Genomic DNA, 915,000 nt, shown 5'->3' on the forward strand with positions numbered 1-915,000 from the left:
GCACAGACACAACTCCTGTGCCTCAGTTTCCCTTCCCGGAGACTTCCTGTGTCCCCATGGCCACCAGGTCCTGTGTCACCCACGTCCCTTTGGTCGCCCAATGAATGTTCTGGGTCATCTTTATTCTGGTGGCCGCCATGTGTTGGGTCACCCGTGTCCCTGTGGTCACCCCATCAACACTCTGAGTTGACCACGTCCCTGGGGCCACCATCTCTGCCCATTTTTGATGCCCCACAGGTGTGACTGAAGAGAGGCCGTGCTGTGGTGGCCTCAGCTGGTAGCAGAGTTTGACCCAGCTAGGTGGTGCCACCTGCTGGCTGAGCTCCATGAGCCACCTCAATGGTCTCATCTATCTCCATGACCCACCTCCATGGTCTCATCCAATCTCCATGACCAACCCAGGTGGTGTCACCTGGTTGCTGAGCTCCATGACCCACCTCAATGGTCACACCTGTAATTGAGTTTGATCTAACTCAACCATCTCACCATCTGGTGGTGTCACCTGGTGGCTGAGTTCCGTGATCCACCTCAATGGTCTCATTGGCACCTGATCTCCACGATCCACTCAGGTGTTTTCACCTGACCCTCTCCTGGTAGCTGAGCTCCTTGACCCACCTCCATGGTCTCACCTGGTAGCTGAGCTCCTTGACCCACCTCCATGGTCTCGCCTCTGTGGTCTCACTCCCATGGTCCCACCTCCCTGGTCTCACCTGGTACCTGAGTCTCACCCCCATGGTCTCACCTGGTAGCTGAGCTCCTTGACCTACACCCATGGTCTCACCCCCGTGGTCTCACCTCAATGGTCTCACCTGATACCTGAGCTCCTTGACCCACTCCTATGGTCTCACCTGGTACCTAAGTCTCACCTCCATGGTCTCAGCTGGTACCTCCATGGTCTCATCTGGTACCCGAGTCTCACCCCAATGGTCTCACCTGGTAGCTGAACTCCTTGACCCACCCCCATGGTGTCACCTCCATGGTCTCTCGTGGTACCCCCATGGTCTCACCTGGTAGCTGAGCTCCTTGACCCACCCCCGTGGTCTCACCTCCAGGATCTCACCTGGTAGCTGAGCTCCTTGACCCACCCTCATAGTCGCACCTCCATGGTCTCACCTGGTACCTGCCTCTCACCCCCATGGTCTCACCCCCATGGTCTCACCTGATACCTGAGCTCCTTGACCCACCCCCATGGTCTCACCTCCATGATCTCACCTGGAAGCTGAGCTCCTTGACCTACCCCCATGGTCTCACCTGGTACCTGAGTCTCACCTCCATGGTCTCACCTTGTAGCTGAGCTCCTTGACCCACCTCCATGTTCTCACTCCCACGGTCTCACCTGGTAACTGAGCTCCTTGATCCACCCCCATGGTCTCACCTGCATGGTCTCACCTGTGTGGTCTCACCTAGTACCTGAGTCTCATCCCCATGGTGTCACCTCCATGCTCTCACCTGGTACCTAAGTCTCACCTCCATGGTTTCACCTGGTACCTCTATGGTCTCACCTGGTACCTGAGCTCCTTGACCCACCCCTATGGTCTCACCTGGTAGCTGAGTCTCACCCCCCATGGTCTCACCTGATACCTGAGCTCCTTGACCCACACCCATGGTCTCACCTCCATGGTCTCACCTGGTAGCTGAGCTCCTTGACTCACTCCCATGGTCTCACCCCATGGTCTCACCTGATACCTGAGCTCCTTGACCCACACCCATGGTCTCACCTCCATGGTCTCACCTGATACCTGAGCTCCTTGACCCACACCCATGGTCTCACCTCCATGGTCTCACCTGATACCTGAGCTCCTTGACCCACACCCATGGTCTCACCTCCATGGTCTCACCTGATACCTGAGCTCCTTGACCCACACCCATGGTCTCACCTCCATGGTCTCACCTGATACCTGAGCTCCTTGACCCACTCCCATGGTCTCACCCCCATGGTCTCACCTGGTAGCTGAGCTCCTTGACCCACTCCCATGGTCTCACCCCTGTGGTCTCACCTGGTAACTGAGTTCCTTGACCCACCCCCGTGGTCTCACCTCCATGGTCTCACCTGGTAGCTGAGCTCCTTGACCCACCCCCGTGGTCTCACCTCCATGGTCTCACCTGGTAGCTGAGCTCCTTGACCCACCTCCATGGTCTCACCTGGTACCTCCATGGTCTCACCTGGTAGCTGAGCTCCTTGACGCGCCGCTCGGACTTGCGCAGCCCCTTGACGCTCTCGGCGTTGCGCTTCTGCTCGGCCTCCAGCTCGTTCTCCAGCTCCCTCACGCGCCCCTCGAGCTTCTGCAGCTGCTTCTTGCCGCCCTTGAGGGCCAGCTGCTCGGCCTCGTCCAGCCGCAGCTGCAGGTCCTTGATGGTCTGCTCCATGTTCTTCTTCATGCGCTCCAGGTGCGCGCTCGTGTCCTGCTCCTTCTTCAGCTCCTCCGCCATCATGGCCGCCTGCCCGCAGAGGGACAAGCAGGGGGTCCACGGCATGTTCTACCTGGTGGCCCCGGTGATGACCCCACTGATGAGCCTGGTGGTGGCCCCGGTGATGGTCCTGATCATGGCCCCAGTGACGGCCCCGGTGGCCTTGGTGGTGACCTCGGTGGTGACCATGGTGATGGCCTCACTAATGACCCTGGTCATGGCCCCGGTGGTGACCCCAGTGGTGGCCTCGGTGATGGCCCTGGTGATAGCCCTGGTGGTGGCCCCGGTGATGACCTCAGTGGTGGCCCTGGTGATGACCCCGGTCATGGCCCCAGTGATGGCCCTGGTGATGGCCCCAGTGATGGCCCCGCTGGTGGCCCTGGTCATGGCTCTGGTGGTGGCCCCAGTCACGGCCCTGGTGGTGGCCCCGGTGGCAGCCCCAGCGATGGCCCCAGCGGTGACCCTGGCCATGGCCCCACTGATGGCCCCCGTGATGGTCCCACAGCGACACTCACATCGGTGATGGCCTTCTTGGCCTTCTCCTCAGCATTCCGGCACTCCTGGACGGCCTCTTCCACCTCTGTCTGCAGCTGGGAGATGTCACCCTCCATCTTCTTCTTCTGGTTGATGAGGCTGGTGTTCTGGGCGGGGAGGGGGAGACACCTCAGGAGGTTGCCCAGGGGCTGCTGTCCCACCCCTCAGTCCCCACAGGTCTTGGAGACTCCCCTGTATCTCCACAGGATGAAAGATCTTCTGGAGATCTTGGCAACACAACACAAAAATGGACACCACCCTTCTGTAGACCAACCAAATGTTCCTTGGATCTTCCATGGATCAAGCCAACCTCCTCCAGACCAACCCAACCCTCCTGAGACCTTCAGGAGAAGGTGGCACTGTTGGGTCTGGGTCAGATGGAGACATCTTGGGGGTCTACAGCTCAGCGAGAGTTGGTCTTCATCACCCCAATCCAACCAGACCTTCCATGGACCAACTCAACCTCCTCCAACCAAACCCAACCCTCCTTGGACTTTCTTTAGACCAAGCCAACCTCCTCCAGACCAACCCAACCCTCCTGAGATCTTCAGGAGAAGGTGGCACAGTTGGGTCCCGGTCACTTGGAGACATCGTGGGGGTTTACAGCTCAGCAAGAGTTGGTCTTTCTCCACCACATCTTCTCCAGACCAACCCAACACTCCTTGGACCTTCTTTAGACCCACCCAACCTTCTCCAGACAAGCCCAATCCTCCTGAGACCTTCAGGAGAAGGTAGCACTGTTGGGTCTGGGTCAGATGGAGACATCTTGGGGGTCTACAGCTCAGCGAGAGTTGGTCTTCATCACCCCAATCCAACCAGATCTTCCATGGACCAACTCAACCTCCTCCAACCAAACCCAACCCTCCTTGGACTTTAGACCAAGCCAACCTCCTCCCGACCAACCCAACCCTCCTGAGATCTTCAGGAGAAGGTGGCACTGTTGGGTCCAGGTCAACTGGAGACATCGTGGGGGTCTACAGCAAGAGTTGGTCTTTCTCTACCAGATCTTCTCCAGACCAACCCAACCCTCCTTGGACCTTCTTTAGACCCACCCAACCATCTCCAGACAAGCCCAATCCTCCTGAGATCTTCAGGAGAAGGTGGCACTGTTGGGTCTGGGTCAAATGGAGACATCTTGGGGGTCTACAGCTCAGCGAGAGTTGGTCTTCATCACCCCAATCCAACCAGATCTTCCATGGACCAACTCAACCTCCTCCAACCAAACCCAACCCCCCCTGGACCTTCTTTAGACCAAGCCAACCTCCTCCCGACCAACCCAACCCTCCTGAGATCTTCAGGAGAAGGTGGCACTGTTGGGTCCAGGTCAACTGGAGACATCGTGGGGGTCTACAGCAAGAGTTGGTCTTTCTCTACCAGATCTTCTCCAGACCAACCCAACCCTCCTTGGACCTTCTTTAGACCAACCCAACCTCCTCCAGACCAACCCTTGAGGAGAAGGAGGAGATGTTGGGTCTGCACCACCCTGAGCCACCTTGATCTCCCCAACCAAAGCACCAGAGCTGTTTCTCCTGGGCTGGAGCACCCCTGGATGGAGGTGGCCCCTCTCCTGGTGGGCAGGTGAGGTCTCACCTGCGAGTGGAGGAGCTGGACCCTCTCGCTGGCCTCGATGAGCTCCTGCTCGGCCAATTTCCGGGCCCTCTCGGTCTGTTCCACCACGCCCCGGAGCTCCTCCAGCTCGGACTGCAGCAGGGTGTTCCTGCGCTCCACCATGGCCACGTTCTCCTTCAGGTCCTCCCCGACCCTTGCCGCGTCATCCAGCTGCAGCTGTGTGTCCTGGGGGTGGTGGGAAGGGCTGGTGGGTCCACCTGGACGTGGCGTGGTGGGTTCATCCAGCCATGGGCTGGTGGGTCCACCCAGACATGGGGTGGTGGGAAGGGGTAGTGGGTCCACCCGGACATGGGGTGGTGGATCCACCTGGCCATGGGGTGGAAGGGGTGGTGGGTTCACCCGGACATGGCATGGTAGGTCCACCTGGCCATGGGGTGGTGGGTCCATCTGGCCATGGGGTGGGAAGGGGTGGTAGATCCACCTGGACATGGGGTGGTGGGAAGGGGTGGTGGGTCCACCTGGACATGGGGTGGTGGGAAGGGGTGGTGGGTTTACCCATCCATAGTGTGGTGGGAAGGGGTGGTGGGTCCACCTGACCATGGGGTGGTGAGAAGGGGTAGTGGGTCCACCTGGCCATGGGGTGGGATCACCCATCCATGGTGTGGTGGGAAGGGGTGGTGGGTCCACCCAGACATGGGGTGGTGGGAAGGGGTGGTGGGTCCACCTGGCCATGGGGTGGGATCACCCATCCATGGTGTGGTGGGAAGGGGTGGTGGGTCCACCCAGACATGGGGTGGTGGGAAGGGGTGGTGGGTCCACCTGGCCATGGGGTGGTGAGAAGGGGTAGTGGGTCCACCTGGCCATGGGGTGGGATCACCCATCCATGGTGTGGTGGGAAGGGGTGGTGGGTCCACCCAGACATGGGGTGGTGGGAAGGGGTGGTGGGTCCACCCAGCAATGGGGTAGTGGGTCCATCAAACCACCCCTATAAGCGGTGGGGCCTCCAACACCCCAAGGTCTCCATGGACAGGGACCTTCAGGTACCTCCTGCACCTTCATGTCCCCATGGGACCTTCAGGACCTCAATGTCCCCAGAGAAAGGAACTTTTGGCTACCTCCTACTCCTCCATGTCCCTGTGGAACCCCCAGGTACCTCCTGCACCTCCATGTCCCAGTGGGATCTCCAGGTATCTCCTGCTCCTCCATGTCCCTGTGGGACCTTCAGGTACCTCCTACACCTTCATGTCCTCATGGAACCTTCAGGTACCTCCTACACTTCCATCTCCCTGTGGGACCTTCAGGCCCCTCCTACCCCTCTATGTCCTCATGGACAGGTACCTTCAGGTAGCCCTGCAGAGCCTTGACCTGCTTCTGGGCCTCGTTGGCGCCGCGGTTGGCGTGGCTGAGCTGGATCTCCATCTCGTTGAGGTCGCCCTCCATCTTCTTCTTCAGCCTGAGGGCCTCGTTGCGGCTCCGGGTCTCGGCGTCCAGCGAGGTCTGCAGCGACTCCACCACGCGCAGGTGGTTGCGCTTCACCTGCTCCATCTCCTCCTCCTTCTCGCCCAGCTTCCGCTCGTACTCCGCCTTCACCTGGTTGAACTCCAGCTGCGCCCTCAGGATCTTCCCCTCCTCGTGCTCCAGGGAGGCCTGGGGGGGACACACGGGACCTTGAGGACCACAGAGCGTGGGCGTCCCGCCAGGAGAACATAGGGATGGGGTGGGACGGGGCGTGATCCACCTCAGCCTCTTCCAGAGCGGCTTGGAGCTCCAGCTTCTCGGCGTCCAGCTGCTTGCGGACCTTCTCCAGCTCGTGGATGGATTTGTTGCCGGCGCCGAGCTGCTCCGTGAGGTCCGAGATCTCCTCTGCCCAGGTGAGACCCCGTCAGACCCCGTGGGAACGGGCGGGGAGCGCCCAGGTGGGCAGAGGGACCCGCGGTGTCACCTTGGAGGTTCTTGTTCTCCCTCTTGAAGGTCTCCAGGTGCTCCAGGGACTCCTCGTAGATGTTCCTCAGCTTGAAGAGATCGGTGCTGAGGGCCCTGGCCTCCTTCTGGGATGCCTCCAGCTCCGTCTGAGACTCCTCGAACTTCTGCTTCCACTCGGCCAACACCTGGGGACAGCCAGGTGTCACCCCACGGCCACCTGGCGCCACCCAGCCACCCCACCCTGCCCCACCCGCCCACCTTGTCAAAGTTCCTCTGCTTCTTGTCCAGGGCAGCGGCAGCCGCGTTCGACCGCTCCACGTCGGCCATCAGGTCCTCGATCTCGTTCTGCAGCCGGTGCTTGGTCTTCTCCAGCGAGGAGCACTTGGCGTTGACGGCCTCCACGGCCTCCTCAGCCTCCTGCAGCCGCTGCGCCAGCTTCTTCCTGCCCCAGGGACCACCTGGGGTCACCCGTGGGCCAGGGGGGGCCGCTCGAACCTTCTCCCACCCAGCCACTGGCCGAGGTTCTTCTCTGCGTGTCCTCTACCATCTCCAGGGCGCTCTACCTCCTCCAGGACCTTCTTCAGGACTTTCTCCAGTGCATGGTCTCCACCCCTCTGACCCCACAGGAGCTCCACCCATGAGGAGAAGACTTAACCTCTAAAACCTCCAATACCTTCTCCAGCGTGTGGTCTCCACCCTGACCCCACAGGAGCTACATCCATAGGGAGGTGACTCAACCTCTAAAACCTTCTACAGAACATTTTCCAGTGGTTTCCACATCCCCAACCCCACAGAATCTCCATCTATGAGACAAGACTCACTTCTCCTCCTCCAGAACCTTCTCCAGTGGATGGTCTCCACCCCTGACCCCACAGAAGCTCCACCCATGGGGCAATGACTCACTTAGATTTCTCCAAAACCTTTCTCCAGAAATTCTCCCAAGGTTGATCTCCACCCCTGACCCCGCAGAAGCTCCACCCACGAGGAGATGGCTCCTCCAAAACCTTCTCCAGAACATTATCCTGTGGGTGATCTCCACCCCTGACCCCGCAGAAGCTCCACCCATGAGGAGATGGCTCCTCCAAAACCTTCTCCAGAACATTCTCCGGTGGGTGATCTCCACCCCTGACGCCACGGAAGCTCCACCCATGATGACTCACTTGGCCTCCTCCAGCTCCTCGGTGCGTTGGATGGCGTCCGTCTCATACTTGGTCCTCCACTGGGCCACCTCGGAGTTGGCCTTGGAGAGGGCGCGCTGGAGCTCGGCCTTGGCCTCGGTCTCCTCCTCGTACTGCTCCCGCAGCAGGTCCCCGTCGTGCCGGGCCGACTGCAGCACGTGCGCCAGCGCGTTCTTGGCCTGGCGAGGAGAAGGTGGCACCATGGGGTCCAGGTCACCTGGAGTCCTCTGGCTCAGCGGGAGCTGGTCTTCATCACCACAACCCAACCAGACCTTCTGCAGACCAAGCCAGTCTACTCCAGACCAACCCAACCCAACTCTTCTTGGGTCTTATTTAGACCAACCCAACCTTCCTCAGACCTTCTGTAGACCAACCCATCTTCTTCCAGATCAACCCAACCTTCCGTACACCTTCAGGAGATGGTGGGACCATTGGATTCAGGTCAGCTTGAACTGCTGGGTGTCTCCAGCTCAGCAGGAGCTGGTCTTCATCACCCCAACCCAACCAGACCTTCTGCAGACCAAGCCAACCTTCTGCAGACCAACCCAAACATATCTGGACCTTCCATAGACCGACCCAACCCCTCTCTAAACCACTTTAGACCAACCCAATCATCCTTGGACCTTCCATAGATTGACCCGAGCTCTTCCAGGTCAACCCAACCTTCCTTACACCCTCAGGAGAAGATGGGACCATTGGATTGAGGTCATCTTGAACTTCCTGGGGTCTCCAGCTCAGCAGGAGGTGGACTTCATCACCCCAACCCAACCAGACCTCTTGCAGACCAAGCCAATCTACTCCAGACCAACCCAACTCTTCTTGGACCTTATTTAGACCAACCCAACCTTCCTCAGACCTTCTGTAGACCAACCCATCTTCTTCCAGACCAACCCAACCTTCCGTACACCTTCAGGAGATGGTGGCACCATTGGATCCAGGTCAGCTTGAACTTCTGAGTGTCTCCAGCTCAGCAGGAGCTGGTCTTCATCACCACAACCCAACCAGACCTTCTGCAGACCAAGCCAGTCTACTCCAGACCAACCCAACCCAACTCTTCTTGGGTATTATTTAGACCAACCCAACCTTCCTCAGACCTTCTGTAGACCAACCCATCTTCTTCCAGATCAACCCAACCTTCCGTACACCTTCAGGAGAAGGTGGCACCATTGGATCCAGGTTATCTTGAACTTCTGAGTGTCTCCAGCTCAGCAGGAGCTGGTCTTCATCACCGCAACCCAACCAGACCTTCTGCAGACCAAGCCAACCTTCTGCAGACATATCTGGACCTTCCATAGACCGACCCAACCCCTCTCTAAACCACTTTAGACCAACCCAATCATCCTTGGACCTTCCATAGATTGACCCAAGCTCTTCCAGATCAACCCAACCTTCCTTACACCCTCAGGAGAAGATGGGACCATTGGATTGAGGTCATCTTGAACTTCCTGGGGTCTCCAGCTCAGCAGGAGGTGGACTTCATCACCACAACCCAACCAGACCTCTTGCAGACCAAGCTAATCTACTCCAGACCAACCCAACTCTTCTTGGACCTTATTTAGACCAACCCAACCTTCCTCAGACCTTCTGTAGACCAACCCATCTTCTTCCAGATCAACCCAGCCTTCCTTACACCTTCAGGAGATGGTAGGACCATTGGATCCAAGTTAGTTTGAGCTTCTTGGGGTCTCCAACTCATCAAGAACTGGTCTTCATCACCACAACCCAACCAACCAGACCTTCTGCAGACCAACCCAACCTTCTCCAGACCAACCCAATCATCCTTGGACCTTCCATAGACCAACCCAAGCTCTTCCAGATCAACCCAACCTTCCTTACACCTTCAGGAGAAGGTGGCACCATTGGATCCAGGTTATCTTGAACTTCTGAGTGTCTCCAGCTCAGCAAGAGCTGGTCTTCATCACCACAACCCAACCAGACCTTCTGCAGACCAACCCAACCTTATTTGGACCTTTCATAGACCAACCCAACCCTCCCTGGACCTCCTACAGCAGAACCCCCTGTAGATGGAACCCCTGCAGATGGACCCACCCAACCCCACCATTCTGAACCAGTGACCACAAGGGTGAAGGACACCTGTGACCCACCTGGATCCCCCCCAGGTCTTCTCACCCCCCACCAGACCCCACCTTCATCTCCTCCTCCAGCTGCCTCCGCAGGTCCTCCAGCTGCTGGGTGTAGGACACCTTGCCGCGGGTCAGCTGGGACACCAGCGCCTCCTTCTCCTCCAGCTGCCGCGACAGCTCACCTGGATGGGTGGGTGGGACTTCAGGTGTGGGGTGGGGGTCAGGTGGGGTGGGGGATGGAGGTGCAGGTGTGGGACAGGTGTGGGGACCACCCAGGGTCAGCTCCCACCGTTCTCCGTCTGCAGCTTGGCCCGTTGGGTGTTGGCATCGTTGAGGACGCGTTGGGTCTCCTCCAGCTTTGCCAAGTGCTCGGCAGCCTGGTCCTCCATGGAGCGCGACATCTTCTCCATGGCCACCTGCAGAGGATGGGCCAGACGAGGGGTGGGGATGGAGGCTATGGTGGGGTGGACATGCCCCATGGCTGGAGGTGTCCAAGGCCAGGGCTTGGAGCCACCTGGTCTGGTGGAACCCTGGGTGGGATCCACCCAACCCTGCACTCAACACAACCCAACCACATGGAGAGTCTTCATTTCAACCCAACTCAGGTCAACTCGGCCATGTGGAGACTCTTCAGCTCAACAAACTGAAGGTTCTTCAAAGCAACTCAACCCAACAAGGTGGACACTCAACCCAAGTCAACCAGCTGGAGATTCTCCAGCCCAACCAGATGAATGTTCTTCAAAGCAACTCAATCCAACAAGGTGGATGCTCAACCCAACTCAATGAGTTGAAGGTTCTTCAACACAACCCAACCCAACAGGGTGGACACTCAACACAACTCAACCAGTTGGAGACTCTCCAGCCCAACCAGCTGAAGGTTCTTCAAAGCAACTCAATCCAAAAAGGTGGACGTTTAACCCAACTCAACCAGTTGGAGACTCTTCAGCCCAACCAATTGAAGGTTCTTCAAAGCAGCTCAACCCAACAAGGTGGATGCTCAACCCAACTCAACCAGTTGGAGACTCTTCAGCCCAACCAGCTGGAGGTTCTTCAATGCAACTCAACCCAATAAGGTGGACACTCAACCCAACTCAACAAGTTGAAGATTCTTCAGCCCAACTTAACCCAACCCAGCCTGGTCTAGTGGAAGGTGTCCCTCCCCGAGGGTTGATGAACTGAATGATCTCAGCAGTCCTGTCCCACCCAAACCATCCCACAATTCCCTGCTGTCCATCTCAACCTCCTCCTACCTTAGACTTGATCAGCTGCTCCACGTTGGCGCTGAGGTCATCCAGCTCCAGCTTGAGCTCGCTCTTCTCCTTCTCCAGCTTCTGCTTGACGCGCTGGAGGTTGTCCAGCTGCTCGCCCAGCTCGGCCACGCTGTCGGCGTGTTTCTTCCTCAGCGCGGCCGCCGTGGCCTCGTGCTGCAGCGTGGCCTCCTCCAGGTCCCGCCGCAGCTTCTGGAACTCGGCCTCTCGCTTCTTGTTGAGCTCCAGCTGCGCCGAGGTGGCACCGCCGGCCTCCTCCAGGCGCTCGCTGAGCTCCTCCAGCTCCCGCGACAGCTCCGAGCGCTGCTTCTCCACCTTGGCCCGGCCCGTCCGCTCCGCCTCCAGCTCCTCCTCCAGCTCCTCGATCCGCGCCTGGGCAGCGAGAGGGTGCTCAACCCAACGAGGTGGACACTCCACCCAACCCAACCCAACCGGTTGGAGACTCTTCAGCTCAAGCAGCTGAAGGTTTTTCAAAGCAACTCAACCCAACCAGCTGAAGGTTCTTCAAAGCAACTCAACCCAACCAGCTGAAGGTTCTTCAAAGCAATTCAACCCAGCAAGGTGGACACTCAACCCAACTCAACCAGTTGGAGACTCTTCAGCTCAACCAGCTGAAGGTTCTTCAAAGCAACTCAACCCAACCAGCTGAAGGTTCTTCAAAGCAATTCAACCCAGCAAGGTGGACACTCAACCCAGCTAGCTGAAAGTTCTTCAAAGCAGCTCAACCCAGCAAGGTGGACACTCAACTCAACTCAACCAGTTGGAGACTCTCCAACCAGCTGAAGGTTCTTCAAAGCAATTCAACCCAGCAAGGTGGACACTCAACCCAACTCAACCAGTTGGAGACTCTTCAGCTCAACCAGCTGAAGGTTCTTCAAAGCAACTCAACCCAACCTGCTGAAGGTTCTTCAAAGCAACTCAACCCAGCAAGGTGGGCACTCAACCTAACTCAACCAGTTGGAGACTCTCCAACCAGCTGAAGGTTCTTCAAAGCAACTCAACCCAACAAGGTGGATGCTCAACTCAACCAGTTGGGGACTCTCCAAGTCAACCAGCTGAAGGTTCTTCAACACAACCCAACCCAACCTAACAAGGTGGACACTCAACTCAACTCAGCCATGTGGAGACTCTTCAGCCCAACCAGCTGAAGGTTCGTCAAAGCAACTCAACCTAACAAGGTGGACACTCAACTCAGCTCAACCAGTTGAAGTCTCTCCAGCCCAACCAGCTAAAGGTTCATCAAAGCAACTCAACCCAACAAGGTAGACACTCAACTCAACTCAACTCAACCAGTTGGAGTCTCTCCAGCCCAATCAGCTGAAAGTTCTTCAAAGCAACTCAACCCAGCAAGGTGGGCACTCAACCCAACTCAACCAGTTGGAGACTCTTCAGCCCAACCAGCTGAAGGTTCTTCAAAGCAACTTGGGTGAACCCCCAACCCCTCCACTCAACCCAACTCAAGCAGCTTTGGGACGCTTGAATCCAACTCAACTCGACCCACCCCAAGCAGTTGGAGACCATTCAGGTCAACCCAACCAGCTGGAGACTCTTCAACCCCACCAAAACCAACCCAGCTAATGGAGCCTCTTCCACTCAGCCATCCACCTGGAGACTCTCCAACTCAACCATCAGGTTGCTCTTCAACCCAAACAAACCACCTGGAGATGCTCCAGTCCAACCCAACCAGACAAAGATCCATCTTCCCACCTTACCTGTAGCTCCTTCAGCTTCTTCTGGAGCTGCAGAGCCAGCGCCTGCTCGTCCTCGATCCTGCTGTTCTGCTGGTGGATCTCAAACTCCTTCCTGTGGAAGAAGTGGGGGCAAGTGAGGTCTCACCCGTGACCCTCAACTGGACCTCACATGGCAGGGAGATCCATCCAGCCTCACTTCTTGAGCTTCTCCTCCAGCTGCTGCTTGTCATTCTCCAGATCCATGATGTTCTCCTGGGTCAGCTTCAGGTCACCTTCCAGCTTCCTCTTGGCCCGTTCCAGGTCCATTCGGATCTTCTTCTCCTGCTCCAGGGAGCCTTCGAGCTGTGCAGGAACACAGAAATGGGGAGAAACCTCAAGTTCTGCTCGTCTTCGCCCCAGACGTTCCTCAGCAGGGCCTGGGGTGGGACCAGCCACACTCACATCGTCCACTTGCTGTTCCAGCTTGACTTTGCCCTTAGTCAAGGTGTTGACCTTGTCTTCCTCGGCCTGCAGGTCGTCCAGCGTCTGCTGGTGGGACTCCTGCAGAGCCTTCTTCTCCTTGGCCAGCTTGGCAATGGTCTCGTCCAGCCCCGCCATCTCCTCTGTGAGGTTCTTGACCTGCAGGAGAAGTGTCCGGCCTCCAGCTCAGTGCCGGGGTGGGGCAGAGTTGGGGGAGGTTGATGTTCACCTCATCCAAAGAGGTGGTTTCAATGCAGGAGAACCCAAAGGACTTTGGGTCTTCTCAATGAGCCCAACCCAACCAACATTGGATCTTCTCAACCTGCCTTGGGTTCCTTAACCCAAGCTAGCAGATCCCACCCAGCCTTGGGTGTCCTCAATACCTCATGTCTTCTCAACCCATCTCAGCCATCCTTGATCGTCTCAACCCATTCCAAACCCAACCCAACCAGTTTTACATTTCACCAACCCAACCCAACCCAACCAGTTTTACGTCTCACCAACCCAACCCAACCATCCTTGATCATCTCAACCCAGCCCAGCCCAACCCAACCAGTTTTATGTCTCACCAACCCAACTCAACTCAACCCAACCCAACTCAACCCAACCCAACCAGTCTTATGTCGCACCAACTCAACGCAACCCAACCAGCCTGGAGTCTCCTCAACCCAACCCAACAAGGCTGAGCAGATTGAAGTCCCCTCACCTTGAGGCCAAGGCCTCTCCCAATCCTCACCTTGTTCTCAGTCGCGTGTTTCTCCTTCTCCACCTTGGCCAGGGTCAGCTCCAGGTCATCAATGTCCTTCTTCAGCTCTGAGCATTCGTCCTCCAGCTTCCTCTTCTTGGCTGTCAGCTCGGCGTTCATCTCCTCCTCGTCCTCCAGCCGCTCCGTCAGCTCCTTCACCTTGGCCTCCAGCTGGATCTTGTTCTTGATCAGCTGGTCACAGCGCTCCTCGGCGTCGTTCAGGTTGTCCTGCTCCTGTTTTGGGGGGGACAGCAAGTGAAGCAGGGTTGCCCCAGGGTCTGGTGGGGGTGGTGGTCACACCTGTGATGTGGTTTTGGGCTGATCTGACTCACAGCCTGCACTTGGAGCTGGAGGTCGTTCTTCTCCTGCAGCATGGAGACCATCTTCTCCTCCAGCTCCTTCCGCCGCGACTCCGACTTCTCCAGGGCGTCCTTCAGCCGCCCGTACTCCTCCTTCATGTTCTGCTCCAGGAGACCCCGAGAAGGTCAAAGACCCTCATCCAACACCCCTCAGATGATCCTGGTGGTGGTGGTCCCACCCTTCCCTGCCCACCCCACCCACCTGCATCTCCTTCTCCGTCTCCGCGCTCTTCAGCAAGGGCTTGATCTTGAAATAGAGCTTCATCCACGGCCAGTTCTTCACCCCCATGAAGGCCCGGAGGTTCCACTGGATCACCAGCAGCGCGTCCCTACGAGGACGAGGAGGAGGAGAAGGACACAGGTGCCACCACATGCCCAGCCAGGTGACCAGGTGAGCAGAAGGCCCGCCCCCGTCTCACCGGCGCTCCACGATCTTCTTGAACTCGATGCGCATGAGCTGCCCCCGCGCCCGCGCCTGGATGCGGGTGATGATGCGGGACAGGCGCTCGTCACGCATCTCCTCCAGCTGGCCCAGGAGCCCTGCCTTGAAGAACACCTGAGGGGAGGGAGGAGGTGGTGGGACCATGAGGTCTGTGTCCACCTCGGATGGTGGGAACAGAGGGAACAGAGACCGCGGGATCTCCCCACAATGCGTCCAAAGGGGTTGTGGTGGGTGGAAGGATGGGGTGGTGTCTGGGTAGATGGACAGATGGACACAGGGATCATGGGACCATAAGGTACATGTCCACCTTGGATGGTGGCACCACAGGGAACAGAGACAACAGGATCTCCCCACAGTGCATCCAAAGTAGTTGTGGTGGGTGGAATTATGGGGTGGTGTTTAGATAGATGGACAGATGGACATGTTGATGGACAGATGGACACAGGGATCATGGGACCATGAGGTCCATGTCCATCGTGGACGTTGAGACCACTTGGAACAGAGACAATGGGATCTGACCCAGAGGGATCAAACTGGTTGTGGTGGGTGAAAGGATGGGGTAGATGGTGTCTGGGTAGATGGACAGATGGACATGGTGATCACAGGACCACGAGGTCCATGTCCACCTTGGATGATGGGACCACAGGAAAAAGGGACCACGAGATCTCACCCAGTAGGATCAAACTGGTTGTGGTGGGTGGAAGGATGGGGTAGGGGTCCAGAAGGAACAGATGGACATAGGGAGGAACAGATGGACACATGAATGGTGGGAGCATGGGGTCCACTACACCTGAGGGATGGTGGGACCACAGGGAAAAGAGACCATGGGATCTTCTCATGGTGTGTCCAAAAGGGTTGTGGTGGATGGAAGAATGGCGTGGTGTTTGGGTAGATGGACATGTCAATGGGCAGATGGACATGGGGATCACGGCACCATGAGGTCCATGTTCACTTTGCATGGTGGGGCCACAAGGAACAGGGACCATAAGATCTTACCAGTGGGATCAAACTGGTTGTGCTGGGTGGAATTATGGGGTGGTGTCTACCTAGATGCACACAGGGTTCATGGGGACCATGAGGTTCACAACACATGAAGGATGGTGGCACCACAGGGAACGGGGACCACGAGATCTCACCTTGGTGTGCCCAAACTTGTACTGGTTGTGGTCGATGTCGATGGAGCCCAGGAGCTTCTCGGCGCCCTTGCGGCTGTCGATGAACTGCCCCTCGGGGATGGCCGCGGGGTTCAGGATGCGGTACCTGGGGGCCACAGAGGACATGACCCCCGAGCTCAGCCCCCATGGCGTTGTCCCCCCCACCCAAACCCTCTCCGTGTCCCCACCGCTGTCGGAAGTCCCCGTAGAGGATGCGGTTGGGGAAGCCCTTGCGGCAGATGCGGATTCCCTCCAGGACCCCGTTGCAGCGGAGCTGGTGCATGACCAGGGCGTTGTCCATCACACCTGGAGGGGGACACAGGTGAGGGGTCAACCACGAGCCACGAGCCACGCCCACGCCCCAACCTCCAATCCCCACCCTCGGCTCACCCGGCTCCTTCCGCTCGTTCGGGACGAGGCAGCGGACGAAGTGGGGGTGGGTGGTCTTGAGGTTGGCCATCAGCTTGTTGAGGTTCTCCTGGGGAGGAGAGGGGAGGGTGACCAATGGCGGAGCAGGGGAGGGGCTGGGGGGTGGTGGGACCACCCTCTACACCAGGAGATGTTCTCCCCCCGCCCTGCAGCAGATCTAGAGCAGGTTCCTCACCCGGTGCAGGGCTGAGACCGTCTGGAAGGAGGAACCTTTCTTCTTGGCTCCTTTCCCCTTCCCGCTGTCACCGCCTGCGGAGGAGAGCGGTCGGATGAGGTGGGAACAAGGACAACTCCTGTGGGAACTGTCTTCTTCACCCCTCCACCACCCACCAGAGTCTGCCCCGGCGTAGTTGGAGAAGAGGTGGGCCAAGAGCTTGAGGGCGGATTTCTGGTAGAGCCCCACCACCGTCTCGTTGAGGGGGTCCTTGTTCTTCTCCAGCCAGCCCAGGATGTTGTAGTCCACGGTGCCGGCGTAGTGGGTGAGCGAGAAGTGCGCCTCGGACTTGCCCTTGACGTTCCGTGGCTTCCCGAAGTTGGCCGACTTGCCCAGGTGGTTGTCGTAGAGTTTGGACTTGAAGGTCATGTCCGAGGCCTTGGGGAACATGCACTCCTCCTCCAGGATGGACATGATCCCCATGGGCTGTGGACAAGCAGAGCTTGTTGGTCGGGAAGGACACCAGGGACAACCCAAAAGCCTCTCCTGGGGCACCTGAGGGGCTCCAGCTGGATGGACCCTCCTCCCTCAGTCCCTGGAGGCCCTGGAGGTCCTGAGGGTGGTGGTACCTTCTCGATGAGGTCGATGCAGGCCTGCAGGTCCATGCCGAAGTCGATGAACTCCCACTCGATGCCCTCCTTCTTGTACTCCTCCTGCTCCAGCACGAACATGTGGTGGTTGAAGAACTGCTGCAGCTTCTCGTTGGTGAAGTTGATGCAGAGCTGCTCGAAGCTGTTGAACTGGGGGAGGAGAGGGAGAAACAGGTGAAGGAGTCCATGGGGTCAACTCAACACCCAACGGGGCCAACTGAGTCCATGGGGTCAACTCAACAAGGCCAGCTCAAGGCTCAACAGGGTCAGCTGAACACCCAATGGGATGGACAGAGTCAATCTGACACCCAATGGGGTGAAGACAACATTGAATGGGATCCATGGGGTCAACTCAACATCCAACAGGGTCAAAGTGATGCCCAGCGGGGGTCAATGGGGACAACTCTACGCCCAGTGGGGTCAGCAGAACATCCAATGAGATCAGTGGGGTCAACCTGAGACCCAAAGGGTTCAAAACAACACCCAGTGGGGTCAAGAAGGTCAACTCAGCACCTAAAGGAGTCACTGGGATCAACGAGGTCAACGCAACACTCAGTGACGTCAACACAAAGACCCAATCCCCACCCAAGGTCACCATGAAGCTCTAGGAGATCCCCTCACCACCCAGCTGGCTCAATGCCACCCCTGCAAGGCCCAGCGCCACTGCCCCGCCCCGAGCCTCACATCAAAGATCTCGAAGCCAGCGATGTCCAAGACGCCGATGAAGTACTGCCGCGGCTGCTTGGTGTCCAGCGAGTTGTTGATCCTCACCACCATCCAGTTGAACATCTTCTCGTAGACGGCCTTGGCCAGGGCCCCGATGGAGTAGTAGACCTGCTGGACGCTCTGCCCCTTGGTCACGTACTCGTTGCCCACCTTGACGCGCGGGTGGCACAAGCCCTTGAGCAGGTCGGCCGAGTTCAGCCCCATCAGGTAGGCGGACTTGTCGGCGTCTGTGGAGCAGGAGATACCTGGTCAGGTGCCACCTCACCTGGTGACCCCGCCCTGACCGGTCGCCCCCTCGCCCCGACCCGCCTTCGGTGCCGTCGGGCTCTGCCTGCTCCTCCCGCTGCTTCTGCTTGAACTTCATGTTGCCGAAGTGCATGATGGCCCCCGTCAGCTTGTAGACGCCGGCCTTCTCCTCGGCCGTGAAGCCCAGCACGTCAAAGGCGCTCTGGGAGGGGTGGAGCAGGTGAGGGAGGGGCCAGGTGAGGGCATGGCTTCTGGTGGTCACCACCTGCGATGGTCACCACCTGCGATGGTCACCACCTGCGATGGTCGCCACCTGAGGGTACCTCCCACTGTCCTTCCCACTCGTTGGCCCAGCTGGCCAATGGGGACATGTCCAGCCATGGGTTTGTCCACTTGAAGGACTTGTCCATCAATTAATTAATTAATTAATTCATCCATCCATCCATCCATCCATCCATCCATGGGTTCATTTGTCTAGCTCAGGACTCATTTATTCAGGATCCATCCATCCATTTCAGAACTTCATCCATCCAACCATGGACTCATCCATCCATCCATCCATCCATGGACTCATCCATCCATCCATCCATCCATCCATCCATCCATCCATCCATCCATCCATCCATCCATCCATCCATCCATTCATCTCCATACCCACGTCCGTCCATCCATCCATCCATCCATCCATGGATTCACCCGTCCATGGATTCTTCCATCAATCCATTTGAGGACTTAATCCATCAATCCATGGACTCATCCACCCATTAGAGGACATTTATACTCATGGATCCATCTGAGGACCCATCCATCCTCCATCTCTCCTTCTAAGGACTCACTGATCCATGGAAGGGTCCATCTATCCATGGACTCATCCACCCATTTGAGGACCTCTATATCCACAGATCCATCCATCCATCTCCATACCTCCATCCATCCATCCATCCATGGTCTCTTCCACCCATTTGAGGACCTTTATATACACGGATCCATCCATGGACTCATTGATCCATCTCTCCATGGACTCTTCCATTCATCCATCCATCCATGGACTCATTCCTCCATCTCTCCATACCTCCATCCACCCATCCATCCATGGACTCATTCCTCCATCTCTCCATACCTCCATCCATCCATCCATGGACTCATCCATCCATCCATCCATCCATCCATCCATCCATCCATCCATGGACTCATCTCTCCATACCTCCATCCATCCATCCATGCACTCATGCACACATCTCTCCATATCTCCATCCATCCATGGACTCATTCCTCCATCTCTCCATACTTCCATCCATCCATCCATCCATCCATCCATCCATCCATCCATCCATGCACACATCTCTCCATATCTCCATCCATCCATCCATCCATGGACTCATTCCTCCATCTCTCCATACCTCCATCCATCCATCGATGGACTCATCCATCCATCCATCCATCCATCCATCCATCCATCCATGGACTCATCTCTCCATACCTCCATCCATCCATCCATGCACTCATGCACACATCTCTCCATATCTCCATCCATCCGTCCATCCATGGACCCATCACTCCCTCCACCCCTCCCTGCTCACATCGGTTGCCAACAGCTCCTCGGCGTCGTCGATGGAGGCCACGGTCACCTCGCCCTGGGACACGTACCCGTAGTCATAGGGGTTGGAGGTGACCAGCAGCATCTCTAGGGTGGGATGGAGACACCTCTGAGCACTCCCAATCTCCTCAAACCACCCCAAATTTCGGGAAAAGGGGGGAAGGAGAAGCCCCGAGGCCATGGTGATGGCCCAGCTCACCCAGAAGCTCTGGCTTCTTGTTGGAGAGGATCTGGTAGAAGATGTGGTAGTTGCGCTCGGCCTTCAGCTGGAAGATGACGCGGGACTTCTCCAGGAGGTCTGGGAGGGTGGATGGGGAGAAGGTGGGTGAGGAGAGGGATGGAGAGGGAATGGTGGGGTGAGGAGAGGAACGGAGACATGGAGAGATGGGTGGAGGCATGGACATGTGGATGAGTGAAGAGATGGGTGGATAAATGAAAAGTTGGATGGAGATGTGAGGAGATGGAAAGATGAGGAGGTGGAGGGTCAGATGGCTAGTGGGAGAAGGAGATGGATGGAATGATGGACAACAGGGCAGGACACCAGCTCATTGGATCTACCAACCATGGAGAGGGATGGATGGATGGATGGATGGATGGATGGATGGATGGATGGATGGATGGATGGATGGATGGATGGCAGGATGGGTGGATGGATGGATGGATGGATGATGGATGGATGGATGGATGATGGATGGATGGATGGATGGATGATGGATGGATGGATGGATGGATGGATGGATGGATGGATGATGGATGGATGGATGATGGATGGATGGATGGATGGATGGATAAATGGAAGGGATGGATGATGGATGGATGATGGATGGATGGATGGATGGATGGATGGATGATGGATGGATGGATGGATGGATGGATGAAGGATGGATGGATAAATGGAAGGGATGGATGGATGATGGATGGATAAATGGAAGGGATGGATGGATGATGGATGGATGATGGATGGATGATGGATGGATGGATGGATGATGGATGGATGATGGATGGATGATGGATGGATGATGGATGGATGATGGATGGATGGATGGATGGATGGATAAATGGAAGGGATGGATGATGGATGGATGATGGATGGATGGATGGATGGATGATGGATGGATGGATGATGGATGGATGGATGGATGATGGATGGATGATGGATGGATGATGGATGGATGATGGATGGATGGATGGATGGATGATGGATGGATGGATGGATGATGGATGGATGGATGGATGGATGGATGGATGGATGATGGATGGATGGATGGATGATGGATGGATGGATAAATGGAAGGGATGGATGGATGGATGGATGGATGGATGGATGATGGATGGATGGATGGATGGATGGATGATGGATGGATGGATGGATGATGGATGGATGGATGGATGATGGATGGATGGATAAATGGAAGGGATGGATGGATGGATGGATGGATGATGGATGGATGGATGATGGATGGATGGATGGATGATGGATGGATGGATGGATGATGGATGGATGGATGGATGGATGGATGGATGGATGATGGATGGATGGATAAATGGAAGGGATGGATGATGGATGGATGATGGATGGATGGATGGATGGATGATGGATGGATGGATGGATGGATGGATGGATGGATGGATGGATGATGGATGGATGGATGGATGATGGATGGATGGATGGATGGATGATGAATGGATGGATGGATGATGGAGGGATGAGGAGATGGATGGAGGGAAGCACAACTCATGGATCCACCAACCAGGAGGACAGACGGACATGTGGGTGGATGAAGGGATGGATGGAGACGTGAGGAGATGGGAGGATGAGGAAGCGGACAGAGGGACGAGGAGGGCTCTGGACACACGGACAGCGGCCGGACATTGGCCAAGCCCTGCTCCCACCGCCCTTGGCCACTCACAGGTCTCGATGTCGGCCGACGCCAACTTCCCGGTGGCCCCGAAGTGGATCCGGATGAACTTCCCCTGAAAGGGCGGTGGGGGGCCGTGGGTCCTGCCCCACAGAGGCCACCCCAGAGACCCCACCCCACAGAGGCCACCCCACAGATCCTGTCCCATAGGTCCTGCCCCCACAGGCTCCTCACAAAGACGCTGCCCCACAGAGGCCACCCCAGAGACCCTACCCCATAGAGGCCACCCCACAGATCCTGCCCCACAGAGGCCACCCCAGAGACCCCACCCCACAGAGGCCACCCCAGAGACCCTACCCCATAGAGGCCACCCCACAGATCCTGCTCCATAGAGGCCACCCCAGAGACCCCACCCCACAGAGGCCACCCCACAGATCCTGTCCCATAGGTCCTGCCCCCACAGGCTCCTCACAAAGACGCTGCCCCACAGAGGCCACCCCAGAGACCCTACCCCATAGAGGCCACCCCACAGATCCTGCCCCATAGAGGCCACCCCAGAGACCCCGCCCCACAGAGGCCACCCCACAGATCCTGCCCCACAGAGGCCACCCCAGAGACCCCACCCCATAGAGGCCACCCCACAGATCCTGTCCCATAGGTCCTGCCCCACAGGCTCCTCACAAAGACGCTGCCCCACAGAGGCCACCCCATAGACCCTGCCCCATAGGTGCTGTCCCATAGACCCCGTCCCCTTTACCACTGAGATCTTCAGACCCCACCCCTTAGATCCAGCCCTATGGACTCTGCCCCACAGCCCCTAACCTGTCCACCCCTCCCCACAGCCCCAGCCCTATAGACTGCCCCACAGACTGTAATCTGTCCACCCCATGCCATAGACCCAGCCCCAGCCCCATAGACTCTGCCCCAAAGATCCTAACCTGTCCGCCCCACGCCACAGACACCAGCCCCACCCCATAGACTCTGCCCCATTGATGTTCTCATAGACATTGGCCCAACCCCATAGACCCCATTCCACGGGTGCTGCACCACCCAAAGCCCCATAGACTCCTCCCCCAGGCCTCACCCCATGGGCCCCACCCCACTGATGTGCCCCACAGACACCAGCCCGACCTGACAGACTCTATGATGCGCCCTGTAGACACAGGCCCCGCCCCATAGACCCCACCCCACTGATGTGCCCCACAGACACTGGCCCCAACCCATAGACTCCACCCCATAGACCCCAAAATCCAATATCCACCTCACAGAACCCGCCTGTGGACTCTGCCCCATCGATGCGCCCCACAGACACCAGCCTCACCCCATAGACTCCACCCCATAGACCCCAAAATCCAAAATCCACCTCACAGACCCCGCCTGTGGACTCTGCCCCATAGATGCGCCCCACAGACACCAGCCTCACCCCATACCCACAGGCTCCGCCCCACAGACTCCACCCCAAGGCCCTGCAGACTCCTCCCCTGAGCCCCACCCCACAGACCCCAAAATCCAATCTCCCCCTCACAGAACTCACCCATAGGCCCCACCCCACTGATGTGCCCCACAGACACTGGCCCCAACCCATAGACTCCACCCCATAGACCCCAAAATCCAATATCCACCTCACAGACCCCGCCTGTGGACTCTGCCCCATAGATGCGCCCCACAGACACCAGCCTCACCCCATAGACTCCACCCCATAGACCCCAAGATCCAATATCCACCTCACAGACCCCGCCTGTGGACTCTGCCCCATAGATGCGCCCCACAGACACCAGCCTCACCCCATAGACTCCACCCCATAGACCCCAAAATCCAAAATCCACCTCACAGACCCCGCCTATGGACTCTGCCCCATCGATGCGCCCCACAGACACCAGCCTCACCCCATAGACTCCACCCCATAGACCCCAAGATCCAATCTCCTCCTCACAGAACTCACCCATAGGCCCCACCCCACTGATGTGCCCCACAGACACCTCATCCCACAGGTGCTGCCCCACCCAAAGCCCTATTGACTCCTCCCCTGGGCCCCGCCCCACAGCCCAGGCCCCGCCCCACTCACGAATCGCGAGGAGTTGTCGTTGCGCACGGTCTTGGCGTTGCCGAAGGCCTCGAGCGCGGGGTTGGCCTGGATGATTTGATCCTCCAGGGTGCCCTGGGGTGGGGGGTGACACCGCGGGTGGGCGGGGACACGGCCAGGGGGGCGGTGACACCGCGGGGGGCGCGGCCGGGCCCCGCCCTTTTTTACCTTGCTGCTATTGGCCGCCTCCTTCTTGCGGTCGCCGATGGCGGCGATGCTGGCGAAGTATTGGATGACGCGTTTGGTGTTCACCGTTTTCCCCGCCCCCGATTCGCCGCTGGGGGGGGGCAAGGGGGTCACCAGGGGGTCACCAGGGGGTCACTGAGGGGTCACCTGGGGTCACCCCACACCTGTGGGGCGGTGTCGGGGCTGGGGACTCACGTGATGAGGATGGATTGGTTCTCGCGGTCTGTGGGGAGAGAGAGGGGTCGGGGGGTGAGGAGGGGTCTGGGGGGACTTCAGCTCTCCTCCAGGTGGGGAGCAGGTCAGGTGGGACAAAGTTCAGGAGAAGTTTGGGGGTTGGGGTTCTCCAACCTCCCCAGGCAAGGTGGGATGAGGCTGGGGAAATGTTGAGGGGTTTGGGGTTCTCCAACTCCTCCAGATGAGGAGCAGGTCAGGTGGGACAAAGTTCAGGAGAAGTTTGGGGTTTGGGGTTCTCCAACTCCTCCAGATGAGGAGCAGGTCAGGTGGGACAAAGTTCAGGAGAAGTTTGGAATTTGGGGTTCTCCAACCACCCAAGGTGAGGAGAAGGTCAGGTGGGACAAAGTTCAGGAGAAGTTTGGCGTTTGGGGTTCCCCAACCCCCTCAGGTGAGGAGCAGGTCAGATGGGATGAGGCTGGGGAGATGCTGAGGGTTCTCCAACCCCCACCAGGTGAGGAGCAGGTCAGGTGGGACAAAGTTCAGGAGAAGTTTGGGGTTTGGGGTTCTCCAGCCTCCCCAGGTGAGGAGCAGGTCAGGTGGGACAAAGTTCAGGAGAAGTTTGGAATTTGGGGTTCTCCAACCCCCGCCAGGTGAGGAGAAGGTCAGGTGGGACAAAGTTCATGAGAGGTCGAGGGTCTGGTGTTTGGGGTTCTCCACCCTTCCAGGTGGGATGGGTCAAAACTGGGGGGAGCCATTGGGGGTCTTGGGGGTCTCCCCACAGCCAGGTGAGTCCCAGGTCAGGTGTGACCAGACTGTGAAGATACTGGGAGTCGTGGGGCTCTCCACCCTCTCAGGTGTGACCAAGGTGAGGTGGAACCAAGATCAGGGAGACGTTGGGGTTCTCCACCCTCCCAGGTGGGACCAAGTTGAAGGAGGTCTTGAGGTCCCAAGTGGGACAAGATGAGGGAGATGTTGGGGTTCTCCACCCTCCCAGGTAGAACCAAGGTGAGGTGGAACCAAGCTGAGGGAGATCTTGGGGTTCCCCACCTTCCCAGGTGGGACCAAGATGTAGGAGATGTTGGGGTTCTCCACCCTCCCCACTGAGCTATCTCAAAACCGTGAGGACCCACGGGGACCCTTGGACCTGCCCTGGCGCCCAGGTGTCCCCAGGTGTCCCCAGGTGTCCCCAGGCCCGTTTTGGGGGTCCCACCTGTCAGCATGTACTGGTAGGCGTTGTCGGAGATGGAGAAGATGTGCGGGGGGACCTCGTTGCGCTTCTTGCCCCGGTAGGCGGCCACCACTTGTGGGTCGTAGACCGGGAGCCACTTGTAGGGGTTCACGGTGACGCAGAACAGCCCCGAGTAGGTCTGGGGGGACAAACGGGGGGCTCGGGGGGGGACACACCCGGCGTGGGGACACCGACCCCAACCGGGGTGCGGGAATGGGTGGTGGGGGGTTTGGGGGGTCGCTGGAGGATCTGGAGGGGGTTCAGGGCTCCTGGGGGTCCAAGGATTGGAGATTTTGGGTCTGGGGGTCCTGGGGGTCCAAGGATTGGAGATTTTGGGTCTGGGGGTCCAAGGTTTGGAGGTTTTGGGTGTGGGGGGCCCAAGGATTGGAGATTTTGGGTCTGGGGGACGTTCGGGGCTCCTGGAGGTCCAAGGATTGGAGATTTTGGGTCTGGTGGAGGTTCAGGGGTGCTGGGGGTCCAAGGTTTGGAGATTTTGGGTCTGGGGGTCCAAGGATTGGAGATTTTGGGTCTGGGGGAGGTTCGGGGCTCCTGGAGGTCCAAGAATTGGAGATTTTGGGTCTGGGGGTCCTGGAGGTCCAAGAACTGGAGATTTTGGGTCTGGGGGTCCAAGGATTGGAAATTTTGGGTCTGGAGGGGACTCAGGAGTGCTGGGGGTCCAGGGTTTGGAGATTTTGGGTCTGGGGGAGGTTCAGGGTGGCTGGGTGGGGTCAAGGATGGACACTGGAGGATCTGGAGGGGGTTCAGGGCTCTTGGAGGTCCAAGGATTGGAAACTTTGGTTCTGGGGGGGTTCAGGGGGTACAAGGATTGGAGATTTTGGGTCTGGGGGAGGTTCAGGGGTGCTGGGGGTCCAAGGTTTGGAGGTTTTGGGTCTGGGGGACGTTCGGGGCTCCTGGGGGTCCAAGGTTTGGAGATTTTGGGTCTGGGGGTCCTGGGGGTCCAAGGATTGGAGATTTTGGGTCTGGGGGTCCTGGGGGTCCAAGGATTGGAGATTTTGGGTCTGGGGGTCCAAGGTTTGGAGATTTTGGGTTTGGAGGGGGTTTAAGGGTGCTGGAGGCCCAAGGATTGGAGATTTTGGGTCTGGGGGACGTTCGGGGCTCCTGGAGGTCCAAGGATTGGAGATTTTGGGTCTGGTGGAGGTTCAGGGGTGCTGGGGGTTCAGGGTTTGGAGATTTTGGGTCTGGGGGTTCAAGGTTTGGAGATTTTGGGTTTGGAGGGGGTTTAAGGGTGCTGGAGGCCCAAGGATTGGAAATTTTGGGTCTGGGGGTCCAAGGTTTGGAGATTTTAGGTCTGGGGGTCCAAGGATTGGAGATTTTGGGTCTGGGGGATGTTCGGGGCTCCTGGAGGTCCAAGAATTGGAGATTTTGGGTCTGGGGGTCCAAGGATTGGAAATTTTGGGTCTGGAGGGGACTCAGGGGTGCTGGGGGTCCAGGGTTTGGAGATTTTGGGTCTGGGGGAGGTTCAGGGTGGCTGGGTGGGGTCAAGGATGGGACACTGGAGGATCTGGAGGGGGTTGTGGGATGCTGGAGGTCCAAGGATTGGAGATTTTGGGTCTGGGGGGGGGTTCAGGGGTGCTGGGGGTCCAAGAATTGGAGATTTTGGGTCTGGGCGTCCAAGGTTTGGATATTTTGGGTCTGGGGGTGTTCAGGGCAACCAGGGATGGGACATTTGGGATCTGCGTGGCTCTGGAGAAGCCTCCCCCACCCCAATTCCTGGTGCCCCAAAGCCCCCCCAGATGCCTCTCCATGGTTCCAGGTGTCCCCAGAAGCTCCCACCTGGTTCCAGCCCCACCTGAGCTTTGGGGCAGGGTCCCCACTGTCCCCTCACCCATTTTTGAGGTTTCCTCCCCCCATTTTTGACGTTCCCCCCCCCCCATTTTTGATGCTCCCTCTCCCATTTTTGAGGTTCCCCCCCATTTTAATGTTCCCCCCCCATTTTTTATGTTCCCCCTCCCATTTTTGTGTTTCTCCTTTTCATTTTTGAATTTCTCCTTTTCATTTTTGAATTTCTCCTTTTCATTTTTGAGGTTCCCTACCCCATTTTTGAGTTTCCCCCCCATTTTTGATTTCCCCCCCCCATTTTTGATTTTCCCCCCCATTTTTGATTTCCCCCCCCTCCATTTTTGAGGTCCCCTCTCCATTTTTTAGTTTCCCCCCCCCATTTTGGAGATTCCCTACCCCATTTTGAGTTTCCCCTCTCCATTTTTGATGTTCCCCCCACATTTTTGAGGTTCTCCCCCCCCATTTTTGAGGCCCCCTACCATTTTTGAGATTCTCTCCCCCATTTTTGTGGTTCCCCACCCCATTTTTGAGGTTCTCCCCGCATTTTTGAGGTTCTCGCCCCATTTTTTGATGTTCCTCTCCGTTTTTGATGTTCCCTCTCCCATTTTTGAGGTCCCCCACCCCATTTTTAACGTTCCCCCCCCCATTTTTCAAATCCTTCCCCCATTTTTGAGGTTCCCCACCCCATTTTTAATGGTCTGCCCCGTTTTTGAGGTCCCCTCACCCATTTTTGAGATTTCCCCCCCCCCATTTTTGCTGTCCCCCCCAATTTTTGCTGTTCCCCCCCATTTTTTGCTGTTCCCCCCATTTTTGATGTTCTTCCCCCCATTTTTGAGGTCCCCCTCCCCATTTTTGAGGTCCCCCTCCCCATTTTTGAGGTTCTCCCCCCCATTTTTGAGGTTCCCCACCCCATTTTTAATGTTCTGCCCCGTTTTTGAGGTCCCCTCCCCATTTTTGAGATTTCCCCCCCCCCCATTTTTGAGATTTCCCCCCCATTTTTGCTGTTCCCCCCCATTTTTGATGTTCTCCCCCCCATTTTTGAGGTCCCCCTCCCCATTTTTGAGATTCCCCCCCCATTTTTGAGATTTCCCCCCCCCATTTTTGCTGTTCCCCCCCATTTTTGATGTTCTCCCCCCATTTTTGAGGTCCCCCTCCCCATTTTTGAGATTTCCCCTCCCATTTTTGCTGTCCCCCCCCCATTTTTGCTGTTCCCCCCCATTTTTGATGTTCTCCCCCCCATTTTTGAGGTCCCCCTCCCCATTTTTGAGATTCCCCCCCCATTTTTGAGATTTCCCCCCCCATTTTTGCTGTCCCCCCCCCATTTTTGATGTTCTCCCCCCCATTTTTGAGGTCCCCCTCCCCATTTTTGAGGTTCTCCCCCCCCATTTTTGGGGTCCCCCTGCCCATTTTGGGGTCTCACGTAGATCATCCAGGCCGCGTAGCGCTCCTTGAGGTTGAAGAGCACGGCGGGCTCGTGCAGGAACGTCAGCATGGCCATGTCCTCGATCTTGTCGAACTTGGGCGGGTTCTGCTGGTGCACGTCGCCCTCCTTGACCGTCACCGTCTGGGGGACACCGGGGGGGGTCAGCGGTGACCCCACAGTGTCACCGGCGTCACCTCTCCCGGCCTGGTGTCCACGGTGGTGACCCCTCTCCAGGAGCTCCACCACGAGCCCCACCGTGATGCATCTGGGCTCTCCTTGAGGTCACCATGACCCGCCTGGTGTCACCTCTCCCAGCTTGGTGTCCATGGTGGCATCTCCATCAATGTCCCCTTGAGACCCCTGTGACCCTCCCCATGTCCCTGAGCCCCCCTTGACCCCAAGGTCCCCGTGTCCCCAAGGTCTCCATGACCCCCGTGGTGTCACCTCTTCCAGCTCCTCTCCATGGTGGCATCTCCCCTGTGTCCCATTGAGAGCCCTGTGACCCCTACATGTCCCCAGGCCCCCCGTGTCCCCCCGGTGTCACCTCTCCGAGCTCGGTCTCCACGGTGACGCTGCCGCCCCATTGAAACCCCTGTGACCCCAAGGTCCCAATGTCCCCAAGGTTCCTGTGACCCTCCCCAAGGTCCCCATGTCCCCCATGACCCCCTCACGTCCCTGCGCCCCTGGGTGTCACCTCTCCGAGCTCGGTCTCCACGGTGCCATCTCCCCAATGTCCCACTGAGACCCCCGTGTCCCCAAGCCCCCCGTGTCCCCCCGGTGTCACCTCTCTGAGCTCAGTCTCCACGGTGCCATCTCCCCAGTGTCCCATTGAGACCCCCGTGTCCCCAAGCCCCCCGTGTCCCCCCGGTGTCACCTCTCTGAGCTCGGTCTCCACGGTGCCATCTCCCCAGTGTCCCATTGAGACCCCCGTGTCCCCAAGCTCCCCGTGTCCCCTCCATGTCACCTCTCTGAGCTCGGTCTCCACGGTGCCATCTCCCCAGTGTCCCATTGAGACCCCCGTGTCCCCAAGCCCCCCGTGTCCCCTCCATGTCACCTCTCCGAGCTTGGTGTCGATGGTGGCATCTCCCCAATGTCCCATTGAGATCCCTGTGACCTGCCATGTCCCCAAGCCCCCCGTGTCCCCTCCATGTCACCTCTCCGAGCTCGGTCTCCACGGTGCCATCTCCCCAGTGTCCCACCGAGACCCCCGTGTCCCCAAGCCCCCCATGTCCCCTCCATGTCACCTCTCCGAGCTCGGTGTCGATGGTGGCATCTCCCCAATGTCCCATCGAGACCCCCGTGTCCCCGAGCCCCCCGTGTCCCCCCGGTGTCACCTCTCCGAGCTCGGTCTCCACGGTGCCATCTCCCCAGTGTCCCATCGAGACCCCCGTGTCCCCAAGCTCCCCATGACCTCCCCAGAGCCCTGTGACTGTCCCCAAGGTCCCCATGTCCTCAGGCCCCCTGTGAGCCCCCAATGCCACCTCTCCCATCTTGATCTCCACAGTGACATCTCCCCAGTGTCCCACTGAGACCCCTGTGACCCCAAGCCCCCCGTGTCCCCTCCATGTCACCTCTCCGAGCTTGCTGTCGATGGTGGCATCTCCCCAATGTCCCATTGAGATCCCTGTGACCTGCCATGTCCCCAAGCCCCCCATGTCCCCCCGGTGTCACCTCTCCGAGCTCGGTCTCCACGGTGCCATCTCCCCAGTGTCCCATCGAGACCCCCGTGTCCCCAAGCCCCCCGTGTCCCCCCGGTGTCACCTCTCCGAGCTCGGTCTCCACGGTGACGCTGCCGCCCTGTCTCTCCAGCACGCGTCCCCTGACGAACTCGTGTCCCGCGTGGGGCACGAAGCACTCGGCGCGGGGGTCGAAGGGACGCGTGGTGGCCGCCAGGCGCTCGCGCTCGCCCGGCCGCAGGAACGGCGCCGCCGCGCCCAGGGCCGCCAGCACCGCGTCCGCCATCGCTCCTGGGGGACAATGACACTGTGGGGGGACAGGGATGGACCCCGACCCACCCAGAGACCCTCCATGGACATTGATTGTCACCCGGACTGCGTCCACCATCTCTCCTGGGGGACAATGACACTGTGGGGGACAGGGATGGACCCCGACCCACCCACCGACCGTCCATGGTCACTGATTGTCACCAGCACTGCGTCCACCATCTCTCCTGGGGGACAATGACACTGTGGGGGGACAGGGATGGACCCCGACCCACCCAGAGACCCTCCATGGTCACTGATTGCCACCAGGACCGCGTCCGCCATCGCTCCTGGGGGACAATGACACTGTGGGGGACAGGGATGGACCCCGACCCACCCAGAGACCCTCCATGGTCACTGATTGTCCCCAGCACCGCGTCCGCCATCTCTCCTGGGGGACAATGTCACATGTGGGGGACAGGGATGGACCCCGACCCACCCACCGACCGTCCATGGTCACTGATTGTCCCCAGCACCGCGTCCTGGGGGACAATGACACTGTGGGGGACAGGGATGGACCCCAACCCACCCAGAGACCCTCCATGGACATTGATTGCCACCAGCACCGTATCCACCATCTCTCCTGGGGGGACAGGGACACCTGGGGATGGACCCCCCCCACTGACCCTCCATGGACCCCCATGATTGACCCCCTGGCCATTGATTGACCCCCTGGCCATTGATTGAACCCTGTGGCCATTGATTGACCCCCCTGGCCATTGATTGACCCCCTGGCCATTGATTGACCCCCAAGGTCACTGATTGACCCCCGGCCATTGATTGACCCCCAAGGTCACTGATTGACCCCCGTGGTCACTGATTGACCCCACGGCCATCCCCGGCCCCACGGCGCCACCTGGGGGGTGACAGGGACGGACCCCCCCAGGGACACCCCCCCCACAGCCCCCCACCCGTACCTGGAGTCCGTGGGTCGCGTGGGTTGGATGGAGAGATCTGGGGGGACACTGGGGTGAGGGGCTGCACCCCACAGATCCCCACGCGCCCCACACACCCCACGTGTGCCCCACAGATCCCTTGTACACCCCACAGATCCCCACGCGCCCCACACACCCCACGTGTGCCCCACAGATCCCTTGTACACCCCACAGATCCCCTGTGCCCCACAGATCCCCTGTGCCCCACAGATCCCTTATACACCCCACAGATCCCCATGTGCCCCACACACCCCACGTGTGCCCCACAGATCCCTTATACACCCCACAGATCCCCATGTGCCCCACACACCCCACATGTGCCCCACAGATCCCTTGTACACCCCACAGATCCCCACGCGCCCCACACACCCCACGTGTGCCCCACAGATCCCTTATACACCCCAGAGATCCCCACGCGCCCCACACACCCCACGTGTGCCCCACAGATCCCTTATACACCCCACAGATCCCCTGTGCCCCACAGATCCCGTGTGCCCCACAGATCCCTTATACACCCCACAGATCCCCACGCGCCCCACACACCCCACGTGTGCCCCACAGAATCGCCGTGACCCCATAGACCCCACAGACCCCCCCTTGCACCCCATAGAGACCCCCATGCATCCCAAAGACCCTCGGAGAACGCCCACAGACCCCACGTGTGCCCCACAGATCCCTTGTACGCCCCACAGATCCCCTGTGCCCCACAGATCCCTTGTGCACCCCACGGATCCATTATACACCCCACAGATCCCCTGTGCCCCACAGATCCCTTGTACGCCCCACAGATCCCCTGTGCCCCACAGATCCCTTATACACCCCACAGATCCCCTGTGCCCCACAGATCCCTTATACACCCCACAGATCCCCTGTGCCCCACGGATCCATTATACACCCCACAGATCCCCTGTGCCCCACGGATCCATTATACACCCCACAGATCCCTTGTACACCCCACAGATCCCCTGTGCCCCACAGATCCCTTATACACCCCACAGATCCCCTGTGCCCCACAGATCCCTTGTACACCCCACAGATCCCCTGTGCCCCACAGATCCCTTATACACCCCACAGATCCCTTGTACACCCCACAGATCCCCTGTGCCCCACAGATCCCCTGTGCCCCACAGATCCCTTATACACCCCAAAAATCCCCTGTGCCCCATAGACGCCAAAGGCTTCCCCTGTGCCCCACAGATGCCCCTATATACCACACAGACCCCTTTGCACCCCACAAGTCCCCTGTGCCCCATAGATCCCATCATGCGCTCCCCACAGATCCCATTACGCACCCCACAGATCCCAAAGGCTTCCCATGCGCCCCACAGATCCCGTGTGATCCATGACCCACGCCAAACACCGGGTGCCCCACAGATCCCCTGTGCCCCACAGACCCCTGTGCACCCCACAGATCCCCTGTGCACCCCACAGATCCCCTGTGCCCCACAGATCCCCTATGCACCCCACAGATGCCCTGTGCCCCACAGACCCCTGTGCCCCACAGATCCCCTGTGCCCCACATATCCCTTATGCACCCCACAGATCCCCTGTGCCCCACAGACCCCTGTGCACCCCACAGATCCCCTGTGCCCCACAGATCCCCTATGCACCCCACAGATGCCCTGTGCCCCACAGATCCCCTGTGTGATCCGCGTCACACCCTACAACCCACCCCAAACACCGGGTTCCCCCCAGGCCCCTGTGCGCCCCACAGATCCCCTGTGCCCCACATATCCCTTATGCACCCCACAGATCCCCTGTGCCCCACAGATCCCGCGGGCTTCCTATGTGCCCCATAGATCCCCTCGTGGGCCCCACAAATCCCCTGTGCCCCATAGATCCTGCCGACTTCCCATGTGCCCCACAGATCCCCCTTAGGCACCCCACAGACGCCTGTGCCCCATAGATCCCAAAGGCTCCCCCCGTGCCCCACAGATCCCCTGCGTGATCCACAACCCACCCTAAGACCCACCCCAAACACTGGGTGCCCCATAGACCCCGGCGCACCCCACACATCCCCTGTGCCCCACAGATCCCGCAGGCTTCCCATGCGCCCCACAGATCCTTTATGCGCCCCACACATCCCCTGCGCCCCACAGATCCTTTACGCACCCCCACACATCCCCTGCGCCCCACAGATCCCGCAGGCTTCCCATGCGCCCCACAGATCCCTTATGCGCCCCCTTGTGCCCCATAGATTCCACTATGCACCCCACAGAGCCCTGTGCACCCCACACATCCCCTGCGCCCCACAGATCCCTTACACACCCCCACACATCCCCTGCGCCCCACAGATCCCGCAGGCTTCCCATGCGCCCCACGGATCCCTTATGCGCCCCCTTGTGCCCCATAGATTCCACTATGCACCCCACAGAGCCCTTATGCTCCCTACAAATCCCCTGCGCCCCACAGATCCTTTACGCACCCCCACACATCCCCTGCGCCCCACAGATCCCGCAGGCTTCCCATGCGCCCCACAGATCCCTTATGCGCCCCCTTGTGCCCCATAGATCCCTTACGCACCCCCACACACCCCCTGCGCCCCACAGATCCCACAGGCTTCCCATGCGCCCCACAGATCCCTTATGCGCCCCACAGATCCCCTGCGCCCCACAGATCCCGCAGGCTTCCCATGCGCCCCACAGATCCCTTATGCGCCCCCTTGTGCCCCATAGATTCCACTATGCACCCCACAGAGCCCTGTGCACCCCACACATCCCCTGCGCCCCACAGATCCCTTACACACCCCCACACATCCCCTGCGCCCCACAGATCCCTTACGCACCCCACAGACCCCTGTGCCCCACAGATCCTTTATGCACCCCACAGAACCCCTGTGCCCCATAGACCCCGGCGCACCCCACACATCCCCTGTGCCCCACAGATCCCGCAGGCTTCCCATGCGCCCCACAGATCCCTTATGCGCCCCACACATCCCCTGCGCCCCATAGATCCCTTACGCACCCCCACACATCCCCTGCGCCCCACAGATCCCGCAGGCTTCCCATGCGCCCCACAGATCCCTTATGCGCCCCCTTGTGCCCCATAGATTCCACTATGCACCCCACAGAGCCCCAGTGCCCCACAGAGCCCCAGTGCCCCACAGATCCTTTATGCACCCCACAGAGCCCCAGTGCCCCACAGAGCCCACAGCCTTCCCACACACCCCCACGCCCGCCCCACAGACCCCACACCCGCCCCACAGGCCCCTCACCCTCGGTCCGTGCCCCACAGCAGCACTGGGGCAGCCCCGCGGCCCCACAGATTTTATAGGGCGCTGTGGGGAGGAGGAGCCGTGGGGCGGGACCCGGGGGCTGATAAAGGAGGGGAGGGGGCGGCCCCACACTGCCCCGCCCCCCGTGGGGTCTCTGTGGGGTCGGAGGGTCCGAGCCCCCCATGTTCGCCCCACAGGGCGAGTTGTGGGGTCAGGGGGTCCGAGCCCCCTGTGTCCGCCCTATAGGGCCAGTTGTGGGGCAGATCCAGGTTTGGGGTTGTCCTATAGGGCAGAGCCGGAGGGGTCCCATTTCAGGGGATTCTATGGGGCAGGCGTGTCCCTTTTTAGGGGATTCTATGGGGCACAGACAGGGGGTCCCTTTTTAGGGGATTCTATGGGGCAGGCGTGTCCCTCATTTAGGGGATTCTATGGGGCACAGACAGGGGGTCCCTTTTTAGGGGATTCTATGGGGCAGGTGGGTCTCTTATTTAGGGGATTTTGTGGGGCAGGAACGGGGGTAGGTCCCTCATTTAGGGGATTCTATGGGGCAGAGGGGTCCCTTTGTAGGGAATTCTATGGGGCAGAGGGGTCCCTTTTTAGGGGATTCTATGGGGCAGGTGGGTCTCTTGTTTAGGGGATTCTGTGGCATAGGGGGAGATCCCTTTGTAGGGGATTCTGTGGGGCAGGGACTGGGGGGAATCCCTTACTTAGGGGATTCTATGGGGCAGGGGGGTCCCTTTGTAGGGGATTCTGTGGAACAGGAACAGGGGGTCCCTTTTAGCGTATTCTATGGGGCAGGATGATCCCTTTGTAGGGGATTCTATGGGGCAGAGGGATCTCTTTTTAGGGGATTCTATGGGGCAGGAGGATCCCTTTGTAGGGGATTCTATGGGGCAGGAGGATCCCTTTGTAGGGGATTTTATGGGGCAGGAGGATCCCTTTGTAGGGGATTGTATGGGGCAGGGGATCCCTTTGTAGGGGATTCTATGGGGCAGGGGATCCCTTTTAGGGTATTCTATGGGGCAGGAGGATCCCTTTGTAGGGGATTCTATGGGGCAGAGGGATCTCTTTTTAGGGGATTCTATGGGGCAGGAGGATCCCTTTGTAGGGGATTCTATGGGGCAGGAGGATCCCTTTGTAGGGGATTCTATGGGGCAGGGGATCCCTTTGTAGGGGATTCTATGGGGCAGGGGATCCCTTTTAGGGGATTCTATGGGGCAGGAGGATCCCTTTGTAGGGGATTCTATGGGGCAGAGGGATCTCTTTTTAGGGGATTCTATGGGGCAGGAGGATCCCTTTGTAGGGGATTCTGTGGGGCAGGGGATCCCTTTTAGGGGATTCTATGGGGCAGGAGGATCCCTTTGTAGGGGATTCTATGGGGCAGGGGATCTCCTTTTAGGGGATTCTGTGGGGCAGGGACAGGGGAGTCTCTCATTTAGGGGATTCTATGGGGCAGAGGGGGTTCCCTCATTTAGGGGATTCTGTGGGTCCCTTTCAGGGGATTCTATGGGGCAGCGGCTCCCTTTTTAGGGAATTCCATGGGGCAGGGGATCTCTTTTAGGGCATTCTATGGGGCAGGAACAGGGGGGGTCCCTTTCAGGGCACTCTGTGGGGCAGGGGGTCCCTTTTTGGACATTCTATGGGGCCGGGGTCCCTTTCAGGGCGCTCTATGGGGCCGGGGTCCCTTTTGGGGCATTCTATGGGGCCGGGGGTCCCTTTTGGTGCACTCTATGGGGCCGGGGTCCCTTTCAGGGCGCTCTATGGGGCAGGGATCCCTTTCAGGGCATTCTATGGGGCAGGGGTCCCTTTCAGGGCACTCTATGGGGCCAGGGTCCCTTTCAGGGCGCTCTATGGGGCAGGGGTCCCTTTCACGGCACTCTATGGGGCAGGGGTCCCTCTCAGGGCGCTCTATGGGGCCGGGGTCCCTCTCAGGACATTCTGTGGGGCCGGTGTCCCTTTCAGCGCACTCTATGGGGCCGGTGTCCCTTTCAGGACATTCTATGGGGCAGGGATCCCTCTCAGCGCATTCTATGGGGCAGGGATCCCTCTCAGCGCATTCTATGGGGCCGGGGTCCCTCTCAGGACATTCTGTGGGGCCGGTGTCCCTTTCAGCGCACTCTATGGGGCCGGTGTCCCTTTCAGGGCATTCTATGGGGCAGGGGTCCCTCTCAGGATATTTTATGGGGCAGGGATCCCTCTCAGCGCATTCTATGGGGCCGGGGTCCCTCTCAGGACATTCTATGGGGCAGGGGGTCCCTCTCAGGGCGCTCTATGGGGCAGGAACAGGGGGGTCCCTTTCAGGGCACTCTATGGGGCCCGGGTCCCTTTTGGTGCGCTCTATGGGGCAGGGATCCCTCTCAGCGCATTCTATGGGGCAGGGGTCCCTCTCAGGACATTCTATGGGGCCGGGGTCCCTCTCAGCGCATTCTATGGGGCAGGAACAGAGGGTCCGTCTATGGGGCCGAGTCCCGCGCGGTGTCCCCGCGCCGGCGGGCGCTGACAGGCGCGTCGCTATCGCGGCTATATCGGGACACGCCGGGGGCGCTGGGGCCCTTATCTGTGCCCTGGGCCGCCGCCGTGGGGCCGCCGTGGGGCCGCCGTGGGGCCGGGGGGCGCTGGCAGCGGGCCGGACACGGCCCCACTTTGTCCCGGCCGCGGTGACAAAGTGTCCCCGAGAGGCGACAAATTCCTGCGGGCGGGGCGGGGGCAGCGACAGCGGGAGCCGGGGGGGCGGGGACACGGAGGGACCCCGGCCCCATAGGGAGACCCCTGCCCCATAGAGACCCCGGCCCCATAGGGGGACACCGGCCCCATAGAGACCCCGGCCCCATAGAGACCCCGGCCCCATAGAGAGACCCCGGCCCCATAGGGGGACACCGGCCCCATAGAGAGACCCCTGCCCCATAGGGGGACACCGGCCCCATAGAGACCCCGGCCCCATAGAGACCCCCCTGCCCCATAGAGACCCCGGCCCCATAGGGGGACACCGGCCCCATAGAGACCCCGGCCCCATAGGGGGACACCGGCCCCATAGAGACACCCCTGCCCCATAGGGGGACCCCGGCCCCATAGGGACCTCGGCCCCATAGAGAGACCCCGGCCCCATAGAGACCCCGGCCCCATAGGGGGACACCGGCCCCATAGAGAGACCCCTGCCCCATAGGGGGACACCGGCCCCATAGAGAGACCCCGACCTCATAGAGACCCCTGCCCCATAGAGACACCCCTGCCCCATAGAGAGATCCCGGCCCCATACAGAGACCTTCCCTGCCCCATAGGGATCCCCCTGCCCCATAGAGACCCCTCTGCCCCATACAGAGACCCCTGCCCCATAGAGAGACCCCGGCCCCATAGAGACCCCCTTGCACCATAGAGACCCTCCCTGCCCCATAGAGGGGCCTGGCCCCATAGAGACCCCCCCTGCCCCATAGAGAGTCTCCTGCCCCATAGAGACCCTCCCTGCCCCATAGAGGGGCCTGGCCCTATAGAGACCCCTCTGCCCCATAGAGACCCTCCCTGCTCCATAGAGACCCCCCCTGCCCTATAGAGACATCCCTGCCCCATAGAGTGGCTGGCTCCATAGAGACCTCCGTACCCCATAGAGAGCCACCCATGCCCCATAGAGAACCCCCTACCCCATAGAGACCCTCCCTGCCCCATAGAGAGCTGCCCATGGCCCATAGAGACCCTCCTGCCCCATAGAGAACCCCCTGCCCCATAGAGAACCCCCTGCCTGATAGAGACCCCTCCTGCCCCACAGAGGGACCTGGACCCATAGAGACCTCCCTGCCCCATAGAGGGGCCTGGAGCCATAGAGACCCCACTGACCATAGAGACCCCCCTGCCCCATAGAGACCTCCCCTGCCCCATAGAAGGGCCTGGCCCCACAGAGACCCCTCTGCCCCATAGAGACCCCTTCCTGCCCCATAGAGGGACCTGGACCCATAGAGGCCCCACTGACCCATTGAGGGGACCTGGCCACATAGAGACAACCCCCTGCCCCATAGAGTCCCTGTCCTGCCCCATAGAGTCCCTGTCCTGCCCCATAGAGTCCCCCCCTGCCCCATAGAGTCCCTGTCCTGCCCCACAGAGACCCTCCCTGCCCCATAGAGGGGTCTGGCCCCATAGGGACTCCCCCTGCCCCACAGAGACCCCCCCTGCCCCATAGGGACACGGTGGATGCCCTCAGTGGGTGCCTGCGGCCTCCGCCCAGACACCTGAGGCCGTTATGGACACCTGTGTGTGTCCCCTCCTGGCACCTGGCACACCTGGGCACCCCCACCGGGACACCTGGCACACCTGGCACACCTGGGACACCTGGGCACCCCCACCGGGACACCTGTGTCCCCTCCTGGCACACCTGGGCACCCCCACCGGGACACCTGTGTCCCCTCCTGGCACACCTGGGCACCCCCACCGGGACACCTGTGGCACCCCCCGGGCACACCTGGGACACCTGGCAACCCCACCGGGACACCTGGCACACCTGGCACACCTGGGCATCCCCACCGGGACACCTGGCACACCTGGGCACCCCCACCGGGACACCTGTGGCACCCCCCGGGCACACCTGGGACACCTGGCAACCCCACCGGGACACCTGGCACACCTGGCACACCTGGGCATCCCCACCGGGACACCTGGCACACCTGGGCACCCCCACCGGGACACCTGGCACACCTGGCACACCTGGGACACCTGGGCACCCCCACCGGGACACCTGTGTCACCCCCCGGGCCCCTGGCACACCTGGGCACCCCCACCGGGACACCTGGCACACCTGGCACACCTGGGCACCCCCACCGGGACACCTGTGTCCCCTCCTGGGCACCTGGCACACCTGGGCACCCCCACCGGGACACCTGTGCCACCCCCCGGGCACACCTGGGACACCTGGCAACCCCACCGGGACACCTGTGTCACCCCCCGGGCACCTGGCACACCTGGGACCCCCACCTGGGACACCTGGCACACCTGGGCACCCCCACCGGGACACCTGTGTCCCCACCTGGGACACCTGGCACACCTGGGCACCCCCACCGGGACACCTGGGACCCCCACCTGGGACACCTGGCACACCTGGGCCCCCTCGGGACCCCTCCCCGGGACCCCTCCCGTGCCCCCCGATCCCCCCGGGCACCTGGCACCTCCTGAACATCGGGGGCCTCCCGGGACACCTGCGGCCCCTCCCTGCACACCTGGCAGGGCTCCGCACACCTGGGACACCCTGGGCACCCCCCCAGACACCTGGGACCCCCCTGGACATGGAAGGAGCGATGGTGGGACACGGAGAACCTGGCACCTGGCACCTGGCATGGCACCTGGCACAGCACTCAGGATGGCACCTGGCACAGCACCTGGTGTGACACCTGGCACGGCACCTGGCACAGGACCTCACACAGCACCTGGCGCAGCACTCAGGATGGCACCTGGCACAGCACCTGGAACCTGGTAGGACACCTGGCATGATCCTGGCATGGTATTTGACATGGCACCTGGCATGGCACCTGGCATGGCACCTGGCACAGCACCTGGAACCTGGTAGCACACCTGGCATGATCCTGACATGGCACCTGGCATGACGCTCAGGATGGCACCTGACATGACACCTGGCACAGCACCTGGCACAGGATCAGGCACAACACCTGGTGTGACACCTGACACAGCACCTGGCACAGCACCTGGCACAGCACCTGGCACGGCACCTGGCACAGCATCTGGAACCTGGCAGGACACCTGGTGTGACACCTGGCATGGCACCTGGCACAGGACCTCACACAGCACCTGGCACAGCACCTGACATGGCACCTGGCACAGCACCTGGCACAGCAGCTGGCACAGGACCTGGCACAGCACCTGGCACAGCATCTGGAACCTGGCAGGACACCTGGTGTGACACCTGGCATGGCACCTGGCATGACGCTCAGGATGGCACCTGACATGACACCTGGCACAGCACCTGGCACAACACCTGGCACAACACCTGGTGTGACACCTGGCACAGCACCTGGCACAGCACCTGGCACGGCACCTGGCACAGGATCAGGCACAACACCTGGTGTGACACCTGGCACAGCACCTGGCACAGCACCTGGCACAGCACCTGGCACGGCACCTGGCACAGCATCTGGAACCTGGCAGGACACCTGGTGTGACACCTGGCATGGCACCTGGCACAGGACCTCACACAGCACCTGGCACAGCACTCAGGATGGCACCTGGCATGGCACCTGGCACAGCATCGGGAACCTGGCAGGACACCTGGCATGATCCTGACATGGTATTTGACATGACACCTGGCATTGCACGATCCTGACATGGCACCTGGCATAAAACTCAGGATGGCACCTGGCACGGCACCTGGCATGGCACCTGGCACAGCACCTGGCACAGCATCTGGAACCTGGCAGGACACCTGGCATGATCCTGACATGGCACCTGGCATGACGCTCAGGATGGCACCTGACATGACACCTGGCACAGCACCTGGCACAGGATCAGGCACAGTACCTGACATGGCACCTGACACGGTACCTGGCACAGCACCTGGAAAAGGACCTGGCATGATCCTGGCATGACACCTGGCACGATCCTGACACGGTACCTGGCACAGCACCTGGCATGGTCCTGGCATGACACCTGGCACGATCCTGACACGGTACCTGGCATGAGACCTGGCGCAGCACCTGGAACCTGGCAGGACACCTGGCATGGTGCCTGACATGACACCTGGCATGCCAACTGACACCTGGCACAACACCTGGCATGATCCTGACATGACACCTGGTGTGACACCTGGCACAGCACCTGGCATGACACCTGGCACAGGACTTGGCATGACACCTGGCACAGTACCTGACACAGGACTTGGCATGACACCTGGCATGATCCTGGCACAGCACCTGGCACAAAACTCAGGATGACACCTGGCACAGCACCTGGCAAAGCACCTGGCATGGCAACGGGCACGGCACCTGGCACGGCACCTGGCACAAAACTCAGGATGGCACCTGGAACCTGACATGGCACCTGGCACAGCACCTGGCAGAGGACCTGGCATGACACCTGGCATGATCCTGACATGGTACCTGGCCCCACACCTGGCACAACACCTGGCATGATCCTGATATGACATCTGCCAGGACACCTGGCACAGCACCTGACACGGGACCTGGCATGATCCTGACATGGCACCTGGCACAAAACTCAGGATGGCACCTGGCATGACGCCTGGCATGGCACCTGGCACAACACCTGGCACAACACCTGGCATGGCACCTGGCACTGTCCCTGGCACAGCACCTGGCACGACGCCTGGCATGACACCTGACATGACACGTGGCACAGCACCTGACACAGGACCTGGCATGATCCTGACATGGCACCTGGCACAAAACTCAGGATGGCACCTGGCACGGCACCTGGCATGATCCTGACATGGCACCTGGCACAACACCTGGCACAACACCTGGCACAGGACCCTCCCGGGGTTCCCTCCATTCCGGGGGGGTCCCGGTGGCACTGGGGGGGTCCCGGTGGCACTGGGGGGGTCACGGCTGTACGGGGGGGGTTCCCTCCATTCCGGGGGGGTCCCGGCCATTCCGGGGGTTCCCTCCATTCCGGGGGGGTCCCGGTGGCACTGGGGGGGGGGGGTCCCGGCCATTCCGGGGGGGTCCCGGCCATTCCGGGGTTCCCTCCATTCCGGGGGGGTCCCGGCGCTTTCCCTTTCGCTTTCGGCCGCGCTTTTCCTTTCGCTTCTGGCGGCGGCAGCAGCGGAGCCGCGGATCCGCGCCGAGGTCACCGGGGGGTCCCGGGGGGCGCTGGGGGGGTGTCCCTGCCGTGTCCCCTCCCTGTCCCCTCCCGTGTCCCCTCCGTGTCCCTGTCCCCTGCCCTGTCCCCTCCCTGTCCCTTTCCGTGTCCCTGTCCCCTGCCCTGTCCCTTCCCTGTCCCTTCCCTGTCCCTGCCGTGTCCCCTCCCTGTCCCCTCCCGTGTCCCCTCCGTGTCCCCTTCCCTGTCCCCTCCCTGTCCCTTCCCGTGTCCCTGTCCCCTGCCCTGTCCCCTCCCTGTCCCCTCCCGTGTCCCCTTCCCTGTCCCTTCCCTGTCCCCTCCCTGTCCCCTCCCTGTCCCCTCTCGTGTCCCCTCCGTGTCCCTTCCCTGTCCCCTGCCGTGTCCCCTGCCCTGTCCCTTTCCGTGTCCCCTCCCGTGTCCCCTGCCCTGTCCCTTCCCTGTCCCTTCCCTGTCCCTTCCCTGTCCCCTCTCGTGTCCCCTCCGTGTCCCCTTCCCTGTCCCTTCCCTGTCCCTTCCCTGTCCCTGTCCCCTTCCTGTCCCCTTCCTGTCCCTTCCCTGTCCCCTGCCCTGTCCCCTCCTGTGTCCCCTGCCCTGTCCCCTTCCCTGTCCCCTCCCTGTCCCCTCCCGTGTCCCCTGCCCTGTCACATTCCGTGTCCCTTCCCTGTCCCCTCCTGTGTCCCCTGCCGTGTCCCCTGCCCTGTCCCCTGCCCTGTCGCATTCCGTGTCACCCCTTGCCCCGGAGGGGGCTCAGGCGGCGCCGGCTGCGGGCTGGGGGTGACAGAAGTGACACGGGGTGACAGGGGGTGACAGAGGGGACAGGGGGTGACAGGGGGTGACAGGAGGGGACAGGAGGGGACAGAGGGGACACGGGGTGACAGGGGGTGACAGGGGGGACAGGGGGTGACAGGAGGGGACAGAGGGGACAGGAGGGGACAGGAGGGGACAGGGGGTGACAGAGGGGACAGGGGGTGACACGGGGTGACAGGAGGGGACAGGGGGTGACAGAGGGGACAGGGGGTGACAGGGGGTGACAGGGGGGACAGGGGGTGACAGGGGGTGACAGAGGTGACAGGGGGTGACACGGGGTGACAGGGGGTGACACGGGCCGAGGTCTGGGGGTTTGGGGGTCCGGGGCAGAGAGGGGGGGACACGGACCCGCCCCCCCCCCCCCCCGCCGTGAGTCCGTTCGCTCCGGTGGCGGGAAAAGGAAATGGAGGGGACAGGGGAGGGGACAGGGGAGGGGACAGGGACAGCTCGGGACATCCCCCCCCCCACACACAGTGTCACCTGGGCAGGTGAGGGGGTGTGGCGTGGCGCAGGTGCCAGCGCAGCCCCTTGGGGCTACCGGGAGAACCGGTCCGGCCGCACCTGGCGGCGGCGGCGGCGGCGGCCATGCGGCCTCGGTGTCCCGGGGGTGGCACCGTGTCCGGGGGTGGCACCGTGTCCCTGTCTGGGGCTGGCACCGTGTCCCTCTCTGGGGCTGGCTCCATGTCCCGGGGGTGGCTCCGTGTCCGGGGCTGGCACCGTGTCCGGGGTGGCACCGTGTCCCGGGCTGGCACCGTGTCCGGGGTGGCACCGTGTCCGTGTCCCGGGGGTGGCCCCGTGTCCCTGTCCGGGGCTGGCACCGTGTCCGGGGTGGCACCGTGTCCGGGGCTGGCACCGTGTCCGGGGCTGGCACCGTGTCCGGGGGTGGTACCGTGTCCGTGTCCCGGGGGTGGCACTGGTGGCCCGGGGGACGTTGTGGCACCGTGTTCCTGTCCGGGGCTGGCACCGTGTCCGGTGGTGGCCCCGGTGTCCCGGGGGTGGCCCCGTGTCCCTGTCCGGGGGTGGCCCCGGTGTCCCGGGGGACGCTGTGGCCCCATGTTCGTGTCCCGGGGCTGGCCCCGTGTCCGTGTCCCGGGGGTGGCTCCGGTGTCCCGGGGGACTCTGTGGCCCCGTGTCCGTGTCCCGGGGGTGGCCCCGTGTCCGGCCACGCAGCGCGACAGGAACGCGACACCGGGCGGCGCCGCGGTGACCCCGCGGCCGGCGGATGTTTTGTTTGTCACCTGCGGCCGCCGGCGGTGGCAGCGGCCAGAGGTGGCCCCGGCGGTGGCTCCCGGCGGTGGCTCCCGGTGGTGGCCCCGGTGGTGGCCCCGGTGGTGGCTCCGGTGGTGGCCCCGGCGGTGGCTCCCGGCGGTGGCTCCCGGCGGTGGCTCCCGGCGGTGGCTCCCGGCGGTGGCTCCCGGTGGTGGCCCCGGTGGTGGCTCCCGGTGGTGGCCCCGATGGCGGCGTGCGGAGGTGAGGGGGTGGCCGGGAGGTGGCGGCGACAAGTGGCACTGGAGAGCACCGGGAAATGGGGACGGGAACCGGGAACCGGGAACGGGGAAGTGGGAACGGGGAAATGGGAACGGGGAAATGCGCATTGGGAATTGGGAACCGGGAACCGGGAACGGGGAAATGGGAACTGGGAACCGGAAACCGGGAACCGGGACGGGCTCGGAGCTGGCGCGGGTGGCACGGGTCCTGCCCAGCCCTCGGGCCACCGCGGCGCGGTGCCACCTGTGGTGTCACCTGTGGTGTCACCTGTGGTGTCACCTGTGGTGTCACCTGTGCCCCCCGGGCAGAGCAAGGGACACGGCAGGGAGGGCTCGGTGGCCACACCCGGGCCCCGCGGGGACAGTGAGGGTGACACTGGGACAGGACGATGGGGACAGTGCTGGTGACACTGCCGGCATTGCGGGGACAATGGGGGTGACACTGCCAGGACCATGGGGACAATGGGGGTGACACTGCCGGCACCTTGGGGACAATGGGGGTGACACTGGGACAGGACGATGGGGACAATGGGGGTGACACTGCCGGCACCTTGGGGACAATGGGGGTGACACTGCCGGCACTGCAGGCACGACGAGGGTGACACTGCTGGCACCTTGGGGACAGTGCCAGTGTCACCAGGCCAGCTTTGTGGGGACAATGGGGGTGTCACTGGGACAGGACCATGGGGACAATGGGGGTGACACTGCCGGCATTGCGGGGACAATGGGGGTGACACTGGGACAGGACGATGGGGACAATGGGGGTGACACTGCCGGCACCTTGGGGACAATGGGGGTGACACTGCCGGCACTGCAGGCACGACGAGGGTGACACTGCTGGCACCTTGGGGACAGTGCCAGTGTCACCAGGCCAGCTTTGTGGGGACAATGGGGGTGTCACTGGGACAGGACCGTGGGGACAATGGCGGTGACACTGCCGGCATTGCGGGGACAATGGCGGTGACACGGGGACAGCACTGTGGGGACAATGGGGGTGACACTTCTGACACCACAGGGACAATAGGGGTGACACTGCCAGTACCCTGCGGACACTGACCGTGTCACTCAGCCACCACTGGGGACGCTGGGACCCCTCTGGGTGGACACTGGGGGACACTGGGGACACTGGGGGACACTGGGGACACTGGGGGACACTGGGCCTGACCCCTTGTGGGGACACTGGGACCGCTCTGGGTGGGCACTGGGGACATTGGGGGACACTGGGGGACACTGGGGACACTGGGACCCCTCTGCCTGGACACTGGGGACACCGGGGACAGTCCCCACGGGCTCAGGTGACACAGATTGGGCCCCGTGGGTGTCGGGTCTATCCCGAGGCCAGAGGTGCCACACCTGGCCTGTGTCACCTGTGGCACTGCCAGCGCTGCCGCCCACGGCACCCAGGGGACAAGGGACGAGCCAGGAGTGGGGGGGACCCTCAGGGGGGTCCCAGTGCCCCCAAGTGTCCCCAGTGTCCCCAATATTCCCAGTGTCCCCCATATCCCCAGTGCCCCCAGTGTCCCCATTGTCCCCAGTGTCCCCAGTGTCCCCAGTGTCCCCCAGTGCCCCCAGTGTCCCCAATCCCACTGTCCCCAGTGTCCCCAGCGTCCCCCAGTGTCCCCAGTGTCCCCAAGTGTCCCCAGTGTCCCCAGTGTCCCCAGTGCCCCCAACATTCCCAGCGTCCCCCAGTGTCCCCAGTGTCCCCAAGTGTCCCCAGTGTCCCCAGTGTCCCCAGTGTCCCCAGCATCCCCAGTGTCCCCAGTGTCCCCATTGTCCCCAGTGTCCCCCAGTGTCCGGCTCCATCCCATGCTGGGGTTGGGCAGCTGCAGAGTCAGGGAAGAATTGGGGCAGGAGTCACCTGCCCAGGTGAGGTGTCACTGGCCCAGGTGAGGTTTTGTTGGCCCAGGTGAGGTGTCAGCACCCCAGGTGAGGTGTCACTGGCCCAGGTGAGGTTTCATTGGCCCAGGTGAGGTGTTAGCACCCCAGGTGAGGTGTCACTGGCCCAGGTGAGGTTTTATTGGCCCAGGTGAGGTGTCAGCACCCCAGGTGAGGTGTCACTGGCCCAGGTGAGGTGTTAGCACCCCAGGTGAGGTGTCACTGGCCCAGGTGAGGTTTCATTGGCCCAGGTGAGTTTTTATTGGCCCAGGTGATGTCTCACCTGCCCAGGTGAGCTGTCACCTGCCCAGGTGAGGTGTCACTGACCACATGCAGTGTCCGGCCCCGGGGGCTTGGAGCTGCTGGGAACCTGTTGGGCCAGTCCAGCCAGACAGGACTCACCTGGACAAGGGGAGGGGCCGGGACTCACCTGGACAAGAGGAGGGGCCGGGCCTCACCTGGCCAGGTTCATCCACCGGGCCTCACCTGGCCGGGCTCATCCACCGGGACTCACCTGGCCAAGGGGAGGGGCCAGGACTCACCTGGACAAGGGGAGGGGCCGGGCCTCACCTGGCCGGGCTCAGGGTTCGGGCCTCACCTGTCCCGCCTCACCCTGAGCGGGGTCCCGGTGCCTCCAGGCCCCCCCAAACCGGGCACAGGTGAGGTGAGGGCTGCGGAGGGGGGCGGGGCTGAGGGCGCAGGTGGGGCCACCCGGGACCGGAGCGTCCCCGCCCACCTGAGGAGGCCTCGGGGGTCCCGGGGAGGGGACACCGAGGGGGGGGGGGGGGGGGTCCCGTGTCCGTCACCCCCATCCGGACATGGGGAGGGTCCCGGGCAGGGGACATTGCCGCCGGACGTTCCCACGGTGGCCGCTGGGGACATTCCCACGGTGGCGCCGGGGACGCGGGGGATGGCCCGGCCAGGGGACGCTCCCGCCGGACATTCCCACGGTGGCCGCAGGAGTTTCCCACGGTGGCCGGGATGGGCCGGGGGGGTCGCGCTGCGGCCGCGTGAGTTCCCCACGGGGAGTTGGGGACATTCCCACGGGGGTAGCCGGGATGGGGAGGGGTCGCACTCCGGCCACAGGGGTGTCCCACACTGACCAGGGCTCCCGGATTGGGGGGTCAGCCCCATTTTCCCACGGTGGTGGCCGGGATGGGGAGGGGTCTCGCTCCGGCCACAGGGGTGTCCCACACTGACCAGGACTCCCGGATTGGGGGGTCAGCGCCATTTTCCCACGGTGGCACGCGGGTCACGGAGGGTCCTGCTCCATCCGGTGCCAGGGACATGCCCGGGACCCGCCCCCCCCTCACCGAGATCTCTCCCCACAGGTTGTGCCATCTGCCTCCAAGCCTCCGAACCCCTCCAGGGGGACACCGAGGACACCCCAATGCCGTGGCCACCCCCGTCCACTCTGCCGGACACCCCCTTCCCCAGCCGGACGCTGGCCGCGGTGGCCGCGGTGGCCGAAGCGCTGCTGAGCCCCGGGTACTGGGCGCTGGACCGGCTGCTGGCGCTGCTGGTGCCCACCACGGCGCAGCGGGCGCGCTGGCGGCGGCACCGGGCCGGGCGCTGCCTGGCCGTGGGCGCCCGGGTGCTGCTGGCACCGGCGCTGGCTCTGGCGCTGGCGCTGGCGCTGCCGCCGGCGCTGCTGGGGCTGCTGCTGTGGCTCCCGGCGCAGGCCAAGCGCCGGCCGTTCGTCCACCAGCGCACGGCGGGCACGGCCGCGGCCGAGCCCTGGGACCCGCGGCGAGCGCGCGGCTTCACCTTCCTGACGGCCAACGTGTGCCTGCTGCCCAGCGGGCTGGCGCGCTTCAGCAACCTGGGCGACACGCGGCGCCGCGCGGCGCTCATCGGGCGGGTCCTGGCGGCCGGGGCGCCCGCGGAAGCTGCCGGACACCGGCGCGGGCTGCTGGAGCCGTGGAGGGGCCGCGGGTACGGGGGCACCGCGGCGCGGGGGCACCCGGGTGGAGACGCCAGGGGGGACGCGTGGAGGGCGGCCGGGCCGGCGGAGACGGTGGATGGCACGATGGAATGGTCGGAGATGGCGGTGGGCAACCCAACGCCAATGGGCAACCCAATGTCGATGGGCAACCCAACACCGATGGCCAACTCAACATGGGTGACCAACCCAACTGCAATGACCGACTCAACATGGATGACCAACCCAACTGCAATGACCAACTCAACATGGGTGACCAACCCAACTCCAATGACTGACTCAACATGGATGACCAACCAAACTCCAATGACTGACTCAACATGGGTGACCAACCCAACTCCAATGACTGACTCAACATGGGTGACCAACCCAACATTTATGGATAACTCAACTCCAATGACCAACTCAACATGGATGACCAACCCAACTCCAATGACCAACTCAACTCTAATGACCGACTCAACATGGATGACCAACCCAACTCCAATGACCAACCCAACGCCGATGACCAACCCAAGCCTGGGAGCCGCTCCATGCCCAATGTCCAGCCCGGGGCCGGAGCGGCCGATCCCGCTGGCTGACCCCATGCCCCCGGTGCTGAGCGCCCGCATCCCGCCGGACGTGGACTTCGTGTGCCTGCAGGAGGTGTTCGACGGCGCCGCGGCCGCCGTGCTGCGCCGGCAGCTGGGGCGGCGCTTCCCGCACGTGCTGTGGGGCGTGGGCCCGGGCGGGCTGCGCTGCGGGCGGCTGCGGGCGCTGGGCAGCGGGCTCCTCCTGGGCAGCCGCTTCCCACCGCTGGCCGCCCGCTTCCTGCCCTTCCCCAACGCCGCCCGCGAGGACGCGCTGGCCAACAAGGGGCTGCTGGTGGCTCAGGTGAGGGGGCGACACCTGGGGGGGACACCTGAGGGGTGTGGGGGTGACATGTGTGGGGCTGAGGTGACGTGTGACGTGTGGTTGGTGTCCCCTCCAGGTGCTGTTGGGGATGGGGAGAGGCCGGCGCGTCGTGGGGTACCTGGGCTGCACCCACCTGCAGGCGCCCGCGGGTGAGTGGGGACATGGTGATGGCGTGGGGGACACCGGGGGGTGACACTGGGGGGGACACTTGGGGTGTCTGGGGGTGTTGGGGCTGTGTGGTGTTGTCCAGCTGTGTCCAGGTGTCTGTGTCCGCTTGTGTCCATCTGCTCATGCGTGTGTCCACGAGCCCGTGTCTGTGACTCTGGGTCTGTCTGTGTCCCCGTGTCCACGTGTCTGTATGTGTCCATGTGTCCATGTTTCCAGATCCCCATGTTCCTGTGTCCCCTGTCCCTGTGTCCCCATGTCCCCATGTTCATGTCCACGTGTCGGTACAGGTCCATGTGTCCATGTCCCCATGTCCATGTCCCCATGTCACTGTGCCTGTGTCTCTCCATGTCCCCATGCCCCATGTCCCTGTCCCAGTGTCTGCACATGTCCCCATGTCCATGTCCTCATGTCCATACCCAATATCCATGTCCCATGTCTCCATCTCCATGTCTGTACATGTCCCCATGTACAAATCACCATGTCCATGTCCCCATGTCCATGTCCCATATCCATGTGCCCATGTCCCTGCGTCCCCATGTCCCCGTGTCCCCGTGTCCCCATGTCCTGTGTCCCCATTCCTGTGTCTGTACATGTCCCCATGTCCCATGTCTCTGTCCCAGTATCTGTACATGTCCTCATGTCAACGTCCCCATGTTCCCTGTCCCCATCTCCATGTCTCTACATGTCCCCATATCCCCACGTTCATGTCTCCATCCCTATGTCTGTACATGTCCCCATGTCCGTGTCCCCATGTCCCATGTCCCCATTCCTGTTTCTGTCCATGTCCCCGTGTCTCGTGTCGCTGTCTCTGTGTCTGTACATGTCCCAATGTCCCCATGATGTCCCCATGTCCCTGCCCCAGCCAATGCCACCATCCGTGACCGGCAGCTGTTCCTGTGTCTGTCCCTGTCCCCATGATGTCCCCATTGTTCCCCTGTCCCAGCCGATGCCACCATCCGTGACGAGAAGCTGTCTCTGTGTCTGTCCATGTTCTTGTGTCTGTCCCTGTCCCCCTGTCCCAGCCGATGCCACCATCCGTGACCAGCAGCTGTCCCTGTGTCTGTCCCTGTGTCTGTCCCTGTCCCCATGATGTCCCCATGATGTCCCCATGATGTCCCCCTGTCCCAGCCGATGCCACCACCCGTGACCAGCAGCTGTCCCTGTGTCTGTCCCTGCGTCCCTGTGTCTGTCCCTGTCTCTGTCCCTGTCCCCATGATGTCCCCATGATGTCCCCCTGTCCCAGCCGATGCCACCATCCGTGACCAGCAGCTGTCCCTGTGTCTGTCCCTGCGTCCCTGTGTCTGTCCCTGTCTCTGTCCCTGTCCCCATGATGTCCCCATGATGTCCCCATGATGTCCCCCTGTCCCAGCCGATGCCACCATCCGTGACCAGCAGCTGTCCCTGTGTCTGTACATGTCCCCATGATGTCCCCATGATGTCCCCATGATGTCCCCCTGTCCCAGCCGATGCCACCATCCGTGACCGGCAGCTGTTCCTGTGTCTGTCCCTGTCCCCATGATGTCCCCATTGTTCCCCTGTCCCAGCCGATGCCACCATCCGTGACGAGAAGCTGTCTCTGTGTCTGTCCATGTTCTTGTGTCTGTCCCTGTCCCCCTGTCCCAGCCGATGCCACCATCCATGACCAGCAGCTGTCCCTGTGTCTGTCCCTGTGTCTGTCCCTGTCCCCATGATGTCCCCATGATGTCCCCATGATGTCCCCATGATGTCCCCATGATGTCCCCCTGTCCCAGCCGATGCCACCACCCGTGACCAGCAGCTGTCCCTGTGTCTGTCCCTGCGTCCCTGTCTCTGTCCCTGTCTCTGTCCCTGTCCCCATGATGTCCCCATGATGTCCCCCTGTCCCAGCCGATGCCACCATCCGTGACCAGCAGCTGTCCCTGTCTCTGTCCCTGTCCCCATGATGTCCCCATGATGTCCCCCTGTCCCAGCCGATGCCACCATCCGTGACCAGCAGCTGTCCCTGTCTCTGTCCCTGTCCCCATGATGTCCCCATGATGTCCCCCTGTCCCAGCCGATGCCACCATCCGTGACCAGCAGCTGTCCTGGGTGCTCCAGTGGCTCCGGGAGTTCCGGGATGAGCAGCACCGGCCTGGGGACCTGGTGGCCTTCGATGTCCTCTGCGGGGACCTCAACTTCGACAACTGCTCCCGAGGTGGGGACAGGGGACACGGGGGGACACGGGAGGGGGACACAGGGGGACACAGAGGGCAGAGGTGTGGGACACGAAGGGACGCAGGCAGGAGACAGAAGGACATTGGGGGACACGGGAGGGGGACAGAGGGTCGCGGGGGGACACAGGGGACAAAGGTGTGGGACACGAAGGGACACAGGACAGGGACAGAGGGACACGGGAGGGGGACAGAGGGACACGGGGGGACACAGGGGACAAAGGTGTGGGACACGAAGGGACACAGGACAGGGACAGAGGGACACGGGGGGACATGGGGGGACTCAGGGGGACACGGGAGGGGGACAGAGGGACACGGGGGGACACAGGGGACAAAGGTGTGGGACACAAAGGGACACAGGACAGGGACAGAGGGACACGGGGGGACATGGGGGGACTCAGGGGGACACGGGAGGGGGACAGAGGGACACGGGGGGACACAGGGGACAGAGGTGTGGGACACGAAGGGACAGAGGGACGTGGGGGGATGCAGAGGGGACACTGTGGGGACACAGGCAGGGGACAGAGGAGCCGGGTGGGGGACACGGGGGAGACACGGAGGGACAGGATGGGGGACAGGTGGCTCATGGGTGGGGGACACACGGAGGGACATTGGGGGACACAGGTGGACGGGAGGGACACGGTGGGTCATGGGTGGGGGACAGTGGGGGACACGGGGAGAGGGGGACATCGGGGGGACACGGAAGCACAGGGGGGACATCGGGGGGGACACGGGGGTGACAGCAGCGCCGTGTCCCCGGCAGGTGACAGCCAGAACCGGCGGCACGCCCTGTTCAAGGAGTTCTGGGACCCCGCGTGCCGCGACTCGGGCCAGGAGCAGCCCTGGGCCATCGGTGGGGACACCAATGCCACCTCCCCGGGGACCCCAGTGTCACCTGTGCTCGGGGACCCCAGTGTCACCTGTGTCTGGGGGAGTGCACTGTCCCCTCCCTGTCCCCTGGGCTCCTGCTCACTCCCCGTCCCCTCCTGTCCCCTCCTTGTCCCCTGGGGTCCCATTCATGTCCCTGTCCCCTCCCTGTCCCCTGCCCATGTCCGGGGTCCCGCTCATGTCCCTGTCCCCTGCTGTCCCCTGCTGTCCCCTCCCTGTCCCCTCCCCATGTCCGGGGTCCCGCTCATGTCCCTGTCCCCTGCTGTCCCCTGCTGTCCCCAGGGACGCTGCTCAACTACCTCAGGATCTACGAGGAGCCCGTGTCCACCCCTGAGGAGATGAAGAGGTGACAATGGGGACACTGGGGACACGGCGGGGGGGGGGGGACACTGGGGAGGGGGGAGGAGAGGGTCCTCCATGCCTGTGTCACCGTGGCCCCTCTGCCACCATGTCCCCGTGTCCCCGTGTCCCTGTGTCCCCACGTCCCTCTGTGTCCCCATGGCCGCATGTCACTCTGTCCCCATGTCCCCGTGTTCCCATGTCCCTGTCACTCTGTCCTGTGTCCCCAAGTCCCCATGTCTGTCCCCATGTCCCACTGTGTCCCTCTGTCCCTCAGGACACTGTCCGAGCCGTGGGGACGCGAGCGGTTCCTGGCCGGTCCCATCCTGTCCCCGTGTCCCCATGTCCCCATGTCCCCATGTCCCTGTCACTGTGTCCCACTCTGTCCCCATGTCCCTCTGTCCCTCAGGACACTGTCCCCATGTCCCCATGTCCCCATGTCCCCCTGTCCCTCAGGACACTGTCCCCATGTCCCCATGTCCCCCTGTCCCTCAGGACACTGTCCCCATGTCCCCATGTCCTCCTGTCCCTCAGGACACTGTCCCCATGTCCCTCTGTCCCTCAGGACACTGTCCCCATGTCCCCATGTCCCCATGTCCCCCTGTCCCTCAGGACACTGTCCCCATGTCCCCATGTCCCCCTGTCCCTCAGGACACTGTCCCCATGTCCCCATGTCCCTCAGGACACTGTCCCCATGTCCCCATGTCCCCATGTCCCCCTGTCCCCCTGTCCCTCAGGACACTGTCCCCATGTCCCTCAGGACACTGTCCCCATGTCCCCATGTCCCCATGTCCCCCTGTCCCTCAGGACACTGTCCCCATGTCCCCATGTCCCCATGTCCCCATGTCCCCCGTCCCTCAGGACACTGTCCGAGCCGTGGGGACGCGAGCGGTTCCTGGCCGGTCCCATCCTGTCCTGCGGGACCCTGGACCCGATGGCCGCGCGGCCGTGGCAGGGCCGGAGAGTGGACAGAGCGCTGCTGAGGAGGGGGCCCACGCTGACCACTGTGAGTGACCGCTGGGACCCCTCAGGGACCCCCTCCGTGACCCCCTCAGTGACCCCTCCAGTGACTCCCCAGTGACCACTGGCATTCCACACTGACCACTGTGAGTGACCGCTGGGAAACTCCCAGCGACCCCTCAGTGACCTCTGGGACTCCGTGTTGGTCACTGTGAGTGACCACTGAGACTCCCCAGTGATCCCTCAGTGAACCCCCAGTGACCCCCCTGGGACCCCCCTGGGACCCCTCCAGTGACCCCTCAGTGACCCCTCAGTGACTCCCCAGTGACCACTGGCATTCCACACTGACCACGGGGAGTGACCGCTGGGACCCCTCAGGGACCCCCTCCATGACCCCCTCAGTGACCCCTCAGTGACCCCCCCAGTGACCACTGGCATTCCACACTGACCACGGGGAGTGACCGCTGGGAAACTCCCAGCGACCCCTCAGTGACCTCTGGGACTCCGTGTGGGTCACTGTGAGTGACCACTGAGACTCCCCAGCGACCCCTCCAGTGACCCCTCAGTGACCACTGGGATTCCACGCTGACCACTGTGAGTGACCGCTGGGACCCCTCAGGGACCCCCTCCGTGACCCCCTCAGTGACCCCCTCAGTGACCCCCCCAGTGACCACTGGGATTCCACACTGACCACTGTGAGTGACCACTGGGAAACTCCCAGCGACCCCTCAGTGACCTCTGGGACTCCGTGTTGGTCACTGTGAGTGACCACTGAGACTCCCCAGTGATCCCTCAGTGAACCCCCAGTGACCCCCCTGGGACCCCTCCTGTGACCCCTCCAGTGACCCCTCAGTGACCCCTCAGTGACTCCCTAGTGACCACTGGCATTCCACACTGACCACTGTGAGTGACCACTGAGACTCCCCAGTGGTCCCTCAGTGACCTCCCCGGGACCCCCCCAGTGGCCCCCCAGTGACCACTGGGATTCCACACTGACCACCATGAGCGGTCCACTGCGACCCCAGTGACCCCTCGTTGAACCCCCATTGACCTCCCTGGGACACCCCTGGGACCCCCCTCTGGCCGCTGTAAGTGACCCCTGGAACCCACACTGGCCACCATGAGTGACCACTAGGAGCCCCAGGGACCCCTCAGTGACCCGCCCGGGACCCTCCAGTGACACTGCACTGGCCACCATGAGTGACCACTGGGACCTCAGTGACCCCTGGGACCCACACTGGCCACCATGAGTGACCACTAGGACCCCAGTGACCCCTGGGACCCCATGCTGGCCACCGTGAGTGACCACTGGGACCTCAGTGACCCCTGGGACCCCATGCTGGCCACCGTGAGTGACCACTAGGACCCCAGTGACCCCCGGGACCCCATGCTGGCCACCATGAGTGACCACTAGGACCCCAGTGACCCCCGGGACCCCATGCTGGCCACCATGAGTGACCACTGGGACCCCAATGACCCCTGGGACCCCATGCTGGCCACCGTGAGTGACCACTGGGACCCCAGTGACCCCCGGGACCCCATGCTGGCCACCATGAGTGACCACTAGGAACCCCAGGGACCCCTCAGTGACCCGCCCGGGACCCTCCAGTGACACTGCACTGGCCACCGTGAGTGACCACTGGGACCTCAGTGACCCCTGGGACCCCATGCTGGCCACCGTGAGTGACCACTGGGACCTCAGTGACCCCTGGAACCCACACTGGCCACCATGAGTGACCACTGGGACCTCAGTGACCCCTGGAACCCCATGCTGGCCACCATGAGTGACCACTGGGACCTCAGTGACCCCTGGGACCCCATGCTGGCCACCATGAGTGACCACTGGGACCCCAATGACCCCTGGGACCCCATGCTGGCCACCATGAGTGACCACTAGGAGCCCCAGGGACCCCTCAGTGACCCGCCCGGGACCCTCCAGTGACACTGCACTGGCCACCATGAGTGACCACTGGGACCTCAGTGACCCCTGGGACCCCATGCTGGCCACCATGAGTGACCACTGGGACCTCAGTGACCCCTGGGACCCCATGCTGGCCACCATGAGTGACCACTGGGACCCCAATGACCCCTGGGACCCCATGCTGGCCACTGTGAGTGACCACTGGGACCCCAATGACCCCTCACTGAACCCCCATTGACCCCCCTGGGACACCCCCGTGACCCCGTGCTGACCACTGTGAGTGACCGCTGAGACCGCCCCCCAGTGACCCCCCAGTGACCCTTGTGACCAGGAGCTGGCCACCGTGAGTGACCACTGGGAACCCCAGGGACGCCCCTGGGACCCACCCACCACAGCCACGAGTGACCGCTGGGGACCCCAGTGACCCCTCAATGAACCCCCCTGAGAGCCATCTAGTGACCACAGTGACCCCTCAGTGACCCCCCCCAGGACACCCCTGGGACCCCCACAGTGACCTCATTGACCCCAGTGACTCCGTGCCGGCCACTGTGAGTGACCACTGGGACCCCAAGGACGCCCCCAATGAACCCCCAGTGACCCCAGTGACCCCTGTGACCCCATGCTGGCCACCGTGAGTGACCCCCAGTGTCCTCAGTGACCACTGGGACCTCCCGGTGACCCCCACAGTAAACACCCCAGTGACCCCTGTGACCCCACACTGACCGCTGTGAGTGACCACTGGGAACCCCGTGTGACCCTCATGACCCCAGTGACCCCTGGTGTCCCCGTGACCCCGCCCTGACCCCGCTGTCCCCACAGGAGGTCACCGGCTACTCGGTCATCACCGAGCTGGCCACAATGTCTGACCACCTGCCCGTGGCCCTGCGGCTGCGCCTGGGGCCCGCTGACCTCTGACCCCGGCGCGGACACGGCGCCGGACACCAGGAGGGACACCGGGATGGACACAGCTCAGAGCTGAGAGTGTGGCCACACTCTGGACACCAGGCTGGACATGGGGCTGGACACCTGGCTGGACACGGGGCTGGACACCTGGCTGGACACTGGGATAGGCACAGGGATGGACATTGGGATGGACACGGGGCTGGACACAGGGCTGGACACGGGGATGGTCACGGGGATGGACACCGGGATGGACACTGGGATGGACACTGGGATGGACACTGGGATGGGCACTGGGATGGACACAGGGCTGGACACAGGGCTGGACACTGGGATAGGCACAGGGATGGACATTGGGATGGACACGGGGCTGGACACAGGGCTGGACACGGGGATGGTCACGGGGATGGACACCGGGATGGACACAGGGCTGGACACTGGGATGGACACAGGGCTGGACATGGGGATGGACACCTGGCTGGACACAGGGCTGGACACTGGGATGGACACTGGGATGGACACTGGGATGGGCACGGGGATGGACACACGGCTGGACACTGGGATGGACACGGGGATGGACACCGGGATGGACACCGGGATGGACACGGGGATGGACACGGGGATGGACACTGGGATGGACACTGGGATGGACATGGGGCTGGACACGGGGATGGACACCGGGATGGACACAGGGCTGGACACGGGGATGGACACTGGGATGGACACAGGGCTGGACATGGGGATGGACACAGGGCTGGACACGGGGATGGACACTGGGATGGACACCGGGATGGACACTGGGATGGACACTGGGATGGACACTGGGATGGACACGGGGCTGGACACGGGGATGGACACAGGGCTGGACATGGGGATGGACACGGGGAGGGACACTGGGATGGGCACGGGGATGGACACACGGCTGGACACTGGGATGGACACTGGGATGGACACGGGGATGGGCACGGGGATGGACACTGGGATGGACACTGGGATGGACACGGGGATGGACACTGGGATGGACACTGGGATGGACACGAGGATGGACACAGGGATGGACACGGGGATGGACACTGGGATGGACATGGGGCTGGACACGGGGATGGACACCGGGATGGACACAGGGCTGGACACGGGGATGGACACTGGGATGGACACAGGGCTGGACATGGGGATGGACACTGGGATGGACACCGGGATGGACACGGGGATGGACACTGGGATGGACACTGGGATGGACACGGGGCTGGACACGGGGATGGACACAGGGCTGGACATGGGGATGGACACAGGGATGGACACGGGGCTGGACACAGGGCTGGACACTGGGATGGACACAGGGCTGGACACGGGGCTGGACACTGGGATGGGCACTGGGATGGACACTGGGATGGGCACGGGGATGGACACACGGCTGGACACTGGGATGGACACGGGGATGGACACTGGGATGGGCACGGGGCTGGACACACGGCTGGACACTGGGATGGACACGGGGATGGACACTGGGATGGACACCGGGATGGACACCAGGATGGACACCGGGATGGACACGGGGATGGACACGGGGATGGACACTGGGATGGACACTGGGATGGACATGGGGCTGGACACGGGGATGGACACCGGGATGGACACTGGGATGGACACTGGGATGGACACGGGGATGGACACTGGGATGGACACCGGGATGGACACGGGGATGGACACGGGGATGGACACTGGGCTGGACACCGGGATGGACACTGGGATGGACATGGGGCTGGACACTGGGATGGACACAGCTCGGACCTGAGAGTGGCCACACTCTGGACATGGGGCTGGACACAGCACTGGCCACAGCTGTGACCCCAGTGTGACCCCAGGGTGACCCCAGCGTGACCACGGCTCTGGCCACGGCAGCGGTCACTGCAGGGGACACTGGGATGGACATAGCCCTGGACACAGCGCTGGACACTGCACTGGACACAGCCCTGGACACAGCACTGGACACTGCACTGGACACAACTCTGGACACAACTCTGGACACTGCACTGGACAATGCACTGGACACAGCAGCGGTCACTGCAGGGGACACTGGGATGGACACAGCCCTGGACACAGCACTGGACACTGCACTGGACACAACTCTGGACACAACTCTGGACACTGCACTGGACACAGCCCTGGACACTGCACCGGACACTGCACTGGACACAGCAGCGGTCACTGCAGGGGCAGGATCGGGGCAATATTGATCCCATATTGGTGCAGGATTGATCCGGTATTGGTGCAGGATCGGTGCAGTATTGGTGCAGTATTGATCTGGTATTGATCCGCTATCGGGGCAGGATCAGCCTGCTATTGATCTGACATTGATTTGATATCAGTGCAGGATGGATCCAGCATCGATCCCTTATTGACACAGGATCAGCCTGCTATTGATCTGATATTGATTTGATATCAGTGCAGGATGGATCCAGCATTGATCCCTTATTGACACAGGATCAGCCTGCTATTGATCTGATATTGATTTGATATCAGTGCAGGATGGATCCAGCATTGATCCCTTATTGACACAGGATCAGCCTGCTATTGATCTGACATTGATTTGATATCAGTGCAGGATGGATCCAGCATCGATCCCTTATTGACACAGGATCAGCCTGCTATTGATCTGATATTGATATGGTATTGGGGCAGCATCAGCCTGGTATTGATCTGACATTGATCGTGTATCAGTCCAGTATTGATCTGACATTGATCCAGTATCAGGGCAGGATCAGCCTGCTATTGATCTGACATTGGTTGGGTATCAGTGCAGGATGGACCCAGCATTGATCTGGTATTGGGGCAGGATTGGTGCAGTATTGATCTGACATTGGTTGGGTATCAGTCCGGCACTGATGCAGCACAGATTGGGCATTAATCCAGCATTGATCTGACATTGATCTGGTATTGGGGCAGGATCAGCCTGCTATTGATCTGACATTGATCTGGTATTGGGACAGGATCAGCCTGCTATTGATCTGACATTGATCTGGTATTGGGACAGGATCAGCCTGCTATTGATCTGACATTGATTGGGAATCAGTCCATGATGGATCCAGCATTGATCCGGTATTGGAGCAGTATTGATCTGCTATTGATCTGACATTGATTGGGAATCAGTCCAGGATGGATCCAGCATTGATCCGGTATTGGAGCAGTATTGATCTGCTATTGATCTGACATTGATTGGGAATCAGTCCATGATGGACCTAGCATTGATTGGGTATTGGGGCAGTATTGATCTGCTATTGATCTGACATTGATTGGGAATCAGTCCATGATGGACCTAGCATTGATTGGGTATTGGGGCAGTATTGATCTGGTATTGATCTGACATTGATCGGGAATCATTGCAGCATAGATTGGGCATTAATCTGGCATTGATCCAGCATCGGTCTGCATTGATCCGGGATCGGCCCGGCATTGATTGGGCACTGCTCTGGCATCAGCCGGGCTTTGCTCTGGTGCTCTGCTGTCGGGATGAAGCTCATGAAGGAATTTTGGAAAAAATTAATTGAGTTTGGGACTTGATTGCCCAGGGAATGGGAAAAGGGGAATGGGAATGGGGATGGGGATGGGAATGGAAATGGGGAATGGGGATGGGGATGGGAATGGGGATGGGGATTGGGATTGGGATTGGGGGAATGGGAATGGGAATGGGAATGGGGATGGGGAATGGGGATGGGGAATGGGGATGGGGATGGGGATGGGAATGGGGAATTTGGGGAATGGGGATGGGAATGGGAATGGGGATGGGGAATGGGAGCGGGAACTGGGAATTGGGAATGGGAATGGGGATGGGGATGGGAATGGGGGAATGGGGAATGGGGATGGGGAATGGGGATGGGGAATGGGAATGGGGAATTTGGGGAATGGGAATGGGAATGGGAATGGGGAATTTGGGGAATGGGAATGGGAATGGGGATGGGAATGGGGATGGGGAATGGGGATGGGAATGGGGATGGGGAATGGGGATGGGGATGGGGATGGGGATGGGGAATGGAAATGAGGAATGGCAATGGGGATGGGGATGGGGACGGGGATGGGAATGGGGAATGGGGATGGGGATGGGGATGGGAAAAGGGGAATGGGGATGGGGATGGGAATGGGGATGGGGATGGGAATGGGGATGGGGATGGGGATGGGAATGGGGATGGGGATGGGGATGGGGATGGGGAATGGGGATGGGGATGGGGATGGGGATGGGGATGGGAAAAGGGGAATGGGGATGGGAATGGGGATGGGGAATGGGGATGGGGAATGGGAATGGGGATGGGAATGGGGATGGGGAATGGGAATGGGGATGGGAATGGGAATGGGGAATGGAAATGAGGAATGGGAATGGGAATGGGAATGGGAAAAGGGGAATGGGAATGGGAATGGGAATGGGGAATGGAAATGAGGAATGGGAATGGGAATGGGGAATGGAAATGAGGAATGGGAATGGGAATGGGGATGGGGATGGGGATGGGGATGGGAATGGGATTGGGGATGGATTGGGATTGGGGATGGATTGGGATTGGGGATGGATTGGGATTGGGGATCGGGGGCACAGGGTCCGGCTCTGGCTCCACCTCAAAGCCCAGGTCTGAACCCGGTGTTGATCCAGCATTTTCTCAGTATTGATCCGGCATTGATCTGGGATTGATCTGATATTGGTCCAGCATTGATCCAGCATTGATCCAGCATAGATCTGGCATTGATCTAGCCTTGGCTCACTTTTGAGTCAATATTGAGCTGGCATTGATCCAGTATTGATCTGGTATTGATCAGGCATTAATCCAGCATTGTTCCGGCATTGATCCAGCACTGATCCGGCACTGATCCATCATTGGCTCAGTATTGATCCAGCATTGAACAAGCATTGATCTGGCATTGATCTCGTATTGATCCACTATCAAACCAGTGTCAATCTGTCATTGGCTTAGTTTTGATGTGGTATTGATCCGGTATTAATCCAGCATTGATCCGGCATTGATCTGGCACTGACCCAGCGCTGATCTGGTATTGATCCAGTATTGATCCAGCACTGATTCGGCATTGATCCAGCATTTGCTCAGTATTGATCGGGCATTGATTTGGCATTGATCCACCATTGATCTGGCATTGATCTGGCATTGATCCAGCATTGATCCAGCATCTATTTGTTATTGATCCAGCATTGATCTGGCTTCAATCCAGTATCGATCCAGCCTCTCTCCAGTGGGGCTGGCACAGCCCCCATGGCACAGGGGGGTCCCCCCCACATTCCCAGATTTGGGGTCACTGGGTCGGTGTTCCCCCCCAGATCTGTGGGGCAGAGCTCTGGGGGGCTCTGTGGGGCTGGGGGGGTCCCTGGGGTCCCTGTCCCCCCCAAGACACCAGACAGGAGTTGGGGGGCACAAGAAGCTTTATTGGAGGCTGAGGGGGAACAGGGGGGAGACCCCCAAAGTGGGGAGCTGGGCCCCCCAATGGAGGGGCTGAGCTGGGGAGGGGGGGCTGCCCTATAGATTGTGAGTATCTAAATTAGGGGCTGCCCCATAGCGGGGTTAGGAGGCTGTCCTATAGCAGGGTCAGGGGCTGCCCCATAGCAGAGTTTGGCAGGGGCTGCCCCATAGCAGGTGCACAGGGACGGGGGGCTGCCCCATAGCGGAGTTAGGGGGTGCCCTATGGACTGTGTGTATCTAAAGGGGGGGGGCTGCCCCATAGCAGGGTTTGGCAGCGGGCTGCCCCATAGCAGGCTTGGGGGCTGCCCCATAGCAGGGTGAGGGGCTGCCCTATGGACTGTGCGTATCTAGGGGGGGCTGCCCCATAGCAGGCTTGGGGGCTGCCCCATAGCTGGGTGAGGGGCTGCCCTATAGATTGTGAGTATCTAAATGAGGGGCTGCCCCATAGCAGCGTTAGGGGGCTGCCCCATAGCAGGGTGAGGGGCTGCCCTATGGACTGTGCGTATCTAGGGGGGGCTGCCCCATAGCAGGGTTAGGGGCTGCCCCATAGCTGGGTGAGGGGCTGCCCTATAGATTGTGAGTATCTAAATGAGGGGCTGCCCCATAGCAGGGTTAGGGGGCTGCCCCATAGCTGGGTGAGGGGCTGCCCTATAGATTGTGAGTATCTAAATGAGGGGCTGCCCCATAGCAGGGTTAGGGGGCTGCCCCATAGCTGGGTGAGGGGCTGCCCTATAGATTGTGAGTATCTAAATGAGGGGCTGCCCCATAGCAGCGTTAGGGGGCTGCCCCATAGCAGGGTTAAGGCGCTGCCCTATAGCAGGGTTAGGGAGCTGCCCCATAGCTGGGTGAGGGGCTGCCCTATAGATTGTGCGTATCTAAAGGGGGACTGCCCCATAGCAGGCTTGGGGGCTGCCCCATAGGTGGGTGAGGGCCTGCCCTATAGCAGGTGCATAGATGGGATGGGGGCTGCCCCATAGCTGGGTGAGGGGCTGCCCTATAGATTGTGCGTATCTAGAGGGGTGGCTGCCCCAAAGCAGGCTTGGGGGCTGCCCCATAGTGGAGTTATGGGGCTGCCCTATGGACTGTGCGTACCTAGAGGAGGGGCTGCCCCATAGGCTGTGCATAGCTGGAGTGGGTGGGAGGCTGCCCCATAGCAGGGTCAGGGCTGCCCCATAGCAGGGTTTGGGAGGGGGTGCCCTATAGAGGGGTCAGGGGCTGCCCCATAGCAGGGATGGGGGCTGCCCTATAGCAGGTGCATAGATGGGATGGGGGGCTGCCCCATAGCAGGGATGGGGGTTGCCCTATAGGCTGTGCCTATCTAGGGGGGGCTGCCCCATAGCAGGGACGGGGGCTGCCCTATAGGCCGTGCCTATCTAGCAATGGGGCGCTGCCCTATAGGCCGTGCATAGCTGCAATGCGTGGGGGGCTGCCCCATAGCGGAGGTAGAGGGGTGACCTATAGACTGTGCATATCTAAAGGGGGGAGGCTGCCCCATAGCAGGGTCAGGGAGCTGCCCCAGAGTGGAGTTAGGGGGTGCCCTATAGGCTGTGCAGAGCTGCAGTGGATGGGGGGCTGCCCCATAGCAGGGTCGGGGGCTGCCCCATAGCGGAGTTATGGGGGTGCCCTATGGATTGTGTGTAGCTAAAGGGGGGCTGCCCCATAGCGGAGTTATGGGGGTGCCCTATGGATTGTGTGTAGCTAAAGGGGGGCTGCCCCATAGCAGGGTCGGGGGCTGCCCCATAGCTGGAGTGGATGGGCGGTGCCCTATAGTGGGGTTGGGGGGCTGCCCTATAGACTGTGCGTATCTAGAGGAGGGGCTGCCCCATAGCGGGGTCAGGGGCTGCCCCATAGTGGAGTTAGGGGGCTGCCCTATGGACTGTGTGTATCTAAAGGAGGGGGGGCTGCCCCATAGCTGGCTTGGGGCTGCCCCATAGCAGGTGCAGAGATGGGATGGGGGCTGCCCCATAGTGGAGTTAGGGGGCTGCCCTATGGACTGTGTGTATCTAAAGGAGGGGGGGGCTGCCCCATAGCAAGGTTTGGGGCTGCCCCATAGCAGGTGCAGAGATGGGATGGAGGCTTTTTTTTTTGGGGCCACCCCATAGCAGATTTGGGGTGCCCCATAACTGTTTTGGGGTCACACAGAGGGATTTGGGGCTGCCCCACAGCTGTTTCGGTATCACATAGTGGGGATTTGGGGCTGCCCCACAGCTGGTTTGGGCCGCCCCACAGTGGATTTGGGCTGCCCCACAGCAGGTTATGGGGTGCCCCACAGCCGTTTCGGGGTCACAAAGCAGGTAATGGGGTGCCCCATAGCAGGTTATGGGGCGCCCCACAGGAGGTTATGGGGCGCCCCACAGCCGTTTTGGGGTCACACAGTGGGGTTTGGGGTCACACAGCTGTTTGGGGCCGCCCCATAGCGCATTTGGGGCCACCCCATAAATGTTTTGGGACCACCCCAGAGCTGTTTTGGGGTGCCCCGTAACCGTTTTGGGGTCACACAGGAGGTTATGGGGTGCCCCACAGCAGGTTATGGGGTGCCCCACAGCTGTTTTGGGGTGCCCCGTAACCGTTTTGGGGTCACACCGGAGGTTATGGGGTGCCCCACAGCAGGTTATGGGGTGCCCCACAGCAGGTTATGGGGTGCCCCGTAACCGTTTTGGGGTCACACAGGAGGTTATGGGGTGCCCCACAGCAGGTTATGGGGTGCCCCGTAACCGTTTTGGGGTCACACAGGAGGTTATGGGGTGCCCCACAGCAGGTTATGGGGTGCCCCACAGCTGTTTTGGGGTGCCCCATAACTGTTTTGGGGTCACACAGCAGGTTATGGGGTGCCCCACAGCAGGTTATGGGGTGCCCCACAGCAGGTTATGGGGTGCCCCATAACCGTTTTGGGGTCACACAGCAGGTTATGGGGTGCCCCACAGCAGGTTATGGGGTGCCCCATAACCGTTTTGGGGTCACACAGCAGGTTATGGGGTGCCCCACAGCAGGTTATGGGGTGCCCCATAACCGTTTTGGGGTCACACAGCAGGTTTTGGGGTGCCCCACAGCCGTTTGGGGTGTCAGCCGTTTTGGGGTCACACAGCAGGTTTGGGGTGCCCCATAAGCATTTTGGCCTGCCCCATAGCAGGTTTGGGGTGCCCCATAGCAGGTTTGGGGTGCCCCATAACTGTTTTGGCCTGCCCCATAACAGGTTTGGGGCGCCCCACAGCAGGTTTGGGGTGCCCCACAGCAGGTTTGGGGTGCCCCATAACTGTTTTGGCCTGCCCCACAGCAGGTTTGGGGTGCCCCACAGCAGGTTATGGGGTGCCCCATAAGCGTTTTGGGGTCACACAGCAGGTTTTGGGGTGCCCCACAGCAGGTTTGGGGTGCCCCACAGCAGGTTATGGGGTGCCCCATAAGCGTTTTGGGGTCACACAGCAGGTTTGGGGTGCCCCACAGCAGGTTTGGGGTCTCACACGGCCTCCTGCGCCCGCCGGAACTCGAAGACGCTGCCGCGCTCCAGGAACGTCTGTGGGGTCTCTGGGGTCTCTGGGGTCTCTGGGGTCGGGGCGTTTGGGGCGTTTGGGGCGTTTTGGGGGTCCTGGGGGGCCCAGAGGTCCTGGGGGTCCGGGGGGTCCCGGGGGGCGCCCCCAGCCCCGTCCTCGGGGGGGCCGAACCCGCCCCCGCCCGGGGTCAGCAGCCGGAACACGTCCTGTGGGGAGAGAGCGCGTGTGGGGTCAGCGTGTGGGGTCAGCGTGTGGGGTCAGGGTTTGGGGTCAGCGTGTGGGGTCAGGGTTTGGGGTTTGGGGTCAGGGTTTGGGGTCAGGGTGTGGGGTCAGGGTGTGGGGTCAGGGTTTGGGGTTTGGGGTCAGGGTGTGGGGTTTGGGGTTTGGGGTTTGGGGTCAGGGATTGGGGGTGTGGGGTTTTGGCTTTGGGGTTTGGGGTCAGGGTTTGGGGTCAGGGTGTGGGGTCAGGGTTTGGGGTTTGGGGTCAGGGTGTGGGGGTTTGGGGTTTGGGCTTTGGGGTCAGGGTGTGGGGGTTTGGGGTTTGGGCTTTGGGGTCAGGGTGTGGGGTCAGGGTGTGGGGTTTGGGGTTTGGGGTGTGGGGTTTGGGGTTTGGGCTTTGGGGTCAGGGTGTGGGGTCAGGGATCAGGGTTTGGGGTTTGGGGTTTGGGGTTTGGGGTCAGAGCGTGGGGTCAGGGATTGAGGGTTTGGGGTTTGGGGTCAGGGTTTGGGGTTTGGAGTTTGGGGGCGTTGGGGGTCAGGGTGTGGGGTATTTGGGGTTTGGGGGCGTTTGGGGTCTGGGGTCAGGGTGTGGGGTTTGCAGTTTGGGGGCGTTGGGGGTCAGGGTGTGGGGTATTTGGGGTTTGGGGGGTTTGGGGTCAGGGATCAGGGTTTGGGGTCGGGGTTTGGGGTATTTGGGGTATTTGGGGTATTTGGGGTCTGGGGGTGTTTGGGGGGTTTGGGGTTTGGGATCAGCAATTGGGATTTGTGGGTTCGGGGGATTTTTGGGGGATTCGGGGTTTGGGGTCGGGGGCTTTGGGGTTTGGAGTTCGGGGGATTTTTGGGGGATTTGGGGTCAGGGTTTGGGGTCAGGGTGTGGGGTTTGGGGTTTGGGGTCAGGATTTGGGGTCAGCGATTGCGATTTGGGGTATTTGGGGCTTGGGGGATTTGGGGGGTCTGGGGGATTTGGGGGGTTTGGGGTCTGGGGGATTTGGGGGGTTTGGGGTTTGGGGTTTGGGGTCAGGGACTGGGGTTTGGGGGGTTTGGGGGGTTTGGGGTTTGGGGGGTCTGGGGGATTTGGGGGATTTTTGGGGGATTTGGGGTCAGAGTTTGGAGATTTGGGGTTTGGGTTTTGGGGTCTGGGTTTGGGGAGTTTGGGGGCGTTTGGGGATGGGGGGTTTGGGGTCAGCGATTGGGATTTGGGGTTTGGGGGATTTTGGGGGGATTTTGGGGTGATTTGGGGCAGTTTTGGCTCACCCCCGGCTCCACGCACACCGAGCTCTTGCCGCCCAGGGTGATGGGGTTTGGGCGGATTTTGGGGTGGTTTTTTGGGTGATTTTGGCACAGTTTTGGGGATATTTTTGGGGTGATTTTGGGCAGTTTTGGCTCACCCCCGGCTCCACGCACACCGAGCTCTTGCCGCCCAGGTTGATGGGGTTTGGGTGATTTTGGGGCACTTTTGGAGCAGTTTTTGAGGTGATTTTGGGGCAGTTTTTGGGGCAGTTTTTTGGCAGGTTTTAGGGATGACTTTGGGGTGATTTTGGGCAGTTTTGGCTCACCCCCGGCTCCACGCAGACCGAGCTCTTGCCGCCCAGGTTGATGGGGTTTGAGGGGATTTTGGGGCAGTTTTTGGGGTGATTTTGGGGCAGTTTTTGGGGTGATTTTGGGGCAGTTTTGGGGCAGTTTTTGGGGTGATTTTGGGGCAGTTTTTTGGCAGGTTTTAGGGATGATTTTGGGGTGATTTTGGGCAGTTTTGGCTCACCCCTGGCTGCACGCAGACCGAGCTCTTGCCACCCAGGGTGATGGGGTTTGGGTGATTTGGGGGCAATTTTTGGGGCAGGTTTTGGGGTGATTTTGGGGCAGTTTTTGGGCCAGCTTTTTGGCAGGTTTTAGGGATGATTTTGGGGTGATTTTTGGGGTGATTTTTGGCAGTTTTGGCTCACCCCCGGCTCCACGCAGACCGAGCTCTTGCCGCCCAGGTCGATGGGGTTTGAGGGGATTTTGGGGCAGTTTTTGAGGCAGTTTTTGGGGTGAATTTTGGGGCAGTTTTTGGGGTGATTTTGGGGCAGTTTTTGGGGCAGTTTTTGGGGTGATTTTGGGGCAGTTTTTTGGCAGGTTTTAGGGATGATTTTGGGGTGATTTTGGGCAGTTTTGGCTCACCCCCGGCTCCACGCAGACCGAGCTCTTGCCGCCCAGGTTGATGGGGTTTGGGTGATTTTGGGGCAGTTTTGGAGCAGTTTTTGGGGTGAATTTTGGGGCAGTTTTGGGGCACTTTTGGAGCAGTTTTTGGGGTGATTTTGGGGCAGTTTTTTGGCAGGTTTTAGGGATGATTTTGGGGTGATTTTGGGCAGTTTTGGCTCACCCCCGGCTGCACGCAGACCGAGCTCTTGCCGCCCAGGTTGATGGGGTTTGAGGGGATTTTGGGGCAGTTTTTGGGGTGATTTTGGGGCAGTTTTTGGGGCAGTTTTGGGGCACTTTTGGAGCAGTTTTTGGGGCAGTTTTTGGGGTGATTTTGGGGCAGTTTTTTGGCAGGTTTTAGGGATGATTTTGGGGTGATTTTTGGGGTGATTTTGGGCAGTTTTGGCTCACCCCCGGCTCCACGCAGACTGAGCTCTTGCCGCCCAGGTTGATGGGGTTTGGGTGATTTTGGGGCAGTTTTGGAGCAGTTTTTGGGGTGAATTTTGGGGCAGTTTTGGGGCAGTTTTGGAGCAGTTTTTGGGGTGATTTTGGGGCAGTTTTTTGGCAGGTTTTAGGGATGATTTTGGGGTGATTTTTGGGCAGTTTTGGCTCACCCCCGGCTGCACGCAGACCGAGCTCTTGCCGCCCAGGTTGATGGGGTTTGGGTGATTTTGGGGCAGTTTTTGGGGTGATTTTGGGGCAGTTTTGGGGCAGTTTTTGGGGTGATTTTGGGGCAGTTTTTGGGGCAGTTTTTGGGGTGATTTTGGGGCAGTTTTTTGGCAGGTTTTAGGGATGATTTTGGGGTGATTTTGGGCAGTTTTGGCTCACCCCCGGCTGCACGCAGACCGAGCTCTTGCCGCCCAGGTTGATCACTCTCCCGTCCCTCCGCAGCAGCAGGTTCAGCCCCGGCGCCCCCGGGAGCCCCCCTGGGAGAAATGGGGGGGCTCAGGGGGCGTTTGGGGGTCCCGGGGGGGCCTGGGGGGACCCCCGAGGGTCGGGGGGGTTATGGGGGGTCAGGGGGACCTGAGGGGGGGAATCTGGGGGGGTTCTGGGGTTCTTGGGGGGTGTGTGAGTAATTGAGGGGGTCCCGGGGGATTTTGGGGGGGTTATGGAGGATTTGGGGAGGGTCCCAGGGATTTTGGGGGGGTTTGGGGGTGGTCCCGGGGGTCCCTGACCTGGCACGCCGTAGGGCCTGGGTTATGGGGGATTTTGGGTGGGGTTTAGAGGATTTTGGGGGGGATTTTGGGGGGGATTTTGGGGGGGATTTTGGGGAGGATTTTGGGGGGGATTTTGGGGGGGATTTTGGGTGGGATTTTGGGGGGATTTTGGGGAGGATTTTGGGGAGGATTTTGGGGGGGATTTTAGGGGGGATTTTGGGGTCCCTCACCCGCCATTCCACAGGGTCTGGGTTACGGGGGATTTGGGGGTGCTCTAGGGGATTTTGGGGCAATTTCGCAGGGGGTTTGGGGTATTTTTTGGGGTCTCTCACCCGCCATCCCGTAGGGCCTGGGTTATGGGAATTTGGGGGATTTGGAGGGGGTTTAAGGGGGATTTAGGCGGGAGGGAATTTGGGGAGGATTTTGGGGATGTTTTAGGGGATTTTGGGGCCTCTCACCTGCCATCCCATAGGGCCTGGTGGCTCAGGGGATTTGGGGGTATTTTAGGATGTGTTTTGGGGGATTTTGGAGGGGATTTTTGGGGGAATCTGGGTATTTTTTGGGGTCTCTCACCTGCCATGCCGTAGGGCCTGGTGGCTCGGGGGATTTGGGGGTGTTTTAGGGTATTTTGGGGGGTATTTTTTGGGGTGCCTCACCTGCCATGCCATAGGACCTGGATCATGGGGGATTATGGGGATTTTGGGGGGATTTTGGGGTGAATTTGGGTATTTTTTTTGGGGTCCCTCACCTGCCATCCCGTAGGGCCTGGTGGCTCAGGGGATTTGGGGGTATTTTAGGATGTGTTTTGGGGGATTTTGGAGGGGATTTTTGGGGGAATCTGGGTATTTTTTGGGGTCCCTCACCTGCCATCCCGTAGGGCCTGGTGGCCCGGCGCTCGCTCAGCACTGAGAGCTGGGTGGGCGCCCGGAACTGCAGCTCCCGGACCACCCCATCCCCTCCCCGGTGCCGGCCCGCGCCCCCCGAGCCCGCCCGGAGCTCGAAGCGCCGCAGCACCACCGGGTACCTGCAGAGGGATGGAAAAAACGGGGTAAAACCCCCCAAAAACCACCCCAAAACCACCCCAAAATCCCCCCGAGCCCGCCCGGAGCTCGAAGCGCCGCAGCACCACCGGTACCTGCAAAGGGATGGAAAAAATGGGGTAAAACCCCCCAAAAATCACCCCAAAATCCCCCCAAGAACCCTGAACCTGCCACAGCACCACCAGGTACCTGCAGAGGGATGGAAAAAACGGGGTCAAAAGCCCCCCAAAAATCACCCCAAAATCCCCCAGAGACCCCCACAGCACCACCAGGTACCTGCAAGGGGAAAAACGGGGTAAAATCCCCCCAAAAATCAGCCCAAAACCCCTCCGAGACCCCCACAGCACCGCTGCGTACCTGGGGCGGGGGAAAACGGGGTCAGGGACCCCCAAAATCATCCTGAGACCCCCCCAAAATCCCCCCCATAGCACCACCGGGTACCTCGGGAGGGGGAGAAAAAAAGGGGTTCAGGACCCCAAAATACCCCTGAAATCCCCAAAGCCCCCCCAAAGCCCCCCCAGAGCCCCCAGACCCGCCTGCTCTCGAGGATCTCGGGGTCGGTGATGCGGGTGTTGGTCATGGGATCCCCGGGACCCCCTGAGCCCCCCAAGCCCCACAGACCCTTCAGGACCCCCCAAAGCCCCACGGAGCCCCCAGACCCGCCTGCTCTCGAGGATCTCGGGGTCGGTGATGCGGGTGTTGGTCATGTGCGTGTGGGACCCCTGGGACCCCCTGAGCCCCCCAAGCCCCACAGACCCTTCAGGACCCCCCAAAGCCCCCCCAGACCCGCCTGCTCTCGAGGATCTCGGGGTCGGTGATGCGGGTGTTGGTCATGTGCGTGTGGACCCCGCTGCGCCCCCCCCAGCCGGGCCCGGCCCCCGCGCCCCCGGCCACGGTCTCGTAGTAGCCGCCCCGAGGGGGAGCCGAAGGTGACGTTGTTCATGCAGCCCTGGGGACAATGAAAATGTCACCCTAAACACCCCAAAAATGTCACCCACATACCCCCAAATCCCCCCCAAGGGGAGCCGAAGGTGACGTTGTTCATGCAGCCCTGGGGACAATGAAAATGTCATCCTAAATAACCCAAAACTGACCCCAAAACCGACCCCAAAACCCCAAACCCCGCGGGGAGCCGAGGGTGACGTTGTTCATGCAGCCCTGGGGACAATGAAAATGTCATCCTAAATAACCCAAAACTGACCCCAAAACCGACCCCAAAACCCCAAACCCCGCGGGGAGCCGAAGGTGACGTTGTTCATGCAGCCCTGGGGACAACGGGGACAATGAAAATGTCACCCTAAATACCCCAAAAATGTCACCCCAAATACCCCCCATGGGGAGCCGAAGGTGACGTTGTTCATGCAGCCCTGGGGACAATGGGGACAATGTCACCCCAAAACCGACCCCAAATACCCCAAAACCGACCCCAAATCCCCAAACCCCGCGGGGAGCCGAAGGTGACGTTGTTCATGCAGCCCTGGGGACAATGAAAATGTCACCCCAAAAATGTCACCCTAAACACCCCAAAACACAAACCCTGTTGTTCATGCAGCCCTGGGGACAATGGGGACACCAAACTGTCACCCCAAACACCCCAAAAATGCCGTCCTAAACACCCCAAAAATGTCACCCTAAACACCCCAAAACTGCCACCCCAAATACCCCAAAAATGTCACCTTAAACACCCCAAAACTGCCACCCCAAACACCCCAAAACTGCCACCCTAAACACCCCAAAACTGCCACCCCAAACACCCCAAAAATGTCACCTTAAACACCCCAAAACTGCCCCCAAATACCCAAAATAGCCCAGAGCCCGATGCTCGTGCAGCCCTGGGGACAATGGGGACAATGACAATGTCCCCCTAAACACCCCAAAAATGTCACCCAAATACCCCAAAACACAAACCCTGTTGTTCATGCAGCCCCGGGGACAATGGGGACAATGTCACCCCAAAACTGACCCCAAATCTGACCCCAAATTGCCCAAAATTGACCCCAAATCCCCAAACCCCACGGGGAGCCGAAGGTGACGTTGTTCATGCAGCCCTGGGGACAATGAAAATGTCACCCCAAAACTGACCCTAAACACCCCAAAAATGTCACCCTAAACACCCCAAAACACAAACCCTGTTGTTCATGCAGCCCTGGGGACAATGGGGACACCAAACTGTCACTGACCCCAAACACCCCAAAAATGCCGTCCTAAACACCCCAAAAATGTCACCCTAAACACCCCAAAAATGTCACCTTAAACACCCCAAAACTGCCACCCTAAACACCCCAAAACTGCCACCCTAAACACCCCAAAACTGCCACCCCAAACACCCCAAAAATGTCACCTTAAACACCCCAAAACTGCCCCCAAATACCCAAAATAGCCCAAACCCCGTTGCTCGTGCAGCCCTGGGGACAATGGGGACAATGGGGACAACGACAATGTCACCCTAAACACCCCCAAATTGACCCCAAACAGCCCAAAACTGACCCTCACCTGTCCCTGTCCCTCATTTGTCATCTCACCTGTCCCCCTTCACCTGTCCCCTGTTCTTGTCCCCTCACCTGTCCCTGTCCCTGTCTCCTCACCTGTGTCCCTCACCTGTCCCCTCACCTGTCCCCTCACCTGTCCGTGTCCCCTCCCCGGTCCCTCACCTGTCCCTGCTCACCTGTCCCTTCCCCTCACCTTTCACTGTCCCCTCATCCTGTCTGTATCGCTCACCTGTCCCCTCCCCTGCCCCCTCACCTGTCCCTGTCAGCTCACCTGTCCCCCCTCACCTGTCTCCTCACCTGTCGCTGTCCCTCACCTGTGTCGCTCACCTGTCCTCTCCCCTGTCCCCTCATCTGTCTCTGTCCCTCACCTGTCCCCATCCCCTCACCTGCTCGTGTCCCCTGTCCCCCCCTCACCTGTCCATGTCCCTCCCCTGTCCCCTCACCTCTCCCTGCTCACCTGTCCCCTCACCTGTCCCTGTCCCCTCACCTGTCCCCTCACCGTCCCTGTCCCTTCACCTGTGTCCCCTCCCCTGTCCCTCCCCTGTCCCCTCACCTGTCCCTGTCCCTCACCTGTCCCCTCACCTGTCCCTATCCCCTCACCTGTCCCCTCACCGTCCCTGTCCCTTCACCTGTGTCCCCTCCCCTGTCCCCTCACCTGTCCCTGTCCCCTCCCCTGTCCCCTCACCTGTCCCCTCACCTGTCCCTGTCCCCTCCCCTGTCCCCTCCCCTGTCCCCTCACCTGTCCCCGTGCTCACCTGGGAGGCGGCGCAGACGCCGAACGCGCGCAGCACCACGTCCACCACGCGCTGTGACGTCAGCACGTTCCCGCCCACCACGGCGGCGTCGGGGGCGGGGTCAAGGATGGAGCCCGGGGGGATCCGCACCTGCACCGGGGCCAGGCAGCCCTGGGGGGGAAAAACACCTGGGTACACCTGGGTACACCTGAGATACACCTGGATACACCTGGGATACACCTGGGTACACCTGAGATACACCTGGGTACAGCTGGGTACACCTGAGATACAGCTGGGTTCACCTGAGATACACCTGGATACACCTGGATACACCTGGGTACACCTGAGATACACCTGGGTACACCTGAGATACACCTGGGTACAGCTGGGTACACCTGAGATACACCTGGATACACCTGGGATACACCTGGGTACACCTGAGATACACCTGGGTACAGCTGGGTACACCTGAGATACAGCTGGGTTCACCTGAGATACACCTGGATACACCTGGATACACCTGGGTACACCTGAGATACACCTGGGTACACCTGAGATACACCTGGGTACAGCTGGGTACACCTGAGATACACCTGGATACACCTGGGATACACCTGGGTACACCTGAGATACAGCTGGGTACACACTTGGGTACGCCTGGGATACAACCGGCATACACCTGGGTACAGCTGGGCACACCTGAGATACAGCTGAGATACACCTGGGATACACCTGGGATACACCTGGGATACACCTGGATACACCTGGGATACACCTGGGATACACCTGGGATACACCTGGATACACCTGGGCGCACACCTGGGTACACCTGGGATACACCTGGGTACACCTGGGTCCAGCTGAGTACACCTGAGATACACCTGGGTACAGCTGGGTACACCTGGGCACACCTGGGCACCCCAGGATCCGCACCTGCACCGGGGCCAGGCAGCCCTGGGGGGGTAAAACGCACCTGAGATACAGCTGGGTACATGTGAGATACACCTGAGACACACCTGAGTACACCTGGGATACAACCGGGATACACCTGGATACAGCTGGGTACACCTGGGCACACCTGAGATACACCTGGGCACACCTGGGATACAGCTGGGCACAGCTGGGATACACCTGGGTACACTTGAGATACACCTGAGTTACACCTGGGTACACCTGGGATACAACCGGGATACACCTGGGTACAGCTGGGTACCCCCAGGATCCGCACCTGCACCAGGGCCAGTCAGCCCTGGGGGTGGAAATATACCTGGGTACACCTGGGATACACCTGGGCATACCTGGGTACACCTGGGATACAGCTGGGCACACCTGGGCACACCTGGGTACACCTGGGATACACCTGGGCATACCTGGGTACACCTGGGCATACCTGGGCACACCTGGGAACACCTGGGATACACCTGGGCATACCTGGGCACACCTGGGTACACCTGTGATACATCTGGGCATACCTGGGTACACCTGGGCACACCTGGGATACACCTGGGTACACCTGGGTATACCTGGGTACACCTGGACACACCTGGGATACACCTGGGTACACCTGAGATACACCTGGGCACACCTGGGTACACTGGGATACACCTGGGTACACCTGGACACACCTGGGATACACCTGACCGCCCATGGGATCAGGTTTGGGGTGTGTTTGGGGTTTCGGGGTGCCCAGGCTGTTTTTGGGGTGTATTTGGGGTACTTTTGGGGTCTCACCTGGTTCTGAGGTATATCATGTCCCACCAGGCACCGCAGGCAGTAGATCAGCGCCGACAGGGTGTGGTTGGGGTTTTTGGGGTGTGGTTGGGGTTTTGGGGTGTGGTTGGGGTTTTTGGGGTGTGGTTGGGGTTTCTGGGGTGTGGTTGGGGTTTCGGGGTGCCCAGGCTGTTTTTGGGGTGTATTTGGGGTATTTTGGGGTCTCACCTGGTTCAGGGGGATGTTGCGCCCCACCAGGCACCGCAGGCAGTAGATCAGCGCCGACAGGGGGGTTTGGGGTTTTTGGGGTGTGTTTGGGGTTTTGGGGTGCCCAGGCTGTTTTTGGGGTGTATTTGGGGTATTTTTGGGGTCTCACCTGGTTCTGAGGTATATCATGTCCCACCAGGCACCGCAGGCAGTAGATCAGCGCCGACAGGGGGGTTTGGGGTTTTTGGGGTGTGGTTGGGGTTTTGGGGTGTGTTAGGGGTTTTTGGGGTGCCCAGGCTGTTTTTGGGGTGTATTTGGGGTACTTTTGGGGTCTCACCTGGTTCTGAGGTATATCATGTCCCACCAGGCACCGCAGGCAGTAGATCAGCGCCGACAGGGTGTGGTTGGGGTTTTGGGGTGTGGTTGGGGTTTTTGGGGTGTGGTTGGGGTTTCGGGGTGTGGTTGGGGTTTCGGGGTGCCCAGGCTGTTTTTGGGGTGTATTTGGGGTACTTTGGGGTCTCACCTGGTTCAGGGGGATGTCGCGCCCCACCAGGCACCGCAGGCAGTAGATCAGCGCCGACAGGGGGGGTTGGGGTTTTTGGGGTGTGTTTGGGGTTTTGGGGTGTGGTTGGGGGTTTTGGGGTGTGGTTGGGGTTTTTGGGGTGCCCAGGCTGTTTTTGGGGTGTATTTGGGGTATTTTTGGGGTCTCACCTGGTTCTGAGGTATATCATGTCCCACCAGGCACCGCAGGCAGTAGATCAGCGCCGACAGGGTGTGGTTGGGGTTTTGGGGTGTGTTTGGGGTTTTTGGGGTGTGTTTGGGGTTTCGGGGTGCCCAGGCTGTTTTTGGGGTACTTTGGGGTCTCACCTGGTTCAGGGGGATGTCGTGCCCCACCAGGCACCGCAGGCAGTAGATCAGCGCCGACAGGGTGATGGCGCGGGGGGCGTTGCTGTTCCCCACAACTTGGGGTCCCGTCCCCCCGAAATCGAACACGGCGCTGCCCTGGAGGGGGGGAACGGGGGGCGTTGGACCCCAAAACCCAACCGGAGACCGGGGGGGGACCCCAAAAACCCACACAGAGATCAGGGGGACCCCAAAACCCGGGAGGGGACCCCAAAAACCCACCCAGAAACCGGCGTGACACTGAAAACCCAACCAGAGACCGGGGGAACCCCAAAAAAAAAAGATCCAGAATTGTGGGGGACCTCAAAAACCACCCAAAACTCGGCGTGACCCCAAAAACCCACCCAGAGCCCGGAGGGACCCCAAAACCCGGGGGGGACCCCAAAATCCAACCAGAGACCGGGGGTCCCCCCAAAAAAAACATCCAGAGCTTGGAGGGTGACCCCAAAACTCACCCAGAGACCAGGGGGAACCCAAAACCCGGGGGGGACCCCAAAATCTGGGCGTGACCCCAAATTTGGGGTTCCCCCATTTCCCCCCTGGCCTCATTGGGGTCCTGCTGGATTTGGGTCCCCAAACCTCAGGGATGTCCCCACAAACCCCAGAGCTGTCCCCGAGCTGTCCCCGAGCTGTCCCCATGGTGTCCCCAGGCTGTCCCCGTGGTGTCCCTGCAGTGTCCCCATGGCGTCCCCATGTCCCCAAGGTGTCCCCCAGGCTGTCCCCATGGTGTCCCCAGGCTGTCCCCTGTGGCGTCCCTGTGTCTCCCAGCTGTCCCCAGGCTGTCCCCGTGCCCAGGTCCCCGTTTCCCCAAGGTGTCCCCGTGTCCCCAGGGCTGTGCCCAGGCTGTCCCCAGTCTATAGCCACGTCCCCGTGGTGTCCCCGTGGTGTCCCCAAGGTGTCCCTGTTGTGTCCCCAGACCTCCTTGGGCCCCAGTGTCACCCTGAGCCGCACGGGGTGCCATCGTCCATCGTGTCCTCGGACACCAGAGACATCCCCAGAGTGTCCCCAAGGTGTCCCCAGAGTGTCCCCAAGGTGTCCCCATCTCCTACAGCTGTCTCCAAGCTGTCCCCAGGGTGTCCCCGTGTTCCCAAGCTGTCCCCATGTCCATGTCCCCATGTCCCCAAGGTGTCCCCAAGGTGTCCCCAGACCTCCTTGGGCTCCAGTGTCACCCTGAGCCGCACAGGGGTGCCATCGTCCATCGTGTCCTCGGACACCAGCGATGTCCCCAGCCTGTCCCCAGGGTGTCCCCATGTCCCCAAACTGTCCCCATGTCCCCAAGGTGTCCCCAGCCTGTCCCCATGTCCCCAAACTGTCCCCAAGGTGTCCCCAAGGTGTCCCCAAACTGTCCCCAAGGTGTCCCCAAGGTGTCCCCATCTCCTACGGCTGTCCCCAAGGTGTCCCCAGGGTGTCCCCGTGTTCCCAAGCTGTCCCCATGTCCACGTCCCCATATCTGCAGGGCTGTCCCCATGTCCCCAGCCTGTCCCCAGGGTGTCCCCAGGGTGTCCCCAAACTGTCCCCGAGGTGTCCCCAGACCTCTTTGGGCTCCAGTGTCACCCTGAGCCGCACGGGGTGCCATCATCCATCGTGTCCTCGGACACCAGCGATGTCCTTAAGGTGTCCCCAAGGTGTCCCCAGGGTGTCCCCGTGTTCCCAAGCTGTCCCCATGTCCATGTCCCCATATCTGCAGGGCTGTCCCCATGTCCCCAAACTGTCCCCAAGGTGTCCCCAGGGTGTCCCCATGTCCCCAAACTGTCCCCAAACTGTCCCCAGGGTGTCCCCGTGTTCCCAAGCTGTCCCCATGTCCATGTCCCCATATCTGCAGGGTGTCCCCATGTCCCCAAACTGTCCCCAAACTGTCCCCAAGGTGTCCCCAGGGTGTCCCCATGTCCCCAAACTGTCCCCAAGGTGTCCCCAGGGTGTCCCCGTGTTCCCAAGCTGTCCCCATGTCCACGTCCCCATATCTGCAGGGCTGTCCCCATGTCCCCAAGGTGTCCCCAAGGTGTCCCCAAGGTGCCCTCAGACCTCTCGTGGCTCCAGCGTCACCCTGAGCCGCACGGGGGTGCCATCGTCCATCGTGTCCTCAGACACCAGCAATGTCCCCAAGGTGTCCCCATGTCCCCAAACTGTCCCCAGACTGTCCCCAAGGTGTCCCCAAGGTGTCCCCAGACCTCCTTGGGCTCCAGCGTCACCCTGAGCCGCACGGGGGTGCCATCGTCCATCGTGTCCTCGGCCCACAGCGACGTCCCCCAGCGCGCGGCCACCGCCCGCAGCGTGTCCCTGACGGCCACCTCCGCGTTGGCCTGGGGTCACACGGGGGTCAGGGGTCACACAGGGGTCACACAGGGGTCACACAGGGGTCACACAGTGTCCCCAAAGAGCCACCGCCCGCAGCGTGTCCCTGATGGCCACCTCCGCGTTGGCCTGGGGTCACACGGGGGTCAGGGGTCACACGGAGGTCACATGGAGGTCACACAGGGGTCACACAGGGGTCACATGGAGGTCACATGGAGGTCACACAGGGGTCACACAGGGGTCACATGGAGGTCACACCGGGATTTTGGGGTTCCTGGAGCAGTTTTGGGGTCTCTCAGCTGTATTTGAGGTTTTTGGTGGTTTTGTATTGGGTTTTTGGGCTCCGTTCGATGCGTTTGGGGATTTTGGGGTGCATTTGGGGTTTTTAGGGTGAAATTGGGGTGCATTTGGGGTTTCTGGGGATCTTTGGGGTGCATTTGGGGTTTTTAGGGTGAATTTGGGGTGCATTTGGGGTTTCTGGGGATCTTTGGGGTGCATTTGGGGTTTTAGGGTGAATTTGGGGTGCATTTGGGGTTTCTGGGGATCTTTGGGATGCATTTGGGGTTTTTAGGGTGAATTTGGGGTGCATTTGGGGTTTTAGGGTGAATTTGGGGTGTATTTGGGGTTTTTAGGGTGAATTTGGGGTGCATTTGGGGTTTCTGTGGCTTTTTGGGGTGCATTTGGGGTTTTTAGGGTGAATTTGGGGTGCATTTGGGGTTTCTGGGGATCTTTGGGGTGTATTTGGGGTTTTTAGGGTGAACTTGGGGTGAATTTGGGGTTTCTGGGGATCTTTGGGGTGCATTTGGGGTTTTTAGGGTGAATTTGGGGTGCATTTGGGGTTTTAGGGTGAATTTGGGGTGTATTTGGGGTTTTTAGGGTGAATTTGGGGTGCATTTGGGGTTTCTGGGGATCTTTGGGCTCTCTCGGGTGTATTTGGGGCTTTTTGATGTTTTTAGGGGTTTGGGGTTTTGGAGGCTTTGGGAGTATCTGGGGGAAATTTGGGGTATTTGGGTTTTTTAGGGGTTTTGATGTTTTGGGGGTTTCGGGGTATTTGAGGTTTTTGATGATTTGGGGGTTTTGGGGTTTTTCGATGCTTTTGATGTTTTTGAGGTGATTTTGGGGCGTTTTTGGGGTCTCACCTGCACGTGTCCCATTCACACCTGCACCACCTGCAGCCCGTGCTGCCCGATGAGCTCCGGGCACAGGGATTGGGGGTTTTTGGGGCGGATTTGGGGATTTTGGGATTTTTGTGGGGTTTGATATTTTTGGGGTGATTTTAGGGTATTTAGGGTGTTTTTGGGGTCTCACCTGCACGTGTCCCATGTAGGCCTGCACCACCTGCAGCCCGTGCTGCCCGATGAGTTCCAGGCACGGGCATTGGGGGTTTTTGGGGCAGATTTGGGGTTTTTGGGGTTTCTGGTTTATTTGGTGTATTTGGGGTATATTTAGGGTTTTTTGGGGTGTTTTTGGGGTCTCACCTGCACATATCCCATTCACACCTGCACCACCTGCAGCCCGTGCTGCCCGATGAGCTCCGGGCACAGGGATTGGGGATTTTGGGGCGGATTTGAGGATTTTGGGGCGGATTTGGGTTTTGGGGGTTTCTGGTTTATTTGGTGTATTTAGGGTATATTTAGGGTTTTTTGGAGATTTTTGGGGTCTCACCTGCACGTGTCCCATTCACACCTGCACCACCTGCAGCCCGTGCTGCCCGATGAGCTCCGGGCACAGGGATTGGGGGTTTTTTGGGGCGGATTTGGGGTTTTTGGGGTTTTCGATGTTTTGGGGTGATTTTAGGGTTTTTTGGGGCGTTTTTGGGGTCTCACCTGCACGTGTCCCATGTAGGCCTGCACCACCTGCAGCCCGTGCTGCCCGATGAGCTCCCGCACCAGCCCGATCCCTTTCTGGTTCGCTGCCACCTGTGCCCGCAGGTCGGCCAGGTTGTCCCGCAGGTTCCGCGTGCCCGAGCAGCCGGGGACGGAGCCGGGGGCCAGCAGCGCCTCGGTGACAGCTGGGGACAATGACAGTGACAGTGACAGTGACACCCCATGGGGACGGAGCCGGGGACCAGCAGCGCCTCGGTGACAGCTGGGGACAATGAGGGGACAATGACAATGACAGTGACAGCCCATGGGGACAGCCCCAGGGGCCAGCAGGGCCCCCAATGTCCCCAAAGTCCCCAGTCCCCTGGATGTCCCCAATGTCCCCAAAGTCCCCAGTCCCCTGGATGTCCCCAATGTCCCCAGGGATGTCCCCATGTCCCACCTTGTTCCTGGAGCTCGCCGTTGGTGACCAGTTTGAAGGACAGGAACACCTTTGTCCCCAGAGATGTCCCCAATCCCCCGGATGTCCCCATTGTCCCTGATGTCCCCCCAATGCCCCCCCAGTGTCCCACCTTGCTCCTGGAAGTCACCCCACGTCACCAGTTCAAAGGACCTTTGTGACCCAATGTCCCCAGTGTCCCCAATGTCCCCAATCCCCAGGGATGTCCTCTCAGTGCTCCCCGTGCCCCCAGAGATGTCCCCAGTGTCCCACCTTGCTCCTGGAACTCCCCGTTGGTGACCAGCTTGAAGGACCTTTGTCCCTCCAGTGTCCCCAGTGTCCCCAATCCCATGGATGTCCCCCCAGTGTCCTCACTGTCCCCACTGTCCCCAATCCCCAGGGATGTCCCCTCAGTGTCCCCCCCTGTCCCACCTTGCTCCTGGAACTCTCCGTTGGTGACCAGCTTGAAGGACCTTTGTCCCTCCAGTGTCCCCAGTGTCCCCAATCCCCAGTGATGCCCCCACTGTCCCCGATGTCCCCAGGGATGTCCCCATGTCCCACCTTGCTCCTGGAACTCGCCGTTGCTGACCAGAAGGACCTTTGCGCCTCCAACGTCCCCAGTGTCCCCAGTGTCCCCAATGTCCCCAGTGTCCCCACTGTCCCCAGTCCCCAGAGATGTCCCCAGTGTCCCCCCGTCCCACCTTGCTCCTGGAACTCGCCGTTGGTGACCAGCTTGAAGGACAGGAACACCTCTGTCCCCAGGGATGTCCCCAATCCCCAAAGATGTCCCCAATGTCCCCATGTCCCACCTTGCTCCTGGAACTCACCGTTGGTGACCAGAAGGACCTTTGCGCCTCCAACGTCCCCAGTGTCCCCAATGTCCCCAATGTCCCCAGTGTCCCCCATGTCCCCCATGTCCCCCATGTCCCCAATGTCCCCAGTGTCCCCAATGTCCCCCATGTCCCCAGTGTCCCCCATGTCCCCAATGTCCCCAATGTCCCCAACGTCCCCAGTGTCCCCAATGTCCCCAATGTCCCCAATGTCCCCAGTGTCCCCAGTGTCCCCAGTGTCCCCCATGTCCCCAGTGTCCCCAATGTCCCCCATGTCCCCCATGTCCCCAATGTCCCCAATGTCCCCAGTGTCCCCCATGTCCCCAATGTCCCCAGTGTCCCCAGTCCCCAGAGGTGTCCCCTCAGTGTCCCATGTCCCACCTTGCTCCTGGAACTCGCCGTTGGTCACCAGCTTGAAGGACACGAAGGCGGCGCCCTCCTGGGCCAGGCTCTGCGAGTGCGGCGGCATCGAGCCCGGGCTGGAGCCGCCCACGTCGGCGTGGTGCCCGCGGCTGGCCACGAAGAACACGGGGCGGGGCTCACCTGGCCAGAACACCTGCGACAGGTGACACTGGGGTTAGGCACACGGGACAGGTGACACTGGGGTTAGGGACATGGCACAGGTGACATTGGGGGGTCAGACAGGTGACACTGGGCTTAGGGACATGGCACCATGGCACAGGTGACATTGGGTCAGGCGTGGTGCCCGCGGCTGGCCACGAAGAACACGGGGCGGGGCTCACCTGGCCAGAACACCTGGGACAGGTGACATTGGGGTCAGGGACATGGCACAGGACACCTGGGACAGGTAACAGTAACATTGGGGTGGGACAGGTGACACTGGGTCAGGTGTGGTGACCACAGCTGGCCACGAAGAACACAGGGTGGAGAACACCTGGCCAGAATACCTGGGACAGGTGACACTGGGGTTAGACAGGTGACATTGACATTGGGGTCAGACAGGTGACACTGGGGTTAGGGACATGGCACAGGTGACACTGGGTCAGGCGTGGTGACCCTGCCTGGCCACGAAAAACACCGGGAGGGGAACACCTGGCCAGAACACCTGGGACAGGTGAGGGTCAGACAGGGGACACTGGGTTAGACACCTGGGACAGGTGACAGTGAGGGGTTACACAGGTGGGACAGGACACCTGGGACAGGTGACACTGGGGTCAGACAGGGGACACTGGGTTTGACACCTGGGACAGGTGACACGGGGCGGGGCTGGCGTGGTGAGAACATCTGAGGACAGGTGACACGGGAGAGCTGACAACCCTGGGCACACCCAGCCAGGACACCTGGGGGCGTCCCGGCTGTCCCAGGTGTGCCCCCAGATGTGTCCTCCACGTGTCCCAGGTGTGTCCCTGTCCCCTGGTGTGTCCCAGGTGTGTCCCACACAGGTGTATCTCAGGTGTGTCACCCCCAGGTGTCCCCAGGTGTGTCCCTCTCCCCTGGTGTGTCCCCAGGTGTCACTCACAGGTGTGTCCCAGGTGTGTCCCAGGTGTGTCCCAGGTGTGTCCCTGTCCCAGGTGTTTCACTCACAGGTGTGTCCCCCCCAGGTGTGTCCCTCACTCACTCACAGGTGTGATGACGGTCAGGTCGGGCAGGTGGCTGCCCCCCGCCATCGGGTGGTTGCTCAGGATCACAGCCCAGGTGTGTCCCAGGTGTGTCCCCCCCAGGTGTGTCCCCCCCAGGTGTCACTCACAGGTGTGATGACGGTCAGGTCGGGCAGGTGGCTGCCCCCGCCATCAGGTGGTTGCTCAGGATCACAGCCCAGGTGTGTCCCTGTCCCAGGTGTGTCACCCCCAGGTGTGTCCCAGGTGTGTCACCCCCAGGTGTGTCCCTGTCCCCAGGTGTCACTCACAGGTGTGATGACGGTCAGGTCGGGCAGGTGGCTGCCCCCGCCATCAGGTGGTTGCTCAGGATCACAGCCCAGGTGTGTCACCCCCAGGTGTGTCCCCCCCAGGTGTGTCCCAGGTGTGTCCCAGGTGTGTCACCCCCAGGTGTGTCACCCCCAGGTGTGTCCCTCACTCACTCACAGGTGTGATGACGGTCAGGTCGGGCAGGTGGCTGCCCCCCGCCATCGGGTGGTTGCTCAGGATCACGTCTCCCTCCCTCAGCTCCGGGCCCAGGTTACGGATCTGGGGGGGCACAGCGGGGCTGAACCCCAAAATCCACCCCGGGAACCCCAAAAATCTCCCACGACCCCAAATCCCCCAAAATCGCCCCCAAATCCTCCCAAATTCCCTCCTGGACCCCCCAAAATCCTCCATGACCTCAAATCCCCCCCAAATCCCCCCCAAATCCCCTCCGGGAACCCCAAATTCTCCCCGGACCCCAAATTCACCCAAATCCCCCCCTGAACACTGAAATCCCCACTAGCAACCCCAAATCGCCCCAAAATCCCCCCAGAAATTCCCAAATCCCCCCAAAATCCCCCCGGAACCCCCAAATCCCCTCCAGGCCCCCCCAAATCCCCTTCAGGATCCCCCCCAGATCCACTCCGGGAACCCCCAAATCTCTCCAAACTCCCCGTGACCCCAAATTCCCCCCAAATTCCCCCAAAATTCCCAAATCCCCTCCTGAACCCCCAAATCCCCCCAGATTCCCCCCAAATCCACTCCGGGAACCCCCAAATCCCCCCAGATTCCCCCCAAATCCCCTCCTGAACCCCCAAATCCCCCCAGATTCCCCCCAAATCCCCTCCTGAACCCCCAAATCCCCTCAGATTCCCCCCAGTTTCCCCCCCCGGGAACCCCCAAATCCCCTCCTGAACCCCCAGATCCCGCCTGGGAGCCGCCACACTCCCCCCAGCACCCCCAAATTCCCTCCAGGACCCCCAAAACCCTTCCAAGACCCCCGCCCAAATTACCCTCAAACCGCCCCCCCCCCCCCCCAATTCCTCACCTGGAATTCCACAGCTCCTGCACGGCCCTGGGACCCCCCAAATCCCCCCAGGGACCCCCCAGATCCCCTCACCTGGAACTGCACGGCTCCTGCACGGCCCTGGGACCCCCAAACACACCTGGGACCCCCCAAATCCCCTCAATTTTCCCCCAAATTCCCTCACCTGGATCTGCACGGCTCCTGCACGGCCCTGGGACCACCTGAGACCCCCCAAATCCCCTCTGGGAGCCCCAAAACTCACCCTGGGACCCCCCAAATCCCCCAAATCCCCTCACCTGGAACTGCACGGCTCCTGCATGGCTCTGGGACCCCCAAACACACCTGGGACCCCCCAAATCCCCCGAAATCTCCTCACCTGGAACTGCACGGCCTCCTGCATGGCGCCCAGGTGCACGGGGATGTGGGGGGCGTTGGACACGAGCCAGAGACCCCCAAACACCCCAAATCCCCCCCAGATCCCCCCAAATCCCCCCCAATCCCCTCACCTGGAACTGCACGGCTCCTGCACGGCTCTGAGACCCCCAAACCCCCCAGGGACCCCCCAAACCCCCCTGGGACCCCCCCAATCCCCTCACCTGGAACTGCACGGCTCCTGCATGGCTCTGAGACCCCCAAACACACCTGGGACCCCCCAAACTCCCCTGGGACCCCCCCAATCCCCTCACCTGGAACTGCACGGCTCCTGCACGGCTCTGGGACCCCCAAACCCCCCAGGGACCCCCCAAACCCCCCTGGGACCCCCCAAATCCCCCCAAATCCCCTCACCTGGAACTGCACGGCTCCTGCACGGCTCTGGGACCCCCAAACACACCAGGGACCCCCGAAATCCCCTCACCTGGAACTGCACGGCCTCCTGCATGGCGCCCAGGTGCACGGGGATGTGGGGGGCGTTGGACACGAGCCCCCCGTCGGGCCCGAACAGGGCGCACGAGAAGTCGAGGCGCTCCTTGATGTTGGTGGAGATGGCCGTGCGCTGCAGCGTGCGCCCCATCTGCTCTGCGGGGACACGGCACCCTCAGGGGGACCCCGAAACGGGGGGGACCCCCGGCAACCGGCCCCGAGACCCCCGCGACCGCCCCGAGAGCATCCCCGGGACCCCCGGCGCTGGGCCGGCCTCGAGGGACGAGGTTGAGTCGAGGGGTCCCCGTCTGTGGGGACCCCCAGGGACACCCCAGGAATGGGGACACCTCGGGGGGACCCACAGAGACCCCCTCAGGAACCCCCCCGGACCCCCCAGGATCCACCCAGACCCCCCAAAGCCCCCCAAAGCCTCCCCCAAAGCCCCACCTGCGGTGCTCATGGAGCCCCGGGAGACCCCAGGACACCCTTCAGGACCCCCCAAAGCCCCCCAGGACGTCCCCAAACCTCCCCCAGACCCCCCAAAGCCCCTCCTGCGATGCTCATGGAGCCCCAGGAGACCCCAGGACACCCTTCAGGACCCCCCAAAGCCCCCCGGGACCCCCCCAGGACGTCCCCAAACCTCCCCCAGAACCCCCAAATCCCCTCCTGCGATGCTCATGGAGCCCCGGGAGACCCCAGGACACCCTTCAGGACCCCCCAAAGCCCCCCAGGACGTCCCCAAACCTCCCCCAGAACCCCCAAAGCCCCACCTGCGATGTTCGTGGAGCCCCAGGACCCCCCCAGACCCTCTCAAACCCCCCCCAGGACCCCCCAGGACCCCCCCCAAATCCCACCTGCGATGCTCATGGAGCGGTGCCAGAACACTGAGAGCTCCATGGCCGGGCCCAGGGACCCCCGGGACCCCCCAAAGCCCCCCAGGACCCCCTCAGGAACCCCCCCAAATCCCACCTGCGATGCTCATGAAGCGGTGCGAGAACACGGAGAGCGCCACCGGCTCCATGGCCGGGCCCAGGGCCGGCGCCGTCCCCGCCGTCACCTCGATGCTGATGTCCCCAAGGGCGGTGACACGGGCCACGCAGCCCGGCTCCACCACGATCGTGCTGGGGGGCGGCGCGGGTCACCTTGGGGCTCCCCCAAATCCCCCCGGGGTCCCACAGGGCACGCGGGGGGCTCCCTGAATCCCGCCCAGGGTGCCGCCACGCCCGGGTGTCCCTGTGCCCCCCGGTCCCCCCTCTGTCCCCACCCGTCCCCCTTGTCCCCGTCCTTGTCCCTGCCCCGGCCCCCATCCCCGTCCCCTCCTGTCCCCATCCCTGTCCCCACCGTGCCCCTGTCCCTGTGTCACCTCTCCCACTGTCCCCCTGTCCCCTCTGTCCCTGTCCATGTGTCCCCCTGTCCCGGTGTCACCTATCCCCTGTCCCTGTCCCCATCCCTGTCCCCAGTGTCCCCCTGTCTCTGTCCCCGTCCCTTCTGTCCCCCTGTCCCCCTGTCCGTGTGTCCGTGTGTCCCGGTGTCACCTGTTGGTGTTGATGACAATGGCCGGCCCGGGCAGGGCGCGGTCCCTGTCCCTGTGTCCCTGTCCCCATCCCTGTCCCCCTGTCCCTGCTATCCCCATTGTCCCTCTGCCCCTGCTGTCCCCCTGTCCCTGTCCCCTTGTCCCTGTGTCCCCCTGTCCCTGTCCGTGTGTCCATATGCTGCCATTCCTGTCCCATCCCTGTCCATGTGTCCCGGTGTCACCTGTTGGTGTCGCTGACGATGGCCGGCCCGGGCAGGGCGCGGTCCCTGTGTCCCCCTGTCCCTGTCCCCACTGTCCCATCCCTGTCCCTGTCCCCAGTGTCACCTGTTGGTGTCGCTGACGATGGCCGGCCCGGGCAGGGCGTGGTCCCTGTGTCCCCCTGTCCCTGTCCCTGTGTGTCCCCATTGTCCCCGTCCCCATCCCTGTCCCTGTCTGTGTGTCCATGTGTCCCCCTGTCCTTGTCCCCATCTGTGTGTCCTTGTCCCCTGGTGTCACCTGTTGGTGTCGCTGACGATGGCCGGCCCGGGCAGGGCGCGGTCCCTGTGTCCCCCTGTCCCTGTCCCCACTGTCCCATCCCTGTCCCTGTGCCCATTGTCCCCCTGTCCCCAGTGTCACCTGTTGGTGTCGATGACGATGGCCGGCCCGGGCAGGGTGTGGTCCCTGTCCCCTTGTCCCTGTCCCTGTGTCCCTGTGTCCCTGTCCGTGTGTCCATGTGTCCCCCTCGTCTGTGTGTCTGTGTGTCCCCCTGTCTGTGTCCCTGTCCCCAGTGTCACCTGTTGGTGTCGATGACGATGGCCGGCCCGGGCAGGGCGTGGTCCCTGTCCCTGTGTGTCCCCATTGTCCCCGTGTCCCTGTCCCTGTCCCCACTGTCCCATCCCTGTCCCTGTCCCCAGTGTCACCTGTTGGTGTCGATGACGATGGCCGGCCCGGGCAGGGCGTGGTCCCTGTGTCCCCCTATCCCTGTCCCCACTGTCCCATCCCTGTCCCTGTGCCCATTGTCCCCCTGTCCCCAGTGTCACCTGTTGGTGTCGATGACGATGGCCGGCCCGGGCAGGGCGTGGTCCGAGCCCAGCTCCCCCAGCAGGAACACGGGGGTGTCCCGGTACCCCCCCTCGAAATAGCACCGGGTCACCTGGGGGGGCATGGGGACACACCTGGGGTCACCCGGGGTCACCTGGGGTCACCTCATACCCAGTGTCCCCCCTCGAAATAGCACCGGGTCACCTGGGGGGTCACCTGAGGGGTCACCTGGGGTCACCCCTGGGGTCACTGCTGGGGTCACTGCTGGGTCACCTTGGGGTCACCCCCAGACCCCAGGTAACCCCCAGACCCCCTGACCCCAGACACCCCCAGGCCCCCAATTTCCCCCCAGCACCCCCAGCCCCTCCGGTGCCCCCCATTCCCGGTGCCCCCCCAGCGCCCCCCGTGCCCCCCGTGCCCCCCCCATTCCCGGTGCCTCCCCGGTGCCCCCCCGTGCCCCCCCCAGTGCCCCCCGTGCCCCCCTTACCGTCTCCACCCTCGGGGGCTCCCCCCGGGGCGCCAGGGGGGGCTCGGGCACGGGCTCGGTGCTGCCGGTGCCCCTGACCCGCAGATCGTCCACGAGCACGGCCCGGCCCGGCATGGTGAAACCAAACTCCTGCTGGTACCTGGGAGGGGACAGGGACACACAGTGACAGGGACACAGTGACACACACACAGTGACACAGTGACACACACACAGTGACAGTGACACACGGCCCGGCCCGGCATGGTGAAACCAAACTCCTGCTGGTACCTGAGAGGGGACAGGGACACACAGTGACAGTGACACAGTGACACACACACAGTGACACAGTGACACACACACAGTGACAGTGACACAGTGACAGTGACACACACACAGTGACACACGGCCCGGCCCGGCATGGTGAAACCAAACTCCTGCTGGTACCTGAGAGGGGACAGGGACACACAGTGACAGTGACACAGTGACAGTGACACACACACAGTGACACAGTGACAGTGACACACACACAGTGACACAGTGACAGTGACACACAGCCCGGCCCGGCATGGTGAAACCAAACTCCTGCTGGTACCTGGGAGGGGACAGTGACACACAGTGACAGTGACACAGTGACACACAGTGACAGTGACACACGGCCCGGCATGGTGAAACCAAACTCCTGCTGGTACCTGAGAGGGGACAGGGACACACAGTGACAGTGACACAGTGACACAGTGACACCCTGGGGACATGGGGACACTGACAGTGACACACACACAGTGACACACACACAGTGACACACGGCCCGGCCCGGCATGGTGAAACCAAACTCCTGCTGGTACCTGGGAGGGGACAGGGACAGGGACAGTGACACAGTGACACAGTGACAGGGACACACAACCCGGCATGGTGAAACCAAACTCCTGCTGGTACCTGGGGACAGGGACAGGGACAGGGACAGTGACACAGTGACAGTGACACACGGCCCGGCCCGGCATGGTGAAACCAAACTCCTGCTGGTACCTGAGAGGGGACAGGGACACACAGTGACAGTGACACAGTGACACAGTGACAGTGACACACACACAGTGACACACACACAGTGACACACAGTGACAATGACACACAGCCCGGCCCGGCATGGTGAAACCAAACTCCTGCTGGTACCTGAGAGGGGACAGGGACACACAGTGACAGTGACACAGTGACAGTGACACACACACAGTGACACAGTGACAGTGACACAGTGACACAGTGACAGTGACACACAGCCCGGCCCGGCATGATGAAACCAAACTCCTGCTGGTACCTGAGAGGGGACAGGGACACAGGGACACTGACACCGGGACAGTGACACACAGACACAGTGACACAGGGACACGGCCTGGGATGGTGAAACCAAACTCCTGCTGGTACCTGGGGACAGGGACACAGTGACACCCTGGGGACATGGGGACACTGACAGTGACACAGTGACAGTGACACAGTGACAGTGACACACGGCCCGGCCCGGCATGGTGAAACCAAACTCCTGCTGGTACCTGAGAGGGGACAGGGACACACAGTGACAGTGACACAGTGACAGTGACACCCTGGGGACATGGGGACACTGACAGTGACACAGTGACAGTGACACACACACAGTGACACACGGCCCGGCCCGGCATGGTGAAACCAAACTCCTGCTGGTACCTGGGGACAGGGACAGGGACAGTGACACACACACAGTGACAGTGACACAGTGACAGTGACACACAGTGACAATGACACACAGCCCGGCATGGTGAAACCAAATTCCTGCTGGCACCTGGGGACAGGGACAGGGACACAGTGACAGTGACAGTGACACACAGACACAGTGACACACACACACAGTGACACAGGGACACGGCCTGGCATGGTGAAACCAAACTCCTGCTGGCACCTGGGGACAGGTTGGGTGGCCACGGGCAGGGCTTGGTGGCACTGGGATGGCACTGGTGGCACTGTGACATGTCGGGTGGCACTCACCTCTCGGTGAAGGTGCCCAGGAAGTCCCCAGCTCTGCAGGTGCCCGGCCCAGGGGGTGGCACTGGGATGGGTTGGGTGGCACTGTGGTGGCACTAATGGCACTGTGACAGGTTGGGTGGCCCTGGGCAGGGTTTGGTGGCACTGTGACAGGCTGGTGGTGGCACTCACCTCTCGGTGAAGGCGCCCAGGAAGTTGCCAGCCCTGCAGGTGCCCGGCCCCGGGGGTGGCACAGGGATGGGGTTGGTGGCACTAGGATGGCACTGGTGGCACTAGGATGGCACTGGTGGCACTGGGATGGGTTTGGTGGCACTGTGACACGTCGGGTGGCACTCACCTCTCGGTGAAGGCGCCCAGGAAGTCGCCAGCCGCGCAGGTGCCCGGGCCGGGCGGGTGTCCCTGCGCCGACACCATCAGGGCGCAGTCGGTGCCCTCGTAGCGCAGGTGCAGGAACGGCTCCGTGCGGATCTGAGCCCTGCGGGGACACGCGGTGGCACCTGTGTCACCCTGGCACCATGTCACTGTGCCACCGTGTCACCCTGTCCCCATGTCAGGCACCGTGGCACCACGTCACCCTGGAGCTGTGTCACCCTGTCACCCTGTCTCCATGTCACCCTGTCCCCATGTCACTCAGTCACCGTGGCACCGTGGTACCCTGTCACCCTGTCCCCATGTCACCAGTGTCACCAACACTGCATCACTCTGACACCAGTGTCACCGTGTCACACTGGCACTGCATCGCTGTGCCACCCTGGCACCGGTGTCACCGACACCTTATCGCACAGGCACCGTGTCACACGGGCACCCACACTGTCACACAGGCACTGTGGCACTGTCACCGCGTCACCCTGTCACCCACAGTGTCGCCCAAGCATCCTGGCACAGTGTCACCCTGTCACACACACTACCACACAAGCACCCTGTCACCAGTGTCACCACGTCACCCTGTCTCCCTGGCACCACATCACACAGGCACCCTGGCACTGTGTCACTGTGTCACCCTGGCACTGACACTGCGTCACCCTGCCACCAGTGTCACTGTGTCATCCTGTCACCATGTCACCCTGGCACTGCATCACTGCGTCACCCTGGCACCGGTGTCACCCACACGGTCACACAGGCACTGTGGCACTGCCACTGTGTCACCGCGTCACCCTGGCGCTGTGCCACTGCATCACCGTGTCCCCATGCCAACCTGGCCCCAGCCCCCCATGTCCCCTGTCCCATCTCTAGTGTCCCCTGTCCCCAGGCCCCTGTCCCCACTGTCCCGTGTCCCCTGTCCTCTGCCCCGCTGTCCCTGCTGTCCCCAGTGTCACTGATGTCCCCATCCCCACTGTCTCCAGTGTCCCCTGCCCCATCTCCAGTGTCCCCACTCCCCGCTGTCCCCGTCCTCAGTGTCCCTGCTGTCCCTGCTGTCCCTGCTGTCCCTGCTGTCCCCGTCCCGCCGGCGCTCCCTCCCGCCCCCATCGCGGCTCTGTCGCGGTGTCGCGTGTCACGTTGTCGCGCTGTCACAGTGTCATGCGTCACCCTGTCGCGGTGTCACGCTGTCGTGTATCGCGCTATCGCGTGTCACAGTGTCGCGCTGTCACGCTGTCGTGTATCGCGCTGTCGCGTGTCACAGTGTCGCGCTGTCGTGTATCGCGCTATCGCAGTGTCCTGCTATCGCGGTGTCGCATGTCACGCTGTCGTGTATCGCGCTGTTGCGGTGTCATGTGTCGCAGTGTCGCGGTGTCACGTGTCGCATGTCGCGCTATCGCGTGTCGCGCTGTCGCGGTGTCGCTCACGGTGCGAATCCCTGCGCGCTCAGCGCGTCCCGGCAGCGCCGCTCCAGCTCGCGGAGGCGCGCCTCGAGCCGCGGGAACGCGCCCGGGCCGTACGGGAGCGCGCACGGCTCCTGCTCCTCCTGCACCGCGTCCGCGAGGGCGAGCCCCAGCGCCGAGAGCAGCCCGCTGTGCCTGGGGACAGGGCAGGGGACACCGTGTCACCGTGGGGACACCGCGGGGACACCGCGGGGACAGCCCCGGGACAGCCCCGGGACACCCTGGGGACAGCCTGGGGACAGCCCCGGACAGCGCCAGCCCCAGCGCCGAGAGCAGCCCGCTGTGCCTGGGGACAGGGCAGGGGACACAGTGATGTCACCACGGGGACACCGTGGGGACACCCTGGGGACAGCCTGGGGACAGCCTCGGGACACTGCGGGGACAGCGCCAGCCCCAGCGCCGAGAGCAGCCCGCTGTGCCTGGGGACAGGGCAGGGGACACAGCGCTGTCACCACGGGGACACCGTGGGGACACCCTGGGGACACCCTGGGGACACCCTGGGACAGCCCCAGCGCCGAGAGCAGCCCGCTGTGCCTGGGGACAGGGCAGGGGACAGCGCTGTCACCATGGGGACACCGTGGGGACAGCCTGGGGACAGCCTGGGGACAGCCCCGGGACAGCGCCAGCCCCAGGGCCGAGAGCAGCCCGCTGTGCCTGGGGACAGGGCAGGGGACACAGGGCTGTCACCGTGGGGACACCGTGGGGACACTGCGGGGACACTGCGGGGACAGCCTGGGGACAGCCCCGGACAGCGCCAGCCCCAGCGCCGAGAGCAGCCCGCTGTGCCTGGGGACAGGGCAGGGGACACAGGGCTGTCACCGTGGGGACACCGTGGGGACACCGCGGGGACAGCCTGGGGACAGCCCCGGGACAGCGCCAGCCCCAGGGCCGAGAGCAGCCCGCTGTGCCTGGGGACAGGGGACAGCGCTGTCACCGTGGGGACAGCGCGGGGACAGCGAGGGGACATTGTGGGGACACCCTCAGGCCATCCCTGTCCCAGCCTGGGGACACCCCGTCCCAAACCCCCCGCGCCCCCTCCCCAGCCCTATGGTGGGAGGGGTCCGGGGGTCTCCAGGACCCTCCCTCAGAGGGGAATCCCCGGGGAGCCCCCAGCCCCGCCCCCAAATCGGGGTCCCCCCGCCCCCACCCCAGAAAGGAGATCCATCCCCACACCCCAAACCCCAACACGGGGGTCCCCACGCCCCCTGCCCGTCCCGGGGATCTCCCTGCCCACCCCGGGGGTCTCCCCACGCCCCCTGCCCACACCAAGGGTCCCTGTGCCCCCTGCCCATCTCAGGGTTCCCTGGGTGGGTGTCCCCACGCCCCCTGCCCATCCCGGGGGTCCCTGTGCCCACTTCGGGGGTCTCCCCTCACGTACTTGTGGATGAAGACGCGGGCCATGCCCAGCGTGCTGTCCCCCAGCCCCCTGCCCATCCCGGGGGTCCCTGTGCCCCCTGCCCACCCTCAGGGTCCCAGTGCCCACCCCGGGGGTGTCCCCACGCCCCCTGCCCACACCAAGGGTCCCTGTGCCCCCTGCCCATCTCAGGGTTCCCTGGGTGGGTGTCCCCACGCCCCCTGCCCATCCCGGGGGTCCCTGTGCCCCGTGCCCACCCTCAGGGTCCCGGTGCCCGCCCCGGGGGTCTCCCCACGCCCCCTGCCCACACGTACTTGTGGATGAAGACGCGGGCCATGCCCAGCATGCCGTCCCCCAGCCCCCTGCCCATCCCGGGGGTCCCTGTGCCCCCTGCCCACCCTGGGGGTCTCTATGCCCCCTGCCCATCCCAGTGCCCCGTGCCCACCCTCAGGGTCCCGGTGCCCGCCACGGGGGTCTCCCCACGCCCCCTGCCCACACGTACTTGTGGATGAAGACGCGGGCCATGCCCAGCGTGCGGGCGATGGCACACGCGTGCTGCCCCCTGCCCCCTGCCCATCCCGGGGGTCTCTATGCCCCCTGCCCACCCCGGGGGTCCCGGTGCCCACCCCGGGGGTCCCTGTGCCCGCCCCGGGGGTCTCCCCACGCCCCCTGCCCACACGTACTTGTGGATGAAGACGCGGGCCATGCCCAGCGTGCGGGCGATGGCACACGCGTGCTGCCCCCCGGCGCCCCCGAAGCACGCCAGCACGTGTCGCGCCGCGTCGTGTCCCCGCGCCTGCCGCCACCACCGGGGGGACACGCGGGTGACACCGCTGCCACCCGCGCAGCCCCCTGCCCGTGCCGGGGGTCCCTCGGGGGTCCCGCACCTGCGTCAGGGCGCGGATGGGCCGGCACATGGCCTCGTTGGCCACGCGGATGAAGCCCAGCGCCACCTCCTCCACCGAGAGCTTGTCGCCGCCGCTGTCGCCGCTGTCGCCGCCGCTGTCGCCGCTGTCGCCGCCGCTGTCGCCGCCGTGTCCCCGGAAGGCGCGGATGGTGGCGGCCAGCTCCCGGAAAGCCGCCGCAGCCGTGTCGCGACAGAGGGGCTGGTCCTCGTTGGGACCGAAGATGCGCGGGAAGAACTCGGGCAGCAGCCGGCCCAGAACCAGGTTGGCGTCCGTGACCGTCAGGGGACCGCCTGGGGACAGTGGGGACAATGGGGACATGGGGGACATGGGGGACATTGGGGACATTGGGGACATTGGGGACATTGGGGTCAGGGGCGTCAGTGACCATCAGGGGACCGCCTGGGGACAGTGGGGACAATGGGGACATGGGGGACATGGGGGACGTGAGGGACATGGGGGACATTGGGGACATGGGGACATTGGGGACATGGGGGTCAGGGGCGTCAGTGACCGTCAGGGGACCGCCTGGGGACAATGGGGACATTGGGGACATTGGGGTCAAGGGGACCGCCTGGGGACTGGGGACATTGGGGACATTGGGGACATTAGGGACGTGGGGGACATGGGGGTCATTGGGGTCATTGGGGACATTGGGGACATGGGGGTCAGGAGCGTCCGTGACCATCAGGGGACCGCCTGGGGACATTGGGGACATTGGGGACATGGGGGACATGGGGGACACAGGGACATTGGGGACATTGGGGACATTGGGGACATTGGGGACATGGGGGTCAGGGGACCGCCTGGGGACACGGGGACATTGGGGACATTGGGGACATTGGGGACATGGGGGTGAGGGGGGTCAGGGGAACGTCTGGGGACATGGGGACAATGGGGACAGCCTGGGGACAATGAGGACTATGGGGACAACGGGGGGCGTCAGAAAGTACACGGGGGTTCAGGGGACATTGGGGGGGGTCAGGGGGACACGGGGACAATGGGGACACAGGGGGGGTCAGAGGGGACACAGGGTCTCCAAGGTTCCCCGGGAGGGGTCAGGGGACACGGGGACACGAGGGGTCGGGGGAGGTCAGTGGGACACGGCGGGGGTCAGGGGGCTCGGGGGGATGGGGGGGGACACGGGGGGACACGGGGGGACACGGGGGGACACGGGGGGACACGGGCGCTGTCCCTGACTCACCCTTGCGGTAACAGGCGGGGCCCGGGTGGGCGCCCGCGGACTCGGGACCGACCACGTAGAGCCCGGACCTGCGGGACAGACATGGGGACAGACATGGGGACACATGGGGACATGGGGACATGGGGACATGGGGACAGTGGGGACAGTGGGGACGTGGGGACAGACACGGGGACAGACATGGGGACAGACACGGGGACAGACATGGGGACACATGGGGACATGGGGACATGGGGACAGTGGGGACAGTGGAGACAGTGGGGACAGACACGGGGACACATGGGGACAGTGGGGACATGGGGACAGACATGGGGACACAGGGACAGACATGGGGACAGACATGGGGACAGACATGGGGACACAGGGACAGACATGGGGACAGTGGGGACAGTGGGGACATGGGGACAGTGGGGACATGGGGACAGACATGGGGACACATGGGGACACAGGGACAGACATGGGGACAGACACGGGGACATGGGGACAGACACGGGGACAGACATGGGGACACATGGGGACAGTGGGGACACGGGGACAGACACAGGGACACACATGGGGACACGGGGACACAGGGACATGGGGACAGATAAGGGGACACGGGGACAGACACGGGGACACGGAAGGGACAGCGACACCCACGGGTGCCCCTCACTCCCCTGGGACACACCTGGAACCCCCCCCCTACATCTCCCCCCATCCCCGGAGCCCCCTCCCCACACCTGAAGAAGAGGCGGGAGCCCACCTGGCCCCCGGAGCCCCCTCCCCACAGCCGGAGCCCCCTCCCCACACCCGGAGCCCCCTCCCCACACCTGAAGAAGAGGCGGGAGCCCACCTGGCCCCCGGAGCCGCCTCCCCACACCTGGAGCCCCCTCCCCACACCTGAAGAAGAGGCGGGACCCCCCCCCCGGCCGCCACGGTGTTGATGTCGAGCTGCGGGGCCTGGATGGAGACCCCGGCCGTGCTGGCCTCGAACACGTGCTCGAAATGCCCCGCGAAGCGGCTCACGTCCGTGGAGGTGCCTGGGGACCCCAAAATACCCCAAAACTGACCCCAAAACACCCCAAAACTGACCCCAAAAACACCCCAAAAGTGACCCCAAAATACCCCAAAAACACCCCAAAACTGACCAGAGACACCCCAAAACTGACCCCAAAATACCCCAAAAACACCCTAAAACTGACCCCAAAATACTCCAGAAACACCCCAAAACTGACCCCAAAATACCCCAAAACTGTCCCCAAAATACCCCCAAAATGACCCCAAAATACCCCAAAAATACCCCAAAACTGACCCCAAAAACACCCCAAAACTGACCCCAAAACCACCCCAAAACTGACCCCAAAATACCCCAAAAGTGACCCCAAAATACCCCAAAAACACCCCAAAACTGACCAGAGACACCCCAAAACTGACCCCAAAATACCCCAAAAACACCCCAAAACTGACCCCAAAATACTCCAAAGACACCCCAAAACTGACCAGACACCCCAAAACTGACCCCAAAACACCCCAAAACTGACCCCAAAATACCCCAAAAGTGACCCCAAAAACACCCCAAAACTGACCAGAGACACCCCAAAACTGACCCCAAAAGCACCCCAAAACTGACCCCAAAATACCCCAAAACTGACCCCAAAATACCCCAAAAACACCCCAAAACTGACCCCAAAACCACCCCAAAACTGACCCCAAAAACACCCCAAAATACCCCAAAACTGACCCCAAAAACACCCTAAAACTGACCCCAAAATACCCCAAAAACACCCCAAAACTGACCAGAGACACCCCAAAACTGACCCCAAAATACCCCAAAAACACCCTAAAACTGACCCCAAAATACTCCAGAAACACCCCAAAACTGACCCCAAAATACCCCAAAACTGTCCCCAAAAGCACCCCAAAACTGACCCCAAAATACCCCAAAAATACCCCAAAACTGACCCCAAAAACACCCCAAAACTGACCCCAAAACCACCCCAAAACTGACCCCAAAATACCCCAAAAGTGACCCCAAAATACCCCAAAAACACCCCAAAACTGACCCCAAAATACTCCAAAGACACCCCAAAACTGACCAGACACCCCAAAACTGACCCCAAAAGCACCCCAAAACTGACCCCAAAATACCCCAAAAGTGACCCCAAAATACCCCAAAACTGACCGCAAAAGCACCCCAAAACTGACCAGAGACACCCCAAAATCATCCCATTCCAACTGCCCCGCGAAGCAGCTCACGTCTGTAGGGGTGACTGAGGGCACCCCAAAACTGAGAGACCCCGAAACTGCCCCATCCCAAAGCCAGCGGGACCCCCGACCTCAGAGAGACCCCAAAACTGGCGCACCCCAAAACTGAGGGGCCACAGAAACGCCCCATCCCAACCCCAGAGAGACCCCAAAACTGGCGCACCCCAAAACTGGCGCACCCCAAAACCGCCCCATCCCGACCCCAGAGAGACCCCAAAACTGGCGCACCCCAAAACTGGCGCACCCCAAAACCGCCCCATCCCGACCCCAGAGAGACCCCAAAACTGGCGCACCCCAAAACTGAGGGGCCACAGAAACGCCCCATCCCAACCCCAGAGAGACCCCAAAACTGGCGCACCCCAAAACTGAGGGGCCACAGAAACGCTCCATCCCAACCCCAGAGAGACCCCAAAACTGGCGCACCCCAAAACTGGCGCACCCCAAAACCGCCCCATCCCGACCCCAGAGAGACCCCAAAACTGGCGCACCCCAAAACTGAGGGGCCACAGAAACGCTCCATCCCAACCCCAGAGAGACCCCAAAACTGGCGCACCCCAAAACTGGCGCACCCCTAAACCGCCCCATCCCAACCCCAGAGAGACCCCAAAACTGGCACACCCCAAAACTGGCGCACCCCAAAACTGAGGGGCCACAGAAACGCCCCATCCCGACCGCAGAGAGACCCCAAAACTGGCGCACCCCAAAACTGGCGCACCCCAAAACCGCCCCATCCCGACCCCTTCACGCGGCTCACGTCCATTGAGGTGCCTGGGGGGAGGCACCCCAAAACTGGGGGACCCCAAAAAACACCCAAACCCCCCGTCCCAACCCCAGAGAGACCCCAGTGCCGGTGGGACCCCGACCCCGGTGGGACCCCCCCCAGGACCCCCAATGCCCCGTGGTCCCCAATCCCTCCGGGACCCCAATCCCAGCGGGACCCCCACCCTCAATGGGACCCCCAATACCCCTGTGACCCCCCTGGGACCCCCAATCCCAGCGGGACCCCCACCCTCAATGGGACCCCCAGCCCCCCGTGACCCCAATCCCAATGGGACCCCAATCCCAGCGGGACCCCCGGGACCCCCAATCCCCCCCATGACCCCCCCATGACTCCAATCCCAGCGGGACCCCCACCCTCAATGGGACCCCCAATCCCCCTGTGACCCCAATCCCAATGGGACCCCAATCCCAGCGGGACCCCCACCCTCAATGGGACCCCCAATCCCCCTGTGACCCCCCCGGGACCCCCAATCCCCCCTGTAAAACCCAATCCCAGTGGGACCCCCACCCTCAATGGGACCCCCTGACCCCCATGACCCCAATCCCCCCCTGACCCCCCGTGACCCCCCCACAACCCCGATCCCCCCTGTGACCCCGATCCCCCCCGGGACCCCCCGTTCCCCGCTCTCACCTCCCATGTCGAAGCCGATCACGGGGGTCCCGTCCCGGGGGTCGAAGGTGGTCCGGGCGTAGCCCACGACCCCCGCGGCCGGGCCCGACAGGATGGCCCGGGCCCCCCCAAAGCTGGCCATGGGGGTGAGCCCCCCGTCCGAGCGCATGAACTGCACCGCGACCCCCTGAAATGGGGATACATGATGGGGTCAGGGGTGTCAGAGCCCCCCAAAGCTGGCCATGGGGGTGAGCCCCCTGTCCGAGCGCATGAACTGCACCGGGACCCCCTGAAATGGGGAAATGGGGGGGTCAGGGGGGGTCTATGGGGGTGAGCCCCCGGTCCGAGCGCATGAACTGCACCGGGACCCCCTGAAATGGGGAAATGGGGGGGTCAGGGGGGGTCTATGGGGGTGAGCCCCCCGTCCGAGCGCATGAACTGCACCGGGACCCCCTGAAATGGGGAAATGGGGGGGTCAGGGGTGTCAGAGCCCCCCGAAACTGGCCATGGGGGTGAGCCCCCCGTCCGAGTGCATGAACTGCACCCGGACCCCCTGAAATGGGGGTACATGGGGGGGTCAGGGGGGGTCTATGGGGGTGAGCCCCCGGTCCAAGCGCATGAACTGCACCGGGACCCCCTGAAATGGGGATACATGGGGGGCTCAGGGGGTCCTGGGGGGTCCTGGGGGGCTCAGCGGAATTGGGGGGACATTGGAGGGGGCTCGGGGAGGCCCATGGGGTGGGAGGGGTGGGAGCCAATGGGGGGGGGGGGGGGGCACAGTGAGAAATGGGGGGTCCTGGTGGGAAATGGGGGGGATGTCAGTGGGAAATGGGGGGGGGGTCCCGGTAGGAAATGAGAGGGGGGGTCCTGGTGGGAAATGCGGGGGGGGCACAGTAGGAAATGGGGGGTCCTGGTGGGAAATGGGGGGGGGTCCCTGTAGGAAATGGGGAGGAGGGGGACAGTGGGAAATGAGGGGAGGGGTCCCGGTGGGAAATGGGGGAGGGGTCCCGGTGGGAAATCGGGGGGATCCCTGTAGGAAATGGGGGAGGGTCCCAGCGGGGCAGGAGCCAATGGGAGGGGCACAGTGGGAAATGGGGGGGGGGGGTCCAAGCAGGAGACTGGGGGGGGTCCCAGTAGTAAATGAGGGGGGGAGTCCCGGTGGGAAATGGGGAGGGGGTCGCGGAAGGGCCAACGCCCTCAGGGGGGTCCCGGTGGGAGGGGGGACATTGGGGGTGTCCTTGTGGGTCTGGGGGTGTCCCGGGGGTGTCCCAGCCGTGTCCCCACCCTTGTCCCGGGCTGTCCCAGCGGGTCCCAGGGCGTCACAGGGTGTGCTGGCTTTGTCCCGTGTCAGCCCTGGCTCTGTCCCGGGCCAGTCCTGCTGTAACCCAGGTCAGTCCCTGCTCACTCCCGGGTCTATCCCAGGTCAGTCCCTGCTCTATCCCGGGTCTATCCCAGGTCAGTCCCTGCTCACTCCCGGGTCTATCCCAGGTCAGTCCCTGCTCTATCCCGGGTCTATCCCAGGTCAGTCCCTGCTCTATCCCGGGTCTATCCCAGGTCAGTCCCTGCTCACTCCTGTGTCTATCCCAGGTCAGTCCCTGCTCTATCCCGGGTCTATCCCAGGTCAGTCCCTGCTCACTCCTGTGTCTATCCCAGGTCAGTCCCTGCTCTATCCCGGGTCTATCCCAGGTCAGTCCCTGCTCTATCCCGGGCCAATCCCAGGTCAGTCCCTGCTCTATCCCGGGTCTAACCCAGGTCAGTCCCTGCTCTATCCCGGGTCTATCCCAGGTCAGTCCCTGCTCTATCCCGGGTCTATCCCAGGTCAGTCCCTGCTCTATCCCGGGTCTATCCCAGGTCAGTCCCTGCTCTATCCCGTGTCTATCCCAGGTCAGTCCCTGCTCACTCCCGGGTCTATCCCAGGTCAGTCCCTGCTCTATCCCGGGTCTATCCCAGGTCAGTCCCTGCTCTATCCCGGGCCAATCCCAGGTCAGTCCCTGCTCTATCCCGGGTCTATCCCAGGTCAGTCCCTGCTCTATCCCGGGCCAATCCCAGGTCAGTCCCTGCTCTATCCCGGGTCTATCCCAGGTCAGTCCCTGCTCTATCCCGTGTCTATCCCAGGTCAGTCCCTGCTCACTCCCGTGTCTATCCCAGGTCAGTCCCTGCTCACTCCCGTGTCTATCCCAGGTCAGTCCCTGCTCTATCCCGGGTCTATCCCAGGTCAGTCAGTTCGAGCCCGTCCCGGAAGCCCTGGCAGAAGCTGGGCAGGTACAGGCGCACACCTGGGCTCAGGTAGGCCTGGCTCAGTCCCGGGTCAGTCCCAGGTCAGTCCCAGGTCAGTCCCTGCTCTATTCCGTGTCTATCCCAGGTCAGTCTGTCCCCACTCACCTTGAGCCCGTCGCGGAAGCCCTGGCAGAAGCCGCGCAGGTATCTGCGCACACCTGGGCTCAGGTAGGCCCGGGTCAGTTCCTGCTCTATCCCAGCTCTATCCCAGGTCTATCCCGTGCCAGTCTGTCCCGTTTCAGCCTCACTCACCTTGAGCCCGTCGCGGAAGCCCTGGCAGAAGCCGCGCAGGTATCTGCGCACACCTGGGCTCAGGTAGGCGTCGGCGCAGGCCGTGAGCCCCCGCGGCACCGCCCGCGCCATGCCGGCCACGGCCGAGGAGAGCGACACCTGGGAGAAACCCAGGGACAGCGCCAGGGCCCCCACCTGCTGCTCGTGACCCGGCCACCTGTGTGAGGGGACACACCTGAGTTACACCTGGGGAACACCTGAGTAACACCTGAGTTACAGCAAACACCTGAGTTACACCACGGCCGAGGAGAGCGACACCTGGGAGAAACCCAGGGACAGGGACAGAGAGCCCACCTGCTGCTCGTGACCCGGCCACCTGTGAGGGGACACACCTGAGTCACACCTGGGGAACACCTGAGTGTCACTCGTGTGTCACCTGTACCCCAAACCACACCTGGGAGAACCCCAGGGCCAGGGCCCCCACCTGCTGCTCGTGACCCGGCCACCTGTGAGGAGACACCTGAGTGTCACACCTGGTCACCTGTGTCACACCTGTGTCACACCTGAGTTACACCTGTGTCACACCTGTGTCACACCTGTGTCACACCTGTGTCACACCTGTGTCACCTGTGTCACCTGGAACCCCCAATCACACCTGCAGAGCTGTCATTCAATCAGCCAATTGATCATCCAATCAATCAGCAAATCCATCTATAAATCAATCAATCAGGCAATCAATCCCTCAACCAATCAATCATTCAGCCCATCAATCAATCAGCCCATCAATCAATCAATCAATCAGCCAATCAACCCATCGACCAGCCAATCAATCGATCGGCCAATTGATCAATCAACCAATCAATCAATTAATCAGCCAATAATCCCATCGACCAGCCAACCAATCAATCAGCCCATCAATCAATCAGCCAATCAATCAATCAGCCAATCAACCCATCGACCAGCCAATCAATTGATCGGCCAATCAATCGATCAGCCAATTGATCAAACAACCAATCAATCAATTGATCAGCCAATCATCCCATCGACCAGCCAACCAATCAATCAGCCAATCATCCCATCGACCAGCCAACCAATCAATCAGCCAACCAATCAATCAGCCAACCAATCACTCAATCAATCAATCAATCAATCAAAAAATCATTCAATCAATCAATCAATCAATCAATCAATCAGCCAATGTGGGGATTTTTCCCCTTTTTTTCCTCCTTTTTTGACCTCCTGAACCCAAATCTGGGCATTTTCCTCTCTTTTCTCTTTTTTCCTCTCTTTTTGTCTCATTTTTTGAGCCCCAGAACCCAAATCTGGGCATTTCTCTCTTTTCTCTTTTTATTTCCTTTATTTTTTGATCTCCTGAACACAAATCTGAGCTTTTTTCCTCTTTTATTTTTATCTTTTTTTGACCTCCTGAACCCAAATCTGGGCTTTTTTCCTCTTTTCTCTTTCTTTCACCTCCAGAATCCAAATTTGGAACTCTTTCTCTCTTTTTTTAATATTTTTTTGATCTCCAGACCCAAATTCTGGACTTTTTTCCTTTTTTTTCTAATCTTTTTTTTACCTCCTGAACCCAAATCTGGGCATTTTCCTTCCTTCCTTTTTATCTCATTTTTTGACCCCACAGAACCCAAATCTGGGGTATTTTTCTCTCTCCTTTTTTTTTTTTTTTCTTTTTTTTTTTTTGATCTCCAGAACCCAAATCTGGGCAATTTTTTCTCTATTTTTTTCCTCATTTTTTTGAGCTCCGGGACCCAAATCTGCAGATTTTTTTGATTTTTCTCTTTTTTTCGAGCTCCAGAACCCAAATCTGGGCATTTTTCCCTTTTTCTCCTCATTTTTGAGCCCTTTCCTTTCCCCTTTTCCCGGAATTTTCTGGGCTCCTCCCATCCCAGGGTTCCACGTTTCCAGGTGAAATTAATGGGTTTAATTAATGCTAATTGGGTTTAATTAACGCCAATTTGATGCTAATTAACGCCAAATCGGTGCTAATTAACGCCCCGGGGAATGGGGCTGAATTTGGGGTGAATTTGGGCCGAGTTTGGGTGAATTTGGGGCTGAATTTGGGTTGAATTTGGGGCTGATTTTGGAGTGAATTTGGGCTGAATTTTTCGGCTGAATTTGGGCTGAATTTTGGGCTGAATTTGGGGTGATTTGGGGTGAATTTGGGGCTGAATTTGGAGTGAATTTGGGCTGAATTTTGGGCTGAATTTGGGGTCAAATTTGGGCTGAATTTGAGGTGATTTGGGGTGAATTTGGGGCTGAATTTTGGGTGAATTTGAGGTGAATTTGGGGCTGAATTTGGGCCGAGCTTGAGACGATTTGGGGCTGAATTTTGGCCTGAATTTGGGATGAATTTGGGGTCAAATTTGGGCTGAATTTGAGGTGATTTGGAGTGAATTTGGGGCTGAGTTTGGGGTGAATTTGGGGTGAATTTGATATGATTTGGGGCTGAATTTGGGCTGAATTTGGGGCTGAATTTGGGGCTGAATTTGGGGTCAAATTTGGGGTGAATTTGCACCGAGCTTGAGGTGATTTGGGCCGAATTTTGGGCTGATTTTGGGGGGAATTTGGGGTCAAATTTGGGCTGAATTTGAGGTGATTTGGGATGAATTTGGCGCTGAATTTGGGGCTGAGTTTGGGCTGATTTGGGGTGAATTTGGGGTGAACTTGAGATGATTTGGGGCTGAATTTTGGCCTGAATTTGGGGTGAATTTGGGGTCGAATTTGGGCTGAATTTGAGGTGATTTGAGGATGAATTTGGGGCTGAATTTGGAGTGAACTCGGGGTTGAGTTTGGGGTCAATTTGGCCTGAACTTGGGTCGAATTTCCCCTTTCGCCCGAATTTCTCCACTTTCGATGTTTTTCGGGCGAACTTTGGGCGTTTTTCGATCTTCGGAAACTTTGGGTTGGGAGGGCGCCTTGGGGGACACCTGAGACACCTGGGGGTCACCTGGGACCCCCCCCCCCCCCCAAATCCCCAAATGTCCCCACCCGTGCACAAGGGTGCAGAACCGCCGGGCTGGGGGACGCCCCCTAAAGCCCCCCGGGACCCCCAAAGCCCCCCAGGGACCCCCAAATCCCCCCAAATCCCCCCAAAGCCCCCCATTTCTCACGCGCAGCTGTGCAGCAGCAGCACCGCCAGGCTCTGGGGACCCCCAAAGCCCCCCGGGACCCCCAAATCCCCCCCAAATCCCCCCAAATCCCCCCAAATCCCCCCAAAGCCCCCCGTTTCTCACGCGTAGCTGTGCAGCAGCAGCACCGCCAGGCTCTGGGGACCCTCAGGGACCCCCCGGGACACCCCAAAGCCCTCAGGACCCCCCAAAGCCCCCCGGGACCCCCCAAATCCCCCCAAATCCCCCCCAAAGCCCCCCGTTTCTCAAGCGCAGCTGTGCAGCAGCAGCACCGCCAGGCTCTGGGGACCCTCAGGGACCCCCCAGGGACCCCCAAATCCCCCCCAAATCCCCCCAAATCCCCCCAAATCCCCCCAAAGCCCCCCGTTTCTCACGCGTAGCTGTGCAGCAGCAGCACCGCCAGGCTCTGGGGACCCTCAGGGACCCCTCAGGACCCCCCAAAGCCCCCCGGGACCCCCCAAATCCCCCCAAATCCCCCCAAATCCCCCCCAAAGCCCCCCGTTTCGCACGCGTAGCTGTGCAGCAGCAGCACCGCCAGGCTCTGGGGACCCTCAGGGACCCCTCAGGACCCCCCAAAGCCCCCCGGGACCCCCCAAATCCCCCCAAATCCCCCCCAAATCCCCCCGTTTCGCACGCGTAGCTGTGCAGCAGCAGCACCGCCAGGCTCCGGATGCCGCGGGCCAGGAGCCGCTCCAGGTCCGTGCGGAGCCGCGACACGTCCAGAGGGCGCTGCACGAGCAGGGTGACACCCGACACGCCTGGGGACAGGGACACGGGGACAGTGTCACGGTGTCACAGTGTCACAGTGTCACAGTGTCACCGAGAGCTCTGGGACAGCAACGCTGCACGAGCAGGGTGACACCGGACACACCTGAGGGGACACGGGGACAGTGTCACGGTGTCACAGTGTCACAGTGTCACAGTGTCACGGTGTCACAGTGTCACTGAGAGCCCTGGGACAGCAACGCTGCACGAGCAGGGTGACACTCGACACGCCTGAGGGGACATGGGGACAGCCACAGTGTCACCTACACCCCCTAAACCTGCCCGCTGCATGAGCAGGGTGGCACCCGACACGCCTGGGGGGACACGGGGACAGTGTCACAGTGTCACAGTGTCACCGAGAGCCCCGAGAGCCCATAAACCCCCCTACTGCACCGACAGGGTGACACCGGACACACCTGAGGGGACATGGGGACAGCCACAGTGTCACAGTGTCACCGAGAGCCCCGAGAGCCCATAAACCCCCCTACTGCACCGACAGGGTGACACCGGGACACACCTGGGGGGACACGGGGACAGTGTCACAGTGTCACGGTGTCACCTACACCCCCTAAACCTGCCCGCTGCACGAGCAGGGTGACACCGGAGACACCTGGGGACGGGGACAGTGTCACAGTGTCACCGAGAGCCCCGAGAGCCCTGGGAAAGCCACACTGCACCGACAGGGTGACACCGGGACACACCTGGGGACATGGGGACAGGGACAGTGTCACAGTGTCATGGTGTCACCTACACCCCCTAAACCTGCCCGCTGCACAAGCAGGGTGACACCGGGACACACCTGGGGACATGGGGACAGGGACAGTGTCACAGTGTCACCTACAGCCCCTAAACCCCTCCAGTGCACGAGGAGGGTGGCACCGGACACACCTGAGGGGACACCAGTGTCACAGTGTCACCGAGAGCCCTGAGAGCCCTCCTGCACCAGGAGAGGGACACCGGACACACCTGGGGACACGGGGACAGGGACAGTGTCACAGTGTCACAGCGTCACCTACAGCCCCGGGACAGCCACACTGCAGCAGCAGGGTGACACCCGACACACCTGAGGGGACAGCAGTGTCACAGTGTCACCAAGAGCCCATAAACCCCCCTACTGCACCTGCAGGGTGACACCCGACACACCTGGGGACACGGGGACAGGGACAGTGTCACAGTGTCACCTACACCCCCTAAACCCTCCTGCTGCACCAGCAGGGTGACACTGGAGACACCTGGGGACATGGGGACAGTGTCACAGTGTCACCGAGAGCCCTGGGACACCCACACGGCAACAGCTGGGTGACACCTGAGACACCTGGGACAGGGACAGTGGCACTGAGAGCCCCTGAACCCCCCCACTGCACCTGCAGGGTGACACTGGTCACACCTGGGGACACGGGGACAGTGTCACAGTGTCACCGAGAGCCCTGGGACACCCAAAAGCCCCCAGTGCCACCGCACAGAGCGGCAGGGGACGGTGACAGGAGTGTCACCTGCCAGGTGCCACCCCAGTGCCACCACCCCAGTGTCCCACCTTGTACCCGGGGCCAGGTGTCACTGCCCCACAGGTGACAATGGTGACAACAGTGACAATGGTGACAATGGTGACACCCACCTTGTACCCGGGGCCAGGTGTCACTCCCGGGCAGGTGACAATGGTGACAATGGTGACAATGGTGACACCCACCTTGTACCCGGGGCCAGGTGTCACTCCCGGGCAGGTGACAATGGTGACAATGGTGACAATGGTGACAATGGTGACACCCACCTTGTACCCGGGGCCAGGTGTCACTCCCGGGCAGGTGACAATGGTGACAATGGTGACAATGGTGACACCCACCTTGTACCCGGGGCCAGGTGTCACTCCCGGGCAGGTGACAATGGTGACAATGGTGACAATGGTGACAATGGTGACACCCACCTTGTACCCGGGGCCAGGTGTCACTCCCGGGCAGGTGACAATGGTGACAATGGTGACAATGGTGACACCCACCTTGTACCCTGTCCCAGGTGTCACTCCCGGGCAGGTGACAATGGTGACAATGGTGACAATGGTGACAATGGTGACACCCACCTTGTACCCGGGGCCAGGTGTCACTCCCGGGCAGGTGACAATCCTCCTGCTCCGGGATCAGCCGCTCGTCCACCTCGATCACCTCCTCGTACAGCACGTCCGGCATGGCCACCTCCTGCGGGGACACCGGGGGACACGGGGGTGACACGGGGTCACATCACCCCAGGGACACCGCGGGGACGTGGAGTGACATTGCTGGGTGGCACTGGAGTGACATTGTGGGGACACGGGGTCACATCACCCCAGGGACACCGCGGGGACGTGGGGTGACATTGCTGGGTGGCACTGGAGTGACATTGTGGGTGACACGGGGTCACATCACCCCAGGGACACTGCAGGGACATGGAGTGACATTGCTGGGTGGCACTGGAGTGACATTGTGGGGACATGGGGTCACATCACCCCAGGGACACCGCGGGGACGTGGGGTGACATTGCTGGGTGGCACTGGAGTGACATTGTGGGGACATGGGACAGGAGTGGGGTGGGACAGGAGTGGGACACAACAGGGACAGGGCAGGGACAAGGGTGGCACCAGGACAGGACTGGGGTGGCACCAGGGCTGGGGCAAGGACAGGAGGGGGACAGGATTGGGGTGGCGCCAGGAGAGGACTGGGGTGGGACAGGGACAGGAGTGGGACAGAGCTAGGGTGGCACTGGGACAGGAAGGGGACAGGAGAGGGACAGGAAGGGGACAGGAGAGGGACAGGATGGGGACAGGGCCGGGACAGGGGTGGCACTGGGACAGGATGGGGACAGGAGAGGGACAGGGGTGGCACTGGGACAGGAAGGGGACAGGAGAGGGACAGGAAGGGGACAGGGCCGGGACAGGGGTGGCACTGGGACAGGAAGGGGACAGGAGTGGAGTGGCACCAGGACAGGACTGGAGCAGCACTGGGACAGGACTGGGACAGAAACAGGGACAGGAGTGGAGTGGCACCAGGACAAGGACAGGGGTGGCACTGAGATGGGACTGAGATGGGACAGGGACAAGAAAGACACAGGAATGGGGACAGGGACAGGCACTGGGGCTGGGACAGGAGTGGGGTGGCACTGGGATGGAACTGGCACGGGACAGGGACAGGAGTGAGGTGGCACTGGGACAGGAAGGGGACGGGATTGGGATGGCACCAGGATAGGACTGGCACTGGGATGGGACTGGAATGCCACAGGTCAGGGACAGGGGTGGCACCAGGACTGGGGCTGGGACAGGAGTGGGACAGGACAGAGGTGGCACCAGGACAGGACTGGAGCAGCACTGGGACAGGACTGGGACAGAAACAGGGACAGGTCAGGGACAGGGGTGGCACCAGGACAGGAGTGGGGTGGCACTGGGACAGGAGGGGGGCAGGACTGGGGTGGCACTGGCATGGCACTGGGATGGGACAGGGACAAGAAAGGGACAGGAGTGGGGTGGCACTGGGACAGGAGTGGGACGGGATTGGGATGGCACCAGGACAGGAATGGGGTGGCACCGAGGCTGGGACAGGAGTGGGGTGGCACTGGGACAGGAAAGGACAGGGCTGGGGTGGCACTGGCATGGGACTGGGATGGAACAGGGACAAGAAAGGGACAGGAATGGGGTGGCACTGGGGCTGGGGCTGGGACAGGGCTGGGGTGGCACGAGGACAGGAGTGGGACAGGAGTGGGGTGGCACTGGGACAGGAGTGGGACAGGGCTGGGGTGGCACTGGCATGGCACTGGGATGGGACAGGGACAAGAAAGGGACAGGAATAGGGTGGCACCAGGGCGGGGACAGGGACAGGAGTGGGGTGGCACTGGGACAGGAAAGGACAGGGCTGGGGTGGCACTGGGACAGGAGTGGGACAGAGCAGGGACAGGGCAGGGACAGGAGTGGCACCAGGACAGGACTGGGATGAGACAGGGACAGGACTGGAACAGGACAGGGACAGGACTGTCCCCTCCGTGTCCCCTGTCCCGTGTTGCCCCCCCGTGTCCCCTGTCCCCTGTCCCTGTCCCCTGTCCCTGTCCACTGTCTCGTGTCCCCCCCGTGTCCCCTGTCCCTGTCCCTGTCCCTGTCCGCTGTCTCGTGTCCCCCCCGTGTCCCCTGTCCCCTGTCCCTGTCCCGTGCCCCCTGTCCACTGTCTCGTGTCCCCACCGTGTCCTCCTGCCCCGTGTCCCCTGTCCCCTGTCCCCTGTCCCGTGCCCCCTGTCCGCTGTTTCGTGTCCCCCCCGTGTCCCCTGTCCCTGTCCCTGTCCCTGTCCGCTGTCTCGTGTCCCCCCCGTGTCCCCTGTCCCTGTCCCTGTCCCTGTCCCTGTCCCGCCGGCTCTGGCCAGGCCACGCGGGCCACGGGCCAGGCCTGGCGCCCAGCCCAGCCCCGCTGACGGGACAGGGACAGGGACAGGGACAGGGACAGGGGACACGCCAAGGACACCTGGCCAGGCTCCGACACGCAGCCGCGGGGGACACAGGGGGACACGGCGGGGAGACACAGGGGACACGAGGGGGGGACACGGGTGGGGACACGGCGGGGACACCGAGTCCCACAGCAGGGACACCGTGGGGCACAGGGACAGGGTGTCAGTCACAGGAGGGGACACAGGGACAGGGCTGTGGGGACACCGTGGGGCACAGGGGGACACGGTGCCAGCCCCAGCAGGGGACACAGGGACAGGGCGGTGGGGACACCGTGGGGCACACGGGGACACGGTGCCAGCCCAGGAGGGGACAGTGTGGGGCACACGGGGACACAGTGCCAGCCCCAGGAGAGGACAGTGACAGGGCAGTGGGGACACCGTGGGGCACAGGGGGACACGGTGCCAGCCTGAGAGGAGACACAGTGACAGGGTGGAGGAGACAGTGTGGGTCACAGGGGGACATGGTGCCAGCCCAGGAGGGGACAGTGTGGGGCACACGGGGACACGGTGCCAGCCCAGGAGGGGACAGTGACAGGGCAGTGGGGACACCGTGGGGCACACAGGGACACGGTGCCAGCCTGAGCAGGGACAATGTGGGGCACATGGGGACACAATGCCAGCACCAGGAGGGGACAGTGTGGGGCACACGGTGCCAGCCCCAACAGGGGACACAGTGCCAGGGTGGTGGGGACGCTGTGGGGCATAGGGGACACGGTGCCAGCCCCAGCAGGGGCACTGTGGGGGGACATTGGGACATGATGCCAACACAGCAGGGGACACAGGGACAGGGCTGTGGGGACACCGTGGGGCACAGGGGGACAGGGTGCCAGCCCCAGCAGGGACACGGGGACAGCGTGGTTGGGGACAGCGTGGGGCACATGGTGCCAGCCTGAGGAGGGACACTGTGGGGCACACGGGGACACGGTGCCAGCCCCGGGAGGAGACAGTGTGGGGCACAGGGGAGGGGCCACAGGGACAGGGTGGTTGGGGACACTGTGGGGCACACAGGGACACGGTGCCAGCCCAGGAGGGGACACTGCGGGGCACAGGGGACACGGTGCTATCCCGTGGGGAGGGACACACAGGGACACTGTGGGGCACAGGGGACACGGTGCCAGCCTGGGGGGGCGACACACAGGGACACGGTGGTGGGGACACTGTGGGGCACACGGGGACAGCGTGAGGCACATGGAGAGGGGACACGGGGACAGAGTATTTGGGGACACCGTGGGGCACACGGGGACACGGTGCCAGCCCCAGGAGGGGACACTGTGGGGCAGAGAGGACACGGTGCCAGCACCAGGAGGGGACACAGGGACAGGGTGGTGGGGACACTGTGGGGCACAGGGGACACGGTGCCAGCCCCAGGAGGGGACACAGGGACACGGTGGTGGGGACACTGTGGGGCACAGGGGACACGGTGCCAGCCTGGGGGGGCGACACACAGGGACACGGTGGTGGGGACACTGTGGGGCACAGGGGACACGGTGCCAGCCCCAGGAGGGGACACAGGGACAGGTTGGTGGGGACACTGTGGGGCACACGGGGACAGCGTGAGGCACATGGAGAGGGGACACGGGGACAGAGTATTTGGGGACACCGTGGGGCACACGGGGACACAGTGCCGGTCACGGGACACGGTGCCGGTCACAGGACGTGCCAGCCCCGTGCCAGGCGGCCACGGGTCACCGAGGGGACACCGGGCGGGACATCGTGTGGGTCAGTGTGGGGACACTGGGGGGACACTGAGGGGACATTGTGTGGGTCAGTGTGGGGACACTGGGGGTACACTGAGGGGACACTGAGGGGACACTGAGGGGACAGATATCATGTGTGTGACCAAGGGGGTCAGCGTGGGGACACCGAGGGGACACTGAGGGGACATTGTGGGGGTCAGTGTGGGGACACTGGGGGTACACTGAGGGGACACTGAGGGGACAGACATCATGTGTGTGACCAAGGGGGTCAGCGTGGGGACACCGAGGGGACACTGAGGGGACACGGGGGGGTCACAGGACACACCGAGGGGACACCGAGGGGACACTGAGGGGACACGGGGACATCACAGGACACACCGAGGGGACACGGGGGGGTCACAGGACACACCGAGGGGACACGGGGGGGTCACGGGGCACACCGAGGGGACACCGAGGGGACACGGGGGGGGTCACAGGACACACTGAGGGGACACGGGGGGGGGTCACAGGACACAGGGGACACGGGGCACTGCGGGCACAGGCACCTGGCACCCCCCCCCCAGGGGACACTGGGACAAGGGCGATGTGGCACCACAGACCCGGCAGTGCCAGTGCAGGCACAGGTGTGCACAGGTGCGCCCAGGTGTGCGTCCAGGTGTGTGTACAGGTGTGCGTCCAGGTGTACCGAGGTGTGTGCCCAGGTGTGTGCCCAGGTGTGTGCCCAGGTGTGTGTACAGGTGTGCGTCCAGGTGTACCGAGGTGTGTGCCCAGGTGTGTGTACAGGTGTGTGCCCAGGTGTGTGTACAGGTGTGCCCAGGTGTACCGAGGTGTGTGCCCAGGTGTGTGCCCAGGTGTGTGCCCAGGTGTGTGCCCAGGTGTGTGTACATGTGTATGCACATGTGTGCCCAAGAGTGTGTACAGGGCTGTCCAGGTGTGCCCAGGTGTGTGCCTAGGTATGTGCCCAGGTGTATGTGCAGGTGTGCCCAGGTGTGCGCCCAGGTGTGTGTACAGGTGTGTGTATAGGTGTGTGCCCAGGTGTGTGTACATGTGTATGCACAGGTGTGCCCAGGTGTGTGTCCAGGTGTGTTCCCAGGTGTGTGTACAGGTGTGTGTACAGGTGTGTGCCCAGGTGTGTGCCCAGGTGTGTGTACAGGTGTGGGTACAGCTGTGCCAAGGTGTGCTGAGGTGTACCCAGCTGTACTCAGGTGTCCCCAGCTGTACCCAGGTGTGCCCAGGTGTGCCCAGGTGCTCACCAGGTCGAAGAGGCGGGGCCGGGCCTGGGTGCCGATGTGCAGCAGGTGTCGGGGTGGGTTTGGGGCTGGGTTTGGGTGGCTTTGGATGGCGTTGGGGCACAGGTGGGGGTTCAGGTGCATGCCCAGGTGTGCCCAGGTGCGTACCCAGGTGTGCCCAGGTGTGTCCGGGTGTGCCCAGGTGTGTACCCAGCTGTACCCAGGTGTGCCCAGGTGTGTCCAGGTGTGTCCAGGTGTACCCAGCTGTACCCAGGTGCGTGCCCAGGTGTGCCCAGGTGCTCACCAGGTTGAAGAGGCGGGGCCGGGCCTGGGTGCCGATGTGCAGCAGGTGTCGGGGTGGGTTTGGGGCTGGGTTTGGGTGGCTTTGGATGGGGTTGGGGTACAGGTGTGTGCCCAGGTGTGCACCCAGGTGTGCCCAGGTGTGTCTAGGTGTGCCCAGGTGTGCCCAGCTGTGCCCAGGTGCTCACCAGGTCGAAGAGGCGGGGCCGGGCCTGGGTGCCGATGTGCAGCAGGTGTCGGAAGCCGCGGGTCACGGCCAGGGCCGCGCGCTCGCCCCGGCGCTGCAGCAGCGCGTTGGTGGCCACCGTGGTGCCCATGCGGATCCACTGGATCCGGGAGCCGTCCAGGGGCTCCTCACGGGGCAGGGGCACCCCCAGCTCCTGCGGGACCCCAACATTCACCTGTGGGACCCCAGACCCACAGCAGGACCCACAGCGGGACCCCAGCCCCATTTAGGGACCCACAGCCCCCCAGGTGCCCAAGCGGATCCACTGGATCCGGGACCCATCCAGGGGCTCCTCCCGGGGCAGGGGCACCCCCAGCTCCTGCGGGACCCCGAAACTGAGACCCCAGACCCAACTGGGGACCCCAGACCCATGTGGGGAGCCCCAGCCCCATTTAGGGACCCCCAGCCCCATTTAGGGACCCACAGCCCCTCTGGGTGCCCATGCGGATCCACTGGATCCGGGACCCATCCAGGGGCTCCTCCCGGGGCAGGGGCACCCCCAGCTCCTGTGGGACCCCGAAACTGAGACCCCAGACCCAACTGGGGACCCCAGACCCATGTGGGGAGCCCCAGACCCATTTAGGGACCCACAGTGGGATCCACAGCAGGACCCCAGCCCCACAGCCCCTCTGGGTGCCCATGCGGATCCACTGGATCCGGGATCCGTCCAGGGGCTCCTCACGGGGCAGGGCCACCCCCAGCTCCTGCGGGACCCCAAAACTGAGACCCCAGACCCATGTGGGGACCCCAGACCCAACTGGGGACCCACAGTGGGATCCTCAGCAGGACCCCAGCCCCACAGCCCCTCTGGGTGCCCATGCGGATCCACTGGATCCGGGATCTGTCCAGGGGCTGCTCCCAGGGCAGGGGCACCCCCAGCTCCTGCGGGACCCCAAAATTCATCCAAGGAAGCCCAAAATTCACCAGGAGACCCCAAAATTCACCTGTGGGACCCCAGACCCGTTTGGGGACCCCCAGACCCATTTGGGGACCCCCAGACCCCCGGTGCCCGAGTGGATCCACTGGATCCCAGACTTGTCCATCCTGGGGCACGGACACCCCCAGCTCCCGTGGGACCCCAAAACTGAGACCCAGACCCCAGACCCATTTGGGGACCCCCAGCCCCACTTGGGGACTCCCAGACCCATTTAGGGATCCCAGCCCCACTTAGGGACCCTCAGACCCATTTAGGGACCCCCAGACCCATTTGGGGACCCCCAGAGCCACTTGGGGACTCCAGAACCATCTCGGGACCCCCAGACCTCCCTGGGGACCCCAGACCCACTTGGGGACCCCAGACCCATTTGGGGATCCCAGCCCCACTTAGGGACCCTCAGACCCATTTAGGGATCCCCAGACCCATTTGGGGACCCCAGACCCACTTGGGGACCCCAGACCCACTTGGGGACTCCCAGCACGGGGTTGGGCCGGGGGTCCAGGCAGGCCCAGGGCTGGGGTGGGGGGGGGGCCGGGGGGGTCTGGGGGGTCCTCTTGGGGGGTCCCGAAATTTCCCACGGAGGTCTCGGGGAGAGGCATTTGGGGGGGGGTCCCGGGGGTCCCAGCAGGGCATTCGGGGGATTTGGGGGGTCCCGAGGATCCCAGGGATTCTGGTGGTCCCAGAAGGGTACTCGGGGGGTTTGGGGGTGTCCCCAGTGTCCCCCCGCCATGTCCTGGGGGGTCCCGGGGGTCCCGGCAGGGCACTTGGGGGGGGTCCCGGGGATCCCGCTGTCCCCCCGCCATGTCCCGGGGGTCCCAGGGGTCCCGGTGGTCCCAGAAGGGAATCTGGGGGGTCCCGCCATGTCCCTGCCGCGTCCCCCTGCCTTGTCCCCGCCAAGCCTCGCTGTCCCCCCGCGATCCCCGCCGTGTCCCCGGGGTCCCGTTGCTGTCCCCCCGGTGTCCCCCCGGTGTCCCCCCGCTGTCCCCCTCGCTGTCCCCGCCGTGTCCCCGGTGTCCCCCCGCTGTCCCCCCGCTGTCCCCCCGGTGTCCCCCCGGTGTCCCCGCGGTGTCCCCCCGGTGTCGCACCTCCTGCAGGACGCGGCGGATGCCCTCGGTGGGCGCGTCGCGGTACGCGGGGTCCTCGGAGAGCAGCTTGAGGACGCGGACGCGGCCGCCGGGGCAGCGGGCGAACACGTCCGTGAAGGTCCCGCCGCGGTCGATGGCGAACTGGAACCCGGCGGGGCCCGGCGGGGCGGCCATGGCTGCACCGGGATCGGCACCGCGATCGGGATCGGTACCAGCGGCAGCGGCGGCGCTCGGGGCCGCTCCGGACCGGCCTGGGCAAGGTCAGCGCTGGCCGGACGGGGGTCAGCGGGAACGGCGGAGCGGAGCCGCCCGCTCCGGCCCGCCCGGCGCTCGGTGCCGCCCGGTGCCGGCGGGACACGGGCTCGGTGCTGTCCCGGTGCCGGTTCTGACCCGCTCCGAGCGCTCGGGACGGCCGGCGGTGCCCGCTCGGGACCGGCACCGGGACCGGGACAGCCCGGGAAGGTTCGGCCGTGCCCGAGGGGGGGTCCGGGGGTGCTGCCGCTCCGCCAGGGGGCGCCGGGGTCGCTCCGGTGCCGCCCGGTCCCGTTCGGTGCCGCGAACCGGCCGAGGGGGCGGGGCCCTACGGGGGGGGCGGGGCCGACAGGGGGCGGAACCGGGACACCGCCTCCCTGGGGGCGTGGTCTGTACGGAGGGGCGTGACCGAATAGGGCGTGGCCTTGTAGGGGATTACGTCACAGGGGCGTGGCCCCAGGGAACAAGCCGGGGGGCGTGGCCTCAGCCGCGGGAGCGTCAGGGGGGCGGTGCCTCCCGTTGGCGGGCTTCTCGCGTGGGCCAAGCCGGGAGTTGTAGTCCGGCCCCGCACGGCGCGCACGGGCAGTAAAGGCCGCGCGCGGTGCACGCCGGGAGTTGTAGTCCGGCCCCACACGGCGCGCACGGGCAGTAAAGGCCGCGCTGTGCACGCCGGGAGTTGTAGTCCCGTCCCACACGGCGCGCGCGGGCAGTAAAGGCCGCGCGCGGTGCACGCCGGGAGTTGTAGTCCGTCCCCACACGCGGTGCCGGCGGCGGGAGCGGCACCGGCGGCGGTACCGGCATGGCGGGGCTGGAGCTGGTGTCGGACGCGGGGTTCCGGGCGGACGGGCGGCGGCCGGACGAGCTGCGCAAGGTGCGGGCCCGGCTCGGGGTGCTGGCCCGGGCCGACGGCTCGGCCTATCTGGAGCAGGGCAACACCAAAGTGCTGGCGGCCGTGTACGGCCCGCACGAGGTGAGCGGGGCCCCGGGGCTGTAAAAGTCCTCTCTCAGGGCTGTGACCCCCCCTCAGTGCCTGTGGCCCCCCACCCAGTCTCTGTGCCCACCGCCTCAATGTCTGTGACCTCCCCCCCCCCCCCATGTCTCTGCCCCCCTCCCCGTGGGGCTTTCAGGGTCCCCCATTCTGACCCTCCTCAATTTGTGCCTCCCCCTGTCCTGGGACCCCCCCCCCAATTTCTCTCTCTCACCTCCCCATACGGGGGTCCCACTGCCCCCTCCCCATAGGGGTGCTCCCCCCACTCCCGGCCCCTTTTCCCCCCAGGGTTCGGGGATCCCACAGCCCCCCATTAGGTGTCCCCCAAATCCATGCCCCCCTTTTTCCCCCGCAGGTTCGGGGGTCCCGGGCCAAGGCCCCCCCATATGTGTGCACCCCACTCCAACCCCCATTTTCTCCCCAGGTTCGGGGGTCCCATGCCAAGGCCCCCCCAAATCCATGCCCCTCTTTCCCCCGCAGGTTCGGGGGTCCCGGGCCGAGGCCCCCCCAAATCCATGCCCCCCTTTTCCCCCCGCAGGTTCGGGGGTCCCGGGCCAAGGCCCCCCCGGACCGGGCGCTGCTCAGCGTCCGCTGCAGCTCGGCCCCGTTCGCGGGGGGCGGCGAGCGGCGCCGGCGTTCGGCGCAGGGCGGCACGGACCGGAGATCGGGGGAGCGAGCGCTGCTGCTGCGGGGCGTGCTGGAGGGAGCCGTGCTCAGCCAGCTCTACCCGCGCTCGCAGATCGACGTGCACGTACAGGTGAGCTTTGGGGGGTTCTGAGGGGGTTTGGGGGGTTCTGAGGGGGTTTGGGGGCTTCTGGGTGGGTTTGGGGCTGTTCTGTGGGGGGTTTAGGGGAGCGCTGCTGCTGTGGGGCTGGAGGGAGCCGTGCTCAGCCGGCTCTATCCCCGCTCCCAGATCGACGTGCACATCCAGGTGAGTCTGGGGGAGTTTGAGGGGTTCTGGGGGGGTTTAGGGGCCCTGGAGGGGCCGTGCTCACCCAAAATCTGTGGCGTTTCGGGGTGATTTGGGTGTTTTTGGAGTGTCCCTGACCACAGGTGCTGCAGGCAGATGGAGGCAAGCTGGGCGTCACGGGGGGGGGCACAGCTGGGCTGGGACACACATGGGTTCTGTGTGGTTTTGGGGTTTTTTAGGGTGTTTTAGGGTTTGTTTTGGGGTCTTTCAGGGGATGTTTTGGGGTAATTTGGGCATTTTGGGGTAACCCTGGCCCCTTTTTCCCCAGATTCTGCAGGCTGACGGCGGTGAGCTCGGTGCCAGCGTGAGCGCGGCCGGGCTGGTCCTTCTGGGGCACATAGGATCTGTGGGATTTTGGGGTGTTTCAGGGTTTGTTTTGGGGGATTTTGGGGTGACCCTGACCCCTTCTCCCCCAGATTCTCTAGGCTGACGGCGGTGAGCTCGGTGCCAGCATGAGCATGGCAGGACTGACCCTGCTGGGGCACACAATGTCAATACAATTTTGGGGATATTTTGGGGTGACCCTGACCCGTTTCTCCCCAGGTTCTCCAGGCGGACGGCGGTGAGCTGGGTGCCAGTGTCACTCCTTGATGCCAGCATGGCTGGGCTGGGGCACACAGTGTTAATACGATTTTGGGGATATTTTAGGACATTTTGGGGTGACCCTGACCCGTTTCTCCCCAGGTTCTCCAGGCGGACGGTGGTGAGCTGGGTGCCAGTGTCACTCCTTGATGCCAGCATGGCTGGGCTGGGGCACACAGTGTTAATACGATTTTGGGGATATTTTAGGACATTTTGGGGTGACCCTGACCCGTTTCTCCCCAGGTTCTCCAGGCGGACGGCGGTGAGGTGGGTGCCAGTGTCAGCGCGGCAGGACTGGCGCTCCTGGACGCCGGCGTGGCGCTGCTGGGGCACACAGTGTCAATACGATTTTGGGGATATTTTAGGGTTATTTTGGGACATTTTGGGGTGACCCTGACCCGTTTCTCCCCATGTTCTCCAGGCGGACGGCGGTGAGCTGGGTGCCAGTGTCAGCGCGGCAGGACTGGCGCTCCTGGACGCCGGCGTGGCGCTGCTGGGGCACACAGTGTCAATACGATTTTGGGGATATTTTAGGGTTATTTTGGGACATTTTGGGGTGACCCTGACCCGTTTCTCCCCAGGTTCTCCAGGCGGACGGCGGTGAGCTGGGTGCCAGTGTCAGCGCGGCAGGACTGGCGCTCCTGGACGCCGGCGTGGCGCTGCGCGGGGCCGTGGTGGCCGGGTCGGCCGGGCTGGCCGAGCCCCCGGCCGGGCCCCCGGTGGCCCTGAGCGACCTGAGCGCGGCCGAGGAGGCGGCCGGGGGCCCCAGGCTGGCCGTGGCCACGGTGGCGGGCAGCGGGCAGCTGGCCCTGTGCCAGCTCAGCGCCCGCCTGCACCAGGAGCGGCTGCGGCCCGTGCTGGACGCTGCCCAGGCCGCCTGCCAGGGGCTGCACGCTGTGCTGGACGGCGTGGTGAGGGCCAGGCTGCGCCAGGACACCGCCATGGAGCACTGACCAGCGTGGTGACCGCCCTGGGATGCTGCCATGGAGTGCTGAGTGACCACAGGGACAGCCCCAGGACACTGCCATGGAGCACTGACCAGCATGGTGACCGCCCTGGGATGGTGCCATGGAGTGCTGAGTGACCACAGTCACCACCCCAGGACACTGCCATGGAGCACTGACCAGCATGGTGACCACCCTGGGATGCTGCCATGGAGTGCTGAGTGACCACCCCAGGACACTGCCATGGAGCACTGACCAGCATAGTGACCACCCTGGGATGCTGCCATGGAGCACTGACCAGCATGGTGACCACCCCAGGACACTGCCATGGAGCACTGAGTGACCACCCCAGGACACCGCCATGGAGCACTGACCAGCATGGTGACCACCCCAGGACAGCGCCATGGAACACTGAGTGACCACCCCAGGACACCGCCATGGAGCACTGACCAGCATGGTGACCACCCCAGGACACTGCCATGGAGCACTGACCAGCGTGGTGACCGCCCTGGGATGCTGCCATGGAACACTGAGTGACCACCCCAGGACACTGCCATGGAACACTGAGTGACCACAGTGACCACCCTGGGACATCATCATGGCACAGTGACCATCGCAGTGACCACCCTGGGGACACGGCCATGGCACAGTGACCAGAGTGACCAGCAGAGACACTGCCATGGCACAGTGACTGACCACTGGGACACTGAGGGGACATTGCCACAGAGCAGTGACCGCTGCAGGGACATGGCCGTGGCACAGTGACCTTAGTGACCACCGTGGGGACACCAGGACACCACCATGGCACAATGACCACAGTGACCACCGTGGGGACACCAGGACACCACCATGGCACAATGACCACAGTGACCACCGTGGGGACACCAGGACACCACCATGGAGCAGTGACCACAGTGACCACCGTGGGGACACCAGGACACCACCATGGAGCAGTGACCACAGTGACCACCGTGGGGACACCAGGACACCACCATGGAGCGGTCACTGACCACAGTGACCACCGTGGGGACACCAGGACGCCACCATGGAGCGGTCACTGACCACAGTGACCACCGTGGGGACGTGGCCATGGAACGGGGACTGCCACGGCACAGTGACCACTGTGGGGACACCGTGGGGACACTGCCATGGCCAAGTGACCTGGGGGACCCTGTGGTGACCAACTGACCCCTGGGGGCTGCAGCCTCACACCACTGCAGTGACCAGTCCTGGGGACACTGGGGACACTGTGGCTGTGACCCTGCAGTGACCAGCAGCTCCTGGGGACACTGGGGACACTGTGACCCTGTGTTTTGGGGTGTCTCCGTGGCAATAAACCGGGGTGTGTCACTGCAGCTCTGTGTGTCACCTGTGTGCCCTGCGTGTGTCACCCACCTGCACACCCCCCTCCCCAGTGCTGCTCTCCCTGGTGTCCCCGGGCTGTCCCTGTCACCTCCACCTTTGCCCAGAGCCCCTTTTGTGCCCCCAAACCAACCCTTTTTCGCCCTCTTTTGTGCCCCAAATCCCCCATTTTTGCCCCCTTTTTTCTCCATTTTGTGCCCCCAAACCCTCCAGGTTCCCCCCCTTTTTGCCTTCTTTTGTGCCCCCAAATGCCTTTTTTTTCCCCCTTTTGTACCCCTCGAACCCCCCATTTTTACCCCCTTTTTTGTACCCTTTTATGCCCCCAAACCTCATGGTTTTCCCCCCTTTTTGCCCCCAAATCCCCTGTTTTCCCCCCGTTTTTCCCCCCTTTACCCCAAACCCTCCATTTTCCCCCTTTTCACCCCTTTTGTGCCCCCAAATTCCCCAGTTTTGCCCCTTTTTTGCTCCCTTTTGTAACCCCAAACCCCCAATTTTCCCCCCCTTTTTGTGCCCCCAACCCCCCCAGTTTTCCCCCTGTTTTTGCCCCCTTTTTTCCCCCAAACCCCTCGTTTTCTCCCCATTTTTACCCCTTTCACCCCAAACCCCTCATTTTTCCCCTTTTTAGTCCCCTTTTGTACCCCCAAACCCCCCGATTTTCCCCTTTTTTTGCCCCCAACGCCCCCATTTTTTTGCCCCTTTTCCGTCCCAAACCCCCTGGGTTTCCCCCCTTTTGTGCCCCCAAACCCCCCGTTGTTCCCCCCTGGTTTCCCCCCGTTTTTCCCCCCTTTTTTGCCCCTTTACCCCAAATCCCCGTTATTCCCGTGGCCCCGCCCACATCCCCGTTGGCCACGCCCATAGCCTGTTGGCCCCGCCCACACCCATTGGCCCCGCCCCTCGCCTGGCGCCCCCTGGCGGTGCAGTGCCCGCGATCGCTGTCTCGGCGCTCCGCTCCCCGCCCTGGCCGCGCGCTCCGGCAGCGATTGAGCGGCCTGGCCGTGCCGCGCTCCGCAGGTTTTGGGGGATTTGGGGATTTTTGGGGGGTTTTTGGGACATTTTGGGGTTTTTGGGGGTCCCGGAGGGCACAGGGGGTGCGGGACAGGGAGCTGGGCCGTGTGGGGGCTGTGGGGGGCGGGGGAACGCGGTGTGGGGGTGTGGGGGAGGGCAGGGCCCCGGCCTGAGGGGGATTTGGGGGAGACCTGAGGGGATTTGGGGGCTCTGCGGGGTCTTTGGGGGTTTCATTGGGTGGGTGAGGGGTTTGGGGGGCTCTGGGGGGGCTCTGGGGGGTTTTGGGAGGTCCATGGGATGGGTGTGGGATTTGGGGGGTCTCTTTTGGGGTTTTTGGGGTCTCTTTGGGGTTTGGGGGGTCCACGAGCAGCGGGTTTTGGGGTCCGTGGGGTGGGTAAAGGGGCTCTGGGGTCTCGCTCTGTGGGGTTTGGGGTCTCTATGGGGTTTGGGGTGTCCATGGGGAGGGGGTCTGGGGGGCAGTGAGGGGGATTTGGGGTGTCCCTGGGGTGTGGATGGGTTTTTGGGGGGCTCCTTGGTGTCTCTGTGGGCTTTGGGGGGGGGTTGGCAGTCCACGGGGTGGGTAAGGGGCTTGGGGGGGGGTCTCTGTGCGGTTTTTGGGGGGCTCTGTGGATTCTGTGGGGGCTCTGTGGTGTTTGGGGGAGCTCACTGGGGTCTCCGTGGGGTCTCTGGGGTTTGGGGTCTCTGTGGGGTCTCAATGGCTTCTGCGGGCTCTCTGTGAGGTTTTTGGGGGTCTCTGGGGTCTGGAATCTCTGGGGTTTGGGGGCTCAGTGGGTTCTGTGGGGCCTTTGTGGGTTTTTCTGGGTCTCCGTGGGGTCTCTGTGGGGTCTCTGGGGTTTTTGGGGGTTTCTGTGGGGTCTCTTTGGGGTTTCTCTGGGCTCTCTGTGGGGTCTCTGGGGTTTTTGAGGGTCTCTGTGGGGTCTCTGTGGGGTCCCTGTGGTGTTTGGGGGTCTCTGTGGGGTCCCTGTGGTGTTTGGGGGTTTCTGTGGGGTTTCTGTGGGGTTTCTGTGGTGTTTGGGGGTCTCTGTGGGGTCTCTGTGGTGTTTGGGGGTCTCTGTGGGGTCTCTCTGGGCTCTCTGTGGTGTTTGGGGGTCCCTGTGGTGTTTGGGGGTTTCTGTGGGGTTTCTGTGGTGTTTGGGGGTCTCTGTGGGGTCTCTGTGGGGTTTCTGTGGTGTTTGGGGGTCTCTGTGGGGTCTCTCTGGGGTCTCTGTGGTGTTTGGGGGTCTCTGTGGGGTTTCTGTGGTGTTTGGGGGTCTCTCTGGGGTCTCTGTGGGGTTTGGGGGTCTCTGTGGGGTCTCTGTGGGGTTTGGGGGTCTCTGTGGGGTCTCTGTGGGCTCTCTGTGGGCTCTATGGGTTTTTCTGAGGTTTCTCTGGTCTCTGGGGGCTCTGGGGTCTCCCTGTGGGGTTTGGGGTTTTTGGGGGGGGGGTCTCAGTGTGTCCCCGGTGCCCCCCTGTCCCCACATCCCCCCTGTCCCCCCCATATCTCAGGTCCATGGGGCTGCTGTCGGACCCGCAGTGCCGGCGGGCGCTGGCCCGGCTGCTGCTGCAGCTCAACAGCCCGCTGTGGTGAGTGAGGGGCACCCCAAAACATGGGGGGCACCCCAAAGCATGGGGGGCTGCTGCTGCAGCTCAACAGCCCGCTGTGGTGAGTGAGGGGCACCCCAAAACATGGGGGGCACCCCAGAACATGGGGGGGACCCCAGAGCATGGGGGGCACCCCAAAGCATGGGGGGGACCCCAAAATACCCTGAGGCACCCCAAAATATGGGGGGGACCCCAGAACATGGGGGGCTGCTGCTGCAGCTCAACAGCCCGCTCTGGTGAGTGAGGGGCACCCCAAAATACCCTGAGGCACCCCAGAACATGGGGGGGACCCAAAAGCTTGGGGGGCACGCCAGAACATGGGGGGCTGCTGCTGCAGCTCAACACCCCGCTCTGGTGAGTGAGGGGGGCACCCCAAAACATGGGGGGGACCCCAGAGCATGGGGGGGACCCCAGAGCATGGGGGGCTGCTGCTGCAGCTCAACAGCCCGTTGTGGTGAGTGAGGGGCACCCCAAAACATGGGGGGCACCCCAAAGCATGGGGGGCACCCCAAAGCATGGGGGGGACCCCAAAATACCCTGAGGCACCCCAAAATATGGGGGGGACCCCAGAACATGGGGGGCTGCTGCTGCAGCTCAACACCCCGCTCTGGTGTGTGAGGGGGGCACCCCAAAACATGGGGGGGACCCCAGAGCATGGGGGGCTGCTGCTGCAGCTCTACACCCCGCTCTGGTGAGTGAGGGGCACCCCAAAATACCCTGAGGCACCCCAGAACATGGGGGGACCCCAAAACATGGGGGGGACCCCAGAACATGGGGGGCTGCTGCTGCAGCTCAACAGCCCGTTGTGGTGAGTGAGGGGCACCCCAGAACATGGGGGGCACCCCAGAACATGGGGGGGACCCCAGAGCATGGGGGGCTGCTGCTGCAGCTCAACAGCCCGCTGTGGTGAGTGAGGGGCACCCCAAAGCATGGGGGGCACCCCAAAGCATGGGGGGCTGCTGCTGCAGCTCAACAGCCCGCTGTGGTGAGTGAGGGGCACCCCAAAACATGGGGGGCACCCCAAAGCATGGGGGGCACCCCAAAGCATGGGGGGGACCCCAAAATACCCTGAGGCACCCCAAAATATGGGGGGCACCCCAGAACATGGGGGGCTGCTGCTGCAGCTCAACACCCCGCTCTGGTGAGTGAGGGGCACCCCAAAACATGGGGGGCACCCCAGAACATGGGGGGGACCCAAAAGCTTGGGGGGCACGCCAGAACATGGGGGGCTGCTGCTGCAGCTCAACACCCCTGTCTGGTGAGTGAGGGGCACCCCAAAACATGGGGGGCACCCCAAAACCCCCTGAGGGACCCCAAAACCTGCGGGGGAACTGGGGGGCACCTTAACACCCCTGTCTGGTGAGTGAGGGCACCTCAAAACCCTGGGGGCACCCCAAAACCCCGGGGCGACCTCAGAGCCCTCCTTATGGTGTGTCTGGGGGCACCCCAAAACCCCGAGGGGCTAAGGGGGACCTCAACAACCCCTCTGATCGGTCTGGGGCACCCCAAAACCCCTCTGGGGCACCCCAAAAGCCCCCTGTAGTGAGTGGAGCACCCCAAAACCCCTGGGGAGCACCCCAAAACCCTCCTGGGAAGTGGGAGGCTCTGAGGGAGGGGGTCCTGGGGGTGGTTTTGGGGTGCTGGTGTTGTTTTTGGGGTGTCAGTGATGAAACCAGGGTTTCGGTGCTGGCTGTGGGCTGGCTTTGGGGTGCCAGGGCTGATTTGGGGGTTATTTTTGGGGTACCAATGCCCATTTTGGGGTGTCCCTCACAGTATCCTGAGTTACCTGTCGGGGCTCACCTGGTTCCTGCTGTTACCTGTGCTGGCTCTGGGGTGTCACTGATGGTTATGGGGTTATTTTTGGGGTGTCACTGACGGTTTTGGGGTTATTTTTGGGGTGTCACTGATGATTTTGGGGTGCTCTTTGCAGTGTCCTGAGTTACCTGTCGGGTCTCACCTGCTTCCTGCTGTTACCTGGCTCTGGGGTGTCACTGATGGTTATGGGGTTATTTTTGGGGTGTCACTGATGGCTCTGGGGTGGGTTTGGGGTGCCAATGCCCATTTTGGGGTACAGATGGTGATTTTGGGGTGTCCCTCACAGTATCCTGAGTTACCTGTCGGGGCTCACCTGGTTCCTGCTGTTACCTGTGCTGGCTCTGGGGTGTCACTGATGGCTCTGGGGTTATTTTTGGGGTGTCACTGATGATTTTGGGGTGCTCTTTGCAGTGTCCTGAGTTACCTGTCGGGGCTCACCTGCTTCCTGCTGTTACCTGTGCTGGCTCTGGGGTGTCACTGATGGTTTTGGGGTGTCAGGGCTGGCTCTGGGGTTACTTTTGGGGTGTCACTGACGGTTTTGGGGTGTCCCTCACAGCGTCCTGAGTTACCTGTCGGGGCTCACCTGCTTCCTGCTGTTACCTGTGCTGGCTCTGGGGTGTCAGGGCTGGCTCTGGGGTGTCACTGATGGCTCTGGGGTTATTTTTGGGGTGTCACTGATGGTTTTGGGGTGTCACTGATGGTTATGGTGTTATTTTTGGGGTGTCACTGATGATTTTGGGGTGCTCTTTGCAGTGTCCTGAGTTACCTGTCGGGGCTCACCTGCTTCCTGCTGTTACCTGTGCTGGCTTGGGGGTGTCAGGGCTGGCTCTGGGGTGTCACTGATGGCTCTGGGGTTATTTTTGGGGTGTCACTGACGGTTTTGGGGTGTCCCTCACAGCGTCCTGAGTTACCTGTCGGGGCTCACCTGCTTCCTGCTGTTACCTGTGCTGGCTCTGGGGTGTCAGGGCTGGCTCTGGGGTGTCACTGATGGTTAGGGGGTTATTTTTGGGGTGTCACTGATGGTTTTGGGGTGTCACTGATGGTTATGGCGTTATTTTTGGGGTGTCACTGATGATTTTGGGGTGCTCTTTGCAGTGTCCTGAGTTACCTGTCGGGGCTCACCTGCTTCCTGCTGTTACCTGTGCTGGCTTGGGGGTGTCAGGGCTGGCTCTGGGGTGTCACTGATGGTTATGGGGTTATTTTTGGGGTGTCACTGACGGTTTTGGGGTGTCCCTCACAGCGTCCTGAGTTACCTGTCGGGGCTCACCTGGTTCCTGCTGTTACCTGTGCTGGCTTGGGGGTGTCAGGGCTGGCTCTGGGGTTATTTTTGGGGTGTCACTGATGGCTCTGGGGTTATTTTTGGGGTGTCACTGATGGCTCTGGGGTTATTTTTGGGGTGTCACTGACGGTTTTGGGGTGTCCCTCACAGCGTCCTGAGTTACCTGTCGGGGCTCACCTGGTTCCTGCTGCTGCCTGCCCTGGCCCCCCGCACGTACCTGTCCGAGAACGCCATGGGCTCCACCATGGTGGGCGAGGGCTCCGACCTCGGGGCGCGGGCGCTGGCGCTGGCCCGGGAATTCGGGGGGCACAAGAGGAAAGCGGGGTAAGAACCCCGGGATTTGGGGTTTGGGGTTGGGATTTGGGGGTTTTGAGAGGTTTGGGGTTGGATTTGGGGGGCTTTGGGGAGGGGGACACAGGCAGGACTTCGGGGGGCGCAAGAGGAAAGCGGGGTAAGAACTCTGGGATTTGGGGTTTGGGGGTTTTGAGAGGTTTGGGGTTGGATTTGGGGGGTTTTGGGTGGGATTAAGGGTGGTTTGGGTCAGGTTTTGGGGTTTTGGGGTCAGGTTTGAGGGGTTTAAGGGGTTTTGGGGAGGGGGACACGGCCGGGACTTCAGGGGGCTCAAGAGGAAAGTGGGGTGACAAGGGGGGGGAATTTGGGGTTTGGGGTTGGATTTGAGGGGTTTTGGGTGGGATTGAGGGCGGTTGGGGTCAGGTTTGGGGGGTTTTGGGGTTGGGGGTTTTGAGAGGTTTGGGGTTGGATTTGGGGGGTTTTGGGTGGGATTAAGGGTGGTTTGGGGTTGGATTTGGGGGGTTTGGGGTTGGATTTGGGGGGTTTTGGGGAGGGGGACACAGGCAGGACTTTGGGGGGCACAAGAGGAAAGCGGGGTAAGAACCCCGGGGGATTTGGGGTTTGGGATTGAATTTGTGGGTTTGGGTTTGGTTTGGGAGATTTGGGGTCAGGTTTGGGGGATTTGGGATCGGATTTGGGGGGTTTGGGGGTTTTGGGGTTGGATTTGAGGGGTTTGGGATTGGGATTTGGGGATTTAGGGGGTTTGAGGTGTTTGGGTTTGGGGTTTGGGGGGGTTTGGAGTTGGATTTGGGGGGTCTGGGGAAGGAGACGGGCCCAGGAATTTGGGGGGCACAAGAGGAAAGCGGGGTAAGAACCCGGGAATTTGGGGTTTGGGGGTTTTGGGGTCAGGTTTGGGGGTTTTGAGGCCCGGGAATTCAGGGGGCACAAGAGGAAAGTGGGGTGAGAATAGGGGGATTTGGGGGATTTGGGATTGGGGGTTTGGGGTTGGGTTTGGGGGGTTTGGGGTTGGGATTGGGGTTGGGAGATTTGGGGGGTTTGGGAGGTTTGGGGTTGGGATTTGGGGGGTTTTGGTCAGGTTTGGGGTCAGGTTTGGGGGATTTAGGGTTGGATTTGGGGGGTTTGGGGTTGGATTTCAGGGGTTTGGGGGGGGGGGACATGCCCAGGACTTTGGGGGGCACAAGAGGAAAGTGGGGTGAGAATGGGGAGATTTGGGGTTTGGGGGGTTTGGGGATAGGGATTTGGGCTTGGGTTTGGGGCGGACTGGGGGGGTTTGGGGTCGGATTTTGGGTGGATTGGGGGTTTTGGGGAGGGGTGTTTGGAGAGGGGGGACAGGAATTTTGGGGTTCAGCTGGAGAGCAAGGTGACCCCTTTGGGGTTTTGGGGGGAGTTCTGGGGGGCTTCACATCCCCGCTCCTGGCTGGAGAAGCTGCACAAGGGATTTGGGGACGCTGTGGGGTGCCCCAATCCCAATCCCATATTTATTTAGGGGAGTGGCTGGAGCACAGCCTGTGGGGCTCAGGGTGCCTAAATCCCCTATTTATTTCAGGGGCATGCCCGTGGGGTGGCTGGAGCACAGCCTGTGGGGTTTGGGGTTCCTAAATCCCCTATTTATTTCAGGGGCATGCCTGTGGGGTGGCTGGAGCACAGCCTGTGGGGTTTGGGGTTCCTAAATCCCCTATTTATTTCAGGGGCATGCCTGTGGGGTGGCTGGAGCAGAGCCTGTGGGGTTTGGGGTTCCTAAATCCCCTATTTATTTCAGGGGCATGCCTGTGGGGTGGCTGGAGCACAGCCTGTGGGGTTTGGGGTTCCTAAATCCCCTATTTATTTCAGGGGCATGCCCGTGGCGTGGCTGGAGCAGAGCCTGTGGGGTTTGGGGTTCCTAAATCCCCTATTTATTTCAGGGGCATGCCCGTGGCGTGGCTGGAGCACAGCCTGTGGGGTTTGGGGATGCTCTGAGTGCCTAAATCCCTTATTTTACCCCATATTTTTTATGGAGGCATGCCTGTGGGGTGGCTGGAGCAGAGCCTGTGGGGTTTGGGGTTCCTAAATCCCCTATCATTTGCAGGGGCATGCCCGTGGCGTGGCTGGAGCACAGCCTGTGGGGTTTGGGGATGCTCTGAGTGCCTAAATCCCTTATTTTACCCCATATTTTTGTAGAGGCATGCCCGTGGCGTGGCTGGAGCAGAGCCTGTGGGGTTTGGGGATGCTCTGGGGTTCCTGAATCCCCTGTTTTACCCCATGTTTCAGGGGCATGCCCGTGGCGTGGCTGGAGCAGGCCATGTTCCAGCTGGGGCTCGAGGTCCACGTGCAGCCCTTCAGCCGCACGCTGCCCTTCCCTGACGAGGCCCACGAGCGATACGTACGGACCGGGAAGGGCACTGGGAGCACTGGGACAGACTGGGAGCACTGGGAATGGGGAATGGGAGCACTGGGACAGACTGGGAGCGACTGGGAGCACTGGGAGCACTGGGAATGGGGAATGGGAGCACTGGGAATGGGACTGGGAGCACTGGGAATGGGGACTGGGGGGCACTGGGACAGACTGGGAGCACTGGGAATGGGGAATGGGAGCACTGGGACAGACTGGGAGCGACTGGGAGCACTGGGAGCACTGGGAATGGGGAATGGGGGGGACTGGGAGCACTGGGAATGGGACTGGGGGGACTGGGAATGGGCACTGGGAGCGACTGGGAGCACTGGGAGCACTGGGAATGGGGAATGGGAGCACTGGGAATGGGGACTGGGGGGCACTGGGAGCACTGGGAATGGGACTGGGAGCACTGGGAATGGGGACTGGGGGGCACTGGGACAGACTGGGAGCGCTGGGAGCACTGGGAATGGGGACTGGGATGGACTGGGAGCACTGGGAATGGGGGGGACTGCGACAGACTGGGAGCACTGGGAGCACTGGGAATGGGGGGACTGGGAGCACTGGGAATGGGACTGGGAGCACTGGGAGCACTGGGAATGGGGACTGGGGGCACTGGGAGCACTGGGAATGGGGACTGGGGGGGACTGGGAGCACTGGGAATGGGACTGGGAGCACTGGGAATGGGGACTGGGAGCACTGGGAATATGGGGACTGGGAGCACTGGGAATGGGCACTGGGGGGCACTGGGAGCACCGGGAATGGGGACTGGGAGCACTGGGAGCGACTGGGAGCACTGGGAGCACTGGGAATGGGGACTGGGGGGGACTGGGGGGGACTGGGAGCACTGGGGATGGGGAATGGGGGGGACTGGGAGCACTGGGAGGGACTGGGAGCACTGGGAATGGGGAATGGGGGCACTGGGAGCACTGGGAATGGGGAATGGGGGCACTGGGAGCACTGGGAATGGGACTGGGACAGACTGGGAGCACTGGGAATGGGGGGGACTGGGAGCACTGGGAATGGGGACTGGGAGCGACTGGGACAGACTGGGAGCACTGGGAATGGGAGCACTGGGGGAACTGGGGAAATGGAGGGGACTGGGAGCACTGGGAGGGGGGACTGGGGGAGTTGGGGGGCACTGGGGAAATTAGGAGAACTGGAGGAGTGAAGGAGCTGGGGGAACTGGGAGCACTGGGAAATGGGGGAATGGGGGAACTGGGGGAATGGGGGAACTGGGAGCACTGGGAAGGGCCTGCAGTGAGGGGAGCTCCCGGTGCCTGTGGGACCCTTGGGCTCTGCCGGGGTTCCCTGGGGGTGTCCCTGGTGGGTTTGGGGGTCCCGGGCAGGTTTGGGTGCCATGTGTGATGTCTGTCTGTCTGTCCTTAGCTGGTCCGTGGCACCAACATTTTCGGGGTGCTGTGGGGACGTTGTTTAGGGGTCTCTGGGTGCATTTGAGGGTCCCTGTGTGATTTTGGGGTGTCTGTCCTTAGGTGGTTCACGGCACTAACGTGTTCGGGCTGCTGTGGGGATGTTGGGGTGTTTTGGGGTCCCTGGGTGAATTGGGGGTCCCTGTTTGGGTTTTGGGGTCCCCTGTGTGATGTTGGGGTGCTCTGTCTGTCTGTCCTTAGCTGGTCCGTGGCACCAACGTGTTCGGGCTGCTGCGGGGATGTTGGGGTGTTTTGTGGGTTTGGGGGTCTCAGGGCAGGTTTGGGGGTCCGTGTGGAGGTTTTGGGGGTCCCTATGTGATGTTGGGGTGTCCATCCCCAGCCGGTCCGTGGCACCAACGTGTTCGGGGTGCCGCGGGGATGTTTGTGTCTCGGGGTACATTTGGGGGTTCCCTGTGTGATTTTGGGGTGTCTGTCTGTCTGTGCTTAGCTGGTCCGTGGCACCAACGTGTTCGGGGTGCTGCGGGGATGTTTGTTTGTGTCTTGGGGTACATTTGGGGGTTCCCCGTGTGATTTTGGGGTGTCCATCCCCAGCCGGTCCGTGGCACCAACGTGTTCGGGGTGCCGCGGGGATGTTCGTGTCTCGGGGTACATTTGGGGGTTCCCTGTGTGATTTTGGGGTGTCTGTCTGTCTGTCCTTAGCTGGTCCGTGGCACCAACGTGTTCGGGGTGCTGCGGGGATGTTCGTGTCTCGGGGTGCATTTGGGGGTTCCCTGTGTGATTTTGGGGTGTCTGTCTGTCTGTGCTTAGCTGGTCCGTGGCACCAACGTGTTCGGGGTGCTGCGGGGATGTTTGTTTGTGTCTCGGGGTACATTTGGGGGTTCCCTGTGTGATGTTGGGGTGTCCATCCCCAGCTGGTCCGTGGCACCAACGTGTTCGGGGTGCTGCGGGCCCCCCGCGCCGCCAGCACGGAGGCGCTGCTGCTGCTGGTGCCCTGCTCCGAGGGCAGCAAGAACAACCAGGCCGTGGGGCTGCTGCTGGCCCTGGCAGAGTTCTGCCGAGGTGAGGGGGGAAATGGGGGTCCTGGGGGCACTGGGGGGCACTGGGAACACTGGGGGGCACTGGGGGGCTGCTGGTGCCCTGCTCCGAGGGCAGCAAGAACAACCAGGCCGTGGGGCTGCTGCTGGCCCTGGCCGGCTACTGCCGAGGTGAGGGGGGCAAAATGGGGGTCCTGGGGGGCTCTGGGGGGCGAAGGGGGGTGCTGGGGACACTGGGGACACTGTGAGTACTGGGGGACACTTGGGGGCGCTGGGGATACTGGGGGACACTGGGAGCACTGGGGGACACTGGGGGATACTGGGGACACTGGGGGACACTTGGGGATACTGGGGGACACTGGGGGACACTGGGGGATACTGGGGATACTGGGGGACACTGGGGGACACTGGGGGATACTGGGGATACTGGGGGACACTGGGGATACTGGGGGACACTGGGGATACTGGGGGACACTGGGGACACTGGGGATACTGGGGGATACTGGGGGGCACTGGGGACACTGGGGACACTGGGGGACACTGGGGACACTTGGGAGCACTGGGGACACTTGGGGGCACTGGGGACACTTGGGGGCACTGGGGGACACTGGGAGTACTGGGGACACTGGAGATACTTGGGGACACTTGGGGACACTTGGGGACACTGGGGGACACTGGGGGATACTGGGGACACTGGGGGGCACTGGGGGACACTGGGGATATGGGGGACACTGGGGACACTTGGGGGCACTGGGGATACTGGGGGACACTGGGAGTATTGGGGGCACTGGGGACACTGGGATACTGGGGATACTGGGGGACACTTGGGGACACTGGGGGACACTGGGAGCACTGGGGGACACTTGGGGACACTGGGGGACACTGGGGGACACTGGGGGCACTGGGGACACTGGGGCTGTACTGGGTGTACTGGGCAGGGATTGGGGTTGCACTGGGGCTGTACTGGTTTGTACTGGTCCATACTGGTCAGTCCCACAGCTCCCAGTTTCCCCCAGCCAAGGATCTCATCTCCCTCGGGCTGTACTGGGGGCACTGGGCAGGCACTGGGGCCATACTGGGGGCACTGGGCAGGCACTGGGGCCATACTGGGTGTACTGGTCCATACTGGGACACTCCCACAGCTCCCAGTTTCCGCAGGCCAGGTGTACTGGGCCAAGGATCTGTACTGGGGGCACTGGGGCTGCACTGGGGCCATACTGGGTGTACTGGTCCATACTGGGACGCTCCCACAGCTCCCAGTTTCCGCAGGCCAGGTGTACTGGGCCAAGGATCTCATCTTCCTGGTGACCGAGCACGACCTGCTGGGGACACAGGCCTGGCTGGAGGCCTACCACGATGTCAACCTCACTGGTGGGACTGGGAGCACTGGGAGGGACTGGGAGGGACGGTGGGAACCTCACTGGTGGGACTGGGAGCACTGGGAGCACTGGGAGGGACTGGGAGGGACCATGGGAACCTCACTGGTGGCACTGGGAGCACTGGGAGGGCTCAGGGCCCATGCAGGTGACCGTGGCCGGAGCTGGGCACGGACACAGTGACCACAGTGGACACAGGGGGGGGGGGTCCCATGGGGGTCCTGTGGCTCTGGGGGTCTCAGGGCTCCCGTGGCCATTCTGGGGGGGGTCTCAGGGGGTCTCACAGGGGTCTCTGCCCCCAGACATCCACTCGGGGGGCGTCCCAGGCCGGGCAGGGGCCATCCAGGCCGCGCTGGCCCTGGAGCTCAGCTCGGACGTGGTGACCAGCGTGGACGTGGCCGTGGAGGGGCTGAACGGACAGCTGCCCAACCTGGACCTGCTGAACCTCTTCCACTCCTTCTGCCTCAAGAGCGGCCTGCTCTGCACCTTCCAGGGCAAGGTGGGGCTCTGGGGGGCGATTTGGGGGTGCTTTGGGGGGGATTTGGGGGGTCTGGGGGCTGCGCTGCCCAACCTGGACCTGCTGAACCCCTTCCGCTCCTTCCAGGGCAAGGAGGAGTCCGGGGGGTTTGGGGGTCCTGGGGGGCTTCAGGGGGTCTCTCCCAGGTTTCGGGGGCACTGCTGCCCGGGTTGGGGGTGTCAGTGGTCACTCAGGGGTCACTCAGGGGTCACTCAGGGGTCACTCTCCCACAGCTGCCCCCCCCGGAGGGTCCCTCGGGCCCCGCCTATGCCCAGAGCCTGCGCACGCTGGGGCTGATGGTGCTGGGGGGGTCAGTGTCACTCTGGGGGGGTCAGTGGTCACTCAGTGGTCACTCAGTGGTCACTCAGTGGTCACTCAGGGGTCACTCAGGGGTCACTCAGTGGTCACTCAGGGGTCACTCAGGGGTCACTCAGGGGTCAGTCTCTCCCACAGCTGCCCCCCCCGGAGGGCCCCTCTGGCCCCCCCTATGCCCAGAGCCTGCGCACGCTGGGGGGCGTCAGGGGGGCAATGGGGGTTCATTGAGTGGTCAGTGTGGTCAGTGGTCACTCAGTGGTCACTCAATGGTCACTCAGGGGTCACTCTCCCACAGCTGCCCCCCACCAGAGGGCCCCTCGGGCCCCGGCTATGCCCAGAGCCTGCGCACGCTGGGGGGGGCTCAGGGGGGCAATGGGGGTTCATTGAGTGGTCAGTGTGGTCAGTGGTCACTCAGGGGTCACTCAGTGGTCACTCAGTGGTCACTCAGTGGTCACTCAGGGGTCACTCAGTGGTCACTCAGGGGTCAGTCTCTCCCACAGCTGCCCCCCACCAGAGGGCCCCTCTGGCCCCCCCTATGCCCAGAGCCTGCGCACGCTGGGGGGCGTCAGGGGGGCAATGGGGGTTCATTGAGTGGTCAGTGTGGTCAGTGGTCACTCAATGGTCACTCAGTGGTCACTCAGGGGTCACTCAGGGGTCACTCTCCCACAGCTGCCCCCCCCGGAGGGCCCCTCGGGCCCCGGCTATGCCCAGAGCCTGCGCACGCTGGGGGGCGTCAGGGGGGCAATGGGGGTTCATTGAGTGGTCAGTGTGGTCAGTGGTCACTCAGGGGTCACTCAGTGGTCACTCAGTGGTCACTCAGGGGTCACTCAGTGGTCACTCAGGGGTCACTCTCCCACAGCTGCCCCCCCCGGAGGGCCCCTCGGGCCCCGGCTATGCCCAGAGCCTGCGCACGCTGGGGCTGATGGTGCTGGGCCAGGCCGGGGGGGGGCCCGGGGGGGCTCACGGGCTCTTCCTGCGCTTCCGCATCGAGGCCCTGACCCTGCGGGGCATCAACAGCTTCCGGCAGCACAAGTTCGACCTGGGGGTGCTGGGCAGGTGGGTCTGGGGGCCCTGGGGGGCTTTGGGGGGTTTGGGGGGTCCTGGGGGGCTTTGGGGGGATCCTGGGGGTCCCTGACCCTGCGGGGCATCAACAGCTTCCGGCAGCACAAGTTCGACCTGGGGGTGCTGGGCAGGTGGGTCTGGGGGCCCTGGGGGGCTTTGGGGGGTTTGGGGGGTCCCTGGGGGGCTTTGGGGGGATCCTGGGGGTCCCTGACCCTGCGGGGCATCAACAGCTTCCGGCAGCACAAGTTCGACCTGCGGGTGCTGGGCAGGTGGGTCTGGGGGCCCTGGGGGGCTTTGGGGGGTCCTGGGGGGCTTTGGGGGGATCCTGGGGGTCCCTGACCCTGCGGGGCATCAACAGCTTCCGGCAGCACAAGTTCGACCTGGGGGTGCTGGGCAGGTGGGTCTGGGGGCCCTGGGGGGCTTTGGGGAGTCCTGAGTGCATTTGGGGGGTCCTAGGGGAGATTTGAGAGGGTTTTGGGGGTCCTGAAGGGATCCTGGGGGTCCCTGACCCTGCGGAGCATCAACAGCTTCCGGCAGCACAAGTTCGACCTGGGGGTGCTGGGCAGGTGGGTCTGGGGGCTTTGGGGGGTCCTGGAAGGGTCCCGTGGGGATTTGGGGGGCTTTGGGGGGTCCTGGGGGTTTTGGGGGGATTTGGGGGGGTCCCTGGGGGGCTTTGGGAGCCCTGGAGGTCCCTGACCCTGCGGGGCACCAACAGCTTCAGACAGCACAAGTTCGACCTGGGGGTGCTGGGCAGGTGGGTCTGGGGGCTTTGGGGGGTCCTGGAGGGGTTTGGGGGGAGTTCTGAGTTTGGGGCAGCTTTGGGGGTCCCTGGGGGGGTCCCAGAGGGGGTCCTGGGCTGCTTTGGGGTGGTTTGGGGGTATTTGGAGGGTCCTGAGGGGGGTCCTGAGGGTCTTGGGGTGACACTGGGGGACACTGGGGAGGGGTCCCTGGGGTCTCCCCAGGCCCCAATCCCGATCCCATTCCGAGGAGCTCTGCAGGGAACATTCCAGAAGGGGGGATCCTCTGTGGGGCTGGGGGATCCCCGGGGGTCTCTCTCTCTGTATTTGGGGGATCCCCGGGGGTCTCTCTCTGTATTTGGGGGATCCCCGGGGGTCTCTCTCTCTGTATTTGGGGGATCCCCGGGGGTCTCTCTCTCTGTATTTGGGGGGATCCCCGGGGGTCTCTCTCTCTGTATTTGGGGGATCCCCGGGGGTCTCTCTCTGTATTTGGGGGTTCCCTGGGGGTCTCTCTCTCTGTATTTGGGGGTTCCTGGGGGTCTCTCTCTGTATTTGGGGGATCCCCGGGGGTCTCTCTCTGTATTTGGGGGATCCCCGGGGGTCTCTCTCTGTATTTGGGGGATCCCCGGGGGTCTCTCTCTGTATTTGGGGGATCCCCGGGGGTCTCTCTCTGTATTTGGGGGATCCCCGGGGGTCTCTCTCTGTATTTGGGGATCCCCGGGGGTCTCTCTCTCTGTATTTGGGGGATCCCCGGGGGTCTCTCTCTCTGTATTTGGGGGATCCCCGGGGGTCTCTCTCTGTATTTGGGGGATCCCCGGGGGTCTCTCTCTGTATTTGGGGATCCCCGGGGGTCTCTCTCTGTATTTGGGGGTTCCTGGGGGTCTCTCTCTGTATTTGGGGGATCCCCGGGGGTCTCTCTCTCTGTATTTGGGGGATCCCCGGGGGTCTCTCTCTGTATTTGGGGGATCCCCGGGGGTCTCTCTGTATTTGGGGGATCCCCGGGGGTCTCCCCTGACCCCAGACCCCCCGTCGGCCCCCAGGACCCTGGAGGGAATGTTCCGGAAGCTCAACAACCTCCTGGAGCGGCTGCACCAATCCTATTTCCTGTACCTGCTGCCCTCGCTGTCGCGCTTCGTGAGCATCGGCTCCTACGTGCCCGCCCTGGCCCTGCTGCTGCTCGTGCTCGCCCTGCGCATATCCTGGGGTGAAACACCGGGAAATTGGGAAAAAACGGGGAAAAAATGAGGAAAAACGGGAAAAAAAACGGTGAAAAACGGGGAAAAAACGGTGAAAATCCGGTAAAAATGGGGTTAAAAATGGGCTCATCCAGCCCTGCCCTGGCCCTGCTGCTGCTTGTGCTGGCCCTGCGCATATCCTGGGGTGAAACACCGGGAAATTGGGAAAAAACGGGGAAAAATGGTGAAAAAACGGGAAAAAAACGGTGAAAAACGGGGAAAAAACGGTGAAAATCCGGTAAAAATGGGGTTAAAAATGGGCTCCTACGTGCCCGCCCTGGCCCTGCTGCTGCTTGTGCTGGCCCTGCGCATATCCTGGGGTGAAACACCGGGAAATTGGGAAAAATGGGGAAAATCGGGTAAAAAATGGGGCAAAAATCGGGTAAAAAATGGGGCAAAAATGGGTAAAAAATGGGGTAAAAACACAAGGAAAAATGGGGAATGGGCTCATCCAGCCCTGCCCTGGCCCTGCTGCTGCTCGTGCTGGCCCTGCGCATATCCTGGGGTGAAACACCGGGAAATTGGGAAAAAACGGGGAAAAATGGTGAAAAAACGGGAAAAAAACGGTGAAAAACGGGGAAAAAACGGTGAAAATCCGGTAAAAATGGGGTAAAAATGGGCTCCTACGTGCCCGCCCTGGCCCTGCTGCTGCTTGTGCTGGCCCTGCGCATATCCTGGGGTGAAACACCGGGAAATTGGGAAAAAACGGGGAAAAATGGTGAAAAACGGGAAAAAAACGGTGAAAAATGGGGAAAAAACGGTGAAAATCCGGTAAAAATGGGGTTAAAAATGGGCTCATCCAGCCCTGCCCTGGCCCTGCTGCTGCTCGTGCTGGCCCTGCGCATATCCTGGGGTGAAACACCGGGAAATTGGGAAAAAATGGGGAAAAATGGTGAAAAAACGGGAAAAAAACGGGGAAAAAACGGTGAAAAACGGGGAAAAAACAGTGAAAATCCGGTAAAAATGGGGTTAAAAATGGGCTCCTACGTGCCCTGCTGCTCGTGCTGGCCCTGCGCATATCCTGGGGTGAAAAACCGGGAAATTGGAAAAAACGGGGGAAAAATGGGAAAAATGAGGAAAAACGGGAAAAATCGGGTTAAAAATGGGGCAAAAATGGGTAAAAAATGGGGTAAAAACACAAGGAAAAATGGGGAATGGGCTCAACTGTGCCCGCCCTGGGGCTGCTGCTGCTCGTGCTCGCCCTGCGCATATCCTGGGGTGAAAAACCGGGAAATTGGAAAAAACGGGGGAAAAATGGGAAAAATGAGGAAAACCGGGAAAAAACGGTGAAAATCCGGTAAAAATGGGGTTAAAAATGGGCTCCTACGTGCCCGCCCTGGCCCTGCTGCTGCTCGTGCTGGCCCTGCGCATAATCTGGGGTGAAACACCGGGAAATTGGGAAAAACGGGGAAAAAGGAAAAAAATGGGAAAAATCGGGTAAAAAATGGGGCAAAAATGGGTAAAAAATGGGGTAGAAATAAGGGAAAAATGGGGAATGGGCACAACTGTGCCAGCCCTGGGGCTGCTGCTGCTCGTGCTGGCCCTGCGCATATCCTGGGGTGAAACACCGGGAAATTGGGAAAAAACGGGGAAAAAATGGAGAAAAACGGGAAAAAAACGGTGAAAAACGGGGAAAAAACGGTGAAAATCTGGTAAAAATGGGGTTAAAAATGGGCTCATCCAGCCCTGCCCTGGCCCTGCTGCTGCTCGTGCTGGCCCTGCGCATATCCTGGGGTGAAAAATGGGGAAATTGGGAAAAACGGGGAAAATCGGGTAAAAAATGGGGCAAAAATCGGGTAAAAAATGGGGCAAAAATGGGTAAAAAATGGGGTAAAAACACAAGGAAAAATGGGGAATGGGCTCATCCAGCCCTGCCCTGGGGCTGCTGCTGCTCGTGCTGGCCCAGCGCATATCCTGGGGTGAAAAACCGGGAAATTGGGAAAAAACGGGGGAAAAATGGGAAAAATGAGGAAAAACGGGGAAAAAACGGTGAAAATCCGGTAAAAATGGGGTTAAAAATGGGCTCCTACGTGCCCGCCCTGGCCCTGCTGCTGCTCGTGCTGGCCCTGCGCATATCCTGGGGTGAAACACCGGGAAATTGGGAAAAAACGGGGAAAAAATGGAGAAAAACGGGGAAAAAACGGTGAAAAACGGGGAAAAAATGGTGAAAAACGGGGAAAAAACAGTGAAAATCCGGTAAAAATGGGGTTAAAAATGGGCTCCTACGTGCCCTGCTGCTTGTGCTGGCCCTGCGCATATCCTGGGGTGAAACACCGGGAAATTGGGAAAAACGGGGAAAAAATGGAGAAAAACGGGAAAAAAACGGTGAAAAACGGGGAAAAAACGGTGAAAATCCGGTAAAAATGGGGTTAAAAATGGGCTCATCCAGCCCTGCCCTGGCCCTGCTGCTGCTTGTGCTGGCCCTGCGCATATCCTGGGGTGAAACACTGGGAAATTGGGAAAAACGGGGAAAAATGGTGAAAAAACGGGAAAAAAACGGGGAAAAAACGGTGAAAAACGGGGAAAAAACAGTGAAAATCCGGTAAAAATGGGGTTAAAAATGGGCTCCTACGTGCCCACCCTGGCCCTGCTGCTGCTCGTGCTGGCCCTGCGCATATCCTGGGGTGAAACACCGGGAAATTGGGAAAAAACGGGGAAAAAATGGAGAAAAACGGGAAAAAAACGGTGAAAAACGGGGAAAAAACGGTGAAAATCCGGTAAAAATGGGGTTAAAAATGGGCTCCTACGTGCCCGCCCTGGCCCTGCTGCTGCTCGTGCTGGCCCTGCGCATAATCTGGGGTGAAACACCGGGAAATTGGGAAAAACGGGGAAAAATGGAGAAAAATGGGAAAAATCGGGTAAAAAATGGGGCAAAAATGGGTAAAAAATGGGGTAAAAATAAGGGAAAAATGGGGAATGGGCACAACTGTGCCAGCCCTGGGGCTGCTGCTGCTCGTGCTGGCCCTGCGCATATCCTGGGGTGAAACACCGGGAAATTGGGAAAAACGGGGAAAAAATGGAGAAAAACGGGAAAAAAACGGTGAAAAACGGGGAAAAAACGGTGAAAATCCGGTAAAAATGGGGTTAAAAATGGGCTCCTACGTGCCCGCCCTGGCCCTGCTGCTGCTCGTGCTGGCCCTGCGCATATCCTGGGGTAAAAAATGGCAAAAATGGGAAAAAACGGGAAAAAATGAGTAAAAATGGGAAAAAACGGGAAAAAACGGTGAAAAAATGGGGTAAAAAAATAGGAAAAAATGGGGTGAAACAGCAAAATATGGAGAAAAATTGGGGAAATGCAGATAGAAATTGGGGGAAATGAGAAAAATGCGGGGGAAAACCAGGAAAAATGGGGATTTGGAGGAAAAATGGGGAAAGTGCGTGTTTGGGGGGGAAATGGGGTTTTGGGGTGAAAAGGGAATTTGGGGGAGAAATGGGGTTTGGGGGAAAAGGGAGGAATTGGGGCACAAGGTGGCGAATGAGGGATTTTGGGGAGAAAGGGAAATTTGGGGGAGGCAAGAGGGGAAAATGGGGAAAGGAGGGATTGGAGGGAAAATGAGGGATTTTGGGGGTAAAAGCAGGGATTTTGGGGGTAAAAGCAGGGATTTTGGGGTAATGGGGGATTTGGGGAAAGAAGAGATTGGGGGAAAGGGAGGATTTTGGGGAAAAAGAGGGCATTGTAGGGGAAAGTGCGGGATTTTGGGGTTTGGGGGGATTTTGGGGTAAAGGGAGGGATTTTGGGAATAAAAGCAGTGATTTTGGGATTTGGGGGAATTTTTGGGTAAAAGCAGGGATTTTGGGAGAAAAGCAGGGATTTTGGGGTGAAAGGGAGGATTTTGGGGTGAAAAGGGAGGATTTGGGGGGCATTTTGGGGTGAAAAGGGAGGATTTTGGGGTTTTGGGGGGATTTTGGGGTGAAAAGGGAGGATTTTGGGGTATAAAGGGAGGATTTTGGGGTGAAAAGGGAGGATTTTGGGGTTTGGGGGCATTTTGGGGTGAAAAGGGAGGATTTTGGGGGGATTTTGGGGTGAAAAGGGAGGATTAGGATTTTGGGGGTATAAAGGGGGGATTTTGGGGTGAAAAGGGAGGATTTTGGGGGTATAAAGGGAGGATTTTGGGGTGAAAAGGGAGGATTTTGGGGTTTGGGGGGATTTTGGGGTATAAAGGGAGGATTTTGGGGTGAAAAGGGAGGATTTTGGGGGCATTTTGGGGTGAAAAGGGAGGATTTTGGGGTTTGGGGGCATTTTGGGGTGAAAAGGGAGGATTTTGGGGGCGTTTTGGGGTGAATAGGGAGGATTTTGGGGTTGGGGGGGATTTTGGGGTGAAAAGGGAGGATTTTGGGGTTTGGGGGCATTTTGGGGTGAAAAGGGAGGATTTTGGGGGCATTTTGGGGTCCGGGGCTCCGTCCCTTTCCTTGACCCCTCCCCACGCCCTGGACCTGTGGATGCGGCTGAGCCGGAGCGAGGAGGGGGAGGGGGAGACCCCCCCCGGGGAGGTGAGGAGACCCCAGACCCACCCTGGGACCCTCAGAGAGACCCCAGACCCACCCTGGGACCCTCAGAGAGACCCCAGACCCACCTTGAGACCCCTGACCCACCCTGGGACCCTCAGAGAGACCCCAGACCCACCCTGGGACCCTCAGAGAGACCCCAGAGCCCCCCTGGGACCCCAAAACTGACCTGGGACCCCCACCCTGGCCCCAGAGCCCCCCTGGGCCCCCCAGTCTCATTGCCAGCCCCCCATCCTGACCCCCCACCTCCCCTGGGACCCCCGCCCTGAGCCCAGCCCCTCTTGCTGTCCCTGCTGGGACCCCCTGGCGCCCCCATTTTCCCGTTTCCCCCCATTTTCACCCCATTTTTACCCCACTTTTCCATTGTTCTTACTCCTGTGCCCCCTGCACTGACGCCTGTGACCCCCTGTGCCCCTCACAGTGACGCCTGGCACAGCCCGTGCCCCCCATTCTGACCCCTGTGCCCCCATTTCCCCCCATTTCCCCCCATTTCCCCCAATTTTCCCCTTTTCCCCCCCCGTTTTTACCCCATTTTCCCCTTGTTTTTTACTCTTGTGCCCCCCCATTCTGGCCCCTGGCACCCCCTGTGCCCCCATTATACCCCCTGTGCCCACCTGTGCCCCCATTATACCCCCTGTGCCCCCCCATTATACCCCCTGTGCCCCCCATTATACCCCCTGTACCCCCCCATTATACCCCCTGTGCCCCCCATTATACCCCCTGTGCCCCATTATACCCCCTGTGCCCCCCATTATACCCCCTGTGCCCCCATTATACCCCCTGTGCCCCCCATTATACCCCCTGTGCCCCCATTATACCCCCTGTGCCCACCTGTGCCCACCTGTGCCCCACTCTAACGCCCCCCATTGTGCCCCCCAGGCTCGGGGGTCCCTGCTGTGGCTGGTGCCCCTCGTGCTGGTGTCGTGGGGCGCGGGCACTGCCCTGTACCTGCTGGCACCCCTGTGCCCCATTATACCCCCTGTGCCCACCTGTGCCCCCCATTATACCCCCTGTGCCCACCTGTGCCCCCCCATTATACCCCCTGTGCCCACCTGTGCCCCCCATTATACCCCCTGTGCCCCCCCATTACCCCACACCCTGTGCCCCCCCATTATACCCCCTGTGCTCACCTGTGCCCACCTGTACCCACCCTGTGCCCCACTCTAACGCCCCCCATTGTGCCCCCAGGCTCGGGGGTCCCTGCTGTGGCTGGTGCCCCCCGTGCTGGTGTCGTGGGGCGCGGGCACTGCCCTGTACCTGCTGCCCGTGCGGGGCCAGGCCGTGGCCACCCAGCACTTCCCCGTGGGCGAGGCCGAGGCCGTGGTGCTGGCACTGATTGGCATCTACGTGGCGGGCATGGCGCTGCCCCACAGCACGCACAGGTGAGCCTGGCACCCACAGGTACACACAGGTGCACACAGGTACAGGTGGCACTGCCACAGGGCACACACAGGTGCACACAGGTACACACAGGTGCACACAGGTACCCACAGGTGCAGCTGGCACTGCCCCATGGCACACACAGGTACAGGCACACACAGGTGCACACAGGTACCCACAGGTACAGCTGGCACTGCCCCATGGCACACACAGGTGCACACAGGTACCCACAGGTACAGCTGGCACTGCCACAGGGCACACACAGGTGCACACAGGTACCCACAGGTACAGCCTGGTACCCACAGGTGCACACAGGTACCCACAGGTACACACAGGTACAGCTGGCACTGTCCCAGGGCACACAAGGTGAGCCTGGCACAGGTACCCACAGGTACAGGCATGGGGCTGGCACTGATTGGCATCTACGTGGCGGCCATGGCACTGCCCCAGCACACACAGGTACAGCTGGCACAGGTGCACACAGGTACAGGTGGCACTGCCCCACAGCACGCACAGGTACAGCTGGCACAGGTGCACACAGGTGCAGCTGGCACTGCCCCAGCACACACAGGTACCCACAGGTACACACAGGTACAGGTGTGGGGCTGCTGCTGCCCATGTGTGGCACTGGTGGTGGTGACACCGTGTGACAGGGGTGGTGACACCGTGTCCCTCTGTGTCCCCAGGGCTCTCTCCGGGGGTGGCCAGCGCGGCTGGATGTCCCTCAAGCTGGTGGCACTGTGTGACAGGGATGGTGGCCCTGTGTGACAGGGATGGTGGCACTGTGTCACACCGTGTCACACCGTGTCCGTCTGTCCCCAGAGCCCTGTCCGGGGGTGGCCAGCGCGGCTGGATGTCCCTCAAGCTGGTGGCACTGTGTCACAGGGATGGTGGCCCTGTGTCACAGGGATGGTGGCACTGTGTCACAGGGATGGTGGCCCTGTGTCACACCGTGTCCCTGTGTCCCCAGGGCCCTGTCCGGGGGTGGCCAGCGTGGCTGGATGTCCCTCAAGCTGGTGGCGCTGTGTCACAGGGATGGTGGCACTATGTCACACCGTGTCACACCGTGTCACACCGTGTCCGTCTGTCCCCAGGGCCCTGTCCGGGGGTGGCCAGCGCGGCTGGATGTCCCTCAAGCTGGTGGCACTGTGTGACAGGGGTGGTGGCACTGTGTCACACCGTGTCACACCGTGTCCGTCTGTCCCCAGGGCCCTGTCCGGGGGTGGCCAGCGCGGCTGGATGTCCCTCAAGCTGGTGGCACTGTGTGACAGGGGTGGTGGCACTGTGTCACACCGTGTCACACCGTGTCCGTCTGTCCCCAGGGCCCTGTCCGGGGGTGGCCAGCGCGGCTGGATGTCCCTCAAGCTGGTGGCCCTGCTGGCCCTGGCCCTGCTGCTCTCGTGCCTGGCCCTGCTCAACTTCTCCCTGGGCTTCCTGCTGGGCGCCACCCTGGTGCCACCTGCGGCCGCCGTGCGACCCGGGGGAAACAGGTGAGACACACCTGGGCACAGGTGAGACACACCTGGGGACACCTGGGGACACGGGGTCACCCTGGTGCCACCTGCGGCCGCCGTGCGACCCGGGGGAAACAGGTGAGGGACACCTGGGCACAGGTGGGACACGGAGGGGGGGACAGGTGAGTGCTCTTGGACACAGGTGAGGAGGGGTCCCTAGGGGGCTCTGGGTGTCCCTGTCCCCCCCTGGCCGTGCTCCTGGTGCTGAGCACCCCCGGCCTGTCCCTGTCCCCAGAGCTTCTGGAGGCACGGGGGTCCCGGGGGTCTCAGGGTGGTCCCAGGGGTCTCAGGGTGGTCCCGGGGGTCTCAGGGGGGTCCCAGGGGTCTCAGGGTGGTCCCGGGGGTCTCAGGGGGGTCCCAGGGGTCTCAGGGTGATCCCAGGGGTCTCAGGGTGGTGCCAGGGGTCTCTAACCCATCCATCCCCCCTCCTCGTTCCAGGCTGCCCCTGGCCATCCTGCTGGTGCTGTCCCTGTTCCTAGGGGGCTCTGGCATCCATGGGGGGGTCCCGGGGGTCTCAGGGTGGTTTCCCAGGGGTCTCAAGGTGGTTCCCAGGGGTCTCTAACCCTGTTTTTCCCCCTTTCAGGCTGCCCCTGGCCATCCTGCTGGTGCTGACGACCCCGGGCCTGTCGCTGTTCCTGGGGGGCTCTGGGATCCATGGGGGGGTCCCAGGGGTCTCAGGGTGGTTCCCAGGTGTCTCAGGGTGGTCCCAGGGGTCTCTAACCCTGTTTTTCCCCCCAGGCTGCCCCTGGCCATCCTGCTGGTGCTGAGCACCCCCACCCGGCCTGTCCCTGTTCCTGGGGGGCTCTGGGATCCGTGGGGGGGTCCCAGGGGTCTCTAACCCTGCTTTCCCCCATTCCAGGCTGCCCCTGGCCATCCTGCTGGTGCTGACGACCCCGGGCCTGTCGCTGTTCCTGGGGGTCCCGGGGGTCTCAGGGTGGTTCCCAGGGGTCTCAGGGTGGTTCCCAGGGGTCTCAAGGTGGTTCCCAGGGGTCTCTAACCCTGTTTTTCCCCCTTTCAGGCTGCCCCTGGCCATCCTGCTGGTGCTGACGACCCCGGGCCTGTCGCTGTTCCTGGGGGCCTCTGGGATCCATGGGGGGGTCCCGGGGGTCTCAGGGTGGTCCCAGGGGTCTGTAACCCTGCTTTCCCCCATTCCAGGCTGCCCCTGGCCATCCTGCTGGTGCTGACGACCCCGGGCGTGTCGCTGTTCGCGGCGGTGCTGCTGGAGCGGGAGCTGCTGGAGGCGCCGGCGGGGCTGGGCGAGGCCTGGCAGCGCTTCCTGGGGGCGCTGGGCCAGGGGCTGCTGCAGGAGCACCTGCACGGGGCCCACCTGAGCCCGCTGCTCTGCCTGGGGGCGTACCCGTGCTGGCTGCTGCTCTGGAACGTGCTCTTCTGGAAATAACCAACGGGGACGGACACACGGACGCGGCATGGACACACGGACAGACCCCTCACCTGAGCCCGCTGCTCTGCCTGGGGGCCCATCCCTGCTGGCTGCTGCTGTGGAACGTGCTCTGCTGGAAATGATGGACATGGATGGACACACGGACACGGCATGGACACAGGGACAGACCTACAGCACCTCCAGCACAGGTGTGCTGCCCCCCCTGCTGTCCCCCCTGCTCTGCCTGGGGGCCCATCCCTGCTGGCTGCTGCTCTGGAGCGTGCTCTGCTGGAAATGATGGACATGGATGGACACACGGACACACGGACACGGCATGGACACACGGAGAGACCCCTCACCTGAGCCCGCTGCTCTGCCTGGGGGCCCATCCCTGCTGGCTGCTGCTGTGGAACGTGCTCTGCTGGAAATGATGGACATGGACGGACACACGGACAGGGGATGGACTCACGGACACGGCATGGACGCACGGACATGGGGATGGACGCACGGGATGGACGCACGGACACGGGGATGGACACATGGACAGGGAACAGACACACGGACCGGGGATGGACACACGGACTGGGGATGGACACACGGATGCAGGATGGACACACAGACATGGGGATGGACACATGGACACAGAGATGGACACACGGACCGGGGATGGACACACGGACACAGAGATGGACACATGGACAGGGGATGGACACACGGATGCAGGATGGACACACAGACATGGGGATGGACACATGGACACAGAGATGGACACACGGACAGGGGATGGACACACGGACAGGGGACGGACACACGGACTGGGGATGGACACACGGATGCAGGATGGACACACAGACATGAGGATGGACACATGGACACAGAGATGGACACACGGACAGGGGATGGATGCACGGACAGATCTCCAGCAGGCACAAGCCCACGGACAGTCCCACAGAGGGACCCCAGTGACAGTGACAGCCCTGGATGGACACACGGACAGAGCCCCGGACAGACACATGGACAGACGCACAGACCACGGACAGAGCCCTGGATGGACACACGGACAGACAGAGAGAGCTCAGACCTCCCAGACACACGGACAGAGCCCTGGAGAGACACATGGACAGACGCACAGACTCAGGGACAGAGCCCTGGATGGACACACGGACAGAGCTCTGGACAGAGCCCAGACCCCCCTGGACACACGGACAGACCACTGGAAGGACCCACGGACACGCAGACAGATCCCCAGACCCATGGACAGACACCTGGATGGACACACGGACGGACACACAGCCAGAGCCCAGTGTGCCCCCAGAGCCACGGCCAGAGCCCCAGACGGACACACGGACACACGGACAGTGCCCCAGACAGACCCACAGCCGGAGCCCCAGACGGACACACGGACACACGGACAGTGCCCCAGACGGACCCACAGCCGGAGCCCCAGACGGACACACAGACAGTGCCCCAGACAGACAGACAGATGCCCAGACAGGCCTCAGGTGTGACCCCACTGAGACCCCGCCCACCGGGACGACCCCCACAATGGGGGCCTAAAGGGGCGTGGCTCTTTCAGGGCACGGTTTGTTTGGGGGTGCGGCCTTCTGGGGGCGTGGCTTTTGGTAATGGGCGTGTCTTGTACAAGGACCTGATTTGTTAATGGGCGTGGCTTTTGTCAATGAGCGTGGCTTATGTGCAGGGGTGTGACTCGTTGAGGGGCGTGGCTTTGTTAATGGGCGTGGCTTTTGTCAATGAGCGTGGCTTATGTGCAGGGGTGTGACTCGTTGAGGGGCGTGGCTTTGTTAATGGGCGTGGCTTTGTTAATGGGCGTGTCTCACATAGTGTGTTAATGGGCGTGGCTTTTGTTAATCGGCACGCCTCTGCGCCGAGGCGCGCTTTCTTAAGGGGCGTGGCTTTTTCAGGGGCGCGGTTTTGTTACCAGGCGTGGCGTCCGCTCGGGGGGGCGTGGTTTACCGTGTGGGCGTGGTCTCTCCCTTTGCTCCTCCCCCTCCCTCCTCCAGGGGGCGCCGCAATAAAAAAAAAACCGTTACCGCGTCACGTGCCTCCCGGTGACGTCACTCCCGCCCCTCCCTCCCTCCGACGTCAGTTCCGGGGCGTCGCGGCGCGTCCCCTCGACCTCGGCGATGGCGGCGCTGCGGGGCCTGCGGGGCCTCCCGGGGCTGCGGCTGCTCCCGGGCCCGGCGCGGCCCGGCCCGGCTCCCCCGCGCGCGCTGCTGCGCCCGCACCGCGGCCCCGGCCCCGCCACGGTGAGTGCGGCCCCGCAAGGTCACGGCGCGGCCCGGCCCCTCGCGGGCCCTGCGGCTCACCGGGGAGTGCGTGAGGGACGGCAGCGGCCGTGCCCGGCGCTGGCCGTGCCTGCCCCGGTGTGCCCGGTGCTTCGCAGCCCTGCGCGCTGTCCCCGGTTCCTGCCCCAGGCCCACATGGTGTCCCCGGTGCCGCTCCCGGCCCTTCCCGGTGTCCCCGGTGCCGCTCCCGGCCCTTCCCGGTGTCCCCGGTTCCTGCCCCGGCCCTTCCCGGTGTCCCCGGTTCCGCTCCCGGCCCTTCCCGGTGTCCCCGGTTCCTGCCCCGGCCCTTCCCGGTGTCCCCGGTTCTATTCCCGGCCCCTCCCTTTTCCCGGTGCCCCTGGTTCTGTCTGCGGACCCCCGGTGTGCCCGGTGCTTGCCAGCCCTGCACGGTGCTCCCGGTTCCACTTGGCGGTTCCCGGTGCTCCTCCGTGCCTGCCCCGGTGCCCCCGGTTCCATTCCCGGTGCCCTCGGTTCCTGCCCGAGCCCCTCCCGGTGCCCCTGGTTCCCGGTGCCGGCACGGTTCCGCTCCCAACCCCTCCCGGTTCGTTTGCCCGTCCTGCTCGCCGTTCTCCGTTACCCCTCCCGGTTCCCGGTGCCCGCAGTTCCACTCCCGGCCCTGCCTGGGGGCTGCCGGTGCCTGCCCCGCTGTGCCCGGTGCTCGCTCCCGAGCCCCGCCCGGTGTCCCCGGTTCTCGGGGCCCTCGCTTGTCCCGCTCGCCGCGTGCCCGCGGTGCCCTCTGCCCGCCCTTGGCGCCGCTGCCGCCGGCAATTCCGGTAACCCCGGTAATCCCGTTCCCGCAATTCCGGTATCCCCGGTAATCCCGTTCCCGGCAATTCCGGTAACCCCGGTAATCCCGTTCCCGCAATTCCGGTAACCCCGGTAATCCCGTTCCCGGCAATTCCGGTAAGCCCGCTATTCCTGTTCCCGGCAATTCCGGTATCCCCGGTAATCCCGTTCCCGGCAATTCCGGTATCCCGGCAATTCCGGTAACCCCGGTAATCCCGTTCCCGCAATTCCGGTATCCCCGGTAATCCCGTTCCCGGCAATTCCGGTATCCCCGGTAATCCTGTTCCCGCAATTCCGGTATCCCCGGTAATCCTGTTCCCGGCAATTCCGGTATCCCCGGTAATCCCGTTCCCGCAATTCCGGTATCCCGGCAATTCCGGTATCCCCGGTATTCCTGTTCCCGGCAATTCCGGTATCCCCGGTAATCCCGTTCCCGCAATTCCGGTATCCCCGGTAATCCTGTTCCCGCAATTCCGGTATCCCCGGTAATCCCGTTCCCGGCAATTCCGGTATCCCGGCAATTCCGGTGTCCCCGCTATTCCTGTTCCCGCAATTCCGGTATCCCCGGTAATCCCGTTCCCGGCAATTCCGGTATCCCCGGTAATCCTGTTCCCGCAATTCCGGTATCCCCGGTAATCCTGTTCCCGGCAATTCCGGTATCCCCGGTAATCCCGTTCCCGCAATTCCGGTATCCCCGGTAATCCTGTTCCCGCAATTCCGGTATCCCCGGTAATCCCGTTCCCGGCAATTCCGGTATCCCCGGTAATCCCGTTCCTGCAATTCCGGTATCCCGGCAATTCCGGTGTCCCCGCTATTCCTGTTCCCGCAATTCCGGTATCCCCGGTAATCCTGTTCCGGCAATTCTGGTATCCCCGCTATTCCTGTTCCCGGCAATTCCGGTATCCCCGGTAATCCCGTTCCCGCAATTCCGGTATCCCGGCAATTCCGGTGTCCCCGCTATTCCTGTTCCTGGCAATTCCGGTATCCCCGCTATTCCCGCCATCCCCGGTGTTCCCGCTGTTCCCGTTCCTGCTGTTCCCACCGTTTCTGTTTCCGGCAATTCCGGTGTCCCCGCTGTTCCATTCCCGGTCCCGGTATTCTTGGTAATTCCGGTATCCCCGGTGTTCCCATTCCCGGTATCCCTGCCATTCCCGCTCCCGCTAGTTCCAGCATTCCCGGTGCTCCCGCTGTTCCCGTTCCCGGTAATTCCGGTGTCTCCGCTATTCCATCCCCGCTGTTCCCGCTGTCCCCGGGACCCCCCCCCATTGCTTTTGTCCCCCCCTCCCCGAGCCTTGGGGTCCCCGGTGCCCCTGGATGCCCACGTGTCCCCCCCCCAGGTGTCCCTGTCCCCGTCACCCCCCAGGTGTCCCTGTCACCCCCAGGTGTCCCTGTGATCACCCAGGTGTCCCTGACCCCCCCAGGTGTCCCTGTGTCCCCCCCCAGGTGTCCCTGTGATCACCCAGGTGTCCCTGTCACCCCCCACGTGTCCCTGTCCCCCCCAGGTGTCCCTGTGTCCCCTCCCAGGTGTCCCTGTGTCTCTCCCAGGTGTCCCTGTGTCCCCTCCCAGGTGTCCCTGTGTCCCCCCCCAGGTGTCCCTGTCACCCCCAGGTATCCCTGACCCCCCCACGTGTCCCTGTGTCCCCCCAGGTGTCCCTGTGTCCCCTCCCAGGTGTCCCTGTCTCCCCTGTCCCCACCCTGGTGTCCCCTCCCAGGTGTCCGTGTCCCTCCCAGGTGTCCCTGTCACCTCTGACCCTCCCATCCCCACCCTGATGTCCTTGTGACCTTCTGAGGTGCCCCTAACACCCCTGTCCCCCCCAGGTGTCCCTAACCTGTCCCTGTTCCCCCCAGGTGTCCCTAACCTGTCCCTAACCTGTCCCTGTGTCCCCAATGTCCCTAACCTGTCCCTGTTCCCCCAGGTGTCCCTAACCTGTCCCTTTGTCACTCTCCAGGTGTCCCTGTCGTCGCCGGGCCGTCCCCGCTCCCGGTGGTCCCTAACCTGTCCCTAACCTGTCCCTGTCCCCCCCAGGTGTCCCTAACCTGTCCCTAACTTGTCCCTAATGTGTCCCTGTCCCTCCAGGTGTCCCTAACCTGTCCCTAACCTGTCCCTGTCCCCCCCAGTGTCCCTAACCTGTCCCTAACCTGTCCCTGTCCCCCCCAGTGTCCCTAACCTGTCCCTAACCTGTCCCTAACGTGTCCCTGTGTCCCCAATGTCCTTAACCTGTCCCTAACCTGTCCCTGTCCCCCCCAGGTGTCCCTAACGTGTCCCTGTCCCCCCCAGGTGTCCCTAACGTGTCCCTAACCTGTCCCTGACGTGTCCCTGTGCCCCCCCCAGGTGTCCCTAACCTGTCCCTAACCTGTCCCTAACGTGTCCCTGTCCCCCCAGGTGTCCCTAACCTGTCCCTAACCTGTCCCTAACGTGTCCGTGTCCCCCCCAGGTGTCCCTAACCTGTCCCTAACCTGTCCCTGTGCCCCCCAGGTGTCCCTAACCTGTCCCTAACCTGTCCCTAACCTGTCCCTAACCTGTCCCTAACCTGTCCCTAACCTGTCCCTAACCTGTCCCTGTCCCCCCCAGTGTCCCTAACCTGTCCCTAACCTGTCCCTAACCTGTCCCTAACGTGTCCGTGTCCCCCCCAGGTGTCGCTGTCGTCGTTCCCGGGCCGTCCCCGCTCCCGGTGGTCCCTGGCCGTGCTGGGGGCGCTGGCGGGGGGGGGGTCCCTGGCCGTGGCCCTGTCGCTGTCGCTCGGGGGGGGCCCCGTGAGCGCGGGGGAGCTGGAGCTGCACCCCCCGAACCTGCCCTGGAGCCACGGCGGCTTCCTGTCGGCGCTGGACCACGCCAGGTGTGCGAAACGGGGAAATTGGGGGGCTTTGGGGGGTCCCTGTCGGCGCTGGACCACGCCAGGTGTGAGAAATGGGGAATCTGGGGGGGTCTGGGGGGTCCCTGTCTGTGCTGGACCACGCCAGGTGTGGGAAATGGGGAAATTTGGGGAAATTCGGGGGGTTTGGGGGTCCCTGTCGGCGCTGGACCACGCCAGGTGTGGGAAATGGGGAAATTGGGGGGCTTTGGGGGGTCCCTGTCGGCGCTGGACCACGCCAGGTGTGAGAAATGGGGAATCTGGGGGGGTCTGGGGGGTCCCTGTCTGTGCTGGACCACGCCAGGTGTGGGAAATGGGGAAATTCGGGGGATTTGGGGGGGTTTGGGGGGTCCCTGTCGGCGCTGGACCACGCCAGGTGTGGGAAATGGGGAATTTTGGGGGCGTTTGGGGGTCCCTGTGTGCTCTTGACCATGCCAGGTGTGGGAAACGGGGAATTTGGGGGGTCCTGGGGGGGGGGGTTGGGGGGTCCCTGTCTGCGCTGGACCATGCCAGGTGTGGGAAATGGGGAAATTGGGGGGCTTTGGGGGGTCCCTGTCGGCGCTGGACCACGCCAGGTGTGAGAAATGGGGAATCTGGGGGGGTTTGGGGGTCCCTGTCTGTGCTGGACCACGCCAGGTGTGGGAAATGGGGAAATTCGGGGGGTTTGGGGGGGCTTTGGGGGGTCCCTGTTGGCGCTGGACCACGCCAAGTGTGGGAAATGGGGAAATTGGGGGGTCCTGGGGGGGTTTGGGGGGTCCCTGTCGGCGCTGGACCACGCCAGGTGTGGGAAATGGGGAAATTCGGGGGGTTTGAGGGGGTTTGGGGGGGTCCCTGTCTGCGCTGGACCACGCCAGGTATGGGAAATGGGGGGTCCTGGGGGGGTTTGGGGGGTCTTGGAGGGATTTGGGGGGGTTTGGGGGGTCCCTGTCGGCGCTGGACCACGCCAGGTATGGGAAATGGGGAATTTTGGGGGCGTTTGGGGGTCCCTGTGTGCTCTCGACCATGCCAAGTATGAAAAATTGGGAATTTGGGGGGTCCTGAGGGGGTTTGGGGGTTCCTGTCTGCTCTGGACCACGCCAGGTGTGGGAAATGGGGAATTTGGGGGGTCCTGGGGGGGGGGTTGGGGGGTCCCTGTCTGCGCTGGACCACGCCAGGTGTGGGAAATGGGGAATTTGGGGGTCTCCTGGGGGGGTTTGGGGGTCTCTGTCTGTGCTGGACCACGCCAGGTGTGGGAAACGGGGAATTTGGGGGGTCCTGGGGGGGTTTGAGGGGGTTTGGGGGTTCCTGTCTGCTCTGGACCACGCCAGGTGTGGGAAACGGGGAATTTGGGGGGTCCTGGGGATGCCCGAGGGTCCCTGGACCACGCCAGGTAAAGGAGACTGGGGAGATTTGGGGGGGATTTTGGGGTCTCTGTGGGGATTTGGGGTCCCTGGGGCACAGCAGGTAATGGGTCTGGGGGCATTTGGGGTCTCTGGGGGGGTCCCTGCAGTGTGCGCAGGGGGGTTCCAGGTGTGTTTGAGGTGATTTTGGGGTTTTTTTGGGGTCTCTAACCCCACAGGTGTGCATGGGGGGGGGGGCATTCTTGGTGGTTTTGGGGTGATTTTGGGGTTTTTGGGGTCTCTAACCCCACTGTGTCCCCGCAGGGGGGTTCTGGGTGTGTTTGGGGTGATTTTGGGGCGATTTTGGGGTCGTGAGTCCCCACAGTGTGTGCACGGGGGCGTTCCAGATGTGTTTGGGGTCATTTTGGGGGTTTTGGGGTTATTTTAGGGTCTCTAACCCCGCTGTGACCCCACTGTGTGCACAGGGGGTTCCAGGCAATTTTGGGGTGATTTTGGGGTTTCTGACCTCCCTCATTCATCCCACTGTGCACAGGGGGTTCCAGGTGTGTTTGGGGTCATTTTGGGGTTTTTGGGGTCTCTAACCCCGCAGTGTGCATGGGGGGGGGGGGCATTCTTGGTGGTTTTGGGGTGATTTTGGGGGTTTTTGGGGTCTCTAACCCCGCTGTGTCCCCGCAGTGTGCGCAGGGAGTTCCAGGTGTTTGGGGTCATTTTGGGGTGATTTTGGGGTTTCTGTCCCCGCTGTGTGCGCCGGGGGTTCCGGGTGATTTTGGGGTAATTTTGGGGCTTTTAGGATAATTTTGGGGTTTCTGTCCCCCAGTGTCCGCAGGGGGTTCCAGGTGTACCGCCAGGTGTGTCTGGGATTGTTTTGGGGTGATTTTGGGGTTTTTAGGATAATTTTGGTGTCTGTTTGTCCCCCAGTGTCCGCAGGGGGTTCCAGGTGTACCTCCAGGTGATTTTGGGGTGATTTTGGGGTGATTTTGGTGTCTGTCTCCCGCAGTGTCCGCAGGGGGTTCCAGGTGTACCGCCAGGTGTGTTTGGGGTGATTTTGGGGTGATTTTGGGATAATTTTGGTGTCTGTTTGTCCCGCAGTGTCCGCAGGGGGTTCCAGGTGTACCGCCAGGTGTGTCTGGGATTGTTTTGGGGTGATTCTGGGGTTTTTAGGATAATTTTGGTGTCTGTCTCCCCCAGTGTCTGCAGGGGGTTCCAGGTGTACCGCCAGGTGTGTTTGGGGTGATTTTGGGGTGATTTTGGGGTGATTTTGGTGTCTGTCTCCCGCAGTGTCCGCAGGGGGTTCCAGGTGTACCGCCAGGTGTGTTTGGGGTGATTTTGGGGTGATTTTGGTGTCTGTTTGTCCCGCAGTGTCCGCAGGGGGTTCCAGGTGTACCGCCAGGTGTGCTCCGCCTGTCACTCCATGGAGTATTTGGCTTTCCGGAACCTCATCGGCGTCACCCACACCGAGGCCGAGGCCAAGGCGCTGGCGGAGGAGGTGACACCGCGACCCCTGTGCCACCCCCTGTCACCCTGTGCCACCCCCTGTGCCACCCCCCGTCACCCTGTGTCGCTGCTGCCACCCCCCGTGCCACCCTGTGCCACCCCCGGTGTCACTGCTGCCACCTGCACTGTCCCAGTGTCCCTGTCCTGCTGTCCCCCGTGTCCCTGTGCTGCCACCTGCAGTGTCCCAGTGTCCCCAGTTTGCTGTCCCCAATATCTCTGTGTCCCCTGCCCTGTCCCCAGTGTCCCAGTGTCCCCAGTCTGCTGTCCCCAATTTCCCAGTGCCTCTGGGTGCCACCCAGGCTGTCCCCTGTGTCCCCAGTGTCCCTGTGCTGCTCTCCCCAGTGTCCCCCTGCCCTGTCCCCAGTGTCCCTGTGCTGCCACCCCTGCTGTCCCACAGTCCGTGTCCTGCTGTCCCCAATGTTCCAGTGTCCCTGTGCTGCCACCCCTGCTGTCCCCACTGTCCGTGTCCTGCTGTCCCCAAGGTTCCAGTGTCACTGCTGCCACCCCTGCTGTCCCCACTGTCCTGCTGGCTCCATCCCAGTGTCCCAGTGCCCTGCTGTCCCTGTGCTGCCACCCCTGCTGTCCTGGTGCCACTCTGCTGCCATCCCCAGTGTCCCCACCCTGCTGTCCCTGACGTGTCATTGTCCCTGTGCTGCCACCCCTGCTGGCCTGGTGCCACTCTGCTGCCACCTACAGTGTCCCCACCCTGCTGTCCCCAATATTCTGCTGTCCCTGTCCTGCCACTCCCAGTGTCCCCAGTGACCTTGCTGTCCCTGACGTGTCATTGTCACTGTCCTGCTGTCCTTGGTGTCCTGCTGGCTCCATCCCAGTGTCCCACTGTCCCTGTCCTGCCATCCCCAGTGTCCCCACCTTGCTGTCCCTGACGTGTCATTGTCCCTGTGCTGCCACCCCTGCTGTCCTGGTGCCACTCTGCTGCCATCCCCAGTGTCCCCACCCTGCTGTCCCCAGTGTTCTGATGTCCCTGTCCTGCCACCACCCCTGGTGTCCTGCTGGCTCCGTCCCACTGTCCCAACGTCCCTGTCCTGCCATTCGCCGTGTCCTGCTGTCCCTGTCCCTGCTGTCCCTGTGTGTCACCTGTCCATGTGTGTCACCTGTCCATGTCTCACCTGTCCCTGTGTGTCACCTGTCCGTGTCTCACCTGTATCTCACCTGTCCGTGTCTCACCTGTGCAGGTGGAGGTGCAGGACGGCCCCGATGAGAACGGGGAGATGTTCATGGGGACCCTGCTGTCCCTGTGTGTCACCTGTCCCTGTGTCTCACCTGTCCATGTCTCACCTGTCCGTGTCTCACCTGTCTGTGTCTCACCTGTGCAGGTGGAGGTGCAGGACGGCCCGGATGAGAACGGGGAGATGTTCATGCGTCCCGGGAAGATCTCGGATCATTTCCCCAAGCCCTACCCCAACCCCGAGGCTGCGCGGGCGGCCAACAACGGGGCCCTGCCCCCGGACCTGAGCTACATCGTCAACGCCAGGTGAGGAGGGGCTCTGGGGGGCTCTGGGGGGCTTTGGGGGGCTTTGGGGGGCTCTGGGGGGCTCTGGGGGGTTTTGGGGTCACCCCAACAACGGGGCCCTGCCCCCGGACCTGAGTTACTCATCAATGCCAGGTGAGACAAGGGACAGGCAGGTGAGGGGACGGGGTTTGGGGCTTTGGGGGTCCTGGGGGGCTTTGGGGTCACCCCACAATGCATTGACCCCACTGATGCCATTGATCCCATTCTCAATGACCCCATTGATCTGTCATTGATCTGTCATTGATCTGTCATTGATCCTGTCATTGATCCGTCATTGATCCGTTATTGATCTGTCATTGATCCTGTCATTGATCTGTCATTGATCTGTCATTGATCCTGTCATTGATCTGTCATCGATCTGTCATTGATCCTGTCATTGATCCGTCATTGATCCGTCATTGATCCTGTCATTGATCCTGTCATTGATCTGTCATTGATCCTGTCATTGATCTGTCACTGATCCTGTCATTGATCTGTCATTGATCCGTTATTGATCTGTCATTGATCCGTCATTGATCCGTCATTGATCTGTCATTGATCTGTCATTGATCCTGTCATTGATCCTGTCATTGATCTGTCACTGATCCTGTCATTGATCTGTCATTGATCCTGTCATTGATCTGTCATTGATCCGTTATTGATCTGTCATTGATCCGTCATTGATCTGTCATTGATCTGTCATTGATCCTGTCATTGATCCTGTCATTGATCTGTCATTGATCCGTCATTGATCTGTCATTGATCCTGTCATTGATCCTGTCATTGATCTGTCATTGATCCGTCATTGATCCCGTTAACCCTTCAGGCAAGGGTGTGAGGACTGCATGTTCACCCTGCTGACTGTGGGGCACTGTGACGCGGTTATTGATCCGTTATTGATCCGTTATTGATCTGTTATTAACCCTTCAGGCACGGGGGCGAGGGTTACGTGTTCACCCTGCTCACAGGGCACTGCGACCCCATTATTGATCCGTTATTGATCCGTTATTGATCTGTTATTGATCTGTTATTGATCTGTTATTGATCTGTTATTAACCCTTTAGGCATGGGGCGAGGATTACGTGTTCGCCCTGCTCACGGGATACTGTGACTCCATTATTGATCCGTTATTGATCCGTTATTGATCTGTTATCGATTCCATTAACCCTTTAGGCACGGGGGCGAGGGTTACGTGTTCGCCCTGCTCACGGGGTACTGTGACCCCATTATTGATCCGTTATTGATCCGTTATTGATCTGTTATTAACCCTTCAGGCACGGGGGCGAGGGTTACGTGTTCGCCCTGCTCACGGGGTACTGTGACCCCATTATTGATCCGTTATTGATCCGTTATTGATCTGTTATTAACCCTTCAGGCACGGGGGCGAGGGTTACGTGTTCGCCCTGCTCACAGGGCACTGTGACCCCATTATTGATCCGTTATTGATCCATTATTGATCCGTTATTGATCTGTTATTAACCCTTCAGGCACAGGGGCGAGGATTACGTGTTCGCCCTGCTCACCGGGTGCTGTGACTCCATTATTGATCAGTTATTGATCCGTTATTGATCTGTTATTGATTCCATTAACCCTTCAGGCACGGGGGCGAGGATTACGTGTTCGCCCTGCTCACGGGGTAATGTGACCCCATTATTGATCCGTTATTGATCCGTTATTGATCTGTTATTGATCTGTTATTGATCTGTTATTAACCCTTTAGGCACGGAGGCGAGGATTATGTGTTCACCCTGCTCACGGGGTACTGTGACCCCATTATTGATCCGTTATTGATCTGTTATTAACCCTTTAGGCACGGGGGCGAGGATTACATGTTTGCCCTGCTCACCGGGTACTGTGACCCCATTATTGATCCATTATTGATCTGTTATTGATCTGTTATTGATCTGTTATTGATCTGTTATTAACCCTTTAGGCACGGGGGCGAGGATTACGTGTTCGCCCTGCTCACGGGGTACTGTGACGCCCCCGGGGGGGTCTCTCTGAGGGAGGGGCTCCATTACAACCCCTACTTCCCCGGCCAGGCCATCGGCATGGCCCCCCCCCATCTACGACGAGGTGCTCGAGTACGAGGACGGTACGGGGGGCTTGAAGGGGGGGCTTAAAGGGGTCCTGGGGGGGATTAAAGGGGCCTTGGGGGGGTCCTGCTGGGGCTGGGGGGGTCCTGGAGGGGTCTGAGGGGAAGCTGGGGGTCCTGGGAGGGGTCTGCAGGGGATTTGGGGGGGTCGTGCTGGGGGTGGGAAGGGGAAGGGATTGGAGGGGGCTGGGGGGGGGGTCTGGGGGTGCCCTGGGGGGGTTTGGGGAGGTCCTGGGGGGCTCTGACCACACCAGGTATTGGGGTGGTCCTGGGCTCTGGGGGTCCCAGTGGGATCTGTGGGGTTCAGAGGGTCTCTGTGGGGTCTCTGGGGGTCTCGGGGGTCCCATTGGGGGTCTCACTGCCCTGTCCCCCCCCCCCAGGCACCCCGGCCACCATGTCCCAGATTGCCAAGGACGTTTGCACCTTCCTGCGCTGGGCGGCCGAGCCCGAGCACGACCACCGCAAAAAGATGGGGCTCAAGGTGGGGCTGGGGGCTCAAGGTGGGGCTGGGGGCTCAAGGTGGGGCTGGGGGCTTCACTGGGGGGCTGGGGGCTTTGGGGGGGCTGCTGGGCGGGGCTTCAGGGGGGCTCATGGTGGGGCTGGGGGGCCTGAAGGTGGGGCTGGGGCCTAAGGGGGGTCAGGGGGCCTCAAGATGGGGTAGGGGGGCTCAGGGTGGGGCTGGGGGCTTCAAGATAGGGCTGGGGATGAGGGGTCTTGAGGGGGCCTCAGGGTAGGGCTGGGGTCTCTTGGGGGGCTCGGGGGCTCTCAAGGTGGGGCTGGGGTTTCAGAGGGGCCTCAAGATGGCTCAGGGGGGCTCAGGAGTACTCAGGGGGGTCCCAAGGTGGGATTGGGGGGCTCGGGGGGTCTCAGGGTGGTTTGGGGGGGTTCTCAGGGGGCTCTCAGGTTTGCTCAGGGGGGTCCCAAGGAGGGATTGGGGTTTCTGGGGGTCTCAGGGTGGTTTGGGGGCTCTCAGGGGTCCCAAGGAGGGACTGGGGGTCTCGGGGGGTCTCAGGGTGGTTTGGGGGGTCTCAGGGGGTCCCGGTGTTGCTGAGCCCCCGTGTCCCCCCCAGCTGCTGCTGATCTCGGGGCTGCTGACGCCGCTGCTGTACTACATGAAGCGCCACAAGTGGGCCGTGCTCAAGAGCAGGAAGCTGCTGTACCGGCCCCCCAAGTAGGGCCCGGCCCCCGACTCCGCCCCGGGGGGGGTCCCCGAGCCCCCGGCCCCCCCCGCGGCACCGGGGGAGCCCCCCAGGAGGGGCTTTGGGGGTCCCCACGTCCCCCCCCCCCCCCCCCAACCTCGTGTTCGACCCCGGCCTCGGCCCCCGCGGGGCTGCGGGGGGAATAAAGGCTGGGATTACACAGAACGGAAATGTGTCTGTCTGTCTGTCTGTGTGTCTGTGTGTCTGTGTGTCTGTGTGTGTGTCTGTGTGTCTGTCCTGGGCTGCGGGGGGAATAAAGGCTGGGATTACACAGAACGGAAATGTGTCTGTGTGTCTGTCTGTGTGTCTGTCTGTCTGTGTGTCTGTCTGTGTGTCTGTCTGTCTCTCTGGGGCTCTCTGTCCTGGGCTGCGGGGGGAATAAAGGCTGGGATTACACAGAACGGAAATGTGTCTGTCTGTCTGTGTGTCTGTCTGTGTGTCTGTCTGTCCTGGGCTGCGGGGGGAATAAAGGCTGGGATTACACAGAACGGAAATGTGTCTGTCTGTCTGTGTGTCTGTCTGGGCTGTCTGTCCTGGGCTGCGGGGGGAGTAAAGGCTGGGACTACACAGAATGGAAATGTGTGACTGGGGTCTGTCTGTCTGTCTGTCTGTGTGTCGGGCTGGGCTGCGGGGGGAATAAAGGCTGGGATTACACAGAGAAACACGAGTGGGGTCAGTCTGTCTGTCTGTCTGTCTGTGTGTCTGTCTGGGTTGCGGGGGGGAATAAAGGCTGGGGTTCCACAGAATGGAAACACGAGTGGGTCTGAGTCTGTCCTGGCTCTGTCCTTCCTGTGGGGCTGTTCTGGCGCTGGGTGTGTGGCTCTGTCTGTCCTGGTCGTGGGGCTGGGTCTGTCCGTCTGTCCTTGGTGTGGAGCGGGTGCGATGTGGGGCTGGGTCTGTTCTGGGGCTGTCTGGGATGTGGGTCCAGCCGTGCCCAGCCCAGGCTGTGGTGGTGCCATGGGTCAGTCTGTGGGTCCAGCCGTGCCCAGGCCGTGCCCAGCCCAGGCTGTGGTGGTGCCATGGGTCAGTCTGTGGGTCCAGCCGTGCCCAGCCCAGGCTGTGGTGGTGCCATGGGTCAGTCTGTGGGTCCAGCCGTGCCCAGGCCGTGCCGGTGCCGTGTCCCCCCCCCCAGCCCCCGCTGGCTTTGGGGTCTCGTTCAGCGCCAGCTGCCCCTGACCCATCCCGGGAGTGACCCCTGACCCCTCAGTGTCCCTGTCACTGTCATTGTCCCCATCCCGGGAGTGACCCCTGACCCCTCACTGTCCCAGGGAGTGACCCCTGACCCTGTCCCTGTCCCCATCCTCAGGGGTGTCCCCATGCTGGAGTGTCCTTGTCCCCACACCGGTGGCAGTGCCAGGGCTGACCTCCGTGTCCCTGTCCCCACACTGGTGGCCATGCCAGGAGTGTCCCTGTCCCCACACCAGGTGTGTCTCCATTTCGCTGTCTCCAGTCGGGTGGCGGTGCCAGGGCTGTCCCCGTGTCCCTGTCCCCATGTCCCTGTCCCCGTGCCCCTGTCCCCCGCGGGTGGCAGTGCCAGCCTGTGACACTCAGTGGCTTTATTGGGGTCCCGGGGCCCCCCGGCCCCTCCACGCCCCGAGGCCGTCCCAGTGTCCATCCTGGCTCTGTCCGTGTGTCCATCTCGGCTCTGTCCGTGTGTCCATCCTGTCCGTGTGTCCACCTGTCCGTGTGTCCCTGTGTCCTCACTCTCCATCCCCGCTGGACGTGGCCCCTCCCGGAGCCCTCGGGTGTCTCTGGCCCGGTGCCAGCTCTGTCCGTTTGTCCGTCTGTCCCTCGGCGTCCCCGGGGGGGGTCAGTGGCAGTTCTGGCACCGGGGGTGGCACCTCTGCCCGTTGACGTTGCAGCGACAGCCGCCACTGGTGTCACCGGGGCCCTGCGGGGACAGGGCAGGGACAGCTGGGGTCACTCTGTGTCCCCTGGGGTCACCTTGGGGTCACCCTGTGTCCCCTGGGGTCACCCTGGGGTCACCCTGGGGTCACCCTGTGTCCCCTGGGGTCACCCTGGGGTCACCCTGTGTCCCCTGGGGTCACCCTGGGGTCACCCTGGGGTCACCCTGTGTCCCCTCCCCACCCTGGGGTCACTCTGTGTCCCTCCCTCACCCTGGTGTCCCCAACCACCCCAAGACCCCCAGCACAGCCCTTGGTGACCCCTCCTCATCTCAGGACCTGCTCGAGATCCCCCCGGATCCCTGCTCACCCCAAACCCCCAGGACCCCCCCAAGGACCCCCCCAAGGACCCCCCCCGGACCCCCCTCACCCCCGGCCCCCATCGGGGTCCCTTGGTGACCCAGCAGATCTCGGTCTGGCACACGGTGCAGCGGATCCAGTCGCAGCCGTCCTTCTTCTGCACCACGATGCGGCACGTGGGGCAGTGCATGGCCTCGCCGCGCTGCACCAGCGTCTGGGGAGGGGTCCGCAGGGGGGTCAGGGCGGCGGGGACCCCCCCAATGCCCCCCAGTGCCCCCCAGACCCACCTGCAGCGTGTCCCGGACCCCCCAAAGCCCCCAGACCCACCTGCAGCGTGTCCCGGACCCCCCAAAGCCCCCAGACCCACCTGCAGCATGTCCCGGACCCCCCAAAGCCCCCAGACCCACCTGCAGCATGTCCCGGACCCCCCAAAGCCCCCAGACCCACCTGCAGCGTGTCCCGGACCCCCCAAAGCCCCCAGACCCACCTGCAGCATGTCCCGGACCCCTCAGTGCCCCCAGACCCACCTGCAGCATGTCCCGGACCCCCCCGTGCCCCCCAAAGCCCCCAGACCCACCTGCAGCGTGTCCCGGACCCCCCAGTGCCCCCAGACCCACCTGCAGCATGTCCCGGACCCCCCAAAGCCCCCAGACCCACCTGCAGCATGTCCCGGAGCCCCCCGTGCCCCCCAAAGCCCCCAGACCCACCTGCAGCATGTCCCGGATCCCCCAATGCCCCCAGACCCACCTGCAGCATGTCCCGGACCCCCCAAAGCCCCCAGACCCACCTGCAGCGTGTCCCGGACCCCCCCGTGCCCCCCAAAGCCCCCAGACCCACCTGCAGCGTGTCCCGGACCCCCCAAAGCCCCCAGACCCACCTGCAGCATGTCCCGCGTCTGGCGAGCGGCCGCGTCGTGCAGCGCCCGCAGCTGCAGCTCGTCCTGGTACTGCCGGCAGTTCTGCCCCTCGTGGATGGCCTGGGGGGGCCGGGGGTGAGCCTGGGACCCCCGGAACCCCCCGGAACCCCCCGGAACCCCCCCAGGGACGCCCCCGGTCTGACCTTGCACAGGAGGCAGTTGAGGGCCCCGCACACCGGGCACGGGAACTCGTTCACCGCGTCCTCGTAGAAGCACCAGCCCGGGCAGTCCCGGCCCCGGCAGTGGAAACTGTTCCGGCTGCGGCGCTCGGCCAGCGCCAGCCCGCGGGCCAGGAAGCGCGCGTGCTCCTCGGGGGACAGCAGCTGGGGACATCGGGGACATTGGGGGGATGGCATTGGGACCCCTGAGCCAGCGCCAGCCCGCGGGCCAGGAACCGCGCGTGCTCCTCGGGGGACAGCAGCTGGGGACATTGGGGACATCGGGGACATTGGGGGGATGGCATTGGGATCATTGGAACCCCTGAGCCAGGGCCAGCCCGCGGGCCAGGAACCGTGCGTGCTCCTCGGGGGACAGCAGCTGGGGACATCGGGGACATTGGGGACATTGGGGGGATGGCATTGGGACCCCTGAGTCACTGTCACCCATCCCAGGCCAGAGCCAGCCCGCGGGCCAGGAAGCGCGCGTGCTCCTCCGGGGACAGCAGCTGGGGACATTGGGGACATCGGGGACATTGGGGACACTGGGGACATGGGGGACACTGGGGACATTGGGGACATTGGGGACATGGGGGACACTGGGGACATTGGGGACATTGGGGACACTGGGGGGATGGCATTGGGATTCCTGAGTCAGCGCCAGCCCGCGGGCCAGGAACCGCGCGTGCTCCTCGGGGGACAGCAGCTGGGGACATTGGGGACATCGGGGACATTGGGGACACTGGGGACATTGGGGACATTGGGGACATTGGGGGGATGGCATTGGGACCCCTGAGTCACTGTCACCCATCCCAGGCCAGAGCCAGCCCGCGGGCCAGGAAGCGCGCGTGCTCCTCGGGGGACAGCAGCTGGGGACATTGGGGACATCGGGGACATTGGGGACACTGGGGACATGGGAGACACTGGGGACATTGGGGACATTGGGGACATTGGGGGGATGGCATTGGGATCATTGGAACCCCTGAGCCAGGGCCAGCCCGCGGGCCAGGAACCGCGCGTGCTCCTCAGGGGACAGCAGCTGGGGACATTGGGGACATTGGGGGGATGGCAGTGGGACCCCTGAGTCACTGTCACCCACCCATGGGGACCCTCGTGTCACCAACTCCCACGCCAGGGGTGGCAGGTCCATGTTGGGACCCCCTGAGTCACTGTCAGCCGCCCTTGGGGACCCTCGTGTCACCAACTCCCACACCAGGGGTGGCATTGGGACCCCTGAGTCACTGTCACCCGCCGTCACCCACCCATGGGGACCCCAACCCTACCCACGGGGACAGCCTGGTCCCCTGGGAGCCCCCTGCGCGGGGGTGGCTGTGACCCTGTCCCTGTCCCCTGTCCCCCCCGGTGTCCCCCCCGGTGCTCACAGCGCGGATCTCGCGCTCCTGCAGGTGGCTGTGAGCCCCCAGTGTCCCCTGTCCCCCCCGGTGTCCCCTCGGTGTCCCCCGTCCCCCCCGGTGCTCACGGCGCGGATCTCGCGCTCCTGCAGGTGGCTGCCACAGGCGTAGGTGACATCGCGGAAGGGACAGGCCACCACCGGCTCCTCGCTGAAGTTGATCACCTGCCGCAGGCACTCCCTGGGGACAGTGGGGACATTGGGCAGGGGTCAGGGACACTGGGGGGGTCAGGGACACCGGGGGGGGTCACTGGGGGTCACTGGGGGGTCAGGGACACGGTGACATCGCGGAAGGGACAGGCCACCACCGGCTCCTCGCTGAAGTTGATCACCTGCCGCAGGCACTCCCTGGGGACAGTGGGGACATTGCGGGGGGCTCAGGGACACCGGGGGGACACTGGGCCAGCTGAGGGACACTGGGGGAAGCTAAGGGACACTGGGCTGTCAGGGGTGGTCACCGGGATGGTCACCGGGATGGTCACTGGGGTGGTCACTGGGTGGTCACTGGTGTGGTCAGTGGGTATGGTGTGGGGGTGGTCACTGGGTGGTCACTGGGTGGTCACTGGGTGGTCACTGGTGTGGTCAGTGGGGATGGTGTGGGGGTGGTCACTGGGGTGCTGTGGGGGTGTCAGGGATGGTCACTGGGGTGGTTGCTGGGTGGTCACTAGGGTGGTCAGTGGGATGGTCACTGGGATGGTGTGGGGGTGTCAGGGGTGGTCACTGAGATTGTCACTGGGATGGTCACTGGAGGGGTCACTGGGATGGAGTGGGGGTGTCAGGGATGGTCACTGGGTGGTCACTGGATGGTCACTGGGGTGGTCACTGGGGTGGTCACTGGGATGGTCACTGGATGGTCACTGGAGTGGTCACTGGGGTGGTGTGGGGGTGTCAGGGGTGGTCACTGGGTGGTCACTGGATGGTCACTGGAGTGGTCACTGGTGTGGTCACTGGGATGGTCACTGAGATGGTCACCAGGATGGTCACCGGGATGGTCACTGGGGTGGTCACTGGGGTGCTGTGGGGGTGTCAGGGATGGTCACTGAGATTGTCACTGGGATGGTCACTGGGATGGTCACTGGAGGGGTCACTAGGATGGTATGGGGGTGGTCACTGGAGTGGTCACTGGAGTGGTCACTGGGATGCAGTGGGGGTGTCAGGGGTGGTCACTGGGGTGGTCACTGGGTGGTCACTGGAGTGGTCACTGGCGTGGTGTGGGGGTGTCAGGGATGGTCACTGGGATGGTCACTGGGTGGTCACTGGAGTGGTGTGGGGGTGTCAGGGATGGTCACTGGGATGGTCACTGGGTGGTCACTGGGGTGGTCACTGGGGTGGTCACTGGATGGTCACTGGGGTGGTGTGGGGGTGTCAGGGGTGGTCACTGGGATGGTCACTGGGATGGTCACTGGGGTGGTCACTGGATGGTCACTGGGGTGGTGTGGGGGTGGTCACTGGAGTGGTCACTGGGATGGTCACTGGGATGGTCACTGGGGTGCTGTGGGGGTGTCAGGGGTGGTCACTGGATGGTCACTGGAGTGGTCACTGCGGTGCTGTGGGGGTGTCAGGGGTGGTCACTGGATGGTCACTGGGGTGGTCACTGGGGTCGTCACTGGAGTGGTCACTGGGGTGGTGTGGGGGGCTCGGGGCGGCTTCTGGGGCCGGTCACTCCAAGGGGGGGTGGTCAGTGGTCACTCTGGGGCCGGGGGATGCTGGGACCGCTCATGGCAATGGGTGGGGGGGTCCCAGGGCCGGGTCACTCCAAAGGTGGGTGGGGGGTCCTGGCGTGGGGTCAGTGATGCTGGGGGGGTCACTGGGGTGGTCCTGGGGGTGTCCTGCTGCATCCCAGGTGTATCCCAGGTGTATCCCAGGTATATCCCAGGTGTGCCCAGGTGTATCCCAGGTGTATTCCCATGTATCCTAGGTGTACCCAGGTCTATCCCAGGTGCGCCCAGGTGTATCCCAGTCCATGCCAGGTGTATCCCAGGTGTATCCCACGTGTACCCAGGTGTATCCGGGTTGTATCCCAGGCGTATCCCAAGTGTGCCCAAGTCTATACCAGTCCATCCCAGGTGTGTCTCGGTGTATCCCAGGTGTGCCCAGGTGTGGCCAGGTGTATCCCGGTGTATTCAAGTCTATCCCAGCTGTATCCCATTCTATCCCAGCTGTGCCCAGGTGTATCCCAGGTGTACCCAGGTCTATCCCAGCTGTATCCCATTCTATCCCAGGTGTATCCTGGTGTATCCCAGCTGTATCCCAGGTGTATCCCTGTGTCCTCCAGGTGTGCTCAGGTGCACCCAGGTGTATCCCATGTCCATCCCAGGTGTATCCCAGGTGTGCGGTACCGGCAGAAGCTGTGCAGGCAGTCGCGCAGCAGCACGGCCTGGCCCACCAGGTCTATCCCAGGTGTATCCTCGTGTGCCCAGGTGTGCCCAGGTGTGCCCCAGGTGTGCCCAGGTGTATCCCAGGTGTGCGGTACCGGCAGAAGCTGTGCAGGCAGTCGCGCAGCAGCACGGCCCGGCCCACCGGGTCTATCCCAGTCTATCCCAGGTGTATCCCCGTGTGCCCAGGTGTGCCCCAGGTGTATCCCAGGTGTGCCCCGGCCCCGGTACCGGCAGAAGCTGTGCAGGCAGTCGCGCAGCAGCACGGCCCGGCCCGCCGGCACCTCCTGCAGGCAGATCCCGCACTCGAGCGGCTCCGGGTTCAGCACCAGCCCCGCCTCCTCCGCCTGCAGCAGCTGCGCCAGGTTCCGCTGCCGCTCCGCCTCCAGCGCCTGGGAACGGGGACAAAAAGGGAGAAAATGGGAAAAACTGAAAGAAAATGGGAAAACCAGGAAAAAATTGGGAAAAACGGAGAAAAAAAAACCCCGGGGAAAATGGGGAAAAAACTCAGGAAAAACAGGAAAATGGGAGCAGCAGCCACTGACCCCATAGCCCCCATACCTGCTGGCACTGCCGCGTCCCGTCGCGCTGATCCCATATCCCATTGATTGATCCCTAGATCCCATTGATTGATCCCATGGATCCCATTGATTGATCCCATTGATCCCATTGATTGATCCCATTGATCCCACAGTACCTGCTGGCACTGCCGCGTCCTGTCGCGCTGATCCCATATCCCATTGATTGATCCCATATCCCATTGATTGATCCCATTGATCCCATTGATTGATCCCATGGATCCCATTGATTGATCCCATTGATCCCACAGTACCTGCTGGCACTGCCGGGTCCCGTCGCGCTGATCCCATATCCCATTGATTGATCCCACTGATCCCATTGATTGGATCCCATTGATCCCATTGATTGATCCCACTGATCCCATTGATTGATCCCATTGATCCCACAGTACCTGCTGGCACTGCCGGGTCCTGTCGCACTGATCCCATATCCCATTGATTGATCCCATGGATCCCATTGATTGATCCCATTGATCCCATTGATTGATCCCATAGATCCCATTGATTGATCCCACAGTACCTGCTGGCACTGCCGCGTCCCGTCGCGCTGATCCCATATCCCATTGATTGATCCCACTGATCCCATTGATTGATCCCATTGATCCCTCAGTACCTGCTGGCACTGCCGGGTCCCGTCGCGCTGATCCCATATCCCATTGATTGATCCCATTGATCCCATTGATTGATCCCATGGATCCCATTGATTGATCCCATTGATCCCACAGTACCTGCTGGCACTGCCGCGTCCCGTCACGCTGATCCCATATCCCATTGATTGATCCCACTGATCCCATTGATTGATCCCATTGATCCCACAGTACCTGCTGGCACTGCCGCGTCCTGTCGCGCTGATCCCATATCCCATTGATTGATCCCATTGATCCCATTGATTGATCCCTAGATCCCATTGATTGATTCCATTGATCCCACAGTACCTGCTGGCACTGCCGCGTCCCGTCACGCTGATCCCATATCCCATTGATTGATCCCATTGATCCCATTGATTGATCCCATTGATCCTGTACCTGCTGGCACTGCTGGGTCCCGTCATGCTGATCCCATATCCCATTGATTGATCCCATAGATCCCATTGATTGATGCCATAGATGCCATTGATTGATCCCATTGATCCCACAGTACCTGCTGGCACTGCCGGGTCCCGTCACGCTGATCCCATAGATCCCATTGATTGATCCCATAGATCCCATTGATTGATCCCATTGATCCCATACCTGCTGGCACTGCCGCGTCCCGTCGCGCTCCCTCTGCAGCCGCCGCAGCTCGGCGGGGTCGGGGCGGTGCCCCCCGGGCACTTGGTACCCCTCGGGCCGGGGGGCGCTGCACATCTCACAGCCCGGGCGGGTGGGCTTGTTCAGGAATGTGCACTGGGGGCACGGCCAGCCCTGCAACGGGATTATTGGGAATTATTGGGATTATTGGGATTGGGATTGGGAATGATTGGGATTGGCATTGGGATTGGTATTGGGAACAGGGCACATCTCACAGCCCGGGAGGGTGGGCTTGTTCAGGAACATGCACTGCGGGCATGGCCAGCCTTGCAACGGCATTGGGAATTATTTGGATTGGGATTGGAATTGGGAATTATTGGGATTGGGATTGGGATTGGGAATTATTGGGATTGGGAGCGGGGCACATCTCACAGCCTGGCTGGGTGGGCTTGTTCAGGAACGTGCACCGCGGGCACGGCCAGCCCTGCAACAGGATTATTGGGATTGGGAATTATTGGGATTGGGAACGGGGCACATCTCACAGCCAGGGCAGGTGGGCTTGTTCAGGAACGTGCACTGGGGACATGGCCAGCCCTGGGAATGGGATTGGGATTGGGAATTATTGGGATTGGGAACGGGGCACATCTCACAGCCTGGCCAGGTGGGGGTGGGCAGTGCTCAGGGGCTGTGTCCACGCTGAAACACTGGGACTGGGATCAGGGATTGGGATCAGAATCAGGGATTGGAATTGAGATCAGGATCATGGATCAGGATCAGGCCAGGACCCCCCGTACCCGCTCAGGTGAGGGTGCATGGGGCTCAGGGGCAGTGGGATTGGGATCAGGGATGGGGATCAGGACCAGGATCAGGGATGGGGGTCAGGAATTGGGATTAGGATCAAGGATCAGGGATAGGGATCAGGATCAGGGATTGGGATGAGGTATCCCCACACCTGCTCAGGTGAGGGAGGGGGGGCTCAGGGGCTGTGGGATTGGGATCAGGGATCAGGACCAGGATAAGGGATTGGGATTGAGATCAGGCATTTGGATCAGGATCAGGGATCAGGAATTGGGATTAGGATCAAGGATCAGAGATAGGGATCAGGATCAGGGATGAAAATCAGAATCAGAGATGGGGATCAGATACCCTCATACCTGCTCAGGTGATGAAGGACAGGGCTCAGGGGCTGTGGGACTGGGATCAGGGAAGGACCCCCCACCTCGCCCCGTACCTGCTCAGGTGAGGGTGGGCGGGGCTCAGGGCCCGTGGGATGGGGATCAGGGATGGGGATCAGGGATGGAGATCAGGGATGATAATCAGGATTAGGGATGGGGATCAAGTACCCCCGTACCTGTTCAGGTGAGGGTGGGTGGGGCTCAGGGCCCGTGGGCGGGGTCCCGGCGCTGTCCCAGAGCTGCAGCGAGTCCAGGTGATCCCGGATGTCCCCGATGTCCATCCGCTCCGGGGGCTCCTCAGGGACACGGCCTGGGGACAGACGGACACGGCACGGGCTGGCACCGACCCGCAACGGGACCAGGAACAGGACAGGGACCAGGAGGGACAGGGAGAGGGAACGGGAATGGGAATGGGACTGGGAATGGGACTGGGAATGGGAATGGGACTGGGAATGGGAACAGGAGAGGCAGGGAGAGGGAATGGGACTGGGAATGGGACTGGGAACGGGACTGGGAATGGGAACGGGACTGGGAATGGGAATGGGAACGGGAGAGACAGGGAGAGGGAATGGGATGGGGAATAGGAAGGACTGGAGAGAGATGGGAGAGGGAATGGGAGGAAGGAGATGGAGGAGAAGAGGAGAAGGAAGGAGAAGGAAAGAACAGGAGCTGGAGGAGGAGGAGGAGGATGATGAAGAAGGAACAGGATGATGAAAAACAAGCAGGAACAGTGTGAGGATGAGGAGGAAGAGCAGGATGAGGAAGCAAGAGGAGCAAGAGTAGGATGAGGGTGAGAAGGAAGGAACAGGCTGGTGATGATGAAGAAGGCTCTGTCAGCCATACCTGAGCCAGGTGAGGAAAGTGCAGGAGCAGCAGGATGAGAAACAAGCAGGAGCAGGAGTAGCAGGAATGAGGATGATGAAGAAGAAGCAAGAGCAAGAGCAGCATGAAGAGAAATAAGCAAGAGCAGGAAGATAAAGGAGCAGGATGAGGAAGGAGCAGGAGCAGCAGGATGAGAATGATGAGGAAGGAGCAGTCTGAGGATGATGAGGAAGGAGCAGGAGCAGAAGCAGCAGAAATGAGGATGATGAAGAAAGAGCAGCAGCAAGAGCAGGATGATGAAGGAGCAAGATGAAGAAGGAGCAGGAGCAGCAGACTGAGGATGGTGAGGAAGGAGCAGACTGAGAACGGTGAGGATGATGAGGAAGGAACAGGAGCAGCAGCAGCAGCCTGATGATGATGATGAGGAAGGGGCAGGCTGAGAATGATGATGAGAAAGGAGAAGGCTGACGATGCTGAAGAAGGAGCAGGATGAGGATGCTGAGGAAGCAGCAGGAGCAGCAGCAAGCTGAAGATGGTGAAGAAGGAGCAGGAGGATGAGGATGAAAGAGCAGGATGAGGATGAGGATGAGGATGAAAATGAGGATGAAGGAGAAGGAGCAGCAGCAGGCTGAGGATGGTGAGGAAGGAGCAAGCTGAGAATGATGAGAATGATGAGGAAAGAACAGGAGCAGCACCAGGCTGAGGATAGCTGAGGATGGTGAGGAAAGAGCAGGCTGAGGATGATGGTGAGCATGAAGACTGATGATGCTGAGGATGGAGCAGGAGTAGCAGCAAGCTGAAGATGGTGGAGAAGGAGCAGGATGAGGATGAGGATGAAGAAGAAGGAGAAGGAGCAGCAGCAGGCTGAGGATGGTGAGGAAGGGGCAGGATGATGAGGAAGGAGGAGGAGCAGGAGGAGGCTGGGAATGATGCTGAGGAAGAAGCAGGCCGAGGCTGCTGCTGATGAAGGCTCCATCCCCGTACCTGCCCCAGGTGCTCCATCCCCGTGTCCATCCCCGTACCTGCCCCAGGTGCTCCGTCCCCGTGTCCATCCCCGTACCTGCCCCAGGTGCTCCATCCCCATACCTGCCCCAGGTGCTCCATCCCCGTACCTGCCCCAGGTGCTCCATCCCCGTACCTGCCCCAGGTGCTCCGTCCCCGTGTCCATCCCCGTCCCCGTGCAGCCCCGCGGCGCGCAGCAGCTCCTGTGCCTGCAGCTCCCGCTGCCGCTCGGGGCCCGCCGGGGCCGGGGCCGGGGCCGGGGCCGCTCCCACCGCTGCTCCCGCTCCCGGTGCCGGTTCCAGCGCCGCCCGTGCCGAGAGGAGGAAGAGGAAGGCGGGGTCGCCGTCGCGGCGGATGCCGTAGGAGGCCAGGCTGCGCCCGTCCCGGCACAGGCTCTGCCCGATGATCCAGCGCTGGGCTGAAGGGGGAAAGCCGTACTCGCGGAACACCTGTGGGAACAGGGGGATCCTGTGGGATCTGGGGGATCAGGGGGATCAGGGGGATCCTGGGGATTGAGGGGATCCTATGGGGTCAGGGGGATCCTATAGGATTGGGGGGATTGGGGGGATCAGGGGAACCCGTACTCGCGGAACACCTGCGGGAACAGGGGGATCCTGTGGGATCTGGGGGATCCAGGGGATCAGGGGGATCCTATAGGATTGGGGGGATCAGGGGAACCCGTACTCGCGGAACACCTGCGGGGAAAAGGGGGGATCATATGGGATCGGGGGGATCAGGGGGATTGGGGGAATCCTATGGGATATGGGGGACCTTATACTCCCAGAACACCTGCGGGAACAGGGGGGATCATATGGGATCTGGGGGATCCAGGGGATTGAGGGAATCCTATAGGACTGGGGGGATTGGGGGGGATCAGGGGAACCCGTACTCGCGGAACACCTGCGGGAACAGGGGGATCCTGTGGGATCCGGGGGATCCAGGGGATTGAGGGGATCCTATAGGATTGGGGGGATCAGGGGAACCCGTACTCGCGGAACACCTGCGGGGAAAAGGGGGGATCATATGGGATCGGGGGGATCAGGGGGATTGGGGGAATCCTATGGGATATGGGGGACCTTATACTCCCAGAACACCTGCGGGAACAGGGGGGATCATATGGGATCTGGGGGATCCAGGGGATTGAGGGAATCCTATAGGACTGGGGGGATTGGGGGGGATCAGGGGAACCCGTACTCGCGGAACACCTGCGGGAACAGGGGGATCCTGTGGGATCCGGGGGATCCAGGGGATTGAGGGGATCCTATAGGATTGGGGGGATCAGGGGAACCCGTACTCGTGGAACACCTGCGGGAACAGGGGGCATCCTGTGGGATCTGGGGGATCCAGGGGATCAGGGGGATCCTATAGGATTGGGGGGATTGGGGGGATCAGGGGAACCCGTACTCGTGGAACACCTGCGGGGAAAGGGGGGATCATATGGGATCTGGGGGATCAGGGGGATTGGGGGAATCCTATGGGATATGGGGGACCTTATACTCCCAGAACACCTGGGGGATCAGGGGGGATCACATGGGATTGTGGGAATCCTATGGGATCAGGGGTAAGCTGTACTGGTGGAACACCTGTGGGGACAGGGGGGATCGGGGGGATCCAGGGAGACCAGGGGAATCACATGGGATTGGGGGAATCGAGGGGAAAGCTGTACTCGCAGAACACCTGCAGGGACAGGGGGGATCATATGGGATCAGGGGGATCCTATGGGATCAGGGGGAACCCGTACACCCAGAACACCTAAGGGGACGTGACCCTATGGGACTGGGGGCACAGGGGGAATCTGTACACCCGGAACACCTGGGGATCAGGGGGCAACCTATGGGATCAGGGAGGATCAAGGGGGAACCCGTAGTTATGGAACATCTGGGGGATCAGGGATGTCCATGATCACAAGGCAGGGATCTCATGTGAGATCCTGAGGGAACCTGGAGAAATCCTGGGAGATCCCAGGGAGATCCTGGGGAAGCCCTGGGCAGATACTGGGGGAGATCCTGGGAAGAGCCTGGGGAGAGCCTGGGGGAAATCCCAGGGGACATCCTGAGGAGATCCCAGGTGAGCCCCCAGGCAAAAACCCCAGGGGAGATCCCAGGGGAACTCCAGGTGAGCCTCAGGTGGGTCCTGGGTAAGATCCACGGGAGATCTCAGATGGGATCCCAGGTAAAACCCCAGGTGAGCCCTGGGTTATATCTGGGGGAGATCCCAGATGGGATCCCAGGTAAAACCCCAGGTGAGATCCTGGGAGAGATCCCAGGTGAGATCCCAGGTGAGATCTCAGGTGAGCTCTGGGTCAGATCCCAGGGGAGATCCCAGGTGGGATCCCAGGTAAAACCCCAGGTGAGATTCCAGGTAAAATCCCAGGTGACTCCCAGGGATCCTGGTCCCACAGAGCAGCGGCTGGCCCGACACCCAGGTGACCCCATTCCCCCCAGGTGACCCCAGATGTCCCCAGCTGACCCCAGGTGGCCCTGGATGTCCCCAGGTGTCCGTACCTGCTCCTTGAGGGTGCTGATGGTGACGTGGGGCTGCACTCGCAGGGTGATGCTGGCCGAGGACGTGGCGTCCTCCACCCCCACGGCCATGCTGGGAAACGGGGAAAGATAACGGGACATATGGGACATATGGGATATAGGGGATATATGGGATAGATGGGATATATCGGATAGAAGGGATCTATGGGATAGGGATTGGGGCTTGGGATTGGGATATGGGGTGTGGGATATGGGATTGGGGTCTGGGGTGTGGGCACGGCATGCTGGGAACCAGGGGGAGAGACAGTGGGATAGATGGGGCAGATGGGATATGTGGGATATTTGGGGTATATGGGATATATGGGATAGATGGGATAGATGGGGTATATGAGATAGATGGGAAGCATGGCATATATGGGATATAGGGGATAGAGGATATTTGGGATATATGGGATTGGGGTTTGGGATGTAGGATATGGGGCGTGGGGCACGGCATGCTGGGAGCCAGGGGGAGAGACAGTGGGATAGATGGGGCAGATGGGATATGTGGGATATTTGGGGTATATGAGATATATGGAGTGTGCAGGATACATGGGATATATGGGATAGATGAAATAGATGGGGTATATGGGATATATGGGATATGTGGGATATTTGGGGTATATGGGATATATGGAGTGTACAGGATATATGGGATAGATGGGATAGATGGAGTATATGGGATATATGGAAAGTATGGCATATATGGGGATAGGGGACATACGGGATATATGGGATTGGGGTTTGGGATGTAGGATATGGGGCGTGGGGTACAACCTGCTGGGAACCAGGGGGAGAGACAGTGGGATAGATGGGGCAGATGGGATATGTGGGATATTTGGGGTATATGGGATACATGGAGTGTACAGGATATATGGGATATATGGGATAGATGGAATAGATGGGGTATATGGGATAGATGGGAGGTATGGCATATATGGGGATATATGGGATTGGGGTTTGGGATGTAGGATATGGGGCGTGGGGTACGACATGCTGGGAATGGGGGAGAGATAATGGGATATTTGGGATAGATGGGATATATGGGGTATATGGGATAGATGGGATATTTGGGATAGATGGGATATATGGGGTATATGGGATAGATGGGATATATGAGGTATATGGCAGAGATGGGATAGATGGGATATATGGGGTATATGGGATAGATGGGATATATAGGAAGTATGGCATATATGGGGGTAGGGGATATATGGGATTGGGGTTTGGGGTTTGTGGTGTGGGTATGGCATGCTAGGAACCAGGGGGAGAGACGGTGGGACATATGGGATAGATGGGATAGATGGGATGTACGGGATATATGAGATTGGGGTTTGGGGTGTGGGGTTTGGGGTGTGGGGTGCAGCATGCTGGGAATGGGGAGAGACATAATGGGATATATGGGACACATGGGATTTGGGGTGTGGGGACTGGGGTTTGGGGTGTGGGGTTTGGGGTGTGGGGTACAGCATGCTGGGAACCAGGGGGAGACATAATGGGATATATGGGACACATGGGATTTGGGGCGTGGGAACTGGGGTTTGGGGTGTGGGGTTTGGGGTACAGCATGCTGGGAATGGGGAGAGACATAATGGGATTGGGATTGGGGTTGGGATGTAGGATATGGGGTGTGGGGTTTGGGGTGTGGGGTACAGCATGCTGGGAACCAGAGGAAGACATAATGGGATATATGGGACACATGGGATTTGGGGTGTGAGGACTGGGGTTTGGGGTGTGGGGTTTGGGGTGTGGGGTACAGAATGCTGGGAATGGGGAGATATTATGAGATGTGGGGTTTGGGATTGGGGATTGGGGTATGGCATGCTGGGAATGGGCAGAGATAATGGGATTGGGATTGGGATTGGGATGTAGGATATGGGGTTTGGGGTGTGGGGTACAGCATGCTGGGAATGGGGAGAGACATAATGGGATTGGGATTGGGGTTGGGATTGGGGTTTGGGATGTAGGATATGGGGCGTGGGGTTTGGGGTGCGGGGTGCAGCATGCTGGGAATGGGGAGATATTATGGGATGTGGGGTTTGGGATTGGGGATTGGGGTTGGGGTATGGCATGCTGGGAATGGGCAGAGATAATGGGATTGGGATTGGGGTTTGGGGATTGAGGGTTGGGATTGGGGGTTGGGATTGGGGTTTGGCATGCCAGGAACAAGGGAGGTAATGGGATGATGTTGATGAGGAAGGCAGGGGCAGAGGATGAGGATGAAGATGATAACAGGGGTGATGATGATGAGGATGAGAATGGCAGTGGATGGGGATGAGGATGATGATGCTGCTGGGGAAGGCAGAGGATGGGAATGACGAGGAAGGCAGGGGCAGAGAATGGGGACAAGGATGAGGATGATGAGGGTGATGATGAGGAGGAAGACAGAGAATAGGGATGAGGGTGACAATGATGAAGATGATGAGGATGAGAAAGGCAGAGGCAGAAGACAGGGATGAAGATGACAATGATGAGGATGATGATGAGGATGAGAAAGGCAGAGTATGGGGATGAGGGCGATGAGGATGATGAGGATGAGGAAGGCAGAGGCAGAGGATGGGGGTGAGGATGACAACGATGAAGATGATGATGAGGGTGAGAAAGGCAGAGAACGGGGATGAGGGTGACAAGGATGAGGAAGGCAGGGGCAGAGGACAGGGATGAGGATGACAATGATGAGGATGATGATGATGAGGAAGGCAGAGGATGAGGAAGGTGAGGAAGGCAGAGCATGGGGATGAGGGTGATGAGAAAAGCAGAGGACGGGGATGAGGATGACAATGACAAGGATGATGATGATGAGGAAGGCAGAGGATGGAGACGAGGGTGACAATGAGGATGACGATGACAACGATGAAGGCAGGCTGCCCACCTGATGTGGCCCCCGGGGTCCCGGTGGCGCAGGCTCACGCTCAGCTCCGCGTGCCGCCGGGCCAGCGCCACCGCGCTCTGCGCCGCCACCGCCGCGTCCCCAAAGGTGATGGCCTCGGCCAGCCGCAGGGCCAGCTCCTCTGGGGACATGGGGACACACAGGGACACGGGGATGGCACCCAGAGTGGGCATGGGGACACACAGGGACACACAGGGACACACAGTGACACACAGGGACACGGGGATGGCACCCAGAGCGCTGCCACCGCCTTGTCCCCAAAGGTGATGGCCTCGGCCAGCCGCAGGGCCAGCTCCTCTGGGGACACACAGGGACACACAGGGACACACAGTGACACACAGGGACACGGGGATGGCACCCAGAGACAGCCACCGCGCTCTGCGCCACCACCACCTCGTCCCCAAAGGTGATGGCCTCAGCCAGCCACAGGGCCAGCTCCTCTGGGGACACACAGGGACACACAGGGACACGGGGATGGCACCCAGAGTGGGCATGGGGACACACAGGGACACACAGGGACACACAGGGACACGGGGATGGCACCCAGAGCGCCGCCACCGCCTCGTCCCCAAAGGTGATGGCCTCAGCCAGCCGCAGGGCCAGCTCCTCTGGGGACACATGGGGACACACAGGGACACACAGTGACACACAGTGACACACAGGGACACGGGGATGGCACCCAGAGCAAGTATGGGGACACACAGGGGACACTGGGGGTGACACCCACAACCCCTCAGAGTGGGAATGGGGACACCAGGGGGACACCGCTGGGTGGCACCCCCAGCCCCAGGGACACCATGGGGACACCGTGGGGACGCTGTGGGGACAGGAGGTGACCCTGCGGGAGGTTCTGGGGGGATTTCAGGGAATGTTCCCCTGGGAAGGGCTGTCCCCACCCCCAACCCTGTGCGGGTGGCACTTGGGGACAGGCTCAGGTGGCCCCGGTGTGTCCCAGACTCCAGGACAGGCCGGGGTGGCCCTGGTGTGTCCCACCCAGGGTCCCCGTGTCACCTGTCTGGGCCAGCTCCAGGACCTGCGCCTCCTCTGCGTCCTGCTCGTGCCCCTCGGCGGGTGGCACCAGGGATGTCCCTGTGGGTGGTGGCACCAGGGATGTCCCTGCAGGTGGCACCAGGGACGTCCCCGTGGGTGGCGCCAGAGATGTTCCCGCAGGTGGCACCAGGGATGTCCCCGTGTCACCCTCGGCAGCTATGGGAGCACAGGGGGGATGGGGCTGTCACTGCTGTCACCGCTGTTCCCACTGTTCCTGCTGTCACTGCTGTCCCCCATGTCCCCATTGTCCCCAATGTCCCCCCAGTGTCCCCAGTATCCCCATGTCCCCAAGGTCCCACCTCCCTGTGCCTCCCTGACGGAGATGCACAGCACTGCGTCCCAAATGTCCCCCAGTGTCCCCAATATCCCCATGTACCCCCAGTGTCCCCAATGACCCCAGTGTCACCAATGTCCCCAGTGTCCCCAGTCCCCCCAGTCCCCTCAATGTCCCCAGTGTCCCCATATCCCTGTCCCACCTCTCCGTGCCTCCCTGAGGGAGCTGCTCAGCACCATGTCCCCACTGTCCCCAGTGTCCCCGATGTCCCCAGTGTCCCCAATCCTCCCAATGTCCCCAATGTCCCTGCAATGTCCCCAATGTCCCCACAGTGTCCCACCTCTGCGTGCCTCCCTGAGGGAGCTGCTCAGCACCATGTCCCCAATGTCCCCAATGTCCCCCCAATGTCCCCAATGTCCTCTCAATGTCCCCAATGTCCCCAATGTCCCCTCAATGTCCCCAATGTCCCTGCAGTGTCCCCAATGTCCCCTCAGTGTCCCACCTCTGCGTGCCTCCCTGAGGGAGCTGCTCAGCACTGTGTCCCCAATGTCCCCTCAATGTCCCCAATGTCCCCAATGTCCCTGCAGTGTCCCCTCAGTGTCCCACCTCTGCGTGCCCCCCTGAGGGAGCTGCTCAGCACTGTGTCCCCAATGTCCCCAATGTCCTCTCAATGTCCCCAATGTCCCTGCAGTGTCCCCAGTGTCCCCTCAGTGTCCCACCTCTGCGCGCCTCCCTGAGGGAGCTGCTCAGCACTGTGTCCCCAATATCCCCCCAATGTCCCCAATGTCCTCTCAATGTCCCCAATGTCTCCAATGTCCTCTCAATGTCCCCAATGTCCCTGCAGTGTCCCCAGTGTCCCCAATGTCCCCTCAGTGTCCCACCTCTGCGTGCCTCCCTGAGGGAGCTGCTCAGCACCGTGTCCCCAATGTCCCCCCAATGTCCCCAATGTCTCCAATGTCCCCTCAATGTCCCCAATGTCCCCAATGTCCCCTCAATGTCCCCAATGTCCCCTCAGTGTCCCACCTCTGCGTGCCTCCCTGAGGGAGCTGCTCAGCACTGTGTCCCCAATGTCCCCAATGTCCCCCCAATGTCCCCAATGTCCCTGCAGTGTCCCCAGTGTCCCCTCAGTGTCCCACCTCTGTGCGCCTCCCTGAGGGAGCTGCTCAGCACTGTGTCCCCAATATCCCCCCAATGTCCCCAATGTCCTCTCAATGTCCCCAATGTCTCCAGTGTCCCCTCAATGTCCCCAATGTCTCCAATGTCCTCTCAATGTCCCCAATGTCCCTGCAGTGTCCCCAGTGTCCCCAATGTCCCCTCAGTGTCCCACCTATGCGTGCCTCCCTGAGGGAGCTGCTCAGCACCGTGTCCCCAATGTCCCCCCAATGTCCCCAATGTCTCCAATGTCCCCTCAATGTCCCCAATGTCCCCAATGCCCCCCCAATGTCCCTGCAGTGTCCCCAGTGTCCCCTCAGTGTCCCACCTCTGCGTGCCTCCCTGAGGGAGCTGCTCAGCACCGTCCACCACTGCTGGGCCTCGCGCTCCTCGGGGAACCGCAGCGCCACCGCCTCCTGTGCCGCTGTCCCCGATGATGTCCCCAGTGTCCCTGATGGTGTCCCTGCTGTCCCCGACGGTGTCCCCGGCGCTGGCAGCTGCAGCTCGTGGCTGGCGGGGCCGCACACGCGGTAGGACACGTCCCGAAGGTCACACTCTGCCAGGGGCTGGGGACAACAGGGACACGGGAGACAGGGACAGGGATGGGGACAGGAGGGCACAGGGATGGGACGGGGATGGGGACAGGGATGGGGACAGGAGGGGACAGGGACACAGGGGATAGGGAGAGAGATGGGGACAGAGACGGGGACAGGAAGGGACAGGGATGGAGGGAACAGGGATGGGACAAGGACAAGGATGGGACAGGGATGGGGGAGAGGAACAGGGACAGTGGGGACAGGGACAGGGGGGACAGGGACACAGAGGTCAGGGAGAGGGATGGGGACAGGAGGGGACAGGGATGGGGATGGGTCAAGAATGGGACAGGCATAGGGACAGTGATGGGACAGGGACAGTGACAAGGCATGGACAGGGATGGGGACAGGGATGAGGATGGGACAGGGCCAGAGACAGGAGGGGACAGAGATGGGACAGGTCTGGGGTCACCATGTGGTCACCACAGGCTCGGGACCCACTGGGACAGCCTGGTCACCCCTGGGGTCCCCTGGTCACCCTTGGGACACTTTGGGTACCCCTGGCCGCTTTGGAAGTGCTCTGCTCACTTTTGGGGTGCCCTGAGCCCCTCACTGTCCCTTGTCCCTTATCCCTGCCTGCGGGTGACACGGGACAATCCCGGGAGTTCCCATCCTTCCCAAACCTCCAGGGACCTCCCAGGGACCCCGCCGGGCTCCTCAGGGGAGACAATCCCGGGGGACATTCCCAGGGGGGACAATCCCGGGTCACTCCTATGGGGACAATCCCGGGGGACAATCTCGGTTCCCCCCGGTCCCCTCCGGTCTCTCGGGCCTCACCCCCGTTCCCCCCCCATTTCCCCGCCCCCTCCCCTCCCCCCGACCCCCGGGGCGCCCCCCGGGCCCCTCCCCCGCCCCCTCCCCTTCCCCTCACCGCGCCGCCCCCCGCCTCCGCCCGCCGCAGCGCCAGGCGGAAGCGGCGCCGCCCTTCGGCTCCCGGCGTGACGCTGAGCTGCAGGCGGAGCGCGGCGCCGGCGGCGGCGGCGGGCAGCAGGCGGCAGGGCGCGGCCAGCTCGGCCCGGGCCGCCATCAGCACCGTGCCAAAGGCGGCGGCGGCCGGGCCGGGCCCGGGCGCTCCGGGCGCCGCCATGGCGGCCCCGCCACTTCCGGCCTCCCGCCCGCGCGGTCCTGCCGCCAATGGGGTCCCCTCCGGGGGAGCGGGCGGGAAACGCGGCAGAGCACGCGGGGGTTCCGGGGGAGGAGCGTTCCGCCCTGGCCACGCCCCGTGGCCGCGCCCTCCGGGCCCCGCCCCGCTGTGATTGACAGGCGCTCCCCCCGTCTTTGTCCGCGCCAGCCAATGGGAGCGCCGAGCGCCCCCGCGGTGGGCGGGGCCGCGGGCTCTGCGCGGATTGATGTTGGTGTCAGCCAATAAAAGGCCGGCGGGGCGTTGATTGATGGGTGTTATCGCCAATGGGATCGCGGGCCGCGGGCGCCTCTCGGGCGGGGCGGGCGCGGGCGGGGCGGTGCCGCCGCTGTTGCCGTCCGGTGCCGCAGGAGAAGGTCGCCCGCTCGCTCGCTCGCTCCGGGGGACTCCCAGGAACTCGCTCAGCCGCTCGCACCGTCCCGAGCACTCGGGGACATGTCGAGGTGGGCGGAGGCCCGGTGGGCCGGCGCCAGACGGCGGACGGCGGCCGCGGCACACTCGCCCTCCTCGAGCTTTCCCCGGAGACGCCTCCCTTTACACGCACCCCGAGCCTGAAGGCGCTGCCACGGCGAAGAGGCACCGATAAGGAGCAGGACGCGCCGGTAAGCCCGCTCGGCCCGCCGCCCCTTCCTCTGCGCGCCCACAAGCCGCGCGGACTACAGCTCCCGGCGTACCCCGCGCCGCCCAGGCGTGGCGTAGCACCGCGCGCAGCCGCGGGGCAGGATGGGAGCAGTAGTCCAGCGATGGCGAGGATGGGGCCGTTCGCGCGGGGGATGCCGGGAGCCGTAGTCCGCCAATAGATCGGGGCTATGCGCTGCGCCGTGCATGCCGGGAGCTGTAGTCCGTTTCTCTCGCGGCTGTGTTTCGCGCGGGGCATGTCGGGAGCTGTAGTCCAGCGCGCGGGGCATGCCGGGACTCCACTTCCTGTGGCGCCGCCCGGGACCGGGGGAGATTTTTCCGCGCCCTTTTCCCGCTTTTTTTTCCTCCTTTTTTGTCTCCTTTTCCTCCTTTTTTTCCTCCTCTTGTTCTTCCTCCTCCCCCTCTGCCTCTGCCCCTCCGCCTGTCACCGTCTCCCCCTTTGCGGTGCCGCTGCCAGCTCCGCTTGAAGCTCCTCTTCCTCCTCCTCCGCTTCCTCTTCCTGTTTCTTTCGTTTTCCCTTTCTTTTGTTTTTTCATTTTTCCCTTTCCCGTTCCCATTTCTGCATTTTCCTTCTTTTCCCCTTTCCCGTTTCTTCAGTTTTTCCCTCTTTCCCCTTTCCTTTTCCCATTTCCACTCCCATTTTTGCATTTTCCCTTTCCGCTTTCCCTTTCCTGTTTATGAGCCCTTTCCTATTTATGAATTTTCCCCTTTCCTTGTTTGTTTTCCCCATTCCCGTTTCTGCATTTTTCCCATTCTCATTCTCATTTCTTCATTTTCTCTCTTTCCCTTTCCCATTCCTGTATTTTCTTTTTTCCTTTTCCCATCCCCATTTTTTCATTTCCTCTCTTTCCCCATTCCTGCGTTTTCCCTCTCCCCAGTTCCCCCCCGGTGTTCCCATTCCCAGAAATTCACGTTCCCCCATTCCCTCCCCTCGTCTCTCCCCGGGGCTCAGCTGCCGCACCGGGGGAGCTGCCCCGGGAATTTTCCCGGGAATCTCGGGGGTTTCCCGGGAATTTCCCCGCCCGCCCCGGGGGAGGATGAAGCTGCTGGAGAACTCGAGCTTCGAGGCCATCAACTCCCAGCTCACCGTGGAGACCGGGGACGCCCACATCATCGGCAGGTACGGGGCACGGGATGCCACCGGGAATCTGGGAATGCTGGGCCATGAAACCCGGGAGTGCTGTCCTTGAGAATCTGGGAGTGCTGGCCCCTGAAACCCGGGAATCTGGGAATGCTGGGCCATGAAACCCGGGAGTGCTGTCCTTGAGAATCTGGGAGTGCTGGCCCCTGAAACCCGGGAATCTGGGAATGCTGCCCTGGAAAAGCTCTGGGAATTCTGTCCTTGGGAATCTGGGAGTGCTGGCCCCTGAAACCCGGCAATCTGGGAATGCTGCCCTGGAAAAGCTCTGGGAATTCTGTCCTTGGGAATCTGGGGATGCTGGCCCCTGAAACCCGGGAATCTGGGAATGCTGCCCTGGAAAAGCTCTGGGAATTCTGTCCTTGAGAATCTGGGGATGCTGGCCCCTGAAACCCGGGAATCTGGGAATGCTGCCCTGGAAAAGCTCTGGGAATGCTGCCCTGGAAAAGCTCTGGGAATTCTGTCCTTGGGAATCTGGGGATGCTGGTCCCTGAAACCCGGGAATCTGGGAATGCTGCCCTGGAAAAGCTCTGGGAATTCTGTCCTTGGGCATCTGGGAGTGCTGGCCCCTGAAACCCGGCAATCTGGGAATGCTGCCCCTGGAATCTGGGAATGCTGCCCTGGAAAAGCTCTGGGAGTTCTGTCCTTGGGAATCTGGGAATGCTGGCCCTGGAATCTGGGAATTCTGTCCTCATGAAACCTGGGAACACCAGGAATGCTGCCCAGGGAATCTGGGAATTCTATCCTTGAGAATCTGGGAATTCTATCCCGGGAACACTGGGAATGCTGTCTCTAGAAAAATTCTGTGAATCTGGGAATTCTGTCCTTGAGAATCTGGGAATTCCGTCTCGGGAACACTGGGAATGCTGTCCCTAGAAAAGTTCTGGGGATCTGGGAATTCTGTCTCCAGGAATCTGTGAATCCTGCCCCTGGAAACCTGGGAGTGCTGCTCGGGGAACACTGGGAATGCTGCCCCTGGGAATCTGGGAATTCTATCCTTGAGAATCTGAGAATTCTATCCTGGGAACACTGGGAATGCTGTCTCTGGAAAAGCTCTGGGAATCTGGGAGTTTTGTCCTTGACAATCTGGGAATTCTGTCCTTGAGAATCTGGGAATTCTATCCCGGGAACACTGGGAATGCTGTCCCTAGAAAAGTTCTGGGAATCTAGGAATTCTGTCCTTGAGAACCTGGAAAGTCTGTCCTGGGAATCTGGGAATTCTGCCCCTGGAAAAGCTCTGGGAATTCTGTCCCTGGGAATCTGGAAATGCTGGCCCTGGAATCTGGGAATTCTGTCCTCATGAAACCTGGGAACACCAGGAATGCTGCCCTGGGAATCTGGGAATTCTGTCCCCGGGAATCTGGAAATGCTGGCCCTGGAATCTGGGAATTCTGTTCTTGAAAAAGCCCTGGGAATCTGGGAATTCTGTCCTCATGAAACCTGGGAACACCAGGAATGCTGCCCTGGGAATCTGGGAACGTTGGCCCTGGAATCTGGGAATTCTGTCCCTGAAAAAGCTCTGGGAATCTGGGAACGCTGCCCTGGAAGGGCTCCGGGAATCTGGGAATTCTGTCCTTGGGAATCTTGTGAATGCTGTCCCTGGGATCTGGGAATTTTGTCCCCAGGAATCTCGGAATTCTGCCCCATGAAACCTGGGAATTCTGTCCTGGGAATCCGGGAATTCTGTCCCCATGAAACCCGGTAGCAGCAGGAATGCAGCCCCAGGAATCTGGAAATTCTGTCCCTGGAAGGGCTCCAGGAATCTGGGAATGCTGCCCCCTGAAACCCAGGAATCTGGGAATGCTGCCCTGGGAATCTGGGAATTCTGTCCTTGAGAATCTGGGAATACTACTCCTTTGAAACTCAGGAATCTGGGAATGCTGTCCCTAGAAGAGCTCCAGGAATCTGGGAGTGCTGCCCCGTGAATCTGGGGATTCTGTCCTGGGAAAAGCTCTGGGAACTCTGCCCTGGGAATCTGGGAATTCTGCTCCTTTGAAACCTGGGAATTTGAGAATGCTGACCCATGAATCTGGGAGTTCTGCCCCAGGAAAAGCTCTGGGAACCTCGTAATGCTGCCCCAGGAAACCTGGGAGCGCCGTTCCTTTGAACCCAGGAATCTGGGAATGCTGGGAGAGCTCCTGCTATTCCAGGGATCCTGGGGCAGCCCCAGATTCTCTGGGAATTCCATTCCAAAATGCCAGATTTTCCGTGGCAAGCCATTCCCTGTTTTCCCATCCTTCCAGCCTTTACCCCAAAGCCCTCTGCAGCCCTCCCGGAAAAACCCTGGGAAAGGCCCTGGCATCTCATGGATCCCCCTGGGAGTGTTTGTGGGATCTCTGGGATCCCCTGAGCGGGTTTTTGGGATCCCCTGAGCGGGTTTTTGGGATCCCCTGAGCGGGTTTTTGGGATCCCCTGAGCGGGTTTTTGGGATCTCTATCCCCTGGGAGGGTCTGCGGGATCTCTGGGGTTTCTGGGTGGGTTTCTGGGATCCCCTGATTGGTTTTTTTGGGATCTCTGGGATCCTACAGAATTGAGAGCTAGTCATGCAAGCTGGCGGGGATCGACATGGATCCCCCTGGGAGGGTTTTTTGGGATCTCTGGGATCTTTGGGAAGGTTTCTGGGATCCCCCTGGGAGGGACTCTGGGGTCTCTGAGCTTCCCTGGGAGGGTTCCTGGGATCTCTGTGAGGGTTTTTGGGATTTCTGGGATCTCTGGGTGGGTTTCTGGGATCTCTGAGCTCTCCTGGGAGGGTGTCTGGGATCTCTGTGAGGGTTTTTGGGATTTCTGGGATCTCTGGGTGGGTTTCTGGGATCTCTGAGCTCCCCTGGGAGGGTTCCTGGGATCTCTGTGAGGGTTTTGAGGATCTCTGGGTGGGTTTTTAGGATCTCTGGGATCCACCAGGATCGAGGGCTACTTGTGAAAGCCGACTGGGATGGACAGGGATCCCTTGGAAGGGTTCCTGGCATCTCTGGGAGGGTTTTTAGGATCAGTCCAGCCCTGGATCCCAGAGGATCGAGAGCTACTTCATCCAAGCTGGCTGGGATCAACAGGGTTTGGTTTCTGGGCTCCCCTAGGCGGGTTCCTGGGATCTCTGGGAGGGGTTTTGGGGATCTCTGGGATCTCTGGGAGGGTTTTTAGGATCTCTGTGATCCCCTGGCACAATCAAGAGCTCCTCGTGCAAGCTGGCCAGGATTGACAGGGATCCCCTGGGTGGGTTTTTGGGATCTCTGAGCGGGTTTCTGGGATCTCTGATGGATTTTGGGGTCCCCCAGGATTGAGAGCTACTCATGCAAGTTGGCTGGCATTGACAGGGATCCCCTGGAAGGGTTTTTGGGATCTCTGGGATCCCCAGGATTGAGAGCTCCTTGTTTGTGCAAGCTGGCTGGGATTGACAGAGATCCCCCTGGGAGGGTCTCTGGGATCTCTGTGAGGGTTTTTGGGATTTCTGGGATCTCTGGGATCCCTCGGGTGTGTTCCTGGGATCCCTCGGGTGTGTTCCTGGGATCTCTGGGAGGGTTTTTGGGATCTCTGGGAGGGTTTCTGGGATCTCTGATGGGTTTTTTGGGGATCCCCAGGATCGAGAGCTACTCGTGCAAGTTGGCTGGCATCGACAAGCAGCTCTTCAAGCAGTTCTGCCAGGAGGGGCAGCCCCACGCGCTGGAGGCGCTGAGCCCCCCCCAGAGCTCCGGCCTGAGCCCCGGCAGGTGAGAACTGGGAACACTGGGAATGCTGGGACTGGAGGGACTGGGGACACTGGGAATGCTGGGAACACTGGGACTGGGGAAACTGGGAACACTGGGGGCCCTGAGCCCTCCCCCCAGAGCTCCAGCCTGAGCCCTGGCAGGTACGAACTGGGAGCACTGGGAACACTGGGAATGGGGGAACTGGGGACACTGGGAACAGTGGGGCGCTGAGCCCCCCCCAGAGCTCCGGCCTGAGCCCCGGCAGGTGAGAACTGGGAGCACTGGGAACACTGGGAATGCTGGGACTGGGGGAACTGGGGACACTGGGATGGGCACTGGGGGCACTGGGAATGCTGCTAACACTGGGACTGGGGGAACTGGGAACACTGGGAGCAGTGGGGGCACTGAGCTCACCCCAGAGCTCCGGCCTGAGCCCCGGCAGGTGAGAACTGGGGGCACTGGGGACACTGGGATGGGCACTGGGGGCACTGGGAATGCTGGGAACACTGGGATTGGGGGAACTGGGAACACTGGGAACAGTGGGGGGCACTGAGCTCACCCCAGAGATCCAGCCTCAGCGCTGGCAGGTGAGAACTGGGAACACTGGGAGCACTGGGATGGGCACTGGGAGCACTGGGAATGCTGGGATTGGGGGCACTGGAAACAGTGGGGGCACTGAGCCCCTCCCCAGAGCTCCGGCCTGAGCCCTGGCAGGTGAGAACTGGCAGCACTGGGAACACTGGGAATGCTGGGACTGGGGGAACTGGGGACACTGGGAACACGGAACAGTGGGGCCCTGAGCCCCTCCCCAGAGCTCTGGCCTGAGCCCTGGCAGGTGAGAACTGGGAGCACTGGGAACACTGGGATGGGCACTGGGGGCACTGGGACTGCTGGGAACACTGGGACTGGGGGAACTGGGAACACTGGGAGCACTGGGGGCTCTGAGCTCATCCCAGAGCTCCGGCCTGAGCCCCAGCAGGTGAGAACTGGGAGCACTGGGATGGGCACTGGGAACGCTGGGAACACTGGGCTGTTCACTGGGGGCAGGGATGGACACTGGGGGCACTGGGAGCACTGGATTGGGGAAACGGAACACTGGAGGCCCTGAGCCCTCCCCCCAGAGCTCCGGCCTCAGCCCCGGCATGTGCGAACTGGGGGCACTGGGAACACCGGGATGGACACTAGGGACTCTGGGGGCACTGGGAACACTGGGACTGGGTGAACTGGGAACACTGGGAGACTGAGAGGGGCACTGCGAAGCTGCAATGGGTACTGGGAAACTGGGGTGGGAGCTGTAGTGGGAAACCGGGATAGGCATTGGGATCGTGGGGTGGGCATTGGGATCGTGGGGTGGGCATTGGGATCGTGGGGTGGGCATTGGGATCGTGGGGTGGGCATTGGGATCGTGGGGTCGTTGCTGGGATCAGCCCCAGGATTAACCTGGGATCTCTCTGGGATCAGCTCTGAGAGTTTGGAATCAGCCCCAGGATTAGCCTGGGATTTCTGGGGTCAGCTCTGGGAGTTTGGGATCAACCCCAGGATGAGGACAGGATCTCTGGGGTCAGCTCTGGGATCCCTGGGATCAGCCCCAGGATGAGCACAGGATCTCTGGGATCAGCACTGGGAGTTTGGGATCAGCCCCAGGGGCAACTCTGGAATTTTGGGATTGGCCCCAGGAGCGCTGTCCCCCCGGTGTGCCTGCTGTCCCTGTGGTTGGTGACACTGGTGACATTGCCAGGCTGGGGACAGGGCCATCACTCATTGACAGCGATGATACTGTGGTGACACTGGTGACACCATTGTTGTCCCCAGGCAGGGGGAGTGCCCTCTCAGCGACACGGTGTCCCTGTGGTGACGCTGGTGACACAGCTGTCACTCTCAGACAGGGGAGGGCCCGCTGAGTGACACGTGCGGCTGCAAGACGCTGTTCTACCTGATCGGTGTCCCTGTGGTGACACTGGTGTCCCTGTGGTGACACCATGGTGACACTGTTGTCACTCTCAGACAGGGGGAGGGCCCGCTGAGTGACACGTGTTGCCGCAAGACGCTGTTCTACCTGATTGGTGTCCCTGTGGTGACACTGGTGACCCTGTGGTGACACTGATGTCCCTGTGGTGACACCGTGGTGACCCTGGCGACATTCCTGTCCCTCCAGGCAGGGGGAGGGCCCGCTCAGCGACACGTGCAGCCGCAAGACGCTGTTCTACCTGATCGCCACCCTGAACGAGGCCTTCCGGCCCGACTACGACTTCAGCGCCGCCAAGAGCCACGAGTTCAGCCGCGAGCCCAGCCTCAACTGGGTACGGACTGGGAGGGACTGGGATGGGACTGGGAGGGACTGGGATGGGACTGGGAGAGCCACGAGTTCAGCCGCGAGCCCAGCCTCAACTGGGTACGGACTGGGAGGGACTGGGATGGGACTGGGAGAGCCACGAGTTCAGCCGCGAGCCCAGCCTCAACTGGGTACGGACTGGGAGGGACTGGGATGGGATTGGGAGCACTGGGAGGGACTGGGATGGGACTGGGAGAGCCACGAGTTTAGCCGCGAGCCCAGCCTCAACTGGGTACGGACTGGGAGGGACTGGGATGGGACTGGGAGGGACTGGGATGGGACTGGGAAGGACTGGGAGAGCCATGAGTTCAGCCATGAGCCCAGCCTGAACTCGGTACGGACTGGGAGGGACTGAGATGGGACTGGGATGGACTAGGATGAGACTGGGAGAGCCACGAGTTCAGCCGGGAGCCCAGCCTGAACTGGGTACTGGGGGCACTGGGAGGGACTGGGATGGGACTTGGATGGGACTGGGATGGACTGGGATGGGACTGGGAGCACTGGGAGGGACTGGGATTGACTGGGAGAGCCATGAGTTCAGCCGCGAGCCCAGCCTGAACTGGGTACGGATTGGGAGGGACTGGGATGGGAGAGCCACAGGTTCACCTGTGAGCCCAGTCTGCACTGAGAGGGATTGGGATGGGACTGGGAGGAGCTGGGAGAGCCACAGGTTCCCCTGTGAGCGCAGCCTGGGCAGGGTACGGAGCATGGAATGGGGTGAGATCACCTGGACTCACCTGGGGGAGCGGGAGCAGGACGGGCTTGGAGCAGGAGGAACCTTCAAACTCCAAACTCCACCAACCTGGCTTTGGACACGGCCAGGGGTGGGGCAGCTGCAGCTTCTCTGAGAGTCTTTTCCATCCCTTCCCTCCTCCCAGAGCCAGGAATTGCCGATCCATATCCCCCCATCCTCCATGTCCCCCCATCCCCAATCCTGCATTCCCTGTCCCTGGGGGTCACTCTGTGCCCGTGCCCATTCCCCTGGAGCCTCTTCAGGCATGGGAGGCTCCGTCCAACCCGGCCTTGGACGCTTCTGGGAGCGAAGAATCCGCAGCCTCTCTGGGCAGCGCGGTCCTGGGCCAGCCCCATTCCTGTGTCCCCCATTCCTGGGCCAGCCCCATTCGTGTGTCCCCCATTCCTGGGCCAGCCCCATTCTTGTGTCCCCCATTCCTGGGCCAGCCCCATTCGTGTGTCCCCCATTCCTGGGCCAGCCCCATTCGTGTGTCCCCCGTTCCTGGGCCAGCCCCATTCGTGTGTCCCCCATTCCTGGGCCAGCCCCATTCCTGTGTCCCCTGTTCCCGTGCTAGCCCCGTTCCTGTGTCCCCCGTTCCTGGGCCAGCCCCGTTCCCATGTCCGCGGTTCCCGTGCCAGCCCCGTTCCCATTCCCATGTCCATCGTCCCCGTTCCCAGGCCAGTCCCATTCCCATGTCCCTCGTCCCCCATTCCCATTCCCGAACCAGCCCCATTCCTGTTCCCATGTTCCACATCCCCATTCCCCTGTCCCCCATTCCTGTTCCTGTGTCCCCATACTCATTCCTGTGTTCCTCATTCCTGTTCTCGTGTCCCACGTCCCTGTTCCCATGTCCCTCATCCCCCTTCCCATCTCTCATGTCCCTGTTCCCGTGTTCCCGTTCCTGTGTCCCACACCTCTGTTCCCATGTCCTCCATCCCGAGTCCCCATTCCATGTCCCTTGTCCCTGATCCCATGTCCCCCTTCCTCATTCTGTGTCCCCCTGTCCTCATTCCCGTGTCCCTCATCCCTGATCCCGTCTCCCTTGTCCCCATTCCCGTGTCCCTCGTCCCCATCCCAGGTGGTGAATGCCGTGAACTGCAGCCTCTTCTTGGCCGTGTGTGACGGTTTCATCCCTGTTCTACGTCCCCTGTCCCCATTCCATGTCCCTTGTCCCAATCCCGTGTCCCCTGCCCCCATTCCATGTCCCCAATCCCATGTCCCCTGTTCCCATTCCAGGTGGTGAATGCTGTGAACTGCAGCCTCTTCTTGGTCGTGCGTGAGGATTTCGTCCGTGTTCCCTGTCCCCTGTCCCCATTCCATGTTCCCTGTCCCGATTCCGTGTCCCTTGTCCCAATCCCGTGTCCCCTGTTCCCATTCCATGTCCCCTGTTCCCATTCCAGGTTGTGAATGCTGTGAACTGCAGCCTTTTCTTGGCTGTGTGCAAGGATTTCATCCCCAGTCCATGTCCCCTGTTCCCATTCCCCAATATCCCCTGTTCCCATTCCCCAATGCCCCCTATCCCCATTCCACAATGTCCCCGTCCCCATTCCATGTCTCTGTTCTCAATCCCGTATCCCCTGTCTCCATTTCAATGTCCCCTGTCCCCATTCTGTGTCACAGGTGGTGAATGCTGTGAACTGCAGCCTCTTCTTGGTCGTGCGTGAGGATTTCATCCCCGTTCCCACATCCCCTGCCCCCAGTCCCGTGTCCCCTGTCCCTAATCCTGTGTCCCACATCCCCAATCTCATGTCCCCTGTCCCCATTCAGTGTCCCCTGTCCCCATTCCAGGTGGTGAATGCTGTGAACTGCAGCCTCTTCTTGGTCGTGCGTGAGGATTTCGTCCGTGTTCCCTGTCCCCTGTCCCCATTCCATGTCCCCATTCCACGTCCCCTGTCCCCATTTCATGTCCCCATTCTGTGTCACAGGTGGTGAATGCTGTGAACTGCAGCCTGTTCTCGGCCGTGCGCGAGGATTTCATCCCCGTTCCCACATCCCCTGCCCCCAGTCCCGTGTCCCCTGTCCCTAATCCCGTGTCCTACATCCCCAATCTCATGTCCCCTGTCCCCATTCAGTGTCCCCTGTCCCCATTCCAGGTGGTGAATGCTGTGAACTGCAGCCTGTTCTCGGCCGTGTGTGAGGATTTCATCCCCATTCCCATGTCCCCTGTCCCCATTCCCATGTACCCATTCCCTGTCCCCAGTCCCATATCTCTTGTCCCCATTGCAGGTGGTGAATGCTGTGAACTGCAGCCTGTTCTCGGCCGTGCGCGAGGATTTCATCCCCATTCCATGTCCCCTGTCCCCATTTCATGTGCTCTGTCCCCATTCTGTGTCACAGGTGGTGAATGCCGTGAACTGCAGCCTGTTCTCGGCCGTGCGCGAGGATTTCAAGGCGCTGAAGCCGCTGCTGTGGGACGCGGTGGATGAGGAGATCTGCCTGGCCGAGTGTGACATCTACAGGTACGGGGGCACCTGGGGCTGGCCGTGCCTGATCCTGGGGGATCCCGGCCCTTCCTGATCCCAGGGATCTCAGCTCTACCTGATCCCAGGGGGATCCCAGCCCTTCCTGATCCTGAGGGATTCCAGCCCTTCCTGATCCTGAGGGATTCCAGCCCTTCCTGATCTCAAGGGATCCCGGCCCTTCCTGATCCCAGGGATCCCAGCCCTTCCTGAGGGATCCCAGCTCTGTTCCCATCCATCCAGGCCTTTCCCAGTTTTCCTGTTCCCAATCCTGAGCCTTTTCTACTTTTCCTGTCCTCTATCCCGTTCAGGCATTTCCCACTTTTCCTGTCCCCAGTCCCATGACATTCCCACTTCTCCATTCCCCTATCCCCTAGCTTCCCCACTTTTCTATTCCCCCATCCCATGACTTCCTCACTTTTCGTGTCCCAAATCCCGAGCCTTTCCCACTTTTCCTGTCTCCAATCCTGTGACATTCCCACTTCTCTTGCTGCCATCCCTTGACATTCCCACTTTCCCCAGTCCTGTGACATTCCCACTTTTCCTGCTCCCGATCCCATGACATTCCCACTTTTCCATTCCCCAATCCCGTGACATTCCCACTTTTCCCAATCCTGTGGCATTCCCACTTTTGCTGTCCCTAGTCCTGTGACATCCCTGCTTTTCCTGTTCCCGTGACATTCCCACTTTTCCCAATCCCATGACATTCCCACTTTTCCTGTCCCCAGTCCTGTGACATCCCCGCTTTTCCCATTCCCGTGACGTTCCCACTTTTCCCAATCCCGTGACATTCCCACTTTTTCTGTCCCCAATCCTGTGACATTCCCACATTTCCCAATCCCGTGACATTCCCACTTTTCCGGTTCCCAGCTACAACCCGGACCTGGACTCGGATCCCTTCGGGGAGGACGGCAGCCTCTGGTCCTTCAATTACTTCTTCTACAACAAGAGGCTGAAGAGGATCGTCTTCTTCACCTGCCGCTCCATCAGGTCAGGGCGGCATTCCCGAAATTCCAGGGGCCATTCCCCAGGGCATTCCCTGAAATTCCAGAGAGCATTCCCTGGGGGATTCCCTGAAATTCCGGGGGCATTCCCCAGAGGATTCCCCAAATTCTGGGGAGCATTTCCCAGGGGATTCCCCAAATTCTGGGGAGCATTTCCCAGGGGATTCCCCGAAATTCCAGAGGACCTTCCCCAGGTAATTCCTCCAATTCCGTGAGGCATTCATTCCCCAGGGGATTCCCTGAATTCCAGAGGGGCATTCCCCTGGGGATTCCCTGAATTCTGAGGGCCATTCCCAGGGAGATTCCAGGGTCCGTTCCCATGAAGATTCCACACAGTTCCCTGTAGAGGGTTCCCCAGAATTTCAGGAGCCATTCCCAAGGGGATTCCTCAGAATTCCCGGGGCCATTGCCGAGGGGATTCCTGTAATTCCAGAGGGCATTCCCAAGGGGATTTCCCCACAGTTCTTTGGGGGATTCCCGAGGGAGTTCCCTGCAATTCCAGGGGTCCTTCCTGAGGGGATTACCCAGAATGTTCCCGGGGGGATTCTCCGAAATTCCAGGAGCAGTTCCCAACGGTATTGCTCAGAATTCCAGGAGCTGTTCCCAAGGGGATTCCTCAGAATTCCAGGGACCATTCCCAGGGGGATTCTCTAGAATTCCAGGGGCCATTCCAAGGGGCATTCCTGGAATTCCAGGGGCCATTCCAAGGGGCATTCCTGGAATTCCAGGGGCCATTCCCAGGGGCATTCCCCAGAATTCCAGGGGCCATTCCCAGGGGCATTCCCCAGAATTCCAGGAGCCATTCCCAAGGGGATTCCTGGAATTCGAGGGATCATTCCCAAGAGGTTCCCCAGAATTCCAGGAGCCATTCGCCAGGGAATTCCCTGAAATTCCAGAGGGCCTTCCCCAGGGCATTCCTGGAATTCCAGGAGGCATTCCCCAGGGGATTCCCAAATTGCAGGGGGCATTCCTGAGGAGATTCCAGGGGTCCTTCCCAAGGGGGTTCCAGGGGGCCCTTCCTGAGGGGATTTCCCAGAATTCCAGGGGTCATGAGGATTTCCAGAATTCCAGGGGATGTTCCCCAGGGGGTTCTGTGGAATTCCTGGGGTCATTCCCGAGGAGATTCCCTGGAATTCTGAGGACCATTCCCAGGAGGATTCCATGGTCCATTCCCATGGGGATTCCACACAGTTCTCTGTAGAGGGTTCCCCAGAATTTCAGGAGCCATTCCCAAGGGCATTCCTCAGAATTCCAGGAACCGTTCCCAAGGGGATTCCCTGGAATTCCAGGAACCGTTCCCAAGGGGATTCCCTGGAATTCCAGGGGCCATTCCCAAGGGTATTCCCCAGAATTCCAGGGGCCATTCCTGAGAGGATTCCCTGGAATTCTGGCCTTTGCCTCCCACAGTGGCTGTGCCTACACTCGGCCGGACACCGGCACCGAGCTGGACATGGACCTGGGCGAGGGGGACACCGAGAAGGGCGACAGCGGCGACCCCGAGGGCGGCGCCATCGAGGAGGACAGGTGGGTGGGGCGGGGCAGGGGGGCGTGGCCGCAGGTGAGGCAGGGTGGGGCAGCAGGCGTGGCCGCAGGTGGGCGGGGCAGGGTGGAGGCAGGGGGTGTGGCCCCAGGCGAGGCAGGTGACCCTCCCTGTTCCCTGTCCTCGTTGCAGGCTGCAGGTGATGTGCATGTGAGATTCCTGGTGGGATCCGAGACACCAGGAACGGAACAGGCAAAGGGAACGGAACCAGCAATGGGACTGGAAATGGACTGGGAACCAAACCAGCGCCAGGAACGGGACTGGGAACGGAACCGGGACTGGGAATGGGACTGGGAACGGAACCAGGAATGGAAGTGGGAACAGAACCAGCACTGAGAACGGAACCAGCACTGAGAACAGAACCAGGACTGGAACCGGGACTGGGAACAGAGCCAGGACCGGAACCAGGACTGGGAATGGAACCGGACCTGGGAATGGAACCAGGGCTGGGAAAGGAACCAGGACTGGGAAAGGAACTGGGAATGGAACCAGGAATGTAACCAGCACTGGGAGTGGCACCAGGAAAGGAACCAGGAATGGAACCAGAACCAGGAATGGAACCAGGAGCAGAACTGGCACCAGGAAAGGAACCAAGAACAGAACCAGGAATGCAACCAGAAGCAGGAACGGAATCAGAACTGGCACCAGGAAAGGAACCAGGAACGGAACCAGGACTGGCAACCAGACCAGCATTGGCACCGGGAATGGAGCCAGGAACAGAACCGGGAAAGGACCTGGCCCTGTCGTGGCGCCGCTGGTCCTTCCTGAGCCATGTCCCCCCTGTCCCGGTGTCACGGTGTCCCCATGTCCCCCCCTGGACACTGGAGCCCCCCAGGAATCCCGGAGCCCCAGAAGCTTCGCTGCACTTTATGGCTCCTGCCCTCGGCTGCACTGATCCCCGTCCCACCTGCCCAGGCTCCTGACGGGCTCCATCCGTCCATGCCGGCCCTGCCCGGGGCAAAACCCCAAATCCCACCCCAGGAACTGCCCCCCTGCCCCCCCTCCCGAGTCCGTGTGTTTCAAGAGTTTGGCTTTGCTCTGTGTCTGCTCCAGCTCTGCTTTTCCTGCTGGGAGCTCACCTGGGTGAGATCCAGGTGAGCCCCATGCCTGAGGCTGGCTGGGCCCAGCTGCACCTCCCTGGGATCTGGGATCTGGATCAGGGGGATCCCACCTGCACCTCCCACCTCTCACCTGGGTGAGATCCAGGTGAGCCCCATGCCTGAGGCTGGCTGGGCCCAGCTGCACCTCCTTTGGGCTCTGGGTCTGGATTGGGGGATCTGGATCTGGGGTCTGGATCAGGGGGATCTGGGATATGGATTAGAGGATCTGGGATCTGGATCAGGGATCCCACCTGCACCTCCCACTTCTCACCTGGGTGAGATCCAGGTGAGCCCCATGCCTGAGGCTGGCTGGGCCCAGCTGCGCCTCCCTGGGATCTGGGTCTGGACTGGGGGATCTGGGGTATGGATTGGGGATCCCATATGCACCCCCCTTGGGATCTGGGTCTGGATCAGGGGGATCTGGATCTGGCATCTGGATTGAGGGGATCTGGATCTGGGATATGGATCTGGGTGGGGATCCCACCTGCACCTCCCTGGAGATCTGGAACTGGGGAGGGTCCCACCTGCACCTCCCTTGGGATCTGGGTCTGGATCAGGGGGATCTGGGGTATGGATTGGGGATCCCACCTGCACCACCCTTGGGATCTGGGTCTGGATCAAGGGGGATCTGGATCTGAAATATGGATTGGGGATCCCACCTGCACCTCCCCCTGGGATCCAGAGCTGGGATCTCACCTGGGCCAGGTGAGCCCCGTGCCTGAGGCTGGTGGGGCCCAGCTGCGCCTCCCTGGGATCTGGATCTGGACTGGGGATCCCACCTTCACCTCCCTGGGGATCTGGGTCTGGGTCAGGGATATCTGGATCTGAGATACGGATCTCGGGATCCCACCTGCACCTCCCTTGGAATCTGGGTCTGGATCAGGGGGATCTGGATCTGGCATATGGATTGGGGATCCCATCTGCACCTCTCTTGGGACCTGGGATACGGATCAGGGGGTCTCACCTGCACCTCCCTTGTGATGCAGAGCAGGGGGATCCAACCTGCACCTCCCTTGGGACCTGAGATCTGGATCAGGGGGTTCCACCTACACCTCCCCTGGCATCTGGATCTGGGGGTCCTACCTGAGCCCTCTGTGGGAAGCGAATTCTGGTGGAATTCTAGGGTAGAGGGGTCCCACCTCCCTTGGGATCTGGGATCTGGATCAGGGGGTCCCTCCTGCGCCCTCCATGTGAAACGAATTCCAGTGGAGTTCTAGAATAGGGGGGTCCCATCTCCTTTGGGATCTGGGATCTGGAACATGGGGGAGTCCTGCCTGCACCTCCCTTGGGGTCTGGGATCTGGAGTGAGGGGTCCCATCTGCAGCCTCCGTGGGAATTGAATTCCAGTGGAATTTGGGAGCAGGGGAGTTCCACTCTCATCCTGAAGGGTATCTGGATCAGGGGAGTCCCTGACCTCCCCAACCTCTCCAGGTGTAGATTTCAGGGTCTGATTCTGGCTCTGTTCCCTCTCCAGGTCCAGGGTCCAGCTGGCCACGCAAAAGGAGGGGCCACTGAGGCCCCCCAAAGCCCCTCCTGCCCCCCCAGTTGGGGGCATTTCTGTGGGGATCCTGTTGTTGTCACCAGCAGCTCTCCCAGCCCCATGGGAGTCAGTTTGTGCTCCCCCAGATTCCCCGGGGGGATCGACCCAGCTCCTTCATTCCCCCTAAACTCCCCCTGGAAATTTGGAATTCTACACTTTTGCAGTGTCCTGCCAATAAAAGATTTCTGGGATTTTCCTGGGGGGTTTCCCTGGGATGTCGCTGTTACCACGAGGAGGGTCCTGGCCCAGAATGGGGTTGGGCACCTCATGGGTTGAGGTCCAAGGGGTGCCTCAGCCCCCGCTTTATCCTCTTCTTAATTCCTTTGTACTGTTTTAACATCATTTCTCTCCTCTTAACACTTTATTTCCCATTTTCACGGAATTCCAGGGTGGTTTGGGTTTGGAGGGACATGAAGAATCATGTTGTTCATCAGCCAATGGGCAGGGCCACCTTCCACTATCCCAGGCTGCTCCAAGCCCTGTCCAACCTGGCCTTGGACACTCCCAGGCATGGGACAGCCTCAGCAGGAATTCCTTCCCAAGATCCCGTCCATCCCTGCCCTCTGGCAGTGGGAAGCCGTTCTGCCTTGTGCTGTCACTCCAGGCCCTTGTTCGAAGTCACCAGAACAGGATCAGGTGGGGGAAAATGAGAATGAAACTCCTGGGTTTGGCTAAATCTGGTTTAATAATTTAACAATTGTAGACCCTTCACCTCCACTGGAGTAGAACAGCAATTCCAGGTTTTTACTCTCACTACTGGATGTGGATGTTCGAATTTCAAGCTCTAAAGTGACAACTGAGAGTCAGAGCCCAGGCAGTTCTATGGATTTTGGAGGATAACAGTGGGTGCCAGGGGTGGAGGAGCCAAGGGGGTCTTGCTGGACTTTGTAGGGTGTCATTGAAAGATAAAATGTCTGCCAAGCCTCGCTGTAGCCCCTGACACAGTGCAAAGCACCAAGACTCCATCAGAAGGGTGCACAAGAGAGATTCATTATAACAACATATTGCCTTTACAGTTTTTCTAGATATTTACATTTAATTAGCAGACACATTCACTGCCCGTTGGTCATAAGAAAGAAGCAAAGTTCTCAGTAGGTGATCAAGGAGCCACATCATTGTGTGAGCCAGCTAAAGTCTGTGTCTTTGAACTTCCTCTCCTTCCATCACGTGGTCATGAGGATAGCCTTGGTGCCTTCCTTGAGAGAGACACGGGGCTTTCCTTATCTTCAGGAAGCCTTTGCTGGCTCACAAGAACAGCACAGAATGTCTTTCCTACATAGCCACGATCGTCTGCTGGCTCGACTGGGCTGAGCTGGGCCACGCCGTGACACTTGATGAGGTTTCTATCACTCAATACACAAATGGATCACCTGAGAACTGTTCTTCTCTTTTCACCCTTTCCTCTTAAGCCTCGTATTGGGCCCCAAGAAGTGTCTTTGTTTAAGTGACAAATGCCCAGGAAGGCAGGAACCTTCCTGGAGTGGGAGGAGAAGATCCCTCTCTTCAAATCAGTGTAACTCCAAAAACTACATGGCTTTCAGGCAAAAAGGTAGGAAAAGGGATAACAATTTTTTACTATAAAATATAAAACCCAGAAGAGAACAAACAACACCACACGAGCAGGCGTTTCCCACCAGCTCAGCACTGGTTTCTGTTCAGGTGGGGTGGGGACCATGGCCAGCTGGGGGCGCTGCAGTGACACACAGCCAACAGGAGGCGCTGTGGTGATGGACTTGTGGCCAGCAGGAGGCGCTGTAGTAACACACCCGTAGCCAGCAGGAGGCGCTGTAGTAACACACCCGTAGCCAGCAGGAGGCGCTAAGGTGAACGACTCGTGACCAGCAGGAGGCGCTGTAGTGACACACCCACAGTCAGCAGGGGGCACTGTGGAGAAAGACCCATGGCCAGCAGGGGACATTCTGGTGACAGATCTGCTGCCAGCAGGGGATGCTGGGGTGGCTCTTCTGAGGGGACAGAACAGAATGGGTGTGGCGATCCCCATAACGGGGGTGGTGATCCCCATGGTGGGTGTGGCAATCGCCATAATGTGTGTGGTGATCCCCACGGTGAGTGTGACAATCCCCACGGTGGATGTGGTGATCCCTAGGTGTGTGTGGTGATCCCCATGGTGGGTGTGGCAATCCCCATAAGGGGTGTGGTGATCCCCATGGTGGGTGTGGCAATCGCCATAATGTGTGTGGTGATCCCCACGGTGAGTGTGACAATCCCCACGGTGGATGTGGTGATCCCTAAGTGTGTGTGGTGATTCCCAGGGCTGGTGCCAGGAACGGAGGAAGGAAATTGCTCTTCTTGCGAAGCTCATGGACAGCGTTTGATGTCAGAATGATGTCTTGCAGTGGCTGCCTAGAACAGAGGCAAGACAAGAGGCAGGAGCATAAAGTGGTTACTTATCAAAGGCCTTCAAAAATACACTCTGAGCTGCCCAAAGCCTCACAGAGGCTACACCCAAAGTGGGCAATGGTCACGAGTTTTTCAGACAGATAAAAGTTTTGTCCGTTTGCATATCAGGGGTTAATTCTTCAATTACCGCTTCAGGTAATGAGGTCATATTCCCTCAGTTTTCTCCCCCTGCCCTGATTCATTTTTGTTTATACTTTCTGGAGCCTGAGGCAGAGGGTGTTCTTGGTTCTCAGGCCTGGAAGGATTGCTTTGTCTGACCAAAACATGAAGTGATCTTACTAACACTTTACATGGAGTTCCGAGTTATACACTAATGCAGTACAAGATCTGAAAAATACAAAAGCTAAAAGCTTAAGGCACTACCAAACAGTGGGCAGTAGAAGCAGGAAAAGCAGGCAGATTCCATCAGAGTGCCAAACGGCTGTGTACCAAAGGTCCCAGACCAGTAATGTACAACTCCTGCAGTGTGCAGCCGCTGTCCTTGGTCCTACAAACAGCAGGAAGGAAACCAGCCCCCACTGCCCAGCCAAGTCTCTGGTGTTGCCCAGAGCTGCAACATCTCTCCTGTCAATCCTACACCACAATTCCCAAATAATCCCCAGCAGGGGAGCTCACCCCCCAGGTGGGACTCCCAAGTGCCAAAATGACTTCATGGGAATGCCAGAGCCAGTCAGCCACATTCCTTTGTGTCTTAATAGCTGTCTGTTCATCTATAAATCCATCCCCACACCCCAGCATCTTTCCAACAAAAATTGGAAGAAATTCATTTGAGAAATGTAACCACCAGCAGAGAAAGTAGCCGGGGGGACTCAAGGATGACCCTTGGGGTTCTGGAACCAGGGCTACAGAGGCTCTGAAGCCAACTTCACCCCAACAGAGGAGTAAATCCTGGCTGCCTGTGAAGGAGTTCAGGCTGCCTCAGAGGTGATTGGCACAGAAGAACAACTGGCACCCCGATTACCAGTGCTGGGGTGGATGTTCAAAGGCAAGGTTCCTTCCACTCACCATGCCACCAGTGCCACATGGAGCAAATGGATTGCTCTCATCACTCAGCGCGCCCGTATAGGTAAACTGAATCGCCCTGGGATTTTGGAGGTAATTACAAACAGGCCCGAAGGTGAAAATTTTGGTGTCACAGGTGGAGAACAGGAACCACTGACATGGGCTGAAGAGGCTCCTCCATATAACCAACTGCCCCCAGAGGAAACACAGTATGCTGTTTTCACTGACGGTTCCTGTTGCATTGTAGGGATGAACTGGAAGTGGAAAGCAGCCGTATGGAGCCCCACACAGCAGGATAAGCTTCCAAAGGATGAGGTGGATAAAATCAACTTGCTGAACTCAAAGCTGTTCAGCTGGCCCTGGACATTGTTGAGAAAGAGAAGTGGCCAAAGCTCTACCTCTATACTGATTCACGGATGGCAGCCAATGCTCTGTGGGGATGGCTGGAGAGGTGGAAAGAGGCCAACTGGCAGCATAAGGGAAAACTGATCTGGGCTGCTGATGAGTGGAAAGACATTGCTACCAGGGTAGGGAGGCTACCTGTGAAGGTCCGCCATGTTGATGCCCATGTCCCCAAGAGTTGGGCTAATGAGGAACACTGAAACAACAAACAGGTAGATCAGGCAGCAAAGATAGGGGTGTCAAAGATAGACTTAGATTGGAAACATAAGGGAGAATTGTTTCTTGATGGGCCCATGATGCCTCAGGCCATCAGGGCAGGGATGCCGCCTATAAGTGGGCACGAGACTGAGGGGTGGATTTAACCATGGACAGTATTTCTCAGGTTATCCATGACTGTGAGACGTGTGCTGCCATCAAGCAGGCCAAGCAAGTGAAGCCCCTGTGGTACGGTGGGCGGTGGTCCAAGTACAAGTATGGGGAGGCCTGGCAGATTGACTCCATCACACTGCCCCAGACACGCCAGGGCAAGCGCTATGTGCTGACCATGGTGGAAGCCACCACTGGATGGTTGGAAACCTACCCTGTGTCTCATGCTACTGCCTGGAACACCATCCCGGGCCTTGAAAAGCAAATTCTGTGGAGACATGGCACCCCTGAGAGAACTGAGTCGGACAATGTGACCCGTTTCAAGAATGGCCTTATCAACACCTGGGCCAGGGAACATGGTATTGAATGGATATATTATATTCCCTATCATGCACCAGCTGCCTGGAAAGTTGAATGGTGCAGTGGACTACTTAAGACTACCTTGAAGGCACTTGGAGGGGGAATTTTTAGAAATTGAAAAATGAACTTAGCAAAAGCCGCCTGGATGGTCAACACCCAAGGGTCCATCAATCAGGCTGGTCCTGCCCAGTCTGAACCCTTGCACACAGTGGATGGAAATAAAGTCCCTGTTGTACACATGAAAGGTATTTTAGGAAAGACTGTTTGGATTACTCCCACCTCAGGCAAAGACAAACCCATCTGTGGGATTGTATTTGCTCAAGGACCTGGTTACAATTGGTGGGTAATGCAGAAAGATGGAGAAACCCATTGTGTACCACAGGAAAACTTAGTCTTAAGTGAGAACTGTGTGTAAGGTTTCTTTGTGATGCAGATGGAAACAGAATAGGGGTTGGAAATGTCCTGGATTGCCAAGCAAATTGTATTCCATTTGCCATCTATATGGCAGTTGTCTTCTGTTAAGTGGGCAGTTTTCCTTATCTCTTCCACAACTGCGGGGACATCTGCTGATAATAGGCTATTGAATGTCACTGCATGACTGATAAGCACTACAGCATCCCATTGTGAGATGCTCTGCCCAGAGGGAGGAGCCAAGCATTCCTACCCAGATATAATCTGGAGATTCTGGAACACCAGCACTGCTTCTGCACAGGTTTTTCCCAGAGGAACAGCAGCTGCCTCTTCCACTGGATCTTCAGAGAAAAAATTACACCCTTCTACAAGATCCCTGCTCCAAAAGAACCACACCTGACACTCCAGGAGGGCTGCAGCCACAATTCCAATTGGACTGCTACAACTCCCTGACCCACAGGGTGTCAGGTTGTGTTCTGACTGTCAGTGTTGGTTTAGTTTACTGCATTGTTTATTTTATTTTTTTTAATTTTCTTCCCTATTAAAGAACTGTTATTTCCTGCTCCCATATTTTTTGCCTGAGAGCCCTTTAATGTCAAATTTATAGCAATTCAGAGAAGGGAGGAGGAGATTTACAATTTCCATTTGAAGAGAGGCTCCTGCCTTCCTTAGCAGACACCTGTCTTTCCAAACCAAAAGAGTAGCTTAGGGAGTTATTCTAGCCAAGGGTTAATACACAGACTATTGTTCTATTTGTCCTTACTTTCTACTTCTCATATATTTTTCTGCTGACAAATCTTATTGCTACCGCTTAGCTCTAACCGCAGTTCTGCTGTCTCTGAGGCCTGCCTCTTGCAGCTTTCCCAAAACCCTCTGATTTTATGGATTCCCACACCCTCCCACTGCCATAACCAATAAATCAGTTTTAAATGTCTGCTGTAAAGGTGACATTTTTGGAGTCAAAGCCAGCTGCAATTCCGTAGGTTCCGTTGGCCCTTCACCGACACACATTTGGTCTGTGAGCCATGAAACACACACCCAGCTGTGCAGGACCAGTCCTTGTGCCGTTCCCAACACTGGCTGACAGACTGAGGGCTCTGTGCTGCTTTAAAGGTGAACTGGGGAGAAATGGAACCCACAGAATAAAACTTGGCCCCCTTTTTGTCAGGGTGATGGTCGCGCTCAGTGAGCAGCTGGGAGTGGGACTGGGGGGCACTGGGGGGATGTGGGACTGTGGGACCGTGGGATTGGGGTTCTGGGGGGTGAGAAATAAGAGAGAGAATAGAAAGTTTCAGTTCTCCTGAAGATACTGGATAGGGCTTAAAGATGAGCTAGCAGAAGTCCACAGAAGGATGTAAAAGTGTGGACACAGCAGGGCAAACATGGCTGGAACCCGTGAAGGAACAGAAAAGGGGAACTCCAGTGAGGGATTTTTGACAAGTTCTGTAACACAGAAGGGGCAGTGCCTGCCCAAAACGAAAGTTTGAAGTGAGGTTATCTGGCATATTGGGGCACTCAGTGAAAACAAAACCGAGAAACCTCATATTTAGGACTCTCCAGTACCATAAAAGGATTTCCAGAAAGAGGCGGAGCCATGCAACTCTTTTCTAGGAAAAGTGAAGATTCTGTACTTGGTAAGGGACACATTTTCATGAATATTTATAATTAGGATGGATAAATACCCCATGGCAAAGTCCCCTGTGACCTGCAGGACCAGGAGAGATCCACTGTGAGTCTGAGCTGATAAAGAATTCTGACTTTCTGATAACTGCAGTTCCATCAGGGAGTTCACTCCAGCTGATTTCAGTATTGGGGCTGGAGGGACCCCTGGGGACTCTCGGGGGATCACGGGACTGAGGGATTGGGATTGCAAACATGGGGGGACACTGGGGGAGTCATAGGACTGGGATTGGGGGGCTCTGGGGGAAAATGAGGGGGGACATGGGATGGTGGGGGTGGGATTGGGGTGATGGGGGAGGCTAGGACACACTGTGGGGGCAGGGAGTGATGGCTGGATTTGGGTTGATGTCCTGGGGTGACACAAAAGAAATTTGGGACTGGGAGTAGGATTCGGGTCTGGAGATGGGCTGAGGGGGACATTGGGGGTCTCGGAGTGACCCCAGGATTTTGGTCGGGATCCTGCTGCGGCTGAGAGGACTTGTAGACATGGGATTAGGATTGGGCTTCTGGGGGGGCAGGAGGACACAGTACTGTGGGATTGGGATTGGGGTCCCTGGGGGGCTGGGCGACTTTGGGGAGGCATAAATAACCCCAGAATTTGGGATCAGGGACCCCAGACATGACCATGGGTTCTGCTGGCCAGGAGTGCCTCCCTTCCCCCTGGGCTGACCCCATTTCCCTCCCCAGTCCCTCACTGATGAACCCTCTCTGTGTCTCCCCCATGTCCCCTCTGTGTCCCCCAGTGTCCCACACTGGTCCTGGTGGCCTCTCATCTCCATGGCCACCCTGGCTCAGACCCTGGCACTGCTGGCAATGGCCATGGCCACCATGGCTGTTGATGTGATGCCCCTGGACATGGCCCCGGACTCCTTCGATGATCAGTACCATGACTGTGGCACTAAAATGATGGTGGAATTGCCGGCTCTCAACAACTCCGAGTTCCAGCAGAATCCTCTTTTTGCCCAGGCCTGGCTTAATGCCACAGCCAAGTGGCAGAGTCGGGGGTCCCCTGTGTCCCCTCTGTCATCTCCAGCCCAGGCCATCGCCCTCATGGCCTACACGATGGATGAGCTGTACAGAGAGTTCAACGCAGCCGTGCGTACAGCCGGGCGCTCCAGCCAGGAATACCGGGACAACTTCCACTTCAAAACACTGCATTTCCTGCTGACCCAGGCCCTGGTGACACTGAGACAGGCTCAGAATGGGCAGTGTCACAACGTGTACCGGGGGGTGCGCATGTACAGGTTCAAGGCAAAGCCTGGTGACATCGTCCGGTTTGGTCAATTCTCTTCGGCGTCAGAGAGTGAAAAAACTGCCAAGCGCTTTGGGAGTGCCACGGTGTTCCAGGTGTACACATGCCATGGTGCAGCAATCTGGAATTTCTCCAAGTATCCTAACGAGAAGGAGGTGCTGATCCCACCATATGAGACCTTCCAGGTCATCAATGTCAGCCAGGAAGGAGAAAGGGCTACGATCCAGCTCCGCTCCAATGGGACCTTCAGCAACTACACCTGCGAGTGGCTGCAAGGTGACACCACAGGTGACAACCTGGGGGGATGGGGACACCCACTGTGGCCATGGGGGCACCAACGGTGGACAGGGCACACCCATGACCGGGCACAGAGGGTGGGGACACTCACTCAGAGTTTGGGGACAGGGAGAGGCCATGCTGGGGACACCAAGTCTGGGGACACCCATTCTGGGCACGGAGACAGGGCACAGAGATGGAGATCCCTGCTTGTGGGAGGGAAAAGGGAAAGGAAGACCCATGCCAGGGGACAAGAGGGACAGGGACAGAGACATGGGCCCCGACCCCGTTCCGACCCTGTTACTCCCCACCAAAGGCAGTGCTGTGGGGATGGGCCCTGTGTGATGAACGTGGGTGGGCTGGGACCCCTCATGGCACATCCTGAACCTCTGTCACCACCTGTCACCCACCATGGCACTTCCTGACTCCACCTGACCCCTGTCACCTCCAAGCCCACCATGACAGCCCTGACCTCCACGGCCCCTGTATCCCTCCATCCCTTCCCCAACACCCTCTCACCTGTCAACTCATGGTCCCCATCTCTCCTGTCACCTCTAACCTGCCTGTATGCTTGTCCCCTACTCCCTCCCTCCCCACATGGTCCCCTCTGACCCCTCTCTCTGTCCCCCAGGTGGGAGCATCCCCAGCGCCCCCTTCCACCTTGGAGGACTCCTCCTGGCCACCACAACCTTGGCAGTGGCTACAGGGATCCTCTGAGTCAGGAGGCCGCCAATGCCACTGAGGTCACTCTGGTCACTGTGGCCACCATGATCACCAAAACCTCCCGGACCCTCAGAGGAACGAGACCACGAAGGCTACCAAGGCCACCCCTGACACTCTGGCCACCTTGGCAGCTACTGCCACCATGAGGTCACTGCAGCCATCAGAGGCACTCTGGACACCATGGTCTGTATAACCGCAAGGCCGCTGTGAACACCAAGACTCCCTGAGCCACCAGAGCCACTCTGACCACTGCGCACATCAGGGCAATGGTGCAAAGCAATCCTATTAAAATTTTCTATCAAAACAATTTCATTGAATAATTCTGTCAAAGCCAGCAAATAGAGACAATTCCTAAACAGGGCTCAATGTCTTTCCCCACACCAACAATCATGGGAATGTCTCTTTCTCTCAGCCTCAAGGAGCATCCCTAGGGAGCATTTCCTTCCCAAGGGAGGATTCTCACACGCATTTCATTCCAAGTAGAGTAAGGGAGAGGAATCTCTGTCTCAGAGGGGAATCAATATTCCCAGTGTGAGCTGATGGATGGCCAGGCCATGCTCTGATGCTTCATCCTCAGTTGTCAATTCAGTGTTGGTGATTTGGACTGGTTTTAGCCCAATTCAGCACCAAAATCAGCACAAGACCCCTCTCAGTGCAGCCTTGATGGCCACCAATGGGGCATTGTCCCTGGGGCACGTTCCAGGCAGAGCATCCTGCCAAATTCTGCAGTTCAGGGGGACCTTAAAGGCAGGAAATTGGGATGTTCAAGAGGGCAAGGGCGGGTCCTGTCCCTGGGGAGGGACAGTCCCCAGTGCCCGTCCTGGCTGGTTGGCCTGCTGGAGCATCTCTGGAGAAGGATCTGTGGTGCTGGTGGGTGACCAGTGGAGCTGGCTGTGTGGCCTCAGGCCAGGAGAGACCCAGGGGATTTTGGAAAGAGTGGGGTCAATATGCCAGGGTGGCTCCATCCTAAACAATTGCAGAGCCCCTGGGGCCGGGATGGGGCGGGGCGGGCGCTCAGCACCCCCAGCAGCTCGTGCTGCCGCCTGCTGTTGGCAGCCAGAACTGCAGCTGGGAGCAGCGCATGCGCAGTGGGTGCTGATTTCCCGCGCTCGCTGCTGCCCTCCTGTGGACAATTCCCAAAGCACAGCTCCAGGAGATGAGCGGGTAAAGTGGGAAAATTCCCTGCTTTGAAAGAAAAAAGATTTTCCTGAGCGAAACATCAGGGGGTTTTTCCTTCAATAAATGGGTGGTGCGGCCTCTGGTCCCATGTCTCTATTTTATTTTTTATCCTTCTTCAATCTGTTTGTTTTTCTTTTTTTCCTCCCAATGCTTCTTCTGAAGTATTTCCTCAAATCAGGAACTTTGGAACTGGGCCCAGACTGATTGTTCGTCCTTTTAAAATTGCACTCAAAAGCCCCGCCAGCTCCCTCAGCCCTTCCTGGTGCTCCAGACCCTTCCACAGCTCCATCACTTCTCTGGACGCTCTCCAGCCCCTCCAGGTCCTTTCTGAGGGTCTCCCGTGAAAAAGGGAAACATTTCCCTCTTCAGGAAAAAGGGAGGAATATTTCTCCATCACCTGTTTGAAGACCAAGCCTTGAAAAATAAAGCTTTCAGTGGTCTCTAAAGAAAACTCCAGGAACTGCTTTATTTTAGGAAATGAGGCATTCTGCAGGAAAGGTGTTAAAGGAGCTGTAGGGGATACATCAGGTGAGCCAGCAGCAAATTTTGGCAAACTTTTGATACACCCAGCAAGCAAGGATCAGGGTTTTATTCATTTCTTATACAGCAAGTTAGCAAGCAGCAATTTATTGCTACACCAGGCAAGGCAGCCAAGGAGCACTAGGAGGTGGCCGTGACATTGCCACTCCCCAACCCCTCTGTCCAGAAGTGCCCAAGTGGCCCCAGGTGCTGCCCAATCTCTGCTGTCCGTGCTGTCCTGTGCTGTCCTGGCAGCTCCAGCCCCCTCGTGCTGGTCATGCTGACCTGGCATCATTCCCTCACTGGGCACCGCTTGGAGGGGCTTTTCCAGGATGGACACCATGGTACAGTGACCATGGTGGCCACAGTGGCTGTGGTGGCCACGGTGACCTTGGTTGTCTTGATAGCCATGGTGTCAATGGTGGTCTCAGAAGTTGCAGTGAACACAGTAGTCACAGCGTGCATGGTGACATCATGGGTCACTGTGGGCACAATGGCCATGCTGACGATGGTGGTTCCAATGCCCAGAGTGGCCCGAGTGGTCGTAGAGACCAAAGTTGCCACAGTGGCCGTAGTAACAATAACGACCACAGTGGTCACAGTGGGAAAAAGGGACCATAGCGGTCATAAGGTCCTGTGTAGCTTTGGTGGCTTCATTTATCTGGGGGTCCCGGTGTCCTTCGTCCTGGTGGCTTTCCACAGTTGCCTCCACAACCACCACGATTTTGGTGGCCTTGTGACTTAGAGAGTTCCAGTGGCCACTGCCATGGCCACGGTAGCAAGGAGAAGCCCCCCAAGATTGGGAGAGTTCCTGGGGAGGCTCCCACCTGTGGGGACAAAGAAAGGGGTCAGGGGATCCTGGGGTGAGAGGGCCAGGCGAGCATCAGGAGGGCCATGGGGAGAGGGACAGAGGTGGTGGGGGGCCCTGAGGATGTGGTGTCAGAGGGGGCCATAATGAGGTCCATATCCCCTTGTACCCAGCCATGTACCATGTACCTTGTCCCTCCAACCCCAGCACTGGATGCCCCTGTCCCCCTCACCTGACACTGGGTGTCCCTATTTCCTGCACCGAAGCAATGTTGTCCCTGACCATGTCTCGACCTCTGCGTGTCTTGTCTCCCAGCCACAGTGTGTGTCTCTGTTCCCTCTGGGTCATGGGTGTCCTCAGCAGCATGTCTTCTTGTCCCCAGCCCTCTCTGAGTGTCCCCATCCCCCCAGGTTGTTCCCATGATGTCACCTCACAACCACTGGCAGTTGTAGTTGCTGAAGTTCCCAGTTGAGCGAAGCGCAATCTGCACCTTCTTCCCTTCTCTGGTGACTTTGGTGACCTCAAAGGGTGGGATCAGCACCTCCTTCTCACTTTGATTGTAGGAGAACTTCTCAATGTGCGCTCCTAGACACGTGCGCACCTCGAACATCGTGTCTGTCCCATAATATTCCGCCACCGTTTTATTCAGTGACGACGAAGTGAATTGACTAAGGCGGACTTTATCACCATATTTCACAATGAACTGTGTCTTTTTCACTCCCCGGGACACGTCCAGACACTTATTATGGCATTTCAGCTTCTGGAGGGCTTGGGTCAGCAGGAAATGCAGCGTTTTGAAGTGGAAGTTGTACCGGTATTCCTGGCAGGACCGTTCAGCCGAACTCACATCTTCATTGAACTCCCTAAACACATCATTCATTGTGTAGACCATGAGGGCAATGGCCTGGTCTTTGGTCAGAAAGGATGAATAGGAACCTCGTTTCTGCCACTCGGCTGTGGCCTTCTCCCAGGCCTGGGAAAACTTCTTGTTCTCCCGGAAGTCGGAGCGCTTGAGGGCTGGCAAGGCCGCAGTCATGGCAGGGCCACAGTTCACGTACTGGCCATCAAAGGAGTTGTGGGCCATGTCCAGGGGCACCATCGTGATGGCCACAGTGGCCACAGTCATTGTCAGCAGTGCCAGGGTGTGAGCCAGGGGGGCCATGGAGAAGAGAGTCCACAGGGACCAGTGTGGGACACTGTGGGACACAGAGGGAACACAGAGGACAGATGGTGTGACACAGGGAGAACACTGGCGCATACCAGGGGATTCTAAGGGGACACTGATGGGACAGAGGGGACTCTGAGGGACATGGTGGGACATGGGGAGGCTTCTGTGGTGAGGGGCTGGCGAGTGACAGTGGGGTCAGCCTAGGGAGAGTGGGGGCTGCCCCAGCCAGAAGACCCCTGGACATGTACTGGAACCTGAACCCAAATCCTGTGATCATTCCAGGATGCCCCATTGTTCCCCAGACTCTCAATCCCACTCCCAGCTCTGTGTCCCCCCTCCCGGTCTTTCCCAGTGCCTCCATTACCCCAATCCCTCTCCCAATCCCTTGTACCCCTCCCAGTGACCCCATGTCCCCCAGGACCCTGGCCCAAGGTTTGGGGTCCCCAATGGGTCCCACTTGTCTCTGTCCCCTCCCCCCCTTACCCGAACCCCACTCTCAGTCCCATGACCTCCCTGGGGACCCCTGGACCCTGATCCAGTCCCATGTGCCCCCCAAGTGTCCCCCAGTGCCCCACTGCCACTCCCATGGTCCTGTGTCTCTCATCGCTGGTCCCCTGGATCACCCCAGGACTTCAGTCCCTGTCCTGTGAAACCCTCAGTGCCCCCCCAGACCCCAATCCCTCAGTCCCATGTCCCCCCCCAAGGGTGCCCAGTCCCTGTTTCCAAAATTGACCAGAGTGAAGCTCCCTGATAGAACTGGAGGTATCAGAAAGCCAGAATTCTTGATCAACTTGGACTCACAGCAGATCTCTCCTGGTCCTGCATGTCAGGGTATTGGGTATTTATGCATCATAATTATAAATATGCATGAAATTGTGTTCTTTATCTAATACAGAAACCAGCATTTTTCCCATAAATAGTTTGCATGGCTCTGCCTCTTTTAGGAAATAATTTTTATTTTGCTGCAGAGTCATAAAAATTAATTTTCTCAGTGTGATTTTCACTGAGTGCCCCAATATCCCAGATGACCATGCCTCAAAATTTTGCTTTAGGCAGCCGCTGCTCCTTCTGTGTTATAGAACTTGCCAAAAACCCCTCACTGGAGCTCCCTTTATCTCTTTCTCCACAGGTTCCAGCAACCTTTGCCCTGCTGCGTCCACACTTCTACATCCTTTTATTGTTTTTCACCTGTTCATCTTTAAACTCGACCAAGCACCATTAAGGGATCTAAAACTTTCTATTCTCTTTCTTACTGCTCACCCCCCAGGACCCAAATCCCACTGTCCCATTTCCCCCCAGGTTCCCCCCAGTCCTACTCCCCACTGCTCACTGAGTTGCACTCACACCTCAGATACCAGTTGGGGTATCCTATCAGGTGACATCTGCGGAGGATCAGAAATGGAACATGAAGCCATGATCAATATGATCAAGTGAAGTCAAATTTATTATAACTCTGTTCTACTGTTCACGCTCCTCAAGCTACTCCATGATTGGTTCAGCCTATCTGTGCATGCGTCTCAAGCCTTCAGCTGATTGGTTAGTCTTCTTTCTTCATGCCTCTCACTGTGGTTTATTGTCTTGCCTTCACACGCTCCACTGTGGTTTTTTGCTCTGTCTTCTTAGCGTGACTCCCATCCTGTATTTGTGTTTCTTCTGAGTAGGCTCTTCCTGTTTTCGAGGTATGGGGGACAATGTGAAATTCTACTCAGACCCCATAGAGGTTGGCTTGGGCACTGTGTCCATTTTCCTGCAAAAATCCCTCAACAGAAATCCCTGTAGGCACCTTGAGCCTGGGGTTGATCTCTTGAGGGATTACCTGGGAGACTGAGTTGAGCTGCCCAAAGAAGTGGCTGTAATACAATCCAGGGCAAATCATCATGGGGATCGACAAATCCCTGTGGGAAATAGACTTGCATAAAAGCTGCACAAGAGGTTTCTTTGAATTCCAAGCCATCACCTCCAGGAATCACTGAAAGAGGAAACACTCCTGGGGATAACTGGCAAATGGATTTTCTGAGCTACCACGCCAACATGGGCTCAGGTATCTCCTGGTGGTTGTGGACCCCCTCTTGGATGTCCAGATCTTCTCCTGCCTCACCAACAAGGCCAGGGAAGTCACCCTGACACTCCTCCAAGAGATCATCCACAGGCTCAAGGTGCCTACAGGGATGTCATCTGGTAGGGGACCCCAATCGGTATCTGAGATAAGGCATCACCTCAGTGAGCAGTGGGAAGCAGGACTGGGTGGAACTGAGGGGACATGGGACCTTGGGATTGGGTTCCTGGGGGGTGAGCAATAAGAGAGAGAACAGAGAGTTTCAGATCCCTTAATGGTGCTGGATAGTGCTTAAAGAAGAACTAGCAGAAAACCAATAAAAGGATGTAAATGTGTGTACACAGAAGAACAAAGGGGCTGGAACGTGTGGAGAAAGAGATAAAGGGAACTCCAGTGAGGGGTGTTTGGCAAATTTTGTAACACAGAACAAGCAGTGTCTGTCAAAAGTGAAAGCTCAAGCTGAGGTCATCTGGCATACTGAGGCATGCACTGAAAACCGCACTGAGAAAACTCATTTTTAGGACTCCCCAGTACCATAAAAGGATTTTCAGACAGAGGTGCAGCCATGCAAATTATTGCTAGGAAAGGTGAAGTTGCTGTACTAGGTGAGGGACACATTTTAATGAATATTTATAATTAGGATGGATAAATACCCCTTGGCAAAGTCCCCCCTGAAGTGCAGGATCAGGAGAGATCTGTTGTGAGTCCAAGCTGATAAAGAATTCTGGCTTTCTGATACCTCCAGTTCCATCAGGGAGTTCACTCCGGCTGATTTTGGTATCGGGGCTGGGGGGACTCCAGGGGTACTTTTGGGGGGAAGATGGGACTGAGGGATTGGGATTGCGGACATGGGCAGGCCCTGGGGAGTCACAGGTCTGGGATTGGGGTAATGGGGGGCTCTGGGGGTAATGAGGTGGGACACGGGATGGTGGGAGAGGGATTGGGGTCTTGGTGGGGGGGGCTGGGAGACTCTTTGGGGGCAGGGGGTGATGCCTGGATTTGGTGGAGGTCCTGGGGTGACACGAAAGAAATTGGTGACTGGGTATGGGATTGGGGCCTGGGAATGGGCTGAGGGGGACACTGGGGGCTCACAGGGTGACCCCACCCCAGGATTTGGATCGGGACCCTGTTGGGGATGAGGGACTTGTAGTCATGGGATTAGGATTGGGCTTCTGGGGGCCTTGGTATTGTGGGATTGGGATCCCTGGGGCTGGGGCACATTGGGGAGGCATAAGTAACCCCGGGATTTGGGATCAAGGACCCCAGACATGCCCTGGGGTCTGCTGGCCAGGAATGCCTCTCCTTCCCCTGGGCTGCCCCCACTCCCCTGCCCAGTCCCTCCCTGAGGAACCCTCCCTGTGTCTCCTCTGTGTCCTCTCTGTGTCCCTCAGTGTCCACACTGGTCCCTGTGTCCTCTCCTCTCAATGGCCCCTCTGGCACAGACCCTGGCACTGCTGGCAATGGCCATGGCTACTGTGGCCGATGAGATGAAGCCCCTGGACATGGCCCTGAACTCCTTCGATGACCAGTACCGGGGCTGTGGCCCTGACATGATCGCTGCATTGCCGGCCCTCAACCGCTCCGAGTTTGAGCAGAACAAGAAGTTTGCCGAGGTCTGGGTAAAGGCTACAGCTGAGTGGCAGAGGCAGGGACCCCCTGAGTCCCCTCTGTCCCCAGACCAGATCATCGCCACCATGGCCTTCACAATGGATGGCCTCCACAGCGTGTTCAATGATGCTGTGCGGGTGGCTGGGCGTTCCCAGCAGGAATACCGGGACAACTTCCACTTCAAAACGCTGCATTTCCTGCTGACCCAGGCCCTGGCAACAACGAGGGTCGGTCTTCAAGGGCAGTGTTATGACATGGTCCAGCACCTGTGTGGGATCTGGTTCAAGGCACATTATGGTGCTATAGTCCGATTTGGTCACTTCATGCCAATATGGATGAGAGATGAGCCTGCACAGTGCTCTGGGAAGGAGACGGAGTTCCAGGTGCACACATGCGAGGGCGCGAGTGTCGGCATAAAAATCGGAGATTCCCCAATTCAGTTCATTCTGATCCCACCATTTGAGACCTTTGAGGTCATCAACGTCACCCAGATAGGGGACAAGGCAAAAATCCAGCTCCGCTCCACCGGGACCTACAGCAAATACAACTGCGAGTGGCTGCAAGGTGATGGCACAGAGGGCAGCCTGGGGTGATGGGGACACTCACTGTGGCCATGGGGACACCCATGATAAGGCACAGGGCACCAGGAAATTCACTGGGGATCGTGCAGGGACACCCACTGTGTGGGGGAAGACAAGGACGCCCCGTGCTGGAGACCCCAAATCTGGGGACACCCATTGTAGGGACAGGAATGCCCATTACAGGGCACAGGGATGGGGATCCCCACTTCTGGGAGGGAAAATGGACAGGGACACCCGTGTCATGGGACAACAGGGACAGGGAAAGAGATGGGGACCCTCTGTACCTACCCTGTCCTGCGCTGCCAAAGGCCATGCTGTGGGGATGGGCCCTGTGTGCTGGATATGGGTGGGTCACGGACACTCCCTGGCACTCCCAGAACCCCTGCCCCCCCCTCAAGGCACCTCTGACTCCTCCTGACCCCTGTCACTCCTAAGACCACTATGACCCCCAACCTCCCTGGCCTTTGTACCCCCCATGCCCCCCCAACACCCTGTCACCTGTCAACTCATGGACCCCATCTCTCCTGTAACACTGAAGCCTCCATTATTGCCATCCCTGACCCCATTCACTCGCCTTATGGTCCCCCTGATGCTCATCTTTTTCCCTCAGGTGGGAGTGTCCCCAGTGCCCCCTTCCATGGTGGAGGACTCCTCCTGGCCACCACAGCCCTGACACTGGCCACTGGAATCCTCTGAGCCATGAGGCCACTGAGGTAACTGTGGTGACTGTGGCAACCAAGGTCACTGTTGTCACTGTGGCCACCACGATCACCAAGACCATCAGGACCCCCAGAGAAAAAAGACCACCAGGGCTACCAAGGCCACCACTGCCACTAGGGACACCCTGGCAGCTATTGCCACCATGAGGTAACTGGGGCCACCACTGTCACTGTTGCCACTGCAGCCACCACAGCCTCTCTAGCCACTATGGTCACAATCACCACTAAGGCCACTTTGGCCACCATGATCACCAAGACTCCTTGAGCCATGAGGATACCACAGACACTGTGACCACTGTGGCCACCAAAGCCATTGTGCAAACAGTTCTATAAAATAATTCAGTCAAAATGATTCCATTAAATAAATCTGTAACAGCCAGCCAAAAGTGACAATTCTTAAGCAAGGCTCAATGTCAATCCCCACACCAACACTTGTGGGAATGTCTCTTTCTCCCAGCTTCGAGGAGGATCCTTGAGGAGCATCCCTTTCCCAAGAGAAGAACTTCCCACACATTGCATTCCAAGCAGGAATAGGGGAGAGGAATCTCTGTCTCAGAGAGGACTGGACATTCCCAGGGTCAGCTGATGGATGGCCAGGCCCAGCTCTGGTGATTTACCCTCAGTTGTCAATTCAGAGTTGGTTTTAGCCCAATTCAGCACCAAAATCAGCTCGAGATCTCTCTCAGTGCAGCCTTGATGGCCACAAATGGGGCATTGTCCTTTGGGCACATTTCAGGCAAAGCCTCCTGACATATCCTGCACTTCAGGGGGACCCTAATGGCTAGAAATTGTGAGATTCAAGAGAGCCAGGGCAGGTTGGGTCACTGGGGAGGAACAGTCCCCAGTGCCATCCCTGGCTGGGGGCACCTGTTGGAGCAGCTCTGGAGAAGGACCTGGGAGTGCTGGTGGGTGACCAGTGGAGCTGGCTCTGTGGTCTGGGACCAGGAGGGATCCAGGGGGCATTGAGAAGAGCAGAGCCAGGAAGTCAGGGAGTATTCGGGACCCTCTGCCCTTCCCAGGGAGGCACATCAGGAGTGCTGTGTCCAGCTCTGCCCAGTGCCATGTCCTGTTCTGGGCTGCTCTGGACTCAATCCTGTGCTCAGGGATGACGCTGCCTGAGCTGGGAAGTTGGGCCAGGTGCCCACTCTGCGTCCTTCCAGCTTCACCCATTCTGGGATTTGGGGGTTCTGGCAGTTGTGGTTCAGGAATTGTCCACGGGAGAGCAGCAGCGAGCGCGGGAAATCAGCAGCACTGCGCATTCGCCGCCCCCAGCTGCAGTTCCGTGTGCCAACAGCAGGCGGCAGCACGAGCTGCTGGCGCTGCTGAGCGCCTGCCCGGCCCCATCGCGGCCCCGGGGACTCTGCAATGGTTTGGGATGGAGCAACCTTAAAGCCCGTCCGGTGCCATGGGCAGGGACTTCTTCCCCTGGGCTGGGCTGTTCTTGGCACTGCCCAACCTGGCCTTGAACTGTTCCAGGAGTGGGGCAGCCACAGCTTTGTTTTAGATGGCTAATATGGTGATTGACTCTGAAAATTAAGGGATGAATATTGTGTTTATGTTAAGGGAAATTTTGTTGATGTATGGTTATGTTATTTAGTTTGTTGTTTTGACACTCTGTGTTCTCCACATTGCCCCCTTTCCCCCACCTGTATTGTTGTACAGGACAGCTGTGGTTGTCAGGATTGTCAGGGACATGTACCTGTGCCCCTTGCATGGGGTGGTTGGGAATGGGGAAAGCCTGTTGCTGCGGGGAGGCGTGGCATGGCAACATCTCACCTCCTACCACGCTGCAGGAAGGTCTCCTCCAATGGACAGCATGGAACAGTTAACTGGCGGGCGGTGAGAGGGGCCAGGGATTAAGAAGGAAAATGTTTGAATATGTGTGACTGCTTATGAATATGTATTTGGCTGATGCAACACCAGGGATATAAAGGACAGAGCTGCCATTTTGTGGATGAGACTCTGACTGCAGCTGAGCATATCGCGTAGGATTCAAGTGGAACATTTGTGCTATCTACCTTTTGAGTAGAAAAATTCACCTTGCCAGAGATTTACTTGCAGAAAGGAGACAGAAGTGCCCTGTAATTTTATTCGTGATCAAATGAAGAGGCCATGGGGAATTTCCCCATGGGGTGTCTCAAATTGCTGGAACATGCAGCCTCCTTTTTACCCCAATTTCCCACCCGTATCTCCCACTTCCTTTCCCCATTGGCTGAGGTAGTTGGAAGGTGCAGACCTCTCAATCCACCTACTGAACGTCTCCCTTGCTATGCACCCCACCCTTCTGTAACACTAACCCATGACCATTAAAATGAGCTTTAACGTCACCCTGGGCAGAGTAATTAATATTCATAAGCCTGTAAAAGCTTTGTTCTTCTTCTTGTGGTTCAGGAATTTTGCAGGATCTTGTCTATGCAGCAGTCCATGTCAATGAAGAATATTTTCTTAAACTGACAGTTTCTCAGGTAACTTCCCTATCTGCAAGTCCCAGGCTCTATCTACCATCAGATTCCCACAATCTATTTTTGAAGAAACATTCCTCTTTTTCCTTTCTAGGTTGAATTAATTGGGATGCGGAAATTGAGTTTGCTTGGTTTTAAATCCTGAATATGTAGGGATTCACAGAATTTGGCCAAGAACGAAAATAAATGAATTTTCAAAGAAGTAAAGGGCAGTTAATGAAATGTTGTGGGTGGGGAGTAGGTAGAATTTTCTTTTTCTCTTCTCTTCCCTTCCTCTTTTTTCCCTTTTTTCTGCCCAGGGAAAATGGCAGTGGTGGCCTTGGTAGCCTTGGTTGCCTCTTTTCTCTGGCAGTCATGGTGGCTTTGGTGATTATGGAGACCACGGTGACCTTCATTACCTCATGGCTCAGACAATCCTGGTGGCCACTGCCAGGGCTGTAGTGGCCAGGAGGAGCCCTCTGAGGTGAGAGGGGGCCCTGGGGATGCTCCCACCTGGAGGGAAAAAGAGGAGGATGAGTGGTCCATGGAGTTCAACAGGTTGAGGCGGGTCATAGAGGGGTCAGGAATTTCAGGGGTACAAGGAGGGGAGTGAGGGGAGTTCAGGTGGGATGGAATACCATGGGGGTGGGGATCAGGGTAGTCAGGAGGGCCATGGGGGCTGTCTGGGGTTCAGAGGGGGCCATAACACGGGGTGAGTAAAGATGGGGGTCATGGGCAGTGGGAAGGTTGTTGGTGACCAGTGGCTGGTGTGCAGCAGGGAGGTTTGTGGTCAAGGGGCCATGGGGGCTTTAGGGATGATGGGGTGTCAGAGGGGCAGTGGGGTAATACAGGGAGCAAGGGGTTTCAGGGGGACCATGATGGCCTTTGGGGCTGACAGGTGTTGGGGGAGATAGGGGGTGCCATGAGGGGTGTCAGGGTGGGTGGGAGAGGTTCAGGGGAGGTCAGGATGGTCCTGGCCCACCAACGACCAGCTCACAGGGCTGGTCCCCAGAGAGCTGGTCTGCAGAGGGGAGGGACAGAGACAGCAGAGGAGGGTTCCTATCTCTGTCCATTTCTCTGTCCCTGTATCTGACATTCCCTGGAAGGGGTGTCCGTGTCCCCTCCCTGCACCCTGCAATGTGTGTCTCTGTCCCTGTCCCCCATCACCTGTGGATGTCATTGTCCCCTGTGCCTTTCTCATGGGTGTCCCCATACCCACAGTGTGTTTCCCCGTCTTCCAGGTTTTCCCCATGATGTCACGTCGCAGCCACTCACAGCTGTATCTGCTGAAGGTCCCACTGGAGCGGAGCTGGATCAATGCCCTGTCTCCTTCCTGGGTGACACTGGTGACCTCAAAGGTCTCAAAGGGTGGGATCAGCACCTCCTTCTCACTAGGATTGGAGGAAAATTTTTGGATATCCACTCCGTAACATGACTGCACCTGGAACATCATGTCTGTCCCAAATTGCTGAGCAATCTGTTTATGAAGCGATGTTGATGTGAATCGACCAAACCGGATGGTGTCACCACGCCGTGCTTTGAACCGGATACCACGCACCCCCTGAAACACATGGTGACATCGTGGTCCCCAATTGTCCCTCAGTGTCACCAGAGCATTGGTCAGCAGGAAATGCAGTGTTTTGAAGTGGAAGTTGTCCCGGTATTCCTGATGGGAGCGGCCGGCCACATGCACGGCAGCATTGAACTCCTTGTACACGTCCTTCATTGTGTAGGTCATGAGGGCGATGGCCTGGGCTGGGGACAGAGGGGTCACAGGGGGCCCCCGCCTCCACCACTCATCTGCAGCCTTCACCCAGGTCTGGGCAAACAGAGGATTCTGCTGCAACTCAAAGTGGTTGAGGGCTGGTAACAACTCAGTCATGGTGTGTCGGCAGCCCTGGGTACCGGCCATCAAAGGAGTTCCAGGCCATGTCCAGGGGACAACTGTGAAGCCTGTGTTGGCCATGGTCATTGCCAGCAGTGCCAGGGTCCTAACCAGGGAGTCCAGAGAAGGGAGAGGCCACCAGGACTGTTGTGAAACACTGGGGGACACTGGGAAACTGAGGGGGCACTGTGGGACACGGGGAACACTGAGGAACATGGCAGGACACCGATGGGACGCTGAGGGGACGCTGAGAGGATGCTGAGGGGACGTGGGGGGACCATGGGACACAGAGAAGATCTTTCCATCAGGGGCTGGGGAAGGAGGATGGAGTCAGCCCGAGGACAGGGAGGGCAGCCTTGAGGGCCAAGAGACGTTTATACACATCCTGAGAGCCTGATCCCAAATCGTGGGGTAACTCCTGGGTGACCCAGTGTCCTCCAGTCTCCCCAGGGGTCCAAATCCCACACCCGCATTCTTGATGTAATGTCCCCAATGTCTTTTCACACTCTCCAGAACCCCAACCCAAATCTGGGGTCACCCCCTGACATTCCCAGTATCGCTCTTGCCCCAACTTCTTGCCCCAATCCCACTCCCAGTCTGGTGTTCCCTTTGGAGTTGTCAGAAATGATAGACCCCAGGACCGCAACCCAAATGCAGGGATGACCCCCTGCCCCCTGCAGTGTCCCCCTGCTCTCTCATGGAGATGAGCGCGTAAAGAGGGAAAATCCCTGATTTGAAAAAAAAGAAGTGTTTCCTCAGCGAAACATCAGGGTTTTTCATCAAAAAATAGGGGGTGCAACCTCTGTCCCCTTTTCTCCATTTTATTTTTCTTCCTTTCTCATTCTGTTTGTTTTTCTTTCTTTCCTCCCAGTGCTTCTTCTGTTGCATTGCCTCAAATCAGGAAATTTGGAACAGGCCCCAGACTGACCATTCATCCTTTTAAAATTGCACTGAGCAGCCCCCACCAGGTCCCTCAGCCTTTCCTGCTGCTCCAGACACTTCCACACCTCCATCCCTTCCCTGGACATGCTCCAGTCCCTCCTGGTCATTTCTAAGGGTCTGCAGTGAATGAGGAAAAGTGGAAAAACATTTCTCCAGCACCTCTTTGTAGATCGAAGTCTGAAAAGTAAAACTTTGATTTGCCTCTAACAAAAATTCCCAGAAAAGCTTTACTTTAGGAAATGTGGTGATCTGCAGGAGAGGAATTAAAAGAGCTGGACATGACCCCTGAACATGTCCTGGAATCTGATCCCAAATCCTGGAGTCACTCCTGGATGCCCCAATGTCCCCCAAACACCCCAACTCCCAATCCCACCCCCACAGTCCTATAACCCCCTCAATGTGTTTTGTCAGCCCGCCTGCAGGACCCTTACTCAAATCCAGGGGTCACTTCCTGACCCCCTGCAGTAGCCCCAGTGACCCCCAGAATCTCAATTCCACTCCCACTGTTCTGTGTCCCTGCCTCCCGGTGTTTCCCAGTGTCTCCATTACCCCAATCCCTTGTACCCCTCCCAGTGGCCTCATGTCCCCCAGGACCCTAACTCCAGGTTTAGGGTCCCCAATGGGTCCCACTTGTCCCTGTCCCCTCCCCCCCTTACCTGAATCCCACTCTCAGTCCCATGACCTCCCTGGTGACCCCTAGACCCTGATCCAGTCCCACGTGCCCCCCAAGAGTCCCCCAGTAACCCACTGCCACTCCCATGGTCCTGTGTCTCCCATTGCTGGCCCCAGGACCACCCTAGGACCCCAGTCCCTGTCCTGTGACACCCCCAGTGCCCCTCCAGATCTCAATCCTTCAGTCCCATGTTGCCCCGCCAAGGGGGACCAGTCCCTGATACCGAAATAAACCAGAGTGAACTCCCTGATGGAACTGGAGGTATCAGAAAGCCAGAATTCTTGATCAGCTTGGACTCACAGCAGATCTCTCCTGGTCCTGCACATCAGGGGGGACTTTTCCATTGGGTATTTATGCATCATAATTATAAATATGCATGAAATGGTGTACTTTATCTAATACAGAAACCAGCACATTTCCCATAAATAATCTGCATGGCTCTGTCTCCTTTAGGAAATAATTTTCATTGTGCTGGAGAGTCCTATAAAAGAGTTATCTCAGTGTAGTTTTCACTGAGTACTCCATTATCCCAGATGACCTTGCCTAAAAATTTCACTTTGGGCAGGCACTGCTCCTTCTGTGTTACAGAACTTGCCAAAAACCCTTTACAGCAGTTTCCTTTATCTGTTTCTCCACAGATTACAACCACCTTTGCCCTGCTATGTCCACACTTTTGCATCCTTTTATTGTTTTATGCCCATTCATCTTTAAACTGTGCCCAGCAACATTAAGGCATCTAAAACTTTCTATTCTCTCTCTCATTGCTCACCCTCCAGGACCCCAATCCCACCATCCCATGTCCCCCCAGTTGCCCCCAGTCCCACTCCCCACTGCTCACTGAGTTGCACTCACACCTCAGATACCACTTGGGGTCCCCTATCAGATGCCATCTGTGGAGGATCAGCAATGGGACATCGCGCCATGATCAATATGATAAAGAAAAGTCAAATTTATTACAAGAACAAAATGTATTTGGTCTTTGTTCTGTTGTTCACTTACCTCAAGCTAATACATGATTGGTTCAGCCTATCTGTGCACATGTCTCAAGCCTTCAGCTGATTGGTTAGTCTTCTCTCTTCACGCGTATCATTGTGGTTTATTGTTTTGCCTTCATGCACTCCGCTGTGGTTTTTTTGCTCCGTCTTCTTAACGCGCCTCACATCCTGGACTTGTTTTTCTCCTGAGTAGGCTCTTCCTGTTTTTGAGCTATCGGGGACACTGTGAAGTTCTACTAAGACCCCTTAAACACTGGCTTGGGCACAGTGTCCATTTTCCCACAAAAATCCGTAAACAGACATCCCCGTAGGCACCTTGAGCCTGGGCATGACCTCTTGGGGCAGTGCCTGGGTGACTGAGCTGAGCTGAGCTGAGCTGCCCAAAGAAGTGGCCGTACTACAATCCAGGGCACACAGCTTGGGGATTGACAAATCCCTGTGGGAAGTAGACTTGCATTAAAACTGCATGAGAGGTTCCTTTGAATTCAAAATCACCACCACCAGGCATCACTGAAAGAGGAAACACTCCTGGGGATAACTGGCAAATGGATTTTCTGAGCTACCACGCCAACATGAGCTCAGGTATCTCCTGGTGTTGGTGGATCCCCTCTTGGAGGTCCAGAACTTCTCCTGCCACACAGGGAAGTCACCCAGGTACTCCTCCAAGAGATCATCCCCAGGCTCAAGATGCCTGCAGGGATGTCATCTGATAAGGGACCCCAAGTGGGATCTGAGGTGTGACAGCAACTCAGTGAGCCATGGGGAGTGGGACTGGGTGGAACTGGGGGGACATGGGACTGTGGGATTGGGGTCGTGGGGCCTGAACAATTAGAGAGAGAAAAGAAAGTTTCAGATCCCTTAAAGGTGCTGGATAGGCCTTAAAGAAGAACCAGCAAAAAACCGTAATAGAATGCAAAATGTGTGCACATGAGAGCAAAGAGAAAGAGATAAAGGGAGGTCATGTGAGGGGTTTTTGGCAAGTTCTGTAACACAGAAGGAGCAGCAGTGTCTGCCAAATGTGAAAGTTCAAGCTGAGGTCTTCTGGGATATTGGGGCGTACTGTGAAAACCACACTGAGAAAACTCATTTTTAGGACTCTCCAGTACCATAAAAGGATTTCCAGAAAGAGGCAGAAGCATGAAAATTATTTTTTCACATCAGAAATGTGAAGTTTCTGTACTAGGTGAGGGACACATTGTAATGAATATTTGAAATTGTGGTGGATAAAGACCCTGTGGCAAAGTCCCCCGTGACCTGCAGGACCAGGAGAGATCCACTGTGAGTCTGAGCCGATAAAGAATTCCAGTTTTCTGATAGCTGCAGTTCCATCAGGGAGTTCACTCCAGCTGATTTCAGTATTGAGGCTGGAGGGACCCCTGGGGATTCTTGGGGGAGGCACAGGACTGAGGGCTTGGGTTTGTGGTGCTGGAGGGACACACTGGAGGAGTCACATGTCGGGGATTGGGGTAATGAGGGGCTCTGGGGGAAAATGAGGGGGGACAGGGGATGGTGAGAGTGGGATTGGGGTGATGGGAGGCTGAGAGACGGTGTGGGGGAAGGGAGTGATGGCTGGATTTGGGTTGATGTTCTGGGGTGACACCGAAGAAATTGGAGACTGGGAGTGGGATTGGGGTCTGGGGACCAGCCGAGGGGACACTGGGGGTCTCAGGGAGTGACCCCCAGGATTTGGGTCAGGGACCCAAGACATGCCCAGGGGTCTGCTGGCAAGAAGTGCCTCTCTATCCCCCTGGGCTGACCCCACTTCCCTCCCCAATCCCTCACTGAGGAACCCTCCCTGTGTCTCCTCTCTGTCCCGTCTGTGTCCTGCAGTGTTCCACCCTCATCCTTGTAGCCTCTCTACTCTATGGCCCTCCTGGCGCAAACCCTGGCACTGCTGGCAATGACCGTGGCCACCACAGCTGTCAAGGTGGTAACCCTGGACATGGCCCAGGACTCTTTTGATGACCAGTACCGGGAGTGTGGTCCTGTCATGACTGAGGTGTTGTCAGCCCTCAACCGCTCCGACTTTGATCAGAACCCTCTCTTTGCCCAGGCCTGGCCTAAGGCCAGAGCCAAGTGGCAGAGTCTGGGGTCCCCTGTGTCCCCTTTGTTGTCCCCAGCCCAGGCTGTCGCCCTCATGGCCTACACGATGAATGATCTGTACAAGAACTTCAACGCAGCCGTGCGTGTGGCCGGGCGCTCCCGCCAGGAATACCAGGACAAGTTCCACTTCAAAACACTGCATTTCCTGCTGACCCAGGCCGTGAAGACACTGAGGGTCACTCAGGGACTACAGTGTCACAACGTGTACCGGGGGGTGCATGGGGTCAGGTTCAAGGCAGAGCCTGGTAACATCATCCGATTCGGTCAATTCACGTCGGCGTCCCAGAGTCAAGAAGCCTCCCAGCAATTCGGGATGGACACGATGTTCCAGGTGCACACGTGCCACGGTGCAGAAATCCGGGAATTCTCCAACTATCCTGGTGAGAAGGAAGTGCTGATCCCACCCTTTGAGACCTTCAAGGTCGTCGAAGTCAGCCAGGAAGGGGACAGTGCATGGATCCACCTCTGGTCCAACGGGACCTTCAGCAACTACAACTGCGAGTGGCTGGAAGGTGTCGCCACAGGTGACAGCCCGGGGCAATGGGGACACCCACGGTGGCCATGGGGACACCATGATAAGGCACAGGGACAATGACACTCCCTCGGGGTTGGGGGACAGCAACACCCAGTGGGGGGGAGACCCCTTATACCCAGCGGACACTCATGACAGGGCACAGAGGGTGGGGAATATCACTGAGCATTTGGGGACAGGGACAGCCCATGCTGGGGACACCAAGTTTAGGGATACGAATGTGGGCATGAGGACAGGAATGCCCATGACAGGGCACAGGGATGGGGACTCCCACTTCTGGGAGGGAACACAGACCGGGACACCCCTGCCATGGGACAACAGGAACAGAGAAAGAGATAAGGACCCCCTGTGCCTACCCAGTCCCCCTCCGCCGCATCCCTTTGGGGATGGGCCCTGTGTGCTGGATGTGGGTGAGTCACGGACACTCCCTGGCACTCCCTGAACCTCTGTCCCCCCTATGGCACCTCTGACTCCTCCTGACCCCTGTCACTGCTAAGCCCACCATGACACCCCTGACCTCCCTGGCCTCCGTACCCCGCCATGCCCCCCACAAAACCCTGTCACCTGTTAATTCATGGCCCCATCACACCAGTCACCCCTAACACCCATTATGTCCGTCCCCAACCCCCTCACTCCCCACATGGTCCCCCTGACCCCTCTCTCTTCCTAGGTGGAAGCATCCCCAGGGCCCCTTTCCATGTCAGCAGACTCCTCCTGGCCACCACAGCTCTTGCAGTGGCAACAGGGATCCTCTGAGCCATGAGGCCACCAAGGTCACTGTCTTCACTGTGGTCACTGTCGCAACCAAGGTCACTGTTGTCACTGTGGCCACCACGATCACCAAAGCCACCAGGATGACCAGAGAAACAAGGCCACCAAGGCCACCATGGCCACCACTGCCACTATGGCATTGGCAGCTACTGCCACCATGAGGTAACTTCAGCCATCAGAGGCACTCTGGACACCATAGTCTGCATAACCACCAAGGCCACTGTGAACACCAAGACTCCCTGAGCCACCAGAGCCACTCTGACCACTGCGCACATCAGGGCCATTGTACAAAGAAATTCTATTAAAAAATTCTATCAAAACAATTTCATTAAATTATTCTGTCAAAGCCAGCAAAAAGAGACAATTCTTAATGCAGGGCTCAATGTCAGTCCTCACGCCAACACTTGTGGGAATGTCTCTTTCTCTCAGCCTTGAGGAGAATCGCTGGCAAGCATCCTCCTCCCAAGGGAGGATCGTCACATACATTTCATTTCAAGCAGGAACAGGGGAGAGGAATCCCTGTCTGAGAGGGGACTGGACATTCCCAGAGTCAGCTGATAGATGGCCAGGCCCCGCTCTGGTCTTTTAGCCTCAGTTGTCAATTCAGGGTTGGTGATTTGGGCTGGTTTTAGCCCAATTCAGAACCCAAATGAGCAGCAGACCTCTCAGTGCAGCCATGATGGCCACAAATGGAGCATTGTCCCTTGGCCACATTCCAGGCAGAGCATCCTGCCACATCCTGCAGTTCATGGGGACCTTAAAGGCTGGAAATTGGGAGGTTCAAGAGTGCAAGGGCAGGTTCTGTCCCTGGGGAGGCATAGTCCCCACTGCAAGTCCAGGCTGGAGGGGGCCTGCGGGAGCAGTTCTGGAGAAGGACCTGGGGGTGCTGGTGGGTGACCAGGGGAGCTGGCTGTGTTGCCTGGGGCCAGAAGGGATCCAGGGAGTATCCGGAAGAGAAGGGCCAGGAAGTCAGGGAGTGCCCAAAGGGGCACATCAGAAGTGCCGTGTCCAACTCTGCCCAGTGCCGTGTCCAGGTCTGGGCTGCTCTGGATCCAATCCTGTGCTCAGAGATGACGCTGCCTGAGCTGAGGGGTTGGGCCAGGTGCCCACTCTGGGTCCTTCCTGCCTGACCCATTCTGGAATTTGGGGATTCTGGCAGTTGCGGTTTGGGAATTGTGCACCGTAGGGCAGCAGCGAGCGTGGGAAATCAGCGGCACTGTGCATGTGCCACTCCGGTCTGGAGTGACCTTAAAGCTGGTCCAGTGCCAGCCCTGCCATGGGCAGAGACCTCTTCCCCTGGGCCAGGCTGCTCCAGGCCCTGCCCAGTCTGGTCTTGAATGCTTCCAGGTAAGGGGCAGCCACAGCTTGGTTATAGATTGGTAATATGATAATTGACTCTCACAATTAAAGGGTGAGTATTGTGTGTAGATTAAGAGAAATTATGCTCACTTACATTTATGTGATTGTAGCTTGCAGAGGGACACGAACACTCCCTGGCCTCCTGGCCCTGCTCGTTCTGGTGCCCCCAGGATCCCTCCTGGTCCCAGGACAGTTGGCCAGTTATGCTGATCACCCACCAGCACCCCCACGTCCTTCTCCAGAGCTGCTCCAGCTGGTCATCCCCATTTGGGACTGACACTGGGGACTGTCTCTCCCCAGGGACAGGACCTGCTCTTGCCCTCTTGAACCTCCCAGTTTCCAGCCTTTAAGGTGCAGGATATGGCAGAATGCTTTACCTGGAATCTGGACAAGGGATAATTGGCCCATTTGTGGCCATCAGGGCTGCAATGGGAGGGGTCTTGTACTGATATTGGTGCTGAATTTGGTGAAAACCAGCCCAAATCACCACCCTGACGTGACAACTAGGGTGAAGCACCAGAGCTTGGCCTGGCCATCCATTAACTGACCCTGGGAATGTCCAGTCGCATCTCAGACAGAGATCCCTCTCCCCTATTCCTGCTTGGAATGAAATGTATGAGAGGTTCCTCATCTGGGAAGGGGATGCTCCCCAAGGATTCTCCTCTAGGTTGAGAGAAAGAGACATTCCCACAAGTGTTGTTGTGGTGAGTGACATTGAGCCCTTGCCACTTTTGGCTGGCTGTCACAGATTTATTTAATGGAATTGTTTTGATTGAATTATTTAATAGAATTGCTTTGCACAGTGGCCTTGGTGGCCGCACTGACCAGAGCAGCTATGGTATCCTTGTGGCTGAGGGTGTCTTAGTGATCAGGTGGTCACAGTGGCCTTGGTGGTTACAGTGAGCATGGTGGGCAGAGTGGCTGTGGCGGCCTTAGTAGTTTTGGGGGTCTTATTTCTATGGGAGTCTTGGTGGTCTTGCTGATTGTGGTGGCCACAGCAATGATAGTGACCTTGGCATCCATGGTGGCCATGGTTGCCAAAGTCACCACAGTGACCACAGTGACCTCGGTGGCCTTGCCAGCCTGGTGGCTCAGGGGATCCTGGAGGTAACTTCCAGAGATGTGGGGTGAGGAGGAGTTCTCTGAGGTGGAAGGGGGCTCTGGGGGTGCTCCTGGGGATGCTCCCGGGGATGCTCCTGGGGAAGTCAGAGGTGGGTCAGGGGGACCATGGAAGAAGTAAGGAGGTCAGGGACAGTCGTAATGGTATGTCAGGGGTGACAAGATAAATGGGGACCATGAGGTGACAGGTGATGAGGTTTTGGGGGCTGTGGGGTATGGGGGCCAGGGGTGTAAGAGATTTCATGGTGGGCTTAGCAGTGACAGGGGTTAGGGCGAGTCAGGGAGTGCCATAGGGGTGGCAGGGGGTAACAGGGGTTCAGGGAATGCTATGGGGCTCCTGGCCCACCCATGTACAGCACACAGGGCCCATCCCCACAGCAATGCATTTGGTATGGAGGGACAGGGTCAGTATGGGGATGTTTCTGTCTCTGTCTCTGTCTCTGTCTCTGTCTCTGTCTCTGTCTCTGTCTCTGTCTCTGTCCCTGTCCCTGTCTCTATTTCTGTCTCTGTCCCTGGCCTTTCCTGGCAGGAATGTCCCTGTCCCTGTCCCCTCCCAGCTGAGGGGTTCCCCTCCCAGTGTCCTGTCATGGGTGTTCCTTTCCCCATGCCCACAATGGGTGTTCCCAGACTTGGTGTCCCCGTCATGGGATGTCCCTCACCCCAAACTCTCAGTGTGTGCCCCATAGCTGGCAGTGAGTGTCCCCAAATGCCACATGTCCTGTGCGTCCCCAGCCAACAGTGGCTGTATCCAAGACTGGGTATACCTGTCCCCACACTGTCAGTGGGTGTCCCCTGCAATGGCTATCCCAGTGTTTCTCCCCAGCTGTGGGTGTCCTTGTCCACCCACAGAGCGTGGGTGCCCCTATACCACTGTCCCCCATCCCCAGTGAGTGTCATGTTCCTCTGAGCCTTGTCATGGGGGTCCCCATGCCCACAGTGAGTGTCCGCACCCCGCCAGGGTGTCCCCGGTGCTGTCACCTCACAGCAATGCGCAGTTGTATTTGCTGAAGGTCCCGACGGAGCGGAGCCAGATCCATATCCTCTTCCCATCCCAGATGACTTGGGTGACCTGAAAGGTTTCATATGGCGGGATCAGCACCTCTCGGTTGCTAGGATCATAGGAAAAAGCCTGGATGTCTGCACCATGACACGTGTGGAGCTGGAGAATTGTGTCGGTCCCGTAATGCTGGGCAACTTCTTTGCTCAGTGATGTCGATGTGAATTGACCAAACCGGACCCTCTGGCCTTGCCACGCCTGGAACCGGACATCACGCACACCCCGGTACACCTGGTGACACTGCCCGTTCTGAGCCTGCTTCAGTGTCACCAGGGCTTGGGTCAGCAGGAAATGCAGCATTTTGAAGTGGAAGTTGTTCCGGTATTCCTGGCGGGAGCGTCCGGCCACATGCACTGCCGCGTTGAACTCCTTGTACAGGTACTTCATTGTGTAGGCCATGACAGCGACAGCGTGGCCTGGAGACGCCAGAGGGGACACATGGGAGCCCCGCTTGCGCCACTCAGCCTTGGCCTTCGCCCAGGTCTTGGCAAAGAGAGGATTCTTCTGAAACTCAGATTTGTAGAGGGCCGGCAATGCCTTGGTCATGGCAGGGCCGCAGCCCCGGTACTGGTCATCGAAGGAGTCCCTGGCCATGTCCAGGGGCACCACCTTGATGGCCACGGTGGCCACGGTCACTACCAGCAGTGCCAGGGTGTGAGCCAGGAGGGCCATGGAGAAGAGAGGCCACTAGGAGTCGGGTGGGACACTGGGGGAAAAAGAGGGACACAGTGAGGGTGCAATTAGTGCACACGGGGTTAGATGGGAAGGGTTATTCTATGAGAGGCTGATGAGGGAACCTGGGGAAAGCCTGGAGCAGGGCTAGGGGGGGAGCGCGGGTCAGAACACCTGTGGATACATCCTGGAATGCTGATCCCAAATCTTGGGGCCATTCCAGAACTCCACAGTGTCCTTCAGACCTCTGGGATGACAATCCCACTCCCATGGTCCCATATCCCCAACCAGTGTTTTCTCCCTAATGACCCCCAGGAACTTGATCCAAATTCTGAGGTAACTCCCTGTTCCCCCAGCAGTGACCTCCTGAATCCCATTTCTGTGACCCTTCCAGTGTCGTTTCTGTGCCAACTAGCCCAATAACCCTACTCCCAGTCCAGTGTCCCTTACCCCCTAGTGTTACCCCAGACCCTCTGCAGTTCCCGAGCCCAAACCCTGGGAACAATCCCTGACATCCCCACGGTCACCTCAGTGCTCCACCAACCCACAGTTCTAATCTCAGTCCCGTGTTTACCCTTCCAGTGTCACCCCAATGCTCCCCTGGAACTCAATCCTGATACCACATCTCTTTAGAACACTTGTGAACCCAGGGCGCTCAGGAACCTCATCCAAATTCCTAAAGCCACTCCCTCACCCACCCCAGTGTGCCTCTCAGCCCTGTCCCACACACCAGTCAAGCTCCCAGTCCTGTGACAGTTTTAGTGTCACCCCAGGACCCCAACCCAAATCTGGGGATCAACCCCTGTCTCCAAAACCTCTGGCTGGAGCCCCCCAAGACCCCGCTCTGAGACCCCAATCCCGTGTCCCTCCCTCATGTGTTCCCAGTGTCCCCCAGCACCTGATACCAAAATCAGCCGGAGTGAAATCCCTGATGGAGCTGGAGGTAGCAGAAAGCCGGAATTCTTGATCAGCTTGGACTCACAGCAGATCTCTCCTGGTCCCGCAGCTCAGGCGGGACATTGCCATGGGGTATTTATACACCAGAACTATAAATATTCATTACAATCAACTTCTTATCTCATACAGAAACAGCACTTTCTCAATAAATAATTTGCATGGCTCCGCCTTTCTCTGGAAGTTCTTTCATTGTACTGGAAGACCATAAAAATGTGGTCTCAGGGGGGCCATTTTCACTGAGTGCCCCAACATGCCAGATGACCTCACCTGGAATATTTGCTTTGAGCAGGTGCTGATCCTCCTCTGTTGCCAAAAAATCCTCACTGCAGTTCCTTTATCTGTTCCACCATGGGCTCCAGCCACATTCATCCTTCGTCCTCCATCCATTTTCATCCTTTTCATGCTTTTGCCAGTCAGTCTCTAAACTCTATTCAGTGCCTTCAGGGAAATTGAAACCTTCTATTTTATTTCTATCAACTGAGACTTCAGGTGACCTGTGCAGTGCTTTTCCAAACAACTCAATCAGCCACGATTGGCCCAGGTCAATGTGGGCTGCAGCAGCAACTGCTCTCCTCATCCAAGAAATCCGGGAAATCCAATTTGGGACAAAAGTTTGTGGTATACACTCTGCTCATCGTAACTGCAAGAAGATGTGGTACAAGAGGCAGAGCTCGATATGTTACATAGAGCTCCAGAACTCTCAGTGAGAAAAAGAGCAAACATTGGAACCCACTTGCCATCCGCTTTGAGCGTTGCTCATGCCCATGGAGCCATATGGGAAGAAGGAAGTCAAATAACAGCACACTGATCTCTGATTAAATATAAACAACAAATATTGTTCCTTCTTGATTCCATTCAGCAGCCCAAAGAAGTGGCCGTACTACATTCCAGCACACACCAGCGTGGGGATTGACAAGTATCGGTGGGTAAATAGATTTGTAATAAAGATGCACAAGAGGTTTTGCAACAAAGCATCCTGGTGTTAATTCCTGGGAAATGAATTTCAGCTCCAGAGGTGAGGCCTGGATAGAGTTGGGCAGATTGAAAATTGGCTACTTATCTAAAAGCCCAGTATAAAGAGGGTGGTTACTCCCCGTCACCTCCACATTTATTCTGCATATCCACATGTTTACATTCTTTTCTTGCTTTTGCCAATCAGGCATTAAACTCTACCCAGCACCTTCAGGGGAACTGAAACTTTCTATTCTTTCTGTTATTTCTCACTGCCCTAGCACCCTAATCCTGCACCCACCATCCCACTAGCCCATGGCTGTCTCCTGTGCTGTCACCTCACAGCAATGGCTCCTGGGCATGAGCAATGCTCAAAGCAGATAGCAAGTGAGTTCCTATGCTTGTTAATTTTCTCATTGAGAATTCCAGAGCTCGTTGTAACATATGAAGCTCTGCCTCTTGTACCACATCTTCTTGCAGTTACGATGAGCAGAGTGTATACCACAAACTTTTGTCCCAAATTGGATTTCCCGGATTTCTTGGATGAGGAGAGCAGTTGCTGCTGCAGCCCACATTGACCTGGGCCAATCGTGGCTGATTGAGTTGTTTGGAAAAGCACTGCACAGGTCACCTGAAGTCTCAGTTGATAGAAATAAAACAGAAAGTTTTTGGTGTCACCCCAGGACCCCAACCCAAATCTGGGGATCAACCCCTGTCTCCAAAACCTCTGGCTGCAGCCCCCCAAGACCCCACTCTGAGACCCCAATCCCGTGTCCCTCCCTCATGTGTCCCCAGTGTCCCCCAGCACCTGATACCAAAATCAGCCGGAGTGAAATCCCTGATGGAGCTGGAGGTAGCAGAAAGCCGGAATTCTTGATCAGCTCGGACTCACAGCAGATCTCTCCTGGTCCCGCAGCTCAGGCGGGACATTGCCATGGGGTATTTATACACCAGAACTATAAATATTCATTACAATCAACTTCTTATCTCATACAGAAACAGCACTTTCTCAATAAATAATTTGCATGGCTCCGCCTTTCTCTGGAAGTTCTTTCATTGTACTGGAAGACCATAAAAATGTGGTCTCAGGGGGGCCATTTTCACTGAGTATCAGAAATGGAGTGGCCAGCAGGAACAGAGAGGTCATTCTTCCCCTGTACTCGGCACTGGTGAGGCCTCACTTGGAGTATTGTATCCAGTTCTGGGCCCCTCACTTTAGGAGGGACATCGAGTTACTTGAGCGTGTCCAGAGGAGGGCAACGAGACTAATAAGGGGCTTGGAACACAAGCCATACGAAGAGCGACTGAGGGAGCTGGGGTTGTTCAGCCTGGAGAAAAGGAGACTAAGGGGCGACCTCATCGCTCTCTACAACTTCCTGAAGGGTGGCTGTGATGAGCTGGGGGTCGGTCTCTTTCTCCGGGCGACAACAGATAGAACAAGAGGACACAGTCTCAAGTTGCGTCAAGCGAGATGTAAGTTAGAATTAAGAAGGAAATATTTCACAGTAAGAGTGGTCAGATACTGGAATCATTTACCCAGTGAGGTGGTGGAGTCATCATCCCTTGAAGAATTCAAAAAAAGACTGGATGTGGCACTTGCTGCCATGATCTAGTTGAACAGTTAGAACATCGACTGGACTTGATGATCTTATAGGTCTCTTCCAGTCTTGAACTTCAGTGATTCTGTGATTCTGTGATTCTGTGAGTGCCCCAACATGCCAGATGACCTCACCTGGAATATTGGAACTCACTTGCCATCTGCTTTGAGCACTGCTCATGCCCACGGAGCCATTTGGAAAGAAAGAAGTCAAATAACAGCACACTGATCTCCGATTAAATATAAAGAACAAATATTGTCCCTCCTTGATAACACCCAGCTGCCCAAAGGAGTGGCTGTACTACAATCCAGGGCATACCAGCTTGGCGATTGACAAATCCCTGTGGGTAAATAGATTTGCAATAAAGCTGCATGAGAGGTTCCGCGACAAAGCATCCTGGTGTTAATTCCTGTGAAATGAATTTCAGCCCCAGAGGTGAGGCCTGGATAGAGTTTGACAGATTGAAAATTGCCTGCTTATCTAAAAGCCCAGTATAAAGAAGGTGGTTGTTCTCAGTCCCCTCCACGTTCACACTGCATATCCACACTTTTACATCCATTTCTTGCTTTAGTCAGCCACTCTTTAAACTCTACCCAGAGCCTTTAGGAGAACTGAAACTTCCTTTTCTTTCCCCTCTTCTGCCCCCTGTGATGGTGATTGCAGGGGTCTTAGGATGAGGGAAGAGACGAGGATCTGACTCCATGTTTCAGAATGCTTGATTTATTATTTTATGATATATATTACATTAAAACTATTCTAAAAGAATAGAAGAAAGGATTTCATCAGAACGCTAGCTAAGAATAGAAAAAGAAGGAATGATAACAAAGGCTTGTGGCTTGGACAGAGAGTCCCAGCCAGCTGACTGTGATTGACCATTAATTAGAAACAGCCACATGAGACCAATCACAGATGCACCTGTTGCATTCTACAGCAGCAGATAATCATTGTTTACATATTGTTCCTGAGGCCTCTCAGCTTCTCAGGAGAAAAAAATTAAAGGAAAGGGTTTTTCAGAAAATATCATGGCTACAACCCCCCCTCAACACTCCTACCCTGCTCCCATTCTCCCATTGTCCCACATGCCCCAAGTTACCCCTAGTCCCTCTCCCAGCTGCTCACTGAGTTGCTGTCACACCTCAATTGGTGTCCCCTATCAGATGACATCCCTCTAGGCACCTTGAGGCCATAGGTGATCTCTTGGAGGAGTGGTTGGGAAGTCACCTGGGTGGCTTCCCCAGCCTTGTTGGTGTGACAGGAGAACTTCTGGACCCCCCAAGAAGGGATCCCCCAACACCAGGAGATACCTGAGCCCATGTTGGCATGGTAGCTCAGAAATTCCACTTTCCAGTTATCATTGCCACCATTTTAATGAAGAGATGGGACTGCCATTGGGCTAAGAAGGATTTATTGCTCAGATAACCATCAGTCTCAGAGGCCATGGGATTTTAGAGGAGCAGGCAGTCAGCCATAACACAAAATGGTCACAAGTTCTTTGTTGCAAGACACTCTATAACTTTCCAATCCAATGGACTGTTATTTTGCTTTTCTAACCTATCGCTGTAACTCACTTCCATTGCACTGCAGATGTTTTTACCCAATGGACTTCTAACTCACGTGCACACCTTTTCTTCTATTATAACTCATAAGCTCTTCACTTACTATATTCAACCACATTTCTGTACTATAGACCCTTCACCATCTTACACAATACAGTTCCTTACTTACTTCAGGCATATTCTTACTCACAACTTTAGAAACATAAATTTAGGATTTTTCTGCTAAATGCCTGTGTACTTTATTCTTATATCAATTCAAGCTCCTGGGGGGCACTGGGGACACTTGGGGAAGGGACATGGGACAGGAGTTGCAGACTTGGGCCGTGGGGGGCTCCAGCATGACATTGTGGAGACAGGGGTTGATACCCAGATTTGGTTTGGGGTCCAGGGATGACTCCAAAAGTGTCACAGGACGGGGAGCTTGACTGGGGTGTGGGAGAGGGCTGAGGGGGATGCTGGGCTGGGTGAGGGAGTGGCTTTGGGTATTTGGATGAGGTTCCTGAGGGCCCTGGGGTCACAAGTGGTCTAAAGGGGTGTAGGAGCAGGAGTGAGTTCCTGGGGAGCACTGAGGACATGGATCTGGCTCCGCTCCATCTGGACCTTCAGCAAATACAACTGCGCATTGCTGTGAGGTGACAGCACCGGGGACACCCTGGGGGGGGGTGCGGACACTCACTGTGGGCATGGGGACTCCCATGATAAGGCTCAGAGGAACATGACACTCACTGGGGATGGGGGACAGTGGTACAGGGGCACCCACACTCTGTGGGTGGACAAGGACACCCAGAGCTGGAGAGAAACACTGGGATAGCCAGTGCAGGGGACACCCACTGACAGTGTGGGGACAGGTACACCCAGTCCTGGGGACAGCCACTGTTGGCTGGGGTCACACATGACAGGACATGTGGGGTTTGGGGACACTCCCTGGCACCTGTGGGGACACTCACTGAGAGTCTGGAGTGAGGGACACCCCATGATGGGGACACTGAATCTGGGGACACCCATTGTGGGCATGGGGAAAGGAACACCCATGACAGGACACTGGGAGGGGAACCCCCCAGCTGGGAGGGGACAGGGACATTCCTGCCAGGAAAGGCCAGGGACAGAGACAGAGAAAGCGACAGAGACAGAGAAATCCCCATACTCACCCTGTCCCTCCATACCAAATGCAGTGCTGTGGGGATGGGCCCTGTGTGCTGTACATGGGTGGGCCAGGAGCCCCATAGCATTCCCTGAACCTCTGCCACCCCTATGGCACTCCCTGAGTCCCCCTAACCCCTGTCACTGCTAAGCCCACCATGAAATCTCTTACACCCCTGGCCCCCATACCCCACAGTCCCCTACTCCTTGTCACCTGTTACCTCATGGTCCCCATTTATCTTGTCACCCCTGACATACCTTTATGACTGTCCCTGACCTTACTCCTTCCCTGGTCCCCCTGAGCACCCTCTTTTATTCCCAGGAGCACCCCCAGGAGCACCCCTAGAGCCGCCTTCCACCTCAGAGATCTCCGCCTCACCCCACATCCCTGGAAGTTGCCACCAGGATCCTCTGAGCCGCAAGGCTGGCAAGGCCACCGAGGTCACTGTGGTGACTGTGGTGACTGTGGCCACCATGGCCACCATAGATGCCAAGATCACTGTCATTGCTGTGGCCACCACAATCAGCAAGATCACCAAGACTCCCATGGAAATAAGACCCCCAAAGTTACCAAGGCCACCACAGCCACTCTGGCCCCCATGACCACTATAAAGCACCAGGGCCACTGTGACCACCATGATCACTATAACCACCACAGCCACTCTGGTCACCATGCTCACTGTAAACACCAAGGACACTGTGACCACCATGATCACCAAGACTCCCTGAGCCACAAGGATACCACAGCCACTGTGACCACTATGACCACCAAGGCCTTTGTTCAAAGGAATTCTATTAAATAATGCCATCATAACAATTCCATTAAATAAATCTGTCACAGCCAGCCAAAAGTGATTATTCTTAAGCAGGACTTGATGTCATTCCCCACACCAGCACTCACGAGAATTTCTCTTTCTCTCAGCCTCAAGGAGGATCCTTGGGGAACATCCCCTTTCCAAAAGAGGAACATCAAAGACATTTCATTGCAAGCAGAAATAGGGGAGAGGAATCCCTGTCTTAGAGGGGACTGGACATTCCCAGGGTCAGCTGATGAATAGCCAGGCCCAGGTCTGGTGCTTCAGCATCAGTTGTCAATTCAGAGTTGGTGATTTGGGCTGGTTTTCACCCAATTCAGCACCAAAATCAGCACCAGACCCCTCCCAATCCAACCCTGATGGCAAGAAATGGGGCATTGATTCTTGGTCACATTCCAGGCAGAGCATCCTACCACATCCTGCTGTTCATGGAGACCTTAAAGGCTGGAAATTGGAAGGCTGAAGAGGGCAAGGACAGATCCTGTCCCTGGGGAGGGACAGTCCCTAGTTCCAGTCCAGGCTGGGGGAGACATACTGGAGCATATCTGGAGAAGGACATGGGGTTGCTTGTGGGTGACCAGTGGAGCTGGCTGTGTGGCCTGGGGCCAAGAGGGATCTAGGGGACATCAGGAGGTGCGAGGCCAGGAGGTCAGGAAGTGATTGTGCCCCTCTGCCCTGCACAGTGAGGCACATCAGGATTGCTCTGTCCAGCTCTGTCCAGTGCCATGTCCAGTTCTGGGCTGCTCTGGATCCATTCGTGGTCTCAGGGATAATGCTGGCTGAGCTGGGAGGTTGGGCCAGGTGCACCCTCTGTGTCCTTTGTGTCTCATCCTTTCTGGGATTTGGGGATTCTGGCAGTTGCAGTTCAGGAATTGTTCACTGGAGGACAGCAGTGAGCGTGGGAATTCAGTGGCACTGTGCAGTTCCAGGTGCCAACAGCAGGCGGCAGCACGAGCTGCTGGCGCTGCCAAGGGCCTGCCCTGCTCCATGCTGGCCCCGGGGGCTCTGCAATGGTTTGGGATGGAGCGACCTTAAAGCCTGTCCGGTGCCAGCCCTGCCATGGGCAGGGACATCTTCCCCTGGGCCAGGCTGCTCCAGGCCCTGCCCAGCCTGGCCTTGGACACAGCCAGGGATGGGGCAGCCACAGCTTCTCAGGGCAGCCTCTGCCAGGGCATCACCTCTGTCACTGGGAAGGATTTTATAGCAAAGATGGGTTGTGAAAAATGACTAGATGAATTGGATTCTTTTTCGGGAGAAATTGTTGTCAATGTCTTCAAAATGGATCTTGATGGCTCCACAAAAATGAAGTTTGTCACTGAACCCTGGTGCTTTGACCAGAAAGTTTCAACTCCAGAACTTGGAGAGAGAAACCCCACAGGGAATATGGCTGTGGAAACTCTGTCCCTTTATTTGAATTGAGTTTCAAGACTATTTTGTGAACACTTAGCTTTTCATAGTGTGGCTTTTCCCCACATGCTGAAGGTGCTGGTTAGAGCCTAAAATCTGACTGGCAAAAATTATAAAAGGATGTAAAAGTATTTACACAGGACAATTAAAGCGGCTGGAAGCAGTGTTCAAAGAGATAAAGGGAAGCCTGGGCCAGGGGAAGATGTCCCTGCCCATGGCAGGGCTGGCACCAGACGGGCTTTAAGGTCGCTCCATCCCAAACCATTGCAGAGCCCCCGGGGCCGAGAAGGGGGGGGGGGGGGGGGGGGGGCAGGTGCTCAGTAGCCCCAGCAGCTCGTGCTGCCGCCTGCTGTTGGCACCCAGAACTGCAGCTGGGGGCGGTGCATACACAGTGCTGCTAATTGCCCACACTCGCTGCTGCCCTCCTGTGGACAATTCCCAAACCGTAACTGCCAGAATCCCCAAATCCCAGAATGGGTCAGGCTGGAAGGACCCAGAGTGGGCACCTGGCCCCACCTCCCAGCTCAGGCAGCATCATTCCTGAGACTGGGATTGGAAATTAGAGCAGCCCATAACAGGACATGGCACTGGGCAGAGCTAGACACGGCACTCACGATGTGCCTCCCTGGGCAGGGCAGAGGGGCACAATCACTCCCTGACCTCTTGGCCTCACACTTTCCAACACCCCCTGGTTCCCTCCTGGCCCTTATCCACATGGCCAGCTCTACTTGTTACCCACCAGCACCCCCAGGTCCTTCTCCAGAGCTGCTCCAGCACATCCCCACCAGCCAGGACTGGCACTGGGGACTGTGTTCCCCCAGGGACAGGACCTGCCCATGCCCTCTAGAACCTCCCAGTTTCCAGTCTTTAAGGTCCCCTGAAGTCCAGGATGTGGCAGGATGCTCTTCCTAGAATGTACCAAAGGGACAGTACTCTATTTTTGTGGCCATCGGGGCAACATTGAGAGGGGTCTTGATCTAATTTTGGTGCTGAATTGGGCTAAAACCACCCCAAATCATGAACCCCAAATAGACAACTGAGGATGAAGTGCCAGAGCTGGACCTGGCCATCTATCAACTGACCCTGGGAGTATCCAGTCCACTCTCAGACAGAGATTCCTCTCCCCTATTCCTGTTTGGAATGAAATGTGTGTTGACATTCCTCCCTCAGGAAGAGGTTGTTCCCCAAGGATCCTCCTCAAGGCTGAGAGAAAGAGACGTTCCCACGAGTGTTGTCCGGGGAGTGACATCGAGCCCTGCATAAGAATTGTCACTTTTGGCTGGCTGTGACAGACCTTTTTAATGGAATTGTTTTGATTAAAGTATTTATTAAAATGTGCTTGCCCAATGGCTTCTGTATGCACAGTGGTCAGTGTGGCGGTGGAAGCCTTGTATCTCAGGGAGTCTTGGTGATCATGGTGGCCATGGCTTCCACTGTGACTACGGTGACCTCAGTGACCTTGGCAGCCTCATGGCTCAGAGGATCCTGGTGGCCACTGCCACAGCTGTGGCAGCTAGGAGGAGTCCTCTGAGGTGGAAAGGGGTGCTGGGGATGCTCCAACCTGAGGGACAAAGAGAGGGATCAGAGGGACCATGTGGGGAGTAAGGGGTTTGGGGATGGCCATAATGGGGAGAGAGGGATTACAGGAGTGATGGGGACCATGAGGTGATGCATTGCAGGATGTTGGTGAGGGCACAGGGGTCTATAGGGAGCCAGGAAGGTCAGGGATTCATGGTGGGCTTAGGGGTTACAGGGGGGAGCCATGGGGGTTCATGACCCACCCTCATCCAGCACACACGGCCCATCCTCACAGCACTGCCCAAGGTGGGGAGAGACAGGGTCAGAACGGGGAGATCCCAATCTCTGTCCCTGTCCCTGTTATCCCCTGGCAGGGGTGTCTCTGTCCGTGTTCCCACCCAGAAGTGCGGGCCCCCATCCCTGTGGCCTTTCATGGGTGTTCCTATCCCCATGCCCACAACAGGAGTCCCCAAACTTGCTGTCCCCAGCATGTTCCCCCACACACAGTGGGTGTGTCTGTCCCAGTCCCCATCCCCAGTGAGTGTCATTGTCCTCTGTGCCCTCTCATGGGTGTCCCCATGGCCACAGTGGGTTTCCCATCCCCCCAGGCCGTTCCTTAGTGCTCTCACCTCACACCACACGCAGTTGAATTCGCTGAAGGTCCCGGTGGAGAGGAGCTGGATCTGTGTCTTGTTTCCCTCCTGGGTGATTTGGGTGACATTGAAGGTCTCAAAGGGTGGGATCAGCACCACCTTCTCTTCTGGATGTTCGGTGAAAAACTGGATTTCCACGCCATGGCACGTGTGCAGCTCGAGCACCGTGTCATTGGAGCACTCGCCATTTGGTTTGCTCAGGGACACCAACAGGAATTCACCAAACCGGATGATATCGCCATGCTGTGCCTCAAACCAGACCCCACAAACCCTCTGGAAAACATCAAGACACTGCCCTTTCTGAGCATCCCGCAGCGTTGCCAGGGCATCGGTCAGCAGGAAATGCAGCGTTTTGAAGTGGAAGTTGTCCCGGTATTCCATGTCGGGACTCCCGGCCACACGCACAGCATCATTGAACATGCTGGACAGGCCATCCATTGTGAAGGCCATAATGGCAGTGGCCTGCTCTGGAGACAGAGGGGACTCAGGGGGCCCCCGTCTCTGCCACTCGGCTGCAGCCTTTACCCATACCTCAGCAAACTTCTCATTCTGCTCAAACTCGGAGTTGTTGAGGGCTGGCAATGCCGCCTTCATGGCAGGGCCACAGCCCTGGTACTGGTCATCGAAGGAGTACGGGGCCATGTCCAGGGTCACCACCTCGACAGCCGTGGTGGCCATGGCCATTGCCAGTAGTGCCAGGGTCTGAGCCAGTGGGGCCATGTCAGGGAGAGGCCACAGCGACCAAGTGTGGACACTGGAGGACACAGAGGGGACGTGGGGGAGACACGGGGAGGGTTCCTCAGTGAGGGACTGGGGAGGGGAGAGGGGTCAGCCCAGGGGGAAGGGAGGCACTCCTGGCCAGCAGACCCCTGGGCATGTCTGGAGTCCCTGATCCCAAAGTCTGTGTTACTTAGGCCTCCCCAAGCTCCCCAGGGATGCCAATTCCAATTGCGCAGTACCCCAGCCCCCCAGAAGCCCAAATATACTCACATGAATTCAAGTTCCCCCAGGCCCCCTACAACACTGATCCAAATCCTGGAGTCACACCCTGAGCCCCCCAGTGTCCCTCTCACCCATCCTCAGACCCCAATTCCACTCCCATTCCCCAGTTCCTTTGGTGTCACCTCAGGACATCAACCCAAATCCAGGCATCACCCCCAGCCCCAAAAGTGTCTGCCAGCACCCCCATGACCCCAATCCCCTCTCATCATCCCGTGTTCTCCCCTCACTTACCCCCAGAACATCCCATGACCCCAATACCAGTCCTGTGACTCCCCCAGTATCCCCCAAGCACCAGAATCCCAATTCCTCAGTCCCGTGTCCACCACTATGTGTCTGCCTGGAGTCCCCCCCTGCCCTTGATACCGAAATCGGCCGGAGTGAACTCCCTGATGGAACTGGAGGTATCAGAAAGCCGGAATTCTTTATCAGCTCGGACTCACAACAGATGTGTCCTGGTCCGCAGATCAGTAAGGACTCAGCTATGGGGTATTTATTCACCATAATCATAAATATTAATTAAAATGTGCCACTTATCTAATACAGAAACTGTACTTTTCCCGTAAATCATTTGCATATATCTCCCTCCTCCTACAAGTTCTTTTATTGCACTGGAGTGTTGTAAAAATGGGGCTTCTGGGTATCATTTTCACCAAAAACTTTGATATCAAAGGGACTTTCCCTGGAACAATTTCGTTGCACAGGTGCTGTTGGTTCCTGTTACAGAACTTGCCAAAACCCAACTGGAGTTCCCTTTAGCTGTTTCTCCTCAGGTTATAGCCATGATTTTCATCTTGTGTGCACACCTCAGGCCATCCATCGCCTGACCCTGGCAATGCCTAGTCCCCTCTCAGACAGAAATTCCATTCCCCTATTCATACTTGGAATGAAATGTGTGTGAGGTTCCTCCCTCAGCAAGGGGATGCTCCCCAACAGTCCTCCTCAAAGCTGAGAGAAAGAGACGTTCCCACAAGTGTTTGTATGGGGAGTGACATTGAACCCTGCTTAGGAATTGTCATATTTGGCTCTCTCTCTCAGAATTACTTAATGGAATTGTTTTGGTAGAATTATTTAATTGAGTTGTTTTAATAGAATCATTTAATGGATTTGATTTGACAGAATAATTTAATAGAATGTGAATTGACCAAATCAGACCCTCTGGCCACACCGTGTCTGGAAATAGACATCATGCACACCCTGGAACACTAGGTGACACTGACCGTTCTGAGCATGCCTCAGTATCACCAAGGCCTTGGTCAGCAGGAAATGCAGTGTTTGGAAGTGGAAGTTGTTCCAGAATTCCTGGCGGGAGTACCAGCTGCACACACAGCTGCATTGAAGTCCTTACAAATTTCCTTTTTTGCGTAGGCCATGAGAGCAACAGCCTGGGCTGGGGTTGCCAGAGGGGACACAGGGGACACAGGAGAGCCCTGATTTGCCACTCAGCCTCGGCCTTCACCCAGGTCTGGGTGAAGAGAGGATTCACCTGGAACTCAGAGTGGCTGAAGGCCAGCAGCCTCAGCAGCTCTGGTACTGGTCATCAGAGGAGTCCTGGGCCATGTCTAGGGCCACCACCTTGATGTCTGCAGTGGTCACAGTCATTGTCAGCAGTGCCAGGGTGTGAGCCAGGAGAGCCATGGCATGGAGCTTACTGGGAGCAGTGTGGGACACTGGGGGACAAAGTGGGACAAGCACTGAGGGGACACTGAGGACACATGGGGGTACATGGGAAGGGTTCAGATGTGAAGGGCTCAGCATGGCTCCCGAGTTCCAACTATAGGAACTTTAGAACAGTGGTCATTTATGCTCATTTCCAAGGAAGCCATGGACATTATCCTTTTGTTCTCCTATGCGATGAGTCTCTTTGTCAGGGACAGGGTTGCATTTGGTTAGTTTTTCTGGATTGTGATCTGTACTCCATATATTTTGTCTTGTATTTAGCAGACAACCAGTAACAGTCTTAATAATAGCCTTACAGGTGGGAACTGCTTTAACATAAGGGTACACAAACTCTTTGCATAAAGAACAGAGAAGGAGAAGATGTGGAAGACCAGACTGCTACAGAAGCTCAGCTGTGGAGCATGGCACACCTCGTGGCCTGGGTACAGTGAAGACTGTGGGAGAGAAAGAATCAAGGCAACAACAGAACTGAAGACATCACTTCTGATCACTCTGAACATCATGTCTGGACACTCCTGACCTTCATGCTCACTGCTCTTGACAGAGAAGAGATAACCAGGATGTAGCTGGTGAAAGAGATAACAAGGGCATTACTAGTGAAAGAAGGATAATTGAGAAAATTTTGTTTTTAAGGAGACTGGGGAAAAGAAGACCAAGTAGAAATTTTCGTATGAACATACTGAGCTATAAATCCTGGTAAACTGGTGTAATAAATGGCTTTGCTTTGCTGGCCTTGCAGAGTCCCTGTCTCTCAATCCCCACACACCAGCTGCCCAGTCCCAATCCCAAAACTCTGTTTACCCTTCCAGTGTCCCAGTGGTACTCCCCAGCATCTTGTTTCTGCTCCCAGACCTTTGTGGCCCACTTGTGACCCCAGGCTGCTCAGGAACCTCACCCAAATTCCTAAAGTCACCATCGCCTTCCCCCCCCCCCCCCCCCCCCCATAAGCCTTGGACCTCTCCCAGACCCCAGCCCCACTGTCCCACTTCCAGCCCTGTTACCCATTTCATGTCACCCCAGGACCCCAACCCAAATTTGGGAACCAACCCCTGACCCTGCAATGTCAGCTTGGAGCCCTCCATGACCACAGTCTACAGCCCCAGTCCCATGTCCCTCCACAAGTGTCCTGTGGAATCCCCCCAGCCACCAATGTCAAAATTGCCCAGAGTGAATTCCCTGATTGAACTGGAGGTAGCAGAAAGCCGGAATTCTTTATCAGCTCGGACTCACAGCACATCTCTCCTGGTGCTGCACATCAGGGGACACTTTGCCAGCAGAATCTATCCATCCTAATTATATATATACATCAAAATGCAGTTCTTAGCTAATACAAAACCAGCACATTTCCCATAAATAATTGGCATGGCTCTGCCTCTTTTGGGAAAAAATTTTTATTGTCCTGGAGGGTCATAAAAATGGGGTATCAGGATGTGGGTTTTTCACTCAGTGCCCCAATATCTCAGATGACCTTGCCTCAAACTTTTGTTTTGGGCTGGCACTGCTCTTTTTGTGTAACAGATCTTGCCACATACCCCTCACTGCAGTTCCCTATATCTCTTTCTCCACAGGTTCCAGTAACCTTTGCTCTTCTGTGTGCACAATTTTACATCCTTTTATTGTTTTTTGCTAGTTCTTTTTAAAGCACTATCCAGCATCTTCAGGGGATCTGAAACTTTCTTTTCTCTCTCTTATTGCTCAGTCCCCACAACCCCAATCCCACAGTCCCATGTTCCCCCAGTTCCACCCAGTCCCACTCCCCACTGGTCACTGAGTTGCTGCCTTATCTCAGATACCAGTTGGGGTCCCCTATCAGATGACATCCCTGTAGGCACCTTGAGCCTGGGGATGATCTCCTGGGGGAGTGCCTGGGTGACTTCCCTGGCCTTGTTGGTGTGGCAGGAGAAGTTCTGGACCCCAAAAAGGGGTCCACCAACACCAGGAGATAACCTGAGCCTATGTTGGTGTGGAAGCTCAGTAAATCCATTGGCCAGTTATAGCCAGGAGTGATTCCATTTCCAGTGATGCCTGGACGTGATAGTTTTGAATTCAAAGGGTTCTTTTAAAAACATATCAGGCATTGCTCACTAACAGACCTGAGAATTTTGTCCTAAGGACGCTGAGGTTCTGAGGCTGCAGACCGATCCCCATCACATCGATTCCCCAGAGTTTTGCTGGTGCTTTTCTCCTTTACAAACTGCAGCATCAGCTGGGGAGGGCCTAAAACCTGGTTAATGGGAGTTACCTCTCACCTACCCACCCAGCCATCCTCATTATTGTGGGCTTTTACATAAGCAGCCAATTTTCAATCTGCCCAACTCTATCCAGGCCTCACCTCTGGCAGTGAAATTCCTTTCTCAGGAATTAACACCAGGATGCTTTGTCGCGGAACCTCTCATGAAGCTTTAATGCAAGTCTATTTCCCACAGGGATTTTTCAGCCCCCAGCCTGGTGTGCCCTGGACTGTAGTACGGCCACTTCTTTGGGCAGCTGGGTGGAATCAAGGAGGGACAATAATTCTTGCTTATATTTAATCGGAGATCCCCGTGCTGTAATTGACTTCTTTCTTTCCATATGTCTCTATGGGCATGAGCAATGCTCAAAGCAGATGGGAAGTGAGTTCCTATGTTTGCCCTTTTCCTCACTGCCAATTCCAGAGCTCTTTGTAACACATCGAGCTCCTCCTCTTGTTCCACATCTCCTTGCAGTTACAGTGACCAGAGTATATATCAGAAACCTTTGTTGCAAATTGGATTTCTGGGCTACTTGGATGAGGAGAACAGTCACTGCTGTGGCCTACATTCATCTGTGCCAATCCTGGCTGATGTCGAGTTGTTTTGAAGAGCACCCCACAGGAGCCCTGAAGGCTCCCTCAAACATGAGGCCCCCGAATGACCTTGATTTGGACTCCTGCGGAAGGACAGGCATTCGGTAACTTAAAGATGCTCCTCAGGTCTTCATCTCCCGTGGGATTTCCTCTCCTTTGAGCTTTTTGTGTACCAATGAAAGCAGCAGTCCCTGTGTGTCCTGATTACCACCCAGCTGCCCAAAGAAGTGGCCGTACTGCAATCCAGGGCACACCAGCTTGAGGACTGACAAATCCCTGTGGGAAATAAACTTACAATAAAGCTGCACGAGAGGTTCTGCAACAAAGCATCCTGGTGTTAACTCCTGAGAAAGGAATTTCAGCCCCAGAGGTCAGGCCTGGATAGAGTTGGGCAGATTGAAAATTGGCTGCTTATCTAAAAGCCCACAATAATGAGGATGGCTGGGTGTGTAGGTGAGAGGTAACTCCCAATCACCAGGTGTCAGGCCCTCCCCAAATGATGCTGCAATTTGTAAAGGAGAAAAAGGCCAGCAAAACTCTGGGGCATTGATGTGAAGGGCACTGGTCTGCGGCCTCAGATCCTCAGTGTCCATAGGAGAAAATTCTCAGGTCTCAGGTCTGTTATAGAGCAATGCCTGATATGTCTTCAAAAGAACTCTTTGAATTCAAAACCATCACCTCCAGGTATCACTGAAAGATGAAACACTCCTGGAGATTACTGGCAAATGGCTTTTCTGAGCTACCATGCCAACATGGGCTCAGGTATCTCCTGGTGTTGTTGGATCCCTTTTTGGGGGGTCCAGAAGTACTCCTGCCACACTAACAAGGCCAGGGAAGTCACCCAGGCACTCCCCCAAGAGATCCATAGCCAGGCTCCAGGTGCCTACAGAGATGTCCTCTGATAGGGAACTCCAACTGGTATCTGAGGTGTGGCAGCAACTCAGTGAGCAGTGGAGAGTGGGACTGGGGGGAACTGGGGGGACATGGGTCTGTGGGATTGGGGTTGTGGAGGCTGAGCAATAAGAGAGAGAATAGAAAGTTTGAGTTCTCCTGCAGGTGCTGCATAGGGCTTTAAAAAGAATGAGCAAAAAACAATAAAAGGATGTAAAAATGTGTACACAGAGGGGCAAAGGTTGCTGGAGCCTGTGGAGGAAGAGATAAAGGGCAATGCAGTGAGGGGTTTTTGGCAAGTTCTGTAACACATAAAGAGCAGTCACTGCAAAAGCGAAAGTTTGAGACTAGGTCATCTGGCATATTGGGGCACTTAGTGAAACCCACCTCCTATCACCCCATGTTTATGACCCTCCAGGACAATAAAAATTATTTCCCAAAAGAGGCAGAGCCATGCCAATTATTTATGGGAAATGTGCTGGTTTTGTGTTAGCTAAGAAGCCCATTTTGATGAATATTTATAATTAGGATGAATAGATTCTCTTGACAAGGTGCCCCCCTGATGTTGACCAGGAGAGATGTGCTGTGAGTCCGAGCTGATAAAGAATTAGATCTTTCTGCTACCTCCAGTTCCATCAGGGAGTTTGCTCCTGCTGATTTCGATATTGTTAGCTGGGACTACTCCATGGGACACTTGTGGAGGGACATGGGACAGGGATTGTAGACTGTGGTCATGGAGGGCTCCAGGCTGACATTGCAGGGTCAGGGGTTGGTCCCTGAATTTGGGTTGGGGTCCTGGGGTGACATGAAATGTGTAACCGGACAGTGGGGCTGGGGTCTGGGAGAGGACCAAGGCGGATGGTTAGGGGCAGCTGACGGGGTGGCTTAAGGAATTTGAGTGAGGTTCCTGAGTGTCCTGGGGTCACAAGAGGGCTACAAAGGTCTGGGAGTCTAAATGAGTTCCTGGGGAGCACCAAGGGGACACTGGAAGAATAAAAATAGGATTGGGATTGGGACTGGGCGGCTGGGGTGTGGGGATTCAGAGACATGGACTCTTCAATGCCAGCAAAGCAAAGCCATTTATTACACCAGTTTACCAGCATTTATAGCTCACTATGTTCATATGAAATTTTCTACTTGGACGCCTTTGCCCCAGTCCCCTTAAAAACACAATATTCTCAATTATCCTTCTTTCACCAGTAATGTCCTTGTTGTCTATTTCACCAGCAACGTTCCTGTCATCTCTTCTTTACTCAGAGTGGTCAGTGTCAGAGGGTCAGAGTGACCAGAGATGATGTCTTCACTTCTGTTCTTTATTGAATTTTTCTCTCTCATGGTCTTCACTGTACCAGGGCTGCAAGGTCTGCCGTGCTCCCCATTTGAGCTTCTGTAGTGGTCTGGGCTTCCACATCTCCCTCTTTTTTTTTTTTTTATGTAATGCATACATGTTAAAGCAGTTCCCATCTGTAAGGCTATTATCTAATTAAGACTATTACTGGTTATCTGCTAAATACAGGATGAAATATATAGAGTACAGATCACAATTCATAAAATTTGCCAAAGGCAATCATGGCACTGACAAAGAGATTCACTGCATAGGAGAACAAAAGGATAATGTCCAAGGCCTCCTAGGAAATGAGAATAAATGGCCACTGTTCTAAAGTTCATCTGATTGGAGATTGGTGGCCATGCTGAGCCCCTCACAGAGGAACCCTTCCCATGTACCCCTGTGTGTCCTCGGTGTCCCCTCAGTATGTGTCCCACTTTGTCCCCGAGTTTCCCACACTGCTCCCAGTAACCTCCCTGCCATGGTTCTCCTGGCTCACCCCCTGGCACTGCTGGCAATGCCAGTGACCACTGCAGCCATCAAGGTTGTGCCCCTGGACAGGACCCAGGACTCCTTCAATGACCAGTACTGGGGCTGCGGCCCTGCCATTATCGCGGCCTTGCCAGCCCTCAGCCACTTTGAGTTCCAGGTGAATCCTCTCTTCTTCATCCAGATCTGGGTGAAGGCCGAGGCTCATTGGCAAAGCGGGGGCTCCCACTGTCCCCTCTGGCATCTCCAGCCCAGACCGTCGCTCTCACGGCCTACACAACAAAGGACATTTACAAGGACTTCAACACAGCCATGTGTGCAGCTTCATGCTCCTGCCAGGAATACCAGAACGACTTCTGCTTCAAAACACTGCATTTCCTGCTAACTGATGCACTGGTGACACTGAGGCATGCTCAGAATGGGCAGTGTCACCACGTGTTCTGGGGTGTGCATGATGTCCAATTCCAGGCACAGTGTGGCCAGAAGGTCCGGTTTAGTCAATTCACATTCTATTAACATATTCTGTCAAATCAAATCTATTAAATGATTCTATCACAAAAACTCCATCAAATAATTCTACCAAAATGATTCCATGAAGTAATTCTGACAGAGCCAGTCAAAAGTGACCATTCCTAAGCAGGGCTCATTGTCACTCCCCATACCAACACTTGTGGGAACGTCTCTTTCTCCCACCTTTGAGGAGGACTGTTGGGGAGCGTCCCCTTCCTGAGGGAGGAACTTCACACATATTTCATTCCAAGTATGAGTAGGGGAGAAGAATTTCTGTCTGAGAGGGGACTGGGCATTGCCAGAGTCAGGTGATGGATAGCCAGGCCCGGTTCTGGTGCTTTACTCTCCATTGTCAGTTTAGGGTTGGTAACTTGTGCTGGTTTTAGCTCAATTTAGCACCAGTGCCCTGCCTGGCTGGTGGGGACCTGCTGGAGCAGCTGTGGGGAATGACCTGGGGGTGCTGTTGGGTGACCAATGGAGCTGGCCGTATGACCTGGGGCCAGGAGGGATCTGGGGGGCACTCAGATGAGCGAGGCCAGGAAGTCAGGTAGTGATCGTGTCCCTCTCCCTGCCCAGTGAGGCACATCAGGAGTGCTGTGCCCAATTCTGTTCAGAGCCATTTCCAGCTGTGCTCAGGGCTGTGTCAACCTCTTCCCAGTGCCATGTCCAGTTCTACCCGGTGCCATGTTCAGGTCTGCCCAGTGCCATGTCCAGTTCTGCCCAGTGCTCTTGCCCATTCTGGGCTCCTCAGGACAGGAAAGACCTGGAGATCCTGGTTGGCAGCATGGATGATGACAGGACTGGAGCATTTGTGTCACAAAGTGACAAATACCACAGAGAATGGAAATTTTCCCTTTCCCTGAAGGTGCTGGACAGTACCTGAAGACAAACTGGCAGAAATGATAAAAGGAGGGAGAGGTGAGCACACAGGATGAAAGTCATGGCTAGAACCCATGGAGAAACATCTAAAGGGAACTCCAGTGGGGTTTTGGCAAGTTCTGTAACAGGAACCAACAGCACCTGTGCAAAGAAATTGTTCCAAGAACAGTCCCTTTGACATCAACGTATTTGATGAAACTGAGCCCCAGAAGCCCCATTTTTATGACTCTCCAGGACAATAAAAGGACTTGTCGGAGGAGGTGGATCAATGCAAATGATTTACGAGAAAAGTACAGTTTCTGTCTTAGGTAAGGGACACATATTCATGAATATTTATAAATATGGTGGATAAATACCCCATGGCAAAGGCCCTCCTGATGTGCAGGACCAGGAGAGATCCACTGTGAATCTGGGCTGAAAAGGAATTCCGGCTTTCTGCTGTCTCCATTTCCATCGGCGAGTTCACTACGCCCGATATTGGTATCGTGGTGGGGGACTCCAGGGGGACTCTTTGGGGGATCACGGGACTGAGGGATTGGGATTTTGGACATGGGGGGACACTGGGGGAGTCACAGGACTGGGATTGGGGTCATGGGGGGCTCTGGGGGAAAATGAGGGGAGACACGGGATGGTGAGAGTAGATTTGGGTCATGGGAAGTTTGGGAGACACAGTGGGGGCAGAGGGTGATGCCTGGATTTGGGTTGAGGTTCTGGGGTGACACCAATGGAAGTGGGGAATGGGAGTGGGATTGGTGCCTGGGAACAGGTTGAGGGGGAAACTGGGGGGCTCAGGGAGTGACCCCAGGATTTGGGTAGGGATTCTGCTGGGGCTGAGGGGACTTGAAGTCATGGGAGTAGGATTGTGCTTCTGAGGGCCATGATACTGTGGGATTGGGGTCCCTGGGGCTGGGGGAGCTTGGGGAGGCATAAGTAATCCCAGGATTTGGGATCAGGGAGCTCAGATATGTTCAGGGGTCGGCTGGCCAGGAGTGCCTCCCTTCCTCCTGACCCCAGTCCCCTGCTGACCCCACTTCCCTCCCCTGTCCCTCACTGATGAATCCTCCCTGTGTCTCTCCTATGTCCCCTATGTGTCCTCCAGTGTCCACATTGGTCCCTGTGGGCTCTCCCTGCCATGGCTCCGCTGGCTCAGACACTGGCACTGCTGGCAATGGCCATGGCCACCATGGCTCTCGATGTGTATCGCCTGGACATGGCCCCAGACTCCTTCGATGACCAGTACCAGGGCTGTGTCCCTGCCATGAAGGCGGCATTGCCGGCCCTCAACCGCTCTGAGTTTGAGCAGAACAAGGAGTTTGCGGAGGTTTGGGTAAAGGCTGCAGCCGAGTGGCAGAGTCGGGGCCCCCCTGAGTCCCCTCTGTCCGCAGAGCAGGCCACCGCCATCATGGCCTTCTCAATGACTGACCCCAGAACATTCAATGATGTCCTGCGCGTGGTCGGGCATTCCCGACACGAATACCGAGACAACTTCCACTTCAAAACGCTTCATTTCCTGCTGACTGACGCCCTGGCCACACTGAGGGATGCTCAGAAAGGGCAGTGTCGGGACGCGTTCCTGAAGGTGTGTGACACCCGGTTCGAGACACAGCCTGGTGAAACCATCCGTTTCGGTCATTTCATGCCTGTGCTCTCAAGCAAACAAATTGGCGAGTGCCCTGGTGAGACAATGCTCGAGCTGCGCACATGCCATGGCGTGGAAATCCAGTTTTTCATAGAACATCCAGAACCTGAGATCGTGCTGATCCCACCCTTTGAGACCTTCAAGGTCACCCAATACACTCTGAAAGGGGACAAGACACAGATCCAGCTCCAGTCTACCGGGACCTACAGCAAATACAACTGCGAGTGGCTGCGAGGTAACACAACAGGGGACAGTCTGGGGGAATGGGGACAGCCATGATAAGGAACAAGGGACAATGACAGTGACTGGGGATGGGGGACAGGGACACCCACAGTTTGTGGGGGAACAAGGATACCCTGGGCTGGGGACACCAAGTCTGTGGACACCCACTGTGGGCACAGGGACAGGAACACCCATGACAGGGAACAGGGATGGGGACCCCCACTTCCAGGAGGGAACAGGGACAGGAAGACCCATGCCAGGGACCAAGAGACAGAGACAGGGTTCTCCCAAGGGTACCAACCCTGTCCCTCTGATAAAGGCAGTGCTGTGTGGAGGGGCCCTGTGTACAAAAAAGGTGTGGGCCAGGACCGCCTCGTGCCACTCTGTGAAACACTGTAACCCCCTATAACCCCCATGGCAATCCCTGAAGACCCCTCACCCCTGTCACCTCTAAGCCCACCATGACTCCCCTGACCTCTCTGGCCCCTGTACCCTCCTGTATCCCCCCCCAACTCCCTGTCACCCTGTCACACTCATGCCCCCATCTCTACTGTCATGCTTAACCCCCCATTATGGCTATCCCTGACCCCTTACTACCCCCATGGCCCCACTGATTCCCCTCTTTTTCCCCCAGGTTAGTGTGTCTGCAGAGCTCCTTTCCACCTCGGAGAACTCCTGACCCCCACAGCCTTGGCAGTGGCCACCAGGATCCTCTGAGCCATGAGGCCATCAAGGTCACCAAAGGTCACTGTGGACACTGCGGCAGCTGTGACCACCAGGGTCACCAACACTCCCTCATCCCCAAGGCTACCACGGCCGCCCTGGCCAGTGTGGCCACCAAGACCATTGTGCAAATAAATTCTAATAAAAAATTAAATCAAAACAGTTCTGTTAATTAATTCTGACAAAGCCAGCAAAGAGAGACAATTCCTAAACAGGGCTCAGTGTCAGTCCCCGCACCAACAATCATGCGAATATCTCTTTCTCTCAGCCTCAAGAAGCATCCCTGGGGAGTATCCCCTTCCCAAGGGAGGAACCTCACACACTTTCATTGCAAGAAGAATATGAAAGAGGAATCTCTGTCTGACAGGACTGAATGTTCCCAGGGTCACATGATGGATAGCCAGGCCCAGCTCTGGTCTTTTACTCTCAGTTGCCAACTTGAAGTTGATGATTTGAGTTGGTTTTAGCCCCATGCAGCATCAAAATCAGCACAAGACCTCTCTCAATGTTGACCTGATGGCCACAAATGGGCCATTGTCCCATGACCACATTCTCGGCAGGGCATCCAGCCACGTCCTGCAGTTCAGGGGACCTTAAAGGCTGGAAACTGGGAGGTTCAAGAGGGCAAGGGCAGGTCTTGTCCCTGGGAACAGACAGTCCCCAGTGCCATCTCTGGCTGGGAAGGATTAGCTGGAAAAGCTGTGGAGATGAACCTAGGAGTTCTGGTGTGTTACCAGTGAAGCTGGCTCTGTGGCCTGGGGCCAGCAGGGATCCAAGAGGTATCAGGAAGAGCAGGGCCAGGAAGTCAGGGAGTTTTCATGCCCCTCTGCCCTGCCCAGGAGGGCAGATCCGGAATGCCGTATCCAGCTCTGCCCAGTGCCATGTCCAGTTCTGGGCTGCCCTGGACCCAATCCTGTGCTCAGGGATGATGCTGCCTGAGCTGGGAGGTTTGGCCAGATGCCCACTGTGGGTCCGTCCAGCCTGACCCATTCTGGGATTTGAAGATTCTGGCAGTTGCAGTGCAGGAATTGTCCACTGGAGGGCAGAAGTGAGCGTGGGAAATCAGCAGCGCTGCGCTTGCGCCGCTCCCAGCTGCAGTTCTGGATGCCAACAGCAGGCGGCAGCACGAGCTGCTGTCGCTGCTGAGCACCCGCCCCGCCCCATCCGGCCCCGGGGGCTCTGCAATGGTTTGGGATGGAGCCACCTTAAAGCCTGTCCGGTGTCAGCCCTGTCATGGGGCAGGGACATCTTCCCCTGGGTTGAGCTACTCCAGGTCCTGCCCAGCCTGGCCTTGGAAACAGCCAGGAATGGGGCAGCCACAGCTTCTCTGGGCAGCCTGTGCCAGGGTGTCATCACCGTCACAGGGAAGGATTTTATGTGAAAGATGGGTGGTGATGTCTTTGAAAAACTACTCGGAAGGTTGAGGATCTTTACGAGAAATTTTGGTCAGTGTCTTTGTGGTGGTTTGACCAGAAAGAAGGGGGAATTCTGGGATGTTGTGGTCAAACCAATGGGTGCTTGGATTTTGATATTGGCACCTGGGGTAGCCAGTGGGTTTTAGGACACACCTCCGAGAACACCCAGGGGTTAAAAGCAGAGCTTCGGCCCTGGGAGGCTCTCTTGGGACTTCGAGGGACTGAGGTCGGAGCTCTCCCCCGTCCAGCCGGTGCCGCTGGGCGGGGGAGGGGCAGCCATGCGGTAGGCCTGGGCCTGGACAGACATGGGAGTGAGGAGGCCCTGGAGGATGGAAGGGTGGAGGAAGAGCCCCAAGAGACATCGGACAGCCTGTCCCCCCCCCCGTCCCCGGAGACAGATAGAGAGAGAGAGAGAGTGCAGCCTGTGTCGTTACCTTGAAATTCAGTAAATATGTGCTGGCAGCAGGCAGCCCAGCTGAGGAGATGGGGGGGGGTGCAGCCAGGAGTCCAGCCACCTGGAGGAGTTTTTAACCCCTTTTGGACAATGAAAACCCTACAGAACATTAACCGTTCCTAGACGTGTGATAAGAGTGGAGGAGGACGAAGGAAATGAACCAGTGATGGGGGTCTGGACCAGAGAGAGAGAGAGTGAGAGATGTTGAAAGAAGGGAGAAGATGGAGTGGCATTTTATGCTGGACTCTTTTGTGTAGCCATGGACAGAGCTATGTTTCCGTGAGATACAGAGACTGAGTCCAGGGGGAGAAATGTCCCAGTGCCAGAGAAGATTCAGCGTGGGTACCCCTCGGCCCCAGGGGGTATATAAAATATGGGGGGGACGGATGTCCCAAAGGTGAGAAGGTGAGATAGTGTGCTTTTCTGGAACTGGACAAAGCATCCTTAAAAAAAGACAACCCTGGAAGCAGCCCTGATCCCTGTTCGGTGGTGAGAGCACCGGGACAAGGACGGAAGAGGCCACCACGACACACAGAAGGACTCCCTCTCCTCTTGAGGAGCTGAAAGTCTGAGCAATCTGAAGGGTGGTGTTGGACCTAGAATTGGTGATTTTGGAGGATGTATTGTATTGGGAATTTAGGGGGGGAAGGAGGGGGAGAGTGTTTTTTTTGTGAGGTTTTCATTTTCCTCGTGTTTTTTTGGGTTTTTTTTCTTTCTTTCTTTCTTTCTTCTTTCTTTCTTTCTTTCTTTCTTTCTTTCTTTCTTTCTTTCTTTCTTTCTTTCTTTCTTTCTTTCTTTCTTCTTTCTTTCTTTCTTTCTTTCTTTCTTTCTTTCTTTCTTCTTTCTTTCTTTCTTTCTTTCTTTCTTTCTTTCTTTCTTTCTTCTTTCTTTCTTTCTTCTTTCTTTCTTTCTTTCTTTCTTTCTTTCTTTCTTCTTCTTTCTTTCTTTCTTTCTTTCTTTCTTTCTTTCTTCTTCTTTCTTCTTCTTTCTTTCTTTCTTTCTTTCTTTCTTTCTTTCTTTCTTTCTTTCTTTCTTTCTTTCTTTCTTTCTTTCTTTCTTTCTTTCTTTCTTTCTTTCTTTCTTTCTTTCTTTCTTTCTTTCTTTCTTTCTTTCTTTCTTTCTTTCTTTCTTTCTTTCTTCTTTTGTGGGTAGTTTAGTAATTGTTTGTGTGTAGCTTAGTTAATAAAATTTTCTTTATGTTTAAGTTTGGAGCCTGCTTTGCTTATTCCTGGTCACATCTCACAGCAGACACCGGGGAGAGGGTGTACTCATGGGGGCTCTGGCTTTGCCAGGCCCAAACCATAACAGTCTTCAAAATGGGTCTTGATATCTCTACACCAGCACACATGTGGTTTGCCATAGAACCCTAGTGGCTTGGCCAGAAAGTTTGAAGTCCTGAACATTCATCTAATAAGAGAAATTGTTCCCCACACAGTCTATTCCATAACCCACACAGCCTGAACTTCTGAGCTTTGGGAGAAAATGCCAGCTTCAAGGGGGATATGGTGTAGGTGGTTTGGGAATGCTGCATCTTCCCGGTACCTCAGCCAAGGGGAAAAGGGAGAGGGCAACATGCATCCAGGAGTACGGGATAAAAGGAGGCTGCGTTCTCCGAATCCTTGAGAGAGAAACCCCACAGGGAATATGGCTGTGGTACCTCTATCCCTTTATTCCAATCAAGTTTCAAGATTACTTTTTGAACACTTGGATTTTTGTAGTGTGGCTTTTCCTCACATACTGAAGGTGCTGGGTAGAGCTTAAAATCTGACTGGCAAAAATGAGAAAAGGCTGTAAAAGTATTTACACAGGACAATAAAAGTGACTGGAAGCAGTGCAGAAAGAGATAAAGGCAAGCCCTACTACAGCCCTGGTAGTGGCCACCAGTATTGTCTTAGACACGAGGTAAGGAAGGCCACTGTGGTCTCCACAATCACCAGAGCCACCACTGTGACCTCCAGAGAAAAGAGGCAACCAAAGCTACCAAGGCCACCACTGCCATTTTGCCTGGGTGGAATTAAGGAAAAAAAGACGAAGAGAAGACAAAAAAAAACCCCTACCAACTCCCCACCCCCCAACATTTCATTAAGTGCCCTTTACTTCTTTGCCAATTCATTAATTTGCATTCTTTCCCAAATCCTGTGAATTCCCATATATTCAGGACTTAAACCAAACCAAACTCTATTGCCGCATCCCAATTAATTTAATTAGAAAGAAATAAGAGGAATGTTTCTTTACAAATAGATTGTGTGAATCTGATGTTTGATGAGGCCTGGGACTTGTAGAGAAGGAAGTGACTGGAGAAACTATCAGTTTCAGAAAACGTTCTTCATTGACATGGACTTCTGCTCAGACAAGGTCCTGCCAAATTCCTGAATTTCAAGAAGAAGAACAGAGAAATAAAAGGCTTATGAATAATGATTTCCCTGCCCAGGGTGAAGTCAAAACTCATTTTAATGGTCATGTGTCAGTGTTACAGAAGGGCGGGGTGCGTAGTAAGGGGAACATTCAGTAGATGGATTGGGAAGTGTGCACCTTTCAAATGCCTCAGGCAATGGGGAAGGGGAGTGGGAGATATGGCCAGGAAAGCCCTCCCTGGACCCCACTGCTGTGAGCCCACCAGCATCATTCCTATATCCACTAGCCCCACAACCCCACTCCCAGTCCCATGTCCCTTCCCCCTTAGTGTCACCCCAGCCCCTCTGCAGTTCCCGAGCCCAAACCCTGGGAACAATCTCTGATCTCCCCAGTGTCCCCTCAGTGTCCCCTGTGCCAATCCCAGTCCTATGTTTACCCTTCCATTTTTTCCCCCCAGTGCTCCCCTGATCCTCAATCTTACTCCCAATCCTCTGCAAATTTCTTGTAGCGCCGGGCTGATTACAAACCCCGACTGAATCCCTAAAGCCACTCCCTCAGCCCCCACTGTCCTCCACAGCCCCATCCCAGAACCTAGTTCCAATCCCAGTCCCTTGACCCTGTTGGTGTCACCCCAGTACTCTAACCCAAATTGAGAGGTCACTCCTTGCCCCCACAACACCCCTCTGGAGCCCCCATGGTCCCACCCTGCAATCCCAATCCCATGTCTCCCCCTCCATATGACCCCATTGTCCCCCAGTCGCTGACACCAAAATTGGCTGGAGTGAACTCCCTGATGGAACTGGAGGTATCAGAAAGCCAGAATTCTTTATCAGCTGGGACTCAGCTGATATCTCCTGGACCTGCAGCTCAGGGGGGACTTTACCATGGGGTATTTATCCACCACAATTATAAATATTCATTAGAAGGGGCTTCTTAGCTAACACAGATGCATCACTTTCTCTGGAAATAATTTGCATGGTTCTGCCACTTTCTGGAAGTCCTTTTATGGTACTAGAGGGTCATCCAAAGGGTTTCTGGGTGTGGTTTTCACTGATTGCCCCAATATGCCAGATGACCTTTCCTGCAACTTCTGCTTTTTGCAGGTGCTGCTCTTTCAGTGGTCAAGAACTTGGAAAAGAGCCTCACTGGAGTTCCTTTATCTGTTTCTCCATGGACTCCATCCATGTTCATCCTCCTTACCCACACTTCTCTTGCCTTTCCTTGCTTTTACCCATTCATTTCAAGCTCAATCCTACATCTTTAAGGCATATGAAACTTTCTATTCTCTCTTATTGCTCAAACCCCACAACCCCAATCTCACTGTTCCATCTTCCCCCAATTCCCCCCAGTCCCACTCCCCATGGCTCACTGAGTTGCTGCCACATCTCAGATACAAAATGGGGTCCCCTATCAGATGACATCCCCATAGGCATCTTGAGTCTGGGCTTGATCTCTCGTGGAAGTTCCTGGGTGACTCTCCTGGCCTTTTTGGTGGGGCAGGAGAATTTCTGGACCTCCAAGAAGTGATCCACCAACACCAGGAAATATCTGAGCCCATGTTGGCATGGTAGCTCAAAAAAGCCATTTGCCAGTAATGCCCAGGAGTGTTTCCTCTTTCAGTGATGCTTGGAGGTGATGGTTTTGAATTCAAAGAGTTCTTTTGAAAACATATCAGGCATTGCTCTGTAACAGATCTGACACCCCTTGTGGACACAGGGACAGGAACACCCATGACAGGGAACAGGGATGGGGACCCCCACTTCGGGGAGGGAACAGGGACAGGAACACCTGTGCAAGGGGACAAGGGACAGTGACAGAGACAACGACCTCCACAGTGTTCCAACCCTGTCAATCTCTGATAAAGGCAGTGCTGTGGTGATGGGAAGAAAGTGACTGAGAAGCTATCAGTTTCAGAAAACGTTCTTCATTGACATGGACTGTTGCTCAGAGAAGGTCCTGCAAAATTCCTGAATTTCAAGAAGAAGAACAAAGAAATAACAGGCCTATGAATTTTAATTTCCCCACCCAGGGTGAAGTTAAAGCTCATTTTAATGGTCATGTGTCTGTATTACGGAAGGGAGTGGTGCATAGCAAGGGGGTTGTGCGGTGGCTGGATTAGGAAGTCTGCACCTTCCAACTACCTCACCAATGGGGAAAGGGAGAGGAAGATATGGCTGGGAAACTAGGATAAAAAGGAGGCTGCATTGTCCAGCAATTTGAGAGACTTCATGAGAAAATGCCCCATGGCCTCATCCTATGATCATGAATAAAATGACAGAACTCTTCTGTCTCCTTTGTGCAAGGAAATCTCTGTCGAAGGTGAATTTTTCTGCTCAAATGTTCGAGAGCAAAATAATTTCACTTGAATCCTAAGTAGTGTGCTTAGCTTCAGCCAGAGTCTCATCCACAAAATGGTAGCTCTGCCTCCTATACCCCTGGTGTTGCATCAGCCAAATACACATCCATAAGAAGTCATATATATTCAAACATTTCCCTTCTACAGCCCTGGCTCCTCCCAAAATCTTCCAGCTGACTCTTCCTTGCTGTCTGTTGGTGGAGACTTTCCTGCCGTCTGATTGGAGGTGAGGTGTTGTCATGCCACACCTCCCCAGAAAAAAATTTTCCCATTCCCAGCTGCCCCATGGAAGGGGCACAGGTAAATGCCCTCCCTCCACATCTTCCTAACCACCCCTGACAACCAGGGCCATCTGGTGGCAAGAATACAGAGGGAGGAAAGGAGACTAGGAGAATAAATGTGGTTGTCCAAAAAACAAACCACAATCAAATAACCATAAAAACTAAACTTCTCTTAACATACAAACAATATTCATCCCTAAATTGTGAGAGCCAAACATCATGTTACCCATCTATAACAAAGCTGTGGCTGCTCCACTCCTGGAAGGGTTCAAGGCCAGGCTGCGCAGATCATGAAGCAGTCCGGCCCAGGGGAAGATGTCCCTGCCCATGGCAGGGCTGGCACCGGACGGGCTTTAAGGTGGCTCCATCCCAAACCATTGCAGAGCCCCCGGGGCCGGGATGGGGCGGGGCGGGCGCTCGGCAGTGCCAGCAGCTCGTGCTGCCACCTGCTGTTGGCACCTGGAACTGCAGCTGGGGGTGGCGCATGTGCAGCGCTGCTGATTTCCCACGCCCACTGCTGCCCTCCAGTGGACAACTCCTGAACCACAACTGCCAGAATCCCCAAATCCCAGAATGGGTCAGGCTGGAAGGATCCAGAGAGGGCACTTGGCCCAACCTCCCAGCTCAGGCAACACCATCCCTGAGCCCAGGATTGCATCCACAGCAGCCCAGAACTGGACACAGCACTGGGCAGAGCTTGACACAGCCCTCCTGATGTGTCTCACTGGGAAGGGCAGAGGGGTACAAACACTGCCTGAACTCCAGGCCCCATCCCTCCTGATACCCCTTTGATGCCTCCTCGTCCTAGGACACACAGCCAGCTCACTTGTCACCCACCAGACCCCCAGGTTCATCACCACAGCTGCTTTATCAGATCCCATCCAGCCTGGACTGGCACCAGGGACTGTCCCCCCCCAGAGACAGGACCCCCCCTCGCCCTCTTGAATCTCTCAATTACCAGCCTTTAAGGTCCGCCTGAAGTGTAGGATGCTATGCCTGGAAAGTGGCCGAGGGACAATGCCCAGTTTGCGAAAATTGTAGCTACTTTGAGAGGGGTTTTGTGCTGATTTTGGTGCTGAATCAGGCTAAAACCAGCCCAAATTACCAATCCTAAATTGACAACTGAGGGTGAAGCACCAGAGCTGTACCTGGCTGTCCATCATCGGGCCCTAGGAATGTCCAACCCACTCTCAGACAGCGACTCCTCTCCCCTATTCCTGTTTAGATTTATTCAATGGAATTATTTTGAGAGAAGTATTTAATAGAATTGCTTTGCACATTGATACTGGTGGACACAGTAGCTACAGTGGCTGTTGTAACTTTGTGGCTCAAGGAGTCCTGGTGATCAAGGTGGCCACAATGGCCTTGGTGGTTACAGTGAGCATGGTGGCCAGAGTGGCTGTGGTGTCCGCAGTGCCACAGTGACAATGGTGGCTGCAGTTACCTCATGGTGGCAACAGCTGTGATGGTGGCCATAGTGGCAGTGGTGGCCTTGGTAGCCTTGGTGACCTTGTTTCTCTAGGGGTCATGGTGATCTTGCTGATCATGGCGGCCACAGTGACAACAGTGACCTTGGTGCCATGATGGCCATGGTTGCCATGGTAACCGCAGTGACCTCGGTGGCCTCCTGGCTCAGAGGATTCCGAGGGCCCCTGCCAGGGCAGTGGAGGCCAGCAGGAGTCCTCCAACGTGGAAGGGGGCATTGGGGACACTCCCACCTAAGGGAAAATATGAGCATCAGGGGGACCATGATGAGAGTGAAGGAGTCAGGATTTGCCATAATGGAGGCTTGGGGTTACAGGAGAGATGGGGCCATGAGGTGACAGAGTGTCGGGGGGGGGCATGGAGGGGGACAGAGGTCAGGGAGGCCAGGGGGGTCTTGGTGGGCTTAGGAGTGACAGGGGTCAGGAGGAGTCAGGGATTGCCATGGGGGATTACAGGGTTTTAGGGAGTGTCATTGGGGGTCCTGGCCCACCCATGTTCTGTACACAGCAGCCATCCCCACAGCACTGCCTTTATCAGAGAGGGACAGGGTTGGTACTCTGGAGGGTCCCTGTCTCTGTCCCTGTCCCCGTCCCCATCCCTTGTCCCCTGGCACGGGTGTTCCTGTCCCTGTTCCCTCCCGGAAGTAAGGGTCCCTGTCTCTGTGCCCTGTCATGTGTGTTCCTGCCCCTGTGCCCACAATGGGTGTCCCCAGAATTAGTCTCCCCAGCCCAGGGTATCCTTGTCCCTCCACACACTGTGTGTGTCCCAGTCCCCCATCCCCAGTCAGTGTCATTGTCCCCTGTGCTTTATCATGGCTGTCCCCATTCCCCCAGGCTGTCACCTGTAGCATCACCTCCCAGCCACTCGCAGTTGTATTTGCTGTAGGTCCCGCTGGAGTGGAGCTGGATCTGTGTCTTGTCCCCTTTCAGGGTGTATTGGGTGACCTTGAAGGTCTCAAAGGGTGGGATCAGCACCACCTTCTCTTCCGGCTGTTCGCTGAAAAACGGGATCTCCACGCCATGGCACGTGTGCAGCTCAAGCATTGTCTCACCAGGGCACTCGCCAATTTGTTTGCTCGGGAACACCGGCATGAAATGACCAAACCGGATGGTTTCACCAGGCTTTGTCTCGAACCGGGTGTCACACACCTTCAGGAACGCATCCCGACACTGCCCTTTCTGAGCGTCCCTCAGCGTGGCCACGGCGTCGGTCAGCAGAAAATGCAGTGTTTTGAAGTGGAAGTTGTCCCGGTATTCCTGGCGGGAACGCCCAACCACGCGCACAGCATCATTGAATGTTCTGGGATCAGTCATTGTGAAGGCCATGATGGCAGTGGCCTGGTCTGGGGACAGAGGGGACTCAGGGGGCCCCCAACTCTGCCACTTGGCTGCAGCCTTTCCCCAAACCTCAGCAAACTCCTTGTTCTGCTCAAACTCGGACCAGCTGAGGGTCACCAATGCCGCCTTCATGGCAGGGCCACAGCCCCGGTACTGGTCATCGAAGGAGTCCGGGACCATGTCCAGGGGGATCACATTGACAGCCGTGGTAGCCATGGCCATTGCCAGCAGTGCCAGGGTCTGAGCCAGGAGGGCCATGTCAGGGAGAGGCCACATGGACCAGTGTGGACACTGGAGGACACAGAGGGGACACGGGGAGTGTTCCTCAGTGAGGGACTGGGGAGAGGAGTGGGGTCAGCAGAGATGTGCGTGAGGGGGAAGGGAGGCACTCCTGCCCAGCCGACCACTGGACATGTCCAGGTTCCTTGATCCCAAATCCTGGGATTACTTATGCCTCCCCAAGATCCCCCCACTGCTCAGGGTCCCCAGTCCACAGTACCATCAACCCCAGAAGCCCAATCCTTATCCCATGACTACAAGTCCCCTCAGCCCCAGCAGAATCCCAACCCAAATACTGACGTCACTCCCTGAGCCCCTCAGTGTCCCTCTCGGTTGGTCTCCAGACCCCAATCCTATTCCCATTCCCCAGTTCTTTGGTGTCACACTAGGACATCAACCCAAATACAGGCATCACACCCTGCCCCCACAGTGTCTCCCAGCCTTCCCATCACCCCAATCCCACTCTCACCATCCTGTGTCCTCCCTTCATTTTCCCCCAGAGCCCTCCATTACCTCAATCTCATGCCTGTGACTCCCCCAGTATCCCCCCATGTCCGCAAACCAAATCCCTCAGACCCCCAAAGAGTCCTCCCGGAGTCCCCCCACCACAATACCAAAATCAGCAGGAGTGAACTCCGTGATGGATATGGAGATAGCAGAAAGCCAGAATTCTTGATCAGCTCAGACTCGCAGCGGATCTCTCCTGGTCCTGCACATCAGGGGGGACTTTGCCATGGGGTATTTATCCACAATAATTATAAATATTCATTAAGATGTGTCACTTATCTAATACAGAAACTGTACTTTTCCTGTAAATCATTTGCATTGATCCACCTCCCCCTACAAGTCTTTTATTGTCCTGGAGAGTCATAAAAATGGGCCTTCTGGGGCTCAGTTTCACCAAATACCTTGATACCAAAGGAACTGTTCCTGGAACAATTTCTTTGCACAGGTGCTGTTGGTTCCTGTTACAGAACTTGCCCAAACCCCACTGGAGTTCCCTTTAGATGTTTCTCCAACGGTTCTAGCCGTGACTTTCATCCTGTGTGCACACCTCTCCCTCCTTTTATCATTTCTGCCAGTTTGTCTTCAGGCTCTGTCCAGCACCTTCAGGGGAAGGGAAAATTTCCATTCTCTCTGTTATTTGTCACTTTGCCACAGAAATGCTCCAGTTCTGTCATCATCCATGGTACCATCCAGGATCTCCAGGTCTTTTTTTTTCTGTCCTGAGGAACCCAGAATGGGCAAGAGCACTGGGCAGAGCTGGAGACAGCACTGGGAAGAACTGGACATGGCACTGGGCAGAATAAGATACAGCCCCGAGCACAGCTGGACATGGAAATGGGCAGTCGGACACAGTACTGGGCAGAACTGGACCCAGTGCTGGACAGAGCTGGACACTGGGCAGAGCTGAGCACAGCCCTGAGCACAGCTGGAAATGGCTCTCCACAGAGTTGGGCACAGCACTCCTGATGTGCCTCACTGGGCAGGGAGAGGGGCCCTAACACTCCCTGACTTACTGCTTCTGCTCCTCTGAGTGCCCCCCAGATCCCTCCTGGCCCCAGGCCACATGGCCAGCTCCACTGGTCACCCAGCAGCACCCCCAGGTCATTCCCCACAGCTGCTCCAGCAGGTCCCCACCAGCCAGGCGGAGCACTGGTGCTAAACTGGGCTAAAACCAGTCCAAATCACCAATCCTGATTTGACAATTGAGGGTAAATCACCAGAGCTGGGCCTGGACATCCATCAGCTGACCCTGGCAATGCCCAGTCCCGTCTCAGACAGAAATTCCTCTCCCCAGTTCATACTTGGGATGAAATGTGTGTGAGGTTCCTCCCTCAGAAAGGGGATTGCTTCCCAACAGTCCTCCTCAAAACTGAGAGAAAGAGACGTTCCCACAAGTGTTTTTATGGGGAGTGACATTGAACCCTGCTTAGGAATTGTCACTTTTGACTGGCTCTGTCAGAATTTCTTCATGGAATGGTTTTGGTAGAATTATTTAATGGAGTTGTTTTGATAGAATAATATAATAGATTTGATTTGACAGAATAATATAATAAAATGTGAATTGACCAAACCAGACCCCCTGGCCATTCCATGCCTGGAACCAGACATCATGCACACCCCAGAACACGGGGCGACACTGCCCATTCTAAGTGTGCCTCAGTGTCACCAGGGCCTGGGTCAGAAGGAAATGCAGCTTTTGGAAGTGGAAGTTGTTCCAGAATTCCTGGTGAGAGCACCAGGCTGCACACGGAGCTGCGTTGAAGCCCTTAGAAATGTTGTGAGGGTTCCTCAGGGTGAGAGAGATGGATGAGAGTCTTGCTTCATGATCAGAAGGCTGGATTTATTATTATGATATATACTACATTATGACTATACTAAAAGGAATATAGAGACAAGGTGCAGAAGCTGCTAAGCTAAGAATAGAATAGGAATCTAAAAACAAGGGTCTGTGTCCAGGCAGAAAACAGGATAATCTCTCCTGTGAGTGGTCAGTAAATCCAGACACTCACAGAAGACCAATCACAGATGTACCTGTTACATTCCACAACAGCAGATAATAATTGTTTACATTTTTCTTCTGAGGCCTCAGCTTCCCAGAAAGGACAAATCCTAAAAGAAAGGATTTTTATGAAAAAATGTCTGTGACAAATGTCCTTTGTTGTGTAGGCCATGAGAGCAACGGCTTAGGCTGGGGTTGCCAGAGGGGACAAAGGGAACACAGAGGAGCCCTGATTTGCCACTCAGCCTCGGCTTTCACCCAAGTCTGGGTGAAGAGAGGATTCACCTGGAACTCAGAGAGGCTGAGGGCCAGCAGCCTCAGCAGCTCTGGTACTGGTCATCAGAGGAGTCCTGGGCCATGTCCAGGGGCACATCCTTGATGGCTGCAGTGGTCACAGTCATTGTCAGCAGTGCCAGGGTATGAGCCAGGAGGGCCATGGCAGGGAGCTTACTGGGAGCAGTGTGGGACACTGGAGGAACAAAGTGGGACACACACTGAGGGGACACTGAGGACACATGGGGGTACATGGGAAGGGTTCCTCTGTGAGGGGCTCAGCATGGCTCCCGAGCTCCAACCACAGGAACTTTAGAACAGTGGCCATTTACTCTCATTTCCTAGGAGAGCTTGGACATTATCCTTTTTTCTCCTATGCAGTGAGTCTCTTTGTCAGGGACAGGGTTGCATTTGGTTAGTTTTTCTGGATTGTGATCTGTACTCCATATATTTTATCTTGTATTTAGCAGACAACCAGTAACAGTCTTAATAAGATAATAGCCTTACAGGTGGGAACTGCTTTAACATAAGGGTACACAAACTCTTTGCATAAAGAACAGAGAAGGAGATGTGGAAGACCAGACTGCTACAGAAGCTCAACTGTGGTGCATGGCAGACCTTGTGGCCTGGGTACAGTGAAGACTGTGGGAGAGAAAGAATCAAGGCAACAACAGAACTGAAGACATCACTTCTGATCACTCTGACCATCATGTCTGGACAGTCCTGACTTTCATGCTCACTGCTCTGGCCAGAGAAGAGATAACCAGGATGTAGCTGGTGAAAGAGATAACAAGGGCATTACTAGTGAAAGAAGGATAATTGAGAAAGTTGTGTTTTTAAGGGGACTGGGGCAAAGAAGACCAAGTAGAAATTTTTGTATGAACATAGTGAGCTATAAATCCTGGTAAACTGGTGTAATAAATGGCTTTGCTTTGCTGGCATTGCAGAGTCCATGTCTCTCAATCCCCACACACCAGCTGCCCAGTCCCAATCCAAATTCTGCGTTTACCCTTCCAATGTCCCTCTGATGCTCCCCAGGATCTCATTTATCCTCCCAGACCTTTGTAGCCTTCTTGTGACCCCAGGCCACTCAGGAACCTCACCCAAATTCCTAAAGTCACCATCCCCCCCCCCCCCCCCCCCATAAGCCTTGGACCTCTGCCAGACCCCAGCCCCACTGTCCCACTTCCAGCCCTGTTACCCATTTCATGTCACCCCAGGACCCCAACCCAAATTCGGGAACCAACCCCTGACCCTGCAATGTCAGCCTGGAGCTCTCCATGACCACAGTCTACAGCCCCAGTCCCATGTCCCTCCACAAGTGTCCTGTGGAATCCCCCCAGCCACCAATATCAAAATCGGCCAGAGTGAATTCCCTGATTGAACTGGAGGTAGCAGAAAGCCGGAATTCTTTATCAGCTCGGACTCACAGCAGATCTCTCCTGGTGCTGCACATCAGGGGACACTTTGCCAGCAGAATCTATCAATCCTAATTATATATATACATCAAAATGCACTTCTTAGCTAATACAAAACCAGCACATTTCCCATAAATAATTGGCATGGCTCTGCCTCTTTTGGGAAATAATTTTTATTGTCCAGGAGGGTCATAAAAATGGGGTATCAGGATGTGGGTTTTTCACTCAGTGCCCCAATATCTCAGATGACCTTGCCTCAAACTTTCGTTTTGGGCTGGCACTGCTCTTTTTGTGTAACAGATCTTGCCACATACCCCTCACTGCAGTTCCCTATATCTCTTTCTCCACAGGTTCCAGTAACCTTTGCTCTTCTGTGTGCACAATTTTACATCCTTTTATTGTTTTTTGCTAGTTCTTTTTAAAGCACTATCCAGCATCTTCAGGGGATCTGACACTTTCTTTTCTCTCTCTTATTGCTCAGTCCCCACAACCCCAATCCCACAGTCCCATGTTCCCCAGTTCCCCCCAGTCCCACTCCCCACTGGTCACTGAGTTGCTGCCTTATCTCAGATACCAGTTGGGGTCCCCTATCAGATGACATCCCTGTAGGCACCTTGAGTCTGGGGATGATCTCCTGGTGGAGTGCCTGGGTGACTTCCCTGGCCTTGTTGGTGTGGCAGGAGAAGTTCTGGACCCCAAAAAGGGGTCCACCAACACCAGGAGATAACCTGAGCCTATGTTGGTGTGGAAGCTCAGAAAATCCATTTGCCAGTTATAGCCAGGAGTGATTCCATTTCCAGTGATGCCTAGAGGTGATAGTTTTGAATTCAAAGGGTTCTTTTAAAAACATATCAGGCATTGCTCTCTAACAGACCTGACAATTTTGTCCTAAGGACGCTGAGGTTCTGAGGCTGCAGACCGATCCCCATCACATCGATTCCCCAGTTTTGCTGGTGCTTTTCTCCTTTACCAATAGCAGCATCAGTTGGGGAGAGCCTGAAACCTGGTTAATGGGAGTTACCTCTCACCTACCCACACAGCCATCCTCATTATTGTGGGCTTTTAGATAAGCAGCCAATTTTCAATCTGCCCAACTCTATCCAGGTGTCACCTCTGGCAGTGAAATTCCTTTCTCAGGAATTAACACCAGGATGCTTTGTCACAGAACCTACCCTGTAGCTTTAATGCAAGTTTATTTCCCACAGGGATTTTTCAGCCCCCAACCTGGTGTGTCCTGGATTGTAGTACAGTAGTACTTCTTTGGGCAGCTGGGTGGAATCAAGAAGGGACAATAATTCTTGCTTATATTTAATCGGAGATCCCCGTGCTGTAATTGACTTCTTTCTTTCCATATGTCTCTATGGGCATGAGCAATGCTCAAAGCAGATGGCAAGTGAGTTCCTATGTTTGCCCTTTTCCTCACTGCCAATTCCAGAGCTCTTTGTAACACATCGAGCTCCTCCCCTTGTTCCACATCTCCTTGCAGTTACAGTGACCAGAGTATATACCAGAAACCTTTGTCGCAAATTGGATTTCTGGGCTACTTGGATGAGGAGAACAGTCACTGCTGTGGCCTACATTCATCTGTGCCAATCCTGGCTGAAGTCGAGTTGTTTTGAAGAGCACCCCACAGGAGCCCTGAAGGCTCCCTCAAACATGAGGCCCCCAAATGACCTTGATTTGGACTCCTGAGGAAGGACAGGCATTCGGTAACTTAAACCTGCTCCTCAGGTCTGCATCTCCCGTGGGATTTCCTCTCCTTTGAGCTTTTTGTGTACCAATGAAAGCAGCGGTCCCTGTGTGTCCTGTTTACCACCCAGCTGCCCAAAGAAGTGGCTGTACAACAATGCAGGGCACTCCAGCTTGAGGACTGACGAATCCCTGTGGGAAATAAACTTACAATAAAGCTGCACGAGAGGTTCTGCAACAAAGCATCCTGGTGTTCATTCCTGAGAAAGGAATTTCAGCCCCAGAGGTGAAGCCTGGATAGAGTTGGGCAGATTGAAAATTGGCTGCTTATCTAGAAGCACACAACAAAGAGGGTGGCTGGGTGAGTGGGTGAGAGGTAACTCCCAATAAGCAGGTGTCAGGCCTTCCCCAACTGATGCTGCAATTGGTAAAGGAGAAAAGCGCCAGCAAAGCTCTGGGGCATTGATGTGAAGGGCACTGGTCTGCAGCCTCAGATCCTCAGTGTCCATAGGAGAAAATTGTCAGGTCTGTTACAGAGCAATGTCTGATATGTCTTCAAAATAACCCTTTGAATTCAAAACCATCACCTCCAGGCATCACTGGAAGTGGAAACACTCCTGGGAATTATTGGCAAATGGCTTTTCTGAGCTACCATGCCAACATAGGCTCAGGTATCTCCTGGTTTTGGTGGATCCCTTTTTGGGGGGTCCAGAAGTACTCCTGCCACACCAACAAGGCCAGGGAAGTCACGCAGGCACTCCCCAAGAGATCCATACTCAGGCTCAAGGTGCCTACAGGGATGTCATCTGATAGGGGACGCCAATTGGTGTCTGAGATAAGGCAGCAACTCAGTGAGAAGTGGGGAGTGGGACTGGGGGGAACTGGGGGGACATCGGTCTGTGGGATTGGGGTCGTGGAGCCTGAGCAATAAGAGAGAGAATAGAAAGTTTGAGTTCTCCTGCAGGTGCTGCATAGGGCTTTAAAAAGAATGAGCAAAAACCAAGAAAAGGATGTGAAAATGTATACACAGAAGGGTAAAGGTTGGTGGAACCTGTGGAGGAAGAGATAAAGGGCAATGCAGTGAGGGGTTTTTGTGCAAGTTCTGTAACACAGAAAGAGCAGTCATTGCAAAAGCGAAAGTTTGAGACTAGGTCATCTGGCATATTGGGGCACTTAGTGAAACCCACCTCCTATCACCCCATTTTTATGACCCTCCAGGACAATAAAAATTATTTCCCAAAAGAGGCAGAGCCATGCCAATTATTTACGGGAAATGTGCTGCTTTTGTGTAAGGTAAGAACCCCATTTTGATGAATATTTATAATTAGGATTAATAGATTCTCTTGACAAGGTCCCCCCCTGATGTGGACCAGGAGAGATGTGCTGTGAGTCCGAGTTGATAAAGAATGAGATCTTTCTGCTACCTCCAGTTCCATCAGGGAGTTCGCTCATGCTGATTTCGATATTGGTAGCTGGGACTACTCCATGGGACACTTGTGGAGGGACATGGGACAGGGATTGTAGACTGTGGTCATGGAGGGCTCCAGGCTGACATTGCAGGGTCACGGGTTGGTCCCTGAATTTGGGTTGGGGTCCTGGGGTGACATGAAATGTGTAACAGGACTGTGAGCAGTACTGGCATCTGGGAGAGGGCCAAGGCGAATGGTTGGGGGCAGATGACGGGTGGCTTGAGGAATTTGGGTGAGGTTCCTGAGCAACCTGGGGTCACAACTGGGCTACAAATATCTGGGAGTATAAATGAGATCCTGGGGAGCACCAAGGGGACACTGGAAGAATTAAAAAAGGATTGGGATTGGGACTGGGCAGCTGGGGTGTGGGGATTGAGAGACGTGGACTCTGCAATGCCAGCAAAGCAAAGCCATTTATTACACCAGTTTACCAGGATTTATAGCTCACTATGTTCATATGAAATTTTCTACTTGGACGCCTTTGCCCCAGTCCCCTTAAAAACACAATATTCTCGATTATCCTTCTTTCACCCGTAATGTCCTTGTTGTCTATTTCACCAGCAACGTTCCTGTCATCTCTTCTTTACTCATAGTGGTCAGTGTCAGAGGGTCAGAGTGACCAGAGATGATGTCTTCACTTCTGTTCTTTATTGAATTTTTCCCTCTCATGGTCTTCACTGTACCAGGGCTGCAACGTCTGCCGTGCTCCCCATTTGAGCTTCTGTAGTGGTCTGGGCTTCCACATGTCCCTCTTTTTTGGTTTTTTATGTAATGCATACATGTTAAATCAGTTCCCATCTGTAAGGCTATTATCTAATTAAGACTATTACTGGTTATCTGCTAAATACAGGATGAAATATATAGAGTACAGATCACAATCCATAAAATTTGCCAAAGGCAATCATGGCGCTGACAAAGAGATTCACTGCATAGGAGAACAAAAGAATAATGTCCAAGGCCTCCTAGGAAATGAGAATAAATGGCCACTGTTCTAAAGTTCCTATGGTTGGAGCTCGGTGGCCATGCTGAGCCCCTCACAGAGGAACCCTTCCCATGTACCCCTGTGTGTCCTCAGTGTCCCGTCAGTATGTGTCCCACTTTGTCCCCGAGTTTCCCACACTGCTCCCAGTAACCTCCCTGCCATGGCTCTCCTGGCTCAGCCCCTGGCACTGCTGGCAATGCCAGTGACCACTGCAGCCATCAAGGTTGTGCCCCTGGACAGGACCCAGGACTCCTTCAATGACCAGTACCGGGGCTGCGGCCCTGCCATTATCGCGGCCTTGTCAGCCCTCAGCCACTTTGAGTTCTAGGTGAATCCTCTCTTCTTCACCCAGACCTGGGTGAAGGCCGAGGCTCATTGGCAAAGCGGGGGCTCCCACTGTCCCCTCTGGCATCTCCAGCCCAGACCGTCGCTCTCACGGCCTACACAACAAAGGACATTTACAAGGACTTCAACACAGCCATGTGTGCAGCTTCATGCTCCTGCCAGGAATACCAGAACAACTTCTGCTTCAAAACACTGCATTTCCTGCTAACTGATGCACTGGTGACACTGAGGCATGCTCAGAATGGGCAGTGTCACCACGTGTTCTGGGGTGTGCATGATGTCCAATTTCAGGCACAGTGTAGCCAGAAGGTCCGGTTCAGTCAATTCACATTCTATTAACATATTGTGTCAAATCAAATCTATTAAATGATTCTATCACAACAACTCCATTAAATAATTCTACCAAAATGATTCCATGAAGTAATTCTGACAGAGCCAGTCAAAAGTGACCATTCCTAAGCAGGGCTCATTGTCACTCCCCATACCAACACTTGTGGGAACGTCTCTTTCTCCCACCTTTGAGGAGGACTGTTGGGGAGCGTCCCCTTCCTGAGGGAGGAACTTCACACATATTTCATTCCAAGTATGAGTAGGGGAGAAGAATTTCTGTCTGAGAGGGGACTGGGCATTGCCAGAGTCAGGTGATGGATAGCCAGGCCCGGTTCTGGTGCTTTACTCTCCATTGTCAGTTCAGGGTTGGTGACTTGTGCTGGTTTTAGCCCAATTTAGCAGCAGTGCCCTGCCTGGCTGGTGGGGACCTGCTGGAGCAGCTCTGGGGAATGACCTGGGGGTGCTGTTGGGTGACCAATGGAGCTGGCCGTGTGTCCTGGCGCCAGGAGGGATTTGGAGGACACTCAGATGAGCAAGCCCAGAAGTCAGGTAGTGATCATGTCCCTCTCCCTGCCCAGTGAGGCACATCAGGAGTGCTGTGCCCAATTCTGTTCAGAGCCATTTCCAGCTGTGCTCAGGGCTGTGTCAACCTCTTCCCAGTGCCATGTCCAGTTCTACCCGGTGCCATGTTCAGGTCTGCCCAGTGCCATGTCCAGTTCTGCCCAGTGCTCTTGCCCATTCTGGGCTCCTCAGGACAGGAAAGACCTGGAGATCCTGGTTGGCAGCATGGATGATGACAGGACTGGAGCATTTGTGTCACAAAGTGACAAATACCACAGAGAATGGAAATTTTCCCTTTCCCTGAAGGTGCTGGACAGTACCTGAAGACAAACTGGCAGAAATGATAAAAGGAGGGAGAGGTGAGCACACAGGATGAAAGTCATGGCTAGAACCCATGGAGAAACATCTAAAGGGAACTCCAGTGGGGTTTTGGCAAGTTCTGTAACAGGAACCAACAGCACCTGTGCAAAGAAATTGTTCCAAGAACAGTCCCTTTGACATCAACGTATTTGATGAAACTGAGCCCCAGAAGCCCCATTTTTATGACTCTCCAGGACAATAAAAGGACTTGTCGGAGGAGGTGGATCAATGCAAATGATTTACGAGAAAAGTACAGTTTCTGTCTTAGGTAAGGGACACATATTCATGAATATTTATAAATATGGTGGATAAATACCCCATGGCAAAGGCCCTCCTGATGTGCAGGACCAGGAGAGATCCACTGTGAATCTGGGCTGAAAAGGAATTCCGGCTTTCTGCTGTCTCCATTTCCATCGGCGAGTTCACTTCGGCCGATATTGGTATCGTGGTGGGGGACTCCAGGGGGACTCTTTGGGGGATCACGGGACTGAGGGATTGGGATTTTGGACATGGGGGGACACTGGGGGAGTCACAGGACTGGGATTGGGGTCATGGGGGGCTCTGGGGGAAAATGAGGGGAGACACGGGATGGTGAGAGTAGATTTGGGTCATGGGAAGTTTGGGAGACACAGTGGGGGCAGAGGGTGATGCCTGGATTTGGGTTGAGGTTCTGGGGTGACACCAATGGAAGTGGGGAATGGGAGTGGGATTGGTGCCTGGGAACAGGTTGAGGGGGAAACTGGGGGGCTCAGGGAGTGACCCCAGGATTTGGGTAGGGATTCTGCTGGGGCTGAGGGGACTTGAAGTCATGGGAGTAGGATTGTGCTTCTGAGGGCCATGATACTGTGGGATTGGGGTCCCTGGGGCTGGGGGAGCTTGGGGAGGCATAAGTAATCCCAGGATTTGGGATCAGGGAGCTCAGATATGTTCAGGGGTCGGCTGGCCAGGAGTGCCTCCCTTCCTCCTGACCCCAGTCCCCTGCTGACCCCACTTCCCTCCCCTGTCCCTCACTGATGAATCCTCCCTGTGTCTCTCCTATGTCCCCTATGTGTCCTCCAGTGTCCACATTGGTCCCTGTGGGCTCTCCCTGCCATGGCTCCGCTGGCTCAGACACTGGCACTGCTGGCAATGGCCATGGCCACCATGGCTCTCGATGTGTATCGCCTGGACATGGCCCCAGACTCCTTCGATGACCAGTACCAGGGCTGTGGCCCTGCCATGAAGGCGGCATTGCCGGCCCTCAACCGCTCTGAGTTTGAGCAGAACAAGGAGTTTGCGGAGGTTTGGGTAAAGGCTGCAGCCGAGTGGCAGAGTCGGGGCCCCCCTGAGTCCCCTCTGTCCGCAGAGCAGGCCACCGCCATCATGGCCTTCTCAATGACTGACCCCAGAACATTCAATGATGTCCTGCGCGTGGTCGGGCATTCCCGACACGAATACCGAGACAACTTCCACTTCAAAACGCTTCATTTCCTGCTGACTGACGCCCTGGCCACACTGAGGGATGCTCAGAAAGGGCAGTGTCGGGACGCGTTCCTGAAGGTGTGTGACACCCGGTTCGAGACACAGCCTGGTGAAACCATCCGTTTCGGTCATTTCATGCCTGTGCTCTCAAGCAAACAAATTGGCGAGTGCCCTGGTGAGACAATGCTCGAGCTGCGCACATGCCATGGCGTGGAAATCCAGTTTTTCATAGAACATCCAGAACCTGAGATCGTGCTGATCCCACCCTTTGAGACCTTCAAGGTCACCCAATACACTCTGAAAGGGGACAAGACACAGATCCAGCTCCAGTCTACCGGGACCTACAGCAAATACAACTGCGAGTGGCTGCGAGGTAACACAACAGGGGACAATCTGGGGGAATGGGGACAGCCATGATAAGGAACAAGGGACAATGACAGTGACTGGGGATGGGGGACAGGGACACCCACAGTTTGTGGGGGAACAAGGATACCCTGGGCTGGGGACACCAAGTCTGTGGACACCCACTGTGGGCACAGGGACAGGAACACCCATGACAGGGAACAGGGATGGGGACCCCCACTTCCAGGAGGGAACAGGGACAGGAAGACCCATGCCAGGGACCAAGAGACAGAGACAGGGTTCTCCCAAGGGTACCAACTCTGTCCCTCTGATAAAGGCAGTGCTGTGTGGAGGGGCCCTGTGTACAAAAAAGGTGTGGGCCAGGACCGCCTCGTGCCACTCTGTGAAACACTGTAACCCCCTATAACCCCCATGGCAATCCCTGAAGACCCCTCACCCCTGTCACCTCTAAGCCCACCATGACTCCCCTGACTTCTCTGGCCCCTGTACCCTCCTGTATCCCCCCCCAACTCCCTGTCACCCTGTCACACTCATGCCCCCATCTCTACTGTCATGCTTAACCCCCCATTATGGCTATCCCTGACCCCTTACTACCCCCATGGCCCCACTGATTCCCCTCTTTTTCCCCCAGGTTAGTGTGTCTGCAGAGCTCCTTTCCACCTCGGAGAACTCCTGACCCCCACAGCCTTGGCAGTGGCCACCAGGATCCTCTGAGCCATGAGGCCATCAAGGTCACCAAAGGTCACTGTGGACACTGCGGCAGCTGTGACCACCAGGGTCACCAACACTCCCTCATCCCCAAGGCTACCACGGCCGCCCTGGCCAGTGTGGCCACCAAGACCATTGTGCAAATAAATTCTAATAAAAAATTAAATCAAAACAGTTCTGTTAATTAATTCTGACAAAGCCAGCAAAGAGAGACAATTCCTAAACAGGGCTCAGTGTCAGTCCCCGCACCAACAATCATGCGAATATCTCTTTCTCTCAGCCTCAAGAAGCATCCCTGGGGAGTATCCCCTTCCCAAGGGAGGAACCTCACACACTTTCATTGCAAGAAGAATATGAAAGAGGAATCTCTGTCTGACAGGACTGAATGTTCCCAGGGTCACATGATGGATAGCCAGGCCCAGCTCTGGTCTTTTAGCCTCAGTTGCCAACTTGAAGTTGATGATTTGAGTTGGTTTTAGCCCCATGCAGCATCAAAATCAGCACAAGACCTCTCTCAATGTTGACCTGATGGCCACAAATGGGCCATTGTCCCATGACCACATTCTCGGCAGGGCATCCAGCCACGTTCTGCAGTTCAGGGGACATTAAAGGCTGGAAACTGGGAGGTTCAAGAGGGCAAGGGCAGGTCTTGTCCCTGGGAACAGACAGTCCCCAGTGCCATCTCTGGCTGGGAAGGATTAGCTGGAAAAGCTGTGGAGATGAACCTAGGAGTTCTGGTGTGTTACCAGTGAAGCTGGCTCTGTGGCCTGGGGCCAGCAGGGATCCAAGAGGTATCAGGAAGAGCAGGGCCAGGAAGTCAGGGAGTTTTCATGCCCCTCTGCCCTGCCCAGGAGGGCAGATCCGGAATGCCGTATCCAGCTCTGCCCAGTGCCATGTCCAGTTCTGGGCTGCCCTGGACCCAATCCTGTGCTCAGGGATGATGCTGCCTGAGCTGGGAGGTTTGGCCAGATGCCCACTGTGGGTCCGTCCAGCCTGACCCATTCTGGGATTTGAAGATTCTGGCAGTTGCAGTTCAGGAATTGTCCACTGGAGGGCAGAAGTGAGCGCGGGGAAATCAGCAGCGCTGCGCATGCGCCGCTCCCAGCTGCAGTTCTGGATGCCAACAGCAGGCGGCAGCACGAGCTGCTGTCGCTGCTGAGCACCCGCCCCGCCCCATCCGGCCCCGGGGGCTCTGCAATGGTTTGGGATGGAGCCACCTTAAAGCCTGTCCGGTGTCAGCCCTGTCATGGGCAGGGACATCTTCCCCTGGGTTGAGCTACTCCAGGTCCTGCCCAGCCTGGCCTTGGAAACAGCCAGGAATGGGGCAGCCACAGCTTCTCTGGGCAGCCTGTGCCAGGGTGTCATCACCGTCACAGGGAAGGATTTTATGTGAAAGATGGGTGGTGATGTCTTTGAAAAACTACTCGGAAGGTTGAGGATCTTTACGAGAAATTTTGGTCAGTGTCTTTGTGGTGGTTTGACCAGAAAGAAGGGGGAATTCTGGGATGTTGTGGTCAAACCAATGGGTGCTTGGATTTTGATATTGGCACCTGGGGTAGCCAGTGGGTTTTAGGACACACCTCCGAGAACACCCAGGGGTTAAAAGCAGAGCTTCGGCCCTGGGAGGCTCTCTTGGGACTTCGAGGGACTGAGGTCGGAGCTCTCCCCCGTCCAGCTGCTGCCGCTGGGCGGGGGAGGGGCAGCCATACGGTAGGCCTGGGCCTGGACAGACATGGGAGTGAGGAGGCCCTGGAGGATGGAAGGGTGGAGGAAGAGCCCCAAGAGACATCGGACAGCCTGTCCCCCCCCCGTCCCCGGAGACAGATAGAGAGAGAGAGAGAGTGCAGCCTGTGTCGTTACCTTGAAATTCAGTAAATATGTGCTGGCAGCAGGCAGCCCAGCTGAGGAGATGGGGGGGGGGTGCAGCCAGGAGTCCAGCCACCTGGAGGAGTTTTTAACCCCTTTTGGACAATGAAAACCCTACAGAACATTAACCGTTCCTAGACGTGTGATAAGAGTGGAGGAGGACGAAGGAAATGAACCAGTGATGGGGGTCTGGACCAGAGAGAGAGAGAGTGAGAGATGTTGAAAGAAGGGAGAAGATGGAGTGGCATTTTATGCTGGACTCTTTTGTGTAGCCATGGACAGAGCTATGTTTCCGTGAGATACAGAGACTGAGTCCAGGGGGAGAAATGTCCCAGTGCCAGAGAAGATTCAGCGTGGGTACCCCTCGGCCCCAGGGGGTATATAAAATATGGGGGGGGACGGATGTCCCAAAGGTGAGAAGGTGAGATAGTGTGCTTTTCTGGAACTGGACAAAGCATCCTTAAAAAAAGACAACCCTGGAAGCAGCCCTGATCCCTGTTCGGTGGTGAGAGCACCGGGACAAGGACGGAAGAGGCCACCACGACACACAGAAGGACTCCCTCTCCTCTTGAGGAGCTGAAAGTCTGAGCAATCTGAAGGGTGGTGTTGGACCTAGAATTGGTGATTTTGGAGGATGTATTGTATTGGGAATTTAGGGGGGAAGGAGGGGGAGAGTGTTTTTTTTGTGAGGTTTTCATTTTCCTCGTGTTTTTTTGGGTTTTCTTTCTTTCTTTCTTTCTTTCTTTCTTTCTTTCTTTCTTTCTTTCTTTCTTTCTTTCTTTCTTTCTTTCTTTCTTTCTTTCTTTCTTTCTTTCTTTCTTTCTTTCTTTCTTTCTTCTTTCTTTCTTTCTTTCTTTCTTTCTTTCTTTCTTCTTTTGTGGGTAGTTTAGTAATTGTTTGTGTGTAGCTTAGTTAATAAAATTTTCTTTATGTTTAAGTTTGGAGCCTGCTTTGCTTATTCCTGGTCACATCTCACAGCAGACACCGGGGAGAGGGTGTACTCATGGGGGCTCTGGCTTTGCCAGGCCCAAACCATAACAGTCTTCAAAATGGGTCTTGATATCTCTACACCAGCACACATGTGGTTTGCCATAGAACCCTAGTGGCTTGGCCAGAAAGTTTGAAGTCCTGAACATTCATCTAATAAGAGAAATTGTTCCCACACAGTCTATTCCATAACCCACACAGCCTGAACTTCTGAGCTTTGGGAGAAAATGCCAGCTTCAAGGGGGATATGGTGTAGGTGGTTTGGGAATGCTGCATCTTCCCGGTACCTCAGCCAAGGGGAAAAGGGAGAGGGCAACATGCATCCAGGAGTACGGGATAAAAGGAGGCTGCGTTCTCCGAATCCTTGAGAGAGAAACCCCACAGGGAATATGGCTGTGGTACCTCTATCCCTTTATTCCAATCAAGTTTCAAGATTACTTTTTGAACACTTGGATTTTTGTAGTGTGGCTTTTCCTCACATACTGAAGGTGCTGGGTAGAGCTTAAAATCTGACTGGCAAAAATGAGAAAAGGCTGTAAAAGTATTTACACAGGACAATAAAAGTGACTGGAAGCAGTGCAGAAAGAGATAAAGGCAAGCCCTACTACAGCCCTGGTAGTGGGCCACCAGTATTGTCTTAGACACGAGGTAAGGAAGGCCACTGTGGTCTCCACAATCACCAGAGCCACCACTGTGACCTCCAGAGAAAAGAGGCAACCAAAGCTACCAAGGCCACCACTGCCATTTTGCCTGGGTGGAATTAAGGAAAAAAAGACGAAGAGAAGACAAAAAAAAACCCCTACCAACTCCCCACCCCCCAACATTTCATTAAGTGCCCTTTACTTCTTTGCCAATTCATTAATTTGCATTCTTTCCCAAATCCTGTGAATTCCCATATATTCAGGACTTAAACCAAACCAAACTCTATTGCCGCATCCCAATTAATTTAATTAGAAAGAAATAAGAGGAATGTTTCTTTACAAATAGATTGTGTGAATCTGATGTTTGATGAGGCCTGGGACTTGTAGAGAAGGAAGTGACTGGAGAAACTATCAGTTTCAGAAAACGTTCTTCATTGACATGGACTTCTGCTCAGACAAGGTCCTGCCAAATTCCTGAATTTCAAGAAGAAGAACAGAGAAATAAAAGGCTTATGAATAATGATTTCCCTGCCCAGGGTGAAGTCAAAACTCATTTTAATGGTCATGTGTCAGTGTTACAGAAGGGCGGGGTGCGTAGTAAGGGGAACATTCAGTAGATGGATTGGGAAGTGTGCACCTTTCAAATGCCTCAGGCAATGGGGAAGGGGAGTGGGAGATATGGCCAGGAAAGCCCTCCCTGGACCCCACTGCTGTGAGCCCACCAGCATCATTCCTATATCCACTAGCCCCCACAACCCCACTCCCAGTCCCATGTCCCTTCCCCCTTAGTGTCACCCCAGCCCCTCTGCAGTTCCCGAGCCCAAACCCTGGGAACAATCTCTGATCTCCCCAGTGTCCCCTCAGTGTCCCCTGTGCCAATCCCAGTCCTATGTTTACCCTTCCATTTTTTCCCCCCAGTGCTCCCCTGATCCTCAATCTTACTCCCAATCCTCTGCAAATTTCTTGTAGCGCCGGGCTGATTACAAACCCCGACTGAATCCCTAAAGCCACTCCCTCAGCCCCCACTGTCCTCCACAGCCCCATCCCAGAACCTAGTTCCAATCCCAGTCCCTTGACCCTGTTGGTGTCACCCCAGTACTCTAACCCAAATTGAGAGGTCACTCCTTGCCCCCACAACACCCCTCTGGAGCCCCCATGGTCCCACCCTGCAATCCCAATCCCATGTCTCCCCCTCCATATGACCCCATTGTCCCCCAGTCGCTGACACCAAATTGGCTGGAGTGAACTCCCTGATGGAACTGGAGGTATCAGAAAGCCAGAATTCTTTATCAGCTGGGACTCAGCTGATATCTCCTGGACCTGCAGCTCAGGGGGGACTTTACCATGGGGTATTTATCCACCACAATTATAAATATTCATTAGAAGGGGCTTCTTAGCTAACACAGATGCATCACTTTCTCTGGAAATAATTTGCATGGTTCTGCCACTTTCTGGAAGTCCTTTTATGGTACTAGAGGGTCATCCAAAGGGTTTCTGGGTGTGGTTTTCACTGATTGCCCCAATATGCCAGATGACCTTTCCTGCAACTTCTGCTTTTTGCAGGTGCTGCTCTTTCAGTGGTCAAGAACTTGGAAAAGAGCCTCACTGGAGTTCCTTTATCTGTTTCTCCATGGACTCCATCCATGTTCATCCTCCTTACCCACACTTCTCTTGCCTTTCCTTGCTTTTACCCATTCATTTCAAGCTCAATCCTACATCTTTAAGGCATATGAAACTTTCTATTCTCTCTTATTGCTCAAACCCCACAACCCCAATCTCACTGTTCCATCTTCCCCCAATTCCCCCCAGTCCCACTCCCCATGGCTCACTGAGTTGCTGCCACATCTCAGATACAAAATGGGGTCCCCTATCAGATGACATCCCCATAGGCATCTTGAGTCTGGGCTTGATCTCTCGTGGAAGTTCCTGGGTGACTCTCCTGGCCTTTTTGGTGGGGCAGGAGAATTTCTGGACCTCCAAGAAGTGATCCACCAACACCAGGAAATATCTGAGCCCATGTTGGCATGGTAGCTCAAAAAAGCCATTTGCCAGTAATGCCCAGGAGTGTTTCCTCTTTCAGTGATGCTTGGAGGTGATGGTTTTGAATTCAAAGAGTTCTTTTGAAAACATATCAGGCATTGCTCTGTAACAGATCTGACACCCCTTGTGGACACAGGGACAGGAACACCCATGACAGGGAACAGGGATGGGGACCCCCACTTCGGGGAGGGAACAGGGACAGGAACACCTGTGCAAGGGGACAAGGGACAGTGACAGAGACAACGACCTCCACAGTGTTCCAACCCTGTCAATCTCTGATAAAGGCAGTGCTGTGGTGATGGGAAGAAAGTGACTGAGAAGCTATCAGTTTCAGAAAACGTTCTTCATTGACATGGACTGTTGCTCAGAGAAGGTCCTGCAAAATTCCTGAATTTCAAGAAGAAGAACAAAGAAATAACAGGCCTATGAATTTTAATTTCCCCACCCAGGGTGAAGTTAAAGCTCATTTTAATGGTCATGTGTCTGTATTACGGAAGGGAGTGGTGCATAGCAAGGGGGTTGTGCGGTGGCTGGATTAGGAAGTCTGCACCTTCCAACTACCTCACCAATGGGGAAAGGGAGAGGAAGATATGGCTGGGAAACTAGGATAAAAAGGAGGCTGCATTGTCCAGCAATTTGAGAGACTTCATGAGAAAATGCCCCATGGCCTCATCCTATGATCATGAATAAAATGACAGAACTCTTCTGTCTCCTTTGTGCAAGGAAATCTCTGTCGAAGGTGAATTTTTCTGCTCAAATGTTCGAGAGCAAAATAATTTCACTTGAATCCTAAGTAGTGTGCTTAGCTTCAGCCAGAGTCTCATCCACAAAATGGTAGCTCTGCCTCCTATACCCCTGGTGTTGCATCAGCCAAATACACATCCATAAGAAGTCATATATATTCAAACATTTCCCTTCTACAGCCCTGGCTCCTCCCAAAATCTTCCAGCTGACTCTTCCTTGCTGTCTGTTGGTGGAGACTTTCCTGCCGTCTGATTGGAGGTGAGGTGTTGTCATGCCACACCTCCCCAGAAAAAAATTTTCCCATTCCCAGCTGCCCCATGGAAGGGGCACAGGTAAATGCCCTCCCTCCACATCTTCCTAACCACCCCTGACAACCAGGGCCATCTGGTGGCAAGAATACAGAGGGAGGAAAGGAGACTAGGAGAATAAATGTGGTTGTCCAAAAAACAAACCACAATCAAATAACCATAAAAACTAAACTTCTCTTAACATACAAACAATATTCATCCCTAAATTGTGAGAGCCAAACATCATGTTACCCATCTATAACAAAGCTGTGGCTGCTCCACTCCTGGAAGGGTTCAAGGCCAGGCTGCGCAGATCATGAAGCAGTCCGGCCCAGGGGAAGATGTCCCTGCCCATGGCAGGGCTGGCACCGGACGGGCTTTAAGGTGGCTCCATCCCAAACCATTGCAGAGCCCCCGGGGCCGGGATGGGGCGGGGCGGGCGCTCGGCAGTGCCAGCAGCTCGTGCTGCCACCTGCTGTTGGCACCTGGAACTGCAGCTGGGGGTGGCGCATGTGCAGCGCTGCTGATTTCCCACGCCCACTGCTGCCCTCCAGTGGACAACTCCTGAACCACAACTGCCAGAATCCCCAAATCCCAGAATGGGTCAGGCTGGAAGGATCCAGAGAGGGCACTTGGCCCAACCTCCCAGCTCAGGCAACACCATCCCTGAGCCCAGGATTGCATCCACAGCAGCCCAGAACTGGACACAGCACTGGGCAGAGCTTGACACAGCCCTCCTGATGTGTCTCACTGGGAAGGGCAGAGGGGTACAAACACTGCCTGAACTCCAGGCCCCATCCCTCCTGATACCCCTTTGATGCCTCCTCGTCCTAGGACACACAGCCAGCTCACTTGTCACCCACCAGACCCCCAGGTTCATCACCACAGCTGCTTTATCAGATCCCATCCAGCCTGGACTGGCACCAGGGACTGTCCCCCCCCAGAGACAGGACCCCCCCTCGCCCTCTTGAATCTCTCAATTACCAGCCTTTAAGGTCCGCCTGAAGTGTAGGATGCTATGCCTGGAAAGTGGCCGAGGGACAATGCCCAGTTTGCGAAAATTGTAGCTACTTTGAGAGGGGTTTTGTGCTGATTTTGGTGCTGAATCAGGCTAAAACCAGCCCAAATTACCAATCCTAAATTGACAACTGAGGGTGAAGCACCAGAGCTGTACCTGGCTGTCCATCATCGGGCCCTAGGAATGTCCAACCCACTCTCAGACAGCGACTCCTCTCCCCTATTCCTGTTTAGATTTATTCAATGGAATTATTTTGAGAGAAGTATTTAATAGAATTGCTTTGCACATTGATACTGGTGGACACAGTAGCTACAGTGGCTGTTGTAACTTTGTGGCTCAAGGAGTCCTGGTGATCAAGGTGGCCACAATGGCCTTGGTGGTTACAGTGAGCATGGTGGCCAGAGTGGCTGTGGTGTCCGCAGTGCCACAGTGACAATGGTGGCTGCAGTTACCTCATGGTGGCAACAGCTGTGATGGTGGCCATAGTGGCAGTGGTGGCCTTGGTAGCCTTGGTGACCTTGTTTCTCTAGGGGTCATGGTGATCTTGCTGATCATGGCGGCCACAGTGACAACAGTGACCTTGGTGCCATGATGGCCATGGTTGCCATGGTAACCGCAGTGACCTCGGTGGCCTCCTGGCTCAGAGGATTCCGAGGGCCCCTGCCAGGGCAGTGGAGGCCAGCAGGAGTCCTCCAACGTGGAAGGGGGCATTGGGGACACTCCCACCTAAGGGAAAATATGAGCATCAGGGGGACCATGATGAGAGTGAAGGAGTCAGGATTTGCCATAATGGAGGCTTGGGGTTACAGGAGAGATGGGGCCATGAGGTGACAGAGTGTCGGGGGGGGGCATGGAGGGGGACAGAGGTCAGGGAGGCCAGGGGGGTCTTGGTGGGCTTAGGAGTGACAGGGGTCAGGAGGAGTCAGGGATTGCCATGGGGGATTACAGGGTTTTAGGGAGTGTCATTGGGGGTCCTGGCCCACCCATGTTCTGTACACAGCAGCCATCCCCACAGCACTGCCTTTATCAGAGAGGGACAGGGTTGGTACTCTGGAGGGTCCCTGTCTCTGTCCCTGTCCCCGTCCCCATCCCTTGTCCCCTGGCACGGGTGTTCCTGTCCCTGTTCCCTCCCGGAAGTAAGGGTCCCTGTCTCTGTGCCCTGTCATGTGTGTTCCTGCCCCTGTGCCCACAATGGGTGTCCCCAGAATTAGTCTCCCCAGCCCAGGGTATCCTTGTCCCTCCACACACTGTGTGTGTCCCAGTCCCCCATCCCCAGTCAGTGTCATTGTCCCCTGTGCTTTATCATGGCTGTCCCCATTCCCCCAGGCTGTCACCTGTAGCATCACCTCCCAGCCACTCGCAGTTGTATTTGCTGTAGGTCCCGCTGGAGTGGAGCTGGATCTGTGTCTTGTCCCCTTTCAGGGTGTATTGGGTGACCTTGAAGGTCTCAAAGGGTGGGATCAGCACCACCTTCTCTTCCGGCTGTTCGCTGAAAAACGGGATCTCCACGCCATGGCACGTGTGCAGCTCAAGCATTGTCTCACCAGGGCACTCGCCAATTTGTTTGCTCGGGAACACCGGCATGAAATGACCAAACCGGATGGTTTCACCAGGCTTTGTCTCGAACCGGGTGTCACACACCTTCAGGAACGCATCCCGACACTGCCCTTTCTGAGCGTCCCTCAGCGTGGCCACGGCGTCGGTCAGCAGAAAATGCAGTGTTTTGAAGTGGAAGTTGTCCCGGTATTCCTGGCGGGAACGCCCAACCACGCGCACAGCATCATTGAATGTTCTGGGATCAGTCATTGTGAAGGCCATGATGGCAGTGGCCTGGTCTGGGGACAGAGGGGACTCAGGGGGCCCCCAACTCTGCCACTTGGCTGCAGCCTTTCCCCAAACCTCAGCAAACTCCTTGTTCTGCTCAAACTCGGACCAGCTGAGGGTCACCAATGCCGCCTTCATGGCAGGGCCACAGCCCCGGTACTGGTCATCGAAGGAGTCCGGGACCATGTCCAGGGGGATCACATTGACAGCCGTGGTAGCCATGGCCATTGCCAGCAGTGCCAGGGTCTGAGCCAGGAGGGCCATGTCAGGGAGAGGCCACATGGACCAGTGTGGACACTGGAGGACACAGAGGGGACACGGGGAGTGTTCCTCAGTGAGGGACTGGGGAGAGGAGTGGGGTCAGCAGAGATGTGCGTGAGGGGGAAGGGAGGCACTCCTGCCCAGCCGACCACTGGACATGTCCAGGTTCCTTGATCCCAAATCCTGGGATTACTTATGCCTCCCCAAGATCCCCCCACTGCTCAGGGTCCCCAGTCCACAGTACCATCAACCCCAGAAGCCCAATCCTTATCCCATGACTACAAGTCCCCTCAGCCCCAGCAGAATCCCAACCCAAATACTGACGTCACTCCCTGAGCCCCTCAGTGTCCCTCTCGGTTGGTCTCCAGACCCCAATCCTATTCCCATTCCCCAGTTCTTTGGTGTCACACTAGGACATCAACCCAAATACAGGCATCACACCCTGCCCCCACAGTGTCTCCCAGCCTTCCCATCACCCCAATCCCACTCTCACCATCCTGTGTCCTCCCTTCATTTTCCCCCAGAGCCCTCCATTACCTCAATCTCATGCCTGTGACTCCCCCAGTATCCCCCCATGTCCGCAAACCAAATCCCTCAGACCCCCAAAGAGTCCTCCCGGAGTCCCCCCACCACAATACCAAAATCAGCAGGAGTGAACTCCGTGATGGATATGGAGATAGCAGAAAGCCAGAATTCTTGATCAGCTCAGACTCGCAGCGGATCTCTCCTGGTCCTGCACATCAGGGGGGACTTTGCCATGGGGTATTTATCCACAATAATTATAAATATTCATTAAGATGTGTCACTTATCTAATACAGAAACTGTACTTTTCCTGTAAATCATTTGCATTGATCCACCTCCCCCTACAAGTCTTTTATTGTCCTGGAGAGTCATAAAAATGGGCCTTCTGGGGCTCAGTTTCACCAAATACCTTGATACCAAAGGAACTGTTCCTGGAACAATTTCTTTGCACAGGTGCTGTTGGTTCCTGTTACAGAACTTGCCCAAACCCCACTGGAGTTCCCTTTAGATGTTTCTCCAACGGTTCTAGCCGTGACTTTCATCCTGTGTGCACACCTCTCCCTCCTTTTATCATTTCTGCCAGTTTGTCTTCAGGCTCTGTCCAGCACCTTCAGGGGAAGGGAAAATTTCCATTCTCTCTGTTATTTGTCACTTTGCCACAGAAATGCTCCAGTTCTGTCATCATCCATGGTACCATCCAGGATCTCCAGGTCTTTTCTGTCCTGAGGAACCCAGAATGGGCAAGAGCACTGGGCAGAGCTGGAGACAGCACTGGGAAGAACTGGACATGGCACTGGGCAGAATAAGATACAGCCCCGAGCACAGCTGGACATGGAAATGGGCAGTCGGACACAGTACTGGGCAGAACTGGACCCAGTGCTGGACAGAGCTGGACACTGGGCAGAGTTGAGCACAGCCCTGAGCACAGCTGGAAATGGCTCTCCACAGAGTTGGGCACAGCACTCCTGATGTGCCTCACTGGGCAGGGAGAGGGGCCCTAACACTCCCTGACTTACTGCTTCTGCTCCTCTGAGTGCCCCCCAGATCCCTCCTGGCCCCAGGCCACATGGCCAGCTCCACTGGTCACCCAGCAGCACCCCCAGGTCATTCCCCACAGCTGCTCCAGCAGGTCCCCACCAGCCAGGCGGAGCACTGGTGCTAAACTGGGCTAAAACCAGTCCAAATCACCAATCCTGATTTGACAATTGAGGGTAAATCACCAGAGCTGGGCCTGGACATCCATCAGCTGACCCTGGCAATGCCCAGTCCCGTCTCAGACAGAAATTCCTCTCCCCAGTTCATACTTGGGATGAAATGTGTGTGAGGTTCCTCCCTCAGAAAGGGGATTGCTTCCCAACAGTCCTCCTCAAAACTGAGAGAAAGAGACGTTCCCACAAGTGTTTTTATGGGGAGTGACATTGAACCCTGCTTAGGAATTGTCACTTTTGACTGGCTCTGTCAGAATTTCTTCATGGAATGGTTTTGGTAGAATTATTTAATGGAGTTGTTTTGATAGAATAATATAATAGATTTGATTTGACAGAATAATATAATAAAATGTGAATTGACCAAACCAGACCCCCTGGCCATTCCATGCCTGGAACCAGACATCATGCACACCCCAGAACACGGGGCGACACTGCCCATTCTAAGTGTGCCTCAGTGTCACCAGGGCCTGGGTCAGAAGGAAATGCAGCTTTTGGAAGTGGAAGTTGTTCCAGAATTCCTGGTGAGAGCACCAGGCTGCACACGGAGCTGCGTTGAAGCCCTTAGAAATGTTGTGAGGGTTCCTCAGGGTGAGAGAGATGGATGAGAGTCTTGCTTCATGATCAGAAGGCTGGATTTATTATTATGATATATACTACATTATGACTATACTAAAAGGAATATAGAGACAAGGTGCAGAAGCTGCTAAGCTAAGAATAGAATAGGAATCTAAAAACAAGGGTCTGTGTCCAGGCAGAAAACAGGATAATCTCTCCTGTGAGTGGTCAGTAAATCCAGACACTCACAGAAGACCAATCACAGATGTACCTGTTACATTCCACAACAGCAGATAATAATTGTTTACATTTTTCTTCTGAGGCCTCAGCTTCCCAGAAAGGACAAATCCTAAAAGAAAGGATTTTTATGAAAAAATGTCTGTGACAAATGTCCTTTGTTGTGTAGGCCATGAGAGCAACGGCTTAGGCTGGGGTTGCCAGAGGGGACAAAGGGAACACAGAGGAGCCCTGATTTGCCACTCAGCCTCGGCTTTCACCCAAGTCTGGGTGAAGAGAGGATTCACCTGGAACTCAGAGAGGCTGAGGGCCAGCAGCCTCAGCAGCTCTGGTACTGGTCATCAGAGGAGTCCTGGGCCATGTCCAGGGGCACATCCTTGATGGCTGCAGTGGTCACAGTCATTGTCAGCAGTGCCAGGGTATGAGCCAGGAGAACCATGGCAAGGAGCTTACTGGGAGCAGTGTGGGACACTGGGGGACAAAGAGGAGCACAAACTAAAGAGACACTGAGGACACATGAGGGTATATAGGAAGGGTTCCTCTGTGAGGGGCTCTGCATGGCCCCGAGCTCCAACCACAGGAACTTTAGAACAGTGGCCATTTATTCTCATTTCCTAGGAGGCCTTGGACATTATCCTTTTGTTCTCCTATGCAATGAGTCTCTTTGTCAGGGACAGGGTTGCATTTGGTTAGTTTTTATTGATTGTGATCTGTACTCCATATATTTTATCTTGTATTTAGCAGACAACCAGTAACAGTCTTAATAATAGCCTTACAGGTGGGAACTGCTTTAACATAAGGGTACACAAACTCTTTTCATAAAGAACAGAGAAGGAGAAGATGAGTAAGACCAGACTGCTACAGAAGCTCAACTGTGGAGCATGGCAGACCTTATGGCCTGGGTACAGTGAAGAGTGTGGGAGAGAAAGACTCAAGGCAACAACAGAACTGAAGACATCACTTCTGATCACTCTGACCATCATGTCTGGACACTCCTGACCTTCATGCTCACTGCTCTGGCCAGAGAAGAGATAACCAGGATGTAGCTGGTGAAAGAGATAACAAGGGCATTACTAGTGAAAGAAGGATAATTGAGAAAATTTTGTTTTTAAGGAGACTGGGGAAAAGAAGACCAAGTAGAAATTTTCATATGAACATACTGAGCTATAAATCCTGGTAAACTGGTGTAATAAATGGCTTTGCTTTGCTGGCCTTGCAGAGTCCCTGTCTCTCAATCCCCACACACCAGCCGCCCAGTCCCAATCCCAAAACTCTGTTTACCCTTCCAGTGTCCCAGTGGTACTCCCCAGCATCTTGTTTCTGCTCCCAGACCTTTGTGGCCCACTTGTGACCCCAGGCTGCTCAGGAACCTCACCCAAATTCCTAAAGTCACCATCGCCTTCCCCCCCCCCCCCCCCCATAAGCCTTGGACCTCTCCAGACCCCAGTCCCACTGTCCCACTTCCAGCCCTGTTACCCATTTCATGTCACCCCAGGACCCCCAACCCAAATTCGGGAACCAACCCCTGACCCTGCAATGTCAGCCTGGAGCTCTCCATGACCACAGTCTAACAGCCCCAGTCCCATGTCCCTCCACAAGTGTCCTGTGGAATCCCCCCAGCCACCAATATCAAAATCGGCCAGAGTGAATTCCCTGATTGAACTGGATGTAGCAGAAAGCCGGAATTCTTGATCAGCTCGGACTCACAGCAGATCTCTCCTGGTGCTGCACATCAGGGGACACTTTGCCAGCAGAATCTATCCATCCTAATTGTATATATACATCAAAATGCAGTTCTTAGCTAATACAAAACCAGCACATTTCCCATAACTAATTGTCATGGCTCTGCCTCTTTTGGGAAATAATTTTTATTGTCCTGGAGGGTCATAAAAATGGGGTATCAGGATGTGGGTTTTTCACTCAGTGCCCCAATATCTCAGATGACCTTGCCTCAAACTTTCGTTTTGGGCTGGCACTGCTCTTTTTGTGTAACAGATCTTGCCACATACCCCCTCACTGCAGTTCCCTATATCTCTTTCTCCACAGGTTCCAGCAACCTTTGCTCTTCTGTGTGCACACTTTTACATCCTTTTATTGTTTTTTGCTAGTTCTTCTTAAAGCACTATCCAGCATCTTCAGGGGATCTGACACTTTCTATTCTCTCTCTTAATGCTCAGTCCCCACAACCCCAATCCCACAGTCCGATGTTCCCCAGTTCCCCCCAGTCCACTCCCCACTGGTCACTGAGTTGCTGCCTTATCTCAGATACCAGTTGGGGTCCCCTATCAGATGACATCCCTGTGGGCACCTTGAGCCTGGGGATGATCTCCTGGGGGAGTGGCCTGGGTGACTTTCCTGGCCTTGTTGGTGTGGCAGGAGAAGTTCTGGACCCCAAAAAGGGGTCCACCAACACCAGGAGATAACCTGAGCCTATGTTGGTGTGGAAGCTCAGTAAATCCATTGGCCAGTTATAGCCAGGAGTGATTCCATTTCCAGTGATGCCTAGAGGTGATAGTTTTGAATTCAAAGGGTTCTTTTAAAAACATATCAGGCATTGCTCACTAACAGACCTGAGAATTTTGTCCTAAGGACGCTGAGGTTCTGAGGCTGCAGACCGATCCCCATCACATCGATTCCCCAGAGTTTTGCTGGTGCTTTTCTCCTTTACAAACTGCAGCATCAGCTGGGGAGGGCCTAAAACCTGGTTAATGGGAGTTACCTCTCACCTACCCACCCAGCCATCCTCATTATTGTGGGCTTTTACATAAGCAGCAATTTTCAATCTGCCCAACTCTATCCAGGCCTCACCTCTGGCAGTGAAATTCCTTTCTCAGGAATTAACACCAGGATGCTTTGTCGCGGAACCTCTCATGAAGCTTTAATGCAAGTCTATTTCCCACAGGGATTTTTCAGCCCCCAGCCTGGTGTGCCCTGGACTGTAGTACGGCCACTTCTTTGGGCAGCTGGGTGGAATCAAGGAGGGACAATAATTCTTGCTTATATTTAATCGGAGATCCCCGTGCTGTAATTGACTTCTTTCTTTCCATATGTCTCTATGGGCATGAGCAATGCTCAAAGCAGATGGGAAGTGAGTTCCTATGTTTGCCCTTTTCCTCACTGCCAATTCCAGAGCTCTTTGTAACACATCGAGCTCCTCCTCTTGTTCCACATCTCCTTGCAGTTACAGTGACCAGAGTATATATCAGAAACCTTTGTTGCAAATTGGATTTCTGGGCTACTTGGATGAGGAGAACAGTCACTGCTGTGGCCTACATTCATCTGTGCCAATCCTGGCTGATGTCGAGTTGTTTTGAAGAGCACCCCACAGGAGCCCTGAAGGCTCCCTCAAACATGAGGCCCCCGAATGACCTTGATTTGGACTCCTGCGGAAGGACAGGCATTCGGTAACTTAAAGATGCTCCTCAGGTCTTCATCTCCCGTGGGATTTCCTCTCCTTTGAGCTTTTTGTGTACCAATGAAAGCAGCAGGCCCTGTGTGTCCTGATTACCACCCAGCTGCCCAAAGAAGTGGCCGTACTGCAATCCAGGGCACACCAGCTTGAGGACTGACAAATCCCTGTGGGAAATAAACTTACAATAAAGCTGCACGAGAGGTTCTGCAACAAAGCATCCTGGTGTTAACTCCTGAGAAAGGAATTTCAGCCCCAGAGGTCAGGCCTGGATAGAGTTGGGCAGATTGAAAATTGGCTGCTTATCTTGAAGCACACAATAAAGAGGGTGGCTGGGTGAGTGGGTGAGAGGTAACTCCCAATAACCAGGTGTCAGGCCCTCCCCAAATGATGCTGCAATTTGTAAAGGAGAAAAGGGCCAGCAAAACTCTGGGGCATTGATGTGAAGGGCACTGGTCTGCAGCCTCAGATCCTCAGTGTCCATAGGAGAAAATTCTCAGGTCTGTTATAGAGCAATGCCTGATATGTCTTCAAAAGAACCCTTTGAATTCAAAACCATCACCTCCAGGTATCACTGAAAGATGAAACACTCCTGGAGATTACTGGCAAATGGCTTTTCTGAGCTACCACGCCAACATGGGCTCAGGTATCTCCTGGTGTTGTTGGATTCCTTTTTTGGGGGGTCCAGAAGTACTCCTGCCACACCAACAAGGCCAGGGAAGTCACGCAGGCACTCCCCAAGAGATCCATACTCAGGCTCAAGGTGCCTACAGGGATGTCATCTGATAGGGAACTCCAACTGGTATCTGAGGTGTGGCAGCAACTCAGTGAGCAGTGGAGAGTGGGACTGGGGGGAACTGGGGGGACATCGTTCTGTGGGATTGGGGTCGTGGAGGCTGAGCAATAAGAGAGAGAATAGAAAGTTTGAGTTCTCCTGCAGGTGCTGCATAGGGCTTTAAAAAGAATGAGCAAAAAACAATAAAAGGATGTAAAAATGTGTACACAGAAGGGCAAAGGTTGCTGGAGCCTGTGGACGAAGAGATAAAGGGCAATACAGTGAGGGGTTTTTGGCAAGTTCTGTAACACAGAAAGAGCAGTCACTGCAAAAGCGAAAGTTTGAGACTAGGTCATCTGGCATATTGGGGCACTTAGTGAAACCCACCTCCTATCACCCCATGTTTATGACCCTCCAGGACAATAAAAATTATTTCCCAAAAGAGGCAGAGCCATGCCAATTATTTACGGGAAATGTGCTGGTTTTGTGTTAGCTAAGAATCCCATTTTGATGAATATTTATAATTAGGATTGATAGATTCTCTTGACAAGGTCCCCCCCGATGTGGACCAGGAGAGATCTGCTGTGAGTCCGAGCTGATAAAGAATTAGATCTTTCTGCTACCTCCAGTTCCATCAGGGAGTTCGCTCATGCTGATTTCGATATTGGTAGCTGGGACTACTCCATGGGACACTTGTGGAGGGACATGGGACAGGGATTGTAGACTGTGGTCATGGAGGGCTCCAGGCTGACATTGCAGGGTCAGGGGTTGGTCCCTGAATTTGGGTTGGGGTCCTGGGGTGACATGAAATGGGTGACAGGACTGTGAGCAGTACTGGCATCTGGGAGAGGGCCAAGGCGAAAGGTTGGGGGCAGCTGACGGGGTGGCTTAAGGAATTAGAGTGAGGTTCCTGAGCGTCCTGGGGTCACAAGAGGGCTACAAAGGTCTGGGAGTCTAAATGAGATCCTGGGGAGCACCAAGGGGACACTGGAAGAATAAAAAAAAGGATTGGGATTGGGACTGGGCGGCTGGGGTGTGGGGATTGAGAGACATGGACTCTGAAATGCCAGCAAAGCCAAGCCATTTATTACACCAGTTTACCAGGATTTATAGCTCACTATGTTCATATGAAATTTTCTACTTGGACCCCTTTGCCCCAGTCCCCTTAAAAACACAATATTCTCGATTATCCTTCTTTCACTAGTAATGTCCTTGTTGTCTGTTTCACCAGCAATGTCCCTGTCATCTCTTCTTTACTCAGAGTGGTCAGTGTCAGAGGGTCAGAGTGACCAGAGATGATGTCTTCACTTCTGTTCTTTATTGAATTTTTCCCTCTCATGGTCTTCACTGTACCAGGGCTGCAACGTCTGCTGTGCTCCCCATTTGAGCTTCTGTAGTGGTCTGGGCTTCCACATGTCCCTCTTTTTTGTTTTTTTATGTAAGGCATACATGTTAAAGCAGTTCCCATCTGTAAGGCTATTATCTAATTAAGACTATTACTGGTTATCTGCTAAATACAGGATGAAATATATAGAGTAAAGAACACGATCCATAAAATTTGCCAAAGACAATCATGGCACTGACAAAGAGATTCACTGCATAGGAGAACAAAAGAATAATGTCCAAGGCCTCCTAGGAAATGAGAATAAATTGCCACTGTACTAAAGTTCGTCTGGTTGGAGATCGGTGGCCATGCTGAGCCCCTCACAGAGGAACCCTTCCCATGTACCCCCGTGTGTCCTCGGTGTCCCCTCAGTGTGTGTCCCACTTTGTCCCCGAGTTTCCCACACTGCTCCCAGTAACCTCCCTGCCATGGCTCTCCTGGCTCAGCCCCTGGCACTGCTGGCAATGCCAGTGACCACTGCAGCCATCAAGGTTGTGCCCCTGGACAGGACCCAGGACTCCTTCAATGACCAGTACCGGGGCTGCGGCCCTGCCATTATCGCGGCCTTGCCAGCCCTCAGCCACTTTGAGTTCTAGGTGAATCCTCTCTTCTTCACCCAGATCTGGGTGAAGGCCGAGGCTCATTGGCAAAGCGGGGGCTCCCACTGTCCCCTCTGGCATCTCCAGCCCAGACCGTCGCTCTCACGGCCTACACAACAAAGGACATTTACAAGGACTTCAACACAGCCATGTGTGCTGCTTCATGCTCCTGCCAGGAATACCAGAACAACTTCTGCTTCAAAACACTGCATTTCCTGCTAACTGATGCACTGGTGACACTGAGGCATGCTCAGAATGGGCAGTGTCACCACGTGTTCTGGGGTGTGCATGATGTCCAATTTCAGGCACAGTGTGGCCAGAAGGTCCGGTTTAGTCAATTCACATTCTATTAACATATCAATTCACATTCTATTAACATATTGTGTCAAATCAAATCTATTAAATGATTCTATCACAACAACTCCATTAAATAATTCTACCAAAATGATTCCATGAAGTAATTCTGACAGAGCCAGTCAAAAGTGACCATTCCTAAGCAGGGCTCATTGTCACTCCCCATACCAACACTTGTGGGAACGTCTCTTTCTCCCCCCTTTGAGGAGGACTGTTGGGGAGCGTCCCCTTCCTGAGGGAGGAACTTCACACATATTTCATTCCAAGTATGAGTAGGGGAGAAGAATTTCTGTCTGAGAGGGGACTGGGCATTGCCAGAGTCAGGTGATGGATAGCCAGGCCCGGTTCTGGTGCTTTACTCTCCATTGTCAGTTTAGGGTTGGTAACTTGTGCTGGTTTTAGCTCAATTTAGCACCAGTGCCCTGCCTGGCTGGTGGGGACCTGCTGGAGCAGCTGTGGGGAATGACCTGGGGGTGCTGTTGGGTGACCAATGGAGCTGGCCGTATGACCTGGGGCCAGGAGGGATCTGGGGGGCACTCAGATGAGCGAGGCCAGGAAGTCAGGTAGTGATCGTGTCCCTCTTCCCTGCCCAGTGAGACACATCAGGAGTGCTGTGCCCAATTCTGTTCAGAGCCATTTCCAGCTGTGCTCAGGGCTGTGTCAACTTCTTCCCAGTGCCATGTGTAGTTCTACCCGGTGCCATGTCCAATTCTGCCCAGTGCTCTTGCCCATTCTGGGCTCCTCAGAACAGGAAAGACCTGGAGATCCTGGTAGGCAGCATGGATGATAACAGAACTGGACCATTTGTGTCACAAAGTGACAAATACCACAGAGAATGGAAATTTTCCCTTCCCCTGAAGGTGCTGGACAGAGCCTGAAGACAAACTGGCAGAAATGATAAAAGGAGGGAGAGGTGAGCACACAGGATGAAAGTCACGGCTAGAACCCGTGGAGAAACATCTAAGGGGAACCCCAGTGGGGTTTTGGCAAGTTCTGTAACAGGAACCAACAGCACCTGTGCAAAGAAATTGTTCCAGGAACAGTCCCTTTGATATCAACGTATTTGGTGAAACTGAGCCCCAGAAGCCCCATTTTTATGACTCTCCAGGACAATAAAAGGACTTGTTGGAGGAGGTGGATCAATGCAAATGATTTACGAGAAAAGTACAGTTTCTGTCTTAGGTAAGAGACACATATTCATGAATATTTATAAATATGGTGGATAAATACCCCATGGCAAAGGTCCTCCTGATGTGCAGGACCAGGAGAGATCCATTGTGAATCTGGGCTGAAAAGGAATTCCGGCTTTCTGCTATCTCCATGTCAATCAGCGAGTTCACTTCGGCCGATATTGGTATCGTGATGGGGGGACTCCAGGGGGACTCTTTGGGGGATCACGGGACTGAGGGATTGGGATTTTGGACATGGGGGGACACTGGGGGAGTCACAGGACTGGGATTGGGGTCATGGGGGGCTCTGGGGGAAAATGAGGGGAGACACGGGATGGTGAGAGTAGATTTGGATCATGGGAAGTTTGGGAGACACAGTGGGGGCAGAGGGTGATGCCTGGATTTGGGTTGAGGTTCTGGGGTGACACCAATGGAAGTGGGGAATGGGAGTGGGATTGGTGCCTGGGAACAGGCTGAGGGGGAAACTGGGGGGCTCAGGGAGTGACCCCAGGATTTGGGTCGGGATTCTGCTGGGGCTGAGGGGACTTGAAGTCATGGGAGTAGGATTGTGCTTCTGAGGGCCATGGTACTGTGGGATTGGGGTCCCTGGGGCTGGGGGAGCTTGGGGAGGCATAAGTAATCCCAGGATTTGGGATCAGGGAGCTCAGATATGTTCAGGGGTCGGCTGGCCAGGAGTGCCTCCCTTCCTCCTGACCCCAGTCCCCTGCTGACCCCACTTCCCTCCCCTGTCCCTCACTGATGAATCCTCCCCGTGTCTCTCCCATGTCCCCTCTGTGTCCTCCAGTGTCCACATTGGTCCCTGTGAGCTCTCCCTGCCATGGCCCCCTTGGTTCAGACCCTGGCACTGCTGGCAATGGCCATGGCCACCATGGCTCTCGATGTGTATCGCCTGGACATGGTCCCGGACTCCTTCGATGACCAGTACCAGGGCTGTGTCCCTGCCATGAAGGCGGCATTGCCGGCCCTCAACCGCTCTGAGTTTGAGCAGAACAAGGAGTTTGCGGAGGTTTGGGTAAAGGCTGCAGCCGAGTGGCAGAGTCGGGGCCCCCCTGAGTCCCCTCTGTCCGCAGAGCAGGCCACTGCCATCATGGCCTTCTCAATGACTGATGACAGAATATTTAATGAGGTTGTGCGCGTGGCTGGGCGCACCCACCTGGAGTACCGAGACAATTTCCACTTCAAAACGCTGCATTTCCTGCTGACCGATGCCTTAGCCACGCTGCGTGACGCACAGAAAGGGCAGTGTCGGGACGCTTTCCTGGAGGTCGGGGCCCGGTTCGAGGTACAGCGTGGGGACACCGTCAGGTTTGGTCTATTCATGGGAGTGTTCCCAAGCAAACCAATTGGCAAGCGCTCCCATGACACAATGCTCAAGCTGCGCACATGCCATGGCGTGGAAATCACAGTTTTCAGCAAACATCCAGAACCTAAAATCGTGCTGATCCCACCGTTTGAGACCTTCAAGGTCACCCAATACACCTGGGAAGGGTACAAGGCACAGATCCAGCTCCAGTCCACTGGAACCTACAGCAAATACAACTGCGAGTGGCTGGGAGGTAACACAACAGGGGACAGCCTGGGGGAATGGGAACACCTGTGATAAAGTATAGGGATGGGGGACAGGGACTCCCACAGTATGTGGGGGGGCAAGGATACCCTGGGTTGGGGACACCAAATCTGGGGACACCCATTGTGGGCACAGGGACAGGAACGCCCATGACAGGGAACAGGGATAGGGATCACCACTTTCAGGAGGGAACGGGAACAGGAACATCCGTGCCAGGGGACAAGGGACAGGGACGGAGACAGGGACCCTCCAGGGTACCAACCCTATCCCTTAAAAGCAGTGCTTTGGGAATGGGCACTGTGTACAGAATGCGGGTGGGCCATGATCCCCCATGGCACACCCAGAAACCCTGTAACCCCCTGTGGCAATCCCTGACTCATCCTGACCCCTGTCACTCCTAAGCCCACCAAGACCCCCCTGACCTCTCTGGCCTCTGTTCCCCCCTCATGCCTCCCCTGACACCCTGTCATCTGTCACCTCATGGCCCCCATCTCTCCTGTAACCCCTAAGTCTCCCTTTCTATCCCTGACCCCTTCACTCCCCTCATGATCCCCTTACGTCTCTCTCTTTGTCCCTCAGGTGGGAGTGTCCCCAGTGCCCCCTTCCACGTTGGAGGACTCCTTCTGGCCACCACAGCCCTGGCAGTGGCCACTGGAATCCTCTGAGCCACGAAGACACAAAGGTCACTGTGGTCACTGCAGCAACTATGGCCACCATGACAACCAAGGTCACTGTTGTCACTGTGGCCACCACGATCACCAAGACCACCATGACCCCCAGAGAAACAAGACCACCAAGGCTTCCAAGGCCACCACTGCCACTATTGCCACCATCGCAGCTATTGCCACCATGCGGCCACTGGGGCCACCATTGTCACTGTGGCACTGTGGACACCACAGCCACTCTGGCCACCATGGTCACTGTAACCACCAAGACCACTGTGGCCACCTTGATCACCAAGATTACTTGAGCCACAAAGTTACAACAGCCAATGTAGCCACTGTGGCCACCAGCATCATTGTGCAAAACTATTCTATTAAATAGTTCTATGAAAACAATTCTATTAAGTATACCAGTCAAAGCCAGCTAAAAGTGACAATTCTTAAGCAGGGCTCAATGGCACTCCCCACAACAACTCTCATGGGAATGTCTCTTCCTCTCAAACTCAAAGAGGATACTTGGAGCATCCCCTTCCTGTGGGAGAAACATCACACACATTTCATTGCAAGCAGGAATAGGGGAGAGGAATGTCTGTCACAGAGGGGGCTGGATGTTCCCAGGGTCAGCTGAAGCCCAGCTCTGGTGCTTCATCCTCAGTTGTCAACTTGGGGTTGGTGATTTGGGCTGGTTTTAGCCCCACTCAGCACCAAAAGCAGCACAAGACCCCTATCAGTACAGCCCCGATGGCCACAAATGGAGCATTGTCCCTTGGCCACATTCCAGTTAAAACATCCTGCCACATCCTGCAGTTCAGGGACACCTTAAAGCATGGAAATTGCTAAGTTCAAGAGGGCAAGGGCAGGTCCTGTCCCTGGGGACAGACAGTCCCCGCTTCCAGTCCAGGCTGAGGTTGATCTGCAGAAGCAGCTCTGGAGAAGGACCAGGGGGTGCTGGTGGGTGATCCGTGGAACTGGCTTTGTGTCCTGGGGCCGGGAGGGATCTAGGGGGCATAAGGAGGGGTGGGACCAGGAGGTCAGGGTGTGTCCATGCCCCTCTGCCCTTCCCAGTGAGGAACATCAGGAGTGCTGTGTCCAGCTGTGCCCACTGCTCTGTCCAGCTCTGCCCTGTGCCGTGTCCAGTTCTGGGCTGCTCCAGACCTAATCCTGTGCTCGGGTTGATGCTGCCTGAGCTGAGGGGTTGGGCCAGGTGCCCACTCTGGGTCCTTCCAGCCTGACCCATTCTGGGATTTGGGGATTCCGGCAGTTGCGGTTCAGGAATTGTCCACCGGAGGGCAGCAGCAAGCATGGGAAATCAGTGGCACTGCACATGTGCCGCTCCTGGCTGGAGTGACCTTAAAGCCCATCCAGTGCCAGCCCTGCCATGGGCAGAGACCTCTTCCCCTGGGCCAGGCTGCTCCAGGCCCTGCCCAGTCTGGCCTGGAACGCTTCCAGGTGTGGGCCAGCCACAGCTTGGTTATAGATTGGTAATATGATAATTGACTCTCACAATTAAAAGGTGAGTATTGTGCATATATTAAGAGAAATTTTGTTGACTTATGTTTATGTGATTGTAGCTTGGTTTTTGGACACCCTTTGCTCTCTCCACTGCCCCCTTTCTCCCGCCCTGTATTGTTCCCACCGGATGGCCCTGGTTTTCGGGGTGGTCAGGGACGTGTGGGGGCTGGACGTGAACCTGTGCCCTTGGCATTGGGCAATTGGGAATGGAGAAAATCTATTCCTGATTAGGTATGGCACGCCTCATCTCACCTCACCTCACCTCCAGTCAAGTTACAAGAAGGTCTGTACCAACGGAGAGTGAATAAGGTTTGAATGGCAACCTTTGGGAGGGCCAGGTTTGGCTGATGCAACACTGGGGATATAAAAGGTGAAGACGCCATTTTGTGGATGACCCACTGGCAGTCGACCACACCCCCAGTGCTGCCTGGTCTTCCCTATTCAGTCCCTTTATTGTGCTGTTGAGGTCTAATAAACCTTTAAATTTTTAAAGTGACCAGTTATTTCTCACAGTCACCATGATCTCCATGATCACCATGGCCACCATGACCCCCAGAAAAATGTGGCCACCAAGGCCACCACTGCCATTTTCCCTGGAGGAAAAGGGGAAAAAATGAGAAGTGTAGAGGAAGAGAAGAGGAAAACCAAAAATCTTCCCCACCCCCTCTCTCCCTGAACATCTCCCTGACTGTCCTTTACTTCTTTGGAAATTAATTCATTTGCATTCTATCCCAAATTCTGTGCTTTCCCACATATTCAGGATTTAATCCCCAGAAAACTCTATTTCCACACCACAATTCATTCAGCTCTGAAGGGAATAAGAGGAAAGTGTCTTTACAAACCGATTGTGCAAATCTGGTAGTTGATAGAGCCAGGAACTTGTAGATAAGGAAGTTACCAGAGAAACTATCAGTTTCAGCAAATGTTCTTCATTGACACAGACTGCTGCTCAGCCAAGGTCTTGCTGAATTCCTGAACTTCAGGAAGAGCAAAGACTTAACAGGTTTATGAATTTTAGTCTCCCCACCCAGGGTGAAATTAAAGCTCATTTTAATGGTCATGAGTTACAGAAGGGTGGGGTGCATAGCAAGGGGAACGTGCTGGCTGGATTGGGAAGTCTGCACCTTCTGAATACCTCTGCCAATGAGGAAAGGGAGAGGGAGATATGGCCAGGAAATTGGGATAAAAAGGAAGCTGCATCATACAGCAACTTGAGACGCCCCATGGGGAAATTCCCCATGGCCTCTTCCTTTGTTCATGAATAAAGTTACAGGGCTCTTCTGTCTCCCTTGTGCAAGTAAACCTCTGGCAAGGTGAATTTTTCTGCTCAAAAGGTAGATAGCAAAAATTATCCACTTGAATCATAAGTCGTATGCTCAGCTGCAACCAGAGTCTCATCCACAAAATGGTGGCTCTGTCCTTTATACCCCTGGTGTTGCATCAGCCAAATACATATCCATAAGTAGTAATACATATAAAAAATTTTCCTTCTGTATGCCTGGCCCCTCCCAAAGTCTGCCAGTTGATTTTTCCTTGCTGTCCATTGGTGGAGACCTTCCTGCAGTCTGATTGGGGGTGAGGTTTTGCCATGCCGCTTCTCCCCAGACACAGGCTTGGTCCTTTCCCAGTCACCCCATGCAAGGGCCACAGGTACACGCCCTCCCTCCACATGACCCTGACAACCCTGACTACCAGGGCCATCTGGTGGCAACAATACAGAGGGGGAAACGGGACTATGGGAAGAACAAAGGGTGTCTGAAAAACAAACCACCACAAGATAACCATAAATTGACAAAACTTCTCTTAACATACAAGCAATATTCATCCTTTAATTGTGAGAGCCAATCATCATGATACCCATCTATAACAAAGCTCTGGTTGCCCTAATCCTGGAAGTATTCAAGGCCAGGCTCTGCGGGCCCTGAAGCAGCCTCTCCCAGGGGAAGATGTCCCTGCCCATGGCAGGGCTGGCACTGGACGGGCTTTAAGGTCGCTCCATCCCAAACCATTGCAGAGCCCCCAGGGCCGGGATGGGGCGGGGCAGGCGCTTGTGCCCGCAGCAGTGCCAGCAGCTCGTGCTGCCGCCTGCTGTTGGCACCCAGAACTGCACAGTGCCACTGAATTCTCACACTCGCTGCTGCCGTCCTGTGGACAATTCCTGAACCGCAACTGCCAGAATCCCCAAATCCCAGAATGGATGAGGCTGGAAGGACCCAGATTGGGCCCCTGGCCCAACCTCCCATCTCAGGCAGAATCATCGCTGAGACCAGGATTGGGCCCAGATCAGGACAGAACAGGACACAGCACTCGGCAGGGCTGGACACATCATTGGACAGAACCGGACACGGCATGCCAGATATGCCTTAATGGGCAGGGCAGAGGGGCACAGTCACTCCCTAACCTCCTGACCCTGCTCTTCTTGGTACCCCTGTATCCCTCCTGGTCCCAAGAAACACAGCTATCTCCACTAGTCTCCCACCAGCACCCCCAAGTCCTTCTCCAGAGCTGATCCAGCAGGTCCCCCCTGCCAGGAATGTGGACTGAGGACTGTCCCTCCCCAGGGACCTCCTGTCCCTGCCTTCTTGAACCTTGCAATTTCCAGCCTTTAAGATCCCCCTGAACTGCAGAATGTGGCAGGATGCCTTACCTGGAATGTGCTCAAAGGACAATGTCCCATTTGTTGCCATCAGGGCAGCATTGAGAGGGCTTTTGTGCTGATTTTGTTTCTGAATTGGGCTAAAACCAGCCCAAATCACCAACCTCAAATGGACAACTGAGAATGAAGAACCAGAGCTGAGCCTGGTGATCTATCAGCTGGCCCTGAGAATGTCCAGCCCCCTCTCAGACAGAGATTCCTATTCCCTGTTCCAGATGGAAATGAAATGTGTGTGAGGTTCCTCCTTTGGGAAGGGGATGCTCCCCAAAGATTCTCCTCGAGGCTGAGAGAAAGAGATGTTTCCATGGGTGTTGGTGTGGGGAGTGACATTGAGCCCGGCTTAGGAATTGTCACTTTTTGCTGGCTTTGTCAGATTTATTTAATGGAATTTTTATGATTGAATTATTTATTAGAATTGCTTTGCAGAATGGCCTTGGTGTGCACAGTGATCACAGTGGCTGTGGCAGCCTTGTGGCTGAGGGAGTCTTGGTGATCATGGTGGCTGTGGTCACTACAGGGACCACAGTGACCTCAGTGATCTTGGTGGCCTAGAGCTCAGAAGATCCCAGTGGCCCATGCCAGGTGTGTGATGGCCAGGAGGAACCCTCGGAGGTGACAAGGTGCTGTGGGGACCCTCCCACCTGGGGAACAAAGAGGGGTAAAATGGGAGATCATATGGGGAGTGAGGGGGTCAGGAATAGCCAAAATGGGGGGTTAAGGGTGGCAGGAGAGATGGGGGCCATGAGGTGACATGTGACAGGGATGTCATGGGTGGGGGGGGTAGAGGTACAAAGGGTAGATAGATCAGTGGGGTCATGGTGGGCTTAGGGATGACAGGGATCAGGGGTAGCCAAAGGGTGGAATGGGGGGGTGACAGGGGGTGACAGGGGTTTAGGGAGTGCTGTGGGGGATCATTGCCCACCTACATCCATCACATGGGGCCCATCCCAACAAAAGTGTTTTGGTGGAGCAGGACAGGTTCGGTACTGGCGTGGTCCAGACTCTGCCCTCCCCTGGCAGGAGTGTTCCTGTCCTTGTCCCTCCCCAAAGTGTGAATCCCCATCTCTGTGCCCTGTCATGGATGTTCTTGTCCTTGTGCCCATAATGGGGGCCCCAAATTTGATGTCACCAACACTGGGTGTCCTTCTCCCCCAACACACAGTGGGTTGTCCCTGTCCCCCATGCCCAGTGAGTGCCATTGTTCCCTCTGCCTTATCATGGGTGTCCCCATGCCCACAGTGGCTGTCCACATCCCCCCAGGTTGTCCCCTGTGCTGTCACCTCACTGACCTCACAGTTGTATTTGCTGAAGATCCCAGCAGAGCGGAGCCAGATCCATGTCCTCCTCCCATCCCAGATGACTTGGGTGACTGTGAAGGTCTCATATGGTGGGATCAGCACCTCCTCCTCCTCTGGATACATGGAGAACTGACGGATGTCCGCGCCATGGCATGTCTGCACTTCGAAAATTGTGTCTGCCCCAAATTCCAGAGCAATCCCTTTGCTCAGTGACGTTGATGTGAACTGACCGAACCGGACCCTCTTGCCTTGCTGTGCCTGAAAATGAACATCACGCACGCCCCGGAACACGCGGCGACACTGCCAGTTCTGAGCCTGCCTCAGTGTCACCAAGGCATCAGTCAGTAGGAAATGCAACATTTTGAAGTGGAAGTGCTTCAAGTACTCCTGACGGGAGTGCCCGCCTGTGCGCACCGCCGTGTTGAACTCCTTGTACACCTGTGGCGATGTGTAGGCCATGAGAGCAATGGCGTGCCAGTTGGACGGCAGAGGGGACACAAGAGAGCCCCGCTTGCGCCACTCAGCTTCAGCCTGATGCCAGCCCCAGGCAAAGAGATGATTCATCTGGCGCTCAAAGCTGTAGAGGTCTGGCAACATTGCGTGCATGGCAGGGTCACAGCCCTCATACCGGTCATCGAACGAGTCCCGGGCCATGTCCAGGGGCACCACCTTGATGGCCATGGTGGCCACAGCCATTGCCAGCAGTGTCAGAGTTTGAGCCAGGAGGGCCATGCTGGGGACGGGCCACCACAAGCAGTGTGGGACACTGGAGGACAAAGAGGGACACACTGAGGGGACACTTAGGGCACAAAGTAACACATGGAAAAAGTTCATCTATGAGGTGCCGAGGAGGGGAAGTGGGGTCAGCTGAGAAACAGGGGGTCAGCTTTGGCTAGAAGACCCCTGGAAACATCCTGGAATGCTGCTCACAAATCCTGGAGTCATTCCTGGACTCCCCTCAAGATAGAACCCCACTCCCACTCCCAAGGTCCCATGTCCTCAACCCTTAGTGTCCTTCTAAAACCCGAGGAACTTGATCCAAATTCTGGGGTCACTCCCTGTCCCCCTAGCAGCGCCCCCCAGGACCCCAATCCCATTCTGACAGTGCCCCTCCTGGACCCCACTGCTGTGTCCCCCACAGTGTCCTCCCTGTGCTCACCAGACCCACAACCCTATTCCGTGTCCCATATCAGTTCCCTCCTTTGTGTCACTCTATCTCAAACCCTGGGAACAATCCCCGACATCCCCAGTGTCCCCTCAGTGCCCCACCAGCCCCCCATCCCAAATCCAGTCTTGTTCTTACCCTTTTGTTTTCCCCCCCAGTACTCTCCTGGACCTCAATCCTGTTCCCACAGCTCTTTAGACCTCTTGTGAGCCAGGGCCCTTGCAGGACTTCACCCAAATTCCAAAAGTCACTTATGCTTTCCCCTCAACCCCTCCCCCCCAGGGTGTCCCCCAGGTCTCTCTCCCAGATCCACATCCCACTCCAAGTCCCATTACCCATCTCACATCACCCCAGTCATTCTTGAGCTCCCCTTAGACCCCCAGGACAACAATCCCACTGCCATAACCCAACGTCCTCCACACACAGTGTCCTCCTAGAACCCCAGGAAATTATACCAAATTCTGGGGTCACTCCCTGTTCCACCCGCAGTGCTCCCCAGAATCCCAATTCCACTCCAACAATGCCCTCCCTGGACCCCACTGCTGTGTCCCCCTCAGTGTCATCCATGTGTCCATCAGCCCCACAACCCTACAATCAGTCTCGTCTCAGTTCACCCACACTGTCACCCAAGCCCAAACCCTGTGGAAAATGCCTGGCATCCTCAGTGTCCCCCCAGTGTCCCACCAACTCCCCTGTCCCAATCCAAGTCCTGTGTTTAACCTTCCATTTTCCCTCCCAGTGCTCTGCAGGAACTCAAGCCTGCTCCCAATCCTCTGCCACCTTCTTATGACCCCAGGTCACTCTGAGATTTCACCCAAATTCCTCAAGGCCCTCCCTCACTGCCCCAGTGTCCCCCAGGTCCCTATCCCAGACCCAAAACATACTCCCATTCCCATTACCCATTTCATGTCACTCCAGGACTACAAACCCAATCTGGGGTTCACCTCCTACCCCCACAACATCCCCCTGCAGCCCGCCATGGTCCCACTCCACAATCCCAGTCCCATGTCCCTCCCACAAATATCCCCAGTGTCCCCCCAGCCCCTGATACCGAATTGGCTGGAGTGAAATCCCTGATGGAAATGGAGATATAAGAAAGCCGGAATTCTTTATCAGCTCGAACTCAGATCAGATCTGGTCCTGGTCCTGCAGCTCAGGGGGGACTTTGCCATGGGGTATTTATCCATCCTAATTATAAATATTCATAAGAAGGGGCTTCTTAGATAATGCAGGTACATCACTTTCGCTGGAAATAATTTGCATGGTTCTGCCTCTTTCTGGAAGTCTTTTTATGGTACTGGATGGTCATCCAAAGGGGTTTCTGGGTGTGGTTTTCACTGAATGCCCCAATATGCCAGATGACCTTTCCTGCAACTTCTGCTTTTTGCAGGCACTGCTCCTTCTTTGGTCCAGAAGTTGCGAAAGACCCTCACTGGAGTTTCTTTATCTGTTTCTCCATGGATTCATCCACGTTCATCCTGTGTATCCACATTTCAACCTCCTTTCAATGCTTTTGCCCATTCATCATTAAGCTCTATCTAGAACTATTAATGGATATAAGTTTCATTCCCTCTCTTATTGCTCACAGCCCAGATCCTGAGTCCCACTCTCAAGGTCCCATGCAAATGTAGGAACTCGCTACATATGCTTTGAGCATTGCTCATGCCCATGGAGCCATATGGAAGGGAAAATGTCAATTAACAATATAGGAATCTCCCCTTAAATATAAACAAGAATTATTATCCCTCCTTGATACCATCCAGCTGCCCAAAGAATTGGTTGTACTACAATCCAGGGTACACCAGCTTGGGGGTTGAAAAACCTCTGTGGGAAATAGACTTGCATTAAAGCTGCATGAGAGGTTCTGCAACAAAGCATCCTGGTGTTAATTCCTGAGGAAGGAATTTCACTGCCAGAGGTCAGGCCTGGATAGAGTTGGGCAGATTGAAAATTGGCTGCTTATCCAAAAGCCCACAATAAAGAGGGTGGCTGGATGTGTAGGTGAGAGGTAACTCCCAATAAGCAGATCAGGCTCTCCCTAGCAGATGCTGCAATTTGTGAAGGAGAAAAGCGCCAGCAAATCTCTGGGGAATCAATGCCATGGGGATTGGTCCGTGGCCTCAGATCCTCAGTGTCTATTGAAAAAAATTGTCAGGTCTGTTACAGAGCAATGCCTGATATGGTTTCAAAAGAACCCTGTGAATTCAAAACCATCGCCTCCAGGCATCACCAAAAGAGGAAACACTCCTGGGGATTACTGGCAAATGGTTTTTCTGAGCTACCATGCCAACATGGGCTCAGGTTATCTCCTGGTGTTGGTGGATCCTTTTTTTGGGGTCCAGGACTTCTCCTGCAACACCAACAAGGTCAAGGAAGCCACCCACGCACACCCCCAAGAGATCATCCCCAGGCTTAAGATGCCTACAGGGATGTCATCTGATAGGGGGCCCCAAATGGTATCTGAGGTGTGGCAGCAACTCAGTGAGCGGTGGGGACTGGGTGGAACTGGAGGAACATGGGACAGTGGGATTAGGGTAATAGGGTGTGAGCAACAAAAGAATAGAAAGTTTCCTTTAAAGACGTGGGATTGAGCTTAAAATAAATGTGGAAAAGCAAGGAAAGGCGGTAGAAGTGTGGATACAGAGGATGAACATGGATGGAATCCATGGAGCAACAGGTAAAGGGACTCCAATGAGGATCTTTTGCAAGTTCTTGAGTACAGAAGGAGCAGCGCCTGCAAAAAGCAGAAGTTGCAGGAATGGTCATCTGGCATATTGGGGCACTCAGTGAAGACCACACCCAGAAACCCCTCTGGGTGACCCTCCAGTACCATAAAAGGACTTTCCAGAAAGAGGCAGAACCATGCAAATTATTTCCAGAGAAAGTGATGCATCTGCATTAGCTAAGATAGCCCTTCCAAGGAATATTTATAAAAGTGGTGGATAAATACCCTATGGCAAAGTCCCACCTGATGTTCAGGAGCAGGAGAGATCTGCTGTGAGTCCAAGTTGATCAAGAATTCTGGCTTTCTGATACCTCCAGTTCCGTCAGGGAGTTCACTCCGGCCAATTTTGGATTCAGGGGCTTTAGGACAATGGGGTTGTATTGAGGCAGGGACATGGGACTGGGATTGCATGGTGGGGCCATGGGGGCTCCAGGGGGATGTTGTGGGGGCAGGGAGTGACCTCTGGATTTGGGTCGGGGTACTGGGGTGACACTAACAGGATCAAGGGACTGGGAGTGGAACTGGGGTCTGGGAGGGGGCTGTGGAGGACAGTGGGGGCTGAGGGAGTGGCTTTAGGGATTCAGTTGGAGTTTGTAAAGAGCCCACTGTCACAAGTGGTTTGCAGAGGATTGGGAGTAGGATTGAGGATGAGGGGAGCACTGGGGGGACAATGGAAGGGTAAACACAGGACTGGGATTGGCACAGGTGGGTGGCGGGGCACTGAGGGGACACTGGGGAGATCAGAGATTGTTCCCAGGGTTTGGGCTCGGGAAGTGCAGAGGGGCAGGGGTGACACTAAGGGGGAAGGGACATGGGACTGGGAGTGGGGTTGTGGGGCTGGTGGGCACAGGAATGACACTGGTGGGCTCACAGCAGTGGGGTCCAGAGGGGGCTTTCCTGGCCATATCTCCCTCTCCCCTTCCCCATTGACTGAGGCATTCAGAAGGCGCACACTTCCCAATCCATCTACTGAATGTTCCCCTTGCTACACACCCCACCCTTCTGTAACACTGACACATGACCATTAAAATGAGATTTAACTTCACCCTGGGCAGGGAAATCATTATTCATAAGCCTTTTATTTCTTTCTTCTTGAAATTCTTGGAGTTCTGAGGCCATTATAACCATTATGGTCGCTTCTTGAAGTTCTTCTTCTTGAAATTCAGGAATTTGGCAGGACCTTGTCTGAGCCGTAGTCCATGTCAATGAAGAACATTTTCTGAAACTGACAGCTTCTCCAGTCACTTCCTTCTCTACAAGTCCCAGGCCTTATCTACCACCAGATTCACACAATCTATTTGTAAAGAAACATTCCTCTTATTCCTTTCTAGGTTGAATTAATTAGGATGTGGAAATAGAGTTTGTTGGGTTTAAATCGTGAATATGTGGGAATTCACACATATTCACGATTGGGATTTGGGAGATAACGCAAATTAATGAATAGGCAAAGAAGTATGGGGCAGTTATTGAAATGTTGGGTGGTGGGGAGTTGGTAGGGGGTTTTTTTTGTCTTCTCTTCCTCTTTTTTTCCTTAATTCCACCCAGGCGAAATGGCAGTGGTGGCCTTGGTAGCTTTGGTTGCCTCTTTTCTCTGGACGTCATTGTGCCTTTGTGATTGTGGAGACCACAGTGACCTTCCTTACCTCATGTCTCAGACAATCCTGGTGGCTGCTGCCAGGTCTGTAGTGGCCAGGAGGAGCCCTCTGAGGTGGTAGGGGGCCCTGGGGATGCTCCCACCTGGGAGGAAAAAAAGGGGGATGAGTGGTTCATGAAGGTGAGGGGGTTGAGGAGGGTCAGAGAGGAGTCAGGGATTACACTGGTGTATGAGGGGGCCATGAGGGGCCATGAAGGACCATGAATTCTCCTGGTGCTGCACAGCAGAAAGGACTTTGCCACACAGAATCCATCTGTTATAATTATACATATTCGTTCAAATGGGCTTCTTAGCTAATACAAAACCAGCACATTTCCTGTAAATAATTGGCATGGCTCTGCCTGTTGTAGGAAATACTTTTTATTGTCCTGGAGGGTCATAACAATGGGGTTTCTGGGGGTCATTTCACTGAGTGATCAAATATCTCCAGATGACCTTGCCTCAAACTTTAGCTCTGTGCTTTGAACTGGACCCCACACACTTTCTGTGACACATCATAACACAGCCCTTGCAGACTGTACCTCGCTCTTGCCAGGGCATCGGTCAGCAGGAAATGCAGCGTTTTGAAGTGGAAGTTGTCTCAATATTCCTGTTGGGAATGCCCGACCACACGCATGGTATCATTGAACATGCTGTGGAGGCCATCCATTGTGAAGGCCATGGTTGCATTGTTATGGTCTGGAGACAAAGGGGACTCAGGGGGTCCCGGCCTCTGCCACTCAGGTGCAGCCTTTACCCAAACCTCAGCAAACTTCTTGTTCTGCTGGAACTCAGAGCGGTTGAGGGCCGGCAATGCCACGGTCATGGCAGGGCCACAGCGGCGGTACTTGTCATCAAAGGAGTCGGGGGCCATGTCCAGGGGGATCACATTGACAGCTGTGGGGGCCATGGCCAATGCCAGCAGTGCCAGGGTTGTAGCCAGGGGGGCCATGGAGAGGAGAGGCTGCAGGGACCAGTGTGGACACTGGAGGACACAGAAGGGACATGGGGGAGACATGGGGAGGGTTCCTTAAGGAAGGAATGGACAGGGGAGTGGGGTCAGCAGAGGTGTGGGGTCAGGGAAAAGGAAGGCACTCCTGGCCAGCAGACCCCTGGACATGTTCAGGGTCCCTGAGCCCAAATCTTTGGGTTACTTATGCCTCCCCAATGTCCCCCAGCCCCGTGGGGACCTCAATCCCAATCCCACAGTATCATGGCCCCCCCCATAACCTAAATCCTACTCACATGAATTCAAGTCCCCTCAGCCCCGGCAGAATCCCAACCCAAACCCTGGGGTCACTCCCTGAGCCCCCCAGTGTCATCCTTGGCCCATCCCCAGACTCCACTCGCCTTCTCCAATTTCTTTGGTGTCACCCCAGGACATCAACCCAAATCCAGGCATCACCCTCTGCCCCAAAGTGTCTGCCAGCACCCCCATGACCCCAATCCGCCCACATCATCCTGTGTCCCCCCTCATTTTCCCCCACCGCCCCCCATTACCCCAATCCCAGACTTGTGACTCCCCCAGTGTCCACCCATGTCCGCAATGCCAATCCCTCACTCCCGTGTGCCCCACAGAGTCCCCCATGAGTCCCCCCACCATAATACCAATATCGGCCGAAGTGAAGCTCCCTGATGGAAATGGAGATAGCAGAAATCTGAATTCTTAATCAGCTCTGACTCCCAGCGGATCTCTCCTGGTCCTGCACATCAGGGGGGACTTTGCCATGGGGTATTTATCCACCATATTTATAAATATTCATTAAAATGTGTCACTTATCTAATACAGAAACTGTACTTTTCCTGTAAATCATTTCCATTGTTCCACCTCCTCCTACAGGTCTTTTATTGTCCTGGAGAGTCATAAAAATGGGGCTTCTGGGGCTCTTTTTCACCAAATACTGTGACACCAAAGGGACTGTTCCTGGAACAATTTCTTTGCACAGATGCTGTTGTTTCCTGTTACAGAACTTGCCAAAACCCCACTGGAATTCCCTTTATCTGTTTCTCCATGGGTTCTAGCTGTGATTTTCATCTTGTGTGCTCACCTCTCCCTCCTTTTATCATTTCTGCCAGTTTGTCTTCAGGCTCTGTCCAGCACCTTCAGGGGAAGGGAAGATATCCATTCTCTCTGGTATTTGTCATTTTGTGACAGAAATGCTCCAGTCCTGTCATCATCCATGCTGCCTTCCAGGATCTCCAGGTCTTTCCTGTTCTGAGGAGCCCAGAATGGGCAAGAGCACTGGGCAGAGCTGCACATGACACTGAGGAGAACTGGACATGGCACTGGGCTGAACTAGACATGGCACTGCGCAGAGCTGGACATGGCACTGGACAGAACTAGAAATAGACCTGGGAAGAGGTCAACACAGCCATGAGCATAGCTGGAAATGGCTCTGGACAGAGTTGGGCACAACACTCCTGATGTGCCTCACTGGGCAGGGATAGGGACACGATCACTATCTGACTTCCTGGCCTCACTTATCTGAGTGTCCTCCAAATCCCACCTGGCCCCAGGCCATATGGCCAGCTCCATTGGTCACCCAGCAGCACCCTCAGGTCATTCCCCAGATCTGATCCAGCAGGTCACCACCAGCCAGGCAGGGCATGGTGCCAATTTGAGCTAAAAACCAGCCTTAACCCCCAGCCCCAAATTGACAACTGAGGCTGAAGTACTAGACCTGGGAATGGCCATCCATCACCTGACCCTGGCAATGCCCAGTCCCCTCTCAGACAGAAATTCTTCTCCTCTGTTCATACTTGGAATGAAATATGTGTGAAGTTCCTCCCTCAGGAAGGGGACGCTGTCGGGAGTTTAGTTCAAGCATGGCTTAAAGAAAAAGGCCACGAAGCCATGCAGCTGAGAGAGGAGTAGCAGGTAGCTGTGAAGCAGTTTCAAAGCAGCTTCCAGCCTGACTTCTATAAACAATTAGTCTCTCTCAGGCATCCTTGTATAAGCAATAAAGTTCTCAGGCAGTCTTCCCATAACAAAGGTAACATCCTCTCTGGGAAAAGATGGCACCCTGGGAACAGTTATGGAAGTTTTGAGAACCGTTCGTATCACAGTGAGAACACTGATTTTGTTTGATGTAAACAATCAACGGTATTGTAAAACAAAAGGAGTGGTTAGAGTTTTCTCTGTTAGCCTATCGTAAACCTGGATTTTGGAATATGCATGAAGTTAATTAACACTGTTATTTAAAGTGACTGATCGATCAATAAAGTTGGAGTTCGATGCATTATAGGATGGTCGTTCTCCCCCTCACTTCAACAGGACGCTCCCCAACAGTCCTCCTCAATGGTGCGAGAAAGAGACGTTCCCACAAGTGTTGGTATGGGGAGTGACAACGAGCCCTGCTTAGGAATTGTCACTGTTGTCTGGCTCTATAAGAATCTTCATGGAATCATTTTGGTAGAATTATTTAATTGAGTTGTTTTGATAGAATCATTTAATAGATTTGATTTGACAGAATAATTTAATAGAATTTGAATTGACCAAAATGAAACTTCTGGCCACACTGTGCCAGGAACTGGACATCATGCACACCCGGAACATGAGGTGACACTGCCCATTCTGAGCATGCCTCAGTGTCACCAGTGCCTGGGTCAGCAGTAAATGCGGCGTTTTGAAGTGGAAGTTTTTCCGATATTCCTGGCTGAAGCGCCCGGCCACAATCACGGCTGCGTGGAAGTGCTTGTAAATGTCCTTTGTTGTGGACATCTTGACAGCAATGGCCTGGGGATGCCAGAGGGGACAAAGGGGACACAGGAGAGCCCTGCTTGTGCCATTCAGCCTCAACCTTCACCCAAGTCTGGGTGAAGAGAGGATTCACCTGGAACTCAGAGTGGCTGATGTCCGGCAATGCCGCGATAATGGCAGGGCCGCAGCCCCAGTACTGGTCATTGAAGGAGTCCTGGGCCATGTAGTGGGATTGGGATTGGGTCCCCAGGGGGGTGGGAGATGTTGGAGAGGCGTAAGTAACCCCAGGATTTGGGATCAGGGACCCCAGACATGCCTAGGGGTCTGCAGGCCAGGAGTGCCTCCCTTCCCTCTGGGCTGACCCCACTCCCCTGCCCAGTCCCTCATTAAGGAATCCTCCCCATGTCCCCTCTGTGTCCCCTCTGTGTCCCCCAGTGTCCCACCCTGGTCCTTGTGGCCTTTCCTCTCCATGGCCCGCCTGGCTCAGACCCTGGCACTGCTGGCAATGGCCATGGCCACCACAGCTGTCAATGTGATCCCCCTGGACATGGCCCAAGACTACTTTGATGACCAGTACCGAGGCTGTGGCCCTGCCATGAAGGCAGCATTGCCGGCCCTCAACCGCTCTGAGTTTGAGCAGAACAAGAAGTTTGCTGAGGTTTGGGTAAAGGCTGCAGCCAAGGTGCAGAATCAGGGCCCCCTGAGTCCCCTCTGTCTCCAGACCAGGCCACTGCCATCATGGCCTTTGCAACATATAATCTGTCCAGCATGTTCAGTGAGGCCGTGCTTGTGGCTGGGGGTTCCAGCCAGGAATATTGAGACAACTTCCACTTCAAAACGCTGCATTTCCTGCTGACCGACGCCGTGGCCACACTGAGGGATGCTCAGAACGGGCAGTGTCGGGACGTGTTCCTGAAGGTGTGCGATACCTGGTTCGAGGCACAGAGTGGTGGGTATTTTTTGCAATACACGGGCAAAAGCAAGAAAAGGAGTGAGAAGTGTGGATACCCAAGATGAATGTGGATGGAATAATTCCTGGAGAAAGAGATAAAGGAGCTCCAGTGAGGGTCTTTCGCAACTTCTGGACCAAAGAAGGAGCAGTGCCTGCAAAAAGCAGAAGTTGCAGGAAAGGTCATCTGGCATATTGGGGCATTCAGTGAAAACCACACCCAGAAACCCCTTTGGGTGACCATCCAGTACCAAAAAAAGGACTTCCAGAAAGAGGCAGAACCATGCAAATTATTTCCAGAGAAAGTGATGGATCTGCATTATCTAAGAAGCCCCTTCTAATGAATATTTGTAATTGTGGTGGATGAATACCCCTTGTCAAAGTCCCCCCTGACCTGCAGGACCAGGAGAGATCTGTAGTGAGTGCCAGCTGAGAAAGAATTCTGGCTTTTTGATACCTGCAGTTCCTTCAGGGAGTTCGCTCTGGCTGATTTTGGTATCAGGAGCTGGGGGGACTCCAGGGGACACTTGGAGGGAGGGAGAGGGGACATTGACATGGGCCTGGGGCCCTGGGGGTTACTGGGGGGACCCTGGGGGAGAATGTGATGAGGGTTTGGAATCCTGGCGGAAGCTGGGGGACACTGGGGGACATGGGACTGGGGTTCACAGGGCTCTGGGGTACAGCAGAGGGGAACTGGAGGTGTGACTGGGCCATGGGAGGGCTAAAGGACACTGCAGGGGGCAGGGGGTGATCCCTGCATTTGGGTTGGGGTCCTGGGGTGTATCGTTTCCAACACTCCCAAAAGGGACACCAGACTTGGAATGGGATTGGGGTCTGGGGGTGGACTGAGAGGGACAAATAGGGTGTCAGGTGACCCCAGATTTGGGTTGGGGTCCTGGGGGGGCTGAGGGGACACCAGGGGAATTGCTCAAAACTCTGGGAGTGGAATTAAGGTCTCTGGGGCAACTGGAGGACACTGGAGCATCGAGGAGTGATCCCAGGATTTGGGATCAGGGTCCCAGGACATCTCCAGGGGTCTCCTGGCCAGGGCTGCCCTCGTCCCTGGGCTGACCCCCCTGTCCCTCTCCAGTCCCTCCCCAGAGAAGCCTCCCCATGTCCCCCTATGTCCCTCAGCATCCCCTGTGTCCCCCCGTGTCCACCTGTCCTCTGTGTCCCCTCTGTGTCCCACAGTGTCCCACACTGGCCACTGTGGCCTCTCTTCTCCAGGGCCCCCCTGGCTCACACCCTGGCACTGCTGGCAATGACCGTGGCCACTGCGGCCATCAAGGTAGTGCCCCTGGACATGGCCCAGAACTCCTTTGATGACCAGTACCTCAACTGTGGCCCTGCCATGACTGAGGCCTTGCCAGCCCTCAATGACTCTGAGTTCAAGAACTCAGAGAACAAGGAGTTTTCCCAGGCCTGGGTGAAGGCCATGGCCGAGTAGCAGAAGCGGGGCTCCTCTTCATCCCCTCTGTCTCCAGCCCAGGCCTTCGCCCTCATGGCCTACAAAATGAAGGATGTGTATAGGGAGTTCAATGAAGCCCTGCGCACAGCTGGACGCTCCTGCCAGGAATGCCGGTACAACTTCCACTTCAAAACGCTGCATTTCCTGCTGACCCAGGCCCTCCAGAGGCTGAGATGCCCTAATAAATGTCTCGATGTGTTCCGTGGGGTGAGGACAGACCAGTTCAATGTGACACTTGGCGAGAAAGTCGGCTTCAATCAATTCACTTTTTCGTCGCCGGACAGAACGGTGGCCCAGCATTATGGGACAGACACAATGTTTGAGGTGCACACGTGCCACGGCGCCGACATCCAGAAATTCTTCTTCAATCAAAGTGAGAAGGAGGTGCTGATCCCGCCCTTCAAGACCTTTGTGGTCACCAAAGTCACCAGGGAAGGGAAGAAGGTGCAGATTGAGCTTTGCTCCACCGGGAACTCCAGCAATTACAACTGCGAGTGGCTGCGAGGTGACATCTTGGGAACAACCTGGGGGCATGGGGACACTCAGTGAGGGTTGGGGACAAGGACACACAGTGCTGTGGACACCCATGACCTGGAGGGGACAGGGACACACACTGTGGCTGGGAGGCAGGACACCCAAAGCTGGGGACAAGTTCAGGGACAGCATTGTTTGGACACCAGGGTTGGGGACACCCAGTGCCAGGTGAGGGGGACAGGGATATCCAGTGCTGGGGCTGGGGGGACAAGGTATATGGTATATGGCTGGGTAGTGGCGAAATGGGCCTTGTTATGGCCCTCTCTGACACCACACCCTCAGGGTCCCCCACCACCTCTGTCCCTCCCGCCATGGCCCTCCTGATGCCCCTCTGACCCTCCCACCCCATGATCTCCCTGACCCCTCTCTTTGTCCCCACAGGTGGGAGCCTCCCCAGGAACTCCCCCCACCTTGGGGGTCTTCTCCTGGCCACTGTGGCCATGGCAGTGGCCATTGGAACCCTCCAATCCACGAGGCCAGAAAGGTCACTGTGGTCCTGGGGGCCACTGTGGTCATCATGGTCACAAAGGCCACCAGGACCCCCAGAGAAATGAGGCCACCATGGTTACTGAGACCATTATGGCCACTCTGGTCACTTTGTCGACTGTGACCACTGTGGCCATGATTGCCACCATGGCCACCATGGTCACTGTAACAAGGCGTCCATCCAGGGGAAGGCCCTCCGAGAGCTGCCCAGCAAGGGAGCAATGCCAGGGCAGCAGGACCAGCATGAGGGGGGCTGCCTCACCTGATGCATCAATAAATTGCCACTTGCTCATCTGCTGTATAAAACATGTATCAAAAACTTGATCCTTGCTCTCCTGGCATATCAAATGTTTATCAGAAATTTGATCCTTGCTTGCCTGGTGTATTAAAAGTTTAACAAAATTTGCTGCTGGCTCGCCTGTATCCACTACAGGTCCTTTAATCCCTTTCCTGCAGGTCACCTCATTACCTAAAATAAAGCTGTCCCTGGAATTTTTGGTAGAGGCAACTTAAAGCTTTATTTTTCAAACTTTGATCTTCAAAGAGGTGCTGGAGAAATGTTCCTCCCTTTTTCCTGAAATGGGAAATGTTTCCCTTTTTCACTGCAGATGCTCAGAATGGACCTGGAGGGGCTGGAGCATGTCTAGGGAAGGGATGGAGCCGTGGAAGGGTCTAGAGCACCAGGAAGGGCTGAGAAAGCTGGTGAGAGCTGCTCAGTGCAATGTAAAAAGATGAATAATTAGTTTGGAGCCTGTTCCAAAGTTTCTGATTTGTGGTAACACTTCAGAAGAAGCATTGGGAGAAAACAAATAAAAACAAACAGAATGAAGAAGGATGAAAAATAAAATAGAGAATCGAGGACAGAGGAAACACCATCCATTTATTGATGAAAAAAACCTTGATGTTAGCTCAGGAAACTCTTTTTTCTTTCAAAGCATGGATTTTCCTTCTTTACTTGCTCATCTCCTGGAACTCGCTGCGCCGTTGTAGTTTGGGAATTGTCCACCGGAGGGCAGCAGCGAGCATGGGAAATCAGTGGCACTACACATGCGTCACCCCCAGCTGCAGTTCCGGGTGCCAACAGCAGGCAGCAGCACGAGCTGCTGGCTCTGCCAAGCGCCCACAGCTTCATCTCAGCCCCAGGGGCTCTGCAATGGTTTGGGATGGAGCAACCCTAACGTATTGACCCCACTCATTCCAACATCCCCTGGATCCCTCCTGGTCTTAGGCCACATGGCCAGCTCCACTGGTCACCCACCAGCACCCCCAGGTCCTTCTCCACAGCTGCTCCAGCAGGTCAGCCCCAGCCAGGACTGACACTGGGGACTGTCCCTACCCAGGGGCAGGATCTGCCCTTGCCCTCTTGAACCTTCCAATTTCCAGCCTTTAAGGTCCCTCTGAACTGGAGGATGTGACAGGATGCTCTGCCTGGAATGTGGCCAAGGGACAATGCCCCATTTGTGGCCATTGGGGCTGCATTGAGAGGGATCTTGTTCTGATTTTGGTGCTGAATTGGGCTAAAACCAGCCCAAATCACCGATCTCAAATTGACAAATGAGTGTAAACCTCCAGAGCTGGGCATGGCTGTCCATCATCGGACTCTGGGAATGTCCAGTCCCCTCTCAGACAGAGATTCTTCTCCCCTATTCCTGCTTGAAATTAAAGGTGCTTCTGGTTCCTCCCTCGGGAAGGGGATGCTCCTCAAAAGTCCTACTTGACACTGAGAGAAAGAGATGTGCCCATAAGTGTTGGTGTGGGGGGTGACATGGAGCCGTGCTTAGGAATTGACACTTTTTGCTGGCTTTGTCAGAATTCTTTAATGGAATTGCTATGATTGAATTATTTAATAGAATTGCTTTGCACAATGACCTTGGTGCACACAGTAGTCACAGTGGCTGTGGTAGCCTTGTTACAGGGAGTCTTGGTGATCGTGGAGGCCGTGGTCACCACAGTGACCATGGTGACCTCAGTGACCTTGGTGGCCTAGAGCTCAGAAGATCTCAGTGGCCTATGCCAGGTGTGTGATGGCCAGGAAGAATCCTCATTGGTGACAAGGTGCCCTGGGGACGTTCCCACCGGGGGGACAAAGAGGGATTTAATGGGAGATCATATGGGGAGTGAGGGGGTCAGGAATGGCCAAAATGGGGGGCTAGGGGTGGCAGGAGAGACGGGGACCATAAGATGACAGGTGACAGGATGTCGTGGGTAGGGGGGTAGAGAGGCTAGGTAGGTCAGCAGGGTCATGGTGGGCTTAGGGAGGAAAGGGGTCAGAGGTAGATAGGGGGTGCCATGGGGGTGACAGGGGTTCAGGGAGTGTTGTTCAGGGTCGTTGCCCACCTATGTCCAGCACACAGGGCTCATCCCAACAGCACTGTTTAGCAGGGAGGGACAGGGTTAGTACGTGCGGGGCCCAGTCTCTGCCCTCCCCTGGCAGGGGTGTTCCAGTCCTTGTCCCTTCCCAGAAGTGGGAATCCCCATCCCTGTGCCCTGTCATGGATGTTCTTGCCCTCATGCCCACAATGGCTGCCCCCAAATTTGATGTCACCAGGACTGGATGTCCTCCCCAGACACACAGTGGGGGCCCTTGTCCACCATACCCAGTCAGTATCATTGTCCCCTGAGCCTTATCATGGGTGGCCACAGTGGGTACCCCCATTACCCCAGGCTGTCCCCTGCGGTGTCAACTCACAGCCACGCGCAGTTGTATTTGCTGAAAATCCCGGCGGAGTCGAGACTGATCATTGTCTGCTGCCCATTCTGGATGACTTTGGTGACCTTGAAGATCTCGAATGGTGGGATCAGCACCTCTCTCTCCCTTGGATACAGGGAGAACTGCTGGATGTCCACACCATGGCATGTGCGCACTTCAAAAATTGTGACTCTCCCAAATCGCAGAGCAACCTCTTTACGCAGCGACGTTGATGTGAAGTGACCAAAACCGACCCTCTGGCCTTGCCGCGCTTGGAAACGAATGTCAGGTACACCCCGGAACACACGGTAACACTGCCAGTTCTGAGCCTGCCTCAGTGTCACCAGGGCCTGGTTCAGTAGGAAATGCAGAGTTTTGAAGTGGAAGTTGTTCCGGTATGCCTGGAGGGAGCGCCCGGCTGCACGCGTGGCTGCATTGAAGTCCTTGTAAATGTCACTCATTGAGTTGGCCATGACAGCAACGGCCTGGGCTGGGTCTGCCAGAGGGGACACATGGGAGCCCCGCTTGCGCCACTCAGCCCCAGCCTTCAACCAGCTCATGGCAAAGAGACGATTCTTCTGAAACTCAAATCTCTGGAGAGCCGGAAATTCCTTTGTCATGGCAGGGCCACAGCCCCGGTACTGGTCATCGAAGGAGTCCTGGGCCATATCCAGGGGAACCACCTTGATGGCCACAGTGGCCACGGTTGTTGCCAGCAGTGCCAGGGTGTGAGCCAGGAGGGCCATGGCAGCAAATGGCCACCAAGAGCACTGTGGGAAACTGGGGGACAAAGAGAGACACACTGAGGGGACACTGAGGTGGCACCAGGGTACATGGGAAATGTTCCTCTATGAGGGGCTGGGGAGGGGAACTGGGGTCAGCCTGGAGCAGGGCTGAGGGACAGCTCAGGCCAGAAGACCCGTGGACACATCCTGGACTGCTGATCCCAAATCCTGAGGTTATTCCTGGAATACCCAGTGTCCCTCAGAACCCCAAGACATCAATCCCACTCCCAAGGTCCCATGTCCCCTACAAGTGGTGTCCCCCTAATGACCCCCAGGAACTTGATCCAAATTCTTGGGTAACTCCCTGCCCACCCAGCAGTGTCCCCATGACCCCAATCCCACTCTGACAATGCACCCCCTGGACCTGACATTTATGTGCCCCGCAGTGTCATCCCTGTGCCCACACCCCACAACCCCACTCCCAGCCCCATCTCCCTTCCCCCCTAGTGTCACTCCAGACCCTCTGCAGTTCCTCAGCCCAAACCCGGGGAACCATCTCTGACATCCCCAGGGTCACCTCAGTGCTCCACCAGACCCCAGTCCGAATCCCAGTCCTGTGTTTAGCCTTCTGAGGTCCCCCCAGTGCTCCGAAGGAACTCAAGCCCGCTCCCACAGATCTTTACACCACTTCTGACCCCCAAGCACTCAGGAACCTCTCCCAAATTCCTAAAGCCACTCCCTCACCCACCCCAGCGTCCTCCTCAGCCCTCTGCCACACCCCAGTAAAGGTCCCAGTCCTGTGACAATTTTGGTGCCACCCCCGGACCCCAACCCAAATCTGGGGATCAACCCCTGTCTCCACAACCTTCCGCTGGAGCCCCCCATGGCCCCACTCTGCAACCCCAGTCCTGTGTCCCTTCCACAAGGTTTTGCTGGAGTCCCCCCAGTCCCTGATACCGAAATCAGCAAGAGTGAACTCCCTGATGGAACTGGAGGTATCAGAAAGCCGGAATTCTTGATCAGCTCGGACTCACAGCAGATCTCTCCTGGTCCGGCAGCTCAAGGACGACTTTACCATGGGGTATTTATCCACCACAATTATAAATATTAATTACAATCAGCTTCTTATCTCATACAGAAACAGCATTTTCTTAAGAAATAATTTGCATGGCTCCACCTTTCTCTGGAAGTTCTTTTATGGTACTGGAGGGCCATAAAAATGGGGTCTCTGGGGGCCATTTTCACTGAGTACCCCAATATGCCAGATGACCTCACCTGGAACATTTGCTTTTTGCAGGTGCTGCTCCTCTTGTGTTGCCGAAAAGCCCTCACTGGATTTCCCTTTACCTGTTTCTTCACGAGCTCCAGCTGCATTCACCCTCTGTATCCACCCATTTTCATCCTTTTCATGCTTTTGCCAGTCAGTCTTTAAGCTCTATCCAGTGCCTTCAGGGGCATTTTATTTCTATCAACTGACACTTCAGGTGACCTGTGGGGTGCTTTTCCAAACAACTCAATCAGGCACGATTGGCACAGCTGCTTGTGGGCCGGGGCAGAGACTGTGCTCCTCATTCAAGATGCCAGGAAATCCATTTTGGGCAAAAGTTTGTGGTAAATATTCTGCTCACCACAACTGCAAGAAGATGTGGAACAAGGGGTTGAGCTCAATGTGTTCCAAAAAGCTCTGGAATTGGCAGCAAGAAAAAGAGCAAACATTGGAACTCACTTGTCATCTGCTTTGAGCGTTGCTCATGCCCATGGAGCCATATGGGAAGAAAGAAGTCAATTAAAAGCACACCAATCTCCGATTAAATATAAGGAACAAATATTGTCCCTTCTTGATTCCATCTAGCTGCCCAAAGAAGTGGCTGTGCTACAATCCAGGGCACACCAGGTTGGGAATTGACAAATCCCTGTGGGAAATAGACTTGCATTAAACCTGCAAGAGATGTTCTGCAACAAATCACCCTGGTATTAATTCCTGAGAAAGGAATTTCCTCCCCAGAGGTGAGGCCTGGATAGAGTTGGGCAGATTGAAAATTGGCTTATTTAAAAGCCCAGTATAAAGAGGGTGGTTACCCCCCGTCACCTCCACATTTATTCTGCATGTCCACATGTTTACATAATTTTCTTGCTTTTGCCAATCAGTCATGAAACTCTACCCAGCACCTTCAGGGGAACTGAAACTTTCTATTCTTTCTGTTATTTCTCACTGGCCCAGCACCCTAATCCTGCTACCACTGTCCCAACATGCCCCCACTGCCCACCAGTCCCACTCCCCACTGCTCACTGAGTTGCTGCCACACCTCAGATATCAATTGGTGTCCCCTACCAGATGACATCCCAGTAGACATCTTGAGCCTAGAGGTGATCTCTTGGGGATGATCACCTCTGTGACTTCCCTGGCCTTGTTGGTGTGACAGGAGAACTTCTGGACCCCCCAAGAAGGGATCCCCCAACACCAGGAGATACCTGACCCCATGTTGGCATGGTAGCTCAGAAATTTCATTTGCCAGTTATCATTGCCACCACTTTTAATGAAGAGATGGGATTTCCATTGGGCTAAGAAGGATTTATTGCTCAGATAACCATCAGTCTCAGAGACCATGGGATTTTAGAGGAGCAGGCAGTCAGCCATAACACAAAGTAGTCACAAGTTCTTTGTTGCAAGACACTATATACCCTTCTAATCTAAAGGACATTTATTTTGCTTTTCTAACCTATCACCTGTACTCATTTCCACTGCACTGCAGATATTTTTACCCACTGGGATTCTAACTCACATGCACACCTTTGCTATTACAACTCACAAACTCTTCACTTACTCTATGCAATCATATTTCTGTACTATAGATCCTTCACCATCTTACTCAATACAGTTTCTTACTTACTTAAGGAATATTCTAACTCACAACTATAGAAACATAAATTTAGGACTTTTCTACTTAATGCCTGTGTACTTTATTCTTACATCAATTCAAGCTCCTTACACGGCTGCAGATCAAATCCTCCTGAATGCGTGGAAGTTTCCATCTTTCCATTTCCCACAGCCAGTAATCCCTGGGAGTGTTTCCTTTTTCAGTGATGCCTGGAGTTGATGGTTTTGAATTCACAGGGTTCTTTTGAAAACATATTGAGCATTGCTCTGTAACAGACCTGAGAGTTTTGTCCTATGGGACACTGAGGATTTGAGGCCACAGACTGATCCCCATCACATCAATTCCCCAGAGCTTTGCTGGTACTTTTCTCCTTTACAAATTGCAGCATCAGTTGGGGAGGGCCAGAACTGCTTATGGGGAGTTACCTCTCACCCACCTAACCACCCAGCCTCCCTCTTTATTGTGGGCTTTCAGATAAGCAGCCAATTTTCCATCTGCCCAACTCTATCCAGGCCTCACCTCTGGCAGTGAAATTCCTTTCTCAGGAATTAACACCAGGATGCTTTGTCACAGAACCTCTTGTGTAGCTTTAATGCAAATCTATTTCCCACAGGAATTTGTCAATCCCCAAGCTGGCTTGCCCTGGATTGTAGTACGGCCACTTCTTTGGGCAGCTGAGTGGTATCAAGGAGGGACAATAATTCTTGTTTATATTTAATTGGAGATCTCTGTGCTGTTAATTGATTTCTTTCTTTCCATATGGCTCCATGGGCATAAGTAATGCTCAAAGCAGATGGCAAGTGAGTTTCTATGTTTGCTCTTTTTCTCACAATTCCAGAGCTCTTTGTAAGACACCGAGTTCCGCTCCTTGTTCCACATCTTCTTGCATGGTGAGCAGAGTATATACCATAAAATTTTGTCACAAGTTGGGTTTCCTCACATCTTGGATGAGGAGCACAGTCGCTGTTGCAGCCCACATTCATCTGGGCCAATCCTGGCTGATGTTGTTTTGAAAAGCACCCCACAGGTGCCCTGAAGTCTCCCCCACAAAGGAGGTCCCAGAATGATCTTTGATTTGGACTCCTGAGGAAGGACAGGCATTTGGTAACTCAAAGATGGCCCTGAGGTCAACATCTCTCATGTGATTTCCAGAATTTAACAAAACCCTTTGAGCTTTTTGTGCACCAACAACAGCACCAGGCCCTGAGAGTCCTGGCTCCAAAGGTGGGGGAGACTTCAAGAGACCTGTGTGGTGCTTTTACAAACAATTCAATATGAGCCAGGAGAGGCACAGATGCCTGTGAGCTGTAGAGGCAACTATTCTTCTCATCCAAGAGGCCAGGAAATCCAATTTGGGGCAAAAGTTTATGGGGGTCTCGAACTTCTCCTGCCACACCAACAATGCCACAGATGTCACCCAGGTACTCCCTCAAGAGATCATCACCAGGATCAAGGTACCTACCAGGATGCCTGTTAGTATCTGAGGTGTGACAACAACTCAGTGAGCAGTGGGGACTGGGACTGAGGGGAGCTGGGGGAAGGTGGGACATTGGGATTTGCGTCATGAAGGGTAAGCAATAAGAGGGAGAATAGAAAGTTTAAGTTCTGCTGAAGGTGCTGGATAAGCTTTAAAGATGAATGAGCAAAAAAACATAAAAGGATGTAGAAGTGTGTACACAGAAGAGCAAAACCTGTGGAGAAAGCGATAAGGGAACTGGAGTGAGGGATTTATGGCAAGTTCTGTAACACAGAAGGACCAATGCCAGCCTAAAGTGAAAGTCTGAGACAAGGTCATCTGAGATATTGGGGTGCTCAGGGAAAACCACACCTTGAAACCCCATTTTTATGACTCTCTGGCACAATAAAAATTATTTCCTAAAGGAGGCAGAGCCATGCAGATTATTTATGGGAAATGTGCTGGTTTCTGTATTAGCTAAGCAGCCCATTTTAATGAATATTCATAATTTTGCTGGATAAATTCCCTGTGGGAAATTCCCCCGTGGCCTGCAGGACCAGGAGAGATCTGCTGTGATTCTGAGCTGGTAAAGATATCCGGCTTTCTGACACCTCCATTTCCATCAGGGAGTTCACTCTTGCTGATTTTGGTATCAGGGGCTGGGGGACCTCTGGGGACACTTGGGTGGGGAAACAGGACTGTGGGATTGGGTTTGTGGTGCTTCGGGGATACTGGGGGAGTCACAGGACTGGGATTGGGGTCATGGGGTGCTCTGGGGGTAAGTAAGGGTAGGACACAAGATGGTGGGAGTGGGATTGGGGTGAAGGGGGGACTGGGAGGCACTGTGGGGGCAGGGGGTGATGCCTGGATTTGGGTTGAGGTCTTGGGGTGACACTGAATAAACTGGGGTCTGGGAGTGACATTTTGATCTGGGGACGAGCCAAGGAAGACACTAGGGGGCTCAGGGAGTGACCCCACGATTTGGATCAGGGCTGTGGGGGATGTTGAAGGGACTCGAAATCATAGGAGTCCAGTTGGTCTTCTGGTGGGGCAGGAGGACGTGGCACTGTAGGATTGGGATTGGGGTCCCGGGGGGTCTGGGGGGCATTGGGGAGGCCTAAGTAACCCAGAAGTTGGGATCAGGGACCCCAGACATGCCCAGGGGTCTGCTGGCAAGAAGTGCCTCCCTTCCTCCTGGGCTGACCCCACTTCCCTATGCCAGTCCCTCACGGATGAACCCTCCCCGTGTCTCCCCCATGTCCCCTCTGTGTCCCATAGTGTCCCAACTGGTCCCTGTGGCGTCTCCCATCCATGGTCCCTCTGGCTCACACCCTGGCACTCCTGGCAATGTCCATGGCCACCTTGGGTGTCACAGAGGTACCCATGGACATGGCCCCAAATTCCTTTGATGATCAGTAGAAGGACTGCAGCACTACCATGACCACAGAGTTGCCGGCCCTTAACAGCTCTGAATTCCAGAAGAATCAACTGTTTGCCCAGGTCTGGGTTAAGGCAGAAGCCGAGTGGCAGAGGCAGGGGTCCCTGGGTCCCCTCTGTTGTACCCACCCCAGGCCATTGCCCTCGTGGCCTACACAATGGATGACCTGTACAGCATGTTCAACAATGCCGTGCGCACAGCTGGAAGCTCCAGCCAGCAATACCGGAACAACTTTGACTTCAAAACAGTGCATTTCCTCCTGACCCACGCTATGGTGACCCTGAAGGGCACTCAGAGACCTCAGAGACAAAATTTTCCAGAGATACCTGGGCGGGTGTGGGGGGTTCATTTCATTGCACAGGAGGGCGACACCATCTGATTCGGTCAATTCATGTCGACGTCGGTGAGCAGACCATGCTCCCAGTGCACGGAGAAGGGCACCATACTCTTGGCGAGCACGTGCCTCGGCATGGAAATCCAGGGATTGTCCTACTATCCTAGTCAAAATGATTTCCTGATCCCTCCATTCGAAACTTTCGAGGTCATTGGAGCTGCCTGGGACGGGAGTATGCGATCTACTGTGCTGGAACCCACTGGGACCAAAAGCAACTATGACTGCGAGTGGCTGAAAGGTGACATCACAGGGGACAGCCTGGGGGATAGGGATATCCACTGTGGGCATGGCGACAGCCATGATAAGGCACAGGGAATGATGAGATTCACTGGGGATGGAGGACAGCGACACTCACTGTGTGTCTGTGGGGAGGACACCCCATGCTGGGACATGAAATATGGGGACATCCATTGTGGGCACGGGGACAGGAATGCCAAAATCACAACACAGGGACGGGGACCCCCACATCTGGAAGGGGACAGGGACGTGGACACCCCTGCTAGGGGATGACAGGGAGAGGTACACAACCAGGAATCTCCCCATTCCGACCCTGTCTCTCCCCACCAAAGGCAGAGCTGTGGGGATGGGCCCAGTGTGATGTATTTGGGTGGGCTGGAACCCCTCATGGCAATCCCTGAAAACCCTGTCACCCCTTGCCACCCACCATAGCACCCCCTGACTCCCTCTGACCCCTGTTACCTCTAAGCTCACCATGACACCCCTGACCTCCCTGGTGCCTGTAGCCCCTTGTGCCCCCTCCAACACCCTGTCACCTGTCAACTCATGGCCCTCATCTCTCCTGTCACCCATAGCCCCCCATTGTCATCCCCCTGACCCCCTCACTCCCTCCATGATCCCCCTGATGTCCCTCTCTTTCTCCCTCAGGTGGAAGTGTCCCCAGGGCCACCTTCCACCTCAGAGGACTCCTCCTCGCCACCACAGCCCTGGCAGTGGCCACCAAGATCCCCTGAGCCACAAGCCCTTACCTTGGCTTTTAAGGTCACTGGTTTCACTGTGGCAAGCATGGCCACCATGGCACCAAGGTCACTGTCATCACTGTGGCCTCCCTGATTACCAAGACTACCAGGACCCCTAGAGAAACGAGGCCACCAAAGCTATGAAGGCCACCACAGCCACTCCGGCCACCATGGTCACAATAACCACCAAGGTCACTGTGGCCACCATGATCACCTAGAATCCTTCAGCCACGGGGCTACCACAGCCACCGTGGCTACCAATACCATTTTGCAATGCAATTGTATTTAAAAATTCAATCAAAAGAATTCTAAGAAATAAATCTAACAAAGCCAGCAAAAAGTGACAATTCTTAAGCAGGGCTTGATGTCACGCCCCACAACAACACTTGTGTCTCTTTCTCTCAACCTCGAGGAAAATCCTTAGGGAGCATCCCCTTCCTGAGGGAGGAACCTCACACACGTTTCATTCCAAGCAGGAATAGGGAAGAGGAATCCTTGTCTGAGAGGGGACTGGATGTTCCCAGGGTCGATGATGGATGGCCAGGCTCAGCTCTGACACTTCACCTTCAGTTGTCAATTCGTGGTTGGTGATTTGGGCTGGTTTTAGCCCAATTCAGCACCCAAATTAGAACAAAAACCCTCTCAGTGCAGCCCTGATAGCCACAAATGGGGCATTGTCCCTTGGCCACATTCCAGGCAAAGCATCCTGTCAGATCCTGCAGTTCAGGGAGACCTTAAAGGTTGGAAGCTGGGAGGTTCAAGAGTGAAGGGCAGGCCCTGTCCCTGAGGACAGTCCCAGGTTCCAGTCCAGGCTGGGGTTGACCTCCTGAAGCAGCTCTGGAGAAGGACATGAGGGTGCTGGTGAGTGACCCATGGAACTGGCTTGATGTCCTGGGGCCAGGAAGGATCCAGGGGGGCATCAGGAGGTGCGGGGCCAGGAGGTGAGAGAGTGTTTGTGCCCCTCTGCCCTGTCTAGGGCGGTACATCCAGAATGCTGTGTCCAGCTTTGTCCAGTGCTGTGTCCAACTCTGGGCTGCTCTGGACCCAATTCCGTGCTCAGGGATGACATTGCCTGAGCTGGGAGGGGGGCCCAGGCTCCCACTCTGGGTCCTTCCAGCCTCACCCATTCTGGGATTTTGGGATTCGGGCAGTTGTGGTTCAGGAATTGTCCACCGGAGGGCAGAAGCGAGCGCAGGAAATCAGCGGCACAGTGCATGCGCCGCTTCCAGCTGCAGTTCCAGGTGCCAACAGCAGGCGGCAGCACAAGCTGCTGGTGCTGCTGAGCGCCTGCCCCGCCCCATCCCAGCCCCGGGGGGCTCTGCAATAGTTTGGGATGGAGCGCCCTGACGTATTGACCCCACTCTTTACTGCATCCCCTGGATCCCTCCTGGTCCCAGGCCACATGGCCAGCTCCACTGGTCACCCACCAACATCCTCAGGTCCTGCTCCACAGCTGCTCCAGCAGGTCAACCCCAGCTAGAGATGTCAGTGGGGACTGCCTCCTCTCAGACAGAGATTCCTCTCCCCTCTTCCTGCTTCAAATGAAATGTGTGTGAGGTTTCTCCCTCAGGAAGTGGATGCTCCCCAAAGATCCTCCTCGAGGCTGAGAGAAAGAGACATTCCCATGAGGGTTGTTGTGGGGAGTGACACTGAGCCCTGCATAAGAATTGTCAGTTTTTTGCTGGCTTTGTCAGAATTGTTTAATGGCATTGTTTTGATAGAATATTTTAATAGAATTGCTTTGCAAAATGGTATTGGTACCCACGGTGGCTGTGGTAGCCTTGAGGCTAAAGGATTCTAGATGATCATGGTGGTCACAGTGGCCTTGGTGGTTATAGTGACCATGGAGGCCAGAGTGGCTGTGGTGGCCGCAGTGCCACAGTGACAATGACCACAGTGACCTCATGGTGGCAATAGTGGCCAAGGTGGCCATAGTGGCAGTGGTGGCCTTGGCCTTGTTTCTCTAGGGGTCATGGTGGTCTTGGTGATCATGGTGACCACAGTGTTGACAGTGATCTTGGTGATCATAGTGGCCACGGTTGCCGCAGTGACCACATTGACCTTGGAGCCCGTGGTGGTTTCATGGCTCAGAGGATCCCAGTGGCTACTGCCAGGGCTGTGGTGGCCAGGAGGAGTCCTCCAAGTTGGAAGGAAGCCCTGGGGATGCTCTCACACATCAAAACTATGATCAATAACTTATCACCCTCTATCACAAATCCTCTTCTGAACCATAGTTGCTAACATCCTCATCCTAACCTGAGTGGGCAGCCAACCAGTAGAACACCCATTCATCATTATCGGCCAGCAGCCTCATTCACCTACTTCACAATCTTTCTAGTTTTATTCCCCCTTGTGGCCGCCCTAGAAAACAAGCTACTCACATTCCAATTAACTCTAACAATTTATAAAAACATTGGTCTTGTAAGCCAAAGATTGAAGAATAAACCCCTTCCTAGAGTAACCCTAATGTTACCCCACTACTTCAGGAAAAAGGACTCAAACCTTCATCTCCAATTCCCAAAGCTGGCATTTTAAGCCAAACTACATCCTGACCCCTCCGCTAAACAGCCCAATTGCCCCTCGAGATAACCCACACACAAGCTCCCAGCACCACAAACAAAGTCAACAACAACCCTCACCCCCCAATTAAAAACAATCCCACCCCTCTGAATAAACAGAGCCACCCCACTAAAATCCAACCAAATACACAACAGACTCCCATTATTCACCGTCCCTTTGTCCACTAATAGTCCCAACACATCCCCAATAGCAAGCCCCACCACAACAACCAAACCTATCCAAAAACTGAAACCAACAACCCCACAACCAGCTCAAACTTCAGGATAACAACACTGAATTAACCAACACAACAAACATCCCCCCTCAATAAACCATAACAAGCACCAAAGATACCAAAGAAACCCCCAAATTCACTAATTAACCCCACCCTGCAACAGCCGCTACAACCAACCCTAACACACCATAAGAAGGAGATGGATTAGACACAACCGCCAACCCCCCTAAAACAAAACATGGTGGCCAGAGTGTCTGTGGTGGCCTCAGTGCCATGGTGACAATGGTGGCCACAGTGACCTCATGGCAGCAACAGCTGCCAAGGTGGCCAGAGTGGCAGTGGTGGCCTTGGTAGCCTTGGTGGTCTTGTTTCTCTAGGGGTCATGGTGGTGTTGGTGATCGTGGTGGCCACAGTGTCCTTGGAGGCCGTGGTGGTCTCAAGGCTCAGAGAATCCCGGTGGCCACTGCCAAGGCTGTGGTAGCCAGGATGAGTCCTCCAAAGTTGAAGGGAGCCCTGGGCATGCTGCCACCTGGGGAACAAAGAGAGGGACATCAGGGGGATCATGGGGGAGTGAGGGGGTGGGGGAGGACCATAATGAGGGATTAGGGGTGACAGGAGAGATGGGGGCCATGAGGTGACAGGTGACAAGCTACCGGCACCAAGGAGGTCAGGGGAGTCATGGTGGGCTTAGGGATGACAGGGGTAAGGGAAGTCAGGGGATGCTGTGGGTGGTGACAGGGGGTGTCAGGGTGTTTAGTGTGTTTTCTTTATCTGTCATGTTCACTGTTTAATTTCTGGTTCTGTAATCCCTCTGTATTTTCCTCCCCCTGTCTTTAGAGTGACATAGACTTGCTTTTTCATCATTATTCAGTTTAGTTAAGTACCTAGCAAAAACTAACAGTAAGTTTAGGACTGTCTTTTGTCCTTGGGTGTGTGTGGCAGCCATCTCGACATCTTCATCCCCTTTGGGGGAGGCACAGGATCGGAATGGGGACATCCCTGTCTCTGTTTCTCTCCCTGTTGTCTCCTGGCTGGGGTTTCCCTGTCCCCTCCTAGATGTGGGGATCCCCATCCTGGTGCCCTGTCATGGGTGTTCCTGTCCCTGTGTCCACAATGGGTGTCCCCAAACTTGGTGTCCCCAGCACGGGGTGTTCCTGTCCTCAAACTCTCAGTGAGTGTCCCCACCCCCTGTGCCCCTGTCACGGGTGTCCCCTGTCCACAGTGGGACTCCCCAGCACTGGGTGTCACAGTCCCCCCACCCCCTGTGAGTGTCCCCAGCACTGGGTGTCCCTGTCCTTGTTCCCAGCAGTGGGTGCTCCTATTCCCACAAACACAGTGTCCCTGTCCCCCATTCCCAGTGAGTGTCATTGTCCCTGTGCCTTCTTATGGGCCACAGTGGGTGTCCCCATCGCCCCAGGCTGTCACCTGTGGTGTCGCCGTTCACCCACTCGCAGTTGTATTTGCTGGTGAGATTTTTGGTGCGCAGATGAATCCTCGTCCTGTCTACTTCCTGCCAGACTTCAGTGACCTCGAAGCTCTCAAAGGGTGAGATCAGCACCTTCTTCTCGTCAGGATACTTGGAGAATTCCTTGATTCCCACCCCGTTGCACGTGTGCACCTGGAACACCGTGGCATTCCCAAATATCTTGTCTGTTGTTTCACTCTCTGACGCCGACATGAATTGACCGAAACGGACGATGTCACCGGGCTTTCCCTTGAACTGGTACCTGCTCACCCCCCAGTATATGACGTGACACTGTGGTCCTCTAATGACCCTCAGTGTCGTCCAGGCCTGGGTCAGCAGGAAATGCAGTGTTTTGAAGTGGAAATTGTCCCGGTATTCCTGGCGAGAGCGCCCGGCTCTACGCACGGCTGCGTTGAACTCTCTGTAGAGGTCATCCATTGTGAAGGCCATGATGGCGATGGCCTGGACTGGAGATGACAGAGGGGACAGAGGGGACCCCCGACTCTGCCACTCCGCTGTGGCCTTAGTCCAGGTCCGGGCAAAGAGAAGGTTCTTCTGAAACTCGGAGCTGTTGAGGGCCGGCAACTTTGCATTCATGGCAGGGACACAGTCCTTGTACTGGTCATCGAAGGAGTCCCAGGCCATGTCCAGGGTCACCACCTCAACAGCTGTGGTGGCCATGGCCATTGCCAGCAGTGCCAGGGTCTGAGCCAGGACAGCCATAGAGTGGAGAGGCCACAGGGACCAGGGTGGAACACTGGGGGACACAGAGGGGACACAGAGGAGACAAAGGGAGGGTTCCTTAGTGAGGGACTGGGGAGGGAAGTGGGGTCAACCCAGGGGGAAGGGAGACACTGCTGGCCAGCAGACCCCTGGGCATGTCTGGGGTTCCTGATCCCCAATCCCGTGGTTACTTATGCCTCCCCAATGTCCCCCAGACCCAGGGACACTCATTCCAATCCCACAGTACCATGTCCTCCTGGCCCCCCAGAAGCCCAATCCTACTCCCATGACTACAAGTCCCCTCAGCCCCAGCAGGACCCAAATCGTGGGGTCACTCCCTGAGACCCCCAGTGTCCCCCTCGGCTGGTCCCCAGACCCCAATCCCACTCCCATTCCCCAATTTCTTCAGTGTCACCCGAGAACATCAACCCAAATCCAGGCATCACTCCCTGCCCACACAGTGTCTCCCAGCTCCCCCCATGACCCCAATCCCTCTCCCACCATCCTGTGTCCCCCCTCATTTTCCCCCAGAGCCCCCCATTACCCCAATCCCAGACCTGTGACTCCCCAGTGTCCCCCCATGTGCGCAATCCCAATTGCTCAGTCCCACGTCCCCCCCAAGTGTCCCCAGGTGTCCCCTCAGCCCTGATACCAAAATCAGCCGGAGTGAACTCCCCGATGGAATTGCAGGTATCAAAAAGCTGGAATTCTTGATCAGCTCAGACTCACAGTGGATCTCTGCTGGTCCTGCAGGTCACGGGGGACTTTGCCACAGGGTCTTCATCCACCACAATTGCAAATGTTCGTTATAATGTGTCCCTCACCTAGTACAGAAACAGCAACTTTCCTAGCAATAATTTGCATGGCTCCACCTCTTTCTTGAATTCCTTTTATGGTCCTGGAGAGTCCTAAAAATGAGTTTTCTCAGTGTGGTTTTCACTGAGTGCCCCAATATGCCAGATGATCTCATCTTGATCTTTAATTTTCGGCAGGCACTGTTGCTCCTTCTGTGTTACAGAATTTGTCAAAAACCTTTCATTGTAGTGCCCTTTATCTCTTTCTCCACATTATAACATTCTCCCATTATAAGATGAGGTTCCTTTGCTCATCTGTGTACACACTTCTACATCAGTTTTTTTTTTTTTTGCTACTTCTTCTTTACGCCCTATGCAGCACTTTCAGGAGAACTGAAACTTTCTTTTCTCTCTCTTATTGCTCAGCCTCCATGACCCCAATCCCACAGTCCCATGTTCCTCCAGTTCTTCCCAGTCCCACTTCCCACTGCTCACTGAGTTGCTGTCACACCTCAGACACCAATTGGGGTTCCCTATCAGATGACATCCCTGTAGGCACCTTGAACTTGGGGATGATTTCTTGGGGCAGTGTCTGGGTGACTTTCCTGGCCTCATTGTTGTGGCAGGAGAAGTTTTGGACGTCCAAAAAAGGGATGCACCAACACCAGGAGATACCTGAGCCCATGTTGGTGTGGTAGCTCAGAAAATCCATTTGCCAGTAATCTCCAGGAGTGTTTCCTCTTTCAGTGATGCCTGGAGGTGATGGTTTGGAATTCAAAGGAACCTCTCATGCAGTTTTAATGCAAGTCTATTTCCCACAGGGATTTGTCAATCCCCAAGCTGGTGTGCCCCATATTGTATTACAGCCACTTCTTTGGGCAGCTCAGCTCAGCTCAGTCACCCAGGCATTCCCCCAAGAGATCATCCCCAGGCTGAAGGTGCCTAAAGGGATGTCTGTTGAGGGATTGTTGCAGGAAAATGGACACTGTGCCCAATCCAGCCTTTAAGGGGTCTGAGTAGAACTTCACAGTGTCTCCGATAGCCCAAAAACAGGAAGAGCCTCCTCAGGAGAAAAACAAGTCCAGGATGTGAGGCGCGCTAAGAAGACGGAGCAAAAAACCACAGCAGACTGCCTGAAGGCAAAACAATAAACCACAGTGAGATGCATGAAGAAAGAAGACTAACCAATCAGCTGAAGGCTTGAGACGCGTGCACAGATTGGCTGAACCAATCATGGATTAGCTTGAGGTGCGTGAACAGTAGAACAAAGCATAAATACAGTTTGTTCTTGTAATAAATTTGACTTCACTTGATCATATTGATCATGGCGTGATGTCCCATTGCTGATCCTCTGCTGATGTCATCTGATAAAGGACCCCAACTGGTATCTGAGGTGTGACTGCAACTCAGTGAGCAGTGGGGAGTGGGACTGGGGGCAAGGGGGGACATGGGATGGTGGGATTGGGGTCGTGGAGAGAGAATAGAAAGTTTTAGATGCCTTAATGGTGCTGGATAGAGCTCAAAGATGAACGGACAAAAACCAAAAAAGGATGCAGAAGTGTGGACATAGCAGGGCAAAGGTTGCTGGAACCTGTGGAGAAACAGATAAAGGGAACTCCACTGAGTGGTTTTTTGGCAAGTTCTGTAACACAGAAGGAGCAGCGCCTGCCCAAAGCAAAATTTTGAGGCAAGGTGATCTGGGATATTGCAGCACTCAGTGAAAACCACACTGAGAAAACCCCTTTTTTATTATTCTCCAGCACAATAAAAATTCTTTCTTAGAAGAGGCAGAGCCATGCAGATTATTTACGGGAAAAATGCTGGTTTCTATATTAGATAAAGGACACAATTTCAGGTATATTTATAATTATGATGGATACATACTCCATGGTAAGGTCCTCCCTGACCTGCAGGACCAGGAGAGCTCCCCTGTGAGTCCAAGCTGGGAAATAATTCTGGCTTTCTGATACCTCCGGTTCCATCAGGGAGCTTCACTCCGGCTGGATTTGGTGTCAAGGACTGGGGACCCTTGGGGAGGAACATGGGACTGAGGGATTGGGGTCTGGTGTGGCCCTGGGGGTGTCACAGGACAGGGACTGGGGTCCCTGGGGCTGTCCATGGGCCAGTGATGGGAGACACAGGACCATGGGAGTGGCAGTGGGGTACTGGGAGACACTTGGGGGGCACGTGGGACTGGATCAGGGTCCAGGGGTCACCAGGGTGGTCAAGGGACTGAGAGTGAGTTTTAGGTAAGGGGAGAAGGGGACAGGGACAAGTGGGACCCATTGGGGACCCTAAACCTTGGGCCAGGGTCCTGGGGCACATGGGGTCACTGGGAGGGGTACAAGGGATTGGGAGAGGGATTGGGGTAATGGAGGCACTGGGAAAGACCGGGAGGGGGGGCCACACAGTGCTATAGGAGTGGAACTGGGAGTCTGTGGGGTCACTGGGGTTACTGGGGAGAGCATCAGGAAGTGACCCCAGGATGTGAGTCAGGGTCCTGCAGGGAGGCTGACAAGACACCTTGAGGAGGGATATAGGACTGTGGGAGTGGGATTCGGAGCTGGGGGGTCTGGGGGGCACTGGGCCATCCAGGAGTGACCCCAGGATTTGGAATCAGGTTTCAAAAAATGTGCAGGGGTCTCCTGGCCAGGGCTGCCCTCCATTCTCCCTGGGCTGATCCCACCGTCCCTCCCCAGCCACTCACCAAGGAAGCCACCCCATGTCCCACAGAGTCCCCTCTCTCTGTCCCATTAGTGTTCCCTCAGCATCCCCAGTGTCCTCCTTGTGTCATACAGTCTGTATTTTGTGTCCCCTCAATTTCCCGCAGTGTCCCACGCTGGTGCCTGTGGCCTCTCTTCTCCATGCCCCCCCGGCTCACACCCTGGCACTGCTGGCAATGGCCATGGCCATGGCGGACATGGCTGAGTACAGGGGAAATGGGCCTTGTTATGGCCCCCTCTGACACTACACTCTCAGGGCCCCCCACCATCTCTGTCCCTCCCGCCATGGCCCTCCTGATGCCCCCCTGACCCTCTCATCCCATGATCCCCCTGACCCCTCTCTTTGTCCCCACAGGTGGGAGCCTCCCCAGGAACTCCCCCCACCTTGGGGGGCTTCTCCTGGCTACCGTGGCCATGGCAGTGGCCATTGGAACCCTCTAAGCCACGAGGCCAGCAAGGTCACTGTGTTCTTGGAAATCGCTGTGGAAAGCCACCAGGACGAAGGCCACCAGGACCCCCAGAGAAACAGAGGTCACCAAGACTACCGAGTACATTACGGCCATTATGATCTCTTTCTTCATTGAGATCGCTGTGACTGATAATTTTACTAGGGTCATTTTGGCCACTTTGGTCATTATTGTCATTGCGGCCTCCGTGGTCAATGTACCAAGGCGTCGATCCAGGAAATGCCCCATCAAGAGGGAGCAATGACAGGGCAGCAGGCCCAGCATGAGGGGGCTGGAATATCCAGGACAGTGCGGGACAGCACAGACAGCAGAGATTGGGCAGCGCCTGGGGCCATTTGGGCACCTCCCGATAGAGGGGTTTGGGAGTGGCAATGTCAGGGCCACCTCCTAGCGCTCCTTGGCTGCCTTGCCTGATGTAGCATCAAATTGCTGCTTATTCACCTGGTGCATCAAAATGTATCAAAACCTTAATCCTTGCTCACCTGGTGCATCAAATGTTTATCATAAATTTGATCCTTGCTTGCATGGTGAATCAAAAGTTAACCAAAATTTGCTGCTGACTCACCTGGTGTATCTGCTACCAGCTCTTTAAACGCCTCTCCTGCAGGGTGACTCATTTCCTAAAATAAAGCAGTTCCTGGAATTTTCATTACAGCTTTATTTTTCAAAGCTTGATCTACGAAGAGGTGCTGGAGAAATGTTCCTCCCTTTTTCCTTGTTCACTGTAGTCCCTCAGAAAGAACCTGGAGGGGCTGGAGCATGTCCAGGGAAGGGATGGAGCTGCGGAAATGTGTGGAGCACCATGAAGGGCTGAGGGAGCTGGTGGGGGCTGCTCAGTGCAATTAAAAAAGGATGAACGATCAGTCTGGGGTCAGTTCCAAAGTTCCTGATTTGTGGTAACACTTCAGAGGAAGCATTGGGAGAAAAAAAAAAAAAAAGAAAACAGAATGAAGAAAGATGAAAAATAAAATGGAGAAATGGGGACAGAGGCAGCACCACCCATTTATTGATGGAAAAAACCCTGATGTTTCACTCAGGAAACTCTTTTTCCTTTCAAATCAGGGATTTTCCCTCTTTACCCGCTCATCCCCTGGAGTTGTGGTTCGGGAATTGTCCACAGGAGGGCAGCAGCGAGCGCGGGAAATCAGCAGCACTGCGCATGCGCCGCCCCCAGCTGCAGTTCCGGGTGCCAACAGCAGGCGGCAGCACGAGCTGCTGGCGCTGCCGAGCGCCCGCCCCATCCCGGCCCCGGGGGCTCTGCAATGGTTTGGGATGGAGCGACCTTAAAGTTCATCCGGTGCCAGCCCTGCCATGGGCAGGGACACCTTCCCCTGGGCCGGGCTGCTCCAGGACCTGCCCAGTCTGGCCTGGGACACGGCCAGGGATGAGGCAGCCAGAGCTTCTCTGGGCAGCCTGTGCCAGGGCATCACCACCATCACAGGGATAGATTCTTTCCCAATATCCCATCTTTCTCTGCCCTGTGGCACTGGGGAGCCATTCTCCCTTGTCCTGTCCCTCCATGCCCTTGTCCAAAGTCTGTCCCCAGCTCTCCTGGAGCTCCTTTAGCCAGTGGAAGAAGCTTTGGTGTTTTCATGGATACTTCTCCAGGCTGAACATTCCCAGCTGTCTCCACTGCAGAAGGGCTTCACCCCTCGAAGCACCTCCGTGGCCTCCTCTGGACTCACTTCAGCAGCTCCACATCTCCTCTGTGCTGTGGCCCAGAGCTGGCAGAGTGATCCGAGTGGGAACCTCTCAAGGGCTCAATGCCTGCCCCACTCCCACCCCAGAACCAACACCCCGCAGGGAAGCACCCGAAAGGCTCTTGGACTCTGGACTTGGCCTCTGGCAGCGTCACTGGCCCAGCAGCAGCTCCTGGCTGCAGCCCCAGTTCCTCCCCTGGCACCGTGGGCACGGGGCCAGCCAGGGCAGGAGGCAGCCCCGGGGCCAGTGGGACACAGAGCCAGTCAGGACACGGGACACCGGAACACGGGGACAGCCAGGACAGCCCCGGGGCTGTGGGACACAGGGACAGCAAGGACAGCCCCGGGGACAGCAGGACATGGGGCCAGCCAGGACAGCCCCGGGGACAGCAGGACAAGGGGACAGCCAGAACAGGAGGCAGCCCTGGGGCCTGTGGGACATGGGGACAACCAGGGCAGCCCCGGGGACAGTAGGACATGGGGACAGCCAGGGCAGCCCCGGGGCTGTGAGACAGGGGGACACGGAGACAGCCAGAACAGCCCCGGGGCTGTGGGACATGGGGACAACCAGGACAGGAGGCACACCCAGGGTTATGGGACACGGGGACAGCCAGGACAGCCCCGAGGCTGTGGGACAGGGGGACACGGGGACAGCCAGAGCAGCCCCGGGGCTGTGGGACAGGGGGACACGGGGACAGCCAGAGCAGCCCCGGGGCTGTGGGACATGGGGACAACCAGGACAGGAGGCACACCCAGGGTTATGGGACACGGGGACAGCCAGGACAGCCCCGGGGCTGTGGGACAGGGGGACACGGGGACAGCCAGAGCAGCCCCGGGGCTGTGGGACATGGGGACAACCAGGACAGGAGGCACACCCAGGGTTATGGGACACGGGGACAGCCAGGACAGCCCCGGGGCTGTGGGACAGGGGGACACGGGGACAGCCAGAGCAGCCCCGGGGCTGTGGGACATGGGGACAACCAGGACAGGAGGCACACCCAGGGTTATGGGACACGGGGACAGCCAGGACAGCCCCGGGGCTGTGGGACAGGGGGACACGGGGACAGCCAGAGCAGCCCCGGGGCTGTGGGACAGGGGGACACGGGGACAGCCAGAGCAGCCCCGGGGCTGTGGGACATGGGGTCAACCAGGACAGGAGGCACACCCAGGGTTATGGGACACGGGGACAGCCAGGACAGCCCCAGGGCCGTGGGACACCGGGCCAGCCCCGGGGATCCTGTGTGTGACACTCACGTGGCCTCGGGGGTGGGACAGGGACAGCAGCAGCACGACAGGTGCTGGGGAGGGGCTTCCAGAAATAAACAAACCGCAGGGTGGATCCGGAGGGCAGCAGAGAGGAGAAGCTGCCAGGGCAGCTCTGCTCCGTCAGGGGCGGCCCAGAGCCAGAAAATCAGGAAGGCTCTGCTCTGGAAATCAGGGACAGGGGACAGAGAGGGACAGGAGACAGAGAGGGACAGGGAATAGAGAGGGAGCCCTGGGACAGGGACAGGGGACAGAGAGGGACAGGGGACAGGGAGGGAGCTGGGGAGCCCGGGAGAGGGACAGGAACAGAGAGGGACAGGGGACAGAGAGGGACCTGGGGACAGAGAGGGACCTGGGCAGTCCTGGGAGAGGAACAGGGGACAGACAGGCAGCCCTGGGACAGGAAAGACTTGATCTGGACCCCCAGGAACAGAGCAGTGGGATGTGGAGTCCCAGGAACAGACAGGTGGGAGATGGATCTGGGGTGCTGCACCCCACACACTGCTCTGTGAGCTCAGAAATGCCATCAGTCCCCAACGAGCAGCACCTGCTTGCCAAGCTCCTCCCGAGCTTATCAGGAGCACAGTCTGCTCCCAGGAATTCCTGCTGCATGGATAACAAGCTCCTCCTTTAAAAAAACGGCCTTGGGAACTTATTTTTCTTGCCTGAACAACAACACAAGCGGAACATTTTCTCTGTGGAACTTCCAGAGATCTCCCGGCCTGAATTGCAGCCAAGATGGAAAACGGCCATGACCAAAGTCCACCCTCTCTCCTGTGACCTGCAAACGCTTCCTGGGAGCCTTGGAGCTCCTCTGCCCCTGGGCTGTGCCTGGCATTCCCTGGGAGAGGCCTCACCTTCGCTGAGCTGGGAGCCTGGGCTGCTCCCCCGGCCCTTGGGGCTCAGCCCTGCAGAGGAGCAGAGGCACCGACCCTTCCCTGAGCCCTTCCCTGAGCCCTTCCCGAGCTCCCAGGGCATTTCTCACAGGTGTAACCCTGTTCCTGCCCCTATGCATCCCCCATGTCCTTCCCAAGTTCCCAGGGCATTTCTCACAGGTGTGACCCTGTCCCTGTGCATCCCCTGAGCCCTTCCCAAGCTTCTGGGGCATTTCCCACAGTGTAACCCTGTCCCTGTGCCCTTCCCTGAGCTCCCAGGGCATTTCTCACAGTGTAACCCTGTCCCTGTGCCCTTCCCTGAGCTCCCAGGGCATTTCCCACAGTGTAACCCTGTCCCTGTGCCCTTCCCTGAGCTCCCGCGGCATTTCTCACAGTGTAACCCTGTCCCTGTGCATACCCCGTGCCCTCCTGTGCCCCTGCCTGCTGCCTGCTCCTCAGCTCTCTGTTTGGGCTGTGACTTCTGGGATGTTTCCCTGGGATCCTTCACCCTTTAGATCTAGGTGAGTCAGACCAGGGTGATTTTAGCTTTAGATTTTTGTCTCTGTGTGCTTTAACCACTGAGTGAGCTTTGCTCACAAACCTTGTCAGGCTTTTGCCTTTATTTCAAACCTCCTTTTGCTGGTGCCACCTTAAAACCCTTAAAAGCTGCTCTTAAAACTCTCAAACAGGAGAGGCCTGGGAGCAGCAGAGGAAGAGCAGGGAATGCTTCCCGAGGGAGAATGTGCAGACAGAAATACTGGCCAGGGCTGGAGCTGCCAAACAGAGTGCCAGGAGCTGCCAGGATGGACTGGGCATCAAGGAATCATGGAATGGTTGGGTTGGATGGAAAAGCCTCTGAGCCCAGCAGGTCCAGCACTGCTCATGGCACTGCCCAGGCCACCCCAGAGCATGTCCCCAAATGCCACATACACACATCTGTTAATCCCCCCAGGGATGGGGACTCCAGCCCTGCCTGGGGCAGCAGTGCCAGGGCTCCACAGCCCCTTCCAGGAAGGAATTTCCCCAGTATCCACCCTAAACCTCCCCTCAGCCTCAGGAAACAGGACCCAACCTCACCTGGCTGCCTCCTCTGGTCCTGCTGGGGTTCACCCTGAGCCTTCTGTCCCCAGGCTGTCCTCAGCCCTGGTGGCACCCGACCCCAGCTGGAACGTGGTGGGGACAGCAGGACACCCTGCGATGGAGCCAGAGCCGTGGGAGATGAACAAGACAATTTATTAACAGCAGGACCAGGATGGGGCCTCGGCCACGCGGGGAGGGCAGGGGGGGTCTGGGGGTGCCACAGGCGGGGCTGTGGCACGGGGGTGGGGACAGGCAGGTGGCAATGGGCAGGGCTGGTGGTTTGGGGGGTCTCAGAGTGTCTCCACATGAGGACAGTGGCTCAGAGCAGGAGGGTGCCACAGGCTCAGGGTCTGGGGACAGACAGGGACAGTGGCTCGAGGGGTTCTGGTGGTACACCCACGTGGGAACGGTGCCTCGGGGATGGCTGGAGGTGCCACAGGAATGTGGCACGGGGGGCCTGGGGTGGGGACAGGCAGGGACAGTGGCCCGGGGGGTCTGCAGTGCTGCTGGCACTGCCCCTGCCTGCGCAGCTGGAGTGGTGACAGGGAGGGGACAGGACAGGACAGAGGGGGTTCCAAAGTGCTTCCAGTCCGCGTTCAACGCAACGGGGTGGGGTAGGGGAGGAAAATCGTATTCACAGCAGGGAGGAGCAGGGGGCTGGGGGGGCCGTGGCAGCCCCGCACCAGCGAGCCCCCGCGGGGCAGGAACCGCCGGGGAACGCGATGAGAACGGCGACAAAACCGGCTACGGGGAGGGGATCCCGACCGGGGCGGGGCCGCGGCGAGCGGCGGGGCTGGGAGGGGGCGGCGGCTACTCCTTGGCCCTGCCGATGATGGCGAGGATGTAGAGGAAGATGTTGATGATGTCGGTGTAGAGGTTGAGCGCGGCGAAGATGTACTCCTCGGGGCTCAGCGCCAGCTGCTTGTTGCCCAGGATCAGCTGCGTGTCCACCGCCAGGAACTGCGGGACGGGGCACAACAGGTCCCATAAATCCCCCAATCCCAAACCAGCCAGGCACAGCCTGCACCCTCCACCCTGCGTGTCCACCATCAGGAACTGTGGGACGGGGCAGTGTGGGGCAGGAGGAACCAGTGGATCCCACAGGTGTCCTCCACCCCAAACCAGCCAGACACCCCAAGCACACCCTGAGTGTCCACTGCCAGGGACGGGGCAGTGTCAGGGGAGGGAGGAACAGACAGGTCCCATAAATCCCCTCCACCCCAAACCAGCCAGGTACCCCAAGCACACTCTGCGTGTCCACCGCCAGGAACTGCAGGACGGGGCAGTGTCAGGGGAGGGAGGAACCAGCAGGTCCCATAAATCCCCCAATCCCAAACCAGCCAGGCACACCCTGCACCATCCACCCCAAGGACACCCTGCGTGTCCACCTCCAGGAACAGCAGGATGGGGCAGTGTCAGGGGTGGGAGGAACCAACGGGTCCCATAAATACCCCAACCCTAAACCAGCCAAGCACACCCTGCACGCTTCACCCTGAGCACACCCTGTGTGTCCACCACCAGGGACTGTGGAACAGAGCACTGTGGGGAGCAAGAGGAACCACCAGGTCCTATAAATCCCTCCCACCACAAACCAGCCAAGCACACCCTGCTTGTCCACCTCCAGGAACTGCGGAATGGGGCAGTGTCAGGGGCAGGAGGAACCAACAAGTCCCATAAATCCCCCAATCCCAAATCAACCAGGCACCCCAAGCACACCCTGTGTGTCCCCACGGAGCCAGAGCACCCAGGGGTGCTGGTGGCACTGCCCCCCCCCAGCATCTGGGGGTCCCAGCCCCCCGACTCACGCAGGTGAAGAGCAGGGCCCCCAGCGAGGCGTAGACGATGTCCACGATGCGGTTCCGGATGAAGATGCAGAGGATGGAGAAGAGCACGAGCACCACCAGGCAGATGATGAGCACGCCCCGGCACGAGGTGAAGTCGTACTTGGTCTGTGGGGAGGGGGATTGGGGGGGGGTCAGAGCCCGGGTGGAGCCCCCAGAGCCCGCAGGGAACTGGGGAGGGCTGTACACCCCATCTGGGGTCCAAAGGCCCATGAGAGGAGATCCCACAGCCCCCCAGGAGCCCAGAGAGAGTCACTGGGGTGTTTCCCCCCCAGTTTGGAGCCCCCCAGGCAGGAGCAGGGGCAGCCCTGGCGCTGACCTGCAGGGAGAAGATGACCACGGTGAAGCAGACGACGACGGTGATGCCGACAGCCATGATGACAGCCTCGGTGTCGTAGAAGCTGGCGATCATCCCCACCATGTAGGACAGGCTGACAGTCAGGATGGACTGGCAAGGCAAAGAGGGAACCCATCAGGCCTGTGTGCCCAGCCTGGCACCCACAAACATGCCATGTGCCCCTTGGGTCAGCATCCCCCAACCTTCTGTGTGCCCCTGGCTTGGAATCCCCAAATCTGCCCCAACACCTCCATGGAGCAGCACCCCAAATATGCCCCCTCATCCTGGCATCTCTAAACCTGCTGTGTGCTCCTGGCTCAGCACCCCTAAACCCACCCCATCGTGGCACCCCCAAACCTTCCATGTGCCCCCAACCCAGCATCCTTAAACCCTCTGTGTGCTCCTGGCTCAGAAACCCCAATGCCCCACTATGGCACCCCCAAACCTTCCCCGTGCCCCAATCCCAGCACCCTTAAACCCTCTGTGTGCTCCTGGCTCAGCACCCCCAAACCTGCCCTGTCACCCCACCAGCTCCAAATCTGCCCCAAAACCTCCATGGTGCAGCACCCCAAATCTGCCCCCTCAGCCTGGCACCTCCAAACCTGCCGTGTGCTCCCTGGCCTAGCACTCCCAAACCCATCCCACCAAGTGCCCCCACCATGGCACCCCCAAACCTTCCACGTGCCCCCTGACTCAGCGTCTCCCAACCCTTTGTGTGCCCCTCGCTCAGCACCCCTATACCCACCCCCACCATAGCACCCCAAACCTTCCATGTGCTCCCAACCCAGCACCCTTAAACCCTCTGTGTGTTCCTAGCTCAGCACCCCCAAACCTGCCCCACCAATTGCCCCCACTGTGGCACCCCTAAACCTTCCGTGGACCCCCAACCCAGCATCCTTAAACCCTCTGTGTGCTCCTGGCTCAGAAACCCCAATACCCCACTATGGCACCCCCAAACCTTCCCCGTGCCCCAATCCCAGCACCCTTAAACCTTCTGTGTGCCCCTGGCTCAGCATCCCCAAACCCACCATGGCACCCCCAAACCCTCCATGCGCCCCCAGCCCAGCACCCTTAACCCCTGCCATGCCGTGCCCCTGGCCCAGGATGCCCCCACTCCCCACGCCCATCCAGCCGTGCCCCCAGCCCACCAGGGACACGAGGTTCCAGGGGTGCTTGCGGCGGAAGTCGCCGCAGCAGCTGAGGACGATGAGGGAGATGAAGAACACGGCGTAGGACACGTAGTACGTCCACACGTTGCGCTGCACGAAGCCCCGCACGCCTTTGACGAAGGTGAAGACGGTCACGAAGGCGAAGGTGACGGTCAGCTGCAGCGTGAGCACCAGGAACACCTGGGGACAGGGGGCAGGGTCACGGGGGGGTCCCTCAATGCCCTGCACCCCGCCCCGAGCCCCCCGTGTCCCACCTTGCGGATGAAGGCCTGCCGGATGCTCTTGTCGTCCCAGTGCGCTGACGGGAAGTCCTGGTTGTCATAGTAGGAGGGGGGCCCATCCTCGTGGTAGGTGCTGTGCAGGGGGGCTGTGGGGAGGGGGCACACTGCTTGGGAGGGTCCCAGGAGCCACGGGGAGTGTCCCCCAAAGCCAGGTGTCACAGCTGGCATGGCTCGGGGCAGTGTCACCCCTCCCGGGGTCACAGCCAGTGCCATTCCCAGTGGGCATGGTCCCACAGGATGTGTGGGACAGCAGGCAGGAGCCATGGGGAGTGCTCCCCCAAAGCCAGGTGTCACAGCTGGCATGGCTCTGGGCAATGTCCCCCCTCCCAGGGTCACAGCCAGTGCTGTCCCCAGTGGGCACAGTTCCCCAGGATCTGTTGGGAAGGAGCCACAGGGAGTGGAGCTCTGTGTCCCCCAAAGCCAGCTGTCACAGCTGGCACGGCTCTGGGCATGCCAGCACCATCCCTGGTGGGCATGGTCCCCCAGGACATGTGGGACAGCAGCTAGGAGCTACAGGGAGTGCCCCACAAAGCCACGGGTCACAGCTGGCATGGCTCTGGGCAGTGTCACCCCCATCCCAGGGTCCATCCCCAGTGGGCACAGTCCCCCAGATTCTGTGGGACAGCAGCCAGGATGCATGGGGAGTGGAGCTCTGTGCCCCCCAATGCCAGGTGTCACAGCTGGCACGGCTCTGGGCAGTGTCCCCCCTCCCAGGGTCACAGCCAGTGCCATCCCCATGGTGCGCATGGCCCCCAGGATGTGTGGGGCAAGAGCCATGGGGAGTGGAGCTCTGTGCCCCCCAAAGCCAGGTGTCACAGCTGGCACTGCTCTGGGCAGTGTCCCCTCTCCCAGAGTCACTGTCCCTGGTGGGCACAGACCCCCAGCTGCCCACCAGGACATGTGGGACAGCAGCCAGGAGCCACAGAGGGGTCCCTGCTGCCCCACTTGAGCCCCCTGAGCTGCCAGACTCCCCCCCCCCCCAAGTCTGCACTGCTCCCCCTCCAAGAGAGCCCCCCAGGGATTCCCTCAGTGCCCAAACCCAGGGGCTGCCCTGCACACCTGAACCCCCAGCCTCAGGCAGGAGCCCAGGTGTGTCACACACACAGCCCCATGTGACACCCAGGTGTGCCACACACCCCCATGTAACAACCCAGGGGCTGCCCCACACACCTGAACCCCCAGCCTCAGACAGGAACCCAGGTGTGTCACACACCCCCGTGTGACAGCCAGGAGGGTCCCCCACCCAGGGGGACCAAACCCAGGGGCTGCCCTGCACACCTGAACCCCCAGCCTCAGACAGGAGCCCAGGTGTGTCACACACACAGCCCTGTGTGACACCCAGGTGTGCCACACACCCCCATGTAACAACCCAGGGGCTGCCCCACACACCTGAACCCCCAGCCTCAGGCAGGAGCCCAGGTGTGTCACACACACAGCCCCACGTGACACCCAGGTGTGCCACACACCCCCATGTAACAACCCAGGGGCTGCCCACACACCTGAACCCCCAGCCTCAGGTGTGTCACACACCCCCGTGTGACAGCCAGGAGGGTCCCCCAGCCCATTTGCAGCCCCCCACCCCCCTTTTCCCTGTACTTACAGTCCTGGTCTCCGGGCACCATGGGCTGGGGCTGGGCATAGGGCGGCTGCCCATAGGGGCCCTGGGGGTAGGGCCCGGGCGGGGGGTACGGCCCGGGGGGGTACGGCCCGGCGGGGGGGTACGGCCCCGGTGGTGGGTACGGCCCCGGCCCCTGCGTGAAGCCCGGCTGCGGGTAGGGCGTGGGGCCAAACTGGGGCTGGGGGTACGGGGCCACAGGGTACGGGGGCTGCGGGTACGCTGGGGGGACCGCGGGCGGCTGCTGGCCCCCGAAACCATCGTTCGTCACCAGGAAACTCTTCTCGTGGGACATGGTGGCGCGCAGGCTGCGGCCGCCTTGGTGCTGTGGGGGAGACAGGGGGTTAGAGATGGTGGCATCGTCCCCCATGGCTGTCACCCACCTCCTCATCACCCCTCACAGCCTTCGTCCCCTCATCTTCGTCCCCCCCAGTACAGCCATCAGCCCCTCATGGCTGTCCCCCCACAGCCATCACTCTGTCCTCAGTAGCCACACAGGGCCTCCTTCCTCATCACCCCTCCATGGCCATCATCGGCCCCCCATGGCCATCAAACCCCCCATGGCCATCACCCTCCCAACTGCTGTCACCCTGTTCCTCATCACCCCCATGGCCATCAGCCCCCCAAGGCCATCAAACCCCACATGGCCATCACCCCTCCATGGCCATCATCAGCCTGCCATGGCCATCCTGGGGGTCCCATGTGGAAGATGCCCTGGGATGGGGGTCTCTACTCAGGGACACCCAGGATGGGGGTCTCTCACTCGTGGGATGCTCCAGGATGGGGGTCCCTCACTCGGTTGATGCCCCGGGATGGGGGGTCCCTAGGATGGGGGTCCCTGCACTCGGAGACACCCAGGATAGGGGTCCCTCACTCGGGGACACCTTCCTCGGGGTTCCCTTCCTCGGGGGGTGCCTGAGATGGGGGTCCCTTACTCAGGGATGCCCAGGGATGGGGGTCCCTCACTTGGAAGATGCCTCAGGATGGGATTCCCGCACTCGGGGGTTGCCCAGGATGGGGCTCTCTCACTCAGAAATGCCCCTGGGATGGGGGTCCCGCACTCAAAGATGCCTGGGATGGGGGTCCCTCACTCAGGGGATGCCCGGGGATGGGGGTCCCACACTCGGGGGATGCCCGGGGATGGGGGTCTCTCACTCAAGGTTGCCCTGGATTGGGGGTCCCTCACTCAGGGAATGCTCCAGTATTGGGGTGACCACTCAGGGGATGCTGGGGATGGGGGTCCCTCACTCGGGAGATGCCCTGGGATGGGGGTCCCTCACTCGGGGATGCCTCGGGATGGGAGTCCCTCACTCAGGGATGCCCAGAATGGGGGTCCCCGCCATGGGGGGGTCCCATCCCGCTCCCCCCGCCCCCGTGCCCGCACAAGATGGCGGCGGTGAGGCCGTTGCCATGGCAACAGCCCCGGGGCTGGGATCGCTGTGCGGGACCGGGTGCGGGTCGGGGGCCGCGGGTCGGAGGCCGCGGGTCGGAGTGCGGGGCTGGGATCGCCATGCGGGACCGGTTCCCGCCGCGATTACCGGCAGCGGTGCGGGGGAGCCCCGGCGCTGCTTCACTGCCCCCTTGGGCCGTCACCGGGAGCGGCGGCGTCCTGCCAGGCCCGTACCCAGGCCGCGGCCCCACCGCATCGAGCCGGGCGGGCTCCACCGCAGCCCCGGGGCCGCCCCCGCTCCCGGAGCCCGGTTACAAAACCGGGCGGTGCGGGAGGGGCGGCTGCGCCCTACGCGGGGATCGCGCACTCGGCGGTGCGGTACCGGGACCGGTACCCGCGCGGGCTCGCTGCCGGTGCCGCAGCCTGGCAGGCGGCGGTGCCCAAGCGGTTCCGCCGCTGTTCCGGTGCCGCAGCGGCCCCGGCCCGGCCAACGGGCAGCGCCGGCCGGTGGCGCAACCACGGCGGCCGCGTGACGGCCCCGCGCCCCGGGCGGGCGGGCGACGGGACGGGGGGGGGCCCGGCCCTGCGGCGCCGCGGGGGCGGCACCGACACCGGGCGGGGGGCGCATTTCGGGCCTCGGCATTCCTGGGGTGTATGGGGCACGGGATACTCCCTGAAGGGGGTCAGGGGCCGCGGCGCGCACCCCGCATGGAGGCACGGGGGGCACCCCGAGCGGGGCTATGGGGTGCGGGCGCTGTGGGCTCGCAGGGTGCGGGGGGTGAACGCACCCGGATTGCGGGGATGCGGGGGGGGCCGCATCACGGGGTGCGGGGGTGCCCGCAGCACGGCGTGCGGGGGACGCGGGGGAGCCGGCAGCACGGCGTGCGGGGGGCGCAGGGATGCCCACAGCCCGGCGGGCGGGGTTGCGGGGGTGCAGGTGCTCCCGCATCACGGGTTGCGGGGGTGCCGCCGCCCCCCCCGGTTCTCTCCGAGTCCCGTAAGCCGCTTTGCCCTGACGCTCGGTAAAGCCCCGGCGCGGCCTATTTACGGCAGCAGCGAGCCTAATCCCCGAGCGCTGCCGCGGGGGGAGCGGCCCGGAGACCCCCGCCGTGCCCGCGGCCGCGGGGTCCCGCTCGGCCCCGCTACCCCCGCCTCGCTACCCCCCCCGCCTCGCACCGAACCCGTGCGCTGCGGACTGCGGCAGCGGGAAGCGGCGGAGGGAACCGCGCTCGGGGGCTCCTCCGGAGCCTCCGCACCCTCCGCTCGCCGCCGGTACCCCTCACCCGAGCCCCGGACCCCCCGATCCCTCCGCGCCTCCCGCTCACCGGCCGGGCCGAGCTGCGCGGGGTCCGCTCGCTGCGCGCCGGGCGGGGCGGGGCCTGCACGGGGCGGGGCTTTGCAGGGGGCGGGGACTGGGCGGGGCCCGGCCCGCTAATGCTGCGTAGGCCACAGAAGCTGATGAGGGGCGGGGCCTATTTGGGGGCGGGGCCATGGGGCCGTGCAGCAGAGCGCCCGCTGGTGGCGGCAGCGCGCACTCGGCGCGGGCGGCCCCGGCCCCGCCGCGTCACGCGTGGGGACGGTCACGCGCCCGCGGTGACGCGCAGGGGACGGCCACGTGTCACCCTCTCACCCCTGGGGATGGCCCGTGCGCCTATATCATTCTTGTGTACATCTTGGGGCTTATTCCGTGTCCCCTTATCGCTTCTGGGATCAGTCCCGTTTCCCCTGGTCACGCGTGGGGACGGTTACGCGCCCGCGGTGACACGCGAGGGGCGGCCACGTGTCCCCGTGTCCCCCTGGGGATGGCCCGTACGCCTACGTCATTCTCATGTACTTCTGTGGGGCTTATTCCGTGTCCCCTTGTCATGTCTGGGGTCAGTTCTGTGTCCCCTGGTCACTCGTGGGGCTGGTCACAAGTCCCCCAGTAACGCACAAGGGACAGCCAAGTGTCCCCCTGCCACCCTTGGGGCTGGCCCATGTGCCCACGTCATTCTCGTGTAACTCTGTGGGGCTTTTTTGGTGTCCCCTTGTCCCCTCTGGGGTCAGTTCTGTGCCCCCAGGTCACTCCTGGGGACGGTCACGTGCCCGCGGTGACACGTGAGGGACAGCCACATGTCCCCCTGTCACCCCTGGGGATGGCCCGTGCGCCTATGCCATTCTCGTGTACCTCTATGGGGCTTATTCCATGTCCCTTTGTTGCATCTGGGGTCAGTTCCGTGTCCCCTGGTCACTCGTGGGGACGGTCACGGATCCCTCGGTCAGGCATGAGGGACAGCCACGTGTCCCCCTGTCACCCCTGGGTATGGCCTGTGCACCTACGTCATTCTCATGTACTTCTGTGGGGCTTTTCTGGTGTCCCCTTGTCATGTCTGGGGTCAGTTCCATGTCCCCTGGTCACTCGTGGGGCTGCTCACGGATCCCTCGGTCACACACGAGGGACAGCCACATGTCCCCCTTTCACCCCTGGTCACTCAGGATGGCCAGTCACTTGTCCCCCTGTCACCCCTGGGGATGGCCCATGTGCCTACGCCATTCTTGTGTAACTCTGTGGGGGCTTATTCCGTGTCCCTTTGTTGCATCTGGGGTCAGTTCCGTGTCCCCTGGTCACTCGTGGGGACGGTCACGGATCCCTCAGTCAGGCATGAGGGACAGCCACGTGTCCCCCTGTCACCCTGAGGATGGCCCATGCGCCTACGTCATTCTCGTGTACCTCTGTGGGGCTTTTGCCGTGTTACCTTGTCACCTCTGGGGTCAGTTCCGTGTCCCCGGTCACTCGTGGGGCCTGTCACGCACAAGGAACAGTCACTTGTCACCCGTGGTGCTCCTCCCGTGTCCCGCGTGTGGCCAGTCCCGCAGTCGCCAGTCCCCCTCTGCAGGACGGCTCCGCGTCCCCGCGTCCCGCGTGGGGGCTGTCCCGTGTCCCCACCCCGGTCCCGCCCCCCGCCCTTCCCCTTCCCGTTTTGGTCCCGTTTCGGTTTCTGTTCTCGGCCGGGGCGGAGCCTCGCAGCGTCCGGTGCGTGGGGGGGCCCTGCCCCGCGGGGTGTGGGGGGACCCTGCCGGGGGGTGTGGGACCTCCATGGGGCTGGGGGGGTCCAGGGCGATCGGGGGGTCCCGATCCGGTGCGGGGTGTGGGGGGACCCTTCCGGGGGGTGTGGGACCTCCATGGGGCTGGGGGGTCCCGGGCCATCGGGGGGTCCCGATCCGGTGCGGGGTGGGGGGGCCCTGCCGGGTGGTGTGGGACCCCCACGGAGCTGGGGGTTCCGGGGCCATCGGGGGGTCCCGGTCCGGGGTGTGGGATCTCCATGGGGCTGGGGGGGTCCAGGGCGATCGGGGGGTCCCGATCCGGTGCGGGGTGTGGGGGGACCCTTCCGGGGGGTGTGGGACCCCCACGGGGCTGGGGAGGTGCGCGGCGATCGAGGGGTCCCGCCCTGGGGCGGGGGGTCCCGGGGCTAAAGGGGGGTCCCGCCCCGGGGACGCGGGGCCGAGGGGACCCTCGCTCCGGGGAGGGGCACGAACGGGGAGTTTGGGGAGGGGGCTTGGGGTCACGGGGCGTCCCAGCGGGTTGGGGGGGGAGGGGGCGTAAAGGACCCCAGCCCCACACGTGTGTGTGGCCCAGGATGGCCGGGGGGGGTGCTGGAGGTGAGGGGGGTGCCCCCCGACGCCCCCGAGGAGCTGCTGGTGCTGTACTTCGAGAGCCGGCGGCGCTCGGGCGGGGGGCCCGTGCAGAGCTGCCAGCGCCTCGGGCCCCTCCTCTTCCTCACCTTCGAAGACCCCCAGGGTAAGCGTGGGCAGGGGGGCGTGTCCCGGTTCAGCTGGGAGCTCTGGGGTGGGATTTGGGGGTCCCGGTCCCACAGGGAGCACTGGGGGGGGATTTGGGGGTCCCGGTCCCACAGGGAGCACTGGGGGGGGATTTGGGGGTCCCGGTCCCACAGGGAGCACTGGGGTGGGATTTGGAGGTCTCAGTTGCAATGGAAGCGCTGGGGTGGGATTTGGGGATCTCGGTTCCACTGGAAGCACTGGGATGGAGTGTGTAACCATCCCAGTCCTACTGGGAGCTCTGGGAGGGGATTTGGGGGTTTCAGTCCTCCTGGGATCATTGGGGTGGTATTTGGCGTTCCCAGTTGCACTGGGAGCACTGGGATAGGGTTCCCAGCCCCACTGGGAGCACTGGGATGGGCTGGTTCCCAGCCCCACTGGGAGCATTGGGATGGGGTGTGGGGGTTCCCAGCCCTGCTGGTATGGGGTGTGGGGGTTCCCAGCCCCACTGGGATAACATGTGGGGGTTCCCAGCCCCACTGAGATGGGGTGTGGGGGTTCCCAGTCCCACTGGGATGGGCTGAGGGGTTCCCAGCCCTGCTGGGAGCACTGGTGAGCGGTGCTGTGCCCTCGGGGGTCGCAGGGGTGCTGGGTGAGCCCCCAGTGACCCTGCCTTCCCTCCTCAGACGCACAGAACGTGTTGGCCCACGGCAGCCACAGGCTCGGGGGGGGCCGAGCTGGGGGTGCGCCCGGCCCCCCCCCTGGGACCCCTCCCACCTGCTACTGCGGGGTCTGGAGCCCGGGACCCCCCCCGAGCACCTGGGGACCCTGCTGGGGGTGTCCCCTGGCACTGTCACCCTGTGCCAGGGCTCGGTGCCCGGCTGGAGCCTGCTGCGGCTGCAGGAGCCCCTGAGCCCCCCAGGTGGGACTGGGGACACTGGGGGGCACCAGGGTGGCATTTTGGGGTGCAGGTTCTGCTGGCTGCCCTGGTGCCAGGGGTGGGAGTATTGGGGGGCTTGAATGCTAATGGGCTGGGGGGTCTGTGGGACACACCAGGGTGGCATTTTGGGGCATGGGTTCTGCTGGGCGCCCTGGTGCCAGGGATGGGAGTATTGGGGGCAGGGGGCTGATGGGCTGGGGGGTCTGGGGGTGACACCGGGGTGGTGTTTTGGGGTATGGGATCTGCCAGGTGCCCTGGTGCCAGGGGTGGGAGTGTTGAGTGGGCTGATGATCTTGGGGGGACACCAGGATGGCATTTTGGGGCGCGGGTTCTGCCAGGTGCCCAAACTCTGGGCATGACAGCACCATGGGGGCGGTGGCCCGGCCATGGTGGCGGGGGTGGCACAGCCATGGTGGGAGTGGTGACACGGCCATGGTGGGGGAGGTGGCATGGCCATGGTGGGGGCAGTAGCCCAGCAATGGTGATGGCAGTGGCAGGGCCATATTGGGGGCGGTGGCACAGCCATGGTGGGGGCAGTGACATGGCCATGGTGGGGGGCGGTGGCACAGCCATGGAGATGCGGTAGCATGGCCATAGTGGGGGCGGTGGCACAGCCACGGTGAGGGCAGTGGCACGGCCATGGTGGGGATGGTGGCAGGGCCATGGTGGGGGCGGTGGCATGGCCATGGTGCAAGCGGTGGCACGGCTGTGGTGGGGGCGATGGCATGGCCATGGCAGGGACAGTGGCATGGCCACAGTTGAGGCAGTGACATGGCCATGGGGGCGCGGTGGCACAGCCATGGTGGGGGCGATGGCATAGCCACAGTGGGGGCATGGTGTCACGGCCATGGGGACGCGGTGGCACAGCCATGGTGTGGGCGATGACATGGCCACGGTGGGGGCGGTGGCACGGCCATGGTGGAGGTGGTGACATGGCCATGGGGACGCAGTGGCACAGCCATGGTGGGAGCAGTGGCAGGGCCATGGTGGGGGCAGTAGCCCAGCAATGGTGATGGCAGTGGCAGGGCCATATTGGGGGCGGTGGCGCAGCCATGGTGGGGGCAGTGACATGGCCATGGTGGGGGGCGGTGGCACAGCCATGGAGATGCGGTAGCATGGCCATAGTGGGGGCGGTGGCACAGCCACGGTGAGGGCAGTGGCACGGCCATGGTGGGGATGGTGGCAGGGCCATGGTGGGGGCGGTGGCATGGCCATGGTGCAAGCGGTGGCACGGCTGTGGTGGGGGTGGTGGTACAGCCGTGGTGGGAGCAGTGACATGGCCATGGGGATGCGGTGGCACAGCCATGGTGGGGGCGATGGCATGGCCATGGCAGGGACAGTGGCATGGCCACGGTTGAGGCAGTGACATGGCCATGGGGGGCGCGGTGGCACAGCCATGGTGGGGGCGATGGCATAGCCACAGTGGGGGCATGGTGTCACGGCCATGGGGACGCGGTGGCACAGCCATGGTGTGGGCGATGACATGGCCACGGTGGGGGCGGTGGCACGGCCATGGTGGAGGTGGTGACATGGCCATGGGGACGCAGTGGCACAGCCATGGTGGGAGCAGTGGCAGGGCCATGGTGGGGGCACGGTGTCACGGCCATGGAGATGCGGTGGCACGGCCATGGTGGGGGCGATGGCACGGCCATGGGGATGCGGTGCCAGCGCTGCCCGTGCCCCAGAGTTGGCATCGGCGGAGCAGCGGGCACGGCGGCAGGGACTGGCATTGCTGCGGGTACCACGGAGCCCCGCGGTGCGGGTGAGGGCATTGGGGACGGTGCTGGGCCGGGACCTGCTCGAGCTCTACTTTGAGAACCGGCGCAGCGACGGCGGCCGCGTCAGCGACGTGCGGGTGCTGCCAGGGGGGCACGGGGCCATCGTCACCTTCCAGGAGCCGGCAGGTGAGGGCATGGTGCCAGGGAGCCAGGGCTGATTGCACAGGGACAGGGTGATCATGGGCGCATGGGAATGGGGTGCCAAGGTGCCTTTGGTGCGGGAACAGGGTGGTGAGGTGGGCACACTGGCACACTGCACAGGAGCAGGGTGATAATGGGTGCATGGGAATGAGGTGCCAAGGTGGGCACAGTGCCCTCAGTATGGAATGGGGTGGTGAGGGGGCATGGTGCCCTTGGTGTGGGAACAGGGTAGTGAGGTGGGCATGGTGCCATTTGCACAGGAACAGGTGATCATGGATGCATGGGAATGGGGTGCCAAGGTGGGCACGATGCCCTTGGTGTGGAAAGAGATGGTGAGGTGGGCACAGTGCCCTTGGTGCAGTAATGGGGTGCCAAGGTGGGCATGGTGTTCGTCGTGTGGGAACAGAGTGGTGAGATGGGCACGGTGCCATTTGCACAGGAACTGGGTGATGGTGGGGGCATGGGAATGGGGTGCCAAGGTGGGCATGGTGCCATTGGTCTAGGAACAGGATGGTGAGGTGGGTACAGTACCCTTGATGTGGAATGGGATGGTGAGGTGGGCACAGTGCTGTTTGCTCAGGAGCAGGGTGATCATGGGTGGATGGGAATGGTGTGCCAAAGTGGGCATGGTGCCCTCAGTGTGAAATGGGGTGCCAAGGTGGGCACAGTGCTCTCAGTGCTGGAACAGGGTGGTGAGGTGGGTACGGTGCCATTTGCCCAGGAACAGGGTGATCATGCGTGTATGGGAATGGGATGCCAAGGTGGGCACATTGCCCTCAGTGTGGAAAGGGTTGGTGAGGTGGGCATGGTGCCCTTGGTATGGAATGGGGTGGTGAGGTGGGCATGGTGCCATTTGCTCACGGACAGGGTGATCATGTGTGCATGGGAATGGGGTGGTGCCAAGGTGCTCATGGTGCCCTTGGTGCGGGAACAGAGTCCCAAGGTGGGCACGGTGCCCTTGGTGCAGGAACAGCGTGGTGAAGTGGTCACAGTGCCATTTGCAAAGGAACAGGGTGATCATGGGTGGATGGGAATGGGATGCCAAGGTGGGCACGGTGCCCTTGGTGTGGAGTGGGGTGCCAAGGAGGGCATGGTGCCATTTTCACAGAAACAGGGTGATCATGGGGACATGGGAAGGGGGTGCCAAAGTGGGCACAGTGCCATTGGTATGGAAAGGGGTGGTGAGGTGGGCACAGTGCCATTTGCACAGGAACAGGGTGATCATGGGGACGTGGGAAAGGGGTGCCAAGGTGGGCACGGTGCCAATTGCACAGGAACAGGGTGATCATGGGGACATGGGAAGGGGGTGCCAAGGTGGGCACGGCGCCATTTGCACAGGAACAGGGTGATCATGGGGACATGGGAAGGGGGTGCCAAGGTGGGCACGGTGCCATTTACACAGGAACAGGGTGATCATGGGGACATGGGAATGGGGTGCCAAGGTGGGCACAGTGCTCTTGGTGAGGGAACAGAGTGGTGAGGTGGGCATGGTGCCATTTGCACAGGAACAGGGTGATCGTGGGGACATGGGAAGGGGGTGCCAAGGTGGGCACAGTGCCATTTGCACAGGAACAGGGTGATGGGTACGTGGGAAAGGGGTGCCAAGGTGGGCACAGTGCCATTTGCAGAGGAACAGGGTGATCATGGGGACATGGTAACGGGGTGCCAAGGTTGGCATGGTGCCATTTGCACAGGAACAGGGTGATCATGGGGACATGGTAAAGGGGTGCCAAGGTGGGCACGGCGCCATTTGCACAGGAATGGGGTGATCATGGGGACATGGGAAGGGGGTGCCAAGGTGGGCACAGTGCCATTTGCAGAGGAACAGGGTTATCATGGGGACATGGGAAGGGGGTGCCAAGGTGGGCACGGCGCCATTTGCACAGGAACGGGGTGATCACAGGAGCACAGGGAGCCGCTCTGTGCCACCAGCTGCCCGTCCCTTTGTCCCCGCAGCCGCAGAGCGGGTGCTGCAGAGGCCACACCGCCTGCAGGACACGGTGCTGGAGCTCACTCCCCACTTTCCCTTCCTGGAGCTGCTGGAGGAGAACACGGACGTGCCCCCGGACGCTGTCCCTGCTCCGGACAGAGCCCCTCCTCCTGACACGGAGCCCCTGCTGGTCAGGGAGCCCTTGCTGGACACAGATTGCCCGCCGGACTCAGTGCCAACCTCAGACCCTGCTGTGGCACACACGAATCCCACACCGGACACAGCGCCAGCGCCAACAGTGCCAACGTCACACCCGGGGCCGGGGCAGCCCCCCAGCCACCTTCCCCAGCAGGGACAAGGACACAAAGGGGCTCAGGGCCGTGCCCAGCCAGGCCCAGCCCCCCAGGCCCGTGTCGGTGGTGGTGCCAGAGCCGGTGTCAGCAGTGTCGGTGCAGGACGAGGCGCTGGTGCCAGCGGAGCCGGGAGCCGTGCGCTACCTGCAGCAGCACTACCAGGACGTGCTCAGCAGCGTCCCCGAAGTGTCCCTGCTGCCACTGGAGGGGGGGGACATCTCTGGCTTCCGGGTGAGCTGCAGGCAGGAGCAGGAGAAGTTGTGGAATTCACAGAATGACTAGGTTGGAAGAGGCCTTAAAGAGCATTGAGTGCAGGGGTGTGGGCAGGTACAGGCAGGTGAAGGCAGGTACAGGCAAGTGCAGACAGGTGTGGGCAGGTACAGGCATGTGTGGGCAGGTACAGGCAGGTGCAGACATGTGTGGGCAGGTACAGGTAGGTGAAGGCAGGTGCAGACAGGTGTGGGCAGGTGCAGGCAGCAGTGCAGGGAGGTGTAGGCAGGTGCAGAGAGGTGCAGGGAGATGTGGGCAGGTGCAGGCAGCAGTGCATGGAGGTGTGGGTAGGTACAGGCAGGTGTGGGCAGATACAGGCAGGTGCAGGCATGTGTGGGCAGGTACAGGTAGGTGAAGGCAGGTACAGGCAGGTGCAGGGAGATGTGGGCAGGTGCAGGCAGCAGTGCAGGGAGGTGCAGGTAGGTGTAGGCAGGATTGTGGGCAGGTATAGGCAGCAATGCAGGGAGATGTGAGTAGGTGTGGATAGGTTCAGACAGGTGTGGGCAGATACATACAGGTGCAGACATGTCTAGGCAGGTACAGGCAGCAGTGCAGGGAGGTACAGGTAGGTGTGGGCAGGTGCAAGCAGGGGTGTCAGCAGGTACAGACAGGTGTAGGCAGCGGTGCTGGCAGGTGCAGGCAGGTGTGAGCAATTGTAGGTAGGGGTGTGGGCAGGTACAGGTAGGTGTGGGCAGGTGCAGGCAGGTGTAGGCAGAGGCGTGAGCAGGTGCAAGCAGGTGCAGGCAGCAGTGCAGGGAGGTACAGGTAGGTGCAGGCAAGGGTGTGGGCAGGTGCGGGCAGCAGTGCAGGGAGGTGTGGGCAGGTACAGGCAGGTGTGGGCAGATGCAGGCCACAGAGCAGGGAGGTACAGGTAGGTGCAGGCAGGTACAGGTGCAGACAGGGGTGTGGGCAGGTGCAGGCAGCAGTTCAAGGAGGTGCAGGTAGGTACAGACAGGTGCAGGCAGGTACAGACAGGTGCAGGCAGGTGTGGGCAGTGCAGGCAGGTGCAGACCAGTGTGGGCAGGTGCAGGCAGCAACGTGGGCAGGTGCAGGCAGCAGAGCAGGGAGGTACAGGTAGGTACAGGAATGTATAGACAGGTGCAGGCAGGTGTGGGCAGGTGCAGGCAGGTATGGGCAGGGGTCTCTGCTGCACCCCCACCTCCTTATGCTCACAACACATCCTTGTGCCAGGGGCTGCCAGCCCCGTGGTGCTGCCCACGCTGCCTGCAGGTGAGTGGGGAGCTGGGCAGGCGCTGGTGCCCAGGTGCCGACCCTTTGCCCCTCTGCTGACAGGTGAGCGGGGAGCTTGGCCGGTGCCAGGCCATGGCGGATTTCCTGCAGAGCCTGCTGGACTCTGTGGCCTCGCACCCCACAACCCTGCACTTCCCCGGCGTTGCCCGCTTCCTGCGGGACCCGGCTGGGCAGAGCCTGCTGCAGCAGCTGGAGAGCCGCTTCCAGTGCGTCATCCAGCTGGACAGTGAACCCTGGAGCCCTCCAGATCCCCAGGTGTAGCCTCGTGGGGAGAGAGGGGTCTGGCGAGTGGGTGCCGTTGTGCTGGTCCCTGCTGTGCCACAGCAGCATTGGTGATGCCACCCTTGATCCCCACAGCTGGAGTTGGAGGAACTGCTGCCCCCAAGCAGGGAGCCTTGGCCACGCTCCTGGCACCAGGACCTGCCTGAGGGCCACAATGCCGCTACTGATGGCGATGGTGATGGGGGTGACCATGGCTTCCATTCCAGCGCAGGTGAGGGGCGAGGGTGACACTTTGGTGCCCGCTCTGCGGGTGCTGCGGTGGGATGAGGAGGCCACAGGTGCTGGTCCTCCCCAGGACATGGTGGTGGGGCCTCATGGCTGACACCCCGCTGCTCCCACAGAGGAGATCAAGGAGTTGCTGGCAGCACTGCGCCCGAGCGACGCCGACGGCCGTGGCAGCCCCGGCCCGTGGCCTGACACCCTCCCTGGTGACGAGTGGGACCCCAACGCCGCGTTCATCTGTGCCGCTGGTGGTGATGGTGCCAAGGAGCTGCTGTCGGACCCCGGCGTGGAGGAGGAGGAGGAAGAGGAGGTGCAGATGGCCCTGGCCATCCAGTTCTCCATGGACCACGCGAGGCATGAGCAGGAGGAGCTGGCGCGTGCCACCGCTCTGTCCCTGAGCTCCTACAGCCGTGAGCAGGAGCAGGAGCAGGCCCAGGAGGATGCCAGCCTGCTGGCCGCACGGGAGGCCTCGCTGGAGGAGGCGCTGCTGGCGGTGGACACGGCACGGGTGACGCTGTTCTGCTCCTCCGAGCAGGACGCCTCGGCGGTGGCACGGGAGCTGGAGCGGGCGCTGGCGGGGCGGCTGCGGGCGCAGGACGTGGCGAGCGAGCGGCTGCGGGCGCTGCCAGCTGCCGGGCGCTGCGCGCTGGCGCTGCTGCGGTGCCGGCACACCGTGCAGCTCAGTCTGCGCGGTGACACCGCCACGCTGCGCGGCTTCGCCGAGTACACGGCCCTGGCTGCCCAAGAGCTCGCCTTGCTGCTCCACCGTCTGCCACCGCCGGGGCACGGTGCCACCGCTGACCCCACTGCCACCGCTGCCGCCGCGCACTGGGTGCGCTGGGACCCCTCTGGCACCGCTGTCCCCTATGCCCCCGAGGCAGCAGCGCTGCTGGAGCAGGCCTGGTCGCGCCAGGAGCGCCGGCTGGATCTGGTGCTGGATGGGCGGCCCTTCACCGTGGATTTGGAGCGCATGGAGGAGTTTGACATCGGCAGCGCCCACGCCGTGCCCATCTGCCGCAGCCAGCCCCCGCTGGACAGCGCCTTCTTCCTGCTCGGTGCGTGTGGGTGCCGTGGGGCCAGCCGTGCCTCTCACTGTGCCCACACTCACCAGGGCTTTATCCGTGCATGGCAGGGCCAGAGGTGGCTGGGCTGGAGGAGGAGGTGCGGCTGATGGTGCTGGCTGAGGACTCGGAGGAGTTCGCCGACACGGTGCGCCACTTCTGCAGCACTCTGGAGGAGCTGCACAGCCAGATCAGCATCGTGCAGGTGGGGCTGGGCACGGGGGACCCCCAGGGTGTCCCCGTGGTGCAGCAGTGACGCGGCAGTGCCCAACAGGTGCAGAAGCTGATCCATCCAGTGCTGTACAAGCAGTACCAGCTGAAGAAGGGCAGCGTGAAGCGCGCCTGTGCCGCCGGCACCGTCGTGGAGCGCGTCCTCTTCCACGGCACCACCAAGGCCTCCAGCTGCGAGATCTGCCTGCACGGCTTCAACCGCAGCTTCTGCGGGAAGAATGGTGAGCGCCAGGCACATGGGGGGTGACCAAGGGGTGCCCTTGGTGCGGGAACAGGGCACCAAGGAGGGGCATGGTGCCAGCAGCATGGGAACAGGGCACCAAGGCGGGGCACGGTGCCATCAGCATGGAACAGGGCACCAAGGCAGGGCATGGTGCCATCAGCATGGGAACAGGGCACTAAGGGGGGACATGGTGTCATTGGCATGGGAACAGGGCACCAAGGGGGGTCATGGTGCCATCAGCATGGGAACAGGGCACCAAGGGGGGGCATGGTGTCATTGGCATGGGAACAGGGCACCAAGGCAGGGCATGGTGCCATCAGCATGGGAACAGGGCACCAAGGGGGGACATGGTGTCATTGGCATGGGAACAGGGCACCAAGGGGGGCACGGTGTCATATTGGCATGGGTACAGGGTGTCCATGTGGGCATGATGCTGACAGCACCATGAGAACAGGGCACTGGGTGCCATTGGCATGGGAGTGGGGTGCTGAGGTGGGCACAGTGCCATTGGTGTAGGAACGGGGTGGAGAGGTGGGCACAGTGCCATTTGCACAAGAACAGGGTGATAAAGGGTGCGTGGGAAGTGGGTGGTGGCCAAGGTGGTGGTGCCAAGGTGGGCATGGTGCCATTTGCACGGGAACAGGGTGCTCGTGGTTACATGGGAATGGGATGCCAAGGTATGCACGGTGCCATTGGTGTAGGAATGGGATGGTGAAGTGAGCACATTTGCACAGGAACAGGGTGATCACAGGTGCATGGGAATGGGGTGCCAAGGTGGGTATGGCACCCTCGGTGTGGAATGGATGGTGAGATGGGCACAGTATACATTTGCATAGTAACAGGGTGATCATGGGGGCATGGGAATGTGGTGCCAAGTTGGGCACGGTGCCCTCAGTGTGGAATGGGGTGGTGAGCTGGGCACAGTGCCCTTGGCGTGGAACGGGGTGGTGGGGTGAGCACAGTGCCATTTGCACAGGAACAGGGTGATCACAGGTGCATAAGAAGGGGTTTCCAAGGTGGGCACGGTGCCCTCAGTGCGGAATAGGGGGCCAATGTGGCCCCAGGGTGCCGATGTGCTCCCGGTGCCACCGGCACACCCCCCGTGCCCCAGCTGATGCCCGTCCTGCAGCCACGCTCTACGGCCGCGGCGTTTACTTCGCGGTGCGCGCGGCGATCTCGGCGCGGGACCGCTACTCCCCGCCCAGCGCCGGCGGCACCAAGTTCATCTTCATGGCCAAGGTGCTGACCGGGGAGTTCACGGCCGGGCGGCGGGGGCTGCGGGCACCCCCTCCGCGCGAGGGCTCCGGGGCGCCCCAGCGCTACCACAGCGTGGTGGATGACCCGCGGCAGCCCGACATCTTCGTCATCTTCAACGACACCCAGGCCTACCCGCAGTACCTCATCACCTGCCGCAGCCGCCACGGGGGCCCCCTCTGAGCCCCCCGGCAGGGGCTCTGCTGCAACGACCCCTTTTTATCCTCTCGGCGTCCCCTGGCACTGGTGCCAAGGTGGGGGTTACGGTGTCTGGGGGCTCAAGGTGTGCAGGGATGTTCCTGCCCTGTCCAGGAGCTCACAGTGGGGGGATCCTCACTTGGGGACACTCCTGGGCACCCTCGTGCCAGGGCAGCAGGTGGGCAGGAGGACTTTGGGTCACCTGTGTGACACCAGTGAAATTTAGAATAAAACTGAAAATAAAATTTGGAATTTTTAATCAATTGGAGTCTTTTGCATGGCTGGGATTGAGGGGGGACTGGGAGAGAGGAGGGGAAGTTCCAGACCCAACTGGGAGCATTGGAATAGGGGGAATGTCTCAGTCCCAACTGGGAGCGCTGGCATTGGGGTGGATGGGGTCCCAGATCCAACTGGGAGCACTGGGAGTGGGGTCAGGCAGGAGCCTGGCTGTGTGTGGGTGCTGTGTCCCCCAGTGAGGTGGCTGTGCGGGGTGGTGGCTCTGGGCCACCCCAGGGCTGGACCTGGCCACTCCCGCACCTCTGCCTGTTCCCTGCACCCTTCTTGCTCCTCACCTGCTCCCTGCCTGCACCTACCTGTATCCTGCTCCCCACCTGCACCTCTGCCTGTTCCCTGCACCCTGCCTGCTCCTCACCTGCTCCCTGCTTCCTCCCTCCTCCCTGCCTCTTTCCTACCTGCTCCCTGCTCCCCACCTGCACCTCTCCCTGTTCCCTGCACCCTTCCTGTTCCCCACCTGCCCCCTGCCTCCTCTCTACCTGCATCCTGCTCCTCACCTGCTCCCTGCCTGCTCCCCACACCTGCATCCTGCTCCCTGCCTGCTCCCTGCTTCCTCCCTGCTCCCTGCTCCTCACCTGCACCTCTGCCTGTTCCCTGCACCCTTCCTGCTTCCCACCTGCACCCTGCCCCCTCCCCACCTGCTCCCCACCTTCCTTACCGCCTCTCTACCTGCATCGTGCTCCCTGCTTCCTCCCTGCTCCCCACCTGCTTCCTACCTGCATCCATCCTGCTCCTCACCTGCTCTCTCCCTGCTCCCTGCCTGTTCCTCTGTCCCCCTGCACCCCAAGCTGTGCTGGGGGGACCCCGGTGCCCACTCTGTGGATTTGGGCAGAGCCCCCGCCGTGGGCAGTGCTGCCAGCACTGCTGCCCACCGGGTAAGACCCTCCAGCAGGCAGCGGCAGGGTGAGGCGGGCGTGCCCAGTGTGCCCTGTTGCCCTCTGAGATGCCCCAGGTGGGTGAGGGCAGGGCTGGGGGTCTTGGTGACCCCCGCGCCCCTTTGGGGACCCCACACGGGCTGGGCACAAGGTTGACACCAGCGGCACAAGGGAGTGGGCACAAGGGTGACACCAGCGGCACAAGGGAGTGGGCACAAGGGTGACACCAGCGGCACAAAAGAGTGGGCACAAGGGTGACACCGGCGGCACAAAAGAGTGGGCACAAGGGTGACACCGGCGGCACAAAAGAGTGGGCACAAGGGTGACACCAGCGGCCCCGGGCCCGCGGGCACAGGCGGCTCCCGGGCAGGGTGCGGTGGCACCGCGCCGGCGTGTGCCAGCCCCCGCTGACGTGTGCCAGCGCTGGGATCCCGGCGGGCACCGTGCCAGCCGTGCCAGCCCCGCGCACGTGGCGCCAGCCCCGCTCCCCGCGGAGCGCTGGCGGAAGGAGGTGAGAGCCCGGAGGGTCGGGGGTGCGGGAGGGGTCCTGGCCGCACGCCCACCCCCTCTGCAGAGTCCGGTGCCCCGCGCCCCGCGGGTGCCCCGGGCGGGGAGTGCCCGGCGCTGCCGGTGCCAAGCGTGCCGGACCTTTGTCCCCTGACGCCGAGGGGCCCGCGGGGCCCAGCGCGGCTGAAAAGGGCCCTTTGTCCGGCTCTGGCCGGGGGATTCGCTCCCTGCGCCCGTGCCGGCACCGGCACATGACCGCGGAAGGAGCGGCTGCGCCAGCACCGGATCCGGACGGACGGAGCGAGCGGCAGCCCCGGTACGGCCGCAGCGGGAGCGGGCGGGGGTCTGAGCCTTGTCCCCCTCACGGCAGGTACCACGGAGGGGACAGAGGGACCGGGACAGGATCCCGACCTCGGCGCTGCCCCGGTGTCGGATCCCGGGGGTCCTCACGCCTCCCCGCTCCGGGGGGCTCGGGGGTCTCTGAGCCCCGTGGGGTGGGTGCGGTGGTGCTGGGGTTGTCGGGGTCAGTTCGGCACGCGATGGCCCCGATGGGGCTGGGGGTCGGGGGGGCTGTGCACGCCAGCAACTGGATGTGGCAGGGGGCACCGGGGGTCTCTGTAGCTCCCGAGGCCCCCCTAGTGCATATGTGTGTGTGTTTGTGCACAGGTGTGCTCTCTGTGCACACTGCGGTGCTTGAACCTGGGCGTGACTGCAGCCGCCGGGGCTGGACACACCCGTGTCCACCCGTGTCCACCACACCCTGGTGTGCTCACGCACTGGGGGGCTGCACACACGCCTGCTCTCCGCTCCAGCTCCTTTTCCCGGTACCGGCTCCGGTTCCTGGCACCAGCTCCTGGTACCAGCTCCTGCTCCTGGTTCCAGCTCCTTTTTCTGGTTCCAGCTCCTTTTTCTGGTACCAGCTCCTGTTCCTGGTTCCAGCTCCAGCCCCTGGTTCCAGCTCCTTTTTCTGGTTCCAGCGCCTTTTTCTGGTACCAGCTCCTGTTCCTGGTTCCAGCTCCAGCTCTCGGCACCAGCTCCGGGACCTGGCAACAGCTCTGGCTCCCAGCACCAGCTCTGGATCAAGGCACCGGTTCCCGGCCCCGGTTCCCAGCGCTGATCCCCGTCCCTAATCCCATCTCCCCACAGAGGATCCGCAGCTCCCCAGCCTCCCCAGCCATCCTGCTGCAGCGCTGGAGGCTGGAGCCGCGCTCTGTTGTCCGGCCAGAAGAGAGGCTGCTGGCCGGCAGGGTGTGAGCACCGTGCCAGGGCCGTGCCAGAACCGTGCCAGGGCCGTGCCAAGGCTCCCATCTCAGCCCTCCGGCACCGCGCTCCCCTGGGCTCTGAATGCGGCAGCCGGCCGCCGTCAGACGTGCCGCTGATGGGCCAGCGCTGTGCCGGGGATGCGGCCGCGCTGTGCCAGTGCTGGGCCGGTTCTGGGCCTGTTCTGGGCAGGTGTTGAGCCGGTTCTGGGCCGGTGCTGGGCCGGTTCTGGGCAGGTGTTGAGCCGGTTCTGGGCCGGTGCTGGGCAGGTGCTGGGCCGGTGTTGAGCCGGTGCTGGGCCAGTGCCGGGCCAGTGCTGGGCCCACAGTTGAGCGCCCAGCGGGCCGGGCGGTGCCGAGCGGCTGCGGGACTTCCCTGCGGGAGCGCGGGGCGGGACCGGCTCGGCCGGGAGCGCTGGGCGGGGTTCGCCCTCTCCACACTGGTTGCGGCGGTGAGGGTTAACCCTCTCCGCATTCGGTGTGCTGGTCACAGCCACCCTCTCCGGACTGGGTGTACTGGGTGTACTGGTCAGTTAACCCCTGCCTGCCCGGGGAACTGGGAGCGCTGGTCGGGGTTAACCCGCTCCATTCTGGATGTACTGGGGAGAGTTAATCCTCTGCGGATTCGGTGTGCAGGGGAGGGTTAACCTGCTCCGTACGGAGTGTACTGGGTGCGCTGGTCACAGTTAACCCGTGCCATGCTGGCTGTACTGGGTGCGCTGGTCACAGTTAACCCGTGCCATACTGGCTGTACTGGGAGCGCTGGTCACAATTAACCCGTGCTGTGCTGGCTATACTGGGAGCACTGGTCACAGTGAACCCGTGCCGTGCTGGCTGTACTGGGAACGCTGGTCAGGGTTAGCCCCCAGCTCTGGCTGTACTGGGAGCACTGGTCAGGGTTAGCTCCAGGTTCTGGTTGTACTGGGAGCACTGGTCAGGGTCAGCCCCTGGTTCTGTCTGTACTGGGAGCACTGGTCATGGGTGGTCCTTGGTTCTGGCTGTACTGGAAGCACTGGCCGGTGCTGTCCCCTGGTTCTGGCTGAACTGGGAGCACTGGTCGGGGTTGGCGCCCGGTGCTGGCTGTACTGGGAGCACTGGTGAGAATTGCCGCCTGGCTCTGGCTGTACTGGGAGCACTGGCCGGTGCTGTCCCCTGGTTCTGGCTGTACTGGGAGCACTGGCCGGGGTTGGTCCTCCATTCTGGCTGTACTGGGAGCACTGGTCGGCGTTAATCCGTCCCGCGCCGGGTGCCGGGGGTGCCTCCCCCGCGGGGTGCACGGCTGTGGAGGGTGGGGCGCTGCGATAAGGCGCCCCCCGCTGCCCGCCCCCCGCTCCGCCCCTGCCGCGAAGCCGGAGCCGGAGCCGGTGCCGGCGCGGGCGGAGCCCCCGGGGCCATTTTCCCCCGGAGCCCCCGCGCTACCGGTGCCGGTGCTCCCCGCCGGTGCCGCACCCCCTCCGGAGCCCTCCCGGTGCCGGCGCCGTTTCCCCCCCCCCCCGGTCATGCTCCCCCGGCGCGTCTTGGCGGAGATCGTGGCGCTCGGTGAGTCCCCGCGCGTGGGACCCTCTCGCCCACTCCCCCGTGGGGCCGGGAGCGGCGGGGGTGAGGGGGGATTGCGGGATGCTGCGGGGCTGACGCAGGGCTGGAGGGGAGGGGGGCTGCGGCGTGGAGGGTGGTGCGGGAGGGCTGTGCTGGGGGCTCGAGGGGTGTTTGGGTGCTCAGACCCGAGTCTGGGGGCGCGGGGGTCCCTGTGATCCCCCTGCAGTGCGGGGAGGCGGCGCCAGGCCTGGGGTGGAGGGGCTGCTCGGGGGACGTGGGCGATGGAGCCGCTGACTCAGGCTTGGCACCGCGCTGTGCCCCACGCCCGCCCCCGCGTGCTCCCCCTCACTTTGCCCCCTACGCCCGCCCCACAGCTCTTCCCCACGCCCACCCCACTGCCGGGGGTGCCGGTGACGTCCGTGGATCTGGGGGTGTCGGTGATGCCCGATGGGTCTGGGGGTGCCGGTGATGCCGGTGGGTCTGGGTGCGCCGGTGATACCCATGAGTCTGGGAGTGCCGGTGATGTCGGTGGGTCTGGGGGTGCCGCTGATGCCCGTGGATCTGGGGGTGCCGCTGATGCCCGATGGGTCTGGGGGTTCCGATGATGCCCGTGGGTCTGGGGGGTGCCCGTGATGCCCCATGGGTCTGGGGGCGCCGGTGATGCCGAGGGTCTGGGGGTGCCGGTGATGCCCTGGGTCTGGCAGTGCTAGGGATGCTGTGGGTCTGGGGGCGCCGGTGATGTCGGTCACTCCGGGGTCCCAGGGCGCCGGGAGGGCCGAGCGCTGTGGTGTCGGTGATGCCGGTGGGTCCCGGTGCTGGGCCCGGTGGTGCCAGGCCCGGTGACTTTCCGGGGTTCGGAGCTTCTGCAAATGGCGCCTGGGCCGCGGCAAACGCCCGGTGCTGCCGTGCTCCCCCGGGGAACGAGCCCGAGCCGGTGCCGGGGCTGCGGCGGCGCCGGGGCTGCGGTGGCATAGCGGAGGCGCCGGGATCGCGGAGGTGTCGGGATGCTGGGGGCAGGATCACGGAGATGCCGGCGGAGCGGAGGCAGCGGGATGGCGGAGGTGCCGGGATGGCGGGGGCGGGATCACGGAGGTGCCGGGATGATGGAGGCGGGATGGCGGAGGTGCCGGCATGGAGGGGGCAGGATCACGGAGGTGCCGGCATCACGGAGCCATCGCTGCCGGCAGCCTCCGTCCGCTCTCCTGGGAGCGCTCCCGGCACCGAGGGGCTGCAGCTGGTACCGACCCCGCGGGCCGCCCGAACCGCGGCCGAGCCCCGGCCGAACCCCGCAGCCGCTCTGAGACACGGAGCCGGCCTGGCCCGGTGCACCGGTGCGGTCTCGTCTCCCACGCCTTCGGTCCGGCTGCTCTACCCGTGTGCGCCCCGGCTGCGGCGGCACCGCGGGCGGTTCTACGGGCGAGTTCCCGGTGCCGAGCCAGCCATCGCCGCCGCTCCCTGCCCATCCCTTCGCCGCGGTGGCCCCGTGGGGACCGTGTCCTTAGCGACAGCGCCCTGCACGGCCCGGCTTGGCACGGACCCCTCTTCCCCGGGGCTGTCCCGAGGGGTTCCGGTGATTCCACCGGGCGCTGCACCGGGAGCCGCCGGTGCTGCGGTTCCGGTGTCCCTAGCACCGCCTCTCTACCGCAGAAGCCGGAGTCGGCGGTGCCGGGGGTCTCTGAAGCGAGAGGGGAGCGGTGACGATGCCGGGGGTCCCTGGTGCCCGGTGCCCGGGGTCTCTGAAGGGAGAGAGGGAAGAATGACGATGCTGGGGGTCCGTGGTGCCCGGTGCCGGGGGTCCCTGAAGGGAGAAGGAAGGAGGTGGCAATGCCGAGGGTCCCTGGTGCCCGGTACCGGGGGTCCCTGAAGGGAGAAGGAAGGAGGTGGTGATGCCGAGGGTCTCTGGTGCTCTGGTACTGGGGGTCCCTGAAGCCAGAGAGGGGGCAGTGGCAGTGTGGGGGCCCCTGGTGCCCGGTGCCAGGGGTCCCTCAGCGAGAGAGGGGGGCAGTGGTGATGCCGGGGGTCCCTGGTGCTCTTGTGCTGGGGGTCCCTGAAGCGAGAAGGGGGGCCAGTGGTAATGCCAGAGGTCCCTGGTGCCCGGTGCCGGGGGCCCCTGAAGCGAGAGGGAAAGAGGTGGACGTGCAGGGAGTCCCTGAAGCAAGAAAGGAGGTGGCAATGCCGGGGGTCCCTGGTGCTCTGGTACCGGGGGTCCCTGAAGCGAGAGAGGGGGGCAGTGGCAGTGTGGGGGCCCCTGGTGCCTGGTACCGGGGGTCCCTGAAAGGAGAAGGAAGGAGGTGGAAGTTCCGAGCGTCCCTGGTGCCCGGTACCGGGGGCTCCTGAAGGGAGAAGGGGGGGTAGTGATGACGCCGGGGGCCCCTGAAGCGAGAGGGAAAGAGGTGGACGTGCCGGGGGTCCCTGGTGCCCGGTGCCGAGGGATCCCGGAAAGGAGAAGGAAGGAGGTGGCGGTACCGGGGGTCCCTGAAACGAGAGGGGACAGTGGCGATACCGGGGGTCCCTGGTGCCCCGGTACCAGGGATCCCTGAAGGGAGAGGAGAGCGGTGGCGATGCCAGGGGTCCCTGGTGCCCGGTGCCCGGGGGTCCCTGAAGCAAGATGTAAGGAAGTGGCAATGCCGGGGGTCCCTGGTGCCCCGGTACCGGGGGTCCCTGGAGCGAGAGGGAAAGAGATGACAGTGCCAGAGGTCCCTGGTGCCCTGGTACCGGGGGTCCCTAGCGTAAGAAGGTGGTGGTGCCGGGGGTCCCTAGGGTTTGAAGGCGGTGGTTCCGGTACTGGGGGTCCCTGAAGCGAGAGGGCAGTGGCGATGCCAGGGCTCCCTGGTGCCCAGTGCTGGGGGTCCCCAGCATACGAAAGTGGCCGTCCCGGTACCGGGGCTCCCTAGCGTTCGAAGGCGGTGGTCCCGCTACCAGGGTTCCCTGGTGCCCGGTGCCGGGGGTCCCTAGCATACGAATGCGGTGGTCTCGGTGCCAGGGTGCCCGGTGCCGGGGGTCCGTAGCGTCCGAACGCCGTGGTCCCAGTACCAGGGGTCTCTGACGCCGTCCCTCTGTCGCAGGAGCCGGGGTCGGCGGCGATGGCGGAGGAGAGCTCGAGTGGCAGCAGCGGCTCGCCCGGCGCCGGGGACACGCTGCCCTGGAACCTGGGCAAGCACCAGCGCTCCCAGCGCGCCAAGGCGGCCGCGGGCAACGGGACGGTGCTGGACCCCGCCGAGAGAGCCGTCATCCGCATCGCAGGTACGGCCCGGGGGCGGGAGCGCGTCCGGGGGGCCGGGGCGTGTCGAGGGGGTCGGGCCGTGTCGGGGGGCTCGGAACGAGCCGCTGTGGGGGGCCGGGGGGAGGGATGTGTCCGGGTCTCTGGGACGTGACCCGGTGCTCAGCGGGATGGAGGGGTCGGCCGTGTTTGGAGGCCCGTGGGGGTCCCACGGGGGTCCGGCCGTGTCGAGGGGGGCTCGGAATGAGCCGCTGAGCTGGGGGGTGAGGGTCGGGATGTGTCCCGACTCTGGGACGTGAGCCGGTGCTCAGGGGGATGGAGGGGTCGGCGGTGTCTGGAGGCCCGGGGGGCGATGCCGTGGGGGTCCCACGGGGGTCGGGCCGTGTCGGGGGGCTCGGAATGAGCCGCTGTGGGGTGGTGGGGGTCGGGATGTGTCCGGGGCTTTGGGACGTGACCCGGTGCTCAGGGGGATGGAGGGGTCGGCGGTGTCTGGAGGCCCGGGGGGCGATGCCGTGGGGGTCCCACGGGGGTCGGGACATCGAGGGGTGACACAACGCTGGGAGCTGTGCTGAGGTCGGGGCAGTGAAGCCGCGATGGGGGATGCCGTGCCGAGCTGTGCCGTGCGTGCCGAGCTGTGCCGTGCCGTGCCGGGCCGTCCCCGTACAGCTGCCAGCGCATCCCCATAAAATGCTCAGCGTTTCCCTCCCATAGAGCGCTCAGCCCCCCCGCGGCACAGAGCCCTCCCCCCCGGCTATTTCCGTTCCACCTCCCTGTCCTTCCCCGCCTCCCTCCCTCCCCGCCCCCCCCCCCCCCCCCCCCCGCGCTGTCCCCGCTCGAGTTTCGGGGCATTAATGTCTATTTTTAGGGATGACGATGCCCCGTCCCATGGGGCCGGTGTGTGTGTCCCCCCCGCCTCAGCTCGCCCACGGCCGGGATTGAGCTCCGAGGGGGGCGGGGGGTGTTGGGGGCCGCGGTGGGGCCGTACCCCTCAGGTGGCACTGGGACACGGAGCTTTGAAAATCCCTCGGTTTTTAAAAATCCGGGGGCCGTGATGTCCCTGTCCCCGCCAGCCGGAGGGGACGCGGGGGTCTCTGAGAGGGGCTGAGCTTTCAGCAGGGGAGGGGGCGCCGGGTTTGCCCCATGAGCGAGGGTGGGGAGGTCGGGATGAGAATCGGGGGGGTCCCTGTGCCGGCTGTGGGGTGCACCGGGTACCCCCAGCCCATCCTTCACCACCTGTGATCCCAGCCCCACATTGTTCCCTATCACCTGCGACCCCAGCCCCACACTGTCCCCTATCACCTGCGACCCCTGTCCCTTATCACCTGCCACCCCTGTCCCTTATCACCGACCCCTCGCGCTCCTCTGGGCACCCGTGGGTGTCCCACGAACGGGGTCAGCACTATCGGGGTTCGGGCAGTGCCACATCCCCAGCACCGAGTGACACTTTTGGGGGGCTTGGGGGACTTTCCTTTCCCCGTGCCCCGTGGGGTGCCCTGGCCCGTGGGGTGCCCGTGGGTCGGTGCCGTGCCCGTGGGTCGGTGCCGTGTCCGTGGGTCGGTGCGGTGCCCGTGGGCGCCGTTTCCGCGCTTCGGGGCGGTGTCCTGCGGTTCCTTTAAAGGGCTGGGCGGGGGCACGCCCCGTCCCCAGTCCCGTCCCCTGTGCCGTCCCCTGTGCCGTCCCCTGTCCCGTGCCCCTGCCCGGCCGCGGGGTGCGGGGCCGCCGAGCCGCCGGACACGCCGGACACCCCGGGCACGCCGGACCCCGGCCGCGGCCCCCGCCCTCGCCCCCCCCAAATCCGCCCCCCGCCGCCATGGCCGCCGCCGGGCCCCCTCCCGAGCCCGAGGAGCAGGACTTCATCCAGGCCTACGAGGACGTGCGGGAGCGCTACAAGGGTACGGGACCCCCGCCCCAGTCGGGCCGGCCGGGGGGCGCCGCGGGGCGCCGGCCGCGGGAGGGGCCCCGGGGCAGCGCGGCCGCTCATTCCCATAATTGGGCACGGCGGGCACCGCCAGCCCCGGCACGGCCGGGGGGGCCGGCCCGGGGGGGCTGGGGGGGCCGGGGGACACGGCCCGGCAGCGCCGACCCCGCGGGGACCCCCCGGTCACTGCCCTCGCCGGGGCTCGGGGGGCTGGGGGGGCTCTGCCCGCGACCCCCGGAGCGACCGGAGGGGGTCGGGGGCGGCGTGGAGGGGCGGGGGGTCCGTCGGAATGTTCTGGGGACAGAGGGGCTGCCGGGGGGCTGGGGGGGCGCGGAAGGGATACTCAGGGTGGTCGGGGTGCGGAGGCGAGGGGCACGCCGGTGATCGGTGGTGGCATCGGTGACATCGGTGGCATCGGTGGCATTGGTGGCACTGGTGACATCGGTGGCATCTCGGGGTGCGAGCCCCGCGCCGGGAGGTGGCTCTGGCCCCGGCCGTGCCCCCGGTGCCTGCCCGTGGCCGAGGGCGCCCCGGTGTCGCGGCGTGGGGCGGCAGCGGCCGCGGCCATGCCCTTACATGGGAGCGGTGCTGCGTGCGGGGGGAGCCCCCCCGGGCCGAGCCGGGGGTCCCAGCTGTCCCCGCTGCGGGGTCCCGGCCATAGGGGGGTCTGGCTGCTCCCCCAGAGGGGCATCCCGGTGTTGGGGTGCTGGGAACGGCCTGCGGTCCCTGTCTGTGTCACCAGCAGCTGTGGCACTGTCCCCATGTCCCCCGGCTGAGGGACCCTGGGGCACTTGGTGCTGTCAGGAGCGGCTCGGCGCGTCCGAGCCTGGCAGATCTCAGCACGGCCCGGGTGCCACCGGCAGGGGTGGCACAGGGTTTGGCAGCTGCTGGCAGGGGTTTATTGTCACCATGCAGTCCCACCTCCCTGGGCAGGTGTTCACTGTCACCGTGCTGTGCCACCTCTCCAGGTGCTGGCAGGTGTTCATTGTCACCGTGCTGTGCCACCTCTCCAGGTGCTGGCAGGTGTTCATTGTCACCGTGCTGTGCCACCTCTCCAGGTGCTGGCAGGTGTTCATTGTCACCGTGCTGTCCCATCTCTCCAGGTGCTGGCAGGTGTTCATTGTCACCGTGCTGTGCCACCTCAATGGGTGCTGGAAGGTTCAGTGCTGTAGGTCCTGGGCCAGGTGTTTGCTGTCACCGTGTCACCTCACCTTGCCAGGTGCTGGGTAGTTTGATATCACTGTGTGACCCCACCTTGCTCAGTGGTGGGGTTTGGACATGGCTGGAGTTGGTGTCGCTCCTCAGTGAGTGCCAGAGGGTTTGGTGTCACTGCACAGAGGATTTGGTGTCACTGAACAGTGTCACCTCACTGGGTGCCATCAGGGCACCTAGATTGGGGGTCCCTGTGCCCCCTTGCCAGCTGCTGGTAGGTTTGGTGTCACCGTGTGAACCCACCTTGCTCTGTGCCAGGTTTTGGACACGGGCTGGGCTTGATGTCACCATGCAGTCACTCCTCAGAGAGTGGCAGAGGGTTTGGTGTCACCGTGTGACCCCACCTTGCTTGGTGCCAGGGTTTGGTGCTGTTGTACACGAGCTGTGCTCAGTGTCACTCCTCAGAGGGTGGCAGAGGGCTTGGCATCACTGCACAGAGGGTTTGGTGTCACTGCACTGTCCCACCTCACTGGGTACCAGCAGGGGACCAAGATTGGGGGTCCCTGTGCCTCCTTGCCAGGTGCTGGCAGGTTTGTTGCCCTGGCCAGGGCTGGCCGCGGATGCCCGATGGCTCAGTGGCCCGAGGGCAGTTTGTCTGCAGGGCGGGTGATGTCAGGGCTGAGCCAGCACAGCCGGGCAGGGTGACACAGCGGCGGTGACACAGCGGGGTGGGCACGGAGCCCATCGGGGCTGCTGATCCCTGCCAGCGGCTGGCACGTGCCATCCCCGAGGCCCAGAGCCCAGGGGACCCAGCAGCCGCGCTGCCAGGGACTCTGCCACGCGTGGGGCAGGGCTGGAGGAGCTGTGGTGGCCCAGGCGTGGGGCTGGGGGCACCGAGGGTGCTGGGATCCCAAAGTGAAATGGGTGCCAAGCACCTCGTGCCCCCTTTATTGGAGCCATTAATGTGGCACAGGGCCTGGTGGGCACTGAAGCCAGGCTGGAGGACCCTGTCTCCACTGCCATCATCACCACTGTCATTGTCACGTTGTCACGTTGTCACATTGTCACCAGGCCTGGCACGGTGTTCATGCACTGTCACCTGTGAGGGACAGCTGGGCCCTGGGACCCCCCGGCCCTTCACCAGGGTTTGGGGTGGGGACCATGCCAGGGTGCCTGGGATGGCTGGGGGTCACAGGGGCCATGCCACAGTGCAGTGGCCGTGCCACAGTCCTTCCCAGTGTCCCTGGGAGTGACAGTGGCCCAGTGGCAGCACTATGGTGACCATGCCACAGTCCCTCCTGATGTCCCTGGGGCTTGGATGCTTGCCAGTGTCCTCAGTGTGATGGCCACAGTGTGGTGGCCATGCCACAGCCCCTCCAGGTGTCCCCGGGGCTGGCTGGTGGCCACAGCGTGGTGGCCATGCCACAGTCCTTGGTGTCCCCTGGACTGGCTGGTGACCACAGTGTGATCACTGTGCTGGGTTCCTCCCCATGTCCCCAGGGATTGCCGGTGGCCACAGTGTGGTGGCCATGCCACAGCCCCTTTTGATGTCCCCAGGGCTGGCTGGTGGCCACACTGTGGTGGCTGGGCTGGGTCCCTTCTGATGTCCCCAGGGCTGGCTGGTGGCCACAGTGTGGTGGCCATGCCACAGTCCTTGGTGTCCCCAGGGCTGGCTGGTGGTCACGATGTGGTGGCTGTGCCACAGCCCCTTTTGATGTCCCCAGGGCTGGCTGGTGGCCACAGTGTGGTGGCCATACCACAGTCCTTGGTGTCCCCAGGGCTGGCTGGTGGCCACAGTGTGGTGGCCATACCACAGTCCTTGGTGTCCCCAGGGCTGGCTGGTGGCCACAGTGTGGTGGCCATACCACAGTCCTTGGTGTCCCCAGGGCTGGCTGGTGGCCACAGTGTGGTGGCCATACCACAGTCCTTGGTGTCCCCAGGGCTGGCTGGTGGCCACAGTGTGGTGGCCATACCACAGTCCCTCCTGGTGTCCCCAGGGCTGGCTGGTGGCCACAGTGTGGTGGCCATACCACAGTCCTTGGTGTCCTCAGGGCTGGCTGGTGGCCACAGTGTGGTGGCCATGCCACAGCCCCTCCTGGTGTCCCCAGGGCTGGCTGGTGTCCCCAGTGCAGTGGCCATTCCTGGCTGGCTTTGGGGCTGGTGTGGTCATGCAGAGCTGAGCCTGAGGCCTGGCTGGCCCTGGACCGTGGTGCCAGTGCCAGCTGGGGAGGTCCCCTGACCCCTCAGGGACAGACCCCCCACCCAACACTGCTGGTAGGGCTGGACTGAGACCCCCCCACACCTCGGGGATGGCCCCACTCGGGGGGAACTGGGGGGCTGTACTGGGGCTGGGCATGGGGGGGCACAGTGTGTGCTGGGTGGGAGGGGGTCTGTGCTGTGCTGTGGGGGGGATCTAGGGGGTGGGAACACACTGGTGTGGAGGGGGGTTTGTGCTGGGGGGGTCTGGGAGGTCGGAGCACACTGGTGGGGAGGGGTCTGTGCTGTGCTGAGGGGGGGTCTGTGCCGTGCTTGTGGGAGTCAGGGGGCTGTGCTGAGGGGGCTGTGCTGATGAGAGGGGGGGTCTCTGCTGTGCTGGGGGGGTCAGGGGTCTGTGCTGGGGGGGGGCTGTGCTGATGAGAGGGGGGTCTCTGCTGTGCTGGGGGGGTCAGGGGTCTGTGCTGGGGGGGGGGCTGTGCTGATGAGAGGGGGGGTCTCTGCTGTGCTGGGGGGGTCAGGGGTCTGTGCTGGGGGGGGCTGTGCTGTTATTGATGGGGAGGGTCTCTGCCGTGCCGTGCCGAGGGGGCCGCGCTGCCGGGACTCCGTGCCGTGCCGTGCCGCGCCGCGCCCGGGGGGCTGCGGGGCCGGTCCCATCCGCCGGAGGGGGGGGGGCGGTGTCGGTGCCGCAGGGGCGGGGGGCTGCGGCGGCGGGGCGGGGCGGGGCGGGGCCGCGGCCGGGGGGGCGGGACGGACCCGCCCCGGGGCTGCGGGACCGGCCGGCAGCGTGCGGGAGTGCGGGCGGCCATGGAGGGGGCGCGGGGCATCCACCACGAGATCGCCTCCCTCAAAGGTACCGGCAAAGGGGGCACCGGGAGCGCTCCCGGGCCAGGCCCGCGGGCACCGGCGGCGATTCGGCGTCCCGGGGAGGGCTCCGCGTCCCGCGGGGGTGGGGGCCGCGTCCCGGGGAGCTCCGCATCCCTCCCGTGCCAATGGCGCAGCGCGGGCAGGAGGGCGGGGGTCAGCGGGGACGCCCCGGCATCGCCGGCACCGCTCGGAGTTCCTCGGTGCCGCCGGGCCCCTGGCCGAGTTACCGAGCCGCGCTGCGGAGCCGGAGCGCTGGGCCGTGAGTAACGGGCACCGGCGGGTGCCGGTCACGGGGCCGCTGCGGCCGCCGGGCCCCGTGGCACCGCAGCAGCGGGCACAGAGCCACCGCCGCCAGCCGCCGAACGGAGCCCGGCCAGGGTGGGCATGGACCCGGCCAGAGATGGGATGGAGGCCGGGAAAGTCGCCATGGAGCCCGGCAGCCTCGGGGTGAAGTCGGGGAGGGTCGGACACCGGCGGGGGTCGTGATGGATCTCGGGTGGGTGGGGTTGGGATGGATCTCGGCCGGGTGGGGACGATCCCGGCAAGGCTCGGGATGGACCCCGGCGGGCTCAGGGCGCCCAGCCGCTGTGGCGATGCCGCAGGGCCCAGAGAAAGGATCCCGGGTCGTGTCCCCTCCGGCAGAGCCCGGGCTGCGGCCAGGCTGATTTACGGTGGGAAGCGTCCCAGGGATCCCCGCTGGCGCCGGGACCCCCGCCGGCACCGGCCTCATTATGAGCCGGCCGCTGGCCGCGCTGCCCTCCGCAAACAGCCGCCGCTTTGTTCCGCTGGGCACGGGGAGCCCGGCGGCCCCGCCAGACCCCGGCACTGGCACCGGCACCGCCGCTGGCACCGGCACCGGGACGGCAGCGCCGGGCCCGTGGCCAGAAGCCGCTGCCGCAAGCGCTGCCCGCCCCACATTTGGGGAACTGCCCGAGGCTTCCATGGGGTAGGGGTGAGGAGCACATGGGGCGCGCAGGAGCGGGACTGTGGGGTGCCCCAGCCCCCCGTGCTGACCCCGAGCTGCGAGGCGGCGAGCGCAGCTGCGGGGCCGATGCGGGACGGCTCCTCCCGGTGGGTGCGGGGTTCGGCGCGCCCTGCCCGGCGCGGGGACAGCGGCGGGACGCTGGCGGTGGCCCCGCTGTCACATCGCGTTGGATCACGGCGGGCGGCGGGCGCTGACGCGGCACTTCCCGGAGGGAGGCAGGCGGGGAGCCGCCGGCGCGGCCGTGACCCCGCTGCGGGCCGGGGGTGCGGGGCCGCGCCTGGGGGGGACACGCTCCTGCTGTCCCCGTCACTTCCCTAGAGATGCCCCCAGTGCTTCCTCCATCGCAGGCGCCAGCACTCCCCCATTGCTGCTCCCCATCATTTCTCATCTCTGCCCCCTTTATCCCCATCTCCGCCCCCATCACTTCCCTAGAGATGCACCCAGTGCTTCCTCCATTGCAGGCATCACCACTCCCCCATTGCTGCTCCCCATTTCTCCTGTCTGCCCTGCTTTGTCCCCATCCCTTTCCCCCTTTATCCCCATCCCTGCCTCCAGCATTCCCCTAGAGATGCCTCCAGTGCCTCCCCCATCGCAGGAGCCAGCACTCCCCCACTGCTGCTCCCAATAATTTCTCATCTCTGCTCCCCTTTATCCCCACCCCTGTCCTCCATCACTCCCCTATTGCTGCGCCTCATTTCTCCTGTCTGCCCCCCTTTGTCCCCATCCCTTTCCCCCTTTATCCCCATCCCTGCCTCCAGCATTCCCCTAGAGATGCCTCCAGTGCCTCCCCCATCGCAAGAGCCAGCACTCCCCCATTGCTGCCCCCCGTAATTTCTCATCTCTGCCCCCCTTTATCCCCATCCTTGTCCCCGTCACTTCCCTATAAATGCCCCCAGTGCCTCCCCCATCTCAGGCACCACCACTGCCCCATTGCTGCTCCCCATAATTTCTCATCTTTGCCCCCCTTTATCCCCATCCCTGCCCACATCACTCCCACATCGCTGGTCCCCATTTCTCCTCTCTGCCCCCCTTTATCCCCATCCCTGCCCCCCATCACTCCCTCTCACTCCATCCTCCTCGCCCCTGACATCAATCCCACCCCACCGGGGTTCCGGGGTGCTGTGGGCCTCTTTGGGTGGAGCAAGCGGAGGTGGGGCTCAGGCCACTGATGCTCTCCCAAGGGGTTCCCTTTGAGGGGCTCTGGGCACCCCAGTGCTCCCAGTGCTCCCAGTGCTCCCAGTGCCGCTGCACCAGCTGTGCTGGGGCCCCGGTGATGGGGGCTCTCGCAATGCCCAGCTCTGCCACCCGGCTCTGCCCTCGGGCATGGGGAAGTTGTGCAAGTCCTGGTGGGGCCCCCGGAGATGCCAGTGCGTGCACATCAGCCCAGCGGGTTTGGGATCCCCGGGGCAGCTCTGGGGCGGGCACCCCGCAGGCAGCAGCCCCCCCATGCCTGGGTCGCTGCTCCCCACCAGTGAATCCCAGTAAATCCCAGTGAATCCCATCAGCACGGACCAAGGTGCTGTGGGGGTGTCCCTCCATCCCCCAAAGCTGCAGCCCCCCATGCCTGGGTCGCTGCTCCCCACCAGTGAATCCCAGTAAATCCCAGTGAATCCCAGTGAATCCCGTCGGCAGGGACAGGGGTGCCGTGGGGGTGTCCCTCCATCCCCCCAAGGCTGCCGGGGGGCTCCTGCTGCAGCCTCGCAGCATCATCCCTGTGCCCCGACCTCTCTCTGCCTGTCCAGGGGTGCTGAGGGATCCCGTGGGGGGTTTCTCCCCTTTTGGGGTCTGTGAGCCTGGGACCCCCCGGCGTGGGGGACAGCCTGGCACCCCAGTTCCTCCTGCTCTGCGATGGGGGTGCCACCCCACACCCCCTCACACAGAACCCGGAGAGGAGAGGTCTCCGGTGCCCTCCCACCCCCACGGCGGTGCTGGGGGTCCCGCTGCCGTGCCGGGGTCCCGCTGCCGTGCCGGTGGCCGTGCCGGTGGCCGTGCTGGTGTCCCCGCCGCGCCGGTGCGGGTTGTCGGGCGGTGCTCGGTGCCGGGGGGCTCGGGGGAGTGGCAGCTGCCTCTCGTTCGTCCCCACCTGCCACCCGGAGGGCGTGGCGCGGCGCAGCTGTGCCACCGCCGGGGCTGTGCCACTGCTGGGGCTGTGCCACTGCTGGGGCTGTGTCACTGCCGGGGGGTCCCCCTGGGGAAGCCGGGACAAACAGGGGCAGGAGCGGAGCAAATATTGACGTGGCAGGATGTGGCTGCCGAGCCCTGCCCGTGCCCGTGCCCGTGCCCGCGCCCCTGCCCGCACCCCACCCGTGCCCGTGCACCTGCTCGTCCCCCTGCAGCCCGTGGCTGTGCCCGCAGCCCGTGGTTCTCCCTGCAGCCCGGGATGCTCGGAGGGGCCGTGCCCGGCCCAGAGCCTCCCTCTTCCCAGGGACCCCGGCTCTCGGTCCTCTCCGAGCTCGGGAGCCCCCGGGCTCAGGGAGCCCCTCCCGAGCTCAGAGACCCCCGCATCTCGGTGTCCCCCTCCCTCTGCAGGATCCCCCCGGCTCAGGGACACCCCCCGGCTCGGTGTCCCCCTCCCGGTTCAGGGTCCCCCGGGCACTCCCCGGGGCCGGTCCCGGGGCGGGGGCGGGGCGGAACCCGCGGGGGTTCCCACGCAGGAACCGGCCCGGTGGGTCGGGGCGGGGGGGGGGAAGGGGGAGGCGGCTCCGGCCGTGCCCCCCCCGGGAGGGAGCCGGGGCCGGGGAGGGGCCGCTGGTGAGTCAGGGCTGGGCCTGGGGCCCCCCCCGACCCCCCCGGCCGGGGGTGGAGCCGCAGCCGCTCCCGCCGCGCCGGCAGCCAGCGCCGCTCCGTGTCGGATCGCGCCGGGACGTGCCGGGCCATACGGGGCTGTACCGGACCGCGCTGGGCCGTGCCGGGCCGTACCGGGCCGAACCGGACCGTGCCGGGCTGGGCTGGAGCACCTGAGCCGTGTGGGACCGTGCTGGGCCGTACCGGACCATAGTGAGCTGGGCCGTGCCGGGCCATACCGGGCTGTGCCGGGCCGTACTGGGCTGTGCTGGGGCAGCGTGGGCTGTGCCATACGGAGCGGTGCTGAGCTGTGACCGAGCCCTGCGGGCCGTGCCCCGCGCCGCGCTGCCCGGCCATGGTGGCGGGGATGCTGATGCCGCTGGAGCGGCTCCGCTCCATCCTGGAGCTGCTGTTTCGCGAGGGTGTCCTGGTCGGGGAGCGGGACGGCTGCCCCCGGCGCACCCACCCGCAGCTGCCCGGCGTGGCCAACGTGGAGGTGCGGCGCGCCATGGCCTCGCTGCGCTCCCGCGGCCTCGTGCGACAGACGGCGGCCTGGCGACACCTCTACTGGTACCTGACGGACGCCGGGGTGGCCCACCTGCGCCAGTACCTGCGGCTGCCGCCGGACGTGGTGCCGCGCTCGCTGCAGCGCGTTCCGCGCCCCGCCGCCCCCCGGCCCGAGCCCCGGCGCGCCGCTGCCCCGGCCGGCGCTGGCACCCCCCGGGCGCGTCCTGCCGCCGGTGACCGCCTCTACCGCAGGAAGGACGAGGCCCAGGGGCACGTGGAAGCCGCCGCCGTCACCGCGGGGCAGGGGCTGTGCCAGCCGCCCCCTCAGCCCGGCCCGGCCGCAGGTACCAATCAGTGCCCCGGGATGCGCTCGTGGGTGGGGGGCACTCGAGCCCCGCTGCTGCCAGGGGGGTCTGGGACAAGGACAAGTCCTTAAGGTGCCCTAAACCCCCCCAGTTCCGAGCCGAGGATGGGGTGGGGGTACCTGCAGGCCCCTGCTCTGTCTGGGGAGGGAGGAGGGCACTGGGGGATCCTCGCCGTGCCCCTCTGACCCCTCGGGGATGCTCTGGGCAGGAGTGGTCGCTGGGGCATCACGAGGGCTGGGGTGCAGTGAGGTGGCTTCCCGGGGTCCCCAGAGGCCGGTGGAGTGGCAGGACCCGGGGTGCTGCAGAGGTGGCATTGCTGCCGCCCGGGGTGCTGCAGGGGTGGCATTGCTGCCGCCCTCCCTGGCTCCACCACGGTGGGGAGGCCGCTGTGCTGGGGGGGGGGGATCCGTGCCGTCGGGTGTCCGTGCCGTGGGGAGCAGCGCTTCAGGGAGGCCATGGCGAGGGGGAGACATTCCGTGGGGATTTTGCTCCCCACGGGGCCTGGGGTGGGTCGGACAGACGGCGGCAGCTGGGGCGGGCAGTGCTGCTGGGGAGGGGGCTGCCACTGCCGGGAGGGGTCCCCAGCCCCTCCTCCTTGGCGACACGCGATCCCGACACACGATCGGCGGCAGCTGGACCGGCGGGGGTGCGAGGCGTCCGGTGTCCCACCCCCCCCCGGGCGGGGCAGCTGCGGTGTCGCTCCGAGGCGGCGGCGAGGGGCCCCCCCGATCCCCCCGGGCTGTGAGTCAGCCCGTGGCCGTGGGCAGCCGCCTCCGGTCCAAGTTTCCAGCCTGGAGGCGCCGAGCCCGGGCCCTGCCAGCGCCGTGAGTCACCGGCCGGCGGGGGGGCCGGGCCCGGGCGCTGCTGCCCCGTGGGTGCGGGTCCTGCGCGGGCGGCACCCACGGCCCGTGGGCACGGGAGGGGTTCCCCGGAGCTCTGCTCAGGGTTGGGGTCGCACATCGCGCCGGGCTCGGGGGCTGCGGTGTCCCCCGACCCTCCCGTGGGACGCGATCGCGGCGCCCCGCCCCTCCCGTCCAGTCCCGCCGTGCCAGTGGATCCGGCTCCAGGCTTTGCCTCCGCCCCGGGAGCCGCTGCCGGAAAATCTGGCCTGGATTCCCGGCTTGCGGGGACGGGGTCGCGCCGGCGGCCGGGATTGCGGGGTCCCCGCGGGGCGCAGGGGTCCCGGGAGCACCCATATGCCCCATTTTCCCCCCTGCTCGGGGGGCGGCCTCCTTCAGCGGCGGGGCCGTACCGGGGCTCTTAGTCTTGATGCCACAGCGGCCCCCGAGGTGACGGTCCCCACCCGCCCCGCTGCCGGGGGGTCCGGGGGTCCTGGGGCGCCGCCGCGGTCGCCCCGTCCCGCCCCCCGCCCGTGTCATGTTCTAACTCGGGCTCGGTGACGGGCCCCGGTTATTTATATCGACACCCGCGCCCTGCCCGCCCCCCCCCAGCCCCCGCCGCCACCGGCGGAGCCGCGCTGCGCCCTCGCTCACGCTCCGCACCTGTCCGCACCCTGCCCGCACCTGCCCGCACCCTGCCTGCCCATGAAGGTCGTACCGGGTGGGTGAGACCGGTGGGGCTGCGGAAAGGACGGGAACGGGGGGGGGGCTGGCGCCGCCAGGGCGCCTTGTCCCGGGATATAAAAAGCCGGGAAGAAGGGGACACTTCGCGGGGGGGGGGCGAAGACGCGGAACGGGGGGGACACGGGGGGGGCCCTGCCGGTGCGGCGGGCAGGAGGCGTCTCCAGGCGCGGTTCGGGAGGGGTTAAGGCGGAGAGGGCGCTGCCCCGTGGGGGCGGGCGCTGGTTCGTCCCTGACCCGCCGAGCCCGGCCGGTGCCGAGCCGCGCCGTGCCCCTCATGGAGGACAGCGGGTCCCTGTTCCCATCGCTGGTGGCGGCGGGGCACGCGGCATCCCTCGCCCTGGTCTGGTACTGGCGGCGGCAGCTGGACGAGCCGGGGGGCACCGGTGAGTTGGGCCCCGCTCGGCCCCCCCGCGCCGCGCTCGGCTCGGCCCCTCGCCCCGCCCACCGGTCCGGGCACGGGCACGAGCACGGGGGGAGCCACACGATACCCGCACCCCGCCGGGTCCCGGGTGGGTGGGGGGTCCTGCGGGGATCCGGGGGGTTCGCACCCACGGTGGGATGGGGGACAAGGGGAGCAACGCGCTGCCCTGGGCTTTGGGGGGCGTCACCTGCCGCGGGGCAGCATCCCGGGGGGAGCGGTACCCAGTCGGGGAGGGGGTGACGGTACCCAGGGATGACTCAGCACGGACAGAGTGTGCCCTCCCCCGGTGCCACGGCCCGTGCCCACCCCTGTGCACTCTGGCGCTTTTTGTGGTGGGGGTCCCGCCAGGAGCTGCCCAAACCCTCCCGCAGCATCCCCATCCCGAGGCACGGAGGTGCCAAATGCTTTTGGGGGCAGATATCCGGTGACAGAGGGGTCCGGGAAGGGCCGAGAGGGTGCCGCTGTCTGGGGGTCCTGTGAGACCCCCCCCCGCACCCCCGGAGCCGCCTGCACCCGAGCTGCCGGGGCTCTGCCCGCGGCCCCGGCCCTCCCTCCCCCCTGGCACTTTCCAGGGCGTTGGCCGCGGCTTCCGTCGGTCTGTGTGTGGCACCGGGCACCGTCACGCGGCCGCCGCCGCTCCGGGATGGCTCCGCTCCCGCGGCCGCCGCGCTGGGAACGCGCCGAGCCCGCGGCCGGTGCGATCCGCGGCCGCCGCTGCCGCTGCCGGTGCCGGTGCCAGATAAGGCGGGCAGGGCACCTTGGGCGGCCCGGAGCCCCCGCCGGGGGAGACACCGGGGCTGGGCCGCTATCCCTGGCGCGGCTCCAGCCCGAAGGACACCCCCAAGGTCGCACCTGCCGGGGCCCATCACTGCGAGCTGCGAGCGCCCGGGGGGCTCCGGCAGCATCGGCTGCGCTGGGCGGTGCTGAGGGCGCAGCTCTCCCGTCCCGCGGGGCTCGGGGGTGCTCCCGGTGGTGCTCGGTGGTCCCGGAGGTGCCCGGTGCCCCCGGTGATGCCCTGTAACCCCCAGTGGTGCCCTGTGCCCTCGGTGGTGCCCGGCGCCCCTGGTGGTGCCCTGTGCCCCCTATGGTGCCCGGTGCTCCCCGTGGTGCCCGCGCTCCGCTGTGCCACGGCGGGGCAGGGGGTTAAGTTTAGAGCGCTGATCGTGAAACCCTCGTGCGGGGAAAGGGGCGCTGCTCACTGCCAACAAGGGGGTGCCGGTGCCCACAAGGGGCTACCCGGTGCCCTCAGGGGGCTGCCTGGTACCAACAAGGGGCTTCCCGGTGTTCGTGGTGGGTTTCTCTGTGCCCACGAAGGGGCTTCCCGGTGCCAACAAGGGGTTTCCCGGTGCCCACAAGGGGCCGCCCGGTACCCAAAAAGGAACTTGGTACCAACAAGGGGCTTCCCGGTGCCCACAAAGGGTCTTCCCGGTGCCCATGAAGGGGCTGCCCGCAGGGGGCTTCACGGTGCCCACAAAGGGGCTGCCCGGTGTCCGCGGTGGGTTTCCCGGTTCCCCCAAAGGGGCTGCCTGGTGCCCACGAAGGGCTGTACCAGCTGCGCTCCGGGTCACTCCTGGCACAGTGCCAAGGCAGGTGTTTTCGGGGAACCGAAAAGCTCAGCCGGAACTCCCGTCCGGGTCCGCATGGCCATGCCCGCGGGGCTGCGAGGCAGAGCGCTGCAGGGCAGAGGGCTGAGGAAGCTCGGGCGGGCGAGGCAGAGCTTGGCAGCCTGGCGGCGGCGCCGGCTGCTTTTGGCAGCAGGATGCCGCTGTTTGTTTGGCTCCGCTCCGGTTTCCAAGGCTGCCAGAGACGTGGCGGCAGCGGGCGCGTGGGGGCCCCAGAAGTTTGGGAACCCCCCCCGTGTCCCCCTTTCCGCTCCACTCAGCTTTTCCACCGCGCTGGCGGCTCTGGCTGTGCCAGGCCGGGAGCGTTGCTGGATGTTGCTTCTGGCCGCAGCGGTGACTCACCGGCCTCGAGGGGCCGTGGCTGGCAACCACCGGCATCCCCATCTCGGCCCCCCCGGCACGGCCTCCGCCCCCCGGCGCTGCCTCTGGCGGCCATGGGGAAGCTCTTCCCGCCGCTGTCCCACGTCCTGCGCGGTGCCGCCGTGGGAAGCGTCCCGGAGCCGTGGGAAGCGTCCCGGGGCCGTGGGAAGCGTGGCGGGGCCCTGGCAGCGTGCGGGAAGCGTGGCGGGCGTGGCGGGCGCATCCCACGGGACGCGTGTCCCGTTCCAGGCGGCGTTCCCCGTTCGCAGGCTGCTATCGGCCCGGCTCGGCCCCCCCCGCCCCCCCGGCTCCTTATCTCCGCAGCACAGATGCGGCGCTGCCGCTGCCGTGGGGCTGAGCCGTGCCTCGGCGCCGTGCCATGCCGTGCCGTGCCGTGCCGTGCCCAGCCCCCACTCCCGGGCCTTGCTGCTGGCCTGGTTCATCCTGCCTGGCTTGTGCCATGTTGGGGTTTAACGCTAGACCCCCCTCAAGCCCCCCGAGACCCCCCGAGACCCCCATGGGATGGGCCTTGCTCCAGCAGCCCTCTCAGTACCCAGGGTGCTGGCACGGGCTGCAGCCACCTCAAACCACTCCTGACCGGAGGTCCTGTGCCATGCCGTGCCGTGCCATGCCATGCCACGCAATGCCATGCCTGTGCCCATGCCTGTGCCTATGCCTGGTGGTTCCAGCCCCTCCAGCTGTGTGCCAGCTGCCCGCTGCGCTCTGCCCGCAGCCCTGCGGGGCCGGGGGGTCCCAGCAGAGCGGCCGGGGCTGAGCTGCGCTGCCCGGGAGCAGGAGGAGCCGGGCTGGCGGGGGCCGTGGGCTGTGTGAGTCACTGGCCGCGCTCTGGCCGCGCTCCGGGCGCGGATTCCGATGCGCTCCCACCAGACGCGATCGGACGCCGAGCGGGGCGGGGGGCGCCGGGCCGGGCCGCGCCATGGGCTTCTCTCTCTGCTGCTGCTGCTGCTGCGGGCCTGCAGAAGGTGACCTGTGGGGGCCGGGGGGTTGCGGGACACCGGGATGCTGCGGCATCCCCCAGGACCCCCGTCCCCGCAGCAAACCCCTTCCCAGCACAAACAGATCCCGCCCTGAGGTGCTGCCGGGCTCGTCCGACCGCGGGGTGGGGGCACTGGGGGTCCCGGCAGGTTGGGGGGGCGTCGGTGGGGAAAAGCCCCCCGGGAAACGCGCTGAGGGCTGCCCTTGGCACAGGGACCCCCGTGGGGAGAGGAAGCCGGGAGGAATGATAGGAATGGGAGGAGTGGGTGCTGGAGTCAGCGGTTTGTGCTGGGGGGGCACAGGCTGCCCCCACCCCCGGAGCTCTGTGTGTGTGGAGGGGTCGGGCCGCGGGGCTGGAGGTGTCGGGGAGCCCCGTGACCGCGGTACCGGGTGGTCCTGGGGGCTCCGTGCGGGGGGACAGGGGAGCGCAGGGTCCCGGGTGTGTGTGTGGGGTGCAGGGTCCCAGCACGGGGGTCCCGAGTGCGGGAGGGGGGGTCCCGTCCGGACCGCGCCCCGGGGGTGGGATGGAGTTTCCCCCGCGCTGCAGGGACGGGGTGTTCCCCCGGATCCCTCCGGTTTCCCCGGGTGCCGCGGGCGGTGGCGCAGCCGGGGCCGCTGAGGGGAGGGCGGGGCGGAGCGGGGCGGGTCCCGCCCGTTTCCCCCCCCCACCCGCCCGTCCCGTCCCGTCCGCCCGGTGCCGCGGGTCGGTCCCGGCCGTGGGTCCGTCCGTCGGTCGGTGCATGGTGGGTCCCGTCCGGCGGAGCCATGTCGGGTCCCGGGGGGGACTGGCTGAGCGGCGGCTCCGGGCCCGAGAGGCGGCGGTACCTGAGCGCCCGGCTCTGCTGCACCGGTGACCGAGGGGAGCGGGACCGGGGGGGCGCGGGGCGGCGAGCGGGGGGGTCCCGGGGCGGGAGGGGAGCGCGGGGGGGGTCTCGGAGCGGGGGTGCGGGAGCGGCGGGACGGGGGGAGAGCCGGGAGCGGCGGGAGGGCGGGGGGACACCGGGAAGGGCGGAGTGAGCGCGGATCCCCCCCCCCCCGCTCCGATCAACGCCCCCTCTGTGACCCCGCCCTGAGGCCAGGCTGGGCTGCGCTGTTTGGGGCGGGCTCTGCCAGGAAAGGGTGATTGTGTAAATGTGTGTTTGTGCGTGTTTTTGTGTGTGTTTCTGTGTGTTTATGTGTGGCTCTGTGTGTGTTTGTGTGCTTTTGTGTGTGCCTCTGTGTGTTTATGTGTGTCTCTGTGCATGTGTGCATGCTGTGTGTGTGCATGCTGTGTATGTTTATGTGTGGCTCTGTGTGTGTTTGTGTGCTTTTGTGTGTGCCTCTGTGTGTTTATGTGTGTCTCTGTGCATGTGTGCATGCTGTGTGTGTGCATGCTGTGTATGTGCATGTCTGTGTGCACGTCTGCGTGTGCATGTCTGTGTGTGTGTGCACACACGTGTCTGTGCCTGTGTGCACATGTGTGAGAGCATGTGCACACCTGTGCGGCCAGTGCAGGTGTGTCTCAGTGTGCACGTGTGTGTGTGTGTGTGTGTGTGTGTGAACAGGTGTCTTGGTGCATGTCTGTGTACGAATGTGTTACACACAGTGGCACACAGATGTGTTCTCTGTGTGTGTGTGTGTGTGTGTGTATGTGTGTGTGCACGGGTGTCCTGGGGTGTGTCTATGTGTGTACAAATGTGTTACACACAGTGGCATACAGATGTGTTCTCTGTGTTTGTGTGTGTCTGCACACCCTAATGTGTGTGTGTGTCTGCACATGCGTGCACATAGACACACAGACAGACCTACAGACACACAGCATGCACACCCTGTGTGTACGTGCTGGTGTCTGTCTGTGTGTTTGTGTGTCTGCATGTGTGTCTGTGGGTCTGTGTGTGTGTCTGTGTGTGCACACCGTGTGTCCATGTGTCCATGTGTCCATGTGTCTGTGTGTCTCTGTCTCTGTCTCTGTGCCTGTGTATGCGTTCTGTGTATCTGTGTGTCTGTGTATCCGTGTGTCTGTGTGTCTGTGTGTCTGTGTGTCTGTGTCCCTGTGTGTGTCTGTGTGCACGCCGTGTATCTGTGTGTCTGTGTGTCTGTGTCTGTGTGTCTATCTGTGTGTGCACACCATGTGTCTGTGTGTGCATGCCGTGTGGCCGTGTGTCTGTGTGTGCATGCTGTGTGTCTGTGTGTCTGTGTATCTGTGTGTCCTTATGTGCAGGCCGTGTGTCTGTCCCAGCTCATCTCCCCGTACCCACCCACCCTGCCCTGCTCCCACACCTTGGGGAGCCGCTGCCCTCAGTGCCCCGTGTGCCCATCCTGCTGTGCCAGGTCCCCCAGGTCCTCCTCTGAGTGCCACCACTGTGACCCCCTGGCACTGACCCCCTCCCAATGTTGTCCCCTGGGCCCTGACACCTCCCCGGTGCCAATCCCCACTAGCAACTGACACCCTCAGACCCTGGCACCTCCTGGCACTCCCTGGCCTGGGGCCCGATGTCTCCCCCAGCCCCGGTGCTTTGCTGCCGCGTTGTCCCAGCCTGGTGCGTGGCGGTGTCACCCTGGTGTCACCACGGCACTGGCACAGCCCCGGTGTTGTCAGCGCCCGTTCCGTGCCTGGCGCAGGTGCCCGGCTCGGTGTCGAGGTGGGGGCGGCTTGGTGGCTCCCAGGGGGTTCCCCCGGAGCCCCGAGGGTGGGAGACGCCGTGGGAGGGAGCCGGGCCGGCCCGGTGGCGTCGGCACCCGCGGGCGAGACTGGGGCGCTCCTGCCCGGCCGGCCCGGCTGGCCCGGGAGCCGCCGGAGCCGGGAGCTGCCAGGGCCGGGAGCCGGGCGCCGCCTGCCCCGGGAGCCGCCGGGGACGGTGCCAGGAGCCGCCCCGGCAGGTCTTCAAAGCGCCCGCCCTGACGCCGCCGTGTCCTCCCGGCCGGTACCTGCGGGAGCCGGGGGGTGCCGGTGCCGGGGGTGCCGGTCCTGGGGGTGCCGGTTCTGGGGGTGCTGTGATGGGGGTGCCGGTCCTGGGGGTGCCAGTGCCTGGGGTGCTGTTTTGGGGGTGCCGTGCTGGGGGTGCCGGTTCTGGAGGCGCCGGTGCTGATGGTGCCGCTTCTGGGGGTGCCGTTCTGCCCGTCGCCCCGCAGCGATCCTGTCGGAACCCAGGACATTCCCCTGGCTGCCCTGAAGGTCTCTGAACCCCCTGTCAGGGTTCCGAGTCCTCCAGTGCAGCCAGAGGAATTTCCTGGGTTCCGAACGATCCCAGGCTCTCGGTCCAGGCTCCGAACCCGCCCGGCCCCAGTGCCGAGGTTCGGCCCGTGTGAGCGCGGTGCCGGAACGCAGCGCTGCCAGCCCTGTGACCGCCCTGGCGGTGTCACCTCCGTGTCCCTCCCTCCCTCCCTCTCGGCTCCGGTGGCACCTTCGGCCGTGTCGCGGTAGCCACGGCTCCGGGGTGTCCCTGCCTCCCCCGACGTGCGTCAGCAGGGCTCCCACCGCGCTCCGGGCGCCAGATGTGCCTGTGCCAGATGTGCCTGTGCCAGATGTGCCCGTGCCAGATGCGCTCTCGGCGGAAAAATGTGCGTGCCGGGGCCGGGGCCGGGCCGGTGCCGCCCGCATTCCGCGGCGGCCGCGCTGGCTCCGTCCCAGCGGGCATCGGCCCGGCCGCGGCTGCCGCTCCCCGACGGGCCCCCGCACCCACAGCGTGTCACGGGTGGGTGTCGGGCCGCGTGTCACGGGTGGGCGGCGGCCGGCGGGGCTCCCGGGGCGCCGCCGGTGCGCGGTTGGACCGTGAGTCACGGCACGACGAGGCCGCGGCCCCGCGTCCTTTGGACTCCGCACCGGGGACGGGCAGCGCCCGCCGCTGCACAACGGGGGTGCAGACACGGATATTGGGGTGCAGACATGGATATTGGGGTGCAGGCATGGGTTTGGGGCGCAGGCATGGGTTTGGGGTGCAGACATGAATGTTGGGGTGCAGACACGGGTGTTGGAGTGCAGACATGGATATTGTGGTGTAGACATGGATATTGGTGTGCAGACATGGATATTGGGGTGCAGGCACGGATATTGGGGTGCAGACATGGCTGTTGGGGTGCAGAGATGGATATTGGGGTTCAGACAAGAATATTGGGGTGCAGACATTGGTGTTGTGGTGCAGACATGGGTATTGGGGTGCAGACATGGACATTGGGGTGCAGACATGGATATTGGGGTGCAGACACGGATGTTGGGGTGCAGACATGGATATGGGGGTTCAGACAAGGGTATTGTGGTGCAGACATGGGTAATTGGGTGCAAACATGGATTTTGGGGTGCAGACATGGATATTGGAGTGCAGAAATGGATATTGGGGTGCAGAGATGGATACTGGGATGCAGACATGGGTATTGGGGTGCAGGAAGTGGGCCTTAGTGCCCTGATATGTGTGTTGTGGTGCAGACATGGGTATTGTGCAAACATGGCTGTTGGGGTGCAGATATGGGTATTGCGGTGCAGACATGGATATTGGGATGCAGACATGGCTTTTGGGGTGCAGACATGGGTATTGTGGTGCAGACATGGCTTTTGGGGTGCAGACATGGATATTGGGGTGCAGACACGGATTTTGGGGTGCAGACATGGGTGTTGGGGTGCAGACATGGATATTGGGGTGCAGACATGGATATTGTGGTACAGACATGGTTGTTGGGGTGCAGACATGGAGGTTGATGCACAGACATGGATATTGGGGTGCAGACATGGACGCTGGGGTGCAGGAAGTGGGCCTTAGGGCCCTGACATGTGTGTTGGGGTGCAGACATAGATATTGGGGTGCAGACCTAGGCATTGGGGTGTTGGCTATGCCAGGCTGGCAGCGCCCAGGGCACCCACGGCTGCCCTTTCCCCAGCAGCTGCCACCACCCTGCCGCGGATGACGTGGGTGATGTTGGTGACGTTGGTGACATGGGTGCTGCCCTGGGCAGGGCTGGCAGCTCTGTGTCACCCCAAGGGCTGGGGGTTCTGAGCCACCCTGGGGGTCCCCCGGGCAGGGACGTCCCCGGGGGGATGCAGCCCCCAGAGGGGCGCAAGCCCTGGATTTACCCTGTGGTCCCCTCAGCTGACGTTGTCACCCATTGTGGGAGGGCGGTGGGCGATGAATCCATGGGGAGGGGGGTTCATACCCTGCTGGCAATGCCCCCACCCCATATGAGAGCCCGTGGTTGCTGTGGAGCACAGGGCAGGGTGTGGGGTGCTGTCCTGGAGTGCTGCTGCTGGGGCTGGTGTGTGCATGGGGGCACCCGGGGGAGTCTGTGGGGCTCAGTCCCCCATCCTGGGGATCCTCCAGCCCTGAGGGTTGTGACCCTGAACCCTGAGGGTCTGAGCCCCTCAAATGTGGGACCTGAGGCTGATGAACCTGGGGGCTTGAGCTCCACCTTGAGCCTCACGTGGGGGGAGCAGGGGTCCTACAGCTCCAGGGCATGTGCTGGGGGTCCTGGTGTGGTCCCTGGGCTGTGGGACCGGGCGGTGCCAAAACCCCCACAGGAAATGAAGGTCCCATCTGGGGCCTGAGGTGCTGGGGAGCTCCTGACCATGAGGCCAGAAGGTTTCTAGGAACCCTCTGTGAGGGGCAAGGAGGGTCTTGACCTGGAAACCTGAGGGACCTGAGGCTCCAGAGCTTGGAAACCTGGTGGTGCTGAGGTGTGGTGACTGGGGGGCTCCAACAGCCCCAGGCTGTGGGTCCCACCCCCCACAGATTTGTGCTCCTGAGGGTTTCAATGCCCCGAGGTGTGGGGCAGGAGTCTGGCTGCCCTGGGTGAGGGGTGAGGGGTTTCTGAGCACCCCGATCTTCAGGAAGAGGGCCCCACTCCCCGCGCTTGCAGATCCAGGGTTCTCAGGCCCCGTGTGTGGGGCTGGGGGTGCCGGTTCCCCGTGGCTGCTCCGTGGGTCCCATCCCGCCTGCAGGCGCAGCGAGGGAAGGGTTAAAGCTCAGGAGTTTCCTGTGGGCAGGGTCGGGGCGTGGGGCGGGGGGAGAGAGCCCCGTCTCCTCCCCGGGCCGCCCCACTCGCGGCGGGACGGGCGGCGGAGCGGGAGGGCAGAGCAGCAGCGTCGGGCTCAGCCGTGTCGGGGCTCACTCAGCATGTCCCGCCCGCGCCGCACCTCGGACGAGGCTCCGGCCCGAACGGGCTCCGAGGACAACCTGTACCTGGCCGTGCTGCGGGCGGCCGAGGGCCGCAAAGGTACCGAGCGTGGGGGGGCTGCCCGCCATCGCATCACCACCCGGGGCAGCCTGCGGGACAGAGCCCACACCGGGCCGGGGTCCCTGGGGCGGACCCCCACACCGGGCCGGGGTCCCTGGGGCGGACCCCCACACCGGGCCGGGGTCCCTGGGGCAGAGCCCCACACCGGGCCGGGGTCCCTGGGGCGGACCCCCACACCGGGCCGGAGTCCCTGGGGGGACACCCCCATGCTGGGTCCTTGTTCCCGGGGCTGTGGGTCCCCAGGCAGGCTGTGGGGGCCACCCCCACACCGGAGCGGTGTCCCCCATACTTGGGCGGTGTCCCAGGTTGGTGTACCCAGGGCGGGCTGTGGGTCAGACCCCGGCTCTGGGGCGGTGTCTGCGGGCCGGGCTGTGGGGCAGACCCCCACGCCGGGGCTATGGGGCAGAGCGCTGCAGACCCCCCGGCCGCCGCCCAGCTCCATCCCGGTGCCCTCGTTCTCTTCCTGCCACGCCCTGCTCGGCCGCCCCGGCCTGGCCGCGCTGTCCTTGTGCCGCCGCCGGGGGGTGGGCGCCGCTCCGGGGACCCCTCGGGTGTCAGCGCGGTGTGCGCGGGTGCCGGGGATGGTGTCGGTGCCTGGTGTCGGTGCCCCCCGCTCGGCGCGCACTGCGCCCCACGTTTCCTTCCTTCCTTCCTTCCTTCCTTCCTCTCTCTTGTATACCGCGGCCGCTCCTGGCCCGGCACGCCCTGGCCGTGCCGCTGAGCGCCCGCGGGGCTCCTGGGGCTGTGCAGCATCCCGGGGCGCTCCGCCGGCGGGGAGCGCTGCCTCTGGGCGCTGGGTGCCGCGTGGGGCAGATCCCGGCACGCCGCGGCGGGGCAAGACCCGGCACGCAGCGCCCGGCTCGCCACGGCAGGGCAGGGGGGCGGCGCGGCTGCCGAGGCTCCGGTGGCATCGCCCCGTGTGTGAATGGGGGGGCGCTTGTGCCCTCCGAGCCCCTCTGGGGCAGCGGGCTGGGTACGGCGCTGGGGGTGACACTGGGGACGCAGGGGACAGGAGAGCAGGTGCTGGCAGTGGGGTATGGGGCACTGCGGGGTTAGCGGGGTGCTGGGGGATATGGGGTGCTGGCAGTGGGGTATGGGGGGTTAGCGGGTGCTGTGGGGTGGGTCCTGTGGAATCCCGGGTTCCCATCCCATGCGTCAGCGTTCCCATGCCATCCCCTAATGACAGGGCAGCGGGCAGGGAGCGCCGTGACTCACTGCAGCCCTGCTTGGCACTGTGCCCACACAGAAGGGTATCCTGGGGGTGTGGGGATGTCCTGGGGTGTCCCAGGGCTCTGGCAGTGCAGACGGTGCGTGGGCTCACCTTGATCCCGTGCGTGCCCCACCAGAGCCCTGCCTGTGGGGCTGGGGGCTGTGCCAGGACAAGCAGCCCATGTCCCTGTGTCCGTGCCATGCCCAAACCGTTCAGTCCGTGCCCACCAAGCCCAGGGCAGGGCTGGGACTGTGCCAGGACAAGCACCCCATGGCCTCTTGTCCGTGCCATGCCCAAACCGTTCAGTCCGTGCCCACCAAGCCCAGGGCAGGGCTGGGACTGTGCCAGGACAAGCACCCATTGTCCCTGTGTCTGTGCCATGCCCAAACCGCTCAGTCAGTGCCCACTGAGCCCAGAGCAGGGCTGGGGCTCCTCACAGCAGTGCAGCGGGCTTTGGGCTGGGTGGGCGTCTCCTGCTCCCTGCAGTCACAGGGGCACAGAATATCCTGAGTTGAAAGGAGCTCCACAAGGATCACCAAGTCCAACCCTTAATTTACCCGTACTGAGGTTGAACCTGCACCCTCGGCGTTATTAGCACCGCGCTCTGGCCAACTGATCTAATCTCAGTGTTGAGGTGCTGGTGGGTGCTGGCTGGTGCTGGCACGGTGCTGGCACGCCAGGGCCGGTCCCCGTTAGCTGTTTCCTCTCCCCACACCCCCGTGAGTCACCGTGCTTCCCCACAGCAGTTGGCTCATCGCTTCCTGCGCCAGCCGTGCCCTGCGGTGCCACCGCCGGGGCCTGGTTTTGCTGTGCCAAGACCCCGCTGCTGCTGGCTCACCCGTGCCTCTCCTCTCTTGCAGATGAGCGAGATCGTGTCCAGAAGAAAACCTTCACCAAATGGGTCAACAAGCACCTTATCAAGGTATGGGCACTGCCAGTCCAGCGGGGCACCACTGCCCCAGTGTCCCCTGCCCCAAATCGCCCCCAGCCACAGCCCTCTGTGCTGGTACAGCTGAGGACGTGGCTATGGAGGGTCCCTGGTGCTGGTGCTCCTGTGCCACACCTCTGGCCAAGGCTTCTCAACTGCCCTCCAGCTGGGATCTGCCCTCCAGCTGGGATCTGCCCTCCAGCTGGGATCTGCCCTCCTGCTGCCCTCCCTGTATGCCAGAAGGGAACGGTGCTCTTGGCACCTGGAGATGTGCCCTGTGCTCTGATGCCCTCAGTCCTGTCCCACCCCTCCAGCCCCCATTCCCTGCCACAGGCAGAGCCCCACCTTGGTGCCTGGCACGCCCTGGGACACGGCCCAGCCCCCCCAATATGTCTCCACACGTCCCTGACCCTGCAGTGCCATCGTGGTGCCACCATGCTCTGCCCATGCTGGGTCCCCTCTCAGCTCTCTCCTAACTGCTCTCTTCTCTCTGCCCTGCGCAGCACTGGCGACCAGAGGTAGGTTCTTCCTCTCTTTTTCTGTCTGTCTGTCCCACTGCGCTCTTCCTCTTTGCACACCCTGGGGCTGCCACTGTGGTAGGCAGCGGGTCTGACCCCTTCACGGTGGGCGGGGGGTCTGAGCCCTTCACGGCGGGTTTCTGCATGCCAGAGTGATGCCAGAGGGATGCCAGATCCATCCTGGCACAGGGGGAGCTGCTGTGTGTGTTTTTGGGGATCGTGGCACTGGGGGGCACCAGCTGCACTTGGGGCTGTGTGTGAGCACCCGCTGCACTGGGGGGGTCACTGGGCACCCACTGGGGTGTTGGCTGGGTGGGGGGGATGTTCAGCTGTCCCCAGGCCCCCTGACATGCCCCTGTCACTGTCCCCACAGGCGCAGCGCCATGTCAACGACCTGTACGAGGACCTGCGGGACGGGCACAACCTCATCTCGCTGCTGGAGGTGCTGTCGGGGTGACACCCTGGTAGGTGCCACTCTGCCCTGCCCCACGCTGTCCCCACCTCGTGCTGGCACCCCTCCGCCGGCCGTCCTCGTTCCTCATCCTCGTCCTCCCCCTCGCTGCCTGCCTCTGTTCCCTCTCTTCCTGCTTGGCCGTCGGTCCGTCCGTCCCGGTGCCCGCGGAGTGCCCGCGCCCCCCCCGCCTCTAACCTCTCTTTGCTTTGGTGCCCTCTCTGCTTCCTGGCGCCGGCCCACCGCCGCCTTTGCCTCCTCCTCCTCCTTCTTCCTCTCTCTGCTCCTCTCCGCTCGGCTTGGCCGGGGCAGCCCCCGGGAGCGCGACATCCTGCGGACCTTGCGGTTGGTGAGTGGTTCAGCTCTCGGCACGGCCCCGCACGGCACGGAGCTGTGACAGCGGTGCCCAGCATGTCCCAGGACGGTGTGCATGCCCGTGCCCTGTGCCGTGCCTGTCCCGGTGCCGCCCCTGGGCTCTGCTGCATTGCTCTGCCTTGTCCTGGTGCCCCCCCGATGCCCAGAGCTGTTGGGGTGGGTTTCCCTGGGCCACAACTCAGTGGCAGCAGCAAGAGGCAAAAGTCATCTTCCACCAGCAGCATCCCTGGGAGCGATCCCACCCTGCTGGAGCTGGACTCGCTCCTGGCACCACAGCTGGATGTGCTGCTGGCTCCGTGGGGTGGCTGGCAAGAGGGTGGCACATGGCCACCAACTCCTGGGTTCTCACCCTAGGGCTGGCCCTGGCCGTGACTAGCTCTGGGTCCATGGTGGCCCTTTTTCTGTGGGACAGGAGTGACCCTGCTCCGTTGCAGAGTGGGGTCCATGGTGGCCCCTTTCTGTGGGACAGGAGTGACCCTGCTCCGTAGCTGAGTGGCACCAGGGGCTCATGGAGTCCCCAGCTCTCCCTGCAGCCAAAGCTGCGCTCAGCTGGTGGAATTTGGCATTGCCGTGGGGCAGGAACATGTGGGGCAGCACTCAGGACCTCAGGACCCACAAGTATGGGGTCTCACCCCTCTTGCCAGCTCCTGGTCCTGCTGGGGGGACACTGGAGCGTGCTGGGGAGCTGCATGGCGAGGCACCACCGTGGCCGTGGGGCAGCCGCGCTGTCAGCACCGTCATGTGCTGGCACTGAGGCCAGTCCCGCCCGGGCAGTGCCTGCCGTGCCACTGGGACACTCAGCTCCCCCCGGGACGGCTCCGCTGGTCCTGGTGCCGCCGGGCGGTGCGTGGGAACAGCCGGTGCCGCCGGGTCCGCGGGGGGAGCATGGGGAGCGTCCCCACCGCAAGGGGCAAAGTGCGAGGGCGGTGCCGTGGGTGGGTGCCATCGGCATGTGCGGCGCTGCTGGGACGGGCCGGGTGGCGCCGGGCTGAGGGCAGGACGGGGTGGTGGCACCGTGTCCTGGTGTCACAGGAGGGCCGCGGTGGCAGGACACGGCAGGGGTGTGTGGCTGCACTCACCGCCTCCCTCTCCCTCCCCTCCTCAGCCCCGGGAGAAGGGCCGGATGCGCTTCCACAAACTGCAGAATGTCCAGATTGCCCTCAACTACCTGAAGCACCGGCAGGTGAGGAGGGGAAGGGACCCCCAGGATGCCCACAATCCCCGAGGCTGTGCCGTGCCAGGCTGTCTCGTGCCTGACCTGCGTGTGCCCTGTGCTGCAGGTGAAGCTGGTGAACATCCGCAACGATGACATCGCCGACGGCAACCCCAAACTGACACTGGGGCTCATCTGGACCATCATCCTGCACTTCCAGGTGAGCCTGGCGGGGTGGGGATGGGACAGTGGGACCAAGGGGCCAGGATTTGTGGGGCTGGGGGCCTCCCTGGGCCGGTCTGGTCCCCAATGGGGCAGCAGTGGTGTCACTGTGGCCATGCAGCGAGTGTCACCGTGCCAGTGCCAGTTTCCAGAGTAGCAGCTGTGTCCTGGCAGATCTCAGACATCCAGAATTTGTGGGGCTGGGGGCCTCCGCTGGTCCCCAGTGGGGCAGCAGTGGTGTCACTGTGGCCATGCAGCGAGTGTCACCGTGCCAGTTTCCAGACTAACAGCTGTGTCCTGGCAGATCTCAGACATCCAGGTGACCGGGCAGTCGGAGGACATGACAGCCAAGGAGAAGCTGCTGCTGTGGTCCCAGCGGATGGTGGAGGATTACCAGGGCCTGCGCTGCGACAACTTCACCACCAGTTGGCGGGACGGGCGCCTCTTCAACGCCATCATCCACCGGCACAGGTGGGTGCCATGGTGGTGCCTGTGATCCGTGTGTGTGACCCACACCATGGGCAGGCGTGTGCTCATGGGGCAGCCATGACAGCTGCTTATAGGGCAGCTGTGCTGCCTGTAATCCATGTGTGTGACCCACACCATGGGCAGGCGTGTGCTCATGGGGCAGCTCTGCCAATCCCATGCTCGTGGGGCAGCTGCGCTGATCCTATTTGGGCCAATATGAGCACGTGCTCCTGACGAGTCCCAGCCCATCAGCCATGCTGGCAGTGCCGTTCCCGCTGCTGGCGTGCTGGGGCGGTGGCAGGCAGGTCCCCACGGGTCCTGCTGGGACCTCTGCATGCTTTTGGGGAGTGCAAATATGTGCAGGGCTGTGCCGGATGGGGGGAGGCCCCTGCACTGTGCCAGGTGCCAGCTGTGCTATGTGCCAGGTGTGCCATGAGCCAGCTGTGCTGTGTCACAGCTGTGCCATGCTCTGCCCCACGGCACTGCCACACTGAGCTTGGCCCCACCATAGACCCCCAAGGGGAGCCCAAGGTGTCAGCCCTATAGGGGACTGGGGTGTCAACCCCACATAGGATTGGGGTGCCGGCCCCACATGGGACTGGGGTGTCAGCCCCACATGGGACTGGGGTGCCAGCCCTACATTGGATTGGGGTGTCAGCCCCACATGGGACTGGGGTGTCAGCCCCACAGGAGATTAGGGGATCAGCCCCACATGGGGCTGGGGTGTCAGCCCCACGTGGAATTGGGGTGTCAGCCCCACAGGGGATAGGGGTGCCAGCCTCATGCAGGGTTGGGGTGCCCAGTTCCCAGGACATGGGGGCTCTGACTGTTTTGGTGTTCCCACTGGGGGCTGCGTGTATCCCCAGCCCCTCCTGTCCCTGTGCTGGCTCTGGGGTCCTCCCCTGCCGCCAGTGCCCCTGGTGTGGGGTGTGGGCTGGCCAGGCAGGAGTACAGGCAGATGAGGCACCCCCAGAAAAGGGGGGACCTGCTCTCCTCAGGGTTTTGGGGTCCCCACAGCCCCAGTGACCCCCGCTGCCCCCCACCCACAGGCCAATGCTGATCGACATGAGCCGGGTGTACCGCCAGAACAACCTGGAGAACCTAGACCAGGCCTTCACCGTGGCCGAGAGGGAACTGGGGGTGACGCGGCTGCTGGACCCCGAAGGTATGGGCTGGGGTGAGGGGTTTTGGGGGACAGGGGGTGGGTTCCAAGGAGATGATGGTCCTGAAGGGTTGGGGGCTCTGGGTGGGTCCCAAGGGAATGGTGGTCCCAGGGATGTGGATCCCAGGGTGTCAGGGGTCTCGGGGATGTGGGGATGTGTCCCAAGGCAATGATGGTCCCAGGGTTCCGGGGGTCTTGGGGTGTTGGGGGTCTTGGGAGATATGGGGTGGGTCCCAAGGGGATGATGATCCTGCAGGGTTGGGGGGCTCTGGGTGGGTCCCGAGAGGATGATGGTCCCAGGGGCTGTGGGTCCCAAGGGGATGACAGTCCCAAGGTGCCGGGGGTCCCGGGGTCGCAGGGGTCTTGGGGGATATGGGGTCGGTCCTGAGAGGATGATGGTCCCAGTCCTGTGGGTCCCGGGGTGTCAGAGCCCCTTCCCTCCCCTCACCTGACCCCCTCTCTCCCCACAGACGTGGATGTGGCGCAGCCCGACGAGAAGTCCATCATCACCTACGTGTCCTCGCTGTACGACGCCATGCCGCGCGTGCCCGAGGTGCAGGACGGCGTCAAGGCCAACGTGAGTTTGGGGTGCCGGGGGTGTCACCCCTCTGCTGCCACCCCCTGGCGTGTCACAGCCGGCCCCACACGTGTCCCCCTGCGCAGGAGCTGCAGCTGCGCTGGCAGGAGTACTACGAGGTGGTGACGGGGCTGCTGCAGTGGAGCCGGCAGCACTCGGCGCTTTTCGAGGAGCGGCGCCTCCCTGCCAGCTACGAGGAGATCGAGGTGAGGCTGCTGGAGAGAGGAGCAGGGCTGCTGGCCTGGCATGGGCACAGGGATGGGCACAGTGCCAGGAACAGTGCTGCTGGCCTGGCATGGGCATGGGGATGGGCACAGGGACGGTGCTGCTGCCTGGCATGGGCACAGGGATGGGCACAGGGACAGGGACAGGGACAGGGACAGGGACAGGGATGGTGCTGCTGACCTGGCATGGGCACAGTGATGGGCACAGAGAGAAGGATGGTGCTGCTGCCTGGCATGGGCATGAGGATGGGCACAGGGACAGGGATGGTGCTGCTGGCCTGGCATGGGCACAGGGATAGGCACAGGGACGGTGCTGCTGCCTGGCATGGGCACAGGGATGGGCACAGGGACAGGGATGGTGCTGCTGACCTGGCATGGGCACAGTGATGGGCACAGAGAGAAGGATGGTGCTGCTGGCCTGGCATGGGCACGAGGATGGGCACAGGGACAGGGACAGTGCTGCTGGCCTGGCATGGGCATGGGGATGGGGACAGGGACAGGGATGGTGCTGCTGACCTGGCATGGGCACAGTGATGGGCACAGAGAGAAGGATGGTGCTGCTGGCCTGGCATGGGCACGAGGATGGGCACAGGGACAGGGACAGTGCTGCTGGCCTGGCATGGGGACAGGGACAGTGCTGCTGCCTGGCATGGGCACGGGGATGGGCACAGAGACAGGGATGGTGCTGCTGGTCCTGGGAGCCACTGGTATTTGGGGCAGTGGGTGGCAGAATCCTACAATGGCCCCACCAAGGGTGGCTCATGCCCAGTGAGGGGTACCAGCTGACCACAGCCCCACCATGAGTGGTTCGTGCCCAGTGAGGGGTGCCAGCTGGCCAGCAGACCCACTTGGGTGGCTCATGTCCAGTTTGGCAGCTCCCGTGCCAGCACAGGGCCAGCTGTGCCATGCCATGAGTCGCCCCGATGTGACCTGGGTGTGGCTGTGGCATGGAGCCCCCTCTGGTGCCAGCGTGGGGGTCTGCAGGGTTTGGGGATCCGAGCCCGGACAGAGCCGGGTGCCCCATGAAGGGGGGAGCCCTGTGACTCACCCTGCCTGGCTGTGCCGTGAGTCACCGCTGGCAAAGCCCAGCGCGGCCACTTCCTTCCCGCGGCTCTGCACACATGGAAAATTGCAGCTGGGCAGGGCGGGTGCTTGGGGAGGGGGGCAGCAGCTGGGGCTGGGGGTCCCCACTCAGCTGTGCCCCCCACCCCATTCCCGGCAGATCCTCTGGCGCCAGTTCCTCAAGTTCAAGGAGACGGAGCTGCCGGCTCGGGAGGCCGACAAGAACCGCTCCAAAGCCATCTTCCAGGCGCTGGAGGTACGGCCAAGGGCTGCGGCGGGGCTTCCAGGGGCTCTAGGGAGGCGGTCATGGCTGCTCGGGGTCCCAAGGGGATGGGGGGCCTGAGGGGGACGCCCTGGAGATCTCGGGTCCTGAGGGGTGGGGATCCTCTTACCCAGGGGTCCCGAGGAGCTGGGGATGTGTCCCAAGGGGATGGTGGTCCTGAAGGGTTGGGGGCCTCTGGGTGGGTCCCAAGGGGATGGTGGTCCTGCGGGGCTGTGGTGCCCTGGGTGGGTCCCAAGAGGATGACAGTCCCGGGGTGCCGGGGGTCCCAAGGGGTCACAGTCCCGCAGTCCCGGGGGTCCCGCGGCAGTGTCTGGCTTGCCCCTTCGGGCCGTGTGTGACACTCGGGCCGTGCAGGGCGCGGTGCAGTCGGGCCAGCTGAAGGTGCCCCCCGGGTACCACCCCCTGGACGTGGAGAAGGAGTGGGGGCGGCTGCACGTGGCCGTGCTGGAGCGGGAGAAGCTGCTGCGGGCTGAGTTCGAGAGGCGAGTTCGGGGGGGCCGGGGGAGCGGGCAGGGCCGCGCTGGCATCCACACCCCCCTGCCGCTGCCAAACCGCGGGGCTGGGCCCGGGTGGGGTGTCCCGGCCCCCCCGAGGGGGAACCGCAGGGCTGTGAGTCACCGCTCCTGCTGGGAAACCTCTGCGGCCGGCCTGGAGCGCGGCTCGGCACGGCACGGCTCTGCACGGCACGGCAGCGGAGGGATGGGGGCAGCAGCGGGGACAGCGGGGATGGGGCTGAGGGCGATTGGGGTGGGATGGGATGGGGGTGAGATGGGGGGCAGGATGGGGATTGAAATGAGATGGGATGAGGGGGATTGGTACTGAAGTTGGAAGTGGGATGGGAATAGGGATGGGAAAAGGAAGATGGGGATGTGGGGCATTGGGGTTGAGGTGGGAAGTGGGATGGGAATAGGGATGGGAAAAGGAAGATGAGGATGGGGGGGATTAGGGTTGAGGTTGGAAGTGGAATGGGGATGGGAAGATGGGGATATGGGGGCATTGGGAGCGGGATGGGGAGCAGGATAGCAAGATGCAGCATGGACCCATGCCATGCACAGCCAGGACAGCTGCCCCTTTGGCAGGACTCGATCCGTGCTGACCGTGTCCCCCTGTGCGTCCCCGCAGGCTGGAGCGGCTGCAGCGCGTGGTCACCAAGCTGCAGATGGAGTCGGGGCTCTGTGAGGAGCAGCTGAACCAGGCGGATGCTCTGCTGCAGGCGGTGAGTGCCGGCGGCCCCGAGGCAGGGGGACAGCCCCGGCCGTGCCCCTCCCGTGGTGGCCTCACGGTCCCTGCCCCTCCCGCAGGACGTGCGGCTGCTGGCGGCCGGGAAGGCGCCGCAGAAGGCGGCAGAGGTGGAGAGGGACCTGGACAAGGCGGATGCCATGATCCGGCTGCTCTTCAACGACGTGCAGACCCTCAAGGACGGGCGGCACCCGCAGGGCGAGCAGATGTACCGTCGGTACGGGCTCGTCCCCGTGGCCCTGTGCCCCCGGAGCCCTCCTTGTCCTTCTGTGTCCCCCATGTCTCCTGTGTCCTCCATGCTGCCCATGTCCCCCATGCTCCCTGCACCCCCAGCCATCCCTATGTCCCCCAAAACCCTGCAAAGCCTCCTGTGACCCCCATGCCCCCCATATTCCCTGTACCCGTCAAAGCCCCCCATACTCTCCCCAAAAGCTCTCTCTGACCTCTGTGCACCCCAAAGATCCTCATGCCCCCAAACTCCCCATGTTTACTGTACACCCCTGCAATCCCTGTGCACCCCAAACTCCTCATGTTCCCGGTACCCCCCAAAACCCCTGTGTGCCCCAAATTCCCCATGTTCCCTCCACACCCCTGCACCCCCTGTGCACCCCAAACCCACTCATATGCCCAAACTCCCCATGTTCCCCGTAGCCCCTTACAACCCCTGTACCCCCCAAAGCTCCTCATGCCCCCAAAGCCTCTTGTGTTCCCAAACTCCCCATGTTCCCTCCACCCCCTGCAAACCCTGTACGCCCCAAAGCTCCTCATGCCCCCAAACTCCACATATTTGCTGCACCCCCTGCAACCCCTGTACACCCCAAAGCTCCTCATATCCCCAAACCCTCTCATGTCCCCAAACTCCTCATGTTTGCTGTATCCTCTTAAAATCCCTGTGCACCCCAAAGCTGCTCACACCCCCAAAGCTCCTCGTGCTCCCAAAGCCTCTCATATCCCCAAACCCCCCATGTTCCCTGTACCCCCTTACAGCCCCTGTACACCTCAAAGCTCCTCATGTCCCCACACTCCCCATATTCCTTGTACCCCCTCGACACCCCTGTGTGCCCCAAAGCTTTTTATGTCCCCAAACCCTCTCATGTTCACTCTTCCCTGTGCAACCCCTGTGCACCCCAAAGCTCCTCATGCCCTTAAACCCTCTCATATCCCCAAACTTCTCAGGTTCCCTGTACCCCCTTAAAATCCCTGTGCACCCCAAATCTCCTCATGTCCCCAAACTCCCCATGTTCCCTGCACCCCCTTGAAACCCCTGTGCACCCCAATCTCCCCCTGCCCCCTGAGCCCCCCACGGCCCCTGTGCCCCACCAACGCCTCCCTCCCCGCAGCGTGTACCGCCTGCACGAGCGCCTGGTGTCCATCCGCACCGAGTACAACCTGCGGCTCAAGTCGGGGGCGCCGGTGACAGCGGTGACATCCGTGGCGGTGACAGCGGCGCAGCAGCAGCGGCGGCCGGAGCCCGACGACGCTCCCCTGCGCTACCTGCAGGAGCTGCTGGCCTGGGTGGAGGAGAACCAGCGGCGGGTGGCCACAGCCGAGTGGGGCGCCGACCTGCCCACCGTGGAGACACACCTGGGCGCCCACCGCGGGCTGCACCGCGCCATCGAGGAGTTCCGCGCCAAGGTGGAGCGGGCACGGGCTGATGAGGTGAGACCGGGATGCTGGGGGTGACAGGGTGAGACCCCTGAGTGCTGGGGACACCCTGGTGCTGGAGGTGACAGGGTGAGACCCCTGAGTGCTGGGGACACCCTGGTGCTGGAGGTGACAGGGTGAGACCCCTGAGTGCTGGGGACACCCTGGTGCTGGGGGTGACAGGGTGAGACCCCTGGGTGTTGGGGACACCCAGGTCCCAGGGGTGACAGGGTGAGACCCTGCAGGGTGCTGTGGATCCCCCAAGTCCTGGAGGTGACAGGGTGAGACCCCTGGGTGCTGGAGGTGACAGGGTGAGACCCCTGGGTGCTGGGGACACCCTGGTTCTGGGGGTCCTCTGGGGCTGTCCCCACTCTGCCTCAAGGGGTCCCCCCAGTGCTGTTGTTCCCTCTCCTGCTCCTGAGCATTTACTGGGGCTACCTTTGCTCTGTGCCTCGGGGTCCCTGAAGCTCTGGAGCCCCCCAGGTCCCCGGGTACCCCACGAGGGTGGGGGGCACCGTGACCAGAGTGCATCCCCCAGCCCCTGCACCCTGGTGCCCTGCCCTCCCCTCGAGTCCCCTCTGTCACTCCCTTTGTGGGGTGCAGGGGGTGTCTGGGGTGGGGTTCCTGAGCTGATGGTGTCCCCTGCAGAGTCAGCTGTCTCCTGGCCCCAGCGGCGCCTACCGGGAGTGCCTGGGCAAGCTGGAGCTGCAGTACGCCAAGCTGCTGGTGAGCCCCAAGGGCTGCGCAGGGATGGGGCAGGCGTGGGGGCGTGTAGGACATGGGGGGTCATGGGGGTGTGTGACACGGGGGGACAATGCTGGGGATGTGTGGCCAGGGGGGTCATGGGGGTATGTGACATGGGGGGACAATACTGGGGGATCAGGGGGGGTGTGGGACATGAGGGGACAATGCTGGTGTATCAGGGGGGTGTGTGACATGGGGGGACCTGCTGGGGACGTGTGGCCTGGGGGGGGTCATGGGGGGTCTGTGATGTGAGAGGGCCTGCTGGGGGATCAGGGGGTGTGTGTGACATGGGGGGTCAGGGGGGTGTGTGGCCTGGGGGGTCATGGGTGGGTGTATGGCCTGGGGGGGTCAGGGGGTGGTGGCAGATATGGGAGGACCTGCTGGGGAGGGGATGTGATCCATGAGGGGGTGACAAGGTGAGATCCCCTGGGGAGTGTGACCTGATGGAGGAGAGTGTGACAGGAGGGGGGACAATGGTGGGGGTGTTGTACTGGGCATGATTGTGGAGAGGAAGACGCAGGACGTGGGAGGAAGTGGGGAGGAGAATGAGGGAAGACAGAGGGTGTGCAGGGGGCAGCCCTGTGGGGTGAGGCCACGCAGGGTGAGGATGCAGCTACAAACCACCCCCTGTGCCCCCCAGAACTCCTCCAAGTCGCGGCTGCGGCACCTGGAGAGCCTCCACGGCTTTGTCAGCGCCGCCACCAAGGAGCTGCTGTGGCTGAGCGAGCGCGAGGAGGAGGAGGTGGCCTTCGACTGGAGCCACAACAACCCCGCCATGGCGGCCAAGAAGGAGAGCTACTCGGTACGGGCACGGCGGGTGATGCGTGGGCACAGGCACAGGGATGAGGATGCGCACAGACACGGACATGGGGACGGGCACCGACACAACACAGGCATGGGCATGGACATGGACACGGGAATGGGCACAGACACAAACATGGGCACAGGGATGGGCATGGAAATGGACACAGGGATGGGCATGGACACATGCATGGACACAGGGATGGACGTGGACACGGACACAGTGATGGGCACAAGGATGGGAACGAACATGGACGTGGACATGGGGATGGGCATGGACATGACATGGGTTCAGGGAAGGGCATGGACATGCACACAGGGATGGGCACAGAGATGGGCATGGACACAGGCATGGACATGGGGATGGGCATGGACATGACATAGGCACAGGGATGGGCACAGACAGACGTGGACATGGGAATGGGCATGGACATGGCATGGGTATAGGAATGGGCACGGACACGGGGATGGGCATGGACACGATATGGGCAGAGGGATGGGCATGGACATGGATACAGAGATAGGCATGGCAGACACGCATGGAGGACACAGCTGCTCCATGTGGACACACCCATGGACACACACACACACACACACACACACACACACACGTGTGCCATCCCCACACATGGACACGCACATGGCTGTGTCCTGTGGTCCCCTCCCTGCTCTGCAGCACTGAGCCCCCATGTGCCCCCCCAACCAGAGCCCCCATAACCCTCTGAGCACCCCCAGAGCCCCCCTTGCACACACAGCCCCAGGTGTAACCATACACACAGAGCTGTGCACACGTGTGTGAGCCCTGACCCCCCTCCCTGCCCCCTGGCGCAACACATGTGTGTGAACCCTGAACCCCCCCATTCTCCCTGGTGTTACACACGAGTGTGAGCCCTGACTGAACCCCCTGGCCGTGTGTGAGCCCTGCCCCCATGGCCCCCTGCCCCCCCAGCCCTGCACACGAGCGTGAGCCCTGACTGAATCCCTGGCCTTACACACGAGTGTGAGCCCCGACCCAACCCCCCGGCTGTGCTCACGAGTGTGAGCCCTGCCCTCCGGCCCTGCTCACGAGTGTGAGCCCTGCCCCCTGGCCGTGCACACGAGTGTGAGCCCTGCCCCCACCGCAGGCGCTGATGCGGGAACTGGAGCTGCGGGAGCGGCGGATCCAGGAGCTGCGGACCTCGGGGGAGCGGCTGCTGCGGGAGGAGCACCCCGGGGCACAGACCCTGGAGGTGGGTGTGTGGCTGGGGGCGAATGGGGGCGCTGAGGGGCAGTAGGGGCTGGGGGCAAATGCGGGGCGTGAGAGGGGCTGGGAGCAAATGGGGGGCGTGAGAGGGGCTGGGGGTGAATGCTGGGCATGAGAGGGGCTGGGGGCAAATGGGGGAGTGCAGTTGTCACTGGGGGTCAGCCGTGGGAGGTGCAGTGGGCACTGGAAGTCAGCAGTGTGGGGTGCAGTGGTGACTGGCAGTCCCTGGTGTGGGGTGCAGCAGGTACTGGGGGTCGCTGGTGTGGGTTGCAGTGCTCACTCGGGGTCTCTGGTGCGGCTGCCCGTAGCAGTGCGGGCGCAGGTGTGGCTGTAGGTCACGTGTGGGTGCAGGTGTGGCTGCAGGTCAAGTGTGGGTGCAGGTGTGGGTGCAGTTCAGGTGTGGGTGCAGGTGAGGCTAGAGCTGTGGGTGCAGGTCGGGTGTAGGTGCAGGTGTGGCTGCAGGTCAGGTGAGGGTGCCAGCCCCCGTAGTGGTGCAGGTGCCCTCGGTGCCAGCCCCGGTGTCCCCCCTGCTCCCCCCAGGCGTTCCTGGCAGCGCTGCAGACCCAGTGGAGCTGGATGCTCCAGCTCTGCTGCTGCATCGAGACCCACCTGAAGGAGAACACCAACTACTTCCAGGTACGGGGGGATGCCAGGGTGGGGCTGGGAGTGGGAGGGAAGGCGTGACCCCCAATTCTGACCCCTGGCCCCTCCAGTTCTTTGCTGAGGTGCGGGAGGCCGAGGAGCTGCTGCGCAAGACGGAGGAGATGATGCGGCGCAAGTTCAGCTGCGACCGCGGCACCACGGCTACGCGCCTCGAGGACCTGCTGCAGGACCTGGCGGTGAGGGCACCCCCGAGGCCCCCGGGGGGACCCCCAGACCCTGGGGAGACCCCCAGCGAGACCCCCAGACCCGGGGGGGACCCTTAGGATGACCCTCCCCAGATCTGCAGGGTAACCCTGCTGCATGACCTTGTATTGAGGGCAGGTGGGAGCCCAGGGGCTGCCCAAGTGGATCCCCCCAAGATCCTCAGGGTGACACCTCCAGGGTGACCCCAGCCCCATGGCAGCCCCAGGGTGACCCCACGTGCAGGGTGACCCCAGCCCCTGGCGACTCTGAAGTGGCAGCCCCCAAAATCAGAGTCCCACAGCAGCCCCTGGGGTGTCCAGCTGCAGAGTGCTGGGTCGTGACAGTGTTCACAGGGCTCTGAGGATGAGGGAAGAGATGAGGATTTGACTCCATGTTTCAGAAGGCTGATTTATTATTTTATTATATATATTACATTAAAACTATACTAAAAGAATAGAAGAAAGGATTTCATCAGAAGGCCAGCTAAGAATGGAATAGAAAGCAATGATAACAAAGGTTTGTGGCTCGGACTCTCTGTCCGAGCCAGATGGACTGTGATTGGCCATTAATCACAAACATCTAACGTGGGCCGATCAAAGATCTACCTGTTGCATCCCACAGCAGCAGATAATCATTGTTTACGTTTTGTTCCTGAGGCCTCTCAGCTTCTCAGGAGAAAAAAATCCGAAGAAAAGGATTTTTCATAAAAGATGTCTGTGACATTGGGGTGCCCACCCCACTGCAGACCCTGGGGTGACCCCAACATGTCCATTGCTGCAACAGACTGGGGTGACCCCCCCCCGCCTCATATTTTTGACCCCTCCCCAAACTCCCAGAACACCCCCAAAATCCCAAGAGCTCCCAAACCCTTTGGGACCTCCTGATATTTCTGAGCTCTCTCAAAAAAAAACTGGTACCTCCCTAAAGTTCTGATGCCCCTCCACACCATGGGGCACTCCAAATCCTGAGGTGTCCCAAACCTGCCCCACAGGAGCAGAAGGAGCAGCTGGCGGAGCTGGGGACGCAGCTGGGGGCTCTGTCCCGCCGTGCCAGGACCATCGTGCAGCTGAAGCCACGCAGCCCCTCGACGCCCCTGCAGGGCCGGCCCCCCATCCAGGCCGTCTGTGACTACAAGCAAATGGAGGTGAGGGGGACACGAGGCTGGGATTGGGGTTGGTCCCCCTGGGGAGGACGTGGGGGGATCTGGGGGGACGTGGTGGGTCCAGCATCCCGCTCTGATGCTGCCCCAGCCCCATGGGGGGCACACAGGAGGACCCCCCCAGTCTGGTCAGACAGCACCCTTGGGGACAAGGGCACGCATGGGGGACCTCCCACCCTTCTCTAACACTGCCCCAGCCCCATGGAGGAAACACAAGGGGGGACACAAAGGGCCCCCCACCCAGAGTGAGACCGCACCAGGCCCATGGGGGAATGTGGGGGGACCCTGGGGAATATCGGGGGGCACACTGGGGAATATCGGGGGACACACTGGGGAATATCAGGGGGCGCACTGGGGAATATCGGGGAACCCTGGGGAATATCGGGGGGCACACTGGGGAATATCGGGGAACCCTGGGGAATATCGGGGGGCACACTGGGGAATATGGGGGCGCACTGGGGAATATGGAGGCGCACTGGGGAATATCGGGGGGCACACTGGGGAATGTGGGGGCACACTGGGAATATGGGGGCGCACTGGGGAATATTGGGGGGCACACTGGGGAATATCGGGGGACCCTGGGGAATATGGGGGCACACTGGGGAATATCGGGGGGCACACTGGGGAATATGGGGGCGCACTGGGGAATATCGGGGGGCACACTGGGGAATATCAGGGGGCGCACTGGGGAATATCGGGGGGCGCACTGGGGAATATCGGGGGGCACACTGGGGAATATCGGGGGACCCTGGGGAATATCGGGGGGCACACTGGGGAATATCGGGGGGCACACTGGGGAATGTGGGGGCACACTGGGGAATATCAGGGGGCGCACTGGGGAATATCGGGGGGCACACTGGGGAATATTGGGGGGCACACTGGGGAATATCGGGGGGCACACTGGGGAATATGGGGGCACACTGGGGAATATGGGGGCGCACTGGGGAATATGGGGGCACACTGGGGGATATCGGGGGGCGCACTGGGGAATATCGGGGGGCGCACTGGGGAATATCGGGGGGCACACTGGGGAATATGGGGGCACACTGGGGAATGTGGGTGCACACTGGGAATATGGGGGCGCACTGGGGAATGTGGGGGCACACTGGGGAATATGGGGGCGCACTGGGGAATATCGGGGGCACACTGGGGAATATCGGGGGCCACACTGTGGAATATCAGGGGGCACACTGGGGAATATGGGGGCGCACTGGGGAATATCAGGGAGCACCCTGGGGAATATGGGGACACACTGGGGAATATGGGGGCGCACTGGAGAATGTGGGGGCACACTGGGGAATATCGGGGGACACACTGGGGAATATCGGGGGACACACTGGGGAATATGGAGGCGCACTGGGGAATGTGGGGGCACACTGGGGAATGTGGGGGCGCACTGGGGAATATGGGAGAGGCACAGATGGACACAAGACCCACAACCCCACCCTGTCCCCCTGCCCCGCAGGTGACCGTGCACAAGAACGACACCTGTGCCCTGGTGAACCACGCGCAGCCGCAGCAGTGGCGGGTGCTGAGCGCCGCGGGCAGCGAGGCCGTCGTGCCCTCGGTCTGCTTCCTCCTGCCACCCCCCAACAAGGAGGCCCTGGATGCCGTGCACAGGTGGGGACGGTGACCCTGCACCCCCCCCGGGTGTCCCCGCTGCGTGCCCCCCCTCTAACTCCACATCCCCACAGGCTGGAGGGCACCCACCAGCAGCTGCTGGGGCTGTGGCAGCAGCTGCACCAGGACCTGCGCAGCCTCCGCGCCTGGCAGTACCTGATGCGGGACATCCAGCAGATCCACTCCTGGACGCAGGTCACGGTGAGTTCCCGGGGGTCTCGGAGCCCCGTGGGGGTCCCGGGGGTCCCAGCAAGGGCTGACGGGGCCGTATCCCCCCCAGTTCCGCACGCTGCCGGCCGAGGAGGTGCGCCAGGTGCTGTCCAGCCTGGAGAGGCACTACCAGGAGTTCCTGCGGGACAGCCAGGACTCGCAGAGCTTCCAGCCCGACGACCGGCTGCAGGTGGAGCGCGACTACAACGCCTGCACTCACAAGTACGAGCTGCTGCTGCGGAGCCAGGAGAAAGGTGGGTGTGCCCTCTCTGCCTCTCTGAAAGGTGGGGGTGCCCAGGGTTTCCCCGGCTCCTTGGGGTGACCTGCAGGTCCTTGTGTTGTCCCTGGGGTGACCTGCAGGTCCTTGTGGTGTCTCTGGCGTATTGCCATGGTGCTGAGCTGTCCCAGTCTCCCCCGTCCTAACGTTGTGGGGTGTCCCCAGGGTGCTGAGCCATCCCTGCATCCTCCGTTCCCACCATGGGTCCCCAGGGTGTCCCCACAGTCTGAGCCATCCGTGTGTCCCCTCCCCCTGCTGTGGGTCCTTGGAGTGTCCCCAGGGTGCTGAGCCATCCCTGTGTCACTGTGAGTCCCCAGGGTGCCCCCATGGTGCTGAGCCATCCCTGTCCCTGCTGTGGGTCCCCAGGGTGTGCCCAGGGCACTCAGCCATCTGTGTCCCCTCTCCCTGCTGTGGGTCCCTGTGGTGTCCCCAGGGTCCTGAGCCATCCCTGTGTCTCCTCTCCCTACTGTGGGTCCCTGTGTTGTCCCCATGGTGCTGAGCCATTCTCGTGTCACTGTGGGTCCCCACGGTGTCCCCGCAGTGTCCCAGGGCACTCAGCCATCTGTGTCCCCTCCCCCTACTGTGGGTCCCCAGGGTGTCCCCAGGTCACTGAGCCATCCCTGTGTCACTGTGGGTCTCTGCGGTGTCCCCATGGTGTCCCAGGTCACTGAGCCATCCCCGCTGTCCCCACAGGAGAGCAGGATGAGTCTCTGTGCAAGAGCTACATCTCGCAGCTGAAGGACATCCGGCTGCAGCTGGAGAGCTGTGAGAGCCGCACCGTGCACCGCCTGCGCCTGCCCCTCAAGGCCGACCCCCTGCGCGAGTGCGCCCAGCGCCAGGCGGAGCAGCAGGTGTGGGACACGTGTGGGACATGTGTGGGAGCCTGGGGAACTGCCCCAGTGCATCCCCCATGTGTGGGAGCCCAGGGAACAGCCCCAGTGCATGCCCCATGTGTGGGAGCCTGGGGAACTGCCCCAGTGCATCCCCCATGTGTGGGAGCCCAGGGAACTGCCCCAGTGCATCCCCCATGTGTGGGAGCCCAGGGAACTGCCCCAGTGCATGCCCCATGTGTGGGAGCCCAGGGAACTGCCCCAGTGCATCCCCCATGTGTGGGAGCCCAGGGAACTGCCCCAGTGCATCCCCCATGTGTGGGAGCCCAGGGAACAGCCCCAGTGCATCCCCCATGTGTGGGAGCCCAGGGAACAGCCCCAGTGCATGCCCCATGTGGGAGCCCAGGGAACTGCCCCAGTGCATTCCCCCACACATGGGAGCCCAGGGAACTGCCCCAGTGCATTCCCCCACATGTGGGAGCCCAGGGAACTGCCCCAGTGCATTCCCCCACATGTGGGAGCCCAGGGAACTGCCCCAGTGCATCCCCCCCATGTGGGAGCCCAGGGAAGTGCCCCAGTGCATTCCCCCACATGTGGGAGCCCAGGGAACTGCCCCAGTGCATCCCCCATGTGTGGGAGCCCAGGGAACTGCCCCAGTGCATCCCCCACATGTGGGAGCCCAGGGAACTGCCCCAGTGCATTCCCCCACACATGGGAGCCCAGGGAACTGCCCCAGTGCTTCCCCCCAAGATCCTTAGGGTGACACCCCCAGGGTGACGCCAGGGTGACCCCAGCCCTGTTACATGTGTGTGACACGTGTAGTGTGCACAAATGGCCACCTCAGTGCCAGGATGGGCCTGGGGCAATGGTTTGGGTTGGAAAAGCCCTCAGAGCCCATTGAGTCCACCCAAGGCCACCCCTGAGCATGTCCCCAAGTGAGTCACAGGGCTGTAAAGTCTCCCCAGGGGTGGCACTCCAGCCCTGCCCTGGGCAGCTGTGCCAGGGCTGGAGAGCCCCTCCAGGAGGAGTTTTCCCCATATCCCTCCTCAACCTCCCCTGTCCACCTTCACTGATGGGCTACAGAGCCTTCCCCTGCTCTGCTCCTCCTGGGATCCAAGAGGAGGGGAGCATTCAGTCAGGGTTGGGGCTGAGGGACTCTTTCTCTGCAGCAAACACACCTGGAGCTGGAGGGCATCCAGAAGAACCTGGCCAAGGTCAGCGAGAAGACGGAGCAGGTGCTGGCACAGCCGGAGCAGGCGGGCTCGGCCCCCGTGCTGCGCTCCGAGCTGGAGGTCACCCTGCGCAAGATGGAGCAGGTCTACAGCCTGTCCAGCATCTACCTGGAGAAGTGAGTCAGCCCTGGCACCTGGAAACGAGCCTGGGCACCTGGAGGCCGTGGGGAGTCTGGGGAGAGCCAGCATGCTTTTCCCTTTCTTTTCCTTCCCTCTCCTCTTCTTCCTTTTGTTTCTCTTTTGCCTTTTTTCTCTTTTCCTTTTTTTCCCTTTTCCCCCTTTTTCCTTTTTTGTCTTTTTTCCCTTTTCCCCTATTTTTCCCTTTGCTGCTTTTTTTCCTTTCCCCCCTTTTTCCTGTTCTCTTTTATTTCCTTTTTCCCTTTTCTTCCAATTTCCCCTTTTCCCCTTTTTCCCCTTTTTTCCTTTTCCCCTTTCTTCCTTTTCCCTTTTCTTTCCTTTTCCTCTTTTTTTCCTCCTTTTCCCTGTTTTCCCTTTTTTTTTTCCTTTTCCCCTTTTTTTCCTTTTCCCTTTTTTCCCTTTTTTCCTTTTCCCTTTTCCCTTTTTCCCCTTTTTTCCCTTTTTTCCTTTTCCCTTTTCCCCTTTTTCTCCTTTTCCCCCTTTTTCTCCTTTTTCTCCTTTTCCCCCTTTTTCCCTTTTTCCCTTTTTCCCTTTTCCCCCTTTTTTCCATTTTCCCCTTTTTCCCTTTTTTTCCCTTTTATTCCTTTCCCCCTTTTCCCCCTTTCCCCCGTTTTTTCATTTTCCCCTTTTCCCCCCTTTTCCCCCTTTCCCCCCTTTTTCCTTTTCTCCTTTTATGGTTTCCCCTTTTTTATTTTCCTCTTTTTTTCCTTTTCCCCACTTCCCCTTTTTCCCTTTTTCCCCCTTTCTCACTTTTCTCCCTTTTCCCTTTTTCCCCCTTTTTTTCCTTTTCCCCCTTTTTTTCCTTTTCCCCTTTTTTTCCTTTTCCCCTTTTTCTTCTTTCCCCCTTTTTTCCTTTTCCCATTTTCCTTCCCTCCTGGGTCTGCAGTGCTGCTCTTCCTGTGCTGCCCGCTCCCATCCTGATCCCAGCTGATCCATCCCACTCCCATCCCGCTCCCGGCTGCTCCCACTGATTCCACCCCTGTGCCGCAGGCTGAAGACCATCGGGCTGGTGATCCGGAGCACGCAGGGGGCTGAGGAGCTGCTCCGCAAGTACGAGGAGCAGCTGAAGGACGTGCAGGCAGTGCCGGCCGACCTGGCTGAGCTGGAGGCCAGCAAGGCTGAGCTTAAGGTACCGGGACTCTGAGGGTGCCAAGGGGACCTGGGGGGTGCCTTGGGGACACCGCAGCCGGCCCTGACCGCTGCCCATCTGCCACAGCGGCTGCGGGCACAGGCCGAGGGGCACCAGCCCTTCTTCAGCACGCTGGAGACCGACCTGGGCAAGGCCAAGGATGTCAACGAGCGGATGGTGCGCGGGCACAGCGAGCGGGACGTGGACCTGGAGCGGTACCGGGAGCGGGTGCAGCAGCTGCTGGAGCGCTGGCAGGCCGTGCTGGGCCAGGCCGACCTGCGGCAGCGCGAGCTGGACCAGCTGGGCCGCCAGCTGGGCTACTACCGGCAGAGCTGCGACGCGCTGCGCCAGTGGATCCGCGACGCCCGGCAGCGCCAGGAGGCCATCCAGGCCGTGCCCATCACCGACAGCCAGGCCGTGCGCGAGCAGCTGCTGCAGGAGAAGGTAGGGCTGGCCATGGGAGAAGGCAGGGCTGGCCGTGGGGCAAGGTAGTGCTAGTTGTGGGGCAAGGTAGGGCTGGCCGTGGGGCAAGGTAGGGCTGGCCGTAGGGCAAGGTAGGGCTGGCCATGGAGGCAAGGGGTGCTCCCGGGCATCCCCAATGGGGCAAGGGGTGCTCCTGGCCATCCCCAGCAGGGTGAGGGGTGTGCTTGGGCATCCCAAATGGAGCAAGGGGCACTCCTGAGCATCCCCAGCGGGGCAAGGAGTGCTCCTGGGCATCCCCAGCAGGGTGAGGGGTGCTCCTGAGCATCCCCAGCAGGGTAAGGGGTGCTTCTGGCCATCCCCAGTGGGGCTAGGGGTGCTCCTGGGAATTCCACAGCAGGACGAGGGGTGATCTCAGCTATCCCTGGCCATGGTGTTGCAAGGGATTCCCCTGGCCATCCCAAGCAGAGTGCAGATGTGTGCCCATCTCTGTCTGTGGCAGAGTGAGGGGAGTGCCCAGCCATCTCCAGCCATGGCATGTTGTGTTACTCTTGGGTGGCTGCAGCAGGAATGGGACCATCCCTGGCCATGGCACGTGGTGGGTGGGTGCTCTCAGCCATCCCCAGTGGGATGGGCGATGCTCCCGACCATTTTTGGCTGCAGCAGGGTGAGGGATGCTCCTGACCATTCCCAGCCAAGTCAGGCCAAGGGGTGCTCTTGGCCATCCCTAGCCACGTTGGGGTGAGGTGTGCTTTTGGGTGGCTGTGGGGTGCCCAGGCTCACCCACATGTGTCTCGCCAGAAACTGCTGGAGGAATGTGAGCAGCACAAGGAGAAGGTGGAGGAGTGCCAGCGCTATGCCAAGCAGTATATCGACGCCATCAAGGTGGGCCTGGGGAGGCAGCGCTGTGTCCTGCAGGGGGTGGGCTCAGGGGTGGCAGAGCCTTGATCACTCTCTCCTCATCAGGACTACGAGCTGCAGCTGGTGAGCTTCAAGGCACAGGTGGAGCCAGTGGCATCGCCGGCCAAGAAGCCCAAAGTGCAGTCGGCATCTGACAGCATCATCCAGGAGGTGAGGAGGGGTCTCACTGCCACTGGCTGGGGGTGCCCTGCAGCTCCTGGGGCATGGCTGCTCACTGAAGGGGTGGATTTGGGACTGTGGCACGTGGTCGTGCAGCCCCATCATTGCTGGGGTACTGGTGGGTAAGCTCCCCTCTCTCGTGCTGACCCCCTGTCTCCACAGTACGTGGACCTGCGGACGCAGTACAGTGAGCTGACCACGCTCACCACCCAGTACATCAAGTTCATCACCGAGACACTGCGGCGGCTGGAGGACGAGGAGGTAGGGAGTGGTGCAGTGCAGCATGGCCAGCTGTGTGACCAAAAGGAGCGCAGTTCACGGGGTCCCTGGCCCCATCACTAACAGCAGCCCATGGTTGTGGCTCCAGCCCTGGCCCCATCACTAACATCAGCCCACAGCCATGACTCCAGCCCTTTCACTGGTGGTAGCTCACATCCATGACTCTGGTACCACCACTAATGCCAGCCCATGGCTGTGATTCCAGCCCCATCGTTAACACCAGCTCACAGCCGTGACTCCAGCCCTTTCACTGGTGGTAGCTTATGTCCATGACTCTGGCCCCACACTAATGCCAGCCTATGGCTGTGACGCCAGCCCCATAACTAACACTGGCCCATGGCTGTGATTCCAGCCCTGGCCCCATCACTAACAGCAGCCCCAGCCCATGGCTGTGGCTCCAGACCCATGACTAATACTGGCCCATGGCCATGACTCCGGCCCTATCACTAACACTGGCCCATGGCCATGACTCCGGCCCTATCACTAACACTGGCCCGCGGCCTCTAACTCCTGCTCCCTGCTGGGCTCCTGGGAGCAAGGCTGCTGGCTCTGCGTACAGGGGGTCTTTGAGCCAAGCTGGCTCTGGGCACTGGGGACTCTGGTGTGACTGGTGGTAGGAGGCACTTCCCAGATACACGTAGTGCAGTCAGCACCTGCCTGCGCATGCTGCTGTGCTGGGCGCTGACCCGTGGGGTCTGGCGCGGGGTAACCTCTCTAACTCTTGGTTTCTGCCCTTGGAGCTGCTTTGCCAGTGCTTTTTCTTGGGGAATTTTTGTGTTGGTGGGGATCTAATGGAGGGTAAAAAACCAGGATGACTCTGGCAGCCGTGCACCAGGTACTCACTCTGCGCATGCCCTCTCCCCGTGGCACCCTCCGCCTGCCCCACAGCTCACCCTCTCCTCCTTGCCCTCCTCCACGTCTGTGCTGCTCCGGGACCATGGGTCTGGTGTGGGGTCTGGCTCCCCTGCATGTGCTGCCTGTGCCCGGGCCCTGTGGAGCGTGCGGCTGCCTCGCTCATGGTGCATGTGGTGCGCCAGCTGCGTTGGCCCTTTGGCAGACCCTGCTCCCAGTTGCCTGGAGAGGGCTGGGAGAGGTTTGAACCAGCTGAACTGCTCTCTCCTGTTGAGGCTTTCCCGGCAGGGAAGGCTCTGCTGGCACCACCCTCGCACCGCTCCCCTCTCTTCTGCTCCCAGTGCTCCGGCCGTCTCTCTCCTTTCCCCACGGCAGGGGCTGTCTGTGCCAGCCCCCTCGCAGGGGGAGCCAGGGTGGTGATGTGCACGCTGCTCGCATCGTCTTCATCGCTTGGGCTCCGCTCGCTCTCTGTCCGTTCTCTCTGGAGCGTGGCTTCCTGCGCTGCTGTCTGGCTCCTGTTGCCTGTCTGCCTGTGCTGTCGTGTGTCCCCTGTCGTGCCACATATCTTCTGGAAGCTGGCGTCACCGGCTCGTGCGGTGGCCCAGGGGCCGAAGCCATTCCACGCGCATCTGCCACCCCTCCGCTGTCTCGGCAGTGTGCAGCTGGGCCAGCATCGATTCCACGGCGCGATCGCATCCCTTGTGATTTGTCTCTCTCTCCCCTCTCTGTCCCCTGCACCCTCTTTCCCCTCCAGAAAGCCGCCGAGAAGCTGAAAGAGGAGGAGAGGAAGCGGCTGGCGGAGGTGGAGGCGCAGCTGGAGAAGCAGCGGCAGCTGGCCGAGGCCCACGCCAAAGCCAAGGCACAGGCGGAGGCGGAGGCACGGGAGCTGCAGCTCCGCATGCAGGAGGAGGTCACCCGGCGGGAGGTGGTGGCCGTGGATGCCGAGCAGCAGAAGCAGAACATCCAGCAGGAGCTGATGCAGCTACGGCAGAACTCGGACCACCAGATCAAGTCCAAGGTGAAGCTGATCGAGGAGGCTGAATACAACCGCAAGAAGGTGGAGGAGGAGATCCGCCTCATCCGCCTGCAGCTGGAGAGCACCGAGAAGCAGCGGGAGAGCGCAGAGACAGAGCTGCAGGAGCTGCGGGCGCGTGCCGAAGATGCCGAGCGGCAGAAGCGGCAGGCGCAGGAGGAGGCCGAGCGCCTGCGCCGGCAGGTGAAGGAGGAGAGCCAGAAGAAGCGCGAGGCGGAGGAGGAGCTGAAGCGCAAGGTGCAGGCTGAGCGCGAAGCGGCTCGGGAGAAGCAGAAGGCAGTGGCAGACCTGGAGCAGCTGCGGCTGCAGGCGGAGGAGGCTGAGCGACGCATGCGGCAGGCAGAGGCCGAGAAGGACCGGCAGATCCAGGTGGCCCAGGAGGTGGCCCAGCGCAGCGCTGAGGCCGAGCTGCAGAGCAAGAGGCTCTCTTTCGCCGAGAAGACAGCGCAGCTGGAGCTGTCGCTGCAGCAGGAGCACGATGTGGTGGCCCAGCTGCAGGAGGAGGCCGAGCGGCTGAAGAAGCAGCAGCTGGAGGCTGAGCGCTCACGGGAGGAGGCTGAGAAGGAGCTGGAGCGCTGGCGGCAGAAAGCCAACGAGGCGCTGCGCCTGCGGCTGCAGGCCGAAGAGGTGGCCCACAAAAAGTCGCTGGCACAGGAGGAGGCCGAGAAGCAGAAGGAGGATGCAGAGCGCGAGGCCCGCAAGCGCGCCAAGGCAGAGGAGGTAGCTGTGCGGCAGAAGGAGCTGGCAGAGGAAGAGCTGGAAAAGCAGAGGGAGCTGGCAGAGGGCACAGCCCAGCAGAAGCTGGCGGCAGAGCAGGAACTGATCCGGCTGAAGGCGGAGATGGAGAACGGGGAGCAGCAGCGCCTGCTCCTGGAGGAAGAGCTCTCGCGGTTGAAGGGCGAGGTGAACGAGGCCATCCAGAGGAGGAAAGAGCTGGAGGAGGAACTGGCCAAGCTGCGGGCAGAGATGGAGGTCCTGCTGGAGAGCAAGGCCAAGACAGAGGAGGAGTCACGCTCCAGCAGCGAGAAGTCCAAGCAGCGGCTGGAGGCGGAGGCCAACAAGCTGCGGGAGCTGGCCGAGGAGGCCGCCCGCCTGCGCGCCCTCTCTGAAGAGGCCAAGCGGCAGCGGCAGCTGGCAGAGGACGAGGCCACCCGGCAGCGGGCCGAGGCTGAGCGCATCCTGAAGGAGAAGCTGGCGGCCATCAACGAGGCCTCACGGCTGAAGGCGGAGGCGGAGATTGCGCTGAAGGAGAAGGAGGCGGAGAATGAGCGGCTGCGGCGGCTGGCGGAGGACGAGGCCTACCAGCGCAAGCTGCTGGAGGAGCAGGCGGCCCAACACAAGCAGGACATCGAGGAGAAGATTGCCCTGCTGAAGCGCTCCTCAGAGAGCGAGCTGGAGAGGCAGAAGGGGCTCGTGGAGGATACGCTGCGGCAGCGGCGGCAGGTGGAGGAGGAGATCCGTGCCCTCAAGGCCAGCTTCGAGAGGGCCTCAGCTGGCAAGAGCGAGCTGGAGCGGGAGCTGAACCGCATCCGTGGGGAGGCAGAGGAGGTGCAGCGCAGCCGGGAGCAGGCAGAGCGGGAGGCTGAGCGGCAGCGGGCCCTGGCGCTGGAGGAGGAGGGCCGCCGGCGTGAGGCTGAAGAGAAGGTGCAGGCCATCCTGGCGGCCGAGGAGGAGGCCGGGCGGCAGCGGCGGCTGGCCCTGGAGGAAGTGGAGCGGCTGCGGGCCATGGTGGAGGAGGCGCGGCGGCAGAAGGAACTGGCAGAGAAGGAGTCGGAGCGGCAGATCCAGCTGGCACGGGAGGCGGCGCAGAAGCGGATTGCAGCAGAGGAGAAGGCGCACCTGGCTGCCGTGCAGCAGAAGGAGCAGGAGCTGCTGCAGACACGCCAGCAGGAGCAGAGCCTCCTGGACCGGCTGCGCGAGGAGGCTGACCGGGCCCGGCGGGCAGCTGAGGAGGCCGAGTTTGCCCGTGGCAAGGCCGAGCAGGACGCCAGCTTGTCCCGGCAGCGCGTGGAGGAGGCTGAGCGGCTGAAGCAGCGGGCAGAGGAGGAGGCGCAGGCCAAGGCACAGGCGCAAGCGGATGCAGAGAAGCTGCGGAAGGAGGCTGAGCTGGAGGCAGTGAAACGGGCGCAGGCAGAGCAGGCTGCCCTGAGGCAGAAGCAGCTGGCCGATGCCGAGATGGAGAAACACAAGAAGTTTGCCGAGCAGACACTGCGGCAGAAGGCGCAGGTGGAGCAGGAGCTGACCAAGGTGAAGTTGCAGCTGGATGAGACAGATCACCAGAAGGGCATCCTGGATGAGGAGCTGCAGCGGCTGAAGGAGGAGGTGACAGACGCTGTCCGGCAGAAGGCCCAGGTGGAGGAGGAACTCTTCAAGGTCCGGGTGCAGATGGAAGAGCTGGCCAAGCTGAAGAGCCGCATCGAGGAGGAGAACAAGGCGCTGATCCTCAAGGACAAGGACAACACGCAGAAGTTCCTGGCGGAGGAGGCAGAGAAGATGAAGCAGGTGGCAGAGGAGGTGGCCCGGCTGAGCGTGGAGGCGCAGGAGGCCGCCCGCATGCGGCAGCTGGCTGAGGATGACCTGGCACAGCAGCGAGCCCTGGCAGAGAAGATGCTGAAGGAGAAGATGCAGGCAGTGCAGGAGGCCACGCGGCTGCGGGCCGAGGCTGAAATGCTGCAGAAGCAGAAAGATCTGGCGCAGGAACACGCCAAGAAGCTGCAGGAGGACAAGGAGCAGATGCAGCAGCGCCTGGCTGAGGAGACCGAAGGCTTCCAGAAGACACTGGAGGCTGAGCGCCGGCGGCAGCTGGACATCACGGCTGAGGCCGAGCGCCTCAAGCTTCAGGTGGCAGAGATGAGCATGGCCCAGGCCAAGGCTGAGGAGGAAGCCAAGCGGTTCAAAAAGCAGGCAGAGGAGATCAGTGAGAGGCTGCACGAGACTGAGCTGGCTACACAGGAGAAGATGACAATGGTGCACACCCTGGAGATCCAGAGACACCAGAGCGATGAGGATGCCGAAAAGCTGCGGAAGGCCATCGCTGACCTGGAGAAGGAGAAGGAGAAGCTGAAACAGGAGGCAGCGCTGCTGCAGCAGAAGGCAGAGGAGGTACTGGGCTGCGGGTCCTCCTTAGTGGTGGTGGTACACAGGGAGGCTGTCCCTCTTCCCAGCCAGCCCACACCATCCCTGGGCCGGTCCCCAGGGACCATCACTGGGGATGGTGGGGCTGGACCCCGGGCAGGTCAGGGATGTGCACAGAGTTGTAGGTGGTGGAGCAAACCCCTCAGGCACTGTTGGAGCAGGACCCTGAACCCTTGGAGCCATAGAGGTGGGATACCCACTGCCTGGGCTTGTCTTCCACCCCATGGCACGTCCTGCTGCGTTCCTCTCTGTGCCCAGCTCCCAGCCTGAGTGCTGGGGGTTCCCTTGTGTCCTCCCCCTGGTCATCCTGCCTCATGTTGTGTGTGGCTCCCTAACCCCGGCTCTGCTCCTTAGATCTTACATGTTGTAGAGAGTGTGTGGGTGACTCTGTGCCTCCGTGCCACCCCTGCTGCCCGTCCCCCTGCCTCAGCCCACCCTCAGTGCCCCACTGCCCTCCTGGGTCTGACCGCACTGTTCTCTCTCCCACCCCAGATGCAGGTGGCCCAGCAGGCTCAGCTCCGTCAGGAGACGCAGCTCCTGCAGCAGAGCTTCCTGACGGAGAAAGATGCCCTGCTGCAGAAGGAGAAGTTCATTGAGGAGGAGAAATCGAAGCTGGAGAAGCTCTTCAAGGATGAGGTGAACAAAGCCCAGAATCTGAAGGCAGAGCAGGAGCGGCAGCAGCGGGAGATGGAGCAGGAGAAGCAGCAGTTGAAAGCTATGTTGGACGAAGCCAAGAAGCATCAGAAGGAAGCTGAGGAAAACGTCCGGCACAAGCAGGAGGAGCTACAGCAGCTGGAGAAGCAGCGACAGCAGCAGGAGAAACTTCTGGAAGAAGAGAACCAGAAGCTGAGGGAGAGGCTCGAGCAGATGCAGGAGGAGTACAAGGCTGCCCTGGCTCAGAGGCGGGAGATCATGATCCAGACAGATGACCTGCCTGGGGAGGCGGTTACAACAACCCAGCTGCTGGACGTCAAGGCTGTGCCCAATGGCCGGGATGCAATGGACGGCTTAGCCCAGAATGGGGAGCCGGAGTTCGCCTTTGACGGCATCCGGCAGAAGGTGTCAGCAGAGAAGCTGGCTGATGCTGGAATTCTGAGCAGGGAGAACTTGGACAAGTTGGCAAAGGGTGTTGTGAGTGTGGATGAGCTCTCTCAGAGGGAGGATGTCAAGAAGTACCTGCAGGGCAAGAGCAGCATTGCCGGTTTGCTGATCAAACCCTCCAACCAGAAGATGAGCATCTACGAAGCCATGAAGAAGAAGCTGCTCAGCCCAGGCACAGCGCTGGTGCTCCTGGAGGCACAGGCTGCTTCTGGCTTCATCATTGACCCTGTGAGGAATGCAAGGCTCTCGGTGAACGAGGCGGTGCGAGAGGGGGTGATCGGGCCTGAGCTGCACAACAAGATGCTGTCAGCTGAGCGAGCTGTCACCGGCTATAAGGATCCTTACACAGGTGACAAGATCTCCCTGTTCCAAGCCATGCAGAAGGATCTCATCGTCAGGGACCATGGCATCCGCCTGCTCGAGGCCCAGATCGCCACCGGTGGCATCATCGATCCTGTCAACAGCCACCGCCTGCCTGTGGAAGCCGCCTACAAGCGTGGCTACTTCGATGAGGAGATGAATCAGGTCCTGTCTGACCCCACTGATGACACCAAGGGCTTCTTCGACCCCAACACTCAGGAGAACCTCACCTACCTGCAGCTCATGGAGCGGTGTGTGACTGACCCGGACACAGGGCTTTGCCTCCTGCCGCTCACTGACCAAGCAACCAAGGCCAGAGAGCTGGTCTACACTGACAAGGAAGCCAAGGATGTCTTCAAGAAGGCCACAGTGACAGCACCATTTGGCAAGTTCCAAGGGAAGACGATGACCATCTGGGAGCTCATCAACTCTGAATACTTCACTGAAGACCAAAGGCGGGACCTGATCCAGCAGTACAGGACTGGCAAGATCACAGTGGAGAAGATCATCAAGATTGTCATCACGGTTGTGGAGGAAAGTGAGAAGAAGAGCCAGATGTGCTTTGAAGGCCTGCGGGGCCCCGTGCCTGCTGCCGAGCTGCTGGAGAGCAAGATCATCAACAAGGACCTCTACAACCAGCTGCACCAGGGCAAGAAGGCCGTAAAGGATGTGGCAGAGATGGAGTCCGTACGGCAGTACCTGAAGGGCACAGATGCCATCGCTGGTGTCCTGGTGGAATCTACGGGTCAGAAGCTCACCTTCTATGAGGCCCTGAAGAGAAACCTGCTGAGGCCAGAGGTTGCCCTGTCCCTGCTGGAGGCACAAGCTGCCACCGGCTACATCATTGACCCTGTGGGTAACAAGCTCTTCTCTGTGGACGAGGCAGTGAAGGCTGAAGTGGTGGGGCCAGAGTTCCACGAGAAGCTGCTGTCGGCAGAGAAGGCGGTGACTGGCTACAAGGATCCCTACACGGGTCAGACGGTTTCCCTCTACCAAGCACTCCAGAAGGGCCTCATCCCCAGCGACACTGGGCTCCGGCTGCTGGACGTCCAGCTTGCCACTGGTGGCATCATTGACCCTGTCAACAGCCACCGGCTCCCGCTTGAGGTCGCCTACAAGCGTGGCTACTTCGACCCAGAGATAAACAAGGCTCTGACTGAGTTCCAAGATGACGCCAAGGCTTTCTACTGTCCCAACACCCAGGAACACCTCACCTATGCCCAGCTGCAGAAGAGCTGCCACCGTGACAAGCAGACTGGCCTGTGCCTGCTGCCCCTGTCCGACGAGGCAATCCAGTCACAGCAGGAGGAGATCTACACCGACAGCCAGGCCAAGGAGTGCTTTGACAAAGCAACCATCGAGGTCCCAGTGGGCAGCATGAAGGGCCAGACAATGACCATCTGGGAACTGATCCACTCTGAATACTTCACAGAGGAGCACAGGCGGGAGCTCCTCCGACAGTACAAGACTGGCAAAGTGACAATTGAGAAGATCATCAAGATTGTGATCACCATCATCGAGGAGGCAGAGACCAAAAAGCAGGAGAAACTGACATTCAGTGGTCTGCGGGCTCCGGTGCCAGCCAGCGAGCTGCTGGAGTCCTGCATCATCAGCAAAACCCAGTATGAGCAGCTGAAGGAAGGCAAGAAATCAGTGAAGGACCTCTCGGAGACAGATGCAGTGAGGAGATTCCTGCATGGCAGCGACTGCATCGCCGGTGTCTATGTGGAGGCCACCAAGGAGAAGCTGAACATCTATGAGGCCATGAGGAGGAACCTGCTGAGACCCAGCACTGCCGTGGTCCTCCTGGAGGCCCAGGCAGCCACTGGGTTCTTGATCGACCCTGTGAAGAACCGTAAACTGTACGTCAACGAGGCCGTGAAGGCTGGCATTGTCGGGCCTGAGCTGCACGAGAAGCTGCTGTCGGCTGAGAAGGCTGTCACGGGCTACAAGGATCCCTACTCAGGCGATACCATCTCCCTGTTCCAAGCCATGAAGAAAGGGCTGATTGTCAAGGAGCACGGCATCCGCCTGCTGGAGGCCCAGATCGCCACCGGCGGCATCATCGACCCCGTGCACAGCCACCGCCTGCCTGTGGAGGTGGCCTACAAGCGTGGCTACTTCGATGAGGAGATGAACCGGACCCTCTCCGACCCCACTGATGACACCAAGGGCTTCTTCGACCCCAACACTCAGGAGAACCTCACCTACGTGCAGCTGAAGGAGAGGTGCATCGAGGATCCCGAGACGGGCCTGTACCTGCTGCCTCTGCGGGAGCCTGAGAAGCCAAAAGTGGTGGAAACCACTCATGTGTACACAGAAGCAGAGACACGGAAGGTGTTTGAGGAGACACAGGTGGACATCCCTGTGGGCAGCCGGGCAGGCTCCACCATGTCTCTGTGGGATGTCATGCACTCAGACCTGCTGCCCGAGGAGCAGCGTAAACATCTCATGGAGGAGTTCCAGTCAGGCCGCGTGTCCAAGGAGCGCATGATCATCATTATCATCGAGATCATCGAGAAGACTGAGATCATCCGTCAGCAGAATCTCACGTCCTATGACTACATCCGGCGCCGCATCACAGCTGAGGACCTCTACGAGGCCAAGATCATCACACAGGACATCTACAATCTGCTGAAACAGGGCTCCAAAACCTTCCGGGAGCTCCTGGATGTGGAGACTGTCTGGAAGTACCTTTATGGGTCGGGCTGTGTGGCTGGCATCTACATCCCCTCCTCCAAGCAGACTCTCAGTGTCTACCAGGCGCTGAAGAAGGGGCTGATCAATTCTGAAGTGGCCCGCTCCCTCCTGGAGGCCCAGGCAGCCACTGGCTTCATGATCGACCCCACAAAGAACGAAATGCTGACTGTTGATGAGGCGGTCAGGAAGGGCGTGGTGGGGCCAGAGATCCACGACCGGCTCCTGTCAGCAGAGAGGGCTGTGACCGGCTACAGAGACCCCTACAGTGAACAGAAGATTTCCCTCTTCCAGGCCATGAAGAAGGATCTCATTCCTAGCGAAGAGGCCCTCAAGCTCCTAGATGCCCAGATCGCCACCGGCGGCATCATTGACCCACACTTGGGCTTCCACCTGCCCTTGGAGGTGGCTCTCCAGCGGGGCTTCATCAACAAGGAGACGTATGACATGCTGTCGGAGCCCAGCGAGGTGCGCAGCTACGTGGACCCCTCCACAGATGAGAAGCTCAGCTACACGCAGCTGCTGAAGCGGTGCCGCAAGGACGAGAACTCCCGGCTCCTCCTGCTCCCGCTCTGTGACACACGGAAGCTCACCTTCCGGGGCCTGAGGAAGCAGATCACAGTGGAGGAGCTGGTTCTTTCGAAGGTGATGGATGAAGCCACAGCCCAGCGCCTCCAGGAGGGTCTCACCTCTGTCGAGGAGGTCTCTAAGAACTTGAAGAAGTTCCTGGAAGGCACCAGCTGCATCGCTGGTGTCTTTGTGGACTCCACAAAGGAGCGTCTATCCATCTACCAGGCCATGAAGAAGGGGATCATCCGGCCCGGCACTGCCTTCGAGCTCCTGGAGGCACAGGCAGCCACAGGCTACGTGATTGACCCCATCAAGGGCCTCAAACTGACAGTGGAGGAAGCTGTGCGCATGGGCATTGTGGGCCCTGAGTTCAAGGACAAGCTGCTCTCTGCCGAGCGGGCCGTCACTGGCTACCGGGACCCCTACACTGGAAAGCTCATCTCCCTCTTCCAGGCTATGAAGAAGGGTCTGATCCTGAAGGACCATGGGATCCGCCTGCTGGAGGCACAGATCGCCACGGGAGGCATCATTGACCCTGAGGAGAGCCACCGCCTGCCTGTGGAGGTGGCCTACAAGAGGGGCCTCTTTGACGAGGAGATGAATGAGATCCTGCTGGACCCTAGTGATGACACCAAGGGCTTCTTCGACCCCAACACAGAGGAGAACCTCACCTACCTGCAGCTCATGGAGCGGTGCATCACAGACCCAGAGACCGGCCTCTGCCTCCTGCCTCTGAAGGAGAAGAAGCGGGAGAGGAAGACGTCCTCCAAGTCCTCCGTCCGCAAGCGCCGGGTGGTGATTGTTGACCCAGAGACAGGCAAGGAGATGTCTGTGTACGAAGCCTATCGCAAAGGCCTCATTGACCACCAGACTTACCTGGAGCTGTCAGAGCAGGAGTGCGAGTGGGAGGAGATCACCACCTCCTCCTCCGATGGCGTGGTGAAGTCAATGATCATCGACAGGCGCTCGGGGCGCCAGTATGACATCGACGATGCCATTGGCAAGGGTCTGATTGACCAGTCAGCCCTGGACCAGTACCGCTCAGGCACCCTCTCCATCACCGAGTTTGCCGACATGCTCTCTGGCAACATGGGTGGCTTCCGGTCACGGTCATCCTCGGTTGGATCCTCCTCCTCCTACACCGCCAGCCCAGCCCTGTCACGGACCCAGATCTCCATGTGGACTGACCCAACTGAAGAGACTGGGCCAGTGGCAGGCATCCTGGACACGGACACTCTGGAGAAGGTGTCCATCACGGAGGCGATGCGCCGTAACCTGGTGGACAACATCACAGGGCAGCGGCTGCTGGAAGCCCAGGCCTGCACCGGGGGCATCATCGACCCCAACACTGGTGACAAATGCACCGTTGCCGATGCTGTCGCCAAGGGCCTGGTTGACAAGATCATGGTGGACCGCATCAACCTGGCGCAGAAGGCCTTCTACGGCTTTGAGGACCCGCGGACCAAGACGAAGATGTCGGCGGCACAGGCCCTGAAGAAGGGCTGGCTCTACTACGAGGCTGGGCAGCGGTTCCTGGAGGTGCAGTACTTGACAGGGGGCCTGATTGAGCCCGATGCCCCAGGCCGTGTCTCCCTGGATGACGCGCTGCAGAAGGGCACTATTGATGCGCGGACTGCCCAGAAGCTGCGGGATGTCAACACCTACTCCAAGTACCTCACCTGCCCCAAGACCAAGCTCAAGATCTCCTACAAGGACGCCATGGACCGGAGCATGATCGAGGATGGGACCGGCCTGCGGCTGCTGGAGGCCTCATCCCAATCCAGCAAGGGCTACTATAGCCCCTACAACATCAGCAGCGCCGGCTCCACCTCTGGATCGCGCTCGGGCTCTCGCACCGGCTCCCGCTCAGGCTCCCGGCGCGGCAGTTTTGACGCCACTGGCTCCAGCTTCTCCATGACCTTCTCTTCCTCCTCCTACTCCTCCTCAAGTTTCGGGCGCAGATACACGGGGGGTACCCAGGGCACCGTGGAGGAGGCTGCCCTTGCCCTCGCCCTGGCCGCATCCAGAAGCTGCGGGTGGGAGGCGAGCAGGGAGTGCCCCGGGGTGTCTGGGCCCCTGCTCCACGTGGCCTGAGACCTGCCAGCCCCCCGAGGTGCCGCCTCACCCGCTCCGCATGTGGCAACGCTGCTGGCTAATCACTAGTATTTTTTTTAATTTTGAACCTCCACTCTTCTCCCAAAGCAGTGCCTCAAGTTTAACCAAAAAGACAAGACTAATAAATTAATATATGCGAATGTGCTGACAGTGTTTGTATATTAAGAGACAAGAGAGAATACACACTACCCTCCCCACCCTGTGCCCCGGGAACCGGACATTGTTCCTGCTCCTGGCCGCGCCAATCCCGCCGCTGCTCGCACACGGCGTGGCCGAGCCGGACACCAAGAAAACAGTTCCCTGTTTGGATCTAACCACTTAGCACTCTTTTGTAATTAACCTGCCGGCTTCAGCCCCTGCACCCCAAAGGAGGAGACTGCCTTGGCCCTGTGGTGCACCCCACTGCAACCAATGTGCCAGAGGAGGACATCACCAGCTCCTTGGCACTGGACAGCCAGACACACCACACCAGCCCTGAAGCTGCTGCCTGGACCCCTTCCACGCGCCCCCAGTGCAGCGAGGAGGGGGCTTGGCACCCCAGCCCCCCGAGCTGCCCCATCTCCCTGCCTCAGCCTCCCGGCACGTCCCCACCACCACGCTGCAGAGCCGGTGCTCTGACCGTAAGTGCCGCGCTGGCGCTGCCCGGTGCTTCCGTGCCCTGCGGGGGGACCTGCCTCCGCTCGCCACTTCGCCCGCCGAGGGGCTTCGCTGCGTGCCCGCCTCCGCCAGCCCACCCGCTCACCTGTCCTCCGGGACGCGCCCGCCGCGGTCGGCCGGTCTGTCTGTCAGTCTCTCCGTGTATCTGGGAAGTGCTTCTGCTCGAGGTTGATTTCCTCACACTCATGTGGCTCCCTGACCCGTTGGCAGGTGTCTGCCAGAGCCCGCGCCCCAACCTGGGTCTGCGCAGCTCCTGCCCCCAGAACCCCCCAGAGCCGTGGGGGTTTTCCTGACCCTCACTAAGGGTATGAGGGCCATGGGACCCCTGCAGCACAGGGTGGGCCGCGGGATGCTGTAGCAGCCTGGCACACACTCATGTTAGAATAGGCAGATTTCTGTGAAAACAGCCTCCTTTTCCGTCTTCGCGGTAATTCCATCCCCCCCGGTTCATCCCCATGCTGGCGCTAATGCGCTCTCTCTCTGGCAGACGTCTTTTTCCAGTCCCAACAAAGACCTCCCAGTGCCACTGGGCGAGCTCCTGAGCTGGGTCTCTGACATCAGCAGGTCGTGGACGGGCTCGAGGGGAGCCCCGGAGGCGGCAGCTGCTCGGCTGTGCCCACCTGCACAGGTAACATTGACCTCCCCCGTCTGTCCCGGTCCCACAGCAGGTGCGCAGCGCTGACGGCCGGGCTTGGTGGCTTCATTTCATGGATTGTTCTCCCTGTCTCATCCCATCTTTTCTGTTCGCTTTGTTGTAGTGTGGCTGGATGTCCATACCACTTCCCCTCATCGCCGCCATGGAGCCCGTCCCCCACCCTGAGGCCGGTGGGACTGCACCTGAGGACATGGGGACGTTCTCCCTCACCTTTTGCACTTGCCAGAGTCCCCTGCCAGAGACTGGGGCCATGGTGCCCAAGCTGCCAATGGCCCAAGAAGCACCCGCAGGGTCACCCGGCCCCCACTCGCCCCACACACTCCCTCCTCTCTGGGGATGGCCCCCTGGTGTGGTGTCGGGCTCACTGCGGATCTCCAAAACATCTCCCCACCCGCTCTCATCTGCCACCTGTAAATCCTGTCATGTTACCCTCTGCCTCTGGTGTCATTATTGCTCTCATGACCCCCTTCGGCTTTGCATGAGGTGCCCCTGCACGCAGCTCCAGGGCAGTCCCCACTCCCGGGGCCCCCCAGACCCCAGCCATCACTCATGGGGACACTGGGGGTCCATGGATTACCCAAACACATCTCTTTTTGGGGGCAAAACACTAAACTTGTACATACCACTAAGTGTCTGTAAAAGGAGCAGTGCGGGCCCAGGGCTCCCCTGCAAGGGCAGTAAAGGAGAATCCTCTGAAACCAGCTGGCAGCTCTGTGTGATCTGTTCACCCCCTGGCCATGCCACTGTGGCCATGGGCTCCCATTGCCTCCTGCAGCTTTGTGCCATGGGCTGTATGGGCTGCTGCAGGTCATGGTGAAGCGTGTCAGGGTGCCGGGGGTCTAACCAGCTCCTGGGCCTGGATGTACCCATGGTGCTGCCAGGCACAGAGCAGGGCCACGGGGTCGTTCGCAGAGCTGATGGCACAGCTGACACTGCTGGGAGGTCAATGTGGGTGCAGCATTCGACCCCTGGTTTTGGGGAGTGGGTGCTGCTGGTGCTGTGGGGGCTTCTGAGCATTGCTTGTATGAGGACAGACCTGTCCCTTCATCAGTGGGGCTCTGGGCTGGGCAGGGACACTGTCCTCCATGGCACTGTTCCCATGATTGCTGCTACCACTGCCGGTGCCATGGCCTCTGCCTGGTGTGGGCTGTGCTGTGGGTGCTCTCTTTGGGCGGTGGGGGCTGCTGGGGTGGATGGCAGTGGTCAGCTGTGGGGCTGAGGGGCTTTAGGGGGTTCAGGATGTGATGGCCTGGCACCCACTGGTAGGACAGCAGCATTCAGAAGGGAAAGCCTGGCAAACCTGGAGACATCAGTGCAGCCATGGCACAGGTGGTTCGAGGGGTCTGTCCAGCCCAGTGAGGCAGGTGCAGCCCAGGCTGGGACCTGTGCACAAGGGTCATCCCACAGCAGTACCAGGAGCCCCAGGCATTGTGCCAGGAGTGCTAGAGCTGTCAGGACCTTGCAGGACCCCTGCAATGTCCAGGGGTCTCAACTGTGCCAGGACCAGCCAAGCATGTCAGCAGCCCCGGGTGGGGCTGGCCGGGACAGATGGCGGTGGCTGGGCAGGACGTTAATTGCATTGTCCATCAGCAATTAACCGCAGCGTCCGTCTGTCCCCACCAGCAGTGGGATGAGGCTGTTAGGCACAACTGGGCCGGGGGGACTCAGGGGGGCTGCAGGCTGCTGCAGCCATTGGGGGGACCAGGACAGGCCCCAGAACAGCAAGACATTCCCACAAGCTGCTCGGGGCCCTGCCCCACGTCACTGGCCCCCCAGATATTTCCTTGTGTCTCCCAGATGTTCCCTGCACCTCCAGATATTCCTTGCTTACCTCCCAACTTCCTGACTCCTCCCCCATGGTGAGTAACCTCTCCTAAAGCTCATGAGACCACCAAGAGCCCCCTGACCCATGGCCCAGTCCCATGTCATGGCCTTGAAGCCCCTCACACCCCCCCCACCCCCAACACTGGCAGGGTCTAGCTCAGTTTCCTGGTGAGAAACGCCCCTGCTCCCAGGCCCAGCCTTGGGACTCACATCCATTTGCCAGGGAGGAAACCTTTCCCCCACACCCCTTTGACCCCATGCCAGGGACCCTCGCTGGTGTCCCTGGGGCAGTGGGATCCCCCGCAGTGGCTGGCAAAGGAGGATGAGGAGGGTGGAATGCCCTGAGATCCACGCTGATTGCTTCTGGGGTGAGCCAGCCTCTTGCCCCACACAGCCCACTGTTCCCTGCCCACGGACACTCCTCATCATCTCGTGTTGCTCCATGTCACCCTCCTGCCCCACCGACACCTCCCACAGTCCCTTCAGCACCGAGCGCCGGCAGTGACCCGGCCAAACTCGTCACCATGGAGAACTCCACGATTTCCCCCATTTTAATGCCCTGCATGTCACCCTGCCCTGCTGCTGCGGAGGCTGGAGCGAACCCTCCCCGCTGCCCCGAGTTAAACCATCCCTCAGAACCGCGGTGGCACAGGAGACACCGAGCGCCTCCCCGGCCGTGCAGGGGTCCCTCGCCCCCCGCCCGCGTTCACCCACCGCCCTTCGGGGTGTGAGTGGCAGCACCGCCCTGTCCTGGCTGGGACCCGTGGCCGCTGTCCCAAGCGTGGCCGTGGCCACCGGCTCGGCCCTGCTGGCACGGAGCGGCTGCCAGCTCGCTGTGCCCACCGCCCCGGGCGCTGCTGGCTCGGCCCCCGCCGCGCCGGGAACGCTCTGTTCAGCTCCTCCACAAAGCCCGGCCGGCCTCTCCCACGCCCCCCCCGAGCAGGGGCGCTGAACCTCCCCATGGCCAGGGACCCCCGGACCCCCCCGGCCGTGCCGCTGAGGCTCGGAGCCCGGGTGAGCCGGCCAAGGGCTGCTGCGCCCCGTGCGAAGCGCTGCTGCTCCGTGCGCTGAGCCGGGGCCGCAGTTGGCTGGGGTCGTGAATCCCCCCGTGCCCGGTGCGAGCGGGGATGGTGCTGCCCCAGCGCTGCTGCTCTGTTCCCCTGAGCCGGGGCCGCAGTTGGCTGGAGCGGTGAATCCCCCCCGTTCCCGGTGCGAGCGGAGATGATGCTGCCCCACGGCTGCAGCCGCCACGTCCTGCCGGGCACCGGGCAGCCCCCAGGGCCAGCCGGACACGGTGGTGCGATACGGGCACGTCCTGCCGGGCACCGGGCAGCCCCCAGGGCCAGCCGGACACGGTGGTGCGATACGGGCACGTCCTGCCGGGCACCGGGCAGCCCCCAGGGCCAGCCGGACACGGTGGTGCGATACGGGCACGTCCTGCCGGGCACCGGGCAGCCCCCAGGGCCAGCCGGACGCGGTGGTGCGGTGCGGGCAGCGCTGTGCGGGACCGGGAGCAGCTCTCAGGCAGCTCCAGAGCTGTTTGCTCCGGCTGTCACGGGCAGCCCGCGGTGTCCGGTGCCCGAGCCGGGGCAGGGGGCAGCTCTGGGACACTCACAGGGACCCAGCGGGTCCCAGCACCAGTTTGGGGTTTGCTGCTCCTCGCTGTCCCGTGTCTCTTGGCACGTCCCGACTGGAGCAGCCGGAGCAGCCGGTGCTGGCACCGTGTCTGGGGCAGGCTGGCAGCGATCATCGGAGCTCCAGCCCTAAACCAGCCCCAGCTCCAGCCCCAGCTCCAGCCCCAGCCCCAGCAGCCCCGGCTGAGTTTGGGCTGGAACAGCTTTTGCCAATGCACACACTGCTATCCGATTGCCTGTGCCCAACCCCGGGCAGCAGTGCTGGCATTGTCACACTGCAGTCCTGCCCTGGGATGGGAGCACACGGGATCAGGGACCACCAGCGTGGGGCAGGAGGGCTGTGGGACCGCCTGTGACTGCACTGGAGCTGCCACAACCCATGGTGGCCCCGGCTGTGCCATCCTGCTCCCTCCCTGCACACTGACCTGGCCCTGGCAGGGGAAGTGGGGCACTGCTGTGGCTTTTCCAGCTGGTGGGTGGCACTGGTGCCTGTGCTGGGGCAGGTGCCACACTGTGGGGGCGTGGGTTGGTTGGGGCCCTGCAGATGGCATTGTGACAGCAATGAGCTGGGAGCACACATCCCCAGAGTGTCCCCAATGGGACTGAGCCCTGCTGGTGTTCCAACCACGAGGAGCTACTGTGGCACCAGCACCCAGCACCTGCCTGGTGCCTCTTCCCCTCCTCCAGGGAATTCTGGTGGTGCTCCTGACCAGACCCTGGCTGGGGTTCCTCCTGCAGCAGACACATCCCAGCCCCTTCCAGCCCCCAATGCTGCAGCTCCTGCTCAGCTGCCTTATGTCACCTTCCCCGGGTCCCTCCATGGCAGCAGTACCACATCCCTCCTGCACCACGGGGGTTTTATCTCCATTTATCCAGCCCACTCTCCCTGGCTGTTTCCCCTGGTACAATATTTTGGAGATGTGGTCGTGTCCTTGCCGAGGTGTTGGGCTCATCACCATCACTGTGGCTCTGCCCTGTTTCCCTCACAGTGCTGTCTCCCCCTCCTTGTGCTCAGCCAGGTGACCTGGCTTAATTAATCAGGGTTAACGACCAGTTAATTACAGCGCTGTGGGAGCAGCATCACCCTCAGCCTCAGGGTACAGGCTTGGTGTGATCCGTCCTGCCAGTCCAGCTCTCCACTGGGGCATGAAGGAACTGCTGCCTGTTCATGCCCCGTGCCTGTGCCAGGGCATTGCTGGTTGTAGATTTCAGTGTTTGCCTGGCATCTTCTCCCATGTGTTGTGGCAAAGTAGCTGCACTGGCAGCATCTGAGGAGCACCTGGTCTGAGACACCACTGCTCCATGACAGAGCAGGGGCTTTTCCATGGGCCAGTTGGAAATTTTTTGCTGAGAGTCAGTTTGCTGAGGGTCAATTTGGGCTCAGCCAGCAGCTCTGCAGTGCACAGACCAGGTGAAGGGACACTGGGGACCAGATGTACCTCCAGAGGCAGCAGGGTGAGATCTGGGAGCGACCCAGCTGAAAAAGGTTTGGAAATTTAGGTGCACCGCAGGAATGCAGAGGAGCTGGAGCCAAGCCAAACCTGCAGGTACTGGTGGTGGCTGGAGCACAGGACAGACAGGGGATCCTGGCCAGGGGAGCTCTGTCCCAGCTGGTGGGGATGGGCTGTCCCTGGGGAGACACAGAAATGCTCCAAACCTCCTCACTGTGGAGCTTTGTCCCTCTGCCAGGACTTGGTGTGCCGTGCCCACCGTCCCTCTGCTCTCCCCGCAGGTGCACCATGCTGCAGGGGACACCGGAGATGGTGTGGAGGGCTCGCCGTGGGACAGGGAGGAGCTGGAGAGGTACGGGGAGTGCTGGGCGCTGCCAGGGGCACTGCTGGGCACTGCCAGATGGGCCGTGCCAGCCATGCCCAGGTGTCCACACCCTGACAGGGAAGCTGTTGAACCCTTCACGGGGCTCTGGGGCAGGGAGGGTGTGGGATGGCTGTGCTGGGGCCAGCAGGGTGTGAGCAAGCTCAGGTGTTGTCCTGGTTCAGAGCAAATTCGGGAGAGGATCCCCAAAGGGGTTCCTGTAGGAAAACAGATTCAATTGGCCCCTCCTCCCAACCGGTCTGGGAGAAAATACCTCCTTGGAGAAAAGTGGAAAAAACTGTTTATTAAACAATAAAACCTAAACGATATTGAACAATAAAACCCCTTGCTGCTCCAAAAGAGATGACAAACTAACAAAACCACGTCCCCGGGTTGCAGTCCAGCTCACTCAGTCTCTGATCAGTCCCTCCGGTGCTGGAAATGCCATGGCCCAGGCCCGGCCCGGTGGCCACAACTGCAGCTGCCGGTGCTCTGCTGGGTGTTCAGTCCAGAGCAGGTTTCAAGAGGTCCAAAGAAAAAGGAAAAAAACCCACAGTCCAGGGAACTTCTTTGCCTCAGCTAGCTAAAACTAACTAAAAGCAAAGGAGAGCTCTGTCCTGCAGTCTGTCCATCTGCAGACAACACAGTCAGGAGCAGGAATGTGGAGGAGTGAGTGCAGTGTCTGAAAACAAACTGCGCCCTTCTTCTCTCCCCCCTTCACTCTCTGGAACAAGTCTTAAAGGTGCAACACTTATTATTCAGCATAAACAGAACGGGACAATTCGGGATAAAAGCATCATAAAGTTAACCCAGGACAGGTGTGGCTGTAGCCAGCAGGGTGGGAGTGAACTCACGTGTGTCTGGAGCACACCTGGTGCAGGTGGGCAGCGAGCCCAGAGTTCAGGGCAGTGCAGGGACAGGGGACAGCGGCCGTGTCCTCACAGCCCCGTGTGTCTGTGCTCTCTCCCCAGAGCCTGCCTGCGCTCCGAGCAGAGGCTGGAGGTGCAGGAGCAGCTGCTCGCCCTGCGGCACTGGCTGGACGCCGTGGAGAAGCGGCTGCTGGCGCTGCCAGAGCCTGGCACGGCCCTGCAGGTAACGCCTGGCCCCGGGTCGTGCAGAGCCGGGCAGGACCAGCCCACATCTGCACCGAGGCTGCTGAGGTCTTGGTCCTCGCAAGGGAGGAAGGCACCTGGCCACAGCTGGCTGGGAGAGCCTGCAGCACAGCCCTGCAGCCGTCCAGGGTCGGGTCTCCTGCGTCCGGCTCCCTGTCCCCAGCCCAAGATTGCTGTTGGCTTGGAGGGAGCCCCATGGCCCTGGTAGTGCTCAGAGTACCATGGCCTTGGAGGCCTGCTGGCCACAGGGCCACCTCCTGCACTGGTGGCACTGTCACAGCTGGTGGCACTGTCACCTGGGCACTGGAGAGTGGCTGAACAGCAGGGGTGCACAGCTGGGCAGAGGCAGTGTGAGGGGTGTACAGCTGGGCACAAGAGGTGTACAGCTGGGCACAAGAGGTGTACGCCTCACAGGCTGTGCACAGGAGGTACAGCCAGGCACAGGGGTGTGCAGCTGGGCACAGGGGGGGTGAGGCTGTGTGAGGGGCATCCATCCAGGCACAGGAGGTGTGTGGCTTTGTGAGAGGTGTACAGCCAGGCACAGGGAATGAGTGGCTGTATGAGAGGTGTACAGCCAGGCACAGGGGTGTGAGACTGTGCGAGAGGGGTACAGCCAGGCACAGGGAGTGTGTGGCTGTGCACAGGGGGGTGTACAGTCAGGCGCAGGGAATGAGTGGCTGTATGAGGGGTGTACAGTCGGGCACAGGAGGTGTGTGGCTTTGTGAGAGGTGTACAGCTGGGCACAGGGGGTGTACAGCCAGGCAGAGGGGGTGTACAGCCAGGCACAGGAGGTGTACAGCTGGGCATAGGAGATGTGCCCTTGTCATGCCAGGTCAGATGTGTGCCCCCACACTGCCTGCAGAGCCGTGTGCTGCTGTGCCCCCTGCCCAGGCACAGGGGGTGTGAGACTGTGCACAGGGGGTGTCCAGTCGGGCACACGGGGTTTCCAGTCAGGCACAGGAGGTGTGTCCCTGTCAGGTCAGGTCGGATATGTGCTCAGCACTGCCTGCAGAGCTGTGTGCTGCTGTGCCCCCTGCCTAGGCACAGGAGGTGTGAGGCTGTGTGAGGGGTGTACAGCTGGGAACAGGGGGTGTACAGCCAGGGAGAGGGGGTGTGTGGCTGTGCTCAGGAGGCGTGTAGCTTTGTGAGGGTGTCCAGCCGGGCACAGGAGGTGTGCCCCTGTCAGGTCAGGTCAGATATCTGCCCAGCACTGCCTGCAGAGCCGTGTGCTGCTGTGCCCCTGCCCAGGCGCGGAGCCGCAGCGGCAGCAGCGCAGTGGGGGCTGCCGGCCGCCTCCTCCTCGCCGCCCCTCGCCGGCTCCTTTTGTTGGAGGCCTGGCCGGCACACGGGCTCCCTCGGCACACATGACGGCACAAACTGAAAGGGCCATTCATCGCGGCCCCAGCGCAGACAAAGCCGAGGCCGCACAGAAACCCACCCGGCTCCCGGGATCTGAGGCTGTGCATTCCAGCCGCCCGCTCCCGCCCGGTGCCCCGCGCCGGGCTCCGCTGCCCGGGGCGCCCGTGCCACCCCGAGCCCGGTACCTGGGGCTGCGGAGCGTGCCGGGCGAGCTGCCGGCGGCCGCGGGGGACGGGGGTGGCGAGAGGCTCCGAGCTGCATCCTCACCCCCTGCCCAGCTTCTGCCTGGCATGTCCCGGCCGGGCTCTGTGGGTGCTGTGGGGTGCCCGGAGTACCTTGGGGTCAGACCCCGCTGGGTGCCCAGCCCCTCGGTGCCAGCAGCACAAAGCTCCGGAGCCGTGCGGGGAGGAGGAGGATGCCGAGCTGCTGCAGGACGCTGCGGAGCCGCCGAGGCCCTGGCAGATGCTAATTCCCGGCAGCGTCTCTGGCAGCAGACAAAGCCCCCGGCCCCGCCGCCCGCCGCTCCCAGGAGACCCCAGGGAGCCCCATCCATCAGCGTGGCCGACGCGCCTGCAGCGGCCCCCCGGCTCCCGGGGCCCAGCGAGGGGCACCCGTGCGGCTCTGGGGGGCAGCATCCAGTCCTGGGGGGCTCTCAGGGGCTGGGAGGCCGGGCTAGGGCAGGGTGGGGATGGGGCTCACGCCAGGGGCAGGAGCAGCCTGGGCTGGGCGCCTCCGGCTGCCCCCTGCTCCCTCCAGCACGCCGGGTGGCAGGGAGGGGTTCTGGAGAGCCAGGCCCGTAGCACCCTGGCTCTCAGGGTGAGATTCAGTTTAGCATCTTAACAGCCCGGCCTGACCCCCGTCAAACGCAGCCCTGCTCCACTGAGCCCCCTGGGCCTCTGGCTGAGGGGTCCGTGCACCCAAAGAGCCCCAGGGAGTGGGGCCAAGCCCCTCAGGGAGCGCAGCAGCCACTGCCTGAGGGGCCAGAGCCAGGGTGGGGTCTGCAGCCCCATAACGGGAGGAGCTGTGGGGCGGTGTGACCATGGGGCCGTGACACTGGGGTGGTGGCACCGTGGGGCCGTGACACCGTGGGCTGTGCTGTGCTGGGGCTCATGGTGAGGCAGCACAGCCTGGGCTGGTTCTGGGGCAGGTGCCGGTGTGGTTACCGGTACCAGAGCAGTTGCTGGTGCCAGCACAGTGCCAGAGCAGGTGCCGGTGTGGTTACCGGTACCAGAGCAGTTGCTGGTGCCAGCACAGTGCCAGAGCAGGTGCCGGTGTTAGTGCTGGTGCCGGTGTCGGTACAGGTGCCGGTGAGAGCACAGTGCCGGGTGTTAGTGCTGGTTCCAGTGCTGGTGTCGGTACAGGTGCTGGAGCAGGCTCCGGTGTTAGCGCTGGTGCCGGTGCCGGTACAGGTGCTGAGGCAGGTGCAGGGGCAGCAGCAGGCGCAGGTGTTAGTGCCGATGCCGGTGCTGGTGTCGGAGCAGGTGCCGGTGTCGGTACAGGTGCCGGTGGGAGCGCGGTGCCGGGGCAGGTGCTGATGCTGGTGTCGGTACAGGTGCCGGGGCAGGTGCCGGGGCAGGTGCCGGTGTTGTGCCGGTGTCGGTGCAGGTGCCGGGGCAGCGCGGGGTGCGGGCTCTCGCCCCCCCGGGCGGCGCGGGGCGGGCGGAGGGCCGGCACCGCCCCTCCCCCGCGGGATGGCTGCGGGGCCCCGGGGGTTTCCCCGGTAACGGCGGCGATCGGCTCCCGGAGGGTTAACGGGGGCGGTGTGCTGTGTCCGGGGTCAGACCAGCCCCGCCGAGCCCGGCGCTGCCGGTGCCAGGGTCTCCGCCCGGTGCCCCCGCGCTCCCCCCGCGCCGCGGGCGCGGCGCACAAAGGCGGCGGGGCCGGGGCGGCGGTAACGGGGACCGAGTCTCCCCCCGTCGCCTCCGCCCCGCTCCCCCGCGCGGGCCGGGCCCCCCCGGAGCGGTAACGGCGGCGGCGGCGCCCCCGGCCCGGCCCCATGGACGCCCGAAGCAGCCGAGGGGTGAGTGCGGGGCGGGGGCTCCGGGGCCGCGGCGTGCGCGGGGCCGGGCGGGGTCGGTGTCCCGCGTGTCCCGAGGGTCGGGGTCTCCCCGGGTCACCCCGCGCAGCCCCCGGACACGCGGGGGTTGCGGTGGGGTGGGAGTGCGGTGACCCGCGGGGCTGCACCCACCGGGACCGTGCCGTGGATGTGGGTGCGTGTGCAGTGACCGCGCCGTGGGTGTGTGTGTGTCGTGACCGCGCACGGGGGTCGCGCCCGTGCCGTGGGTGTGGGTGTGTGTGCCGTGACCGCGCACAGGGGTCGCGCCCGTGGCGTGCCCCACGGCGGGTTGGGCCGAGCGGGGGGCTCAGGGTACCCCGGCACCCACGGCAGGGGCACGGCCAGGGTGGGTGCGTGTGGGCACCGTGTTCTCCCCAAGCGTGTATGGGGCTGCCACAGGTGTGTCTCATGTCACGGCTGATGCAGGAGTGGGGGTCCCATCGCTGAACTCCCCCCAGCCCCGAGCAGGGGTGCGAGCGTGGGGTCTGCCTGTTGGGGAGTGTGTGCACACGGGTTGGAGTGAGTGTGTGTGGTGAGTGTGTGCGTGTGTTTGCATACGTGTGGTGTGTGCGTGTTTCTTTGCACACGTGTGTGTTATGTGCGTGTGTTTGCACACGCTTGTGATGAGTGTGCGTGCGTTTGCACACGTGTGTTTGTGTGTACACACGTGCACAGGGGCGTGTGCCCAGGGCCGGGGGCAGCAGCACTGCGGCTGCGGCGGGGGGGCTGCCGGGGGAGGGTCCTGCCGGGTCACGCCGGGGATTTATGGCTGCGGCAGGGCTCGCAGGCTGGGGAGGCCACCTGCCCGTCCCCGCTCGGTGCCCCCAACCCCGTTCCCCGGGCAGATGCTCCTCTCTGGCTGCTCCTCGTTAATCCAACGGCGCGGGGCGATGCCGGGCGGGAGCATCTGCCTCTCCCCTGCTGCCACTGCCGCGTCCCCTGCCCAGACGCGTGGGACGGGCACGCTGGGCACCGCCTCGGGGTCCCTTCCCTCCAGCCGTGTCCCCTCTGCCTGTCCCGGTACGCTGGCTCTTGACAGCCCTTTGCTGGGGGACCCTCAAGACCGGAGGGTGAGGTCAGGCAGCGCCGTGGAGTGAGGGGTCGAGCCGAGCGCAGCCCGGCGGCACCTGCGGGTCCCGCGGTGGTCCCGGTAACGCGCACCCCTGGCTCGTTGCAGGCCGGGATTTGAGGCGGGGGCCCGGCGCCCGCGCCATGGGGAACTCGGTGAGCCGGCCCAGCTGCCTGGGCGAGAAGAGCCGGCGGCCGGAGGAGCTCCTGCGGGAGCCGGGGCTGGACGCGGGGCAGCCACCCGCAGGAGGCGTCGCGGAGGCCTGGCCGGTGCTGCTGGAGAAGGCGGCGGTGCCGGTGGAGAATGGCTGGAGCCCGGGGCCCGGTGTCGCCCGGAGCCGGCCGGGCAGCCCGGTGCTGAGGCGCAGCCAGTCCGAGGTGGCCGTGCAGAACGGGGGTGCGGCTGCAGTGCGGGGGCAGGTGGGGGGCGCGACCTGGACCCCCCCCCGGGCCGGCGCTCCCCGCAGCACCTGGTCCTGGAAGCCCGTCACCACCCGGGAGGTGACCGAGGTGACGGAGGTGACCGAGACCATCGTGACGGAGATCGTGGAGGTGACCGAGTACCCGGCAGGTGACAAGGGTGGCGAGCCCGTGGTCACCCGCACGGTCACCGTGCTGACGGAATGCGTGGGGGAGCTCGCTGCTGCTGCTGGACACACGGAGGGCACCGAGGTGACCGACGGACAGAGAGCCTTGCTGGGAGGACGCTGTGCCAGGCTCTGTGCCACAGCGCTGCCCTCCAGCGGGGTTTTCTCCTGGCCTTGGGCTCGTGTGGACTTGCTGTCTGTGCCCTGGTGTAGGCAGGGCTGGTGGCACCGCTCGTGCTGGGCACCCAGCCTGGTGCTGGAGGACAGGGAGCTCCCTTCCCTCAGCTCTGGCTGGAGGGGCCATGCATCTGGAGGGTTCCAAACGGCACCAGGTGTGCAGCCCCTGCTTTGGGGAGCCCTGTGAGGGATTTCAGGGAGGACCCCACGGGCTGGACAGGGTCCCACTGTCACCAGTATCACCTCGGAGAGAGTGCACGGTGTGGGGGCTGCTGCCCAGCCCCATGGCTGCCCTCCACGTGCCCACACGGGCAGCTCAGCCACCTCTCCCCACAGGTGTCCTCACGGGCTGTGCCCGTCCCAGAGGAGGCAGCAGAGAGGGGCCAGGAGACGCTGGAGCGGCTGCTGGCCTGGGTGGCAGACATGGAGGAGCTGGTGAGCAACCAGAAGCCACCGTCGGCGGAGGCCAAGGTGGTGAAGGCGCAGCTGGAGGAGCAGAAGGTCAGCCGGCGTGTCCCGCCCACGCGTGTCCATGCGGGGATTAGGGGGCCAGGGCTTCAGCCCAGGGCTGTGCTGGGTTGGGAGGGGTGCACAGGAGTGCCCAGCACAGTGTCCCCGGTTCCTGCATCTCCCTGGGTTCCAGCCTAGTGCTGTGCTGGGGTTCGAGGGGTGCACAGGAGTCCCCAGCACGGTGTCCCCTGTCCCTGCAGCTCCTGAAGCGCCTGCTGGAGGAGCGGAGGCCACGTGTGGAGCTTGTCCTGCAGGACAGACTGACGGCACCCGAGGGCAGCACCGGCCTCTTCAGCCTCGGGGAGAGGTGGGACAAGCTGATGCAGGAGGCTGAAGCCAGGTGGGTCAGGGGCCAGGTCCTCATCACTGGGCTGGCATCCACGTCCTGCCGGCACAGGCTCTGCCCTCTGGTGTCCCCCACACGGGGTCTCTGTGACACCCTGATGTCCCTGTGCTCTGCCCCGCTGGCACTGGGGCCACCATGATGGAGGGACTGTCCCCATCACATGTGCTGGGGCTGCGCAGGAGTAGCGGCTCCAGGGCTGCATGGACAGTTTGTTACACAGCCCTTCCCCCTGGTCCCTCTGTGGGACACTGTTCCCCTCTGTGGGGACATTGGCGTTGCTGTGTCCCTCACTTCAGGGCAGCACAGGGCATGGACATGCTGGTGATGGGGAGAGGGGGCTTTGCTGGCCCGGACACTGTCACTGCCTACCTCACCAGCCCTCCTGGTGCAGGTATGGCTGCCTGGAGCGGATCCTGCCGGCAGCCCAGGGCTTCCAGGAGGCTGTGGATGCCTTCCAGGAGTGGCTGGGTGCCACAGAGAGGCAGCTGGCCCAGCTCTGGCGTGCTGATGGCTGTGTGGGCCGCGTGCAGGACGCCCACCAGCAGACCCAGGTGGGCACAGGTTGGGCGCGGGGTGGGCACAGGGTGGGCACGGGCACCTGTGTCATCACTGGTCACTGCTACAGGCCCTCTGTGAGGAGATCCGCGGGCGGCTGGGGGAGCTGGATGGAGCCCTGGAGTGCGGGCAGCGCGTCCTGGAGCTGGTGACAGGCGAGTGGCAATGGCTGGGAGTGGTGGCCACAGGGACTTGGGATGGGACGAGAACAGACAGAGGCAGCCCAGGCCAGCAAGGGGGCCCCGGGCACTGGGGGTCTTTGGGGTGTGCTGATCACCACCAGAAGCTGTGCTGTGGTGTGAGGGGCAATAGCACCTCAGGGGATGCAGAGGGGACAGGGTAGAGAACTTGGGTCAGAGCTGGGGTGGGACAGGGTTCAGTGTCGAGGTGGGACAGGGTTCAGTGGTGAGGTGGATCTTGCTGGCAGCGAGATGAGGGGCCAGAGCTGGATGTGGGAGCAGGAGGAGCAGGGGTAGGAGAGGGAAAAGGTCAGGACAGAGTGATTGCCAAGTGGCTGGAAGCTGTCGGTGTGGCCAGTTCCATGTCCAAGGATGCCAGTGTGGTGGCACTGATGCCAGTGTGGTGGCACTGATGGCAGTGTCACAGTGGCACTGATGGCGGTGTTGCGGTGCCACAGGGGAGGAGGCCCAGCTGACGCAGGAGAAGATGGAGTCACTGAGGATGCGCTACCTCATCGTGGGCCAGAGCAGCGCTGACACTGCTCACCGGCTGGGGCAGACCCTGGAGGCCTCGTCTCGCCTGGGCACGGCCCCTGAGGACCTGGCACTGTGGCTGAGCCGCATGGAGAAGGAGCTGGGCGAGCAGGAGAGCCAGCAGGATGGCCAGGAGCCCTCGGTCACTGCCAGTGACAGGGAGAAGGTTTGGCACACTGGGCTCCCCGAGCCCCTCACCATTCCCAACGTCAGTCCTGGTGCATTCACACCCTCCCTGGCTGACGTCTGCCCCTCCGCTGCAGTTTGAGCAGGTCCTGGAGTCCCAGCTCAGCCGTGTGGCCGGGCTGGGTGAGCGGCTGGAGGAGATTGGCCGGGTGCAGCTGGATGCTGAGGCTCTCCGCTCGCAGCTCTCCGAGCAGAAGGTGGGTCTGCAGCAGTGCCCAGGGGTACAGGGGGCACTGGGCTTGGCATCACCATCCCTGCCAGGACCTGGCATCCACCTGTGGCTCCATTCCAGCTGCTCTCTGCCGAGATCCTGCACTGCCGGGGCCTCATTGAGCGTCTGCTGGGCTTCTCGGAGCCGCTGCTGCGCTGCTGCCCTGAGCCCCTGCAGCAGCGCCTTCAGGTGAGCTGCGAGGGTGCCAGGGGACATTACCAGCGCCCAGGGATGGCTGTGCCCTGTGTGGTAACTCCCTGTCTCCACAGCCGTCGGTGCAGGCGCTGCGGGAGCGCACGGAGCAGCTGTCCCTGCGCAGCGGCGCCTGTGCCGTGCAGCTGGAGCACGCCCAGTCCCTGCTCACCCAGTTCTCTGAGGCCCTCGAGGAGCTTCTGCCCTGGCTGGAGGAGACGCAGGCCCTGGGTGTGCAGCCCTCGCCCAACGCCATCAGCTACGAGGCCTTCAAGGAGCAGCAGGCACTGCTGCAGGTGTGGGCAGGGGCAAAAGGGACTCGCTTGGCCACTCCGCAGGTGGGAGCAGTGATGGGATGGGGGTGGCACCGCCATGGGCACCATTGGGCTGGGACACCCAGTGAGCAGGAGCCCTCTGGGAGCAGCACCGGGTGCAGCAGCACATCCCTGTGGGGCGAATCATATGGGGCACATCCCACCCCAATGCGCCCCCACGGCTCTTCCCCGCTGCCAGAGCCTGCGGGAGGCCATCGCCGAGCACCGGCCGCTGGTGGGGAAGCTGCAGCGCGTGTCAGCGCAGCTGCTGGACCTGAGCCCCGAGCAGGGAGCCCCGTTCCAGCGGCGCTGGCAGGAGCTGGAGGAGCAATATGGCCACATCCGCGAACGTGTGCGCCAGGCGGCGACTCTGCTGGAGGATGCCCTGCCGCGATACAGCCAGGTATGCCCACCGCTGCCCTGGTGGGGCGCATCCCCGGGGCCATACCTTCGAGTCACTGGGCTGGTCCGCAGCTGTCAGAGCGCATGGACCTGCTGCTGGAGTGCCTGGAGCGGCTGCAGAGCCGGCTGCAGAGCCAGCCCCCCATCCGTGGCGATGCGGCCCATCTGAGGGAGCAGATCCGGGAGAACAGCCTGGCCCTGGGCGAGCTGGAGAAGCTCGGGGTGGCCCTGGAGGGGATCCGAGCACAAGGCGAGGAGCTGCTGGCCACCGTGCAGGCGGTCAGCTCCGACGCTGCGGACAGAGGTACCGGCATGGAGGGATAGGCACGGCATGGCCGGCAGGAGATCCGTGTCCCTGTCAGGGCCTGTGTGGGTGCTGGGGCCCTCGCGGCACCCTGATCCCTGACCCGCTGTGCCCTGTAGGGATCCAGGAGCGCACCGAGCAGCTGCTGTCACTGTGGGGCTGCCTGCACGGCCGCTGCCAGGAGCGGGAGCGGTGGCTTCGGGAGCTGCTGGCACTGGCTGAGCGCTTCTGGCATGGCCTGTCTGAGCTGGCTGTGGCGCTCAGTGACACCCAGCAGCTCGTGCTGGGCCTAGAGGAGGCTGGTGGTGAGCCCGAGGCCATCCGCACGCGGCTGCGCACCATGCAGGTATGGCTGGGTGGGGGCTTGCTGGGCAGTGCCATGACATGGGCAGCCCCTGGTGTGGGCAGTGCCCTGGCCAGCCTTTGGGGTGGGCAGTGCCCTGGGCAGTCCCTGGTGTGGGCAATGCCCTGGGCAGTCCCTGGTGTGGGCAGCCCTGAGCAGCCCTGTGCCCTGCGCAGGCTCTGCGGGAGGACATTGACGCGCTGCAGGGCGAGCTGGACACGCTGGGCAGCCTGGGCGTGGAGCTGATGGCATCCTGTGGGGACCCCGACAAACCTGATGTCACCAAGAGCTTGGACGATGTGAGTGTCCTTGGGGCTGGGTTCAGGGAGGGACATCCTGGGGGTGTGAGGATGCTGCTTGTGGGGGTGGCGTGTCCCCGATGCCCAGCAGTTCCACTGACCCCCACAGTGCTCCCCACTGACCCCCACACAGCTCCTGTGCCCCGGCACTCTTGTGGTGTCTCCAGACCTAGATGTCCATGTGGTGCCACCCCTGTGCCGCCCCTGTGCCCTTGGCCCTTGTGACGCCTATACCCTGTCCCCCCGAGGCACTGCTGACCCCTGTGCCCTGTCCACCTTGTCCTCCACATCTGGCCCCCCCGTGCCCCAGCCCCACTGTGTCAACACTGACCACTGTGCCCTGTCCACTCTGTCTCCCTGTGCCCTGTCCACCCTGTCCCCCACATCCTGTCCCCCGGCATCCCAGCCCCACTGTGGCACCACTGACCCCCCATGCCCTGTCCACCCTGTCCCCCATGCCCCGGCCCCCCTGTGGCACCGCTGACCCCTGTGCCCTGTCCATGCTGTCCCCCCGCTCCCTGACCCCACTGTGGCACCACTGACCCCTGTGCCCTGTCCATGCTGACCCCACATCCTGTCTCCCTGTGCCCTGGCCAAGCTGTGGCACCACTGACCCTCGTGCCTTGTCCACCCTGTGCCCCCGTGCCCTGGCCCTGTTGTGCCCCCACTGACCCCTGTGCCCTGTCCACCCTGTCCCCCATGTCCCGTCCCCCTGTGCTCCGGCCCCGCTGTGGCACCACTGACCTCCGTGCCCTGTCCCACTGTCCCCCTGTGCCCTGTCCCTGGGTTGGCACCACTGACCCCTGTGCCCTGTCCACCCTGTGCCCCCTGTGCCCCAGCCCTGCTGTGGCACCACTGACCCCTGTGCCCTGTCCGCCCTGTCCCCCATGTCCCGTCCCCCTGTGCCCCAGCCCTGCTGTGGCACCACTGACCCCTGTGCCCTGTCCACCCTGTCCCCCATGTCCCGTCCCCCTGTGCCCCAGCCCTGCTGTGGCACCACTGACCCCTGTGCCCTGTCCACACTGTCCCCCTGTGCCCTGTCCCTGGGTTGGCACCACTGACCCCTGTGCCCTGTCCACCCTGTGCCCCCTGTGCTCCGGCCCCGCTGTGGCACCACTGACCCCCGTGCCCTGTCCACACTGTCCCCCCGTGCCCGGCCCCACTGTGCCCGCACTGACCCCCGTGCCCGGCGCAGCTCTACTCCTCCTGGCACAGCCTGAGCCGGGTGTGGACGGAGCGGAACGGGCGCCTCGAGGAGCAGCTCCAGGCCGCCCTCAGCTACCAGGACACCATGCAGGTGGGTTTGGGGGCAGATCCCCCATGGAGGTGGCAGTGTCACCCTCCTGTCCCCACTCAGGGGTCTGAGGGACCGTGGGGTCACCACGGGTCCCCAACCCCGCGTGTTCCCTGTCCCCAGCGGCTGCTGGAGTGGCTGGACGCGGCCGAGCTGCGCATCGCCGAGGAGTTCCTGGTGGGCGGCGACCTGGACATGGTGCAGCAGCAGCTGGCCGAGCTCAAGGTGATGAGATGTTCTGTGCCGGGCTGGGCTGGGCTGTGCCAAACTGTGCTGTGCCACTCCTGGCTGGGCTGTGCTGTGCCAAACGGTGCTGTGCCACACTGAGCTGTGCTGTGCCAAACCGTACTGTGTCATGCCAAACTGTACTGTGCCATGCTAAACAGTGCTGTGCCATGCCAAATTGTTCTGTGCTGCACTAAACCATGCCGTGCCGGGCTGTGCTGTGCCATGCTGGGCTGTGCTGTGCCATGCCAAACCATGCTGGGCCAAGCTGGGCTGTGCTGTGCCACACCATGCTGTGCCGAGCCAGGCTGTGCTGTGCCAGACAGTGCTGTGCCACGCTTGACCATGCTGTGCCACACCAAATCGTGCTGGGCCATGCTGTGCCACACTAAACTGTTCTGTGCCAAGCTTGGCCGTGCTGTGCCATGCCAGGCCATGCTGTGCTGCGCCAAACTGTGCCGCACCACACCGGGCCATGCCGTGCCATGCCAAAATGTGCTGTGCTGCCCTGGGCCATGCTGTGCTGCACTAAACTGTGCTGTGCCACACCGGGTCGCACTGTGCCATTCCAAACCATGCTGTGCCACACTAAACTGTGCTGTGCCACGCCAAACCATGCTGGGCTATGCTGTGCCATGCCGTGCCACATCATGCCCTGATCCCTGGGGGTTGGCAGGGGCAGGGAGGGCAGCGGGTGCTCCAGGCAGAGGTTGGATGGATTGGGATGGCACCTTGGACAGTGCCCAGGCCCCAGTGCACAGGGTGGCCAAGTCCTGCCTAGGGTGGCCCCCATGAGTCCCTGAGGTGCTTGGGCACCCCCAGAGGAGCAGCTCAGGGCCCGGAGCCTGTGCTGTGCCATGTGTGTGGTGCCCTGGGGTCGGGCTGACCCTGTCACCAACCGGTGCCACCTGCCAGGAGTTCAAGCGGGAGCTGTACCAGTGCAAGGTGGACGTGGAGAGCCTGCGGCACCAGGGGGGCACAGGGCAGGGGGACCCCCCGGCCACACTCTGCGACTTCCGCCAGCGCTGGGACCACCTGGAGGAGGAGATTGTCAGCAGACAGGTGGGCAGGGGGCACAGGGGGCACAAGGCAGGACTGGCAGGACAGGGGGATGCTGTGAATGTGCTGGCTGGGCATGTCCTGTGGGTGCTGGGGGGCACGGGGCTGGGTCAGCGTGGGGGGCTGCAAGTGGGCACTGGGTGGGTGCTGGGTGGGTGCCCATGGCTGGGTGGGCACTGGGCGGATGCCTAGGGTCAAGTGCGCACTGATTGAGCACTGTGTGGGCACTGGTTGGGTGCCCAGGGCTGTGTGGGCACTGGTTGGGCACTGGGTGGCTGCCCAGGGCCAGGTGGGCACTGGGTGGGTGCCCAGGGATGAGTGGGCACTGGCTGGGCGCTAGGTGGGCACTGGTTGGTTGCCCAGGGTCGTGTGGGTGCTCTGTGGGCACTGGGTGAGCACTGGATGGGTGCCAGGTGCTCTGTGGGCACTGGGTGGCTCTCCAGGGCCATATGGGCACTGGGTGTGTGATGGGTGCTCCGTGGGGACTGGGTGGGCACTCAGTGGGTGTTCAGGGCTGTATGGGCACAGGATGGGTGCCCAGGACCGTGTGGGCAGTGGGTGAGCAGTGGGTGGGCACTGGATGGGTGCTCAGAGCCAGGCGGGCACTGGATGTGTGCTGGGTGCTCTGTGGGTGCCCAGGGCCATGTGGACACTGGGTGAGCACTGTGTGTGTGCCGGGTGTTCTGTGGGCACTGGGTGGGTGCCCAGGGCCAGGTGGGCGCTGGGTATGTGCCAGGTGTTCTGTGGGTGCCCAGGGCCATGTGGACACTGGGTGAGCACTGGGTGTGTGCCGGGTGTTCTGTGGGCACTGGGTGGGTGCTCAGAGCCAGGTGGGCACTGGTTGGGCACTGGGTGGCTCTCTAGGGCTATATGGGCACTGTGTGTGTTCTCAGGGCCAGGTGGGCACTGTGTGGGCACCGGGTGTGTGCCAGAAGCTCTGTGGGCACCCAGGGCCGTGTGGGCTGCCCTTCCCTCCCCTGACCCCACGTTTCCCTCCCGCAGCACCAGCTGGAGGCAGCCCTGCTGGGGCTGGGGCAGTTCCACACGCAGCTGGCCGAGCTGCTGCAGTGGCTGAGCCGCACCGGGGAGCAGCTACGCGGCCCTGCACCCCTGCGGCCCGACCTGCAGAGCTGCGAGATCGAGCTGGCCAAGCACAAGGTGAGCCTGCACCGGGGCCGGGGGACACACGAGCACAGCCATGGTCACACTGCTGGCGTGGGGGTCCTGGGGGTCCTGGATGTGGTGCCGCCCCCAGGGTGGGTGTCCTGGTCAGGGTGGGTGTCCTGGGGGTCCTGGTCATGATAACACATCAGAGTGTGTGCCCTGGCCGTGGTGGCACCGCCAGGGTGGGTGTCCTGGTCAGGATGGGTGTCCTGGCTGTGGTTGTACCCCAGGGTGGGTGTCCTGGTCAGAGTGAGTGTCCCGGTCATGGTGGCACCCCCTGGGTGTGTGTCCTGGCTGTGGTGGCACCCCCAGGGTGGGCGTCTTGGTCGTGGTGGCACTCCCAGGTTGGGTGTTCTGGCTGTGCTGGCACCACCAGGTTGAATGTCCTGGCCATGGTGGCACCCCAGGGTGGGTGTCCTGGCCAGGATGGGTGTCCTGGCTTTGGTGGCACTCCAGGGTATGTGTCCTGGTCAGGGTGGGTGTCTTGACCCTGGTGACACCCCCGGGCTGGGTGTCCTGGCTGTAATGGCACCCCAGGCTGGGTGTCCTGGCCCCAGGGCGCTGCCTGCCCCCCCCCCCCCCCTCGGATGCAGCAGCAGCTGGGCCGGGCAGGCTGCAGCACAGGACGCGTCCCCTCCCTCGGTGACAGCACGGGAGGAATGAGCTGTCCCAGGGCCGGCCCCGTGCCACAGCCCTGTGCCCGGGCATGCTCCTTACGTGCCTGACATGGGCGAGGCTGCGAGGCCCAGGCTGTCCCTGCTCCAGGGAGGCCGTGAAAGGGGTACCTGTCCCTTTTGCCCCTGTCTCATTTGCCTCTGTCTCCTCTGCCCCTGTCCCGCTGCCCCTGTCCCGCTGCCCCTGTCCTGCTGCCCCTGTCCTCTCTGCCCCGTCCCCTCTGCCCCTATCCCTGCTGCTCTGCTGCCACGAATTGGCAAATCCTGTGCCTCGGCCCTGCTTATCACCCTGGCACCAGCCTGGAGGCACCCATGGGTGCCATCCCTGCCCAGCGTGGCACTGTCTCACCCCAGGGCTGCGGTGGCAGCAGTGCTGGGGGCAGCAGAGCTGTTTTGGGGCGAGGGGCTTTAGGAATGCAGGTGTGGGTGTGACTACCAGGTTTAGGGGCTTTAGGAATGGGGGTGTGGGGTGCCCCTGTCTCTCTGTCCCAGCTGTGACCCTGCCACTCCCTCCCCAGTGGCAGCAGTGTTGGGGGCAGCAGAGGTGTCTCGGGGCCAGGGGCTTTAGGAATGCGGGTGTGGGTGTCCCTGTCCCAGCCGTCACTCTGCCACTCCCTCCCCAGTGGTGCTGGGGGCAGCAGAGGTGTGTCAGGGGCTTTAGTAATGCAGGGTGTGGGTGCCCCGTCCCAGCGGTAACCCCGCTGCTCCCTCCCCAGATGCTGGAGGCAGCAGAGGTGTTTTGGGGTGAGGAGCTTTAGGAATGGGGGTGTGGGTGTCCCTGCCCGGCCCCAGCCATAACCCTGCTGCTCCCTGCCCAGTGGCAGCGGTGCTGGGGCAGCAGAGGTGTCTCGGAGGCTTTAGAAATGGGGGTGTGGGTGCCCCTGTCCCAGCCATAACCCTGCTGCTCCCTCCCCAGTGGCAGCAGTGCTGGGGACAGCAGAGCTGTCTCAGGGCCAGGGGCTTTAGGAATGTGGGGTGTGGGTGTCCATGCCGGGTTTAGGGGCTTTAGAAATGGGGCTGTCCCTGCCCGGCCCCAGCCGTGACCCCGCCATTCCCTCCCCAGTCGTGCTGGGGGCAGCAGAGCTGTCTTGGGGCCACAGGATTTAGGAATGCAGGGTGTGGGTGTCCTTGCCGGGTTTAGGGGATTTAGGAATGCAGGGTGTGGGGGCCCCTGTCCCAGCTGTGACCCCACCGCTCCCTCCCCAGCAAGGCTGGGGGCAGCAGTTTCAGACTGAGGGGCTTTAGGAATGGGGGTGTGGGTGCCCCTGTCCAGCCCCAGCCGTGACCCCGCCGCTTCCTCCCCAGCAGTGCGGGGGGCAGCAGCGGTGTCTTGGGGCCAGAGGCTTTAGGAATGTGGGGTGTGGGTGGCCCTCATGGGTTTAGGGGTTTTAGGGGCTTTAGGAATGCTGGTGTGGGTGTCCCTGCCCCTGTCCCAGCCTTGACCCCACCATCTCCTTCCCAGTGGTGCTGGGGGCAGCAGATCTGTTCTGGGGCCAAGGGCTTTAGAAATGGAGTGTCCCTACCGCTGCCCCACACCGTGACCCCACTGGTCCCTCCCCAGGTGCTGCGCACCGATGTGATGTCGCACGCCCGCACGGTGCAGTCGGTGACCGAGGCCGGGCAGGGGCTGCTGCTCTCCAGCCTGGGTGAGAGCGTGGAGGGGCTGCAGCGCAGCCTGCAGCAGCTGGAGCAGCACTGGGAGCTGGTGCGCAGTGAGACCGAGAGCCGGCAGCTGGAGCTGGAGAACAACCTCAGCCAGGTACAGCTGCGGTGCCCCACGTTGGGCGCCAATATATTGGGATTAAATACCGATATAGCGGATGGAACGGGCCTGGGCTGGTCTGGCCCTTGCTGCTTGACCAGAGATGGCAGCTGTGGTGGTTTCACCTCAGAGACACCTTTGGCTAAGCTGGATGCTGCAGGTGGGTGCTTGGGACAAGTCCAGACATGCAGGAGCTCAGGTTTACCTCTGGTGGAAAGGCTTTAAGCGAGGTGAAGGAAAATGAGTTGGTTCTGCTGGAGGATTTTGATCCAGAGCTTTATTCCTGGCACACAGGCCTCTGAATCCAGCAACAGCTCCAACAGAACCAATGAACCGCGTGGTTGCTGTTCCTTTTAACCCCAGGGAGAGGGGGAGGGAAGGGGTAGGGATCCCACCATCCAGGTAAGGGGGGGGAATTCTCAGGGGACAAATGACACCTGGATGGCCCAATGTCTCCCAGGGTTGAGTGGCATCTTTTGAACTTCACCAATCACATGATACCCTTTCTGGAATGCCAGGATTGATGGACAGCGCTCAGCAGGGGCAAGGGAGGGGAAGGGAGAGGGTATTGGCATACCTGGGGAAAGAAGCGGGATGACTGAAACAGGCTACAGCCTGAGCCCCGCCTCGCCCCCAGGTGCAGGACATCACGCTGGAGATCACGGAGTTGCTGCAGTGGCTGGAGCAGGTGGAGCTGCAGCTCTTCTGCTCCAAGCCGGCCTGGGGCCACCCGGATGCCACCAAAGAGAAGCTGAACGCACACCTGGTGAGAGCCAGAGGCAGCCTGGGCCCTGATGGAGGACCGGCCCCTGCAGTCTGTTGGTCTCCTGGGGGGATGTGTGACCCAGGTCCACCCTTCTCCACACTGCTGGGCCAGGATCCTTCTCTGCTGCCTCCTCCCCTCAGCCAGGCAGAGCCTGGTGCCCCTCCCTCAGCTGCTCCAGCTCAGAGCAGGAGCCAACTTTGTCCTTGTCCTGAACCTGTTCCTGTCCCTGTCCACATTCCTCTCTTCATCCCCTCTCCCTGTTCAGTGTGGCTGTCTCCCTTGTCCCCGTCCTCTGTTCCCATCCCTGTCCCCTGTCTGCTTTACCTAACCCCTCCACATCCCCATGCCTGTTCCCATCCCTGTTCCTATGCCTCTTCCCATCCCCATCCCCATTTTCATCCCTGTTCCCATCCCCATCCCTGTTCCCAGCCCCATTCCCATCCCCATCCTTGTGCCCCCTTTCATCCCCATCCCTGTTCCCATCCCCAGCCTCATTCCCATTCCCATCTCCATCCCTGTACCTGTCACCCTGCCTGCCCCATCCCCATTCCCATTCCCATCCCTGTCCCCATCCCCATTCCCATTCCCATCCCCATTCCCGTTCCCAACACCATTCCCATTGCCATCTCTGTTCCCAGCTCCATCCCTGTACCTATCACCCTGCCTGCCCCATTCTCATCCCCACCCCTGTTCCCATTCTCATCCCCATCCCTGTTCCCAACACCATCCCTGTTCCCATCCCTGTTGTCAGCCCCGTTCCCATCCCCATCCCTGTCTCCAGCCCCATTCCCATCCACATCCCTATACCCGTCACCCTGCCTGCCCCATCCACATCCCCATCCCTGTCCCCAGCCCCATTCCCATCCCTGTTCCCATCCCCATCCCTGTACCCATCACCCTGCCTGCCCCATTCTCATCCCCACCCCTGTTTCCATTCCCATCCCCATCCCCTGTCCCCAGCCCTGTTCCCAGCCCCACTCCCATTCCCATCCCTGTTCCCATCCCCATCCTTGTTCCCAACCCCATTCCAATCCCTATCCCCGTTCCCATCCCTATTCCCAGCCTTGTTCCCATCCCCATCCTTGTTCCCTGTCTGCTTTACCTGATCCCTCCCCGTTCCCATCCCCATCTCTGTCCCCTGTATACTTTACCTGACCCCTCCACATCCCCATCTCTGTTCCCATTCCCATCCCCATTCCCATTCCTGCTCCTGTTCCCAACACCACCCCCGTGCCCATCTCCATCCCTGTACCCGTCACCCTGCCTGCCCCGTGCCCATCTCCATCCCTGTACCCGTCACCCTGCCTGCCCCGTGCCCATCTCCAACCCTTTACCCGTCACCCTGCCTGCCCCATCCACATCTCCATCCCCATCCCACTCCCTGTCCCTTCCTCCCCCTGCCCTTTGTCCCGCCGCTGATGCCGCTTCCGCACTATCCCACTGTCCCTCTGTTGACGCCACTGTCCCGCTGTCCCGGTGCTGACTCCGCTATCCCGGCAGGAGCTGTGCCGGGAGCTGGAGGCGCGGGCCGGTTCCTACCGGGGGCTGCGGGAGCGGCTGCAGCGGCTGCTGGACTCGTGCCGCGCCGGCCGGCCCTGCAGCACTGAACACAGCCTGCGCCTGCTGGAGCAGAAGTGGGACAGCGTCCAGGCCGAGGCCCAGGAGAGGAAGGTGTGCGGGGGGCTCTGACCCGCGGGGGGCTCCCCCTGAGCAGACCGGGTCAGGAGCAGGGCAGCCGGTGCCCAGCAGTGCCTGCCGTGCCCACCGGTGCCCACCATGCCCGCAGGAGCGCCTGGCCGAGGGGCTGACGGTCAGCACCGAGTTCCACGGCTCGGCGCAGGAGCTGCTGCGCTGGGTGGCCCACGCCGAGGAGCTGCTGGGGTCCCCTGCGCCCCCCAGCTTCGTCCTGGACACCGTCACCGCGCAGATCCAGGAGCACAAGGCAAGAGCGGTGCCCTCAGAGCTGGTTGGTGGGGCAGCGGTCTGCCTCAGGGGTGCCCAGGGCAAGTGGCATGTGTGTCCCTGTGGCACCACGACCCAGGAGCACATGGCAAGAGCGGTGCCCTGGGGGCCAGTTTGTGGGGCTGGGGTGTGCCCCAGGGGTGCCCGGGGTAAGTGGCACCTGCAGGGTGCCCAAGGCGAGTGGCACGCGTGTCCCTGTGGCACTATGATCCAGGAGAAAAAGGCAAGAGCGGTGCCCTCCGGGTCGGTTTTTGGGGCTGGGGTCTGCCCCAGGGGTGCCCAGGGTGAATGGCACGCTTGTCCCTGTGGCAATACGGTTTGTGGCGCAGGGGTCTGCCCCAAGAGTGCTGTGTGGCACCTGTGGGGTGCCTGGAGGAGTGGCACGTGTCCCTGTGGCAATACGATCCAGGAACACAAGGCAAGAGAGACACCCTCGGGGTCAGTTCATGAGGCTGGGGTCTGCCCCAGGGGTGCCCAGGGCGAGTGGCACGTGTGTCCCTGCCACCATATGGCACAAAATGAATGATGCTCACAGACTGAGATGTCCGAGGCAAAAAAGGGTGTGTTTACTTCTGCACCTTGATATTTATAGAATTCCAAAAGTCACCAGGGATTGGAGGATGGAATTGTCGCCTCTCCAACCGCACTGGTCAAACCAACAGCCCGTCAATTCTCTCCTCCTCCAGAACGGGATGCAAAACAATCATTATTTACATGAAAAGCACATGAGAAACAAAAATGTAAACATCAGAATACTTGGAAGAACTTTAGAAGAACAGGGCACCATGTCCCCACCACAGCAGAGCGAGCAAGCTCTGTTACTGGAATTTACCAGTGTTGCAGATGGGACATGCCTTGGCCCTTGATGCTGAACCTAATGGGGGCAACTGTGGTGTTTCACCCCACAGACACTTTTGGCTGGCGGGGTGTGTGGTGTTTCACCCCACAGACACTTTTGGCTGGCGGGGTGTGTGGTGTTTCACCCCACAGACACTTTTGGCTCTGGGTGTGTGGTGTTTCACCCCACAGACACTTTGGGCTGGCTGGGTGTGTGGTGTTTCACCCCACAGACACTTTTGGCTGCCTGGGTGTGTGGTGTTTCACCCCACAGACACCATTGGCTGGCTGGCTGTGTGGTGTTTCACCCCACAGACACTTTTGGCTGGCTGGGTGCTGCAGCTGGGCCCGTGGGGACAAGTCCAGGGCTGCAGGAGCTCTGGTGGTGCTGGGATGGAGCTGCCCCCCATAACAGGGGCTGCTCCTCAGGTTTCCCTCTGTGGAGAAGCTTTGAGGCCATGGTGAAGGAAAGGAGTCGGTTCTGATGGAGGGTTTGGATCCAGAGCTTCATTCTGGCCCACAGGCCTCTGAATGCAGCAACTCCTCCAACAGAACGCCCTGAGCCTGCGCTGTTCCTTTGAACCCCAGGGAGAGGGGCAGGGAAGGGGCAGGGAGCCACCAACCAGGGACAGGAGGGGAGGGACAAAGGGACAAAGGACACCTGGATGGCCCAATGCCCCCACGGGTAGAGGGCATCCTTTGAATCTGCCAATCACTCGAGGCCCTTCTGGAATTCCAGGACTGACAGACAGTGCTGGGAGGGAAAAGGAGAGGTGACTGACACACCTGGCAGGCAATTATCAGTGAAGGGACCCAAGTTCTGGGGTAAACCCTGAAATAACACTGCAACACTCTGTGCCCCATCCCAGCCCGTGCCTGGTGCTCCGTGTCCCCTCCTGGCACGGGCTGTGTCTGGGGGCTCCTCACCCGCCCCAGGACCCCCACCCTGAGCTGCCCCCTCCCCGCAGGCCCTGGTGAAGGAAGCGAACGCGCACGGGGAGAAGCTGGGCGGCCTGGAGGCCGTGGCCGCGCGCCTCAAGGATTTCAGTCGGAAACAGGACGGGGCCGTCATCCAGAACCTGGTGCTGGCAGCCCGGGAAAGGCTGGGCAAGGTCCTGCAGCGGGCAGCAGAGAGGGGAGCCGTGCTGGAGGAGGCCCGGAAACGCAGCAAGCAGGTACCGGGACACAGCCTGGGCTGGGGAGGGGGCTCTGCACGTTGGCTGCCTTGGGACACGGGCCTGGAGGGACAGGACAAGGTGCCAGAGGGCAGGGATGGATGGGATATGGGGAAGAAGTTCTTCCCTTGAGGGGGGTTTCCAGGAGAAGCTGTGTCTGCCCCATCCTCAAGTGTCCAAGGCCAGGTTGGATGGGGCTTGGAGCAACCTGGGCTAGTGGAAGGTGTGGCAAGGGGGTGGAACCGGATGGGTTTGAGTTCCTTCCAGCCCAAACCATCCCGGGACTGTTGATTCCATGTCATGGGTCCTGCTGGGAGCTGGCCCAGGAGGGGACCTGATGGCTCTGGTGCTGTCACTGTGCTGTCCCGGCCCAATAATTTCTTCCCATGATCTTGGGAAGAAATTCTTCCCTTGAGGGAGGTTTCCTGGAGAAGCTGTGTCTGCCCCATCCTCAGAAGTGTCCAAGGCCAGGTTGGACAGGGCTTGGAGCAGCCTGGGACGGTGAAAGGTGTCCCTGCCCATGGCAGGAGGGTGGAACTGGATGGGCTTTGAGATCCTTCCAGCCCAAACCATCCCGGGACTGTTGATTCCATGTCATGGGTCCTGTTGGGAGCTGGCCCAGGAGGGGACCTGATGGCTCTGGTGCTGTCACTGTGCCGTCCTGGCTCAGGAAGGGACCCCATGGCTCTGGTGCTGTCACTGTGCTGTCCTGGTCCATGATTTGCCCCGTGGTGGTGGCCAGGCCGTGTCACTCCCTTGTGTGGCCTCATGGCTCCTGTTTCGGTGGCCTCACATCCACTTTGCTGCTGGATCCCCCCCGAGCCCCCTGCAGCCCCCTGAGCCCTGCCCTGCCCTGCAGTTCAGCGAGTCCCGGCGGCTGCTCCTGGACTGGATGGACGAGGTGGAGCAGAGCCTGGAGGAGCCTCAGGACGTGGCCACCAGCCAGGAGGAGATCAAGTGCCAGCTGGCTGAGCACAAGGTGGGGCTGCCCCTCGTGCTCCTCGGCACGGGGGGTGCAGAACTGAGCTTCTGGGGGGTTCCCAGCTCCTGGGGGGGTTGGACAATACCCCAGGGTCTCAGGTAGATGTTTGATAATTGCTGCCCTGAGATGTACAGGATGTCTCTGCTTCGGCCTGCGTGGCTGAAGAACGAGTCTGGACTCTTCACTTTTCAGTCTTGAGGTTGTTTATTAATTCTTATCTCTAAAATTTTCTTTCTGCCCAGCCGAGATCTGCTCAGCAGGGCAGCCACAGGCACTCTGACCGCCCCTGAGGTGGTGTTATCCTTTTATACTACAAACTACATATAACATATTTACACTTAATTCCCAATACCCATCACCTATGTCAGACAGTGAGCTTCTACTCTAAACCGATCCCAAAGTGCCAGCATCACAGCAGAAAATGGAGAACAAGAAGAAGGAAAAAGGCTGGACATGTCCAGATTCCTCTATCTTGTCCCCATACCAAAAATCCTAAAATCTACATTTTCACCCTGTGATCATTTTATTATTACACCATTGAAACCTGTGTGACTTTCAGGTCCTCATGCAAAGTTGGCAACTTGCTCCAGGGGTCAAAATCAAATCCCCAGGTGTTGTGGGCTACGTGCCAGGATCTCTGAGCCCCCGGCGGAGTCCTCGGCAACTCTGGACACCCAGAGGGATGTGCTGAGCTCTGACACCAGGGCCATCCTGCAGTGCTTGGAGACCTTGGGGGAGTGCTGGGCTGAGGGGTGTTGGGCATTTAGGGCATCCCAACCACCCCACAGCCCCTGGGGGAGCAGGGAGTGTCCTTCTCCAGCCAGGGGACCCAGCACCCGGGGGAACACCCAGTGCCAAGGGGGTCAGGGAACACCCTAGGGCCATCCTGCAGTGCTGGGAGACCTTGGGGGAGTGTTGGGCTGAGAGGCGTTGGGTTTGTAGGGCACCCCAACCACCCCAGAGCCCTTGGGGGAGCAGGGAGTGTCCCCCCACACATCTGGGGGAGTCCTGGGCCCAGGGATGTTGGGCATTTAGGGCATCCCAACTGCCCCACAGCCCCTGGGGGAGCAGGGAGTGTCCTTCTCCAGCTGGGGGACCCAGCCCTTGGGGGAACACCCAGCACCAGGGGGTTCGGACAACACCCTAGGGCCATCCTGCAGTGCTGGGAGACCTTGGGGGAGCGCTGGGCTGAGGGGTGTTGGGTTTGTAGGGCACCCCAACCGCCCCAGAGCCCTCGAGGGAGCAGGGAGTGTCCTCCAGCTGGGGGACCCAGCCCTGCCCACTCTGTGTGGTGGCTCTGGGATGTCCCTGGGTGCCCACACTGCCTGTGCCCCTGCAGGCGTTCCAGAAGGTGCTGCGGGCCAAGCGCCCGGTGTACGAGGCCACGCTGCGGAGCGGGCGGGCGCTGCGGGAGGGGGCGCGGCTGCCCCAGGACCTGCAGCCGCTGGAGGAGCTGCTGGGGGAACTGAAGGAGCGCTGGGACGCGCTGTGCAGCCACGCCGCGGAGAGGTGGGGGCGGCGCCGGAGGGGTGGGGGTGAGGTATGGGTGGGGTAGGATGGGTTGGGATGGGGATGGAACGGGGAAGGGGTTGGGATGCAGGTGGGATGGGGATGGGAGAGGGAAGGGGTTGGGATGGGGATAGGATAGGGAAAGGGGCTGGGATTCGGATGGGACAAGGAAGGGGTTGGGATAGGGAAGGGGTTGGGATGCAGGTGGGATGGGGATGGGACAGGGAAGGGGTTGGGATGGGGATGGGATGGGAATAGGGATGGAAATGGTGCCCACAGCATTTCTGGGAGGGTTTGGGGTGCAGAGGAACCTTGTGAAGGTTTGGGGTGCCCGGTAACCCTGTGCCCACTGCTGTGAGGGTTTGGGGTGCAGGGGAGCCCTGTGAGGGTTTGGGGTGCAGGGAAACCCTGTGCTCACTGCTGTGAGGGTTTGGGGTGCAGGGGACCCCTGTGGCCACTGCTGTGAGGGTTTGGGGTGCATAGGAACCCTGTGCTCACTGCTGTGAGGGTTTGGGGTGCAGGGGACCCCTGTGGCCACTGCGAGGGACTGTTGGTTTCTTTGATGTGGCCTTTCTGTAATTGTTCATTGACCAGATTTGAGAGAACTCAGTTTCTTCTTCTCCAGGGGCCATTGACTCACCCAGAGAGGATTGTTGGTTTTCCATGACAGCTTAAGGGTGACCGGTGCCATCATGGCCCCTTTCCAAAATCCACTCCCAGCTGTGACACGATCTGTTCTCTGCTCGCTCTGAGGGTCCCAGGCGGGCACGTGGAACTGCCCTTCCTCCCTGGGCATCCTCCTCTGGGACCCTATTCCCAGCATTGCTGGGCTCTGCCCTTGGGCTGCAGCTGGGCCCCATCCATGTCCACAATGGCACTGCCAGGACCTGTCCCTGTCTATAATGGCACCGCCAGGACCTGTCTCTGTCCATAATGGCATTGCCAGGATCTGTCCCTGTCCTTAATGGCACTGCCAGGACCTGTCCCTGTCTATAATGGCACCGCCAGGACCTGTCTCTGTCCATAATGGCATTGCCAGGATCTGTCCCTGTCCTTAATGGCACTGCCAGGACCTGTCCCTGTCTATAATGGCACCGCCAGGACCTGTTCCAGTCCATAATGGCATTTCCAGGACCTGTCCCTGTCCTAAATGGCACTGCAAGGACCAATCTGTGTCCATAAGGACACAGCCACGACCTGTTCCTGTCCATAATAGTGCTTCCAGGACCGGTTCTTGTCCATAACAGCCCTGCCAGGACCTGTTCCAGTCCATAACGGCACAGCCAGGACCTGTCCCTCTCCATAATGACACCACCAGGGCCCATCCCTGTCCATAATGGCACTGCCAGGACCTGTCCCTGTCCATAAGGACACAGCCACGACCTGTTCCTGTCCATAATGGCGCTGCCAGGACCTGTTCTAGTCCATAATGGCACCTCCAGGAACTTACCCAGTCCATAATGGCACTGCCAGGACCTGTCTCTGTCCTTAATGACACCACCAGGACCTGTTCCTGTCCATAATGGTGCCACCAGGGCCTGTCTCTGTCCATTATGGTGCTGCCAGGACCCATCCCAGTCCATAGCAGTCCCACCAGGACCTGTCCCAGTCCATAATGGCACTGCCAGCTCCCTGTGGCAGCCCTGGGGTTCCTCTTTGGGGTGCCCTCGGGTTCTGAGCGTGCCCTGTGCCCGCAGGTAGCAAAAGCTGGAGGAGAACCTGCTCAAGACCCATCCCTGTCCATAATGGCACCACCATGACCCATCTTTGTCCATAACGGCCCTGCCAGCTCTGTGGTGGCTCTAGGGTGCCCCCCCAGGTGCCCACACTGCCCTGTGCCCCTGGCAGGCAGCACAAGCTGGAGGAGAACCTGCTTAGGACCCATCCATTCCCATAGCAGCCCTGCCCTCTCTGTGTGGTGGCTCTGTGGTGACCCCAGCGGTGCCCACACTGCCCTGTGCCCGCAGGCAGCACAAGCTGGATGAGAACCTGTTCAGGATCCAGCCCAGTCCATAATAGCCCTGCCAGGACCCTGTGGTGGTTCTGGGGTTCCTCTTTGGGGCACCCACACTGCCCTGTGCCCCTGGCAGGCAGCACAAGCTGGAGGAGAACCTGCACAGGACCCATCCCTGTCCATAATGACAATGCCACCACCCTGTAGTGGCTCTGGGGTGACCCCACAGGATGCCCTCAGGTGCCCACGCTGCCCTGTGCCCCTGGCAGGCAGCACAAGCTGGAGGAGAACACGCTCAGGATCCATCCCTGTCCATAATGACAATGCCAGCACCTCTTTGGGGTGCCCCCAGGTTCTGAGCGTGCCCTGTGCCCCTGGCAGGCAGCACAAGCTGGAGGAGACCCTGCTCAGGATCCAACCCAATCCATAATGGCCCTGCCAGGACCCTGTGGTGCCTCTGGGGTTCCTCTTTGGGGTTCTGAGCGTGTCCTGTGCCCCACAGGCAGCACAAGCTGGAGGAGAACCTGCTCTTCTCGGGCAAGTTCACGGACGCGCTGCAGGCGCTCATGGACTGGCTGTACCGCGCCGAGCCGCAGCTCAGCGAGGATGCCCCCGTCGGGGGGGACCGCGACCTGGTCGGGGACCTCATGGACAAGCACAAGGTGGGTGGCCCTGGGGAGGGGTCTGCAGGGACCCCCGGGTTGTGCCCACCCTCGCTGTGGGGCAGGAAGGGGCACTGCCTGCTGGGGAGACCTCAGTGTGACCCCGGTTTGGGGTGCCCTCGACCTGGTATGGGAGCACCGTGTGCCCCAGAGATGGGAAGGGGTTGGGGGGCAGGGAAACCCTGTGAGGGTTTGGGGTGCACAGGAACTGTGAGGGTTTGGGGTGCAGGAGAGCCCTGTGAAGATTCAGGGTGTACAGGAACCCTGAGCTCACTGCTGCGAGGGTTTGGGGTGCAGGAAAACTCTGTGAGGGTTTGAGGTGCCCAGGAACCCTATTCCCACTTCTGTGGGGATTGGGGTGCACGGGAGCCCTGTCAGGGTTTGGGGTGCTGGGGAACTCTGTGAGGGTTTGGGATGTAGGGGAGCCCTGTGAGGGTTTGGGGTGCAGGAGAACCCTGTGCCCACTGCTGTGAGGGTTTGGGGTGCAGGAGAACTCTGTGCCCTTTTCTGTTAGGGTTTGGGGTGCACAGCAACCCTATGCCCATTTTTGTGATTTTGGGGGTGCACAGGAACCCTGTGCTCACTTCTATGAGGGTTTGGGGTGCAAGGCAACTCTGTGAGGGTTTGGGGTGCAGGAAAACCCTGTGACCACTGCAGTGAGGGTTTAGGGCGCAGAGTAACCCTGTTCCCACTGCAGTGAGGGTTTGGGGTCCACAGGAGCCCTGTGCCCGCTTCTGTGAGGGTTTGGGGTGCAGGAGAGCCCCATTCCCATTGCTGAGAGGGTTTGGACTGCACAGGAACCCTATGCTCACTGCTGCGAGGTTTTGGGGTGCACAGGAGCCCCGCACCCACTGCCGTGAGGTTTTGGGGTGCACAGGAGCCCTGTACCCACTGCTGCGAGAATTTGGGGCGCAGAGGAACCCCATGGCCACTGCTGCGAGGTTTTGGGGTGCAAGGCACCCCTGCCCAGCAGCGGGGTCCCCGTCCCACGGTCCCGCCGCCCCCCAGGTTTTCCAGAAGGAGCTGGGCAAGCGCGCCAGCTGCATCAAGACGCTGAAGCGCTCAGTGCGGGACCTGACGCGGGGCAGCAGCAGCGTGGACTCGCAGTGGCTGCAGCGGCAGGTGGAGGAGCTCAGCACCCGCTGGGACCTGGTCTGCAAACTCTCCCTGGCCAAGCAGGCCCGGCTGGAGGCGGCGCTGCGGCAGGTGAGGGCTGGGGGGCAGCGGGGGAGCCCAAGGGGTTGGGGGGGCAGCGGGGCAACCCCTGGGATTGGGGGGCAATGGGGGAGCCCAGGGGTTGGGGGGCAGCAGGGGAGCCCCTGGGGTTGGGGGCAGCGGGGGAGCCCAAGGGGTTGGGGGGCAATGGGGGAGCCCAGGGGTTGGGGGACAGCAGGGGAACCCCATGGGGTTGGGGGGCAGCGGGGGAACCTCAGGGTTGGGGTCTGTAGTGGAGGAACCTCCGGGGTTGGGGTCTGCAGCAGGGGAACCCCGGGGTGGGGGCAGTGGGGGAACTCCCAGAGTGGGGTCTGCAACAGGGGAGGCTCCAGGTTGGGATCTGCATCAGAGGAATCCCCGGGGTTGAGGTCTGCAGCGGGGGAGACCCCAGAGGTGCTCTGGGGGGGTGCTTGGGTGGGAGCTGTCCATGCTTTGAGGGGTGCTTGGCTGGTGGGTGGCTGTGCTTTAGGGGTTCTCTGTGAGGTGCTCAGTTGGTGGGTGGTCGTGCTTTGGAGGGTGCTCCGTGGAGTGCTCAGGTGGTGGATGGCCATGTTTTGGAGAGAGTTTGGGTGATGTGTGGCTGTGTTTTGGGGGTGCTCAGATGGTGCATGGCTATGCTTTGGGGTCTCTGTGGGGTGCTTGGCTACTGGGTGGCTGCATTTCCAGGGCGCTGCAGGCATGGTGGGTGGCTGTGCTTTGGGGAGGTATCCCAGGCTCCCTGGGTGGTGTTGGGGCTGTGCCTTTGGGGTTCTCTGTGGGGTGCCCAGCTCGGGGCGTGGCACTGCGTGGGGCTCTGAGGTTCTGTCTCAAGGTCCATGGCCAGGTGCCAGGCCAGGTGCCTCTTACAGGTGTGAATGTGTGCACAGTGCCCGGGGCAGGCAGCTGGGTGGCACAGGGAGGCTCAGAGGAAATTGTGTCCTGCTTTAGAGCTGGCTGTGGGGTCTCCCTCCATTCCTCTGTGGGGCTGGAGCGGGGCTGGCAGCAGCTCTCCCTTGGCACAGCGTGCACCCAGTGCCTGTGCCAGGGGTTGGTCCATGCCCAGCAGGGCTCAGGGGGCTGGTCAGGAGGTTCAGAGGGCTCAGGGGCTGCAGGGTGGGTGCTGAGCAGGTCCCCACTGTGGTGGCAGGCGGAGGAGTTCCACACCCTGGTGCACTCCTTCCTGGGGCGCCTGACGGAGTCGGAGAAGACGCTCAAGTACGGAGTGTTCCCCGAGGAGGAGGCGGCCGTGCACGAGTGCCAGGCCCAGCTGCAGGTGGGTGCCAGCCCCCATTGGCCCCCATTGGCCATCACTGCCCCCCATTGGCCCCCACTGATGTCCACTGCCTTCCATTGGCCTCCATTGACCCCCATTGGCCCCCACTGGTGTCCAATGGCCTCCATTGGCCTCCACTGGCCCCCATTGGCCCTCACTGGCCCCCACTGGCCCCCATTGGCCCCCATTGGCCTTCACTGGCCCCCATTGGCCCCCATTGGCCTTCACTGGCCCCCATTGGCCCCCATTGGCCTCCATTGCCCCCACTGGCCCCCATTGGCCCTCATTGGCGCCCATTGGCCCCCATTGGCCCCCACTGGCCCCCATTGGCCCTCATTGGCCCCCATTGGCCCCCATTGGCCCCCATTGGCCTTCACTGGCCCCCATTGGCCCCCAGCAGCCCCAGCTTTGCCCCAGGAGCTCCATCACTGGGCTCAGCCAGCCCAGCTGGGCTGTGGGATCCCCACAGGGATGTTGGGTGCCTGTCGGTATAGGACACAAAAGAACATGAGCGCACATCCCTGTTTTCAAGGTGAAGAGAAAAGGGAAGTTTATTTTCTGACTCCAACATTGATAGTTTTCCAAAAGTGACAGTGGATTGGAGGGTGACAGTGCCACCTCTCCAGTGACACTGGACAAACCAAAAGTCCATCAAATTTCTTCTCCTCCATGAAGGAATGCAAACCAATGAGTTATTTACAGAAAGTGTGTGAGAAAGTTCACTACAAGAGTGTCAACATCAGAAGGCTTAGAAAATCTTAAAAAACCAGCGTGACAGGTGCCACCACTGAGAGATTTGGGATGTTGAATCCCACCACACCAAAACCATGGGGTTTGGGGCCCCAAATGCCCTGAGGTGGGGAGATTTGGGTACCCCCACCCCAATTCCACAATCCTGGTGGTGTCTGGAGGGCTGAGGCCTCACAGTGCCATGTCCCTGTGCCCCCAGGAGCTGATGCAGTCCCTGCAGTGCCAGCAGCTGGAGCTGGAGTGCATCACCTCGCTGGGGGAGGAGATCCTCAGCACCTGCCACCCCGACTCCGTCATCACCATCAAATCCTGGGTCACGGTCGCCAAGAGCCGCTTCCAGGAGGTGAGACAGGGACCCCAGCCCTGCCTGGGGGGGCAGAGTGGCACCCACACCTGGGGAAAGCACGGCCCCACACCTGCCCCACACCTGGGGAAAGCATGGCCCCATACCTATCCCACTGCCCCACACCTGTCCCACTGCCCCATACCTGGGGAAAGCACGGCCCCACACCTGCCCCACACCTGGGGAAAGCATGGCCCCATACCTATCCCACTGCCCCACACCTGTCCCACTGCCCCATACCTGGGGAAAGCACGGCCCCACACCTGCCCCACACCTGGGGAAAGCACGGCCCCACACCTGTCCCACCGCCCCACGCCTGTCCCAGTGCCCCACACCTGGGGAAAGCATGGCCCCACACCTGTCCCAGTGCCCCACACCTGTCCCAGTGCCCCACACCTGTCCCACAGCCCCACACCTGTCCCATTCCCCACACCTGTCCCAGTGCCCCACACCTGTCCCAGTGCCCCACACCTGTCCCCCTGCCCCACGCCTCTCCCAGCACCAGGGACTGCCAGGTGCAGCCCCCCCAACCAGAGCACTGCAGGATCTGGGGGTGCTCAGCCCTTGGGGGTCTTGGCCTTGCCAGTGTCACCCCATGGTCCCCCACCCTGTGGCCTCATGGGGTCACCTGGGGCCCCCACAGCCCCCTGGGAGGGTGGTGGCTCATTCCTGTGCAATGTGGCCACCACAGAGCTCAGGCAGGGAAAGGTGGGAGCGGTGTCCTGGGACCCCCACCCCAGATCAGGCTCCACAGTGGCCCAGAGCCGCCCTGGGCTGCTCTGAATTTGCAGGTGAGAGGCTCTGGCGCTCCTGGGACTGGTCTGGCCAGTTCAGCCGATCCCACACAAAGCCTTTATTGAGCACAGAGCTGCAGGATCCGCTCTGGATCTGCCCTGGGGCTGCCCCCCTCACCCCACGCACCCCAAAATGGGAGAGCAGCCGGCATGGCCACACAGCACAGACCTGGGGACCCTCAGAATGTGGGGGGACCACCCCCAGCTCTGCCCCTGGTGCCCAGCAGGAGCCTGGTGCTGCCCCATGTCCCAGTCCCATGTCCCTGCCCTATATCCCAGTCCCATGTCCCTTTCTCATATCCCAGACCCATGTCCCTGCCCCGTGTCCCAGGCGGGGGACATTGGGGTGTGCAGTGGGTGCCATCCCTGCCGAGTGTCTCTGTCCCATATCCCTGCCCCATGTCCCTGCCCCATGTCCCAGCCCCATATCCCTGCCCCCGTGATGCAGACCCATGTTCCAGCCCCATATCTTTGTCCCTGCCCCATGTCCTTGCCCCATATCCCTGCTCCATGTCCCTGCCATATATCCCTGTCCAGTGTCCCTGCCCCACACCTCTGCCCCATATCCCAGCCCTATATCCCAGCCAGGGGATGTTGGGGTGCGCAGTGGGTGCCCTCCCCATGTCCCCCATATCCCTGCCCTATATCCCAGCCCCATGCCCCATCCCGAGGACCCTGGGGGGCACACTGGGGTGCCCTTCCCGTGTTCCCATGTCCCAGCCCCATGTCCCTGCCCCATATCCCTGCCCCATATCCCAACCCCATATCCCAGCCGGGGGACCTCAGGGTGCGCAGTGGGGTGCCCTCCCAGTGTCCCCATATCCAGCCCTATATCCCAGTCGGGGTCCTTGGGGTACACAGTGAGTCCCCTCCCCATGTCCCCCGTGTCCCAGCCCCATGTCCCTGCCCCATATCCCTGCCCCATATCCCAGCCCTATATCCCAGTCGGGGTCCTTGGGGTACACAGTGAGTCCCCTCCCCATGTCCCCCGTGTCCCTGCCCCATGTCCCAGCCCCATGTCCCTGCCCAGTGTCCCTGCCCCATATCCCAGCCCTATATCCCAGCCCAGGGACCTCGAGGTGCACACTGGGGTGCCCTCCCCGTGTCCCTGCCCCATATCCCAGCCAGGGACCTTGGGGTGCATTGTGGGGCCCCCCTCGTGTCCCCCGTGTCCCAGCCCCATATCCCAGCCCCATGTCCCAGCTGGAGACCTTGAGATGTGCACTGGGGTGCCCTCCCCGCGTCCCCTGTGTCGCTGCCCCGTGTCCCTGCCCCGTATCCCAGCCCGGGGACCCCGGGGCGCACACTGGGTGCCCTCCCCGTGTCCCCCGTGTCGCTGCCCCGTGTCCCAGCCCTATATCCCATCTGGGTGACCTCGGGGCGCACACTAGTGTGCCCTCCCCGTGCCCCGCTCGCCCCACCGCCCCGGCCGCCCCGCAGGTGCTGAGCTGGGCGCAGCAGCAGGGCGAGCGGCTGCGGGCGCAGGCGGCGGCGCTGGCGGCCGAGCGGGAGGACACGGAGCAGCTGCTGGAGTGGATCACGGCGGCCGAGGAGGCGCTGGGGCTGCGCGACCAGGAGCCGCTGCCCGAGGAGGCCGAGCCGCTGGAGGAGCTCAGCGCGCAGCACGCGGTGAGGGACCCCGAACTGGCTGGTATTGGGGACAGCGGGACCCCGAAACCGGCTGGGCACGGGGACAGCGGGACCCCGAAACCGGCTGGGCATGGGGACAGCGGGACCCCGAACTGGCTGGTATTGGGGACAGCGGGACCCCGAAACCGGCTGGGCACGGGGACAGCGGGACCCCGAAACCGGCTGGGCATGGGGACAGCGGAACCCCGAACTGGCTGGTATTGGGGACAGCGGGACCCCGAAACCGGCTGGGCATGGGGACAGTGGGACCCGAAACCGGCTGGGCATGGGGACAGCGGGACCCCGAAACCGGCTGGGCACGGGGACAGCGGGACCCCGAAACCGGCTGGCACTGGGGACAGCGGGACCCCGAAACCGGCTGGCACTGGGGACAGTGGGACCTGAAACTGGCTGGGCATGGGGACAGCGGGACCCCGAAACCGGCTGGGCATGGGGACAGTGGGACCTGAAACCGGCTGGCATTGGGGACAATGGGACCCGAAACCGGCTGGGCATGGGGACAGGGAGACCCCCCCGGCTGGCCTTGGGGACAGCAGGACCCCGAAACCGGCTGGGCATGGTGACAGCGGGACCCCGAAACCGGCTGGCACTGGGGACAGTGGGACCCGAAACCGGCTGGGCATGGGGACAGGGGGACCCCGAAACCGGCTGGGCACGGGGACAGGGGGACCCCAAAAACTGGCTGGTATTGGGGACAGGGGGCCCCGAAACCGGCTGGGCATGGGAACAGCGGGACCCCGAAACCGGCTGGGCATGGGGACAGCAGGACCCCGAAACTGGCTGGGCATGGGGACCTGACACACCCCGCCTGGCCATGGGAACAGGGGGACCCCGAAAACTGGCTGGTATTGGGGACAGGGGACCCTGAAACCGGCTGGCATTTGGGGCAGCAGGATCCCGAAACCGGCTGGGCATGGGGACAGGGGGAGCCACCGATGCACCCCGGCTGGGCATGGGGACAGCAGGACCCCGAAACTGGCTGGCATTGGGGACAGGGGGACCTCGAAACCGGCTGGACATGGGGACAGGGTGACCCCCTCTGGCTTGCCTTGAGGACAGTGGGACCCCCCCCGGATGGCCTTGGGGACAGTGGGACCCCCCTGGCACCCCGACCAGCCCTGGGCCAGCAGAGGGCCTGACCGAGGGCCTTGGGGGGCATGGGGCCTTGGGGGGCATGGGGCTCGGGGGTGGTGTTGCTTTGGCACAGGGGGCTGTGGAGTATAGGGGGCATGTGGGAGGCTGTGGAATGTGGCGGGGGCTATGTGGCGGGGCTATGGAGCACAGGGAACTGGGGGGCTCTGGACCACGGGGGAATGGGGAGAACGGGGGGCTGGGGAACACGAGGAGGGCTGTGGAATATGGGGGGCTGTAGAATATGGGGGGCTGGGGAGCACAGGGGGCTGTGAAACACAGGGAACTAGGGGGCTGGGGGGCTGTGGAGCACGGGGTGCTGTGGAGAATGGGGGGCTGTGGGGCACAGGGGGCTTTTGGAACACAAGGAACTGTGGGCTCTGGAGCACGGGGGGCGGTGGAGCCCTTGGGGGGGTTCTGGAGCACAGGGGGCTGTGGAACACAGGGAGCTGGGGGGCTCTGGAGCACAGGGGGCGGTGGAGCACTTGGGGGGTTCTGGAGCACAGGGGTCTTTGGAACACAAGGAGCTGGGGGGCTCTGGAGCACAGCGGCGGTGGAGCACTTGGGGGGGCTCTGGAGCACAGGGCGCGGTGGAACACAGGGAGCTGGGGGGCTCTGGAGCACGGGGGGCGGTGGAGCCCTTGGGGGGGTTCTGGAGCACAGGGGGCTGTGGAACACAGGGAACTGGGGGGCTCTGGAGCACGGGGGGCTCTGGAGCACGGGGGGCTGTGGAACACAGGGAACTGGGGGGCTCTGGAGCACGGGGGGCGGTGGAGCACTTGGGGGGGCTCTGGAGCACGGGGGGCTGTGGAACACAGGGAGCTGGGGGGCTCTGGAGCACAGGGGGCGGTGGAGCCCTTGGGGGGGCTCTGGAGCACAGGGGGCGGTGGAACACAGGGAGCGGCGGGACTCTGGAGCACAAGGGGCTGCCCCAGCCCGTGCTCAGCACAGCGCTCCTCCCCAGGTGTTCATGGAGGAGCTGAACCGCAAGCAGCCTGACGTGGAGAAGGTGACCAAGAGCTGCAAGCGGAAGCTGGCGGTGGACCTGGGCCCCCCGGCCACCCGCCGACTGGCCACACGTAAGGAGCCCCATCATCGCCCCCCCTCCCACGGCCCGGGACCCCCGGCCGCCCCCTGACCCGCTGTCCGCAGGTCGCCGCAGCGGCGGGAAGGCGCAGGGCACGGCGGCGGCGCCGCTCGGGGCGCTGGAGCCCCAGACGCCGCTGATGGCGCAGCTCCTGCACCGCTGGCAGCAGCTCTGGCTGCTGGCCCTGGACCGGCAGTACCGGCTGGAGACGGCCCTGCAGCGCCTGCGGGAGGTACGGCTGGCACCGGGGGTCCCCCTGTCCTGGGGGTCCCGGTGAGCTCCTCTCATCTTCTGACCATGCCCCCCCCCCCCCCCCGGCCAGGTCATGGGGATGGGGTCAGCAGCCCCAGCCCCTGTCCCTGCAGGGCTCTGTCCCCTGTCCCTGTCCCTGCAGGGGTCTGTCCCCTGTCCCTGTCCCTGCAGGGCTCTGTCCCCTGTCCCTGTCCCCTGTCCCTCCCTCCCCTGTCCCGTGCCCTGTCCCCTGTCCCTGTCTCTCCCATGGGTGCACCCTGATGACCCAAAGGGGCTGCTGGAGCCCCCTGCACTACAGAGTGGGGGTCCTGGGCAGAGACCCCACCCTTGCAGCTGTGGTAGAGCCAGGGCTGGGAGCAGCCAGGCTGTGGAGCTGAGGCTGCCCGTGGGCACAACATCGTGAATCAGGTTGGGGCAAGGGGCATGAGGGGGGCATGAGAGGGTCCTGCTCATCCCCTCCATGCCCCTCCCAGCTGGAGGAGTTCGCGCACTTTGACTTTGGGGTGTGGAGGAAGCGCTACATGCAGTGGATCAGCCAGATGAAGTCGCGCGTCCTGGACGTGTTCCGCGGCATCGACAGGGACCAGGACGGGCGCATCAGCCAGCGCGAGTTCATCGAGAGCGTCCTGGCCTCCAGTGCGTGCCGTGGGGGGCTGGAGGGGGCTGAGGGGCTGGAATTGGGGGCTGATGGTCTCTGTCCCCCCCCAGAGTTCCCCACCAACGTGCTGGAGATGAACGCTGTGGCCACCATCTTCGACATGAACGGCGACGGCTTCATCGACTACTACGAGTTCGTCAGCGCCCTGCACCCCAACCGGGACCCGCTGCGCCGCTCTGCTGATGCTGATCAGATCCAGGACGAGGTGTGGGGCGGGGCAGTGGGGCTGGGGGGCGGCTGAAAGGGTGGGGGTCCCGCCTGGGACTGAGCTGAGAGTGCCCCCACAGGTGAACCGGCAAGTGGCCCAGTGCAACTGCGCCAAGCGCTTCCAGGTGGAGCAGATCAGCGCCAACAGGTACCGGGTAAGTGCCAAGCTGGGCTCTGACACCTGTGCCAGCCCCATGCCCTGTGCAGTGCCCATGTGCCAGGACAGGGAGGGGGCACATCCCCATACAGGGCTCCTGCAGTGCCCGTGTGCCAGGGCAGCGAGGGGGCACATCCCCATGCCCATACAGGGCTCCTGCAGTGCTCGTGTTCCAGGGCAGGGACGGGGCACATCCCCATGCCCGTGTGCCAAGGCAGGGAGGGGGCACATCCCCATGCAGGGCTCCTGCAGTGCCCCTGTGCCAGGGTGGGCAGGGGGCACATCCCCATGCCCTGAGGAGCCCTGGCCCCTGTGGGAGGGTGTAGAATTTTCAGGCAACTCCAACAAGGGAAAAGACAAGAATCTTGACTCCATGTTTCAGAAGGCTGATTTATTATTTTATGATATATATTATATTAAAAGAAAATTGTATACTAAAACTATACTAAAGAAAGAGAAAGGAGGCGTCAAAAGGCTAGAAAAGAATGGAATGAATAAAAAAAATCTTGACTGATCACAGCCTCAACACAGCTGGCTGTCATTGATCATCAAGTAAAAACAATTCACACACTGGGTAAACAATTCTCCAAATCACATTCCAAACCAGCAAAACGTGAAGAAGCTGAAGCTTCTCAGCTTCTCAGGAGAAAAGATCCTAAGGAAAGGATTTTCTATGAAATATGTCAGTGACAGGAGGACAGTGCAGTGGGGCTGGAGGGGCGGCAGGGAGGGGCAAGTCTGGGTGCTGCTGCCTGCTCTGGCGCCCCTTCCCCACGCCCAGCCCTGCCCCAGCGTCCCTCTCCCCGCAGTTCGGGGAGTCCCAGCAGCTGCGGATGGTGCGGATCCTGCGCAGCACCCTCATGGTGCGGGTGGGCGGCGGCTGGATCGCCCTCGACGAGTTCCTGGTGAAAAACGACCCCTGCAGAGGTGGGTGCGGGGGTCCCACACTGGGCTCTGGTGCGGTGGGGTCCCACGGGGCCATGGGGGGCAATGGAGGGTGTGACCGTGTTCGCAGGGGTCCCAGGATGAGGGAAGAGACAAGGACCTGACTCCATGTTTCAGAAGGCTGATTTATTATTTTCTGATATATATTACATTAAAACTATACTAAAAGAACAGAAGAAAAGGTTCTCATCAGAAGGCTGGTTAAGAATAGAAAAAGAAAGAATGATAACAAAAGCTTCTGTCTTGGACAGAGAGTGCAAGCCAGCTGACTGTGATTGACCATTAATTACAAACAAGCACATGAAACCAATCACAGATGCACCTGTTGAATTCCACAGCAGCAGATAACCATTGTTCACATTTTGTTCCTGAGGCCTCCCAGCTTCTCAGGAGGAAAAATCCTAAAGAAAGGGTTTTTCGTGAAAGATGTCTGCGACAGGGGGGCACAGCACTCCCCACGGTCTCGCAGTGCTGGCGCCTCATCACTCACCCCCTCCGTTGTCCCCAGTGAAGGGAAGGACCAACCTGAAGATCAACGAGAAGTACCTGTCCTCGGACGTGTTCGGAGCCGCCGCCAGGTGCGCCGGGACCCAGTCGGCCGCCTCCTCCAAAGTGCTGTCCCCGAGCCGCTCCAACTCCAGCCTCAGCCTCTACAGCAGCGCCTCGGCCCCCAGCAGCCCCCTGGCCAGGAAGGTACGGGCCGAGAAGCCCCCCCTGCAGTCCCGAGCCCCCCAACCCGCCCTCCGCGGGCTCTGACCCTCAATCTCACCCTCCCCCTCCTCAGTCGGTGCTGCGGAGGACGCGCTCCGGGGACCGCTGTCCGCGCTCCCGGGGCTCGGGGCTGCCCGACGGAGCCGAGCTGCAGTTCAGCGCGGCTGAGGAGAGCCTGCCTGTGGCACCGCCAGGTTAGTGCCGTGCGGCTGGGGGGCACCGGGGAGCCGGGCTGTGGCACCCCCAGGCCTCGAGGCTGGGTGCGCTCTGTGCTCAGGGCGGCGGGGCTGGGGGGCACCGAGGAGGCGGGCTGTGGCACCCCCAGGTGAGCGCCGTGGGGCTGGGGGGCACCGGGGAGCCGGGCTGGGTGCGCTCTGTGCTCAGGGCGGCGGGGCTGGGGGGCACCGGGGGCCGGACTGGGTGCGCTCTGTGCTCAGGGCGGCGGGGCTGGGGGGCACCGGGGGCCGGGCTGTCCCGTAGGGCAGCGGGGCTGTCCCCCCGTCCCTCGCAGCGCTGCAGCCGGGGTCGGCCGAGCTCCGCGCTCCATCCATCCCCTCCGTGTCCCCGCAGAGCCGCCCGAAGGGTCCCCTCCGGAGCGCTGCAGCCCCTGCCGCTGAGCCCCGCGCCCGCCCTGCGCCCAGCACCCTCGGCCGGCCCCACTCAGGACCCTCCTGCACGGGGCCGCGCCCCCCGCGGGTCTCCGGCCCGGCGCTGCGGCCCCCCGAGCGGGGCTGAGCTGGACGGCCGGCACCGACCGCGCCGCCGGGGCCCGTTCCAGAGGATATGCAAGCATCGCCTCCCGACGCCCAGCGAGCCCCCGGGCTCCGCTCCGAGCGCCCGGGGCTGCGGGACCAGCCGGGCTTCCCCCGCCCTCCTCCCGTGCCGCCGGTACCCCCGGCACCGGGCATTGCTCGCGGGGGTGCCCACGGTGCCTCCCCCGCCCCGGCGGGAGGCGGCCGGGCTCGGTACCCGGCACCGGGAGCCCCCATTCTGGTGCTAACCCTCACCCCTCGGCCTTGGGGGTGCTCCGGCCGCCCCCTGCCCCGGGGGTCCCGTCCCGTCCCGTCCCGTCCCGTCCCGCCGGCAGCGGGGGCAGCGGGACCCCCGCCCCGCCGCCGCATGCCCGCGCCACCCCCGCTAACCGGAGAGCAGTAGAGCTGAATGTAACCCCGGCCGGGCGCGCCCGCCGCCACAATAAACTGTAGTGAGGTTCCTTTTTCTACCGGCGCCCCGTCTGTCCGTCCGTCCGTCCGTCCGTCCCTCTGCGCGGGGAGGGGCTCCGCGCCATCCCTCTGCCGAAAGAGGGGTCCGTCGGTCTGTCTGTCCATCTGCTAAGGGAGAGGGGCTGCAGTCTGTCTGGTTTGTGTGCTCACCCCACTGTCAGGATGGGGAGGTGCAGTCTGTCCGTCTATCCATCTGGCCAGGACAAGGGGCTGCAGTCAGTCTGTCTGCCTGTCTGTCTGGACAAGGGGCTATAGTCCGCCTGTCCATCTTACCAGGATGAGGGACTGCAGTCCATCTGTCTCTGCATCTGGACAAGCGGCTGCAGTCCATCAGTCTGTCCATCTGACCAGGACAAGGCTGCAGTCTCTCTGTCCATCTGCTCAGAACAAGGAGCTGCAGTCTGTCAGTCAGTCTGTCTGTCTGGATAAGGAGCTGTAGTCCATCAGTCTGTCTATCTGACCAGGACAAGCTGCTGCAGTATGTCAGTCTGTCTGCCTGTCTGTCTGTCTGGACAAGGAGCTGCAGTCTGTCTGTCTGTCCATCTGCTCAGGACAAGGAGCTGCAGTCTGTCTGCCCATCTTACCAGGACAAGGGGCTGCAGTCCATCTGTCTCTGCATCTGCACAAGCGGCTGCAGTCCATCAGTCTGTCCATCTGACCAGGACAAGGGGCTGCAGTCCGTTAGTCTGTCCACTACTCACTCTGCTGTCAGGGCAGGAAGTGTCCCCTCACCACAGCAGGTGCCCACCCGCGTGGTGTCACCCGGTGGCCGGGCAGGGCTGGGTGTGCCCCAGCCAGTGGCACAGGAGCCCCGGGCGCTGCAGCGGTGCCAGCACCACGTCCCCTCCTTTCCATGGAAGGCATTGCTGCCATTCCTGGTGGCATTCCAGCTGGCACCAGCACCCACCGTGGGCAGCACGGGGCGAGGCCAGACCCTGTCCTAGCTGCTGGCGGCTCTCTGGGCACCCACAGCCCTGAGGGCACCGGGAATGTCCCCATCCAGCGTGGTCCTGGCAGCTGTGCATCCATCCCCTGTGTGTCCCCATCCAGCAGGGTCCTGGCAGCTGTGCATCCATCCCCTGTGTGTCCCCATGTTCAGCATAATCCTGGCAGCTGTGCATCCATCCCCTGTGTGTCCCCATGTCCAGCACGTTCCTGGCAGCTGTGCATCCATCCCCTGTCTGTCCCCATGTTCAGCATAATCCTGGCAGCTGTGCATCCATCCCCTGTGTGTCCCCATCCAGCAGGGTCCTGGCAGCTGTGCATCCATCCCCTGTGTGTCCTGTCCCCTTTGGGATGGGCCCAGCTGCCTGTTGGGGTGGGATGGGGTGTCTGGAGGCTCTGGTTGTGTCCCCACTCTGAGATGTGGGGGACACCTTGAGCATGGCGACCGTCCTCAGGCATTGCAGCACCACGACCCTGGCCTGGCATCTCCCCAATTTACAGGAGTCTCAGACCCCACACACTCTTTGATCCCCCACCAGCACTGCCTGGCTCTCCCTTCCCAATCCCCTTGGTCACCTGGCCATGCCCTCATGGCTTCCAGCTCTGTTTTTGCACTGTTTCACCCTAAAATCCTCTCCCCACTATTTATTTTCTGAATAAGCACAGAGCCAAAGTGTCCAGGAGTGGAACTGTGCCTGTGCTGGGCATGGAGAAACCCCTGGCACAGGTCAGGACCCTTTGCCAGAGCCCCCCAGGAGTAGGGGCTGAGTCCAGGGTTCTCGGTGCCACATCTGCCAACACATCCTCAGCTGGAACTCCCAACACGAATTGAGTTGCACATTCCTGTGCCCATGGAAATCTCAGCCACATTCTTGTGCCCATGGAAATCTCAGCCACATTCCTGTGCCCATGGAAATCTCAATCTCAGCCACATTCCTGTGCCATGGAGATCTCAGCCACATTCCTGTGCCCATGGAAATCTCAGCCACCACTCCCAGCTGGGGCTGGTCCCTGGCACCACTGGCACCACCGGCCCCACGGCCGGTGCCAGGCGCATCCCCAGCCCCAGGCAGCGGCGCTGGCTCAGCAAGCACGGGCAGCAGGCGCGGCGTGGCGGGGCCCACACCAAACTGCTCGGTGTTTTCGCTGTGGCACAGCCCCAGGCAGGAGACACAAGCTGCTGGCAGCTGGCAGCGAGGCTGGCAGGGATTCCATGGACGGGCACACCCACACGGAGCACGGGAATGGGCACACGGGAACTCCACTGCTTGGACATTCAATGTGCTCAGGGAGAGGGGTGGGGAGAGGGGGTGTCCTGGGAGAGCCTCCAGGGCTCTCCGGGGTTGGTGCCGAGTTTAAGGGATCGCACTGCCAGGGCAGCAGGTGAGCGGGTGGGGAGTCCAGGTGGGACCATCAGCCTCAGGTTGGGCCATCAGCCCCAGATGGGACCATCAGCACCATGGTGGGACCATTAGCTCCAGATTGAACCATCAGCCCCATGGTGAGACCATCAGCCCTATGGTGGGACTATCAGCCCCATGTGGGGCCATCAACCGCCCCAGGTGAGACCATCAGCGCCAGGTGGGACCATCAGCCCCATGGTGGGACCATCAGACCCACACAAGACCATCCTGCCCCATAGAAGACACCATCCTGCCCTGCCCCATGGAAACCGTTGTCCTGCCCCATGGAAACCCCATCCTGCCCCACGGAAACACCATCCTGCCCCATGGAAACACCATCCTGCCCCACAGAAACCCCATCTTGCCCCATGGAAACCACCATCCTGCCCCACGGATACCCCATCCTGCCCCATGGAAACCCCATCCTGCCCCATGGAAACCCCATCTTGCCCCATGCAAACCACCATCCTGCCCTGCCCCACAGAAATGCCGTCCTGCCCCATAGAGACCCCATCCTGCCCCAAGGAAACCCCATCCTGTCCCATGGAAACCACATCCTGCCCCATGGAGACCCCGTCCTGCCCCATAGAAACCCCATCCTGCCCCACAGAAGCCCCATCCTGCCCCACAGAAACCCCATCCTGCCCCCCGTTCTCAGTTCACTTGGAGAAAGAACAGAGATAATTTCTCCCATTGGAGAGAATAATTTTGAATCCAAGAAAGAACAGAGATAATTTCTCCCATTGGAGAGAATAATTTTGAATCAAAGAAAGAACAGAGATAATCTCTCCCACTGGATGGATTGGGATGAGCCTGGGAACCTTAGAGAAGAAGACTTCAAACAATAGAGAAGAAGACTTCAAACAATTATTATCTCTCGTTGTGTAGCCATTGTTTATATTTATGGTTCTCCACAGTGTGTTATTCACAGTCGGTGTGAGATGTTCCTCCTTTGAGACCAATCGAGTCTCACCTCAGCGAGTCACACCATAAAAAGTTCCGCTACTCTCATTAAAAGCTTTCACCCTCTGATCCACCTGGAGCCTTTCTTTGCATCCCTGACTCAGCAGCGTCAGCCCCGAGGGGTGGCGAGGGTGGCGAGGGTGGCTGTGCACACCTGACCTGGCCTGGCCCCCAGCGCTGCCACCATAGCCCCCCAGAGCCCCCCAGAAATGGGGTCTGTGCACTCTGCTGCTTGTCCTTGGGCTGTCTGAGCCTGCACTGACAGCACTGGGACAGACGGACACAGCACAGGAGGTGGCAGTGTTTGAGGATGGGGGAATAGATGAGAATCTTGACTCTGTTTCAGAAGGCTGATACTATATATTACATTACATTACATTACATTACATTATATTAAAATGTATAATATTATATAATGTAATATAATATAATGGAATGTAATATATTGTTATGTAACATATTGTAATACTATTATATTATATTATATTATATTATATTATATTATATTATATTATATTATATTATATTATATTATATTATATTATATTATATTATATTGTAATATAATGTAATATATTACACTATATTACAATGCAATGTAATATAATGTAATATTATATGTATATAATATTATATGTAATATAATGTAATATTTAGTATAGCATATTCCATCACATATGCTATACTAAAACTATACTAAAGAAAAAAGAAAATATTTCATCAGAAGGCTGGAAAAGAGTGATAACAAAATCTCGTAGCAGACTCAAGAGAGTCCAACACATCTGGCTGTGATTGGCCATTAATTAAAGACAATTCTCATGCAACCGATCAAAGATGCACCTGTTGGTAAAACACCTCCAGACCACATTCCATCAGATAGTTATTGTTTACATTTATTTTCTGAGGCTTCTCAGCTCCTCGGGAGAAAAATCCTAGCGAAAGGGTTTTTAAATAATAAAATATTTATTATTTAAATAAATAATAAGTGACACCAGGGGGCTTGTGCTGCCTGCTGGGCAGTGAGGGTCTGCACTGGGGGCACTGGGAAAAATCCTAGTGAAAGGGTTTTTAAATAATAAAATATGTCAGTGACACCAGGGGCTTGTGCTGCCTGCTGGGCACCCACCCTGGCATGTGGCATGGCACCCACACTGGCACGGCACCCACCCTGGCATGGCACCCACCTTGGCATGGCAACTGTGCCAGGGAGCCCATGGCACTGGCCTTGGCATGGCACCCACCCTGGCACAGCATCCACCCTGGCATGGCACCCATCCCACCCAGGCAGGGTTCCTGCATCAGGACAGCTCCTCCAGCACAGTGTGACCCCATCCCAGCCCCTATGGGCTCCCTTTGACCACAGCCCCACAGCTGTGACCCCACAGCTCGGCTGGCATGGCACAGGTGCCACCGAGGCCCCGCAGCTTGGCTGGCACAGCACGGGTGCCACCAAGGGTGTTACCAAGGCCTCTCAGCTTGGCTGGCACGGCTCAGCATGGGTGCCACAGAGGGTGTCACCGAGCTCCGTCAGCCGGAGCCAGGGGAGAGGTGCCCAGGCTGGTCGCTCCCCATCCTTGCCAGCAGCCCAGGAGCTTTGATGAAGCCGCCCGTGCTTGGGTTGGATTTGCCTGAATGGCAGCTGCTCATTAATTACGGGTAATTAACGCCACAGCCCCTTGGCGGCTCTCGGGCAGCAGCAGCAGCCACCCTGCACGGGGCAGGGGGAGCGTGACAGGCTCAGTATGGCCCGGTATGGCCCAGAACAACACAGCATGGCCCGGAATAGCCCAGTATGGCCCAGAGCAACACAGCATGGCCCGGAATAGCCCAGTATGGCCCAGAACAACACAGCATGGCCCGGAATAGCCCAGTATGGCCCAGAGCAACACAGCATGGCCCGGAATAGCCCAGTATGGCCCAGAACAGCTCAGCACGGCCTGGTACAGCCCTGAACAGACCAGTATGGCCCAGAACAGCTCAGCACGGCCTGGTACGGCCCTGAACAGCCCAGTATGGCCCGGTATGGCCCAGAACAACCCAGCATGGCCCGGTATGGCCCAGAACAGCCCCATATGGCCTGGTATGTCCCAGAACAACCCAGTATGGCCTGGTACGGCCCAGAACAACCCAGTATGGCCCAGAACAACCCAGCACGGCCCGGTATGGCCCAGAACAACCCAGCACAGCCTGGTACGGCCCAGTATGGCCCAGTACGGCCCAGAACAGCCCAGTATGGCCCAGTACGGCCCAGAACAACCCAGCATGGCCCAGTACGGCCCAGAACAACCCAGCATGGCCCGGTACGGCACAGAACAACCCCGACACCAGCGCACTCCCGACACCTACTTTTGGAGATGGAGGCAAGTTTAAACAGACTCATCTTTGCACAGTGAAGAGAAGGGAATCATCCAAACCAGCTTCGCAGTGTGTGGCTGGACTTGTGCAAAGGAGCCACAGCCAGGATGAACAATTTGGCCTCACTTTGGAAGCTGAGTAATGGAGAAGTACGTGTGTGCCTGGTGGCCCAGTTTATAGGAGCCGATACATGAAACACAACACATGAAAAATCCCCAGCCCCTTCCCTCTCTTCAGTCCTCGGTTCACGAGCAGAACCCTGCAGGTTCAGAGAGACTTCAAATGATTGAATCCCTTACAAACTCACATTCAGGTGCCTTTCCCTCCGCAAGAGCCAGCTCCCTGCTCAGCCTTTTCTTTTAGGAAGATGCAGGGTTGTCCTGCACCTCAGCTTCTTCACTCAGGTGCCTGCAAGTTGGAGAGGGGAGGTACAGAGCCTCCCAAGTGAGGAGCTGTACTCAGCCAGCAGCTACTGAACTTCCCTAGCAGGACCTGACACTTACAGACATACAACATTGAACCCAGCTTCATCTGAAGTCTTAAAAATACTTTACAAAACTGTATGCATATTACTCGGCCCAGCGCAATGCACTGGGTGCTGTGTGCCCCAACAGGGAGCTGGGATCCCCTCCTGCCTGTCCCTACAGCCTGGCAGGGTGGCTGTGCCCACACTGTGCCATCCGCCTGGTCATCGGCCGTGCCCACACCATGTCCATCTGCCTGGTCATCAGCCACGCCCCACTGGCCGTGCCCCCACCAGCCGTGCCCATCTGCCCGGTGCCCGCCACCACGTCCATGCCCAGTGCCAGTGCAGCCCCGGGGTTGTCTGAATGCCCAGCGTGGGTCACAGGGCCCCGAGGTGCAGCAGGAAGCTCTGTGGGGCTGCCATCACCCAGCTCTCATCCCTGTTTGCCCATGGATTAAGGCTCTCAGCACCTCCTGTGAGTGACACCTCGGCCAACACCCGGGCACAGAAAGTTGTGCTGGTTTGCGGGGCACGGCTGCCATCCCTGTAGGATGGGGATGGGGTCTGCAGCCACCACCCTGGCAGGTAATGCAGCCTTTGGCCCTCTCACTGCCCCACTGGGGCTGCCCCTGCTCAGGCATCACCCCTCGAGTCCCCAGGGCATCGTGCCAGCCAGTGCCTCTGCTGAATCTGCAGCTCTGGGTGACGCTGCCCAGGTTCTTCTCTCAGATCTGCAGATCCAGGCGACCCTGCCTAGGTTCCTCTCTCAAATCTCAGGGTGCTCTGGGTGACCCTGCCCAGGTTCCCCTCTCAAATCTCAGGGTGCTCCAGGTGACCCTACCCTGGTTCCTCTCTCAGATCTGCGCCTCTGGGTGACCCTGCCCTGGTTCCTCTCTCAGATCTGCAGCTCTGGGTGACCTTGCCCAAGTTCATCTGCCCTTCTGGACCACCAGCGTGGAACTGTCCCAGCAGCAGGCACAGGGTGCCCACCCTGCCCAGATGTTCAGTGCCCACCCTGCCCGGGTGTTCAGTGCCACCCTGCCCAGGTGTTCAGTGCCCACCTTGCACAGCTGTTCAGTGCCACCCTGCTCAGCTGTTCAGTGCCATTCCGATGGGAAGGGATGGCACTGCCAGGGCTGCCCGCACCCAGTGCAGGCTCCAGGGCTCCGTGCCCGTGGGCTCAGCCAGCCCGCCCGTGCCTGGATACCGGCAGCTCTCCAGACAACACACTCCCACGCCCCATAAACACCTTGCCCAAGCGCCGCATCCTCCCCGAAGCGCCTCGCCCCGAGGGTGTTGTGGCACAGCCCCCCTGCCCCAGTGACCCCAAAGCCTCTTTGCCCCTCTCTGTGGTACCCGCTGCTCTTACAGCACCCACCGAGCCGCTGTGGCTCAGGGAGAGTGCTGGGGGTGCTCGGGGGGCAGCAGGAGCAGCTGTGGAGCTGGTGCAGGGTCTGGAGAGAGGGTGTGGAACTGCTGATGGAGGCAGGGCAAGGATGTTTGGGTGACTCAAGCAGCAACAGGATGGTTTGGGCATGTTTTGGGCAATTCAGGCTTTCTGCACATCCAGGGGCGTGGGCAAGGCTGGGGGAGCAGGGCAGGGTCCCCCTCTCCACCCCAGGTGCCAGGGTTAGTCCTACACTGAGGTTTTATCAGCCCTGCACCTGCAGCCCAGGTCCAGTCACTGCCGCGGGGCACAGGGGCACTGCTGGCAGCAGGGAGGGTTTGGGGGGTGATGGAGACAAGGATGAGGAGCTGCTGGGGATGAAGGCAGCGCTGTCCCTGGGGTGGGAGGTCTCTGCCCTTCGTTCTCACCCCCTCTGTGGAGGGCACAGCCCCCCGGGACGGGGCCACCCCCTTTTGGGAACCCCTCAAGGAGGGACCCCATCTCCGAAAGGGAGCCGTGGGGAGGGCCGGCCCGCGAGTTTCTGCAAGGGCTGGGCCGCTGTGTCATCCCCAGGGGCGGGGAAGGGCCGGGGTTTAAACGCGCTCCGCTCCCGGGCAGGAAGCAGAGCGGTGAACGCCGGGCACCTGCCGGGGCAGCCCCAGGTGTGAGCACCGTGCGCAGGTAGGAGACCTCGGCGGGCGAGCGGGCAGAGTCCTGCCTGGGCACCGCGGGCAGTGCCAGGGGCTGCGGGGCACAGAGAGCTCTGGCCATGCCCGGAATGGAATGGCAGGAATGCGGCAGCGCTCCCGGGCCGGGCTGGGACCGCGGGCACAGGGCAGCGGTGCACGGGGCTGGGGCATCCTGGGCACTGCCGGGGCACAGCGCAGGAGCTGTGGCACCCTGGGCACTGCCGGGGCACAGCACACTGGGCTGTGGCATCCTGGGCACTGCCGGGGCACAGCACACTGGGCTGTGGCATCCTGGGCACTGCCGGGGCACAGCGCAGGAGCTGTGGCACCCTGGGCACTGCCGGGGCACAGCACACTGGGCTGTGGCATCCTGGGCACTGCCGGGGCACAGCACACTGGGCTGTGGCATCCTGGGCACTGCCGGGGCACAGCACACTGGGCTGGGGCATCCTGGGCACTGCCGGGGCACAGCGCAGGGGCTGGGGCACCCTGGACACTACTGGAGCACAGCGCAGAGGCTGTGGCATCTTGGGCACTGCCGGGGCACAGCACACTGGGCTGGGGCATCCTGGGCACTGCCGGGGCACAGCACACTGGGCTGGGGCACCCTGGACACTACCGGAGCACAGCGCAGGGGCTGGGGCATCCTGGGCACTGCCGGGGCACAGCGCAGGGGCTGGGGCACTCTGGGCACCGCCTGGGGCACAGCGCAGGGGCTGGGACACCCTGGGCACTGCTGGGGCACAACGCACGGAACTGTAGCACTTGGGCACTTCCATGGCCACAGCGGGAGGATGGTCGTCCCAGCACGCCCCAGGAGCAGGGCAGGATGATGCCCGGGCAGGATGGCTCCGGGAAAAGCGGTGATGCCTCAAGGCTCCGATGGCACGGGCGCTGAGGAGGGGTTGGGTAGTGGGACAGGGCAGGGGGAGGACTGGCAGCCCCCTCCCACCATACCCGGTGAGGTGGGGCTGTCCTGATGACAGAGTGCGAGTTCATCCTAGAGCAGCACCCTTCGGGCACCGGGCAGGACCCTGGCACTGCGGACCCTGTGCCGGAGCACTGCTGGGGAGGGGTCCCGAGCTGCCCCCAGCCCGCTCAGAGCAGGGCCCCCCGGCTGCCCTCCCTGTTCCCATCACCCTCCGTCCCTGCCCCAGAAAATTCCCTGCTGCTCTCCGTGCCCCGGAACAGCCCCGGCCCCAGCCTGCCTGACGGACACCACCCTGCAGCACTCCCGCCCCCGGCCCCAGCCTCTCCCAGCGCTCTGCAGTCCCTGTCCCAGCAAACAACTCCCCCGCCACCCTCTCCCGACACCGCGTCCCGCACTCTGCCAGTAAAACCTGTCCCTGCTCCCGGTCCCTCCCCGGGGCCCTCCTCCCCCGCCGGGGCCGGTGCCGGGGTCCGGGGGCTCCCTGCGGGTGCGGAGGCGCGGGATGTCCCACGGGGCTCCCGTGGGTGCTCGATGGCTCCCGTGGGTGGCCGTGGGTGTTCGATGGCTCCCGTGGGTGCTCACAGCGGTGCCAGCGCATTCCCTGACGCAGCCGGGAGGGAAAGCCGCGGAGCAGCGGCTGCAGCTGCCAGGGAGCGCTGCCCGCGTCGGGGAGAGACCGTGGCCCCAGGGAGGGCGGCAGGTGCCAACACCTCTGCCAGGAATCTCGCTGCCTTCGTCGGCACAGTCGGTTACTCAAAGTTTCCGATGACGAAAGGGAGCGGAGCCCTTCCCTTGCCGCGCGCCCACCGCCTCCCCTGCCCGGGGGGCAGCGCCTTTGCTTCCCCAGCGCCTTCGCTTCCCCAGCCGCTTTCACCCTTCCCCAGGTGTGGGGTGGCAGTGCCCACATTCCCTCTGCCCTGCGGTGCCGGTGTCACGTTCGGTTCTGGGAACGTGCGGGGACCTGCCTGGGGCTCTCCGGATGCTGGAACCGCTCCGGTGCCGGTGTCCGCCGCCGCCCCAGCTCCGGGACCTGCAGGGACCTGCCCGGGGCTCTCCAGACACCGGAGCCACCCCGGCGCTGCCGTGCCCGCGTCACGGCGGGGCTGAGCTCAGCTGCTTCCGAGGGCAGCACAGCCGGTGCCATCCAGCCTTGCCAGGACGGGGCTGCGGGGCCAGCCACACCTCCCGGGATCAGCCACAGCCTTCCCGGGGCCAGCCCCAGCCCTCCCGGGCCGGGAGCGGGCGGCAGAGCCCGTGGGAGGTGCTGCGGGCCCCGCAGGTGTTTTGCATGAGCCTGGCACCGGGATCCCCGTGTGGGCGTGGGCATTGGGGTGAGCCCGTGGGGCAGAGGGGAGAGCGCTGCGAGCCGGGGAAATGCCCTGGCTGGCAGCACGCAGCGCTGTCCCGGCTCTCAGCCGGCAGCTGCGCCCCTCGCCCTCCCCTGGCCCCCAGGCAGGGACCCCCGGGTCCTCCTGCCCTTCCCGGGGGCCGGGGCAGCGCCGGGGCCGTCCGCAGCTCCGGGCGCGATCGCGATCCTGATCCTGCGAACACAAACACAAACAGCGCTGCCTGGGCAGGTCCGAGCCGCGCTGACATCACCGGGCGGAGGGAGCCGGCTCCTGCCGGGACCTCTCCCCGGGCCGGGCAGCGAGCCCGGAGCGCGGCTGGGGCGCAGCAGCACGCGTAGGGAGAAGGTGCTGGAGTGCCTGGGGCAGAGGAACACGCGTAGGGAGAAGGTGCTGGAGTGTGACCGTGTTCACAGGGATCTGAGGATGAGGGGAGAGACGAGGATCTGACTCCGTGTTTCAGAAGGCTTGATTTATTATTTTATTATATATATTAAGACTATACTAAAAGAATAGAAGAAAGGATTTCATCAGAAGGCTAGCTAAGAATAGAAAAAGAAAGAATGATAACAAAGGTTTGTGGCTCAGACTCTCTGTCTGAGCCAGCTGACTGTGATTGGCCATTAATTAGAAACAACCACATGAGACCAATCACAGATGCACCTGTTGCATTCCACAGCAGCAGATAATCATTGTTTACATTTTGTTCCTGAGGCCTTTCAGCTTCTCAGGAGGAATGATCTTAAGGAAAAGATTTTTCATGGAAGATGTCTGCGATGCTGGTGTGCCCGAGGGGCACAGAGGGAGCTGGGGGACCTGTGGGGACAAAGCTGGGTGCATGGAGCCCCTTTGGGAGGCTGCTCCTGGGCTGGACACAGCACCTTCAGCACCTTCAGGGTGCTTTTCGCTCCCAGCTCTCGTTTGCACGGGTGGAGCCAGGAGGAGATGGGTCTGTGAGCTCCAGGCAATGAGGCAGAGCTGCTCTGTGCTGTCCCCACTCGATGTGACCTCTGTGGAAGGCACAGAACTGGGGTTCTGTGTGAAGACACCTCGAGGAGATGCCTCTGTGAGGAATGCCTCTGCCCGAATGCAGGTGCAAACAAAACCCTGTGCCAAAGTCAATAGCATGGGTTTTATCTGACAGCAAACATGTGGGAAAGAGAGGGGAGAAAGAAATGGAAAATAGAAAAGAGAGCAACGGAAGCGGAATAAAGAAAAATAAAGAAAATATAGAATAAAATATAAAGAAAATATAGAATAAAATATAGAATAAAGAAAATATAGAATAAAATATAAAATAAATATAAGATAGAATAGAATATAAAATAAAGAAAATATAGAATAAAATATAAAATAAAGAAAATATAGAATAAAATATAAAATAGAGAAAATATAGAATGAAATGCAGAATAAAGAAAATATAGAATAAAATATTTTATATTTAGAATAATAAAGAAATAGCTATTTTCTTAAAAAAGAAAATATCACCATCCCTGGAGCCCAGCGATGCTCTGCTGATCCCCTCTCCAGCTGGTTTGGTGGTGAAGGTCCCCCTGGAAATCTCAGGTGGGTTAATGCACTCAGGCCAGGTAGGAACCCCCTGTGGGCAGTGCCATTGTTCCTTACAACACTCCGGGTGTGTCACCTGTGCTGCAAGGGAGTGTGGGGTCTCTGATGGATGAAGGCACCCCTCAGCTTCCTTTGGGCTCACTGCCCCGAGCAGAGGTGACAACGCACCGAAATTCCTGCCCTCCCCTGGGCTGGGGATGAATCTGCGCAAACCTGCTCCCAGCACAGGCGGCCTCACCCACCCCAAAGCCAGCCAGAGATGGTTCTCAGCACGGCTGCTGGGCTCAGCTTGCATTCTTTTCCCTGTTTACTTGTTTACTTCTCCCCTGGGGAATGGGTTTCCCTTTATCTAATCTTGGCTTTCAGTCCAAAGTTCCAGCCAGGCATTCCTGAGGGAGGGGTGGGTTTCGTGAGCGAAACTTTACAGCAGCACGAACTGCTTCAGTCTCTGACACAAGGGCGTCCCACAGCTTTGTCAGCTCCTGAGGGATTTGGACTGGCTGCAATCTCCCCCTGAGGCAGCCCTGGAGGCAGCCCTGGAGGCAGCCGTGGTGGCCACTGCTCGCTGAGATGGAGCCTCTGCTTTCCTGGCATTGCTTGGGCAGGGTGAGAATGGGGGGACAATGGAGGGACAGGGGGGTTTGTGCAGCAGCCCTGTGGGAGCCCATGGAACTGCATGCCAGCACCCCCAGAGTCACAGAATCATGGAGGGGTTTGGGTGGGGAGGGATCTCAGAGCCCATCCAGTCCCACCCTGTCCTGTGAGCAGGGACACCTCCCACTGTCCCAGGCTGCTCCAAGTTCCCTCCAGCCTGGCCTGGAAAACTTGCAGGGATCCAGGGGCAGCCGCAGCTGTGCTGGGCACCCTGTGCCAGGGCCAAACCACCCTCACAGGGAAGGATTTCTTTCCAAAATCCCCTATCCCATCCAGCCCTGCCTTCTGGCAGTGGGGAGACATTCCCCTTGTCCTGTCACTCTGGCCCCTTGTCCCATATCCTTTCCCAGCTCACTTGGAGTCCCTTTAGGCCCTAGAAGGGGCTCTGAGCTCTCCCTGGAGCCTTCTCCTCTCCAGGTGAGCACTCCCAGCTCTGCCAGCCTGGCTCCAGCCCTGCAGCAGCTCCGTGGCTCCTCTGGGCTCTCCCCAGCAGCTCCAGGTGCTGCTGCTGTGTCCCCAGGGCTGGGGCAGCTCAGCAGGTGAGATCTCACCTGGGCAGAAGAGCAGAATCCCCCTCTCCTTTCCTGCTGCCCCCACTGGGGATCAGCCCAGGGGTTTTGGGGTTCCAGTGCACGTGGCCGGGGCATGCGGAGTTCTCACCCACTGACTCCCTGAGTTTGGCCGTAACCCCTCAGGGTGGCACACCAGGTTTGGACATGCCCAGCCTTTGGCTGTCACTTCCTCCTGCCTGAGGGTGTTTATGTTTCTAATTTCCCGGTATTTGACATGCAAACCATGAAGAAGTTTGTCACAGACTTCTTTTATGAAAAATCATTTCCTTAGGATTTTTCTTCCTGAGAAGCTGAAAGGCCTCAGGAACAAAATGTAAACAATGATTATCTGCTGCTGTGGAATGTAACAAGAAGATCTTTGATTAGCCCATGTTGGGGTGTTTCTAATTAATGGCCAATCACAGTCAGCTGGCTGGGACTCTCTGTCCGAGCCACAAGCCTTTGTTATCATTCTTCTTTTTCTATTCTTAGCTGGCCTTCTGATGAAATCCTTCTATTCTTTTAGTATAGTTTTAATATAATATATATCATAAAATAATAAATCAGCCTTCTGAAACACAGAGTCAGATCCTCGTCTCTTCCCTCATCCTTGGACCCCTGTAAACACAGTCACAGAAGTTGATTTCTCACCAAGCTTTCCCTCTCTCTGCAGAGTCCTGGGAGCTGTGGGAGGTGCGCAGCAGCAGCAGGATGGAGAGCAAGCCAGCAATGAATGGCCGGGCTGTCCCTGGTGAAGTTGTGTCAGGGACAAACCACTTGTGCCAGGACGTGATGCCACGCAAGCAGCAAAAGGCAGCTGGCAGGGACGTGGGGCCGGATGCTCCTGGGGAGCCCTCGGAGACAGCTGGCAGCATTGCAGGCGTGTATGTAGAGGCTTCAAAGAAGATAATGAGCTTCTATGAGGCCACCAGAGAGCATCTGCTGAGCCTGGATTCGGCCCTGAGCCTCCTGGAGGCGCAGGCAGCCACGGGCTCCATCTCCGACCCACTGAGGAGCTGCCGTGTGCCCGTGGCAGAGGCCGTGAGGATGGGGCTGGTGGGGCTGGAGCTGAAGGAGAGGCTGCTCTCGGCTGACAGGGCTGCTACCGGCTTCCTGGACCCCTACACAGAGGAGAAAATCTCGCTCTACCAGGCCATGCAGAAGGAGCTGGTGGGGAGGGAGCAGGGCATCCGCCTGCTCCAGGCCCAGGTGGCGACCGGAGGCGTCATCGACCCGGCCACCGGCGCCCGGCTCCCGGCTCATGTGGCCTGTGAGAGGGGGTACCTGGATGAGGAGATGAGCCAGCTCGCCTCTGACCCCGGCACTGAGGACAGCAGGGTGTTCCTTGACCCCAGCACCATGGAGAAGGTCACTTACTCGGAGCTGAGGAAGAGGTGCACCGTGGATCCGGCCTCAGGCTTCCTGCTCCTGCCACTGCAGATCACATTCCCGGGGATGGGAGGGAGGGTGAGCATCAGGGACCTGATGGACTCTGGCATCATCAGCCCTGACGTGTTCCGAGGCCTCGAGGAGGGAGGAATCTCTCCCCAGGAGGTGGCAGAGAATGAGATTGTTCAGCACTTCCTACGTGGGACCAGGAGCGTGGCTGGGGTTGTCCTGCCTTCTGGGGAGCAGAAGAGCCTTTACCAGGCACTGAGGGAGCATCTCCTGGTGCCTGGGGCTGCTCTCATGCTCCTGCAAGTCCAGGCCTCCACCGGCAGTCTGACAGACCCCCTGAAGAACAAGAACTACTCTGTGGACGAGGCTGTCAGGGTTGGTCTCATTGGCCCAGAGCTTTACGAAAAGCTGTCCTCAGCTGAGAAAGCCGTCACTGGGTACAGGGACCCGTCCACCGGAGAAATGCTCTCCCTGTTCCAAGCCATCAGGAAGGGCTTTGTTCCCAGGGACCATGGCCTCTGCCTCCTGGAGGCTCAGCTGGCCACGGGGGGTGTCATCGCCCCGGGCAGGCACCTGCGTGTCCCCATGGAGACAGCCCACGAGTGGGGGTACCTGGACGAGGCCACCAGGCAGCTCCTGTCCAGCCCAAATGATGACACAAAGGGGTTCTTTGACCCCAGCTCCAAGGAGAAGCTGAGTTATGCAGAGCTGCTCCAGCGCTGTGTCACCGACCCCAGCACGGGGCTCCTGCTGCTGCCACTCCCTGGGGACAGCAGCGGAGGGTCCCAGGGCACACTCGGCTTCTTTGACCACAGGACCCAGACAGCTCTGGAAAACACACAGGTGCCTGTGTCTGTGGGGAAATTCAAGGGCAAGCCGGTGTCCCTGTGGAAACTGCTCTTCTCTGACTACATCCAGGGCGAGCAAAGAGCTGCGCTGGCTCAGCAGTTCCTGGCAGGAGTGCTCTCCCTGCAAGGCTTGGGAGAGGCCGTCAGAGCCGCCGTTGAGGAAAATGCTGCCACCGCCAATGTCACCTTCAAGGGCCTGAGGGAGCAGGTGACAGCTGACCAGCTCCTGAGCTCAGAAATCATCAACAAAGACTTATTCAAGAAACTCAAGGAGGGAGAAACGTCAGCCAAAGAGGTGGTGGGCATGGACACCGTCAGGAAGTACCTGCAGGGCACGGGCAGCATCGGGGGGCTGCTGCTCCCTGACTCCCAGGAGAAGATCAGCATCTACCAGGCGAAGCGCAAGGGGCTCCTCAGGCCAGGCACGTCTCTGATCCTCCTGGAGGCCCAGGCTGCCACGGGGTTCGTCATCGATCCTGCTGCCAACAAGAGGTACTCTGTGGACGAGGCTTTGCGAGCAAACGTCATCGGCCCGGACGTGTACGACAAGCTGCTGGCTGCAGAGAAATCTGTCACTGGCTACCGAGATCCTTACTCGGGGGACAAGATCTCCCTGTTCCAGGCCATGCAGAAGGAGCTGATCGTCAGGGACCACGGCATCCGCCTGCTGGAGGCCCAGATCGCCACTGGTGGCATCATCGACCCCGTCAACAGCCACCGCATCCCTGTGGAAGTGGCCTACAAGCGTGGCTACTTCGACAAGAAGATGAATTTAATCCTCTCCGACCCCAGCGACGACACCAAGGGCTTCTTTGACCCCAACACCCACGAGAACCTGACCTACCTGCAGCTCAAGGAGAAATGCATCACCGAGCCCTCCACGGGGCTCTGCCTCCTCCCTCTGAACAGCAAGAAGAGGCAGTTCGTGGACGAGGCCACCAGGCAGGTGTTCAGGAGCTCCTGGCTGCCCGTCAGGTTTGGGCGCTTGCGGGGGGAGAAGGTCTCCATGTGGGACCTGCTGAACTCTGAGTACTTCAGCGAGGGGAGACGCCGGGAGATTTTCAACCACTTCCAGCTGAGGAAGCTCAGCCTGGAGCAAATCCGGCTCATGCTGGAGGAGGAGATGAAGAAATGGGCCCCCATCAAGTTCCCAGCCATGAGAGGCAATGTCAGCGCTTACCACCTGATGGAAACCGGAGTCATCGACAGGGCCCTGTTTGAGCAGGTGCTGGAGGGCTCCGTCACCCCAGAACAAGTCCTGCACATGGACTCTGTCAGGAAGTACCTCTACGGCTCAGGCAGCATCGGGGGGATCGTGCTCCAGCCATCCAACCAGAGAATGAGCATTTATGAGGCCATGAAGCAGAACATCGTGGTGCCAGGAGTGGCCCTGCCCCTGCTGGAGGCCCAAGCTGCCACGGGCTTCATTATTGACCCCGTGAACAACCAGAAGCTCTGCGTGGATGAGGCCGTCAAGGAGGGAGTCATTGGGCCAGATGTGCACGAGAAGCTGCAGCAGGCGGAAGGGGCCGTGACGGGCTATAAAGATCCTTTCACAGGCAAGAAGATCCCCCTTTTCCAGGCCATGAAGAAGGGCCTGATCGCGGACAAGCAGGCCATGCAGCTGATGGAAGTGCAGATGGCCACAGGAGGCATCATCGACCCAACGTGCGGCCACCACATCCCGCTGGAGTCGGCCCAGCAGCGAGGCTGCCTGGATGAGGACACCAGCAAGGCCCTCTCCAAGCCCAGCGATGACCACAGAGTGTTCTGCCTGCCGGACAGCAAAGAGAGCGTGACCTACGCCGAGCTGATCCAGCACTGCCACAAGGACGACATCTCTGGCTTCCACTTGCTGCCTCTGGCACAGGCAGCTGCTCCTGCCTACACCGACGAGCAAATCCAACGGATCTTCAAGGAAACCATGGTGAAGGAAAAAGGAGTGTCCCTCTGGGAGCTCATGCACTCGGGGTATTTCACCAAGGAGCAGAGGAGCGACTTCGTGGAGAAGTTCCGATCAGAGGAGCTGTCGCTGGAGCAGCTGGTGGCTCTGGTGCTCAGGCTGGTGGGGGAGATGGAGATGAAAGCCAGGACACAGATCTCCCTGGAAGGCCTGAGGGGCAGTGTCCCTGTGGTCTGGTTGCTGGACACGGGCATCATTTCCCAGAAGACATTTGAAGAACTGGCTCAGGGTGTAAGAACTCCCGAGGAAGTGGCTGAAATGGAGAGCGTAAAGAGGTACTTGAAGGGCACAGGCAGCATTGCCGGGGTCTTCATGGAGGCATCCAAACAGAAGATGAGCTTCTATGACGCCATGAAAAACAACCTCCTCCTCCCTGGTGCTGCTCTGAGGCTGCTCGAGGCTCAGGCAGCCACAGGGTACCTGACTGACCCTGCCACGAACCGGAGGCTCAGCGTGAGGGATGCCGTGAGAGCGGCCGTTGTTGGAGAGGAGCTGTCTGAGAAACTCCTTCAGGCTGAGAGGGCTGTGACGGGCTACACAGACCCCTACACCGGGGGCTCCATCTCCCTGTGCCAGGCGCTCAGGAAGGAGCTCATCCCCCTGGCAGAGGCCGTGCCCTTGCTGGAGGCCCAGCTGGCCACGGGAGGGGTGGTTGATCCCACCCACCACCTCCACCTGCCACTCCAGGCTGCCTACAAGTACGGCTTCTATGACGAGGAGCTGAACCAAACCCTCTCGCAGCTGGATGACAGCACCAAGAGCTTTTTTGACCCAAACAACAAGGAGAACGTGACCTACCAGCAGCTGAAGGACCGGTGCATTCGCGATGCCGAGTCGGGTCTGTGGCTCCTCCCTCTGTCAGAAAACGCCATGTTCTGCGTGGATGAACAGACCATGAATGTGCTGAAATCTGTGACTGTTTGTGTCAACGTGGGGCGGTTCAAAGGACAGACCGTGTCTGTCTGGGACCTCCTCAACTCTGAATACTTCTCAGACAGCCAGAGAAGAGAGCTGGTGCAAAAGTACAAGGATGAGAAGGCTGAGGTGCTGCAGGAAATCACCACAATTATCACCACAATCATCCAAGAGACTGAGGCACAGGGCAAGAAGTTCGCATTCAAGGGCCTGAGGAAAAGAGTTTCTGCCAGCGACCTCTTCCAGTCCCAGCTGATTGACAAAAAAACTCTCGATGAGCTCAACCAGGGGAAGAAAACAGTCAAAGAAGTGACTGAAATGGAGTCTGTCCGCAGGTACCTGGAGGGCACTAATTTCATAGCAGGTGTCCTTATCCAGCCAAGCAATGAGAAGATGAGCATCTACCAGGCCATGTGGAAGGGCATCCTGAGGCCAGGGACCGCCCTGGTGCTGCTGGAGGCACAGGCAGCCACCGGCTACATCATCGACCCTGAGAAAAACAAGAAGTTTTCAGTGGAGGAAGCGTTGGAGGTGGGTCTGATTGGAGGGGAGATTTTTGAAAAGCTGCTCTGTGCGGAGAGAGCCGTGACGGGCTACACGGACCCCTACACCAAAGCCCCCATGTCCCTGTTTGAAGCCATGAACCAAGGGCTGATTGTGAAGAGCCACGGCATCCGCCTGCTGGAGGCCCAGATCGCCACCGGCGGCATCATCGACCCCGTGCACAGCCACCGTGTCCCTGTGGAGGTGGCCTACAAGCGTGGCTACTTCAACCAGGAGATGAACCAGATCCTCTCCGACCCCAGTGATGACACCAAGGGCTTCTTTGACCCAAACACCCACGAGAACCTCACGTATATGCAGCTCCTGGAGAGATGTGTCCAAGACCCGGACACGGGGCTGTACATGCTGCAGGTTGTAAAGGAGGGAGGAAAATATTTCTACATTGATGAGTCCACAAAGCAGGCTTTGCGCTCAAAGCCCCTTCAGGTGAAAGTTGGAAAGTTTAAGGACCAAAACGTTTCTGTCTGGGAAGTCCTGTGCTCTCACTACTTCTCAGAGCAGAAGAGGAAAGAGCTGGTGATGCAGTACAAAAGCAAAAACCTAGCGTTGGAAGAGCTGATATCCCTCATCTTAAAAATCATTGAGGACACAGAGCGAAGAGGAGAAGCCCTCAAGGTCAAAGGACTGCGGGGCGAGGTGTCGGTGTCAGAGTTGTTCAACTCTGAGATAATTAACAAGAAAACTCTGGATCAGCTGCAGGACGGGAGTCTCACCCTTGCCAGCCTCACAAAGAGGGACACCATCCAAAGGTACCTGGACGGCACTGGGTGCATCGCCGGGGTTCTCCTCCCACTGAGGAAAGAGGTGATGAGCATCTACCAGGCGCTGAAAAAAGGACTCCTCACAGAGCAGTGTGCCCTGGGGCTGCTGGAGGCACAAGCGGCCACCGGCTTCCTGGTGGACCCCCGGAGCCACCAGAAGCTCTCTGTGGATGAAGCCGTGTCCTCTGGACTGGTGGGCAGCGAGCTGCGCGAGCAGCTGCTGTCGGCAGAGAAAGCCGTGACGGGATACACGGACCCTCAGACAGGGAATAAAATATCTCTGTTCCAGGCTGTGAGGCAGAAGGTAATAGTCAGGGATCAGGGCATCCGCCTGCTGGAGGCCCAGATCACCACTGGTGGCATCATTGACCCCTGGTATGGCCACCGCCTGCCCCTGGAGGTGGCCTACAAGCGTGGGCACCTGGATGAGGACATGTTCCTCCTGCTTTCAGACCCAGACCACGGCAGCAAAGGCTTCATAGATCCCAACACTCACGAGAAGATCAGTTACAGCCAGCTCCTGCAGAGGTGTGCCAAAGACAGGGAGAGCGGCTTCTACCTGCTGCAGGTGCTGGAAAAGGAAGGCGACTATTTCTACATTGATGAGCAAACCAAAAACGCCCTGTTGTGCACCAAGGTCCAGGTGCCCGTAGGAAAATACAAGGGACAGGTGTTATCGCTGTGGGAGCTCCTCTGCTCCGAGTACATCACAGAGGAGAAGAGAAAAGAGCTGGTGAAAAAGTACAAAGCAGAATCCCAGCACATTGTGCAAGGAATCATTGAGACAATACTGAAGATCATCAGGGAAAAAGAAGAGGACAGAAGCGATGTGTGGTTCCAGGGACTCCGACAGCAAATCACAGCATCAGAACTGCTCAGTGCACAAATAATTACAGAGGAAACAATAGAAAAACTCCAAAAAGGAAAAGAGACAGCGCAAGAGATAGCAAAAATGGAGAGTGTGAGGAGGTACCTTGAGGGAACTGGAAGCATCGCCGGCGTGCTGGTGCCCTCCAAGGCCGAGCTGGGTAAGATGGAGAAGATGAGCATCTACCAGGCCATGTGGAAGGGTATCCTGAGGCAGGGCACAGCGCTGGTGCTGCTGGAAGCACAGGCAGCCACAGGTTTCATCGTTGATCCAGTGAAGAATCAAAAGCTCTCAGTGGATGAGGCTGTGTCCTCTGGGCTGGTGGGGAGTGAACTGAAGAACAAACTTCTAAGTGCTGAGAGAGCCGTGACGGGCTACACCCACCCCTACACAGGACAAAAGATGTCCTTGTTCCAGGCCATGAAACAGGATCTGATCGTCAGGGACCACGGCATCCGCCTGCTGGAGGCCCAGATCGCCACCGGCGGCATCATCGACCCCGTGCACAGCCACCGCCTGCCCGTGGAGGTGGCCTACAAACGAGGCTACTTCGACCAGGAGATGAGCCAGATCCTCTCCGACCCCGGCGATGACACCAAGGGCTTCTTTGACCCCAACACCCATGAGAACCTGACCTACCTGCAGCTGCTGCGCCGCTGCGTGCCCGACCCGGAGACGGGGCTGCTGATGCTGCAGCTGATGGACAAGGGCTCCGTGCTCTACCAGCTGAGCGAGGATGCCCGCAGAGCCCTGCAGGCCGCCCGCACCACGCTGGCTGTGGGGCTCTTCCAGGGCCAGAGCGTCACTGTCTGGGAGCTCCTCTTCTCCCGCTACGTCCCCGAGCACCGGCGCCAGGAGCTCCTGCGCCAGTACAAGGCGGGGACAGTCACCATTGCACAGATGATCGACATCCTCGTGCAAATCATCACCAGGGCTGAGGGCCACGGTGAAAATGGAGTCCCCAAGGCCACGGAAAAGGTGATCCTGCCTGAAACTATCCAGAACGGCAGTGCCTCAAAGTCCCAGAAGAAACAGGAACTAAAGAGGGAGCAGGAGCAGGAGGAGGAGCTGGAGCGGTCCCTCAAGTCCCACACGGTGGAGGTCTCGGCAGGCGGCTTCCACGGCAGGAAGGTGTCCCTGTGGGAGCTGCTCTTCTCCAAGTTCGTGTCCGAGGCCAAGCGCCAGGAGCTGCTGGGGCGGCTGCGGGCTGGGAGCCTGGCGCTGGCCGAGCTGGCCACGCTGCTCACCCTGCTGGTGGAGGAGGCGGCGCAGCGCGGCAGCAGCGTGAAATTCACGGGCCTCAGGAGGCAGGTGAGCGCCTCGGACCTGCTGGACTCGGGCATCATCGACACGGGCACGCTGGCCGAGCTGGTGCAGGGCGCCAGGACTGTGCAGGAGGTGACGCAGATGGCCTCGGTCAAGCGCTACCTGGATGGCACAGGCGTCATCGCCGGCGTGCTGGTGCCCTCCAAGGCCGACCCGAGCAAAATGGAGAAGATGAGCATCTACCAGGCCATGTGGAAGGGCATCCTGAGGCAGGGCACGGCGCTGGTGCTGCTGGAGGCCCAGGCGGCCACCGGCTTCCTGGTGGATCCAGTCAAGAACCAGAAGCTCTCAGTGGACGAGGCCATGTCCTCTGGGCTGGTGGGCAGCGAGCTGCACGAGAAGCTGCTGTCTGCAGAGCGGGCCGTGACGGGCTACTCTGACCCCTACACGGGGGACAAGATCTCCTTGTTCCAGGCCATGAAGAAGGAGCTGATTGTCAGGGACCACGGCATCCGCCTGCTGGAGGCCCAGATCGCCACCGGCGGCATCATCGACCCTGTGCACAGCCACCGCCTGCCCGTGGAGGTGGCCTACAAACGTGGCTACTTCGACCAGGAGATGAACCAGATCCTCTCTGACCCCGGCGATGACACCAAGGGCTTCTTTGACCCCAACACCCACGAGAACCTGACCTACCTGCAGCTGCTGCGCCGCTGCGTGCCCGACCCGGAGACGGGGCTGCTGATGCTGCAGCTGATGGACAAGGGCTCCGTGCTCTACCAGCTGAGCGAGGATGCCCGCAGAGCCCTGCAGGCCGCCCGCACCACGCTGGCTGTGGGGCTCTTCCAGGGCCAGAGCGTCACTGTCTGGGAGCTCCTCTTCTCCCGCTACGTCCCCGAGCACCGGCGCCAGGAGCTCCTGCGCCAGTACAAGGCGGGGACAGTCACCATTGCACAGATGATCGACATCCTCGTGCAAATCATCACCAGGGCTGAGGGCCACGGTGAAAATGGAGTCCCCAAGGCCACAGAAAAGGAGATCCTGCCTGAACCCATCCAGAATGACAGTGCCTCAAAGTCCCAGAAGGAAGAGAAACAGAAACAGGAGCAGGAGGAGGAGCTGGAGCGGTCCCTCAAGTCCCACACGGTGGAGGTCTCGGCAGGCGGCTTCCACGGCAGGAAGGTGTCCCTGTGGGAGCTGCTCTTCTCCAAGTTCGTGTCCGAGGCCAAGCGCCAGGAGCTGCTGGGGCGGCTGCGGGCTGGGAGCCTGGCGCTGGCCGAGCTGGCCACGCTGCTCACCCTGCTGGTGGAGGAGGCGGCGCAGCGCGGCAGCAGCGTGAAATTCACGGGCCTCAGGAGGCAGGTGAGCGCCTCGGACCTGCTGGACTCGGGCATCATCGACACGGGCACGCTGGCCGAGCTGGTGCAGGGTGCCAGGACCGTGCAGGAGGTGACGCAGATGGCCTCGGTCAAGCGCTACCTGGATGGCACAGGCGTCATCGCCGGTGTCTTGGTGCCCTCCAAGGCCGACCCGAGCAAAATGGAGAAGATGAGCATCTACCAGGCCATGTGGAAGGGCATCCTGAGGCAGGGCACGGCGCTGGTGCTGCTGGAGGCCCAGGCGGCCACCGGCTTCCTGGTGGATCCACTCAAGAACCAGAAGCTCTCAGTGGACGAGGCCGTGTCCTCTGGGCTGGTGGGCAGCGAGCTGCATGAGAAGCTGCTGTCGGCAGAGCGGGCCGTGACGGGCTACTCTGACCCCTACACAGGGGACAAGATCTCCTTGTTCCAGGCCATGAAGAAGGAGCTGATTGTCAAAGACCACGGCATCCGCCTGCTGGAGGCCCAGATCGCCACCGGCGGCATCATCGACCCCGTGCACAGCCACCGCCTCCCCGTGGAGGTGGCCTACAAACGAGGCTACTTCGACCAGGAGATGAGCCAGATCCTCTCTGACCCCGGCGATGACACCAAGGGCTTCTTTGACCCCAACACCCATGAGAACCTGACCTACCTGCAGCTGCTGCGCCGCTGCGTGCCCGACCCGGAGACGGGGCTGCTGATGCTGCAGCTGATGGACAAGGGCTCCGTGCTCTACCAGCTGAGCGAGGATGCCCGCAGAGCCCTGCAGGCCGCCCGCACCACGCTGGCTGTGGGGCTCTTCCAGGGCCAGAGCGTCACTGTCTGGGAGCTCCTCTTCTCCCGCTACGTCCCCGAGCACCGGCGCCAGGAGCTCCTGCGCCAGTACAAGGCGGGGACAGTCACCATTGCACAGATGATCGACATCCTCGTGCAAATCATCACCAGGGCTGAGGGCCACGGTGAAAATGGAGTCCCCAAGGCCACAGAAAAGGTGATCCTGCCTGAAACTATCCAGAATGGCAGTGCCTCAAAGTCCCAGAAGAAACAGGAACTAAAGAGGGAGCAGGAGCAGGAGGAGGAGCTGGAGCGGTCCCTCAAGTCCCACACGGTGGAGGTCTCAGCAGGCGGCTTCCACGGCAGGAAGGTGTCCCTGTGGGAGCTGCTCTTCTCCAAGTTCGTGTCCGAGGCCAAGCGCCAGGAGCTGCTGGGGCAGCTGCGGGCTGGGAGCCTGGCGCTGGCCGAGCTGGCCACGCTGCTCACCCTGCTGGTGGAGGAGGCGGCGCAGCGCGGCAGCAGCGTGAAATTCACGGGCCTCAGGAGGCAGGTGAGCGCCTCGGACCTGCTGGACTCGGGCATCATCGACACGGGCACGCTGGCCGAGCTGGTGCAGGGTGCCAGGACCATGCAGGAGGTGACGCAGATGGCCTCGGTCAAGCGCTACCTGGATGGCACAGGCGTCATCGCCGGTGTCTTGGTGCCCTCCAAGGCCGACCCGAGCAAAATGGAGAAGATGAGCATCTACCAGGCCATGTGGAAGGGCATCCTGAGGCAGGGCACGGCGCTGGTGCTGCTGGAGGCCCAGGCGGCCACCGGCTTCCTGGTGGATCCACTCAAGAACCAGAAGCTCTCAGTGGACGAGGCCGTGTCCTCTGGGCTGGTGGGCAGTGAGCTGCATGAGAAGCTGCTGTCGGCAGAGCGGGCCGTGACGGGCTACTCTGACCCCTACACAGGGGACAAGATCTCCTTGTTCCAGGCCATGAAGAAGGAGCTGATTGTCAGAGACCACGGCATCCGCCTGCTGGAGGCCCAGATCGCCACCGGCGGCATCATCGACCCCGTGCACAGCCACCGCCTGCCCGTGGAGGTGGCCTACAAACGTGGCTACTTCGACCAGGAGATGAACCAGATCCTCTCTGACCCCGGCGACGACACCAAGGGCTTCTTTGACCCCAACACTCACGAGAACCTGACCTACCTGCAGCTGCTGCGCCGCTGCGTGCCCGACCCGGAGACGGGGCTTTATTTCCTCAATATTGTTAGAAAATAATTGGAAAACCTCTTTATTTTTTTCCCTGTTTTTGCCTTGGGGAAGAATTTTGCTATTGTGTATAATTCTTTTGATTCTGGTGTTTGTCTTTCTTTTTCTAAATATTTTTTTATCATTTATGATCTCAGTGTGGGAATTTCCTTCGTGATCTCTTTTCTTTGCCATCACCCACCCACATCATGTGCAGCTTTGAAGTGCCTCCCCCTGAGCAATGTTTCTGCACTGCATTGTTCATCCTTCCTAGGTTGCCTTTGAGGAACAGAGGAGGCAGGCTGGGTTATCTCAGGGCATTTTGGTGATGTGTGTCATCCTCATTTTCCTCACACAGGTTTAACTGCAGGTCTTTGTTCCGTATGGGTGCTGCCGCGAGTGGTATTTTTATTCTCTGCCTCTTTTTCCTGCATATGCCAGCTATTTTCCCCAGAAGCTTTGCAGGATTACATTCAGGTGCAAGTTTTCAAGCCAGGACAGCGTGCAGAGCAGATTCCTGCGTGGGCAGGATGCCAGGCTTGCATTGGGTGTCACTGGCGTGGGACACATCATGTGTTTGCTCTCCATGCCCCAGCCTGTCCTGCCTTTCCAGAGGTGTCTGGAGCACAAACCATGGTTTTCTCTCTCGCTGTGCTTTCCCTCCCTCTGTGAATCCTCCATGGGGATGGATCCTCACCGGAGCTGGAGTGGATCTGGCTGTGCTGTACTTTCTGTCTGTCCATCCATGGTGGAGCCTCCTTTCCCTCCTGCTCCTTTTGCCCTCCTGTGTCCTGAGCTGACTCAGCCACGTGCCGGAGCACAGGAACAGCCCTGGAGCCACTCTCCCGTGCAGTTCAGGGATGAATAATTCTACTGCTGTTTAATGGGAAGAAACTTAGCCTGCTTAAATGTGCTGCCTTGGGGTGTTTGCCTTAATTAACCTGTTAATGTCCTGGAAAATGGACTTTTGGCCACAGGCTTGTGCAGCTGATACCTGGGAACAAAGGTAGAGGAGCTGTGGGGCCCAGAGAATTGCAGGGGCTCAGAAAATGAGGCAATAAATTAATGGGAGAGAAGTCACAGAACCATGGAATGGTTTGAGTGGGAAGGAGTCTCCTCGTGCCACCCCCTGCCATGGGCAGGGACACTTTCCACTGTCCCAGGCTGCTCCAAGCCCTGTCCAACCTGGCCTTGGGCACTGCCAGGGATCCAGGGGCAGCCGCAGCTGCTCTGGGCACCTGTGCCAGGGCCTCACACCCTCACAGGGGACAACTCCTTCCAATAGCTAACACACATCTACGTTATTCCAATTTGAAGCCATTCCCTGATGCTGTTCAGCCAGGGATGGAAAGAAAGGCTCCAGGCTTCAGGTAGATCAGAAGGCTCAAGAAAAATCTCTGTTAGCAAGAAGCAGTGAGTTTAATAGACTCACGCACTAAGTGGGACCGGATTGGTGTCAAAGTAGAAAAATTCTCACCTTCTTGGTGACAATGAATAGCACACTGTGAGGAACCATAACCATAAACAATAGTTACAGAAAGAGAGATAATAATTGTTTGAATTCTTTCATCTAAGATTCCCAGGCTCAGCCTAGGATAAATGGTTTCTCTTCTTTTTTTGACTGAACTGAGAATCTCCACAATTCCCCCTTGTCCTGGAACCCCAGGCCTTCATCCCTCTCCAGCTGCCTTATAGCCCCCCTTTAGCTGCGTGAAACAAACAATAACATCTCCCAGGAGTTTTCTCATCCTGGAAATCCAATTCTCCCTTCCACGGAGGCAAACAGGAGCAGGGAGTGCTGAGTCCCTGGGGTGTGTCTGTAACGTCCCACTGTGCTGGTGCCAGCGTGGTGTCCCCACAGCTGCTGCACTGGGACACAGTCTGGGACAAGGGCAGGGCCAGCACAATGTCCCCATGGCTGCTGCACTGGGACATGGTTTGGGACACTCTGAAGGGCAATGCCAGCATGGTGTCGCCGTGGCTGCTGCGCTGGGACACGGTTTGGGACAGTCTCAATGGCAGGGCCAGCACGGTGTCCCCACGGCTGCTGCACTGACTCGTGGTTCCTGGGAAAAAGGGATGGGCCAGGCTCTTCCTGGTGCTCAGGGCACCTGGCCTGTGGCATGGTGTGGGAGGGAGAGAATCTGGGGGGGCTGGGGTGGTGCCAGGGCTGCAGGGATGGTGCCAGGGTCACTGTGGCTGCTGCACTGGGACATGGTTTAGGACACTCTCAGGGCAGGGCCAGCATGGTGTTCCCATGGCTGCAGCCCTGGCACCACCCAAATGACCCTGGCACCATCCCTGCAGCTCTGCCACCACCTCAGTGACTCTGGCACCATCTCTGCAGCTCTGGCACCACCACACTGACCCTGGCACTACCACAGTGACCCTGGCACCATCCCTGCAGGTCTGGTGCTGCCCCAGTGACCCTGGCACCATCCCTGCAGCCCTGGCACCATCCCAGTGTCCCTGGCACCATCTCTGCAGCTCTGGCACCACCACAGTGACCCTGGGACCTCCCCAGTGACCCTGGCACCATCCCTGCATCCCTGGCACCACCCCAGCCCCCCCAGATTCTTTCCCTCCCGGGCCCTGCCACAGGCCAGGTGTCCTGAGCACCAGGAAAAGCCTGGCCCATCCCTTTTTCCCAGGAACCACGAGTCAGGCACAGGATACCTGATAACACCTTTCCCACAGAGATCAGGGTTGTGCAATCTCTCCCAGCCGCAATAAAGAGCATTTTTGTCCGAGCCCGTGTCTGCCCGTGCCCGTCCCCTGGGCGCGGGGATGGGCCGACTCCAAGTGGCTTTTCAAAGGGAACTTTGTTATTTTTGTTATTCTTTCCTGAGCAAGGCGCCGGTGCGGGCGGGAGGGGAGAGGCGGAGCAGGGGCGGCGGCCACCGGTACCTGTCGGGCAGGTGACATCAGTGCCTCGGTACCTGCCTAGCAGGGGACAGAAATGCCACCGGTACCTGCCCGGCAGGTGACAGAAACACCGCCACTACCTGCCCAGCAGGGGACACAAACACCACCGGTACCTGCCCTGCAGGGGACAGGAACACCGCCGGTACCTGCCTTGCAGGTGACAGCAGTGCCCTGGTTCTCGGGAGTTTAGCTGTTAATCGCAGCCCCGAGATTTTTGAAAAGTCTCTGTTTCGGGTGAAAAGTCTCTGTTTAGGCCCACATGTTCACAGAACGAGTCAGAGTTCTTCAGTTCTCAGTCTCAGAGCTGTTTATTGTATGTTATCTATAAAATTTTTCTCCTGTCCAGCTGAGGTCCGCTCAGCAGGACAGACAGAGGCACTCTGCCTGCCTCCGGGGCGGTGTTATCTCTTTATACCACAAACTACATGTACAATGTTTACAATTACTTTCCAATACCTATCACCTATGTTAGACAGTGAATTTCTATTCTAAACCACTCCCAAAATGCCAACATTGCAGCAGAAGATGGAGGTAGAGAAGAAGAAGAAAGGCTGGACATGCCCAAATCCCTCCATCTTGTCCCCAAACCTCCCATTCTAAAAACACCAAAATCTACTTATTCACCTAGTGATAATTTTATAATTACACTATTTAAACTTCTTTCAGGTCTTCATACAAAGCTGGCAATTTGCTCCACGGGTCATAATCAAACCCACAGGTGTTCTGGGCTGTGTGCCAGGGTCTCCGAGCCCCCCGGGAGGGGTCCCGGCAACTCTGGACACCCAGAGGGATGTGCTGAGTTCCAACACCTGGTACCTACCGAGCAGGTGACACAAACACCGCCAGTACCTGCCCGGCAGGTGACAGCAGCGCCCTGGTACCTGCCCGGCAGGGGACAGCAGTGACACCGGTACCTGCCCGGCAGGTGACACAAACACCGCCGGTACCTGCCCTGCAGGTGACAGCAGCGCCGCCCGGAGTCCGGCCCTGCCGAGGGTCAAACCCCGCCTAAGATAAAACCCTGTAACCCTGCCCAGGGTCTCGCCCTGCCGAGGGACCGTTCGCCTCGGGTCCAGACCCCCATTATCTACTTTTCTTGCTTGCTTGCTTGCTTGCTTGCTTTCTCACTCCCTCATTTTCCTTATCACTCCCTCACTTCCTTCCTTCCTTCCTTCCTTCCTTCCTTCCTTCCTTCCTTCCTTCCTTCCTTCCTTCCTTCCTTCCTTCCTTCCTTCCTTCCTTCCTTCCTTCCTTCCTTCCTTCCTTCCTTCCTTCCTTCCTTCCTTCCTTCCTTCCTTCCTTCCTTCCTTCCTTCCTTCCTTCCTTCCTTCCTTCCTTCCTTCCTTCCTTCCTTCCTTCCTTCCTTCCTTCCTTCCTTCCTTCCTTCCTTCCTTCCTTCCTTCCTTCCTTCCTTCCTTCCTTCCTTCCTTCCTTCCTTCCTTCCTTCCTTCCTTCCTTCCTTCCTTCCTTCCTTCCTTCCTTCCTTCCTTCCTTCCTTCCTCCCTTCCTCCCTTCCTCCCTTCCTCCCTTCCTCCCTCCCTTCCTCCCTTCCTCCCTTCCTCCCTTCCTTCCTTTCCTTCCTTTCCTTCCTTTCCCTCCTTTCCTTCCTTTCCTTCTTTCCTTTCTCCTTATATATTTTCTTAAGCAATATGGACTTCTATATTTTTATAGACAATAACAGAGACAGTCACATCCTTCCTTGGCACTTAAATTAAATTTAATTTTATTTTATGGAATAAAACAATCGCATTGGTTTAAAACCACCCTGTTCATATACCCAGGGGTCATTCACTGTCGTTTCGCTTCTCCTCCCGAGGGTGGATTAACCAGAGCTCTGCCATGCTCTACCTGTGCTCAGGTATTTCCAGGGGCAGGGGCTGCCCCCCCCAGGGCAGGCAGGGCTCTGTGCATCCCCCTCCTCAGGAAAACGCCTCAGCAGCCACAGGGGCTCAGGGACCTGTGCTCCAGTGATGCCTTGTGAAGGCTGGCCTAGAACAGAAACCAGACACAGCTGAATAATAAAGCTGGGATTTATTAAGAGGCCTCAGTGGATCCATCTTGGGCAAAGCTGAAGAATAAAGCTGGGATTTTTTAAGGGGCCACAATGGATCCACCTTGGGCAGCACAACCCAAAATGGCCACAAAAATGGACAACAGCTCATGGGGGTCTCACATTTTATAAGTTCTGCTCCATTAGCATATTGGAGCTATTTCTCCAATTACAGCTTTAGCACATGCAGTCCCATCCGTCTTGTTTTTCTCTCTCCAGCCCATGTTGTTTGTGCTCTTGGGGTGTCACAGTCATCTTTTCATTAAAATCCTTTCTTAGGATTTTTTCCTGCTGAAGCTGAGAAGTTTCAGCAACAAAGCGTAAACAATGGTTATCTGCTGCTGTGGAATGCAACAGGTGGATCCGTGATTGGTCTCCTGTGGATGTTTGGATTTACTGACCACTCACGGCAGAGCTGGGTCTTGCTCTCTGCCGAGAGACAGATCTTTGTTATTCATTGCTTTTCTATTCCATTCTTAGCTTAGCTAGCCTTCTGAGAACTTCTCCTTTCTATTCCTTTTAGTATAGTCATAATGTAGAATATATATAATAAAATAATAAATCAAGCCTTCTGAACATGACGTCAACATTCTCGCCTCTCTCTCACCCTGAAAACCCTTGTGACCACTGTCACACTTGGGGCTGAGATTTGGATCCAAAATGGCTACAAAAATGGACAACAGCACATGGGGTCTCACACTTTCATAAGTTTTGGTCCATTTGTATATTGGAGCTAATTGTCCAATTACAGCTTTAGCCCATGAAGTCCCATCCTTCTTGTTTTTCTCTCTCCTGCCCACGGTGTTTGTGCTCTTGGACCTGAAATTTGGGTCATTTTGTCCTTGGTCCCCAGCTAGAGCAGGAATTGTTTTTCTCCCTACTCTGTGCAGAGAGCTCACCATCTCCTAATATGAAGCCCAGACCCACAGAAAAGCAGCACAGAATGTGAAAAATAGAAAAGCCAAAACCTGAGGCATCCCCAGCCCCAGCTGGAAGGGATTCGGTGGCAGTGTCAGCACCTGAGCTCCGCCCCTGGAGGTTTCCCAAATCAATCACTGCAGGAAAACCCTCCCCAGACGCCCCAGCGCTGAACCATCCCTGGGAAAGGCATCTCCCAGCCTCTGATGTGGCTCCGACGTGCTCCAGCCACCACTCCCACACCTTCCGGCAGGTGAGGCCGCAGGGCTGGCAGTGCCCGGGCCCAGGTGTGTCTGTGCCAGGCTCCCGGGCAGCTGCAGGTGAGCCAGGGAGCCCGGGGGCATCCCGGGGGTGAAAAACGCAAATTTTATTATTGGCTTTTGGGAAATATTAAATACAATGTTATATGTGTTATGTTAGAAAGTGATGCTGTGTTAATTTTCTTAAGTAGCGTGTTGAATACGGTTTTAGGTTATGACATAATGTTAAAATAGAAACTATGCTATGTAAGATACTTTTTTAAAAGAGAGGGCTCGCACCAGAGAGCAGCCACAGGACATCTAAATCTTTCAGAGAAAAATAATTTATTGCTCCATCATCAGAACAAACGAACTTCTTCCTGCCTCACTCAGCCCTGCAGAGCCGTCAGGATTCAGAGGAAGCAGCTGACACTGCCCAGACAGAATCCTGTGTTTGAATGGAATTTATGCATCATGGATGAGGTGTATGAATATGCAACAGGCTGTTGCTTTTAAGGGTTAATCCTCTGTTAACGTCGGTCCTTTTTTGGGCTTATTTTTTCCCAGAAAGAGGTACCCAGACTGTCCCTAACTCTTTGTTTTTATTGTCTCATATTATCCTAAATCCTAATTGTCCAAATTATTATTATTTTAATTATATTACTATTTTTATAACCATTTTATTACTATTAAACTTTTGAAATTCTAAAAACAAGTGATTGGCGTTTTTCACCCCAGGGCTCTGTGACCCTCTCTGTGCCCTCTACCAGAAATATCCCAATATCCCCAAATCCCCAAATATATTCCCAATATCCCAATGTAATCCAAAAGAGTGAAATAGATTATAGAGAGCAGTGTAGGTGTATCACTTGCTGAGAAATTGAGGTTTTGGGATTTTTAGTGTGCTGAGGATGGAAGCAAGATGGAGGGCACAGGGTGTCGTCCTGGGTTTCTTCCTCATGGTTTTGGGTGGTATTTTGTAATTGGGCAGAAAAGTCCGCATTGTGGGCTCTGCGGGATCAGTTATTGGGTTGAAAGGGAAATAATCCAGGTGTCAGTTCTTAATTGGATAGTTTAGTCTTAAAAGGCCTTGTACCAAGAGATTGTTGGCCATTTTGTGCCTTCTAATGACAGGCTGCTGAAATCACGGTTGTGAGACCGTTTTACTGGTAAGAAATAATAAACACCTGAGTCTGAACATGGATTACTGTCTCAGGTGCCTTCAATCCAGACCCAGAGAAACCCACAACTGGGACCCCCACAACTGGTGCCCCGTGTGAGGAACCTCAGGGGTCCAAGCCCCGTCCAACCTGGCCTTGGTCACTTCCAGGGATGGGGCAGCCACAGGTGGTTCAGGCAATTTCTGCCAGGGCCTGCCCACCCTCACAGGGAAGGATTTTTTCCCAATATCTCCTCTAAATAAATCCCCTTTTTCAGTTAAAAACTGCCCCGCCCCTTGTCCTGTCGCTCTCTGCCCATGACAAGAGAAATGCAATTAGTGAAGTTCCAGTTATGCTGCAATTATGGCTACAAAAGATTTAAGAAGCCTTGTTGTTTTCTGACCTAGAGCTGCTGTTTTTTAATTAATACAAAAGATATATCCCTTCTATTTACCTATCTTCTTTTTATTAAAAAATATGTAGTGGAAATAGTTTTTCCTAGCTCAGAGTAAAAACTGTTGGCAAATATTTCACCTAGAACTCAGTTGTGTCAAATTTACATATGAAGATCAAACAATTTAAATTTTATTTAGCAGAAAAATCCAAATAAATTCTTTTATGAAAATGAATACAAAAAGCTCTATCACTTCTGTTTACATTTCTTCTCTTGATTGTAAAAATATGTAGTTGGAAATAGCTCAGAGTAAAAAGGGTTGGCAAATATTTCACCTAGAACTCAGTTATGTCATTTATATATGAAGATCTAACAATTTAAATTTAATTTATCAGAAAAACCCAAATAAGTTATTTCATGAAAATGCTTCATCTTCTTCTGAGTGAAACATTTAAAATTTTGCCCAGAAACATGCTCATTCTTAACATTTTCCTGACGATCTAACAATTTAAATTTTATTTAGCGGAAAAACCCAAATAAGGAAAATGCTTCAGCTCCTTCTGAGCAAAACATTTAAAATTTTGCTCAGAAACATTTTCCTGAGAGAATTTCCTGAGCTGGGAGCAGATGTCAGCCTGGGAAGGGCTCCAGAGTGGGGAGCAAAGCCTCAGGAGTGGGTCCTGGAGCCACCTCCCCATGGGGACAGCACAGGGTACCTGGGCCAGGTGCGTCCTGGAGCCATCACCCCCCAGGACAGCACAGGGTACCTGGACCAGGTGTGCTTCCTGCCAGGTCCTGGAGTCACCTTCCCCCACCCAGGAGAGCACAGGGTACCTGGGCCAGGTGCGCTCGCCGCAGGGTCCTGGAGCCACCACCCCCTCAGGACAGGGTACCTGGGCCAGGTGTGCTCCCCGCCGGGTCCTGGAGTCACCTTCCCCCACCCAGGACAGCACAGGGTACCTGGGCCAGGTGCGTCCTGGAGCCATCACCCCCCAGGACAGCACAGGGTACCTGGGCCAGGTGTGCTCCCTGCATTGTCCTAGAGCCACCTATTCCCAGGACAGGGTACCTGGGCCAGGTGCGCTCCCCGCAGCCGAGCCCCCTCCCGGTGAGTCACAGGGAGAAGCTCTCGGGAGCCGCTCAGCCGGTCTGGGGAGCGCCCACGCCGGCAGGAATGCGCTCCGGAGCAGGACAGACGGACAGGCAGGGCCGGGGCACGCAGCCCCTCCTGCCACCGGGGCAGGACAGACGGACAGGCAGGGCCGGGGCACGCAGCCCCTCCTGCCACCGGGGCAGGCACCGAGCCATGAGCCATGCAGGACACGGGCACACCTGGGTGAGGGCAGCTTTCCGTGTGTCACCTGTGTCCCCCGGGGCAGGCACCGAGCCACGCGGGACACGGGCACACCTGGGTGTGAGCGGCTTTCCGTGTGTCACCTGTGTCCCCACGCACGGGGAGCCACCCATGACTCACATGTACATTGTCCTGTGTGTCCAGGCTCATGGGACAGTCACAGGAGAGTCACCTGCATGGAGAGTCACAGCAGGGACCTGCACAAGGTCACACAGTGACACACAGGGTCACACGGTCACACATAAGGTCACACTGTCACAGCAGGGACCTGCACAGGGTCACACCACAGCCACGGTCACACGCAGGGTCACACAGGACCCTGTTCCAGGTGCGTGGAATCACACAGGAGCCCACAGGGGCAGTCACACACACAGGGTCAGACACACACACACACAGAGTCACACACAGGGTCACACAGGACCCTGTTCCAGGTGCGTGGAATCACACAGGAGCCCACAGGGGCAGTCACACATAGCGAGGCACAGACACCTGTTGTTGAGGTTGACAGGACTTCTACTTTATGTTTACAGTTAATGATTGGAGAGAAGGTGATCCTCCAAAGCACAATGCTACTCCCCAATATTTTGCATACAGAAATTTAAGTTTTTGGTGTAATTACTCAAACAGCTGGGATGTGCTTTCCGAGGCTGACCACAACAATTGCCAAAGGGATAATGGCTCATTTGTGGAGACAGGGTTTGTCAGGACATTCCATCACACCCTGAAGGTGGCCCGTGTGGCATGGGAACGCTCACTGTGACAGCACCTGCTGCTAAAGCAGGCATAGGAGAGCTGGGGGGCTCCGTGGCCAGTCCAGGTCAGTTTTCCAGCTCTGCTCCCTTGTGTCAGCCCAGGGCAGGGCAACCCAGCACGGGGCAGGGCTCCCTGCCGTCCCCAGGGGCAGGGAAGGGCAGGATTTAAATCGGGCACCTGCGCCTCCGCTCACCTGGCTGGGAGCCGGCGGGAGGAGGAGGAGGAGGAGGAGGAGGATCAGGATCAGGATCAGGATCAGCATCATCGGAGCCTGCCGGCCATCCAGCTGCTCTGGATTCACGGCCAGGAGGTAGGACAGAGGACAGAGCCCACCTGGGGTCACCGAGGCCACACAGGGGACCTGCACGGGGAGCGGGGACCTCGCCCCGGTCCCAAACTCCGGGCAGAGCTGCTGAAACTCCCGGGATCGGTGAGCGGGAGATCTCCGGGCAGAAACTGGTCCTTTTTGGGAAAGGACAAAGTGACCGAGTGGCACCAGGGCTGGCGGGAGCTGCTGCTCTGCGTGACGCGTTTTGTGTCGCCGGTGCTTCAGCAGAGCTGGGGTGCGGGAGGGAAACAGAGGGAGCTGCGGGACCAACCCGGGACTGCGGCTGGAACGGTGGAGATCGCTGGGATCCAGGGCTGGAGCAGTGGGAATCACTGGAGCAGTGGGAATCACTGGGATCCGGGGCTGGGGCAATGGGAATCACTGGAGCAATGGGAATCACTGGGATCCGGGGCTGGGGCAATGGGAATCACTGGAGCAATGGGAATCACTGGGATCCGGGGCTGGAGCAGTGGAAATCACTGGAGAAATGGGAATCACTGGGATCCGGGGCTGGAGCAGTGGGGCTTGGCCAGGAGCCTGGAGAGAAGGCAGTGGGCAGGAGCTGGGCTGTACTGGGGGCACTGGTGTGATTTCCCTCCTCAGTGGTGTACTGGGGGGCACTGGTGTGATTTCTGTCCCCAGGATGGGCTGTACTGGGAGCACTGGTGTGATTTCTGTCCCCAGCGCTGTACTGGGGGCACTGGTGTGATTTCTGTCCCCAGCGCTGTACTGGGAGCACTGGTGTGATTTCTGTCCCTGTGTCAGTGCTGTACTGGGGGCACTGGTGTGATTTCCCTCCCTGTGTCAATGCTGTACTGGGGGTACTGGTGTGATTTCTGTCCCCGGGGCAGTTATAGGCTGGGGACCCCCTTGTTTTGGGGCCACCCCGGCTGGCCCCGGCTATAAAACCGCTCCCACCGGAGCCTCCTGGCCGAGCCAGCCCCGGGAGCTGCGAGTGCAGCCCAGCCCCGGCCCCGGAGGCTGATTAGAGAGCTGCTAATGAGAGCTGCTAATGACAGGCTGCGGTTGGGAAACGGGCTGGCGGTGCCGGATGTTCACACGACAGCCGTGTCCTACAAAGGTGTCACTGGATCCAGGGGGAATCGCTGGGATCCAGGGCTGGAGCAGTGGGAATCACTGGGATCCAGGGTTCAGAGCAGTTGGAATCGCTGGAGCAGTGGGAATCACTGGATCCAGTGCTGGATCAGTGGGAATCAGTGGGATCCAGGGCTGGAGCAGTGGGAATCGCTGGATCTAGGGTCGGAGGAGTGGGAATCACTGGAGCAGTGGGAATCACTGGATCCAGGGTTTGGAGCAGTGGGAATCGCTGGATCTAGGGTCGGAGGAGTGGGAATCACTGGAGCAGTGGGAATCACTGGATCCAGGGCTGGAGCAGTGGGAGTCACTGGATCACTGACACCACGCTCCAGTGGGCAGTGCCACCCCGGCAGGCAGCACAGCCAGCCCATCACCTCCCTCTGCACCAGGGGGTGACATCGCTCTCCAGGACCCAGTGCTACTCTGGCAGGTGGCACAGCCAGCCCATCACCTCCCCTGCACCCTCGGAGCTGGGCAGGGATGGACAGGAGTGGGACAGAGCCAGGGGAGGGTCCCTGGACGTTGCAGTGTGATGTAATAGCCTGTCTCAGTATCCCAGTTCTTTCCCCAGGTGTGCCAATACCCTCTCCCTTCCCCTCCCTTGCCCCTGCTGAGTGCTGTCCGTCAATCTTGGCATTCCAGCAAGGGCGTCGTGTGATTGGCAGAGTTCAAAAGATGCCTCTCAGCCCTGGGGACATTGGGCCATCCAGGTGTCATTTGTCCCCTGAAACTTCTCCCTCCTTACCTGATTGGTAAATCGGTTCCTCTGCTTCAGGCGGGTCACTGTTTTCCACTGAGGCTTCCATGTCATCCATTGGAGCACGGAGGGCTTCCAAATGGTAGACTTCAGGAGGGGGAGATGAGCTTGAAATTAACTTGAGAACCATGCGTTTGATTAGCCCGAAAACAATGCTAACAACGATAATAACAACGACTAGAATAAACAATACTAAAATCGCAGTTTTCAGAACAGATCCCAACCAGCCCGAGTCCCCAGCCTTTGAACAGTCCTCTCAGCCAGCTGTCAGTTTCTCTCTTGATGTCATTCACCATGGTTTTCATCTTGTCTGTGGAGAGACAGATGTGGTCTTGTCCAAGGGCTTTGGCCAAGGTAGTCCATAGGTTGCTTTGGGCTGAGGGACTATCCAGGAGACCGCTGGTGGAATGATGGTGAGTAGGATGACCCGGACAGCAGGGGCTGGGCTGGGGCTGTGGGTGAATCTCAGCCCCACCGCGGTGCCTCCGCCCCAGCATCAATCCAGGATTCAATGGATCAAAGCAGTGACTCAGAGACATCCCCAGTGCTCAGTAAACAGCCAGGGACTGGAGCTGTGACTCTGATAACGTGTCATTAGTGTCACTCAGAGGAGTTTACGGGCCATGGGTGTTCCCCAGGAGATCCTCTGGGTTTCGATTCTGCTGCTTTTACGAGGCTGTGGCCTCATCGCTGCTGCACCATGCTGGAGATGCTGGGAGTGTGTTTACAGGGGACCAGGTGACAACGCGAGACATCCTGGGAGTGGGTGGCATCCCTGCCTGTGGCAGGGGCTGGGACCAGATGGGTTTTAAGGCCTCTTCCCACCCAGATTATCCTGGGATTCCATGATGCATCTGTGATTTCTTCATTAAATAACACAGCCTGGTTTTGTAGGACAGGAGGGTGACAGGACGGGGTTTCGGGATCTGTGATGGTGTTCACAGGGGTTCTTGGATGAGGGAAGAGATGAGGATCTGACTCCATGTTTCAGAAGGCTTGATTTATTATTTTATGATATATATTACATTAAAACTATACTAACGGAATAGAAGAAAGGACTTCTTCATCAAGGTTTGTGGCTCGGCTGTCTTTCTGAGCCAGCTGGGCTGTGATTGGTCATTAATTAGAAACATCTAACATGGGCCAATCAAAGATTTACCTGTTGCATTCCACATCAGCAGATAATCAATGTTTACATCTTGTTCCTGAGGCCTCACAGCTTCTCAGGAGGAAGAAATCCTAAAGAAAGTATTTTCCATAAAAGATGTCTGTGACAGGGGTCTCTACCTGCACAGTGGCCTTGGAAAAAGCAGAGACCCAGAGAACCCAGAGAGAGAGCCCAGAGCCAGGGGAAAGCTCTCCCTCAGCTCCTGCTGCTGCCCCCAGGTCTGAACAGCCTCTCATCCATCCCTAAGACCATTCCCGTGCCCTGTGGAGTGCCAGGGTGGTGTGGGATCACACAGCCCCCAGGAGCATCCACACACACACCCGGGCTGTGCCCTGTGTCCCACCATCCCCGGGACAGAGGCCAGACTGGGTTAAATAAAGCAGGTTTTTATTAAAGGGCCTTCAAAGGACACACCTTGGGCAGTGCCAGAGCCCAGCCGTGGCTACACCCCAGGTGGATGATGGGTCATGACTTTTCACTCTTTTATAAGTTTGGGTTCGTTTGCATATCGGGGCTAATTGTCCAATTACAGCTCCAATTACAGGTTATGCAGCCACATCCTCCCAGCTTGCTCTCCTCAATTCGCTTTTGTTTGCACTTTTTGGGCCTGAGGCTGTGAGGGTGTCCTTGGTTGTGCGGCTGGAAAAGGATTGTTGTGTGTGACTGAGCTGTGAGGAGTGTGGTCACAAGGGTTTTCTGTTGAAGGAAGAGACGAGGATTTGACTCTATGTTTCAGAAGGCTTGATTTATTATTTTATTATATATATTACATTAAAACTATGCTAAAAGAATAGAAGAAAAGGTTTCATCTCAGAAGGCTAGCTAAGCTAAGAATAGAATAGAATAGAATAGAATAGAATAGAATAGAATAGAATAGAATAGAATAGAATAGAATAGAATAGAATAGAATAGAATAGAATAGAATAGAATAGAATAGAAAGAATGGTAACAAAGGTTTGTGGCTCAGACACTGTGCTTAAGCCAGCTGGCTGTGATTTGCCTTAAATTCTTAACATCTACATGAGACCAGTCACAGATGCACCTGTTGCATTCCACAGCAGCAGATAATCATTGTTTACATTTTGTTCCCGAGGCCTCCCAGCTTCTCAGGAGGAAAAATCCTAAGGAAAGGATTTTCATAAAAAGATGTCTGGGACAGAGGAGAACTTGCTGACATTTATGCGGAGCTCAGAGTTACCAATGCAGTACAGAGTCTGGAGAATAGGAAAGTTAAAACTCCAGGAAAATATGAGAGTTAAAACTCAAGGCAAGGTCCTGAATCGTGCTGGCACCAGCCCAAAGGGAAGCGGTGGTTGTGTCCCCCAGGAACAGGAGAGGAGAGGGGCTGAGGGCACAGGTGTGGGGCTCCGGGGGAGCAGGGGGTCCCTGGGGGGCTGCAGGGTGCCCCTGCTGCTGAGATGGTGATTCTCTGTGCGCTGTGTGTCTGTCGCCAACCCGTGCGCTGCCCTCAGAGGTCTCTGCCCACCCCAGCTGCACCCTGGGCTGCTCTGAGGGGGCAGCAAAGGCCCCGATGCCCCTCCCTGCTTCTCCTGGGCTCCCTCCAGGGAGGGGTTTCCCCCACCCTGAGCCCCCCCAGAGCCGCCTCAATAAACACTGCTGTGCTCCCCTGTTCCAATTTAGGGAGGGGGCAATGTGAATTTGGGGGTCCCAGAAAAGCCAGAGTGACCCCCACATCCCCCAAGGGTCTCTCTGGCCCTCCTGGGGACCCCAAAATCTCTCCCAAGCCCTTCCCCACCCTTGGGGAGCCCACAATAAATGCTGCTGGTCCCCAAATAGTCAGGGGTTCAGATTTGGGGAGGGGGACACAGGAAATTTGGGGATCCCCAGCAAAGTCAGAGGGACCCTCACATTTCCCAAGATCCCCTCTTGGCTGTGGGGACCCCACAGTGAAACCCACACAGGGATTTGTGACTTACCAGGGACTCTCTCTGTTCCTCCTGATTTATTAAAAAATATAGATACTGATCCAGTACCGATATCCAAAACCTCTCCCAGTTTAGAGTTAGAAAGTGTGTGTTTACTGTGGGATAGCTCCCAAATATACATTGCAATTTACAGGTGATTACAGAGCCCTTTTATCTGTACAAGTGTTAATTTACAGGTGATTAAAGAGTCCTTTTATCTGTACAAGTACTGAATACCCAAAATACAAATACACATTCATGACTTTGGTACATCCCGTTCCCAGTATGGATATTGATCTATGGATTTTGATATCCAAAAACTCTCTGAAAGCTTATAGTTAGAAAGTGTTTGTTTATTGTGGGATAGCTCCCAAATACACACATCTCAATTTACAGGTGATTACAGAGCCCTTTTATCTATACAAGTACTGAATACCCAAAATACAAATACATATTCATGACCCATTCCCCGCTTCCTATGCTAATTAGTTCAAAAGGTATTAATCATGGTAATTAGTTCAAAAGCCATTAAGCATGCACAGTTTGTTCCTTGAAATGAGTCGGTAGTCCCTTTCATGGGGAGGGGTCCCGAAATGAGGAAATAAATTAAGTCTTCCTTGTTCTGACCTTTCTACCTTTTCAACGCAAATCTGACAAATGAACCCTTGGTAGAACTCCCATTCCCCATCTTCAACTGGTTTCAGAACAGGGGAGGCCACAATTATCTTATGTTCTAAAAGTTATTTATCAGTTTCTATATTCTTCATTATAAACCCAGCTAACCAAACATTGCATTGACAAACAATCAGTTATTAGTTAACTACTAACTCTTAACTTCATCAAGGCCTACCCATTTATTTTAATCAACTCCAATAAATCTTATCTTTAACTAAAATCTTAGCTCCTCTAAAATCTATAAATTACTTAAAGTTTATGTCTCACTCCCTCCCCAGACACGCCCAGCACGCCACAGGAGCAGGATTCCATGCCAGAGACAATGAGGAAGATGAGTGGATGCTCCGAAAACAACGAGCAGAGCAGCCCAGGTGAGCACAAGGAGATGGACGGGGACAGCGGCGGCAGCTTCATCGCCGGAGTCTTCATGCAGGCCAAGGGGAAGAAGCTGAGCATCCACGAGGCCATGGTGAGGGGCATGCTGAGCCCGGGCACGGCGCTGGTGCTGCTGGAGGCGCAGGCGGCCTCGGGCCTGCTCACGGACCCGGGCAGCGCCGCGCGGCTCTCGGTGACAGAGGCGCTGGCTCGGGGCCTTGTGGGCCATGACTTCTATGAGAAGCTGCTGTCGGCTGAGGGAGCCGTGACCGGGTACACAGAGCCCTACACGGGACAAAAGATGTCCTTGTTCCAGGCCATGCAGAAGGGGCTGATTGTCAGGGACCACGGCATCCGCCTGCTGCAGGCCCAGATCGCCACCGGCGGCATCATCGACCCCACAAGCGGCCACCGTGTCCCCGTGGAGGTGGCCTACAAACGTGGCTACTTCAATGAAGAGATGAACCAGATCCTTTCCAACCCCGAGAATCAAACGAGGACTTGCTTTGACCCCAACACCCATGAGAACCTGACCTACCTGCAGCTGCTGCGCCGCTGCGTGCCCGACCCGGAGACGGGGCTGCTGATGCTGCAGCTGATGGACAAGGGCTCCGTGCTCTACCAGCTGAGCGAGGATGCCCGCAGAGCCCTGCAGGCCGCCCGCACCACGCTGGCTGTGGGGCTCTTCCAGGGCCAGAGCGTCACCGTCTGGGAGCTCCTCTTCTCCCGCTACGTCCCCGAGCACCAGAGAGAGAAGCTGCTCAGGAGATACAAGGCAGGGGCAGTGAGCATTGCACAGATGATCGAGGTCCTCACCGCCACCATCACGGCAGCAGAAAGGGACAGCGGGGCTCTGGGCTCACCCACCGCCAAGCCCAACAATGAGGCGAGGGCGTCACCCCCAGCTCAGGACACACAGGCCCAGGAGCAGCAGCTGAGGAAGTCCCTCAAGTCCATGACGGTCCGTGTTACTGCTGGGGAGTTCCGGGGGCAAAACGTGTCTGTGCTGGACCTGCTCTTCTCCAGATACGTCCCTCAGGACAAACGTCAGGAGCTGCTGGAGCTGTACAGGGCAGGGATACTGAGCACGGAGCAGGTGGGTGCCGTGGTGACCACCATGGTGAACCGGACAGAGGCCGCGAACGCCGCGCGGGTGGTGAACACCAGGGGCATACACAGGGCAGTGCCAGCGGCTGGGGAGGGTGGAAAGGATTGTTCAGAACACCTGGATGAGGCCCTGAGGTGCACCACCATCAGTGTGCCGGCTGGGGAGCTGCAGGGACAGCAGGTGTCCCTGTGGGACCTGATCTTCTCTGATTACATCCCCGAGGAGAAGAGGGAGGAGCTGCTGGACCTGTACCATGAGAGGTTATTAACTCTGGAGCAGATGACAACTGTTGTCAGCACTCTGATTAGGAAAAAAGAATCTGCAGGCAGGAAATTGCACATTACAGTCAAGAGTTCCAGCAAGGACCCCGTGACAGCAGCAGGAGAGGAGGGTGATGACAAACCTCCCAGAGAGGAAGCCTGGAAAACAACCCTGAAAACCACAATGGTCCACGTGGAGGCTCCAGAGTTCCAGGGCAGGCAGGTGTCCCTGTGGGACCTGCTGCACTCCCGCTACATCCCCCAGGAGAACAGGAGGGAGCTGCTGGAGCTCTACGAGGCAGGAGAGCTGAGCCTGGAGCAGGTGAGGACCGTTGTCACCACCATTGTCACCAGGACAGCAGCAGAAGAGAGAGCAGAGACAGCAGCACCTGTGGGTGGTCCCAGGGCAGAGCCGGTGGCCACAGAGGCTGAACCCACGGCCCTGGATGGGGATAGAACCTGGGAGGAGACCCTGAAGGCCACCAGAGCCGAGATGGCAGTGGGGGAGTTCCAGGATGGACAGACCTCCCTGTGGGACCTGCTCTTCTCTGAGCACATCCCTGAGGAGAAGCGGCAGGAGCTGCTGGAGCTGTACCGTGGGGGGACACTGCCCTTGGAGCAGTTAATCCTTGTTGTCACCACTCTCATCAAGAAAAATGAATCTGCAGGCAGGAAATTCCAAATTTCAGTCAAGAGTTCCAGCAAGGATCCTGTGACAGCAGCAGGACAGGAAAGTGACCACCATCCCAAAGAGGAAGCCTGGAAAACAACCCTAAAAACCACAATGGTCCACGTGGAGGCTCCAGAGTTCCAGGGCAGGCAGGTGTCCCTGTGGGACCTGCTGCACTCCCATTACATCCCCCAGGAGAACAGGAGGGAGCTGCTGGAGCTCTACGAGGCAGGAGAGCTGAGCCTGGAGCAGGTGAGGACCGTTGTCACCACCATTGTCACCAGGACAGCAGCAGAAGAGAGAGCAGAGACAGCAGCACCTGTGGGTGGTCCCAGGGCTGAGCCAGTGGCCACAGAGGCTGAACCCACGGCCCTGGATGGGGATGGGGCCTGGGAGGAGACCCTGAAGGCCACCAGAGCCGAGGTGGCAGTGGGGGAGTTCCAGGGCACACAGACCTCCCTGTGGGACCTGCTCTTCTCTGAGCACATCCCCGAGGAGAAGCGTCAGGAGCTTCTGGAGCTGTACCGTGGTGGGACCCTCCCCATCCAGGAGCTGCTCAGCACCACCAGCAGCCTGGCCAGCCAGAGCCTGGAGCAGCACCTCAGGGCCCTCCCCGCGCACACCATGGACCTGCTGCGCTCCGAGGGCTCCTATATCACCTGTGACCCGGCCCAGGAGCGCCGGGTGTCCGTGTGGGAGCTGCTCTCCTCCAAGCAGGTGTCCGAGTACAAACGGGAGGCGTGTCTGGACACCTACCCCTCGGGAGGGCTGACGGTGAACAGGATCACCATCACCACCACCATCACCACCGGGCCCCGGCTGGAGCAGAGCCAGCCCCGGCACCAATGACCGAGATCCCAGCACAGCAGGGTCCTGGGCACCCATGGGACTTCATTCCTTGGGTCCCTCCATGTGTCCCACCACTGACCCAGCCACAGCACAGCAGGGTCCTGGGCACTCGTGGGACTTTGTTCCTTGTGTCCCTCCGTGTGTCCCACCACTGACCTGGCCCCAGCACAGGAGCGTCCTGGGATCCGGTGGGACTTTGTTCCTTGGGTCCCTCCATGTGTCCCACCACTGAACGTGATCCCGGCACAGCAGGGTCCTGGGCACCCATGGGACTTTGTTCCTCAGACTCCTCTGTGTGTCCCACCACTGACCCAGCCCCGGCGCAGCAGGGTCCTGAGATCCAGTGGGACTTTGCTCCTCATGTCCCTCCATGTGTCCCACCACTGACCGTGATCCCGGCACAGCAGGGTCCTGGGTACTCGTGGGGCTTTGCTCCTCGGATCCCTCCGTGTGTCTCTGTGGTGACAAACCCGTGTGTGGGGCGGGATGGGGCTCGGAAAAACTCCTGCTGTCTCACCTGGCTGTGCTGGATGTGGGATGTGCTGGATGTGGGGCTGGGATAAACTCCTGTTGTCCCACCCCTGGATGTGCTGATGTGGGATGTGCTGATGTGGAGCTCGGATAAACTCCTGCTGTTTCATCTCTGGCTGTGCTGAGATTTCTTTTGCCCGGCAGAGCTTTCCCAGAGGGGATTGGGGGGTGTCCGGGAGCCTTGGGACTGTGACCCCCGTGTCACTGCCCCGAGGGTGGCGCAGATGGTGGCACTGCAGCCTCCATGTCACTGCCCCGAGGGTGACACTGCAGCCCCCCTGTCACTGACCCGAGGGTGGCACTGTGGTCCCCATGTCACTGCCCCGAGGGTGGCACTGCGGCCCTCGTGTCACTGCCCTGGTGGTGGCACTGCAGCCCCCGTGTCACTGCCCCGAGGGTGGCGCTGTGGTCCCCATGTCACTGCCCCGGTGGTGGCACTGCAGCCCCCCTTCACTGCCCCGGTGGTGGCACTGCAGCCCCCGTGTCACTGCCCTGAGGGTGACACTGCAGCCACTGTGTCACTGCCCCGATGGTGGCACTGCAACCACTGTGTCACCGCCCTGAGGGTGACACTGCAGCCCCCGTGTCACTGCCCCGAAGATGACACTGCAGCCACTGTGTCACTGCTCTGAGGGTGGCACAGATGGAGACACTGCGGTCCCTGCGTCACTGCCCTGAGGGTGGCATTGCGGTCCTCATGTCACCGCTCCGAGAGTGGCACAGATGGTGGCACTGCAGCCCCCGTGTCACTGCCCCAAGGGCGGCACAGATGGTGACACTGCAGCCACTGTGTCGCTGTTCCAAGGGTGACACTGTGGCCCTCGTGTCACTGCCCTGAGGGTGGCACTGTGGTCCCCGTGTCGCTGCCCCCAGGGTGACACAGACGGTGACATTGTGGCCCCCGTGTGACCGCTCTGAGGGTGTCACTGCAGCCCCCGCGTCATCGCTCCTGGCACGGACAGGGCGCTGCGGGCTCCAGGACACGCGGGGGGCTGCGGGATGCAGACGGGGGGCTCAAAACCAGGGCGGGGAGGGATCTGCAGGGACCCGGTGCCACTGCAGCCTGTCCGGGGCTGGCAGGGTTCCGGAGACTAGGTGCCACCTGAGGGAGGCTGGCAGAGCTCCTGATGGCTCCGGGGACTCTGTGCCACTCCTGCCCGGGGCTGGCACAGCTCCGGATGGCTCTGTAGGGACACGATGCCACTCGAGGTTGGCAGGGCTCCGGGTGCCTCTGCAGGGACCCGGTGCCACCCCAGCCCGAGGCTGGCACAGCTCCGGGTGGCTGCGGATGGTTCCGGATGGCTCCGGATGGCTCCGGGGACTCGGGCTGCTCTCCCACAGGAAGCGCTGCATTTCCAAAAAAAGCGGCTGAAAGAAAACAGGAGGTTTTGAGAGCCGGGAGCTGAAAGCAAACAGGAGGTTTTGAGAGCCGGGAGCTGAAGGAAAACAGGAGGTTGTGCGAGCCGGGAGCGGAATACATTTGCATAGTTACGAGCTCGTTGCATAACGGGAGGGATGGAGCAGCTCCGAACGCTCCTGGGGCACGGGGAGGTCGGACAGGGACCCCCATCCCATGGGAATGTGGCACCGACCCCATCCCACGGGAATGCGGCACTGCAGGGACCCCATCCCACGGGAATGTGGCACTGACCCCATCCCATGGGAATGTGGCACTGACCCCATCCCTGCGGGAATGTGGCACTGCAGGGACCCCATCCCATGGGAATGTGGCACCGACCCCATCCCTGCGGGAATGTGGCACCGACCCCATCCCACGGGAATGCGGCACTGCAGGGACCCCATCCCTTGGGAATGCGGCACTGCAGGGACCCCATCCCACGGGAATGTGGCACTGACCCCATCCCACGGGAATGCGGCACCGACCCCATCCCTGCGGGAATGTGGCACCGACCCCATCCCACGGGAATGCGGCACCGACCCCATCCCATGGGAATGTGGCACTGCAGGGACCCCATCCCACGGGAATGCGGCACTGACCCCATCCCATGGGAATGTGGCACCGACCCCATCCCATGGGAAAGTGGCACTGACCCCATCCCTTGGGAATGTGGCACCGACCCCATCCCATGGGAAAGTGGCACTGCAGGGACCCCATTCCACGGGAATGTGGCACTGACCCCATCCCTGCGGGAATGTGGCACTGACCCCATCCCTGCGGGAATGTGGCACTGCAGGGACCCCATCCCTTGGGAATGCGGCACTGACCCCATCCCATGGGAATGCGGCACTGCAGGGACCCCATCCCACGGGAATGTGGCACTGACCCCATCCCATGGGAATGCGGCACTGCAGGGACCCCATCCCACGGGAATGTGGCACTGACCCCATCCCACGGGAATGCGGCACCGACCCCATCCCTGCGCGAATGTGGCACCGACCCCATCCCACGGGAATGCGGCACCGACCCCATCCCTTGGGAATACGGCACCGACCCCATCCCTGCGGGAATGTGGCACCGACCCCATCCCATGGGAAAGTGGCACTGCAGGGACCCCATTCCACGGGAATGTGGCACTGACCCCATCCCTGCGGGAATGTGGCACCGACCCCATCCCATGGGAAAGTGGCACTGCAGGGACCCCATTCCACGGGAATGTGGCACTGACCCCATCCCATGGGAATGTGGCACCGACCCCATCCCATGGGAAAGTGGCACTGCAGGGACCCCATTCCACGGGAATGTGGCACTGACCCCATCCCTGCGGGAATGTGGCACTGCAGGGACCCCATCCCACGGGAATGTGGCACTGCAGGGACCCCATCCCTGCGGGAATGTGGCACCGACTCCATCCCATGGGAATGTGGCACTGACCCCATCCCTGCGGGAATGTGGCACCGACCCCATCCCTGCGGGAATGTGGCACTGACCCCATCCCACGGGAATGCGGCACCGACCCCATCCCTGCGGGAATGTGGCACCAGAAAACGCCTTGGCTCCGTGGTACAGGGGGTGTGACAGAGAAAGCTCCAGGACGGGACCTGAGCTGCTGGAAAAGGAACGGGAAAGCAGCAAATCCCAAACCGTGCCCACGGGCACGGTGGGACAGCAGAGAGAGTGCCCACAGCGGCTCTGCCTGCAGAATGATCAGTCATGGAGCCATGGAAGGGTTTGGCAGGGCCGGCAGGGCCCTGCCAGACCAGCAGGGCACTCCTGGGGCCACCAAGACGCTCCCAGACCCACCAGGGCACTCCCAGGCCAGCCCTGCCCTCCTTTTCCTGCAGCCCCCAACGTTCCTGTGTGTCCCAGCCCGTTTTCTCACGTGCCAACCCCTCCATCAGCCCGAGCAGAGCCACTCCTGGTCCCTGATAAGGCTGCCCTGGGCGGTTTTATCTCCCTGCACATCTGTCCTGAGCAGCTGCTCCTGCTCTGCTCCTCCCTCAGCTCTGCCTCTGCCCCTGCTCCACAGCTGGGGCACACAGAGCCCTGCCTGGCACCCTCTGCCCCTCTGGAAATGCCTCCAGGGGCAGGAGAGCAGCCAGGTGCTGGGGAAGATGAAACAGGGAAGCCTTATAAATATGATTGTCTGGCAAAAGATTTTGAGAATATGGAAACCATCAGCGAGATTGAAATGAAAGCAAGCTTTGAGATCCCTTAGTTACTGAACAATGGGAAAACAACGGTGTAGCTGGCTGAAGGTAATCCCCTTTTGATGGAACAACACCCTCTGCTTGCAGACAGCTCCAGGGGTCAGAGCACACCCTACAGCTTGGAAGAAGGGGCCCAAAGAGGAGTTTTTAGGGTTTAAAATGTAACACAGTATGGTAATGTAGTGATTCCTATAAGCTGTATGTAAATGCTATAGGATTTGTGTATTGTACTGGATTGGTTAGTGAGAATCAGAATATTCAACACAGAAGAAGATTTATTGTATTGTAACAGGAACCTCGCTCGCTTAGCTCTTGCCTTTTACTCTCTTTCCCCTTTTACCCTCTTACCCTCTCATCCTCTCTCCCCCTCTCTTCTCTCAGGCCTGCTCTGGGCTGTGGCTGCAGCTCCCAGCAGGGCCCTGCACCCAGGCCCTTTGCAATAAACCCCAAGTTCCAAGACCAGAAGAAGATTTATTCTATTGTAACGGGAACCTTGCCCTCTGATCCCCCCTTTTATTCTCCCATTCTCTCTTTACCATGCTCTTGCCTTCTCTCTCTTTATCTCTCTCTGCCTCTTTGGGGCCTGCTCTGAGCTGTGGCTGGCAGCTCCCAGCAGGGCCCTGCACCCAGGCCCTGTGCAATAAACCCCAAATCCCAGCAGGGCCCTGCACCCAGGCCCTGTGCAATAAACCCCAAATCCCAGCAGGGCTCTTCACCCAGGCCCTGTGCAATAAACCCCAAATCTCAGCAGGGCCCTGCACCCAGGCCCTTTGCAATAAACCCCAAATCCCAGCAGGGCCCTGCACCCAGGCCCTGTGCAATAAACCCCAAATCCCAGCAGGGCCCTGCACCCAGGCCCTTTGCAATAAACCCCAAATCCCAGCAGGGCCCTGCACCCAGGCCCTGTGCAATGAACCCCAAATCCCAGCAGGGCCCTGTGCAATAAACCCCAAATCCCAGCAGGGCCCTGCCCCCAGGCCCTGTGCAATAAACCCCAAATCCCAGCAGGGCCCTGCACCCAGGCCCTTTGCAATAAACCCCAAATCCCAGCAGGGCCCTGCACCCAGGCCCTGTGCAATGAACCCCAAATCCCAGCAGGGCCCTGTGCAATAAACCCCAAATCCCAGCAGGGCCCTGCCCCCAGGCCCTGTGCAATAAACCCCAAATCCCAGCAGGGCCCTGCACCCAGGCCCTTTGCAATAAACCCCAAGTTCCTGACCTGGCTGCAGAGATCTCTCATCTCCGTCTGTCCCGACTGTCCTACCCCCCGTGAATCCTACAGCCAGGACCCCATTCCCCTGATCCCACATCCCCCTGGGGCTGCTAAGCCCACCCAGCCTGTCCCTCCTGGTCACCCCCATGCCACGGTCTCCGTGCTCAGCTGTTTGTCCAGGGGCTGTGTGTGCAAACCCAGGGCACACAGGGAATATTTCTGTGTCTGTTTTGGGGCATCCTGACCCCCAGGGCAGCACTGACTTTTGTTGGGAAGGGTGAAAGTTTGACAAGAAAGTCTCACAGATATGTGTGCTTAGCAGAAAGATATTTAAATGTTGAGTCTGATGAAGGAATAGAGGTGGAAGCAAGTTTTGATATAGAAAAGAATTGCTGAGCCAGTCTTACTGGCTAACCAAGGAGGCAAAGGGTGTGTTAGTTAGAAGGGGTTTTTATGCCTTAGAACAAAGGATAAACCCACCTCAAACAAGAAGATGTTTTTAGCAAACAGGAAGATAGCACAGGCAAACAAGTCAGCAAAGTTGCAAGTAGAAAAAAGGTCTCAGAATTTTCCACTGCAAGAAAACTGAAAAACAAGTTCTAGCTTAAACTATAATGTACTAATTTTTAGTGACTGGAGAACAGTAACATGAATATGGTAATTACAGTAGTTATGATAGACTGTAGATAAAAATTAAGGTATAGGTTGGTTCTACTGTACTAAAATGCTCAGCAAAGAAAAGTATATAATGCATTGTAACCAAAAGAAAAGTCTATAATGCATTGTGACCTAAACCGAAGGGTCTCCAGGCCTGCCTGCAGCTGGAGCTGACAGCTGTGGGCACAGCTGTTGCCCACAACACTGGGCTGCTGTGACACCTTGGATGGAATAAACTGCATTTTGTATACAATAAACTGCATTTTGCATGCAATAAACTGCATTTTGTATACAATAAACTGCATTTTGTATGCAATAAACTGCATTTTGGAGAGCTGCCTGGAGTCCCGCATCTCTCATTTCGACTCTTACAGACTTTCACCCTCATTCCTGGAGAAAGTCTCCTGGACCTCAAGATAGACTGGAATCCACAAAAATGTGAAATAGATTATAGAGAGCAGTGTAGGTGTATCACTTGCGGAGAAATTGAGGTTTTGGGATTTTTAGTGTGTTTGGGTGGAAGTAAGATGGAGGGCACAGGGTGTCATCCTGAGTTTCTTCTTCATGCTTCTTCCTTCTTCTCCATGGGTTTGGGTGGTATTTTGTAATTGGGCAGAAAAGTCCCCATTGTGGGCTCTGTGGGATCAGTTATTGGATTATAAGGGAAAATAATCCAGGTGTCAGTTCTTAATTGGACACTTTAGTCTTAAAAGCCCTTGTACCAAGAGATTGTTGGCCATTTTGTGCCTTCTAATGAAAAGCTGCCAAACTCACAGCAGTGAGACTGTTTTACTGATAGGAAATAATAAACACCTGAGTCTGAACATGGATTACTGTCTCAGGTGCCTTCAATCCAGCCCCAGAGAAGCCACGGCTGGTACTGGCACAGCTGAGGGCATGACTGTGCATTCGGGCTGCCCCTGATGGTGCCGTGACTTCCTGCAGCCTCAATGTCACCCGGGCCAGCCCTCTGCTCCCCTGCTATTTATTGACAGAGCAGTTGATAAAATATTCCATTTGTTTGGCCCTGAGAGCCCACGTGCTCCCTTGGAGCTCCCCTTCCAGCCAGGGGAACAGAAATTTCCTTTTTGGCTTTGCTGCTGCTGCTGCTGGGATCTGGTTGTCGCAAATTGTCCTGGTTTGTCCCAGCAGCACAAAGAGAGGTCTCAGCAGAGGAGCCCTGGGATCTCCAGCACCTTTCCCCAGCCCCAGAGGTCACACCTGCCCCCAGGTGTGACCCCAGGTCTGTCTGCTGCACCTCTCTCCATGAAAGGTTTGACCTGGAACAAAGATAAAAAGGAACAAACCAGGCCAGGTTATGAGGAACCTTTGTCCGGTTTTACACTGAGCTGGTTCCACGTCTTCATCTTAATCAGAGCTCAGGAAGGTGTTAAAGGTTGTTGGGACAGGAATTGCTGGGATGTGAGAGCCCAGAGTCCTCTCTGCGTGACAGCCAGGAGAGGCTCCTGCAGCCCAGAGTCCTCAGGCTGGGGGTCCCGGTGTCCTTGCTGCTCATCCTCCATGGGTGGGAGAGGTTCTGACAAAGGGGTGGCAGGGATTGTCCCCTCCTCAGCTCCCCAGAGCTGCCCGTCCCATCCCATTATCCCATCATCCCATCCCATCCCATCAGCCCATCCCATGGATCCCATCCAATCCCATTATCCCATCATCCCATCCCATCCCATCCCATTATTCCATCCCATCCCATCCCATCCCATTATTCCCATCCCATCCCATCCCATTATCCCATCATCCCATCCCATCCCATCCCATCCCATCCCATCCCATCCCATCCCATCCCATCCCATTATTCCCATCCTATCCCATCCCATTATCCCATCATCCCATCCCATCCCATCTCATCCCATCCCATCCCATCCCATCTCATCCCATCCCGTCCCATTCCCATCCCATCCCATCCCATCCCATCCCATCCCATCCCATCCCATCTCATCCCATCCCGTCCCATTCCCATCCCGTCCCATTCCCATCCCATCCCATCTCATCCCATCCCATCTCATCCCATCCCATCCCATCCCATCCCATCCCATCCCATCCCATCCCATCCCATCCCATCCCATCTCATCCCATCCCACCCCATCCCACCCCATCCCATCCCATCCCATCCCATCCCATCCCATCCCATCCCATCCCATTATCCCATCCCATCCATCAGAGCTCTGTGGAGCACAGGGAATCCTCCCAGGGAATGCTCTCAGGGAATGTTCCCAGTGAAGGATCCCAGCAGCTGCAGAGGGCCGGCGGTGGCAGCAGGAGCTGACACAAACCAGGTGTTGTCCTTTGTGCGTGACAGCCACAGGCAACGGGCACAGTCCGACAGCTGTGCACAAAATGCAGGCATTCTGTTCCAAATTCCAGCAGCTGCACCCAAAACCCAGCCAGTCTGCCCCAAAACCCAGCCAGTCTCCTCCAAAGCCTGGCCAGCCTGCTCCAAATTCCAACAGCTGTGCCCAAAACCCAGCCAGTCTGCCCCAAAATCCAGCCAGTCTCCTCCAAAGCCTGGCCAGCCTGCTCCAAATTCCAACGGCTGCGCCCAAAATCCAGCCAGTCTGCTCCAAAATCCAACCATCTGTCCTGTAATGATGGTCCCCAGGTGTCCCTCAGCCCATGGTGGTGGTCACCTGATGTTCCTCAGTGGTGCCCTGCTCGTGGTCTGTCCCTGCCCTGCCCACACTCTGTCCGTGTTCTGTCTGTGTTCTGTCCGTGCTCTGTCCGTGTTCTGTCCGTGTTCTGTCCGTGTTCTGTCCATGCCCATCCCATGCCCCACTCCTGGCACAGCCTCCCCATGAGCTGCCCTCAGCTGCCCCTGCTTGTGCCCCCCTCCGGGGCCAGCCGAGCCTCTCTCCCTCCCTTCCTGATTTTGGCCACCCCTTTTTTGGCCACCTCCAGCCTGTGAATAACGTCAATTACTTGTTTTTAAAATTTTAGAAGTGGTTATAAAAATAGCAATATAATTAGAGTAGTAATAATTTGGACAATTTGGATTAGGACAATATGAGAGAATAAAAACAAAGAGTTACAGACAGTCTGGTTACCTCTTTCTGGACCCCCGTTAACAGAGGATTAACCCTTAAAAGCAACAGCCTGTTGCATATTCATACACCTCATCCATGATGCATAAATTCCATTCAAATACAGGATTCTGTCTGGTCAGTGTCAGCTGCTTCCTCTGGATCCCGACGGCGTCTCCAGGGCTGCGTGAGGCAGGAAGAAGTTCATTTCTTCTGATAATGGAGCAATAAATTCTCTTTCTCTGAAAGATTCAGGTGTCCTGTGGCTGCTATCTCGGTGTGAGTCCTGTCTTAAAAAACGTATCTGACATAGCATAGTTTCTATTTTAACGTTTTTTAATACATTTTTATAATTTTTATTTTTTTATAACCTACAACTATATTTAACACACTACTTAAGAGAATTAACGCAGCACAACTTTCTAACACAGCACATATAACATTTATTTTTAATATTTGCCAAAAGCCAATGATGAAATCCGCATTTTCCGCAGTCTGCTGTCCCCGTCCCCCGGCTCCCAGCCTCACCCCCGGCACACCTGGCTGCCGTCCCGCGGCTCGCAGCGCTCCGGGAGGAGCTGCGGACGCCTTTCCTGCCCGGGGCAGGGCTGGACGAACAGACGGATGGCTCTCTGAAAAATGCGCATTGAATGATTGGTTTTTTTGAAAATATTCAAATTATTATTGTTTGTGTTATCTTAAAAAGTTATGCTGCGTTAATTCTCTTAAGTAGTGTGTTAAATATAGTTTTATGTTATAACAAAATGTTAAAATAGAAACTATGCTGTGTAAGATACGTTTTTTTAAAGAGAGGACTCTCACTGAGATAACAGCCACAGGACACCTAAATATTTCAGAGAAAGAGAATTTATTGCTCCCTTATTGAGTTCTTCTTGCCTCGCTCAGCCCTGAGGAGCCATCAGGATCCAGAGGAAGCAGCTGACACTGCCCAGACAGAATCCTGTGTTTGAATGGAATTTATGCATCATAGATGAGGTGTATGAATATGCAACAGGCTGTTGCTTTTAAGGGTTAATCCTCTGTTAACGGGGGTCCTTTTTCGGGCTTATTTTGCCCAGAAAGAGGCACCAGGATGTCCGTACTTCTTTGTTTTTATTGCCTCGTATTTTCCTAATCCAAACTGTCCACATTTTTATTACTCCAATTATATTCCTATTTTTACACACATTTTATTACTATTAAACTTCTAACATTTTAAAAATGAGTTATTGGCGTTTTTCCCAGCTCTGATCCCGGTGCTGGGTTCCCACTGACCTGCACCTCCAAATCCGCACACCTCAGTCACCTGCTTACAGGAATGTGCCCCTTGGTGACGGAGTGGCAAAATTATCTTTTGTCCCCTTCAAAAGGAAAGAAGCCCAGAAGTTTCTCTCCTCAATCAGGTGAAAAAGCAATCTCTTTTGTCCCCTTAAAAAGGAAATACACCCAGAAGTTTCTCTTCATTAGGTGAAAAGGCATCTCATAGGCCTGAGGGACTTCACCTCAAACTCAAGAACAGCCAATTGGGCAGGAGCCAAAAGGTCCCGCCTGGGCAATTTCCTAGAAAAATAATAGAACAAAGAAAATAATCACTTTTGTGAGGTGTTTTACCAGGGGCAAGGAACTCTTGTGTGACTGTGTTCACAGGGGTCCCAGGATGAGGGAAGAGACGAGGATCTGACTCCATGTTTCAGAGGGCTGATTTATTATTTTATGGTATATATTATATTAAAACTATACTAAAAGAATAGAAGGAAGGATTTCATCAGAAGGCCAGCTAAGAATAGAAAAAGAAAGAATGATAACAAAGGTTTGTGGCTTGGACAGAGAGACCCAGCCAGCTCACTGTGCTTGGCCATTAATTAGAAACAACCACACGAGACCAATCACAGATGCACCTGTTGCATTCCACAGCAGCAGATAACCATTGTTTGCATTTTGTTCCTGAGGCCTCCCAGCTTCTCAGGAGGAACAATCCTAAGGAAAGGATTTTCATAAAACACGTCTGTGACACTCTTGCACCTGGCTCAGTTTTTCTCTGTTTGTTATTTTGCCTTTTACTATAACCTTTTTGTTTCCAGCACTGCCACAAAAGCTATTCTGCCGATTCTATACCTCCAAAAATCCTGCTGATTTTCTGCCTCCAAAGGTAGCTGAGCTATCTCAGGTGTGAAATAGATCTCCAAAAGCTTGTGAGACCTGGCTGGAGGAGGCTCCTGTGTCACCTGGTGGCACCTGCTGGCTCCAGGTGATGCTGGAGGTGAGTAGCTGCGGGCAGGGCAATCACAGCTCAGGGAGCTCAGCCACACAAACCAATCCCTCAAGAAATAAACAAGGCAGGAGACTTTTTCTCCTTTTAATGCCTTTATTAAGAGTGACCAGCTCAAGGTTGGGAAGCTCAACGGGTCTGCAGTTTCTCTGTCGATCCCAGGGTGACTCAGAGGAGGTGGAATGTGCAGCTTTGTCCACTAAAGGGCTGAACTGGGGATCCCATCCTCACAAGAGTGGTGGGGATATACCCCATGTTACCACTGTTGGCTTTTGCAGTCTCGTGGTCTTGGTTCCAGCTGAGGTCTCTGCTCAGGGCGAGGGGCAACAAAGGTTCTCAGCATCTCTGCAGGGTCGGTACTTTGTTCCTCATGTCCAGACATCACTCTGATCTCTTAATTCTGTGTTGGCTCGTTGTTTCGGGGTCTTTTCGGTGAGTTTGGTGGGGTGCCTTCCCATGGCATGCTGGTTTCGAGGTTATTTTGCATGCCCTCTGATGCAAAACCATGTCCCCTCTGTCCGAGGAGAAGGGCTACCAGCTTTAGGCAGGGCCTTACTGATAAAAAATGAGCAATTACTGAAAATGACCAGTGATTACAATAACATACAGGCAGAACTCCACCTTGGCAGCCACTCGTTTAATTGGTTCACACTGCAACCTTTTTACAAAAAAAAATGGGTAGCCTTTTTTTACTCATAACGCCTCAGAGTGCCCGGACAGACAGACGGAGCAGCAGCAGGATGCTTGCCATGTCCACAGAGCCGCTTTGGCACCCAAACCTGGCACCTCGGCGCAGAGCGGGCTGTGCAGCAGCAGCTGCAGCACATGACAGCCCCGCAGCCCGGCCCCATCATCAAACACGGATAAAAATAAGCACGAACCGAGAGGGGCCCCGGGCTGCGAGAGGGGAACGGAGGCACGGGAGATTCCCCCTGGGCCGGCTGCTCCTGGCCCCGCGGAGCCAGCTCAGGAAAGGGCTGGGGGTCCTGTTCTGCTGCTCCTGGAGTGCTGAGACCACCGTGCCAGCTGGGGCTGGGGGCTCCTGATTCTCCTGGAGTTCTGAGACCACCGTGCCAGCTGGGGCTGGGGACTCCTGATTCTCCTGGAGTGGTGGGACCACCGTGCCAGGGGCTCCTGCTACTCCCGGAGTGATGGTCCTCTTACGAGCAGAAAGGTTGTCCATTTTTTAAAGGTTGCAGAGTTCACAAGCTAAGCCAATTGCTGCCAAGTTGGAGTTCTATTTGTTGTTAGTAATGTCATGTTGTGATCCCCTCTTGTTGACGGTTTTCCTTTAATTGCCTGTTCCTGATGGTTGGAAATTCCCCTTTGTGGGGTATCCCCCTGCTGCTTCCTGGAAGGTGGCACCCGGGACTGTGAGGAGGAGGTGACATCGGGGTGCAAATGAGGAAACCCCTCACCAAATCTAGCAGGAAAAACCCTTAAAAACAATCAGCCACCGTGGAATTAGGAGATCGAAATGATGTCTAGATGTGAGGAACGGAATCCAGTGTCGCTAAGACCCTTTTTACCCCTCACCCTAACCTAAAAGATGTCGGCTGGACAGAGGACTTTGAATGTCAAACCAAAAAATGAGGAATCTCCTGGTGCTCTCGTGAGGATGGAAGCCCCAGCTCTGCCTGCAGACCAGCAGACAAAGCTGCATTTTTCCTCCTCCTCTGTGCCGTTCCTGGGAGCAGCTGTGACGTGAGCACGACCCCATCGGTTCTCCCCACCCAAGCTGATTTTTAATAAAGGCATTAAAAGGAGAAAGATCTCCTACCCTGTTTATTTCAGGACCACCATGCCAGGCAGGGCTGGGGGGGTCCCACCGTACCGGGCTGTTCCCCCCAACCCCAGGGTCTGCAGAGGTGCCAGGAGGGGTAAAACAAAGTGACCTGGGAGAGGCTGGGGAGCGGCCACGGGCTGTGCCAGCTCAGGGCACGTTCAGGGGGATCCCCAGCTGGGACCTCTGCTAAATAACGAGGAGTTATTACAACCCTTGTTAAATAATGAGGAGTTATTATAAACCCCGTTAAATAGTGAGGAGTTATTATAACCCTCATTAAATAACGCCAGGAATTATTATAACCCCCATTAAATAACGGCAGGAGCTGCAGGGTGGCTGCATAGCCCTGTGGGGTCACCCCTGCTCACCCCAGGTGTGGGGTTTCGGAGCCCCTGCACAGCCCAGGTGTGGGATCACACTGCTCACCCCAGGTGTGGGGTTTCGGAGCCCCTGCACAGCCCAGGTGTGGGATCACACTGCTCACCCCAGGTGTGGGGTTTCGGAGCCCCTGCACAGCCCAGGTGTGGGATCACACTGCTCACCCCAGGTGTGGGGTTTCGGAGCCCCTGCACAGCCCAGGTGTGGGATCACACTGCTCACCCCAGGTGTGGGGTTTCGGAGCCCCTGCACCGTGCAGCCCTGCAGGGTCAGCAGCACTGGGAGCTCCAGAGGTCCCCAAACCTGGAGGGATCCGTGCCCAGGGCACCTGGGGACAGGGGAACAGGGTGACAGGAGGACAGAGGGACAGGGAGACAGGGTGACAGGAGCCCCAGCTCCACCCTCCGAGGGGTGACAGGGGTAACAGGGGTGACAGGGGGACAGGGGGACAGGGGTGACAGGGGGACAGGGGGACAGGGGGACAGGGGGACAGGGTGACAGGAGCCCCAGCTCCACTCTCCGAGGGGTGACAAGGGGACAGGGTGACAGGGTGACAGACATGGCAGGGTGGTGAGAGTGACAGATGTGACAGGAGTGACAGGAGCCCTGGCTCCACCCTCCGAGTGCCCCCTGCCCCTGCCTTGCAGACAGAACTCGCCCCCAGCAGCAAATCCCAAATCCCAAATCCCAAATCCCAAATCCTGCCCGGCCTCCCACGTGCCCCAGCCCTGGATGGAAACCAAAACCTGGAACTTTAAACCCATAATCCCCGTGCTGAGATCCCCCAGCTCCTCAGGCAGGAGCTCCAGCCTGCTCCTGTGCTCGGGGCAGCCAGGCAGGAGCTGGCTGTGAAAAATGTGGATTTTATTACTGGCTTTTTCAAACACTAAAATGAATGTTATATGTGTTATGTTAAAAAGTTATGCTGTGTTAATTTCTGTAAGTAGTGTGTTAAATATAGTTTTAGGTTATGCAAAATGTTAAAATAGAAACTATGTGTGTGGGATATTTTTTAAAGAAAGGAGTGAGGTACTCACACCAGATAGCAGCCACAGCACACCTGAAGCTTTCAGAGAAAAAGAATTTATTACTCCCTAATCAGAAGAAATTAACTTCTTCCTGCCTTGCTCAGCCCTGAAGAGCAGTCAGGATCCAGAGGAAGCAGCTGACTCTGCCCAGACAGAATCCTGTGTTTGAATGGAATTTATGCATCATGGATGTGGTGCATGAATGTGCAACAGGCTGTTGCTTTTAAGGGTTAATTATCGGTTAATGTGGGGCCTTTTTCGGGCTTATTTTGCCCAGAAAAGGTACCCAGACTGTCCGTAACTCTTTGCCTCTATTGTCTCATATTGTCCTAATTCAACCTGGGGATTCCCAATGGAAATGGCCTGCGAGGGGCTGGTGAAATGTCACGGACATGTTTTACGAAAAATATCATATTTTATGAAAAATCCTTTCGCTAGGATTTTTTCTCCTGAGAAGCCGAGAGGCCTCAGAAACAAAATGTAAACAATAATTAACATTATAATAATTAGTAAAACAATGGTTATCTGCTGCTGTGGAATGCAACAGGTGCATCAGTGATTGGTCTCAGGTGGTTGTTTCTAATTAATGGCCAATCACAGTCAGCTGGCTCGGACTCTCTGGTAAGTCACAAGATTTTATTACCATTCCATTCCTTTCTCTTCCTTGCAAGCCTTCTAATGAAATAATTTTCTCTATTCTTTAGCATAGTTTTAATAGGTAATTTTCTTATAATATAATATATATAATAAAATAATATATCATAAAATGTGATATAAATTTGTATTAAAAATAGTGTATCATAAAATATATAATAAAATCATAAATCAGCCTTCTGAAACATGGAGTCAAGATTCTCATCTCTTCCCTTGTCCTGAGACTCCTGTGAACACCACCACACTTGGTGACCCTGAGTGAAGAAGAATTACACATTTGATGACCTTGAGTAAAGAAGAATTCCAGATTTGATGGTCCCAAGTGAAGAATTCCAGATTTGGTGAACCTGAGTGAAGGAAAATTCCACATTTGATGACCCTGAGTGAAGAAGAATTCCACATTTGGTGACCCTTGAGTGAGGATGAATTCCACATTTGGTGGCCCTGAGTGAGGAAGAATTCTATAACTGGTGACCTCAAGTGAAGAATTCCACATTTGGTGATCCTGAGTGAAGAAGAATTCCACTTTTTTTTTTTTTTTTATGGCCCTGAGTGAGGAAGAATTGCACATTTGGTGACCGTGAGTGAAGAATTCCACATTTGGTGACCCTGAGTGAGGAATTCCACATTTGATGACCCCCAGTGAGGAAGAACTCTACATTTGGTGCCCCTGAGTGAAGAATTTCACATTTGGTGCTCCCGATTGAAGAATTCCACATTTGGTGACCCTGAGTGAGGAATTCCACATTTGATGACCCCCAATGAGGAAGAACTCCACACTTGGTGCCCCTGAGTGAAGAATTCCACATTTGGTGACCCAAATGAGTGAGGAACACTGCCACAGTGAAGGAAATGCAGCACCTCCAGGGCACGGGAGCCATGGAATGGTTTGGGCTGGAAAATCCCCCGATCCCATCGTGCCAAGCTGTCCTCAGGCCACCCCTGACCCTGTCCCCACGTGCCACATCCCCAGGGCTGGTAAATCCCCCCAGGAATGGGCACTGCCCCCTGCCCTGGGCGGCTGTGCCAGGGCTGCCCAGCCCTTTCCAGCAAGGAATTTTCCCAAAATCCCTCCCAAACCTGGCACAGCCTGAGACCGTTCCCTCATTCCTGTCCTGCTCCCCGGAGCAGATCCCGACCCCCGGCTGTCCCCTCCTGTCAGGGCGTTTGGGGGTGAGGAGGTCTCTCCTTCCCCACTGTGAAAAATGCGCATTTTATCATTGGCTTTTCGCAAATATTCAAGTGAATATTAGATGTGTTGTGTTAGAAAGTTATGCTGTATTAATTCTCTTAACTACTGTGTTAAATATGGTTTTAGGTTATGACAAAATGTTAAAATAGAAACTATGCTGTATAAGGTACTTTTTTTTAAAGAAAGGATTCACAGCAAAACAGCAGCCACAGGACACCTGAAGCTTTCAGAGAAAAAGAATTTATTGCTCTCGTATCAGATTAAACAAACTTCTTCCCACCTCTAAGGCACTGTCAGGATTCAGAGGAAGCAGCTGACACTGCCCAGACAGAATCCTGTGTTTGAAGGGAATTTATGCATCATGGATGAGGTAATAGCAACAGGCTGTTGCTTTTAAGGGTTAATCCTCTGTTAATGTGGGTCCCTTTTCATACCCTAACCCTAACCTTAACCCTTATTTTGCCCAGAAAGAGGTGCCCAGACCGTCCATAACTCTTTTTCTTATTGCCTCATCCAATTGTCCAAATTTTTATTACTCTAATTATATTACTACTTTTATAACCATTTCATTACTATTATTAAACTTTTTAAAATTTTAAAAATAAGTGATTGGAGTTTTTCAAAACACTGCCCAGACAGAATCCTGTGTTTGAATGGAATTTATACATCATGGATGAGGTGTATGAATATGCAACAGGCTGTTGCTTTTAAGGGTTAATCCTCTGTTAACGTGCGTCCTTTTTCGGGCTTATTTTGCCCAGAAAAGGTACCCGGACTGTCTGTAACTCTTTGTTTTTATTGTCTCGTATTGTCCTAATCCAAATTGTCCAAATTTTTATTACTCTAATAGTATTCCTATTTTTATAACCATTTTATTACTATTTAACTTTTAAAACTTTAAACCCCAGCTCCGCTCCTGCCCCTGGAGCTGCTCCAGCCCTTCCGTGCCCTTCTCCTCACGAGGGAGAGGCACAAACCTGTCCCGGGGCTGGAGGTGCCTCAGCAGGGCCAGCACAGGGGGTTATTGCACTGTGGATGGGACAAGGCAGGGGCTGCGGCTCACCTGGGCACACCTGGGCACAGCTGGGCTCAGCTGGGAACACCTGGGCTCACCTGGGCACACCTGGGCACACCTGGGCACACCTGGGCTCACCTGGGCACACCCGGGCTCAGCTGGGCTCACCTGAGCCACATCTGGGCACACCTGGGAACACCTGGGCTCAGCTGGGAACACCTGGGCACACCTGGGCTCACCTGGGCACAGCTGGGCACACCTGGGCTCTCCTAGGCACACCTGGACACACCTGGGCTCAGCTGGGAACACCTGGGCTCACCTGGGCACACCTAGGCACACCTGGGCACAGCTGGGCACACCTGAGCTCACCTGAGCCACATCTGGGCACACGTGGGCTCACCTAGGCACATCTGGGCACACCTGGGAACACCTGGGCTCAGCTGGGCTCAGCTGGGAACACCTGGGCCCACCTGGGCACAGCTGGGCACACCTAGGCACACCTGGGCTCACCTGGGAACACCTGGGCCCACCTGGGCACACCTGGGCTCAGCTAGGCACACCTGGGCTCACCTGGGCTCAGCTGGGCACACCTGGGCGCTCTGTTGTGGAACTTCCAGCTCCAGGCAGGCACACCTGGGGCTCGAGCCCACCCTGCCCGCCCTGCCCGGGCCCTGCTCCCTCTCAGTGACAGTAAAATAATTTAAAATCACAAAATCCGGAGATCTAGAAGGAAAGTCAGGCTTATCAGGCCCTGGGAAATGTTAAAGGTGGGCCCTGGGGAATGTCAGACCTTTGCTGGGTCATGTGAAGCTGCACCTGTGAAGCCAGTAAATGATAAATGAGATAATTGCCAGGCGTGATTAGATATAATTATTGCTTAAAGAATCATGAGGAACTGTGTCAGGGGTTTGAAGGGGATCATGAGAAACCCATGCTCAGATGAAATCAATGTGTACAACAGAACAATGCAAGTTTAATAATTAATATGTAATTATATAATGATAAGGGTATAAAAATGTGTTCATCCCAAACCCATGGCGGGGCAGATTTTGGTCTGTGCACCCCTGACACCCAGAGCTCTCCAATAAAATATCCATAAAGTGTTAATTTACAGGTGATTACAGAGCCCTTTTATCTGAACAAGTACTGAATACCCAAAATAGAAATACATATTGATAACCTTGGTACATCCCATTCCCAATATGGATATTGATCTATGGATTTTGATATCCAAAAACTCTCTTACAGTTTAAAGTTAGAGAGTGTGTGTTTATTGTGGGATAGCTCCCAAATACACACATCTCAATTTACAGGTGATTACAGAGCCCTTTTATCTATACAAGTACTGAATACCCAAAACACAAATACATATTCATGACTTTGGTACATCCCATTCCCCGCTTCCCATGCTAATTAGTTCAAAAGGTATTAATCATGGCAATTAGTTCAAAAGCCATTAAGCATGCGCAGTTTGTTCCTTGAAATGGGTCGGGGGTCCCTTTCATGGGGAGGGGTCCCGAAATGAGAAGTAAATGAAGTCTTCTTCGTTCTGGCCTTTCTACCTTTTCAATGCAAATCTGACAAATGAACCCTTGGTAGAACTCCCATTGCCCATGTTCAATTGTTGTCAGAACAGAGGAGGCCACAATTGTCTTACGTTCCTGTGAAAAATGCGTATTTTATGATTGGCTTTTCGCAAATATTAAAATGAATATTATATGTGTTGTGTTAGAAAGTAACGCTGTATTAATTCTCTTAAGTAGTGTGTTAAATATAGTTTTAGGTTATAAAAATTGTTAAAATAGAAACGATGCTATGTAAGATACTTTGTTTAAAAGAAAGGACTCGCAGCGAGATAGCAGCCACAAGACACCTAAATCTTTCAGAGAAAAAGAATTTATTGCTCCATTATCAGAAGAAATGAACTTCTTCCCACCTCGAAGGCGCTGTGAGGATCTAGAGGAAGCAGCTGACACTGCCCAGACAGAATCCTGTGTTTGAATGGAATTTATGCATCATGGATGAGGTGTATGAATATGCAACAGGCTGTTGCTTTTAAGGGTTAATCCTCTGTTAACGGGGGTCCTTTTTCAGGCTCATGCTGCTCAGAAAAGGGTACCTGGACTGTCTGTAACTCTTTGGTTTTGGTGTCTCATATTGTCCTAGTTCAAATTGTCAAAATTATTATTACTCTAATTGTATTATTTTTATAACCATTTTATTACTATTAAACGTTTAAAACTTTTTAAAAACAAGTGATCGGCGTTTTTCACAGGAGCAGCACAAGGAGCCGAGCAGGGAACAGGCTGTGCTCCAGCTCCTGGCAATGCACAGAGAGGAGCCCCTGGAGCCAGAGGCTGCATCTGCGTCTCCACTTAATGGCCCTCAATCAATTTCCCTGCCGCAAATTTGCCTAATGGCTTTTTAAAATGCCTTTAAAATCAGCTGCGAGCGCCCTGTGGCAACGAATTCCGCTGCTATCACACGGAGCACCCACACCAGGGAAAAGCCAGAGATTTCCCTGCTCCCAGCACTCACCTGCAGGCACGGCCAGAGATTTCCCTGCTTGAGCACTCACCTGCGGGCACAGCCAGAGATTTCCCTGCTTGAGCACTCACCTGCGGGCACAGCCAGAGATTTCCCTGCTCCCAGCACTCACCTGCGGGCACAGCCAGAGATTTCCCTGCTCCCAGCACTCACCTGCGGGCACAGCCACAGATTTCCCTGCTGTGAGCACTCACCTGCGGGCACAGCCAGAGATTTCCCTGCTCCCAGCACTCACCTGCAGGCACAGCCAGAGATTTCCCTGCTCCCTCTGCTCCACAGCTCCATGGGGCTCCCTGCTGCCTCCCTGTGTGGAGTGACACACCTGGAGGGGGCAGGTAGGACAGGTGAGCTCACCTGTGCAGCCCAGCGAGCAAGGAGGGAGCTGCAGAGGGGAGGACAGGTCTGGGACACTGAGGAGCCTCTCCCTGTACCCTCCCCGTGCCCTCCCTGTGCCCTCCCCGGGCTCCAGCCCTGCCCGGCCCCAGCCCAGATGCTGTCCCAGCTCAGGAACTGGTTTCACCTGTCCACACCTGTGCCACCCCTCCCTGTGCCACCAGAGCCAGCACTGCAGCCCAGCCACCCAGAAACTTTAGTGGATCAGCAAACCCTGCCAGGGCATTGCTTATCTGCTTATCCCTTTTGGGGATGCTGGAGGTGGTGAAAGGCAGGTCCAGGGGTCAGCCACGGCCAGGAGGGGCCCACAGGGGTGCCACTGAGTCAGACACAGCCAGGAGGGGTCACAAGGGTGCCATCAAGGCTGGGAGAGGGTCACAGGGGTGGCACCATGGAGAGTTGGAGGCAGACGCGGCCAGGAGGGTGTCACAGAGGCGGCAGTGGGAACTGGAGTGGGCCACAGCCGGGAGATGGTCACAGGGGTGCCGCTGGGAGCTGGACAAGCTGCAGCAGGAGGGGTCACAGGGCTGCCATCGGGGCTGGGCGGTGGCCCCGGGGGTGCCACCGGGAGCTAGCAGAGGCCAGGAGGTGGCCCCGGGCTGCTGCAGGGCTCTGGGGATGGGGACGGTGCCTGGGCGTGGAGCTCAGTTTGTGTTTGGTGACAACATTTCCATCCCTGGTCCTTGAACTCATTCCCAGAGTCTGCCGTGATAACAACCAGGGGCTGGCACCCCTTCCAGCCCTGCCTGGCACGCAGGGGACACGATGACCCATCCTGGGAGCCCCTGGCACACAGGGGACACGGTGACCCACCCTGGCACACAGGGGACAAGGTGACCAACCCTGGGAGCCCCACCTGGCACACAGGGGACACGGTGACCCAGGGACAGCTTCTGGCACACAGGGGACATGGTGAACCACCCTGGCAGCCCCGCCTGGCACACAGGGGACAAGGTGACCAACCCTGGCAGCTCCGGGCACACAGGGGACACGGTGACCCATCCTGGGAGCCCCTGGCACATAGGGGACAAGGTGACCCATCCTGGGAGCCCCTGGCACACAGGGGACACGGGGACCCATCCTGGGAGCCCCTGGCACATAGGGGACAAGGTGACCCACCCTGGCACACAGGGGACAAGGTGATCCAGGGGCAGCTCCTGGCACACAGGGGACAAGGTGACCCACCCTGGCACGCAGGGGACAAGGTGACCCAGAGGGAGCTCCTGGCACCGGGCACCGGGCTGGAACAGGGGCTGGGGGGAACAGAGGGACCTGGTGGGGGCCCAGCGGTACCTGGTGGTGGCCCTGCAGGACATGGTGGTGACCCAGGGGGACCTGGTGGTGATTCAGAAGGACATGGTGGTGACCCAGGGGGACGTGGTGGTGGCCAGCAGGACCTGGTGATGACTCAGAGGGACATGGTGGTGGCCCCCACCAGGACACACCTCGTGCTCCCTTGTCCCGTGCCAGGCCGGGATGCTGCGGCCATACCTGCCGTGCCCTTCCCGTGTCCCCCCCTGGCCCCTCGGTCACCCGGAGCAGCCGCAGCCCGCAGGGGGAGGACGAGCCCGAGCCCGCCAGGCGCCAGCGCAGCGCGGAGAAAGGGTGGGACGAGGGCTAAAAGTAACTGGAGACGGCCAGAAAAAGAAAAAACAAACAAACAAACAAAAAAATCTAACGAGCCAGAGAGTTCCCGGTGGAACGAAAACATCTGCTGGGCGCCGGGTGGGGGCTGGTGCGGAGCTCTGGGTGCCCGGGGCCCGGCCAGGGGGTCCCGCAGAGCCCCCGGTACCGGAGCGGGAGCGGCTCGGGAAGGGGCCCTGGCAGGGAGGGACCCCCGAGATGGGGGCGGCGCCGGGGGGAGCGCGGGCAAGGCAGCCCCAGGGGCACGGGACGGGAACGGGGCTGCGAGGGGGAAACGGGAACGGGGCTGCGAGATGGTGAACGGGAGTCCGAGGGTGGGACGGGAAAGGGAACGGGGCTGCGAGGGGGGGACGGGAACGGGAATGGGGCTCCGAGCGGGGGGATGGGAACGGGGTCCGAGGGTAGGATGGGAACGGGAACGGAGCTCCGAGAGTGGAACGGGAACGGGAACAGGGCTGCGAGGCGGGGACGGGAACGGGGATCCGAGGGGGGAACGGGAACGGGTCTCCGAGGGTGGGGACGAGCCCCCGGGCCCCGGAAGGGAGCAACCGGCGGCTGCTGGCGGGGCAGGACACGGACACGAACCGGACGGCCCCGGGGCGGGTCGAGCCCGGTGCGGGGTGCGGGGACTATCGGGGATGCGGGAGCCCCTCCGGGGATGCCGGAGCCGCTGCCGGGGGTGCCGGGGGTGCCGGGGGTGCGGGAGCTGCTGCCGGCGGTGCGGGAGCCCCTCCCGGCGGGGCGGGGCGTGCGCGGCCGCACGTCCGGAGCGGGGCGGGACGAGCCCGGGCCGGCCCCGCACGGCACCGGCAGAGCGCGGCGGGGCTCGGGGCGCTGCGGTGCCGCTCGGCTCGGCTCGGCTCGGCTCCGGTTCGCCCCCTTCGGCTTGGTTCCGTTCGGTTCGGTTCGGCGCGCATCAGCTCGGCTCGAGGTGGTTCAGAGTGGATCGGTTCGGGTCGGATTGGATCGGATCTAAGCGGATCGGGTCGGTTCGGATCTAAGCGGATCGGGTCGGACTAGAGCCCAGCACAGCCCGCAGGGCGCGGATCGCGGCGGGGATGGCCGTGCCCGAGCCGGACGCGCGGCTGGCGCAGGAGAAGGAGGAGGAGAGCGAGGAGGAGAGCGAGGTGCTGGAGGAGAGTCCCTGCGGCCGCTGGCAGAAGCGCCGCGAGCAGGTGGGACCGCGGAACGCCGGGCGGGGGGAGGCCGGGGAGGGGACGGGGGTGCCGGGGATGGGGATCCCGGGGATGGGGATGGGGCCACCGGGCAGTGCGGGGCACGGCGAGGGCCGCGGCCGGAGGGCGATGTGGGGGACAGTCCCCGGGGACAGCCGGAGGAGCGGGGAGCCGAGCTCGGTCGTGCCCGACTCGGGCTGTGCCGGTGAGGAAAGCCGAGCTCGCCATGCCACAGCGATTCGTGTCTCGGTATGAGGAGCCGAGCCCGCCGTGTCTCGGTGTGGAAAGCGGAGCCCGCCGTGTCTGGGTGCGGGCTGTACCGGTTTTGGAAGCCGAGCCCGCCGTGTCTCGGTGCGGGTTGTGCCGGTGAGGGGAGCCGATCTCGCCGTGCCCAGGGAGCCGATCTCGCCGTGCCTGCCGTGGGGAGCCGATCCCCCCGTGCCCCGGTGCGGCTGCTGGTGCGGGCTGCAAGGGCTCACGTTTCACCGTGCCCTGCTCTGGGGTGTCTGGGGCAGGAGTCGGGCTCACCGTGTCCCGGTACCGGAGGCCGAGCTGGGCTCGCCGTGTCCCGGTGCCGGGTTCCGGATGCCGGGCTCGCTGTGTGAGGCCCCGGAGCTGGGCTCGCCGTGCCCCGGTGTGGAGAGCCCCGGGTCAGTCCAGGCCCGTCCCGCGGCCCCGGTTCCGGTGGGACCGGCCGTGCTGGGCAGCCGGTGACCGCCCTGCGGGGCCGCTGGAGGCTACCGGAGGGTTCTGCTGGTCTGGGTCCCGGAGCTGTGCCCGGTGCCAGCCCCGCAGGTGGCAGCACGGTGACCCCGGAGCTCCTGCGGGAGCCGGTCACCGGTGCTGGGTCGGGGCTGCCCTCAGAGCCCACCCCGGGGCTGGAGAGCGCCGTTCCTCCTCTCCAGAGAACGGCTCAGCTCATCTTCCTGTGCCAGGCTGCAGTACCAGGAGTGACTCCCAAAAATGGGGCTGGAGCCACCCTGTGCCTGTCAGGGCCCCCAAAACAGGGAGCAGAGCCGGAGGTGAATCCTGGCCCCAGGCAGGGGCTGGGTGATGGACACGGGGCTGGGGGACAGACACGGGGCTAGGGGACAGACGCTGGGCTGGGAGATGGACACGGGGCTGGGGGACAGACACTCTGCTGGGGGATGGACAGACCACAGACACTGCCGGAGCCCAGAGGGAAAAGGCCCATGCAAGGCCGAACCCTTTATCTGCCCCTTATCTCCCCTGTCCCCGAGGCCAGACCTTTTATCTGCCCGTTATCTCCCCTGTCCCCAGGGCCAAACCCTTTATCTGCCCCTTATCTCTCCTGTCCCGGGTAAGGACCCGGCCTCAGCGCTCAGCCCAGGGCTGCATTTCCCGGCCTGAATTCCCAGGCTGGGCTTTGCTGAGGTACTGATCCCTGCTTCTGGCTGATATCTCCACTCCTCCTGGCTGATCCCTGGGGCTGATCCCTGCTCTGGGGGCTGATCCCTGGGGCTGATCCCTGCTCCTGGGGCTGATCCCTGTTCCTGGGTCTGATCCCTGCTCCTGAGGCTGATCCCTGTTCCTGAGGCTGATCCCTGTTCCTGAGGCTGATCCCTGTTCCTGAGGCTGATCCCTGCTCCTGGGGCTGATCCCTGCTCCTGGGGCTGATCCCTGTTCCTGAGGCTGATCCCTGCTCCTGGGGCTGATCCCTGTTCCTGAGGCTGATCCCTGCTCCTGGGGCTGATCCCTGTTCCTGGGGTTGATCCCTGTTCCTGGGGCTGATCCCTGCCCCTGGGGCTGATCCCTGCTCCTGAGGCTGATCCCTGCTCCTGGGGCTGATCCCTGGGGCTGATCCCTGCTCCTGGGGTTGATCCCTGCTCCTGATCCCTGCTCCTGGGTCTGATCCCTGCCCCTGGGGCTGATCTCTGCCCCTGGGGCTGATCCCTGCTCCTGGGGCTGATCCCTGCCCCTGGGGCTGATCTCTGCCCCTGGGGCTGATCCCTGGGGCTGATCCCTGCTCCTGGCTGATCACTCCTGGTTGATAACTCCTCCTGGCTGATCAGCTGCTCTATCCCTCAGCACTGCCAGGTGCTTCCACACCCCCTTCCCCTGCTCCTGCTCCCTCCTCCTCTCTGTAAAACGCCTTCCCCACACCGAGGGCTTGACCCTGACCCTCGTGAAATGGAGAATATCGAGGAGCTGGAGAGAGCTCAGGGACAGGAATGGAGCTGGGAAGGTCTGGAGGAGCTGGGCAGGGGCTCAGCCCGGAGAAAAGGAGGCTCAGGGGGGATCTTGTGGCTCTGCACAACTCCTGACAGGAGGGCACAGCCGGGGGGATTTGGAATCTGATCTCAGGAACAGGGACAGGAGGAGAGGGAATGGCCTCAGGCTGGGCCAGGGGAGGTTTAGCAGGGATATTGTGGAAATTCCTTCAGTCTGTTCTGGCCAAACAGCGATGGGTAAAGGTGAGGATTTCAATGCCAGTGGTGTTTATTGGTGAGAATTTCAATGCCATTGATGTTTATTGGTGAGGATTTCATTGTCAGTGGTGTTTATTGGTGAGGATTTCAATGCCACTGAAGTTTCATGGTGAGGATTTCAATGCCAAACAGTGACATTTACTGGTGAGAATTTCACTGCAAGCCGTGTTTAATGGTGAGGATTTCAATGCCAAACAAACTGATGTTTCATGGTGAGGATTTCAATGCCAAACAGACATGTTTATTGGTGAGGATTTCAATGTCAGTGGTGTTTAGTGGTGAGGATTTCATTGCCAAACAGTGACTTTTATTGGTGAGGATTTCAATGTTAATGGTGAGGATTTCAATGCCAGTGGTGTTTCATGGTGAGAGTTTCAGTGCCAGGGATGTTTAATGGTGAGGATTTCAATGCCGAACAGTGATCTTTCATGGTGAGGATTTCAATAGCTGTGATGTTTTATGCTGAGGATTTCAGTACCAAAACAAATAGTGATATTTAATGGTGAAGATTTCAATGCCAAAGTGATATTTAATGGTGAGGATCTCAATGCCAAGCAAACAGTTTGGCATTTATTGGTGAGGATTTCAATGCCAGTGATGTTTAATGGTGAGGGTTTCAATGCCAAACAGTGACACTTATTGGTGAGGATTTCAATGCCAGTGATGTTTAATGAGGATTTCAATGCCATACAACCAGTGGTGTTTAATGGTGAGGATTTCAATGCCAAATAAACAGTGACATTTATTGGTGAGGATTTCAATGCCAAACAGTGATGTTTCATGGTGATGTTTATTGAGGATTTCCATGCTGATTTATGCAGGACCTTTCTGGAGCGGCGCTGCCATGCCCAGACCTGGCCCAGGGGGGATTCCTCCTCCTGTGCAGATGTGGGACAGGTGGGAACCCCCAGAGCCATCTCCACAAAGTGCTTCGGGTTCTGGTGCTCTCCATCCCCGGGGATTTTCCAGCTGGAGCAGGGAAGGGTGGGCTGGCCTTCCCTAGGCAGCACAGCTGCTCCAGGACAGCCAGAGCAGCAGGAATGCTCCTGATTGCCGGCTGGAGGAAGTTTGTGCTGGTGTTTGTGCAGATACCCAGGTGTTTGTGCAGGTTCCCAGATGTTTGTGCAGATTCACAGGTGTTTGTTTGTGCAGGTTCCCGGCTGTTTGTGCACATTCCCAGGTGTTTGTGCAGGTTCACGGATGTTTGTGCAGATTCACAGGTGTTTGTGCAGGTTCACGGATGTTTGTGCAGATGCCCAGGTGTTTTTTTGTGCAGATTCCCAGATGTTTGTGCAGGTTCCCAGGTGTTTGTGTGATTCCCAGATGTTTGTGCAGGTTCCCAGATGTTTGTCTGTGCAGATTCCCAGATCTTTCTTTGTGCAGATTCACAGATGCTTGTACAAATTCACAGATGTTTGATTGTGCAGGTTCACAGGTGTTTGTGCACATTCCCGGGTGTTTGTGCAGGTTCATGGATGTTTGTGAAGATTCCAGGTGCTTGTTTGTGCACATTCCCAGGTGTTTGTGCAGATTCCCAGGTGTTTGTGTGCAGGTTCACAGGAGTTTGTGCGGGCTCCCAGATGTTTGTGACCTGCAGGAAGGAGTCGGACGCTGCAGATCCACCCTCGGCTCTGCTGGGCTTTGTCCCCACAGGGAGCTCCTGCTGGAGCCCCACTGCCATTATTTATTTCCCCAATCGGTTTCCGGGGGGGTCCAGCCCTGTGTGGGACCCTCAGAGCTGGGGTTTGGAGGGCAGGGCCATCGGAGTCCCAGTGGGCAGAGCTTGGGGTGCTGGTGGAGTGTCACAGACAACTTTTATGGAAAATCCTTTCCTTAGGGTTTTTTCTCCTGAGAAGCTGGGAGGCCTCAGGAACAAAATGTAAACAATGATTATCTGCTGCTGTGGAATGCAACAGGTGCATCTGTGATTGGTCTCATGTGGTTGTTTCTAATTAATGGCCAATCACAGTCAGCTGGCTCGGACTCTCTTTCTGAGCCACAAGCCTTTTTTATCATTCTTTAATATTCTATTCTTAGCTGGCCTTCTGATGAAACCTTTCCATCTATTCTTTTAGTATAGTTTAATATAATATATACCATAAAATAATAAATCAGCCTTCTGAAACACGGAGTCAGATCCTCGTCCCTTTGCTCATGCTGGGACCCCTGTGAACACCCATGACAGAGGAGCAGCCCCGTGTCCCTGGCAGCGTCCCAGCCCTGCCCTGCCCCTGTCAGAGCTCTGCTGCTGGTTGGGAACTGCTGCTGGCACACCATTTCCCACCTGGGAGCACCGGGGCTCCCTCAGCCTTGATCCATGACCTCTTGCTTTTCCCGCTGTTATAAATGATCAAAATTTTCAAAAATTTAGCAAAGATTTATTAATTTGTCTGCGAGACTGACGTTCGGTCTTTGAAACCACCACAGCAAAAGAGTCAACGTCGAGCCCGGGGTCAGCCCTGGGTGAACACGGACCTGACCCGAGTGTCAGAGTGTCTCCAGTTCACAAATGCTGCTTCTTGCATCAAGGTTTTATGCAGTTTATTCTGCCCGAGGCAGAGATGACCGAATGTTCTTTGTGTCTCTTCACATGCATCGTTGTTGATTTCCATGTGCAGAGCTGGACAAAGGTCCAGTCCAGATGTCTCGATGTTGTCAGTCGACACCGGAGAAGCCATGTATTCACGTGGATCAGGATGGCACCATTGGTTATCTCGACAGATGTAATCAGCAGGGCGATAATCCCTTCCAAGGCGGACCCGACAGCTCGGGAAACCAACGATTATCGACCTGGAAGCCGCTATTCTTACGTTAAAAATCCCGATGTTATCTCAACAAAGTCCGGGAACTGGATGTATATGAATAAGACACTGCTCCCGGCCAGGATGGTCAAAAGACATAGTTTGGATTTTATACATTAATAGCATGAATTATCCCTACCATATACTGCAGCTGCTGGTTGGGAACTGCTGCTGGCACACCATTTCCCACCTGGGAGCACCGGGGCTCCCTCAGCCTTGCCTCCGTGACTTCCTTTGCTTTCCCCACCCACCCCGGAGATTATGAGCAGAAGGGAGAATAAATTTGGCTTTCTGCTTTTTCTGGGAGGTTTTGTGCCTCTGTTGGTGTGGGCAGGGCTGTGGTGAGCCTGGTTTATCATAAGTCTGGTTTATCCCTGCTGCTTTGGGGTCCCAAACCCCCAGTTTGCCCGGGAAAGGGGGCTGTGACCAGCAGGAGTTTGCTGCTCCCACCACATCTGTCTGTCTGTCTGTCTGTCTGTCCCATTTCCTGGGCTCAGGCTGTGATTTCCACCCCCTCCCCATCCCCACCTGTCAGTTCTGCCCCTCTGGTGCTGCTCTGGACAGGTCTGGGCTCCTGCAGCCCTTCCCTGGGGTGGGAGTGCTCAGATGGGGCTCATGGATGGAAATTTAAAATTGTTCCTGTGATTTATTCCTCTGAGTCAGCCTGGAACTGGCCCCTGCTCGTGGTTCTGCTGCTGCTTCAGTGTGGGATTTGCTTTGGGATTTTAGGATTAATTTCCAAGAATTTAGGGTTAATATCCAAGAATTCAGGATGATATCCAAAAATTTAGGGTTAATAGCAAAGAATTCAAGATGACATCTAAGAATTTGGGGTTAATATTCAAGAATTCAGGGTGATATCTGAGAAATTAGGGTTAATATCCGAGAATTTAGATTATATCCGAAAATTTAGGTTTAATATCCAAGAATTCAGGATGATATAAAAAATTTAGGGTAATAGGGTTAATAGGCTTGGGATAGAGTGAGGGAAGGGATGGGGCACCCAGAGGGACCGGGATGGGATGGGCTTCTGATTTTCAGCACCAAATCCTGTGGGGTGCACATCTGGGGGGTTCAAGGGAAAAACTGAGCTCTGGGGAGATCCTGGAGCCCTTACAGGGCCTGAAGGGCCTCCAGGAGAGCTGGAGAGGGACTGGGGACAGGAGGGAGAGGACACAAGGAATTGCTCCCAGTGCCAGAGGGCAGGGCTGGATGGGAGACTGGGAATGAGGAATTGTTCCCTGGCAGGGTGGGGAGGGGCTGGGATGGGATTCCCAGAGCAGCTGAGGCTGCCCCTGGATCCCTGCAGGTTTTCCAGGCCAGGCTGGACACCGGGGTTTGGAGGAACCTGGACAGTGGGAGGTGTCCCTGGTCCCATGGAAGGTGTCCTTGCCTATGGAAGGTATCCCTGGTCCCATGGAAGGTGTCCTTGCCTATGGAAGGTATCCCTGGTCCCATGGAAGGTATCCCTGATCCCATGGAAGGTGTCCCTGATCCCATGGAAGGTGTCCCTGATCCCGTGGAAGGTGTCCCTGGTCCCATGGAAGGTGTCCTTGCCTATGGAAGGTGTCCCTGGCACTATGGAAGGTGTCCCTGGTCCCATGGAAGGTGACTGTGGCTGTCCCTGGTCCCATGGAAGGTGTCCCTACCCATGGAAGGTTTCCCTGGTCCCATAGAAGGTGACTGTGGCTGTCCCTGGCACTATGGAAGGTGTCCCTGGTCCCATGGAAGGTATCCCTGATCCCATGGAAGGTGTCTCTGGTCCCATGGAAGGTGTCCCTGGCACTATGGTATTACAGCGTCCTGAGTGGGTCGCTGAGGGTGAGAGATGGACGGTGAATCTTGTTTCTTGATCAGAAGGCTGGATTTATTGATATATGATATATAATACATAATGACTATACTAAATAGAATAAAGAGAGAGAAGTTGCAGAGGCTTCCTAAGCTAAGAATAGAAAGAAAGAATCTATAACAAAGTTGTGTCCAGGGACTCTGTCCCCAGCTTACTCCTGTGATTGGCTTTTAATTATAAACATGGGAACATGAGCCAATCAAGGTGCATCCCATTGCATTTCACAGCAGCTGATAACAATTGTTTACATTCTCTTTCTGGGGGCCCTCAGCTTCCCAGAAAATGCAGAAATCTGAAAGAAAGGATTTCTGTGAAAAAATGTCTGCGACACTATGGAAGGTTTCCCTGCCCATGGAAGGTGTCCCTGATCCCATGGAAGGTGTCCCTGGTCCATGGAAGGTGTCCTTGCCCATGGAAGGTGTCCCTGCCCATGGAAGGTGTCCCTGCCATGTCACAGGGTGGCACTGGGGGTGTTGCAGACCCCTCCCCACCCAAACCATCCTGGGGCTCCCCAGCTCTGAGCTCTGACTCCTCCAGGAGGGTGAGAGGAGGGAAAAAGAGAAACCAGCAGCAGAAAACCCGGGGCAGAAACACTAAGGCAGCGTTTAATGAACATAAAATGCTGTTAAAAACCAGCCAGAGGCAGGGGGGAGGTTCAAGGTGGGAAAAGGAAAACAAAGCATGGAAAAGCAGCGCTGGGAGGGAGGGAGGGAGGGAGGGCTGGAATCCCGGCAGTGCGGGGGTTCCCATTTTTAGGCATGGATGAGGTTGCACTTGGCAGCAGATCCCGGCTCCACGCTGGGGAAGGCTTTGGGAAGGCTCCAGCCCTGCAATTCCTGCCACGGGGTTATTTTTGAAAGCTGCTCTGCTGCCAGCTGTCCCCAGGGAGCCGTGAGGAGATGTGAGGAGATGTGAGGAGCTATAAGGAGCCTTTCCAGCACAGGGGAATCAGCTGCAGGGCTTGGTTCCTTCCCTGCCTGCCATTCCTGCCTCCTCCTCCCATCCCTGGTTTCTGTTTGCCCCGGGGGAACCTTGCAGGGCAAGTTTGGGGTGACCCTGCCCAGCTCAGCTCATCTCGCAGGGGAGCTGCCAAGAGTTTGGGGTTAATAGCCGAGAATTTAGGGGTGATATCTATAAATTTAGGGGTAATATCCATGAATTTAGGATGGTATCTAAGAATTTAAGCGTTAATATCCAAGAATTTAGAATGGTATCTAAGAATTTAGGGGTAATATCCAAGAATTCATGTACATGAATTTAGGGTCAATATCAAAGAATTCAGGATGATATCCAAAAATTTAGGGTTAATATACAAGAATTTAGGGTGATATTCAAGAATTTAGGCCTAATAGCCAATAATTTAGGGGTAATATCCAAGAATTTTGGCTAATATCCAGGACTTTAGGGTTAATAGCCAAGAAGTTAGGATGATATCCATGAATTTAGAGTTAATAGCCAATAATTTAGGATGCTATCTAAGAATTTAGGGCTAATAGGGTTTAGGACTTTAGGGTTAATAGCCAAGACTTCAGGGTTGATATCCAAGAATTTCAGCTGATAGTCAGGACTTTAGGGTTAATATCCAAGATTTTATGCTTAATAGCCATATCCAGGACTTTAGGGTTAGTAGCCAAGAATCTAGGGTTAATATCCAGGAGTTTAGGGTTAATAGCCAAGACTTTAATGTTAATATCCAAGAATTTAGGACATCTAAGGGTTTAGGGCTAATATTCAAGAATTTGGGCTAATATCCAAGACTTTAGGGTTAATATCCAAGAATTATGGCTAATACCCAGGACTTTAGGGTTAATATTCAAGACTTTAGGGTTAATATCCAAGACTTTAGGACAGTGAAGGTTTCACCCTGGCTGTGCTCTGAACGGGGGTTCTGGGATACCCCAGCTGAGGGTGAACCAGAGGGAAATGGAATTCCAGAGCTCACCAGTGGATAAATGTCACTTGGAGCAGAGAGTGCAGCTCTGTCCCCAGCACGGGTCTGGCACGGATCAAGCCCGGGCTGTGCTGGGTTTGGAACCCTCCCCATCACCTTCTGTGGGCGAAGGGGGGAGGGATGGATGGACGGATGGATGACGGATGGATGGATGGTTGGATGAACGGATGATGGATGGTGGGTGAAGGGGGGATGGATGGATGGATCCATGGATGGATCCATGGATGATGGATGGATGGACGGATGGATGGACGGATGGATGGATGGACGGACAGATGGATGGATGGATGGTGAGCGAAGGGGGGATGGATGGATGGATGGATCCATGGATGATGGATGGATGGACGGATGATGGACGGATGAGGGACGGATGAGGGACGGATGGACGGATGGATGGATGGATGGATGGATGGATGGATGGATGGATGGATGGATGGACGGATGGATGGATCCATGGATCCATGGATGATGGAGGGATGGATGGATGGATGGATGATGGATGGACAGATGGATGATGGATGGACAGATGGATGACGGATGGACAGATGGATGACGGATGGACGGATGAGGGATGGATGAGGGATGGATGAGGGACGGACGGATGGACGGATGGATGGATGATGGATGGATGGACGGATGGATCCATGGATGGACGGATGGATGGATGATGGATGGATGGATGGATGGATGATGGATGGATGAGGGATGGATGGCTGAGGGATGGATGGATGGATGGATGGATGGACGGATGGATCCATGGATGGATGGATGGACAGATGGATGATGGATGGATAGATGGATGGATGATGAATGGATCCATGGATGATGGATGGATGGATGGATGGATGGATGGATGGATGGATGGATGGATGATGGACGGACAGACGGATGGATGGACGGAGCCCCAGGGCTGCTCTTGCCGTGCCGTGCTCTGCATTTCACCGAGCCTTTAATCCTCGGGGAGCTCTCCCGGGCCGAAACAATCCCGAGCCTTGTTCTGGCTGCTGGGGAGGGGCTGACGTCAGCCTGCCGAGAGGATTCAGAGCAGGAATTGTGGTTTTTTCATGCAGGAACACGCTCCTCAATCCCCGTCTGTGCTCTGAAAGGAGTGCCTGGCTGCAGCTCCTTAATCCTGTTCATTTTCTCCATGGGAATTCCAGGCTGCAGCTCCTCAATCCTGTACATATTCCAGGCTGCAACTCCTTTATCCCATCCCTGTTTTTCACAGAAATTCCAGGCTGCAACTCCTTTATCCCATCCCTGTTTTTCACAGAAATTCCAGGCTGCAGCTCCTTTATCCCATCCATGTTTTTCACAGGAATTCCAGGCTGCAGCTCCTTTATCCCATCCATGTTTTTCACAGGAATTTCAGGCTGCAGCTCCTTTATCCCATCCGTGTTTTTCACAGGAATTCCAGGCTGCGGCTCCTTTATCCCATCCCTGTTTTGTACAGCAATTCCAGGCTGCAGCTCCTTTATCCCATCCCTGTTTTTCACAGGGATTCCAGGCTGCAGCTTCTTTACCCCCAGCTCTCAGCCCGTCCCCTCTGTGCTCCTCCATCCCACCGCGTTACAATTCCTGCCATTTTCCCTGGTTTTTTTCCTTTCCTGCCTTTATCCGCGCTGGTTTTTGGCCCTTTCCCTCTCTTTCCCAGGGGGATGGGTTTGTTTGAGCTGCAGCCGGCTCCAGCCCCCTCCGTGCCCCTTCCTGCGTTTCCTGCGCTGTAACCCGAGCCCTCGGCTGTCCCGGGGGTTTGGTTCCTGTTCTGTGCCGGGCAGGGCTGTCCCGGGCTGGGTGAAGCTTCTGGAATGCGGCTCAGCTCTGCCCTGAGTGTTTGTCTGGGTTTGAACACAGAGGTGTGTGCTGAGGAAGGCAGGAGCCTCCCCTGAAATGGAGAATGTAAAACCTCCCCACTCTGAATTGTTATAATTTTTAATTTTAGAGGCTCTTGGGCAAAAAATATGGGAACAGGAATAACAGTTCTTTAATAGGGAAGAAAACAAAAAGATAAACAATGCAGTACACTAGAACACCACTGACAGAGTCAGAACCCAACTTGACACCCTGTGGGTCAGGGTGTTGGTGGCAGTCCCATTGGAATTGTGGCTGCAGCCCTCCTGCAGTGGCAGGTGTAATGCTGTTGGATCAGGGATCCTGTAGAAATCCAATTGAAATTGTGACTGCTGGAGTGTCAGGCGTGGTTCTGTTGGATCAGGGATCCCGTAGAAGTTCAATTGGAGATGTGGCTACAGTTTTTTGGAGTGCCAGGTGAGGTTCTGCTGGAGCAAGGATCCTATAGAAGTCCCATTGGAATTGTGGCTGCAGTTGTTTTGGAGTGTCAAATGTGGTTCTGCTGGGTCAGGGATCCTGTAAAAGTCCAATTGGAATTGTGGCTGCTGGAGTGTCAGGGGTGGTTCTGCTGGAGCAGGGATCCTATAGCAGTCCCGTTGGAATTGTGTCTGCAGTTTTTTGGAGTGCCAGCTATGGTTCTGTTGGAGCAGGAATCCTGTAGAAAGGTGCAGTCTCTTCCTCTGAAGATCCAGTGGAAGAGGCAGCTGCTGTTCCTCTGGGAAATCCAGTGGAGAAGCCGTGCTGGTGTTCCAGAATCTCCACATTATATCCAGTTGGGAATGCTCGGCTCTCCCCTGGCCTCACATCTCCCAATGGGATGCTGTAGCTCTTATCAGCCATGCAGGGACATTCAATGGCCTCTTATCAGAAAGTGTCTCCCAGGTTGTGGAGGAGATAAGGAAAACTGCCCACTGAACAGAAGAAAACTGCCATCCAGAGGGCAAATACAGTTTGCTTGGCAATCCAGGCTGCATGGCAAACCTGGCTGAGCTCCTGCAGGGTTGGCACTGCTCACTGAGGGGTTCTGAGGGGTTCCTGCCTCTCCTGGAGCTGCTCTGCTCAGGGCTCAGCTGCTCAGCAGGGCAGGAACATGGAAATCTGAGCGAGTTCCTCCCAGCTGGGCTGGCTCCTGCTGGCCCCTGCTCCTCCCTCAGAGCCTGCCAGGCTGGGATGCTCTCCCAGCAGGGATATGTGTCCTGGAGCTCTCCCTGGGATGCTCTCCCAGCAGGGATGTGTGTCCTGGAGCTCCCTGGGATGCCCTTCCAGCAGGGATGTGTGTCCTGGAGCTCCCTGGGCTGCTCTCCAGCAGGGATGTGTGTCCTGGAGCTCCCTGGGATGCCCTTCCAGCAGGGATGTGTGTCCTGGAGCTCCCTGGGATGCCCTTCCAGCAGGGATGTGTGTCCTGGAGCTCCCTGGGCTGCTCTCCAGCAGGGATGTGTGTCCTGGAGCTCCCTGGGCTGCTCTCCAGCAGGGATGTGTGTCCTGGAGCTCTGCAGGGCTGCTCTCCCAGCAGGGATGTGTGTCCTGGAGCTCCCTGGGATGCCCTTCCAGCAGGGATGTGTGTCCTGGAGCTCCCTGGGCTGCTCTCCAGCAGGGATGTGTGTCCTGGAGCTCCCTGGGCTGCTCTCCAGCAGGGATGTGTGTCCTGGAGCTCTGCAGGGCTGCTCTCCCAGCAGGGATGTGTGTCCTGGAGCTCTGCAGGGCTGCTCTCCCAGCAGGGATGTGTGTCCTGGAGCTCTGCAGGGCTGCTCTTCAGCAGGGATGTGTGTCCTGGAGCTCCCTGGGATGCCCTTCCAGCAGGGATGTGTGTCCTGGAGCTCTGCAGGGCTGCCCTTCCAGCAGGGATGTGTGTCCTGGAGCTCCCTGGGATGCCCTTCCAGCAGGGATGTGTGTCCTGGAGCTCTGCAGGATTCCCTGGGCTGCTCTTGTCCGCGAGCCCAGGCCTGTGCCCCCTCCCAGGGCTGCCATGGGGTGACCCCAGGGTGGTGTCACCTCCCAGGGCAGTGCTGGCATGACCCCAGGCTCGTGTCACCTCCCCAGGCTGGGCTGAGGTGTCACCACGCTCATGTCTCCTCTGGGGCCAAGCAGGGCCAGGGGGTAAAGCAAACATCGCTGCTGGCTGGGGCTGCAGGCGAGGGCAGGGAGCCAGGAAATAAACGCCAGCCCTGCTGCTGCCCCTGCTGCTGCCCCTGCTGCTGCTGCCCCTGCAGGAGCTGCCCTGGTGTGGGCAGGGAGCAGCAGGAAATGCCAACCCTGCTGCTGCTGCTGCCCCTGCAGGAGCTGTCCTGGCATACACCAAGCCTGCTGTCCCTGCTGCTGCCCCTGCTGCTGCTGGCCCTGCAGGAGCTGCCCTGGCATGGGCAGGGAGCTGGGAAATAAACACCAACCCTGCTGCTGCTGCTGCTGCCCCTGCAGGAGCTGTGCTGGCACGGGCAGGGAGCAGCAGGAAATGCCAACCCTGCTGCTGCCCCTGCAGGAGCTGCCCTGGCTCTGCTCAGGCCAGTGGAAAAGTACTCGGGTGTCCCCTTGCCGGAGAACAGGGATGAGAACAGGGAGGGCAGTGTTTGCTGGGCAGCGGGGAAGGGCAGCCGTGGGCACACGGGGAAGCAGAGGCTGCCAGCCCTCCCACGGGGAGCAGTGCTGGGTATGGGATGGGATTGGGGAAGAGATTCCTGCCTGTCAGGGTGGTGGGGTGTTGGAATGGGAGCAGGATGGGATTGGGGAAGGGATTCCTGCCTGTCAGGGTGGTGGGGTGTTGGAATGAGAGCAGTGCTCGATATGGGATGGGATTTTGGGATGGGATTTTTGAGAAGGAATTTCTCCCTGTCAAGGTGGTGAGATGTTGCAGTGGGAGCAGTGTTAGATACTGTGATGGGATTTGGGAAGGAACTCCTGCCTGTGAGAGTGGTGAGGTGTTGGAATGAGAGAAGGATGGGATTTTGGGAAGGAATTCCTCCCTGTCAGAGTGGTGGGGTGTCGGAATGGGAGCAGTGATAGATTTGGGATGGGATTTTGGGAAGGAATTCCTCCCTGTCAGGGTGGTGAGATGTTGCAGTGGGAGCAGTGTTAGATACTGTGATGGGATTTGGGAAGGAATTCCTGCCCATGAGGATGGTGAGGTGTTGCAATGGGAGCAGTGATACATATTGGGATGGATGGGATTTTGGGAAGGGATTCTTCCCCATGAGGATGTTAGGGTGTTGCAATGGAATTCCCAGAGCAGCTGTGGCTGCCCCTAGATCCCTGGACGTGCCCAAGGCCATGCTGGATGGGGCTTGGGGTGATCTGGGCTGGTGGGAGATGTCCCTGACAGGACAGGGTTAAACGAGGTGACCTCTGAGGTCCCTTCCCACCCACAGCACCCCGGACTTTGATGGTTCTGTCACAGGGAGGGTCCCTGGAGAAGGGCTGGGTGCTGTGGGTGCCCCTTCTGCCCTGGTGGGGCAGCTCTGGCACTGCCCACCCCGGTGGGCTGTCCCTGACTCAGTTTCCCTGCCCGCTCTCCAGGCCTGGGCACAGCCACACATTGGGGTGTGATTTGTGGAAACAAACAAACAAACTCCACAACTTTTGTGCCGTTGTAAAGCTGGTATGTTTATTACCGCCCTGGACGCGTGTGGGAATCATATTTTAAAATGACGTGTACTTCTGACAACTTCAGATTATTTTAAATCTCTCTCTCAAATACATATGTATGCAATTTCACAATAGGTTCATACATATTCATTCTACTGATTTTGAGTGACACTTGCTGCTAATTCTTCTTTATCAGAAAGAGCTCTTGAGTCAGGTTGCTTTGCTTTGACTGCTTCTTTTCTCCTCCCTTATCTCTTGTCCTTCAGCTGAAGCAGTTTCTCTGAGCACAGGTTTTCTGTGAGACCAGGCAGTCAGACTAAACAGCAAGCTACAGATTTAACTCAAAATGTGCATTTCACCTAGATTAAAATAGATTTCTACTCTGGAAAATTTCTACTTTGCTTCAGGTGCTTCTCCTGGGTGACAGGGCAGCCCTGCTGCTCTCTGCCTCAGCTCTGCTGGTTCTCCATGGCCCAGGATGGCCTGAGGGGGCAGCAGTGCCTGAGGGGCACACGGTTGTGCCCCCCTGTGCCCCCCTGTGCCCCCTGTGCCTGGCTGGGTTCGTGCTGAGCTCACAGCTTCGTGGCAGACAGGATCAAATGCTTCACTGGAATCCAAATATTTTCCGTCCACTGCCTTGCCCTCACCTGCTGGTTGTGTAACAGGATGGCAGGGACAGAACAGGTTTGTCTGGCACCACGGATCCCTTGGCACCGCCGCGGGGCTGAGCTGTGCCCAGCCCTGGGCACGGCTACTGCCAGTGAGGGATGGCATCTGTGCTGGCCTGGTGCTGCTGCCGGTGCCCTCGCTGGGCACAGAGGGGCGCAGGTGCCACTCTGGGGTTGGATGGGGCCTGGAGCAGGAGCTGGAGCCTGGAGCAGGAGCTGGAGCCTGGAGCTTTCTCCCAATCTAAGACAGGGGTGTGACAGCCCCTTACCACGGGCACGGTGTTGGATGGAGCCCTTGGAGCAGGAGCTGGAGCCTGGGACAGGATGTGTGACAGCCCCTTACCAGGCACGGTGTTGGATGGAGCCCTTGGAGCAGGAGCTGGAGCCTGGAGCAGGGGCTGGGAGCCTGGGACAGGGGTGTGACAGCCCCTTCCCTTGGGCACAGTGTTGGATGGGCCCTGGAGCAGGATCTGGAGCCTGGAGCGTGCTGTCACCTGGGACAGGGGTGTGACAGCCCCTTCCCTCGGGCAGTGTCGTTGTCGAGGCAGTCACGACACAAAGTAGAGACTACAAGCAGTTTCAGTTGGCAACTCTTAATTATTGAACATGGCTGACTTTTATACACTTTCTAATTGTTTATGCTTTTTCTGCTCTAACTATTGGCTACAATAAGTCAACATAATAGTATTGGTGAAAAGTTATAGTGACTTTAACTAACTTTCTAAAACTACTTCATCTAGCTGCAAGGTTCTCTTTTCTTTCTTCTCTCGGTCTCTTTGGTTACAGCTTTGGAGAGAGCTATTTATCAGCTTCTTACTTCTCAGCTTCTCGCTCTTTTAGCTAACAGGCCCGCTGTTAGCCCCTTCTACAGGGCAGGCCACAGGGGGTTGGTGACCCCCCATCTCCGGGGCCGTGGGCTCTGCCCGTGCTGCCACTCCCCATCCCTGACCCTTGGGGATGTGCAGGACACAGCTTAGGTGTCCCTGACCCTTGGGGACGTGCAGGACACAGCTCAGGTGTCCCTGACCCTCGGGGACATGCAGGACACGCCTCAGGTGTCCCTGACCCTTGGGGACGTGCAGGACACATCTCAGGTATCCCTGACCCTTGGGGACGTGCAGGACACAGCTTAGGTGTCCCTGACCCTTGGGGACGTGCAGGACAGGTCTCAGGTGTCCCTGACCCTTGGGGACGTGCAGGACACAGCTCAGGTGTCCCTGACCCTTGGGGACGTGCAGGACACAGCTCAGGTGTCCCTGACCCTTGGGGACATGCAGGACGTTGCTTAGGTGTCCCTGCCTGGGGCCTCAGCACTCCCAGCTCGGTGTTTTTGCTTTCCTGTGTTTTCTGAAGCGGTTTCTGTGTTGCAACAGCCGCGCCTGCCCTGCCTGGGGCCACAGACGGGGACAGCCTCAGTCAGGGCAGGGGATGCAGGGTTTGGGGGACAAGGGTGGCCCAGGGGACATGAGATTTAGGGGCACAGTTGGGGCTCCCCCTGTCCCTGCTGCCTGTGGGGTGTCCCTGTGTCCCACCAGGAGCCAGACACAGTCCAGGGTGTCCCACCAGGAGCAGGACACACTCCCAGGTGTTCCCCTGTCCCACCAGGAGCGGGAGACACTCCCGGGTGTCCCTGTGTCCCACCAGGAGTTGGACACACTCCCGGGTGTCTCCATGTCCCACCGGGAGCGGGACACACTCCTGGTGTCCCCGTGTCCTGGGACAGCAGGGTGGACATGGGGCTGGCATTTCCTGCGCAGGGTTTTTCCAGGCACGCCACGTTCACCCTTTGGCCCCGTGCTCCCCCAAATCCCAAATGCCGTGGGGGTACAAAGGGCTGGGACAATCGCTGCACACCGTGAGGGGAGAACCATGGAGTGGTTCAGGTGGGAAGGGACCTCGCAGCCCCCCCACCATGGGGGCAAAACCTCCTCTCCTCGTTATTCCTGGCCCCATCCCTTGGCTGCTGCCCCAGGCCCGGAGCTCCAGCCCCAAGCCCATTCCCGGGCCTGGCTCAGCCCCATCCCCCGGCCCCAGAGCTCCATCCCTGAGCCTGTTCCCGGGCCTGGCTCAGCCCCATCCCCATCCCCATCCCCCAGCTGCTCCCCCGGCCCCAGAGCTCCATCCCTGAGCCGTTCCCGGGCCTGGCTCAGTGCTCGCTGACGAGAAAGGCTCAGGAGGGAGCGATTGCTTGGAAGCTGCAACCCAATCTTTGCTGAACCGGCGCTGAACCGGCCCTGCCCCGTCCCCAGCGGCTGCTCCGGGCGCCGGCCGAGCGCTCCCGGAACGGCGCCGAGCAGCACATGGAGCTGCTGGGAGCGGGATAAACCATGGGGATGAACCACTGGGGATCAACCACAGGGATAAACCATCGGGATAAACTGTGGTGGATAAGCCATGGGGGTTAAACCCCGGGGGATAAACCACAGGGATAAACCATGGAGATAAACCATGGGGGATAAAGCACGGGGATGAACCACAGGGATAAACCACGGGGATAAACCAGGGGGATAAACCACGGGGATGAACCACGGGAGATAAACCACGGGGAATAGACCACAGGGAATGAACCATGGGGATAAACCAGGGGGATAAACCATGGGGCTAAACCATCAGGGATAAACCATGGGGAATGAACCATGGGAGATAAACCACGGGGGATAAACCATGGGGGATAAACCACTGGAGATAGAGCACGGGGATAAACCATGGGGATAAAGCACTGGGGATTGATCACAGGGATAAATCACAGGGAATACACCACAATGATAAGTCATGGGGATAAACCGTGGCAGATAAACCATGGGGGATGAACCACGGGGAATAAACCATGGGAATAAACCATGGGGGATGAACCACAGGGGATAAACCACGGGGGATGAACCATGGGGAATAAACCCTAGGGATAAACCACAGGGAATAAACCACAGGGCATAAACCCTGGAGACCTGCGTCGCTGCCTTTCGTCAGGCTGTGTGGAAAATGCCGCGCTTGTTTATTTATTTATGGAGGCCGGGCCGGAGCTCAGAGCGGGAGCAGCTGGTGATGATCACCAGCTCTGTTCTCACTCAGCACAAGGCGGAGCACGTTCGTGTCCACACGCAGCCGGGAAGGGTCCGGCCTGACACGTTCCAGAGCTTCCTGGATCCCGGCAGGTCCTGGCACTGGTCCCACTGCTGGGGCTCATCCCACTCAGGGAGTTCATCCTACTGAGATCCCAGATCCTGGCAGATCCTGGCACTGATCCCACTGCTGGGGCTCATCTCACTGCTGGGGTTGAGATCCTGGATCCCGGCAGGTCCTGGCACTGATCCCACTGCTGGGACTCATCCCACTGCTGGGGCTCATCCGCTGCTCAGGTTTGGGGCTCACCCCCTTGCTGGGGCTTGTCCAACTGCTGGGGTTCATCTTATTCCTGGGATTCATCCCACTCCTGGAGCTCATCCATTCCTGGGGATTATCCCATTCCTGGAGCTCATCCCACTGCTTGGGTTGAGATCCTGGCAGATGCTGGCACTGGTCCCACTGCTCAGGTTGAGATCCTGGATCCCGGCAGATCCCAGCATTGATCCCGCTCCTGGGGCTGAGATCCTGGATCCCAGCAGATCCTGGCACTGGTCCCACTACTTGAGCTGAGATCCCAGATCCCAGCAGATCCTCTGCCCCAGTCCTGAGCGCCAGGATGGTCCTGGGGCCCGGAAAGAGCTTTTTTGGAGCTGGGAGGGACCAGGACCAGCTAGGCTTTAAGGTCCCCCCAGTCCAAAACTGTGATTCCAAGACAATTCTGCGGTTCCCACTCTGGCTGTGCACTGGGATCACTGGGGTCACTGGAGTTACTGGGATCACCGGGATCGCTGGGGTCATTGGGATCACTGGAATCGCTGGGATCACTGGGGTCACTGGAGTTACTGGGAGCACTGGGATCACTGGGAAGGCTGTGCCCGTGTCTCTCCCGTCCCTGCCGGGCTCTGAGCGGAGCCCGTGCCGGGCGGGAGGTGGAACAGAGGTGGAGGAGGAACAGAGGTGCTTTGTGTGGCTACAACATGAACCGTGAACTGCCTGGGCGTGCCCTGCTAACGAGCCGGGGGTGCTGGGCGCCACGGCTGCCCCGAGCCCCGCGGGGCCCAGCCCTGGCTGCAGGATCAGCCCCGAACCCGGGCAGTAGATGAACCCCAAACCCTGCCAGTGGGATAAACCCCAAACCTGGCCGGTGGCATGAACCCCCGCAGCGGGGCCAGCCCTGGCTGCAGGACCAGCCCTGAACCCAGGTAGTGGGATGAACCCCAGCAGTGGCATGAACCCCAAACCCAGCCAGTGGGATGAACCCCAAACCTGGCCAGTGGATGAACCCCAGTGGCAGAAGGAGCCCCCTGGCACTGGAATCAGTCCTAGGGTGCACAGACCCCCCCTGGAGTGCCCCCAGCCCCACAGGAAGGGCAGGAGTGGGTGGGGGCTGCAGTCCCAATCCCACTGGGATGCTTTGGGGTCGCTGGGATGCTTTGAGGGCACCTCTGCTTCTACCATGAGCCTGTCGTGGGCTGGGGTTTGAGCCAGGTGCCTCGGGGGTTTTACCTGGACTGGAGATGGGTCCTGGTGGCTGTGGCTGGTCTGGGGAGCAGAAGGGTCCATGCAGGATGTCACCTGTGGAGGTGACACCTGTGAAGGTGACACCTGAGGAAGTGACACCTGCAGAGTTCATACCTGCAGAGGTCACACTTTCAGAGGTCACACCTGCGGAGGTGACACCTATGGAGGTCACACCTGCAGAGCTGCCCCTGGGGTGGGGATCTGTGGCCCCTGGATATGGGAAGCTCCTGGACAGGTTCTGGGGCTCCTCAGGATGCTCACAGGTGATGTGGTGGCTTTGCTTTGCCCACGCCTGATTTTCTATGGCTTTCCTCACACCTGAATTTCTCTGCTTTCCCCGCCCCTGATTTTCTCTAATTTGCCCAGCCCTGATGTTCCCTGGGCAGTGCAGGTGTGGGTAGCTCTGGGACAGGTGTGCAGGGCTGGGGACAGGACTGTCACAGTCCCTGCCCCCCCCCTGAGGAGTCGCAGGGCCAGCTCAGCACCAGCTCCAGGTTATTTCCTCTTTTTTAATACATTTGCTTCCTTTGACTTGCTGAGATTTTTTCATGGCACACTGACTGCCCTCAGGGCGCTGTTATCTTTTTATACTAAAAACCACATGTATTTTATTAACAATAATTTTCTAATACGTTTACTTATGTTAGACAGTCTGTCTCTACACTAAACCAATCCAAAAATGCCACCATCACAGCAGGAGATGGAGGCTAAGAAGAAGGAGAAAGACAGAACATGCTTAGATTCTTTTAAGAAGTTTTTTGAACTTTTTCTAAAATCTTTTAAAATTCTACTTTTTCTCCCTGTGATAAATTCACTAACGTTCTGCTTGAACCCTCGTGGCTTGTAAATCCTCACACAAAGTTGGTAATTGTTTCCATGGGTTAAAATCGAAGGCCCAGGTGGTTTTGACCGGGTGCCAAGGTCTCTGAGCGCCCTGCCAGGGTCTCAGGGCAGTCAGAGGAATTTCCTGGGTTCCAACTCTTCAGAGGAAATTCCCGAGTTCTGACACTGAGTTCCTGACACTTCTGCTGCTGCCTCCTGGCCCACAGCACTGGCTGGAGATCGGCTCCAGCTCCAGTTCCCAGCCAGAGCCTCTCCAGAGACCTTCACCCCAAAAAGGCTGCGTTTCTAAATCGGTGACTGTGGCAGGGAGTGCTGTAAGAGCATGGGGACCCTGTTGTTCCTGGGCAGGAATCAGGTTCAGGCTCATTGGTTATTTTTGTGTATTTATTTGTGCATTTGCTGTGGGAGGTGTTGGTGTCAGTGACTGTGGGAGCACTCAGTGCTGTGCCAGTGCCATGGAGGTGATTGCAGGGGGTTCCTGCAGGTTCATTTATTAATTTTTATGTATTTATTTATGTGTTTATTTGTGCATTTGCTGTGGGAAGTCTCGGCATCAGTGGTTGTAGGAGCACTCACAGCGACACAGAGGTGACTGCAGTGAGCTCTGCTCACAGTGCACCTCCCAAACCAGGGGGTTCTGCAAGTCCATTTATTATTTTTGTATATTTATTTATGTAATTATTTGTGCATTTGCTATGGGAAGTGTGGATGTCAGTGATTGTGGGAGCACTCAGTGCTCTACCAGTGACACAGAGGTGATTGCAATGAGCTCTGCTCACAGTTCACCTAACAGGGTGGGGGTTCCTGCAGGTTCATTTATTATTTTTTGTGCATTTATTTACATATTTATTTATTATTTGTGCATTTGCTGTGGGAAGTGTTGGTGTCAGTGACTGTGGAAACACAGTGACACAGAGGTGATTGCAGTGAGCTCTGCTCACAGTGCACCTCCCAGAGCAGGGGCTCCTGTTCCTGCTGGTTCATTTATTATTTTTATGTATTTATTTATGTTTTTATGTATTTATTTGTGCATTTGCTGTGGGAGGTGTCTGTGTCAGTGACTGTGGGAGCACTCACAGTGACACAGAGGTGACTGCAGTGAGCTCTGCTCACAGTGCACCTCCTGCTGGTTCATTTATTATTTTTTGTGTATTTAGTTGTGTATTTATTTGTGCATTTGCTGTGGGAAGTGTCAGTGTCAGTGACTGTGAGAGAACTCATAGTGACACAGAGGTGACTGCAATGAGCTCTGCTCACAGCGCACCTCCCAGAGCAGGGTGTTCCTGCCAGTCCATTTATAATTTTTAATGTATTTTATTTATTTATTTATTTATTTATTTATTTATTTATTTATTTATTTATTTATTTATAATTTTGTTTATTTGTTTGTTTATTTGTTTGTTTATTTTATTTTATTTTATTTGAGCATTTGCTGTGGGAAGTGTCTGTGTCAGTGATTGTGGGAGCACTCAGTGACACAGAGGTGACTGCAATGAGCTCTGCTCACAGTGCACCTCCTGCTGGTTCATTTATTATTTTTTGTGTATTTATTTGTGTTTTTATGTATTTGTGCATTTGCTGTGCAGGGCGGTGACTGCAATGAGCTCAGACCTCCAAGACCAGGGGGTTCCTGTTCCTGCCAGTCCATTTATCACTTTTAATGTATTTGTTTATGTATTTATTTGTGCATTTGCTGTGCACAGAGGTGACTGCAGTGAGCTCTGCTCACAGTGCACCTCCCAAACCAGGGGGTTCCTCCTGGATCATTTATTATTTTTGATGTAATTATTTGTGTATTTATTTGTGCATTCACTGTCAGTGACTGTGGGAGCACTCAGTGCTGTGCCAGTGCCATGGAGGTGACTGCAGGGGGGTCCTGCTGGTCCATTTAGTATTTTTGGTGTCTTTATTTATGTTTTTATGTATTTATTTGTGCATTTGCTGTGGAAAGTGTCGTTGTCAGTGACTGTGGGAGCGCTCAGTGCTCTGCCAGTGACACAGAGGTGATTGCAGAAATTTGGTATTTTTGGGGTCTGTTCCTGATCAGGCCATTCCTGAACAGAAATTTGATATTTTTGGGGCCTGTTTCTGATCAGGCCATTGCTGAACAGAAGTTTGGTATTTTTGGGGTCTGTTTCTGATCATGCCGTTCCTGAACAGAAATTTGGTATTTTTGGGGTGCCTGTTCCTGATCAGGCCGTTCCTGAACAGAAGTTTGGTATTTTTGGAGGTGCCCGCGCAGCAGGCAGTGCCAGCCTGGCCTGACCCCCCCTGTGCCCCCAGGTGAACCAGGGGAACATGCCTGGCATCCAGAGCACCTTCCTGGCCATGGACACCGAGGAGGGCGTGGAGGTGGTGTGGAACGAGCTGCTCTTCACTGACAGGAAGGCCTTCAAAGCTCACGAGGTGAGGACACGGCCTGGAACAGCCTGGCATGGCCTGGCACGGCCTGGCACGGCCTGGCATGGCCTGGCATGGCCTGGTACAGCCTGGCAGGGCTCTGCCCCCTGGCACGGCCTGGTATGGCCTGGTATGGCCTGGCACAGCCTGGAACGGCCTGGCACAACCTGGCTCAGCCTGCTACGGCCTGGCACGGCTTGGCACAGCTCTGTCCCCTAGCACAGCCTGGCATGGCCTGGCACAGCCTGGCAGGATCCATGGCTGCTTCCAGAGAGCCCAGAGCAGGCCCTGGGGCATCCCCAGAGCTTGGGGTGCCCTGCCCATGCCAGGAGCTCCCCCTCATCTGTGCTGCCCATGCCAGCCCCTCACCTGTGCCCTGTGCACCCAGACGCTCCCACCTCACCTGCCCTGCCCATGCCAGGAGCTTCTGTGTGTCAGGAGCTTCCACCTCATCTGTCTTGCCTGTGCCAGCCCCTCACCTGTGCCCTGTGCCCCCCTCACCTGTGCCCCCCTCACCCGTGCCCCCCCTCACCTGTGCCCTGTGCCCCTCCCCTGTGCCCCTCCCCTGCCCCCAGGAGAAGATCCAGACCATGCCAGCCCCTCACCTGTGCCCCTCACCTGTGCCCTCCCTCACCTGTGCCCTGTACCCCCAGCCCCTCACCTGTGCCCCCCTTTCCTGTGCCAGCCCCTCACGTGTGCCCTGTGCCCCTCCCCTGTGCCCCCAGGAGAAGATCCAGACCATGTTTGAGCAGCTGGTGCTGGTGGATCACCCCAACATCGTCAAACTGCACAAGTACTGGCTGGACGTCAGGGACAGCAAGGCCCGGGTACGGCTGGGGGGGCTTTGGGGGTCTAGGGGGGCACTAAGGGTCACTGGGGGTCACTGGGGGGTCTGGGGGAGCTTGGGCTCGGGGTCTGGGAGGCACTGGGGGGGTCTGGAGGCCTCTGGGGGACCTCAGGGGGCTCTGGGGGCTCTGGGGGGTCTGGGGGGTATGGGGGCGTCTGAGGGGTGTGGGGTCCTTTAGGGGGCACTGAGGGGCACTGGGAGACTGGGGGGGTCTGGGGGGCCATGGGTGGGATCTGAGGGGCCTCTGGGGTGCTCTGGAGGCAGCTGACCCCCCCCTCCCCCATGCCCCCCCAGGTCATTTTCATCACAGAGTACGTGTCCTCGGGGAGCCTCAAGCAGTTCCTGAAGAAAACCAAGAAGAACCACAAGGCCATGAACGCCCGGGTGAGCCCCGGGGACACCACGGTCCCTCTGGGGAGGGGGCTCTGAGTGTCCCTGGCCCTGGGAGGGGCTGGCAGGGCACAGGGGGCTCTCCCTGTCCCTGTCCCCATGACACAGCCATGTCCCCCTGTCCCCTCCCCAGGCCTGGAAGCGCTGGTGCACCCAAATCCTCTCAGCTCTCAGGTGAGGCTCCTGCAGCTCCTGCAGCTCCAAACCCTGCCCTGAGGGCTGCGGGGCTGCGGGCAGAGCTCAGCACACTCTGTGCCCCCCATGTGTGCCCCTGTGTGCCCCCTGTACCACGTGTGCCCCCTGTGTGCCTCCCCTGTGCCCCCCATGCCCCCCCTGTGCCTCCCCAGTTTCCTGCACTCCTGTGACCCCCCTGTGACCCCCCTTGTACCCCCCTCTGCCCCTGTGCCCCCCTGCCCCCTGTGACCCCCCTGTGCCCCCCCATGTGCCCTATGCCCCCCATGCCCACCTATGACCCCCCCATGCCCCCTGTGCCCCCCAGTTTCCTGCACTCCTGTGATCCCCCCATCATCCACGGGAACCTGACCAGTGACACCGTGTTCATCCAGCACAACGGGCTCGTCAAGATCGGCTCCGGTGCGCCCGGGGGGCACAGGGGGGCACCGGGGGGGCACGGGGGCTGGGGGGCACAGGGGATGGGGGGTCTGGGGGCGCACAGAGGGCTGGGGGGGTCACAGGGATCTGGGGGGCTGTGGGGGAGTCTGGGGTGTCACAGGGTTCATAGGGGACTGGGGGGTGTCACAGGGGGGTGGGAGGTCACATGGGTCTGGGAGCCTGAGGGGGGCACAGGGGTCTGGGGGGTTGGGGGGCCTGGGGGATCCAAGGGCGTCCGAGGGGTCTGAAGGGTCAAAGGGGGGTTGGCAGGAGGAAGGGGGTGGGGGGGGTCCTGGAGGGGGTCCTGGGCAGACAGGGGCAGGGTCCCTTTTTGGGGTGCCAACCTCGCTGTGCCCTTTCCTTTCCCCCCGACCTGTCTTGCCCTGGCAGTTTGGCACCGGGTGTTTGCCAACGGTGAGTGACCCCCGCTTCGGCCACCCCCTGCCCTGGGGGCACCCCTGCAGCCCCCAGACCCACCAGGAACACGGGGGGTGGGCTGTCTGGGGAGGGGGCACCAGGCACGAAGCATGGCTGTGGGGTCCGTGGGGAGGGGGCCCCTCCATTCCACCGGGAACGGCTGCTGGGTGGGAGCAGAGGGGGCTCCTGGCACGGGGTGGGCAGGGGCACAGATCCCCCCTCATACCCCACAGGTGGGCACACACAGAGACCCCCAGAGGTGGGCAGGGGCACAGACCCCCTCAGACCCCATGGGTGGGCACACGCTGATCCCAGTGGTGGGCACACTCATGGCTGGGCACTCTCCCAGGTGGGCACTCTCATGGGTGGGCACTCACAGACCCCCACAGATGGGCACACTGACAGATGGGCACTCCCAGGGTGGGCGCTCTCAGGTGGGCACTGTCCTGGGTTGGCACACTCAGGTGGGCACTCCCAGGGTGGGCACACTCAGGGTGGGCACTCTCAGCCCCTCAGCCCGTGCCCCTCTCTCTCTCCCCAGCGCTCCCGGACGATCTGCGCAGCCCCATGAGGATCGAGCGCGAGGAGCAGCGGAACCTGCACTTCTTCCCTCCGGAATACGGCCGTGAGTGGGGAACGGGGAAATGGGAATGGGGAAATGGGAATGGGGAAATGGGAATGGGGAAATGGGAACGGGAATGGGAACAGGGGAATGGGGAATGGGAGCAGCGGAACCTGCACTTCTTCCCTCCGGAATACGGCCGTGAGTGGGGAATGGGGAAGTGGGAATGGGGAAATGGGAACAGGGGAATGGGGAATGGGAGAAGCGGAACCTGCACTTCTTCCCTCCGGAATACGGCCGTGAGTGGGGAATGGGGAAATGGGAATGGGGAAATGGGAACGGGAATGGGAACGGGAATGGGAACAGGGGAATGGGGAATGGGAGAAGCGGAACCTGCATGTCTTCCCTCCAGAATATGGCCGTGAGTGGGGAATGGGAATGGGGAAATGGGAATGGGAACAGGGGAAATGGGAATGGGGAAATGGGAACGGGGAAATGGGAACGGGAATGGGAACAGGGGAATGGGGAATGGGAGCAGCGGAACCTGCACTTCTTCCCTCTGGAATATGGCCGTGAGTGGGGAATGGGAATGGGGAAATGGGAATGGGGAATGGGGAAATGGGAATGGGGAAATGGGAACGGGGAAATGGGAACGGGAATGGGAACAGGGGAATGGGGAATGGGAGCAGCGGAACCTGCACTTCTTCCCTCTGGAATATGGCCGTGAGTGGGGAATGGGAATGGGGAAATGGGAATGGGGAATGGGGAAATGGGAATGGGGAATGGGGAATGAGAGCTGCAGAACCTGCACTTCTTCCCTCCGGAATATGGCCGTGAATGTGAAAATGGGAATGGGGAAATGGGAATGGGGAAATGGGAATGGGAATGGGAATGGGAACGTGAATGGGAACAGGGGAATGGGGAATGGGAGCTGCGGAACCTGCACTTCTTCCCCCCGGAATACGGCTGTGAGTGGGGACTGGAGTGAATAGGACACAGGGACGGGGAACAGGGAATGGGAATGGGAATGGGGATGGGGATGGGAATGGGAATCGGGAATGGGGAACAGGAACGGGGATGGGAATGGGAGTAGGGATGGGAATGGGGAACGGGAACAGGAACAGGAATGGGGAATGGGAACAGTAATGGGAATGGGACCGGGAACCGGGAGCAGCAACGGCAACAGAGAATGGGAACAGGAACGGGAACAGGGAATGGCCATGGGAACAGGTACGGGAACGGGAACAGGAATGGGCACAGGAACGGGAATGGGGAACGGGAATGGGCACAGGAAATGGGGATGGGAACGGGGAATGGGGAATGGGAACGGGAACAGGAATGGAACGGGAAAGGGCACGGGCACAGGCACAGGAACAGAGAATTGGAATGGGAATGGGAACAGGGAATGGGCACAGGCACAGGGAATGGGAACACGAAATGGGAACAGGAACAGGGAATGGGGAACGGGGCACTGGGAGGCTGCACGGGGAGCGGGCACGGGGAAGGGGAACAGGAATGGGCACGGGGGCTGCACAGCCAAGGATGGCAGGGGAGGGGAGGGGACACAGGTGGGAACAGGTGAGGGCAGGGGAGAACAGGTGGGAACAGGTGAGGGCAGTAGTGTCTGCCCACGGGGATGGGATGTCCCAAGGGTATCTAAGTGGGGATGGGTTGAGGGTATCCAGGTGGGGATGGGGTGAGGGTGCCCAGGTGTGGCTGCCCAGGTGGGCTGCCCTGGTGCGCTCTAGCCCTGAGCTCTGCCCCACGTCCCTCTCCTCCCCAGAGAAGGCAGACGGGACGGCCGTGGACATCTTCTCCTTCGGGATGTGCGCGCTGGAGGTGCGGGAAGGGGCCTGGGAACCCTGGGAGCCTGTCAGGAGGTGTCACCGGCTGGGCATGTCCTCTGTCCCTGTGCTGTCCCTGTCCTCTGGAGCCCCCCTGCCCTGTCCCTGTCCACTGGAGCTCCCCCAGATGTCCCTGTCCCTGCTGGGTCCTGTCCCCGTCCCCTGTCCCTGGAGCCCCCCCAGGACTGTCCCGTGTCCCTGTCTCCTGTCAAATGGCGATGTCCCTGTCACCCCCCAGCCTGTCCCTGTCCCTGGAGCCCCCCAGACTACCATGTCCCTGTCCCTGTCAGATGTCCCTATCCCTGTCCCTGTAACCTCCCAGCCTGTCCCTGTCCCTGTCAGATGGCCATGTCCCCTGTCCCTGTCCCTGTAAACCCCCGTCCCTGTCCCTGTTCCTGTCCCTGTCCCTGTAACCCCCCATCCCTGTCCCTGTCAGATGGCCATGTCCCCTGTCCCTGTCCCTGTAACCCCCCATCCCTGTCCCTGTCAGATGGCCATGTCCCTGTTGCTGTCCCTGTCCCTGTTACCCACCGTCCCTGTCCCTGTTCCTGTAACCCCCCGTCCCTGTCCCTGTTAGATGGCCGTGTCCCTGTTGCTGTCCCTGTCCTTGTCACCCCCCAGCCTGTCCCTGTTCCTGTCCCTGTCCCTGTAACCCCCCGTTCCTGTCCCTGTCCCTGTCAGATGGCCATGTCCCTGTCCCTGTCACCCCCCAGCCTGTCCCTGTTCCTGTCCCTGTCAGATGGCCGTGTCCCTGTCCCTGTTCCTGTCCCTGTAACCCCCCATCCCTGTCCCTGTCAGATGGCCATGTCCCTGTCCCTATCACCCCCCAGCCTGTCCCTGTCCCTGTTCCTGTCCCTGTAACCCCCCGTTCCTGTCCCTGTCCCTGTCAGATGGCCGTGCTGGAGATCCAGACCAACGGGGACACGCGGGTGTCGGAGGAGGCGATTGCGCGGGCCCGGCACTCCCTGGATGACCCCAACATGAGGGTGAGGGGGCTTGGGGACCTGAGGGGACAGACCCTGTCCTGTGTGACCCCTGGGGACAATCCCTGTCCTGGGTCACTTCTGGGGACAAATCTGTGTCCTGTGTCATTGCTGGGGACAGTCCCTGTCCTGAGTCACTGCTGGGGCTGAATCCCTGTCCTGTGTCACCCCTGGGTGCAAATCCCCTCCTGCCAGCTCCCAGTGGGTGCAGGTGGGCTCTGGCCCTGTCCCTGCTGTCCCTGCCCCTGTCCCTGAGTGTCCTGGGGCTCCTGCTCCCTTTGGGTGCATCTCCTGGGGAATGGGGTCCAAGCCAGTCCCAGGGCAGTGCCCCCTGTGCTGGCACTGCTGGGGCACCTCCGGTCCTGGGGCAGGTCTGGGGTGCCCAGGTGGGGACATGGAGGGGCTGGAATGTGCCCAGGGGAGGGAACAAGGCTGGGGAAGGGTCTGGGGGAACTGGGGAGGGGCTCAGGGTGGAGAAAAGGGGGATCAGGGGGGCCCTTGTGGCTCTGCACAGCTCCTGCCAGGAGGGGACTGTGGTGGTGTTCACAGGGCTCTGAGGATGAGGGAAGAGATGAGGATCTGACTCCATGTTTCAGAAGGCTGATTTATTATTTTATGATATATATTACATTAAAACTATACTAAAAGAATAGAAGAAAGGATTTCCTCAGAAGGCCAGCTAAGAATAGAATAAGAAGGAATGATAACAAAGGCTTGTGGCTCGGGCTCTGTGTCCAAGCCAGCTGACTGTGATTGGCCATTAATTAGAAACAACCACATGAGACCAATCACAGATGCACCTGTTGCATTCCAGAGCAGCAGATAACCATTGTTTGCATTTTGTTCCTGAGGCCTTTCAGCTTCTCAGGAGGGAAAATCCTAAGAAAATGATTTTTCATGAAAGATGTCTGTGACAGGGGACAGCCAGGGGGGATCTGTGATTTATCCCAGGGAACGGGGACAGGAGGAGAGGGAATGGCCAGGGGAGCTCAAGGGGGACACAGCAGGAATTTCCCCATGGAAAGGGGGTCAGGAGCTGCCCAGGGAAGGTTGGAGAGTCCAAGGGGTGAATGGGCACTGAGAGCTGGGGACAGGGCCGGGATGGGGCACGGGGGCAGCTCCGTGAGCTCTGTCCCAGTGACGCCAGGATCCCTGTGTGAGCAGAAGGGCACTGCCCAGCCCTGCTGACCCCCTGGCCCTGCTGTGCCCCAGGAGTTCATCCTGTCCTGCCTGACCCTGAACCCCGACCGGCGCCCCAGCGCCAACAGCCTCCTGTTCCACCGTGTGCTCTTCGAGGTGCACTCGCTGAAGCTGCTGGCAGCTCACTGCTTCATCAACCACCAGTGTGAGTGCTGGGGCTGAGCCTGGGCCCTGGCAGCTGGGGAGGGATGGGAAGGGTCAGGGTGGAGCAGAGAGCCAGGGGCAGAGCTGGGAATGGTCAGAATGGGGAACAGAGCTGGAAATGGTCAGAATGGGGAACAGAGCTGGGAATGGTCAGGATGGAGAACAGAGCTGGGAATGGTCAGGATGGGGAAGGGACTGCAGGACCCTCATTCCCCCTGTGCCTGTGCCCCAGATCTGATGCCCGAGAACGTGGTGGAGGAGAAGATCAAGGAGCTGGACCTGAACATGGTGATGGCCGAGATCCGCAGGGAGGGGCGGCCCGCGGTGCAGTGGAGGTGAGGAGGGAGGACCCCCCAGCCCTGAGACCCCTACAGAACCTGGAGACCCCCAGGGCCTGGAGACTCCCCAGCCTAGAGACCCCCCCCCACCCTGGAGTCCCCAGAGCCTGGAGACCCCCAAGCCTGGAGAGCCCCCAGCTTTGAGACCCCCCCAGAGCTTGGAGAGCCCCCCCAGTCTGGAGACCCCAGCCCAGAGACCCCCCCCCCCCCCAGAGCCTGGAGACCCCCAAGCCTGGAGAGCCCCAGCTTTGAGACCCCCCCAGAGCTTGGAGACCCCCCCCAGTCTGGAGACCCCAGCCCAGAGACCCCCCCCCCCCCCAGAGCCTGGAGACCCCCCTGCCATGGGCAGCAGCCCCCTGGAGCCGCCCTGACCCTCCTGGACCCCTCTGCACCCCCCTGATCCCCCTGACTCCCCATACCTGTTCCCTGCCCAGGTACTCCGAAGTTTCCTTCCTGGAGCTGGACAAGTTCTTGGAGGACGTCAGGTGGGTGTGAGAGCCGCCCCCCCGGCTGTGGCGTTGGGATGGGGACCTGGGGGTGTCCTGCTGCCCCCTGGTGTCCCCAGCCCTGCCAGGGGACGTCATCCTCCTCGTGTCCCCTCGGTGTCTCCCCAGGAACGGGATTTACCCCCTGATGAACTTTGCCGCCTCCCGGCCCCACGCGCTGCCCCGAGCCCTGTCCCAGCCCCCGGAGGACCCACAGAAAGCCAAAACCCCCACGCCAGAGCCCTTCGACGTGGAGACCAGGAAGGTGAGAAAAAGGAAAAAGGAAAGGAAAAGGAAAAGGAGGAAAAGGGAAAATGGAAAAAGGAAAGCGAACAGGAAAGGGGAACAGGAAAGGAAAAAGGAAACAGGAAAGGAAAAAGGAAGGGAAAAGGAATGATAATAAAATCTTGTGACTGACCAGAGAGTCTGACACAGCTGACTGTGATTGGCCACTAATCAGAAACAACCACATGAGACCAATCACAGATGCACCTGTTGCATTCCACAGCAGCAGATAATAATTGTTTACATTTTGTTTCTGAGGCCTCGCAGCTTCTCAGGAGGAAAAATCCTAAGGAAAGGATTTTCAATAAAACACAAAGGATTTTTCATAAAACACGTCAGTGACAGTGAGGGAGCTCCAGGGCAGCTGCAGGTGGGGACAGACCTGCCCTGCTGCCACCCCTGCCACAGGGACACCTCTCCTGTCAGCCCAGGGAGAGCTGGGATGGGAATTTGGGGCTCCTGTAGGAATTTGGGGTTCCTGTAGGAATTCCAAAGGGCTGTCCACAGGCAGAGAGAGCCAGGACAGGAATTTGGGGTTGCTGTAGGAATTTGGGGTTCCTGTAGGAATTCCAAAGGGCTGTCCACAGGCAGAGAGAGCCAGGACAGGAATTTGGGGCTCCTGTAGGAATTTGGGGTTCCTGTAGGAATTCCAAAGGGCTGCCAGGGGCACAGGGGCCGTGCCCAGCCTGATCCCAGCTGGGCTCTTGCAGGTGGTGCAGATGCAGTGCAACATGGAGCTGAACGAGGACAAGAGCCAGTGGCACGTGAGTGACTGCTCATCCCACTGGGAATGGGGCTGGGAATGGGAATGGGAAATGGCACTGGAAAATCTGCCAGTGGCACGTGAGTGCCTGGGTCCTGCCCTGATCCCTGCTCATCCTGCTGGGAACGGGGCTGGGAATGGGAAATGGGAATAGAAATGGGATTGGGAGTGGGAAATGGGACTGGGAAATCTGCCAGTGGCACGTGAGTGCCTGGGTCCTGCTCATCCTACTGGGAACGGGGAAATGGGATTGGGAAATGGGACTGGGAAATGGGAAAGGGAATGAGACTGGGAATCTGCCAGTGGCAAGTGAGTGACTGGGTCCTGCCCTGATCCCTGCTCATCCTGCTGGGAATGGGAAATGGGGAATGGGAGTGGGAAATGAGATTGGGAATGGCACTGGGAAATGGGAAAGGGAACGGGAAATGGGGCTGGGAATGAGAAATCTGCCAGTGGCACATGAGTGTCTGGGTCTTGCTCATCCCACTGGGAATGGGAAATGGGAAAGGGAATGGGACAGGGAAATCTGCCAGTGGCACATGAGTGCCAGGGTCCTGCCCATGCCCCTGGGAATGGGAAATGGGAATGGAACTGGGGATGGGAATGGGAAATGGGACTGGGGAATCTGCCAGTGGCACGTGAATGGCTGGATCCTGCCCCTCTCCCTGCTCATCCTGCTGGTAATGGGACTGGGACTGGGAAATGGGACTGGGAAATGGGAAATGGGAATTGGGACTGGGAATGGAACTGGGAATCGGAAATAGGACTAGGAATGGGAAATGAGGCTGGGAATGGGAAATGGGACTGGCAATAGGAAATGGGACTGGGAATTGGGAATGGGACTGGGAAGTCTGGCTGGGGAAGCCCTCAGCCAGTTTCTGTGGTACCCAAAGAGCTCACTGCTGTCCTGTGCAATGAAAGAATTCCCAAAGAAGCCACAAATTCCCCCAAAGCTCTCAGTTCCCCCAGAGCTCCCAGTCCCAGTTCCCCCAGAGCTCCCATTCCAGCAGTGCCCAGCCCTCCCAGTTCCTGCCCACCCTCCCAGTTCATGCCCAGCCCTCCCAGTGCCCCCAGTCCCCCCAGTCCCTCAGGGCTGCCTGAGCACTCTCTGGTGTCCCTGCAGCTCACACTCCTGCTGATCCTGGAGGACAAGCTGCACCGCCAGCTCAGCTACGACCTGCTGCCCAGTACGTGTGCAGGGAGGGAGGGTGGGCACCCTCCTCTGGGGGGCTGGGGGAGCCCCTGGTGGGCATGGAGCGTGCCACCTTCCAGACAGCTTCCTTTCCTTTCCTTTCCTTTCCTTTCCTTTCCTTTCCTTTCCTTTCCTTTCCTTTCCTTTCCTTTCCTTTCCTTTTTTCCTTTTTTCCTTTTTTCCTTTTTTCCTTTTTTCCTTTTTTCCTTTTTTCCTTTTTCCTTTCCTTTTTCCTTTTCCCTGACTTTTTCCTTTCATTTTTCCTTTTTCCTTTCCTTTTCCCTTTTTCCTTTCCTGGAACTTGCCTTTCCTCAGAGAGCTGGGGAATGGAGCCTGGGAGCTGCTCCTGCCCCAGGCTCTGTCCTGCTCAGCCACACCAAGCCTTTCCCTATGGCACATTGTCTGGAGCTGTGTTTTGGGACCTTGCTCCCCATTTCCTCATGCACATTGTCCAGTGCTGTGTTTTGGGAGCTCAGGAACCTTGTTCCCCATTTCCTGGTGGCACAATGTCCAGAGTTGTGTTTTGGGACCTTGCTCCCCATTTCCTGGTGCCACATTGTTCAAATCTGTGTTTTGGAGCTCTCAGGAGCCTCGTTCCCCCTCCCTGCCTCATTTCCAGCTCTCCCTGGTTCGGGAGCTCCCCAGGCTGAATCCATGCTCCTGTTCTCCTGTTCTCCTGTTCTCCTTGTCTCTGCAGCTGACAACTCCAAGGATTTGGCCACAGAGCTGGTGCATTACGGGTTCATCCACGAGGTGAGTTCCCCAGAGCTCCTACAGCCCCTCAGGATTTCTGGGATTTCTAGGATCTCTGCTGCCTCCAGGAGCTGTTCCAGGGGGACCTGCCCGCTGTGGCACGTGCTAATTAGCTGGAGCTGAAATAATTCTGAGTGGGAGCACCAGGGCAGCTCCCAGGGAGGGAGGCTGATTCCTCACCTGAGGAATCACAGAGCCATTCCTTTGGGAAAAGACCTACAAGATTAACGACTCCATTCCCTTCCCAGCTCCCTCAGGAATTCTCCATCCCCTCCCCAGCTCCCTCAGCCCCTCCTGGGGCTCCAATCCCAGCACGTGAATTGTTTTTAATTAATGGCTGTGGTGGTGTTCACAGGGGTCCCAGGATGAAGGAAGAGATGGGAATCTTGGCTCCATGTTTCAGAGGGCTGATTTGTTATTTTATATTTTATTTTATATACATATATATATATATGTATATACAATATTTTATGATATAATATTTTATTATATATATTATATTAAAAGAAAATGATATACTAAAACTATACTAAAGAATAGAAGAAAGGATTTAGTCAGAAGTCTTGCAAGGAATAGAAAGGAATGGAATGATAATAAAATCTTGTGACTGACCAGAGAGTCCGAGCCAGCTGACTGTGATTGGCCATTAATTAGAAACAACCACATGAGACCAATCACAGATGCACCTGTTGCATTCCACAGCAGCAGATAACCATTGTTTACATTTTGTTCCTGAGGCCTCCCAGCTTCTCAGGAGGAACAATCCTAAGGAAAGGATTTTCTATGAAACACATCTGTGACCAAAGGGGTTTCCAGCCCATTTCTGTGTTACCAAAGGGTTTTTCAGCCCATTTCTCTGTGACCAAAGGGGTTTTCAGCCCATTTCTCTGTGACCAAAGGGGTTTCCAGCCCATTTCTCTGTGACCAAAGGGTTTCCAGCCCATTTGTCTGTGACCAAAGGGGATTCCAGCCCATTTCTTGTTGAAGTGAGGGGAGAACGACCATCCTATAATGCATCGAACTCACCTTTATTGATCGATCAGCCAGTTTAAATAATAGTGCTAATGAACTTCATGCATATTCCAAAATCCAGGTATATGATAGGCTAACAGAGAAAACTCTAACCACTCCTTTTGTTTTACAATACCATTGATTGTTTACACAAAATAAAACCAGTGTTCCCACTGTGATATGAACGGTTCCCAAAACTTCCATATCTGTTCCCAGGGTGCCATCTTTTCCCAGAGGGGGTGTTTCACTTGTTATGGGAAGACTGCCTGTGAACCTTATTGTTTATACAATGATGCCTGAGAGAGACTAATTGTTTATAGAAGTCAGGCTGGGAACTGCTTTGGAACTGCTTCACAGCTACCTGTTACTTTTCTCTCAATTTCATGGCTTCATGGCCTTTTTCCTCAAGCCATGCCTGAACTAAACTCTCCACAATTTCTCTATGACCAAAGGGGTTTTCACCCCATTTCTCTGTGACCAAAGGGGTTTTCAGCCCATGTTTCTGTGACCAAAGGGGTTTTCAGCCCATGTTTCTGTGACCAAAGGGGTTTCCAGCCCATTTCTCTGTGACCAAAGGGTTTCCAGCCCATTTCTCTGTGCTTGCAGGACGACTGCGAGAAGCTGGCCGCGTTCCTGGAGAGCGCCTTCCACAAGCACCGCTCCCAAGCCCTGTGAGCCCAGCCCAGGGGACTGAGGCGCCCCGGGAGGACCCCAAAGGGCTCCCCGGCCCCAGCCAGCCCAGCAGGACCCGCCGGGCCCACGGGGACTCGCCCAGGCCGTGCTCAGGGCTCGGCCAAGCCCAGGAGTTCATCCTGGGCCCTGCTCTGGTCCCTGCTCCGAGGGGAGCACCCTCGGCAGGGCCTTGCCAGGGGGTTTGGGAGCTGCTGCAGGAGCCCCCAGCCGGATCCATGTCCCTCTGGGGAGGACCAGCCCCTCTCCTGCAGCTCCCACAGCTGATTCCTGCCCCTTTGCCATCCGGAGCGCTCCTTGCTGAGGGGAGGGAGGGGAGGAGCAGGCTTGGAGAGCCCCGTGGAGCTTCCCATGTGCCACATTCCGCTCTGGAGCCCGGAATTCTCCAGGTCTGGGGTCTGCAGGGTGCTGCCTGTGCTCAGAGCCCTCCCCGTGAGCTGGACGTGAGAAGGAATCCCTGACCCACCACCAGGAACGTCACTGATGCTCCACAGAACCCTTGGCATGGCCCAGCTCCCCCTGCAGCCTTCCACAATCTCTCAGAGAGAGCCCTGGAGCTGTTCCTGCCCGGCCTGGACATGGGGCACTGCCCCTGGCACCGCCCCAGGGCTGCCCGTTGCCAGGGGCACACAGGGAGAGAACTGCAGACAGAAATGTCCCTGTGCAAGGGCTGTGTGGGGCTGCTCCAGCTGTGCCAGGCAGAGCTGGCCCTGAAATCCTGCCCTGAAATCCTGCTGTGCCAGGGAGAGCTGGCCCTGAAGTCCTGCTGCTGCTGTGCCAGTGCTGCTCCTGCTGCTCCTGCTGTGCCAGGGAAAGCTGGCCCTGAAATCCTGCTCTGTGCTGTGCCAGGAAAAACTGCTCTGAAACCCCACTCTGTGCTGCTGCTGCTGTGCCAAGGAAACTGCTCTGAAATCCTGCTCTGTGCTGGTGCTGCTCCTGCTGTGCCATCAGAAACAGGCTCTGGAATCCTGCTCTGTGCTGTGCCAGTGTTGCTCCTGCTGTGCCATAGGAAACTGGCTCTGGCACCCTGGGCCATGCTGCTCTGTGCCAGAGTTTGTGCCAGTGCTGCTCCTGCTGCTCCTACCAGGGAGATCTGACCCTGGCACCCTGCTCTGTGCTGTGCTGGTCCTGTTCCCACTGTGGCAAGGAAAACTGGCTCTGGCATCCTGCTCTGTTCTGTGCTGATGCTGCTCCTGCTGTGCCAGGGAAAACCACCTCTGGCATCTTGCTCTATGCTGGTGCTGCTCCTGCTGTGCCATCAGAAACAGGCTCTGAAATCCTGCTCTGTACCAGGGTTTGTGCCAGTGTTGCTTCTGCTGTACCAGGGAAAACCACCTCTGGCCTCCTGCTCTGTGCTGGTGCTGCTCCTGCTGTGCTGGGGACATCCAGCTCTGGCTCTGTCCTGGTGATCTGCACCATGCTGGTGTTCCATGACAGTGCCCTGTGCTGTGCCAGTGCTGCTCCTGTTGTGCCATAGGAATCCATCTCCGGCATCCTGTGCTGTGCCAGTGCTCTGTGCTGCTCCTGCTGTGCCAGGGAAAGCTGCCACTGGCACCCTGCTCTGTGCTGGTGCTGCTCCTGCTGTGCCAGGGAAATCTGCCCCTGGCCTCCTGCTCTGTGCTGTGCTGAGCCAGTGCTGCTGCTGCTCCTGCTGTGCAGGGGAAACTGGCTCTGGCACCCTGCTGGTGTTCTGTGCCAGGGCTGCTCCTGCTGTGCCAGTGGAATCCGGCTCTGGTATCCTCTGCTGTGCCAGTGCTCTGTGCTGCTCCTGCTGTGCCAGGGAAATCTGCCCCTGGCACCCTGTGCTGTGCCAGTGCTGCTCCTGCTGTGCCAGGGAAATCTGCCCCTGGCACTCTGCTCTGCACTGGTGCTGCCCCTGCTGCTCCTGCTGTGCTGGGGGAATCAGCTCTTCAGCTCTGGTGCTGTCCTGGTGATCTGCACCACACTGGTATTCCATGCCAGTTCCCTTTGCCAGTGCTGCTCCTGCTGTGCCAGGGAAATCTGCCCCTGGCACCCTGCTGGTGTTCTGTGCTGGTGCTGCCCCTGCTGCTCCTGCTGTGCTGGGGGAATCAGCTCTTCAGCTCTGGTGCTGTCCTGGTGATCTGCACCATGCTGGTGTTCCATGCCAGTGCCCTGTGCCAGTGCTGCTCCTGCTGTACCAGAGGAATCCATCTCTGGCATCCTGTGCTGTGCCAGTGCTCTGTGCTCCTCCTGATGTGCCAGGGAAATCTGCCCCTGGCATCCTGTGCTGTGCTGGTGCTGCTCCTGCTGTCCTGGGGGAATCAGCTCTGGTGCTGTCCTGGTGATGTGCACCATGCTGGTGTTCCATGCCAGTGCCCTGTGCCAGTGCTGCTGCTGTACCAGGGAAATCTGCCCCTGGCACCCTGCTCTGTGCCAGTGCTGTGCCAGTGCTCTGTGCTGCTCCTGCTGTGCCAGGGAAATCTGCCCCTGGCATCCTGTGCTGTGCCAGTGCTGCTCCTGCTGTGCAGGGAAATCTGCCCCTGGCACCCTGCTCTGCTGCTCCGTGCTGGTGCTGCTCCTGCTGTGCCAGGGAAAGCTGCTCTGAAATCCTGCTCTGTGCTGCTCCTGCTGTGCCAGGGAGAGCTGCCCCTGGCACCCTGCTCTGTGCTGTGCTGTGCCAGTGCTCTGTGCTCCACCTGCTGTGCCAGGGAAATCTGCCCCTGGCATCCTGCTCTGCACTGCTCCGTGCTGCTCCTGCTGTGCAGGGAAAACTGTCCCTGGCATCCTGCTGGTGTGCTGTGCTGGTGCTGCTGTGCCAGGGAAAGCTGCTCTGAAATCCTGCTCTGTGCTGTGCCAGGGAAAGCTGCTCTGAAATCCTGCTCTGTGCTGTGCCAGTGCTGCTGCTGCTGCTCCCCTGTGCCATGGGAAGCTGCCTCTGGCCTCGTACTCCCTGCAGGAGCTCCGTGTGCCACCACCTGCCCTGCGCTGCTCCTGCTCCAGCTGCATCCCACCGGGATTTCATCCACGCTCAGCCAGCTTGGGCTGCACTCCTGGATTGGGCTGCATTCCCAATTTGGGCTGCACTCCTGGATCGGGCTGCATCCCCAGCAGTGCTGCATCCCCAGCAGTGCTGCATCCCCAGCAGTGCTGCATTCCCAGCCCTGCTCCATCCCCAGCAGCACTGCATTCCCAGCAGTGCTGCATTCCCAGCAGTGCCAATGTCCCACCTGACAAATCAATAAAGCCCATCCCCACAAATCAATAAACCATTCTCACTGTTCCAGCCTGCTTATGATTCCTTACTGCCAAAGGGAGGGATGCAGGGACACCTCACAGCTGCCCATTCGCATTCCCACTGAGGGCTCTGTTCCATCCTGCTCCTGATTCCCAACTCCCAAAGAGGAGGGATGCAGGGAACCTCCAGCTGCCCATTCCCAGTCCCTCCACAGCAGCCCTCCCAGGCCCCTGACATTCCAGAACATTCCAGACCCTCCTGGGCCCCTCCAGGCACACCCCTCCCCTGAATCCATGGATTTACCGGGGTCCAACACGGCCCTAAATCCATTAATTTACCAGGGTCCAACACAGTCCCAAATGTATGGATTTAACAGGGTCCAACACTGCCCCAAATCCATGGATTTAATGGGGTCCAACACAGCCCCAAATCCATGGATTTAACAGGGTCCAACACAGCCCTAAATCCATGGATTTAACAGGGTCCAACACAGCCCTAAATGCATGGATTTAACGGGGTCCAACACAGCCCTATATCCATGGATTTAATGGGGTCCAACACAGCCCCAAATCCATGGATTTCATGGGGTCCAACACAGCCCTAAATCCATGGATTTAATGGGGTCCAACACAGCCCCAAATCCATGGATTTCAGGGGTCCAACACAGCCCCAAATCCATGGATTTAACAGGGTCCAACACTGCCCCAAATCCATGGATTTAATGGGGTCCAACACAGCCCCAAATCCATGGATTTAACAGGGTCCAACACAGCCCTAAATCCATGGATTTCAGGGGTCCAACACAGCCCTAAATGCATGGATTTAACAGGGTCCAACACAGCCCTATATCCATGGATTTCATGGGGTCCAACACAGCCCTAAACCCATGGATTTCAGGGGTCCCAGGTTGCTCCCCTCCCTGCCCATCCTGCTCTTGACACTGCCAGGAACAATTCCCAATTCCCAAAATCCCATTTATTCCTGGGTCCTGTCCCTCCCCTCCCTGTCCCCAGCCCCTCCCCAGCTCTCCTGGAGCCCCTGGAATGGCTGAGGTGTCTCTGGATTGTTCTGGAACGTTCTCCTCCCCACATGAACATTGCCAGCTCCATTCCCTGTGCCCTTGGCCCTGCGCTGGAATTCAGGCACCAGGGGCAGAGCCAAGGTGTGAAAAACGTTATTGACTTTTTATTAAAATTTTAGAGGTTTAATAGTAATGAAAATAGTGATAAAGATTAGAATAATAAGAGATAAAAATTATAATAAATAAATAAATAAAAACATAAATATAATAATGGAAAATATATACTATATAAATATAAATAAACATATAAAGTTAAATAAATATAAATAATAACAAATAAATAAACTCAAATCAATAAAAATAAATAAAAATAAATATAATAAAAATAAATAAAATAAATAAAATAATAAATAAGACAAAAATGAATAAATAAATAAATAAAAAATAATAAATAAAATACATAAAAATAAATAAAAATAATTTAAAAGGTAAATAAATAAAGTAAAATAAATACAATAAAATGAAAGTAAATAAATAAAAAATAAATAAAATAAACAATAAACAAGATTTAAAAATAAATACAAATAAAAAGTGAAGAATTGTGGAATTTGGGTGCCTGGCACTCTGCCACAAGGCACACCTTGCCAACAAAGGGTTAACCCTTAAAATCATGAGCCTCTTGCATATTCATAGATCTCATACCTTATTCTTGGCATGTTTCTGTTTAATTTTAGCTCCCTCCTCATCTTGTAAATCAACTTCCTTGGTTCCTCAAAATCTGGGTTTCCCCAATAAGGAGGCAATAACTCTTCTCTTGGGATCTTGGTGTCTGTTATTTCTATATTTCTATTTCTGTGCTCTTATTCCTATCCAGATAGAATAATGAGAAGAATTTCTTTATTATCTTTTCCATTCCTTGGAAATGGGTTAATTACAAAAACTATCTTATTAATCTATTTTAATGTTATGCTACAGACTAAAACCTATATTTAGGACACTACTTAAAATAGATTAATACAGCACTATTTAAAAGAGATTAATGCAGCACCAATTAAAAGAGATTAATGCAGCACTAATTAAAAGTGATTAATACAGCACCAATTAAAATACATAAATACAGCACAACTTTCCAACACAACACATATAGCATGCATTTCAATATTTGTGTGAAAAACACCAATCACTTGGTTTTTAAATTTTTAAAAGTTTAACAGTAATAAAATGGTCTTAAAAATAGAAATATAATTAGAGTAATAATAATTTGGACAATTAGGATTAGGAGAATACTATCTGGCTGCTATCCGATGTGAGTTCTCTCTTTTAAAAAGTATCTTACACAGCATAGTTTCTATTTTAACATTTTGGTATAACCTAAAACTGTATTCAACACACTACTTAAGAAAATTAACACAGCATAACTTTCTAATTGTGAAAAACGCCAATCACTTGTTTTTAGAATTTCAAAAGTTTAATAGTAATAAAATGGTTATAAAAATAATAATATAATTAGAATTAGGACAATATGAGACAATAAAAACAAAGAGTTACAGACTGTCTGGATACCTCTTTCTGGGCAAAATAAACCCAAGAAAGGACCCCCGCTAACAGAGGATTAACCCTTAAAAGCAACAGCCTGTTGCATATTCATACACCTCATCCATGATGCATAAATTCCATTCAAACACAGGATTCTGTCTGGGCAGTGTCAGATGCTTCCTCTGGATCCTCACAGCGCCTTCGAGGTGGGAAGAATTTCATTTCTTCTGATAAGGGAGCAATAAATTCTCTTTCTCTGAAAGATTTAGGTGTCCTGTGGCTGCTATCTCGCTGCGAGTCCTTTCTTTAGAAAAAAGTATCTTCCACCGCATAGTTTCTATTTTAATATTTTGTTAAAGCCTAAAACTATAACACACTACTTTAGAAAATTAATACAGCATAACTTTCTAACACAACACATATAATATTCATTTGAATATTTGCGAAAAGCCAATCATACAATGCGCATACCTGCAATTTATAATTTAATGATCCGGTCCGCCCCCGTGACCCACCCGGCACCTCCCAGTGCCCACAACCGGTACCGGGGGGGTTCCGCGGCTCCTACCCCCGGCTGCGACCAAAGGCCACCCGGTGCCAGTCAGATTTAGCACGTTCCATCCCGTTTTAGCTGGGTTTACCCGGGTTTAACGCATTTTAGCTCATTTGAGCCCGTTTTACCCGGGGCCCGGCCAGCCACAGCCCTGCCCGCGGCACCGGCAGCTTTGGACCGTCCCGAGGCACCGGGCACTGCCAGGCCAGCACCGACCCAGCGGCGCTGAGGCCGCAGCAGCCGCGCTGGAACCCCGTTCCCCCGGGATTACACCATATTTTATTTTATTTTGTTTGTTTTGTTTGTTTTATTTTGTCTCGTCTCGCCTCCCCTCTCCGCCGCGCCTGGGCGGCGCCACTTTGGCAGCCGCTGGGGTCACATGACACCTCCCCGAGCTCTCGCGAGACTTCTCCTCGCGAGGGCCTCCAGCGCCGTTTCCCGCGCGCGCCCCGAGGAGCTCTCGCGAGAACCGCGTGCTGCAGACGGGAAGGACAAGATGGCGGCGACAACGACGATGGCGCTGGTGAGGGGGCGGCGGGACCGGGCCGGGTTGGGCCGAGCCGGGCCGGGCTGGGCTGGGATGAGCCGGGCCGGCTCCTCGGGGCGGGATGCAGCGCGGCCGCCGGGCGGATCCGCCCGGGCCGGGCCTTCTCCGGTCCCGCGGCTATGAGGGGTCGGCGCCGCTTCCCGTCTCTTGTGGGCTCCCGTGGCGGCCTTCTCCGTGTGGGGAAGGTGTCGGTGTCCCCCCGCGCCGTCCTGAGCTGCCGCCTCGCCGTGGCTGTCCCAGCATTGAAGGGAGCGGGCTCGGCCGTCCCGTACTGGATGCCGTGCAGGCAGGCCGCGGTTCTGGGCTGCTGCTGCTGCCAAATGCATCGCTTTAAACGCTGCTCTTTCGGCTCCCGTTCCCAAATGCATCGCTTTAAACGCTGCTCTTTCGGCTCCCGTTCCCAAATGCATCGCTTTAAACGCTGCTCTTTCGGCTCCCGTTCCCAAACGCATCGCTTTAAACGCTGCTCTTTGGGCTCCCAAATGCATCGCTTTAAACGCTGCTCTTTGGGCTCCCAAATGCATCGCTTTAAACGCTTCTTTGGGTTCCCATTCCCAGATCCATCGCTTTAAACGCTGCTCTTTGGGCTCCCGTTCCCAAATTCTCCCCTTTAAATGCTCTGTGTTGCGATAGGCTTCCCAAATCTTAAATCCTGCTTTTGGACTCCCGTTCCCAAATTCACCTGTGTAAATGCACGGTGTGTGGCTAGGTTTCCCAAATCTGCTTGTTTAAATGCTGGTTTTGGGCCCCCATTCCCAAATCCACTTGTTTAAACGCTTCTCTTTGGGCCCTCATTCGCAAATTCCTCTGTTTAAATGCATGGTGTTGAGTTGGGTTTCCCAAATCCACTTGTTTAAATGCTGGTTCTGGACTCCTATTCCCAGAGTCACCTGTTTAAGTGCTTGGTGCTGGGCCAAGTTTCCCAAATCCGCTTGTTTAAATTCTGATTTTGGGTTCATTCCCAAATCCACCTGGATAAAACCTGAATTCCCTGATTTTATGGGAGTCCTTTGTGAGTTCTGGGACATTTCTTGCTCTTTGCTGGGTGGGTGCAGGTGTGAGAGAGCAGGAATCTCGGGGGTGAGCTGTTGGTTTTTGTGAAAAACGCCAATCACTTGTTCTTAAATTTTTAAAAGTTTAATACTAACAAAATGGTTATAAAAATAGTGTGGAAAACGCCAATCACATGTTTTTAGATTTTTAAAAGTTTAATAGTAATAAAATGGTTATAAAAATAGTCATAAAGTTAGAGTAATAAAAATTTGGACAATTGGGATTTAGGACAATACGAGATAATGAAAACAAAGAGTTGTGGACACTCAGGGTACCTTGGTGTGCTATGGGGCACAGCAGGGCCAGGGGATGTGTGTGGGATTCTCAGGGATTCCTGGATGGCCCTTGGTGTGATGTGTGGGATTCTCAGGGATTCCAGGATCCTGTCCCTTGTTGTGCTGTGTGGGATTCTCAGGGAATGCAGGATGGCCCTTGGTGTGCTGTGTGGGATTCTCAGGGAATGCAGGATGGCCCTTGGTGTGCTGTGTGGGATTCTCAGGGATTCCAGGATCCTGTCCCTTGTTGTGCTGTGTGGGATTCTCAGGGATTCCTGGATGGCCCTTGGTGTGCTGTGTGGGATTCTCAGGGAATGCAGGATCCTGTCCCTTGGTGTGCTGTGTGGGATTCTCAGGGATTCCAGGATGGCCCTTGGTGTGCTGTGTGGGATTCTCAGGGATTCCAGGATGGATCCTTGGTGTGCTGTGTGGGATTCTCAGGGATTCCAGGATGGATCCTTGTTGTGCTGTGTGGGATTCTCAGGGATTCCTGGATGGCCCTTGGTGTGCTGTGTGGGATTCTCAGGGAATGCAGGATCCTGTCCCTTGTTGTGCTGTGTGGGATTCTCAGGGATTCCTGGATAGCCCTTGGTGTGCTGTGTGGGATTCTCAGGGAATGCAGGATGGATCCTTGGTGTGCTGTGTGGGATTCTCAGGGAATGCAGGATGGATCCTTGGTGTGCTGTGGGATAGGGCAGGACCCAGGGATGTGTGTGGGATTCTCAGGGATTCCAGGATGGCCCCTTGGTGTGCTGTGTGGCCAGGTGGAGATGGCATTTGGGGACATGGTCACTGCTGGCCTGGGCAGTGCTGGGGACAGTTGGGCTCGGTGGGCTGTGAGGGCTTTTCCAGTCTCAACAATTCCATGATTCCACACCACTTTGTCTGGTTTTCAGCTTGGCTGTGGCTCCGTGCACTGCAGTTTGCAGCTCCAGCCACCTCTGCTCCTGTGTCCCTGTTGGCGCCCTGGTGTTGCCATCATCCTTGTGTTCCTTGTGTCCCACTCCAGCCATGGGGAACACCTGCAGCTCTGGGTGCTGTCCAGACACCTAGAGAGCAGGATTTTGTCCTGGGAGGGTTTGTTTTCTGCTCCATGTTCACAAATCTGGAGGCTGCACAAAACCAGGAGTCTCATTCTTGCTGCAAAATAGGAGTCAGAATATTGGGGATATATCCTGGAATGGCTGGGCTGGGAAGGGAAGCTGTGGCTGCCTCATCCCTGGCAGTGTCCACAGCCAGGTTGGAGCAGCCTGGGCTAGTGGAAGGGGTCCCTGCCATGGCAGGGGTAGAATGGGATGAGCTTTAGAGTCCCTCCAGCCCAAACCATTCCATTATTCAGGGCAATCCAGGAGAAGCTTTGATTTTGGTCTTGGCTCGATCCTTTTACTCAGGCAAAGACTTCCCACAGGAACATGTCCAGGACCACAGGCTGGGGTTGTCCCGGCTGGTATTTGGATGGTTGGTGGGAAATGTGGAGCAGAGAGAAGGAACCAGCTCTGTTTTGGTGGATGGTGCCATCAGAACCCCTGTGAGCACCAAAGGCAGGGCCAGGTCCTGCTGTGGGGGCTGAGCTGGGGGTCCCAGCGCTGGATCAGGCTGGGATTGGGGTCCCAGCAGGGGCAGCACCGGGCTGCTGGATTGCGGGAGTAACTCATGGCTCCAGGAGTGGGATCATTATCCTGGAGTCAGTCATGGTCCCAGCAGTGGGATCGCTGTGCAGGAGTCATGGTTCCAGCAGTGAGATCACCATCTGTCACAGACATTTTTTCACAAAAATATTTTCTTGAAATTTGTGTGTTTTCTGAGAAGCAAAAGCCCCAGAAAGAAAATGTAAACAATTGTTATCAGCTACTGTAGAATGCAGTAGGATGCACCTGTGATTGGTTCATGTTCCCATGTTTATAATTAAAAACCAATCACAAGAGCAAGCTAGGGACAGAGTCCTTAGACACAACTTTGTTATAAATTCTTTCTATTCTATTTTTAGCTTAACAGCCTCTGCAACTTCTCTCTTTATTTCTAGTTAGTATAGTTATAATATATATCATATATCAATAAATCCAACCTTCTGATCAAGAAACAAAATTCTCGTCTTTTTCTCTCACCACCAAGCGACCTCCTCAAGTCGCTGTAATACACCATCCTGGAGTCAATCATGGTTCCAGCAGTGGGATTGCTGTGCTGGAGTCAGTCATGGTCCCAGCAGTGGGATCCATGGTTCCAGCAATGGGATCACCAAGCTGGATCCATGGTCCCAGCAGTGGGATTGCTGTTCTATAGTCAGTCATGGTTCCAGCAGTGGGATCCATGGTCTGAGCAGTAGGATCACCATGCTGGAGTTGTGGTCCCAGCAGTGGGATTGCTGTGCTGCAATCCTAGTTCCAGAGAGCTAGAGAGGGACTTTAGACAAGGGCTTGGATTGGTAGGAGAGAGGGGAATGGCTTCCCACTGCAAGAGAGCAGGCTCATTTGGGGTATTGGGAATAAATCCTTCCCTGTGAGGGTGGTGAGGCCCTGGCAGTGGTTGCCAGAGAGGCTGTGGATGCCCCATCCCTGGAAGTGTTCCAGGCCAGGTTGGACAGGGCTTGGAGCAGCCTGGGATGGTGGAAGGTGTCCCTGCCATGGCAGGGGGTGGGACTGTGTGAGCTTTAGAGTCCCTCCAAAGCATTCCATGATTCTGTGATTTGGGAAAGTTTCAGAGAAGGTTTTAAACTGAGAACTTGAGAAAGCTGGGTCAGCTGGGAGGGAGAGGGGAGGAGAGCATTGATGGGGAACACTAGACAGTGGGTCTGTTGAGGGGGATGGAGATGGTGTGAGCAAGGACTGGGGATTATCTGATGGTCAGTTCACACAAATCTGACTGGAGAACTCTGTAAGTGTCCAGCAATCTCTTGGCTTGGACAGTTGCTGGGATGGCACTTCCCACAGAGAGTGGTGGGAATATGAACTGGTTTTCCTGACATCCAACAATCTCTGGGTTTGTACAGTTGCTGGGATGGCACTTCCCACCGGGAATGGTGGGAGTATGAACTGGTTTTCCTGACATACAGCTGGCTTTGGGAAGGGTTCTTAGCCAGCTCTCATGTTCTGATATGAAGCTTTGGTTTTCTGGGAGGGAAGACAGGTCACTCCTGTGAGAGCAGATTTCCCTGAGCATCTCCTGTTTCCTCAGGGCACGGAGTCCATTAAGATGGAGAACGGGCAAAGCACGGCAGCCAAGCTGGGGCTGCCCCCTCTCACCCCAGAGCAGCAGGAAGCTCTCCAGAAAGTGAGTAAAACTGGTGGGAGTTTGCTCTTTGGGGGTGGGGGTGTGCTTTAATGAGCCTCTGGCACTGGTGGGGCCAGAGGGAACTCACCACCTGGTCTGTGGGGTCGTGGCCATGCTGGAGGGTCCCACAGTCACATTTGGGGCCAGGAACTGCTTGGTTTGGTTTGGAGTTCATGGACACCTCTGGGAGCATGATGGGAATTGCTGTTGGGTGGGTGAGAGTGGGTTTCATTAAAAAAGTCAGTCAGTTCAGAAAAATGGCATCCTGAGTCAGATGGGAATTCTGAGCTAGGGTGTGGGTGCCACTGAGGAGCTCCAGGAGGGCTGAAATTGGGATCTGCTGCACCTGGCCTGTCACTGTCCACACCCAGAGTGGGACACATCCCAGAATATCCCTGTCCTCGGGGTGGCAGGGACACAGAGCTCTGTCCCCCGTCCTCGGGGTGGCAGGGACACCGAGCTGTGTCCCCCGTCCTCGGGGTGGCAGGGACACCGAGCTGTGTCCCCTGTCCTCGGGGTGGCAGGGACACAGAGCTGTGTCCCTCTCTGTCCTCGGGGTGGCAGGGACACAGAGCTGTGTCCCTCTCTGTCCTCGGTGTGGCAGGGACACAGAGCTGTGTCCCTCTCTGTCCTCGGGGTGGCAGGGACACCGAGCTGTGTCCCTCTCTGTCCTCGGTGTGGCAGGGACACAGAGCTGTGTCCCTCTCTGTCCTCGGGGTGGCAGGGACACCGAGCTGTGTCCCCTGTCCTCGGGGTGGCAGGGACACAGAGCTGTGTCCCTCTCTGTCCTCGGGGTGGCAGGGGCACCGAGCTGTGTCCCCTGTCCTCAGGAGGCTCTGTGTGGCTGTGCCTGGGCTGTCCCAGCTGTCCCTCTGTGTGAGCTGGCTGCCTCCCAGCTGTGTTCCCTCTGGCTTCTCTGGAGCTGACAGATCCAAGCCCCCCGGTCCATTTCCAGTTCCCAAAGCACAGCCCTCAAACCCCTGTGTTAGATCCTGCTGTTCCCTGGCAGCTCCCAAGCACAGCCAGGGACACCAGGTGCCAGGGGGTGGCTGTGTGTGTGTCCTGGGGGGTGCCTTGGCACTGAGCTCTGTGCTGGCACCCTGCAATCTCTGGCTTTGTCAGGTTTGGGGAGGACTGAGAGGAACCCCAAGAGAGCCTGGTGTGAATAGGGAGAGCCAGAGGTGAGCTCTGGGGTGTTTAGGGAGCAGAGGGAACAGCTGGGGCATTAAAGGAGCAGAGCCAGAGGTGAGCTGGGGCATTTAGGAGCAGAGGGAAGAGCTGGTGTGTTTTGGGAGCAGATCCAGATGTGAGCTGGGGCATTTAGGGAGCAGAGCCAGAGGTGAGCTGGGGCATTTAGGGAGCAGAGCCAGAAGTGAGCTGAGGCATTTAGGGAGCAGAGAGAAGAGCTGGTGTGCTTTGGGAGCAGATTCAGAGGTGAGCTGGGGTGTAGCGGTGTTTGAGGTTCCCCAGGACAAGGGAAGATGTCTTGACTCCATGTTCCAGAAGGCTGATTTAGTATATGATATCTGTTATATTAAAAGAAAATGATACTGTAAAACTACACTAAAGAAATAGAAAGAAGACATCAGAAGCCTAGAAAGGAATGAATAATAAAATCTTGTGACAGGCTCAGAGTCTGACACAGCTGGCTGTGGTTGGCCATTAGTTAAAAACAATTCACATGCTGGGTAAACAGTTCTCCAAATCACATTCCAAAGCAGCAAAACATGGAGAAGGTGAAGCTTCCCAGCTTCTCAAGAGAAAAATCCTGGCAAAGGGATTTTTCAAAAAATATGTCAGTGACACTGGGGCATTTAGGGATCAGAGGGAAGAGCTGGTGTGTTTTGAGGAGCAGAGCTAGGGAAGAGCTGGCATGTTTTGGGAGCAGATCCAGAGCAGGCCGGGCGTGCTGAGGGGGCAGACCCCAGCACAGGGGTGGCCATGGGGGAGAGGAGCAGGGAGCTGGAGCCCCTTCCCTCCTGTAGCAGCTGTCTGTGCAGAGGCTCTCAGAGCAGAGGACAGGACCGGAGGAGGCCGTGCCCGCCCGGCCCTGCAGGTAAGGGGCTGCGGGGGGCTGTGGGGATGGAAAAGGGGAACGCTGAGCTCCTGGTGCATGCTGCTTCCGTGGGCTGCCGCTCACGACATCCTCTGTGTCCTAGGGCCCTGGGGAGCTGGGGGTAGTGCCCTGGTGCTTAGGCATGGAGAGCAGAAGGTTCTGGGAGCTGTGGAGGCCTCCTTCCCTGCCCCGCTGTGCCATGCTACCCCCACAGCCCCTGTTTTCCTTGCAGGCCAAGAAGTACGCGATGGAGCAGAGCATCAAGAGTGTGCTGGTGAAACAAACCATCGCCCACCAGCAGCAGCAGCTCACCAACCTCCAGGTTAGAGCCCCCTGCGAGCCGCTCCCCGTGCCTCGTGCTCCCCCCGACACGGTGGAGTTCTCAGGGCCCTCGGAACCAGAGCACAGCCCTGAGCCTGCAGCTCCCCCAGGCACCCCGACTAACCTCACAAATTGCCCGCAGATCTCTCTTGTTCCCAGAGGAAATGGTTAAAAGTTCCTGTCCTGTTGGACGTCCCTTCTTGAGATACGAGAAGCCAAAGACTTTGCCGTGGGCTTTGCTTCTGAGCCATGTTTGAGGTGGTGAAGGCAGAAGGGATCCTGGGAACGGTGTCACCATCTCCTCTGCCTGAGGGAGGGTCCCTGTGTCCCCGTGTGCCAGTGCTGCCCCATTTCCCTCCCCTGCACCCGGGTGCTCTCAATTCTGGAGAAGTTCTCTTGGCTGTTCCTGCTTGCACTGGAATGCCCATACCGGGAGAGCCCTTAACTGGGGTTTGACCTCCCCTCCTTCAGAGGTTTCTGGAACATATCTCAGCGCCTTTCCTCAAAGTCAGGAAGGCCAAAATGAGGGCTTTGCCTGAGGAACCCCTGCGGATGTGCTCTCCCTGCCCGGCAGCCGAGGCCGTTTGGGGCTGTGCCTGGTTCTGAGGGTCTGCTCTGGTTGAGGGGCTCCTTTTAAATGCTGGGGGTGAACCAAGGACAGTGGTCGCAGAGGTTGCTATTGCCTTGAGTCCCCCCTGGGATCCCACCCTGCTTCCTGAGGCAGCGGCAGCAGCACAAGCCCACCCTGGCCTGGTGGGACCGGGCTCGGCAGGGTCCTGGCGCCGGACGCTCCTGGGGACCAGGCAGTGAGGGCCGAGGAAGGAGAGGCCTCTCGCAGGTGCCCCTGCGCCGCCGCTCTGCTTGAGTTTGTACAAACAGCCGTAGTATGCTCAGCTCCAACAGACTGAACTCTGTCTTTACTGTCTTTCAGATGGCAGCAGTGACAATGGGCTTTGGAGATCCTCTCTCACCTTTACAATCGGTCAATAGACATATTCACTTCTTCTGGGGCACTTGTCTTAGTCAGGGCCTAGCGTGGGGACGTTCGTAGTGGTGCCAATGCTCTTGTCCGCGCCCAGCGCAGCCCTCCCACATCCCCACGTGTACTGGACACGCCCAGGAGCAGAGCGAGGTGTCACTGCCCCGAGAAGACCCCAGGCTGTGCAGTCTGCGGGGACACTGCCACTCGGGGGCACAGACAGCTTTAGATTTCCACCAGTTCTGAACACACCCGTGAAATTGTGGGAGCTGCATTTCTAGGGATGCTACAGTTCTGAGGTCCCGACCTAAAACTAACGGCCAAGGTAACTCACCAAGGGGCGACTTGTTGTGGAACGACCTCCCAGCAGCCAGAGCCGGCCGCTGCTGGGGAGGGCCGGGGTGCCGGAGGTTGGCAGAGCATGGTGCAGCCCAGGCTCAGACTCTCTTTACTGTGCACGCTCCAGACCAGAGCAGTATGGCACGTTCTGAGTGCAGCCAAAGCAGGACGGGAGGGACAGAACTGCAGGGCTGATCACAGAGCTCCTGTGAGCCTTTGTGCCCCTTCTAATCAGAGGCCACAAAGAGCTGAATGACTTGGCGTGAGACATCCCCTCCTTTTTCTGGCAGAGTGTCCTGCGACTCCTCTGTGCACCCAAAGGTTCATTTGTAAATTCATTTGCACATTTGTAAATAACTCTCTGGCTTGCTAGACTATGAGATTTGTGCCTGGTGTAAAACACAGGTGGAGGTTTGAACTCCAAGGAAAAGGGCACTGAGGTGAAATGCCCAGTCTCCCTCCCTTGGCAGTGAGTGGTGTGTCAGTGGGCAGCCAGAGTGGCTGTTCTGGGGCAGGGTAAGTTTGGAGTGGAGCAGAGCAGCCTTCTTGGTGTGGATTTGGCAGAGATGGTGTTGGAGCCCTCATGCCCAGGAACTCCCCCCATCCCTGGAGCTGCTGCCTGGCAGTGGAACTGCAGCAATTTGGCCTAGATTGTTTCTGGCTCATTCTCCCAGCTGGGCACAGCTGAGTTGGTGGCACAGGAAAGTTTTAATGGCTTGTGACCCCTTTTCCTCAGCCATTCCTCCGTGGGCAGTGACAGGTGGACACAGCCCAGGAGCAGGAGCAGGTACAGTTCAGAGCAGTCAGGATATCCCTTTCTTGGCAGGTGCTTCATCCCAGAGCCCACTCAGGATGCACAAAGTGCAAACAGGCCCCTGTCCAGCACTTCTCCTGTGGCCAGGGTTCCCCAGTTCCTTTGTGGAGGCAGCACAGCCTGAACTGAACTCCCTGAGCTCTGGGTCTCAGGGCCTGAGTGACAGCTTCCCCTGGGCTCAGTCCTCAGTGTCACAGTGTGAGATTTCCCACATCCCTTCACCATCCCCTGTGTCATGGCTGGTGCTCCTGGTGAGGGCTGTGCATCACCTGCTTTGGTTACAAGAGCACCCTAAGGTGGGGTTTTGGCCTGTCCTTGAAATAACCTCCAATCCCTTTAGAGCAGCATTGCACAGCTGCAGGTGGGGGCTGCTGCCTGGCTGAGGCTTCAGGTGCTTTTCCATGTGACAGGAGGAGAAGGAGGCACAGGGAGCAGTGAGATCAGCCTGGGGCTGCTGAGAGCACTGAGATGTCCAGGCAGGAGGCCCTGACACCGACCTGTGCTGAGCTCAGGGGCCCAGGGCATATCCCCCAGCCAGATGCTCCTGTTGGTGACCCACAAACACAGAGTCAGCACAGCCCATCTCAGCTCTGCCTTCTGCAAGCCCAAAATCCCAGGGTTATTGGGGCTGGAAACAACCTCCAAGGTCATAGAGTGCAAGCTGTGCTTGATCCCCACCCTGTCACCAGCCCAGGTGTTCCCTGGGCACCTCCAGGGATGGGGACTCCACACCTCCCTGGGCAGCCTCTTCCAGTGCCTGGCCACCCTTTGCAGGAAGGATTTCTGCTGTCTGAAAATCCCAAGTCGTCCTCACTCCCCCAGCTCTCCTTTAGAGTCCTGTGGCAGGGCAAGGTGGGCATTTCCTCCTGCAGAGGCTCCTTGGGAGAGGCACCTCCCTGGGACACCCAGGGTGAGACTGCTGGTGGCTCTGAGCCCCTCAGCAGATGAGCTGCACACTGAGGGGCTTTCCAAAGCTGGGGATGTGCTGGAGCATCTGGCAGAGCAGCCAGCCTCTGTGTGCTGCATGTGCACGTGCCATAGTCCTGCTGGTCACAGCCTGCAGAGTAAAGAGAGCCATGGCCCAGCTGTGCTGGGAAATCCTTAGCCAGGCAGGGGAAACTGGATGTCACCCCAGGAGCAGCAATTGGGGCTGGATGTCACCTCAGGAGCAGCAATTGGGGTTTAATGTCACCTCAGGAGCAGCAGCTGGGGCTGGATGTCACCCCAGGAGCAGCAATTGGGGTTTAATGTCACCTCAGGAGCAGCAATTGGGGTTTAATGTCACCTCAGGAGCAGCACTTGGAGCTGGATGTCACCACAGGAGCAACATTTGAGGCTTGATGTCACCTCAGGGGCAGAGTCTGGGGCTTGATGTCACCTCAGGAGCAACAATTGGGGCTGGATGTCACCTCAGGAGCAACATTTGAGGCTTGATGTCACCTCAGAAGCAGCAGCTGGGGCTGGATGTCACCTCAGGGGCAGAGTCCGGGGTTTGATGTCACCCCAGGAGCAGCAGTTGGGGTCTGATGTCACCTCAGGGACAGTCTGGGTTGAGAGCTGTCCCTGTTTGCAGTGTCCTGTATGGAATGGCAGGAGTCAAACCCTCCCAGGCTGTTTCCAGTGGCAGTCCTGGACAGGAGCAGGAGTCCCTCGGGTACAGGCTGTGTCCCTGCTGCTGTGCCTGTCACAGACGAGCTCTCCCTCCTTTTGGGCTGCAGCATCCCCAGGCACAGCTCCTGTGCTTGTTGGGGCACCCCAGAAATCAGCGTTGAGGAGGCCCTGAGTGCTTTCCCTCTGCCCCAGGGGTCCTGTGCTCATTGGGACACCCCAGAAATCAGCCTTGAGGAGGTCCTGAGTGCTTTCCCTCTTCCCCAGGGGTCCCCAGGTGTCGCAGAACTCCTCTGCTCCTTAGGGCACCCCAGAAATCATCTCCTGAAGGCCCTGGGTGCAGCCCATCTGCCCTGGGGTTGCTAGGGAGGGAAGGGGGGGCTCAGAGCTCCCTCTGTGCTGCAGGGCAGGGCCAGAGGCATCACTTACTGCTGCTGCACGTGCTCTGCACCAGCCTCTTGGTGCCCCAGGTGTGTCCCACCTGCCCCAGAGCCGTCCCCTCACCTGCAGGCAGTGACGCCCCCAGAGCCCCAGGTGTGGCCGCATCTCTAGGGCTCCGTCCCTCAGCAGCTCTAGAGCTGCTCTGGGGGTGACAGCACGAAGGACAGACACACTGTGCTCTGCTTTTGGGATCCCTCCCTTGAGGAGTGGCTGGATTTGTCTGAGAGCAGGTTTCCAGGCAGACGTAGGGCAGCGCAGCAGGAACCCTGCGTGCAGCGCCCGCGCGGCAGGGCTGCCGTAGCACAGCCAGTGCTGCCAGGCAGGGATGAGTACTGGCACCACACGCTTCCCAGGAGTCCCGCTGGGCCACGGGAGTGCTTGGCTCTGCTGTTGAGCTGTGGCAGGGGTGGTGCCCAGTACTGGATCTCGCACTGCCGGGGGCGGGGGGAGGCTCTGGTGCCGGAGGGAGCGGGGGGAGGTTCCCAGATCCAGGCCCTGTGCTGCCGGGGAGGGGGCGGGAGTGCGATGGATCTGTGCTGCTGGGGGGAGCGGGAGGGGTTCTCCCAGTGCCCCGAGCTGAGCCCTTGGCTGCCTGGAGGGGAAGCTGCCCTAGAGCGAAGGGATTCCCTCCTCCTGCAGGCGAGGCTGGAGGTGAGACCCGGCCGGAGGGGCCGAGCCGTGCGTGCCCCGGACTTTATCCGGGACCGAGGCGGGCGGATCCGCTCCAGCGGCCTGTGCAGCGAGCAGGGAACTCCTTCTGGTCCAGGCTGTGGCTCGCTCCGGGAGGGAAGCAGCAGGGGGAGGAGGCCCCGTGGCCGTGGCCAGCCCGGCACTGACCAGCCAGTCCTTGTCTCGCTACAGATGGCGGCCCAGAGGCAGCGAGCACTCGCCATCATGTGCCGGGTCTACGTGGGCTCCATCTACTACGAGCTGGGCGAGGACACCATCCGCCAGGCCTTCGCCCCCTTCGGGCCCATCAAGAGCATCGACATGTCCTGGGACTCCGTCACCATGAAGCACAAGGTGGGACAGGGTTAGGGTTCCCTGGGAGGTTCCTTGCCTGCGACAAGGGGCGCAACCAGAGGAGCTTTAAGGTGCTGTCCCACCAAAATCCTTGTGGGATTGCCTGGGTCTAGCAAAGAGGAGGTGAACTGTCTTGAATTCCTTGGGGGCAGCAAGAGCTGGTGGTGCTGATGCCCAGTGATGAGGGGTTTTGGGGTCTTCTGCACGGACATTTCTTTCAGCCATGTGTCCTGAACACAAAATGAGCAACTTTACAGAATTTTGGAAGGAATTCTTCCCTGTGAGGGTGGGCAGGCCCTGGCACAGGCTGCCCAGAGAAGCTGTGGCTGCCCCATCCCTGGAAGTGTCCAAAGTCAGGCTGGATGGGGTTTGCAGTAACCTGGTCTAGTGGAAGGTGTGGAACTGGATGGGCTCTAAGGTCCCTACAACCCAAACCTTTCCATGGTTCCCAGCCCTCAAGGAAGATCCTCCTCTCTTCAAGGCTTGCCAGATGCAGCCAGGAGAGGAAAGGGCCTCTATCCCTGTCAAGAACAGGCTCCTTTTAGCACTGGGGGTGAATGTTTGCAGCTCCCTGATCTGCTTAGGGCAGGATTGTGGTGGGAGCTGGGGGTCTGTGGGGTGAAGTGCATGGAGTCAGAATCGTTGAGGTTGGAAAAGAGCTCCCAGAGCACTGAGTGCCACATCAGTCATTCCTTGGACATCTCCAGGGATGGGGACTCCACAGCTCCTTGGACAGCCCCTTCCAATGCCTGACCACCCTTTCAGTGAAGAAATTCCTCCTGCTGTCCAGCCTGAAGCTCTGGAAGTGCTGACAAGGCAGCAGCCCTTAGTTAGGTGGGGTTTTGCTGCAGAGCCTCAGAGTCTGAGAGGCTCCAGAGTCAGATGTCCTTGGGGGAACCTCTGCAGGCATCTTCTGTCACATTAAAATGCTTTTCTAAGGGATCTCCTTGGGCCACGAGCAGGAATCAGTGAGGTGGGAATCAATCCCACCTGTACATCCATGGGCAAGTTTGGCGCAGCTGGAGTGACTGACAGGTGTCTCCTCCCATCCCAGGGCTTTGCCTTTGTGGAATACGAGGTTCCTGAGGCTGCCCAGCTGGCCCTGGAGCAGATGAACTCTGTCATGCTGGGGGGAAGGAACATCAAGGTGAGTTCTTGCTCTTGCTGTGCAAATTCCTGCTGCTCTTTTCCTGGAAATGCTCCCTACAGCCCTGTGGTGGGGGAAGGAACCTAAAGACTGTTCCCTGATGGACCTTGATGTCCAACATGGGGCACATGGTGGCTCTGGGTCCCTTCTCCTGGGGAGAAACCTGCAAGTCCCACCTGAGACTGGCCCCAGGGACTGCACTCAGGTTTTCCCACCCACACATGGAATTCTTTTGAAGACAAAGCAAAGGGGATTCTTTATATCTTTTATGGTGTCTCTAACGCACCCTGAGTGTGTACAGGGTGCCATGGCCCAGGGGGTTTAGGAGAGAGGGAGGGATGCTGTGGTTTGCTTGCAGAATGCTGCTCAGTCCCTGGAAGTTTGTGTTTGGCAGGTCAGGGAAGGTAAATGGGTACAGGGAGGAGGGAGCAGAGCCCAGGACCCCGTCAGTGCAGGCTGTTCTGGACCTGTTCCCTCTGAGCTGTGCTGTGCTTTGCACAGGCAGGGGCCAGGTGCTCCATGGGCTGTCCATACCACAGAATAATGGAGCTGTTCTGGGCCTGTTCCCTCTGAGTTGTGCTGTGCTTTGCACAGGCAGGTGCCAGGTGCTGCCCTGCTCCATGGGCCATCCACACCACAGAATAATGGAGCTGTTCACATGGGAAATCCCTCCCAGCCCATCGAGCCCAGTCTGTCATCCAGCCCAGAGCACTGAGTGCCACATCCAGCCATTCCTTTGATGTCTCCTGGAATGGGGACTCCAGCATCTCCTGGGCAGCACCTTCCAATGCCTGAATGCCTTTCCTTGAAGAGATTCCTCCTGATGTCCATCCTGTGCCTCCCCTGGCCCAGCCTGAGGCCATTCTCTCTGCTCCTGTCCCTGTTCCCTGGAGCAGAGCCCGACCCCCCCCGGCTGTCCCCTCCTGGCAGGAGCTGTGCAGAGCCACAAGGGCCCCCCTGAGCCTCCTTTTCTCCAGGCTGAGCCCCTGCCCAGCTCCCTTAGGGATTCTGCAGCCCCTTCCCAGCTTCCTCAGGTACTCCAGCCCCTTCCCAGCTCCATTTCCACCCTGTCCCTGCAGGTGGGGAGGCCCAGCAACATTGGGCAGGCTCAGCCCATCATTGACCAGCTGGCAGAGGAGGCCCGAGCCTTCAACCGCATCTACGTGGCCTCGGTGCACCAGGACCTGTCCGACGACGACATCAAGAGCGTGTTCGAGGCCTTTGGCAAGATCAAATCCTGCACCCTGGCCAGGGACCCCACCACAGGGAAGCACAAAGGCTACGGCTTCATTGGTACAGCTGGGTGCCTGGGGCAGGGGGTGTCCTCTGTTCCTGGGGTGGGGCAGGGCAGGGGGTGTCCTCTACTCCTGGGGCTGGGGCAGGGCATGGGGGTGTTCTGGGCTGCTCTCGGGGCTGGGATTTTCCTTAGGGGGTGGGAATAAATTTGGAGCAGGTCAGGGCTGAATTTAGGAATGTAATTTATGGTGGCTGTGAGGGGGTGAGGCACTGGCACGGGGTGCCCAGAGGAGCTATGGCTGCCCCAGTACTGGCAGTGCCCAAGGCCAGGTTGAGCAGGCTTGGAGCAGCCTGGGACAGTGGAAGGTGTGTCTATGGCAGGGAGTGGGGCTGGAAGATGTTTGAGGTCCCTTCCCACCCAAACTGTTCCATAATTCCGTGGTTGCACAGGCTTGGAGCAGCCTGGGACAGTGTCTATGGCAGGCAGTGGGGCTGGAAGGTGTTTGTGGGTCTCTTCCCACCCAAACCATTCCATAATTCCATGACTGAACAAGGGAAGGCTCACTAGTGAATGATCTCCTCCTGCAGAGTACGAGAAAGCCCAGTCCTCCCAGGACGCCGTGTCCTCCATGAACCTGTTTGACCTGGGGGGTCAGTACCTGCGTGTGGGCAAGGCTGTGACACCCCCAATGCCACTGCTGACCCCTGCCACACCTGGGGGGCTTCCCCCTGCAGCTGCTGTCGCTGCTGCCGCTGCCACCGCCAAGATCACAGCGCAGGTGAGACACGGGCTGGGACAGGGGAGACACGGGCTGGGACAGAGGGTGGACAGGTGAGACACAGGGGTGGAACAGGTGGGACACAGAGTGGAACAGGGGATGGACAGGTGAGACACAGGGGTGGAACAGGTGGGACACAGGGTGGAACAGGGCAGGGATAGGTGGGACACAGGGATGGAACAGGGACAGCACAGAGCACCGCACAGGGTGTCCAGAGAAGCTGCCCCAACTCTCGAAGTGTTCCAGGCCAGGTTGGGCAGAGCTTGGAGCAGCCTGGGACAGTGAAAGGTGTCCCTGCTCGTGGCAGGTGTGTGACTGGATGAGCTTTAAGGTCCCTTCCAGCACAAGCCATTCCAGGGTGCCGTGATTGCAGATCATACTCTGTCCCAGGATTTCACACATGGAGGCTTGTCCCTGGCAGTGGGCAATCTGAGACACCAGATTGTGGAATCATCTGGCACAGCTGATGAGAGCTTCATTCTAAGAACTGGTGGGGAAGGGTGGAGGGAATTCCTAGTTTGGAAACCAAGCCAGCAGTGAGGGAAAAATGTTTGCAGGAGAGGCTGAAAGAAAGCAGGAGAGGACATGGAAGGGATGAGGGCTGGGGGCAGGAGCAGCACTCTGGCTGCAGGTCACACCTGTAGCAGGGTGGAACAGGCCTGGGATGGCTTTAAGCTGCTAAAAACAGGGAAAGGCAGAGATGGGGTGGGTTGGATATTGGTACAGAGCTTGAATTCTCTGATTTTGTTTTCCTGAAGTACCAGGAGCTCCTGGGTGGGACAGATTCCCAAGGCTGTGCCCCCCTCCCAGCCTTGGGCAGCAGGATCCCCCCATGGCACTGCAGCCCCTGGAGCAGGACAATTCCAGCACTGTTTGCGTTGTGGGCTTTGCTTGGGCAGGAATTGCTGGGCAGAGCAGCCCCTGGTGGTGCTGCAGCGTGGCTGAGGCTCCAAAAGGCTTTTTGGGAACGTTCCCTGAAGGGGAAGGTGGAGGCAGGAGTGGGAGGAGCTGCCCCTCATGTGGAACTCACAGGTCCCAGGAGAGATTCCAGAGGGCTGGAAAGCTCTGCAGTCAGGGCAGGGAGGAAGCTGAGACATGGCTGGAATTACTTGGATCAGAATCACTTGGGAAGGGAGAATGGACTCTGCTTAATGATGGGGATGTGGTACAGACACGGGTAAATCCTGCTGTTCTGTCAGGAAACTGCAGGATCTGTTCCTGCCAGGAGAGTGGCACTAGAGAGAGAGAGGAGCAGGGGTCACCCCTGTCTGCCTGAGGGGGCAAAAGTCAGAGTTGCAGGGAAGTGAAGGAACCAGAAGTATTGGGAGAAGTTTTTTAGCCATTTCCAGTGGAGCCAGAAATTCCAGTGGGTTTGTTCCAGCACTTTCCCATTCCCCTTCAACAGGAGCTTCATCTCCAGTGGAAATAGGAGTGGCCTTGTGGGCACTGGGGTCAGAGCCCTGATGGGATGGGTTGGATCCCAGGGCTTGGGCATTTATGTAGGGGAGAGTTAGGATATCACAGCAGTCACAGATCCACTGACATCTTGGATGGAAGGACAAAACCTTGGCATCTTCTGCTCTGCCACACCAGGGATTACAGGAACCCCGAGAACACAAGGGAGAGGAGGATGGGAGCAATTAAACCAGGACTACAATGGCCTGAAAAGTAGCAACAACCAGAAAACATGGGGATCCTGGGCTGTGTTTTAGGCACATTATTTCAGTACTTCCATGGAAGTGCTTACTGTTCAGCTGCATGTTCCTCCTGGATGCTGTTGGTGTTCTCAGTGTCTGGAGTCAGGGTGTTCCTTGGGATTGGAGTTCAGGAGGAGCTTTTTCTTCCTTGGGATTGCAGTTCCAGGAGGAGGTTTTTCTTCTTGGGATCGGAGTTCCAGGAGGATTTTCTTCCTTGGGATTGGGGCTCCAGGAGGAGGTTTTTCTCCCAGGGTTTCATTCAGAGTTTCTGTGTCCCTGCTGGGCTGGGTGACACCTTTGCCTTCCCTCACAGCCCTGGGAGTTCCTGGGGATGGAGTGTTGGGATTTCCAGGTGCAGGGAGCTGAGCCTGGCTGGCTGCTCTGTTCCTGGGGATGGAGTGTTGGGATTTCCAGGTGCAGGGAGCTGAGCCTGGCTGGCTGCTCTGTTCCTGGGGATGGAGTGTTGGGATTTCCAGGTGCAGGGAGCTGAGCCTGGCTGGCTGCTCTGTTCCTGGGGATGGAGTGTTGGGATTTCCAGGTGCAGGGAGCTGAGCCTGGCTGGCTGCTCTGTTCCTGGGGATGGAGTGTTGGGATTTCCAGGTGCAGGGAGCTGAGCCTGGCTGGCTGCTCTGCAGGGACAGTCCCCGGAGCAGGGCTAACCCCAGGTTTTCCCTGTGTCCCCAGGAAGCCGTGGCAGGAGCTGCAGTGCTGGGCACGCTGGCCACCCCGGGGCTCGTGTCCCCTGCCCTGACCCTGGCCCAGCCCCTGGGGGCTCTGCCCCAGGCTGTGATGGCTGCACAGGCCCCTGGTGTCATCACAGGTGGGTCCCCTCCTCCTGGTATGTGTGTCCCCTGTCTGCTGGCACCTGTGTGTGTCCCCTTCTGTCACCTGTGTCTGTCCCTTCTTCCTGGCACCTGTGTGTGTCCCTTCTTCCTGGCCCCTCTGTCCCCTTCCTCCTGGCACCCCTGTCCCCTGTCTGCAGGCACTTCTGTGCATCCCCTTCTGTCACCTGTGTCTGTCCTTTCCACCTGGTACCTGTGTTCCCTGTCTGCTGGCACCTGTGTGTGTCCCCTTCTGTGACCTCTGTCTGACCCTTCTTCCTGGCACCTGTGTTCCCTGTCTGCAGGCACTTCTGTGCATCCCCTTCTGTCACCTGTGTGTGTCCTCTTCTGTCACCTGTGTCTGTCCCCTCTTCCTAGAACCTGTGTGTGTCCCTTCTTCCAGGCCCCTGTGTCCCCTTCCTCCTGGCATTTGTGTGTCATCTTCTGTCTGTCATGTGCGTGTGCTCTGGTCACCTTTGTGCTTCTCCTCCTGTCACCCTTGTGTGCTGTGCCTCTTGTCACCTCTGTGTGCCCCTCCTCTTGTCACCCATCTGTGCTGTGCCTCCTGTCACCTGTGTCCCTTTTCCACAGATGCCACTCTGTGCCACACGTGAAGTTGGACTCCTGCTCCTGGCCCTGCCTGGGCTGGAGCTGGGAAGTTTTATGGATTCATTTTGTGTCCAATAGATGGGACAGGCCATGGTTCCCAGCAGGAACACCTGGCATGGGGGGAAAAGCTGGGAAATTGGCACTGGGTGTCACTGACCATTGTCCAGGTGTCACTGAGCGTGACCTAGTTGTCACTGACTATTTTCTGGGTGTCACTGACCATCGCCCAGGTGTCACTGACCATCACCCAGCTGTCCCTGACCACTGCCCCGCTGTCCCTGACCACTGCCCTGCTGTCCCTGACCATCACCCAGCTGTCACTGACCACTGCCCAGCTGTCACTGACCATCACCCAGCTGTCCCTGACCACTGCCCCGCTGTCCCTGACCACTGCCCAGCTGTCCCTGTCCACTGCCCAGCTGTCACTGTCCACTGCCCAAGTGTCACTGACCGCTGCCCAAGTGTCACTGACCGCTGCCCAGCTGTCACTGACCACTGCCCGTGTCACTGACCATCACCCAGCGGTCCCTGACCACTGCCCAGCTGTCACTGACCACTGCCCAGCTGTCACTGACCACTGCCCAGCTGTCACTGACCGCTGCCCTAGTGTCACTGACCATCACCCAGCTGTCCCTGACCACTGCCCAGCTGTCACTGACCGCTGCCCAGCTGTCCCTGACTATCACCCAGCTGTCACTGACCGCTGCCCAGCTGTCACTGACCGCTGCCCAGCTGTCACTGCCCATCACCCAGCTGTCCCTGACCATCACCCGGCTGTCACTGACCACCCTCCTGTCCCTGCCCTCTCCCAGGTGTGACCCCTGCCCGGCCGCCCATCCCGGTGACCATCCCGCAGGTGGGCGTTGTGAACCCCATCCTGGCCAGCCCCCCAGCACTGGGGCTGGTGGAGGTGAAGAAGGAGAATAAGGAGGAGGAGGAGGTGTTCCAGGAGTCGGAGCGGCCGGAGATGCTGAGCGAGCAGGAGCACATGAGCATCTCGGGCAGCAGCGCCCGCCACATGGTCATGCAGAAGCTGCTGCGCAAGCAGGAGGTGGGTGTGCCAGGGGACAGCTGCCAGCTGGGTGCCAGGGGACAGCTGCCAGCTGGGTGCCAAGCTGGGCTCAGCAATAGCAGTTCAGGGTACCCACAGCACCCCTGGGCTCTCCCACAGCACCTCTGAGCTCAGGGGCATGAGACAGTGTTCACAGAGGTCCCAGGATGAGGGAAGAGATGAGGATCTGACTCCATGTTTCAGAAGGCTGATTTATTATTTTATGATATATATTATATTAAAACTATACTAAAAGAATAGAAGAAAGGCTTTCATCAGAAGGCCAGCTAAGAATAGAAAAAGGAATGATAACAAAGGCTTGTGGCTCGGACAGAGTCTGATCCAGCTGACTGTGATTGGCCATTAATTACAACCAATCATAGATGCACCTGTTGCATTCCACAGCAGCAGATAACCAATGTTTACATTTTGTTCCTGAGGCCTCCCAGCTTCTCAGGAGGAGAAATCCTAAGGAAAGGATTTTTCATAAAAGATGGCTGTGACAGTGGCACCCACAGCACCTCTGAGCTCAGCAGCACCCACAGCACCTCTGAGGGGCACCCACAGGGCTGTGAGGAGCAGCCACAGGAAATGTGGAGCCTGGAATGGGATGGGGCAGAGGCTGGAATGCCCCAGGGGTGCCAGGGCCAGGTGCACAGAGCAGCCTGCCCAGAGGGGGGAGGGTGGAATTCCTGTCCTTGAAGGTGCCCAGAGGCCACCTGGATGTGGCCCCGGAGCTCAGGCCAGGTGATCTGAGAGCCCGAGGGGCTCAGTCATGGAAGGGCTGGGTGCAGGTGTGTCACCCACCTGTGTGTCCTGTTGGGAGCACCCAGAGCACCTGGGGAAGCCTTTACTGGGAGGGCAGGAAAGGAACACAAAGAGACTTGTGACAGAACTGGGGAACTGTTGAGGAAAAGCCAGAAATACCTGTGTGGTATTTTTGGGGTCCCCTGTGAAAGGTGAGGAAAATGATGAATCTGACTCCATATTCTTAGAAGGCTAATTTATTATTTTATGATATTATATTATTAAAGAATACTAAACTAAACTATACTAAAGAATACAGAAAGGATACCGACAGAAAACTAGAAAGACACCAATGAAATCTTGTGACTCTCCCCAGAGTCCTGACACAGTTTGACCATATTGGTCATTAAGTATAAACAATTCTCATGAAACCACTGGAGCAATCTCCTACCACATTCCAAAGCAGCAAAACACAGGAGAAGCAAATCAGATAAATTATTGTTTACATTTTTCTCTGAGGCTTCTCAGCTTCCCAGGAGAGAAATCCTGGTGAAGGGATTTTTCCAGGAAATATGAGAGTGACATACCTGGATGGCAGCAGCACAGGGAAGATGGGAGTGGTGCCCAAGGCTCGTTGTGCTTCCAGGGCGTGTCCCAGGAAATGGCACGCAGCATTCCCAGACGGGGAGTTCTGATCCAGGGGCCAGCAGCACACAGGCCTGGAAACTTGCTGCCACATTTGTCCTCACAGGGAAAAGCAAGGCACAATTGTTCCCAAGAATATTTCTGAGTTTCACGTTCTCTGAACATCAGAGAAAGGAAAAACAATTCTTATCATTTGCTGTGATTGTGTTGCAATGCAATATGGAGATTGTTTACCCAGAGTGATGGTGTTTTGTTTCCTTGGTCTGTCAGGGCCAGGGGTGTGTGTGTGTTTGTGTCCTGGATTGTCTGGACAGTCATGAGAGAGAGTCAGGAGATGAGTGCACAGAGAGCACTTGTGTGCAGAATGAGTGCTTGGCAGATTCACTTTAGGTGTAATGTAGCATAGTATAATAAAGTAATTAATTATTATTGAAGTAATTATTAACAATTTTATTATTTTAATTAATTAAAATTAAACAATAAACATTCCGTAAAATTCATTAAAAATTAAAAATATTTTTATTAATTTTAATTATTAACGCAATTAATTGTTATTAAAGTAATTAGCCTTCTAATAAGATGAAGTCCTCCTCATCATTCCTCCTTCACCGGGCTGCCAGGCAGCAATAGGATCTCAGTGATTATCCCTGAGAGCCTGAGCCTGCAGCCCATGGACGGTGCCTGTGCTGGTGTTCACAGGAGTCCCAGGATGAGGGAAGAGATGAGAATGTTGACTCCATGTTTCAGAAGGCTGATTTATTATTTTATTATATGTATTATATTAAAACTATACTAAAAGAATAGAAAAAAGGATTTCATCAGAAGGCTGGAAAGGAAGAGGAAAGGAATGATAATAAAATCTTGTGACTGACCAGACAGTCTGAGACACCTGGACTGTGATTGGCCATTAATGAAAAACAACCACATGAGACCAATCACACATGCACCTGTTGCATTCTCAGCAGCAGATAATTCTTGTTTGCATTTCATTTCTAAAGCCTCTCAGCTTCTCAGGAGAAAAAATCCTAGCAAAAGGATTTTACATAAAATACCATGGCAGCAGTGCCTGCAGTGGGTTTGGGGTTTGGGCTGTGCCCCGTGCGTGTCTCCAGCCTTCACCCCCTCCTCTCCTCCCTCCCTGCAGTCCACGGTGATGGTGCTGCGGAACATGGTGGATCCCAAGGACATCGACGACGACCTGGAGGGAGAGGTGACGGAGGAGTGCGGCAAGTTCGGGGCCGTCAACAGGGTCATCATCTACCAGGAGAAGCAGGGAGAGGAGGAGGACGCCGAGATCATCGTCAAGATCTTTGTGGAGTTCTCCATGGCCTCAGAGACTCACAAGGCCATCCAGGCGCTCAACGGGCGCTGGTTCGCGGGCAGGAAGGTGGTGGCCGAGGTCTATGATCAGGAGAGGTTCGACAACAGCGACCTCTCGGCATGAACTGCGCCCCGGGGCTGGGGCTGGGCCTGGAGATGGGCCTGGACCTGATCCTGGGGATGGATCTGACCCTGGGGCTGGGATTTGGATTGGGCCTGGACCTGATCCTGGGGATGGATCTGACCCTGGGGCTGGGATTTGGATTGGGCCTGGATCTGATCCTGGGGCTGGGCCTGGACCTGACTGATCCTGGGGCTGGGGATTGGCCCGGGCCTTATCCTGGGCCTGGATGTGACACTGGGGCTGGGATGGGCCTGGGCCTGAGCCTGGATCTGATCTGGGGCTGGGACTGGGCCTGGGCCTGGATCTGACCCTAGGCCTGGGGATGGGCCTAGGGCTGGGCCTGACTCTGATCCTGGGCCTGGAGATGGGCCTAGACCTGATCCTGGGCCTGGGCTGGGATTGGGCCTGGATCTGATCCTGGACCCTGGGGATGCTCCTGGGGCTGGGCCTGGATCTGATCCTGGGGCTAGGGATGGGCCCAACTCTGATCCCGGATCCTTGATCCAGAAAATGGGCCCAACTCTGATCCTAGGGCTGGGTTGGGCTTGGATCTGGGGATGGACCCAGCTGTGATCCCAGGGCTTGGCCAGGCTCAGATCCAGGGAATCAGCCCAGCTCTGTCCCAGGAATTGGCCAGGCTTGGATCCAGGGACTCAGCCCAGCTCTGATCCCAGGAATTGGCCAAGCTCTGCTCTGGGGCTGACCCTGCCACCTCTGCCTCCCGGGGTTTTTGTAGCCGTGTGTAAAGGACATTCCAGGACATTCCAGGGTGGGCAGGGATCTGGTATCTGGGGAGTTGAGATAAAAACTCAGAGAAAGCCGGTGTCACTTGTGTGTTTGTGTGACAGGGCTGGCACCACCTCGGCCCGGGCTGGCACTGCACTGGCACCTCCTTGGCCTAGGCTGGCACAGGGCTAGCACCTTCTCGGCCCAGTTTGGCACCTCCTCAGCCCGGGCTGGCACCCTGAGGAGCAGGGCTGGCTGGCCCCAGGAGGTGCTGTGGGTGCCCCTGCCCAGCCCCAGCCCCCTCAGGCAGAGCAGGGTCAGTTCGCTGGGGGAAGGAGTGGCCCTTTCCCTCTGGGATGGACTCCATGGGTTGGGATGGAGCCAGGGGGGAACCTGGGGAGGGGGAGACACCCCTGGGGGCTCCTGTCCTGGCACTGGGAGGAACTGGGGGTGCTGGGAGGGAGCCTGATCCAGAGGAACCGAGCTGAGCCTGTGCTCGGGAATTACACAGAACTGGGACCCAGCTGGAGGAAATGATCCTGTTACTGAAGAAATGCAGATCTAAGGAGGATGATCCCCAGGGAACTGAAGCCTGGAATTCCAGGAATCCCGGGAATTCCCAGCCCAGCCTCCCTCTGGGGTTGCTGCCAGGCCTGGGGATGTCCTGCAGCTGAGCCTGGGACAGCTCACCTGGGGCTAGAATGGCTCAGCCTGGAGGGCTGGAATGACTCATCCTGGAGCACAGCCAGCAGCTGTTTCTGGGGATGTTGGAATGCTGGGATGCCGTGTCTAAAACAGCTGGGGTTTTGGGATGCAGAGATTTGGGGATGCTGTGCCTGCAGCACCTGGGGTTTGGGATATAGGGATTTGGGATCCTGTGCTACAGCAGTTGGGATTTTGGGAAATAGGGATTTTGGGATGCTGGGATTTTGGGATGCAGGGATTTGGGGATGCTGTACAGCAGTTGGGATTTTGGGATGTAGGGATTTCAGAATGCTGTGCTACAGCAGCTGGGATTTGGGGATTCCATGTCTACAGCAGCTGGGGTTTGGGATGCTGGGATGCCGTGTCTAGAGCAGCTGGGGTTTTGGGATGCAGGGATTTGGGGTTGCCAGGTCTGCAGTAACGGGTTTTGGGATATAGGGATTTGGAGGTGCTGTGCTACAGCAGCTGGGATTTGGGATGCAGGGATATGGAGATGCTAGGGCTTTGGAGATGGTGGGATTTTGGGATGTGGGGATTTTGTTGTCAAGGGAAGACATCCCAAAAATGCGGGGTTTAAGCACGGGAGAACCTGTGCGCCCAGCGGGCAGCCGGGACAGCCTGCCCTGCTCGTTCATCAGGGTGGGGAACTGACCCAAATGCACCTGTCCAGGACCTGAAAGAACCGAGCAGGGAAGCAACCAAATCCTTCTGGCAGTGGAAGCACTAAGAGCTTGGAGCTGTTGTCACACTGATCCATCAAATACATTTATGGACGAGATCCATACCAACATTCTCCTTCTGTCCCAGGGAAGAGGTGGCTGCCCTATCCCTGGCCATGTCCCAGGCCAGACAGGGCAGGGCCTGGAGCAGCCTGGCCCAGGGGAAGGTGTCCCTGCCCATGGCAGGGCTGGCACCGGATGAACTTTAAGGTCGGTCCATCCCAAACCATTGCAGAGCCCCCGGGGCCGGGATGGGGCAGGTGCTCGGCAGTGCCAGCAGCTCGTGCTGCCGCCTGCTGTTGGCACCCGGAACTGCAGCTGGGAGTGGTGCATGTGCAGTGCTGCTGATTTCCAGCTCTCGCTGCTGCCCTCCTGTGGACAATTCGTGAACTACAATCCCAGGAGATGTGCGGGTAAAGAGGGAAAATCCCTGATTTGAATGAAAAAAGTTTCCTGAGCAAAACAGCCCGTTTTTTCCATAAATAAATGGGCCGTGCTGCCTCTATCCCCATTTATCTATTTTATTTCTCACCCTTCTTCATTCTGTTTGCCTCCCAGCGCTTCTTACCTCAAATCAGAAAGTTTGGAACTGTCCCCGAACTGATTATTCATTCTTTTTTAATTGTGCTGAACAGCCCCCACTAGCTCCCTCAGCCCTTCCTTGTGCTTCAGACCCTTCCCCAGCTCCATCCCGTCCCTGGACATGCTCCAGCCCCTTCAGGTCCTTTCTGAGAGGCTGCAGTGTACGAGGAAAAAGGGAGGAACATTTTTCCAACACTTCTTTGAAGATCCAGCTTTGAAAAATAAAGCTTTGAGTTGCCTCTAACAAAAACTCCAGGAACTGCTTTATTTTAGGAAATGAGGCGCTCTGCAGGAAAGGCATTATAGAAGCTGTAGCAGATACATCAGGTGAGCCAGAAGCAAAGTTTGGTAAACTATTGATACACCAGGCAAGCAAGGATCAAATTTCTGATAAACATTTGATACACCAGGTGAGCAAGGATCAAGTTTTTGATACATTTCTTATACAGCATGTGAGCAAGCAGCCTATTGATGCAACAGGCGAGGCAGCCAAGGAGCGCTAGGAGGTGGCCGTGGCATTGCCACTCCCAAACCCCTCTATTGGGAAGAGCCCAAGTAGCCCCAGGCACTGCCCAATCTCTGCTGTCCTGTGCTGTTCTGGCTGCTCCAGCCCCCTGTGCTGGCCTTGCTGCCCTGGCATTGCTCCCTCACTGGGCAGCTCTCGGAGGGGCTTTTCCAGGATGGACACCTTGGTACAGTGACCATGGTGGCCACAGAGGCCATGGTGGCTGCAGTGACCTTGGTCACCTTGGAAACCACACTGGCCACGGTGGCCTCAGTAGTTACAGTGGTTACCACAGTAGCCACAGTGGGCATGGTGACATCATGGGTCACTGTGGGCACAATGGCCATGCTGACCATGGTGGTTCAAATGCCCAGAGTGGCCAGATTGGTCATAGAAGCCACAGTGGCCGTAGTGGTAATAATGGCCACAGTGGTCACACGGGACAAAGAGACCATAGTGGTCATAATGGCCTCGGTAGCCTTGGTGGCCTCAGTTCCCTGGGGGTCCTTGTGGCCTTCATGCTCATGTTGGCCACAATGGCCCCCAGGGCCACAGTGACTTTGGTGGCCTCGTGGCTTACAGGGTTCCAATGGCCACTGCCATGGCCATGGTTGCCAGGAGAAGCCCCCCAAGGTGGGGGGAGTTCCTATGGAGGCTCCTACCTGTGGGGACAAAGAGAGTGGTCGGGGGGATCATGGGATGAGAGGGTCAGTTGGGTCAGGAGGGCCATGGGGAAAGGGACAGGGGTAAGGGGGGACCCTGAGGTTGTGAGATCAGAGGGGGCCATAATGAGCCCTTTCCTCTGTGCCCAACCATGGGTGACCTTGTTGTCCCAACTCAAGTAGGTGTTCCCAGCACTGGATGTCCCTGTTCCCCTCACCTGCCACTGGGTGTCCCCAACCCCGGTGCCCAAACAATGCTGTCCCTGTCCCTGTCCCCAGATCTGGGTGTCCTGCCTCCCAGCCACAGTGTGTGTCCCTGTCCCCTCTGGGCCATGGGTGTCCCCATCACCGTGTGTCCTTGTCCCCAACCCTCACTGAGTGTCCCCATCCCCCCAGGTTGTTCCCAAGATGTCACCTCGCAGCCACTCGCAGTTGTAGTTGCTGGAGTTCCCGGTGGAGCGAAGCACAATCTGCACCTTCTTCCTTTCCCTGGTGACTTTGGTGACTTCAAAGGTCTCGAAGGGTGGGATCAGCACCTCCTTCTCACTTTGATTGAAGGAGAACTTCTGGATGTCGGCGCCGTGGCACGTGTGCACCTCAAACATTGTGACATTCCCATAACCCTGGGCCACTGTTTTGTCCAACGATGATGAAGCAAATTGACCAAAGCGGACTTTATCACCAGGTGTCACATTGAACTGGACCGGCCTCACCTCACGGAACACATCTGGACACTCATGAGGGTGTCTCAGCTTCTGGAGGGCCTGGGTCAGCAGGAAATGCAGCGTTTTGAAGTGGAAGTTGTCCTGGTATTCCTGGTGGGAGCGCCCAGCCTCGCGCATGGCCGGGTTGAGCTGCTTGTGCACGTCCCCCATCGTGTAGGCCATGAGGGCGATGGCCTGGTCATTGGTCAGAGGGGATGAAGAGGAGCCCCGCTTCTGCCACTCGGCCCTGGCCTTCACCCAGGCCTGGGAAAACTCCTTGTTCTCCTGGAACTCAGAGTCATTGAGGGCTGGCAAGGCCTCAGTCATGGCAGGGCCACAGTTGAGGTACTGGTCATCAAAGGAGTTCTGGGCCATGTCCAGAAGCACCACCTTGAAGGCCGCAGTGGCCACGGTCATTGTCAGCAGTGCCAGGGTGTGGGCCAGGGGGGCCATGGAGAAGACAGGCCATAGGGACCAGTGTGGGACACTGGGGGACATAGAGGGGACACAGAGGACAGACTGTGTGACACAGGGAAGACATTAGGGGATACCAGGGGATGCTGGAAGGACACTGCTGGGCACCAGGAGACACTGATGGGACAGAGGGGGATGCTGAGGGACATGGAGGGACATGGGGAGGCTTCCTTGGGGAGGGGTTGGGGAGGGAGAGTGGGGTCAGCCCAGGGAGGGGGTCACCCTGGCCAGGAGATCCCAGTATGTTTCCTGGGACCCTGATCCTGGGGTCACTCATGGGGGCCCTGGTGTCCTCCAGTCCCCCCCAGGGACCCCAGTCCCACTCCCATAGTTTTGAGCCATTCCCCTGGGGTCCCCTCAGCCCCCCCAAGACCCCAATCCAAACCTGGGGTCGCTCTCTGAACCTCCAGTGTCCCTCTCACCCCATCCCGAGACCCCAACCCCACTCCCAATCTAGCGTCCCCTTTGGGGTTGTTGGAAATGATACACACCAGGACCCCAACCCAAATCCCAGGATCACTCCCTGCCCCCTGCAGAGTCCTCCAGCCCTCCCAGGGCCCCAGTCACACTCCCAGTTCCCCCCTGCTGCCCCCCGGAGCCCTATGAACACCAATCCCATGTCCCCCAGCATCCCCCATCTTCCTGAAGGACTCCAACCCCGCATCACATTCTCCCCCAGGGTCCCCCCCAGTACCCCCAGGGTCCCAGTCCAGATGTCAATGTCCCCTCTCTCCCCCTCCAAGTGTCCCTTGGAGTGCCCCCAGCCCCTGATACCAAAATCAGCTGGAGTGAAGTCCCTGATGGAAATGGAGGTATCAAAACTCCAGAATTCTTGATCAGCTCAGACTCACAGCAGATCTCTCCTGGTCCTGCAGCTCAGTAGGGCTTTGCCACTTCTATCCACTGTAATTATAAATATTTATTAAAATGGGCTTCTTAGCCAATACAAAACCAGCACATTTCCTGTAAATAAGTGCCATGGCTCCGCCTCTCTCTTCTTTTATTTTTCTGGAGAAATCCTAAGAAGCCATCTGGAGGTCATTTTCAATAATTGTCCCAATATTCCAGACGTCGTCGCGCAAACTTCCGCTTTTGGGTGGCGCCGTTCCTTCTGTGTCACAGAGCTTGTAAAAAACCCCTCTGGAGTTCCCCATTTTCTCTTTCTCCACTGCTTTCAGCCATGTTTATTGTCCCCTGTAAATACTTATATGTCCTTTCCTCATTTTTGCCAGTCAGACTTTAAGCTCTGCCCAGCACCTTCAGTATGTGGGGAAAAGCCACACTATGAAAAGCCCAGGGTCCTCAAAGCAGTCTTGAAACTTGATTCAAATAAAGGGACAGAGTTTCCACAGCCATAGCCCCTGTGGAGTTTCTCTATCGAGGATTCAGAGGGCACAACCTCCTTTTATCTCAAACTGCCAGCTACACATTGCCCTCTCCCTTTCCCCATTGGCTGAGGTACAGGAAGGTGCACCTGTCACAAACCTCCTACCCCATATCCTCCTTCAAGCTGTCATTTTCTCCCAAGGTTCAGAAGTTCAGGCTGTCAGGGTGATGGAATAGGCTGTGTGGGGACCCATTACTCTTATTAGCCAAAAATTCAGGACTACCAACTTTCTGGTCAAACCACCAGGATACTGTGACAAACCACATGTCTTCTTGTGTAGACGTATCAAGGAACCATTTTGAAGACACTGACAACAATTCCTCCTAAAGACCTCCAGTGCTCTGAGTCATTTTTCAAAGACATCATGACCCATCTTTCCTATAAAATCCTTCCCTGTGGGCATGGTGATGCCTTGGCACAGGCTGCCCAGAGAAGCTGTGGGTGCCCCATCCCTGGCTGTGTCCCAGGCCAAGTTGGACAGGGCCTGGAGCAGCCTGGCCCAGGGCAAGATGTCCCTGCCCATGGCAGGGCTGGCACAGGACGGGCTTTAAGGTCGCTCCATCCCAAACCATTGCAGAGCCCCCAGGGCCAGGATGGGGCGGGGCGGGCGCTCGGCAGTGCCAGCAGCTCGTGCTGCCGCCTGCTGTTGGCACCCGGAACTGTAGCTGGGGGCGATGCATGAGCAGTGCTGCTGATTTCCGTGCTAGCTGCTGCCCTCTGGTGGGCAATTCCCAAACTGCAACCGCCAGAATCCCCAAATCCCAGAATGGGTCAGGCTGGAAGGACCCAGAGTGGGCACCTGGCCCAACTTCCCAGCTCAGGCAGCGTCATCCCTGAGCACAGGATTGAGTCCAGAGCAGCCCAGAACTGGACACGGCACTGGGCAGAGCTGAACACAGCTCTCCTGATGTGCCTCACTGGGCATGACAGAGGGGCATGATCACTCCCTGACTTCCTGGACCCACTATTTCCAACATCTCCTGGATCCCTCCTGGCCCCAGGCCACACAGCCAGCTCCACTGGTCACCCACTCCCACGTCCTTCTCCAGAGCTGCCCCAGCAGGTCCCCACCAGCCAGGATGGGCACTGGAGACAATCCTTCCCCAGGGACATGACCTGCCCTTGCCCTCTTGAACTCCTCAGTTTCCAGCTGTTAAGAGCCCCTGAAGTGCAGGATGTGGAAGGATGCTCTGCTTGGAATGTAGCCAAGGGACAATGCCCCATTTGTGGCCATTGGGGCTGCATTGAGAGGGGTCTGCTGCAGATTTTGGTAAAACTCACCGCTCACCAAGTGAGGGTGGATCATCAGTGGTGGGCTTGGCTGCTCATCATCTGACCCTGGGAATGACCAGTCCTCACTCAGACAGAGATTCCTCTCCCCAGTTCCTGCTTATAATGAAACATGCGTGAGGTTCCTCTTTTGGGAAGGGGATGCTTCCCAAGGATCCTCATCGAGGTTGAGAGAAAAGGACATTCCCATGAGTGTTGTCTGGGGAGTGACCTGGAACCCTGCTTAAGAATGGTCACTTTTTGCTGGCTTTGTCAGAATTATTTAATAGAATTGCTTTGCACAATGGCCTTGGTGTGCACAGTGGCCAGAGTGGCTGTGGTAGACTTGTGGCTCAGGGTGTCTTGGTGATCAAGGTGGTCACAGTGGCCTTGGTGGTTATAGTGACCATGGTGGCCAGATTGGCTGTGGTGGCCGCTGTGACCACAGTGACAGTGGTGGTTCCAGTGTTGTCATGGTGGCAACAGGTGGCAATGTGGTCATTGTGGCAGTGGTGGCCTTGGTAGCCTTGATGGCCTCATTTCTCTGGGGGTCCAGGCAGTTTTGGTGATCATGGTGGCCATGGTTGCCACAGTAACCACAGTAACCTTGGTGACCTTGGTGGCCTCATGGCTCAGATGATCCTAGTGGCCACTGCCAGGGCAGCAGTTGTCAAGAGGAGTCCTCCAACGTGAAAGGAAGCCCTGGGGACGCTCCTACCTGGGGCAGAAAAGGGGCAAAATGGGAGTTGAATAGGGGAGTAGGGGGTAATTTATGGCCATAATGGGGGGTTGGGTATGAAAGGAGAGATGGGGGCCATGAGGTGACAGGTGACAGCGTGTTGAGGGGGGGCATGGGGGGGTACATGGGCCAGGGAAGTCAGGGGAGTCATGGTGGGCTTAGAGGTGACAGGGTTCAGGGGTATTCAGGGAAGCCATGGAGGGTTACAGGGGGTTACAGGGTTTCAGGGAGTGGCATGGGGAATCCTGGCCCACCCGTGTTCTGTACACAGGGCCCATCCCCACAGCACTGCCTTTAGTAAGGAGGGACATGGTTGGTACCCTCAGGGTCCCTGTCTCTGTCCCTGTCCCTTGTCCCCTGGCACGGATGTTCCTGTCCGTGTTCCCTCCCAGAATTGGGGATCCCCATCCCTGTTCCCTGTCATGTGAGTTCCTGTCCCTGTGCCCACAATGGGTGTCCCCAGACTTGGTGTCCCCAGCCCAGGGTATCCTTGTCCCACCACACACTCTGTGTCCCTGTCCCCCATCCCCACTGAGTGTCATTGTCCCCTGTGCCTTATCATGGCTGTCCCCATTCCCCCTGGCTGTCCCCTGCGGTGTCACCTCGCAGCCACTCGCAGTTGTATTTGCTGTAGGTCCCGGTGGAGTGGAGCTGGATCTGTGTCTTGTCCCCTTCCCGGGTGTATTGGGTGACCTTGAAGGTCTCAAAGGGTGGGATCAGCACCACCTTCTCTTCCAGATATTTGCTGTAAAACTGGATTTCCACGCCATGGCACGTGTGCACCTCGAGCATAGTGGCATTGGAGCAATCGCCAATTGGTTTGCTCAGGAACATTGGCACGAATAGACCAAAACGGACGGTGTCACCACGCTGTGCCTCAAACCGGGTGTTACACACCTTCAGGAACGCGTCCTGACACTGCCCTTTCTGAGTGTCCCTCAGCGTGGCCAGGGCATCAGTCAGCAGGAAATGCAGCGTTTTGAAGTGGAAGTTGTCTCTGTATTCCTGGCTGGAGCGCCCGGCCACACGCATGGCCTCATTGAACATGCGGCTGAAGCGTCTCATTGAGAAGGCCATGATGGCGGTGGCCTGGTCTGGGGACAGAGGGGACACAGGGGGCCCCCGACTCTGCCACTCAGCTGCAGCCTTTACCCAGACCTCAGCAAACTTCTCGTTCTGCTCAAACTCGGAGTTGTTGAGGGCTGGCAATGCCTCAGTCATGGCAGGGCCACAGCCCTGGTACTGGTCATCAAATGAACCTTGGGCCATGTCCAGGGGGATCACATCAACAGCCATGGTGGCCATGGCCATTGACAGCAATGCCAGGATCTGAGCCAAGGGGGCCATGAAGAGGAGAGGCCACAGCGACCAGAGTGGGACACTGGGGGACACAGAGGGGACATGGGGGAGACACGGGGAGGATTCATCAGTGAGGGACTGGGCAGGGGAGTGAGGTCAGCCCAGGGGGAAAGGAGGCACTCCTGGCCAGCAGACCCCTGGGCATGTCTGGGGTTTCCTGATCCTGAATCCTGGGGTTACTTGTGCCTCCCCAATGTCCCACAGCCATAGGTACCCCAATCCCACAGTACCATGCCCCCCAGAAGCCCAATCCTACTCCCATGACTACAAGTCCAATCAGCCCCCCCAGTAGCCCAACCCAAATCCTGGGGTCACTCCCTGAGTCCCCCATTGTCCCCCTCGGACCATCTCCAGACTCCACTCCCACTCCCAGTCCCCAATTTCTTCAGTGTCACCCCAGAACCTCAGCACAAATCCTGGCATCACCTCCTGCCCCCAAAGTGTCTCCCAGGCCCCCCATGACCCCAATCCCACTCCCACCATCTCCCCTCAATTTTCCCCAGAGCAGCCCATGACCCCAGTCCCAGTCCTGTGACTCTCCCAGTGTACTCACAGGACAGCAATCCCAATCCCTATCCCTATCCCACGGTCACATCTCCCCCCATTCCCCCACACCCTAGGGGTCCCCTGAAGTCCCCCCAGCCCCTGATACTGAAATCAGCCGGAGTGAACTCCCTGGTGGAACTGGAGGTATCAGAAAGCTGGAATTCCTTATCAGCCCGGACTCACAGTAGATCTCTCTTGGTCCTGCACTCAGGCCGTCTTTGCCACATGTAATTTATTCAGCAAATTTATAAATATTCATTAAAATGGGCCTCCTAGCCAATACAGAAACATCACTTCTCTTGTAAATAATTTGCATGGCTCCGCCTCTCTCAGGAAATCCTCTTTATTGTCCTAAACAATAAGTAAGAAGCCATTTCAAAGAATGCCCCAATACCACACATAACCTCACCTCAAACTTTCAGTTTCGAGAGGTACTGCTCCTTCTGTGTTACAGACCTTGTCAAAAACCACACTAGAGTTCCTTTTCATCTTTTTTCCACTGCTTAGAGAAAACGTCCTAAGCAGGCAAAAAATCTGAAAATCTTTAAAGAGATGGGCAGAGAGCAGGAGGAATAGAGAGGTCATAGGCTCTATTTTTTGGGGGGTACAAATACCATCTAGAGCCTGGGATAATTTTAAAATTGGGTTTCCAAGAAGAAGAAGAATTGGAAATACTCCAAAAATTTATAGTGTAAGCAAAAGCACTGTAAAAGTAACAGGAACAAAAGGAAAGAGTTTCACAGTTCCTGTCATAAAAAGATGTAGTAATTGAAGGAGAAACTAAAATTTAGATGGAGGATGTCTCATTAGTGCCTGGGGCAGATAGCAACTTATTAAGAAAAGGCTTACAGAAAAATAATAGAGGCTATACCACAAGAAGGGAAAATGACAACTAAAGATTTAAAATTAGGCCAAGAGAATGAACGAAAACTTCAACAAGGAGGTTTGGGCTGGGAAGGAAATAGGGGATACAATTGAGGCTGTATTATCCATAAGGGTTACAACTGAGAGAGAAGATCGTCCCATATGTGTAAGTCAGTACCTCATATCTTTAGAAGGATGGGAAAATTTGAAGCTGGTAATAAAAAAAAAAAAACTTACAAGAGATGAGACATTAGAACTTCATATGTCTTCTCATAATACCCCTATTCTCCCAGTAAAGAAGTCCAATAGAAACTATTTTTTTTGTAGAAACCAAAGTTAAAATTAGAGAAGCTACTATATAACTTTTGAATTTTCTGGGGGGAAAAGGATTAAGGGTATCAAACGCAAACTGTAATTTGTAGAACCAGAGGTAAAATATCATAGATATTTAATAAATACAGGTAGCTGGAAACTCAACCATGAGAGAATTGCAGGAATTTTTTCCCTTCTCCCTCCCTCTTCAAAGAGGGAGATCAGAAAACTACTTAGATTATTGAAATATTACAGATTGTGGATTGAGGGGTACACACAGGCAGTAAAATTTGTGTATGAAAAATTGACAGAAGGAGATGATATAAAACAGACCAAGGAAGATACAGTTAAACTAAAAGAGGTGAAGTTAAAAATAGCCTAAGTACCAGCTTTAAGCTTACCCTTGTTAGAAAAATCCTTTATCATTTATACATAAATACAGAAAATTGAGTAGCTCAAAAAATTTTAATTCAGGAGGGAGGAATAGTAAAAAAAAAAAAAAGAGTAGCTTATATATCAAAGATGTTAGACCCAGTAAGCCACAGCTAGCCAGTATGTATTTAAGCTGTAACAGCTACTGCAATTCTAGTCAAAGAAAGTTGTAAGCTTACTTTTGGAAGTAAACTAGTTGTGTGTACACCTTGTACTGTCTAAGGTGTGTTGAATCAAAGAAAAGAGAAAATGATAAGGAAATAAAAAGAGAGTAAGAAGGGAAGAAAGAGAGCAGTTGAAGTATGGGGATGGTTAGCAGACTCTGGTATGTTGAAATGTGAAGACATCTTGGTGCTAGAAGAGAGCAGAAGTGTGAATGTGTTTTTTTTTTTTTTGCATGAAAGGCAGGAAAGTGTCCTAACACATGGTTGTTAAGAGCTGAACTGGGATCCAGAAAGGGTTTAGCAGAACGTGCCCTCCTTGAAGAGAAAGAGGATAAGTCGACTAAAAAAGGAAAAAGAATGTCAGGAGCACCTGGGGACGCCAAGTTTGGGGTTGTCAAGGTTGGGAGGTGTCTGACTGCTCCCTATGAGCGGCAGGGTCTCCGGGACTGTGGCAGGGACCGATCCATGGAGGTGACCCGCTGCGGTGCTGGCAGCAGAGGACACAGGTTTGCGGCCAGGAGCGGGCTGGCTCCGTGGTGGAACTGCCGGGGGGCTCCCAGACTGTCGGGGTCCCGAGTCCAGGATGGCAGCGTGGGCCCGGTAAGTGGGCTGAGAGAGAGAGAGGGAAAGAAAAAGAGAGAGAAGAAGAGAGAGAGAAGGAAAGAGAAAGAGAGAGAAGAAGAGAGAGAGAAGGAAAGAGAAAGAGAGAGAAGAAGAGAGAGAGAAGGAAAGAGAAAGAGAGAGAAGAGAGAGAGAAGGAAAGAGAAAGAGAGAGAAGAAGAGGGGCAAAAGGGACCCCACGGTCCCCATGCCCGTGGCTGTTCTCCCCTACTCCTGCCCTGCAGCCAAGTGGCAGCAGCTGGGGAAGGTCAAAGAACAGCATTGACAGCAATGTTGTGAAAAAGAGGGGGTGGGGGGCCAACACTAAAAAGATAAAATCAAAGCAGAGATTGCTGACTCTCCAAAGCTCACAAAGTGGTTTATTTTTTAAAGTAAGGGGTTTTTTTTGCATTTTGTTTGCTGCCAAGAAGAAGAGGCATTTGTTCTGAAGAGTAGGTCTGTAAGACTAAAACAGTTAAATGGTGCCCAAAAAGTAAAAAGCCATAGTTGTGATTCATCTCATGTAAAAATTGGCCTTTCTTATTTAACTGACTGTAACTCACAGATAGAAGAATTTGCCTCTGCAGCTATTAGCACAACTGGATATAAGAAGAAGAGGCTGCTGTGGAGAAAGCTTTTAGCTAAACCCAGAAAGTTTGGAAGAAAAGAGAATGGTAAAAGTTAATGCAGTATTATCTTTCTTTTATTACTATGCTATTAAGAAGTTCTTTCCAGGTACTACTGAAGCAACAATCAGAATCACGGAAAGAGGGTGGATTCATGCCAGCAGAATCAAAGGACTTAGGAAGGAATCTGAGGAATGGACTATCACATTTAAACGTGGTGATACCAAACTGACTTTCCAATGGGGACTGAGTGGTAATGGTTTAGGAAAACCCAAATGATCCAAGGAATGTACAAAGAATAACACCGAATTAAGAAATAAGGCAACTCCTATATCACTGGTTTTAAGCACTGCCTCAATAAAACATCTCCTTGGGGAAGGAATACTTCACATAGAAGGATCAAGACTGTTTTTATATTCTGACCTTAGCCTGTGAATTGTACAGGGAAGAAGGGAAATTACCATTTCTATCAGTACCATGCTGTAAACTTTGATTCATCTTGATACTGGACATGCTAGCTGGGTTATAAGTAAATGCTTGAATTGTGAGAATAATTAGCATTGGAGTTCACAAAATTTATGCTCTTGTTGCAAGAAATGTTAAAGTAATAATTTTGTTTTGTAGATGGGAATTATTAGTGCCTGTTGAATGGGAGATACCTGAGGAATGGTGGGAGACCACAGTTAAAGGGTGTCAAACACAATTTGCCTGGAAATTAGTTAGAGAAAGTAACAAGGAAATAGAGGGAAAGACCAGATTGGCCTCTGTATTTCACCACCGAGAAGATCAAATACACCTGCTGTGGGTTGCAACCTCACAGGCACGGGAGGTGGGAGTATAAGCCAGACTGGACCTCTGTTATTCCTGTTTCTGGCACTCATTTGTTGTCTCTTCCATTTCGGGATACCAGCAAGATCATGTCACAAATGCTACAGAAAGCATCACATGGAAAGAAACCAAAATTCCTCTTTTATTACACACACCTATGTCAACAGCCACTGTTATAACACATCCAAATTAAGAACCTGTAGGCAAAATGGAGAAAATTATTGGATTACAAGAAACTTAGGAAGAAGTGGTAATAGATTTGGAATTGAATGTCTAAAAGGAGAGAGATGGATTTGTTTTACATTTAAAGATACAGTTCAGGATTCGGTAAAAAAAACCTAGTAAACAAAAAGGTAAAACCAGCACAGCAATTTAATTCTGTATTGACCCCAAATTATCTGTTGAGTCATATTACAAGGCTCCAAGCAATTACAGAAATGATAACAAAAACAGCCACCCAGGCATTAGCATTAATATCAAGTCAGCAAAGCCAAACAAAAACTGTAGGGTATCAGAATAGATTTGCTTTGGACTATTTATTGGCTAAAGAAAGGGGTGTTTGTGGAAAGTTTAATATATCAGATTGTTGAAAATTGATGACCACAGAAAAGTCATTCTAGAAAAAGCAAAAAAAACAAAGGAAAAAATACTTATAATAACCCAGGTACCAGTCCAAAAATTAGAAAACAACATTAAAACCTAGCTGGCGGGGTAATATATTACAAGAAATTAAGATTTTTCATTTTATGTGTTACAACTGTTTTTGATATTTCTTGTTTGTGTAATCCCCTGTTTTAATTTGCCAGCATAGTTCAGAAGATGCAAGTAGACAAGAAATATTGCTCCAGCCAAATGATTTACAAAGAAAAAGAGTGGGAGTTGTGAAAAGTGCATATTTTATGATTGGCTTTTTGCAAATATTCAAATGAATATTATATGTGTTGTGTTAGAAAGTTGTGCCATGTTAATTTTCTTAAGTAGTGTGTTAAATATAGTTTTAGGTTATAACAAAATGTTAAAATAGAAACTATGCTAAGATACTTTTTTTTCTAAAGAAAGGACTCACACTGAGATAGCAGTTACAGGACACCTAAATCTTTAAGAGAAAAAGAATTTATTGCTCCATTATCAGAAGAAATGAACTTCTTCCCTCCTTGCTTGGGCAGGATGCTGCGTTAGGATTCAGAGGAAGAAGCTGACACTGCCCAGACAGAATCCTGTGTTTGAATGGAATTTATGAATCATGGATGAGGTATCTGAATATGCAACAGGCTGTTGCTGTTAAGGGTTAATCCTCTGTTAACGTGGGTCCTTTTTCAGGCTTATTTTGCCCAGAAAAGGTACCCAGACTGTCCATAACTCTTTGTTTCTATTGTCTCATCCAATTGTCCAAATTCAAATTGTCCAAATTATTATTACTCTAATTGTATTACTATTTTTATAACAATTTTATTACTTTTAAAATTTTAAAAACAAGTGATTGGTGTTTTTCACATACTACGAGCTGGGCGAGGACACCATCCGCCAGGCCTTCACCCCCTTTGGGCCCATCAAGAGCATCGACATGTCCTGGGACTCCGTCACCATGAAGCACAAGGTGGGACAGGGCTGCCAGGAGGTTCCCTGCCTGCAGCATGGGGTGCAACCAGAGGAGCTTTACGGTGTTGTCCCACCGAAACCCTGGTGGGATTGCCTGGGTCTGGGAAAGAGGGGAGGGGTGGAATTCCTTGGGGGCAGCAAGAGCTGGTGGTGCTGATGCCCAGTGATGAGGGGTTTTGGGGTCTTCTGCAAGGACATTTCTTTCAGCCATGTGTCTTAAACACAAAATGAGCAGCTTTGCAGAATTCTGGAAGGAATTCTTCCCTGTGAGGGTGGGCAGGCCCTGGCACAGGCTGCCCAGAGAAGCTGTGGCTGCCCCATCCCTGGAAGTGTCCAAAGTCAGGCTGGATGGGGTTTGCAGTAACCTGGTCTAGTGGAAGGTGTGGAACTGGATGGGCTCTAAGGTCCCTACAACCCAAACCTTTCCATGATTCCATTATACCCAGCCCTCAAGGAGCATCCTCCTCTCTTCAAGGCTTGCCAGATGCAGCCAGGAGAGGAAAGGTCCTCTGTCCCTGTGAAGAACAGGCTCCTTTTACCGCTGGGATTGAACGTTTGCAGCTCCCTGATCTGCTTATGGCAGGATTCTGTGGTGGGAGCTGGGGGTGTTTGGGGTGAAGTGCATAGAATCAGAATCCACAGCATCTCTGAGCTTGGGGGCACCCACAGCACCTCTGAGCTCACAGGCACCCACAGCATCTCTGAGCTCACCCACAGCACGTTTGAGCTCACCCACAGCATGTCTGAGCTCACCCACAGCACATCTGATCTCTCCCACAGCACCTCTGAGCTCTCCCACAGCACCTCTGAGCTCAGGGGCACCCACAGCACCTCTGAGCTCTCCCACAGCACCTCTGAGCTCACAGGCACCCACAGCACCTCTGAGCTGTCCCATAGCACTTCTGAGCTCACCCACAGCACCTCTGAGCTCTCCCAGAGCACCTCTGAGCTCAACCACAGCGCATCTGAGCTCAGGGCACCTGCAGGTTCCTCTGAGCTCAGGGGACTCAGGGGCACCTGGCCTTGCTCTTCAGGATTAATTTACCTGGGCCTGGAGTGCCAGGACATGTAAATGGTTTCCCACTGCCAGGGTCAGGGTTAGGTGGGATATTGGGAAGGAATCCTTCCCAGTATTCCATATATAATCATATAATATCCCAATAATGAAGAGTGTTAGTCCCTGGCACAGGGTGCCCAGGGAAGCTGTGGCTGCCCCATCCCAAGGCTGGACGGGGCTTGGAGCCCCCTGGGATGGTGGAAGGTGTCCCTGCCTGTGGCAGGGGCTGGGACAGGATGGGGTCTTGGTCTCTCCATCCCAAACCATCCTGGCATTCCCTGATCTTCCCCAAGTCCCTTGGAGGGCTCAGAGCAGGCCCTGGTGAGGTGTCTCTGACTGAACTCTGGTGTCACTGAATCAAACCCCGGTGGCCTTTGGGCTGGAAGGGTGGCACTGGCTCAGGCCAGGCCAGTCTGTCCCAAGAACCAAGTTTACCCTTGTCCCACAACATCCCATAGAGGGGAGAGTCCTGTGCAGAATCCCAGAGGAGCCCCCAGTCTGGTGACAGGGTGGGCATTGGTTGGACTCAATGGTCTTGGAGGTCTTTTCCCACCTGAATTGATTCTGTGAATCCCTGAGGTGTTGATCGAACAGAAACAGAAGCCTCTCAGCTTCTCATTTTAGCAAAAGGATTTTTCATAAAATATCATGGCTGCAGTGCCTGCAGTGGGTTTGGGGTTTGGGCTGTGCCCCGTGCGTGTCTCCAGCCCTTCACCCCCTCCTCTCCTCCCTCCCTGCAGTCCACGGTGATGGTGCTGCGGAACATGGTGGATCCCAAGGACATCGACGACGACCTGGAGGAAGAGGTGACGGAGGAGTGCGGCAAGTTCAGGGCCGTCAACAGGGTCATCATCTACCAGGAGAAGCAGGGAGAGAAGGAGGACACCGAGATAATCGTCAAGATCTTTGTGGAGTTCTCCATGGCCTCAGAGACTCACAAGGCCATCCAGGCGCTCAACGGGCACTGGTTCGCGGGCAGGAAGGTGGTGGCCAAGGTCTACGATCAGCAGAGGTTCGACAACAGCGACCTCTCGGCATGAACTCCGCCCCAGGGCTGGGGCTGGGCCTGGATCTGATTTGGGGCTGGGACTGGGCCTGGGCCTAGATCTGACCCTAGGCCTGGGGATGGGCCTGGGGCTGGGCCTGACTCTGATCCTGGGCCTGGGGCTGGGCCTGGATCTGATCCTGGGCCTGGGATGGGCTTGGATCTGGGGATGGGCCAGATCTGATCCTGAGGCTGGGCTGGGCTTGGATCTGGGGATTGGGATGGGCCTGACTCTGATCCCAGGGCTTGGCTGAGCTTGGCTTCTGGGAATCGGTCTATCTGTGATCCCAGGGCATGGCTGAGCTCAGATCCAGGGAATTGCCCAGCTTGGATCCAGGGAATTGGCCCAGCTCTGATCCCAGGGCTTAGCTAAGCCCTGCTCTGGGGCTGGCCCTGTCACCTCTGCCTCCCGGGGTTTTTGTAGCCATGTGTAAAGGACATTCCAGGACATTCCAGGGTGGGCACGGGGGTCTGGTGTCTGGGGAGTTGAGATAAAAACACAGAGAAAGCCGGTGTCACTTGTGTGTGTGTGTGACAGGGCTGGCACCACCTTGGCCCGGGCTGGCACGGGGCTGGCACTGCACTGGCACAGGGCTGACACCACCTTGGCCTGGACTGACGCGGGACTGGCGCTGCCCTGATACAGGGCTGGCACTGCACTGGCACCTCCTTGGCCTAGGCTGGCACAGGGCTAGCACCTTCTCGGCCCAGTTTGGCACCTCCTCGGCTCAGGCTGGCACCCTGAGGAGCAGGGCTGGCTGGCCCCAGGAGGTGCTGTGGATGCCCCTGCCCAGCCCCAGCCCCCTCAGGCAGAGCGGGGTCAGTTCGCTGGGGGCAGGAGCAGCCCTTTCCCTCTGAGATGGACCCCAGGGATTGGGATGGAGCCAAGGAGGAACCTGGGGAGGGGGAGACACCCCTGGGGGCTCCTGTCCTGGCACTGGTAGTCACCCCTGGGGGCTCCTGTCCTGGCACTGGGAGGAACTGGGGGTGCTGGGATGGAGCCCCAATCCAGAGGAACCGAGCTGAGCCTGTGCTCAGGAATCCCACAGAACTGGGACCCAGCTGGAGGAAATGATCCTGTTACTGAAGAAATGCAGATCTAAGGAGGATGATCTCCAGGGAACTGCAGCCGGGAATTTGGGGAATTCCCAGCCCATCCTCCCTCTGGGGTTGCTGCCAGGCCTGGGGATGTCCTGCAGCTGAGCCTGGGACAGCTCACCTGGGGCTGGAATGGCTCAGCCTGGACCGCAGCCAGCAGCTGTGTTCACAGCTGGGATGTTGGAATGCTGGGATGCCCTGTCTAAAAGAGCTGGGATTTGGGGAATGCAGGGATTTGGGGATGCTGTGCCTGCAGCAGTTGGGATAGAGGGATTTTGGGATGCTCTGTCTACAGCAGCTGGGGTTTGGGGATGCAGGGATTTGGGGATGCTGGAATATAGGAATGCAGGAATTTTTGGGGTGCTGTGCCTCCAGCAGCTGGGGTTTTGGGATACTGGGATGTTGGGATGCTGGGGTTTGGGGATGCAAGGATTTTGAGAAATAGGGATTTTGGGACGTTGTGCCTACAGCAGCTTTGGTGCTGTCTTTGGCAGCCCCAGGCTTTCAGGAGTAGCTGCAAAAATCACTGAGCAGCTCTGTTTGGGGCCATGTCAAAGGAGCCTCTGGTGTTTAGGGAAAACATCCCAAAAATGCATGGGTTAAGCATGGGAGCGCCGGTGTGCCCAGTAGGCAGCGCTGCTCACACCAGCAAGGGACAGCCTGCCCTGCTCGCTTGTCAGGGTGGGCCACGGACCCAAATCCACACCAAACCACCTGTCCAGCACCTGCAAGAACCACACAGGGAAGCAACCAAACCCTTCTGGCAGTGAAAGCACTGAGGGCTTGGAGCTCTTGTTACAAGAATCCATCAAATACATTTATGGACCAGATCCACACTGATGTTCACCTTCTGTCCTAGAGAAGCTGTGGCTGCCCCATCCCTGGCTGTGTCCAAGGCCAGGCTGAGTGGGGCCTGGAGCAGCCTGGCCCAGGGGAAGATGTCCCTGCCCATGGCAGGGCTGGCACAGGACGGGCTTTAAGGTTGCTCCATCCAAAACCATTGCAGAGCCCCCAGGGCCGGGATGGGGCGGGGTGGCCTCTCAGCAGCGCCAGCAGCTCGTGCTGCCGCCCGCTGTTGGCACCCAGAACTGCAGCTGGGAGTGGTGCAGGCACAGTGCTGCTGATTTCCTGCGCTCGCTGCTGCCCTCCTGTGGACAATTCCCAAACCACAACTCCAGGAGATGAGTGGGTAAAGAGGGAAAATCCCTGATTTGAAAGAAAAAAGTGTTTCCTGAGTGAAACATCAGGGATTTTTTTTCATAAATAAAAGGGTGGTACTGCCTCTGTCACCATTTATTTTATTGTTTATCCTTCTTCATTCTGCTTCTTTTTCTTTTTTTCCTCACAATGCTTCTTCTGTTGTGTTACCTCAAATCAGGAACTTTAGAACTGGCCCCAAACTGATTATTCATCCTTCTTAATTGCACTGAGCAGCCTCCACCAGCTACCTCAGCCCTTCCTGGTGCTCCAAACCCTTCCCCAGCCCCATCCCTTCCCTGGACACACTCCATCCCCTCCAGGTCCTTTGTGAGGGGCTGCAGTGAATGAGGAAAAAGGGAGGGAAATTTCTCCATCACCTTTTTGAAGATCGAGGTTTGAAAAATAAAGCTTTAATTTGCCTCTAACAGAAACTCCAGGAACTGCTTTATTTTAGGAAATGAGGCGCTCTGCAGGAAAGGCATTAAAGGAGCTGTAGTGGATACATCAGGTGAGCCAGCAGCAAATTTTGGTAAACTTTTAATAGACCAGGCAAGCTAGGATCAAATTTCTGATAAAAATTTGACATACCAGGTGAGCAAGGATCAAGCTTTTGATACATTTCTTATATGGCATGTGAGCAAGCAGCAATTTATTGCTACATAAGGCAAGGCAGCCAAGGAGTGCTAGGAGGTGGCCCTGACATTGCCACTCCCAAACCCCTCTATCGGGAAGTGCCCAAGTGGCCCCAGACACTGCCCAATCTCTGCTGTCTGTGCTGTCCTGCACTGTCCTGGCTGCTCCAGCCCCCCCATGCTTGTCCTGCTGCCCTGGCATCGGTCCCTCTCTGGGCAGCTCTCGGAGGCATGTCCCCTAGATGGACACCTTGTTACAGTGACCGTGGTGGCCACACTGGCAATAATGGCCAAAGTAGTCACAGTGGACAAAGGGACCATAGTGGCCATAATGGCATCGGTAGCCTTGGGGGCCTCATTTCTCTGCGGGTCCTGGTGGCCTTCGTGACCATGGTGGCCACAGTGACTTCCAAGACCACAGTGACCTTGGTGGCCTTGTGGCTTAGAGGGTTCCAATGGCCACTGCCATGGCCACAGTGGCCCGGAGAAGGCTCCCAAGGTGGGGGGAGATCCTGCGGAGGCTCCCACCTGTGGGGACGAAGAGAAGGGTCAAGGGGATCATGGGGTGGGAGGGTCAGTTGGGTCAGAAGGTCCCTAGGGGGAGGGACAGAGGTGGTTGGGGTCCCTGAGGGTGTGGGATCAGAGGGGGCCATAATGAGGTCCCCTGTGCCCAACCATGGGTGACCTTGTCCTCCCCACCCCTGTGGATGTCCCCAGCACTGGATGTTCCTGGCCCCTCACCTGACACTGGGTGTCCCCATCTCCTGTGCCCACCAGTGCCTGTCCCTGTCCCTGTCCCCAGCACTGGGTTTCCCAGCTCCCATCCACAGTGGGTGTCCCTGTCCCCTCTGGGTCATGGGTATCTCCAGCACCGTGGGTCCTTGACCCCAACCCTCACTGAGTGTCCCCATCCCCCCAAGTTGTTCCCATGATGTCACTTCGCAGCCACTCGCAGTTGTAGTTGCTGGAGTTCCCAGTGGAGCGAAGCACAATCTGCACCTTCTCCCCTTCCCTGGTGACTTTAGTGACCTCAAAGGTCTCGAAGGGTGGGATCAGCACCTCCTTCTCACTTTGATTGAAGGAGAATTTCTGGATGTCTGCTCCATGGCACGTGTATACCTCAAACATTGTGACATTCCCATAACCCTGGGCCACCGTTTTGTCCAGCGACGATGAAGCAAATTGACCAAAGCGGACTTTATCACCAGGTGTCACATTGAACTGGACTGTCCTCACCCCACGGAACACATCTGGACACTCATGAGGGCGTCTCAGCTTCTGGAGGGCCTGGGTCAGCAGGAAATGCAGTGTTTTGAAGTGGAAGTTGTCCCGGTATTTCTGGTGGGAGCGCCCAGCCTCGCGCACGGCCGGGTTGAGCTGCTTGTGCACTTCCCCCATTGTGTAGGCCATGAGGGCAATGGCCTGGTCATTGGTCAGAGGGGATGAAGAGGAGCCCCGCTTCTGCCACTCGGCCCTGGCCTTCACCCAGGCCTGGGAAAACTCCTTGTTCTCCTGGAACTCAGAAACGTTGAGGGCCAGCAAGGCCTCAGTCATGGCAGGGCCACAGTTGAGGTACTGGTCATCAAAGGAGTTCTGGGCCATGTCCAGGGGCACCACCTTGACGGCTGCAGTGGCCACAGTCATTGTCAGCAGTGCCAGGGTGTGGGCCAGGGGGGCCATGGAGAAGAGAGGCCACAGGGACCAGTGTGGGACACTGTGGGACACAGAGGGGACACAGAGGACAGACTGTGTGACACAGTGTGGATGTTGATGGACACCAGGGGATGCTGATGAGACACAGAGGGCCACCAGGGAACACTGATGGGACATAGGGGGACATGGGGAGGCTTCTCTGGGGAGGAGTTGTGGAGGGACAGTGGGGTCAGCCCAGAGAGGGGAGGCAGGTCTGGCCAGAGGACCTCTGGATGTGTCCTGGGACCCTGTTCCTAAATCCTGGGGTCACTACTGGTGGGCCTGGTATCCTCCAGTCCCCCCAGGGACCCCAGTCCCACTCCCACAGTTTTGGGTCATTCCCCTGGGGTCCCCTCAGCCCCCTCAAGACCTCAACCCAAATCTGGGGTCACTCTCTGAACCTCCAGTATCCCTTTCAGCCCATCCCCAGACCCCATTCCCATTCCCAGTCTGGTGTCCCCTTTTGGAGTTATTGGAAATGATACATGCCAGGACCCCAACCCAAATCCCAGGATCACTCCCTGCCCCCTGCAGTGTCTTCCAGCTCTCCCATGGCCACAGTCACACTCCCAGAGCCTCCCTGCTGCCCCCCAGAGCCCTGTGGACCCCAGTCCCATGTCCCTCAGCATCCCCCAGCTTCCTGAAGGACTTCAACCCCGCATCACATTCTCCCCCAGGGTCCCCCCCAGTACCCCCAGGGTCCCAGTCCAGATGTCAATGTCCCCTCTCTCCCCCTCCAAGTGTCCCTTGGAGTGCCCCCAGCCCCTGATACCAAAATCAGCTGGAGTGAAGTCCCTGATGGAAATGGAGGTATCAAAACTCCAGAATTCTTGATCAGCTCAGACTCACAGCAGATCTCTCCTGGTCCTGCAGCTCAGTAGGGCTTTGCCACTTCTATCCACTGTAATTATAAATATTTATTAAAATGGGCTTCTTAGCCAATACAAAACCAGCACATTTCCTGTAAATAAGTGCCATGGCTCCGCCTCTCTCTTCTTTTATTTTTCTGGAGAAATCCTAAGAAGCCATCTGGAGGTCATTTTCAATAATTGTCCCAATGTTCCAGACGTCGTCGCGCAAACTTCCGCTTTTGGGTGGCGCCATTCCTTCTGTGTCACAGAGCTTGTAAAAAGCCCCTCTGGAGTTCCCCATTTTCTCTTTCTCCACTGCTTTGAACCACATTTATTGTGCTCTGTAAATACTTATATGTCCTTTCCTCATTTTTGCCAGTCAGACTTTAAGCTCTACCCACCACCTTCAGTATGTGGGGAAAAGCCACACTATGAAAAGCCCAGGGTCCTCAAAGCAGTCTTGAAACTTGATTCAAATAAAGGGACAGAGTTTCCACAGCCATATCCCCTGTGGAGTTTCTCTATCGAGGATTCAGAGGGCACAACCTCCTTTTATCCCAAACTGCCAGTCACACATTGCCCTCTCCCTTTTCCCATTGGCTGAGGTACAGGTAAATGCAGCTGTCCCATAGCACCTACCCTATATCCCTCTTGAAACTGTCATTTTCTTACAAAGTTCAAAATTCAGGCTGTTAGGGTTATGGAATAGACTGTGTGGGGACCAATTTCTCTTATTAGCTGAATGGTCAGGACTTCAAACATTCTGATCAAACCACCAGGGTTCTGTGAAAAACTTCATGTCTTCTCATGCAGAGATATCAGGAGCCGTTTTGAAGACACTGACAACAATTTCTCCTAAAGGCTCCCAATCCTCTGAGTCCTTTTCCAAAGACATCACCACCCATCTTTCCTATAAAATCCTTCCCTGTGGCAGTGGTGATGCCCTGGCACAGGCTGCCCAGAGAAGCTGTGGGTGCCCCATCCCTGGCTGTGTCCAAGGCCAGGCTGGGCAGGGCCTGGAGCAGCCTGGCCCAGGGGAAGATGTCCCTGCCCATGGCAGGGCTGGCACCAGATGGGCTTTAAGGTGGCTCCATCCCAAACCATTGCAGAGCCCCCAGGGCCGGGATGGGGCGGGGCGGGCGCTCAGCAGCACCAGCGGCTCGTGCTGCCGCCTGCTGTTGGCACCCGGAACTGTAGCTGGGGGCGATGCATGAGCAGTGCTGCTGATTTCCGTGCTAGCTGCTGCCCTCTGGTGGGCAATTCCCAAACTGCAACCGCCAGAATCCCCAAATCCCAGAATGGGTCAGGCTGGAAGGACCCAGAGTGGGCACCTGGCCCAACCTCCCAGCTCAGGCAGCATCATCCCTGAGCACACGATTGGGTCCAGAGCAGTCCAGAACTGGACACAACAATGGGCAGAGCTGGTCACAGCACTCCTGATGTGTCTCCCTGGGCAGGACAGTGGGGCTCCATCACTCCCTGATCTCCCAGCCCTGCACTTCTGATGCCCCCTGGATCCCTCCTGGTCCCAGGACACACGGCCACCTACACTGGTCACCCACCAGCATCCCCAGATCCTTCTCCAGAACTGCTCCAGCAGGTCCCCACCAGCCAGGATGGGCACTGGGAACAATCCCTCCCCAGGGATAGAACCTGCACTTGCCTTCTTGAACCTCCCATTTTCCAGCTTTTTACATCTCCATGAAGTAGAGGATATGGCAGGGTGCTTTGCCTGTAATGGGGCCAAGGAACAATGTCACATTTGTGGCCATCAGGGCTGCATTGTGAGGGGTCTGCTGTTGATTTTGGTGCTGAATTGGGCCAAAACCAGCCCAAATCACCAACCCCGAACTGGCAAGTGAGGGTGGATCACCAGTGGTGGACCAGGCCATCCATCATCTGACCCTGGTAATGTCCAGTACCCTTTCACACAGTGATACCCCTCCCCTATTCCTGCTTGGGATGAAATGTGAGTGAGGTTCCTCCTTTAGGATGTGGATGCTGCCCAGGGTTTTTCCTCAAGGTTGCTAAAAAGAAACATTGCCACAAGTGTTTGTGTGGAGTGTGACATCGAGGCCTGCTTAGGAATTGTCACTTTTTCCTGGCTTTGTCAGATTTATTTAATGGAATAGTTTTGATTGAATTATTTAATACAATTGCATTGCAAAATAGCATTGCTAGCCACAGTGGCTGTGGTAGCCTTGTGGCTGAGGGAGTCTAGGTGATCATGGTGGCCACAGTGACCTTGGTTATTGTTTCCATGATGGCCAGAGTGGCTGTGGTGGCCACAGTAGCCTTGGTGGCCTCGTTTCTCTGTGGGTCCTGGTGGTCTTGGTGATCAGGGTGCCCACAGTAGCCACAGTGACCTTGGAGGCCATGGTGGTCTCGTGGCTCAGAGGATCCCAGTGGCCACTGCCAAGGCTGTGGTGGCCAGGAGGAGTCCTCTGAGGTTGAAGGTGGCCCTGAGGACACTCCCACCTGCGAGACAAAGAGAGGGACATCAGGGGGACCATATGGGGAGTGAGAGGGTTGGGGACATGCATATTGGAGGGTTAGGGGTGACAGGAGAGATGGGGGCCATGAAGTGACAGGGTGTCAGTGGAGGCACAGGGTGGTACAGGGCCTGGGGAGGTCAAGGTGGGCTTAGAGGCAACAGGGGTCAGGGGGAGTCAGGGGGTGCCATGGTGGGTGACAGGGTGTGACAGGGTTTCAGGAAGGGATATGAGGGTTCCCAGCCCACCCACATCCAGCACACAGGGCCCATCCCCACAGCACTGCCTTTGGTGGGGAGGGACAGGATCAGAATGAGGACATCCCTGTCTCTGTCCCTGCTGTCCCCTGGCAGGGCTGTCCCTGTTGTCAAACCCTCAGTCAGTGTCCCCACCCCCTGTGCCCTGTCATGGGTGTCCCCTGTCCACAGTTGGTGTCCCCAGAACTGGGTGTTTCTATCCCCTCACCCCCACTGAGTGTCCCCAGCACTGGGTATCCCTGTCCTTGCCTGCAGCCATGGGTGTCCTTGTCCCACCTACACAGTGGGTGCCCATGTCCCTGTCCCACAGGCCCAGTGAGTGCCATTGTCCCTGTGCCTTCTCATGGGTGTCCCCAAGGCCACAGTGGGTGTCCCCATCCCCCTAGGTTGTGGTGTCACCTTGCAGCCACTCGCAGTTGTAGTTGCTGGAGGTCCCGTTGGAGCGGAGCTGAATCTTCCTCCCCTTTCCTATATTGCTGACGTTGATGACCTTAAAGGTCTCAAAGGGTGGGATCAGAACCTCACCAGGATAGTGGGAGAATAGCTGGATCTCTGTGCCATGGCACGTGTACACATGGAAAACTGTGTCATTCCCAGAGTACCAGTGACTTCTTTCCATCCGTGATGCTGACATGAATTGACCGAACCGGACAAAGTCACTGGGCTCTGCCTTGAATTGGACACCTTCCACGTGGCAGTACATGATGTGACACTGCGGTCTCCGAGTGTCCCTCAGCATCAACAGGGCTTGGGTGAGCAGGAAATGCAGTGTTTTGAAGTGGAAGTTGTCTCGGTATTCCTGGCTGGAGCGCCCGGCCACACGCACAGCATCATTGAACACGCTGCGGAGGCCATCCATTGTGAAGGCCATGATGGCGGTGGCCTGCTCTGGGGAAAGAGGGGACTCAGGGGGCCCCCGACTCTGCCACTTGGCTGCAGCCTTTACCCAAACCTGGGCAAACTTCTCATTCTGTTCGAACTCGGAGTTGTTGAGGGCTGGCAATGCCGCCTTCATGGCAGGGACACAGCCCTGGTACTGGTCATCAAAGGAGTCCGGGGCCATGTCCAGGGGGATCACATCGACAGCCGTGGTGGCCATGGCCATTGCCAGCAATGCCAGGGTCTGAGCCAGGGGGCCATGGTGGGGAGAGGCCACAGTGACCAAGTGTTGACACTGGAGGACACAGAGGGGACACAGAGGGGACATGGGGAGGGTTCATCAGTGAGGGACTGGGGAGAGAAGTGGGGTCACCCCAGGGGGAAGGGAGGCACTCCTGGCCAGCAGACCCCTGGGCAGGTCTGGGGTCCCTAAACCCAAATCCTGGGGTTATTTATGCGTCTCTGATGTCTCCATGCCCCCGGGATTCCAATTCCAATCCCACAGTACCATGTCTTCCTGCCCCCAGAAGCCCAATCCTACTGCCATGACTCCATGATCCCCAGCAGGATCCCAACCCAAATCCTTGGGTCATTCCCTGAGCCCCTCAGACTTCCCCTCGGCTCATGCCAAGACCCCACTCCCACTCCCCTTCCCCAATTTCTTCGGTGTCACCCCAACACCTCAACCCAAATCCAGGCATCACCTTCTCCCCCACAGTGTCTTTTAGGGCCCCTCATGACCCCAATCCCACTCCCACCATCCCATGTCCCCCCGCATTTTCCCCCAGAGCCCCCCATTACCCCAATCCCAGACCTGTGACTCCCCAGTGTCCCCCCATGTGCGCTATCCCAATTGCTCAGTCCCATGTCCCCCCCAAGTGTCCTCAGGTGTCCCCCCAGCCCCAATACCAAAATCAGCCGGAGTGAACTCCCTGATGGAACTGCAGGTATCAGAAAGGCAGAATTCTTGATCAGCTCAGACTCACAGTGGATCTCTCCTGGTCCTGCAGGTCACGGGGGACTTTGCCACAGGGTCTTCATCCACCACAATTGCAAATGTTCGTTATAATGTGTCCCTCACCTAGCACAGAAACAGCACTTTTCCTAGCAATAATTTGCATGGCTCCACCTCTTTCTTGAAATCCTTTTATGGTCCTGGAGAGTTCTAATAATGAGTTTTCTCAGTGTGCCCCAATATGCCAGAAGACCTCAGCTTGAACTTTCACTTTTGGCAGACATTGCTGCTCCTTCTGTGTTAAAGAATTTGCCAAAAACGCCTCACAGGAGTGCCCTTTATCTCTTTCTCCACAAGTTCCAGCCACCTTTGCCCGGCTCTGCTCACACTTCTACATCCATTCATTGTTTTTTGCTCATTCTTCTTTAAGCTCTATGCAGCACCTTCAGGACAACTCAAACTTTCTATTCTCTCTCCTACTGCTCACCCCCCAGGACCCAAATCTCACCAGCCCATGTTCCCCCACTTTCTCCCAGTCCCAATCCCCACTGCTCACTGAGTTACTGTCACACCTCAGATACCAACTGGGTTCGTTATCAGATGACATCCCTGTAGGCACCTTGAGCCTAGGGATGATCTCTTGGAGGAGTACCTGGGTGATTTCCCTAGCCTTGTTGTTGTGGCAGGAGAAGTTCTGGACCCCAAAAAAGGGATCCACCAAAACCATGAGATACCTGAGCCCATGTTGGCATGGTAGCTCAGCAAATCCATTTGCCAGTAATCCCCAGAAGTGTTTCGTCTTTCAGTGATGCCTGGAGGGAATGGTTTTGAATTCAAACGGCTTTTTTGAAAACAGATCTGGCATTGCTCTGTAACATACCTGACTGTTTTGTCCTACAGACACTGAGGATCTGAGGCTGCAGACCTGTCCCCATCTCATCAATTCCCCAGAGCTTTGCTGGTGCTTTTCTCCTTTACAAATTGCAGCATCTGTTGGGGAGGGCTGGACCTCACTATTGGGAGTTGCCTCTCACCTACCCACCCAGCCACCCTCTTTATTGTGGGCTTTTAGATAAGCAGCCAATTTTGAATTTGCCCAACTCTATCCAGGCGTCACCTCTGGCAGTGAAATTCCTCTCTTAGGAATTAAGACCAGGATGCTTTGTTGCGGAACCTCTTGTGCAGCTTTAATGCAAGTCTATTTTTCACAGGGATTTGTCAATCCCCAAGCTGGTGTGCCCTGGATTGTAGTACAGCCACATTTTGGGCAGCTGGGAGGAATCAAGGAGGGATGATAATTCCTTTTTGCATTTAATTGGAGATCCTTGTGCTGTTAATTGGCTTCTTTCTTTGCATATGGCTCCATGGGCATGAGCAATGCTCAAAGCAGATGGCAAGTGAGTTCCTATGTTTGCCCTTTTTCTCACTGCCAATTCTAGAGCTCTTTGTAATATGTCAAGTTCTGCTCCTTGTTCCACATCTTCTTGCAGTTACAGCGAGCAGAGTATATACCATAAAGTTTTGTCTCAAATTGGATTTCCTGGCCTCTTGGATGAGGAGAACAGTTGCTGCTATGGCCCAAAGACATCTGAGCCAATCCTGGCTGATGTCGACTTTTTTGGAAAAACACCCCACAGGTCACTCAGAATGATCTTTGAGTTGGACTCCTGAGAAAGGACATGGGTTCTGTAACTCAGAGATGGCCCTGATGTCCACGTCTCCCATGGGATTTCTTCTCCTTTCAGCTTTTTGTGTATCAATGACAGCAGCAGGCACTGGGTGTCCTAGCTACTATCCAGCGGCCCAAAGAAGTGAGTGTGATACAGTCCAGGGCACATCAGTTTGGGGATTGACAAATCCCTGTGAAAAATAGACTTGCATTAAAGCTGCACAAGAGGTTCCGCAACAAAGCATCCTGGTCTTAATTCCTGAGAAAGGAAACTCACTGCCAGAAGTGACGCCTGGATAGAGTTGGGCAGATTGAAAACTGGCTGCTTATCTAAAAGCCCACAATAAAGTGGGTGGATGGGTGGGTAGGTGAGAGGCAACTCCCAATAGCGAGGTCCAGCCCTTCCCAACTGATGCTGCAATTTGTAAAGGAGAAAAGCGCCAGCAAAGCTCTGGGGAATTGATGAGATGGGGACAGGTCTGCAGCCTCAGATCCTCAGTGTCTCTAGGACAAAACAGTCAGGTATGTTACAGAGCAATGCCAGATCTGTTTTCAAAAAAGCCGTTTGAATTCAAAACCATTCCCTCCAGGCATCACTGAAAGACGAAACACTTCTGGGGATTACTGGCAAATGGCTTTTCTGAGCTGCCATGCCAACATAGGCTCAGATATCTCCTGGTGTTGGTGGATTCCTTTTTTGGGGTCCAGAACTTCTTCTGTTATACCAACAAGGCCAGGGAAGTCACTCAGACACTTCCCCAGGAGATCATCCCTAGGCTCAAGGTGCCTACAGGGATGTCTATTGAGGGATTTTTGCGGGAAAATGGACACTGTCCCCAAGCCAGCCTTTATGAGGTCTGAGTAGAATTTCACATTGTCCCCCATAGCTTGAAAATAGGAAGAGCCTTCTCAAGAGAAAAACATGTCCAGGATGTGGGGCGCGCTAAGAAGACGGAGCAAAAAACCACAGCAGAGTGCATGAAGGCAAAATAGCAACCCACAGAGAGATGCATGAAGAAAGAAGACTAACCCATCAACTGAAGGCTTGAAATGCGTGCACAGCTAGGCTGAACCAATAATTCATTAGCTTGAGGGGCAAACAGTAGAACAAAGCATAAATACAGTTTGTTCTTGTAATAAATTTGACTTCATTTGATCATATTGATCATGGTGTGATGTCCCATTGCTGATCCTCTGCAGATGGCATCTGATAGGGGACCCCAAGTGGTATCAGAGATGTGGCAGCAACTCAGTGAGCAGTGGGGAGTGAGACTGGGGAGAACTGGGAGGATATGGGACGGTGGGATTGGGGACCTGGAGGGTCAGCAATAAGAGAGAGAATAGAAAGTTTGAGATCCCTGTAATGGTTTGACACTGGGACAATGCCAGTGCCCCAATGAAAACGTATTCTCCCTAGCGTCTACTCTGACATGTGAGCAGAAATAGTGCAAAGCAGGCTCCAGCTTAGGAATAAAGGAAAAAAATCTTTATTAACTTACAATATGTAAAAGAAACACAGAACTCAGAATGAAAACCTTCCAAAAATATTCCTCCACCTCCCCCCAATTTCCAACACATCACAGTAAGACAAAACCTTGGATTCTCAATTCAGTTAGCACCCCTCAGGTAATCAACTCTCAGTCTCTCACCACCCTTCAGATAATCAATTCTCATTTCATCAACAAGGGAGTATGCCCTCTTGTGCCATAGGCTTTCCCTGGAAACACAGTTGAAACCTCTTGTGTTTCCATGTCACTCATGGCACTGCCCAGAGATCATTTGCCCTCGTGACATCTTCCTTCCATGTCCAGTGCTCTCACCACTGCACATGGACCAGAGCTGCCTCTAGGATTCTCTTTTTAAGGATGCTTTGCCCAGTTGCAAAAAAGCAACAGTCTCTCACTTTCAGGACACCAGTCCCCCGCACATTCACCCCCTGGGGCCAAGGGGTGTCAAGAACAGAGATCATCTTCTTCCCTGAAGACAGAGGGCACCACCACCACCATCCTTACCCATTGTCTCTGTTCACGCACTCCTTCACATAACATCACTGCACTCTCTTGGCTCCAAGCCACTGCCTCCCCCTAGATGCAGTCTCTGTGTCACAGGAAAAAATTGTTCTGTCCATGGCTATACAAGAAAAGTCTAGCCAAAGGCCACTCCATCACCTCTTCTCACCCAAGATTCTTCTCCACTTCTCTCGTGGCCCATTTCCTCTGATCTCATCTCTATCTCTCTTCTCATTCAACTCCAGGAGGATCGCCATTTGTAAGGTTTCCATCATCCAAGAAAAGGGTTAAAAATCTCAGGCCCTGCCTGTCCAGAACTCCCACGCTGCCCTGCTGGGCACCTTCTCACTGCCCAACCCCCGCCCCCCCTTCTCCTTCTTGGCCGGCCATGCTATCAAATTTCAAGGTGGCACAGGCACCAGCTTGCTCTATCTCTCTCCTGGGGTGTGTGGGGTGGCTGCCCGATGCCTCTTGGTGCTCCTCCACCCTTCCATCCTCAGGGCCCTGGCTCACCTCACCCGGCCACAAGGCTTCTGCTCTCCTGCCCAGCCCGCAGCAGCTGGGCAGGGGAGGTCTGAAGCTTTCACTGACCAGAACCAATAGAGAGTTCTCCTGGGAGTTCTCTGCTTTTAGACTCCTGTGTACTAAGAGGCATATCCATGTACTCAGTGGGCACACTAGGTGCCAGTATTCAAAACTGAGCACCTATTGCTTTGACCACAGCATCCCAAAAAACTCACTTCCTCTCAAATCAGGACACTGAGGTACCAGGAAGGTGCAGCTCTCCCAAACCACCTACCCCACATCCCCCCTGAACCTCGCATTTTCTCCCAAAGTTCCGAAGTTCAAGCTGTCTGGGTTATGGAATTGACTGTGTGTGGGGATCCATTTCTCCTATTAGTTGAAAGTTCAGGACTTCAACCTTTTTGGTCCAACCACCAGGGTTCTGTGACAAACTTCATGTCTTCTTGTGTAGACATATCAAGAGCCATTTTGAAGACACTGACAACAATTTAACCTAAAGACCCCCAACCATTTGAGTCATTTTTCCAAAACATCACCACCCATCTTTCCTATAAAATCCTTCCCTGTGATGGTGGTGATGCCCTGGCACAGGCTGCCCAGAGAAGCTCTGGCTGCCCCATCCCTGGCTGTGTCCAAGGCCAGATTGGGCACTGCCTGGAACAGCCTGGCCCAGGGGAAGATGTCCCTGCCCATGGCAGGGCTGGCACCGGACGGGCTGTAAGGTCGCTCCATCCCAAACCATTGCAGAGCCCCCGGGGCTGGGATGGGGTGGGGCGGGCGCTCGGCAGAGCCAGCAGCTCGTGCTGCCACCTACTGTTGGCACCCAGGACTGCAGCTGTAGGCAGCGCATGCGCAGTCCTGCTGATTTCCTGCGCTCGCTGCTGCCCTCCAGTGGACAATTCCCAAACCACAACTGCCAGAATCCCCAAATCCCAGAATGAGTCAGGCTGGAAGGACCCAGAGGGGGCACCTGGCCCAACCTCCCAGCTCAGGCAGCGTCATCCCTGAGCACAGGATTGGGTCCAGAGCAGCTCGGACCTGGACACGGCACTGGTCAGAGCTGGTCACAGCACTCCTGATGTGCCTCACTGGGCAGGACAGAGGGGCACGATCAATCCCTGACCTCCTCACCCCATCCTTCCTGATGCTCCCTGGATCCCTCCTGGCCCCAGGACACATGGTCCCCTACATTGGTCACCCACCAGCATTCCCAGATTCTTCACCAGCAGGTCTTCACCAGCCAGGATGGGCACTGGCACAATCCCTCCCCAGGGACACGACCTGCCCTTCCCTCTTGAACAACTCAATTTCGAGCTTTTAACATCCCCCTGACGTAAAGGTTATGGCAGTATGCTCTGCCTGGAATGGGGCCAAGGGACAATGCCCCATTTCTGGCCATTAAGGCTGCATTGAGAGGGGTCTGCTGTTGATTTTGGTGCTGAATTGGGCCAAAACCAGCCCAAATCACCAACCCTGAACTGGCAAGTGAGGGTGGATCATCAGTGGTGGGCCTGGTAGTCCATCTTTTGACCCTGGTAATGTCCAGTACCCTTTCAGACAGAGATTTCCCTCCCCTATTTCTGCTTGGAATGAAATGCATGTGAGGTTCCTCCTTTAGGATGTGGATGCTCCTCAGTGTTCTTCTTCAAGGTTGCAAAAAAGAAACATTGTCACAAGTGTTGGTTTCGAGAGTGAAATTGAGACCTGCTTAGGAATTGTCACTTTCTGCTGACTTTGTCAGATTTATTTAATGGAATAGTTTTGATTGAATTATTTAATACAATTGCATTTCAAAATGGTATTGGTAGCCACAGTGGCTGTGGTAGCCTTGTGGCTGAAGGATTCTAGGTGATCCTGGTGGCCACAGTGACCTTGGTGGTTATAGTGACCATGGTGTCCAGAGTGGCTGTGGTGGCCTTGGTAGCCTTTGTGGCCTCGTTTCTCTGTGGGTCCTGGTGGTCTTGGTGAGCGGGGAGGCCACAGTGGCCACAGCGTCCTTGGAGGCCGTGGTGGTCTCGTGGCTCAGAGGATCCCAGTGGCCACTGCTAGGGCTGTGGTGGCCAGGAGGAGTCCTCTGAGGTTGAAGATGGCCCTGGGGACACTCCCACCTGGGGGACAAAGAGGAGCATCAGGGGGACCATCAGGGAAGTGAGGGGGTTGGGGATGGCCATAATGGGGGGTTAGGGGTGACAGGTGAGATGAGGGCCATGAGGTGACAGATGACAGGGTGTCAGGGGGTCGTGGGGGGGAACAGGGGCCAAGGAGGTCAGGGGAGTCATGGTGGGCTAGAGATTACAGGGGTCAGGGGTATTCAGGGATTGCCATGGGGGGATTACAGGGGGTTACAGGGTTTCAGGGAGTGCCATAAGTGCTCCTGGCCCCCGCGTGTTCTGTGCACAGGACCCACCCCCACAGCACTGCCTTTATCAGAGAGGGACAGGGTTGGTACACTGTGGAGGTCCCTGTTTCTGTCCCTGTCCCTTGTCCCCTAGCACGGGTATTCCTGTCCCTGTTCCCTCCCAGAATTGGGGATCCCCATCCCTGTTCTCTGTCATGTTTGTTCCTGTCCCTGTGCCCACAATTGGTGTCCCCAGACTTGGTCTCCCCCAGCCCAGAATATCCTTGTCCTCCCACACACTGTGGGTGTCCCTGTCCCCCATCCCCAGTCAGTGCCTATGTGCCCTGTGCCTTATCATGGCTGTCCCCATCCCCCAGGCTGTCACCTGTAGTGTCACCTCCCAGCCACTCGCAGTTGTATTTGCTGTAGGTCTCAGTGGACTGGAGCTGGATCTGTATCTCGTCCCCTTCCTGGGTGTATTGGGTGATCTTGAAGGTCTCAAACAGTGGGATCAGCACCACCTTCTCGTCTGGAAATTCGGTGAAGTTCCGGATTTCCACACCATGACACATGTGCACCTTGAGCATTGTGCACCGAGCACTTGAGAATTGTATCGATCTGGGACACCGACATGAATTCACCGAACCAGACGGTGTCTCCACGCTGTGCCTTGTACCAGGCGTTACACACATTTAGGAACATGCCCTGACACTGCCCTTTCTGATCATCCCTCAGAGTGGCCAGAGCATTGGTCCGCAGGAAATGCAGTGTTTTGAAGTGGAAGTTGTCCCGATATTCCTGGTGGGAGCGCCTGGCCACACACAGGGCATCATTGAATGTTCTGAGGTAAATCATTCTGAGGTCAGTCATTGTGAAGGCCATGATGGCAGTGGCCTGGTCTGGGGACACAGGAGACACAGGGGGGCCCCAACTCTGCCACTTGGCTGCAGCCTTTACCCAAACCTCGGCAAACTCCTTGTTCTGCTGGAACTCAGAGTGGTTGAGGGCCGGCAATGCCGCCTTCATGGCAGGGCCACAGCCCTGGTACTGGTCATCAAAGGAGTCCGGGGCCATGTCCAGGGGGATCACATCGACAGCCGTGGTGGCCATGGCCATTGCCAGCAGTGCCAGGATCTGAGCCAGGGTGGCCATGGAGGGGAGAGGCCACAGGGACCAGAGTGGGACACTGGGGGACACAGAGGGGACATGGGGGAGACAAGGGGAGGGTTCATCAGTGAGGGACTGGGGAGGGGAGTGGGGTCAGCCCAGGGGGAAGGGAGGCACTCCTGGCCAGCAGACCCCTGGGCATGTCCGGGGTCCCTGATCCTGAATCCTGGGGTTACTTATGCCTTTCCAATGTCCCCCAGCCCCAGGGACCCCAATCCCAATCCCACAGCACCATGGTCCCCCAGAAGCCCAATCCTACTCCCACGACTAAAATCCCTCACCTGACAAAGGACCCCAACTCAAATCCTGGGGTCACTCCCTGAGCCCCGCAGTGTCCTCCTAGGCCCATCCCCAGCCCCCAATCCCACTCCCCTTCCCCAATCTTTGGTGTCACCCCAAGACCTCAGCACAAATCCAGGCATAGCCCTCTGCCCCCACAGTGTTTCCCAGCCCCCCTATCACTCCAATGCTACTCCCACCATCCCATGTCCCCCCTCATTTTCCTCCAGAGCCCCCCATTGCCCCAATCCCAGACCTGTGACTCCCCCAGTTTCCCCCCAGCACCGCAATCCCAATCCCTCAGTCCCGTGCCCACGCCCAAGAGTGCCCAGGGGTCCCCCCAGCCCCGATACCAAAATCAGCCAGAGAGAACTCCCTGATGGAACTGCTGGTATCAGAAAGCCAGAAATCTTTATCAGCTCAGACTCACAGCAGATCTCTCCTGGTCCTGCAGGTCACGAGGGACTTTGCCATGGGGTATTATCCACCACAATTATGAATAGTCATTACACTTTGCCTCACCTGGTACAGAAACTTCACCTTTCCTATTAATAATTTGCATGGTTCTGCCTCTTTCTGGAAATCCTTTTATGGTCCTGGAGAGTTCCAAAAATGAATTTTCTCAATGTGTTCTCTCAATAGGGTCCTGGGAGGCGAGAAATGAGACAGAAAATAGAAAGTTTCAGATCCCTCAATGGTGCTGGATAGGGCTTAAAGAAGAACTAGTGAAAAACAATAAAAAGATGTAAAAGTGTGGACACAACAGACCAAAGGTTACTGCAACCTATGAAGTAACAAATAAAGCAAACCAGTGAGGGCTTTTTGGCAAGTTCTAGTACACTGGAAGAGCAGCGCTCGCCCAAAACGAAAGTTCAGCGTGAGGTCATCTGGCATATTGGGGCACTCAGTGAAAACCACATCCTGACACCAAATTTTTATGACCTTCCAGGGTAATAGAATTTTTTTCTTAAAAGTGGCAGAACCATGCAGATTATTTATGGGGAAAATGCTAGTTTTGTATTAGCTAAGAACCTCATTGTAATGAATATTTATAATTCCAATGGATAAAGACCCTGTGGCAAAGTCCCTCCCTGACTTGCAGGACCAGGAGAGATCTGCTGTGAGTCTGAGCGGAGAAAGAATTCCCGTATTTTGATACCTCCAGTTCCATCAGGGAGTTGGCTCCAGCTGATTTCATATCAGGAATGGTGAACACTGGAGACACTCAAGGGGGGGAACACAGGCCTGGGATTGCAGAGTGGGGCATGGAGGGCTCCACAGCGACATTGTGGGGGCAGGGGGTGAGCCTTAGATTTGGGTTGGGGTCCTGGGGTGACATGAAATGGGTAATGCAACTGGGAGCAGGACTTGGATCTGGGAGAGAGACCTGAGGGGCAATGGGGCCAGTGAGGAAGTGGCTTTAGGAATTTGGGTGAAATCCCAGAGGGGCCTGGGGTCACAAGAGGCTTGCAGAGGATTGGGAGCAGGATTGAGGTCCCAGGGAGCACTGGGGGGACATCAGAAGAGTAAACACAGGACTGGGATTGCAATTGCACTGCTGAAGGGACACTGGGGGAATCACAGGACAGAGATTGGAGTCATGGGGGAGCTGGGAAACACTGTCGGGGCAGGGGATGATGCTGGATTTGCGTTGAGGTCCTGAGGTGACAGCAAAGAAATTGGGGACTGGAAGTGTGATTGGTGTCTGGGGACGGGCTTAGGGGGACAATGGGGGGATGCTCAGGAAGTCACCCCAAGAATTGGGTTGGGATCCTGCAGGGGCTCAGGGACTTGTAGTGGTGGGAGTAGGATTGGGCTTCTGGTGGCCATGGTACAGTGGGATTGGTGTCTCTGGGGCTGGGAGATGCTGCAGAGGGATAAGTAAACCCAGGATATGGGATCAGGGACCCTGGACATGCCCAGGGGTCTGCTGGCCAGGAGTGCCTCCCTTCCCCCTGGGCTGACCCCAATACTCTCCCCAGTCCCTCACTGAGGAACACTCCCTTTGTCTCCTCTGTGTCTCCTCTGTGTTCTCCACTCTATGCCCCCCCTGGCTCAGATCCTGGCGCTGCTGGCAATGGCCATGGCCGCTGTGATCAAGGAGGTGGTGCCCCTGGATGTGGCCAGGGACTCCTTTGATGACCAGTATCAGGGCTGTCACCCTGCCATCACCACAACATTGCCGGCCCTCAACTGCTCTGAGTTCTACCAGAATTGTGTCTTTGCCCAGATCTGGGCGAAGGCTGTGGCCAAGTGGCAGATGTGGGGGCCCCCTGTGACCCGTCTGTCCCCAGGCCAGGCCACCACCATCAGGGCATAGACAGTGGATGGCCTATCCAACATGTTCAATGAGGCTGTGCGTGTGGCTGGACATTCCCACCAGTAATTCCGGGACAACTTCCACTTCAAAACACTGCATTTCCTGCTGACGGATCCCCTGACCATGCTGAGGGACGCTCAGAAAGGGCAGAGTTTTGATGTGTTCAGTGGGTGTGTGGGGTCTGGTTCGACAGACAGCATGGCAACACCATCCAATTCGGTGAATTCACATCAACGTGGCTGCGCAAACCAAATTACCAGTGCTTTGGGAAGGAGACAGTGTTCAAGGTGCACACGTGCCACTGTGTGGACATCACTTCTTCTCTGAAAATTCAGGAGTCGGGGGGTGCTGACCCCACCCTTCATGACCTTTGAGGTCACTGAAGTCACCCAGTACAGGGAGAGAACGTGCATCCATCTCCACTCCACCGCAAACTTCAACAAATATAACTATGAGTGGCTGTGAGGTGATTGCACAGGGGACAGCCTGGGGCCATGGGAAACACCCAGTGTAGCCATGGAGAAACCCATGGGATCAGGCACAGGGGACAATGACACTAACTGGGGATGGGGGGCAGGGAAAACTACTGTGTGTAGGGGACACAGACACTCCATGCTGGGGACACCAAGTCTGAGCACACCCATTGTGGGCACAGGAACAGGAACACCCATGACAGGGCACAGGCATGGAGACGCCCACATCCAGGAGCAGACAGGGATGCCCCTGCCAGGGAAGGACAGGCACAAGGACCTCTCCATTTTGACCCTGTTCTACCCCACCAGAGGCAGTGCTGTGGAGACAGTCCATGTGAGATGGATGCGGGTGGGCCAGGACTCCCTCCAAGAGCCCCCCCATAACAGTCCCTGAACCGCTGTCAGCCCCGCTCACCCCTGTGGCACCCCCTGAGTCCCCCTGACCTCTATTACCCCTAAGTCCACCCTGACACCCCTGAAATCCCTGGTCCCCTGTACCCATTCTTGTGCCCTCCTCACACATGGGACATCCTAAACCCCTCACTTCCCCCAGGACCCTATGACACCCCTCTTTGTCCCTGGGGGGAAAGCGTCCCCAGAGCCACCTTTCACCTCAAGTGACTCCTCCTGGCCACCGCAGCCGTGGAAGTGCCCACTGGGATCGTCTGATCCATGAGGCCACGCATGTCACCAAGGTGGCTGTGGTCACTGTGGCAACAATGGCAACCATGATCACCAAGATCTCCTGGACCTCCAGAGAAATGAGGCCATCAAGGCTACAAAGGCCACCACTGCCACAATGAACACCTTGGCAAATACTGCCACCATGAGGACACTAGGACAACCACTGTCACTGTGGTCACGGTGGCCACTACAGCCACTCTGGCCACCATGGTCACTATAAGCAGCAAGCCCACGATGACCACCTTGATCACCAAGACTCCTTCACCCACAAGGCTACCACAGCCACTCTGGCCACCAAGCACACCAATGCCATTGTGCAAAGCAAATCTATTAAATAATAATACAAACAATTGCATTAAATAATTCTAACAAAGCCAGCAAAAATTGACCATTCTTAAACAGGGCTCCATGTCACTCCACAGAAAACACTCGTGGGAACATTCCTTTCTCTCAGCCTTAAGGAGGAACCCTGGGGAGCATCTCCTTCCTGAAAGAGGAATCTCACGCACATTTCATTTCAAGCAGGAACGGGGAGAGGAATCTCTGTCTGAGTGGGGACTGGACATTCCAAGGGCCACCTGATAGACAGCCTGGCCCATCACTGGTGATCCACCCTCACTTGTCGATTTGAGGTTGGGTATTTGGGCTGGTTTTGGCTCAATTCAGCACCAAAATCAGCAGCAGACCCCTCTCAATTCAACCCTGATGGCCACAAATGGTGCATTGTCCCTTGGCCCCATTCCAGGCAGAGCATCCTGACACATCCAGCACTTTAGGAGGACATTATAGGCTGGGATTTGGGGAAGTTCAAGAGGGCAAGTGCAGGTCCAATCCCCAGTGCCAGGGCAGGCTGTGGGCGACATGCTTAAGCAGCTCTGGAGAAGGACATGAGGTTGCTGATGGGTGAACTGTGGAGCTGGTCGGGCGGCCATTGGGTGAGGAGGGATCCAGACAGCATCAGGAGGAGCAGAGCCAGGCGGTCAGGGAGTGATCATGCTCCTCAGCCCTACCCAGCGAGGCGCATCAGGAGTGCCAGGTCCAGCTCTGTCCTGTGCTGTGTCCAGAACTGTGTCCAGTGCCGTATCCAGTTTTGAGCTGCTCTGGATCCAATCCTGGTCTCAGGGATGATGCTGCCTGAGCTGGGAGGTTGGGCCTGGTGCCCATTCTGGGTCCTTCCAGCCTGACCCATTCTGGGATTTGCGGATTCTGGAAGTTGTGGTTCAGGAATTGTCCACAGGATTCAGCAGCGAGCGCCGGGAAATCAGCGGCACTGTGCATGGGCTGCCTACAGCTGCAGTCCTGGCTGCCAACAGCAGGCGGCAGCACGAGCCGCTGGTGCTGCCGAGCGCCCACCCCGCCCCATCCCAGCCCCGGGGGCTCTGCAATGGTTTGGGATGGAGCAACCTTAAAGCCCGTCCTGTGCCAGCCCTGCCATGGGCAGGAAAATCTTCCCCTGGGCTGGGCTGCTCCCCGCCCCGCCCCACACGACCTAGACCCTTCCAGCATGGGTCAGCCACATCTTTGTTATAGATGGGTAATGTGATGATTGTCTCACAATTAAGGGAATGGATATTGTGTATGTTAAGAAAAGTTTTGTTGATGAATGGTTATGTTATTGTAGTTTGCTGTTTGGGCACCTTCTGTTCTCCCCACAGTCTCCTTTCCCCCTCTCTGTATTGTTGTCACCAGATGGCCCTGGTTGTCAGGGTTCTCAGGGTCATGTGGAGGGAGGGTGTGTACCTGTGCCCCCTGCGTGGGGCAGTCGGGAATGGGCAAAGCCTGTTGCTGGGGAGACATGGCTTGACAACACCTCACCTCCAATCAGACTTAAGGAAGGTCTTCACCAATGGACAGCAAGGAAGGGTCACCTGGAAGGCTTTGGAAGGGGCCAGGCATTTGTATGGAAAGTTTTTGAGTATTTATGACTGCTTACAAATTTGTATTTGCCTGATGCAAAACCAGGGGTATAAAAGGCAGAGCCGCCATTTTGTTAGATGAGTCTCTGGCAGTTGGCCATGCACCCAGTGTTGTCTTTTTTTCCTTATTCAGTCCCTTTGTTGTGTTGTTTGGTTTAATAGACATTTAACATTTTAAAATGAGCTCTCCTTTGTCACAGGTTTCTTTTTTTTGTTCCTTTTTACTTACAGAATTTTTTCCCATAAGTTGCTAGGAAACACTAATGACTGGGCACTTAGGAAAAGCAAAAGAAATGGCCAAGCTCAGGGAAGGAGGGCATCTGGTTGCATTTATCTTACCTGGGAGTCTCTCTCTGAGTGGCAGAGATACTGTGAGAATTGGCCAGGTGAATGATGCAGCTGGGGCAGCTGCTGGGGCTCTCTCTCTCTCTCTCTCTCTCTCTCTCCCCCTCATCTTTGGAGAAGGACGGTCAGAGCTGCTGCTTGGGGAAGGGAATTCACTGCTGCTGCCACAGCCCAGCCCAGAGCTGTGTCTTCTGCCGTGGGGTGAGCCTCTGCTTGTGAGATGTGAGAAACACGTTCACTCTCCTGTGAAAATTTAGAAAGTTTAATAAAGGAGAACAGGAGACTAAGACAGTAAGAGAAATATTACGGCTGGGTGCATCTCAACACTCATCCAAGAGCATGCCATCATCTTCAGGGAAACCTCTTGAATACCTTTTCCATTGCATCAGCCCATTGCATACTCATAGATTGTTATGCATATCCATAGCTTGGCATAAACTAGCAACATATTCCAGGAACTATTTTACATGGCTCATCCTTGGATCTGCCTTTTTAGAGCGTGCCTGTTTCTTGGCTGTGGTTTTGGCTCCTTCTCTTCATCACTTCCAGTCTGGGCCTTGGCCCATACTTTCTTCAGATGGCAGATGCTGATGGTTGCCATATCAAAAGCAGGGTCCACATGACATGTGCACTGGATGTTATCCCGACTAAACAGACACTTCACGTGTACCTACATAAGCTACCACTACTACCACATCTAAGATTTTTTTTATAGCAGAAATAAAAGCAAAGTGATTTTAAAATACACATACAGCATTCATCTTAATATTTGCAAAAAACCAAGAGATTTGATTTCTCTCCCATTCTCTTTTCCCTTTTTTCTCATTTCATCCAGGGAAAATGGCAAGGGTGGCTTTGGGACCTTGATGACCTCATTTTTCTGAGGGCCATGGTTGCCTTGGGAGCGCCTGTGAGAAAAGACCCCTCACTTTAAATTTTTAAAGGTTTATTAAACCTCAACAACACAATAAAGGGACTGAATAAGGAAAAAGGGACAACACTGAGACTGTGACTAACTGCCACAAAATGGCAGCTCTGCATTTTATACTCCTTGCCTTGCATCAGGTAAATACAAATTCATAAGGAGTGATACATATTCAAACATTTTCGTTATAAATGCCTGGCCCCTCCAAAAATCTGCCAGTTGACTCTTCCTTGCTGTCCATTGGTGGAGACATTCCTGCAGTTTGACTGCAGGTGAGGTGTTGTGATGCCACGCCTCCCCAGCTACAGCTTCTCCCATTCCCAGCTGCCCCATGCATGGGGCATGGGTACACACCCGCCCTCCACATGACCCTGACAACCCTGACAAGCAGGGCCATCTGGTGACAACAATACAGAGAGGGGGAAAGGAGACTGTGGGGAGAACAGAGGGTGCCCAAACAAACTACAATAACATAACCATACATCAACAAAACTTCTCTTAACATACACACTATCCATTCTCTTAATTGTGAGAGCCGGTCATCACATTACCAATCGATAACAAAGCTGTGGCCACCACACACCTGGAAGGGTTCAAAGCCAGGTTGGGCAGGGCCTGGAGCAGCCTGGCCCAGAGGAAGATGTCCCTGCCCATGGCAGGGCTGGCACAGGACGGGCTTTAAGGTCGCTCCATCCCAAACCATTGCAGAATCCCCGGGGCCGGGATGGGGCGGGGCGGGCGCTCGGCAGCACCAGCAGCTCGTGCTGCCGCCTGCTGTTGGCACCTGGAACTGCAGCTGGGGGCGGTGCATGCACAGTGCCGCTAATTTCCCACACCCCCTGCTGCCCTCAGGTGGACAATTCCTGAACCACAACTTCCAGAATCTGCAAATCCCAGAATGGGTCAGGCTGGAAGGACCCAGAATGGGCACCAGGCCCAACCTCCCAGCTCAGGCAGCATCATCCCTGAGACCAGGATTGGATCCAGAGCAGCCGAGACCTGGACATGGCACTGGTCAGAGCTGGACACAGCACAGGACAGAGCTGGACATGGCACTCCTGATGTGCCTCACTGGGCAGAGCAAAAGGGCATGATCAATCCCTGACGTCCTGGTTCTGCTCCGCCCGATGTCCCCTGGATCCCTCCTGCCCCAAGGGCCACATGGCCAGCTCCACTGGTAACCCACCAGCAACTTCATGTCCTGTTGCAGTGTGTTGTAAAAACTTCCTTCCCCAGGTGTGCCAATACCTCTCTTCCCTGTCCCCCCTCACCCCCTGCTGGGCTGTCAATCAGGTTTAACATTCCAGCAAGGTGTGGTGTGGTGTGGTTGGTCAAGTTCAAAGGATGCCCCTCAGGCCCAGGGGTCATTGGCCTGTCTAGGTGTCATCCCCCCCTGAGACCCTGCCCCTCTCACCTGGTTGGGTGGCTCACCTGTTCCCTCCCCTTCCCCTGTCCCTGAGCTTAAAAAGGTGATCAGACCATGTGGCCGGGGTTCTGTTGGAGCAGTTGCTCACGTTCAGACCTCTGTAACCATGGAATAAACCTCTGGACATTAAACCCTCCAGCAGAATCCTCTCCTTTTTCTCTTCACCATCGCCTGAAGCTATTCCTCCTGAGGTAAACGGGGTTCCAACAAGCCTGGACTTGTTCAGTGCCCAGCTGCAACCACCAGCAAGCCAAGGTATCTCTGGGGTGATACACCGCAGTTGCTGCCTTTGGCCCAGCAGCGAGGGTCAGACTGACCCAGGCACAATCCAACTGGTAATATTGGGAGCCTTTTTCCTATAATGTCCTTCTCCAGAGCTGCTTAAGCATGTTCCCCCCTAGCCTGTCCTGGCACCGGGGACTGTCCCTCCCCAGGGACATGACCTGCCCTTACCTTCTTGAACCTCCCTATTTCCAGCCTTTAATGTCCCCCTGAAGTGCTGGATGTGGCAGGATGCTCTGCCTGGAACATGCCCAAGGGACAATGCCTCATTTGTGGGTGCCAGGGCAGAATTGAGAGGGGTCTGCTGCTGATTTTGGTGCTGAATTGAGCCAAAACCAGCCCAAATCACCAACCCAAAATTTACAAGTGAGGGTGCATCACCAGTGGTGGGCCTGGCTGTCCATCGCCTGACTCTGGGAATGTCCAGTCCCCACTCAGAGATTCCTCTCCCCGTTCCTGCTTGAAATGAAATGTGCGTGAGGTTCCTCTTTCAGGAAGGAGATGCTCCCCAGGGTTCCTCCTTGAGGCTGAGAGAAAGGAACGTTCCCACGAGTGTTTTCTGTGGAGTGACATGGAGCCCTGTTTAAGAATGGTCAATTTTTGCTGGCTTTGTTAGAATTATTTAATGCAATTGTTTGTATTATTATTTAATAGATTTGCTTTGCACAATGGCATTGGTGTGCTTGGTGGCCAGAGTGGCTGTGGTAGCCTTTTAGGTGAGGGAGTCTTGGTGATCAAGGTGGTCATAGTGGCCATGGTGGCCAGAGTCCCAGGGGTGGCTACAGCAACCATAGTGACAGTGGTGGCAACAGTGGCCTCATGGTGGCCTTGGTAGCTTTGGTGACCTCATTCCTCTGGGGATCATAGTCCTTGGTAATTGCAGAGACCATGGTGACCTTGGTGGCCTCATGGATCAGACAATCCTGATGGCCACTGCCAGGGCTGCAGTGCCGAGGAGAAGCCCTCTGAGGTGGGAGGGGGCCCTGGGGATGATCCCACCTGGGGGAAAAAGAGGATGGTGAGGGATCCGTGGGGGTGAGGTGGTTAAGGGCAGTCAGAAAAGGGTCAGGGGTTACAGGGGGGGCATTTGAGGGCTTCAGGTGGAATGGAGGATGATGGGGATCAGGGGGTCAGGAGGGCCATAGGGGGTGTGAGGGGTTCAGCGGGGGGTTGGTATGACATGAGATGAGGAGTGACAGGAGAGACTGGGTCTATGGGCAGGGTTTGGGATGACCAGTGGCCGGGGTGCAGGAGGGAGATTGGTGGTCAGGGGGCCACGGGAGCTTTAGGGATGATGGGGTGTCAGGGGGGCAGTGGGATAACACATGGAGCAAGGGGTTTCAGGCGGTCATGGTGGGCTTCAGGGATGGCAGTAGTCAGGGCTATATAGGGGGTGCACTCCTGTGCCATGAGGGGTGTCAGGGGGTTCAAGAGGTTCAGAGGGGATCAGGCTGGTCCTGATCCAGGCCCACCCATGTCCAGCACACATAGCCGGTCCCTACAGAGCTGGTCTGCAGAGGGGAGGGACAGAGACAGCAGAGGAGTGTTCCTGCCTCTGTCCCTTTCCCTGTCTTTGTCCCTGACATCCCCTGGAAGGGGTGTCGCTGTCCCCTCCCAGATGTGGGGGTCCCCATCCCTGTGCCATGTCATGGATGTCCCTGTCCCTGTCCCCCATCACCTGTGGGTGTCATTGTCCCCTGTGCCTTATCATAGGTGTCCCCATACCCACAGTGGCTGTCCCTGTCCTCCAGGTTTTCCCCATGATGTCACATCGCAGCCACTCGCAGCTGTATCTGCTGAAGTTCCCGCTGGAGCGGAGCTGGATCAATGCCCTGTCTCCTTCCTGGATGACACTGGTGACCTCAAAGGTCTCAAAGGGTGGGATCAACACCTCCTCCTCACTAGGATTGGAGGAGAATTCTCGGATATCCTCGCCAAAACACGTCTGCACCTGGAACATCGTGTCTGTCCCAAATTGCTGAGCAATCTGTTTATGCAGTGATGTTGACGTGAATCGACCAAACCGGATGGTGTCACCACACCGTGCTTTGAACCGGACACCACGCACCCCCCGAAACACATGGTGACATCGTGGTCCCCGAGTGTCCCTCAGTGTTGCCAGAGCATCGGTCAGCAGGAAATGCAGTGTTTTGAAGTGGAAGTTGTCCCGGTATTCCTGCCGGGAGCGCCCAGCCACATGCACGGCAGCATTGAACTCCTTGTACACATCCTTCATTGTGTAGGTCATGAGGGCGATGGCCTGGGCTGGGGACAGAGGGGTCACAGGGGGCCCCCGCCTCCACCACTCATCTGCGGCCTTCACCCAGGTCTGGGCAAACAGAGTCTGCTGGAACTCAAAGTGGTTGAGGGCTGGCAACAACTCAGTCATGGTGTGTCGGCAGCCTGGGTACTGGTCATCAAAGGAATTCCAGGCCATGTCCAGGGGCACAACCATGAAGGCTGTGTTGGCCATGGTCATTGCCAGCAGTGCCAGGGTCCAAAACAGGGGATCCAGACAGGGGAGATGCCACCAGGAGCAGTGTGGGACACTGGGGGACACTGGAAAACTGAGAGGACACTGTGGGACATGGGAAACACTGAGGAACACAGCAGAACACTGATGGAACACTGAGAGGATGCTGAGGGGATATGGGGGAACACAGAGGGACATGGAGGGACACCAGGGAACACAGGGAAGGTCCCTCAGTCAGGGGCTGGGGAAGGAGGGTGGTGTCAGCCTGGGGAGGGGGGCAACCTCGGCCAGGAGACCCCTGTGCACATCCTGGGAGCCTGATCCCAAATCCTGAGGTGATTCCTGGATGTCCCAGTGTCCTCCAGACCCCCCATGGACCCCTATCCCACTCCCACAATCCTGTGTCATTGCCCAGGGATCCCCTTTGCCCCCCCAGGATGCCAGCCCAAAGATGGGGATCACCTCCTGCTCCCTGCAGTGTCCCCCAGCCCTCCCATGGCCCCAGTCACACTCCCAGTCTCTCCTTGCTGCCCCCCAGAGCCCTGTGAACCCCAGTCCCATGTTCCCCAGTGTCCCTCAGCTTCCCTCTGGGCTCCAATGCCACATCACATTCTCCCCAGGGTCCCACCAGTGTCCCCCAGGGCCCCAGTCCTGATGCCATGATCCCCTCACCCCCCCTTCCCCAGTGTGTCCCCTGGAGTCCCCCCAGCCCCTGATACCGAAATTGGCTGCAGTGACCTCCCTGATGGAAGTGGAGGTAGCAGAAAGCCGGAATTCTTTATCAGCTCGGATTCACAGCAGATCTCTCCTGGTCCTGTAAGCTGGGGAAACTTTGCCAAAGGGAATTTATCCACCGTAATTAAAAATAGTCATAAAAATCGGCCTCCTAGCCAATACAGAAACAGCACTTTTCCTGTAATCAATTTTCATAGCTCTGTCTCCCTCTGGAAATTCTCTTGTTGTCCTGGAGGGTTCCTATAAAGCGATCAGGAAGTCGTTTTCATTGACTCCCCCAATATCTCAGATGACCTCGCCTCAAACTTCTGCTTTTGGCAGGCGCTGCTCCTTCTGTGTAATAGAATTTGTCCAAAACCCCACTGGAGTTCCCGTTATCTCTTTCTCCACTGCATCGAGACCCTTTTATTGTCCTGTGTAAATTCTTTTCAATTGTTTTATCATTTTTGAGAGTCAGACTTTAAGCTCTACCCAGCACCTTCAGTATGTGAGGAAAAGCCACACTATGAAAAGCCAAGTGTCCACAAAAGCAGTCTTGAAACTTGATTGAAATAAAGGGACAGAGTTTCCACAGCCATATCCCTGTGGGGATTCTCTCTCCAGGTTTCAGAGGGCGCAACCTCCTTTTATCCCAAACTCCTGGCTGCAAGTTGTCCTCTCGCTTTCCCCATTGGCTGAGGTACCAGGGAGGTGCAGCATTCCCAAATCACCTACCCAATTGCAATCCCTGACTCCCCTTGACCTCCCCCTTTAACCTGTCATTTCCTCCCAAAGTTCAGAAGTTCAGGCTGTCAGGGTGATGGAATAGACTGTGTGGGGACCAATTTCTCCTATTACCCGAATGTTCAGGACTTCAAACTTTCTGGTCAAACTGCCAGGTTTCTGTGACAAACTTCATGTCTTCTCATGCAGAGATGTCAAGAGCCATTTTGAAGACAACTGACAACAATTTCCCCTAAAGACCCCCAACTCAGTGAGTCATTTTTCAAAGACATCACCACCCATCTTTCCTATAAAATCCTTCCCTGTGGCAGTGGTGATGCCTTGGCACAGGCTGCCCAGAGAAGCTGTGGGTGCCCCATCCCTGGCTGTGTCCAAGGCCAGACTGGGCAGGTCCTGGAGCAGCCTGGCCCAGGGGAAGATGTCCCTGCCCATGGCAGGGCTGGCACCGGACGGGCTTTAAGGTCACTCCATCCCATACCATTGCAGAGCCCCCAGGGCTGGGATGGGGCGGAGTGGGGGGGGGGGCGCTCGGCAGCGCCAGCAGCTCGTGCTGCCGCCTGCTGTTGGCACCCAGAACTGCAGCTGGGAGTGGCACATGCGCAGTGCTGCTGATTTCCTGCACTCGCTGCTGCCCTCCTGTGGACAATTCCTGAACCGCAACTCCAGGAGATGAGAGCGTAAAGAGGGAAATCCCTGATTTGAAAGGAAAAAGAGTTTCCTGAGACAAACATGAGGGGTTTTCATCAATAAATGGGTGGTGCTGCCTCTCTTCCCCAGCCTCAGTCTGCTCTATAATCTCAGAAATGCCATCAGTCCCCAACGAGCAGCACCTGTTCTGAGCTCCTCCAAGCTTATCAGGAGCACAGTTTGCTCCCAGGAATTCCTGCTGCATGGATAACAAGCTCCCCCATTTAACATACAGCCCTGTGAACTCATTTTTCTTGCCTGAAGAACAACCCAAAAGGAACCTTTGCACTGTGGAACTTTCAGAGAGAGCTCCTGGGCTGAATTGCAGCTGGGATAGAAAATGACCATGGCCAAAGTCCACCCTCTCTCCTGTGACCTGCAAAAGCCTCCTGGAGCCTTTTCACAACGATGGACACATTTTTATACCTTTATCGTTATATAACTACATATTAATTATTCAACTTCTATTTTTCTATTGTATACATTGATTTCATCCAAGCATTTTTTTTTAATTTCCATCAACCCCCCCCCGACATCCGTTCTCATGATTCTTGTTGCTATTAAACAATAATTATATACAATTGCCAAACAATCATCACATCTAACAATCATATCATTTACCATAGTGATTAAATGCTTACAGGTGCAGCCTAACATTTTCCCAAGCCTATCCTTCCTTTCTAAGTCCCCTGAATATTCCATGATTTTAGAAACATGTTGTCCCTATTCTATCACTGCCAGTTCCTCAGCTCTCCGTCTGGGGTGTGACTGCGTGCAGCAAACACACCAGGGGTGTTCCCCTGGGATCCTTCACTGTGAAAAATGTGTATTTTGTGACTGGCTTTTTGCAAATATTCAAATGAATATTATATGTGTTGTGTTAGAAAGTTATGCTGTGTTAATTTTCTTAAGTAGTGTGTTAAATATAGTTTTAGGTTACAACATAATGTTAAAATAGAAACTGTGCTGTGTGAGATACTTTTTAAAGAAAGGACTCACACCAGAGAGCAGCCACAGGACACCTCAGTCTTTCAGAGAAAAAGAATTTATTGCTCCTTTATCAGAAGAAACTAACTTCTTCCCACCTCGCTCAGCCCTGAAGAGCCGTCAGGATTCAGAGGAGGAAGCTGACACTGCCCAGACAGAATCCTGTGTTTGAATGGAATTTATGCACCATGGATGAGGTGTATGAATATGCAACAGGCTGTTGCTTTTAAGGGTTAATCCTCTGTTAACGTGGGTCCTTTTTCAGGCTTATTTTGCCCAGAAAGAGGTACCTGGACTGTCTGTAACTCTTTGTTTCTATTGTCTCATATTGTCCTAACTGTCCAAAGTTTTGTTATTCTAATTATATTGCTATTTTTATAACTATTTTGTTATAATTAAACTTTGAAAATTTAAAAAATGAGTGGTTGGCATTTTTCACATTCACCCGTTAGATCTGGGGTGATTCAGGCTGGAGTGATTTTAGCTTTAGATTGACCAGTATTCGATTTTTGTCTCTGTGTGCTTTAACCACTGAGTGAGCTTTGCCCATGAACCTCATCGTGCTTTTGCTTTTATTTCAAACCTGCTTTTGCTGATGCCTTTGCTGGTGGTACTTTAAGTGACCTCAAGCTTCTCATGTGCCACAAAATGTTAAATGGCAATATAAAACCACTAAACTGTTTGCAGCAGTGCCAGCAGCTCACATCTGGGAATACATCACCACATGCAGGAAAATTGAATTGTTTTTGTAAATTGTCCCTTTTCGTTATTGGGGGGTTATAAATGTCCGCCATAAGGGAATTCCTGAGTTATTGCAGAGCTAAAATGACATTTCCATGAGTTGCGGATGCAGCTGATCCTGGCCTTCAGCAGGGCAGGGAGCTCTGTGTGGGAGCAAGCAATAGCGAGAGGGAAATGTTTAGAATTTGCCTTATTTTCTGCAGATTTTAATCCATACAGGATTTTTGTCAAGTGTGAGAAGAATTCCTTAGCTGTGCTGCTGAGCTTTAGTTCTTCTGGGAATTTAAGTTTGCAAACTTAAAAAACTTTAAACCTTAAACTCTAAGTTTTCCACCATGTGATATTACATGCTTCTATTCAGATTACACATCTTCTATTCAAATTCTTCTACTCAAATTACACACATTACAGCTGGGGTAACCCCAGGAGTTGTGGAATCACCTTGTCTGTATTTTTTAAATGTTTTTAATTACTGGGATTTAAATATTTTAAGCTACTGGAAGTTTTTCAGCTGGCAGGGCCTGGTTTTCCATGAAAAACTCTTGGCAGAGATGTTATTTCAGTGAAGGAATTTCGAGCCAAACACAGTTCTGGGGTTTTCCATCACAGCACATGAAATATTCCAACCTAATGATTCCAGCTTGTGTCCCTGGCAGGATGGATGAGGGATTTGGGGATGCTGTGTCTGCAGCAGCTGGGGTTTGGGAGGCTGGGATTGGCGATGGTGGGATTTGGGGATGCTGGGATTTGGGGATTTGGGGATGCTGGGATTTGGGGATGCAGGGATTTTATGATCCTGAGATTTGGGGATGCTGTGCCTACAGCAGCTGGGTTTCGGGATGCTGGGGTTTCGGGATGCTGGGATTTGAGATGCTGGGATTTTGGGATGCAGAGATTTTGGGATACTGTGTCTGCAGCAGCTGGGGTTTGGGATGCTGGGATTTGGGGATGTTGGGATGATGGGGTTTTGGGACACTGGGATTTTGGGATGCTGTGTCTGCAGCACCTGGGATTTAGGGATTTAGGGATTTGGGGATGATGGGGTTTTGGGATGCTGTGTCTACAGCACCTGGGATTTTGGGATGCTGGGGTTTTGGGATGTTGGGATTTGGGGATGCAGGGATTTTGGGATGTTGGGATTTGGGGATGCCGTGTCTGCAGCAGCTGGGGATTGGGATGCTGGGATTTTGGGATTCAGGGATTTGGAGTGCAGGGATTTGGGGTTGTAGGGATTTTGGAATGCTGGGATTTTGTGATGCAGAGATTTTATGATCCTGAGATTTGGGGATGCTGTGCCTACAGCAGGTGGGTTTTGGGATGCTGGGGTTTCGGGATGCTGGGATTTGGGGATGCAGGGATTTTGGGATGCTGGGATTTGAGGATGCCATGCTCCAGAGTCCTTCACCTGCATCCAAACCTGGGGATGGCTGAAATCACCTCAGTTTACAGCCATGGGTGTTGTTTTAGGGTTTTTTTCTGTGTGAGCTGATTCCCAGGCTTTCCCCTGGCAGTTGTGTGGCGAGTGAGCAGGGAAGCCTTTGTTGGTCCGATAATTCCCACCTGGAGCCCAGCCAGAGCCTGAAGCAGAGCTTCATCTCTATCCCACCTGTTCCCAATGGCATCAGAGCTCCTGGGGAGGGTCCCTGGGACCTCCCTCCTGCAGAGCCCAACAGGTTGCTCCCACAGGAGCCATTTGCACTGAGAACCATCATTTCATGGAATTCTGGAAAATCTCACCCCACTGCCATGGGCAGGGACACCTCCTACCAGACCAGGCTGCTCCAAACCCCATCCAAGCCTGGCCTTGAGCCCTTCCAGGGCCGGGGCAGCACCTCCTCCCTGGGACTGAAGGAGAACATCAGTATGGATCTGTGTCCAAGCCTGGCCTTGAGCCCTTCCAGGGCCACCTCCTCCCTGGGACAGAAGGAGAACAACAGTATGGATCTGCATCAGTATGGATTTATGGTCCATAAATGTATTTGATGGACCCTTGTGCCAAGAGCTTCAAGCCCTCAGTGCTCAGAAGGGTTTGGCTGCTTCCCTGCTTGGCTCCTGCAGGCCAGGCCCAGGTGGTTTGGGGTGGTTTGGCATGGTTTGGGGTGGTTTGGGGTGGTTTGGGTGGTCTGGGATCAGTGGCTGGCCCTGGCTGGCAAGGAGGGCAGGCTGTCCCTGTGGCGCCGCGCTGGCACGAGCTGGAGACACAGGTTCTCCCGGAGCAGCTCCTCCTTCTGGTCCTGCAGCCGGACCCTGGTGTCCCTGAGCAGCTGGCAGTGCTGCAGGAGCCCCATCAGCTCGTGGCGCAGGAGCCTGTTCTCGGCCTTCACCTCCTCCACGTGCTGGATCAGGGCCTTCATGGCCACCTCCTGCGCGCCCCAGGTGAGCTGCTGCATCCTGCGTTGGAACTGCTGCTCGCACTCGGCCTTGTCCTGCAGGAACCTGCTCCTCACGGCGTGCGTCTCCTCGGCGCAGCGGATCCTGGTCACCCGCAGCTCCCTCTCCAGCGCCTTCAGCCTCTGCTCCGCCTCTATCTTCTGCTGCTTGTAGGGCTCCAGCTGCTGAAGCTCCATGTCCATGCGCGAGGCCTCGGCCTCCGTTTCCTCCAGGACGCTCCGCACCTCCTGCTCCTTGTCCGCGTAGCGCGGCACCAGCTCGTCCTTGTGCGCCTGGATTCGGGCCAGCTCTTGGCGGTGGTGGTCGCTCAGGGTGATGATCATGCCCGGGGGGTCCTGGCTGAGCTTTTCTCCGCAGCTCAGGTAGGACTGGCTCTGCTCCTCGGTGTGCTGTGCTTCCTTCTCCTGCTCTTTGGAGGCCTGCAGGACCTGCTCCGCCCGTGCCATGTAGGTGTCCAGGTGTTGTGAGATGATCCTACATTCCCCCTGCAGGTACAGCTTCCTCTCCTGGATGGGGTCCTCCGTGTCGCTGCTTTCCTGGGGTGGCTCTTCATCCTTGGTCTTCTTTGTTTTGGATGCCATATTTTATCAAACAGCGAAAAACTGAAACAGAAGGAAAAAAACCACCACCTCAGAGTTTTTGCCCCAGTCCTGCCCCTGAATTCCCAACAGGTTCCTCCACCAGCTCAAATGTTTGACCCAAAACTGTTTGTTGCCATTCCTAGATATGCATTTCCCATCCTGATTTGCCTCAGGAGAGAAACAAAAATGCACTTTTTTAAAGATTTCTCTTTTTTTGCCTTGTAGTGTTGGGATATTCCTGCAGTTTGGAGGAAAAGTGCAATTCTGCCCCATTCCTTCCTCACTGATTCCGCTGTTTGAAGAGGCAGCTGCATCCCAAACCAGTATCTCCTGTCCAAAACCACATCCCAATTTCAGGAGATTCTCTTTTAAAAAAGTATTTGTCAGCATTAATTTAATGAGATTCAGGTTTTTTAAACACTTTTTAAGCATTAATTTCAGGATTGGCTGAATTCCTGAACTATTTATTCCAGTGTAGAATGCTGGAATTTTCAGGATTTACAGCTGGAGGCTGACAAGTCTGATGGTTTCAGTGAATATTTGTAATTACAAATTCTCATTTCCTAATGCAACCCATGTAAATTCTTAAGGAAACAAAAAAGCAAAATTCCAGAAGATGGGTGAAAACCAGAATGAATCCAGTAAAATCCCAGCCCAGGGTGCAGGGATTTGGGGGATTCCAGCGGTTTGGTGCAGAGGATGTGTGAGGGTCAGAGAATTCCCCTGTCCCCGTGGGAAAAGGAGGAAAATGGGATATAAAATGTGGTATTTTAGGGCACTGACCTTCCCTGCAGCCAGGTTTTCCCGGGTCCCACGGCTCTTGGCTGGCTCGTTGTGTTTGAGCTGTGTCCATGGAGATGAGCTGAGGTCACAGGGGAGGGAAGGAGGGGGATCCCACCCAAACAGGTTCCACTGTGAGGTCTGGGAGATGCAGCAGGACAGAGGGGGAAAGGGGCACTGGTTTCCTCCTCACCTGCCCGGGTGTGCCAGGGCTCCTTCCTCTTCCTCACAGCCTCCTCCTCTGTGAAAAACAACAGCCACTTGTTTTTAAAATGTTAAAAGTATAGGCGTAATAAAATGGTTATAAAAATAGCAATATAATTAGAGTAATAATAATTTGGACAATTTGGATTAGGACAATATGAGACAATAGAAACAAAGAGTTACAGACAGTCCAGGTACCTCTTTCTGGGCAAAATAAGCCTGAAAAAGGACCCACGTTAACAGAGGATTAACCCTTAAAAGCAACAGCCTGTTGCATATTCATACACCTCATCCATGATGCATAAATTCCATTCGAACACAGGATTCTGTCTGGGCAGCATCAGCTTCCTCCTCTGAATCCTGACGGCTCTTCAGGGCTGAGCGAGGCGGGAAGAAGTTAGTTTCTTCTGATAAAGGAGCAATAAATTCTTTTGCTCTGAAAGATTTAGGCGTCTTGTGGCTGCTCAGTGACAGTCCTTTCTTTTAAAAAAAGTAACTTATACAGCATAGTTTCTATTTTAACATTATGTTATAACTCTAGAACTATATTTAACACACTACTTAAGAAAATTAACACGGCAGAGCTTTCTAACACAACACATATAATATCCATTTGAATATATGCCAAAAGCCAATCATAAAATACGCATTTTTCACAGCCAGAGCCGGTGCGCCCAGAGCGGGGTCCCTCCCAGCACCAGCGCCGCCGGTGCCGCGGGGCGGAGCCGACTCCGTTTCCCAGGACTCTGTTTCCCGTTTCCCGGGACTACGTTTCCCAGGATTCCATTTCCCAGGGCTCCGTTTCTCAGGACTCACTTTCCTATTTCCCACGACTCCATTTCCCATTTCTCTGGACTCCATTTCCCAGCATTCCCTTTCCCAGCACTCAATTTCCGGTTTCCCGGACTACATTTCCCAGCATTCTCTTCCCCAGGGCTCCATTTCCCGTTGCCCGGACTCCATTTCCCAGCATTCCCTTTCGCAGATCTCCATTTCCCGTTTCCCAGTACTCTATTTCCCAGCATTCCCTTCTCCAGCCCTCAATTTCCCGTTTCCCGGACTCCATTTCCCAGCATTCCCTTCCCCAGGGCTCCATTTCCGGTTTCCCAGACTCCGTTTCCCAGACTCCATTTCCCGTTTCCCGGACTCCGTTTCCCAGGCGCACCCGCGGACGGACGGAGGGCGGCGCGGCCCGGGAGCGGCCGGGAGCGGCGGCAGGCCGGGGCGGCGGAGCGGAGCCGAGCGGAGCGGGGCGGGGGCGCTGCCGCAGCCGCAGCGGGAGCAGCCCGGCCCGGCGCGGCCCCCGCACATCCGGGCGCTGCCGCAGGCCCGGCCCGTGCTCCCGTGGCGGCGGCGCGGCCCGGGCGCTCCCGGCCGGCCCGGCCCGTGCTGTGGCGGCGCGGCCCGGCGCGATGCTGCGCTGCATGCCGCCGCTCTGGCGCTGCAACCGGCACGTGGAGGCGCTTGACCGGCGGCACTGCTCGCTGCAGGCCGTGCCCGAGGAGATCTACCGCTACAGCCGCTCGCTGGAGGAGCTGCTGCTGGACGCCAACCAGCTCCGGGAGCTGCCCAAGGTGAGCCCCGCCGCTCCGGCCCCGCCGCTCCGAGCGCTGCCCCAGCCTGCGCCGCCCGCTGGGCCCGGCTGAGCCCGTGTGAGCCCAGCCGGGCCTTCCCCGAGCTCCGCGGCCGGCACCGAGCGCTTCGGGGCGCCCGGGGCTCCGTGCGGCCACCCTGGGCCGGGGAGGAGCCCCTCGGCTGGGAGCGGCGCAGCGGCTGCCGCCCGGCGGGATAAAGGGGTATCCTGCCTGTCCCGGGAGATCATGTACACGGGTCACAGGGATAAAGGGGTATCCTGCCTGTCCCAGGAGATCCTATACCCGGGTCACAGGGATAAAGGGGTATCCTGCCTGTCCCGGGAGATCCTGTACCCGGTTCACAGGGATAAAGGGGTCCCCTGCCTGTCCCAGGAGATCCTGTACCCGGGTCACAGGGATAAAGGGGTCCCCTGCCCACCTGGGAGCTTCTGTACCTGGGTCATTGGGATAAAGGGGTCCCCTGCTCTCCCGGGAAATCGTTTACCCAGGTCATCAGCCCTGTGACAGTCACAGCTGCTGCCAAGCCAAGCACAGCATGAATTAAAAAACTCTGGTCTAGGCAGTAAGCTGAAAAAGCGTCAGGTAGGTTAATGGAAAGTGATAGAACTGCTTTGTAGTTATGATCATAACTATGATGCTGCAGCGTCTCTGCCATGCAGACAGGCTGGGGGTGTTTGGCCTCAAAAAGAGAAGCACTTGGGAGAGCTCAGAGCCCCTTGCAGTGCCCAAAGGGGCTCCAGGAGAGATGGAGGGGCACCTGGGACAAGGGGGAATGGCTTCCCACTGACAGAGGGCAAGGTTAAAGGCGTTATTGGGAAAAGGTTATTTTCTGAAGGGTGTGAGGCCCTGGCACAGGTGCCCAGAGCAGCTGTGGCTGCCCCTGGACCCCTGGCAGTGCCCAAGGCCAGGTTGGACAGGGCTGGGAGTGGCCTGGGACAATGGGAGGTGGCACTGCCATGGCCAGGAGCACCTGTCCATATGCACTTCCTCCATGGAAGGGGAGTGGAACTGGGTGCTCTGTAAGATCCCCTCCATCCCAATCCATTCCGTGATGTGGGGCTGCAGCCTGCACTTGCAGCTTCTGCTCTGTCCAGCACAGAGCTCTGCCCACAGGAGCACCAGGATAAGCTGCTCCGTGTCTCCCTGATCCCTGCAGGGCACAGAATGGAGATCTGCCCTGCTGCCAGCTTGGGCCAGCATGTCCTGCCTCCCCAGGGTTTGCTGTAGCAGGGCAGGGCGCTGGGGCAGGGCAGCTCTCGTGGCTGGTCCTGGAGCACCATCCAGCAGGAACCCAGCCGTGGTGTTCCCATTCTGCAGGTGGGAATCTGAGCCTGCCTCTGGGGAAGGAAAAGGCCTGGAGACAGTGACTGGGCTGAGGGATACTCCAGAGGAAGCTTTATTGAGTATCCCCTTTGGAAACTGTGGTTTTTAAAAGTTATTGAGGTTCTACCTGTGCTAGAGAGAGAAGGTGTGTGACTGCCCTGTGTTTGGAGAGATGCTCTTCAGGGAATGCTGACTCAGTTGTGTATTTATTTAAAAATTGAGAAGTGGGTCATTAGGTTTCAATGTTTTTGTTGAATACTGACATGTTATGGATTTTGCCATCAAATATAGGTAAAATAAACCCTTACAAAGCAGAAACTCAGTTTTGATTCAGGCCAGTGTGGTTTGGTTCAGTTTTGGTAAAACACACAAACATCCACACCTGAGCAGGCTCTCTTGTGTGGAGGCAGCACTTACTGCTCTGGTGTTTTTGGGTTCTGTTTGTCTTTCCTGCTCGTCTCTTCCTGGTGAGCTGGGTTGCCTGTGGGACTCAATGTGAGGCTGTTCAGGTGTGCAGACACCAGTGGATTTCAGTGTGAGGCTGTTCAGGTGTGCAGACACCAGTGGATTTCAGTGTGAGGCTGTTCAGGTGTGCAGACACCAGTGGATTTCAGTGTGAGGCTGTTCAGGTGTGCAGACACCAGTGGATTTCAGTGTGAGGCTGTTCAGGTGTGCAGACACCAGTGGATTTCAGTGTGAGGCTGTTCAGGTGTGCAGACACCAGTGGATTTCAATGTGGGGCTGTTCAGGTGTGCAGACACCAGTGGATTTCAATGTGGGGCTGTTCAGGTGTGGGGACACCATTCAGTGTCAAGCTGTTCAGGTGTGGAGACACCAGGGGATTTCAATGTGAGGCTGTTCAGGTGTGGGGACACCATTCAGTGTCAAGCTGTTCAGGTGTGGAGACACCAGTGGATTTCAATGTGAGGCTGTTCAGGTGTGCAGACACCTGTGAGAGCCTCTGAGCCCTTCTCTCAGGTAGCTCAGCATCTTGCTGTACTTTAGGCAGGGAGGTTTCCCAGGCTGCTGGAAAATGTGTGTGTTGTGGGCAGGCTGGGCTGGGCATGGCTGTCAGTGTGTCTGCAGAGGAGGAGGTTGTGACACACCCACGGAGCAGAGCCTGCTGGGCCCTGTGCCACCAGCTCTGTGTGCCCTGCTGAGCTGCCTCGTGCTGCACTGGACCCTGGAACTGGGGCAGACTGGGGTTTGTGAGCTTGGAACTGCATCTTTGGGATTGTAAATGCAGATTTTATAGTGGCTCAGCCTGTGTGGGTGCAATCCTGCCTGTCATGGCAGGTGCCGTGTGCCCTCCTGAGCCACCCAAAGAGCTTCTGTGCCACAGAGCTGTGGCATCTGCTCATCCTGGAGCATCAGAGCTGCTTCCATGGCCTGTCCTGGGCTCACAGGCTCCATGTCCTGGGCTACTCTCTGCGTTGTGCTGGGCTCACAGGCTCCTCTCTGGGCTGTCAGTTCCCCTTCTGGAGCCTCCTGCAAGGAATTACCAGAGGAACAAATGGAACAGAGCAGTGAGATGCTGGTCCCCTGGTCTCAGGAGAGGGACAGAGGATGGGGAGCAGCAAGGGCTGTGGCCAAACCCAGTGCACAATAGCTTTGCACAAGGGAGGTGAAGGCTGTCAGGGTGTCTGCATCTGTCTGGGACAGGTGGTGAAAGGTGGAGCCATTCCCCAAACCATGGCAGGGGCCTGGAGGGTGAGTGATGGCCCAGAGGAGGGGACAGGGAGCCACTGCTGCTGCTTGCAGGAGAGCACTGAGTGCAACCAAAGAGGGCTCAGTTCAGAGCTAATGACATCATTCTTCATGCAAAATGTAGTTTAACTGAGCTGCAGAACATGGCTTAACAGTGCTGTGGGTTAACATGAGCTCAGGAGAGAGCTGGAGCAGTGCAGGAAGGAGAAAACAACCAAAACTTGAGGGTCTGCAGAGACACCACTGAGTGTTTGCACTCCCTCCTGGGAGAGGCCTGGAGGGAGTTTGGCCTTGCTGCACTCACACTCTTCCTTCCCAGCCCCTGTCTGGAGCTGCCCAGGGCTGTCTGTGGCCATGCTGGGTGTGCTCCCTTCCCCAGGCAGAGCTCAGTGCCCTCACAGGTGAGCATCAGGTGCCCCTGAAGGGAGAGCAGCCCCAAATGCTGCTGCTTCTGAGAGCAGCCAGGGAGTTTGGGCACACCAGAGGATGGGGACACGCTGGGCAGGAAGAGCAGAGTCCCCTCTGTCCCTCCCCAGCCCCTCCAGGTTCCCTGTGGCTGTGCCATGGCTGCTCCAGAGGCACGTGAGGAGGAGAAGGAGGAAGAGGAGATGTGCAGGAACAAGGAAGCAGGTTTGACCCACCTGAGGTGTGACCCAGTGTGTGTCCTGAAGGTTCCCTGGGCTGTGCCAAGGTGCCTTTGGTCCCAGGCACAAAGTCACTGCACAAGAAGGGCATTTTTTGAGGATGTTCCTTTTGGTAGGGATGCACACCTAAGGCATGGGCAGGAATCTGTGTGGTATGAGGTGAATACAGTGATGAAAATTGAAAATAAACTGCCTTTTCACCAGGAGGAGGGAAGAAGGGAGCTCTGGGTTTAGGCACACGCTGGCTCTGCAGGATGGTGGTGGGAAAGCCCTTTGGCTGGGGCAGGGGGATGATTTCCAGGTGAGGAGCCTTCATGAAACAAGGCTTTTTTTGGGAAGGAGACCCTGGGAGGAGGAGGGTTTGTGCTTGTCATGAGGTGGAGAATTTGTGTGCTTGTTTCACAGGAGGGGCTGCACGTGCCCATTCCCTGGGAGAGGGTCTGAAGGACACAGGGATGGGAAGATCTGTCAGAAAAGTGGGAATGAGAGAGCAGGCACAGCCCTGGGCAGCAAGGCTGTGTTTGAGGGGCTCAGGCAGGGCTTTTAGGGAAAGAATTCCCTGGGGAGGTGATTTTTGAGGTGAAAGGATTGGAGGGGTAGCTTTTGGGAAGGTCAGTCAGCTCTCTTGATAATCCCTGAGTTTATATGAGTTTATATGGTTCCTCTTCTGAGGGTTTCTTAGCCAGCACCAGCTGGGTGTTTCAGACAGGCTTTTCTGTGTCCTTATTTCACCTCTTTCAGAAACATGGCATCTCCTGCTCTTTCTGTGGCAGTTTTCCTCTGCAGCATTTCCAGTGCCCTTTGTGCTGCTGCTGTGCTCCAATCCCATGGGATGGATGCTCTGCCCATCTCCTGGGATTTCTGAGCAGCACTGCTGTGCCTTCCTCACCTCTCCCTTCCCAGCTGCAGGACTCAGCCTCTGTTCCTCTCCATCCTGCAGTGCCAGGTCCTCTTCTGGCTGCTCTTGCTTCTTTGTCACCTGTCCCTTGTGGAAATTTTGCCTGTTTTGAGCCTAAATTTCCCCTCAGGGTGGCTGTGCTTGGGCAGTTTGGAGGGATGGATTAAATCTGTGTGGGAGCATCTGCTGCCCCATTGCAGGGATTTGCTGCCAGGGCGATACCACACAATTTAATGGAAAATGATAAATTCCCCTTGATAAGTTTCCTGTGCTTTCCACAAAAGTGTCTGAATTCTAGAGGTGGAAAAGACTGACTTCTGCTGTGCCCATCTTGCAGAGAGTGGGGCTGCAGGATCTCTGCAGGACAGGGTGCAGAGCAGTTTTGGTGGTACAAAGGGTTAAATCACTGTGTTGGAGCTGCATAACAACACCTCAGTCATCCAGGCCACTCCTGAGCACTTGAGAAGCACAGGTCTCACTCAGCAGGAAGGAATGAGCACATTCCATGGAATTTGGAGCATTCGGAGGTGGCAAACAGAGCCGGTCACAGCCCAGAAGGATCCAGAGACTCTCGGAGTGCTTTTGGAGGAGTGCTCCAGTTTGGAGTGTGGGGAGGGAGGCTGGGTGGAGCAGAGCTGGTTGGACCTGGTGTAGGAGGACAAGAGGGTGGAGCTGAGTAGGAACTGAGATCCTGAGCAAGTCTGAGCAGAGGGAGGAGACCTCAGAGCTCTGGTGTGTCAGCATGAGCGTGCCCAGGGTCAGGCTGCTGGACACCTCCTGTGGCAGTGCTGGCTGGAAGGGTCTGAGGCTGTGGCTGTGCAGAGGGGGAACCCAGGGCTGGCTGTGGTCCCAGGGCTTTAGTGGTGCTGGTGCTGAGGAGGGAAGCCCCAGGCACTTCTCATGTAGGGGCTGCAGTTCCTCACAGCAGCTCCCGTGCTGAACTGAGCCCAGTGCAGTAAACACTCTTCTCACTGCCAGTGGGCTGATACCCACTTGCACTGGAAACTGTGAGACACTGGGGAGAGGAGCCCATTTCTGTCCAGAGCAGGTCCTGCCCTGTTTGGGCTTGTTGCTGTTTGCATCATGGCAAGGCCCTGTGAAACCAGCCAGGTTTCTGCAGCTCCTCCATCATGGCAAGGCCCTGTAAAACCAGCCAGGTTTCTGCAGCTCCTCATCATGGCCACCCCTTAGAAACCAGCCAGGTTTCTGCAGCTCCTCCATCATGGCAAGGCCCTGTAAAATCAGACAGGTTTCTGCAGCTCCTCCATCATGGCAAGGCCCTTTGAAACCAGCCAGGTTTCTGCAGCTCCTCCATCATGGCAAGGCCCTGTAAAACCAGACAGGTTTCTGCAGTTCCTCCATCATGGCAAGGCCCTTTGAAACCAGCCAGGTTTTTTCAGCTCCTCCTGTTTGGCTGCTGTGGCCTGGGGTGAGAGCCTCCCCATGCCGTGTCCAGAGCCAGGATCTTACAGGGAGCTGGGATCCCACTGCACTCAGCAGCCAGGATCCCATTGGGAGCCAGGATTCCACCAGCAGCCAGGATCCCACTGCACCCAGGAGAAGCTCAAGGCCATGCCTGCCACTCTTTCCCAAAGCAAAAAGGGGCCTCGCAAAGCTAATTAAGAGCGGCTTTTAATTTCCTGGCATGTGAAGGCTGTGAGGAGGATCTTGGGGTTTATTTACTTCCATGGAAGAGTAAAGCTTCTCCCTCTAATCTCTCTGTATTAATAGCCCTTCCCTGAGAAAGTCAGGAGCCAGGAGTGCTCCGTGGAGCCTGCCAAGGCTGGATGTGGGGTGGGCACCTCCTCTTGCTCTGGATGTGCCTCTTTCCATCCCAGGCTGTGTCAGAGCTGCAGCTGCATTTGCTTAACAAAACCAGCCAAGAAACTGGTTTCACTTGCTGGCTGTGAGACTGGTGTGTGGAGCCAGCACAGCTCTGGGTGCTCTGCAGGAGCTCAGCAGCCCTGTGGCTTACTGGGACAGCTGGATGTGTGTTTGTCTCTCCAAAAACCATGTGTTCTGCATTGCTGCTGCCCAGAAAGTAGAATAAGTGCAGGCCATCTCCCCTGCACCCTCCTCTGGTGACAGCAGAGGTGTAGGATCTGTGCTGGGGTGGCAGCGCCAATCGCAGGCTCAGTCATGGAGAAAAGAGCTGATAAAACTTTTGGATATACAAACAGAAAACAGGAAAGAGGCACACAGGTGGATTTTATGCTTGAGGGCTGTGAAAGGGAAGTGACTGTTAACTTTCAGTTCTCTGAGGTGTGTTCAGCTCTGGGGGACAGGTGTGGGTGTTCTGCCAGACTGTCTCCCCCCTTGGAGGGGGTTCACGTGTGTGAAATAGGAGGTGCAGAGGCAGTAGAGAGGTTTAGGGGAGTAAAAAATGATGAAAATTCAGGTGGCCATGGTTGGAATGGCTCTGCCTCTCACCAGCCCTTGCTTGGCACTGGTTTGGTACCTGCTGGGAGGGCAGAGGTGGAAGCACCCGCTCAGTCTTTCCTGGGTTGTTACAAAGCTCTCTGTAGGTGTCTGCTGGGTGGTTTAACACCTGCCCGGTGTGTGCTGCTGCCAGCTGGGTTTGCTGTGCCCCTCTGGAGGTGTTTGGCTGTGTCAGGTCCCCAGCCCCAGCTGCTGCTCAAAGGGCTGTCCCTGGATGTGGCATTGCAGAGGCCCTGCCTGCTCCTCCCTCAGTCTCAGGTTCCCTTTGGTGCTGCTGAGGATGTGCCAGGGAGAATGAGTTCATTGATGGCTGCAGGTAGGGGTAGGGCTGGGTTAACCCCTTCAGCTCTCCTCTGACCTGTTCTGTGTGTTTCCTGCAGTTTGGAGCCCTGTTTTGGCATCTCCCTGGAGGAGCTTAGCTGAGGCAGAGGTGGGAGCGTGGTGGATGGAAGGATGGATGCTCAGCTGTGTGCTGGGCAGGGGGGATGTGGCATCACAGCACCTCTGTGGGCTCTGGCTCCCTGTTCCATTCCTGGTTCAGGGCATTTACTGTGTATGTCTGAGCTGTTCCCCAGGAGCTGCTCCAGCACCTGCTTCCTTGTCCTCTTCCTGCTCAGGGGAGGTGTTTGGGTACACTTAACTCTTCCTCAGGACTTCTCCAGTCCCCCAGATGTGCTTTCCTGCACCCCGAGGGTACAGGCTGCCTTTGAGTCCCTCACTTTGCACCAGTTACTGGGCTTGCTCTCATTACCTTCTCTTGGATTCCTAGTTTCAGGGTTAGACCTGGTTTGTTGGGTTTTTTGGTGGTTTTAAGGTGCCTCACTGTGCTGGAAATGTATCTGTTGGATGAACCCATTTATGATTTCTGCCTCTGGAAAGCACAATCTGATTGGAAACTATTGCAACAGGTTATTGTATAATACAATTTTGGCATTTTTCCCTCTGCTAATAGCTGTGGTATTACAGATCAGTCAATTACTTTTTGTAGTTGCAAGTAGACCCTTCTTTGCTGAGAGGGTGGTGTCCCTTGGCTGAATTGTGGGGCTGGTTCCCAGTGTTATATCAGGAACTAGAGGGACTGTGAAATATGGTTTATAGATATAGATAATAAGTTTTTTATCAATGGAGATGGAGAAATTGGAATGCAAAATACCAGCTTGTGGTTCTTCCTATGTGTTCTCAGCTCTCTAGCTAAAGCTGAAGACAATGGGCATCCCTTACAGTGCAGTGCTTCCTGTGAAAGTGTCTGTACATTGAAGTGGATTACAAAGGAAATACCCCAACAGCTTCTAGAACATGTCAAAATCATACGAATTTCGGTAACACGAAGGAAGTTTATTATTTTTGTGCATATCCACTGGAGTTCTTCAAAACATGAAACCATTAGGGTATATCAGAAATTAGTGAGACCCAAAAAGAGGCATTTGGATGATAATGGAGCTCATGAAAGAAGCATTCCTCCTTAACACCAGGACTCAGTGGGGACAAGGCATCTGTTTCATGAAAAATTAAGACTGAATTATGCTGCTTTTCAATGAGAAACAAAACTAATACCTACTGTCATTTACCATGAAAAAAATTGCCAGAAAGTACCACATATCTCACTGACTCAACAGCTTGGTGATCAGAGGTATTCATCAAAATTTTAGAAACATCACATCCTGAATGAAAAACCAAGGAGGAGGTGATTCCTGAGGTGCAGGTGTGCCAGGGAGGGGCCTGGCTGGGAAAACCTAAATGTTGAAATCAAAAAGGAGCAGATGTGCTTGGGTAGAACCTAGGGTGTGCTGGGTTTGGCTGCTTCACCCACACCCAGGATGCTCTCCCTGAAATGATCCCCACAGCTCTCTCCAGAATAATGATTTTGCTCCAGTGCTTCACTACATGCACAGGTAAGAATTTCTACCATATATCTAATTTAACCAGGCAGGAGGCACCTGCTCTGCAGCAGCTGGAAGAGACAGCACTGCATAGAACATCACTGAACATATAGAAATACTTTTTTATAATTCTGTAGGAGAATTATAGGAGATTGGCCTACTACTCTGACAGAAGGTACTTAAGGCTACATTATTTTAATGCTTGATACAGGAATACCACCAGATTAAAATGTGATTTGGATTTATTTTTTTTTTTCAAAAGCAAGAGAAATTTTTTTAAGTGACTGAGGTCTTTAAAGTAGGCACAATGTGTAGTGGTTCTGTTATGGAAAAAAATTAGTCACAGAAGCATTGAGGCTGGAAAAGACCTTCAAGATCGAGTCCTACCTTTGACTGAACATCGTTTTGTCAACTAAACCACAGCTCTCAGTGCTGTGATTATTTTGTATATTCCAGTATATTTATGTTTATATTTATGTTTATATGCTGGAATATATGAAATATATTCATTCACAGAGCAAGATGGAGGCTGTGAGTGCTGGGGTTGTATGGAATATGGCCTGCACATATTCCATTGAAATATATAGAATAATATACTGTATATATATGAATAATATAATGTAAATATATGAATATATTTTGAATATTCCAGTATATTTATATACTGGAATATATGAAATATATTCATATATATATATATATATGCTCACCTTTTCTATATATACATATCATAAATAAATAAATATATATACTGTAAATATAGTCATATATTTACGGTATATTATTAATGTATCTGCAGTATATTATTCCATATATTTCAATGGAAAATGCCCCTGAATGCCCTGGGCCTGCCACAGGCAGTTCTGGTCCTTCCTTTCTTGTCCCATCCCACTGCACAGACCAAGGTGGAGGCTGTGAGTGCTGGGGTTGTGTGGGATATGGCCTGCACATATTCCATTGAAATATATGGAATAATATACTTTATATATATATGAATAATATAATGTAAATATATGAATGTATTTTGTAGTTTCCAGTATATGTATATACTGGAATATACAAAATATATTCATATATATGTATATACACACTGTATACATATACTGTGTGTATATTTTTTTTTATGGTGTATATATATATATATGAATATATTTCATATATTCCAGTATATTTATATACGAAATATATTCATATATTTACGGTATATTATTCATATATTTACAGCATATTATTCCACATATTTCAATGGAAAGTGCCCTGTGCCTGCCACAGGCAGTTCTGGTCCTTTCTTTCTTGTCCCATCCCACTGCACGGAGCAAGGTGGAGGCTGTGAGTGCTGGAGTTGTATGAGGTTGTATTAAATATATTCATTCACACACCAAGGTGGGGGCTGTGAGTGCTGGGGTTGTGTGGGGTTGTATTAAATATATTCATTCACAGAGCAAGGTGGAGGCTGTGGGTGTTGGGGTTGTGCTCAGGGCCCCTCTTCACACAGCCAGAGTTTGCTGCTGCTGCTGCCTCGTGTGGAAGATCAGCATCGATCACTTCCCAGCCTCGGCAGCAGTGGGATGCCGGTTGTGGTGTCTGGGCTCAATCCTGGCTCAGGACTGCCCTTCTGGGGTTGGTTTGTTGTTTCACCTGGAGCAGGGGCTGCTCCCTGCTGCTGGCCGTGTGCTGTGTGCCCAGCAGCTGCTGCCGCGGCCCTTCTGAAGGGGACAGCATTCCTCAGCCCTGCTGCAGCAGCAGCTGCCGAGCCTTGGCTCCCAGACAGCCGCTTTGTCTTTGCTGGAATGCATTCCCAGCCCTTGAGTGCTTTTAGATATTGGCCGTGCATTCCTCAAGGCCCGATTCGGGGTTAAATAGTCGGAAATCCGCCGGGCTGCAGGGGGGGGCCGTGTGGAGCTGGCAGGGAGCAGCCTGCCGGGGCTGCTCTGCTCCTCCTGCTGCCTCCAGCGTGGGCAGGAGCTCCCCCTGCTTCTCCTGCTGCCTCCAGCGTGGGCAGGAGCTCCCCCTGCTTCTCCTGCTGCCTCCAGCGTGGGCAGGAGCTCCCCCTGCTCCTCCTGCTGCCTCCAGCGTGGGCAGGAGCTCCCCCTGCTCCTCCTGCTGCCTCCAGTGTGGGCGGGAGCTCCCTCTGTTCCTCTGCTGCCTCCAGTGTGGGCAGGAGCATGTGGGCCCACTCCTGTGGGTGCCCCTAGTGCCCCTCCAGTGTGGGCAGGAGCATGTGGGCCCACTCCTGTGGGTGCCCCCAGTACCCCTGCCCTGCCTCACCAACACCTCTGTGCCTCTCCTGCTGCGGACACACAAGGAGTGTCCTCTCTGCCCTCTTCTCCATGCCCTCTGCCATGGCTCTGGCTGCAGAGCTGCGCATGGCTGGCATGCCAGCAGTGTCTCTTTGGGACTGAACTGCCTGAATTGCCACCTTTCAGGTGTTGGTGACCGTGTGCCTGCAGCCACAGTTCACTAGCCATGTCCCTCATATTTTCCCCTCCAAGCTGTGTCTTCCTCCTTGATTTTTTCCCCTGCTTTTGCAACATCTGTGAAGTTAGTTTTGGCCCCTTTTGGTCCTTTGCACTGCACCTGATCTCCTCCCAGACCACTTTCTTGTAGTCACTGAATCTCTGGATTTTCTGTGGTTTTTTTGGATTTTTTTTCAATTGCATTTCATTCTATCGTATCTCCTTTCCAGAGTCTTTCTTTTCTGTTTCATAAGATCCTGTTTCGAGGATCTTTTTGTTTCCAGGCCACAATTCACTAGCCTGGAACTAGTTCAGGATGTGGCTGTAAATGCTGTGAGGAGGGCAGAAGGAAGCACTGGTGGTGAATTGGTGAATTGCCACCCTTCAGGTGTTGGTGACCCTGTGCCTGCAGTCAGTTCACTGGCCTGGAGGTGGTTCAGGATGTGGCTGTAAATGCTGTGAGGAGAGGAGAAGGAAGCACTGATGGGGTGGTAACAGCTGGGAAGATGGTGATGTTAAGGGGCAGCTGGTCTGTGTCCCCTGCCTGAGGTGGCTCAGACCAAGTCCCCAGGTAAAGGACACCTGCATGGTGGCTGTGGTGCCCCTGCGGCTGCTCTGCTGGAGCTCCACTGCTGATGTTCCCACCTCTCAGCAGTGTGATAGCTTGTTTGACCTTAGCTCGGGTTAACTCAGTTATCCTCATCAGATTTCAGTGATTCTTCTTGAATTGAGCTATTCTGGGAAGAACCATTTCCTTCCTGGTTTCTGTCTGTAGGGAGAGGTGTCTCTTGGGGTTGCTCACTGTCACCTGGAGGCACTGGGCTGTGCTGGAGGTGAGTCCTGCTCTGCTGAGGGAGCTGAGCAGCCTCTGGAGCTGGGCCTGGGCTGCCCAGCCATGGCACACAGGTGAGGCAGGTTCTGTGGCCTCACCTGTGCCATGCTGCCTTTGAGCACTGTGAAGTGCTGGGTTTAACCCTAGAGCTGATCAGCTTCTGCCTGTTTTGCTTTGCAGTCGCTGCTCCCAGCTCCTCCTGCCTCTGTCCCAGGCTGGATTCCCCCAGGGACAAGGCACAGCTGTGAGATCTCTCAGCATACCTGTGGAAGGAGGGCCCCAGGTCTCTTCACACTTCACCTGTGGGTGTCTGAGGCAGGCTGAGTGTCCCAGTGCCCAGCTGTGGAGCATGCAGCAGCTCTGCTTCCTCCAGGAGCAGGAGGAACATGCCAAGCCCTTGTTTAACCAGGAAAATGGGAAGGAAACACAAGGCTCAGATGCATGAGCTGGTTTTGCTGCCAGCATTAGAGGAGCTGCTGTGTTGCACTCTGACAGATGGATGGACAGACACCTCCTGCCTGCAGTGCAGGGTCCCATGCATTCATCCAGCCTAGAGACAAACTCAGAGCTCATCTGGGAGCCCAGCCCATGGTGGCATGGGAAGCAGGCCCTCCTGCTCGTGAATCACAAGGAGCATTGTAATTATTTTGCTGCTGCACAGTATGATGCTGCCTTTAATTAAATGTGTGCTGTCCTGCTGGAGGCAGGGACTGCTCTAGCATGGCTGGACTGGTGGGCTTGAAATTCTCTGAGGAGAAATGAGGGGTGAGGAGACTGAGGAGCACCTTAGCATGGGCACTTCCAGGGCTGAAGGGTTGGCAGAACCTCTGCCTTGGAGCCCTTGGCTCCTGTTGGAGGAGTGGCCACACAACAGGCACGGCTGGGGTGCTTGGTCCCTGGAGAAAATCACCTGTTACCAGCACTGCTGGCCCAGGGCTGCTGCCTGGGGCAGCCTGGCTTGTCACAGGTTGTTTTTGAGGAAGAGGAGTGTGGGAGAACAGGTTGTAAAAGAGTAGAGATGGTGCTGAAGGCAATCTCACCCCTGATGAATTGCAGCTGTACTAATTACCGAAGAGTGGGGACAGCCTTATCCTTAATAGTCCCAGGTGTGTCCAATAAGGATGGGTGTTAGAAAAGAGGGGGTTAGCTGGGTGAGAGTCCTTCAGAGTCAGAGTTTGCTGGCTGTGCTGTGAGCAGGAAGGGTCAGGATGTGCTGTGAGGGACAGACAGACTCAGGTGGCTGTGCAAGGGGCAGGAAGGAGTTGGCTGGTCCTGCAGAAGGAAAAAGGAAGAAGAGCAGGAGGCGATGTTGTGTGGAGCTGCCCTGGAAGTTTACAGAGAAGGTATGAGAGTTTTTTTCACTGTAGGATAACAAACTGATGGTGCCAGTCAGTTTGAGTCTGCTGTTAATTGGTGCCAAGCACCAGCACTGGTAAATGGTGCCCTGTGTGAGGAGAGAACACCTACAAGGGAGGTGTCTGAGCCTTGCTGTTCGGGCAGCAGAGCTGGGAGCACCATGGTGGTTTGGCTGCAGGAGCAGAGTCTCTGTCCCATTCCAGAGCCAAGATTGTGTGCTTGTGGTGTAGAGCCTGTTCCTGATTCCAGCTGTGCAAATTGTCACCACCTGCTTCCAGAGCCCTTGGCATGAGTGTGGCATTGTTGTAGCTCTGTGGTTAGGCTGGTGCTTGCCTCCTTTTCCCCTGGCACGTGTCCTGCTCTGCTCCAGAAGTGCTGCTGTTTGGTACCTGCAGAGGTTCTGCACTGGAACCTGCCTAAAGCTGCTGGGCTGGGGGAAGGATGTCCCCAGAGCCTGTGAGGACACTGGGCAGTCCCCCCTTTGTGTCTGCTCTTAGCAGGAGGGTCCTGGGGCCAAGGCAGCTCCACAAGCTGTGCTGAGCACAGCATGGCTCCTTCTCCATGGAGGAGCCCAGCTGTCTGTCTGTCTGTCTGTCCTCCTCTCTGTCTGTACCTCTTTTCACAGGTACAGGTGAGAACACGGGGAGCACGAGGTGATGCTGGGGAACAAAGACTCCCCTATATCCTGGCTCCCTTCCCATGACATTATGAGATTAGACACCAGGTGAAGGGAGAGCTGGAGCTTAGCCCTGCTTAGGCCAGAAACCCTTTTTTTGTAGCCTCAGGAAAACAAAGGTTTGGGAAAGAGTGGTGGTGCTGGCCTGGGAGGGGGGATCAGCCTGCTTGCAGTCACATTTGATGTTTTCCAGGAGCCAGGCTCAGCAGCCAGACACTTTCTGTGTTTCCCTGGCAGTGCAGGTGAATCTCCTGCAGGTGTGCAGGAGCACCCAGGCTGGTGTTGCCCTTGTGGGCACAGGGATGGGCACAGGGCTCGGAGCTTGCTGCAGACACCAGCGGGCTGCCAGGGAGCTCGGTGGCTCTGTCCCTGACCCTGCCATGCTCCATCAGGGGGTTCCAGGCCTGCAGCCCGTTCCCCCTTGCCAGAGCAGCTGCAGCAGCCCCCTGGGCCAGCGTGGGGGTGGCTGTGGTGGCCCAGCACTGTCACCCCACAGCCAGTCTGCCTCTCTGTCCCCAATCCTCATGGTTGGCTTTCCAGGCCTGCCCTTGGGACTTTACTCTTTCTGGGAAATGGCATAGCTGAGTGGTGGCTCAGAGGGTTTGTCCTGAGCCTTTTATCCATTGTCCTTTCTCCCTTTTTCATTTTCCACCTCTTGGTCTGGCTGAATGAGTGAGTGGGGGGCGGACCAAGGCTCTGCCAAGCATCAGCTGCAGCAGGAGGGAGATGTGGGGGTGGTGTCTGAATTCCTGGCATCACTGGACACTGTGCTTCTCTTAGGTCACCTCACAGCCCCAGCAGCCCTTTGTTCATGTCCTGGGGCTCTGCTGCAGCCTCAGCACTCTTGCTGGGAGCTTCACAGACACATCACATCAGCTGGACAGACACAACTTGGAGGCTTGGTCACGGCAGGGAGGGGATGGAACCTGCTGCAGATGGTTCCTTAAGGACAGAGAATGGGCTTAGAGGGCCCTTTGAGATTCTGCTGTGTGTGTACATGTCACTTGTGACTATGCTGTGTGTGTATGCATGTCACATGTGACTCTGGTATGTGTGTGACTGCTGTGTGTATGCATGTCACATGTGACTCTGCGGTGTGTGTACATGTGTGTGACTGCTGTGCATGCATGTCATGTGTGATGTGTGTGTGCATGTGTCTGACTGCTGTGTGTGCGTGTCACATGTGACTGCTGTGTGAATACATGTCACATGTGACTCTGATGTGTGTGCATGTCACAAGGCATTGCTGTGTGTGCACATCCTGCCCCAGGGGCTGTAGCTGACCTCTCTCTGAGCAGAGCTTGGACCACCTGGGACAGCAGGTCCCTTCCAGGCTCACCCCCTGCGTGGCTCTGCATGGATCTCTGTGCTGCAGGTTGCCTTGTGGAGCGAGCTGCTGTCCCTGACAGCCTGGCCCTCCTCCACCTGCCCCTGTGCATTTCTGGGGCTGTTGGTTCTCCAGAACATCCCCTGCTGTCTGGACATGCCTGGCAGCTCCGTTCTGGAGCCTGCAGGGCCTGGGATGCCTCCCTGGTGCTGCTCCAGGCTGAGGACAGGTTCAGTCTCTGGGGCAGGTTTGGAGCAGGACAGTTGTTTCCCCATGCAGGGGGTGAGGAAGGGGTATAAGGGGATACAGTATGGGTAAATGAAGGTGGTACAGAATCTAATCTTATCCCCTAAAGAGTTGCAGCTGAACCAGTTACTAAAGATTAGGAGCAGGCCTGATGTTAACAGGCCACACCTGTAGCCAATAAGAACAGTGTTATAAAAGAGTGGATTGGTGGGATCTAGAGTCAGTTGGCTGCTGCAAGGACAAGGAGGAGTCAGTGCTAGAGGAGATGCCTACAAGAAACATCAAGGAGGTATGAAACTAGCAATATGGAACATTTGCAATGTAATGACAATAGAACTCTTGATACATAATGACAACACAGGGGTCCTGTTGTCCCTGCTCAGGAGTGGCTCATCTCATCCTGAGCTTGGCCAGTGCCTCCTCCAGTGTCACCCATCCATGCTGCTGGTGCTGGCCCATTGTGCCACGCTGGGTTATGAGGGCAGAGGGTTGTTCCTGGCTCAGGTGGGCATTTCCTTCCTCCTGGGAGCACTCTGCTGTGGACCTGGAGCTGTGCCCTGCCCTGCCTGAGGTGCAGGCACACCTTGGGTTGTTCCTGGCTCAGATGGGCATCTCCTTCCTCCCAGGAGCACTCTGCTTCCCTGTGGGCCTGGAGCTGTGCCCTGCCTGAGGTACAGGCACACCTCGCGGTTCCCCAGGGACTTTGGTGCCCCTTGCTGGCTGGCCGGCTGTGCCAGTGGGCGTTGGCCATGCTGGAGGATCATGTGCAGGGTCAGCCGTGGGTGCGTGGGGCTGCCCAGGTGTTCCCCTGCTCGGCAGGAGCCAAAGGTGAGTGTGGCAGGGCAGGCTGTGTGTGCTGCTCCCAGCGTGTCTGGTTCCCAAACCGGCTGAGCCTGCTCCTGTTCCTGTGGGTAACACCAGGCCAGCCCAGAGTGGGGTGTGGGAGTGTTCCTGGGGCAGGACTGGCCTCCCCATGAGGGTGAGCATGGCTGGGCTGGCTCTGCTTCACAGAACCACAGAATAATGAGCTTGCAAGAGACCTCTGCCCATGCCCTAACACCTTGACTATAGCACCAAGTGCCATGTCCAGGCTTTTTTTAAACACATCCAGAGATGGTGATTCTGCCACCTCCCTGGGAAGAGCATTCCAGGGCTTTATTGTTCTTTCAGTGAAAAATTTATTCCTAATACCCAACCTGTACCTTTCCTGATGTAGCTTGAGACTGTGTCCTCTGGTTCTGTCAGTGCTGCCCAGTGGGAGAGACTGACCCCGCCTGTCTGCAGCCTCCCCTCAGGAAGGTGTAGAGAGCAATAAGGTCACCTCTAAGCCTCCTCTTCTCCAGGCTGAGCACCCCCAGCTCCTTCAAACGTTCCTCACAGGGTTTGTGTTCCCAGCCCCTCTCCAGCCTCGTTGCCTCCTCTGGATGTGCTCAAGCATCTCACCATCCTCCCCCAAACTGAGGGCCGAGAACTGGACACGGTGCTTGGCTGCTGCAGGGGCTGACCTGGACGGGCTCATTTTGGGCACAGCTTTGGCTGTCACTGTGTGATCCTGCTGTCAGCACTGGGGTTTCCTCTTCCATGAACTGATGTCAAATGCAGTGCTCTGGATCAGACGGCTCGCTAATAATTGTGTGGAGTTTCATCCTTTGTCACTCCTGCATAAATCAGCCAGTTGGAACTGGCCCAGAGCAGGCCACAGGGATGATTAGAGGGCTGGAGCACCTCTCCAGTGATGAAAGGCTGAGACACTTGGGATTGTTCAGCTGGGAGAAGAGAGAGCTCTAGGAGACCTTAGTGCAGGCTTTCAGTACCTGCAGGGGCTGCAGGAAAGCTGGAGAGGGACTTTGCACAAGGGCTTGGAGGGACAGCACCAGGGGAATGGCTTCCCACTGCCAGAGGGCAGGGATGAATGGGATATTGGGCAGGAATTGTTCCCTGGCAGGGTGGGGAGGCCCTGGCACAGGGTGCCCAGAGACACTGTGGCTGCCCCATCCCTGGAAATGTCCAAGGCCAGGCTGGGTAGGGTTTGGAGCAGTCTGGGACAGTGAAAGGTGTCCCTGCCCATAGCAGCAAGTGGGATTGGGTGATCTTGAAGGTCCCTTTCTACCCAAACCTTTCTATGGTTTGGCACCCCAAAGCTGCCATCACATACCTTCCAGTCAAAACAGAGTTCAGCACTGAAATCCCAGTACCAGGTGTCTCCAATCTCCAGTTTAGGGGGGAAAAAAAACCCACCCTGTGCCAAGGACAGGATGCAGAAAGCAAGAGGCAGGTCTGTAGAGAGGAGCTGTGGGACTTGTGGATGTGGAGGGATTGTGGGGTGTCACTGGGCGGGGTTTGGCCAAATTCTGCTGGTTCCATCCCATGGGTGATGCTGACCACACTCAGTGTGTGACTGGCGGCAGCAGTGAGGGGTGTTTGAGGGGTTTTATTGGTTTCACTGGGGCCAAGAGGCTGCCCTGGGAGGAGGGCATGTGGTGGAGCCAGGGCCCCGAGGCGTTTTGGGCCATCCCCTATGGTTTGAGCAGCCTGCCCTGGCCTCATCCTCATCCTGTCCTGAGCAGGAGCTGCACTGGAGATCTCCCAGGTACCTTCCACCATGAATTATTGCATGGCTCTGTGATGGAGGTCTGTGATACACAAAGGATTGGAAGGATATTATATCTGGTCATAGCTCAGTCCCTTTTGACTGAAAAAGCCATGGGTCTAGGTTGCCCCCTTTTGTCTTTCTTAAAGTTAATTTAGTTTCAGAACTTAGCGAAACACTTGAATGTGTTTGCATACATTTGGCTCTCAAGGGGCTGCTGAGGGAGGATGTTACATCTGAAAACCTGCTGAGGAACCTGAATTTCACAGTTTTCTGCCTTTTTTTGCAGTGTTGTCATTTTGTGGAGCATTTCTTACCTTTTGGCATATGGTTCTTCACAAACTCTTTATACCTGTCCCTAATTAATGACTATTTAATGTATTTCCAGTTGGCTGCACTGTGTCTGCTGTGGGCATTTTAAGAGCTTATGTCCCTGAATTTGCATTGCAGGACAGTTTTGTAGCTGTTTTCTGCCTTATCTACCCTGTGAATACTCCCATGCTTCAACAGAGAATATCTTTGTAGTGCACCCTGCTTGGCAAAGGCTTTTTCCCCCAGTGACACCCAGCTGCTCTTATGTTTTTAGGGTTTTTTTGTTAGTGATAACTTCCATCGCACTCTGAGATGCTGGAATATTCCTGTGCTGATTCTGGATTCCTGTGTGCTGGAATTTTTCTGTGCTGGTCCTTGTGGGCTTTGGGCTGCCAGGAAACAGGGAGAGATTGGGCTTACCTTTTTTTCAAACTTCTGTTTTTAATCTACTCTGAGTCCAGTTTGGACACTGAGGGATCTGGGTTGGGCAGATTTGGTGTTATTTTATTTTATAGATCAGCAAACATTGAAGTTTGGGGGGAGTTTCTCTTTAAATGTGGTGCCAAATCCAGGGGTTTGCTTTGTCAGCTCTGGGAATTGGGATAAGCTTTGATTAGCAAAAGGGATAATTGCCAGTCTGCAGAGACGTGTAATCAAGATTTCACTCTTAGTTCTAGTAAGAATTTAAAAATCATTTTGTTCTCACTTTCAAGTGTCACAAGTGAATCTCCTGTGCAGCCTTTGCTTTGAGTTGTTGGCTGAGCTGAAGGCTTCAGCTCCCAGAACACTGAGCTGGAAATGACATGGAAATTCATGCCAGAGGCAGCGTTTGCAGCTCTTGGTCACATCCTCTTGCCATCTCTCTTTGGCAAACATAAAACCTGCATTCAGGCATGAAAACACTGCAATTCTCACATTTGTTTTTCTGGCTACCACTGTTGGCTGGTTTTACTTGTTGTCACATCTACATGTTTTATTCAGGTCCAGTGTAAGTGATTCTGCCAAGGGGGACACAGCTCCTGCAGTTCTGCACGTGGGCTGTGCCCAGCTCTGGCAGTGCCAGGGGGTTCAGAAACCTTTTTTCTAAGAAAAAGAAAGGAGCTGGGAGCTGCTGCACCACACGCAGCCTGGGTTTATTCATTTAATACACCTAAATTGTCCTTTAAAAGTGTGGAGATGTGTTCTGAGGCCCCCTGTGCCCTGGGCAGCAGTGCTCAGCCCCTGTGGTTGTTTTCCAGTGTGCAGACTCTGGCAGGCCAGCACCATGTCTTGTCTGGAATTTCCTTGCATTCTAAAATTAGGAGAAGGCTCTAGGAAACAATAGCAAATCAAGTCTGTAAACTCCTGCTCCTCTGGATCTTTGTTGTCATTGAGACTTTCACCCACTTCCTTTTCACTGAGCTGGTCTGCATGAGATAAACTGAGCTAAACAGGGCCACTGATGAGCTGGTGAGAGGGGTTATCTTTAAATTTATTTACTCATTGCACAGTTATTATGGTCCTTTAGGACATCAGAGGTGTGAATTTCCCGTCAGTGCTGTCCATCCCTGATCACACCCCTGTGCAGAGTGGGAGCAGGAGAGCAGCTGGGGTTTGTGCCCATCAGACACACACCTGAGCCCAGCAGTGTGTCCTGTGGGATTGGAGCTGCAGAGCCTTGGGTGTATGCAGAAACTGCTCCAGGTACACCTGCAGAGCTTGTGGTGGTCACTGCAGGAGGGGGAGCAGCTCCCTTGTGCCCTGTGCATCTTCTCAGGGTTCTGTTTGCTCCTCCTTTGCTCTGCTCTGTGCTCGTTTTCTGCAGTGTTGGGGGTGCTCCACACCTGGAGGTACCTGCAGGAGTTCCTGGGGAGCTGTGCCCAACAGCTCCTATGCAGGTGGACACCTGGAAAGGCACCAGGAGTTCCTGTTGAGCTCTGCCCAGCAGCTCCTGTGCAGGTGGGCACCCGGAAAGGTACCTGGAAAGGCACCAGGAGTTCCTGTTAAGCCCTGCCCAGCAGCTCCTGTGCAGGTGGGCACCTGGAAAGGCTCCAGGAGTTCCTGGGGAGCCCTGCCCAGCAGCTCCTGTGCAGGTGGCTACCTGGAAAGGCACCTGGAAAGGCACCAGGAGTTCCTGGGGAGCTCTGCCCAGCAGCTCCTGTGCAGGTGGCTACCTGGAAAGGCACCTGGAAAGGCACCAGGAGTTCCTGGGGAGCTCTGCCCAGCAGCTCCTGTGCAGGTGGGCACCTGGAAAGGCTCCAGGAGTTCCTGGGGAGCCCTGCCCAGCAGCTCCTGTGCTCCTGGAAAGGCACCTGAGGAGGGGGGCTCAGAGCCTGCTCTGGTCTGGTCCCTGTCAGTGTGGGCTGCAGGAGGAGCCCTGACCCTGGCCGTGCTTTGGGACCTCAGGATGACCCCAGGGTTGCCTCTCCTGTGCTGCTGTGGCCCCTCCCTGCCTCTGCTGGGGACAAACACGGGGTGATGTAATTTAGACATGGCCTGTGCCTGTCCCTGCCCAGACCTGAGTTTGTCCTCGGTCACTTGTGAGCGGTTTCTGCAGTGGCCCCACGTTGTTGTTTGTTGTTCCCAGCGCTCAGAAACACTCCAGGAAATGCAGCGAACACCCCAGCCCTGGTTCCCATCCTGTCCAGGAGCTGACCTCTGGCAGTGGTTAGGATCAGCTGCAGTATGTGGTCAGTTGATAATTACAGTCCATTGTGTTTACTGAGCTCGCTGGGGCTGTGGTGACTTGAAGGAGTGATTGGTGGATCCTGGAATTTCCCATTTGCAGCTGATGGACTTCTGGGAGCCCCGAGGGATGTGTGAAAAAGTCAGATGTTGTGAGGGCCCTTCCAGCCACCATTCCCATGGCTGTGGTGTTTCTAGAAAGGAGTTTTTATGCCTTGTTTAGTTCAGTGTTACCTGGGGCCGTGCTAACAGCTCACCTGTGCCTTTTCCACCTGGCACCTGCTCCTGATGTCCTCACCAAACATGCTGTGCAGCAGCAGGGACAGCTCTCTGGGCTACTGCTCTCCTGTGTTTCTCCTTTGTTGGTCCTCTGAACCTGCCCCACAAACTCAGGTGACTGCTGCAAGCTGCTCTAGGTGACCTCCCTGTGGTGCTGGGCTTCAGAGCCTGAGGGGAGCTGTTATTGTAGGAAACGGGGAATGTCTGGTCTGTGTCCTGTGCAGGAGGGAGGAGAGCAGTGGGGTCCCAGATGCTAAACGAATGATCAACCTGAACTCATTCATGCCTTTTTTCTTGTACCCCCATCCCTTGTCACCATCATATTTTCTGAAAAATCCCCTTGCCCAGGATTCTTCTCCTGGGAAGCCTCAGAGAAAAATGAAAACCATAATTATCTGATTTGCTTTTCCTGTGTTTTGCTGCTTTGGAATGTGTTTGGACATTGTTTAACAACAGGTTTAATTGGTTTCATGTGAATTGTGTTTACTATTGGCCAATTACGGCCAAGTTGTGTGAGGCTCTGGAGAGTCATGAGTTTTTTGTTATTATCTTTTAGCCTTCTGTCTGTATCCTTTCTGTATTCTTTACTATAGTATTCTTTAATATAATATAGATCGTAAAATAATAAATTAGCCCTCTAAGAACACGGAGTCAGATTCATCATTCCTCACCTTTGTTGGGGCACCCCACAAATACAAGAATCCCTTCATGGGGGTTCTGATCCATGCAGTGGCTGCCCCTGGTGGGATGGGGTGGTGGGAGCAGGCAGGCTCTCAGGGGGGATGCTCAGGCTTCCCCTGAGATGAGGATGTGGTGTTGACCCCAGAGTTGCTGCTGCTGACCCCGTTGTGTCCCTTTGTCCCAGCCTTTCTTCAGGCTCCTGAACCTGCGCAAGCTGGGCCTGAGCGACAATGAGATCCAGAGGCTGCCCCCCGAGGTGGCCAACTTCATGCAGCTGGTGGAGCTGGACATCTCCCGCAACGGTGAGCCCAGAGCTGGGCAGCAGCGGTGCCCGAACCCCACCGTGCCCTCATGCTGGGGGGAAGCTGTGCCCTCCTCGCCCTCAGCGCTCCTCAGCTCTGACTGGGCTTGTGCTGCTGTGTCTCAGGCTGCCACCACTAACTGCTGTCCCATTTTCTCATGCCTCTTTTGTTCTTTCACCTGTTTTTTTCCAGACATTCCAGAAATTCCTGAGAGCATCAAGTTCTGCAAATCCCTGGAAATCGCAGACTTCAGTGGGAATCCTCTCTCCAGGTAGGAAGGCACATGCAGCCCATTAGTCCAGCTGAGAGGGAGAACTGGGATTGCACATTGTGCCTGGCTTTCTCTGATCTTCATTTTATAATTTTGTCCTTGTGAAGCCAAGGCTGGGGTTGCCCTGCCTCTTCCAAAGCTGCAGTGTCTGCTCTCCTGGCACTGGAAGTGTTCCTGGCACTCTCCTGGCACTGGAACGCTTGGTGCTGGAGGAGCTGAGTGAGCTCCATCCTCGGGGCCTGGGGCTGTGAGTGATGAGCTGCTGTTGTACTGGTGCCAGCAGTGAGGACTTCTGTCCTCTTGCAATGAGTTTGTTGCTCTCTTTGCACTGGTCACAAGCCTGAATGGATAAGGGCTTGTGCTGCAGAGCAGAAAAAGCCTGCATGCAATGCTCTGCACCCCAGAGCCCCTTTTGGGCCCCACTCTCTGCCCTTTTTGCCCCCTCTTAGCCCCTTTTCCACCTCTCTATTATTCAGAACTAAGGACAGCTATGCTTTGTACCCCTTTTATCTCAGTGCCCAGAGCTGTGCCCAAGCAGGAATTGTCCTTCAGTACTCTGGAGCTTTTAATGCATAAATTTGGGATCCAGTGTGGCTCCCGTGCCTCAGTGAGCCAAATTTCCAGGCACTGGTGTCCTGCTGCAGGGTCCCTGTGTGGTCCCAGGTGTCCCTTTGTGCTCAGGGCAGGTGCTGCCCAGGTTTGAGGCACATTAACTCTGCTCCCTCTCCTGGTGCCAGGCCCTGCTGCTGTGGGACAAGCTTCCCTGTTGGTGACAATCCCTGCACCACAGGAGTGACCAGCACTTTCTGCACCAGGAGTTATTTGTCAGAGCTTTTCTGCTCAAGGTCAGATGAGTTGGGGGGTGGGTGCTGAGGGATCTGTATGAGCTGCCTGCAGAGCAATTTCCTCCAGGAATTTCCTTCCAGGGCTTTTCCCTGTTCTGTCACACCTTGGGTGTGTTGTGATGGTGCCTGGCCCTGGGGAGTGCTGCAATGCCATCTGCAGGGATATCCTTTGTTTTGGGCACTTGGAATCCTTGGGAGCCCTCCTTTCCTCAAGTAAATGCTCCCATGGCAGGGTTTAGACTGGGATTTGTGCTCAGGTACTGCAGGGCTGGGTTTGCCATCCTGGACAGGTAATGTCTGGTGCAGGTGGGTTTTGTGCTCTGGGAAGCAGAGCTTGTTCTGGATCAGCAGCCAGGGTTGGTGATGGCTCCTGTTCTCCTTTCCACACGTTGATGCAAGCTGGGATGAGATTGGCTTTGGTGGATATGAGTGTTTTGGGGCATTGTGTGCTTTGCACACAGCATTAATGGAGTCTGTTCATGTTCTCACAGGCTGCCTGAGGGCTTCACCCAGCTTCGGAGCCTGGGCCACCTGGCCCTGAACGATGTGTCCCTGCAGAGCCTCCCCACTGACATTGGGAAGTGAGTATGGCCTGTTCTGGGGAGGGCTGGGCTGGGGACACCTTGCTGCTGGCACCAGGACAGTGGCAGCACCTGCAGGGACAAGCCAGGGTTGTTAAAACACCTTCCTACTGAGGTTCTGCTCCCTGCTGGGGTTTGTGGCACAGCAAGGATTGATCCAGTCTCCTCAGTCCAGTTTTCCCTGTGTTCTCAGTGCCCATTTGCCCCTTTCCAAGCAGGTGTGAGCTGCCTGATGATGTTTGATTCAGATTTGTGCTGCTGGCCAGTGGCCTCGTGGGGTGCAGTGCCTCTCCCATGGGGTTTGCCCTTCCTCATGAGAGGGGTTTGACCTTTCTGGGGAGGCAGTCCTGTTGTGGCAGCGTGTTCCTTGTCCTGAGTGTGGGCACAGTGTTGTTCCTTGTGGCTGCAGCAAGCACCTGTGTCCACAGAGCCATTTTCATCGTGTGTCTGTTCACATCTCCATCCACATGTGCACACTCATGCATTGCACAGGACACCAGGGGTGGTTCCAAGGGAAGGGACATGAGCAGCCCCTGGTATCCCTGAGCCCTGTCCAGTGAACCTGGCTTTCTTGCTCCCTTTTCTCTTGCAGTTTGGCAAACCTGGTGACTTTGGAGCTGCGTGAGAACCTGCTAAAGACTCTCCCCACGTGAGTGTCTGTCTGGGGGCTGCAGGAGTCTCCTGCCTGGTCCTTCCTGCTGCTCCCTCAGGGACCAGGGCAGGCACCATCACCTGGCTGGGGAGGGCTCAGGCTGGGCACAAATTGGCTGCACCTTGCTGGATTTCCTTAAATTGGGGCGAGGAGGGAGAGGATGGTGCAGGGCTGAAGAGTAGCAAAGGATGTTCAGAGTCTGCACTCAGCCTGTGTAAGGATTGGTTTAGAATAGGCAGGGCTCCCAAAACCAGCTGCTGGAAATAGTGAGAACCCCATTTTTCCTGAAGAGCCGGAGCAGGGTGGATTATTTTGGAAAGAAAGAGAAAACTGTGGATGGGTGTGTAGGAGGAGCTCTGTGCACAGTGAGGTTCAGGATTTGAGGAGCACAGCTGAAGGGTCCATTTTGCTCTTGACATCTGTTCTGTTGGATATCCCTCCTGTTTATTCTGGGTGGGATAACTGCCTCCCCTGCAGCAAAGCTAAGCCAGCAAGGGAGAAGAGGTAAGTGTTGTTCCATGTGCTGGAGTCAGGGATAGGGATGAGTTCATGGCAGGGAACATGGTTCATGGTGGAGGTGATGCTCTCAGGTGGATGGACGTGGAGAACTGCCCAGTTGCTACTTCAGTCTTTGCTCTGGCTCTATCAGAGTTTGTTGAGTTTTCTGCCCTCCAGCAGCTCTGTTAGCTCATTGCCTGCCTGCTCATGCATCCCACTGATGATTCCCCCAGCTTGCCTTGGAGTCACTGAAAGGATTCTGCTGACTCCTTCTTGAGCAGCAGCTGTTTTGGGGCCACCTGAACCCCTCAGGGAAGGTGTGATGTGTGCAGCTGCTGTCACAGCTGTCTTCACAGCTCTCTTGCAGTTCTTTTTGAGCAGCAGTTGTTTTGGGGCCACCTGAACTCCTCAGGGAAGGTGTGATGTGTGCAGCTGCTGTCACACCTGTCCTCAGATTACAGCTCCTGGCAGGAGCTCAGTTTGTCTGCTGGCACTACCCCTGTAGGAGCACAGATCAGAATCACAAATGGCCTGGTCTGATGCCAGCCAGCACATCCCTTGTGCCCAGCAGTGACCCTGTCACAGAAAGGTGACAGGAAGGGACAGCTGAGATGGTCCCATGTGGAGTGTCACCACACAGGGCAATCTGGGTTAGAGCTCCTTATTCTGGAGCCCCAGGATGGTTTGGCTTGGAAGGGACCTCAAGGCTCATCACATTCCAGCCCATTGCCTTGGGCAGGGATTAGAGCTCCTTATCATGGAACCCCAGGATGGTTTGGGTTGGAAAGGACCTTAAGGCTCATGATGTTCCAGCCCATTATTGCCTTGGGCAGGGGCACTTTCCAAGGTGCGGGGAGCTCCAAGCCTCGTCCGGCCTGGCCTTGGACACTTATTGTGGGCTGAGAACTGGCAAGCAGAGGAGTTGGGGTCCTGGTGTGGCTGCTCTTGTGTCTGTTCCTGTCCTGGTGCTCACACAGGCAGCTACCACAGCTGGCTGACCCCATGTCAGCAAAGGGTGCAGCAGCTTCATCCAGGGCTGAGCTTCCAAACTGCAGAGTGTCACTGTGATGTTTTCTGAAAAATCCCTTCACCAGGATTTCTTTTGGGAAGTTGAGGAGCCTCAGAGAAAAATGTAAATGATAATTATCTGATTGCTTCTCCTTGTGTTTTGCTGCTTTAGAATGTGGTAGGTGATTCTTTCATGGGTTCCATGTGAATTGTGTTGTCTTAATAACCAATCACAGCCAGCTGTGTCAGACTCTCTGAGGAGTCACAAGTTTTTATTATTCATTCTTCTGTCTGTATCCTTTCTCTTTATTTAGTATAGTTTTAGTATATAATTTCTTTTAATATAATATAATGTCATAAAATACTAAATCAACCTTCTGAGAACTTGGAGTCAAATTCTCATCTCTCACCTTATCCTAAAAATCCATCAACACCACAGCAGAGAAGTTACTCCCAGTAGCTTTTGGCCATCTCAGAGCCACCAAGTCTCTGGAGTCTTGAGAATTCAGTCTGTAGCCACAGCCCTTGGGTTTCTGGGGAGATCTCTCCTGCCCAGTGCTGGGTGTTTGGGGAGATCTCTCCTGCCCAGTGCTGGGTTTCTGGGTAGATCTCTCCTGCCCAGTGCTGGGTTTCTGGGTAGATCTCTCTTGCCCAGTGCTCCCAGTCGCCCTTTGGTAGATTTGGGTGCCATCCAGCAGGATGCTGGTAGTGTGCTGTGAGATTTTGGTGTTTTCACTGGAAGGTTAATGCAGGTTTGATACTCACTCTGTAATGCAAATTCAGCTTCTTTTCATCTTTCCCTGTCATTTTTCAAACCAGGACACTCCCCAATTCCCCAAATAGTATTTTGGGGTGATTTCCAGAAGTAGAACATGGATCTTGAAGGCTAAGGTGGTTCTGATCAGAGGTGTCAGTCGAGTACAGGATGGCAGGCCATGGCCAAACCCCTTTCAGTGATGCTGTGGGGTTCTCTGCCTCAGGCCCTTGGCTGACTGGCTGCACAAAAACAGCTCTAAATGAGGTCAGGGGGCCTTGCCAAAGAGGAGAATGACTTAAACAAGAAATGGCTGGTGCTTTGTTGCCAGGGTTCCTGAGCCTAGTGAATAGAGAGGTGGGCTTCAATGCTGAGAGTTTGGAGCAGCAAAATGCATCAGGGTCCTTTTGGTATTTTGTTGTTGTAGAGCTTTTTGAAAGGTCCATCTTGCAGTGACCTTTGTTTGCCAGAATTCCATGTAATTGGTCAGTCTTCTGATATTGACTGAGCTCTGGAATGGTGCAGCTTGTGCAGCAGGTGATCACCCTCATTTCTCCCATGCAGCTGGGATGCAGCCAGAGACTTGGGAAGGACAGCTCTCCTGGATTCCTGTGGAATGGTGGAGGGTGGCCTACACTGAGGCCTTTTGCCAGATGTCATCAGTGTGGATTCCCCAGGTTGCTTGTTCCTGTTTTGGGAATTCAGGCTGTGAAGGTGCAGAGGGACACTCAGGGCTGTCTGTGGATCCCCCAGATGTGGATTCTCCAGGTCACTTGTTCCTGTTTTGGGAATTCAGGCTGTGAAGGTGCAGAGGGACAGTCAGGGCTGCATCACCTCCAGAGGAGTCAAAGTTGGTGCACATTCATGGTGAAGGAGTGCTGTGCAGCAGGGTCCTCTGGGTGAAACTGCTGATAAAGCTTTGCTGGAGTTTATCTCAAAATCCACCGCTGCATGCAGCAGGAAATTCATTTTCCTGCATAGCCCAGATGTTTTTACAGGCAAGACAGTTCCCTTTTATTGCACCCCCAACAGCCCTGGTTTGGGTAGCCTTGAGAGGGGGACCTGTTTCCAGAGAAATGTGGGGATTTCTCTGTTTGGACAGTTCCTGAAGAGGAGAATGAAGCTGTTCCCTGCTGGGGGAGTGGGCAGGGCTGGCAGCTGGCACACAGTAAGGGGCAGCAGCCCTCTGGGGAGCTGGAGTGGATGGGTCAGACTCAGGTGTGAGCACCTGGACCATGTCATGAGAACCCCCCCATGGGTTTGTGGGACTGCAGGGCTGGCCCAGCCCCAGGTGTGGTGTGTGGGGTGCTCAGGGCTGTTGGTGTGGGTGAGGACAGGTCCTGTGCAGTGCCTTCATCGTGAGCTTCTGTCTGTACCACTCCCCTCACCCGAGACATCAGGCCACTGTCGTGTTCCCTTCCTCTTCAGAAGCACGAGCATCCTGTTTGGGGAAGGCTGTGGAATTTGTCATTGCTCCCTTCCCTGCAGCTGTGTGCTCCCCTTGCCCCCCACACATGTCCTGTCCTCTGCTGAGCCCCTCCTGTTGCCTGTCAGTCCGTGCCCAGCTCCCTGTCCTCGCTGGGGAGCAGCAGCCGTGGGAAGGTGTGGCTGCTCACCTGCTGTGCTTGCAATCACAGGGTTGTTGTGGTGGGGGGAGCAGAGGGCAAACTGGTACTGGTGGGACTGCTGGAGCCTCTGAACCATTCCCTGGGGTGAGCAGTCTGGCCTGGGGAAGGGAGCAGCTCCACAAAGTGCTGGGCTCAGAGGGACTGTGGGAAAGGCCAGATTGCCCCACCTGCTGCAGGAGTTACTGGAGATGGTGTGGTTTGTGCAATGTGTGTCCCAGGTGCTAACCTTCCGCTCTTTATTTCTTGTTTTATCTCTCTGTGCCCTGTGCCTCGCAGCTCCCTCTCCTTCCTTGTCAAGTTAGAGCAGTTGGATCTCGGTGGCAATGACCTGGAAGTGCTGGTAGGTGAGGGCTGCTGGGGAGGGGCTCGGGGGGTTGGCAGGGGTTTCCACCTGCAATGCAAAGAGACAGGCCCTCAGGTTATTGGGGAGGTTCTGATCTGGCCAGCATGGCCCAGTCACCATTCCCAGGTGAATTTTCTCTCCATGTGTCAGCCCCTGTGTCCTGCTGGCCTCACACTCTGCCTGCACTGTCCTTTCCAGGCTCTGGGATGGAGATTCTTCCTGTCTGGCTGCCAAGGATCTTTCCTTTCCAGCAGGACTCTGTGCTTCCCTTCTCTGTCCTGCACTGCCCCCACCTGTTTTCCTTCTCGTCCAGCTTCCTGCCTTTCTGCTTTCTGATGTGATTTCTGCCCCACACAGTGCTGGGCCACTCCATGTTGCCCATGGCAGTGAGGGTAGCCCAGTGTGGGGGCTCTCTCCATGGAGGGCTCAGCATGTGGAGAGCAAGGGCACAGTCTGAGTTGAGGTTATCTGGGCATTTGGGGCCACCCTGTGATATTCTGCAATTTGCAGCTGTGGATTAAGCTGTTACTGGATCTTCCTCTTTGTGTTCTGGTGGGGGTTTTGGCGGAAAGCTGGGAGGCACAGGGGCTTGTGCAGCTCAGCTGTGCACAGGCTGAGCTCACCTGTGAGAATATGTGTGTGACACTGAGCCATGCTCCAGTGGGACAGACTCCAAACCCTGATTGCCTCGGGGGCTGTGGGATGTGCACATGTGTCTGTCACAGCTGATGGTGCCACTGGGTCATCTTGAGCTGGGCAGTGGTACCCAAATGTTCATTTTCATGTCTGAGAGGAGGAGATGCATTCCTTATGTAAGGCCAGAATTTCCAACCCCCTGGAATCACGGAATCATTTAGGTTGGAAAAACCATCTGAGACCACTGAGTTCAGCCACTCTCCCAGCATTGCCAAGGCCACCACTAACCCATGTCCCCAAGTGCCACATCCACACAGCTGTTAAGTCACCCCAGGGGTGAGGACTCCACCTCTGCCCAGGGCAGCCTGTGCAGGGGCTGGACAGCCCTTTCCAGGAGGAGTTTTCCCAGTATCCAACCTAAACCTCCTCGGCACAATTTGAGACTGTTTGTCCTGTCCCTTGTTCCCTGGAAGCAGAGCCTGACCCCTGCCTGGCTCCATTCTCCTGCCAGGGAGCTGCAGAAAGCAGCATCTCCCCTGAGCCCCGTTGTGCCCCAGTTCCTGAGCTGCTCTCCACCAGAGCTGTGCTGCAGGCTCGGCTCTCCTTGCCTGCTGACACAGCCCTGCTGATGCTGTCAGTGTTTGCCATCCCACTGCAGCCATCCCAGACATTCCCAGTGCGCTCCCAGGGTGAGAGGCACAGCAGTGCCTGGCTGTGCAGAGTGCTGTGTGTGCACACCCTCAAGCAGCCTCTCCCTGTCCCTGGAGGGGCTGATGTCCTGGTGATGTCCTCACTGTGCTGTCTCTGCAGCCGGACACTCTGGGTGCGCTCCCGAACCTGCGCGAGCTGTGGCTGGACAGGAACCAGCTCTCGGCTCTGCCACCGGTGAGTGTCTGCCCAGCACTCCCTTCCCTTCCCTTCCCTTCCCTAAACTTCCCTTCCCTAAACTTCCCTTCCCTAAACTTCCCTTCCCTAAACTTCCCTTCCCTTCCCTAAACTTCCCTTCCCTTCCCTAAACTTCCCTTCCCTTCCCTAAACTTCCCTTCCCTAAACTTCCCTTCCCTAAACTTCCCTTCCCTAAACTTCCCTTCCCTACTGCTCCCTGAGCCATGAACACACATCCACCCTTTCCCCTTCCCCTTTCCCTTTCCACTTCCCTTCCAACTTCCCTTCCTTAAACTTTCCTAAACTTCCCTGCCCTGCTCCTCCCTGAGCCATGAGCACACACCCACCCCAGCCCTGCCTCTCCCTGAGCCGTGGGCCTTCCTCTCTGTGCAGGAGCTGGGCAACCTGCGCCGCCTGGTGTGCCTGGACGTGTCAGAGAACAAGCTGGAGCAGCTGCCCAACGAGGTCAGCGGGCTGGTGGCCCTGACGGACCTGCTGCTGTCACAGAACCTGCTGGAATGCATTCCCGATGGGATCGGTGAGTGCCGCCAGCTGGGGGAGCTGCAGGGCTGCCTTGGCAGGAAACAGGAACTTGTTTGTGCCAGGGAATCAGGGATTCAAGGATACAGCCATGGAGGGTGGGACAGGTGAGCTCTGCAGGGCAGTGCAGGGGCTCTGTGTGTGCCAGGCAATCAGGGATTCATGGACACAGCCATAGTGGGTGGGACAGGTGAGCTCTGCATGACAGTGCAGGTGCTTTGTCTGTGCAGGGAATCAGGGATTCATGGACACAGCCATAGTGGGTGGGACAGGTGAGCTCTGCAGGGCAGTGCAGGTGCTTTGTCTGTGACCAGGGAATCAGGGATTCATGGACACAGCCATAGAGGGCAGGAGCAGTGGGTGGGACAGGTGAGCAGAGCTCTGCAGGACAGTGCAGGTGCTCTGTGTGTGCCAGGGAATCAGGGATTCATGGACACAGCCATGGAGGGTGGGACAGGTGAGCTCTGCAGGACAGTGCAGGTGCTTTGTCTGTGCCTGGGAATCAGGGATTCATGGACACAGCCATACAGGGCAGGAGCAGTGGGTGGGACAGGTGAGCAGAGCTCTGCAGGACAGTGCAGGTGTTTCATCTGTGACCAGGCCTGCTGGGAGGAAAAGCAGAGCCTGTGTGGTTGGGTTGTGTGACCCTGGATGGGATCACAGGTGAGTGTAGAGCAGCACCCTTCACTCTGGCACAGCTCACGCCTAACTTGTCGCCCTGGCCAGGTCAGCTGAAGCAGCTCTCCATCCTCAAGGTGGACCAGAACAGGCTGACAGACATGACAGAGTCGATTGGCGACTGTGAGAACCTGTCTGAGCTCATCCTGACTGAGAACATGCTGACGGTGAGTGCACAGCAGACACCTGCCTCACAGAATCACTGTGGAAGACACCTTCAAGGCCATTGAGTCCAACCCAGCCTTAACACCTCAACTAAGCCCTGGCACCCAGTGCCACATCCAGGCTTTGTTAAACACACCCAGGGATGGTGACTCCACCACCTCCCCAGGCAGCGATTCCAGAACTTTATCACCCTTTCCATGAAAAACTTTTTCCTAATATCCAGCCTAAATTTCCCTTGGTGCAGCTTGAGAGTGTGTGCTCTGGTTCTGTCATTCCCAGAGACAGAGCCCAGCCCCAGCTGATCACAGCCACCTTTCAGGAGCTGTGCAGAGTGATGAGCCTCTCCCAGGCTGTTCACTGCAGCCAGCTGCAGGGATCCCTTCCCTTCTTCTGCCCTCCCAGCTGAATTCCTGAGCTGCTCCAGCTGCTTCTACAGTTTCACCAAATTCACACAAGTTTGGAAGCTGCTTTCTCTCACTGACTTTTTTCCCCCAAATCATTCTCTGGGATGCTGGGATTGCCCATCCCATAGCCCATCCCATCTGACAGGTGCCAGACCCCATTCCAGGCTGCATTTCTGAGGGATTTTTTTGGGATGGTGTGATTGAAAATGGCCCTGCTCCAAACTGCCTGTGATTTGATTGGTAAAACAGGAGGATTGGGAACAGGCAGATAAACAGAAGAGAAGTCTTGACCAGTGGTTCTGTGTTGAGGGGAAGAGTTGGCACAGATCAGTCTATGAGCCTGAGGGAAAACCTGTCCCAAAGATGTCCCGAAAATGTTTTCCCAAATGTGTCTGTTGGGACAGAAGGCAGCTTGCTCCCCAGGCTGAGGGCTCTGCCTTTACCTGTGTGTGTTTACCCTTTCCTCTTGTGAGACAGAGTGGAAATTTTCCAGAGTAGAAATCTATTTTGATTTAGGTGACGTGTACATCTTTGAGTTAAGTCTGTAGCTTGCTGTTTAGTCTGACTGCCGGGTCTCACAAAAAACCTATGCTCAGAGAAACTGCTTCAGCCAAAAGACAAGAGATAAAGGAGGAGAGGGGCAGACAGAACAAGGCAACATGGCCCAGGAGTTCTTTCTGATAAAGAAGAATTAGCAGCAAATGTCACTTGAAATCAGTAGAGTGAATATGTATGAGCCTATTGTGAAATTGCAATCATATTTATTTGAGAGAGAGAGAAAAAAAATCTGGAGTTTCCAGAGGTACACATGTCATGTTAGGAGAAGGATTCCCACATGTGTGCAGTGCTGTGATAAACATACCAGTGTTGTAGTTATCCTATAGATAGTATCCTGTAGATACTGTAGTTATAGTATCCTCCTCCAGCCAGGTCCGATGAGCTCCAGGTGGCCCATAACACACCCAGGATAGCTCAGCTACCCTTGGAGGCACAATAATCAACAGGATGGCCTCTGTTGCAGCGTTGGAAACAAAAAGATTTAATAAAAGGCAAAATAACAAACAGAAGAACGGAGCCAGGTGCCAGACGTTGCTGCTCCTGGTAAAAACACTTCACAAAAGGGATTAGTTTCTTTGCTCGCATATTTTTCTAGTAAATTACCCAGGCAGGACTTTTTGGCTTCTGTCCAATTAGCGATCCTTAAGTTTGAGGTCAAGTCCCCTGGGTCCTCTGAGGAGTCTTTTTACTTAATCGAGGAGAGAAACTTCTGGGCTTCTTTCCTTTTAAGGGGACAAAGGATAGTTTTGTCACTCTGTCAAGAGGGGACACATTCCTACATACCAGCTTTACAACTTCCACAAAAACATGCAATGTTTGTTTGTTTACAACCACTGACTGGGCTCCTTTGCAGGCCTTGCCCAAGTCCCTGGGCAAGCTGGCCAAGCTGACCAACCTGAACGTGGACCGGAACCGGCTGACAGCGCTGCCAGCAGAGATTGGAGGCTGTGCCAACCTCAACGTGCTGTCCCTGCGCGACAACCGCCTGGCACTGCTGCCCCCCGAGCTGGCCAACACCACCGAGCTGCACGTGCTGGACGTGGCTGGCAACAGGTGAGCAGCATGGCTGTGAGGGGTCTGGGTTTGGACAGACAGGTGTGTTCCCTGAAATGGAAACTATGGCCAACACCACCGAGCTGCATGTGCTGGACGTGGCTGGCAACAGGTGAGCAGCAGCATGGCTGTGAGGGGTCTGGGTTTGGAAATGCGGGTGTCTGCTGTGGAAGGCAGGAGCCTCACCTGAAATGGAAACTGGCCACCATCACCGAGCTCCACGTGCTGCATGTGGCTGGCAACAGGTGAGCAGCATGGCTGTGAGGGGTCTGGGTTTGGAAATACAGGTGTCTGCTAAGGAAGGCAGGAACCTTCCCTGAAATGGAAACTGTAACTTCCCTGGAAACTGTAAACCCCCTTCCTCCTGGAAAATGTAAACTCCCTCCCTCTGAATTGCCATAAATTTGAAATTAAGGGGCTCTCAGGCAAAGATATGGGAGCAGGGACTAACAGTTCTTTATTAGGGAAGAAAATAAAATAAACAATGCAGTAATACAAAACAAGACTGACAGAGTCAGAACACAGCCTGACACCCTGTGGGTCAGGGTGTTGGTGGCAGTCCCGTTAGAATTGTGGCTGCAGCCCTCCTGAGGTGTCAGGTGTCGTTCTGTTGGAGCAGGGATCCTGTAAAAGTCCCATTGGAATTGTGGCTGCAGCCTTCCTGGAGTGTCAGGTGTGGTTCTGCTGGAGCCAGGGCGATCTGTAGAAATGCAATTGGAATTGTGGCTGCAGCCCTCCTTATTAATTATTAATTGTTTGCTGTTGTTATGAGTGTTCCCCAGGATGAGGCGAGAGATAAGAATTGACTCTTAAGTTTTCAGTAGGCTGATTTATTATTTTATGATCTTATATTAAAAGAAAATTATATACTAAAACTATACTAAATAAAGGGGAAAAAACATTTAAAAACTAACAAAGAATGAATAATAAAAACTCGTGACAGACTCAGAGTCCAACACAGCTAGCTGTAATTAGCCATTAATTACAAATAAGTCGCATGCTAAGTAAACAGTTTACCAAATCACATTCCAAAATAACAAAACACGGAGAAGCTGAAGCTTCTCAGCTTCTTAAGAAAAAAAACCCTAGCAAAAGGATTTTTCATAAAATATCACAGTGACAGGCAGGTGTGGTTCTGTTGGCGCAGGGATCCTGTAGAAGGGTGGAGTTTTCCTCTGAAGATACAGTGGAAGAGGCAGCTGCTCCTCTGGGAATCCAGTATTTTACTAACAAGTTACAAAATAGTTAATTTTTTTCCTATATAAAGTCTTTTAAGGTTAAATTATCTAATTAAGAAATTGTATTTAAATTATTTTTACTTTTAATTTAATAATTAATCACTTAAAGTTTGTAATGTGGGTTTTTTGTTTAATTATAAAATATTACTTAAACTCAGGAAGAAGAAGGTGAAGAAGGACTAGTTGATGTTTTAAAACTTCTATTTTAGCTTTATATATATTACTATAAAACTAATTTTTAAAAATTATAAAACTATTATATACATTTTTGTATTTAATTATTAAATTGTTATTTATATATAAAGTTATATAGAATGTAAAGATTATATAATAAAAACAGTAAATAAAACTAAATTACTAAATTCTAAAATTCTGAATTTTTGACTTTGTGATATCACCTACTTTTAATCAACTGTGTACTTATAATCTTAGTGTTATCAGTTAATTTTGGTTGTATTTTCTATGGCCTCAGGTCAAATGTAATGTTCTCTTGGGAGTTAGTTTGTTGGTATAGAAAGTTTAATACCCTTAGTATCTAACAGCTAGAGAGGGAGGAGCTGGAGCTGTGTGGGTCCCAGGATCCTCAAGGTAGGAGAGCCCAGGCTAATTGCTGAGGGCTTGAACTATGAACCCTTCCTTTTTTCCCCCTTCCTTTTTCCCCTTCTTTTCCCCTCCCTGCAGATTTTGGGGTTTGTGTCATCAGTGCTCAGCTGGTCGGTGCCAAAGCCTCATCCATGGTGTGTGTGTGTGCCTGGAGCTGTTCTGAGAGCTCCTGTGGTTCTGTTTTTGGGGTTGGTGGTTTTGGGAGCAGTAGGACACTGACCACAGCTTGTGTAGGGAGCATTCTGTACTCGGATCTGTGAGGGCATTGCTTTTCTGTTTGTAAACCTCTCCACACTGTTGGAGGGAGCTGTCCCCTGCTAAAGGCTGGTGAGGATGGGGTACTGCAGCCCGGTCCCACAGCCAGGGACAGAACCAGCTGGGAGCAGGACTGGGGCATCCACAGCAGCTTGCTCAGTCCCTCTCTGCTCAGCTGGGCACTCTGGAGCTGAGATGAAGCTCCTTCCTGACTAGGAAAGTTAACAAGCAGTTGCTCTTCTCTTTTGCAGGCTGCAGAACTTGCCCTTTGCTTTGACAAATCTCAATCTGAAAGCCCTGTGGCTGGCAGAAAACCAGTCCCAGCCCATGCTGAAGTTCCAGACTGAGGATGATGAGAAGACAGGAGAAAAGGTTCTCACTTGCTACCTGCTCCCCCAGCAGCCCTCTCCCAGCCTGGGTAAGAATCTGCAGCACCAGCACAGGCTGCAGAGCCTTTGCTCTGGAGGGGGCTGAAACCTTCTCTGCTGGGCTGGGCTGTCCTTGATGGGATTCCTGTGGCACATCCAGACTCTTGTGTGGATGGATCTGGGGCACCTTTCCCAGGCTGTCATTGTTAAAACTGAGGAATTGCTTTCTGACAGGTGACAGGGCTCTGCAGCCTCATCTTTGAGTGTTCTGCTTGGATCTGCTGGCCAAGCAGTGACTTTTCATTGTCCTGTCAGCATGCTATTGTGCTGGTGTTCACAGGGGTCCCAGGATGAGGGAGGAGATGAGAATGTTGACCCCATGTTTCAAAAGGCTGATTTATTATTTTATGATATATATTATATTAAAATTGTACTAAAAGAATAGAAGAAAGGATTTCATCAGAAGGCCAGCTAAGAATAGAAAAAGAATGATAACAAAGGCTTGTGACTGACTGAGACAGTCCGAACCAGCTGACTGTGATTGGCCATTAAATAGAAACAACCACATGAGACCAATCGCAGATCCACCTGTTGCATTCCATGGCAGCAGATAACCATTGTTTACATTTTGTTCCTGAGGCCTCCCAGCTTCTCAGGAGAAAAGATCCTAGCAAAAGGGTTTTTCAGAAAATATCATGGCTACAGCTATTCCTGCCTGAATTCTGCCTTTTCCTGCACTCCTTGGGTAAGGAGTGCTGAAGCTGAAGCATCAGACACCTCTGGAGGCTGCTGTAGGTCTGGTGGGAGGTGTACAGAAGATGACAGGATGGTGATGCCACAGCCTTTGTCCTCAAGGCCTCTGATGCCATGGGCAGATACAGCAGAAGCTCTCTCATGGGATAAGAGGCGACCTCCATCCACATCTGCAACCCTGCTCTTCCCAAAAGGAGCTCCCACTGTGTTCCCTTCCTCCCCAGAGAACCTGCTGCAGAACAGCGTGGATGAGAGCTGGACAGACAGCAACTTGAACAGAGTCAGTGTGATCCAGTTCCTGGATGAGCCCAAAGGGGATGAGGATGAGGAGTCTGGAGCTGAGAGACGGGTAAGGCATTCCTGGAGCTTGTTGGCTCCTGTGGGAGCACAGGGACAAGCTGAGCTTCCAGAGATGGAGCCACTGTGGTGTCCATGTTTTACACTGCTGTAGGTGTGTGATTTCCACACTCTGAAGGCTCTTTGGTGCCCAGGCAGGAGGGGAAGGGGATGAATTCCCTGGGATCTATGGTGCAGAGCCATATTTTGAGGCTTTTCTATGGGAGTGGGGCACTCAAAATGTCCAGAGATCCCAGCAGAGCACTGTCAGGGTAAGGTTTTTTCATCCCCACCATGGGGAAAGGCTGCCCAGCCCAATCCAGGCCATCCCCATCCCTCCAAGCATGCAGGCAGTGCAGCCCATTGTCAGGGTTCTTTTGGCCAGGGTCAGGATTAAGTGTGTGAGACAGGATTTCTTGCTGGGACTCGGATGTTTATTAGTTCTTATCCATGCTACAGTCTCACAAACCGTGAGTTCTACAGCACTTCACTCTAACAAACCAGAAAATGGAGCCCCATCTCTCTCTCTCTCTACAAGATCTTTTAAAGGTAAACTGTCCAATTAAGAAATGACACCTAAATTATTTTTACTTTTAATCCAGTAACCAACCACCCATGGCCCACAGTGTGGACTTTTTTATCCAATTACACAAAACCACCTAACCCATGGAGAAGAAGATGAAGAAGGACCAACCTCTGCTCTAAAACTTCCATCTTGCTCTCTATATATATATATATTACTATATTCTAAAACCTTTAACTGTAGGGTTTTCACCCTGTGATATCACACACTTCTGTTCAAACTCCACACCCATAATTTTAGTTTTGTCATTCCATTTTGGAAGTTTTCTCCACAGCCTCAGGTAAATGCAGTATTCTCCTGGGGATCAGGGCCTGGCAGCACAGAAAGTCTGAAATTCTCAGCACCCACGGTTCCAGCAGCCCATGCTGTGGAGTGTCCTGTTAGTAAAATACTAAACACTGTCTCAAAACCTGCAAGAGCTGGTTGTGCTTCCAGGGCAGATGCAAAGGCCAGGACAGCAGTTCTCAGTGAGTGTTCTGAGGGTTTCAGTCTCCTGCAGGACTTTGTTCCTTTTTAGCTTATGGAAAGCCATCCTTGAGATCTGAATCCTTCCAGTGAATGGTGTTGGCAGCTGTCCTGGCAATGCGTGTGTGCTGCTGGCATTGGGAGCTTTGGGGATTTTTAAAATTGTTCTCAGCATTGTGACTAGTTTTAGGATGCTGGTTTTCTTGGCCCTCCACCTGAGATGGAACTCTATAAGCAGCACCAATTCTGCTGCATTTGGGCTTGGCAGACCTGTTAAGTCCAGAGGAGTTAGGAGGACATCCCAAGATTTCTCACCTGTGCTCTGGAGGAGTTTCTGTGTCGAGAGTTTTTCATTTACTAAGCCTGAAACACCACTTTAAACTTCCCAGCTCCATCATTCTTCCCAAAGCCCCTGCTAGCTGGAGAGCAGGATGATGGAGAGAGCTGTCAGGGCTCCCTGTCTCTGTTCTTTCCCCATTTCCAGGCTGAGGAAGGCCTGGAGCAGGTCCTGCAGTAGGAGGGGTTTGTGGTGTCCCCTTGGGGCTCTGGATCTGATAAAGGTGTTGCTCACCTGCAGAGGGTCATGGCCTGGTGTCTGGCTTTGAACAGACAGGTGTGTGCTAAGGAAGGCAGGAGCCTCCCCTGAAATGGAAAATGGAAGCCCTCTCCCTCTGAATTGTCATAATTTTGAAATTAAGGGGCTCTCACGCAAAGATATGGGAGCAGGAATAACAGTTCTTTAGTAGGGAAATTAAAAATGCAAATGCAGTAGTACAAACAACAACAAAAAAACCCATTGAAAGAGTCAGAATAGACCTGGCCCCCTGTGTGTCAGGGTGGTGTCCCAGCCCCATCCCATGGGGGCTCAGCCCTCCTGCAGTGCCAGCTGTGGCTCTGCTGCAGCAGGGATCCTGCACAAGGGGGGAGTTTTCCTCTGCAGCTCCAGGGCTGCTGCGGATGGGCCTGGGCTCCTCTGGCAATGCAGGGCAGCAGAAAGCTGCTCCTCTGGCAATGCAGTGGGCAAAGGCTGCTGTGGTGTTCCCAAAGTCAGATTCTTTCCAGGTGGGAATGCCTGGGTGGAGCATCTCCCCATGGGATGATGGAATTTTATCAGCCGTGCAGGGACACTCACTGGCCCAGGAACAGAAGATAAATAATAATTAATGGCCCATGAACAGAAGCTGTCTCCTGGAGGGAGGACTGGCTGTGGAAGAGATAAACTGCCCAATGAACAGCAGATAACTGCCCCACCTCTGACAGATGGTTATAGAATACACACACATCTCACAAGCCAGGAGCCTGGCAGTGCTGGCAGGCTGGAATCCCCTTCCTGAGGGTTTCTCCTTGCAGGGCCTGCAGCGCAGAGCCACCCCTCACCCCAGCGAGCTGAAGGTGATGAAGAAGGTGATCGAGGTGCGGCGCAGCGAGGTGAACGCTGCCAAGGCTGATGCCAACCCCAGCTCCCCCAACTCAGAGGTGAGTGCTGGGCCCTGGGCAGTGCAGAACCACAGAGAGCAGGGGGTTGTGTGGGGTGGTGTTCACAGGGGTCCCAGGACCAGGGGAGAAATGAGAATCTTGGCTCCATGTTTCAGAAGGCTGATTTATTATTTTATGATATATATTATATTAAAATAAAATTATATACTAAAACTAAAAGAATAGAGAAAGGATTTCATCAGAAGGCTTACAAGGAAAGGAAGGAATGGAATGATAATAAAATATAATTAATATTTTGTTATTATAATAAAATAATAAAATCTTGTCACTGACCAGAGAGTCTGAGACAGCTGGGCTGTGATTGGCCATTAATTAAAAACAACCACATGAGACCAATCACAGATGCACCTGTTGCATTCCACAGCAGCAGATAATTATTGTTTACATTTTGTTTCTGAGGCTTCTCAGGAGAAGAGATCCTAGCAAAAGGATTTTTCATAAAATATGTCTGTGACAGTCATGGAATGGTTTGGGTTGGGAGGAACCTTACACATCAGCAAGTTCCACCTCTGTGGCATGGTAAAGACATCTTCCACTGGGAACATCTAGCATATAAAAGGACTGGCTTTTGGGAAAGATTGGGAATGGATTGCCTGGAGAGGTTGGGAATCTGTCTTGAGATGTCATGGGGGGCCTGTGAAACAGAGCAGGAGATAGAACCGGGAGGCAGAGAACAGTGGAAGGGGAACTGTGTGTGTCAGTACCAATTTTATAGTACAGGGAGAAGAAGAGAAGGCTCTGATATTCCCAGTAAAGAGTGGTGGGGATGGAGCACTTGGAGGAGGCACCTTGCTGCCCTGGAGGGAGCTGGGAATAAATCCCTGCGCAGGAGGGTGCACCCAGTCACATGGAGGGAGCAGAGAAGGGGAAGCTGTGGGCACCCTGAGGAACAGCTGGTTCTGTTGGAGCTGCATTCCCCCCTCACACCATGACTCTGCTCTGGCTCCATGCTGACCACCAGAACCCTTTTCTCAGGAGAAGAGGCTGAGTGCCACGTCCAACCGCAGCGAGGACTCGCACCTGTCCGCCAGCACGGCCTCCGTGGAGGGCAGGGCAGAGGACAGGGACAGGGGCTGGCCCAACGGGCAGCTGCCTGACCTGCACAGGGACCTGCACAAGGACAGCAAGCCCAGGGCCCAGGAGGAGCACAAGGAGCCTGCTGACCATGAGGAGGAAGATGTGGAAGTGGAGTACAATGAGGTACAAGCCTGGGAACTGCTGCAGGGTCGTGAGAAACAGTGAGGGGAGCTGGAAGTTTCAGAGGAGGTGGGAAATAGAGGTGCAGGGAAATGGATGTGGGATTTGGGCATGGCTGGAGGCAGATCCAGGCCGTGGAAGGCAGTGCAAGCAGAGGCTGAGGCAGCTTGTGGGAGCCTGGCTTGCTGTAGGAAATCTGGGGTGGCTGTGAGGGGTTTGAATGCCCTCCATCCCTGGAGCTGACAGAAGAGTGTCTGGGGAAGGTGTGGTTGTGGAAAAAGGCAAGGATGGGGAGGTGGGAATGCATTCCTGCCTTGTGCTGGGCACAGCAGCAGTGCCACTGGCCTGGGGAAGGTTGTGGAAAAAGGCCAAAAGGAAATAGGAATCCATTCCTGCCTTGTGCTGTGCACACCAGCAGTGCCACCGGCCTGGGGAAGGTGTGATTGTGGAAAAAGGCAAGGATGTGTGGAATTGGGAATGCATGCAGTGCCACTGGCCTGGGGAAGGTGTGGCTGTGGAAAAAGGCAAGGATGGGGAATTGGGAATCCATTCCTGCCTTGTGCTGGGCCCAGCAGCAGTGCCACCAGGCTGGGGAAGGTGTGGCTGTGGAAAAAGGCAAAAAGGAAATGGGAATGCATTCCTACCTTCTCCTGGGCACGCCAGCAGTGCCACTGGCCTGGGGAAGTGTGGCTGTGGGAAGAGGCAAAAAGGAAATGGGAATCCATTCCAGCAGTGCCACCGGCTCTGCCTGCGTGGCAGAGGGCTCCCAGGGACAGCAGGTTCTGTGTGCCAGCCCTCTGTCCCCTGGGGCTCACGCTGTGTCTGGGCTCTCCTGTCACAGCCCACCGTGCACTTTGCCGAGGACACGCTGATCCGCAGCGAGGATGAGGATGAGGACGAAGAGCGGCCATTCCCCGTGGAGAAGCAGAGGCTCATCCGCAAGGACACGCCCCACTACAAGAAACACTTCAAGATCACCAAGCTGCCCAAGCCAGAGGCAGTGGTGGCACTCCTGCAGGGGCTGAACAGCGATGGGGTCCCCAAAGAGGAAGAGGAGCTGGGAGGCTGCAATAATAACACGGAGCCCAGGGATCAGGAGGAAGCGTGGGATGAGGAGGACAGAAAGAATGGAGCTCTGTCTGCTCAGCCCTCTGTGAAGGTAAGGTCTTGTGGGGAGGAGGAGCTCACAGGGCTGCAGACCTGCCCCTGCTCCTGTGGCCAGCAGCCAGCTTGATGTGGTGCTGAGGAAGGCTCTGGCAGGAGGCTGCAGCACTGGGGATGTGCTGAGGGTGGCAGGAAGGCTCTGGCAGGGGCTGCAGCACTGGGGCAGAGCTGCAGGTCACAGGGGCTCGTGAGGCTGCCCTAGAGCTGTGCTGTGTGGCTGTGTCTGACACCTCCACTGTGTCCAGGTCCATCAGCCCCATGGCACATGCTGCAGGGACAGTTCTGTCTCACCTCTGGTGGGTTCTGCTGCTCCTTCCAGCCTCCTCCTCCTCACTGCTGGTTGTTGCTGCTGGTTCCTCCACACAGGAGGATGAGCTTTGTCCCTGTGTGGATTCAGTCTTAGACTGGCACTTGTTGGTACAGTGCTTCCTGGAGCATGTCAGTGCAGCCAGGAGTGTGCCCTTCCCTGTGCTGCCACCCAGGCACAGCCTGAGGGAGGCTGCACTGGGATTAGGGCAGCTTGGGCTCTGAAGTTTGGCCTTACTGGTTATACTGGGGCTTAAGGGATGGGGGGTCCTGGGCTCTCCTCAGCTGAACCACCATGTCTGGCTGGGGGCACACAGAGGTTCCTGCCTGAGGAGGTTCCTCACAGTGGAGTGGGGATACATGGATGAGGGGCTCCTCATGAGGTCAGCCCAGTTCTCACCCAAGGGTTTGAGGATTTTTTTGAGTTGTGTTTGGTGGGCGGAGGTCAGGATGTGGCTGAGTCTCCATCCCAGTCTGACATCAGCAGATCTGAGGGTGACATGTGTGTCTGTGGAAGATGCTGGAATGCTTCTGCTGTAACTGCACCTGCTCCAGGTGCTGGGGTCATTCCCATCCCTTCTGGAGCTCGGGTTGCCCAGGGAAAGGTCCTGTCCCTCACTTTCCCTCAGTGGGTGCTTGCCTTGCTCTGTGTGAGCCAATGCAGCTCATCTTGTGCTCCCTGGGGGTGAGGCCACTTTTCCCACTGCTGGTGAAGTCCCTCAGAAGGAATGTTAAGCTGTCCCAAGTCCCCTTCATCCAGGACCCATCATCCTCACCTGATAAGGTCATTTCAGCTGGGCACTGAGCCGAGGAGGCACTGCCCCACTGTGCTGCCTGCCCAGGGGTGGGAACCTGTCAGGAATGACCCTGGCTGCCAGCTCAGCCTCTGCTGAGGCTCAGCTCTCCTCCCTGGGCTGGCATGGATGCCTGCTCCGTTTCTGGGCTGTGTGCCAGCAGCGGGGATGGATGCAGGGAGCAGGGTCCCTGGGCAGGAGGTGCACTGAGGAGGAGGCAGCTGAAGCCTACAACCAGAGGGTTTTGTTGCAAGGACAGTTGGTTTTCAGAAGAAATCCTGAGGTTTCCTGCGCTTGAGAGCAGGATCCCAGGTGCCTGTCAGGGGGTGCTTTTGCACCAGAGAAAGGGATTGGTGCAGTTATGTTTGGGACTGCAGTTGCGTTTGGGGCTGCTTTTTTGCAGTTGTGTTTGGGACTGCAGTTGTGTTTGGGACTGCTTTATAGCTTTTTTGCATTTGTGTTTGGGACTGCTTTTTTGACTTTTTGCAGTTGTGCTTGGGACTGCAGTTGTGTTTGGGACTGTTATTTTTGGTTTTTTGCAGCTGTGTTTGGGACTGCAGTTGTGTTTGGGACTGCTTTTTTGCATTTTTTGCAGTTGTGTTTGGGACTGCTCGTTCCTGTGCAGCAGCTTGTGGCACCACAGGCTCCTCGGTGCTTCCTCCTGCGTTTAACCCTTCCTGTTCCCAGAGTGACCTGGAGGGGATGAGGTCAGCCTGTGGTGACCCTCAGGGTGCCAGCATGGCCAAAGCCTGGCCTCAGGGGTGCCCTTGGCAGGGCTGGCTGGCACCTGGCACTCTGAGGACCCATGAGCAGCCCTGCTGGGGTGCTGAGCAGGGCTGGGGGCTGCTCTGGGGCTGAGGGTCAGCTCTGGAGCTGTGCTGTGAGAGGGCTCAGCTGTGGAGCTCTGGGGGTCAGCAGTGACTTGGGGAGCTCTGGAGCTGAGCAGTGACCCAAGGAACTCTGGAGTTCAGCAGTGGCCCTAGGAGCTGGTCAGCCCCAAAGCTCCTGAGCTCAGCAGTGACTCTGGGAACTCTGGTGCTGAGCAATGACACCAGGAGCTCCAGAGCTGAGCAGTGACCCCAGGAGATCTGGAGCTCAGCAGTGACCTTGGGAGCTCCAGAGCTCAGCAGTGACTCTGGGAGGTGGATCAGCTCTCTAGCTGTGGAGCTCAGCAGTGACTCCAGGAGCTGAATCAGCCCCAGGAGCTCTGGAGCTCAGCAGTGACTCCTCTGGGAGCTCTGGAGCTCAATAGTGACCCCAGGAGCTGGTCAGCTCCAGAGCTCAGCAGTGACTCCTCTGGGAGCTCCTGAGCTCAGCAGTGACCCCAGGAGCTGGATCAGCCCCAAAGCTTCGGAGCTCAGCAGTGACTCCTCTGGGAGCTCCAGAGCTCGGGAGCCAGCCCAGCTGTGGCCCAGTGCGTGTGTTGGGTGGTGGTGGTGGTTGTGGTGGTCGTGGTGGCGGGTTTGGTCGATGCTCCACTAATCCGCATGCCTCTTTGCTGGTTCCTGTCCTAACAGGGGGTGTCGTTTGATCAAGCCAATAATCTGCTGATTGAACCTGCTCGCATTGAGGAGGAAGAGGTCTGTACCACTCCTACTGTTCTCTCTCTGCCAAAAATCACCCAGCCTGCTTGATTTGCTTCCCAGCCTCACCCGTTGTTGTACGGGGACTCTGATCTCTCTGGGTCGAGTGGCTTCTGGACCTGGCTGATCCCAAACACAATGATTGTTTCCTCCTTGCTTTCCCCCTTTCCTCCTTTCCCGGCCTTGAGGTGAGAGTGGCTGCTGCAGAGAAGGAGTGAGCTGGAAATGATGTAAAAACCAAAGGGCCTCAGGTGGGAAGGTCAGTTCCTATTTGCTGCGTGTTGATAGAGAAGTGGGGTTGAACAAATGGATATTTCTGGACGTGTGGGTAACCCCGGAGGAGCAGAGACCTTGAGAATCAGCCAAGTGTTGTGTACTGACCCTTTGATAAAAAGAGGGTCTCACTCAGGGCACTGTGCCCCTGCCTGGGGAAAGGACTGGAGCCAATTTGTGCATCTCCTGCAGCCTGCCCCAAATCTCTTCAAGGATTACATGCAGCATGAGGTGTCAGGAAGGGGCAGGTGGCATCTGAGGGACCTGGCATGGGGATGGTGATTATGCTCAGGGTAAAAATCCTCTGGCTGTGAGCAGTTTCCTGCGTTTGTCTGCAGGCTCTCAATGCCTGGCCAGTGCCTGGCCCACAGGTCAGCAGCTCTCTGCAGGCAGGTTTCCCAGGAGCTGCTGTACAGCATCCCTGCTGACACTTGCATGGGGATTTCTCCCCTGGGACAGGCAGTACAGGGCCAGCAGAGCCAAGTGCTGGGCAGGGTGTCTCTGAGAACTTGGCTCTGCTGTTCCCTCAGGTGTGAAACTGAGATCTTTCCTGGTTTTGGAGTAAGGCTTTCCAAGTGGGAGGTGACAAATCCTTTCCACCCAGGCAGAACACGAGCTGGCTCAGGTGTTGTGGAGGGGTGGAATGTAAGAGAACAGTGCAGAAGGCAGTCTCACACCTGAAGAGTTGCAGCTGTACTAATCACCAAAGATCAGGAACAGACCTGCCCTTAAGAGGCCACAGCTGTGTCCAATAAGAAGAAGAGTGCTACAGAAGAGGGGGTTAGCTGGGTGAGGAGAGGGTTGGAGTCAGTTGGCTGTGCTGTGAAGAGGGTTGGAGTCAGTTGGCTGTGCTGTGAGGAGAGTTGGAGTCAGTTGGCTGTGCTGTGAGGAAGAAGGAGTCAGTGCTGTGAGGAGATGCCCATGAGAAATCACTGAGAAGGTATAGAAGATTTACAATAAGATGACTACAAGGTGTAGTCTCCTGTTAGCGCATCCTGAATATTTCATCTGTCTCCATCTTTAGGTCCCTGAAAACCACTTGCATTTCTCTTGTCCCAATGAAACTTGCATTTCTCTTCTGTGTAATGTTCTGATCCTGGAGGTCTTTTCCAGCCTCAGTGGTTCTGTGCTTCCTGGGTGTGGCTGGTGTGAGGCTGCCCCAGGCTGGCTCTGGTGTTCCCTCAGCACAGACCTGTTCCCATATTGAGGAAAATGTGGCTGTGCAGCTCACAAGGAGCTGGAGATCTCCCAGGCTGGTGGTTGGAGTCACCCAAGAGCAGCCCAGCTTTGGGAAATTGTTTGGGAGAGAATACCTGATTGTCCTGCAGCCCTGGGCAGTGCTCAGCAAGGAACCTTGCACGAGAGCAGGTTGCTCCATGCCTGCCCAGCCTGCCCTTGAACACTTGCAGAGGTCATCTGCCTGCTGCTCCAGGGATGATTCCTTGAGAGGAACCATGGGGTGATGGAGCTGAGCAGAGAGCCTTGGGCCCTTGAGCAGCAAGGTTTGTTCAGTATACTGCTGTCACATTTCTTATATAATGTAATACAATCCTGGGAGAGGAGGCACTGCTGATTCCTGACTGTTCCTTATCCCTGAACCATGGCTGTGAGCTGGAGACTGATCTTGTTGGAGCAGAACTGGAGAGACACACCCAGCTTGCGCCAGCCCCAGCGTGGGGCACTCCCAGAGCTGCTCTTGGTGCCAGGAGAATAACTTTGTTGGAATATGGGATGCCCTGTGCTGCAGTGCAGAATAACTTTGTTGGAGTGTGGGATACCCTCTGCTGGTGCAGTAGAATAACTTTGTTGAATTCTGGGGTACCTTCTGCTGCAGCAGGAGAATAACTTTGTTAATGTGTGGGATACCCTGTGCTGAGTTGAGGGAGAGAATGTAAGAAAATAAAGGTAGTGTAGAAGGTAATCTCACACCTGAGGAGTTGCAGCTGTACTAATCCCCAAAGATTAGGAAGGGCCTGAATTTAATAGGTCACAGCTGTGTCCAATAAGACAAGTGATACAAAAGAGTGGGTTAGCTGGTGGTGAAGAGCTTTGGAGTTTGTTGTACTGTGAAGAGTTGGAGTTTGTTGGCTGTGCTGTGATGAAGGAGGAATCAGTGCTGTGAGGAGATGCCCATAAGAAATCACCAAGAAGGTGTAGAACTTTTGAAATAAGATGACAACAGTGCTGCAGCAGAATAACTTTGTTATAGAGTGTGGGATACCCTGTGCTGCAGCAGCAGCAGAATAACTTTGTTAAAGTAACTTGTGGGATAGCCTGTGGTGGATATCTGGGTTCCTGGGCTGGTTCTGTCCTAGGGTTTGGTCTCCATCCTCCTGTACCTGGCAGAGTGGCTGTGCTGGATTTAGAGAGGCTCTGAGAGGAGAAAAGCAGCGTTCAGTGCCTGTTTGAGGTTAGACATGAGCTCTCTTTTCAGGTGGTTCTGATGGAACAGCCTGGAAAGCTGCTGGGCAGGTTGCGGAGCAGTGGAAGGAGGGTCCCAAGGTGCAGAACAGTGGAAGGAGGGTCCCAAGGGTGCACAGAACAGTGGAAGGAGGGTCCCAAGGTTGCAGAGCAGTGGAAGGAGGGTCCCAAGGTTGCAGCGCAGTGGAAGGAGGGTCCCAAGGGTGCACAGAGCAGTGGAAGGAGGGTCCCAAGGTGCAGAACAGTGGAAGGAGGGTCCCAAGGTGCAGAACAGTGGAAGGAGGGTCCCAAGGTGCAGAGCAATGGAAGGAGGGTCCCAAGGGTGCACAGAACAGTGGAAGGAGGGTCCCAAGGTGCAGAGCAGTGGAAGGAGGGTCCCAAGGTTTCAGAGCAGTGGAAGGAGGGTCCCAAGGGCGTGCAGAGCAGTGGAAGGAGGGTCCCAAGGGTGCAGGAACAGTGGAAGGAGGGTCCAAGATTGCAGCGCAGTGGAAGGAGGGTCCCAAGAGTGCACAGAACAGTGGAAGGAGGGTCCCAAGGTCCAGAACAGTGGAAGGAGGGTCCCAAACTGTGTTCCAGTGGCCAGGGCTGCTCTGCTGTAGCAAAGGCTGGTACCATCCACAGCCTTGGGTGTGCCCAGCCTTAACCCATGTCCTGCAGAGCCCCTGCAGGGGCAGGAGGTGCAGAGGGCTCTGTGCTGCCAAAGCTTCTGCTGCTGGAGACATGGACAGGATTTTGTGTCTCACTCTGCCCAGGGACAGCAGGAGCTGCCTTTCCACTCCCTGGGAAGGAAAAAAGGTATCCAGAGGTGTTGGATGTCTTTGCTGCTGCTGCTCAGGTGTCACATCCTGTTGCTCTGCAGGCAGGGAAGGAGCCTGATCCTGTGGAAACTACTCAGGAATGGCACCATTTGTGTTGGAATGCCAGCCTGAAGCCTGGCACCTGCTAGGATCTGCCAGCAGCAGATGGGACAGCACAGCCTGGGGTCCTGGAGCATCCTGTGCTCAAAGGGTTCAGGTTTGGGAAAGGCTCCACAGGGACTGGGGAGCACTGGGATGTGCTGGGAGCCATCCTGAGCTCAGACTCAGCTGTGGAAGGGCCAGCACAGGGACTGGGAGCACTGGGATGTACTGGGAGCCATCCTGGCTCTCTGCCTGTCCACACACATGGAGCCCTTCCTCTTGCTCTGGTTTTGCATTTATGGGGTGAGTGTGTGCTGCATCAGGGCATTGTCACACTTGGAATTCTTATCTAGCAGATTTGATTTTCTCATAACGTGGCCCCTAAATTTTAAACCCAGAAAAGTTTAATGAACCTCTTGTGTAGTGCAGGAGAGGTGACATCACCTGTGTTAGCTCACCTGGCTTGGCTGGAATATGACAGAGTGGAGTGGTTTTGATATTAAAAAGAAGATACAACACTCCCATTTCTCTTATTTAATTTTTAAGGATATCAAAGTTCCTATTGAGAAAAGAAAAATGTGCCATATTTTCTCCTTTAATTTGTCTGGCTTTTAATGTATTCCCATCACAATGTTTTTATTACTTTTTTCTACTGGGTTGAAGGGTCCTCAGTGTTCTTTATGGAATCATAGAGTGGCTTTGGATTAGAAGGGACCTTTGAAATGTAGCCCCCTGCCATGGGCTGGGGCATTTTCCACTACCCCAGGTTGTTCCCTGGCCTGGAACTCTTCCAGGGATGGGGCAGCCACAGCTTCTCTGGGCCATGGTTCTGAGACCTTTCCAGGCTGTAACACTCTGGTTTGGGGGTGGGTTTGTGACCTCAGAATGGGTTTGTGACCTGAGCTGTGTTTGTAACCTGGGGTGGGTTTGTGACATTGAGGTGGGTTTGTGACCTCAGGGTAGGTTTGTGACATTGGACTGGGTTTGTGACCTTGAGCTGGGTTTGTGATCTCTTCCTGTAAATGTTCAACCTCACCCATGCACCTGTGTCAAGGACAGGGACACGAGTCACCCCCAAAGTGTCAGAGATTGAGGACTGATTTATGTGGCTCCTGCTTGTTCCCCATCACTGATCCCTGCTCAGCTGCAAGTTTTGCCTGATCCAGAGTTCTCTGGGGACCAAGGAGCAAAGTGTGCAATGACTCTCACACAAATGCAGTTCCCCTTGCCTGCTCCAAGAGTGGGGCAGGATCATTTTGGTTCTGCTCTGCCACACAATCATCTCTTTGGCCTTCACAGAGAGAGCAGAAAGCAGCAGGGAAGGGGCTGATGGAGTGAAAATTGCACATTTAAACACAGTGCTACAGCAAATCCAGGTCTCCCCTCTGCGCTGGGCAGGGCTTTGCTGCTTGGGGCCAGGGTTATGTGCAAGAGTCAGGCATTGCAATAACCCCCACAGCAATCACAGGGGCTGGGACATTTACCTGCCCTAAAGCTGCTCCCTGTGTGCTGCAGTGAGCTCTGAGTGTCACTGAGGAGAGCAGGAGCTCCCAGCCAGTTCCAGGATCACACTGTGGTGGGAAACAATCCCCAGCTGGGCACTGGGCACACTGGGACAGGCTGGGAGAGAGAGTTCAGCTGGAAAGGGGCTGTGCTCAGCTCAGGAGCTCCCAGCCAGTTCCAGGACCCTGGGACACACTGGGGCAGGCTGGCATTTCTGGAGTTGAGCTGGAAGAGAGCTGTGCTCAGCTCAGGAGCAGCAAAGCTCAGTTTGCAGGGAAGATAACAGATGATTTAGAAGGAAGTGCTGAAGTCAAATCTCCTATCAGGACTGGCAACCCAACATTATACTCTGGTTAATAAATCAGTCAAACTTTTCATTAAATACAGCTTGTTTCATCCTGTTAGCAGTGTGTACACACACAGATCCCTCCTCCAGGGAGAACCCCAAAACTTCTCCATATTTCTGCTTCTGGAATCATCAGAAAACTTACTTTTAATCTGTCATTTGTTAGATCATGGTTTTCATTGTAGTTTATCTTGTGCAATCTCTTCCCTGCTAGCTGACCCATTGCCTGCTTGTCTTTGGTGTAATTCTATGGACCCCAGTCCTGACTTCTTCCAGCCTTCCTTTTGCTGGATTAGAGAAAGTTTCCATGGTAAGAGGGATTTCCATTTATTCCCTGCGTTTTCTTTCACCTGATCTGCCTGAGCTCAGGGTTGGTGGCTATAGACAACATGAGAGAGTTTATCCAGACCTTGGTCCACTGATTTCCATGCTTGTTTTTCCATTTCAAACAAGGCAGTTCCTGCTCCTGCATGGGAATTTCTCTTTGTTCTTACCTTTATTGCACCTTTAGCTTTTCTTCCTGTGTCCTTTGGAGAGGCTTGGCCTCTAAACAAGGAGCACTCAGAGATGTCTCTGCCTGTTTGTTCTGAGGCAGGTGAGGCCGGGTTTAATGGAATTTTTCCATGTATTCCACTGCTCCTTGGATAAATGTTCTCCTCCTTCAAGGCCTGCCCTGAGCAGCACAGCTTTGAAGTAGGTTTTGGTAGAGTTGTAAACTCCCAGTCTTTACAGCCTTGTAATTGTGTGTTAAATGATGGGTAAAAGGGCCTTTAGAACAGTCTGAAACTGCTGGGCTGAGAGCAGTCTCCAGTGGAATTTTATAGTGGAAAATACAGTTCAAAAAATGGCTGCTCCAGGGATTTCACTGCACAGGAAGGGTCAGTAAGAGCAGGAATAAAAACTCTGTGCTGCTGAAGAGATGAAATGGGATGTGTTCTGGTGTTACCTGTCCCAGATGAACCTGGGGGTAGGTTTTTGTCCTGTTTCTGGTTCTGGAATGGTTTGAGGATTGGTAGCTTTTGATAATGCTTTTTATTTCTCTCTAAGCATTTGAGTGTTATCATTTCCAGGGAGACCCTGTCCTGCTGCATTCCATAGTTTGGCCAGGCCAGATCCTTGCAGGATTCTCTTCTTTTTCTGTCTCTGTGGCCCTGACAAAGCTGGCTCCCAACTGTGATGAGAAGGAAGTGCCAGCTTCCTAAGTGCCACTCTCTGTATTTCATTAATGAAATAACTCATCCTGGAGTCTCATTTTGTGTGGTTCATTAATGAAATAACCAATCCTGGAGTCCCATTTTGTGTAGTTCATTAATGAAATAACTCATCCTGGAGTCTCATTTTGTGTGGTTCATTAATGAAATAACCAATCCTGGAGTCCCATTTTGTGTAGTTCATTAATGAAATAACTCATCCTGGAGTCCCATTTTGTGTGGTTCATTAATGAAATAACCAATCCTGGAGTCCCATTTTATGTAGTTCATTAATGAAATAACTCATCCTGGAGCCCCATTTTGTGTAGTTCATTACTGAAATAACCAATCCTGGAGTCCCACTCTGTGCTGTTCATTAATGAAATAACCAATCCTGGAGTCCCATTTTGTGTAGTTCATAATGAAATAACTGATCCTGCAGTCCCACTCTATGTAGCTCATTAATGAAATAACCAATCCTGGAGTCCCATTTTGTGTAGATCATTAATGAAATAACCTATCCTGGAATCACAGAGCAGCCCAGGGGCCTGGACAGCCCCAGGGCTTTGAGGGAAGGAGCCCTGGTGAGGCTCTCAGCCCCAGCCTGTCACAGCCAGGGCTGTGGAGCCTGTCCCAGTGGAGGATTGCTGTCACTGCAGACATTTCTCCCATGCCCCAGGATGAAGTCAGGCCTTTATACAGACACACATCAGCACTGATGTGGATGTGGATCTGCCGCCCTGGCACACACACAGCTGTCAGAGGGGGGCTCACGTGATGTGTGAATGTTCTCATAGCTGTAGGAGCCCTGGGTTTTGTTGATGCTGCAAATGTGACCATATTCCCTGTTCCAAAAAGGCATCCTGGCTTCCTTCTCCCTTTGGGAAATGTGGTCACTGTCCTCAGGTGTCCGGGGGAAGGGATGTGCAGGAGCAGAGCAGCACTCTGAGCATGGCAGGTCCCTGTACCATCTGCTCCCAGTGCTGCTGTCCCCAGTGGGACTGTGCCTGTCCCTGTCCCTAATGGGGCTGTGGCAGTCCCTGTCCCCAGTGCTGCTGTCCCCAGATCAGGGACTGTGGCAGGTTCCTGCTCTCAGTGGGGCTGTGGCAGGTCCCTGTCCCTTCCTTTGCTGCTGTCAAAGATCTCCTTTGGGGTTCTGTGCTTTGCACTGTGTTTTGTTTTGCGCTGCTTTTGTGGAGTTGCTCAGTGGAGTGAAGTCAGTGAAGTGCTCACACTCCCCTGCCCTGTGCCCCCCATCTCTGCCCTGGAAGGGCTCAAACTCCCCTGCCCTGTGCCCCCCATCTCTGCCCTGGAAGGGCTCAAACTCCCCTGCCCTGTGCCCCCCATCTCTGCCCTGGCAGGGCTCAAACTCCCCTGCCCTGTGCCCCCCATCTCTGCCCTCCTGGTACCCTTTTGAGAACTGAACCCCCTGGAACAGGGGAAGGAATCATATCAGAGCCAGGAAACCTCCAGCCCATGGCCAGGGGCTGCTCTCCTGCCAGGGCTGCTTTCCTTTGTGTTCCTTTCCCACTGCCTGGGGTTAATTTATCTCTCAGCAGCCAGTCCCATCTCCCTTTTGCTCACTGTTATTTTCAGCCTGTCTCTGTGTCCCCATGAGCTGTCAGTGACCAAAGCCAGACAGATTTAGCTCTTCTCATCTTTCCTGGTCAATCAGTGCCTCCTGCTCTTCCCTGTCCCAGCTCTGTGCACCCAAGCTGAGCAGAATCCCAGAGTTATTCAGGTTAGAAAAGATCTCCAGGACCATCAAGTTCAACCTCTGACTGATCCACACCTTGTCACCAGCCCACAGCCCTGAGTGCCACATCCAGTCATGCCTTGCACACCTCCAGGGATGGTGACTCTGTCACTCACTTAGCAGCCAATGCCTGTGACCCTTCCTGGGGAGAAATTCTTCCTGATGTCCAGCCTAAACCTTGAGGCTGTAGTGTGACAGTTAAACCAGTGTGTTGTGTCATATTGCACTGACTGAACGTGTGCCAGAGCACAGTGACAGGAGCTGAAGGGGCCCAGACCCAGCAGGACAGAGGGATCTTCCCCTGGTGGGTGCTCAGCTCCTGGCACTCTGTGGGTCATGTTCATGCCCAGGTATGAGGCACCATGGGGCTGCCATCCATGGTTCTGTCTGATCCTCTCTCATTCCTTTTATGCATTTCAGTCCCACAGAATCTAGTGGCAATCAATTATAAATTCACTTGAGCTTTACATCCAAAAGTGTTTTTTAAGCTTGCCACTGATATTTCATTTGGTATCTTACTGAGTTCCACTGAATATCCCTAATTCTTTTGTGATTACAAACATGGAATAACCATCTCCTATAAAGTTATTAATGCCATGAAAAGGTAAAAAGGGTCTATCTCCCCCTCCTGAATTGGAAGGCCCCCCCAGCCTCCCCTCATATGGAATTATTTCAATTCTTTCTGCTTTAGAATAAAGCCACACCTGACAGATCTTGACAGAGCCCAAATTCTTGTTTCTCTCCTGATGGCTCTTACCTGGTTCTTTCTTGGAGCACAGCTTCCATGTTCTGCACAAGTCTGCTTGTGCAAAAGTGAACCTTCACTTCATCAGCCAATTCTGGAGTCTTCTCAGGATGAAATAGTTTGGCTTTTGAGGGACCTGGTTTTCATAGAATTCAGCTGTTCCTCATGAAAGCCATTTGGTATCTGCTAAGAGCCACATTTGCCCCTCAGTTACTGCTGGAGTGGTGTCTGGGTGAGGAGCTGATGGTCACAGGAATCCCCCTGGGTCTCAGAGTACAAAAAGCCCAGAATTTCGGAAATGCTCTATAAGGATCTCAGGCAAATGTTGGGACTCTTGAACACAAGTTGTCCAGCCCTCTTGATTTTTGAGAAGGTTGTTGATGATATTTTATGGATTCTTCAGCTGCTGTTGAGGCGGGATTGCTCACCTTCACATGGCAACTGTCCCTTGTCACATGTCTGTCCCAACATAAATCCAAATCACTTATTGCAGTGTGCATTTCCTGTGTCAGTGTGACAGTCTCAGATAAATCTTTTGGGACATGTAAACACCAGGATTGGGCACTGAGAGTCGGGGATTCTGTCTGTCCTAACATAAATCCAAATTATTGCAGTGTGCATTTCCTGTGTCAATATGACACTCTCAAATCTTTTGGGACACATAGATGCCAGGATCGGGCACTGAGAGTCAGGGAATCAGTCAGGTTGGAAAAGACCTGTAAGAACAGCAGGTCCAGCCATCAACCCAGCACCACCACCATGTTCATCACTAAACCATGTCCTCAGGTGCCATATCCACATGGTTTTTGAACACTTCCAGATATGAGGACTCCACCCCTGTCCTGAGCAATCCATGTCAGGGCTGGACAGCCATTTACAGTAAGGAATTTTCCCAGTATCCCATCTAAACCACTCCTGGTGCAGCTTGAGACTGTTTGCCCTTGTCCTGTCCCTTGTTCCCTGGGAGCAGAGCCTGACCCCCACCTGGCTCCACCTTCCTGGCAGGGAGCTGTAGAGACTGAGATGGTCCCTCCTGAGCCTCCTTTCCTCCAGGCTGAGCCCCCACGAGCTGCCTCAGCTGCTCCTGGTGCTGCAGGCCTTTCCCCAGCTCTGTTCCTGGCTCTGGGCTTGCTGATGCCCCTCAGTGTCTTTCTGGTTCTTAGGGGGCTCCAAACTGACCCCAGCTGTGTGCATCCACTCGTAGAACCATTTATAAATTGGTGCCTTTCCATCTTCTGGATGTGAAGCCCTTGAGCCCCACTCCTGTGGGTGTGTGTGGAGGAAGAACTTGGTCTTTCAGCAGCTCTGAGCTTTGTCCCTTGAGTTCTGTCCTTAAATGCCTCCAGCTCCTGCTCTTCCCTGTCCCAGCTCTGTGTGCCCAAGGTGAGCAGAATCCCAGACTTATTTAGGTTAGAAAAGACCTCCAGGACCATCAAGTTCAACCTCTGACTGATCCACACCTTGTCTCCAGAGCCCTGAGTGCCACATCCAGTCCTTCCTTGCACACCTCCAGGGATGCCATGGTTGGTGCCTGCCGTGCCCCTGGCAGGCTGCAGGGATCCTCAGGGATGAGTTGCAGGGCACAGCAGCAAATTCGGACTGCCCCAAATCTGCTGGGCAGCCCCCAGATGTCCCTGGCTCTGCCTGAATCTGTCCAGTGTGCAGCAGCTCTGGTGTGTGCAGCTACTACTGAAAGCTGGGAATTCCTACAGGAGCACTGAGTCTGGTAACAGAGAAGGGTGGGTGGGTGAGCTTTAAGGTCCCTTCCACCCAAACTGTGAAAAACGCCAATCGCTTGTTTTTAAAATGTTAAAAGTTTAATAGTAATTAAATGGTTATAAAAATAGTAATACAATTAGAGTAATAATAATTTGGACAATTTGAATTAGGACAGTATGAGACAATAAAGACAAAGAGTTACGAACAGTCCGGGTACCTTTTCAGGGCAGCATGAACCCGAAAAAGGACGCCCGTTAACAGAGGATTAACCCTTAAAAGCAACAGCCTGTTGCATATTCATACACCTCATCCATGATGCATAAATTGCATTCAAACACAGGATTCTGTCTGGGCAGTGTCAGCTGCTTCCTCTGAATCCTGACAGCGCCTTTGAGGTGGGAAGAAGTTCATTTCTTCTGATAATGGAGCAATGAATTCTCCTTCTCTGAAAGATTCAGGTGTCCTGTGGCTGCTATCTCGCTGCAAGTCCTTTCTTTAAAAAAAACATCCTACAAAGCATAGTTTGTATTTTAACATTTTTTATAACCTAAAACTATATTTAACACACTACTTAAGAGAATTAATACAGCATTACTTTCTAACACAACACATATAATACTCATTTTAATATTTGGGAAAAGCCAATGATAAAATACATGCATTTTTCACCCAAACCATTCCATGATTCCATGTTAAAAGACAGTTACACCAAAAGCCATATGAGAACTGGGTTGAGGTGGCCCTGGGTCATGCTTGGTGTGTCCCCAAAGAGGCACAGGGTGGAACTGCTTCCCTGGGTGTGTTTGGTGTGTCCCCAAAGAGGCACAGGCAGGATGTGGAACAAGCTGAGGTGCACAAGGGGTGAAACTGCTGGGTGTATTTGGTGCCACTGATGGTGAATGGGTTCCCAGTGGGATCCCAGGGTGAAGGATGGCAGTGTGGCCATGTTCACAGAGGTCTCAGGTTGAGGGAAGAGACGAGGATCTGACTCCATGTTTCAGAAGGCTGATTTATTATTTTATGTTATATATTATAATAAAACTATACTAAAAGAATAGAAGGAAGGATTTCATCAGAAGGCCGGCTAAGAATAGAAGAAGAAGGAATGATAACAAAGGTTTGTGGCTGGGACAGAGAGTCCCAGCCAGCTCACTGTGCTTGGCCATTAATTAGAAACAACCACATGAGACCAATCACAGATGCACCTGTTGCATTCCACAGCAGCAGATAACCATTGTTTACATTTTGTTCCTGAGGCCTCCCAGCTTCTCAGGAGGAAAAATCCTAAGGAAAGGATTTTTTATAAAAGATGTCTGCGACATGGCAGCTCAAAGTGTGGCAGCTTTTCCAATTTCCCCACTTTCCCCTGGCGCTGCAGCACTTTTCCTGCAGGGCTGTTCCCTGCTGAGGACCTGGGAGCATGGTGTGCTCTCCATGAAGGTTTGTGCTTTCTGCAGAGGGAGAAGCACTGAGTTTTGGTGAAAATCAGCTCAGATCAGATCATCTGAGAGGGGCTGTGGGTGGGTCCCTGTCTTTGGGGGAAAATACAAAAAGGGTAAAGTACACAAAGGATAAAATGCCCCTTGAAATCCATGGCAGGAGCAATGGCAAGGAGGGAGCTGAGCTGTCCCTGCTGGGGCAGCTCTGTGCTCTGGTTTCAGTGGTTTCTGTGTGGTTTTGTGGCAGTCCCAGAGCAGCCTTAGGAAAGAGGGACTTGGGGGAACAAAGAGCTTCAGGGTTTAGAGCCAGAAACAGCCTGAGCTGCACCTTGAAGGGCCATTCCAGGCTGCTGGATCCAGGTCCTTCTTCTTGAGGTTCATGCCTACTCAAACATCCATCCAACCAATCTCACCACACTGGCTTTTGTGTGATTTTCTTGGGAATTTGAAATCTTTTCAGCCTACATATACTCATATATAATTCAAGCTCCTCTGCTGCAGTTGTCCCAGCATTTTTAATCTGGCTTGTTTTCTCCTTGGGGTTTTGCTTTTCACATTGATGGACAGAAGGTTCCTCCCCATCAGGCCAGTTGGCTTTTCTAGCAGGTTTCTCCCTATTTCTAGACTGGTTTGCTGAATTTGAGGGGTGAAATCCAGGGGGTTTCTTGTGAAATCCAAGGGGTTTGTGGCATACCTCTCTGTTAGTTTACAGCATCAGCTTCCCATGCAGCTGGAAGTGACATTCTGTGACCAGTGACATCAGACAGTCCTCAATCATTATCCAAAACCATGATCCTGTCCAATGGATCTGGGCCCTGACCAGACCTGGGAAACACCAGGATCCTGCTCTTAGACCAGTCTGTAATCCCTGCCTGAAGCCTTGGTTTGCTGTAATTCCTGCAATCCCTGCCTGAAGCCCTGGTTTGCTGTCCTGTAATCCTTGCTTTGCTGACATTCTTGTAATCCCTGGTTTGCTGTAATTCTTGTAATCCCTGCCTGAAGCCCTGGTTTGCTGTCATTACTGCAATCCCTGGTTGGCTGTCATTTCTTTTTTGCTATAATTCCTGTAATCCCTGCCTGAGGCCCTTGTTTTACTGTCAATCCTGTAATCCCTGCCTGAAGCCCTGGTTTGCTGTCATTCCTGTAAATTCCTGCAATCTCTGCCTGAAGCCCTGGTTTGCTCTCATTCCTGTAATCTCTGGTTTGCTGTCATTCCTGCAGTCCCTGCCTGAAGCCCTGGATTGCTGTCAATCCTGTAATCTCTGCCTAAAGCCCTGGTTTGCTGTCATTCCTGTAAATTCCTGTAATTCTCGCCTGAAGCCCCGGATTGCTGTCAATCTTAGAAACGTTTGTGTTGAACATAGAATTACACAATTTCCTGATCACCAGGATCCTCAAGTCCAGCTTCTGGCCCTGCACAGAACAACCCCAAAAATCCTCCCATGTGCCTGGGAGCATGGTCTGAGCACTCCTTGGACAGTACAGCTGTGAGTCTTCAGAGCATTTCTAGAGTCCAGTGAGTCTGGGTGGAAAAACAAGGGTTTTGTAGTTAGTTCCTAATAGAATCATGGAAGAAGCATTGTCTGGTCAGGAGCTGGTTTGAGTTGGGCTGTCTTGGTGCTGTCTCCTCACCACCCCATTTCTGTCTCGATTGGGTATTCCAAAACTTGGAATTTGACTCAGTTTCTGGCTCTTGCACAGTGAGGTGATGGCAGGTCTGGAACCAGGGATTTCCCTGGGATGATCCCTCAGTGTTCTGCTGTGCTGTAATCTGGGCACCAGAGGAGCTGGCCGAGCAGAGCACTCAGCTTGTCCCACATTTCCTGCAGGGGATTTTGGTTTGGGTTTTGTTTTAGCCTTAGCAGAACATGTGTAGGGGGATACAGTATGGGTCAATGAAGGTGGTACAGAATGTAATCTTATCCCCTGAAGAGTTGCAGCTGAACCAATTACTAAAGATTAGGAGCAGGCCTGATGTTAACAGGCCACACCTCTAGCCAATAAGACCAGTGTTACAAAAGAGTGGATTGGTGGGATCTGGAGTTAGGTGGCTGCTGCAAGGACCAGGAACAGTCAGTGCTGGAGGAGCTGCCTATGAGAAACATTGAGGAGGTATGAAACTCTGGTGACATGTAACCCTTGCACCATAATGATAGAAGAACTCTTGATGTATAAGACAACAAATATGGAGCTCCACAAGATGTTGGTTCTGTCACTGCAGAAGTGAAAGGGGGTTGGAAGGGAGATGTTAAGGAAGATGATCCCTGCTTCCTTTGCTGCCCATGCTGTGGCAACGAGCGACACACCTGAATCTCTGCAGCAGCCTCTCTCCATCCTGGGCTTTGCTCACAAAGAGGTGACATGGAGGACAGCCAGTTTGGTTCTCTGTGCTCATTTCTGTCACTGAGCTCCCCAGCTCCTTGGCCCTGAGAGAGTCCTGTCTGTCCTGTTCCTTTCCCTGTGTCCTACCACGTGCTCCCTGTCTTCCTTCTCCTGACTGTGGCATTGGGAATGGCTCGTGCTGGTGTCCCTAAAAGAAACAGCTTCAGTCTGAGTCACATCAGCATGGCTGGGTGTGTGGAGGTGGGAGGTAGGAAGGAGAAGACTTGTGGATTGCTCAGCTGTGATCCTGAGCAGCTGGGGCAGAGGGGAGCAGAGCATCTGGGGTTTTTGGAGTTGCGTGTTGATTTCCATCAATACAACAAAGCCCAGTGTCCGTCCAGAGTATTCTGGACAAGGTGCCATCCTGGTCACTGCACACTGCTCTGGGGTGGCCTGGAATGCCCCTGGGGTGCTGGAATTACACTCAGAGGGAGCCCTGGCAGAGCCAGGCTGTGGTGTGAGCACTGTCCCTGTCCTGTGATCCAGTTCCAGTCCAAACCGGCTGCCCAGTTTGCCTTGTGCTGGAATCCCCTCTGCTGTGCCCACTGTGGGCAAGCTGGCTGTTGGCTCGGGGCTCAGCTGTGGGAAGCGATTGGTGTGTTCCGTGGGTTATGGGGGTGCTGCCTCTGAGGCATGAGTGCCAGAGCACCCCCAGTGTGTCCCACAGGTGCCAGAGCACCCCCAGTGTGTCCCACAGGTTCCCTTTAGGTCCCAGCCCGCCCCCCCAGTGCCAGGAGATGGCCCAGAGTTGCTGTTTTCCATGCAAGGGAGCCGTACTTGGCTGTGGGTGCCCTGACCCATGTCCTGTCCCTGTCACAGCCCCCCCAGTGCCAGGAGATGGCCCAGAGCTGCTGTTTTCCCTGCAGAGGAGCTGTCCCTGGCTCTGGGTGCCCTGACCCTGTCCCTTGTGTTGCAGCTGACCCTGACCATCGTGCGGCAGACGGGCGGGCTGGGAATCAGCATCGCCGGGGGCAAGGGCTCCACGCCCTACAAGGGGGATGACGAGGTAAGGCCTGGCTCTGTCACTGCCCCTGTCACTGGTGAGCCAGCTCTGCTGGGGACGGGGTGTCCCTCGTGGGAGTTTTGGGCCAGGTGGGAGCAGTCCTGGATGCTCCCAAAGGGAGGGTGGTGGGGTGGAGCAGGATGAGGAATGAGCTGGATGAGCCATGGTGGTGGCGTGGAGCAGACCCCAGCAGGATATGGGGGATGAGCTGGATGAGCCATGGTGGTGGGATGGAGCAGACCCCTGCCCCTGAGCCAGGATGGTCTGAGCTGGAGCTGCCATGGAAGCAGGGGTTCCTCCCCAGCTGTGGGGCACAGAGTGTGGGGTTGTTCCCCACCTGGTGGCATCAGCTCCATCCTGTGATGCCAGTTCCACTGGAAGAGGGTTAAGGTGTCATTCCCTGGTCTTGTGGCTCACCTGGGGCAGCCTTGCCATGAGGCTTCTGTCCCCCTCTTGTCACCTTGGGGCAGCCCTGCCATGGGGTTTCTGTCCCCCTTGTCACCTTGGGGTTTCTGTTCCTTCTCCCCAGCTCCTGAGCTGCCATGTCCTCCCCTCATTGTGGGTTCAGGACTGGCCAGGGGCTGGGGCTGAGGGGTCCCTGCCCTGCAGAGGGGTGAGGAATGGGCTCTCCATGAACAGAGGGTTTTGTTTGCAGGGCATCTTCATCTCCCGCGTGTCCGAGGAGGGTCCTGCAGCTCGGGCAGGGGTCCGTGTTGGTGACAAGCTCCTGGAGGTAAGCACTGGCTCCTGGCACAGCAAATGCTGCTGCTGATGGCTTGGAGGGGAGGTGTGACCGTGTTCACAGGGGTCTGAGGGTGGGGGGAGAGATGAGGATCTGACTCCATGTTTCAGAAGGCTGATTTATTATTTTATGATATATAGTATATTAAAACTATACTAAAAGAATAGAAGAAAGCTAGCCTTCTGATGAAATCCTAAGAATAGAAAAAGAAAGAATGATAACAAAGGCTTGTGGCTCGGACAGAAAGTCCCAGCCAGCTGACTGTGATTGGCCATTAATCAGAAACAACTCTATGAGACCAATCACAGATGCACCTGTTGCATTCCACAGCAGCAGATAATCATTGTTTACATTTGTTCCTGAGGCCTCCCAGCTTCTCAGGAGGAAAAATCCTAAGGAAAGGATTTTTCATAAAAGATGTCTGTGACAGGGAGGTGTGAGATGATTGGGAATGGATTTGCATCAGACATGTTATAGACCAAGATGTGTAAGAGCTAAACAAAATCCCTTTGGCTGAGAGATGGTTGTTTAATTTATGTTACCGTGAATATTTTGTTGCTTTATAAGCTCCTGCATTTGCTCTGGCCCAGCTCTGAAGTGTTGTGTGGCCCAGGTGGGAGTAAATACAATAAAAGAGCACATACCTGGGCAGAGCAAAAGTGAACCCTGTAAATAACTTCTTACCCAGGGAGCCAGCCATGGGGATTGTTTGGGTGGGAGAGGACATTAAAGCTCATCTCATTTCACCTCTGCCATGGGCAGGAGCACCTTCCACCAGCCCAGGCTGCTGGGCTAACCCCCTGGTCCTCCCTTTTGTGCCACCCTGGAGATGATGTGCTCTGTGACATCCCCACACCGAGGGACTGTCACACTGACACACAGGGCTCTGTCACACTGACAGCTCTGGGTGTTCCAGGGCTGTGAGCAGCTCCATGTCCCTCCTGGAAGATGGACAGGGGTCAGCCTTGTGTTGAACTGTGCTGAATTGTGTTGGTGGAGATGGTTCTGTGTGGGGTTATCTGTCTGGGATGTTACCTGTGGGGATGATACAGGTGTAGGGAATTCAGGACTCCCTGTGGGGAAGGAATTCCTCTGGAAGGGCCTTTGCTTGGTTGGCCTGGCCTGGGACAGGTTGCAGGTGCTGTGGGAAGGCAGTAAAACCTCCCAGAGGTCTGGGCACACCTGTGGGACCGGGCCCAGGTGGGGTGTGAGGGGCTGGGCCAGCTCCCTTGGGCAGCAGTGGTTGGGCTGGGATGGGTGTGAGACTGGGGCTGTGTGAGATTGGGCTGGGTGTGAGTGGACACTGAGTGTGGGACCGGGGCTGTGTGTTAGAGGATGCTGGGTGTGAGGCTGGGGCTCTGTGTAGGTTGAGGCTGTTTGAGGTTGAGGTTCTGTGAGTGGGCTGGATGTGGAGTCTGGATGTGAGGGTGGGCTGAGTGTGAGGGGACACTGGGTGTGAGGTGAGGCTGTGTTTGAGGTCAGGGCTCTGTGTAGGCTGTGCTGGGTGTGAGGTCAGGGCTCTGTACAGGTTGGGCTAGGTGTGAGGGCTGGCTGTGTGTGACACCAGGGCTCTGTGTTTGCTGGGCTCTGTGTTGGTCGGGGCACTATATCAGGACAGGCTGTGTGTGAGGTTGGGGCTCTGTATTGGTCAGAGCTCTGTGTTCGCTGGACTCTGTGTTTGTTGGGTTCTGTGTCAGGACATGCTGTCACTTTCCCCATGCCCAGGTGAACGACGTGTCCCTGCACTGTGTGTGTTGGTCAGGGCTGTGTTTGTTGGACTGTGTGTCTCACGGCAGTCTGTCTGTCTCTCTCCCCCTGTGCCCAGGTGAACGGCGTGTCCCTGTACTGTGTGTGTTGGTCAGGACAGGCTGTGTTTGGGCTCTGTCTCAGTCTCACAGCACACAGGCTGTGTGTTGGTCAGGACAGCCTGTGTTTGGGCTGTATCTCAGTCTCACAGCACACTGTCTCTCCGTGCCTAGGTGAATGGCGTGCTGGTGCACTGTGTGAGGTTGCTCTCTGTGTTGGGCTCAGTCTCACAGCTATCTATCTCTCCATGCCCAGGTAAATGGCGTGTCCCTGCACTGTGAGGTTGGGCTCAGTCTCACAGCAGTCTGTCTCTCTCTCTCTCTCCCCCCATGCCCAGGTGAATGGCGTGTCGCTGCACTGTGTGAGGTTGGTCAGGGCTGTGTGTGTTGGTCAGGGTTCAGTCTCACAGCAGTCAGTCTGTCTCTGTCCCCATGCCCAGGTGAACGGCGTGTCCCTGCACTGTGCCGAGCACCACGTGGCGGTGGAGGCGCTGCGGGGCTCGGGCAGCTCGGTGTCCATGACGGTGCTGCGGGAGCGGATGGTGGAGCCCGAGAACGCCATCACGGTGACCCCGCTGCGGCCCGAGGACGACTACAGCCCGCGGGAGCGGCGCGGGGGGCTGCGCTTCCCCGAGGGCCCCGAGGCGGCCGCCGAGCGCTTCTCCACCTGCCTCATGCGCAACGAGAAGGGGCTGGGCTTCAGCATCGCCGGCGGCAAGGGCTCCACGCCCTACCGGGCCGGGGACACGGTCAGTGCGGGCCCTGGGACCCAGGTCCTCGTCCCTGGGGACCCCAGATCCTCATCCCTGGGACCCAGATCCGCATCCCTGGGCGTGCAGCAGGGAAGCCTGGCCCTGAGCTGCTGGGCAGGGTTTGGAGGGACCTTAAACCTCACCTTGTGGTGAGCAGGTTCCACTGTGCCAGTTTGCTCCAGTGACCATGGCCTTCAACACTTGCAGGGATCCAGGGACAGCCACAGCTGCTCTGTGCCAGGGCCAAACCACCCTCAAAGGGAACAATTCCTCATTCCCAATGTCCCATCCAGCTTGGCCTCGGGCACTGCCAGGGATCCAGGAGCAGCCACAGCTGCTCTGAGCAAGGGCTCCATGCCCTACCGGGCTGGGGACACGGTCAGTCTGGGCCCTGGGACCCAAATCCTCATCCCCGGGCGTGCAGCAGGGCAGCCTGGCCATGGGCTGCTGGGCTGGGTGCTCTAAAGTCAGGGGATCACAGAATTCTGGGATGGGTTTGCATTTGGAGGGGCCTTAAACCTCACCTTGTGGTGGGCAGATTCCGCTGTGCCAGTTTGCTCCAAGTCCTGCCCACCATGGCCTTCAACATTTGCAGGGATGCAGGGGTAGCCACAGCTGCTCTGGGCACCCTGTGCCAGGGCCTCACACCCTCACAGGGGAATATTCCTGCCCAATATCCCATCCAGCCCTGCTCTCTGGCACTGGGAAGCCATTCCCCTTGTGCTGTCACTCCAGGCCCATGTCCAAGTCCCTCTCTGTCTTTTTTATAGAAGGAGGGTGGTTGTGGCTCCGAATCCGTGCCAGTGACATCCAATCCTACTGCTGCCCTCCTGGCACAGATTCCAGGCCCTGGGCCCCGGGAGGATTTGCTGCCAGGGGCTCTGGGAGCAGCGGGTTTGTGTAGAAGGGGAAGGGTCAGGGCAGGGGGGAGGACTGAGAGCTGGGTCTGGGGACAGCCCGGGCTGCTGTGACCCTGTGCCTGTGCTGCAGGGCATCTTCATCTCCCGGATTGCAGAGGGTGGAGCTGCGCACCGGGACGGGATCCTGCGTGTTGGGGACAGAGTCATCTCGGTGAGTGCCGGGCAGGGGCTGCTCCTCTGCCCCTGGAGCTGCATTTTGGGGTCCCTTCTTCAGCTCTGAGCCTGCTGGGAGAGCGGTTAATGTGGGTGGTTCTGCCCTGTCTGGGGCTGGGTGCAGTTACACCTGCCCTTTCCCCAAGGGATGGCATGGAGAGAGGGGACACGGCAGCACTGCCCAGTCTGGGGGGCTCTACCACGGGGAGGGGGAGCCCCATGGGGCACAGTGGGGTGGGCTGGAGCACAGGGAGCTGCCCAGGGGTGCTGTGGGGAGCACCATGGGGCACAGTGGGGTGGGCTGGGACACAGGGAGCTGCCCAGGGGTGCTGTGGGGAGCACCATGGGGCACAGTGGGGTGGAGGGAGCTGCCCAAGGGTGCTGTGGAGCAGGACAGGGGTACCCCAGTGCTTCCCTGCCTCATGTGGATCTCTGGCCCTGCCGTGCTGTCGCTGCGGATCTCACTGCTCTCACCTGTGTCTCTGCCTCCTACTCCTCACTCCCCTCCTGCGGGAGCCTTCCTCAGCCTCCTGACCCTCCTCCCACGCTGCATGCTGCCTCTGGGAAGCTCCAGCTCCTGGTGCTGGTGGTGGTTTCTGCCCAGCTGCTGTGGTGAGAGCACAGCGCTGGCGTGAGTAAGCACTGATACAGCCTCGTCAGTGCTGGCTTCTGTCTGCTCTATCCCTGGGCTGGGGCTGGCTTGGGTTTGCTCAGGCACAGTGTCTTAGGGCAGATCTGACACTTGACAGCAAGCTTGAAGTGGTATGGCATCTCTCACTCCCTCCTAGTGCTCCCCACTGCCCAAAATCAAGCCCTGACCCTGATTAATGCCAGAGTATTTTGGATTTGTTCATGGTTTGATGCTCTATGGTGCAGAGGTAATAGTGAGGCCCATTATTTCATCATTTGGGATTGGTTTGCTCGACCTGTGGAAAAAGGAGACACAAAACCATAGAACAGATTCAAAAGTCAAACCTGCCCCCACCCTGCTTCAGCAGCTCTATTTATATCCATGGGCAGCTTTGTAGGAAAAGCAGATCCAATTCCCTGGTAATAGCTTGCATGGATTCCTCATGGGATGTGTGAGTTCAGGGCTCACAGAGCTGGGGCCTCTGCTGGATTTGGATGTGGCTGAGGTGCTGCTGTCATTATTTCTGTCACCCCCAGTGGAGTCCCTTGGCTACCTGTGCTCAGGTGTGTGTGACTGTGCAGGTTTGGTCATTATTCCTGACACCCCTCAGTTCCTGTGCTCAGGTGTGTGTGACCATGGGGGTTTGGTCATTATTCCTGACACCCCTCAGTTCCCTGTGTGACCATGGAGGTTTGGTCATTACTCCTGACACCCCTCAGTTCCCTATGCTCAGGTGTGTGTGACCATTATAGAGGTTTGGTGCTGAGCAGCAGCTGAAGCTCAGATCCCATGCTCACCTCTGAGGAATGCAGGAACATGTCACCTTTCAGGAGAACACTCCCAGGACTTCCAAGCCTGCTTCCTACACAATTTGGAAGCAGCAATTTTCCATTTTTGTTGGAAATCTTCCACGATGCCATGTTTCCCAGGATGTGGGTGCAGGTTGCCTGTATCCCCATGGGGAAGGGGAGGACCTCACTGGGTACAGGGCGCATTTCCAAAGCTGTGCTCTCCTGGTCACACTCAGCTCTCACTTTGCCAAAGAATTCTGTTTTCTTAAGATACAGATACAGCTTCCTTTCTTCCCCGTGCTCTAAATCCTCCTGGACTTGTCCCCAGGAGAAGAACTCGGATTATTCCTTTGGCTTTCTTCGGAGAGCTTTGAGCACAGGGGTTGAGGAGCCCAGCTGGGTCCCACTGAATTAACACCCCTCAACATGGCCCAGTGACTGTCACTCATTCCCTGTGTTCCTGTGTCTCTTGGGACTCGTTTTGGGGGAGAAGACTCTGGACAGGCACTGCTGGGGGGTGCTGCAGAGCTGGAGCTGTGGGATGGGAATCCAGCAGGGAGCAGTTTCTAAGGGCAGCTGATTTTTTTGGGACTGGGAAGAAAACTGACATTGGAGAGATGTAGGATAGTGGTGGGTGACACGTGGAGTCCTAATGATGCAGTGTGACCCCTTAGAGACTTGCCAGGATAATATAATTCCCTGGCACACAGAGAATAATATCGTTCCCTGCCACTTACCCTTCCCCATGGCACTCAGAGGGCCGTGCTGCATGGCTGGCCTTGCTCTCCAGCTAGATAAAGGCCATGGAAAATCAGCTGCCACAAAAGCTGTGTGGCCACCAGGATTGCCAGACAGGAGAGAGTTACTGGGTGAAATGCTCCAGGGGCTGTTACATTTGAGACAGATGTGGTGATAGAACCAAAGAGCCAAGTCTCTGCTGGGTGTTGCCTTTGTTAACCATCAGAGGACCCCAGGAATCCTCCCTTCCCAGTCCCCTGCACACAGAGCTGCTGCTTTCCCTGCTCCAGCTCAGCCATCAGCAGGGCAAAGTGCAGGCTCCAGATGTGGAACACGGGGCAGACACAGCTGGTCCCAGGCTCCAGATGTGGAACACGGGGCAGACACAGCTGGTCCCAGATCAGCATGGGAGCAAGACAGGGCAGTGCCCTTGCAGGTGCACACCTGAGCACAGGTGGTGCTCACAGGGCAGCAGCACAGCCTGGTGCTGCCTCTGGCTCATCAGGGTTCAGCTTGCTGGGTGATGGCACAAATCCTTCCTCCATCACTCAGCCCAGTCAGGGCTGCTGCCTGCAGCTCTCCAGCCTCTGCTCCAGCAAACAGGGCTCCCAGGCTCTCTGGTCACCCCCAAGCCTCTCATCCAGCCTCTGGGCCACCTCTTGAGTCTTCCCACATTTTGGATTCCTGCTTGGTGGCTGTTCCAGCTTGAGTTTTACCAGCAGCTCTGCACATGTGCCCTGAACAGAGTGAGCTAGCCCAGTAAATACAGAATGTGGGGAGAGGCAGAGCAGATGTGCACTCAGGCCCAGGGCTTGGCCACACCAGCACAGACCAGCAGCCTCCTGTTCTCCCCTGTATTTCCCAGTGCTTGTTCCTCACCTCCAGCCCTCTTCCTGTTCTGCTGAACGTCCCATAACAAGTGCTGCATATCCCCACAACACCTCCCTCAAGCTTCCTGCAGCCACTTGGCCCTTTCCTGAAAGAGATGTGCTGAGACAGCCCCTCATAATCCCCATTTCTTCTGCAGACTGGTTGCCAGGTCTGGTCATGCTTCTCTAATGTGGGGATTCCTTTGTGTGATTGCTTTTGGTGACTCTTTGAGAGGATCCATGTGCTGATTCCTTTGTGTGATTGCTTTTGGTGACTGTTTGAGGAGGATCCATGTGCTGATTCCTTTGTGTGATTGCTTTTGGTGACTCTCTGAGGGTCCATCTGGGGTGTCTGAGCTGTGTGTCTGTGACCTGCCCTCCCTTAGGGGCTGTGCACCACCTGTGTGGTTCATTTGTCACCTTTCCTGCTTGGTGCCCTGTCCTGTGCCCTGGTCCCTCTCATCCTTCCCCTTCCTGGGGGCACGTGCCAGCTGCTGCCCTGGTATCCTTCTGGTTCATGCCAGAATTGTCCTTTGGGGACAGTGCTCTCGGCAGAGGTGACACTGGGCTGTCTAAGGAGAGCAGTACCCACAGCCATGGGTCACAGGGGGTCCGGACAAAGCCCTGCATGCCAGCCTAGTCCAGAAACTGCTCTTTGGGAAGGAGCTGGGGAGTTACAGTAATATTTCTGGGGATCAGACACTGGGGAGTTGGCCTACAAGGCCCAGTTGCTGTGGCTGTTACAGTCTCGTTATTTCATGAGCTGAGGAAAGCCCATCTTGCAGCTCCTTTTTTCATATGTTCATTTTGAAGAGCTTTTCCAGAACCTAATGACTAGACACTTTTTGATTTTCAGCTTTTTCCTGTCTGGTTTTGTTGCTCTGGCTGTGTTCTCTCAGCTCAGTTTCTGCCCCTTGTACATCCATGGAAAACAGTCACATCCTTTGAGTTTCTAGGGAGGCAGTTGTAAATCTTAATTTTGTAGGAAAGGCTCTCTGTTTTTTCACATCTCCCTGTACCTGGGGTCACTTTTAATGCCTTAGAGCTGCCAGCATGGGCAGCCAGTGGGGCAGTGACCAGTGGCAGGTCCTGTCAGCCACCAAATCGTGCCCGTGGTGTCTGTGTCAGGGCTTTGGGTGACAGATAAGGGCAGCTGCCTCAGTGACACAGCAGCAGCTGCTCCTGCACGTGCCTGTGTCGTGGCACTGCTGCTGGAAATTGCTGTTTTGCCTCTCCCACATGGAGACGTTTGGCTGTGGCAGGTGGAACATCACCCCTGGCCTGTGTGAGCCCCTGGAGCACCGTGTCAGGGAATGGGGGAATGGGGCAGGAGAGCTGAGCAGGAAGGGAGCTGGGGTCAGTGGGGATTCCCAGGTGCCTGTGCCCCTTTGCCAGGTCAGAGGGAGCTGGGAGCCCCCGAGGTGCTGTGGGGCACAGGCGGCAGCAGGACAGGGCTCGCAGGGCTCGGCCCTGACGCCGGCTTTGTTCTAGATCAATGGGGTAGACATGACAGAAGCCAGGCATGATCAGGCCGTAGCGCTGCTTACCGCGGCCTCCCCCACCATCGTGCTGCTGGTGGAGAGAGAGGCCAGGGCAGAGGAGCAGCCCGGCGAGGGGGGCTCGCCCCGCGCCCGCATGCACTCCCCGCCACCGGGACCCGGGGACAGCCTGAGCCTGCCCGAGGATGCAGCCAGGAACCACCTCCTGAGCAAGGGGCTGGAGGACCAGTACCCCATCGAGGTGAGCTTGGCTTTGGATGGCATGGTGTGACCCTGAATTATGGGTGTTGTGGTGGGAACCAGACTGCTGGGTTATTGGGGCTGGAGGACCAGTACCCCATCGAGGTGAGCTTGGCTTGGGGGGCATGGTGTAACCCTGAAAGATGAGTCATGTGGTGAGAATCAGCCTGGAGGGTTATTGGGGCTGGGTGACCAGTACCCCATCGAGGTGAGCTTGGTGGAATACTGAGAGATGGGTGTGGGGATGGGGACAGACCTGCAGGGTTATTGGGGGCTGAAGGTGTCATTGTAGAAAGGCTTGAGGTGGAGGGACCTGAAAGCCCATCCAGACCCACCCCCTGCCATGGGCAGGGACACATTCCACAACCCCAGCTTGCTTCAAGCCCTGTCCAGCCTGGCCTTGAAAATTTCCAGGGATGGGGCAGCCACAGCTTCTGGAGCACCCTGTACCAGGGTCACCCCATCCTCACAGGAAAGGATTTCTCTTCAATATCCCATCTAGCCCTGCCCACTCTCAGGGAGAGCCTGTTCCCCCGTGTGTCACTCCAGACCCTTGCCCAAAATCCCTCTCCAGCTCTCCTGGAGCCCCATTCCAGCTCCTCTCCAGGTTGTGGAGTCCCACATGGGGGAACCCCCTTGTCCCATGGGTGTTCACCCTGTGCTTACCCCATCCAAAACAGCCCTGACTCTGTGTTTATCAGTGATTGTGGTGTGTAGGTGACATCCTTCATGGCCTTTGACACTGCTTTTTGTTCCCTTCAGGAAATCCACCTGGTGAAGGCAGGGGGTCCCCTGGGCCTCAGCATCGTCGGGGGCAGTGACCACTCCAGCCATCCCTTCGGCATTCATGAGCCTGGTGTCTTCATCTCCAAGGTAGAGTCCCAGCAGAGCTGCCCTGGGTGTTCTGAGCTGTTGATTGTTGGCATTAAGGTGAAGGATTTGGATGTGAGTCTATCTGTACAGGATGGATTTGTGAACTAAGGGCATGGGACGGGGATGTGTGAGGTTTGTACTGCAGGTGCTGCTGCTGGAGCCATCTGAGGGCATGTAAAAGCCTCAGACCTTTCTAATCCATGCTGACCCCTTTGGAGGGATCCCAGTGTGCTTTTGAAATTGCTGGGTTCAGGTTGGCTTTAGTGAGTCCTGGGAAGATGCTGGCATTGCAGGAAGCCAGGCATTACTGGGAAGGTGCTGGTGGGACAGCAGCATGACAGCTGGTGGGACATGAGTGTGTGCCTGCTCTGCTGCACTCAGACCAGTGTCCTTGGATCCACATTGATCCTTTGATTCCATATTCCCATTCCAGTGGTGATGCCATGCAGGGGCAGCACACACCTGGCCACTGCCTGCAGCCCATTCCCTCACAGTCCTGCACTTCCACACTCATGGAAATGGGGATGGTGCAGAGGACATCCCTGCAGAGCCCTTTCTGCTTCCTGACTTCTCTTGTCCCTTGGAGGTGCTGAACCTGACTGACACCTATGTCTGGGTTCACACCTTGTTAAGGGCTGTTTGGAGTTCTGGGAGTGATGCCTGCCAGGCCTCTCCCTTGGTGTGCCCATGGTTTTTATTGCTGTGCATCAGCAGGTCAGTGGGGCAGGATTTGCTCTTCTCAAAGCCTGACTGACTCTTTCCCACCATCCCTGCTGCCCACGTGCTCACAGATTTCACCCTTTCCATGCTGGCTCCTTTGTTTCACCAGGAGCTCAGGTTTGGTTGTATTTCAGCTCTCAGGAGCCCCTGCAGAGCCCTGAGTGAGGACTGGAGCAATCCTGGTGCTGTCAGACCTGGTTACACTCACAGGCAAAATAATGGCAACACTGGAACAGGATTGGCTCACATTAAATTGGGAATATGAGAATAATATATGGAATAGCACTTGAAAGCACATCCCACTTCATTCTTCAGTGTTCCCAGATGTGTCACCTCTTGGGGAGTTTTGTCTGCAGAGAGAGGAGTCAGATCAGGGCTGCAGGGTGCTGGAGGATGCCTGGGCACACAATCACATCTCCAAGGAGAGATGGACTGTCCTGGTTGAGACAGTCACAATGCAAAGCAACACGCTCCATTCTCAGAAGGCTTCAAACTGTTTTTATTACAGCAACCATGCTTTTTATACATTCTGTCAGTGTCCCAGTTGTGGGTTTCTCTGTGTCTGAATTGAAGGCACCACCTGAGACAGTAATCCATGTTCAGACTCAGGTGTTTATTATTTCTTATCAGTAAAACAGTCTCACTACTGTGAGTTCAGCAGTTTTTCATTAGAAGGCACAAAATGGCCAACAATCACTTGTTACAAGGTCTTTTAAGACTAAACTATCCAATTAAGAACTGACACCTGGATTATTTTCCCTTTTAACCCAATAACTGATCCCAAAGAGCCCCCAGTGGGGACTTTTCTGCTCAATTAAAAAAGGCCACCCAAACCCATGGAGAAGGAGGAAGAAGAAGCATGAAGGAGAAACCCAGGCCAGCACCCTGTGCCCTCCATCTTGCTTCCATCCACACCATACTAAAAATCCCAAAACCTACATATCTCACACCTAAACTACTGTCTATAATCTGTTGCACACTTTTGTGGATTCCAGTCTGTCTTGAAGTCCAGGAAACTTTCTCCATGAGTGAGGGTCAAAGTCAGTGCTGCCCTGGGGATCAGGGCACCCCAGAGCAGACAGAGTATGCTGTGGTGCACTGGGTGCTCTGGGTTTCCACAACATTCTTACAAAACTCATGAATTTACACTTCACTCATTAATCACAAGAGACAAAACAATGAGCTTATGTTGCAGACATCTTTTATTGAAAACCCTTTCCTTAGGATTGTTCCCCCTGAGAAGCTGAGAGGCCTCAGGAACAAAATGTAAACAGTGGTTATCTGCTGCTGTGGAATGCAACAGGTGCATCTGTGATTGGTCTCATGTGGTTGTTTCTAATTAATGGCCAGTCACAGTCAGCTGGCTCTGACAGAGAGTCCGAGTCACAAGCCTTTGTTATCATTCTTTCTTTTTCTATTCTTAGCCAGCCTTCTGATGAGATCCTTTCTTCTATTCTTTTTAGTAGAGTTTTAATATAATATATATAATAAAATAATAAATCAGCCTTCTGAAACATGGAGCCAGATCCTCATCTCTTCCCTCATCCTCCTGTGAACACAGTCACATGCTCATTGGAATAGACAGTTGCAGATTTCTCTTATTTATCCCTCTGTCCTTCTTGGTTTCTGCATCAACAACCTTGCTAGGGAATTCCTTCAGGGGTACCCATGGATCCTGTTACCAGATGTCTTGGTTTGGAAAGACAGGAGTCTGCTAAGGAAGGCAGGAGCCTCCACTGAAATGGAGAATGTAAACCCTCCCCACCCCTCCCAATTGCTGTAAATTTTAAGTTAAGGGGCTCTCAGGCAAAAATATGGGAGCAGGAAATAACAGTTCTTTAATAGGGAAAAGAAAAAAAATAAAGGATAAAATAAACAATGCAGTACACTAGAACACCACTGACAGAGTGAGAACCCAACCTGACACCCTGTGGGTGGCAGTCCAATTGGAAATGTGGCTGCAGCCCTCCTGCAGTGTCAGGGGTGATTCTGCTGGAGCAAGGGGGATCCTGTAGAGAAGGATGTATTCTTCCTCTGAGATCCACAGGGAGAAGAGACAGCTGCTGTTTTGCTGGGGAATCCAGTGGAGAAAGCCATGCTGGTGTCTCAAAACCTCTGGATTATATCTGGGTAGCAATGCTTGGCTCCTCCCTCTGGATTATATCTGGGTAGCAATGCTTGGCTCCTCCCCCTGGATTATATCTGGGTAGCAATGCTTGGCTCCTCCCTCTGGATTATATCTGGGTAGCAATGCTTGGCTCCTCCCTCTGGATTATATCTGGGTAGCAATGCTTGGCTCCTCCCTCTGGGCTCGCATCTCCCAATGGGATGTTATAGTTCTTGTGACTGTGTTCACAGGGGTTTTCAAGTGAGGGAAGAGATGAGGATCTGACTCCATGTTCAGAAGGCTGATTTATTATTTTATGATATACATTACATTAAAACTACGCGAAAAGAATAGAAGGAAAATTTCATCTCAGAAGGCTAGCTAAGCTAAGAATAGAAAGCACAAGAATGAATAATAAAGGTTTGTGTCTCAGACAGAGAGTCCAAGCTAACTGGGCTGTGATTGGCCATTAATTACAAACATCCAAGATGGGCCAATTACAGATGCACCTGTTGCATTCTACAGCAGCAGATAACCATTGTTTACATTTTGTTCCTGAAGCTTCTCAGCAGGAAAAAATCCTAATGAAAGGATTTTAATGAAAAGATGTTCTTATCAGCCATGCAGTGACATTTAATAGCTGTTATCAGCAGATGTCCCCTCCCAGGGAGGTGTGATTGCGGTCACTCAAAGAGAGAGATAAAGCAAACTGCCCACTTGACAAAGGTAATCTGCCATAGAGACGGTAAGTGAAAACATCTTGCATTGCAATCTTCCACACCAGCCTTCTCTCAGGCACCCAGCAGTCTGTACAGCCTCCTGCAGGGTGACAGCCCTTGTCAGGGTGACAGCCCTTCTCAGGGGGTGTGCTGTGTCTGCAGGTGATCCTCCCAGCAGTCTGTACAGCCTCCTGCAGGGTGACAGCCCTTGTCAGGGTGACAGCCCTTCTCAGGGGGTGTGCTGTGTCCATCCGCAGGTGATCCCGCGGGGGCTGGCGGCGCGCAGCGGGCTCCGCGTCGGGGACAGGATCCTGGAGGTGAACGGCACCGACCTGCGGCACGCCACGCACCAGGAGGCCGTCAACGCCCTGCTCTGCAACAGCCAGGAGCTCAGCATGCTGGTCCGCAGGGACCCCCCTCCCCCTGGCATGCAGGTGGGGCTGGGGGCAGCCAGAATGGGGTTTGGGGCAGGCACAGAGGGGTTTGGGGCAGTTCTTACCTGGGGGAGGCCTGGGATAGGATACAGCCACACTCCTGCAATTTCCTGCTCCTGACAGGGCACTGGGGCAGTCACAGCAGGGTTCTGGGGCAGTTCTTACCTGGGGGCTCTGGGACTAAGGATACAACCAGACTCCTGGCTGGGATTTCCTGCTCCTGATGCCTTATGCAGGGCTCTGGGGCAGTCACAGTGGGGTTCTGGGGCAGTTCTTACCTGGGAAGATCTGGGAAAGGATACAGCCAGAATCCTGGGATTTCCTGCTGCTGATGCTTTGTGAAGGCTGGCCTAGAACAGGGGCTGGATGGAGCTAAAGAATAAAGTAGGGATTTATTTGGAGTCTTCAATAGATCCACCTTGGGCAGCGCAAGAGCCCAGCCAGGGCTACACCCAAGATGAACCCAAAAATTTTTTTACAAAAAATATGGATGACTGGTCACAGGGTCTCACACTTCTAAAAGTTTTGGTCCATTAGCGTATTGGAGTCAATTGTCCAATTACAGCTTTAGCCCATGAAGTCCCATCCTTCTTGTTTTTCTCTCTCCAGCCCACGGTGTTTGTGCTCTTGGGGCTGAGATTTGGATCATTTGTCCTTGGTGCCGAGCTGGAGCAGGAATTGTTTTCTCTCCCTGCTCTGTGCACAGAGCTCACCATCCCTTAATATGAAACCCAGATCCACACTCTAAAGCAGCACAGAATGTGAAAAATATAAAAGCTAAACCTGAGGCACCACTCTTTTGGCAGAATCCAGTCACTTTTAAGTGTCTCCAGCTGGGGCATGCTGAGGATCTCTTGTCATGGCTGTGGGACTCTGTCATCAGGGAACAGAAAAGGGCAGGTCCTCCCCAACAGGAATAAACTGCCAAATGAGAATGGGGTTAATTCAGGCCCTTTTCAGGTCATTTAGAGCTGTGGTCACTCCCGGGAGTGTTCCCTCAGCTGAACTTGGCCCACAAACAAGGAGTCTTTTCTGTGTTTGCAGGAAATTTGCATTGAAAAGGCTCCAGGAGAGAAGCTGGGCATCAGCATCCGGGGTGGAGCCAAGGGCCACGCTGGCAATCCCTTTGATCCCACTGATGAAGGCATCTTCATCTCCAAGGTACCAGAGCAGCACCCATGCAGGCACTGCCAGGGAGGAGGGTGAACCCTGGGGAGCTGCTGGAATGTGCTCTCAGCTTTCACTGGTGCACCATCCTGCAGATTCCCACTCCAGCAAAGGAGACAAATCCTTCACTGGTGAACCGTTCTGGAGATTCTCCCTCCAGCAAAGGAGACAAATCCTTGTCCTTGCATATTTCCTCCTCTGCAGCAGCTTCACAGTTTCTCATTTCATTTCCTGCTTGCCTTTATTTTGCTTTGTTTCTTGTCTTGTGTTTTTTCCTATAGGGCAAACCCACACATCTTCCCTTGTACCCACATTCCTGTTGGTCCCCCTGTGCCTGTCCCTTCCTGCCCACTCAGACATGCAGGCTCTTTCCTCCTTCCATGGAAAGCACCAGGAATTCCTATCCTTTTCTCCTGTGCCATGCACTGTCTGTCTGACTTTGTTCCTTTTTTAGGTGACTGCTTATGTCACACAAAATTCTCACATCAGTTTTCCTCCAGAAATTACATGTTTTCTTGTTCAGCTTATGCTTATCATTTTATGCTTCTCCCAAACCCTTTCCAAAAAGTTTTTATTGCTTTTTCTTTGCTGGCAGCAGAGCTCTGCAATGAGTGGTGTCATTTTGGTCTGGCTGCTGACAAAGAGGACTCTGGGTGTTCACTTCATTGTCACTGATTCCCTCTTCAGCTGTTTTTTTGGGGTAGAAACTGATGTGAGTTATCCTCATGGCTGAAGGCACTCCATAATCGGCAGTCAGCCCTGATAATTGATAATTAGCTGCTGCTAAGGCAAGGGAACATTCAGCATTTGTTGTTATGTGGCTGTAACGGTTTTATCTGAATTCTAAAGATAAAATAATAAATTCCCTCTTTCAGAGTGACAGTTGCACGTTCACCTGGGACATTTGTAACAGCAGGAAAAGAAAACCTGGGATCATTCTAACTGGCAGTTATTTTGGGAAGCTGGGTCTGGTTTTCTCTCCTGCCACATTACAGGATTTGGGGTGGAAGGTTCACAGTTTAGCCATGGCACAGAGTTAGTTTACCCCATCTCCCCTCCCTGTTTTTCCCAATACTTGCTGTTTTAGCCTGCAGAGACCCAAAATCCTGAATTTCCCTGTTCTCCCTTGAGCTATGTTCCTCCCCTCAACCTCTCCTAGCTGTCCTATCTGGATGGGGTTTTCCTGCCTCTGCTTTTCCCTGGATATTTGTGGTAACCAGGAGACAAAGTGGTGCTTTTCCTCCTCTTCCTCTTTGCATGTCTGATCCCTGCCTCCTTCCTCCTTAGTTTGTCTTCATTTGCATTTCCATTGTGTCTCTCTCCCAGCACAAAATGATTTCTCTTTTTGTGATGTGGCAGCTTTTCCTTCTCACCCACCTCTTTGGTTACATGGAACCAAGAAGGCTTCTTCAGAAGGCTTCAAACTGGTTTTATTACAGCATACATGCTTTTTATACATTCTGTCTATGGGGTACCAGTTGTGGGTTTCTCTGGGCCTGGATTGAAGGCACTTGAGGCAGTAGTTCATGTTTGGACAGCAAATTTCAAATTCACGTTCTTTTACCTCACACAAAAGATTCTTCCACACCTCCATCAGCCTGTACAGGTTCTTCCTGCTCTGCCCTCCTCATAGTTCTTGAAGATCCTCCCCTGCCTTGCAGCTGCAGGCTGTTGTCCCCATTCCCTGTGTGTGCTGTCACCCCTCCCTGTCCCCAGGCTCTCCTGTCCCCTCTGAGCTGCTGCAGTGGCCCCTGGTGTAAGAGCCTGAATGAGAGATGCAGGACTCCAGGCAGCTCTCCAAAATGCAGTTTATTGTATACAAAATGCAGTTTATTCCATCCAAGGTGTTAGAGCAGTCCAGGGTTGTGGGTGACAGAGCTGTGCCCACAGCTGTCAGCTCCAGCTGCAGGCAGGCCTGGAGACCCTTTGGTTTAGGTTACATTGCATTATATACTTTTCTTTTGGTTACAATGCATTATAAACTTTTCTTTTGGTTACAATGCATTAGATACTTTTCTTTTGGTTACAATGCATTATATACTTTGCTGAGCATCTTAATACAGTAGAACCAACCTATACCTTAACTATTATCTACAGCCTATCATAACTACTGTAATTACCATATTCGTGTTACTGTTCTCCAGTCACTGAAAGTTAGTGCATTACAGTTTAAGCTAGAAGTTGTTATTCAGTTTTCTTGCAGTAGAAAATTCTGAGACCTTTTTTCTACATTGGCAGGCTTGTTTGCCTGTGCTATCTTTCTGCTTTGTAAAAATATCTCCTTTTTTGAGGTGGGTTTATCCTTTGCTCAAAGCCATAAAAACCCCTTCTAACTAACACACCCTTTGCCTCATTGGTTAACCAGTAATACAGGCTCAGCAATTCTTTTCTTCTATATCAAACCTTGCTTCCATCTCTATTCCTTCATCAGACTCAACATTTAAATATCTTTCTGCTGAGCATGCATATCTGTGAGACTTTCCTGTCAAACTTTCCTCCTCCCCAACACCTGGTGTGTTGCAGGTGAGCTCCTCGGGGGCAGCGGCGCGGGACGGGCGGCTGCAGGTGGGGATGAGGATCCTGGAGGTGAACCACCAGAGCCTGCTGGGCATGACGCACACCGAGGCCGTGCAGGTGCTGCGCGCCGTGGGCGACGCGCTGCTCGTGCAGGTGTGCGACGGCTTCGACCCCAGGGCAGCTGCGGCCATCGAGGTGAGGCTGCGGGGCAGGGCTGGGGCTGCCAGGGAGCCCACGGGGGTCACAGCGAGGCTGGGTGCCAGCTACAGCAGCATGGGTGCCAGCTGTGTCAGAGTGGATCCCAGTGGGGCTGGGTGCCAGCTGTGTCAGAGTGGATCCCAGTGGGGCTGGGTGCCACCTGTATCAGCACCATGGATCCCAGTGGGGCTGGGTGCCAGCTGTGCCAGCCTGGATCCCAGTGGGGCTGGGTGCCAGCTGTGTCAGAGTGGATCCCAGTGGGGCTGGGTGCCAGCTGTGCCAGCCTGGATCCCAGTGGGGCTGGGTGCCAGCTGTATCAGCATGGATGGATCCCACTGAGGCTGGGTGCCACCTGTATCAGCACCATGGATCCCAGTGGGGCTGGATGCCAGCTGTGTCAGAGTGGATCCCAGTGGGGCTGGGTGCCAGCTGTGTCAGAGTGGATCCCAGTGAGGCTGGGTGCCAGCTGTGTCAGTGGATCCCAGTGGGGCTGGATGCCAGCTGTGTCAGCACCATGGATCCCAGCAACCCTGGGTGCCAGCTGTGTCACCATGGATCCCAGTGTGGCTGGGTGCCAGCTGTGTCAGCACCATGGATCCCAGCAACCCTGGGTGCCAGCTGTAGAAGTGTGGGGTTTAGATGGGGGATGCTGGTACCTATTTATACTTCCAACCCAAACCAGTCTGGGGTTCTATGGAATAAGGTTTCAGGTTGTTGGAAGAGTTCTGTGTCTGACTTCCTTGGCATTGTCCTGGCACTCTGTGTGTGGGATTCAGCTTAATTAGACCTTGTTTTCCTCAAACAATGACCTAAATGGCAGGGATGGAGCTGGATTCTCTTCAGGTCCCTTCCAACCCAAACCAGTCTGGGGTTCTATGGAATAAGGTTTCAGGTTGTTGGAAGAGTTCTGTGTCTGGCTTGCTTGGCACTCTGTGTGTGGGAGGCTGAGAGTTTCTGGGATGAATTCTGTGGCTCCCACCAGGTGTGGTGACGTGCTGCTTGCTCTGCAGATGTCCCCAGGAATTATTGCCAACCCTTTTGCTGCTGGCATCGGGCGCAAGAACAGCCTGGAGAGCATCTCCTCCATCGACCGGGACCTGAGCCCCGAGGAGCTGGAGATCCTGCAGAAGGTGGGTGTGGGAGCACTTTCTGCAAGTCTCTGGTGTCTCCCTGGTGCATGCAGCCTGCAGTGTGCTGTGGGCATGGCCTGGGATCAGAAGGGCCCAGCATAAGGATCAGGAACACTCTAGGATGGGACTGTGACCCTTGGTGAGGTTCCAGGTGCTGCAGGTGTGGAGAGAGCATGGGCTGAGCTGGCTCTAACTCTGCTCTCTCCTAGGAGATGGAAATGGTGAGAGAAGCCACTCAGTGGGAGAGAGAAGAAGTGGAGAAAGTGGTGAGAGATCATGTGTGTAGCAGAATGTGTTTGTGGCAGTGGCTCTGCCGAGCCTGTGGGTCCCAAAGAAGGTGTCACGGGCTATCTCTGCTCCACTGTAGTGCCTGGGGAGCTCCAGAGCTCTGCCCCATTGTCATTGCAGTTACGGATCTCTGCCCTGGTGTCAGTGCCATGGGCAGCTCTGGATCTCTGCCCCCTTGGCAGTGCCATGGGGGGGAGCTCTGGGCATTCCCTCTCTGTGGTGCACTACTCTGTTGCCCTGGCCTCTCTTAGGCTGTGCTGCACCTCCCTGTGCACCTCTCTGGTGATGTTCCTGTGGTCCATCCCTCTCTGGTGATGTTCCTGTGGTCAGTCCCTCTCTGGTGATGTTCCTGTGGTCCATCCCTCTCTGGTGACGTTCCTGTGGTCAGTCCCTCCCTGGTGATGTTCCTGTGGTCAGTCCCTCTCTGGTGACGTTCCTGTGGTCAGTCCCTCCCTGGTGATGTTCCTGTGGTCAGTCCCTCCCTGGTGATGTTCCTGTGGTCAGTCCCTCCCTGGTGATGTTCCTGTGGTCCATCCCTCCCTGGTGATGTTCCTGTGGCATTCACAAAAACAACCCTTGTAACTTGCTGGTACCTCCTGGCCAAGCTGCAGCTTCCAGAACAATGGCCAATGAGCTTGGAAGTCCCAAGTTTAATCATTCACCCTGTGACTGACAGAGGTTTTGTGAGCAAAGATGAGAACACAGCTCTGAGCTGCCCTGAGTGCAGAAGTGATGCTGTTGGTCAGACACAGCTTTGTGCTCCTCAGTTCACATGGCCATTTCTCTGCTTTGCTGTGAGAGTTTTGTCTCTCTCTGCTGGCTCAGCCCTGCACAGAAAGAGAATTTCACAGGACAATTTCACAATAATAGATCAGCAGACTCAAGCCTCTTCAGGATGTAGTTTCCAGTCATCCCTCTTAAAACAGTCATTTATCCAGTCAGAGTCACTGGAAGAAGAGGGAAAATGGAATTCTTCAGTGTTGTCAGTAGGGTATCTGCTCTGCTGGCAGAGGTGTGTGTACACTTTGAGGTGTTTTGTCAGGTTCCAGGTTCAGATGCCCCTGAAGTTTCCCTGGGCTCTGTCTGCAGTTCCTGAGCTCGTTCCCATTTGCTGCCCCCAGGAGCAGAGAGAGGTTGGCAGCTCTGGGTGGAAGTGGAGTGACCTCACAGAGTGATCCTCAGCCTGGTCCAGCTGAGGATGTCTCTCACTGCAGGGGCTGGACAGGATGGCCCTGGAGGGTCTCATCCCACCCAAACCCAAACCATCCTGACTAATTTGGGTAGGAGGGACCTCAGTAATACTCTTGGTTCAGCCCAGAGCAAAGGCAGTTCAGATCAGATTTAGTTTTTTTCCTGTAAAATGTCTCATTCCTTGCCTGGGAAGGAGCTCAGTGTGGTTTGATGTGGTTTCAGCAAACCTGATTTCTTGGTGTTTCTGTCTGAGCAAAGGATATTCCTGCCAGTTCCAATATGGGCAGTATATGGATTTGAATATGGATATATGGATTGAAATCCATTTAATATGGATTTGAATATGGATATGTGGATTGAAATCCATTTAATATGGATTTGAATATGGATATGTGGATTGAAATACGTTCCAGGAGAGTTCAGGTGATACTGTGGGTCAGTATCAGCATTCCTAACTCCTGTGAATATAGCAGGTGTGGCCCCAAATTCTGATGCTGGGGCTGAGCAGGTGCCATTTGTCCAGATTCAAGTAAAGAAAGACTTTGCCAAAATTTATATTGAGATTACTTAAAAACACTTGGGTCAAAAAAAAAAAAAAACAACCAAAAAAAAAAAACTAGAGAAACTTTTGTGATTGCTGAAGTAGCCTTGGCCATATCTATTTTTTTAAAAAAAAAGCTGATGTATTTTGGTGCCCCTTCCCTTGGTGTGCCAGGAGGAGGCAGCAATGGATGCTCCAGGCTCCCTGGGATCGTGAGGCCCCTGAGCAAAGACGTTTTTCTGCTGGGTCTTTTAAACCTTGAACCTGGGATTATGTCTGTAAAACTGGTTTTGGTGATTAAATTTGTCCCAGTGGTGGAGCCAGCACTCCGTGGTGGCTGTTGGAATACTGAAGGAGGTTCCTGTCCCAGTGCCAGATCCCTGTAATTTCTGTCCCCATTTTTGGAGTGTTTTTCTTGCCCTTCATTGTTTCATGTTCATTCTTGCACAAGAGCAATGGAGACCACACGTGTCTGCAGCCCACAGCAAGCTGTGAACTGAGTAACTGGAGGAATTATGCCTTTGCTCTACTCGTGGTGGAAGTTTTCAAACCCATTCTCTTCTGGCACCTCCTGCCTCCAGTTCTGTGATAATCCAGTTTCTAGAAGTGTCAGTGACTCTGAGTCTCGATGGGATGATTCCTGCTGCTCCCTCCTGCCTGTGCCTGTATTTTATCTGTTGTTTTTTAGTCTTAATTCAGATCCCCCCCCAGCCATTGTCAGAGGTGGATTTGGAGCAGAATTTGGAGCCACAAATTTGTGGGAATTTGGAGCCACAGCTCCATCTGGGCTGACTGGTGCTCCTGTCACTCCTCAGAATGTGACCTCAGAGAGGAGTCACACCCCACATTAGTGTCACCCTCACCCTGCAGAGGACTCTTGGCCAAAACAAGCATAACCAGATTAGAATAAATTTTACCTTAAATATCCCTCAATATCCTTTTGGGAGTTGTGATCCTCCACAGTAAACTTTACCTTGAGCATCCCTCAATATCCTTTTGGGAGTTGGGATCCTCCAGAGTAAACTTTACCTTAAATATCCCTCAATATCCTTTTGGGAGTTGGGATCCTCCAGAGTAAACTTTACCTTAAATATCCCTCAATATCCTTTTGGGAGTTGGGATCCTCCAGAGTAAACTTTACCTTAAATATCCCTCAATATCCTTTTGAGAGCTGGGATCCTCCAGAGTAAACTTTACCTTAAATATCCCTCAATATCCTTTTGGGAGTTGGGATCCTCCAGAGTAAACTTTACCTTAAATATCCCTCAATATCCTTTTGAGAGCTGTGATCCTCCAGAGTAAACTTTACCTTAAATATCCCTCAATATCCTTTTGAGAGCTGTGATCCTCCAGAGTAAACTTTACCTTAAATATCCCTCAATATCCTTTTGGGAGCTGTGATCCTCCAGAGGTTTAGTGACTTCTCAGGCTGCTTGTCCTTGCTCAGAGCTCACAGGGTGATGTGGAGCAGTGGCAATCTGTAGTGCTTGGAATCTGTTAAAGAACAGGGCCCAGGTGCTCAGCAGAATTTTTGGTTGGTCCCTCTGAGCTGCCTCCCATCCTCCCAGGGTCAGGAGCTTCTGGACCATCTGGTTCCTGCTTGGGGAGAGCAGCTGGGAGGGCTCCATGGACAGGAGAAGGTGCTGCTGTGCTGTCCCCAGGCCTGGCTGTGCCCAGAGCTGCCAGGGGACACGTCACAGAAATATCCGTGCCCAGAATCAGTCCTTAGGACAAGCCCTGGCCGTTCCCTTCCTCCTGCAGCCTGAAGCTATCCCATGGCAGGGGCTTTTGGGATGAGCCACTGGTCACTCCCTGATGGCCCTGCAGTGCCGAGCCAAGGCATTTCTGTCCCTTTGGATGTGTTTGCATCACTGTGTCTGTGGCGCTGTGAGCCAGCAAGGCCTGGATTTGCTTTTCCATTCCCTCCCAGCCTGTCCTGCCTGTGCTCCAGCAAGGTGTCTCTTGCAGCAGTGAGCAAACTCCTCCTCTCCCTTGGTGTGGATTTGCTTTTCCATTCCATTGCTTTTCCATCAAGGTGTCTCTTGCAGTGTGACCGTGTTCACAGGGGTTCTTGGATGAGGGAAGAGACAAGAATGTTGAGTCCATGTTTCAGAAAGCTTGATTTATTATTTTATGATATATATTACATTAAAACTATACTAAAATAATAGAAGAAAAGGTTTTCATCAGAAGGCTGGCTAATAATAGAATAGAAAAGAATGATAACAAAAGTTTGTGGCTCAGGCTCTGTGTCCGAGCCAGCTGACTGTGATTGGCCATTAATTAGAAACAACCACATGAGACCAATCACAGATGCACCTGTTGCATTCCACAGCAGCAGATAACCATTGTTTACATTTTGTTCCTGAGGCCTCCCGGCTTCTCAGGAGGAAAAATCCTGAAAAAAAGATTTTTCATAAAAGTTGTCTGCGACATTCCAGCAGTGAGCAAACTCCTCCTCTCCCTTGGTGTGGATTTGCTTGGGGACATCAGTTCCCCAGGACTGTCCCTCAGAGGATCTTGGGGACACCTGCTCTCCCTCTCCCCTGTGCGCCCAGATATTCTGTCCCTGTCCTTTCCTCTGTCAGTAACAGCTCCCAATTCCGGCTCCTCCCTACCCAGTGCCAATGCTGGGTTCCTCTGCCCCTCTCGTGGTGCTGGCACTGTCCCCGTGTCCCCTGAGCAGCCCTGGCCAGCTGTGTGACCTCTGTGCCTCTCTCTCCTCTCTGCCCTGGCCCTGTCTGTCTGTCTGTCCGTCCCACGGAAGGAGCGGATGCGTAGGGAGCGGGAGGCGGCCACGCAGCAGCTTGAGGAGGAAGCAGAGGTGAGCAGCACCTGAGGGGAAGGGCTGAGAGGCCAGGAAAGGGCTGCAGCTAGGCTGTGATGGTGTTCACAGGGGTCCCAGGATGAGGGAAGAGACGAGGACCTGACTCCATGTCTCAGAAGGCTGATTTATTTTATTATATATATTACATTAAACTATACTAAAATAATAGAAGAAAAGGTTTTCTCAGAAGGCTGGCTAAGCTAAGAATAGAATAGAAAAGAATGATAACAAAGGTTTGTGTTGCAGGCCCTGTGCCCAAGCCAGCTGACTGTGATTGGCCATTAATTAGAAACAACACAGATGCACCTGTTGCATTCCACAGCAGCAGATAACCATTGTTTACATTTTGTTCCTGAGGCCTCTTAGCTTCTCAGGAGGGAAAATCCTAAGGAAAGGATTTTTCATGAAAAGATGTCTGTGACACTAGGCTGGAAGGCTGGAGAAATCCCCAAAAAGAGTTTGTTCCCCAGAGCTTGTGTTCTCCACTCCCTCCCATAAGGGGAAGTGACTTTGGGGGTCAGAGATCAGAACTGAAGAAATGCGTGAGGGATTGAGGAAAATGGGCTGGGTTAGAAACTTTGGCTCTCCTCTTTAGGGTTAGAAAGGCAATATGTGGGAAGCAGAATGGAACAAAGTTGTACAGTGAGTGTGAGGTAAGGCTGGGAAAAGGAGCTGTAGAGGAATTGCATGCTTGCATTCTTACACGTGCCCAGGTCCATCATTCCAGGTGCTGTTGGAGCAAACAGGTGGGGATGGCACATTCTCTGCTCCATCAGGAGGTGGAAATGGGGCAGGAGGAGTGCAGGGATCTGAGCAGCAGTGGGTGCCCAGGGGTGCACAGGGACACATTCTCTTTGGTGTTTCTCAAGCCTGGCTCCTACCATGAGTTCACATGGTTGTGCTTTGAACAACTCCAGCTCTTTTCCCAGGCAGTGGGAGCTCTGATGAGTTTGAGATAAGACCTGAGTTATTACCGGGGTGATTCCCTTTTCATTGCTTTTTCTCATTGATTTAATTGCCTTTGGGCCTGACCTGTTGCTGGTTTTTTCCCCCTCTCCAGAACGTCCCCAGCGAGCCCCTGCGCCTGGACTACAGAACCCTGGCAGCTCTGCCCAGCAGTGGCCTGCAGAGAGGCAACCGTGCTGTGAGTGGGGGTCCTGGGGGGCTCTGGAGGGGGGGTTCCTGCAGGGGAGGTGCTGTGGAGGTGTGATTCCCAACAGGAGAGGGGCTGCGGAGCTGTGATTCCCAACAGGAGAGGCACTGAGGGGCTGTGGGTGTGATTCCCAACAGGAGAGGGGCTGCGGAGCTGTGATTCCCAACAGGAGAGGCACTGAGGGGCTGTGGGTGTGATTCCCAACAGGAGAGGGGCTGTGGAGCTGTGATTCCCAACAGGAGAGGCTCTGAGGGGCTGTGGGTGTGATTCCCAACAGGAGAGGGGCTGTGGAGATGGGATGGGGATCCCAACAGGGCAGGCCGTGGTCCCTCCATCTCCTGCCCTCCTCCTGTGCCGTGCTGTGGGAGGGTGTCACGGTCCATCCTTACGAACGGGGTTTGTGATGGTTCGTGGATTTGATCTCAGAGTGCAAAAAGAACCAACACAGCACAGGGGGTTTGCAGTGATAATCAAAACAATGAATGACCACAGCAAAATGTGGTAGAGGAGTTAAGGGAGAGGAAAAGATAAAGAAAGCAAGAGAAGAGAGAGAGAGAGGGATATACCTACCAAATGTAGAGACAAAGTCCTTTGGTCCAGTCCAGTTGAGGATCCACCTGTTATGTCGGGGAGATCTCAAAATCTTTAGCTAACTCAGAGGTTTTTATTTTGATAATTCTGTTGAAAATTGTAAGGGGGGAGGGAAACAGATGCCATAAGGAATAGATGTAACAGGTAGTCCATGTTCTCAGCAGTAAGTGAGAGCCATTGTTTATGTGGTCCAATGCTCATACCTGCAGGCAAACATCTCGCTTTGGTCAGCTTTGGTCCCCCCACACACCTCCCCGGGTTGGGGGTTTCAGTCCCAGACCTTGGAAGGAGCAGAGGGGCCTTTTCACATGGGGGTTCCATGTCTCAGTCCTCGATGGAGAGGCTCCTTACATCTCAGTCTGTCTGTCACGGTGGTTGTAAAACAGGTGAGGGTCTTCCGTGGGAGACCACGTGAAACTCAGAAGTCCAGCCAGGCCAAGAGGTGGGACAGCTTCCAGAGCTGTTGTTGCAAACGGGGCATGGTGCTCCTTCTTCTCATTGGGCTCAGTGTAGCATCCAGCAAACAACACCTGTGTAAACAATGGCTTAGCACTGTGCTGTCAGGTCTCAGGCACATGAGTTTCTCCTTTGGAGCCAGAGATTTCAGACAGGGGGGTCTTCTCTTCAGTGGTCCCCCAATGACGCTCATGAGGCAGATGAGGGAAAATTCAGACAGACTCTCACAGAGGTGACAGAAGAAAACTGGGCAGCAGAGCTGTGGGGCCTCAGGCACTGAACCAGGAGCTGCAAAAGGAAGATGGGAATGAGAAAATGAGGAGAGCAAGAGGCAGGCAGCTTTGCCTTCTGGGAAGGGAAGTGGCACAGTTTGAGAAGCTGCAAAAACCAGAGATGGGAGCAAGGCAGAGAGAACAGCCAGATGGCAGAGAAAGGGATGTGGGTGAGGAGTGCAGGGATTTGTTGTGGAAGGAAGAGGCTCCAGAGAGCTGCCAAGGAGGGAGAGAAGGATCCTTCCCCACACAGTGATGGCAGTGCTGTGTGCACAGCTCAGTTGTGAGTTCATTGTGGGATGATGTTTAGGAAATGGGAGGGATGAGAGTGCTGAAACTGGAAGTATTACACACAGAAAATGTTTAAGGCCGGGTTGGACCGTGCTTGGAGCCATCCATTCAGTGGAAGTGTCTACCCCTGGTGCTCTGGTGGAAGTGTCCCTGGCCATGGCAGGGGTGGCACTGGCTGCTCTCAGGGTCCCTTCCAGCCCAGGCTGCCCTGAGGTTCTGTCACAGCCAGGGTTCCCCCAGGCTGCAGGAGAGAGGGGGCTGTGGTTGTGTGTCATGGCTGTGGTTCTGGCTGTGGTTGTGTCCTGGCCGAGCCCTGTGGCTCCTGTATCCTGTTGTGATTGTGACTCCTGCCTGGGCATTGCTGTCCTGGGCCCTGCCTGGCAGTCCCTCACTGGTAGTGGCCAGGAGAAATTCCAGGTTTCTCTTCCAAATTCCAGCACAAACTTCACAGATTACAGGTTTATCTCTCTCCTGTGTTGTTTAAAATCTCACCTCTCCATCTTTTCTTTTATCTTTCCTGCATCACACCCATTCTGCTGGGTTTCTGCCTGCTCCTTCACACATCCCCAGTCTTCCTCCTTTCCCCCTGTTGCAGCAAGATCTCCCTTTGCTGTCATCACCCCATTCTGCATTCCCATTCTGGTGTTTCAGGATCATCTTTTGTCCTTCCTGTCTCCATCTCCTTCCATGCAGACAGCTCTCCTCTCCTGTTCTCTTTCCTCTGTTCCTCCAGTGACAGCTCTACTTTGGCTCCAGCTCTGCCTCCTTTTCTCCCCACCCTTCCCAGCTTTGATTTTTCTCCCTCTTGCTGTTCACACAGCAGAGCAGTATCAGGAAAAGGATTATTATTAGCGCCTCTGAGTGTAACTCAGGAGCTGGAACAGGGGCAGAGTCAGCCCCAGGCAGCAGCTGGGTCCGTGCAGCACAGCTCAGGGTGGTGCAGAGCAGCTCTGGGTCCGTGCAGCACAGCTCAGGGTGGTGCAGAGCAGCTCTGGGTCCATGCAGCGCAGCTCAGGGTGGTGCAGAACAGCTCTGGGTCCGTGCAGGACAGCTCAGGGTGGTGCAGAGCAGCTCTGGGTCCGTGCAGGACAGCTCAGGGTGGTGCGGAGCAGCTCTGGGGCTGTGCAGCACAGCTCGGGGTGGTGCAGAGCAGAGCAGCTCTGGGGCTGTGCAGAGCAGCTCTGGGTCCGTGCAGCACAGCTCAGGGTGATGCAGAGCAGCTCTGGGTCCATGCAGCACAGCTCAGGGTGGTGCAGAGCAGCTCAGGGTGGTGCAGAGCAGCTCAGGGTGGTGCAGAGCAGCTTTGGGTCCATGCAGCACAGCTCAGGGTGGTGCAGAGCAGAGCAGCTCTGGGGCTGTGCCTGGCAGTGGGGTCAGCCTGGGAACGCCAGGCATGGGAATGTGGGGCCGGGCACAGGGCCGTGGGGGCTTCTAAAAATGTCCCATTGCAGAGAGGGCCCCGGCCAAGGGGGCCTGTGTGGGCCCAGCTGTCACCAGCCCTGTCTTTGCTCTGGTTGGAAAAGGAAATCTGCCTGGTCCTGGGGACAGGGAGGGGCTGGCGCTCCTTCAGGAGCTGCCCTGTTCTGTTAGGGGGCCACTGGAATCTCAGGTAGATGTTTGATAATTGCTGCCCGGAGATGTGCAGGATGTCTCTGCTTCAGCCCACGCAGCTGAAGAATGAGTCTGGACTCTTCACTTTTTGGTCTTAAGGTTGTTTATTAATTCTTATCTATGAAATTTTCTTTCTGCCCAGCCGAGATCTGCTCAGCAGGGCAGCCACAGGCACTCTGACCGCCCCTGAGGTGGTGTTATCCTTTTATACTACAAACTACATATAACATATTTACACTTAATTCCCAATACCCATCACCTATGTTAGACAGTGCACTTCTATTCTAAATATAACATATTTACCTTAATTCCCAATACCATCACTTGTGTTGGACAGTGCACTTCTATTCTAAATATAACATATTTATACTTAATTCCCAATACCTATGACCTATGTTAGACAGTGAATTTCTATTCTAAACCAATCCCAAAGTGCCAACATCACAGCAGAAGACAGACGTAGAGAAGAAGAAAGGCTGGACACACCCAAGTCCCTCCATCTTGCCCCCAAAACCCCTATTCTAAAAAACCCAAAATCTACTTTTTCACCTAGTGATAATTTTATTATTACACTACTTAAACTTCTGTGGCTTTCAGGTCTTCATACAAAGCTGGCAATTTGCTCCAAGGGTCAAAATCAAACCCACAGGTGCTCTGGGCTGTGTGCCAGGGTCTCTGAGCCCCTTGGCAGGGGTCCCAGCAACTCTGGACACCCAGAGGGATGTGCTGAGTTCTGACATCTGGGCAGCCTCCTCCGGGTGACTGGTGCTCCTGCCCTGTCCCATCGTGTTTTTCTCCTGTGGAAGGGCAGGCAGGTCAGTGACAGGTTGTCTGTCTCTGGGCAGCCTCCTCCAGGTGACTGGTGCTCCTGCCCTGTTCCTATTGCAGTTTTCTCCTCCTTCCTGTCTCCAGGGCGGTTCTCACTCAGGTGTTCTCCTCTGAGCAGTACCTGGGTGTCTTTAACTGCTGCACATGTTCCTGTGAGGGATCTGCAGGGTTCCTGTCCTCCCTGTGAGGGATCTGCAGGGAGCTGTTCCTGTGCTCCCTGTGCCACACAGGGATCTGCAGGGAGCTGTTCCTGTGCCACACAGGGATGTGCAGGGAGCTGCTCCTGTGCCACACAGGGATCTGCAGGGAGCTATTCCTGTGCCACACAGGGATGTGCAGGGAGCTGTTCCTGCTGTGCCACACAGGGATGTGCAGGGAGCTGTTCCTGCTGTGCCACACAGGGATGTGCAGGGAGCTGTTCCTGTGTCACACAGGGATCTGCAGGGAGCTGCTCTTGCTGTGCAGCAGGAGGAGGTGCAGGTCCATCTGTCCCCCAGGGAACAGGACGTGTGGATCTCCCCACTGCCCACTGCAGCTATGGTGGAGTTGGTCAGGAGGCTTCCCCCAGAGCAGCCACCAGGGAAGGCAGCAGTGGTTGTCTGTCCTGGATCCATCTGTGCTGCTGCATCTGGAGCCCTTTGTGAGCAGGATTTAACACAGGCTGATGAGATGCCCTTTCTCTTTGCCCACTCTTAGAAACCAAACTGAAAATTCCTGTTGGAAGCAGCATGGGAATGCTGGTTTTGGGGATGCCCTTTGGCCATGCAGTACAGACATCACTTCGATGATCCTGTGGTCCCTTTCAACTCAGAATGTTCTGGTATTCTGGGACTACAATTCCTGCTCTGCTTCTCTCATCCCCCTGTTGTTTATAATCAAAAGAGAAAAAAAAAAAAAAAAAACCCTTGCAATAGTGTTAGAACAGTAAAGTAAAAACCAGACATTCATTGGAAGCTTCCAGGTGTCCCAGTGGGGATGGGGCACACCAGCCCCTGATTTCAACAATTTATTAGGGTTGATTAATTAGGATATTTATCAGGAACATCAATAGGAGATTCACTTAGCCCAGTTACACACCCCTGGAGAGAAGCTGTGGCTGCCCCTGGATCCCTGGCAGTGCCCCAGGCCAGGTTGGATGGGCTTGGAGCAGTCTGGTCCAGCAGAAGGTGTCCCTGCCATGGCAGGGCTGGAACAGTCTGAGCTTTCAGGTCCCTTCCCACCCAAACCATCCTGGCATTCTGTGACTCTCTGACATTTCCCTGACAGAAATCAAAGAGCTGCTGCAGTGTGTGTCCTCTGCATTGAACAGGAATGAAAGCCAGGCCCCTGAGGGGCTGATCACAGCAAAACCATCAGAGTCTAGTTTTGCTTCCTGGGCTATGAGGGATGGAGAAGCCTTGGCATGTCTCAATAGCAAGTCACCATGATGAGTTAATTAGCAACTTGTACTTTCTGTTCTGAATCTCTTTCTCTTCAGTTTCTTGCCACTGATTCCTTTTTTTCACTTGTTCACGGGTTTGACTGGATTTCTTTCCGTGCCAGGGAGGATGCAGGGTAGCATGTGCCTATTCTGTCTGCGAGCTGGGAAAGCTCCCTGCATTGCCCAAATTCTTGCTCACCCAAAATAGAAACCATGCCTTGTCTGACAGGAATAGCCGTGGAGAGGCTGGGCAGTGAGGAATCCCTCACCAGGACATGCTACAGCAGGAGCTGGAGCTTCCAGGGAGGCAGGAATAGCCCTGGAGAGGCTGGGCAGTGAGGAATCCCTCACCAGGACGTGCTGCAGCAGGAGCTGGAGCTTCCAGGGAGGCAGGAATAGCCCTGGAGAGGCTGGGCAGTGAGGAATCCCTCATCAGGACGTGCTGCAGCAGGAGCTGGAGCTTCCAGGGAGGCAGGAATAGCCCTGGAGAGGCTGGGCAGTGAGGAATCCCTCATCAGGACGTGCTGCAGCAGGAGCTGGAGCTTCCAGGGAGGCAGGAATAGCCCTGGAGAGGCTGGGCAGTGAGGAATCCCTCACCAGGACGTGCTGCAGCAGGAGCTGGAGCTTCCAGGGACACACAGATCCAGCTGGGCCCAGGAACAAAGCAGGGCCTGAGGCTGCCCTCTGACCATCAGGCATGGTGGCACTTGGGGGAAAAGGGGCTAAAAGCAGGGTTTTACAATAAAATCACACCCAGCAGAGTGTCTTATGGTAGTGCTGGTGAGGAAACACGATATGAGGCAGGGCTGTGCCAGCCACAGAGGCTGGGCTGGGGGTTAGGGGAGGGCCTCCCAAATTCCTGAGCCTCCCAGCTGCCATTGTAGTCAGCAGCCCAGCCCTGAGAGCTATTTTGGGGAGCCCTGCCATGACACAGAAGCTGAGGAATCCGCTCTGAGCAGGAGAGGTCTTTGTGCTCCCCGGAGGCACTCGGATGGAAGCTTTGGGCTCTGCTCTCTGCCTGTCCCTGCTGCCCTGAGGAAGGCTCTGGTGTTTGGGGTAACAAACTCTCTTCTGTGGCACTGAGGGGAAGGGCCAGGGCGTCACTGGGGCTGTGGGAATTGAGCCTGACAGAGCTGGGGCTGCCTCAGCCCTGCCATCAGCAAGGGCCACCCAGAGGGGCTGTGCTCGCTGAGCTCTGGTGTTTGGGGGTGCTGGGAGCCCTGGGGCCCTTAAAGCATGTTCACCTGGGCAGGTGGGGCCCTGTGGCAGCACTGGGGCCCTTAAAGCATGTTCACTTGGGCAGGTGTGGTGGGAGTGACCCTGTGGCAGCACTGGGGTGGCAGCAGAGGCTGGACCATGCGTGGTGGGGCTCAGTGAAGTGGGGATTGAACTGGAGGATCTCAGAGGTGCCTCCCAGCCCCAGCTGAATGTTCTGTGGTTGTGTGTGCTGAGGTGAGGGGGGAGCATGTGCTTGTACAGGTGTTGGAGGTGGGTTTGGCTGGGAGCAGCTGCAGGGAGGTTTCTGAGTGGGAGCAATGCAGCCTGTCAGCCCCCTGGAGTGACACTGAGGGTCACAGGTGCTTGTACAGGTGTTGGAGGTGGGTTTGGCTGGGAGTAGCTGCAGGGAGGTTTCTCAGTGGGAGCAATGCAGCCTGTCAGCTCTCTAAGCTGTGTGTGCACAGCAGGCTCCTCTCCAGGCAGTGGCACTGAGGGTCACAGGTGCTTGTTTAGGGTCACAGGCGCTTGCACAGGGTCACAGGTGCTCATACAGGGTCACAGGTGCTTGTGCAGGTGCTGGAGGTGGGTTTGGCTGGGAGCAGCTGCAGGGAGGTGTGTGAGTGGAGCAGGGCAGCCTGTCAGCCTCCTGGGCTGTGTGTGCACAGCAGGGTCCTCTCCAGGAGGGACACTGAGGGTCACAGGTTGGTGGCAGGGCAGGAGAGGGTCGGGATGCCGTGCGGGCGTTAGCACTGGAATTCTCTCCCCTGTCCCTCAGCAGCTGTTCTGTTTTCTCTGTGCTCCTCTTCTCTGTGTTCTCCTCGTTTCTGTGTGACCCTTGTGTTTCCTCTCAGCCTGTTGAGTGCCCCCAGCCCAGCTGCAGCATGGAGGGTGACTGCGCCATGCTGTGCTCACAGGCATGGCACGGCCGGGCAGCGTCCCCGGAGCCGGCAGCGGGCACAGCCCGGCCCCCCCGGCCCCCCACACCTCCCCAGCAGCCCCAGGCAGAGCAGCAGGAGCCCGAGGGCTGCCCCCTGCCCCAGGAGCAGCTGCCAGAGACGCCCGAGTGTCTGATCGACTCGCAGCCCATCCCCTTCAGTGAGAACCCCTTTGTGGTGGCCAACCGCAGGGGCAGGGCTGGCCTGGGGGGGCCTCCCCTGGGCTACGGCCGGGGGGGCGTGCTGAAGACCAGCCTGCACTCCAAGGCAAGCAGCGTGTGGTGTGTGGCATGCACTGACACAGCCTGGCCACTGCTCCCTACTAAACCCTGGCACCGGGCAGCACGGCGCCCGCGGGCCGGTCCCTGCCCTGTGTGCCCCCTAATGTGCCACATGAGGGGTCCCCGGGCCGCCAGGCCATGCCCTGGCTGCTAACACACACCCTGGTGCTGGGGTGTGGGGACAGGATGGCATCTGTGACCTCCCTGCTGTCCCCTGGGCTCTGCCTGGGAGCAGCACTGGTGGGGATCAGGGCTGGTGCCACAGCCCTCCTCTGGGCTGTGGAAACATCTGGAGAACATCTGTAAAACACTGGTGGGGATCAGGGCTGGTGCCACAGCCCTCCTCTGGGCTGTGGAAACATCTGGAGAACATCTGTAAAACACTGGTGGGGATCAGGGCTGGTGCCACAGCCCTCCTCTGGGCTGTGGAAACATCTGGAGAACATCTGTAAAACACTGGTGGGGATCAGGGCTGGTGCCACAGCCCTCCTCTGGGCTGTGGAAAACATCTGGAAACCACAGCAGATCCGCAGCCCAGGAGCTGCTCCTCCCAAGTGACCATTCAGTAGATCAAGACTTGGGAATTCCAGGGGAGAGCTTTGCTTTCTGTTCTGGGAAATCTGTGTTTGACATTCCTGCTGTTGCACAGGAAACCCATGGTGGAGCAGGGACTGGACCCAAAGATAGCACCCTCCAGATGAGCACCACGTTGCTCTCTCCTCCTTCCTTTTAAAGCCTTTTGGGAGGTCTGAAAATCAGAGCAGCCCCACATAAGCAGCCCCATACACAGCCAGCAACAAACCCAATCCTCAGCTGTAGTGATCTTGGAGGTGGTTTAGTTCTTCCTAGAAATTTCTCAGGTGTGTAGCCAGGTGAGCTTAGCAAGGTATCTGGAATCTGTGCTCCAGTATAAACTTCAGGCTTGGTGTGTCAAAATATTGATTTTATCCATCTGGCCGTGTGCATGGTATTAGTGACTGGGAGCTGTAGGTTTGCCTGAATAGTTCCCTAAATACCAAATGACCTGCCTCTATCTTGAGGCATTAGAAATCCTTGTGAAAGGTGTTCCTGATGCTGCAGTGGGAGTGCAGGTGGTTCCTGGGATGCTGCTCTCTGTTCAGCTGCTGGCAGCTGAGCCCCAGTGCCAGAGGTTCCTTTAGGAGCCAGGAGAGCCCTGTGTCCCTGCATCCAGGAATGGCATTTTCTGCTCAGTGTCAGGGTTGCTCTGGGAGCCAGTAGGGCCCTCTGTCCCTGCATCCAGGCTTTCTTTGCTCCGTGTCTGTGCCCAGGAGCTTTTCCTGGAGCTGACCCTGCCTGTGAGGGCTGTGGGAGTCAGGGAGGAGGAGGATTCCTGGGAATGCCGATGATGTAACCCGATCCAGCTGGGATGTGATCCCGGTGTTTAACCTCATTCCCTCGCTGCTCCTGGTGCTTTCTGGCATGTGCCACCTGCTGCTGGGCCCTGCTATCCTTGCTCCCTTGTGAAAAACGCCAATCACTTGTTTTTGAAATTTTAGTAGTAATAAAATGGTTATAAAAATAGTAATACAATTAGAGTAATAATAATTTGGACAATTTTAATTAGGACAATATGAGACAATAAAGACAAAGAGTTACAGACAATCCGGGTATCTTTTCTGGGCAAAATAAGCCCGAAAAGGACCCACGTTAACAGAGGATTAACCCTTAAAAGCAACAGCCTGTTGCATATTCATACACCTCATCTATGATGCATAAATTGCATTCAAACACAGGATTCTGTCTGGGCAGTGTCAGCTGCTTCCTCTGAATCCTGACAGCACCGACGGGCCAGGAAGAATTTCATTTCTTCTGATAATGGAGCAGTAAATTCTTTGTCTCTGAAAGATTCAGGTGTCCTGTGGCTGCTATCTCGCTGCAAGTCCTTTCTTTAAAAAAAGTATCCTACATAGCATTGTTTCTATTTTAACATTTTTTATAACCCAAAACTATATTTAACACACTACTTAAGAGAATTAATACAGCATTACTTTCTAACACAACACCAGTTAATATTATGAATGTAATATTCATTTTAATATTTGCAAAAAGCCAACCATAAAATACACATTTTTCATATCGCTGGTTGTGCAGGGTGTCCCGTGCCCCTGAGCTGCACAGACCCCTCCTGCCATGCAGTAACTCTGGAGCTCTGTCCTGAGCTTTGTTTTCTCTCTTTCAGGCTCCCGTGGGTGAGGCTGGCGCAGGGAATTCCAGGCGTGAATCCCCCTATTCTCCCAGCAATCCTCAGGTGAGACTGCCCCCAGCACAGGGGGTGTGGGAAGGGCAGGGGGCACTGCCAGGGCTGCAGGACAGAGGGGGCTGAGGGCAATTTCCACCCTGGAGTGACCCTGTCAGGGTGGAGGGGATCCATCACAACAGGCAACCAGAGAGCAAGGGAACAACTCCCTCCCTCGGAGTGTCCCAGAGAGCCAGAAGGGTAATTAGCTGCTCTGAATGAGCTCTGAGGGGCAGCTTAATTGCAGAGTGATGACGGGGGGGCTACAACATGTAGTTGTAAGTTTTTTGGGAATGGTCTTTTTGGACCAGTGCCCTGCACAGAGATTCTTTAATTCTGGCAACTGGTGTCTGGTTAGAAACGGAGGGTCAGTGTTTGGGTCTGTAAACCAGGGCTGCAGGGGATGCCTGGGTGTCTCTATGTGAGCCTGGTGTGGTTAGAAATGGAGGATCAGGGTTTGGGTCTGTAAACCAGAGAGGATGCGTGGTGCTCTGTGTGAGCCTGGTGTGTGGTTAGAAATGGAGGAGTTGGGATTTGGGTTATTAAACCAGGGCTGCCCAGGCCTGCAGAGGATCCCTGGCTCTCTGTGTGAGCCTGGTGTGGTGAGAAATGGAGGATCAGGGTTTGGGTCTGTAAACCAGGGCTGCAGAGGATGCCTGGTTCTCTCTATGTGAGCCTGGTGTGGTTAGAAATGGAGATTTGGGTCATTAAACCAGGGCTATCCAGGCCTGCAGGGGATGCCTGATCCTCTCTGTGTCAGCCTGGTGTGGTTAGAAATGGAGGAGTTGGGATTTGGTTATTAAACCAGGGCTGCCCAGGCCTGCAGAGGGTGCCTGGTGTGGTTAGAAATGGAGGAGTTGGGATTTGGGTTATTAAACCAGGGCTGCCCAGGCCTGCAGGGGATGCCTGGTGTGGTTAGAAATGGAGGATCAGGGTCTGGGTCTGTAAACCAGAGAGGATGCCTGGCTCTCCCTGTGAGCATGGAGAGCTGCTGGCCAGGAGCTGGAGGGATCCTGCTGCTGCCTCTTCTGGCTGACCCTGCCCTCAGGATCCTGCTGCAGCTCCTTGCCAGAGGCTTTCCCTCTGCAATGGGAAGAATCTTTGCTTTTGTAGCTTCTTGTAGTTATGATACTTTTTGAACAATCCTTTTTTTTAGGATTTTTCTCTTTGAGAAGCTGAGAGGCTTCAGGAATAAAATGTAAACAGTAATTATTTGTTGTTGGTGAATGTAGCAAGTAGATCTGTGATTGGTTTTATGTTTTTAATTAATAGTCAGTCACAGTCAGCTGGCTCGGACTCTTTGTCCAAGCCACAAGTTTTTGCTTTTTTTTTTTTATTATTATTTTTAGTCAGTTTTTTGATGATTTTTTTTTTTTTTTTAGTATAGTTTTAGTATAATATATATCATAAATATATATTAATATATATTTATATTATATAATCTATAATATATATAGTATAATATATATTATAAAATAATAAATTAAACTTTTTGAAACATAGAGTTATATTTTTGGGGTTTTTTTATTTTTAGACTTCTGTGAACACTGTCACAACTTCTAATGATTTTTTCTTTACAGACATTACCTCTTATCCCTTGAATACCAGTCATATTCCTTATTTATCTGATGATTTTTGTCTGTATAAATAATTAATATAAACATTACCTTTTATCCCTTGACATTCATATTCCTTATTTATCTCTGAACTTTTCAGTATCCTTGATCTCCTTGTCCATCCCATGACATGAGGTACCACAGCTCAGTTGAGCCTTTGGAAGTTAAATGAATTTAAAGAGATTTTTACATTTTCCCTTTGCAGTCGTTTCCCATTGCTGGGTTTATACTGGGGCTGGAGTGAATTGCCAGTTGTTCTTTGTTCTCTGTCCTTTTGGGTCTGTTGGTTCCTTTTGGAGTCCAGCTGTTCTCCAGCTGTTCTCCCCCAGCTGTGGCACTTCCCTGCTCCATGTCAGCTCTGGGGCTGGGCAGGAGCTCTGGGCTGCTGGGGCAGGCTGAGCAGCAGGGCCAGGAGCAGCAGGAGCAGCTCGCGAGCGCAGCCTCTGCTCCCTTTCAGCCTGTCCCCATCTCCCTCAGTCGTGGATCATTTTAAATTGAGTGTTCAGCAGGTTCCCAGCACCATTGGAAGGCGGTGTCACAGCTGAACTGTTCCAATGCACTTTGTTCCAGCTGTGTTTCCCTGTTTACATTTCTGACAGCAGCTGTGGTTTTTGTAAGTTTTCCTTTTATCACCGGTGCCAATTCTCTTTATTTCTTTGAGGTAATTTTCACAGATTCCCAGGATGGTTTGGGTGGGAAGGGACCTTCAGGACAATTTCATTCCAGCCCCTATCATGGGCAGGGACACCTCCCACTGTCCCAAGGGGCTCCCAGCCCTGTCCAGCCTGGCCTTGGGCACTGCCAGGGATGCAGGGGCAGCCACAGCTGCTCTGGGCACCTGTGCCAGGGCCTGCCCACCCTTGAATGAAATAATTTCTTCCCAAAATCTCATCCAACCCTGCCTCTGTCAGTGGGAAGCCATTCCCCCCTGTCCTGTCCCTCCCCAGCTCTCCTGGAGCCCTTTAGGGCAGTGGAGGGGCTTCGAGGTCTTTTCCAGGTTGAGCAGTCCCGGATCTCTCCTTCTCCAGGGATTCAGGAGTCTTCACTTTCAGGTTGCTGCTTCAGAGCAGAAGTTCCGAGGAATTTTGTCTCTTACTCTCTGGCTCCATCTATTTTTAATGTTAATTCTTTGATTTCAACATCTTGTACTCCAGCCAGAATCGACTGGCTGATTTCAGAGAATTATGTTAGTTAATTAATTAATTAATTAATTAATTCAGAGAATAATGTTAATTCTTTGATTTCAACATCTAGTACCCCAGCCAGAATTGACTGGCTGATTTCAGAGAATTCCTTGAGGGAAATGGAATCCTTGATCCCGAGTAGGGATTATAAGGGTTGAGTAGGCACTGTGAGGGTTGAGTAGGCATTGTAAGGTTTGAGTAGGCACTGTGAGGGTTGAGTAGGCACTGAGTAGGCACTGTGAGGGGTGAGTAGGCACTGTGAGGGTTGAGTAGGCATTGTAAGGGTTGAGTAGGCACTGTGAGGGTTGAGTAGGCACTGTGAGTAGGCACTGTGAGGGTTGAGTAGGCATTGTAAGGTTTGAGTAGGCATTGTAAGGGTTGAGTAGGCACTGTGAGGGTTGAGTAGGCACTGTGAGTAGGCACTGTGAGGGTTGAGTAGGCATTGTAAGGTTTGAGTAGGCATTGTAAGGGTTGAGTAGGCACTGTGAGGGTCCTGCCTGGCTTGAGGTCTGCATGGGGCTGGGGGAGGCAGGAGGTGTCTGTGCTGGGTCTGGGGGTTCCAGGCAGGGCAGGGGGCTCCCCTCGGGCTCCTCTCCCCTGGCAAACCCAGTCTCTCCTTTTCTCTCCCATTCTCTATGTGCTGCTGCCCCTCCCCACAGGTGCCCACAGCCCCCCGGGCCCCTCACCTGGCCGGCAGGGAGACACGCTTTGTAAGTGCTGCTCATGGTGTGCAGTGCTTTGTAAGTGCTGCTCATAAGTGCTGCTCGAGGTGTGCAGTGCTTTGTAAGTGCTGCTCATTGTGTGCAGTGCTGTGTAAGGCTTTGTAATGGTTTACAGTGCTTTGTAAGGGCTGCTTATAGTGTGCAGTGCTGTGTAAGGTTTGTAATGGTTTACAGTGCTTTGTAAGGGCTGCTTATAGTGTGCAGTGCTGTGTAAGTGCTGCTCGAGGTGTGCAGGGCTGTGTAAGGGCTGCTCAGGGTGTGCAGGGCTTTCTAAGTGCTGCTTTTGGTTTATGGTGCTTTCTAAGTGCTGCTCATGGTGTGCAGTGCTTTGTAAGGCTTTGTAATGGTTTACGGCGCTTTGTAAGGGCTGCTCATGGTGTGCAGGGCTGTGTAAGTGCTGCTCATGGTGTGCAGGGCTGTGTAAGTGCTGCTCATGGTTTACAGTGCTTTGTAAATGCTGCTCATGGTTTATGGCGCTTTCTAAGTGCTGCTCGAGGTGTGTAGTGCTGTGTAAGTGCTGCTCATGGTTTACAGCGCTTTCTAAGTGCTGCTCATGGTGTGCAGGGCTTTGTAGTGCTGGTCATGGTGTGCAGTGCTGTGTAAATGCTGCTTGTGGTTTACAGTGTTTTGCAAGGGCTGCTCATGGTGTGCAGTGCTTTGTAAGGCTTTGTAATGGTTTACGGCGCTTTGTAAGGGCTGCTCATAGTTTACAGTGCTTTGTAAGTGCTGCTCCTGGTGTGCAGGGCTTTGTAAGTGCTGCTCAAGGTGTGCAGGGATTTATAAGTGCTGCTCATGGTGTGGAGCGCTTTGTAAGCGCTGCTTATGGTGTGGAGTGCTGTGTAAGTGCTGCTCATGGTTTACAGCGCTTTGTAAACGCTGCTCGTGGTGTGCAGGGCTTTGTAAGCACTGCTTATGGTGTGCAGTGCTGTGTAAGTGCTGCTCATGGTGTGGAGTGCTTTGTAAAGGCTGCTCTTTTAAGTGGTGCTCACGGTATGTGGTGCTGTGTAAGGGCTGCTCATAGTTTACAGCGCTGCGTAAGTGCTGCTCGCGGTGTGCAGTGTGCCCCTGCACGGCTGCTGCGCTGCCCACCTGGCTGCTGCGCTGCCCTGCGCTGGCACCACGGCCCATGGGGACCCAACATCCCCACGGGGAGCCCTTGGGGGGCCTGCCATCCCCATGGGATCCACACGGGAACCTGGCCATCCCCACTGGGGCCCCACGTGGACCCAACATCTCCATGGCATCCTGGCATCTCCTCGGGGGCTCAGAATCCGCACGGAGACCCAACATCCCCGCGGGGGCTCAGGATCCCCACAGGGTGTCCTGGCATCCCCTGGGGTCCCCCAGGGAGCAGCACCCCGCTGGCACTCGAGGCACGAGGGGCTGCTCCCTGTCAGCTGCTGCTGTGGTGGCACCACGAGTGCCTGGGAAGAGCAGGGGGGGACAGCTTTGCTCGGGCTGGGGCAGGTGTGCAGGGTGGCCATGTGCCATGGGGATGTGCCCAGGGGATGTGCCATGGACCAGGAGCAGGGGATGTGCCCAGGAATGTGCCAGGGAATGTACCAGGGACCAGGAACAGGGGATGTGCCATGGGAATGTGCCCAGGAATGTGCCAGGGACCAGGAGCAGGGGATGTGCCCAGGGAATGTGCCCATGGAACGTACCCAGGGACCAGGAGCAGAGACTGTGCCAGGGAGTGTGCCATGGGCCAGGAGCAGGGAATGTGCCCAGAGCAGGGGATATGCCCAAGGAATGTACCAGGAGATGTGCCAGGGAGCAGGAGCAGGGGCAATGCCCAGGAATGTGCCAGGGAATGTCAAGGGAGCAGGAGCAGGGGCTGTGCCCCGGGCCAGAGCTGTCCCAGAGTTGGGCTCAGAGTTTGGAGATGTGCCCAGGGAGCAGGAGCAAGGGATGTGCCCAGGGAATGCCCAGGGACCGGGGGATGTGCCCAGGGAATGTGCCAGGGAGTGTGCCCAGGAGCAGGGGATGTGTCATGGGGATGTGCCCAGGGAATGTGCCAGGGAGCAGGAGCAGGGAATGTGACCTGGAGCAGGGGCTGTGCCCAGAGAATGTGCCCAGGGAATGTCCAGGGAGCAGGAGCAGGGGCTGTGCCCACGGCCAGGACTGTCCCACAGTTGGGCTCAGGGTTTGGAGATGTGCAGAGAGCTGTGAGGGTCTCCTCACACAGCACAGGGGCTGGGAGAGGCTCGTGCACGTGGGCTGTCCTCACCTGAAGAGGCAAGGACTGGGGTTCTGTGGCACCTGGAGCTCCCCTCACAGGGTGGGCAGTGGGGCAGGGGTAAACAAAGGCTTCCAGACTCCAGATTTACCCCTGTGTTTCTGTTTGCAGGCTTCCATTAACTTCATCACATCGCAGGATGACAGTAAATCAGTGAGTACAGCTGCTGTGAAACCTGACTGTGCTGTCCCTGTGCATCCCCCAGCACTTGGAGCTTGTTCCTTCCTCCTCTTGGCTCCTAGTCTGTCTCCTCCAGTCTTCCACTATGCCTCGAGTTTGTACAAATGCATCAGGTCTCAGATATGGTCCATGTGAAAACCCAGTCGAGCTGTTTTTGCAGCTTTTATTGCTGTTTCTCCTCCTGCAGGTTTTGCTGCCTTACCCAGTCCCTGTGCCACTCTCTCCACTTGCAGGTGCTTTGCTCACTTTCACACAGCCTCCAGCAGTGATGGTGACATGTAGGAGAGGTTTTAGCCTCTCACCTCTGCTCCAGTAACTGCATTTCTCATCAGAACCAACCTGGTTCACTTCCATCCACAGCTTGTGCCAGTTCCCATATTCCTGGCTGATGTTTCCTTCCTTCCATCCCTGGTGCTCTCATTTTCTGAGCTTGGTCACACTCACCATACCCTGCCAACCCCTGTAGCTGCTGCTGGTCTGGCAGGTGCTTCCTTTGGTCCTTCCTTTTGTTCTCTGCAGTGCAGTGGTGCTGTGTAACCCTTCCCTGGATGAGTCTCATTTGGTGTTGGCTCCTGCAGCTGGAACAGCAGCACAGCCGAGGAGAGAAGTGGGGATGCATGGATTTGCATGGGTTTGTTTATTCAGCTGCATGGCAGACACCTGGCTGCCCTAACTGCTCGTTTCTCTTCTCTTTGTGCCCCCTTGCCCTCCTGTGCCCTGCCCACGCTGCCCTGGCACCAGCAGACCAAGCCCGGCGTCATCCAGCCGCTGTCCCGCGTGCGACCGAGCGCCGCTGTGGCACTCAGGGCCGAGGAGGGGGACAGCCCCAACCCCTTCCAGCAGCCCCAGCCCTGCTTCAGGACCCACAGCTCTGTAAGTGCCCAGGGAGCCCTCCCCAGAGCCCTGTGGCTGCCCCGGGTGGTGCAGTGCCATGTCGGGGGCAGGAGCCCTCCCAGAGGGGGCTCTGCATGGTCACCACGTGCCTGGTCACTGGTTTGGTCACCACGTGCCTGGTCACTCTGGTGTGCTGACCACGTGCCTGGTCACTCTGCTTGGTGACCATGTGTCCTGGTCACTCTGCTTGGTAACCATGTGCCTGGCCACTCTGGTGTGCTGACCACATGCCTGGTCTCTGGGGTTTGGTGACCACATGCCTAGTCACTCTGGTGTGGTCACCACGTGCCTGGTCACCCTGGTTTGGTGACCACGTGCCTGGTCACTCTGGTGTGGTCACCATGTGCCTGGTCACTCTGGTGTGGTCATCATGTCCCTGGTCACTCTGGTTTGATGACTATGTCCCTGGTCACTCTGGTTTGGTGACCATATGTCCTGGTCACTCTGGTTTGATGACTATGTCCCTGGTCACTCTGGTGTGGCCACCATGTCCCTGGTCACTCTGGTTTGGTCACCACATGTCCTGGTCACTCTGGTGTGGTCACCACATGCCTGGTCACTCTGGTGTGGTGACCAGGTGTCCTCATTGTTTTTGAAAGGTTCTTGTTTCTGGGGCTGTTTGTGGATGGGGGAGAAAAATTCAGGTGTTTTTGTCTTTGTCACGAGGCAAGACCTGTGTCCCTTCATATAAAAGTGGAAGGAATAGTGGAAGGTGTCCCTGCCCATGACTGGATGGGCTTTCAGTCCTTTACACAAACCATGCTGGGTGAGATTCCATCAATCCAGCCCTTCTATCCCTGCTGGAGCTGGTGCAGTGGGATACCAGAGATATCAGAGACCTGATTTGCAGGCTGTACAGAACCCATGGAATGGGCATGGCTCACATTTCACCGCTCTCCTGACCTCACTGTGCTGTGCTTTAGCCCATCAGACAGCATTGTTTAACCCTAGTCCAGCACTAAGAAAAGCCAGAACCAGAACTGGATTGGTGCAGCTGGAGGGATGAGCAGCTGGAGGGGATTTCCTCTCCAGAGGAGGAGGAGGAGGAAGGTTTGGGTGCCGTTGCCCCCCACCCTTCCATCTCTGTGGTGCTTAGAGCAGGACCCCCAGTGCTGCAGGGGCTGGGTGAGGGAGGGACCAGCAAAGACAGTGACAGGACCAGGAACATCCCCTCAGACCTTGTCAGATGTGTAAGTGTAATTCTGCAGAGGAAAATTTGGGATCAAAGGCAGATCTCCTCCCCATCACAGATCCCTGGATCAGATCCTGGAATCACAGGGTGCTTTGGGTTGGGAGGGACCTTAAAAACAGAGACACCTTCCACTAGAGGGGCTCTTGTTCAGCCCTAAATAGAAATCAATGTGTAGCTGTCCAGTTCTAGCCCACAAAACCCTGATTCAGGTAGGTTGAATTGGGTGTAAATCCTCAAGGACTGGGACAGCAATGTGCCCTTGGCCAGAGGATGTGTCACAACATTCCCATCGGGTCAGTGAAGGTCTGTGCCACCAAAAGCACCATTCCTTCACTGTGCATGGAACAGAACAGGCTGTGACCCTCGTGCTGCTGTGCACAGTGTGTGTGCAGTGCTCTGCTCCTGGTGCTCCTGCCCAGGGCTCAGCAGCAGAGGCTGAGATTGCCTTCCCAAGGCTCACAGATCCCTTACGTGTTCCCTGACCTGTTCCTTCCATATCCCCCTTACCAGGCTTTGCAGGCCAAGTCTCAGGCTGTGTTTCCCCCGTATGGGTTTTCCCCCCACCTGTGTTCACCTGTGCTCACCTTTGCCTCCTGTCTGTCTGTCTGTCTGTCCCTGCAGCCAAAGCCATCGCCGCCGTCGCCACCATCCCCTGACGAGGTGCCCATCAATGTCAAGCAGGCCTACAAGACCTTTGCAGCAGTGCCCCTGTCCCAGCCCCTGCTGGGGACACAGGTAAGCCAGCCCTGGTGGCACCAGCCCGCCCTGCAGGGACAGCTGGGGACATGGCCAGGGCCTGGGAGAGCTGGAAGGGCTGGGGATGGGATGGTCACCCTGGAAAGGCTCTGGTGATGAGATGGTCATCCTAGCAGGGTCCTGTGTGGATGGTGCAGATCCACAGGGCATCCATCCTGGCCGGGTCCTGGCTGTGCCAGGTCCTGTTGGAGTGTGTGGATGGTGCAGATGCTCACCCTGGCCGGGTCCTGGCTGTGCCAGGTCCTGTTGGAGTGTGTGGGTGGTGCAGATGTTCATCCTGGCAGGGTCCTGTGCTGGATTTGGAGTGTGTGGGTGGTGCAGATGCTCACCCTGGCAGGGTCCTGTGCTGGATTTGGAGTGTGTGGGTGATGCAGATGTTCATCCTGGCAGGGTCCTGTGCTGGATTTGGAGTCTGTGGGTGATGCAGATGTTCACCCTGGCAGGGTCCTGGCTGTGTCAGGTCCTGTTGGAGTGTGTGGGTGGTGCAGATGTTCATCCTGGCAGGGTCCTGTGCTGGATTTGGAGTGTGTGGGTGATGCAGATGTTCATCCTGGCAGGGTCCTGTCTCTGTCAGGTCCTGTTGGAGTTGGAATGTGTGTAGATGGTGCATATGTTCATCCTGGCAGGGTCCTGTGTTGGTGATGAGATGTTCACCCTGGCAGGGTCCTGGCTGTGTCAGGTCCTGTTGGAATGTGTGATGGGGCAGATGTTCATCCTGGCAGGGTCCTGGCTGTGTCAGATCCTGGAAGCTCCTGGAATCTCAAGCATTGTTGTTCTCCCTGGACATTGGGATACTGATGTACAACCACGCAAAGGAACTCTGAAATTCCAGGTTCCAGGGCCTGGCTAAACCTGTGCTGAGACATTTTTGGGTAGATTTTGATTTTCACTGGGACTCTTCCTTTCCCTGCCATCTAGCTGAATCCTGGAACAGTCCAGGCTAGCTGAGGCCTTGGAGGTCACTGCCTCAGTTCCCCCTGCAGAACAGGGCAGCCTTGGGTGTTGGAATCCTGGAATCCCAGAATCCTGGGACGTCCTGATTTGGAAGGGACCCACAAGGATCATCAGATCCAGCTCAGGACACCCCCAGGAACCCCACCATGGGCCTGAGAGCGTTGGTCAAACATCTCCAGAGCTGTAGGAGGTTGCTCAGGCAGATCCACTCCAGTTCTGAATTCTGAATTCACAAATTTTTGGAGTGTTTGGATAAAGCCAGAGATCATCTCCTTGCTCTCTCTTTGTGGGTCATTTCAGTTTGTCTAATTGTAAAACTTCCTTATTTTCCATAACTAGTTTGCAGTTCTCAGTTTGCCCCTATGGATTCCTGGTTAACAGATGGATTTTGGGGATCAATTTTATCCCTCTGAAGTTCTGTTCATCCAACATTCTGTTATGTATCCCAGTAAATACAGATTTCATTCCTTCTGATGGCATCTCTGCTTCTTTAAAGTAAATTTTGGGTGGTTTTGTCTTTGATGCAAGCAAAGTGTGAGTGGGTCCTGCCAGCTCCTGTGACTCCCCTCCAGCCCCTGCTCCTGTTTGGTGCCTGTTTCCTGTGATTTTCAGTTTCTCCCTTTCAGGAGTTGTCACACCTGGTTCTGTTTAACCCTCAGTTTACCATAAATCCTCACTCCTGACCATTGCTAAGCCTTGTTAAATCTGTGTGAATTCAGGGACAGTTTGGGGACCTGTGTCAGCTGCCTGGCCTTGGGGCACAGGGCTGGAACCTTTCCTTTTGGAACATGCTTGTTTCTCTCTGTCCTTAGGAACTGTCTGGTCAGAGCAGCACAGAAAACACCAAAATGGCCTTGGAGGTGGGTGCTGGGAGTCATGGGGGTGTGGGTGGGGTGTGATGGTGGTCACAGGGGTTCTTGGATGGGGGAAGAGATGAGAATGTTGGCTCCATGCTCAGAAGGCTGATTGATATATGTTACGTTACGACTATACTAAAGAATAGAAGGAAAGGTTTCGTCAGAAGGCCAGCTAAGAATAGAATAGAATAGCAAAGAGTGAATAACAAAGGTCTGTGGCTCTGACAGAGTCCAAGCTCTCTGGTCTGTGGTTGGCCATTAATTGTAAACATTCAAGATGGCCCAGTCACAGACACACCTGATGCATTCCACAGCCGATAACCAATGTCTACATTTTGTTCCTGAGGCCTCCCAGCTTCTCAGGAGAGAAAAATCCTAAAGAAAAGATTTTCACAAAAAGATGTCTGCAACAGTGGAGGGATGGGGCAGAGTGTGGGAGGGCTGGGGAGGAGCAGGAGGAGGAGAGGAGGGGGCAAAGTGAGAGCTGAGAGGATGGGGCACAGTGGGAACTGAGGGGATGGGGCAGCTGGCAGAGCAAGGGATAGGGTGGCATGGGGCTGGGTGGGCAGTGCTGGGGCTGAGTGGGCAGTGCTGTGGCTGGGTGCCCCCTGTCCCATGGTGTCCCTGGGTGTCCCTGTGTGTCCCTGTGTGCCCCCTGTGCCTGGGTGCCCCCTGTGCCTGGGGGGCAGTGCTGTGGCTGGGTGGGCAGTGCTGTCCTTGGGTGCCCCATGGTGTCCCTGGGTGCCCCATATCCCTGAGTGCCCCTTGTGCCTGGGCAGTGCTGTGGCTGGGTGCCCCATGGTGTCCCTGGGTGCCCCCTGTCCCTGGGTGTCCCCATGTGCCCCCTGTCCCTGTGTGTCCCCGTGTGCCCCCTGTCCCTGTGTGCCCCCTGTGTGCCCCCTGTCCCTGTGTGTCCCCGTGTGCCCCCTGTCCCATGGTGTCCCCGTGTGTCCCCTGTCCCTGTGTGTCCCCGTGTGCCCCCTGTCCCCGTGTGCCCCCTGTGTGCCCCCTGTCCCCGTGTGCCCCCTGTCCCATGGTGTCCCCGTGTGTCCCCTGTCCCTGAAAGTCCCCGTGTGCCCCCTGTCCCTGTGTGTCCCTGTGTGCCCCCTGTCCCTGGGTGTCCCCGTGTGCCCCCTGAGCAGCGTTCTGGCCCTTGCAGGTGGCCGCCCACAGCCCCGGGGGCCAGCACAGCCCTGAGCAGAGGTCCTTCCGGGAGAGGCAGAAGTATTTTGAGATTGAGGTGAAGCAGCAGCACCTGGACAAGCCTCCCAAGCGCGTGTCCCTGGTGGGGGAGGACGACCTGAAGAAGATGAAAGAGGAGGAGGGTACGTAGCACTGTGTGCTCAGAGGGTTGTCCTGCTAAGGGATTCCTTTGCCACAGAAATGCAGCACTTCCAGAAGCCCCTGGGTGGTTATTGTAAGGACTGGGAATTATTTGAAGTGAATGCTGAGCAATTCTGTGCATGCTGCACTGATACTGCCTGGGTTGGTGCAGTGCTGTAGTTTCAGGTGTCCTGTATCATGGAATCACAGAAGGGTTTGGGTTGGGTTGGAGGGACTTTTAACCCACTCAGTGCCACCCCTGCCGTGGGCAAGGACTCCTTGCCTCAGACCAGTGGCTCCAGTCTGGCCTGGAACACTTCCAGGGATGGAGCAGCCACAGCTGCTCTGGGCAGGGTCCCTTCCCAAATCCATCCCTGAAGCCATCCCCCCTCCAGCCCTGTGTCCAGAGCCCCCCTGAGCCCCTCTGGGTGCTGCAGGGCTGCAGTGAGTCCTGCCTGCAGCCTTCTCCTCTCCAGCTGCAGTTCAGCTCTCACAGAGCTCTCCCTGCAGGGCACAGGGCATTCCAGGCTCCCTGCTCTGGGCTCTGTGCCTGCAGCCTGCAATAAACACTTCAGGGACATGTGTGAGGCCCCTGCCCACAGTGGGGCTGTGCCAGCTCCAGGTGAGTGGCACCCTCACACAGGACTGGCAGCAGAGCTCAGAGCTCACTGTGCTGCTCCAGGGCTGCACCAGGAGCTGCATTGCTGCTCTCCTTTGTGTTGTCATTCCCTCTTGCTTGAGAGTTCACAGAATTCACAGAATGACTCGGTTGGGAGAGACCTTAAAGATCATCGAGTCCTACCTATAGTTGCTTTAGGAGGTGATAAGGAACAAGGTGAAGTGGACAAAAGCATTTTTACCGAGCTTTCCAGCCACTCCTCTCCAAAGCGTACCTGAACCTGGCATTTGGTTCAGTTTCATGCCAGTAACGGTTGCCCAGTGTTCCAGCCTGTCTGCACCCTCCTGTAGGGCTCCATGGCCCTTGAGAGAGCCACCAGCAGCTCCCAGTTTGGCATCAGCAGCAGTGTTCCTGTTGCATTCAGCTCCTGCAGAATGCAGAAAAATTATTTTATTAATAATTTTAATATTATTTTTATATTTTTAAGAATTTTAATTTATTTTTAATGTTTTTTCTTTTTAATATTATTTTTATATTTTTAAGATTTTTAGTCTTGCCCCAGGGCTGAGCCCTGAGGAGCACCCCTGTGTGACCTGTAGGACACCTGCCCCAGAGCTGCCTGCTCCTGTCCCCTCTGTTCCTGACCCTCTGGTGATGTTGTGCTCACCAGCAGAGCTGTCCCAGGGCCGCTGCCACGCATGGGGCCAGCACCAGCACCCAGCCTTGGCTCCTGCAGGAGGCATGGGGCAGATGCAGGCTGCCACGGCCTTCCTTCCCTCTGGGAAAAGGGCAGGAGAAACTGTGCCCAATTCCAGGGTGAGGCTGAGTGCACTGGGAAATCTGCTGGAAACCTGCCCTGGGTGTCCAGGGATGGAAATCTGGTGGATAAGGAAAGGGGGAGCTGAGGAAACCATGCACAGTTTGTTGCATCACTGGTGGAAGTGTGAGGAACAAAGGTGTTCATGGAGAGGGGATGGACTGAAACCAGCCCAGACTTGCAGGGGTGAGAAGGACCTGCCCAGAGGTTCCATCCTGGGGGATTCAGTGCCAGGACCTGCCCACAGGTCCCATCCTGCAGGTTCAGCGTCAGGATTGAATCTCTTGGGGGTTCAGTGCCAGGACCTGCCCGCAGTCCCATCCTGGGGGTTTCATTGTCAGGACCTGCCCGCAGTCCCATCCTGGGGGTTTCATTGTCAGGACCCTCGCACAGGTCCCATCTTGCAGGTTCAGTGCCAGGACCCCCCCACAGGTCCCGTCCTGGGGGTTCATTATCAGGATCTGCCCACAGTCCCACCCTGGGGGTTCAGTGCCAAGACCTCCCCCACAATCCCTTCCGGGGGGTTTCATTGCCAGGTGTGTGATCTGCCTCCTGTGTCCCTGCAGCCCGCAAGCTGCAGCAGCAGCGAGCCCTGCTGCTGGAGGAGGAAGCTGAGGAGGAGGAGGAGGAGGGCAGGCAGGCGCCCCAGGCCGTGCAGTCCAGCGTCATCATCGAGGGCGTGGAGTACAAGGTGGAGAGGCTGAATGGGAGGAGCAGCCAGGCTCCAGCAGCTCGGTAAGGCAGCACCCTTGTTTTGCAGAGATAACCAAAAATTCCACAGCTTTGTGCAAGTTGTAAAGCCGGTATGTTTATTATTACATGTGGAGATTGCTCTCCTTAAAAGACATGGGAACTTCAGGTCCCTTTTTATCCCCCTCTCAAATACATATTCATACAATTTCACATTAGGTTCATGCATATTCATTTTTACAAATTTTGCGTGACATTTGCCACTAGTTCTTCTTTACCAGAAATAATTCCTAGGTCAGGCTGGCCTGCTCTCACAGCAGTCTCTCTGTCTCCCCCCTTCTCTCTGTCCTTCACTGAAGCAGTTTCCCAGCCTAGGTTTGCAGTCAGGTTACATAGCTGTGTTTTCTAACCACAGGCTCAAAGATGTGCATTCCACCTAAATCCAAATGGATTTCTACTCTGGAGAATTTCTACTCTGTCTCACCCAAAGCAGGCAGCCCTGCACCTCCCACGGGCAGAGAGTCCCAGGAGCTCTCAGGGCACAGGGCTGGCACAGATTTCTGCTTCAGAAAAGGCCAAGTTTTACATCTCACTCTTTCCAGGGAGCAGCTCCTTCAGCTGTGCCCCAGGGTGTGGAGAGAGGTTGATTTTAGAGAGATGCTTCAGGATAAGCTGAATGATAAAGTGATGCTAAAACAGATTTGGGTTTTTTTAGGCTTGTTTCCCCGTTCTCTGGGACTTGGCCTCCAGGTTACCTTGATGGTTTTTTCTAATTCTTGGGCATAGAACAGAGGAACGAGAACAGGATTCTGAAAGGCTCCAGATAAATTCAGAATGCACTGAAGTAAAGCTGAAGCTGTCCTTATCTGCCTTTGAAGCCTTTGGCACAGACAGTGTGCTCTCCACAAACACATCTCAGTCACAGTGGCAGAACACTCCCTGGCACTGCAATCTCATTTCTCTCTGTTGTTTCTGCCCAGTCTCACTGGAGGACCTTCTCACATCACAGTTCCCTGAGACTGCCCCTGCCCCTCTGAGCTGGGGCAGCTCCAAGGAGGAAAGCAGTCACACACAGCCCCTTGGTTCCCTGGAAGCCCCCCTGATCCCTCCTGTTCTCATCCTGAAACATGGCATGCTGAAGGACAGGAAGCCTGGCTCCATCAGTTGTTTATTATTTATGCTTGGATGCAAGGGAGGCAGTGGAAGAGGCTGAAGTTGTGTTTCTTGAAATATTCTTCCTCATGCTGGAAGAGAAACTGAAATTTAATTAAAATAAACTTGAGCAGTAAAAATCAGAGCTGGGTGTCACCATAAACTGAGCACCCCCAGCTCTCCCAGCCAGCTCCATAGCCCATCTCATGGAACAACTTAAAATAATCAAATTAATTTGTTAATGAGGGTGTAAAATCAGGATCAGGTGACCAGGGTTTCCAAAGGGAATCTTTCTTGGGCTCCTCTGTTTGGAATCCTTTGTGCCACATCTAACAAAGCCAAGAGTGAGGTCCTGCTTCCCAGGACTGAAGGGTGAGATCCAGAGGAAAAGAAAGCCCAACAAATATCTTTATTAGGAAAACTGAGGAAAGATTTGTGTGTGTGTGTGAGTGGCTGGGTGGCCTGCAGGTGCAGGAAATGAGTTCTGCTATTCGTGTGGATGTTCAGGAGATCCCACAGGAATGTTTACAGCAGTGATCACAGAGTGCTGTGACTTCACCCTGGAGCAATTGTTGCTCTCCTGGGGTGGAGCTTTACCCTTGGCTGGGTGTGCAGCCCGTGGTGCTGCAGCTCACAGGGCTCTTTCTCCAGGCCCTTGGAGCTCAGTGAGAGCAGCAGCTCACAGAGGAATTCCCTGGAGGAGGGCATCAAGCCTGAGCACAGAACCAACTCCATGTCGGGGTGAGTGGGGCAGGGGCTGCAGAGTTCCTCCCTTCAACAGCCAGGGGCTGCCAGGGAAGGGTCTGGGGGAGGCAGGGAGGGGAACTGAGCAGAGCCAACCTCATGGAACCCAGCGTGGGTTGGGTTGGGTTGGGTGGGAGGGACCTGCAAGACCCTCTGGTTTCAACCCCCTGCCTTTTGGTGTTCACAGGGCTCTGAGGATGAGGGAAGTTATGAGGATCTGACTCCATGTTTCAGAAGGCTGATTTATTATTTTATTATATATATTGCATTAAAACTATGCTAAAAGAATAGAAGAAAGGATTTCATCGGAAGGCCAGCTAAGAATAGAAAAAGAAGGAATGATAACAAAGGCTTGTGGCTCGGCTCTCTGTCTGAGCCAGCTGACTGTGATTGGCCATTAATTAGAAACAACCACACGAGACCAATCACAGATGCACCTGTTGCATTCCACAGCAGCAGATAACCATTGTTTACATTTTGTTCCTGAGGCCTCCCAGCTTCTCAGGAGGAACAATCCTAAGGAAAGGATTTTTCATAAAAGATGTCTGTGACACTGCGGGGGGTGCTCCCAGGACAATCCAAGCCCCATCCAGCCAGAAACTCCTTACAAGGAGCTTTCCTGTGTCCTCCCCATCCATGGCAGCCCATGCCAGTGGCACCAGGCAGGTGAGCAGAGCTGCCATGGCACGGGGCAGATGAGCAGAGCTGGCAGGTGAGCAGAGCTGGCAGGGGCACAGGGCAGGTGTGCAGAGCTGGCAGGTGAGCAGAGCTCCCAGGGTTGCAGGGCAGGTGCCCCCAGGTGCCCCTGCCTGCCAGGTGAGCCCTGCAGGCCCTCAGAGCCCCTGTCCCCCGTGTCCCAGGTTGTCCCCCGCGGAGCCCGGCGCTCCCGTGCGCAGTGGGACAGGTGAGCAGGCTGCCATGGCGCGGGGCAGGTGTGCAGAGCTGGCAGGTGAGTCCTGCAGCCCAGGTGAGCCCCTCACAGCCCCCCTGTCCCCCGTGTCCAGGTTGTCCCCCGCGGAGCCCGGCGCTCCCGTGCGCACGGCCAAGGCGGAGCGGCGGCACCAGGAGCGGCTGCGGATGCAGAGCCCCGAGCTGCTGGCCCAGCAGGACAAGGACAAGGAGCTGTCCCCGGCCGAGCGCCGCGCCCTGGAGGCCGAGAAACGCGCCATGTGGAGGGCGGCGCGGTGAGCCGGGCTGCCTGTCCTGCGGGGAGGGAGAGGGGCAGCTCCGGGCTGGGGATGAGGGCAGGGAAACTGGGCAAGGAGGGTGCTTGCACAGTACAGGGAAACTCCTGGGGTGGGGATAAGGGGAGGGAAACCGGGGAATGGAGGGTGCTTTTACTGGGCAGGGCTGGTCCTGGGTGTGGGGATTAAAGGGAGGGAAACCGGGCAGTGGGGGATGCTGTTACAGGGCAGGGATGCTCCTAAAGGAGTGAAACCGGGGAATGGGGGATGCCTTTACTGGGCAGGGCAGCTCCTAAAGGGAATAAAACCAGGGAATGGGGATCCTTTTACTGGGCAGAGCTGCTCCTAAAGGAGTAAAACTGGGGAGTGGGGGATGCTTTTACAGGGCAGGACAGCTCCTAAAGAAGTAAAACCAGGGAGTGGGGATCCTTTCACACAGCAGGGCAGCTCTTGCACATCTGGGACATAAAGGAATAAAACCAGGGAATGGGAGATCCTTTTATAGGGCAGAGCTGCTCCTAAAGGAGTAAAACCAGGGAATGGGGGATCCTTTCACACAGCAGGGCAGCTCCTAAAGGGAATAAAACCAGAGAATGGGAGATCCTTTCACACAGCAGGGCAGCTCCTGCACATCTGGCACCCAAAGGGTGTAAAACCAGGGAATGGGGACCCTTTCAGGGGCAGATGTCGAGGGAGGCTGTGCAGGATCTGTCCAAGCCCTGGCTGAGCCTGTCTCTTGTGATTCCCCCAGTGCTGCCCAGCCCTGCACAGGGGAGCTCCCCATGGACAAAACCCAGCTGGGTGCTGTGCTGGCTGTGTCCTGCCCTCACACACCGTTCCCACCTTGTTTGTGCCCCTTTTGGAATGGTGTCACTGAGGCTGCAAGGTCACACATCCAAAAGGAAAAATGGAACTTCTCATTTCCAGGGTAGCTGGGCTGGACATCCTGCTGCAGCCAAGAGTGGCAGGATCTGGCCATTCCCATTCTTACCCACATGAGCTGTTCCATCAGCCTTGAAAGAGTGGAACACTGCCAGGGATCCAGGGGCACCACAGGATTCTCTGGGCACCCTGTGCCAGGGCCTCACACCCTCCCAGGGAACAATTCCTGCCCAATATCCCATCCAGCCTGGGTTTGGGCACTGCCAGGGATCCCCAGCTGCTCTGGGCACCCTGTGCCAGGTCTGCCCACCCTCACAGGGAACAATTCCTAATTCCCAATATCCCATCCAGCCTGGCCTGGAACACTGCCAGGGGCACCACAGGATTCTTGGGTCACCCTGTGCCAGGGCTGCCAGGGAAGGATTTTCCGAGGTCCCCTCCAGCCCTGCCCCTCTGGCAGTGGGAATCCATTCCTTCCCCCTTGTCCTGGCACTGCAGGCCCTTGTCCCTTTCTGTGGGACAGGAGGGACTGTTCCCTGCTGCCCCAGATCTCCAGGAGGATCCAGGGCTCTCAGGGCCCCTTTTCCAGCTCTGGAATGGGCACAGGGTTTTGGCCAGGTCCTGTCTGCAGGGGAGGCCTGTCTGGGGGGCTCAGCCCCACCGTCCCACTGGGTTTGTTCCTCCCTCTCTGACCTCCTGTCTTTGCTTCTCTCCGGTTCTCTGCTCTGTGCTGTCACTCGTGACCCTCACTCTGCCCTCCTTGGGCTCTCCTTGCTGTCCCTGTGCCATCAGGGCCCTGCCAGGATGGGGGATGCCCCTTCCCCAGCACCCCTGTGCTCTGTGCACACACAGCCCCAGCTCACACAGGGGTTCTGGGCACACACAGCCCCTGGCACAGCTATGGAACAGTTTGGGATGGAAGGGACCTGAGGGTTTGTCTGGTGCCACCCATGACATGGCAGGGACACCTTCCCCTGTGCCAGGCTGCTCCAAGCCCCGTCCTTGGGCACTGCCAGGGATCCAGGGGCAGCCACAGCTGCTCTGGGCACCCTGTGCCAGGGCTGCCCACCCTGCTAGGGAGCAATTCTTAATTCCCAATGTCCCATCCAGCTTGGCCTTGGGCACTGCCAGGGATCCAGGGGCAGCCACAGCTGGTCCCTTCCCTGGGGCTGGAGCTGTTCCTGGTCCCTCCATGGGGCTGGAGCTGTTCCTGGTGTCTCCCAGCACTGGGAGGTGTCCCCTGGATGTGGCCTGATCCCCCGGATGTGGGCACTGATGGGTGCTGCTGTTCCTGGGCACCATCCCAGGCTGCCCCAGGGGTTCCTGCTGCCCCAGCAGTGCCCATTGCTGGGTGGGATCAGACCTGGGACCAGCCCAGCCCAGGCTGCCCCGTGTCAGAGCCGAGTTTCCCTTGCCCAGGGTTTGTTGCTGTATCTGTTTCTTTCTTTTCCTGTTCTTGTCTGCTGCAATGTTCATCACCATCATCTCTTCGTCTCCTCCTCCTCCTGTTCCTGTCCCTCCTGTCCCTCCTGTTCCTGTCCCTCCTGCTGCTCCTCAGATGCTCAACCCTTGAAGACAGTATTAAGCAGTACGAGCAGGACCTGGCCAGGAGGCTGTACCAGTCCAGGCAGAGAGCAGCTGCTGCTGCTGCCCCAGGGCAGAGCCAGCCCTCGAGAGCCACCCCTGGGGCAGGAGGAGGCCAATCCAGGTGTGCACAGCTGCATGCTCCTGTCTGTGTCCCCAGGCCAGGGTCAGGAGGCCAATCCAGGTGTGCACTGCCCTGCCACAGCTGCATGCTCCTGGCTGGGGGCTCCTGGGGCAGGACCCGGCTGGGCCCTGGTGTGACCCCAGAGAGCAGGGGGGTGCTGGGGCTGATGGGGAGGAAGGGACAGACACCCCTGATGTCTCACAGCTGTGGGGAGGAAGGAACAGACAGCTCTGATGTTTCCCAGCTGTGTCACAGGGTCCCAGAGGGGTTGGAAGGAACCTTAGAGATCACCCAGTTCTACCTCCTTCCACACCTTTCACTATCCCAGGGTGCTCAGGGCCCCATCCAGCCTGGCCTCCATGCTCTCCTGCTGGCACAGGAGGGTTCAGGTGCAGCACAGGGCAGGATGAAGCCCCAGCACTGATCCTGCCTGTGTGATCCTCACAGTTCTGTCCCCAGCTCAGGTCCCTGTCCTGTTTTTTGGCACTCTGGGGCTGCCCACAGTGTGCTGGTCCATAGCTCCAGGCTCTGTGTGTGTGGCACAGGTGCTCCCAGGTGTGTTTGGGGGTGGCAAAGGACAGCCCAGCTGTGCCCCTGCCTGCCCTGGGAACCCTGGGGGGATTTGTGCTGAGCCCAGGGCTCTGTCCCTGCTCTGTCCCTGCCCTGTAGGGTGGCTCTGCCCCCTCAGCAGCACTCACAGCTCCTGTCCCACCCCTCTCCCTGTTCCTGGCAGGATGAAGTCCCTGGAGCAGGATGCCCTCAAGGCCCAGATGGTCATTGCCAAGTCCAAGGAGGGCAGGAAGCGCAGCCCCCTGGAGCAGCTGGCAGAGTCGCCGTCCCCTGCACCCACACCGTCACCCACGCCCATGGAAGGTACGGGGCAGGGACAGGGGGCAGTTCCTGCTGATAGGGGGCAATTCCCTCCTTCTGGGGGCAGTTCCCTGCTTCTGGGGGGGGGGGAGGGGCAATTCCCTGCTTATGGGGGCAATTTCCTGCCTCTGGGGGCAATTCCCTGCTTCTGGGAAGTCACTGACTGTGCCCTTCTGTCCCCCCCTGCAGATTGCAGCCCCAGGAACATCACCTCCCCAGGAAGGCTGGTATGGTGTTCTGCTTGCCTTTGTCACCTTTCCCAAACCCTGCCATTCCTTTGTCACCTTTCCCAAACCCTGCCATTCCTTTGTCCCCTTTCCCAAGCCCTGCCATTCCCTGGTTGTTCAGGCTGGTGTGGTGTTCTCCTGCCTGCTTTTGTCACCTTTCCCAACCCCTGCCATTCCTTTGTCACCCTTCCCAAATCCTGCCATTCCCTGGTTGCTCAGCTCTGCTGGGAGCTCTGGGCCCCTCTCAGCCCTTGCTGCATGGTGCAGGGAAGGGAGGGGATCTGTGGATGGAACTTGGCCAAACTCCTGGCCAGAGGAACTCCCCCCCTTATTGCAGCTCCCAGGGCACATCTGCTCTCTGCCCCCTGTTCTATGGAGCCATCCTTTCTGTGCGGCTTCACCTCCTGGTTCAGAAAGGTTTCCACCAGGTCCAGAAAGCCTTTCCCTGGTTCAGAAAGCTTTTCCCCAAGTTCAGAAAGCCTTTCCCTGGTTCAGAGAACCTTTCCCTGGTTCAGAAATCCTTTCACTTCCCCTCAGGGACCTTGGCCCTGTGTTTCCCCAGAGCACAGGGCAGACCTGCAGCTGCAATCAGCATATTCCCTTTCCTAGCCCTGAGTAAAAGCTATGGGGCTCTGTAGCACAGCCCTGTAAGAACTAGGAAGAGCAGGGAAAGCAGCTGCAGGGAGGGAGCCTTGTCCTGCCAGGCCACCCCATAACCCAGCCCTGGGTGAGGTCCTGACTCTGCCCTGGCTGTCAGGAGCCTTGCCATGAAGTTCCCCAGAACCAGCTTTGCCCCCTGCCCTGGTGTGCACTGACATTTCACTGGGGCAGGGGATACTTCCTCTGGGGCTCACACCCCTCCTGCCCCCAGGAGAGCTCCAGGGCAGTGTCACAGGGCTGTCCCACGTCCCAGGGCTGTCCCAGGACTGTCCCACATCCCAAGGGTGTCCCAGGGCTGTCCCACATCCCAGCTCTGTCCCACATCCCCTGCCCAGGCTCTCCTGCCTCTCCCTCTGCCCCTGCTGGGCTCTCTGCTTCCCTTGCTCATCGTGCTGCTGCCTCTCCAGCCCTTCCTCTCCCTCACTCTCTCTTCTCTGTTTCTTCCCCTCTGCTGTCCCTTCTAGTCAATGTCTGAAAAGAAGTTTGACTACCGGGAATTTGCTGCTATTCCTTCCTCCAAACCTGTTTACGAAATCCAGGTACAAACTGCATGCTGAGCCCCCTCTGCACAGCCCAGGCCCTGCTCTGGTGCAGGAACTGAGGCTGAGGGGTTTGGGGAGCCCTCTGCAGAGCCCTGGGGCAGGGACACCAGTCCTGCTGAAAACTGGGGGCTGCCTGGAGCCCCCAGCCAAGAGGAGTTAGGGAAAGGTTGGTCCAGGGGGTTTTAAAATGAATGACAAAAGCTTTGCAGATAGAAAACAGCTCCATCTTCACCAGAATGGCTCCTGAAATAGTGTTAAGTGAAAGATGAGAACTGAAAGGGAAGAAAAAGTGACAGAAATGATGGCTAGCAAATGCCAGATTGGAGCAGATGTAACTTGCAGCTGGGCTGTGCCTGTGTCCTGCAGCTGGGTGTTCTCAGGCTGTAATCCTGCTGGCAGTGAGCTGTGGGGTCAGCACCTGGTTCTGAGGGTGAGAGCCATGCTGAGGTGCTTCTCCCTCCTCACATGGGCTGTTCTGAGCTCTTCTGTCATGGGTTGCCAGCTCTGGAGGTGACCCTGACCCCTGGCCCTGCTCTGGGGGCCACTGGAACCAACCTTGTAGGGCTGGGAGCTGAAACTGGGTCAGTCAGGCCCTGGTGGCATTAGTGACAGCTGAGTTGGGCAGGTTCCCTGTGTCTGAAGGGTTTGGGTGGGTTTTTAGTGTCTGAAGGGGTTTAGGTGGGTTTTTGGTGTCTGAAGGGTTCTGGGTGGGTTTTTAGTGTCTGAGGGGTTCTGGGTGGGTTTTTAGTGTCTGAAGGGATTTAGTTGGGTTTTTAGTTCTGTGTACAGAGCATGAAGCAGATTCAGGGCATGGAGAGCCAGCAAGCTCTGCTACACTGGGGGAGAGCTCGCTGTGGGGACACAAAGGTGTCACTGCAGACACAGAGGGGACACAAAGGTGTCGCTGCAGACACAAAGGTGTCACTGCAGACACAGAGGGGACACAAAGGTGGCACTGCAGACACACAGGGGACACACAAAGGTGTCACTGCAGGCAGGCTGGCTGTGTCGGAGTGCACTGTGCGGATTCTCAGGCACTCCTGCTTTATTTGGTGTCTGTTCCTCACTGACACCTGTCCCTCGAGGTGGTGCTCTGCTGCTGGAATCATCCCTCATTTTCCTGGGGTGCCTCCCTTTGGATCTGCCCTCTGCAGTGCCTCCCTTTGAGACGTGCCCTCTGCAGTGCCCTCCTTTGGGACGTGCCCTCTGCAGTGCCTCCTTTGGGATATTCCCTCTCCAGTGCCTCCCCTTGGGACATTCCCTCTGCAGTGCCTCCTTTGGAACATTCCCTCTGCAGTGCCTCCCTTTGGGATGTGCCCTCTGCAGTGCCCTCTTTTGGGACATACCCTCTGCAGTGCCCTCTTTTGGGACATTCCCTCTGCAGTGCCACCCTTTGGGATGTGCCCTCTGCAGTGCCCTCCTTTGGGATGTGCCCTTCCAGTGCCTCCCTTTGGGATGTGGCCTCTGCAGTGCCCTCCTTTGGGATGTGCCCTCTCCAGTGCCACCCTTTGGGACGTGCCCTCTGCAGTGCCACCCTTTGGGATGTGCCCTCGGCAGTGCCACCCTTTGGGATGTGCCCTCGGCAGTGCCCTCCTTTGGGACATTCCCTCTGCAGTGCCTCCTTTGGGACATTCCCTCTGCAGTGCCCTCCTTTGGGATGTGCCCTCTCCAGTGCCCTCCTTTGGGACATTCCCTCTGCAGTGCCACCCTTTGGGATGTGCCCTCTGCAGTGCCTCCCTTTGGGATGTGCCCTCTGCAGTGCCATCCTTTGGGACGTGCCCTCTGCAGTGCCCTCCTTTGGGATGTGCCCTCTGCAGAGCCCTCCTTTGGGCCGTGCCCTCTGCAGTGCCACCCTTTGGGATGTGCCCTCTGCAGTGCCACCCTTTGGGACGTGCCCTCTGCAGTGCCCTCCTTTGGGAGGTGCCCTCTGCAGTGCCCTCCTTTGGGACATGCCCTCTGCAGTGCCCTCCTTTGGGACGTGCCCTCTGCAGTGCCACCCTTTGGGATGTGCCCTCTGCAGTGCCCTCCTTTGGGACGTGCCCTCTGCAGTGCCACCCTTTGGGATGTGCCCTCTGCAGTGCCCTCCTTTGGGACATACCCTCTGCAGTGCCCTCCTTTGGGATGTGCCCTCTGCAGTGCCACCCTTTGGGATGTGCCCTCTGCAGTGCCTCCTTTGGGATGTGCCCTCTCCAGTGCCCTCCTTTGGGATGTGCCCTCTGCAGAGCCCTCCTTTGGGCCGTGCCCTCTGCAGTGCCACCCTTTGGGATGTGCCCTCTGCAGTGCCCTCCTTTGGGATGTGCCCTCTGCAGTGCCACCCTTTGGGATGTGCCCTCTGCAGTGCCACCCTTTGGGACGTGCCCTCTGCAGTGCCTCCTTTGGGACATTCCCTCTGCAGTGCCACCCTTTGGGATGTGCCCTCTGCAGTGCCCTCCTTTGGGACATTCCCTCTGCAGTGCCCTCCTTTGGGACATACCCTCTGCAGTGCCCTCCTTTGGGATGTGCCCTCTGCAGTGCCCTCCTTTGGGACATTCCCTCTGCAGTGCCACCCTTTGGGACGTGCCCTCTCCAGTTCTGTCCCAGTCGGGTTGGGACTCGCCACTTGAGCCCTGTGGTGGCTCCAGACCACCCCAATTCCCCAGGGACAGCCCTGGCTCTGCTGCAGCTGGGGAGGTGCCTCCACATCCTCAGGCAGTGTCTGTGGGTGCCATGGTTCACAGAATCCTGGGATGGTTGGGTGGGAAGGGACCTTAAATCACATCCCAGCCCAGCCCTGCCGTGGCAGGGACACCTTGCCCTGTCCCAGGAGCTCCAGCCCCATCCAGCCTGGGATCCTCGGGTAGTGCCAGGGATCCAGGGGCATTCACAGCTCCCTGGGCACCTGTGCCAGGGCTGCCCACCCTCACAGGGAACAATTCCTGCCCAGTGTCCCATCCAGCCTGGGATCCTCGGTTAGTGCCAGGGATCCAGGGGCACCGTGTGCCAGGGCTGCCCACCCGTGAGCAAGGATTTCTGTCTCATCTCCAGCACAAGTCTGCCCTCTTGCAGCTCACTGCCTTTCTCTTCCCTCTCTACTCTTTGTGCCTTTTGTGTTTCTTCCTCTCCTTCCTGCACGCACCAAGTCTGGGGCTTGGCAGAGGGGGCCTGAGCCAGGCACGAGGGATTCCAGCTGGAGTCTCTGTGGCAGTGTCCCAAATGGGCAGCGTCCCCTCTGTGTCACTGTCCCCGCTGTGTCAGTGTCCCCTCAGAGTGTTCCAGCTGTTCCAGGTGTGACTGGTCCCATTTCTCTTGCAGTCCCCTGATGCAGCTGATGACCTCAGGCACGTGGATGAGCGCAGTAACTCAGGTAAGCCCAGGCCAGGCTGTCCTGGCTGTCCCTGCTCTGGGTCTGGAGGGCTCCTGTCCCTTGTGGGACCCCCTGAGCCCCTCACCCTGTGCTGCCTGAAGCAATGCCATGTTCTGTCTGTTCTAGAATGACAGCTCCACGCTCACCACGTTCATTTTGGGTAGGAGATTTGCACATTTGCATTGTTTTCAGTGATGACTAATCTGTGTGCTGTGTTGCAAGCATGCCTGGTTTTCTCCAGCTTTGTCCTGGAGTGGAGTGGCAGCAGGATGTGGCAGGGAGGTTTTGGGCTCTGTCACCTGTTCAGTGTGCCTCATGCAGGGGCTGCAACAGGGAATGGTGCAGGTGAATTCATCCGAGGTGCGCCCATGGGCAGTGACCACCTCGGTCAGCAGGAGTTACAGGTGTGCACCTGGAGCTCTGGGATGTCCAGCTGGGCTGTGGGATGTCCAGCTGGGCTGTGGGATGTCCAGCTGGGCTCTGGGATGTCCAGCTGGAGCTCTGGGATGTCCAGCTGGGCTCTGGGATGTCCAGCTGGAGCTGTGGGTCTGTCCAGCTGGGCTGTGGGATGTCCAGCTGGGCTGTGGGATGTCCAGCTGGAGCTCTGGGATGTCCAGCTGGGCTCTGGGATGTCCAGCTGGAGCTGTGGGTCTGTCCAGCTGGGCTGTGGGATGTCCAGCTGGGCTGTGGGATGTCCAGCTGGAGCTCTGGGATGTCCAGCTGGGCTCTGGGATGTCCAGCTGGAGCTCTGGGATGTCTAGCTGGGCTCCGGGATGTCCAGCTGGAGCTGTGGGTCTGTCCAGCTGGGCTGTGGGATGTCCAGCTGGGCTGTGGGATGTCCAGCTGGAGCTCTGGGATGTCCAGCTGGGCTGTGTCTGTCTGTCCCACCTAACATACACCTGAGCCTCTCCCAGCTGCTCCCAGGGCCTGGGCAGAGCCTGCCTGCTGTGTAGCCTCTAACAGTTGGTGCTGGTTTGCTTCTACCCTTTTTGCATGTTTCACCCCTTTATTAAAAAAAACCAAAAACAAACAATTCCTTTTATCTTGACCAATTCCTCTGAGTGCAGGCTGCATCCCAGACAGCTGAGCCACAGCTGAGCTGTTTCCTGAAGGAGGTTCTGCTCCAGGACTCTACACAAATGTACTTTCCTGAGAACATGATCTGTTCTTCATCCCTCAGAGCCATCCTTTGGGATGCAGTGCCTCCCTTTGGGATGTGAGCTCTGGATGATTCTCCTGAGGGTGTTTGTTCAGGCAGTGCAGGGATGAGAGCTCAGGGCAGGGCTGGGGAGCAGCAGCTGCTGCTCAGGGCATCCAGAGCTCACTGCTGCCTGTCCCTGCTCTGCTGGCCCTCACATGGGATGAAAGCCAGAAGGAAAATGTGGTGCTCATGAGAGGCCCAGCCCTGAGCCCTGAAGCAATGCTGAAATCACCTGTGGTGTGTGTGAGGCACACAAACAAGGTTTTCCCCAATGATCTGGAAAGGATGGAGGTGAGGATGCCAGTCAGCTCTCCTGGCTTTTTCAGAGACCCCATCCCCTCTCACTCTGCCAAGCAGAGCAGCATTCCAGCCAGCATAATCAGAATGGTCCTGGATTGTGGAATCATGGCTTTTTGACTCACAGCAATTCTGAAACCTTTTGCTATCAAACCATTACATCAGGAGCTCCGAGGAAATCCAACTGCAGGAAGGTGTTGGCATCTCACTCCTCCCAGCACATCCCTGTCCTCTTGCCCATGCAGAAACATTTCCTTCCATTCTCTGCTCTGACTTCATGATCATAATCTCTTGAAGGGGTTTAAAAACCTTTACTCCAAGTTTTCCATGAGGCCATGGAGTTACTGAACGCAGAACAGCATTCTCAGGGTGGAACCATCAGTGTTCCCTTTGCTGTGACATGACTTACCCAGATCACCTGAGACTTCTGCTTCCCAGTCCTGTAACCTGAGGCTGCAGAACCTCCCCTGATGCTTTTATGCTGCTCCTGTTACTGGAAACCTGCCTGTGGGACCTGAGGAGCTGCATTTCCCTGTGCTCCTTACCCACTTGGGCTGTTCCTATGGAACCTGAGGAGCTGCATTTCCCTGTGCTCCCTGCCCACCTGGGCTGTTCCTGTGGGACCTGAGAAGCTGCATTTCCCTGTGCTCCTTACCCACCTGGGCTGTTCCTGTGGGACCTGAGGAGCTGCATTTCCCTGTGCTCCCTGCCCACCTGGGCTGTTCCTGTGGGACCTGAGGAGCTGCATTTCCCCGTGCTCCTTACCCACCTGGGCTGTTCCTGTGGGACCTGAGGAGCTGCATTTCCCCGTGCTCCTGCCCACCTGGGCTGTCTGCTGTGGGCAGCAGCTGCCACAGGAACGGAGCCTCCCCATCCGGCCCCTGCCCTAATTGCTGCTGGCTAATGAACTCTGCAGCTCTGACACTCAGGAACCACACGTGTTCTCTCTGCCCTCCTGTGGCTTTAATTTATCCCTGTCCAGCCTTTTTAGCCACATCACTACTCCAAGGACTTGTGTGGCATTTTCTGGGGTTCCCTGTGGCAGGAAGGAATGAATCTGACTCCATGTTCTTAGAAGGCTAATTTATTATTTTATGATCTATATGGTATTAAAGAATACTATACTAAAACTATACTAAAGAATAGAGAAAGGATACAGACAGAAGCTTTAACAAGATACTAATTAAAAACTTGTGACTCTCTCCAGAGCATCAACACGGCTGGCTGTGATTGGTCATTAAGTTAAAACAATTCACATGAAACCAATGAAACAACCACCTGTTGGATAAACAATGTCCAAACACATTCCAAAGCAGCAAAACACAGGAGAAGCAAATGAGATAACATTGTTTTCCTTTTGCTCTGAGGCTTCTAAGCTTCCCAGGAGAAGAATCCTGGGCAAAGAGGGTTTTTCAGAAAATGTGATGGTGACAGACTCGCATCCATCCTGTTCTTCTCCAGACTTGCATTTCACAGGCTCTTTCCCACCAAAATGCCAACACAAAACTGGAATCTCTGGATTCATACCAGTGGCAATGCCTGTGCTTTCATCCCAGAATGTCCCCTGTCCCTGGTCAGGAGTGTCCCCTGTTTCAGCAGTCCTGATCTGAGAGCTCTGGTCAGAGCAGCTCCCTGCATCCAGCTGGGCCTGACACAGGGGGTGACCCTCACCTCCTTGTCCCTGTCCTTCCCTAAGGGTCTGGATCCTCCCATTCCAGCACCTGAGGCACAGCAGCTGTTCCACCATGCATGTGGTGCCCCTGCGTTTGAAGCCCTCCTGGCCAGCTGGGCCAGTCTGTGACCCAGACTCTGCTCCTGCTCTGTGGCAGAGGGACCCCTCAGCCCTGCAGGCCTGGGCCAGGGTGGATCCCTGCTCTGGAGAGCAGAAGGACACTCAGGACATTTCAGGACACTCAGTGTTCCATGCAGCTTGGCACTTCAGTCACATTCAGTGAACCAGGGCTGGTACAGGCAGGTGTCTTCTCACCCATGGCTTATCCTCCCCAGCACCCACAGTGTTCCTGCATGAGCGCTGGGTCACCAGGGGGTTACTGTGAGTGACTGAGACCAGTGCTGTCCCAAATCCAGCACCTGGGAATACCCTGGAACACCTCTCTGAAAGTGAGTGTGGACAGGGCTTGGGGCAGCCTGGGACAGTGGAAGGTGTCCCTGCCTGTGGCAGGGATGGAATGGGATGAGCTTTAAGGTTCTTTCCTACACAAACCATTCTGTCATCCTATGATAGCCTTGGCATCTGCATTAACTGTGCCAGCTGTGTGCTGCCAGAATCACAGCATGGTTTGGCTGGGAAGGGGCTTTTCAAACCCCCCAGTCCCACCCCTGTCCTGAGCAGGGACTCCTTCTATCAGACCGGGTTGGTGTGAGCCACAGCTCCCCTGGCAGCCTGTGCCTCACCACCCCCTCACAGGGAAGGATTTCTTCTCACCTGACTTAACCAGGGCTTTGTCCTCACATCCAAACCCCTCTTGTCATTGCAGCTCCCCGGGATTTCCTCTCAGGATTTCTCTGACTTAGCCCAGGGCTCTGTCCACACATCCGAACCCCTCTTGTCATTGCAGTGCCCCGGGAGCAGGACGGGCAGCCAGAGGAGGAGGAGGAGGAGGCGCTGGCAGCAGGGGATCCAGCAGCAGCAGCTCCCTCAGCCCTGGAGGACATGGCCCTGTACAGCAGCAAGAGGAAGCTCCGGCACAGCCGGCGCAGCCTGGAGACCGCTGTGCCCACATAGGTGGCCCTGGGCACTGGACTGGCCTGGCTCAGCCTGGCACTGGCCTGGCCTGGCACAGCCCCTCGGAGCTCCAGGGACAGCAGCAGGCTGCCCCCCTGCCTACAGACTCTGCAGGGGACGAGCTCCCCTGAGCTCTGTGGCCAGCTGACTCGTCTGGGGCCGTGGGCCGCCCTTGCTCTCACCCAACAGTGCACTGGGGCACATCCCAAACTGGGACAACACTGGACTGACTGCTGGCAGATGGAGAGGAGGGGTGGCCAGGACAGTGGGCAGATTTTTAGCCTGTAAATATTGTGTGTCGGGAAGAGTAGGACAGGGAGAATGTAGGAGTGTGAGAGTGTGTTGGGCTCCAGCTGTTACTGCCTCAGCTTGGGTTTTGTAGTGGTTAAAAGGAGCTTCTGCTCTGGTGGGAATCAGGAGAAAGGTCCAGCCTGCCTTTACTCCTATTTAATTTCCAGTCTTTTGCCAAAAAGCATCTCCTCCCAGCTTCTGCACTGTGTCACCTCACTTCCTTTGGGAGTGTTTGGGAATGGGAAGCTTGGAGGCAAAAAGAAGGAAAAACAAAAAAAGAAAAACCCACCAGAATTCCAGCAAAGTGCCTCCCTCTGCCACTGGCACTCTGTGCTCAAGGAGAGCAGAGGCAGCTCTCTGCCTCTGTCCTGGGGGGACTCTGCTCCTGCTGGGGCTTTGTGCTCCCTCCCGGGATGGGCACATCCCCTTTGTCACCACTGCAGAGCACGCGAGTGGGGAGCCTCTGCTGTGGCACTGGGGCTGAGCTGGTCACTGGGCAGGAGTGGGATGGGCTGGCAGCCAGAGCAGGGGTGCAGGGGTGTGTGACAGCAGTGGGGCAGCACAGGGGCACAGGTGTGACAGCAGGTACCTTAGGGGGTAGAGTTCAGGAACTGGGGATGGGTAGAACGTGGAGTTGCTGGGGTCAGGTTGGGAGTTAGAGGGTCCTACACACGGAGATGGGGAGGCCACGGTGGCCACAGTGCTGGCTCTAGGGTGGGGTGGGATGTCACGGGTCCTGCTGTGCTGTGGTGTGGGCTGGCAGGGAGCACCAGGAGCAGGATGGGGCTGGCCTGTGCCTTGCAATAACCACACAGTTCCACTTTGCCAGCTCAGCAGCTTCAGGCCCCTTCCCATGGAGGACAGGGAAAATGCACGTTTGCCCACACAAGAGGGAAAAAGGAAAATGAGCAATGAGTGGGGGTGTGAGCCTTGGTTTCCACAGGTTCTGAATCATGTGAGCTCTGCAGATGTGGAGGTCACAGCTGCTGCTCCCAACTCTGCCATCAGCCTCTGCTGCCACTAGTGAAGGGAGACAACCCTTTTCTTTTTCTTTTATCACTGCCTCTCACCGTGAGGAAGGTCCGAGCTCGGCACAATCCCCTTCCCTGTCCATTGGTGCTCTCTGACTCCCCAGCAAGAGCAGGGTTGGACCTTGAGCCTCACAGTGGCTGGGCACTGACAGGCACAGCTGCTTGTATATTTGCTGAAGGAAAGAGCTGGATGCAGTTTTCTGGGTGCAGTTTTTTAGTTGAGCCTCTCCTTTCATGCCAAAATCCAGCAGATCATTTTAACTGACTCTGAACGTTGTGATTTTACAGACTTGTGAAGGGGTACTCTGATAATCTCACGCTGCAGCTGCAGCTGCCTCCATCATCAGCAATTTGAGCTTTTCCTTTTTAAATCTAATTTTAGCATTTGCTTTTTAACAAGAGCAGTTTTGGAAACAATCCTGGCTGGGTTTTGGTGACTAACTTGTGATTTTCTCTCCTTTCCCTGTGCGGTACCTGGTGCCAGGCTCTGGATTCTCTCCCGTTCTCTCCCAAGAGACTCCGAGGGAAAATTAGCGCATCAAGACTGTAACTAGTGAAATTTGTACAACCAAAGAAATCTATTTTGTGGTTCAAGGATAATAAAGTTTACTTTACATTTTAGAGCCTTTGGTCACAGTGGTTTGCCCTGTGTCAAGCCTGCAGTTTCAGTGTAAGGCTCTGCTGGTGGTTGTTACTCACTGCATAATCCAGCAAAGATGCTCCCGGTGTCCCTGCCTTTGGGAGCAGGAATTGATGCACACCCCAGTTACTGCCAGCTGAGAATATCAATATTCAGGGATGGGGAAAAAGAACAATATGAAACACAGTGATACCAGTCTTCAGTCTCTTGGCTTTCCTTATTTGGCTGTGTTAAAACAAAACAAAAACAAAACAAGAACCAGAAAGCTCCAACATGATTTTGTTTATATTATTAAAGTTTTTAAAAATAGTTTGACTATTTTGGGGTAAAATAGTCAAAATGGGGTAAAAGCCAACCCCATTTCCTGTAGCCCAGTCAGGTTTTCCTGAGCCTGGTTCAGTGGATGGGCACCATGCTGTGCCACCCCAGGGAAGGAGGAGCAGTCTCAGAAGAGGGTGGATTGTGGATTTCCTTTTCCTGGAGCCAGGGTGGTGCCAGAGCTCAGCCTCAGTGCTCCACCTGTGTGACAGGTACAGCTGGAAAGGGGCCTTGGCCATGGCACAGCCACTCCTTGGTCAGTGAGGGCTCAGAGCTGCAGCTGCCAGCCCCACACAGGCTCTGTGCTCAGCTCCTGGGCTGGGTTTGATTTATTTGTTTATTTATCTGCTCTCTCCCCTGGGCCAGGCTCACTGCCAGGCTCCTCTCTCAGTGTGTATCCTTGTCCCCCAAAACTGGACCCTGATTAGGTAATGGGAAGTGGTTTACCCCTTCAGACAAAGGTAAGCACAGAAACATCATCAGTGGGAATTGTTTATTTAGGGATATTAATGTAGGCATGATTCATGTAGGGTTGCAACTAGATGGTCTGTAAGACCCCCTCCAAGCCCAACCATGCTATGATTCCATTATTTATGTAAATAGGAATATAAATCACCCAGTTCAGTACATGGGGAGAATGCTCTGCAGGGTGGCCCAGGCAAAGGGCAGAGCCCAGCTGGCTGGGCTGCAGGGTTTGCAAGGAACTCTTGCAGCCCTGAGCAGCAGCAGCAGCAATCCACAGCCAGGCCCTGGGAGATGGAGGGAGGGAAATGTCACATCTGGACACAGCTCCAGCTGTGAGCCTGCCCTGCCCTCTGACCCTGCCCAATGCCAGTTCTGGTGCCAGGAGTCAGTCCTAGCCTGTGAGCTGAGGGATGATGGCACTGCTGGTCCTTCCCTGCATTCCCCATAGAGAACAGTCTGGGATAACTGTGGGATTCTGCTCAAGGACTGCCCTGAGCAGACAGGTGGGGCTGTCCTGGAAGCTGCAAACCACAACAAACTCACCTGTGTGTCAGCTCTGGCCCTCGGAACACCCGGGGTTTGTCAGCTCTGGCCCTCAGAACACCCAGGGTTTGTCAGCTCTGGCTCTCGGAACACCCGGGACAGCCCGAGGGCGGGGAGTGCTGATCTCCAGCCTTGCCCACGGGTCACCGGCGGCTTCTGGAGAGCAGCAGCGACTGCAGGAGAGGAGCTCCTCTGGTAGCTGCTCTGGTCCTGCCAGGTGCAGTTTTTGTTGATTCTGCGCTTTCAGCCACCCTCAGTGACACCCGGAGCACCGAGAGCCCTGCAGGCCCTGCACGGCACCGCTCCCACCGCCGGGCCCTGGGCAGGGCCGCTCCCGGTTCGGGCCCTCCTGTCCCGGTGCCTCCCGTCTCAGTGCGCACCGCCCGTGAGCCGCAGCTCCCCGGGGACAGAGAGGCATCGGCGGGGATGGGATGGGCCGGGACGGGATGGGGACAAGCCGGGAGCAGCGGCGGTACCGGCAGGAATGGGATGAACCGGACCAGGACCCAGAGCGGCGGTACCGGCGGGGCCGGGCCGGACCAGGACCCAGAGCGGTGGTACCGGCGGGGATGGGATGAACCGGACCAGGACCCAGAGCGGCGGTACCGGCGGGGATGGGATGAACCGGACCAGGACCCAGAGCGGCGGTACCGGCGGGGATGGGATGAACCGGACCAGGACCCAGAGCGGCGGTACCGGCGGGGATGGGATGAACCGGACCAGGACCCAGAGCGGCGGTACCGGCGGGGATGGGATGAACAGGACCAGGACCCAGAGCGGCGGTACCGGCGGGGATGGGATGAACAGGACCAGGACCCAGAGCGGCGGTACCGGCGGGGATGGGATGGGCAGGGCCGGGCCGGGAGCAGCGGGAGCGCGGCCCTGCCCCCTGGCGCCGTCACGTGACGCTGCGCGCTGACGCGCCCCGGTGACGCCGCAGTGACGCGATCGTGACGCGACAGCGGCGAGCCCGGCCGAGCCCAGGCCAGGCCCAAGCCGAGCCCAGGCCGAGCGGAGCCCGGGAGAGGATCCCGGAGCGGGGATTGAACGGCTCTGGGAGGGAGCGGCTCAGGGCCCGTGCTGCGCACCGCCTGTGAAAAGGTGCAGCTCTGTGCCTGCAGAAACCATTGAGCTGCAGTTGTGGTGACTCCTCATTGATTTAATAACCCTAAACCAGCATTTAAATCATTTAAATCAGGAGCCGCTGTGCAGTGAGGCTGTTTCTCCTCAGGGAGGACGGAGCAGGCACACAGTGAGTGCCCGGCCGTCTTTGTCCTCTCTGCGCTCCCGCAGCAGCGTGGGTGAGGCACGGAGTCACGGAGGGCTGAGCTGAGCTGGGCTGGGCTGGGCTGGGCTGGGCTGAGCTGGGCTGAGCTGAGCTGGGCTGGGCTGAGCTGAGCTGGGCTGGGCTGGGCTGGGCTGGGCTGAGCTGGGCTGGGCTGAGCTGGGCTGGGCTGGGCTGGGCTGGGCTGGGCTGAGTTGAGCTGAGCTGGGCTGGGCTGGGCTGGGCTGAGCTGGGCTGAGCTAGGCTGGGCTGAGCTGAGCTGAGCTGAGCTAGGCTGGGCTGAGCTGAGCTGGGTTGGGTTGAGCTGGGCTGAGCTGGACTGAGCTGGGCTGAGCTGGACTGAGCTGAGTTGGGCTGGGCTGAGCTGAGCTAGGCTGGGCTGAGCTGGGCTGGGCTGAGCTGAGCTTGGCTGGGCTGGGCTGGGTTGGGTTGAGCTGGGCTGAGCTGGACTGAGCTGGACTGAGCTGGGCTGGACTGAGCTGGACTGAGCTGAGCTGAGCTGAGCTGAGCTGAGCTGAGCTGGGCTGAGCTGAGTTGAGTTGAGCTGGGCTGGGCTGGGCTGGGCTGGGCTGGGCTGGGCTGGGCTGGGCTGAGCTGGGCTGACAGGATCCCGGGTGCCATCGAGCTCCCTGGAGAGCCCATCCCAGCACTGAGCCACCCTCTGGGGGCACAGCCTTTCTCTGATATCCAGCCTAACCCTCACCTGACACAGCTGCAGCCATTCCCTGGTGACCGCAGAGATCCGTGTCTGCACCTCGTCCCTCAGAAGAAAGGTTCAAACTGTCACCAGTCTGGAATTGAAATGTGTCTCCCGTGCCAGTGCAGGGTGAGCTCTGGCTCTGGATATCCTTGTTCCTGAGGGGGAGTGGGTCTGGCCCAGCCAAGCAGTCTGGATTTTCTCTGGATTTTCTCTTACTCAGGTCATAGTGGATGTTCTGAATCCCCTGTCTGCACGGGGGACCCTCCAGTGGGGTTGTGGTTAGGGCCAGGTGACCTGATCCCAGGGACTTCCCTTCCTTAGGGCAAGGACCCTTCCTGGGCTTTCCCCAAAGGAAAGGACAGCCATCAGGGAAACCACAAAACAGCAAACCCTCACAACAGCTTCCTGTCCTGGTGCCCAAACAGTGCTGCTGTGTAAATACAACACTGATTCTTCGCAGACTATTCCTCATCAGCCCCTTTAATTGAAGGCAGTTTTCTTTAAAAAGGCAAACAACTAACAGTGAAACTGTGCAAGACCACATTTCTGTTCCCACGCCCAGAGTTCCATGCAGATGTTGGTCCTGCTTGCTGGAATAATGTGGGATTTCTCCACATTTAAAAAGTCACTGTGAAGAGCTAGAGGGGGATGACTCGTGCAACCACTGAAGAGACTTTTCCAATTCTGTCAGCCCAGGGGGTGGGAATTGCACTGGGGAGCTGTGAGATGAGTGACCAAGCCTGCGGTCACTGCAGAACTGTCAGCTCAGTGCTCAGTGCCAGTCAGTGCCTGGGACTCCTGAAACTGAGCTGGCATGAAAACAGGCAGATCACGTTAAACAGCTCCAGAGCAGACAGATAAAGGGCAAAAGCAGAGATGCATTTAACCCAGATAATCTGATATGTACACATGCAGAGCCTGAGAGATCAAACCCAGAGTGGCAGCTGGGATGAGTCACCCGTGGGGAGTCAAGGGCAAGATTCACCATCTTCTGCACTATCAAAGAGCCCATGGATCTGCACTGCTGGAGGAGCGGCTCTGCAATGAGGCCCTGCTCTCCAGATTACCCTGTGTGTGCTCGTGGTGCCTCTGGGGCAGGTAATGTGTCTGTTCCTCACATCCTGGCAGTGATCACAGCAGGCCAGCAGCTCACTGGTGGATGGAGCCAGGGGCTGTGTGGTAATCACAGGATCATGGAATGTTTTGGGTGGGAAGGGACCTCAAAGCCCATCTAATCCCACCCCTGCCATGGCAGGGACACCTTCCCCTGTCCCAGGCTGCTCCCAGCCCCATCCAGCCTGGCTTTGGGCACTGCCAGGGATCCACAGCTGCTCTGGGCACCCTATGCTAGGGTTTCACACCCTCACAGGGAACAATTCCTAATTTCCAGTGTCCCATCCAGCCTGGCTTTGGGCACTGCCAGGGATCCAGGGACAGCCACAGCTGCTCTGGGCACCCTGTGCCAGGGCCTCACACCCTCACAGGGCAGAACTTCCCCCCAGTATCCCAGCTAAACCTACCAGAAGCCAGGCTCCCATCAGGTCAGATTTCCAGGATTTCAGTTTTAAAATCAGAATCATTACAGTCACAATAGACCTGTGGGAGCACCAAGACCAAGCACCAGCCCAGCACCACCACCATGTTCCCCCCTAACCCACGTGCTTGAGTGCCATATCCCCACGTGTGGGGATATTCTTGGAACAGTTCTGTGGCACCTGAGGACACAAACTTGTGCAATCCCCTCTTAATCAGTGCTGAGAGCCCTCACAGTGCTCCGGTTCAGGCTGTTGCCAAAACCGAGGGCTGGAGCAGTACCCCAGCATGACCTGCCCGACACACGTGGGCTGTGTTGGTTCCTGGGGAGAACGGTGATCAGAGCTCTCCCTGCTGCTGCTCCCCTGCTCAGGGTGTTCTCCTACTCCTGCCCCCTTGCTCAGGGTGTTCTCCCACCTGTTCAGTGTGTTCTCCCTGCTCAGGGGGTTCTCCCTGCTGCTCCCCACCTGTTCAGTGTTCTCTCACCTGCTCAGGGTGTCTCCCTGCTGCCCCCCTGCTCAGGGTGTTCCCTGCCTGCTCTGCTGTCTCTGAGAGCTGCAGTCCCAGTGGAAGCAACTACCACAATCTGAAATTAGGTCTCACCTCATTGCACACACTTTATTTTACCCCGTGTGGTTAATGCAGACATCAATCTGGGACACGAGTGTGCCTTGCTTGAAGGCCGTTGGCAGAGGGAGCCTGGTGAGACACTGGTGACAAACAATAATTACCCAGCTTGGATTACTGCACTAATCCAGTGTAACAATGCAAACACGTTGTAATTCATGAAAACCAAACAAACACCGCTTACACACGTACATTGCGTTTACAGGGAAAGAAGGTTCTCTAAAATAACCAATATTATCTTGGAAATAATGCAAGGAAATAAACACAACCAACATTCAGAATAGAAAAGCAGCAAAACTTTATTACTAATTCCCAAGTGGAAGGATGAGGCCTCTTTATTCCATTAGGAATAGCTTTAAAATCAGCAATTCCAGGTAATATTTACTCTGGAGTGCAAAAGAAATTGTCTCAGAAGAAGTCAAACCTACTCCAATAAAATGTTGGTGACGTGTTTGTGTATACAGTAGTAGTGAAACTGAAAGTAAAAGCATCCTGTTTGATATTCAGATTTGAAAGTTAGTTTTGAAAAGCTGGAACACAAAAGGTTCACCAATATCCTTTTAAGTGATTTGGAAAAGAGAAAATGAGAGGTTTAAAATGTTTTCTGATTAATAGTGAGAAGACTGAAAAGTGATAATTGTATCTACATTACTGAGAAATACTTTACTCAAATACAGGCTATGAGACTTAATGAAGTAGATTAAACTGGTGTGAGATAAAGGCTGAAACAAGAGTGTAGGGTTATCCCACAAGCTCTGGGAAGGCCAGTGTGTTTTCACTGGGATTTAATAACATCTCAGAATAACTCACACAGGTCCTTGCGGGCTGATAGAATCTAAAAGCCAAAGTTCACAAAGATTCCAAGTTCCTTTACGTGTAATTCCAGACTCTTACTGCAAGTCATTGTTATTTAAGGATAAAAGGTTTGTAAAGCCACACACTGAAACCTTGCAGAAAAACTAATGAAACCGTTTAAACCTGACTTTCTGAGGGTTTTCACCAATTCATATTTCAGTATCACACAGGGAAAAGCTCCAAACTCATGCTGAAACTGGCTTTCCTTACAGGCAGGATTGGTTCAGCTCGTTCAGAATCACAGGGACACTGCTTATCCAATCTAAGTGTATCTGTGAGATACCAGACAGATGGTGTAGCTCCCCTGTATCCAGAGGGGTTCAGCTGCAGTTCATCATTTTAGCCTGGAAGGTCTGAATTGCCCCCATGTACATAGTGGCACCATTCCAAGGTCTCTGGGGTGGCTGGTACTGATACAGCCACCTCTGTCACCAGCTGTCACCAGTGTTCAGTCTGATAGGTCCTGCCTTAAATGGCCATATCAAAACCATGACACTACCAGCAGTGCCATAGTTTTGGGGCCTCAAAACAGATCCTTTGCAGTTTCCTGATGACAGAAGAGGGATTATAGCAAAGATGTAAACACTACATTCCATTAGAGAGCAGAAGTGTTCTGTTCCACAGAAGAGAAGCCAAGCAGTTGATGAATCGTTACCTTGATTCCAGTGCCTGAAGGGGCTTCAAGAGATCTGGACTTTAGACAAGGGCCCGCAGTGACAGGACAGAAGGGAATGGCTTCCTACTGCCAGAGGTGAGTTTAGTTGGGATGTTGGGAAGGAATCCTTCCCTGTAAGGGTGGTGAGGCCCTGGCACAGGTGCCCAGAGAAGCTGCCCCTGGATCCCTGGCAGTGCCCAGGGCCAGGTTGGACAGGGCTTGGAGCAGCCTGGGACAGTGGAAGGTGTCCATGGCAGGGAGGTGGAACTGGATGAGGTGTAAGGTCCCTTCAGCCCAAACCATTCCATGATGCAATGATCACTGAGTCCAGCTGCTCCCCAGCACTCCCAGGACCAGCACCAGCCCCTGTCCCCAGTGCCACATCCACTCCACTGTTCAGTCTCCTCAGGGATGGGGACTGGGCAGCTTTGCCAGGGCTGGACAGCCCTTTCCAGAAGGAACATTCCAAATATCCCACCTAAACCTCTTCTGGTGCAGCTTGAGGCTATGACCTCTCATGGAGTCATTTATTAACTGGAAGCAGAGCCTGACCCCCGCCTGGCTCTGCCCTCCTGTAATGGAGCTGTAGAGAGCAAGCAGGTCCCTCCTGACCCCCTTTTCTCCAGGCTGAGCCCCCCGGCTCCCTCAGCCCGGTGCTGCAGACTCTGCCGCAGCTCTGTTCCCTCCTTGGACACTGCTGCAGCCCCTCAGAGGAGCCCGAGCCTGTCGCCGCCCCGCAGACACTCCGGCCGTGCCCGGCCCTCGGTCCCTCCCTCACGGCGGACCCCCCGCCCCGCCTGAGTCACCGCCGGCCCGGCCCTCACGGCGGCGGCGGCCGGGCGGGACGAGCTGGGACATGAAAGGTGGAACAGGCGCTGCCACGCCCGGGGCTGCGGGGAATCTCTCTTAACCCTTCCCTGCCCGCGGGGCCCCGGCCGCGGGAGCGGGCACGGTGATGGGGGGAGACGGGAGGCCGCGGCTGTCCCCTCAGAGCCCCTTCCACGGCACCCCCGAGGACACGGGGGACAGGGCGCTGCCCCGGGCCCCTCCTGTTCCATGGTGCCACTGCCCAGGAGCTGCTGCTCGTCTGTCCCCAGCACGCCCAGAGTACCACATGTGCCCGAGGAGCCCAAATCCCCCTTCCTAGGAGCCGCAGGGCCACGACCGCGGGGACCAGCGCCCAGGGGCCCTTCCCGGGGCTGGGGGCCGAGGGCTGGGGTCCGTGTCACGGGCTGGGGTCCGTGCCACGGGCCGGGACAGCACCGGGGCTGCGGCAAGCCCTGCCCCGCTGCCAGTGCCGAGCTGGTCTGACAGGCTCGGGGCAGACGGAAGGGAGAGGCCTCCGGCGGCTCAGGAATGCGCAGCCCTTATCTCTGGCTCCCTGCGCGCCTGGGGAGGGAACAGCTCTCCGGAGTTTGCCTTTCTCTCGCTGTTACTCACCCCCGCTCTGCCCTGGGTGGAGCCTCGCTCGCCTGGCTCCCAGGTGAATCAGGTTGCAGGCACGTCCAAGTGAGCAGACAGTGACCCACCACCTGCCCCAGCTCACCTGGGAAGGTAGAGAAGGGTGGAGACCTCGTGGGTACCTGCATGGCCGCCTGAGCCAGAGAGCGACCCACTGCCTATCCACCAGCTGGCTGGCTTCCCTGGTAAGGTAGGAGAAGGGCACATACCTCCTGGGGTACCTGTGTGGCTGCCTGAGGTGGAGGGCAAGGCCTGGGGAGGGCCTGTCCTGCTCCTCTGCCCAGTGCCTGGCATCTGGGACAGGGAATTCCACAGGCAATCCATGGGCAGGAGGTTGCTGCTTCTATGTGGGAAGGCTCCAGTGGCAGGAGCTCCCAGATATGCCATGATGAAGGGAAGGGAGAGAGACAGAAGGAGATGAGAGAGGCAAGGGGGGCAAGAGAATGTCCCAGTGCTGGCAGCAGAGTCTGGGGATGGGAAAGGAATGGACCCAGAATGTCCCAGTACAGGCAGCAGGGACTGGAGATGGTGAGGGAAGGGACCTGGAATGTCCCAGCTGTGTTGGGGATGGCAAGGGAAGGGACCCTTCTGTCCTCAGGTCAAAATTGCTTATCAAACACTTTACACAATTGTGTCTGTTCCCCTTTGAGAAATCCCTCAGGAGCGGATATTCCCAAACTCAGCCTCGTTCTTTGGGAAAAGTCTTGCAGCCTGACTGAGCTCTCCATAACAAAGCCCAGGCCGCTCTCCTGTTTGGACCAGGGACACTGTAGGGATGTATGGTCAGGAGATTGGGACGAAGGGGATGTGCTGTGAGGGCTGAGGTCTGCGAGGGGCTGGGAAGCAGCTCCCGAGGCCCCTGCATTCCACACACAGGGGTTGGGTGTGCTCTGAGTGCTGACACGGCCCACGAGCCCTGGCACAGCCGTGCACGTACGGGCAGGAGCAGGGACAGATGCGTGTGGACAGGCGCACACGGGCTGGCACTTGCTGAGTTTTCCATAGGTGTAAGCCTGACAGACCTCAGGACTGGTGTGTGAGGACAGGAAGGGGATGGGTCCGTGTTGCTCACTCCAAGTTGGCCAGGGTCAATAGGGGTCAATTGCCTGGCCTCAGGATTGGGTTCTCCATCTAGAACAGTTAGAAAGGGAAGAGGCACCTGTGAAGGAACAGAAATACTGATCACATCCTTCTGCTGCTGAAAACATCTAATTTGTGGAAGCTGCGATAAGCTCAGCTGCAAGAGAGGCCAAAAATAGGTCAGTAATAGCAAACTACCCCAACCTGGAGCAGTGACAGTGGCAGCAGTGCTGAGCACCCGTTCCCATTCCCTGTGCAAATATTCTCCCTGGATCAGGAGGCAGGAGAGCACAGTGAGTCCCAACCCCATTAGATGGACACATGGGAGCTGCATTTTAGGGAAAATTGTTTTCGTTTTGGTCTCACTCCACTTTACCCAAGGGACTTTATAGTTGCATTTGAGGTGTAAAAAGAGAGTTGGATTTGCTGTGACCTGGCAATAGGAGTATTCTGAGGGGGGAAAAAGGTCTTGCTCTTCATATGCTTTAGGGGAAATTGCATGCCAAAGGAAAAAGTTGTTGTTCCCCTGTTCCTGGAAGGTTCAAGGCTGGGATGGGGCTGGGAGCAACCTGGTCTATTGGAAGGTGTTCCTGCCCATGGCAGGGGGGTGAAACAAAATGGGTTTGAAGGTCCTTTCCAGCTCTAACCTGTCTAATCCAACTCTAATCAGTGTCTGATTTTGAGGTTCTGTAAGTGTGGAAATGTCTGTGTGCTCGTGTCAGAGCAGGGCTGTGGCTCAGGACAGACTTACCCATGTTCTAGACATAATTTTTCTGGCAACCAAAACTTTACAGGCAATGGAAATTCACCTCCAAACCCTGCAGGATTGGAATTCTTTGTATTTTACAGTTACATGGGACATGTCTGGAGTGCTTATCAGGCCCCATGTGCTGGATTTTCGTAGTCTTAGTGAGGAAGAGGAGATTGATGACTGCATTTCTAAAATCAGTGTGTGGGGGAAGTAAAAGTCAAGGGCAGCACGTGGTTCTCCCCCAAATTAGGCCTTACACTGATTGTCCTTTTTTTTAAGTCCTCCATTTTAGACTTCCTTATGCTTGCTAACTATTGAATAAAAAGCCAGGGGAAGGGATTGGCTGCAGGATAGTGAATGTGACACGAGCATTGCTGTCGTAGATGTGGCACTGGGACATGGGTTAGTGGTGGCCTTGGCAGTGCTGGGAGAGCCCTTGGACTCAAGAGTCTCAGGGGGCTTTTCCAATCCAAAGGATTCCGTGATCATTCAGATAATCTCCTAAGAGATTTTGCCTGCAGGATGACACTTCATTTCCAGCTGCTGTAAACATCAGGTTTTGTGCTGCTGCTCCCCACAGCTCAGATTTCCCTGTCCACTCTGTACCCTTGCTGCATGGGACAGTTAAGGCTGACAGGTTCACGTGCTGCCACTGTGGGACACACTGACAGGTGTCTCAGCAACCACTTCACAAAGAAAATTACAACATGTAATTCTTCCGCCGCTTTCCCCTTCCTCCGGCCTGCAGAAAGATCCCCTGGATATCCCAAATGTCTGGCCACTTTCTGATTCTCCAGCAAAGAATGTTCTGTGGGATCCCTTGCCCTAGTAGGCAGAGATGAGTGAGAGTCCAGTGGGTTTTGGAGGTGCAGACCAGGCACCAGTTCTGCTCTGCCAGTGCCTGCAGCATTCAGGGCATTCACTGCTCACCTGAGACACAGAAAGTGTTCTTGGAGCCTTTTATCAGGGTCAGCTGCCACAGGTATGAACACAGACAGTGCAGCTGCCATCTCTGGAAACTCAGTGAACAGTTGATTAATTGAAGCAATTTCTCATCGGATGGCCAAAACTTCTGCAGTGAAACTCCCAGCAGCAGGCAGAGGTACTGTCTGTTTTCTAATGATGAGTGAGATCCACCTAAGACTATCCAGAGTGAAGAATGGGGTGGCATTCTCTCAGATAATTGACATGGAGTGAACAGCTGTTCAGATGACCAAAGGAGAAGGTCTGGGAGCATTATATGGCATTGTAACAGGAATAACAAATTCCGACCAGAAATTCTGACAGTGACCCAGGCTTTGAGCCTACTGCCTGAAGAGGACACTGAGAAGGAGAACATGGTAAGACTCAGCAGGAAATGCAGAGAGAAGAATGGAAAGTGAAAAGATAAGAATTAGGACTTGGCTGAGGCAGTTGTAGCTAAAAAAGTGCCTAGTGGAGGTTATTTGCCGTATTTCCCTGTCCTGTTGTGAGGAATGTGAGAAGAGCAGTTCATGGGAAGGTGTCCAGCATCCAGTATCATGCAGCCATGGAATAGTTTGGGTTGGAAGGGACCTTCAAGACCATCTCCTCCAACCCTCTTCCATGGGCACCTTACACCAGCCCAGGGTTCTCCTACCTCCTTCCAGCCTGGCCTTGGGCACTTCCAGGGATGGGGAATCATCCACAGCTTCTCTGGGCAGCTTCCTCTTTGCCCCAGCTCTTGTACAATTCCATGTTCTGACCAAAGTAGGAAATTGTGGGCTACACTTCAGAACTAGAGATTCTGCATCCCTGTAAGACTGGCAGGATCCTTTTCAGGAGAAGCCCAACCCTCGGAACAGAAAGTGAGAAGCAGCTTCTGGAGAGGACGAGCATGTCCTGCTGTTCATACAGGTTCTTCCTCTGCAGCAAGATCAGAAGGCACTGGCTAGTCCTTCCATCACACAGTGCAGAATTAAAAACCCCACACCTTGAACCATCTTCGAGGAGACAGGTCTCTTCCCAGATCATTTACCAAGTACAACATTTTCTTGAGAGCAAGCTAACACTTTCCATGTCTCATTGTCACCATGTCTGCTCCGGTCATTTTCCCTCAGGCATTGCTGTCCTCTCCTAAACCCAGCCCTCCCAGAACATCAGCACTTTGTTTGCATAGGATCTTTCCTAATTTTTTTTGAGGCCAAATATTTTTTTAAATAATTGATTTGTAAACTTTGTTTATAGAGCCATTTTGGAAACATGAATTCTTTTCACAGCCCACCCTAAGAGATGACAGCGATGACATTGAATGTGGTGTACAGGCCAGGTGAGGCCCATCACAGGGATCAAAATGCCTTGATTCGTTTCTTGCCTATAGTTCAGAAGCCCTTTGAGTGTTGATAGCACAGAGGGGTTTGTGGCTGGCTGTGCAGAGTGTGGCTAAAGAACAGACTGTCTGTGCTGCCTTTCTCTTCTTGCTGCTGTCTAGGGCAGTGAGAAGTGAGGTGGTTGAGCCCAGGATTGTCTGTACTTGCAGGTAAGGGGTCTGGGGAACAGCTTGGCTCTTTGCAGACTCTGGGATCCAGCCCTGCTTCCTCGCAGGCAGCTCCTCCTGGGTGCTCCAGGCAGCCTGGGCTGCTGGGAGTGTCCCAAAGCAGCAGAGCAGGTCCAGCCAGGGAGGGATCACCTGAGCGAGGCAGCCTGGGAACTGGCTGTGCAGGCAGAACACGTAACAACAAGCACTGCAGTCAGCACAGGGATGGAGCCAGCCCCAGGTGCTGAGGCATCAGCAGGGCTGGCACCAAGCACTGCAGATGAGAGACAAAGGCAGCACTGAGCCAGTTCCCTTTGGCTTAGGCTGGGCAAATACGGTCCAGCGCCCTTGATTCACACCTGGCACAAAGGCTCTGGAGAAAGGCACGTCCTTTTATTTATTTATTTTAATCTGTAGGGCTTTGTGGTGATCACAGCGTGTCTGAATCTGTGATTTCCTGCTGCTCTGTTAGGGAAAAAACAGTAAAAGCCTGTTGAAATGGAACATAATATGGACAGGCGCTAAATGCTGCCCACGTCAACAGGTCTGTGCTTTTCCCAGTTTCTGCTGCTATAATGAATCCAGAGGCAAAGGGACAGTTTTTACCTCCAGCTTCATCTGCCAGCCACTTTTCCTTACATTAAATATTCCACGTGGTTGAGTGTTTTTCAGTGTGGAGGAATCTGCAGGCTGTGATCACATCTGACTCTTCCCTTTATTAGGGGGCTCTGACAGCTTTTGGGGATCTCAAAACTGAATGTGTGTGGCAGGAATCACAGCCAGTAAAGTCACTCCCGTTTATAGCAGTGGGAACAGAGGCAGATCTCAGGCCAAGCTGAAGGGAGATTTCCCTCGGAGACCACTCCCCACCCCTGCCTTGATCAGAGCATGGGGATGGCTGAGACTGCCTGCTCCTTCCTCTCCACCTGCTCCTCTCCTCCTGATGGCTTTTTGGCCGTGGAGGGGAGTGACCTCACTGGGACTCCCCGTGCACCACTGCAGCAGCAGTGCAGTGCAGTGTCTGATGCAGCAGCAGCAGTGCAGTGTTTGATGCAGCAGCAGAAACAGTGCAGGGTCTGACGCAGCAGCAGTGCAGTGTTTGATGGAGCAGCAGCAGCAGTGCAGTGTTTGAGGCAGCAGCAGCAGCAGCAGTGCAGTGTTTGAGGCAGCAGCAGCAGCAGCAGTGCAGTGTCTGACACAGCAGCAGCAGCAGTGCAGTGTCTGACGCAGCAGTTGCAGCAGCAGCAGTGCAGTGTCTGACACAGCAGCAGCAGCAGTGCAATGTCTGACACAGGAACAGCAGCAGCAGCAGTGCAGTGTTTGATGCAGCCGCAGCAGCAGTGTGCAGTGTCTGACACAGCAGTTGCAGCAGCAGCAGCAGCAGTTGCAGCAGCAGCAGCAGTGCAGTGTTTGAGGCAGCAGCAGCAGTGTGCAGTGTCTGACGCAGCAGTTGCAGCAGCAGCAGTGCAGGGTCTGACACGGCAGCAGCAGTGCAATGTTTGAGGCAGCAGCAGCAGCAGTGCAGTGTTTGAGGCAGCAGCAGCAGTGTGCAGTGTCTGACGCAGCAGTTGCAGCAGCAGCAGTGCAGTGTCTGACACAGCAGCAGCAGTGCAGGGTCTGACACGGCAGCAGCAGTGCAATGTTTGAGGCAGCAGCAGCAGCAGTGCAGTGTTTGAGGCAGCAGCAGCAGTGTGCAGTGTCTGACGCAGCAGTTGCAGCAGCAGCAGTGCAGTGTCTGACACAGCAGCAGCAGTGCAGAGTCTGACACAGCAGCAGCAGCAGTGCAATGTTTGATGCAGCAGTTGCAGCAGCAGCAGTGCAGCACCTTTGCACAGCCCAGCAGATGGGTGGAGCAGACCTGGATCCTGCTCCTCCTCAGCCCATTCCAGGGCCTTCATCTCCCACTTTTTGGGTTTCCAACAAGCTGCTTCGTGCTCTCCTTGATCCGCTGCCCCCGAGCATGGGAGGGGTTGCTGCACACAGCCACAGAGGAGCTGCCTTCAGTTCTCCTGCAGCTTCCCCTGCCAACCCCAGCCACGGGCCCAGAGTGCCAGCAGTGCTCACACCTCCTTCCTTCCTTCTGTGGGCTCCCTGTGCAGGGCCAGGAGTTTGGCTTGCTGGCCCCTGTGTGTCCCCTCCAGCTCGGGAGATTCTGTGGTTCCTCCCACACCCTTCTGTGTACCTGTCCGTGCTCTTGCTTGTCCCAGCCGTGGCATTAGGAGAAGGATTTCCGGGGGAGAAACTGAATTTTGCAGGTTTGGTTCTAAAGGTTCTGATCATGAGTGGTGATACTTCCAAATTTATGGACATAATTTCATAGAATGGTCACTTAGAATAGCAGAGAAGTGCATGAAATGCCAAATAATGGTAACAGACTTCTAGAATGTCTGAAGAAGTAACACTGTGACACATAACTGTGTGGGCTGGAATCGTGCTGCTCTGGAGCCAGGCTGGGACAGCTGGGGCTGTTCAGCCTGGAGAAGAGAAAGCCCTGGGGACACCTCAGAGCCCCTTCCAGCGCCTAAAGGGGCTCCAGGAGAGCTGGAGGGGGACTTTGGACACGGGCCTGGAGTGACAGGACAGGAGGGAACGGCTCCCCACTGCCCAAGGACAGGGTTTAGATGGGATATTAGGCAGGAATCATGGAATGTTTTGGGTTGGAAGTACCTTACATCTCATCCAGTCCCCCACCCCTGCCATGGGCAGGGACACCTTCCTCTAGCCCAGGGTGCTCCAAACCCCATCCAGGCTGGCTTTGGACACTGCCAGGGACAGGGCAGCCTGTGCCAGGGCTCACGACCCTCACAGGGAGGAGTATGTCCCAAATATCTGACTCATCCTCCTGTCAAAGCTGCCTCCCATCCTCTGGTAAATTCTGGTATAGAGCACTTACAGTTCCAAGCAGGATCTTGGTAGGATGGATTGTGTGACAGGGTAAGGGGGAATCTCGGAGTTAAAACAGTTGAGGTCTGAGCACTGAGGCTTTAGCAGGATGATTTGTTAATGTCTGGAAGAAAAATTAAGAGAGTATTTGGCCAAACGTGAGCATGTCTGTTAGAAGATGAATCCTATCCCATGTTTCTGGGATATTATCTGTAAGGGGGTGCAGATAGGCGCATTGTACATATGCATTTGGTCACTGATCCTGGATGAGAAATCCTGGTTCTGACACCTGTGGGTTTTGGGACATTCCAGGTGCCTTTGGGCATCCAAAGCTCCTACAGCCTCCTCAGCAGCGGCTGGAGGCCAGGCCAGGCACCTTGGGGCATCCCAGGTGACACGGAGAGCCTGTGTGTGAGCACCTCAATTGCTGCCCTGGCCATGCCTTGTTTGCACTTTATTTATTGTGACTTTCCCAAGGCCTAAGGGCTCAGTGATGGGGAGAGGCAGATTTCCCCCCTTGCTGCCTAATTTACCTTCTGGAATTTTTCTTTCCTTGAAGCACCAGGGGCTTGGCTGCAGCATCAGTAGGGATGTTGCCCAGTGGTCTGAAGAATGTCTTGGGTCCTGTATCGGTGTTTTCTGCTCAAAACATCCAGCTTTAAACAATTGCTGGAGTTTTTTCCCAGGTCATATTGTCAGGATGTAGCAGGATTCCTTTCCTTTCCTGTGTGATGCTGGGGCAGTTCTCTCCCACTCTCCCAGGGAAGCTTTTCCCAGTGAAATTGTGGCTGTTGAAGGTGAGGAGGACATTGGTGATGTGCTTGAGCTTTCCTCTGCCCTTCTGGAGGTGCACTGCAGGGTTTTTGGGCTAGGGGACCTCAGGGCCTTAGTTTTCCAGTATTGTCCTGGGAATGGAAGGAGGGATGTTCAGGGTTCCCTCTGGCTGAACTCATCTCACAGCTGCAGGTGCTGGCTTGGCATGAGCTCCTCTCCTCCTGTACCCACTGCAGTTCAGTGCCTGAGCTGTAACTGCACACAGAATATCTTGTTACTCATTATAAAGAAATACTTTGTTACCCATTATAAAGACCCCCAAGCAAATTGCCACACATTATTCTTTTTAGCATTCCCATTTCTCCCTCAAATCCTCATTATCATGTCAGAAGATTTGGTAAACTGGGACCAGCAATTAAAAAAAAATGAAATTCCTAATTAAATAAAAAAACCCAAGCATGTAAGTAAGTAAAATTCTCTATCAATCAGTACTTACAGGCTGAAAATCTACATTTGGGGTATTTTCAGTTTGTGGCTCAGTTCCTTTGACAGTTTTGATGGTTCAGAATTCCGGAAATACAACAATTGTCTTTTTCTGGAGGGAAAGAAGCTGCAGAAAATAGATTTGCAGGTAAAGTTCAAGCAGAGAGCCAACCCCTGCTTGGAGTCACAGAATCACAGAGTGGGCTGAGTTGGAAGGGGCCACACATCAATCCCAGCTGCTGGCCTGCACAGGATCACCCCGGGAGTCCCACCCTGTGCCCCAGAGTATTGTCCAAATGCTTGAACTCTGCCAGGGAACCTGTTCCAGGGCCCAGCCACCCTCTGGGGGAAAAACCTTGTTTTAATTTCCAACCTCACCCTCCCCTGCTGCAGCTGCAGCTGCTCCCTCGGCTCCTGTCACTGCTACCCCAGAGGAGATCGGTGTCTGCTCCTCCTCCTCCTCTCTTGAGGAGGTTGTGGGGTACTGTGAGGTCTCCCCTCAGGCTCCTGCAGGTGGTTTTAGGTGCCCCTGATCTAAGAGAATCCAGCCATCTCTCTATCAGGGGAGAAGAGAGCTGGTAACTCCAATAACTGATGTGTGTCCATAACTCTGATGTGTGTCCAGGCTCCTGTCCCTCTGAGGGGAAACCTGCCCTTGTGCTCCCTGAGCTCTGGTTAAAAGGAACCAAGGCTTAAAGCATGGAATGTCCTACAATGGAATACACAGTTCTGGAGTAACAAAAGAGCAGGGCAATGTGGCACAGTGAGTAATCCATCTCCTGTTTCCTGAGGCATGTGAATTGCTCCTCCACCAAATCCAGCCTTGCACTGGGATAATGCACACACTTGGAATGGAGCAAGACTAGTTAAGAGAGAAGTGAAAAGACAGGAGTTTAAAAGCCAGTTCTGTCTCAGAAACCTCCCTCTGGCACACAAATATCAGCCAGCAGTGGCATGTGATTGGTTACATCTGACTGGGAGAGGAATTGCTTTCCAAATAGTGGAGGATTTGATCCAGAAGTGGAGAACTGGCCTGGCAGTCAGCAGCTTCATGACACCAAATCTGACCCAGGGCCTCAGAGCTCTGCCAGTGCAAACAGGTCACCCCAGGGGCTGGAACAGAGCAAAACAAAATTATAAAAATCCATGAACTAAGTGCAGAATCCATCTGAAGTCAGCAAGATGAGCTGTAGCAGGAGAAATTTTATTTATTCCTTGACCTGAACTCACATCCACCAAAGTGACAAAAGGTTACAAATATCCTTTGGGGTTCCATGTACTTTCTTCCCTTCTGCTTTACCTGACAGGGAAGGATTTTGGAAGATAAATGAAATATCCAGAATTTAGCGTGTTTGTATATATATATATATATTTGTGTGTGTATATAGCTACTTATATTTTTACATACTTACTTATATGTATAAACCAGCTTTTTTCATGCAAACTGAAAATTCATCAACATGGTGTTGTTCTTGATGCAACCCAGGGAATTAAAGGATGCCAACAATTAATGGCATCATGGGAGCACGAGATGGTTTGGGTTGCAAGGGACTCCTCTTGTTCCATGCTCTGCAAGGGCACCTTCCACCAGACCAGGTGGCTCCAAGCCATGGAACACACAAAGAGCTGGGGCAGACACCTGTGGGGGCACAAACACAACTTCTGGGTTTTATTTCACAGTTATGAGCCATGGGTCTTTTCCAGGCCCCTTCCAGGCATCCCCGGCAGGCTCCCCCTGATCCTCCAGGCCTGCAGCCCTCCCTCACTGCTGGGTTCAGTGATACCAGGACACCCCCAGCCTTGTGTCCATGTTCAGTGACACCAGGACAACCCCCAGCTCTGTGTCCATGTTCAGTGACACCAGGACACCCCCCAGCTCTGTGTCCATGTTCAGTGACACCAGGACACCCCCAGCTCTGTGTCCATGTTCAGTGTCACCAGGACACCCCCAGCTCCCTGTCCATGTTCAGTGACACCAGGACACCCCCAGCTCCCTGTCCATGTTCAGTGATACCAGGACACCCCCAGCTCCCTGTCCATGTTCAGTGACACCAGGACACCCCCAGCTTTGTGTCCATGTTTAGTGACACCAGGACACCCCCAGCTCCCTGTCCATGTTCAGTGGTACCAGGACACCCCCAGCTTTGTGTCCATGTTCAGTGGTACCAGGACACCCCCAGCTCTGTGTCCATGTTCAGTGACACCAGGACACCCCCAGCCTTGTGTCCATGTTCAGTGACACCAGGACACCCCCAGCCTTGTGTCCATGTTCAGTGACACCAGGACACCCCCAGCTCCCTGTCCATGTTCAGTGGTACCAGGACACCCCCAGCTCCCTGTCCATGTTCAGTGGTACCAGGACACCCCCAGCTCCCTGTCCATGTTCTCCCAGTGTCTCAGGGAAGCCCACGAGGAGCAGTTTGCTTTCACATCCAATTTACCTCTTCACTTGGTGCCATTTTCCCTTATTCACAAATGTGCTCATCTTGGGGAGCTCAGGTGGCTACATACACTGGGAGCAGAGCCTGACCCCCCCCGGCTGCACCCTGCTGCCAGGGAGCTGCAGAGCAATGAGAGCTCCCCCAGATCAGCCCAGCTGAGCACAGGGGGTTCCTGGTGTCCCTCTGAACCTGCCAGGTTCGCCTTCTGTCCTTTTGGTCCTTGTGCTGGCAGCAGAGATGTTCTGGGCACAGTTTGTGGTTGTCTCCTCTAGACTGAGGAACCAGAGTTCAGGCATAAGCCTCCCCATTTGGGAGTTGAGGAATAAAATATCTGTAACAGCTGTGAGTTCCTCCTGAACCTGTGTAGTGCTGCTGTTTGCTGTGGTCCTGCCCAGTAACAGTCAGCATTGCTTGGTGCTTATTTAAAGCTCAGTCTTCTCCCTCTTCATTTATAACTGTAGTGAAATAATTATATTAATCAGTATAAAATTGCTTTGCCACTTCACCAGCATGACCTTTCCTCTGCTGTTTTGATTGCCCAGCAGTACCAGAGGGTTCTTCTGGTAGTTCTTCCTTTTGAGGCTGCACTTGGTCCTTTGTCTCTCCCGCTCCCATCTCTGAGCAGTGTGAGCAGTTTGCTGTGGGACCTCTGTCCCCTTCCTGGGTAATGTATGAATGAGTTGGATATGGTGTTCTTCTGTCCAAGATTGTTGGCATATGGGAGCAAGTCCTTAAAATGACACTGCTGAAACAGTTAAAAGCAGGAACACAGGTGACTTGAGCATCCTAAAATCACAGAATCCCAGGATGGTCTGGGTGGAAGTGGGCCTTAAAGCCCATTTTGTTCCACACCCCTGCAATGGGCAGGGGCACCTTCCACCAGAGATACACACTGCAATGCTCTGTACTTCTCCTCTTACACAGAGAAAATAAGACAGAATTAGAGAGGAAAGATAAATGCAGACAATTCAGACTGCATAGGCAGCTGCACGTCAGAACTGTAGAGATGAGTATCTGTTGCAGTACCTCACACATGGAGCTGTTGGATTTTCTTACCCTTACATTAAGACTATAATTTTTCCTGTTGTATCACGCAGCTTTACCAGGGGTTCCAGTTTAGAGCAGGAGCAATTTGTGGGAGGTTGAGGCAGGAGTAACGCAGCACCGCTGTGTGCTGGGCAGGTGGTCGGGTAAGAACTCAAAACTGGTTTATCTTACAGCTCCTGATGAGTGATAGTGTGAGTGTGAGGTTTGATCTCCCAGTCCCCGGCAATCCCTCCCGTTTTGGGAGCAGATGTGTTGGATGAACAGCAGCCTCCCTCACCTCCTGTGCTCACTCAGTAACACCACCCAGCAGGAGTCACTCACTCTTTGGGCATCAGGAGGAAATCTCTGCTGGCACCTCAGTGCTGGAGTGCAGGAAAAGAACATTCCAGCACTGACATTAGTTCAGAGTCTAAAGCCAAAGTGCTTGGAGCGTTTTGTGGATCAGTCTGATATTACTGTTGTGGCACAACAAACTTTTCTGTCAAAAACGGGTTAAAATCAGATTTTTCTATAGTCTCAAATAATTGTCCCCTATAGACAATTACCAAATATTGCTTGTGAGGCCCTTTCAGCTGTGTTTTTTCTTAACATGAGGAGACTGAAGAAGTGATCACATGCCTTGTTTTTTATTTCTTCATTCATCTCATGGAGGCTCCTCTGCCTTCTGGCTGTGTTACACCAGCAGGACACCCTGCACCACCTGCTTTGTTCATGTGCTGAGGTGGTGATAACCCAATCTGTGAGGGTACAGAGGGTGTCCTTGTGTTCAGGCAGGTGCTTTTGGTTTAGGGCCACATTACACATAGTAAATAACTTCTGTAGCATTTGGAAATTAATTTTAATGGGGTGTAGATAATAACCACCTGGAGCTTTGCTCTTGACTTTCAAACAAACAATAGATTGAAGCTTAGCAACCAGCAGCCTAAAAGAGAAAGTTGATCATTCTGTTGGATGCATTGGCCTTGCTTATCCCAGGGCTGCCTGGCTGATTTGTTCCATATTTTGGCCCAAAACAGTTAACTCTGTGAAGGTAATGGTTAAGTGACTCACACCTCTGCCTAATTTTAGTCTCCCATGCCTTTGAATTGAACTTTCTCCAGCATTGCTCCATGTTGTTTTAATCTCTGCCTGTGCTCCCTGTGGAGGATGTGTTGGACGCGTTGCTGTCATGACACTGCTGTGTCTCAGGGATGTTTCTGTTTCCCTCCAGCTCTCCCTCCCCCGATGGCTCGTCGATCCCAAAGCTCCTCCCAGGGGGACAACCCCCTGGACCCCAACTACCTTCCCCCCCACTACAAGGAGTACTACCGCCTGGCCCTGGATGTGCTCACGGAGGAGGGCAAGGAGAGCTACCAGCGCTTCCTGGCCGAGGAGAACGCCCCGGATTTCCTCTGTGCCTCCGAGGTGGAGCACATCATCCAGAACCTGCAGAAGCCCCAGTACGCCAACCAGGAGGGCAGCACGGACACGGTGGGGGACAACGACACGGACGGCTCCTCCGGGACTTACTGGCCCATGAACTCAGACCTGGCCGTGCCTGAGCTGGATCTGGGCTGGCCCATGGTCTTTGGCTTCAGGGGAACGGAGGTGACCACGCTGGTGCAGCCGCCCCCGCCAGACAACCCCAGCATCAAGGAGGAGGCTCGCAGGATGATCCGGGCAGCTCAGCAGGTGAGTCAGGGAGAGCCCGGCCAGAGCAGAGCTAAAACCACACCTGTGTCAGAGAAGCATCAGGAGGAGAATCATAGTGCAGTGGTTTGGGTTAAAGCTCGTCCAGTTCCACCCCCCTGCCATGGGGATGGACACCTTCCACTAGCCCAGCTTGCTCCAAGCCCTGTCCAACCTGCTCTTGGACACTTTCAGGAATGGGGCAGCCAGAGCTGCCCAGGGCACGCTGTACCAGGGCCTGATCACAGGGAACAATTTCTTCCCAATATCTCATCCAACTCTGCCCTCTGGCAGTGTAAAGCCACTCCCCTTGTTTTGTCACTCCAGGCCCTTGTCCAAAGTTCCTCCTGAGCTCTCAGAGCCACTTTAGGCACTGGAAGGGGCTGTAAGGTTTTCCTGGAGCCTTCTCTTCTCCAGGCTGAGGAACATCAGGTCCTCTGCTAAGTCCCTGAACTCTGCTTTCAGAACCTGACAGAGGAGCAGGGTGATCCAAATCCAGCACTGACTGCATCAAAGCTTGTCTCTGCTCTGCTGTCATGGCACCATGTCCTAGGCCTTGCTAAAACACACCAAGAGTTCACAGAATCCCAAAACATTAGAGATTGGAAGGGGCCTCTAGAGCTGGTCCTGTACACTCCCCTGCTCAGAGGAGGTCACTTAGAGAGGGTCACTCAGGATGTGTCCTTGAGCGTCTCCAAAGGTGGAGACTAAACCTTTCTGGACAGCCTGTTCCATGCTGATGGTCTCCTTGCAGTCCCAGAGGCTTTTCTGTAACTGATCTGTAATTTCCTGTGTTTCAGTTTGTCCTTGTCCTCCCACTGGGCACCACTGAGAAGAGTTTTCTCCTTCCTTACACCATTTCCATCAAGTATTTGCACTCAGGGAGCTGGGAAGGACAGGAAGGTGAAGCTGTGAAGCTGCTTTCCATAAAATCAGCACATGGATTCAGCTGAGAATGGCTGCCTGAATGCTGGCCAGGAAGTTACCCAAAAACGGCACGGGGATGTTGGAGTGGAGGGACCAGCTCCATACACCATCCAGTGTGATTACTGGCCAAAAAATTGATGGAATTTTTGGATTGATGAGTCGGGAAGCACACAGGGAGGTTTCCCCTCACCTGCATACACAGTACATGCACGTTCCTGGGCAGAAATTCTCCTTCCAGTTTGGGGCCCACAGTGCTTAAGGGGACCTTTAATTGGGATGTTTCCTGTTTGAGAAGGAAGCTGAGCTGGGGACAGTGCAGCTGCAGGGTGTGAGAAGCTGGGATACGCGGTGGGTCAGGGCAGCACAGGGGCTCACGAGTCCTTCTGCACCCCTTGCCAGGTGGTGGCCATCGTGATGGACGTTTTTACCGACGTGGATCTGCTGTTCGAGGTGCTGGATGCTGCTTCTCGCCGGGTGCCTGTCTACATCCTGCTGGATGAAATGAACTCCCAGCTCTTCCTCGACACAGCTGCCAAGTGCAGAGTCAACCTCAACTATGTGGAGGTGAGCACAGACCTGCCCTACCTGATGGGTGTCCTGAGGGGGTGTGTCCTGCACACAGAGGGCCAGTATGGCAGGAAACGCCTGACAAGGGGCAGAACCTGGTGAAAGATGAGGTGAAGAAAGTGAGGAGAGCTGGCACGACACGGGCTGAGGGCTGGAGAAGTGCTGAGAAAGGGGTTTGTACATGGCTGTGTGCAGGCAGAACCACTGGAGCGGGATAACCCCAGTGGGGCTGGATGGGTTAAAGGAGGCAGGGAAGGAGGGCAGGGGAGGGAATGAGGGTCCCACCTGAGTCTGTGCCTTCTTGGTTTGCAGTTCCTGAGGGTGAGGACAGTGTCTGGCCCAACATACTACTGCCGCACGGGGATGTCCTTCAAGGGGCACCTGAAGGAGAAGTTCCTGCTGGTGGACTGCATGGTGGTGCTGAGTGGCAACTACAGGTGAGGAGCCCTGTCCAGCTCAGAGAGAGACACTCAGGGGCTTTGTGCACGGGGCTGGCTGCAGAGGAGCTCAGCTCCCATCTGATCCCCAGGGAGAATTTGCCATAGCATGAGGAGTGCAAGATTTGCATCTTAGCCTGGACCAAATGAACTTGGACCTCCACTCACAGAATCATCAAATCACAGCATGGTTTGTGTGAGAAGGGACCTGAAAGCTCATCTTGTTCCACCCCCACATGGGCAGGGACACCTTCCACTGTCCCAGGCTGCTCCCAGCCCCATCCAGCCTGGCCTGGGACACTTCCAGGGATGGGAGCTTTTCTGGGCAGCAGAGAGGTGGGTGGTTTTAGTGGGGGTGGTTTTAGTTAGGATTGAGAGCAGCCATGAACACATTACCATCCTTTTGGGAATAACAATCTTACCAGCTAAAACATTAATTTCTGGCAGAATAAATGTTTTTAGTGAGTTGCAGTAGAAGAATTTCTCCTTCACATATTAAAAGGGTGATGGGGAAACACCTGTCATGCTCTGAGAATGTAATCATAGAATCACAGAATGGTTTGGGTTGGACAGACCCTAAAGCTTATATGGTTTCTCCCCCTGCTGTTGGCAGGGAAACTTCTAGGCCAGGTTGATCCAAGCCTACCCTAAGTTGCTTCTCATGGTGGAAGTTAAGCAAATAGAATTAGGGGTATTTAAAACCACAGTATATGAAGAAAAAATGACAGAAATCTGATTAAAGTGCACATTCCATGACAGTAAGATTTCACTTTGTTTTTTTTCCCCTGATATTTGAAAAGAGTTACTCACATTTGATGCTGTACCAAACAACTAACTTTCCGATTGGATCATTTCTTGTTTATGAGAGCATCCAGTAAATTGTTCAGGACTGCTTCTGCCACACTCCCATGTGCTTTGGGCTTTCCAATATTGTATCATTCCTGAAGTAGGAAGTTGTGGGAGCATTCAAGGGGAGGCTCACCAAGGCTTGGAGCAGCCTGAGCTAGTGGAAGGTGTCTCTGCACATGGCAGGGGGGTGAAACAAGGTGTGATGGTCCCTTCCAACCCAAACCTGTCTGGGATTCTGAGAGACTGGCTGGTGAATTGGTAAAGCAGCGTTCTGGCACTGCCACATGGATATCAGGGACACAAGATTTGCTCACTGAGGAAGGACACTGAGTAGCAATTTATTGGGAAAAATACTCCATTTTGCAGTGGAGGTAGATACACCAACTGAAGAAGGCCTTGAGCACAGACAACCCAAACCAAACTTCCTTCACATAAGGAATTAAAAAATCTGTGGGGGAAAAAAAAGACAGCAATTATAAGGGTTTTGGTTAAGCCCAGCAGGCAGCCAAGCCTCACAAAGGTCCCTCAGCATTCCCAGCAGGATGTGGTAGAGAACTGTGAAGGTGGGAACACTCCTGGGTTGTGATACAATTTTAACAGCTGCATCAAACCTGCACACACAGGCAGGGCAAAGTAAGAGATCCTTCCCTGCTTCCCATCGCTCAGCAGACGGGGAAAAAAACAGAGCTTGACCTGGGAAGATGAACACCATAACACTGAACATCTTCCTCCCCCATTTCCAGCCCAGCTCCTCTGTTCAGTCCCCTCAAACTGTGTGGGTGGAAGGGCTGTGCCAGCCCAGGAGTAAGACCTTGGGTTTGTCTTTTCAGAGGTTCTGTTGGCACCACCTCAGGAGTAAGACCTTGGGTTTGTGTTTTCGGAGGTTCTTGTCAGCACATCTCCCAGCCTCTGGGGTGCCCCTGACCGGTGTCACCTGCCAGGTGCTGAGGGGACACACTGACTGTTGTCCAGGTCATTACTGACAGTACTAAAAACAGGAATACGTGCTTCACACAAGGACTATCATCAGCTCACTCTGGGTGACATGACTGACTGGCTTTTTAGAACAGAAATCATTTACTGCTTTGTAAAATTCTCTGCAAAGAAGTGATCCCAAATCAATCAAGCTGTTAGGTTTGGGAACAGTCGTGTAACACAGCTGCAAGGGAATTGTCTGCCTTTATTTTGCCCTATTTCTGCCCAAACAGAAAATTTAGAATTTGCTTCAGGTGAGCAAATGTTTTAATGAAAACAGGTACAGCTGAGTTACTCCATCACTTCTGTTCTCTCTTCAGTTTCATGTGGTCCTTTGAGAAGATTCACAGGAGCATTGCCCACATCTTCCAGGGTGAGCTGGTGGCCAGCTTTGATGAAGAATTCCGCATCTTGTTTGCACAGTCGGAGCCTCTGGTTCCTCCAGCCAACGTCCTGGCAAAGGCAGAGAACACGTTTGCCCTGGCTCCCTTTGGCAATAACATGCCCTTCTTCCCCAAGAAAGGGCCCCTGATGTTCCAGAGGGACGAGAGCCTCTTCCCCTCCTTCATGGACAGGGTGGATCCCGACAGGTACTTCCTGTCCAATTTCCGGCGGGACGACATGCTGCGGCACACCGTGGAGGGGTCGGCCATGCGGATGTACAAAAAGGTGGAAATGGAGAATTCCCAGATGGATCCCGTCAGGGGCTTCCTCCGTTCCAAGCAGCTGGAGCTGGACGCTTTTAAGAGACACAGTTTTGCAGAAGGAACGTTTGAAAATTTTGCTTCTGCCAAGCAGTACACCCGGCAGATGTTCATGAACAACATGGACGAGTTCAAAATCCAATCCAGTCATTTCCAGAAGGACCAGTTCTACCAGTACCAGTTTGAACATCCCCATCTTCCTGGCAGACCTCAGGGATTCTTTGAGAGGATTCGAGGGGGGAGGCCGGGATTCAATGAGCTGGAAGACTATGGAGAGGGACCCCGATACCCTGAACTGGAGCCCAGTTATTCACAGGAGGGTTTCCCCCTGCGGCTGGACTACGTGCCCTCCAATTCTTCCAGGGAGGTGAGACACGGCTCCGACCAGCTGAACCCCGCGGGCAACGGCCCCATGGGAATGATGCTACGGAGGCAGAACATCGGACAGAAATTCATTTGCCAGACTTCTCCCACGCAGAAGCAGAGCCTGGAGCAGCACCTGTTCCTGCAGGACAAGGATGAGGAGCAGGACGACGACAAGAGCACGCAGGAAAACAGAACGGGCTTGCGGAACTGGAGGATTTCCTCGTACCTCAGCGCGTACCAGTCGGAACCAGAGGAGGGGCTCCCGATGCCGATGGAGTCCGAGGCGTACAACGATGCTCTGGGGGATCCCCTCACAAAGCACCCCACTGACCTCGTCCCAGCCTTCAAACCCCCCACGCCCTTCAGCAGCAAACTGGGAATTGACAGTGCCAAGGAATCTGCGGATTCTGATAGAGCAGGTGAAGAAACCTCCATCATGAAACCAGATGCCTTCAGGTCCAGGATAAATCCCTTGATCCAGAGGAGTTCCAGGCTCAGGTCCTCTCTGATTTTCAGTGCTGCCAAATTAGATCAGCCCAACACCACAATAGAAAAGGTGCAGATGATCCAAAAAGAGCAAATGTCCAGTGAGTTAACAAAGGACAATGAAACCATCAAGACGGCTGCTTCCTCCAAAGTGGCCGAGCTGCTGGAGAAGTACAAAGCTGTGGGCAAGGACATGGAACGGGGCACGGTCACCCACACCAAAGCTGTTTCAGGTTACCTACAGGAGGAATCTCAGAATACGGAGAAGAAATGTACCAAATCTGTGCAGTATAAGATTCTGGAGAGCAGGGTGCTGGACTCCAAAGACTCCTGCAGTACTTACAAGATGCATGGAGATTTGGACAGAGCATTTGGAATGGCCTCATCCACCCCGCAGCTTGGGGACGCGTTGAGTAAAGATCCCCTGGGACATCTTGGCACTAAGGTGGACAAGTTGTCATCCCGGTTTTACCCCATCGAGAACAAACCTCCTCTTCCAGAGAAGGAGAGCCTGATATTTGTAGGAGACACTCAGAAATTGGCTCTTCCAGAGAAGAAGGACAGAGTGACCTTCAGAGAAGACTCTCCAAAATTAGTCAACACAGAAATTAAGAAACCACAGGTGAGGACAAGTACTACGTCCTCAGTTCTAGAAAGCCTGTCCAGAAGTCAAGGGTCTGACAGCTCTCTCAACAAATCTGAGGAAGACTGTTCAAAACAAGAGCAAAATCCCATGGAGTTTTTAAGAAAAGGGTCACTACGGCTGAAGCAGTTTTTGAACCCAAAAGGTGAAAAGAAATTGGAGGAGGAACCTGCTTCTGAGAGTGGGAAATGTGACAAGCAGGCAGTGGTGCTCAAACGATCATCCATAGGGGACTGCCAGGAAGCAATGGAGGAAGAAAAACCCCCCAAATTCGCAGCCCCACTGCCCCCCAAGAGCAGCCAGACAACACAGGGGAGGTTCCCGTCCTCCACAGCCAACATCCTGTACAGCAGCAACCTGCGCGACGACACCAAGGTGATCCTGGAGCAGATCTCTGCCAACAGCCAGAAGAACAGAGCCGAGCTGGCCAAGCAGCTGCCGTCCACCAGCAACCCCGACCTCTCCAGGTCCACCACAAGCTTGGAAAGAAAAGGGGAAAAGGAGAAAAGCTGCAACATCCACAGGTCGGAGAGCTTTGGGAGCCAGAAGCGGAACCTGCAGCGGCAGCCGTCAGAGGACAGAGACACCCTCCTCAAGAAGATGGAGAACATGAGGAAGGAGAAGCGAGTCTACAGCAGGTTTGAGGTGTTCTGCAAGAAGGATGAGCACACGAGTCCCAGTGAAGAGGAATATGACACAGATGCCAAAGACAAGAAAATGGGAAAATTCATGCCCAAAATCCTGGGGACCTTCAAGACCAAAAAATGATCCTAGAAATCCTATTTAATTCCATTTAATCACTGACTGTCACAGGGAAACGAGGAAGAAACTTGTCTATGATGGCTGCAAACCCCAACGGCAATGCTCTTCTTCATTAGTGAGCAGAAATGTATCCAGCGTGAGCCTCCCACGGCACAGTTTGCTCAAAAGTCAGGTGGTATCAAACCTTATCACAGTATGTTCCAAATAAAACAATTAAAATGCCAACGTGCTTAAAAAAACAAGTCTCTGTTACTGTCCAAACTAAATGATAGTCTCTGTTAAACCCAAGGAGTATTTTCAGCAGAAAAAAATATTCAAATTTCAGAAAAAAAAGAAAACCAGAAAATTCAGTACTTGAGTTTGGGCCAGAAAAGAGAAATACATACAGACACACACACACACAGGTATTAACTGGAAAAAAGTATTTAAATCTCAGTGTTTTCTCAGGTGCAGTTATGCTTTTTCTGTATCTCACAATGAATCAGACACAGGAGGCACCTTTTTGAAGGTTTGCATACAAAAAATATTTGTAATCAAAGTTCTGGCCTTATCTGTGGTTCTTATCTTCTCCAGCTTTTGTGTTTACGGAGCCTGCGGGGCCTGGTTTGTTCCCTTGTGTAAAGGGAATTATCTGCTTTAGGGGCTGAGCTCAAAGAAGCTGCTGAGGTGCTACTGATGGAGAAGGGCTTGGCTTTAGGAGGCCTTTTCAGGTGAGTCTCAGTTTAAATAAGTATCTAAAGTCCTGCCTTGGCCAAGCAGTGTGGAGTTCATGAGGTGACAGGTCTGGAGCAGCTGAGGGAGATGGGGGGAATAACAATCATTCATCACAGGCAGAGTAAAACCTCAGGGACAGAGACAACAGCTTCAAGTTAATGAGGAAAATGTATCCAAAACCATCACTGAAGCAGGAATATAAAGTTTCCTGTAGTCCCACTGTAGACTGGCTACACCTTTACAATGTCTCAGCAATAGTACCTCATGAAACTTTGCTTTCTGAAAGCAAAACCAATAAAAATGACCCATTATTCATTGAAGAAGACAGCCCTACCAATAGACAGTTTCCCTCTCAACACAGCAAATGCTGCTTGAAAGACAAAGTTGCTGCAGTGCAATATAAAGGATTTATTATTAGAATATTACGTACTAGAGAAGCTCTTAAATATTATAGGAGAACCCACCTGTATTTCAAATTATTTTAACAAAACCAGACCATAATGAATTCTGTTCATCTAGCCTAGAACAGTCATAGAAACAGGTGAAGGGCTGTAAGATTATCTGTGAAGAGTTAGGTCTTCAGAGAAGTTACCTGTTCTGCTCAAAGGAATATCCACCATTTAGGCAGACTGCTGAAGAATCCTGAATCCTGGGATGGGTTGGAAAGGACCTTTTAAAGGTCACCCAGTCCCAACCCTGCCTGCCATGGCAGGGACACCTCCCACTGTCCCAGGCTGCTCCCAGCCCTGTCCAGCCTGGCCCTGGGCACTGCCAGGGATGCAGGGGCAGCCACAGCTGCTCTGGGCACCTGTGCCAGGCCTGCCACTCCACAGGGAAGGATTTCTTCCCAACACCCGATCCATCCCTGCCCCTGGCAGTGGGAGCCATTCCCTTTGTCCTGTCACTCCAGGCCCGTGTCCAAAATCTCTCTCCAGCTCTCCTGGAGCCCCTTTAAGGGGCTCTGAGGTGTTCCTGGAGCCTTCTTTCCTCCAGGCTGGACACCTCCAGTTCTCCCAGCCTATCTCCAGAGCAGAAGGATTCAAGCCTTCAGAGCATTTTCTTGGCCTTGCACTAGGCCTTGTTGAACTTCAGGAGGTTCCCCTGGACTCCGAATATGTCTAAAAACCACTCAAGTATCAGAACAATGCAGTTTTCTGTGGTTTTTGCAGTAATTCAAACAAGGAGTGTGAAGTGGCAGCGTTCACTGCTCTCAGGGTGTGAAAGCAAACACGCTGAGTCCTTGCCTGCTGAGACTGGAAGGCAGAGGAGTGGGATTCCCTTTCCCATGAGCTTGTTCAGAGGAGAGGAGGACATGGTCCTGAGCAGTGAATAAAGCATTTCCTCCTGGTGTGCTCTCCCCTGTTGCTCTTGCCCTGTCAGGGCTGAGGGATGAGCTGTGCTTCACCTGCCTGGAACATCTCCAGTCACTGCTCAGGGTTCTTGGAGGCCTTTGCTATGGGAAGGCTCTGCAGTGCAGATTTACTGATGGTTCCATAGGCCTGTGAGTAGCTGCCCATGGATGCCCTTGGGTCACCTGCAGCTCCCACATTTGCAGTGATCTGGAACATCTTTTTACTGGGCTTCAGAAGGGGACGAACATCCTTGCTGGGACACTGAGAGTTTCTGGGATTCTGTGTGAGAAAGAAAAGCCAAGAAAAGTTAATAAGCCAGAATCAGCTGTCTAGAGTGCAAATAGGACACAGGTTTGGCTTTGGTCAGTACTATCCTCTCAGGAAACAAACACAAACTCAGGGCATGTGTAGGCTGATCTCTCTCTTCTGCTCTTGTCACAGATAATTGGTCAGAATTCCCTAAAGATCCTTCCGAATGCACTGGTCATGTCTACACCTGCATGTGCAGCAAGCTCCTCAATCTCATCCTGGGGAATTAATGGCTTCTCTTTCTCTGAAAACATTTTGGAAGGGATTCCAAATCAGAGGGGCTGAAAGGTGGAAATGCCTGAAGGTTTCTGACAGCCTGGACTAGTGGAAGCTGTTCCTGACCATGGCAGAGGGGTGGAACCCCCCTTTTAGGTGCCTTCCAACCCAGGCAGTCTGTGATGCAGTGAATTTGTGTTGCCTCCTTCCATGCCCTTCCTTTGTCACAAGGTTCCTCCATCACCTCTGCAGGTGCCAGAAGGCAGCAGGCAGCCAGCTCAGGAAGGAAAACAGCAGGAGCAAGAGGTCATTAAAGCACCTAGTGAGGGGTAGGACTTCTCCAAGGAAGCATGGCCAAAATCAGGGAAGAGGAGGAGCAGAGAGGACAGGACTGACACCCTCACAGCTCAGCAACAGCAACTCCTTAGATCCACAGAATCATGAAATCAGAGAATCACTAAAAGCCCTCTGGGCCCATTGCGTCCAGCTGCTCCCCCAGCACTGCCAAGGCCACCACTGAACCCTGTCCCCAAGTGCCATTAAATCTGTTAAACCCCCCGGGGGATGAGGACTCCAGCACTGCCCTGAGGCAGTCTGTGCCAGGGCTGCACAGCCCTTTGCAGGTGGGTTTTTTCCAATATCCAACTTAAACCTCCCCTGAAACCACCTGAGGCAGTTTCCCCTCATCCCATCGCTGTTTCCTGAGGAGACCCTGACCCCACCTGGCTGCACCCTCCAGTCAGGGAGCTGCAGAGTGAGAATGTCCTCCCTGTGCCTCTTCTCTCCACAGCTGCTGCTGCAGCTCCAGCAGCTCTGTTCCCCCAGCTCTCTTCCCTTCTCTGGGCACACTCCAGCCCCTCCATGGGGCTCCTCCTTTCTTGTTGTGAAGAGCCCAACCTTGCCCCCAGGGCTGGAGGTCCCTCAGCAGTGCCAGCACAGGGGATGGTCACTGCCCTGGCTGTCTGGCCACACCGTGGCTGCCACAAGCCAGGTGCCTCTGGCCTCTTGCCCACCTTGGCTCATGTTCAGCTGCTGTCATCAGCACCAGCAGGTGACCCTTTCCAGCTTTCTGGAGCACTACAGGGAGTGCTGTGACCCAGGCTAGCACAGCTAAGGGCTAGAAGTTAAGCTACTCACATTGTAAAGGTTCTGCACACTTGTAGGAGAGAGCCGAGTGTTTGGCCATGTGATTTGTCTCCCTAGTTTCTCATTGTTGGGGATTCTGGACTGTTGAGGTGGTGCAGAACAGTTCCTGATCCCAGCACCAGGATTTGCATTTCCTGCAGAAGGAAAAACATGAGAGAAAGTAGGAAAATCACCAGAACACATTGACTGAGGCAGAGACAGTCCCGTACTCAACACTCATTCACCAGTGTTTTGTTCTTATGTCACTTCCCTCCCACACTTCCAGCCCCTCATCTCACCATGCAAATTCCCCTCATTTATTTTACAGCACTCATACTCTCTTCCCCACACAACAGCCCAAGGTGTGTCACACCCTGGTGTAGGAGGTGGTACCCACTCTGCACAGTGGTGTGTGTGATGGGGTTGTACATCATCACACTCATCTGGGATCTCTGCCCCAAATCCTTGCTCTGGCTGGGCCCGGCAGGCTGGGCCCCAGCTGAGGCTGCAGGGGGCACATGTGGAGGGTTTGGCACAGGGGCTGCTGGCTCTTGCTGCCCTTTCCTGGTGGGTGCAGCCTCTGAGCTGACACCTGGCAGAGCTGTGCTGCACTCAGACTGGCTCAGCTGAATGTTTTCTCTCTGCCCGGGCTCCTTTGGAAGGCTCTTTGACTTCTTTTCAAGGATCATCTGCAGAACAGAAAAGCTACTTAGACTTAACACAGCAATACAGCAGAAAAATAAAACATCAAACAAAGAAGAATACTTATAAATATCTGCAATTTATTTTGCAGGGTAAGTAAGAAGTATAGTTTTGCAACTAGATGATCTTTAAAGTACCTTTCAACCCAAACCATTCTGTGAATCTTTCTCAGACATCATACTTCAGAGATTTTTGTTTGCCCTGTGGGAATTTTACATGTAAAGGTCTCTCAAAGATTAGGACAGTATGGAACTGATCAAACACCCAGGTGTAACAGTGCCAGCAGGTACAGAAAACCCAGGGAAACACAGAGACAAGACAATGACAGAATTTGGTAAGTGTGTGCAAGAATGGCAGGTTACCTGGAGGATTAGGATTTGGGAAAATAGCATGAAAGTACCTCATATAATTTATTTCTATATTCTGCCACAGACAGCTGGACATCATCACCCAAAGGAAGGATCACATCAAAATCCAAAGAGGGCTCCCGGGAAGGACAGTGGAATCTGAGGGAATGAGAGCACATTATGTAATTCACTGACTGGAAACAGATTATTAAAATTTAAACAGGATTGTTAAACAAGCTCATGTAAATAGGGTTGGAGAAAATAAAGAATTAGCTTTGCCATTTTTTCTGTAATGCATTTAAAGAAAATTTGAGCCAAGGGCAGGTTTGTAATGTCTCAGAAGGCATCAGGGGAAGCTGCACACTGGTGTCACTCTCACCTGCTCACATAAGGATGCTGCAGAGCCTCCTCTGCTGTGAGCCTCTTGTCAGGGTTAAAGACCAGAAGTTTCTTCAGCAGATCCAAGGCAGGCAGTGGAGTGGAGGGTGGGAAAATCTCCTCAAATGCCACTCGCTGCCTAGAAGTCAGAAGGAAATTATACAAGCTCTCAGTGTCTAATTTCCAGAGAAGGCAGGAATGACAGCTCCAGGATCACGCCAAGGTGACGCCAAGTGTGCCATAATCACTGAATCTTAGAATGGTTTGGCCAGGAAGGAACCTTAAAGCTCATAATTTCCTAGCCCCAGGATCCCGCAAATCTAGACCTCAGATTATAGAAACATACTTCTCTATAATTCAGAGAGAAGATAAAATTTAAAAATCTTGTTTTGGATTGTGAAATCCCAAATACAATTGTGAATATAATGAAGAGGAAAGTATCTTGAAAAAAATCAGTTTTAAGCACCAAATCTTACTCATATTTTAAATAATTTTTATTTAAGGAGACAACTTAGAGCCCCTTCCAGTCTATAACAGGCTCAACGGCAGCTGAAGAGGGACTTTCAACAAGGGTGTGGAGTGACAGCACAAGAGGGAAGGGCTTCCCACTGCCAGAGGGCAGGGTTAGATGGGATACCGGGAAGGAATTACTGCTTGTGAGGGTACTGAGGGACTGGAAAGATTTCCTGGAGAAGCTGTGGCTGCCCCATCCCTGGAAGCCCAGGCTGGATGGGGCTTGGAGCAGCCTGGTCCTGTGAAAGGTGTCCCTGTCCATGTCAGGGGGTGGAATGAGGTGAGCTTTGAGGTCCCTTCCCACCCAAACTGTTCTGTGGTTCCGTGACTCCAGGGTCCTACATTAGATGATCTGAGACCCACAAACACCTCAGGCTTACCTGGAACTCATGTGCTTAATAACTGAGGCCTTGTACTCCGACTGCAGAGCCAAAATATCTGCAAGAATTAAAACATACTGTAACTGCCAAGATGAGGATTACCAGAGCTGCACAGTTTATGAAGGAAAGCCAACATTTGATATTAACATAGGAAATTATCCACACAGAACTCGGTCGGAGATCTGTGGAAGGGGGATGGAATACTTACTCAAGAATTTTGTAAGCTGCTTTTTGAATTCCTATTTATTAATCATACACTTCATAAACTTGCATTCTCACAGCAACAGATGCAGAGCACCACGACATCTGAATTTCTGATTATTTTAACACTGACATTCAAGATGAGGATTTTAATTCCTTTGGAAAGGTGCCAGAATGAATGAGATTCCTCCTTCCCTGACCCAGCCAGGCTGCTTTCTTGCACTGAAGCCCTTCTCTAGATCCCTTTCCCCACAGCAGGGTCCCACCTTCTGGGGATGGGGCAGGGATGACCCTCAGGATCTGCTCTATCTGGTTCATTGTTGATGTTCCAGGAAAAAGAGGCCTTCCAAGCAGCATCTCTCCAAGAATACAGCCAATGCTCCACATGTCCACACCCTTAGTGTAACTACAAACAGAAACAGAACAGAGGTAGGATTAAATCAAGCAAATATTTTCCTGTACATGGTATTCACATCACCTGCATTGATTTATTCGCTAGAAAGCGTGCTTGGTGACTTCTCAAATATAAACACTCACAGGTTTGAACTATAAATTGAATAACATTTGGGAATCATGAGACTGGCAAGCATGAAACAGAAAGGAGATTTATCCTTCTCAAAGTCTAGTCTAAGAAACCATAAAAGGAAATACATTACAGGGAAATGCTAGAACAAGGTAACATATTAAAGGTAATGCCAGAACAAGGTATTATACCCTTTTCATATGACCAAGAATGAAGATACACATTGTTCTTTGGTCATAATGCACATACAGAGTAGTCACAATTACTTACAAATTACATTTTTAAGCAAAGTAAATGCCAAACAGTGAGTATAGGACAGTTTGCAAAACACCCACAACTAAAATTCAGGATAATACCCCGCATCTACTTATTGACTTTTCTGGCTTTTCATATTTAATTTTTAAGGAAAGGACTAAGCCCAACAAACAGGCAGCTGGTTTAAAATTTGATTAGGGAATATTTCGTGAACTTCTATCAAAAAACACAGCTTCAGTTTGGAAAAGAGGATTCAGGGTCTCAAGCAGATGTTGGAAAGTTGTGGGTTTAAGGGAGAAGACTTAAGTCTGGTGGGAGAAAGGGTGACAAGCAGATGAGCTGCTCGTGTATGTCCATTGACACTCTAAGAACACACCGTGAAAAGTGCATCTTATACGGCTCTACGCAGATATTTACCATATGTATTTTGGTGTATTGATTAGTAGTGCTGTATTAACATTTTAATAATAAATGTAGTCTTGTAATTAAAAGGTAACTTTTGTAGTTAAAATAAAAACTATGTTAGTGGGATTTCTTTAAGAAAGGAATGAGGCACTCGCACCAGATAGCAGCCACAACCACCTCAACCTTTCAGAGAAAAAGAATTTATTGCCCTCTTATCAGAAGAAACGAACTTCTTCCTGCCTCGAAGGTGCTGTTAGGATTCAGAGGAAGAAGCCGAGGATGACCAGACAGAATCCTGTATTTGAATGGAATTCATGCATCATGTATGAAGTGTATGAATATGCAACAGGCTATTGTTTTTAAGGGTTAATCCTCTGTTAACGTGGGTCCTTTTTCGGGCTTATTTTGCCCAGAAAGAGGTACCTGGACTGTCTGTAACTCTTTGTTTTTATTGTCTCATATTGTCCTAATTCAATTTGTCCAAATTACTATTACTCTAATTGTATTGCTATTTTTATAACCATTTTATTACTATTAAACTTTTAAAATTTCAAAAACAAGTGATTGGCGTTCTTCACAACAGGAAGGACATGTCCACCTTAAGAGGTTTTTGTGTTGCAGAAGTTCAATGGTACACTGAGAAAGCAGACTGCTGACATGACACCGCATCTGGCTACACTGACAAAGAAAAGACTGAAGGCTTTCAGACAAAGAAAGGTGCGAGTGAGCAGGGACTCACCGGCGGGAGGCCAGCAGGATCTCGGGCGCTCGGTACCAGCGCGTGGCCACGTACTCGGTGAGCGCGGGGCCGGGTCGGGGCTCCCCCCGCTGGCACAGCGAGCGCGCCAGCCCGAAGTCACAGAGCTTCACCCGGCACTGCGCATCCAGCAGCACGTTGGAGGGCTGCGGGGGACACAGCACAACCCGTCATCTCTGAACAGCAATTACCAAGGCTCTTTTCTAGTCTCACACTTGTACATGTCTTCAGACTTCTCCTCCGGACACAGGCTGGGACAGCTGGGGCTGTGGGGACAAAAGGCTCCAGGGGAGACCTCAGAGCCCCTTCAAGGGGCTAAAGGGGTCCCCAAAGTGCTCGAGAGGGACTTTGAAAACAGCCTGGACAGCACAGGGGGGAATGGCGCCCCACTGGCAGAGGGCAGGGTTAGGTGGGATATTGGGAACTGGCAGAGGCAGGGTTAGGTGGGATATTGGGAAATGGCAGAGGGCAGGGTTAGATGGGATATTGGGAACTGGCACAGGGCAGGGTTAGATGGGATATTGGGAACTGGCACAGGCAGGGTTAGATGGGCAGGGTTAGATGGGATATTGGGAACTGGCAGAGGGCAGGGTTAGATGGGATATTGGGAACTGGCACAGGGCAGGGTTAGGTGGGCAGGGTTAGATGGGATATTGGGAAATGGCACAGGCAAGGTTAGATGGGATATTGGGAACTGGCAGAGGGCAGGGTTAGATGGGATATTGGGAACTGGCACTGGGCAGGGTTAGATGGGCAGGGTTAAATGGGATATTGGGAACTGGCAGAGGGCAGGGTTAGATGGGATATTGGGAACTGGCACAGGGCAGGGTTAGGTGGGCAGGGTTAGATGGGATATTGGGAACTGGCACAGGCAGGGTTAGATGGGCAGGGTTAGATGGGATATTGGGAACTGGCAGAGGGCAGGGTTAGATGGGATATTGGGAACTGGCACAGGGCAGGGTTAGGTGGGCAGGGTTAGATGGGATATTGGGAAATGGCACAGGCAAGGTTAGATGGGATATTGGGAACTGGCAGAGGGCAGGGTTAGATGGGATATTGGGAACTGGCACAGGCAGGGTTAGATGGGCAGGGTTAGATGGGATATTGGGAAATGGCAGAGGGCAGGGTTAGATGGGATATTGGGAACTGGCACAGGGCAGGGTTAGATGGGATATTGGGAACTGGCACTGGGCAGGGTTAGATGGGATATTGGGAACTGGCACTGGGCAGGGTTAGATGGGCAGGGTTAAATGGGATATTGGGAACTGGCAGAGGGCAGGGTTAGATGGGATATTGGGAACTGGCACTGGGCAGGGTTAGATGGGCAGGGTTAAATGGGATATTGGGAACTGGCAGAGGCAGGGTTAGATGGGATATTGGGAACTGGCACAGGGCAGGGTTAGATGGGATATTGGGAACTGGCACAGGGCAGGATCAAACAGGATATTGGGAAGGAATTCTGCCCTGTGAGAGCAGTGAGGCCGTGGCACAGGTTGTCCACCGCAGCTGTGGCTGCCCCAGCCCTGGCAGTGTCCGAAGCTGGACAGGGCTTGGAGCAACCTGGGATAGTGGAAGGTGCCCTGTCAATGGCAGGGGGTGGGAATGGGCTTTGAAGGTCCCTCCAATCCCAAATCAATCTGATTTTATTTAGTGTTCAACAGAAAACTGGAGTGAAGAACACAGACCATGACTGAGGTGTACCTTCTGATCCCTGTGAATAACATTCCCTGAGTGGATGAATTTAGTTGCCTTCAGGAGCTGGTAGAGAATGTAACACTTGTGGATGTCTTTCAGCAAATTCCCCTTCTTAATCACAGCATGTAAATCAGTCTCTGTAATACATCAGTAATATACTGACATCAGTAAATATCAATAGTACCATGAGCATTCACTATCAAAGAGGTAACAAAGATAACTCCTAAGAGAGGCTGGGTTTGTCTGGCTGCTGCAGTGCTGGATCTCACCCATGGACTCGAAGATGAGGTAGATGTCCCTGTCATTCTCTGCTGGGATAACATCGAGCAGCTTGATGATATTTGGATGTTCTCCAAATTCCTGCACAGGGAAGAGACCCAGCTGTCAAAATCATACATTTTATTGTGAATTAGAATTATTGTGGCATGAAAATAGATCATAGCTGTCACCAACATTGATAGTTAAAACCCCAAACAATCAGAACATGTCGATGTGAGGGCTGGCTCAGACACTCACGGGCTGCACTGAGGAACTGACTGCATGGAGATCAGACAGAGATACCTGAACACAGGTAACACAGGTAGCACACTGCAGGTGGAGGCCAGCCTCACATTTCTGCAAACTGACACTGACATTTCCCATGAGTGACGTTTGAGAAGCTGACACTTCCCATGACTGACATAATGGGATCCTTAAGTTCATCCCCAGCTTTATTTCTCACTTCCGTGCAGCCAGGGACACCATAAACACTTCACAATACTGTGACATTTTATAATGTGTAACATCCAGGAAAGCTCCCAAAACAACACATTCACCTGCAGCAGCCTGTGGAAACACACCCACAAAGCAGTGAGACACAGCCAGCCCATCACACACTCTGTTTTCATTCTGAGCATAGCCACGATACCCATCCAAATGATCTAAAGAAGGTTTTTACCCAAAAGGGGGTATTGTTCTAGAGATGCAGCTAAATCTGGACAGTGTTACTGGAGTGCTGCTTAAGAAGGAAAATTCCACTGTCTCACACTGCCTTGCCCTGGAACTGATAACAGAAAGTCATGACAAAACTTCAGCCTGTACTAAAAAACCACGTTACCTTGAAAAAAAAACCTTGTTAGGGCCAGTTCTATTAATCTTCACTTAAAGAATAATAATGCTACTCATACACCTACCAAAATGACATTCTAAAATTGGCCTAAATACACCTGTAAACTACAACTGAACAGCAAACACAAAACCTGCAATGACCAGAGCATCAGAGAATCATTGACACTCCAGACTCTACAGCAACTTCTCAATTAGAATAATTGAGATACACAACATAAAACAATAACCCAGTCCATCAAATGACCTCGTGATCAACATCAAGATTGAACAGAACAATTATTATGCACAGACAAACAAATTAAGACAAACATGCAATTATGAATAACGGAGTATTTTTCACATCTTTTCCTTTCTGAGCCCTCAGTATTGAACCTCAAGAAAGAGGTTTAAAATAGCAGGGGAAACTAAAATTCTTAAAGTCTACTGAGCACCAGAAGTTATGGAAGCATGGGCTGAACAGCACATTAACTTCCCTCTCCCTGCCCTCTTCTGCCAAGTGACTCCTCCTTTCCTTCAGAAGAAAGACCCTTTTTGCCCCTGCTCCTAACTCCATCCATCCATCCATTCCAGGAGTGCTGCACCTTCAGAGATGATCAGACTTCTAAGGTAGTTCATTTCTAAGGAATTTTTATATTTTTAGCTTTAAAGTTTTCAGTTTCTATTTCAGGCTTCAAGAATGACTAAAAAGTTTAAAAAAATAATCTCTTTCCTACTTAAACTTGGCAGTCTTAGGAAATACCTCTTCTATGAGCCCTGCCTCACTTGTGTCCTTAGAAAATCACAATTTATAACAACATTATTCCAAAATATTGATGTTTCTACATGCTAAGTCTAAGGAGGAGTGGAGAGATAACTGGAATGCCAGTGATAAGATCAATTATAAGAGTAGTCTTAAGTTATTCCCTGCAGAACTTCCCTTTTTCTTTTGGTTAGGTTATTTTAAGTGATTAAATTGCTTATAGCATGATGGAGGAAAACAATTTTGGAGTGTAAATCCCTCTCCCACCCCAGCCATCCTCCAATTATGGCAGTTAAAATGTAAGAGAAAATAGTTTCTATCCACAAAGCAGCAATAAGTGACAGAAGGCGCTGATGTGCTGTGCAGCAGACACACTGCTAAAAATGGGGAAAGAGTAAAAACAGGCCCAAATGGAGAGTGGGTTATTCAGGTTGGTTCACCCTGAAAGGCTCTTTGCCAAGACGGTGAAGAATGGAAATTAAAGACTTATCAACACTAATCAATGACTGCTGGAAAACAGTGGGAAGAAAATACTTGGACATCAGAGATACTAAAAAAATCAGAGAGGAGAGGGAACATGGACATTACCTGCAGGAACATAATCTCTCGAAATGTTCTCTAGAAATAAAAAAAAAAAACAGTTTATCATCACCTCAAGAGAACAGCAGAACAGAGAGGCAGTTCAATGACAGGGTTAAATCCACTCCTCTTTTATACATGCCATGATACACAAAGCTTGATGTTTATTGCTTGTTTTTTATACATGCCATGATACACACAGCTTGATGTTTATTGCTTGTTTTTACCCCAGTATAGCTGCAGACTGTATTGTTATGTGCATAATTATCATCTTTCAGAGACAGAAGTCCTGAAAATACCTATGGAATCCCACCACGTCTCAGAACACATCAGGACAGTAATTTCTAACCTGAGCATCTGTTCTGTTCCTGAAAGCATCAAAAATCTTTTTAACAGCAACTGTTTCTCCTGTCTGGCGGTCAGTTGCTCTCCAGACGATGCCATAGGCCTGTGGAGAGGCAGGACAGGTGAGAAAAATCACAATTTATAACAACAAGAGTGCTGGCAGCTGCACACAGCCTGGGCTGCCAAGGGACCAGGACGAGCTCAGGGAGGGACTGGAGCAGGAGCAGGAGGGATGGGAGCCACGTGGAGGACAGAGAGACCAGGCCAAGGAGACAGACTCAGGACACACACTGAGAGGGCTGGTGTAAGAGCCTGAATGAGGGATGTGGGACTCCAGGTAGCTCTCCAAAATACACTTTATTGCATACAAAATGCAGTTTATAGTATACAAAATGCAGTTTATTGTATACAAAATGCAGTTTATTCCATCCAAGGTGTTAGAGCAGTCCAGGGTCATGGGCAACAGAGCTGTGCCCACAGCTGTCAGCTCCAGCTGCAGGCAGGCCTGGAGACCCTTTGGTTTTGGTCACAATGCATTATAGACTTTTGTTGGCTGAGCATCTTCATACAGTAGAACCAATCTATACCTTAACTATTATCTATAACCTATCATAACTACTGTAATTACCATATTCATGTTACTGTTCTCCAGTCACTAAAAGTCAGTACATTACAGTTTAAGCTAGAAGTTGTTATTCAGTTTTCTTGCAGTGGAAAATTCTGAGACCTTTTTTCTACTTGCAACTTTGCTGACTTGTTTGCCTGTGCTATCTTCCTGTTTGCTAAAAACATCTTCTTGTTTGAGGTGGGTTTATCCTTTGTTCTAAGGCATAAAAACCCCTTCTAACTAACACACCCTTTGCCTTCTTGGTTAGCCAGTAAGACTGGCTCAACAATTCTTTTCTATATCAAAACTCGCTTCCATCTCTATTCCTTCATCAGACTCAACATTTAAAAATCTTTCTGCTAAGCACACATATCTGTGAGACTTTCCTGTCAAACTTTCCTCCTTCCCAACAGGTTGGGGTTGTGCAGCCTGGTGAAGAGAAGGCTGCAGGAGATTTTAGAGCTCCTTCCAGCGACTGAAAGGGCTCCAAGAGAGCTCAGGAGGAACTATGGACAAGGGCCTGGGGGGACAACACAACTTGGAAGGGCTTCCCACGGCCAGAGGGCAGGGTTTAGATGGGATTTGGGAATAAATTGTTCCCTGTGAGGGTGGTGAGGCCCTGGCATCAGCTGCCCCAAGAAGCTGGACATGGGATGGGATAATGGGATGGGGTGGGATGGGATGGGATCAGTGGGATGGGATCAATGGGATGGGATAGGATAATGGGATGGGATCAATGGGATGGGATCAATGGGATGAGATCAATGGGATGGGATGGGATGGGATGGGATGGGATGGGATAATGGGATGGGATAGGATGGGATAGGATGGGACAGTGGGATGGGATAATGGGATGGGATAATGGGATGGGGTGGGATAATGGGATGGGATCAATGGGATGGGATCAGTGGGATGGGAAGGGATCAATGGGATGGGATCAATGGGATGGGATGGGATAATGGGATGGGATAATGGAATGGGATGGGATAATGGGATGGGATACTGGGATAGGGTGGGATACTGGGATAGGGTGGGATAATGGGATGGGGTGGGATAATGGGATGGGGTGGGACAATGGGATGAGGTGGGACAATGGGATGGGGTGGGACAATGGGATGAGGTGGGACAATGGGATGAGGTGGGACAATGGGATGGGATGGACAGGCCGAGGCCAGTGGTGCACAGGTCAGCAAGGCCAGGATCTTGCTCTTGGGTCACAACAACCCCACGAAATGTGTCAGGCTTGGGAGCTGAGCAGGAGGAGTGTGTGTTTTCCACTTGCCAGAGTGGCTGGGACGCTGGGAAGGACTGGTGGTGCTGGTGACAGTGGCTGAACATGAGGTCAGGTGTGCCCAGGTGGCAAGAGGGCAGTGGCACCTGGCTTGTAGCAGCCACGGTGTGGCTGGCAGGTCGAGAGAGATCATTGCCCACATCTGGCTCTGGTGAGGTTCCCAGCTGGAGCACTGCCTCCAGCCTGGAGCTGCTCAGCACAGGAAGGACACGGAGCAGTTTGAGCAGCTGCAGAGAAGGGCACAGAGATGCCCCGAGGGTCCAGGGCTCTGCTCTGCAGCCAGGCTGGGACACCTGGGCTACTCAGTCCAGGGACAATTCACTGTGCTCCTTCAGAACTGAAAGGGGGTGGTAAGAATGATGGAGAGAGACTTTTTACCAAAGTCTGTAGTGACAGCATCCCAGAATTGCTGAGGGTGGAAAAGCCCTCCAAAACCATCGGGTCCAAGCACTAACACAGCACTGTCAACAACACTAAATCTTTTTTTTTTTCAATTAAAAGCTGTGTTGTCTGTTAAGGGAAGAGGAACTTCTACTCGAGTTTTCCCTATTCTGCATGACTGTGATCCTTGCAAATAATGATTACTCAGTCTCACTTGTGGTACAGACCCAGTTTTTTCATTTAAGGCCATAGATTTGAATCGGGACTTTCCACAGCCTAGGAGCTGCTTTACCTTTACACAGAAGGATCACATCCTGCTCAGAAATGCCCATTTACTGTTTAAATACTTGTACAAAGCAAAAGAGCAGCAATGTATGATCCCAGTGATTAAACACTCATGTAAGGACATCGAGGAGGCTTGCCCCAGTAGCATGTGTGGTCCTGGAGCATGGCACCAGGACCTTTTCCCCCATCAGACAGTACAAACAGTTGTACAAAGTGCCTCAGGTAAGTGGTACAGCACTACCCTGCTGGCAACTGCAAAACAGCCTCGAGTTGTGCCAGGGGAGGTTTAGGTTGGATATTGGAAAAAACTCTTCTGCAAAGGGCTGTGCAGCCTTGGCACAGACTTCCTCAGGGCAGAGGGGGGTCCCCATCCCTGGGGGGTTTAACAGATTTAATGGCACTGGGGGGGACAGGGGTCAGTGGTGGCCTTGGCACTGCTGGGGAGTAGCTGCACTGCACAGGCTCAGAGGGCTTTTCCACCTCAGTGACTCCTTGACTCTGCGAACATAATGAGGAAAATACTTAAATACTCGTATCAACTCAAGTAAATGATAGCAAAGAGCTGCCAGAATAGTAAAGCAGATAATTCGGGAAGGTTTAGAGACTGTCTGAGGAGACATATCTCAGAAATTGCCATTGGCTTAAGTTTAAAAATACATTTTACGTAGAAGATATGACTTGATGCAGCATGATCTAAAGTGATGGGGTTACAGTAAATGTAGAAGGATTTGGCAGGCATACAGAGAATGTACTTTGAGACTCAGATCTATTTTACTATTTACTTTTTACAGTCCCCCGGAGTTCCCCGGGATCACCTGGAGCTCCCACAGGGCCCTGAGGGACAGATAGAGCTCCCACGGGAGCATGAACTCCCAAACACCCCCTCAGCTGCCCCCGGCGGACCGGAGCCCTCACGGTGCCCTGAACTCCACACGGGCCCCCCGGGCTCTCACGGGCCCTCCGAGCTCCCGCGACCACCCCGGCTCCCCCAGGCCGCCCCGGCTCCCCCAGGCCAGCCCCCGCCAGGCACTCACCCCCTTGCCCAGGCGCCTTTTGATCTCGTACTTGCGGTACACGAGCGGCTCCACCTCGGGCGGGCTCATGGCGGCGCCTCCCTGTTGGCTCCCGCTGCTATGGCAACGGCACCACGCACCGCGCATGCGCACGGCACACAGCGGGGCCCGCCAGGGGGCGCCGTGTGACCGGGCCCTGAGGGAGGAGACGGAGCGGGGAGAGGGAATGGGGAAGGAGCGGGGAGGAGATGGGAGGAGAGGGGAAGGGAGAGGGGAGGAGATGGGACGAGGGAAGGGAGGAGAAGGATTCTGGATTGTTAAAGATGAATTTTAAAGCAGGATTTGTGTGGTGATTTTTCTGGTATTTTTCTCCTGGGTAAGCTTTTAAACAGTCCAGAAAATATTTCTGTATTTGAATGTACTGAACTCAGTAAAAACAATACAATCTGATGTTTTCACACCTGTTGGCTTTTTATTAAATACCATTCTGGAGAGGGGGTGGGTGCTAATTTACACTTGCATTACCTTTTTTTCATTCACTTTACATTATTTGAGTCTTGTCTGTTGAATAATACACACAACTGCACAAAAATATTAAATGAGTAATTCTCAGACATTTAGGCTGAAAGCTTTTCCATGAGAATCTTGAGTGTTTCTGTCTTCTCCAAATTCTTCAGTTCCTTCTCGTTGCATATTACATTTGCAGACTCCAGATGAAAGCTCTGTCCTCCATTAGTAATTCCCAAACCTCACGCAGATTTAGCTGGCAATTAAGGCAAAAGCAACCTCTCAAAAGTAGAAGACTGTTCAAGTCTGCGCTGTCCTGTTTGAGTAAAAGAGAAGTAACTCAAGTAACAGCATGGATTTGTGTAGGAAGCGAACTAGGAATTTTAAATTTAGTTTTTTAATTTTTAATGTAATTACTGATTCATTAGGCCACGCCCTCAACAGGCCACGCCCCCGATAGCACCGCCCCCAGCAGGCCCCGCCTCTCCAAGATGTCGGCGGGAGAGGCTTGGCGGTTCTTCTGCACCGCGGGCCGCGGGCTGGAGCCCTTCCTGGTGCGGGAGGTGCGGGCGCGGCTCGGCGCCACCGAGGTGAGCGGGGAGCCGGAGCTGGTGACCAGCCGGGGGCTCCGGGTGAGCGGGGAGCTGGAGCCAGTGACCAGCCGGGTGAGCGGGGAGCCGGAGCCAGTCACCACCTAGGCGGTCCGGTCCGGTCTGGGTGAGTGGGGAGCCGGAGCCAGTGACCAGCCGGGTGAGCAGGGAGCCGGTGCCGGTGACCACTCGGGCGGTCCGGTCCGGTCTGGGTGAGTGGGGAGCCGATGCCGGTGACCACCCGGGCGGTTCGGTCCGGCTCAGCAGGGAGCTCCGCGTCCGGAGCACGGCCCGGGCTGTGCCGGCCCACGCGCGGGGCTGGCCGGGGTCGGAGGGGCTCATCGGAGGGAGCTGGGGCTGAGGGAGGATTCACCCGGAGGGCACGGGAGCGCTCACCCGGAGCCGCCCGGCCCGGCCCGATGGGTGTTCCTCCCGGAGGTGGACTCCGTCTCGGGAAAAGTGTTCTTCAGGGCGGCGGCGGGGCCCGGAGAGCTGCGGCAGCTGCGGTCGGCGGAGCGCCTGTTCCTGCTGCTGAAGAAGCACAGCCCGCTGCCGGTGTCCGGGAACAGAGGTACGGAGACGAGAGTCCTTGGTTTGAGTCCTGGTTATAACATTTTAAGTGTTTAGTTTTTTACTGGTGGCTGTAGTTCTAGTTGACAGTAATCGATTCCAAAGTGTCTTTCACCCACGTGTGTTTTCAACATGTTTTTGGCCTGAAAAGGGCTTTTAAATTGTGTTCTGTAGCTACCTTGCAGCCTGTTTTCTGCCGGCACTGAGTGTATGTGTGTATTTCAGAGACTCTCTCCCCCGCCCAGCCTCACAAAAGAGAACAATACCCCACCTGAAAAGCAGCGTTCAGCCCTGGATCTCTTGTGTTTATTTTAACAAGAAGTCTTATTTTCTGTTAAACAAAGTGAATCCCGGTCTATATATTGTGTCAATTTACTTCTAAGTACACTGCTCCCTTCTAAGTCTCAGCTCCTTGGGTTGTGCTCTTTGTCAGTGTTGGAGTGAGAATTTCAAGTTAGATGGATTGATTTTTATCTGGGAGATTACCTTCAGCTTTGAGGATGAAATTTGGTCATGATTCTAAGATTTTAAGCGATAACTAGAAAGACCTTTATTTTTTTTTTCCTTGACCAGCTTTGATGCATTTAAGTGAATTGGCCTCTCTGTTCCTCATGCCTCTCTTGTGGCTAGCTGGGGACTGCCCACATGTGTTGGTGTGTGTTGCAGGATTGAAGGCACAGTGATGAGTGGGAAGCAAAAAAATTTCTTTCTGGAAGAATAAACTTGATTTTGCCTGAGATGACTCAAAGTAATTCATGTTTGTATCTGTCTTTTGATTCTGGAGAGTGTTCTGCATCGCTTAAACCTGTGCCAGGTGCTTTCTGGGGAGGGTGGCATGCTAGGCTGGTGCTCTGTCCCTGGGAATGGCTCTCACAGGTGCTCTGGCTTTCTACAGCTGCTGAGTTCTTGTGCAGAATTCAACCCTTGTGTGATTTAGTCTTGGTTGTGCAGAGCTGGTAATCAGAGGGGCGCCTGTGTGGCTCCTGCTGAGGGCTCAGCTGTGCCTGTGATTCTGGACTCACACATGGATGAAATCTGGGCACAGGGAAGTGAAATCCTGAGGCTGAGGTGCTTAAACCAAAACTGCTTTTTTCTTCCAGGGAAAATGCTTCATGAGATTAAAAGCCTTGTCATTGAGGACCCGAAATACTGGCTGGATATTGTCTCTGTTTGGAGAAAGCTTCGTGGACACGAGGGGAAAACAGATGATGGCTCTATAGAAAATGCATTGGCTCTGAAGAGAAAGTCAGAAGAAGAGACAAATACTACAAATAAGAGGCAAAAGACAGAACAAGTGAGGACAGCTGTGTCTGAGGAGTGTCAGGTGGGAGCTGGAGAGACCTGTGAGGCACCAGCCAGAATGAGCAGGCAGGAGTGCTGGACTGAGAGCAGGACTTGCTCAGAATTGCCTTCCATGGGCAGTGCAGAGGATCCTGCTGCCCCTGAGGAGCTTGGCTTCAGCTTCAGGGTGTCGTGTCGCTGCAGTGGAGCCATTGCCAGAACACTGACTTCACAGGTATGCTGAGCTACCTGCTTTAAAATAATCCAGCAAGGGTGAACAGAGATGTGTACTTTGTTTGTCATTGCAGTTGTGTTGTGTCTTCTGGAATAATAAACTGGTGTAAGCTTTGTCTGTATTTTCTCAAAAAGTCCCTAACCTGCATTCACCTTAAACAAGTGGAAGTAAAAATGCTGGTTTTGATTTCTGTGCACTGTTACCCTTCATGTTTTCCAAATCGATACCTTTTGTTGAGGAAAAGCAAAGGTAAGAGTTTTAGGTTCTGGGCCAGTGGAGCTGAGGAGTGATTGGATAATTTACATCTCCTTGAAGGGCCATTGCAAGGACTGTGGGGCCAGACTCCTCTCAGTTGTGCAGTCTGGACAAAGGGGTAAAAGCCAGAACTCACAACTTCAGTTGCCTCTGGCTGGGTATTGGGGAGAATTTGTTCTTCAGGAATACAGCCCTGGGAGTCTTGGGAGTAGTGGAGCTTGGTCCTTGGGAAGGAATAATGGCATGCAGTCCTCCAGGGGTCTGTTCCATTCAGCCCTCTTCCCATCTGGTTACTCGTACTGGAAGGTGTCAGTATTTAGATTTTTTTCCTACTAAAGCTAGTACCTTGGTGAGGTGAGACACATGAGCTTCCCTACGAGGGAAGTGTTTGGCTAAATTTCTGCTATTTGAACCTATACTCTGAAGGTAATCAGAGCTTTCTATACGTAACAAAAGCATTAAAACTGTGAGTTGTAGTTGTTCACTTGCAGATTTTCTGTTGGGTAATCTGCCTTAGAGCCATTGGAGGTATTTTGTGCATGTAATTAAGAATTCCAAAATGGTGGCAGTCACAGAATATTCTGGGTTGGAAGGGACCCACAAGGATCAAGTCCAGCTCAAGTCAGTGTTTTATTGTGACTTGGTCAGGACTGGAACTTCAGCCTCTGGTCTCCTGCTGCAGCTGAGCATTGGTTGTTTGGTTGTTTGCATTGGTTGTTTGCCTTGTGCTGTGTTTGCTTTGCCCCTCACTCGCCTGCTCTGCCCTGTTGTACTTCTTCTACTGTGAGTTGTGTAAGTTACTGTCTTAGGCATAGGCTCTTCCCTGGGATTTCTGAGGGTTGTGCATTGAGGCTGTGCTCTGCAGTTTCCCAGTTCTGTGGTTTTTTGTGCCTGTGCTCTGCAGTTTCCCCAGCTCTGTGTTTTCTCATGCCTGTGCTCTGCAGTTTCTCCAGCTCTGTGTTTTCTCGTGTCTGTGCTCTGCAGTTTCCCCAGCTCTGTTTTCTCGTGCCTGTGCTCTGCAGTTTCCCCAGCTCTGTGCAGTTTCCCCAGCTCTGTTTTCTCATGCCTGTGCTCTGCAGTTCCCCAGCTCTGTGTGGTTTTCTCATGCTTGTGACTGTTGTCCCCTCGCAGGAGGTCGGCAGAGCCCTTGGCACAGCCCTGGTGAAGCAGTGTGGGTGGCGAGCTGATCTGCGGGACCCTGACCTGGAGGTAGGGCTGCTTGTGTGCCTGTGGGTGCTTCCAGACTCACCCTGGCACCTCTGCTTTGGTTCTCTGCTCCCTCTGCACGTGGGACCATGGCCTGTCCCTGCTGCTGAATTTACCTGAAAATCAGCACGTGTGTGGCCCTGGTGTGTGTGTGCCTCCCAGAGCTCTGGCATGGACCCCAGCCTGGCTGGGGCTGCCAGCGTGGGAGGGGAAGGATCCCCAGAGGATCCAGCACCCTCACAGACTGCTGGGCTCTGTGAAAATGGAACTCACCTGAGCCATGGGGTGTCTGTGAAAGGATCCCCAGAGGATCCAGCACCCTCACAGACTGCTGGGCTCTGTGAAAATGGAACTCACCTGAGCCATGGGGTGTCTGTGAAAGGATCCCCAGAGGATCCAGCACCCTCACAGACTGCTGGGCTCTGTGAAAATGGAACTCACCTGAGCCATGGGGTGTCTGTGAAAGGATCCCCAGAGGATCCAGCACCCTCACAGACTGCTGGGCTCTGTGAAAATGGAACTCACCTGAGCCATGGGGTGTCTGTGAAAGGATCCCCAGAGGATCCAGCACCCTCACAGACTGCTGGGCTCTGTGAAAATGGAACTCACCTGAGCCATGGGGTGTCTGCGAAAGGATCCCCAGAGGATCCAGCACCCTCACAGACTGCTGGGCTCTGACTGTGTGAAAATGGAGCTCACCTGAGCCATGGAGTGTCTGTGAAAGGATGCCCAGAGGATCCAGCACCCTCACAGACTGCTGGGCTCTGACTATGTGAAAATGGAGCTCACCTGAGCCATGGGGTGTCTGTGAAAGGATCCCCAGAGGATCCAGCACCCTCACAGACTGCTGGGCTCTGTGAAAATGGAACTCACCTGAGCCAAGGGGTGTCTGTGGCCCCTGAAGGGGAAGGGAGCGGGCAGCATTGGCTGTTCTCAGGGAGCTGGACTTGAGGATATGACAGACAGGGCCTGGGGAAGGCTCCCACACAAACAGCAAACAGCTCCCTTGGTGCACCCTTGCTGGTGCAGCTGCCTGGGGACCTCCCAGAGGACTCCTGGCTCCTGACAAGGAGTGTTTCCCCAGGGATGTTTGTCCATCCCTACCCTTGGCCTGTGGGAGCTGCTCTCAGCTCTGATGCCCAGCAATGCCAGACCTGCAGAGGCTCTGGAGTTCATTTCCTGGCACTGGTGCCCACACTCAGCACTAGGTACTGTGTACAGCTTTGGTGAGGCTCACGTGCCCCTCCTGTTCTTGCCCAGGTTTTTGCTCTGAAGCTGTTCAGGTGCTGAGGACTGGGATTTTCCAGCAGCATCCTGTTTCCCTTTGTGCTGCCTGGGAGCAGGGATTGCAGTCATGCAAGACCTGCTGGGAAGCTCAGTCTTCTTTTGGGATGTTCTCTATGGAACAGCAGGACAATTTCTTGTAACTGCCTACAGCTGCTTGTTGTTGTTTGTTTTGGGATTTTTTGTTTGGTGGGGTTTGGTTTGGGTTTTTTTGTTTGATTTTTTTGTTTGGGTTTTTTTTGTTTAGTTGGTGTTTTTTTTTAAATGTTTATTATTTTGATGCTAGTATACAGTGAATAATATTCTCCCACTTGTAGTAAATGGATTTATAACTAAAAATTCCTATGCTGTGTTAAGGAAAAATAGCCCCCCTTATAAATTCAAGTGCTTGCTGATGGATTCCTGGCTGACAAAATACGTCTCAGCTTGATTAAGCATTAAATCATCTGCAAAGTGGCATTCAGATCGTCCAGTAGGATTTCTTCCAGTTAATTGTTACTGTTTATAGTATGCATTTTTGTTCTTAAAAACTGAAATCAGAAGTTGTAGAAGCATCTATGTCTGGTTTAAGTGAGTTAAAGCTATTGTCGTGTCAGTTTGAGACTTTAAAATATTTGGGTTGGTTTTTTTTTTTCCTCCTCTAGATCTTTGTACATCTCAATGACATTCACTCTGTGGTGGGGATTCCTCTTTTCAGGTAAGTGTTTTCCCCACTAGATTTGTCGTGGCAGTATCAGAACAGACAAGATTTGTAAATCTTGCTCTCCACCATGAGTATTTATCTTTTGGTTTAATAACCACTGTTGTCATATTAGTCTTGTGATCTGCCTGGGTTTTAAATGAACACACAGCCAGGCTTTGCAGTGAGTTATGGTTAAAAGAGACTTCTCTGTCTCTCAGGAGATCTGTCCAGTTCATTTGTTCTTTGACATCACATGGGCTTTTCTGGGTGGTTCTGCTGCTGTTTTAGTTAACTTTTTTGGTTTTTTGCTGTCTGCAGGCTTCCATTGGCAAACAGAGAGTACATCAGAACAGCAGGACTGCGGTCAACAGTGGCATGGGCCATGGCATCTCTGGCTGAAATCAGGGTCAGTGAGTGTTCCTTGCCAAGAAATGGGTCCTGAATTAAGGGAATGGGGTGCTGCTCATGGGGGCTGGGGAGGAGTGGGGTGGTTTCAGTGCTCCATTCACTGGGGAGGAGTGAGGTGATTTCAGTGCTCCATTCTCCCCACTGGCTATGAAGAATTGGGGTGGTTTCAGTGCCCCTTTCTCCCCATTCACTGGGGAGCAGAGGGGTGATTTCAGTGCTCCGTTTACTGGGGAGCAGTGGGGTGATTTCAATGCTCCATTTACTGGGGAGCAGTGGGATGGTTTCTGTGCCCCATTCCCTAGTGCCTGTGGATGGACAGGGTCTGCCATGCCTGTGATGAGTGTGCTGTCACCTGCAGTTCAGCCAGGTGTCTGCTGTAACTCCAGGTGCTTCCCAACAGAGCTGGTAATCCTTGTACAGATACATGTCTAATTGGTAAGATTTTTTCTGCTGTTCTGTGACAGTGAAAAAATGAAACATTGGTGTTGTTTTCCAAGGAAATGTGATCTCTTTTCACAGTGGTACAAATATCTGTCTGCAGCCCACTTGTAATATTTCCTCCTGAATGTCTCCTCAGGGCTGTCTGCAGTGAAGCTATGGGTGCTTTTCACTATATTCCCTTACAGGCGAGTTTGGCCATGGACTACCAGAGATTCTTGTTAACCTGTGCTGGTTTCAGTGGGATTATGCACATCCCTCTGTGAGCTCTGTCCTGGCTGAGGAGTCTGTCTTGCTGGGGATGCAGTAACCCCTCTGTTTTTGTAGGCTGGTGCCCTTGTGCTGGATCCCATGTGTGGGCTAGGAACCATCCTGCTGGAGGCTGCCAAGGAGTGGCCTGTGAGTATCCCAGCCCCAGCTGCTGGAGTTTCCCTCTGCAGGGAGACTGGTGCTTGTGGGACAGGGTTTTCTCTCTGCCAGTAAGGCCAAAGCCCATTGCTGCCTGGAAAGCTGAAACCAAACCAACCTTTCCAGGCAGCTGCTAGAAGCGTTTCAGTACAAAGGTGCCCCCAGGTGAATGTGTCCTGCAGGCTGGTGCAGCTGGTGATTTCCACTGCAGGGTTTGTGTGAGGCAGCCACGAGCTTGTGGAGCTTCCTGGGCTCAGAGGAGTCGGTGTTATGGGGCAGTTGTCAGCATTAGGAGCAGTGAGCCTGGCTGAACCTAGCTGGGGTCCTGCTGTTAGGACATGCTCTTGGTACTTCTGTCATTTCAAGGGCCTTGAGCAGACCGGAGCATTAAAGGAGTGGAGACAACACATACTTCTGATCATTAATATTTCTGAACCTTGAAAGGATTGAGGCAGCACATACTTCTCTGATCATTAATATTTCTGATCATTGAAAGGGTGGAGACAACACATACTTCTGATCATTAATATTTCTGATCATTGAAAGGGTGGAGACAAGACATAGTTCTGATCATTAATATTTCTGAACCTTGAAAGGGTGGAGACAGCACATACTTCTCTGATCATTAATATTTCTGAACATTAAAGGAGTGGAGACAGCACATACTTCCTCCGTTCCTCCATCCTCTGGATTGTGAATTGTTTTGTGTAACAACAGCAGATGTCCCAGGAAGGGGGTTGTCTTGCAAGAGCTGTGCAACAAGGCAGTTTGAGAAGGGTTGATGAAATAAAGAACTGGAGTGTTCACAAAATTGCTTTTCTCTCTCTCTGGACAGGACGCCTGGTACTGGGGTGCTGATATAAGTGACTCACAGTTAGAGGGTGCAGATGGCAATATCAGAGCTGCAGGCCTGGTGGATAAGATTGAGCTGCTGAAAGCTTCTGTGAAAGGTATGTCTGTGTTATTTCCAGGTGGATTTTTTGTGTTTCTGGGATTGGACAGGTAGGTTCTCCTGAGGTGATACATTGCAGAGCTAACTCCCCACAAATAGCTGGGTGGTGACTCTCTGCTAGTGAAGGGATAATTATTTGTAATTCCTCCCTGCTGCCTGCACCTGGAACTTTCATTCAACTTTAAGACTTAAGTCAGCAGAAGACAATAAAAATTACAATTGTCTGCCATGGACAGCAGTTGTCTCTCTTCATGGTAAATGTGTGATTTACCACCGCAATACCATAAAGAGTATGTACCATGTGAGAGTTTTTTGTATCTTAGTGGAGCACAACCAGGACAAATCCAAATGGAATGCAGCCTGTAACTTAAATTTACCAGGTGAGCGTTGATGAGGACACATTAAACTGAGCTGAATTGTTCATGTTTTGCACTAGGAGTATTTTGAATGATGGTTCCTTTCTCCTGTAAGAGGGAGTCTGTTTGCTCTTGATTTGCAAGCTATTCTGTAGAGAAGGAAATAATTTCATGACCTTATTCTGGACCTCAGAGTCTGAGGCTAAATTATGCCAATATGAAATCCATGACAGGCAAGCTGGCTGAGTTTCCCTGTGCATGAATGATGAAGTGTGCGTATTTTTTTACCTTGCAGTATTCATTTCTTACTGGAATGGTAAGAAACATTATTGATTTTTTTATAAAAATGTAGGTTTATTTCTCACTTAAAAGATGTGTTTGACTTTGGTTTCTAGGATAATGAAGGGTGCTTAGCTGCCAGGTTTTCTAAACGGAGCAAGTTGCTGTCTCCATCACTGGTCAGAAGCTGTCAGTCCTGCATGTCTTGAGCAGGGCTGTAGGTGGCATGTCCTTTCATTTGCAGATAAAATTGATACCCAGTTGTTGTGCTGCAAGTGTTGAAAAAATAATGGTCCAGGAAACATCTCCAGCTAGTTGTAGAAAAGTTGGCATAGAATCTAAGCACAGTTTAGGTGAGGAGGGGCTGTTGGAAGTCTTTAGTCCTGCTTGTTTGTTCAAGGCCGTGTCCAGTGAGTTTGGAGCACCCTGAGGGATGGAGGACCCCAGGGTCTGTGCAGGGCCCAGGCCTTCAAAGCCTGGCATGGGATGGAGGATCCTCAGGATCCCAGCCTGGCACGGGATGGAGGGATCCCAGCCTGGTCTGCACAGCCTGGCATGGGATGGAGGGACCCTGGGACCCCAGCCTGGCCTGCACAGCCTGGTACAGAATGGAGGGACCCCGGCCTGGCTGCACAGCCTGGCATGGGATGGAGGGATCCCAGCCTGGCTGCACAGCCTGGCATGGGATGGAGGGATCCCAGCCTGGCCTGCACAGCCTGGCACGGGATGGAGGGACCCTGGGACCCCAGCCTGGCTGCACAGCCTGGCATGGGATGGAGGGATCCCAGGCTGACTGCACAGCCTGGCATGGGATGGAGGGATCCCAGCCTGGCCTGCACAGCCTGGCATGGGATGGAGGGACCCCAGCCTGGCCTGCACAGCCTGGCATGGGCTGGGGAGACCCTGGGACCCCAGCCTGGCTGCACAGCCTGGCACAAAATGGAGGGACCCCGGCCTGGCTGCACAGCCTGGCATGGGATGGAGAGATCACAGCCTGGCACGGGATGGAGGGACCCTGGGACCCCAGCCTGGCTGCACAGCCTGGCACGGGATGTAGGGACCCCAGCCTGGCCTGCACAGCCTGGCATGGGATGGAGGGACCCTGGGACCCCAGCCTGGCTGCACAGCCTGGTACAGGATGGAGGGACCCCAGCCTGGCTGGACAGCCTGGCAGAGGATGTAGGGACCCCAGGGTCTCAGGAGGGGTCTCAGCTGGCCTGCACAGCCTGGCACATGGCCAGCCTCCATCACCACAGGCACAGTGCTACATCTTCCTTAGGGGAGCTGACCTGGGTGGGATGCAGGAGCTCTAAGGAGACCCTACAACAGCATCAGCTCTGACAGAATCCAGGTGATTCTGGCTGTAACCAGATTCCTGGGGGGAGAAAAGGGGCATGGAGAGGAATTGAAGGTGGCTCCTTGCCATTCATACACATGCACTAGAACATTTTCACCGAGTAAAGTGCTCACAAACGTAGCTCTTCTTTTGTGTTTTGCTCAGTGATTTTCATGTTTAAGATGTACTGGGTGTTGAGGGGCAGCAGTTAATTTGGGAACATGTAGTGCCCTAGGAGAGTCTTGCTGCAGGGGCAGAGACTCTGCAGGCTGAACAGTGCTGCCACACATTTGTCTCCTCCCAGTCGGCAGAGGGGTGGTGTCTCCGTGGTGGAGGGCAAGTGCAGAAGGAGTGTGAGTCTGCATAATCCAAAATGTGGATTGTGTGAATGTGCATAGCCCAAAAAGAGCTGACAGGCAGTGTTGAAGGGGGAACGGGGGCAGAGCTGCTGTGCATTTTTCACACAGAGATAAATAAAGACCTGCCTTTATCCTGCAGCGCTGCCATTGCCTTCAGAAAGCTTTGACAGCGTTATTTCAGATATTCCATTTGGGAAGAAGTTCAAGACCATGAGTGATGCCCAGCTCCTACCAGATCTTCTCCGGGAAATGGAGAGGTACGTGTGGCCTTCGGCACGCTCAGGGTTTGATGGAAGTGCCATGATGGTTTGTGATCTGAGCATTTAGCCAGCTTCAGACCTGCTTTGCTCCATGGTCTGCAGCTTTGCAGTGTGACCCTGTGCAGGCTGTGTGGGTCCCAGCCCGTTCCTGCGTTCCTGTCCCTTGGAGGCTGTTGTGTTGTGTCTCACCAGCTCTGAGTGCCAAGGGAGGCTCCTGTGTGAGCCATGCTCACAAATGCTCTTTGCAAGGCATGATGGGGAAATGTTTCTGAGCCATGCTCCAGTGTGGCAGAAAGGAGAAAGAGGAGAGGCCTACCCAGACAAAGTTAAAGCATGGCCAGGCAAATAAAGCTATAATCATTTTCTAGCCGAGGCCTGCTTGTATAAGTTCATAGTCTTTCCTTTTCAAGGTCACAGCCCAGCTTTGACCAGCCTGGCTTGGCAGGAAGGATCTCAGACTAGAAGGGGCATGCATCGTCCTTGCTGTCCAGGAATGCCTCACTAGCAGCCTGGGCTGGTTTTAGGTGTGTCCTTTCATCCCTCACCATGTCATTTGATGGCAGAGTTGGGCCAAGCTGATAGCTGGGCTGCTTCCAACAGACAGGTCAAGCCATCTTCCCCTCTATTCTTGCCTGCCAAGAAGCTCTTTCTCTAGGACTGCTCTTGAGCAGGTGTTGATCTCGCTCAGCCAATGCAGGAATGTGGTGGGAAAGTGATGGAGAAGGTTGCATGGCTCCACAGAATGGTGTGGCAATCTTACTGTGCTTGTTTTCTGCCCTTATTTGCTCTATTGGTCCAGCCTAAGTAAAATATTACCTTAGGAAGGGGGAGATGAGGAAGGGGCCATGAGAGCCCCACCAGTAAAGCTGTTCAAACTACTTGCTGTAAACTGAATCAGGACAGTATTTATTTTTCCCTTCTTTCAAAGCCACGTGTAATGTTTGGACATTTACCTAGAAAAATTAATTGCAAACATTTATTAATTTTCTTCTGCTTCCTGAGTTTGAAAGCCATGAAGGATCAGTGGAACAGGGAAAGTTCCAAAAGGCTGTTTTTTGAAGTTTCCAAAAGAAAGGGAGTTACCATGCTAATCTGAGCAGCCCTTGCTGCACTGGGAGGCTGTTCCTTTGCAATCTCCAAAAACTCTGGGCTTGATGGTGCCCTTGATCCTTGAAAGAGTGCTGAGGGGAGTAAAAAATTAGTCCATCTTCCCTGCTAACCCAACAGAAAGAACTGCTGTCATCAGAAATGTTTTGGAGTCAGGACAGGGCCCTGTTCTCCCATTTAGAAAGAGGTGAGAAGATCAGGGATTTAAACTCCTCTTGGAGGTGCAGTGTTGGGAATTTAGCTGCTAGTGACTGGAAAAATACAAAACCGTGGCTAATTCCAAGTGTTGCACCTGCTAGATAGCGTGTCCTTGGGCCTAGCTGTAGTATAATAACAATAAACTATACCATGAATAGTAGTTCATGGTATAGTTTAACCAGTAGATTGCTTGGCTTACAGAATATTCATGGGCTTATTATTTGCTGTATAAGTGTTTGATGCTTTCTTCAATAAACTGGACCTGTGATGAACCATCTGGTGTCCTGGTCTCCTTCCTACGACAGTGCAGCTCACTGAGTTGAGCCGTGGCACTCTCGGGTGTTTCACTGAACGCAGGTGGCATCTGAAGTGTCAGCAGTGGCAGAGGGATGCCAGGAGGGATCAACACCTAACCTTTCTTTTTCCTGTCATTGCCAGAGTGCTTTGTGTTGGAGGGACCCTGGTGATGCTGCTGAGCCAGGAGCTCCACAGATGCATGGATGGTTTGACCAGGAGTGCTGGATGTGACCCTGCTGAGGCCTCTGCTGACAGTGACAGTGGAGCAGCTCCCGCACAGGCCATGGATGGTTTGACCAGGAGTGCTGGAGGTGACCCTGCTGAGGCCTCTGCTGATGGTGACAGTGGAGCACAGGCCGTGGATGGTTTGACCAGGAGTGCTGGAGGTGACCCTGCTGAGGCCTCTGCTGATGGTGACAGTGGAGCACAGGCCGTGGATGGTTTGACCAAGAGTGCTGGAGGTGACCCTGCTGATGGTGACAGCAGAGCAGCCCCTAGTGTGGATGGGAATTCCTCCTCCTTGGCCCAGGGGTGTGGAGAACCTGTTCTCAGCAGACATTTCGGGTCTCTGCTGCCAGAGGGTGTCTATGCTGTTAGCCTGGGCAAGACTGATGCTTTCATCCACAAATACAGGAAGGTGTTTGGGCCTGGGAGCTGTCCCAGGACTGGGACACTCCCTGGAGCTGGGAGCTCTTTGGGCCTGGGCCGAAGGGAACTGGAAAGCTTTGGCAGCAGCAGGGAAGGACTCGGTGGGGCTCTGCTGATGCAGACACACCCACTGCCATCCCTTAGATTGCCTCACCTTCCTGGCATGTCCTAAGGCACTGTGCTGTTACGTCTCTGGTTTTCAGGAGAGGTGGAATGTGACCGTGTTCACAGGGGTCTGAGGATGAGGGAAGAGATGAGGATCTGACTCCATGTTTCAGAAGGCTGATTTATTATTTTATGGTATATATTGTATTAAAGCTATACTAAGAGAATGGAAGAAAGGATTTCATCAGAAGGCCAGCTAAGAATAGAAGAAGAAGGAATGATAACAAAGGCTTGTGGCTCGGACAGAGAGTCCCAGCCAGCTGACTGTGCTTGGCCATTAATTAGAAACAACTCTATGAGACCAATCACAGATGCACCTGTTGCATTCCACAGCAGCAGATAATCAATGTTTACATTTTGTTCCTGAGGCCTCCCAGCTTCTCAGGAGGCAAAATCCTAAGGAAAGGATTTTTCATAAAAGACGTCTGTGACAGTGGAAGATGCCAGTTCTGCTGTATTGGATAAAGTGTATTGCAGTGTGGCAGAGTCCTCAAATCCTTGTTTAGGCAAAGCTGCTCAGTATTGGGAGGAGTTTCTGTAGGAGAGAAGGTCTTGATTTGCAGAACTGCAAACCCAGATGTGGTAGCCCATGATCTTTGGGCTGTGCACTCCATCTATTAATTTCTAAGTAATATTTAAGCTACAGGTTTGTCTATTCTAGTTATTCTTAGTGTTCAGGTTGTTCTTAGGTGGAGGATAGGCGAGCCTCCTGAGATGCTGAGCAGGAAGGGAGGCTGAAGGAGAAGCAGCAGCACTGACAGCTGGAGTTGCAGCCAGTCCCAGGCCCTGGACCCCAGCTCTGTTTTGTGTGTCCTGGGTCCTCCCTGCCCTGCCTGTCCCCCTCCCTCCTGCACTTTTGGGACACCTTTTTTTCTCCTCTGTACCTTTTCTTTTCTCTTGGTTCTTCTGTCCCATCAAAATAGGGCTTTTAGAACTGTACCAGCATTAAAGAAAGGGCCCAAGGCAATACTGAAAGCACTCCCTCCTTTGGGTTTTAGCATCCTTTGTACAAAGGCTGAGATAGCAAAAACCAAAAATCATTGCACATTTTCTGTGAGAACTAAACATAAAGATTTCTCACTGCTTTCCTAAGCCATGCAGGAACACCGGAGGCCTTTTGGGAAGGGAAAATTATGATAAAATACATTTCTGTATGTTTCTGTGTCAAGCTTTTGACTGAAGATCACCGCAAAGAGCAGAGTTGGGTTTAATAATGTTATTTTGTTGACTTCAACACTGTTTCTCTCAAATGTCTTTACTGAGAAAAGTATAAAATAGGACTATATTTGCATTTTCAAACATACTTTTCTATCCTTAAGTATCTTGTAGTTATTAATGTGTATTTTTGCAGCTGTGCGGTCTGTGATAAAGATAGCTTTCCTTCTGGGCTTGGTGGTAATGATTTGTAAGAAGTTTATAAACATGCTGGGGTCTGCTCCAGGTATGAATGGCTCGTGGCTATGGTTATGCACCCAGTTTGTTAGAGGAGGAGCAGGGGATGAGGCTTTCAGCCTTTGTTTTCCTTCTTCTCTGAATGTGTTGTGTCACTATAGAAGAATGTTCAGTTTCCCCTGTATGTTTAAGAGACCATCTTTCCGGTATTCAATCTGGTAACCTTCCTCTATACAGCCTGCATCTTATCTAGAGTGAGGGCTGAGATTTCTAGACGGGCTGATGAGACCCCTGACTCAGGAGTAGACCCAGGTGTGGAAAATCCTGAGTGGTATGGGAAATGGGAGGATATGGGCCAAATCCTGAAGGAATTCTCTGACCCTATAGTCTGGGATTTTCCCCATGAACGAATTCAGAACCCAGCTGAGGTGGGGAAATATCTGAAAGAGAGTAGCAGGATGACCCTAAGGAGGAAAAGGTCATTGCAGTGAGCTGGGCCCTGGCTTGTGCTTATCGCACACTGCAAGATACTGTAGGGCAGCAGACAGAGGCAGGATGGCAGGGAGATAAATCAGCAACTATCCCGGTGACTCAGGCTGCAGCCAACACTCTAGGCTCGAAGCCAGCAGCCAGACCAGATAGTGAGCCTAGGCCAGCAGCTAAACCCTATAGTGAGCCTAGGCCAGCAGCTAAACCAGACAATGAGCCTCAATCAATGGCTGTGGCTACCAGCACTAGAAGTGGAAAGTTCACGGACAAGACCGATGGACCAGTGGATGATGATGATGATACAGGAGAAGGACCTTCAATGCCTCCTGACGTAAAATCAGGAGTCAAAGCAGCAGGCGCAAGATCAGAAGCCAATATTGAGTCCTTTTCCCTGAAGGACCTTCGTGGCTTACGGAAGGATTACACACGATGACCCGATGAATCCATAATTAGTTGGCTGGTCCATCTCTGGGATGCTGCAGACGAGGCTACAATTCTGGATGGCACTGAAGCGAGGCATTTGGGATCCCTGTCACATGATCCTGTCATCGGCCAAGGAATGATGAGGGGGGCTAATCCAAACAGCCTCTGGGCACAGGTCTTGGACAGTGTTGCACAAAGATACCTGTGTGCAGATGATCTCTATATGCAGCAAACCCAGTGGAAGACCATAGAGCAAGGGATCCAATGCCTGAGAGAAATGGCAGTGGCAGAGATTATCTTCTCAGATGATGTAACAACTAGGAACCCAGACTTGGTACCATGCACGTCTGTGATGTGGTGAAAACTTGTACAACTTGTGCCACACGAATATGCTTCTGCCTTAGCCATAATGAAGAGGAATGAGAGGGATGAGACTGTGCTTAACATGGCAAGGAAGCTCAGAGCGTATGCAGATGCTGTGCATGGCCCAACACATGCCAGAATCGCAGCAGTAGAAACATGTCTGCAGAAATTGGAGGATAAGATGGAGGAGAATCACAAGAAGCTCAGAGAGGAGATTAAAGACAACCTTCTCCATATCTCAGCATTACGGATCAGAGATTCTGGTGCCCAACACAGACGTTCCCCAGATGGTGAGAGAAGGTACACCCCACAAGCTGATCTGTGGTTCTACCTGCGTGATTGTGGGGAAAACATGAGAAGATGGGATGGAAAACCTACTGCTGCTCTGGCACGACGGGTGCGTGAATTAAAGGAAGACACGGCTTAGAGAGCGAGTTCCACCAAAAGGAAAGCAGCTCCAGTTGCCCGCAGCGGAACTGCCAGGTATGATGATGATGACATGTCTGATTCCCTTCAAGGAACATCCGAGACATATGCCCAGGGAAAGGATAACCAGGCTTAGAGGGGCCCTGCCTCTAGCCAGGTAGAGGCTGGGGAGAATCGTGTTTTCTGGTCTGTGTGGATTTGTTGGCCTGGCACATCGAAACCACAAGAGTACAAAGGTTTGGTAGACACTGGTGTACAATGCACATTAATCCCATCAAGACATGTGGGGACAGAGTCTGTTTCTATTGCTGGTGTGACAGGGGGATCACAGGATTTCACTTTGGTGGAACCTGATGTGAGCCTGACTGGAAATGAGTGGAAGAAACAACCTATCGTGACTGGCCCAGAGGCCTTATGTATTTTCGGCATAGATTACCTCCAAAGAGGGTCTTTCAAGGACCCAAAGGATCTCAGGTAGGCATTTGGGATAGCAACTGTAGTGACAGAGGGCATCCAGCAATTGAACACCTTGCCTGGGCTGTCTGAGAATCCATCTGCAGTAGGGCTTCTGAAGGGAGAAGAGCAACAGATGCCAATTGCCACTTCCATAGTGCATCGACGACAGTATAGGAGCACTCAAGATGTGGTTCACATCCATAAGATGATCCAAGAGCTTGAGAGCCAAGGGGTGGTCAGCAAGACCCACTCACCCTTCAACAGCCCCATTTGGCCTGTGCGAAAATCTGAAGGAGAATGGAGATTGACTGTGGACCATCGTGCACTGAATGAAGTGACTCCACCACTGAATGCTGCTGTGCCAGACATATTAGAGCTCGAGTACGAGCTTGAGTCCAAGGCAGCAAAGTGGTATGCCACTATAGATATTGCCAATGCATTTTTCTCCATTCCTCTGGCGGCAGAATGCAGGCCTCAGTTTGCTTTCACATGGAGGGGAGTGCAGTACACCTGGAACCGACTGCCCCAGGGGTGGAAGCACAGCCCCACCATCTGCCATGGACTGATCCAGGCTGCACTGGAAAAGGGTGAGGCTCCAAAACATCTGCAGTATATTGATGACATCATTGTGTGGGGGAACACACTGCGGAAGTGTTTGAGAAAGGGAAGGAAATCATCCAGATCCTCCTGGGAGCTGGTTTCGCCATTAAAAAGAGTAAAGTAAAAGGACCAGCTCGTGAGATTCAATTCCTGGGAGTGAAGTGGCAAGATGGACGGCGTCAGATTCCTACAGATGTCATCAACAAGATCACAGCAATGTCTCCACCCACCAATAAGAAAGAGACACAAGCTTTCTTGGGTGCAGTAGGTTTTTGGAGGATGCATATTCCTGAGTACAGTCAGATCGTGAGCCCTCTTTACCTGGTCACCCGCAAGAAGAACAATTTCCAGTGGGGCCCTGAGCAGCAACAAGCCTTTGTCCAGATCAAGCAGGAGATTGCCCATGCAGTAGCCCTTGGCCCGGTCAGGATAGGACCAGAGGTGAAGAACATGCTCTACTCTGCAGCCGGGAACCATGGCTTGTCCTGGAGCCTTTGGCAGAAGGTGCCAGAGGAGACTCGAGGCCGACCACTGGGATTTTGGAGTCGAAGCTACAGAGGGTCCGAAGCCAACTATACTCCAACAGAGAAGGAAATCTTGGCTGCCTATGAAGGAGTCCAGGCTGCCTTGGAGGTAATAGGCACTGAAGCACAACTCCTCCTGGCACCCCGACTACCCAGTACTGGGGTGGATGTTCAAAGGCAAGGTTCCTTCCACTCACCATGCCACCAGTGCTACATGGAGCAAGTGGATTGCTCTCATCACTCAGCGCACCCATATAGGTAAACTGAATCGCCCTGGGATTCTGGAAATAATGACAAACTGGCCGGAAGGTGAAAACTTTGGTCTCGCTGATGAAGGGGAACAAGAAGTGACACGGGCTGAAGAAGCTCCACCATACAACCAACTGCCAGCAGAAGATACACGATACGCTCTCTTTACTGATGGTTCTTGCCACATTGTGGGAATGAAACGAAAGTGGAAAGCAGCCATATGGAGCCCCACACGACAGGTGGCAGAGGCCACTGAAGGAGAAGGTGGATCAAGCCAACTTGCTGAACTCAAAGCTGTTCAACTGGCCCTGGACATTGCTGAGAGAGAGAAGTGGCCAAAGCTCTACCTCTACACTGATTCATGGATGGTAGCCAATGCTCTGTGGGGATGGCTGGAGAGGTGGAAAGAGGCTAACTGGCAGCATAGAGGAAAACCAATTTGGGCTGCTGATCAGTGGAAAGACATTGCTACCAGGGTAGGGAAACTGCCTGTGAAGGTCCGCCATGTGGATGCCCATGTACCCAAGAGCAGAGCTAATGAGGAGCACCAAAATGAGCAGGTAGATCAGGCTGCAAAGATAGAGGTATCAAAGATAGACTTAGATTGGGAACATAAGGGAGAGTTATTCCTAGCTCGATGGGCCCATGATGCCTCAGGCCACCAGGGCAGAGATGCCACCTATAAGTGGGCTCGACGAGACTGAGGGGTGGATCTAACCATGGACAGTATTTCTCAGGTAATCCATGACTGTGAGACGTGTGCTGCCATCAAGCAGGCCAAGCGAGTGAAGCCCCTGTGGTACGGTGGGCGGTGGTCTAAGTACAAGTATGGGGAGGCCTGGCAGATTGACTCCATCACACTGCCCCAGACACGCCAGGGCAAGCGCTACGTGCTGACCATGGTGGAAGCCACCACTGGATGGTTGGAAACCTACCCTGTGTCTCATGCTACAGCCCGGAACACCATCCTGGGCCTTGAAAAGCAAGTTCTGTGGAGACATTGCACCCCTGAGAGGATTCAGTCAGACAACGGGACTCATTTCAAGAACAGCCTTATCAACACCTGGGCTAGGGAACATAGCATTGAGTAGGTGTACCATATTCCCTACCATGCACCTGCTGCAGGCAAAGTGGAGAGGTACAACGGACTGTTAAAAACCACATTGAAAGCATTAGGTGGGAGATCTTTCAAAAACTGGGAGCAGCATCTGGCAAAAGCCACCTGGTTAGTTAACAGCCAAGGCTCTACTAACCGAGTGGGCCCTGCCCAATCTGAGCCTTTGCAATGAGTAGATGGAGACAAAGTCCCAGTGGTACATGTCAGAGCTTTGTTAGGGAAGACAGTTTGGATTAATCCTGCCTCGAATACAGACAAACCCATTTGTGGGGTTGTTTTTGCTCAGGGACCAGGTTGCACATGGTGGATAATGCAAAAAGATGGAAGAACACAATGTGTACCTCAGGGAGATCTGATTGTTGGGTGAGACCTATGTGTAAATATCACTGTTTGCTGAATGTTATTACCTTTGTGTATAGCTGTATACTGGATGTATAATGTATGTGTTTGTAGAGTTAGAATTTATATTAGTTTTAGTAGTAAGCAGACGATATGGGGATAAGGGGTGCAATGTCCTAGGTTGACTGTATGATGCTTTTATCCCCAGTCATCTTGTCCTGTTTATGCTGAATAATAATTTGCACATTTAAGACTTGTTCCAGAGAGTGAAGGGGGGAGAGAAGAAGGGCGCAGTTTGTTTTCAGACACTGCACTCGCTCCTCCACATTCCTGCTCCTGGACTGTGTTGTCTGCAGATGGACAGACTGTGGGACTGAGCTCTCCTTTGCTTTTAGTTAGTTTTAGCTAGCTGAGCCAAAGAAGTTGCCTGGACTAGTTTTTTCTTTTTTCTTTGGACCTCTTGAAACTGCTCTGGACTGCATACCTGGGGGAGCACCGGCAGCTGCAGCTGTGGCCCACCGGGCCAGGCCTGGCCTGGGAACATTTGCAGCACCAGAGGGAGTGATCAGAGAGACTGAGTGAGCTGAGCTGCAACCTGGGGAGGGGATTTTGTCAGTTTGTCATCTCTTTTGGAGCTGCAAGAGGTTTTATTGTTTAATAAACAGATTTTTTCCACTTTTCTCCAAGGAAGTATTTTCTCCCAGACCGGTTGGGAGGAGGGGCCGATTGGATCTGCTTTCTTAAAGGAGACACTTTGGGGGTTCTCTCAAAACTTTGCCCTGAACCAGGACACCATGGAATCCCTCATGGCTGGGTTCAGAGCAAACTCAAATTGGCTCTTCTAAAACCCAGGGTCCTTGTCCCCTTCAGTGTGCTCAGCATGACCTTTAACTCCACGGTGCTGTGCAGCTGGAGCAGCAGGACCGGCACCTTTGCAGCCACAGTTGCCCTTGTTCCTCTCTGTCCCTGCACAGAACACAGCGCGGAGGAGAACGGCAGCAGGGCCCTGCGTGTCCCCGGGCTCAGGTTTTGTGTTGCTTCAGCTCCACGGAGAAACGGGTCAAGTGAAAAACCCAGACTGTTTATTAAGGGAAAGCGAAGCAAAAGGGTGAGCTGGGAGATAAAAACAGGGAGTGGGCAGGGCCTGAGGGCTGCAGGGAGGGAGCTGCCAACAGGGAGAGAGAGAGATGGCACGAGCTGCTGGAGCTTGAGCTCCTGGAGCTTCCCACTGGCTCAGCTCTGAGCAGCAAGAGCTGTGCCTGGAGCTCCAGCTGGTCCATCCTGCTCTGCAGGTGCTGCCATCTTCAGTGGGAGCTGGAAATCGCCGATGGACGCCGCTCCATCTGATCCAGCAGACGATCCAAGTCCTGCAGATCTTCTCTCAAAGGTCAGCTGAAGCAGTATGCTGAGGCAGGATGGGCTCTCATCTTCCCTCAGGGCTTGAAGAGCTGCAAGAGAGAGGAACAGAGCCACACTCGGAGGCCAGATTGAGGGAATGCAAGGAAAGCCTCCTGCCAGGGCCATCCCAGCCGGCTCTTGCCATGGCTTTGGCAGGAAGGTGCTGGCCATGGACCGGCCACATTTCCCTGGCAGCTCTCCGGGCTCTGCCCTGGCCGCCCCTTGTTCGCACGGGGAGCAGAGCCCTCCGCAGCCCGGGCACGAATTGTAGGTGCAGCTGCCCCCGGCGGTGCTCGTAGGTTTGTTATTTTTTACCCTATGTCAGTTTCCTCAGTATTTGCTGGAGCTGTGCTTACCTTACAAAACTACCTCAAACTTCGTGAGAGCCATTTGCAGTTCTCTCCAGACACCTGGAGAATGGGCGACGTTTCTGAGGATCTGGCAAGTGTACTTCTATCAAAACTCAGTCTGTGAAATTCCTGGGGAAAACCCTTCTGTGTCCTGAAGGGTTCAAACTCTGGTGAGGATCCAGTTATCAGTTGCTCACCTGGATGGTTCCAGCTCTTAAAGTGAACACTTGTACTCTTGCCCTGTAGTTTACATCTATTGTATTTTTGTTATTTTGCAAGATTTTTTGTCTTTGCAAAATATTGTGCATTTCACTCTTTGGAACCTCTCAGATGGTTCTTTGGTGCAGCACCAACCCATGGGACACTTGGCTGCTGTCCTGAAGGGGTTGGTCGCTAGAATTGTAAATCCTGGAGAGCTTGTACGTCTTCTGTCCCCAGGCAGGTGTCATGCTTTGTTTACTTTTGTTCTGTTGGTTAGGCGCTGCTTCTCGTTGCAAGTATGAATTTCAAACTGCCCTGTTCTTATTTTAACTGTTTTCCTGGTTCTCTCCGTACGGCAGGAAAAGACTCTCGTCTCCTTGTCGTCGGGCTCGGTGCTGTCCAAGAAGATACAGAGACTAAAAAAATCATAAGAAGCAAAATAGGACTGCAGGGAAAAGAAGCTGGAGAGAACAGGAGGTGATATTGTTATCCTTACCCTGTATTAGAAACATCCGCTGTGCTTTGATGCTGGCAGCTGCCAGGGGCTTGTTAGCTCTTTGTAGGCAGGTGTAGGTGTTCACTTGTAGGTTTTTTCTCTGGACAAGTCAATTCAAACTTTGCTAAGCTTATATTTGCAGATTGCTCCGTAGCACAGTCCAGCGTGACATTTTTGAATGTTGTAAAAATACCATGTTACTTGGAAATTGTCATTTGAAGAGAAGCTTTAGGGGAAAATAAGATTTCAGGGTTGGGAGATGTGAGAAGAATTTTGTGGGGATGTTAGACTGAAGTAAAGCACACTTGAAGCTGGACTGGCACACTGGCAGGTCCCCTATTAAACAGTAGTGCTGAGGTTAGCCTGGGGGTTGCCCATTGTTTCTGTAGAAATCAATGTTTCCTGGTCTTCAGAGGTAAGCTGCTTTGAAAAGCTGGAAGGTGCAGCATGCTGACAATCCCCGTGCTTTGGATTAAAAGTAGATTTCAGAAGGGTCCTAAGCTTTTGTCTTTTCCTAGAAGTCGATGTAATCCTATCGAGGGGTTTTTAATTCTGTGTTGCCACGTCATCCATCAGAGCCCTGTTGTACTAATCATCATACAGATACAAAACAGAAAATCAGAGCCTGTCCCAACCACTTAGAGCCCAGAAGACGATTTCCTCGGGCTGCCATTTGCGTGCCATCGGTACTCACCACGAATTGACCCCTCTGGCTGTGACACAGCACCTGGATGCTGAAGGGAGGAGGCTGGTCGCAGAGCCTGGAGGTCCCTGTCCCACGGGGAGGGAGAGGACGAGGCAGCGTCGCCTGCAGGGAGGGTCTCGTCCCCAGAGAGCAGCCGGCGACTCCGTCCCTGCCCGGGGCTCCGGGTGCACCCTCGGGGTGGACGCCTGCCCTCAGGTTTCCCCCTGGGCACCCGGGGAGGGAACCAGGTCCATCCGTGTGGCAGCTGCAGGGCCTGCAGGCTCTGGGGCTCTGCAGCCGTGTGCCTCGTCACAGGGTGGCAGGGACGTGGCACTGCCCGGCCGCGCCGCTGGCCTCGGATCCTCGCTGCTTTCCTCCTGATCCCGCATGGATGTACCAGCAGTCTTCTGTCTTTTCCTTAAAAGTGTCCTTGGGAGAGTTCAAAGAGAGGGTAATTAGTTATGTCAAAGCCTACATATTTGACCTGTTGGCACTCAAGAGAAAAGACAAAAAGCTGCTTTGCATCCTTGTGCCTGCAAGTCATTGTGGCCCAGGGAAGTGAGGAAGGCGCTGGCCGAGGTCACTGAGGCTCTGAGATGGGGGTGAGTTTGCATTCCAGTTTATTGGAACGGAGGCTCATCAGAAGTTTCCTTGGCTATCCAAGGCACCGAGCCCCGGAGCCGAGCGAGCCTGAGCTGCTGCGTGCTTGCTGTGAGCTTTGGGGTGAGCGTGCATCGTTGCAGGCCTGGGATGGATTGAAACGCGCTGAGGAAAGCAGAGGCAGGGAGGGAGGGAAATGCTCTGTTAACTTGTGCCAATTCTTCTGTCAGACTCATCACGGCGGGACAGCGTGAGGACTGAAAGTGTGAGAAGATGTGGAGGGAAAGAGAGAATCTGACAGGAGCATCGGACGCACGAGTGCACGAACTTTGCTTTTTTGCTTGGATGTAAACTCAGGAGTTGAAAGGAATTTGGGAGTGAGAAGGGACATTTCAGAAGGAGAAGAAAAAAAAGTTGTTGTTGTTGTTACAGTCCTGGCAAAAGCTTTTGTTCTAGCTAATAAAAGAAGTTAGTTTAAAAAACAAAAAGGAAAAAATGTAGTGTTTGTTTTTTACTTCACTATGATATTCATTGGTGGTATATGGTGTGTTGTTTTATTTCTTGGAATTATTAACTCTGTGTAAAATGTTTTCTGAGTGAAGCTGACTTTCTGGATGGGTTGGTTTGTATTTGAGGCAGGAATAATTTCAATAGGATTCTTTCATAGATTTCTGATGGGTATTACTGGGATTTTGGTTTTGTTTACTGTATGTATAAACATAGAGCTTTGGTAGGGCCAGCTGGGCTGCTGGAGTTTTGGGTGTGAATTTATTAGATGGCTTTTGTTAGATGCAGTTTTTAATTTCTGAAATGTTTTTCAATGTAGTGGTCTTAAGGTGGTTTTTAAGAATTCATTGTGTTGTTTTCTGTTGTTTGTAGTTGGTGTATGATAAGGGATGTGGTGTGACTTCTTGAACGCTATGGTTTTGGTGTTCCTAAGTTGTGATTTCTTTCTGGTTCGATAGTTTTTTTTGTTTTTATTTTTTGGGACAGGGGCATTTATATGGTGGGTTTTTATAGGCAATACGTTTTTTAATTTAGGTAGTGATATTTTTTAGTATTTTAATAGTTTAGTTTTTTTATTTTCATGGTTTTAGTTATTTTTTTTTAATTTTTTCAAATAACTTGTATAGATTATAGGTTGTTATTTGTGCATTAGCATAAAGGTAGAGCTTTGGGGACTTTTTCTAGTAATGTTCAGGGTCAGTGTACAGTTTTGAGTCTAGTGAGTTGGTTTGATTTAATTTTTAATGGGTGTTTGTTTTTATTAGCAGTTGTGTCATTTTCAAGGTGTATTTGAGTTTTTTTGGGGTTTTTGAGATACTGGTTTAGGAGGAAGTTTATGATGAGCATGTGCGGAGGTTTTGGGCTACTTTATAGTGGGATTTAAAATTGATTTACAGTTAGGTTTATTTGAGTGTTGGTTAGGGTTCAGTGACGTTGTGGGATGTTTGTTCCGTTCGTGATAGAAACAGGTTTGGTTTGATGTGCTGCGACGGGACGGGCGTGTGCTGCGTGCCGGTGCTGACAAAGGTACGGTATCGTTGTGGCTCCGGTGTGTCGGGTTAGTGAACTTCTATGGTTTAATATAGGGATGCAAATAGAAATAAATATACATTTTAAAATAAATCTAAAATTAGAGTGGTAAACATAGATAACAGATACATACATAAAACTATAATACATGGTATATAATTGGAACATATTATATCGGTAAATGATAGTCTATTTTATATATATATATATATATACACAAAGATATAAAAATATAGATTGTAAATATAAAAATATGTAAATAGAGTAAAAGTAAATTGGGGGTTTTATTAGGTTATAGGCTGGGGTTTTTAAATAAATGATAGAAATGAAATATAAATTCAGATATACAAATATATATAGAAATACAAATATCTATACATATTTAATTAAAATAAATATAAGTAAAAAATATATATATAATACAGAAACTATATATCTGTGATTCTATTAGAAGGTATTCTCTCTAATATATATAATATCTATGAATAAAACAAATAAAAATATCCATATAAATATCATTCTAATTTTGAAAAATAAATTTACTTCCTGCATTTTAAATCTGGTTCAAATAAAGGGCTGTCCTTGGTTTTTATTTGGTTAGAGGCAGGAGTTTTATTTTAAATAATATAAGTAATATAGAAATGTGGATCTTAAGATAGAAATATATAATAAATATCTAAAGAGAAATTGCTAAACTATGACTATAAATTTAAATATATGTAAGTAATATGAAGAGGTGTAGTATAGAATATAAATATCATTATGTGGCAATATAAATTATAAATGGGAATATAAATATGAAAATATGTAAATATAGTTTAAGAGAAAGGGAATGTTTTGGCTTTTATTTAAGTAGAGGCAGGGTTTTTATTTTGAATATTATAAGTGTTCCAGAAGTAAAAATCTTGACGCAGAAATATTTAATCAATATAAAAAATATGAATAAAAATATAAATGCCTACTCGTATCGGATCTAATATAGAATATAAACTTACTTATAGATTGACATTGGTAAAGAGAAATGTATAAGAAAGCAATATATATTAATATACATTATAAATACAAATATGAATATAAAAATTGAACATGAGGATAAAATCTATTTAAATATTGTTTAAAACAAAGGGTGGTGGTTTTTTTTATTCTTCTTGGTTAGAGGCAGGGTTTTTATTTTAAATAATATGAATGTAGATATTATTGTTATATATTTCTAAATATTGAGATATACAATCAAGATATAAATATATATATAAACACAAAATATAAATACATACAAATAATAGGAAGAGATGTAATGAAGAATTCAAATAACAGTATACATAAGTATACGTTTTAAATGTAAATGTGAATATGAACCTGAAAAATAGAATTTAAAAAAATATTTAAGTACAGTTTTGAAGAAAGGGGTTCTTTTTGGCTTTAATGTGGATGGAGGCAAAGGTTTGATTTTAAATAATCCAAGTGTTACAGAAGTAAAAATCGTAACAGAAATATATACTTACTATGTAAAAATATTTATAAAAATATACAAATAAATTTAAGTTGTAGGGATATATGCAATATGGAATAGAAATGTATTTATAAAAAGAAATGTATAAATGGACAGTGTATATCAATATACATTGTAAATAGAAATGTGACTATTAATATGAAAAAATATTTTAAAAAATATTTAAATATTTCTTAAAAGAAATTGGTTTGGTTTTGGTTTTTTTTTTTTTTTTTTTTTTTGTTTTTTCTTTTTGTGTTTTGTTTTGTTTTGTCTTTTATCCTATTAGATTAGAGGCAGACGGTTTTTTTTCCCTCTTCCCGGTTGTTTTGGGGCATTTATTTCAGAGCAGTTTTCGGCGGGGGTCGCCCCTGTTGTTTTTTGCCGCCTTCGCTGCCCGCAGCCCCGAGGCGCGCTGCGCCCCCGGCTGGGGCGGGCGGCAGTGCTGCCGCCTTGTGGGCAGAGCGCGGTACTGCAGCCCTGCAGCGAGGGGCCGCCATCTTGGGAGTGGCGCGTGGCCGATGTCGCGGACTTTTGGTTGACCTTCTCGAGATGGCGGCGAAAAGGGCGGGAAAGTGGAGGACCGGGTGGGTGTCATCTGGACTGCCTGCACGGAATACCGACGTCATGGCGGCCCCGACGGATTTTTCTGTGGCGTTTCATGTGTACCCGAGACATGCTGTGGGCTCAGGGGCGCCGCGGGCGGGCGTATTTTGGCGGGTTTGTGACAGGCATGTGGGTTAAACGCCTCGCTGTGCCGGGGTCCTGTCACGGCCGTTTTCCCGCCCTGAGGGAGCCGAGCCGGGCCGAATAGTTCCGAAGAGCCGAAGAGCCGAGTGTGGCCGGAAACAGCCGAGTTTCCCCGAGGAGCCCAGTGCGGCCGAAAATAGCCGAGTTGACGCCAAGAGCCGATGATAGCCGACTGGAACCGAAAGCCGAGTGTAGCCGACTTGAGCCGCATTTAGACAATGTGCCGAATACGACCGAGTTTAGCCCAACCGTGCGGAGTTCAGCCGAAGAGCCGAACTGAAACGACTTCAGACCAAGAGCCGAACCGAGCCGAATTCAGCCGAGTTTCATTCAACAGAACCGAACGACGCCGCAGCGCTCTGCCTGCAGTGCGCCTGTGCAGACGGCAGGGGGCGCTGTGCCTGCAGTGCGCCGGTGCACACGGCAGGGGGCGCTGTATAAAGTATCAAATATCAACTATCTGTAAGAAGGGATTAAAAGCTCTATGTCACGTGCAGCAGTAGAAAATTTCAGGCTCCCAGGGAATAAATCGTTTTCTTTAAATCATTTTCGTTTTGGGGTTTTTTTTACTCCCAGGTAGCCTGAAAGTTACTACTGCTGCTTTTTTATTCTAAAGCTAGAAAGGAAAACCAAGATTAGACATACAGGGAAAGAAAGACAGAAAAGGAAAAAAAGAAAATAAGGAAAGGAACTGAAAGGAAGAAAGAAGGAAGGACAGGGAGGAAGGAAGGAAGGAAGGCAGACAAAAAAAACCAAAAACCAGGAGGGCAAGGAGAAACCTAGGGAAAAAAAAAAAAAAAAGAAAAAGGAAAAAAAAAAAAAAAAACAACAAAAAACAAACCCACCGAAAAAAACTCGAGATGGGCGAGAAACCCCCCCCCCCCCCAAAAGAAAAAAGAAAAACCAAGGTGGGCAAGAAAAATCCCAGATATACCACAGAAAAAAAACCAGGGGAAACAAACAAACAAAAAAAAACCAACAAAAAAAGAAAACAACAACAAGATGGGCAAGAAAAAACGCAGAAAAAAAAACCCAGAATGGGCAAGAAAAGCCCAGAAAAAAAAAAAAAAAAACAGAAAAGAACCCAAGATGGGCAAGAAGAAACAAAGAAAAAAACCCCAAGAAATGCCAGAAAAAAATCAAGGTAAATGGAATAAAAGCCCCAAGAAACAAGGCAAGAAAAAGAGGCAATAAAGGCCACAAAAAATTCAAGAAAAAAACCAAGTAATGCCAGAAAAAGGTACGGAAATGGTTCTGCCAGGTGCGATCAAGGTGAGCGGGTTCAGTTTCAGGTCCAGGAGATGAACAAGTGTCAGATTAGCTTGGGGCGCTGCTGTGCAATGCAGCCGTGACAGGATTTATGTTTAAATATAGTTTAAATAAATTGGGGATTGTTTGGCTTTTATTGGGGTATAGGCTGGAGATTTCATAAAAAGTATAAAAATAGAAATCCAATTCTATCCTATATATGTCGATATCGATAAATATTTAGTATACGTGAATATAAGTAAAAGAAATATATTGTGTAAAAAGAATATATCTATTATTATATAAAAAGGTATTCTCTCCAATCTATATAATACCTATAAATATAATACATGAAAATTACAAATGTAAATGTGAATAGAATTACGACAAACAAAATTATTTTTGAAATTTTAGCTGTTGTTTAACTAAAGGGGTGTCTTTGGTTTTTCTTTGGTTAGAGGCAGGGGTTTTATTTTTAATAATATAAGTACTATAGAAATGTAAATCGGCATGCAGAAATATATAATAAATATATAAAGATGTAATACTAAACTATGAATTTTAAAAGAAATAGAAAAAGAAATTTATGTAAGTAACATGAAGAGATATAATATACAATATAATTCATATTATACAGTAATATTAATTATATATATAAATGCGAATAGAAATATGAAAAATATATGATGGGGGCTCGGAGCAGCCCAGGTGTGAGTGTGAGGATGGTGGGGGCTCGGAGCAGCCCAGGTGTGAGTGTGAGGATGATGGGGGCTCGGATCAGCACCAGGTGTGAGTGTGAGGATGATGAGGGGCCGGCTCCTGCCGGGGCCAGGCTGCTTTAGGGGGAGGCTTTGCCTCGGCTCCCTTTTGCACGGAGCTGCTGAGTGGAGGGGTTTATGGGGCGCTGCCGGCGCTGTCTCGTGGAAGGGCTGCGGGAGCTTCTCACAGGGTCGGGGGGACGCCTGGATCCGCGCTTGGATCCGCGGAGCATCGCTTAAAGGAGGCGCCGAGGGACGAATCTTTGTGCCGGGGAGCAGCAGCCGAACAGGTGAGCCCGTGTGGGTTTGGAGCGGGGAATTTTCTCCTTCCCCTTTGCAATTTCATCTTGCCAGTCCCTCCCCGGATCCCCAGGAACAAAAATGGAGTTTATGAGGACAAAAGGGATTAAGGAGAAGGAAGCAGCTCCTCTTCTTTTATTGTCTGCGTTTGAACTGAGGGGATCCCTCTTGACTTGTGGTTTTAAGGGTGTTGATTGCGGGAAAAGCTGCCTTTTCCAGGCTGTTAGGGGTATCCCGGGGGTGACAGGGAATCCCTGCGTTCTATTCTAAGGGGAATGGGAAAAGTATTCTTGTGGTATTGTGGGTTTGATTTGAAGGCAGCCCACCCCATTTTCATCACCCTCGGGTTTAAATGGAGGGGGCAGCCCTGGTGTCCCTCCTTTTGAAGGGTTTGAACGGAGGTCGAAATCGCCCTTTCCCATCAGTCGAAGGCTTTCATTTGGGGAGCGCCCCTTCTTTTCTGCTCTCCTAGGGGGTGAAATTGGAGGGGAGAACACATTTCTTTGCCCTTGTTGAAGTGAGGTGAGCCCGCCTGCGGCGTCGGTTTCGGGGTTGCGTTGCGGGGAGCCGCAGCTCCGGCAGCGTTTGCAGGGCTGCGATGGGGCTGTGCCGCTGCATCGGGGGGCGCTCGTCGTGCCCGCGGCCCGGCCCGGAACGTTCCCGCTCGGGAGCGCTGCCGGCACGGCCCGGGCGGCTGCCGGGGCGCACGGGGGATTTGGCGCGGCCGGGCCGGCCGAGGGCGGCGGTGGCGGAGCCGCGCCGGTGCGAGCCGAGGGGAGCCGGGCCGGGCCGGCCGAGGGCGGCGGAGGCGGCGCGGGCGCTGCTGCGCCGGCCCGGGCGGTGCCGGCCGCTCCGTCCGCTCCGGGCGCGGGGCCGGGGCGCCGCCGGTAGCCCCGGACCCGGTGCCGGCCCCGCCGGGCAGGGGCAGCGGGCGGGGCTCCCCGGGACGGCGCCGGCCCCGCGTGCCGGAGCAGCCGCCGCAGGAGCCGCTTCCCTGCCGGGAGCCGCGCTCCGTCCGGGGCCGGCAGCGAGCGCGGGGTTCGGCCGCCCAAAGCTCGGCGGTGCCGCGGCTCGGAGGCGCTTTGGAGGCGTTGATTGCGTGGCTGTGTTCGGTTTGCAGCGGGCATACGCTAAGGGATGCGGTGTTCTTCCCGAGGGGCACGGTTCTCGGTGCCGGTAGGGATGGTAAAGGTTTGTTTCGGATCGGGTTTTGTAGTCGGATTTTTTTTTTTTTCCCCAGGGTATTATGTTTAGAAGGGCGCGCAATGGTTTTTACGGGTCGTAGCGCGAAGCAGCGGTTCGCATTGTAATTCTGTTGCGGCGGCTTTTATTAGCGTGAGTGTGTAGTGTTTGTTTTGGGGGGCTTGGGGTAGCGTCGAGTCGTTCATAGCCGCGGGTTTTTGATCTCGGTAATTGCATGTGTGTTTATCGTCTTCCAGGGCTTTTATTTGTTTGGTTTGTTCGATTGTAGTGTATGTTTTATGGTTACGGGTAATTTGGGGGACATTGTTTATGGTTACGTTTGTCTTTAGTCTTTGTGTTTGTTTCTAGGTGGTATTTTTATTTTGATCGCTTGAGGCACTATGGGTTTATTCAGTTGGGAATAATTTTTTTGTTGCAGATTTAAGTTTATCTGTTTTTTGGTATTATTCTTGTTGTTGGTTTCTTTATTTTCTTTTGTTGTTGTTGTTGTCTTTTAATGTATTTGAGTATTGTTTATCAGGGTTTTTTTTGGGAACATGGGTATTTATATGGTGGGTTTTTAAAGTATTTATTTATTTGGGTAGTTAATTTCTTAGTTTTTAGTGGTTGAGATGTTTTTCCGTTTTGTTAATTCGTTCAGGTTTTAACGTTATTTTTACAGAGGATTGTTTATTCTTTGAGTTAGTGTACAGGTAGAATTTAGTAGAATTTTGGGTTTGTTTTTTTTTTTTAGTAACGTTCAGGATGAGTGGCACTGTCTTGAGTTTAGTAGATTGGCTTGACTTTTTTTAAGTACTTTTTGTAATTTGCTGTGTGTGTTTCTATAGGATTTTCTTTTATTTTGGTTCCATTTTTCTGTCGTGATGAGAATTGATATTGAAAAGAGTGTTCTTTGTTTTTTCGCTGACACTTGTTTGGCTGTTGGAGATTTCTTGATGTTTTTGGAAGATATTGGTGGGAATTTGGTGCTGTTTGTTCTGTCATTTCATTTAGGAATTGGATTTTAAATATACAATTATGACTCTAACTGTATTGAAACAAAAGAAATAGATGTGTAGCAATGGGAATGAGCCAATTTTATTTTTATATATTCGGTCAATTTTTAAAATTTAACATGTAACTTAAGTCATTATATGTTTCAATAAGTTATTCTAATTTTAGTAGAGTATTATGTATGTTTATAGATATATGAATAGAGAATATAAATGTAAATACGACCCAAACAAAAATACAAATATATAAATGTATTGCAACTATATGCAGATATATAAAAAAATTAATAATAAATTCTAAATGTAAAATAACATAAATTGATACAATATATAATACAAGTAATACTGTATATATCTTATTAAAAATATTATAGGAAATGGATATAAAATAGATATAAATACGGATGTGATCTATCTATCTATATATATCTATCATTTGTTGTATATTATGATAAATATAAATATTAAAAAAAATTTAGGTACTTTAAAATAATGAATGGTTTTGCTTTTTCTTTGCCAAAGCAGGGGTGTTAGTATAAAAATTACAAATACAAATAATATAAAGGCAGAAATAGAAGTATTGAAATATATAGTAAACACATTAAAGATTTATATAAAAATTAGAAATATAAGGAAAAAGAAGTTGTAGCAGTAGATATGGTAAATAATTTAAAAAATAATTCCCGTATAGTTTTGAATAAGGTGCATATTATATATAGTTATTAATGTAATGCATCAATATAAACTATAAATATAAATTTGAATATAGTCATGCAAGCTATAAATATAAAAATATTTCAATATAGTGTAAAAGAAAGGGTTTTTTTGTATGTATTGAGTTAGAAAGGGATTTTAATTTTAAATAATAAAAGTGTTATAGAAATAGATTTTTAAAAATATAAATATAGAATCAATACATAAAGATATTTATAAAATCACAAAAGATAAATAAATATTATTAGTAGGAATAGACATAATATAGTATAAGGAATAGACATAATATAGTGTATAAATGACATACTGCATCCATGTCCACTATAAATATGCATGTGAATATAAATACGAAAAATAGAAATATCAAATGTATTTAAATATAATTTAAAACAACGGCGCTTGTTTGGGTCATGTCGGGTAAGCGGCGGGTTTTTGGCTGATTTATTTCAGAGCAGTTTTCGGCGGGGGTCGCCCCTGTTGTTTTTTGCCGCCTTCGCTGCCCGCAGCCCCGAGGCGCGCTGCGCCCCCGGCTGGGGCGGGCGGCAGTGCTGCCGCCTTGTGGGCAGAGCGCGGTACTGCAGCCCTGCAGCGAGGGGCCGCCATCTTGGGAGCGGCGAGTCGCGGGTGTCGCGGACTTTTCCTTGACCTTCTCGAGATGGGGGCAGAAATGGCGCGTAAATTGAAGGCCCCAGTCCGTCTATCAGGGCTGCCTGCGTGTAAGACCGAAGCCGGCGCGGCCCCAGTGGGATTTTTTGTGGCGTTTTAGATGTACCCGAAAGGCGCTGTGGTCTCAGCGGCGCCGCGGGCGAGCGTATTTTGGCGGGTTTGTGACAGGCATGTGGGTAAACGGCTCTCTGTGCCGGGGTCCTGTCACGGCCGCTTTCCCGCCCTGAGGGAGCCGAGCCGGGCCGAATAGTTCCGAAGAGCCGAAGAGCCGAGTGTGGCCGAAAAGAGCCGAGTTTCCCCGAGGAGCCCAGTGGAGCCGAAAACAGCCGACTTGAACCGAAGAGCCGAGTGTGGCCGAAAACAGCCGAGTTTACGTCAAGAGCCGATGATAGCCGAGTGTAGCCGACACTGGGCGCATTTAGACAATGTGCCGAATATGACCGAGTTTAGCCCAATCGTGCCGAGTTCGGCCGAAGAGCCGAACTGAAACGACTTCAGACCAAGAGCCGAACCGAGCCGAATTCAGCCGAGTTTCATTCAACAGAACCGAACGCCGCCGCAGCGCTCTGCCTGCAGTGCGCCTGTGCAGACGGCAGGAGGCGCTGTGCCTGCAGTGCGCCGCGCAGACGACAGGGAGCGCTGGGGCTGCAGTGCGCCGGTGCACACGGCAGGGGGCGCTGTATAAAGTAAGTATCAAATATCAACTATCTATAAGAAGGGATTAAAAGCTCTATGTCACGTGCAGCAGTAGAAAATTTCAGGCTCCCAGGGAATAAATAGTTTTCTTTAAATCATTTTCGTTTTGGAGTTTTTTTTTTTTACTCCCAGGTATCCTGACAGTTTCTACTGCTGCTGTTTTATTCTAAAGCTAGAAAGATAAACCAAGATCAGAAATACAAGAAAGGGAAAGGGCTAGGAAAGGAAAGGAAGCAGGAGAGCAAGAGGGAAGGGAAGGGTTGAAAACCAGAGTGAAAAAAGAAAAAAGAGTTGGAGGGAAAAAGATAGGGCATTCGGGAGGAGCGGTGCTGCCTCGGGTCCTTCCCCGCCCTGGGGCGAAGGAGCCGTTTGATGCCCGGGAGGGACTGCAGCTCCCGGTGGCGGGGGACGGAGCCGTGGCTGTCAGCCCGAGACTACAACTCCCGGCAGGCCGTGCTGCCGGCGCGGCGTGTGACGCAACGGCTGACGCGGCTCATGAGTGGCTGGCGTGCCAGGCGGCCGCGCGCGGGTAGCTGCCGGCGCCTCTCCCGCGCGGGACGGCGACGCCGGAGGGGCGAAGCCTCCGTGTGGGCGCCCGCGTGGAGCTGAGGAGCGCGGAAGGAGCGTCCGCCCGGTTCGTCGGCCTCACTCAGCGGTGCCGGGGGCGGGGGCGCTGCCGCCCGCCGATGGCGGAGGGCGAGGCGGTGCTTTGCTGCCGCGGGCCGGGAGCTGCAGGAGCCGCTGCGGGCGAGCGGCGCCGGGCGCTCCCGCGGTCCCGGTGGGGCGGCCGCCCTCGGGCTGGCGGAGGCGCCGGAGGAGCCCCCGAGCCGCAGCCGTCTCCCTCGGGCTGCTGCCGGTGCTGCGGGCGGAGGCGGCTCCGCCGCGTGTCGGGCGTTGCGAGCAGGGAGCGCTGCGATATCGGCGGCGTGACGGGGCTGCTGCCCGCGTTAGTGCTCGTGGCTCTTTCCGCCGTGGAAATGGACGGAGCGGCGCTGAGCGGCGAAGCCCGAGATGGCCGGGAGAATGCCCAGCGCGGGGAGCCGGCGGGCTGTACCCTTCGGATGGCACAGGTGCGAGCTGCAAACTCATCCCCGCTTCCGCCCCTGCCCTCCCGAGCCCCAGGGAAAATGCTTTCCAGCATTGTCGAGCTTCTGAAAGACAAAACTTGTGATTTGACACTGGCATCCAGAAAAGGTTTCTGTCTAGATTAGCAAATGACTAAATTGTTCTTGGTTACATCCCATGACCGGTTTTAGGCAGTGACTTTATACTGCTTTTAGGATTTTCTTGTACAATGGTGAGAAAAGAGGCAGGTCTGATAGTGGTTTCACTTTTTTCTCCTTCACGTTCCATAAGATTCTTTTATCCAAGCACAGAATTTTAAAACAATTAAAATTCTACTGTAGGCGTTTATGGTTCACTATTTTTTTCTTTGCAGCACCCGTGACTTTTTTTTTGCTCTAAATCGGGAGTAAATATAGCTGAGTAAAATTACCTTGATTTCTTCCTTCTTTTTTAACTGAATTGTTTTTATTAAAGATCCTTTTTGAATATGTAGAAAAAGTGGGGATGTCCTGTAATATATCCTAGCTTTTCTTGTTTCCATGGTACCCAGAAAATATGTCTCCCTTAGAGTCCCACAGAAACGTTCTCAGTGCGATCTCTATCAAGGTATGTATTTACAAGTAAGTGATCCCTTTAGATATTTGCCTGTGAATTACCTTTTCCTGTAATTAAGAGCTTGCGTTCTGTGGGTTTTATGATAAAGATGTAAAACATGTAAAAATGGTTTTGCAAGTCTTAACCGTTGAAGGCAGCAATAAGTGGATTTAGAGCCTGTTCTTGAGCAGACAAAGGGAAAAAGTGTGACTTTGATGCTGAACTTGTCATTTTTCATTGGACTTGTCTGGAATTATTTAAGAATAGAGAGAGCTAGAAAAAGAGAGAAATAGAATTGGTTCTTGAGACCTCCTCAAATGCTCACCATGATGCAGCGTAGAGCCGAAAGGAAGGGTGATGGAACAGAGCTCTGTGCTTTAGAAGGAAATAAATTTAAACCTGACCTCCACACAGAGTCTCACTAACTTCTGTTGTTTTAAAATACCAAATACGTTTAGGAAGTGTTGGAAGTTAGTGTTTTGGGAAAGAAACGGCAGTTCCACAGAACATTCCATGGAACAGAGGCTCTGGGAACGATTCGTGTTGTAACTGCTGTCACTGCAATCAGTTGGTGGCTCAGCCTTGCAACGTGCACTTGGCCTTCTATAAAGCACTGTTTTGTTTGCCTTTCAGTGCTGTGAGTCTTGATAAATCGGAGAAGAGCCCAAGAGAAATTTTTCATCCCTTGATATAAAAGGTAGGAAGTGACTTGTTTTGGTTTGGTTCTTTTTCTTTATTATTTTCTGGAAATAAAAGTAATTAAGTATAGGTACTACTGGTTTGTTTCTTCCAGTAGCAGGTGATAATAATAATAGTAGTACTAGTAAAAATAATAATAGACATAATACTAATAGTAATGTAATACTACTTGACCTGGCCATTTCAAATCAAAACTTCTAAACACAAATCAAACCATCATCCTTGTAGAATCTTTCACAGCAGTGGGCTAAAGATCCTGGTTTTGTTGACAGGATTTATTGGTTCTGGAAGAACAAGAGGGAAGTAGAAGCCTAACTACTTCTAGCTCACACAGCCGTCCAGTGAACAGAGCTTTGTGTTTTGATGGGCTTGTGATGACTTTGAAATCAATTGCTCATTACAGTAAAAAAAAAATTCATGTTTTTTTGAACGTGACAGCAGAAATACCTTTAGGCACCAACTGAATAATCATAGATCACCAATTTAAGTAAAAAATTCATGCTATACTATCGAAATTTAAAGGTAAATTATTATGTATTAGGTGATGGTATAAAGTGTATGTTCTCATGTGTAATGCAAAGATACATACGTACCTGAAAGTCCTTAGAGGAAACAAATTTTTATGTCTGCTGTTTGACTGTTTATCATACGATATTTGGTTTTATTTCCCAGGGATCGGTGAATTTTAACTTTGGAGTCCTCTATGCTAAGGATGCTCAGCTTAGAGATGATGAAATGTTCAGTAATGGTGAGTTTTTCACCTTCTCTTTAATTGCTGTGCTGATTTGAATAAGAAAAAAACAAAAGCAAGAGAAAAAAGAAGAATGGTTTATTATTTTTGATGCTGTTTTGTTTGTTTCCTCAGTATTTGCTGCAGCTCTGCTTACCCAAGCTTTGGGTTCCTTCTGTCCCACTGGGAGTTGCCCAATTTGGTTGCATCTGGTGAAATTCCCCCGAGACCTTACAGAACTAGCTCAAACTACGTGAGAGCCATTTGCAGTTCTCTCCAGACACCTGGAGAATGGGCGACGTTTCTGAGGATCCGGCGAGCGCGCTTCTATCCAAACTCAGTCTGTGAAATTCCTGGGGAAAACCCTTCTGTGTCCTGAAGGGTTCAAACTCTGGTGAGGATCCAGTTATCAGGTGCTCACCTGGATGGTTCCAGCTCCCAAAGGTAACACTTGTACTCTTGCCCTGTAGTTTACATCTATTGCATTTTTGTTATTTTGCAAGATTTTTTGTCTTTGCAAAATATTGTGCATTTCACTCTTTGGAACCTCTCAGATGGTTCTTTGGTGCAGCACCACCCCATGGGACACTTGGCTGCTCTCCTGAAGGGGTTGGTCGCTAGAATTGTAAATCCTGGAGAGTTTATAAGTCTTCTGTCCCCAGGCAGGTATCATGCTTTGTTTACTTTAGTTCTGTTGGTTAGGCGCTGCTTCTCGTTGCAAGTATGAATTTCAAAAACTGCCCTGTTCTTATTTTAACTGTTTTCCTGGTTCTCTCTGTCCGGCAGGGAAAGACTCGTCTCCTTGTTGTCGGGCTCGGTGCTGTCCAAGAAGATGCAGAGACTAAAAACATCATAAGAAGCAAAATAGGACTGCAGGGAAAAGAAGCTGGAGAGAACAGAAGGTGATATTGTTATCCTTACCCTGTATTAGAAACATCCGCTGTGCTTTGATGCTGGCAGCTGCCAGGGGCTTGTTAGCTCTTTGTAGGCAGGTGTAGGTGTTCACTTGTAGGTTTTTTCTCTGGACAAGTCAATTCAAACTTTGCTAAGCTTATATTTGCAGATTACTCTGTAGCACAGTGCAGCATGACGTTTTTGAATGTTGTAAAAATACCATGTTACTTGGAAATTGCTAATGAAGAGAAGCTTTAGGGGAAAATAAGATTTCGGGGTTGGAAGATGTGAGAAGAATTTTGTGGGGATGTTAGACTGAAGTAAAGCACACTTGAAGCTGGCCTGGCACGCTGGCAGGTCCCCTATTAAACAGTAGTGCTGAGGTTAGCCTGGGGGTTGCCCACTGTTTCTGTAGAAATCAATGTTTCCTGGTCTTCAGAGGTAAGCTGCTTTGAAAAGCTGGAAGGTGCAGCATGCTGGCAATCCCCGTGCTTTGGATTAAAAGTAGATTTCAGAAGGGTCCTAAGCTTTTGTCTTTTCCTAGAAATCGATGTAATCCTATCGAGGGGTTTTTAATTCTGTGTTGCCACGTCATCCATCAGAGCCCTGTTGTACTGATCATCATACAAGTACAAAACAGAAAATCAGACCCTGTCCCAACCACTTATAGCCCAGAACACGATTTCCTGGGGCTGCCTTTTGTGTGCCATCGGTACTCACCACGGAAGCGAGCTGGGGATTGTCGCAGCTGTTGGGAACAAACCGCTTCTCGTCACACAGAAATGGAATCGGGACGACGCCTTGGCCAGCCCCTCTCTGCCATCGTCTCCTGAATCTGCAGCAGAGCAGTTCCAGTCCATGCAGGCACGTGTAATCCAGCTCCTGATGATCTGAGCACACGGAGCAGCGCTCAGCTGCTGTGGGGGGCTCAGGGAAGGCAGAGTGTGCATTGTCATCTTCCTGAACCTACAGACGAATCCAAGTGAGAAGCCACAGGGTGGAAATCAGTCGCATATATGCTAAATAAAACTTGCAGATTTTTTTAAGAATTGTTGTTGCTTGTTCTTTGTTGTGCTTCAGTGCTTAGAAAACCTCCCTTTACAATCAGTTCAGTTCATCAGTTGAACCTTTGTGTGCAGACCCTCAGTGAGCAGAATTTGTTGCAGACTCAGTGCACGCTGTGCTGGCCTCCTGGGAGTGTGAGGAGCTCATGTGTGCTACTTTTTGCTTTAGGACGCTCTGAGGTATTTATTCCTTTTGGGATACATGATGAGAATTCCCAAGAGAGGTAGTTATAAGGTATGACATCGGGAAAAAGCCTGTGTGGTTGGAATGTTGTTGCTGTCAAAAGGTAATTTTTTCTTAGCCAGTAGTTAGTTTTTTGCTTTATTTTTGTGGTATCAGTATTTTATTGTTTAAAAAATTCCTTCAAAATAACTTCAGTGGCTGGCCATCAGTACCTTGTTCAGATTTGCCTATTTGCTTGTAGCTAAAATGTTCACATCTTGTTTATCATTCTATTTAAGAAACTGCTGCCCAGCCAACTAATAACTGAATATCCATCTGTCTAGGACACAGGGAGAGGATTTAGGTAATGTCTTTGTTTCCAGAAAAAATTTCCAGTGTAGTTTCTAAATAGAGGAGAAGGGGGTGAAGACTCGGGGCTCTGATGCCGTTGGGGCACCCCACGGTCCCCAGGAGAAGGAGCCCCACTGGGGTGCAGGAGCAAGTGTGTTCTCATGTAATTATAAATTATAAATATAAATATGAAAATTATAAACATGAAAATATTTTTAAAATACTTAAATAAAGCGGGTTTTCTTTATTGGTCAATAGGCAGGGTTTTGATTGTAAAAATTATAAATACAAATAATATAAAGGTAGAAATCTAAGTTTAGAAATATATAATAAATACATACAGATAAATATAAAAATTAAAAATATAAGAAAAAATTAGTTGTAGCAGTAGGTATTATACATAATTTAAATAGTAATTTAAATCTATTTTAAAATTTTATATATATATCATTATTAATGTAATACATCCAAAGAAACGATAAATTAAAATATGAATGTATAATTATACAAAGTATAAATAAAAAACATTTCAATATCCTTTAAAAGAAGGGTTTTTTTTATTTATTTGGTTAGAGACGGGGGTTTTATTTGGAATAATGAAAGTATTATAGAAGTATAAAACTAAATATAGAAATATACAGTCAATATAGAAAGATATTTGTAAAAACACGAACGAACGACGCCTCCTTCGGCCGAATGGAACGAGCTCAGCCGAACCCAGGCGAGACCGGCCGAACCTGACGGCCTCGAGCGAACCGAGGCCAGGCTTGCGAGGCTGCCTGAACGGAGCCGAGCTCAGCCGAACCGAGCCCGCTGCTCTCGTGCGCGCTAATTAGCGCGAGTGCGGTCACAGCCCAATGTGCTGTGCCACGCCGCGCTCCCGATCGTGTCCGTGCGATGGCCGAGCCGCCCGCGGGACGCGGCAGCAGGAGAGCCCCGAGCCGGGCGAGTTTAACGTGAGGCGGCACCGCTTGCCCGCCCTCAGAGAGCCGAGCCGAGCCGACCCGCGCCGAACGCACAGAGAGCGGCTCCGAGTTGGGCCGAAGCGAGCCGAGCCGCGCCGAGCGCACGGAGAGGCTCCGAGTTCGGCCGAAGCGAGCCGGGCCGCGCCGAGCGCACGGAGAGGCTCCGAGTTCGGCCGAAGCGAGCCGAGCCGCGCCGAGTTCGGCCGAAGCGAGCCGAGTCGCGCCTAGCCGCGCCGAGCGCACTGAGCGGCTCCGAGTTCGGCCGAAGCGAGCCGAGACGCGCCGAGCGCAGTGAGCGGCTCCGAGTTCGGCCGAAGCGAGCCGAGCCGCGCCGAGCGCACGGAGAGGCTCCGAGTTCGGCCGAAGCGAGCCGAGTCGCGCCGAGCGCAGTGAGCGGCTCCGAGTTCGGCCGAAGCGAGCCGAGTCGCGCCGAGCGCAGTAAGCGGCTCCGAGTTCGGCCGAAGCGAGCCGAGTCGCGCCGAGCGCAGTGAGCGGCTCCGAGTTCGGCCGAAGCGAGCCGAGCCGCGCCGAGCGCACTGAGCGGCTCCGAGTTCGGCCGAAGCGAGCCGAGTCGCGCCGAGCGCAGTGAGCGGCTCCGAGTTCGGCCGAAGCGAGCCGAGTCGCGCCGAGCGCAGTGAGCGGCTCCGAGTTCGGCCGAATGAAGCCGAGCCGCGCCGAGCGCAGTGAGCGGCTCCGAGTTCGGCCGAAGCGAGCCGAGCCGTGCCGAAGGGTCGAGTCCAGCCGAATGCAGATGACAATGGCCGAGTTTAGCCGAGCAGCTGTGAGCCTTGAGGTGAGCGTGCATCATTGCCGGCTTGGGATTGAGTGAAATGCACTAAGGAAACCAGCTCTGGGGAGGGAGGCAGGGAAATCCTCTCTTAACGTTTACCAGTTCTTCAGTCAAACTCGTCACGGCAGGACAGCGTGAGGACTGAAAGTGTAAGAAGATGTGGAGAGAAACAGAGAATCTGACAGAAGCATCGAACACACAAGTGCACGAATTTTGCTTTTTGCTTGGATGTAAACTCAGAAGTTGTAAGGAATTTGGGAAGGAGAAGGGACATTTCAGAAGGAGAAGAAGGAGAAGAAGTTGTTACAGTCCTGGGAAAAGCTTTTGTTCTAGCTAATAAAAGAAGTTAGTTTAAATTAAAAAAAAAAAAAAAGTGGTTTCTTTTTTCTTCACTATTATATTCTTTGGTGGTATATGGTGTGTTGTTTTATTTCCTGGTGTTATTAGCTCTGTGTAAATTGATTTTTGAGTCAAGCTAACTTTGCATGGGTTGTTTTGTATTTGAGGTAGGATCAATTTCAATAGGTTTCTTTCATAGACTTCTGATAGGTATTACTGGGATTTTGGTTTTGTTTACTGTATGCATAAACATAGAGATTTGGTAGGGCCAGCTGGGCTGCTGGAGTTTTGGGTGTGAATTTATTAGATGGCTTTTGTTAAACACAGAATAATTATGTAAGGTAACAGCAAATTACCCAATTACCCAATTGATCTAGCTATGTAACCTTACCACAAAGTTTTATATCTTGCCAGTTTTCTGTTCTTCTGCTCCAAGTAGTTGTTGCAAAAAAGAAAGCGCTGTTACTTTTCTGAAGAGTTTTCTTCTATAACAAGCCCTTTACTGCCCTTGAATGAGTCAGAGGAGCCAAACAGCTGCAGCTGCTCTGAGGGGTTGGTGGGATTTGCCCCCTCCCTTTTCCTGGGTGGCATGGGAACGAGAGGCGGGCACAATCAGGGGTATATTAACCCCAGCCGTGGCTGAGGGGCTTCATTCTTTCTCTGGGATGTGCTGGGTTAAGAGCTGTCCTCATTTCAGTGAAGAGGCTTTTTCAGCCCGTCTCAGCTTCGTTTCAGCGGGTGTTTCTGGGCATCTAAAGCACAGAGGCTTGGAAGATTCTGTGAAGAAAACAGCATGGAATACAGGGAGTATTTAGGTTTGTGATTTTGGGTTTTGTGTTTAGGAGTGGTAAGGGGCTTTTGTAATTTTTAGTTTTGTTCTGATTGTTTTTTTGGTTGGATTTCTTTTGGTGGAATTTTTGGGGTTTTTTGGGGGGTTTTTGGTTGGTTTTCGTGGGTTTTTTGGATTTTTTGATGTTTTCTGTGTTTTTTTTGTTTCTGTGGGGAGTTAGTTGTTTTGGGTTTTATTGTTTTTGTGGGGTTTTGTTTGTTTCTTTTTTTTTTTTTTTTTTTTTTTTTTTTGGGATATTCTTTTTAAATTGAGGAGTGCAACTCCCTGAAATTCCAAGCTGTGTCAAGCACAACATTTTTTTCAGCAGATCGATCATGTCACAAGAGGGATCTGCCCAGTGTCCAAGATGATGTTTGAGATTGGGGCTTCAGGTGAGTTGAGGATTGTGACTGGGAGAGGGAGGGTGAGCAGGTATCCAGTTTAGGAGTTCTTGGGAGGGGGTTTGCAGGCAGCAGGGTGAGAAAGGGTCTTTATTTGTTTATTTGAGGGCTCCCCCACACAAGGCTGTTCAGAAGCCTAGCAGAGGCATTGCCATGTCTTAGAGCACACAAGGTGATCCACTGCACTCACAGCAATGCCATTTAGCTTTGCCTTTCTCTAAGCCAGGTGCCACTCCTAATGAAGGCCACAGCCTTGGAGTCAGGATGAAGCTGAAGCCTGAAGGAGCCAGGCACACTCAGGAGAGGGCAAGTAGCTGACTTGCAGGGATTTGGCGCACATAACTCTGGACTCACACTTTGGTTTTGGTTTTCTTTATTGCAGCTGACCAAGAGGCTCACAGACCATCACAGAGCCCTCCAAGGCAGACTCATTTCAGGTGCAACGTGGATTCCCATCACCGATCATCCAAAAGATAAGTCGGGGGCCACGGCCTGGAGATGAGAGAATAGTGGGTTGGGAGTTCTTGGGGTAGATTTGAAAATTGGCAGGAGGAAAAGCAATCTTGTGCAAGGGCCTCTTAGGAGAGCTAAAGGGAGAGGCTCTACTTTTGATGGCAGCTTTCAGGCGGGCAGTGCAGAACAGCTCCGGTCTGTGTCGTGTTGTCCAGTGTTCTGTGTTCCCTAGTGTGTCTTTGGGGTCCCTTTTGCCTTCTCCCCTCGAGGCCCTCACCACAAGCATGATGTGTCGTGTTTCATGTCCCCCTGTTTGTCACGTTCTGTGTCACGGGTGTGTGCAGGTATTTGTGCCGGAGCTGTTCTGCCCTGCCGCATGGCCTGCTGCAATAGGACAAACCTGGGGAGTGGAAATTTGTAATGTGGGCTGTACTTGGGCTCTAGATGCTGTTCCTAGATTGACATAAGGTGTTTGCAGCTTTTGAGTTACCCTGGTGGTGTTTGACATATATTCTAACTTTCTTTCAGGTGCAGATGCATTCCATGTGTGGCAGAGGGTCAGGGTTAGGAGGTGCCGGGCCTTCTTAGGAGCGCGGTGAGTAGCTGAGTGGTGGGGTTTTGGCCGATGCGGTGCCAAGATCAGGCACTGATGTTTGGTTCTCTTTACTCTAGCTGTCTGAGAGACACCAGCCCGGTGCCAGCAGGACCTTCCCAGGTGATGAGGTGGCCTTTGTTTGCAGCTGACAGGGACCGGCATCCCCAGATGTCTGAGAGATAAGTAGAGGGCTGTGACCAACAGAGGGGATGAAGGCATGGTGCTTTTTTGGGAATTACTGGGAGGGGTTTTTGAGTCCAATTTTTGGGGGGGGGGGGGGGGGGGGGGTGTGTTCATGAAGTGGCCCCTTAGGCCCCATAAAAGCCAAGTCTCACTTTTGATCACAGTGCTGAGGTGTGCAGCAGGGCAGAGCAGTCCCGGTGCGTCTGGTGTCACTTGTCTATTGTGCATTATGTGTTGTTTGTGTATCCCATGTCTTTCACTTAGGGGGCCCTGTCAGTACCCCTGGCATCATTGTTAGCTTCTGTGATCTCTGCATTCCTAGACATGGCGCCCAGGCCATAGAACTTTTGACTCGGGAGCTCAGACAGGCATCAGACTCTCTTCTCTCTTTGGAAGCATCCAGTCAGATGTTGTGTCAGGTCTTGTTTTGAGCTGTATGGGCAGCTGTGCCCCACCTGGATCCATTATGGTGGATTAGGACTTGTAATTTTACGAGGTTAGGTAGAGGATTTTGACTGTAGGATTCCTAGGCATCCGTCTTTGCTGTTCTTGGAATTAATCATTCAGTTATGATCTTCTTCCTTCAGTGTTCTCTGAGCCTCATCAGCTCACCATCGGTCTCAGCTCGGTCATCTCCTTTTGCATTCTCTCAGTCCTTGCAGCCATTTTCCTTGCCAAGAGATTTCTGTCTGAGTCTTGTGCGCATTGTTTGTCACGTCCTGTCCTGTGTCACGGGTGTCAGCACACATTTGGGACGGGGCTGCTCTGCCCTGCCGCATAGCCAGCTGCAATAGGAGATGTCTTGGTGACTTGGAATGTGTAATGTGGGGTGTAGTTGGACTCTAGGTGGGATTTGTAGATGGACACAGGATATCTGGAGCTCATCAGTTATCCGGCAACAGTTTGACTCTTGTCCTAACTTTTTTTTCAGATTGAGATGGATTAAATCTGTGCCAGAGGGCCCCATGCCAGGTGAGGGGATTGCCCCGAGCAGGTGAGGCCCTATTTGTCTCTGCAGCAGTAGTGTATGTGGTGACTGTGTTACAGCTCTGGTCTTTGTCTTTCTTTTAGGAAGTCAATCTGGATACCAGCAGCCAAGGTGAGCAGCGGGGAGAAGTGGTTGTTATTGCTCAGCTCTCAAGCACAACAATTTCTCAGCAGATTCATCGTGTCACAAGAGGGGTCTGCCCAGTGTCAAGGATGATGTTTGAGATTGAGGCTTCAGGTGAGTTGAGGATTGTGACTGGGAGAGGGAGGGTGAGCAGGTATCCAGTTAGGAGTTCTTGGGAGGGGGTTTGCAGGCAGCAGGGTGAGAAAGGGTCTTTATTTATTTATTTGAGGACCCCCCACACAAGGCTGTTCAGAAGCCTAGCAGAGGCATTCCCATGGCTTACAGCATACAAGGTTATCCGCTGCACTCACAGGAGTGCCATTTACCTTTGCCTTTCTCTAACCCAGGTGCCACTCCTAATGAAGGCCACAGCCTTGGAGTCAGGATGAAGCTGGAGCCTGAAGGAGCCAGGCACACTCAGGAAAGGGCAAGTAGCTGCCTTGGTGGGATTTGGCCCACAATCTGTGGACTCACACTTTGGTTTTGGTTTTCTTTATTGCAGCTGACCGAGAGGCTCACAGGCCATCACAGAGCCCTCCAAGGCAGACTCATTTCAGGTGCAACGTGGATTCCCATCACCCATCATCTAAAAGATAAGTCGGGGGCCACAGCCTGGAGATGGGAAAGTATCAGGTTGGGAGTTCTTGCGCCAGATGTAAAAATTGGCAGTGGGAAAAGCAATCTTGTGCAAGGGCCTGTTAGGAGAGCTAAAGGGAGAGGCTCTACTTTTGATGGCAGCTTTCAGGCGGGCAGTGCAGAACAGCTCCGGTCTGTGTCGTGTTGTCCCGTGTTCTGTGTTCCCTAGTGTGTCTTTGGGGTCCCTTTTGCCTTCTCCCCTCGAGGCCCTCACCACAAGCATGATGTGTTGTGTTTCATGTCCCCCTGTTTGTCACGTTCTGTGTCACGGGTGTGTGCAGGTATTTGTGCCGGAGCTGTTCTGCCCTGCCGCATGGCCTGCTGCAATAGGACAAACCATGGGGAGTGGGAATTTGTAATGAGGGCTGTACTTGGGCTCCAGATGCTGTTCCTAGATTGACATAAGGTGTTTGCAGCTTGTGAGTTACCCTGGTGGTGTTTGACATATGTTCTAACTTTCTTTCAGGTGCAGATGCATTCCACGTGTGGCAGAGGGTCAGAGTTAGGAGGTGCCGGGCCTTCTTAGGAGCGCGGTGAGTAGCAGAGTGGTGGGGTTTTGGCCGATGCAGTGACAAGATCAGGCCCTGATGTTTGGTTCTCTTTAATACAGCTGTCAGAGAGACCCCAGCCCGATGCCAGCAGGACCTTCCCAGGTGACGAGGTGGCCTTTGTTTGCAGCTGACAGGGACCAGCATCCCCAGATGTCTGAGAGATAAGTAGAGGGCTGTGACCCACAGAGAGGATGAAGGCATGGTGCTGGTTTGGGAATTACTGGGAGGGGTTTTTGAGTCCAGTTTGGAGGGGGAGTGTTCATTAAATGGCCCCTTAGGCCCCATGAAAGCCAAGTCTCACTTTTGATCCCAGTGCTGAGGTGTGCAGGGCAGAGCAGTCCTGGTGTGTCTGGTGTCACTTGTCTGTTGTGCTTTATGTGTTGTTTGTGTATCCCATGTGTTTTACCTTAGGGGGGCCTGTCAGAAACCCTGGCATCATCGTTAGCATCTGTGATCTCTGCATTCTCTGGCCTGGCACCCAGGCCATAGATGCGATTCTGATACCTGTCTGAGATCCCCAGTCAAAAGTTCTCTCTTTGGAAGCATCCAGTCAGATTTCTTGTCAGGTCTTCTTCCTAGCTGTACGGACAGCTATGCCCCACCTGGATCCATTGTGGGGTTTAGGGCTTGCAATAATATGAGGTTAGGTGCTGCATTCTGACAGTAGGATTCCTAGGCATCCATCTTTGCTGTTCTTGGAATTAATCATTCAGTTATCATCTTCTTCCTCCAGGGTTCTCTGAGCCTCATCAGCTCACCATCGGTCTCAGCTCAGTCATCTCCTTTTGCATTCTCTCAGTCCTTGCAGCCCTTTTTCTTGCCAAGAGTTTTCTGTTCCTGTTGTGTCCCCGTTGTCTCTCCTGTCCTGTCCTGTCTGTCCTGTGTCACGGGTGTCAGCACACATTTGGGACGGGGCTGCTCTGCCCTGCCGCATAGCCTGGTGCGATAGGAGAGGGCCCCGGGCCTTGAAACGTGTAATGTGGGGTGTAGTTGGACTCTAGATGGGATTTGTAGATGGACACAGGATATCTGGAGCTCATCAGTTATCCTGCAACAGTGTGACTCTTGTCCTAACTTTTTTTTTTCAGATTCAGATGGATTAAATCTGCGCCAGAGGGCCCCATGCCGGGTGAGGGGATTGTCCCGAGCAGGTGAGGCCCCATTTGTCTCTGCAGCAGAAGTGTATGTGGTGACTGTGTTACAGCTCTGTTCTTTGTCTTTCTTTTTAGGAAGTAAATCTGGATACCAGCAGCCAAGGTGAGCAGTGGAGAGAAGTGGTTGTTATTGCTCAGCTCTCAAGCACAACAATTTTTCAGCAGATTCATCGTGTCACAACAGAGTTCTGCCCAGTGTCAAGGATGATGTTTGAGGCTTCAGGTGAGTTGAGGATTGTGACTGGGAGAGGGAGGGTGATCAGGTATCCAATTAAGAGTTCTTGGGAGGGGGTTTGCAGGCAGCAGGGTGAGAAAGGGTCTTTATTTGTTTATTTTGGCCCCCCCCTCCCCACATGGCTGTTCAGAAGCCTAGCAGAGGCATTCCCATGGCTTACAGCATACAAGGTGATCCACTGCACTCAGAGGAATGCCATTTAACTTTGCCTTTCTCTAAGCCAGGTGCCACCCCTAATAAAGGCCACAGCCTTGGAATCAGGATGAAGCTGAAGCCTGAAGGAGCCAGGCACACTCAGGAAAGGGCAAGTAGCTGCCTTGGTGGGATTTGGCCCACAATCTGTGGACTCACACTTTGGTTTTGGTTTTCTTTATTGCAGCTGACCGAGAGGCTCACAGGCCGTCACAGAGCCCTCCAAGGCAGACTCATTTCAGGTGCAACGTGGATTCCCCTCACCGATCATCCAAAAGATAAGTTGGGGGCCACGGCCTGGAGATGACGGAGTAGTAGGTTGGGAGTTCTTGGGGCAGATTCAAAAATGAGCAGAGGGAAAAGCAATCTTGTGCAAGGGCCTGTTAGGAGAGCTAAAGGGAGAGGCTCTACTTTTGATGGCAGCTTTCAGGTGGGCAGTGCAGAACAGCTCCGGTCTGTGTCGTGTTGTCCCGTGTTCTGTGTTCCCTAGTGTGTCTTTGGGGTCCCTTTTGCCTTCTCCCCTCGAGGCCCTCACCACAAGCATGATGTGTCGTGTTTCATGTCCCCCTGTTTGTCACGTTCTGTGTCACGGGTGTGTGCAGGTATTTGTGCCGGAGCTGTTCTGCCCTGCCGCATGGCCTGCTGCAATAGGACAAACCTGGGGAGTGGAAATTTGTAATGTGGGCTGTACTTGGGCTCTAGATGCTGTTCCTAGATTGACATAAGGTGTTTGCAGCTTTTGAGTTACCCTGGTGGTGTTTGACATATGTTCTAACTTTCTTTCAGGTGCAGATGCATTCCATGTGTGGCAGAGGGTCAGGGTTAGGAGGTGCCGGGCCTTCTTAGGAGCACTGTGAGTTGCTGAGTGGTGGGGTTTTGGCCGATACAGTGACAAGATCAGGCCCTGATGTTTGGTTCTCTTTAATACAGCTGTCAGAGAGACACCAGCCCGGTGCCAGCAGGACCTTCCCAGGTGATGAGGTGGCCTTTGTTTGCAGCTGACAGGGACCAGCATCCCCAGATGTCTGAGAGATAAGTAGAGGGCTGTGTCCCACAGAGGGGATGAAGGCATGGTGCTGTTTCAGGAATTACTGGGAGGGGTTTTTGAGTCCAGTTTGGAGGGGGAGTGTTCATTAAATGGCCCCTTAGGCCCCATGAAAGCCAAGTCTCACTTTTGATCCCAGTGCTGAGGTGTAGAGGGCAGAGCAGTCCTGGTATGTATCGTGTCACTTGTCTGTTGTGCATTGTGTGTTGTTTGTGTATCTCCTGTCTTTTAGCTTAGGCCTTTGAGGGCCCTGTCAGTACCCCTGGCATCATTGATAGCCTCTGTGATCTCTGCATTCCCTGGTGTGGCGCCCAGGCCATAGAACTTTTGACTCGGGAGCTCAGACAGGCATCAGACTCTCTTCTCTCTTTGGAAGCATCCAGTCAGATGTTGTGTCAGGTCTTGTTCTGAGCTGTTTGGACAGCTGTGCACCACCTGGATCCATTATGGTGGATTAGGACTTGTAATTTTACGAGGTTAGGTACAGCATTCTGACAGTAGGATTCCTAGGCATCCATCTTGCTGTCCTTGGAATTAATCATTCAGTTATGATCTTCTTCCTTCAGTGTTCTCTGAGCCTCATCAGCTCACCATCGGTCTCAGCTCGGTCATCTCCTTTTGCATTCTCTCAGTCCTTGCAGCCCTTTTCCTTGACAAGAGATTTGTGTCTGTGTCTTGGGCCCATTGTTTGTCACGTCCTGTCCTGTGTCACGGGTGTCAGCACACATTTGGGACGGGGCTGCTCTGCCCTGCCGCATAGCCTGGTGCGATAGGAGGTCTTGGTGACTTGGAATGTGTACTGTGGGGTGTAGTTGGACTCTAGGTGGGATTTGTAGATGGACACAGGATATCTGGAGCTCATCAGTTATCCTGCAACAGTGTGACTCTTGTCCTAAATTTTTTTTCAGATTGAGATGGATTAAATCTGTGCCAGAGGGCCCCATGCCGTGTGAGGTTATTCCCCCGAGCAGGTGAGGCCCCATTTGTCTCTGCAGCAGAAGTGTATGTGGTGACTGTGTTACAGCGCTGTTCTTTGTCTTTCTTTTAGGAAGTAACTCTGGATACCAGCAGCCAAGGTGAGCAGTGGAGAGTAGTGGTTGTTATTGCTCGGCTCCCAAGCACAACAATTTTTCAACAGATTCATCATGTCACAAGAGGGGTCTGCCCAGTGTCAAGGATGATGTTTGAGATTGAGGCTTCAGGTGAGTTGAGGATTGTGACTGGGAGAGGGAGGGTGAGCAGGTATCCAGTTAGGAGTTCTTGGGAGGGGGTTTGCAGGCAGCAGGGTGAGAAAGGGTCTTTATTTGTTTATTTGAGGCCTCCTCCACACAAGGCTGTTCAGAAGTCTAGCAGAGGCAATGCCATGTCTTAGAGCACACAAGGTCATCCACTGCACTCACAGGAATGCCATTTACCTTTGCCTTTCTCTAACCCAGGTGCCACCCCTAATGAAGGCCACAGCCTTGGAATCAGGATGAAGCTGGAGCCTGAAGGAGCCAGGCACACTCAGGAGAGGGCAAGTAGCTGCCTTGGTGGGATTTGGCCCACATAACTCTGGACTCATACTTTGGTTTTGGTTTTCTTTATTGCAGCTGACCGAGAGGCTCACAGGCCATCACAGAGCCCTCCAAGGCAGACTCATTTCAGGTGCAACGTGGATTCCCATCACCCATCATCTAAAAGATAAGTCGGGGGCCACAGCCTGGAGATGGGAGAGTATCAGGTTAGGAGTTCTTGGGGTAGATTTGAAAATTGGCAGCAGGAAAAGCAATCTTCTGCAAGGGCCTGTTAGGAGAGCTAAAGGGAGAGGCTCTACTTGTGATGGCAGCTTTCAGGCGGGCAGTGCAGAACAGCTCCAGTCTGTGTCGTGTTGTCCCGTGTTCTGTGTTCCCTAGTGTGTCTTTGGGGTCCCTTTTGCCTTCTCCGCTCGAGGCCCTCACCACAAGCATGATGTGTCGTGTTTCATGTCCCCCTGTTTGTCACGTTCTGTGTCACGGGTGTGTGCAGGTATTTGTGCCGGAGCTGTTCTGCCCTGCCGCATGGCCTGCTGCAATAGGAGAAGCCTTGGGGCGTTGAAATTTGTAATGTGGGCTGTACTTGGGCTCTAGATGCTGTTTCTGGATTGACATAAGGTGTTTGCAGCTTTTGAGTTACCCTGGTGGTGTTTGACATATGTTCTAACTTTCTTTCAGGTGCAGATGCATTCCATGTGTGGCAGAGGGTCAGGGTTAGGAGGTGCCGGGCCTTCTTAGGAGCGCGGTGAGTAGCTGAGTGGTGGGGTTTTGGCCGATGCGGTGCCAAGATCAGGCACTGATGTTTGGTTCTCTTTACTCTAGCTGTCTGAGAGACCCCAGCCCCGGTGCCAGCAGGACTTTCCCAGGTGATGAGGTGGCCTTTGTTTGCAGCTGACAGGGACCAGCATCCCCAGATGTCTGAGAGATAAGTAGAGGGCTGTGTCCCACAGAGGGGGATGAAGGCATGGTGCTTGTTTGGGAATTACTGGGAGGGGTTTTTGAGTCCAGTTTGGAGGGGGGGGTTTTCATTCAACCGCTCATTAGGCCCCATAAATACAAAGTCTCACTTTCGATCACAGTGCTGAGGAGCGCAGGGCAGAGCAGTCCCGGTGTGTCTCGCGTCACTTGTCTGTTGTGCATTGTGTGTTGTTTGTGTATCTCCTGTCTTTTAGCTTAGGCCTTTGAGGGCCCTGTCAGTACCCCTGGCATCATTGTTAGCCTCTGTGATCTCTGCATTCCCTGGTCTGGCACCCAAGCCACAGAACTTTTGACTCGGGAGCTCAGACAGGCATCAGACTCTCTTCTCTCTTTGGAAGCATCCAGTCAGATGTTGTGTCAGGTCTTGTTCTGAGCTGTATGGACAGCTGTGCACCACCTGGATCCATTATGGTGGATTAGGACTTGCAATAATATGAGGTTAGGTGCAGCGTTCTGACCGTAGGATTCCTAGGCATCCATCTTGCTGTCCTTGGAATTAATCATTCAGTTATGATCTTCTTCCTTCAGTGTTCTCTGAGCCTCATCAGCTCACCATCGGTCTCAGCTCAGTCATCTCCTTTTGCATTCTCTCAGTCCTTGCAGCCATTTTCCTTGCTAAGAGATTTCTGTTCCTGTTGTGTCCCCGTTGTCTGTCCTGTGTCACAGCTCTCAGCACACATTTGTGCCACAGCTGCTCTGCCCTGCTGCACAGGCTGGTGCAATAGGAGAAGTCCCAGGACTTGCAATTTGTAATGTGGGGTGTAGTTGGACTCTAGATGGGATTTGTAGATGGACACAGGATATCTGGAGCTCATCAGTTATCCTGCAACAGTGTGACTCTTGTCCTAAATTTTTTTTCAGATTGAGATGGATTAAATCTGTGCCAGAGGGCCCCATGCCGTGTGAGGTTATTCCCCCGAGCAGGTGAGGCCCCATTTGTCTCTGCAGCAGAAGTGTATGTGGTGACTGTGTTACAGCTCTGTTCTTTGTCGTTCTTTTTAGGAAGTAAATCTGGATGCCAGCAGCCAAGGTGAGCAGTGGAGAGTAGTGGTTGTTATTGCTCAGCTCTCAAGCACAACAATTTTTCAGCAGATTCATCATGTCACTAGAGGGATCCGCCCAGTGTCAAGGATGATGTTTGAGATTGAGGCTTCAGGTGAGTTGAGGATTGTGACTGGGAGAGGGAGGGTGATCAGGTATCCAGTTAGGAGTTCTTGGGAGGGGGTTTGCAGGCAGCAGGGTGAGAAAGGGTCTTTATTTGTTTATTTGAGGACCCCCGTCACAAGGTTGTTCAGAAGCCTAGCAGAGGCATTGCCATGTCTCAGAGCACACAAGGTCAGCCACTGCACTCACAGCAATGCCATTTAACTTTGCCTTTCTCTAAGCCAGGTGCCACTCCTAATGAAGGCCACAGCCTTGGAATCAGGATGAAGCTGGAGCCTGAAGGAGCCAGGCACACTCATGAGAGGGCAAGTAGCTGACTTGCAGGGATTTGGCCCACAAACTCTGGACTCACACTTTGGTTTTGGTTTTCTTTATTGCAGCTGACCGAGAGGCTCACAGGCCATCACAGAGCCCTCCAAGGCAGACTCATTTCAGGTGCAACGTGGATTCCCCTCACCGATCATCCAAAAGATAAGTCGGGGGCCACAGCCTGGAGATGGGAGAGTATCAGTTTGGGAGTTCTTGCGCCAGATGTAAAAATTGGCAGGAGGAAAAGCAATCTTGTGCAAGGGCCTGTTAGGAGAGCTAAAGGGAGAGGCTCTACTTTTGATGGCAGCTTTCAGGCGGGCAGTGCAGAACAGCTCCGGTCTGTGTTGTGTTGTCCAGTGTACTGTGTTCCCTAGTGTGTCTTTGGGGTCCCTTTTGCCTTTTCCCCTCGAGGCTCTCACCACAAGCTTGATGTGTCGTGTTTCATGTCCCCCTGTTTGCCACGTTCTGTGTCACGGGTGTGTGCACACGTTTGTGCCAGAGCTGTTCTGCCCTGCCGCATGGACTGCTGCAGTAGGAGAAACCATAGGGAGTGGGAATTTGTAATGTGGGCTGTACTTGGGCTCTAGATGCTATTCCTAGATTGACATAAGGTATATGCAGCTTGTGAGTTACCCTGGTGGTGTTTGACACATGTTCTAACTTTCTTTCAGGTGCAGATGCATTCCATGTGTGGCAGAGGGTCAGAGTTAGGAGGTGCCGGGCCTTCTTAGGAGCGCGGTGAGTAGCAGAGTGGTGGGGTTTTGGCCGATGCGGTGCCAAGGTCAGGCACTGATGTTTGGTTTTCTTTAATACAGCTGTCTGAAGGACCCCTGCCCCGGTGCCAGCAGGCCTTCCCAGGTGACGAGGTAGCCTTTCGTTGCACCAGAGACCTACATCCCCAGATGTCTGAGAGATAAGTAGAGGGCTGTGACCCACAGAGGGGATGAAGGCATGGTGCTGTTTCAGGAATTACTGGGAGGGGTTTTTGATTCAGCTTTGGAGGTGGGGGGTGCTCATGAGGTGGCCCCTCTAGGCCCCATGAAAGCCAAGTCTCACTTTTGATCCCAGTGCTGAGGTGCGCAGGGCAGAGCAGTCCCGGTGTGTCTGGTGTCACTTGTCTGTTGTGCATTATGTGTTGTTTGTGTATCCCATGTGTTTTACCTTAGGGGGGCCTGTCAGAAACCTTGGCATCATTGGTAGCATCCGTGATCTCTGCATTCTCTGGCCTGGCACCCAGGCCATAGATGCGATTCTGATACCTGTCTGAGATCCCCAGTCAAAAGTGCTCTCTTTGGAATCATCCAGTCAGGTGCCTTGTCAGGTCTTGTTCTGAGCTGTAGGGACAGCTATGCCCCACCTGGATCCATTGTGGGAAATTAGGACTTGTAAGAATGTGAGGTTAGGTACAGCATTCTGACAGTAGGATTCCTAGGCATCCATCTTTGCTGTTCTTGGAATTAATCATTCAGTTATCATTTTCTTCCTTCAGTGTTCTCTGAGCCTCATCAGCTCACCATCGGTCTCAGCTCAGTCATCTCCTTTTGCATTTTCTCAGTCCTTGCAGCCATTTTCCTTGCCAAGAGATTTGTGTCTGTGTCTTGTGCGCATTGTTTGTCACGTCCTGTCCTGTGTCACGGGTGTCAGCACACATTTGGGACGGGGCTGCTCTGCCCTGCCGCATAGCCTGGTGCAATAGGAGAGGGCCCGGGGATTTGGCATGTGTAATGTGGGGTGTAGTTGGACTCTAGATGGGATTTGTCGATGGACACAGGATATCTGGAGCTCTTCAGTTATCATGCAACAGTTTGACTGTTGCCCGAACTTTTTTTTCAGATGCACCTCCTCAGGTGACTGCAGTAGTTGTGTAGGTTCCTTCTTCTGAAAGGGAATAGGGCTCAAGAATTCATGTTCCAGAGAATTTTTGCAAGTCCTGGCTTGTATTGTATCTGCCTATGGTGGCTTATGTTGTATGTACCTATACATCTGTCTTTTATTGGATTTTGGGTAGAAAATTTATCAGTCCAGAGTGGGGACAAGTCCTAGCTGTCAGATAGGCACTCGTTGACACTTCCTGTTGTCTCGCAGGTCCCCGAGGCTGCTGATTTCCCCAGGATCTGCCTTTTTACCTCAAGGAGCGGCAGCCAGAAGATGTGTCACAGCACGTTCTTCAGCATCTCGAGTAAGGGCCGCAGTGAGCGTGTAAGTGGCAAGATTGTGTGAGCGTGTGTGAGAGCACGTGGCTGTGTCTGTCTGTGTCCGCTCGTCTCTGCGTGTGTGAGTGCATGCTGACTGGATTTAACCTTGTGTGTGTGACTGTTGCTTTCCAGGTTTTGCGACTCCTTGTTAAATTTAGAATAAAAAATCCCCAGCCGGGTTGTATTGCATGAACTGACATGGTATGTACCTATGTTGGCTTAAAACCCAGAGAAACAGACGAAGATGAGCAGGAAAAAACCAGAAAAAAACCCCATGATGGACAAGAAAAAAACCCAGAAAAAGCCCAGGATGGGCAAGAAAGAAATGAGAAAAAAACCCCAGAAAATAATCCCAGATTGGCAAGAAAAAACTCGGAAAAAAACCCCAAGATGGACAAGAAATAACCCAGAAAAAAATTCCAAGAAGGGCAAGAAAAGACTCAGAAACCACCCAGAAAAAAATCGCAACCAAAGTCTAAATGCAGAAATGTTTTTCAAGTATATGCAGATATATGAAGAATTGTTAAATTGTTTAAAATATGAAATGACATAAATAGAATATATATACAGTATTACTTGTATTATGGATCGTATTGATTTATGTTTATTTCCTATAATACACTACAATATTTATATCAATTTTACATCTATCATATCTATCGTTTGTTATATGTTACACCATATTGATGTACTCTAGGTTTTTCTAAGTAGTTTAAAATAAAGGGGAGGTTTTTTTTTTTTATGTGGCAAAAGCAGGTGTTTTAGTATAAAAATTATAAATACAAATAATATAAAGGTAGAAATCTAAGAATAGAAATAGATCATAAATAGCTAAAGGTTAATATAAAAATTAAAAATATAAGAAAAAGTTGTAGCAGTAGATATGGTACGTAATTTAAAAAATAATTTATCTCTAGTATTTGAATAGGATACATATTATACATAATGAGTAATATAATACTTAAATATAAACTATAAATATAAATGTGAATGTAGTAATGCTAGCTATAAATAGAAAAATATTTCAATACAGTTTCAAAGAATAGAGCTGTTTTGTATTTATTTAGTTAGGATGGGACTTTTATTTTAAATAATGAAAGCATGATAGAAATGTAATTTAAACATAGAAATCTACAATCAATGTGGAAAGATATTTATAAAAGCACAAAATATAAGTAAATATAAGTAATAGAAATAGACAGAATATATTATATAAATTACATGCCACATCAATGTCCACTATGGATATGCATGTGAATATAAATACGAAAAATAGAATTGAAAAATTTATTTCAACATGACTTTAAATCAAGGGGGCTCGTTTGGTTCTGGTGGGGTAAGAGGCAGGTTTTTGGCATTTATTTCAGAGCAGGTTTTGGTAGGGGTCGGCCGTGTTCTTTTTTGCCACCTTGCTGCGGCCCCGGGCTGGGGCGGGCGGCAGTGCTGCCGCCTTGTGGGCAGAGCGCGGTTCTGCAGCTCTGTCGCTACCGGCAGCCTCGAGGCCGCCATGTTGGGAGGGGCGAGTCGCGGATGTAGCGGACTTTTCCTTGACCTTCTCAACATGGCAGAGAGGAGGGCGGGGAAGTCGAGGGCCCGCGTCGGTCGAATCGGCTGCCTGCATGAAACACCGACGCCATGGCGGCCCCGATAGATTTTTATGTGGCATTTTAAGTGTATAAGACACGGACTATGTGGTCAGCGGCGCCGTGGGCGGGTGTATTTAGGCGGGTTGCTGAGAGGCATCTGGGTAAAACCCTATTTCTTCCGAGGGTCCTCCTCGGCCGCCGTCTTGGGAAGGGCGCGTGGCAAATGTCGCGGACTTTCTTTGACCCTCTCAAGATGGCGGCGAAATGGGCGGGGAAATCGCACACCCCGATAAATCTCCTCCCCCTGTGGCCACAGAGCGGGATCGCACCCCCCCGAGCCAGCGCCCTGCCCCTCGCCGCTGAGTGCCGGGGGCGGGGCAAGGACGCGGCTGCCGAGCGAGGGAAGGGCGAGGGGCGGGAGCCAGCGGCGGTCGGGCCGGGGTCTGTAAATGGCGGGGGCGGGTGAAGGACATTCGGTCATGCAAAGGGATGCGATGGCCGAGAAGAACGGCGGGGGCGGCCGGGCGGCGCCGGTTTCGGCGGGCGGCGGAGGTGCGGTCGCAGCGCTCCGCGGGCCGGGGCAGCGGGCGGGGGCGGGCGAGCGGCGTCGGAACAGGGCGGCAGCCCCCGAGGCCGCGCTCGCCCCGCTCCAGGCGCTGGGAGCGACCGCGGGCCGGACAATCCTGGCGGGGCGGCCCCGGGGCGGCGGGCAGGCGGCGGAGCGGGGCCGTGGCGCTCCCCGCCCTCGCTGCCGCCAGCTTTGGAAGGTCGGGCCGGGCGCCCGCCCCGTCCCGCCGCCTCCCGGTCTCTGTAAACTCCTCTCTGGCTTCGTAGGTCCGTGCTGGAGAGTGGGACAAAGGGCCCTGCTGGTTGCCGTGTCCTCGGGGGGCAGAGAGTTCTGACCTTGGCCGCAGCGGCTGCTGTGTGTTGGAACAATGGGGATGCGCTGTTATGTATGTAGTGACATTTATGTATTTTTATTTATGTACATTTTATGTATTTAGTGACATTTAGAGATTTATTCCCCTGCTTCAGGTGAGCGTGCATCATTGCCGGCTTGGGATTGAATGAAATGGCTGAGGGAACCAGCTCTGGGGAGGGAGGCAGGGAAATCCTCTCTTTACCAATTCTTCCGACAAACTCATCACGGCAGGACAGCGAGAAGACTGAAAGTGTAAGGAGATGTGGAGGGAAACAGAGAATCTGGCAGGAGCATCGAACGCACGAGTGCACGAATTTTGCTTTTTGCTTGGATTTAAACTCAGAAGTTGTGAGGAATTTGGGAGTGAGAAGGGATATTTCAGAAAGAGAAGAAGAAAAAGAAGTTGTTGTTACAGTCTTGGCAAAAGCTTTTGTTCTAGCTAATAAAAGAAGTTACTTTAAATAAAAAAAAGAAAAAAAAACCTGGAGTATTTTTTTTCCTTCACTATTATATTCATTGGTGACATATGGTGTGTTGTTGTATTTCTTGGTATTATTAACTCTGTGTAAGTTGTTTTTTGAGTGAAGCTGACTTTCTGGATGGCTTGGTTTGTATTTGAGCTGGGATTAATTTCAAGAGGTTTCTTTCATAGACTTCTGATAGGTATGAGTGGCATTTTGGTTTTGTTTAATGTATGTATCAACATACAGCTTTGGTAGGGCCAGCTGGGCTGCTGGAATTTTGGGTGTGAATTTATTAGATGGCTTTTGTTAGATGCAGTTGTTAATTTTTGAAATGTTTTTCAATGTAGTGGTTTTAAGGTGGTTTTTAAGAATTCACTGTATTGTTTTCTGTTGTTTGTAGTTGGTGTATGATAAGGGATGTGGTGTGACTTCTTGAACGCTATGGTTTTATGGTGTTGCTAAGTTCTGATTTCTTTCTGGTTCGTTAGGTGTTTTTAGTTGTATTGTTGGGGAGAGGGGCATTTATGTGGTGGGTTTTTATAGGCAATATTTTTTAAATTTAGTTAGTGATATTTTTTAATATTTTAATAGTTTAGATTTTTTTATTTTCATGGTTTTACTTAATTTGTAAAATTTTTTCAAATAACTTTTCCAGATTATCGGTTATTATTTGTGCATAAACGTAGAGCTTTTTTTTGTTAGTACTGTTTTGGGTCAGTTGTACACTTTTGAGTGTAGTGAGTTGGTTTGATTTAATTTTTAATGGGTGTTTGTTTTTATTAGTAGTTGTGTCATTTTCAAGGTGTATTTGAGTTTTTTGGGTGTTTGAGATATTGGTTTAGGAGGAAGTTTATGAGGAGAATGTGTGGAGGCTTTGGGCTGCTTATAGTGGGATGTAAAATTTATTTACAGTTAGGTTTATTGGAGTTTTTATTAGGGTTCAATGTTGTGGGATGTTTGTTCCGTTAGTAATAGAAATAGGTTTTGTTTTGATGTGCTGCAATGGGATGAGCGCAGGCTGCGTACAGGTGCTGACAAAGGTACAGTATTGTTGTGGTTCTGATGTTTCGGGTTAATGAACTTATATGGTCTAACATGTACTTGAAAATAGAAATAAATATAAATTGAAAAATAAATATGAAATTGGAGTGGTAGACATAAATATAGATAATAGATACATACATAAAAGTATAATATATGGTATATAATTGTAACATTATAGAGTGGAGTATAATTTATATATATTAAGAAAGATATATAAACATAGAATGTAAATATAAAATAGGTTAAAATAAATTGGAGGTTTTTTTCTTTTTTTTTAGGTTATAGGCTGTTTTTTTTAATAAATAATATAAATAGAAACAATAGAAAATTAGAAATCCAGATATACAAATATATAATTTATATACCGATATCTATAAATATTTAATATTAATAAATACAAGTAAAAGAAATATGTAATATAAAAATAATACATCTATTATTATAATAAAAGGTATTCTCTCTAATATATATCTATAAATATAATAAATAAAAATTTTAAAGGTAGGTGTGAATAGAATTTTAACTATTGTTTAAATCAAGGGGTGTCCTCGGTTTTTATAGAGGCAGAAGTTTTATTTTAAATACCATAAGTCTTATAAAAATGTGAATCTTAAGGTAGAAATATATAATAATTATATAAAGAGAAATTTCTAAACTATGAATATAAATTTAAATATAAACATAAGTAAGTAAAATGCAGATTTGTAATATAGAATATAAATAACATTATACGGCACTATAAATTATAAATAGGAATATAAATATAAAAATATGTAAATATATTTCAAAGGAAAGGAATGTTTTTGGCTTTTATTTAAGTAGAGGCAGATGTTAATTAAAATAAAATCTAAGTGTTACAGAAGTAAAAATCTTGACAGGGGAATATATAATCAATATATAAAAATATGTATAAAATAGATAAATAAGTGCTTGGAGTGGATGTAATGTAGAATAAAAATTTATTTATAAATTGACATTGATAAAGATAAATGTATAAGTAAGCAATATACGTTTATATTTATAATGAATATTAATGTGAATGTAAATATGAAAACATAAGGATATATATATTTAAATATTTTTCAAAAGAAAGGGTTGAGGTTTTTTTTGGTTCTTACTGGGTTAGAGGATGCCTCCCAGACCCAAGCTGCCACCTCAGCCGACTCAAGCAATCTGCAACAAGGAATCTGGGGAGCTGAGTCTTGTGCTTACCTGGGGAAAGCGTCAGCACTAATGTTCAGGAGCCTCTGGCAAAGAGGGGGCGGCCGTCTGCCTGCTGAAATTCTGCATTGCGCAGGATGCCTCCCAGACCCAAGCTGCCGGCACCGCAGAGTCAGGCTGGTTTGAGGGTCCCCAAATGCGTCCAGCAATCTCCCATCAGGAACCTGGGCTGCTGAGTTTTCTTCTTCTGGGAAAGGGCAGCATTGGTGTTCAGGACATAGGGGCCCTTCGTGGCAGGCTGTCTGGTGAAATTCCGCAGGATGCCTCCCAGACCCAAGCTGCCACCTCAGCCGAGTCGAGCTCGTTTGAGAGTCCCAAGCGCCTCAAGCAATATGCCACCAAGAACTTGGGCTGCTGAGTTTTGCTTACCTGGGAAAAAGGTCAGCCCGAATGTTCAGGGGCCTGTGGCCCGAGCTGCCGGCCGTCTGCCTGCTGGAGTTCTCCATTGCGCAGGATGCCTCGCGGACCCAAGCTGCCACCAGTGCAAAGTCAGGCTGGTTTGAGGGTCCCAAATGGCTCCAGCAATCTCCCATCAGGAACCTGGACTGCTGAGCTTTCTTCTTCTGGGAAAGGGCTGGCATTGGTGTTCAGGAGGCCTCGCCTGGACTGACTGGCTGCCTGGTGATATTTCTGCATTGCCAAATGTGCCTCCCAGACCCAAGCTGGCACCAGTTCCAACTCCAGCTGCTTTTGCCTCGCCACGTGTCTCCTGCCATCTGTCATCAGGAACCTGAGCTGCCGAGTTACACTTCCCTGTGTAATGGGCAGCATTGGTGTCCAGGGCCCAGGGGCCCTTACTGGCCAGCCGCCTGCTCAAATTCTGCATTGCGCAGGATGCCTCCCCGACCCAAGCTGCCACTACCGCAGTGTCTGGCTGGTTTGACGGTCCCAAATGGCCCCAGCAATCTTCCATCACGAACCTGAGCTGGTGAGTTACACTTACCTGTGTCAAGGGCAGCATTTCTGTTCAGAGCCCAGGGGCCCTTCGTGGCCGGCTGCCTGCTGAAATTCTCCATTGCGCAGGATGGCTCCCGGATCCAAGCTGCCACCTCAGCCGAGTTGAGCTCGTTTGAGAGTCCCAAGCGCCTCGAGCAATATGCCACCAGGAACTTGGGCTGCTGAGTTTTACTTACCTGGGAAAAGGGACAGCAATAGTGTTTAGGAGCCTCTGGCCAAGAGGGGCTGGCTGCGATGGGTGTCGACGGAAGGAGACCCAGACATCCGTTTGATCATCACAGGCCCAATTTTATTGATTAGTACGGCGGGTGAAATACAGTTAATAATAAGCTTCATACATATTGCAAAAGTTGAGCTCAGGATTGGTCAGCTTACATATCAGCATCTACGCCTACTTCTACATTCCTATGGTTCTACTTTTGATACTTTCTACATATTCTCAGGATATATTCAGGAATAACTCTACTCCCTTTCCTCATGTTGCAGCAAGGTCACTGCTGACCTTTCCTTTTAGCTTGCTGACTGCTGGCTTTTCTCTTTCAGCTTAACCAGCGGCATTATTTCAGCGTGGCCTTTCTCAGCTAACCAATTATTAATAAATCTCTCCACATTTCCCCCGTTTTCTTCTTGCGCAAGGAGATTAGTTTGCCATGTTTTTGCTATCGTACGGCTAACCATGTTTTGAACACAGTTAAAGATACAAGGCAAAATAAGCAAAAACAGTAAGATTACACCCAGCAGGCCTATAGCATAGATCACAAGGTTCCTCAGCCACGGTCCAAGTCCTAGGCCTTTAAGCCATTCGTCAATTCCTAAACCGTCTTCTTCCTTAAGTTTGTGAAGTCCCTGTTGCAATTCTTTTATCTTAGAGTGAATGGACACCGAATGATCAGACAGATTCATGCAACACATTCCCTCAAACTCTTCACATCCATGCCCTTGTGCTAAGAGCAAAAAATCTACAGCAGCTCTATTCTGCAACACAGCATGGTTAACACTTTGCACATCTGCAGTTAACATGTCTAGAATTTGTGATGTCTTGTTCAGCTCATCCCTTGCCCAGCATCCTAATTGTTTTGCTAAATTCATGGCTTTATTGGCAGATCCTCCTGGCAAGATAGTTGAAACCACCACCTGTTTGAATGTGCCCCAAAACCGTGGATCTCCTATCTTGCTGCAGTCTAAGTCATGTATGCTACGTTTTTTCCTGTTTGAATTTTGACTCAACTGCATTAGCAAGGACACATTAGGGTGAAACAGTGACAATTTTCCCAAATAACAGGGTCCACCCTGTGGTTTAGCTGGTATACCATTCCACGCCCTGTCTCCACAAATCAAAAATATTCCTGTGGGTAATTTCATTGGTGCTGTAATATTTGTGCTGTTACATTGACTGTAACGCTGTGGAGAGAATTCACTCACATTCAGGGATGAATCTAGGGTGGCCCATGTTTCTTTAGGTTGGTTTAAATTCTGAGCACCCAAAAGTCTGAAGCTAAACCATCCACCAGCTGTAGTGTTAGACATACTGGCATTTGTGCTTCCAAAAAGATCCAGTTCCTCAGGAGGAGAATGCAAAGAGGTGTTAAGTGATTGGATTAGTAAGCATTGACGATAGCCATCACTCTGACCTGCAGTATACCCTTGTTGTACTGGCAATGTGATGTTTGACATGTTAGACATACATAAGGTTTGGTTGTTTATCAAACTGCAAAATTCTCCAGGAGACCACACCGGAAGTCCCACCAGGCATGTTCGAAATGGGTTAGTGACTCCTCCAAGACTAAGACAAAGTGATGATTGGTTAGTTTGATTAGCAAGTGTCACCCATAAATTTTCCCTTGGTTGACTAAAGTGTGTTATTCCTACTGCTTCACTTGCTACAGCATTGAGCAGTATAACAAGAACAAACCTCATTTTTCTTTCTGCTTGCTTTGCTTCTCCCTTTCTTCCTTCTGCTTGCGTTGTTTTTCCTTTCTTTGCTGTCTTTTCCCTGGTTTGTTAGATTGTCTATTGTAAGGCTGAGTTAATTTTTGAATATAGTGATCTAATTCTAAATCAGCATCCTTGCTCACAGGTATAGCATGAGGTAAGTTTGAAGGCAAATCAGCTTTACAGCGAGCTGCTATGATGCGTGAAGCTTTAGTAATTTCAAATACTCTAAGGTTTTCCTGCAACTTCCACCTAAGATATGCTGTAATCACTTGTTCTGCACTCTCAAAAAGCTGTAATCCTGTCCGTCCTGGCAGGCCAGTACTTTGTTCAAGAGCTCTAACCCAGAAATAATTTCGCATCCACTTTCCAGAACAAGGGTTACACCATAAATAATCCACTGACCTCTGTGAATACCAATAAACCTGATTACAATCTGCACAATGCAAAGCTACCCATGCATAGCATTTATCATTATCCCTTTTGCAAACATAACAAGGAAGTGAATATAAGTAAGGACCAGTATGAAATTGTGGTTCTTCAATCCAAAGCAACCAATTCAATGGCGGTGATCGCAAAGCCTCTTCTGCCTTTTTACTGTATGAGGCTAACAGCTCAAGGTCTCTCTTTAACACAAGACGTATCTTATTTCGTAATCGTAGTTCTTGTTCGTTATCCTCCTCAACAACTATATCTTCCCGAGGGTCCCACAACTGTAAAAGTGTTCTAATCATAGAAAATTGATTAGCAATCACTGATACCCTTATTCAAATGAGACCCTTCCCCTTTTGCCTTCTTTTTCTTATCTGTCTTTAATCTTGCTGCTCCTGATCTCACTGGTCCTGCCACTTGCAAACTCAATTTTTGCAATTTGTCAATGCAGCAATCTAATGCTCTATCAGGATCCCCTTTGAAGGGTCCTACAATTGAATGCTGTGTTAAAGGCACTAATTTCCTACACCTTATAGAAACTATACGTGATTTACTTTGAACCTTAATTCTATTCACAATACATTGTACTTCCCATCGATAATAAGCAAGAATTTTCTGTTCAGGAGACTCATAAAGATTTAAAGCTATATATGCGTTTTGCCCTGTTTGTCTCCCTAATTCATCTTGCCAACTTTTACCCCACGTGTGCTCTTGTTCACAAGTATGACACCACAAATCCCACAATAGTGATTGTTCTATCCAAAAAGTTCTTTCACAACCCCCACAATGTAGAGCTATCCAGGCAGCACAATGTGGATTGTGACAGTCAAGGCAATGTAGTTTCGCTGGATTCGTTAAATGAAAAGTTGATAATGAGTCAATAAAACCAATCAGCTCCTGGGCTGTCCGATAGTGACGTGTCAGTGCTCTGTCCACCGCTTCCGAGTACCCCTTCAATTGTAACAGTAGTGGTTGTAGGACTAGAAGCAGTTTCTTCCCCAGTCGCTCCCTGTCCTCCTCCGTAAGGCGATCCACCAGAGGCTGCATCAAAAACAGGTTTAGTCCACTTAGCAGGCACCCACAAAGGCCCTGTAGGTGAGGAAACACAAAGATACCCCCGACCCCAATATAATACTTTTGCAGGTTTTTCCCATAGTCCTGTACTCGGGTTCTTATACTTAACCCAGACCTCTGTTTCCTTAGTATTTTCCTGACCTGACCTCGGATGATGTTTCATTGCAGGGGGGGTATCATCTTCCCCAAAAATGCATAAATGGTTAATCACATGTTGCAGCAAGGTCACTGCTGACCTTTCCTTTTAGCTTGCTGACTGCTGGCTTTTGTCTTTCAGCTTAACCAGCGGCATTATTTCAGCGTGGCCTTTCTCAGCTAACCAATTGTTAATAAATCTCTCCACACATGGGGGGCTGAGTGTTGCTTACCTGGTCCGCCCCCTCCTATGGGAACTTCTTTTAATGGAAATAGACCAATTCCTTTATCCCATTCTTTTTTTATTTTTATCCTCTATAGCTTTTTTCCCGTATTTTTAGGAAGAAGCAGGAGAGGGCTTTCTTTTAACTGAACTTGTAGTGTTTCGAGAAGGTGATTCCTTTAGAAAGTTCCCCTGAGCAGCCGGAGCTGTGGTTACCAAGGGAACGGAGCTCAGGGCGGGACGGGGGAACTGGGCACAGCTCAGGTTTCGGTCCTCCAGAGGCGGGATCTGCAGCCGGGATCGGCGGAGGGACCGTTCCGGTGCAGACCGAGCTGGAGCGTGCATGGCTCCCGCGTGGCTCACGGCGGCTGATCCGGCAGAGACAAAGCCGGGACTGACGCCGGCTGCAGCGGAGGGAGCCGAGCCGAGCCGAGAGAGGACAGACGGGACCCCGCTCCGTGCGGTGACCACGGTGCGCACGGCAGGACCCCCCCACTCCCTCCCGCGGCACGGCCGGCGGAGCGGCCGCGGGGCAGGCGGCCAGACCGAGACAGCCCTAACCTCAGCCTAACCAGCCCCCCTAAAAACAGCCTTTTCCCCCAAGAGCAGCAGCACAACACAGCAACCCTAACAGCGAGACCAGACAGCAGCCTTCACACACCGGGTCAATGACAGAACCCTCAGAGACCAACAGCCCCACTGCAAAAAGGTAGGGGTGACGTCTGTGGGCTAGACAGCAAGAGGTGGAGTTCGGAGACTCAGCACGTCTTTTTGAGTTTTTTTTTCTAGGACTTTTAAAGGTATTTAGAAGATTTTGGAAGGGACTTTTCAGGGTATTGTTGGGGCTTTTTCCAACCCATTCTATGATTCTTTAGCATATCTTCGAGATTATGGTCAGGGTCAGAGGAAACACCCTCTGAAAAGGCAGAGTTTTAGGACTGCAGTGGAATGCTTTAGAAAGGGGCCAGCGGTGGCACAGCGGGTCGGGTCCCACACTGCCAGTCCAAAGGTTGTAAGTTTTAGACCCAGTTAAGTTGTTGTGGTTAGGGTTAGATGCTCTCAGGTTTGGTCTGGGAGAATTTCTGCACAGAAAAACTCACTCCCTGAGTTTCCTGACGCCAGTTTGCACTAGGAGGTGCTTGGCACTGCCCGGGCAGCCCGAGTTCTCAGTGGGGGCATCTTTGCTCCTGGAGAAATCCTGTGCCGGCCGTCTTCCCTGTAAAACCAAACTCACCCCTGCTGCGTGTCGACGTCCGTCCACAGGAGGCACGTGGCACTGCAAGGGCAGCGAGAGTTCTTGGTGTCGGCAGCTGCGGGCTGTGAGAAATTGTTCTCTGCAGTTTTGGAGGCCGAATCGCAGTTTCAGGCATGGGCACACAGAGAGGAAAGGCTGTTAATTTCCTTCGAAAGGAAAGTGTGGCACCCCATGGTTTAAGGGGCAGAAGAAGGGCTGTGTAGGGGAAGGAGCTCCTCACAGGACCTTTCTTCACCTCCACCCCCAGTCCAAGGTCTAGCAGCGCCCCGTGTGACCAGCTGCTTTCAGAGGGTTACCCGGGCACAGGTGCACAGGGAGCTGCTCGGCCAGAGGGGCTAACAGGGGTATCCCAAGTGTCCCTCCATGAGCTATGGTCAGAGCATCCAGCACGGACTAGGGAGCAGCCGGACCCACCCGGGCACAGAGCATCACTTTGAGAAAACGCCAAGGGAAGAGCCCTTTTGCCAAGGGGCAGCATCTGAGCAGGCCAGGCAGCATGTGGGGTTCCAGGAGAGGGCTTGCAACTGTCCCCTTTTACTGTGTCAGTCGCTCTCCAAAGCCCCAGACCCTCCAGAGCACTCCCAGAAAGGAGAAGGGTTATTAGGAGAAAAAGGGTTTAGGGAAAAGGGGAAAAGCTTCCTTTTCCATTACTTTTTGTGTTCAAACTGGTAGGGACTTGGATTCCCCTGCAATTGTAATGGTCTCAGTTGAAAGAATCCCTGCCTTTTCTATGCTGTTAGGGGTGTTAATTGACAGTGAGTCCCCATTCTGTATTATTTGGCAGTTTAAAAAAAAGGGGAAAATCTTGACAACGTTTCTTATGGGTTTGAATTAAGGGTAGCCACCCCCTTTTTGTTGTCCTGAGGCCCAAATTGAGGGAGAAGCCCAGCTATCCCTCCATCCTAAGGGTTTGAACTGAGGGAAAAATCCTTCTGTTTTCATCACTGGAGAGATTTAAAGTGTGGAAAGCCCCTCTTTTCCCAATACTTAAGGAGAGCAAATTAAATAGCAGAAACTAGGTATTTGTTATTGCATTACCTTCAGTAGAGGTAACTGCCCCATTTTCTCTTTTTAAGGAGGTCACTTGAAGGAAGCTCTGCCTTTTTCAGCATTTTAAGGGTTTAAAACTACATTTCAGGGCACTTCTTTCTGTGCTGTAGGACCAAGTATCTCAGAGAAGGACGAGCCTGGCATGCACTTAACCCTAACACTGTCTGGGAGGCTTTTATCTTTCTTATTTTTACTTATAAGGTAGATGGCCAAAACTAGAGGTCCCAAGGAGACTTAGACTATTCATATTATTGGTATTCTTCTCCACCCAGTTTAATCACATGGGAAGTACTACTTAGTAGCCACTAAGGAATAGTTACGTAAGTTAACAGCCAATTACCCAATTTATCTAGTTATGCTGCCTAAACAGAAAGTTTTATTTCTTACCAGTTTTCTTCACTTGTGCTCCAAGTAGTTGTTGTAAAAAAGAAAGCGCTGTTATTTTTCTGAAGAGCTTTTTTCTATAACAAGCCCTTCACTCCCCTTCAATTCAAGTCAGAGGGGCGAAACAGCGGCAGCTGCTCTGAGGGCTTTTATACCTGGTGGGAGTCGCCCCCCCTCCCTTTTCCTGGGTGCCATGGGAACGAGAGGTGGGCACAATCAGGGGTATATTAACCCCAGCCTTGGCTGAGGGGCTTCATTCCCTCTCTGGGATGTGCTGGGGTAAGAGCTCTCCTCTCATTTCAGTGAAGAGGCTCTTTCAGCTTATCTCAGCTTCTTTTCAGCGGGTGTTTCTGGGCATCTAAAGAACTGAAGCTTTGAAGATTCTGTGAAGTAAACAGCGTGGAATAGAAGACGCATTTAGGTTCACGATTTTGGGTTTTGTGTTTAGGGGTGGTAAAGTGCATTTGTAATTTCTGGTTTAGGTATTGTTTTGTTTTGTATTTTTTTTTAGAAGGAGTGCAGCTTCCAGAGATTCCGGGTTGTGTCAAGTACCATGGTTTTTTCAGCAGATTTGTCATGTCATAAGAGGGATCTGCCCAGTGTCAAGGATGATGTTTGAGACAGAGGCTTCAGGTGAGTTGAGGATTGTGATTAGGAGAGGGAGGGTGAGCAGGTATAGTTAGGAATTGTGGGTGGGGGGAGTTTGAAGGTAGCAGGGTGGAAAAGGATGTTTATTTGAGGACCCCCCCCTAAGGCTTCTCAGAAGCCTAGCAGAGGTATTCCCATGTGCTACAGCACACAAGGTTATCTACTGCACTCATAGGAATGCCATTCAATTTTGCCTTTCTCTAACCCAGGTGCCACTCCTAATGAAGGCCACAACCTTGTAATCAGGGTGAAGCTGGAGCCTGAAGGCGCCAGGCAAACTCAGGAGAGGGCAAGTAGCTGCCTTGGTGGGATTTGGCCCACATAACTCTGGACTCATACTTTGGTTTTGGTTTTTTTCATTGTAGCTGACCCAGAAGCTAGCAGGCCACCACGAGGCCCTCCAAGGCAGACTCATTTCAGGTGCAATGTGGATCCACATCACCAATCAACCAAAAGATAAGTTGGGGGCTATAGCTTGGAGATAGGATGATGAGAGAGTAGCAGGTTGGGAGTTCTTGGGCCAGATTTAAAAATTACCAGATGGAAAAGCAATCTTCTCCAAGGGCCTCTTAGGATAGCTAAAGGGAGAGGCTTTACTTTTGATGGCAGCTTTTAGGCGGGCAGTGCAGAACAGCTCCGGTCCGTGTCGTGTTGTCCGGTGTGCCGTGTTCCCTAGTGTGTCTTTGGGGTCCCTTTTCCCGTCCCCCCTCAATCCCCTCACCACAAGCATGATGTGTCGTGTTTCATGTCCCCCTGTTTGTCACGTTCTGTGTCACAGATGTCTGCACATATTTGTGCCGGAGCTGTTCTGCCCTGCTGCGTGGCATGCTGCAGTAGGACAAGCCTGGGAAGTTGGAATTTGTAATGTGGGGTGTACTTGGGCTGTAGATGCTATTCCTAGGTTGGCATAAGGTGTTTGCAGCTAGTGAGTTGTCCTGGAGGCGTTTGACATATGTTCTAACTTTCTTTCAGGTGCAGATGCCTTGCATCCCTGGCAGAGGGTCAGGGTTAGGAGTAGGAGGTGCCGGGCCTTCTTAGGAGCACTGTGAGTAGCACACTGGTGGGGTTTTGGGTGATGTGGTGCCAAGATCAGGCACTGATGTTTAGTTTTCTCTATAATACAGCTGTCTGAGAGACACCAGCGCGGTGACAGGAGGACCTTCCCAGCTGACGAGGTGGCCTTTCTTTGCACCTGAGACCAGCATCCCCTGATGTCTGAGAGATAAGTAGAGGGCCATGACCCACAGAGGGGATGAAAGCAGTTTTGGAATTACTGGGAGGGGTTTTGGAGTCCCCTTGGAGCTGGGGGTGTCCATGAAGTGGCCCCTTAGGCCCCATGAAAGCCAAGTCTCACTTTTGATCACAGTGCTGAGGTGTGCAGCAGGGCAGAGCAGTCCCGTTGTGTCTCGTGTCACTTGTCTATTGTGCATTATGTGTTGCTTGTGTATCTCATGTCTTTTTCCTTAGCCCTTTGAGGGTCCTGTCAGAAACCCTGGCATCATTGTTAGCATCTGTAATCTCTGCATTCCTTGGCCTGGCACCCAGGCCATAGATGCAATTCTGATACCTGTCTGAGCTCCCCAGTCAAAAGTTCTCTGTTTAGAAGCATCCAGTCAGTTGTCATTTCAGGTCTTGTTCTCAGCTGTATGGACAGCTATGCCCCACCAGGATCCATTATGGTGGATTAGGACTTTGTAATAATACGAAGTTAGGTAGAGGCTTCTGATTGTAGGATTCCTAGGCATCCATCTTTGCAGTTCTTGCAAGAAATAATTCAGTTTAGCATCCTCTTCCTCCAGGGTTCTCTGAGCCTCATCAGCTCACCATCGGTTTCAGCTCGGTCATCTTCTTTTGCATTCTCTCAGTCCTTGCAGCTGTTTTCCTTGCTAAGAGATTTCTGTCTGTGTCTCGTGTCCTTTGTTTGTCACGTCTGGTCTGTCCTGTGTCACGGGTGTCTGCACATATTTGGGACGGGGCTGCTCTGCCCTGCCACATAGCCAGCTGCAATAGGAGAATCCCAGGGACTTGAAGTTTGTAATGTGGGGTGTACCTGGACTCTAGATGGGATTTGCAGATGGACATAGGATCTCTGGAGCTCTTCAGTTATCATGCAACTTTTTGACTCTTGTCCTAATTTATTTTTCAGGTTCAGATGGCTTAAATCTGTGCCAGAGGGCCCCATCCCAGGTGAGGGGATTCCCCCAAGGAGGTAAGGCCCCATTTGTCTCTGCAGCAGAAGTGTGTATGGTGACTGTGTTACAGCTCTGTTCTTTGTCTTTCTTTTTAGGAAGTCAGTCTGGATACCAGCAGCCAAGGTGAGCAGCGGAGAGAAGTAGTTGTTATTGCTCAGCTCTTAGGCATAACGATTTTTCAGCAGATTCATGGTGTCACAAGAGGGATCTGCCCAGTGTCAAGGATGATGTTTGAGATTGAGGCTTCAGGTGAGTTGAGGATGGTGACTGGGAGAGGGAGAGAGAGCAGGCATCCAGTTTAGGAGTTCTTGGGAGGGGGTTTGCAGGCAGCAGGGTGAGAAAGGGTGTTTATTTGAGGGCCCCTCCACACAAGGCTTCTCAGAAGCCTAGCAGAGGCGTTCCCATGTCTTACAGCATACAAGGTCCTCCACAGCACTCAGAGGATTGCCATTTAACTTTGCCTTTCTCTAACCCAGGTGCCACCACTAATGAAGGCCACCGCCTGGGAATCAGGATGAAGCTGGAGCCTGAAGGAGCCAGGCACACTCAGGAGAGGGCAAGTGGCTGCCTGGCAGGTATCTGGCCCACATAATTCTTCGCCCATGCGGTGCCAAGATCAGGCACTGATGTTTGGTTCTCTTTATTATAGCTGTCTGAGAGACACCAGCGCGGTGCCAGCAGGACCTTCCCCGCTGCTGAGGTGGCCTTTCTTTGCACCTGACAGGGACCAGCATCCCCTGATGTCTGAGAGATAAGTAGAGGGCTGTGACCTGGGGAGGGGATGACAGTGGGGTGCTGGTTTGGGAATTACTGGGAGGGGTTTTTGAGTCCAATTTGTAGGTGGGGGCGTGTTCATTAAACGGCTTCTTTGGGCCCATGAAAGCCAAGTCTCACATTTGGTCACAGTGCTGAAGTGCGCAGGGCAGAGCAGTCTCGGTGTGTCTCGGGTCACTTGTCTGTTGTGCATTATGTGTTGTTTTTGTATGCCATGTCTTTTACTTTAGGCAGGCCTATCAGAAACCTTGGCATCATTGGTAGCATCTGTGATCTGTGCATTCCTTGGGCTGGCACGCAGGCCATAGAACTTTTGACTCGGGAGCTCAGGCAGGCATCAGACTCTTTTCTCTGTTTGGAAGCATTCCATGTGGTCTCTTTTTAGGTCTTGTTCTGAGCTGTATGGACAGCAATGCTCCACCTGGATCCATTGTGGTGGATTAGGACTTGTAATAATACGAGGTTAGGTAGAGGATTCTGACCATAAGATTTCTAGGCACCCATCTTTGCTGTTCTTGCAATAAATCATTGAGTTAGCTGCTTCTTCTTCCAGGGTTCTCTGAGTCTCAGCAGCTGACCTTCAGTTTCAAGTCAGTCATCTTCTTTTGCATTTTCTCAGTCCTTGCAGCCATTTTCCTTGCCAAGAGATTTTTGTCTGTGGGTTGTGCCCTTTGTTTGTCACATCCTGTCTGTCCAGTGTCACGGGTGTCAGCACACATTTGGGCCGGAGCTGCTCTGCCCTGCCGCATAGCTTGGTGCGATAGGACAAGTCCTGAGGGCTTGGGATGTGTAATGTGGGGTGTAGTTTGATCCTAGATGGGATTTGTAGATGGACACAGGATGTCTGGAGCTCATCAGTTATCCTGCAGCAGTTTGACTCTTGTCCTAACTTTTTTTCAGGTTCAGATGGATTAAATCAGTGCCTGAGGGCCCCATCCAGGGTGAGGGGATTCCCACAAGCAGGTGAGGCATCATTTGTCTCAGCAGCGGAAGTGTTCAGATGACTCTGTTACAGCTCTGTTCTTTGTTTTTCTTTTTAGGAAGTCAATCTGGATACCAGCAGTCAAGGTGAGCAGTAGAGAGAAGTAGTTGTTATTGTTCAGCTCTCAATTGTTGATGCAGTTCTAAGTTTCCGTTCTCATTGGTGTGCTTTAGGCAATCTACTCGGAGCATGCCAAGCCCCTGTCGCCACGTGGCCGATGCACTGGGTTTCCTGCAGATGCGAGTCCTGCGCATGTGTTACAGGACCCGGTGATGAAGCCCTGAACTTCTCTATGTAATGGCGCTATCTGCGTGGCCTTCGGCAACTGCCAAGATGTTTTGGTGAGAGGTGGAAGTAGGGAGGAGGAGCGAGGGTTCGCTCAGGTTTCAGCTGTGCCAAATCACCCTATTCTCTCTTAATCCAGGTGTCCCCTGTGACCATGGCCTCGGTCTCTGAGCGTGCGCGAAGTGTGCAGCCTGAGCCGCCAGGCATTCCTAGGAGCACGGTGAGTAGCAGACTGGTGGGGTTTTGGGCAATGGGGTGCCACGGTCAGGCAGTGACATTTCGTTTTCTTTAATACATGTCTGAGAGACACCAGCCCGGTGCCAGCAGGACCTTCCCAGCCAACGAGGTGGCTTTTTATTGCACCTGACAGGGACCAGCATACCCCGATGTCTCAGATAAGTAGAGGGATGTGACCCGCAGAGGGGATGAAAGCAGGGTGCCGGTGTGGGAATTACCGGGAGGGGTTTTTGAGTCCGCTTTGTAGGTGGGGGGTGTTCATGAAGTGGCCCCTTAGGCCCCATAAAAGCCAAGTCTCACTTTTGATCACGGTGCTGAGGTGTGCACGGCAGAGCAATCACGGTGTGTCTTGTGTCACTTGTCTGTTGTGCCTTGTGGGTTGTTTGTGTATTTCATGTCTTGTACCTTAGGCCTTTGAGGGTCCTGTCAGAAACCCTGGCATCATTCTTTGCATCTGTGATCTCTGCATTCCCTGGTCTGGCACGCAGGCCATAGAACTTCTGACCTGGGAGCTCAGACAGGCATCAGACTCTCTTCCCTCTTTGGAAGCATCCCATCTGATGTCTTTTTAGGTCTTGTTCTGAGCTGTACGGACAGCTGTGCCCCACCTGGATCCATTGTGGTGGATTAGGACTTGTGATTATATGAGGTTAGGTAGAGGATTCTGGCTGTAGGATTCTTAGGCATCCATCTGTGCTGTTCTTGGAATAAGTCATTCAGTTTGCATCTTCTTCTTCCAGGGCTCTCTGAGCCTCATCAGCTCACCATTGCTGTCAGCTCGGTCATCTCCTTTTGCATTCTCTCAGTCCTTGCAGCCATTTTCCTTGCCAAGAGATTTCTGTCCGTGTGTTGTGCCCATTGTTTGTCCTGTCCCGTCTGTCCTGTGTCACGGGTGTCTGCACACATTTGTAGCGGAGCTGCTCTGCCCTGTTGCCTAGCCTGGTGTAATAGGACCAATCCTGGGGACTCTGGAATTTGTAATGTTGGGTGTACTTGGACTCTAGATGATATTCCTAGGTTGATAGAAGGTTTTTGCAGCTTTTGAGTTATCCTGCTGGTGTTTGACCCATGTTCTTACTTTCTTTCAGGTGCAGGTGCATTGCATCCATGGCTGCGCACCCCATCCTGGGTGAGGGGGTTCCCGAAATCAGGTCAGTCACCATTTGTCTGTGCAGGGTGTGTGGCAAGTGTGACCCTGTTACAGGTCTGTTCTTTGTCTTTATTTTTAGGAAGCATAGCTGGATCTCAGCAGTCAAGTTCAAGAAGGCAAGGTGAGCAGTGACCAGTAGCCTTCATTGTTGCTGAGGTCTCAATTCCTGGGGCAAGTCTAAGTCTCCATTCTTGTTTTTGTGCCTTAGTCAAGCCAGTCTGAGCACGTCAAGCTGCCATCCCCCACCAGATGACGGACTGGGTTTGCTGCCCTCGTCAGCCCTGTCTTCCGGGTAGCTGTCGGGAACCGCCGAGGAATTGCGGTAAGTCGGGCCAGTAGGGATGAGGAGCGAGGGTCCACGCAGTTTTCAGCAATCCCGCATCATCTCCTGTCCTCTTCATGCAGGTGTACTCTGTGATGCTGGCATCGGTGTCTGAGCATGGCTGACGCGTGTGACTCCAGGAGATTGGCCATTGTTAGGAGAATGGTGAGTAGCAGGCTTGTGGGTTTTGGCCGATGCGGTGCCAAGATCAGGCACCGATGTTTGGTTTTCTTTAATCTAGCTGTCTGAGAGACAACAGCCCGGTGGCAGCAGGAACTCCCCAGCCGGTGAGGCGGCCTTCCTTCGCACCCGATACGGACCAGCATCACCAGATGTCTGAGAGATAAGTAGAGGGCTATGAACCACAGAGGGGATGAAAGTGGGGTGCTAGGTCAGACTCCCAGGGTGGGGGGTTTGAATTGGCTCTGGAGATGAGGGTAGGCAAGATGTGGCCCCTTAGGCTTCATAAAAGCAAAGTCTCAGTTTTGGTTACGGTGCTGAGCCGGGCAGCAGGGCAGAGCAGTCCCGGTGTGTCTCGTGTCACTTGTCTTTTGTGTGTTGTGTGTTATGTGGATATGTCATGTCTGTGATCTTAGCCCTCTGAGGGGCCTCTCAGAAACCTTTCCTAGCATCCGTGATCTCAGCGTTCTTTGCCCTGGCACCCGTGCCACGGAACTCTTGACCCCGGGAGCCCAGACAGGCATCAGAATTGCATCTCTTTTTGGAAGCATCCCGTCAGATGTCTTTTCAGGTCTTGTTGTCAGCTGTATGGACAACTGCACCCTGTAAGGTTCCATTATGGCTGATTAGGACTTGTGAGAATGTGAGCTCAGGTAGAGCATTGTGACTCTAGGGCTCCTGGGCATTGATCTTTGCAGTTCTTGGACCGAATCATTGAGTTTAGCATCTTCTTTTTCCAGGGATCTCTGAGCCTGATCAGCTCACCATCAGTCTCACCTTGGTCATCTCATTTTGCATCCTCTCAGTCCTTGCAGTCATTTTCCTTGCCTAGAGGTTTCTGTGTGTGTTTTGTCCCCGTTGTTTGTCACGTCCTGTCCCGTGTCACGGGTGTCTGCACAGATTTGTGCCGGAGCTGCTCTGCCCTGCCCCGCCCCATAGCCTGGCGCAATCGGAGGCATCTCGGGGGCTTGTAATTGGTAATGTGGGGTGTAGTTGGACCCTAGATGGGATTTGTAGATGGGCACGAGATGACTGGAGCCCATAAGTTATCCTGCAGCCCTTTGACTTTTGTCCTAACTCTCTTTCAGATGCAGAAGGATAAAATCCAGGGCAGAGCCCCCCATCCCGGGTGAGGGGATTCCCCCAAGCAGGTCAGTCACTGTTTTCCTTGGTAGAGGAAGCATAAATGATGGCTGTCACAGCTCTGTTGCCTTTCCTTTTAGGAAGTCAAGGCAGAGAGCTGCAGTCCAGGCCAGTGGGCAAGGTGAGCATTGCGTAGCGTGCACAAGCAGTTTTATTGCTGAGGTCTCAGTTTCTGGTGCAGCTCTAACTCTCCTCTTTTTTTTTTTTTTTTTTTTTTTTTTTTTTTTTTTTTTTTTTTTTTTTTTTTTGTTATTTTAGGTGGTCCACTTGTGATCTATCCTGGCCGAGCATGCTCATGCCAGGTGGGTGCAAGCTTAAGGTATCGGTGTGGCATACTTGTCCCAGTAGGGAGGTTGTGTTTTCACAGTATCTCAGCATGCTTTTTTGCTTTGTTTCTTTGCAGGTGCTGTCGCTGCCCTAAGCATGACCAAGGAACAGAGGAGGGCAGGTGAGTCGGTGTTTAGGCAGGCTGACTCATAGGGGAGCGTTATGCAGCAGCATGCTAAGCGGGTACATTTTCTTTTTGCAGGTATCTTCTGGGCAGCCTCCGGAGTCAAATCAAGTTTTGAGGTGAGCTGGGGCAGGGGTGTGGAGGAGTCCAGGGGATTACTGGTTTTGAGGGCAATAGTCACGTTTTCTGTTGCGTCTTAGGTACCCTGAGGAGGCTCGTAGCCACAGCTTGGAAGCGGCAGCACCGAAGCACACACATTGAGAACATCTCAACGTCCACGTCCGACCGAGGATGCATTTTGTCCGCTCGTCTTCCAAAAGCTAAGTGTCGGGGCCAGGGGTTGGGAGAATGGGAAAAGCCTTTACTATCACAGGGGGCAGTTTCATGTCAGCTTAGCGGAGAGGTCTGTAGCGGGCCGGGCTCTCTGGAATTAAAGAGAGAGGGTTTGTCCTCAGCCTCACCAGAGCCTTTGCCGGGCAGGGCAGTTCCGACCCATCTCCACGTTCTCGTGAACTTTGCGTCGTCAGCCTTCCTCGAGTCAGCATAGTCACGGCTCTTTCCCCCGAGGGGCTCGCCTTCGGGTACGGAGCTATCGCCACGGTCATCCAGCCATCCGCTTCCTTCTCTAGGCTTGCTGAGCGTCTCGAGCGTCTTCCTAACCGCTTTGACACTAACTTCTTTTTGCGAGCTACATTTCATCATCACGTGCCATCATCATAGGGCTTCCTTTCCTTTGGCATCATCAGCCTGTGGCTCACCTTGCGTTTGCAGTCTCAGATCCCTAAGGGGAAAGTTCCCACTTGTCTTTGTGTTAGGTCATCTGCGTCCGTTAGGTCGTCCGTGTCTGTGTTACGTAGTCTGTGTCCATTGTCTTTCACGTCATAAGGCCTTTCTTACATCTCGACGCTTTGTCGGCACTGTTCTGTGCCATATTGCCTATATTCGACTCATGTTCCTTTCTGGATCTTCCTTATTCTGCCCCGTTTACACTTTTACTCTTTGAGCCAGGTAGGATTACAGATGTTCTCATCAGTCTTCCTTGTCACTACCAGCTTTGGTAGTGCCTTTTTTCTCCATGACATTTTCTTGGACTTGTAGAGCGGTGTCTTATACCCTCCTCACGTGACTGCAGTAGTTCTATAGGTTCCATCTTGAGAAAGGGTATAGGTCTCAGGAATTCATCTTGCAGAGTTATCTTAAGTCCTGTTTTATATTGTATCTATCTACCTATATTGCGTGTACCTGTGTTGGCTTATATTGTATGTGCTTATGTTGTATGTACTTGTGTTGGCTTATATTGTATGTACTTGTGTTGGCTTATACTGTATGTAGTTATGTTGCATGTACCTGTGTTGGCTTATACTGTATGTACCTGTGTTGGCTTATACTGTATGTACCTATACTGTATGTACCTATACTGTATGTACCTATGTTGGCTTATACTGTATGTACCTATACTGTATGTACCTATGTTGGCTTATACTGTATGTACCTATGTTGGCTTATACTGTATGTACTTATACTGTATGTACCTATGTTGGCTTATACTGTATGTACCTATGTTGGCTTATACTGTATGTAGTTATGTTGCATGTACCTGTGTTGGCTTATACTGTATGTAGTTACGTTGCATGTACCTGTGTTGGCTTATACTGTATGTGCTTAAAATGTATGTAAGTGCATTGCCTTATATTGTCTGTACTTGCACTGTATGCATTGGCTTATATTGTGTGTACCTATGTTGTAGCACTTATGGTCGGAGCTGCCCTGCCCTGGCAGCTAGTCACAGTTAGGTGGAACAGTTATAGAAATTTTCCTGTTGATCTGTGTTTTGTGGGATTTTGGGTAGAAGACTTACTGGTTCAGAGCGGGGACAATTCCTGGCTGTCAGATTGGCACTTGTTGACCACTTTTTGTTGTCTCACAGGTCCCTGAGGCTACCGATTTCCCTAATCTACCATTTGATGTCAGGGAGGGGCAGCCAGAAAATGTGTTGAAGCACGTTCTTCAGCGTTGCAGGTAAGGGCTGCAGCGAGCGTGTAAGTGGGAAGAGTGTGTGAGCATGTGTGAGAGCACATGGCTGTGTTTGTCTGTGTCTGCTTGTCTCTCTGTGTGTGAGCACAGGGTGAGTGGATTTAACCTTGTGTGTGTGACTTTTGCTTTTCAGGTTTTTCAACTCATTTTTAAATTTAGAATAAAAAATCCCCAGCCGGGGGTTTTTTTTTTTTTTCCCCCCGGCTGGGTTTTTTTTTCCTCGGTCCCGGTCGGTCCGCGAGGCGACGTTCATCGCCAAAGTTTGGGCACGGAACAGCCAGGGACCGGGGTTTTCGTCAGGCAGGAGGATTTTTTGGAGGCTCCCGGGAACCACGTTCCCGAGGAGCGGCGTGAATGTGTGCTGAGGGTTAGCAGAGCGGTTGAGGTGAGAGTCCGTGTGGGTTTGTGTGTGTGTCGAAGGGCTGTAGGGTTGTAACGTTGTATGCTGTTTGCTTTTCAGGTTTTTCAACTCATTTTTAAATTTAGAATAAAAAATCCCCAGCCGGGGGGTTTTTTTTTTTTCCCCCCCGGCTGGGTTTTTTTTTCCTCGGTCCCGGTCGGTCCGCGAGGTGACGTTCATCGCCAAAGTTTGGGCAGGGAACGGCCAGGGACCGGGGTTTTCGTCAGGCAGGTGGATTTTTTTGGAGGCTCCCGGGAACCACGTTCTCGAGGAGCGGCGTGGATGTGCGGTGAGGGTTAGCAGAGCGGTTGAGGTGAGAGTCAGTGTGGGTTTTGTGCGTGTGTTGAAGGGCTGTAGGGCTGTAACCTTGTATGCTGTTTGCTTTTCAGGTTTTTCAACTCATTTTTAAATTTAGAATAAAAAATCCCCAGCCGGGGGGTTTTTTTTTTTTTCCCCCCGGCTGGGTTTTTTTTTCCTCGGTCCCGGTCGGTCCGCGAGGCGACGTTCATCGCCAAAGTTTGGGCAGGGAACGGCCAGGGACCGGGGTTTTGGTCAGGCAGGCGGATTTTTTTGGAGGCTCCCGGGAACCACGTTCTCGAGGAGCGGCGTGGATGTGCGGTGAGGGTTAGCAGAGCGGTTGAGGTGAGAGTCAGTGTGGGTTTTGTGCGTGTGTTGAAGGGCTGTAGGGCTGTAACCTTGTATGCTGTTTGCTTTTCAGGTTTTTCAACTCATTTTTAAATTTAGAATAAAAAATCCCCAGCCGGGGGGTTTTTTTTTTTTTTCCCCCCGGCTGGGTTTTTTTTTCCTCGGTCCCGGTCGGTCCGCGAGGCGACGTTCATCGCCAAAGTTTGGGCAGGGAACGGCCAGGGACCGGGGTTTTGGTCAGGCAGGAGGATTTTTTGGGGGGCTCCCGGGAACCACGTTCCCGAGGAGCGGCGTGGATGTGTGGTGAGGGTTAGCAGAGCGGTTGAGGTGAGAGTCAGTGTGGGTTTGTGCGTGTGTTGAAGGGCTGTAGGGTTGTAACCTTGTATGCTGTTTGCTTTTCAGGTTTTCCAACTCATTTTTAGATTTAGAATAAAAAATCCCCAGCCGGGGGGTTTTTTTTTTTCCCCCCCCGGCTGGGTTTTTTTTTTCCTCGGTCCCGGTCGGTCCGCGAGGCGACGTTCATCGCCAAAGTTTGGGCAGGGAACGGCCAGGGACCGGGGTTTTGGTCAGGCAGGAGGATTTTTTTGGAGGCTCCCGGGAACCACGTTCTCGAGGAGCGGCGTGGATGTGCGGTGAGGGTTAGCAGAGCGGTTGAGGTGAGAGTCAGTGTGGGTTTTGTGTGTGTGTTGAAGGGCTGTAGGGCTGTAACCTTGTATGCTGTTTGCTTTTCAGGTTTTTCAACTCATTTTTAAATTTAGAATAAAAAATCCCCAGCCGGGGGGTTTTTTTTTTTTCCCCCCGGCTGGGTTTTTTTTTCCTCGGTCCCGGTCGGTCCGCGAGGCGACGTTCATCGCCAAAGTTTGGGCAGGGAACGGCCAGGGACCGGGGTTTTCGTCAGGCAGGCGGATTTTTTTGGAGGCTCCCGGGAACCACGTTCTCGAGGAGCGGCGTGGATGTGCGGTGAGGGTTAGCAGAGCGGTTGAGGTGAGAGTCAGTGTGGGTTTTGTGCGTGTGTTGAAGGGCTGTAACCTTGTATGCTGTTTGCTTTTCAGGTTTTTCAACTCATTTTTAAATTTAGAATAAAAAATCCCCAGCCGGGGGGTTTTTTTTTTTTTCCCCCCGGCTGGGTTTTTTTTTCCTCGGTCCCGGTCGGTCCGCGAGGCGACGTTCATCGCCAAAGTTTGGGCAGGGAACGGCCAGGGACCGGGGTTTTGGTCAGGCAGGAGGATTTTTTGGGGGGCTCCCGGGAACCACGTTCCCGAGGAGCGGCGTGGATGTGCGGTGAGGGTTAGCAGAGCGGTTGAGGTGAGAGTCAGTGTGGGTTTGTGCGTGTGTTGAAGGGCTGTAGGGTTGTAACCTTGTATGCTGTTTGCTTTTCAGGTTTTCCAACTCATTTTTAGATTTAGAATAAAAAATCCCCAGCCGGGGGGTTTTTTTTTTTCCCCCCCGGCTGGGTTTTTTTTTCCTCGGTCCCGGTCGGTCCGCGAGGCGACGTTCATCGCCAAAGTTTGGGCAGGGAACGGCCAGGGACCGGGGTTTTGGTCAGGCAGGAGGATTTTTTGGGGGGCTCCCGGGAACCACGTTCCCGAGGAGCGGCGTGGATGTGCGGTGAGGGTTAGCAGAGCGGTTGAGGTGAGAGTCAGTGTGGGTTTGTGCGTGTGTCGAAGGGCTGTAGGGTTGTAACGTTGTATGCTGTTTGCTTTTCAGGTTTTTCACCTCATTTTTAAATTTAGAATAAAAAATCCCCAGCCGGGGGGGTTTTTTTTTTTTCCCCCCGGCTGGGTTTTTTTTTTCCTCGGTCCCGGTCGGTCCGCGAGGCGACGTTCATCGCCAAAGTTTGGGCAGGGAACGGCCAGGGACCGGGGTTTTCGTCAGGCAGGCGGATTTTTTTGGAGGCTCCCGGGAACCACGTTCCCGAGGAGTGGTGTGGATGTGCGGTGAGGGTTAGCAGAGCGGTTGAGGTGAGAGTCAGTGTGGGTTTTGTGCGTGTGTTGAAGGGCTGTAGGGCTGTAACCTTGTATGCTGTTTGCTTTTCAGGTTTTTCACCTCATTTTTAAATTTAGAATAAAAAATCCCCAGCCGGGGGGTTTTTTTTTTTTCCCCCCGGCTGGGTTTTTTTTTCCTCGGTCCCGGTCGGTCCGCGAGGCGACGTTCATCGCCAAAGTTTGGGCACGGAACGGCCAGGGACCGGGGTTTTGGTCAGGCAGGAGGATTTTTTTGGGGGCTCCCGGGAACCACGTTCCCTAGGACCTATGGTTTTTGGGGTTTAATTTAGTAGTTTTGGTGCGAGGGCTGGTGGGTTTGTGTGCTGTTTGAAGGGAGTGTCTGTGGTAGGTGAGTGTTTGTTTTGTTTTTTCTGTGGTTTTGTTGTTTTGGGTTTCATGCAAGCATAAATTAACATGTAATGTAAATAGCAAAAGGTTATCAGTCTTTTTGTATTGCTTTGTATTGCTTTGTATTGCTTTGTATTGCTTTGTATTGCTTTGTATTGCTTTGTATTGCTTTGTATTGCTTTGTATTGCTTTGTATTGCTTTGTATTGCTTTGTATTGCTTTGTATTGCTTTGTATTGCTTTGTATTGCTTTGTATTGCTTTGTATTGCTTTGTATTGCTTTGTATTGCTTTGTATTGCTTTGTATTGCTTTGTATTGCTTTGTATTGCTTTGTATTGCTTTGTATTGCTTTGTATGTGAATAAGATTTTATTGTTGTGTGTATGGATTGTATCTGCGCTTGCATTTGTATACACTGTTTCTATGTCTGTTGCTGATTTCATGTAATAAAGTTGAATCACCCCAATAAAGATACCCCCTGTCCTTCCCTAAACCCCCCCTCCCCCCACGGCTCCTGTCTTTTTGGTGTGGTTTTGTAATTTCTTTCCTCTGTCTTTCTTCCTTTTGCTCCTTACTTTCCTGTTATCCTAACCACTTTTTTTCCCCTTTTAACTCCTATTCTTCAGTTTTTCCACCCTCCTTTTCTTTTCTGTCTCTGTCTTGGTTTCTCTCTCTGTTTTCTTCTCCTGTCTCTCTGTCTTCTTTTTTTTTTCTCTGAGTTCTTTTTTTCTGTCTTTTCTTCTGTCTCTCTGTCTTTTTGTCTTTCTGTCTCTCTCTGTCTTCTTTTCTGTGTCTCTCTTCTCTATTTTCTCTCTTTCTTTTCTCTCTCTTCTCTCCTTTCTTTTTCTCTATCTCCATCTCCTTTGTTTTCTCTCTCTCTCTTTTCTCTCTCTTTTCTCTTTTTCCTTTTCTCTGTCTTTTCTCTATCTATTTTTTTCTCTTTCTTTTCTGTGTTCTCTCTGACTTTTTTCTTCTGTCTCTCTTATCTCTTTTTTCTGTCTCTTCTCTCTCTCTCTCTCTTTCTTTCTTTCCCTCTTTTTTTTCCTCTCTCTATTTCTAACTTTGTTTTCCTTTCTAGCTTTAGTTTAAAAAAAGCAGCAGTAGAAACTTTCAGGCTCCCTGGGAGTAAAGCAAAAAAAAAAAAAATTATAAAACAAAGCCTTTACTCCCCGGGAGCCTGAAATTTTCTACTGCTGCACCAGACATTATAGTTTTTCTTCTTTTTATATACAGTATATAGAAACCCCACCCACTCCTAATTAGTACCCCCAGCTGCCACCAATCAAGCCTGACACACCTATCCCCAGACACTACCCCCAGTACCCAACCACCCACCCCGAGGCAGTCCCGCCCCCTACTTAGCCCCCCCCCCACCCAGCTGCCACCTCCCCCCGTCCCCAAGCACCCACCCGGCAATTGTCCCCCCACCCCTAGCTGCCCCCCCACCACCCCTGCACACCATCCCCAAGCACTCACCCAGCTGCTGCCACCCCCATCGGCAAGCACCCGCCCCTAGCTGCCATCCCCCAGTACCCAAGCACCCGCCCCCTGTTGTCCACCCCATCGCTGAAAGAGCTGCGCCCCCTGCCGTCCACACCGCCGCACTGCATACACAGCGCCACCGCGTGACGTCACGAGAGCGACACAACCCCGGAAGGCCCCCCCCGGGGGCATAGCCGTCCATTCCACTGCCCGACCGAAACCCCGACCCCCACCCCACGCCCCAGAAGCCTCCCCCCGCCACACCGCCGGCCGCACGCGAACCGGACTAGCATTCCACGGCCACCGTTGCCCTCGGCAACCCCCAAAAACCCCCCCAAACCCGGAAAAAAATCCGGTCCCGGCCGCCGCCACTTTTACCGGAAGTGACGTAATTCACATGGGCGCCGCCATATTGTTTCCGTACCACGTGCTCTCCTGGGCGCCGCCATCTTGTTGCTACCGGAAGCCAGCCCCGGGCGCCGCCATGTTGTTGCCGGAAGTAACCTCTGCGCGCGGCCATGTTGTTGCCGGAAGTTACCGCTGGAGGCCGCCATGTTGTTGCCGGAAACCA

At 56.4% G+C, this 915,000-nt stretch overlaps 40 protein-coding genes, 3 long non-coding RNA genes and 2 pseudogenes across 62 annotated transcripts in view; 25 read left to right on the forward strand and 20 right to left on the reverse strand.

The window, feature by feature from the left end:
* LOC132081754 (myosin-6-like) overlaps positions 1-34,510 on the reverse strand; it is a 38,047-nt gene extending 3,537 nt beyond the window's left edge. The window contains exons 1-37 of the mRNA XM_059485687.1: positions 34,502-34,510; positions 31,270-31,306; positions 30,132-30,337; positions 28,368-28,511; positions 25,130-25,286; positions 23,941-23,968; positions 23,728-23,836; positions 23,542-23,634; positions 21,528-21,591; positions 19,817-19,915; positions 19,601-19,704; positions 18,084-18,222; positions 17,733-18,001; positions 17,028-17,198; positions 16,575-16,884; positions 16,420-16,493; positions 16,206-16,293; positions 16,004-16,121; positions 15,798-15,921; positions 14,639-14,775; positions 14,422-14,548; positions 14,193-14,321; positions 13,852-14,094; positions 13,098-13,274; positions 12,853-12,998; positions 12,678-12,768; positions 10,948-11,337; positions 9,987-10,113; positions 9,761-9,879; positions 7,596-7,792; positions 6,694-6,877; positions 6,455-6,620; positions 6,251-6,375; positions 5,851-6,159; positions 4,534-4,737; positions 2,925-3,050; positions 2,164-2,439 (exon numbers count right to left, since the gene is read on the reverse strand). Coding sequence (XP_059341670.1) covers positions 2,164-2,439; positions 2,925-3,050; positions 4,534-4,737; positions 5,851-6,159; positions 6,251-6,375; positions 6,455-6,620; positions 6,694-6,877; positions 7,596-7,792; positions 9,761-9,879; positions 9,987-10,113; positions 10,948-11,337; positions 12,678-12,768; positions 12,853-12,998; positions 13,098-13,274; positions 13,852-14,094; positions 14,193-14,321; positions 14,422-14,548; positions 14,639-14,775; positions 15,798-15,921; positions 16,004-16,121; positions 16,206-16,293; positions 16,420-16,493; positions 16,575-16,884; positions 17,028-17,198; positions 17,733-18,001; positions 18,084-18,222; positions 19,601-19,704; positions 19,817-19,915; positions 21,528-21,591; positions 23,542-23,634; positions 23,728-23,836; positions 23,941-23,968; positions 25,130-25,286; positions 28,368-28,511; positions 30,132-30,332 — 5,565 coding nt within the window. The 5' untranslated portion in view covers positions 30,333-30,337; positions 31,270-31,306; positions 34,502-34,510. The remainder of the gene's footprint in view (positions 1-2,163; positions 2,440-2,924; positions 3,051-4,533; positions 4,738-5,850; positions 6,160-6,250; positions 6,376-6,454; positions 6,621-6,693; positions 6,878-7,595; positions 7,793-9,760; positions 9,880-9,986; positions 10,114-10,947; positions 11,338-12,677; positions 12,769-12,852; positions 12,999-13,097; positions 13,275-13,851; positions 14,095-14,192; positions 14,322-14,421; positions 14,549-14,638; positions 14,776-15,797; positions 15,922-16,003; positions 16,122-16,205; positions 16,294-16,419; positions 16,494-16,574; positions 16,885-17,027; positions 17,199-17,732; positions 18,002-18,083; positions 18,223-19,600; positions 19,705-19,816; positions 19,916-21,527; positions 21,592-23,541; positions 23,635-23,727; positions 23,837-23,940; positions 23,969-25,129; positions 25,287-28,367; positions 28,512-30,131; positions 30,338-31,269; positions 31,307-34,501) is intronic.
* A 12,858-nt stretch (positions 34,511-47,368) lies between these two features.
* LOC132076039 (sphingomyelin phosphodiesterase 5-like) lies at positions 47,369-56,872 on the forward strand. The gene is made up of 9 exons (XM_059476962.1): positions 47,369-47,468; positions 47,790-48,561; positions 48,889-49,273; positions 49,371-49,443; positions 51,495-51,635; positions 52,415-52,504; positions 52,822-52,885; positions 53,740-53,884; positions 56,579-56,872. Exons 1-9 carry the CDS (start codon positions 47,369-47,371, stop codon positions 56,672-56,674), a joined length of 1,866 nt encoding a protein of 621 aa, XP_059332945.1. The 3' UTR covers positions 56,675-56,872.
* Positions 56,873-65,569: 8,697 nt separating this feature from the next.
* On the reverse strand, positions 65,570-115,831 carry OPLAH (5-oxoprolinase, ATP-hydrolysing). Its single transcript, XM_059477076.1, is given in 28 exon segments — positions 65,570-65,809; positions 68,826-68,923; positions 70,018-70,178; positions 70,985-71,106; positions 71,108-71,143; positions 73,439-73,588; positions 76,202-76,336; positions 78,406-78,537; positions 80,356-80,540; positions 82,003-82,177; positions 83,664-83,765; positions 85,367-85,527; positions 86,341-86,492; positions 87,925-88,037; positions 88,413-88,551; positions 90,736-90,873; positions 92,183-92,347; positions 94,250-94,368; positions 94,460-94,770; positions 95,682-95,749; positions 96,488-96,510; positions 96,576-96,697; positions 99,334-99,499; positions 101,842-102,037; positions 105,601-105,724; positions 107,806-107,920; positions 113,598-113,789; positions 115,658-115,831. Coding segments are annotated over 28 exon segments (4,014 nt in total).
* An 834-nt stretch (positions 115,832-116,665) lies between these two features.
* On the forward strand, positions 116,666-119,667 carry EXOSC4 (exosome component 4). The gene is made up of 3 exons (XM_059480514.1): positions 116,666-116,879; positions 117,436-117,654; positions 119,031-119,667. Exons 1-3 carry the CDS (start codon positions 116,709-116,711, stop codon positions 119,400-119,402), a joined length of 762 nt encoding a protein of 253 aa, XP_059336497.1. The 5' UTR covers positions 116,666-116,708; the 3' UTR covers positions 119,403-119,667.
* Positions 119,668-121,734: 2,067 nt separating this feature from the next.
* On the forward strand, positions 121,735-145,602 carry GPAA1 (glycosylphosphatidylinositol anchor attachment 1). The gene is made up of 13 exons (XM_059487561.1): positions 121,735-121,766; positions 123,267-123,344; positions 126,607-126,780; positions 129,016-129,127; positions 131,439-131,586; positions 132,831-132,932; positions 133,240-133,436; positions 134,629-134,825; positions 136,609-136,761; positions 141,228-141,294; positions 142,498-142,691; positions 144,012-144,179; positions 145,359-145,602. The coding sequence occupies exons 2-13, from the start codon at positions 123,271-123,273 to the stop codon at positions 145,600-145,602; spliced, it is 1,830 nt and encodes a 609-aa protein (XP_059343544.1). The 5' UTR covers positions 121,735-121,766; positions 123,267-123,270.
* A 2,120-nt stretch (positions 145,603-147,722) lies between these two features.
* On the forward strand, positions 147,723-159,331 carry LOC132077534 (cytochrome c1, heme protein, mitochondrial). Its single transcript, XM_059479311.1, is given in 8 exon segments — positions 147,723-147,851; positions 151,311-151,513; positions 154,228-154,354; positions 155,697-155,854; positions 157,806-157,929; positions 157,931-157,967; positions 158,348-158,448; positions 159,038-159,331. Coding segments are annotated over 8 exon segments (978 nt in total). The 5' UTR covers positions 147,723-147,728; the 3' UTR covers positions 159,143-159,331.
* A 1,376-nt stretch (positions 159,332-160,707) lies between these two features.
* SHARPIN (SHANK associated RH domain interactor) lies at positions 160,708-180,576 on the reverse strand. 2 transcript variants are annotated; one of them, XM_059478805.1, is made up of 14 exons: positions 180,386-180,576; positions 179,250-179,487; positions 177,457-177,534; positions 176,428-176,566; positions 173,538-173,628; positions 171,170-171,482; positions 169,386-169,519; positions 168,038-168,208; positions 166,459-166,619; positions 163,922-164,033; positions 162,430-162,609; positions 162,248-162,346; positions 161,441-161,584; positions 160,708-161,057 (listed from the first exon to the last, which is right to left on the reverse strand). In XM_059478805.1, exons 1-14 carry the CDS (start codon positions 180,539-180,541, stop codon positions 160,977-160,979), a joined length of 2,097 nt encoding a protein of 698 aa, XP_059334788.1. In that variant the 5' UTR covers positions 180,542-180,576; the 3' UTR covers positions 160,708-160,976. The 2 variants fall into 2 exon arrangements, with proteins under 2 accessions (XP_059334788.1, XP_059334782.1); XM_059478799.1 differs by having other exon boundaries at positions 177,457-177,651.
* Positions 180,577-180,981: 405 nt separating this feature from the next.
* Positions 180,982-197,180, forward strand: MAF1 (MAF1 homolog, negative regulator of RNA polymerase III). 2 transcript variants are annotated; one of them, XM_059483572.1, is made up of 8 exons: positions 180,982-181,257; positions 182,173-182,414; positions 186,008-186,136; positions 188,271-188,415; positions 191,518-191,639; positions 192,510-192,629; positions 194,051-194,167; positions 194,316-197,180. In XM_059483572.1, the coding sequence occupies exons 2-8, from the start codon at positions 182,332-182,334 to the stop codon at positions 194,335-194,337; spliced, it is 738 nt and encodes a 245-aa protein (XP_059339555.1). In that variant the 5' UTR covers positions 180,982-181,257; positions 182,173-182,331; the 3' UTR covers positions 194,338-197,180. The 2 variants fall into 2 exon arrangements, with proteins under 2 accessions (XP_059339555.1, XP_059339546.1); XM_059483563.1 differs by having other exon boundaries at positions 182,247-182,414.
* Positions 197,181-203,444: 6,264 nt separating this feature from the next.
* Positions 203,445-205,850, forward strand: LOC132080663 (erythroblast NAD(P)(+)--arginine ADP-ribosyltransferase-like). Of its 2 annotated transcripts, none has more exons than XM_059483918.1 (3): positions 203,445-203,514; positions 204,209-205,005; positions 205,625-205,850. In XM_059483918.1, exons 1-3 carry the CDS (start codon positions 203,456-203,458, stop codon positions 205,708-205,710), a joined length of 942 nt encoding a protein of 313 aa, XP_059339901.1. In that variant the 5' UTR covers positions 203,445-203,455; the 3' UTR covers positions 205,711-205,850. The 2 variants fall into 2 exon arrangements, with proteins under 2 accessions (XP_059339901.1, XP_059339908.1); XM_059483925.1 differs by having other exon boundaries at positions 204,209-204,993; positions 205,625-205,847.
* A 2,802-nt stretch (positions 205,851-208,652) lies between these two features.
* On the reverse strand, positions 208,653-209,384 carry LOC132076199 (NAD(P)(+)--arginine ADP-ribosyltransferase 2-like). The gene has a single exon (XM_059477193.1). The coding sequence runs from the start codon at positions 209,382-209,384 to the stop codon at positions 208,653-208,655; it is 732 nt and encodes a 243-aa protein (XP_059333176.1).
* A 3,486-nt stretch (positions 209,385-212,870) lies between these two features.
* Positions 212,871-214,331, forward strand: LOC132076276 (erythroblast NAD(P)(+)--arginine ADP-ribosyltransferase-like). Its single transcript, XM_059477312.1, has 2 exons — positions 212,871-213,618; positions 214,246-214,331. Exons 1-2 carry the CDS (start codon positions 212,871-212,873, stop codon positions 214,329-214,331), a joined length of 834 nt encoding a protein of 277 aa, XP_059333295.1.
* A 2,891-nt stretch (positions 214,332-217,222) lies between these two features.
* LOC132076353 (erythroblast NAD(P)(+)--arginine ADP-ribosyltransferase-like) lies at positions 217,223-219,153 on the reverse strand. Its single transcript, XM_059477431.1, is given in 6 exon segments — positions 217,223-217,308; positions 217,778-217,816; positions 218,011-218,695; positions 218,697-218,734; positions 218,737-218,866; positions 219,148-219,153. Coding segments are annotated over 6 exon segments (984 nt in total).
* A 4,001-nt stretch (positions 219,154-223,154) lies between these two features.
* LOC132076435 (erythroblast NAD(P)(+)--arginine ADP-ribosyltransferase-like) lies at positions 223,155-224,862 on the forward strand. The gene is made up of 2 exons (XM_059477539.1): positions 223,155-223,917; positions 224,735-224,862. Exons 1-2 carry the CDS (start codon positions 223,155-223,157, stop codon positions 224,860-224,862), a joined length of 891 nt encoding a protein of 296 aa, XP_059333522.1.
* A 3,291-nt stretch (positions 224,863-228,153) lies between these two features.
* On the reverse strand, positions 228,154-229,876 carry LOC132080052 (NAD(P)(+)--arginine ADP-ribosyltransferase 2-like). Its single transcript, XM_059483042.1, has 2 exons — positions 229,802-229,876; positions 228,154-228,937 (listed from the first exon to the last, which is right to left on the reverse strand). Exon 2 carries the CDS (start codon positions 228,901-228,903, stop codon positions 228,154-228,156), a length of 750 nt encoding a protein of 249 aa, XP_059339025.1. The 5' UTR covers positions 228,904-228,937; positions 229,802-229,876.
* Positions 229,877-238,709: 8,833 nt separating this feature from the next.
* On the reverse strand, positions 238,710-240,912 carry LOC132083317 (erythroblast NAD(P)(+)--arginine ADP-ribosyltransferase-like). The gene is made up of 3 exons (XM_059487964.1): positions 240,864-240,912; positions 239,475-240,252; positions 238,710-238,888 (listed from the first exon to the last, which is right to left on the reverse strand). Exons 2-3 carry the CDS (start codon positions 240,216-240,218, stop codon positions 238,841-238,843), a joined length of 792 nt encoding a protein of 263 aa, XP_059343947.1. The 5' UTR covers positions 240,219-240,252; positions 240,864-240,912; the 3' UTR covers positions 238,710-238,840.
* A 9,317-nt stretch (positions 240,913-250,229) lies between these two features.
* LOC132076506 (erythroblast NAD(P)(+)--arginine ADP-ribosyltransferase-like) lies at positions 250,230-260,064 on the forward strand. The gene is made up of 4 exons (XM_059477662.1): positions 250,230-250,971; positions 251,188-251,251; positions 251,593-251,806; positions 259,957-260,064. The coding sequence occupies exons 1-4, from the start codon at positions 250,230-250,232 to the stop codon at positions 260,062-260,064; spliced, it is 1,128 nt and encodes a 375-aa protein (XP_059333645.1).
* Positions 260,065-260,174: 110 nt separating this feature from the next.
* On the reverse strand, positions 260,175-261,622 carry LOC132076594 (erythroblast NAD(P)(+)--arginine ADP-ribosyltransferase-like). The gene is made up of 2 exons (XM_059477765.1): positions 260,869-261,622; positions 260,175-260,260 (listed from the first exon to the last, which is right to left on the reverse strand). Exons 1-2 carry the CDS (start codon positions 261,620-261,622, stop codon positions 260,175-260,177), a joined length of 840 nt encoding a protein of 279 aa, XP_059333748.1.
* An 11,046-nt stretch (positions 261,623-272,668) lies between these two features.
* Positions 272,669-282,221, forward strand: LOC132076651 (erythroblast NAD(P)(+)--arginine ADP-ribosyltransferase-like). Its single transcript, XM_059477900.1, has 4 exons — positions 272,669-273,410; positions 273,627-273,690; positions 274,032-274,245; positions 282,114-282,221. Exons 1-4 carry the CDS (start codon positions 272,669-272,671, stop codon positions 282,219-282,221), a joined length of 1,128 nt encoding a protein of 375 aa, XP_059333883.1.
* Positions 282,222-282,331: 110 nt separating this feature from the next.
* LOC132076713 (erythroblast NAD(P)(+)--arginine ADP-ribosyltransferase-like) lies at positions 282,332-283,779 on the reverse strand. Its single transcript, XM_059478027.1, has 2 exons — positions 283,026-283,779; positions 282,332-282,417 (listed from the first exon to the last, which is right to left on the reverse strand). Exons 1-2 carry the CDS (start codon positions 283,777-283,779, stop codon positions 282,332-282,334), a joined length of 840 nt encoding a protein of 279 aa, XP_059334010.1.
* An 8,516-nt stretch (positions 283,780-292,295) lies between these two features.
* LOC132076783 (GPI-linked NAD(P)(+)--arginine ADP-ribosyltransferase 1-like) lies at positions 292,296-294,226 on the forward strand (annotated as a pseudogene).
* Positions 294,227-294,827: 601 nt separating this feature from the next.
* Positions 294,828-296,242, forward strand: LOC132076861 (erythroblast NAD(P)(+)--arginine ADP-ribosyltransferase-like). The gene is made up of 2 exons (XM_059478280.1): positions 294,828-295,566; positions 296,157-296,242. Exons 1-2 carry the CDS (start codon positions 294,828-294,830, stop codon positions 296,240-296,242), a joined length of 825 nt encoding a protein of 274 aa, XP_059334263.1.
* A 4,519-nt stretch (positions 296,243-300,761) lies between these two features.
* Positions 300,762-649,732, reverse strand: LOC132078984 (NAD(P)(+)--arginine ADP-ribosyltransferase 2-like). Of its 3 annotated transcripts, none has more exons than XM_059481384.1 (3): positions 649,656-649,732; positions 301,697-302,471; positions 300,762-301,048 (listed from the first exon to the last, which is right to left on the reverse strand). In XM_059481384.1, exons 2-3 carry the CDS (start codon positions 302,435-302,437, stop codon positions 300,956-300,958), a joined length of 834 nt encoding a protein of 277 aa, XP_059337367.1. In that variant the 5' UTR covers positions 302,438-302,471; positions 649,656-649,732; the 3' UTR covers positions 300,762-300,955. The 3 variants fall into 3 exon arrangements, with proteins under 3 accessions (XP_059337367.1, XP_059337384.1, XP_059337375.1); XM_059481401.1 differs by lacking the exon at positions 649,656-649,732 and adding an exon at positions 318,737-318,813; XM_059481392.1 differs by lacking the exon at positions 649,656-649,732 and adding an exon at positions 303,922-304,017.
* On the forward strand, positions 311,398-313,894 carry LOC132076939 (GPI-linked NAD(P)(+)--arginine ADP-ribosyltransferase 1-like; annotated as a pseudogene).
* On the reverse strand, positions 317,051-317,800 carry LOC132077023 (NAD(P)(+)--arginine ADP-ribosyltransferase 2-like). The gene has a single exon (XM_059478504.1). It carries the CDS (start codon positions 317,798-317,800, stop codon positions 317,051-317,053), a length of 750 nt encoding a protein of 249 aa, XP_059334487.1.
* LOC132080693 (erythroblast NAD(P)(+)--arginine ADP-ribosyltransferase-like) lies at positions 327,660-330,723 on the reverse strand. Its single transcript, XM_059483944.1, has 3 exons — positions 330,635-330,723; positions 329,143-329,939; positions 327,660-328,246 (listed from the first exon to the last, which is right to left on the reverse strand). The coding sequence occupies exons 2-3, from the start codon at positions 329,903-329,905 to the stop codon at positions 328,161-328,163; spliced, it is 849 nt and encodes a 282-aa protein (XP_059339927.1). The 5' UTR covers positions 329,906-329,939; positions 330,635-330,723; the 3' UTR covers positions 327,660-328,160.
* On the forward strand, positions 332,011-334,538 carry LOC132079234 (uncharacterized). Its single transcript, XR_009419366.1, has 2 exons — positions 332,011-332,108; positions 333,778-334,538. It is a non-coding gene; the product is annotated as an uncharacterized LOC132079234 (long non-coding RNA).
* On the reverse strand, positions 338,945-348,350 carry GRINA (glutamate ionotropic receptor NMDA type subunit associated protein 1). Of its 3 annotated transcripts, none has more exons than XM_059487232.1 (7): positions 348,176-348,350; positions 344,036-344,375; positions 342,409-342,521; positions 342,134-342,334; positions 340,968-341,096; positions 340,613-340,756; positions 338,945-339,767 (listed from the first exon to the last, which is right to left on the reverse strand). In XM_059487232.1, exons 2-7 carry the CDS (start codon positions 344,343-344,345, stop codon positions 339,618-339,620), a joined length of 1,047 nt encoding a protein of 348 aa, XP_059343215.1. In that variant the 5' UTR covers positions 344,346-344,375; positions 348,176-348,350; the 3' UTR covers positions 338,945-339,617. The 3 variants fall into 3 exon arrangements, with proteins under 3 accessions (XP_059343215.1, XP_059343222.1, XP_059343230.1); XM_059487239.1 differs by lacking the exon at positions 348,176-348,350 and adding an exon at positions 346,766-346,814; XM_059487247.1 differs by lacking the exon at positions 348,176-348,350 and adding an exon at positions 346,229-346,435.
* PARP10 (poly(ADP-ribose) polymerase family member 10) lies at positions 348,743-359,589 on the forward strand. Its single transcript, XM_059478623.1, has 12 exons — positions 348,743-348,785; positions 349,057-349,218; positions 349,741-350,118; positions 351,822-352,040; positions 352,817-352,892; positions 353,942-354,569; positions 355,902-356,114; positions 356,217-356,352; positions 356,483-357,418; positions 357,496-357,629; positions 357,699-357,876; positions 359,008-359,589. The coding sequence occupies exons 1-12, from the start codon at positions 348,743-348,745 to the stop codon at positions 359,313-359,315; spliced, it is 3,411 nt and encodes a 1,136-aa protein (XP_059334606.1). The 3' UTR covers positions 359,316-359,589.
* On the forward strand, positions 366,870-424,528 carry PLEC (plectin). 3 transcript variants are annotated; one of them, XM_059482462.1, is made up of 34 exons: positions 366,870-367,044; positions 391,067-391,128; positions 391,638-391,652; positions 392,026-392,105; positions 392,416-392,452; positions 393,584-393,661; positions 393,759-393,851; positions 394,158-394,324; positions 395,371-395,486; positions 395,954-396,060; positions 396,147-396,266; positions 397,507-397,602; positions 397,984-398,111; positions 398,752-398,845; positions 398,931-399,085; positions 400,209-400,527; positions 401,161-401,238; positions 401,897-402,058; positions 403,182-403,286; positions 403,841-403,936; positions 404,014-404,139; positions 405,138-405,290; positions 406,771-406,925; positions 407,000-407,126; positions 407,206-407,389; positions 408,106-408,263; positions 409,412-409,590; positions 410,603-410,741; positions 410,829-411,185; positions 411,963-412,046; positions 412,128-412,232; positions 412,404-412,502; positions 414,127-417,507; positions 418,033-424,528. In XM_059482462.1, the coding sequence occupies exons 1-34, from the start codon at positions 366,885-366,887 to the stop codon at positions 424,360-424,362; spliced, it is 13,845 nt and encodes a 4,614-aa protein (XP_059338445.1). In that variant the 5' UTR covers positions 366,870-366,884; the 3' UTR covers positions 424,363-424,528. The 3 variants fall into 3 exon arrangements, with proteins under 3 accessions (XP_059338445.1, XP_059338437.1, XP_059338430.1); XM_059482454.1 differs by lacking the exon at positions 366,870-367,044 and adding an exon at positions 377,297-377,792; XM_059482447.1 differs by lacking the exons at positions 366,870-367,044; positions 391,067-391,128; positions 391,638-391,652; positions 392,026-392,105; positions 392,416-392,452 and adding an exon at positions 392,110-392,116.
* LOC132077188 (microtubule-actin cross-linking factor 1, isoforms 6/7-like) lies at positions 428,741-469,644 on the forward strand. Its single transcript, XM_059478739.1, has 40 exons — positions 428,741-429,166; positions 430,886-430,956; positions 431,937-432,057; positions 437,661-437,825; positions 438,035-438,174; positions 438,572-438,731; positions 438,806-438,890; positions 439,373-439,614; positions 439,712-439,831; positions 439,927-440,034; positions 440,115-440,375; positions 440,551-440,754; positions 440,826-441,057; positions 441,177-441,403; positions 441,577-441,699; positions 442,895-442,996; positions 443,117-443,218; positions 444,134-444,280; positions 445,280-445,435; positions 447,677-447,874; positions 448,515-448,643; positions 450,144-450,314; positions 450,430-450,585; positions 452,411-452,617; positions 453,477-453,596; positions 454,939-455,108; positions 457,565-457,724; positions 458,733-458,930; positions 460,066-460,191; positions 461,141-461,284; positions 463,519-463,707; positions 465,824-465,938; positions 466,012-466,178; positions 466,672-466,834; positions 466,907-467,061; positions 467,144-467,218; positions 468,030-468,147; positions 468,674-468,858; positions 468,950-469,070; positions 469,447-469,644. The coding sequence occupies exons 1-40, from the start codon at positions 428,741-428,743 to the stop codon at positions 469,491-469,493; spliced, it is 6,306 nt and encodes a 2,101-aa protein (XP_059334722.1). The 3' UTR covers positions 469,494-469,644.
* Positions 484,151-514,935, forward strand: EPPK1 (epiplakin 1). The gene is made up of 5 exons (XM_059478843.1): positions 484,151-495,343; positions 503,798-504,025; positions 504,099-504,341; positions 505,317-505,422; positions 511,342-514,935. Exons 1-5 carry the CDS (start codon positions 484,151-484,153, stop codon positions 514,323-514,325), a joined length of 14,754 nt encoding a protein of 4,917 aa, XP_059334826.1. The 3' UTR covers positions 514,326-514,935.
* Positions 537,100-573,097, forward strand: NRBP2 (nuclear receptor binding protein 2). 2 transcript variants are annotated; one of them, XM_059477901.1, is made up of 18 exons: positions 537,100-537,448; positions 560,308-560,430; positions 561,150-561,251; positions 561,566-561,655; positions 561,795-561,835; positions 562,161-562,255; positions 562,664-562,687; positions 563,232-563,315; positions 565,036-565,091; positions 565,987-566,082; positions 567,292-567,424; positions 567,656-567,758; positions 568,196-568,246; positions 568,376-568,511; positions 569,242-569,295; positions 570,418-570,481; positions 571,106-571,239; positions 572,857-573,097. In XM_059477901.1, exons 1-18 carry the CDS (start codon positions 537,332-537,334, stop codon positions 572,923-572,925), a joined length of 1,572 nt encoding a protein of 523 aa, XP_059333884.1. In that variant the 5' UTR covers positions 537,100-537,331; the 3' UTR covers positions 572,926-573,097. The 2 variants fall into 2 exon arrangements, with proteins under 2 accessions (XP_059333884.1, XP_059333894.1); XM_059477911.1 differs by having other exon boundaries at positions 571,184-571,239.
* PUF60 (poly(U) binding splicing factor 60) lies at positions 579,721-602,963 on the forward strand. 4 transcript variants are annotated; one of them, XM_059485316.1, is made up of 12 exons: positions 579,734-579,769; positions 584,293-584,388; positions 586,677-586,766; positions 587,697-587,747; positions 591,808-591,969; positions 593,024-593,116; positions 594,196-594,409; positions 594,941-595,131; positions 597,513-597,648; positions 599,071-599,309; positions 601,846-602,189; positions 602,244-602,963. In XM_059485316.1, the coding sequence occupies exons 1-11, from the start codon at positions 579,743-579,745 to the stop codon at positions 602,143-602,145; spliced, it is 1,599 nt and encodes a 532-aa protein (XP_059341299.1). In that variant the 5' UTR covers positions 579,734-579,742; the 3' UTR covers positions 602,146-602,189; positions 602,244-602,963. The 4 variants fall into 4 exon arrangements, with proteins under 4 accessions (XP_059341309.1, XP_059341299.1, XP_059341291.1 ...); XM_059485308.1 differs by having other exon boundaries at positions 601,846-602,963; XM_059485326.1 differs by lacking the exon at positions 587,697-587,747 and having other exon boundaries at positions 579,721-579,769; positions 601,846-602,963.
* On the reverse strand, positions 605,168-608,032 carry LOC132078183 (NAD(P)(+)--arginine ADP-ribosyltransferase 2-like). Its single transcript, XM_059480195.1, has 3 exons — positions 607,997-608,032; positions 606,460-607,235; positions 605,168-606,044 (listed from the first exon to the last, which is right to left on the reverse strand). The coding sequence occupies exons 2-3, from the start codon at positions 607,199-607,201 to the stop codon at positions 605,959-605,961; spliced, it is 828 nt and encodes a 275-aa protein (XP_059336178.1). The 5' UTR covers positions 607,202-607,235; positions 607,997-608,032; the 3' UTR covers positions 605,168-605,958.
* LOC132077343 (erythroblast NAD(P)(+)--arginine ADP-ribosyltransferase-like) lies at positions 610,232-611,964 on the reverse strand. The gene is made up of 2 exons (XM_059478977.1): positions 611,220-611,964; positions 610,232-610,314 (listed from the first exon to the last, which is right to left on the reverse strand). Exons 1-2 carry the CDS (start codon positions 611,962-611,964, stop codon positions 610,232-610,234), a joined length of 828 nt encoding a protein of 275 aa, XP_059334960.1.
* On the reverse strand, positions 623,422-624,659 carry LOC132077398 (NAD(P)(+)--arginine ADP-ribosyltransferase 2-like). Its single transcript, XM_059479115.1, has 2 exons — positions 623,918-624,659; positions 623,422-623,507 (listed from the first exon to the last, which is right to left on the reverse strand). Exons 1-2 carry the CDS (start codon positions 624,657-624,659, stop codon positions 623,422-623,424), a joined length of 828 nt encoding a protein of 275 aa, XP_059335098.1.
* LOC132077459 (erythroblast NAD(P)(+)--arginine ADP-ribosyltransferase-like) lies at positions 627,740-634,040 on the reverse strand. The gene is made up of 5 exons (XM_059479237.1): positions 633,953-634,040; positions 633,678-633,751; positions 628,671-629,445; positions 628,141-628,145; positions 627,740-628,000 (listed from the first exon to the last, which is right to left on the reverse strand). The coding sequence occupies exons 1-5, from the start codon at positions 634,038-634,040 to the stop codon at positions 627,740-627,742; spliced, it is 1,203 nt and encodes a 400-aa protein (XP_059335220.1).
* Positions 636,331-637,798, reverse strand: LOC132077538 (erythroblast NAD(P)(+)--arginine ADP-ribosyltransferase-like). The gene is given in 3 exon segments (XM_059479359.1): positions 636,331-636,416; positions 637,032-637,251; positions 637,253-637,798. Coding segments are annotated over 3 exon segments (852 nt in total).
* Positions 647,900-654,518, reverse strand: LOC132077620 (erythroblast NAD(P)(+)--arginine ADP-ribosyltransferase-like). The gene is made up of 4 exons (XM_059479475.1): positions 654,370-654,518; positions 650,873-651,043; positions 648,193-649,012; positions 647,900-647,974 (listed from the first exon to the last, which is right to left on the reverse strand). The coding sequence occupies exons 1-4, from the start codon at positions 654,516-654,518 to the stop codon at positions 647,900-647,902; spliced, it is 1,215 nt and encodes a 404-aa protein (XP_059335458.1).
* Positions 654,519-658,177: 3,659 nt separating this feature from the next.
* On the forward strand, positions 658,178-785,996 carry SCRIB (scribble planar cell polarity protein). 2 transcript variants are annotated; one of them, XM_059468822.1, is made up of 46 exons: positions 658,178-658,339; positions 680,855-680,972; positions 681,165-681,243; positions 682,580-682,669; positions 683,262-683,318; positions 687,486-687,549; positions 688,999-689,073; positions 689,467-689,611; positions 690,340-690,458; positions 692,272-692,471; positions 694,819-694,985; positions 695,913-696,037; positions 698,423-698,548; positions 699,545-699,769; positions 700,608-700,925; positions 703,548-703,610; positions 719,203-719,292; positions 719,945-720,022; positions 722,277-722,585; positions 723,579-723,659; positions 728,182-728,430; positions 729,192-729,302; positions 733,106-733,282; positions 734,327-734,443; positions 736,973-737,161; positions 738,175-738,294; positions 738,504-738,560; positions 743,082-743,138; positions 744,202-744,285; positions 751,833-752,183; positions 754,398-754,466; positions 757,914-757,964; positions 760,327-760,368; positions 761,140-761,268; positions 763,103-763,216; positions 765,004-765,051; positions 766,208-766,373; positions 768,374-768,542; positions 770,301-770,390; positions 771,398-771,577; positions 774,018-774,167; positions 774,901-775,040; positions 775,227-775,264; positions 776,389-776,463; positions 779,758-779,809; positions 783,887-785,996. In XM_059468822.1, exons 1-46 carry the CDS (start codon positions 658,178-658,180, stop codon positions 784,051-784,053), a joined length of 5,883 nt encoding a protein of 1,960 aa, XP_059324805.1. In that variant the 3' UTR covers positions 784,054-785,996. The 2 variants fall into 2 exon arrangements, with proteins under 2 accessions (XP_059324805.1, XP_059324797.1); XM_059468814.1 differs by lacking the exons at positions 751,833-752,183; positions 774,018-774,167; positions 776,389-776,463 and having other exon boundaries at positions 761,137-761,268.
* Positions 785,997-788,312: 2,316 nt separating this feature from the next.
* Positions 788,313-815,036, forward strand: FAM83H (family with sequence similarity 83 member H). Of its 6 annotated transcripts, XM_059480206.1 has the most exons (7): positions 788,313-788,593; positions 789,339-789,452; positions 790,242-790,424; positions 807,621-808,081; positions 809,405-809,569; positions 809,885-810,009; positions 812,154-815,036. In XM_059480206.1, exons 3-7 carry the CDS (start codon positions 790,337-790,339, stop codon positions 814,798-814,800), a joined length of 3,486 nt encoding a protein of 1,161 aa, XP_059336189.1. In that variant the 5' UTR covers positions 788,313-788,593; positions 789,339-789,452; positions 790,242-790,336; the 3' UTR covers positions 814,801-815,036. The 6 variants fall into 6 exon arrangements, with proteins under 6 accessions (XP_059336189.1, XP_059336206.1, XP_059336216.1 ...); XM_059480223.1 differs by lacking the exons at positions 789,339-789,452; positions 790,242-790,424 and having other exon boundaries at positions 788,313-788,642; XM_059480233.1 differs by lacking the exons at positions 788,313-788,593; positions 789,339-789,452; positions 790,242-790,424 and adding an exon at positions 792,825-793,092.
* A 1,226-nt stretch (positions 815,037-816,262) lies between these two features.
* MAPK15 (mitogen-activated protein kinase 15) lies at positions 816,263-831,117 on the reverse strand. The gene is made up of 13 exons (XM_059482424.1): positions 831,035-831,117; positions 827,441-827,539; positions 827,101-827,130; positions 824,936-825,026; positions 824,673-824,803; positions 822,954-823,117; positions 821,298-821,437; positions 820,831-820,888; positions 819,939-820,076; positions 819,613-819,718; positions 818,908-819,199; positions 818,523-818,665; positions 816,263-817,139 (listed from the first exon to the last, which is right to left on the reverse strand). The coding sequence occupies exons 1-13, from the start codon at positions 831,101-831,103 to the stop codon at positions 816,933-816,935; spliced, it is 1,668 nt and encodes a 555-aa protein (XP_059338407.1). The 5' UTR covers positions 831,104-831,117; the 3' UTR covers positions 816,263-816,932.
* Positions 831,118-832,011: 894 nt separating this feature from the next.
* On the forward strand, positions 832,012-846,222 carry THUMPD2 (THUMP domain containing 2). Its single transcript, XM_059485463.1, has 11 exons — positions 832,012-832,110; positions 832,549-832,681; positions 833,781-834,196; positions 835,583-835,660; positions 837,586-837,638; positions 837,942-838,029; positions 838,797-838,868; positions 839,713-839,827; positions 842,299-842,416; positions 844,163-844,332; positions 844,408-846,222. Exons 1-11 carry the CDS (start codon positions 832,012-832,014, stop codon positions 844,839-844,841), a joined length of 1,776 nt encoding a protein of 591 aa, XP_059341446.1. The 3' UTR covers positions 844,842-846,222.
* A 21,380-nt stretch (positions 846,223-867,602) lies between these two features.
* LOC132081636 (uncharacterized) lies at positions 867,603-869,284 on the forward strand. The gene is made up of 3 exons (XR_009419701.1): positions 867,603-867,650; positions 868,325-868,404; positions 869,175-869,284. It is a non-coding gene; the product is annotated as an uncharacterized LOC132081636 (long non-coding RNA).
* A 16,865-nt stretch (positions 869,285-886,149) lies between these two features.
* Positions 886,150-887,164, forward strand: LOC132083455 (uncharacterized). The gene is made up of 3 exons (XR_009419953.1): positions 886,150-886,265; positions 886,384-886,477; positions 886,626-887,164. It is a non-coding gene; the product is annotated as an uncharacterized LOC132083455 (long non-coding RNA).
* The last annotated feature ends 27,836 nt before the right edge of the window (positions 887,165-915,000 follow it).

This window comes from Ammospiza nelsoni, chromosome 1 (assembly GCF_027579445.1).
Source record: "Ammospiza nelsoni isolate bAmmNel1 chromosome 1, bAmmNel1.pri, whole genome shotgun sequence".
Classification (NCBI taxonomy): domain Eukaryota; kingdom Metazoa; phylum Chordata; class Aves; order Passeriformes; family Passerellidae; genus Ammospiza; species Ammospiza nelsoni.

Excerpts from the sequence above, each read along its gene's own strand:
- SCRIB (XM_059468822.1), top strand. The coding sequence starts at position 658,178 with ATGCTGCGCTGCATGCCGCCGCTCTGGCGCTGCAACCGGCACGTGGAG. Across the intron at positions 761,269-763,102 it reads GCTTCAGGACCCACAGCTCT|CCAAAGCCATCGCCGCCGTC; the intron begins GTAAGTGCCCAG and ends CTGTCCCTGCAG. Across the intron at positions 766,374-768,373 it reads GAAGATGAAAGAGGAGGAGG|CCCGCAAGCTGCAGCAGCAG; the intron begins GTACGTAGCACT and ends GTGTCCCTGCAG.
- EPPK1 (XM_059478843.1), top strand. The coding sequence starts at position 484,151 with ATGCCACGCAAGCAGCAAAAGGCAGCTGGCAGGGACGTGGGGCCGGAT. Across the intron at positions 495,344-503,797 it reads ATTTCCTCAATATTGTTAGA|GTCCTGGAGTCACCTTCCCC; the intron begins AAATAATTGGAA and ends GCTTCCTGCCAG. Across the intron at positions 505,423-511,341 it reads TCTGGATTCACGGCCAGGAG|ACACGCCCAGCACGCCACAG; the intron begins GTAGGACAGAGG and ends CTCCCTCCCCAG.
- LOC132076651 (XM_059477900.1), top strand. The coding sequence starts at position 272,669 with ATGGCTCCGCTGGCTCAGACACTGGCACTGCTGGCAATGGCCATGGCC. Across the intron at positions 273,411-273,626 it reads CAACTGCGAGTGGCTGCGAG|GAGGGAACAGGGACAGGAAG; the intron begins GTAACACAACAG and ends CCCCACTTCCAG. Across the intron at positions 274,246-282,113 it reads GTGTGGCCACCAAGACCATT|TGCCACAGTGACAATGGTGG; the intron begins GTGCAAATAAAT and ends TGGTGTCCGCAG.
- PLEC (XM_059482454.1), top strand. The coding sequence starts at position 377,297 with ATGGTGGCGGGGATGCTGATGCCGCTGGAGCGGCTCCGCTCCATCCTG. Across the intron at positions 393,662-393,758 it reads ACTACCTGAAGCACCGGCAG|GTGAAGCTGGTGAACATCCG; the intron begins GTGAGGAGGGGA and ends CCTGTGCTGCAG. Across the intron at positions 406,926-406,999 it reads GCCCTGGATGCCGTGCACAG|GCTGGAGGGCACCCACCAGC; the intron begins GTGGGGACGGTG and ends ACATCCCCACAG.
- LOC132083317 (XM_059487964.1), bottom strand. The coding sequence starts at position 240,218 with ATGGCCCCACTGGCTCAGACCCTGGCACTACTGGCAATGGCCATGGCC. Across the intron at positions 238,889-239,474 it reads TCAACTGCGTGTGGTGTGAG|GTTGGAGCATCCCCAGCACC; the intron begins GTGAGAGCACTA and ends TTTGTCCCTCAG.
- LOC132076039 (XM_059476962.1), top strand. The coding sequence starts at position 47,369 with ATGGCCCGGCCAGGGGACGCTCCCGCCGGACATTCCCACGGTGGCCGC. Across the intron at positions 49,444-51,494 it reads CCACCTGCAGGCGCCCGCGG|CCGATGCCACCATCCGTGAC; the intron begins GTGAGTGGGGAC and ends CCCCTGTCCCAG. Across the intron at positions 52,886-53,739 it reads ACCCCTGAGGAGATGAAGAG|GACACTGTCCGAGCCGTGGG; the intron begins GTGACAATGGGG and ends CCCGTCCCTCAG.
- LOC132077343 (XM_059478977.1), bottom strand. The coding sequence starts at position 611,964 with ATGGCCCCCTTGGCTCAGATCCTGGCATTGCTGTCAATGGCCATGGCC. Across the intron at positions 610,315-611,219 it reads CAACTGCGAGTGGCTGCGAG|CGGCCACCACAGCCAATCTG; the intron begins GTGACACCGCAG and ends CTGTGGTCACAG.
- LOC132077459 (XM_059479237.1), bottom strand. The coding sequence starts at position 634,040 with ATGGCGATCCTCCTGGAGTTGAATGAGAAGAGAGATAGAGATGAGATC. Across the intron at positions 633,752-633,952 it reads GAAGTGGAGAAGAATCTTGG|GGAAGAAGATGATCTCTGTT; the intron begins GTGAGAAGAGGT and ends CTCTGTCTTCAG. Across the intron at positions 629,446-633,677 it reads GGGGGACTGGTGTCCTGAAA|TGTCAACACTTGGTCACTGT; the intron begins GTGAGAGACTGT and ends TGTGTCCTCCAG.
- MAPK15 (XM_059482424.1), bottom strand. The coding sequence starts at position 831,103 with ATGAGCCCGCCCGAGGTGGAGCCGCTCGTGTACCGCAAGTACGAGATC. Across the intron at positions 825,027-827,100 it reads GAGAGATTATGTTCCTGCAG|GAATTTGGAGAACATCCAAA; the intron begins GTAATGTCCATG and ends TTCCCTGTGCAG. Across the intron at positions 821,438-822,953 it reads ATCCTGCTGGCCTCCCGCCG|TTACACTAAGGGTGTGGACA; the intron begins GTGAGTCCCTGC and ends TTCTGTTTGTAG.
- LOC132080052 (XM_059483042.1), bottom strand. The coding sequence starts at position 228,903 with ATGGCCCTCCTGGCTCACACCCTGGCACTGCTGGTAGTGACCGTGGCC.
- LOC132077398 (XM_059479115.1), bottom strand. The coding sequence starts at position 624,659 with ATGGCCCCCCTGGCCCACACCCTGGCACTGCTGACAATGACTGTGGCC. Across the intron at positions 623,508-623,917 it reads CAACTGCGAGTGGCTGCGAA|GTGGGAGCCTCCGCAGGATC; the intron begins GTGACATCATGG and ends TCGTCCCCACAG.
- LOC132076276 (XM_059477312.1), top strand. The coding sequence starts at position 212,871 with ATGGCCCCTCTGGCACAGACCCTGGCACTGCTGGCAATGGCCATGGCT. Across the intron at positions 213,619-214,245 it reads CAACTGCGAGTGGCTGCAAG|GTGGGAGTGTCCCCAGTGCC; the intron begins GTGATGGCACAG and ends TTTTTCCCTCAG.
- LOC132078183 (XM_059480195.1), bottom strand. The coding sequence starts at position 607,201 with ATGGCCCCCCTGGCCCACACCCTGGCACTGCTGACAATGACCGTGGCC. Across the intron at positions 606,045-606,459 it reads CAACTGCGAGTGGCTGCGAG|GTAGGAGCCTCCATAGGAAC; the intron begins GTGACATCTTGG and ends TTGTCCCCACAG.
- LOC132078984 (XM_059481384.1), bottom strand. The coding sequence starts at position 302,437 with ATGGCCCTCCTGGCTCAAACTCTGACACTGCTGGCAATGGCTGTGGCC. Across the intron at positions 301,049-301,696 it reads TCAGCAAATACAACTGTGAG|GTGGGAGGGTCCCCACAGCA; the intron begins GTCAGTGAGGTG and ends TTTGTTCCCCAG.
- NRBP2 (XM_059477901.1), top strand. The coding sequence starts at position 537,332 with ATGGCCGTGCCCGAGCCGGACGCGCGGCTGGCGCAGGAGAAGGAGGAG. Across the intron at positions 565,092-565,986 it reads TCGGGATGTGCGCGCTGGAG|ATGGCCGTGCTGGAGATCCA; the intron begins GTGCGGGAAGGG and ends TGTCCCTGTCAG. Across the intron at positions 567,759-568,195 it reads CGGCCCGCGGTGCAGTGGAG|GTACTCCGAAGTTTCCTTCC; the intron begins GTGAGGAGGGAG and ends TTCCCTGCCCAG.
- MAF1 (XM_059483572.1), top strand. The coding sequence starts at position 182,332 with ATGAAGCTGCTGGAGAACTCGAGCTTCGAGGCCATCAACTCCCAGCTC. Across the intron at positions 191,640-192,509 it reads GCCGAGTGTGACATCTACAG|CTACAACCCGGACCTGGACT; the intron begins GTACGGGGGCAC and ends TCCGGTTCCCAG. Across the intron at positions 194,168-194,315 it reads GGCGCCATCGAGGAGGACAG|GCTGCAGGTGATGTGCATGT; the intron begins GTGGGTGGGGCG and ends TCCTCGTTGCAG.
- FAM83H (XM_059480206.1), top strand. The coding sequence starts at position 790,337 with ATGGATCTGCACTGCTGGAGGAGCGGCTCTGCAATGAGGCCCTGCTCT. Across the intron at positions 790,425-807,620 it reads TCGTGGTGCCTCTGGGGCAG|CTCTCCCTCCCCCGATGGCT; the intron begins GTAATGTGTCTG and ends GTTTCCCTCCAG. Across the intron at positions 810,010-812,153 it reads GTGCTGAGTGGCAACTACAG|TTTCATGTGGTCCTTTGAGA; the intron begins GTGAGGAGCCCT and ends TTCTCTCTTCAG.
- GRINA (XM_059487232.1), bottom strand. The coding sequence starts at position 344,345 with ATGTCCCACGAGAAGAGTTTCCTGGTGACGAACGATGGTTTCGGGGGC. Across the intron at positions 342,522-344,035 it reads GGTGCCCGGAGACCAGGACT|CCCCCCTGCACAGCACCTAC; the intron begins GTAAGTACAGGG and ends CCCTCCCCACAG. Across the intron at positions 339,768-340,612 it reads GGGCCCTGCTCTTCACCTGC|TTCCTGGCGGTGGACACGCA; the intron begins GTGAGTCGGGGG and ends CCCGTCCCGCAG.
- SHARPIN (XM_059478799.1), bottom strand. The coding sequence starts at position 180,541 with ATGGCGGCCCGGGCCGAGCTGGCCGCGCCCTGCCGCCTGCTGCCCGCC. Across the intron at positions 169,520-171,169 it reads GGACGGAGCACCTGGGGCAG|GCCGTGTCCCTGAGGAGCCC; the intron begins GTACGGGGATGG and ends GTCTGTCCCCAG. Across the intron at positions 166,620-168,037 it reads GGACGCGGCAGTGCCAGCAG|GCGCTGGAGGCGGAGCGGCA; the intron begins GTATGGGATCAA and ends CCCCGTTCCCAG.
- LOC132076861 (XM_059478280.1), top strand. The coding sequence starts at position 294,828 with ATGGCCCCCTTGGTTCAGACCCTGGCACTGCTGGCAATGGCCATGGCC. Across the intron at positions 295,567-296,156 it reads CAACTGCGAGTGGCTGGGAG|GTGGGAGTGTCCCCAGTGCC; the intron begins GTAACACAACAG and ends TTTGTCCCTCAG.
- LOC132080663 (XM_059483918.1), top strand. The coding sequence starts at position 203,456 with ATGGATAAATACCCCATGGCAAAGTCCCCTGTGACCTGCAGGACCAGG. Across the intron at positions 203,515-204,208 it reads AGGACCAGGAGAGATCCACT|TGTCCCACACTGGTCCTGGT; the intron begins GTGAGTCTGAGC and ends TGTGTCCCCCAG. Across the intron at positions 205,006-205,624 it reads GCTGCAAGGTGACACCACAG|GTGGGAGCATCCCCAGCGCC; the intron begins GTGACAACCTGG and ends TCTGTCCCCCAG.
- LOC132077188 (XM_059478739.1), top strand. The coding sequence starts at position 428,741 with ATGATGCTGCCCCACGGCTGCAGCCGCCACGTCCTGCCGGGCACCGGG. Across the intron at positions 442,997-443,116 it reads GCTACCAGGACACCATGCAG|CGGCTGCTGGAGTGGCTGGA; the intron begins GTGGGTTTGGGG and ends CCCTGTCCCCAG. Across the intron at positions 450,315-450,429 it reads CCGAGGCCCAGGAGAGGAAG|GAGCGCCTGGCCGAGGGGCT; the intron begins GTGTGCGGGGGG and ends CCATGCCCGCAG.
- EXOSC4 (XM_059480514.1), top strand. The coding sequence starts at position 116,709 with ATGGCGGGGCTGGAGCTGGTGTCGGACGCGGGGTTCCGGGCGGACGGG. Across the intron at positions 116,880-117,435 it reads CCGTGTACGGCCCGCACGAG|GTTCGGGGGTCCCGGGCCAA; the intron begins GTGAGCGGGGCC and ends TTCCCCCCGCAG. Across the intron at positions 117,655-119,030 it reads AGATCGACGTGCACGTACAG|GTTCTCCAGGCGGACGGCGG; the intron begins GTGAGCTTTGGG and ends GTTTCTCCCCAG.
- LOC132077023 (XM_059478504.1), bottom strand. The coding sequence starts at position 317,800 with ATGGCCCTCCTGGCTCACACCCTGGCACTGCTGGCAACAACCGTGGCC.
- THUMPD2 (XM_059485463.1), top strand. The coding sequence starts at position 832,012 with ATGTCGGCGGGAGAGGCTTGGCGGTTCTTCTGCACCGCGGGCCGCGGG. Across the intron at positions 838,869-839,712 it reads AGGCTGCCAAGGAGTGGCCT|GACGCCTGGTACTGGGGTGC; the intron begins GTGAGTATCCCA and ends CTCTCTGGACAG. Across the intron at positions 844,333-844,407 it reads TTTGACCAGGAGTGCTGGAG|GTGACCCTGCTGAGGCCTCT; the intron begins GTGACCCTGCTG and ends GGAGTGCTGGAG.
- LOC132077620 (XM_059479475.1), bottom strand. The coding sequence starts at position 654,518 with ATGGTTCTCAGTGCAAATGGCTCCTGTGGGAGCAACCTGTTGGGCTCT. Across the intron at positions 649,013-650,872 it reads GCCCTGGGGGCTCTGCAATG|TGTCCCACACTGCTCCTGGT; the intron begins GTATGGGATGGA and ends AGTGTCCCCCAG. Across the intron at positions 647,975-648,192 it reads GGAGGACAGGGACAGCCACT|ACCAGCTCTGTAGGGACCGG; the intron begins GTGGGTATGGGG and ends TCCCCTCTGCAG.
- LOC132076435 (XM_059477539.1), top strand. The coding sequence starts at position 223,155 with ATGGCCCTCCTGGCGCAAACCCTGGCACTGCTGGCAATGACCGTGGCC. Across the intron at positions 223,918-224,734 it reads GCTGGAAGGTGTCGCCACAG|GTCACTGTTGTCACTGTGGC; the intron begins GTGACAGCCCGG and ends GTCGCAACCAAG.
- LOC132076506 (XM_059477662.1), top strand. The coding sequence starts at position 250,230 with ATGGCTCCGCTGGCTCAGACACTGGCACTGCTGGCAATGGCCATGGCC. Across the intron at positions 250,972-251,187 it reads CAACTGCGAGTGGCTGCGAG|GAGGGAACAGGGACAGGAAG; the intron begins GTAACACAACAG and ends CCCCACTTCCAG. Across the intron at positions 251,252-251,592 it reads GAGACAGGGTTCTCCCAAGG|GTTAGTGTGTCTGCAGAGCT; the intron begins GTACCAACCCTG and ends TTTTTCCCCCAG.
- GPAA1 (XM_059487561.1), top strand. The coding sequence starts at position 123,271 with ATGGGGCTGCTGTCGGACCCGCAGTGCCGGCGGGCGCTGGCCCGGCTG. Across the intron at positions 134,826-136,608 it reads GACCTGGGGGTGCTGGGCAG|GACCCTGGAGGGAATGTTCC; the intron begins GTGGGTCTGGGG and ends GTCGGCCCCCAG. Across the intron at positions 144,180-145,358 it reads GTGCGACCCGGGGGAAACAG|GCTGCCCCTGGCCATCCTGC; the intron begins GTGAGACACACC and ends CCCCCATTCCAG.
- PARP10 (XM_059478623.1), top strand. The coding sequence starts at position 348,743 with ATGGGGCTGGGGGGGTCCAGGGCGATCGGGGGGTCCCGATCCG. Across the intron at positions 350,119-351,821 it reads GGAGCCCCTGAGCCCCCCAG|AGTTGGCATCGGCGGAGCAG; the intron begins GTGGGACTGGGG and ends CCCGTGCCCCAG. Across the intron at positions 356,353-356,482 it reads TGGCTTCCATTCCAGCGCAG|AGGAGATCAAGGAGTTGCTG; the intron begins GTGAGGGGCGAG and ends CTGCTCCCACAG.
- LOC132076199 (XM_059477193.1), bottom strand. The coding sequence starts at position 209,384 with ATGGCCCCCCTGGCTCACACCCTGGCACTGCTGACAATGACTGTGGCC.
- LOC132080693 (XM_059483944.1), bottom strand. The coding sequence starts at position 329,905 with ATGGCTGTCCTGGCTCAGACCCTGGCACTGCTGGCAATGGCCATGGCC. Across the intron at positions 328,247-329,142 it reads GGTGAACGGCGACACCACAG|GTGGCAGCATGCCCAGGGCT; the intron begins GTGACAGCCTGG and ends TTTGTTCCCCAG.
- LOC132076713 (XM_059478027.1), bottom strand. The coding sequence starts at position 283,779 with ATGGCCCTCCTGGCTCAGACCCTGGCACTGCTGGCAATGGCCATGGCT. Across the intron at positions 282,418-283,025 it reads GCTGGGAGGTGATGCTACAG|GTGGGAGTGTCCCCAATGCC; the intron begins GTGACAGCCTGG and ends ATTTTCCCTTAG.
- LOC132076594 (XM_059477765.1), bottom strand. The coding sequence starts at position 261,622 with ATGGCCCTCCTGGCTCAGACCCTGGCACTGCTGGCAATGGCCATGGCT. Across the intron at positions 260,261-260,868 it reads GCTGGGAGGTGATGCTACAG|GTGGGAGTGTCCCCAATGCC; the intron begins GTGACAGCCTGG and ends ATTTTCCCTTAG.
- PUF60 (XM_059485308.1), top strand. The coding sequence starts at position 579,743 with ATGGCGGCGACAACGACGATGGCGCTG. Across the intron at positions 586,767-587,696 it reads AGCAGCTCACCAACCTCCAG|ATGGCAGCAGTGACAATGGG; the intron begins GTTAGAGCCCCC and ends ACTGTCTTTCAG. Across the intron at positions 597,649-599,070 it reads GGCCCCTGGTGTCATCACAG|GTGTGACCCCTGCCCGGCCG; the intron begins GTGGGTCCCCTC and ends GCCCTCTCCCAG.